Source organism: Schistocerca cancellata, chromosome 9 (assembly GCF_023864275.1).
Source record: "Schistocerca cancellata isolate TAMUIC-IGC-003103 chromosome 9, iqSchCanc2.1, whole genome shotgun sequence".
NCBI lineage: Eukaryota > Metazoa > Arthropoda > Insecta > Orthoptera > Acrididae > Schistocerca > Schistocerca cancellata.
Genome location: NC_064634.1, coordinates 267249340 through 268402772, shown reverse-complemented (window position 1 = coordinate 268402772; position 1153433 = coordinate 267249340). Strand labels below are relative to the sequence as shown.

Here is a 1153433-nt window from a genome sequence, read left to right as displayed (position 1 = left end):
TGTAAAACGGGGGGGGGGGGGGGGGGCTGCATAATGTTGTCGGTAGAGAAGCAGTAACAGCAGAATTGATCGTTCAGCTGAAATCATTGAATTCGATGGGATCAGCCTAGAAATTCCATCAGGGACGTTATTACCGTTCTAAAACTAACCACGTCAGATGTTGGAGATGTCATTCTCATGGATAAACAGGAAGGGACAAGCAAGTTAAATTAAGAACAGTGAGGCTTCGTGTATGAAGTCTTCACGGGTTCAGAATTAAATTTACACTCTGCAGAGGAGTGTGCGCTGATGTGAAACTTCCTGGCAGATTCAAACTGTGTGCCGGACCGAGACTCGAACTCGGGACCTTTGCCTTTCGCAGGCAAGTGCTCTTCCAACGGAGCTACCCAAGAACGACTCACGACCCGTTCTCACAGCTTTAATTTCACCAGTGCCTCGTCTCCTACCTTTCAAAAATTCGCAGAAGCTCTCCTGCATACCTAGCAGGTATAAGACAGGTTATTTGCGGACACATGACTTAGCCACAGCCTGGGGGATGTTTTCAGAATGAAATTTTCACTCTGCAGTGGAGTGTGCGCTGGTATGAAACTTCCTGGCAGATTAAAACTGTGTGCCAGACCGAGACTCGTACACGGGACATCTGCCTTTCGCGGGCAAGTACTATACCAACTGAGCTACCGAAACACGACTCACGACTCGTCCTCACAGCCTTAATTCCGCCAGTACCTTGTCTCCTACCTTCCTAACTTCGCAGAAGCCCTCCTGCATACCTAGTAGAACTATCACTCCTGGAAGAAATGATACTGCGGATACATGGCTTAGCCACAGCCTGGGGGATGTTTCCAGAATGAAATTTCCACTCTGCAGCGGAGTGTGCGCTGATATGAAACTTCCTGGCGAGTGAAAATTTCATTCTGGAAACATCCCCCAGGCTGTGGCTAAGGCATGTCTCCGCAATGTCCTTTCTTCCATGAGTGCTAGTTCTGCTATGTATGCAGAATAGCTTCTGCAAAGTTTGGAAGGTAGGAGACGAGGTACAGGCGAAATTAAAGCTGTGAGGACGGGTCGTGAGTCGTGCTTGGGTAGCTCAGTCGGTAGATCACTTGCCGGCGAAAGGCAAAAGCCCCGAGTTCGAGTCTCGATCCGGCACATAGTTTTAATCTGGCAGGAAGTTTCATATCAGCGCACACTCTGCTGCAGAGTGAAAATTTCATTCTGGAAACATCCCCCAGGCTGTGGCTAAGCCATGTCTATGCAGTATCCTTTCTTCCAGGAGTGATAGTTCTGCTAGGTATGCAGGAGAGCTTCTGTAAAATTTGGAAGGTACTGGTGAAATGAAAGTTGGGTCGTGAGTCGTGCTTGGGTAGCTCAGTTGCTAGAGCACTTGCCCGCGAAAGGCAAAGGTCCTATGTTCGAGTCTCGGCCCGGGACACAGTTTTAATCTGCCAGGAAGTTTCTTCACGGGCTCTCAACCGAGTAACGTCGTCGTCTCTTAGCGACGTATCGTTGAAATGCGTCTCCATCATCTTCGCCTGATGACGATGGTTACGCATTCCATCGAAACGTAGCTACGAGACGACGACGCTACTCGTTTGACAACCCTTGAAGACTTCATATACGAAATTCGCCGACAAAGCCTGCACTCACAAATGAGACTTCATATATTGATTGACGGTGACGGGCTCTACTAAGCGACAGATGAGATGGTCTAAAGAGATAACCCACTGGAGTGGGGATGTGTGAAAACGAGGGATTTTGAGTCGTGAATCAAGATGAACACAATGGAATGGCGAATGTCTGGATAACGCTACCTGCTATCATGCGTTATGCCAACCGTGAGGTATGGACGAGCTTTGGTTACAGTTAACGGGCGTTCCTCATGGGCAGGGCATGGCTTCTTTATTGTATTTAAGAACGAATTTCACAGCGTTGTTCATTGCGTAAAATAGAGGAAGAATTCAGATTCGATGATTGTACCACTATGAGAATGCATCCTATCATAAAACAGAATCTGTGAGGCAACGGTTAGTACACAATAGACTTCCTGAGATGGACTGGCCTGCCCAGGATCCATAACGCAACCCTATGGAACACTCTTGGGATGAGGCCTACGTTACTCAAGACTACCAGTTCTAGTTTCGGCTGTTAACGAAGAATGTGATGCCTGTCCTCCACTAACGTGCAATCACCTCACTGAACGTCTCCCTAACAGAGCTGAAGCAGCAATAAAGGCAAAGGGTGAACCGACCCCATATTAATATTCAGGGATTAGATGTCCGGATACTTTTGATCAGAAAGTGTATATCGTATTTAAGGACAATGAGAATAAGGAGAGAGATTTGGGGCCTGTACATAGGTAAATAAGGATTTTGCTCTTCTTCTAATATGGGAAAGGTGTAGGCGCGTAGTTCTCTAATATTAGTGTAAACTAAAGTTGTTTGTGGAGTATGTATGTTGACGCAAATGTCCCAGTATGAAACAAATGTGTAATGACTGTAGCCAACGGATGGATTTGTAGTATCATGCGTCGCCCGAAAAGAAATGCTGAGATGCTAGCCTCAGCGATACTTTCAAGACGCTAGCAACGTGCACACAAATCGTGTACTACAGTACCTCTGCCACAGTAAAGCACGTGAAGTTGCGGCGTTTCCCTTTTTAGCTATACGGGTACTGAAGTCGTGGCATGGAACGGTGAGAAGAATAAATCTCCGCTTCCCCTGCCGCGACTCGTTTCTGGCGGACCCCAGACTTTTTTTTCCTACTTTCGCTTCGTGCTCGCCGTACATCCCTCCCACTCACACTTCTGTGTTTCTGCCGCAAATCACCGTCTGCGGCGAGAGTTCACGGCCGGTGCTGACGCTCTCCCCAGCGCTACCTGAAGGAGCTGTTCGTTTATTTAGAAGCGTCTGCTCGCCAGCAATGCATCCGCCTTCTTTAAACACAGGGAATTAGGAAATACGAGATACGCCCGCGCCCACCCCTTTCTCCGGAGAAACGCGCGCCTTTCGCCTCCGCTTTTTACAGCCGGCTCTGCTCCAGCTCCAGCGCCTCTCTGGAGCCTATCGATTTCCAACGGGCACTGCTTGCAGCCGCCTTTCTGCAGTACGTTAAGTAACGGCCCTTACTGGCAGACAGTTTAGTTTTTCTCCTACTCGACCTGTCTCCCCACCACTGCACCCCGTGTTTAAATTGAAATTCTAAGTGGAACGCAGAGTGCATTGCCGAGAGCGTTGAAATGTAGCCTTACATCTGCTGCGTAGCGTCTATTCGCATTATTCACACGGTATAATCCATTATGTCAACTGCTTTGACATATTCCAGTGCGGATTCCTCCGCTGTTTTTATCTTTTCGGGTCAGCCTAGCATTTACACTTAAACATCCAATATTTTGACATGAACCGTAACTTCTTTCTCTACAATGGCAATCCATTCGCATCTGCGTAGCAATTACACCCAGCGTCATTAATTACGAATGTGTTTATTCCAGTCAGTTCTTCATAAACCATTGACGTGGCTGCAGTTAGGTTCCTTGCTTACTTCAGAGATAGAGATAGCCATACCGCAAGTTCGGCTGCATCGCAGGGATGTCTGTGGAGAAACCAGACCAACATACAGATAATGCAGACGTCAAGCAGCCTTTGCAGAAATTACAGGAAAATCGGTATGGATGGATTAGTAGGGGCTTGTAACATTGGCCATAGTGTTTTTGCACTGCTAGCACTGCAAAGGTATTTAAACAAACCATTATGTTTTCCAAGTTGTTATGAAGTTCGCCTGAAGGCCGTATACTAAACATAAAACTGAGCTCTATGGGACTTAACTTCTGAGGTCATCATTCCCCTAGAACTTAGAACTACTTAAACCTAACTAACCTAAGGACATCACACACATACATGCCAGAGGCAGGATTCGAATCTGCGACCGTAGCGGCCGCGTGGTTCCAGACAGTAGCGTCTACAACCGCTCGGCCATTCCGGCCGGCCAAACATAAAACAGACAATATTAATACATGCCGAAGCCCTGGCAGTGTACCTGCGACCAAATATAATGACTATCACAAACAACAAACAGAGGTGCTCACAAGGGAACCTTCTCATCGCACCCTCCTCAGATTTAGTTATAAGTTGGCACAGTGGGTAGGCCTTGACAAACTGAACACAGATCAGTCGAGAAAACAGGAAGAAGTTGTATGGAACTATGAAAAAAACAAGTAAAATATACATACAAACTGAGTAGTCCATGAGCAAGAAGGGAGCATCAAGGACAGTATGATCTAAGGAGCGTCGTGGTCCCGTGGTTAGCATGAGCAGCTGCGGAACGAGAGGTTCTTGTTTCAAGCCTTCCCTCGAGTGAAAAGTTTACTTTCTTTATTTTCGCCAAGTTATGATCTGTCCGTTCGTTCATTGACGTCTCTGTTCACTGTAATAAGTTTAGTGTCTGTGTTTAGCGAACTCACCGCAAAACTGTGCGATTGTTATAGAAGTCGTGAACTATATTTGCTGGATTCATATTGCCCACGAAATACATCTCACGTATTTAATGCACTCTCGTCCAAAGTAGCGAACAGTCAATTGCCAGCCAGGGAGCCTCGTTAGCAGGAATACTCTATGTTCCGTGCGCTGTAATGGACTGACGTCGTGATGTCTCAAATGGCTCTGAGCACTATGCAACTTAACTTCTGAGGTCATCATTCCCCTAGAACTTAGAACTACTTAAACCTAACTAACCTAAGGACATCACATGCATCCATGCCGAGGCAGGATTCGAACCTGCTACCGTAGTGGTCGCGCGGTTCCAGACTGAAGCTCCTAGAACTGCACAGCCATACGGGCCGGATGACGTCGTGTGTTTCGATGTTTGGTTAGGTGTAGCGTCCCCATACTTCGGCGCAGATACCTCGCATCGGACGGACGGGCAGACAGACAGATAATAATTGTCTGAAAATAAAAACTGAAATTTTCTACTTGAGGGAATACTTGAACCAAGGACCTTTCTTTCCGCAGCTACTCACGCTAACCACGGGGACACGGCGCTCCTAAGCACTTACTATCCTTGATGTTGCATCGACTACTCACTTTGTTTATTTTGCTTATTTTTTTCATTGTTCCACACAACATCTTCTTGTGTTCTCGATTGATCTGTGTTCAGTTTTTCAAGCCCTATCCACTGTGCCAAGTTATAACTAAATCTGAGGGGGGTGCGCTGGGGAGGTTCCCTAGTCGTAAGTGTTCCCAGGGTCGGCCTGAGGAGTAAATTATAACCGCAGTTTAGGTGAGACAGACAGCCAAGCGTAACACTAAGCATACGGGTTGCAGAACGACCTACGGATGGATGGCGAACCATCGAAACACCTAATCCATTCCCTTCCACCCGACGAACAGCACGACATCCCAAAGTGCCAGCGAAGACGAGGATCACAGCAGGATTATGTCTTAATAATTACTGAATAAACACAGTCAAGGCACAACGAACACTGAAAGAGAAAAGGGAAACAACACCAAGCTGTCGAGCTACACGCCGTGCAGGACAGCATCAACATCGCTAGGAAAACACACTGCCGCAAAACTACGCTAACGACCAGGGCAGGTTACCCTGAACGTTAATGACCACAAGGCAGAAGATACAGGGTGTTTCAAAAATAACCGGTATATTTGAAACGGCAATAAAAACTAAACGAGCAGCGATAGAAATACCCCGTTTGTTGCACTATGCTTGGGACAACAGTACATTTTCAGGCGGACAAACTTTCGAAATTACAGTAGTTACAATTTTCAACAACAGATGGCGCTGCAAGCGCTGTGAAAGATATAGAAGACAACGCAGTCTGTGGGTGCGCCATTCTGTACGTCGTCTTTCTGCTGTAAGCGTGTGCTGTTCACAACGTGCAAGTGTGCTGTGGACAACATGGTTTATTCCTTAGAACAGAGGATTTTTCTGGTGTTGGAATTCCACCGCCTAGAACACAGTGTTGTTGCAACAAGACGAAGGTTTCAACGGAGGTTTAATGTAATCAAAGGACCGAAAAGCGATACAATAAAGGATCTGTTTGAAAAATTTCAACGGACTGGGAACGTGACGGATGAACGTGCTGGAAAGGTAGGGCGACCGCGTACGGCAACCACAGAGGGCAACGCGCAGCTAGTGCAGCAGGTGATCCAACAGCGGCCTCGGGTTTCCGTTCGCTGTGTTGCAGCTGCGGTCCAAATGACGCCAACGTCCACGTATCGTCTCATGCGCCAGAGTTTACACCTCTATCCATACAAAATTCAAACGCGGAAACCCCTCAGCGCCACTACCATTGCTGCACGAGAGACATTCGCTAACGATATAGTGCACAGGATTGATGATGGCGATATGCATGTGGGCAGCATTTGGTTTACTGATGAAGCTTATTTTTACCTGGACGGCTTCGTCAATAAACAGAACTGGCGCATATGGGGAACCGAAAAGCCCCATGTTGCAGTCCCATCGTCCCTGCATCCTCAAAAAGTACTGGTCTGGGCCGCCATTTCTTCCAAAGGAATCATTGGCCCATTTTTCAGATCCGAAACGATTACTGCATCTCGCTATCTGGACATTCTTCGTGAATTTGTGGCGGTACAAACTGCCTTAGACGACACTGCGAACACCTCGTGGTTTATGCAAGATGGTGCCCGGCCACATCGCACGGCCGACGTCTTTAATTTCCTCAATGAATATTTCGATGATCGTGTGATTGCTTTGGGCTATCCGAAACATACAGGAGGCAGCGTGGATTGGCCTCCCTATTCGCCAGACATGAACCCCTGTGACTTCTTTCTGTGGGGACACGTGAAAGACCAGGTGTACCGCCAGAATCCAGAAACAATTGAACAGCTGAAGCAGTACACCTCATCTGCATGTGAAGCCATTCCGCCAGACACGTTGTCAAAGCTTTCGGGTAATTTCATTCAGAGACTACGCCATATTATTGCTACGCATGGTGGATATGTGGAAAATATCGTACTATAGAGTTTCCCAGACCGCAGCGCCAACTGTTGTTGACAATTGTAACTACTGTAATTTCGAAAGTTTGTCTGTCTGAAAATGTACTGTTGTCCCAAGCATATTGCAACAATCGGTGTATTTCTATCGCTGCTCGTTTAGTTTGTATTGCCGTTTCAAATATACCGGTCATTTTTGAAACACCCTGTACTTGTGGTGCACTTCACTAATAAATTATAATCATTTCAAAGATTAAACAACATACAGGGAGACGGCTGCAAAATTTTTCCGTCTCCAACACACCATCACGTTTCTGCTTGCGGGGTCAAATGGTTCAAATGGCTTTGAGCACTATGGGACTTAACTTCTGAGGCCATCAGTCCCCTAGAACTTAGAGCTACTTAAACCTAACTAACCTAAGGACATCACACACATCCATGCCCGAGGGTGGATTCGAACCTGCGACGGTAGCGGTCGCGCAGCTCCAGACTGAAGCGCCTAGAACCGCTCGGCCACACCAGCCGGCCTTGCGGGGTCAGCCCAGGATGCAACAACCAGCCGTCAATGAAGAGATGTAACAGGGGTTGAGCTTTCATGACACGTACACTGACTACTCAGCTCCATAATGGAGGTGCGGTGGGCGAACTTGGCAGTTCTCGCAGCTAGTACCACAGAACTGCGACAGCGCCTGCACGCCGCCAGTGGCCGCGGCGTGATCGCACGCCGCAGACACTTCCTCGCTGCTCCGCCGCAACCGACCAACGGCCCACACACGGAAACGGTCAAAAGATCAAATACACTTTTGCCGATGAGGCGGACGACCAACCAACGGTCGTTCCGCTCCAGTCTTCTTTAGTCGGACAGTCCATATGTGTCGCCAGCGGTCGGCAAGTACTGGCTGTCCACACCTCACTGGCGCTCCGTGCCCGACGCTCCTTCGTCCCCGACCGCTGCGCTGTCCACGACTGCTGCTCCGTGCCCGACTGACTTCCAGACACACGACGACCAGGAAATGCTATCGGTCGCTCCATAGATAGTACGGCAGAGCACTTATCGATAAGCGCTGCTGCTGCCACTCGTGGGCAGGTAAGGCAGGAAGTTATTGACGCCAGTAAATGGTATATGAAAATGAGGCGATAGAAGGATAAGAGAAGATGACAAACAATAATCGGAATGAACACGAGCCGCGCATGGCTCAATGTGCATATCTGTTGCATCGTGACCACTGACCTCACCAGGCAATAATCAGTCACAGAAGTCAAACAGCGGCACTATTAGTGGAGAGTATATACTCGTAGAGCGTGTCATGGCAGCGCGGAATAGCTGTGTAGTCGTCGTCGTAACGCGCATATGGAGCAATTTTTTCGAAGTCATCATTATTGGTGTGGTGTCACCGCCAGACACCACACTTGCTAGGTGGTAGCTTTTAAATCGGCCGCGGTCCGCTAGTATACGACGGACCCGCGTGTCGCCACTATCAGTGATTGCAGACACAGCGCCGCCACACGGCAGGTCTAGAGACAGATCCTAGCACTCCCAAGTTGTACAGCCGACTTTGCAAGGAACGGTTCACTGACAACTACGCTCTCATTTGCCGAGACGATAGTTAGCATAGCCTTCAGCTACATTTGCTATGACCTAGCAAGGCGCCGTATTCAATTGATATTGAGATTCTATTAATGTATCATCAAGAGCGATGTTCTACAAATGTGGATTAAAGTTAAGTATTCCAGAAGCTACGTACTTTTCTTTATAACATTCATGACGTATTCTGTTTCAGACCTCACGCCAGCCTGCGTGAGTTTAAGCGCGTGCCTTTCGGCTTCCTCTCATTGTGTCTAGGCTGTCTTGTCTAGACACAACAATTGGCTTTCGGTCTAAGGATAAAAGCATTTTCGAAACGGATAAGTTCGTAAAATGTTCGCGTGCCACTGCGGTTAAAGCATTCCGTGCTCGGTAAAATGGTGCTGTACAAAACTGCCACTGAGCAACTACATTGCACCACGGTCCATAGACGGCGGAGGTGAATGACGCCTGCGGAGATATTCGTGGGTGAAAAGACGTGCAACAGTGGAGAAACCGCCACCCCAATGAACCGAGGGGCTACCAACAACGCCTCTTCAATGACCGTTCATCAAACGTTGCTGGTTACAGGCCTCTGCAGCAGGCGTCTGGTTCGTGCATGCGTGCTGACTGCTGTTCGCCTGCGACGAACGCGACGTTCTTTGAGTGGCAACAGGTGGCCTCTTCAGCTGAATCACGTCTCATGTTAGTTCGGACAGATGGCGTGAAACACTTGCAAGCTAATATCCTGCAACAATCGTCGGAAAGGTTCAGGCTGCATGAGGACGAGCTATCGTCTGTGGAAAGTTTTCATGGCATTGGCTGGGTAATTCCGTGACGCTGGAAGGCCCTGCGGATCAATCCAAGTATACGTCTTAGTGGTCAATGTACACCCCTACATGCAGTTTGTCTCTCCTTGGCGCGATGCCATCTACCAACAGGACAATGCAACAAGTCACACAACCCTTAGCGTATGTGGGTGGTTCAGAGAGCACAAGGATGAATGTACCATACTCCCCTGGCCACCAATATCTCCATATTTAAGCCCAGTCCAAAATCTGCAGGACCAACTCTGCCTGGCTGTGCGCGCCATGGATCCTCATCAACTGGGAAAGCTGGCGCAGCTGGCCACAGCAGGGCTCCACATCCGTGTGGGTACCTTCCAGAACATCACTATTTCAGCACGTCTTGCACTGGTCTGCACTGCATTAGGTGGTTAGTCAGGTTTCATACAGGTGGTCACATTAATGTGATTGGGTAGTGTACAGTGGTGATGGCATCCTTCTACGTGTAATATTGCGATGGTAAAAAGCACTACTGGCAATTAAAATTGCTACACCAAGAAGAAATGCAGATGATAAATTGGTAATTATTGGACAAATATATTATTCTAGGACTGACATATATTTAATTTTCACTTAATTTGGGTGCATAGATCCTGAGATATCAGTACCCAGAACAACCAACTCTGATCAGAATAACGGCCTTGTTACGCCTGGGCATTGAATCAAACAGAGCTTTGATGGCGTGTACCAGTACAGCTACCCATGCAGCTTCAACACGATACCACAGTTCATCAAGAGTAGTGACTGGTGTATTGTGGCGAGCCAGTTGCTCGGCCACCATTGACCAGACGTTTTCAACTGGTGAGAGATCTGGAGAATGTGCTGGCCAGGGCAGCAGTCGAACTTTTCTGTATCCAGAAAGGCTCGTACAGGACCTGCAACATGCGGTCGTGCATTATCCTGCTGAAATGTAGGGTTTCACAGGGATCGAATGAAGGGTAGAGCCACGAGTCGTAACACATCTGTAATGCAATGTCCACTGTTCAATGTGCCGTCAATGCGAACAAGAGGTGACCGAGTCGTGTAACCAATGTCACCCCATACCATCACGCCGTGTGAAACGCCAGTATGGCGATGACGAATACACGCTTCCAATGTGCGTTAACCACGACGTCGCCCAACACGGATGCGACCATCGTGATGCTGTAAACAGAACCTGGATTCATCCGAAAAAATGACGTTTTGCCATTCGTGCACCCAGGTTCGTCGTTGAGTACACCATCACAGGCGCTCCTGTATGTGATGCAGCGTCAAGGGTCACCGCAGCCATGGTCTCCGAGCTGATAGTCCATACTGCTGCAAACGTCGTCCAACTGTTAGTGGTTTTCGTCTTGCAAACGTCCCCATCTGTTGACTCAGGGATGGAGATGTGGTTGCACGATCCGTTGCAGCCATGTGAATAAGATGCCTGTCATCTCAACTGCTAGTGATACGAGGCCGTTGGGATCCAACACGGCGTTCCATATTACCCTCCTGAACCCACCGATTCCATATTATGCTAACAGTCATTGGATCTCGACCAACGCGAGCAGCAGTGTCGCTATACGATATACCGCAATCGCGTAGGCTACAATCCGACGTTTAACAAATTCGTAAACGTGATGGTACGCATTTCTCTCCCTTACAACAGGTATCACAATAACGTTTCACCAGGCAACGCCGGTCAACTGCTGTTTGTGTATGAGAAATCGGTTGGAAACTTCCCTCATGTCAGCACGTTGTACGTGTCGCCACCGACGCCAACCTTGTGTGAATGCTCTGAGAAGCTAATCATTTGCATATACAGCATCTTCTTCCTGTCGGTTGAATTTCGCGTCTGTAGCACGTCATCTTCGTGGTGTAGCAATTTTAACGGCCAGTAGTGTAGTTCTCCATTCGACCTTCTGTCGGGGACTGCTCTGAAGGACTTGTCCGTCCTGTATTAAGATCACTTACGTGTATAGGTTGTATATTTAGGTCTGTAGTGATTATCATCTATCATCCTAGACCGCCAGATGTGACACTGATGAACGTATTCTTGCAGATTCAGTCTCAAGTAAGGAAGTAATGTTTTATCTATGGAGCAGAAGAAACTGCAATAATTTAAAATTTGGCGTTAAAAAGTGATAATAAACTTAAGCGAACAGCATGGCAGGAAATGACTTCACAGGGTGATTCTGTGATCATATTACAAACTTTCACACATGATGGAGGATGTAAACGAGCAATTTGAGCAAAGGGACCCTGGTCGGGAATCGACAGTGCCGACAGTTATAAGTGAAAATCCTTGTGCTACCTCGAATGTGGAAAACATGTACCGGTAATTTTGTTCCTAAGACTGCAGGGTAGAAGATCCCGATGAACACATAGGTGTAGAGGCTGGGATAATAACTCAGCTAACCGTAGGTAGAATGTGTACTGGGTAGTAGCATGAGCAGGCCTGTTTATAGTGCAGCAGGCTGCAGTCCTTGGTTACAAGTTGAAGCACTAACGTCGATCAGCCACAACCAAATGCAGTTGTGACCTTTGACGGAACTTATAGACTTGATTTTCCTTTATCGGTAAGCAAGTGGACGCAGCAGAGAAGCGAAAATGTTATACAGGACCAAACATCTGCGTGCACTTGCCTTGCTTACAGAAAGTTTTCAAGCGTGTTCCAACGGTTAAGCATAAAAGGGAAACTGGTACCCCAGTAGAACGACGGAGGATGCAGTGTTTGCTCGACTGGATGAGGCGCCTGCAATCAGCACTGAATCAGTTGCACGAGAAATGAATGCCACATGGCTATAATTACGGGAAATACAACTGTAATCAAGCCGGCGGCACAAAGTGCATGGTTTGACTCCTACTGACTTCGGACATCGGGTCGTGTTTATCCAATGGTTCTCTCAGCGCCTTGCAGTACTGCTCAAGTACTTTTCATTCATGAAGCCTGTTTCACCAGACACGGGATGCTAAATACTCACAACAGTTATGTTCAGGACGATGAGAGTCCCCACGCTACTGCTGTGAGCGGCCATCAATCCAGATCATCTGTCAGCGTGTGAGGATGGATAATTAGTGATTACGCACTAGCTCAGTTTCTTCTCCGTCCTCTCTTAAATGCACCAGTGTATGCATTGTTAACCAGGAACATAGTATACTTGTTCATGGAACGTCAAAGCAAGTGATTCCTACGTGATGGAACCTCACCTTACTTTTGACTGACTGATCGTGAACACCTGTATCAGAAATTTCCAGAGCACAGGATCGGCAAAGGTGATCCTGTTTCGTGGCCAGCACCGTCAGTTTATCTCACCAAACTTCATTTTATCTTTTGGCGCTATGTCAAAAATCTTGTGTAAGATACACCAGTAGAGGCTGAAACGGATCTCCTAGCAAGAATTCTTACTGCCTGAGACTCAGTAAAAACGACGCCGGAGAATTAGGAACCAATATGCCAAAACTTCACGCAATGATGCCATTCCTGAGTTGACGATGGGGACCGTCATTCTGAACAACTGCTGTAATGGTAGCATCTAGCGAAGCTTGCCCAGGTAAGTAGAATTCATTGGTATTTTCGGTGTCTGAAATAAAGTTAGTGCGCCGCTATTAATCCTTCTTCCTGGATACTCTGAAGCCCTATGCAATGCATCTAGATGAAGTACAAGCATTTATGAACGTCTAAATATATTCTACGACTGTTTCCTTATTCTCTATTTCCTCCCTCCGACAAGGCATCTTAAACTTTTCCTTCTTCATTTTATTTTTGCTTCACATTATATTACGTATTACGAGGCATACACCACGAACAGACTGTTAGTTGCTATACACCATTTTTGTAAACAACAACAATCAGTTCCAGTCATTCCACCAGGAAGGAAGTACACAGCTCGTGTTGTATTTAGTTCAACTGTGCCTATACGGCCAATACCGCGGTTCGATCGCGTCCGCATTGTTACTTTCTGCCAGGAAGGACTGTCAACAAGGGAAGTGTCCAGGTGTCTCGCAGTGAACCAAGTCGATATTGTTCGGATATGGAGGAGATACAGAGAGACAGAAACCATCGATGACATGCCTCGCTCAGGCCGACGACTACTACTGTAGTGGATGACAACTACCTACGGATTATCGCTCGGAGGAACCCTGACATCAACGCCATCGTGTTGAATGATGCTTTTCGTGCAGCCACAGGACTCGTGTTACGACTCAAACTGTGCGCAATAGTCTGCACGACTTGGAGCATCAGTTCCGACGTCAACGGCAAGGTCCATCTTTGCAACCACGAAACCATGCAGTGCGGTACAGATGGGCCCAACAACATACCACGTGGACCGTTAAGGACTGGCATCAAATTCTCTTCAGCGATGAGTGTCGCATATGCCTTCAACCAGACAATCGTCGGAAACGTGGTTTGGAGGCAACCCGGTCAGGCTGAACGTCTTAGACACACTGTCCAACGCGTGCTGCAAGGTGAGGTTCCCTGATGTTTTGGAGTGGAATCGTACGGGGCCGACGTACGCCGCTGGTGGTCATGGAGGCGCCTTAACGGTTGCACGATACGTCGATGCCATATTCCGACCGATAGTGCAAGCATATCAGCAGCATATTGGCGCGGCATTCTTCATGGACTACAATTCGCGCCCACATCGTGCACATTTTCACTTCCTTCAGTATAACGACATCGCTCGACTATAGCTGCCAGCATGTTCTCCAGACATGAACTATATCGAACATGCCTGGGACAGATTGAAAAGGGTTGGTTATGGACGACGTGTCCCACCAACCATCTGAGGGATCTACGCCGAATCGCCCTTGAGGAGTGGGACAATCAGGACCAACAGTGTCTTGATGAACTTGTGGATAGTATACCACGACGAATACAGGCACGCATCAATACAATGAGGACGTGCTACTGGATATTAGGAGTAACGGTGTGTTCAGTGATCTGGACCACCACCTCTGAAGGTCTCCCTGTGTGGTGGAAGAACCTGCAATGTGTGGTTTTCATGAGCAAAAAAAGGGCGGAAATGATTTTTTCGTTGTTCTCTATTCCAATTTTCTGTACAGGTTTCGTGCCTCTCGGAACCGAGGTAATGTAAGACTTTTTTGATATATATAGAGCTGCAACAAAAAGCTTTCACATTTATGATATATATTTGTAAACAACAACAATCAGTTCCAGTCATTCCACCAGGAAGGAAGTACACAGCTCTTGTTGTATTTAGTTCAACTGTGCCTATACAGCCAATACCGTATATACAAATATATATATATATATATATATATATATATATTGACAGTATTCTGGACACTCGCGCAATGTTATCTGCTATTTTGATCATAAATGTGAAAGCTTTTTGTTGCAGCTCTGTACGCTAGTCTAATCTGTGTAATGCTCATCATCTCTTAGTGAATACTGCCATCTAATTCACTTGAACTTGCTTTGTTCAGTGGTACATCGGTCGCCGACTACTTATTTCTTAACTTAACTCTCCTCTCAGTTATCAAATTAACTACACCTTTATGTCTGAGATCTTTTAAATCCTTCACAAGTCATTTTACTTTGCTATTTGCTAAAAGTAATAAAAAGAAGGTGAGAAATTTTATCACTGCACCGCGTCAGCAGTCGTGAATAATTTAATTATTATAAAAAATCCGCCTCAATTGCAAGTAGAAAACGGAGTTTGACCTAGGTTTTTGCGCGGATAACCACGCCTTCTTCGGAACACACTAAAACTACAAACTGCTTCTTTAAGCAGGTTCTTGGTCGGACGAGTCTCGTTTCAAATTGTATCGAGCTGACGGACGTGTACGGGTATGGAGACAAGCTCGTGAATCGATGGACCCTGCATGTCAGCAGGAGACTGTACAAAAGAGTGGAGGCTCTTTAACGCTCTCGGGCGTGTGCAGTTGGAGTGATATGGGAAACCTGATAGATACGGCTCTGACAGCTGACACATACATAAGCATCCTGTCTGATCACCTTCATCCATTCAAGTCCATTGTTCCTTCCGACGGACCTGGGCAATTCCAGCAGGACAGTGCGACACCCTACACGTCCAAAATTGCTACAGTGTGGCTCCAGGAATACTTTTCAGAGTTTAAACACTCCTGCTGGTCACCAAACATACCAGACATGAACATTATTGAGCATATCTGGGATGCCTTGCAACGTTATGTTCAGAAGAGATATCCACCCTCTCGTACTCTTACGGATTTATGGACAGCCCTGCAGTATTCATGGTGTCAGTTCCCTCCAGCACTACTTCAGACATTAGTCGAGTTGATGCCACGTAGTGTTGTGGCACTTATGCCTGCTCGCGGGGACCCTACACATTATTAAACAAGTGTACCAGTTTATTTGCGTCTTCAGTGTAATTAGTGTATGCTACTTTTGGTGAAAAACAACTAACTACGTATTTACACATCTGAAATGATGCCACAGTATCTAAAAATGTAAGGAGCTTTGACATTTCATCCTCATGTTAGGTCATAGAACTTACTGTCATCACCTAATGATTTCACATGGTTTTCACTACTAATATGGGGGAAGGGGAGCAAATATAGTCTCTCTCAAGAAAACATAAGTGATATTTTAACAGCCTAATGTTTCCTCTAAACTACTCATAGCAAAGATGTCGATGACGGCTGTAATACTACCAAATCGTAACTATTGCCGTGAAGATCACACAGTGTAGTCTTTAATGGCCAATATTGTCTTCACTTAAAACTTCCGGCCTGATAGGACGTGGTCGATGTATGAAGCTCTAACCTGACGTTTCGTGTCAGACTGCAGGAGACATCCTCCGAGGTAAAGCGCCGTACTGCAAAGAGAACTCGTGGAAGCGCTGATTCTATAGGCAGTACAGAGGGTGCCACTGTCCATCAAGTGGCGTCGGCTATGAGACTGTCTCTGATAATGGCAACATTCTCGACTGAAAGTAATCGATCGCCACCCTCCCGGTGCAACGCTGACATCCAAATTTTATCTAGTTTAACATCTTCCTCTTGCCTGTTAAAATTATTACTCTGTTTATCTATATCGAAAGTTTCTCTATACATGCGAGCTTAATAATGCAAGGTTTTAGATATGACGCTCGTCTCGCTGAATTTCATTTCATGATTACCTTCCTGATAAACATGTTCTGCTACGGCCGATTTATCCGTGTGACCGCAGGCGGCAATTCCTCTAATGTTCGACAAGACGGATGTTAACACTTCTCTTCGTGGTACCGATATATGAACCTGTCCATAACAACAAGGAATTTTATTTACCACCCGTGTAGCTAATGGATGTCGTACATCTTTTGCCGATCTTAAATATTCTTTTATTTTCCAGGTTGGTCTGAAAATAGTTTCAACCCCACTTCCCAATGCGGTCTGTGACCTTACTAATGAACGGAAGAAAAACCTTGCCGTTGGGCTGCTGTTGTTCGTCGTTGCTCCTGATTCTCTGCCTAGAGCGAAGTGCTCGATCTCCCTCCTTGCTAGAACAGCCATTCTTCACGTAAGTCGACCGTAGATCTTCAGTGTCATCTTTTAAATAAACAGGTTATCTAATTTTGTACGTCCTCTCTACCAACGTTTCTTTTTACATCTCTTTCCTGTCTAGGGTGGTGGTTTGAATCTTTATGCATATAACGATCTGTATGTGTGGCATTTCTATTCACCTTACCCCCAACGTTCCGTCCCGTCGTTTAATCACAGACACATCGAGAAAATTCAGTTGTCCACTACTCTCCGTCTCCATATTAAATTGGATTTTCGGATTAATGCTGTTCACCGACAGTTTTATGTGTACTGCTGTGAAAAATTGTATTTCTCACAGTAAGCTATGAATTAACACCATCATCTAACAATAGCACGTGATGTAAAAACACCGCACACCACATGGCCAAACACAGTTTGAGGAAGGAAGTATAAAGGTGTCCTTTTTTTTCAGTGTGGCACTTGAACTGCAGTACACGTTACGAACATAAGATTTAGTAACAAACAACATCACGTATGGTGGTGATAAACATGAAACATCCTGAAAGACGATTATAAATTCTGTACCTCTAAACTAAAGTTATTTATCAGAAGACTCGCAAATTGCACGCATGTTTAAACACAGATTCGGAAAATTCGAACTTGCGGTAAAATAAATTTGTGTTTTATGCCAGCCGCACTGTGGGAACACAAAGGACCATCCGGTAGATATTTCCACACAAAAAATGTTTACAGTATCTATTAAAATACATGAATTTGAATATTGACACTACTGATTCGGAAGTACAGTGGATCTTCAAATTAAATATTTCCACATCTAAATTGCCTGTGTTATCTACTATAATACGCCCAGCTTGCTTACTGATATTACTGAAATAAATTAGAAGTTGGTAGGCGAGATAAATTGCTTCTTCAAATCATGCATAAAATTTATGTACTGAAACAAAAATGTTTGAAAAACACACTTGATCACTGTTACCGATTTAACTTACGGATTAAAGTGCGCCTGTCGACGGAAATGAGGAAAGCAAACAGTGTTACTCCCACGCCAAAAGCTCACCTTTCAAAATCAATCAGACATTACAGACACCATGCTAGGGGAGCAGTTCAAAACTATTGTCGTCTCCAGCTGTTGAACAGTGGAAAACTAAGGGGAAAACTGCATTCCTTTCTCTCCCTCAGTAACATATTGAAATGTTATTGTCTGGAAATTTACAGACACTGAAGTGTATCAACGTATCACTGGCAAGCGGGAATGCCTGTTCCCGCCATCTGTGGCTGAGGTGAGTAATTTTCACATGTAAGCGAGTCCCAGGTTACTAATGACAGAATGTGCATACAATACTTTCGAAACCTCACAGTAGATGAAGACGTCTGCGAAGCTGTTTAGAAACAGACACTGTTAGATAGCAGTGTGCATAATAAGTCATAAAAGGAAATGATAAATCATTCCAATGACATGCTTATAATGTTTAGTTGTATTAATTTGATGTGATGTGTTTCGCAACTCTTTAATGGAAATTAATTTCGGACAGTTCCTTTATTTGTCCAACAACCTGTACGGTTTATCTGAAACATGAGAGAGATTATACTGAGCAGAAGTTAGTTTATGAAATGTACTATGGGCCTGCATATACACAGCTGACGACGCAGCTGAGCATAATTTGGATAAATCAAGACTCTGAAGGAGAGTTTTCACGCGTTGCTATAACTTCCATTTTGTGTATAGGCGCTGTGATGAAGTATTACTGCTTAAAGAGAGTGTGCTTATTATTAATGTTCACAGGCAGTGGGGAGACCTATTACACACTAGGGGCCGTGTGATGAAGTGTAACTATGAGAAGAATGTGTCGCGTGCAAGAAAACTGTAATGCATATCTTAATATGGACTGAAGTTGTAAATGTGTCTACTAATTCTGTGGGCATAGCAATGTGAAATGTGATCAGAATAATTCGACAAGAGGTCACAAAAAGTTTTTAGACCACACATCAAGATATCTCTTCTAAAATTCCGTGGCGCTGAAGTGCTTAGCCACTTTTCAAACGAACCGTTGTTCGCCACATTTTCACGTAAGTAAAATATTCGCTGCTAATGCTAAGGAGAAAATTGAAAACTGATGGTCAAAACTTCTTAAACTGTTAGATTTGATAGCTGTCCCCTCTCAAAACTTAATTAGAGAGGTAATAAATGCTGTTCGTGAGTAGTATGTTTCAATTATTGTAATGACCGTCCATTATTTTAGCTCTGTTTGAGGTTTTCCTTGTGACAAAAAGGTAAAAAGGGAGCTATTTTTCTGACGTGCAATGAAAGAATATCATCAGAGAACTCAAAGTACTATTCTATATATACTTAACCGTTTCATCTATAAAAAAATGTGAACTACAAGTAAGTGAATATTATTTTATATCAAGAATGTACAGTGATTACAACGTAGATTCTCAAACTTTGATTATCCCAGTATTATTCCTCTAGAGTAGTAAACAAAATGAATGTAGTGATTAAATGCCAGTGTGATCATATCTGGATTATATACTGCTCATTACATTTACACAATTAACAGTCGCTTTTAATGTTATCATACCAGTTGCATTTTGCGGTTTTGTGGATATGTTGTTTTAGGGCAAATTTCAGATGTAACTAAAGCTGAAGTTAGTGCGTGTCTCAGTAGCACTTGTGACACTCATTTTATGAATGTTATAGTGATACATCTTATTGATGTGTTGTTAGTGTGATTGTATGTGTAACAGAACAGAAAGTGAACCAACATTTATTTAACTGCTCTACGTGGCCCCAAGTATTCGCTTTTAATGTCAGTGATTAATAAATGTTTCAGTGTTTTGGCCAGAATTATTGTATTACTCAGTGTGTGTAATTATACTGGTGGCCACAGTGTGTTTATCTTTGCTTTCAGTGTGTAATATGGCTATTTTTTGACAATATTCCTGGATGTTTTAATATTTGTAAAAGTAAATTATATATTTGAAGAACTGCGGTCAGAGGAACAGTTGTTGGGAGACAGTTTCTGTGTTTGCAGCACTGTCGAGTCGTAGAATCTTTGACAGGCAGTACTGGAAAGCTGCGATGTGCAGCCGACGGGGGTTCGTTGAGTGTACAGTGTAATGCATGGACGAAACTTTGGAACTATGTGAGTTGCAGATATGTTAAGAGGAGGAAAGATAACTCAGAATAATGGTTTGATAGCATACGGACATAAAAAAAAGGTTTTGAAATGAAGAACGAGGTACTACTTGACGAGGTATAAAGTTTGTTTTTATTTTTGTAGACTTGTAATGTTGGTTCACTTCACCCTCGTCACAGTCAAGTTTTTGATAATTATTCTATTGACCGATATTCTGAGTTAATTTACTGTACCATGGAAGTTATTAGATTAAATAAATTAGGGTGGTCCATTGATCGTGATCGGGCCAAACATCTCACGAAATAAGCGTCAAACTAAAAAACTACAAAGAACGAAACTTATCTAGCTTAAAGGGGGAAACCAGATGACGCTATGGTTGGCCCGCTAGATGGCGCTGCCATAGGTCAAACGGATATCAACTGAGTTTTTTAAAATAGGAACCCCGATTTTTTATTACATATTTGTGTAGTACGTAAAGAGTTATGAATTTTTAAGTTGGAGCACTTCTTTCGCTTTGTGATAGATGGCGCTGTAATAGTCACAAACATATGGCTCACAATTGTAGACAAACATTTGGTAACAGGTAGGTTTTTTAAATTAAAATGCAGAACGTAGGTACGTTTGAACGTTTTATTTCGGTTGTTCTAATGTGACACATGTACCTTTGTGAACTTACCATTTCTGAGAACGCATTAATGAAATAAATGCTCAAAATGATGTCTGTCAACCTCAAAGCATTTGGCAATACGTGTAACGACATTCCTTTCAACAGCGAGTAGTTTGCATTCCGTAATGTTCGCACATGCATTGACAATGCGCTGACGCGTGTTGTCAGGCGTTGTCGGTGGATAACGGTAGCAAATCGTGGAATTGGCAATTTTAGGTTAGAGGCTCTCGGGAAGACACAAGAAGGGCTTCAGTCACCTAGGGTGCAGGCTGAACACAGGAAGAACGTAGATACAGGAACCATTGGTGTAACAGTTGTAAATTGTCGTAGCTTGATGGGAAAGTACCAGAGCTCAAAGCGCTAATAGAAAGCACTGATGCTCAAATCGTTATAGGCACTGAAAGCCGGCTAAAGCCGGACATGAGCTCAGTCGAAATTTTTGCGAAGAACCTAACGGTATTCCGAAAGGATAGGCTGAACACGGTTGGCGGAGACGTATTTGTTGCTGTCAGAAGTAGTTTAACTTGTCGCGAAATTGAAGTAGATACTTCCTGTGAGTTAGTATGGGCAGAGGTCATTCCTGGCAACAGAAATAAAATAATAATTGGATTTTACCGACCTCCAAATTCAGATGGTACAGTTGCTGGATGGTTCAAAGAAAACTTGAGTTTGATTTCAAACACGGACGCCAGTCATACGATAATAGTTGGTGTGCTAAATGCATTCTCTGAAAATTATCTCGAGCACTTAGTTCATGAGCCCACGCGAATAGTAAACGGTTGTGAAACCACACTTCATCTCTTAGCAACAAATAATCCTGAGTTAATAACGAGCATCCAAACCGTTTCAGGGATTAGTGAACACGGGGCTGTCGTAGCAAGATTGAATATTGTAATTCCTAAATCCTCGAAAAATAGGCGAAAAATATACCTATTCAAAAAAGCAGATAAAAATTCACTTGACGGCTTCCTGAGAGACAATCTCCACTGACTGCAAATTAATAATATAAGTGTAGACCAGATATGGCTTAAATTCAGAGAAATAACATCGGCCGCAATTGAGAGATTTATACCAAATAAATTGACAAACGTCTGAGCTGATCCTCATGGTACACAAAACGGGTTAGAACACTGTTGCAGAAGCAACGAAACAAACATGCCAAATTTAAACAGACGCAAAATCACCAGGGTTGGCGATCTTTTACATAAGCTCGAAATTAAGCGCGGACTTCAATGCGACATGCGAATAACAGTTTCCACAACGAAACGTTGTCTCAAAACCTGGCAGAAAAATCCAAAGCGATTCTAGTCGAATGTGAAGTATGTTAGCGGCAAGAAGCAATCAATGCCTTCTCTGCGCAATAGCAATGGAGATACAATCAACGACAGTGCCGCCAAAGCAGAGTTACTAAACACAGCCTTCCGAAATGCCTTCACAAAAGAAGACGAAGTAAATATTCCAGAATTCGAATCGAGAACAGCTGACAACATGAGTAATGTAGAAGTAAATATCCTAGGAGTAGTGAAGCAACTTAAATCACTTGATAATAGCAAGTCTTCTGGTCCAGACTGTATACCAATTAGGTTCCTTTCGGAGTATGCTGATGCATTAGCTGCATACTTAACAATCATATACAATTGTTCGCTCGACGAAAGATCCGTACCCAAAGACTGGAAAGTTGCACATGTCACACCAATATTCTAGAAAGATAGTAGGAGTAATCTAGTAAATTACAGGCCCATATCGTCAACGTCGATAGGCAGCAGGATTTTAGAACATACATTGTGTTCGAACGTAATGAATTACCTCGAAGAAAACGGTCTATTGACACACAGTCAACAGGGGTTTAGAAAACGTCGTTCTTGTGAAACACAACTAGCTCTTTATTCACATGAAGTGCTGAGTGTTATTGACGAGAGATTTCAGATCGATTCCATGTATCTGGATTTCCGGAAGGCTTTTGAGGCTGTACTATACAAGTGACTCGTAGTTAAATTGCGTGTTTATGGAATATTGTCGCAGTTATGTGACTGGATCAGTGATTTTTTGTCAGAGAGATCACAGTTCGTTGTAATTGACGGAAAGTCATCGAGTAAAACAGTAGTGATATCTGGCGTTCCCCAAGGTAGTGTTATAGGCCCTTTGCTGTTCCTTATCTACATAAACGATTTGGGAGACAATCTTATCGGCCGTCTTCGGTTGTATGCAGATGACGCTGTCGTTTATCAACTAATAAAGTCATTAGAAGATCAGAACAAACTGCAGAACGATTTAGAAGAAATATCGGAATGATGCGAAAAGTGGAAGATGACCTTAAATAACGAAAAGTCTGAAGTCATCCACATGAGTGCTAAAAGGAACGCGTTGAACTTCGGTTACACGATAAATCAGTTTAATCTAAAAGCCGTAAATTCAACTAAAAACCAAGGTATTAGAATTACGAACAATTTAAATTGGAAGGAACACACAGAAAATATTGTGGGGAGGGCTAACTAAAGACTGGGGTTTCATTGGCAGGACACTTAGAAAATGCAACAGACCTCCTAAGGAGACTGCCTACACTACGCTTGTCCGTCCACTTTTAGAATACTGTTGCGCGGTGTGGGATCCTTACCAGATAGGACTGAATGAGCACATCGAAAAAGTTCTAAGAAAGTCAGCACGTTTTGTATTATCGCGAAATATGGAAGAGAGTGTCACAGCAATGATACAGTGTTTGGCATGGACATCATTAAAAGAAAGGCGTTTTTCGTTGCGACGGAACCTTCTCATGAAATTCCAATCACCAACTTTCTCCTCTGAATGCGAAAATATTTATTATTGACACAGACTTACATAGGGAGGAACGATCACGAAGATAAAATAAGGGAAATCAGAGCTCGTACGGAAAGATGTAGGTGTTCAATCTTCTCGCGCTATACGAGATTGGAATAATAGAGAATTGTGAAGGTGGTTCGATGAATCCTCTGCCAGGCACTTAAATGTGACTTGCAGAGTATCCATGTAGATGTAGATGTAGAAATATCCTTCAACTTTCCCCACAGAAAGAAATCCGGGGACGTCAGATCCAGTGAACGTGTGGGCCATGGTATGGTGCCTCGACGACTAATCCACCTGTCATGAAATATGCTATTCGATTCCGCTTCAACCGCACGCGAGCTATGTGCCGGACATCCATCATGTTGGAAGTACATTGCCATTTTGTCATGCAGTGAAACATCGGTAGAACATTACGTAGGAAATCAGCATACATTGTACTATTTAGATTGCCATCGATAAAATGGGGGCCAATTATCCTTTCTCTCACAATGCCGCACCAGACATTAACCCGCCAAGGTCGCTGATGTTCCACTTATCGCAGCCACCGTGGATTTTCCGTTGCCCAATAGTGCATATTATGCCGGTTTACGTTACCGCTGTTAGTAAATGACGCTTCGTCGTTAAATAGAACGCGTGCAAAAAATCTGTCATCCTCCCGTAATTTCTCTTGTGCCCAGTGGCAGAACTGTACACGACGCTCAAAGTCGTCGCCATGCAATTCCTGGTGCATAAAAATATTGTACGGGTGCAATCGATGTTGATGTAGCATTCTCAACACCGATGTTCTTGAGATTCCCGATTCTCGTGCAATTTGTCTGTTACTGAAGTGCGAATTAGCCGCGACAGCAGCTAAATCACCTACTTGGGCATCATAATTTGTTGCAGGTCGTGGGTGACGTTTCACATGTGGCTGAACACTTTCTGTTTCCTTATATAACGTAACTAACCGCCGAACGGTTCGAACACTAGGATGATGTCCAGGATACGGAGCAGCATACATAGCACACGCCCGTTGGGCATTTTGATCACAATACCCATACACCAACACGATATCGACCGTTTCCGTAATTAGCAAACGGTCCATTGTAACACGGGTTATGTATCACGAAGCAAATACCGTTCGCACTGGCGGAATGTTACGCGATCCCACGTACGTATAAGTTTGTGACTATTACAGCGTCATCTTTCACAAAGCGAAGAAAGTGGTCCAACTAGACATTCGTATTTCTTTACGTACTAACGAATGTGTATTAAAAAGTGGGGTTTGCCATTTAAAAAAACGCAGCTTATATCCGTTTGACCTATGGCAGCGCCATCTAGCGGGCCAACCATAGCGCCATCTGGTATCCCTCTTCAAGCTAGACGAGTTTCGTTCTTTGTAGTTTTTTAGTTTGACGCTTATTTCGTGAGATATTTGGCCTGGTCACTATCAATGGACCATCCTGTATATATAAAGCTCCTTCCTAAGTAAAATTTCAGAACGTAAAGTTTGAGTCATGTGATTCATTGGCATTCTGCCCGAAAATTATGAAACTTTTTTCCTGGGCCAAGTGCAAATAGTTTTTAGCAGTATTTTTTAGCTGTTGTGGAGTGTTGCTGTGTTGCTGTTTCTGTCACAAACGCATTTTGCAGGTGACATTCATAGCACGTGATTATTGCATTTCCTTTGCGCCCTTTAAGTCCAGTCACTGTCTGTAATTTACCAGCGCCATATTTCAGAGCAGAAATTTTCACGTGTTTCAGGTTACATTGTCTGCTTCGATACATACATTCGCCGACCTCAGACGTTATTTGTGAAACATAAATACATATATATTGTACAAACATAAAAATGAAAAATTGTTATTGTTGTGGCGTAGCAAGACAGCCACACCACTCGGAGGTAGCCGAAAGGCGCGCTAACTAATGCAGACGGGCGTGAAGTCTGAAACAGGATAACTATTGAATGGTAGCAAGAAAAGTACGTAGTTGCTTTATACTTAACTTTTATTCTCTGATGAATACAGCGTTCTTCTTGAGACATTTATACTATAACTCTCAAAGTAGGTAAGGCTAATGGCGCCTTGCTAGGTCGTAGTCATGTGCTTAGCTGAAGGCTATTCTAACTGTCTCTCGGCAAATGAGAGGAAGGCCTCGTACGTCTAGTCGCTAGCAATGTCGTCCGTACAACTGGGGCGAGTGCTAGTCCGTCTTTCTAGACCTGCCATGTGGTGGCGCTAGGTCTGCAAGTACTGATGGCGGCGACACGCGGGTCCGACATGTACTAATGGACCGCGGCCGATTTAAGCTACCACCTAGCAAGTGTGGTGTCTGGCGGTGACACCACATTCCTCCCCCGCAAATCGGCGAACGGTCGTGTTATAAGGCTTCCGCCCGCCGTGGGGAGGGCCCCATGTTGACGTAGGCGATGAGGTGGGGAGCCGAACAACAGGCGAGGCTGTGCCACCCGCACCCGGCCATTCGGTCCGAGGGGAGCTAGGAAACGCCTGGAAACCTACTCCAGGGTGCACGTCAACATGCGGCGTATGCGCCCGTAATGAAACAGGAGGGCCCGAAGGGTCGACCTCCATTGCGTCGGGGTATCCGACGCGCGATGACGCCATGTGGTCCGGAGCGGGCAAGAGGTCCAGGGCGGACGACAGCTGGTCACGGGAAGCCATCGGCGGCGCGTGACCCAGGGAGGCGGATGGCGGCTGCAGCGAAGCGGCCTCGGCGGGCGGCGCCGGCGGCGGCTGCAGCGGCGGCTGCGGCGGCGCGACGCCATGGGGCAGAATGGACGGCATCGTCGGTAACACCTGGGGATGAGGCGAGCCAGTAGATGGGTCCCCAGGGCGCTGACCGGACGGCTCCGTCGCTGAAAGCAGACGGGGAGCGGCAGAACCCAGGCGACGACAGAGGCGCAGCTGATTGAGATGCCGACGCACCTCACCAGAGGCCCCCATAACCAAATACATCGCGCGGCCGAGGCAGCGAAGAATGCGCCCTGCGAGCCAACGCCGTGAACCGCGATAGTTGCGATATAATACAACGTCGCCAGGAGCAAAAGCAGGAGTCTGCCGCTGCACAGGAACCTGATGCGGCGGATGCAGCAAAGACATCAAGGTTCGATGAGGACGACCGTGAAGCAACTCAGCCGGCGAGCGACCATCGCGGGGCTGAGAGCGATACGAAGACAAAAAGAGCAACAACGCGTCCTCCCGAGAATGCGACTCTCTCAACTTCAACATCTGTGACTTAAAAGTCCGGACCAAACGTTCAGCGGCACCGTTTGACTGAGGCGAAAACGGCGCGGATGTCAGATGTTGAATACCATTGGCCTTGCAGAATGACTGAAATTCTGCGGACATGAATTGTGGACCATTGTCAGAAACAATAGTCTGTGGAAGACCTTCAATACAAAAGATAGCGGACAACGCTTGGATGGTGGCAGATGACGTCGTGGAAGACATCCGGACAACAAAAGGAAAATTACTGAAGGAATCGACAACAACCAACCATCGAGCATTCCAGAATGGACCAGCAAAATCTATGTGTAAGCGTTGCCAAGGGGAAGTGGCTTTCGGCCATGCAAAGAATTTCCGCGGCGGTGCGGATTGTTGTTCGGCACACGCCATGCAAGAAGAGCACATATGCGTAATCGCAGCATCGATTCCGTACCAAGTACAGTGCTGACGAGCAAGTTGTTTCGTACGCACTATACCCCAATGTCCTTGGTGGAGAAGCTTCAAGACAGAGGACTGTAACGAACGTGGGACCACGACCCTAGACTGATCATTATCAGAACGCAACAACAAAACACCACGTCGTACAAAAAGTCTCTCCTTGTGAGCAAAAAATCGGCGAACCATCGGATCCTCGATCCGTGACTTCGACAAGGGCCATTGCGTAGTAACAAAACGCAAAACGGTAGCAAGGACAGGGTCTGCAGCTGTGGCTGTAGCTACACGACGAAAATCAATCGGAAACGATTCGACCACGTCATCAGTGTCCGCATCAATGAACATGCAAGCAAGTTCGGAAGAATCGAATGCTTTATCCTCGGCAACAGGCAAACGGGACAACGCATCTGCGTTTCCGTGCTTAGCAGTGGACCGGTACAAGATATCGTAGCGGTACTGCGAGAGGAAAAGAGACCAGCGAATGAATTTCTGCGCTGTACGTGGAGGTACAGGCTTGTTCGGATGAAAAAGCGATGTCAAAGGTTTGTGGTCTGTAATGATGGTAAAGTGACGACCATACAAGAAATCGTGAAACTTCGTAACACCAAACACGAGAGCCAAAGCTTCTTTCTCTATCTGGGAATAATTTCTTTGCGCTGACGAGAGCAATTTGGACGCAAAGGCAATAGGGCGATCATGCGAACCATCTTTGTGCGCAAGCACAGCTCCGATCCCGAAATCCGATGCATCTACCATCAACAAAAGGGGTTTCTGGGGATCGAATGGCGTAAGGCAAGTATTTGAAAGCAACGCCGATTTCAATTGGCGAAAGGCGCGTTCGCATTCCGTCGACCAGACGAACGGAACACCTTTACGGCGTAAGCGATGAAGCGGAGCTGAAATGGAAGAGGCATTGCGCAGAAAGCGATGATAATAATTAATTTTTCCCAACACACTCTGTAGCTGCTTCAAAGTTTGTGGTGCAGGCAAGTCCTGTATGGCACTGAGGTGCTCTGGACTCGGATGGATGCCTTGGGCATTTATGACATGTCCCAGATACGGCAAGTCACGAGCAAAAAACACACATTTGTCCTTCCGCAAGCGAAGACCATTCTGTCGCAAGACCTGAAATAATGTACGGAGATTTTGTAAATGTTCTGCTTCTGTCTTTCCTGATATCACTATATCGTCCAGATAGTTAGCTGCAGTAGGGACCGACGCACAAATAGTTTGTAAATATTGCTGAAACAATGCAGGGGCGGATGCACACCCGAATGGCAGTCTTGAATCTGTATAGTCCAAGATGCGTGTTAACCACCAATATGCGCTGGGATTCTTCGTCCACCGGTATTTGCAAGTACGCATCTGCTAGGTCCAACTTTGAAAAATATTTTCCCGGGCACAGTTTGTCAAAAAGATCTTCCGGGCGGGGCAAAGGAAAAGTAGCAGTCACTAGTTGTGGATTCACTGTTGCTTTGAAGTCCACGCAAAGTCTCAATTTTCCGGAAGGTTTTTGCAAAATGACTAAGGGTGAGGCCCAAAGAGAAGCCTGCACACGTTCAATGACACCTTGGGATTCTAAATCGTGTAAAGTTCTTGCGACCTCATCACGCAATGCGTGGGGAACATTGCGCGCTCTGAAAAATTTCGGTTGCGCGTTGACTTTTAGTTCCAAATGTGCTTCATAGTTCTTAGCGCAACCAAGGCCCGGTGCAAAAATGTCTGCAAATTCCTCACATAGACTAGAAACACTGGCTGAAGGCACAGTCTGGTTCACTGAGAGAACCTGATTCACAATAGACAAGTTAAACAATTGAAATAAATCTAAACCAAACAAGTTCACTGCAGCAGAAGAACGAAGAACGTAAAAAGACACAAGTTTTGTTTGTCCCTTGTATGTTGCAAGAAGGCTGCACTGTCCTAACACAGGGATATGCTGTCCTGAATAACTAGTGAGCTGAACTTTTGCGGCACGCAACGGCGGTGCGCCCAGTTGTTTGTACGTGGCGTGATTGAGCCATGAAACTGCAGCTCCGGTATCGAGCTGGAATGGTATCACTTGTCCGGCAAAGTCCAAATCTACAAAAAGTTTATTGTCCTGCTGACGACAAGAGCGACTGTTTTGTGCAACGTGAACAGACACTGGTACAGAATCACTTGCGACGTGACGGGATTGCCGTCGACGTCGACGCACACTTTTTGTGGGACGAACACAGTCACTGTTAGAAAGAGTAACACTGGGCGGAGTGGCATTAACTACGTGAATGTCCATGGGCGAAGGTTCCCGAGCCTGAGTGTCCTTGGTTCGATTCCGGCGCGAAGCAAAGGGCCTGGAACGGTTGTGATTGTCTGATCTGAGCTTTTTCTGGCAAACACTTTGAACATGTCCTTTCTTGTGACAGTAAAAGCAAATAGCTTGGCGTGACGGGCAATTTTCACGCGAATGTCTAGTAGCACACCGCGGGCATGATTTCACTGCATTTGCGGGCTGGCGAGGCACACCTGGTTTAGAGCGCGGCGTCAGCTGCGTCGAAGTGCGCGAGGGCCGGTTACCGGGCCGCGCAGCGCGTCCAGCGGGCCGGTTAATGTTACACACTGCTGGCGAAGCTTCAAAAGATTCCTGAGCACAGTCAAGTGTGTCTTGCCTATCCAATATGTCTATCACTTGTTGAAGGGAGGGATTAACTAGTTTCAAAATCTGTTCCCTTATGCGAACATCAGAAACGTTCTGTGCTATTGCATCACGCACCATTGTATCTGAATAAGGAAGGCCACAGTCACACTGAAATTCACAATCCCTAGTAAGGCCTTGCAAAGTGGCAACCCACTCCCTATTAGTCTGACCGGCCGTACGTTTTGTACGAAAGAACGTATACCTTTTTGCAACCACATTAACTGTTTCTTTGAAATAGGCATCTAAAGCCGACACAATTTCTTCGTAGGACAGTGTAGCTACGTCGCGTCGGGGAAACAATTTCACTATCACACGGTACGTTTGCACGCCGACACAAGACAATAAGTGAGGCTGCCGCTCGTTACCTTGAATTCTGTAGGCTGCCAGATGAAAATCCAGCTGTCGGGAATATTCCGCCCAAGATTCTTGAGTGGAATCGAACTGGCGAAACGGCGGTGCAACTGCATGTTGTGGCTGCGGTAGCTGTGAGTAAGCGGCGGCGGCCGCATCGTTTTGCAGCGCACGTTGACCCTGGACGAGCTGTCCCAGGGCATCCAATAACGCCTGCGTCTGCTGATTCTGCAAGCGATAAAATTCGGACAGTACATCTGGAGATTGTGGCGAAGCCATGACACAAGCAAATCAAATCAGAGCAAAACAAGTAGGAAGAACACGTTGACTCGTCGCCAAACTGTTGTGGCGTAGCAAGACAGCCACACCACTCGGAGGTAGCCGAAAGGCGCGCTAACTAATGCAGACGGGCGTGAAGTCTGAAACAGGATAACTATTGAATGGTAGCAAGAAAAGTACGTAGTTGCTTTATACTTAACTTTTATTCTCTGATGAATACAGCGTTCTTCTTGAGACATTTATACTATAACTCTCAAAGTAGGTAAGGCTAATGGCGCCTTGCTAGGTCGTAGTCATGTGCTTAGCTGAAGGCTATTCTAACTGTCTCTCGGCAAATGAGAGGAAGGCCTCGTACGTCTAGTCGCTAGCAATGTCGTCCGTACAACTGGGGCGAGTGCTAGTCCGTCTTTCTAGACCTGCCATGTGGTGGCGCTAGGTCTGCAAGTACTGATGGCGGCGACACGCGGGTCCGACATGTACTAATGGACCGCGGCCGATTTAAGCTACCACCTAGCAAGTGTGGTGTCTGGCGGTGACACCACAGTTATTTCCTTTTATACGTATTTTACAACCAATTATACAACAATGAAATAATGATAATACAGATAAACGTTTATTTTTTTATATATTCTAACGATTTTGTAAATGTATTGCCAGGAGACGTCACTGTGCCCCCTTGCAGCATATCCCTAACATTGTCAAATGTTTGTCAATATGTTGTCTTTGGCATCAACACAGTCACAGTATATCACTTTGTGTTTTGAACATCAAGCTCATTTTGTTCACTATGTTCACACGGTACTTTGTTCACGCTGTCCAATAATTTCGTGAGGAATGTATGACCCTCCTCCGCTTTGCTAGCTGATCGTATACTTAGACATAGGGTCATTACAGTTTTGGCTCCCCCATCTGGGCTATGTGCGTTCAGAAAACCTGAGAAAACTGCGCCGGAGCCATGGTCATCTAGCTAGCTTCGCAGTTTAACATAGTTTACTCAGTTCACGAATGAAGTGCGACAGTTGCCGAGTGTTCACAACTGAATCACAAAACACAAGAATTATTCGTCAAAAAATGTTGCCACTCGGTCCTTTTCGACATTATACGTTTATGAAATTCCACACCCGTAGTAATGCTGAAGTTTATGTTTTGGTGAAAGTACAGTATTGTACGTTAAATAATTCCAAGCAGTGTTATGACTTCGCCACTTTATTGTTCATTATAGACGTCCTACTGGGGCAATTTACGCATGACAATTTATATTGCTAATATGAAGAAAACATCTAACATATAGTGTCTAATAGGTTCATGGTTTGAGTTCATTACTGGGACAAATTAAAGTGAAGGCTTTCACGACCGGGTGACATGGCTGTTGATATACTTTCCGGGATGTGAGGTCGTGGTCCAAGAACTTTTCTGCTCCTTACGTTTCGTCCAGAACTGCGCTGGACTACCTCAGAGGCACTGCTCCGCTGAGTCTATCCACGGCTATACAGAGAGGCTATCGAAATTTATAAACATCACGATAATTTTAATAGGAAAGAGGAGGCTATGAAACTTAGCGATATACGGACAGTGGCTCTACAAAATTGCTAACAATTTTTATCTTGGACAAGGTGGTAATCGATAGTCAAGCTTATCTTTGCTATGGATTATCAGTGGCTCTACAAAATTGCTAATAATTTTTATCTTTGACAAGGTGGTAATCGATAGTCAACCTTATCTTTGCTATGGATTATCACTGCTCATCACGTGTCACCTGAACCACGCCCCCCTTTCTCACAATATATAAGTTGCTCTCAGACACCCGACCAGTCAGTCGGCAGGACTCAGTGGAGCAGCCCTCTGAGGAAGTCCAGCGCAGTTCTGGACGAAACGTAAGGAGCAGAAAAGTTCTTGGACCACGACCTCACATCCCGCAAAGTATATCAACAGCCACAAATTAAAGTGTTCGTCACTTGATGTAAGTTCGAACTACAAAAATCATTCTGATGTTTAGTTAACCAATATTTGAATTCATGTTCAACGAAATGTTCACGATGACGTTGGACGGTGCTTGCGGTGGAGTGAGGTCAGTGTTGTGTCCTGGAGCGTCGGCTGGAACACGATGTCTCAGTGACCATCGGGATCGGCGCCGCGTTCTCGCAGAAGCAGCGACGGTGCGGCGGTAGGCGACGCCTGCGCAGTCGCGAGCTGAGCTGGCCTGTTCCGCTGTCGTGGCGTACGGCAGATGTTTCGCCCGCGATCAGCTGACTGGAGGCGGAGCTGCACTCCTTTGTTGCTCCTCCGCACGGATCTCCATCAAAATACATGTAACAAACATTCCACCACGGTATACTATCTTTAAGGATACACATTATAAGCTGTGGGTATAGAACGCAATTGGATTAATCAGCGTTTTTTGTCCAGTAAGCCGTCGTTTCGCGGGTTTGCACAGAATGTTTTGGTGTGATCACGGTTTTCATGGCCTGGCAGTCGAATTGCACTGTGACACTGCTATTAAGAGTTTATCACTCTCAAGTTGCACTACACACTTCTACTTCGTTTTAACGGGCAATGTGCTGTCAGAGCGTCTCCCAAATCATTTCAGTTCACACACACTAATTGTTTCCATCGAGCATATTTATTGTTATCGTCTCTTAACGGATTACAACCCATTTCCTTACACACGGTAAGTTTGTTATTCTTTGAGCACTGCGTTATCACAGTTTATAACTCAGCATTCGATTCACTTCAACGTATATATTAGTGCAGTTCCAACAGTCACTCTCTGTCCCTTCTACACACAACATTCCGTCTGTCTGCTAGGTTGCGTGTGTATACACAGTCTATCTGGAAGGCAAGTTGCCCCTTCTTTACACAATTATTTTCGCTCATGGTGAGCCAGCTACATTTACAGTGTCCATTGCACTTTTCCCAACATTATTAAATGCATAAATTACTTTTTTTTGCAATTACAGGAAGGTGTGTTAGTTTGTACATTAGTTTTTTCTGTGTAGCTTGCCAAGTTATCACTCCTCTAGTAAACAGATCTTATCATGTGCATATCAGCTGGATTTGGGCATATTTGTTCAATAAATACTCCATTTTTTGGTGAGAAAATTTGCATGAATAATATTTCCTACGGGACTACAGTGTATTTTCCGCATAGAATGAGTCAACTCGCATAATGCACAGTCATTGTTCTAAGACGTCTATGAAATATACTGGCTTCAATTGAAGCACTGGTACGTACAAAGTGTATGTCACATAATGTGGGTTCAGTTTCGACTGAACGTATTCAAGTGTCACCCTCATATCACTATTGGTGGTAATACTGTATATCTAATCATCCTAAGAACCAAAGTTACTTTCATCTAAATAAATTTCCTCTCAAGGCATTACATAAACTTAATACAAGTAAATCTATTAAATTACTACATGCCAATTAATCATCAACTATTTATACACACAGTAATGAAAAATGACTCAATAAATTGTTTTATACTTTTTAAGCAAGAAACTGTTCCCTGCTTGATGAGCATGAAATATTTTTTACTGACACTAACCTGTTTGTAGGCAAGTCTTTATCTAGCCCATTATTATACTTTCTTGTGAGACTTGCTCACATCATAAATGTTCTTTACTGTCTTGATATTCAGAGCTGAATATACACAAATTCATACTTAAAACTAAACACACTTGTATTCTCAGACACAAATATAAAATTTTCTTTCAGCTGCTATTTACAAATTACTGTACAAATACTTTCGCGTCTTTACGTGGGTGTAGTCCTTTGATTTGTCCAGTTTGTGGATGTACGAACAGATAACTACGTTCATGTGGTACCTTGACTACTATAAAGGGCCCTGAATATTAATTGCCACTTACTATTGTGTTTCACTGTGGCTGACGATTTGAGGTGGTTATGAACTAGTACCAAGTGTCCAGAATGAGATTTTCACTCTGCAGCGGAGTGTGCGCTGATATGAAACTTCCTGGCAGACTAAAACTGTGTGCCCCACCGAGACTCGAACTCGGGACCTTTGCCTTTCGCGAGCCAGGAAGTTTCATATCAGCGCACACTCCACTGCAGAGTGAAAATCTCATTCTGGAAACATCCCCCAGGCTGTGGCTAAGCCATGTCTCCGCAGTATCCTTTCTTTCAGGAGTGCTAGTTCTGCACGGTCACAGGAGAGCTTCTGTAAAGTTTGGGAAGTAGGAGACGAGATACTGGCAGAAGTAAAGCTGTGAGGACCGGTCGTGAGTCGTGCTTCGGTAGCTCAGATGGTAGAGCACTTGCCCGCGAAAGGCAAAGGTCACGAGTTCAAGTCTCGGTCGGGCACACAGTTTTAATCTGCCAGGAAGTTTTAGTACCAAGTCACCTATATTATATTTCTGGGTGTCCCTCAAACCCCGATCATGTTTTTGCTTCCTCTTTGCAGCACAGATGTTTAGGTGGTCCCATACCTTTTTTACTTTCTCCTCCTTTGTCTCCACTTTGGCGGGTAGTTTCGGAAGAGTTGCAAGCCATTCAATGCACGTCTTATTATCTCCCTTTATTATTTCTATATGTGGGTATCCTGTGCTGGAGTGGGGTGTTAGATTCTGTATTTCTACGAGTTACGGGATCAACTCAACCCATTTTGAGTGTCGATTTGAAATTTCGATCCTGAAGAACTTATTTAATTCTGTAAAGGTTCTTTCCACTAAAATGGCTTCGGGGTGCAATCTGGCTACAAGCATATGTTGTATATTTTGTTCTCATAAGTAGTTCTTCCAGGTATGGCCAGTAAAGTTGGTCGCATTATCGGTAATTATGGCCTCGGGTTTACCTGCCTAAGATATGTATTCTTGATTAATCCTCCTGCCTATGCTCTTAGCTGCGGTTGATTTCATTGGAAAAATTTCCAGATGCTTAGAAAAAATATCAAATACTGCTAGTATGTACTTCATCCCTCCTCTAGCCATGGGATACGGACCTGCTATATCCAAGGACGCTAATTGAAGTGGTCGTTGCGGGACTAAGATGGAGTTCAAATTTTCTCAATCTGTTATTATGTTTTGCTTTCTGGCAATTAACACAAGTCCTCACTGTTGCCTGTGCTTGATGTTTAATTTTTTGGAAAGTAGCAGTATCTCGCTATGAGCTCTGTACACTTTCCAATTCCTGCATGGCCCCATGCCAAGTGCGTGTGCCATATTACTGTTCGGACTGAGTGACTGGGTATACATTGTTGAGTGGTAAATTCGAGGGCGAATTTCTCCGAAGAGTGGAGGAATATTGAGTGGTGCTTAAGCTAGGTAAATCAATTAGTGAAGTCAATTTGAAGTGAAGTAGAAATTAAACACTGGCAAACAGCGGGTAGAGCAGCAGAGGCAACGACCGTGAAGTCAACACGTTCAGGAGAAGCCATCGCCCTCCCCACATAAGCGGAAGCTGTAGATTCAGCCGTCAGGGTATCCCGACTGGCTCACGTGTTTCTCAATTGTCACATGTGATCCTTAGGCCCGCACCTACATTCCAGGAGCCAATGACCGACGTTAAGAAGATTCTTTGACAAGCTTTTCAACGTGACAGAAGAGGCAATGAGCGTGAAGTCTTTCACCTCCAGTGAACTGAAGTGAATAAATACGCGAGAAGCAGTGGGCCCGACGGCAGTTCACAGTTCAGTTTCGGTGCTGAAGACCGTCATTCAGGATGAGACTACATCGTACACAGAAGCACCAAGTCCGCCGCTGTAATCGAATAGCAAGCAGCAGCCTCGCCGCCAGAAGACAGAAGTTAGAAGGTATTTGAAGACTGATTTTTACGTACCCGGGTGACTCGTGAGGATGGGAAGGAGACAACCTCACATCAGCAGTCACCTGTGAGCTGGGATGAAGATCTGACAGCCGAAGATAGGCAGCCGAACTGGCCGCGCGGTTCTGGCGCTGCAGTCTGGAACCGCGAGACCGCTATGGTCGCAGGTTCGAATCCTGCCTCGGGCATGGATGTGTGTGATGTCCTTAGGTTAGTTAGGTTCAACTAGTTCTAAGTTCTAGGGGACTAATGACCTCAGCAGTTGAGTCCCATATTGCTCAGAGCCATTTGAACCATTTGGACAGCCGAAGACTGACAAGCTGGAGTCCGTTGTTCGAGTCCGGGACACTGGCCTTCCCCCGCCGCGCCGCTCCGCTGGCCGACGCACAACACACGCGGCCGCTTAGAGAAGAGAAACACTGGGACGCCACATCCAAGGTATCACCATCCGATTCACGACTTCGTTCTCAATAATTAAACGGGCCACAGCACGAGGCGCGTCTCCAGGCAACTGGGCGAAACGGCGACACGAGATACTCACCCCCAGGCGTAATCAGACGCCGCCGTTCACGCAAGCAGAAGGCTTCGCAAACGACACGGCTGCCACTCTCCGAGCCAGAACAATCCAGTAAGGAAACCATTGTACAGAACTTTCAATAAAAGTTATCTTATGTAAAAATGCTGTTTCATTCTACCTCATACCCGAGCCAAGGAAGAACCCACCCTGCCCACATGTTGTCAACAGAGAAAAAGTAATTTATTTAGTGTTTACCACCCTGACATAATGCTTTAGAATCAAATGCCATTTGCAGTAATGCTCATCCTGACAATTAACTAGCATCAAAAGAGGTTACCCAGTTACAAAACACTGCCCAGTAGTCATCTATTACATTGCGTTTATGATACAAAATGTTATTCACAATTTTGTAACTTTGTTGACCTTTATTACTGATGCGGTTTCGATATTGTTAATAATTTCTCCCCACACAGGATCAGATCTTTGTAATTCTTGCATTTTCTTGCACATACATAGGAAATCCTTCCTATGCATGTGGTCCTGCACTAGAAGCACTTAGTATTCGGCTGATTATTCTAACATGTCAGCTAACTTTGGCAAGCCTACCCGCTGTCTTCGCAAAGCATCTGCTACTATATTGTCTCGTCCTTTTATATATATTATTTTTATCTGATATTCCTGTAAGGTTAGCATCCATCTCTTTAATCTCGGATGCAATAACTTGCAGGACATTAAAAAAAAATAATGCCGAGCGATCACTGTAAACCTTGATATCGCTTCCGTATAGAAAATAGTTATACTTTTTTACAACCTAGACTACCGCAAGGCCGGCCGCGGTGGCCGTGCGGTTCTAGGCGCTGCAGTCCGGAACCGCGAGACTGCTACGGTCGCAGGTTCGAATCCTGCCTCGGGCATGGATGTGTATGATGTCCATAGGTTAGTTAGGTTTAAGTAGTTCTAACTTCTAGGGGACTGATGACCTAAGATGTTAAGTCCCATAGTGCTCAGATCCATTTGAACCATTTGAACTACCGCAAGTGCTTCCAGTTCTGTCGCTGAGTAAGTTCTCTCGCCGCTAGTTCTGCTAGCAAAGCCTACAATTTTATTGCAGCCGGATCGCTGCCTTCCTCCCATTGAAACAGACACTCGCCCAAGCCGTAAGAACAAGAGTCCGTTGCAAGACAAAAGTTTTTTGACATGTCCGGGTGTTGCAAAATGTTTGCATTCACCAGGGCTGTTTTGATAGCTTCAAATGCTTGCTGGCACTTATCAGTCCGGACCCACTGAACATTTTTTCGCTGTAAATTTAATAGTGATTAATCATTTAGTAACTATTCAGGGACAAACCTCCTGAAAAAATATGTAAATCCAATAAATGCCTTTAATTGCTTCTTAGATCTAGGTCTCGGGAATTCTCGAATTGCTTTTAATTTTTTGTTGTCTGGGCTGATGCCGTGCGGCGTGACAATATGGGCAAGGAATTTAATTATGTTGCCCCATGTTTCGATTTCTCGTGGTTTTCTGTCACACTTGCCTGTTTAAATATTTCTAAAACTCTACGCATTATTTAAATATGCTCATCCCAGGTAGCAGTTGCGATTACCAAGTCATCAACGTATAATGTAACTCGTTCTAATAGGTCTGGTCCTAGTACCGTGTCTAGCGCGGTAATTAACACTCCAGCACTTACATTCAATCCGAAGGGGGGTACTTTGAACTGTAACTTCGCACTCTGAATATAAATACTGTGTATTTTATCGGTTCTGGCGTAAGTGGGATCTGCCAGTACGAACTTCGCAAATCAATCGAGGTTAAATACTGCACACCGTGAAATTTCTGTATTTGCTTATCTAAATTTTCCGGACGTGTTCTTACGGGTACAATAATCTTGTTGATGTCCCCTGCGTCTAAGACCAGACGAATTTTTCCATTGGCTTTCGCCACCGCTACAAGAGGGCTGCTATACGGAGAGAGAGAGGGTTCGATGATATCCCCACATTCTTCAGATCTCTTTTGCCACTACCTCTCTTCTCGACCATGGGATGGGGTAAGACGCTCGACAATTAGTTTTTTGGTGCGTTACCTAGATATGATAGTTATAACCCCTAATTACCCCTGGTCGTTCAGAAAATACCATCGTATATTCTGACAGCAGCTGCGGTAGCTGTTGTTTTTGTATATTATTTAAACTTTCAGGTTCTTGGACTTTATTCTGGAATGCATCTACATATACTTCAAAATCATTACTTTTTTTATTGTGATAGTAAAGATCTGTCGTTGTTGAATTATTTTCTAAGTGCAGTACACCCGGGTTCCTGCCCTTGATATTTATTCTGTTACAACATTGCACAACTACATCTTTCGATCGCATCAATGACAATTCAACCCTTCAGCCTTTATTACGTATGCTTAGTTTTCCTGCGGAGAGGTCGGTCACTGTGTCCGTCTCACGGAGAAAATCTACCGTCAGAATGCAGGCCACTCCTCACCTCTTAACAACGAGGAACGAACTCACTATGGCTACGCCCTCTTCACAAATTTCTACCAGCACCTGGCGCTTAATTAACTGGCTCTGTGCGCTTACGGCTCCAGACACCTTGTAGTTACTCACTGGGAAAGTCGGCATATTTCGTCCCTTCCCAAGTGCTTTATACAGTTCTGCACTCATCACACCGACCGAGGCACCTGTGTCACTGATTATGTTTACAGCAATATCGTGGATATCTGCTTCTAGGATTGCTTGTATGTTTTCATTATTATTCTTTCCACACTCGTGCGGTTGTATTAGAAGGTCGTGCTCCATACTAATTCCGTCATTACAACGCAGCACTTGGATTCCAGGTATACTATCATTTGTGAGGCTCTCACTATAACCCACGGCCAGCGACGGAGAGCATATCGTGGCCACTTCTAGTTTGCTGAATTATTTTCGTGCGAGGTGCCTGGACGGGTTTTGTCCGTGACCTCTATAGTATGAACATTTAGATTTGCAGGCCACCACGCCTGCGCGATAGGCGCGTTTTGCTGCGGTGGTCTGTTGTTATCGTACCTCTCTTTATTTTGTTGGTCTTGGTTCGGTCGGAGTTTATGATTCAAGTTACGATTGTTTTCATTGTAATTGTCGTGCCATTGACCTCGCGCATTATTCCAGCGGTTTTTTTATTATTTGACGGGTGACCATAACCATTTTGATTTCGGTTGTTACTATCACTCTGCTGATACTCATGCCTTTTTCCAACGCCCCCACCATATCCACGGTTGTGGTTCGGTGCATTACCATTTCTACCGTTTGTGCATCCTGAGCCACTATTTCTTGCGTGTTCGCACGGTGACTTCACGTCTTCCTGTATTAGGTCAATCGAATCTAGTACTGACAGGAAATCTTCCATTTCGTTTTCTGGAACATGAATTAGCTTTTCCTTAATGTGGGTAGGTAAATGAGATTTAAGTAGCCTAATAATGTCTCTCGACGATATAGGCTCGTCCCAATAGCGCGTCTTGTTGATGTATTTTTCAAAATATCGTCTGAAGTTTCCAAGACTAGTTCAATAAGGTACTGGATTATAGACCTCTTTCCTAAGCCGCCCTTGGATACAAGGTGATCAATATTTGGCTAAAAATGCCTTCTCAAACTGCTCATATGTTATGCAGCTGTCCGCTACTTTAGTAGCCCATAATGCTGCGTCACCCTGAATGTAGGACAAGGCACACTGTATTTTCAGCGCTTCATTCCATGCGCTTGGCAACCCGCCAGGATAGCCGAGCGCGCTAACAAGCTGCTTCCTGGACTCGGGTAGGCACGCCGGCCCCAGATGGGATCCGCCCAGCGGCTTAATGACGAGGGCTGGTGTGCCAGCCAGCCTGGATGTAGTTTTTAGGCGGTTTTCCACATCCCTCTAGGTGAATACTGGGCTGGTCCCCACGTTCCGTCTCAGTTACACGACTCGCAGACATCGGAACACGTTCGCACTATTCCATGAATTCCACTAGACGCAGACAGCTGGGGTACACTAATTCCGTCCCAGGGGGTACGGGGTGGCCGCAGGATGGCATCTAGCCTCCCCTTGGTAATAACCTTGCCAAATCAGTTCCTAGCAATGCCGACCCTGCGTCAGTGCGAGACATGGCACCAGTTAAAGAGAGAAAGATATTTCTGAAACTTTTAATAAATACCACCGGATGTATTGACTTTCGTTCGATAGTGAAAGTCCATGCGCTTGGAAAGATGTTTCTGAAACTTTTAATAAATACTATCTTATGTACTGACTTTCGTTCGGTAGTGAAAGTCTGGAATTGTCTGTTCTTAATTAGACTTTCCTCGACTAATATACACTCCTGGAAATGGAAAAAAGAACACATTGACACCGGTGTGTCAGACCCACCATACTTGCTCCGGACACTGCGAGAGGGCTGTACAAGCAATGATCACACGCACGGCACAGCGGACACACCAGGAACCGCGGTGTTGGCCGTCGAATGGCGCTAGCTGCGCAGCATTTGTGCACCGCCACCGTCAGTGTCAGCCAGTTTGCCGTGGCATACGGAGCCCCATCACAGTCTTTAACACTGGTAGCATGCCGCGACAGCGTGGACGTGAACCGTATGTGCAGTTGACGAACTTTGAGCGAGGGCGTATAGTGGGCATGCGGGAGGCCGGGTGGACGTACCGCCGAATTGCTCAACACGTGGGGCGTGAGGTCTCCACAGTACATCGATGTTGTCGCCAGCGGTCGGCGGAAGGTGCACGTGCCCGTCGACCTGGGACCGGACCGCAGCGACGCACGGATGCACGCCAAGACCGTAGGATCCTACGCAGCGCCGTAGGGGACCGCACCGCCACTTCCCAGCAAATTAGGGACACTGTTGCTCCTGGGGTATCGGCGAGGACCATTCGCAACCGTCTCCATGAAGCTGGGCTACGGTCCCGCACACCGTTAGGCCGTCTTCCGCTCACGCCCCAACATCGTGCAGCCCGCCTCCAGTGGTGTCGCGACAGGCGTGAATGGAGGGACGAATGGAGACGTGTCGTCTTCAGCGATGAGAGTCGCTTCTGCCTTGGTGCCACTGATGGTCGTATGCGTGTTTGGCGCCGTGCAGGTGAGCGCCACAATCAGGACTGCATACGACCGACGCACACAGGGCCAACACCCGGCATCATGGTGTGGGGAGCGATCTCCTACACTGGCCGTACACCACTGGTGATCGTCGAGGGGACACTGAATAGTGCACGGTACATCCAAACCGTCATCGAACCCATCGTTCTACCATTCCTAGACCGGCAAGGGAACTTGCTGTTCCAACAGGACAATGCACGTCCGCATGTATCCCGTGCCACCCAACGTGCTCTAGAAGGTGTAAGTCAACTACCCTGGCCAGCAAGATCTCCGGATCTGTCCCCCATTGAGCACGTTTGGGACTGGATGAAGCGTCGTCTCACGCGGTCTGCACGTCCAGCACGAACGCTGGTCCAACTGAGGCGCCAGGTGGAAATGGCATGGCAAGCCGTTCCACAGGACTACATCCAGCATCTCTACGATCGTCTCCATGGGAGAATAGCAGCCTGCATTGCTGCGAAAGGTGGATATACACTGTACTAGTGCCGACATTGTGCATGCTCTGTTGCCTGTGTCTATGTGCCTGTGGTTCTGTCAGTGTGATCATGTGATGTATCTGACCCCAGGAATGTGTCAATAAAGATTCCCCTTCCTGGGGCAATGAATTCACGGTGTTCTTATTTCAATTTCCAGGAGTGTATTTCAACTGTACGTTTTCGCGCCTGGTGCGTAGGCTGCCTGCTTTGAGCTGTAGCTGCAGCTTTTCGCATTATCGCATGGAGACTCATTATTGTGTCGTGCATACTTCTGTGCGTTAACAAAAACATTGGTTACTGGCAACACACTTTCATTTTCGGCACGTTTGCTACTATTGGCTAAACCTTTTTCCAAGTCTGATATCCGCTTAGCTATATTCATGTGCCAATGCGAAATATTGTCACTTAATCTTTGTTTGAACATCACTCTGTACCTGGCTGTTTATTACAGTGCTAAAAGATTCAGAGTCCTTATCGTCAAAAGCTGCTTTTACCTTTGAATCAATCCTTTTGTCAATTTCATTGTCTTTCGATTCTACCAGGAATTCAACTCAGCCTCAATTTTAGTAGCTTGTTCGTTCAGTTTGTGTTCGACAAGCGGTGTAGAATCTAGTACTAAGTTTTCGATTCGATTAGCTAAAATGCCCATTTCATCTACAGTGGTAGTATTTGCTAACTGTAGATTATTAACTTGCGCACTCAGGCCCTGTACAGCTTTAGGTATTGACTCATAGGTTTGTTTCATATTTGCTATCTCCTTTTTCACGGATTCTAAGGACTGTTCTACTTGTTGGTCACGCTCAGCTTGCTGGCGGTCCCGCTCAGCTTGCTGTGCAAGGAAACTTTCGATTTTTTCATCCTTTTCCGACTGCTGGTGGTCCCGCTCAGCTTGTTGGCAGAAAAAGGCTTCCAATTGCTTGTCCTATTCCGCTTGCAGATGCGCTAACTTCACCTGACAATTTAGCATGCGCTCTAACATAGACTGAATCGAATATCCACCAAGCACATTACCTATATCTGGTTCGTGCTCTGCTGGTGGTTGTGCTACTTCTTTTTCTACGTCTGCTTGACCACTGGTGGACGGTGGTTATATATATATCCACAAACTATTCTGTAAGAAAAAGACATAAAATTGTTAAGACATTCTTTTTTTTTTCTTTCGTGGCCACTGCTCATTCAGGCCCCGCGTTTCTGGAAGCCAAGTTGTCGCGTAATCCCCACCGCACACCCGTTTTACTTTGTATGCAGATTATATGGCATTAAATTTTAATTAATTTTATATTATTTATTGTTGCGAGCACGACAGATAAAAAACGATTCTCACTATTAGTTTCTGCAGTGGAAAATATTTTAACTTGATGCACTTTGACCTATTACGTGGGCAGACGCACAACACTGAAAGACTTCCTGCTGTGGACGTACGATCTTTAATTTCCAAACTATTTTTATATAACACTGATCTGGCTAGTTAGATATGGAACATGGAATCATTACTATAACTAACTATGGAATAAAAAAATTCGGTACTTTCATGTTTTGAGTGGACAGAAAATTACTCTTATTACCTGTACGGAAGTTAAAGTATGTTATGTTCAAAAATGGCTCTGAGCACTATGGGACTCAACTGCTGTGGTCATAAGTCCCCGAGAACTTAGAACTACTTAAACCTAACTAACCTAAGGACAGCACACAACACTCAGCCATCACGAGGCAGAGAAAATCCCTGACCCCGCCGGGAATCGAAGCCGGGAACCCGGGCGTGGGAAGCGAGAACGCTACCGCACGACCACGAGATGCGGGCTATGTTATGTTCACTAAACGTAAAAGCTGCAGTGGATGTTTTTTTTAAATATGTGAACACTATTAACTGCCACGTCTGTCATGAGAGCATGAAACAAAAAAAAAATTAAATTTGATTATTATGTTATTAGCCAGAATAGGTTTTGCACAACAGTCTTTGATCACACACAAGTAAAATTTTATCACTCATGAATTATTTACGTAACTGATAACATAATAGCAGCTGCCCATGTCCACCTGAAAATGACATAACAAAATCCACAATTTCCCTCTGAAGTCTACAGGAAGCTGAAAGAGATAATTTTAATGTACCGTTACCTGCCCACTATATTGCAGGAAAACTGTATTCGCTCAATTTAATTTGAATTTGCCACGGCAGCGGCTCCCGCGATCGCTGCATGGCTCTGCATCATGAAAAATTCCTAATATGCTGAAAACTGCTAAGAATGTGGAATGAAATCTTGGGCAAGCTAGCAATAAATTATTACAGGTAATAATTTTAACAGTCTACATTCAAGAAATCAACATAAATTGAATGTACACACTTTTTACAAATATCATCCTGCAATGGCGTCTTTCTCCATCAAACGACAAACGAAGGCTATCTAAGCATTCAAGTGAGCGTCACAGGCTCTTACAACATTAACGGCTACAAGAAGACAGGGAGAGTAATGTTTTAACGTCCACTGCTTATAGGCAATTTAATATGCACCATTTTAATTATTTCTAATTACGATATTTGTGAAATATAAATACATAAATATTGCACTATGTTATTTCCTTTTATACATTCATACAGCGATGAAATAATAATAATACAGATATATGTTTATTTTTATTATTTTTATGTATATTCTAACGATTTAGTAAATATCTTGCCAGGAGACGTTCCAAGTTAAAAATGTAAATAATGTACGCCAGTTTCCCGGCAGACATGCTACTATTCGCTATAGCATTTTGATCAGAATGTTTATATGTACGCAGATATTGAACAGTAAATTTTAAGCTGGATAGAATGAAGTTATCTAGGAAAAAATTTTAGTGCAAAAGAGTTTTGACGTTAGTGAGAGGGTTAGTGATAGTGTAATAAATATGTCAGAGAAATAGCAAAGTCTACCTTAACGGGTTTTGAACAGCTTTATACTATGGAAAAATTATAAAACACAAATAATCTTTACGTAGCGAAGTCATTAATTTGAGCCACATGAATCAGGAAAAAATTGGATGGGAAATGTGATGAAAATTCATAGAGTGGAGAGGAACTGAAAAAGATGTTATCATAAATGTAGAGAAATAAAAAACATAGAAAGTAAGTCCTAATCGGGATTTATTATCGTTCTGCCGGAGGTAACGGGTTTCGATAAAAATAACCATCATTAGATCATATTTCGAGATCACATATGCTGCCGGAGCTCGGGGCTGCTGTTTTGTACAATACCTGTCTCCAGCTACTCAGTTTTCTGTCTTTTTTATTTTTATATCATGTTCAATCGTTGACGTTCCAACATGTTGTCCAAAAAATAAGAACACAGGGAACAAAATAAAAAATAACATATACTGGAAACACAAGAGACAGCGAATAAAAATAAAAGTGGTCAACGATTAAGTGACGAAAACAAAAGCAAAAAAGTGATAGATGGAACTTGTGAATTAAAAGAAGTACAAGGGTCACTCCAAAAGAAATGCACACTACTTTTGTAAAAATACAGTTTTCATTATGCATGTCTGAAAGTTGTACAGAGTGTAGATACATCCTTCTCGCTTGTTTTCAAACTTAGTTCAACCTGTTCCCGTGAGTGGCGCCGTCACAGCATTGTCTTCAAGATGGCTACTACACTTGACGTTCGTCAGAAGCAACGTGCTGTCATAGAATTCCTGTGCTGTAAAAACGAGACAGTGGCAAACATCCACAAGAGATTGTAAAAGGTGTATGGAGATGCTGCTGTCGATCGCAGTACAGTTAATTCGTGGGCAAGCAGGTTACGTGATGAAAGCCGGCTCCAACAGGTTGGTCCAGAATTTTACCGTGCGAGTATACAGGCGCTGTTTCTAAGATGGCGTAAGGCAGTTGAGAGGTATGAAAATTATCTGGAGAAATGAAAATATTGTTCCTAAAGGGTGTATCTACACACTGTAAAACTTTCAAACATGTAGAATAAAAGAAGGATTAAAACAAAATAGTGTGCATTTCTTTTGGAGTGACCCTCGTACACCTGCTCAAAGGAATCGAAAGCCAAGTGTGAAAATATATATTATCGATTATCGGCCTTCCTTAAAGAATGCAGAAACCTAAAAGGCAGCTAAGTATTGTTGGCGCTCAAATGGGAGGCGTTAGGCATGTTACTGCCACAATTCCAGACAATCGGCATGGAACCCACTCCAGCACACAGTAACGGGCGCAGCTTTTGATGAACAAATTTTGAGAAGGCCTCTTGGAGTGCGTTGATTTGCAGTGGCGCGGCGGCGCCGGACTGGTATTGGGCCATTTTTCGCGAACGACGGCGCGCGGGCCGCCCGCTATCTGTTTGGATGCGCGGCAGATAGGGGGACGCGCGCCGCGACGCGTCACGTCGCATCACGCCGCGGGCAGAGCACACAAGTGCGGATTAATGCCGCCATCAATTAGGGCGGCGTCGGGCCGCGATAACAGCATCGCGCATCACGCATCGCACGCGCGTGATTCCGCGCACGGCACGCACGCAGCACTCGTACGCCTGCGGTGCGCCCACTGCCGCTGTTTGCGGAGGCGCACACACGTACACACAGAGAAACACACGTGCGACACTTCACAAATCACTGTTCGGCAGTTACGGCTGCCAGCAGACGCCACACTCCATTTCATTACTCAACTACTGGCCAAGCATTACAGCCTACTGCGAGAGACTTTCAGTAATTAATGCAACACGTATTCTTATCTCGACCCATTTCAGTGGAAAAATATGCTGAATTAGTTGTGGGCCATCGTGGAATATCCCCGTTTCAGCTTCCGTAATTTCATGAAGTATCGACAGATGGCGACTTCATAAATGGTTTTTAAAACTGCGTTTGTAACGAAGATGCATTCCAGGCAGAGAGTTGTCATTTAGCGGAAAGCCAGAGCATCGCAGATATTCATAGACAGTTGTAGAATGTCTCACGAGAATTTTCAGTGAACAATAGCACGCTGAGTCGTTGTCCTAGGCGTCTGTCGTCACCGAAATAAGTTCACGCAAACTTGAACGATCTCCAGCATGCCGGCTGTAGGAATACTGCATCTAATTTCGAATAACACATACACTGTAATATCTTATTTACCCGCTGACATCGGACAAGTGGCTCTCAAGTAAGATATCACACCCGGAGAGGAATATACACTACAGGCCATTAAAATTGCTACACCAAGAAGAATTGCAGATGATAAACGAGCGTTCATTGGACAAAAATATTATATTAGAACTGACATGTGATTACATTTTCACGCAGTTTGGGTTCATAGATCCTGAGAAATCAGTACCCGGAACAACCACCTCTGGCCGTCATAACGGCCTTGACACGGCTGGGCATTGAGTAAAACAGAGCTTGGATGGCGTGTACATGTACAGCTGCCCATGCAGCTTCAACACGATACCACAATTCATCAAGAGTAGTGACTGGCGTATTGTGACGAGCACGTTGCTCGGCTACCATTGACCAGACGTCTTCAATAAGTGAGAGATCTGGAGAATGTGCTGATCAGGGCAGCAGTCGAACATTTTCTGTATCCATAAATGCCCGTACAGAACCTTCAATATGCGATCGTGCATTATCCTGCTGACATTTAGGGTTTCGCAGGGATAGAATGAAGGGTAGAGCCACGGGTCGTAACACATCTGAAATGTAATGTCCACTATTCAAAGTGCTGTCAATGCGAACAAGAGGTGGTCCAGACTTGTAACCAATGGCACCCCATACCATCTCGACGGGTGATACGACAGTATGTCGATGACGAATACACGCTTCCAATGTGCGTTCACCGCGATGTCGCCAAACACGAATGTGACCATCGTGATGCTGTAAACAGAACCTGGATTCATCCGAAAAAATGACATTTAGTCATTGGTGCACCCAGGTACGTCATTGAGTACACCATCGCAGCCGCTCCTGTCTGTGATGCAGCGTCAAGGGTAACCGCAGCCATGGTCTCCGAGCTGATAGTCCATGTTGCTGCAAACGTCGTCGAACTGTTCGTGCAGATGGTTGTTGTCTTGCAAACGTCCCCATCTGTTGACTCAGGGATCGAGACGTGGCTGCACGATCCGTTACAGCCATGCGGATAATATGCCTGTCATCTCGGCTGCTTGTGATACAAGGCCGTTGGGATCCAGCACAGCGTTCTGTATTAGCCTCCTGAACCAACCGATCCCATATTCTGCTAACAGTCATTGGATCTCGACCAACGCGAGCGGCAATGTCACGATACGATAAACCGCAATCGCGATAGGCTACAATCTGATCTTTATCAAAGTCGGAAACGTTATGGTACGCATTTCTCCTCCTTACACGAGGCATCACAACAACGTTTTACCAGACAACGCCGGTCAACTGTGTTTGTGTATGAGAAATCGGTTGGAATCTTTCCTCATGTCAGCACGTTGTACGTGTCGCCACCGGCGCCAGCCTTGTGTGAATACTCTGAAAAGCTAATCATTTGCGTATCACAGACCTTCTTCCTGTCGGTTAAATTTCACGTCTGTAGCACGTCATATTCGTGGTGTAGCAATTTAATGGCCAGTAGTGTACATAGTGGATGCACGAGCACATGTTGTAGATACATCGTTGAAGACATATGGAAGTTTTATCTGGCCGCGAGTCGTGCTTGTATAGCCTAATAGTAAGGCGACCACCGGGAAATGTTGGTTCGAGTCCCGGTCAGGCATAAATCTCCATTGCCTTCATTTTATTATACAGCTGACGGGTATCCACATTCTCAACTGCGAAGTTATTTCATGTCTCTAATTCGAGCTGATCGATCGATCACAATCAGACACCTTGCTGCTCAGCTTGGCGTCAGTGTTAGTACTGCCGCCACATTCGTAGTTTGTGTACTTTGTTTAATCAAAGGTGTGTGCGTGCTGGGTTCGGCGCCACCTAACAGAAGACCATAAAGAGCAACCAACGACCATCTTTGCGGAATCGCTTGCGCGTTGCGAGGCTCATCGTGACAATTTTCCGTCCAACATCGTTACAGGAGATGAAACATTCGCTCATCAAATCAAACCGGAAACAAAACGTCAGAGCAAGAAATGGCGCCATACAACCTCTCCTCCGATGAAGAAGTTCAAGGCCGCAACCTCAGCCAGTAAAGTTATAGCAACGGTCATCTGGGACCCTGGGCAACGGCCTTGCCGCAGTGGATACACCTGTTTCCGTCAGATCACCGAAGTTAAGCGCTGTCGGGCGTGGCCGGCACTTGGATGGGTGACCATCCGGGCCGCCATGTTGCCATTTCTCGGGGTGCACTCAGCCTCGTGATGCCAATTCAGGAGCTACTCCTCCGAATACAAGCGGCTCCGGTCAAAGAATACCATCATAACGACCGGGAGAGCAGTGTGCTGACCACCCACCCCTACTATCTGCATCCTCGTTTGAGGATGACACGGCGGTCGGATGGTTCCGATGGGCCACTTGAGGCCTCAAGACGGAGTGCTTGCTAGTGCTTATCTGGGGCCCTGATGGGGTTATTCTGTTTGACGTCATCCGTCATGGTGCTACGATCAATTCTGAAGTCTAGTGCTACCTTCAGGAAGTTAAGGAAACAACTCTAGCGTATTCATCGTCACAAAAATGCCAACGAACTACTCCTTCTATATGACAAAACAAAGTCACAAAAGTCTGCGCACCCGAGAGAACCTCACAATACTTCGTTGGACTCTACCCCTCATGTAACCTGTAGTTGGTAACTAACTCCTGCCGACTTCCATCCGTTTCACGCGATGAGGAAAGGAGCCCACGAGAAGCACTATGTGGATAATGATGACGGTGTTGATGCTGCAAGGCGTTGGTTCCGACGTCGACCAATAGAGTGGTTCCAAGGGGGCGTACAGGCGCACCCAGTAAAGTAGCGTAAGTCCGTCGCATTGAATGGAGAATACGTTAAAATAATTGAGTTCAGTAGCCAAAAGATGGCGAATAATGTAGCGTATTAGAATACTGGGTACAACTAAACTCGTTGCAGAAAAAAGTATTGCGTTTCTAACTCAACGCCCCTCGTATATGTGCTCACCCACTTATCTGCTTACACCATTTGTTTTTAGCCAGGTAAACAAACATGTGACAACTTTCCGTGGTACAAACAGCACTGAAATAGCCAAACCAAGCAGGAGCGTAAAAAAAAATACTTAAGTTTTGATCATATACAGTGAAATTTTCATTTCATTGTCAGTTATGTTAAATGACGCATTAAGAAGAGATTAATTTCATGAGGTCAGTATTTGATGACGTCGAGTTTATAATAGAAGAACCTGAAAAAAAGATTCAAACTGCAGTACGTACGTGAAAGGTGCCCCTCCCCTCCCTCCTCCCCCCACCCCCTTCGATAGCGGAAGTTCCTTAGAGGAAAAATCCTTCAGCTAAACGACATTGAAAATTCCGGCCGAAAATTTGGAAATTTGTGGTAAGTTCCTATGGGGCTAAACTGCTGAGGTCATCGCTCCCTAGGCTTGCACACTACTTAATCTAACTTAAACTAACTTACTCTAAGGAAAACACACGCACCCATGCCCGAGGGAGGTCTCGAACCTCCGACGGGGGCAGCCGCGCAAATCGTGGCAAGGCGATTCGGACATCGCGACTACCTCTCGCGGCTGTTCCGGCTGATTTAAAAGTTTCGAGGGCTAACTTTCTTGTGTCAATAATGCACACTCCAACGGAGATGGGATTATCTTTTACGCTTAGAAACTGCATGAATGTCGTTCGTAAAAAAAAAGAAAAAGAAAAAAAAAACAACTTCGTAATCCAAAAAGAAACTGTCAGCTATAATTATTCACAGCGCCATAACAAAAATGAAAATGTCTTAGGCCAGAGCGTTTTACTCGTCTGCCTTCATTATACAGAGGACTCTCGCACGTGATAGTATGGGAAAGAAATGATAATAATAACAAGTTTGTCACACAGGAGTAACCCCTGACATTTTTCATCTCATTTTCTGAGGAATGGGAGTAACTACAGGTAAAACAAAAGTGGTAGCATTTCAAGGATTGAAATATGGATTTCAAGAGCCAGAATTGTGATAGATGGAGATATAATTTAACAGGTACAATAATTTAAATCTCCAGTGTGCAATAACATATTTCCCAAGCACAGTGATGCAGATCTACGACCGGTAAGGTTCACCAATTTTTGAAACAACATGTAATGGAATTTGAAACCTAACGTACGGAAATAAACATTAATTAAACTTCTCATATTTGATGGCCAGGGAGTATGATAAACTCGTATCGGTGCCCTTCGAGCCACGCGTATACCATGCTAGCTGTGTGGCATCGTCCAATTGTCCCGCTGGTAGACGCCATCATGCTGAGGAAAAAGCAAACAGCATTTAGGGGTTGACACGGTTCCCAAGAATAAATGTTTACTTGAGGTGCCTTCCAGAATGTCGAGTAGCCGAGGGAATGCACCTCGCTCCGGCCTGGACTCCTATGGTGATAATAGTTGGGTGTTTGCCTTCAGACGTTTCACTCAGTGGACGTCCAGTTGCAGTTCAAATGGTCCAAATGGCTCTGAGCACTCTGGGACTTAACAGCTGAGGTCATCAGTCCCCTAGAATTGAAAACTACTTAAACCAAACTAACCTAAGGACATCACACACATCCATGCCCGAGGCAGGATTCGAACCTGCGACCGTAGCGGTCGCGCGATTGCAGACTGTAGAGCCTAGAACCGCTCAGCCACTCCGGCCGGCCCCAGTTGCAGTATTGGCATGCAAATTCCAGCATTCATCGCCAATGGACAACAGTCAGCCTGGGTTCATGAACCATGCACCTACTGTGGAGGACCACACGTAGCATCTTTCACTGAACGGTCGTTGAAAGACCCTGTTGGTTGCCTCTTGGTTCATCTGGACTGTGAGATGAGCCGGCCGGAGTGTCCGTGCGATTCTAGGCGCTACAGTCTGGAGCCGAGCGACCGCTACGGACGCAGGTTCGAATCCTGCCTCGGACATGGATGTGTGTGATGTTCTTTGGTTAGTTAGCTTTAATTAGTTCTAAGTTCTGGGCGACTGATGACGTCAGAAGTTAAGTCGCATAGTGCTCAGAGCCATTTGAACCATTTGACTGTCAGATGTTCAACATTTACACGACTATTCGCCCGCTCAAATTTCTGCAACCTTCATTGATACCTGTGATCTATGGCCCATGGTGTCCAGGTTTTGGATAGTGCTATTTTCCCATGCATGGTCTGCTTTAAGCACGTCGGCTCGTGAACATTTACAAGGTTCTCTGTTTCTGAAACGCTTCTTCACTTGGTCCGAAATCCAGTAATCATACCATTTTCGAAGTCAGATTAATCGATGGTCAATACAACGACTGTCTGCGTTCCGGTCTCCAGGATACCCTTTATTTACCTTCCATTGTTAGTGCCGACAGTTGTCGTCAGCGAATGGTTACTGCATAAAGACATTGAATATAGGCGGTGATTATATTAATGTGACTGGACCTTGTAGGAAACTGAAGCTACAATAATTTATAACGCAACAGGATACAGACATGTGAGTGCAGGCTTTCTCGGCGAATTTCATACATGGAGTCTTCAAGGGTTGTCAGCCGAGTAGCGTCGTCGTCTCGTAGCAACGTTTCAATGGAATGCGTCTCCATCATCTTCAGGCTAAGATAAAGCAGACACATTCCATCGAAACGTAGCCACGAGACGACGACGCTAGCGGCTGAAACCCGTGAAAACATCATATAGGGTACAGACTCGTTGTGCGTTCTGAAAGAATTGGAGCAAACAATTCTGAGGCAGGACTAAAAGACTCAATGAGGAGGCGTAGGAGGATTGAACCTGTGATTTGATGGCATACGAGCTGAGAAATATACACTCCTGGAAATGGAAAAAAGAACACATTGACACCGGTCTGTCAGACCCACCATACTTGCTCCGGACACTGCGAGAGGGCTGTACAAGCAATGATCACACGCACGGCACAGCGGACACACCAGGAACCGCGGTGTTGGCCGTCGAATGGCGCTAGCTGCGCAGCATTTGTGCACCGCCGCCGTCAGTGTCAGCCAGTTTGCCGTGGCATACGGAGCTCCATCGCAGTCTTTAACATTGGTAGCATGCCGCGACAGCGTGGACGTGAACCGTATGTACAGTTGACGGACTTTGAGCGAGGGCATATAGTGGGCATGCGGGAGGCCGGGTGGACGTACCACCGAATTGCTCAACACGTGGGGCGTGAGGTCTCCACAGTACATCGATGTTGTCGCCAGTGGTCGGCGGAAGGTGCACGTGCCCGTCGACCTGGGACCGGACCGCAGCGACGCACGGATGCACGCCAAGACCGTAGGATCCTACGCAGTGCCGTAGGGGACCGCACCGCCACTTCCCAGCAAATTAGGGACACTGTTGCTCCTGGGGTATCGGCGAGGACCATTCGCAACGGTCTCCATGATGCTGGGCTACGGTCCCGCACACCGTTAGGCCGTCTTCTGCTCACGCCCCAACATCGTGCAGCCCGCCTCCAGTGGTGTCGCGACAGGCGTGAATGGAGGGACGAATGGAGACGTGTCATCTTCAGCGATGAGAGTCGCTTCTGCCTTGGTGCCAATGATGGTCGTATGCGTGTTTGGCGCCGTGCAGGTGAGCGCCACAATCAGGACTGCATATGACCGAGGCACACAGGGCCAACACCCGGCATCATGGTGTGGGGAGCGATCTCCTACACTGGCCGTACACCAATGGTGATCGTCGAGGGGACACTGAATAGTGCACGGTACATCCAAATCGTCATCGAACCCATCGTTCTACCATTCCTAGACCGGCAAGGGAACTTGCTGTTCCAACAGGACAATGCACGTCCGTATGTATCCCGTGCCACCCAACGTGCTCTAGAAGGTGTAAGTCAACTACCCTGGCCAGCAAGATCTCCGGATCTGTCCCCCATTGAGCATGTTTGGGACTGGATGAAGCGTCGTCTCACGCGGTCTGCACGTCCAGCACGAACGCTGGTCCAACTGAGGCGCCAGGTGGAAATGGCATGGCAAGCCGTTCCACAGGACTACATCCAGCATCTCTACGATCGTCTCCATGGGAGAATAGCAGCCTGCATTGCTGCGAAAGGTGAATAAACACTGTACTAGTGCCGACATTGTGCATGCTCTATTGCCTGTGTCTATGTGCCTGTGGTTCTGTCAGTGTGATCATGTGATGTATCTGACCCCAGGAATGTGTCAATAAAGTTTCCCCTTCCTGGGACAATGAATTCACGGTGTTCTTATTTCAATTTGCAGGAGTGTAGTATACTGAGCTGCCATCAGGGGCAACACCATCGGCTCTAGCCTGGCTGGACGATGCGTAAATATGCGTAAGGGTGACATATCTGTGCACATTATTCCATGATGCTTGAACTGCAGTCAGCGTGTAGATTCGAAATTCTGGTGGCCGTGTTGTCCCGGGAAGGAACAGAACATTCTCTGTATCGAAGTAGGACAGGGCATCTCGGACAACGTGCTTGTTGAACGGTGACGTCAGGGCATCGAAAATGACTCAACACGAGAGAAATTTAACGGTTACTGTCAAAGTTAGGGTCTGTGAGAACCAGAGGTGATAGCATTGTATACCCAGTGGCACCCCAGACCATCACCCTGCCTTTACATCTGTATGACTATCCCGCAGTTCACAGTTAATTGCATGGGAGAGAGTTCATCGATGCACCGTTAGACTATTTCTCTACCTTTACAATCTTGAATAGGAAACGGAGAGATGAACTCGTAAATTTCTCGGTGCGGATGACTCTGCTTTTATTAAGACGATCGTTTCATCTTATGTAAATGGACGCCGACAAAATATTATCGCATTTGGAGGTGAAAACAGATGATTTAAATGTCCTAAAAAATTCTCGATAGAATGAAAAACGCCTTTGTTTTGATGATTCCCACACCAACTCTCGTCTTACATCCTTGACACTCTTTTCCCTATTTCATGATAAAAGAAAACGAACTGCCCTTTGGATTTTTCCGATGCCCTATTCAATCCAATGTGATGGGGATCCCATGACGCGCAGGAATACTGCAGGAGACGAAGGGCAAGCGTAGTGAAGGCAGTCCCTTCAGTAGACCACCTCATTCTTCTACGTTTTGCGTCAATAAATCTCACTACGTGATTCGCTTTCCCCACAACATTATCTACGTGTACGTTCCAATTTCAGTCACTCATAACGGTAATACCTAAGTTTTTACTTGGACCGACAGCCTTTAGGTTTTCCAGCTTTATAGTGCGGCTGAAATTTAGGGGATTACTTTCAGTACTTATGTGAATGACTTCACACTTTTCGTTACGCAGTAAAAGTCGCTGGCGTCAACAGCCTTCTGGAAATCTAGAAATTTCCATTCCGTTTGGTAACCTGTGGCAATAACACTCATTACTTCCTGTGAGTAGACAGCTAGTAGCATTCCACGCTATTTGTCAATAAGTTCTTTTCCTCGAGATATTTGAAATGTTCCAAAATCCTCCTGCAAACGTCCGTCAGTGTTATGGGTCTGAAATTCAGCGGCTTATTCGTACTACCCTAGGTACGGGAGCTGTTTTACTGTGACGATTGCAGACTGGTAACGTTCGTTCTCTTCAGAGAACCCATCCATTGTAATCAGGCAGAACTGGGACCTGTGTGAAAAAAAAAAAGTGAGATGGGGTTGGACGTTTTAGCTGTTAGTGACATTCGGGTAATGGGTGAGAAAGATGAGGAAGTGGGAGAATACAAGGTCTACCTGTCAGGAGTCAAAGCGGGAATAGCACAATGGCGTGTATGGCTTTACATCAGGAAAGAAATGGAACACAGCGTAGTTGCAATAAGGTATGTAAACGAACGACTGATGTGGATAGATTTGACAGTGTCTAGCAAGAAAATTAGGATTGTGTCAGTATATTCGCATTGTAAAGGGACAGATCAAGATAAGATGGGTAGTTTTTATGACACACTCAGTGATGTAGTTGTTAGAGTAAAGGACAAGGACAGTGTTCTGCTTATGGGTGATTTTAATGCCGGGATGGGAAATCTATCAGAAGCGTATGAAAAGGTTATGGGTAAATTTGGAGAAGATATGGAGGCCAACAGGAACGGGAAACAACTCTTGGATTTCTTTGCCAGTATGGGCTTAGTAATCACAAACTCCTTTTTTTTAACATAAGAACATTCACCGGTACACTTGGGAAGGCAGGGGAACCAGATCTGTCATTGACTATATAATAAAAGGAATTCAGGAAGTCTGTGAGGGACACACGTGTATTCAGGGGATTCTTTGATGACACTGATCACTATTTAATCTGCAGTGAGATTGGTACTGTGAGGCCGAAAGTGCAGGAGGTCAGGTCCACATGTAGGAGGATGAGTGGAGAAACTTCAGAATAAGGAAATCAGGCACAAGTACATAACAGTGATCTCAGAAAGGTACCAGTTAGTTGAATGTAGTCAATTACAGTCACTGGAAAAGGAATGGACAAGGTACAGGGACACAGTATTAGAAGTGGCTAAAGAATGTCTTGCAACAGTAGTGTGTAAAGGTAGGATGAAGCAAACAGCTCGGTGGAATGACACAGTCAAGGCACCCTGTAAAAGGAAAAAGAAGGCGTATCAAAAATGGCTACATACTAGAACTCAGGTAGACAGAGTAAGTTGTGTTGAAGAAAGAAACAAAACCAAACAGATAATTGCAGCATCTAAGAAGAAATCTTGGGAAGAAATTGGAAACAGGTGGGAGACTTTGGGTCAAACTGCTGGAAAACCATTCTGGAGTGTAATTAGCAGTCTTCGAAAGGTAGGTAAGAAGGAAATGACAAGTATTTTGTACAGGTCAGGAAAACTGCTGGTGAATCCTGTGGATGCCTTGGGCAGATGGAGGGAATATTTTGAAGAGTTGCTCAATGAAGGTGAAAATACGATCAGTAATGTTTCAGATTTCGATTTACAATTGGATAGGAATGATGATGGAAATAGGATCACATTTGAGGAAGTGGAGAAAATGGTCAATAGACTTCAGTGCAATAAGGCGGCTGGGGTGGATGAAATTAAGTCGGAACTCATCAAATACAGTGGAATGTCAGGCCTTAAATGGCTACACAGGATAATTGAAACGGCGTGGGAGTCAGGACAGGTTCCACCAGGCTGGACGAAAGCAGTAATTACATCAATCTTTAAACATGGAAACAGAAAAGATTGTAACAACTACAGAGGTATCACTTTAATCAGCGTTGTGGGTGAAATCTTCTCAGGTATTGTTGAAAGGAAAGTGCTAATATTAGTTGAAGACAAAGTGAATGAAAATCAGTGCGGGTTTAGGCCTCTTAGAGGTTGTCAGGACCAGATCTTTAGCTTACGGCAAATAATGGAGAAGTTTTACGAGTGGAACAGGGAATTGTATCTATGCTTTATAGATCTAGAAAAGGCATATGACCGGGTTCCTAGAAGGAGGTTATTGTCTCTTCTACGAGATTATGGAATAGGAGGCAAGCTTTTGCAAGCAATTAAAGGTCTTTACATAGATAGTCAGGCAGCAGTTAGAGTTGACGGTAAATTGAGTTCATGGTTCAGAGTGGTTTCAGGGGTAAGACGAGGCTGCAACCTGTCTCCACTGTTGTTCATATTATATATGGAATTTATGTTGAAAACAGTAGACTGGCTGGGTGAGATTAAGATATGTGAACACAAAATAAGCAGTTTCGCATATGCGGATGACTTAGCTGTGAAGGGGCAGATTCGATTCAAAGTTTACAAAGTAAAATTTCAGAGCTAGATCAGAAATGCAAGGACTATGGTATGAAGATTAGCATCTCCAAAGCGAAAGTAATGTCAGTGGGAAACAGATATAAACGGATTGAGTGCCAAATAGCAGGAACAAAGCTAGAACAGGTGGACGGTTTCAAGTTCTTAGGATGCATATTCTCACAGGATGGCAACATAGTGAAGGAACTGGAAGCGAGGTGTAGCTAATGCAGTGAGCGCTCAGCTACGATCTACTCTCTTCTGCAAGAAGGAAGTCAGTACCAAGACTAAATTTTGTTGCATGGGAGCGAAAGCTGGGTGGATTCAGGTTACCTTATCACTAAGGTTGAGGTTACGGATATGAAAGTAGGTAGGATGGCTCTGAGCACTGTGGGACTTAACATCTATGGTCATCAGTCCCCTAGAACTTAGAACTACTTAAAACTAACTAACCTAAGGACATCACACAACACCCAGTCATCACGAGGCAGAGAAAATCCCTGACCCCGCCGGGAATCGAACCCGGGAAGCGAGAGCGCTACCGCACGACCACGAGCTGCGGACAAGTAGGTAGGATGATTGCAGGTACTAGTAGATGGGAACAATGGCAGGAGGGTGTCCACAATGAGGAAATCAAAGAAAAACTGCGAATGAACTTCATAGATGTAGCAGTCAAGGCGAACAGGCTTAGATGGTGGGGTCATCTTACACGCATAGGAGAAGCAAGGTTACCCAAGAGACTCATGGGTTCAGCAGTATAGGGTAGGAGGAGTCGGCGTAGACCAAGGAGAAGGTATCTGGATTCGGTTAAGAATGATTTTGAAGTAATAGGCTTAACATCAGAAGAGGCGCCAATGTTAGCACTGAATAGGGGATAATGGAGGAATTTTATAAGGGGGACTATGCTCCAGACTGAACGTTGAAAGGCATAATCTGTCTTTAATGATGATGATGATGATGATGACGATGAAAAAAAAGGTGCCACTCCTGTTTCCAGTTTTGTCGTTAGTGTGAGGGGGGGAGGGGGGAGGGGGGGGGCCTCTGCCTGTTGCGTCAGTTGCAATTGGGCATGACGACAAGTGAAAATTAAAATTTCCCACTTATCGTGAGCAGTGACCTCAGACGCTTTGTGTTCATCCCAAATTCCCATGCGTCACACATTCCATACGTAGTGCCCTCTGTCCTCTTTGCACACAGTCTCAGCCGATTCCCGCAAGTGGTCGTACAAAGAGACATACTGCGGGAATGAGACTGTCGATATTATTGCCGTCAAGGCGCATATAATTATGTGTGTAGTGCCTGTCCTGTCGGACAGATGTAGTTACACTGTACATGCGGAAACCTGTATTGCTGCAAACAAATCTATTTCCTGAATGAGAACATTCTGGAAACATCCCCCAGGCTGTGGCTAAGCCATGTCTCCGCAGTATCCTTTCTTTCAGGAGTGCTAGTCCTGCAAGGTTCGCAGGAGAGCTTCTGTGAAGTTTGGAAGGTAGGAGACGAGGTACTGGCAGAAGTAAAGCTTTGAGGACGGGGCGTGAGTCGTGCTTGGGGGGCTCAGTTGGTAGAGAACTTGCCCGCGAAAGGCAAAGGTCCCGAGTTCGAGTCTCGGTCAGGCACACAGTTTTAATCTGCCAGGAAGTTTCAAATCTATTTCCTGTTCGTGGCGTGGCACTACGATTCTGCACAACCGACCGAACGATATGCTTGTCCTCTAGTGCGTTAATAATAGCTCGGTGCGTTTCAGCTTCTGCATAGCATTCTTTGTGACCTTTCGATCCACTGATTCCATATTCGCATGACATTCATGGAATTCCTACCGAACGGCAGCATGCAATTTCGGGGAACAATCAACTGGTCACAATAGGCCGTAATGCAGCTGCTGTGGAATTTCGACTCGTATTGGCATACGTTCCTCCATACACGAAGCATAACACGATCGTCTCACAAACATTAGACATTAGAATTCAATCTCTGAATTACAAAAATTTTGGAGATTGGATTAATAAAAGAAATTTAAAATAAGTTAAGATGATAGCTCTAAGGCTTCAGGTATTCTACATAGTCTGCCCCCCCTCCCCCACCACCGCCCCACATTTCTCCATCCCTCCAGCGCACAGCACGGTCTTAAATTATTAGAAAGTCGGTTACGTCGCCAAAGCGTTACTCTGAATTTGTGCACTTCGTCGTTTCGTGTTAGGTTCATGTTGACAGCACCAAATACCGTCATCCGTGATGATTTTTTTTCATAAAAGAATGCTCCACTTTTTGCATTTCAATAAAACAGCCGCAGGCGTCCACGCGCCATTGCTTTCTTTCGTCATTCATGTTTAGAAAGTTCGTGCGTATACAGTGGCTGTATCTGACCATTACTGTGTTCTTCATACATGCATGACACTGTCCTGGGGACTTCAGCTGTGGTAAATACTACGAAAGGGATTCGCATTTTACCAATTCAGATTCTAGTTTGTAACAAACGAAAATTTGTGTCAGACCAGGACTCGAACCCAAATAACTCGCTTATCGCTAGCGGTAGCCTTAATAACTTCGGCTGTCGGAACACCAGTGCAGGACCGACAGATACTTTAAGGTCGAGTCCCAATCCAGCAGGAATTTTTATGTGTCACTAGCGGCTAACGACAATCCATATTCACAAAATACAGACATTCTACAAACACAGACATTGTAACTATCAGTGGTGTATCCATGCCTCGACTGGCTAAAGTGATGATAAAATATTTCTGTCTCTTTGCGCGGGAGTCACGGAATTTGTGAGCATAAGGCTTTTGGCCTCTGTGGACGTTTCAGGTCTGTCGTTGAGGTGTGCTCGGATAGCCAGAATGGATCAGGCGACCGCTCACGATAAGTCGGAATTTCGTGTTCGAGTCCCACAAATTTTCATGTGTCGCTAACAGTTGAAGTCAATCCGGATGCGCAAAATACGAATCCATTTCGTTATGTTTTCGTTCGTAAATCAAGGAGTGTAGGGGTTAACTTCGCTCACACTTTTCTCTTCTTTAGAATATTGTGGACAATGTCTTGAACATTTGATTTGGAGATGTTGCTTCATTGTGGTTTGTGACACAATTGCGGTGACAGATTGCGTCCCCATGGCCACAACTTAACACTGCCTGCTCAAAAGGGACGGATCGAATGCGCATCTTCTAGTTCAAGCTGCCGCAGCTGTCACCGCGCTGATATCACCTACACGCCAGAAATAAAATCAGTTTCCGAACTTTCTGGACGGACGGTGTATAAGACGTTAGTACACAAACTTCTAGATAAGGGTTGAGATAGATTACATGAAAGGGTGGGTCGACAATTCTTGCATCATTTGTCCTCTGAATAATCACATATATTTACATGGCAGATCATGGCAAAAAATAAAAGACAATAATCACCGAATAAAACTTTGAACAGAAGAGGTTAGTAAGTGAAAACAAGCCTTTTAAAATTTTAACCACAAATTGACGTGACTAAACATTCAATTGCTGCTGTTTCAAGGAATCATTTCCAGCAACAAATAAAGAAAAGTAAATCGGAATAAAGCCTCTCTTAAACAATAAGTAAATAAAGACAACGCTTGCACAATTTCCTTAAATAGTGACAGTTCAGAGCTAGTAGTTAGAATAAACACCCATGCATTTCAGATATGACAAATTTTCTAATATCCATAGGACGAATACAATAACAAATTAAGCCTAAGCGAGGAACAGCGAGTTGTAATTAAAAATAGAAATCTAAGGAGATGGCAGTGAGATCGGAAATTACAATAATACTTTCCTCAGCGCACGACTAAATACGCAAATATTTGAACAGATAAAGGAGCTACCTCAAAATTTAATTATAATCGCTCATATGTTCTCTATCAAAATCTTTTATTTGCTAACTATGCCTATCAGTAGTTAGTGCCTTCAGTAGTTTGAACCTTTTATTTAGCTGGCAGTATTGGCGCTTGCTGTATTGCAGTAATTCGAGTAACGAAGATTTTTATGAGGTAAGTGATTCATGAAAGGTATAGGTTATTGTTAGTAAGGGCCATTCTTTTGTAGGTATTATTGAAAGACATATTGCATTGCCCTAAAAATATTGTGTGTCAGTTTAGTGTTGATCAGAATAGATAAAGAGCGAGATGTCTGAGTACGTTCAGTTCTGCTCAGCTGTTTGAAAATCAAATAATGTAAGAGGTTTATTAGCACAGTAATTCATTGATTTTTCTAAGGGGATGTTTCATATGATCCTGGCAGGGTCGCCATATGAAACGTCCCCTTAGAAAAGTCAATGAATTACTGTGCTAATAAACCTCTTTTATTTGATTTTCAAACAGCTGGGCAGATCTGAACGTACTCAGACATTTCGCTCTTTACCTATTCTGATCAACACTAAACTGACACAGAATATTCTTAGGGCAATGCAATCTGACTTTCAATACTCCCTATAAAATAATGGCCCTGATTAACATTAACCTACATCTTTCACAAATCACTTACGTCACAAAAATCCTAGTTACTCGAACTACTGCAGTACAGTGAGTGCCACTACTGCCAGCTAAATAAAAAATTCGAACAACTGAAGGCACTAACTACTGATAGGCATTGTTAGCAAATGAAAAATTTTGATAGAGAACAAACAATGTACTTACCTTAATAGTGTTCAAAAGTCATAATATATATAGCAGTTCATGGCACACAGTCTTACAAATTTACTGTCTCTGATGGACACACGTCCAGATCATCTGCTCTCAAAACTCTGCCATCTCTCTCCCCACATCCACCACTGCTGGTGGCTCACCTCCTACTGCCAAACACTACAATAGCAAATATTTCTACAATGGCACCCAGCCACAGCCTTCACACAGCACAGCCAGTGATTTTCATACAAAGCGCTACGTGGCGTTACCAATATAAAAACCTAAACAGCCTACTTACAAGGCCTACAGAATGCAGTAAACAAATGAGGAAACGAACGAAAACGCATTATTGTGTTACTATCAAACAGCTTACAATGTATCGAATGATTTATATGTGGTGCGAAAATAAACATCAGGCTACGCTTCAGATCATCCTGTTAGCACAAAGTTTATTCTGCACTGACATCCGCTGGTTTCTCCGGTGCAAAATAACAGAGAAATGTGTCTCCATTTGTTAACTCTTAGTGCCACAGGCCCACAGACAATGGGACAGTGTTATGGGAAAGACAGTAGAGATAAAGCTGGAGAGTAACATCTTCGATGTTGACACTGGGTACCAACTCATCAAAGCCTGGAATCCTGCACTGGAGTTGCTAAGGACGCAACGGCTGCAACAGCAGAAATAAAAGGAAAATATCTGAGAAAGTGGCACTGAATCCCAGACAGAGAGTCAGGTGCCTCGTACAGGGAATGGGACGCCACATCGGTGTTAGGCGCACCGAACCGAAAACGGAACATCAGATCGTTGCCGGAAGTACCAGAGCTTGAATGGAATGTCTCAGGCCTAATAAGAATGGAATGTCTCAGGGCTAATACATTGGACACGTAATGGAGACGGAATGCTTATAAATGTCTGTTCCACTCGACTATCAGCCTCCAGTAGCACCTGATGAAGACAACGATCACATTGTCGAAATGTTGTTCATATAAGACACTGATGACCCAACATCTAAAGATGGAAAGTCTGAAGAATGTTAACTGTCGTGTCTGTTTCTGATGCGGACAGAAATGACAGTTGATTTTTAACAATGGAAGTCAGCACATATAATGAGTTATAACGTGACAAGACCTTCGGTAGAAATTCAGTTATAAATCTGACGCTTGCACGTGCGTGTGATTGCTTTCAGAGTTTCCACGTTCATCGTTAAGCAATAAAATATATTACTACATGATGGATTTCAATTACCCCATCGTTTCCCTTCCGATCATCAATCCAGTATGTAGCGTCGCCTTTGCAAACACATTCCACCATCTACACACTTACGCATTTTCAATCAACACCCTGTCTCAGAAATGGAAATCGGCTAATATATTTATTCATGAAACCAACTATGATTCTACCTCACCTATTTCAGTGCAGACAAGGACTCCTTCTCTCTCTTCCCTCTTAATTTCTCCCAATCCCCTAGCCTCCTCATAAAACGGCCCTGTCCACACAACAAACTCATCCTTCCTTTCTGTCTTTCCAGTGTACATCCAACCACCTAACTTTCCTTTCCAGATGACACTGAAAGGCTTATGCATTTGAAAACACATGCATTCCACTCTACGGAACAGCCAACGTTTAAGCTCCCCACAACATTTTTACCGAGTGCTGGTCCCTCAGGTTTTTAGAGAAAGTGTGGTGCTCCATTATAATGAACGTTACGTCCTTTTTAAGACTTTAGATGCCAATTTTACCTTTTTATATTTACCTGTTAAACTGTGTATTTCTTTTTTTTTTATTTTAAACGAAAAAAACATGGCAATAACGAAAAGGAACTACTTGTAAGGCAGAAACTGACCTACTGCGCAAGATAAAATAAATATGTATAAGCAGCTAGGGTATAAAATCACTTTCCATTTAGTAAGTTGTTAATGCTGGTTGGAGTGAATATAATGGGGAAGAGAGGGAAAGGGAGATTATAATCATGACATGAACGACGAAAATCTTCGAATGCTGTGATTTAGGCCCACCTTTAACTCGATGATGCGTGATCGTGGAAAGATGTTTAAGTATCTTTGTGCGTCAGAATGAACTTTGTAATAACACGACGCTATAAATCGGCATCGGACTGCGTTATCATGCAACTGAATGAAGATGGGTAATTTTCCTGGAACGTGCTGTGAGCATTTAAGGCAGCTAAAATGGCGACCGATTCCTTATATCCTCGTATTAAACGACGAACAACGAATTTTTATTGAAAAATATTAAAAATTATCAGACGAGGACGAGGGGTAAATTAAATAATACAAATCAATAAAGTAAATATTCATACTAGTGTAATTCATAAGACATCACTTTTTATTCCATCCGTTCACTATACAGCTGAGACAGAAGAGACTGCAACACACTACTGAGACACTAACATTTGTCCAAAAAACAAATTCGCCGCGAAAAAAAGTCGTAGAACATATATCTGAGATCGGAAAGGTGTAATAACAATGATAAATTGTGGAAAAACAGGAAGAAACTTCAGAAAATACAACAAATTACCAGTATCTCAATACATAGCATTTATTTCAATATGTAGTAATATTTTCTAAAATATCACTAGCAAAGTCGCTTTATACATGTATCTTGTTTGCACTGTATTTCTGCTCTTCGTTTTGGACTGTTACCACGAAAATTATTTTAATCACAAAACAGTAAATTCCTAGAAACAACGTTTTAGAACGCTTACAAAGTTTTACAAGCAAGATCTTAGGTCTCACCAGTTCCTGGAATGCTTTAAGCACTGTACGAAGTTCGTGTGAAAGTTGAGCAGTTATTAAAGATTTCATATTTAAACTCGGTAGAGAGAAATAAGTAAACTTGCAAATTTGTTTGCTTCCCTTCGGCACCTCGGGCTATTTGCATCCGCATCTGCTGACCCAGTTATCGCTAAGGCGTAATCAACTAACGGCGCACACTTTAATTAACTTTACGCTCCTGATCCAAGTTACCTCCTATTGTTTCCAAGTTCCCGAATACTATAATTGAAGTGTAATCTATGCTCTCGCTAGGCAACAGTAAAATATGTAAAATTGTGGAGCTCCATGCATTGTGAGTGAAAAGGAAAAACACTAAAGAACGAAAGTAAGAAAATTTTTCCCAGAGCTTATACTCTGTGCGGAAGCTCGACTACATTCCAGTACCTAGTTAATATTCAAATTTGTATAAAAAAGGAAATTTTCTCTAAGACGTTAATATCACAATACCTACGATTCTGATACCTAGAGAATAGGTCGGAAGCACAATGACGCAGTAATTCAAATATCAATCTCCAGTCATCGAACGAGGTTATGAAATGCTGAAAATTCTGCATTCTCGTTCGCAGACTGAATGTCCGTCTCATACAAGGTCTCAACTGTACCATGTTTGCCGCCGCCATTCAGATACCCTCATATTATTTCATCAGAGTTTATGTAATACATGCTGTGATGTATGGACCCTGACGAATTTTCCCCTGTCATATGGCAGGGTAACTATGTCGCTTCTAAAATCAGTACCTCGTGACGTGATATTAAAAGATATAATACACATTGTGACGAATTTCCACACTTTAGTAATCACGTGTCAAATGTCATTGGATAGCGACATGCATATATAATCACAGATGGTGGTAGAATTACGTACGGAAGACGTAAAAGTGTAGAGCACAGGCGAAGCCGTCATTTCTACTCAGATGATTCATTTGGAAAGGTTGTCGACGTGATTATCACCACACGAAGCGAATTAACAGACTTTACGCGGGATGGTAGATGGACCTAGACGCATGAGACATTCCATTTCGGAAATCGTTAGAGAATTCCGTATTTCGAGATCTACAGTATCAAGAGTGTCCCGAGAATACCAAAATACAGGCATTACCTCTCTCCACAGACAACGCAGTGGCCGACGACCTTCACTTAACGACCGATAGCAGCGGCGTTTACGTAGAGTTGTTAGTACTAACAGACAAGCAACACTGCGACAAATAACCGCAGAGATCAATGTGAGACGTACGACGGAAGAGTGCGTTTGAACAATGTGATGAAATCTGGTGTTAATGAGCTATGGCAGCAGACGACAGATGCGAGTGCCTTTGCTGACAACACGACATCGTTAGTAGCGTACCTTTTGGGCTCGTGACCATGTCGGTTGGACCACAGACTACAAGAAAACCTGGAAGTTTCAGTTGGTAAGAGCTGATGGTAGGGTTCGAGTGTGGCGCAGATCCCACGAAACCATGGACCCAAGTTGTCAACAAGGCACTGGGCTAGCTGGTGTTGACTCCATCCTCTAGTCCAAATCAACCAATTACTGACTAGATATGGTTATGTTCGGCCACCTGGAGACCATGTTCCGCTATTCAGTGACTTCACGTTCCCAAAAAAAGATGTGGCATGTCATCGGGCAACAACAGTTCGTGACGGGCCTGAAGAACATTCTGGACAATTCGAGCCAATGATTTAACCACCCAGATCACCTATTATGAATCCCATCGAATATTTATCAGGTATAACGAGAGGTCAGTTCGTGGACGAGACCTTGCACCGGCAACAGATTCGCAATTATGGACGGCTGTTGAGGCAGCAGACTGAGTATTTCTGCAGGTAACTTCCAATGACTTGCGAGTCCATGCCAGTGTGCTAAAAAAACTTATCTCCTAACGAACGGTACCACCGGCCGCCGTGTCATCCTCAGACCACAGCCGTCACTGGATGCAGATATGGAGCGGCTTGTCATCACCACACCGCTCTCTCGACCGTATGTTAATTTCCAACACCGGAGCCGCAATTTGTCAAACAGGTATCTCCTCAGTTTGCCTCACAAGGGCTGACTGCACCCGGCACTACGCCGGGCAAAAAGAGGTGCCATACGACATTAGGAGGAATCCCATGACTTTCTTCACATCAGTGCATACTGCATTTCAGGATATGTTTCTTCCTTGCTCCCTACTATTATCACTGATCAGTGGTGTTTACCCGTGGAATCATGGTTTCTCGTCTACGACCGGTTAGACACCCACCTCATCCACACATTGGCAACATAACCATGTTTTGTGGAGAGCGACGATGCATTCACGGAAGATATTTGACTAATCGATTTGTAAAAACATTGTGACAACGTAATTTGCGAAGTGACATCAAATCTCATATTTCAACCCTGTCACCTCTGTGTGGCCAAACATGCACATAGACGATTAGTATACGACATGATGATTCACTGAAGTTTTAAACGAATCGAAACTCCAGTCCTGAACGCCAAAGTGTGGTACTTATTACCACGCCTCTTCAGTTGCAATACAACAACAGAAGATCGTACAACGAAGGCCTTCACTGCCACACGTCTTACGTGCTGATGAGTCTTCCGTGCTGTATGACCTCGGTTCAGGTAAGAAAATATGTCAAGCACTCCTACTTCCAAAGGTTAAAATCCCTCCACAGGTGGCATGCGGGAAGTATCAAATTCCGTGTATGTGTGGTGAGGTATACAGTGGAACATTAGAACAGATGTTTGAATGCACGGCTGAAGCAACGTAAGAGTCTATGACGAGTGGGGAAGCCACATAAGTCAATTGTATCATAGCATGCTTTTCAGTCAGTAAAGTGTGAAGTTCTCCGAGAGCAAAATTTTATCTACAACGCCAAACTATTAATATATAAAGAGACCAATGAAAAACACTAACGTGATGATAACCTTAACAGAGAAGGAGGAACCATGAAAAGTAGTGATGTATGGACAATATCTCTACATAATCGACCTACAAGCTTTAATCGTCGATTGCCGCCAATCGACAGTTATTTTGGCCTCTGAAAAGGATTGTTCCCGCCAATCACGGTAATTTTCAAGAAGCATCTTTTCCAAAGTATTTATGTCGTTCACCGACGTCCAACACGTAAATCAACATCAATCGTCGGATTCACTCGAACCTCTGAAGATGACTTGCGCGGTTCTGGATGAAACGTTATTAACGGAAGAGTTTCGTGACCACGACCATACAACGCGGAAGACTCAGCAGCAGCTAGAAGAAATGATGATTAGAGGCTGACTGGGACAAGTTATTTCGCGTAATAAAAGAGATGTGAGTACCATAACCGAGAAACACTTTAGATTAAAGTAACATATTTCAGGGTCTCTTACGACTTCGAACACCTTCGCCTCGCATTTGGTTGCTATGACGTGCTAAAAGCTAGTTCAGACTAAAGACTTTTTCAGTTATTATTGTTGAATACTTTCGACTGAAGACATACTGAAGCAACTGCAGTGCTCTTCGCTCTGGTTCTATGTAGTTCTCCTCGTTAGCCTGTTCTGTACAAGTCTCTTCATCTCTGCAGTGCACATTAATTTTAACGTGCTCACTGTTGTCTAGTCTTGGTATTCATCTATGATATTTACCCTCCACACTTCCTTCGATTACCGACTCGATGATTCCTTGATGACTCAGGATATGTCCTATGAACCGATCCATTCTTTTAGTCAAGTTGGGCCACAAATTTCGTTCTACCTTATCATATTTTCTTATTCTCTTGAAAGAGATTTCAAAAGATTCTATTTTCTTCCTGGCAGGACTGTCTATCTTGCTTGTTTCACTGCAGTCCTGATGAATATCTCTAGCAAAGTCTTCCTGATGTTTAAATATATATTAGAGGTTAACAACCCCCTCTTTTTGAGGACTGCTTTTCTTGCTAATGTTCGCCTTCGTAGCTGAGTGGTCAGCGTAAAAGGGTGTCACTCAGAGGACTGGGATAGATTCCCGACAGTACTAAGCGGTTTTCCATGTTTAAAGGACTGGTACTGGGTACATTAAACCAGGTGATGCAAATTGAGGAGCTACTTGACCAAATAGTAGCGACTACACGGTCTGAAAAGAATGCATAACGGCTAGGAGTGTGATGTGCTAACAACATGCCCTTCCGTACAGCATCTGATCTGCATGACCCCACCAGACAGAGGATGACAAGGTGGGCAGTTTACATTAATTCTGCCATCGTCATTTATTTTGGTGTGGAAGTAAAGCACAGATTTTCTCTATTTAGTTTATCATTTGGTCCTCTAATTCCCTCAAAATTATCTGAGTCCATTCGACTTCACTCCATTATCGTTGTTTTATTTTCACTGGTATTCCACTTGTAACCTCGATTCTAGACATTATACTTTCCGCTCAACTGCCCTTCAGATCTTTTGATATATCTGACAGAATTTCAGAGTTATTGGTAAAAGTCAGACTTGTAATTCCTTCTCTCTGGACATAAATTTTCTTCCAAATTGCTCCTTGGTGTACTTTACTGCTTGCTCAGTACACATATTTCATGAGATCGGGGATAACCTACATTCCTGTCTCACCCACTTCACTGAGTCACTTTGGTAATGAAGTATGATTTACAGTTTAAGTAATAAACAAGTACGATAGATTTAACTGTCACTGTATGATAGACATTTGATGCATCTGTTAAAATTAGTCTATAGAGTGGTTCCTATTTGCTCTCATTGCTATAAATATAAACAATGTTTTGTTTTTAAAGCACTGATTCACAATTTTATCACAAACATTCCCTAGTTCACAATTTCAAGTGATGTGAAAATAGTACCACAATTATATATTTGAATACAAAAATTCGGCAAAGTACAATTATCTGTTTAACAGTACTGCCTCAATCCTAACGTACTTTATTTCACATTGTTAAGAAACTTAAATGTCTTTGAAGCTTATAGCAACGCGCAAGTAATGCATCATATGCTTGTTACAGAAAGTCGGCCAGGGTGGCGGAGGGTTTCTAGGCGCTACAGTCTGGAACCGCGCGACCGCTATGGTCGCAGGTTCGAATCCTGCCTCGGGCGTGGATGTGTGTGATGTCCTTAGGTTAGTTAGGTTTAAGTAGTTCTAAGTTCTAGGGGACTGATGACCTCAGATGTTAAGTCCCATAGTGCTCAGAGCCATTTGAACCATTTTTTTTTTGTTACAGAAAATCTATTCACATAAACACCTTTCAAAAGTAAAACAGGAATGGATATTATAAATAAAACCTTTAACTTATCGATGCCATGCTAATTTCCGTAGCAAAATATACCTACGTAAAGTTTGATAATTAAAATTCCCCCAGTGAAAATTATACCCTTTTGTTCTGTACATTTACCACAGGGTTAATGATTAAGCGACAAACTAAGTCAGTGATACAGTTTACTATCGATTCCAGCATTCTTTTATTTTTATTTTAAGCTAATAACCTGATTTCATTTATCATTTTAATCATTGCCTCATGTAATCAGTTTGCAGTATTACTCGATTAAACAGAATCTATAAACCTTTGAATCTCAAGTAAATACGTTTTAGTAAAAACATGTAGTTCTTTTCCAATTTACATAGTTGTAACAAAATTATAAGCTTGTACGTTAACTTAATTGTAATTACAACTACCTAGCGTACATACAGTGTCTTTGATTCTTGAAAACCATCCCAGGTTATTATTTCTCGTCGAAGGACAGTTTATTTTCAATCATAAACCGGGAACCAAATTTTATTTTCGGTACCTTGGCTATATTTTGTCTCTCTTATTTCAAATTTCAGTACAGCCAATTCATTGTAAGTGTACTAATGCCAACGAAAGTATATGTCCTTACCGATGGACATTAATCATCAACAAACGTAAACCTATGAGCCACCGCCACCCCTTATAATTAAACAATCAGATCAATATTAAATCCTTTCGGAACACACGTCCCTCAAAAAAATCCCAAGTAGAAATGATGACTCGATACTATGGAAATGAGCGTTTGGCGTCATTGGCCGGGAGTCCCCTTGCGGAGCAGGTCCGGATGCCTTGGTACAGGTCTTATTACATTCGACGCCACATTGAGCGACCTGAGCGCCGGATGGGGATGAAATGATGATGAAGACAACATAACACCCAGTCCCTGAATGGAGAAAATCTCCGACCTAGCCGGGAATCGGACCCGGGCCCGTAGGACGGCAATCCGTCACGCTGACCACTCAGCTATCGGGGCAGACACTCGATACTATGAATCATAAGTAATAAATTTTTATAATGGTGCCTTTGGAAGTTTTCTGTCTTTAACCATATCAGGGAGGCTCTTCAAAACTTACAGGCAAATAATCACTGAAGGAATAATCTAAACCTCCGCTGTCTGGTGCTAGGGTCTGTAATCTTAACAAAAATCTTTTGAGTTATTACTTCGCTCAAGGCCCAGAATCTACCAATACGCAACCAACAAACAGCCACAACTCGGAGTGTGCCACACAACGACAAAATAGGCACAACTGCAGTTCCCTCTCAGCGTGTTTCCGTAAACACTAACTTTACACCAAGGAAATTTGCGTACCCCGATCACATTTCACAATCACTGTCAATATCTCTCGTTGCTCACAGCCTCTTGATATACTTCAGAACCAATAAATAATTATAATAAAATAATAATAATAATTATTATTATTATTATTATTACTATTATTATAAAATTATAATTATAATTATAATAATCTCACTTGATTGCGTGATGACAGGTTATATAATAGCTCACTGCAGCAACTCCCAAATATGCATATACTGCATCTACACATTATGAAATCTACAACACTGTTAAAATCTACAGAAAACTTATACAAACCTTGTTTCTTTACATTTTCTTGCATATTAACTTACTTCTGAGTGCAACTTTCAGCAAGTAAAGGCTACATTTTCAAAAACTCTCGGGTTTCAACTTGACAGAGCATATCCCTCCACAACTATGGCAATCTTTCAGCTCCTACAGCTACAGTATTGTCCCTCTACGAGTTCGAAATAACCCTTCGCTTCCTTTATTTGATCCCTGCTTCCTTCAGTGTATAAAAAGATACTGTACTTCAGTGAACATTGTAAAATGATTTCTCCAAACCCACAAATGATGTAAATTTTCTAGGATTTTAACCTTTCTTCATCCTGTAAAGAAAGTCACAAGGTCGGTGTTAACTCGCGTCTGTCTGCGTTTCTGTGGATCCCAAATTTCTGTTCTCAGAGGTTGGCTTCTGTAAGTTTTTCCAATCCTCTGGAAATAATTCTTGTCTCGAGGAAGAAGGCGAAAATTAAATCAGTCAGAAGATCGATTAACAAACCTTGTACGCAACACATCTCAACTTTTGCTCTTACTCTAGAAAACTGTACAGTAGTTTTGTATAAAATTATTTAATCATAAAATGATTTATTCGTTTTACGGCAATTATCGATCTGGTATTTTCATTTCATGTGGAGCAAATGCTGACGAGTAATCTACGTATTGCGACACCTTCAAGCTAAACAGCTCAATCGGGCTAATAAGGACAAATGACGCACTGAAATTCGAAAATCTTCAGCTGTCACAACTGCGCAATACTGGTACTTTAGTAAAACTCACCGGCCGCTGTGGCCGAGCCGTTGTAGGCGCTTCATTCCGGAACCGCGCTGCTGCTACGGTCGCAGGTTCGAATCCGGACTCGGGAATGGATGCGTATTTTGTCCTCAGGTTAGTTAGGACTAGCCGGCCGCAGTGGACGTGCGGTTCTAGGCTCTTCAGTCCGGAACCGCATGACTGCTACGGTTGCAGGTTCGAATCCTGGCTCAGGCATGGATGTGTGTGATGCCCTTAGGTTAGTTAGGTTTAAGTAGTCATCAGGAGACTGATGACTTCAGATGTTAGGTCCCATAGTGCTCAGAGCCGTTTGAAGCATTTTCTAGTTAGGTTTATGTAGTTCTAAGTCTAGGGGATTGATGACCTGAGATGTTAAGTCCCATAGTGTTTAGACCAATATGAACCATTTTAGTAATTCTCGATCCTTCCGTCGTCTCTCTCTACAGCACACAAGATATGGGATTTGAACATAAATAATAAAGACTGCACGAATGGAAGCTATACTTTGAGCTGTACTGTGAGTCACGAGGAAAGGTACGTACTTTGAGAGGTGACAGTATTAGTGATTCTGAACAAATAAGCATCACATGAGCATACACACTGTTCTTAACATCTCCCGGGTAAGGTAAAGGAAACAACTGAAACAGGATAGCTGTTGACAATGAGGATCTAATGTTTTGTTGAACTGTGTACATTTCCTCACAAAAGACGTCCAAAAAGTCTCACGGCAACTCAAATGCATTTTGCAGCTCTTGTAGACAGCTATTGAGTTGTTTATCTGTGCTCACTCGTATATTCCTTTGCTTGAACATACGCATAAAAAAAAGAGCGATAAGTTGCTCCTCAGTAGCCACTCTGCGCCTGTGGATTCACTCCTAAGCCAATCATAAACAGTAATCTAAAGGAGTATGAATGGGTGTCCTAGGTGGCCAAGAAATGATAAAGCGGCACGACCGATACGGCGCCCGCGATACGTTTCTGGGAGGTACTGTGTCACTGACGTGCGGAATGTGCATGAGCTCCGTCGTGCGCTACTATGTCAAGAAAGTTCTCTACTTCGCTGAAGATCTTGTTGGACGAGACGTTCAGGCATAACATGAACGATGGTGGGCGTACTACGCTCACCCAATCTGTCATAGACCCTGCTAAGTACTCCGCTAATAGGAAATCGTCTTTCGTATTCGCGAACAGTATCACTGGAATTCCCATTGCAAAACCTGTACACGAAGATCAAGTCACCATACTCCACATGTGTGCAGACCTGTGATACTTTCGCTACACTGTATATGTAACAACTCTGTAGTACCAGTACAGTGGTGCAACCACGGTAGTACTGTGACGTGAATTAAACAACGTGTAGCCTTGCAGGACTCGTCGCCTCACTGTGCGAACGTGAAATGCTCTCTGAAATTGTCAGTAAAGACTGCACTATGTAACTTAATGCTGCTTTGGTCGTATTCGCACGTGGGTGGTGCTGAAGAACAGCACGCTAATGTCGCTCGTGATTTTCAAAGAGCTGTCTGTTGAATTCGGTTAAGAAAAGGGCATATCTTCTTTTGAAGGTTTTGTGCAGAATCATGAAAAATGGTTCTAATGGATCTAAGCACTTAAGTCCTATGACTTAACATCTGAGATAATCAGCCCCATAGACTTAGACATACTTGAACCTAGATTACTGGCCATTAAAATTGCTACACCACGAAGATGACGTGCTACAGACGCGAAATTTAACCGACAGGAAGAAGAGGCTGTGATATGCAAACGATTAGCTTTTCAGAGCATTCACACAAAGTTGGCGTCGGTGGCGACACCTACAACGTGCTGACAAGAAGAAAATTTCCAACCGATTTCTCATACACAAACAGCAGTTGACCGGCGTTGCCTGGTGAAACGTTGTGATGCCTCGTGTGAGGAGGAGAAATGCGTACCATCACGGTTCAGACTTTGATAGAGGCCGGATTGCAGCCTATCGCGATAGCGGTTTATCGTATCGCGACATTGGTACTCGCGTTGGTCGATATCCAGTGACTGTTAGCAAAATATGGACTCGATGGGTTTCAGGAGGATAATACGGAACGCCGTTCTCGATCCCAACGGCCTCGTACCACTAGCAGTCGAGATGACAAGCATCTTATCCGCATGGCTGCAACGAATCGTCCACCCACGTCTCGATTCCTGAGTCAACAGATGGGGACGTTTGCACGAACAGTTCGACGACGTTTGCGGCAACATGGACTATCAGCTCGGAGACCATGTCTGCGGTTACCCTTAACGCTGCATCAAGGACAGGAGCGCCTGCGATGATGTACTCAACGACGAACGTGGGTGCACGAATGGCAAAACCTCATTTTTTCGGATGAATCCAGATTCTGTTTACAGCATCATGCTGGCGCATCAGTGTTTGGCGACATCGCGGTTAACGCATATTGGAAGTGAGTATTCGTCATCGGCATACTGGTGTATCTCCCGGCGTGGTGGTATGGGGTGCCATTGGTTACACGTCTCGGTCACCTCTTGTTCACATTGACGGCACTTTGAACAGTGGACGTTACATTTCAGATGTGTTACGACCCGTCGCTCTACCCTTCATTCGATCCCTGTGAAACCCTACATTTCAGCAGGATAATGCACGACCGCATGTTGAAGGTCCTCTACGGGCCTTTCTGGATACAGAAAATGTTCGACTGCTGCTCTGGCCAGCACATTCTCCAGATCTCTCACCAACTGAAAACGTCTGGTCAATGGTGGTCGAGCAACTGGCTCGTCACAGTACGCCAGTCACTACTGTTGATGAACTGTGGTATCGTGTTGAAGCTGCATGGGCAGCTGTACCTGTACACGCCATCCAAGCTCTGTTTGACTCAATGCCCAGGCGTATCAAGCCGTTATTACGTCCAGAGGAGGTTGTTCTGGGTACTGATTTCTCAGGATCTATGCACCGAAACTGCGTGAAAATGTAGTCACATGTCAGTTCTAGGATAATATATTTGTCCACTGAATACCCGTTTATCATCTGCATTTCTTCTTGGTGTAGCAATTTTAATGGCCAGTAGTGTAACTAATCTAAGGACATCACACACATCCATGCCCGAGGCAGGATTTGAACCTGCAACCTTAGCAGCAGCGCGGCTTCTGGTTGAAGCGCCTAGAACCGCTTGGCCACAGCGGCCGAAAGAATCATTAACACCGTCACCGTCCAATGTATCTATCTTTCCTCCTGACTCACCATGTATAAAGTTACGTAATTCATATATTGCTTAGTAAAAGATACAGGCATCCAGTTGTAGCACTTATGGAAATCCCCTAGCAGTACCGAACCGCATTGCTCGAGGAGCCTAAAAGCCTAGTTTACACGACGACACTAGGTTGTAGGCAACTGCGCTGCCGGCCACTGAGCATGAGCGCCGCGCCTTTGTGCAACTCGTTGGTGAAACTAAACACTTTCAGCGTGTTACAACTTTGGCGACACTAGTTACATGAATTTTTGAGGTTATGTGTGTTCGTAGAGTGTAGACAAACTTAAATATGAAGTGGGGAACGGAGAATAATGTTCTCTTTTTGGATATCAGAGCTTTGCATAGGTGTTTGTGGGATTTCAGTGATGCTGATTACAAAAATAACTAAAATACTACTGCCGCTGAGACCGTCATAACATAGATGGTTTGACAATATGTCAGCTGCAGGGCAAAATTTATTGAGTTTGGAGCACATATACAACTGAATTTAGAAATATAAAAGCAAGTGTAATTCCAGCTGTGGCCATGCTCTCGTCTACAAGACTGAAATCCCATCGTTCGATTAGTCCAACTCTTTGTTAAGCAATTTGCTGACAGGAGGGAACGCTATAAAAATTCAGGAAGGTACGTTCTTTATTATATATACATTTATTTAAAACGTCTCTGAAATGGTACCCATTCACATATGTTAGAATTTTGAAATATTTCCACTGTTCAGATCTGTTTTCAAGAGAGTACTTTGCAAACCATTCTCTTCTTACTGAGTCCTGCTTCGCAAATTATTGCTGCTAATGTTATTAATTATTACTGTTAATGTTAATAATTGCTGGTGTTAATGTAAAAGCGTCATCACCACCAAAATTCGCATCTTATAGCCGAGTCTTCTCGACTGTAATGAGCGCAATATATATAATTTCAGCTCTGGCGACAGTGCTTCATGCATTACAGTACCTTTATTCCTTACGGCATAATTAACTCTATTTAGAAGAAACGTGAACGGTTGTGGTGACATTATAAGATAATTAAAAGACCTTGGATGTTCCGTTATAAAGGACTTCAGTAAGGATACTGAGCAACCGGACTGACGTCTTTTCTTCATCCAGTCACGAATCGGAATACGTTTCTTATTTATTTTTCTTATGCAGCGATTCAACGCAACAAGCTATAACTCCACCACAACTCGTGCGACCTGCAGCTGCCAAAACTTTCAGACACGACTCAGGGACCCACAAAACGACGAAACTGAAGCGTATACTGGTGTCGCCGTGTCTACAGTCATATATGAAACCACTTGCGTGCAACTCATTCCACGCAACGAGTGGCGCAACCCAATATCGTCGTGCAAACATGGCTTAAGAAAAATGGCATAGCCCACTGAAGCCGGCCGGAGTGGCCGAGCGGTTATAGGCGCTACAGTCTGGAACCGCGCGACCGCTACGGTCGCAGGTTCGAATCCTGCTTCGGGCATGGATGTGTGTGATGTCCTTATGTTAGTTAGGTTTAAGTAGTTCTAAGTTCTAGGGGACTGATGACCTCAGCTGTTAAGTCCCATAGTGCTCAGTGCCATTTGAACCAACACTGCTTTCGGGTGTTTTCTAGCACAGTAACACCGAGTCAGCTAATGGTCGCAAAGCCTTGTGTACTTTCTCCTAAGCTTCAAGCGAAAACTAAAACCTGTAATTCACACCCATACAGGCAGTTCCTATTATGTTGCAAATTCAACAAAACATTTCTGACTGTGGACATTAATTTTGGTGGCAGGGTATACCCCGATTTTTTCAGCCTGGCGTGAAGCTGCAAGTCCACAGTCTTACTTGTAACAGTGATTTCCTGTCTACAAACACCCAAGTACTACGTTCCCGTTTCGGTGTTTTCCGCAATATTCTGAATCGCCGGTGGTTTGTTCTGTTTATTGCCTTCCTTTACAGGCTGTGTCCCACTGGAATCTGTGCCCTACGCCTACGTAGTCGGCAACGGCGCGCGGACACGGTGGCGCCCGGAACTGCGTCAGAGCAGCCGCGCCAGAGGTGCACTTCCGGCGGCGACGCGGCCGGCCGGGGACTCCCCGAGGCGCTACTTGCCGTGCTGGTTTCCGCTTCCGCCGCGCTGGCGCTGTTGTCGCTGCGCGGCCGGTGTCCGCTGTTTGGCCGCTCCGCCGAGCTGCAGCACGCCTAATTAGCGCGCGAGGCTCGCGGCTGGCCGTGTGCAATTAGTCTGCGACAGCGCGAGCGGACACCGGCCGGTGAAGCGAGGGGGGCGGCCACTGGGCGGCACTGTGCGCAGGCCGCAGTAATCCGTCCCACTCCTTGCACAGATCAGGCCAGAGATAAATCCTGGATAATGACTTCAGCTGATACTCCCCCATTGCGTACTGGATTGAACCAGTATCTTCCCTGCACTTAGCTAAGCTCACCAGACAAAAAGTTAGTCATCCCCAGTGCACATGCACAAATGGATCGTTAAGCTTTTACAGATGGTGCAGCGATCGAGTCAGCCGTTCAACCGGTAGTGAACTGCCGCTAAATGACTATCAGGCGATAGCGATTAGCGAGGCACTTATGTTTCGAGAGCACATTGTATACAGGGTGTTACAAACAGGTACGGCCAAACTTTCAAGAAACATTCCTCACACACAAAGAAAGAAAATATGTTATGTGGACATGTGTCGGAAACGCTTACTTTCCATGTTAGAACTCATTTTATTACTTCTCTTCAAATCACATTAATCATGGAATGGAAACACACAGCAACAGAACATACCAGCGTGACTTCAAACACTTTGTTACAGGAAATGTTGGAAATGTCCTCCGTAAGCGAGGATACATGCATCCACCTCCGTCGCGTGGATTCCCTGATGCGCTGATGCAGCCCTGGAGAAAGGCGTATTGTATCATAGCCGTAAAGGGTACCCGTGGTCTAGGGGTAGCGTCTTTGATTCATAATCAAAACGTCTTTGGTGTCGGGTTCGATCCCCGTCACTACCTAAACTTTGATAAATAATCAGCATTGGCGGCCGAAGACTTCCGGCATAAGAAGTCCACCTCATTCTGCCAACGGCCTTGTCAAAGAGGACGGAGGAGCGGATAGAGGTTCAGGGCACTCTCTTGTCCTAGGGGTGGGAAATTGCCTCTGAAGGCGGAAGAATCAGCAATGATCAATGACATGAGGATGCAGAAGGCAATGGAAACCACTGCATTAAAGACACGTAATTGTGTATCCACAGGACATGTGGCCTGTAATTGAAGAAGTGTCATGATGATCTCTCCATTGGCAAAAGATTCCGGAATAGTCTCCCATTCGGATCTCCGGGAGGGGACTGCCAAGGGGGAGGTTACCATGAGAAAAAGATTGAATAATCTACGAAAGGATAACGTTCTACGCGTCGGGGCGTGGAGTGTCAGAAGCTTGAACATGGTAGGGAAACTAGAAAATCTGAAAAGGGAAATGCAAAGGCTCAATCTAGATATAGTAGGGGTCAGTGAAGTGAAGTGGAAGGAAGACAAGGATTTCTGGTCAGATGAGTATCGGGTAATATCAACAGCAGCAGAAAATGGTATAACAGGTGTAGGATTCGTTATGAACAGGAAGGCAGGGCAGAGGGTGTGTTACTGTGAACAGTGCAGTGTCCGGATTGTTCTAATGAGAATCGACAGCAAACCGACAACGATAGTTCAGGTATACATGCCGACGTCGCAAGCTGAAGACGAACAGATAGAGAAAGTGTATGAGGATATTGAAAGGGTAATGCAGTATGTAAAGGGGGATGAAAATCTAATATTCATGGGCGACTGGAATGCAGTTGTTGGGGAAGGAGTAGAAGAAAAGGTTACAGGAGAATATGGGCTTGGGATAAGGAATGAAAGAGGAGAAACACTAATTGAGTTCTGTAACAAGTTTCAGCTAGTAATAGCGAATACCGTGTTCAAGAATCACAAGAGGAGGAGGTATAATTGGAAAAGGCCGGGAGATACGGGAAGATTTCAATTAGATTACATCACGGTCAGACAGAGATTCCGAAATCAGATACTGGATTGTAAGGCGTACCCAGGAGCAGATATAGACTCAGATCACAATATGGTAGTGATGAAGAGTAGGCTGAAGTTCAAGACATTAGTCAGGAAGAATCAATACGCAAAGAAGTGCGATACGGAAGTACTAAGGAATGACGAGATACGTTTGAAGTTCTCTAACGCTATAGATGCAGCAATAAGGAATGGCGCAGTAGGCAGTACAGTTGAAGAGGAATTGACATCTCTAAAAAGGGCCATCACAGAAGTTGGGAAGGAAAACATAGGTACAAAGAAGGTAGCTGCGAAGAAACCATGGGTAACAGAAGAAATACTTCAGTTGATTGATGAAAGGAGGAAGTACAAACATGTTCCGGGAAAATCAGGAATACAGAAATACAAGTCGCTGAGGAATGAAATAAATAGGAACTGCAGGGAAGATAAGACGAAATGGCTGCAGGAGAAATGTGAAGACATCGAAAATGATACGATTGTCGGAAGGACAGACTCAGCATACAGGAAACTCAAAACATCTTTGGTGACATTAAAAAAGCAACGGTGGTAACATTAAGAGTGCAACGGGAATTCCACTGTTAAATGCAGAGGAAGCAGCAGATAGGTGGAAAGAATACATTGAAAGCCTCTATGAGGGCGAAGATTTGTCTGATGTGATAGAAGAAGAAACAGGAGTCGACTTAGAAGAGATAGGGGATCCAGTATTAGAATCGGAATTTAAAAGAGCTTTGGAGGACTTACGGTCAAATAAGTCAGAAGGGATAGATAACATTCCATCAGAATTTCTAAAATCATTGGGGGAAGTGGCAACAAAACGACTATTCACGTTGGTGTGTAGAATATATGAGACTGGCGATATACCATCTGACTTTCGGAAAAGCACCATCCACACAATTCCGAAGATGGCAAGAGCTGACAAATGCGAGAATTATCGCACAATCAGCTTAACAGCTCATGCATCGAAGCTGCTAACAAGAATAATATACAGAAGAATGGAAAAGAAAATTGAGAATGCGCTAGGTGACGATCAGTTTGGCTTTAGGAAAAGTAAAGGGACGAGAGAGGCAATTCTTACGTTACGGCTAATAATGGAAGCAAGGCTAAAGAAAAATCAAGATATATTCTTAGGATTTGTCGACCTGGAAAAAGCGTTCGACAATATAAAATGGAGCAAGTTGTTCGAGATTCTGAAAAAAGTAGGGGTAAGCTATAGGGAGAGACGGGTCATATACAATATGTACAACAACCAAGAGGGAATAATAAGTGTGGACGATCAAGAACGAAGTGCTCGTATTAAGAAGGGTGTAAGACAAGGCTGTAGCCTTTCGCCACTACTCTTCAATCTGTACATCGAGGAAGCAATGATGGAAATAAAAGAAAGGTTCAGGAGTGGAATTACAATACAAGGTGAAAGGATATCAATGATACGATTCGCTGACGACATTGCTATCCTGAGTGAAAGTGAAGAAGAATTAAATGATCTGCTGAACGGAATGAACTGTCTAATGAGTACACAATATGGTTTGAGAGTAAATCGGAGAAAGACGAAGGTAATGAGAAGTAGTAGAAATGAGAACAGCGAGAGACTTAACATCAGGATTGATGGTCACGAAGTCAATGAAGTTAAGGAATTCTGCTACCTAGGCAGTAAAATAACCAATGATGGACGGAGCAAGGAGGACATCAAAAGCAGACTCGCTATGGCAAAAAAGGCATTTCTGGCCAAGAGAAGTCTACTAATATCAAATACCGGCCTTAATTTGAGGAAGAAATTTCTGATGATGTACGTCTGGAGTACAGCATTGTATGGTAGTGAAACATGGACTGTGGGAAAACCGGAACAGAAGAGAATCGAAGCATTTGAGATGTGGTACTACAGACGAATGTTGGAAATTAGGTGGACTGATCAGGTAAGGAATGAGGAGGTTCTACGCAGAATCGGAGAGGAAAGGAATATGTGGAAAACACTGATAAGGAGAAGGGACAGGATGATAGGACATCTGCTAAGACACGGGGTAATGACTTCCATGGTACTAGAGGGAGCTGTAGATGGCAAAAACTGTAGAGGAAGACAGAGATTGGAATACGTCATGCAAATAATTGAGGACGTAGGTTGCAAGTGCTACTCTGAGATGAAGAGGTTAGCACAGGAAAGGAATTCGTGGCGGGCCGCATCAAACCAGTCAGTAGACTGATGACAAAAAAAAAAAAAAAAATCACAGCCGTCCACAAAACGAGCACGAAGAGTCTCTACATTTAGTACCGGGGTTGCCTAGACAAGAGCTTTAAAATGCCCCCATAAAGGAAAGTCAAGAGGGTTGAGGTCAGGAGAGCGTGGAGGCCATGGAATTGGGCCTCCTCTACCAATCCATCGGTCACCGAATCTGTTGTTGAGAAGCGTATGAACACTTCGACTGAAATGTGCAGGAGCTCCATCGTGCATGAACCACATGTTGTGTCGTACTTGTTAAGGCACAGGTTCTAGCAGCACAGGTAGAGTAACCCGTACGAAATCATGATAACGTGCTCCTTTGAGTGTAGGTGGAAGAACATGGGGCCCAATCAAGACATCACCAACAATGCCTGCCCAAACGATCACAGAAAATCTGTGTTGATGACGTGATTGCACAATTGCGTGCGGATTCTCGTCAGCCCACACATGTTGATTGTGAAAATTTACAATCTGATCACGTTGGAATGAAGCCTCATCCGTAAAGAGAACATTTGCACTGAAATGAGGATTAACGCATTGTTGGATGAACCATTCGCAGAAGTGTACCCGTGGAGGCCAATCAACTGCTGATAGTGCCTGCACACGCTGTACATGGTACGGAAGCTACTTGTTCTCCCGTACCACTCTCCATACAGTGACGTGGTCAACATTATCTTGTACTTCAGCGACTTCTGTGACGCTGACATTAGGGTTATCGTCAACTGCACGAAGAATTGCCTCGTCCATTACAGGTGTGCTCGTCGTTCTAGGTCTTCCCCAGTCGCGAGTCATCGGCTGGAATGTTCCGTGCTCCCTAAGACGCCGATCAATTGCTTCGAACGTCTTCCTGTCGGGACACCTTCGTTCAGGAAATCTGTCTCGATACAAACGTACCGCGCCACGGCTATTGCCCCGTGCTAATCCAAACATCAAATGGTTATCTGCCAACTCCGCATTTGTAAACATTGCACTGACTGCAAAACCACGTTCGTGATGAACACTAACCTGTTGATGCTACGTACTGATGTGCTTGATGCTAGTAGTGTAGAGCAATGAGTCGCATGTCAACACAAGCACCGAAGTCAACATTACCTTCATTCAATTGGGCCAACTGGCGGCGAATAGAGGAAGTACAGTACATACTGACGAAACTAAAATGAGCTCTAACATGGAAATTAAGCGTTTCCGGACACATGTCCACATAACATCTTTTCTTTATTTGTGTGTCGCGAATGATTCCTGAAAGTTTGGCCGTACCTTTTTGTAACACCCTGTATAAACACTGGTAAATACAACGACGTGACAGATTGGCAAAAAGGGGAAATCTTGTTCGGTTGCGTCCATGGCCATAAGGCTGCAGGTCACAGTGGCTACGATATCGGTCGATTCCGCCGACGACCGGCATATGCCGTAAACAGCCGATCTTTTCAAATCAGTACGCCATTACATGCGCGCTCGCACTCTAACCGATCCCATCTCCAGAACGTACAACTTCGGACGACAATCTGTGAAATCCAAATTAGTTTTTCTTCGGTTAACTCGACCGACGTTCTACCACACGAAATATGGAGCGTGAGAAACTGATAAGTTAGTCGAAGAAGCATTCTGAGGATGAAAGTATCATAATCGGTATGTAGTTCGGAATCTACGGACTGAAATCGCAGGTTTATTCGAAACCTCAAATAGGTAATTCTTATTGGAACATTTAGGTGTTGATTACAACCTCAAAAATTAATCTGTTCAAGTGCAAAGTGTGGCTTATCTCCAATGCTCATAGCTTTCCGTACTGGATCTCTTCTGTGATAGGTTGCCGATGGTTTTAATACAAATTATTATTACTTTTTGCTGGCATTTTATGCCAATAAGGTAGTGATTCAATTAATATGAAGTGGTTTGCAAATGTGGTGTACCGTATGTTTCTCCATTTATGAGTGTTTTATAGTTTTCAGAGTACGTTATGCTACACTTTATGCTTTTCTTTCACTCGTGTGCTTAATGACAGTCACTGAAGGCCAACTGACGTACGTCAGCACAAGTTTATACAACAAACCAGCTTCACAAGATACTAAAATGTAAACTTTCACGGCCGGAAATATCATGTCCATTATAATTATCCGGGCTGTTATGCCGTGGTCGGTTGATGAATTCTGTGGTGATTCCCAACGTTTCGTCTTCGACTGCGGGAGACATCTTCAAGGGGGTCCGTAGCTTGATGGAAGGTCCAACACACACACTGGCTCGCTACTGACTGCCGCTAAATTGGAAGAGCACAAGGGAAATTGTAGAAGAGGAGAAACGGAACGATCAGCTGTTGCGGAGCATGCTTTCCAGCCAGGGAACCACAATATTCGTTTCGAGGAGACGCAAGTACTAGCGGCCACGAGCGGATACTACGAAAGGCTCTACAGGGAGGCAATCGAAATCGCTAAACACACAAATAATTTCAACCGAAAGGAGGAGGGCGTCAAATTAAACGGTATATGGATGCCGGTGTTAAAGAAGATATGTACCACTCGTCCACTACTGGGTGATGGCAACGGCGATCGACGGCGACGGACAGCGGCCAGTTGCACTGACGTTTTCAAAACACGTGACGTCACGCCGCGGCGCGGGGGCGCGCGGACACGGAATTTAGCGGCAGTCAGTAGCGAGCCAGTGTGTGTGTTGGACCTTCCATCAAGCTACGGACCCCCTTGAAGATGTCTCCTGCAGTCGGAGACGAAACGTTGGGAATCACCACAGAATTCATCAACCGACCACGGCATAACAGCGCGGATAATTATAATGGACAGCTTCACAAGGTCAACACGAATTATTTCGTGTGTGTAACAGCATTTCTTCCGTCATAGAATACCTTCGTAAAACTTGTCTGGTTATTCCGACAACTGAGGACACAGTGTATAGTACTCGCCATGTTCCTTACGTGACAGGAAAACTCATCCACATGCAATTGGCGTCTATTTCAATAGCAGGAGCCGCTATGGAGCACTTGTATCCAGCCACACAGGGGTCGTGGTGTCTACCCTACCCTATGTGGTTAAAATCTAACCTACTTCATAGAATATATCCTAACTTAACGAAGGAGATCGGAGGCACTTTGACCACACTGTTGGGTGATGGCTCAAATGACTCTGAGCACTATCGGACTGAACATCTGAGGTCATCTATCCCCTAGAATTTAGAACTACTTAAACCTAACTAACCTAAGGACATCACACACATCCATGCCCGAGGCAGGATTAGAACCTGCGACCGTAGCAGTCGCGCGGTTCCGGACTGAAGCGCCTAGAACCGCTTGGCCACCCGACCTGTTGGGTGATGTTTCGGGCGATGTGGACTCGGTAACCTCATGAGAGAGTATTGCTCACATGGGCACATGAAGACGACAACAGCAAAGTTCATCGGGCTGGAAAACTACGTGACTGGTTTTCTGAATAAATGCCTCTGAGCACTATGGGACTTAACTTCTGAGGTCATCAGTCCCCTTGAACTTAGAACTACTTAAACCTAACTAATCTAAGGACATCACACACATCCATGCCGGAGTCAGGATTCGAACCTGCAACGGTAGCGGTCGCGCGGTTCCAGACTGTAGCGCCTAAAACCGCTTGGCCGCTCCGGCCGGCTTTTCTGAATATTCCCCCACCCTATTACATCTTGACGGGTCTGCAAAATCCTGAATCACATACAGGGAAATGTTGGAACAGCGGGAACAACGCTGACTTCAGCATCCCTGTAATTCGGTGGAACTGTGCGATCTAATCCTCAGCGAGTGGCTTAACCTGAATGTGCGTATCTGCCGACGGCTGAAATCTCCCCCTATGGTCGGCTCCTTCAGGGACTGCCTGGTTGCTCTCCGCTCTGCTGTTAATTGCAGTGCCGCGTGCCACTGGCCCATGAGTGAAACAACACATCACTTTTTGTGAGCCACAGCTTCTTCTCGTAAATTCTCAAGGGCCGCTCGCACCTTCCATACAGTCTAAGTGCGGGGCCAACTCTAGCAATCTTTGTAAATCACTGTGCTCTAACGCTACATTCTAGCATAGTGGTTGCGTATGTGAACAGGTTCAAAGCAACCATAATACACAGCACAGCTGTACATGTAAAGCACTTTTTTTCTTTCTGCAATAAAACAATCAAGTCTGACACATCGCATTGTCATTAAGAGAAGCACGTTTGCTCCAGCTACATATTACTAATACAGTTCATTCTTAACAGTCTCCTTTGTTACAAATAAGTTTTCCTTTTTCAACCCAGCAAATCTGTAACGGCTACGGGACTGTAGTACCGGCTTCGAGTCCTCTCTACTACTCCTTACGGAATTCCTTTTTCGAATGCTTGCTGCTGGGTCTGGGGAAATATATAAAGTGGCTTAAAATATTGTCCAAGATTTTTACATAATATTGTGAGCCTTCCCTTATTTCAGGTCTTTTTCCAGAAACTACGCTGAATCTATTAAATAATAAAGTTAGCTGTCTAGCTCCTACCTATCCTATGTTAGAGTTCCCATTTATTCTGCTGTTAATTTTTTCCTGTGCTAGCTCATTGTATCTTTCTCATTGTTGGGACATACACGACTTCGGTTAGAACTTATTAATTCTTTCTCTTCTACTTCCTCTTCACAATCTCCCAACAGGTTTACGCAGGACAGACAATGTATTCTATCTACTGTCTTTTTGTCATAAATTTTACTTTTTTTCTTTTCTCCACAGTAAAACCTCAATTTTTCCAAATTCTGTCCCTGCACTGTGCTCTGCTAAGCAATTAGAGCCAATTATGGCTTTTGGAAACCAAGCACGACTACAGCGTCCATTCGATGTGGTTCCCCTTCTGCTTGAACCTGCAACATTATCTGGTAGTAAATTATTTTCCCGCATTCACCTACATTTCCTTTTATTTTGCATCCGCTAACCGGCGACTCGGTAAATCATCTCCCGATTTCAGGAGTTCTTTATACACATTGTCTTCTGTCACAGGCTGCTGCCTTCCTGACTCAACTAATGATTTATCCACACACCCTTCTAATAGACCTTCTTATTTGTTATGAAATTTCTCTGTTTTTGCTGTTTTACTCTTCCTCCAATGTTTCTCAAGGTTCCTCCAAATACGTTTCAGATCGAATCAATTCTGAAATCATTAAACGTTCCCCGCTTTCTTGTTCTCTGCCGCTTTCGTCCCGCTTCTCAGACTCCAACTTCCATATCTATACTTGCTCTCGCTGCACTTTTCTTCTTCTCATCCACCTGTGCTGAATACAGTTTCTTTGAGTTTCTGGGGGCCTTTCTACGTCCTTCTGCTGCACGAGCATTCTTCCTTGTGCCACAGCAGCTACATTCTTGTCCACTTGGTAATAAAGCATTTTGCATTCAACCAGAGTTCACACTTCGAGTTTATCAATATTTTTATTGCTTGTTCTTTTTTCAATTTTTTCACATCGGCACAAGCAGTATTCTTATGTTGTATGCACATCTCAGGTCCAAAATTAAGACTCAACTTTGGCTTAACTTTCCTAAGTCGTAGTCCTTTGTTTGCTCAACATATAAACTTTGCATCCACATCCTCTGTCCATTGTTAGGATACGATTCATTTTTATTCAGTATTCTCGGATATGTTGTATCCGCAACTTATTGGTTGCTCATGCCCTTCGTCACAACTGTTACTGGCGTCTTGAGTTTCGTAACGTGTTTGTTGCAAACATCCACAGGCTCGGTGACCAAGAGTTGATAGTTAATTGGCTGATCGAGATGTACTACTACCTATCCTAAATCTTTCTTAAATTTGCCATTTATGTTATTACTCGGGAGTGTTGCTTTCTTCTTGATTTATTCCTTGCAGTATCTCTTCGGCACCCATTAATTAGTTTCCACTACAATATCTCATCCTTCTGTTCTGGGAGTCACCATATTTCCCGCCGTTGTTGCTTTGAGGTGCGGCTAAGTTTCCCATGATCTCCTGTGCTGTGCTATTCAGTAATTCTTTCCTCATTCTCTCAATTTTATTTTTTCTATTATGTTTCTTAGCTAGCGGCCTTTTCGCAGTGGTAACACCGGCTCCCGCCAGACCGCCGAAGTTAAGCGCTGTCGGGCATGGCTAGAACTCGGATGCGTGGCCGTACGGCAGGCTGAGCGCTATTGGCAAGCGCGTTGCACTCAGCCGTTGTGAGGCCAATTGAGGAGCGGATTGATTGGGAAGTAGCGACACCGGTTACGAAAACCGAAAATGTGGTGACCACATGCCACTCCATAACCGCAAACAGGGACGCCTATGGCCGAGGATGACATAGCGGCCGTTCCGTACCATAGGGTCTTCAGAGCCTCAAGATACCGCGATTTCTATCAGTACTTAAAATTTCTGAAATATAATTTTTCCATCACATACAGTTTTAATCGCCTGCTGGTCTGTGTTTCACTGTTCACTATATCTGTAACAATAATTTTTTACTGGCTTGCAGCAACTTCTGACACTTACGATCTATATTTTCTGCTGTCTCTGGCAGGTGCTCTGCTGGGTGCTTTTCGTTATGATGTAGCATCTGCTTGATCCTTTGCCCCATTCTGTGGCCCAGTTTCTTCTTCTTTCTTGTAGCAGTTGTTCCTTTGTGTCCAACAGTTTGAAAACTGTTCTCGCACTCCTTCCACTGCTCGTAGTATCGCCTCCAAGGACTAAAAAATTCGATATTTCAACGGTAGAAAAATGTGTTCTCAAGTCTCATTTGTCTCTCCATGCCTCTATTCTAAGATTTAAACAGTTTGGTGTTGTGATGCGTCACGGAATATATTCTGGGGTCTTACTTTTATGTCCACGCCAGCATCCAAAGATCTGAACAGTTCGGTCCTGTATCGGTCGCCAAATATAAGCCGCCTCTATTATTTTGTTGCTTTTTTCGGTGATTATATTTGATTAATACTTGCTGCAATCTGGTTGGCTCGAAAATTAGGCATCGACAACTAGTAAGCAGCCTGAGACAAAGGTCAAACTTAGTCCCGAGGTACATACGCCAATGTTTAAAGTTATGACAGTGTGCCTAAGATAAACGTAATATCTATTCTTCCACACTCTTCGATAACTATGTCCCTTCCAAAATATTTTTATTAATACTGAAGAGGTTAGGGTACACACACACTTTTGTATTACCGTCAATTTTCTTCACCTTTAAATTCATATAACGTGGCTCTACTTGTTCTGATTGCATTCGTTCCACAATCTCAATCACTCGTTTAACACGTGGCTGAACAGATTTACCATTACTATTTGATCACATTTTCATTGTGTAACACTTCCTTCGGAATGAAATATAAATAAAAGGCTCAAAATTCTCACTTGGCTCGTACACCTTTATGTTCTACTCCCGCTTAACTCTGATTCGACTATCAGTATAATCTTCCCACAATTCATTCCACTCTTATGCACGATCGTGAGAATCACAGACACTCGCGATGTGTCCCGTAGGCACGCTCCGACTCAACGACTCTCTCTTCGCGACAAAAGGTCTCCGGACGCCAATCTCGCTCTTCCAGAACGCTGGAGCGTTAGCGATGCCATTGCGCTGGAGCAAAGAGCTTAAGCGTAGATTCTGTCCTTTAAGAACAGGACCAGTATGTGTACCCTTATAATATACAGCATCTGTGACATTAACCTTTGTGGGGTAACGTACTGATATAAATGGCTCCCCTTTACTTTAAGCCACACCAACAATTACACCTAAAACGCTTGTTCGAAAACCTTTCAGTGTATGTTTTCCACATCATGTTTACATTTATTTATGACACATGATCACTGTTTCTTTACTTACGACGTCTCACAGGGGCTGTCTTAAAAATATTCGCTGTAAAATGTTGCAGTTTTTTTAGTAAAGAAACGACGTGGATGATACATAAATAAATACCGACATGCGAAGACCGAATTCCAGACATCTTCGAACTGGTTGCAATGTTTTAATTCGTCCAAAACGAACAAGAAGTATTTATGAATGTTAATAGGAGAAAGGATAGAAAAGCAAAATACGGCAGTAACATAGTCAGTTCTATTCAACAAGCAATTAGCGGTAACTGCAGTTTGGCTACAGACGGCTCTTTCAAGTGTTCTTAATTTATTGTGTTAACATCCATACTCTTAGCAAGCATTTTTCAAATAATCGTATTCGTCCGAAAACACTTATGAAGATTGATCGCATAGGAATTAGTTATTTCTATAACAATTAATAAATGAATTGGGTGTCTCGTTTTGTCTCCCCCAATTTCTCCCATTTCTCAAATTGAAGCCAATCGTGAGCTGCCTCTTGTTTGTAGACCACCAGCTACTTATACATGTACTAACGCATGTGAAGCGTTAGTGGATGTAATACATAAAAAGGAACCCTACAGTAGCAGTGTCATACAGTTTCTATGGATCGCAGGATGCAAAGCTGCTGTTACAAGTGCAGACTGGTAACCTGTTTATCTCAATCATGTCTATGCACAAATGATACACTATGTATTGTCAGACATTAACACATGTATTTATTTGATGAAACTGGAAAACTGAGGAGCTCTATTAACTAGTAAAATAGTCGTCACACAGCCACTCGAACCTTCTCAACAAACTATAAAAATGATGAATGTTCAGGCCATCGTTACACTGACCCCAGTGTTCATGCCCCCTCTGGCCAGCTGCTCCACCCCTGCCAGGCAGAGCTGGGTAGTGGCTCAGTAGCTCCTAATCATCTAGGATATGTGACGGATTTTGCAAAGCAGTTAATTGCAGTTCTTACTTCATCATTCAGAAAAAATTTCAACAGCTGAACCTAGCATTATTACTTTTGAAGCGGAAAAAGTACTTGATGTACAACGGATATGGTTTGACCATTATCAGCACCTTGTGTACTTTCTTACCGTAAAACTAGGATGCATAATGTCGTTTGTTAGCGCAACTGGAGAGTTCACTTCTCAACAGCACACAGGCTAATCACGTGTCAACGCTGAAGCCTGCCGAAACTAAAGGCAATTTTGCGATCTACAGTTTGGGGAGCACACTTTGCTCTATAGCTAAGCCAAAAAATAAGAACGACAGTGCATATACAACTGAATAAATGTCATAGTTTCCCTTAGAACTTTTACTAAAACACCTACAACTCTTTATATGATGATATATAAACTGTCTATGTATGTACCAATCTGTGAATAGTAATGAGCACAATCAGCGTGTATATATATATATATATATATATATATATATATATATATATATATATATATGGTACTTACATTATATATATATATATATATATATATATATATATATATATATATATATATATATATATATATATATATATATATATATACGCTGATTGTGCTCATTACTATTCACAGATTGGTAATTTTATGTAATTACCGTTTCTATTAAACATTAAAAGTGAAGAATGTGGGGGAAGAAGCACGTCAGTAAATTTTACAAGAGAGCACTTTCAAATAATGAAATATAATAAAGAATGTATTCATGAATTTTATAGTAAATATAAAATCGTAGTGTAAAATAGTGTAGTATGATCCTGATCAGGTGTAAAATAGATAATACCAAATAATGTGTAGAAAAAGGTTTTTACTCTTTTTGTAGTTTCCATTATTTACAGGGCTTGAAAACAAGTGTTTTTCTTGTTTACTGAAAACTGCTTACGCTTTTTTTTTTTTAAAAAAAGCATTGTGACAAGTGATTGAAATATTATAATTCCCAGCGTAAATCTGCAGTGTTATCTCGTGGTATTGATAGGATATCTGAAAGGAATAAATCTGTAAAGCCTAAGAAAGGTGCAGCAGTAGTTGTAAAACATGACTTATGATTCTTATCTTGGTACGCACACTAAGGTTATAGAAAACCTCCACCTTGGAGCGTCTAGTCCGTTTATTCTCAATAACTAATTTATTGTTTCATTGTCATTAGGGAAGTTACCCAGGATCCATTGTATGACTTACAATGTATGTCATGATAATAAATACATTGATACTGAGTACATATTTTAAGGCTGGGACAAGTGTTGAGTAAAAGAGCTGCCTTTTAACTAAATGATAGGCCAAATGGATATAAAAGAAAATCTTTTTCAGTGGGGTGTAGTGTGACATTTATGGACCCTCATTTTGCTCTGGTAGGTACTGGGCTTGCCTCCTATTTCACCCATACATATAGACATGGTGTGGGTTCCTGTAGTCATGTCCTAGTTCATGAACCACGGGCAACGTATGAGTGGCCAAGTAAGTGGTCCCGACAGTCGGGATACCAGTTACTTTGGAATAAGGCTGGGCATCTCGGACATATTCTGAGTCGTGGTCACCTTTGTGCTCATACGGCAAAGACGACCAAATCCACCGGTTAGTCCCTCAGCCGTTAGGGGTAAAACCCAATGGGACTCGGGGCAAGTAAGGCTAGCAACCTGCTTCCCTGGTACTTTAAATATGATGCTGGCAACAATCAGAGCAAAATGCCTCGGACCTTTGGAGGTGACGGAGTCCCACCTCTACCTGACAAACCAGGGACTCCTAAGATACGACTTGGCAAACAAATGGTAATGGGATGGGGAGCTATTAATATCAATGGGGGCTACTCTGGGAAGAAGGTAGAGCTGGCAGAGGCTGCAAGTATGAAGGGTCTGGGCGTTTTAGCTGTTAGTGACATTCGGGTAAGGGGTGAGAAAGAAGAGGAAGTGGGAGAATACAAGGTCTATCTGTCAGGAGTCAAAGCAGGAATAGCGCAATGGGGTGTAGGGCTTTACATCAGGAAAGGAATGCAACCCAGCGTAGTTGGAATAAGGTATGTAAACGAACGACTGATGTGGATAGATTTGACAGTGTCTAGCAAGAAAATTAGAATTGTGTCAGTATATTCGCATTGTGAAGGGGCAGATCAAGATAAGATGGATAGTTTTTATGAGGCACTCAGTGATGTAGTTGTTAGAGTAAAGGACAAGGACAGTGTTCTGCTCATGGGTGATTTTAACGCCAGGATTGGAAATCGAACAGAAGGGTATGAAAAGGTTATGGGTAAATTTGGAGAGGATATGGAGGCCAACAGGAACGGGAAACAACTCTTGGATTTCTGTGCCAGTATGGGCTTAGTAATCACAAACTCCTTTTTTAAACATAAGAACATTCACCAGTATACTTGGGAAGGCAGGGGAACCAGATCTGTCATTGACTATATAATAACAGATTAGGAATTCAGGAAGGCTGTGAGGGACACACGTGTATTCAGGTGATTCTTTGATGACACTGATCATTATTTAATCTGCAGTGAAATTGGGATTGTGAGGCCGAAAGTGCAGGAGGTCAGGTCCATATGTAGGAGGATAAGAGTGGAGAAACTTCAGGATAAGGAAATCAGGCACAAGTACATAACAGCGATCTCAGAAAGGTACCAGTTAGTTGAATGTAGTCAATTACAGTCATTGGAAAAGGAATGGACAAGGTACAGGGACACAGTACTAGAAGTGGCTAAAGAATGTCTTGGAACAGTAGTGTGTAAAAGTAGGATGAAGCAAACAGCTTGGTGGAATGATACAGTCAAGGCAGCCTGTAAAAGGAAAAAGAAGGCGTATCAGAAATGGCTACGTACCAGAAACCAGGTAGACAGAGAAAGTTATGTTGAAGAAAGAAACAAAGCCAAACAGATAATAGCAGCATCCAAGAAGAAATCTTGGGAAGACTTTGGAAACAGGTTGGAGACTATGGGTCAAGCTGCTGGAAAACCATTCTGGAGTGTAATTACAGTCTTCGAAAGGGAGGTAAGAAGGAAATGACAAGTATTTTGGACAGGTCAAGAAAACTGCTGGTGAATCCTGTGGATGCCTTGGGCAGATGGAAGGAAAATTTTGAAGAGTTGCTCAATGTAGCTGAAAATGCGATCAGTAATGTTTCAGGTTTCGAGGTAGAATGGGATAGGAATGATGATGGAAATAGGATCACTTTTGAGGAAGTGGAAAAAATGGTCAATAGATTGCAGTGCAATAAAGCGGCTGGGGTGGATGAAATTAAGTCGGAACCCATCAAATACGGTGGAATGTCAGGTCTTAAATGGCTACACAGGATAATTGAAATGGCCTGGGCGTCGCGACAGGTTCCATCAGACTGGACAAAAGCAGTAATCACACCAATCTTTAAACATGGAAACAGAAGATATTGTAACAACTACAGAGGTATCTCTTTAATCAGCGTTGTGGGTAGAATCTTCTCAGGTATTGTTGAAAGGAAAGTGCGAGTATTAGTTGAGGACCAATTGGATGAAAATCAGTGTGGGTTTAGGCCTCTTAGAGGTTGTCAGGACCAGATCTTTAGCTTACGGCAAATAATGGAGAAGTGTTATGAGTGGAACAGGGAATTGTATCTATGCTTTATAGATCTAGAAAAGGCATATGACCGGGTTCCTAGGAGGAAGTTATTGTCTGTTCTACAAGATTGTGGAATAGGAGGCAAACTTTTGCAAGCAATTAAAGGTCTTTACATGGATAGTCAGGCAGCAGTTAGAGTTGACGGTAAATTGAGTTCATGGTTCAGAGTAGTTTCAGGGGTAAGACAAGGCTGCAACCTGTTTCCACTATTGTTCATATTATTTATGGATCATATGTTGAAAACAATAGACTGGCTGGGTGAGATTAAGATATGTGAACACAAAATAAGCAGTCTTGCATATGCAGATGACTTAGTTGTGATGGCATATTCGATTGAAAGTTTGCAAAGTAATATTTCAGAGCTAGATCAGAAATGTAAGGACTATGGTATGAAGATTAGCACCTCCAAAACGAAAGTAATGTCAGTGGGAAAGAAATATAAACGGATTGAGTGCCAAATAGGAGGAACAAAGTTAGAACAGGTGGACGGTTTCAAGTACTTAGGATGCATATTCCGGGTTCGATTCCCGGCGGAGTCAGGGATTTTCTCTGCCTCGTGATGGCTGGGTGTTGTGTGATGTCCTTAGGTTAGTTAGGTTTAAGTAGTTCTAAGTTCTAGGGGACTTATGACCACAGCAGTTGAGTCCCATAGTGCTCAGAGCCGTTTGAACCATTTTTGATGCATATTCTCACAGGATGGCAACATAGTGAAAGAACTGGAAGCGAGGTGTAGCAAAGCTAATGTAGTGAGCGCTCAGCTACGATCTACTCTCTTCTGCAAGAAGGAAATCAGTACCAAGACTAAGTTATCTGTGCACCGTTCAATCTTTCGACCAACTATGTTGTATGGGTGCGAAAGCTGGGTGGATTCAGGTTACCTTATCAACAAGGTTGAGGTTACGGATATGAAAGTAGCTAGGATGATTGCAGGTACTAGTAGATGGGAACAATGGCAGGAGGGTGTCCACCATGAGGAAATCAAAGAAAACCTGGGAATGAACTCTATAGATGTAGCAGTCAGGGCGAACAGGCTTAGATTTTGGGGTCATGTTACACGCATGGGAGAAGCAAGGTTACCCAATAGACTCATGGATTCAGCAGTAGAGGGTAGGAGGAGTCGGGGCAGACCGAGGAGAAGGTACCTGGATTCGGTTAAGAATGATTTTGAAGTAATAGGTTTAACATCAGAAGAGGCACCAATGTTAGCACTGAATAGGGGATCATGGAGGAATTTTATAAGGGGGGCTATGCTCCAGACTGAACGCTGAAAGGCATAATCAGTCTTGATGATGATGATGATGATATAGACTGAGGTGACAAAAGTCACATTATATCTCCTAATACCGTGTCGGATCTCCTTTTATCCAGTACAGTGCAGCAACTCGACGTGGCGTGGACTCAACAAGTCGTTGAAAGTCCCCTGCAGAACTGATATGCCGTGCTGCCGCCACAGCATCTATTATTGCGACTGTGTTGGTGGTGCAGGATGTTGTGCAAGACCTGATGTCAAGATTATATCCCATAAATATTCGGTGGGATTCATGTGGGACGATATGGGTGGCCAAATAATTTGCTCCAATTGTCCAGAATGTTTTTCAGCCCAGTTGAGCGAACAATTGTGCCCTGGTGACGTGGCGATTTGTGATACATATAAATTCCGTCATTTTTTGGGACCCTGAAGTCCGTGAATAGATGCAAATTGTCTCAAAGTATCCAAAAATAACCATTTAGAGTAAAAAATCTGTTCAGTTGAACCACAGGACCCAATCCATTGCATGTAAACAAAACTCACACCATTATGGAGCCACCACCAGCTTGCACAGTGCCTTGTTGACAACGTGGGTGTGGCTTCTTGGGGTCTGAGCCACACTCAAACTGTACCATCAGCTCTTACCGACTGAATTCGGGACGCATCTGCTCAGGCCATGATTTTCCAGTCGCCTAGGGCGCAGACAACATGGTCACGAGCCCAGGAGAGGCACTGAAGGCGATGTCGTCGTGTTGGCAAAGGCAATCGCGTCGGTCGTCTGCCACCATAGCCCATTAACGCCAGATGTCGTTGTACTGTCCTAACGGATACGTCCGTCATACATCCCATATTTATTGCTACGGTTATTTCACGCAGTGTAGCTTGTCTGTTAGCATTGATAACTCTACGCAAACAACACTACTTATGTCCCTTAAGTAAATGTCATCGGCCCCTGCGTTTTCTGTAGTGAGAGGTAATTGCTGAAATCTGGTATTCTTGACACACTCTTGACACTGTGGACCTCGGAATATTGAGTTCCCTAACGATATCCGCAGTTACATGTACCATGCATCTGGTTTCAACTTCCCTTCGGCGTTAAAAATCTATTAATTCCCGTCGTGTGGCCATAACTGCGTCGGAAAAATTTTCACACGCATCATCTAAGTACAAATGACAGTTCCTACAACGTACTGCCTTTGTATGCCTTATGTAAACGGTACTACTGTCACATGTATGTGCATACATAAGCTACCAAACATTATTACAACTATTGTCTTTCATCCCTAAAACAATTGTGCACTGTAATACATAGACTTAAGTAACAAGAGTGTACATCATATGGCTTTGGCAGAAAAGTTGACTTACCACATCCTTTTTATGCTCCATAAGTTTTGTATTAAAAGAATTACATCATTCCATGAAAGTCTTTACGAGTATCTTAACGTATTTTTGAATATAATTTTCACCAACCATAAGGTATATCGTATTGATTCTGAAGTCTGTTCTCATGAACGTCAGTATATTGAATTCCGTATCTCGGTTGTTTACCTGTTTACCTTCGTCGTCGTTCTCGTGTGCTGAATACCTGATGTTTTTCCAACTGCTTTAACAAGTGGTAATCACTGGGCACAGTTTTTGTTTTCTTCAAGTTTTGCATTTACTTCCCGTATCAAGTCCTCTGTCTTGATAGATGGTTGCCCAGTAAGCTCTTCGTCATCTAAGACGGCTACTTTAAAAAGTACAAGCCTGTTTATTATCACAAGCTTTATTAATCTACCTATGATTTTAGAACTCTTTGAAGAATTTTGCACACAAATAACAAACCATTTCACGTCTTTTGCAATCGGAAGAAGTTTCAGATCACGTTGTTTGAATAAATTCAAACATACGTAAACACCAAAGTATGATTTTTCTGCGGCGCCTGTAACTAACCAATAGATGCTGGTGTAAGCGTAGGCTTCCGCGGCCGTAAAATTCTTCTGGGTTTGAGGCCGCATTGTCATCAGTAAAATTCCGACGTTTCGGCGACTGTTGTATGGCGCCTTCCTCAGGCTGTATTGCTAACTGCTGAATGAGCACTAGTTTGGATACATATATACTATGGAGGAGTGCTGTCATCGGATGTGAGGATAAGGAGGAAGGGTATTAGTAGTTCATTTTATTGGTCTGTGGATTACGTGTTGTCATTGGCGGAAATGGGCGTCTTCAATTGTAGTTTTCTTTACTGCTTGCCATTTGTGGAAATCGGTGAATAAGAGTTTGAGCGGCGACTACAGCGTAGCGTTGTTTACTGACTGCCTAATATCGACTAGGCGGGCGTCAGCGCTCTGTGTACCATCCACCGCTGCGGCCCACCGCGCGCCTGTTGCTTTGCGAGAGCTGTCCTTCCGCAAAGCTGTCACAGCTGGCAGCCAAGACGCTGGAAATCGGAACCTGTCTCCTCTATTCGTGTAGTCGGGCTGCTTGGCTATTTCTGTAGCCTCTCTAATCTTCTTTCTCAAACTAAACGGCTGTTTCGCCAGTATGCAGGCCTCTCGAAATTCGATCTTCATCCTGCACTGTTCATGATATACTGCCACAGCTGATTTGTTGTATTGTTTAAGGCGGATATATCTCCCGTGTTCAGTTAACCGTGTGCTTATTGGACGCCCAGTCTCGCCTACATACACCAGTCCACATTCGCACACGATTTCGTAAACTCAGGCAGAATGAAACTTGTCAACTGCATCTTTTGTCGAGCCCAGAATGTCTTTTATTTTGTTGCTGCTACGAAAAATCCGTTTAATGCCTGCCGACGGAGAATTTTGCCCAGACGTTCAGCAAGCGCTTGTACATACAGTGGCAGGACGGTGTTCTGTGCTTCGTTCTGCATTTCCCTGTTGACCTCCTCCTTCGGCACCATATTTCTGTGTATTACCCTCATGTCATAGCCATTAGCTCCAAAACGAGACCTGAGGTTCTGTAGTTCAACTTGCAGGTTGTGTTCATCACTGACCCTGTAGGCTCTCTTAGTTAAAGTCTGCCGGGCCGAATTCTTTTGCGTAGAATGGTGGTGGTAGGATACAAGCAGGTACCTGTCCGTTTTGGTGGGCTTCCCATAAACTCTGTGATCAAGTTTCCCCTCTGGCTAACGGTAAACTTCCATGTCGAGAAAAGGCAATACCCCGTTCTTTCATATCTCCATGGTAAAGTGAATTTTCCTGTGCTCCTGGTTGGGATCTTCGTGAAAGTTCTGAAGCAATTCTTCCCCTTGTGGCCAGATAACAATGTTGTCATCAACACATCGTAGCCAGCAGTCTGGGTGTAATCGTGCGACTGGAGTGCTGTTCCTTCGCACGCTTGCATAAAAATGTCTGCTACTGCCGGCGAAAGAGGGGAACCCATAGCTACACCGTCCGTCTACTCATAAAAATCCTCTTTCCACATAAAATAGTCAAACAGTGGCACACTAGCTCGCAGATATCAGGTTCCATGCGTTCCTCTAAAATGTTGACGGTGTCCGTCACGGGTACATTCGTGAACAAAGACTTCACATCAAAAATGACCATCAGATCCGTATTCGATACACCCTTTTTATTTCAAAAGTGCTATAAAATGGGAGGAGTCCTCGACGTATGAATCTGTGTGGCTCACTAAACGTCTAAGCTCCGGAGCCAATTCTTTCGCTAATTTGTAGGTCGTCGAGTTAATACTACTCACTATCGGCCGTAAAGGAAAGGCTTCTTTGTGGATTTGGTACACCATATATTCTTGGAGCTTGTGGCACTAGTGGAATGAGTCTTCAGGTCATGTCAAAATTGATCCTGGTCTGCATCAGAAGCGCTTGTGTCGATTTCATTATCTTGGCCGTCGTATCTCCCTTAAGGTTATAGTAAATGGGGTCATTCAAAAGATTCTCCATTCGCTTGTCGTAATCTACTGTGTCCAACACTACGATGGCATTCCCCTTGTCTGCGTGTATTACCACTATCTGAGAGTTGTTCTTCAGCTCCTTGAGGGCATGACGTCCCTTCTTACTGATGTTTTGTTTCGGAGGTTTTGCGTGAGCCAAGACTCGTACTGTTCCTTGTCGGATCTCCTCTGCTTCTGGTTGTGGTAGATGACGAACCGAGACCTCCACAGATCCTATAACGTCTTATTTCGGTACTAGTTTTGGTGCGATTGCATAGTTCATCCCTTTGGCCAAAATTTTTGTGGCTGCATCGCTCAAGGTGTGGCTGGTGAGGTTCACCACTGTTCGTGGCGTGTTTAGAATCGGTCCTTCACTTGACCTTGTGGCTTTTTGGACGATTAACCTGTCGACCTTCTGCTAGTCATCCTCACCCAGTTTCCCGCTCAGAAAGAGGTGCAGTTCACACAGTTCTATGTTGAACGCGTCGAGACTACCACGAATGTGGCGGATCCATTCCCGCAACAAAGCTTTGCTAGCCTGTACACAGATATTCTTGGCCTCGTACCGTTTTATGTGGGACGTCAGCCGCAAAAATGTTGGTACTACATTGGCATCCCTACATCTCTTCAGAAACGCAAGGTCATTCAACAGTTTACCGCTTTTCAGTCTGAGTGATTCGAGTTTGCGTAGATGCCCATACAGGTTGGTTAAATGTAAACCCTCACATTCAATGGCAGCACTCCTCCATAGTATACAAAGTGACCAAACTAATGCTTATTCAGCAGTTAGCAATACACCCTGATTAGTGCGCACTGCAACAGATGACAATGCGTCCTCAAACCCAGAAGAATTTCATTGCCAATAGATACTCATATTCATCGCTCATGTTCAGATCAGCTTCTGTCACACTACACAGGCAGCATTTAGAAACCTCATAGACTAAAACACATGCCTCGTGTAACTTTGAGAGGCTGTTGCTATCAATGTGGGAAAAAAGCCCACGATGTAATTTCAGTCATTTCCCTTTGTAACAAAGTAAGAGTGTTTTATGAGTTGATTAGTCAGCTGCGAATAACCTGCATCGATACCTCGAAACATCATATCGATTGTTGGCAATAAAATCTTCTAAATCCATCTGTCTCTGAAAACACGTAATTTCAGTAACCAGTAACTTCAATTACACATTCAGCAACTTTCTATATCACTTCATATTATATTTTAAGTGATCGTTTTTTTTTTCTCCTGCAAAATTTAACAAAATGGCGTTACGAGGTTTTCGATGCCTATCGTCGGTATATCATTAACAGCTGAGTTGAATATCAATTTTACACTTGTGTGGTATTTTAGCTAGTGGAAAGTATTAGTACCAGGGTGAAAAAATAAATAATCGCAAATATGTAACAAAAAGTGAAAAATAGATACAAAGTGTTGTGATAACATTATTCCGCATATTCATTGACTGTTAGCATCGTGCAGATGCTTGACAGTACCAACACTAGCAAATTTACTCTTCGGGACTGATCATTATTTGATATTACATTTTTTCGCTGCGGATTGGTGAAATCTTATTCAGTCGCAGAAATGGAGGATGTCAGGAAGGTTTGAAACACTTATGTCGGTCTTACCACGGAAACCTCATTTCAGTCATTACACGAACGAGGAAATGCCAAACACTGAAAAAGTCTAATACAGACAAACAGTGGAAAGGCATCTTGATCATATGTACACAGCTGCGATTTGAATACCTGTATCACTCTACAGCGGCGATCTTCTTCCTCAAACTAATCGGCTGATCGCCAGTGCCCGGTCCTATCGAAATTCGATCTTCATCCTGCACTGTTCGTGATGTTCTGCCACCGCTGATGTGTTGTATTGTTTGAAGCGGCTATATCTCCCGTGTTCAGTTAACATTGTGCTTGTTGTACGCCCTGTCTCACCTACATACACCAGTCCACATTCGCACACGATTTCATAAACTCCGGCAGCATGAAACTTATCAATTGCATCTTTTGTCGAGCACAAAATGTCTTTGATTATCTTGCTGCTACGAAAAATCCGTTTAATGCCGGCTGACGGAGAATTTTACCTAGACGTTCATTAACCCCTTGCACATATAGTAGCACGACCGTGTTCTATGCTTTATTCGGCATTTCCCTCTTGTCCTTCTCCTTCGGCACGGTGTTTTTGTGTATCATCCTCATGTCGTAGCCATTAGCTCCAAAAAGGGACCTGATGTTGTGTAGTTCAGCTTGCAGGTTGTGTTCATCACTGACCCTGTAGGCTCTCTTAGTTAAAGTCTGCCGGGCCGAATTCTTTAGTGTAGGATGGTGGTGGGAGGATACATGCAGGTACCTGTTCGTGCTTGTGGGCTTCCTATAAACTCTTTGTCCAAGCTTCCCCTCTGACTTACGATAAAATTCCACGTCGTTGTTTTATGTCTCCATGGTAAAGTGAATTTTGCTGTGCTGCTGGTTGAGATGTTCGTGAAAGTCCTGAAGCTCTTCTTCTCCGTGTGGCCAGGTAATAAAGGTAGCATCAACACATCGTAGCCAGCATTCTGCCCGTAACTGTGCGACATGAGTGATGTTTCTTCGAACGCTTGCATAAAAATGTCTGCTGCTGCCGGCATAATAGAAGAATCCATAGTTATATCCATAGCTATACCGCCCGACTACACATAAAATCCGCTTTCCACCTGAAATAGGTGGTAGTCAAACAGTGGCACACTAGCTCGCAGATTTCGGGTTCCATGCGTTCCTCTAAAATGTTGAAGGTGTCTGTCACGGATACATTCGTGAACAAAGACTTCACATCAAAACTGATCATCAGATCCGTATCCGATACACCCTTTTTTTTTCAAAAGTGCTATAAAATGGGCGGAGTCCTCGACGTATGAATCTGTGTGGCTCACTAAACTTCTACGCTCCGGAGCCAATTCTTTCGCTAATTTGTAGGTCGTTGAGTTAATACTACACACTGTCGGCCGTAAAGGAAAGGCTTCTTTGTGGATTTGGTACACCATATATTCTTGTAGCCTGTGGCACAAGTGGAATGAGTCTTCAGGTCATGTCAAAATTCATCCTGGTGCATCAGTAGCGCTTGCGTCGATTTCATTATCTAGGCCGTCGTATCTCCCTTAAGTTTATGGTAAATGGGCTCATTCAAAAGATCCTCCATCCGCTTGTCGTAATCAACTCTGCCCAACACTACGATGGCATTTCCCTTGTCCGCGTGTATTACCACTATCTGGGAGTTGTTCTTCAGCTTCTTGAGGGCATGACTTTCCTCCTTACTGATGTTTTGTTTCGGAGGTTTTGCGTGAGCCAAGACTCGTACTGTTTCTTGTCGGATCTCCTCTGCTTCTGGTTGTGGTAGATGACGAACCGAGGTCTCCACTGATTCTATAACGTCTTATTTCGGTACTAGTTTTGGTGCGATTCCATAGTTCATCCCTTTGGCCGCAATTTTTGTGGCAGCATTGCTCAAGATGTGGCTGGTGAGGTTCACCACTGTTCGTCTTGTGTCCAGAATCGGTCCTTCACCTGACCTTGTGGCTTGTTGGACGGTTAACCTGTCGACCTTCTGCCAGTCATCCTCACTCAGTTTCGCACTCAGAAAGAGGTGCAGTTCACACAGTTCTATGTTGGACGCGTCGAGACTACCACGAATGTGGCGCATAATTTCCCGCAACAAAGCTTTGCTAGCCTGTAGACAGATATTCCTGGCCTCGTACCGTTTTATGTGGGACGTTAGCCGCAAAAATGTTGGTACTACATTGGCATCCCTACATCTCTTCAGAAACGCAAGGTCATTCATCAATTTACCGCTTTTCAGTCTCAATGATTCGATTTGCCTGATGTTTGCGTAGATATCCTTCCCATACAGATTTGTTAAATGTAAACCCTCACATCCAATGTGAGCACTCCTCCGTAGAATATAATGTATCCAAACTAGAGCTCATTCAGCAGTTAGCAATACACCCTGAGGAAGGCGCCTTGCAACAAATGACAATGCGTCCTCAAACACAGAAGAATTTCATTGACAATAGATACTCATTTTTACCGCTGATGTTCAGATCAGCTTCTGTCACACTACAGAGGCCACATTTAGAAACTCCATATACTTAAAATATGTACATGCCTCGTATAACTTTGAGAGACTGTTGCTGTCAATGTGGGATATAAGCCTACGATGTAATTTCAGTCATTTCCCTTTGTAACAAAGAGTGTTTTAGGAGTCGATTAGTCAGCTGCGTATAACCTGAATCGATACCTCGAAACAGCTTATCTACTCTTGGCAATAAAAGCTTCTAAATCCATCTGTCTCTGAAAACACGTAATGTCAGTAACCAGTAACTCCAGTTACACATTCAGCAACTTTCTATATCACTTCATGTTATATTTTAAGTGATCGTTTTTTTTTCTTCTGCAAAATTTAACAAAATGGCGTTACGAGGTTTTCGATGCCTATCGTCGGTATATCATTAACAGCTGAGTTGAATATCAATTTTACATTTATGTGGTATTTTAGCTACTGGAAAGTGTTATTACCAGGGTGAAAAAATAAATAATTGCAAACATGGAACGAAAAGTGAAAAATAGCTACCAAGTGTTGTGATAACATTTTGCCGCGTATTCATTGACTGTTAGCATGGTGAAGATGCTTGAGCTCTACCAACATTAGCAAATTTACTCTTCGGGACTAAACATTATGTGACATTACATTTTTTCGCAGCGGATGGGTGAAATCCTATTCAGTCGTAGAAATGGAAGACGTCAGAGAGGTTTGAAACACTTATTTCGGTCTTGTCACGGAAACCTCATTTCAGTCATTACACGAAAGCCGAAATGGTAAACATTGACCATGTTGAATATGAAACTTCCTGGCAGATTAAAACTGTGTGCCCGACCGAGACTCGAACTCGGGACCTTTGCCTTTCGCGGGCAAGTGCTCTACCAACTGAGCTACCGAAGCACGACTCACGCCCGGTACTCACAGCTTTACTTCTGCCAGTACCTCGTCTCCTACCTTCCAAACTTTACAGAAGCTCTCCTGCGAAACTTGCAGAACTAGCACTCCTGAAAGAAAGGATATTGCGGAGACATGGCTTAGCCACAGCCTGGGGGATGTTTCCAGAATGAGATTTTCACTCTGCAGCGGAGTGTGCGCTGATATGAAACTTCCTGGCAGATTAAAACTGTGTGCCCGACCGAGACTCGAACTCGGGACCTTTGCCTTTCGCGGGCAAGTGCTCTACCAACTGAGGTAGGAGACGAGGTACTGGCAGAAGTAAAGCTGTGAGTACCGGGCGTGAGTCGTGCTTCGGTAGCTCAGTTGGTAGAGCACTTGCCCGCGAAAGGCAAAGGTCCCGAGTTCGAGTCTCGGTCGGGCACACAGTTTTAATCTGCCAGGAAGTTTCATATCAGCGCACACTCCGCTGCAGAGTGAAAATCTCATTCTGGATGTTGAATATGATCATGAAACTGAATAACGTCGAAAGTAGCTAAGTAATGGAAAGGCATCATGATCAGATGTATGCAGCTGCGTTTGGAATACCTGTGTGATTCTACATCGATCACGCGAAAGTCCTCGCAGGCCATCAAGGTGTAGTTTATCGTAAGTCGCTGGAGCAGAAGACGGACATTCAGCGACTGGGAAGAAATGTAGGTCATACCTGTTTTCAAGATGATTCGCCGGACAGTTGAACGTAATTATAGATCTATAACCCCGAAGTGACCTAAGGATAGTGTCTTTGGCTAAAATCAAACGCAGGGCTTCACAGTCTAAGGGGTTCCGCGATGAGTGAGAACTGCATCCCCTCATCATAATGGTTACAGGGAAGTGAGGGAGAAGCTGTGTGTAAGCATGAGACATCGATTTCGCGGACTAATTAATTTTACAAAGCTTTCAAGTCACTGCAGATAGTGTTTCACTGGTATAAATTAGTTCCCGTGCATTAAAGACGTGCTGTGTGGTCAAGATTACGAACTGGTAATGAGTTTCTCGCAAACATTCGTAGAATTACGTGGTAATGAATACAGATAATACGCCTGGAGCCATATGAACTGGATACAGAGACAAAAAAAGCAGGTGAAAACCTCTTTAGCGTTGTCGCATTGTTGAACAGAAACTGAAAATTTTTCGAAGATTACACAGAATTGGTAGATGGCGTTTGTTGTCTACGTTAATATCAGATTTCCTTAAAGGAGATAATTTTCAAAAAAACCAATTCTGTTTCCTTTGTCCAGCATATTCTCCGAAAAAAGTTTCATTTTGAATACTTACATACCGTAGGTTAAATGCCGTGACAGCCCATGCTCAGCCGGAAGCGTTAAAAGTTCTTCAGTTGGTTGGTTGTAGCGGCAAGCAGTACAAGAACACTTTTCCTTGGACACAAACGCTACCCGATTCCATAAACATGTCTGTCTCATGTAAAATATGAAAAATTGATTTAACAATTGGACACTAGTGAAACAGCACACGTCACTGTAATTCAATGTCTGTCGCTATCTTAAAAAAGTTCGTAAATTGGTGGTGTTGAAGTCCATGTTCCCATATATGATCAATCGTAGGAACAACAATGACTGAATTTTCGATGTAGCATGTTTTTCACATAAATTACCTTGGTGAATAAAGCAGTGAACGCCCCTGATTTCATTGGGTACTGCAGGCTTTCTTCATTCCATCAGTCTCCGTATAATTATTTATTTCCCAGTATGGTTGCCCGCATCTCTTGGTCGTGCGGTAGCGTTCTCGCTTCCCACGCCCGGGTTCCCGGGTTCGATTCCCGGCGGTGTCAGGGATTTTCTCTGCCTCGTGATGGCTGGGTGTTGTGTGCTGTCCTTAGGTTAGTTAGGTTTAAGTAGTTCTAAGTTCTATGGGACTGATGACCATAGATGTTAAGTCCCATAGTGCTCAGAGCCATTTGAACCATTTGAACCCAGTATGGTTGGAACTGACAAATTCCATCACAAACCAATTGATTTTACGCTGTCTTCCACGTTGCTCAGAATGTGACATACATTTGTCTTGTTGTTCACCGCTGCCAGTCCAAGAGGTCTTCTACGACGCCAGTTGTCTGTTCATGTCTCTGACGAAAACTGCTGTCATATCTGTGCCCAAGATACCAACAGTTTCATAGAGCGCCAAAGCTACTGCGACAAATTCCTTACGAAGATAGTTCAGTAGTCTGTCATGTCTTGTTTGATAACGGCACAATCCGGGAAAGACACAAGGTCTTTGCTAAAAGTCTCTTAGCTTATTGGAACGGTTGACTCATGTGATCTTTCTTTGCCTTCTTACTCCCCTTCAGAATGTTCTTTTTCCTTTTTAACTGTCAAAACCTCTTGCATTCGCTCAAGTATTTTTTAAATTTATTTCCCATATTCTTTAACGTGGAAAGACGTGGAATGGCTTTTTAAATCGCATTTCCTAAAAGTATTCAACATCTCATCACTAAACATTTTGTGAATTCCGTAAAAGTAAAGAACTACTCCTGCTGTCGATTGGAATGCGGAGACATTATCAGCGTTACATTCCGACGAACCTTCATTATTGCTACCAAATGGCACCACTGTCAGAAATGACCCTCCACAATTTCACATATTCCCTTTTTTCTGTGATGTCGCGGCTGTACCTTGCTTGCATATTTCACTAGCCCTTCAGTACTGCTGATTCAAACTCAGCAATTTATTAGGCAATGGTCGGAAACTTCATAGGCAACGGCTTCGATCACAGCGAATACTTAAATTCTGAATGGAGTTCGTAAACAACGGAGATCGAAGACTTCCAGTGTACGAAGTCACCGTCGTTCTGCCAACGGGCTTGTGAAACAGGGCGGCGGAGAGTACAGGGTTTGAGGGGACCCTCTTGGACGCCTCTAACGGCGGAAAAATCAGCAACGATGAACGCCATGAGGGTGCAGAAGGCAATGGAAACCAGTGAACTAAATACGTATAATGTTTATGCAGAGGATTCGTGAATTTTAACTGAAAAAATTTGATAGTGATATTTACATTGACCAACGTTTACCCCCTCATTTGGGCCTAGTGGAGGGGGCCGTCGAAGGCGAGGGGACCACTTGGTAAATTTTATTTAACATACGAAGCCGAGGAAGGAATGTCGTAAGTATAATGTGGTAGGAACATTAAAAAAAATGAAAAGGGAAATAAAAATGCTAATTCTAGGTGTACTGGAAGTCGGTGAGGTGCAACGGAAAGCAGTTAGAGATTCCTAATCAGCCGATATGCAGTAATATCAACAGCAGCAGAATATGGAATAATGGAAATATGATTCATTATTAATCGGGAAATAGGCCAGAGAATGGGTAAATGGCAAAAATTCAGTGACACGTTTCTTCTTCTCAGAGTCGGCAGCAAAATAACCATAATGACAATATTTCTGGTATACATGCCGTTGTCACAAGCAGAAAATTAAGCAAGAGAGGAAATACAGGAGATTATTCACAGTTAACTTAAAAATGAAAAGGAGTGGTAATCTGGTAATCATGGGGGATTGGAACGGGATAGTAGGAGGTGAACTGTATGACATATTTAAGGCAGAATACCGAATACGTTATAGGAACGAAATAAGGTAAATACTAAGTGAATTTCAATTAGTACTAGAGAACTGACTGCTCAACAATCACATGACTACATCGAGATTTCACAGAGATTCAGAAATCATGAATTTTAAGGTGAACCTAGAAACAGAATACAGAGCTAACGCAGAGAACTGACTAGGAGGAAAAAAACTAAATGAAATTCATATTGAATTTCGTTTAGCATATGCGAATAGATTATTCAAAAATCAAAAGAATACATCACGTTTTGACAGAGATTTTAAGGAGTACCCAGGAGCAGATGTAGACTCAGATCACAGATTAGTACTGGTGAAGAGAATATTGAAGTTTAAGAGAATCGTTCAGAAGAATTCAGGTGGAAGGAAACGGGATACTTAAATACTGGTGCTGATGAGGTGTCTTTGAAGTTGTCTAAGGCTGTAGGTATTACTACTATGAATATAAAATTGGTAGTTCATTTGAAGAAGAATATACATACCTAAAAAGAGCAACCATACACTTTAGACAGAAAAATTTAGGTAGAATGAAAATAACTGCCAACAAATTTTAGATACCCGAAGAAATATTTCACCTGATCCACGAAATACGTACAAAAATATTTGTTTGAAGCTGAAATCTGCCTCAGATTAACTTCATTGTTATTTACTAGATTTGTAATTTATAAAACAAATGCTAAGTCCACAAAACACTGTGAGGGACTTATTACAAACACTGTACAATTCCAAAACTACAATGTTCCAGTAATAAAAAATATGAAAAAATTAAACTTTCCACAATTTGAACTAAATCATGAACACCGTTCAAATGATGTTCATAACATGTTAAATAGGAACCCCCTTTTCACTTACGTTCGTTTTTAATTGTACAGTCTACAGCTAATCGTTAAGTAGCATTTTTTAACTTGTCTGTCATTTGTAGAGAATGAAGAATTAAAGCTCATATACTTTCCACTAGTCTAATTTATTCCGTTTCCAAAATGCTGCCTGGGAGTACGTAACAATGAACACAATTTTACGTTCTTCATAACAAACTGAAAACAGAGGTTTAGGTATTCGTACTTTTCTCATTTTAGCTGTTATTCATACTCGCGATCATCAATGCTATTATGAGCATCAGCATCAACATCCATCTCTGCCTCTCTATTACAATTTTTATCTGGGGTGGCATAAAGTGGGTCGTTGTAGAAGCCATCTTTATTCTGGCAGGAACTGAGTCAAATTACAAAGATCTCTGCCCTTAACTGGTTGAATACTTGTATTCTTGTCGTACTGTGCTACTGATGTAGATCCAAAGTAGTATATTCTGATGTAGGACTTCTCTTATGCCAATCAAAAGGCCAAAGTAATAGTTTCGCAATGAGGCACAAAACCGGTCTTCCACATCATTGAGAGTCATCCATACCTGCTGCAGTTTGAGTGGAGACTTAATAAGTTGTCAAACAGAATGGCTCCGTATCATGTCTAATGTCTACGACATAATCATGTTTCATTATTTTCAGATAGAATGGATGAGATAATGTACCAGCTTCAACAGTTTTCCTGACACAAATTTCGGGAATATCTGTAATCTTTTACTGACACTTCCTATGTCCTAACTTCATTATTTCGTAAGTAGCTGGGTCCTAGCACAAGAATAAAATTAGTGTTTCTCTTGTTCACCTTGCAGACGTGCAATTCACTGTTCAGGAATTGACCCATAACTTAGTCTGCTCAGGATTTCCATCTGTAAGAAAAGAAAATTTGTCTCTTCGATTTTGTAATGGAATGTTGTTAATGTAGTTAAGAATCATGGATGTGAGTTCATTAGGTCCTTTCCTTCCTTCATGTTCAAGTTAACAGTAAACTGAAGCTGAGTCATCAGCCAGACTATGAATCCTGAACACATTGTGCCATAACTGCACTGCATAGGAAATGACATTTCACTACAAGTACAGTAGGTGCAAATTTTGCGTATAATCAAATGAAATATAATTAATGATCCCTCATTGATCCCTTGTTTTTTTAAGTATAGTTTCATTTCATGATTACATAAGCATCTTCCCATCTGAAATGCAATGCCTTTTCGCTACTAATTGACTTTGATCAAAATCTCTGTCTCCAGCTTCTATTTTACTGTTAGAATCACATACAGTACATGTATCAAACCTGGAAATTCCAAATATTTGTTAAAAGTTTTACCTATTGTCCAACACATTTGATAAGGTACTTCTGTAAAAATTCCATATGCATAACACTTATGGTCAAAAGACATGTAATTTCGATTTGGGTTATCAGGCAGAGAATAGTGTGATTGCCTTGATTTAAAGGACTTTATGTAACATTCAGTCAACTGAACAATGGCCTCTGCTATGTTCTTTGGTCTGTTTGTTTGGAAACGTCTTATCTTTTGGATACTCCCCTACGTAAGAATACTGTTCAGGTTTCTTTACAGTTTCTGCCTGGTTATTCTACGAAAGCTGAAGAATGCTACTTTAGAAATGTGATTATCCCTACTTTCATTTCTCTATTTGTATATAAGAGCAGCTTCGTGTGTGATCACTGGACTCTTCCACTGAAATGTAGTGAATAGTAGGCAGTACGAGAAGGTGAAACTAGGAAACCTGTTAATTCTGGTCTCGTCCGGCTGTTTGTAAAAATATTAAGGGACTATTCTGCTTCTTGCAGTAGAACAAGATTTAAAGATTTCCAAATGGATATTTCTTAATACCAGTATAGCTTCTGTCGAAACAAATTCCGCCATGAGACAGATCTCATGATGGAGAAGAGGATGGTAGTATTAGCACAAAAAGACGTTTATGGACTTGCCCAGTTTTTGTAATAAGCTTCTCAATTGGAAGCAGGTTATCCAAGGTAGTAATGTCAATACTGTGCTCTAACAACCACCAACAACAGGTAAGTTACACAAAAAATATACTGTGTACAAAACTGTTGCAGTTGAAAGACAGAGTATTTGGACGCTGATCTTACACACTGGCAATTCTGATGTTAGTAGTAGTAATATTGCAGTGGTTTCCGTTCAATGTAAATGTTGATTGAAACCAGTACCAGTAGATAAATGGTAACAAATTATCAATTTAATACAATGCCGAAAGCTGTCGACAGACCCACACGTACGTCCTCGCAGTTCACTACATCTACATCTACATCTATACTCCGCGAGCCACCTTACGGTGTGTGGCGGAGGGTACTTATTGTACCTCTATCTGATCCCCCCTTCCCTGTTCCATTCACGAATTGTGCGTGGGAAGAACGACTGCTTGTAAGTCTCCGTATTTGCTCTAATTTCTCGGATCTTTTCGTTGTGATCATTACGCGAGATATATGTGGGCGGTAGTAATATGTTGCCCATCTCTTCCCGGAATGTGCTCTCTCGTAATTTCGATAATTAACCTCTCCGTATTGCGTAACGCCTTTCTTGAAGTGTCCGCCACTGGAGCTTGTTCAGCATCTCCGTAACGCTCTCGCGCTGACTAAATGTCCCCATGACGAATCGCGCTGCTTTTCGCTGGATCATGTCTATCTCTTCTATTAATCCAACCTGGTAAGGGTCCCATACTGATGAGCAATACTCAAGAATCGGACGAACAAGCGTTTTGTAAGCTACTTCTTTCGTCGATGAGTCACATTTTCTTAGAATTCTTCCTATGAATCTCAACCTGGCGCCTGCTTTTCCCACTATTTGTTTTATGTGATCATTCCACTTCAGATCGCTCCGGATAGTAACTCCTAAGTATTTTACGGTCGTTACCGCTTCCAATGATTTACCACCTATGGCATAATCGTACTGGAATGGATTTCTGCCCCTATGTATGCGCATTATATTACATTTATCTACGTTTAGGGAAAGCTGCCAGCTGTCGCACCATGCATTAATCCTCTGCAGGTCTTCCTGGAGTACGTACGAGTCTTCTGATGTTGCTACTTTCTTGTAGACAACCGTGTCATCTGCAAATAGCCTCAAGGAGCTACCGATGTTGTCAACTAAGTCATTTATGTATATTGTAAACAATAAAGGTCCTATCACGCTTCCTTGCGGTACTCCCGAAATTACCTCTACATCTGCAGATTTTGAACCGTTAAGAATGACATGTTGTGTTCTTTCTTCTAGGAAATCCTGAATCCAATCACAAACCTGGTCCGATATTCCGTAAGCTCGTATTTTTTTCACTAAACGCAAGTGCGGAACCGTATAAAATGCCTTCCTGAAGTCCAGGAATACGGCATCAATCTGCTCGCCAGTGTCTACGGCACTGTGAATTTCTTGGGCAAATAGGGCGAGCTGAGTTTCATATGATCTCTGTTTGCGGAATCCATGTTGGTTATGATGAAGGAGATTTGTATTATCTAAGAACGTCATAATACGAGAACACAAAACATGTTCCATTATTCTACAACAGATTGACGTAAGCGAAATAGGCCTATAGTTATTCGCATCTGATTTATGACCCTTCTTGAAAATGGGAACGACCTGCGCTTTCTTCCAGTCGCTAGGTACTTTACGTTCTTCCAGCGATCTACGATAAATTGCTGATAGAAAGGGGGCAAGTTCTTTAGCATAATCACTGTAGAATCTTAAGGGTATCTCGTCTGGTCCGGATGCTTTTCCGCTACTAAGTGATAGCAGTTGTTTTTCAATTCCGATATCGTTTATTTCAATATTTTCCATTTTGGCGTCCGTGCGACGGCTGAAGTCAGGGACCGTGTTACGATTTTCCGCAGTGAAACAGTTTCGGAACACTGAATTCAGTATTTCTGCCTTTCTTCGGTCGTCCTCTGTTTCGGTGCCATCGTGGTCAACGAGTGACTGAATAGGGGATTTAGATCCGCTTACCGATTTTACATATGACCAAAACTTTTTAGGGTTCTTGTTTAGATTGTTTGCCAATGTTTTATGTTCGAATTCGTTGAATGCTTCTCTCATTGCTCTCTTTACTATCTTTTTCGCTTCGTTCAGCTTTTCCTTATCAGCTATGATTCGACTACTCTTAAACCTATGATGAAGCTTTCTTTGTTTCCATAGTACCTTTCGTACATGATTGTTATACCACGGTGGATCTTTCCCCTCGCTTTGGACCTTAGTCGGTATGAACTTATCTAAGGCGTACTGGACGATGTTTCTGAATTTTTTCCATTTTTCTTCCACATCCTCTTCCTCAGAAATGAACGTTTGATGGTGGTCACTCAGATATTCTGCGATTTGTGCCCTATCACTCTTGTTAAGCAAATATATTTTCCTTCCTTTCTTGGCATTTCTTATTACACTTGTAGTCATTGATGCAACCACTGACTTATGATCACTGATACCCTCTTCTACATTCACGGAGTCGAAAAGTTCCGGTCTATTTGTTGCTATGAGGTCTAAAACGTTAGCTTCACGAGTTGGTTCTCTAACTATCTACTCGAAGTAATTCTCGGACAAGGCAGTCAGGATAATGTCACAAGAGTCTCTGTCCCTGGCTCCAGTTCTGATTGTGTGACTATCCCATTCTATACCTGGTAGATTGAAGTCTCCGCCTATTACAATAGTATGATCACGAAACTTCTTCACGACGTTCTGCAGGTTCTCTCTGAGGCGCTCAACTACTACGGTTGCTGATGCAGGTGGTCTATAGAAGCATCCGACTATCATATCTGACCCACCTTTGATACTTAGCTTAACCCAGATTATTTCACATTCGCATTCGCTAATAACTTCACTGGATATTATTGAATTCTTTACTGCTATAAATACTCCTCCACCATTGGCGTTTATCCTATCCTTGCGGTATATATTCCATTCTGTGTCTAGGATTTCGTTACTGTTCACTTCCGGTTTTAACCAACTTTCCGTTCCTAATACTATATGCGCACTATTTCCTTCAATAAGAGATACTAATTCAGGAACCTTGCTCTGGATACTCCTGCAGTTTACCAATATTACGTTAACTTTTCCTGTTTTTGGTCTCTGAGGACGGACGTTCTTTATCAACGATGATAATGTCCTCTCTGGTAAGCCGTCAGGTATTTTATCGTTTCGCCCAAGGGGGGGTCCCTCTAACCTAAAAAACCCCCGTGTGCACGCCACACGTACTCTGCTACCCTAGTAGCTGCTTCCGGTGTGTAGTGCACGCCTGACCTGTCTAGGGGGGGCCCTACAGTTCTCCACCCAATAGCGGAGGTCGATGAATTTGCAACCATTATAGTCGCAGAGTCGTCTGAGCCTCTGGTTTAGACCCTCCACACGGCTCCAAACCAGAGGACCGCGATCGACTCTGGGCACTATGCTGCAGATATTAAGCTCAGCTTGCACTCCGCGTGCGATGCTCGTTGTCTTCACCAAATCAGCCAGCCGCCGGAAGGAACCAAGGATGGCCTCAGAACCCAAGCGGCAGGCGTCATTCGTTCCGACATGTGCTACTATCTGCAGCCGGTCACACCCAGTGCGTTCAATAGCTGCCGGAAGGGCCTCCTCCACATTACGGACGAGACCCCCCGGCAAGCACACCGAGTGCACACTGGCATTCTTCCCCGACCTACCCGCTATTTTCCTGAGGGGCTCCATAACCCGCCTAACGTTGGAGCTCCCTATAACTCATAGGCCCGCCCTCTGTGACTGTCGGGACCTTGCCGGAGAATCGGCCACAAGCCCAACAGGCGAGGCATCCTGTGGTGGCTCGGAAACGATGTCATCACCACTAGGAAGCACCCCGTACCTGTTGGAAAGGGGTAAGGCAGCTGCCACGCGGCCAGATCCCACCTTCGCCTTTCGGCCAGGCACGCGCGAGCCCACCACTGTCCGCCATTCACCCTGGAGTGATGGCTGACCGGTAAGATGCTCACTGCCGGAAGACGCAGCGACATCAGGGGTTCCATGTGATTCCAAGGCCACCGAAGTAGGCATAGGTCTCACCACAGTTGCCCCAACGCCACTACGAGCCGACGCCTGCGCCTCGAGCTCGATGAGCCTAACAGACAAAGCCTCCACCTGCCCCCGAAGAGTGGCCAATTCTCCTTGCGTCCGCTCACAACAACCACAGTCCCTACACATGACTATGTTTACCCTACCCTATACGGTGACAAATTCCCAAGATAATCTTCTGATGAGCTACTCTGATAATCAAGAAACACTCACTGAAATACGAGACGCGAAAACTACGCTAGGTTTTCCCAGAAAAACTATTTAAAAGCTAAGCGCAGCAAATAAGTACAAAAACGCTTTATACAAACAGTACTCGCTGCTGCTGGTGCTCTCGCTCTGGCTGTCACAAGACAACTGCTGATTCAAGTGACTAGTGGCTAACGGCCGCGAAACAAACAAAAGACGATTTTAGGGCGCTTTCTGTTCTAAACGATCAAGAAAACACTAAGAAATCTAACACGAAAACTACGTAAAGTTTTATCAAGAACTGTTAGTTACTATGCAGAGCAGATAAACACAAATAGAATCCCTTCCTACATCTACATCTACATCTACATTTATACTCCGCAAGCCACCCAACGGTGTGTGGCGGAGGGCACTTTACGTGCCACTGTCATTATCTCCCTTTCCTGTTCCAGTCGCGTATGGTTCGCGGGAAGAACGACTGTCTGAAAGCCTCTGTGCGCGCTCTAATCTCTCTAATTTTACATTCGTGATCTCCTCGGGAGGTATAAGTAGGGGGAAGCAATATATTCGATACCTCATCCAGAAACGCAGCCTCTCGAAACCTGGCGAGCAAGCTACACCGCGATGCAGAGTGCCTCTCTTGCAGGGTCTGCCACTTGAGTTTGTTAAACATCTCCGTAACGCTATCACGGTTACCAAATAACCCTGTGACGAAACGCGCCGCTCTTCTTAGGATCTTCTCTATCTCCTCCGTCAACCCGATCTGGTACGGATCCCACACTGATGAGCAATACTCAAGTATAGGTCGAACGAGTGTTTTGTAAGCCACCTCCTTTGTTGATGGACTACATTTTCTAAGGACTCTCCCAATGAATCTCAACCTGGTACCCGCCTTACCAACAATTAATTTTATATGATCATTCCACTTCAAATCGTTCCGCACGCATACTCCCAGATATTTTACAGAAGTAACTGCTACCAGTGTTTGTTCCGCTATCATATAATCATACAATAAAGGATCCTTCTTTCTATGTATTCGCAATACATTACATTTGTCTATGTTAAGGGTCAGTTGCCACTCCTTGCACCAAGTGCCTATCCGCTGCAGATCTTCCTGCATTTCGCTACAATTTTCTAATGCTGCAACTTCTCTGTATACTACAGCATCATCCGCGAAAAGCCGCATGGAACTTCCGACACTATCTACTAGGTCATTTATATATATTGTGAAAAGCAATGGTGCCATAACACTCCCCTGTGGCACGCCAGAGGTTACTTTAACGTCTGTAGATGTCTCTCCATTGAGAACAACATGCTGTGTTCTGTTTGCTAAAAACTCTTCAATCCAGCCACACAGCTGGTCTGATATTCCGTAGGCTCTTACTTTGTTTATCAGGCGACAGTGCGGAACTGTATCGAACGCCTTCCGGAAGTCAAGGAAAATGGCATCTACCTGGGAGCCTGTATCTAATATTTTCTGGGTCTCATGAACAAATAAAGCGAGTTGGGTTTCACACGATCGCTGTTTCCGGAATCCATGTTGATTCCTACATAGTAGATTCTGAGTTTCCAAAAACGACATGATACTCGAGCAAAAGACATGTTCTAAAATTCTACAACAGATCGACGTCAGAGAGATAGGTCTATAGTTTTGCGCATCTGCTCGACGACCCTTCTTGAAGACTGGGACTACCTGTGCTCTTTTCCAATCATTTGGAACCTTCTGTTCCTCTAGAGACTTGCGGTACACGGCTGTTAGAAGGGGGGCAAGTTCTTTCGCGTACTCTGTGTAGAATCGAATTGGTATCCCGTCAGGTCCAGTGGACTTTCCTCTGTTGAGTGATTCCAGTTACTTTTCTATTCCTTGGACACTTATTTCAATGTCAGCCATTTTTTCGTTGGTGCGAGGATTTAGAGAAGGAACTGCAGTGCGGTCTTCCTCTGTGAAACAGCTTTGGAAAAAGGTGTTTAGTATTTCAGTTTTACGCTTGTCATCCTCTGTTTCAATGTCATCATCATCCCGGAGTGTCTGGACATGATGTTTCGAGCCACTTACTGATTTAACGTAAGACCAGAACTTCCTAGGATCTTCTGTCAAGTCGGTACCTAGTATTTTACTTTCGAATTCACTGAACGCTTCACGCATAGCCCTCCTTACGCTAACTTTGACATCGTTTAGCTTCTGTTTGTCTGAGAGGTTTTGGCTGCGTTTAAACTTGGAGTGAAGCTCTCTTTGCTTTCGCAGTAGTTTCCTAACTTTGTTGTTGTACCACGGTGGGTTTTTCCCGTCCCTCACAGTTTTGCTCGGCACGTACCTGTCTAAAACGCATTTTACGATTGCCTTGAACTTTTTCCATAAACACTCAACATTGTCAGTGTCGGAACAGAAATTTTCGTTTTGATCTGTTAGGTAGTCTGAAATCTGCCTTCTATTACTCTTGCTAAACAGATAAACCTTCCTCCCTTTTTTTATATTCCTATTAACTTCCATATTCAGGGATGCTGCAACGGCCTTATGATCACTGATTCCCTGTTCTGCACTTACAGAGTCGAAAAGTTCGGGTCTGTTTGTTATCAGTAGGTCCAAGATGTTATCTCCACGAGTCGGTTCTCTGTTTAATTGCTCGAGGTAATTTTCGGATGTGCACTCAGTATAATGTCACTCGATGCTCTGTCCCTACCACCCGTCCTAAACATCTGAGTGTCCCAGTCTATATCTGGTAAATTGAAATCTCCACCTAAGACCATAACATGCTGAGAAAATTTATGTGAAATGTATTCCAAATTTTCTCTCAGTTGTTCTGCCACTAATGCTGCTGAGTCGGTGGGTCGGTAAAAGGAGCCAAACCTAGCTCGGTTGTTGAGTGTAACCTCCACCCATAATAATTCACAGGAACTATCCACTTCTACTTCACTACAGGATAAACTACTACTAACAGCGACGAACACTCCACCACCAGTTGCATGCAATCTATCCTTTCTAAACACCGTCTGTGCCTTTGTAAAAATTTCGGCAGAATTTATCTCTGGCTTCAGCCAGCTTTCTGTACCTATAACGATTTCAGCTTCGGTGCTTTCTATCAGCGCTTGAAGTTCCAGTACTTTACCAACGCAGCTTCGACAGTTTACAATTACAATACCGATTGCTGCTTGGTCCCCGCATGTCCTGACTTTGCCCCGCACCCGTTGAGGCTGTTGCCCTTTCTGCACTTGCCCGAGGCCTTCTAACCTAAAAAAACCGCCCAGCCCACGCCACACAACCCCTGCTACCCGTGTAGCCGCTTGTTGCGTGTAGTGGACTCCTGACCTATCCAGCGGAACCCGAAACCCTACCACCCTATGGCGCAAGTCGAGGAATCTGCAGCCCACATGGTCGCAGAACCGTCTCAACCTCTGATTCAGACCCTCCACTCGGCTCTGTACCAAAGGTCCGCAGTCAGTCCTGTCGACGATGCTGCAGATGGTGAGCTCTGCTTTCATCCCGCTAGCGAGACTGGCAGTCTTCACCAAATCAGATAGCCGCCGGAAGCCAGAGAGGATTTCCTCCGATCCATAGCGACACACATCATTGGTGCCGACATGAGCGACCACCTGCAGATGGGTGCACCCTGTACCCTTCATGGCATCCGGAAGGACCCTTTCCACATCTGGAATGACTCCCCCCGGTATGCACACGGAGTGCACTTTGGTTTTCTTCCCCTCCCTTGCTGCCATATCCCTAAGAGGCCCCATTACGCGCTTGACGTTGGAGCTCCCAACTACCAGTAAGCCCACCCTCTGCGACTGCCCGGATCTTGCAGACTGAGGGGCAACCTCTGGAACAGGACAAGCAGCCATGTCAGGCTGAAGATCAGTATCAGCCTGAGACAGAGCCCGAAACCGGTTCGTCAGACAAACTGGAGAGGCCTTCCGTTCAGCCCTCCGGAATGTCTTTCGCCCCCTGCCATACCTTGAGACGACCTCCCACTCTACCACAGGTGAGGGAGCAGCCTCAATGCGGGCAGTATCCCGGGCAACCACAGTCGTAGTCCGATCGGGGAATGCGTGGGACGAGCTGGCCGTCCCCGACAAACCCCCATCCGGACCCCCACAGTGATGCCCATTGGCAACAGCCTCAAGCTGTGTGACCGAAGCCAACACTGCCTGAAGCTGGGAGCGAAGGGATGCCAACTCAGCCTGCATCCGAACACAGCAGTTGCAGTCCCTATCCATGCTAAAAACTTGTGCAAAGAACGTCTGAACTAATCTACAGAGAGCGCAAACAAAACGACACAAAATTGAAGCGGTTATTAAAATACAAGATTGCCTAGTAAATGCAGTAATGCTGCCACTTGTGCACTGCTGACACACTGCTCGGCGGCGGAAGGAGACTACGCGATTTAACACTATTCGAGTACTAAAACGTGATGCAACAACTCTCAAATACTATAATACGCCCGAAATTTATGAATTAAACAATGCAAGTACCAAAAACACGCAAAGAAATTAAGAATTAAACTATGTAACAAATGAGTGAGCTAGGAGTATACGACTTGCTGCTGCAGCTGCTTATCCAACGGCGGCAGGGAGCACACTGACTGTGACCAACCGACACTGGCCGTTCAAAACAAAAACAGATGACAGACGACTACGCGAATTTACACTATTCAGGTACTAAAACGCGATGCTACAACTCTCAAATACTATAATACGCCCGAAATTTATGAATTAAACAATGCAAGTACCAAAAACACGCAAAGAAATTAAGAATTAAACTATGTAACAAATGAGTGAGCTAGGAGTATACGACTTGCTGCTGCAGCTGCTTATCCAACGGCGGCAGGGAGCACACTGACTGTGACCAACCGACACTGGCCGTTCAAAACAAAAACAGATGACAGACAACTACGCGAATTTACACTATTCAGGTACTAAAACGCGATGCTACAACTCTCAAATACTATAATACGCCCGAAATTTATGAATTAAACAATGCAAGTACCAAAAAAACGCAAAGAAATTAAGAATTAAACTATGTAACAAATGAGTGAGCTAGGAGTATACGACTTGCTGCTGCAGCTGCTTATCCAACGGCGGCAGGGAGCACACTTCCTTAGTGGAAGGTCGTAAACAAAATGCAAAATAAACGCTTTATACAAACAGTACTCGCTGCTGCTGGTGCTCTCGCTCTGGCTGTCACAAGACAAGACAAGACAAGACAAGACAATAATTGCCACACCTGTGAAACTGTCTCACTTGATACCAATCTGAGCTTGTCTTCGATTTGTGTGTGCATGTAGGTGCTAGTGGGACAGGTTCACTCTAGCGCACTTTCTTACCCAGGTCGTGGTTGGGAAGAAGTTTTATATCTCACATCATCTCAGCGGTTGTTGTTGTTGTGGATTTCAGTCCACTGACTGCTTTGACGTAGCTCTCCACTGTAGTCCATCTCGCGCTAGCTTCTTCATCTCTGTGTAAGTATCGCACCCTACATCAATTTGAACATCTTTACTGTATTCAGGCTTTGGACTTCTTCTGCAATTTCTATTCCCCGAATTTCCCTGCACTACCAAACTGACAATTCCTTGCCGCCTCAAGAAGTGTCGTATCAACCGATCCCTTCCTTTAGTTAAGTTGTGCTACAAATTTCATCTTTCCCCAATTTGTTATTCGACATTACCATCCATTTCAAAAGGTTCTATCGTTCCTTGTCTCAATTGGTTATCGTCCACATTACATTTCCTCACAAGGGTCGCTTCAGACAATTACATTCAGGAAAGACTGACTTCATACCACTTAGATTCATGTTCAATGTTAAGAAGTGCGGCTCTTCAGAATTTTTTTTTTGCTATTGTTGATCTACAATTTATAGCGCTTTCACTTCGGCCATTAACAGTTATTTTCCTTTCCTAAATAGCAAAACTCACTATAGCCTTTAATGTCTCTTTAAGTTCCTCATTATCACCTACATTCTGTTACATTTGTTTTTTGTTGATTTTCAGCTTATAATCCCTTTTACAACGTTAGATATCAGTTTCAGCATCTCTGCGTAGTTCTCTTTTGTCTCTGAAAAAACTGAAATGTCGTCGACAAAACCCGAAGTATTTATATTTTCTCCCGGAAGAGAAACTGCCTTTTCAGATTTCTCTTTGATATCGTTCACTGTCCTTAAAAGGTGGAAGAATCAGCGATGATCAACGGTAATGGGGATACAGGAGGCAATGGAAACCACTGCGTTAAGGTCCCGTAATGTGTATCCACTGGATGTGTGGCTAGGAATTTTAAGAAAGTGTCATTACGATCTGTCCACTGGCAAAACATATCGGTTTGTTGCCCCATTCGGATCCCCAAGCTGAGTTTGCGAAATGGGAGTGACCGTGAAAAAGAATGGAATAGCCGACGATGGCATAAAATTCTGTGAGTCAGAGCATGCAATGTCAGATATTTGAACATAGAAGGAAAGGTAGAAAATCTGAAACTGGAAATGACAGCTAACCCTAGATTTATTTCAGTGAAGTGAAATGGAAAGATGGTAATGGTTTCTGGCCCGACAGGTGTAGGGTAACATCAACAGCAGCAGAAAATTGTATAACGAGAGTAGAATTCATTATGAATAGGAAGCAAGGCACAGGATAAGCTATTGTGAACAGTTCAGTGACCGGGTTGTTATCATCAGATCCGGTTGCTAATCAACTCCGACAACGATAGTTCAGGTATGCATGGCATAGTCGCAAGCAGCAGATGAAGAGATAGAGAAAGTGTATGAAGCGTTAATTGGGCAATTCGCAGTGTTATGGGAGATGAAAATCCATCAGCGATGGGGCATTGGAACGCTGTTGTAGGGGAAGGAGTAGAAGAAAGGGTTACGGGAAAATATGGGTTTCGCTGCAGGAATCAGAAAGGAGAAAGACTAATTGTGTTCTGAAATAAATTTCAGGTGGTAACAAAAAATATTCTGTTGAAGGATCACAAGACTAGCAGTTATATTTGGAAAAGACCCAGACACACGGTATGGTTGCTGCTGGACAACATAATGGTTAGACAGAGATTACGAAATCAGAGTTTGGATTGTAAGGCATTCGGAGGGGCAGCTATAGACTCAGATCACTATTTAGTAATAGTAAAGAAGTGACTGAAGTTTAAGAGAATCATCCAATCATTGTGGAAGAAATGGGACACTGAAGTCCTAGTAATGTCGAGACGAATTCGAAGTTAGCTAAAGATGTGGAATGTCAGAATTCGCAGTTCAGCTGAAGAGGAGTGTGTATCTCCAAAACGGGCACATGAAGAGATAGAGAAAGTGTTAACCGGGTAACTCACTGCGTAAAGGGAGATGAAAATCTAGCAGTCATGGGGGACTGAAAAGCTGCTGTAGGGAAAGACGTAGAATGTTGGACAAATAAACTTAGGAATAAGGAAGGTATCTACGAAGAAAACTTGAATAACAGATGAAATACTTCAGCTAATCAACAAAAATGAAGTACATAAAATGTTCAGCGAACGACAGGTTCACAGTACTATAAATCCCTTGGGAATGAAGTATATAGGAACTGCAGGGCTGTCAAGGCGAAATGGCTACAGTGAAAGATGTGTAAAAAGAGAAACTGAAAAGATTGTTTGGGGAACTGATTTAGAATATCAAAACAACATTCGGTGAATTAAAAACAAGGATACTAACATTAGGAGTGCAATGGAAATTCGTTAAACGCAAAGAGCGAGTGAGTAGATGAAAAGGGTGCACTCACTGATGACGTGGAAGAAGAAGAGATAGGGGTATATATGGACGAAACACGGAAATCAGTATTAGACGCAGAATTTAAAAGATCTGTGGATGACCTGATATCAAAGAAGAGAAAACGGAGAGGCTTTCCGTTTCCTTAATATTCTGCCTATGAATCTTAGTACAGCATTTGATTTTCCTTGTATTTGTTTTATGAGGTCATTCTAGTTAAGGACGCTCCGGATGGTTACTCATAGGCGTTGTAAGGCAGATACTATTTCCCGCAGTTTCTCATTAATGGTTGATTTGTACAGTAGAGCATTTCTTCTGCAATGTATGCAATGTATTTATTGGTCAACTGGAAGTCCCTACACTATGCGTTAACACTCCACAGGTGCTTTCGCAAATCGCTATAGTTTTTTGGCACTGCTATCTCCTTGTATACAACCACATGGTCTGCGAATAGCCTTATGGTGCTTCTGGAATTTTCTACCAGTTTGTTTGTGTATGTTGTAAACAGTAACGGTCCCATCACACTTTCTTTAATATTCTCTGAAATCACTTTTACATCTGCCGATTTTGCTCCCAGGGAATGTTGAGTTCTCTCTGCAAGGAAGTCATAAATCCAGTCGACAATCTGGTCTGATATAGTGTAAGCTAGTATTGTTCTCAGTAGGTGACACTGTGGGATGTTGGGAAATGGCTTCCTGAATTCTAGGAACATGGTGTCAACCTGAGCGCCGTTGCCTACAGCGCTGTGGATCTCATGGAAGAACAGGATGAGCTAAATTTGGCACGGTCTATATTTCCGGAACCCATGTTGATTTTCGTAGAGCAGATTTTCCTTCTCCATAATTGTCATAATTCTTAAGCGCAAAACAGATTAATGAAAACGATGCAGGGCTATATCTTAGGGGCAGCGGTTATTCTTCAAAACGAGAATCATCTATGCTTTTCTCTAGTCACTAGGTTCCCTTCGCTGCTCCAGTGACCTCCGATAAGCTGTTACGAGTAGGGGAGTATATTCCTCCCCATAGTGTCTAGGGACTTCTACAGCTATCTATCATCTAGTACTGATGCTTTTAAATTTCTAAGCGATTGCAGTTGTTTTTCTATTCCGTAATCAATTATCTCATTTTGATGTTCGTACGATGATAGAAAAGACTGAACGTGTTATGGTCATCAGCGGTGAAACAACTTTGCAGTATCGAATTCAGTACTTCGGTCTTCTCTCTGTCATATCGTGTTTCCGTCACAGTACGGTCCCTGAGGGAGTGAATATACTATTTTTAAGCATTTACTATTCTTACGTAAGACCAAAACCTCTTTTAGACTAATCGGTGGACCAAAATTTACTTTCGGTGTCGTCGAACGCTTTTGTCATTGCTCTCCTTACGTTTATTTTTCGTTTCGTTGAGGTTTGGTTCGTGAACAAGGCTTTGAGTTCTTTTGAAAATTTCATAAAGCTCTCTCTGCCTACGTAGTAGTTTTGTAAGAAATATATATCCAGCCGCCGGAGACCTTGCAGATCATGCGCTGCTTCCACAAACTGCATCCATTCCTTTCAGTTTCGTGCTGTGTACCTCCACAACACAGCCACGATGCGTCGTGGCACGGAAGAATTGAGGCATTCCCATATCGCTGGAGGGAGCTGGCATGACATGTGCATGCACAAGTCAGTTAATTGCGATAAATTCTAGAGAGAGGGCGATGAGTTCCGACACCCCGTTCAGTAACACAATAACATACAACATGTGATCGATCGCGTTCAGATCTGGCGAGTTGGGGAACCAGAACGTCAACTGTAACTCACCACTGTATTCCTAGAACACTCCATCACACTCCTGGCCTTGCGACATGGAGCATTATCTAGTTGAAACATGCCACCGCCGTCAGGAAACATGGTGGTCATGAAGTGGTGTACGTGGTCTGCAATCGGAGCACGATACTCCTTGGCCGTCATGGTGCCTTGCACTAGCTCCATTTGACCCTTGGATGCCGACGTGAATATTCCCCAGAGTATCATAGAGCCACCGCCAGGTTGTCTCCGTCCCGCAGTACAGGTGAAAAGCAGACGACAGATTCGCGCCCTCCCACTGACACAATGAAGAGGGTATCAGGATTCATCAGACCATCCGAAGGCTCTGCCACGGCACCAAAGCAAAGTGCCGATGGTCACGTGCCAATTTCAGACGTAGTTGCACATGTCATGGTGTTAACATTGGCACATGCTTGGGTCGTCGACTGCGGAGGCCCATCATTAGCAGTATTCGGTGCACTGTAAGTTACTCATACACGTACTCCAGCCAGTATTAACGTCTTATGTTACTTCCTCTACAGTTCGCCGCCTGACCTGTTTTACCAGTCTGTCCAACCTACGTCGCCCGTCATCTGTAATGAGAGGTGGCCGGCAAACTCCACGATGTGTCGACATGGTTTCACCTTGGATTCGCCACATGTTGAAGTCATTCACAACAGTACTCCCAGAACACTCGACGTGCAGTCCGAAATGGTCGTCCAAGTCTCCAGGCCATTAAATTCTGCCCTCTGAGAAAGACAGATCGCGCGCTTTCCCCATTCTACAGCCGGCCGCTGTGACTGAGCGGTTCTAGGCGCTTCAGTCCTGCTGCTACGGTTACAGGTTCGAATCCTGCCTCGGGCATGGTTGTGTGTGGTGTCCTTAGGTTAGTTAGGTTTAATTAGTTCTAAGTCTAGCAGACTGAAGACCTCAGATGTTAAGTGCCTTAGTGCTTAGAGCCATTTGAACCATTTGAACCCCATTATAGACACGGAGAGAATTCCCACTGATACTACATGCACAGAGCGTGTGTCTGAATAGCAGCCATTCGTCTCCAGGTGATGCTGCTATCGCCTAGACGGGTTTATATCGATATCAGGTCGGTGATCATGATTTTATGGCTGATGAGAGCGTAGGCATTTCCTGTGGATGCCGTCGTATCCACACTGAAAATCGACGAACCGACTATAAATATTTTTATCATATTCCAAGTTTGTTTTCATACAAACGTCTTAGAAAATGTGATCTATTCTAGATCGGCTTAAACCACACTGAGTCGAGGTGAAACATGCGCTGCATCGTTGTACAGAGGCGAGAAAGAGTGTGAGTCTTACCCTAGTTCACTACTGCCAGCACCTTGTTATCGTAACAGGCCTTTGCTCAGCAACCAAATTCTCGTGTTGTCTGTAGTTCAGCGATGCCTAGACGGTCAAAATCGCGGTTCGATAGCGTCAGCATCGTTACTTTGTGCCAGGAGGGGCTGTCAACAAAGGAAGTGTCCAGGCGTCTCGGAATGAACCAAAGCGATGTTGTTCGGACATGGAGGAAATACAGAGAGTCAGGAACTGCCGATGACATGCCTCGCTTCTACAGGGCTTCTACTGCAGTGGATGACCGCTACCTACGGATTATGGCTCGGAGAAACCCCGACAGCAGCGCCACCATGTTGAATAAAGCTTTTAGTGCAACCACAGGACGTCGTCTTATGACTCAATCTGTGAGGAATAGGCTGCATGATGTGCAACTTCACTCCCGACGTCACCTCACCTGGACTCCTTATCTCCTGACCGTCAAACAGAAAGCTCATATCCGCTTTCGCCTCTTGAAACTCCTGTCCGGCCAGACATGGGGATTGCGTCTTTCCATCATCCTCCACACCTACAACGTGCCGAATGGACTACTCGGGACTGGCGCTACGTTCTTGTCACCAATGGGTGTCTCATATGCCTTCTACTAGACAATTGTCGGAGATATGTCTAAAGGAAACACTGTCAGGCTGAACTCCTTAGACACACTGTCCAGCGAGTGCAGCAAGTTGGAGGTTCCATGCTGATTTGGGATGATATGATGTGGGGCCAACGTACGCCGCTGGTGTTCATGGAAGGCGCCGTAATGGCTGTGCGATACGTGAGTGCCATCCTCTGATCGATAGTGCAAACATATCGGCAGCATATTGGCGAGGCACTCGTCTTCATGGACGACAATTCGTGCGCCCATCGTTCACATCTTGTGAATGACTTCCTTCAGGATAACGACATCACTCGACTAGAGTGGCCACCATGTTCTCCAGACACGAACCCTATCGAACATGCCTGGAATAGATTGGAAGGGGCTGTTTATGACTACGTGACCCACCAAACACCCTGAGGGATCTACGCCTAATCGCCGTTGAGGAGTGGGTCAATCTGGACCAACAGTGCTTTGATGAACTTGTGGACAGTATACCACGACGAATACAGGCATGTATTAATGCAAGAGGACGTGCTACTGGGTATTAGAGTTACTGGTGTGTACAGCAGTCTGAATCACCACCTCTGAACGTCTCACTGTATGGTGGTAGAAGATGCAATGTGTGGTTTTCATCAGCAATAAAAAGGGCGGAATGATATTCATGTTGTTCTCTGTTTCAGTTTTCTCTACAGGTTCCGGATCTCTCTAAACCGAGGTGATGCAAAACTTTTTTTGATGTGTGTATTAGACTCAGAAAGCTTAAAAGTCATATGTAGCCATACTTTCAATAAAAAACAGTAAATGTATAACGTCTAAAAGCTACCTCCATTAGTTCTCAAGTTATTGACTAAAAACCATAAATGGAATTATCAATACTTATTCTTGGTAGATTTAGTATCATTTGTATTTGTAATGGAAAGTTCTAATTACAGCACTTCATTACATTTAAGTAATAATACAGTTGTACCAAGTATCAACGCTGTATTGTAAATAGCTGCGGTTACTAGGAACTGTCTGTTCCATTCTAAAGAGTCTATCCGTCAAAGTTTAAATTCTGTCGAGCTAAAATCTTTTCAGTAAGTAGAGTAAATATAATACTGCTTATAAAATAATCGAGAAGATGGTAAATTGTTGAACGACAGAGTTATTAATTAAAATGTGTCCCATAAAGAAGCCATTTGCATACTAACATCTGTGATTATAGCGGTTGATAGCAGGTGTTCCATTTGGCAATCCGCTGCGCCCCAATATAAATATGGCGTGTCAAGCAGTGGCCCGACACACTTCGCACCGATGTATCGAACTGTCCACGTCAGTCAAACAGCCGCGGGCGTTGGGCCTCGGATGACGTCAGAGCTGGGCAGATCTGAATGTATTTTTGGTGAAAGTAGGAAGTGAAATCGTGAGGACTGCACACCATAGTGGATTGGTTAGATTTCATGGAGGCAACTGTTTGTCTGTTGTCCGCAGTGCTGACAAAACCGCAAGTACAGATATTATTTTTCACTAATCGTGATTAAAAATCAAGGTAACAGACCACTTTACTTGGAACTTTCCGCAGAATTCCCAGTGAACTGTTAATAGTGCCGCTTCCGATAGGATAGAGATATAATACTTACACTTGTATGTTGTGCGTGTGAAATTTTACTTAATGTACCAATCAGTTAAAACTCAAAACCTTTATTTGTTAGTCATAGTTCGTGATCCTGCTGAGTAAATAGCATGTAGCAACATATCCATTTAGTGAGCACAAAGAGTAACACAGATTTACAGACTGGAAATTATGGTCACTATGTTCTGGTTGGTTGTTTATTGGGAGGGTGATCAAGCGGCAATATCATCAGTCCCATCGGGTCAGGGAAGGATGGGAAAGGAAGTTGGCCGTGCACTTTCAAAGGAACCATCACAGCATTTGCATGAAGTGATTCAGGAAAATCACAGAAACCCTAAATCAGCATGGGCGGCCCGCGGGTTTGAACCTCCGTCCTTCCGAACGCGAGTCCAGTGTGCTAACCACTGCACCACCTCGCTCGACCAGTATATTCTCCATCGTTTTCTGGCCGGCGGCAAAAATAGTTTTCAGGCTCATGCAGATGGCGAAGGTAGGTGGAATGCACGCAAAGGCAATTTATGAGTCTAACAGTCTTTTCATGAAGAGATAACGAGAAACATAGACCATTTACTTATTACCCACCGCCCCAAAGGATCCCTCCCATCGCCTAAGACCGTTCTCAGAACAATCTTGTCATCGGTGTACTGAACGATGCTTTTCAGTTTTTTTCAATCTTTGCTCTACGTCTTCGTCCTCAGCTCCGAATATTTGATGTTGAGTACTCAGACAATCAGCAATTTGTGTCCTTCACTCTCGCTGAGCAAAAATATTTTCCCTCCTTTCTTAATGATCCTTGTAATACTCTTAGTCATAGATGCTATCACTGCCTATTCCATTGAGTGTTGGAGAGTGAAATGACTAAGTGTTCCCTGTCTGTCTCCGGTGTTTAACATAAATGGCTGATCAGTGCGCACAGAGCGAGCGCGGTAATTAGCCGGACGCGCCGCCTGGATTCCGGCGTCCAGCTCTAAGTGGTGCCGCCGCCGCCGCCGCCCCCGCGGGGCATGGCGCGCGCCACCCGCCTGCCGTTAATAGTTTATACGTCATTACGGGGGCGGGCGCGCGCCGAGCCCCGCGGGGGCGGAGCCGGGCCGCGGACTTCAGCCGGTCGCCCGCGCCGCAATATCCGACGCCTGCCCGCGCCCCATTTCCTTTCGCTTATTAATGTCGCAGATACCGGAAATGGCTCTTTGTGTACAGTCATTGGAAACAATCTCTCCGAGAAGCGGTGTTACGGGCATTGCGTGTGCAAGAAGCTGTATCTGACAATGAATTAGTATTGAGGTCATTCTCGTGGTAGGATGTAATTAGTATATCAGTGACAACAGGCCGCTCATTTTAGTGACTTAAGAAGCAGCGTACAGGCCTTTACTACACTACTGGCCATTAAAATTGCTACACCAAGAAGAAGTGCAAATGATAAACGGGTATTCATTGAACAAATATATTATACTAGAACTGAAATGTGATTACACTTTCACGCAATTTGGATACATAGATCCTGAGAAATCTGTACCCAGAACAACCACCTCTGGCTGTACTAACGGCCTTGATACGCCTGGGCATTGGGTCAAACAGAGTTTGGATGGCGTGTACAGGTGCAGCTGCCCATGCAGCTTCAACACGATACCACAGTTCATCAAGAGTAGTGACTGGCGTACTGTGACGAGCCAGTTGCTCGGCCACCATTGACCAGACGTTTTCAATTGGTGAGAGATCTGGAGAATGTGTTGGCCAGGGCAGCAGTCGAACATTTTCTATATCCAGAAAGGCCCGTACAGGACCTGCAACATGCGGTCGTGAATTATCCTGCTGACATGTAGGGTATCGCATCGATCGAATGAAGGGTAGAGCCACAAGTCGTTACACATTTGAAATGTAACGTCCACATTTCAGAATGCCGTCAATGCGAACAAGAGGTAACTGAGACGTGTAACCAATGGCACGCCATACCATCACGCCGAGTGATACGCCAGTATGGCGATGACGAATACACGCTTCCAATGTGCGTTAACCGCGATGTCGCCAAACACGGATGCTACCATCATGATGCTGTAAACAGAACCTGGAATCATCCGAAAAAACGACTTTTGCCATTCGTGCACCCAGGTTCGTCGTTGAGTACATCATCGCAGGCGCTCCGGTCTGTGATGTAGCGTCAAGGGTATCCGCAGCCATGGTCTCCGAGCTGATAGTCCATGCTGCTGCAAACGTTGTCGAACTGTTCGTGCAGATGGTTGTTATCTTGCAAACGTCCTCATCTGTTGACTCAGGGATCGAGACGTGGCTGCCCGATCCGTTACAGCCATGCGGATAAGATGCCTGTCATCTCGACCGCAATCGCGATAGGCTACAATCCGACCTTTATCAAAGTCGGAAACGTAATAGTACGCATTTCGCCTCCACACGAGGCTTCACAACAACGTTTCACGTTGTTACGGCGGTCAACTGCTGTTTGTGTGTGAGAAATCGGTTGGAAACTTTCTTCATGTCAGCACTTTGTACGTGTCGCTACCGGTGCCAACCTTATGTGAATGCTCTGAAAAGCTAATCATTTGCACATCACAGCATCTTCTTCCTGTCGGTTTTATTTCGCGTCTGTAGCACGTCACTTTCGTGGTGTAGCAGTTTTAATGTCCAGTAGTGTACATGTTATGGGACATCAGGTTGGCTTAACATGGGATGTCTAAGAAAGAAGTGGGCTGCGTTAACCGTTTTTGACCCGAGATTTTCTGGAGTTAGGAACATTTTTCTTAATGCTTAATCCTTTTGAGTTTTTAATGATTTTAGATTCATGACTTATAAAAATGTATGTACCCCTCTTCGATAAACACTTTGAAAATTTTTCTTCTTTTTACGGACTAAACAACTATGGGCTAGAAGAAATCCTTGGGTAACAGAAGAGATATTGAATTTAATTGATGAAAGGAGAAAATGTAAAAATGCAGTAAATGAAGCGGGGTTAAAGGAATACAAACGTCTCAAAAATGAGATCATCAGGAAGCGCAAGATGGTTGAGCAGGGATGGCAAGAGGACAAATGTAAGGATGTAGAGACATATAACACTAAGGGTAAGATAGATACAGCCTTCGGGAATATTAAAGAGACCTTCGGAGAAAGGAGAACTACCTGTATGAATATCAAGAGCTCACATGAGAAACTGGTTCTAAGCAAACAAGGGAAAGCAGAAAGGTGGAAGGAGTATACAGAGGGTCTATAGAAGGGCGATGTACTTAAGAGGAATATTATGGAAATGGAAGAGGACGTAGATGAAGATGAAATGGGAGATATGACACTGAGTGAAAAATTTGACAGAGCACTGAAAGATTTAAGTCGAAACAAGGCCCCGAGATTAGACAACATTCCATTACAACTACTGATAGCCTTGGGAGAGCCAACCGTAAGAAAAATTTACCATCTGGTGAGCAAGATGTGTGAGACCGGCGAAATACTCTCAGACTTTAAGAAGAGTTCAATAATTCCAGTCCCAAAGGAAACAGGTGTTGAGAGTTGTGAAAATTACCGGACTATCAGTGTAATAAGTCACGACTGCAAAATACTGATACGAATGCTTTACAGACGAATGGAAAAACTGGCGAATCCTCGGGGAGGATCAGTTTGATCCGTAGAAATGTAGGAACACGCGAAGCAATACTGACCTGGGACGTATCGTATAAGGTAGGTTACGGAAAGGGAAACCTACTTTTCTAACATTTGCAGACTTAAAGAAACATTTGACAATGTTGACTGGAATACTCTCTTTCAAATTCTGAAGGTGGCAGGGGAGAAATATAGGGAGGCTATTTACAATTTGTACAGATACCAGATGGCAGCTACAAGTATCGAGGGGCATGAAAGGGAAGCAGTGCTGGGGAAGGGAGTGAGACAGGGTTGTAGCCTATCCCGGATGTTATTCAATCTGTATATCAAGCAAGCAGTGAAGGAAACAAAACAAAAGTTTAGAGTAGGAATTACTATCCATGGGGAAGAAATAAAAACTTTGAGGTTTGTCGATGACATTGTAATTCTGTCAGCGACAGCAAAGGACTTAGAAAAGTAGTTGAACGGACTGGACAGTGTCTAGAAAGGATGATGGGAAAACAGTGGCGGAAGATTCAACCTTCTGAACTAACGTATTTCATGCTGAAATGTGCGGTGTACAGTATAAAATTTAGGGACGTATCGAGATGAGATGACACAAGAAGATATATCCACTGTATTTTTCGCAACAAGAAACAAGAGTGACTGGTGTAGCCAAGAGTGGTACTGTTCAGAGCATTATTTCATGTGTACAGGGTGAGTCCCGAATAACAGCCATTGCTGAACGAAGGCGTGGATGTGGTCGATCACGGCCAACCATAGCAGCAGATGACCGCTACAATGTTCAACAGGAGAAAAGGGACCTACGTGAAAGAGTGGCAGCAACTGCAACTGCATTTAACAGGACTGTAAGGCACGCAATATCACGCTCCACAGCCGCGCGGGGTAGTCGTGCGGTCAGGGACGCCTTGCCACGTTTCGCGTGGCTGCACCCGTCCCACGTTAGAGTCCTCCCTGGGGCATGGGTGTGTGCGTTGTCGTTAGTGTAAATTAGTTTAAGTTGTGTGTAAGCCTAGGGAACGATGACCTTATCAGTTTGGTCCCATAGGAACTTACCAAAAATTTCCATAAAAAAATCACGCTCTACAGAGGCACGGTGCTTGTGTGGGGGTGGTCTATGCCCCTTGTGTCCCGTTGTTATCTGCAATCCGGTGGCGCCGTTTACGATACTGCTAACAACGGAAGCTCTCCAAAGCAGATTTAGTGGTAAAATGGCCCAGTCGATAGACCGTCGAAAACTGAATACACATCAATCACGAAAACAGGAACATGGTGTACTGAGCTGTGAAAAGAGAAGTAAGATCTAAACAGTGAACAGCGTAAGCTCACCATGTGCCACGTCGAGATAGTTGCGAGCATTACAACCTTGTGGTTGCGTGGTCACGGTGTTGGACTGCAACGCGGGAGATGAGATCTCATATCTGCCTCGTGTTCCATATTTTTTCCCCAAAATATTATGTACCCTCGATCCGGTCACTGACGTGTCTGTTTTCTTTCTGTAGTTTTGTCAACTGTCATTGGTTATAGAATATAAATCATGTGATAAGAATACATTTACCGTCGCAGGTAAATATGATGAACAGTGAGTGCGGGTGTGAACAATGTTTCAACAAAGGAATTCAAGAATCGAAAGTTTCCAAACAGAACACAAGAATCGTTAAGTGTGGTACCTGTATAGAACAAGTAGATGACACGTACTTCTGCAGGTCCTTACACCTCGCTTTTGCAAACGGACTATACGCCATGACAAGGACACACCAATTACCTGACGGAGATTTAATAATTTTTTAAGAAAATTTATGGCGTAAGGGAGATTTGAACACGGATGTCCATTTTCTACTACGACAACATGGCTGTACAAAAATTTTCAATATTGAACGTCTTGAGCTTTGACCTTTCAATTTTTCTGTTTCGCCTTTTCTCCACAGTTCAGTACCACTTCTTCCTGTTTTCATGCTTGATCTGCGATCAGCATTTGATGGGTTATTCACTGCGCTATCTTCCTACTGTAGCTGGTGAAGGAGTGATGGGGAGTTACCCTCGAAAGAGCCCAGGAACTGGACCAACGTGGAGTCGCTTGCTCTTCCCATATGAGAGCAAAGCTAGTCTGAATAGTTATTATGGACGTGTCACGATATGCCGAGGCGTGGCAGGACCTGAAAATTCTACATCATCTATATCTCCATCATAATCCGCAAGCCACCTAATGGTGTGTGGCGGAGGGTACTTTTCGTTCCACGAACTGAGCCCTCCACTCTCGAATGGCGCATGGGAAGAATGATTTTCTATATGCCTCTGTACTGGTTCTAATTTCTCAAATTTTCTGCTCTTGGTCATTACGCGAGAAGTATGTGGGGGGATATAAAACAATGAAGAGCCAAAAAGACTGGTACACCTGCCTAATATCGTTTAGGCCCCCACGATTACGCGGAAGTGGCGCAGCACAGCATGGCACGGAGTCGACTAATGTTTGAAGTGGTGCTGGAGGGCACTGACACCAAGAATCCTGCAGGGCTGTCCATAAATCCAGAAGAGTATCACGGGTGGATATCTCTTGTGAACAGCCCGTTGCAAGGCATCCCAGACATGCTTAATAATGTTCACGTCTGCGGAGTTTGGGAGTTTGTGGGGAGATTGGGAGTTTGGTGGCCAGCGGAAGCATATAAAGTTAAAAGAGTGTTCCTGGAGCCACTCTGTCGCAATTCTGAACGTGTGGGTTGTCACATTGTCCTGCCAGAGTTGCGCAAGTCCGTCGGAATGCACAATGGACATGAATGGAAGGAGGTGATCAGACATGACGCTTAGTACGTGTCACGTGTCAGAGTCGTATCTAGACGTATCAGCGGTCCTATATCACTCCAAGTGCACACGCCCACACTATTACAGAAACTCCACCAGCTTGAACAATACCCTATTGACATGCAAGTTCCGTGGACTCACGAGCTCATCTCCTTACCCGTACACGTCCATACGCTCGATACAATTTGAAAAGAGACTCGAGAAGACCAGGTAACGTGATTCCAGACATCAACAGTCCAATGTCAATGTTGAGGGTCCCAGGCAAGGCGTAAAGAATGGCGTCGTGCAGTCATCAAGGATACACGAGTGGGCCGTCGGCTCGAAAGCCCGTATGGATGATGTTTAATGGTTCACAAGCTGACAGTTGATGATGGCCCAGCATTGAAATCTGCAGCAATTTCCGGAAGGGTTGCATTTCTGTCACGTTGAACGATTCTCTTCAGTCGTCGTTGGCCCCGTTCTTGCAGGATCTTTTTACGGCCGCAGCGATGTCGGAGAATTCATGTTTTACCGGATTCGTGATATTCGTGGTACACTCGTGAAACGGTCTTACTGGAAAACACGTTTTCTTGTAATAGCTTCTGTTCATTACTCACTCTTACTTTGTGCGAGCATATTTATTGTTTTTTGCTATATCGTGTGCAACTACTTCATCATATTTGTAATTAATGTTTTATATGTCCATATCAGTGCAAGCTTGTGTAAGCTTTGGCATCTGTCCCTCTATTGCTCAGATATGTAGCAAATTGAGCGCAGCTCGCTTTTAGTTTGTTAGTAACGCACATGAGCTACCCAGTTAAGTATTTTCAGTTCTTTTATACGTTCAGTGACACGGCGTTGTTCATTGTAAGTGCTATTATTCTGTAGCCATGATTGCTTCGTACGATCACAATTACGATTCATGATGTGTTTCGTAGAGTGTTCGGAAGTTTCCATTACAATCTTCTACGACGTTAAGAGCGGAGGGAGTAAATAATATTTTGAATTGAAATCCATGTCCGGACATGAATGGTTTCCATGGTTCCAAAGTTTGAAAGCATGTTGGTAATGCGACCACTTTTACAAGTAATTGATTGCACGTGGCCCAGCACATCATTTGTATTACAATTCCACTAATTGTATAAAACATTCTCGGAACTCTTAGAGCGTCAGCTCAGGGTAAAACCTCGAGCTTTCGGCGATTTCCACCATTGTCTCCGTCAGGAGCTACTGACTCTAATAATTCATGCAAATTTATTAAGAGATACAGGGAAATAATGGTTATCGCGTAACACCTTGCTTTAATGAACTTTTTGCTTAAAAGATATGAGGTAGGAAGAACTTACAGGTGCACATAGTATTCTTAAATATTAAGCAATGTAAGCTATACACCAGTATATGGGGGAAACATACAGTCGGCATCGAATCTATATTGTCGGTGGAAAACAAAGTTTGCTTTCAGTCACGATACATCGAATGTCTAAAACTGCAGTGATAATTATCGTCATTGTAACTGAAGGTCGAGATCACAGGAAAGAAAGAATTCCCGACTCATACGTCTTTCTCAAAATACATTAAGAAGACACGTAAATGGCTATAGGCCAAATATGTCAGACGATGTTGAGGGAATTACATCCGAAAATAAGAAACTAAAAGTAGTTGATGAGTTTTCCTATTTGGGTGTTTATAATGACTGAATTAGAGAGAATATTAAATGATTGAAAGGAGACTGGCAGTAGAAAGAAAAGCCTTTCTGAAGAAGAGGAGGTTGTTAACAGGTTATACGGTTAGGAAGTGTTTCCTGTTGGTATCTGTCCGAAACATAGCGTTATATGGAAGTGAAAAGTGGACTATAAACAGAAGATAATATAGGCATTTGAAATGTGGTGCTATAGAAAAATGCTTAAGACTAGATAGGTGTATCGAATAACTAATACGGAGTTACTGAATCGAACCGGTGGAGCTTAAATTTGTGGTAAAATTTGACTGATAGAAGGGATCGGTGGATAGTGAAGATCCTATGACATAAAAGAATTGTCAGTTTGGTAATGGAAGTAATTGCAAGGGGTAAAAAAACATATCGGGAGGGGAGGCAGCTAGGCTTTAATACCTTACGTTGAAATGCACTAGTCTTGCACAGATGAAGAGGCTAGCAAAAGATGGACTAGCACAGAGAGCTGCTTCAGAGCAGTATGCAGGCTAAGACCAGAACAAGAATAACAACAACAGGGAAAATACAGAAGAGACGCTGAACATAGAAACCGTGAATGTGAAAGTATTTCAAATTGGATTCAGGAAAATCAAATCCACAGGATATATTGAGAATTAGGGTATAAGGACGATTAACACTGCACACGAAAATCAAAGATTTGGCGTAATGATAGATGTGGACGGAGATTTTAATAACCATTGGTGGCCTGCTCATTTTTACACTGGGACATATAAGACGCACAAGAATTCTCTACTTAAGTCTCTGCGACAAAATCCAAACGTAGGTAGGGAAAATCTATGAATTCGAAGAAATCGCTGGAAAATTAACTAACAAGAGGATGTCGGATGCCTCAAAGCTCAGGAAGCTATGCCTAGCAAGACTATTACAGAAAATTATTGGACATTTCCATCCTAAAGAACACGTCATGTACTCTGAGAACTCTTGAAGCAATAACTAGGAGTTTGAAGGCAGAGCTGGGAGAAAATAGTCTAGGTTTATTGACGCTGCTGATTACTTGATGATTAAGTAAGAAAACAGAAAATATTCTCAAATGGTATATATGTTGTCCATCGGGATCAGTCATGGATAAAAAATGAGATTAGGAGGATAACTAACAGTTCGATTAAGAGATTTGTGTGGAGGCTGAGGCTTTGAAGTCGTAGCTTTTTAGCATCCAGCTTTACACGTCGTGAAAAACTGCCAAATTATTGACCACTGAGTGAATTTTGTCTTTTACTTTCAAAGTGAGCATCCACGATGCCGTAATTATTTCTTCCGTTCTAACTCCCAGTTCATTCGCAGTCACTAACAACGAAAGTACCTAGTTTTTAGGCTCTTATTTCAGTTTCTCTTTATACAGTGGAAGCATATTATGTGCCATGTTACATAATGGAATTGAAAATCTAATGAGGGATCCAATTACAACGTGTGCAATCAGGTAATTCCTGGGCATTCATTTGTCGTGATTCGCACATCACATGTAGAAGCATAGCTTCCGACCTGGATAATGTATTTTATAAAAGTACATCATTTACTCATTGCGTTAAAAACACGGTGTCCCAAGAGAAACCACCAAAAACGCTTAGTGTGTTGTGCGATAAGGAATCTACATTCTGAAACGCAAGTCGTGCGCACTGGAGGGCGTCGAAGTTCGAGATACGTGTGCGTTCCACATTAATTCAAGAAACAAAACATGAGAAGCACCGCTGTCTACATTAAAACTGGATTCTAACTACGTACCTCCTACGTCAATGCAGAGCCTACATAGGTGGTGCTGAACCACACACAAATGGGCCAATACTTGTGACTGTCCTTGAAATATTTCAATCGTGCCGTGGACTCGAGCAATTGGGTCCTCTGCCGACGTTACAGGAGTGACATACATCATACTTTTCGTACTACCCCACTGAAAATAGTCAAGAGGAGTCAGATCAAGCGACAGTGCTGGCCATGAATTGGTCCACGCCTACCAACCTATCGGCTGGGATATGCGACGCTGGGATGATTCCGCACATCGACATCAAAATGTGCTGAAGCTCCGTCGTGTTGCAGCCCCATGACCTACATTTAGGGGTACTACATCCAATTGGGTGGCCAAAACATTTCTAAAATTGTGACGTATATCGGTGTTGTTCGTTTGTTTGGTAGTATATATGGCCCATCTGTTATCTCTGTCCACATGTTAATACCGACCCCACGCTGGAGATTTTGAATCACCTGTGCACGCGCATTTTCGTCCTCCCAAAGATACAGGTTGTGCAAGATTAATATGCCGTCTCTAATAAACGTTCATTCACCCGTACATAGCAGCAAGCTCGGAAACGGTGGATGCAGAATGTATCTTACAGCTCCTCTCCTTCTGCCACCGGTTTTGCAGCGTGAAAGCATCACGTCGGTTATTTCCGAAGCTATGTGCTGGTACACGTCGCACTGCTGTCAATAACGTTACTGCACTGGCAGACCACCCAAGATCCGCCGTAGGCTGTACCCAAGGGCTGTGTTGAGGAATGTACGGCATGCGCAGGAATGTTGTTGGGCTCATGTCATTCATCCGCACTACGCAGACGGCTAAAGGGTTGCATACCTCCTGTATACAGACACCAAAACGAATCGGCACAAACCTTCACAACCTTTCGTTTTCCGACGCTCTCCAGCGTTCTACCCGTGCGTTTCTCGAAATGGGTTCCTTCTTGGAAAACGATCAATTGACTTCCCGGACAATATATTAAGTGTTGTTGGTGTTTTTTGAGACAGCATGCACTTTAAATAACCAGCGACAGAAAATGGAACTGTTATTAGCTGACAGAGGCAAATTGATAAAGGTCGATAATCACACTTGTACGAAGAGCCCTTAATCTTTCTTCTAAGATAAGTCGTAGGGTCAGTATTGCCTCACGTGTTCCAACACCTACGTTTCTAGCATTTGTAGACTTGGAGAAAGCTTTTGACAATGTTGATCGGAATACTCTCTTTCAAATTCTGAAGGTGGCATGGGTAAAATACAGGGAGAGAAAGGCTACTTACAATTTGTACAGAAAGCAGATGGCAGTTATAAAAGACGAGGGGTATGAAAGGGAAGCAGTGGTTGGGAAGGGAGTGATACAGGGTTGTAGCCTATCCCCGATGTTATTCAGTCTGTATATTGAGCAAGCAATAAAGGAAACAAAAGAAAAGTTCGGAGTAGGTATTAAAATCCATGGACAAGAAATAAAAATTTTGAGGTTCGCCGATGATATTGTAATTCTGTCAGAGACAGCAAAGGACTTGGAAGAGCAGTTGAACAGAATGGACAGTGTCTTGAAAGGAGGATATAAGATGAACATCAACAAAAGCAAAACGGGGATAATGGAATGTAGGTGAATTAAGTCGGGTGATGCTGAGGGAATTAGGTTAGGATATGAGACACTTAAAGTAGTAAAGGAGTATTGCCATTTGGGGAGCAAAATAACTGATGATGGTCGAAGTGGAGAGGATATAAAATGTAGACTGGCAGTGGCAAGGAAAGCGTTTCTGAAGAAGAAAAATTTGTCAACATCTAGTATAGATTTGAATGTCAGGAAGTCGTTTCTGAAAGTATTTGTATGGAGTGTAGCCATGAATGGAAGTGAAACGTGGACAATAAATAGTTTAGACAAGAAGAGAATAGAAGCTTTCGAAATGTGGTGCTACAGAAGAATGCTGAAGATTAGATGGGTAGATGACATAACTAATGAGGAGGTATTGAATTGAATTGGGGAGAAGAGGAGCTTGTGGCACAACTTGACTAGAAGAAGGGATCGGTTGGTAGGACATGTTCTGAGACATTGAGGGATCACCAATTTAGTATTGGAGGGCAGCGCGGAGGGTAAAAATCGTAGAGGGAGACCAAGAGATGAATGCAGTAAGCAGATTCAGAAGGATGTAGGCTGCAGTAGGTACTGGGAAATGAAGAAGCTTGCACAGGAAAGAGTAGCATGGAGAGCTGCATCAAACCAGTCTCAGGACTGAAGACCACAACAACAAAGAAGAGCCCTTAATATACAAATGACACAAATGTAGTTTTATTACAATTAAAAGGCACTAACAATTAGTAATACTACCTAATGTTCAGGATGTCTAACACTTCTGACAGTAAACTTCGTCCTTTGACGAAATTAAGTTGGATATGTGAGTCACTTCTGACGTTTCGATGGGCCACGTTCCACGGTTTCACCAGATATGCCTGGAGTAGTAGAATCAGGCTAAGTACATCGAGTGGGTCACAGATGGACATGTTATTCGTACAGTGACTCATCTTCTTAAAGGTCGTTGATTTCGACATCAGTTCCCTCAATAATTTCCATAAGCTCTGCTTCTTCTTCTCTTTCTGCATATTAAAATTGCGGCACGTTTCTACACTTGATTCCACTACAGTTATTTCAAATCAATAAACTTTCAAACCTGCGTTTCTGTGGAGCACGTTCCTTTCACATGAACGCTAAGCTACGCGAAGAACATGGCTCGTTACACTATGTATCGAACCCAGGTCACTGTGAATCCAGCCCAATTTCTCAAGAGATTTCCACTTTCCCATCCATCTGTGAACTTGGACTGTTAGCTCCTTAACGAATGGTGTCGCGCAGCATCTTTTGTGAGTGGCTACCTAGCAAGATTCAGTTTGCTTTTAGTGACAGATTTGGAGAATCACTTATTCTGCCAACCGTCAAGCATCTAGGAGTTCCTGGTGCCTTCTGTATACAATGTTATAACGAACTGTTCTCCAGGTGCTATTATTTCCTCCCGGATAGTGTCTGCTTTCAAGAACGTGCCAAGTGCTGAGATGATGTGTCCTTTCTTCATTGATCGAAAAAAGTGGGTGTTATATCGCGCCCACTAATGGATTGAGTGAACCCAGTATGTTCACTATCTAACTTGTAGGAGCGAGTAAAAAAAAAAAAAAGTCCCACTCTACACACCGAGGAATAGATGCAGCGTTGTCCGCCTAATAACAATGTTGTGTCTTATAACAGATCATTAACGTTATTCAACTGTAATAAATGTATAGGACAAAAAAAGAAATTGTCCTGACTGTGTTAATAAGTACCGAATGTCATGTCAGCGACGCCATGCATGCTGGTCACGCCGCGAAGTGAGATGTTCAGTTCCGGTGTATAATATAACATATAATATTTTTCTGCTATACAAATAGAGACCGCAATAAAAGTTCTCAAAGTATTTTGACATTTTCACAAAGTTAGAAACATTGTCATTATTCGACGAACCGTACCGTTCTCGGTATTGCGTGCAGAAAAGAGTTGTAGTAATCAAATTTGTATACAATTTTGTGCTCTTTTAAGAAGAAAATACATGCCAAAGCGTTATGAACACAAGAAATCGAGATTTTAGGGAAAAAGTTCCGAAATTTTCAAAGTAGTTTTACTACTGATAATGTAACCAACATAAATTTTGTTGGCTAAACTTGATTTCACTAACTTTCCAAGCATATGAACGATTTATAAATATAATATCTTCCTCCCTTTCTTTTGCAAGGTGTAAGTTTTATCCACGGGCCAGAGTGGCGAGCGGTTCTAGGTGCTACAGTTTGGAACCGCGCGACCACTACGGTCGCAGGTTCGAATCCTGCCTCGGGCATGGATGCGTGTGATGTCCTTAGGTTAGTTAGATGTCGTAACATTAATTTATCAAGATATTGCGTCGAACATGGGAAAATAAATACGTGTTTTTGAGTCTGATTCAGCGTGTTCACAAAAAACTTCCAGTAAACTATGTAGTTATCGTTAAGATGCAAGGCTGTGGTTTATTACGACAATACTGCAATACTTACTTGGGCATGTGTGCGAGTAAGGTTAACGACTTCGGGGCCGCAAACCCCACAGTGATGGTCGAACATAAAACAGATCGTTAATTTTTCAGTTTTAACGTTCGTCAAGCACATCGTAAGATTTCAGCATTCTGGAAAAACGCTACCCTGTTCCTAAAATTTGCCTTTCCAGTGTTCTCAGATGCATGTAGAAACAGCCCCTACAGCAATATTGCTTATTGTACACAGCGAAAAATAAGTGACACTATACTTCAAAAAAATGGTTCAAATGGCTCTGAGCACTATGGGACTAAACTTCTGAGGTCATCAGTCCCCTTGAACTTAGAACTACTTCAACCTAACTAACCTAAGGATAACCACACACATCCATGCCCGAGGCAGGATTCGAACCTGCGACCGTAGCGGTCGCTCGGCTACTCCGGCCAGCAACTATACTTCATCCGAAAGCATAACACACGTTTTTCAAGCGTGCTTTCCGAGTATGGAAATGTGATGCCAGAGCTTTTCTTTGTGCCCTTCACGGGAAACAATGCGCGTGGAGGCCACACGAGGCAACGTGAAAAGTACTCTGACTAGCGAATAATGACGGCGTATGAAGATAAAATGGGCACATATTTTTTCAGAGTATTACCCACTTAGCTGAGAGGTTCTTCTGTGGACATAGTCCACTAGTCATTCTGACGTCGCATTTAAAGCTGCATTGAGGTCATCACCGAAAAATGAATGTTTATAGCAGTAAATTTCTTTATCTGCCGTATTATTTTTTTTTATCTTTTACAACCGAGTTGTCATTTTCGACTTTTTTCATTCATTATGTTCACAGAACTTACGCATTAGCCACGAGTTACTTTTTCCACCTCTGTATGGTAATCTATACAAACAATCCACTGTTGTGTTCTTTAAATCACCGACCATAACCTTTTCCTACCGTGGTATTCCACAAACGATATTACAAAACTTTTGGTTCAATAATTCCTCGTATGAAACATATAATGTCCTTTCTTCTTCCATACAGTATTTGGTATACTAACGATAGAGTTCCGCATTCTGCAGTCCTTAGATGTTTTCATCTGCGATTTCAATTCTGAGGCGTCCTTCTTGTGGATCACATTCAAGAAATGTTGCCTACATCTGGAATCGATCTCCCATTTTTGTTGATACTAAAGGAGAAGAATGTATAAACGCACATCAACGAGGTTTTCTTTGGAGATGTCAAGGAAACGGTGATGCCACAGTTCTACAAATTACTCACCTTAACGAGACGCAAAGGGTGCGAAAACTGTAAATGGCTATATAAGCAAACGTTTTCCAAAATTTTTTTCTTTGCTACGCAAGACGTATCAACGTAAGTAAAGCATCGTTTCAATGGCTATGTAAGCAAAAATTTTCCGAAATTAATTTACTTTACTAAGCAAGACATATCAACTAATAAAGGCATCTTTTCAATAATGCATACTGGATCCCTATAGAATTCTTTGGTGTCTTGTTCAGTGCAAAATAGTGAAGCCCACTGGGGAGACCTTCTAACCGATCAAATATGGATAAAGAAAACTACCCCAAAATAATTCGTATTCCAGTTCTTAAACATCTAAAATGGTCGAAGGGCATCTTGGCAGCCAGCACTTTGTGGTTTTTGCTGACAGACTAGCAATTAAGAGGATGAACTGGCCGACGTAGGCAGTTGTTTTTAGATGTACTCACTCTCTCCCTACTGTGACACGATCAGCTGGAATGCAATACCCACAGGAGTGTGTTTGGAATGTGCTCGGGACGAACTGCTCGCAATGCTGGGACCGCAGCAATTCAGTACTGATTCTCTGGTAACTTACATGCCGCTATCGAGGACGTTCTGATCAACATCCAAGTTATTATCTTTAAGGTATTAACTGTTTTGGCAACAAAGCGTGCCTAGAAATACTTTCATGAAGACTACACATGCACCACAATGGCCCGTCGTTATTGAATATTTAGGAACTACAAATGTATTTACTGGATCAACAAATCATGTGACAACAGCAGTAGATTGTAGTCCTGTGACAATGTCTGACAGCAGAACAATGAATTCCGATTCGTCGCTCAGTCACAACGGCTTCAATCATTTCGCTATTTATTAGACACAAAGAGTACAGACCAGTATATTACGAAAATTTAGCAGCTTTCAAGCTATGCAAATCAGTAGAGCAAAGGGATTCTTTGCCACTAACATATTGTGCTATATGGACCATTCCCAGTACTGGATTTATGAACATTACGGGTCACGGGAAGGTGCAGTTTGATTTTTGTTAACACCACATCTTCTCTGGGAGACTGAAGTTCCATCTTCGCCACAAAAAGCTTCATGTAGTCTCTGGACAATTGAAGTTTCATCTTCACCATAAACCCCATGTATCATGAGCAGCATGAGTAGCAGGTTTGAGGTGTAAGCTAGTCTGCTTCATTACAACGATGATACAATGTCTTTTCCGTTGCATGCTCCTTTCTCATAGGCAATTTCAAATGAGTGTTGAGGAGTCAAATTGATGCACATTGTTGTACTGTGAGAACCATTAGACGCACAGTCACACCTACAATTGAGGCGTTCTCTGCATAAACGAGTTAACGTCCATTAAGTCGTTTTTCCGTTTCTAACAGTAACTGCAACTTTACGAACCAGATTTTGTGCTCAAAAAATTATTATTACTCTCTGACAGACACAACGCCCTCTATAAACATTTGACGGCCTTGCTGCACCAAGTCGTCGTGGAACTAACTTTTTCCAATGCCACACACGAAGTAGATAGTGACTGTAAACAGAATACGTTAAGTGATTGTAATAGTATATCCAGTAAGAAGTAGGATTATGAGAACCACCTAATTGGAAGGGAACGTAAAATTTAGAAAGGGAAATGGAAGAAAGAGATCGCGAAGAACAAGAGAAATTCAGGACAGCGCTTGTTTCACTGAAAGCCGGTAAGAAAGACTGTTCTAACAAATTTGCACTTAGTAAGAAATGTTGATGAAAAGAATGCTATTTGAATAGATCCATGAACGACTTTGGGCTTTAGATGACCAGAACACATTAGATAAATTTATGTCAAGTTTAACTGAAAAGAAACGAAGATGTACATTGGCAGAGCGGAAGACGGGCACGGTGATGGCGAAGACGTCTCGTCCTGGGATTACGAATGCAAAGAAGAAAGTTATCTCCCCAATTTTCAAATTCCTTCGAGACGATGAAGCAGAAATGCTGAAGAATATTGTCGACGGTTATACATCTGCGAAAAACAATGACGGCTCATGATGGGAAACAGTCACATGATCGGTAGTAACCAAGCATAGAGTGTTTCAGATCATTGTTGAGGACCTATGAGTGTCAGTAATCTAATAAATGTATTTGTTTCAGTTTGTAGATGATTATGTTAAGACTCGTTTTTAAAGAGGATTATTATTTGTTCTTTGTGGGTACATATTATGCCTTCAGGAAGACGTCTACGGTGTACTGTTGCTTTGTAATCTAATTATGTTTGTCGAATAAAAATATATTCTGTTTATCCGCGCTCTGAGTACGCTACTTTTGGATTTAACGCCAAATTGGTAAATATTTTCATGTTGGTGTTATACAATGATTTGTGGAAAAACAACTTAAGTGTGGTGCTGTATTATACGTTCAAATAACTATGTAAGTCGTACATAGGAAACTATCTGGTCATTTATTCTGAAACAATAATTCGAGGTTTCTATTTGGCTGAAATTTCGTCCACGTGCAAAGTATTGAAAAGAAAGAAAATACGAACTCAAGTATTTGGTGCTCTGTGTCTCGCTTTCCATATATTCCAGTTAAGTTCCAGAGAACGCCTCAATTAGATCCTGATATCGAATATTTGGCAGCTCACCTTCTTCTAAAGACTGTTCCCTGCAACTTTTGTCAGCAACTTTCTAAAAATGAATGTCCCTCTTCACAAAGATTTACTCTCGTTGCCTAGGCACAGCCTCAAATCCTGGTGACCAGAATACGAAAATTGAGTGCAAATGCTCTTTGCTGGATTCAGCCACGTTCACAGAACGGAAACATGGGTGGCAATCCACGGAACCTGGATCTGCGAAGTTAATGGAACCCCAAATGGTAAAGTTCCATGTTGGTGTGAGTGCAGCGCAATAGATTTAGGTATGGAGAAGGTATGTGCTAATACAACATTTACAGATGGGGCTTTTACTCAGGCAGTACGTGTGCTCATGGTGATGTTCTTACAATGAGCGAAATTGATAATGTATGCCCAAACAGACGTACCACCTGACGAAGCCAACGGGAACCGTCAACAGACCAATAGTGCATGTTCCGGCAGTTTACCTGGCAACGATTCACAAATGTGGCTTCATCAGTAAACAAGATACACACTACATCTGGTGTACCCTGTCTCAATGCTCTTTTACAGAAGTTAACACCATTCTCATAATCGTTTCCACGCAGCTCTTGATGGAGAGAGATTTGATAAGGGGGGGGGGGGGGGGGGGGGCGGGGGCTTAGGCGATGGCAAATGCTTTCGACACTTGCGTGTCTCATACCACTATCTCGTGCGATTACGCTAAAGCTAACGTGCGGATCAACTGCAACAACGGCAGGAATATTAATTTTCCCTTCTTCTGTAGTCACTTGTTTCCTTCTGTTACCTTGTCCAACCTCTTTCACCTAACTGGTTGAAGAGGTTGACAAATAATTGCCGAGAAGGTTGACGTCTATTGCGATATACATACACCACGAGCATGTCGGTTTTTCTTTTGATCCAGTAAATCCCGTCGTCCACTCACAGCCTACTGTTTAGACTGCCACACACTGACTAGCAAGTCGCAGTGCATTCACGGAGCACACAAGCTCACTGTAAGCGAACGTAACAATGTCGCACCTAGCGGCTTCGCAGGTTGAATGGCGCTAACAAGTGTCGGTAAGGAAACTTTTCAAAACACGATATCTGGTAAACGAATCGCACTAGACGTTCTAATTTATCCTACTTTTAGCAAGTCAATGTCTAGGTTTTATTCCATTTAAAATGTGAATGTTTGCTCAAAAGTGCACTTTCTAATTATTGTTACAATCTGTTTAGTGGCCAACAATACGAGCCCCTGACTACCAATCCATTCTGTGAAAGCCACACTTTGATTAATAGCACTTTCCACTTCCGCAATGTCTGCGTTGCATGTTTCATGTGATTGAAACTATGTAAACAGAAGTCTCCTTCTTGCTTCTTTTTGTATGTTCAGCCTAGTTCAGGAACTACTATAGTTATTTTGAAACGGTTTTTCTTAATAGTAGACTGATTCACGAAGTAGCTCTGTGTACATATTTTGTAAATATTTAACAGTTGGTTGATTAAACTGCTAAGAGTTAGTAAACCACCTCCGTGAAAACGACGCCATTACCACCTACTTGTGGATGGTAGAACTCCTTGGATTAAGAGCGCTGCGCCTACGGCACTGAGTGTGCAGCCTTAATGTATTATTTATTTTGATTGGTACATGAATGTTCGCTGGCGAGAAAAAAAATTTGGCCTTTGAAAGCATGTTTACATAAGTCCAAAATTCATAAATTGAACGAAAAATTACAATAGAAAATGCGAAATTACGCAAAAAATTTAAACTTAAAATTATAACATTCTCGAAATGTTAAAATTCCCAGGCATACATCTTGGCGGTATCTATAAAATGACAGGCAAAAACTGTACAGTTTTCGGTTCCCGTGGTGGAAGGACTGTCTACATACATGTTTTAGTTTGTACTGGACCCTCAGATCACGAATCCTACTTGCACTAGGCCATTAAATACAGGAAAACAAAATAATTGTGTGACAAAATATATAATAGAAAAGTGGTCCTGGGCTGGGTAATCGCCTGGTACTTTAATATATAGTTTTGTGCAGGATTTAGAACGTAATTTTCTTATAAATTTCCACAGGTTAAAGGGGAAATCAGTTTTTATGAACATTATTTTGGAGGTTTTTATTACTAATTGAACGTGCCAATAGTGAGGTTAACACATTTGCCCGAACGACAGACAGTGTGCACCCAAAAATAACTTCAATTGTAGAGGTATAAGAAGGGAACTTCATCAACTCTCTACATCGTACCATTAAGGAAGTTGAGTAGAAACATCATTTCTCCATCTTTTAGAAAATCGACATGTACTCTTCATACCATCAAAGCTAATTCCTGCCATCCATCAAAATTTAAAAAAGTCTTTTTCACATCACAGTCCCACGTACTCTTTCGTTTAGGCCAACAGCGATACATATAAATGTCACTATCTCAAAGAAAATTGCTGCAACTAATGGTCTATCTACACATAATGACATGCACATGTGCAACAGGCTGAAGAAACATAAGTAGTAGGCAAACGCATACTCACCCTGAAAATAGACGTAAGAAGGGAGACTGAAAACCATTTTAATGGAATTATTCGATATGGTTTCAGGTAACAGATGAATGTTTTAGAAAACCTGATGTTGTATATGGTTTCTAGGTGAACATTGCATTTGTGATGGTGCAGCTTTGGTCATACTGTTATGGAACGATCAATATCGGTTGGAATGATTGCCAGTCAGCACGCTCCACATACGCTCATAGGCGTTAAGAAAATGTATCATAAGTAGATAACTAATAGGACAGTGGTGGCCCTGACAAACACGAAATATGGATGTTCTGCCTCACAAATGATAACAAATAATATGTTTATCTAAGTATGAAATGAAACAATCATCCACATTAATCCCTATTTATTGCAGAGTTTCTTGCTAAGATGTAAATGAATAATAAATAATTAGGGGTTGCATTAGAAGTTAACAATTTCTATGAACACGAAGAATGACAACTGTTGACATGGATCAGGAGTAATCTAAGTCTTGAATTTACCCGCGAAGATAGTGCAGTTTAGGTGAATGGGATAAACCGTAATCTGAGAATGAATCACAGACATGCAAATGTGTGATGGATACACGGTGATTACCTCAAATGGCAAAAGAATGAAAAACTGAGACATTTAAATAACATCACTGATGCAGTAATAAATGATCCTCCAGTCACTCCAGAAAGGCGTAACGGACTGTATTCGATCGTAAGAGCGCGCCTACTATAGTACTATGAACACATATCTGAAGAATCTACGAAATTTTGCCGAGGCTCAATCTAAATATATAATGGGGGTCAGTGAAGTGAAATGGAATAAAGACGATGATTACTAGTCAGATGAGTACAGGGTAACAGGAGCATAAAATGGTATAACGGGGATAGGATTCATTATGAACAGGAAAGTAGGACAGTGACTGTTTTCCTGGGAACAGTTCAGTGGTAGGGTTGTTCTCCTCTGATTAGACCGAGAACTAAATCTGACTATGGCATTCCAGAGGTACATGCCGACGGAGCAATCAGATGAGGCAGAAAATGTATATGAGGGTATTGAAAAGGTAATGCACCAGGTGAAAGGAAACGAAAATCTAGTAATCATGGGTGAGCGGAACGCCGTTTTAGGGGAAAGAATAGAGGAAAGGGTTACGAGATAATAGGGTTTCGCAGTAAAAAAGAGAGAGGAGAAACTGCGTTCAGAAATAAATTTGAGATGGTAATTGCGAATATCTGTTAAAGAATTTCAAGATGAACAACAGGCACACTTGGAAAAGACCCGGACGCACGGGAAGATTCTGCTCGATTACATCATAGACAGTCGTAGATTCCTAAATCAGATATTGGATTGCAACGCTTACCCAAGAGCAGATATAGAATCAGATCACAAATCGGTAACGATGCAGACTAGAAATAAGTTCAAGTGATTCATATCGAAGAATCGTGTGGAAGGATGTGTGATACTTAAGTATTGAGGGCGGATAAGCCGCTTCTGCAATTCGCTGAGGATATGGATACTGCGAGTAAGCAGCTGGGTTGGAGCACATACGTACACAAAGATCAATTACAGATGTTGGACAGACAAATATGGGTACAAGAAGGTAATGGCGAATAAACCACGGATAACAGAAGAAATACATCTATTCCCCGACTAAAGGAGGAACTACAAAATTGCTCAGGAAAATGCAAAGATACAGCAATACAAAACACTTAGGAATGGTATAGATAGGAAGGGCAGGGAAGTCAAGTGTAAACGGCTAGATGAAAAATGTGAAGGAATCGGAAAAATAATGATTCTGTGATGGATTCTCTCAGAATACAGAGAAGTCAAAACCATTTTCTGTAAAATTAAGAGCAAGGTTAGTAATAATAAGAGTTCAATGCGAATTCAAGTGTTAAACGCAGAGCAGTGAGCGTAACAGTGGGAAAAGAGCATCGAGGAGTTGTCTGACGATGTGTAGAAGATAAAATCGGAGTCGGTATGGAAGAAACAGAGGATCCAGTATTAGAGTCAGAATTTAAAAGAGCTGTGTGAGGCTAGAGGCGATGTAAGGCAGAAGTGATAGGTAACATTCCATCGAAATCATTGGGGGAAATGGCTACCAAATAGCTAATGAATTTGATGTGTAAAATAAATATGGTACCCCCATTTGAATTTCGTAAAAATACTGTCCAAACATCTCCGTAGATGCCAAGGTCGATACGTGTAGGAACTATCGTAGAATGCATGCTGCTGATCTGAATAATATTCAGAAGAATGGGAAAGAAAACTGAAGTTGTCTTGGATGACGATCAGTTTTGCTTTAGGAAAGGCGGATAACAGAAGCAAGACTGAAGAAAAATCAAGACACGTTCGTAGGATTTAACGATGTAGAAAAATCGTTCATCACTGAAAATATGAGAAAATTGATAAAATTTCTGAGAAAACAAATACGAGTAAGGTATAGGGAAAGATGGGTAATATTTAGTAAGAGCAAGAACAAGAAAGAAAAACAAGATTGGATTATAAAGAACGAAGTGACCGGATGAAGAAGTGTAAGACAGGGATGCAGTCTTCCACTCCTAATGTTCAATATGTACAAGGTGGAAGCTATGAAGAAAATAAAATGAAGTTTCAAGTGTGGGATTAGAAACCAGGTTTGAAGGATAACAACAATAAGATTCGCTGATGATATTAATATCCTCAATGAAAGTGATGAGGATTTGGAAGATCTGTTGAACGGATTGCAAAGTCTAAGGGGTGGAGAATATGGATCGAGAGCGAACCGGAAAAAGACAAAAGGAAGGAGAAGCAGCAAAAACGGGTGTACCGAGAAACGCAACATCAGCACTGGTGATATAGGCTAAGTTAAGAAATTCTGCTTCCTTGGAAGCAAAATAACCCACCATGACTGAAGCAAAGGGGAAATAAAATGCAGACTACCACAGACATGGAGGGTATCAAACACAGATTTTAATTTGAGGAAGATATTTATGATGATGTATGTTTGGAACATTCACTTGTATGTATGTGATGATTGATGTGTGGAAAACCTGAAATGTTGGAAACATATGAATTGAAGAGCGTGAGATGGTGTTAAAGAAGTAAGCAGAAAATTGGGTTGATTGATAAGCCGAGAAAATTGGTGGTTTCTCCAAAGACTCGGTAACAAACAGAATGTTTTGTAAGACGCAGCCAGAGAAAGGGACAGATGGATGGGACGTATGGGAAATCATCAGTGAATTAAATCCTTCGTATTAGCAGGCACTGTGTATAGAAATAAAATGTAGGAGAAGAGAGAGACTGCCACATATCCAACAAGTAACGGGAAATATTGGTTGTGTGTCGTACTCTGAGAAGAAGTGTTGGCACTGGAAAGGAAGTTACGGCCGGCTGCATTAAATCAGCCAGAAATCTGTGGGCCTATGAAGCTGTTGTTGATTACTGATGAGAAATGAGAGAGTTAACGAGATAGTGACTTCTAGCTGACACCTCTCAAACTAGCGTTCCGCTATAATAACACCTCTGTTTTAAGGACACATCACCATCGACACTTTCCATCACTTGCTGCGACGCTGCGCATATTACAGCGGCTGCTCAGATAATTTACGTCACTTTTAGTTTACTCGCTTTGAGCCACAAGGGGGGATCTGTGATAACAGATTAGAGAAGATAAATTTCTTCCTCAGCATCGTTAATAGCAACCTTTATTCTCTAGAACCGGTTTCGGTAGTCAATGTTGCCATTTTCAGCTGTCGACGGACAAGTTAGTGCATACTTCTTAATATAGCAGTAGAAATATTATTTATCATGAATTAGTATATATGTAACAGACTAGAGGACTGACGCATCGGCATGTCGAAATTTAAAAAGAAAACTTTATGTACAGTTATTAACCACATACATCTGTCTAATGTCACTCACGACAGTGCACAGCGAGAGTGGATGTGCTGTAGTGAATAATTGTGTATAAGTTGTTTTAATTTTGACATACCGCTGAATCTGTCTGTCATGTGAGTACTTTTACTGTTATTTGCACAAATATGCAATAGCTTGTCATCCAGATATGAAGATGGTAACATTGTTTACCGAAATCAGTTTTCCAGAATTAACGTTACTATCTTCGCAAAGGACTTGTCTTCTGTAATCTACTTTACGTCTACTCCCATCTCTGGCCGTATATTAGAGGAAGAAAAACGCTTCAAACACCAGTACTACAATAGAAGAAGTCGAACTGAGTTTCACGCAACGGCCTTAGAAGTCAGTATTTAAAGACATAATTGACAGTATATACCTAATACCGTAACTGTTGGAGATATAAGTTGAGTGCGTGAAGTAATTAAGATACTGGGTTGGTATTAGCAGAAGTGAGATTTAAATTCCATTTCAACAGGGCTGATACAAATATGTCGTACTGCAGTGTCATACAGAGTTAGCGAGTGGAGTTGCTGTACCTGAAAGTGTGAGTGGTAAGCTAATCTAACAATAATTAGGAGCATCAACGAGATTTTCTTCTGTCGGCTCTGAAGGGTCGACAACGAATGTAACAAAAATTCATTGTTTAAGTAACCACCGATGGTCTTCTCGAAGACGTTTCCCAAACGAAATCGGAAGTAAATGTTTATTGTAATCCCTGTTTGCAACGTATAATGATAAGAAATGGATCAACAGAGCCTTATGTGCTAATGTAGTAACTTGAAGTAACTGTGTCGTTGACAGAAAACTGTAACTATCATTAAGGGTGACATGTGGGAAAGATATAGACCAATATTCACATTACAGACTTAAAGAAATCCTGATTACATTTGCAAAATTACTCGTCCGATTAATGCCCACTGAAATAACTTTTGTTATGCTGTCATCACGATTGTGGTCCTTTTGAATGAGACCAGTGATGCTTGCTGGCCTGATATTCATTTATAGATAGCATTTAAAAATAGAATACTTTTTTCGTGAGGCTTGCTCATACCGAGCTGGGGTGTATCAATCATATCCGTGTCCAAATGGCAATTCATATATGATGTATCGGCCTGGTAACTATGCGTTTTATCTTTTACCAGACTTAGTAGATTTTGCAATGTCATCTCTAGTCAGGTGACGTGGGAAACATATGCAGATAACGGTTACCACTGTTGCGAGGATGCCTGAATACTTTTCCCAGTATTACTTGGCTCTGAGCACTATGGGACTCAACTGCTGTGGTCATAAGTCCCCTAGAACTTAGAACTACTTAAACCTAACTAACCTAAGGACAACACACAACACCCAGCCATCACGAGGCAGAGAAAATCCCTGACCCCGCCGGGAATCGAACCCGGGAACCAGTATTACTTACAGTGCTTTCAGTAGCAAAGGGAAGGGCAAATTGGCCTATATGATAGCAAAGTCTTTGAAAGGGTGGCTCTGAAACTAATGGGACTACCTATTTTCTAGGCTACGATTAGTGTCCAATGATTCAACATTGAATGAAGTTAAGCTTAATGAGAAGCTCAGACAGGCCGGCACTAATTGTCATAAGATTCTCATAAAAGCACAGTGAAAAATAATGTTAGTATATTGTATCAAAATATCAGGGATTTAAAAAAACAAAGTAAATGAGCTTCTTGTTTGCTTAGAACATTTAGAAACTGAGGGTAGAGTACATGTACTATGCCTGTCTGACATCAAGTACTCACACACATGGTAAAGATAAATGTAGGTGGATGTAAATTTTGAGCATGTGTAAGTATAAACACTATCGAGAGAGGAGCAGTTGCCATATATGTTAAAATCTATCATTGTGTGAAAAATTTAGAAACTAAAAATTTTTGTGTAGAGCGACACACAGAAGTATGTTTGATTGAGCTTAAACTAGATAATGGTTCTTTTATAATTGTATATGTATAATTTAGAACCTAAAATTTTTTTGCAGAGCAACATGTAGAAGCATGTGTGTGTGAGCTTAACTAAATAATGGTTCTCATAGCAATGTATGGGTCAGGTCACCATTGGAACATTTTCGGATATTTTTGAAAAACTTGGAATCATTGTTGTGCTACCTGTCACACAGAGGGAAGCAAATTATTGTTCTTGGAGATTTCAATGTAGATTTTCTGAAAGAATTTGATAGAAAGCTTGACCTTTAAGTATAACTTGGGTCTTTCAATCTTACAACCGTTACTGATTTTCCCACTCAGGTAGTACAGGAAAGCAGCTCAATTATATATAAGGTTTTTACAGACGAAGAAAAATTTAATCAAATACAAACTTTTCATGTTAAGAATAATCTGTTTGATTGTGGTGTAAAGCTAGTTACAGTATATGCGCTCTGCACAGTAGCGCAAAAAGTCCTCCATAATAGTGAATTCAATTAACGATTTAATAATTGCAGATTTAAGGGAAAGTTTGCAACAGCTTTATTGGGATGTGGCTTACAGAGAACTGGATGCTAATTTAATATTTGATCTATATCATGATACCTTTGTGAGCATATTTCTGAACAGTTTCCCTAAGAAAACAGTGAAACATGATTTTAACAAACCACTTGAAAAGCTGTGGATTACTAAATGGATAAAAATATTTTGTAAATAGAAAAGAGAAATGTTTCTAATATCTAGAACGAGTAGTGATCCAGTAACAGTTAAACATTATATTAATAAAAATTATTAAAAAGTTTTATGTATGTGCATTATGTCTAAGTTAGCACCTCTGGACAGTAAAATGAAGAGAATTTGGAACATTGTTTAAAGTGAAACAGGGTAACAGGGATCACACGTAGACTGTATTTCTATCAAACTCAAGGAAAAATTTGTTAACAAAAAGTCAAAAATAGAAAACATTTTCTATAATCATTATAAGTGTTGTAGGGAAAATAGAACCCTGCTATTCATTAGAAAATGGAAGGCTGTATGTGGAAGATTCTATATCTATTCAATTTGGTTGAACTGAAATTCAACCCATCTTTCCAATGGAAATTAGGTAAATAATAAATTCACTCAAAAGTTAAAGCTCGCATGCAGTTAATGACATTTCTATCAGAGTACTAAAAGCTTGTTCCGAACAGATAAGTGGGGATCTCAGTGGCATATGTAATATCTCAGTGCAACATGGCCTTTTTCTGTTGTTGTTGTGGTCTTCAGTCCTGAGACTGGTTTGATGCAGCTCTCCATGCTACCCTACCCTGTGCAAGCTTCTTCATCTCCCAGTACTTACTGCAATCTACATCCTTCTGAATCTGCCTAGTGTATTCATCTCTAGGTCTCCCTCTACGATTTTTACCCTCCACGCTGCCCTCCAATGCTAAATTTGTGATCCCTTGATGCCTCAGAATATGTCCTACTAACCGGTCCCTTCTTTTTGCGAAGTTGTACCACAAACACCTCTTCTCCCCAATTCTATTCAATACTTTGGGGATCTACCCATCTAATCTTCAGCATTCTTCTGTAGCACCACATTTCGAAAGCATCTGTTCTATTCTTGTCCAAACTATTTATCGTCCATGTTTCACTTCCATACATGGCTACACTCCATACAAATACTTTCAGAAACGACTTCCTAACACTTAAATCTATACTCGATGTTAATAAATTTCTCTTCTTCAGAAACGCTTTCCTTGCCATTGCCAATCTACATTTTATATCTTCTCTACTTCGACCATCATAGGTTATTTTGTTCCCCAAATAGCAAAACTCCTTTACTACTTAAAGTGTCTCATTTCCTAATCCCACAGCATCACCCGACTTAATTCGACTATGTTGCATTATCTTCATTGTGCTTTTGTTCGTCTTATATCCTCCTCCCATGACACTGTCTATTCCGTTCAACTGCTCTTCCAAGTTCTTTGCTGTCTCTGACAGAATTACAATGTCATCAGTGAACCTCAAAATTTTTATTTCTTCTCCATGGATTTTAATACCTACTCCGAATTTGTCTTTTGTTTCCTTTACTGCTTGCTCAGTATAAAGATTGAATAACATCTGGGATAGACTACAACCCTGTCTCACTCCCTTCACAACCACTATTTCCTTTTCATGCCCCTCGACTCTCATAACTGCCAACTGGTTTCTGTACAAATTGTAAATAGCCTTTCGCTCCCTGTATTTTACCCCTACCACCTTTAGAATTTGAAAGAGAGTATTCCAGTCGACATTGTCAAAAGCTTTCCCTAAGTCTATAAATGCTAGAATCGATGGTTTGCCATTCCTTAATCTTTCCTCTAAGACAAGTCGTAATGTCAGTACTGCCTCACGTGTTACAACATTTCTACGGAATCCAAACTGATCTTCCCGAAGTCGGCTTCTACCAGTTTTTCCATTCGTCTGTAAAGAATTCGCGTTAGTATTTTGCAGCTGTGACTTATTAAACTGACAGTTCGGTAATTTTCACATCTGTCAACACCTGCTTTCTTTAGGATTGAAATTACTATATTCTTCTTGACGTCTGAGGCTATTTCGCCTGTCCTATACATCTTGCTCACCAGATGGTAGAGTTTTGTCAGTACTGGCTCTCCCAAGGCCGTCAGTAGTTCTAATACAATGTTATCTACACCCGGGGCCTTGGTTCGACTCAGGTCTTTCACTGATCTGTCAAACTCTTCACGCAGTATCGTATCTCCCATTTCATCTTCATCTACATCCTCCTTCATTTCCATAATACTGTCCTCAAGTACATCGCCCTCGTATAGACCCTCTATATACTCCTTCCACCTTTCTGCTTTTCCTTCTTTGCTTAGAACTGGGTTTCCATCTGAGCTCCTGATATTCATACAAGTGGTTCTCTTTTCTCCAAAGATCTCTTTAATTTTCCTGTAGGCAGTATCTATCTTACCCATAGTGAGGTAAGCCTCTACATACTTAGATTTGTCCTCTAGACATCCCTGTTTACCCATTTTGCACTTTCTCTCGATCTCATTTTTGAGACGTTTGTATTCCTTTTGGCCTGCTTCATTTACTGCATTTCTTTATTTTCTTCTTTCATCAATTCAGTATTTCTTCTGTTACCCAAGGATTTCTACTAGCGCTCGTCTTTTTACCTACTTGATCCTCTGCTGCCTTCACTACTTCATCCCTCAGAGCTACCCATTCTTCTTCTACTGTAATTCTTTCCCCCATTCCTGTCAATTGTTCCCTTATGCTCTCCCTGAAACTGTGTACAACCTCTGGTTTAGTCAGTTTATCCAGGTCCCATCTCCTTAAATTCTCACCTTTTTGCAGTTTCTTCAGTTCTAATCTACAGTTCATAACCAATAGATTGTGGTCAGAGTCCACATCTGCCCCTGGAAATGTCTTACAATTTAAAACCTGGTTCCTAAATCTCTGTCTTACCATTATATAATCTATCTGATACCTTCTAGTATATCCAGGATTATTCCATGTATACAACCTTCTTTAATGAATCTTGAAGCAAGTGTTAGCTACGATTAAGTTATGCTGTGTGCAAATATCTACCAGTCGGCTTCCTCTTTCATTTCTTAACCCCAATCCATGTTCACCTACTATGTTTCCGTATCTCCATATTCCTACTCTCGAATTCCAGTCACCCATGGCTATTAAATTTTCGTATCCCTTCACTACCTGAATAATTTCTTTTATCTCATCATACATTTCATCAATTTCTTCATCATCTGCAGAGCTAGTTGGCATATAAACTTGTACTACTGTAGTAGACGTGAGCTTCGTGTCTATCTTGGTCACAATAATGCGTTCACTATGCTGTTTGTAGTAGCTCACCTGCACTCCTATTTTTTTATTCATTATTAAAGCTACTCCTGCATTACCCCAATTTATTTTGTATTTATAACGCTGTATTCACCTGACCAAAAGTCTTGTTCCTCCTGTCACCGAACTTCACTAATTCCCACTATATCTAACTTTAACCTATCCATTTCCCTTTGTAAAGTTTCAAACCTACCTGCCCGATTAAGGGATCTGACATTCCACGCTCCGTTACTTAGAACGTCAGTTTACTTTCTCCTGATAATGATGTCCTCTTGAGTACTCCCCACCCGGAGATCCGAATGGGGGACTATTTCACCTCCGGAATATTTTACCCAAGAGGACGCCATCATCATTTAACCATACAGTAAAGCTGCATTCCCTCGGGAAAAATTACGGCTGTAGTTTCCCCTTGCGTTCAGCCGTTTGCAGTACCAGCACAGCAAGGCCGTTTTGGTTAGTGTTACAATGCCAGATCAGTCAATCATCTAGACTGTTGCCCCTGCAACTACTGAAAACGCTGCTGCCCCTCTTCAGGAGCCACATGTTTGTCTGGCCTCTCAACAGATACCCCTCCATTGTGGTTGCACCTATGGTACGGCCATCCGTATTGCTGAGGCACGCAAGCCTCCCCACCAATGGCATGGTCCATGGTTCATGAGGGGGGGGGGGGTAGGTAGAATGAAATATGCTACTGTTAAACCATTACATAAAAGAGTGGATAGGTCTGATGCTAACAACTACCACCCAATCTCGCTTCTGACAGCCTTATCCAAAATTCTTGAAAAAGTAATGTAGTCAACAGTAGCCTCACATATTTGTAAAAGTGAAGTACTAACAAAATATCTGTTTCATAACACTGACTAATCATTAAATGCTCTGAGTAACCAAACCTCTCCCACTGGGATGTTTTGTGAGCTCTCGAAGGCTTTTGACTGTGTGAAACATGAAATTCTTCTACATAAGCTTAAGTATTGAGGCATGAGTTTAATATTGCACAAATGGTTTAATATGTATATAACGGCAAGAAAGAAAAAGGAAGAAATTAACCTTACAGACACTCTGTAAAACTAATCAGAGTCCTCTAATTGGGGAGCTCTCAAGAATGCTGTCTCCCAGGATTCTGTCTTGGGTCCCTTATTGTTCTTAATTGATATTAATGACTTACTACTCTATATTCATGAAGAAGCTATGCTACTTCTTTTTGCTGATGATACTAGTCTATTAACCACACGCCAAAAAATGAGAATTAACTGAGGAAATTGTGAATAACGTTTTTCCGAAAATTATTTAGTGGTTCTCTGCAAGTGGATAATCACTAAATTCTGAAAAAGCACAGTATATACAGTTCTGTTCTATAAATGCCATGACACCAGTTCTAAATATAGGCTTTGAACAGAAGTCTGTTGCTGAGGCAGAATATTCAATATTGAATTGAAGATACACATTGATGATATACTGAAATGGTCAGGTTCAGCCACTTATGCTATTAGGGTTATTGCAAATTTTGGTGATAAACATATCAGTAAATTAGTCTACTATGCCTATTTTTATTCACTGCTTTCATATGATGTTATATTTTGGGGTAATACACCACAAAGAGAAAAGGTATTCATTGCTCAAAAGCATGTAATCAGAGTATTAGCTGGAGCCCACCCAAGATCACCTTTGTGGCATTTACTTTAGAAACTCGGGATATTGACAGTACCTTCGCATTACATATAATCACTTATGACATTTGTTATTAATAGCCCAACAGAATTCAAAAATAACAGCAAAGTGCAGAGGTAAAACACTAGAAGAAAGTATGATCTTCACTTTTCTGGGTTAGGTCTGACTTTGTCACATAAAACGGTGAATTATGCTGCACAAAACTCTTTGGTATTTATTAAATAGCATTAAAAGTCCGGCAGTAAGCCAACCAGCATTTAAAAACAAAGTAAAAGAATTTCTGAAGACATCTCCTTCTACTCAACAGATGAACTTTTAGATAGGAAGTAGTGACTGTTAAAAAAATTATGTGGTTGGTTTGAAAAGTTCTCGGAACAGAATAGAAAAATTTAGTTACATCACTGAAACTTTTTTTATTTTTCAATGTAGTCTCCTTGTAGATGAATGCACATGGTCCAACGATGTTTCCAGTGCCTTGATCCCATCTCGAAAATAAGTTCCCTCCAGGCCTGCAAAATAGTTGTCAACTCTGGCTATCTATTTTTCGTTTGAAGTGAATCTTCGTCCACCAAGAAAAATTTTCAGCTTTGGGAAGAGATGGAAGTCTCACAGAGCCATATCAGGTGAATAAGGCGGGTTTGGCTACAATTCATTCCTTAGTTTGTCATGCGCCGGCAAATTTGTGCGGGCGTCCAGTGTCTTGACGGAAGATGACTTTCGTCCTTGCTATACCTCGCATTGTTTCGTGTTGTTTTGTTGCAATTTGTCCAGGAGATTAGCATAGTATTTTCCATTAACTGTTTGCCAAATGGGGAGATAATGTACAAACAGAATCCGCTTTGCATCACAAAATACTGATTCCATGATCTTTCCCACCGAAGGAATTGTCTTTGATTTCTTTGCTGGCGAATAATCAGCATGTTTCGTCTGCTTTGACGGTTGTTTTTGTCTCTGGGTTATAGTAGCGCACCGAAGTTTCATCTGTGGTCACAAAGCGACGCTAGAAATTTTGTTCGTTTCTCCTAAAACGGGCCTAACATTGTTCCGATATTTCCATTTTAATGCGTTTTTGATCCAGCGCCAAAAGTCGTAGCTTCCATCTTGTAGATAATTTTTTTCATTTCTAGTGCTTCAGTTAAAAGGTGATATACCCTTTCAGATAATATCTGGCAAGTGCGAGCAATTTCACGCACTTCCAATCAGCGATCCTCCGTGACCATTTTATACTCTTCTGCAATGACTTCTGCAGTAGTGACACATATTGGCCGACCACTGCGCGGATCATCATCTAAGCTCTCCCGATCAGTTTTAAATTCATTTGTCTACCTGGCAACAGATGAATATGAAGGAGCAGAGTCCCTTAGTGTATCCTGGAAATCGGCATGAATATCCTTTGCTGTCATACCTTTCTTTACGGAGTACTTAATCACTGATCGAATCTCGATTTTTTTCCATCTTCTCATATTACTACGCAGGAACAACAACAGAGCCACGTCACCGCTACAGCTCTCTTCGAAGAGCACTGACGTGGCACGTGTTTACAGGCAACAGCCAAATGAATGTCACGAGAGCAACGCGTTGCCCTAGCGCTGATCTCTCGTGATGAATCTGAGAACTTTTCAAGCCACCCTCGTAACATCATGTAAGGGAAACATTGCCCAGAGGGTATGTCTTACTGATTTGGCTACTGAAGGAGGAAGAATAAGCCATAATTGTTCTCATTTGTGCGTCAGAGGATGCTTACGTAAAATGTGTGTTGCCCAAATGGTGCAGTAGTGGAAACTGTTATATGAAAGGTGGGGGGGGGGGGAGGGGTGTATAGGGGCTTTAAGCCACTGGCGAAGTTGACGAGCAGCTGATTGAAATCGCAACGAAATAGTTCACGAGTGAACTGGCAGATGTCATTGCCCAATCAGTACAATACTGCGGCAAGTGTCGACGTTACCATCATCAGGTGCGCTGACGAAATGATTGCCGATGCAGGGCTTATATTTCTCCCGCCCCTCCACCCAACCCCTGACTTGGCGTTCTGCACGCAGTTCACTTCGGCTGGCCTCAGCGACAGAGCGGTTCTAGGCGCTACAGTCTAGAACCGCGTGACCACTACAGTCGCAGGTTCGAATCCTGCCTCGGGCATGGATGTGTGTGATGTCCTTAGGTTTCAGTAGTTCTACGTTCTAGTGGACTGGTGGCCTCAGAAGTTATGTCCCATAGTCCTCAGAGCAATTTGAACCATTTTGAACCTTCCTCACCTCCTTCGGCCGCCGAGTCGCTCAGTCCGAGGTTCGTGACAAGGACACGTGCTTGCGGCGACTCGGCTGTTGCTCTGCCTGGCCCCATAACCAGTTGGTTGTGCAATATCTGCTTCTTCTTCGTAATCAGACTCAAAGTTATTTCCCAGGGCTTACCATGAATGTAGCTACCGTCATGACTGATCAGCGGTTCCCTTACAAGAACCTCTGTCGCCTTTTCTTAATGTTGAACGTCTGTGTCAGAACTGTTACGTGTATGTAATCCATTCCGATTGCCAGTATTCTGCGACTGCTGTCATGCTAGGCTCACGCAGTCTGATGAGCCGTTAGTGTTCTCGGCAACAATATTCGACAGTACGAACCATTTACGCATATAGGTCATGTCACGACAAACAGTGGATATTGCCGAAATTCACTGCTGAGAATACCAACGGCGCAGCAGATTGCAGCAGCGTAACAAGTCAGCGTTCAAGAAACATTGCCTCATGGAATTACACGGAATGGTTTACGACCATATTAAGTTTCTAGCACAGACTTCTAACTGCTTGGACTATGTCATTAAACAATTTGTCAATATTCGAGTATGGGAAAAACTGATAAATCGTGATAGTGGATAAATCGTTAATACGGTCAGCCAATTCGCATGGAGTTCACTTAAGAAGAGAAAGGAACGAATTGACTTTGGATCAAGTAGAGCAATAGCCGATATGCCACCAGCACGCGTCCCTGGGCGCAAACTTCGGACGCAGGGATTTGGTTGTGCGGTGGGGAGGAGAAGGGGATGCTACACATATACGCATACGCGAGCCTGGGCACGGACCTCATATGGACTTCGGGCTCCCAGATCAAAGGGAGAGAGTGGAGGACATATAAGCCCTGCATAAGCAAACATGCATTCCTTTCATCAGTGCACCAGATGATGACGTCGTCGATTGCCGAAATATTGTGTCTGTTAGATAATTACAGGTGGCCATTTTATCCATAAACTGTTTCGTCATGAATTGCGCTGAGAGAGGTTTATGAATCACTACTGAAGTGAATTTTGAGCAAAGATAAAGATGTAAATTTTATTTGAACAATTTAGTGGATGTCTGAATAATCATTGTCGTAAGCGGATCAGGATGTAGCTTTATAATAACATGCAGAAAAATATACAGGTTTTAAAGGGTTGAAGTGCAGATATTTTTATAAATGGCACCATAAAAAGTACAACATTAATGTGTCGGTTGTTTTTCTACGTGTCGTACAGTCTTCCCACAAACACGGCACAAACTTTATTGCCAGATTTTTTCCACATGACATTCCTGTGCCACAAAGTGAACGACACCTGTGAGTAGAAGCTAAACCTTTAGCGTCCGTGCGACTACATTTCAACATCTGGTCTGCGGCACAGTGGGGACAGGGGTTCAATAGCTTGCTCTCCCACATGTACTTGGAAGTACTTTCAAAATTAAAAACATAGGACTGACCAGAGCTATAATTACACAAGACTAATGGCTTGCTCTGCCACATGTACTCGGAATTACTTTCAAAACTAAAAATATAAGACTTACCAGAGCTATAAGTACTAGTCTGCGAAATACGTACACACTAGTGCAATCTTGTTCAGCACACCACCCCCAGTCACCACTGTCTGCACTTATACCCATTACATCTTGTATAGCACAAGGCACAGTGTGCTAGCTTGTGAAACAAGGCGATGAGCAGAGTCTGGTTGAATCACTTTGGCAGATTATAGACCATTATGTTCGTATACGGATCACCTTGAATTTCATTTTGTAAATACTTACAGCTCCTTTCTGGATTTTAAGCACTGGTGTACTATTCCTGTTACGTTATATTTTCTGGTATCCTGAGTGGGTATTAGGGGTACTTTCTACGCTATCCTCTTCACAGGAGGCTTTTTAGGTATCTTAGCTGCTCTTAGAATGCCATCCGCACCAGTGACCATTATTTCTGTGTGACCATCTCGAAAAATCTATGGTTTGTAACACAGACACTCCTGGGACGTTTACAGCAGGTGAAGAAGTCTCAGCAGTTGTCCATTTCACTCACCTTACAAAGAGACTGTAATAATTAGAATCATGTTTCCAGTCAAGGATACCCACTAACTTAGCAGTTCGGTGTTCAGTGATAGTAGTCATTCGTCTATAAGTCAGTTAATTACGAAGCAGGCGAAATTAATCGGTTAATTTATGCATTAAAAGCAAATTTCTTTGCCCATATCAAACCCTTGATGGGGCCCCTGAGTGAAAGTCCGTTGAACGGAAGAGTGGGCCGAAATACTTTTGTGTTCATCGATCAGCTTGTTCACGAAATTCGTAATACGGCGAAAATGTTATTGTCTCTTACTTTCAGATTTACGTTTCACCCACACATATGCATAGGGGTACGAGTCGCACTGGCGTCCGAAGAATTGGCGCCCCTAACTGTATCGTTGGCATAGGGGTTGCTTCTTCAAATAGTGTCTAAAACGTCCTCGGTCACTACTTCGAACTCCGCCGCCGCTTAAAAATTGAATATAACGTATCAGAAATGGCGGCCGGGGACTTCCGGCATTAGAAGGCACCCTCATTCTGCCAACAGACGTGTCAAAATGGGGGGAGGAGTAGTTAGAGGTTCAGAGGCCTCTCTCTCCGTTCGGTTTGGAAAATTGCAATAAAGCTGGAGGAATCAGCAATTATCAACGGATTGAGGACGCAGAAGAAACGAAAACCGCAGCATTAAAGGCACGTAATGTGTATCAACAGAAAATGTGATCTGTAACTCAGAGAGTGTCATGATAATCTCTCCATTGGCATAACATTCCGGACTAGTCCTCCATTTGGATCTTCGGGAAGGGTCTGGCAAGGAGAGCAAAGGTTAGTAGAGATTCGTGCGTCTGTCAAAAGACCTATGCGCGAAACGTACAACTACCATTCGTCATATTTAAGCAAACGATCTAGCACCCAGAAAATTATGGTCGTATGTAAAATCGCTAAGGGGCTCTAAGGCTTCCACCGAGCCACCGGTTGACAAGTCTGGTGTGGCAAGTGAAGGTAGCAATACGAAAGCAAAAGTTCTAAATTTCGCGTTTAAGGAATCGTTCTCGCAGGAGAATCGTACAAACACACCGCCGTTTGACTATCGAACAGACTTACTTATGGACGACATACTCGTAGCAATAAGCATCCCTGGCGTAGAGAAACAGCTGAAAGAACTGAAAACTAAAAAGTCACCAGTCCGGATGGGTTCCCAGTTTTGTTTTTCAAAGAGTATTCTACAGCGTTGGCTCGTTACCTAGCTTGAGTTTATCGCCAAGCTCTTGTCCAGCGCTAAGTCCCAAGCGATTTCAAAAAAGTGCAGGTGACTCCTGTATATCAGAAGCAAAAAAGAGCGGACCCACAAAATTAAGGAAAATTATGCCTAACATAGGTTTGCTGCAGATGTCTTGAACATATTCTCAGTTCGAATATCGCAAATTTTCTTGAGACTGACAAACTTATGTCCACGAATGAGCATGGTTTTAGAAAGCAGCGCTCGTGTGAAACTCAGTTTTGTCATTCCTCACCTGATATACTGCGAATTCTATACTTCCGGAGAGCGTTTGACACGGCGTCCCATTGCAGGAAGTTAAGGGAGTTACAAGCACATGAAATAGATTCACACATGTGTGTGTGGCTCGAAATCTTATAAGGTAATACGACCAAGTTGTGCTTGACGGAGAGTGTTCATCAAAAAAGTTTATCTTCAGGAGTGCCCCAGAGAATAGTGGCAGAACCGCTGTTATTATCTATATACATAAATGAATTGGCAGACAGGGTGGGCGACAATCTGTGGTTGTTTGCTGATGATCTGTGGTGTACAGTGAGATGCCGAAGTTAAGATGACCTAGACCAGATTTGTAGTTGGTGTGGTGAATGTCAGCTAGCTCTAAATATAGCAAAATGTAAGGTAATGCGGATGAGAAATGAAAAAAAACGTAATATTCGGGTACGGTATTAGTAGTGTCCTACTAGAAACAGAAATGTCGTTTAAATATCTGAACGTAACATGGTGAAGCTATATGAGGTGAAACGAGCTTGTGACGATTGTGGTACGGAAGGCGAATGGTCGACATTGTTTTAGTCTTATAGTTCTAGGAAAATGTGTTTCGCCGGTAAGGGAGACAGCATGTAGGACGCTAATAGGACCAATACCTGAGTACTGCTAGAACGTTTGGGATCCATACGAGGTCGGATTAAAGGAAGACATTGAAGCTTTTCGGAGCCGGGCTGCTAGATTTATTACTGATAGGTTCGAACAACACCCAAGTGTTATGGGATTGCTTCAGGAACTCAAAGAGGAATCACTGGACGTAAGGCGACGTTCTTTTCGAGGAAGTATTGAGAAAATTTAGAGAACCGGCAATTGGAGCTGACTGCAGAACGATTCTACTTCCGCTAACGCGCATTTCGCATAAGGACCACGAAGATAAGATACGTAAGTTAGGCTTCATATTGACCCATATAGACAGTCATTTCTCCGTTGTTCTATTTGCGAGTGGAACAAGAAAGGAAATGACTATAGGTGGTACAGGTAACCTCCGCAGCGCGCAGTGTGGTGGATTACAGAGTATCTGCGTAGATGAAGATGTGGATGTAGAGGTGACCATGAGAAAAAGATTGAATATGAAACGAAACGATAACGTTCCATGTGTTGAGGAGTGGAATATCACAGTTCTGAACGTGGTAGGGAATCAAGAAATACTGGCAAGAAAATGAAGTTGTACAATCTAAATACAGTGAGGGGCACTGATGTGAATTGGCAAGAAGACAGGGCTATATGATCAAATGAGTATAGGTTAATATCAACAACAGACGAACATGGTATAACGGGAGTAGGACATCGGAAGGTAGGTTGAAGGATAAACAGTTTAACCATAGGGCTTGTCCATTTGGAATCGAGAGTAAACCAACCAGGTATACATTCCGACGTCGCAAACCGAAGATGAAGAGAAGTACTTGAAGATACTTAACGAATAATTCAGTACGTAATGGGAGACGAAAATCTAATAGTCATGGCGGTCTGGAATGCAGTTGTACGGGAAGACGAAAGGGGTACTGGGGAATATGGCTTGGCACTAGAAGAAGGACTAACTGAGCTCTGCAAAAATTTATGCTAGTGATAAAGCATACTCCGTTAAAGAGTTGCAAGATGAGGTTGAATACTTGGAGAAGGCCAGGAAATACGGGAAGTTTTAAGTTGCTTGATCAGGCAACGATTACGAAATCAGATCCTGGATTGTAACGCGTACCCAGGAACCGATACAGACTCAGTTCACGATTTAGAGATTAAGAATAGTAGACTGAATTCAGAGAGACTACTCAGGAAGAACCTACGCGCAGGAAGTGGGATACGGTAGTATTAAGAAATGAAAAGATGCGCCTGAAGATCTCTTATATACTTCAATTAGAAATAAATGAGTAGGCAGTTCAGTTGAAGACTAGTCGACATCTCTAAAAAGACAATTATAAAAGTTGGAATGAAAAACTGCGGAGAAAATACGGGCAACAGAAGAAATACTTCATTGGATCGACGAAGGGATCTGGAATGTTCAGGAAAATTAATGAAAACAGAGATACAAGTAACTTAGAAATGAAATGAGTGGGAAGTGGAAGGAAAAAACGGCAAAATGGTTGCATGAAAAATGTGAGGAAATCGGAAAAATGATTCTTTTAAGGACTGACTCAGCATGTAGAAAAATCAGAAGAACTTTCCGTGAATTTAATATTAAGAATGCAATGGAAATTAGACTGTTAAATGCGGAGGAGGGAGCGCATATGTGGAAGGAGTATATTCAAGGCCTCTGTGAGATGTAAGACTTGTTTGATGACGTGATAGGAGAAGAAACAGGAGTCCATAAAGAAGAGATACCTGATTCAGTATTAAAATCATAAGAATTAAGGCAGAGGGAATAGAAAATATTCCATCACAATTCTTAAAGTCGTGGCAACGAAACGACTATTCACCTTGGTATGTAGAATGTGAGTCTGTCGCTGTAGTATCGGATTTCCTGGAAATCATCATTCATACAGTTCGAAGATTGCAAGAGCTCAAAAGTGCGAGAATTATCGTACAATGAGATTAACAGTTTATGCATCCAAGTTACTGTCAAGAATAATATACCGTAGAATCGAAAACTAAATTCAGCAGCTGTTAGATGACGACCACTATTTCTCCAGGGAAATTAACCACAGAAGCAGTTGTGACGTTCCAGTTGATAATGGAAGCAAGACTAAATAAAACTCAAAGCACTTTCGTAGGATTGATCGAACTGCGTAAAGCGTTCGAAAATGTAAAATGGAGCTAGATTTTCGAAATTCTGAGAAAATTTGGGGTAAGGTTTAGAGAAGGCAGGTAACAAATATTATGCACCAGAGTCAAGAGGGAAAAACAAGAGTGGACGACCAAGAACGAAGGGCTCGGATTAATAAGACAGGGATGTAGTTATTCGCCCCTGCTGTTAAATCATATACGTCTAACAAGTAATGACGGAAATAAAAGAAAGCTTCAACAGTGGAATAGAAATTCAGGACGAAAGAATATGAATAATAAGATTCATTGATGACGTTGCTGTCTTCAGTGAAAGTGAAGAATAGTGACAGGATCTGCTAAATGGTATGAACAGTCCTATGAGGACAGAATAACGATTGGCAGTAAACCAAGAAAGAAGCAAGTAATGGGAAGTAGCAGAAATGATGGCAAGAAACTTAAAATCTGATCTGGTGAGCACGAAGTATACGAAGTTAACTAGGCCTGCTTCCTAGGCAGAAAAATGATATATGACGGACGAAGCAAGCAGGATATAAAAATCACGCTAGCATTGGCAAAAAGAGCAGAAATATGCAAGTAAGAAATTTATTACAATATACTGAGCCGAGTCGGCTCCCTTTCCTTCTACAAACTGCCACCTCTACCGCATGAGTTCGCAGCCGCTGTATAGAGTGCGCCCTTCGTCTAGGTGGCGTGATAGTGGTTCGTGATCTGGGAAGCGAGGCGTTGCCCCGTGGAGGATTGAGCTGGGACCAGTGGTGCTGAGGCGGGGACGTCCTCCTCTGTCGGCGTCAAAGGGTGAAGGGTCACTTGGTTCGAAATTGTAGTGAGGCATACCGACATTGAGCACTGGGAAGTTTGCGGGTGTGTAAAGGCTTTTTGGGGTTTGACTCTTTGTTAGTGTAGAGCTCACTCGTGTCGTCCTGATTTGATTAATTTGCCTTATGGTAATCTAGTTGAGCGTGGTAGCTCATTCGTTTCAGCAGAATTTAGCCACCAGTTGCTGCTCGTCTGCCTGGAGTGAATTTTGGCTCCGAGAAACCCACAGGTTGTGTGAAGGCGTAGATCGAGGTTCCTTAGTCGAAGCTCGGTATTACTTCTGGTATTATTTTTATGTTCTAACATATTGTTTCGTGACACCAACAGAGCGTGTGTACTACAACACGTTTACACAGCTTTAGACATCTTGCAGATTGGTGTAACTGTGGTGTTGTTTAGCGTACAGTGGTGGCCCGAAATCAGATTCGCCTATAGTCTGCTCCGACGGTACGGACTGTGTGGTATGCGGCCTTATCTCTCGGGCCGTAGTGACTTTGCAGCTGTGCCCCACCATCTCCGACGAGGAGGTTGCCATCCACTATATTTGGAATGGATGTGCATTAACTGTTTCACGTAACTGCTGTTTTCCTCATTCTAAACGCTCAAGCGACCAGGGGAGGTTGCCCCTCGATAACTGACGTGTAACTGGAATCTAGTAACTGTTTTATGTAACTGCTGTTTTTCTCATTCTATGGGTCTAAGTGGCTAGTTATTCAATGCCAGTTTGCCCACCTTGTTTTAAGAGTATAACTTGCTCAGATACTTCTTTTTTGTTTAGTGTGTGAAGCTGTGTTGTGATCTACAGTAAAGAGACTGGTTTGATGCAATTCTCCATGCTACGCTATCCTGTGCAAGCTTCTTCATCTCCGAGTAACTACTGCAACCTACATCCTTCTGAAGCTGCTTGGTGTACTAATCTCTTTGTCTTCCTCTACGATTCTTACCTTCCAAGCTTCCCCCAATATTAAATTGGTTACCCCTTGATACCTAAGAACATGTCCTACAAATCGATGCCTTCTTTTGGTCAGATTGTGCCACAAATTCTTCTTCTCCCCAATTCTATTCAGTATCACGTGATCTACCCATGTTATCTTCAACATTCTTCTGTAGGACCGCATTTCGGAAGCTTGTACTCTCTTCTTGTCTAAACTATGTATCGTCCATGTTTCACTTTCATACATGGCTACACTCCATACAAATACTTTCAGAAAAGAGTTCCAGGCATAACAATATACGGTGTCAACAAATTTCTCTTTTTCAGTAACGCTTCCTTTTCCACAGCCAGTATACACTTTATATCCTCTCTACTTCGTCCATCATCAGTTATTGTGCTCCCAAAACAGGAAAACTCATCTACTACTTTAAAGAAAATTGAAACGCCCTATCCCAACAATGTAAAATTTAATGACTTGGCTTTCCTGTATCTCAGGAAACACTGCAGCCATTGACATGACAATTTTTACAAGACATTAAACTGTATGTTCTGAGTCTAGTGAACTACAATAATTGCATTTCAGCCACTGCTTTTGGAAATACAATATTTTAATTACATGGTTAAAATTTTGTGTACTTTTCATACATTACCTGCATAATTTTAATTATACATAACATTATGTTCTTGTTTTAGTTCAGTAGACTCAGGATATCTAAGTTATTATTAAATGAAAATTTGAATACTCTACTCGAAGTGGTTTCTGAGATTTAGGAAAAATGTAACAGAAAATGTAAATGTTCAAGAATGGCTTCTAAAGTTTGAAAAGACTGTAACTTACTTAATATATGCTTAATTTTTTAATTTTTAGTCACTCAGAAGCACCCTGCACCATACTGTATATCAACCGTTTCATCTTTTCTTCTTTTCTTTTTTCTGGACTCCTTAGTGGCCAACTGTGCTGCATACTCTGCTTTATCATTACGAAACTTGTCCATCCGTTCAAGTTCTCTGATGCAGTTTCCTCTAATTCCCATGTGTTGTAGCAGTTTCACCTCAACAATGTTGCCATCTTTAAAAGGAATAACAGCATCACTGACCCCCCCCCCCCTCTTTGGTGTCTTCATTCAAAAAAAAATTTTTTTTGGTAAGCTAGCGAGTCCGAATACGATAATTGAACGACTCATTGTGAATTTGAGTCTGACTTTGCAGATACTTCAGTAATTCAGGATTTGCCAGGTCTCTGTAAATAGGTTTTATGATATCCATGACTGCTGCTGTATGAACTGTTAGAGTACTGAGCATTGTGGTAATTGTAACATGAATCAGGAGGGCAGAAGTGGTGTACTGATTCTTTATCAGTTGATAGTCTGTGGAAGAAGATAGCCCATACTGCCTGATTTATTTTCAACAAATTCTCCGTATTATTTCTAATAGCCATCCCATAACACTGCTGTAGTTCATCACTTTGTCCACCAGCAAGCCTCTTACGGTTTTACCATCAGAAAGTTTCTTGTCTCTCAAACTTTGTTTCACTTCCTCAACCTGGTGCCCATACTCTTCTCCATATGACCAACACTTTCAACCTTTATAACACAGCAACCCACAGCCTTCTATATAAAAAAATACATATTTTATTAGGTCTTAAAGTAATGAATGCAAGAATTTTAACATTTGCAACTGGTGTAGATTATGTAAAAAATAAAATAAAATACTTCTCAGTATTTATAAGTGATATTTACATCACTTTATTCGGAAATTTGCAAATTTTATAATGAGATACAATTCCGAATTTATGAAAAAAAAAACCCGTTCTAACTCTCCTTAAGTGTCTCATTTCCTAATCTAATTCCCTCAGCATCACATAATTTTGTTCGACTACATTCCATTATCATAGTTTGGCTTTTGTTGATGTTCATCTTATATTCTTTCAAGAAATTGTCCATGCTATTCAACTGTTCTTCCAAGTCCTTTGCTGTCTCTGACACCATTACAATGTCATCGGCAAACCTCAAAGATTTTATTTCTTCTCCACGGATTTTAATTACTAATCCAAATTTTTGTTTTCCTTCCTTTACTGCTTGCTCAATATACAGATAGAATAACATCAGGGATAGGATACAAAGGTGTCTCCCTCCCTTCTCAACCACTGCTTCCCTTTCATGACCCTCGACACTTGTAACTGCCATCTGGTTTCTGTACAAATTGTAAATTGCTTTTGGCTCCTTTTATTTGACACTGCGAATTTCAGAATTTTGAAGAGCTGCTCCTGTTGTGAACTGCTTATTCTGTTGGTTTATTAGTTTACTTAATGTGGCAGTCCCTTGCCCCGGTTTCATTTAAAGTGGGGACTGTAGCGGCCTTGGCATTGGGCACCTCGTGCTGGGTTAGGCAACAGTTGCCAGTATTTTTTAGGCACGGTGCCTAGACGCAAACAGACTGCTTTTCTTATTCCTTTTGTCATATCACTAACCCGTTATCTTTTGTTTACTGTGTTTGGTGTTACCAGTCATATCTTGTACGGGGAAAAGCATACAAGAGCATTGCGTGGCTTAAACCTTCTGCTTTAGGGATTTATCTTTACCGAACACTCTGGCTGCACAATGTAAATTGCGACCGGTCTGGCGCGGGTATGCTGAACCCTTTATATACGAGGGTCATCCACAGAGTAAGATGCGTTTCTATTTCCACTGCAGTTCCGAGCATGCGCCGCAGTTACTCTGACTCAAGGAGAATACACGTACGCTATTTCTAGTTCGCTGCGGCCGATGTGTGCTTTGTAGTGTTTCTTTATAATGTCAGCCGTAATTGAAAATGCCACCGCGTGTGAAATCAGAACTGTGATTCGTTTTCTAATTGAAAAGTAAGTTAAACCAAAGGAAATTCGTCGGTAAACCTACGAGGCGTACTGACAAAATGCTATGAGTGATTCAGTGGTTAGAAGATGGGCCAGACTGTTCAATGAAGGACGTGATCAAGTGCACGATGAAGAACGAAGTGGACGCCCATCTGTGGTTACTGATGAACTGGTTCACATAATTCAAGAGAAGATTAAGCACAACCGTAAGATTACACTTAGTGCCCTTGCTATAGAAGTTCCGCAAATCTCATGATCATTAATTCATGAAATTGTTACTGAAAAACTGAAATTTAGAAAACTTTGCACACGCTGGGTACTCTAAATTCTTACTGAACAACACAAAAATCAACGGATGGGCAGTGCACTTCAGTTTTTGACACGCTACAATGAAGAAGGCTATGGTTTTCTTTCTCGGATAGTCACGGGGGATGAAACTTGGGCATCGTACGACACCCCTGAAACAAAACGGCAATCAATGAAATGGAGACACACTTCATCCCCAACGAAGGTTAAGCCTAAGCAAATCTTGATACTTCGAAAAGTAATGTGCACCGGTTTTTGGGAGAGAAAAGGCATTTTGCTGATTGATTTCTTACCACGAGGCCAAACAATAAATGCACATGGTTACTGCGAGACAATTAAGAAATGGCGCCGGGCAATACAGAAAAAGCGCCGGGGCTTACTGTCAAAAGGTGTTGTTTTTTTTCACAATAATGCCTGACCTCACACGGTGGTTGTGGCCAAACATCTCTTACGGGAATTTCACTGGGACGCGTTTGATTATCCTCCGAACAGCCCGGACCTCGCGCCTAGCCACTTTTAGCTCTTCTTACATCTAAAATCTGTCCTTGGAGGTCAACACTTCAAGCCATATGACCATTTCATTTCAACACTTCAACGTTGATGACGAGCTGAAAGATCACGTTACCACATGGTTGAATACACAGGCGACAACCTTCCATGAGGAAGACATACGAAAACTTGTGCCACACTATGCCAAGTGCCCACAAAATTTCGGAATCTATGTAGAAAAGTAGTGAAACAGTTGCAGATCTTTGTATTTTTTCTATATCTGTACACGTTTGTTTTATATAACCAAACTGTTCTTACTTTTTGGACATACCTCGTATATAAAAGAGGAAAAGAAAAGTCCATAGAACGAAACATTAAATTTGATTTTCCACTCATTGAATTCGGCGCCGAAATTTGTTTCTCGCTGGAGATAAATAGACAGCGCATAGTCCTGACAGTGTTGCTGAGATCCAAATTACTGTTACCTACGGTTTTTTTTTAATAGTGGAATAGAGGGTGATTTAACTGGTCATAAAATTTAGTGTTTATCTTTTTTTTACCTGCTGTTTAATGTATTTGTTTGCTGATCTCGGAAATTGCTTCCCCTAGTATATATGTCCGCAGCTCGTTGTTTAGTGGGTAGCGTTGCTGCCTCTGGGTCACGGGGTACCGGGTTCGATTGACGGCCGAGTTGGGGTGTTTCCCTAGCCGGAGACCGGGTGTGTGTGTTGTCATAATTTCGTCGTCATCATCATCCGTGACAGTGGTTACACTGGACTGTGTACAAAACTTGGGCTGTGTAAAAATTTGAGCTTTGTATGGGCACTGAAGGCCCTGCAGTCGAGCGCTCCACAAACCAAACATCATCATCATCATCATCTTTGCACATATAGCACTTTTTGATATGGTAATAATGTTTTTCTAAAGGTGAATGATGTAAAAACACTAGCCCAGTCCTTTCACGTGCTTGAGTTTGGTTAAGCCACACTCCGAAAGGTCGGCTTTCATATACGTTTGGAGATAGCATTGTGCCGTAGTGAAACATGGATTGCGGGAAAACCAGAGAAGAATAGAATCGAAGCATTTGCGATGTGTTGCTATAGAAGAATGTTGAAAATAAGGCTGGTACGATAAGAAACGAAGAAGTTTTCCAGAGAATACGCAAGGAAAGGAATACGTGGACAAGAGGAAGGAAAATTTGTGGTAAGCTTCTATGAGATCGAACTGCTGAGATCATCTGCCCCTCGATTTACGCACTAATTAATCTATCTTACACTAACTTACGGTAAGGACAACGCACACACCCATGCCCAAGGGAGGACTCGAACCTCCGACGGGGGAAGTCGTGCGGCTCAAGAAGAAGGGATAGAATGTTAAGATATCTGTTAAGACATCATGGAATAACTTCATGATACTAGAGGGAGCTACACTGGGTAAAAGCTGTAGAGGAATACATACAGAAAAAGACTCAGAGCGTTTTCACCTGCATGTGGTGACAGAGGAGAGGAATTCATGGCGGACTGGATGAAATCATTCAGAAAACTCTTTCCGAACGGGCTCGTCGACATAATCGGTACCGACCGACTGCCGTGTCATCCTTTACCAATATGCATTACTGGATGCAGATATGAAGGGGCATTTGGTCAACACACCGCTATCCCGGCCATTGTCAGTTGCAGTAACCAGAGTTGCTACTTCTCAATCAAGTAGCCTCTCAATTAGTCTGACAAGGACTGAGTGCATGCCTGTTGCCAGCCTTAAGCGCTCGGCGTACCCAGATGCAAGTGCGGTAAGGCTGTTGGGGTGAAAAAAAAGTAACTCATCCAGGAGCCCATGTTACCCTAACAACCAATAGGAAGTCGCGAGAACCGTTTTAACCGTCACCCCCTGAGTAAAGTAACTGACGCCTTTACAAGATGTTCAACAGGATTACCAAAAGACCGGCCCCCAAGCCGAAAGAAGTGGAAATCGCTTTAATGCAACCTCCACAGTAAAGTAATTGGCACCTCTACAAATTGATCAACCTGTGAACCAGATGACCAAGCTACCCTACTTCCAGAATGTAGCGGGAACCATTTTAACCGCCAGCCACAGAGTAAAGTAAATGGCACTTCTGCAGGCTCAAACTGTGCTACTCAAAGAACCACCCTAGGCGGGAGTCGTTTTAACTAGTACTCTCAGAATAAAGTTGGCTACAAAAATCAGTTTGTGTCCAGGTCAAAAGTTTCTGCTGGGTTTACAAAAGCACAGAGAGACGTTAGATAATCTTGAGGTTCCGTATTACTGCAGTCTTGATCGGCTTCGCTTCGTTATTAGTAGTAGTGCGAAAGTTACCGCAATTTTATCGTACATGCGTTGGGTTCCATTACTTTGGAAGCAGCCATGTGTAGACTCGGTTATAGTTAAGATTTTTCGTGAAAAAATGCTCATGTCAACTTCGGTCACAGTTATTATACAAATATGTTATTTGCACTGTGAAAAACCAGTAGCATGACTTCATCGACGCTAATGCGGTAATATTTGTCAAGGTGCCCCTACACTAAAAAATATCCTTCGCGAGTATCACTTTGCAGATTTCATTTAGTCTTTCCAATTATCATTCTCGCTAGGGACTCGACGATTTATCACTGTTTCGCATTTTATTTATAAGTGTATTTCCAAGCACTTTTCTTGTCCTGTAGCAAGACAGCAGCTCGCCATACAGCACAAATTATGGGTTAGTACAGTTCCATTCTATGTAAGACGAATACGTTTGAACCGTAATTTATTTTCAAAGAAAATTCTTAACAATTAATTCTATTTACTAGCGTTTCATCAAGGACATTAACACATTTAATCACACTATGTAAGCATGGCAGTAGTTGCCAGGGAGTAACTGATGAAATCATAACCAAGTTCCTTTCAACAACTGGGAATTTTATTCACTTTAATAGTGCCTAAAAGCATTTTTTAAAAGAAACAGATTTAAAATTATAATCAGAATGCGCCCTCTAAATATCAAAGTTACAATGTATTCAGAGGCAGAAAGAAACAAGTTTTGACTGTATGAGCTTTCGGGCAGAGAATCTTGCCGCTCCCTTTTGACACGGCCGTAGTTACGACCGCTCACAACAGCCTTTGAAAGACTACACTGGTGCTAATCTGCAACGCACCAGATAACTTTAAACTAAGAGTTTTAACAATTTACACAAGCACATAAACTATACATCCCCCATAGGAGGGATGGAAATGTTACAAAACACTAAGAATTAAAATATTCACCTTGCCACCGAAGTTGCAACTTGATTTTAACTTCTAAGAAAGGTCTTACGGTGAAAGGGTGGCACCTTTATATACTAAAATTATCATTTAAATAAAATCCCAAGAAATGCAATCTTATATAAAATTCATTAAGGTTGGCCAAAGAATAGTTAAGATGCTCTACAGTGCACAGATACCGCCTCTCAAGATCATAGGTAATAATATCAAAGTTTCCAAAGATGAAAACATATTTCAGGTATTAGGCCGTTACATTCCAAGCAATAAATTCGTTAACACACCAAATCCGACAAACATGACAGAGGCAGCTATTAACGTACGACAGATTGATAGGGAGATTACCGAACAACCCGAACCTCAGGTGGCTCTAACCCACCCCAATCCACAAGGGAAAAACGGACCACCCAATTTATAAAGAACCACCTTCCCGCGGGTGGACAAATGAAGAAGAATGGTGGGACGACCCCAAAATCAAACGGCTGTTTACCTCACCAAGAAAACAAGTACAATTTAACAAGAGTAAATCAAACAACATTTCACCAAGCACTTAACTTCTAATAAACTGCGATCTCTCGAGAACACCTGGCGCAGCACCCTCAAATCGCTCTCCCGAACCATCCACTGCCAGTCGCTTCCACGGCCACAGGAACGCGCGCCGATCTCCCATCTCACGGCGTCGCAGCTCGCACCGGCCAGACAGATGTCGTGGGTTGACTCCTGTTGCTCTCGTGTCGACCGCGAAGTCACTACCCCTCGCTATACGCTGCGGCCCACTTGACTCACGTGGCGACCTCACATGCGCCGACGCTCAAGACGGACAAGTCATCTTTTGTCTCAGTGCGCGACTGGCCAACCGATTGATCCAACCACCATTGACCATTGCCTTAGCAAACTCGAGCAGACTGGCGGCCTAACGCGCAGACTCAGATGCAGGAACTAAGCCCCGACCGGGCGATCACTCGTTGAGTTCTCTTACTGGCGGAGTGGAAAGACTCTAATTTTTCAGGCTTTAAAGGTTGATTCAAACGACAGATATACTAGCATTCCGAACGACGGACAGACACAAACTGCCTAAAAAATGCGGACGAGAGACAGACTAGCAAGCTGGGAACGAGAGATTGACCCAGACTGATCGACTGGCGAGCTCATAGCGCCCCTTGAATGCACGTGAACAAGCAACCTTTCCCCTTCCCCACGAGAGGGCGACACCAAAGCTGTGATTGCCACACCGGCGCCACCGCCAGAAACGGAGGGCGACGGCTTCACACTACGCGTTGCGGCGCGCTCTCCAAAACAGCAATTTTTATCACGGTTCAACCTTCTTATTCATCATACCTTTTCGCCAACATAATCGATTTATTTTGAGCTCGTAGTCGGTTACTGATCTACAGATTTTCCCCTGTCCCGGTCAATAAAATAATTAATCCAGGAAGTAGAGATACCTGCTGCAGAAGAAGAAGATCGATGTGCCTTGTGCCAAATTCTCTGACAAATTATCTGTTGCAGGGTAGGTGGTAGCCGTAAATACGACCACAGAGTCTAGACACGTTACACTGGCCGAGGTTTACAGCGTTGAATGGCAGTGAGTGGAACGCTGGAATCTCCTGACAAGCTACCGTACCAGCATGAGCGTCTCATTCACGGTTGTCTGCAGAGACGTGGTGGCACGCAGCAGGTGCAGGGCACGGCCGGCACAAAGCGGGCGCGGCGATGCCTGCGGCTGCAGGCCGCTCCTTTGACTGCGTGACCGGCAGAGGACTCGCCTCGCGTCTCCTGGCGTCGCTGCCGGCAGACGTGCGTCGCCGAGCGTGAAAGCGGCAGCCGGCGGCCGGGGGCGCTCGGCTCGGCTGCCCGCCGCACAATGGCCACTGTGTGATGCGCAGGGCTGCATCGCGGCCGTCGCCAGGCGCTGCACCGCGCTGTCTGCTCTCACATGCGGGACGCTGCACTCCGACACACAGTGTCGCTTTACATTATAGCTGCAGGCAGCGTGCAGCTAGAACCCTAGACACGCTTTATACGTAGGTCGGAACACGATGCCTATATCACACCTGTAATCTTCTAACGCAGTCGATAGCCACACGGTGTGGTCGATGAATTTTCTGCGGTAGTCATCTCCACTGAACACGGAAATAATGCGTTGGCGAACAGACACATGATACGAGAACAGTGGCGACTGAATACGGTATAAATATTCTACTCTTCTTTCGGATCTGGACTTTCGGCCATCGCGGGCGGTGTTAGAAGTTCGCATAACAACTCATTGTCACGTTTCTACATAAATTATTGCATACTATCACTTTCAACATGAAACGAAGAACTGCATGTACTTAACCAACGTGAGCATCCGTCACTGCAACCGTGTTCTGAAAGAAAAAGCTTCATGGTTCATTTCAGCAATAAAAATATTTTTCCACATAATCTAAATAGTTCTTAAGTACTACTTACAGAAACGTGACCAAAATGGAACATTTCTGCTTGTAACTCTTACACGTTACTTCACTCAAATCAAACTGGCAGGAAATTAAGAACAGAAAAAAAGTAGGCGTTCAAAACTTTCGTTAACAGAGTTCCATTTAAGAGATTTACTTGGATAATTTTAGATACTGTTAAAATTTCGTTTGGTAGGGAGGGGGCACTTTTATTGGTCAGACACAGAATGGGCCTCATTTTCAGAGAACAACTCTCTCAAAAGTCACTGGTATGACGGCTCGCAGCGTTAAGAGGTTAACGGTAGAGCCATCACCGCTTTATGAGTTTCAAACCATCACATACTATCGCCTAACGACATACATCAAGAGAATAGTTCATGAGTACAATAAGAGAATACTCCATGAGTGGGTCAAAGTTTCATGCCTCCAATCAGAAGACGCCATATCCAGGTTGTGTATTCTTACTTATTTTGCTGCAGCACTGATATTTCATTTAAATTTCCCTTAGTGTCACCCATTTACACGTTGCAAAACATCTTCTTTGTTGCATCTGACATTTTCCAGTGGTATTACATGTGTTGAACAAAACGTGACTAGTTTGTTTGGTGAATCTGATAGAAACTAGGCTGAAACTGATATATTCGGTTTCACTTCTGCCAACAAAACTCAGTAAGATTCACCACTGTTAAATATATCAAACAACTAAATACTCTTCAGAAGTACAATGGAATTAATTTTAGCTTGGTTCCCCTGAAATTTCGTCCTTCGTTGTAATGGATCTGCATTAATGAATTGTGTAGTAAACCATGACGATCACAATGAATGAAACTTTGAAAGGAATGCAAAGATTGTGAAAATTTATAACGCTGTACACCTAAATTTGTTTTTTGTTTTAAAGTATATACACTGATTCCATCGAGATTCGAAGAGATTTCGGAATTGCAGCCTGTCGTCGTAAACTTCACTCCACCATATTTCAACCGGACACTTACCAGTCATCTTCAGGTGAGCCATCGAAGACTGACTATGCCATTCTCCGTCCGCTAGGCCTTATATAGCGAGCTGATAGTATTGCCGCTCATACATCAGTCACGGTGACCTTCGCTGGTGCTACTGCAAGGCTCAGCCGTCTTGGACATTGCCATTCGCCACAGTCATCGGAGATGACGGGATTCCACGCATTATCCAGCTGGTAGCCGCTGTCATGGTTCATTAGATTTTAAGCGATGCGTATTTCAACGGATTCTTTTATAATAAAATCCCGAATAGATGTTGCTTTGGCTAGAGTGGAGTGAAATTCACGACGACCAGCTGAAATCCCGAAATCTCTTTCAACATTAAATTCTCTTGGAAAGTTTTAAATTTCGAATGAAACCTCTTTGCAAGGAGGAGATGGCCTCGCATGTAAGTCATTTGGACAAGCTACATAACAAGAAAAACACTCCAGAGACAATCAAGCGGTTAAGACCAAAAGGCAGCGTACCATCGGAACTGTACTGTCTTCTTAAAGTGCGCAAAGCTCTTCCTTTATGGCCTGTAATGAGTAATACTGACGGCGCCACATATGATTTAGCCGAACATCTTGCTTTACTACTAAGACCATTGAATGACGAATGTCCACACCATATACGAAACTCTTCCGATTTTATCAACAGACTGGGGGCTCTCTAGCTAGGTAGGTCGGACCTTTTAGTGAATATTTGATGTCGTACCTCTCTTAATAAGGTTACCTCTTGCTGATGCCTTGAAACTAATTGGTAAACAGTTTCAGTCAGACATCATTGCATTGTTTCGGCACGCTCTTTCGTCAACGTATTTTCTGTTTAACCAAGAATGTTTTGAGCAGACTGACGGCGTCGCCATGTACAGACCCTTGTCTCACCTGTGGCAAACTTTCTTTATGGAGGACTTTGAGGAAAGAGCACTTGAATCAGCGGTTCTTAAACCAACTTTATTTTGAAGAAACGTTGATAGTACTTTCGTAGTGTGGCTCCCACGGAGAAGATGAGTTACTGGAGTTTTTACATCATCTTAACTCCATTCGTGAGAACAGCCAATATAATAAAGAATTAGAGAAAGATGGTGGTCTCCATCCCTGGATGCTTTGGTTAGACGTTAGAGTGACGTCCCTCTGGGACACTCTGTTTGCCGTAACCTCCCTCAGCTCATTTGTACTAGCAGTCTTCAAGTTGCAATCAAGTGCTTCAAATGGCTCTGAGCACTATGGGACTTAACTTCTAAGATCATCAGTCCCCTAGAACTTAGAACTACTTAAACCTAACTAACCTAAGGACATCACACACATCCATGCCCGAGGCAGGATTAGAACCTGCGACCGTAGCGGCCGCGCGGTTCCAGACTCCAGCGCCTAGAACCGCTCGGCCACTCCGGCCGGCCAAATTGCAATCACTCATCCCAAACCATGAGTATGCTTCAAACCCTTGTACACAGGGCCCATAGAGTGTCGGATGCAGATATTTTACCCAAAGAGCAAGCATATTTAAGGACAGTGTCCAGAGACGACGGATACTCAACCTGGCAAATTAACAGGGCATTCTCAGCTAAAACCAAGACCTGGAAGTGGATAAAGAGGAGAATGCACCATCAAAGTCCCTAGATCTTCTTCCCTTCTTTGGCCATATTTCCTTTAAAATAGCAAGACTCTTTACTAGTTATCAGATGAAAGTGATTTTATGCCCTCCATCGAACATTTTGCACCTGCTGCGATCAGTGAAGGATTATCTGATATTGGAGAAGGCAACTTCCTCTGTGGTAAGGCCTACATAGGACAAACAACACGCACAGTGGCAGAACACTGCACAGAAATAAACGTTCCACTCACCTTCTGCAACCCAGCAAGTCTGCAGTTGCGGAGTCGCGCGAAGTGGCCGCGCCGTTACAGGTGCCTTGTCACTGACTGCGCGGCCCCCTCCCACTGGAGGCTCGAGTCCTCCCTCGGATATGGTTGTGCGTATTGATCTTCGCATAAGTTAGTTTAAGTTAGTTTAAGTAGTGTGTAAGTCTAGTGACCGATGACCTAAGCAGTTTGGTCCCTTAGAAATTCACACACAATTTTCAGTAGCGGAACATTGTATCTCCAACGGACATTCAATGGAGTATGACAAAACATTCAATCTGGCCACAGCAACATCTTTTTGGCACTACATTACAGACGAACCCCTTAAAATACGCATCACGGTAAACCTGATGAACCGTGACAGCGGCTACCAGCTGGATAATGGGTGGAACTCACCGATGACTGCGGCGAGCGGCAACGCGGAAGATAGCTGATACTTGCAGTTCCACCAGCGATGTCCCTGCCCTCACGGCGACTGTAACGCACACGATGCAATACTATCAGCGAACTGTATCAGGCGGAGCGGATAACGTCTTCGTCTGTCTTCGATGACTTGCCTGAAAATGACTGGCAGGTGTCCGGTTGATATATCGTGAAGTTAACAACGACCGGCCGCTATCACGAAATCTCATCGGAAATTTAATGCGCCGGGAAAATTTTAAATTGCCATCGAGGTTGTCAATCATTGCAAAACATCTGTTGGTTGTTTCTACCAATCTGTTCCATGCTACAACTTATTATCAAAAATACGTGAAACACGAGTAAAAATAATATTTAAGCAAATGAAAATAATTCAGTACGCAAATAGAAAAGACAAGACCATAATATATGTAAAGGTAATAAATAAATTTTGGAATTCAGTGAAAAGTTAGAGACTTACTGGCACCTGCACAGCAGGAGCAACATGATGAATGTTTTAATACCACAGAAGAAACTGAAAACTTGTATACTATTGTTGCAGTAGTTTACGTAGACTGAAGTAAGTGTAAATATGACCTGGAGACATTTTGTACTTTGATGGTCAGAACTTTTTTCATGCTTACTTATGATGTTTGATTGAAATAATTATCTTGTTTAAAATGTAGACTTACAATAGGAAAAAGGACATTGAATATTAGATGGGAAGGTCGAATGACTTACGAAAGGGTATTGAATCGATATGAGGAGAAAATATTGTGCCACAATTCGACTAAAAGAAATCATGAATTGATAGGCTGAATCCTTACGCATCAAGCACTTGACAGTTCGGCAATAGAGTGAAATGCTACAGATAAAAATTGTGAATTAGAGAGCGAGATCAAGGTTTGACTATAATAACTGCATGTCAGTTTTAAAAGCTGTAAATAAACGAATATGATTGCACAGGATAGACTAGTGTGAAGATTTGCAGCAAGCCACTCTTTGCACTCAACATAAAAATAACATCAAAAGGTGTGTCGACACTTACATGTGATAGCATCCCCCAACATGAAAACAATGTTAATGACATAAACGTCGATCTACACAACATGAAAACGAAAATTATCCGGTATCACTAAATTAGAGTGAACTAAAATCGAACACCTGTGTGCCAGAGAATATTAGGAATTAGGTAGGCATAAAAAAAAATCTGTCCAATTAAGATGCTTTGAAATAAAACGAAAAACATGTGGTGTAAATGAAATTTTTATTACTTTTGCAAAAGGCAGTATTCACGTTTCTTTCTCACAGTATTCTTAGCACAATATGGTTGTTAATATTTCTAAACTTAATCCAGCAACTTCAAAATAACCATCATCATGTAGGAATACTGGTTTCTTACAATCATTACACTTCCATTTCTAAATTAATGTGAAAATAAATTTTCTAATGTTTATGAATGTTGCCTCAATATGACTATAAGAATGATGTTTTGTCTGGTAATGAAGATAATGAGGATTCACTCATTCCACACCAGTACTTCTAACTACTAGAAACCAGTAAGAACTTTGGTAACTACAGAGAGCGTGTCTATACGACTAAGAAGAGCATTTGAGGAGGAGAAGACAGAAAATCGAATACGTTAACTGCTGTTCTCGCTTCGAACTGAGCCTCTTATTGAACACTTCTAGAAAACGCTGGTAAACTGATGAACTCAACGGTCCAATGGTACGTTCTACGAAATGGAAATTTCCTAATGAAAATATTCTCACTTATAAGTTTTACAACTTATGAAAGACTATTTCATGTACCGTTTACCATCAACACATTTAGTAAACTAGCGTACTGACCTACTCAAGAATAAATTTTCTTGACTGACTTTAAAAATGTGTGCCTACACAGGACATGAAATCGAATCAAAGACGAAGGATGCAGTGCTCTTACCAGTACCTCATGCCCTATCTACGTTCTTTAATGTTAGATAATTTAGCACCTACTCCTAAAAGGACCACATAGTTCTGTTCGCAGTGCAAGGAAGCAATAAGGGAAAAGTAATGTGAGGAATATGGGATTTTCTAGAGACAAAATTTTCCAACACAAATATTTGTGGACCTGTTGAAGCAACGACAGGTTGTTTATAAAATCTTAACTACAGTGCACGTGAATCAAAGCAGTAAAAATCATCTGAAATATAAGCACACGTAGAACATACGATCAGATACGTACCATATTTTTTCAGGTTTTGTGTAATGAAGAAGGAGCGCTAGTTTTATTTTCGTTGTTGTGAAGAATGAAACAAGAAATAATATTAAATTTGACTGCTATTGTCCAGAAGTCCCCTGTAATACATCCATGCTAGAAACACAAGAATAGGAACCATAGATATGAGCAGTATTCCATTTTCACGTCGATTATCTCTTCTTGCACTGGAAGCTCGTTTGATACCGTTGCTTTCCAAAAGAAACTAAAACGAGAAACAAGAAACTTGTTAAAAAGTACTGTAATCAATTCACTCATGTCGCCAGGACGAAGAACCCAAGTCAGTCAAGAAATTCAGACTGGCAATAACGGTCGTACTCTGTAAGTAGGTTAAAGTTCTCGCAATACCTCAGGCGACACACTTTCCCAGTCTTTTGGATGTCAACAGAGGAAACAAACTGGTAGTGTCACGTGCCTGCCAAAAATTTCGGTAGGAGGCCCTTGTAACGTGACTCCAAGAGCCGCAATCGACCAGAAAGTTGGTCCGTTATTCTCAGTCGCGTGTAGCCGACTCATTACTCATCCAGCGAGCCAAGGAAGCATATAATGCCCCTGGCGGCCGGTTAGCTCCCCATAATTTACTTATAGTACTTGCCCCGTATTTCATGTGCTTGGCGGAAGGTCTGCAAAATCTCCAATCTGACGTTTCACTGGAAAGCCAATGACAAAAGTTCGAAATAAAATTTATTTTTAAACTATTAACACATTCTTTTGGAAGAATTACACACTAGATCTGGGAGAAAATCTGATCAAGCACTTGGGGTTATACTAAACCACACATTGAAAGACAGGAAGTAATTTATACTTACAGAAATATTAAAATTATTAATAGGCAATATCCAAAGATAATTAACAGCCCTGTATCAGAAACAGTTGATATTAATGTAGGAATGAGAATCTGTAAATATGGATTCATGTTAATCAAACATATAATAACCAACTAACCAAGTTCAGTAAAAAGCGCGAATATAAAAGAGACCATTGTCATATTTGCGTTACAGGTCTCTGCCATTGCTTCATGGTTAATCGAACGATACTATTAGAGGAGGCTTATCTCAATACATTTATTGTTGTGATCTTTGGTTTTCGGTATGAAGACGTGTTTGGATCAGTTTCCGTATTTCAGGTGTCAAAGAGAAAAAAAGTCACTTTCTTAATCCTAGAGAAAAATAGAAAGGAAACAGAACAATGCAACTGAGAGATTCATCTTCCCTTCTTGTCGAAATCTTTGAATACGATCTACAAGCTCCTGATGTGCAACGAAGGCAAAATCTTATCAGTATTTAACAAACAGCTACAATATCAAGCAAAGCATATAACATAGAATAAATTCACTACTGTGACCTTGTTCCATGTTTCTTTCACTGAGATAATTATAGACTCTCCTAATATTTTAATTACACTGAATGCTTCAAGGAAACATTTCCATTATTACATTTTATTTCTATCAATGATCACAAAACGTCGGTCATTACATTGTCGGTTTCATAACATAATTGTCACATCTTACTATCAAGTCATGTCCATTCGTCATATTCGAATGGGACATAATTTCTTAAGGACATTTTCAGTTCTAATTTCATGTCCTAATGGCTAATTTCCACCGTTCGGGATTAGCCGAGCGGTCTCAGGCGCTGCAGTCATGGACTGTGCGGCTGGTCCCGGCGGCGGTTCGAGGCCTCCCTCGGGCATGGGTGTGTGTGTTCGTCCTTAGGATAATTTAGGTTAAATAGTGTGTAAGCTTCGGGGCTGATGTCCTTAGCAGTCCCATAAGATCTCACACACATTTGAAAATTTTTTCGCTAATGTCCTTCATTATGTAAAACAGATCTGAAAATGGTCATTGCTGACCGAAACCGGAAGTCTAAGGACCACTGTGATGTGATCTTTGACGGAAATAAGAAGATTTTATTACACGCTTCCTCGATCACTGTTTTAATATGATACTATGTCGCTGCTTGTGAATGTTCCATTTCCTCTTCGGCAGCGTTGACTTTAACCACAAGTAGTTGTACCACTCATGCGCCAACTATGTGCAGAGAACCACACAGTCTTCCTGCAATAGCAAAATACTACAATATTTTTAAGGGATCTGAAGAGAGTGCGGAATGAGAATTTCTGAACGCTATAATGGTTACCTCTAGTCACGTCAGGAAACTATTAAAAGGATTTTTAGACGAGGTGAAAAGTACCCAGGTGTTGATATGTTGTTGTTGTTGTGGTCTTCAGTCCTGAGACTGGTTTGATGCAGCTCTCCATGCTACTCTATCCTGTGCAAGCTGCTTCATCTCCCAGTACCTACTGCAACCTAAATCCTTCTGAATCTGCTTAGTGTATTCATCTCTTGGTCTCCCCCTACGATTTTTACCCTCCACGCTGCCCTCCAATACTAAATTGGTGATCCCTCGATGCCTCAGAAGATGTCCTACCAACCGATCCCTTCTTCTGGTCAAGTTGTGCCACAAACTTCTCCCCAATCCTATTCAATACTTCCTCATTAGCTATGTGGTCTACCCATATAATCTTCAGCATTCTTCTGTAGCACCACATTTCAAAAGCTTCTATTCTCTTCTTGTCCAAACTATTTACCGTCCATGTTTCACTTCCATTCATGGCCACACTCCATACAAATACTTTCAGAAATGACTTCCTGACACTCAAATCTAAATTCGATGTTAACAAATTTCCCTTTTTCAGAAACGTTTTCCTTGCCATTGCCAGTCTACATTTTATATCCTCTCTACTTCGACCATCATCAGTTATTTTGTTCCCTAAATAGCAAAACTCCTTTACTACTTTAAGTGTCTCATTTCCTAATCTAATACCCTCAACATCACCCGACTTAATTCGACTACATTCCATTATTCTCGTTTTGCTTTTGTTGATGTGCATCTTATATGCTCCCTTCAAGACACCATCCATTCCGTTCAACTGATCTTCCAAGTCCTTTGCTGTCTCTGACAGAATTAGAACGTCATCGGCGAACCTCAAAGTTTTTATTTCTTCTCCATGGATTTTAATACCTACTCCGAAATTTTCTTTTGTTTCCTTTACTGCTTGCTCAATATACAGATTGAATAACATCGGGGAGAGGCTACAATCCGGTCTTACTCCCTTCCCAACCACTGCTTCCCTTTCATGTCCCTCGACTCTTATAACTGCCATCTGCTTTCTGTAAAAATTGTAAATAGCCTTTCGCTCCCTGTACTTTACCCCAGCCAACTTTAGAATTTGAAAGAGAGTATTCCAGTCAACATTGTCAAAAGCTTTTTCTAAGTCTACAAAGGCTAGAAACGTAGGTTTGCCTTTCCTTAATCTTTCTTCTAAGATAAGTCGTATAGTCAGTATTGCCTCACGTGTTCCAGTATTTCTACGGAATCCAAACTGATCTTCCCCGAGGTCGGCTTCTACTAGTTTTTCCATTCGTCTGTAAAGAATTCGTGTTAGTATTCTGCAGCTGTGGCTTATTAAACTGATTGTTCGGTAATTTTCACATCTGTCAACACTTGCTTTCTTTGTGATTGGAATTATTATATTCTTCTTGAAGTCTGAGGGTATTTCGCCTGTTTTATACATCTTGCTCACCAGATGGTAGAGTTTTGTCAGGACTGGCTCTCCCAAGGCCGTCAGTAGTTCCAATGGAATGTTGTCTACTCCGGGGGCCTTGTTTCGACTCAGGTCTTTCAGTGATCTGTCAAACTCTTCACGCAGTATCGTATCTCCCATTTCATCCTCTTCTACATCCTCTTCCATTTCCATATTATTGTCTGCAAGTAAATCGCCCTTGTATAGACCCTCTATATACTCCTTCCACCTTTCTGCCTTCCCGTCTTTGCTTAGAACTGGGTTTCCATCTGAGCTCTTGATGTTCATGCAAATGGTTCTCTTATCTCCAAAGGTCTCTTTAATTTTCCTGTAGGCAGTATCTATCTTACCCCTAGTGAGATAAGCCTCTACATCCTTACATTTGTCCTCTAGCCATCCCTGCTTAGCCATTTTGCACTTCCTGTCGATCTCATTTTTGAGACGTTTGTATTCCTTTTTGCCTGCTTCATTTACTACATTTTTATATTTTCTCCTTTCATCAATTAAATTCAATATTTCTTCTGTTACCCAAGGATTTCTACTAGCCCTCGTCCTTTTACCTACTTGAACCTCTGCTGCCTTCACTATTTCATCCCTCAAAGCTACCCCTTCTTCTTCTACTGTATTTCTTTCCCCCATTCCTGTCAATTGTTCCCTTATACTCTCCCTGAATCTCTGTACAACCTCTGGTACTTTCAGTTTATCCAGGTCCCATCTCCTCAAATTCCCACCTTTTTGCAGTTTCTTCAGTTTTAATCTACAGGTCATAACCAATAGATTGTGGTCAGAGCCCACATCTGCCCCCGGAAATGTCTTACAATTTAAAACCTGGTTCCTAAATCTCTGTCTTACCACTATATAATCTATCTGATACCTTTTAGTATCTTCAGGGTTCTTCCATGTATACAACCTTCTTTCATGATTCATAAACCAAGTGTTAGCTATGATTAAGTTGTGCTCAGTGCAAAATTCTACCAGGCGGCTTCCTCTTTCATTTCTTAGCCCCAATCCATATTCACCTACTACGTTTCCTTCTCTCGCTTTTCCAACTACCGAATTCCAGTCACCCATGAATATTAAATTTTCGTCTCCGTTCACGATCTGAATAATTTATTTTATCTCATCATACATTTCATCAATTTCTTCGTCATCTGCAGAGCTAGTTGGCATATAAACTTGTACTACTGTAGTAGGTGTGGGCTTCGTATCTATCTTGGCCACAATAATGCGTTCACTATGCTGTTTGTAGTAGCTTACCCGCATTCCTATTTTCCTATTCATTATTAAACCTACTCCTGCATTACCCCTATTTGACTTTGTGTTTGTAACCCTGTAGTCACCTGACCAGTAGTCTTGTTCCTCCTGCCACCGAACTTCACTAATTCCCACTATATCTAACTTTAACCTATTCATTTCCCTTTTTAAATTTTCTAACCTACCTGCCCGATTAAGGGATCTGACATTCCACGCTCCGATCCGTAGGACGCCAGTTTTCTTTCTCCTGATAACGACATTCTCTTGAGTAGTCCCCGCCCGGAGATCCGAATGGGGGACTATTTTACCTCCGGAATATTTTACCCAAGAGGACGCCATCATCATTTAATCATGCAGTAAAGCTGCATGCCCTCAGGAAAAATTACAGCCGTAGTTTCGCCTTGCTTTCAGCCGTTCGTAGTACCAGCACAGCAAGGCCGTTTTGGTTATTGTTGCAAAGCCAGATCAGTCATTCATCCAGGCTGTTGCCCTTGCAACTACTGAAAAGGCAATGTGCTCTCTAGCCAAAACAGGGAGCCATATCCAGAAACACTCAAAAATAAGTGAAAAGCGCTGTATTTGAATATTCTGCAGGAGTGATGTTTCTAGATAATTGGTTTTCTGCTTACAAGGCCATTACCAAATTTTAACTATCGCCATCAAGGAAATTACAATATTTGTAAACAACATTGAAAAAGATGTTAATAATCTAGACTAAAGCACAAAGACAAATTAAATGTCATCTTCGAAAGTGCAGTGGTGATGCATTTAAGAAGGTAAAAAGTTGAACAACGAATAAATGTAAATAGAGAAACCTAGAAAAACTTTAACATTATACTCGGAAAAGAGTTCCTATATAATTTAAATTAAATTAAAAAACAATTAAAATAAAATTAGTACCTGCCAAGACTACTAAAGTGTAGCTTATAAGGTATTACGCAAAGGAAGTTATCAGAAACGTAGTAAAAGATAGATGTGACAACTTCAACAACAAATGGAGTTCATAGGAGAATCAGATTTGACATGTGTCTGTGCATTTAGAATAAATCAGGGCTGTGGCCCCGATTCGTGTTGATTTCCAAGGCTTCTAACAGTCTGCCATTTGGTTTGCTAAAGACATTGAGGTGGAAGCTGCAGACTGCACTCAACACGTGCTCACCAAATCTGGAGTCTTAATATTGCAACTTCCAGCAGCTTTCACGTTCAGTCAGCCTATTTGCCATGTCTCTGCCAGACAGAACAATATGAAACTTATTGCACTCAGGACTAATAATACTGTGTAACACACTTTTGCCTAGTAACTGAGCCTTATCTCTGCTATTGAAAAAAACATTGGGCTGTGGTGTTTTACACATGGTAGGAATTTCTGTAGTTGCAGGATTCAATGTTTTTGCTGCGTTGTATACCTGTCTCAGCTATGGCAACTTACACCACTTCCTGCAGACAGCATAAGTAGCAACAGAGGGAGAACAGAAGAACTGTGTAAATTCCAATTTCTTTCTCTATGGAATAAGAAACCAATTAGGACAGAAATGTTGCCATTAGTTGACATAATAAATTTTATTGTTTTTAGCTCTGCTGGGAACGGACCGTGGTTTTGGAGTAACATCTCTGAGTAATAATAATCAAAATTTCATGAGTGAAATGAAAACAAGGCAAGAATTTCTGGTCAGACGAGCACTGGGTACTTTTATATTGAGTCATCAGGCTTCTCAGTGGTTTAATGGGTCCCGACACGGACTCTGTCATGTGCCAACCTCTTCATCTCAGGGTAGCACTTGCAGCGTACGTCCTCAGTTACATAGCGGATGTATTCCAATCTATGTCTTCCTCTACCGCTCCCTCTGGTTCCACAAAAGTTATCGCTTGGTGTCTTAACAGATGCCTGACCATCATGTTCCTTGTTCTTCTGTTTTCCAAGTATATCCTTCATCGCCGATTCCACGGAGAACTTCCTCAATCCTTGTCTTTTCAGTTCACCTAATTTCCCACATTCTTCGGCAGTACCACAACGCGAACACTTAGTTTCTCTTCAGTTCCTATTTATCCATAGTCCATATTTCACTAGGATACAATTATGTGCTACGACCGTATATTCTCAGAAATGTCATCCTCTTAATACTTCCAAAATTTGATACTTGTAGATTTCTGTTTACTAGGGATTGCTCTCTTTCTCCATGCTAGTCTGCTTTTTATGCCCTCCTTGCTCCTTCCGTCAAGCATTATTTTGATGCCTAGGTTGCAGAATTCCTTCAACTACTTCACGATCCCCGCGTCTGATGTTTAGTTTCTTGCTCTTCTCTTTTCTGCTGCCTCTCAGGAACCTTGAATTTCTTCGATATACTCTCAGCCCACATTCTGTACTCATTTGACTCTTCAATACATTCAGCAGATCTTGTATTTATTCTACTTCACTTTCACTGAGAATAGCAATGTCATCAGAGAATCTTATCATTGATATCCTTTTTACTTGTATATTAATTCTACATATGAACCTTTCTTTTATATCCACCATTACTCTTAGATGCATAGATTGAACAGCAGAGTTGAGAAGCTACATCGCTGCCTTATGCCCTTTTCAATCCGAGCACTTCATTCTTCGTCTTTCAGTCTCACTGTTCCACATTGTATTTTGTCCATATTGTGTACTACCCGTCATTCCTTATAGTGTAGCTCTATTTTAACATAATTTCGAACATCTTGCACAATTTATACATTATTCTTATCAGTAACTTGGACGCAAAAGCTATTAAGCTGATAGTGCGCTAATTTTCATTCTTGACAGATCTTGCAGTCTTCGGAACTGTGTAGATGGTGTTTTTCCAAAAGTCAGATGGTATATCGCCAAACGTATATATTCTACATACCTACGTCAATAACCGTTTCGTTGCCACTTCCTCCAATGATTTCAGAAATTCTGATGGAATGTGATCTATCCCTATTGCCTTATTTGTTCTTAATTCTCCCATAGTTGTTTTAAATTCTGATTCTAATACTGGTCACCCTATATCTTCTGTATCGGTTCCTGTTCTTTCCTCTATCAAGTCATCAGACGAGTCTTCCCCATCACAGAGGCCTTCAATGTACCATATCTCCAACCAGCTCTCGCCTCTGTATTTAACAGTGGAATTCCGAGTGCACTCTAAACGTTACCACCCTTGTCCATAATTTCACCGAAGGTTGTCTTTAGTTTTCTGTATGCAGCGTCAGTCCCCCAGACAATCATTTCTTTTTCGATTTATTCACCTTTTTCGTGGAACCGTTCAGCCTTAGCTTCCCTGTAGTTCCTACGTATTTCAGTCATAAGTTACATGTATTTTTGGGTTCTTGAATGACACTTAACATTTGCATACTTTTTTCTTTCATCCATCAACTGAAGTATTTCATCTGTTACACATTGGTTTCATCACATTTACCTTATTTGTCTCTTTGTTTTCCTTTCCAACTTCACAGTTGCTCATTACTCTCCACCAGAACTGCCTATTGAGCTATTCCTAATCACAGTATCTGCAGCCCAGCTTTAAGCTTAAATCTTATTTCTTTACTAGTTCCTACAATATTGCTCTAGTCACCCTGGAATATTAGATTTCCTTCTCCCTTTTCATACAGAATCACCCGTTCAGTCTCTTAACTTGTAACTGATACTCTGAAACGAAAAAATTGGAAAAGATTGGCACACGAGAAGAATTCTTGGCGGGGAAACTGCGTGTTTGTGTGTTAATGGGTGTTGTAAGCAAGAAGGTGTTACTGTGTTTGCAGTTATAATATTTCCATAAATTTTGAAACAACGTGATGGTGTAACAGGGCTTAATATCAATGGGAACAGAAATTTTTTTTAACTGACAACCAAAGCTAAAAAACTTCATGTTGTGCGGAAAACACCGCAGAAGGTGTATAGTTACTTTCTTTCAGTTTCGTAATGTTAGTTGCACCATGAGGTGTAGCCTCAAATAGAAAGAAACCTCTGAATATTACCAGGAAGTGACAGTCTTTGATAAAAAAGAACCTAGGATCATTGACGAGAGTGACAGAAAATGTGGCAGTGACCAGTACTTATAATTACAAGGTAATAGTCTAACTGTGAACATCGGTGCAGGGACTACTGCCTTGTGTATTTGGCACAAATTTTCAATTTGCTCCATTGATAAAATGGAAGAAGCACAGATGCCACATATACACTCCTGGAAATTGAAATAAGAACACCGTGAATTCATTGTCCCAGGAAGGGGAAACTTTATTGACACATTCCTGGGGTCAGATACATCACATGATCACACTGACAGAACCACAGGCACATAGACACAGGCAACAGAGCATGCACAATGTCGGCACTAGTACAGTGTATATCCACCTTTCGCAGCAATGCAGGCTGCTATTCTCCCATGGAGACGATCGTAGAGATGCTGGATGTAGTCCTGTGGAACGGCTTGCCATGCCATTTCCACCTGGCGCCTCAGTTGGACCAGCGTTCGTGCTGGACGTGCAGACCGCGTGAGACGATGCTTCATCCAGTCCCAAACATGCTCAATGGGGGACAGATCCGGAGATCTTGCTGGCCAGGGTAGTTGACTTACACCTTCTAGAGCACGTTGGGTGGCACGGGATACATGCGGACGTGCATTGTCCTGTTGGAACAGCAAGTTACCTTGCCAGTCTAGGAATGGTAGAACGATGGGTTCGATGACGGTTTGGATGTACCGTGCACTATTCAGTGTCCCCTCGACGATCACCAGTGGTGTACGGCCAGTGTAGGAGATCGCTCCCCACACCATGATGCCGGGTGTTGGCCCTGTGTGCCTCGGTCGTATGCAGTCCTGATTGTGGCGCTCACCTGCACGGCGCCAAACACGCATACGACCATCATTGGCACCAAGGCAGAAGCGACTCTCATCGCTGAAGACGACACGTCTCCATTCGTCCCTCCATTCACGCCTGTCGCGACACCACTGGAGGCGGGCTGCACGATGTTGGGGTGTGAGCGGAAGACGGCCTAACGGTGTGCGGGACCGTAGCCCAGCTTCATGGAGACGGTTGCGAATGGTCCTCGCCGATACCCCAGGAGCAACAGTGTCCCTAATTTGCTGGGAAGTGGCGGTGCGGTCCCCTACGTCACTGCGTAGGATCCTACGCTCTTGGCGTGCATCCGTGCGTCGCTGCGGTCCGGTCCCAGGTCGACGGGCACGTGCACCTTCCGCCGACCACTGGCGACAACATCGGTGTACTGTGGAGACCTCACGCCCCACGTGTTGAGCAATTCGGCGGTACGTCCACCCGGCCTCCCGCATGCCTACTATACGCCCTCGCTCAAAGTCCGTCAACTGCACATACGGTTCACGTCCACGCTGTCGCGGCATGCTACCAGTGTTAAAGACTGCGATGGAGCTTCGTATGCCACGGCAAACTGGCTGACACTGACGGCGGCGGTGCACAAATGCTGCGCAGCTAGCGCCATTCGACGGCCAACACCGCGGTTCCTGGTGTGTTCGCTGTGCCGTGCGTGTGATCATTGCTTGTACAGCCCTCTCGCAGTGTCCGGAGCAAGTATGGTGGGTCTGACACACCGGTGTCAATGTGTTCTTTTTTCCATTTCCAGGAGTGTACAATTAAGGCGACGACGACCAGTGGTCCCATCAGCGTACATATACACCAAGCTCCAAACCTTACGGGAATCGGAATGCCGCTAGTAATGAGGCTAACGAGCAGGTACACTAAATCAGTAGTGTAAGGCCCAAGTTGAGAATTTGGGTCTGACTGGAAGCGTGCAACGGTTGTCGGTGCGGTTGTTGTGAACACTGTGTCAGGATGGCGTAGTCGTCAGGGCAGGTGCCTGGTAACAGGCGACTGGAGTTTGAATCGAGATTCGGCACAAATTTTGATGTAAATGAATGCCCACTAGCAGCTCCTTTGTGTCATTAATGTCTTGTAGTAAGTGATCTGAAGATGGCAATTTAGTTTGCTGAAACTAGTTATCTAAGTATTGATATTACAATCAAGGCTAATAAAGCTTTCCCTCAAGAAGACTTCACCACTAATAATTCTAATTTGCCACTGAGCTGGCTGCAGTGTACGTGGTCGACGTACTGTGGTAACGTTCGCGTTCAAATCTGTCGCTTTTTATAGTAGTGAATAAGAACTTAGATCAATTCAATTCTAATACAACCAAATGAGCTGAAGGCAAATGTCATTTGAAGCAGCTAATAGAGATCTAACTTTGTATCGCACGTCAAATGGTTCAAATGCCTCTGAGCACTGTAAGACTTAACATCTGAGGTCATCAGTCCCCTAGAACTTAGAACTACTTAAACCTAACTAACCTAAGGAAATCACACACATCCATGTCCAAGGCAGGATTCTAACCTGCGACCGTAGTGGTACCAGACTGAAGCACCTAGAACCGCTCGGCCACACCGGCCGGCTCTCACATCATGTTCTTTTTCTACCACATTCTTCAGGAAGTGGGAATTGTAAGTGACCCCAATGGGATAGGAATATCTTATGCGTCATTCAACGCTAAATGTTTTGTTAACTAATACTGGACTGTAGACATTCACAGGTATTTTCCAAGGGGGAAGGAGAGGAGACAGTAACCTAAAAATGTAATTTTTTATGTAAATTACTTCATCAGTTAGGAGACGTGTCATGCCACAAGAACTACATTTTGCTGGTGACACAAACAAATGTCTTGTATCCCACTAAGCTGATGGTTATCTCCTCAATATTTATATTTGTTATAGATATCTTACATTGACACTTAAAATGTAAGCATGATTACTTTCACTGTAAACCATTTTGTATTAATAAAATGATTATGGATGTGATATATTTATGAAGATCACGATCTAAAATTAAGCTCTTTTACGATAATGTTTGTCATGTATCCGACAAAATTATCCGTACTATAAGAAATAAAGCAGAAAAATATTTAGAAAAGATGCCTTCATTTAGGTACCAGTAAAGCTTATCATTACGGAATGCGAAAAGTCTGAAGTAGGAAATCAGAAGTGAGAATACTTTTGGCTATAATAGAAAATAACCAGACATAAGGAACGTTGGACTGATCTGGCCCAAAAAGAATTAAGCAGCGAACAAATTTTATTGTATAGCTGAGTGCACTCAGTACCGTACGTGGCAGTCTGTGAAACCAAACAGTGTTACAGGAAAAGTTATTGTTGATTACGTTATCGGAATTGTGACATGGGATTTGATTCCACAACAGTTCGTAACCAATTTGACAGCGATACTTTGATGAAGGCAATAACGACCGTCGCAACGGGAAACAATGGCGGCTTTTTTCCTCCCTCATTTGACTCGCGAAACTGGAGTGTGCTCATTGTTACGGAAAGAAAAGCGACTTATGAACGATAATAACCACCGTTCCATAGTAGAATGTGTGGTGTTACATTTTCTAAAGAGAAGATGGTAATTCAGTGGCATTATATAACTGTATAACTGCAATCAGCCATATAGTGTTACATTTAGTTAAATGAGTGGTTTTACGGAATCATGGAAAATCTAGAACTGTATGAGAAATCTGTACACTTTGTCTAGAGTCTTTGTGTAGTCAAAAATTCGTCCTCGGTTCCTAAAAATTGGAAATTTGTAGTAAGTTCCTTTTGGACCAAAATTTTGAGGTCATCGGTCCGTAGGCTTGCTCACTACTTACTCTGACATAAACTAACTTACGCTAAGGACAACACACACACCCATGCCCAGGGCTTGGTCCCGGATTCGTAAGCCGCCACTACTTAAATTATGAATAAAAATCATCAGCAATGCCGGCCGAAGACTTCCGTTGTAAGAACTTACATTCATCCTGCCAACGGACTTGTCAGAGATTAAAGGAACGGAAAGAAGTTTAGGGCGCCTTCTGCCCTTGGGGTAGGAATATCAACCAAATGTGAAAGAATCGGCAATGACCAACACCATGAGTTCACATGAGGCACTGGAAATTAACGCAACACACATGATGTGTGTACACTGTAATGTGGCCTGTGAATAAAAAAGTGTTATGATGACCTCTACATAGGCAAATAGTCCGGTCTGGTCCTCCTTTCGGATCTTCGGTAAGGGACTGCCAATGGGGAATTGACGATGGGAAGAAGGTTGAATAACCAGCGAAAGCATAACGTTCTACGAGTCGGGGAGTTGATGACAGAAGTTCTACGTGGTGGGGAAGCTAGGAAATCTGAAAATAAAAATTCTGGGGCTCAATCTAGACATAGTTGGGATCAGTGAAGTGAAACAGAAGAGAAGACAATGAGTACCTGTCCTATGAGTAAAGTACAACAGCAGCATAAAATGTTATAACGGAAGTAGGATTCATTATGAATAAGAAAATAGGGCGAAGATTGTGTTCAAATGGCTCTGGGCACTATGGGACTTAACATCTGAGGTCATCGGTCTCCTAGACTTAGAACTACTTAAACCTAAGTAACCAAAGCACAATGATTATATCTTGGAACTCTTCCCTTTGGTCCGCGTTTGCATAGAAAACAGTCATATCAGAAATTTAGTCCGCCTTGATGCAAAACACCTTGTTATTCGTTCATTTCTTTATTATCCCAAACTAGATTCGGCTTCAAATATCACCATCACCAGTGGGTTTCTTTAATCTAAAACAAACAGAAAATAGCATGGTTTTACAAACACAATAAAACATTATTACCTTTTTACAATTCGTATTTTGAAACAAAGTTTCCTATTGATACTTTCATACAACCATATTTATGGTATGTTACAGCATGTTTTAAGCAATTATTGGCGATGTTTGCGACATGTTTTCTGTGCTCTTTTTTTCTGTTGCCGTCTTTTAACTTAGCGAACATCATGTCGTTTGCAATCATGTGAGTGGCTGTTAGTAAACAAAAACTAAACGGTGAACTTCGTATGTCAGCAATATATACTTGGGGTTGTGGTAGTGTTGTGGAAACCGATTATTTGGTGTGTACCGAGCTGTTAATTAGCTATTCATGTACTCACTTTCGTTGTATGGTATATGGCTGCTTTTTTACACAGAAAAACAAAACTTTTGCACTTTGTTTCTCATCCAGAATATTAAGCCATCTTCCTGTTCGTATGTGTCGCGAGAGCCGTATCGCATGTGGCGAGAAAGGCTATGAAAAACTGTAGCGCGAATTACGGCGACTTCTGTTCATTATTTATGTCTCTGTGTGTGATGGGGAAGTGGTTCTTTTGCGTGTGTGTGCTTTCCATTCTGTGTCCCTGGCTGGTTCTCTCAGAGCGGTAAAGAGTGTATTGTTGCGAAGAGTTGTGTTTTCATTTATTACATTTTTCCCTCCAGCTATAGCCTTTGATATGTAGTAATTTTCTTCTATTGTAAGCAAGAGATTCCAATAACATTCAGAACAAACAATACAGTTCAGAAAAGACTAAGACCAGTCAGAAAAAACTCAGACTAATTGAGCAACGCTGGAATATATCAACTCACTTGCAACTCTTGTCAAGCCCACTACATAGGAGAAACAAGCAGAAATTTCGGAACAAGGTACACAGAGCACATGAGAGGTCTAAAAATTGACAGCACACGTTCAGCTTTTGCAGAACATCTACTGAACAAAAACCAGAACCCTACTAATATAGAAAACGATCCATGCATTCGGAGAAACAGCAACAGTCTATACCGACAACTAACAATAGGAGAAAATTACTATATACAAAAGGCTATAGTCGAAGGCAAAAATGTAATAAATGAAAACACAGCACTTTGCACTAACACTCTCTTTACGGCTCTGAGAGAACTGACCAAGGACACAAAACAGAAAACAAACACACGCAAAAGAACCACTTCCCCATCACACACATAGACATAAATAATGAACAGATGTCGTCGTAATTCGCGCTACAGTTTTTCATAGCCTTTCTCGCCACATGCGATGCGCCTCCTGCGACACACGCGAACAGCAAGATGGAGTAATATTATCGATCAGAAAAAAGTGCAAAAGTTTTGTTTTTCTGTGTATAAAAGCAGCCATATACCATCCAACGAACGTGAGTACACGAATAGCTTAGTAACAGCTCAGTACACACCAAATAACTGGTTTCCACAACACTACCACAACCCAAGTATATATTGCTGACATACGAAGTTCACCTTTTAGTATTTGTTTACTAACAGCCACTCACATGGTTGCAGACGACATGATGTTCGCTAAGTAAAAAGACGGCAACAGAAAAAAAATAGTACAGAAAACATGTCGCGAACAGGGCCAATAATTGCTTAAAACATGCTGTAACATACAATAAATAAGGTAGTATGAATTTATCAATAAAAAACTTTATTTCAAAAGACGAATTGTAAAAATGTAATAATGCTTTACTGTGTTTGTGAAACCATGCTTTTTCTGCATGTTTTAGATTTAAAAAAACCACTGGTGATGGTAATATTTGTCGCCGAAACTAGTTTGGGATATTAAAGAAATAAACGAATAACAAGGTGTTTTGCAGCAAGACGGACTCAATTTCTGATATTACTGTTTAACCTAAGTACATTACACACATCCATGCCCGAGGCGGATTCGAACCTGCGACCGTAGTAGCAGCGCTGTTCCGGACGGAAGCGCCTAGAACCGCTTAGCCACAGAGGCCGGCTAAGATTGTGTTGCTGAGAGCCACACTAGAAGAGCCGTGACTTGTGATCCATATGAATTACTTGCATGGACATTGTATACAGCAAAGGACATTAATTATTTGTACGTTGCCAAATGCTTGCGAACCACCTTATACATACTCAAGCTAAGTATTGTAAATTCAATTACTGTAATGAATCGAGTAGTATAATTTGCTTGTATGTTGTCTAGCTATCCGAGAAAACAGCTTCCTAGGCACCCTATAAGAGACGAGTGACTAGGATCCCACACAAGCAAGAGTGTGGAAGAATCAATACATGTTCATAGCAGTTGTCTAACTGTAAATAAATGTTCAAACCTATAAAATGGTGTAAAATGTTCGAAAAATCTGAGACAAATAGACGGCAATTTATTGAAGACGTAGGTCGCAAGTGCTACTCAAAGATGAAGTGGGTGCTACAAGAGGAGAACTCGTGCCATTCCACATAACACCAGTCAGAAGACTGATAACTGGAAAAAAAGTCGCCTTCTCTCCCGTCGGCCTTGTAGTGCTAAACCCACAGTTCAGTTGCTGATAACCATTTATAGAATGTGAGACAATTCCATAATGATTAAAAAGCATGTTCCCAGAAACACCAGGAGTGGACAATCGCCCTATCTTGTGCATCCCTTCTCCCCAAGCATGACTGTGTATTGTAAACACGTTAACAGAGCAGTCGCAGGGGAGCTGTTTGAATGTTGCGGCCGGCAGCCGTTGAAAACTTGATCCCATAGTGACGAAGGCCAATGTCTTTTCCCGATAAGTATCGAGCAGAACCAGGGAGTGAAGTGACCCTGCCACGAGCACAGACAATAGTATATCTCGTATATATTAAATCATGTATTCATTTGCTTTGATTATAAGGAATTGTCTTTCACATACCTCAATTTCAGAACAGCATTTTGAAAAAAAAAACTGATTTCTCAATGTAAGTTTTGTAATAAGTTTTAGAAAATGTATACTTGTGATATATATGACAGTAAGAGGGGGAAGGTGAGGATTAACGTTAGAAGATGTACGTTCTGGCACTCTATCATGAATATGTGGGTGTATGTGGAATAGCGGCGGGCTGTGTATCAGTGTTTGCTTGTGTGTGTGTGTGTGTGTGTGTGTGTGTGTGTGTGTGTTTTGCGCACGAAAAGGATTGCTATGGGCACGAGCTAAAGGGGGCTTTTGTTCCAGGAACGGAATATTTCAAACTTTTTATTTCTCGAATTCGGAATTCCATTCGGCAGTGTTTACAACTAGTGACGCAGTATCTATTTAAGATTAAAAACGGAACGTCATCATGTTGGAGGATCTCACAGGGGATGGTAAATAAATTCTCGTTACAGGTTACAATCACAGTCGTGAAATGTGTTTCTTCCGATCCTGAAGATGTGTGGTACTAACACCTCACCTGTTAAATGTAAAGGCTCATGGTAATGAGATATAGGATTCCTCATTAAGGCATAATTTCTTCTGGTATGTCTCTCGCTGTGGCATCTGACGATCTCTACTAATATCTAATATAGGTTTCTCACGTTTCATAGAAGAGAATCTTTTGAAACCACCCAGAAAGGTGGTCTTAGGCGTAATGACCTGAGAGTTGTATATTTTGTTGTTACTAGCCAGTAGCCAGTTTCATTAGCACAGACATTAGCGAACGTGAAAATAAATAAATAAGCAGTAAATGAACGAAGAAAATTAAAACGTCGCAATATAAAAATAATCTCTTGGGTTAATAAAAGTAACTTCAATGTATGGATTAAAGTTTCGGCTATTTGTTTATCAAATAAATATACAATTATAAACGTATGGTAGCCCCATAACAGCACATACTTTAACATAATAATGACTCAAGATCGTAAATGATAAATCTGTAGTGGAAGAAAAACATTCAGAGACAGTAGCAGGTCTGGCAAAAGTGCTTTTTTTCTCGTAATATGATCACGAAAACCTGCAGCCAAATCCTGATGCTAGACAGCGTAAAAACTTAGTTAATAATCAATGCAAAATGTAACTTTTCAACACATTTATCACTACTCAAATTGTTCGATTTCAATCTACTAATGAATTTACACAGTTCAGCAAAATAAGCATTTTTCACAGTTGCCACCAAACATACCAAAAGTAATAAAGTTGGCGTGATTACAAATCATTATTTTACTGAAACCCAGCTTGATATTTTAAGCATAACAGAAGTCAGACCTGAAATTATTTGAATTTATCACGCACAGACACCGAAATACAACAAGGGAATATTATCGAACTGATCTCATATTTTGAGTGGACCAAAAGAGCTCACATACGACATAGTTTCCCCAGCATTCTATCCCGGGCGATGATTTCGGCCATAGTTCTGACAGTACGAAGTTATCACCTTGTGAATGTCGTGCTTTTATATTTCGTGCCCCACTGCAGCCCCTTGTTGCCCAAAAGCGAAGCTGTGTAGAGCGCTGTGAGTAAGAGGTTCGTGAAATATTATTCTGAAATTGGTAATATGCTTTGTTCACTGTTTCAAGGGCGCGCTTCCTAAACTGTAGCTTGTGCCACATGCCCAGGAACATTTCTATGTTACGATTCACAACAGCAGCGTAAATATGAGAAAGGAATGAGTGTGTGCTTTAAGAAGTAACGGAGTGCTGTATGATATTTAACACCACTGTTGTTGGGTATTTGCTTTGGATTTCAAAGCTGACAATGTTAAAGCGAATTCATTTGCAGGAGAGCACTATTCTTCAACGTGATAGGTGTGTTAAAACTGTAAATCGAAAATCATTACTATCATTTCATAATAATTCTTCAGTGCCTCACTTTGCTTTAGAGACGTGTATACACCTGTAGAATATCAACACGAGAATAATGTTAAATAATAGCAAATGTATTCGTCCTTGAAGTTGACGTATTATGCACTCACATCACTTACCTACTTTTTACATAGGATAAAGTGTCCTCGAATAAAATTCCGTAATATGTTGGGCAGATGTGTCCATCTACCCTCTCTTCTTCACTCATCTTCACCATCCTGCGAATATGAGGACGCTGATTATTATCAGCTCTGCAGTAGTTGGAACTCGAGCACTAGACGGCTGCAGTGGGACGGAGTGAGTGACAGAACACCGGTTCCCGCGAAGTTTAAAACTTGTACATTCAGAAGTTTACAATTGCATCCAACCAGAATTATCACCAAAATTTTCGCACAGGGTCCATTGCTGGGCCCGATATCTTGAAACTGTACATTTTTCTCCTTCGGATATGAGACATATACATACACATTTCCTTTCCCAATCCAGTCACAAAATGAAAGAGAGAAATACGACTGTCTGTAAGCCTCCACACAAGCGCTAATTTCTCTCATCTCATCTTTGTGGTTCTTGTGCGGAATGCGAACTGTACGTTTGCGGCAATAGAATCGTTCCGCAGTCGGCCTCAAATGTCTGTTCTCTAAATTTCCTTAATAGTGCCTCGCGAAAAGAACGTCGTCTTCTGCCCAGGGAACCCCATTTCAGTTACTGAAGCATATCCGTAATACTTGCATACTGATCAAATTTATTGGTAACAAATCTAGCAGCACACCTGTGAACTACTTCCATGTCTTACTTTAATCACACCTAGTGGGCATTCCAAATGCTGGAGCAGTAATCGAGAATTGGTCCCACTAGTGTTCTATACGACGGTCCTACAGCACTTCCCAGGGGCACTCCTGACGACACATACGTATTTGGTTCTAGTACTTTTTCTTGGAGCCACTCACATATCTGCGAACCCAATACTCATGCTCGGACCTTTGTCAGCTGTCGCAGTGGAACGCTGTAACACGGAATCTGCCTGTTGCCCATGATCCATGATCCGCAGGATGTCATGTAAGAGAAGGTTAAGCTTTGTTTTGCATGAGCGATGCTTTCTAAATTTGCGTTGATTGGTGATGTTTCCTTGTAAGTTCCATATAACACACTGAAGCTCAAACGGCAATCCGGCTGCACATTACCTGTAAAAGCTTTTACCAACCGGACTGTTCACCGACAAGACCCAAACCCTGTTCTGATTCCTTATTTAAAATCTGTCACGTGAGACGACAATGTTGCTCAATATCTGGCCGCAATTAATTACATTGGTTGAACAAAATTCAATATTTGTACATCTAATAATACGCATTAAATATTCATGGTCAGTTAGCTAGTCATCAGCCTTCTGGCTGGTTTCATGCGATCCGCCTTCTGTGCCAAATTAGTCATCTCAGAGTGCAATTTACACCCTTCGTCCTCAAATGTCCTCAGTTATTTACTGGATGTATTGCAATTTCTGTCTTCCTCTACAGTCATTACCCTCTAAAGGTTCCTCTAGTAGCACAGAATTTATTCCGTGATGTCTTGCACGATGCCGTCATTTCATGTTGTCAGTGTTTTCCACATATTCCTTTCCCGCCGAATCTCCCGAGAACCTCCTCATTTGTTACCTCCTTAGTCCACCTAATTTTCAATATTTTTCTGTCTCACCACATCTCAAATGTTACTATACATTTCTGTTTCTGTTTTCCCACAATCCATGTCTCACTACCACACAATGCTTCCGGAAATTAAGGTCTATGATTGGTACTACCAGACTTCTCTTGGCCACGAATGCCAAAAATGGTTCAAATGGCTCTGAGCACTATGGGACTTAACATCTGTGGTCATCAGTTCCCTAGAACTTAGAACTACTTAAACCTAACTAACCTAAGGACATCACACACATCCTTGCCCGAGGCAGGATTCGAACCTGCGACCATAGCAGTCGCGCGGTTCCGGACTGAGCCCCTAGAACCGCGGGTCCACCGCGGCCGGCCACGAATGCCCTTTTTGCCATTGGTGGTCAGCTTCTTATGTCCTCCTTGCTGCCTAGATAGCAGAGTTCCTTATATTCAACAAATGGTGATCTCCAGTACTGATGTTAAGTTTCTCGCTGTTCTCATTTATGCTCTGTCTCATTACTTTCATCTTACTTCAATTCCACTCAACTTTCACTTAGGATAACAATGTCATCAGCGAATCTTATCATTGATATCATTTCAACTTGAATTTTAATTCTCCTCTTGAACCTCACTTTTATTTCCGTCCTTGCTTCTTCGATGTACAGATTGAACAGTTAGGATGAAGGGCTATATCCCCATCTTACATTGTTGTTACTGCGACTACGCCGTTCTTGGTCTTCCAGTGCTATTGTTTTCTTTTGGCTCTGATGACCGCGTTGTCTACGGGAGGATACAACTGATTATTCTCCTCCTCCTCCCCCTCCTCCTAAACAACGTGAACAGTCGTTTTGTTGTCGCTTCCCCAAATGACTTCTGGAATTACGATTAAATTTTATCTATCCCTTCTGCCTTATCTGACAGCAGGTCTTCCGAAGCTTGTTTATATTCCGATTCCAATAATGAATCCCCTATCTCTTTCCTATCGACTCCTGTTTCTTCTCCTATCACGTCATCAGAGAACTCTTCCCCGTTACAGACATCTTCAGTGTGCTCTTTCCACCTATCCGCTCTTTCCTCTGCATTTAACAGTTACTATCCTTGCTTTTAATTTACTGGTGGTTGTTTTGTACTTTCTACGCACTGAGTCAGTCCTCCCGACAATAATTTATTTTTCGATTCCTTCAGTTCTTTTTATGCACTCATTTCGCCTTTGCTTCGCTGCTTTTCCTACTTGTTTGATTCCTAAGTGACGTAAACTTCCATATTCATGAATTTCCCCGTACATAATTCTACTTCCTTCTTTCATCGATCAACTGAAGCATTTATTCTGTTACCCATGGTTTCTTCGTAGTTGCGGTCTTTTTTTTACCTGCGCATTTCTCTCCAGCTGCTGTGATTGCACTTTTTAGAGAATTCCACTCCACTTCAGCTGAAATGCTTACCAAGCTATACCTTATTGCTGCATCTATAGCCCTTAGAACATGTGTTAAGGCATTCCTGGTCGTCTAATTTAGTCAACAATTAGACCAATATCGTGTGACCTCATGTATCCAAATGATAGTGGTCTCTCCATTTCTCTCTCCCTCTCGCTCTCTCTATCACTGACCCCTTTTGTTATATACGCTAGTGCATGGTCTCACGTCCGTCGCCCGTCGTAATTTAATATATTATTATTATTTTTTTTTATTGTAGCCGACGTACGTGGTGGGCCTTAATAAAAGTGATATTTCATTTTATTTTGATTTACGATTAAATACTTTTGTGAAGTTCTCCTTTTTAACAATATTAATCTAAAATAATTTTTTACGTTAATGAACGTTAGACTCACTGAATCTTAATACAGGAGCATATAAAATTAACAATGGAATAAACTTTTCATATTAATTTCCTCGGCTAGTCAGTTCACTGTAAAGCAAAAAATCTTTAGTTCTTAATTACAATTACGGCCCACACACGCGCGAGAGTATTTTTTCTTACCTCCGTTAACCATTGTATTGTAGTCGGAGTCCTGGCTCTGGCTCTCGGCTGTGGCACTGAAAATAAGAACCTTAAAGCTACGTATTTTCTGCAACGTCGGGCGGCTGTGGAGAAGAATGAATATTATGTTAATAGCGGGCGAGTTTTTCGCTTCCGCTAATCTTTTATAAGTTAATATCGCCACGTAATGGCGTCGTTGGCTGCATCGGCCGCTGCGATTGTTGAACTGTAAATTACTTGAATGCAGGTTAATTCAAGAAAGGCGGACATGAAATGGGGATCACCTCTTACAAATTAAAAGAGCTCAATAATATTAAATCAATATATTATCTGGTTAACTCATACAAATATGCTTACATTTGTTAGCACTCGCAAGATGTCCGTCTACACGCTACCAAGACAAGAGAAGAAGTGAAGACGACTAAAAAATTAACAAGGGAGCGTATCTTGTCGTCTCTTTAGATCATTTTGTTATATTTCTTTGCCCTCAAAACTTACACAGAGAAATTATTATACTATATAGAGAAAAATGTATGTTCGCCTGAGCGGCTAGTGTCCACTTATTATTCAAATTTTAAATGTCTCTTTTTTATAAATACCGTTTTCTAAGTCTTTTCTTAATATAGCAATGGGGACGCTATAATGGACAGTAGACTTTAATACATGGGTATATTACCTATTTTAGGTATTGCATGTGAGATTGCACGTACTGTGCCTGTAAAAACATTGAAGCACCCAGAAGACACGCACCATTCACCGATACGTATTAGAGCTACCTGTTTCCTATAAATAGCTGAACGGCAACCAGAGTGCTTTACTGTTGTTCATGTTAAGAGTTGTTACCCGGCCTGATAGCGTATATAAGGGCGTGAACAGTGTACTGAATGATCACTGTGAATGACAAGGGCATGCCGCATACTCTTGCGAGACAACACCTGACAGAGTTCGAAAAGATCGAGTTTGTTGTGGATGCCAGCTGATCAAATAGCGTGATACTCAGGTTTATGGAACATTCCGTTGTGACACCTCCCAATGTTGGACCGCATGGGAATTTGAAGACAGAAATACTCGTCTTCAAGATTCCAGTCGAGGATCACAGTATTGCGCACTAAGAACAAGGTAACACCTTCAGACCCGAGCTAACCATCTAAGAACAAGTAATGGACTATCTTAAACATTCTGTGTCATCCCATAGAACCGGTCGGAGACTAGCAGCAGCCAGAAAAACAATTATCTTCGCATGGGTAGGCTGCTTTAACACCACAGATGTCGTGACCGGGAATTATGGACTGCTGATGAATGGGGTCATATTCTGCGCAACGCTTATGCGCTGTAATGGGTAACAATTGTCAACACATAAACATAAGAAAAACGAAAGCAATGAGAAACGAATAAGGTGACGTTAAAGAATTCTCCTATCTCGGAAGCAAGATAACCTATGACATAGGAAGCAGGGAGTACATAAAACCCAAACTGCCACACAAAAGGGCGTTTCTGGCCGAGAGAAATCAACATGGGTGGGCATAGCGGTGACTTCATAAGACTCCCGTCCTTCAGTTTTCTAAAGAGGCACGGGTTTTGTTCCTTGCATCGTTGTGTGGGAAGCTATCACGTTTATCTTCAGGTAATGAACTGGGGAACTAGGACGGCTCAGTGTTCACGGACATCCTGCGTCACGTTATGCCTTTTTCAGCAGGAAAATGCTGGTCAACACGTGGAAAGAGTGTCTATGAACTATCTGAGTGATACAGAAGTACTCACTAGCCATAAAGATCACCCGATCTGTCACCGATATTGCATGTGTGCGACCATCTCGGACATCAATTCCATGCCAGTGCTACTACGCAGGATATCGAGCACCAGTTACCACACTTGTGAGCCAGATTTCTTCTGATGATACAACGTCGTTATGAACCTTTCCAACCGAATCCGAGCACAGGGAAAGCAACGTCATAGTAATAAGTGGCCTCATACAGCCAATTTCTTTGCCATTGTGACTCGATTTGGTAATGACTAAAATAACCTCGTATACCCTCCCAACCGGCGAAGGTTCATATAGTTTCCTCCTCCCCTTCTGCAAGTTTCCTTGTTTCGTCAGGCAGTGCTTATACTTGTTACTGAGAGGTGCTACAAGTGAGAGAATCCATGTTTAATCGAAGGTATCATCACGTCTTGTATATTGAAATCTGGATTCGCACGACAGAGTGGATCAGGTTACGGTTGTGCAGGGGGGCGTAATCATTTACTATTAGTTGCACAAAACACACAAACCTTTATTTTCCTAAGATCCATTTAATTACACATTGCCTTAAAAGGATCAATTTAAAACAATATGGCTGAATGCCTAGTAAAGAAAACTTGCGATATCTCCTGGGCTGAAGGCCCAAAACCACACCAAAAACAAGAACAGCTGAAAGCCTGAACACAAGTTATAAATATTGCTTTAAAGAATACTCGAGGCTGAAGGCCTTACTTAAAAAAAATTTCATGTAAATACTCGGCTGAATGCCACACACAAGGCACTGAAAAACTTAGGGCTTAGGGCTTGGAAACAAGAATTTCAGATAGAACAAAATTTAAAAAAAATAATTTTAAGGAAATACATTCTCAAAATTTTAATTTAAGACGGCTGAAGGCCTTATCTTAAAAAATATTTTGCGTAAAAGCTCGGCTGAAGGTCGCACTCTTGACACTGAACAACTCAGGACTTACGGCTTGGATAACAAGTATTCTACATACACATAATATTCAAAATTTTAGTTATTAAACAAATCAGTCATCAAACTTTAATTTAAGTCAGATGAAGCCCTTATCTTAAAATTAAAACAAACTAAATTAATAGACGGCTGAAGGCCTCCCACAATACGTCAGACTAAAATGAAAATCACAATCGAAAACCAGCAGAACAGTGGCGCTCAGAAGTGTTCCAAGGGTCGGCCTGAGGAGGTAGCTCCAACATAAGGTGAGGTGAGACAGGCAGCCAAGAGTAAGGTTAAATAGTCTGATGGCAACCCGACCCAAAGATAGCTGAAGGACCAACCAACAACCTAATCAATTCCCATTTGCCCGACCAACGGTACGACAGTGGAAAATACCAGCCGAGGACGAAGATACCAGCTGCACTAAATCTTCAAAATTGGCGTCTAAAAACAGCCAAGGCACAATAACCACTCTTAAGAGAAAATATAAACAAACAACTAACAGGCTGTCAAAGTATACGCAGTGCCGGACAGCATCAACACGGCGAGGAAAAACACACTGGTGGAAAACTACGCTAACGACCAGGGCAGGTAACTGTGTCGTCAACGGGCTGAAGGTAGAAAATACCGCTGGTGCACTTCACTGATAGGTAACAACCAATTTCATAGTTAAAGACCACACAGGAAGACGGCTGCAAAATGTCGCTGATTCCAACACACCATACGTTGCTGCTAGCTGGAACGGCATAGGAAGCAACAGCCGACAATGAACGAAGAGATGTCACAGCAGTTGAGGTTTCATAAGAGGGTAACTGATCACTCAACTGCAGTGTCCAGGTTCGGTGGGCGACGAACTTTGTAGCTCTCGCAGCTAGCGCCTCACAATCCCACCGTGCGTGCACGCCACCTGCGGTCCCTGCATCACCACGCGCCGCAGAGACTTTCTTGATGCTCTGTCCCAACCGACCGACTGCCAAACACACAAATGTAGCGGTAACACCAAGGATGGTACAGCAGTATTAATATTGAAATGCGCTGCTGCTGCCAGTGACCGAGGCAAGTCAGTAACTCCTTATGGTAGTATTTGAGGGAGAAATAAGACGCCACTTCATTGCGACAAAATGCCAAAGAAGAAACGGCATCAACGCGAGCCAGCCACGGCTCGTATATAATACAGACATTGACCATTTTCGTCTCTTAATATGCAATGGCAGTGATTAAAGAAACATTGTGAGATCCAAACGGACAAGCCACAACAGTTTTGTACAAAGGATCATCTCGAGTTAGTTAGGAGGAAATAAAGGAAACAGACTGTGATTTCAATCATACTCCTTAATAAGGGTACTAAGATGACAACTGTTGGTGTAGCAAACACTGACACTGGTTTGGTCTGTCTAGTACTTGTTAAGTAATCCACTCTCGGTGTACGATAGCTGGATATGCGTTCAGCATTCTGTTTGCTTTTAAAGAAATAAAACTTTTGCATACTGCACATGTGGATATAATCTGCTCTAGACGGAGTACAGTATCGTGGTTGGTCCACTACCAAACGGCCCGAGGGGATAAAAAATTAGCAGTGCTGTGGTTAAGTCACGAATCTCCCCTTATTCTGCAGTAGCTCTGATTTATAGATGGAGATGAGAAGCTGTTGCACTATTGTAAATGATTCAATGGATAGTCTATTGGAATCTCAGCGACAGTGTGAGACTCGTGTTACAGAGGTAAGGTCCATTTGAAGAAAATTCATGAGAAACTATGCTGTCAACGATGAGACTGACACCACTGTAGCCGGCCGCGGTGGCGGTGCGGTTCTAGGCGCTCAGTCCGGGACCGCGCGACTGCTACGGTCGCAGGTTCGAATCCTGCCTCGGGCATGAATGTGTGTGATGTTCTTAGGTTAGTTAGGTTTAAGTAGTTCTAAGTTCTAGGGGACTGATGACCATAGATGTTAAGCCCCATAGTGCTCAGAGCCATTTGAACCATTTGAATCTTAATAAGGTTTCTGTGGCGCAGCAACCCTTCATGAAATGGTCCCATGAGGTTATAACAGGCTGCTTATGCCAACTGTCAACATTGTAAACTCCATTATGACCTCGGGACACGAATACAGAGGAGACTTACTTTTCCTTGCCGACTAAACAGTTTTGAAAGTCGTTATGCTATTTATTTTCGTTGCGTTAACCAATATCGCCATAGTGCCAGGAAACAATAGCTTCTCGACGCTACCTAAAACAATAACAAATTTAAAATTTCGCAAAAGCTACATGAAAATTGTTTTCAATTATTACGTACATGTTGTCATTATAATGCGGTAATAACAAAATTCAACATTAATACTAGTAGCATATCTGCAACAATGAGTAGCTTCTAGTTACCGTCTGCTCATTCTAGCCTAGCCAACGACCTTGCCACAGCGGTAACACCCGTACCCATCAGATCAACATAGTTAAGCGCTGTCGGGCTAGGCAAACACTTGGATGGGTGACCATCCGGCCTGCCGAGCGCTGTTGGCAAAAGGGGTACACTCAGCCCTTGTGAGGAAAACCGAGGAGCTACTTCAATGAGAAGTAGTGGCTCCGGTTGCGGAAACTAACGTATGAATGCGAGAGCAGTGTGCTGACCACATGGGACCGGCCCTGTGGCCGAGCGGTTCTAGGCGCTTCAGTCTGGAACCACGCGACCGCTACGGTCGCAGGTTGGAATCCTGCCTCGGGCATGGATGTGTGTGATGCCCTTAGGTTAGTTAGGTTTAAGTAGTTCTAAGTTCTAAGGGACTGATGACCTCAGATGTTAAGTCCCATAGTGCTCAGAGCCATTTGAACCATTTTTTGACCACATGAACTTCGAACTCCTGCTGCTGATAAGCTAAGTACACCATTTGTTAATTACATATTTTTACGAGCTTCAAACAGGAGTTACTGCAGTAATGGATAGGAACTGTGATTGCTATGTACCGATGCGAGCTGAGGTGGGGACCCTTCGTTCACAGCTCCAGGCTGCGTTGGCTTCCGTCACACACCTTGAGGCTGCTGCCAAGGGGCATCACTCTGGCGGGTCGGACGCGGGGATGCGAGGGACGTCGATCGCGTCTCACGTGTCCCCCGATTGGTCCACTGCTTTTGCTGCTCCAGATACTGCCTGCACTGAGGTTGACCCCTCACCTGTGGTCGAGTGGGAGATCATTCCAAAGTCTGGCAGGCAGCGAAAAACTTTCCGAATGGCCGATCGTAGGGCCTCCCCAGTTCGTTTGACAAACTGGCGATAGTGGCGACACGCGGGTCCGATGTATACTAACGGACCGCGGCCGATTTAAAGGCTACCACCTAGCAAGCGTGGTGTCTGGCAGTGACACCACAGTGCTCGTAACGTCTTTTTCAGAAACAGTCTTCACTCCTTCCGATCTGATCATATAAACGTAGAAAAGTTGTGGAGTGGTTTCAAAGAGATAGTATCGACAGTAATGGAGAGACATATACGACATAAATTAATAAGGGATGGTACTGATCCCTCATGGGACACAAAACGGGTCAGATCGCTGTTGCAGAAGCAGCGAGAAAAGCATGCCAAATTTAAAAGAACGCAGAATACCCAAGATTGGCCAAATTTTGCAGAAGTTCGAAATGTAACTCATATTACAATGCGAGATGCTTTTAATAATTTCACTACGAAAATCTGTCTCGGAATCTGTCAGAAAACCCAAAGCAATACTAGTCGTACATAAAGCACACCAGTGGCATGACGCAATCAATACCTTCACTGCGGGATAAGAACGGTGAAGTCACAGATGACAGTGCCGCTAAGACAGAGTTATTAAACGCGGTTTTCCGAAACTCCTTCACCAAAGAAGACGAAGTAAATATTGCTGAATTCGAATCAAGAACTACTGCCAAGATGAGAAGCATAGAAGTAGATGTCCTCGGTGTGGCTGCTTAAATCACTTAATAAAGGCAAAGCCTCCGTTCCTTATTGTATATATCAGGTTCCTTTCAGAGTATGCTGATTCAATAGCTCAATATTTATCAATTACATACGACCGCTCGCTCACAGTATGATCTGCACCTAAAGACTGGAAAATTGCTCAAGTCACATCAATACCCAAAAAGGGAGGTATGAGTAATCCGCTGAATGGCGGGCCCACATCACTAACGTCGATTTGCAGTAGGGTTTTGGAACATATACTGTATTCGAACATTATGAAGTACCTTGAAGAAAACGATTTATTGACACATAGTCAGCACGGATTCAGAAAATATCGTTCTTGTGAAACACAACTAGCTCTTTATACTCATGAAGTAATGAGTGCTATCGACGGGGAAGTCAAATTGATTCCATAGTTTTAGATTTCCAGATGCCCTTCGACACCATTCCTCACAAGCGTCTTCTAACTAAACTGCTTGCCTAAGGAATATCGCCTCAGTTGTGCGAGTGGATCCGTGATTTCCAGTCAGAATGGTCACAGTTCGTAATAATAGACGGAAAGTCCTCAGGTAAAACCGAAGTAATATCCGGCGTTCCTCAAGAAAGTGTTACAGTCCCTCTATTGTTCCTGCTCTTTATTAACGACATAGGAGACAATCTGAGTAGCCATATTAGACTGCTTGCAGATGATGCTGTCATTTACCGTCTCGATAAGTCATCAGATTACCAACACGTATTGCAAAATTATTTAGATAAGATATCACTGTGTTGTGCGAATAGTGGCAATTGACCCTGAATAAAGAAAAGTGTGAAGTTATTCTCATGAACACTAAAAGAAATCCGCTAAATTTCGATTACGTGATAAGCCATACAAATCTGAAGGCTGTAAATTCAACTGAATACTTAGGGATTACAATTACGAATAACCAAAATTGGAACGATCACATAGATAATGTAGAGGGTAGCGCGAACCAAATACTGCGCTTCATTGGCAGAACACTTAGAAAATGCAACAGGTCTACACTAATAAGTCTTCTTACACCACGCTTGACCGCCCTATTCTGGAGTATTGCTGTGCGGTGTGGGATCCACATGAGATGGGACTGACGGTTAACATCGAAAAAATTCAAAGAAGGACAGCTCGTTTTGTATTATCACGAAATACGGGAGATAGTGCCACAGACATGATACGTGAATTGGAGTGACAATCATTAAAACAAAGGCGGTTTTCGTTGCGACGGCATCTTCTCATGAAATTTCAATCACCAGTTTTCTCCTCTGATTGCGAAAACATTCCGTTGGCACCCACCAAAATAGCTAGAAATAATCATCACGATAAAATAAGAGAAATCAGGGCTCGAACAGAAAAATTTAAGTGTCCGTTTTTCCCTCGTGCCGTTCGAGAGTGGAGCGGTAGAGAGACAGCTTGAAGGTGGCTCATTGAACCCTCTGCCAGGCACTTTATTTTAAATAACAGAGTAATCACGTAGATGTATATGTTCCGGCCGCAACTGATAATTTCAACCAAACAGTGGTAATTTTTGTTATTTGAACTAGTTCCTATCTCCGTTTCTTCTAGTCGTTCCAATTCATTGGTGACTCGCCCCTTTTATGTGACTTAAGTGATTTGAATCAACATGTACACTTTTTTCTTCTCGACTGTTTCCTTACAGTCAGCGTTCTGTTTCCCTAGATATGGCTAGAACTTTACAGAAACAGGACAACACGTTTTGTATACTGCTTCTGAATCGAACGAGGTGGCCTTAACCGTAAGTTGTGTAAGTTCTCGTCGTACTACTCCCGTTGCAGTTTGCAACGAACCACAGAGCAAAAAGCGTAGGATGTTTATCTCGGTGAGTCAGTGAGCGCTTCTGAGACCGGGAGGGGACAGCGTACATCTGGACAGAGCTTACTTCAGCCGTTGCAGGATTTCTTTCTGTGACCCGAATAGGACTCCCTCCGCCTGACCCACTTGTACGAGTGGACACCGCCCTAGGCTTCAGACTTGCTCCCTCGCTTAGTAGCTTGCGATGATTATATTGGACTGTCTAGTTTCACCAATTCTTATTTTGTTTGGCTTGTTTGAAGAACGTCGAACATTGCAGTTGACAAGATGCTCGCTTTATTTATTTTTCTTCAAGCCTGAAACACGACACACGAAGCAACAGCAAGGGAAAGCAGTGCCTTGCAGGATTCCGAGAAACTTCTCCCCCGTTGGGTTAATTTGCAGATTGGCATTTTACGTGCTACAAAATTGTTTTTGTTTCTTTCAGTGTTTAATATGGTGTCATTCACAAGGAACCAGACCTGCTCATGTTTAAAATTGAAATGCCATCATGTAAAATTTGTGACAGGGACGCGAACCCAGCATCTGATCGGATTGTTAACGAAGTAAGTAAAATCAGAAGTTAAATATCAAATGTTTTCAGCAATAGCGAGATGTTGGAACCTTAAATGACGATAGAATGGTTTTTGCCTGGCAGGGATTTGAACCCAGCATCTAGCGCCGTCGTTTTATAGCCAGGAACAGGCGATAAATAGTTATTGTTGATTCACCAGCAGCTAGATGTGCGCGTGTTTAGCTAGACATGAGGCGACGAAAAGTTCTGTGCTGAATGGAATTCAAACCCCGCACACGTGGTCATGAAGACACTTTAACTATCAAATTCTTTTCCAATAATAGCTAGGAGTGGCATGTTTATACTTTCAATGATGTGATGGAAAATAATCTACTGGCTAGAAGCTGAATTCACACCATATCGTCGTTGGTGATCACAATGAACACAACGTCAAACCCAAATCCGTTTTCGTCAGTAGGATGGAGAGGAATGTTTGAACTCGAAAAGATGTAAGGAAGCGTGTAATCTTGTAATGTTGTGATAAGAAGCTCATCATGTGACTGTGAGTTGAAACGAACACGTTACATTTGACAACGCACGAAGAGACGTTGAAAATGAAACTATTTTTCACTAGTAGTTCGGAGTGCACATGCTAGGGCTTGAAATGAAATAATGAATATTTTGTATTGATCAGGATTCGAAACCAGATAGGTGCCTATCGAGGAGGCCTTGAAGAGTTTGCAATCTTGGGGAACACAGTGAAATAGAATTTGAATCCCAGTCCAGCACCACAATTTTCAACGTCTCAGTTTCAAACAAAAAGTAAGAGCCCTGTGTACTTACATGGTCATTGGTTCATTAAATGAAATACGTTTTCTAGTTTACGACAGCTTGCTTGTGACAGAGTCTCTGCTTTCCGATATTTCTCCATCTGTCACAGCTCAAACGAATGCCACTCTGCCCCAGTCGGCAGCGAAGGGATGTTATCTTTACTGCGGATATTGAACTACGAAGCTTACTGGCGTTCTGCACTTGGAGTTACTAGGGGTGAAGGAGAGTTACTTGTGTGTGTTAAAAATCTACGCCTGACGTGAGATGTGAACCTACACGTTTTACACATTAATACAAGATTAATCCACTAGACCACAGAACCCGCTTCCAAGCACATAATTATGACTTGCAGAGTATTCATTTAGATGTAGATGCATATGTCAAGGGACGGGTAACAGGAAGGAGGGCGGGATATGGGAATAGATAGAAGGGCAGAAGTGCAAAATATAAGCGTGAAATGCTTGCAAATTATTGATTACTTAGATGTGTGTCACAGTTCGTTTTATCTTAGGACCGAGAGGTAAGAAAGGAATGTTTTCGGAACGAAGAATGGGTTATAGGGAAGGAGAGATCAAAGAATACGGTTTCATAGGTGTTGAGAGGAATGATAGAGAGTAAAGACAGCAGCAATTAAAAAAGAAAATGTAGCGTCGATGGAGACCGCTAGATTTGTTTATAAAGTTTCAATGGAATGGAATAGAAGGGCACTTGCGGCGATAGTGTCAGAAAGAGAGAGTGTGAGAGAGAATTGAGGAGATATTAACAACGAGTAAACATAATATGAAATCGTTTGCGTATTGTGTGGATGACGGAGGGTGTATTCATCGATGGAGGGGAAGAGAGAGATGTATTTGAAATACCAAAAACTACTGTGACACAGATCATCTACACTGATTAATTTGTAAGTATCTAGACAGGGTACAAACGACATCAAAAAGAATATTTAACAAACTGTATATTCAAAGAAACACACTTGTATTAAAAAGGCAACTCAAAGGAAAACTAACCCATATTGTATCTTTTCTGTTGCCACGCGATCTTCCACTAGCTCCCAATGAGGAAAAATGACGGAAAAGAAGACATAACAAAACATTTTAAGGACTCTAATATTTTATCCAGAATCCTTCATTATTTTGTACATCATGCGTCTTGGCATAGAATGTATAAGCCGCCGGACGTAACAGCCTGAAGGAGCAACTTCCTCCCAGGCTTCAAGGACGCAGTCCAAAAGTGCGTCCGCAGTGGTTGGTTGGTTTCGTGGCCAGTTCTCTGTTAATGTTCTGGCGACCTCAGCCCATATGTTTTCCATGGGCTTCTTATCAGCCGGCCGTGGCGGCCAGTCCTTGACGTTGACGCCAATCGTGGAGAGCCGCTACTGAACAAACGCATACTTGTGAATGGGAGAATGGTCTTCTTGCAATGTGACGTCCCTTTCTGCATACAGCATTCGCACTGACGGAGGCATCACATTTTCCAATATGTTGGCATACTGCACGCTGTCCAGAGTTCCTTCTATCCTGTGAAAAATTCCCGCCCCTCTCGCAGAAATCCAACCCCAGCAGGTAGCAGATAGCCGGCCTCTTCTTCTCGTCGTAGTTACATATTCGCATCGATGGCGCGAGTCCCTTGCGGCCTGTAAACGATTCGTGAACCGTCGTTACTGGTGGAAAACACCTTATCATCAGTGAAAATGACGTTGTCCCACGGCGCCCTCAGATGGACCTCCGCAAATGCTAGCCGGTATAAAACTTTGGCATCGCTGAACTCTTGTTTCACGGCGGATCGTAGTGCATGCAGTCCAGCGTCCCTCAGCCTTCGGAGAATCGTCAGTGGAGCCGTGGAAGTTGGTCTCCCGCCGCAACTGCTTCGCGTTCAAAAAGGGATTTTCTCTGCTCCTAGACACGAGGTCCCAGTCTTCCTGCTTTGAGCTCACTCTCTTCCTGCCTGAGCTAGGTGCCCTGTTGGTGGTACCTCTTTCAAGGCAGATCCTCCGCCGTCTCGTTGCAGTGGTATGTGGGACGCCATACCGTCTGCCAGCTTCTCTGATGGAACATCCTCCTTCTTCAATGAGATCGATGACTATATTTCGAATAGACATCTGTCAGTGAGCAATTACGGCAGCCAGCCTGATGTATATTTCTGCTTGCCGCTCTTATACTGATTCCAGGAGAGAAGGTAAACATATTTTCGTCAAACGGAGCGGCAGAGGCAGAGGTATGCGACGCAGCCGTGATGGCTCGTTCCGGGCTGTTGGCCCACCAACGCCACCGCCAGCTCCCTCACTTCCGTCTCGCCTCGGCCAGCCTGGCTGGCCCGTAGCTCGCGAGCCGCGGCTAGTACAGACCCGGGCCGCAAGGCCCAAGTCTGTAGTATAAACTAACGCAGCTACAGCTATTATACTATACCATGTGCAGGGACACCTACAGTTGACGATTCACTCAAATATTTGACGAAAAATACGTCCAAAAATACATTCATTTTAAACATAGCTACCACAAAATATTTCACCTAGCCAGCAATAGCATGACGCAGAAACTATTATTTTTTGTAAGCGCTCTGCATTACATGTCCCCTTAATAAAACGTGTATTCAATCACGACAACTAAGCGGAATGTAAAGGTAAACAGGTTGCCGGCAGCTTCTCCTAATAATAGTATATACGTAGTATGTAATACACATCTTTTGCAATTATAACATGTACTCAGTGTCTCTGAAATAATCCGTGCTGCAAGATACAAATTACTTTCTGCTCAGGCACTTCATTTACATCTCAATGATATACGACTACTAGAGAACATTGTTCTTTACGGCAGCCAATCCACTTGTTAATTAACACCATGATATCACAAATATTAGGCAACACGTTACTAGGGATGAGAAAGGCCCTAAGATTTGCAACTAAACATGCTACTCCTAGCTACTACTGAATAAGAATTTCATTATTAACTTGATTTCATAACCACGAAGCGTTCGACTCTCAGTCAAAAAATGGCTCTGAGCACTATGGGACTTAACTTCTGAGGTCATCAGTCCCCGAAAAATTAGAACTACTTAAACCTAACTAACCTAAGGACATCACACACATCCATGCCCGAGGCAAAATTCGAAGCTGCGACAGTAGCGGTCGCGCGGTTCCAGACTAAAGCGCCTAGAACCGCTCGGCCACTCCGGCCGGCACTCTCAGTCAGGATAGTCGTTCTCGTCGCCTTATTTCTTCTTAAACGTGTGCTCATCTAGCTAATAGTGGACCAACATTGGACATTTCTCGTCTGTTCCTGGTTAGACAACGACGGCAGTAGGTGCCGGTTTCAAATCTCGGTCAGGCATTTTAGGTTCCAGTCGCACTACTGGTGACAAACTGTGATATCTACATTTTGATTTTAAGTACATATTCACCAATCCGATTAGGTGCTGGGTTCGCTTCCTTGTCGCGAGCATTACATGATGGCACTTCAATTTTAAACATGTGCGTCCTTCGTTCCTTGACAATGCAACATTACACAACGTCTTTCTAGTTTAATTACCGAGAAGGTAATTGTCATGTTAGGGTTTCTGGTTTCGTACAAACATTATCGGCAATTACGTTCAAATTGAGAATAGATAACTGATACTGGTTCAAACGTCAATATTTGACGTCTCTTTCCGCCTAGTGATCGAGTCTCGATAAGGCACAAAGCTTTGCTTGGTTAACAATGACTTTACGTTCTGGGTTTGCATCCGCATCCAGATGGTCATGCCATTTAAAGTGCAATTTTGTGTACAAGTAACTTTTGATGAGTAATGTGAACAATGATATTACTTGCAATTCACTGTTAATGTTGGGATTCCGTGGAGTGCTTGCCGCCGTTAATCACGTTTTCTTTAAACTGCTTAGTATTACATAAAGTTAAAGCGAAACCACTCCCTGTTAAACGTTGAACGACGTTCAGCATGTTGGGTAAACCTTTTAGACAACAAAGAACTTGTTTCAAATTGTCATACAACTTTATAAAACCATATACTGTCTCAAATATTGAATTTTGCCTAAGGATAACTGTACGATTTATGTGACAAAATTAGTTGTCCCATAACGTTTCAAGTGTCACTTATTGTAATTAAGTTTACTTTACAAACGTTAAGGACTGTCTGATCTCGTCTGTACTATCGTGATGTTACTTTACATCTGGGCAGACCGTCATAAAGACCGAAGTTCTCGAGTTGTCTCTAGCGGTACCCATTGTGTATCTTACAACGACTGTACTGTGGAGAGTTGCGACGATGTGCAACAAGATATGCTATGTTGGTTTCATACATTCAGGTGCAGCCTACACGTTGGAATTCAGGCGCGACCCACTTTTTTTGCTGTCGAGTGTACAATATGATCTATGACTTATGCAATGCAATTCATAATCTAATGACACAATATCAAACCAATTTTTTGCTGAAGTCTTCGATTTTTTAATATATTTTCATGTAAACTGGAGCTTCCATTCGCTTCTGAAGCCAGGATAGCAGACCCATGCTTGTGTACCAGTAGGTCAGTCTTCGAATCATCAAGCTATTATGTCATATGCAAAGTCGTATGACCAAAATGCACTGCACGGACGCTCATGTGAAATGAGATATTTTATTTAGCAAGTAAGTTACTAAATAGTTACTAGTAACTGAAGAGAGGAAGATGTAATTCGTATCTCATTATTCGTTTGATATTGAAATATTTTTGAATTGATTTATTTGCAAATGAAACTTGCTTTATTTCAGATTTATGAACTATCATGAAGACGACGGTTTATATCTACATCCACATGATAGTTCTGTAATTCACGCGTTACTGCCTGACAGAAGGATTTTGGAATTACATCCTCTCCACTCTCGAACAGCACGCGAGAAAAATGAATACCTCTTTCTTTCCGCTGGATTGCTGAATTCTCTTATTTTATTACGATGGTCACCCTGTGCAGTCAGATGTCAAACAGATATTTTCGCTGTCGTGAGAGAAAACTGGTAACCGATATTTCATGAAAAGGTATCGCCTCAGATCCGTGACACTCTCTCTATTTCACAATAACACAAAACGAGCTGCCTTTGTTTTTAACTTCCTCAATGCCCACCGTCTGTCCCATCTGGTAAGGATCCCATACCGAGCGGCATTAGTCCAGATGATGAGGGCCCAGCGTACTGCAGGCAGTTTCTCCACAAGACACTTTCCATCTTCTAAGTGTTTTTGGCAGTAAGACACAGTTTTCCTCTCCTACAACATTTTATACCTGAATGTTCCCATTAAATTAATTCGTAATTATATTCCCTAGGAATTTAATAGGCTTTACAACTCCTTAAATTAGTGTGAATCATTTAGTAGCAAAAATTTTACTCCTTTTAGTACTCATGTGAACAGCGTCACAAAAAAAAATGAAATGATCGTATGGCATTGTTGGCCGGGAGACCCCATGCGGGGAAGTTCGGCCGCCGTATTGCAAGTCCTTTTTAGTTGACGCCACTTCGGCGACTTGCGAGTCAATGATGATGATGAAATTATGAATAACACACAACACCCAGTCATCACGAGGCTGAGAAAATCCCTGGCCCCGCCGGGAATCGAACCCGGGACCCCGTGTGCGGGAAGAGAGAACGCTACCGCAAGACCACGAGCTGCGGACAGCATCACACTTTTCTTATTTTACGAAATAATTGCCATTTTCAGTACAAATATCTCTTCTAAATAAATTTTCAGGTAAATTTGATCTCCTGATAACGACACACTTAAAAAAGTGTTGCATCACTTCCGAGAGCTTTTTTTTATTGCTCATGAAAACCACACATTGCATGTCGTGCCACCATAGAGCGAGACCTTCAGAGGCAGTGGTCCCGATTGCTGTACACACCGGTACCTCTAATACCCAGTATCACGTCCTCTTGCATTGAAGCATGTTGTATTCGTCGTGGCATACCGTCCGCAAGTTCAAGGCACTGTTGGTCCAGATTGTCCCACTCCTCAACGGCGATTCGGCGTAGATCCCTGAGAGTAGTTGGAGGGTCACGTCGTCATAAAAATCCCTTTTCAATCTATCCCACGCATTTTCGACAGGTTCATGTATGGAGAACATGCTAGCCTTTCTAGTCGTGCGATATTGTTATCCTGAAGGAAGTTGTGATCGGTTTTCAATTAAGAAAGGCATGGCAACCATTACTTAACTCCATCAAGGAGTCACGCCACAAGTGGACACAAGACACTTCTACGACGGCCGCAGAGGACACTCCACGGGATTCTGCATCTTCCAACACCCGGCGCGACGCCGGGCTGGGGGCAGACCTGGGTCGTCGCCCGCAAACGGATTGTCGACGTCCGCAACCGGAAGTTCGGTGGACGCAATCGGACCGTCGGCGCCGGGAATCGAAGCCCGACTGACGGACATGAATAACACTAACAATGAGAAGACAGACCATTCCATGAGAACCATCTGATGATGGCGGATTGGTTATTCGCCGAAATATCGTGTGACTTCAACGATCGCATCCGGCTGGACACCCGAGAGCTCCGGAAACAACTGAAGGAAGTTATTCACAAGAAGTGCACGATGAGGGCGCGAATCGTCGTCCACGAAGACGAATGCTTCGTCAATATGCTGCCGATATGCTTACACTATCGGTCGGAGGATGGCATTCACGTATCGTACAGCTGTTACGGCGCCTTGCATGACCACCAGCGGCGTACGTCGGCCCCACATAGTGCACCCCAAACCGGCAGGGAACCTCCACCTTGCTGCACTCGTTGAACAATGTGTCTATAGTGTTCATCCTCACCGGGTTGCCTCCAAACATGTCTCCGACAATTGTCTGGTTGAAGGCATATGCGACACCCATCGGTGAAGAGAACGTGATGCCAACCCTGAGCCGTCCATTCGGCATATTGTTGGGCCATCTGTACCGCGTTGCATGGTATCGTGGTTGCAAAGATGGAGCTCGCCATGGATATCGGGAGTGAAGTTGTGCATCATGCAGGCTATTGCTCACAGTTTGAGTCATAACACGACGTCCTGTCACAGCACTAAAAGCATTATTCAACATGGTGGCTTTGCTGTCAAGTTTCCTCCGAGCCATAATCCGTAGATAGCGGTCATCCACTGCAGTAGTAGCCCTTGGGCTATCTCCTCCATGTCCGAACAACATTGCTTTGGTTCACTCCGAGACGCCCGGACACTTCCCTTGTTGAGAACTCTTCCTGGCACAAAGTAACAATGCAAGACGCAATCGAACCGCCGTATTGACCGTCTAGGCATGGTTCAACTACAGACAATACGAGCCGTGTACCTCCTGCCTGGTGTAATGACTGGAACTGATCGGCTTTCGGACCCCTCGGTCTAATAGGCGCTGCTCATGCATGGTTGTTTACATCTTTGGGTGGGTTTAGTGACGTCTCTGAACAGTCAAAGGGACTGTATCTGTGATAAAATATCCACAGTCAACTTCTGTCTTCTGGAGTTCTGGGAACCTGGGTGATGCGGTGGTGGTGGTGGTGGTTAGTGTTTAACGTCCCGTCGACAACGAGGTCATTAGAGACGGAGCGCAAACTCGGGTTAGGGAAGGATTGGGAAGGAAATCGGCCGTGCCCTTTCAAAGGAACCATCCCGGCATTTGCCTGAAACGATTTAGGGAAACCACGGAAAACCTAAATCAGGATGGCCGGAGACGGGATTGAACCGTCGTCCTCCCGAATGCTAACCACTGCGCCACCTCGCTCGGTCTGGGTGATGCAAAACTTTTTTTGATGTGTGCATGATAACCACCAAACGACAGCATAGTCCGCAAGTAATCCAAGACGGCTGCTCAGATTGTCACCTAAATCGTTTATATTAACACATCCTTGGGGAGTCCCCGGATATCACTTCTATTTTACACGATGATTTTCTGTCAGTAACTTAGTACAGTGACCTTTATGACAAGAAATCTGGAATTTAGTCACCCAACTGAGACGATACGCAATTGATCGCAATTTGATTAGAAGGCATTTATGAGGAACGTTGTTTACACCGAATTGGATGTGCTCCCAGTTCCCATTCACGATCAAATCAATAATTTACAGAAATGCAGGGTACATTCCACCCACACCTAAAACGGAAGCATAGTATTACGAAATACAACCTTAAATGATTGTCGCTGCTCAGTCTTCAGCTCGAACAGCTGTATCACTAGTAACAGATCTATGTCCTTAAAGAACTTCGTTTAAAAGGAATTATCAGTCTTGAACTACGTTAAAAACAAACTTTAAAAAAATCGGATGTCATGTACTCGCACGTGCTCACTAAAATTCCTGGTCAGTTTCACACAGTACTAATTATTAACCATGAAAGGGAAGGGTGCCAAAATATACAATAACTACTATCCAACAGCGCAATAAACAATTTACTGAAATCTCCGATCGGCTGACAAACAGCAAATAACACACCTTAGAATAAATCTTATACCCACTGGAAAGCAACGACTTAAATGCAATTACATGAACACACTGACGGAAAAGAACACAACAACAAATGTAATTAATGAAGAGTAATGAAATTTCTGGATTATATTTGTCCACGTAACATGTTTATGTGGTTAATATTGAAAGATCACAGATCAATGTAAGCACGCACTGCAAATGTGAAATGCGGGTACATTAATAACCAGTATAACCGCCCGAACGTAGAATGCAGACATAAAAACAAGCATGCTTTGTTTTATACAGGTGCAGGATGTCTCGCTGTGGGAGGGAGTTCGATGCCAGTTGCCCTTCATCGGTCAGTACATGAACGATTAACGCTATTTATGGATGTCGCTGGAGTAGTCACCCGATGAATGGACATAGACCTGGAGATCGAATGTACGGAGACAACACATCGATCTTCCATTGAGGATGTTGAGTTTCAACAGTGGTGTGTGGCCGAGAGTTATCTTGTTGGAAAGTATTCCTTGGAATGCTCTTCATGAATGGCAATATCGGACTGATGTTCAGATCTCGAGTCAGGGGTTAGTAGGATATTCACGAGAGCGCTCGTGCTGCCATACGAAATCGTTCCCCAGACCAATACTCCACATGTGGGTCCAGTGTGTCTAGCAATCAGGCGGGTTGGTTTGCAGGCCCTCAATTGCCCTCCTAACCAACACACGGCCATCACTGGCATCACGGAAAACCAGCTTTCATCGGAAAACACAACAATGCTCGACCTAGCCTTCCAGTGAGATCTCTCTAACACAACCGATGTCGCAAATGCTGATGGTTTAGGGCCGGTTGAATGCACGCTACGGGGCCTCTGGCTCGGAGCTGTCCAAGTAACTGAACTGTAACATTTCGTTGTGTCACTGTGGTGCCATCTGCTGCTCAGTTGCAGCCCTTTACGCAGTAGGATGCGATAGGGCCACACGCGGAACATGGTGGTCTCCAGTCTGTAGTGCCGTGTGGCCGTCCGGAGCTCGGTCTTCTTGCGAACGTACATTCTCGTGACCACCGCTGGCAGCAGACATGTACAGGAGCTACTTTCCTGCCGAGTCTTTCAGCAGTATCGCAAAAGGAACTGCCAACTTCTGGTAGCTCTATTACAAGATGTCTTTCAAACTCAGTCAGATTTTGATAATGGTGTCTTTGTCGCGTTGAAGGCAGTCTTGACTAACATCAGTTCACCAAGTCCAATCTCAACTAACGCTCACGACCGTTACTGCGTGTATTTAAAGCAAACCTGATTTGCATTCTCATGCGAGAGCTACTAGCGTAGACCGGCGCTAAATCTGAACAGATTTCATTTTTTCAGACGTAGAAACGCGCCTACCACCTTCATTTCGCACAACTCCTTGGTGTTGTGATTTCTTTTTTCCGTCATTGTAGTATGAGGCTGGCTCACGGCGGATTAAGCTAATTAATACTAGCTCCAGATAGCTGATTGACACCAGAATTACCATCTTCACAAAAAGATCCGCAGTCGATTAACAACATAGTGTCCCAATAAGTCCGCCCCGGTAGCTGAGTGGTCAGCGTGACAGACTGTCAATCCTAAAGGCCCGGGTTCGATTCCCGGCAGGGTCGGAAATTTTCTCCGCTCAGGGACTGGGTGTTGTGTTGTCCTAATCATCATCATTTCATCCCCATCGACGCGCAGGTCGCCGAAGTGGCGTCAAATCGAAAGACCTGCACCAGGCGAACGGTCTACCCGACGGGAGGCCCTAGCCACACGACATTTCCATTTTACATACAAGACCTCTCTCGTCATAGAATTCCTTTGCGCAAAGTGAAGCCAAGCCGTATCGACCCAAAACAGTCTTTGATGACAAGTCCAGGCATGGGTAAAACTAGACAGCCACTCGCCACGTGACAGACAACTCGCGTTTCATCGCTGTCACTCCAGGCGATGCGTACCGTTTGGCTGCTGATGCAGTAAGAGATTCGCATCTGCGACAGCCGGCCCTACACCACCCGCAGTCTTCGCTGCGAGTGAAGGCGTTATTCGCTTAGCGATCTATAACCACGCTTAGACCAGTCGAGATAGTTTTGGATCCAACGGGAGTTATGACGGCTTGGTACCGTCAAAGAGTCATTTGTGTGGGTGAGAACACATTAGGTGCAGAGATACCTCTCGCGAGGAGAAGATGTCGATTAGGGCTAATCTGGTAATTATAGTATCTGCGTCAGTTGGCTAGCGTCGACCACAAAGGTGCGCTGTCGTTTCACAATCCACGTCACACGACGGCCATCATCGTAGACGACTCAGAAGCTGATAGCACAAGTGAAGTGGCGGTCCATTAGCGGTCGGAACTGCAACGGATGCCGTCCAACCCCGAGCGGCACCAGGCCCACGTCCCATGTGCTGCAGCGGCAGTAGGTAGCGAGACTCGACCGCATATACAGGGTGTTACAAAAAGTTACGGCCAAACTTTCAGGAAACATTCCTCACACACAAAGGAAGAAAATATGCCATGTGGACATGTGTCCGGAAACGCTTAATTTCCATGTTAGAGCTCATTTTATTACTTCTCTTCAAATCACATTAATCATGGACTGGAAACTCACAGTAACAGAACGTACCAGACTTCAAACACTTTGTTGCAGGAAATGTTGAAAAGGTCCTCCGTAAGCGAGGATACATGCATCCACCTCCGTCGCATGGAATTCCTGATGCGCTGATGCAGCCCTGGAGAACGGCGTATTGTATCACAGCCGTCCACAATACGAGAACGAAGAGTCTCTACATTTGGTACCGGGGTTGCGTAGATAAGAGATTTCAAATGCCCCCATAAATGAAAGTCAAAAGGGTTGAAGTCAGGAGAGCGTGGAGGCCATGGAATTGGTCCGCCTCTACCAATCCATCGGTCACTGAATCTGTTGTTCAGAAGCGTATGAACACTTCGACTAAAATGTGCAGGAGCTCCATCGTGCATGAACCACATGTTGTGTCGTACTTATAAAGGCACATGTTCTAGCAGCACAGGTAGAGTATCATGATAACGTGCTCCACTGAGCGTAGGTGGAAGAACATGGGGCCCAATCAAGACATCACCAACAATGCCTGCCCAAACGTTCACAGAAAATCTGTGTTGATGACGTGATTGCACAATTGCGTGCGGATTCTCGTCAGCCCACACATGTTGATTGTAAAAATTTACAATTTGATCACGTTGCAATGAAGCCTCATCCGTAAAAACAACAGTTGCACTGAAATGAGGATTGACACATTGTTGGATGAACCATTCGCAGAAGTGTACCCGTGGAGGCCAATCAGCTGCTGATAGTGCCTGCACACGCTGTACATGGTACGGAAACAACTGGTTCTCCCGTAGCACTCTCCATACAGTGACGTGGTCAACCTTGTACAGCAGCAACTTATCTGACGCTGGCATTAGCGTTATCGTCAACTGCACGAAGAATTGCCTCGTCCATTGCAGGTGTGCTCGTCGTTCTAGGTCTTCCGCAGTCGCGAGTCATCGGCTGGAATGTTCCGTGCTCCCTAAGACGCCGATCAATTGTTTCGAACGTCGTCCTGTCGGAACACCTTCGTTCTGGAAATCTGTCTCGATGCAAACGTACCGAGCCACGGCTATTGCCACGTGCTAATCCATACATGAAATGGGCATCTGCCCACTCCGCATTTGTAAACATTGCACTGACTGCAAAACCACCTTCGTGATGAACACTAACCTGTTGATGCTACGTACTGATGTGCTTGATGCTAGTACTGTAGAGCAATGAGTCGTATGTCAACACAAGCACCGAAGTCAACATTACCTTCCTTCAATTGGGCCAAGTGGCGGTGAATCGAGGAAGTACAGTACATACTGACGAAACTAAAATGAGCTCTAACATGGAAATTAAGCGTTTCCGGACACATGTCCACATAACGTATTTTCTTTATTTGTGTGTGAGGAATGTTTCCTGAAAGTCTGGCCGTACCTTTTTGTAACACCCTGTAGAGACGCCGTCTGCCGCGGCTGGGCCAGTTACTATCCAGTTACTCGTCGCGGCCCAACCAGTCTAGTCTAACGCGACACCAGCGTAGCCACTTAGCAGTACAATAACGTACATCGCTGTTTAGTGTTTACCTTGCCTCTGAGGCATCGATTCACGGCTGGGGCAATTACCTTCGTGCAACTTTAGCTTCAGTCAGGCGCAACAGAACTACTATGCAGGGACTTACAATTGCGCATATCAAAAAATGGTTCAAATGGCTCTGAATACTATGGGACTTAACATCTGAGGTCATCAGTCCCCTAGAACTTAAAACTACTTAAACCTAACTAACCTATGGATAACATTTACATCCATGCCCGAGGCAGGATTCGAACCTGCGACCGTAGTGGTCTCGCGGTTCCAGACTGAAGCGCTGAAGCGCCTAGAACCGCTCGGCTACACTTCCCAGCATTGTGTATATCAAAGCCATCAGTAGGTAAAGAACTTTGTTCTGCACCACATGCATTTTCATTGCGCAAAACGTTCGAATGTGTGTGAATTCCTAAGGGACGAAACTTCTAAGGTCATCGATCGCTAAACATACACACTACTGAAACTAAATTAAACTAACTTATGCTAAGAACAACACACACACCCATTCACGAGGGACGACTGGAAACTCCGGCGCAGGGCATTCCGTGACATTACACCTCAAAGCGCGCGTCCATTCCGCATGGCTTCAGTGTACAATTTGAGTATTCAAAATAAACTATTTTATGGTGGTGTTTGTTATTCATTCCTTAAATGTGTGCTCTTATAGGACAACTATCCAAGGAGTTCCACCGAATAATATCCAAATAGCATACTCTGTACACAATTTATTAAATTGTCAATACTAAACTCTTTTAAATAACAACAAATTCAAGTAACCTACAGAACCTAACAAATGGTTAAAAGAGTGAGCTTTAAAAACAATAACGGCGGCTTGCCACCATAAAATCAAAGAACCTTTGACAATAGTGCTTATAGAGTTTGACAAAATCAAATAATAAGTTAACTTGGAATTAAAATTTGAAATGATTTTTATAAAAAAAACTAAAGGCGCTTGGCACCAAGAAACGAAAGAAGCGCAACACACAACCAATAAATATAATAACAAAATAATAATTTGATACAACCAAAGGGCGAGGGCAACTTCCAACGCAATCACAGACGAGCGAGCTCTCAACACTTCGAAGCCTTCCCACTAGAAGCTGTCCCCGAAATAAACCGATGAGAGCTTCCCGACATGCCTGCCACAACTGCCCATCACCTACGCACCTTGGTTATGTTCTGTAACACACGGCAGATAATATCAACACAAGATAAAATTCAAAAATACAATATAACATACCGACAGCACATGATAACCACGGCGTCGTTATCTCGGGCATTCTTAATAAGTGCCGGAAGCCAACACACACAAATCTCAATAAACAATTCTCTCTTCTTAAAACGAAACAATAAAAGACGAACGCTCATTAATAGTCAAACCACAGTCTTAGAAGTGCCTTAACGACACAAAACGCGACTAATCCACCAAGTTAATAATAACACAGTGAGAAAAATGCAGAACATACCACTAAATTGTGTTACACAACCAAATTGACGAGTTTGTGTTGTTCAGGTCCCTGAAGACCACATATATCAAGCAGCAGTAGTTCACTATGTATATACTGTTCAAAACCGCCCTTCTTAGGCAGAGTTTACCTAACACATCGAATGCCAAATATACCATACATGAACGCACCTCCGGGCAGGACTCCAGTTGAGCAAATATGTTAGTACCAATAAATACGTAACGAGCCACACACACACACACACAGCAAAAAGTTCAACAACGCCGTCCCACATGAGAATGAAGTTCAGTATCCGCTGCTGCAGCTTCCAGGGGAAAATCTGACGGGCCAATCGCGCCCACACCCTAACCTGGCAGACGACTCAACAATTCAGCAACTAGTTGTCTCTGGGCCAGAGTATCACAGGACCCCAGCGGACCTCCACATCAGACGGGCAGGAAGAACAAGTACGACGTTTCCAATTAATCACCACCGCATGGCCAGCACAGCGTCGAGTCGCCTCCGCCCAAGACCACAATGCTAATATTGCTAGGCACAACAACCTTAGCGCTAGTCACCCTCTCGCTTTCCGCCGGCCACTGTAAACACATGCCAGCGACGTCATAGCAAATCGCCAACGGGGCGCCACCCGCACCAGGACAGCGAACTATAATCGATTACAGTGCGCGCTCTGAACAATATCACAGGATAGCTGTGCGCGCAATATCAATTCCATGATTGACTTATGCTTCAGCTCCCGTACACCTTCCTGAACAGAAATGTAATTTGTACGCTTGTCTGCCACCGAGACACATATCGTTCGGCGCCGACGCCAAGCGCCATAACAAAGGGTTCTTGTATGAGACGCCATGTTGACAAAGATTCTTATTGAGAGAACGCGCACAAAGAGGAGCTATAAGAGACTTTCAAACAGAGACTTTCATACAGAGACGTACGAGATGTGTGAGAGAAGCAATGAGACTGGGAGTACTATGAGCGATTTGGCAATGCCGCGTTGTCCTATTTGCACAGAGTGGTGTGCCCATCCCAAGCCCGTGTTTCTGCTTGTTGTGTGTGTTACTAAGATGTTACAGCGGAATGTAAAGCAAAGTTAGGGAATCAAGTTTTGTGTTAAACTTGGGGAATCCGCAAGTATAACCGTGGAAAAATTGAAAAAGGGCTGCGGGGAACGTCCATTATCAAGAGCACAAGTTTTTCGCTGGTACAAATCATTTTTGGACGGCAAAGATTTTGACCGGATATTTCCACATGCGAAAGGTTTGTGCTAAAATGGTACCGAAAAACCTCACAATTGAACAGGACAGTGGAAGAAAAGTTTTGCATTGATCTTCATGAAAGGATTGGCAGTGACCATAAATGGCTTACCCGTGTGATCACAGATGATGAACCTTGGATTTTTGAGTACGATCCTGAGACAAAGCGGCGAAGTGAAGAATGGCACACTGAGACACCTGCTGTAACGAAAAAAGTTCGAACGAGCAAGTCAAAGATGAAAGCATTGCTGACGTATCGTACAGAAGAAACTGTCAACCAAGGGTTTTACAAAGATGTGCTCGAAAGGCTCAGGACAAGGGTGAATCTAGGGAGACTGGACATTGCACTCAAGTGGGTCTTGCCTCATGACAACGCCCCGTGTCACACTGCCACTTGCGTCACGAAATTTTTAACGTCAAAAGGCATTCCTGTCGTTCCACGGGCCCCCTGTTCACATGATCGGTGTCCTTGTTCTTTCTCTTTTCCTCGAAATTGAAAAATGTCTAAAAATTGCATCATTTTGGGACTGGAGAACATTCAAAAGAATATGATTGACATGTCAAGGGCTCTACCACTTGAGGACTTTCAGCGCTGGTACCAGGAACAGGACTTACAACACCGCCGTTGTATAGCTGCCGAAGGGAACTAATTTTAAGGAGACAAAATTTTTATTTGAAAAAAAAAATAGAAGTAGAAACTCTGGTAGACAAAAGGACAGTCTTATTACTTTTTTCACACATGTCGTACATCCCCTACGAGGCGTAAATGACTCTCATATTTTATGTGCCCAGAAGATGAATATCAGTTTTAAAGAAATAACAGCAGGCATCCGTGTAACGAAGTGGAGACGTCACAGCCAGAATATCTCATACACATAACATCCCGCAACATCAGAGTATGAGGGGGTTAGGACGACGAAAAATGTGTAGACTCAGGAAAAATACGATTGCCATGCACGTACATGTTGTACTGAGCATGCACCTACGACTACGTTGCTTGTGTTGAACGTGTAGGTAGAGGAAAGCCTTACGCAGCTAGAAATAGCTACCGTACATCACAGCTGGGGATGATGAACATAATTTTGTCCACACTGCTGACTCAATGCCGGAGCAGAGCTGCAGGTGTCTCCAAATCAGCATTTTCTGGCTGGATGCTGCTGGCTTATCGCAATTTTGCTTCATGCCATTGCTTCAGCATGAGGTGTCCAAATGTCACGAATGTTTGAGAGAGCAATAAATGGGATGAAGACCTCTCGATCCATACTATTCTACAACATGGCAGTAGTTGGCAGACGCAGCCATATTGAATGGAATCTTAATTATTGAGCAGTGATTAACAACTCAAATTCGATGCTGCAGACGGTTAAGGAATTTAATATGTGACAGTGACTCCTATTTCCTAAACGAAATATGAAGAACAGCCAATATGACGGTGAACCTGTGATACTGCCTCTCCTTCAATTATCGCTACCTGTTGTATTCCAGCGGGGAAATTTCGTGCTTCGTCTGATGAGGACCGAGCAAGCCCTTAATTAGCAATATTTCTGTAGCCCAATCTTCACCCTACATGTCGCCAACCGAACGTGTCTGCGATACGTTTCGTCGTCATTTTCTCGCAGCACCCTTAAAACAACAGTCCTGAGGAGGTGTAAAATGGCATCCAAACGGCTTAGTGGTAGATTCCCCAGTAACATACACGGGGTGTTTCACAGTTCATGTTACAAAATTCTAGAGATTGTTGAGGGGACTTCGTAGATCGAGTTTTACTTAGGAACCCATGTCCGGAAACGTCATCCAACGACGCTACAGAGCGACAAAGTTATGGGTTCCAGGGCCTGTAAATGTAGATATATACAGGGTGATTAAGTGATTATATTACAGGCTTTCAAAGATGATGGTGAAGGATAAATGTATAAGTTTAAGGTAAGAGGCCCTCGTTAGGAAAGGACCGAGTCGAAAGTAAAAACAAAATATCATTCTGATACCACTGTTAGTGGAATACCGTACCGGTACTAAGAATGTAGGGTGTGCAACTTTGACATGTGGTAGTATGGACTAAGACAGGAGAGAGTGTCGCCGCGCGGGATTAGCCGAGCGCTGCAGTCGTGGACTGTGCGGCTGGTCCCGGCGGAGGTTCGAGCCCTCCTTCGGGCATGGGTGTGTGTGTTAGTCCTTAGGATAATTTAGGTTAAGTAGTGTGTAAGCTTAGGGACTGATGACAGCAGTTACGTCCCATAAGATTTCACACACATTTGAACATTTTTGAGGAGAGAATGTCTGCTAAACACGGGCTCTAAGACGCATACCACAGCTCTCGTTCATCTTCGCTAGTGCTACACACATCTTCTCTACTGAACAAGCGCAATTATCTCCTCAGGTATCCATTTTAGAGCCTCTTTTTACTGAACGTTTTTTCTTGTTTCGGTCTGTACTACCACCTCTGAAAGTTGCCTACTCTACAATCTTACAAGGGAAACTCCCCATCGCAGCCCTCTCGAACTTAGTGGTAAAATGGGCCAGTGGACAGCCCGTCGTAAACTGAACACAGACAAGTATGAAAACAGGAAGAATATGTACTAAACTGTGGAGAAAAAGCTAAACAGAAAAGTGAACGGTTTCAACCTAAGAATGTGCAACATCGAGCAACCTTCGAGAGCTACGGCATCATGGTTGTGTGGTCACGGTGTTGGATTGCAACGTTGGACATCCGTGTTCAACTGGCCCTCGTGCTCGAACGTCTTTTTTTTTCACAAAGTTATGAACGTTCTGGCCTGTCATTGACTGGTCTGTTCTCCTTCTGCAGTCTTGGAAATCGTCATACTCTAGATTGGTTACAGAGTATTAGTCATATTATAAGTGTATACTGTAAAGTGTCAGGCAAATCCAACACTTTCCATGAAAACCTTGACATAGCTCCGAATAATAGTGAAATTAAATTAACCAAAGTAATACGAGTAACGAGTGAGCAAATGGAATACCACAGACTAACATAAGAATGCCTAAATGCATGTCATACCTTCCCACCACGAGACAGATGCAGTTCCAAGGGGAGAAACGAGAACAGAAGCCGAGAGCAGAACCGTGTTAAGCTGAAGGCCCTACGATAAGGGACGGACACCCACGTCGCCAGCTAACCGCTAGGACCACCCCCCAGCCCGTGTTAAAAGCTAGAGCCCTCCAGAAGAACAGTGTAGATCTTACGATAACACTAAAAGGACCACACCAGCTGGAAGTTTCAGCGTGAGACTTCTTCGCGTCTCTGTTACATTGCAAACTGTAAAAACATAGCCCCACCACGAAAAGTATAACGTTTCTCATTGGATAGACAGAATTTTTGTAGGCGGAGCTTAAGGTTAACATTGAGACCCTGATTGGTCAGATGAAAACACAGCCACATAGTTTTTTAAACCAACTTCTGTAAATTGTAGTAAGGAGAAGTTAGGAGAGAGTTGCTTCCGAGACGGCGAGGTGAGCGGAGCTGTGCTGTCTGCCGCCCCCTCACGAACACCGACAAGGTAATGAACGCACGCGATGCCGCATAACAGCGCATAAAGCTTCACTCAGAACTGTAGAAGTCTCATCTGTTACACCCCCATTTTGCGTAATACTAGTGTCGATCGTCAATTAAAGCTCATGGTGTTCACATTTGCCACTTGAAGTAAAAATCTGAAACGCGATGACTTTTCTGTTATATAATTATTGGGAAGCCACAGCAGCCACTGTAATATACGACAAGTTAGATGAGTAATTAAAGATAATTGAGGGTCACTGTAGATCATTTTGATAGGTTTCTCTTTTGTGAGCCGGCCGCGGTGGTCTAGCGGTTCTGGCGCTGCAGTCCGAAACCGCGGGACTGCTATGGTCGCAGGTTCGAATCCTGCCTCGGGCATGGGTGTGTGTGATGTCCTTAGGTTAGTTAGGTTTAAGTAGTTCTAAGTTCTAGGGGACTTATGACCTAAGATGTTGAGTCCCATAGTGCTCAGAGCCATTTGAACCATTTTTTTCTCTTTTGTGAAACTTAATTTAAGCCTAGATTATAGATATGATATGGCATAGGTCATCCTTCGATCCATTGTAGAACTTGGAAACCCATTCAGGGAATATTCGTTCACATTTTTGTTGAATTGTGATTTCATCGAAAATGGCTTCTAGCGTCTACGTTTTGATGTGTCAGGTGTGCGTTGCGCTTCTATGACCGTAATGGGTATTGTGGTTGTGTTCATATGGGTCAGAATGGAAGGTAAGATGGGAAAAGCTAGGCACCGTCAGTCAGCCTGCACCATTAATCCTGTATTAAAACATTTCCTTTTATCAATAGTGCAATTTATAAACAATGTTTTATGAGTAGAATAAAATTTCCAATGGTAAACTTAACTGCTTTTTCGACGTTATTTTACCAGCTAACTATAAATAGGAAAGCCTTGAACCCCTTCCACTAAATTTAGTTAGTATTAAGATTCTTTTACAGGGAGTGCAGTGGAGGTGACGCTGAAATCATTAAGTACTTGGTTATATCATCGCTAGTCTCACTGAACTCTTCTGAACTCTACATGTCATGTGTGGTCTGGCGTCTCCTTACCAGCAACAGGTCCCAGGTTCAAACTAGTCAATTCCCTAAAAAACACGCTCAGAGCGTCGTTGCGTGAAAGTGGTAGGGAGACACGATATAGAACAAACAGACACCACGCAGAATGTTAGAATACTACCGCCGCAAGTAAATGCAATGAATAGTGACAGCAGGCGAGATGCCGCATAGACCTCTCATACAAATGAAACCAACAAATAAACTGGTGTTAACTATGTTACAACGAAGACATTCAAGAGTAAAAACACTCAAAACGGAATTTAAGAGTTGTAGTATGCGGTACTTGTGTAGAAATAATATGATGTACGTATGTCTAGAGATCCCTTCCTTTGGACGGACAGTTTATAATTTTTTGGAAAAAATTTACTGGGAAGGAAAGATATATGTACTTGGATCTCCGCCATCGCAGTCCATTAGCGCGACCACACAACCACGACGCTGTGATTCTTCAAGTTTGCTCCATGTTGCACTTCTTGAACTTGGACCATTCACTATTTCAATTTTTTTTTCGCAGTTCAGTACACCTTCTTCTTGTTTTCACGCTCGATGTTTGTTCAGTTTTTGACGGCATAACCACTGAGCCATCTTACTACTTAATCTAAAGGTGTGCGTTGAGGAGTTTCCCCTGTTAGGAACAACGGTACCTGTCCATGTATTCCACCGCCAGAAGTATGAGGACGGTTCTCGCTTATAACTTTCGACTCGTTCATTTCTGGTACAGGGACCCTTACTTCAAATTGAAGCATTTCTATCCATCACGGAATAACCCTGTGTGAACAGACATCTACAGGCGCCGGCGACCATAGGTTTGACTCTCTGTTGCGTCGCTGGATGACGTTTCCGCTCATAGGTTCCTACGTAAAACTTGATCTACTAAGCTACCTCCACAACCAATAGAAGTGTCTAATATGAATTGTGAAACATCCAGTATAAACTATATTTTGTTTCTTGCTCCGACATTTAAAATCTATTCGTAGCTTCGTAACATGCTCAGTTTTCAAAATCAACTTTCTCTTACCAAGCATTCAGAATTTTCGCGTTGTAGTGTAACAAAATGTATGGTAGAATTGTCATTTTCAGAACATATATCCTCCTCAGCGCTGCAAATCTCACTGAAGTATATATGGTATATATATTTTCTCTTTTCAGAAAAGAACAAGTTTTCTTTCCTCCATTTCATTTCTAGAATACGAAGTAATCAATAGAAATAATGCTTTCACAAACAGATGGTATAAAAGAAAGTCTACTGGCAAAAAAAATTTTTTCTCTGCATTTATGAAAACCTACTTACTGAAAAAAAGGCGAAAAATCCGCAACACGAAAATCTGAAATCAGCTACTAGCCACTAAGCAGTAAGCAAATAAGAAGCAGACAACACTGCGGTAGCCCCTTCTGCGCATGCGCGCATTGTCGCTGCCTAGTGCGCATGCGCGGATTGACGGCAGTTTAGAACTGCTCTCTGTTCTGGATCGCTTATAATATGTCTGCTAATTTTCGTAGTTTCACCCATTCTACCACTAGATGGCTGTCGCAGTAGACCATTACCGTTCGCGGCGGATCGTCGTGTAATACCGTCTTTAGAACAGAACCTAAAGAGCTAGCGATCGTAACCTCACTGCCGCTGAAATACAGTCGTACTGACCTACTTGCTGTCTCTTCTAATGGGGTCACTTTATTGATTCCAGCTGTCTTTACAAAATACGCTGGATGTGTCTGCTTAACCTGTCGTATAACAAAAAAGGCGACTGTTTAAACGAAGCACGCCACCACGTTTCCGGGCTGCACGGAGACTATGTCACTGCTAGCGATTTTAAGATAACTGCAGTGTATAAAAGTGCAATGATATGGTGCATGAACGACGAACTATTTATTCCATACCCTATATAACCAATTATACAAATCTCTGTAATGTGACACTTCATAAAAGTTTGTACGTGAAGAAATAGCAGTTTCTCCTATAAAACGTTAATATATTACACAACACTCTAATGAGTAGAACTAGAATATTTACAAATCTGAAAACAGTAAAAACAAAATGAGTCAAAACGAGAACAAACGAAAACAACAGGACGTTGTTATAGTTCTTACTGAAGCTGAATGAAAACCATGTCCTGATTTTCACAATACTGGGTATACATTGTTTTGGAACTGAGAACAATTAATGTCAAAATATTTATCAGAATCAGGATATATAGTCCGACTTCCTGCACAGAAATATATGTTTCTGACGTAATACAGAACATGAACGACGTAAAAATCTTAGATATTTCGTTGAGCTCGTAGAGCAACTGGTAGAATCGCTAATACTCTGAATTATTGATTATTGATTATTCAGCGACATTCATATAAGAGCTTACGTTGAATGAAATGACAATGAATGCAGTTTCATAGGTTTTAAGCCATTCAAACATATTACCCCTGCCCTCTGACAATTATTATGGCTAAGCATAGATCATTATATTCTTCTAATATGTGCTTTGTCACTGGATTCCTTCCCACTTCGGCTCTAACACCTCCATGTGAACAGCACAGCAGACATACTCCTTCACTGCAAAGTAAACCAGCCCCTCCTACAGTATATAATAGGGCCAAATTCTCAAAATCGAATTACATTTACCTCTCCAAAATCTCAGAGAGTGGATATTATTATCCAGCTTCACAAGACAGTCATGATCACTTTCTATCGCAATACTTACCTCACCACACCTGCAGCTGACTGCAATCAAACATCTCCTGTCGCCTACCTGCTCTCGTCTGCAGAGCACGTCATTGAAACAGTTTACTTCCTCTCTCTTAGCAGTTCCTTTGATCCTTTCAATTCCCTTCTCTGCCCTTAAGTCTGATGTTTTAGCTGATGCTAACTACAGTTTCGAAATACTCATAGAGGTTCAGAAATTTAGTAAACAATATAGTCGAACAAGGTTTTTCCGTTGTTGCTGGCGGTCTCTATCAGGGTGATGTATTTTTTCACCAGCTTAATGATTGCGTCCTGCAACAATGTCCAAACCACGGATGGACTTACCCGAAAAACTCATGAATCTAGTCAGGCTGATGCAATAACTATAGGAAATGCAGGAAAAATGAGCAGAAATCGAAAAAGAAACGGACCTCAGAAGAAGTGATCCAGCACATAGAAAGGCAATACAACGTTCGGTGAAATTAAAAGTATGGACATCGATATTAAGGTTGCAAGTCGGCCTCTGTCGCCGAGCGGTTCTAGGCGCTTCAGTCCGGAACCGCGCTGCTGCTACGGTCGCAGGTTCGAATCCTGTCTAGTGCATGGTTGTGAGTGATGTCATTAGGATAGTTAGGTTTAAGTAGTTCTAAGTCTAGGGGACTGATGACCTCAGATGTTAGAGCCCATAGCGCTCAGAGCCATTTTTTTTAAGGTTGCAAGATTAATTCCACAGTTAAAACAAAAGATAGATCGGCGGGTTGAAAGGGTAGCATGAGGCTTCTGAGAGGAGAGGAACAGTGTAACGGCGTGATCGGAGGTGCAAATACACTCCTGGAAATTGAAATAAGAACACCGTGAATTCATTGTCCCAGGAAGGGGAAACTTTATTGACACATTCCTGAGGTCAGATACATCACATGATCACACTGACAGAACCACAGGCACATAGACACAGGCAACAGAGCATGCACAATGTCGGCACTAGTACAGTGTATATCCACCTTTCGCAGCAATGCAGGCTGCTATTCTCCCATGGAGACGATCGTAGAGATGCTGGATGTAGTCCTGTGGAACGGCTTGCCATGCCATTTCCACCTGGCGCCTCAGTTGGACCACCGTTCGTGCTGGACGTGCAGACCGCGTGAGACGACGCTTCATCCAATCCCAAACATGCTCAATGGGGGACAGATCCGGAGATCTTGCTGGCCAGGGTAGTTGACTTACACCTTCTAGAGCACGTTGGGTGGCACGGGATACATGCGGACGTGCATTGTCCTGTTGGAACAGCAAGTTCCCTTGCCGGTCTAGGAATGGTAGAACGATGGGTTCGATGACGGTTTGGATGTACCGTGCACTATTCAGTGTCCCCTCGACGATCACCAGTGGTGTACGGCTAGTGTAGGAGATCGCTCCCCACACCATGATGCCGGGTGTTGGCCCTGTGTGCCTCGGTCGTATGCAGTCCTGATTGTGGCGCTCACCTGCACGGCGCCAAACACGCATACGACCATCATTGGCACCAAGGCAGAAGCGACTCTCATCGCTGAAGACGACACGACTCCATTCGTCCCTCCATTCACGCCTGTCGCGACACCACTGGAGGCGGGCTGCACGATGTTGGGGCGTGAGCGGAAGACGGCCTAACGGTGTGCGGGACCGTAGCCCAGCTTCATGGAGACGGTTGCGAATGGTCCTCGCCGATACCCCAGGAGCAACAGTGTCCCTAATTTGCTGGGAAGTGGCGGTGCGGTCCCCTACGGCACTGCGTAGGATCCTATGGTCTTGGCGTGCATCCGTGCGTCGCTGCGGTCCGGTCCCAGGTCGACGGGCACGTGCACCTTCCGCCGACCACTGGCGACAACATCGATGTACTGTGGAGACCTCACGCCCCACGTGTTGAGCAATTCGGCGGTACGTCCACCCGGCCTCCCGCATGCCCACTATACGCCATCGCTCAAAGTCCGTCAACGGCACATACGGTTCACGTCCACGCTGTCGCGGCATGCTACCAGTGTTAAAGACTGCGATGGAGCTCCGTATGCCACGGCAAACTGGCTGACACTGACGGCGGCGGTGCACAAATGCTGCGCAGCTAGCGCCATTCGACGGCCAACACCGCGGTTCCTGGTGTGTCCGCTGTGCCGTGCGTGTGATCATTGCTTGTACAGCCCTCTCGCAGTGTCCGGAGCAAGTATGGTGGGTCTGACACACCGGTGTCAATGTGTTCTTTTTTCCATTTCCAGGAGTGTATGATAGTCGATACCACAAAACTATTAAAATGGATTTCTAGAAGTTATGAATCTGAAGACAAACCGCCAGACGTCCAGAAGAAATGTCATCAAAACACAATCCCAAAGATTTTCTAGGAGAGATAGGTGTGAATATCTCACAGTGATCTTAACGTGTCATGCATGTAAATTGCTGATAGTAGAAGGGACAAGATAACAAGATTTGGTAGATGACTATCAGTTTGGCTTTAGGAAAGGTGAAAACTGCCAAAAGGCAGATCTGATTTTGTGCTTTAAAATGGAAGCAGGCTTTAAAAAATCGAGAAACGTCATTCATCTATCAACCGAGTAAACTACTCCGCAATGAAAAATGGGGCTAGATGTTCGAAATTCTGGGAAGAACAGGGGTAAGCTGGATACCTTTACTGCTTGATCAGTGTACATTTTGAATAACGGCATAGGTTACAATCCTGTCACACTTCCTTGTGAGCTACTATGTTCTTTACCGAGTGAGGTGGGGCAGTGGTTAGCACACTAGACTGGCATCCGGGAGGACGATGGTTCAAATTCGCGTCCGGTCATCCTGATTTAAGTGTTCCGTCATTTCCCCAAATCGCTTCAGGCAAATGCCAGGATGGTTCCCTTGAAAGGGCACGGCAGGTTTCCTTCTCAATTCTTTCCTCATGCCATGGGACCGACGACCTCGCTGTTTGGTCCCCTGCCCCAAATCAACCAACGAACTGCGTTCCTTTCGTAGTCTTCGACTCCTACAGCTGCAGTCTGGTTTCTGTTGTGTTGTAGATAACCTTTTGCTTCCTTCGTATTATCAAATGCTTGCCCCAGATCTAAAAATGGCACGAAAAGCTTAGGCTTTGTTCATAAACAATCAGCAAAGCATATAATCAGCATTTCGTAAAAGATTCAAGAAACAAACATGAGTTCAGGATCAAGACCTTTTATATGCTCTGTCTCGCTCTGCTACTCTCACAGATTCATGGGAGAGCAGCAACAGAGTCGGGTCGAAGAGAGGAAGAAGTCGAGGCAAGCTGTAACTATCCTCCGATCCGCTTGGAGGTCTTTAATAGCGTATTTGTTGGCACACAGCTCTTGAGTTCTTCCGGATTCGAATCTAGAATTTTAAAAAAAGTTTTAAGTTACCATATTTAATCAGCGCAGCATATACTCCTATAAAAGTATTATCCCTAAAATTTCAAACATTAATTACGTCCCAGTCACTGCTGTGGCTTGGCTTCCTCAGCCGAATAGAAAACCCGTCAAACAATTTACTCTGCTGTCATTTGGCGCAGAGAGTAGTGTGAACATATAAACTCCTTATTTACGACAGCGTTGCTAAGTTTATCGAAGCTATCTTTCACTCACCAGACTCGTCACAAGTGCGTCACGTGGTGGTTGTCACAGGTGCCACTCGCGGTACCTGTCTGGGAAGCTGTCGTTTAAAAATGCAACTTTTCGTAAATTAATGTAACACATTTGAGGACGTGCAGAAAAGCAATGTACCTGAATATTCAATTCTGTTCTCGGTATCGCTTGAGGTTCACATGTCAGAGTTTGCCGTAGGAGGAGCCAAGCGGAAGATTATATTTTCTTGCTGTGCTCGTTTTCAAGAAAGGAGATGTGCCGCTTTTCAAAAAAGAAGATGGTACCTTAGGCCACATGGTTTATCGACAACTCACGTACGCAGACCGTTACCTACACCGACATCTGAACTGCCATCCCCCACCCCCACCTAGCCGACAACAACAAAACCGAGGTATCATGTAAACGATGGCTGATAGAGCAGGGAACATTGCGAACCAGAGCTGCTTGACGCAGAATGCAGACACCTTACCAGGGCATTGCTCAATAACAGTTATTCGTCCACTGATACAAACGAGCGTTAAGACCGCAATGCTGAAATCATAGCGATGCACATGCATCCATTAAATCCTAAATTTTCCCAGTTTTCATTAAGAACGTTACCGACCACATAGGAAGAATCTTGAAAACACGGAACACTGCGGTAATCTACAAACCCACCCGGAAGATACAGGATTACCAATAGTGGTTCAAATGACTCTGAGCACTATGAGACTTAACTTCTGAGGTCATCAGTCCCCTAGAACTTAGAACTGGTTAAACCTAAATAACCTAAGGACATCACACACATCCATGCCCGAGGCAGGTTTCGAATCTGTGACAGTAGCGGTCGCGCGGTTCCAGACTGCAGCGCCTAGAACCGCTCGGCCACTCCGGACGGCTACCTATAGTGGCCAAGGATGCTCGCCACCTTCCGCAAGAAGTAGGTATTTATAGGATTCCAAGTAGCTGTTTGGAGGCATACGTGGTTACTATCAAAATAACGGTCAAGAACCTGCAGAAGAGGGGACATATGACATACCAGCTGCTGCGAAACAAGCTTTGCTGCCTGGAGACCGCCACATATATTTCGATATGACCCACGTATTGGCAGCCAAAAGCAGATACCATGGAAGGCTATACAGAAAGGTAATAGAGATTATAAAACACCTCAGGAATTTCAATAGGAAGTAGGACGGCGTGATATCGAATGGCGTGTGGATTCAGGAGCTGAAGAAGGTGTGTAGCGTAGTGTGACAGCAATAAAGGACGACTGTGGTCGACAGCGGTGAATTTCTCCCGGGTACTCAACACATGTGGCGACACGTAGTTGTTACATTACAGTCCGTGAAAATGCACATTTCGTAGCGGCGGAATCAACAAACGGGTGTCTTTTTTGGAAAAAATGTGTTCGTCGCCATTGTGACTGTGTACAGTGTTGTTAAGGTTTCTTTTATTACACGGCTATAAGAGTTTTCACATACAAAGATCTGAGGCATTACTTATCTGCACTCCCTCGTGCATAGCTAAGTCCCAAGGTGTCTATGAGCTACGCTCGTGAAGCCCCATCAAATGGAATCCTCAAGCCATTTCCACATATTATTAATTAGCCGTTAGGTGCATTGTACTGTCCAGTTAACAGAAAATCTTTTATGACTATTAGATTAAACTAGGAAAATTACAATAGCCCATTATACATCAAATAAATGAGCTAATTTTTACGATTTTGATTTCAGTGATACCAGCAAACAGAACGCAATTAATTGGTACTTGGTTCTTCTACGGGACTTAAGTTCCTGTGAGTACTATAGATCTACGTTTACTTCTGCATCTAAATGTACGTGGTTACTCTGCTATTCACAATAAAGTGCCTGGGAGAGGGTTCATTGAAGCACCTTCATGCTGTCTCTCTACCGTTCCATTCCCGGACAGCACGCGGGAAAAACGAGCCTGTGCGAGCCCTGATATCTCTTATTTTATCTTTATGATCATTTCTCCATATGTATGTGGATTCCTACAGAATGTTTTCGCAATCGGAGGAGAAAACTGGTGATTGAAATTTCATGAGAAGATCCCGTTGCAGCGAAAAACGCCTTTGCTTTAATGATTGCCACTCCAATTCACGTATCATGTCTGTGACACTATCTCCCCTATTTCGCGATAATACAAAACGAGCTGCCTTTCTTTGTACTTTTTCGATGTCATCCGTCAGTCCCACCTGATGCGGATCCCACGCTGCACAGCAATACTCCAGAATAGGGCGGACAAGCATGATATAAGCAGTCTGTTTGGTAGACCTGTTGCAGCTTCTAAGTGTTCTGCCAATGAATCGCAGTCTTTGCTCTACCCACAATATTATCTATGTGATCGTTACAATTTAGGTTATTTGTAATTGTAATCCCTAAGTATTTTGTTGAATTTACAGCCCTCAGATTTGTGTGAGTTATCGCGTAATCGAAATTTACTGGTTTCTTTTAGTACTCATGTGAATAACTTCAAACTTTTCTTTATTCAGGGTCAATTGCCACTTTTCGCACCATACTGATATCTTATCTAAATCATTTTGCAAGTCGTTTTGATCATCTGATGACTTTACAAGACGGTAAATGACAGCATCATCTGCAAACAATCTAAGGCGTCAGGAACAATAAAGGGCCTATGACACTTCCTTGGAGAACGCCGCATATTACTTCTGTTTCACTCAATGACTTTCTATCTATTACTACGAACTGACAGGAAATCACGAATCCAGTCGCACAACTGAGGCGATACTCCATAGGCACGCAGTTTGGTTAGAAGACGCCATCCCCCCAAGACTCTTTGGCAGACAAATTCCTGCCTCCTGGTCTCGCCGCCCTTGATTACAAAGTACCCCTTTCTCTATTGAGTAACCGTCTAATAAATGCCCATTTTGCAACTCCCGTCGGACGACGGCTAACTCGGGATCGCTTTCTTGCTCTTCTTTAAGGTTACCAAACAAGGCTGGGATCTTGGTTAGTACCACCCCCACCACTTGAGGTTCCGTCACCTCCTTCAAATCCGCAGATAACGATGCCTGAGATACTTCTTAGTGGAAATCTACTCCGCGTTGCTGAAACATGCGGCTAAGGGCATCAGCAACCAGATTTTGCGGCCCTCGAATGTGCACCACAGCAAACTGGAGGACCGAAATCTTAATAGCCCAGAGTGCTATTCTACCTGTTTTTCGCGGGCGTGCCAAAACCCAACTAAATGCTTGATTATCAGTTTCAAGCTGAAATCGCCGATGCTAAAGATTTTTCAATAGCAAACAACACGGCTAATGCTTCTACTCAGAGTAATTGCATTCAGGACCGGAAAGTGCCCTTGAAGCAAATGCTATTGGTCTGCGTTCCCCTTCCTGTTGTCGTAACAAAACGGCAGCACTGCCGGCATTTAATGCATCCGTCTTCAGAATAAATGGCAAAGTGAAGTCGGAAATTCCTAATACTGGTGCATTGCTAATAGATCTTTTAATCGCTTCAAAGGCAGCCTGCTGGCTATCAGCCCAGTGAAATTTATTCCCTTTCTATCTCAACTGATTAAGAGGAGCGGCCAACCCAGCAAAATTTTGCACAAATTTACGAAAGGAATTGCACATTCCAATACATCGGGCAACTTCCTTCTTATTGAGGGGTACTGGGAACTCGTGAATAGCACTAGTTCTTCATTGATCAGCCCTCACGCCCTCTTCCGACACAATGAGGAAACAGCAGATTCATTACATTCTGTTGAAAGCACATTTCAGGACTGCAGGAGCTATCCATCTGTAGACATAGGCAGTGATCTTAACCTGGTCCCGATGAAAAGTGTAGCGCTACTTTGAGCGAGCATATGAAAAGTTCAGTTAATGAAAGGACTAGGCCACCATTCTCAAACATGATTGACTTTATTACAATGTAACTCTCTGAGCAAGTTTCATTCCTTGGTACTTATAATACAGACACTGCACTTGGAGACTTGATCTTAAGCAAAGGTAGAAAAACATCAGCTCATTTAGCATTAAACTTTTAGGCAAGCTATTAAAATAATAAAAGACTGAAATATGTTATACCAAGCAGTAAAATTTAAACAACCACTACCAAAGCAATCAGAATACAATAAGCTTGGTACTTCAACCAGAAAAATAACTAGGCCAGAATATGAAAAAAAAACAGAGCATAAAATTTTAAGACAAAGTTTCTCAGAGGAACATTACTCTAATTGAATACAGAAATCTCTAAAACAAATTCAAGTTGCCAAGTAAATGACTTTAGAGTTAACTTCTGCAATAGTTCAACACAGGATCATTAAACAACATTAAACAAATCCGTGGTTTTAAAATTAATCCACCACTCATTTAACTACAAATGCCTCAAGAGATAAAGGTTATAATTGGAGGCGTATACTTAAAGCAGGATTACACAGCTTTCCTTTCATTACACATGAACCGCCGCTCTTGATACGAGCCCTTTTACTCTCCAGTCTCCTTAGGCAGGTCGTTGTACACACGGGATTGAACACAAAGTAACAAGACAAGCTTCTAAAACACACAAACAGATGGTGTTAATTCAACAAGCCTTAAAAACACGTTCATACGTGCTTCAGGGAATACAGGTCAGACAATAATGACAATTTAAACTATGGCCGGGAAGACTTGAAGCAACCAGTTGGTCCAGTAAATAAAATAACAAAATAAAAAATATTATCATAATACGGGCATTTGACCACTAAGGAAATCGATCAGGACTGGCAGTTGGCAATACCCATTGCAGAGATTGAGGTAGCTGACGAGAAATTGGAATGAGGCAACTAGAGGCAACCATACATCAAATCACGTCGTTACCATAGTTCATTGGATGAAAAAAAAACTATCCATGTTTCCAACGCCGTCGTGAGCAGAAACAAGGCGGTCCGCTCAGAGTCCCGTCAACCAATGAACGTGAGAATCACCAACTTCAGTACCAGCAGTCTCAGTTCTACGCGTTGTCAGCTTATACTGCCGCACAGCGTGCTCCAAACACAGTGCATGCGCGACTCACGCCTCCTAGCGGCTCCGCGTTCACTCTCTCTTCACGTGCCTCGCCTTAGGCAAACTTTACGCCAGACGGGATCAATAACCTCTAGGTTGATTTGCACACATCAATAAGTTCACTCAGATTCAAATGACTGACGAAGAAGAGAGTAAAACTTAAATGGGAACTAGAAAAACTGAAAACCGAGGGACTCACAAAGCGTTATGCTCACGAAACAGACAACTTAGCTTACAATTTTCAACATGGTGGAGTAAATGAAGACTGGGATCAAATTAAATCTGGTATATAGGGTAAACGACCCTATTATTGGCACCCCACCAGTAATTGGCACCCTGCTAAGAAACACTTTGTAATAAGGAAATTTTTAAATTGGTAGTGCTGTTTTAGAAACAGATCTCTGTTTTCGCTTGTTGCGCTGCATTTGTTTCAACGCTTTCTGAGAAGTGGTTTGGCGGGAAGCTGACCTGAAGTCTTGTGAAGTTCCCTGTGCAAGAAAGGATTTTCTAAGAGGTAAGTTAAGAAATACTGCCGTATATTAAGTGCATCCCCAGTGGGCATCAAACACATACCCAGATGATTCAGATGATGATCATTTTGTAGGCCACTATTGTTACGAGGTACATGATAGTGACAATACTGATGCCTTTGATGATGAAAGTGATTTCTCCGAATCGGTGGAATAAATTCTTACTGCTTGCATCACACAATGGCCTATGCATAGAAGTTCTTCAGGAATAGTACTCACACAAAGGAAAGGACTGAGAACAAACTCAGTTTGGTGTTTCTGTAATTCATAGTTGTATCTGTATAGAGTGTTATGTAATTTTACTGAATTAATAAACTGATTCTCAGTTTTCCTTTATTTTCTTAATTTTCATCTTCTATAGCATTACCAAGTATTAGGAACAGCCTGTGATAGCTAGTTGTGAGTAATAATATTATTAATAATAACTAAAGTCATTATAAATTGCGGGTGCCAATGACTGGTAATGTGCATGCCAACTACTGGAAAATTCTGCCAATAACTGGTAAAATTTTAAATATTTTTAAGCAACTTATTTCACATGGAAAATAAAGTATAAAACTTTCGTAATTGTAGTATAATGTTACTTTAATATTCTAGTATGTTTTGTGTTATAATTATACTTCAAGCAAGGAAAGTATTGAGGATACATAATTTACCCTACTAACATGTTCTTAAAGTGCCAATAATTGGGTGGTTTACCCTACAAAGCAGCAGAAAATGTAGTTGGAGAAACTAAACCCAAACACAAGAGCAAATAGATTACAGCAGATGTTACTGATATTTTTTAAAAAAAAGGTGATTATACAAAAGTGCATCTGATGTACAAGGAATAGCTGAATACAGAAAACTGAGGAATTTAGTCAACAGAGAATATAGGAAAACAAAAGAAAATTTTCTTGAGGAAATGTGCATCAGAAGTGGAAGAAAATATGCAAAACTGAAGTACTAATTTAGCGTACAGAACAGCAAATAAATTTTTAACAAACGTAAAACAACACTCTCAGGTGCAATAGAAAATGAAGAGGGGAAAATGATGTATCGTGAAGACATCACGAAGAGATAGAATGAATAAATTGGGGAGTTGTATGCTGGAACACCTCTTTCGGAGAAAGTATTGGGTTCAAAATGGTTCAAATGGCTCTGAGCACTATGGGACTTAACTTCTAAGGTCATCAGTCCCCTAGAACGTAGAACTAATTAAACCTAACTAACCTAAGGACATCACACACATCCATGCCCGAGGCAAGATTCGAACCTGCGACCGTAGCGGTCGCGCGGTTCCAGACTGTAGCGCCTAGAACCGCTCGGCCATTCTGGCCGGCGGAAGTATTGGGAAGAGAAGAGCAAGTAGTCAAAGATGGCAAGAGAGATGACATTCTGCAAGGAGAATTTGACAAATATCTACAAGAACTATGGGACAACAAAGCAACAGGTATTGATGACATCCCTTTAGAACTAATAAAGTATGCTGATGACAGCACGAAAATGATGCTGCTTAAACATTTTAGGTCCATCTATAACACAGGAGAGATACCGACAAACTTCTAGAACTCCATCATTGTTCCTATACCAAAGAAGGCAGCAGCTAAAAAATGTGAACAGTACCTAACATTAAGCCCAATATCACATACACCAAATTATTCTCATAAAACTAATTCTGAAGAGAATTGAAGAGAAGGTATAGGATATGCTGAGTGAAGATCAGTTGTGTTTCACAAGGGGATTCGGAACAAGAGAAGCGATTCTAGCACTGAGACCCGTTATCGAATAGCAATTATAGAAAATAAACCACCTTTTATTGCCTTTGTAGACCTAGAAAAGGCATTTGATAATGTTAACTGGCAAGAGACTTTCAGAGTGCTGAAGAAAAGTGGAATGAAGTACAAAGACATCCAGCCGGCCAGAGTGGCCGAGCGGTTCTAGGCGCTATAGTCTGGAACCAAGCGACCGCTACGGTCGCAGATTCGAATCCTACCTCGGGCTTGGATGTGTGTGATGTCCTTAGGTTAGTTAGGTTTGAGTAGTTCTAAGTTCTAGGGGACTGGTGACCTCAGAAATTAAGTCCCATAGTGCTCAGAGCCATTTGAACAAAGACATCCACCTAATACGCATTTTCCATAAGAAAGGGTGGCAGTGGTTAGAAACTGTCACAAGGAACAAGAAACAAAAAGGTAAATTACTGAGGTGGAAATCAAAATTAATGGACAGAAGATAGACATGCTACGTTATGCACATGGTATTTAGGGGAAGTCCTCAGAACAATCGAAAGGATTCTATGCAATCAATATGGAATGACAATAAACATGAAGAAGACTGAAGTGATAGTATGCAGTACTTAAGCGGGATATGAACCTCTGTGAATGAGAATTGGAAGAGATGAGCTGGAAGTGATCGAGGAATTTACCTACCTGAGAAGGAAAATCACGAAGGATGGTAGAGGTTGGAAAGAAATTGTGAGCAGAATGCAACAGACCAAAACTGCATTTTACGTGAGGAGGAACTTACTCAGCAGCTAGAACATATCTGAAAATAAGGAAACGTATCCTGAAAGTTTTCGTTTGTAGTGTGGCCCTATACGGATGTGAATCTTGGTCAATGGGAAGAGAAGTGAGAAGACGGCTAGAGGCTCTGGAAATGTGGTGCTATAGGAGGATGATGGAGATCAGCTGGAGAGACAAAGTACCAAATGAAGAGGTGCATAGAGGAGAATAGGAAACCAGATATCTGTGGAGGCACGTCCAAACAAGAAACGTCAAACTTGTAGGGCACATCCTAAGACACAGCAGCATCATGAGAACCGTAGCAGGTGGAGCTATTGAGGGAAGGAATCAGCGGGGGTGAACAAAGATATGATACATGCAACAGATCATGAATGACGTTGGCTGTAACACTTACTAGGAAATTAAGAGAAAGGCAGACAGAAGAGAGGAATGGGGCTCTGCTGAAAACCAACTTCAGGGTTGAACACTAAAAGAAGCATAAATTAGGAGGTGTCCACCATGAACAAATGTTGGTGGGCGTGTTTCTACATCTGAAAGATGATGTCTATTCAAATTTCGCGCCAATCGCATCAGATTGGAGCTAGTGAGGATGCAAATCAGGTTTGCTTTAAGTACACGCTGTAATGGTTGTGAGCTTAAATTACTATTGAGACTGGATGTGATGAGCTGATGTTAGTCAAGAATGTCTTCAAGGCGAGTTTCAACGATGTCGTGCAAAGGACCACGAGAAACTGGATGTTCTTTGTGCAATACTGCAAAAAGACTTAGCAGGAATGTAGCCCCTGTACATGACTGGAGGGAGCGATGGTCGTGAGAATGAACGGTCGCAAGAAGACCGGCCTCCAGATGGCTACGTGGCGCTACCAAAGTGAAGAGCATCGTGATCCATGAATGGCTCTGTCGCGTCTTACCGCATTTGCAGCAGAAATCTGAACAGCAGTTGGCACCACAGCAACACAACACACTTTTACAAATTGGTTAATTCAGCTACAGCTCCGAGCCAAAAGTTCTGCAGCGTGCATTCCACTGATCCCAAAGCACCACCGTTTGCGACTTCAGTAACATCAAGCGAGACCTCATAAGAGGACAGGACGGAAGTATGCTGTGATTTTTGATGAAAGCTGATTCTGCCTCTGTACTGTCTGCCACCGGGTTCCCCTAACTGGCAGGCAGCACCGCATAACAGCCGCGCTATGAGGGAAACAGACCAACAGCCAAACAGGCGATGACATCAGGTAAACACGCCGAAGATTCCAGTCGATCAATAGGAACCTTTCCTCGCAGAGGTCGCCGCGACATATCCGGCCACGGATTCCTACGCCGGGTTTCTATTGGCTCCAGCTCACTAAATTGGCCCGGCCAGTAAGGCAGACCAGTCTTCGTCCACGGCTAATGGCAACCGCTATAGCAAAGTCTTCGAGAAGATATCACTGAAGCTGCTGTACTGCACCGCCGATCGAAATACCAGCCGACCGAGAGGAACCACAAATCCGGCTAGATCGACGAACGTCTACATCTATTGTACTGCCAGCTATTGTATTGTAGAAGAAGTTACGTTCAATAAACTGTTGGAGAATACAACAGCCTCGGTACCAGTGACGGCCGTGTGTTGCTTGGAAGGAGGCCAATTGTGGGCCTGCAACCAAACTGTCTGCATCCTAGACACAATGGACCTACACCTGGCGTTAAGGTTTGGGGTTTAATTTCGTAAGACAGCAGGAGCCTTTTAGTGGTTATCCCACACATCTTAACTGAAAATCTATAGGTTAGTCTCGAGATTCGATCTCTTGCACTGCCATTCCTGTTTTCCAACAAAATAGCGCTCGCCTACATACCATTGTGGTAAATCGACACGCTCAACAGAGTGTCGACACATTGACTTGGCATGCTCGACCACCCAATGTGTCTCCAGCACATCCGCACACCATCGGACGACATTTGTAGCGTCATCTACAATAGGCATTATGAGTCCTTGTCTGGGAACTGACACAGACTGACATCTGGACCCTACACAAACCGCGCACGTTTGCATGCTAGCATTCAACATTCTGGCAGTTAAACAGGTTATTAAAGTACCAGCACTTCACATTAGCCATGTTTTATCTTGCGCTTACATTAACCTGTGATCCTGCAATGTTAATGATACATTACGTTACCTAGGAAAATGTATGCCCGAGGCTTCATTAGTCTACATTAATTATTTTTTGGTCTGCGAACTTTTCTTCTGCAGGGTATGTTGCTCTTCCCCGGACGTTCTCTCGAAATTTCAGTAGTAAGCCTCTCCATGACGCACAATACCTTTCTTGTAGGGTCTGCCACTGGAGTTTGTTGAGCTTCTCTGAAACACTTACTAAACGATCCCGTGAAGAAGCGCGCCGCTCTTCCTAGGATCTTCTCCGTCTCTTCTATTAATCCTACCTGAAGCGTCCAAGAGTGATGTACAGCATTCAACAATAAAGTGTTTTGTAACCCACTTCTTTAGTTGATGCGTTGTAGCTCTATTGAATTCGTCTTACGAGTCACTTTCTCTCAGTCTGACGACTTTTTTTCTGCTATTCGTTTTATGTAGCCGTTTGGCGTAAGGTTTCTATGGATGGTTACTCCTGTACAGCTACTGTTGCCAGCAATGTGTCATCGGTAGTGTAGTTCTACAGTAGTGGATACCTTCTCTTAGGTAAGTATAGTATTTTATATTTCATTACGTTCGGGGTCAGCTGCCAGGTCCTATGCCATTTGTGAATCCTCTGCAGGTCATTTTCCAAATTACAACTTCCACCTGCCGTTGTTACCCTTCTTTAGACAGGCGTATCACCTGCAAAATCTCTTAAACAGCATTCGCCGCTTTCTACATTTATATACATTGGAATGAGTAAGGGTCTTACCATACTCCCTTGAGATACTTATGAAGTTATCTTTACATCTGTCGATTTTATTCCGTTAACAGTGAAGTCTTGATTCGTGTCGCAAGTCTGGTCCGAAACTCGGTAAGCTCGTATTTTCTCAGTTATCGGCAACGCGGGATAGTGACAAATTCCTTCCCGAAGTGTAGGAACACTGGCATCACCCTGGACTGAGCACCAGTGTCTGCCGCACTGTCTGTTGAATGAACAAAGCGACCTGCTTGCCGCAACCTATGTTGATTTTCATACAGCAGCTTTTTGTTCTCCAAAAACGTTATAATATGTGAACATAAATCCTGTTCCATAATTCTACATCAGATACAAGTCGGCGATATAGACCTATAGAACGTGTTGTTACCGCGACAGTTCCGGTCGCGGGGTTGCTGACAACGGAACCTCCCCATCGCATCCCCCTCAGATTTAGTTATAAGTTGGCACAGTGGATAGGCCTTGAAAAACTGAACACAGATTAATCGAGAAAACAGGAGGAAGTTGTGTCGAACTATGAAAAAAATAAGCAAAATATACAAACTGAGTAGTCCATGCGCAAGATAAGCAACTTCAAGGAGAGTGTGAAAAAAATGGCTCTGAGCACTATGGGACTTAACTTCTAAGGTCATCAGTCCCCTAGAACTTAGAACTACTTAAACCTAACTAACCTAAGAACATCACACACATCCATCCCCGAGGCAGGAATCGAACCTGCGACCGTAGCGGTCACGCGGTTCCAGATTATAGCGCCTTTAACCGCTTGGCCACACCGGCCGGCGGAGAGTGTGAGTTCAGGAGCTCCGTGGTCACGTCGTTAGCGTGAGCACCTGCGGAACGAAACTTCCTTGGTTCAAGTCTTCCCTCGAGTGAAAAAATTACTTCTTTTTTTCGCAAAGATTTGATCTGTCCGTTCGTTCATTGACGTCTCTGTTCACTGTAATAAGTTTAGTGTCTGTGTTTTGCGACCGCACCGCAAAACCGTGCGATTAGTAGACGAAAGGACGTGCCTCCCCAATGGGAACCGATAACATTTGATCGCAAGATCATAGGTCAACCGATTCCTCCACAGGAAAACACTTCTGATATATTCTATACGACACTGGTGACGGCATGTGCGTCACATAATTGTCTGAAAATAAAATAATTAAAATATTCACTCGAGGGAAGACTTGAACCAAGGACCTTTTGCTCCGCAGCTGCTCACGCTAACCACGATACCACGGCGCTCCTGAGCTCAGGTTGTCCTTGATGTTGCAGATCTTGCACATGGACTACTCAGTTTGTATATTTTGCTTATTTTTTTCATAGTTCCACACAACATCTTCCTGTTTTCTCGATTGATCTGTGTTCAGATTTTCAAAGTCTATCCAATGTGCCAACTTATAACTAAATCTGAGGGGGGTGTGATGGGGACGTTCCCTTGTGAGAAACAAACCGCGGCGGGACCAAACGGGAGCGGCCCACGGACAAACAAAAGGAACAGGAAAAGACGGACAAGAACAACGACGGACGACCGAGCAAGACCTTACGAACAACAACACGCAAGAAGCAATGGCGTCACAAGCGAAAACCTCACGAATCCACAACGTAGACGAAAACAAAGCAAAGTAAACACGCTGTCTGTAGGCGAAATGTCGATATACTCACGCGAATACCATGTTGCCTCTTTGAGCGAGAGGTGGGCACTTAAACACATGATAGTGTCTACGTCGCTATTGGCCGCTGGGACCACGTGCTCCACCGTGGCGCCCTCACACTTTACTCGGGCCAGGAGGTCGCGCAGCCACAGCTTACTGCACGACGGCTGCAGAGCCGTCTGGTGGTAATCGAAGTATATGCCGTCTGGCGCGGATTGGAAACCCGCGGCGCTCCGTACCAGAAAATGTACATCCTACTCGAGAAAGACAATGGTCCGCGCTATGTTTCAGTCGTTAGTTAACGTTCACTGCTCCAGCGGCTTTCGATACACTGCTGCTAGATGGGGAGGAAGTTTTCTAGAAGGTTTTGTTTGTCAGATACGTTTTGAGTCTGTTTATGAGTCTGTAATGGCGCACTCTTTCTTTACGAAGCAGTATTCTAACACTGCTGTTAAACCACTGTGGCTGTTTTACCTTCCTTAAGATTTTGTGCGGAACATACTTATTTATGGCTTATTGAACGCTGCTTTCGAATTTATTCAATTTGTGCTCCACACCTTCGTCCGCAGCACTCATTACTTGATATTGACTACTCCGATGCTCTGCAATTGCTATCCTATCACTGTTGCTAAGCGAAAATATTTTCCTACTTTTTTTAAACACTCCTTGCAACACCTGTAGTCACAGATGCTAACACAGCCATATGTTCACCGATACCCTCCTCGACTATCAATTATTCAAAATGTTTGGGTGTGATGTTGCTATGAGGTCTAAGATGTTAACTGCACGAGTGGGTTCTCTATCTGCTCGAAGTAGCTTTCGGACAGGACGTTCACAATAACACCATACGAGTACCTGTCTCTGACATCATATTCGATACTTCTCCCATTCTGCCCTTGGCAAGTTGAAGTCACCCTCTAGTAGAGCAGCGCGGTCAGTAAACATATTTAGGAAATTCTGCAAGTGCTCTCTGAAGCCCTCAACACTACAGCTCCTAACACAGGTGGTCTAAAGAGAATCCGATTACCAGTTGTAGCCTAACTTTGACGATTAGCTTCACACAGATTAATTCACATTTGAAATCTGTGATAACGTCAATGGATATTATCTAATTCAGTACTACACCCTGCTGAGATGTTAGTTGCCTTCATCAAATCAGTCATCCGCCGATAGAAACCGATAATGACCTGCGAATCCACGTGGCGGGCGTCGTTCGTGTTGGCATGAGCCACTATTTGCAGCCAGTGGCACCCACTGCGCTCAGAAGGCTCCGGCAGTGTTTCCTCAACGTCTCGGACGAGACCCTCTGTGCCTGCTACTTCGCTGAGGAGCTACAGCTCTCCTAACGCTGGAGCTCTCAAGGAGTAGCATTCCCACCCTTTACGCCTGTTCGGAATGGGCAGGAAAATCGGCCACAGATCCAAAGAACTTTATGCTGACTCAGACCTCACCTAGTCAGCAGATTTTTAGGTTGACCGCAGCTAACATCACACATTACCATCCGTTTGTGTAAATGCTTGCCTTACAGAATTTCCTTCGCTGATCTGAAATATTATTTGGGCCTTTATCCGAGAAGATATTTTAATTTCACCTCCTTTAGCCGTTTGTGTAAATTCTTGTGACTTATTCTCTACCAACTTGGTGCATTGATCAGATATGACACTGTAGATTTAAATGAGCTGGTGAAAATTTTTAATAGTCATTCTTCCCTGTGATAAAAATTTTCATATGTAGAGATAATGATTTAAATATGTTCTAGAATCAAATATTTTGTTACTGAGTGTCAAAAGTAATTGAATTTGAGTGTTGCTTATCACTTGACCCCTGAAAGCAACAGTTCATAAAAATGGGAATAGCTGTTTTGTCTTTCTAGAATAGACCCAAAATTTTCACTTTTATTAATTCATGAATTGTAGGTTCGGGCCAGCAGCATTTCTAATGATTTTGGTTATGAGCTGCACCTGATATTAGCTGCCTTACAGGGCCAGGGTCATATTTATTTAGAATATCTATGTGACAGCCTGGGCTTCTGTTTGCCAGTGTGTAACTCTTATAAACTAAACTAAATTTTTCATTTATTTTCTAAATTATACTTCACTTCACATTGATTTCACTAATTTATTTACCTATCTTAAGTACCTCCATATCCGCCTTCCTTCCCCGACATGATGGCTCCTGTATGACCTCAACCTCTTCTCCCATCACCTCCTTTTCCCCCGACATCTCCGCATCCTTTACACTGTCTGCGGGCTTGATCCACCCCAACCTCTGGTTTCCTCCTTCCTCTCCACCCCCCTATTGCCAGGCCTCTGTCTCTGTATCCCTCCCTCTCTGCACCTCCACACTGCCCATCTCCTTCATCATGTTAATTTCCATCACCGCCCCCTCCAAGATGTTGAACTTCGCTGTGACATATACCCTTCCTTCCAACTGTGACCTGGCCTTGTTCCCTCCTCCCCAAGGACCCCCTTTTCCTCTCCCCTCCTTCTCCCAGAGCAGATTCTATTCTTTCCCCCACCCATGAGTCCCTGCACTCCATCCTCGCCTCTTTCCCTCCCACATCCTTTCCTCCCCGGCCATCTTCGACGCTCCCGTCTGCCCCTGTGTCTTCCCCTCCCTCCCTTCTTCCCTTCTCCCTCATGTCCTTGCGCCTGGCAGATCCTCCATTTTGCTCATCATCGTCAGTGTGCTATGCCAGTGTTCTGTTTGGTGCTGTTCTCCAATACACCGAGAGCTGTGATTTTAATTGTTTGCTGGAATAGTACATAGTGTTACTGTCAGTGAGCCGGCCGGTGTGGCCGTGCGGTTCTAAGCGCTTCAGTTTGGAACCGCGTGACCGCTACGGTCGCAGGTTCGAATCCTGCCTCGGGCATGGATGTGTGTGATGTCCTTAGGTTAGTTAGGTTTAAGTAGTTCTAAGTTCTAGGGGACTGATGACCTCAGAAGTTAAGTCCCATAGTGCTCAGAGCCATTTGAGCCACTGTCAGTGATTGTTATGTGCTACATTATCTTCCGATACTTTTATGTTCAGGTCATACTTCGCCTTGTGTTCTTTTAATTGTGTTTTCTTTGTGGGCGCTACTCTCCTACTGTTTTTCTCTCCACTTTACAGTCGCCCCTTTTTGTCCATTGTCTTCCATAATGTTTTCCCCTTTCTTGTATCTATGTACACCATATTTTATCACTTATTTTATTTTTGTATGTCTTCTATTGTTTGTTCTGTCTTTCTTCTGAAGAACAGCGCATATGCTGCTGCCAGCCCTCCCCGATGGGGAACTGAAATACAGTAAAGCAAAAAAAATCTTGTCATCAGTCTTGTGACTCACTCTGAGGATGGTCGGACGATACGCGGCCGAAATATCAGTGGAAGATATTCTTTTTGTGCGGTTGCATGCCCGAAATTTAATGGACGAAATAAAACACTGTTTAGTCCTAACAATCTTCTAACAGATCTCTCAAAAGCAGTAAAAATAGGAAAGAAAAGCTTTCAACAATTTCGTTCAAAACGTTTTCTAACCAGTTGCAGAAATCAATTCAGTGCTTTTGTTGGACTCCTGGCCCGAATGTTACGATACCTCTGTTTTTGAAAAGGACGATGGGAAGGCTGTCGATATAACAGAGATTCCACCTGGAACAAACAATAGGACATGTCCGAAAGAACAGAGAGCACGCATTCATATACAATATCCGACAGCTCTGTCTTATTTGACATTTTAATCATTCGAGCATTATCATCTCCCATCGACATATTTTACGAATTGCTCTAAGTATGCTCGGCATGCAGCTCAAAGAGGAAAGCAGTGTAGTTGTGTCAAAATAAAACCAGTAATTACTGTGACGTGCCTGAAAGCGCTAACATTTTGTTTTTCACCAGATGTAACTGGTGTTAGGAGCGTGTTAATTTACGCCATTAAGATGTCACTTCCCTTTATTTTGACGACTATGGAGGCAAAACAAGGAACTAAATTATTCTTAATAATATGTACTTTATTCAAAAATTATCGTAAGAGTTTTGCCACAGGAACTGTTATAAAATGATGAACGTGTAAGAAATATTTCATTTCAATAAATTAATGTCACGGTTGATAATAGTCGTCTGTAATGTAACATCAAATACTGCTTGGATTTATTTTCCACTGCTGGTCAGAGTTGTTAGGGTAACATACGCAACAATTTTGCTGCCGACACGAAATATCCCTTATTCTAAACAATTATGGTACGTGACATTTTTTTTTTGCTGTTTATGCGATTCATATTCGCTTGTGTCACTTCGAATATTAGCACTACGTGGCAGTACGCTCTGCTGTCACAGCTGATCGCGTGCTACGTAGGAATGTCTGTATGAATCGCATTCATAAACAGTTCTTCGGGCAAGAGAAATGAGTAAGTTCAACAATTTTTTTAAAAAAATATTCGCAGTGAGCCTTGGCTAAAATTTTGACAGTGCATTTCTGTCGTTGTATTCTCGCAACAGAAGAAATTTCAAAGTGACTATCGACACGTTGGAGTCGAACATTCTCTCTTTAGGTCTTGAAAGCACTTCCGTAAACAAATGCAGCCATAATAACTTCACACTTCCTGAAATTTTTCAGTCTACGCGGTGAACGCAGTCGCTGACCGGCAGTACACCACTATTTACCGCCGCCACAACGTGTGGTTCTCTGGCAGCGGACGGTGCGGTGATAAGCGAGAGACTGCTCCGTTACTTGTCGCCGGCCGCGCCCTGCGCTGTGGGAGAGGAATACGGAATACGAAACGCGACGATGGCGCCGCGGACCGGCGGCTGCTGCGGTGCAGCACCAATTTAATTACGCTGCCGCCGAGCCGAGATTATTCCTTTCCGCCCCTCCCGCCGCTCTCGTTACCTCTCCCTCTCCGTCGCTCTCCCCCCCCCCCTTTTTTTCACGAGAAAGAAAGTCGCACCGCTTTCAGTTCGCCGCTGCGCACGGACGTAGGACGTTGAGTCCACGCTGACGTTTTTCGGTACCTCGTTACGGTCCTCGGGCCAGACAATGACGGCAGCTGGAGCAGGCTGTGCTCTCTGCTCATTGTTGGAATTTTTGCGCTAATGAAAGTTAGAGGATAACCAGTAATTTATTTCCATAATACAAAGAAAAAAGCGTTACTTCATTAGGAAACCGCTATGAACGTTGGGAAACGGAATTTAAGAAATACATAACAGGAGTAGGATTGCTAAACTGGTACGTGCTGACTGTTACTGCACAAGCACGGATGAACCAAATCTGCCCCGTAGTATGTGACATTTCGTTTTCCGGATGACGCTGACGACTAATGGTACAGAAGGCGCTGGTGATTCGTTCTGACCAGAGCGCTCAGAGGTGCCAAATGATGGCCGAAATTTTAAATTCCACGTTTAACAAATCTTTTACGCTGGGGAATCGTACAAACGTACCGTCGTTGACTGTAATAGGCATCCCTGGAATAGCGAAACCACTGAGGTAGTTGAAAAGAAGTAAGTCGCCAGGTCCGAATGGAGCCCCAATTCGGGTTTACAAAGAGTGCGTCATCGGCTCGGTATTTAGTTTTCACGTACAGCCAATCTCTTGACCAGCGCAAAGTACCAAGCGACTGAAAAAGAAAGCGCAAGTGACTCCTGTGTATACAGGATGTATAAAGGTGTTTTACACCCTGTTTTCAATTTACTTCCACCTCACTACAAATATTTTAGATTACTAATGTCACTGAGTGGCTGCTTTGCCCCACCGTGACCGGCGCTAGGATGAGTATCGATATATCCCCCTCGTAGTATCATTGCTCGACTGCTATTACTTCCCGGTCGTTGTCTGTCATAAGGCAGTTCGGTTCGCCAGTTCGAATGGCGAGTTCGGGTCTGCTTTTCAGTTGGAACGCGTCTGGAACCGCAGTCCGGACGTGCCAGTCGGGAGTTCCAATGCGGCACTAGTGCAGTCGGGTTGGAGCAGCAGTGAGGTCTGCGTCGACATGGCTCGCCCGACCATTGCCGCCACGTATCACTTGAGCTGGACCACGGGCTTGGTGGATCGTCGGTCGGTCGTCCAACCGGACGATGCGTTTTGGCTCGCCGATCGTACATGAGTCGGCTGTGTGTGTGTGTGCATCGCCTCCCGACTTGTCTTCATGCGTGTTTAGTTACTGTTGCATATTGTTCAGGACTTCGTGCACGTGATTGTCAGGTTGTGTGTGTAGTTGGTGTTATTTCCACTGGTGACGATTTGAGATGTTGTCGGCATTCGGAGAGGAGTCGGTCGGTTGTTGCAGACGAGGGCAGTTACCTCCGTTCGGTGCAGTCGCCTGGGTCCGCTGCTCGTCCCTGCGCGTGTCGGAGCGTGTGTGGAGCTGTCCGATCGCTACGAGCTTCGTGATTCACCGACCCAGCACGTCAAAGTTGAGTAGTGGTTTCAACTACCCAAGCCACGTCCATTCATGTTGTGGTGGTGCGTTTCCGTGGTTTGCTGTTGGGGAGGTTTTCCTGTGAGCAACACCGAGCGTCTCTACTGCTGACATTGAGGCGCCATGCCGTGCAGTTAACTATTTTGGTTGACTACAATTCGAGTGCACCAGTGGAATTTTCTGCCTTGTGGCCGTTCGTGTTCCGGTTACCTGCCCTGGCCACTAACGTACTTTCAAGCAGCGTCCTTCCCCCTCCTGTTGTCGCTGTCCAACACTGTGTGTAATTTTGACAGGTAATACGTACTCCATTGTGAACTATCACTTTGTAATCATTCCTGTCTGAGTTCCCATGTACTGATTGATTGGAAGCAAGTCGTTGTGTCGGTCGGTCCTGTTTGGATTCCGACGGATCAAGTGTGGTTGGGCTCACCGCCTGTCTCGCCTGAGTGAACGAGGGCATACCGACCTCCCTGGACGCGTCAGAGTCTTTAGTGTCTTTATCACCGGTGTCTAATTATCTGTGTTCAGCTACTCAAAATTTAAGGCTTATGGTTATTTTTCCTTTTTTTCTTAAAAATTTTGCAAAATTAATTGTGGACATTCAGTCTTGCAACCTTATCCTTAAAATTACCTTTCAAGCTTAAACACTGCGGCCTTCTTCCTTTAAAAGATTATGGTAACATACTTTAAAATTTTGAAACTTAATTGCGGATTTTCAGACATTTGTGTTGCACCTTGGATATGTTTGTTCTATCTGCTTTGCTTTGGGGCTTTCCACCTAGCTCTGATGTTCTTTTTTTAAATTATTTTATTGCTATTTTAATCTTGTTGATTTGTTAAGATTTCTTGTTTGGAGGCCTTCAGCCATGAAAGAATTGCATTGGTAAAAAGTTCGGCTATGTGCCGCTTTGATTGTAAATGTGTTTTTAAATTACAATAAATTACAATTAGAAGGTGAAACTGACCCCAGCCTTATTTGGCCTTTTGCACAGTGCTAATTCCTGTTCTGCCCAGTGGGTTTACCGGGTGGTATCAACGGGTTCCGCAACACCAAACATTCGGACATCTGAATCGCCCGATGCTTGAAACAGGCTGTTTATTTTAAAATATAATAGTAGGCTCAAGTCAACTGTCATCCATGCATGTATGCATGATACGGATTGGAACTGGTCAGTGAGAACTCCTTAAATGGGAGGCCATATTCTGCGGCATGTTGGAGACACTTCATTGACAAGCACATGAGCTATTGCACACATTTTTGGCGTCAGACATACCCTAGTGTGGAACGTGTTGATTGAACCAGCTGTATCACCCTTTACATCTTCAGCGCGTGGCAGCACTAGCACCTGAAAATTTTTGCAATGTGTGCAGTTCGCACAATGGTTTACAGAACAGACCGACCTGCGCTCCATATGGCCGAAGTTCTAAACGCCGACGAGGCTTTATTTCTTCCTGAAGGCTGTTCCAATAGTTCACATAACCTCCCCCCCCCCCTCCATGAACCATGGACCTTGCCGTTGGTTGGGGGGCTTGCGTGCCTCAGCGATAGAGATAGCCGTGCCGTAGGTGCAACCACAAAGGAGGGGTATCTGTTGAGAGGCCAGACAAACGTGTCGCCCCCGAAGAGGGGCAGAAAACCTTTTCAGTAGTTGCATGGGCAACAGTATGGATGATTGCCTGCTATGGCCTTGTAACATTAACGGCCTTGTTGTGCTGGTACTGTGAACGGCTGAAACAAAGGGGAAACTACAGTTTTACTCTATGGTTAAACGATGATGGCGTCCTCTTGGGTAAAATATTCCTGAGGTAAAATAGTCCCCCATTCGGACCTCCGGGCAGGGACTACTCAAGAGGACGTCGTTATCAGGTTAAAGAAATCTGGCGTTCTACGGATCGGAGCGTGGAATGCCAGATCCCTTAATCGGGCAGGTAGTTCAGATAACTTAAAAAGGGAAATGGATAGGTTGAACCTGCATGGGCAGCTGTACCTGTACACGCCATCCAAGCTGTGTTTGACTCAGTGCCCAGGCGTACCAAGGCCGTTATTACTGCCAGAGGTGGTTCTTGGTAGTGATTCCTCCGGATCTATGCACCCATATTGAAAAAGGGAAATGGATAGGTTAAAGTTAGATATAGTGGGAATTAGTGAAGTTCGGTGGCAGGAGGAACAAGACTTTTGGTCAGGTGAATACAGGGTTATAAATACAAACTCAAATAGGGGTAATATAGGAGTGGGTTTAATAAAGAAAAAAAAATAATACAAACATCATAGTGAACGCATTACTGTGGCCAAGATAGACACGAAGCCGATGCCTACTACAGTAGAACAAGTCTTTATCCAAAATAGCTCTGCAGATGACGAAGAAATTGATGACATGTGTGATGAGATAAAATAAATTATTCAGATCGTGAACGGAGACGAAAATTTAAAAGTCATGGGTGACTGGAATTCGCTAGTAGGAAAAGGGAGAGAAGGAAACGTAGTAGGTAAATATGGATTGGGGGTAAGAAATGAAAGAGGAAGCCGCCTGGTATAATTTTCCGCAGAGCATAACTTGATCATAGCTAACACTTGGTTCATGAATCATGAAAGAAGGCTGGATACATGGAAGGAGCCTGGAGATACTAGAAGGTATAAAATGGTTATATAACGGTTAAGACTGAGATTTAGAAACCAGGTTTTAAATTGTAAGACATTTCCAGGGTCAGATGTGGACTCTGACCACAATCTATTGGTTATGAACTGTAGATTAAAACTGAAGAAACTGCAAAAAGGTGAGAATTTAAGGAGATGTGACTTGGATAAACTGACTAAACCAGAGGTTGTGCAGACCTTCAGGGAGAGCATCAGGGGACAACAGGCAGGAACGGGGGAAAGAAAAACAGTAGAAGAAGAATGGATAGCTTTGAGGAATTAAACAGTGAAGGCAGCAGAGGATCAAGTAGGTAAAAGAACGAGGGCTTGTAGAAATCCTTCGGTAAAAGAAATATTGAATTTAATTTATGAAAGGAGAAAATATAAAAATGCAGTAAATGAAGCAGGCAAAAAGGAATACAAACGTCTCAAAAGTGCGATCGACCGGAAGTGCAAAATGGCTTAGCAGGGATGGCTAGAGGACAAATGTAAGGATGTAGAGGCTTATCTCACTAGGGGTAAGATAGATACTGCCAACAGGAAAATTAAAGAGACCCTTGGAGAAATGAGAACCACCTGTATGAATATAAAGAGCTCAGATGGAAACTTCTAACTAAAGAAGGGAAAGCAGAAAAGTGGAAGGAGTATAAGTAGAGGGAGGCCAACAGATGAATACACTAAGCCGATTCAGAAGGATGTAGGTTGCAGTAAGTACTGGGAGATGAAGAAGCTAGCACAGGATAGAGTAGCATGGAGAGCTGCATCAAACCAGTCTCAGGACTGAAGACACAACAACAACAGTTCACAAATTTGGGCTCATTCGATCCACGAGGTATTAGTTCTCGTGGTCATCAACAGCGATTCGGTGCCAATGTGTGGGCCGGCATTCTCAGTAATAGGTTGGTTGGACCATATGGGCATTTTTCCATTACGTGTTAGTGGACCCAAATATCACATCTTAGTGAAATATGCGTTGGCAAAACTGCTGCAGGATATACCTTTTAATGCTAGAAAAAGGATGTACTTCCAGCATGATGGACTGCCAGCCCATTTCAGCCTTGCTGTGGGGAATCATCTGAGATCTACCTTCAGGAGTTGATGGATTGGTCGAGGTGGCCCTGTCAGCCAGGTCACCTGTCCTCACGTGTCCAGATTTCTTCCTCTAGGATCAAGTGAAGCAGATGGTGTATGAAACCGTTTTAGAACAGAAGAAGACCTTATCTATGGAATTGCCATCACTGGTGGTCTGGTGGTACCACTGCAGGCATGCCAGAAATCATTCTACGGACAACAGTCTATAGTCCGACGATAAACTGCATGCACACAGGCCAATGGCCACGCGTTTCAGCAGTTCCTGTAAAAGCCGCTGACGTACCATGTAAGTAGCCGGTTCGTGTGTTTGTATGTTGGCAGCGCTATAGACTGTATTAACATCGCTGAGAGCGCTCTGTTCCCTCGGCAAGAGATTCTGTGGTTGGACGGACTAGCTGTTATTGAGTGGATGGGGAAGTGTACGGACATGTTTTTCTTAGTGGAGACTCTTTGTTGGTAGGACATGCATTGTAAAGTGAGATGCAAGGAAATGTAAAATGAGGATGGATGTTGTTGGTAACATTTGGGATGTGGAATTATTGACAACTATATCATTTTTGGAACTGGTTGTTACATGCATAAGGTAAAATTTTCTCAATACATTGTTTACCCCTCAATAAAATCTTTCTTTTGCTAACCATATGACTCCTAGTAGTTAGAGTCCATAGTAGACAGAATTTTTTTTCTTTATCTGGCTGTAGTTGCTGCTTGCTGTAATTGTTGTAGTTCGTGTTATGAAGATTTTCTGTGAGGTAAGTGACGTATAACAAAAATTTGGTTCGTGCTTGAAATGAGTTAGGCCATTAACAGAGTTGTAGGTAGTTTCATATTTCTTTCATGTCATATTTTTGGACTTTTATTATTGTTAGGACTCCTTGCAATAAATGTCCATTCTTTTGTGTTAATTATTGGAAGTCATGTCACTGTATAGCCGTCAGATTGCGTTGGGCTTGTATATTTTGGATAATAAAAGAATAGGTTACTTTTTAGTTGCATTTGTCAGGGAATATTCTTTAGGTTAGTGTTTAAATGATAAAAATAAGTGAAGACGTTGTTTCAACCATAACTAAATATGTATGTTTGCAATGTCTCTACCTCCTGTGTTAATCTGAACGAATAGTTTCGGAACACAATGTATACATGACTGTGACGAAATATGGTACAGGACTACACAGTTAAAAGAATCAATCGGAGTAGCTCCAGTTTTTTTTCCTCCTGCATTAAGCAGCTGGTGTAGTAATCATGACCTTGCCGCACTTTTGCAAACATTTTTCTAGTGCCCACAAAAGTATTAGCGCCCTGCATCAACAGATGGCAGCACTCGTTTACGTTTAAAAAATGGCAGACACTGACGCATATATAAGACAGTCCTTTTTGGTTGAATTACTTACTACTGAAATTGAATGGCATTCATGAAGTAGTGAGATGTTATGGTGGACGTTACCCCTGTTAGACGATGGGTTTGTTGCTGTAGAGAAGCTAAAGCGCAAGTGAACAATTTGCTGACTCAGCGTACAGTGGCCAGCCAGTGACTGCACAATGACGTTACCTAAAGAAGTTGACAGTAAGTCTTCAGAAGATTCGTTCATAATACGTTAAAGCACATGTCGCTGTTTCGCATGACAATGCAGGACCACACACCAGTCACTTCACCACCGGCGAAACTGCAGAAGTTTATTCGGAAGTCTTCTCATAACCACCATACCATCATGACCTTCCACTGTGAGAGTTCCATCTGGCTCACTCAGAGAGGGTTATAGTTTTATAAAGCGGTACTACCCTCCCAGGCGGCTCACAGTTGACACATTTCCGACAGAGGCCGACAGCAGTCGTGCACGGACCCGGTGGATCCAATGATGGGCACCCACTGGGCCAGTCCTTCAGAATCTCCACCTACGACCGACCCCTGCCACAACAATATAGGACAGCCAACAAGCATGTGTTGACAGATGTGAAAATTACCGAACTATCTGTTTAATAAGTCACAGCTACAAAATACTAACGCGAATTCTTTACAGACGAATGGAAAAACTGATAGAAGCGGACCTCGGGAAAGATCAGTTTGGATTCCGTACAAATGTTGGAACACGTGAGGCAATACTAACGCTACGACTTATCTTAGAAGAAAGATTAGGGAAAGGCAAACCTACGTTTCTAGCATTTGTAGACTTAGAGAAAGCTTTTGACAATGTTGATTGGAATACTCTCTTTCAAATTCTGAAGGTTGCAGGGGTAATATACTGGGAGCGAAACGCTATTTACAATTTGTACAGAAAGCAGATGGCAGTTATAAGAGTCGACAGACATGAAAGGGAAGCAGTGGTTGGGAAGGGAGTGAGACAGGGTTGTAGCCTATCCCCAATGTTATTCAATCTGTATATTGAGCATGCAGTAAAGGAAACAAAAGAAAAGTTCGGAGTAGGTATTAAAATCCATGGAGAAGAAATAAAAATTAGATTAGGAAATGAGACACTTAAAGTAGTAAAGGAGTTTTGTGGAGCAAAATAACTGATGATGGTCGAAGTAGAGAGGATATAAAATGTAGACTGGCATTGGCAAGGAAAGCGTTCCTGAAGAAGAAAAATTTGTTAACAACGAGTATAGCTCTAAATGTAAGGAAGTCGCTTCTGAAAGTATTTGTATGGAGTGTAGCCATGTACGGAAGTAAAACGTGGACGATAAATAGTTTGGACAAGAAGAGAATAGAAGCTTTGGAAATGTGGTGCTACAGAAGAATGCTGAAGATTAGATGGGTAGATCACATAACTAATGAGGAGGTATTGAATAGAATTGGAGAGAAGAGAAGCTTGTGGCACAACTTGACTAGAAGAAGGGATCGGTTGGTAGGACATGTTCTGAGACATCGAGGGATCACCAATTTAGTATTGGAGGGCAACGTGGAGGGTAAAAATCGAAGACGGAGACCAAGAGATGATTACACTAAGCAGATTCAGAAGGATGTAGGCTGCAATAGGTACTGGGAGATGAAGAAGCTTGCAGAGGATAGAGTAGCATGGAGAGCTGCATGAAACCAGTCTCAAGACTGAAGACCACAACAACAACAACAACGGTAGCTAAACGGCCCAGTCCAAGTCGAGTCTTCAGTCCTGGTCACCTTCCGGCAGTTCCCTTGTGCATTAGTAGCACGAGCCTCAGACTGCACAATGCTCCTTTGTTTCTACCAATAACTGCTCCACTTTACTGCTGTTGGTTTTTTGTAACATTTGTTCGTAACACTTGGAGGAAGCTACAGTTAAGTAAAACTTTTGTGTGCTGTATTTACGTATTCGCTGATTATATCTACTCCTGTCAAGCTTACCTACGATGAAAATTGCTTCACCACTGTGTAGCCCACCTCTCCTACCAACTGTATTACACAACAAAGCTCAAGGGGGAGGGGAGGGAAGCATCACTTTTAAGATGCAGAGACCATGAATAATTTTGTGAGCCAGTGGCTGAGGAAACACGACCATGATTTTAGATGCACATTGAAAGTTAGACGTCAATACTTCTTTCCAAAGTTGACCAATGATTTTGAAAAGGTGTGCATTTACAAACTCTGAGTCTGAGGTATTGTGATCGCAAGTAGTTGAGAGGAACAGTTGCTGAGAGGAGTCGGATGTGGTGATAAGCAGCCTGCGGTGAAGAGAAGCCGCGCGAAATGAGAGGTCGCAGCCTGCTGTGACCGTGTTAGTAGCGTCGGAGAAGACTGGTATTGATCAGAGATTTTTTTTTAATTTACCTTTTTTGCTGCATTTAGTTGCTGGTTGCTTGCGCACTGGAGGAATTTTGTCTTATTTGGGTAAGCATACTTTGAGAGTGGTTTTTGTATCTTTGTTGTGGCCAGAAAAGTGTTTATTGAATACAGACATTATGGAATAATTAAAAGTCTGTGTAAAGTTTTGTCAGTATTTAAATAATATATGTTGCAAATATATTAGATTATCGTCTATATTGATTGCTTTCATTTATTTACCGTTTAAGACTAGCTGACCAAACCACTGCTCCACTGCTTATCAATCAATTTATATAAATTTAAATATGACAGTAGTCTTTGCAATTATTATGTTCATGCATTACACACTGCATGGATCGCAGTATTGCTTTTTAAATATTTTAGCAAGTTGTTGATCACGTAGTTGCAGCGGCAGGCCGAGGTAAGTTGTCTGTTGCGTACAGAAGTTGTTAGGGGACGTTTGAGAATATTTTAAAACTCACAGTCAGTTAGTTGAGAATTGATTTGTTTATAATTCGTAGGAAGAGTAATTCATTGTTGTCAATCAGTACACTAACAGGTCGGTTAATATGCATACGAACACGTTTCAACATCTGCACGTGTTGTATTGTGAAGGTGGAGAGAAACTGTATGCAGAGATAGTAATCGTACTGAAAAGAGTAATTGTATTGAAAAGTGAGATATTAACCGTCAAAGCTGTAGCTGTCATCCTTTGAATGTGATAGCTACGTTTCTCGTAAAACAAAAAAGTATCTGCTATCACAATGAAAAGGCTTCTCATTGGTGTATGTATAAGGCTGGCTTGCAGAAAAAATATGAGAATTCAAATTACATGGCCAGACGTCAATGTAGCTTCGTAAACACATGCGCCATCAGCGAGTATTTAAATCTTAAATGCGACTAATTAAGTGAGTGGAGGAGCTGGATCCAGATGAGCATGACATATTTATTTCAGAATGCATTTTAGTTTTTTTTTTACTTCAAAGACTCCCATGGTAAACACAACAATACTCACAACAAAACCTCTCATCGAATCAATGGGTATCACTGTATAAGGCCGCATATAATTTTAACGTGTGGAATAGATACACCTCAGAAGCTTCTCAGCGAGTACAAGAAAAATCTGTACACTGATTATGGAAGAGGAACCCTAACAAACAAAATGCGTGAAATTCGATCAATAATCCCCCATTATCATTGCACTGGAAATACTGCCGTGACATGATTCGCACTAAATCTTTGTAAAACAAGTATTTGCTTTGACAAAACAACCAACAACTTCTATTAGCACAACTAATGAAAATTATGCAGTATGGCTCGTGAACTATCAGCTAACTAAACTCTGATTAAATGCACCGAACCAGCAGCACAAGATCCATCACGCTGATAAACTCTACAGACAATCAACTTGCCTTAGGCCAGCAACATCAGTTGTTTTGTGAATCGCGAAAGTAGCTTTTCTGAATCATAATCAGAGCCACGGAGCACTTCGACACATCCAGCGAGGTATATCTGGGTTCACAGTCTCGAGCAGGAAAGCATCACATAGGATCACTTGATGTTAGCCGCAGCCATTGACGTTGCCGGGCAAGGAAACAAGCACTTCGAGGCCGTGGAGATGGTGTTCTCCGGCCGGTTGGCCCCGTCGATGAGCGATACAGGTTGAAAGCTGGAGGCGGGACAAGTTTTCCGCTGTCACCCAACAGCTTTGATTAGGAGGCGTCACAGTTGCACTGTCCGAAGCGCCACTCAGCTTCGCGAGCGGCGGAGACGCACACCGGAGTTCAAAAACGTCGCATCAGTGAAGACTTTTGAGTTGACGCAGTTGGATATCTGCTTCTCTGTGACATGTAAAATTGTTACCAAACTGATTTAGTGTTTTTGTCCTTAGTGTATTTACTACACCTGCTAGCGTGTATAAGGGGCATGAACTGCGGCAGATGTTGAGTAATCCTCATATAGGACACAGATACGCCGGATACTCGTATGATACGGCGTTATCAATACCTGACAAAGTTTGAAATGGGCCTCGTTGTAGGTCTATTTGGACATTTGGTCGACTCGTCCAATATCCACCTTTATGAGGAAAACGGATTTGATAGTGGCTCTATGTTGGATTGCACGGGAACATGTTGGCCGCCAAACTAGTCGTCAAGGTCCCATTGACCACGTTTGACCATAATAAAGGATCTCAGTATTTTGTCTCAATCACACTGCAACATCCTCACAACTTTACCCAGCAGCCGGTCGGGGTGACCGAGCGGTTCTAGGCGCTATAGTCTGGAACCGCACGACCGAGACGGTCACAGGTTCGAATCCTGCCTCGGGCATATGACCTCAGAAGTTAAGTCCCATAGTGCTCAGAGTCATTTGAACCATTAACCCACCATCTGATAATTAGCAATAGATTCCCTGAAAATTTCTAAGTCATTTCCAACCATTGGTCGGAGACAACAGCAGCCAGAAGAGAGGGTTACCGTCCCATGTGTAGTCTCCCGTTAACACAACATAAACGGTGCCATCTGGAGTTATGCCTTACCCGGTATGCATGGCTGGCTGAAATGGCTCTGTGCACTATGGGACTTAACTACTGAGGTCATCAGTCCCCTAGAACTTAGAACTACTTAAACCTAACTTACCTAAGGACATCACGCACATCAATGCCCTAGGCAGGATTCGAAACTGCGACCGTAGCTGTCGCACGGTTCCAGTCTGTAGCGCCTAGGAACGCTCGGCCACTCAGGCCGGCCCGGTATGAATGGACTGATGATAAATGGAGCCACACGGTGTTCAGCGACGAGTTGCGGATTTGCGCTACCTTGGATGATCGGCGTCGGCTAGAATGTTGCAACCTGGGAATCGTTCTCACTCATCCAGTGCTTTGGAGAGGCACAGCAGTGTCAGTTCTGGCTTCATGGTGTGGGGAGCCATCGGAAGTCACTATGATCACGACCGCTATTGACTGAGGAAACCCTGACAGCTCAACTGCACGTTACTGACACCCTGAGTCCTCAAGTGTTACCTCTCCAACGACGTAATATTGATACCATTTTTTCAATAAATAATCTTCGTCCACACATGGCACGTGTATGTATGAACTGTCTGCGTGACACTCAGGCTCTCCCGTGGCCAGGAAGAACCCCGGGTCTCTTCCCAGTAGAACCCAGTAGAACAGGTTTGTGACCAACTCTGACGTCAACGTCGTCCCAGTGTTGGTATCCAGAATACGGATAACCAGTAACAACAGTTGTGAGCCAGCATGCCTTGGCAGAGGATACAACAGCTTTATAATACCGTTCGCAAACGAATCATTCGATCATTCCTGGCCAAAATGGATGCAAAGTCATACCCGTGTTATATCGATTACTGGGCTCATACAAACCAGTTCCTTTCTTACATCTGACTCAGTTTTGTAATCACTGAAATGCTCTCTCAACCAGTGAAGTTTCATTTCTTTTCCTTCCACTCTTCCGGTTATTTAACTCTTTTGTCGGACACTGCACTTAAATGTGACAGGTATAAAAATTACAGTTTTGCAATCATAGGGATGTAAGATTAATACTGATCAGAACTACCTCTCCCGACACCTAATGTCCCTACGAGACTATAAAATATGGCCATGTAGTAGGAGCATCCAGTCCCACATGGCAACCACTTGTCAAGATTCATCAAATACGCCGTGCGAAATAACTGATGAGAAGAAAGCGTTAGCGGGAAAGCTTTTAGCAGCAATATAGTTTATTGAGTAGTACATGTTTCAGTATATAGCGTCAGTTTCAGATCTAAGGAACTTTGGTTTGAACTAATCAGGGTATAAACACAGCGTGGAGTACTAAGCAAGTGAATTTCCAAAGTCACAAAAAAAAAACACCAATAGCAAAGTTATTTCATTCACGCGCGACTTAGACGGGGCTTAGTGTTTCCACTCTATTGGATGCTTTAAAGTTTCTACCTCAGTATCATTTTGAATGGAAACTCGTGTCTAGACACAATCCTCCTTAGTACGTCAAGAAGAAATAAAATCACGTATTCTACAACCCACCACTGCTTAGTGTAGGTAAACGTCCCACTTGTAAAAAACCTGTTAATATGGAACCAATACCCATTCTTACATACCGCTATTGTAGCAGTTCAACAAGTACAACCAATTTGTTGTTTGCCTTATTGTGGCTAGTTTTGTTTCCATCGAGTCACCTTCAAATCTGGATATGTCGGCTACAATAGCAACCTACAATTGCATCATAAAATATGAGTGATACGTCACATTGTTCTATGATGCACATTATACATCTGCAAGGGAAACCAGCGGATTACTCTTGTAGCCAATGTATCCCGATATTTTGACTGTTCTATGGAACTGAAAGTCGCCACAACTTTAAAAATACGCGCATTCTGGACAGTAATAAAGGATTTGGTACAATGAATAGCTGCATATTAGCCCGAGGAGGATAATGGTTCAGGTTTTGTAAACAAGGAGTGAAATATAAATTGAAATTCGTCTGTGGTGTTGCAAGATCCAACACCCACACTACTGAAACTTTGGCAAGTATATAAGCCAAGCCGTTTCTCTTAAAATCAGTTGGTTGGTTGGTTGGTTGGTTGGTCGGTTTATTTGGGGTCGGGAGCGAAGACCTAGGGATGGTTGGGGAAGCAAGTCGGCCGTGTTCTTTCAAAGCAACCCACTCGACATTTAACCGAAGCGATTCAGGGAAACACGGGAAACCTAAATCTGGATGGCAGTACGCGGGTTTGATCCGCAGTTCTCCCGAATGCGAGCCAGTGTGCTAATCACTGCCCCACCTCGCCCTGTTTGAAACCAGTCCGGGGGCGAATATGGAAAACAAACGAAGGATAATGAACAAGAGCGCAAGTGTCGAAGCGACACCTTAACGGTACTTCGACGTCTAGGTGGTAAACAAGCGCTGAATTTCGATACTTTTCCTTTGTGTCGCTGTTGTTGTTGTTGTTGTTGTGATCTTCAGTCCATAAACTAGTTTGATGCAGCTCTCCATGCAAATCTATCCTGTGCAAGCTACTTCATCTCCGAGTAACTACTGCAACCTACGTCATTTTGAATCTGCGTAGTATATTCATCTGTAGGCCTCCCTCTACGAAGTACCTACCTTAACGGTACTTCGACGTCTAGGTGGTAAACAAGCGCTGAATTTCGATACTTTTCCTTTGTGTCGCTGTTGTTGTTGTTTTTGTTGTGATCTTCAGTCCATAAACTAGTTTGATGCAGCTCTCCATGCAAATCTATCCTGTGCAAGCTACTTCATCTCCGAGTAACTACTGCAACCTACGTCATTTTGAATCTGCGTAGTATATTCATCTGTAGGCCTCCCTCTACGAAGTTTACCCTCCACGCTTCCCTCCAGTACTAAATTGGTGATCTCATGGTGCCTCGGAATGTCTCCAACCAACCGATCCCTTTATCTAGTCAAGGTGTGCCTTAAATTTCACTTTTCCCCAATTCTTTTCAGTACCTCGTCATTAGTTATGTGATCCACCCATCTAATCTTCAGCATTCTCCTTTAGCACCACATTTCGAAAAGTTCTATTCTATTTTTGCCTAAGCAATTTATCGTCAATGTTCACTGTATACTCCATACAAATACCTTCAGAAAAGACTTCCTGATATTTAAATCTATGCTACATATTAATAAATTTCTCTTCTTCAGCCAGTCTATATTTTATACCCTCTCTACTGCGACCATCATCAGTTATATTTCTTCTCAAAGAGCTAAACTCAAGCACTACTTTAAGTGTCTCATTTCCTAATCTAATTCCATCAGCATCCCCTGATTTAAATCGACTACGTTCCCTTATTCTCGTCTTGCTACCGTTGGTGTTAAACTTACATCCTCATTTCAAGACACTGTCCATTCCGTTCAAATGCTCTTCCAGGTCCTTTGCTGTCTAACAGAATTACGATGTCGTGGGCAAACCTCAGATTTTTTATTTTTTCTCCATTTATTTTAATTCCTACTCCAAATTTTCCTTTTGTTTCCTTTACTGCTTGCTCAATACATAGATAGAATAACAACGGGGATAGGCTACAACCCTGACTCTCTCTCTTCTCAACCACTGCTTCGTTTTCAAAACCCTCGACTCTTACAACTGCCATCTGGTTCCTGTACAAATTGTAAGTATCCTTTCGGTCATTGTTTTTTATCCCTGCCACCATCAGAATTTGAAAGAAATTGTTCCAGACAACATCGTCAAAAGCTTTCTATAAGTCTACAAATGCGAGAAAGTAGTTTTGTCTTTCCTAAATCTATCTTCTAAGATAAGTCGTAGGCTCTGTACTGCGTCGCGTGATCCAAAATTATTACGAAACCCAAACAAATCTTCCCCGAGGTCGGCTTGTACCAGTTTTTCCATTCGTCTCTGAAGAATTTGTGTTAGTGTTTTGCAGCCGTGAGTTATTGAACTGATAGTTTGGTCATTTCCACACCTGTCAGAACCTGCTTCCTTTTGGATTGGAATTACCATATTCTTCCTGAATTCTGAGGGTATTACGCCTGTCTCATACATCTTACTTACCAGATGGTAGAGTTTTGTCATGGCTGGTTCTCTCAAGGCTATCAGTTGTTCTAATGGAATGTTGTTACACCAAGTACCTTGTTGTGCCTTAGGTCTTTCAGTATTCTACCAAATTCTTCACGCAGTATCATATCTCCCATTTCATCTTCATCTACGTCCTCTTCCATTTCCATAGTGTTGCCCTCAAGTACAGCGTCCTCGTATAGACTCTCGATATAGTCCTTCCACCTATCAGCTTTCCCTTTTTTGCTTAGGACTGGGTTTCCATCTGAGTTCATAATATTCATACAAGTGGTTCTCATTTCTCCAAAGGTCTCTTTAATTTCCCTATTGGCAGCATCTATCTTTTCCCTAGTGAGATAAGCCTCCACATCCTTACATTTGTCCTCCAGCCATTCCTGCTTAGCCCGCATCTCGTGGTCGTGCGGTAGCGTTCTCGCTTCCCACGTCCTGGTTCCCGGGTTCGATTCCCGGCGGGGTCAGGGATTTTCTCTGCCTCGTGATGGCTGGGTGTTGTGTGCTGTCCTTAGGTTAGTTAGGTTTAAGTAGTTCTAAGTTCTAGGGGACTTATGACCACAGCAGGTGAGTCCCATAGTGCTCAGAGCCATTTGAACCATTCCTGCTTAGCCATATTGCACTTCCTGTCAATCTGATTTTTGAGGCGTTTGTATTCCTTTTTGCCTGCTTCATTTACTGCTTTTTTGTATTTTCTCCTTTCATCAATTAAATTCAATATTTCTTCTGTTACCCAAGGATTTCTACTAGCCCTCGTCTTTTTACCTACTTAATGCTCTGCTGCCTTCACTACTTCATCCCTCAAAGCTACTCATTCTTCTTCTACTGTATTTCTTTCCCCCATTCCTATCAATTGTTCCCTTATGCTCTCCCTGAAACTCTGAACAACCTCTGGTTTAGTCAATTTATCCAGGTCCTATCTCCTTAAATTCCCACCATTTTCAAGTTTCTTCAGTTTTAATCTACAGTTCATAACCAATACATTGTGATCAGAGTCCACATCTACCTCTTTATATGTCTTATAATTTAAAACCTGGTTCCTAAATCTCTGTCTTACCATTATATAATCTTTCTGATACCTTCTAGTATATCCAGGCTTCTTCCATATATACAACCTTCTTTCATGTTTCTTAAACCTAGTGTTAGCTATGATTAAGTTATCTCGGCGGAAAATTCTACCAGGCGGCTTCCTCTTTCATTTCTTATCAAATGCTTCAAATTGCTCTGAGCACTATGGGACTTAACTACTGAGGTCATCAGTCCCTTAGAACTTAGAACTACTTAAACCTAACTAACCTAAGGACATCAGACACATCCATGCCCGAGGCAGGATTCGAACCTGCGACCGTAGCGGTCGCGCGTTTCCAGACTGTAGCGCCTAGAATCGCTCGGCCACCCCGGCCGGCTATTTCTTATCCCTAATCCATATTCACCCAGTACGTTTCCTTCTCTTCCTTTTTCTTCTATCGAATTACAGTCACCGATGACTCTTAAATTTTCGTCTCCCTTCACTATCTGAATAATTTCTTTTATCTCATCATTCATTTCATCAATTTCTCTGTCATCTGGAGACCTAGTTGCATATTAACTTGTACTACTGCAGTAGGCGTGGGCTTCGTGTCTGTCTGGGCTACAATAATGTGTTCACTATGCTGTTTGTAGTAGTTTACCTGCACTCTTGTTTTTTTATTCATTAGTAAACCTACTCCCGCATTACCACTATTTGATTTAGCATTTATGACCCTGCATTCACCTGACCAAAAGTCTTGTTCCTCCTGCCTTCGAACTTCACTAATCCCCACTGTATCTAACTTTAAGCTATGCATTTCCCTTTTTAAATTTTCTAAACTACATGCCTGATTAAGGGATCTGACATTCCACGCTCCGATCCGTAGAACGCTGTTTTCTTTCTCCTGATAATGAAGTCTTCCTCAGAAGTCCTAGAGATCCGAAGGGGGAACCATTTTACCTCCGGAATATTTTACCCATTATTTTACCCTTTACGTTGGTAGTAGATGCAAAACGCTTCGTCGAACTGGACTACGTAGAAAATAAAATCCCATTCAAAGTTACATCAACTTTTCCTATCTCCATTCCATAAATCAAGGTGCTAGAGATATCGGGAATACGTGTCCTCTACATTTTCAGCTTCACGTCTGTAAAAGTGACGTAACCGAAAACCCACATATGTAATTTTCCCGTGGTGATTTCATATAGCAGCACAGCAGCGATACAAAGCTATTAGAATAGTAACTTCTGACATTCCTCCGGCCTGAAAGAAATCTCTAATATTATATTCCGACGTCCTGGTGCAGGAGAAGAACGTCTAAGTATGATAAGGCTAGAAAGATATTTTCAGGGCTGACAGCTACCATTAAGTTGCGATACCATTAGAGTGACTGCAGGGCAGCTTGGGGTACGGGCGGAAGGTAGGAGATCTGTACACCAGGCTACGACTCATGTGCCTTGGAACTGTACCGGTAGAAGGTGTTTAAGATGCCGACGTAAAATGTTGAAATCGGTGAATTTAATTGTCTGGTCTATGCAAGTGTGCTGCAAATGTGCCTTATAAATATAGTGGCAGCCATTATCTGGACTTTTGCTTCGCTTTAGCTGTGTTATTACATATGAGCAACCGAATGATCTTAATCTTGATCTGCCAATACATGACGGTCTTCAAGTACTGTCGTGGTCACTGTCAAACGCGACGCCCCTTTGTACCGAGACAGGAAGCTTTATAGGATTTCATTCTACGTAAATGATTTTAGAAGGTTGAAACAAATAGTAATCTTCGTGTACGACTTGAAAGTTATTTTGAAAGGAACCATTTGGTTTAAAATAATATATCGTTTACATGTTGATGCATATAACAGTGGGATAATTTTTGTAATTACTTTGAGAACAAAATTTTTGTTTATTACGTATCACCCGGCATGTCAACCACAGCTGTAGTAATCCATTGGAACAGCTGCCAGAAACAGACTTAGTTACAGCTACGTCTGCGACCAGAAAGTCAAATCTTCAGATGAAAACCTGATGAAAAGTAATTTGTGATTAGATCTTCGTGGAGGTATAAGGGAAATAATAGTTGTTCCTTACCTTCATGCTTAAATCTGTGACAGAGCAATAAGTGGAAGTGCTGGAGGTGAAGAAGTAGGCGTAATACAACAGTTCTAAGCATAATTTTATTGTAACAAACCATCCAGTAAAATCCACTGATACTGTTAAACCTAACAATTGATTTAAAACGATGTGTAAAAAAGTTTACAATGAAACGTACAATTTAACTTAATGTGGTACCTTGGCCAAGAAAAACTTTACTAACAGAAGTGAATATATAGCACACGTGCTCATCCAATCAAAATTAGTGCAGTTCATCATTCGTCTATCTATGGTGAATGCAAACAGTTACAAATTCCCTCTTCGTCCTGCTGCTCCTCGCACTCCGGCTCAAACATTCGGCTTAAGCAGTCAGCCACGACATTCTACGAGCCCCTAATTTAACCCTGAACTTGAACACCGAAAATCGTGTCACCCACCTCGCTGTTCTGCCTGTTCACCTCGGTCTTGCAAGCACCCAACTATGCGCTTGATTGTCCGTTTCCAACAGAAATGATGGGTGTTCCAGATATAATACAAATTTTTCGAGTGCAAACAGGAGTACTAAGGCCTCAAGCTTGTATACGGAATACTTTTCTTCTAAAGGATAAAGACAACGTGAACTGTAAGCGAATGGGCGTCTTTCCGAATCTTCTTACAACAGAACTGCGGCAACTCCCGACATGGAGAACTATAAACTCCTTGTTGAAATTGGCCGTCACTAACACGGGGGGGGGGGGGGGCAACGCTTTCTTTAAAGCCTCGAATGATGCCTGCTGCGAAGGTCCCAATCAAATTTTCTACTCTTCTTCCGGAGCTCGTTCAAGAGGGCAGCTAACTGGGCAAAATTAGGCATGACTTTTTGGATGAAATTTATCATTCCTATAAAACGAGCCACAACCTTCACATTTTTTGGAGTTGCGAACGAATAAATGGCCTCAGTACGACTTTGGTCAATTCGCACTCCGTTCTGGGCACAATATGCCCCAGAAAGGATCTTTCCGTTTGCGCGAATTTAACTTTAGACGGTTTGACAGTGCTGAGCCGTGTACGGCTCGCATTGATGCCGTTCATATCTCGGCATCTTGTAATAGCGATAGTGACGTCTCGTTTTCTTAGTGTGTTCACTGGCGCCACTATGTTTGCTCGCCTTGTCTGTCCGTGAGAGGCAGTATCAGCGCTTATCGATAGCTCGTACTATGGTACCATCTTTGGAGCGGCCTCTAGCATTTCCAGATCACTGTGTGTCGAGCAAGTTGAGTTGGGACGGAGCAGCAGTGAGGTCCAGACAGCCAGTACTCGCCCGACCGCTGGCCACACACATCCACTGACCGACGGAAGGCTGTGGTCGCGAGAGTGCACGACCACATCAAGGACCTGATTCAGCGAGTTCTAGTTGAATGGACCATAATGGTCGAGTAGTGCAACTTTCACATGTGTTTGTGTGTGTGTGTGTGTGTATGTGTGTGTGTGTGTGTCCACCCGCCGAAGTGACCTCACGGCAATAAGTCGTCAGTCGACGATTCAAACCGGGATCTTCCCCGTGCCTAACTTGAATGGAGGCTACCGTTGGTAGGTCGTTCGGTCGGTCATCGCAGAGGACGACGTGCATTTTGTCTTCCGACCGCTTCTGGCTTCTCTGTGTTTGTGGCGACTTATAATTCGTCCGTGTTGTTTCACAGTGACTGGTTGTTGTATTGTGAGTTGTTGATGGAATTGTTTTCCCGGTTCTGTGTGTATCTTGTGGTTTTGAATGAGCAGTTATTTTAATGCTGTCTGCATACTGGATTGAGTGGGGGTAGCGAACGCAAATCAGGCCGATTGAGGGCGCAGCAGCGAACAGGTCCGTGCAGCGAGCGGACAGGCCGGGGTCGCTGGCGGCGTGCTGCCACTGCCGGATCGAGGAGGGGTAGCTGCGAGAGCGACGGCTTCGTTGCACACCGAACCCTAGACGTTTGAGTGAAGAGTTAACTGTTAATGCAACCTCGACTATTCTGAGATCTCGTCTTTGGTCGACGGGTTGTTGCTCCCAAGGCCGCTGAGCCTGGCGGCAACGAGTTAAGTGTTTCAAGGCGGTGAAATATTGCAGCCGCCATTCTCTATTTGTTATTCATCATGAAATTTAGTATTATTCCTATTATTGAAGTTCAACCAGTGGTATTTTCTGCCTTGTGGCCGCTAACGCCCCAGTTACCTGCCCTGGAGGTTAGCTTACTTTCCCGGCAGTGTACCTTTCCAAGTCGTGTTGATGCTGTCTGGCACGGCATATAGTTCGACAGCCTTTTGTATTGTACTGTGCATATTTTTTCGGAGGTCTACCTTGGTTCTAGTGTTTCCTTCGGCCTTGGGTGTTTTCTGAAGATGTAGTGCTGTCTGTCTCTTCACGCTTGCCTAAAAAAATTCCATCGTTGTACCAGCGATTGGACGTTAGGTTGATTGGTTAGTCGGTCGGTCGGGGTCAAACTGCCTCTAGTTTGAGTTGCCATCCTATTACGTGAGTACAGCTCTTGGCTGCCTGTCTCACCTTGTGTTTGAGTTACCATCCCAGGTCGACCCTTGGTACACTTGCTGAGAACCGCTTGTCCTGGTTCCTTAGATTATGATGTTTGTTTTAAGGATATATGTCATTTTCTAATTATTATTGGTGTGGCCTTCAGTAGAGGCCGTCAACTGTCAGCGTATTCCCGCTCGTTCTCGTAAGCAAGACTGAGCAGCGAGAATGCTGCCTGCGAGATTATCGTGTTCCGAGAGCGCGGTCTCGATAACGAGGCGACCCGAGACCCTCGGCTGGCCACCTGCAGAGCCGCCGGTCGCATGGGGCCGTTCCGATCGCGGATCGTACTGTGTGCGGCTATCAGAGTTACAAGTATACTAGTAAGGAACGTGCACGTGTGACATGCCACAGTAGTGCTGGTGTGTATGAATGCATATTGGATGATTTAAGACACATTTCGGTCGAACGAATCAAAACTGAGACATTCGAACAAATCCAGTCCACGTAATTATAAAAGTAAAGCTGCCAAAGTTTCCTGTAAAAGTGAATGGAATGAGTCTAACATCATGTACACACTGTTCCACCCGGTTTCTACATCATGATGTAAGTTTTTATCTAATCTCTCGACTAAGCCAGATCGCTTCATAAAGCCTACTAGTTTACGTACAGTCAGGATGGAGTCATACACTGCAGGAATCTCATCCATTAAGAAACCTTCATTGAATGTGTGCCTCAGTGCTGTATTAATATAGTGCATCACACATGGGAGTCGTTTGTGTGCTTCTAGTGCTTTCTTGATGTTAGCTCCCTGATCTGTATGGAAAGTAACCTGTCTTAGTTCCGAGGACGTTATCTGCAACTCTGCCATTTGTTCTTATATTTCCGTAATGATCTGTTCACCAGTCTTGGCAACATCAGGAAACCTCGTAGTTAAGAGTACACTGTTTTTTAGTTTCCATTTGTCCGTCGACTCATCAGTATAGATGGATGTGACAGTCAGGTAATGGCTCTTACGATAACTGTCTGTCCACAGATCGCACGTCATTGAACACTAGTTTTTACCAATTGCGTCTTTCATTACTGGAATAAGTTCACTCCTGACTTGATCAGCCAATTCCTTAATATGTCGTGCTACAGTCCTTGGGGAAGGTAGCACGTCTTGGGCGGTGATTTGTCCATATTTTGCTCCTGTATTTATCAGTTCTTGAGCTAAGCTTATGAATCCTTCACCACTTACCATATTAATGGTCGGAGGACTGATGCACACATTAAAACACATTTGTCCCTAATAGATATTTTGTCAGCGCTGGCAGCTGCAACGCTAGACAAGTGTCGATTATCGTTACATTTATGTCTGTTCAATCCAGTTGTGCTTCCTTTGTAAGCAAGCAATGCTCCTCAATTTCCGTTTTTGCAAGAACGTAACCAACTGAAACAGTCGTAATATATACCATCATGCATGTTTCACGAAGACAATTTTTCTTTTCGTTTACGGACACAACAAACGTATCAATTCATTAAAAAATGCTAGACAAACGAAGCGATTCGGTTAATCAAATACTATCACGCATCGAATTCGGAAGCTCTACTCTGTAATTATTTAGTAATAGTTGAAGAGCTTACCTTAAATTTTTCCCAACTGGAACTGCCACTCCTTACTGCCACCTTATTTATCAGTATATACGTCCCATCAGCAAGTTTCTTCAACACAACAGCTTTTGTGACGGTAGTCATTGCATTGGTCCCGGTTCCGGAACCACTCATGTTGAGTTTAGTCCCGTGACAGTTTACTGCCCAGCGCTACGTTACGATAATGAGAGTCTCTCGGCCAGCTCGCGCTCTCGCAGTCTCGCGCCGGCACCTGTCCTATCCGACAATCCTAATCTCAGCTCAGTTTCGTAGCGTGACGTCAGTCATCCCCACCTGGCGCGCCTGTGCCAGCGATAATGAGCCGCGTACTCAGCGAGAAGCGAGCGAGAGTGAGCGGCGTTTTGACGTGCCCTAGCCTTCAGACGAGCAATAATTTCACTTCTTTCATGATAAGGCTTTCAGCCGTGTTCTAGTAAGTTTTTTAAGCAAACTTGTTTTAAAAGCAAAGTATTTATTTTAAAAACGCTGTTTGAATTGTTTTCCTGACTTCCAATTCAACTCTTCAGCCGCTTGTAATCTGACGTTGTGTGTGGCCTTCAGCCGAGCAATAATTTCACTTCCTTTATAATAAGGCCTTCAGCCGTGTTAGAGGTTGTTTTAAAACGAAGTATTTATCTTAATGTGTGCTATTTGGAATTGTTCTTCTGACTTCTAATTCAGGCCTTCAAACGTTTGTTGTTTGAGGTTATTGTTGTTCAAATGGCTCTGAGCACTATGGGACTCAACATCTTAGGTCATAAGTCCCCTAGAACTTAGAACTATTTAAACCTAACTAACCTAAGGACATCACACACACCCATGCCCGAGGCAGGATCATAAAATTGTGGATTTTTTTTTTCCTGTGGTAAGGCGTTCAGCCGTCATACAGTCAATTGTGTTTTTTAGAGATTGTTTTAAAATTTGAATTTCATTAAATACAGTTTACGTATTTGCTGTGTAACCGAGAGTAATTGATTACGGCCCCGTCCACAATCGTTAGCTTATACTTCCCCATCTTGAGAAACCAGCTCTTAAGCACATCTGGCTTTTCGCAACCTTTGTAGTACCTCGCAAACATGCACAACACACTCTTCAAAACTCAAATTAAAAGTCACCAAATCATCTAAATAATGATACACACACTCAAACTTAAGATCCAGAAAAACTATCGAAGATAACGAACAACACAGCTCTGCACCTGTCGATAACCCAAACGGAACTATATTGTACTCACAAAGTGACCAATCTGTCGCAAAATCTGTCACCGGTTTAGATTCTTCCGCCAGAGGCACCTGATAATACGCCTGGTTCACGTCGAATTTAGTAAAACCTTTTCCTTGTGGAAACAGGAAACACAAGAATGCAAATCGGGGGAGGTATGGACTGTAGCACAATTTTTTTATCAAGCGCACCCTGTGGTAAACGCATTATTGTGATTAAAATAGATACGAAGCCCACACCTACCACAGTAGTACAAGTTTATATGCCAACTAGCTCTGCAGATGACGAAGAAATTGAAGAAATGTATGATGAAATAAAAGAAATTATTCAGATAGTGAAGGGAGACGAAAATTTAATAGTCATGGGTGACTGGAATTCGAGTGTAGGAAAAGGGAGAGAAGGAAACGTAGTAGGTGAATATGGATTGGGGCTAAGAAATGAAAGAGGAAGCCGCCTCGTAGAATTTTGCACAGAGCACAACTTAATCATAGCTGACACTTGGTTTAAGAATCATGAAAGAAGGTTGTATACATGGAAGAACCCTGGAGATACTAAAAGATATTAGATAGATAATGTAATGGTAAGACAGAGATTTAGGAACCAGGTTTTAAACTGTAAGACATTTCCAGGGGCAGATGTGGACTCTGACCACAATCTGTTGGTTATGACCTGTAGATTAAAACTGAAGAAACTGCAAAAAGGTGGGAATTGAAGGAGATGGGACCTGGATAAACTGAAAGAACGAGAGGTTGTAGAGAGTTTCAGGAAGAGCTTAAGGGAACAATTGACAGGAATGGGGGAATGAAATACAGTAGAAGAAGACTGGGTAGCTTTGACGGATGAAGTAGTGAAGGCAGCATAGGATCAAGTAGGTAAAAAGACGAGGGCTAGTAGATATCCTTGGATAAAAGAAGAAATATTTTATTTAATTGATGAAAGGAGAAAATATAAAAATGCAGTAAATGAAGCAGGCAAAAAGGAATACAAACGTCTCAAAAATGAGATCGACACGAAGTACAAAATGGCTAAGCAGGGATGGCTAGAGCACAAATGTAAGGATGTAGAGGCTTATCTCACTAGGGGTAAGATAGATACTGCCTACAGCAAAATTAAAAAGGCCTTTGGAGATAAGAAAACCACTTGTCTGAACATCAAGAGCTCAGATGGAAACCCAGATCTAAGCAAAGAAGGGAAAGCAGAAAGGTGGAAGGAGTATATGGAGGGTCTATACAAGGGTGATGTACTAGAGGACAATTTTATGGAAATGGAGGAGGATGTAGATGAAGATGAAATGGGAGATACGATACTGCGTGAAGAGTTTGACAGAGCACTGAAAGACCCGAGTCGAAACAAGGCCCCCGGAATAGACAACATTCCGTTGGAACTACTGACGGCCTTGGGAGAGCCAGTCCTGACTAAACTCTACCATATGGTGAGCAAGATATATGAAACAGGCGAAATACCCTCATCCTTCAAGAAGAATATAATAATTCCAATCCCAAAGAAAGCAGGTGTTGACAGATGTGAAAATTACCGAACAATCATTTTAATAAGCCACAGCTGCAAAATACTAACACGAATTCTTTACAGACGAATGGAAAAACTAGTAGAAGCCGACCTCGGGGACGATCATTTTGGATTCCGTAGAAATACTGGAACACGTGAGGCAATACTGACCTTACGACTTACCTTAGAAGAAAGATTATAGAAAGGCAAATGTACGTTTCTAGCATTTGTAGACTTAGAGAAAGCTTTTGACAATGTTGACTGGAATACTCTCTTTCAAATTCCAAAGGTGGCAGGGGTAAAATACAGAGAGCGAAAGGCTATTTACAATTTGTTCAGAAACCAGATGGCAGTCATAAGAGTCGAGGGACATGAAAGGGAAGCAGTGGTTGGGAAGGGAGTAAGACAGGGTTGTAGCCTCTCCCCGATGTTATTCAATCTATATATTGAGCAAGCAGAAAAGGAAACAAAAGAAAAATTCGGAGTAGGTATTAAAATCCATGGAGAAGAAATAAAAACTTTGAGGTTCGCCGATGACATTGTAATTCTGTCAGAGACAGCAAAGGACTTGGAAGAGCAGTTGAATGGAATGGACAGTGTCTTGAAAGGAGGATATAAGATGAACATCAACAAAAGCAAAACGAGGATAATGGAATGTAGTCGAATTAAGTCGGGTGATGCTGAGGGAATTAGATTAGGAAATGAGACACTTAGAGTAGTAAAGGAATTTTGCTATTTGGGGAGCAAAGTAACTGATGATGGTCGAAGTAGAGAGGATATAAAACGTAGACTGGCAATGGCAAGGAAAGCGTTTCTGAAGAAGAGATATTTGTTAACATCGAGTATAGATTTAAGTGTCAGGAAGTCGTTTCTGAAAGTATTTGTATGGAGTGTAGCCATGTATGGAAGTGAAACATGGACGATCAATAGTTTGGACAAGAAGAAAACAGAAGCTTTCGAAATGCGGTGCTACAGAAGAATTCTGAAGATTAGATGGGTAGATCACATAACTAATGAGGAAGTACTGAGTAGGATTGGGGAGGAGAGAAGTTTGTGGCACAACTTGACCAGAAGAAGGGATCGGTTGGTAGGACATGTTCTGAGGCATCATGGGATCACCAATTTAGTATTGGAGGGCAGCGTGGAGGGTAAAAATCGTAGAGGGAGACCAAGAGATGAATACACTAAGCAGATTCAGAAGGAAGTAGGTTGCATTAGGTACTGGGAGATGAAGCAGCTTGCACAGGACAGAGTAGCATGGAGAGCTGCATCAAACCAGTCTCAGGACTGAAGACCACAACAACAACAACAACAACAACAACAATCACTCCGTCGTGCGACATCTCCCGAATAGTTTCCCTTCAGGCTTTCATATAAGGCGGGGATAATCTTTATGGTGGGCACCTTAGGCGAACTTTATCAGTTAATTCGATCTTATACTCGGCTTCTTTAATCTCACCAAACGGATCGGTTGGCAGAACGCTGAACTCGGGACACAACTCGACTACCTGCTGTCGCTCTGGAGGCAAATGCTCCAGGTCATACACGGAAACGGTTTCGAGTGTGTTCATTACGTGTCTGGAACCGTTAATCCGCCGATGTACACTCTTTGACATAAAACTTGACCGGCGGCCGGCCGCTTCAGAGGCTAAATCCGCGCCGATCGCGACATGGGACAAAGAAACTGGCCAACTCGCTAATTCTCTAAGTCCGGTTATCTGCACAATCTGGCAACACTGTAGACTGCGGCACTTCCTGGAGGAAAACTTGTCCCAAGATAGAGAGACTCTAGGCTGATTACGCCTGTGGTCTAGCGGTAGCGTGCGTTGTTTCTGTTCATAATGTCAGTGGATCGAGAGCAGCTGGCATAAAATATTTTTATAGCCTCTTCTGTCTGAATGCTGAAGACGTGAATGTAATGGTAGCGCAGATTCAATCTATTTCGCTTTGTGACACACCGATATCAAAATTTTATCTAGTAACGATTTTGCGGCAGATTTCCTGCAGACTGTCCTCCTCTGGACGCCGTATGCGGCAAAGCTCCGGGATCCATTTGCTGGCTACTGGCAGCGGCCGTGGCGACAGCAGCGGCGCTGCACTCCCCCGTTCTTTATCGAAAGCGCCTGCTACCGCTCATCGCTTTTGATGATTTGAAACGCTTTATTATTAAATGTTGCTCCACAGAAAATTTCTACAATTTCCATTCACGCTCAAAAGCATAGGAGACAGACGCCCTGATTAGTAGGCGGGTAATCGGCAAGAGCTGAGTATGGCCCGAAATTAATTTTATAGACTGGGACGAAATTAAACCACCTCACTACATTCGATGAATTTATAAATGCTTCATACCTCGTTTCTTTTCCTTTCAAACTTAATTATTTGTGCAACTTTTGGTCAATGATTGGATGTTTTCGTCAAGCCAGAGTGAGCGTCTGTGGTGTAAAATGTATTACAGTTCTTGTTTCATTCCTTATGGTAAGTCTATGCGATAAACTGTGTGAATACCTTGCAATGCATGCTCTGTAGCAGTGCAGGCACACTGCACATTTGGAGTTCCATGTATGGGTTCATGAAGTATTTATTGTTGATCGGAAGTGATAGTTAATGTCATCAGATTTAAACCAGAAAAATTTGTCGTTTTGAAGGTTTCAGAGAACGGAAAGGAATTGCTAACGCCGGTGTTAGAAAACGTCTACAGTTAAACGCTATTGCAAAAATTTAGAAGATGTGAACTATATTAATGAACATGTGCACTTAATAAACAACCTTCTGACATGTTAGACCTATATGACGAACAAAGCTCAAATTTATATCGTTGACAGTCGGTTTGAGTCTTTTCAGGACCTATTTTACAGTGAAGCACCTTGGAATTTGCAAAGCAGAAATCCATGATATTAACTTAATTTACTAAGTCGAAATCGGACGAAGATTGATGTTTAAAGGCATTCTTCAGATTTCGCATAAGAAATGTTTACTAGCAGTTTGCAACTCCATTAATTAAAATGGAAAATAAAATGTTTTAGTCAGCGGCTTCTACCGTGATTCGAACTTATAGTACAAGCACTGCAACGCACAAGGGAACCTCTGAGCTAACGACACACTGGCGGCCAGAGGCGGACTATAGTCACTGCGATGTTGCCTGAGCCTCAAAACGCAACCTTAAACACAGAAACAGAGGAGGTGGAGATTACTGTTTTAACGTCCCGTCGACAACGATGTCATTAGAGACGGATCACAAGCTCGGATTAGGGAAGGATGGGGAAGGAAATCGGCCGTGCCCTTCCTAAGGAACCATCCCGGCATTTGCCTGAAGCGATTTAGGGAAATCATTGAAAACCTAAATCAGGATGGCCGGGCGCGGGATTGCACCATCGTCCTCCCGAATGCACACACAAACAGGTGTTACTTATGTGAAGAACGCCGTTCTTGGAGTCCAGAAATTAAATATACTTTCTAATTGTGTCATCTTGCAGTGGATTATATCGTACGAGTCTTCGATGTGGAAAACGAATGTTAAGTGAATTTAGCGAGGTAACGCCGACCTACACCCGGAAGTAAATGCACTATCAGAGTATTGACAAATACTTGCTACGACGCTGCCATTTCTCGGCTCTCTGACGAGGCAGCTCTTCAGCGAAATGCTTGCCGTGATTCTCCGATACGGTTCTTCAGAGTGGAGACGCGCGCGCACGTTTGGTTTTTATGCGGCGTTCTCCCCTGGTGGTTTCTGACGTCGCCTTGTGGGCTATGTATACATATGAGACATTCAATTATCATTAATCCAGAATGATACAAGTTTCAGCTTCCGGCGTGGAAGAAGGCTGTTGACGCCGACATTATATCATTTCAACGTAGGGAAAGCGAAACGGATCATTCAATGTTTCTCATTCAACATAAAGCATGTGAGATAAATTTCCGTAACGTTCATAATCATCTAAAAATACAAACGAAGTAAAAATACACCGGAATCTTATTCGAATTGAATATAATGTAAGATACCAAACGCTTTGCACCTCGATGTCGAATTTGTCCACTTGCAATCGTTTGCAGCATGCACATAGATTGTCATGATTACCACGAGAATGAAGAAATATGTTGGTAAGGATGGAAGCAAGAAGAGACGCAGTCAACAAATATTCTATTCCTCATGGCATTCATTTCATTTGACACGTAAGAAGAGGTAAAGCGGGAATTTACTTTCGTTAACACGAAAGATATGCCGCACATATTGATAACGAGGAAGTCTGCGTCTTCATACGTTTCCTCCTTGAAATCTGTATGCTCTATTATATACTAAGTAGCCCGATCATTGTTTCAGTAATGTTACCCTCTTGTTTGACCCCGTAACGATGAACAGATTCCAAATGCATGTCTCTGCGTGAAAGTAGCTGTTCGAACCCTTCCTGGGTTGTTTTTTGTGTTTTATTGCTTGGAATTCCTGAAGCAGACCACTGTGCCTTCCCCCCTTGTGGGTTAGGTCTCAAAACTAAACCGCTTTGTGTCCAATGGCATAATTTATTCATACAGCATCAGCATAAGACTCTTGCGAGTGAGAGAATGACAATAACAATCGTAACAAGAACAAGCAAATAATGAATGATGTTTATTCCAACGCAGAACGAGAATGGCTTTAAATATAAAAATCTATATCTATATCCATATCTATTGATCTTTGAGTTGGCACAATGAAAATATATTCTTAGCATTTAGTTACTGAATTTAGTTCTGGATGTTTGCAGAGAAAAGGAAAAGTCGGTACTTCTCGCTAGTGTAATATAATGTGAACCAGCAACTACCCTTTCCTTAGAACACGACTCAAGCAGGTCCTCAAGTAGGCACTGCTGCACTCTGTTCCCTGACATTGCTCTGATGACGGTTAATGCAGATAGTTCCGATTATGAAATACAAAACGTATTGCAGGTTAGTTCCTAGGATAGTAACATTAAATTTGCGTTGTAGACGGCACATGAACGTGACGACTATCCATATTACTCATCAATATAAAAAGACAATATTTTGGGAATTTAACAGGATTACTCAAAATGAATTCTGAAATTGGGTGACTGACCGCACAGGTGCTAAACGTCGTCAAGAGTATACGATGTCCTAATCGCATTAGGAATATGAAGATCGTCTTCGACAGCTCGCAACTTTCACATTGCTAACCCCACCCTACTCCAGACAGCTCTCGGTGGAGTTGCACTACGTTGCCGATGTTATGGAAGGCCTTCAAACCGACAACAGACCACATATTGAAAAATACAAGCGAATTCTCTTGCAGCGTAAGCTCATTGTAACTAATCTAAAAATTATTGGAGAGGAACATTGTCCTATTCAAAAAAGTAAAATGTTACACACTGTTGACGTCAAACGGACATTATCTATGTCCTGTCTTGTGTCCTACTCATCTATAATATCAAGTGTACTATGAAAATGATTATATATAATGGATTATAAGGTAATGCATTGATACCAGATGGTGGGGGCCGGCCGATGTGGCCGTGCGGTTCTAGGCGCTTCAGTCTGGAACCGCGTGACCGCTACGGTCGCAGGTTCGAATCCTGTCTCGGGCATGGATGTGTGTGATGTCCTTAGGTTAGTTAGGTTTAAGTAGTTCTAAGTTCTAGGGGACTGATGACCTTAGAAGTTAAGTCCCATGGTGCTCAGAGCCATTTGAACTATTTAACACAAAATGACATTAAAAATTTAAGTTATTCACGAGCAGCTAGTTGAGAATATGTATGAACATTAAATGACACGACGAACCGTCATGTTCTGCATATGGATTCAAACCCAGCTCATGCAGACTAAGCAAAGATTTCGTGACTGACGGAAACTAACAGTCATTCCTGATTAGGCATACAGAGAGTGATATACCTCGATTTTAGACAGTATCAGTTAGCAAATATCAACTTTAAATTGCATAACGCAAACATTTTTAACAGACGCGAATTCCTACCCAGCATCTATTGTCCCTGTTAACGAACTACGAGAGATGTTAAATATTGCTTCTTCACAAGTAACTTACTTGAAATGCCGTGAGGTAAAGCTGTGTGTTGGAAACGGATTCGAACCCGGAACCTAATCGGATTGCTATCGAAGCACAGTCAAATGTGACATATCGGAATTTCGCGGCAGTAACTAGATGTTATAACTGAAATGACGAGACGAAAAATTAATTTTTTCCTTCCCAGGACTCCAACCCGGCACCTATCGCTGTTATATTCTAGAGAAAACTAACGTTAAATATGGGTTTGTTGCACCAGCAGTGACATGTGAGCATGTTTGAACTGAAATAATATGACGAAGAGTCCAGCGCTCACTGGGAATAGAGCCCCACACATATCGTTGTTGACTACACACAAAGAGACGTCAGCTACCGAATTTTTCTCCACCAGCTGCTCAGAATAGCATCTTGAACTTACAGTCATCTCGCAAATAGTTCTGTGTCTCACTGGGAGTTAAAAACGTCAGATATCGTTAGTGTGACAGCGAATGAAAATACATTAAAAATCAAAATTATTATCCACCAGCAGACAGGTGTTCTCATGCTAGAGCTTGATAATACATAATTAAATCTTTAGTGCCGGGCCAGGATTCGATCCCATTCACGCATAATATGTGAAGGTGTTGAGGAATCTGCAGTTTTGAACAAACAACAAATTGTAGCCGAGCTGTATTGCCACGAAGGGATCAAATTCCGCGTTAAGGGCGGTCTGAGTTGCATTCCCAGTTCAGAACCAATTTTATCGACATACAGAAGCTCAAATAAAAGATGGAATAAGTGTCCTGTGACCATACATAGCGTTTGTGTCGTCACTTGAAATAAATAACTAGTATAAGAAAGGTTACTGGTGGTAGAGTTTCTACATGTCGCCACTCCAGACTTTATTGTGGTTCAACCTACCGTCTACTTGGTAAAGAAGGAATATCATCTTTAATGTGAATTTTCTGACCACGCAGCCATTATATCTCCTTCACTTGGTGTAGCCAGGAGAGAATGGAATCTGTCTCTCCCTATCTAAAATCATTGACAGAAGTGGGAATCGAACCCAGACCATAGGTATAACAACCTACCATCCGTCCAACAGACCACGAAATCCTCTTCTCTGCGAGTCATTTTTCTATCATAACGCAGTTGCGCCACACTGGATGAGAATTCTGACACACAGGCTCCCTGTAGTAATTTGCAGCATGTTCAGTAAATTCATTTACTTGGTTGACCGAATCACCATGAACTAGCTGCCTCGGCTACCCAGTGCATACATTCGACTATTTTGTAATCACAGAAATAAAATCACGTTACTGCCACCTACACACAACTGCCAACATTGTAGGAAGCAGAAGTTTAAATAAGAAGTGTTCCTTTTCACTTGAGCTATTCTATTGCGCTATCTGTTACTAGAAAACGTCGTTCAGTCCAAAAGAAAAGCTGTAACTGTTTGTCTCTCAGAAGTCAAGACATGGCCATATGCATAATCTCACAGTGCTGTGGAATCCAAAAGTTCTGAAGGAATAGTTGCCGAGCTCTGGAGCTGTTGTAGTTCCGTGTCAGCTTGTAGCATAGATAAGATGTCGCGAGTTCGAATACATTCAGGGCTACATTTTTTGAAACGCAATTCTGCTCTCTGCTGAAGTTATCAATCTAATGGAACTTTGAACAAATTCCCTTCACTTCTCAACCCAAAGTAGTCGCATGTGGAAAAAGGACTAACTACTGTGACATTTTGTCCTATTCAGGTTTAATAGACAGCAGGCAGCAGATGCATCTCGAAGATGTGCAGGGAGAGCGCATCGTGCCATAATATGTCTGAAAAGTATTTTCTACATTAGCCGTCGTGTGGTAGTGATATTTTATTCTTCTTCAAACTTTGATTGACAGCTTTAACTCAGAACAAATTTTCTACATGCATGTAATCAATAAACTGCATGTGCATTGTCAGACTGTCATAGGTAACATCAGAGAATTCGCATATATCGTTGATGATTAATTTCTCTCTCATGTTTACTATTGTTTTAACAACACTAAAGGAAACCTTACGAAAATTGTGCACTGTATTATAAGAAATGAAATAAAACTAACGATGATAACCTTACGACGAAAGTATCTGTATACAAGCATGCCTCTATCGACACGAATTAGTAAAATACTACTCACTTAGATTTTGATAGGGTCTGTGTTTAATTGGTATGCTGTGTCATACTCAAGAGGTATGCAAATGTGGCATTTCATAAATATAGTTACGTATTCCTAGAAACCCAAAATTCGCTTGTCAGCAGCGGAAAGAGGCGATACCTGTTGTGCAGCATTGTAAGTTTTTCAACATTGCACTATGAGCTGAAAGCATTTTCTTGCGATTTCCGTATTGATGTTTGATCTGACTGCTTGTAGCTCTTTCACAGAAGGGATAAAAACGTTTCAGTCAGTGAGACTGGAACTGCGAACCGTAACAGACGCTGTTTCACATGTCAGCACGTTACCACAGAGCTGGCGAGGGGGTATGGGTCTCAGTTTCCTATTACGACGGCAATAGTAACTAGAACTCGTAAACCGCTATTAAAAGGTCGAGATTAGTTGCGATTTCCACCTGCAACGACTTTCTTGGGCTGAAAACCGTAAATTTTCAATCTTTTGTTACCCTTCAAGCTATAATAACTCAGATTATTCAATGGAAATGACAGGTAAAATCAAGTGATCTTTGAGGCTTAATTCCGTGCACACCAGGAAGTAACTCGTCGATCACAGAGTTGCCAAACATACGTTGCCTTGTTGCCAAATCTCAGTTACAGTACCAGCAGGAAGAAGACGAACCGATGTGATCCTACAGCGGTCTGGGAAGTGACCATAGCTGGTGTCTCCAAGTCGCGGCTGCTACGGCCTGGAATACGTAATGCGTCTGATTCGCTTTCTGTAACTAGGTTTAGGGACTGGAGCGTAGTTACTAATAATACTCAGAACTGACTGCAAACTGAGCATCATAAATCAGTAACTCTCATTGTTGTTTTTATATTTCTTTCGTAAGTGCACTCAAAACTAAGAAAGTCATTCACAGGCGTTTTCCTGCCTCGCCAATAGTCGAGCAGAACATACAAATAAAAATAAAAAAGAATGTGTGTGTGTGTGTGTGTGTGTGTGTGTGTGTGTGAGAGAGAGAGAGAGAGAGAGAGAGAGACAGAGAGAGAGAAATAAAAAGCAATGAGAGAGTGTGTAAAAAATTGTTGTAAAGAAATTGAATCATGGTATTTAAAGAAATCTTTCATTAAAATGACACGTTCCACATCATTACGAAATGTCGTATTCATGATCTATGGAACAAGAGTTAATCTAATGTAATGTAATCTAATCTAATCACATCATATTGATTATTAGCCATGAAGAGTCATGAACTACCGAAAGTTTTGCCAATACCAGTAACCAAATCTAAACTTGAAAATAAAAGACGACAATTTTTGTAATAAACCGTGACTCCTATCAAGACCCTTTCATCCCTGTTATCAAACCACGAAAGATGTCTGATATACCTCCATTCTGAAGTAACAAAGTGTGCGTGCATTTAAAGATGAAGTGCATGATGTGAAGTTCTGTGACGGAGATACGAACCCAACACGTAATCCGATTGTTAACTAAGAAAAATCAAATGTTACGTATCGGTTTTTCTTACGAGCCGCTAGGTGTCTGAATCTAAAATAAGGATACAAACTTTTGTGCCTAAGCGACAATCGAACTGCACACCTACCGCGCATCCACGAATATAGCTTAAGTATCAGTTGCTTACTCATGAACAGTAAGATGTGTGCGTGTTTGACCAGAAATAACGACACCTGTTGCGATTGTTGGCAACACATGAACAGACATTGAAATTGCGCGTTAATTTTCACTAGCAGGTGGGTGTGCACTTGATAAAGCTAGAAATGAAATTATGAATATTTTTGTACTGGATCAGGTTTCAGACCCACATACTTACCTTTGGAAGAGAGCTAGAGAAGATTGCAGTCTTGGGAACAGGAACGAAATGACTGAACTATACTGTTCCGAGAGATTCAGATCCTCGAAAGAGGAGATACGAATTCGAATCACAGTCCAGCACCAAATTTTTAAACGTCTCTAGTTCAATCAAGTACAAGTAAAATAAGAGCCCTGTCCCTTTAAATGGCTATCGGTTCATCAAATAAAATAAAATTTTCTAATGTAAGTAAGTTTACTGGCGACTGTATTTCTGTTTACCATGACTTCCGCTTTGCAATTTCCCAACGAAAACTGGCTCTGCTCAGTTGGTTATGAAGGAACGTGATGTTTAATGCGGATTCTGGATTATAACGTCTTTCTCTTGAGGTTACCAGAGGTAAAATAAATCTGTTTGTGCCTCTTAAAAGTAAATGCCTGAACCCACGCATTGCACCTGTGATAGCTCGTTCCACCAGACCATTGTGGCCACATTACCCAGCCCCAGGAGTGTGCTGTAACGGATGATGTGCTTAGCTTACAAAATTAGTCACGGTGGAAAAAATGCGAGTCTATTAAATGGTCAAGTAGAAGCAAGCTTCTGACGCAGAGATTATGCTATTCTCATGTCAGCAGGATGTAAAGACTCTTCTAGGCATCATAGGCTGGATGTGAAGCCATTTTGATTTTTCACAAATCCAGCAAATTTCTTAGTTCGAGAAAATCCACTGTGAAGTGTGAAGTTGCCGGATAATTCGATTATTACTGTTATTATTAATATCATTTTATTCGTACCGCTGATGGAACACGACCGTAGTCTTGAGGTAAAACGCGAGACCAGCTAATATGACGTCTGGCGACCGAAAGCACATATCGACAGAATTTTTATCGCCCCTTTCCTCTCGGTGCTGAAGCTATGAGTGTAATTCAAGCGAATCTACAATATCATATTAGCTGGTCTCGCGTTTAACCTCAAGACTACGGTCTAGAGTAATGTACTAAGACTGGTGTCAAGACTTCCTCTGGGAAGTGCCGCAGTCTACATGTTGCTAGATCGAGCATATTGCCAGACATAGAATTCTGAGAGGAGCATGACTGTATTGTCCACCTTACGTGAACGACTCGGCGGTCAATTTTTTGGTCTGAGACTGTATCTACAACACATATTGCTCGCTTAAGACCCAGAAGAATTTAAAAAAAAAGTAGTTTATGAGAGCAACGTTAACCATAGCGTTCGAAGTATTCATAGTATTGTATACGTGTGTGTAAACGCCTTCCAGTGACCACTCAAGAAAGACAAGGATACACAGTCTAGCTTCAATATTATAAATACGCCTCAGTTTGTGGATGAACTCAGACTTAAGTTGATAATAATTTTGAAAATATAGCAGCACTGTACCCATTGGTGTTAAACTCGTTTTCAACCAATGATTCCCACAGCTACAGGGATACTACTTGTGATACCTCTTAGACAAAATACTTAAGCAGTGTTATCAGACGAAAAGATCAACCTGACCCAAACTGTGGGAAGTTTGTTTTACAACCTTCGTACCTGGATATTCAGCTTTTTCCTATTTGAGATATCTGTGAACGTTGCTGCTTAAGACGATTTAAGCAGAAAATAAATTCCCTCAGCTTCGACAATGTTTAAAGAAATCGTCTTATCGGCACTAAATCGTGATTTGTGATTTGTTTACCGGCTGTACTCTTCCGTATTTTGCCGGTTGGAAGGCGAAAGCTTATTGACAAATTTCACACAGAAATTACTGTTACAGTGTACCTATGGAGCCAAATGAGTCAATTGCGTATTTTCCGGTGAGAAAGAGCACTGGCAAACAGTCTTCCCTACATTAGGTTATTTAAACTGGTGTCACTCTGAGCTAGAATTTATGGTCAGCGACTAAGTGTAAGGTCAGCGTTTCGGATGCGAGTTTTGCGACTGTGAAATACTTTTATACATTATAGAAGCGAATATTAGATGTGCACTAATATTGCGAAAATTTTGTACTTGGACAGCTTAGAATGAAAATACTTCTGTTTATTGCAAAGGGAAACAATAGATTTTCTAAAACACTGTCTGTCATACACTACTTGAAACAGGTCATGTCGAACAAATCATGTGGAAGAACTAACAGCAACGTATATCGGAAGGCAGTAAGATCTCTTGCCTTTTGGTTTGTCAGTACTCGATAGCCACTTCTAGGCGAAAGTAAATGAAGAAAGGCAGTGCGTTTTTGTTACCAAGTAACGTCTTCGTCAATTACTTTAGTTTTAATGTAATCTACGAGTAATTGCTGGTGTTTGATATTAACATGAAAAGGATTCCGTAGACAGGGAAAGAACCTGTTCTTGGGAAACTACTTCTATAGTGACCAAAAGATACTAAATGATGTTCAAGCACTTGTGTTACAGCAGCAGTATGAATAAAATGATATTAATAATAACAGTAATAATCGAATTATCCGGCAACTTCACACTTCACAGTGGATTTTCTCGAACTAAGAAATTTGCTGAATTTGTGAAAAATCAAAATGGCTTCACATCCAGCCTATGATGCCTAGAAGAGTCTTTACATCCTGCTGACATGAGAATAGCATAATCTCTGCGTCAGAAGCTTGCTTCTACTTGACCATTTAATAGACTCGCATTTTTTCCACCGTGACTAATTTTGTAAGCTAAGCACATCATCCGTTACAGCACACTCCTGGGGCTGGGTAATGTGGCCACAATGGTCTGGTGGAACGAGCTATCACAGATGCAATGCGTGGGTTCAGGCATTTACTTTTAAGAGGCACAAACAGATTTATTTTACCTCTGGTAACCTCAAGAGAAAGACGTTATAATCCAGAATCCGCATTAAACATCACGTTCCTTCATAACCAACTGAGCAGAGCCAGTTTTCGTTGGGAAATGACATAGCGGAAGTCATGGTAAACAGAAATAAAGTCGCCAGTAAACTTACTTACATTAGAAAATTTTATTTTATTTGATGCACCGATAGCCATTTAAAGGGACAGGGCTCTTATTTTACTTGTACTTGATTGAACTAGAGACGTTTAAAAATTTGGTGCTGGACTGTGATTCGAATTCGTATCTCCTCTTTCGAGGATCTGAATCTCTCGGAACAGTATAGTTCAGTCATTTCGTTCCTGTTCCCAAGACTGCAATCTTCTCTAGCTCTCTTCCAAAGGTAAGTATGTGGGTCTGAAACCTGATCCAGTACAAAAATATTCATAATTTCATTTCTAGCTTTATCAAGTGCACACCCACCTGCTAGTGAAAATTAACGCGCAATTTCAATGTCTGTTCATGTGTTGCCAACAATCGCAACAGGTGTCGTTATTTCTGGTCAAACACGCACACATCTTACTGTTCATGAGTAAGCAACTGATACTTAAGCTATATTCGTGGATGCGCGGTAGGTGTGCAGTTCGATTGTCGCTTAGGCACAAAAGTTTGTATCCTTATTTTAGATTCAGACACCTAGCGGCTCGTAAGAAAAACCGATACGTAACATTTGATTTTTCTTAGTTAACAATCGGATTACGTGTTGGGTTCGTATCTATTGGCGAGGCACTTACGAAAGAAATATAAAAACAACAATGAGAGTTACTGATTTATGATGCTCAGTTTGCAGTCAGTTCTGAGTATTATTAGTAACTACGCTCCAGTCCCTAAACCTAGTTACAGAAAGCGAATCAGACGCATTACGTATTCCAGGCCGTAGCAGCCGCGACTTGGAGACACCAGCTATGGTCACTTCCCAGACCGCTGTAGGATCACATCGGTTCGTCTTCTTCCTGCTGGTACTGTAACTAAGATTTGGCAACAAGGCAACGTATGTTTGGCAACTCTGTGATCGACGAGTTACTTCCTGGTGTGCACGGAATTAAGCCTCAAAGATCACTTGATTTTACCTGTCATTTCCATTGAATAATCTGAGTTATTATAGCTTGAAGGGTAACAAAAGATTGAAAATTTACGGTTTTCAGCCCAAGAAAGTCGTTGCAGGTGGAAATCGCAACTAATCTCGACCTTTTAATAGCGGTTTACGAGTTCTAGTTACTATTGCCGTCGTAATAGGAAACTGAGACCCATACCCCCTCGCCAGCTCTGTGGTAACGTGCTGACATGTGAAACAGCGTCTGTTACGGTTCGCAGTTCCAGTCTCACTGACTGAAACGTTTTTATCCCTTCTGTGAAAGAGCTACAAGCAGTCAGATCAAACATCAATACGGAAATCGCAAGAAAATGCTTTCAGCTCATAGTGCAATGTTGAAAAACTTACAATGCTGCACAACAGGTATCGCCTCTTTCCGCTGCTGACAAGCGAATTTTGGGTTTCTAGGAATACGTAACTATATTTATGAAATGCCACATTTGCATACCTCTTGAGTATGACACAGCATACCAATTAAACACAGACCCTATCAAAATCTAAGTGAGTAGTATTTTACTAATTCGTGTCGATAGAGGCATGCTTGTGTACAGATACTTTCGTCGTAAGGTTATCATCGTTAGTTTTATTTCATTTCTTATAATACAGTGCACAATTTTCGTAAGGTTTCCTTTAGTGTTGTTAAAACAATAGTAAACATGAGAGAGAAATTAATCATCAACGATATATGCGAATTCTCTGATGTTACCTATGACAGTCTGACAATGCACATGCAGTTTATTGATTACATGCATGTAGAAAATTTGTTCTGAGTTAAAGCTGTCAATCAAAGTTTGAAGAAGAATAAAATATCACTACCACACGACGGCTAATGTAGAAAATACTTTTCTGACATATTATGGCACGATGCGCTCTCCCTGCACATCTTCGAGATGCATCTGCTGCCTGCTGTCTATTAAACCTGAATAGGACAAAAGTCACAGTAGTTAGTCCTTTTTCCACATGCGACTACTTTGGGTTGAGAAGTGAAGGGAATTTGTTCAAAGTTCCATTAGATTGATAACTTCAGCAGAGAGCAGAATTGCGTTTTAAAAAATGTAGCACTGAATGTATTCGAACTCGCGACATCTTATCTATGCTACAAGCTGACACGGAACTACAACAGCTCCAGAGCTCGGCAACTATTCCTCCAGAACTTTTGGATTCCACAGCACTGTGAGATTATGCATATGGCCATGCCTTGATTTCTGAGAGACAAACAGTTACAGCTTTTCTTTTGGACTGAACGACGTTTTCTAGTAACAGATAGCGCAATAGAATAGCTCAAGTGAAAAGGAACACTTCTTATTTAAACTTCTGCTTCCTACAATGTTGGCAGTTGTGTGTAGGTGGCAGTAACGTGATTTTATTTCTGTGATTACAAAATAGTCGAATGTATGCACTGGGTAGCCGAGGCAGCTAGTTCATGGTGATTCGGTCAACCAAGTAAATGAATTTACTGAACATGCTGCAAATTACTACAGGGAGCCTGTGTGTCAGAATTCTCATCCAGTGTGGCGCAACTGCGTTATGATAGAAAAATGACTCGCAGAGAAGAGGATTTCGTGGTCTGTTGGACGGATGGTAGGTTGTTATACCTATGGTCTGGGTTCGATTCCCACTTCTGTCAATGATTTTAGATAGGGAGAGACAGATTCCATTCTCTCCTGGCTACACCAAGTGAAGGAGATATAATGGCTGCGTGGTCAGAAAATTCACATTAAAGATGATATTCCTTCTTTACCAAGTAGACGGTAGGTTGAACCACAATAAAGTCTGGAGTGGCGACATGTAGAAACTCTACCACCAGTAACCTTTCTTATACTAGTTATTTATTTCAAGTGACGACACAAACGCTATGTATGGTCACAGGACACTTATTCCATCTTTTATTTGAGCTTCTGTATGTCGATAAAATTGGTTCTGAACTGGGAATGCAACTCAGACCGCCCTTAACGCGGAATTTGATCCCTTCGTGGCAATACAGCTCGGCTACAATTTGTTGTTTGTTCAAAACTGCAGATTCCTCAACACCTTCACATATTATGCGTGAATGGGATCGAATCCTGGCCCGGCACTAAAGATTTAATTATGTATTATCAAGCTCTAGCATGAGAACACCTGTCTGCTGGTGGATAATAATTTTGATTTTTAATGTATTTTCATTCGCTGTCACACTAACGATATCTGACGTTTTTAACTCCCAGTGAGACACAGAACTATTTGCGAGATGACTGTAAGTTCAAGATGCTATTCTGAGCAGCTGGTGGAGAAAAATTCGGTAGCTGACGTCTCTTTGTGTGTAGTCAACAACGATATGTGTGGGGCTCTATTCCCAGTGAGCGCTGGACTCTTCGTCATATTATTTCAGTTCAAACATGCTCACATGTCACTGCTGGTGCAACAAACCCATATTTAACGTTAGTTTTCTCTAGAATATAACAGCGATAGGTGCCGGGTTGGAGTCCTGGGAAGGAAAAAATTAATTTTTCGTCTCGTCATTTCAGTTATAACATCTAGTTACTGCCGCGAAATTCCGATATGTCACATTTGACTGTGCTTCGATAGCAATCCGATTAGGTTCCGGGTTCGAATCCGTGTCCAACACACAGCTTTACCTCACGGCATTTCAAGTAAGTTACTTGTGAAGAAGCAATATTTAACATCTCTCGTAGTTCGTTAACAGGGACAATAGATGCTGGGTAGGAATTCGCGTCTGTTAAAAATGTTTGCGTTATGCAATTTAAAGTTGATATTTGCTAACTGATACTGTCTAAAATCGAGGTATATCACTCTCTGTATGCCTAATCAGGAATGACTGTTAGTTTCCGTCAGTCACGAAATCTTTGCTTAGTCTGCATGAGCTGGGTTTGAATCCATATGCAGAACATGACGGTTCGTCGTGTCATTTAATGTTCATACATATTCTCAACTAGCTGCTCGTGAATAACTTAAATTTTTAATGTCATTTTGTGGTAAATAGATCAAATGGCTCTGAGCACCATGGGACTTAACTTCTAAGGTCATCAGTCCCCTAGAACTTAGAACTACTTAAACCTAACTAACCTAAGGACATCACACACATCCATGCCCGAGGCAGGATTCGAACCTGCGACCGTAGCGGTCACGTGGTTCCAGACTGAAGCGCCTAGAACCGCACGGCCACATCGGCCGGCCCCCACCATCTGGTATCAATGCATTACCTTATAATCCATTATATATAATCATTTTCATAGTACACTTGATATTATAGATGAGTAGGACACAAGACAGGACATAGATAATGTCCGTTTGACGTCAACAGTGTGTAACATTTTACTTTTTTGAATAGGACAATGTTCCTCTCCAATAATTTTTAGATTAGTTACAATAAGCTTACGCTGCAAGAGAATTCGCTTGTATTTTTCAATATGTGGTCTGTTGTCGGTTTGAAGGCCTTCCATAACATCGGCAACGTAGTGCAACTCCACCGAGAGCTGTCTGGAGTAGGGTGGGGTTAGCTATGTGAAAGTTGCGAGCTGTCGAAGACGATCTTCATATTCCTAATGCGATTAGGACATCGTATACTCTTGACGACGTTTAGCACCTGTGCGGTCAGTCACCCATTTCAGAATTCATTTTGAGTAATCCTGCTAAATTCCCAAAATACTGTCTTTTTATATTGATGAGTAATATGGATAGTCGTCACGTTCATGTGCCGCCTACAACGCAAATTTAATGTTACTATCCTAGGAACTAACCTGCAATACGTTTTGTATTTCATAATCGGAACTATCAGCATTAACCGTCATCAGAGCAATGTCAGGGAACAGAGTGCAGCAGTGCCTACTTGAGGACCTGCTTGAGTCGTGTTCTAAGGAAAGGGTAGTTGCTGGTTCACATTATATTACACTAGCGAGAAGTACCGACTTTTCCTTTTCTCTGCAAACATCCAGAACTAAATTCAGTAACTAAATGCTAAGAATATATTTTCATTGTGCCAACTCAAAGATCAATAGATATGGATATAGATATAGATTTTTATATTTAAAGCCATTCTCTTTCTGCGTTGTAATAAACATCATTCATTATTTGCTTGTTCTTGTTACGATTGTTATTGTCATTCTCTCACTCGCAAGAGTCTTATGCTGATGCTGTATGAATAAATTATGCCATTGGACACAAAGCGGTTTAGTTTTGAGACCTAACCCACGAGGGGGGAAGGCACAGTGGTCTGCTTCAGGAATTCCAAGCAATAAAACACAAAAAACAACCCAGGAAGGGTTCGAACAGCTACTTTCACGCAGAGACATGCATTTGGAATCTGTTCATCGTTACGGGGTCAAACAAGAGGGTAACATTACTGAAACAATGATCGGGCTACTTAGTATATAATAGAGCATACAGATTTCAAGGAGGAAACGTATGAAGACGCAGACTTCCTCGTTATCAATATGTGCGGCATATCTTTCGTGTTAACGAAAGTAAATTCCCGCTTTACCTCTTCTTACGTGTCAAATGAAATGAATGCCATGAGGAATAGAATATTTGTTGACTGCGTCTCTTCTTGCTTCCATCCTTACCAACATATTTCTTCATTCTCGTGGTAATCATGACAATCTATGTGCATGCTGCAAACGATTGCAAGTGGACAAATTCGACATCGAGGTGCAAAGCGTTTGGTATCTTACATTATATTCAATTCGAATAAGATTCCGGTGTATTTTTACTTCGTTTGTATTTTTAGATGATTATGAACGTTACGGAAATTTATCTCACATGCTTTATGTTGAATGAGAAACATTGAATGATCCGTTTCGCTTTCCCTACGTTGAAATGATATAATGTCGGCGTCAACAGCCTTCTTCCACGCCGGAAGCTGAAACTTGTATCATTCTGGATTAATGATAATTGAATGTCTCATATGTATACATAGCCCACAAGGCGACGTCAGAAACCACCAGGGGAGAACGCCGCATAAAAACCAAACGTGCGCGCGCGTCTCCACTCTGAAGAACCGTATCGGAGAATCACGGCAAGCATTTCGCTGAAGAGCTGCCTCGTCAGAGAGCCGAGAAATGGCAGCGTCGTAGCAAGTATTTGTCAACACTCTGATAGTGCATTTACTTCCGGGTGTAGGTCGGCGTTACCTCGCTAAATTCACTTAACATTCGTCTTCCACATCGAAGACTCGTACGATATAATCCACTGCAAGATGACACAATTAGAAAGTATATTTAATTTCTGGACTCCAAGAACGGCGTTCTTCACATAAGTAACACCTGTTTGTGTGTGCATTCGGGAGGACGATGGTGCAATCCCGCGCCCGGCCATCCTGATTTAGGTTTTCAATGATTTCCCTAAATCGCTTCAGGCAAATGCCGGGATGGTTCCTTAGGAAGGGCACGGCCGATTTCCTTCCCCATCCTTCCCTAATCCGAGCTTGTGATCCGTCTCTAATGACATCGTTGTCGACGGGACGTTAAAACAGTAATCTCCACCTCCTCTGTTTCTGTGTTTAAGGTTGCGTTTTGAGGCTCAGGCAACATCGCAGTGACTATAGTCCGCCTCTGGCCGCCAGTGTGTCGTTAGCTCAGAGGTTCCCTTGTGCGTTGCAGTGCTTGTACTATAAGTTCGAATCACGGTAGAAGCCGCTGACTAAAACATTTTATTTTCCATTTTAATTAATGGAGTTGCAAACTGCTAGTAAACATTTCTTATGCGAAATCTGAAGAATGCCTTTAAACATCAATCTTCGTCCGATTTCGACTTAGTAAGTTAAGTTAATATCATGGATTTCTGCTTTGCAAATTCCAAGGTGCTTCACTGTAAAATAGGTCCTGAAAAGACTCAAACCGACTGTCAACGATATAAATTTGAGCTTTGTTCGTCATATAGATCTAACATGTCAGAAGGTTGTTTATGAAGTGCACATGTTCATTAATATAGTTCACATCTTCTAAATTTTTGCAATAGCGTTTAACTGTAGACGTTTTCTAACACCGGCGTTAGCAATTCCTTTCCGTTCTCTGAAACCTTCAAAACGACAAATTTTTCTGGTTTAAATCTGATGACATTAACTATCACTTCCGATCAACAATAAATACTTCATGAACCCATACATGGAACTCCAAATGTGCAGAGTGCCTACACTGCTACAGAGCATGCATTGCAAGGTATTCACACAGTTTATCGCATAGACTTACCATAAGGAATGAAACAAGAACTGTAATACATTTTACACCACAGACGCTCACTCTGGCTTGACGAAAACATCCAATCATTGACCAAAAGTTGCACAAATAATTAAGTTTGAAAGGAAAAGAAACGAGGTATGAAGCATTTATAAATTCATCGAATGTAGTGAGGTGGTTTAATTTCGTCCCAGTCTATAAAATTAATTTCGGGCCATACTCAGCTCTTGCCGATTACCCGCCTACTAATCAGGGCGTCTGTCTCCTATGCTTTTGAGCGTGAATGGAAATTGTAGAAATTTTCTGTGGAGCAACATTTAATAATAAAGCGTTTCAAATCATCAAAAGCGATGAGCGGTAGCAGGCGCTTTCGATAAAGAACGGGGGAGTGCAGCGCCGCTGCTGTCGCCACGGCCGCTGCCAGTAGCCAGCAAATGGATCCCGGAGCTTTGCCGCATACGGCGTCCAGAGGAGGACAGTCTGCAGGAAATCTGCCGCAAAATCGTTACTAGATAAAATTTTGATATCGGTGTGTCACAAAGCGAAATAGATTGAATCTGCGCTACCATTACATTCACGTCTTCAGCATTCAGACAGAAGAGGCTATAAAAATATTTTATGCCAGCTGCTCTCGATCCACTGACATTATGAACAGAAACAACGCACGCTACCGCTAGACCACAGGCGTAATCAGCCTAGAGTCTCTCTATCTTGGGACAAGTTTTCCTCCAGGAAGTGCCGCAGTCTACAGTGTTGCCAGATTGTGCAGATAACCGGACTTAGAGAATTAGCGAGTTGGCCAGTTTCTTTGTCCCATGTCGCGATCGGCGCGGACTTAGCCTCTGAAGCTGCCGGCCGCCGGTCAAGTTTTATGTCAAAGAGTGTACATGATGTTTACAGAACTTTAAATGCTTTTTTCTGGAAAACTCGAAATAAAACTTCTTCCGTCCTCACTGGGGCACCAAGCCTACCTTCCCGGCATCCAGTATATCCACTTGGACAGGATATTTCCCCGTAAACTCAGCGACTTGGTTCTTTACCTTAATTGTTCCCAAAATTTGCCTCTGCTCTGAGTTGGCTAGTAGGCAATAGCCAATTTTTTCTGTTAAGTTCAGCAACGTGCAGGGTCCGCGGTGTGCGGGTACCCATCTTTCATCCACTAAAGATGCGGAACTACCGGTGTCCAGCAGAGCACACACAGGTCCCTCATTCAGTGCTGCACAAACAAAAGGAACTCTATGGCTGGCAACCGCTTCTATTCTGCTACAGATCCCCCTACCACGCGATACCCGCTTACAATACCACCATTAACTCTTGTCCTTCCCCTTTTCGGGGCAATTCTCAGCAATGTACCCCTTGTTTTGTACTTTTAAACACCTTGCTGTAGGTCAGTTCCTATGCTCTTACACTCAAAGCACTTTTTTCCCATTGAACCCACCTGTCGTATGAGGCTACAATTATCCAGCTCTTGCTGTAGAGAACTTTTTCCCTTACCCTGTTGTTGGTCGTCGTAGACAGGAACTTGTACCCTACTGATCTATTCATCTAATTTCCTAAAGCTCTGTGGGCGTTCACGAAACAAAGCCCTGCAACGATCGCTAGGACGCATCCGCTGGAGAATATTCTCGATTACCTCCGCTTCACTATAATTAAGACATAAGCTACTGGCATTATCCTTTACCCTATTAACGTACTTCTCAAACAGGTCGTTATCGTGCTGGACTTCAAGATATCCTCTACCAGTAGCTTCATGTTGCACACGGAGGAAAAATAATTATGGTAGATTAATTCCCGAATTGCACTAAACGACAACCCACGACACCTAGCGTCTACTAACAGTTGTTCCAGACGACCACTCATTATTGGACTTAATAACCGTTTTTATTTTGGAGTCATTCATTTTTACCCATGTTTATCTCAGGTGGTGTAAAGAAATGCACTGCGGGGCTTCATTCCATTTTGTGGTGTAAAATACCCCAATATTTGTTTTAGGAAAATACTAAATTATTCTGTCGTTAAGAATCAGACAGAGCTGAAACTTGGATAGGTTATAGCTGACAACAGGAACTATGTTTTCAATTTGTAATCGTGGGGGAATCTACCGCTCATGGAACACAGTTTTAGAAAAACTAAAAATTGGTGCATTTTACCACCACATACTCTACACCTTAAAACTGGACACTTCAAGAATATTTATCGTGTACAAGTCACGTGGAGTGAAGCTGCATTAGAAGGAAAGTTCCAGTACAGCACTCGTGGCTGCCGCATCGCGGTCCCAAAGTGGGGCGGAGGCAGTCTCAGATAAGTTTTTACAGTCTGACGATAATTTATGGATTTGTAGTTTTAGCTTGACGATGTCCACTGGACAAACGGTAGCAACTGTTATTCTGAAGAAGGCTGAGTTATCCCAACTGAAACCTAGGTAAATTTGAGGTAAACGGTGCAACTGAGGCTGTTGATTATTAAAATTAATATTAATATTTATACAGTGTCTGACAAGGCCGCGAAATGTTGAAGATATTTAGAAGGAAAGCTTGTAAGGTCGAAATATACATCAAAATCTGTGAATCCAATTATTGTATAATGTAAGAAATTGTACAGTGAAAATATCATGTAGTATAATTTCCGCAGTAGGGATCTTGCATTGCACTATTGACCTTGAAGGTCAATTGATCTTACAGGATGTCACTCATTGCCGGAGATTAATGAATTACTTTGTCTCTTAGCCTTCCATGCCAATAACTTCAGGTTAAGTGCATCACTACATTGCAAATCCAATGAATGCAATTATTGCTGATAAGTTTGTAAAAGTATGGAATGAGTCTCTGTTTTGGACGTTCCTTTAGGTTAAGTGCATCACTACATAGCAAATCCAGTGAATGCGATTACTCCTGATATGGTTGTAAAAGTATGGAATGAATCTCGGTTTTGGACGTTCCTTGTGGGCCCGTTTGACGGCACTTTGAATATTTGTGAATAATAAAATGGGTAAAGATTGAGATGGTATTGCGTACGCTTCACCTGCAGTTGCTCAGTCCACTCCACTCAATTTTACACACGCCCTCTGTAATTTTATTCGTGTCGGGTGCGTATTTGTAGGTCAATTTCGTGCTGATGGTATCATCGCCACATGTCCGATGCCTTTGAATGCCGCGCGCAACGTTCCCGCGCCGGTACTACAGTGTGGCGCACTCAGCGTCACTCAGGTGTCGCCCTCTGCCGACTGCCACGAGGGGCGGCCGGAGCCAGCTACGTGGAGAACGGTAGCAACCAGGGAGCGAGACAGAAGAGCGGAGCCCCGGACTGCGTCAACCCGCTATACGACATGTCCGGGCAGAAGATGCCTTTCGTCGGTATCGGTCAAGTCAATTCAAGAAGTTCCCCTGTAACCTGTAACGGCCGGCCGGAGTGGCCGAGTGGTTCTAGGGGCCACAGTCTGGAACCCCGCGACCGCTACGGTCGCAGGTTCGAATCCTGCCTCGGGCTTGGATGTGTGTGATGTCCTTAGGTTAGTTAGGTTTAAGTAGTTCTAAGTTCTAGGGGATTGATGATCTCAGCAGTTAAGTCCCATAGTGCCCAGAGCCATTTGAACCAGTTTAACCTGTAGCGTTGATAAGGAATGCAAAGCGCTATGTACATTATCAATTGAATATTATGATAGCGTACTGGCCTCCAGTAGTAACATTTCTAAAGGGTTGGGCAGCTTAACGAAAATATCGATCGCAACTTGTCCTAAGGTAGACTGAGATAATTCCCCACTCATGGCGTCTCTTCCACGTACTAACATCTTCTCCGTACGTCCTAATAATGAATTTAACTGTTCAGACAATTCTTTACACAGGGTGTTGGACGGGTTGACTGTACACAGATCCTGTGCCCTACCAATATAATGTACAATCCGAGCTCTCACTCAATCTGTTACCGTGACGACTCTTTGAATTCGAAGACGGAAACTATTGAATAACTCGCCTTGCACACACTTGATGCTTGATACGTCGTCACCTCGCTTTCCTCCAGCTGCGCCGGTACAACCGGACGGTCAACAAGTTCCCGCAGCCGCCGCATTAACTCGGCCACAGTGCCCGATGTATCGGCACCCCCTACAATTACTTCCGTACAATAGTTGCTCCTTCCCCAACCCCGACATTCCAGTCACCTCTCTGGCTGCCATGCTGAAACAATACAACACTGAAGTACTATAGGCTTTACAAAATATAACAAGGTCCAACGTTAGTGAACTGTCATTAAAAGAAATAATATACGCTGTATCACACCCACGTTCTCAAACCACAACCACGCTCTGCTACCATAGTGTAATAGACCATAAAGTGGAAGGGCTGGGGGCGAGGAAGTACACGTAATACAACAGTTATGACCATAATTTTATGGTAACTATCCATCGAGTGAAATCCACTGACACTCTTTAACCCAAACTTTTTAAAACAACACGAAATAATGGATTTGAAACGATGTGTCAAAAAAAGTTTACAATGAAACGTTTAATTTAATGTAATGTGACACCGTAGGCAAGAAAAACTTTACAACCACAAGTGAACACATGCGCTCATCCTATCAAAATTACTGCATTGCCTCATTCTCATTATCTTTGCTCAATGAGAATAGTTACAAAAGAAAACAACTATCAGAACTTAATTAGTTCCTGGAAGGGATACGAAAATATATGAATGCAGTACATATGAGTACCATGACAAGTTTTCGCACTCCCCCTCCCGTAGAGTCTTATAACTCAAAAAGTTTAATGATCCGGTACCATCCACGGTGTCACCGATACCGACCAAAGGCATCTTCTATCCGGAACACATCGTGTAGCGGGTTGACGCAGTCCGGAGCTCAGCTCTTCAGTCTCGCTCCCTGGTTGCTACCGTACTCCACGTGGCACCTCGTGGCAGCCGGCAGAGGGCGACACCTGATTGGCGCTGGGTGCGCCACACTGTAGTACCGGCGCGGAAAGGCTGCGCGCGGCATTCAAAGGCATCGGACATATGGCGATGATACCATCGGCACGAAATTGATCTAAAAATACGGACCCGTCATAAACACAATGACAGAGGGCGTGTGTAAAATTGAGTGGAGTGGAGTGAGCAACTGCAGGTGAAGCGTCCAGGATACCATCTCAGTACTCACCCATTTTATTATTCACAATTATTCAATGTGCACTCCAACGGACCCTCAAGGAACGTCCATACGTTTACAAGCATATCAGGAGTTATTACATTCACTGGATTTACTATGTAGTGATGCACTTAACCTTAAGTTGTTGGAGTGGCAGGGAAAGAGACAAAGTAATTCATTAATCTCCAGAAATGAATGACATCCCTTAAGATCAATTGACATTGCAGGTCAATAGTGCAATGCAAGATCCCTAGTGCATAAATTATACTACATGATATTTCCACCGTAAAATTTATTACATTACAGAATAAATAAATTCACAGAATTTGATGCATATTTCGGCCTTCCAAGCTTTCGTTGTAATGCAGCTTCACGCCATGTGGCGTGTATACGGTAAATCTCTTTGAAAAGTCCAGTATCAAGGTGTAGGGTATGTGGTGGTAAAACGCACCAACTTTCACATTTTCTAATACTGTGGATTCCACCACGATTCCAAATTGGAAACATAGTTCCGGTTGTTACCTATAACCTAGCCAATTTCCAGCTCTGTCTGATACTTAACGACAGAGGTATTTAGGATTTTACTAAAGCAAATATTGCGGTATTTTACGCCACAAAATGTGGTCAAGCCGCGCAGTACAGTTCTGTACACCACTTGAGATAAACATGAGTAAAAATGGATGACTGCAAAATAAAAACACTTGAAAAAGCATTTGTAACATTGTATGTCCATCCTAGTTGATGGTTTGGAGGATTTCGGCCATTCACTTGTGTAATAAAATGGAAAACCTGTAGCTGTCTTTAGATATTTTTATAGCTACCACATTCTGTGGTTCAGTTCAGCATCTGTTCAGGCTCAGGGGCTCACTCTAATCGAATACACGAACCTATGAGTGGCCAAATTGTATGAACTGGTTCATATAGACTGTAACGATGATGTTGCGTCTCGAACTATCAACTAGTTGGTAGTTGACGGTTGGAGACACAACATCGTGGTTACAGTCTATGGAAACTTGTTCAAAGACCTATGTACGACTGGAGTTGGTCTCTTCAGTGTTTCGTTTCTATAACACGCTCTTTCTTTTCTTCTCACGTAATTCTTTCTCAGCAGTAAGCTTTTGTTTCCCATGTATTTTACTTTTACTCGTTCTACTGTATATTGGGTGTCGGCGTTAGAAGCATAGATATCAATGCATTCCCAGAAGGTTACCGCCCTACATCTCTGTTTCTGACAGAGAGACAATTCCACAGATTGTGTGTTTAATGTCATATATCTTGTCACATTGTTACAGCTGTGGGGATTTACCCCAAAACACTTGGGGGGGTTTGCTCCAGTTCATCAATTTCCAACAATTGTGCCATCGTTGACTTGTGGACCGACTGGAAAAATTATTCCCACGTGAAAGGGAACCTTTAATGCGGTAGTGTAAACGAGTAGTTTGTTGATTCATCTTTCCAAAGCTTACATTTTAAAAAGTTTAAGTAAAACAGCAGAAAAGTAGTACGTAAAAGAAAACTACATACGTACATTTTGTCTCCTCTGTAGCCACCTGCTTAAGAAACTTTCGTGGAGCAGTAAGTTACAATGAAACAAATCTGCCACCTGGTGGTGATCTCCTGAATCAGTGGTAGTAAATTCGGAAACTCGGTGAAGATTTTTGCCCCACACTGGACCTTACCACCATTCAGCCTGCTCCTATTTCATCAAACAGTTAGGAAGTACATATTTTGCGTTGAGGGAAAACTAAACGCAGGGAAGGCAGCTATTTCAAAGATCAGTTAATACTAGCACCAACAGAGAGGTCTACGGAAGTTGGCAAATGCAGTAGAAGAGCAGTGAACCCCCTGCACAGGCACTGGCAACGTTTGTTTATGGAAATACGTACGCCCAGCGTTTAGAGTGACCTTAGCTGCAAGTCGAGGGTCCAAACTCTGCCCTGTGCTGTCTCCTCGACCAGAACAGGGACATGGAAGCTCGTGCGGCGCGGATCGGAGCGGCGCGGCACTCTGCAGCGGCTCGCGCCGCCACCGCCAGGGCGCAGCAGCGTCGCCGGCGGCGCCTGGGAGCGGCACCGGGTCGCCAGTAGGTGCCGGCCGTCGAAGCCACGCTGACGCAGCCGCCAGAGCTCCGCGTCGCGACGCCCGTCTGGGAGGATCTGCCGACCTCTGCTGGCCCAGGCAGCGCGCTGATAAGTCTGCGTCGCGGGTGGCCGCCGCGTCAGGGGCCACAGCCCGCCGGGAGTCGGCGGTCCGCCTCCAGCTCTACCAATTACTTCCGGAAATCGGATCTGTCACTAGTGTCACTGCGGCAGCGACACGCACTCTAAGTGATCTGAGTGTGGCGAGACTGTGTAAAATGTTAGTCTGAAGCCAAGTGACGACATACACTTGTGTCCCACGTGTCACATCTCTGGATTTCTGCTACAATGTGTTCTGGTCATTTTTTGACGCAAATGTGTGTGATACGGTTATGAAATGTAAAGGACGTAACGTTGTTTCTCTCAGCATTTCAAATATACGTATCTGTTGAGAGCATAGCTGTCAGCTTGATTGGAACAGTATTTCTAGTCGCGTAGGGTGAAGCACGCCCAGCATCGGGTAAACACGAAGGGTAGAACATCGCTATCGTTTTGACGTTTCGTCATCGACCTCTCTTCAAATACTGGTGAATTAATTTTCACTTGACACAATTGTCAATAAACCAACGGAGGAAAACGTAAATCTGTCCTCTCTGGCACCTGTACATTGATATGATGCTGATACAGTGTTTCCTTCAGTTAGAGTATCTGCTGGTAAATTTCTTAAGCGATCACATGTAGTTCAAGTGCTTGCCGGGACATCAGAGAACCTAGATAATAGTGTACCAAATAAGGAAGCAGTCTTGGAATTAAGTTTAAAGCGTAATCAGGCAGACTTTTGAGACACACATTTCTCAAATTTTTTGTGAAGTAATCGACCTGAAAACTCTCGATCTATTTTAACGACGAGCGACTGACTCGTCACCAGGACAGCCTCCGACAGTCGAGCACTCGCCGATATCAGCAAGGAATTCTCTTCGTGCTGGTAAACAGAGACCCATAGCGGAAGATTGAAGGAGGTTACTGTGCCACCGATTTGTTGTGTGTGACGGATTGCGCTGTGAGGATGTAGTGGGATATCGACATCGGCGACGATATCCTTGCTGCCGGCTGCAGCCCGAGGCCGAGGAGATGCTGCTCAGAACGTTGGGAGCGCGCCTGCCGTGGTCCGTGTGCTGGGCCCTCGTCTGCCTACACATCTACAAAGGTCAGTTTCCTTTCTCACTACAGCTTCACTATAGAAGGAGCCCAAAAATCAAAGGGTAAATCTTATCTAGATTCCATCCGCGTCAATTGCCAGAGCGTCCGCAAAATTCTTTGAAAGACATTAACGTTTCATCCCACCTGCTGAAGCCGAAAGCACCACAAAGAGTGCCACGCCTTCTGTCTGGAGTTGTAGTTGCTCCGAACATGTCACAAAAGAATTTTCTTTCTTATGAATTCCAATTTAGTACTTCATTTGTCATTTTTTTACTATTGACAGCTACAGTTTTCGTTACTATGTCTTTCACTTTTAAGACCGAAATATATATTAAAACTGTAATATCCTTAAGATTTCCATAAATACCTACGTAACTTAAAAAATTCCTTGCCGGTTAATAATTATGATGTAATGAAGAAAAAATCATATCAAAGTTATGACAGAAATAAAATTATGAGCTGCGTAAGATTACACATTTACTAATGCTATTCTGCATCTCTTTATCCTGTTCACGTGAAAATTTCTGGAAATAACAACGCAAGAGAATGCAGATTATTTAAAAAACGAACTAAAATTGATGGACATCACTTTGCTGATCACTCTGGCTATTGTCGTAGAAGAGTTGTCTCGCCGAGTTTGTTTATTGATATTATTTTTAATTATGCTGGAGAAATTTATGGAAACTGTTATCACATGCTCCAGGCTGTGAGTGAATATTCTCGTGTATATAGGCCTGGGGCAGTCTCACTTTGCTTTTTCTAGAGCACGCTAGATGTTGTTGATTCGAGGGAACTGTAAAGCGTTGTCTAAACCTGATACAGAAATATTATAATCCGTGATATATATTATTGCTGGAAAGTAGTCACTGATGATTCGGTACTCAAAGGAAATATTACCAGTGTAGCATCCTAAAAAATATTTTGTTCACAGTGCTTCAGTATGTGCACAGGGTGACTAAGAATGAATGCAAGAAAAGCGTAAATGAGGTTATCCTTTTCCAAGAACGGTGATCAGCGTAGAACGCAAGCACGGAAGTATGACACCAAGTGTAACATGTTGCGCATTTGTGCAAACTGTGAGTTGCAGGCTAGAAATTAACTGTCAGAACAATGATCACAGTTTATTGAAATAATCAACAAACTGCTGCACAAAAGAAATTTCTTCCTTTACAGGTTTCAGGCACCTAATGTCCCTCTTCAGAAGTTATAATTATCGCATTATTTGTGAGCGTCAGAAGTAATATATATGCATCATAGTACTTATTGGTGTCTCTCGCAAAGAATGCCATAACTATAACTTTTAAAAAATGGCACTAGGAACATGAAACCAGTAAATAAAGAAGATTTCTTTTTTTCAACTGGTTGCTGATTATTTCAGCAAACAGAAATTCAGTTGCTGATGATGGATAAAACTATAAATATCATTGTTTTATCAAAAGCGGTCACTCATATTTAGCCGAAATTTTCTCTTCGACAGTATTAATTTTCCTTGTAAATCGTAATTCTGATGATGACCATACGCAACACATTCTTCACGACGCTTCTATATATCAGAATGGTTTTATTAATGCTATTTTGCCAAAAACTGACATTGTGAACCCGTTGCTGTGTACAAAATATAGGTTGACTCTTACATACAAGATTACAGCAACCAGCAACTTTTTACATTGCTACTTATTTAAACAGTGCCGGTTCCGGTTTCGGACCGAAAGGTTCATCTTCAGCCGGCTATTTAACGTTTTACATCAGATAGTCGTCTGAAGATGAACCTGTCGGTTCGAAACCGGTAACGGCGCTGTTTAAATAAATAAATAGCACTGTAAAATGTGACTGGTTGCTGTAATCTTCAATGTAAGAGTCAACCTATATATTATTAATACTCGGCTGGGGAAAGCCTTTGCACATATCCCTTGCGTGTATACTTCTTACTAAGTTCCAGATCTGAGCAACAACTTTGTGTCCCTTATGCATCACCATTCATCCATTTTAATTGCATTATAATCAAAGAAATGGTGTAACTATTTCAATGCGACACATCTCAGTATGGACAAGAAAAAATACCTCTGCTCTCAACAAACGTCAGAGGATTAAAACTCCACATATGTCTCATAATTACCACAGGTATTATAAGAAATGCAAGATTGCTTAGATGTTTACCACTGCAAAGTATTTTTCACTTTCTTTGGTTACCTGTTTCATTGTAGATCTCACTTGCCTGCAATATCATGTAGAATTTTCCCAATTTTATTTATTCACTCCCAATCGGGCTCACCGTCACAAACACGTTGTGGAATCAAGGAACTAAAACTAACGCACCTGAAGACGAGTAATGAGGTATTCTGTCGGAGCGCTGCTTCATGTCAACCATTTTTTGCGACAGCCAAATGGTTCATATTTCGCTGGCTTAATATTATGGTTGAGAGTACTTAATTTTCCCACATAATAGCAGCATAAAATGAAAAATCATATTTGTCGAGATGTTGTTTCACTAATGCTGAATAGATTCACAAGGCTGTGTATCTTTCACTATAATTAATATTTCTTTTTCCGTGTCTAGCTATACTGTTTTACATTTAAGGTTTATCAAGATTACTTGCACTGCCACAGTGTTGATCACATGAGGAAATGTTGATACTTTCTTAAAAGCAGACTTCTGCACAAATGAACTTTATCTTTCATGTATGTCCTACCACAGTAGTTCTCAAGTACCAACGAGGACCCTAAATCGAAACTCACGTGTTTGATTTGTGTCAAGAAAGAGTCCGTCTTAAACACAATACTCTTTTGTAAAGTTATGTCAGAGCTTTGATTGTGTCTTTCCCGTTTCTATTTCTGTTTTCAGAACACAGTACAACCGCGAAAGGTGCACACACACATCACGAAGGTACTAGTTACTAAGAGATCACTGGGTGAGATGGGAACACCATAACCCTCCAGCTGGTACTAGGGGCATCTTATGGTCACCACATAATAGAAATTTTATTAGTCCAGTACTTAATTGCTTATTTTCTACTATTCCTCGTGTCAGGCTCTGGATTTCAATTTATCGATTGAACTGTCCTTGTAGTTTTCTTCAGCAATGCAAAAACTGGACATTTGAAATCGAGGTGTTCTCCATGAATGGCGAATCTATGTCTCGAAGAAAAAGTTAGTAACAAGTTGTTTCAAAGAAATTAAAAATATACACGCTTTTGAGAGTAAGGCAATTTGAAAGTTCCTCAATTATGTACCGACGTCAGTAGTTAGGGTTGTCGTATCTTTCAAGTTTCCAGCAATGGTTGCCATTGATTCGAGACAACAAAAATGTCACTTTAGACTGCTTGTATATATATATATATATATATATATATATATATATATATATATATATATATATATATATATATTCAGGAATACAAAAGGCTTCTCCACCATCGTACAAAAAATTGATTGTTTCCGAAAATTTCTGACAAATTTCGCATTTAATAACATCTGCGTTACGAAGGAAAATGTTTCTTGAATGGAGAGTTGGTGACCAATGTAGGGCTTTTAAGTAAATTCTAAATGAGGAATTTAATGTCGGGCATTTTCTTTTATTTCAAAGGCGCCTTAAACTACGTTTGAGGACCATGTTTCGGAATAAGTTTTCGTAGGTGTAAACTACGTTCAGGCTTATATATGTAACCCAAAACTGACACAAATAGATAATATCCCTAGCCGCACACATTTAGAGGATACATTTTGGTTGTGACACATGTCCTGTACCCGGAAAGAGCGTCACAGTAAAATAACTGAGGGAGTACAGATGTGTGGATGCAAATAGTGAAAACTCTTTTGTTTTGCTGTGAATCATCAGAGGATATTGTTTAGATGTAAGGTAGCGCGAAAATCGTACGATACTTGCATTATTGCAACAAACATCTGTTGGGTTACACATATAACATTAAAAACAAAAAATTCAATTTTTATTCTACTATCCAGCAGATATCTCTTTTGTGCTGTACTGTAATGATAAAAGATCGGTTTTACAGATGCAGTATTCGTCAGCCTGCATTTTTATTTAGATTTCAAATAAAGGTTAAAACCCATACAAAAGATATAGTTAAGTATCGATCAAACAAATTTTAATTCATTGATGGAAGAGATGATGTTCAATTTTGTTACAATATTAAAAATACTTCAATAAACGGAAGTTATAAACTTATGTAAAAAAATATATTTTTATTTAGTTCTCAGAAAAACGATCACGTAGTATGAAAAATAAATTCTGGCGTTTGTCATGTATTTAACAGCGTTAACAGAATTAAAGAAAGACATATGTAAAAAATATTATTGAGGTACAGATTTAAAGGGCAAACAGTAATCGAAACACCTAAAACCAAATGCACTGATGTCGGAGTCGTCAAAAGAAGTTCAGGAAGTCTGCTGAATTGAAATATGGCTGTTGGCGCAAGTGATGATCATAGTCATCAGTTTTGTATCTTTTCGTGCACAGTACTCATCGCAGAATTTTAAAAATTCTAACTTACGTACAGAAATGAAAGTGAGAAGAAAAACTCTTTCAAATTCGTAGTGAACACAACAGAAGCAAAACTATTAACTGGAAAGTACACTAACAAACACAGACGTGGGAGGCACATCTAAACCCATCGAAACAGATATTGGTAAAATACCAAATCAAAATTTTGGAATGTGACACAGAGGTTTAATCATACAAAAGTGAGTGGTTTACTGAAAGGGTTGGACAAAAAAGAAAGTCTATCTCCTGGAAATAAGGCATTACAATAAAACGCTTACGATAAAATGATTAATATACACGTTAATGTGATTAATGAATCCTAAAATGAATATATTACCAATTCAAACAATACAAACAAAAACTTAGAAAATAATTGACACGAATTACCTTAAATATCAAGTAGAAACTCCAGTGTTCGTAAGAAATGAGGTGGAATTGTGCAGCGCGTCTTCACAGGACGTGGGAGATTAAATAACAAAATTTTCAATCAAATGTATAGTGAAACTAGTCGTAAACGTCAAGGAAGTAATAGCTGAGTCACGGATGTTCCAAAACTGGCGTCACAGAGCTTCTTCATCAGATTAGTGTTAAAAATATGTTGAACGATATTTTATTAGGGAAGTCACGATCGTATTTTAAGGATAAATTTTTTTCTATGTTCCCCAGCTGTCCTAAGAATCTGCTTGACAGTACCAGCTAATTCTGTCTTCATTCAACTCGTCAGTGTTTGTGGCCAATTGAACTGAACATCTGCTTTGTAGAACTTCAGCGTTACTCATGTCGCTACTAGCGCTATGTAATCAGAAAAACTGTTATCTATATTTTACTTTAATTTCAATAAACAACCGGCGTGTTAGTAAATTATGATGCAAGACAGTTTTGAAAAAGAAAAAAAGGAAAAAAGATCAGTGGTGGTTTAAATAGCTAACCTCTCCCACCGTCACGAACATACGACACATTTTCGGTTAAAATACTCCCATTTAATAGGTTTTAATGTACAAGCGGAGAGACGAAGTGTTGCAGAAGTGACACAGCGCAGAACGAAGTTAAGATAAATAGAACGAGAAGAGCCAAGCTGTTTTCAAACGGAAGGCTTACGGTCAGAATGCCCCAGTTATATCGCTTACGTTAATTGGGATTTCCTTCCTGGCTTAAAATTCTCAACAGCTCTAAGCGTGTCGACGCGAGTCACTATTTTACTGAAATACATATCGACAGGTTTGCCTTTTTTTCGCCTCTCTTTTTTATTCGCCCTGGTCCTGTGCTGCACTTTCAGTAATTGAGACAGCCGCATATTCGTCCGCCCTTTTTAGAAAAGCAGTTTGGGCGCATCCGTTCTCAGGGCAGCTTTTTTGTCCCCATTTATTTTTCGCTTTTTCCCCGGCAACACAGCCCGGTCTAGAGCTGTAGGTCTCCTCTATGTTTCCATTTTCTGCGTAAAATTTCTTGTGGATTTACGTCACAGCTCTTTTGTAGCGCGCTGACAGTTTCCTTTTACGCAACGCACTGCAAACAGTCTGCTGCTACGTGGCTAACAGGCGACGAAGGACCAACTGCATTCCTTTGTTCTTGCCAAGTGAGCCAGCCGCGTGCCCACACGGCACAGAGTGCTCAGTGGTACTACCAGTTGCAACCGTTTTCCGCCAGAATTTGTTTGCTTGTGCTAGATTTCAGCAGGCTGTTAAGCAAACGGGTCGTACGGTACTCGCGTGGCAGTTTAAAATAAGATCCTAATTATACGATATCCTATGAGGGTATTTTCATGTTCCGTCTATTTCGCAACAGTTTTGTATACGACGTTTTATCGTAACACCTTCTGCATCGTACATACTGTTGATCAGCACTTTCAAAATAATATAATTCCATGAATGCGTGGTTTCAGTTGCTTCGAACATGTGTGACGGAAGAGACACCAGACGTTCATATGACTGTCTCCCGTCGATGAATAATAATTCCACAACCTTCAGTGCGGATTTCATTTGCGTTCGACCTCCAGCGGGAAGCCGGCCGGAGTGGCCGTGTGGTTCTAGGCGCTACAGTCTGGAACCGAGCGACCGCTAAGGTCGCAGGTTCGAATCCTGCCTCGGGCATGGATGTGTGTGATCTCCGCAGGTTAGTTAGGTTTAATTAGTTCTAAGTTCTAGGCGACTGATGACCTCAGAAGTTAAGTCGCATAGTGCTCAGAGGCATTTGAACCATTTTTTTTCCAGCGGGAATCTAAAATTAGCGGTTATGAAGAACATGGACATGGACTGCGAATAGGCACCGCTAAGTGGGAATGAGGCGGTCGGATGGCATGCCGAGATAGCCCGTGCATTTGTGATCAACACTCCGTCTGCATGGTCATCGATTAAAACAACTGCCTAATAAGCAAGAGATCTCGGATTCGAGTCCCGTTCCGGCACATATTTTCACTCATAGCCGCTGATTCCGATGAAACTGATATAATTAGTTCTTTCCTACTCGTTTCCGTTTTCGCCCCTCCACCTTCGATTTACATAATAAGGTAATTCCGTATGTTCTCGACAAACTACTGGACGAATTTACTGGTTTGGTTTTGTCAACAGCTTCCTTTCTCGTAACAGCTGAGCTGCTCATAATTACCCAATTGGCTACGGAGATACGGACGCCGCGGAAGAAATGTATCACATAATCGTCTAAACGAGGTTTGACAAAAATTAACGATGACTGCTCGAATTACTATTTCTGTTAGCGTATAATGCGATGCTGTTTTTCAGCCTACAATTTCATCGATACGCTTTGGCAGGTTTCAAATTATTATTGCTCAGTTTCGCGGCAAGCGACATACAGAAATGTCCGAGTGTGGTCTCACGTCGATTCCACTTTCTTGAAGATCACAACTAACTGAGCAATTTTTTTTCTGGCCTGTTACCGACGTCAGCGCATTAGCTACGGTGGTATCTTAAACTGACATCTGCAGACAACAGAAGTACAGTCGACTAGTTAACTGTGAGCAGACAGTGTTAAGTAGTGGAAGTAAGGTAGTAATGATGCAACGTTATTGTATCACAATGAAGCAACATCTCAAAAATATTCCCAAGAAGGGAAAAGTGTGAGCAAAATTTTGTGCTACACTCCTTGCCTCCCAAACGGATATGACTTGGCTTGGAAGCCTGCTTCAATTTAATGGAAGTGTGAAAAGCTGAAAAATTCTTTCAGTATAAGAACATCACCGGTGGCGAGACACTCAAAAAATTAAAACTATCACCTTAGCTTACGTCTAGTTTTTATGAATCTCGTCTCTAACCGTTTTGGACTCACGTGGATTATTTAAGAGGTACACAAATTTGCAGCCTCTATGTCATTATGTTTTCTCACACGTCGCTTACAGCATTTTCCGATGAAGCATTAGTATCGTTCTGTAGTGACTAACTCGTCCACTGATATTTGACGCTACATGTTGATGTTTCTCACGGGCCCAGTGGACAGCAGGAAAACAGTCGAGCTCTTCTAAAACGATACAAAAAACCGTTCCACTGTAATAAATGCACCACCTTTTAGTGTCACACCTCTTTTATCTCAACATAACGTTCTACTGGCTGAAATGCCTACATCTGATTATTAAGTTATATGTTCTATTCCCTTCTCACATAATTAGGTCTACGAGTTTGCTAATAATATAGAGCTTTCATAGAATATATAATTATGAACAACTAATTACTAACATCAGTTTTAAATTAAATCTCAAATCTAAACACCTTCAGCCGTCTGAATTTCCAGTTAATTTAATTTTTGTATCTGGAAATTCAGACGACTAAAGATGTTTTGATCTCACATTTTATACGGAACAGCTGAGGACTACCCAACCATCTTGTGTAAAGATGAACTTATAGAGACGTAATATCCTTTCTGTTTCGATCTAAATTTAAATCTTTACGGTGGTTACATATAAAGAGCTCTCTATATCCGCCTATCACACTCATGTTAGGGAGCCACCACTGCAAAAAACCTCAATTCTTTGTGTTTAGTTTTCTAGAATCTTCGCCCGTTAACTGTGTGCACTGTGCGACAGTATAATTTTCGTAACCTCATGAGACTGAAAAATGGTTTGGGGTCAGCACCCTCACCTGGGAATGTTTCCAAATACGGTAAGTTAACCCCAGCTAAAAATTGTTTTTTTTTCAACTCTTTCCAAACGAGTTTAATCTTCTCTTCTAAGTGAACCAGTCGTTCTACTGTCACGATCTTCTAGGCCGAGTAATTTGTGGCTACGGAAGAAGTAATACGACCGTCCGGGGGGTACGTAATGCATTCAGTTCTACATTTTACAACGCTGAAGCCTTAGAACTGCTTGCATGGTTTGAATGACATAACAATAACAATTTTCTGCTGGCACTTTAATTTATCGTTCCGCGAGTAGCGTTCAATTTTTTCGCTCAGATAGCAGAGTTCGCTAACGCCTACTCAAGCAGTTCTAGTCTCAGTGCTGGAAAAAAACGGCAGTAACATTTAGTTGGCATGAGAAAAAAAACGATGGGATAACTTTTCTGATCACCATACTAAGTGTTGTTCAACAGCTTTGTGAAACTTATTTCTGTCTATTACTCTCTTAATACAAAAAGTAATGTGTAATTCAATGTCGACAGATGCTTTCTGGTATCGATCCCTATGATATTTCAGCTAAAAGAAATAATTTTAATTTGAAATTTAATTTCGTTTCCTAACTAACAATATGAATAATGTAACAGTTTTTCTTTAAGGAGTTTCCTCGTACCATTTCGAGTCGTTTTCGGGAACACGTCTTCGAATGATCTCTTTCAAACAGCCTTACCTCCTAGCTTCGGCTGACTCGCTTTCGTAAGAATGCCCCATGATTTTCTACGGATTTCATACGTACATTTTTCCGGATACGACGTACAGGAGTCACTGTAGAAGCTGAGGTTAGAATAAACGGACCATGTTCACAAGACGTTTCAAATGCCAAGTACGAAATATTATAGGGATACACCAGAAAAATTGCAGCGTGATGACGAATACTAAAATCAAGTTCGATTGAAAGAGGACCAAAATTTCCTTTGCTTCACTAATCATGTAATATGAATATCACTGTAATTGCTGAAACACGTTCACAGCTGATATATTTATTTGTCCCTACCATTCAGACGTTGTGTTTCAGCTGTAACAATCACAACATCGAGCGGACTACAGAGTCTGCCCTTACTTCGTCCATTATTACGTGCATTTCACGCATAAATTTCCCAGAATATGGAATACGGAGGATCTGTTGGCTAACTAACGTTGAATCTGATATAACGTAATGTCGGAAATTGTAAACCACACTAATCTTGTGGAAATAAATAAGAAATAAACGTCTTACACCTCTACTTTTATCGATAGTGTGTGGTATGTTGTTTCTCGCTCCGAAGGATATGAGCAACCTTTATCCGTTGATCATGGGACCATGAACCAATTCGTGATGCAATTATGATTTCACAGCGATTTGCTGATTTTATTACTAACATAGGCTACAACCTGTAGAGGAAGACAGAGATTGGAAAACATCCAATAAATAATTGAGGACGTAGTTTGCAAGTGCTACTCGAATGAGATGAAAAGGTTGTGGCACGCCGCATCAAATCAGTCAACAAAGAAAACGAAAGGATATTCATATTACATGATTAGTGAAGCAAAGGAAATTTTGGTCCTCTTTCAATCGAACTTGATTTTAGTATTCGTCATCACGCTGCAATTTTTCTGGTGTATCCCTATAATATTTCGTACTTGGCCTTTGAAACGTCTTGTGAACATGGTCCGTTTATTCTAACATGATAACACCACGGTAGGATGTAAGATCCATCATTTACAGTCCTGTTTCCGGGTCACATTCTTTCCGTGTGTGTAGTTAAAGTTCACTGACAGTAGTTTTTCTATTACCAATTTTCAGCTCTTCTACAAGATGAGTATGTAATTCGCTTAGAATCGCTTTCTACTTATTTACTTTTACTAACTGATATCACAATTCCATGAGAACTCAACCAAGGTTTACTAGGCGTTTGTATTTGATCGAAGTAGACTGACTTTTTAAATTCTGGTGAGAAATGACTCTGCAAGATCCACATACTTTTTAGCTAAGTAATATATTTTTCTGCTTAATTTCAATCCTAGGTCCACCATCGGATGGCAGCGAGTGTTTCACATTTTATCGTATATTAGTTTTTTGTCAGTATTACTTTTTCATGAAGTACAACCATATATCGTTGAAACACCATCCAGCGTTATGGTTATGTCTGTCAAAATGCGTACTTTTGGGGACGTCTGTAGTAGGATGACAATTTATATGACAAGCCACACAGTCTGATATCAACACCACAGATTTATTGCTGTACTAATTTCAACGATTGTAGGAATGTATCAGTAAGCCATTTGATATAAAATTAACGATTCTACATAAGTGTGAACTTTAAACTCGCATTCGTAACTATCTGTTAGTACTCGCCGTATTTTTGACAGTGTCCCTCTGATACGCGATACGATTAAAGAAAATCGATCTTGCCTGTGAATATCTTTACAATTTATCCTGTAACGTTCAATTTTATGTTTGTTTGCTAACGTTAATATTTCCCATAGTCTCCTGCGTCATTTCGATTAACCATAATGATAGCGCTATAAGATTCTTAACATACTTTACGACGGATTCGAGTTTTCCGTCTTTATTGTCTTGTTATCTGTTTAATTGATTTTATAAACAATCGGTTACAATTAATTTCAAATATATATTTTAGTGCCACCCGATTTTCCAAATTGCTAGTACAATTTCTATGTTTATGACACAGGTGAGTAGTATACAAAAAATGAATTTGGTTGTGTGAAACAGTGAAGATAGTGATGTCGAAGAAATGAGTGCGTTCGTAGGCCATTCGCACACGTAAGGGTTGACTCTCATCAGCGTAGCGCTAGCCATCCACATCTCCTTGCAAGAAAAGCGGTGGTCATTTTATACCATCTGTCAATATTCGAGGTAGAACTTGTATCAACTTATTGAATTACATCAAGAAGTTTGAAAATACTTTATTCGTAGGGTGGTCCCAGATAGCAGTGAAGGCAGTAGGTTTGTAGATATTTTGTGTACGTGATAGTTTTTTCGTAGTTGGTATGTGTCTACATGTCTATATTTTATTGCAGCCCGGAAGTAACGACGAGAGGATCTGCCCTATCTGCTAAACCAGGGCTAAATGAGAGGAAAACAGTAGGTTAGTTCTTGAAAGACTAAGCAACTAGACGGCTGGAGTGGCCGAGCGGTTCTAGGCGCTTCCGTCCGGAACCGTGTGACCGCTACGATCGCAGGTTCGAATCCTGCCTCGGGAATGGATGTCTGTGATGTCCTTAGGTTAGTTAGGTTTAAGTAGTTCTTAGTTCTAGGGGACTGATGACCTTAGAAGTTAAGTCCCATAGTGCTCAGAGCCACTAAGCAACTGGGGCGTAGAAAACTAATTAACTGTAGCAGTACACGAAACAGTCTATATGTTACTAAAGGGAATATTATCAAGAATTAGAAATCCCACAATCAGAATAAATGACCAACCTATGAAAAGAAAAGAGGTATATAGGTACCTTGGAATTAACATCGACGAAAAGCAAAACTTTCATGCACATATAGAAATCGTCTGCCAGAGAGGCACTTAAATATTAAATAAAATAGCAATAATTGGCCAAAGCAGTTTTCAGCTGCTATTAAGTGCAATAAGAACGTTGCACGACACTATCTCACTAGCTTTTGTGGGCTAGGGGTGGAGCGTTTGGGCTCATAGAGCCAGAACGGTAAGGACAGCAAAATGGTTCAATTGGCTCTGAGCACTATGGGACTTAACTTCTGAGGTCATCAGTCACCTAGAACTTAGAACAACTTAAACCTAACCAACCTAAGGACATCACACACATCCATGCCCGAGGCAGGATTCGAACTTGCGACCGTAGCGGTCACGCGGTTCCAGATTGTAGCGCCTAGAACCGCACGGCCACCCGGGCCGGCAAGACGAGCAAGTCTTGCGCCTGACAGGTGCACATAGAGCAACTCCGACTGTGGCGCTGCTGGTGGTGTTAAGCTTGCTACCACCAGGGCTATTAGTAATAAAGAGAGGTGCACAATATTTGCTCAAAATGTGCGAATGTGGTAAGGTAAAGGAGATGGCACAAGAGCAGTATCGAATAAGGAAATGAAAGCATGCATTTATAAAGAATGACAAGAAACAGTCCTTAGTAACATAAAAGGAAGAAGGGAGCTATACACATGTTGGAACATGGTCCGTATCTCAGCTGCATACTAAAAATACGACAACGCACCACAGGTGAATGTCGAGAAATCGATATCCCAGATCACATATTTTGTGTCTAGGAATTCTGCCTACTTGATTCGCAGGACAAACAATAAAACAACTCGTATTAATGAGTTTTATTGTATCAAATACAATATTTAACTCTGGCAATTACATAGATGTGTCGCAGGCAAAAGGCGACATACAAAATAATCAGTCTTTGCAGTGACTGCTGATCTCTAACTGACAGAATTCTGTCCTGAACTGCTATCGAAATCACTAGCGTTGACGCCGCTATCCAAGTGGCCCAAACCAGTCGGGCGCGGCGCCAATGTGCTCGTCACCTAGTGGTCACTGTTGTCGCGTAGCCGTCCTGGAAAGGAGGTCGGCCAGCTTGCGATTGGCTGAATTCTTCTCACAGCCTTCTCTTCTTTGTCTTTCCCGACTGACGTGCCGGTGCCTAACTTTACGCCGTAACAACATTGTGTGGGAGTTTGCCTTTAGACAAGATGTTACATACGAGGACAGGAAAGCATTTGGATATACGACAGTGTAATACTATGAGGTATGAGGAACTGTGACATAAGCTGAACTCGCTTGCAGCTACCATCTTATGAAGTGCAAGCCTTCATGGCTGAGAGACAACCAAGAGTAGGCCTCACTTCACGATAACGAGACAAGCCACGGCGAAACAATCGCCTACGACAACCTCCAGAAGCATTGAGGAGACGAGCCTAGGTGAGAATCAGGAAGGATTTATTGGGACTCTGACAGTCTACTCCAAATCTCTACACCTTGGGTAGCACAGCAGTACAGCTCCTGGGAAATCTGAGTTGTACCTCAGCACACCAGGAGCTAGCCATCCAGACAAATGAGAGTTCCAGCTTGATTCCAATACCAAGTACAGTAGTGCAGTGTAGTGTAGTGCTGTTAAGTGTAGCGTTGTAATAGCCTAGTCCAGAATTGTAAATTACAAAATTTTTGGCCTGCCAATGCTGCAAAGTGTGAGAGACAAATAGCGTGTGCTTCCTAGATTCCGAACGAACAGATATCTGTGCATCAGACGGCCAAATGGTAGTATTCAGACATTTTAGTTATTATTATTGTTTTTATTGTAGTTATTCTGTGTAGATTTTCCCCCTAGCATAATCCTTATTCAGTAGTAACACATTTGAAATTATGTTAAATTATTATGTGCTTTATTCATGCCAGCTTATATGCAACATTCGATCTGTTCCCGTATACAGATAACAGATAACTAAAAGAAAATAGCAGTTAATAAATATACAATAAATTCAGGACGCGGATTTTCATCATACAGTGTATGACTTCCCTCTTCCCTTCCTATTATATTTGAGAATGGCAGACAGGAGCAAAGATATTTCCCACCTCCTTGTAACACATTACCTTCACGCTCATTAAGTGGTAAACATATGGGAAGAAATAATTGTAGCACATGTTCTGTTGACAGTAAGTTGTCACGTGTTGCACATCGTCTTTCCTCGAGAGCAGGCGCCTGATGAGTGTTTTAGCGACACTTTGGCGTAAACTAAGGAATAATGACAAATCACACAACTTTTCGTTGAAATTTCTGTTTTGCTTCCAGTAATGCGATTTACAAGTGTCTATGTGTCAAGAATATCTGAACGTAGACTTTATTAACGAACTGATTAATATATTAATTGAACTTCGTAGCATTAGTTGTTTCACTCAATTTTGGTTGTCTGATGCAGCTAACGTTTATGAATATTTTTCAAAAACAGTCTCGATTGCAAAGTAGTATTTATCAATAACAATTAAGCGTTCCGCCTTTGTAAGGCCTCATCAGACTAGAAATGAAGCAAGTTAGCTTAATCTGTTATTTTATAGTCTTTCCGCCATCCAACCCTTTACCGTGCTACCAGCGTGGCACATCCAATCCCATGCCTATAATTAGTTCTGTTCTTGTGCTGGACCGACCACCCTAGACGATCGTAATCTGCTCTACATCCACAGTTGTATGCGTGCTCTGGCCTGTGTACACCACGCTGAGCCTGCGTTAATACACGTGAGGTATGTAAATGGTGTACTGTTTTATTTATTTTAGATTTCCGGTTTTCCACCACCTAACACTAACCCTTTTTAGTTTTACATTACGTTTTGGTCGCTTACATATCTGATAGACATTTCCCGACCAGATTTTATAGCCAGACGTTCCTTATTCTTATTTAATGCCATTCAGCGGCAGTTGGTGAACGAAACTGAACCTGCTAAATTTTTGCGTGAGATTATAGGTTTATTACTGTCCCTCGTGCCCAGAGTGTACAGCTTAGAACCATGTCTTATTCTATTTATCGTTTTCTCATATTAATTATTCTGCTGTCACAAGATAAACGATGATGCCTTGCAAGAGCGAGACGCATAATTCATATTAATAAAACAAAATTTTGCAACCGGGACTGCTATACTGAAAATATCGTTGAGAAGTAGTGGCACCGGTTAGGAAAACTGACAACGGCATGGAGAGCGGTGTGCTGACCACATTCCCCTCCTATCCGCATCCGGTGACACCTAAGGTCTGAGGACGACGCGGCGGCCGATCGGTACCATTGGGCCTTCATGGCCAGTTCCGACGGTGTTGCTGTTAGCATTCCTCTAACCAATCCCTGCCTGGCTTCTAGTTTTCCCACAACAGACCTATGTGCTCAGCCGTTGCGAATAGATAGATTAAATATTTCTTTGTTGCTTTGGTGTACAGCACTCATTGCTGTATTTTACAATCTATTGAAATATAATTATCCATGTTCAGGATCTTCTAATGGATTTAAAACTTGGAACACTTTTACAATAATTTTATTAATCCATTCTGCATTCCGTAAAAGGCATCACAGGGCTACAATGTTGTTCACTATTTAGTTATCATATTAAACTATGGTCACTGGTCTGTCACGAGTAACATAGGTACCCTCGACACTGTTACATGTATAACATCCAGTTTAATTCTTGAACGGACTAGTACTGTAACGGTAGAAGTCGTTAGCAAACGGACGATTTCAGCCTTCCAGTGCGTTATCTCCGGCCATTTTCAGCAAGAAATAACAGAATAAATACCGCATTTATCATTTTAGTAGCTATTATATATGGCAGCGTCATATTGTGCTGTCAGGTTGGTCCGTTGTGTTTTTCACAATTAGTGACAATGAAATTACAAGACAATCAGAGTCACTGTTGAGGACTAATCCGAAAAGGTGGCATGGCAGACACGCAATATCGCCAGTACTGGTCGTGGGAGGAGGATTTTATTCTCGCACTGCGGTAGACATTTCGGTCGTATTCATTGAATGTACCCTCTTTTTTCATGGTTTGGACATTTGAATTAAGAAAAATGGTTCTAATGGCTCTGAGAACTATGGGACTTAACATCTGTGGTCATCAGTCCCCTAGAACTTAGAACTACTTAAACCTAACTAACCTAAGGACATCACACAACACCTAGTCATCACGAGTCAGAGAAAATCCCTGACCCCGCCGGGAATCGAACCCGTGAACCCGGGCGCGGGAAGCGAGAACGCTACATCACGACCACGAGCTGCGGACTGGAATTAAGAACTTCGCAAATACTTGTCTCCTCTATGTTGGGCCACAGCTGAAACTGATATAGTAAGAAAAACGAGTTAGCGGAGAACAGACATCTTCTAATATAAAACGAAAAAAAAAAGATTCTGCGTGCAGATACTCATTGACGAACCATAGCTTAAGCAAAATTTATTAATAATAATGATACAGAAGTTGTGTCGTTGGCAAATTTTCGTGTTTCTAGCCGGATAACACTTGTGAAATAACTCGATGTTTCTATGAGCATCATATTCACAACCTTGGAACGAAGTGAGTATATGGCAAGCACAAAATCAATGACGTAGTGATCAGCTATTCAGATACGGGATGGCTTTTTATAGACAGAATACGCCTCGCAAGTTTACGTTCACAAATGCTGTTTTGTGATCTTTAGGGTTAGTTTATACAAATGTCTTTCAAGTGCACATAATCTACCTGCTTCCTTTGTAAATACGGAGAGTGTTAAAGCACTGGGAAGATTTTAGCAAGTGCTTCTCTCAAAACGAATTAACGAATATCAAGTATGAAACAATAAAAAAGCACGTGATGAGTTCATTAACTGGAGATGTAATACGCTGTAACCCTGAAAGTAGGCGTTAGTAGTACAACCTATTTACTTATCTTCAAACAGTTGCCATGTTCTTTGTCACATTTTCAGGATATGACGAAATAAAATAAAACTTCACATCCACGATACACTTTGAGTGGGGATTTACATTAGAGTGCTGTAATAGGAAGTAAATAAGTATACGGCTTGTAGAAACACAATATGCGCGTTTTTGTTTAGTTCAATATCACCCGTTTCGTTATAACAACACTGAAATACACGTATCTAATTTTAGGACCAGTACAAATTTCCGGAAACCTAACAGGTTGGTTGCTTTTCCTTTCCTAGTCTTCATTTTATTAACATTAAGAACTTAATGAACATCCACAGTCTGTACATCATCTTTAAACGGATAGCCATAATTTAACTTTCCTGTTGATCAAAAACCAAAATAATAAAGGAAACAATCGACGAACGGAGGATTGTCACTTGATGTAGATAACCAACTGAAATATTAACATTTTTAACAATCGTTTTATGAATAGCGTCACGTATGATGAAATAAGTTCTCATATTAAGATGGAAATCATACAAATTCAAAACCACACGTCACACAAAATGTCACTCATTAGTTACTGTATCAGCAATCCTATTCCTGTTGCATGTATTCGGTTGTATGCTCTAAGTTGCATGCTGGTGACAATCGTGTAAACGTTGTTTATCCAAGGTCTTCCATACCAGACCAGAGAGTTTCAATTACTGAAAGTGATTGCATTCACGTAAAAACAGGTGGCGCAACACACAATACGTGTTGTGCGGAGTATTTGCTGTGCGAGTTGTCTGTAATAAACGGTTTTATGTTATCACGCAGAGTAAACTAGCTGTGTGTGCACAACTATGCACAAGTAAACAATGGTATAAAATTAGTTTACAAGACGTCCATGAATCTATATGTTTTTCACAAGGAAATGCGAATTCCAGATTCACACAGTTATTTTTGACTGATTCGTTGATTTATTGTTTAAAGCAAGCGATTGCCTTTGGTATCATTAGTAAGTGCCACTGAATTTCAGTTGTTTGTCATATTATAGTCGCCTCGCAATAACAGAGAGCTTATCTGCGTAGCTCTTACAAACACATAACATGTAACTGCCTATTATTGCCTATTCACAATACCTGATAGCTAAATTCTTCATAAATCCGGACAGTAAAATATTTTTTTACGTCCAAGACACATAAACCCCTCAACGTTGACTGAAAAATGAACTCCATCAAGTTACGAAGATTAGTAAGAAAATTATCATATTCCTTGACATCGATCTGTTTGCTCTTACAAAAGGAAAAGGTACAGAAGCAGCAGTTTTGGTTTATTGTTTAATAACACAAGAACAACTGAAGAAAACATGAGCGTAAGTATCAATCATTTCTTGATTTACTGAAAATCGTAGACTATTTAGGAGGAATAAGATGATCATAACAATGAAACAAATGGGAATACATCAATCGAGGCGGTACACTTATGTCCGGGAAGATGGTAGTTATAACCCCTGTCACGGCCATACAGATTTAGGTCTTCAGTGACTTGTTTCATCTGTGAAGGTGAATGGCAGAATGTTTTCTTTCCCCGTCCTTCCAGTCAGTGCTTGTGTTCCGTCTGTAATGATATCAGAATCGATGGGACATTGACCCCTAGACGTCCCTCTGTTTACGAGCAGAGTGGTGTGCAGATAGAGAGATGAGCTATACTGTCTATAAACACACATTTAGGAAAATCAGAAATGCAAGCTCAGAATCGTACTTGTTTGTGCTGTGTATATGTTGGGTTGTATTATATCACCATTTTCGATTAACTTTTATATCGACGAAGTAATGAAGGATATGGATGAATACTTCAGGAAGGGAAGAGAAAAAAGTGCAAGAGTAGTAGCTGCGCTAAGGTTCAAAGAAAGGCTTAGAAATCTGGAAAACTTCTTTCCAGGATATGTATTTTAGGTATTAGCAAAAGATCAGAGGAAAGGAAACAGCGCAGCTTAATATCACAACTGGAGATGACAAAGCAGCGGGAGAGCGGAAATAATTTTCCTATCTGGGCCGTAAGATTACACAGAGTGAATTAAGTAAGATTTCAGTAAGAAATTGGTATAGATGATAAAAGTATTGTACAATATAAGAGCACTACTGGTGCCAGATATCGGGATGCTAGTACCTCGACCGTATATCTGGATCAAATGCATTATGACCACAAAACACGAGGAATAGTAAACCTAGCAGGTACCTGCAATGTGGTAATATCGACAGAAAAATTTTAAACTTATCTGGGAAGCGGTACTAAAAAGAACAAAAAAAATGGTACAAATGGCTCTAAGTACTATGGGACTTAACATCTGAGATCATCAGTCCCTAGACTTAGAACTACTTAAACCTAAGCAATCTAAGGACATCACACACATCCATGCCGTAAGCACGATTCGAACCTGCCGTCGTAGCAGCAGCGTGGTTCCGGACTGATGCGCCTAGAACCTCTCGGACACAGCGGCCGGCACTACTAAAAAGAACAGGCTATGGTAAATTGTGAGAAACCCTTACAAGAAGAAGGAATAAATTAGTTTGGCATCCGGCCCGGCACGTAGGAAATAATTAATTAGGTGCTCTATGCAGCAGTCACGGGAGAACATTGTTGAGATTGTAATGGAACTGGTGATTGGGTCATTTTCGCTATGTATTATCGATATACTCAAATAAATGAATTACTCGATAAACTGATTTTTCTTCAAAAATAAAACAAATGTTTTTATTATGATCAAATAAATCGTGAAGTATTATTTTACTTACGTTGAAAGATTAAAAAAAAACGTGTAATGGATAATTATTCCGTAAAACTTGTGATAAGTAGATTTTTCCAAATTTTTATTATTTTTGAGATAATTATTACTGTTGTTATTTTATACGATAATCTGAAAAAGTTTGTATGGAAAGGTATGACTTCCTTAGAGTTATTAATCGATATTTTGTATATCTTTATACTGTGAGAATCAGATCTTGGATAAACTTTGTCTAATGTTTGTTGCGTGTTAATGGAGTTGTGTTGAAGAAGTAGTGTACTGAGTAACAAGTCCTGTTTTGTTGTATGTATGAAGGTGGGAGTCTGAGATTCCCTGCCTGCAACAATGAATAATGAAGACGATAGAAAAAGAGAGAAAAATACATCTGCGTCCTATTATTTAACTTAAAACATAAAATTGGAAAAAAATCTGGATCTCTCCTTGTAGTGTAATAAGTTACCCAAGTGGACACTGTGGAGCGAAGACAAAGAAACTTCGAGAAGAGCGCATAGAATAAGACAGCTGACTGACTTTTTTCATATAGTATTGTGTTTGCCACATGATAATCTTTCATGAATTTATAATGAAACGTAGACCTATCGCTGCTTACAGGCGTTGATATTTATCAACGTCTGTAAGCAACGAAAGGGCTAGATTCCATTATAACTTCATTCTTCGAGAGCTGCAAGATCACCAATGATATCTGTACAGATACCAGCTTCATGTGATAATCGTTCGTCCCACTGTGTTTTGTCATACGCAGTATAGATCAATGGACGTCACTGAATATCTGATGAACTTCAGTAGCGACTTTAATAACTAGCAAACAGAATGTATGAGATGAGATAATCCACAGAGCAGTAGAAGGTAGTTATAAATCGCAATAATTAATATGGTTCTCACACGAGTGTGAGTTACGTCACTGTGACCTGACGAACGCTATTTACCAATTGAGTGTGTAGTGGGAGCAGCGAAATTCGATCGGGGAATAGTATTTCCAGATTTTTTTAACTTCGAAGATTAGTTTTATTCAATGCCAGAGTGCACACAGGCCACAAGGCAGGAATCACAACCTCCAATTCTGAAGCAAATCGAAGAAACATTCTGGAGCTACCTGTTGTACTCCATAAGAAGTGGAAATTCAGTCTCGTACAATTTTTTGATGACCTCCTATTCTCCATTGACTGTACTGTTTATCACAATGTCAACTATTGTAGTGCGGAACTTAATTCATTTACAAGTGATTGCAGGTGCTGAAACACAGCATTGGTCAACAACATCAATAAAATGAATAAAAATGACGCGAACCTCTATGGCAGGTGTGTGTATTTCTCACATAAGCCATCGGTTTGCGTAGAATTGGATAAAAACTCATGTAAACTTCATGAGTAAAAAACTGATGAAAGCAGTTTATTATATCCATTATATACCGACGGTGTATGTGACAAAGGCAGACACGATTTATGGAGGGTAACATTATTTTGATTCCTATGTTTCAGCACCTGTTATCACCTGAAAGTGACCCAACGTCCAAATCACAATAGCGGTTATTGTAATACGAGTAAATAGTACATTGAATGGCGAGTATGAAATCATTTACAAAAAGTCATACAAGTAACGGTAATTAGTCACTACGCTTCACGAGAAAGGGGAAAAACGTAGGTCTACCATTCATCCAGGAGTCAGTAGAAATTCCTCCCGCAGATGAATCTCTTACTTGTAGCAAAGGTAGTTTATACGTCATGACCAATACTCGCACTAACAGAAAATCGGTTGTGAAGAATTTTTGACTATAGCACCACAGTAATAACGTTTTATGTATTTGAACATTTTTAATTGATCATATGCTGATCAGATATAGTTTCAAAGTGGCAGATACAGTAGTAGTTCATTATTTGGTCATATAAATAACACCAAATTAACGTGTAAATATGGAAAAGTTATTTATTTTAGGAAATCGTATCTGTTAGTCGCAATCAACAATCGGTAAAATTTTGCTACAAAGCTTACCTAAATGCCATTACAATTTCTGTGCTATTAACTGCGCTTATGTACAGAAGAATTCAGCAACCAATGTGTTTACATCAGCGCATTTCACAAACGGTGGTAGCAGAGGTTCCATCATTTAAATGAGCGCCAAGGTCTATGTTCAATATTAATATGCAAACGTAAATATTGCCTTCGATGTCATAAAGCGTTAGATTGGTTTGTCACTATTGCTATGGTGCAATGTTGTACTGATAGCGACCACTGGTGCAGTTCGGTTACATATACATTCTGAATCACACAACAATATAACAAAAAAAGCTGTGACCAATCTAGAATTTAGTAAGTCGTTCTGAAACATTATTGTTGGTTGGCCTGCACCACAATAGGTACAATGCTTATCGAGCAGCTGTTAAGTGGTTCACCCTCACTTTACTGCTGAGAAGCAGGAAATTGTTATCGCGAAGTGTCTCTGTATGCCGAGGCATACTAGCAGTACTGTTCCGGTACTCCATCTAATAGAATATGTAATAGCGATAGTGCAGTGACAAGCATTGGTACAATCGTCATGTCATGTGCAGGTGGGCATAGCTCGCACGATGACGTCATTCTGTGAAAGCGAGAGTGCCGGATGCCGCCTGTTGTGACGTGCGGCGCTGGCTTTGTGACGTTACGGACGATCTATTCTGGTATGAATTCGTCATGACTTCTAGTTCGCAATTTGTGTTTGATCCCACAAGCGGCTTCGGCTGATACACAGCGACAGACTATTGCTCCACTCCCATTTCGTTGGCAATATGAATAAGCTGTACTGCTAACAGGAATGCTGTCTCTATGTTAAGTGGTATCGAAGAGAACGGCGTAACTGCATTGCTATCTACTATAGTGTTTCACAGCAAGAAGGATAACTTGCAACTAACTGAAGAATTTCACTCGGTTTATGCTGCTTCAATGGATTCCTAACTTATCGTCAATTTTATTTTATTTATTTATTTTAATACAGCGAACACGAATCTGTGCGCTAATATATGATCGGCTCGCCTCATTAAATGAGATACATGAAAAAACAGGCAAAGATAAAAAGCAAAAACTGGAAAACCGGCAAATGCGATAAGTATGTGACTTATTATGTTCTCTAAAGTCAGATAATTTCTCTAGTTTACTATCAATTGGGGTTGCAATGATAAAAATATTCATATTCTCGCTTCTACATGGCTGTAACGTGACATCAAATTTATCAGTATTAAGGTAATGCACGAAATCCTAGGAAATTTTGTTTCAACGTTTAATCAGTAATTTGTTTCTCGTCGGACTGCACACTCGTTCTTCATAACTATTGTCGCAACTCGCTTGTCTCACCAAGTATTATTTTATATTGGTTTCCCGACTCTGAGACGATTAGTCGCTATTGAAACCTAAATTATAGAGGTTTTTGTCACAATTTTTTTAAACATGTCGTAATTGTAACCATATTCTTCAGTTTGTCGTTTTTACAGAATTAAGTTTGTAGCATGTCCTCGTGTCGTATAGTACAATGGTCGACAAGTTTGTCCACCATCTGCTGTAGCTGTAGCTATTCTTCAAGGTACATGGCACAACACCCGATCCCATCAAAGCTAAATGTATTCGGTCCCACTCCATCATTCAGTTATTTCTCGAAATCCTCGTCAGTAACACCAACCTGACTCTGGAATAAACTCAGGCATTATATTAGAGAACTGAATAATATATCCAGCTGCAGAAGACAGGTAATTACATATCTGCTGAAGCATCTATAGTGACAACGGTTCTCCCTGCACGCACTCGTTACCCATTTACATCGTTCTTTCCATCCAGCCTGATCTACCTTAACCAGTGTTCTTAACTTCTACAGTCCCTTTAAATTTCCTTCCCCCAGAAATAACTATATCAGGTAATATCATAATACATCTATTTCGTACACTCATAAATTCTTTTGTCACCTCCCAATAAAATCATTGTTATTATTGTCATTATTGCTATTATTATTCTATTATTGTTATAATATTGGTATTAGTGGCAGCAGAAGCACCTGTAGTAGAACTACTGCCCATATCAACTTTACTAGTTCACAGTCAGTACTGTCTATTGACATTGTCTTTATAGATATTCAAATCACTTTAATATTATTTGTCACACAACAGTTAAGGTTTGTGGGGTAATTTTTTTTTTGAGTCATCTGACTGGTTTGATGCTGCCCTCCACGAATTCCTCTGCTGTGCCAACCTATTCATATCGGAATTGCACTTGCTACCTACAACCTAAATTGTCAGGTAGATGTATAGCAATCTCCGCCTTCCTCTACAGTTTTTGCGCTCCACAGCTCCCTCTGGTAACATGGAAGTCATTCCTTGATGTCTTATAATACATCGTATGAACCTGTCCCTTCTGCTTGTCACTGATTTCCGCATATTCCTTTCCCCTCCGGTTCTGCGCACAGCCTTCTCATTCCTTGCATTATCAGTCCACATAATATCAACATTCGCCTGTAGCACAACATCTCCAATGTTTCGATTCTCATCTGTCCCGATTTCGGTTCATTACCATACAACGGTGTGCTCCAGACGTACATTATAAGAAATTTATTCCTCAAATTAAGGCTTATATTTGATACTAGTAGATTTCTGTTGCCCTGGAACGCCCTTTTTGTCAGTGCTAGCTTGTTTTTGATGACCTCCATGCCCGTCAGTCGTTGGCTAATTTGCTGCCTAGGTAGCAGAATTCCGTAAATTCATCCACTTTGTGACCATCAATCCTTATGTTAAAATTCTCGGTGTTCTCTTTTCTGCTATTTCTCATTACTTTCGAATTTCTGAGATTACTTGAATCGGTAGTCTACACTCATTAGATTGTTCATTCTATCAAGCAGATCATGTAATCGTTTCACTCAGGATAGCAATGTCATCTGCAAATCGTATCATTGATATCTTTTCAACTTGAATTTTAATTCCACCCCTGAGCTTTCTTCTATTTCCATTAATGCTATTTCGATGCACAGATTGAAGAGTAGGGGCGAAAGACTTACACCTTTTATAAACCGAGCGCTTCATTCTTGTTGGTCCGCTCTTATTATTACATCTTGGCTCTTGTACGTATTGCAAATCACCTGTCTCTCCATATAGCTTACCTCTATTTTTCTCAGGATTTCAAACATCTTGCACCATTTTACGTAGTCGAACGCAGATGGACAAATCTTATGAACATGTATTGATTTTTCTTTACTCTTGCCTCCATTATAAAGCGCTACTCTGAATTGCCCTTCCGATGAAGCTGCGTTTTCTACAACGAAACTGATTGTCATTTAGGACATCCCAAATTTCCTTTTCCCTTCTTTTGCATATTATTCTTGTCAGCAGCTTAGATTCATGAGGTGTTATGTTGATTGTACGATAATTCTCGCTCTTGTCAGCTCTTGAAGTCTTCGGAACTGTGTATATGATAATTACCTTATCAAGTTTTCAACATTCGTCTGTTCGTATGTAGCACCATATCACAAATGCTTCGATTCTCTTTTGTTCCGGTTTTCCCACAGTGCATATTTCACTACAACACAATGTTGTACTCCAGACGCACATTCTTAGAAATTTCTTCCTCTAATTAAGGCCGATAGATGATATTAGCAGACTTCTCTTGGTCACGAATGCCATTTTTGCCATAGCTAATCTGCTTTTGATGTCCTCCTTGCTCCGTCCTTCATTGGTTATTTTACTGCCTAAGTATCAGAATTCCTTAACGTCATCTACTTCGTGACCATCAATCCTCATGTTAAGTTTCTCGCTGTCCTCATTTCTACTACTCATTACCTTCGTCTTTCTTCGATTTACTCTCAACCCATACTGTGTACTCATCAGACTGTTCATTCCTTTCAGCAGATAATGTAATCCTTCTTCACTTACACTTTCACCTTACACTTTCAACTTGAATTTTAATTCCAGTTCTTAAGCTTTCTTTTATTTCTATCATTGCTTCCTCGATGTACAGATTGAACAGTAGGGGCGAAAGACTACATCATTGTCTTACACCCTTTTTAACTCGAGCACTTCGTTTTTGATCGTCCACTCTTATTATTCCCTCTTGGCTGTTGTTCATTTCGAACATCTTGCACCATTTTGCATTGTCGAACAAATCCTATGAACGTGTCTTGATTTTTCTTTAGTCTTGCTTCCATTATCAACCGCAACGTCACAATTGCCTCTCTAGTGCCTTTACGTATCCTAAAGCCAAACTGATCGCCATCTAGCGCATCCTCAATTTTCTTTTCTATTCTTCTGTACATTATTCTTGTAAGCAACTTGGATGCTTGAGCTATTAAGCTGACTGTGCGATAATTCTCGCACTTGTCAGCTTGTGCCGTCTTCGGGTATGTGTGGATGATGCTTTTCGGAAAGTCAGATGGTATGTCGCCAGACTCATACATTCTACACACCAACTTGAATCGTAGTTTTCTTGCCACTTCCCCCAATTATTTTAGAAATTCTGATGAAATGTTATCAATCGCTTCTGCCTTACTTGATCTTAAGTCCTCCAAAGCTCTTTTAAATTTTGATTCTAATACTGATCCCCTATTTCTTCTAAACCGACTCCTGTTTCTTCTTCTATCACGTCAGACACATCGTTCCCCACATAGATTCTTTCAATGTATTCTTTCAAACTATCCGCTTTGTCCTCTGCGTTTAACAGTGGAATTGCCGTTGCACTGTTATCACCCTTGCTTTTTATGTCACCAAAGCTTGTTTTGACTACCCTGTATGCCAAGTCTGTTCTTCCGAGAGTCATTTCTTTTTCGAAGTCTTCACAGCCATTTCATCTTACCTTCCCTGCACTTCCTATTTATTTCATTCCTCAGCGTCTTGTATATCTGTATTTCCGAGTTTCCCGAAACGTTTTTGTATTTTCTCCATTTATCAATCAATGATTTCGAAATCTCTGAACATGATGTAATCTAACTGAAATCTTCCCGTATCAGCCAGCCTTTTCCATGTATGCCTCCTCCTCTTGTGATTCTTAAACAGAGTATTCGCTATTACTAGCTGAAACTTGTTACAGAAATCAATTAGTCTTTCTTCTCTCTCATTCCTTGTCCCAAGCCCATATACTCCTCTAATCTTTTCTTGTACTCCTTCCCCTAGAACTGCATTCCACTCCCCCATGACTATTAGATTTTGATCCCCCTTTACCTTTCAATACACTCATACACTTTTTCTATCTCTTGATTTTCAGCTTGTGACGTCGGCGTGTATACCTGAACTATCGTTGTCGGGAACGGTTTCCTGTCGATTCTGATAAGAACAAACCCGTCGTTGAACTGTTCACAGTAACATACTCTCTGCTCTACCATTCAATTCATAACGAATCCTACTTGCGTTATTCCAATTCCTGCTGCTGTTGGTATTACGCTGTAGTCATCTGACCAGAAACCCTTGTCTTCTTTCTACTTAAGTTCACTGAATGCTACTATACCTAGATTGAGCCTTTGTATTTCTCTTTTCAGATTCTGTAGTTTTCCTACGACGTTCATGCTTCTGACATTCCACGATCCGACTCGTAGAACGTTATCCTTCCGTTGATTATGCAAAATTTTCTCATGGTAACCTCCCCTTTTGCAGTCCCCTCCAGTAGATCCGAATGGGGGGCTAATCCGAAATCTTTTGCCACTGCAGAGATCATCTACTTCTTCAATTGGAGGCCACATGTCCTGTGGAAAGACGTTACGTGTTGTAATGCAGTGGTTCCTAATGCCTTCTGCATCCTTATGCCATTGATAATTGCTGATTCTTCCGCCTTGAGGGGCAGGTTCCCACCCCCTATGACAAGAGAGTGGCTTGAATCCCTGGCTGCTACTTCGCCCTCTTTGACAAGGCCGTTGGCAGGCTGAGGGGTGACTTCTTATTGCGGAAGTCTTCGGCCGCAAATATTGATTATCAATGAAAATGTAAACGGTGTAGGCTTTCGTACCCAGGACCGAAGACGTTTTCATTACGTATCAAAGACGCTACCCCTAGACCACGGTTCAGGTAGCTATCCCCCAATAACTGCTGCAGCATACATCCTTCTGAATATGCTTACTATAGCCATCCCCCCCTTCCCACTATCTTTGGGAACTAAATTGGTTATCCCTTGACGTCTCAGAATATATCCTATCAACCGAATATTTATTTTACTCAGGTTGTGCCACAAATTTCTTTTCTCCCCACTTCTCTTCATTACAAACTTATTATATCCGCCCCCGGTAGCTGAGTGGTCAGCGCGACAGAATGTCAATCCTAAGGGCCCGGGTTATATTCCCGGCTGGGTCGGAGATTTTCTCCGCTCAGGAACTGGGTGTTGTGGTGTCTTAATCGTCATCATTTTATCCCCATCAACGCGCAAGTCGCCGAAGTAGCGTCAAATCGAAAGACGTGCACCCGGCGAAATGTCTACCCGACTGGAGGCTCTAGTCACACGACATTTACACTTACATACTTATTATGTGGTCAACCCTTCTGATCTTCAGCATTCTTCTGTGGCACCACATTTCAGAAGCTTCTATTCTCTTCTTGTCTAAACTGTTTATCATCTTTGTTTCACTTCCTTACTCGGCCACATTCCATACAAATACTTTCAGAAAGGATTTCCTAACACTTAAATCTATTTTAAGCATTAATAAATTTCTCTCCTTCAGAAACGCTTTTCTTGAAATTGCCAGTCTACGTTTTATACCCTTTCTACTTCTGTCATCATCAGTTATTGTACTGCCCAAATAGCAAAACTCATCTACTACTTTTAGTATCTTGTTTCCTAATCTAATTCCCTCAGCATCACCTAATGTATTTCAACTGCATTCCACTGTCCTTGTTTTGATTTTGTTATGAACTAATAAAGATAATATTGGCGCAGTTCTTGCACAACTGCTGCCACTAAATGTGAAAACAGTTATAATAATAATAATAATAATACTAATAATAATAATGATAATGACACCAATAATAGTATGCAATTGTACTTTTTCCGATGGCTGGGAACTATGAGCCAGTCCAGCAAATTATGAATTGCTTATAATTGATGAAAGGACTGTTCTCAACGATATCACACACGCTGAAACACGTATTTCATGTAGCGTAGTGTAGAAAACGAATTAATTCTCCGTTCCCCGGCTGTTATCACTAACCAAATCAGACATCTCAAAGACTCAGCTTAAAACCACAACTTTCTGTATGTACTCGATGGGCGTGTAATGTACATCTTACAACATACGGTTTCAAGGCTGGCTGCAGAGTTGCATAGAAGTCAGACTGGAGCAAACGCGGTCGTAGTATGCGTAGAGACTTCAGAAAGTAAGCTACACATGTCGTTCCACGTTATGACCATTGAGGAAAAAGAGTGGCACATACTCGGAAGAGTTTACATTTTCCGGATATTCTGTTGACATAATTATAGTGCGAGTGAAACGGCGCGGCAACTGGAAATGCAAAGTTGAAGTAGGCGAGACGTATGATTTTTCTTCTTCTCCTTCTTCTGCGTCTTCCTCTGTCATGCAATAAGCGTTGCTCGGCCTGTTACAACTACATACAGTCCTTTCATTTTTATGTCCGTCTTAAAACTCATTTTTATGTTTCGCAATGTACTGTCAAAAATATATCGTGGTAATCCTAACTTCCCCATTCGCAGCAGACGGGGCATCCACTTTTCTCTCCTTCAAACTTTTCATTTATACGAGTATCAAATATCTTAAATTATTTCAAAATATCTATAGATGTCTTTTATAATCTAACAATTTGTATCCTGATGAAATTGATCCCTTTGGCCTGCAACATAATTTTATCTTTCCATTACCCAGGACCAATGTTGATACAGACATAACTTTATTTAATTTAAGACACGTTTCTTTTCTTACTTTACCTGTAAAGAACTTCTGCTGCTACCGTTTAGATAACCGAACCTTTCAATATAGTATTTTTCATCTGGGTGTCATCTGTTCATTACAATCGTCAATAAAAGTTGCCCTATTATTTTGTTTTCTACAACTGTTTTTGTCCTTACTGAATTCTTCACACAGAAAGCCATGGCTTTCATTTTACGAATATTGAAATATTGTATATCTAACATATTTTGTGTAGTTCGCAGGCAGCTCTCTATCTTCATTGTTCGAGATTAAAAATCTATCACCTGCAATTTACATCGTCGTTATATAATCTTGTTGGTTAAAATCACATGTTGAATTCTGTAGCTGCATTCCTCATTGCCATAAAATATGAACAGAATGTGTATATTTTTATTGTAGTCTTAATGTTTCCATATAATTTTACTGCAGTACAAATGTATTGTTTGCGCATCTTCCTCCAGTTCTGAATCCATTTCGTTCCTCTGATAGATTTTCTCCATTATTGGCTTCAGTCTTTCGGTTACTATTCTAGTAGACTTCTTATACGTCGAGTTCAGTGACGATACCCTGTGATTTCCGGTATTATCCGCCGCCCTTCTTGAATATGACTTTCTCAAGCGACATCTTCCATTCTTTTGCAATTTCTAGGAAAGTTGTTTTAAATCGTACTGAAGAGCATTTTGCCAGCTGGATATTTGCATCGTCACTTCCCGCTGCCTTTTGATTCATATTGCACACGGATTCACCATGAAATTCAGGCCGTATGAGGGCCAAATGTAGTATTTTGCCAGCTGTCTGTTTACTCCGTCACTTCCTATAGCCTTTTGATCCTTGTCGGAAAACGTCCATATTGCATACGTATTCACCATGAAATTCAGGCCCTATACCGACCAAGTATAATTTTAAATTCAGTCGTAGTGAAATAGTGCCAACAACATGACCAAAGCAACACAGATGTTGGCGCTGTTGAGCGGTAAGTCCATATCTTGCACCATGTGATTTTTATCTTTTCGGCAAACCGAAACAACATCATATTCACTCGGAGTGATATTATAGAATTTAAGAGGAAATGTGTGCACCATTTGTCAATTAAAATACTTAAAAGCAACAATTTTTCTTTTTATGTGTGATTTATATTCAATATACTTCAAAATTTGATAACTGAAAAGTAATTCTATTTTCCTGTCTCATCTGATAGACTCATCTTTTAACAGTTCCTATGCTTCGTTCCCTGAAAACTGATGCATCATGTGAATTGACCGCTTTGATGTAACCCTGTGGCTCTCCACAACAAATTCTTCTCAGCATTGCGACAATACAAGGGGCAATTCTGCTATTTATTGAACTAGTAGATGCAGAAAAGCTGTATTTACTTTGCAAGACAGGAACAACTGTGCTACCTATGTCCATTCTACATCTTTCGTCATGTTCAACAACCAGCAGAATCATGTCCCAGTGATTGTACGCTTGACCCTTGTGCACCGAGAATAGAGCTATATTATAGCTATCTGTACAAGAAAAAAAGATAGATAGGCCCATTCTGCATCTAGTAATTCAATTGTATGATATACGAGACGTGGACGGCTTTTAAATTGGGTAGTTTGCGTTACCGTAGGACATAAAACGGTTACCTACTGACGATGCTCGCTAGAATTACAAAAACAGGAGACAAACCTGTGACATTTAAAGTGGAAAAAACCGTCGGGTTTACAGCAAGTAGAATGCCCTTAGCATTTCTCTGATACATTTGGCTATTGTAGTCTTTCTTAGCCGTTCTGAATCACAAAAAAATCAGTTTGCCGTAAGTTGCTTGTTGGTATGTGGATTATACGAAGTATTCAACGGCTTCTTAATTATTTGTATACTGTTTATATTTTAGAAATATTATTCTTCATGCATGTACCAGTGAAGAAGTGTCAGGAATTCTTTATTCATTGAACTTGTTTTCAGTGGGTCTCATTTTTTTTCTGATTCGTTACTCGACAGAGCCTTACGTAACACTGTGTGTGTGTGTGTGTGTGTGTGTGTGTGTGTGTGTCGACCATACAGCGAACCCCTGTTTTGTTTAATTTATATTTCGGCGTATTGATAATTTTGATAGTTTTAAGTACTTTGCTTATAAACAATTCGTCAGGCGCCTTAACTAATTAGCCTTTAGTACACATTCTGCAATCTTGGAATTGAAATGTATCAACGACAAAGGCATTTGTTTGCAACTCTCATGGAATTTTTTAGTGGACGTCTTTCAAACTGACGCCCATTTCTTATGCTACTACGTCAGCACACAGTTCCTCCTCTTCGTCGAAGCCTTCATTGTCTTCCTTCTCCCTACCCGTTCTCTCCTCTGCGTTTGATACTGGAGTGACTTTTGAACAATTAATGTTGATGGCATTTTATTTAATTTTACCGAGAGTCATTTTGACTTTTCTATATGCTGACTATGTCCTGACAACATGCAGTTCCCCTTCGATTTAGTTTTGCCTTTCGTGAGCAAGTATTCTACCAACTGAGCTACCCAAACAGTTTTGCATTTTCTTCTTTCCTCGATCAGCTGAAATATTTCTTCTGTTATCCGAGTTTCAACACAGTTACATTCTTCGCACTCATAACTGTGTGGCCATTTTATCTGATTTTAGTAATTTGTACATACTTCTGCAGCTGAACTGCCTGCTGTACAATCCATTGTCTCAGTATCTATAGCCTTAGAGAACTTGAGACGCACATCCTTCTCAGTACTTCAATACCCCACTTCTCCACACATTCCATCTTCCTGACGATTTTCGTAAATTTCAGCCCACACTTCGCTATTACTAAAACGTGATTTCACTCTATATGTGCTCCAGGTACGCCTCTCAATATATTATCTGATTTAGGAATCTTTCTCAGGCTATGATTCAAGACAGTTCGAATGTTGCCTCGTCTCCCACTTGTTGCAGGTGCACCGTGTCCTTCTGTTCCTTCGCCAACAGTTACTAGATATTAATCTCCATTTACACCTCGAGTTATGAATCCAATGCACTTAAACAGTCTCTTCCTTAACTTTCTGGTACTGTCGTTTTTGATATTGGTTTCTGGCCGATTCTGACAAGAGTCACACTGTCGTGAACTGTTCACAGGCACTTACTCTTTGTCCTTCCTGCTAGTTCATAATGAAACCTAAGCTTTATATCATTTTACGTTGCTTTAGATACTACCCTATATTCGTCCGAACAGAAATCCTTAGATTCCCCCCTTTTCACTTCAGTGACTCATATTGTACCTCCCACCCACTTCTTAGATTTTCTGGCTTCCCTACAACATTCAGATATCTAGCATTAACGCACCTATCAGTAGAATACAACCCTTCAGTACTTAGTCAACCGTTCTCTCATGGTCAAATCCTCTTATCAGACCACTCCCGGATATCCGACTGGGGACTAATCCGAATTCTTCTGCCATTGAAGAGATCATCATAAAACTTTGTCAATTACAGGCCCCATTCCCCGGTTTTACGTAGATACTTCTTCAGTTGTTTCCTGCATCCTGATGCGGTTAGTCGTTGCTAAATCTTCCGCGTTCAGGGACATTCTAACCCCAAAACGGCAAGAGGGGTACACTGACATCCATCCTCGTCCAACTCCTCTTTGACAAAGGTATTAACCAGCTGAAGTTCACTTTTAATTGGAAGCCATCATTGCTGATGAATTTTGCTCAATATTGACCCCACGACATTTTTGTTGAGAGCCACGGACGCTACAGCAACACCGCAGAGACATTCCGAAAACTAATTTAATCCTTTTCTGTTGCCTTTCTGACAAAGCTGTTATCCAGTTGAAGATCACTATTAATCGGAAGACTTCAGCCAACGTTGCTGATTATCTGATGATTTCTATTCAAACCAGATCCTATGATGTTTCTACTGGTACCCGTAGATGCTTCCCCAGCACCTTGGTGTACTAAAGGAAATGAATTTCATCCGCGAATAAGGCATCTTGCAGAACAGTTGGTCCAATAATTCTTGAATACTGCTTGTCAACACTGGGCTTCTATCATTTTGAATTAATTGTGGAGGTTGAGTAGATTACTTCAAATGCTATTATGTTTAAGTCTGTCATACTAAAAGGTTTCTAATCGACTTTACTGCCACTGTTGTAAGTGACTGATATCAGGACATGTAACAGAATGCTATAAATCAAAGGGGACCAAATAACACGGAAACCGATGCATGCGGTGGAACGCTAGTTCAGTCATACGACACATATTTCACCCTCTTTTGTTTCACTAGGGGCTGAGCGTTGCAGCTGCAATTTTTACAGGTGTTTCATATAGAGTCGTACATTGTTCACTTGCGTTTCATATGTACTGCTACCGCGGGTGCTTTTGGGAGAGAGAGCTTTAACTAACGTCCAAAAAATATAAATTCCATTTCGTTTCAGAGCATCGTGTGCCTATGGAAGCTGAAATTACTTTCAAACTCGCAGTTGTTATATGACCTCAGCGGCGTGTTTGGAGCGACAACTGAAATATTTTCTTTATTGTGTCAATCGGTAATGTTGCGACACGGGCCGTGCTCCGGGTCGGCCTTCCGTAATAGCCTGTCGATGCTGTTGTGGGCTGACTGATGGATGGTGCAGCCATTAGCGAGGTTCATAACAAGCAAGAGAGAGAGGGGGAACATAGGAAGAGAGAGAGAGAGAGAGAGAGAGAGAGATGGAGGGATGGAGGCAGAGAGAATAGAGAGAGAGACAATGTGTGTGTGTGAAGAGAGAGGAGGCGGATAAGGAGTGGGTAGGGATGTAAAGAGAAGACAGAGGAAGGGAGGCGGCTGGAGCCTCTGAGAATGCAGTGGCTGCGAGAGGAGGCGGAACAAGCCCGTGACTCTCCCTCACTTCTTCTACTAGCACGTCACATTCCTCTCCCGTCATCTAAACGCACTCAGAAGTCCGTTCCTAATACCGGCATTCATCAACGTCATGCAGTTCGCCGACAAACGCTGGTATCAATCTTCTTGCGATATTGGTCCTGCGGCTCGTTACGAAGAAAAAGAGAATTTTGTAACAGAAAACGCACGAAATCTTCGGTGATTACACGACGCTTCTAAATATGTTCGCAAGTGCGAAAAACAATGGCAGTAGCTATAGTTGCCATCATCTGTCGTTAATAAATTTAAAGTAACACTGAAGAGTATGTGTGCGTCAAAACTTGTACGATTCCTCAAGCATTCATTAAAAACATGGAGGCCAGGAAATTACTGTTCCCTTGTTTCTAACGATCCAATAATATCTGTATACATGGAAAGAAGACTGGGAAGAATCATTTTGGAACGGAGGCTACCATCAAAGACGTCCAAGGTAGAGCTTTTCATTCTGCTAAATACTAGAAGGTTATGTAACGCATATATGAATTTTTGTATGTGGTATTGCGATCAACAAATAACGTTGTGCAAGAAATGTCAAGGGGAATGAACTTTGTAAGGATCCAACCACATCTGTATATATGGAAAGGAGACTGGGATGAACCATTTTGGAAAGGAGACTACCATCAAAGACGTCGAAGGTCCAGCTTTTCATTCAACTAAATACCAAAAGGGGACGTAAAGTATATATGAATTTTTGTCTGTGGTATTGCGATCAACAAATAGCATTGTGCAAGAAATGTCAAGGGGAATTGAAGACGAATTTCCTTTTAGCATCGCCACTGTCGAAGAATCAGGAAATGCAACATTAACATTATTTTTTTTTTAAAGATACAAGCAAATGCAACCGAATGTCGAACCCCCATTAAGGACTTACTAGACATAGAATTACCGTATGAAACTTCAGGTACAATCTGACAATAATATCACTGTATGTTTCAGATATGATTACATAGTTTACTTGTATTTCTCAGTACCTTCAACCCTAAATCTAAAGCAACTACTTTTATCGTCTGTTTCTGAGAGATGTTATTACTATCTGCAGTCAGCTAACATGCTTTCTGTATATATTGACACAATTTAGATATCATCTTTATTCGTACCATACATCTAATTGAGTACTGGCTACATGGCACATACATAAATGTAAGTACATCAATAAGTAAATAACATAGAAATAAATTCCTGAGTTATCATCCAGTCACAGAATACGTATACGTACAAACAAAGCTAAATAATACAACGGTATCCCATTATCGTTGCAGGATTGCATGGCTCTGATACAAAGACGTTTCTAGAGGCATACTTTCCCATTATTAGTAAGAATGCAGAGACCACCACGCAAGAAGAATGGTCGACACAAAGAATTAGCAATCGTGGGGAGTGATGTTTACATCCATTTTGGTCCAAAGCACTACAGCTTCATTCCATATTCCGCGCTGTCAAAAATAAATAAATAAATAAAATGTACTCGAATAATTCTTATTCATTATACGAAAATGTTGTGAAGTAGCATCCTTAAATGATTTATTACAGATGCAATGATGTACAGTAAAGTACTGCTTCAGAATGGTTTTATTAATGTTTACGACGCACACATTTTCAAGCTCTGATGTAGTATAAACGTGAAAATCGTGTGTTTAATGTGTCCAAAATATAAAAAAATATCCTTAACCGAGTAGAAATGTGGTAGGACCCAAATACAAAACACATAGTTCGAGGTACGTAGAATTAATGTGTATCTAACTATAACAAGCTGTATGAACTAGTACGATCCCTTACGATACTAATTAAGGTGACTTGGTGGATGGAAGATTAGGCTTTAACATAAAGTATTCTGAATGAAAGGTGTCAGAAAAATGCAGTAAAACCATGAATAAGTATACTAAAACAACTTAATGCATGAAGAATCTTGGAGAGGGTGTTTATCCAACATAAGGATGAAATGAATGACGATTATGGCGACGACTTGGTGAGGATGTTGAAGTGTATTGAACCGAGTGATCAATTTTAAATCCAAATCAGTGGCTCTTTTAACTATTGTGAAATTATTTATTCTGTTAAAAATTCATTTTACTTTAAGACGTAATACACCTTCGAACATCGTTCTCCATTTGTAAGTCCAGTGTGGTCTATCAACAGACGATAAGCTCCGTGATGTTTGAGATGATGCACTGGAAAACGGCTAATAGAGCGGCAGTCTACAGTGACGATAGTTTGGACGATGGTTTCCGGGGAACTACACTACATATTAGGACATCTACTCGCTGGATTTGTCAAAGTATGCAAACTGCGATAACGGTTAGGTGCACAAAGCAATCCGCCACTGATGTGACTATCAAACTTTCAAAGCACCAGCGTGGCAGTTAGTGCCGAACGCTGAGCTACACGCGGTGACATGTGCTAAATCCACGCATCATTAAAGGTAATGGAACTGTCGTTACTGATAAAGCGAGGTATTCAAAGGTCCGTGCACCATGGATATTGACTTTACCAGAGAGGTAAATGAAACACTAGCCATTAACTTAACGAATCGATAACGAAACAGAGAAATTAGTAGCAAATTTAATGAGAAGGGGTGACACGTTGTACAGGAATAGAAGAGATAGTCAAGCATTTCCATCGCACAATTTCTGCTAAGTAGATAATGCTTATTCTTGTAACACAAGAGGATGAGTAAATGGACAGTGACATACATACAAAACATTGGCAACCTCGAGAATATGAATAAATGTCTTCATCAAGTTCACCTTTTGACACTTAGTACACCTTTGTGCGATAGTGTAAAAATAACCACGATTGCACACCTGATTAGTAACAGGGAGACCCTAGCTCGAATCCCGGTCCGCCACAAATTTTCAACTTTCCCCATTGATTTCAATCAATGCCTACTTGCAGTCAATGTCTGTAATTCTTTGGAGTCTTAATTCATGATGGCTACTGTACGAAATATGGACACTTCTGAAAGGATAGACATCACATATATGTGCATGAAATAATAACAAGGCACGCGATCACGACATGACGGTTGCATTATTGAACCAGGTCTCAATTTCCCGTGCGACCTATCCATCTCCGAGGAAGGAATTGTTTTAAAAATCCTAGAACAGTTGGTTGAGGTATTCCTAGTTCCATACTAATTGCACTGGTTATCTCACATGGACTACGAAAAAGACTGTCTTGTACTCGTGTGATATTGCCCACTGACGCACGCGGTCATCTCGCACTTTTCCCTTTACAGAGACAGCTAGTTTGTTGAACTGGTTAAACCAACGGCTCATGCTTTTCCTAGTTGGTGGTTCAGCGCCGAATCCCAGACGAAACAATCACTGCACTGTAACTGCTGATGCGCTTCTTGCAACCTCAAGAACGCCGAACCATGCTGCAGCATTGTAGAATGGATAACGGGTAAAACAGATACCGGTAATTTAGTTCTGAATAACCGGAAGTTTTCGGTATGTGTTCGGTCTCTGCTATAAGAGGTCTTTTTTATTTTCTACTAATAACCGAGTAAAGAACCGAAATACAAAATAGTCATAGCAACAGTGCTAAATTTTTCTTTTCAAATAAACAATTTTTGATAGATAAAGAGGAGTAATACTCATTCATAAAATTAGCTTGATTTCAAATATTGCGTTGTTATAGAAAATGGGAAAAGCGATCAGTCTTATTTTAATAACAATCGAGATAAACGACCAACAAACACAGGCAAGAATTGATACAGCGTTGCTGAGACAATAGCGTCGCCGTCGCGGCAGCAGCAGGGCTTGCACCATCCTGTTGTCGTCGCCGGACATCAGTTGCACTGCAAAATGGCGTCAACCATAGCCTGGAAACATTTTTACGAAGTAATATGGCAATGAAGTACAATACATTTCCTTTAAAAGATCTTTGTGCCATTTCTATGAAATAATGAAAGGGGAAGTAAACAATTACGGTAACAGTAATAAATTGAAAACCTAACAACAATTCAAACATGGAATGGAAGTACGAGTAGAAAGTACCTAATTTGCTGCCATTGTCTATATAATATGCCCTGGCCTGCTTCTAACCTTTGAAAACGGACAAATTAACATGAAAAGCATTCTTCAACCTCAGTTTCCACCCATTAGCACCGGCTATTCGTAATGGCCAAATAGTGATATGTTCCTCAATTACAACATAACATTTGAGCAGAATTTCAAAAGATTTGTATCAATACGAGAATAGTGGTGAAGTTTTGTGGTACTGAACCACTTAGCAGTTTTCGAGAAAAGCAGCGTACATTGGATGGACTAAGTTTCCTTTTTTAATTGCCTATTTTATTTAATATTTTGAATCTACGTGTGTTGAAACTAAGTGAGTCAAAAGTTTTCGTACAGTCTTCACTTTCTACTTTTATTACAGAATGTAATAAGAACAAAAATCCGGAAATCGGTCATTTCAGAAAACTGTTATTTTGGGCGACTTCAATAATCAGGTGAAAATGGCGTGAATAAGAAAAATAAATCCGAAAAGTCCTTTGTTTCAGCGATAACCACCATCCCTACATCGTAGCCATCTTATTCACTACTGCCCTAGCGCCACGTTACGCAGTTACCTCCGCCCTAGTGGCCGTTTACGGTATAACTTTCTCTTTTCTTCGGTATGTAGATCGTTCATGTCCCATTTGCAAGTCGTGAAACGCAAATGAAATGAAATGAATAACCGTGTACAAGGAATACGAGTTGTGTAATATTCTATAAAGAAGACGTGTGAACCAAGCACTGTCAAGGAGCAAGACAGACCACTATGGGAAGCAGTACGAAATGGCGGAAATACTGTACATTTTTGGGCAGTTATGAGGAAAGGAAGATTAAGTTTAAATGTCCCATGGACGTCGACGTCTTTAGAGGCAAAAACGCATATCCTGTTAAAGATGAAGAGGAAATCCGACCGTGTCCATTTTAAAAGAAGTCAAGTCAGCATTGAAAACTTAAGAAATTTATTTACTTATTTTTTACTGCTTAGGGTCTAGACAACGGTCACCTGGAAACTAATGGAGGTCATATTTCCACATAGTTCAGAAAGTTGTGTATAATTGTAACGAAACATTCGCTTTAAGACTTGGAAAATGGTTTAAACATTTAAAATAAGTGACGAAATTAAACGTAAAATAGAAAAGAAAAGACACCAAATACTCTTAAATCACACTATTACATTTGTTACACATCTACACTACCATCGCCGCAGATGGCTTACAGACAGTTTGGCATCTGGGGCTTAAGAATGTTATATTCTTCAGGAAGCCCCTTTTGCGGACGTCTGTATCTACGACTTACGGTAACATTACTTAAGACATGCGAGAGGGTCCCCGGCTGGTGAGGACAACGTGCTAAATCTCCAGAACCGCAGTTTCAGGAAACACAGTCCCCAAACAATCCCGACCCTACCGTTAGTCACCGCTGAGGAGGGTCCACCGGTGAGCTAGCTTCATCGTCTCCAAGTCTTTGTATGTCCATTCTTTTGACCGGACGTCTACTACCTTGTCCGCAGCTCGTGGTCTCGCGGTAGCGTTCTCGCTTCCCGAGCACGGGGTCCCGGGTTCGATTCCCGGCGGGGTCAGGGATTTTCTCTGCCTCGTGATGACTGGGTGTTGTGTGACGTCCTTAGGTTAGTTAGGTTTAAGTAGTTCTAAGTTCTAGGGGACTGATGACCATCGATGTTAAGTCCCATAGTGCTCAGAGCCAGTCTACTACCGTAAGGAAATGAAACGCCTACAGCCGTCCTTGTGATCTTATTTATTAGGTAGCTATCAGCGTTGAGCTTCTGTGCGCCATCTTCAGACCTTAGTTGATGCTGAAGGGGTTATCACGATCCATATCTACGATGCATCAGTGGTCAACTTAACTCGTTTACTCAGACTGTCTGTAACTGTGATGTCGACCGTCCAAGCATCAACTAGAGAGACGACGTCACAGTTACAGGTAGTCTGCATAAACTAATTATGTTGGCTAATGCTGCATCGTGTACAGGGATCGTGATAACCCCTTCAGCATCAACTAAGGCGTAAAGACGGTGCCTTAAAGCGTCGAAACTGATAGCTTAAAAACAAATAAGATCATATGGACGGCTGTAGGCGTTTTATGATCGTCGGTAGGCCCAGTAGTGTCAGCCAGTGTGAGTGAAAGGATCCACCACACAATTTCCTGCAGCCTAGTCCTGCTGGAAGCCTGCGTAAGTCTTGTCCAAGTTTCCATTAAATCTGTAGGTGCTGCCATAGCTGTCATGTTGTGGCCACTTCTGGTCGTCTTCTGCGTAGGAATTAATTCTGGCGAAGATGGAGCCTCGGAGATGTTCACTACACTCTCAGTATTCACTTCAGCACTATCACGAACAACCGAGTTTTCCCTTCCAGAACTTTTACTTTCTGTTTGGAGCTTACGGGCGCTCAACGGTGAGGTCACCAGTGTCTTTACTTTGTAAATATTTTTGTGTTCCCTCCCGAAACACTTATACTTCTTTTATCAGGTGCTTTTGTATTGGTCTCACAACGTTAGTGCTCCAGTGCTTAGTATTTGAGTCCATAGATCTTCAAAGACAGGGCACTCTACTGAACTATCATCCCGTGTAGCAGTGTCACCACAAGCACATACGTTTGTCGGACGTTCCTTAATCCCGTACAAATATTCAGGATGTGGTCCATGCATACATAATTTTAGGACTTTCCTTAATATTATTTGGATAGTCAGGATGTGGTCCATGGCCTCCCTGTCAGTGCATCATGCATTTACATGGATTTACATGGCATATAAGCATCTTGTCCTTGATCATTGGCACTACACTTTCTTCGATCAGTGCTGATATTGCCCCACTCTCATTGCTTCTCATGCATTTTCCAAAGCTTCAGCTATAATTTGGTTGTTATTTCTTGACCAGCTAGTTCACTCACCTTGGAAAGGTTCCCTTTACGAAGTGAATGAAATAATTATTCTGCTAAATTTGGAATGAAATATTTTGTTAAAAACTCTCTTTTATGTTTCTTTTTTCTCAGAGCGTTATCGCCAGAAATATCGTACGTATTCCAATGTGAAGACATCCTTCTTACTCTCGATGGATGGAAAAAAAATCTTTCTTTAATGTTACGCGATAAGCAAATTAAACACAATGCTAATTACTTCCTTTTTGGTGAGGGTTGATGCTCCTGTGTAGCTGCCTATGTGCAACGGCAGCGCATACATTTATAGCAAATGTAAAGCATAGTACCAAATTTCATTGCCGTATTTTCAAAATTGAGGATTTAGTGCATCTTTTAAATACTGTGTGTTTTTCATAAACGTCCCACATAGACGTTGGTGGGGGTCCGAGATGACGCTTGTTCATGGCGAAACCGGCAATGAATAAGTAGATAAATGGTTCTAATGCAGTCTAGTGTAATTAGTTCAGTCAAACATATATCGTCTGCTGACAATACCCTGAAGAAAACATTTGTAATGTCCTCAGGCAATGGCGCTATTTGGTTGCGGTATGGGGGTGTCGTGGTGTCAGCGCAACACTCTTCAGGCCGTTGCCGCTGTCGCAGACCTTGGCGCCGCTGCTTCTCATTCAAGCAGCTCCGCACGAGGCTGACAATGAGTGCATCCCGTTCAAGGCCCCCCACACGAGAACTCCGCTTGGCAGTCAGCGTCAAGGCCAACTCATTTACGGAGGCCGATGGCTACATTACGTCACGCAGTAAATGCTTATTATTACGGATTGCCCGTACGCGGGCTCAGGTTAATTTGAGAGTCCTTTGAGTCGTGTCAGTTGTCTGTTTTTGTCTTTATTTTAGAAGAAAGTCATAATCACCGTCTTCGCTGTAGTAGTTACACTATTGGCCATTAAAATTGCTACACCACGAAGATGGCGTGCTACAGACGCGAAAATTAACCAACGCGAAGAGGATGCTGTGATACGCAAATGATCAGCTTTTCAGAGCATTCCCACAAGGTTGGCGCCGGTGGCGACACCTACAACGTGCTGAAATGAGGAAATTTTCGAACCAATTTCTCATACACAAACAGCAGTTGACCGGCGTTGCCTGGTGAAACATTGTTGTGATGCCTCGTGTAAAAATGGGAAATACGTACCACCACGTTTCAAACTTTGATAAAGGTCGCATTGTAGCTTATCGCGATTGCGGATTATCGTATCGCATTGCTACTCGCTTTGGTCGAGATCCGGTGACTGTTAGCAGAATATGGAATCGGTGGGTTCAGGAGGGTAATACGGAACGCCGTGCTGGATCCCAACGGCCAATTATCACTAGCAGTCGAGATGACAGGAATCTTATCCGCATGCCTGTAACGGGTCGTGCAGCCACGTCTCGATCACTGTCAACAGATGGGGACGTTTGAAACACAACAACCATCTGCATGAACAGTTCGACGACGTTTTCAGCAGCATGAACTATCAGCTCGGAGACCATGGCTGCGGTTACCCATGACGCTGCATCACAGACAGGAGCGCCTGCGATGGTGTACTCAACGACGAACCTGGGTGCACGAGTGGCAAAACGTAATTTTTCTGATGAATCCAAGTTCTGTTTACAGCATCATGATGGTCGCAACCGTGTTTGGCGACATCGTGGTGAAAGCACATTGGAAGCGCGTATTCGTCATAGCCAAACTGGCGTATCACCCGGCGTGATGGTATGGGGTGCCACTGGTTGCACGTCTCGGTCACCTCTTGTTCAAATTGACGGCACTTTGAACAGTGGAAGTTACATTTCTGATGTGTTACGACCCGTGGCTCTACCCTTCATTCGATGCCTGTGAAACTCTACATTTCACCAGGATAATGCACGACCGCATTTTGCAGGTCCTGTACGGGCCTTTGTGGATACAGAAAATGTTGTACTGCTGCCCTGGCCAGCACATGCTCCAGATCTCTCACCAATTGAAAACGTCTGGTCAATGGTGGCCCAGCAACTGGCTCGTCACAATACGCCAGTCACTACTCTTGATGAAGTGTGGTATCGAGTTGAAACTGCATGGGCAGCTGTACCTGTACACGCCATCCATGCTTTGTTTGACTCAATGCCCAGGAGTATCAAGGCCGTTACTACGAACAGAGGTGGTTGTTCTGGGTAGTGATTTCTCTGGATCTATGCACCCAAATTGCGTGAAAATGTAATCACATGTTACTTCTAGTATAATATATTTCTCCAATGAATACCCGTTTATCATCTGCTTTTCGTCTTGGTGTAGCAATTTTAATTGCCAGTAGTGTAATGAGACGCAACACATCTATACCTAGAATCCAACAAATGGTTAGGTTCTGAAACACTGTTATAGTTATCGCCCTTTCATGCTAACCATACTTAATTTTTTTCTGACTACAGATCGTTAGTTAGGCAGTTAGTTAGTTCCTTGTTAAATTGATCAATCTCACGGTAACTGTTATGATGTGAAAGAGTCAAGTGCTTAAGCAATGTACACATGAATCGAGGATTTTTTTTTAACTTCGAAATTTTTATAACCTCCCTATTCCCTTAAATGTTACAAAACGTATGTACTGTACCTACAGATTTATTTATTCCTATTCAAGAACTCATCTATAGTACAGAATGAGGTGTCAAGGAGATATGATTTCAAGTTATTTTTGAAACTATTACTGTCAGACATTTTATTTCATTTGGTAATTTATCGAAAACTATTCAGCAGCATATTTTACCCATTTAAGTCGAGGATAGTGTAAGTCTTCAGAATGAGATTCCCATTCTGCAGCTGAGTGTGTGCTGATATGAAACTTCTTGGCAGATTAAACCTGTGTGCCGGCCGAGACTCGAACTCGGGACCGAATTCGAGTCTCGGTCCGGCACACAGTTTTAATCTTCCAGGAAGTTTCAGTGTAAGTCTTTCTTTCTTCTGGTATAGCAATCATGAACGTCACTTTTGTTCTTAAAATGGTCCATGTTGTTGAGAACAAATTTCACTACTGAGTATCTGTACTATGAGGCTGTTGTAAGAATTTCTAACCTTTTAAACAGATGTGTACAAGATGTGCGACTATGAGCCCGACACATTATTTTAACCGCTTTCTTTTGAGCAGCGAATACTTTTTGCCTAAGTGTTGAGTTACAACAAAATATTATTCTGTATGACATCAGAGAGTGAAAGTACGCAAAGTATGTTAGCTTACCGATCTCTCTAACCTCAAAATTTACAATTATTCATATTGCATAAGTTGCTGAACCAAGTGGCTTTAGCAGACAGATGATATGAATTTTCCAATTAAGATTCTCATCTATATGTGGACCCAAAAATTTTGTGTGCTCTACCCTTGCTACTGGCTTATGTCGATGTGTTATATTTAATGGAGTAACTGTACTCCTTGTAGTAGAAAATTGGATGTTCTATGTTTCTTCAAAGCTCAGAGCAACCCATTCACAGAAAAACAATCAATAAGTTTACTGAAGACATTATTTGTATCAATATCTGTTGGAGTTTCCTGTATTGGATTAATTATGATGCTTGTATCACCAGCAAACAGTGTAAGATTGTTTTCTTGTTTCGATAAGAGGAGAGGTCATTCACATACATCAGGAACATAAGGAGATACTTTATTGAATCCTGTGGACCCCCTAATGTAATTTCACCCAAGTTAGATGAAGTGGGAAATTTCCTTAAATCACTTTAATCACATAAAGAAACTTTTTGCTTCCTGTTCTGTAGATATGGCTTAAAACACTCATATACTTTACCATTTATACCATAGAATTGTAATTTCTGTAACATAATGTCACAGTTAACACAATAAAATCTTTTTAATAAGGCACAGAAAATTCCTATTGGTGATATTTTACAATTTAAAGACTCTATTATGTGGGCAGTGAAATTGTATATTGCTGTCTCAGTGGAACAGCACTTGTGAAATCTAGATTGTGATTTACTAAGTATCCCATTACTGTTGAGATGGCTAAACATTATTGAGTACATAACTTCTTCGACGATTTTTGAAGAGGCTTCAAGCAAGGATACTGACGTAATTATTGACATCTGTGGTGTCCTCTTTTTTGATGAGAGGCTTGACAGTTGCATATTTTAGCCTGTCTGGGAAAATACCTTGAGTTAGTGAAGCATTACATATGTGACTCAGAACATCTGCTGTAACTGATCCACTTCACTTTAATATCTTGTTAGAGATGTCATCTCATTTCTCAAAACTGACTCTCCCTTGTACTGCTTGGCTTTTTCTTTTGAACTATGCTGACCTATTTTTTCTCTTACACATACGGAATGGTTGATAAATACATAAGTTACTTGTGTAATGTTGTCTATAATGGTCCCATGGTCCCATTTTCTGTAATACTAATACAACCAGCCCAGTGTTTTCCTGTCTCCCTTCTAACAACGTTCCTTACTGATTAGATTTATTGCCAGATTGTTAATTTTATCTCTAACTGATTTTCTGACAACTTTTCGCAGTATGTTACTTTAGCTTTTATGGTGTATAGTTACTTCTGGGTCTTAATTAACGCCGGCCGCGGTGGCCGTGCGGTTCAGGCGCTGCAGTCCGGAACCGCGGGACTGCTACGGTCGCAGGTTCGAATCCTGCCTCGGGCATGGGTGTGTGTGATGTCCTTAGGTTAGTTAGGTTTAAGTAGTTCTAAGTTCTAGGGGACTTATGACCTAAGATGTTGAGTCCCATAGTGCTCAGAGCCATTTGAACCATTTGAATCTTAACTAACACTTGCCCCAACAGAAAAATGCCATGTTACCTGCTGCGGCGCCAGCAATAGCCTGGGCTGGTCTACTTTCTGAATACACTTAAATACTTGAAGTAATCAAAGGTTTCCTTAAAAACTGTTTGGTGTTACATTTAGTAACTTTTTTTGGGAATGTCGTTCAAAGAAGGATAAAAGTTTATCAAGAAATATGTTGCATTTATGATTAGCATTTGGCTCACCAATATATCTCCCCAATTAATATTTGTTAAACTTTCTCTGAAGTTGGAGGTGGGGGTGGATGAAATTAAGTCGGAACTCATCAAATACAGTGGAATGTCAGGTCTTAAATGGCTACACTGGATAATTGAAATGGCCTGGGAGTCGGGACAGGTTCCATCAGACTGGACAAAAGCAGTAATCACACCAATCTTTAAACATGGAAAAAGAAAAGATTGTAACAACTACAGAGGTATCTCTTTAATCAGCGTTGTGGGTAAAATCTTCTCAAGTATTGTTGAAAGGAAAGTGCGAGTATTAGTTGAGGACCAATTGGATGAAAATCAGTGTGGGTTTAGGCCTCTTAGAAGTTGTCTGGACCAGATCTTTAGCTTACGGCAAATAATGGAGAAGTGTTATGAGTGGAACAGGGAATTGTATCTATGCTTTATAGATCTAGAAAAGGCATATGACCGGGTTCCTAGGAGGAAGTTATTATCTGTTCTACAAGATTATGGAATAGGAGGCAAACTTTTGCAAGCAATTAAAGGTCTTTACATGGATAGTCAGGCAGCAGTTAGAGTTGACGGTAAATTGAGTTCATGGTTCAGAGTAGTTTCAGGGGTAAGACAAGGCTGCAACCTGTCTCCACTGTTGTTCATATTATTTATGGATCATATGTTGAAAACAATAGACTGGCTGGGTGAGATTAAGATATGTGAACACAAAATAAGCAGTCTTGCATATGCGGATGACTTAGTTGTGATGGCAGATTCGATTGAAAGTTTGCAAAGTAATATTTCAGAGCTAGATCAGAAATGTAAGGACTATAGTATGAAGATTAGCATCTCCAAAACGAAAGTAATGTCAGTGGGAAAGAAATATAAACGGATTGAGTGCCAAATAGGAGGAACAAAGTTAGAACAGGTGGACGGTTTCAAGTACTTAGGATGCATATTCTCACAGGATGCCAACATAGTGAAAGAACTGGAAGCGAGGTGTAGCAAAGCTAATGCAGTGAGCGCTCAGCTACGATCTACTCTCTTTTGCAAGAAGGAAGTCAGTACCAAGACTAAGTTATCTGTGCACCGTTCAATCTTTCGACCAACTTTGTTGTATGGGAGCGAAAGCTGGGTGGATTCAGGTTACCTTATCAACAAGGTTGAGGTTACAGATATGAAAGTAGCTAGGATGATTGCAGGTACTAGTAGATGGGAACAATGGCAGGAGGGTGTCCACAATGAGGAAAACTGGGAATGAACTCTATAGATGTAGGAGTCAGGGCGAACAGGCTTAGATGGTGGGGTCATGTTACACGCATGGGAGAAGCAAGGTTACCCAAGAGACTCATGGATTCAGCAGTAGAGGGTAGGAGGAGTCGGGGCAGACCGAGGAGAAGGTACCTGGATTCGGTTAAGAATGATTTTGAAGTAATAGGTTTAACATCAGAGGAGGCACCAATGTTAGCACTGAATAGGGGATCATGGAGGAACTGTATAAGGGGGGCTATGCTCCAGACTGAACGCTGAAAGGCATAATCAGTCTTAAATGATGATGATGATGATGATGATTCTCTGAAGTGCACTATAGATACCAGGTTGAGCAACTTTGCACTTTTACTTCATGGTTTCTGAACTGTGCCCGCTGCTGGGTTTTGGAAGTTATCCAGTTGTGCATCAAGGTCTGGTAATCCATTTACCGCAGGTAAAGCATGTGTTAGGTTTAGCGGCTCATAAGTTGTCTTTCGGTTCTAGTCTTTCCAGAGCAATGTTTCTTCCTATCTGAGGTAACCTTGAGAGTGTCGTAAAACTTGTGAGACTTGAAATGCAGCCTTTACTAATCGTGGTCAGATCGGAATATAAATCATTTAGGAGGCATTAATTACAATTTGTAACACGGCCGGGAGTACAAATGGGGGTGGGGGACCCTTTATACTGTTTGTCGTTTCGACCGTGCGCCCTGTCCACACCACGTACCTGATAATCTCGCGGCGGTCGAACTCTTCTGCTGTACACTGCTGCTGGCTTGCCTGAAATTATCGATCGAAATATGCAATCGAGTAAGGGTAGCCACTCAACGTTAAGCACAACACCGTTCTACGTCTGGTATGAACATCTAAACTCCTGGAAATAGAAATAAGAACACCGTGAATTCATTGTCCCAGGAAGGGGAAACTTTATTGACACATTCCTGGGGTCAGATACATCACATGATCACACTGACAGAACCACTGGCACATAGGCACAGGCAACAGAGCATGCACAATGTCGGCACTAGTACAGTGTATATCCACCTTTCGCAGCAATGCAGGCTGCTATTCTCCCATGGAGACGATCGTAGAGATGCTGTATGTAGTCCTGTGGAACGGCTTGCCATGCCATTTCCACCTGGCGCTTCAGTTGGACCAGCGTTCGTGCTGGACGTGCAGACCGCGTGAGACGACGCTTCATCCAGTCCCAAACATGCTCAATGGGGGACAGATCCGGAGATCTTGCTGGCTAGGGTAGTTGACTTACACCTTCTAGTGCACGTTGGGTGGCACGGGATACATGCGGACGTGCATTGTCCTGTTGGAACAGCAAGTTCCCTTGCCAGTCTAGGAATGGTAGAACGATGGGTTCGATGACGGTTTGGATGTACCGTGCACTATTCAGTGTCCCCTCGACGATCACCAGTGGTGTACGGCCAGTGTAGGAGATCGCTCCCCGCACCATGATGCCGGGTGTTGGCCCTGTGTGCCTCGGTCGTATGCAGTCCTGATTGTGGCGCTCACCTGCACGGCGCCAAACACGCATACGACCATCATTGGCACCAAGGCAGAAGCGACTCTCATCGCTGAAGACGACACGTCTCCATTCGTCCCTCCATTCACGCCTGTCGCGACACCACTGGAGGCGGGCTGCACGGTGTTGGGGCGTGAGCGGAAGACGGCCTAACGGTGTGCGGGACCGTAGCCCAGCTTCATGGAGACGGTTGCGAATGGTCCTCGCCGATACCCCAGGAGCAACAGTGTCCCTAATTTGCTGGGAAGTGGCGGTGCGGTCCCCTACGGCACTGCGTAGGATCCTACGGTCTTGGCGTGCATCCGTGCGTCGCTGCGGTCCGGTCCCAGGTCGACGGGCACGTGCACCTTCCGCCGACCACTGGCGACAACATCGATGTACTGTGGAGACCTCACGCCCCACGTGTTGAGCAATTCGGCGGTACGTCCACCCGGCCTCCCGCATGCCCACTATACGCCCTCGCTCAAAGTCCGTCAACTGCACATACGGTTCACGTCCACGCTGTCGCGGCATGCTACCAGTGTTAAAGACTGCGATGGAGCTCCGTATGCCACGGCAAACTGGCTGACACTGACGGCGGCGGTGCACAAATGCTGCGCAGCTAGCGCCATTCGACGGCCAACACCGCGGTTCCTGGTGTGTCCGCTGTGCCGTGCGTGTGATCATTGCTTGTACAGCCCTCTCGCAGTGTCCGGAGCAAGTATGGTGGGTCTGACACACCGGTGTCAAAGTGTTCTTTTTTCCATTTCCAGGAGTGTATATTCTGAGACGATATGGAATTCACAGGTTGCACTGTTTACATTCTAAATCGTAAATGTTAATCCCAATTAACAATATTGACGATTAAAAGTCCAAAAAATCATTCAGACGAGCGTACGCGTAACCGACACGACGTGGGTGATTGTTGATGATGTGGAAGCCGAATGATCGAAAGAAAGTTCTTACGCTCGTCAGACATACAGATATCTGGTAATAGTCCTCCTTGTCCCTAGTAATGATATAACACTATTCGTAAAGTTGGTTCTGACTTTTACGAACGTGAGCGTAACCGTCGCGGCGCGACTGATTACTGAAAAATGCGGAACGCGATGACCGAACGCACGTACTCACGCTCGCTACCAGACACTAGCACTTGGCTGCACTCTTTTATGGTAACTAATTTTTTCTGATTCACATTGGTTCATTCCGGGAGACCGAACACGGCGCGGATGATCGATGCTGTGCGACACGCAACGAGAGGATACATAAATGCGTTATTGACGGCACTGCTAATTTTTAAATTACTTCTTGACGCACTTTCCTCTGAATCACTTCCATATTTCATCATTATACTGTAACAGCACTTGTAGCAACACTTCAACCTGAATACTAACAAAGGCTCTCACATGCAGAGCAACACACACTACATAACCTAACAGTACCGTGTCCCACGCTCGACTCTCTACAGACGCGGCTGCCCACAAAGATCGTCCACAACTAAACCAGCGATATCACAGTACACTTACAAATTGACCAGAGCATAAAACTAATACAGCCTAAATGCACAACCCAGTGAAAAATATTTTCGTTTTAATGATTGCTACCTGAACCAGCATGTCATATCCGTGACATTTTTCCCCCGATTCCCTGATAATACAAAATTAGCTGCCCTCCTTTGAACTTTTTGGAAGACCTCCATCAATCCTATATGGTGAGGAGTAAATATAGCACAACAATATTCCGTAAGAGGGGGGACAAGCTTAGTGCATGCAACCTCTTTACTAAATTTGTTTTCTCTTATAAGTGTTCTGACATTAAAAAAGGCAGTGCCTTTTTCACGTTCCCAAATAATTATCTATATGAGGGGTCCACTATAACTGGTTCATAACTCTTATGTCTATTTTCCTAGTTGAATCAACTATCTTTAAATTTGTTAAAGGAAATCACATGCGCCATTGACTACAGATATTATATATTTCGTAACTGTAATTTAGTCTTCAAGGCCATCATCAATAGGTAATTTTGCTTAAGAGCGTAATGTAATCTTAGCCTCCCACACATCACAATTAAATGTTTCTTAGTCTCATCAGTATTTTCAAAAGCTTCGAGAGGTGTAAGATATACAAAGGAAACACGTCTTACTTCTTATCTTCATTTTCTCTTGTTGTTGGCTACAATTCTTGCATCTAGGGGTACGTTCCTGAGGCTGAAGATTTGACTTACTGAGACCCAGAAGACTAAATATCTGATGAAGTACTGTCTGCTGCTATGATTTTCTTCTAATTTACTTACTGGGACCCAGAAGACTAAATATCTGCTGAAGTACTGTCTGTTGCTATGATTTTCTTCTATTTTACTTACTGGGACCCAGAAGACTAAATATCTGATGAAGTACTGTCTGTTGCTATGATTTTCTTCTACACTCCTGGAAATTGAAATAAGAACACCGTGAATTCATTGTCCCAGGAAGGGGAAACTTTATTGACACATTCCTGGGGTCAGATACATCACATGATCACACTGACAGAACCACAGGCACATAGGCATAGGCAACAGAGCATGCACAATGTCGGCACTAGTACAGTGTATATCCACGTTTCGCAGCAATGCAGGCTGCTATTCTCCCATGGAGACGATCGTAGAGGTGCTGGATGTAGTCCTGTGGAACGGCTTGCCATGCCATTTCCACCTGGCGCCTCAGTTGGACCAGCGTTCGTGCTGGACGTGCAGACCGCGTGAGACGACGCTTCATCCAGTCCCAAACATGCTCAATGGGGGACAGATCCGGAGATCTTGCTGGCCAGGGTAGTTGACTTACACCTTCTAGAGCACGTTGGGTGGCACGGGATACATGCGGACGTGCATTGTCCTGTTGGAACAGCAAGTTCCCTTGCCGGTCTAGGAATGGTAGAACGATGGGTTCGATGACGGTTTGGATGTACCGTGCACTATTCAGTGTCCCCTCGACGATCACCAGTGGTGTACGGCCAGTGTAGGAGATCGCTCCCCGCACCATGATGCCGGGTGTTGGCCCTGTGTGCCTCGGTCGTACGCAGTCCTGATTGTGGCGCCCACCTGCACGGCGCCAAACACGCATACGTCCATCATTGGCACCAATGCAGAAGCGACTCTAATCGCTGAAGATGACACGTCTCCATTCGTCCCTCCATTCACGCCTGTCGCGACACCACTGGAGGCGGGCTGCACGATGTTGCGGCGTGAGCGGAAGACGGCCTAACGGTGTGCGGGACCGTAGCCCAGCTTCATGGAGACGGTTGCGAATGGTCCTCGCCGATACCCCAGGAGCAACAGTGACCCTAATTTGCTGGGAAGTGGCGGTGCGGTCCCCTACGGCACTGCGTAGGATCCTACGGTCTTGGCGTGCATCCGTGCGTCGCTGCGGTCCGGTCCCAGGTCGACGGGCACGTGCACCTTCCGCCGACCACTGGCGACAACATCGATGTACTGTGGAGACCTCACGCCCCACGTGTTGAGCAATTCGGCGGTACGTCCACCCGGCCTCCCGCATGCCCACTATACGCCCTCGCTCAAAGTCCGTCAACTGCTCATACGGTTCACGTCCACGCTTTCGCGGCATGCTACCAGTGTTAAAGACTGCGATGGAGCTCCGTATGCCACGGCAAACTGGCTGACACTGACGGCGGCGGTGCACAAATGCTGCGCAGCTAGCGCCATTCGACGGCCAACACCGCGGTTCCTGGTGTGTCCGCTGTGCCGTGCGTGTGATCATTGCTTGTACAGCCCTCTCGCAGTGTCCGGAGTAAGTATGGTGGGTCTGACACACCGGTGTCAATGTGTTCTTTTTTCCATTTCCTGGAGTGTATTTTATCCCACTGCTCTATGTCACACTGACTTCACAATTTCCATTTTCATAAAGCCATCAATTACTTTGTTGTAGACAAAATTTAAAAAAAAGAACGTGCTTTTCCATTAGAGGCATGTTCACCACTACTGCTAACATTCTGCGGTACTCAGAATATTCCAAAGAGTTTGCAAACCAAAAGAATTTACATACTTTCTTGACAAAAGAAGAATCCCTACCAAGCTGCACCATTATTTTATAAATGATTTCAGAAACAAATTTAATAGTTGTCGTTAGATTGAGAAATTAATAATATAAATTTTAAATATGCCAGAAATTTCGTAATTTCAATTGTTTCTAAAAGAAGAGTAATTTTAACCGCACGTCCAAAGTACTAACAATTTAATTTGTCTTCACTCATTTTAGCGTGAAATACAATACATCGTAAACAAAATCATATTACATTATTTCAATGAAACTGCCGAGAATGCTCACTTATAACTGATTCGCGACTAATCCTAGTATCGGCTACTTCTATAAAAATGGTAATGCTCGAAAAAGTGTCCCGTTACAGTAGCAAACGTTAAAATCCATCGACACGTGTACATGTTATCCTCAAAACTGATGGTTTGCTCTTTAAAAATTGGTACGATACATCTTGTAACCGAAACTGGAATAATATTTTAGTACTCATGTAGAGGACTTCATACTTTTTACTGTTTAGATTTAACTGCGACTTTTCACACCATTCGTAAGTGTTAATCATTTAGCAGTTCGTTTATATTTTGTGGTGACTTTACTGGATGGTATAGGACAACATTATTTGAGAGGGAAATACCTGTTGAGACATGGGCCATTTTACTTGTGACAGGCAGTGTGAAGTACTCGATGGTGAAGGCAGGATTCACACAAGATGACATAGACAGTTCCTCCATTACACATGTGGGGGCAAATGTATATCTTCGAACAGTCATGGAGGTGAGGCATCAGGATCGCTTCAATATCGAAGTAAGCGCAGTGTTAACTGGCAGCCTATTCCCAAACTTTACATATTTCATAATCTTATATGCACATCCCGTCGGTCAGTGTAGTCAATCCTTCAATGCTGCATCATAATCGCAGGTAATATTCAATGTGGAAGTATTGCTGCTTCTCTTCTTTTCCTTTTATGATGGTGACAGACCTGTAATTTTCTGCAGCATCCAAAGCTTTCTAACTGGCCCAAGCAACATGGAAGTTTACCTAAAAAGAGCAAGGAGTGGCTATAAGCGTGCTTAGAGCTGGGAGCTGTCCATCATATCAGGTAAGACGTACAGCATTGGCTTCAGCCCATTACTACATGCTGGAAGCCCCAGGATTGGCCTGTTTGTCATGAAACGTCCACTGCACAGTGCCAAAAGAAATGCTTTTTACGACGTGTGTAGCCAGGAATGGGAGATGTTCGGGATGCACCATTACTCTGTAGTCTTGACACAACAGAATCATGGTTTAAAATTCTTGCGATGGGCTCTGCGATTGGCTCACAGTAATCATTTCTGTAGAACACGCACTTTCCCCATGTGCTTACTTGCACACCTTTCGAAAGGTAAGAGTTAGAAACTAGTCATGGAGAGATCTGCCTTCCTATCCATGTCAGGCCATCATTGTTAAACATGACAGAATCTGCGAGACTAGGGGTTTGTTGACCTTATTTACAAAATTATTGTTGGACGGAACTCACAGAGTCTTTTATAATTGGCCGACGAGATTACTACACTGACAGAAACAGCGAGTTTCAGTTACGACAGATGACAGTTGTGGACAGACCATTAGAGAGAAGACACTAGCTTCTGGGGGTGAATGAGTAACCACTTGCTGCCACACGACCAATGACGTATAGACGTCGTATAGACGTATGTTGACACTTGCGTGCTGACTACAGAGAGCAACTGGACTCAGAATGTCCAGCCATTACTGCTGACATGTTTCATTTTCAAGATGTAAAGCAGTGTTAGGAATGAGCTGGCGATGCAGTCACAGATTTGAGGGGATGCAAGGTTAGTTAACTTTCACCAGAGATTAAATTCACAGTTTTAATGTTCACAGGCACCTAGTTGACTCCATGACGCACTTTGGCGAGTCTGCTATTGTTCGCAATATTTCTTTAAACGACTGACCATTCTTGCAGCCATTGGCCACATCCATGATTTAGTTTCACGATTATTGCTTTCACCCACCACTACCATTGTTAGATTTCGCATTTAGAATCACCGTTTTTTAAATGGCCATACATTTACTCAGTACGTAGTTCACATGTCACTCTTTCATTGTAATAAACCAAACTGTTACAGCGACTACTTGTTTCTGTTCTAGATAGATGAGCCACTTCGTTAATATATTTTTGTGTGATGTGGTACCCGTATTTTAATGTACCACCAGTAGGAACTTTCCGTCAATCATGAAAGTGGCTAGAATGGACTGTGTACAGGTAGGGAAGGTGTACGGGCGCTGACGACCGCGCAGTTGAGCACCCCACAAAACAAACATGATCGTCAAGATATCACTTACTTTTCATTATATGGCTTCTCGTCTATTAGTACTTTGACAGCTGAGACTACACTCCACAGTGACACTACTTGATTAGAGGTCGCTTGTGAGAAACGGTATCATTAGCCATCTGGAAATCTAGAAATACGCAATCAACTTCACATTCCTTCTCGGCAGGACATCGCTAATAGTAACCATACAGTAGACGATACAGAAACGATGAGGGAACGCGGCAGGATTCAGTAGCGTGGCCGCTCTGGTTGGAGGAGAGAAATCAGAGCCACCTGGCCGCTGACCAGACAGCTAGCTGCGTGCCGGGCGCTGTTGCTGTCAGGGCGACGATATGTTTATTGGTGTTGTTAAGGCAGCGGTGTGGCCCGCTGCCGCGGTAGTGTATTAGCGGCACACTAATTGAGTGCCCCCACCACCACTGACGTCGACGCCCCGCGACCCGCCGCCGTTAGGCCCTGCCGCCCCCGGCGCGCATAGCCACCGTAAATCATGCCTCGCACCGGCTGCACAGTTCGTGATCCGGCGTTCATGGCGACGGCCAAGCCTGGCCGCGCGCGCTCCCCTGTCTAGGCGTCCACAACAGCCGCTCTGACTGCCTACCGGCCACCCCTCTCCGCTTCCTTCCTCTCGCCCTCACGTTCCTTCTCTTCTGCCATCTCTCCATTTGCCTACAATACTCTCGGCGACCAACAATCGGACAGGAAGGTCTGCGAATTAACGCGCGAATCTCTACTTAATGTGCACATTCCCATAGATAAAGCACATACACTCCGGGAAATTGAAATAAGAACACCGTGAATTCATTGACCCAGGAAGGGGAAACTTTATTGACACATTCCTGGGGTCAGATACATCACATGATCACGCTGACAGAACCACAGGCACATAGACACAGGCAACAGAGCATGCACAATGTCGGCACTAGTACAGTGTATATCCACCTTTCGCAGCAATGCGGGCTGCTATTCTCCCATGGAGACGATCGTAGAGATGCTGGATGTAGTCCTGAGGAACGGCTTGCCATGCCATTTCCACCTGGCGCCTCAGTTGGACCAGCGTTCGTGCTGGACGTGCAGACCGCGTGAGACGACGCTTCATCCAGTCCCAAACATGCTCAATGGGGGACGGATCCGGAGATCTTGCTGGCCAGGGTAGTTGACTTACACCATCTAGAGCACGTTGGGTGGCACGGGATACTTGCGGACGTGCATTGTCCTGTTGGAACAGCAAGTTCCCTTGCCGGTCTAGGAATGGTAGAACGATGGGTTCGATGACGGTTTGGATGTACCGTGCACTATTCAGTGTCCCCTCGACGATCACCAGTGGTGTACGGCCAGTGTAGGAGATCGCTCCCCACACCATGATGCCGGGTGTTGGCCCTGTGTGCCTCGGTCGTATGCAGTCCTGATTGTGGCGCTCACCTGCACGGCGCCAAACACGCATACGACCATCATTGGCACCAAGGCAGAAGCGACTCTCATCGCTGAAGACGACACGTCTCCATTCGTCCCTCCATTCACGCCTGTCGCGACACCACTGGAGGCGGGCTGCACGATGTTGGGGCGTGAGCGGAAGACGGCCTAACGGTGTGCGGGACCGTAGCCCAGCTTCATGGAGACGGTTGCGAATGGTCCTCGCCGATACCCCAGGAGCAACAGTGTCCCTAATTTGCTGGGAAGTGGCGGTGCGGTCCCCTACGGCACTGCGTAGGATCCTACGGTCTTGGCGTGCAACCGTGCGTCGCTGCGGTCCGGTCCCAGGTCGACGGGCACGTGTACCTTCCGCCGACCACTGGCGACAACATCGATGTACTGTGGAGACCTCACGCCCCACGCGTTGAGCAATTCGGCGGTACGTCCACCCGGCCTCCCGCATGCCCACTATACGCCCTCGCTCAAAGTCCGTCAACTGCACATACGGTTCACGTCCACGCTGTCGCGGCATGCTACCAGTGTTAAAGACTGCGATGGAGCTCCGTATGCCACGGCAAACTGGCTGACACTGACGGCGGCGGTGCACAAATGCTGCGCAGCTAGCGCCATTCGACGGCCAACACCGCGGTTCCTGGTGTGTCCGCTGTGCCGTGCGTGTGATCATTGCTTGTACAGCCCTCTCGCAGTGTCCGGAGCAAGTATGGTGGGTCTGACACACCGGTGTCAATGTGTTATTTTTTCCATTTCCAGGAGTGTATACACTATGTGATCAAAAGTATCCGGACACGCCTAAGAACATGCGTTTTTGGTATTAGGTATATTGTGCTGCCACCTACAGCCAGGTACTTCATATCAACAACGTCAGTAGTCATTAACATCGTGAGAGCAGAATGGAGCGCTCAGCGAAACTCTCGGACTTCGAATGCCGTCATGTGAGAAGTCTCACTCGCGTCACACATCTGTAGGCTATGTCCACTATTACCGATGTTATAGTGAAGAGGAAACGTAAAGGGACACGTACTGCACAACAGCGTAAAGGCCGACATCGTTAGTTGACCGAGCCGTGCGGAGTGGCCGTGTGGTCTAAGGGCGAAATGTCACGGACTGCGCGGCCGGAGGTTCGAGTCCTCCCTCGGGCATGGGTGTGTGTGTGTTGTTAGCAAAAAGTTAGTTTAAGTAGTGTGTAAGTCTAGGGACCGACGACCTCAGCAGATTGGTCCCTTTGGAATGCACGTACATTTTAACATTTCTGTTGGCTGGCAGAGACCGCCGACAGTTGAAGAGGGTCGTAATGTGTAACAGGCAGACATCTATACAGACCATTATACAGGAATTCCAAACTGCATCAGGATCCACTGCAAGTATTATGACACTTAGCCGAGAGGCGGGAAAATTTGGATTTCATGGTGAAGCGGCTGGTCATAAGCCACACATCACGCCAATGAATGCCAAACGACGCCTCGCTTGATGTAAGGAGCGTAAACATTGGACGATTGAACAGTGGAGAAACGCTGTGTGGAATGACGAATCACGGTAAACAACGTGGCGATCCGATGGGAGGATGTGGGCATGGCAATGCCCGGTCGAAGTCACCTGCCAGTGTGCGTCGTACCAACACTAAAATTTCGGAGGCTGTGGTGTTATAGTGTAGTCGTGTTTTTCATGGAAGGTGCTTCTACCCCTTTTCGTTTTGCGTGGCACTATCACAGTGGAGGCCTACATTGAAGTTTTAAACACCTACTTGCTTCCCACTGTTGAAGAGATGACGATTGCATCTTTCAAACCGATCGAGCACCTGTTCATAAATGCACTGTCTGTGGAGGAATGGTTACACGACAATAACATCCCGTAATGGACTGGCCTGCACAGTGTCCTGTCCTGAATCCTGTAGAACATCTTTGGGATGTTTTGGAACTTGACTTCGTGCCAGGCCCCACCGACTGACATCGATAACTCTCCTCAGTATAGCACTCCGTGAAGAATGGGCTGCCATTCTCCAAGAAACCTTCCAGCACCTGATTGAACGTACTCCTCCGAGAGTGGAAGCTGTCAGTAAGGCTAAGAGTGGGCTAACACTATATTGAATTCCAGCATTACGGATGGAGAGCGCCACGAACTTGTCAGTCATTTTCAGCCCGGTTTCCGGATACTTTTGATCACATAGTGTACCTTCTACTCAATTCTACATCTATCTACATCTACATCCATACTCCGCAAGCCACCTGACGGTGTGTAGCGGAGGGTACCTTGAGTACCTCTATCGGTTCTCGATGGTTTTATACACTGTCTGTTTAGAACGGCGACGAATTCTCCCGTAAGGCCGTTCTAAACAGACAGTGCATAAAACCATCGAGAACATCGAGTTCCCCACAACAGCTGGAGACAAGAAGAACCGCATACCGGTTAATAATGTTGCTGCTACCGCACTTGTCGACGGACCTTGTGTTTTCTGTGGTTGCAGACTTAATTTTAGTATTGATATTAATGATACATTTTCACATGGTAATGGTTGGCTTACTGTAGCCATTGTACGTGGAGGTACAGGAGTACCTACTGTTCCAGGACTTGAAAGTTTTTTTGATAGAGACATTATTGCCTATCGTACCTACCATATGGCAGAACTTGCAAATAAAGACTTTGGTAAATCAGCTTACATGTCTACATCAGCATTGTCTTTGTATACTCGTAATAAGAGAAAAATATCTGTTAATGAGTCTGTGTTCATTTGGGTTAAAGGTAAAGGAGTATGTGAATATGTAAAGTTTGTTGGAGACTGTACTTTGTATTTTCATAAATAAATTTATTTTCATTCAAACTGATCTGTAGCGTAGCTGAGAACCGGACAAGGATACATCTAGAACCGGGGGCTCAAGGATGCAACAGTTTTGTTATGTAATCACACTTATCGCTTGACCTTGTTGCCCTCGCGCAGCTGTGGACGGCTGACGCAATCGTGGCGGCGCGCCAGCAGACCGAAGACAATGCTGATGTAGACATATAAGCTGATTTACCAGTCTTTATTTGCAAGTTCTGCCATATGGTAGGTACGATAGGCAATAATGTCTCTATCAACAAAACTTTCAAGTCCTGGAACAGTAGGTACTCCTGTACCTCCACGTACAATGGCTACAGACTTAATTTTAGTATTGATATTAATGATACATTTTCACATGGTAATGGTTGGCTTACTGTGGCCATTGTACGTGGAGGTACAGGAGTACCTACTGTTCCAGGACTTGAAAGTTTTTTTGATAGAGACATTATTGCCTATCGTACCTACCATACGACAGAACTTGCAAATAAAGAGTTTGGTAAATCAGCTTCATTCAGTACATTAATGTGACCACCGCCCGTGTTCGACGTCAACGTGCGGTAACTATTTATAGACAGCTCGTGGCAGCTCTAGCAGTGCAGAGCGCATAAAGCGCGTCGGTGGGACGCGGAAAACAGTGCAGTCGTTGTTGTAATGCGGAAACTGAGCGACGTATCTGACGCCTGGCCGAGACGGCTAAATTAGTTAACCCTTCGTGTTCCGCTGTGGTTAAATACACCCCGTGCATTGCGAATTGGCGCTATTCATAACCGCTAACGACACAAATGTGATGCACGATGGGCTGTAGATGATAGGGGTGAACGACCGCTGCTGTTATGTGTACGGGAGAATACAAGTGCAACTGCTGAGCAACCGAGTGGCCAGTTGAACGAAGGTGCTACCAGCTGTGTTTCAGCAACGACCCTTCAGAGGACGCTGCTGCATATCGGCCTCCTCAGCAGGCGTCTCGTTCATTCACCTGTACTGAGTGCTGTTGTTGGCGACGAAGGCTGGAATGTGTACGCCAGTATCGCAACTGGGCGTCCACTGAGCGGCGACAGGTTATCTTTCCAGGTGAATCACGTTTTACGCTCCATCGCCGTGAAATGACTGAGAGCAATCATCCAACAACAATAGTCAGACGTGTGACGGCGGTCGAGGGTGTCACATTGTCTCATTGTCTGGGAATACTTTCGTGGCATTCCCTGGGTGATCTCGTCGTTGTGCAAAGCATAATACACTCCTGGAAATTGAAATAATAATCAGTTCATTGTCCCAGGAAGGGGAAACTTTATTGACACATTCCTGGGGTCAGATACATCACATGATCACACTGACAGAACCACAGGCACATAGACACAGGCAACAGAGCATGCACAATGTCGGTACTAGTACAGTGTATATCCACCTTTCGCAGCAATGCAGGCTGCTATTCTCCCATGGAGACGATCGTAGAGATGCTGGATGTAGTCCTGTGGAACGGCTTGCCATGCCATTTCCACCTGGCGCCTCAGTTGGACCAGCGTTCGTGCTGGACGTGCAGACCGCGTGAGACGACGCTTCATCCAGTCCCAAACATGCTCAATGGGGGACGGATCCGGAGATCTTGCTGGCCAGGGTAGTTGACTTACACCATCTAGAGCACGTTGGGTGGCACGGGATACTTGCGGACGTGCATTGTCCTGTTGGAACAGCAAGTTCCCTTGCCGGTCTAGGAATGGTAGAACGATGGGTTCGATGACGGTTTGGATGTACCGTGCACTATTCAGTGTCCCCTCGACGATCACCAGTGGTGTACGGCCAGTGTAGGAGATCGCTCCCCACACCATGATGCCGGGTGTTGGCCCTGTGTGCCTCGGTCGTATGCAGTCCTGATTGTGGCGCTCACCTGCACGGCGCCAAACACGCATACGACCATCATTGGCACCAAGGCAGAAGCGACTCTCATCGCTGAAGACGACACGTCTCCATTCGTCCCTCCATTCACGCCTGTCGCGACACCACTGGAGGCGGGCTGCACGATGTTGGGGCGTGAGCGGAAGACGGCCTAACGGTGTGCGGGACCGTAGCCCAGCTTCATGGAGACGGTTGCGAATGGTCCTCGCCGATACCCCAGGAGCAACAGTGTCCCTAATTTGCTGGGAAGTGGCGGTGCGGTCCCCTACGGCACTGCGTAGGATCCTACGGTCTTGGCGTGCAACCGTGCGTCGCTGCGGTCCGGTCCCAGTTCGACGGGCACGTGTACCTTCCGCCGACCACTGGCGACAACATCGATGTACTGTGGAGACCTCACGCCCCACGTGTTGAGCAATTCGGCGGTACGTCCACCCGGCCTCCCGCATGCCCACTATACGCCCTCGCTCAAAGTCCGTCAACTGCACATACGGTTCACGTCCACGCTGTCGCGGCATGCTACCAGTGTTAAAGACTGCGATGGAGCTCCGTATGCCACGGCAAACTGGCTGACACTGACGGCGGCGGTGCACAAATGCTGCGCAGCTAGCGCCATTCGACGGCCAACACCGCGGTTCCTGGTGTGTCCGCTGTGCCGTGCGTGTGATCATTGCTTGTACAGCCCTCTCGCAGTGTCCGGAGCAAGTATGGTGGGTCTGACACACCGGTGTCAATGTGTTATTTTTTCCATTTCCAGGAGTGTATACACTATGTGATCAAAAGTATCCGGACACGCCTAAGAACATGCGTTTTTGGTATTAGGTATATTGTGCTGCCACCTACAGCCAGGTACTTCATATCAACAACGTCAGTAGTCATTAACATCGTGAGAGCAGAATGGAGCGCTCAGCGAAACTCTCGGACTTCGAATGCCGTCATGTGAGAAGTCTCACTCGCGTCACACATCTGTAGGCTATGTCCACTATTACCGATGTTATAGTGAAGAGGAAACGTAAAGGGACACGTACTGCACAACAGCGTAAAGGCCGACATCGTTAGTTGACCGAGCCGTGCGGAGTGGCCGTGTGGTCTAAGGGCGAAATGTCACGGACTGCGCGGCCGGAGGTTCGAGTCCTCCCTCGGGCATGGGTGTGTGTGTGTTGTTAGCAAAAAGTTAGTTTAAGTAGTGTGTAAGTCTAGGGACCGACGACCTCAGCAGATTGGTCCCTTTGGAATGCACGTACATTTTAACATTTCTGTTGGCTGGCAGAGACCGCCGACAGTTGAAGAGGGTCGTAATGTGTAACAGGCAGACATCTATACAGACCATTATACAGGAATTCCAAACTGCATCAGGATCCACTGCAAGTATTATGACACTTAGCCGAGAGGCGGGAAAATTTGGATTTCATGGTGAAGCGGCTGGTCATAAGCCACACATCACGCCAATGAATGCCAAACGACGCCTCGCTTGATGTAAGGAGCGTAAACATTGGACGATTGAACAGTGGAGAAACGCTGTGTGGAATGACGAATCACGGTAAACAACGTGGCGATCCGATGGGAGGATGTGGGCATGGCAATGCCCGGTCGAAGTCACCTGCCAGTGTGCGTCGTACCAACACTAAAATTTCGGAGGCTGTGGTGTTATAGTGTAGTCGTGTTTTTCATGGAAGGTGCTTCTACCCCTTTTCGTTTTGCGTGGCACTATCACAGTGGAGGCCTACATTGAAGTTTTAAACACCTACTTGCTTCCCACTGTTGAAGAGATGACGATTGCATCTTTCAAACCGATCGAGCACCTGTTCATAAATGCACTGTCTGTGGAGGAATGGTTACACGACAATAACATCCCGTAATGGACTGGCCTGCACAGTGTCCTGTCCTGAATCCTGTAGAACATCTTTGGGATGTTTTGGAACTTGACTTCGTGCCAGGCCCCACCGACTGACATCGATAACTCTCCTCAGTATAGCACTCCGTGAAGAATGGGCTGCCATTCTCCAAGAAACCTTCCAGCACCTGATTGAACGTACTCCTCCGAGAGTGGAAGCTGTCAGTAAGGCTAAGAGTGGGCTAACACTATATTGAATTCCAGCATTACGGATGGAGAGCGCCACGAACTTGTCAGTCATTTTCAGCCCGGTTTCCGGATACTTTTGATCACATAGTGTACCTTCTACTCAATTCTACATCTATCTACATCTACATCCATACTCCGCAAGCCACCTGACGGTGTGTAGCGGAGGGTACCTTGAGTACCTTTATCGGTTCTCGATGGTTATATACACTGTCTGTTTAGAACGGCGACGAATTCTCCCGTAAGGCCGTTCTAAACAGACAGTGCATAAAACCATCGAGAACATCGAGTTCCCCACAACAGCTGGAGACAAGAAGAACCGCATACCGGTTAATAATGTTGCTGCTACCGCACTTGTCGACGGACCTTGTGTTTTCTGTGGTTGCAGACTTAATTTTAGTATTGATATTAATGATACATTTTCACATGGTAATGGTTGGCTTACTGTAGCCATTGTACGTGGAGGTACAGGAGTACCTACTGTTCCAGGACTTGAAAGTTTTTTTGATAGAGACATTATTGCCTATCGTACCTACCATATGGCAGAACTTGCAAATAAAGACTTTGGTAAATCAGCTTACATGTCTACATCAGCATTGTCTTTGTATACTCGTAATAAGAGAAAAATATCTGTTAATGAGTCTGTGTTCATTTGGGTTAAAGGTAAAGGAGTATGTGAATATGTAAAGTTTGTTGGAGACTGTACTTTGTATTTTCATAAATAAATTTATTTTCATTCAAACTGATCTGTAGCGTAGCTGAGAACCGGACAAGGATACATCTAGAACCGGGGGCTCAAGGATGCAACAGTTTTGTTATGTAATCACACTTATCGCTTGACCTTGTTGCCCTCGCGCAGCTGTGGACGGCTGACGCAATCGTGGCGGCGCGCCAGCGGACCGGAGACAATGCTGATGTAGACATATAAGCTGATTTACCAAAGTCTTTATTTGCAAGTTCTGCCATATGGTAGGTACGATAGGCAATAATGTCTCTATCAACAAAACTTTCAAGTCCTGGAACAGTAGGTACTCCTGTACCTCCACGTACAATGGCTACAGACTTAATTTTAGTATTGATATTAATGATACATTTTCACATGGTAATGGTTGGCTTACTGTGGCCATTGTACGTGGAGGTACAGGAGTACCTACTGTTCCAGGACTTGAAAGTTTTTTTGATAGAGACATTATTGCCTATCGTACCTACCATACGACAGAACTTGCAAATAAAGAGTTTGGTAAATCAGCTTCATTCAGTACATTAATGTGACCACCGCCCGTGTTCGACGTCAACGTGCGGTAACTATTTATAGACGGCTCGTGGCAGCTCTAGCAGTGCAGAGCGCATAAAGCGCGTCGGTGGGACGCGGAAAACAGTGCAGTCGTTGTTGTAATGCGGAAACTGAGCGACGTATCTGACGCCTGGCCGAGACGGCTAAATTAGTTAACCCTTCGTGTTCCGCTGTGGTTAAATACACCCCGTGCATTGCGAATTGGCGCTATTCATAACCGCTAACGACACAAATGTGATGCACGATGGGCTGTAGATGATAGGGGTGAACGACCGCTGCTGTTATGTGTACGGGAGAATACAAGTGCAACTGCTGAGCAACCGAGTGGCCAGTTGAACGAAGGTGCTACCAGCTGTGTTTCAGCAACGACCCTTCAGAGGACGCTGCTGCATATCGGCCTCCTCAGCAGGCGTCTCGTTCATTCACCTGTACTGAGTGCTGTTGTTGGCGACGAAGGCTGGAATGTGTACGCCAGTATCGCAACTGGGCGTCCACTGAGCGGCGACAGGTTATCTTTCCAGGTGAATCACGTTTTACGCTCCATCGCCGTGAAATGACTGAGAGCAATCATCCAACAACAATAGTCAGACGTGTGACGGCGGTCGAGGGTGTCACATTGTCTCATTGTCTGGGAATACTTTCGTGGCATTCCCTGGGTGATCTCGTCGTTGTGCAAAGCATAATACACTCCTGGAAATTGAAATAATAATCAGTTCATTGTCCCAGGAAGGGGAAACTTTATTGACACATTCCTGGGGTCAGATACATCACATGATCACACTGACAGAACCACAGGCACATAGACACAGGCAACAGAGCATGCACAATGTCGGTACTAGTACAGTGTATATCCACCTTTCGCAGCAATGCAGGCTGCTATTCTCCCATGGAGACGATCGTAGAGATGCTGGATGTAGTCCTGTGGAACGGCTTGCCATGCCATTTCCACCTGGCGCCTCAGTTGGACCAGCGTTCGTGCTGGACGTGCAGACCGCGTGAGACGACGCTTCATCCAGTCCCAAACATGCTCAATGGGGGACAGATCCGGAGATCTTGCTGGCCAGGGTAGTTGACTTACACCTTCTAGAGCACGTTGGGTGGCACGGGATACATGCGGACGTACATTGTCCTGTTGGAACAGCAAGTTCCCTTGCCGGTCTAGGAATGGTAGAACGATGGGTTCGATGACGGTTTGGATGTACCGTGCACTATTCAGTGTCCCCTCGACGATCACCAGTGGTGTACGGCCAGTGTAGGAGATCGCTCCCCACACCATGATGCCGGGTGTTGGCCCTGTGTGGCACGGTCGTATGCAGTCCTGATTGTGGCGCTCACCTGCATGGCGCCAAACACGCATACGACCATCATTGGCACCAAGGCAGAAGCGACTCTCATCGCTGAAGACGACACGTCTCCATTCGTCCCTCCATTCACGCCTGTCGCGACACCACTGGAGGCGGGCTGCACGATGTTGGGGCGTGAGCGGAAGACGGCCTAACGGTGTGCGGGACCGTAGCCCAGCTTCATGGAGACGGTTGCGAATGGTCTTCGCCGATACCCCAGGAGCAACAGTGTCCCTAATTTGCTGGGAAGTGGCGGTGCGGTCCCCTACGGCACTGCGTAGGATCCTACGGTCTTGGCGTGCATCCGTGCGTCGCTGCGGTCCGGTCCCAGGTCGACGGGCACGTGTACCTTCCGCCGACCACTGGCGACAACATCGATGTACTGTGGAGACCTCATGCCCCACGTGTTGGGCAATTCGGCGGTACGTCCACCCGGCCTCCCGCATGCCCACTATACGTCCTCGCTCAAAGTCCGTCAACTGCACATACGGTTCACGTCCACGCTGTCGCGGCATGCTACCAGTGTTAAAGACTGCGATGGAGCTCCGTATGCCACGGCAAACTGGCTGACACTGACGGCGGCGGTGCACAAATGCTGCGCAGCTAGCGCCATTCGACGGCCAACAGCGCGGTTCCTGGTTTGTCCGTTGTGCCGTGCGTGTGATCATTGCTTGTACAGCCCTCTCGCAGTGTCCGGAGCAAGTATGGTGGGTCTGACACACCGGTGTCAATGTGTTCTTTTTTCCATTTCCAGGAGAGTAGATCAACACGAGTACGCATGTATTCTTGAGGTCCAAGTTCACCTCCACATGCAGTTTGTTTCTCCTCAGTACGATGACACTTACCAGAAGGAACCTGCAACATGCCACACAGCTCGCACTGTATGTGCGTGGTTCGAAGAGCACAAGTATTGAAGCATTCCTCATGTCTAGCAGCATGAGTGTCGAAGACGTCGCGCCAGGTGCCATTTGTGGCCACCGCTGAAACCCACTCATGGCGATGTGCGGTCCTCGTAATTAATGACGCGAGTTACTGCTCCCCCGACTTCTTCTTCACTGCTGCTTCATTAAGTCAGTCCAAATATGGGGCTACAGCCTCATTTTGACCAGCGAGACAAGACTAAAATTCTCGCTACTCCTCTACCACTCAGTAATGCCTCGTAGCGCTACCTACCTATTTACGGAAAGACTCTGAAAGCCAACCACTGGAGAGAAAAAATATACATCTCTAACAGTTTACATAGCTTCTCCCACGGGCTTCTAGCAACTTCCATTGACAATACCTACAATGACAAACACAGGAATACAGTTCATAGTGATTTGTCAAGGACACAGAACAGTATTACACTTTCAGTTTCCGTGTAAATAACGATTATACTATCTAGAAGATTTGTTGTGTGTGTGTGTGTGTGTGTGTGTGTGTGTATGTGTGTGTGTGTGTGTGTGTGTGTACGTGTATGTGGTTTGGAGCTTACACATTCTAAAAGAACGGAATGTGGAGAAAATCACTTAAATTGTTGTTACACAGTAAAGATTAAAGTGAGTCTGAATGGGGTGCTTTAATCGGCGTACGATCTTTGGGACACAGCGCGTCCAAGGTAGTGATGAAGTGGGATATTTCCCGTACGACCATTTCACAAATGCACCGTGAAAATGAGGAATCAAATCCCCGACATTGCTAGGGATGGGAAAAGATCCTGCGGAAACGTGACCAACGGCGACTGAAGAGAATCGTCCAACGTGACAGAAGTGCGACCCCCTCCGCAAACTGCGGCAGATTCAATGAAACATCATCAATATGGGCCTTCAGAACCGAAGACTTACACGTGGACCCTTGATGACTGCACGACATAAGGCTTTATGGCTCGCTTGCACCCGTCAACAACGACGTTGGACTGTTGATGACTAGAAACAGGTTGCCTGGTCCTACGAGTCTTGTATCAAATTGTATCGAGTGGATGGAAGTGTACGGCTATGGAGACGGCCTCACGAATTCATGGATCCTACATGTCAGCAAGGGACAGTTCAAGCTGGTGGAGGCCCCGTAATGGCGTGGGGCGTGATCAGCTGGCGTGATATGGGACCCCTGATATGTCTAGGTACGACTCTGTAAGGTGACACGGACGTTAGCGTTCTGTCTGATCACCTGCATACATTCAAATCCGTTCTGCATTCCGACGACTTGGGCAATTCCAGCAGGACAGTGCGACACCCCATACGTCTAGAATTGCTGACTCTTACCTCACTCCCGTTCACTGACAGATCACTCATCTCACAAGCCTTAAGACAACGGACAAACGGTTAAAATTGCTATACATGGGTTTAAAACAGAAGTAAAACCACAGTAGGGCCAGAGTAAAGGCACAGGGAAATGTGACTGGTTAGCCGGCCGCTCTGTTAACTCATCAACACCTCCTCCCTAATATCTGCGAAAACAAGTTGGACATTTCACAGAACCACAAAACTCTAACCACATTCGTTTCATTGTCACTTGAAATAGAGGGAAAAGTCTACAAGAAAATCTGCCTCCACCCTCCGGACCGAGAATCAAACATAATCTACTAAAATGTGGCTCGCAGTGATCTGCACGGCACGATACATTAGCTCCACCTGGTGAGTACATGCCTGGTCACACATCGCAACACTCGCCCGGAAAATCGTTATTACGTTTTGCTGAATACTACGACAGCAGACGGTTTTTTTTTGGTCATCAGTCTACTGACTGGTTTGATGCGGCCCGCCACGATTTCCTTTCCTGTGCTAACCTCTTCATCTCAGAGTAGCACTTGCAACCTACGTCCTCAATTATTTGCTTAACATATTCCAATCTCTGTCTTTCTCTGCAGTTTTTGCCCTCTACAGCTCCCTCTAGTACCATGGAAGTAATTCCCTCATGTCTTATTAGATGTCCTATCATCCTGTCCCTTCTCCTTACCAGTGTTTTCCACATATTCCTTTCCTCTCCGATTCTGCGTAGAATCTCCTCATTCCTTACCTTACCAGTCCACCTAATTTTTAACATTCGTCTATAGCACCACATCTCAAATGCTTCGATTCTCTTCTGTTCCGGTTTTTTCCACAGTCCATGTTTAACTACCATACACTGTTGTACTCCAGACGTACATCCTCAGAAATTTCTTCCTCAAATTAAGGCCGGTATTTGATATTAGTAGACTTCTCTTGGCCAGAAATCCCTTTTTTGCCATAGCGAGTCTGCTTTTGATGTCCTCCTTGCTCCGTCCGTCATTGGTTATTTTACTGCCTAGGTAGCAGAATTCCTTAACTGCAATGACTTTGTGACCATCAATCCTGCTGTTAAGTTTCTCCCTGTTCTCATTTCTACTACTTCTCATTACCTTTGTCTTTCTCCGATTTACTCTCAAACCATACTGTGTACTCATTAGACTGTTCATTCCATTCAGCAGATTATTTAATTCTTCTTCACTTTCACTCAGGATAGCAATGTCATCAGCGAATCGTATCATTGATATCCTTTCACCTTGTATTTTAATTCCACTCCTGAATCTTTCTTTTATTTCCATCATTGCTTCCTCGATGTACAGATTGAAGAGTAGGGGCGAAAGGCTACAGCCTTGTCTTACACCCTTCTTAATATGAGCACTTCGTTCTTGATCGTCCACTCTTATTATTCCCTCTTGGTTGTTGTACATATTGTATATGACCCGTCTCTCCCTATAGCTTACCCCTACTTTTTTCAGAATCTCGAATAGCTTGCACCATTTTATATTGTCGGACGCTTTTTCCAGGTCGACAAATCCTACGAAAGTGTCTTGATTTTTCTTTAGCCTTGCTTCCATTATTAGCCGTAACGTCAGAATTGCCTCTCTCGTCCCTTTACTTTTCCTAAAGCCAAACTGATCGTCACCTAGCGCATTCTCAATTTTCTTTTCCATTCTTCTGTATATTATTCTTGTAAGCAGCTTTGATGCATGTGCTGTTATGCTGATTGTGCGATAATTCTCGCACTTGTCAGCTCTTGCCGTCTTCGGAATTGTGTGGATGATGCTTTTCCGAAAGTCAGATGGTATATAGCCAGACTCATATATTCTACACACCAACGTGAATAGTCGTTTTGTTGCCACTTCCCCCAATGCTTTTAGAAATTCTGATGGAATGTTATTTATCCCTTCTGCCTCATTTGACCGTAAGTCCTTCAAAGCTCTTTTAAATTCCGATTCTAATACTGGATCCCCTATCTCTTCTAAATCGACTCCTGTTTCTTCTTCTATCACATCAGACAAATCTTCACCCTCATATAGGCTCTCAATGTATTCTTTCCACCTATCTGCTCTCTCCTCTGTATTTAACAGTGGAATTCCCGTTGCACTGTTAATGTTAGCACCGTTGCTTTTAATGTCACCAAAGGTTGTTTTGAATTTCCTGTATGCTGAGTCTGTCCTTCCGACAATCATATCTTTTCCGATTTCTTCACATTTTTCCTGCAGCCATTTCGTCTTAGCTTCCCTGCACTTCCTATTTATTTCATTCCTCAGCGACTTGTATTTCTGTATTCCTGATTTTCCCGGAACATGTTTGTACTACCTCTTTTCATCAATCAACTGTAGTAGTTCTTCTGTTACCCATGGTTTCTTCGCAGATACCTTCTTTGTACCTATGTTTTCCTACCCAACTTCTGTGATGGCCCTTTTTAGAAATGTACATTCCTCTTCAACTGTACTGCCTACTGCCCTATTCCTTATTGCTGTAGCCGGCCGCGGTGGTCTCGCGGTTAAGGCGCTCAGTCCGGAACCGCGCTACTGCTACGGTCGCAGGTTCGAATCCTGCCTCAGGCATGGATGTGTGTGATGTCCTTAGGTTAGTTAGGTTTAAGTAGTTCTAAGTTCTAGGGGACCGATGACCACAGATGTTAAGTCCCATAGTGCTCAGAGCCATTTGAACCATTTTGAACCTTATTGCTGTATCTATAGCGTTAGAGAACTTTAAACGTATCTCGTCATTCCTTAATACTTCCGTATCCCACTTCTTTGCGTATTGATTCTTCCTGACTAATGTCTTGAACTTCAGCCTACTCTTCATCACTACTATATTGTGATCTGAGTCTATAACTCCTCCTGGGTACGCCTTACAATCCAGTATCTGATTTCGGAATATCTGTCTGACCATGATGTAATCTAATTGAAATCTTCCCGTATCTCCCGGCCTTTTCCAAGTATACCTCCTCCTCTTGTGATTCTTGAACAGGGTATCGCTATTACTAGCTGAAACTTGTTACTGAACTCAATTAGTCTTTCTCCTCTTTCATTCCTAGTCCCAAGCCCATATTCTGCTGTAGCCTTTTCTTCTACTCCTTCCCCTATAACTGCATTCCAGTCGCCAATGACTATTAGATTTTCGTCCCCCTTTACATACTGCATTACCCATTCAATATCCTCATACACTTTCTCTATCTGTTCATCTTCAGCTTGCGACGTCGGCATGTATACGTGAACTATCGTTGTCGGTGTTGGTCTGCTGTCGATTCTGATTAGAACAACCCGGTCACTGAACTGTTCACAGTAACACACCCTCTGCCCTACCTTCCTATTCATAACGAATCCTACACCTGTTATACAATTTTCTGCTGCTGTTGACATTACCCGATACTCATCTGACCAGATATCCTTGTCTTCCTTCCACTTCACTTCACTGACCCCTACTATATCTAAACTGAGCCTTTGCATTTCCCTTTTCAGATTTTCTAGTTTCCCTACCACGTTCAAGCTTCTGACATTCCACGCCCCAACTCGTAGAACGTTATCCTTTCGTTGATTATTCAATCTTTTTCTCATGGTAACCTCCCGGAGATCCGGATGAGGGACTATTCCGGAAGCTTTTGCCAATGGAGAGATCATCATGACACTTCTTCAATTACAGGCCACATGTCCTGTGGATACACGTTACGTGCAGACGGTTATGCACTCTCAAATCCTTTCAAAACTGGCAAAACAGCTTTGCTGACGTGCAGAGATTACCATGAGCTTAAAAACAGGTATTATTTTAAAAATTAAAACTTTAAACCAAACTGAAATTAGCGGCTCAGACCTAAAATTTTATATAGCAGAACAAACTGATAGCTGCACTATTCTCAGACAAATTACGAGTAGGCATGGTTATGTATTAAATGAGGCAGAATATGCTTTAAATTAAAGGGAGACAAATAAAACTTCACACAGGTTGGCACTGCTACGATACACGATTTCGAAACGAACAATAACTTTCTTCAAAAGCAGTAACGTTGCATTAGTAGCAGAACAAGGTACCATACAATTACATGGAAGGAAGTTCTAACATTTCATTACAATTCAATTCTAACACTAACGACGTTAATGGAAAGTACCACTTTCAGTACTGTACCTCACGGAGAAGACAAGAAACCATTTACTTGTTAACCGTTTTAAAAATGCAGCCCTGTAGCCTCTACAAACTGGTCCCACGAGACAGTTGTCTTTCCACTGTGAGTGCTCGACAGCCGTGAAGAGCGGATTTAATAGACGCCCCATTTATCTGAAATGTAGCTGTCAATGTTCTTTTACTTTGGACCGTGAATGGGAACACATACTGCGGCCACGCCGGCGGGCCCCATCTAAAGGTCAGTGTAGCGATGGGTAGAGAGCACACGGTACTCCAGTACAGGCCCCGCGCCACAAAAGGCCTGTTAGGACTTCATCAACTAAAAACGAAGCATTCAAGACTGGTTAAAGCGTCAGCCATGGTACGAGGCAGAGGGCACCGACGAACAGTCCCCGGGCGGGTATGCATTCCAACTTTATCGATGGCATGATTCGCCCACCTCCTAGCGGGCAGTGATACAACGCAATCACGAAGTGCAAGGAGGTCATCTGGAATGACTGCGAACCGGCTCAACAAAATTACTTCACTTTGTCTGCTCTTAAAACAGTATTTCCCCGTGCACCACTTGTTAGCTGTCAGCTGTTAGAGGCAAACAACGTTGCTCGCGGGCAAGTACCCGCAGCGATTGCTCCCTAACTATTCTTGCAACCCAGCAGTCGTGACCTGACCATCACTTACATATTGATAGGTGATGCGTAATAAAGATATTACAGTAGTGAAAACAGTGTTTAGGTTCCAATTATGGTGTACGTATGCTGGTATTTTTATGAGATTTGTTTCAATGCAGTTATAAAATCATTACACGTTTCAAAAATTAAATTAAAAATTGTTTGGTATTTTTTTATATTAACAGAAAGGTAACTTTTCTGTTTATTTCCACAGACTGACGACAGTTGTTACCCTAAACTGGTTATTATGTACTTGTAGTTATACTGTGGTCAAGATAATTAAACTTTATAATTCACTGTAGCATAATAAAACTGCGCACCGCGAAGGAAACAATCAACTGGGAAAGAAATTGGTAGTTTTGAATTACGTTTTGCTGACAAACAACTCGCTACAGTTTCAGAAACGTTGGATGATTTATTCAATAGAAATAGCTTTATAGAATGAGAGATTTAAATAAGTATTATAGTAGTTGTATTACCCGTTTATTACCTTATAAAAATATAAGAAAAGTTTTTTATTTTAAATTCAGTGCATTAGTATTTGTAAAATGATTCTTTCGTATAGTGTTCATTAAAAAACGACGATCATTCCACTTGGGATCTGTGGATTGGTACATTAGGTTATTTGTTTGAGTTGTAAATACCGGGTGATCAAAAAGTCAGTATAAACTTGAAAACTGAATAAATCACGGAATAATGTAGATATAGAGGTACAAATTGACACACATGCTTGGAATGACATGGCGTTCTATTAGAAGCAAAAAAAAAAAAAAACGTTCAAAAAATGTCCGACAGATGGCGCTTAATCTGATCAGAATAGCTATAATTAGCATAACAAAGTAAGACAAAACAAAGATGATGTTCTTTACAGGAAATGCTCGGTATGTCCACCATCAGTCCTCACCAATAACTGTAGTCGAGGAATAATGTTGTGAACAGCACTGTGAAGCATGTCCGGAGTTATAGTGAGGCATTGGCGTCGGATGTTGTCTTTCAGCATCCCTAGAGATGTCGGTCGATCACGATACACTTCAGGTAACCCCAACGCCAATAATCGCACGGACTGAGGTCTGGGGACCTGGGAGGCATAGCATGACGAAAGTGGCGGCTGAGCACAGGATCATCACCAAACGACGCACGCAAGAGATCTTTCACGCGTCTAGCAATATGGGGTGTTTTTTTCGGTTCTAATAAAACCCCATTTCATTCCAAGCATGTGTGTCAATTTTTACCTCTCTATCTACATTATTCCGTGGTTTATTAAGTTTTCAAATTTATACTGACTTTTTGATCACCCAGTATTTGTCTTGTACTGTTGTTTTTCTGAGATGTTCTACATCGTGTAGGACCTCCTCACTATGGATCAATTGGAATAAAAGTACATCTAATCTAATCTAACCGTCCGCAGCTCGTGGTCTCGCGGTAGCATTTCGCTTCCCAAGCATGAGGTCCCGGGTTCGATTCCTGACACGGTATGGGATTTTCACTTGTCCCGGGATGAATGGATGTTGTTGTGTCATCTTCATCACCACCATTCATCCCCATCACGGTTGGAGGAAGGCAACGGCAAACCACCTCCATTAGCGGCGGTGCGGGTCTCTCGCATCGCTGCCCTGCGCTCTGTCAAGAAGCATGGGACTTTTCAATACCAAGTTGATCAACCTCTCACTCTTATCCCAGCAGTCATTCGGCTTTCCATTGATTGGAGGTTGGATGTTCTCCTGAGAGATATCTTGCCAAATTCTGTTCAACTGACGCGTTAGATTGTCAAAATCCCGAGCCCGTTGAAGGACCCTTCAAAAGTTCTCAGTTGGGAGATTTGTGGCAACCTTACTGACCAACATAAGGGTTGGAAAGCATGAAGAAAAGAAGTGGAGACTCTCACCATGTATTATCTTGCTGAAATGTAAACTCAGGTTGGCTAAACACGACGGGCAAGAAAACGGGGCCTAGAATATCGTCAACCAACCGCTGAGCTGTGAGGTTACCGCGGATGACAACCGAAGCGTTGCTGCACCCCAGACCATCAATCCCGGTTGGTAACCCATCGCTGTCTGGGGCATCTCCATAAACGTCTTTGTTGGTAATTGGGGCTCGATTCGGGGCGTGGTTCAACACTAAAAGCAGTTCTAATCCAGTCATTAATATTCCAGGCCGAAAACGGGTCTGGAGACGCATCGGGCAGTGGTGAGATATTAATCTCACTGTCTTCCTCCAAAGGGACCGACAACCAGGAATGAGGGAGTGCCATGTCCTTTCATAGCAGTAATGTTGTCATCATTGGCACCTTCACAACACAGCGGTACCTCGACGATATTCTACAACCCGTTTTGTCGTCCTTCATGGCAAACCACCCTGAATTCCAGAAACAAGACCCCCCTCCCGCCCGCACACGACGATAGATTCGACTGCTTTTCTTTGTGCTTACAAAATCCTACCTTGGTGAGCGAGGTCCTCTTATCTAGGAAGTTCTGGTCTTACGTTAAATCAGTAAGTGGCTCGAAACAGCATATCCCATATCCAGACACTCCGGGATGATGATGGCATTGAAACAGAGGATGGCACGCGTAAAGCTGAAATACTAAACACCTTTTTCCAAAGCTGTTTCACAGAGGAAGACCGCACTGCAGTTCCTTCTCTAAATCCTCGCACAAACGAAAAAATGGCTGACATCGAAATAAGTGTCCAAGGAATAGAAAAGCAACTGGAATCACACAACAGAGGAACGTCCACTGGACCTGACGGGATACCAGTTCTATTCTACACAGAGTACATGAAAGAACTTGCCCCCCTTCTGACAGCCGTGTACCGAAAGTCTCTAGAGGATGGAAGGTTCCAAATGAATGGAAAAGAGCACAGGTAGTCCCTGTCTTCAAGAAGGATTGTCGAGCAGATGCACAAAACTATAGACCTATATCTCTGACGTCGATCTGTTGTAGAATTTTAGAACATGTTTTTTGCTCCCGTATCATGTCGTTTCTGGAAACCCAGAATCAACTCTGTAGGACTCAACATGGATTCCGGAAACAACGATCGTGTGAGGCCCAACTCGCTTTATCTGTTCATGAGACCCAAAAGATATTAGATACAGGCTCTCAGGTAGATGCTATTTTCCTCGACTTCCGGAAGGCGTCCGATACAGTTCCGCACTGTCGCCTGATAAACCAAGTAAGAGCCTACGGTATACCAGACCAGCTGTGTGGCTGGATTGAAGAGTTTTTAGCAAACAGAACACGGCATGTTGTTATCAATGGAGAGACGTCTACAGACGTTAAAGTAACCTCTGGCGTGCCACAGGTGAGTGTTATGGGACCATTGCTTTTCACAATATATATAAATGACCTAGTAGATAGTATTCAGAAGTTCCATGCGGCTTTTCGCGGATGATGCTGTAGTATACAGAGAAGTTGCAGCATTAGAAAAATGTAGCGAAATGCAGGAAGATCTGCAGCGGATAGGTACTTGGTGCAGGGAGTGGCAACTGACCCTAAACATAGACAAATGTAATGTATTACGAATACATAGAAGGAAGGATCCTTTATTGTATGATTATACGATAGCGGAACAAACACAGGTATCAGTTACTTATGTAAAATGTCTGGGAGTATGCGTGCGAGACGATTTGAAGCGGAATGATCATATAAAATTAATTGTTGGTAAGGCGGGGGCCAGTTTTAGATTCATTGGGAGAGTCCTTGGAAAATGTAGTCCATCAACAAAGGAGGTGGCTTACAAAACACTCGTTCGACCTATACTTGAGTATTGTTCATCAGTGTGGGATCCGTACCAGGTCGGGTTGACAGAGAGGATAAAGAAGATCCTAAGAAGTGCGGCGCGTTTCCTCACAGGGTTATTTGGTAAGCGTGATAGCGTTACGGAGATGTTTAGCAAACTCAGGTGGCAGACTTTGCAAGAGAGGCGCTCTGCATCGCCGTTAGCTTGCACGCCAGGTTTCGAGAGGGTGCGTTTCTGGATGAGGTATCGAATATATTGCTTCCCCCTACTTATACGTCCCGAGGAGATCATAAATGTAAAATTAGAGATATTCGAGCGCGCACGGAGGCTTTTCAGAGGTTGATCTTCTCATGAACCATAACACGACTGGAACAGAAAAGGCAAGTAATGACAGAGGCACGTAAAGTGCCCTCCGCCACATACCGTTGGGTGGCTTGCGGAGTATAAATGTAGATGTAGATGTAGATCTTCCCTCAATTGAGAGTGGAGTATAATGGGCAGGGCCCTCCAACCAGCCCTGGTTTTCATGACCTTACGAGTCATTTGGATAGAATTTGGAGCTGTATCCCTCAGCCGGATATTCAACAACTCTGTCAATCAATTCCAAACCAAATAGCAAAATTTTGGAAATTTATGGTAAGTTCCTATGAGACCAAACTGCTGAGGTCAGCGGTCCCTAGTCTTACACACTACTTAATCTAACTGAAACTAAATTACGCTAAGGACAAACACACACACCCATGCCCGAGGGAGGACTCGAACCTCGGACGGGGGAAGCCGCGCGAATCCTGGCTGGGTGCCCTGACCAAATAGCAACCTGCATTAGGGCCAGAGGTGGACCAACCAAAGCGTTGTTGAGCTCCTCAGTCTTCTCTTGAATAAATCATCAATTTTTCCTGAAACTATAATAATTTCTTTGCCTGCACATGTACATCACATCTATCAATATACGTCCCATTCCAATATTTCCTGCCTGAGAGGCGCTTTTACTTTTTCTTAAATTGTAAGCAATACAGATTGTCGTGTCTCCCTTACCTGACAAAGTCACGTGTAATCACGTGTAGCAATTTCATTTTTTACTTGAAATAGTACACGAAATATAGGGACAAAATCGCTAAAAATAACTTTTCCTTTTATTACGTAAGCGTAAAAGATTAGTCGGTCATACGGCCTTTTTTTTATCAAACTGGGATTCTCCACTCTCAAAACCACGTTAATAACGCTCTTTCAGAGCAAAAGAAACGATTTCGAGCTGTATAGAGTTGTCCGGGCGGAGTGGCCAAGCGGTTCGAGGCGCTACAGTCTGGAACCGCGCGACCGCTACGGTCGCAGGTTGGAATCCTGCCTCGGTCATGGATGTGTGTGATGTACTTATGTTAGTTAGGTTTAAGTAGTTCTAAGTTCTAGGGGACTGACGACCTCAGATGTTAAGTCCCACAGTGCTCAGAGTCATTTGTCTATAGAGTGGGATAACTGTACACCTCACTGAGTAGAGTGGAGTTGTGATAAAGTATCGTATGATGCGAAAAACACGTTATAATATGTGGGTAATGGGACGAACTGTCATTGTGAGTCTGAAAGTAACAACAAGATAATAGGACGTAACGATCCGGAAGGCGGAATTTGGGAATTTTGTACATCTAGCTTTGTTGTCGCAGCTGTTGTTATATTTCACAGCTTTGCGAGTAAGGCACATATACACTCCTGGAAATGGAAAAAAGAACACATTGACACCGGTGTGTCAGACCCACCATACTTGCTCCGGACACTGCGAGAAGGCTGTACAAGCAATGATCACACGCACGGCACAGCGGACACACCAGGAACCGCGGTGTTGGCCGTCGAATGGCGCTAGCTGCGCAGCATTTGTGCACCGCCGCCGTCAGTGTCAGCCAGTTTGCCGTGGCATACGGAGCTCCATCGCAGTCTTTAACACTGGTAGCATGCCGCGACAGCGTGGACGTGAACCGTATGTGCAGTTGACGGACTTTGAGCGAGGGCGTATAGTGGGCATGCGGAAGGCCGGGTGGACGTACCGCCGAATTGCTCAACACGTGGGGCGTGAGGTCTCCACAGTACATCGATGTTGTCGCCAGTGGTCGGCGGAAGGTGCACGCGCCCGTCGACCTGGGACCGGACCGCAGCGACGCACGGATGCACGCCAAGACCGTAGGATCCTACGCAGTGCCGTAGGGGACCGCACCGTCACTTCCCAGCAAATTAGGGACACTGTTGCTCCTGGGGTATCGGCGAGGACCATTCGCAACCGTCTCCATGAAGCTGGGCTACGGTCCCGCACACCGTTAGGCCGTCTTCCGCTCACGCCCCAACATCGTGCAGCCCGCCTACAGTGGTGTCGCGACAGGCGTGAATGGAGGGACGAATGGAGACGTGTCGTCTTCAGCGATGAGAGTCGCTTCAGCCTTGGTGCCAATGATGGTCGTATGCGTGTTTGGCGCCGTGCAGGTGAGCGCCACAATCAGGACTGCATACGACCGAGGCACACAGGGCCAACACCCGGCATCATGGTGTGGGGAGCGATCTACTACACTGGCCGTACACCACTGGTGATCGTCGAGGGGACACTGAATAGTGCACGGTACATCCAAACCGTCATCGAACCCATCGTTCTACCATTCCTAGACCGGCAAGGGAACTTGCTGTTCCAACAGGACAATGCACGTCCGCATGTATCCCGTGCCACCCAACGTGCTCTAGAAGGTGTAAGTCAACTACCCTGGCCAGCAAGATCTCCGGATCTGTCCCCCATTGAGCATGTTTGGGAGGATGAAGCGTCGTCTCCAGCACGAACGCTGGTCCAACTGAGGCGCCAGGTGGAAATGGCATGGCAAGCCGTTCCACAGGACTACATCCAGCATCTCTACGATCGTCTCCATGGGAGAATAGGAGCCTGCATTGCTGCGAAAGGTGGATATACACTGTACTAGTGCCGACATTGTGCATGCTCTGTTGCCTGTGTCTATGTGCCTGTGGTTCTGTCAGTGTGATCATGTGATGTATCTGACCCCAGGAATGTGTCAATAAAGTTTCCCCTTCCTGGGACAATGAATTCACGGTGTTCTTATTTCAATTTCCAGGAGTGTACATTAAGCGATTCATCAGATACTGTAGAACACCCAGGAGATAATGAAGTTTTTTGTGAGACGAACAGACTCACCAGAGATAATGATGATCTTACGACGTACTTAGAAGATAATTAATCGGCAACAGTCGGCTTGGTTCGTTTAGATATTTGCTTTGTTAAAATACAAAGAGTCGAGATACCGGAGGCTTTCCGGAGGACATTCGGAGGCGAGATCTTCATTTTAAGTACTTCGTCACAGCGACGCGGAACCCTCGGCTTGGCTTGTTGCGACGTAGCGACGAAATAAGCTCCACTTTGCGAGCAGAGAGCGGCAGATTGGACGCTAATGAGCAAGCTTACCATGCGCTGTTAAGCCCTAACGCCTGCACGGAGCACAGGCGGCTACCCGCAGAGCCGTTCGGCGTGCATCACAACCCAGGCCACGCAAACCTGGCAACTTTTGGTAGTCGTGGAAGTAACCAGCTGTATGATATTCTGGCAAATCAGTCAAGTTACGTCAAAATATAAATGAACTGATTCGAAAAGTATCACATCGGTTTCCGTTAATACGAAGTGGAGTTCTTTAACTTGTTAGTGCCAATTCTTACCAAATGAAACAAGACGTCGCTTCCAAAAACCGAATTGGTTCTTGACATCTCCTCCTACACCCACGAATATTGGTCTATTTTACGGGGGTTCGGGTTCTGCCATTTCTATTCGTTCACAGAATAGTTTATTTAATGCACTCCATGTTGTTTCGAGGTCAGTAATATGACGGGTAGTGACGTCTGAGATGATGTCCTTCTCCCTTTCTTTACCTGCCACCATTTTACTCGGTTTTCCTCCTTTCGAGTCGTTATTTGTTGGCGACTTCCGTCTGTAAGTGTATGGCGTTGAAGAGCCTTTGGATGTATAACTAGTTACTGATCACGTTTTCGCACAAGAAAGAAGTCGCTTAGGCTGACGTTGCTGCCTCTGTGGTCCGTTCAATGACGCGTCGCCTGTTTCTTGAAAAACGTCTTTCTGATAACTAGACCGTGAGCTTCCGCCATTTTGCCTCGGCATACATAGCCATCTGCTTTTGCCCCAAGATTATCATTAACACCACCAGCGCTGATTATAGTACATTCTTGTGGCACTACAAGCACCTCCAAGAAATCGCCTTTTAACTTTATGGGCTACCACTCTGCGGGCCATGTTGTGATAAAATGTTGATCTTCTGTTCTTCATCGACTACAGCTATCTCCAACAGTTTACCACTAAATCGTCGTACTTCAGCAACAAAACTGCGGAACTACTCAAGAACAATGGTTTCAACTGTGTTGAAGATTTTTTTGTTTTTTTGTTGTTTTTTTTGTTTTTTGCTGCCATTGTGTATAATCGCATAACCATCATCATTGTCATGTGAATTTGGGTCAATCCGTTTTCTCTCTTGCACCGTGAACATGCCAGTTATGTGTCGCATTAGAGCAGCAGATAGTTTACGTGCTCTTCTTGCCACTGAACCAAGAGCTAGCTTGTTTACCACCACCGTTCCATTTATACCTGTAAGCCTTACGTACCTGTCGAGTCGATCGAACATAGTCGACACGCATCGCCTACAGGGACGCCCTAGCTTGGTTCCGATTCCTTAATGTCGTCATTGAGCCATTATAAGGCGATATGGGTTTTCGAAAATGGTTCAAATGGCTCTGAGCACTATGGTTCAAATGGCTCTGAGCACTATGCGACTTAACGTCTGAGGTCATCAGTCGCCTAGAACTTAGAACTAATTAAACCTAACTAACCTAATGACTTCACACACATCCATGCCCGAGGCAGGATTCGAACCTGCGACCGTAGCGGTCGCTCGGCTCCAGACTGTAGGAGCACTATGGGACTTAACATCTGTGGTCATCAGTCCCATAGAACTTAGGACTACTTGAACCTAACTAACCTAAGGACATCACACACAGCCATGCCCGACGCAGGATTCGAACCTGCGACCGTAGCAGTCGCGCGGTTCCGGACTGAGCGCCTAGAACCGCTAGACCACCGCGGTCGGCGATATGGGTTTTAATCAGCCATTCTGTCACAAGGTTCTTTCTCCGGTTCAGAGTTTCAAGCTGCGGGCCTAGTCCTTGAGGATCCAACATCCTACTACAGGGCGGCTGTTGCTGCTCAGGAGGTGTTTCATTCCTTTCTGGGCATCCATATGTAGGAAGCACCCCCTATTTGCCACTTGAGGAGGCGCCCTCCAGGGATTACAGGTTCCACCTGAAAATCTGTAGATCCTATACTAATGATGTAAATGCGATTATAACTCTGTCTAAACCGCTCACTGATTTTGACAAAATCCGATACGGAGATAGCTTGAACGCTGAGGAAGAATATGGGCTGCTTCAGAAAGTGTATAGTACAAGATATCCACTTATCTGAAGAATTTGACGCGAAATATGGTACTACTCGTTGTAAAACCTATTTACTCTTTGACATTTGAACTTAAGCATATATCTGAAAATGCATTTATTGTTTGATGTGTTCTACATGATACGATTCAACGCAATGAATACAATGCCTCGCAATCCTTTACTTGAAACTTCCTGCAACGTTGCGTTTGGCTTCTGTAAAGTTTGGAAAGTAGGAGATGACATACTGGCAGAAGTGAAGCTATGAGTCGTGGTTGGGTAGCTCAGATGGTAGAGCACTTGCCCGCGAAAGGCAAAGGTCCCGAGTTCGAGTCTCGGTCCGACATACAGTTTTAATCTGCCAGGAAGTTTCATATCAGCGCACACTCTGCTGCAGAGTGAAACTCTCATTCTGGAACCCTTTACTTGTTCAGTCCGTACTTCTTTACTAATACAATCACAAGATAGTCACATTTTAGCCACTGAACGTCATGCGCTTTGTGTAACAACTTTGTTGCGTTCGGATTAGTACGCACAGATCGTGGTCATCAATTTAGCGTTGCTTATACACTCCTGGAAATTGAAATAAGAACACCGTGAATTCATTGTCCCAGGAAGGGGAAACTTTATTGACACATTCCTGGGGTCAGATACATCACATGATCACACTGACAGAACCACAGGCACATAGACACAGGCAACAGAGCATGCACAATGTCGGCACTAGTACAGTGTATATCCACCTTTCGCAGCAATGCAGGCTGCTATTCTCCCATGGAGACGATCGTAGAGATGCTGGATGTAGTCCTGTGGAACGGCTTGCCATGCCATTTCCACCTGGCGCCTCAGTTGGACCAGCGTTCGTGCTGGACGTGCAGACCGCGTGAGACGACGCTTCATCCAGTCCCAAACATGCTCAATGGGGGACAGATCCGGAGATCTTGCTGGCCAGGGTAGTTGACTTACACCTTCTAGAGCACGTTGGGTGGCACGGGATACATGCGGACGTGCATTGTCCTGTTGGAACAGCAAGTTCCCTTGCCAGTCTAGGAATGGTAGAACGATGGGTTCGATGACGGTTTGGATATACCGTGCACTATTCAGTGTCCCCTCGACGATCACCAGTGGTGTACGGCCAGTGTAGGAGATCGCTCCCCACACCATGATGGCGGGTGTTGGCCCTGTGTGCCTCGGTCGTATGCAGTCCTGATTGTGGCGCTCACCTGCACGGCGCCAAACACGCATACGACCATCATTGGCACCAAGGCAGAAGCGACTCTCATCGCTGAAGACGACACGTCTCCCTTCGTCCCTCCATTCACGCCTGTCGCGACACCACTGGAGGCGGGCTGCACGATGTTGGGGCGTGAGCGGAAGACGGCCTAACGGTGTGCGGGACCGTAGCCCAGCTTCATGCAGACGGTTGCGAATGGTCCTCGCCGATACCCCAGGAGCAACAGTGTCCCTAATTTGCTGGGAAGTGGCGGTGCGGTCCCCTACGGCACTGCGTAGGATCCTACGGTCTTGGCGTGCATCCGTGCGTCGCTGCGGTCCGGTCCCAGGTCGACGGGCACGTGCACTTTCCGCCGACCACTGGCGACAACATCGATGTACTGTGGAGACCTCACGCCCCACGTGTTGAGCAATTCGGCGGTACGTCCACCCGGCCTCCCGCATGCCCACTATACGCCCTCGCTCAAAGTCCGTCAACTGCACATACGGTTCACGTCCACGCTGTCGCGGCATGATACCAGTGTTAAAGACTGCGATGGAGCTCCGTATGCCACGGCAAACTGGCTGACACTGACGGCGGCGGTGCACAAATGCTGCGCAGCTAGCGCCATTCGACGGCCAACACCGCGGTTCCTGGTGTGTCCGCTGTGCCGTGCGTGTGATCATTGCTTGTACAGCCCTCTCGCAGTGTCCGGAGCAAGTATGGTGGGTCTGACACACCGGTGTCAATGTGTTCTTTTTTCCATTTCCAGGTGTGTAGTTTAACATAGGTTTCCGGGTTCACTTTACTCTCAGTATGTCTTTTTTCCTGTTCGCTTCTGGATGTATGCGTTGTCATCACCATTTTATCAGTATCACCTTGCAAATCACCGAAGTGGCGTCAAATAAAAATTCTTGCACCACGCTCCCGAATATCGCAGACGGGGTTCCCCGACCAATGGAGCCGAACACGTTTAATTTTACTGATACGCGAGCGCATCCGTGGGAAACAGCTCCAACGGAAGGCTTATACAATCCTCAACGTGTCTAATCGAAGACAATCCGTTAACCGATGGCATTTGTTACGGAGATAGCTTGAACGCTGAGGAAGACCACAGCCTACATTATAAAGTTTTATCTTTTAGAGCATTATCAACATATGTAAATATGGTATACGTGAGTGCTATGCAGGCGACGCCGGTGCTGTTGTCGGCGACGCTGTGTCTATAAATTATTCAGTGACAGCGCAAAATCCAATATTATTGTGCCTGTGGCTTATGATATTGAGTTCCTAAATCACGTAGTACAGCTGGAGAATTTTGCTGCTGATATAACAGTAAAATCGGACTGTAACCCTGAGAACTATATTCAACATTATTACTGCAAATCTCACAAACGTAAGTCTGATTTAGCGAATAGTTCTAAGAGAGCTCAACCTCCGAAAGTTAATCGAATGCAGCAAACCTCAGAGCATTCTCATGTCCGCCGGAACTTGAATGCAAAAAACGTCGTGAAGCCTTAAGAGCTACAGAGACATTAGAACAGTCACAAGCCCGCTGCAATTTAGACGCTGAGCCTCACTCGTCTCTTAAAGCTTCCAAGACGCTTGAAGAGTCACAACGAAGTCACTTAAAGGCTGTACGAAATGACTACGATAATCATAAATTAGGTCATCATAGGACGATGAATTAAAAATGTAGACACCATAATGCACTAAAATGGGAGATATAGTATGTGTTGCTCTGCTGGCACACACATCCAGTACTAGCTGAGCCAGAAAACCCCCTAAAAACTCTACTTAGACACGAATGTAGTGAATCGAGGTATTTTTAAATACAATTACAACATATAATGCATGCTTCCAAATGCGACTTACAGCAAAATGGTAGAAACACATTCATTATGTACCTACATACCGGCTCGTTATACATTATTATACACACGTCTCTACACCACTATACACATAGATACCCCGTAAAATTACTATCTTACTATCACAAATCACAATAAAACTACTGCCAAGCGAGCAAAGTGGGCAACAGCTAGTCCATACACATTACTATATAAAAAAGTATGTATCTATGTTCTACACCTCCTCCTAAACCACTGGGCCGATTACAACCAAACTTCGTATTCATATCACATACGGTCTGCAAAGAAGCGCTGTGGGCGTCAAAGCCAACTACGTTTTGAAAGGTTTTGGGTAGGAGTGAAAAAGAAGTGTAGCACACTGTGCGAAAATACCCAGAGTTTACTCATGCAGTATTTGAGAAAGATACTTTGTGACTTGGAAAAAATCTTACACAAGCAGTTCTGAAACTTTTTTCCCTGACAACCCCTCAAAATTGTGAAAGGAAAAATGTTTATCGCTTACAACATTTTCACTATTCATGCAGAAAAATTGCCACATCAGGCTTTACGTCTTAATCCACAACTTCTTTACTGGTAGCTGTATTCTTCAACAGTTTGTGGACGTCGTCACACGTACCACAAACGTACCTGCATAATGACATCATTGTACAGCACGTGCATCAGGACACATGGCTTCATAAACACTGAGATAGGGAGGAACTGCAGCACCACGTACGACGTATAATTTATTACCTCCCAAACCATTTGGCGTACAGTATCCACATATGAAGCTAACTGTACCTACAAAATTATACCACTGTACAAGACATACTTCAGGAGATATGTAGTCATAAACTTTGAGTTGCTTGAAAACGAAACTGCTGGCTGAAATTCGCTAGATACATAGGTGAAATACGTGTATGAATATGAGTCAAGTATGTGAAATATATATTACATGTGTGTATATCAGGAAAACAGCGGATTCTGATCATTTATTGACTCATTTTACTCACCGGCATGGTATGTCACTAGCTTCGTAGGTCTAATCTCAGTTGAATCAAAAATTACTTCATCAACCAAATTTAAATTTACAAATAAAAAAAAATCAAAAGTTGACACAATACTTCTATCTAAAATTGTTCTTCCCATTGTAAAAAAAATAATAATGTCGTGATTACTGCGTGGTTCTGAATAATTACGTCCTTCAGTTCGCCAACCGATACCTCACATAATTATCTGCGAGCAGAAAATTGTCGGGCAATACCGTATAGGAACCAGCCGTGGGGCGAAGAAGATATCAAGTCACGTGAAATCTAGCTCCTCCTCTACATATAAAACAACTTTCGTTGTTCATTAGCATTGTAACTCTCAGCTTTTTAAAGCAGTCCTTAGTAGATACATCAGTATCCTTTTTATTTCGTTATTCACTGATATATGTACATGTAAACTGGAAACCAGAAATTATTACACTATCATGCGGACACTTTCTGTGATTCAGAATTGACTACCAAATGTCACGAGAGACGGACCCGTCAGTATATAAGCAGGCAGAGAGAGCTGTGCTGTCACTAGAGCAGCAGTAGCAGCAGAGTCGGTCGGCCAGTAGTGTACAGTGTTTTCTAACGTCGATTAGTCATTGCATGTCACCTGAATGACAAATATATCTGGCAGATTTCAGTCTTCTAAAGCTGCCCAAATCGACTGTTGGTGATGTCATTCTGAAGTGCAAACGCAAAGGAACAACCACAGCTAAAGAAAGACCACACTGACTTCTTGTTCTAACAGACAGGAATCATCAAACTTTGCGGAGGGCAGTTGCAAAAATCCACATGAAGTTTGAGGAAAGAATTACCCATGAGCTCCGAAGAGCTACCAGCAGCACCGTACAGCTAACACAATGATTCTTGATAGACAACTAATAAGAATAGGGCAGAACGATTAAGCATTTTCACATAAGCCTTACGTTTCTGCAGTCAGTGATCGCTGACGCTTTAGCTGCTGTAAAGAGCGACCCCCTTGGACAGTGGCAATCCGATGGACTGCTTTCGGTACGGCAAATGCATGGTGAACATTGTGAAGTGCCAACAGTGACTTATGGAGGAGGTTGTGTCACGGTGTGAGGGTGCTTTATCACGTTAGGGGGTAATCCTGTTAATGCGATTAAAAAGCTAAATGTGAAGGACATGAACATACTTACAGCACTACGTACTCAGTTTGGCAGTGGAAATATTGGGAGACGATGATTCTATGAGTATGACAATGCATCCCATTGCCTCTGTGAAACAATGGTTTTTGGACAATAACACTCCGTAGATCGACAGACCCGCCCAGAACACCGACCTGGACACTGTGGAAAAGCGATTTTTTGGAACGTAGAGTTCGCTGCAGACCAGAGCGAGTAACATCATTACGACGTCGCCCTATACCGCAACGTTTGACATTACCAAATTCTCTTTTTTTCGCCCTTAAGGGGGGTAGGACCTCAAACGGGCCGACTTGGAGCAGGAGAGGACCACAGGACATTTTAATTTCCACTATCTATACTTTTACAAATAAATTCATAAAACTTTATCGGCATGACCAAGTGTAAATTTTTTACACTTGAAATTTCATCATTTTTTCACTTACTACTGGCTGCATTTGCTGATGTAGGTACACTCTTCTATGTAAGTAAGAGAGATTCTTCGATGAATTTTGCACAGCATGCTAACAATACTTACAGGTGTATGAAATTCTAGAATTTTCCGGATCTATTAAAAACTGTGGTAAAAATTGGGATAAGTAACTATAAAATTTGAGTTTTTTCTAAACGCGAAGTTTAAAATGTAACACCTTATTCATATTTTCATAAATTCTAGAGTTTCAGACACCCGTAAGTATGAAACTTCCTGGCTGATTAAAACTGTGTGCCCGACCGAGACTCGAAATCTGGACCATTGCCTTTCGCGGGCAAGTGCTCTACCATCTGAGCTACCGAAGCACGACTCACGCCCGGTCCTCACAGCTTTACTTCTGCCAGCATCTCGTCTCCTACCTTCCAAACTTTACAGAAGCTCTCCTGAGTAAAGTTTGGAACGTAGGAGACGAGATACTGGCAGAAGTAGAGCTGTGAGGACCGGGCGTGAGTCGTGCTTCGGTAGCTCAGATGGTAGAGCACTTGCCCGCGAAAGGCAAAGGTCCCGAAGTCGAGTCTCGGTCGGGCACACAGTTTTAATCTGCCAGGAAGTTTCATATCAGCGCACACTCCGCTGCAGAGTGAAAATCTCATTCTGGAAACCTGCAAGTATGTTTCGTATGCTGCGACAAATTCATCGAAGAATCTCTCTTACTTATGAAGAAAATTGTACCTACAGCAACAAATGCAGCCAATAGTAAGTGAAAAAATGATGAAATTTCACATGCAAAATATTTATTTAGTTGTGTTTCTGAACTTCCACTGCTATGAGAGTCAATCCCAAATCCTTCCTGCTCATACCGACAAAGTTTTATGAATTTATTTATAAATGTGTGGACAGTGGAAATTAAAATGTTCTGTGGTGCCCCTCCTGCTCCAAGTCGGCCCGTTTCACTTCCTACCCCCCTTAAGGAAGAACGCCATGTTATTTCTCTACAGACATCCAGACACCTCATTTAAAGTGTCCCAGAGTACAAGTGATCATAAAGGTAAAAGTTGAACACTCTCCATACCAATGTCCAAGTGTCCTGACACTTCTGATCAGATTGTGTTTACAGTAGAAAGATTAAACAAAGTGGCGTTAGAAGTGGTTCAAGTCATCTAGAAAGTCGACACTGTTGAAAGGCGTTTTCTTTTGTTTCGTAATGAATGTGGATCACAGTAAGTAGAAAAGAGGAGATATAAGTTACAATTTTTTTGTTATCATCTAAGGTACACATTGTAAAGTTGTGACGTCATAATTGAAGAAAAAAATTTCTGTTATGTATCCTTTCAAATTTATACGCCAGCACTCGATACAACAACGAAATGGTGATTCTGAGAGTCATATTAAATAAATAAATAATAATATAAATTACGGATGTAAAACGTTAAAACTTCGCCATGTCTGTTAAAATTCTACTTACCGTCCTCATAACAGAGCGGTTACAAAATGGGACCGGTAGGGTACGTACTACACATATCAGATCGCAGTACGCTTAAACTGAAATAAGAGTTTCTTTTTAACTTCTAGTTTCACTGGGTTTCAGAATTAAGCATTTCCCTACACTTTATTTATGTCGTTTTCTTACTGTTGTGACTGAAAACAGTGAAGTCTACTCTCTACAGCAATCCAAAATTATAGACAAATAACTCTTATTTTTTCATGATACTAAAGGATATTAATAGTTAAAATTTTATTTATTTGCTTGAAACAACGAACATCCATTCGATAGTTTCACTTCATTATGATACATCACTCACCTGACTGAAAGCTCATTTTCTCTGTAAACGGTGAGTTGCAAATCCACACATCAAAAATATTTTTGCATTACCCGGTTCCCAGAAGCTTGAGGATAGACGTTGACTGTGGATATTGCGTTATATACAAAGTCCCTTTGTCTGTTCACAGACGTCACTAAACCCGCCCAAAGATGTAAACAACCATGCATGAGCAGCGTCTATTAGACGGAGGGGGTCCGACAGCCTATCATTCCCAGTCATTCCACCAGGAACGAGGTACACACGGCTCGTGTTGTCTGTAGTTCAACCACGCCTAGACGGTCAATATCGCCGTTCGATCGCGGCCGGATTATTACTTTGTGTCAGGAAGGACTCTCAACAAGGGAAGTGTCCAGGCATCTCGGAGTGAACCAAAGTGATGTTGTTCGGACATGGAGGTGATACAGAGAGACAGGAACTGTCCATAAGATGCCTCGCTCAGGCCGCCGAAGGGCTTCTACTGCAGAGGATGATTGCTACCTACGGCTAATAGCTCGGAGGAACCCCGACGTCAACGCCACCATGTTGATTAATGCTTTTCGTGCAACCACTGCGAGCAATAGGCTTCATGATAACGACATCGCTCGACTAGAGTGGCCAGAATGTTCTCGAGATATGAACGCTATCGAACATGCCTGGGATAGATTGAAAAGGGGTGTTTATGGACGACGTGACCCACCAACCACTCTGAGGGATCTACGGCGAATCGCCGTTGAAAAGTGAACCAACAGTGCCTTGATGAACTAGTGGATAGTACGCCACGACGAATACAGACATGCATAAATGCAAGAGGACGTCCTACTGGGTATTAGAGATACCTGTGTACAGCAATCTGGACAACCGCCTCTGAAGGTCTGTCTGTATGGTGGTACAACATGCAATGTGTGGTTTTCATGAGAAAATAAAAGGGCAGAAATGATCTTTATATTGATCTTTATTCTAATTTTCTGTACAGGTTTCGGAACTTCTGGAACCGAAGTGATGAAAAACATTTTTTGATGTGTGTATTGTACGCTTGAGGGCAGGTACACTCCATCTCTGGAAGTTGTTGGTAGGCGTTTAAGACGCGTCCGCTAAAAGAAACTTCCCAAAGGTGATCCTATTAAGAATAATTACTGGCAAATAAAACCAAATAATCAATTATTTCGATAGTTTATGTATAGATTGTCGCTTCTTATAGAAATGTGTGATACATGGCAGCGTATAGATCACAAAATTTACAGAGCAGTAGATACGTCAAGTAAGTATCCATACCAGTTTCAATAACTTCTACAAGTGGAGCAGGCGTGAGATTTCTCTGATTTAAGGCAATCAGGTGCATCTTTCTCTTATCTAGTTTTCAGTCTTTCTATGGTCTGTAACTGCACACACTATTCCTTCAATCTATTCAGTAGTGTAAGAATGAGTGTCCACAGTAGTTAAGTTACACACAACATCAGAATGCTATAGTGAAAAGATTTGTTCGTAAAACGTCGGTCAAAAAATCTGTACGTCCTCCAGTAAAGTCACTGAACTACCAACATCATTTCTGTAGCTCTTATATTCCCATACCGGCACAGAAATAATGGAGCAATTGCTTATGGCAGTGAATTGAAAACAAAGTCATTTCCTTACTTCAAGCTCCCCAAGCATTTGTACGAACAGCCTCAGTATATGTTAAAACGTTGAGGACATAATTACAGTTTCATAAAAATGCTCTGAAATGCAAAGATAGGAAAACCTAGGTCTCATCGACGAACGGGAAAGAAAAAAGATCTCCGATCATTGTTTTCACAGCATTCACTGTCTGAGTTGCAACATCGAACCAGAGCGTTTTTCCATTTCGGGTGACACAAAAAGCAAACGACAAAACTGAAGCCCAAACAAAGAATGCTATTTTCCGCGCTCTGTGTCTATTCTCTACGACAATGCCACCTGGAGAGGAGTCCGCATTCTACAACAATAGCCATCGACAGTCAATACGGTGCGGCGTACGCAGCCTCCTTTGTCACCCTGCACAATTTTTGGGATGATGCGCTACAGAGAGAAGCCTTCTGTCGCCTCTTATCTGTAAAGCACAAGAAATAATTACTCCTGGACAGGCTTCCTATTGCACCAATTTGACCACGATACATAACTGGCTCCCAAATAGGCGCTGTATAGCTTAAATAAATCCAACGTTCCATATCTCATATTAAAGCATTTCCTGTAAGGTGCATCCATGTATTTATGAACAGACAACATTTTAGAAGGCTATATACACGAAAATGGCTCAGATATTCCGTTCATAGTTGTTAGTATTTCAAATGTGGCATGTGGGAAGGGAAAAATTTGGGCTTTGCGTGATCGGCGATGTGGAAACAATACTAGCTGGCATGGATGACAAAACTTTTTCCAGGTTGTTGTTATGCTTAGTTTTTTGCACTCAGTCCTGACTGCTTCTAGACGGGCCGCCACGACAAAGCTCTTTACATTTTGCACGGAGCATAGAGAAATATGCTCAGTAAATTAAGTTTCGCGGATGATGCACTATTTTTAATTCCTCGTACCTTACGTTATTCTCCATTTTCTCTCATTTCATTATGTCCGGAAAGCGAGGAAATCTGTGACTGGACACCCTTTTTTCAGTATGGGGATAAATATTTAACAAAAGTTTGTTGTCGAAAGCAAATATAAAGTATGTGTCATCTGAAAGGTTAACTAACTCCTTGTTTTATTCGGAAGCGGGCAAAGAGCTTCGTTGGTTAACCCATTTATTTTTTTAATTTATTACGCCCCATTAGCAAAGATGCACCCCGTTCGGGTTCTCAACTGCTGGTGATTTCCCCCTATAAAATATTTTCTTTACGGCTGCATCGTTTAGAAGAATATCAGGTAGGAGTCATTCCACCCCGAAACCTATACTTTTATGAATCGAACAGAACAATAATGAATAGTGCTGTAACAAAGTGTATAGCACTAAGACAGCGCATCTCTTTGGGAGCAAATTATAAGTTTTCCCAATGCTTTAACTGCCAAAAATTGCAATAGATGGTACATGACCTCACTTCAGTTAAGCTTGACTTTTTCTCATTCTCGTTCTGAAACTATGCCTTTGTCTTTCTTTTTCTGTCAAATTCTGCGCACCGACTTGTCTATCTTTAGAATCGATATTTCCTAAATGCTTTCGTTCAGGCGTTCAACAATGAAAACAATTAATTTAGTAAATATTGTTTTTTAATTATCGTTTAAATATTACATTTATGTCTTCGTTTTATATCAAAGCAATCGATAAGAACTTCCTCTTATAATTTCACTGGCTCAGACAGCGACGTTTGCCGAACTTAGTGGTATTCGGTTTCATTTATTCATTTCATTCGAGAACATTAGAGGTCATTCAGAATGTTCACATTTCCTACCCGACAGCAATCATAACGTTTCAGAACTATAAATGTAATTAATTAGTTATTTACGAACGTCTGTGAAATTTCTATCACATTTGAGACAGTTATTTAGATTTTCAAGACATTCAGAAATAATTGAAAATATTTCTGAAATTTCTAGAGCGTTTCGGAACAAAATTACATCCAATTAATACATTAGGCAACGAAGAATACGGTACTATCATTTAAAGTCCGCGGAAATGACAGAGATAGCTATTACACCAACCGCATCTCAACCCAAGTAGTCCACAACACCTGCACAGTCTTCAGCCAAACTCTCTTACGAACAATGAAGCACGAACGTCAGCACTACGCGACTTCCCATGTGTGGTGGTGGATGGTTGCTGAGATCCGGTGCACGTAGACATAAGGATTTATTTTTATTTTCTAATAGATTTTTGTTGTTCCGTTAGCTGAGATACTCCTATTTGTGTGATGTGGACTGATTCCTCTGCTCTGAATTTTGTGTCTGTGTCTATGGATCATACTCTGGTATCTCCTGTTCATTAATTTTCTATTTCAGTTTGTCAGGTTGGATAGCGTGATAGCCACTCAGAGATATTAAATATTTTCAACATTTCGCTGCCCTGTCAGCAACTGTATAAATATTAATTTTAATTTTAAAAACCAACAGCTTCAGTTGCAAAGTTTACCTAGATTTACCTAGGTTTCAGTCGGTATAACCCAACCTTCTTCAGAATATAAGTAACTACCGTTTGTCCATAGTGGACATCGTGATGTTAAAACTACAAATCCACAAATTATCGCCAGACTATAAAAACGTATCTGAAACTGCCTCGGCCCCACTTCGCAACCGCGATGCGGCAGCCGCGAGTGCTGAACTGGAATCCAGTGGCGAGAGTGGCGCTATGTACTGTCGAAGTATAAGCGACAAATAATTTACAAAAATGATCGAGCGCAAGAACAGACAATTGGTGGTAAAAATAGGCATGGCTTATCGACAAAAGGCTTAATATGAACTATCACCAAAAGTACAATTCTTAACTTTTTCCGAGTGACACATAGTATCACCAAATGCCAATGCGACTATATTAACCAACAGGCAGAATAATAATAATAATAATATTTATCGCAATAATTATGTAATTATTACAGATGAACATTATGTACTCTGCAGCGCTGCCTGGTAATGCAAATAGTTATGGACTCGCATGTATGCAAAACATACAAAAATGTCGAAGTATAGAAAACTGGTGTCTCATTGTAATAAAAAGTTTTTACATGTAATTTTAGTCCCGACATATTGACACGTTACAATAAAATTATGTATAAAAACAGTATGCAAAAATTTTTACTATTATGAGGTTCATGTGTTCAGAAGAAGATGAGAGCACAAGATACATCAACAACTGTACTACTAATTAATTACAGAAACTGGAAGGGAGAATAATCGAATAACGTATTGGACAGAAATTCAAGACAGGATTCGCAAATAAAATACAAAAGAGAACTGACAAAAAAAGACCACCTAAAGCTAAAATTAACTCGTCTAGTCAAGTAAATATAGCACGAAACAGACAAACTAAACAACACAGAGGTAGGCCTACACTATGCCGCAATGTAGAAACGACAAACAGGTCCAGAAAAACCGAACACTTCGCCAAACCACTATACATATAAAAACATCAATCATTTACACACAATTTAAAAATAATGTAAGTGCGTATCCTCTGGGTCTAGTTTACATAAATCTTCAACAAATGGAACGTAATACAGCCAAACACACTCGAATCTTGCTGTGACCCCATCGTTAGGAAACCACTGAACTGCTACTACCACTTCACGGTCAATCCCAACAAGAATGCAAGCAGTTGCACAAGCAATATTTTTGTCAAGCCCCACCGGCACGACACGCTTCTCGTCCATCGCCGCTCAAACGCACACACACACGCACACACACCACGGGCAGTATCCACTTGCGGGTCGTCAGCACGCCTTCCCAAGGGGCCAAGGTGGCAGTTACTGTCTGCCCGCCTACAACAGGAACCGATACCCACGAAATCTTAAGTTCTTTTACATCTACATCACGTCTAGTAACCGCCAGAGGGTTTCGATGCTGCACACGCAAACTTGCGTCTTTGTATGTTGCTTCCTTGTTCTCTTTCCTCCGTAGCTCTCTACAGATTGAAGCGTCTGCTTCAGCTTGAAAAAACGGGCCGTCCCGTTCTCCATACTCACGGGGTTCCTATTACACGTTGTCTCCTGCCAAGAGAGAGTCGTCTTCCCGGGGATGTTCGCACGCAGCGTGGCCTCCTGTTGCCTATCCAGCTGCCAGACCGTCAAACATCGCAGACCGGCTCATGCTCCGTGCATATGGGACCACTTTCTTATGTTGCAACTTGCTGCCACGAATCGTCTGTCCAAGCGTTTGCTACAAGATCGTCGGGCAGTTCCACCACCCAACCATTTCGCCTTCTTGTTGTTCTTCTTGCGGTTTATCTACCGCTGGCACCGTTTCTCTGTAACCCCCTCCCCGTCTCCAACCTGGTCGCCATTTCTTCTTCTTGACTTTCCTCAATGTTCATAGTGCTTGCTTCCACACTTCTTCCACATAATCTTGCCGGCCAGAGTGGCCGAGCGGTTCTAGGCGCTACAGTCTGGAACAGCGCGACCGCTACGGTCGCAGGTTCGAATCCTGTCTCGGGCATGGATGTGTGTGATGTCCTTAGGTTAGTTAGGTTTAAGTAGTTCTAAGTTCTATGGGACCGATGACCGCAGCAGTTAAGTCCCATAGTGCTCAGAGCCCTTTGAACCATTTGAACATAATCTTGTCAGTTTAGTCCAGCGAACCATTTCCTTCCGGTGGGATTATATCTGCCGTTCACTGAAGACACAAAGAAACTGGTACACCAGCCTAATATCGTGTAGGGCCCCCGCGAGCACGCCGCAACACGACGTGTCATGGACTCGTCTGAAATAGTGCTGGAGGGAAGTAACACCATGAATCCTGCAGGGTGAAGATATCTTCTTAACAGCACTTAGCAAGGTATCCCAGTTATGGTCAACAATTTTCATGTCTAGGGAATTTGGTGGCCAGCGGAAACGTTTAAACTCAGAAGACAGAAGACAGAAGTCCAATGTCAGTGTTGACGGGCCCAGGCGAGGCGTAAAGCTTTGTGTCGTGCAGTCATCAAGGATAAACGAGTGATTCTTTGGCTCCGAAAGCCCATATCGACTTTATTTCGTTGAATGCTCCGCACGCTGACACTTGTTGATGGTCCGCCATTGAAATATGCAGCAATGTACGGAAGGGCTGCTCATCGGTCACTCTGAACGATTCTCTTAGGTCTTCGTTGGTCCCGTTCTTGCAGGATCTTTTTTCGGCCGCAGCGATGACGGAGATTTGATGTTTTACCGGATTCCTGATATTCACGGTACACTCGTAAGATGGTCGTACGGATAAACCCCCACTTCATAGCTACCTCGGAGATGCTGTGTCCCATCCCTCGAGCGCCGACTATAACACCACCTTCACACTCATTGAAATCTTGACAACCTGCCACTGTATCCGCAGCAATCGATGTTACAGCTGCGTGAAGCACTTGTCTTCTATAGGCGTTTCCGACCGCAACATCGTATTCTACCTGTATCCTGTCTGGTGCCCTATCTGGTGCCCCGTCTTACCACACCAGGTCTCCTGTTTTTGTTGGACGTCGTTATTTTTATCATTTGTCGGATTATGTCATTCTTCATCTTCTCCGTCCCAGAAAAGATCGAGCTTCGGCTTAAGTGATCCATCTCAGTCGTAAGCAATTTATTCATATATCTTCCGTTAATGTCCAGGATTTTGCTCTGTGCGAAACTACAACGTGTACTACAATATTATCCATTCGCTTATTCGTTGTTGTTGTTACCTTTTTGTTCCACAGAACAGAGTTCATCACTTGTGCCTTGTTTATAAAATAATATCCCTAGGTATATTGCCTTTTCCCCACCAGCCACCCCGGAATGTAAACAACAACGGGAGGCGTGTTATCCATGAGCCTATACAGCTTTTCAAGTCTTGGGGCCATTGCTGCCCACGGTCTCCGATGCTAACGTCAAGTTAGATTTTATCTGACACCGCTACATTCGGAACGCTGTGGACAATAGGTTTTTGATATACCGGTAGTTTGTTATCAATTTTTTAAATTCTGTACACCAACTTAAACACTCGTTTGGTAGCTAATTCTTCAAATGATATTAAATATTCGGAAGTAATGTTATCTGTCCCTACCTCCTTGCTTGATCGCAAGTCTTCCAAAGCACTTCGCATTTCTGCTGCAACCATTTCGTTTTAGCTACCATATACTTCCTGTTGACGTCATTCCTAAGTATATTTTATATCTGTAATCGTTTCTTTTCCTGGGCATTGTTCTTCTCTCGGTCTCGATCAATTTCGCCCGAAGATGCTTTCCTCGTACATATATTTCTCTTGTTCAACTTCTGTGATTCTCCGTTTTACAGTAGTTCATACCTTCACGTGAATTGCCTGCTGTAGTAATACGTGTTCTTTCGTAACTCGGTCTTTTATGTTACGACGTTGATCTCCTGTTGGTTCTGATGAGAATAATCGTGTCACTGATATGTTCAATCCAATTTGTACCTTTCCATTCATGACGAATCCAAGTACTATTTATCTGTTGCTGTTGGTATTAATGCATTCATCAGACTAGAAATCCTCATCTTCTTTCTATTTACTGTAACTGCCTCACACTACGTCTAGATTGTACCTTTTTCTCTCCCTTCTCATATTTTCTAGATTCCCAGCCACATTCAGCCGTAACATTTCACGCTCTGTTTCGTAGAACGTCGGACATAAATGAAAGACATACACCAATCTTCCAAATTTCCGCAGGGACGGCACTATACAGATATCCTTTATTTCCATAAATAGCAGTGATTTCTTTACAAACATTTTTAAGCTTTCGTCTAGCCCACATTATTCGTTTGGTAAACAAAAACCTCTTTTTTGTTGCTGCAGTGTATTTTATTTATTCCACAGGCGTGTCACCTTTTACTTTAAAACGTCTGTGAATCAAATAAAATACACTGCAGGAAGAAAAAGGAGGTTAATTTGTCCTAAACAGTATTTCTGTGCTTCCTGCTGTTGATGGCCACGCAAGCAAACTTGTTAGCACCTATTATGTTTCTCTAAGCACACTATACCACTCACTATCGCAGTATAAGGTGTGACAGACATCTCGAAAATGTTTTATTCCTATCGACATTACCAAAAGCATTTTCCTAATCTACAGGTGCAATGTATGTTTCCTTATTTTTCCTAACTTCGCGCTCTGTTATTAAAATTTTTCCATCGTTCTCTTACTTCTCTAAAACCATATTCCTTACTCACTTTACATTTTTTTCTGTACAATACTGTCGTGAGTATTTTAGATTGCAGGTGCTAATAGACAGATTGTCCTGTTTTCTATACATATTATTTTCAAAATTTGACGGAAACTCCACCGTTGGACGACTGTTATTCTGGAGTTTTTAAACATCTTCCTCGGCTTTTTCGAAATAATGTCCGTAAGAATTCTAGTTGTGTTTAATCATTATGTAGACATCTGTATTTACTCTTTTTTATTTCAGAGGTAAATGTTAAGTGTTCCTCACCAGCATCATGCATTACGTCGCTATCTTCAATAATTGGCCTAATTTCTTAGAGGTAACTATACAGCAGCCCCAAGTAATTTTTCCCTCATCATAACTTACTTTCTTCACCTGTAATAATCGTTCCTTGGTTTCTGCTACCTAAACTACACTAGACAATGTGCAGTACCTAAGAATATGCCAGTGATTTACCCTTTAAGTAGGAATTTTTTGATCGTGCTACTCTGCCTCATTGGGTAGCTTCCCCTAGCATTGGCCGGTTATAATCGCACCACATGGTTTCCTCACGCATTAAAACATTTACTTGCTGATTTTAATTTATGAACCACTACTAAACTGCATTAGGATCTAATAAAATGTATTAGAGAAGAGAATGAAATTTTATTTTTCCATTATTAGAATTCGTTTTCTGCGAAAATATGTTGTAACATTCTACACTAATGAGCCTTGTCTTGTGCGTACTCCACACCTCTTTCTTAGCTGATTCATCGCTGCGCCTCACAAAATGCTGTACGTCGTTCCATATTCGCTCTCCTTCAGTTTTTCATTTCTCATGAAATCAGGGAACGCTTGCGCTACGTTCTACAGATACTGACGTCGTTATTATTCCTTGGTTTGGCAAGATAATCTGGCCTACTGTACCAATTGTCGAGATAAATACAGTAATCCTTCTCCTTTCCGAAGAATTCTGAGCAAACTCCATAATAATTTGAGATGTTATTTTCTGTTCACGAGAATGAATGCCATGATTTGTGTCCTTACTAGTAAAACAAAGCAAAAAAATGATGGTAATACAGCCACCTAAGGCAATTCTAGTCAAGTTACATAACTAATTCAGGAATATCCATCTCAGACACCAAAGGCCATCCAGCACATCACATTCAATAATAACTGCAAATTGAATAATACAATTCCACTTTACATTAATTTTAAGCTCAGAAACAACTCATTGGTGGCACAAATATCGAAATTATTTGCAGAAAAGACTTCACCCCTACATGGATACTCAGAGAAAAGCACTTAAGTTCCTGACAGAGCTTTCATCGAAATATTTTCATAATAATTCTCTTTTATTCCACTCTCGAACAGCGCAGGGAAAAAACGAAACCCTATATTTTTCGGTGCGAGTTCTGATTTCTTTCGTTTTATTATGATGATCGTTTCTCCGTATGTAGGTCGGAGTACAAAAATATTTTCGCTTTCGGAGGAGAGTGTTGGTGATTGAAATTTCTTGAAAAATTCCGTCGAACGAAGAAGTGCTTTCTTTTATTGGGGTCCATCACAAATACTGTACCATGTCTGTGATACTCTCTCTCCTATTTCAGCGTTATCTTGCTCAGATTGTCTCCTAAATCGTTTATATAGATAAGGGACAGAAAAGGGCCTCTAACACTACCTTGGGGAACCCCGAAATCACTCCTGTTTTACTTGATGACTTTTCGTCAGTTACTACGAACTGTGACCTCTCTGACACTAAATCAAGAATCAAGTCACATAACTGAGACGAAATTCAATAAGCACTCAATTTCACTGCAAATCGCTCGTGCAATACAGTGCCAAAAATCCCTTTGGAAAAGTACGGAATGGATTTCAAATCCCTTGTCAATAGCATTCAACACTTCGTATGAGTAAAGAGCTAGTTGTGTTTCACAAGAACGATGTTTTATAAATCAGTGTTGACCGTGTGTTAACAGATCGTTCTCATTGAGATAATTCATACTGTTGGAACACAACATATGTTCCAAAGTCCTGCTGCATATCGATGTTAATGATATGGGCCCGTAATTTAGTGGATTACTCCTGCTACCTCTCTTGAATATTGGTGTGACCTGTCCAACTTTCTAGTCTTTGGGTGCGGATCTTTAGTCGAGGGAGTGTTTGTGTATGATTGTTAATTATTGGGCTAACGAATCAGATTACTCTGAAAGGAACCTAACTGGTATACGGGATGAACCATAGGGCTTGCTTTTATTCAGTGATTTAAGTTGATTCACTACCCCGAGAATAACTACTTGTAAGCTACACATGTTGGCAGCTGATCTTGATTAGAATTCTGGAATATTTACTTCGTCTTCTTTGGTGAACGAATTTCGAAAGACTGTGTTAAGTAACTCAGCATTCGCATCGCTGTCATCGACAGTATTTCAGTTGATATCGGGCAGAGAAGGCCTGACTCTATTCTTGACTTACGACGAGAATCTCTTTCGATTTCCCGCCAGGTTTCGAGATAAAGTTTCGTTGTGAGAACTGTTATAACCATCTCGCATTGATGTCTACGCTAAATGTTGAGCTTCTGTAAACGAACGCTAGGCTTGGAGATTTTGCGTTCATTTAATTTTTGCCATGCTTTTTTCGTTGTATCTGCAACAATGTTTTGACCCGTTATGTGTACCAGGGGCCATGAGATCCATCGTTTGTTAATTTATTTGGCATAAATCATTCACTTGCTGTCCATAATATATCTTTGAATTCAAGCCACATCTGGTCTACACTTATTGTTAATGTGGAAGGAGTGCAGATTGTCTGTCTGGATGGCGTCAAGTGAATTTTTATATGCTTTTTTGAATAGGTGTAGTTTTCGTTTATTTTTGGAGGATTTGGTAGTTACAATATTCAATCTCGATAGGACAACCTTGTGTTCACTAATCCCTGGATCAGTATGGATGCTCGTTGTTAGCTCAGGATCATTTGTTGCAAAGAGGTCAATCTCGTTTCCACAACTGCTTACTATTCGCATCGGCTAATAAACTAACTGCTCGAAATAATTTTCAGAGGATGTGTTGACAGGCTGATGTTCTATGCGTACCTCCGGTTTTAAGCAGGTATTTTTGCCAACATATCGACTGTAAATGAAAGTCATCCCCAACTATAATCGTATGAGTCGCGTAAGCGATCGAAATTAAACTCAAGTTTTCTTTGAACCTTTCATCAATTGTAGCTTCTGATTTGGGAAATCGATGAAAGAATCCAATTATTATATTATTCTAGTTTCCAAGAATGAATTTTGCCCATGCTAACTCAAAGTAACTATCTGCTTCAATTTCGCAACAAGATAAACTACTTGTAATAGCAACAAATACGCCGCTGCCAACTGAGTTTAGCCTATATTTTCGGAAAACCGTTAGGTTCTTCTCAAAAACTTCGGCTGAACTTATCTCCGGCTTTAGCTTTCTGTTATTGCCTGGAGCTCTGGTACTTTCCCAACACAGCTAAAACAATTTACAACTGTTATACCGATGGTTCCTGTATCTACGCTCTTCCTATGTTCGACGTGCACCTTTGAGATTGAAGCCTTTTTTTGCATTTTCCTGAGACCCCCAACCTATAAAACCGCCCAGTCCACGCCACACAGCCCTGCTACCCGTGCAGCCGGATCCTGCGTGTAATGGACTTCTCACCTGTTCAGCAGAACCCAAAACCCCACAACCTTGCGGCACAAGTCGAGAAATCTGCAGCGTACACGGTTGCAGAACTGTCTGAGCCTCTGATTCAGACCCTCCCTCGGCTCTGTACCAAATGTTCTCAACCTGCCCTGTCGACTATGCTGCAAGTGGGGAGCTCTACTTTCATTTCACAAAAGAGGCTGGAGCCTTTACCTCTTCTGATAGCTGCTCGAAACCAGAGAGAATCTCTTCCGATCCAAAGCGATACACATCATTGGTACTGGCATGACCCATCACCTGCAGTTGGTTGCACCCTGTGGTCTTCATGAGATCCGGAATGACTCCACCCGGTATGCACATGGTGTGCACATTGGCTTTGGTGAAATGCGAAATGAAATCATTTTATAGTAACAAACGCATGCTTCAAAGAATCTTCTAAGATGTACATCTGTACTTAGTTACATCTATTAACAGCGCAACGGTGATAATCAACTCAATACAGAAGAACATTTGAAAGTACACAGAACAAACACATAAGAAAAATTAAAACAATCACTAACGAAAATATCCAGAAACAAAACGCAACAAGAGAGGAAGAAACACAGCTATTACAAAGAAACGGCTGAAACATAACATCATTACAAAGATAGACTACCTCTAAATATAAAATCTGACTGTAGAAACAGAAAGCATACTGGCAGAGGAAGAGAAACAAGAAAAAAACACTGTAAAGTTTCCGCTAATGATAAAACTAGTGAAGAAAGAAATAAAGAACATAACTAAGATGTCGAAGAAAGAACAAAGCAGGAAACTTTAGGCAACAACACCACTAAGAAATGAAAATAGAAAATGTACTCTAGTAAAATCATAGTCACAAGAGCAAGTAAAGGAAACTGTACGGTACTGATCAATAAGGAACAATATACACAGAAAATAACCAAAGATTTCATCCTCTCTAACAATATCACAGCACTGAAATGTGATCTAACAGTAAGTTTTCAGACATAAATAAAAATTACCCTCAAAAGCATGAAACATATACAGACAGGTAAGTAAGTACAAGCAATCACACACAAGAACCCAAATCACCAACACTCGGAGGCCAACCCAAAGTCCGCAAACCACTTATTCCAGTAAGAGCTATTATTAATTTCATATATGCGTCACCATACAATACGGCAAAACAGAAATCATAATGCAACAGTATGAAATGAGTAACAGCAGAACAGTGATCAAAACAAATGAATTCATAGCACAAAAGACACAGTTCAGTGTCAGCATCAATCATTTCTTTCGACATGGTGAATATTTACTCTCAGATACCTACCACAGACACAGTGAAACTTGTTCTAGAAATCCTACTGATGTGCAAGAAACTACCTACAGGTATCAGAGAAATAATAAAAATCCTTAAAGTAATCACATACTTTTTTTTACAATTTGAAAAGAAATTTACTTACAGGAAGTGTATGAGATAACCGCTGTCTACATAAGTAATGAATCTGGAAAGACGGCGTGAGTCGCCTTACGGCTGTGCGTGCAACAGCATTGGATGAGAACAGAGGTGCCACGCTACAAGAGGAGATTTAGGCATTTTCGCCTTTCAGTGGGGTCCCCTATATCATGAACATTGACAAACATATTCATGAACCACATGGAAAAGATAATATTTGATACAGTAATTACAAATAAAGGATCCAAAACTGTTTACTGGTGCAGATTTGTGGGTGATATAATTTGTGTGGTAGATGAACCAACAGAGAAAATAGATAAACTTCATACAGTCATGAGCAGTTCGCATAACACCTTTCAGTTCATCACGGAAAATGAAACACAAAAGCAAACACATTTCTTGAATATAACAATAAATGGGCACAGTAGTGAGCATAAATCTGACTTCTTCAGAAAGCCAACAGCCTCATACACAATTATACATGGCATTTCCAACCAAATATAAGATTCAAAATTTAGCAGTCCTATGAAATACGTTAGACAGACTAAATAATATCGCATTCAGCAAAGATAACTATGAAAAGAATTACAAATATTAAGATTCACTACCACAAACGGTGGTTGCAGTACCAATACAGTAAAATACTCAAACACAAAATCAAAACACAACTAAAAATAAACAAAAAACGAAAATATTCAGAGAGCACAAACACCACAGAATGTACCAAAAACACTAAGTAGTATTACTCGTGACATGACTAAAGATAAGAAATGATGTACTAAAACATATGAATACAAATCAACACGCAGAATAGCAAAAGTACTAAAGAAGTAGGATTAAACATTGCTTACAGAAAAAGAAACACACTACAGTCACATTTACAAACAGGAACAGGCAATCAGATGAATGCCAACTAGTAGGTATATACCAGGTATAATGTCAAGAATATGAACCAGTGTATCTGGAAATGAGAGGTAAGAATTTCAAAACTTGGTACAAAGTATCTATAAGGAGACATTCTACCTTTGCTGAGCGCGTGATGAAACGTGCACGTGAACCATCTAGTATGTTACAGGATGTGAAAATTATTAGAGTGAACAATTACAACAAAAAATTCCTGACATTACAGGAAAACTTCCAGATATAAGAAGCCCTTCGATTGAAAATGAAAGAAATTAATGACCAGCTCAACATATACAATAACTCACTGACCATGTTAGCCACTAATAAAACATTAACAAACAGAAATGTAAAACATAACCAGACTATTTAATTAATTAGTCCCGCCACCTCCTTTTCTCTCTCTCCCTCTTTTCTTTCTCTCTCTCTCTCTGTCCCTCTCTTACACACACCTACACACACACACACACACACACACACACACACACACACACACACACACACGCACACGCACACACACCCACACAAACTAAAACAAATGAACAATCAAATGATACACACACAATACAAACAAAACACGAGAGGTAAATACACACATTGACAGTCGGTAACACTATACAATGTAAACGCACACACGTTCAACACCAGAGAAAGGTGTAAGTGAAGTTTTGTAGTAAATGTGGACGAGTAAACGCCGAAAACTGGTCATCTCTAGTATGGAGACTTCGTAAACATACCTCCAGGATGAGACACGTTAACTAACAGCATAGTAAATCGTAAGTACCACCAAACTATAAATTAGCCTCACGAAAATTTTGCTGCAAAAGTTGTTTCGAACCAGAAAAACAAGAGTGGCATGAGAAAACGAAACATATAAATATACTTGTAACAATTACATAATGCATTGTATATAACAGACCACCGAAAAGCCTTCGAAAGTAAAAGAAGCAAAAAGCGTGTTTTCATTTAGTTGCAAGAGGGAACATAGCTTCATGTACAGTGACAAACATTATAGCTAGCTTATTAGATGAGTCGCATTTAGTGTTCGAGATGAGCGTCCAGTTCATGGCCCTAGTGGTTAAGCTACAGCCAAATGTTCATCGAGATTTATCGTAAAGTCCAATCAATTTTTATACTGCCATATTCTCTTTACAGAATGTATGCACTGAAGCTTGTAACATCCAATAAACGCAGTAAATTTTCTGATGAAATTTTATTAGTCTGCTTCTTGTCATTTGGCAGCTTTGCAACTGAGAATCATTCATACTCACCCTCCCATATTCTTATTGTAATCCTTGAGAACAGTCGGCTTTTTCATTATGCTGTTCTTTGAGTTAACGTCTGGAAATGCAGCATCATAATAATTATTGACTACAACGAGATCTCTCTTATTGTCTGGTTTCATCATCGTCTGCTTGTTTCTGCATGCCCTTACGTAATTACAATGTTTCAGTTTTTTTTATTTTTCATTAACTCAGAGAGCTCCTGCGTTCTGTCGAAAACGCCGGAGTTGTTTCTCGTTGGTTTGTCAGCCAAATCTGTACTGATTTATGAATTGTCGAGGTAAATAGAATAACCTCTTTGAAAGAAATTTGAGCACTCTTCAAAACAAATGGAGAAGATATTTTCTGTTCACGATAATGACAGCCTTAATTTGTGTCCTTATCAGTAAACTTATCAGTAAAACAATGAAAACGTTGTAAATGGCCGATAAGATAGCGACAGAGGGGAAATATCACTGACCCATCATCCACATTAGCTAAAAAGCCACAAAATGCTGAAGATGGATATATCCGACGAACTTACTAGTAAAATCGTCGTCGGGATTCACTAGTTGAAGATCTTTCCTAATGTGGAACGATGACAAAGTGCATATCGGACACCAAACGCTGTGTTACAATAAAAAAAATTAAGTTTACCGTATAATATGTGCACAGTTCTGAAATTTAACTAGAAGGCAAACGATGCTATTTACAGAATAACTGGTCAGTTATGTAATACCCTATAGCGATGTTATAACATAGCAACACGATGGTACGATAACAAGAAAGCGTTCGCACATCCATTCATACTAACTAAATTACGAGTCATGCACAAAAAACACTCTGATTAATAAATATCTATACTGTTTAGCTAGCAAAAGTCTGCTACATTACTGTAACGACCGTTAGAAATATTTTCAGAAAGATTTCGTGAAGTGAAATAAAATAATTTTAGTGCTAAACGCAATTACTTAAATGAAATTTGTCTTTCCATTTCAAAATAATGGCTATTATTGTTTTATTGTGTCAGGTTGTACAGATAATCATTAACTGAAAAAGTAGTCACGAGAAAATGGCTTTTCAATAAATTAAAGTAAGAAAAGGGAAACGAGTCACTGAGATGCTGCTCTTTGCAACAAGTTATTCACCTTAACTGACCGGATGCATTGCTGGAGTGAATGTTGCGGAAGGCAGGAACCGTTCTCAATGTCAGCATCCCCGCGGCAAGTATATGCTAAATAGCCCGTATTGCTACATCTCTTCTTCCGACTCCTCAGTATACCGCCACCATACATACACTGATCCGGAAGTTATCGTTCCAGTATCACAATCGATCACACCTAGCTGTATTCTAAACACTTTGCCTCGCCCACTGTAACCCACTGACTGCCGCTGCTAGACTCTTTTTCAATAAATAACCTCTTTGGCCTACACACAGATATTCTCCTTGAGCAATTAAAAAAAGCGTATGCTCAGATACAGTGGTGCGCAGAACGTGAGGACGGAAGTATCCTTCGCATCATGTGTCACTGCCAAAAAACATAGCTCAGTGAAACTTAGAACATACATAGAAAGAACTGGGGGAACATACAGAAAGTAACTGAAAGAAATACGTAGCGAGACGAATGGGAATGAGACTTCGTTAAGACGGCCGCTGTGGCTGAGCTGTTCTAGGCGCTTCAGTACGGAACCACGCTTCTGCTACGGTCGCAGGTTCGAATCCTGCCCCGCGCATGGATGTGTGTGATGTCCTTAGGTTAGTTAGGTTTAAGTAGTTCTAGGACTAGGGGACTTATGACCTCAGATGTTAATTCCTATAGTGCTTAGAGCCAACTGAACCATTTTTGAGAATTCGTTCAGAGACAATATGACTTCACATTAAAGTTACAGGGTTCCATGATGGTGTCATCGACATTAGAAAAGCACGGGAGTCGTTCTTGATAGGGAATGTCCTCACTACGGACTGCCGTGCCCCCATGCCACTCACAAGCTTTTTCAGGAGTCTTGTGGTAAGGAGTTCCATCCTCTACAAGGGTTTGATGTTCGTTGGTTCATCTATACGTGCTGCAGTACTTCTTCCCCAGGATTCCAACACGTGCTCAGTGGGATATAAGTCGGGGCACAGGCGGGCCAGTTCATTCGCCGAATATCATCTCAATAGCTCCTCTGCCCGCGGACTTCGATGGAGTCATTCCTTGTCATGTCCGCCTCTATAGCTGAGTAGTCTGAGTGACGGATTGCCTTCCTACGGCCCCGGGTTCGATTCCCGGCTGGGTTGAGTATTTTCTCCGCTCAGGGACTGTGTGTTGTGCTGTCTTCATCATCATTTCATCCCCATCCGGCGCGCAGGTCACCCAATGTGGCGTCGAATGTAATAAGACCTGCACCAAGGTGACCGTACCTACGCTGCAAGGTGCCTCCCGTCAATGACGCCAAACGCTCATTTCATTTACTCCTGGTCATCCATTAAACTAAAGTGAGAACCTACAGCACGCCTGAAAAAACGGACGTCTAGAAAGTGTACAGTGGCACAATAACATTGACCTTGGCGGTACCACGTTCAGTGGTATAGAGGTCTGTACTACCATGCAGAATTATGCTTCCACACGGCATGGTACCTGGACCGCCAAAACGATCATGTTCGGTAATGTTCCTGGCTATTATGTGTTCTCACCTCTTACTATATACGTCCAGCGTTGTCGAACACGATCGTTTTGGTGATCCAGATTATACCGTGCGGGGAGGTTAAATTTTGACTGGGCTTTCTGATTTAAAATTCCTTGAAGACGATTCACTCACTGATCGACGTTAGTGTGACACTGTATTCCTTCTCCGTGTCTTTTCAGAGACGCACTAGCTCCTATCTTCATTGTTTTGGATGATAATGCCTGACTGCATCGAACAGCGAAGAACGAAAGAATATTCGGTGAATGGACTATCATCGAGCACCTGTTGGATACACTGAGCAGACGTATTTCAGCATGTTCACATGCGTCCGCAGCTCGTGGTCTAGTGGCTACCGTTGCTGCCTCTGGATCATGGGATCCTGGTTTCGATTCCCGACCGTGTTGGGGGTTTTCTGTGCACAGGGTCTGGGTGTTGTCCTCATCACATCATCACCATCATTATCATTCGTGACAGTGGTTAGATTGGAGTGTGTAAAACAATTCGACTGTGTACAAACTGGGACTTTGTACAGGTGCTGATGACCACGCAGTTGAGCGCCCCACAAACCAAACATCATTGTCATTACGTCCACATGCACCAACTACTGTCAATCGCGCCGTTAGGAGAATGGAACTTCCTACCACAATAACTCTTTACCAACAGTGTTACCAACATGCGAACTCGCAAAGAGCTTGCACTGCAATCCGTGGTGATCACACACCTTGTTTAGAACGATTACCCTCCTTTTGTTATGTCCAGGAGTATATCACGGATCGCGGTGGCTTAAGTATGATTATTGCCTTTGAATGAAAACGTGATTTCTATTCCTCTTATTACGTACTTCTTTCAATTAACTTTTGTATTATACTGATCAAATGGTTCAAATGACTCTAAGCACTATGGGACTTAACATCTGAGGTCATCACTCCCCTAGATTTAGAACTACTTAAGCCTAGATAACCTAAGGACATCACACACATCCTTGCCTGAGGCAGGATTCGAACCTGCGATCGTGGCAGCAGCGCAGTTCCAGACTGAAGCAGCTAGAACCGCTCGGTCGCAGCGGACGGCTATACTGAACAACCAGAACATTATAACCACGGACCTGCTATCTATATAAACCCGTCCAGGTGACAGCAACGTCACCTTGGGAGGAATGACTGCTAGTCAGACACACGCGCGATGCATAAAGTATCGATGAACGTGCTGTCCGTGTGTAGAATGGGAAAGGCGTGCGATCTGTCTGAATGTGGCTCAGGGCGAACTGTGATGACTCGGAGGCTCAGCACGAGCATTTAGGAAGCTGCTGGACTTGTCGGGTGTTCGAGGTGTGCTGTGGCGAGTGTCTTCGACACGTAGCGAAACCAAGGTGAAAGCACCTCCTGATTTCGGAGGGTTGGACGGCCACTCCTCATTACAGATGCCGGACGTCGTAGGCTGCGCAGACTGGTAAAACGGGACTGGCTGTGAACTCTGCCGGACCTAATATTAGATTTTAATGATGGACAGAATAGACCATCGGCACTGAACGTTAGGGCAGTATCAGAGCGTTGCATAGTCTAATGATTCCTGATACCGTCTTCATCATGCCGATGGGGGTGCGGAATCCGTCGACTTCCAGGGAACAGCTCCTTGACACATGTAGTCCGAGACGAAGACAAGCTGGCGGCGGCTCCCTTCATTACGCTCTGGAAAACATTCACGTGCGTATCCACGGGTCCAGTGGAGCTCGTGCAAGGCGCCATGGCGGCTAAGGAGTATCGTACTCTATAGACCACATACAACCCCCTCATGACGATCATGTTTGCCAATGGCAGTGGCATTTTTCAACAAGATAATGCGCCATGTCACAAAGCCAGGACTGTAATGGAGTGGTCCAAGGAAAACACTGGCGAATTACAATTGATGTATGGGTCCCCCAACTAACCAGATCTGAACGCGGTCGAACACATCTGGGATGTGATTGAATGTGGCGTCAGAGGTCACATCCCCTCCACTGGAACAGGTGAGGAATCAGGTGACTTGTGTGTGCAGATGTGATGCCAACTCACTCCAGCGTTGTACCAAGGCCTCTTTGATTCCATGCCACACCTCATCGCCGCTGCTATTCGTGCCAAAGGTGAACGAACATACTGGCTGTTAGGTAGGTGGTCATATTGTTCTGGCTGATCAGTGCATACTGTAGTAGTTCTCTTTATGTACGGTCCGAGTTTCATCGGAATTATGTTGTTCGGCAGTGACACACCTTGTGAAACTTACATTCGTTCTTAAGTTTATCACATACGTATATTACATTTCATACGTTGTATGTCGTCGGAGACTGAACAGATGTACCATAAATATAACAAACAGAAAATTACAGGTTTGCACAGGTACAATATAAATTACTTTGCCAACTACTTCCCTGCAGCAGTAACTGATGGTATTACTTCTTGCGAGTACAGAAACATTGGACTCAATCATTAAACCAAATTTAATAATTGTTAGAATAATGCAGCCCTGTCAGCAATTGTGATACACTAATATTTTGAAGAATCAGCTTCAGTTGCGCAAATTTTCTGGTCTTTACCAGGTTTCGGCTAAATTAATCTAGCCTTCTTCAGAAGCATAAAATTGCATAACATGCCAGAGAAAGGCACAGTCAACATTAAAATTGAAGTAGTTTTAATTTGACATGGTACCACGGTACTATAGGTTTTAATTTTAATGTTAATTTTAATTTTAATGTTGACTGTGCCTTACTATGGCATGTTATAGTAAGTTTATGCTACTGAAGAAGACTAGATTAATTTAGCCGAAACCTGGTAAAGACCAGAAAATTTGCGCAACTGAGGCTGATTATTCAAAATATTTTACCAAATCTGAAAATAAAATTAAGAAAATGTGTTTCAAAATTGTATGTTAATGTCTTGAATTAACTGTTTCTTTACAGTTTGACAATAAGCAGCAATAAGCAGCACAGGGACTGATTTTTTTATCGAACCGACTTAGAAGGTCAAACAAATTAAACTCTATATACGTAGAGTGGCACATTAGTGCCTTTCTGGAATGATTTTTAATCTGCGTTTGCCGTAAGATACTTTTCAATGAAGAGTGGAAAAAAACCAAGAACATGCTAAAACAAAAAGCATTTAGTAGCCCTCTGGCAGGGTGAGCCTCTATTCCAGGCAGAACGCGTTCAGCCGGTGCCCGCAACACCCTATTGGCCGACAGAACAAGCGCCAGGTCCCAAGGTGTGGGGATAAAACTGGCTCTGCAAAAACCTCTGGCGGTGTTTGTGCGGCAGCCACGCGCCGTTCATTACGGTCCGGGGCAATCCGCGTGCGCGATCCCCAGGCGGTGTTCCCGTATTAGCCGACACCGGCCGCATCTGGACACGTGCTCTACACCGCTGGCACCACATGGCCCGGACAAACACTGCGGATTCGCGAGCATTTATTTCCGAGAGCCCGGCGCGACGTATCTGTCCAGCGTCGGGCCCCGCTTTTGTTCGGCGGACAGAGATTCCGCTAGGCCCCCATTCCATGCTCTATCCCATCCCATCCTCCTCCTCCTCCAGTATATATGTACGGAAGGTATGTATGTCGCGTGTGAGGGTCTGTGTATGTGTGTGTGTGTGTGTGTGTGTGTGAGTGTGTGTGTGTGTGTGTGTGTGTGAGTGTATCGATTTCAATTGGCGCAGGTTGCGAGCGGGCTGTCGCATCCGAATGTGCCCCAAATGGCCAGCGGCGGAAAGCGAATATATTCTTTCGGCGCTCGGGGTGTGTCCCCCGGGACAGGGGAGGGGTTTGGTGGCGAGATAGGAGTTTGTAGGGGGGTGGGGGGGTGGGTAGAGGAGAAGCGTTTGTGGCGCTGAGCGGATAGCGCGGGGGAAAGGCGAGGTGCGGGTGGGTACAGGGCGCGGGACACGTCTCCATTGCTTTTCTTTCTGTTTTGCAGCGACCGGCTTGCAGACACACACAGACAGCACTGATAACTACACATTCGAAGCAGCACGCTGTTAGCACGAACCTAAGGCGACATCGTCCAGTTCTGAGTATCTCATGAGAATGCAGCTGACTAAACTCGTTAAAAGTAGACGATGATTGGCCGCCGGTCCATCTCACTGCATTAACTGTACCCCGTAATAATAATAACAATAATAATAATAAAATAGTTTTAAAATATTATTAATGAGAGCAGAAATTCGTTCATTCATTGCATTCATTTCGTATATGGTGGTCCACAGATGGCCTGTGGACCACGTTACTTTAGCTGTCTTGCTTTACGTGTTCCGACGTTTGCCTAGTGCTTCCTCATTCGTTCACGGTGTTGCTCTTTCCTCTCCTGGGCCCAAGCCTTTTCTGTTTTTACTTCTGGCTCTTCTTGGAAACCCTGCCACGCCATGAGTTTCTCCTTGAGTGGGACACGCTCCCAGATGTCATCATGGGTGATCCCCACTTCTTCAAGATCCTTCTCCACCTCTGTGAACGAGACCCATTTTGTATTCTTCTCCTGCAAGTAGATGATCATACGACTGATGAGTCTTCCAGGGCTTATTCGGGTCATATGTCCATAGAACATGATCCTTCTTTTCCGGATAGTATCGGTTATCTTCTGCATGTGCGAATACAGTTCATGATTATGACGTCTTCTATATTCCCAAATCTCTTGGATGGGACCTAAGATATTTCTCAAAATCTTTCTTTCCTTGGCCTCCAGTTTTTCGATTAGGCGTTTTCTGTTCATTACTTGGCATTAAGAAGCATACAAGACCTCCGGATGGATAACACTGCTGTAACGCCTTGACTTCGCATTGAACGATACTGATATTTTGTTGTAGATGTTTTTGGTTAAATGGAATGCCATCTCCGTTTTGTTCATGCGTGATATGTTCTTTCCCTGACAAGGCGGCTGTTATCTATTCTCTGGAGTATTTAAACTTTTCAACTCGCTTAATTTTGCCTTGACCCACTACAAGCTCCCTTGGTGGTGCATTTATGTTCGTAATGAACTCGGTTTTCTCAAACGAAATTTTGAGGCCAGTCTTCTGTGCTTGTACGTTTAAGCTCATTTATCTCTCTCCGTGGAATCGGAAAATATTGCAAGAACATCTGCAAATGTGAGACAATCGAATTAAAGATTTTGTTTCTTTTAACCCAGCCTGACAACATTTTTAATTCCTTGGTTTTCCAGTTTTTTGCGCCATTCACGAATCACCTTCTCGAGGGCACAGTTAAAGAGCAGATGTGAGAACCCATCTCCTTGCCTCACTCCAGTCTTTATTTCAAAAGCTTCTGATGTTTCTCCTCTAAATTTCACTTCTGAGGTTGTGTTGTTTAGTGTTTACTGGATTATCGCTTTGGTCTTCTTGTCTAGGCCAAGTTCTTCTTGGATTCTGATCAGGGTTTTACGATCAATCGAGTCGTATGCTTATTTGAAATCCACAAAGATCACAACTAAATTTTTATTCCTGAGCTTCAGGCACGAAAGGATGGATTTGAGTTTCAATATCTGTTCGACTCATGATCACCCTTCCTGATACCTTCTTGATACTCCCAGCTGTGGGTCTAACAGTTCTTCTGTCCTAGTTTGCAGACCTTTCGACAGATTCTTATAGGTTGTTGATACGAGGGAGGTACCACGATAGTTATTTTTATCTGTTCTGTCGCCTTTCTTATGACGAGGATGAATCAGAGCAGAATTCCAGTCACGTGGGAGTCTTTTAGTTTCCCAAATCAGGTTGATAATAGCTGTTAGTTTATATACTGCCTCATACCATGCAGACTTCCAAAGCTCAGCAATTATAGAAGCTTCCCCTGATGCTTTGTTGTTTTTAATCGATTGAATAATTAGCTTGATTTCCTCTTTCGTGGGTGGTGATGAATTTGGGTGTACTTCTACATAATCGGTAAAGGGAAACGTGGAGTTTGGAGGTTTACAGTACAGAACAGCTCTAAAGTGATTCGCTAATATCTGGCAGTTGTCTTTATCATTGTGAGCTAGCTTCCGTTTGGAGCTTACAAGTGTAAGCTTCAAGAATTTTTTGGTTCTTGTGCTTCCTGGGACCAAATGAGAGCAGAAATATTATTATTATTATGTATTGAACGGCGGATTTAGAAGCGAAGAAGAGGCTTCGTACGCGCCGTAGCCCTCAGTGGTTCACAACCCCACAACGGGCTACAGCAGTCCATTCATCCCACCGCCGCCCCACACGCAACCCAGGGTCATTGTGCGGTTCGGCCCCCAGTGGACGAAACCCCCCTGCCCCCCCGCCCCCCGCCCCCTCCGCCCCCCGCCCACTCCGCCCCCCCCGCCCCCCACCGAGTGGACACCCCCCTTCTCTATCCCCCCCCCCCCAAACGGAAACGTCTAATTCGAGACGAGTGTAACCCCAAATGTTTGCGTGGTAGAGTAAGTTTGGTGTACACGTATGTGGATGCAGTGTTTGCGCAGCAATCGCCGAAATGGTGTAACTGAGAAGGAATAAGGGCAACCAGCCCGCACTCGTCGAGGCCGATGGAAAACCGCCTTAAAAACCATCCACAGGCTGGCCGGCACACAGGACCTTCCCACTCCGGAAGCAGTACGTTAGACTGCATGGCTAGCCGGGCTATTATTATTATTATTATTATTATTATTACTATGAGGAAGAAGAAACGTTCTGACTAAAAGATGGAACGATGGTTGTAGGTGGAATCTGTGGTCAGTCATTAATAGGGTGGCGCTAGACTGTGTATTAGTAATTACGATTTGCGTCGCCAATGCTGGCGCGAATAAAATTGCGTACAGCAAATTGTAATCGGAATTCGTGAATTATGAAAACATAATTAAGGCAGGTTCTATGACTGACCATGTAAATTAGCATATAGTCTGCTACAATGGCGACCGAGCAATTGCAGCACCTTATTAAGACTTCCACGTTGTGTTGCCTGATAAATTCTGATACTGAGAAATAAGGTTTAGGACAAGGTGAAATGCTAACATTCTTTTAAAAAGAAACAATTCCAAGTTAAATTTTCTTAATACATGCCAACATGAATAAATACCGCACTTCCTCTATGCCCGAGACTTAGACAGAAGAAGAAATAGTGAATGAGGGAGACAAGATCCCTCGCCAAAGATGGTAGAATCATTTGTTTCACAGACTCTTTTTAAATAAGTTGCGTCGTTCCATCTGTGGAGTGGTCGATTTTCAGATTAATTTAGAAATCACAATCACAAACCTAATATATTTTCTCTCCCTGTTTGTTCGCTATTTCTGTTACCCATGGAGGGGCAGGCAGGGAGGGGTAAGGGTGGTATCGTGGGCCCCTGGTACCATTCAAGGTCCCCTCGATATCTAATAAATAACACCGCGCATATCTAATAAATAACGCCGTGCTTTCTTGTGGCGAATTTGTCAATTACAGTTACTAGTTCGTAGTTAATCTCACTGACCGCCGTGGCGTAGTAGCTAGTTTTATTAGTTAACAGGCTACCATGTTTTCATTAGCTACGAAAACTTTTTGAGGTAGTAGTTTGTGCCAGTTTTATTTCAGGTATACCTTCCTAAATAGTCATTATGATTTTTCCTTGCATTTCACACTTATCGAGGGTTAATTTTCAATATTAATATTTTTTTTTTATACTTGAAATTAGACGATGATAAATTTTTGTTTACAAAGATGATGGTGTAGGTATTAATAGTGTCTATGTTGCTAGGAATAAGAGCCTCCATTATAAAAGGGTATAGACTCTTATCGCTACAGAAATTCTTTTCAGTTCTGCGTTGCAGAACCAAAAATATAAATACTTGATATTAACAGGTCATGATAACAGGTTTCAAAACAATTGCGGGCAATGAAGGAGCCTAAAAATGAGGCAGAAAAATATGGAGACGGTCTTCAATGAGATTTTTAGAGTGTACAATCTCATGACCACATTTGACTTCTAAGAAATTGTCTTTCTTGAAATTATTTCTTTACTTTTTATCCAGTGGGATCATATAGCAAACACAGTTACTTTCACAGATGGTGTAAGGTTACGTATAACCAATTACTTTTTTATTTCATGAATAATACGTCAAAATTTGTGTGATTAATAAGTGAAAGTTGTGTCATCGTGTATGCTCAGAAAATTTGAAATAGATGGAATAGGAATTATGGCAGTAAGGACAAAGGAAATAATGTGAGGGAAACTTCATACTTCGGTTAAAACACCTCTGCAACCAAAGGTTGCATACGTTTAACAAAGAATTAATTAAATGATTCAAAAAATATATATGTAAAACTATTTCACGGATTTTAAAAAATTTTAGATGATTTTATAAAATATGTTCATAATAAATACCCAACAGGATGTTACCGAACTGCAGAAACCAACGAACAGTTACTAAGATGACAGGATACAGCAGGAATAAAACGGAAGAACTGAGTGAAGTTGAGCGTTCTTCACTAAGGCTCAAGGGAGGGAGACGTATGTCTCGAGACTGTTTTCATTGTTTGGTGGTCAAATTTAGTTGAAGATATGGCGAGACAGAAATGATAAAGTGTGGCGGGGCATAGGAGATGGAATATGGATGTACTGGCGCAGTAGAGTACACAGATTCCTGATTACCGATAAAGAAACACAGCTTGGAGAAAAAGAAAAAAAAAACGAAGGAGACGAGGAGTACTGTACAATGTAACAGTGAAACTGACTTGTTTTATGGAAGTTTGTTGGTTTTATTCAGGAGTTCAATACACCATGTTATTCACCACTCTTGCGGCTAAAAACCCTATATTTCAAGATAACCTCCGTTCAGTGCCGCAGCCTTACTCCATCTTACTCGGAGGGCCTGAGTGCCCGCCTGGTACCACTCTACTATTGGACGTGTGAGCTAATGTTTTGTTGCATCAGTAACCTCCTCATCAACCACGTACTACTCCCCGCGGAGTGCATCCTTCATTGGGCCAAACAGATGGCAGTCAAAGGTGCGAGACGCGGGCTGTAGGGTGGATGAGGAAGAACAAACCAATGACGTTTCGTGATCACCTCTCGGCTACGCAGACTTGTGTTAGTCATTGCGTTGTCTGCATTTCTGTGACGACGAACACGCGGAAGTCGTTTCTTCAGCTTTCTGAGGTTATCACAGCGCACTTCAGAGCTGATCGTTCCACCACGAGTATGGACATCAACCAGTATAACCTCTTCAGTCCCAGAAGACCGCCTCCATTTGAGCGGCTCAGAGCGTAGTTTTGAACTTTGTATTCGGAGGAAGTGTGGTGAAGCGCCACTCAATGGATTGTCGTTTTGTTTCCGGTTCGATGTGATGAACCCATGGTTCTGTGCCTGTGATGGTACACGACAAAAAATCGTCACCATCAGCTTCGTAACGCGCAAGCAATTCCGCACAGATTGTCCTTCGTTGCTCTTTATGGTCTTCTGTTACGCGGCAAAGTAGCGGGAACACACTTTTGAGTACCCCAACTGGCAAACTGCCAACAGAGACGTCCAGTTGAGCAGCGAGGTGTTTGTGATACATCGATCACCTCGAGTGAGAGATTACACATTTTTGAACACTGCTGGACTCACAGCTGTGTGCGTTTGGCCTGCACGCGGAAAATCGGACAAGATGGGCGTCCTTGTTGCGATGAAGACAGACGCCTCGTCCAACGGCTCACACTGCTTCATTGACAGGTCTCCGTAGAGATTCTGGAAGCACCTATGGGTATCTGCGATGCTTTCACTTTCCGACCAAAGAAACCCAATTTCAGCTTTCTGCTTGGAATGCACTGCCGTTACAGTCGCCATTTTCAGGGCAACGTACAGCGCCGCCACACATCGAAGCTTCTTGAAACTATAGGATCTGAAGTGAGGATATTCCACAATGTCCCACTACAAATTCCACGTTTCTTTAACCTAAATTTACAGAGGAAAACAAGCATTGCATTACGTAAATGAATCTTCACCGGGTTGAGAGGATGTGTGATGTTTTTTCAGTGATTAAAAAACGAGTCAAATTTAAGGAGGACCTGTTAGTTCGCGCAGACTTATTAGTAGGACGCTGCATCCCCTCTACCCCAGTTGTGTGTCATATAGCAGCTGTTTCCCGGCAACCTGCCCCAAAACTCACCATCACACATCATTGTGACACCTGCCATGTTTCGATGAACATCGTCGTGTTGAAAAACGATGCAGGTTATCCATGACGAACCATTGTGCCTTCAGATTTCCCTGAACCGCTACCGGTCGTAACCTGAAGGCATACCCGACGGCTCCCTACTCCTTGACCCCAGGACTAACAAAGAACAGTGGAATAATGGCTCCTCTGCATAGGTCGCCGCCGTATTCTCTGGCATTGATGGTTCTAGATAGTGCAGAAGAGCGATTCATCACTGAACACAGTGCGATGCCATTTATGTACTATGCTTCCCAACCATTACAGCACTCCAAACGCAACCGTTTGAGTTGTGGTGTTGACGGTGGCCTACTTATGTGACGTTGCATAGAGTCATTTAATTGTTCTCGGTTGGCACGCGAAGGCGTACAGGGGTTACAATGATGTGCTTACTGCGCAATGCGGGGATCCTCTCTTGTGGTGGTCAGACGTGCTCGATCGGAACCTTGAGAAATAGTGTACCTCATCTCAGTATCCCATGCAGCATAACATGACGACCTCTCACGTCCGAATCCCCTACGTATCCAGATATTGCATGATTCGACCACACGGCCAAATGGAGACCCACATTGACGCCATTTAGAAACATTATCGGGTTCTGATAACGCTGTCTCACAGAGAGTACGTTTCGCCTTCCAGTTCTCCACAGTGATCACACGATATCAACGCAGTTTTTGCCTCTTGTATACCCTACCAGTCTTGGTAACAACACCAAATACGAATATCACTAATTCACTCTGGTGCCCCTTTTATCTGTAACAGAGAATTCCATCTTTAATCATTTATAAAGGCATCGATGGTGTGTAAGCATACGAAATGACTGATCACGTCTTCTGTGTGCTTCACGTTTTTTGTCAGGCATTAGGGTGGTTAGGAGTAGGATTGGAAAGAAGAGCTAGGAAATCGTTGGGCCCTGACCAACTGAACGGTACCTACTTGCTGCTGAGGTTTGTGACTGATGGAGAGGTTGATCTTGAAACACTTTCTCATCTGCATTTATGAGGAACGTGAATTTGCAGACGAAACGACATTGGTGTTCTGAAAATCCTCGTCAACTGTGTTTTGCGTAATGAGAAAATATAAAAGTGAATTTCAGTTACAGCAAAACCATCATTTTTCACCAAATCATGAATTCTTATACGCAGGCTGTCTGAGCAAAAGACTCCATTCGTTTTTCAGAGAACTAGGAAGGAACAGAAATGTCTAAGTTTGTTTCACCCAGCACTATGTGAAAGAGCACACCTCCGAGCACACCTCCCAATGCGTCTACGACAGCGTAAAGAAGCATCTTTAATAATAAAACAGCTGATCTGGTTCCTCGTTGCAAATGTATACCCACGTCATTTTTATCTTATGGGTATGTCAAAAGATAAGATGTTGCCAAACAACTTACTTATTGTTATTTCATCACCTCATCCCAGAGAGAGGACGCTGGTCTGGCTGTCGACTAATACTCTGTTTTTCAACAAAAATATGTTAAAAGATACAAAGGTCGAATAAAAAATTTAAAATGGTCAACTCTAAACAGATGTTCGAAAATACGTTAAAAGACTCCTTTCCCAAGAACACCTTCAATGACACTTGAATACATTAAGTTGCGAGAAAGGTAAGACAAACAATGCACTATATTGCACTTCACTGCCCCTTGTTGGGAGGTATCTGCATTTATGAGGAGTCGTGGGGAGAGGAAATATGGATAGGTACTTCTGAGTACTAAATGTTCATGAAGCCACTTTGTTCAGATGGGTTGGATCCTGAGGATAAGTATCTCGTATTAGAACGGTTGTTAGGGAAACATGGAGTTTAGGATACAGATGGGATCCAGGCCAAGGTCAAGAGGAGAAAAGTGAGAGATGGGGAAGGAGGGGAGACCTGAAATGGATAGGAAGGAGCGGATCACATCTGATAGGAGGGGTAGATGTCACGACAGACAACGTTGTCAATCATTGACCCTCTGTGAAAACTGCACTGGCACGAGATATGGAGAGTTTGTAAATGCAGAGTGGGCGGAATTTATTGATATATGGACGGTAGGAAACCATGGTTTGAATATTTTGGGAGGGAGAGGGAGAGACAAAAAGGCTGGACTCGAGTTTCCGGGATATAAAGGAAATGTGAAGGCGTTCAACGTGGGCGACAATGTAGTAAAAGATTGCTGTACGCAGGGTCTCTCTAGGAAAATTGCGGAGGAGTGGGGAATCACGAGGATACATAAAATTCTACTGCCGTTTAACAGAGCTGTGTATTCCGACAAAAGTTCACTCGCACAAGATTTATCTACGCGTGATTGCAGATGGGGATATTCAGCCGCCAAATAATTGTTAAAATTCGTGGTGAGACCATCACCTGTTCTTTACTTTGCACAATATGCTACTGGTTTCGGTCGAATGACCATTGTCAACATAAGCTGGCATAAACGGCAAGAAAGTTGTACCGTAATCTGAACAAAAGTAATTTGCTATTTTGAGCCCACCATAATAAGTAAATTTTTCTACAGTGATGGCTGTGCACTATAGTTTTCGCCAAGAAGCAAAGCCCACATCGACGGCTAGTAACATTGCGTTAGTAGTTGTCGACGTAGACTTTGCTTCTTGACGAAAACGATTGTACACAGTTATTATTGTAAAAATTTTTGCATACTATTGTGAGCTCAAAAGAGCAAATTACTTTTGTTCAAATTATGGTATAACTTTCCTGCCGTTTATGCCAGCTTATCTTGATAGTAGTCATTTGACCGAAACTGGTAACGAATTGCGCAAAATTCACCACGAATTTTAATAATCGCTTGAATTAGTTTGAAAAATCATTAGGACTTGTTTTATCTAACTCAGCACTACTACTCTTTGTTTCTAATTACGTGAAGTTAATTGCTTGGCTGAAAAACCTAGAACAAACGCAGGAATTTGTCACGCGGTTTTCTATAATATAGCAAGTGGCACACGAAACAGAATATCGAAAATAAAACATGGCCTTTCCACTTAAATTATTAATCCGAGAAAGTTCACTTTTACAGACTTTCACAAGATACACCCGATATCCCATTCGATCCAAAAGACAATCATGACAATTGTCATTAACGCCGTCCGAGTCCTACGATGACATCGATACGGGCAGCATTACGGCACATTTTGTAGCGGAGCTTAATACATTCCACGTGACTGACGCTGATCGAACCTCTTCGAAAGTGCAGACCCGTATGTCTTTATACAGGGTGACTCACAAACTATTAGCACCAAGTATAAATCAAAAGCCGGCCGGGGTGGCCGAGCGGTTCAACCGCTAATGTCGCAGGTTCGAATCCTGCCTCGGGCATGGATATGCGTGATGTCCTTAGGTTATATAGGTTTAAGTAGTTCTAAGTTCTAGGGGACTGATGACCGTAGAAGTTAAGTCCCATAGTGCTCAGAGCCATTTCAACCATTTCTTATAAATCAAAAATAAAACGTTTATTCCACATATACACAGCCAGTCAAAATTATTCTGTCGGTCATTGAATTTATCGAGATAATGGTGGCAGACATGAAGAAACTATGGCATCATATATTGGTATACGTTACCGTAATTTAATTACGATCGTCCAAATTCCTCATCGCGGATACTTCTATGTGGTATTAGGCTGTTTCTCTTGTAAATGGCTGCTATCGTACTCTGAGGTAACAAAATTTATGTCGTATCTGACCTCATTTTGCTCAGTATAGTGCAGTAACTCGTCATGAACTAAACGGATCGTCCCATGCAGAAATATTGAGCCAAACTGCCACAATAGCCATCCAGAATTGCGAAAACCTTCCCATGCGCAGGATATCGTGCACAAACTGACCTGTCTACTACGTCCAATAAACATTAGATGGGATTCACGTCGGATGACCTGGGTGGCCAAATCGTTCGCTCGAATTATCCAGAATATTCTTCAAACTAATCGCGAACAATTGTGGCCCAGTGATATAGCGCACTTTCATCCACAACAAATCCATCGATGAATGGGTGCAAATAGTCTCCTAGTAGCCGAACATAGGATTTATAGTCCATGATAAGACCTGTTGGATTAGAGCATCCAGTTCATTCCATGTAAACACAGCACACATCATCAAAAAACTACCAAAAACTTTCATAGTGCCCTTTTGACAGCCAGGGAATATTGATTTGTGAGATCTGCGCCCCAGACGAACCCTACCATGAGCTCTTGCCGACTGAAATTGGAACTCATTCCCAGTTCGTCTAGGGTCCAATCGACGTGGTTACGAGCCCAGGAGAGGCGATGCAAACAATTTCATGCTGTCAGAAAAGTCATTCGCGTCGGTCATCTGCTGCCATAACCCACTTCACTGCGCTATCCTAACGGATACAGTACTCGTACGTCTCACATTGATTTCTGTGGTTATTTCACGCAGTGTTTGTCTGTTAGCACTGACGCAGACGCCGCTGCTATCGGTCCTGAAGTGAAGGCCGTCGTCACAATCTTGACACTGTAACTCTCGAAAAATTGGATATGCTAACTATTTCCGAACTGGAATGTCACATGCTTCTAGCTCCAACTACCACTCAGCGTGAAAAGTCTGTTAATTCTTGTGACGCGGCTGTAATCCCGTCGAAAATCTTTTTCACATGAATCACCTGAGTAAAAATAACAACTCCGCCAATGCAGCACCTTCGTTTACTTTGTGTACCCGATAGTATCACCAGCTGTACATGTGAATATCACTATCCCATGGCTTTTGTCGTCTCCGTGGATGCTGTAGAAGCATGCTCATGCGCTTGGTAACATGAGGTCGAAATGGGGAAACTGTGTATAAACAAACCTGAACGTAACATATGGATCTTAACAGATGAGAGTGAAGATGCCAATGATTGTGGAAATTAAGACGACAAACTAATACGGTATACCATTTCCCTCGTAATGCATTAGTAATCTGCTCATTCATTTAAATGTGGGAATTTTTTTAGACTGCCATTCAGTGCACCCAATTGGAAATAGTGGCTACGTCGGTTCGTTATTTACTTACAGTCATCTAGCAGCGATTATTCCTGTAGACAACAGCACTGTAAGCGATTACTTTGAGTGAATTGTTGAGTGTGTCTGATTAATTATGTAGGCTGAGAACATTATCGGTCCTATTACACTTCCTTGATGGACATGTACACTGTGAATGAGAGTATTTTCACTGTTAAACAATATAGTACTACCTTAAACTTAAGGAAATTTTCGAGGTCGTAATACACGTGTTTACTGGCAAGTTCCACTCGTTTGATATTGCGCCAGTTGTATTTCTTATCAGTGACGACCCTAAAGCCGTCAGATTGTCTAAGAGAAACGTCCTGCAGAGACATTATAATGAACGATTCTGTAATACGTTTTAGAAAAGTACTAAACATGGAACTTACGAAACGTACGAGCTATAATTCCTTACAGAGACACTGTCCTGATGAATTGCGTACAGTGGAGAAAATAAATTCTCTTTTTGACGTGAAGGTAGGATTTGAGACACACGAAAATGGTTGAATAAGAACTTGCCGTTTCTCATAAAAAGATGACTCATGCGAAAGTAGTCCAATTTCTTATGTTTTGTCGAATAGTATGCTAGATTGGTAACTACGTATTACATCAATTACTAAAATCGATATTAGGCAAGGAAATCACCATTTTAAATAACTCTGTACTGTCAATCAAATAATTGCTTCTTGAATTAATGTATTTGGATGTCGCATGCACGTCGGTTACTATATTAACAATCTTTTAGCAGCTCAGTTGTGTCTGTCTGATACATATGCTACGAAGAGGAAAACAGCTTTTGATCAACGAACCTAATTCTTGTTTTAATGAGTTCGGTATTTGAGGGCCACCAACGAAGTATGAATCAGATGATGTTCACAAAAGCGCTCAGAGTAATTGCTCTCAGCACTGAACGATGCCACTTCTCTCTTGGCTTATGGGGAGATATAAAACGCAAATACTGTTGATATGAAATGATGCTACACTACAAGCAATTTGCTTGATAGTCGAAGTATGAAAGAGCACTCCACAGGATATTAAATACGGGTTGGAGCCTTCCGTTCTCAGACTGTTTACCAATGACTATCGAAACACATAGCTACGTACGGCACACACTTCCACTCCAACAAAATGATCCTCATCTCGCTTACATTCTCAGTTGGAGATCACGTCGTTTTCAGAGCTAATTTGATTTACGTGAGAGATATGAGTCCATTATTATTTCGTTTATAATGTAGCAGGCATGTGGCTGCACGAGAAATATTTCCACCACAACTCAATGTGCACACCGATACACACACACACACACACACACACACACACACACACACACACACACACACACAAACACTTGCACACGCACACACTTGTGTGCAATTCGACAAATATTTATTGTCAATTTCCGTATATGTGATGTATAAGAGAGCGCAATACTATTACTGAAAATATTACTGACTATGGTTCACAAGTGTTAATAAATTTTCTAGGAGCCTAACAGTTAACCATTATTGACATATTCGCATTGTCATTTAGCTCGGGATCTTTGACCGGCTGCCATCTGTCACTACGTCAAGAAGTGCTCACAATAGTCACAGTAATTTTCCTAACGCCAGTGTGCTTCAAAAAGTATGGCACAAATGTAATGTGTTATACCATGCCAAAGAATTAAGGTATTCACACCTTTCTTGGCTTATGTGACACGCCTATTGTCCCATTCAATCAGTTTCAACATGTACTCCTTTGGTGGCATTATGTGTAAGGAAACACCTGTCGGAATGTCTAGTGTGGCGAGCAAGATATTAATTTTTCTCCGTCGTTCGACGATGATGAAACCGATCAGGTCGACAGTGCCTAATACACATCGTGGAGAAAGGAACAAAGAAATTTCATAATAATCTAATGTGAAATTAAATGTTAAAAAATTGTTACAAAACTCGGCCGGATTATGTAAAACTAGGTCATTATCGAATGTTTCCCCAAATATTCCAGATCTTACGATATTTCGAAAGCGCATGAGCTGAGAATTTTATACAATATAATCAGATTACAGATTTACGTAGAGAAAAATAGGGATCGTTGTAGGCCCTCTGAGAAATATAAATTATTTCGTAGTCAGAATCGTTGCTGGGTGAGCACTGCTGCAGACGCTGGAAGCAACTTCGTAGCTAGTGTTTCACCGTCACCCTCACTGCGATTATACAAGATGAGTCACTAACTTTTGCCACCTAGTATAACTACGAAAGTATAATAGGAGCTGAAACGTTTGTGGGACAAAAGTTGCATAGGACAACGGGAGTCATAATATGATGTTGGTTTCTTTTTGCTAGGTGGGGTCGCGTCTTAGATATGAAGGTCGACTTTGTTTTTTTAATTGGTATGGTATGGTTTGATACTTACTTTTCGATAGTGGCTATCGAGACGTATCCAATTATGTGTTGTAGTAAGGTCTTTGAAGGTCAAGGAAGATCACAAAGGTGGCATGAATGTTTATTTACAGAAGATGTTGGTGGTGATGGCCCTTGGTATCAATGCAGTGCTGCAACCTTCTTATCATGGACTGAATGGTATTCCTTATCACTTCGGCACTCATCGAAGCACATTCTCTGACAATTGTCTCTTCTCTGTCGTGGGGTACCCGTGGTCTAGGGGTAGCGTCTTTCATTCATAATCAAAACGTCTTCGGTCCCGAGTTCGATCCGCCACTGCCTAAATGTTGATAAATAATCAGCATTGGCGGCTGAAGACTTCCGGCATAAGAAGTCAGCCTCATTCTGCCAACGGCCTTGTCAAAGAGGGTGGAGGAGCGGATAGAGGTTCAGGGCACTCTCTGGTCCTAGGGGAGGGAAATTGCCACTAAAGGAAGAATCAGCAATGATCAACGACATGAGGATGCAGAAGGCAATGGAAACCACTGCATGAAAGACACGTAACGTGTATCCACAGGACATGTGGCCTGTAATTGAAGAAGTGTCATGATGATCTCTCCATTGGCAAAAGATTCCGGAATAGTCCCCCATTCGGATCGCCGGAAGGGGACTGCCAAGGGAGAGGTTACCATGAGAAAAAGATCGAATAATCAACGAGAGGATAACGTTCAACGAGTCGGGGCGAGGAATGTCAGAAGCTTGAACGTGGTAGGGAAACTAGAAAATCTGAAAATGGAAATGCAAAGGCTCAATCTAGATATAGTAGGGCTCAGTGAAGTGAAGTGGAAGGAAGACAAGGATTTCTGGTCAGATGAGTATCGGGTAATATCAACAGCAGCAGAAAATTGTATAACAGGTGTAGGATTCGTTATGAATAGGAAGGTAGGGCAGAGGGTGTGTTACTGTGAACAGTTCAGTGACCGCGTTGTTCTAATCAGAATCGAAAGCAGACCAACACCGACAACGATAGTTCAGGTATACATGCCGACGTCGCAAGCTGAAGATGAACAGATAGAGAAAGTGTATGAGGATATTGAATGGGTAATGCAGTATGTAAAGGGGGACGAAAATCTAATAGACATTGGCCACTGGAATGCAGTTATAGGGGAAGGAGTAGAAGAAAAGGTTACAGGAGAATATGGGCTTGGGACAAGGAATGAAAGAGGAGAAAGACTAATTGAGTTCAGTAACAAGTTTCAGCTAGTAATAGCGAATGCCCTGTTCAAGAATCACAAGAGGAGGAAGAATACTTGGAAAAGGCCGGGAGATACGGGAAGATTTCAATTAGATTACATCATGGTCGGACAGAGATTCCGAAATCAGATATTGGATTGTAAGGCGTACCCAGGAGCAGATATAGACTCAGATCACAATATAGTAGTGATGAAGAGTAGGCTGAAGTTCAAGACATTAGTCAGGAAGAATCAATACGCAAAGAAGTGGGATACGGAAGTACTAAGGAATGACGAGATACGTTTGAAGTTCTCTAACGCTATAGATACAGCAATAAGGAATAGCGCAGTAGGCAGTACAGTTGAAGAGGAATGGACATCTCTAAAAAGGGCAATTACAAAAGTTGGGAAGGAAAACATAGGTACAAAGAAGATAGCTGCGAAGAAACCATGGGTAACAGAAGAAATACTTCAGTTGATTGACGAAAGGAGGAAGCACAAACATGTTCCGCGAAAATCAGGAATACAGAAATATAAGTCACTGAGGAATGAAATAAATAGGAAGTGCAGGGAAGCTAAGACGAAATGGCTGCAGGAAAAATGTGAGGACATCGAAAAAGATATGATTGTCGGAAGGACAGACTCAGCATACAGAAAAGTCAAAACAACCTTTGGTGACATTAAAAGCAACGGTGGTAACATTAAGAGTGCAATGGGAATTCCACTGTTAAATGCAGAGGAGAGAGCAGATAGGTGGAAAGAATACATTGAAAGCCTCTTTGAGGGTGAAGATTTGTCTGATGTGATAGAAGAAGAAACAGGAGTCGATTTAGAAGAGATAGGGGATCCAGTATTAGAATCGGAATTTAAAAAAGCTTTGGAGGACTTACGGTCAAATAAGGCAGAAGGGACAGATAACATTCCATCAGAATTTCTAAAATCATTGCGGGAAGTGGCAACAAAACGACTATTCACGTTGGTGTGTAGAATATATGAGTCTGGCGATATACCATCTGACTTTCGGAAAAGCCTCATCCACACAATTCCGAAGACGGCAACAGTTGACAAGTGCGAGAATTATCGCACAATCAGCTTAACAGCTCATGCATCGAGGCTGCTTACAAGAATAATATACAGAAAAATGGAAAAGAAAATTGAGAATGCGCTAGGTGACGATCAGTTTGGCTTTAGGAAAAGTGAAGGGACGAGAGAGGAAATTCTGACGTTACGGCTAATAATGGAATCAAGACACTTTCATAGGGTTTGTCGACCTGGAAAAAGCGTTCGACAATATAAAATGGTGCAAGCTGTTCGAGATTCTGAAAAAAGTAGGGGTAAGCTATAGGGAGAGACGGGTCATATACAATATGTACAACAACCAAGAGGGAATAATAAGAGTGGACGATCAAGAACGAAGTGCTCGTATTAAGAAGGGTGTAAGACAAGGCTGTAGCCTTTCGCCCCTACTCTTCAATCTGTACATCGAGGAAGCAATGATGGAAATAAAAGAAAGGTTCAGGAGTGGAATTAAAATACAAAGTGAAAGGATATCAATGATACGATTCGCTGATGACATTGCTATCCTGAGTGAAAGTGAAGAAGAATTAAATGATCTGCTGAATGGAATGAACAGTCTAATGAGTACACAGTATGGTAAAAAACCGGATCAGAAGAGAATCGAAGCATTTGAGATGTGGTGCTATAGACGAATGTTGAAAATTAGGTGGACTGGTAAGGTAAGGAATGAGGAGGTTCTACGCAGAATCGGAGAGGAAAGGAATATGTGGAAAACACTGATAAGGAGAAGGGACTGGATGATAGGACATCTGCTAAGACATGAGGGAATGACTTCCATGGTACTAGAGGGTGCTGTAGAGGGCAAAAACTGTAGAGGAAGACAGAGATTGGATTACATCAAGCAAATTATTGAGGACGTAGGTTGCAAGTGCTACTCTGAGATGAAGAGGTTAGCACAGGAAAGGAATTCGTGGCGGGCCGCATCAAACCAGTCAGTAGACTGAAGACAAAAAAAAAAAAAAAAAAAAAAAAAAAAAAAAAAAAAAAGTCGTGCAAATAGCAAATATATGTAAACACCATTCCGTGATTTCGCATTCCAATACTAATAGGTACTGTAAGTCTAGTATCATCGAATCAAGCAAATGTTAATGACCTATTCCTTCGAAGAACAAGTCGATATGCTTCACATTTACGTTTTCATTTCTAATTTACATTGAAGACAGTTACCACTTGAGCCACCCTACTGACAAATACTGAGAATTATGAAATAAATAAGTCTTCACTAAGATGATATAATGAGATCAGATGGCCGAGCGGTTCTAGTCGCTACAGTCTGGAACCGCGTGACCGCTACGATCGCAGGGTCGAATCCAGCCTCGGGCATGGATGTGTATTATGTCCATAGGTTAGTTAGGTTTAAGTAGTTCTAAGTTCTAGGGGACTGATGACCTCAGCCGTTAAGTCCCACAGTGCTCAGAGCAATGAGATCAGATATGATGAGCAAGAAAAATAGTGCACAACAAGGAGCTCGGAACAATACTGAAACATGTAGCGACTTTGATTTCCGCCATATGAGCAAACCTAGCTTATAAAACTATACGCAGCAAAGTATCTCGAGTTACCTAGTAGCTCAAAAAAATTGTTAGAGCTGGATCGAAGGTAGTTTCCGCCGGAAAAAAAATGGTTCAAATGGCTCTAAGCACTATGGGACTCAACATATGACGTCATCAGTCGCGTAGACTTAGAACTACTTAAACCTAACAAACCTAAGGACATCACACACATCCATGCCCTAGGTAGCATTCGAACCTTCGAACGTAGCAGCAGCGCAGTTCCGGACTGAAGCCCCTAGAACCGCTCGGCCATCGCGTCTGGCTCCGTCGGCAAAACATGGAAAAATACGGATACTAAACAAATTACTCAAAATGCGTTATACAGTCGTTGGGTGCGCAAATTCGAGCAGCCTGCCACAGGCATTGCGAAACGTCTTCACCGTATGGTTTCTTAAAATTGAAAAAAAAAAGACCTATACGGAAGGTAGACATGGGACTTTTATAAGGACTGAACACAAGCCACATGCTATGTAGTCTCGTCTGCTATTATCTACTCTATGAGACCAACTGACGTTGCGATTAATTGCACCTGGCAGGCTCTTGTTCTATTCTCGAATTGTGCAGGGGATCGGGTGTCTACAAATCGCTCTATGCTTTCTAATTTCTCAGATTTCGTCGTCCTGGTGATTTACAGAGACATGCAAAAGATGAAGAGATAGAGAAAGTATATGAGGATATTGAATGGATAATTCAGACCGTAAAGAAGATGAAAATCTTGAGGGGGAGGGTTGGATTAGAATGCAGTTTTATAGGAGGGATTTGAAGAAAGGTTTACGGGAGAATATGGACTTGCTTGTAGGAACGGGAGAGGAGAAAGATTAATTGAGAGCTGCAATGAATATCAGTTAGTAATAGCGAATATCTGTTCAAGAATCAGAAGAGGAAGAAGTATACTTGGCAGGGAGTTAAGGGAAGATTTCACTTAGATTACATCATGGTTCGGCAGAGAATCCGAAATCAGATAGTGGATTGTAAGGCGTATCCGGGAGCATATATAAACTCAGATCGAAATTTACTAGTGATGAGGAATTGGTTGAAGTTTATGAAACTAGCCACGAAGAATCAATGCCCAAAGATGTGGGATGCGGAAGTACTAAGGACTGAAGAAATGGTTCAGATGGCTCTGAGCATTATGGGACTAAACATCTGAGGTCATCAGTCCCCTAACTAACCTAAGGACATCACACCCATCCATGCCCGAGGCAGGATTCGAACCTGCGTCCATAGCGGTCGCGCGGTTCCAGACTGAAGCGCCGAGAACCGCTGAGCCTCACCGGCCGGCAAGGACTGAAGAGAGACACTTGAAATTTTCTGAGGCTATAGATACTGTGATGATGAATAGTTCAGTAGACAATTGAGTTGAAGAGTAAACACTTCTGAAAAGGGCAATGAAGAAAATTAGAACCAAAACCGAAGGAAAAAAGAAGGCAACTGCGGAGAAACCAAGGATAAGAGATGAATTACTTCAGCTAGTCAGCGAAGTTCAGGAAAACGGAAAAATTAGTCACAAAGGAACGAAATACGAGTGTTGCCCAGAAAGTAATAAACCGCATATTTTTTCACAGTCGAAAACAATGCTACGAATGTGAAACGTTACAATGATGATGATGATGTTGTTTTGTGGAGCGCTCAACGTTGTGGTTGTCAGCGCCCAGAACTTCCAAGTCTCTCCATTTCCTATCTCAGCACGTCCCCTAATGATGATGAATGATGTGGACAACACAAACAACCAGTCCCCGGGCGGAAAAAAATCCCTGACGCGGCATGGAATATCGAAACGTGTGTATTATCTGAAGTCTCCTGAGAGAACGCGCCAAGTTTCCGTCGCCTCGGACAGATGGCGTAGCCGCAGGACAGTTTTAAAATGACGCCTATAGATGACGTACGTTACAAGCATGGCTGTCACACCTGACATCCCTGACCTAGCCCACTCGGACTTCCACTTGTTTCGGCCTCTAAAGGATGCCATTCGTGGAAGACAGTTTGAGGAGGATAAGGAGGTGATTCACACAGTGAAGCATTAGCTCCGCCTCCAGGACAAGAATTGGTACCGGCAGGGATATCCACCCTTGTTTCGCACTGCAGGAATGCTATAGAATGGGATGGAAATTATGTGGAAAATACGGCGTGTAGATAAAACTGTTGTGTTGGCAGAAGAGCCAACACCGTGTTACTAGTGGAGGCCGAAATGCACGCGTTTTAGCTCACGCAGGCTGGCGTGAGGAGGGAAGAACTATACTGACGTGAGGTCTGGAACATGACAAGGAATTAGAATTCAGAAAGCGGACGTAATTAGTTTGATACTTAACTTTAATCCATTAATGGTGAACGTCGCTCTTGATGGTACATGATTCCCAATATTATCTGTACAGATTATAGTAACTGAATATGGCGCCTTGCTAGGTCGTAGCAAATGACGTAGCTGAAGGCTATGCTAAACTGTCGTCTCTGCTAATGAGAGCGTATGTAGGCAGTGAACCATCGCTAGCAAAGTCGGCTGTACAACTGGGCGAATGCTGGGGAGTCTCTCTAGACTAGACCTGCCGTGTGGCGGCGCTCGGTCTGCAATTACTGATAGTGGCGACACGCGGCTAACGGACCGCGGCCGATTTAAATGCTACCACCTAGCAAGCCTGGTGTCTGGCGGTGACACCACAAAAACGCTATTCTTCCGTGTGTGTAGTTCTCATTATGTTCAGTAACATATTATTGAAAAAAAAATATGTTGCATTATTTTCTGGGCAGCCCTCGTAAATAAGAAGTGCAGGAAGGCTAATGGGAACTGGCTGCACGAAAAATATGAAGAAATCGAAACTGAAACGATTGTTGAAAGGACAGGCTCAGCATATAGACAGGTGAAAATAGCCTCTGATGGAATTAAAAGCAAGGGCGCGTACATTAATGTAGAAGAGAGCGCGGATTGGTGGAAAGAGTTCATTGAAGGCCTCTACGAAGGGGAGGACTTTTCTGGCGACGTGATAAAAGAAGCTGGGGTCGACAGGAAACAGATAGGGTATCCAGTATTAGAAAAAGAACTTAAAAGGGCTTTGGAAGAATTGCGATCGAATAAGCAAGAAGCGATAGTTAACACTCGTTCGATTGTCTAAAATCATGGATAAAGTGGCGTCTTGAAGAGCATTTCAACGATGCATGAAGAACTGTTCTTGCAACAATGGCAACCACAGAACGTATTTTCTCAAAAACAGGTCAAAAAAATAATTCCCCGAGTACTTTGTTGTGAGTCACCTTTGACCACTGCTTCTACAGGGTGAAAAGTATTTAAACCGACAAACTCTGGGAGTTGTAGGGGACATCAAATATTTTTCCCTAATGTCATTTTTTCGTATGAGGATTATTTAAAACGGTGGAGCCCGTATTACGCTTTTCAGTTGTTAGAGGCCGTGTTACGATCTTCAGTTGTTAGAGGGCGTATTACGCTCTTCATTTGTACTGTCCACCAATGTAGTAGTGCATTGTCTCTGTTTACTAATGGAGCGATACACCTGGTGTGATTGCACTGATATGATTGGTGCGCACTACGTAGCGCACCACAACGGACGAGCTGCACAGCGGGTTTACCAACAACAATATCCTAATCGCCGTATCCCGCATAATACGACCTTTGCTGCTGTGTACCAACGTCTGCGTCATTCCGGGTCATTCAGCAGATTATCTGGACAGGGACGCCATCGTATGGTAAGAACGCTGCAATTTGAGGAAGCTGTCTTGCATCATGTGGAGGGGGATCCTTCATTCAGCACTCGTGCAATTGCATGTAACATGGGGATGAATCAGACGAATGTAAGAACAGTCCTTCGAGAGCATTTGTTACGTCCATTTCACTTACAGCGTATCTACAACCTAGAACCAGTTGATTATCCACCCAGAGCACAGTTTTCGCAGTGGTACCTGAAACAGTGAGAAATGTATCCTACATTTCCATCCTCTGTGTTGTTTACCGATGAAGCAACGTTCGGGCGTGGTGGAGTCTTCAACATGCACAATTCGCATGTTTGGAGTGAGGATAACCCACACGCCACAGTTACTAGCGCTCATGAAGTGCGGTTCTTCGTTAATGTGTGGGTCGGTGTTGTTGGGGACTGTTTAATTGGGCCGTATCTGCTACCTAGGCCATTAAATGGCAGGCACTATTACAATTTTCTCGCCAGAGCATTGCCAGAATTGCTGGAAGACGTCCCGTTCCCTACAAGACAACACATGTTGTTCCAACATGACCGGGCGCCGGCACATTTCAGTCGGCTTGTGCGCCGATTCCTGGACTGACGGTTCCCAGAAACGTGGGTTGGCACAGGTGGTCCTGTACCATGATCTGCTCGATCCCAAGATATGTCCCCTCTGGAATTTTTGTGTGGGGAGAGACGAACAACCTTATTTACGCAACCCCTGTTGCGTCAGAAGAGGATCTGGTTGCCTGGATAGTAGCAGCAGCAGGAACAATTCAGGATACTCCTGGGGTTTGTGCCCGTGTCAGACAGAACATGATCCGACAGTGCAACCTTTATTTACGTGTCAGTGAAGGGATTTTTGAAAATCTACTGTAATTGAAATTGGGTTGTGTTATGTGTTGTCACTTGGTCATCAAAAATGGAAAAGTGTTGGTTGGTTTAATTAATTTGCCGCCAGAGATATCTTCCTCCACCGGTTTAAATACTCCTCATAGGAAAAAATGACATTAGGGAAAAATATTTGTTTTGATGTCACCTACAACCTCCCAGAGTTTGTCAGTTTAAATACTTTTCACCCTGTATATGCTGAAAATTAAGAAAATTCCACTGAATAACATTCAGGCTGTCTGGTGTACGAAATTACTGTGTGCACATTTTAAAATAATATAATGTAAGAACTAGCTTGAAATGTTAAATAGTTAATTTCTTATATTTTACATTTTTTTCAGTTTGTGATATAGTTAGAAGCATGAGTGGAAACCTAATTAAAATTGCCGGCTACAAAAAGTATATAAAATCGCATCAATCAATGTATTTATCGATTGAGCCTTGGCGCCATTGAGTCAGTAGACTGTTCCGTCTGGCACCACTCGCTCACTCAGGTGTAGTATCGACAGTTCCTCTTGTGGCCCCAGTGCCTATATCTATGAGGAAGAGTTGGTATCTGTGGGTTGTGCCCTTAGATGGTCTTTGCTTGCCGATATATATACGGGGTTCGCTCGCCCGAGAGATTCTCCCCGCCTATCCTCTCCCTATCTCCTTTCTCCCCCCCCCCCCCGAGTCCTTTTGTACTCCCCTCCTCTGCCTTCCCCAATCCCTGGCACGTCTGCTCAGCACCCCCACCCCTCTTATGGATCCTCCTCTTCCATAGGGTCCTTTCCCCCCCTCCCCCTTCACTTTTCCTCACCTCCCTAACCTTTTTCCCGTCATCTGACCAGTTTCCCCCCACCTGCTCTCGGGTGTGGTATGTCATATTTGTGCCAACTTTTAGCGCAGTGTTTAAATGAGTGTTCAGTGTTGTGCGTCCTTCCACAGTGTTGCGAACATAAATCATGCTGTCGCTGGATGTGCGTTTTATATCTCTTGCGAACAGAACCCAGACTGTCGCCGTGATTTTTTAATTGTCTGTCTATTATTTTTCTGCTTCCTGTGTATTTTCTTAGCATCATCCACCCTGTGTTTTATGTTTTAAGCTCCAGAATTTTCTGCCGTTTTACCTTTAAGTCACCGATTTTATCGCCAACTATTGTTATTTTATTATTGTCTTCATCTTTTTAAAACAAATTCTGTAGGCTGAAGAGCGGCGTAATAAGCTGCTGCCAGCCCGCCTCCTTTAGGGGGAATCGAAACTCAATAAAGGAAAAAAAAGCCCGAGAGAGGGAGGCAGGAGTTTGGGGACTGGCGGTAACGTCGCGACAAGAGGTGGACACGAGGTCCGAGCAGCCGAAGCCACGAGCTGCCCAAGGAGGGCCTGCGCAGAGCGAAGATACCGGACTACTTCACTGGGGTATGTGTCGACTACAAGCAGCTGGGCGACATCCCGTCGATTGGTTGGCAACATTCGTGTGGGACAACCGCTCGTGGCCTGGCTGCCCTCTTCTACCTGGCTTCCACCGGCACCACTCAGTAACGCCTGCGACGCACCCTGAATCCATGGAACTACTTCTGATAAAAGAACATTCTGTTATCCTCGTGGTGATCCGTGTCATGGTCTATCTGCTCTCCTTATTATTTTCTGGTTTGTACCCAAACCCCAGAGTTATAGTCGGTCGGCTCTTTGGTCGTAAATATAGGCCATAGTATTCTTCTAAGACACTAGTTGTAGCTTAAAAATTTGTCCCGCTGTTATATTTCCTCTCCTTTCAAGTTTTTACCCGATCATTAATGTTCTAATGAATCAGTTCAAGGTCGTAAATACAGCCGGAACAATTGTACTAAGGCAAAGGTTTCCGTTAAACAAAGAGGCACCTTGTGGTTAGATTTAGATGTTAACTGATTCAATTCTTTGATTGTAATTCATTTCTCAGTGATTAGTTATAATCTGAACAACCTGCTGTACTGATCTTTTCGTTGCTGTGTTTGAAATACCGAGTCATTATTGGTGTATTTTATTTAGCTGGAGCTTGTGGTTCCACCGAGTGAGTTATTTTGTAATAAGTGTTCACTAGTAATGTTTTAAGACATTGCTTCAGAGCACTCTTAACAACTGACAAGCAGTTTAACTTTGAAAATATGAACCGACAACTGTCGCCAGGGGTTTTTTCACTGTAAAATTGTCAGAAAAAACGGGTTGGGATCCAGTCGCACCTTGGGTGCCGGTTGAAATTAAGAGGCTGTTTGTCTTAAATTAAGCCTTATCATTGTCATATTGTTTTCCTAATCTGTTTAATCTTTAAGAACAGGTGCACATCTTAACCTCGAACCTTTCGACATAAAGCTTTCAAATTAAAAGTTACGTCATCTGGTTTGGCTAATTGAATCACTTTTGTCATCAATGGTGCAGATGTAATTTTCATGTGTTGCAGAAGGGCATTTAACAAGACAGACTGTGTCCAGCGCGGCAGTAAACACCGCTGTTTCACCCGATAACGGGCGGGCTGCAGGTCCGGCCGTCTTTTAATCATTGTCACATTGTTCGCTGTTTCGATTTCTTTTGCAAAAGCTTATTCCTCTTGAGGTTTAAGATCAAAAGAGTTTTCCAAATTTGTTCATTTTCTTAAAAAAATTTTATCATTATATATTGTTAAACAAACAGGTTATATGAGAAGAAAGTTATGTCGGTGGGTCCTCCCTTCCACAATTTCCTGAATTCCAGTAAGTACCACGTTTCAGATGCCTCACATGTTTCTGCAATAAAATGATTTCTAACAACATAAAAGCCGAGTGGAGAATATCAGAATATATGGTCTTTTGGTGTAACATTTTAATGATTAATATTGATAATTTTCTGCTGGAAATCGTGTAATGATAGAACGCTGATATCACTAGTCTTAAATGCTGTTTATTACTCTATTTGCTGTAAACAATCAGTTTTATTTTCATTAATATACTCGCAATAGTTTTTGTGACAAGGGTGAATGCTGTTATTATTGTTCTACGTCGGTAGGCTTCAGATAACAGCGAACAACTGAGTAAGGGTATCTGGTATGACTATTTACAGATGCATTTTGAGACAATCGATTTCAGAGCTCATTTGTGTTCGGCTATCAACTGACATCTAGGGATTCATTCTTCTCATGTCTTCTGATGTAAACGAGGATAAGTTCAGTTCACAAAAACAGTCCCTCCATCGTAAAGTATATAAGTTGGTAAACATATTTACATTTGGTTTTCTGTAAGTGAATATTTTGTTGTGAATTCATTTTCTCGTTAAATCCTATTTAAAGGATTATACACTGTGAAATGCTTCTTGTAATGAAGAAGGAACTTTGTAAGTGGTATTGCTTCACAAACCATCTTATTATTGTTAGCCGCCGAGTATAAATTGTTTCCACCGACAGTGCTGGTGTGGGATGATTAATGAAAATATGCAACATGACCAAATCGGTTTTTGCACACACTTGGATGGAAAAAGCGTAGTATTTACTCGTTTCTGGATAGTGTTTATAGTAAGAGGGATCATACTGACATTTGTGAATACTTCTTTCATATCTTCACGGAGATTGCACAGTTCCATGGTAGAGAGAGTTCTGGCTGATCGTTTAATCGACTACTGAGAAGAGGTAACAGAACAACACGCAGAAGATTCAGAATTTTGAGGAGACTGTGATGCAGACAACGTAGCGGTTACTCCTGCGGTTTCAAACACTCTTAGAGGATGGTAGTCTCGGTAACACGGCGTCAAATGGACCTATGGATGAAATTAGTACAGAAGCATAGCCGGCCGTAGTGGCCGAGCGGTTCTAGGAGCTTCAGTCCGGAACCACGCTGCTGCTACGGTCATAGGTTCGAATCCTCCCTCGGGCATGGATGTGTGTGATGTCCTTAGGCTAGTTAGGCTTATGTAGTTCTACGTCTTGAGGACTGATGACCTCAGAAGATAAGTCCCATAGTGCTCAGAGCCATTTGAACCATTTGAAGTACAGAATCATCACGTAGGGAAGACTGTTACTTGAAGAAGAACTTCATGAAAGACGCGAAAACGACTCTAATTCTGAAACTGCTGCAAGTATAAATGGTTTAATTGTTGGTTTCCCTTTGGGAAATGTCTTTCTTCTAAGGGTATATCTTTAGCAAAAGAAATCGACTTCGCTAATTTCCTGATTCATTGGTATGTATATCTGCCAATCCATAATGCATGGTGGAAATAAATACACAATAAATTCAGCAGTTTTATTGATCACTATTCACAAAGAGTATATGCGGATATAAATTTCAGTTATACGAGATAAAGAATTTTGTCACGTAAAAGTTTATTGGAAACATACACAAGGAGAATGTTTGCCAGCACTTGATGACTAAACATTTCCATATTCAACGTACAACTGACACAGGTGAAAAAACAAATCTGAGGCAGAAGCGACCGAGTATTGAATTCATGCTTGAGGACGAAAACGAAGTAGCATTGCAGCAAGTACATGAGTGAAAGGAACGAGTACGTTTCGAGACCGTTCATCCAGCGCATCCCGTAGCCAAATGTCGGCGAGTTATTAAACGAAATACAAATACTCTCTTACGGAGATTAAGGGTCTCTTATACTAAAAAACTCAGAAAGCAGTCCTGAAATTCCCGAAATTTTATACTTGTTTGGTACATTCAGTATACTGAAGTGTTGCTCTTCTTTTCAGATTTTTCAGTAATACCACCCATTCCACAAGGATCGATGGAGGGGCCATATAAAAGTATACCGTAGATCACTGAAATCTGTTCATAGCAAAGTAGTCAGTATTAAACTGTAAAGACCCTCTGGGAGGCTCACTTCAGAAATCACTCTGTTTTCTGAGCTATTCTCGTATCCATCTACGGAATTATGTAGTGAAACGAAAGCTGGCATGTGTTCGTATTGTGTAACGCCTTATGTGCCAGTCCTAGTTTTGGAAGTAAATGCAGCAAAATTCTCAAGAACAAAGTAAATTTCGTCAGTACATTGTTTTTATCGATATTATATAAATAGGCTGAGTTACTTAGTCATGAGAATGACAAAAATGATGATAATTTGTCCTGTCATGTTTCGCATTTTTATTTTGCTGAATGCGAACTGCAGTTGACCCGTGAGCTCTGGAATCCGTGCTATCACGGGATTAAATCCGAAATTGTTGCGCAATGTCACGCTCCTGTGATTCATTATGTCACACGGGATTAAAATTATAATAATTATTTGTGACCACAACGTGGGTACTCGGTTATCGGAGTGTGTCCAGCCGTATTTTAACCAGATTTCACTCAATCATTCACGGTGCTTTCTCCCTGCAGGTGTTGTTACACACTGCCAATAATATCAAACGAAGGACTCCTAATTCCGGTATTTGAAATACTTTCAGTATTATCTCCATTAATGAAAATTATTTTCCTCTATTTTTGGTCGCACTGCTGTCATTAATATGTGCTCGGAAAGCCACAATTGGCTACTCACCACTGTCAAGTGATGAATAAATTCCAGTATTCAGCGTCTGCACGTTACAGAGTTATGGAATGCCCCTCTTGCTCCGAGCGGCTCTTAATTAGACGGTGTAGAAGAATTCAGTGACTTTTCTAAATGTGTCGTGTACAACTGGTTTGGGGAGCCACAAGTTCAGCAGAGATCAGTGGAATTGTTTACCATGCGTTAATGAGAACCATTCCTTTTTCAAGCTCAACAAGGTTTCCCTTCTGTTCTCCAATGCTCTAAACGTTCACAAAAATGCTTTAAATGGGATGCTCATAGAAAATACATTTACGAAAAAAGCTCCGACACCAAATTTATTTAATATAGAGTATAAAATTTCGGGAATAAATGTGTCTAGGTAACATTTATAAGTGATTAGCATTGCAAGATCACAGGTTAATGTAAACACGAAATAAGCCTTTGCAGATACGAAATGCTACTACAGTAACAACCGGTGTAACCGCCAGAATGTTGAATACAGTCATGCATTCTGTTGCACAGGTGCCGGATGTCAGTTTGCGGGGTGGAGTTCCATGGTTGTTGTACTTGGTCGGTCAATATAGGGACGGTAATGCAGGTTGTGTATGACGCTAGATTTGTCGTCCGTTGGTATCGCAGTGCGCTCGATTGGAGACATATCTGCTGATCGAGCACGTCAAGGCCACATGTCAACATTTTGTAGTGCATGTTGGGTTACAATAGCGGTATGTGGACGAGCGTTATCCTGTTGGAAAACACCCCTGAAATTCTGCCATGATTTGCAGCCCATCAGGTCCATTCACCAGATTGGCGTATAAATTTGCAGTCAGGTTGTGCGCTATAGCCACGAGTGTTGTTCTGATGTCATACGAAATCGCACTGCAGGTAATAACGATGGGAGGAGGCCCAGTGTGTCTAGCACGAAGGTAGGCTGCTTGCATACACTCAACTGGCCTTCTTCTCACCAGCACACTGCCATCACTGGTACCGAGACAGAACCACCTTTCATCAGAAAATACAACAGACCTCATCCTGCCCTCTAGTTACCTCCCGCTTATCATCACTGAAGTGAGAGAGGGCGGTAGACTGGCGGCTGGCTCAGAGCTGTCCTTGAAGTGATCCACTTGTAACCGTTAGCTGTGCTGCCAACTGCCACTGAAATTGCTGCTGGAGATGCAGAACGACGGTGCAGAGCCATATACCGGACACGATGGTGACTGCTCTCAGTAAGGTCACGTGGCCATCCGGGACCTTGCGATCGTACAGTCTCGCAGTGGTGGTAAGTTCCTATGGGACCAAGCTTCTGAAGTCATCGGTCCCTAGGCTTATACACTGCTTAATCTAACCGAAACTAACTTACGCTAAGGACAACATTCACACCCACGTCCGATGGAGCGATGGAGGACTCGAACCTCCGACGATGGGTGGAGAGGGGGGGGGGGGGGGAAGGCGACTCAAACTACGCGGCTATCCCGCACGGCTGTATTCTCGTAACTACAGCTGCTAGCAGTAATGTAGAGTGGGTACGTTCCTGCCCCGAGTCTTTCTGCAATGTCTTAAATGGATCATCCAGCTTCTCGTGGCCCTATTACATGAATAAATCGAACTCAGTGAAGCGCCGATAATGGTGTCTTTGTCGTCTTAAAAGCTTTCTTCGCTAACATCACCTCACCGTATCTAATCTCAAAGGTATCTAACGCTCTCAATCGTTACAGCGTGTATTTACATCGAATCTGATGTGTATCTTTACAGTCCGACTCTGAAGCGCAGCGGTAGCGTTGCTATCTACCACGCAATGGGGCCCGGGTTCGATTTCCGGCAGCGGACTGTGTGTTGTGTGCCCTTCGGAATCATTATCATTGACACGTAAGCCGTCGAAGTGGCTTCAACTAAAAGCACTTGCAATACGGCTTCCGAATCCCGAGGGGGATATCCCGGCCAATAAACGGCATACGATCATTTCATTTTCATTTGTATCATTATAGTGGCGCTACTATCGCCATTCTTAAACGACTGACGCGAAACTGCAACAGGCTTGATCTTTCAGATGTAAAAACACTCCTACTGATTTTCGTTTATATCCGTTAGTAGACTATAAATCTGTTTGCACACATTGAAATAGTAGAACCAAGAAAATCTAATTTTGAGCAGTTAAGATGTTAGACAAAATAATTTTATCTCCCTTTTCTGTGTCTTCTGTTGAGACAACTAAGGTGATGTTTCTACTAATATAAAGTGTTTTAGATTTGACGGATTAACTTCATTATTCACTATTCATATTTTTTTATCAACCCACGAGAAACAACCTCCTATTAAATGACCTCGTAAGATTCCAGTAGACAACTTGATAGAGAAATTTTTGCTGGGGATCTCAGGTGAGGGCGTTATGTGGATTTTCTTCGCTCCAGAATCGGGTATCGCTACCACTGACAACGGCTTCACTGTTGAAAGATGCCTCATTCGATACAATAAAAACGGTAGCAGCCCCGCGCTGGTCTACCTCCCGACAGAATTTAGCTCTGTAATAGAATTCGTTTCGTCACACTTGTGTTAGAGGCGTACTTACTGCTCCAACACTACTGCCGTGCAGTAGGCTTGGAAGCGTGACTCCCAGGAAAGTCAACGGGTGTTTGTAATTTGTTTCTATCATCAAAGGTAATCTCCCTACTAGGAGAGACTGTGATGTACAATGCCTGAAAAGAAAGTGAAGCACCGAAAATATATGGTCGCTTGGCAATGTAATTTCGTACACGTACACTTAATTGCAAGAATTACAATTCTTCGTGCGGAACGGGCACCAACGTGGGTTAAAGTTATGACTACGAAGTCTTTCGCGACGGAGTCCTTGCATAAAAAGTTCTCGGTTTACTTTCCGCGTCAAATTTGGATAAAATCCCAAGCTTTCGATGACTACCTCCGTCATCTTCGTCAGGGGTAAAACTGACCCCTGACGAAGATGACGGAGGTAGTCATCGAAAGCTTGGAGTTTTATCCAAATTTGACGCGGCAAGTAAACCGAGAACTTTTTATGCGTGGGTTAAAGTTGTTCGTGAATTTTTTTGTTACCTAGTAAGATATACAAGGGACGTGAACTGCGTCCATTATTCGGTGGTCACTGAAGAAAAGGGAGATGCCGTAAGCTCGTGTGAGACTACGTCGTCAGTACCTAAAAAGAATTGAAAGTGGTCTCATTGTGCGTCCCCATTTGGCTCTGTGGTCGAATCGCGCAATATTCAGATCAGTGGGACATTCAGATGCGACAGTGGCACTATGATTTTTTGCATGGGAACGTGAGGGCAGCCGTTCTCGCCAGCAGCGTTCCGGTCAGCCACGTCTGACCATCGCAAAGGAGGATCACAGTATTGTGCACCTAGCACAACCTAACCCCTCATATCTGTGCCTACCACCCGGCAACATCTTGTAGTCTGCCTGCAGCACTCTGTGTCACCCGCACCACTGGCCGAAGAGGAGCAGCCAAACTAGGGTGACCCCATGCACAGGCTGTCTCAACACCACAACATAAACGACTGGCTTTGGAGTGGCGGCTTGACCAGAGAGCACGGACTGCCGATTAATGGTGTCACGTGTGTTCAGAGATGAACCGCGTTTCTGCACTCAGATAGCTATCGTCGACGAGTGTGGCGGCGACATGGAGGGATGTTTTTGAGTAATTGACATGGAGGGAGGTCAAAGTTTCCGGTGTTTTGCAGAAATAGAAGTGGGTCACTCATGGTGCGGGGAGGGAGGAGGAGATTAATGTTTAACGTCACGTCGACAACGAAGTTATTAGAGACGGAGCACAAGCTCGGATTAGGAAAGGATGGTGCGGGAAGCCATTGGATATTTCAGGACTCGGCGTTGAAAGAAACCATCCCGTGTTTTGCCTGGAGCGATTGAGGGAAATCACAGTAAAACTGAATCACGATGGACGGACGCGGATTTGAACCGTCGTCCTTCCGAATGCGAGTCCAGCGTGGTAACCACTGCGTCACCTCGCTCTGTACGGTGCTGGGAGCCATTGAAATTTTCAGGTCTTGGCTGATGGCTATTGAGTGAACCCTGACGGCATATCGGTAGTGACGATCCTATGTCCTGTCGCAGCTTAGTGTCGTTTTTCATCAAGATCATCCTCGTCCACATATGGGACGTGTCTCTGCGATCTGCCTGCGTTATGTTGAAGTATTCTTGTGGCCAAAAAGCTCCATAGATTTATCCCAAATATAAGTTGTATGGGATCATATAGGACGTAATTCCATCCCATCGATACTTAGAACATCGAAGACAGTTACAATAGTTAAAGACCAGTCAGCCTCAAGAGAGGACACAACAACTTTATGACACTCTTACTAGCCGGATCAGTGTGTTCATCCCTTCGACCTTATACTCATGTTCTTCGTAAATACGAATCGATTTTGCAATAGCTGAATAAACATACATACCGTCTCAGCCGATTAAGTATCATTTACTTTCCTCTGCTACTTTTGGGTGTTTCGTTTTTCTATCAAACAGTGTAATTCTGGTCAATGGTCTACGTTGGATTAGATTCAAAATGGTTCAAATGGCTCTGAGCACTATGGGACTTAACATCTGAGGTCATCAGTCCGCTAGAACTTTGAACTACTTAAACCTAACTAACCTAAGGACATCACACACATCCATGCCCGAGGCAGAATTCGAACCTGCGACCGTAGCGGTCACGCTGTTCCAGACTGAAGCGCCTAGAACCGCTCGGCCACACCGGCCGGCTGTTGGATTAGAAGCTATCTCTCTATATCTAACCGACTGCACCAGACAGAATGTCTTTTGTTAATCATTTCCTTAATTTTCATGTAACAGACGCTCTATCTGATGTAACCACACACTTAAGGCTTCAGCATTAATTTGCTTCTTATTATATATCTGTTTTCATATCGATATTCACTTCATCAATTTTCACCGTGTGATTCATGTTTTCGTATTTCGATTTTCGGTTTGGAAATTGTCCCCAACATTACTAATATTTACTGTAAGTGAACAAATAAATGAGGATTTTCAGATAATAAATTCGTAGTGTAATGACTGGCAGTTTTCTCTCAATATTAGTAAGTGTAACCTACTGCGTATAACAAGGCGAAAATGCTCATTAATAAACGAGTACAAAATAAATGCCCAATCTTTGGAAGCGGTAACATCCGTCAAGTATCTGTGTGAGACTATTCGAAATGACCTCAAATGAAATGATCAGATTACACAAGTAACGGGCAACGCGAACTCTAGATTGTGGTTTATTGGTAGCATCCAGAAGCGATGCAGTCCTTCGGCAAAGGAAATTGCGTACAACACGTTAGTTCTTCCAGTCTTAGGGTACTGTTCGTCTGTATGGGACCCTTGCCAGTTGGGTCTGATTCAAGAGGTTGAGAAGGTCCAAAGAAGAACGTCAAGATACGTGACTAGTACATTTAGCCATCACGACAGCCTTAGAAATCTCATGCAAAGTTAGAAGTGGGACACAATTGCATATAGGCGACGAGCTAAACGGAAAGGCCTGCTCCCTAAATTCCGAAATCCGATCTTCGGCGAGGATGTAGAGAATGTATGATTACCACCAACTTGGTGGCGCAGTGATCACCATTCAAAGATAAGGGAAATCAGAGCTCGTACTGAGGCATTCAGACAGTCGTTTTTCCCTCGCGCGATCCGCGAGTGGAACAGCGGTTGGGGCCAGCGGTGTATATATGTAGATGTAGATGTGGAAGTGAAAATCACGTTTTATTTGCAGTGTTATAATAGGTTTTGTGTTGGACGTAAGAGCAGGCACTGCACCTTCGTTATAGGAAAACCTCTTTCACCAAGCTAGTAAATGTGATGCGTACAGATTTATTACTACTAGCAACGTAGACCTGTTGGTATTCAGAATGCGTTTGGCGGGAAATATTAACTATTAAGCATTGCAGTGAACAAAAAAGTAGATGATCCCTCATTTAAATAAGGTTAACGTCGGAACTAAGGAGTGAGTGTTCCTTACAGACAAGGTTATCGTCAGGAGTGCCCCAGGGAAGTGTGATAGGACCGCTGTTGTTCTTTATATACATAAATAATTTGGCGGACGGGGTGGGCAGCAACCTGCGGTTGTTCGTTGATGATGCTGTGGTGCACTGTAAGGTATTGAAGTTGAGTGACTGTAGGAAAATACTAGACGACTTAGACAAAATTTCCAGCTGGTGTGAGGAATGGCAGCAACCTCTAAATATGGGAAAGTGTAAGTTAATGCGGATGAGTAGGAAAACAAACCTGTACTGCTCGGATACCGCGTTAGGAGTGGTGCAAATGGCTCTGAGCACTATGGGACTCAACAGCTTAGGTCATAAGTTCCCTAGAACTTAGAACTACTTAAACCTAACTAACCTAAGGACATCACACACACCCATGCCCGAGGCAGGATTCGAACCTGCGACCGTAGCAGCCCCGCGGCTCCGGACTGCAGCGCCAGAACCGCACGGCCACCGCGACCGGCTGCGTGTTAGGAGTGTCCCGCTTGACACAGCCAAGTCGATTAAGCATCTGGGTGTAACGTTACAAAATGATATGAAAGGGAATGAACATGTGAGGAGAGTGGTAGGGGAAAGCGAATGGTCGACTTCTATTTATTGGGAGAATTTTAGAGAAGTATGGTCCATCTATAAGCGAGACCGGATTTAGGACGCTGCTTCGACCTATTCTTTAATACTGTTCAAGTGTTTGGATCTGTACGAAGTCAGATTGAAGGAGGACATCGAGACAATTCAGACCGCAGGCTGCTAGATTAGTTACCAGTAGGTTCGAAAAACACGTAAATGCTGTGGGGATGCTTCGCGAACACAAATGGGAATCCCTAGGGAGAGGGCGACGTTCTTTCCGAGGAACATTACTGAGAAAATTTAAGAGAACCGGCATTTGAAGCACGTCAGGACCAAAGATACAAGAAATTAGGTCTCGTACGGAACCACGTAGACAGTCGTATTTCTGTCGCTCTGTTTGCGAGTGGAAGAGGAAAGAAAATGAGTAGTAGGGGTATAGGGTACCCAACCTCCGCCACGCACCGTATGGGTGCGTTCGGAGCATCTGTGTGCTTGGAGATGCAGATGTAGACTTGGCTTCAAATGACGAAGCTGTAAACAGGTTCGACCTCTAGTAGTCGTCAATTGATTACAACTGCCTCTACTGCTTCAAGACCACTATCTTTAATCAAATGAGTTTGTAAGTAGGCTGTTTATGTTTTCTTTATGTAAGTAGGCTGTTTATGTTTTCTTATCGGCAACGTTACGTACATAAAGAAAACATATACAGCCTACTTACAAGTTGGCGGCATCAATAGAGCAAAATTATTCCGTCTGTATCCTCAGTGTCTTCAAAATATCATTACTTAAATTCTGGCATTGGTATTACCGCGAATTAACAAAGTAAGAACTGGTAGTGTCAAAGTAAGAACTGGTAGTGTGAACACACTTGCTTATGTGACAACTACGTTAAGGCCTGTCACTGAAACAGCTTCTATTGGCTCAAATGTAATTTTATTTTGAATCTATATTGAAGGAGAACTGTTGAAAGGTAAACTGAAAATTGACCTGAACCTGTGTAACATACTTAATTAATGTTTGTCTGTAGAAGTTTCTATGTGCTGATGCCCAGCAGCAATCAAAAAATCAGTTGACAGTCGACAGGTTGATATCAGGGCCGGCCGAAGTGGCCGTGCGGTTAAAGGCACTGCAGTCTGGAACCGCAAGACCGCTACGGTCGCATGTTCGAGTCCTGCCTCTGGCATGGATGTTTGTGATGTCCTTAGGTTAGTTAGGTTTAACTAGTTCTAAGTTCTAGGGGACTAATGACCTCAGCATTTGAGTCCCATAGTGCTCAGAGCCATTTGAACCATTTTGATATCAGGGACGTGCGTTCTGCAACTTCGTACCCGAGACCACCGTTGCATGATGTCTGGTGCCGACCATACAATACACCGTCTCTGGAGTGAGTATAATATACTGCGCATGCTCTCGACAACAAATCGGGCTAATCACGTAATTTTGGCACGACACTGCTTGTCTACAGTTTGTGGTATCAGCGAAAGTTCAATATTTCAAGTATTCGCCTTGTCTTACATACGTTCCTGCTCATTTGAGATTTAGTAACAACTATGGTGCACTATTGTCTTTCTATGGATTGAAAGAGAAGTGTGCGAAAGGCAACCAGTCACTTTCCAAAGGTACGTACAACTAATGTGTAACTGCAAATTTCGCATTGATTTGAGGAAATTTATACGTTGAAATATATCGACACACGATGTTATAGAGCCTTATATTGTAATTTATGTTATTTTATGGTCAAGTGTTTACGATACACTGGTCAGATAAATTTCCAAGTGTGTTTGATTAAATTGCTAATCAGTGTTCCCATACTGATGCTACGTTCCTATGAAGATAAAATTTATACATGCCAGTCTGTTAATTTCCTACAGACCCTCAAACCCTAATGTGTATCTAAGTATTTTTCCTGAGACAGTTTCTCATACAGTATCATTCTAATTTAGTTTATCAGAGCAGATTCGACAATATGAATCAGTGCAAAATAAAACACAAAAGATTACTGTAACTTCTTATTTCGTTACCGAAAAAACGTAAACTGTGGTCTAAGCTATTATACCATGGCGAAAAAGCGCCAGATCATTGCTCTATACATTTTTAAGGCAACTACAATTCCTGTTATCAAATTGATACGGTTTCTGTTAAGCGATTATACGATGTTTCACGGTACATCTGAAGGTGATCTGTCTGTAGCAGCGGGGTAATATCACTCAAACTACGTTACGTGCTATACGGGCCAAAATGGTCCGTTCCACAATCACGCTATACGTATTCCTAATGTATGTTTGCATTTTAAGCTGTTTTAAATAATTAATTTATTGTGATATTCGAAGAGGTTAAATGTGTTTTTGAGTTCTCGGATAATTTTGACTTTCGAGAAAGTTGGATCAGACAACCTGCATTAAATTTTGCTTGAAAAATGGAATAAAGTGCAGCACAACATTCGTAATGTTGACTGGGAATTTTGGCAAATATACGTACTAAGAATGAGATAAGTGTTTACGAGTGGTATAAACGTTCCAAAGAGGATCGAGAAGATACTGAAGACGACGACCGCCTTGGACGGCCTAGCACATCAGTTATTGACAACGATCAGAAAGAAGTAAAGAAAACGGCTCTCAAAAATCGCCGAGTCACTATCTGAGAGGTTCCTGATGATGTCGGCATATCCTTTAGTTTATGCCAAGAATATTTTCGAATGTTTCGGGTATGAATCGCGCAGGCACAGCGTAGGAATTGCTGAATGAAGTAGACAACGATCCAGAACACCAGAAGAAGATTGTAACAGGTGACGAAAGATGTATACACTAGTATGACATCGAAACCAGGAGCCAGTCGACACAATGAAAACTGCTCGATGAACCAAGTAAAAACTCGACACGTTGAATCAAACGTGAAGGTCGATTACAGTGAGATAGTGAATCATAAGTTCAAGCCTTATTGTCGTACGGTTCATTAAGGAATAATACGTGGAAGCTATGCGGTATTTAGGTGAAGCAATACGAAGAAAACGACCAGAGTCGTGGCCGAACGACTCCCGGAAATTGCGTCACGACAGTGCTCTCGCTCGATGCGTGTTCGTGACTTTTTGCCAAAAAACCAAATCGTTATGTTGTCTCAGCCACCATATCAGCGGGAAACGGCCCTATGTCACATTTTTATTCGCAAACTGAAGATACCAGGAAAGGAGTTGTTTTGTCGCCACTGATTGATAAGAACCGAATCACTGGAGGAGGTGAACACCGAAACGGAAAATGAGTTTACGAAGTGAAACTTCCTGGCAGATGAAAACTGTGTGCCGGACCACAGGAAAGCTTCTGTAAAGTTTGGACTGTAGGAGACGAGGTACTGGCAGAAGTAAAGCTGTGAGGACGGGACGTGAGTCGTGCTTGGGTAGCTCAGATGGTAGAGCACTTACCTGCGAAAGGCAAAGGTCCCGAGTTGGAGTCTCGCTCCGGCACACAGTTTTAATCTGCCAGGAAGTTTCATTTCAGCGCACACTCCGATGCAGAGTGAAAATCTCATTCTGAGTTCATGAACTGTTTCCAACATTGGAAAAAGGCTCTGGTGCGAGCGTATTGTATTTGATGATGTTTACTTTGAAGGAGACAAAGCTGATGTTGATGAAAAGACAGATTCTTTAAGAAATACAAAAATTCCCAATACTTTTTGATCAGCTTATACATTTTTGTTTACTTTATATATACACTACTGGCGATTAAAATTGCTACACCACGAAGATGACGTGCTAAAGATGCGAAATTTAACCGACAGGAAGAAGATGCTGCGATATGCAAATGATTAGATTTTAAGAGCATTCACTCAAGGTTGGCGCCGGCGGAGACACCTACAACGTGCTGACACGAGGGAAGTTTCCAACCGATTTCTCAAACACAAACAGCAGTTGACAAGCGTTGCCTGGTAAAACGTTGTTGTGATGCCTCGTGTAAGGAGGAGAAATGCGTACCATCACGTTTCCGACTTTGATAAAGGTCAGATTGTAGCCTATCGCGATTGCGATTTATCGTATCGCGACATTGCTGCTCGCGTTGGTCGAGATCCAATGACTTTTACCAGAATATGGAATCGATGGGTTCAGGAGGGTATACGGAACGCTGGATCCCAACGGCCTCGTATCACTAGCAGTCGAGATGACAGGCATCTTATCCGCATGGCTGTAACGGATCGTGCAGCCACGTCTCGATCCAGGTTCTGTTTACAGCATCACGATGGTCGCATCCGTGTTTGGCGACATCACGGTGAACGCACATTGGAAGCGTGTACTCGTCATCGCCATACTGGCGTATCACCCGGCGTGATGGTATGGGGTGCCATTGGTTACACATCTCGGTCACCTCTTTTCGCTTTGACGGCACTTTGAACAGTGGACGTTACATTTCAGATGTGTTACGACCCGTGGCTCTACCCTTCATTCGATCCCTGCGAAACCCTACATTTCAGTAGGATAATGCACGACCGCATGTTGCAGGTCCTGTACAGGCCTTTCTGGATACAGAAAATGTTCGACTGCAGCCCTGGCCAGCACATTCTCCAGATCTCTCACCAATAGAAAACATCTTGTCAATGATGACCGAGCCACTGGCTCGCCACAATACGCCAGTCACTACTCTTGATGAACTGTGGTATCGTGTAGAAGCTGCATGGGCAGCTGTACCTGTACACGCCATCCAAGCTCTGACTCAATGCCCAGGCGTACCAAGGCCGTTATTACGGCCAGAGGTGGTTGTTTTGGGTACTGATTTTTCAGGATCTATGCACCCAAATTGCATGAAAATGTAATCACATATCAGTTCTAGTATAATATATTTGTCCAATGAATACCCGTTTATCATCTGCATTTCTTCTTGGTGTAGCAATTTTAATGGCCAGTAGTGTATATAATCATCGGTGCTCCAGCAGGTACAGAAAAACGCACGCGTATTTGATCGCAACGGTGTGTCAAAATTTCAAAGGAATCGGAGAAGAACGTTCGGAAATTTTCGATTTTGAACAAACAAACATTTATGTTTTCATTTATATAGTGTTTATGTTACTGGATGAACCGTGCAAAGCGAACAGGTCTTTGCCCGATTCAGCGTCCTGTACCGCGCCAGACTGTCGCTTGGAGCACAGCGCAGCTACCATGTCTGCTGCGCCGCGGCTTTTTCGTCCGCCACAACGCCCACCACCCCCCGGGCTGTCAGATCGCCCTGTGATCGATGTTAATCTCTGTCCGCACAACAGCCACTCTCTGAGGCCCGGAGGGACAGCGCATGCTCGGCTGTCCTCCGCCGCTCAAGACGGCCTCCCCGGGTTATTGCACATTTATGGACCGTCGCTGCCACTGCTGCCTCTGAACCGCCGTCCAAAAAATGAGTCTGGCGCTGCTCAATTTGGGCCAACATGGTGTTCTCGTGTGTGTGTGTGTGTGTGTGTGTGTGTGTGAGGTGAACCATCGTAGCTCCAGGCTGCCGCCGCATTAAGGGATTGGGGAGGGGGTAGTTCGGGGCGGGGGGGGGGGGGGAGGATACGAGATGCGCAAGTGGTATGTATGAGGCAGGTCGTAGCCGGGTGATTACGCCTTCTAGCCGGCGTCTCGCCCTCCGGAGGAGAGTAATTTTCTCCGCAATTTAGTTAGGTATCGCCTCCGCTGCGGTCGCAAACGCTTTCTTGTGGCTTACTTCGGGAAACAGGTGTTCGTCCCGGCCAGCTTATTAAAACGGAGCAACAGCTCTGGAGGATTTAGTCACTGCATGTTGGCTTCCACCTGTTTTCATCATCATGAATGAGTTCTGCTGCGGTTGTCGGACATTATTTTCCTACTGAGGAAATGAGATTATTGCCGTCATATGATGAGGTGGTGTATTTGTTCTCATAAAATTTAATAAGTCACCATCTATTGATTTTAGTTTCATCGTCGTGTACATAGACGTAGGGCACCTGTAATCCTTGTCTGCATTGTATCCCAAGTGATGATCAAAACTAACAAATAGTTCAAATGGCTCTGAGCACTATGGGACTTAACATCTGAGGTCATCAGTTCCCTAGAACTTAGAACTACTTAAACCTAACTAACCTAATGACATCGCACACATACATGCCCGAGCCAGGATTCGAACCTGCGACCGTAGCGGTCGCGCGGTTCCAGACTGAAGCGCCTAGAACCGCTCGGCCATGTCAGCCGGCTTCAATACTGACATATTAATAATTTCAAGACTGTCGGAAACCATACGCATCATTTGAGAAAACGTTGGAAGGAAATACTTTACACTACAAGTAGATCACAGCATGAGGTCGGCTGTTATACTGATTAGGAGATGTGAGTGATGTTGGCCTACGCTATTGTAATATTTTCTGGGGCGACATTCTGAGCAAAGGTTCTGTAGTTGGTTTACGTAATAACGTAAGCTTACGACCACCCAAAGAGATATTTACAACTTTCCTTTTGTGTACAGCAGTGGCTATATTGATAATTTCCTATTTACGGAATCAGAGTAAAGTGCGCATCACAAACGCCGTGTCAAATATGGAACTTCAACATCTGTGGTTGTTGAACACAGCTTGACAAGTAAGCATTTAGTTATACTCTATTATAGAAGGAGAAAAAAGCAAGATTGTATTTCTTGTCACTACGTAAGGAGGACAAGCTGGGATTCCGGAAGGATGAGGACAGGAAATGCCTTTATCGATTTTCAGACGACCCATAACGGCCTTCTGCGATTTAGTCAGCTCATAAAAAATGGAAATATGAGGGATGAGGAAACCATACAAAGCCTAATTATGAAGACGAAATGGGAAGGAAAAGTGTCCCTATTAAGAGGCATTATTCCAGCATTCTCCTAGAGCTATTTAGGGACATCAAGCGTTAAATCTAAATATGGTGACCTCGCAAAACTGAAATATGAGGAACAAAAATAGCCGGTTTCCTTTCTGAGAGGAACTACATACGCATTCACCTCGAGCTATTTAGCGAATCTGTGCAAAGATGGAACTGCGATCCCAGCTATATGGCTTATAAATGAGTACAAACTATCCTAAATCCTGCCCTGATCGTACCTAAAGTGTCGAATTCCTCACCGACTACAACAGTGAGTCGAACTTATCTTCAGAATCGTAGTGGGTATAATAGTGACGGGGGAAGATAGCACAACTCTTCACCTACATCTCCTCTCGACAAACAACAGCTTAGTGCGTAAACCACAAAACGTCCCACTGTATCAGTTATTAGGGTTCTTTCCCGTTACAATCATGTATGGAGCGCGGAAAGAAATTATCATTTAAATACCTCCCTACGTGCTGAAATTACTCTAACCTTGTCCTTACTAAACCCACAGAAACCATATGTAGTGAGTTGTGGTTTATTCCTAGAGTCATCATTAAAGCCCGTTCTTAAAATTCTGTAAGTAGGCTTTCTCGCAATAGTTTATGTCTTACCTCTAAGGGTTTACCAGTTTAGCTTCTTCAGAATCTCTGTGACACGGATGAAACAAACAAATGGTTCAAATGGCTCTGAGCACTAAACATCTGAGGTCATCAGTCCCCTAGAACTTAGAACTACTTAAACCTAACTAACCTAAGAACACACACACATACATGCCCGAGGCAGGATTAGAACGTGCGACCGTAGCAGTCGCGCGGTTCCGGACTTAAGCGCCTAGAGCCGCTCGGCCACAGCGGCCGGCGATGAAACAAACCTGTGACTTACAAACGACTGCTACATAAAGTCGCGCAGCAGGCAGGTGACATTCCTGAAAATTGTGGATTGCTCGCTAACCAAACGTCGTGCTTAAAACATAGAATGACTGTATTCCTCGTAATATGACGCGCTTTTGACTTGCCTATCTTTTAATATCTGTTAACAAAATCAGAAAGATACAAGTGGAGATTACAAAACAGAGGCAGATCAGTGAAACAAAAGTATCTCTGAGTTGCACACACAAAGTACTTCAGGCAAAGAAATACCAAGGAGTGACATGCGGCAAGTGGACATAAAAGTTACGAGATGTGTAAGTAACACTCATAAGCAGACTTGTGAAAAATTCTTAAAATGAAAGAGGAGTGAATGTAAACCTCTGAGTGTCATGTTAAGGTCTTTTTTCACTATCCTACTTATGACTGCTACGTAGCAACGATTTTTAAGCATACCTCGTGTAATATTTATAACTACTTGTAGGATCTTACTCCCAGGTAAGTTTATGCCTGACCCATGTTGAAGGTAGAACTGAGAGTTGCTCTTGTTTATCACCTTCTTAATTCTGTTTTGTAACTTCCCTCTATCTTTACAGATTTTAACAGATATCTCAAGATCACTAACTCCGAAACGCATCATATTATGAGCAATAAAGTCATTCTATTTTTTATGCGTGGCTTTGTGTTTTGCCAGCAATCCAGCCTTTATGCAGCACTATTGTTCAAACTTGTGATTATTCGTGTTCTCCTTCTCTGTATATTTTCTATACTCCTGTTCGTCTGAATATATGAATAAGCCGACCACAGACATATACTAGTGACCGGATACCAGGAAATTATTACCGGAGCAGTACACAACATTCTAGTCACAAACGTAAGCAATCAGAGAACACGAAATGAATAAATAAGTTCTTAATTGAGAGGAAGAGAGAGGCATGTTATCTAATGATGGCACATAGTAGAAGAAAGCTGCCGAGTGGTGGCGTTTTCGGTCTGAATGTGATCTTAGTTACGTATTGTCATCGTAATTTCGGACGATCTGAGAGTCATAACCAGCGAGCAACGAGATCTTTGACTGTTTCTCTGACTAATCTGGAACCCCTTGTCGATACTTTTTGGGCCTATTCAGCGCAGTTAAGCCTACTCAACGAGGCCACGGATCAGCAGGACCATGTAGGCGAGAGACTGCCTGTAGCACGTCTTGACGGCCAAATTACTTCAGTAACCTTGGGGCAGAGTTCTTGCTATCAAGGCGTATTTATTGTCACGGGTTTCAAAGAAAACGACCGACTCTAATCTTCATAGCCAGTCTAACAGTCGTGTTCATCGTTTTTGCCAAGCTATTTGATTTAGGTAGCCAAACGCTGACTACCTCTAACGACCAGTACCGTATTTTGAGACACCACTCTGGCGTATTTATGCACGAAGGAATGGTAAATTAGCGCAAAGGGTTCCACTGCAAAAGACAACGCCATATCGGTAAAATCTGCTCTACTGTAGTTGCTATCACGATAGTAAAAAACTAAGGGTGATACCAATACACCGCGGAATAAGTAGACTACTGACTGCTTGGTATCTCTCGTTCTCCTCGTAACACCCATAAAATACAAATAAAATTATAATTAGAATTAATTGAAGGGCCTATTTCAACAATAGTACAAGTCCATTTTTGTTCATTTTCAGATAAGAGTCTTGAAGTTAACTGTGCGCTGAAAAATCTGCAGTTGAGGTACCAGAAATATTCAAACGGCCTCTTGCCAGAGAGAACTTTGCTTTCTGTTTGTTTGGATCATTAATTTCAGAAGCATTATAGGCAGAAAAGTGGAGGTAATGGACTTGTACCATTATTGAAGTAAGCCCTTCAATTAACCATCCATTATTTATAGCCTCAGACACTTATATGAATGCATGGTGTCTGTTCTTTCCGACATGTCCGAAAGAACGGACACGACACGTGTTACATGAACTGATGGTGGTGGGGAGGGAAAGGGAAGGATTATGCTTGGTGTCTGCTCTTTCAGACAGGTTCGAAATAACAGACACAACGCATTCACATGATTTCCCACGATGGGTAATGGATCCACCACTTTCAGTGCTGGTGCACGATTACGTCCGACCTCCTGTGGGACTCTTCAGCTAGCGAGGATGGAGCATATGGACAGGACTAAGGATAGGCAGCGCTACGTGGGAATGTGTGTCGACCGAAAGGCGTGCCGAGATAGTTCGCGCGGTTGCGATAAACACTGTGTCCAGTTGGCGCTGTGGTCAACGCAGCTCAGTAGTGCGGACGAGACCAGTGGTTCAAATCCCTGCCCAGCAAACATCGTCACCCGTCGCCGCTGATGGCGCACACAGTCCTGATGCACCGTATATTAATAATCCCTTTCCTTTCCTATTCCCCTTCCCCACCACCTTCAGTTTACAAAACCTCAAAGGTTTGTTAATCTTTAATTACGGTGACGAAATAAATTCGGGTGAACAGCCTGGTATGAGTGTGCATAGGCCACAATATTTGGGCAATCGACCACGTTGCCATCATCAGGTGCGCTGACGTACTGACCGGCGGTGGGCAGGCGCCAAGTATATATAGGACAATCCCCCTCCCGCTCCTCCCTCAGGCGCTTCCTATGAGTCGGTGCGGTCCCCGCCCCGCACCCGGTCCAGGTACTGAGTCCGTTCTCCCGGCCTCTGGGCGCTGCGTCCTAGGTCTTGTCGTTCAGGAGGGTCTGCCGGCACCGCTCTCGTTATTCTTCCCTCCTCCCCCGAAGTTGGTACACTCTGGGAAACATCCGTTTTCTTCTTAATCTGGGTGATCGCGGGTTCCCACGCCTTGCTAAGGATGTAACCGCTGTCACGATTTAGTTGTGGCTCCCTTACTCTGATCTCTATGGCTTCTTTGATGATACAGTCCCAGTATTTGGAAATCTGTGTCAGGACTCTGGTTTGGTCATAATCCATGCTGTGGAGTTCCAATAGGCAATGCTCAGCGATTGTCGACTTACTGGGCTGTTGCAGTCTAGTGTGCCGTTGATGTTCTCGGCATCGGTCTTCAATTAGAAATTGAAGAATCGCATCTAATTACGGTAATTATGATGTGACGATAACACGCACTAAGCCAAAATGAATGGCGCACCACGAAACAGCTACAAAAATTGGTGACAAATTGATTATCTTACAGGCATCGACGGAAAATACAAAGTATTTAACTTTGACGGCTGATGTGTGAATGTGTGATGCTGCAGCGCAATTTCACTGCGCAGCTGGTAAGTGTGGGGATATGTCACTACCAGGGCATAAAGTCTTTGTGAATGTAATTCCTTGTACTCGGCTGGACAGCAACTATGACACAGACGGATGCGTGAACAATTCACTCATGAGGCAAAGTATAATGACCACGCCCGCCCCCTCCCCCCGAGAGATTGAACACCTCCTGGTGGCGTTGCGGGCACGGGCGGAAGAGAGACGAAAGGGCAGTCATCATAACGAAGATACGAGGCGTTATAATGAACTCACATTGATGTCTTGGCCAGAGAATGTGCCTGATCTGTACCCACCAGAAGACATATCGTACGCTAGTTGCTTGCTCGCAAACCACAATCCCGTAATTTGCGGGAATTGCTTGGTCTGACCGTAGACATCTGGTGCCACGTACTTCTGAAATCCTGAATCGGACTTCTAGGATCCACGCCAAGCAGAATCTCTGCTGTACTGTGTTCAAAAAGTGGAAAAACGCCCTATTAAACAGGTGCTCATAATGCTTCGTCTAATCGGTGTATACACGTATGGCAGCATATGAGAGAGAACGTATAGCAAGTTGGGCTCAAACAAGCCGGATGTGGTAATTGGCATATAGCTCGACATTTCATTTGGAGGGATGCAACTATTCGACGATGTTGGCATTGAACCATGGCCGTACATAGCGTGAAGAAGAAAGCAGTCGATCCACGGAGGCTCGAGCAATCCTCAGAGAGGCACTCACATCCCAGGATTCACAATCATCATCGATCCTACGTGCAACTAGTGCTTCAGTGACCACAAGGACCGTTAATAGGCGGCTTATGGAAAAAGGGTTGTAATCATAGTGCCCTTAGGGTGGACTGCCACTGTCGTCTGTACACCAGGAAGCCCCTTTGCAGCGATGTTGGACACATTGGGTCTAGAATCTCTTCTGTCTTCTGTCTTCTGTGATGAGTCCAGCTTCGAACCGAGCCACGACGACGAGCGAAGACGTGTCTGGAGACGTCTGGATAGCGGTTGATTACCAACTTGACCGTTTGCCACCAGACAGCCCACCATCCAGGAGTGATAGTCCTGAGCGCGATTTTTTTCACAGCACGGACCCTTTGTTTGTCATCCGTGGTACCATTACAGCACAGCGGAATGTAGACTATATTCATGCCTCTTTTTGTTGACCTTCATGGCAAGACATCGTCGGCATGCATTTCAGCCAGATAAGACGTAATTATGCAAACTGAAGCGACGAATAAAATTTGTACCAAGGCCGGCATCTGAACCTAGTCACCTGCTCACTAGGGAGATGCGCTAATCATTATGTACGCTGGCATATTGGGGTGAGAGGACTGCTGTAGCCTGTTGTGGGGTTGTCAACCACTGAGGGCTACGGTGGGGACGAAGGTTCTCCGTCGTTTCTAGCTCCCCAGTTCCATAAAGAGCTATACAGTACAAGAGCAAGATAATGGCAATGAAGACGAGTAGGACACCTACACCTTGTAACATCAAACTGGAAACAGAGAGGTTTGAACGGGTGAAAAATTTCAGTTATCACCGTATCACTATGTTAAGTGATGGAAGTGTCAAACACAGAAGCAAAAGGATCCAGCTTCTTCCACCGATTACGAAATCTAATCTGGGATAAAGGATTCAGTTTAAGAGCTAAACAGAACTTTTAGTCATGATGTATAGTCTAGAAATCTGTGTCAGATATCAAAAAAAGAGATATAGGGATGCGAAATGAAGTTCCTTAGCTCAGTTCAAGAAAAAACCAGGAGACACAGAGTTAGGAACGAATAAGTAAGGAGGGACCTGCTAGTGACCGCGACCATGGTGGAAAGGATGATCGCTACAGGACAGAACTGGTTAGGTCATCTGAAGTGAATTCGTCAAACTCTAACTGAACGCCAGTATTTGTAGACACGGCTACAGGAGAAAGACGATTGAGCGGACTAGGAACAGATGGACAGACCAGGTTAATAAAAATGTCAAGAGGAGAGGAGTAACGTGGGATGCAGTGTAGAGGGGAAAGTTATACCAGGACAGAGATAAATGGAGGTACATCATTCGCCAAGCTCCTACTCGGCGCGCTGGAAGGAAATCTTAATGATGATGATGATGAAGAACCGTGGTTTCAGAAATCAAAAGATTAATTAATAAATTAAAATTTGTTTCAGTTGCTTGAAGATTTTGGTTATGTTTTTAAATAATAATGGCGAAAAATGAATGGCAGCATATTGTTGGAAACGGTTGAAGATACACAGTGAATTTAGGTTGTTACAAATGGAAACAGTAAACTGAAACAACAAGCTGCTTGACACAAAATATGATGGTTCATGGACCAAATAACATCTAAGAATGACGAAAAGACGCCTGACAGAACACACACAATAAGATTATAGCGGCTAACTCATTTTAGGACCAGTTAAACTATCACTGGTAACGTAAACGTTTTAAGGATCAATGCTGTTGAATTCTTGTGTACGAAATGCAACATTAATGAGTATAAGCTGTGGCAATCAAAAAATAAAGGAAAGAAGATTTAAAAAAAACAGAAATAGATTACCTTAATAAATTTTTTGCAGCTTCAACTTTTGGTTCAGGTACAAATGTTTTTATAGCTGTTAATTTTTTATACTGTGACGTATCCATCTTTCTGGTAACAACAGACTGCTATGAATTATTATTCTTTTATTTTGTTTTTATATGCAAAAACCCCAGACAATAACAATTCTCAGTTCACTGTCACGGAAATTATCATTCATAATGCATTACACATTTCATGATACACTACAGTTTGTAAGAAACTTTCGTAAGTCAATGAAACTGTATTCGCAGGAGGAAAAAAACTGCGCGCCAATGTCTTCAATACTGCATTGGTTCCTTGCCAAAGCCTCTTTGTGCTTTTCTATGAAATATGACTTTGCTGACGGGGAGAACAAATCTTTGACTGTTGGAGCGCGTTAAGTTGTAGCTTTCTAGAAAACCCGTAGCGTATGCACAACGGAAAAGCTCTTTTAAGAACCAACTGTCTCGCCGGAAGCACCCAGTGCTGGAAGAAGCTACCTGCCCTGTATATGCTTTCAGATATTATTCCACCTGGAGTGTCAGAGAGGATGGAGAACGCACTCTGCGTTCACAGACTGTAGGTGTTCCAAGAAAACATTCGCTTAAAAACATGATTGTGCTTTCAGAGCCTTAAAGAGCTTCTTACAGCCACTACTCTTTGTGGTTTTCGAGAGCATTAAAACCACTTTCCGTTCATAATCCGAGGGTCGAAAGGACTGCAAAAGCAGCAGTGTTTCCAGAGTAAGTGAGAGTAGACACAAGGTACACGGATAAATGTCTGTATTTCCGGAATGCGTAAATGAAATACGTCTCAATACATTTTCAAAAATTATATTAATATCTCAGGGCATATATCTTACAATCTGAAAAGATTAAACATCCTTTTATGCAGATTATAAGCTGATTCTTCTGAGAAATTTTAACACTAAGTTGAGGTGTATAATCCTATACGTGAGTACAGGACCTTGATATAAAGACTAATTTTACAAGTTATCGATTTTGTCGACTTAGTAGGTACAGTGTAATTTGGCAAGTACTTATGAGTTGTATTAATTCGAAATGTATTGGGTTGATGCATAAATTCGTAGCTTTTTCCGGTAAGTTTAATAAACAACAGATACATAGAACAAAAACTTCAATCATCAATAATACATTGTATTACACTAATCACGACAGTCTGCCAACGCATAGGTAACTTTTCGATTCAGCAACTGTAGAAATTATGTGGATTTGAAGCGAAGGACTCGTTGAATCACGTTCGGACCACATTTTCATCCGGAAGGGAAGTGCTGTGAAGGTTGATTGACAGAGAGCAGGAGAGGTGAAAATCTGAGAGTGCAAGATCAGTTGAACAAGGTTGGTGTGGAATGACGTCACAACCCATATCTTGTATAGTATCTTTTGTCAGTGTAGCTCAATGAGGACGGGAATTTCCACGGAGTAGCATCACTTCACGCAGTCTTCCTGGTCGGGTGTCCTTGGCCTGTGACTGCAAAACGTTTCAGTTGTTGACATTAATGTCAGCATGATGATTACACTTCGAGGCAGCATTTTGTAGTACACCACACAGTCTCTGTCCAACAGATCATGACATTACCTTTCCAGGATACGCACCAGTCAGCACAGAATAAGAATAGTCGGTACCAATTGATGACGAGCAAGCAGAGATACTCGTGTGGGCACCCGCTGATTTTTGTGCTTTTGGCTAAGAGCATTCGGAACTCACACGTCCGATTTTTGAACCTTTCCCATTGCATACAGTTGTTGCACGATTTTGGAATGATCATGGTTCATCACATTTGCCAGTTCTCGCGTACTGTAACGTGACTATATGTGAATTAATGTATCTAAACGATTTTCATCAAATTCTGAAGGTCATCCTGAAAGAGGAAAGTCACTAATGTTGTAGCGCTCCTCCTTGAAACGAGTAAATCATTTTCTTGCCGTCTCTATTCACAAGGTAACCTCCCCATCGCACCCCCCTCAGATTTAGTTATAAGTTGGCACAGTGGATAGGCTTTGAAAAACTGAACACGATCAATAGAGAAAACAGGAAGAAGTTGTGTGGAACTATGAAAAAAATAAGCAAAATATACAAACTGAGTAGCCCATGGACAAGACATGCAACATCAAGGATCGGCTGAGCTCAGGAGCGCCGTGGTCCCGTGGTTAGTGTGAACAGCTGCGGAACGAGAGGACCTTAGTTCAAGTCCTCGCTCGAGAGAAAAGTTTACTCTCTTTATTTTCGCAAAGTTCTGTCCGTTCCTTCATTGACGTCTCTGTTCACTGTAATAAGTTTAGTGTCTGTGTTTTTCGACTGCACCGCAAAACCGTGCGGTTAGTAGACGAAAGACGATGTTTGTTTAGGTGTAGCGTCCCCATACTACGGCGCAGTTACCTCGCATTGGACGGACTGACAGATAATAATTGTCTGAAAATAAAAAATCAAACTTTTCACTCGAGGGAAGACTTGAACCAAGGACCTCTCGTTCCACAGCTGCTCACGCTAACCACGAGACCACGGCGCTCCTGTGCTCACAATTTCCTTGATGTTGCATATCTTACGCATGGACTACTCAGTTTTTATATTTTGCTTATTTTTTCATAGTTCCACACAACTTCTTCCTGTTTTCTCGATTGGTCTGTGTTCAGTTTTTCAAGGCCTATCCACTGTGCCAACTTATAACTAAATCTGAGGGGGGTGCAATGGGGAGGTTCCCTTGTCGGTGGCATTATCCCCAAACACGGCGCAAATATTTCTAACTGTTCCCGCTGCCGGCACCACTCTATTAAACTCAAAAGGAAGAATATGTCTCAAATGTTCCAATTTCTCCACTTGGCACTCTATTTTATAGCGTCCACAGCTTCACTCTCCCTCCAAATGACAAAATTACAATACGTAAAATAATATAGCAACAGTGAACTGCAAATAAAAATTAACAATAGATAAATAAACCCACTGCAACAGGAATACCAGCATTCAAATCAAAAAACGCTACGAACTTGTGCACCGTGGTTGTTGTTGTGGTCTTCAGTCCTGAGACTGGTTTGATGCAGCTCTCCATGCTACTCTATCCTGTACAAGCTGCTTCATCTCCCAGTACGTACTGCAGCCTTCATCTTTCTGAATCTGCTTAGTGTATTCATCTCTTGGTCTCCCTCTACGCTGCCCTCCAATGTTAAATTTGTGATCCCTTGGTGCCTCAGAAAATGTCCTACCAACCGGTCCCTTCTTCTTGTCAAGTTGTGCCACAAACTCCTCTTCTCCCCATTTCTATTCAATACCTACTCATTAGGTATGTGATCTGTCCATCTAATCTTCAGCATTCTTCTGTAGCACCAAATTTCGAAATCTTATATTCCCTTCTTGTCTAAGCTATTTATAGTCCATGTTTCACTTCCATACATGGCTACAGTCCATACAGTCCATACTTACTTTCAGTAACGACTTCCTAACACTTAGATCTATACTCGATGTTAACAAATTTCTCTTCATCAGCAACGCATTCCTTGCCATTGCCAGTCTACATTTTATATCCTCTCCACTTCGACCATCATCAGTTATTTTGCTCCCCAAATAGCAAAACTCTTTTACTACTATAAGTGTCTCATTTCCTGATCTAATTCCCTCACCATCACCCGACTTAATTCGACTTCATTCCATTAACCTCGTTTTGCTTTTGTTGATGTTCATCATATATCCTCCTCTCAAGACACTGTCCATTCCGTTCAACTGCTCTTCCAAGTCCTTTGCTGTCTCTGACAGAATGACAATGTCACCAGTGAACCTTAAAGTTTTAAATTCTTCTCCATGGGTTTTAATACCTACCCCGAATTTTTTTGTTTCCTTTACTGCTTGCTCAATATACATATTGAATAACATCGGGGAGAGGCTACAACCCTGTCTCACTCCCTTCCCAGCCACTGCTTCCCTTTCATGTCCCTCGACTCTTATAACTGCCATCTGGTTTCTGTACAAATTGTACGAGTAAATAGCCTTTCGCTCCCTGTATTTTGCGCCTCCCACCTTTAGACTTTGAAAGACGGTATTCCAGTCAACATTGTCAAAAGCTTTCTCTAGGTTTACAAATGCTAGAAACGTACGATTGCCTTTTCTTAATCTAGCTTCTAAGATAAGCCATAGGGTCAGTATTGCCTTACGTGTTCCAATATTTGTACGGAATCCGAACTGATCTTCCCCGAGGTCGGCTTCTACCAGTTGTTCCATTCGTCTGACGTATGCACCAATCCAATAGAATTCCCAATCATAAAAGTTAACGAAAGGAAATTCACCATTTCTAACTTAATTGACGTGTTTTACCTGTCAATAAATTACTAAGTAGAAAAATTATTCCTTCCAAACATGCCTTACTATCTGAGATTCACTGGAAATATGACTAAACCTTTCCCTGCCTTTTTTGTAGAAACTAATTTAGGTCTAGAGTTTGAAAATACAGTTTCAGTTGTAAATTTCTTTTATTATGACAACCAGTTTCGGGCTCTCATAAGTCTACCCTCAGGTGTCGCAACTGTGGTGTGGCCTCCGACCGCCGCGGTGGAAGTGTACTAGAAGCTCTGTGCTACCTATAGGTACCAGGCGTACTGTGCTACCTATAGGTAGCGCGCCTCGAACACGTTCATGACGGCGGGGTCCACAGCACAGTTTGGACACTTGAGTATGGGCTTATAAGACCCGGAATCGGTCGTGATAATAATAGAAATTTATAACTGAAACGATATTTTCAACATCTAGTACAATGCTCAGTGGCGGATGTCTTCCAACAGGATTGTTTGAATTAATTTTGGGTTTATTTCTTGATTCTAGCAATCCTTCTTCACTGTACGTACTCACACGCTATATTTTAGCCATTTCACACAAACATTTTAGCCAACAATGGGTCAGGATAATAAGTGGAATTAGTGTATAGAGTCTTTTACATATAAAGAAAATGGCACGCTACGAGTTATTGGTAAGAAGCTGGTAATCCGCAGTGTATTTGAAAATGTTATAGCATACAATATCCTTTTACCAACCACATGTTAATATGTCTCAAATGTATGAACACATTCGCTGGCCGGACTAACAGGGGACTAGAAGACGTACGTACCAGAAAGAACACAGCGAATGATCACAAGACTTTTTTCATAGATTGTAGTGTATAATAAATACGTTTCCAATTCTTAACAGGTAGATATCTCTATACACCGTATGATAAGGTGCTCAGAAAAGTTCCACTGCAGGACAGAATCTACAAATTTTCTTCAAATCCCTGCGTATCTATTTGTGTATATGTCTAACAGATCAAGTAATGCATATAATAGTTCGCAAATGGCACTACAAACTGTTCATCTTACCATGCTCTGTCAGTGAATGGAGCAGGATGAAACCTTGATCAAACATACAGTGTGAAGTGCGTTCTATCATAAGCATTACACAGCTTTGCAGAGCATAGATTTAAGAGTTGATAGCTACCTATCAGCAATGGTGATGTTTAAGGCATACAACTTTCTTAAATTATAGAATTTCTTCACAATTATTTAATTTTCTATGCAGTATGATCCATTGTATAGACGGAAAAAATTTCTAGAAATGTATGACGACATTCAGAAACATATGTGACACTGATATAAAATGCTGTGTAGCAGTCCATTTTCACAAGGCTATCCTTTCCCATTTCCAGATAGCTCTGTTTTGCAGGAGACATATAAAATATTTTGAATTTTCCGGCTGAATAATGAACTAACTTTTGTGTTTATTTCACTCGAGATACAGTTGCACTAAAGCTCTCCTCTTATATAGATATTGTTTTGTTAGTATCGGAACATATTGTTCGGTGAAATACACATCAGACCAAATTTTGGAGTTTACAAACATCAGGACACTGTTAAATGTATAGAGTGTCACATACAACACCGCGAAGTTTGGAGAATTGACGTCATTAACCAATTTCACATTCACGTTTATACACAAAAGCTCTAATTTTGGCTTATTTTACGGTTAGCTTAAGCCGCATGAGAACGATTCGTACAGAACTTAATAGCCGCGTATTACTGGATTTTCGCATCCGTTTCCTTACACACTTTCACGCAGTTTGGCAACGACGTTCCAAAAGTATTTTGGCGAAGTCTTCTTCACAGAGACAGTTCAGAATACAATTGTGAAGTAAAGCTGGAAGTGGAAGGTATTTAGGAACACTAATTTATTGTCGAGTGGCGTGTCCCATTAAGCTCAACGGTGTAATTTTACTGCTGCTCCGCTTACCGTCAAATTAAACCGTCGATGGCTTTGATTAAAGGCATTATTCAAACCGTGTCCCCCTGCAATTTGCACGGCCTTAATTGGCCGAGTTGCAGCGAAAGGTACACTCTCGGAAAATCAGGACAAAAAGTCTCCCATTCCCAATTGAAGGGCTTTCGAAGAAGAACGATCCGTGGTACTAAAATCGGTTTTCCAGCAGTAATGTTTTGTTTGTTTCATCAAAAGTGTATACGCCAATGTAAAACAATATTAATAACTACACACCTGGTTCTCCGTGGCTCAAAGTGGAACTCCTAACAGTTTTAAGTAAAAATACTTTTTCGTACATAACAGCCATTGATACTTTTCAGCGAACTGAATAGTCACACGATGCTCGTAACTGACATGTTTTAGGTGAACTTATAGAACAATAAATACAGACGATAACTCGTTATTTTCTAAGAAAGAGTGTAAAGTTTTCTCTGAACAGAGATTTGTTACTTCGAAATTTTCCTAGATAACTACGAACTGTAAAAACACTGAATTGCTATCAGAAAGCATGGCTTCTATGTTGTGGAGGTTCGAATTAAAGAATAGTAGAATAGTACATTGTATGAAAAAGTACGTTGTGTCTCCCCAGAATTTCTGGTTCTCTTGAAGGTAAAATATTTTGCAAGATATGAATGCTATATGAGGAGTTTAGCTAGCAAAAAAAAAAAAAAAAAGTACAACTTGTAGCAACTACGTGAATTGGAGTGACTGTTAACTCAGAGAACGAAGAGAAAGCGGTTCTTAGATGAGTTAAAATCTGATGCTGCCAATGTTTTGATACAAATGTACACTTATATGTGAAACGTATATAGCTAATCATTTTTAGAAGCGAACTCATATTTCATCGCCAGACATACAAAACGTATTACTCGACGTCCTTCCCAAAAACACTCCTGTTACAGATCCGTAAAACTTGAAAGAAGTACATATAATGAAAAATGGAAATTCTAACGTATTATCAAAGAGCATAAACGATATACCGATTGCAAAGATGTACATGTGAAAGAACGCTGCGAGGCAGCTATCGCCGAGGCAGAATAGGTGTAACAAAGAACTTATGTTAGGTCGGGCAGTGGTAGGCAAGTTGTGGCTCAGGGATACCGCAAGTAGCGCGTCAGAGGTTGGCAATGCCTGTTGCGATGCTCCGGAGTGGGCAGCCTCTTAGTATTAAATATCCTGTGCAATAACGTCAGTGTTGTGTATTAATGATTTAAGGAAAAAATGATTAATTAAGGAAATGGTACAAATATTATTTTGAAATTTTTATGAAGAATTTTTCTACATCTTGTTACACCGTATTTATGTATTCATGCGCTTTTGCTGTAGAACGAATTTGAATGAGGCCAGCTTTGTACGTAACCCAAAGTTTTTATTGTATTTCTTTGTAAAGATCATTTGTTTGCTTAAATGTAAATTTGATGATACGGCTTCACAATTGCAAGTCAGATTCACAATATAGTAAGATTGTCAAGAAAGATATTACAGTCATTCACCTCAGTTATGTTCCGCCTCCCAATACCAAGACGTTTTTAGTTAAAATAATATCCTGTATTTTATTTAAACAAATTTCTTGCATCTTGGCTTTTTCATCGGTAGTTAGTTTAGCAGTGCTGATAGCAGAACAACGCGTTATCCAAGCGACACCAATACGAGGTATGAAAATTATTTTACACAGTTTATGGATTTTCGCACAGGGACGACTTTCGTACCTTTTCAGATTTACAGGGTCTTAGTAAGATCGAGTAGATCTAAATGTCCTTACCTCTAATTTGTCATTATCGAGCACAGCTTTAAATTCGTTTGGGTTTATTCTTTCTTACTAGTGAACATATTGTTTATAACAGGGTCAGGTAAGTATACAGATACACGTAATCAGATACGCAGTCAGCACACCACTTGATATAGCAGTTCTTTGTTAAACATTACAGCATACTTTAGACATAAACGTTACAAACTGAATAGCTTCATTCAAAATTACAATAAGGATAACGTAATATTTCTTCATCTGAGGATAAAATGATAATTAGAACTTGGTAATTATTCACTGATACACTTGTGACTACCTCGTCCAGGTGGAGCAGACCTTCTGTTCCCTTGTCTCAAGATATCTGACGAAAAACGAAGATTACAGTTCAACACGCTGGCTACTGTATGTAAATCACCTGAGGTTATGTACCTAGGACGAGGGTTTTTCAGGTGTTTATAGTTGTTAGAGACATGGTCTGCGAAGTTAATTCCTTCAGTATCATTCTTCCTAGGCAATGCCTATCTTTAATAACAAATCAAGACTCCTTTCAGCATTTCAGACGAATGACATTCATTAAAAAAAAACAAAAAAACAGTGCAAAAGTAGCATAAATGCTGAATTTTACAGATTCAAAGTATATTAAACAACATATTTGTGTGAGTAATGGAAAAAAGTGTTTCAGGCACACAGACTGTTCAGTCGGACAACCCTTACAGCTTGTAATGACTTGCTTTGATTGATGACTTGCTTTCATTTCTTTACAACTTCAGCTTGACTAGATTTTTGAGAGTATCTTCGGTAACATGGCGTGCGCCTGTTTCTTTTGCTGCCGGTTTCTCGCAAGATATGATTCCGTGGACATTACAGTATATTCGTGGTGTTCCTGGCGATCCTGATACATATTTCGGGTTCCCAACATTTCGTTCATCAACGAAAAAGCAACTTTCTCTCGAAATTCGGTTAAGTGCAAATTATTGTCAATTACTTGCATGTAGATAGCATGAGCATTGACAACTGCGGTATTTGTGAGGAGCTGGAATGCAATCTAGCGTTACCGCTTCATCCGTTTTCGTAAGTTACTCTGTTTCTTGAGGTGGTTGATATTACTTCCGGAACTTCTGTAGTGGTCGGAAACAAGACATCTGCCTTGTCGTTCCATTTTCCTACAGTAAAATTTGTGTTACTCTGCACATCTAACGTTTCACTTTTCTTGACCATTCCTTTCAATCCAGCCGTTGGATTGCACCTTTGGTTATTCCTCAATGTACCAACGAGGCCGTTCAACATGTGGGTTAAGGCGACGCTTGTAACTGTCGACGTACAGAGTGCGTTCAACATTCAACAGTGAACCCTTCAGTCCTATCACTATATAGGAAGACACTTCATGATTTCCATAGGCAATCTACTTTTCAGTATGTACTTTCACATGTCAGGTACAGCCTCCATGAACACACACAGCTTGCAAAGCCTGAGACCATATTTACGACGTTTCCCCGGAATATACTGGTGAAATCTCAGCCTCCCTCCAACGACACCGTACTTTAATCAATGCACTCTTTCTCCGCATGCTAATACATTTCGTGGAATTTATAATTTACTAGACCAATCAATGATCAAACTTTGTGCAGTTTTGTTTTGTTTGTGCCAGAATGGTCCCAAAAATATTTCGTACTCAAAAGACTCTCTTACCTGTTGCGGGACAGAGCCTCACTAGTTTCCTTTCTGTACAGTGCGTCCTTTGACCAACGGTTTCGGAGTGTAGCGGAACGGGCCAAACCAAAGAAAACGAATCTAAAGAAACGTAACATTTCTTTATGGTTTGTGCCCATTATCGTCTCCTGTGTCCTGTACATTTTTGTTGACAGTACTACCAATAAATCTTTGCTCGGGTTATCAATTGGTCCGGCAGTCATTTCCAAAACAGTGTCATCAAAAAAACCATTGCTAAAAATCCAGTTCATCACAGTTTCCAATTTAGTCTTCACATCATCAGCAATTGCCTTATATCAGGTCGTGGTGAAATCGTCCATATGTCGAGCTACATAATGCCAGCTAACTTCGGACACGTCTGTGGGACGTACATTTTCTAGCTCCCCAACGGCTGGTCTTCTTATTTTCTTCGATCCGCCAGCATCGGAATCGTCAGAATCACGATCAAAACTCCCAGGAGTGCACTCAAGATGATCACCGTCCGATAATTCAATAAACGAAGTGGACCCGCTCTCAATGACTTCGGTTTCCTCAACCAACCAACCCGCAAAAGTCTGGGTCGGACATTGTCAAAAAAACTCAAGAAGACAAGCTCAAAACTTCACGGAAATATAACTGCGAAGACACATTGAAAGTTATCTCTATACTTCTAAGTCCTCGCAAACAATCTGAAAACTGGGGTTTAAATTCTGATTATTGATTCAGATCTAGAGCTGGCGTCACTACCCTACTTTTGAAAATGAATGTATTTATGCAAATTACATTTTAGAAGTGCGATTCTAATTTATCTGAAACGCATCTGACGGTCTGTAAATCAGAGTGCATAAAAGAATGAATGACAAGAATATTCAGAGTGACTGTTAAGTAATTTAAATCTGCCCTATTACAAAAATAGCTTGTGTTGAATTCACAAGAAATATCACTAATTAAAATCTGTCTCTAATATTCTGCCAAAAATGTTCATTATATGGTTCAAATGGCTCTGAGAACTACGGGACTTAACATCTGAGGTCATCAGTCCTCTAGAACTTAGAACTACTTAAACCTAACTGACGTAAGGACATCACACCCATCTATGCCCGAGGCAGGATTCGAACCTGCGACCGTAGCGGTCGCGCGGTTCCAGACTGAAGCGCCTAGAACCGCTCGACCACTCCGACCGACTTAGGTTCTATAGGAAACTCTTACCTTGCAGCGGATAACTTGACCTTGCTGTGGCTGCACTGCAGTTGAAGATTTGAAATCAAAGCGTGCGTGACAGTTTGGCTTCTTATATTTTATGTTGATGTCGATATTGATGTTTTAGCAAATTAGTTTTTTTGGTTCTCTTTTCATAATCATTATCGTTCACGCAAAAGAGGAAGGCGTGACAATGCAATTTTTACCGATTATGTTTCGTTGAACAGTGGGGTTATGTTTTATTACATAGCTACAGATGACAAAAGGAGGTACATAGAAACTTTTTTACTGACATAAAAGTCACCTTCAAGTAGTACTAACAATCAGCATTGACATGGTCGATAATGTCTGCGTCTACGAAATATTTCTGTTATAAAAATTTGTCTCTTTGAATTCATAATACAATATAGTTTAACTTATCTAATTGGGGGATGGGTAATTAAAATATTGAACACATGACTGATTCCCCCCTGACTGCCAACACATAGGAATTTTTGGAGAGAATGAAAATCTTTCACAGCACTCATTGCTGAACTCGCTCAAGTCAAACTAAACTACCAGTAGCCTGCCCGGCTAGCCGCGCGGTCTAACGCGCTGCTTCCCGAGCAGGAATCCGCCTGATGGTTTAGTGTCGAGATCCAGTGTGCCTGCCATACTTGGATGGTTTTTAGGCGGTTTTCCATCTGCCTTGTCGAAGGCGGTCTGGTTGCCCTTATTCAGACTCAGTTACACATGTCGGCGATGGCTGCACAAACACTGTCTCCACCTACGCGTACACCGTAATTAGTTTACCACGCAAACATTTGGGGTACAGTCGTATGAGACGTTCCCGGGATCACTGGGTGCCGAACCGCACAATAGCCATGGGTTGGGTGTGGAGCGGTGGTATGGTGGTTGGACTGCTGTGGCCTGTTCTGGATTGGCGTGCCACTGAGGGCTACGGCGGGACGAAGCCTCTCCGTCGTTTCTAGGTCCCTGGATCAATACACAATATGTTGATCGCTCTCGAGAAGCGGAAAATCTGTGTAAGAGTTCTGATACAGCACAGATTTTCGTTTTGAAACATTCTGCAGTTGATGCTGAAATATAATAGCAGTTTTCGAGTTAATTCCTGTTACAGAGTAGCGAGTCAGCTTTGTAACTGTAACTGATTGCCTCAATATTAAAATATTATTTGAAGTATACGAAACACTCTTTCCTCCGTATGCACTGACCTAAGCACTTTCATTTTATTGCCGTCCGTGTTCACAATTAAAACCACGTCATGTAGAAAACGTAGATATAGTAAATATAAAGATATTATGGTGCCATTATAGATCAGAAACGAAGTTAAGTTTTTTTGTAGTCTTGTTTAAATAAAGTTATAAATGCACTTTTGAAGCTAAGTGTTAAGTAGGACGATATTATTGCATAACCATTATGTCCTATTTAAAACACTGATTGTAAAAATATTTATTTAAAAGACTTATTTCCAGTCCATTCTACATTTTAATATGAGCATGTCACAATGTCGTCATTTAAACATTGCTTTCAAGCTCATCTATTATTTCAGTATGAAGAGAACGACACAAATAACTAACTGTTGTTTATGATGCGAGTATGGTACATATACACACAATTGTCTGAGGATTTCGATGCAAAAATTTTACAACAAATAAACGAAAAGGAAAATCAACTCATTTCTCCGGAAACTTTCTGCTGAGTATGTCACTTCCTACATATCTCGATAACATTTTAAATAAGAGCCCGGAAATTGCAACCAGCAGGTGAAAAGATTTCAACCCAAAAAAAAAGACCTTCTGTCTACAGATTATGTACTGAATACGTCACTTTCCACATATATCGATAACATATTAAATAAGAGCCAGGAAGCTGGACCAGCAGTTGAAACGCTAATTGATCCACAAAAGTGATGGTAACGAACTGATTCCAAGGATTGCCCGATTACATGATAATACTGCTTGCCCGAAAAAAATCTCAGCGCTGTACTTATTTACAGATTGGGAAAACAGTGTAGGACAGTGGAAAAACCGAAATTTTCCTGCTTCTCGTTAGAATATAAGAGCAGTGATAGTGATATAGTTCTGAAAGGTTTTCACGATAAAAATCAGTAAATACTGGAAACCCTTTCTGTTAGAGAACAGCTGCCTTCCCGACCAGTAGTCAGCAACTAAAACATTAAGTGTTTCGTACACTCGTGTTTGTTTGAATGCTGACAAGCAAATCGGCGTTCCAAAACAGGTACCAAACTGAATGGTTTATTATCAAAAAATAGTTATTTTTACTAGCCCTGGAGAAATTTTACGTCAAAAATTATAATTATAAAAACAGACGTATGGAAATATGTATCGCTCTATCTCTGACAATATTATTGTTACACATACTTTTAACAAAAAAATAACTAAGCCGTCTAATGAAACCTTATTGCTGTTATCATAATGTGATACGTTGCCGTGCAACTTGTATTATGAATACCTTTGTCTCGACATGGCAGTTTTCAAATATTTTCTGGAACTCCCCTGTAATCGGACTCTCAAAAGCTGTTCTCTTGCTGCCATAATAATATATCAGACTCAGAGTTTGTGTACGCACGCAACAGCTGGCTCAATAGAAAACTTTCCAAAGAAAGATTTGAACATTCAACTCTCTGTTCTACTGGAGTTTTAGCGACCATTGGCCTTAGTGTTAAGGCTGTCTCTAAGACAACAACTGTTACGAACCTATTTAGAATTTTAATTCATTGTCTACGATGATTTCCGTCCACCGCAAACTTGAGCGCTTGAATATGGGCAATGATGGAACTTGCTGTCGATAAAAAAATTCATTTTTAGAAATACGACTACATACAGAGCACCGTAAATCACACAATTATTCATTCGCACCAGCGTTAATATTAAATTGTTCTTTCTCTTTTCTCTCTAATAGTTTTACCGAGGACCCTTTGAACGAGATATTTTCTCTACACCATTTCCCATGCTGTGGAGTCATGAAGTCGATATGCCCATTAGATATAAATGACCGACTCCTAATCCCTTTCTTTACACGGCAAAGTCTACATGAGTAATGTTTTCCGTTGTGCCACGCTTGAGCAACGGCGTATTATTTTTATTATTTTCATATAGTTTTCAAATTTTACTATCCATTCAGAGTCAGAAAAAGAAAATTATATTGCAGTCGCTCCAAAAGATCGACATGAATTTCTGTATTTCCTTGAAAGGTCTCTAGCGTAATAGTCGCTGTCTGAAGATATGTTCGTTTCCAATAATAACCTGAAATATATTTGATGACACCAACCCCATCACTAGCCGAATGAAATAGAAAGATCCACCAAACTGAATGGTTTATTATCAAAAAATAGTTATTTTTACTAGCCCTGGAGAAATTTTACGTCAAAAATTATAATTATAAAAACAGACGTATGGAAATATGTATCGCAACAAATGGAAGAAAATCAGAGACAAACACAGCAAAAGCTTCAAAAGTTAGACAAAATGGAACAAAATCAGAGACAAACACAGCAATAGCTTCAAAAGTTAGACACCATGATTGAACAAACACGTGAAGATTTAACTACTGAGTTACATAACATTGAATCGAAGTATTAAAAAGTCTGTAATGACGTAAAAACACAAATTTGTGAGCATTTTCAACCTATTTTTTCGCGGCATGAAAATGCATTACAGTACCACGAAGCAGCCATAAAAGAACTGCAAACTATTGTTCATGAAAATCATGAGACCTTGCAAGCTAAAATTTACTCAGTTGCATCTACCGATTCGGTTACGCAACTTGCAAAAACTCAGGAAAACTTAAAGGACACAGTAGATACTCTGAAAATTACTTGAGAAAGACACATGGAGGAAATTAGTTCATTATCAGAGAAAGTAGTAGAACTTTCAGATAAGCTAAATAATTTAACTACGTAGGTAGATGATAATCTGAATGACATAGAAGAGTATGAACAAATTAAGAAATTCAAACAAAATCAGAATCAAATTAATACGCAACACAAAAGAGAAATCCGGGACGTACAAGATCAGTTGGCACAAGTAATACAAAAACTACATATTTCAGAGGACACTCGCGCTCCAACACGGGAAGAGGGACTTAGAAATACGGAAAACCCGCAAAATAATAACAAAGGGCATTTCGGAAATTATGAAAGAAATTGGCAAGGTGCACCAAATTTTGAGATGGAACCGCTGACACGACGTAACAATGACCGATATGCGACTCGCCGACACGATGATTTTTGACTATAAGCTGTTCATTACTACACGTAAATTAAAAACATTTAAGAATTCTGGCAACGACATTCATCCAAAAGCGTGGCTCCATCAATTCTCTCATTGTTTTCCTCCCAACTGGTCATTAGAGCAGAGATTAGAATTTATGTGTGGCTACTTAGAGAATGAACCAGCTGTAAGAATGCGATCGGTCATTCACTATTGCCACAGTGAAAGAGAATTTTATCATGCGTTCCTCTCAGCATATTAGTCTCCAACTACACAAGACCGAGTAAAACATAGCATCATAATGAAGAAAGATTTCGAACAATCTGAAGTCTTGTGAAATATTTTGAAGACATGTTGCACAAGAATTGGTACCTGTCAAACCCATACAGCCCCTCAGAACTCATCCGCATTTCCTTAATCAAATTACCTGAAAATTTACGACATATTATTTTGGCAGAACGTTGCAAAGACAACATTGAAGCTTTTCACGGACTCTTACAAGAATTGGAAATTGACGCTGACAATTGCGGAACGTGAAAACAGGAGCACAACAATTACAAGTCACATCCGTCGCAATTCTGCGATGACAGAAATAGTAACTGGACACAACAAGGCTATTCTTACAATACAAATGGTGACCAAAACAGACACCACCCATATGACAACCACTGGCAGAATAATAGTTACAGAGAAAGATCGCACTTCCGAAGTAATGAATATGACAGAAACAATCATAGAAACAGACAATATGGCAACCACAACCATTATTATCACGGGAGACAGAATAACTTCAGATGCAACAGTCCACCGTGCAGTGATAATTCAGGGAGAAATTCTCCACCACTTAACCGACAAGAAAGAAACTACAGGAACTACCGACATGACGACAGACGATATAATCGTAACGACAGACCTGAATTGCATCAGAACTGGCGGGATTAAAACACAGCAGGGCACCCTCGGCAAGGTGAATTTGTAGAAGTTAGGTCTCCTAATCCCAATAACGATGCGCGCCAACAAAAGAGACAGACAATGACTCTCACCGCCGGCAGCCACGTGCGCCGGCTGGCTCAGCGAAAAATAACATATATGCTTCCCTTGAGAAAAATTTTAGCATTCCTTACCGACGTATACAACATGATAATTACTTTGAAGTTGAACCTCTGTGCACTAGAAAGGGTAAAGGACTGCACCGTATTTCATATGTAAAACCGTTTATTGAGAGATAATCTGCTTTTTAACTTTGTCTTTGCCATATAACTTTTCACTTTACATTACTAGTATGTTTTGTCAGACTTAGAATCTGTTAACATGCAACAATGTTTGAAGTTAAATATCCAGTCAAGAACCAAGAGAACTTATTTAAACAGAAATTACAAATGCATTGTTATAGTGAACAGACGTCACAGTGATATTTTGTGTGTACATTCTTGCTTGTTAGTTGCATGGTTACTTAACGACTATAAGGCTTACATACTTAGAACATATACTGCTAATGAGATTTTAATGCAACATTTTGGTTTACTCGAAAAGATACTCTTTATTAGAAGTACATTCGGTGAGATTAAAGATGACTTAGCATTTGGTTTCTATGATAGCTACACAATTATATCACGATGCTACTAATATGTGACACAATTTACATTGTTGCTTTTGCGGTGTATCTGTTTTATATCTGCACAGTTTTTCTGTATTACTCTGGAAAGTAAAACATGTTTTAGTAGTAACTTTTGTGGTACAGCTACAAGGTGACAGCCTTTTCCATAGCACAACAATATGTTACAGTACAGTACTTTCTCCATCACGGCAATAAGCATAACAACTACGATATCTATACGCAAAGCATTTCACTTTTGTTTATGATGAGGTGAGTACATTGACTTCAGCAGAACTTTGCTTACAGAGGACGATAACTACGACACTTCCACAGAATTATCTTACAGCGAGACGCACATTTAGCGCTACAGGACACGCATTTGAGTGATTAATTTTGTACTTAAAACATTTATTTTTAAAGAATTGTTAATTTAAAGAATTGTTAATTATAAGAAAGTTTTCCGTGATACATTTCATTTCATTGCTGTAATCTGTAACACCTGAGGGTATAATTACATTAATCCTCAGGGGGTACACGCCTACATTGTGTACTATGTGATTGGCAAGCACAAGGAGCCTTAGCTAATATGGTATTTGCTTATACAACTTTACACATCGGTATCATATTCCTCTAAAACAGAATTACATAGCTATCTGATTATTTGACAGAGAAACAAACATATTTTTACTACGTCAGTGACACATGTTTACGCAACTACACAGTTGGATAACTTCACACTTATGAAATTGTATTTTGTCTTTACTTTGTGAAATGTTCATATTTTTTCGGAACCATTGTGATACTATGAGAGCTTTGAATGATATATTTGGTATGGGATCATGATTTTTAAAGTAAGTTTGAGGTAGATGACACTTTTGACATGAACATAGAATTTTAGTTAGGTTTTGAAATAATTGGAGGAAGCTAGGACGATTTTGAGATTTGGCTGAGTTTTTATTATGTTACTAATATGGTAACAATGTGTATTATGCTGTTGAGGTATGTTTATGATCAATATGCTGATGCTATATGAGGAATTTGATTATGCTATGTATTTATTATGATGAAATATTGAAGTGTCGCCGCAAGATTGACGTGTCGACGAATATGTATATGTGTAATAAGGTAAGAAGCAATGAACAGTGGTTAGGGACTCTGATGTGTGTAAAAGGATGTTGGAAACCGCGAATCGTACTGTAAGAATTGTGAAATTTGTGTATATGCGTGAATGTGTCACTATGCTTACGAAAATTTTTTCGACACTGTTATATTTACAGTATTTTGTTTCTACAGATTTGTAACGCAAATATTTCGACCAGCCAAATTTTATTTGTATCAAACTGTCACTGTATCGGAAACTGATGTCGTAAATATTTTGGTAAGGAGGCTAACTGACCCAGGTGGCGCCCAGGTGCGCAAGTCGCCTCGAGAAAAAGCCAATAGGTGAAAAATAAGGAGAGGCCATTAACCTCGGTATTGACATTCCTTTCTAGAAAGCATCGCAAATATGACACGCTTATTACTTGGAAAGATACTTACATTTTCACACCTGATTATGACAAGCGTCTTTCTATAAGAATTGAGAGAATTTCTACTAACTTGTGAAATGCCTCATGACTACTGAATGATATTTTTATGCTTTACTTTGTACATAGTTGCTTATTTTATTTGATATCTGTTTTCCGGGTGTGTTGCATCATTGGTTTTATAAAGTAAAATTAAATGCATTTGCTAATGTGAACACTTTCTGTCAACAGATCTGTTACATAATAATTTTGTGATCCACATTCTTAAAAAAAAAAAGGAGTTCCTGGAAAGGAAAGAACAATAAGAAGGGACTAGTAACAGTAATTGCATACATTATTTTCTTTTCAAGTACTTGGTAATTTTTATGTTAGAATAAGTTGTGCTGCACCACTTTAATGGCATAGACATTAAAATGTGAATAGACATTTTCCTTACCTGCATTGTTGCCTTTAGTGTACTATTTTTTCTGCTTGTGGGTTTGTTATGTTTAGATATAAGTTATTACATTTACTGCTGCTTGCTTTGCCAATTTCCATTTTTTTGGTCATTGCTGTTTGTATTAATTGTTTTGTGCTGCTTAATTGCCTCGTCCCTTAGTTTAGCATCTGAGCTCAGTAGATTTAAGTTAGCTTAAGATGGGGTGGGCTCTATAAGAGAATGAGTTATGATGAATTGGAAGAATTGCATTGAGAAGCTTTAAGAAAATTGTTTGGCCAAAAAAGTAGTGTACAGTGGAGAAAAACTAGTTTTGAAAGAGGATGTGAACAGAATACAGAAAGCATGCTTGGATAGGATTTTTTTTGGTGGAAACAAATGTTGAAATAAGAGGAAAAATCTACAGAATGAAGTTATGGGTTGGACTGCAGTACCAAATGTCACACTGAAAACAAACCCTGTCGTGTATTTTTGTGTTATTACACTGTGTGAATTTGTGTTTTTCCTGTCTTTAAGTGTTTAGCTGATAAGATTTATGTTGTAGAATTTTTTAAATACCATGTTATTTACTTTGTAAAGACGTTTAGACATTATTAATTCTGTTTTGTTTCAATGCTCATGTGTGAAATTAATGTTTTGAAACCTATTCTCATTATTTTATATATTCACTTATGTTATAATTCCTGTAACACTGATGTTTATGTTTATTTCTATTCTTTTGTAAAACCTGTGTTACAACAAATGTTATCTGTACTGTTATGTTCTTTAATGACGTATTTTGTACATTTGTAATTGTATTCTTATGATGTAAATTCATAATTGTATAGACACCAGTTCTTCAAATTAAGTATCATGTCACTGCACACGTTTCTGTTGGTCATAGTACATGCATAATGTGTGACAAATTGGGACTGTTAGTGTTTCCACATGTGTTAATAATTCAGCAAGGGACTGATTAACAGCATTGCTGGTTCTAAGGACAATTCCAAAAACTTTGTGAGTGCACAAGTGGTGGTTTATGGACTTGCGATATTCTCCAAAAGACTCTTCGATGGTGATTGTGCACTTGCACTGTCGCAATAGATGGCTGCTGGCCGTCTCTACAAGGACTGTAATGGGTCTGCATCTTTGATGGCACACCAATACCATTATTTCTACAAGGACTGCACTGGGTCTGCACCTCCAGTGGCCCACCAATACCGTAATCTCTACCAGGACTACAGTGGGTCTACTTTGTGATGACCTACCTACCAATATTCTTCAAAACTTCGACTGACTCTGTGTTGGGTTTCTCTGTTGTGGCCCATTAACTGTCTGCATGTCGAGAGTCAGCAGTGCCTTTCCATTGGAAGGACAACACTACTTCTTCAAGACTGCATGGAAATCCAGTACTTCCGTGTGCATTTTATTTTACTGCTGAGACTTTGAGAAAAACACTGCTATTTTACTGTGAGGAGCGATCAGGACTGTCTTTATGGACAGTGAGAAAATTTTAGCTTTTGACCAACACTGTATAAATAAGTGTGTGCATTTGATTTCTCTGTTATTGTAATTGTGAAAAAAATTCAACAAATACGTATTCACCAGTGCCCAAAACAATTTCCTAACTTTTTGTGGGGACCATGGGGGTTTTGTAAGTAGGGTGTTTAGGTTTTCTTATTGGTGACGCCACGTAGTGCTCTGTATGAAAATCACTGGCTGTGCTGTGTGCAGTCTGTGGCTAGTTTGCATTGTTGTCTGCCATTGTAGTGTTGGGCAGCTGGATGTTAACAGCGTGTAGCGTTGCGCAGTTAGAGGTGAGCCGCCAGCAGTGGTGTATGTGGGGAAGTGAGATGGCGGATTTTTGAGAATGGATAATCTGGAGGTGTGTCCATCAGAAATAGTACATTTGTAAGAATGGATGTCATGAACTGCTACATTTATTATGACTATTGAGGTAAATACATCGTTTGTTCTCTATTAAAATCTTTCATTTGCTAACTATGCGTATCAGTAGTTAGTGCCTTCTGTAGTTTCAATCATTTATTTAGCTGGCAGTAGTGGCGCTCGCTGTATTGCAGTAGTTCGAGTAACGAAGATCTTTGTGAGGGAAGTGATTTGTGAAAGGTATAAGTTAATGTTAGTCAGGGCCATTCTTTTGTAGGGATTACTGAAAGTCAGATTTCGTTGCGCTAAAAAAATATTGTGTGTCAGTTTAAGCACAGTCATATATAATTTTTCGAAGAGGACGTTTGAACAATTTCCCTAGGTCGTCACGTTGCCTTCATTTCGGCGCGTTAGGAGATGGTGCACTGACAATACTACAGTAATCCGAGATTCCTTCTGTTTCTCACGCTTCTATGGTCCTACCAACCACGGCACGAGTCTTTTGCAAATAAGAACGTTCAGAGGGCATGGAAAGAACGTTAGTCTCTTTCGTGTACCCTATGAAAACCTCAGATCATACGTTAAGCTTATTTTCCACCTAAATCATTATTATTGCCAGGGCTCTGCGGCATTGGAATAGCACCCCAGCGTTGGACGTAATGGGGCAGTCCTGAACCAAAGGTGATCGTGTAGATCTTATAATTAGATTTTCCCTGAGACATTTAAGTCTCATCTTTATCTACGATAATGCTGGAAGCTACATAAATGAATTACGATTTGTACTAGGCCGGGATTGAAACCCAAGTCTCCTTGCTTACTTGTCAGAAATGCTGACCATTGCACCACATTGCAGCACGAACTCCCATACTCGAATGCTCTCCCCTACACAAACTTCGGTTCATATTTTCACTTTCGTAGTTCGTGCAGCAATACTGACCACAGTGCTACGGTGGTGTAATGGCCTGTAATTAAAAAGACTGAGTTAATGGATCATCGATGAACTTGAACAGGTGTCATGGAACGTCCACTCAGAACAATTGCAGCGAACAATATGAAACAAAATGAGATTAAAATAGAAAATGGTCAGCAATTCTGCCTAGTACTCAAGGAGACTCAGGTTCCAGACCCGTCCGTGCCACAAATTTTAATTCATTTCTGCAGCATCCAGCATTGTCGTAGATGAAGATGAGACTTAAATGTCTCAGCGATAATTTAATTATAAGATCTCATAAGAACTCTTCCAGCGCAGTAGCCACCTGGAGATAGCAACAAGCAAACGATTTACAGAATACCTTTTGTGAAGGAACTAATTATAAATACAGGTACACATGTTTCGGAGAGTGAATGACACAATTTTGCCAGTAACGCAGTGATTGCCATTGTCCCTGCATCCACAAGTAGTTGACATTTGCCAGTTATTTCCAATTTTTCGGTTAATTTCCTACTGAAAGGCAACAAAGCGGAAACAAGGTCGTTGGCACCTTGAGACTGACTGCTCATAGCTTAAGTCTAGTGCACTTAGAACTACAATGAGCGCACTTTCTCACAGCTCGGCTTCTCAGACATGAATGACCAATACCTAAAGACTTTTCAACTAACAGTGCTTTTTTTCCTTCTCGTTTCACATAGTCAACACCTTCGTTTTTTAACAGTAGTATCTCAGAGTGGTAATCATTAAAGAATGGTATGTCGGAGTACTGAGGAGAGTTTCATTAATGAAAAACCTGTACGATTACACGAAATATTTGAGGATAGATGCCGAGTACGGAGAGAAAAAAGCATGTGTTGAATTCAAATGAAATGTGAATAATATTGCAGTGCTGAGGAATAGAAAGGTTACTATTCAAACTGCAGTCTAAGAGTATAAGCCTCATTCCTACATTCTTTATACAAGGTGTTCAGAAAGTTGTTGAATAGTTAAGAATATATGGGAGAAATTACGTCCAATGGCGACTACTCAAACCTCAGTCCGCTTAATTTCTGCAGATCTGATTGTGATACAATTCATTCTTGGGCAGTTACTTCGCTCTTTAAGTCACAAAGCTTGCGTGCGCGATTGCTACAGCAGTGGTTGCCAACCTTTCTTAGACCATTACGCCTGAGTGCCGCCGGCCGCTGTGGCCGAGCGTTTCTAGGCACTTCAGTGCGGAACCGCGCTTCTGCTATGGCCGCAGGTTTGAATCCCGCCTCGGGCATGAATGTGTGATGTCCTTAGGTTAGTGAGGTTTAAGTAGTTCTAAGTCTAGTGGACTGATGACCTCAGAAGTTAAGTCCCATAGTGCTTAGAGCCATTTCAACCATTTGAATCCTGAGTGCAGTCACACCCCTGCCATCTGTTTCCCCGCTCCCCATGTTATCGTCAACTTTATTAAACTGTAGAATGAAAGACTTGTCTTGGAACACTTTTCTTTTTAAAATGATGAAAGATGCATGATATTTTGGGTATGTGGTAGAATTTCAGCTGACATATATAGAATACAAAGACACAAATACAGACATTAGACCATTCTTGCATAGACCGCCAAATAACCCACAAGTCGAAACAACAATAAAAACTATCAACACAATCATACACAACAAAATAAATGAAAACACAACTATGGAAGAGTTACAACTACTTGTTTATATAGGAGCACTCACTACACTAAACGTACACACTAGACAGAGATCAGAACAAACCAACACACAGAAGAAACCCACAAAACCAGCATGGCAACACAGGCTACAGATCAGAATAGAAAAACTGAGAAAAGACATCGGACAGCTAACACAATTTATAAGAAATGAAATATCAGACAAAAAACGAAAAAGGTTAGGTAAAATCTCACAACAAGAAGCGATAGAGCAATTAGATGAAAAAAAGCAAAAATTACAAGCATTGGCCAAACGACTTAGAAGATACAAAAAAAGTGAAAATAGAAGGAAACAAAACCAAATATTCAACACAAACCAAAAGAGACTTTACCAAACAATGGATAACATACACATTAAAATAGACAATCCACCAAACATAACAGACATGGAACACTTCTGGAGCAACAATGGTCAAACCCGGTACAACATAACAGGCATGCACGGTGGATACAAGCAGCAACAGACACATACAAGATGATACCACAAATGCCTGAAGTGATAATTTTGCAACATGAAGTCACCCAAGCAATTAATTTTACACACAATTGGAAAGCCCCTGGAAATGATAAAATAGCAAATTACTGGCTAAAGAAGTTCACCTCAACACATTCACATCTAACTAAATTATTTAACAGTTACGTTGCAGACCCATACACATTCCCTGATACACTTGCACATGGAATAACCTATCTGAAACCTAAAGATCAAGCAGACACAGCAAACCCAGCTAAATATCGCCCCATAACATGCCTACCAACAATATACAAAATATTAACTTCAGTCATCACACAGAAATTAATGATACATACAACACAGAACAAAATTATAAATGAAGAACAAAAAGGCTGCTGCAAAGGAGCACGAGGATGTAAAGAGCAACTGATAATAGATACAGAGGTGACATATCAAGCTAAAACTAAACAAAGGTCGCTACACTACGCATACATTGATTACCAAAAAGCCTTTGATAGTGTACCCCACTCATGGTTACTACAGATATTGGAAATATGCAAAGTAGATCCTAAATTGATACAGTTTCTAAACATAGTAATGAAAAACTGGAAAACCACACTTAATATCCAAACAAATTCAGATAACATCACATCACAGCCAATACAGATTAAGTGTGGAATATACCAAGGAGACTCATTAAGTCCTTTCTGGTTCTGTCTTGCTCTGAACCCACTATCCAACATGCTAAATAATACAAATTGTGGATACAATATTACTGGAACATACCCACACAAAATCACACATTTGCTATACATGGATGATCTAAAACTACTGGCAGCAACAAATCAACAACTCAACCAATTACTAAAGATAACAGAAGTATTCAGCAATGATATAAATATGGCTTTTGGAACAGACAAATGTAAGAAAAATAGCATAGTCAAGGGAAAACACACTAAACAAGAAGATTACATATTGGATAACCACAGCGACTGCATAGAAGCGATGGAAAAAACAGATGCCTATAAATATCTAGGATACAGACAAGAAATAGGAATAGATAATACAAATATTAAAGAAGAACTAAAAGAAAAATATAGACTAAGACTAACAAAAATACTGAAAACAGAATTGACAGCAAGAAACAAGACAAAAGCTATAAATACTTATGCTATACCAGTATTGACCTACTCATTTGGAGTAGTGAAATGGAGTGACACAGGCCTAGAAGCACTCAATACACTTACACGATCACAATGCCGCAAATATAGAATACATCACATACATTCAGCAACAGAAAGATTCACATTAAGCAGAAAGGAAGGTGGAAGGGGATTTATAGATATAAAAAACCTACATTATGGACAGGTAGACAATTTAAGAAAATTCTTTCTAGAACGAGCAGAAACTAGCAAAATACACAAAGCAATCACTCATATAAATACATCAGGTACACCATTGCAATTTCATAACCACTTCTACAACCCTTTAGATCACATAACATCAACAAATACAAAGAAAGTAAATTGGAAAAAGAAAACACTACATGGCAAGCACCTGTATCATCTAACACAGCCACACATAGATCAAGACACATCCAACACATGGCTAAGAAAAGGCAATATATACAGTGAGATGGAAGGATTCATGATTGCAATATAGGATCAAACAATAAACACCAGATATTACAGCAAGCATATTATTAAAGATCCCAATACCACAACAGATAAATGCAGACTTTGCAAACAACAAATAGAAACAGTAGATCACATCTCAAGCGGATGTACAATACTAGCAAGTACAGAATACCCCAGAAGACATGACAATGTAGCAAAAATAATACATCAACAACTTGCCATAAAACATAAACTAATAAAACAACACGTTCCCACATACAAGTACACACCACAAAATGTACTGGAGAATGATGAATACAAATTATACTGGAACAGAACGATTATAACAGATAAAACAACACCACATAACAAACGTGACATCATACTCACCAATAAAAAGAAGAAATTAACACAACTAATTGAAATATCCATACCCAACACAACAAATATACAGAAGAAAACAGGAGAAAAAATTGAAAAATACATCCAACTGGCTGAGGAAGTCAAGGACATGTGGCATCAGGATAAAGTCGACATTATACCAATTATACTATCAACTACAGGAGTCATACCTCACAATATCCACCAGTACATCAATGCAATGCAGCTACATCCAAACATATATATACAACTACAAAAATCTGTAATTATTGATACATGTTCAATGACCCGAAAGTTCATAAATGCAATATAACATATACTGTACAGTTAAAAGGAAGTCATGCTTGATCAAGGTCCGCGTCACTGTCCATTTTTGACCAGACAGAACGTCTGAGAATAGAAAGAAATAATAATAATAATAAAACTGTATAGCGCACTATACTAGCACTTATGTAGTTACTAGCGTGTCGTGCTGTCAATTAATTTACCTATCTTCTTCGAAGCAAGTAATGAAGCAATTTCCACGCTACTGCTGGTACTATCTACAGCTTGGGGAAGACATTTTCTTGAGATATTTTGCATCTGTTACACATATGTCTCCATTTTACTATCAGAGATGTACGGGACAAAATACAGCATATGCGTGCAATGGGTTGACTATGTAGGACCTGTAGCCTCCACCCCACTAATACTACTAATTAAGAAATAGTAATTATTGATAAGTTACATAATCAATATTAGAGTCTTACAAAATTGTGATAATGGTAATGCCCTTTTGAAAATAATTTACTTCCGTGACTCAAACTAAATCGGATCGTTTAATTTTTAGTCCCCAGAAAATTTCATTACCTCCAGGTTTTGAACCGCTGCTCAGCGAGTTTTGCTGCGCCCCAAAGGAAAATATAATGAAGTAACTTTAGGTAATCGAGGGAGCCACAGGCTTTTTGAGGTGACACGTTCCCAAAAAACCCTGCAGAAGATGCATAGCGCTTTTAGATGTGTGCGAAGTAGAGCCACTTGTTGGTCCCTTGAGTAGCTGATATCGTCTTTCTCTACCTGGCCAAAGATATTGTGGATAATTCAGCAATAACGTACACTATTGAAGGATTCTTCAAAAAATAAAGGTACACTAATGCGTCGTCTGGATATTGCTACGCACACCTCAATTTTCAGATCACGCAGTGGCTTTTCAAGCACAGCAGAAGGATACGCCGTTCACCATAATCGTGTGTTTTGTGTGCTAACATAACCAGAAAGGTGGAACCGTGTTTCATCAAAAATATCAATGTATTCCTTTCAATGAAATATGTGAAAAATTTGCGGAAACCGATTCGCCTTATCATCATCCGAATCTCTCAACTCTTGGGCTGCTATCAGTTCATACGGGAACAATTGCAATGTTTGTCTAGCCTATTCATGCACGGTTGCAAGCATGATATATTTTTCTGGTGCCAACACGTGCAACGAATTTGCTGCGCTCAGCCAGATAAAGTTAGAAAAAATTAAGAATTTATATGCGTTTAGTTTAGGTGACCTTTTGTTCGTTTGTCCTCTAACACTAAGCCCCTTTCTCGAAATTTCTCAGTAAAGCGAATAACTGCATTACGATGATGTATGGCTGTCTCCGACAATTTTTCCTGCACTAAATCCGGGCATTTATCGCCTTGTCGAAACCCTAGTTCAACAAGAAAAATACGTTTCTAAGTTCAAACCAGTATAACTGAAAAGCAAACTGAACATCCCAACATCGCATTCAGTAGCTTTCGTCAACTGCACCAGACAGTTAAATAGTGGAACGAATTAAAAAGCAATCGTGTATCTATGACGGTACAGTTCTGCCAACTTGTGTCCTGAAAACTTCGTTTCGAACTCTCATCGTAATCTACATTCGTAATCCCTAGGCCAGTATACAGCGACATTCGGAACGCGCTGAAACACCGACGAGAATCCTATGCACATTTCAATCTGAATCGTATCTCTTAAAATTCTGAACCACGAGAGGAAGGATATAAGATTCGGGTTTAACTATCCGTCGTCGTGGAAATCGTTAAGAGACAGTACAAGCTCGGATTGGCTCAAAAATGGCTCTGAGCACTATGGGACTTAACATCTATGGTCATCAGTCCCCTAGAACTTAGAACTACTTAAACCTAGCTAACCTAAGGACAGCACACAACACCCAGCCATCACGAGGCAGAGAAAATCCCTGACCCCGCCGGGAATCAAACCCGGGAGCCCGGGCGTGGGAAGCGAGAACGCTACCGCACAACCACGAGATGCGCGCAAGCTCGGATTGTTTCAAATTTGGCGAAAGTTATAGGCCGTGTCCATTAAAATTAACCAAGCGAGCAGTTACACGGTTGCGATTTAGGGAAATCAAAAAATATGAGCCATGCGCTCATTTGTTACTGACGCCATTGAAATTACTCTACAGCATTAATACCTATCACTCGCTGTTACAGTATTTCTATGCTTGTCGCATATGGTATTTAAAATTTCTTCCTCATGTCGTAATTCTGGGACCTCGTCCATATACGGAGTGGTCAACAAGACAGACCCTCATGCGGGGGGCACCGTTGCGATTCCCGGTACTGCTAGGGATTTTTCCTTAGTGGGAGTACTGGACCGACCTGCACTCAGGCTCGTGCGCCTATTGAGGAGCCGCATGATTGAGACAGATGATCGAAGGTCTGATTGTCGATAACGGCCGGGAGAGTGGCTTGCTCATTCCATGCCCCTCCATACCGCATGCAATGACGGATGACTGAAAATGACACGGCGTTCAATCGGCTATCGCTTGGTCTTCAGGACCTGGTGGCTGTGTGTCCTTTTCTTCCTTATCCTATTTTTGGTACATAGAGAAACCATTCCTACAGATGAAGAATAGCGTGTCGCCGCGAGCCGACGGGAAAGCATTGCCGGAATCTGGGTTAACATACCGTGCTGCATTGGGTTGTTTACGCCGGCCATGTACCACACACAGCAGGAAACTGTTGTGGTGCAGAGCCACAGCCAACTGGCATACTGAGTGACATTGTGTGATGTTCAGAGAGGAGGTTGGCTTAAGCCTATAGACAGAAACGTGTCCGCCGAAGACATGATGGAAAGCATTTCTTTAGTTCCGTATATAGCCAACTTCTGGTGGAACCATTCTGTGGGGAGCAATTGCATATGACAACAGAACTGGCTCGGTAATCGTTGAAGGGAATCTGAATGTTCGATAGGTTGCAAGACTAGCGAACCCTGTTGTCAAATCCTCCACGACCAGGGTGTCAAAATGCTCTTTCTATCTGTATAATCCAAAGCCCTATACCACACTTAACGCCACAAATATCTTAATGAACTTACGAATCCTTGACAGGCCTACTCAGTCCCCTGATTTGCCGTACATAAAGTACGTGTGGGCCGCGATGGAAAGACATATACGTTCATACCAGCTGCCAGTGGACGGTCTTCCTGAACTTTATGATTGCGACCTGTGTTTCAGGCATGACAGTAAATCCTCAAGACGATAAGAGGGAGTTTGTTTCCATGCCACAGCGAATACAAGAGTCTACTTGTTCTCGTGAAAGTCACACTTCATACTGCTGCTGAAAATGTACTTATGTTCCGAATTAATGAAAGATTAATAATGCACTACCAATTACAGCAGGTGGACAAAACTATGGAAACACAAAAATACATACACATTACCAAGACTAACACGGTGTAGAAAAACCACTGTCATTCAAAACGGATTCATCTTGACTCAAAATGGGTATATATATACACAACTTCTGCATGGTTTTCTAGGGAATCGTGTGCCATTATGGCTCCAAAATAGCTCAATCTTAGGTAAGTATGATGGAGGTGCAAGCCGATCACGCACCTTTTGTCCAAAGCAGGCCACAAAGACTATATAATATTAAGTTCTGGAGACATTGGTGACCAGGCAAAAGGCGAGAATTCATACTCGAGCCCACAAAACAGTTCTGTGTGAATATGAGCCAGTCACCTTGGGCATAAACATTGTGCGATTGGATTCATCTGTTCAGCCAAAAGCTGTCACGTAATGTCCTCGGCAGTAAGGCGACCTTGCAAACTAACCATGGAATTCCACGATATTGCTGCCCAAACCATCACCGAATCTCTGCCATTTATTACTCTTGAGACGTAAACTCTGCCAGAAGTTGGAAACAGTGTGAAACAAGACTCGTCCGACAAAATGACCTTTTTCTGTTGCTTCACTGTCCAGGTTATATTGCTTAGGCACCACGTTTTGCTGTCACGTGTATATACATATCACTGCATGTGTGGTTTTGGAATTCCAGTTCGCCCTGCGATTCCCAACTCATGGAGACCCCTTCGTATCAATCTCTTGTTGACAGTGTTCATGAGTGGAACATTCAGTTCTGTAGTGATTTTTGGGGGTTTCGTTGCCTTTATTTTCGTCGCAGTCATCGTCAACGACCGTCTATCACGATCACTCAGCACACAATATCGTCCGCACTGCGGGTTAGTGGGCGATGTTTACGCCTTTACTCAGGATGCTGCATAAATTTTCGATACTTTCAGTCCTGAACCACCAAATACGTCGGCTACCTTGGTTATGGGGGCACCCACTATACGAACACCAACGATCTGCCCACGTTCGAATTCACTTAGCTCATACGTAATGCACTCACAAGTACACAGAATACTGTTCTGACAATGACTGACAATTGCAACGTGACGAGGCCATTGCACAGTCGGTCAAACACAACAGCGACGTGTACGCTTGGCTAGCATCAACCATTAATTTCTCACGGTGTTTCCATATTTATGTGCAGTTCCTGTATGTGATGAACATCTGCAAAAAGTTTAATAAAGATGAGACTGGTTCTTCAGTGTTTAACGCTTCCCACTTCCAACAGTATAAACTGACGATATTTAATTCTAATGAAATCCTTTTCAGTGACCTGTTTTCCGCATATTTATGGCTAGGTTTAAACGATAGATAAGATCGGTATTTTGTCCCTTCGCAATATACACTCCTGGAAATTGAAATAAGAACACCGTGAATTCATTGTCCCAGGAAGGGGAAACTTTATTGACACATTCCTGGGGTCAGATATATCACATGATCACACTGACAGAACCACAGGCACATAGACACAGGCAACAGAGCATGCACAATGTCGGCACTAGTACAGTGTATATCCACCTTTCGCAGCAATGCAGGCTGCTATTCTCCCATGGAGACGATCGTAGAGATGCTGGATGTAGTCCTGTGGAACGGCTTGCCATGCCATTTCCACCTGGCGCCTCAGTTGGACCAGCGTTCGTGCTGGACGTGCAGACCGCGTGAGACGACGCTTCATCCAGTCCCAAACATGCTCAATGGGGGACAGATCCGGAGATCTTGCTGGCCAGGGTAGTTGACTTACACCTTCTAGAGCACGTTGGGTGGCACGGGATACATGCGGACGTGCATTGTCCTGTTGGAACAGCAAGTTCCCTTGCCGGTCTAGGAATGGTAGAACGATGGGTTCGATGACGGTTTGGATGTACCGTGCACTATTCAGTGTCCCCTCGACGATCACCAGTGGTGTACGGCCAGTGTAGGAGATCGCTCCCCACACCATGATGCCGGGTGTTGGCCCTGTGTGCCTCGGTCGTATGCAGTCCTGATTGTGGCGCTCACCTGCACGGCGCCAAACACGCATACGACCATCATTGGCACCAAGGCAGAAGCGACTCTCATCGCTGAAGACGACACGTCTCCATTCGTCCCTCCATTCACGCCTGTCGCGACACCATTGGAGGCGGCCTGCACGATGTTGGGGCGTGAGTGGAAGACGGCCAACGGTGTGCGGGACCGTAGCCCAGCTTCATGGAGACGGTTGCGAATGGTCCTCGCCGATACCCCAGGAGCAACAGTGTCCCTAATTTGCTGGGAAGTGGCGGTGCGGTCCCCTACGGCACTGCGTAGGATCCTACGGTCTTGGCGTGCATCCGTGCGTCGCTGCGGTCCGGTCCCAGGTCGACAGGCACGTGCACCTTCCGCCGGCCACTGGCGACAACATCGATGTACTGTGGAGACCTCATGCCCCACGTGTTGAGCAATTCGGCGGTACGTCCACCCGGCCTCCCGCATGCCCACTATACGCCCTCGCTCAAAGTCCGTCAACTGCACATACGGTTCACGTCCAAGCTGTCGCGGCATGCTACCAGTGTTAAAGACTGCGATGGAGCTCCGTATGCCACGGCAAACTGGCTGACACTGACGGCGGCGGTGCACAAATGCTGCGCAGCTAGCGCCATTCGACGGCCAACACCGCGGTTCCTGGTGTGTCCGCTGTGCCGTGCGTGTGGAGGAGGAGGTGGAAATTGGTGTTTAACGTCCCGTCGACAACGAGGTCATTAGAGACGGAGCGCAAGCTCGGGTGAGGGAAGGATGGTGAAGGAAATCGGCCGTGCCCTTTCAAAGGAACCATCCCGGCATTTGCCTGAAGCGATTTAGGGAAATCACGGAAAACCGAAATCAGGATGGTCGGAGACGGGATTGAACCGTCGTCCTCCCGAATGCGACCGTGCGTGTGATCATTGCTTGTACAGCCCTCTCGCAGTGTCCGGAGCAAGTATGGTGGGTCTGACACACCGGTGTCAATGTGTTCTTTTTTCCATTTCCAGGAGTGTAATTTGCCGTAAACAGCCAAACGAATGTTACAAGTCTTTGTTTGATATAATGAGGTGGTCAAACCACCGTACCTTGTGAAATAATATAACCGAAATATAAGGGCGATAGCGGCCTGACCACGCAACCACGATCTGCTTTCTGTGTCCACAGTAAGGCAGTCTGTCAGAGGTTTTAATTTGTTATTTCATGACGCAGGTGCCTGCAATACAACCTGACCTATAAACTCTATTTGTGACATATAGGCCATGGCCGCTTACTGCGATTAACATTGAACGTGCCATACACTATACTGGAATGCGTATACAGTGGATTGGATTCAGATGGGTGACAAAGACTCTTGGCAAACAGCGACAGGGCGCAGCCCCCCAGTTCTGAGCCGGGGGCAATCAAATCAGTCCGAATCCCCGGCTTTAAGCGATAATTTCCGCCCCAGCCATTCGTCCTGATTTGGGCCTCGTTAGCCATAAATTCGGCGATGCAGACCTACGGCGGACGCTGCATAGGCCGTGGGACGTGACGCTGTAAGCTAGAGCGAGATAGTGTTGGCGAGACGAGGCGGGGAGATGAGTTGGAGGAGGGGTGATAGTGAAGGACTGGAAGGGTGGAAGGGCAATATCGAAAGAGGGGGTGAGGACTGTGGAGGGGGTGTTGCAGGCGGACCACCCCTGGTGCGACCGACATGCGTACAGTCCGATTTGTTTGACCGGACGCGCACTGGCGTTCAAAAAGTACTCCAATTAATGGCTGCGGCTTCTGTCACGGCGTTTTAATTAAATTGTAATTGTTACTCTGCCGCACCCGACTAAGTACGTGACCACTGCGAATACTTGTAGAAGAACCACAAGGGTTATCTGCACGTGACGCACCTCCGACAGCTTCGCGCACCTTTTGCCTTTCTATCCGAGAGCAGGTGGCATGTAAACTGGAGTCTCGTTATATCACTGCGAAGTCGCCTCCACCCGTTGGAACACCTCCAAATTTAGTCTCTGTCCGAAAGGTGAGTCGCAGTGGAAAAGTAAGAGAACTGATGAAATTGTAGAAGTTTCTACTTGTGAAACTATTCCTGATAACACAATCACCCAGTTGAACGCTGTGGATCTAAGAAAAGACAGTAATTAAACATTATGTAGCATTTACAGTAGTCCACTGACCTTGAGAGACGGACACAAGTGGTTGTAGTCATCTGTTTCATATGCAATTTGATCCTATATCATGTGGAACCATTGTACGGCAGTCTGTGCGTTTTGGGAAGTTCATGAGAGTTTAAAAAGTGAACGTATGGACCTTTGTGTCATGCGATTAGGTTTTAATCTCGTATTGCCACTACGTACCGAGTGGACTGAGCCCTTTCACTGCCTAATAGTTTGTTGATGATATTTAGTGCTCATAGTGACAATAATCCAGGTTATTTAAGCAGTTACAAACGTGTAACTGTAGAACTTATTCACTTAAAGCAGATTAATGATCGCCTTATAGATTTATCTATGTGATGTCTCTTCACTCCAAAAATTAGGTAATACTAATCAAGTGCAACACAGTACCTAATCCGCTCACGACTGAAACAATTCCAGTATTCCTAGACCGCCACCTAATTAAACATTAAAGGCAATCAGAGTCCGAAGACATAATGACACACGTTAGTATGGCCGTTACTAAACACCGTAACCTCCCACTTTCTTGTTCTTTTTCCATATCAGCGAAGCTTGGACAGTGCTGCACGCACGCTTGTATAGAAGTTGTTACTCACCATTAGTCAATCCACCTGAAAGTTAATTACGTTTGAAGTGTTGCGAAAGCTTGGTTTTGAAATTTGTTAATTCTAACAGAATCTGTATCAATTTACACATTTTGATTGTATAAGTTGGAAAGTTAATCCATTCTCAGACAAAGTATATTACTCTGTGAAACAAAGTTCTAGTTCATGTAACTGTATTCTAACCTTACACATTTAATTTATCTGTCAAGTGATATCTAGGTAAAGCGTAGGTACAGATTTACGAAACAGGGTTTTGTATGTCTGCCACAAGACTTCAATTAGTAAAGAAATCTACTTACACCTACTTCAGTGAATCTTTATAAAGCTAACAATGTGTATTAAAAGATTTCATATGTTACAATAGCAAAAGTAAATGCCCTTTAGCATTGTTATCTAAAACGTATCTTGGAGGTAGCACACACAGAACATCTCTTTTCATATTAACTCTAAGAATGTAAGCATTGTATCTCTTTGATGAGTTTTTTAAGAAGTCTGAACTCGCAGATTTACTGTAGTCATAAAACTGTGTACATCTGAATATAGTATTTTTAACTAGTTTGTCACAGAGATTATATTAATGTACCGTGTATCTGAGTAGTAGCAACTGTACTGGAATACATACTTCCTCATTTCAGTAATTTAAAAGCACACTTAGTGTCATAGTGTAAAATATGAGGTTTTGACATTTTTAGTCTGTTACAAACAAGTATTAAGTAGTAGTTTCTTTAGAAGTATAAAATGAACATAAACAGTCACAACCACAAGTAATTTTATTGGGCGGAGGGAATGCTTCCAGTCTTTCTTAGACCATTTTCAGACCTCATACTATGATGGCAGTGCCTCCGTCTACCAACTTGGTATGAGATCTGAAGATGGTCTAAAACAGACCGAAACCAGTAACCTAAGAAAAAAGAAAAACAAAGAACTTTCTTGAGGTTGTGACTATTTATGATCACTTTAAAGTAATAAAACAAACCGCTGTTCTCCAAGAAAAATGTTCTCAAAACTTACGTCTTTAAAAGTGTATACTAACTAGCCTGCTCTGAAGTGCCGCTCATGATCAGTTGTACAATTAGACGAATTGTCCAAAATAATTTATATACCGTCTATTTCCTACTATGAAGGAAATGACAGGGTAGTCATTAGATTTAAAGTACTTCTAGTTTATACTTTGTAAATAGAACACATAGCACAGGAGAATAATCTGCATACTGTGACAAAATAAATACAATGCTTAGATATTGCTTTGTATGGGCAAACACCATCAACCTTGCGCTCATTGAATGACTGCTATTTAATGTATTTCCAAATTGCAGAAATCACGTACTAACTGCACATTCTTCTTCTTCTGTACATGAAGCAACGAGCAATTCATTTATAACTGGTTTATGTCGTATAGCGTCGACGTGAAACTGGTTATTATCTTTGAGAGAAATGCCTGGCGATCTTTCATATGTTACAATATTTTCTTCTCATATCTCTAAAGAGCAACATCCTCACACAGCACTAGTGACATTGTCCAGTCTATCAGTCCGAACTACTTTTAGGAAAAAATTAAAAACAAAAGAATTCTTTATTATTTATACACAGGCGTATGACTTTCTGTTACATGCTGGCTTACTTATCGGCAGAAATAACTAATGAAGAGCATTGTTTGTACCAGTATTTGTTGCGTACTACTCTGCTAACTGCGTACGACTTGCTCTATATCTACCTAGCCACTAATACACTGCCTTTTCGTGGGGATGGTAATTTTCCACGCGCTTCCACGTCACCGGTACATCCTATCTAAATATATATAACTTTTAATCGGTTGTGGGTGAGATTTTACAAAGTAGTTTATGCTATCGATCTCTGTTACAAATTTTATAGAATCATTGTGTTACAGATAACATAAAAAAGCTAAAATGACCATAAATGTATATTAAATAGATTTAGTAAAAAACTTAAAAAAGTTCAGCGATCATAGATATGACAGAACAAATGTTACAGTATGTTGTGTGGGTGTGCATTTAGTCTGAATTACATTATAACAGAGAGACGACCGTGAAATCTTTCCTGTCAGAGGCAATGTTCTTACCTGCTAAACTATAAAGGCGTAATGTTCACTATCGTCACAGATTCATATTTGTGAGTGCAATTTAAATCTAGCAGAGTTCCCAATATGAGCGCAGACTTTTGAAGTCCTACAAAGAAAGCTCAGTTGTTAGCAACCCTGATGGCAAAAAGCAAGGATTTTTGTTCGGTTCCCTATCAGTCACTCAATGTTAATCTCCCTGTTAGGACGTAGAAACGTTTCTTATAAGTACTTTGGTATTAGTACACACACACACACACACACACACACACTGTCTTTCGTGCTGCTTCTAGAATTTGAAGGCATCGATATGTACATGGAAACCCATTCTGGAGATGTACAAGTTCGTGCTAAACGAACATCTGCGTGTTATAATGTACTCTAACCTTCGTCGTCTCTCAAGTGCTTATTAATTTACCGTCGCAAAATATATTTTTATGGCCTTCTAACAACGTCCTAACAATGTAAAAGTTTTGCTGCTGTTGTAAATGTAAAACTGTACCACGCCCATCTTTAAACGAGGAAATTTCGAGTTTGTATAGCGTTATGTTTGAATACGGTAGGTTTTGTGGATACCAAGGCAGTAGATTCTATATGTGCTGCAATGTAGTCTCTTTGCTAAACAAGATTGTTCTTGTACCACAAAAAACGTTCATCTTCAGATATGGACCCCCTTTCAAAATATTATCTCCAAATTGCTCTCTTCATACACAAGGAGTTCGGATGTGAAATTCTGTGATACCACGTATGTAGCTATAATACTTGGGCCTTCTTTTCTATTTGCACATAACAATTACAGTTAAATGTCGAAAAGTAGAAATTTCTAGAAGTACGTTCGCCATCACCTATGACTATAAACTTCAGTAAGCGGGAGAATGTTTCGACAGTATTAAAGTGTATAAAGAAGGATCTTAAACATAATGAAGTCCTTTATATTTTAGAAAGAGTAGTTCTCATTTAACCTGGTAAACGTAGTTTTTCTCACTAAACTGTCTTAGATATACAACTCATATCTGAAGCATGTTGTAATTATAGCTGTTGATCTACATTAAGAAAACAATGAAATTCTTCTGCAAAAACCTGCAAGGTAAGAATAGGACTAGTGCAGTTAAGTATATAAAAGACAAATTACAAAACTTCAAAATACATAGTGTACGAAATACTCCATCTTATACATAAAGACGATAAGTGGAAAACACGAATCTAATATTTCATGTTTCTTAGGAATTACATCAGTGGGATGTGCAAAGAAGAAAACGTACTCGGTGGAAAACTAGTGTAAGTGTATTGAGGAAGGAATTCTCGTAATTGAATTACACATAATTTCGGATAAATAGAAGCGTACATATTCAACTGAAATGAAACAATAGCTTTAAACTGAACAAAGTGTATCAAGCAGTTTAAACTGCAAAAATGTATTTTAAAATGAGTATGTTGTATATGATCTTATGTAACAATTTGTAACTACTCTTTTTCTAGATACATGGTTAAGGCGAAAGGAAAATTAAATAAATAAAAATGTGTCGCTGTCCATTGTTTACGATGTCGTATGAAGACAGTGCCATGAAAAGTGGAAACCATTATATAAGTGGAAGGATGTCCCACCAGCGACTAGTTCTACAATTCAGTTTCTTCGATTTCTCACGAATGTCAAATGATGAACTATCTTTCGTAGTTTGCTTTTGTTCACTTTTGTCGCATGTTCTCCCTCCTTAAGTCGAAAGCTGACTTCTCTGTTCATTCAGCATGTTTATTTTGTTGTAGTTAATTTAATTTGGACCTATCCACCTCTCTCCTAAAAATTTTAAAATCCCTATTACGTATCAACAGCCGACGAAAGGGTCTTACAGTTAAAGCATGAGAAGGAGTCCAGTTCAAAGAAACCGAATTTATTCAGCTTCAGCTTCTTAGACATTCCACGTTTTAAACATAGTTGTTTCCTTTACTTCTGCATCCTAATTTTGTTGACCACTGGTGACCATCACGACATGATGGGTTATCCCACTGCCATGAGATGCCCACAATTCGACTCTCTTCTTTAAGAATGTTGATCTGAAAACTATCGTGCTCGGTTGTTTTCATTATTACGTCTTACTCTGTACAGTCTCTATTGGACTGACACATTTAAGTTTTTCTCTAAATTGTCAAAAGCACCCTTTACACTCCTTCTACTGCCAATATTTATTCAGCCTTTCTCTGAACCTCCTACAGCCTACATGATAATCACAGGGAAAATATTATTCCCCAGACACAGAGTTTGAAGAAATTTTTCCTCATTTAACTGTCCATAATTTACGGTAGTCTGTCTGTGAAGTCTCCTATACAAGATAAAACCTTTGACTTTTGTGCTGTAAATTTTGTATCTTTGTATCTAGTTTCCAGTCGGAGTTTTCGTTGTAACTTTGAAACTTGTCTCTCTGTAAAATAAATAAATAAATCAATAAAAATAAAAACGAAAATAAAGAAGTTTCGCTCCTCTTAAGACTTTATCTTTCATTCAATATTTGTCAAAGTCTTCCTCAGTTTCAGGCATCAGAAACAGGAACCGTCTTTGCTCCTCGATATGTTTATTTATCCATCTGCACATCATATCTTCAGCTTTCCAGACATATATTCTCTATACACATATCACCATCACATGCCCTCCAAGCTTTAAACTTAAGACTGGTTGTTATCTGAATGTATTAACAACTAGATGAATGTGGTAATACTTCACCGTAATAACGTAACAAGGATCCTAGGACGCAAAAAGATTTGTCGTGAAACCTGTGTGTGTGGGAGTGATGTCATGGTTCACTGAGACATCTGAATAGCAATTAAATATTGAATTTCCGTTTGATTAATCTGGTCCCGATCTAAACCTGCAGTCTGTACCACAAACTCCACTACAGTTTCAAGTAACCTCTCCGCTCACGTCAATCTCATCTCGCTTCCGAAATAGCCGCACCTCTCGGAAATCGTCCAATTTCCATCGGTACCGCAGGCCTTTTCCCTTTGATGTTCTCTTCTATACACACTTTGTGTGGAGCGTTGTAATTGTTCGATTATGAGCACGGTCCTACGAATATTAAAGTGCACTGTCTCTCTTCTTTTCAAAGTATTGAACACAGCCGTGCTGGTCTTACTCGTACATTACATGGAATAAGAAACGTAATTGTCACAACCCAGTCTCTACTATTGGGCGAAATATCCGAGTAAAAGGAGGAAATTCCTAGGAGTGATGGGGTAAGAGTATTTTTAAAGTAAAGCTCTTTAAGTGCAGTGAGTAGCAAGTTAATAGCAAAAATTCTGAGTGCGGTGAGTAACAAGTTGATAGCAAAACTTTTAAGCGCTGTGAACATAAGTGTTTAACGCACATTTGATGGAATACTGACCGAAGACATTCGAGTCCAGCAGTGTGCATACGAGAGACAGCGGACACGTAAACAAAATAGACATAAAGGATACACTGACCTATGCGATCATGAAATTTTATATATCTCGAAATAAAATATATATAAACAGATAGTTATCTGTGTTACATATTTGTAGGCCACTGACATTACATCACACATTTTGGTGAAGCAAAATACAAGTTATCGACATTTAAATGCAACGCAGATTACTCAAGATACCATAGATATGAGAATGGGAAACGTGAGTCGCAAGTGAACGAGAACGTACACCAATATAATGAAAATGACAACGTGTATTTCAGAAACTGCAAGGGAAACGCGAACAGTCACGAATGATATTTTAAGCTACTTTATCGGAAACGATTGGCTCGTTCCCACGCAGTGTGTGAGAATTGTGTCTTAAGACTTTTTGACTGTAATTGACTTTCGCGCAGGGTGGTGCACAACGAAAAGAGAAGGGAATGGGTGTAACCATCTGCCGGTACATAACCTGTACCTCTCGTTTATCATCAAGGGAGCCCTCATTGTACGAACCGCCACTGCTTTCACTCCATGAGACACTGCGAAGAGGCTGAAAGTGGTATATGTTTCGCCCCACTTTCATAATTAATAATTTCTCGACATGCCTGTCACGATTTTGTTGCTCTCCGTGTCATACGTTGAACACATGCCGATGCTTGGAGGAAGAATGCAATGGGACACTTTTGCTCTATTTCCCTTGAGGTCAGCAGCTTCTTCGTTTACCTTTATCAGGTCCTGATTGACTGCCTGTGTAAGTGGAAGATGGGACGTGTATTTTAGAATTCTCCGGTATAGGTGAGACAAGCTTCTTTCCTTCAGAACGTAGCCCTACCACCCTCCCAATTCACGCTACTACATCACAGTTTGCGCTCCATAGATGACCAATAAAACAGCATGCCGTGAAACCTGAGCTTTCACTCAAATGGCAAAGTGAGTTATTTCCCTCAATGGAAGCGCAGAAGCTGATTTTAGACGCACTCTTCCAGCAGGCTGCAACGTTTCAGTCCACATGTTACCCTGGAACATGATTTTATTGTAAGTCGAGTAGCTTTTTTCGTGAGTTAGGATATTATTAGATATCAATGTATCAGCACTTTCGTGCTCAGTTAATGACGAGTTAAGTCTTTTTCAAGAGTAGTCCAATTTGGATCTCAGCAAATTCGTGTGGAATTTAAGATTTTGCGCTCGTACTTTGTTCTTCAACAGTATCCATCCATGTGATCCCATCACACTACCTATAGATTAGCTACAAGTTACTTGTGTTGGTTATCCAGTGACAAAGTCTTTGCGGAGTGTTAATTGAGGAAAATAGTGATCTATAACGAAATTCTACCATTGTAGAGAACTTGGTGCCTTTCACGAGTACAGCTGTGACTTCTTTCATTATTTGCTCCTCCCAACACCTTGTATGAGCTTTCCAATTGTAATTCAAATGCGGCCTATTAATGTTGTCCTCTAATCAATACTTTCGGTGGAATGATGTCCGTTCGTTGTGTTGTACTAGACATCGCTTTGCGCCAAGCCCTTTCAGCAAACACAACTCGATTCTATGAACATAATGAATATGACAATGAACACTACAAAATTCGTGTAACTTATTTCACTGGAGTTAACAAACTCTGATTCTGTAGTTTGGTCCTGTTTCCTTTATCCATTCGTAGCCTCCCATCTAACTGCACTGTACTAGTTATCCTGTGTGGAATGAATCCCTGTATGTATGATAACACAGATCAAAAAATTTTAACTTTAAGTCTATCATTTGCATCAAAATATGAATTTCTGACTAAATTTATTGCGCCGATCACGAATTTGAATCCAGTTTCTCTACAACACATAAGGTTTTAGAACCACCACCACCACCATCGTTATCGCCACATCATCAGCATCAGCATCATCATCATCAAACTCTGTATACAGTGAAATAAGAAAGCTATTACAGTAAGATGGAGGTAAAGTTGAACAATAAAACGCTAAAAAGAGTAATGTGAGAGACAGAGGAATTAAAAGGAGGTAGAGGTACTGGGCCTGCTTCCAGTTATGATTGCACTTGAACAAACATTTGATGTCCTTCCTTTTGTGCGTCACTTATCCTTCACATGTCATACACCAGCAGTAGTCAGACATCGTTCTTATTCCCCAATGACCTTGATAATGACGTTCCACAGGTTTAAGTTCCTGATGTAATCGTTCACCATGTTCCTCTGGTGTGGAAACCATATTGTCCTGAAAACTGTGTAGGTGTGACACTAGAAAACGTAGTCTTTGACAAACATTCCATCTAAACTGTACATATGACTCTGGCATATATCCCACTATTTCCTTGTAATCAGGCTGCTTATTCTGGTCAGGGAAATGCTGGTCTACTCTCCCTTTCACACACGTATAGCAAAGCATTTAGGTGTACCCTGTTTGCTAGCAGAGAGGAATGCCAGTCGCTCAGTCACCACATACAAGCCACTGGTGTTATTCATACTTCACATTTGAGCGTACTTCATTGTACTGTAAGTTTCTTTTAACTGTGCTGAATACGCATTTGGAATTATAGTAGTTCATTTTCAATGCGTAATGATTCTGCTTTCAAATATCACTTTGAACAATTTATATATAATTGCCATTGCATACTGCCCAAACATTTCAAGTCAAAATTAAATTTTCACTCTGCAGCGGAGTGTGCGCTGATATGAAACCTCCTGGCAGATTAAAACTCTCTGGTAGAGCACTTACCCGCGAAAGACAAAGGTCTCGAGTTCGAATTTCGGTCCGGCACATAGTTTTAATCAGCCAGGAAGTTTCATTTCAAGTCATACTTTCAGCACTCATTCGACGATATCTTTGCAGAACATCATTAAACCGTCTTCTACAAGAAATTGCCTAAGGCCAAAAATCACGATTTCAGTGAATATGAAGTACCACGTCGAAGTAAATTATTTTCACTGAGACATGGTCCCAGAAACTTTGCTGCGTCTTTTAAGAGTCCCAAGACTTACACCACATTGAAGTTCATGAAATTCATCGTCCTGTTTGAGTAAGATATTTTTGGTTACTATCGGTACCCCATACTTGGAGTAGTCGGAATAGTCGGATTCACTACTTTCATGACACCTCCAATCCAGAGAATTCATATGTACCTATTGATGGTGGTGAAGAGGGGACTGGCAGCCCTGGACCATGAGAGACCTGGCTAACCGCCAAAGGTAAGTTCAGATGCAAGCTTTTGTTCATGTTTCTTTTGCTGTATTCCGCTACATTCCCCATACACAAGTAACAGCCATAGGCACGATTCTTCTTCTTTAACATGTATGACACACAATGTGTGGAGCAAACGACTTCTTCTGATCTCCGAGCTTCGTGCCGAAATAAGCAAAAATTCTCTTATTTCTCAACGTCTTAAGCTTATCACATAAGTTCCGCATTTGTAAGATAATGTATCCGGGCTATTCACACACTGCCTTCCTGATGTTGTGTCATACATGCACCTTCGACTAAATAGCACCAGTCACAAAAATGCTCTTAAGCACCAGCAGTTCTCACATTCACTCAACTGCCCGTTTCTGCGGCTGTAGCGAAACGTTACCTGTGAAGTTCATTCTACACCCTGTTTCACCATCCTACAAACTAGCAATGATGCCATATTTTATATAAATTACGGTACATCACGTAGAGTTTGCCGCCAATAGTAAATAGCCCGCAATAGTTAGCGAGGAGGGGTAGCTGTGCATAGAAAACCCAAGTCAATCTGTGTAATACTTTCCTTGATTAGTTGTAATCGGAAAAATGTAATTCTTAGTGGACTTATTGGACTTCGAATTTTCCTCCTGCCCCCCCTCCCCCACCCCCCATTCCATCATCCCCTGTGTGATATCTGGTACGAAAATCCATTGCTGCCCTTTCTTCCTAAATTTACAATGTCTTATTCCATCTTTATACTGAGAGGTGTTCTAGTTGACCTATTTAATCAATTTAATAAATTCCTTTTTTGTGTGTGTGAGGGATCGTAGTAAATTAAGATTTATCCTTGACGTTAAAATAGTTCCGTATGCTAAACTGGAATTATGTCTTGTGAATAATTGGTTTTATGGGAGCTTATCTTCAGTTTGGTTCACTCCCTACAAGGCAACTTCATTGTTAAATCATCCGAGAGAGGCACAAAATTCCAATATATGTAATGAATCGTCACCCTATGGTTGTAAGGGATCAAAGACTTCTCAGCTGCGTACCTTTGTTATGAATATTAAGTAAACTAGTTCTTAATCTTTTATTGTACAACGGTTCACAATGCCCATTGCAAACACGATGAGTAGTGTTTCCGTTCATTTAAGAATATTCAGAAATTAGGTATCTTATTACGAATGTAGAGATTATCTCAGCAACCGAACAAAAAAAGCTGCTATGCATCATTTAGTAGCAAGGGCTTACGAAGGAAACGAAGCCTACCTCTATTAAGGTCTCGAATTTAATCCAGGACATTAGTATAAAGTCTGGCGATTAGGAACTTCATGCTACCACATCCACTCTCTCTGCAGGCCCGAGAATACCAGCGAAAATTTCTGCCATCACCAACATCAGAAACGGCTGTTACCAGGAGAAGTGTTGTGCCATTGCACGGGCGTGCGCTGCAGACGCGAAGGAGGGTAGAGTCCTCTGCAGCATGGCACCAAACGCTTCCACATATTAGGATGGATTGCCAACGACGCTTCCTGTTCCTGATTTTCCGCTGGTTCTAGTTCCACATTCGTCAATAAGTCTCTTAGTCTAATAATCTTGACGTTGCTGACTGGAGGTCAATTCTGGTTTTAGTTCAGCAACTGAGCCAAGTTTACGAACCGTTCTGTAACATTAACTCTGATCAACTGACCAACTTGCAATCTCAGATAGCGCGAAACATGCTTGGTAACACACCAAAATGAGCCAGGGGCTCGATTTTCACAATTCAAGCGCAGATGTTATTTGAATATCGTAGATACAAAATGTTTATTGCTGAATTTTTCATGCTGGGAAGCTGGAGGAAAATAAGCACAAGAAACATCTCACACTTCTTTAAGAAAGTTCTTCACAGACGGAAACATTAAAGGAATCACATACCCGTAAAAAGCAATAAAATAATCAACATAAGTCTCGGAGACTAAAGCCGTCGTCACACGGACCGTGCATCAGAGCGTTGAGCGTGCCGAGTTTCTGACGTCATAGCGTGGAATAGCACGTTTGGGAGTCTTTCCGAAAGTGCAGAACAATATCGAGCATGTCAGATATTCTGAGCGTGCGGTTTCTCATTGACCAATGAGATGGCACAATGCCACATACGTTGAGAATCACTGGAAAACCCGTTGTTAACTGTGTGATTCGTTCCAATAAAATAATGAGACACGTCATATTTGTGGCAAAAGAATTATTGCAACTTGCGTATTATGATACACTCCTGGAAATTGAAATAAGAACACCGTGAATTCATTGTCCCAGGAAGGGGAAACTTTATTGACACATTCCTGGGGTCAGATACATCACATGATCACACTGACAGAACCACAGGCACATAGACACAGGCAACAGAGCATACACAATGTCGGCACTAGTACAGTGTATATCCACCTTTCGCAGCAATTCAGGCTGCTATTCTCCAATGGAGACGATCGTAGAGATGCTGGATGTAGTCCTGTGGAACGGCTTGCCATGCCATTTCCACCTGGCGCCTCAGTTGGACCAGCGTTCGTGCTGGACGTGCAGACCGCGTGAGACGACGCTTCATCCAGTCCCAAACATGCTCAATGGGGGACAGATCCGGAGATCTTGCTGGCCAGGGTAGTTGACTTACACCTTCTAGAGCACGTTGGGTGGCACGGGATACATGTGGACGTGCATTGTCCTGTTGGAACAGCAAGTTCCCTTGCCGGTCTAGGAATGGTAGAACGATGGGTTCGATGACGGTTTGGATGTACCGTGCACTATTCAGTGTCCCCTCGACGATCACCAGTGGTGTACGGCCAGTGTAGGAGATCGCTCCCCACACCACGATGCCGGGTGTTGGCCCTGTGTGCCTCGGTCGTATGCAGTCCTGATTGTGGCGCTCACCTGCACGGCGCCAAACACGCATACGACCATCATTGGCACCAAGGCAGAAGTGACTCTCATCGCTGAAGACGACACGTCTCCATTCGTCCCTCCATTCACGCCTGTCGCGACACCACTGGAGGCGGGCTGCACGATGTTGGGGCGTGAGCGGAAGACGGCCTAACGGTGTGCGGGACCGTAGCCCAGCTTCATGGAGACGGTTGCGAATGGTCCTCGCCGATACCCCAGGAGCAACAGTGTCCCTAATTTGCTGGGAAGTGGCGGTGCGGTCCCCTACGGCACTGCGTAGGATCCTACGGTCTTGGCGTGCATCCGTGCGTCGCTGCGGTCCGGTCCCAGGTCGACGGGCACTTGCACCTTCCGCCGACCACTGGCGACAACATCGATGTACTGTGGAGACCTCACGCCCCACGTGTTGAGCAATTCGGCGGTACGTCCACCCGGCCTCCCACATGCCCACTATACGCCCTCGCTCAAAGTCCGTCAACTGCACATACGGTTCACGTCCACGCTGTCGCGGCATGCTACCAGTGTTAAAGACTGCGGTGGAGCTCCGTATGCCACGGCAAACTGGCTGACACTGACGGCGGCGGTGCACAAATGTTGCGCAGCTAGCGCCATTCGACGGCCAACACCGCGGTTCCTGGTGTGTCCGCTGTGCCGTGCGTGTGATCATTGCTTGTACAGCCCTCTCGCAGTGTCCGGAGCAAGTATGGTGGGTCTGACACACCGGTGTCAATGTGTTCTTTTTTCCATTTCCAGGAGTGTAGTATGCTATTTGAAGGCAGTGACACATTGAAGATCCACCCAAAACGTATTGTTCTTGGTAGAATTTGTTATAGTTAAATTTCAATCAGTAAAAAATCTACGATTAAAGTTTTCAGCAAGTAGTAACATGCTATGATTTATGATCAGCAGTGTGTTGTGGGTTTAGCGTTGTGAGTGGCGTCACTTATCGGTATAAAAGTAACCTATGGCGGTGGTTCCCATCACGGAACTTTCAAGAATTGTTTCCTAACTTTGGCGTTTTTATTAGTTTAATATAAGTATATATTATAATATTTGATGTTATGTAAATATAAGTTCACCTTTTTCGAGGAGTGTGTTTGTTCGATTGGCTTAATCTACAGGACAGCTTGCGCTACTTGTATGAAGATATTTTGCTCCTTTTCCTTTTACGCTTAGGAATTTACATGTTGCAAAGATTCTGCCACTGGATAGGAACAGTGATCAAGTAAGACTGGGGATTTACTAAAATGTGGGAATGATGAAATAATGTTTATCTTATGTGGAGAAGTATTGCTAATTTTTAATGTACTGTTTGTAATGGAAATTTTATAAGCCTGTGTCCTTACTGATTGGACATAGCTCGTACTATCCTTTTTGTGGGCGAAGGAGGAAATGTGCGTTTTAATTGAGCTAACGTGGGAATTTAACGCGCTCCCGTTTAGTAAACAGTGTAATTTACGGACTAGAAACATCCCGCAACTGCCCCGGAGTGCGTTGTGATCGCGTATACCACATTGGGGCCCACGTACCGTATGCACAAGTCACATCATTTCTGAGCGTTCAGCAGCACGTTGAACTCAGCACGCTCAACGTTCACGTTCGACAGCACGGTCCGTGTGCCGGCGGCTTAAGGCTGTTGAACACATTGATGCTCATCACAGCTAGGAAAACAGTACGTTCCTGATATAGAAGGTACATGTTTCAAATCGCACTACTAACAAAATTAGTTTCGTAGATAATATCATCGAGGACATATCGTTCAACTGCTGGCAGGTGAAGGTAACATAGTTGGCGCCTGAATTTGACATTGAAGAAAAACTATGGACAATGGCTTCGAGTCTGGTTTTCAGAAATGTGCCGAGCGTGATGAGAACATAGGAATTTAAAATCATTATCCGTGAATTTTGGCGCCTATTTATGTGAACGAAAGCTTCTATAGTTCACAAGGTTTAAAACCATTGCTACTAACGCTGTCGAAGTAGAGACTGGCAGATGTATACATTTGACTTGTGTGCTTTGATCTTTTATGAAACCGAAGGTTGGTTTGACCTCTGCAGCGATTTACTGGACGCACTCCTTTTAGAGATGGTGTACCCACGCTCCCTCAGACCTTTCACGAACTTATGCGTCCTGACGTGGAGTCAAGAATCACGATCTTACTCTGCATTTGGCACTTTAAAAATCATTTCCAGAAGCTAAACAAGTAGTATATAAGAAACAAAAGCTGAGCCGAAATGGAATTGAAGTCTAACTCCATCAGTGTAAACGCACCTATCCACTGTATCACCCAGATGCAACTTCTGTTACGAATTTACCAATATATATATATATTTACCAATATATATATATATTGGTAAATTCGTAACAGAAGTTGCATCTGGGTGATATAGTGGATAGGTGCGTTTACACTGTTGGAGTTAGACTTCAATTCCATATTATATATATATATATATATTCATTCGTATATTCATGGTCATATATATATATATATGACCATGAAGAAGGGAACAGTGCCGGGTGATGATGAGCTCAGCATTGTCATCCTCAAACTGGCAGGAGAGGTAACAATAAATCACTTGGCAAAAGAATTTACTTCCTGCCTGCACTATGCTTCAATCCCATTATCGTGGAACAAGGCTAAGATTATATTGATACACAAGATAGGAAGTATTCACAATATTAAAAACTACCGTCCTATCAGCTTGCTCTCAATTTTGTACAAAATTTTCACAAAGATCTTGTTAAACAGTATTAGTTCCACCCTAGACTCAGCCCAACCTATAGAACAAGCAGGATACAGAAGCAATTTTAGCACTATTGACCACATTCTGACCATTAGTGAAGTGATAAGCAGAGCGAATGAATACCAACTGCCTCTCTGCATTGCCTTTGTTGACTTTGAAAAGGCATTTGACTCCGTTAGCCATGCAGCTGTCCTCCAAGCTTTGAGTGAGCAAGGAGTGGGAGCAGCATACATTGAAGTGCTCAGGAAAATCTACGAGAATTCTTCAGCTTATGTTAACATCGGCAAATCTACTAAAGAATTCCGCATCATGAGGGGTGTCAAGCAAGGCGATCCCATCTCCCCAAAACTGTTCTCTGCTGTATTGGAAATGGCTATGTCAAAGCTGAGCTGGGAAGGTAAGGGAATTAGAGTTAATGGAAGAAGGCTTACCAACTTGAGATTTGCTGATGATATTGCCTTACTGGCCAAAGACTTCGCAGAGCTCCTAAACTTATTTACAGATCTTGCATCGGAATGTCAGCTGGTTGGCTTGAACATGAACCTTTCCAAAACAAAAGTAATGTCCAACAAATGGGTCCCAGCTGGAGTTGTGAAAGTCAAGGACAGTCTACTAGAAGAGGTCAGTGAATACGTCTACCTTGGCCAGATTATAAATATGAAGGGAGACATAAGGCCAGATATCTATCGACGCATCAAGATTGGCTGGCAAGCATTTGGGAAGAATTCAAAAGTATTCAGATCAAAAATGGCAGTAAAGTTGAAGAAAGCAGTATTTGATCAATGCATTCTTTCTGTGATGACGTATGGCTGCGAGACATGGACACTGAACTCATTTACAAAAGGGAAACTTAGGACAGCACAGAGAGCCATGGACAGATCAATGCTGGGCTACACAAGAAAGGACAGGAAAAGGGCAGATGACATCTGGTCTGTGACGAAGGTTAACGGCATCTTAGAGACAGTAGGTTCCTTGAAATGGCAGTGGGCTGGCCACGTCGCAAGAAGAAAAGACAACAGATGGACGAAGCTAATACTGGAGTGGAGTCCGAGAGAGCACCAGAGGCCTAGAGGAAGACCACCACACAGATGGGACAAAGACATCAAGAAGATCGCTGGTAACACCTGGCAGAGAACTGCCCAAGACCGTCCCATTTGGAGAAGACTGTTGAAAGTCTTCCTGAATCCACGACTCGAAGAGGCCACATCATTTAATGATTGAAGTGGCTGATGATGATGATAAGATATGACGTCGCTCATTGGTTTATATGTACTTCCAGTTTTGCTCATTAACGTGCGTGTGGTTGTCAAAGAAACTTGAAATCAAGTTCAGAAGTGAAATATGCAATACGAGCTTTGTAGTTATTGCTGTTCATTCCAGAAGACCATTTCTGCAAGGTATGTTCAGTCAGTACTAACTGCTGTCGAACTGATCACTGTAAATAACTGGACTCTGCCTTTCTGGCTTCGTCGCTAAGTGTTCTCATATTAATTACGAACTGTCCCTAAAAATTCTTACGAAAGCAATTGATCTCTGCACTCATGACTTATATCGCCGATATCGTCCCCACGCAACATGATGGGAAAAAACTATTTCGAAATTCAGCAGGGTATATTAAATACAACTTCTCTATTTGTTACTTCTTTTCATCTTGTTCTAACTGAAAATGAAATTGTTACTTTGCAGTGCGTTTTGATAGTTGGACCGCGAAGGTGGCGCTACATCACAGCAAAATAATCGCACATTAACCTGTACATACCTCAGATTTCCAAGTTCAGCTAGATCTGGTTTATCTTAAGGCCAACGCCTTAATATAATCGACTCTTTAACTACTGGAGCCATGAACGAAAGCAAGTGGAGTCACTTGCTCTCTAATGGAAACTGGTGTACAGAATTTTTATTCGGTGTACAAATCTCACAAGTATCCAGACATTGGTACCTGTTATTGTAGTACTATACAGATTTAAATTACTCTAGCGTAAACGGAAACAGAATGAGTGTAGTAATCACTAAGTAACTTAAGTTTGTTTTGTCTGTGAAGTTGTTGAGCTGCTCACAGTAAATTATTTCGGCTACGATTTCGGTGCCGTTATGCCCTGCAGACGGATGGAAATCTTTCCAGAGCAGTGTCAAAGAAGAGTTCGAAAACTTGTCTCTGTCAATTCCTAGTACACGCTCTAGCAGACAGACTGGTCTGATATCCGCAGTTGTTACGAGTCCCGTGGATATCACTATCAGCACACTACAGTCATGGTTGTTGTATACAAGGCCGACTTTACAAGAAACTCTCACAAAGAGAACGCCTACCTTGTTGTATTACCTAACAACTGTAGTAGTATAATTTCAGCGGTGACAACTGAAGGCTGAATAATTAAGAAACGAAACTGAGAACAGTAATTCCATGAGAAAATTAAAATTAAAATATGCTGGAAAGGATACACAGCAGAAATATAACCCAATGATTCTTTAAGAATATTAAATGGGAGATCAAGGAACAGTGTCTCAAAAGTTGAACCTATTACCGAGGAACAAAAACAAAACCTGTGACATACATTTTTGAAATACGAAGAAGTACTTTATAATAATCCTGGTAAGGTAGTCAAAATTACTGACAATAAACTATTTAGGATGAAACCTTATATTGTGTCATTAGCCTGACAAAAGGCTACTGAGAAGGAGCTGTAGATCATTTCAGATTAGAGAATTGAAGAAAAAGTGTAGAATTCCATTGCTGACATTATATCTAAGAAAGGTGGAAGTGTTAGGATAGTACTAGAAGCCAAGAGACTTGAGCAGAGTACTGAAATGGAAGCTGACTGACCTGAAAATATGCCGGATATTTTGTGAATGTTTGCAGGACTGAGTTTATAACTAGTCTTTATTTGACTTACGAGTATTGGCAAGTTCCTATAGCATAAGAAAGAAGGAGATACATATCATTTTTACACAATGGAAACAGATGATTATGGCTTGTTAGTAGTCGCTGAGACAAGGGAAGAACATTTTTAAATGGTCTGTAAATTATTTCAAATCTTAATATAGGAAGAACAGCTTCGAAATTATCCAAAACTGATCGTGTTAAGAAGGCAGTAAAATTTATAGGAAAACAGTTTATGAAGGTCTAATAAAATCTGATTCTGAGAAAATAAGAGTAATTAAAGAGTCCCAAAACTAAACAACCAAAATGTTATTTCATCAATATGTAATTGACACCTTCTGTCCTGCCACTGACAGTAGTTTTTATGAGAACACATCAGAGTTTTTCCATCTGATTACAGTGGGTAATGGGAAGAACAATGAATAATTTCATTTTGCAGTTGAGTTCTGTCCACATGAAAGAAATTACGACATTTTAGAGAAGTGTTTGTTTGAGTATTGTATGGAGCCTTTAAAAAAATCCAGTTTTCCTGCTTGGTCACAAAAATGCTATATTTACAGACTTTAAGTCCTTAACTACCTTGATGAATTGCAAATTGTATCATGGATGATTAATAAGATAGCCTATAACAAAACGTATATGCTGGTAAGCTATCAGTCACTTAAAGTTTTGGAATCTTGGAGCGGTACATATTTGACAGCTAAGGGACAAAGGCAGGCGGTCGGGCTTGCATCAGTAGCTACCAGAAATTAGTGGTTTTTCCCAGTCACGGAAGAGGTAAGGTGAGTGCTGGCTTGAGTATCAGCATATGGAGCAAGTTGCTAGCCCTAAAGATGGTGGCTATCACGTTATGGCAGACTGGGGCTATTGACAAATACTTTAAAATTAAACGATAATTCACAGTTTTGAAAACCAATTGTATTAGCCTAATTACGACATCTAGGTGCATGTATTGAGACATTAGTATTATGCGGATTACAAGAACTACTGAAGTCAGGTCATAACAGTAAATGAATAGTTTGACAAGAATCATTAAAAATTAATAACATTAGAACAGTTCGTCTGATCTGGACATATTAGTAAATGACGGGTGAGGACGCAACTATGATAATTAAAAGTCACATGTTCTTGTATATTATATTTATGAAGTTATTATTTAACTACGTAAATGTGGCACCCCATGAAACATGGACCTTGTCGATGGTGGGAGGGTTTTCGTGTCTCAGCGATAGTAAAAGAAGAAAAAACAACTGGGCACGTATCACATCATAACGGTTACCGTGAGGTTGATCAATGGAACATGTAGCTAAATAACTAAAAAAAAAACTTCATTAATTTTACAGCCGAGACTCGGTGCCGTTTCCTGAGACCACATTCAATTTTACATGGCAGAGTCATTGGAGGAAAGCTTAAAGAGGATGACTGTATTAGAAAGGGGTCCTTCTGTGTTAGTCTGTGAACAAAAAAAAATTGCTGATAACAATCAGGAGTATCTCTTTTTCCGAAGTTCCCATTTTAAAAACTTTACCCTTCGTGTCAACCTAACAACACATGCGTTTGAATAAGAACCTCTACTGTGGAGATTTTCTTTCTTTTCCTACTTTTGAACCAATTTGTTGGGTACTTCCTGGGGTTAATAATACGAATATATATTTTCAGCCGTTCTGTGTGTCAATGACATATCTAACATTTATGTATCATAGTAATCAATATTAGTATGTTATTACTGACTGGTGTCTATAAATAGTGTGGTGAATCAACAGAGTGACTTGCGATCCAGCAAGAGCCATCTCTCATGCCGAAATTTCACAGAAACGATTATGTAGCATCTCACGTATGTTAACGCTTCGATTTCCACTCCGATCGCAGAGCACAAGGGTCAAATGACATGTTAGCACCTATAAGAGCAGGTACAATGGATGGAAATACTAAATAATCACCGGCCGGAGTGGCCAAGCGGTTCTAGGCACTACAGTCCGGAACCGCGCGACCTCTACGGACGCAGGTTCGATTCCTGCCTCGGTCATGGATGTGTGTGATGTCCTTAGGTTAGTTACGTTTAAGTAGTTCTAAGTTTTATGGGACTGATGACCTCAGAAGTTAAGTCGCATAGTGCTCTGAGCCATTTGAACCATTTACTAAACAATCCTGACACAAAGTCAACAGCAGATGAGCAAATAGAACCTAAATTTAAAACTGTATTAACTCTGAACAATTTAGGGTATAATGGCGTCAAATACCAGTCGGTCATTATTACCCGAAATCGGATATGGGTATAACGTTTTAAGCAAAGGAGGAGGGTTAATACGTTTTCTACCATCTTTATTTGACGGAACGTTTTTCAACGTTTCTGAATTCTATTAAAGGGTCCAGATTTTCTCGTGTCTTGCTGCCATTATCAAGATTAATGTGAGAAAAGTTCCCACGGTACCTTAATAGTTCCTACACATAAAATGTTAACCAACTAACGTGACTTAGCTGTAGTAATGCAGATGCATTTAAGTGATACGTAAATTTGGTGGTTCTCGTATTTTGTCAACTTTCTCCAAACTGTGTACCTGAGTACCGTAACGAGCCCTTCAGCAACTGTGTAATACCTTGCTTCAGCTTTCCAACTTGTTGGAGCAATTGCGTGGCCTATGCTCCAGGCTGCTACTTCGTGTTTACTGTGTGGCAGCTGGAACGTGATCGCGTGCCCTTCTGCAGTTACGCGACTTCCACGTGTGCTCGAGGGCTGCCCTACTGAGGCACCTGTAGTTCCATTTGTCTCTCCCTAATGTTTTGGCTCCCTTCTGGCGTACGAAAGAACTTTGTGTATGTTGGCCTTCCCAGCAAGTTGTATGAACTATGCAGACCAGAGCATATAAACTACCAGTCTGAGTGATGGGCAGACGTTCATTGCAAGCAGAGCAAAGTACCTAGTCGCTACTTATGAGTAGCTACAAAAAACTGCTCACAATATCTGTACTATTTTTTCTGTATTCTGAGGAGCATTATTGTTTTTTACATCATTAGCAACAACGCTGTGCTCCTCCATAGCTAAATGGTCAGCATGTCTGACTGCTACGTAAAGGAACCGACATCGGCTCCAAGTGCTGCCAAGGTCTCCAATGGGTTGCACTTAGCCTCGTGATGCCCCCTAATGAGCCACTTGAGTGGGAAGTAGTGACCCTAAAATCTGATAGTCGACAACGGCCCAGAGAATCGTGTGTTGTGTCCTTGACGCTTCAAAACACATCCTAATGACGCCATTGACATAGGGTGACCGGCAGCCAACCGGTACTCAGTAACCAAATAAGACAAGTAGACGGATTTTTTATAGCATGAAAGTTACTATTTTTGCTACATTAATCAACTAGTGGCAATACCACAATTACATATGCTTCCAGTAAGAGGGTGATTCAATAAATAATTCGCAAACGCCATGATGCTGCATATCGTTTTAAATTTAGCACCTATATGTTTTTAGAAGGTGCAGCACATGTAGCCAATACACAGGAATCCGCGGCCAATGATGAACGATCTGCGGTCAGACCAAGATAGCAGTTTTGCAATCAGTGTGTACCAGACTAGAGAAACTTTGATTTTTGTAAGCCGAGGAACTCTTGAAACTTCTTAATATATATTTTTACTTCAAGTGAAATAACCGAGAAGGTGAAACTTCAATATTATTACTTAAATTGCTTAATGCAACTGATCCTTCTAAATCTGCTGAGTGCAACTGAATGTACTGTCAGTTTGCTTGTCTTTATCGTTTCAACACTGACCTACAGAATTTTCCCTGATAAATACAGGTCAAACTTATTCTCTTCATTTATGACCCACAATTCTCTTAATTTATGACACAAAATGTGCAAGGATAGCGCAATCTTACTATTAATTAGCACAAAAGAATGACCCTGAATTTGAAGAAATCCTGACATTAACCCGTACATTTCATAAACCACTTACCTCACAGAAAATCTTCATGACACGAACTACATCAAATATAGCAGGTATACAGCCAGCCAAATAAAAGGTTCTAACTACTGTAGGCTGTAACTACTAATATGCATGTGGTTAGCAAAGGGAAGATTTTGCTGCAGAGCAGACAATGGATTTAGCAGATTTTACCTTAATCATGTGACAATCAGTTCAAAAAATTATATATTCATCAATAGTTCCATTACCCACATTTTACAATCCATATCTAAATGACGGATACACGTCAAGACCGGCCGTTTGCACTAACACAGCTTCTAACCTTCATCACAGCTAACTAATAACTTCTAACCTCCATCACTGCTGACTATTAACTTGCAACTACGAGTCCGACCAGCCACAGAGTCTGTTACAGAGGGCGCACAGCGCTGTCAGTGATAATGCAGTCTTAGTGCTGCATAGGGCTGCCAACATACAAACACATAAACAGGCTACTTACCTAGGCTACTTACGCTCTCCACGGAGCACGTCAATGGCGAAATTCGTCACATACGTGCTTGCAACTATATTTCATGGAAATCTGTCTTCAATTGGATACTGCAATACAGCAAAGGACAAGGAAAAAGAGTGTTTCAGTTTACAAGGCGAGAATGTTGGAAATAAAAACAGATTTCAGGTTCATACACGTGGCTCTGATGTCTCTCTCAGTATTCGAATTATTTACTGAACCACCCTCTTACTCAAAATTTATTTGATTAATGTGTACTTCTGGGAATTACCGAGTTAAATCCTATATTATTCACCAAAAGCTGTTTTCTTATATCACCGAAGCTATTCAGGACGAAAGTGTATTTCGCTCTATTGTAGTTTAGTTTTCAGAACAGTACATTTTTATTACTCAACGAAACGTATATCCTGTGGATTTTTTAGAAAAAGATGTCAGCCGAGTGCCCTGATTTGTATCGATATTAGATTGCTATGTAACTTGAAGTGTTGTTAATGGTTGGTTTGACCGACAGATTAAGCTTGCATTCTGATCTAATCCAATAGAACAAGATGGCACTCAGAGAGTGCAGATCTGTATGCACATCTATATACATACCCCGAAAGCCACCGTATGGTGCATGGTGGAGGGTACACCGTACCACTACCAGTCGTCCAGTCGTTTCCTTTCCTGTTCCTCTCGGAGATAGAGCGAAGGAAAACGACTCTCTGTACGCCTCCAAATGACCCCTAATTTCTCGTATCTTGTCTGCGTGCTCCTTACGCGAAATTTATGTTGCCGGCAATAGGATCGTTCTGCAGTCACCTTCAAATACCAATTCACTAAACTTAGAACTATTTAAACCTAATTGACCTAAGGACATCACACATATCCATGTCGAGGCAGGATTCGAACATGCCACCGTACGGTCACACGGTTCCAGACAGAAGCGCCTAGAACCGCTCGGCCGCAGAGGCCGGCTGCTGTGAAGCAGATGACAGTCACTTTGGTTTTCTTTTCCAGAAGAATGGGAATACTGATTTCGTATTGCAGAAGCTTTTGACTGTCCTATCTCTCTCTGAAAGAATGTACGTGAGCATAAATAACAGCTCACTTATCTCGTAAGTTTATATAACAGGCGATTGTGTAACGTATTGAATCAAAAGCTGCACACGTTATATCCGAAAGTCAAATTACTGCACTGGAGACAATGTAGCTCATAAAGGAGGCTGAACACGAATGAGATACCCTACCGACTCAGTCATTACGGTACATCAGTAACTGAAACCGACTTGAGTAAACGTCATTCCTGAATCCGGCTCCTCTGCAACCGGCTGTGCAACGAGAGCTGCTGCCAATTAAACTATTGCATCCCTGATTTTTCCAGTTGGCGTCGCGTCGTTGCGTACATATGCAGCGACCATAGCCTCAGTTCTGTGTGAAAACACTAGTTTTTTCGGTGAATTCGCCAGTTACGAGTCTGCTATCCTTGTGAGCTGAAGAGAGAAGTTGGCTCAACAAATAACTCTAGGCAGGGATACTGAAAACAGTCAGCAGACGCAAGTACTGGAACGCTGTAACCTGTGCTATGAAAGTGTGACAGAAACAGAAGACTATAGAGGCTCAAATGGTCCCTGTTCTATGACGCGGTGACGTTTAGGGATGAATTACATACACGGATGACCGTTGCAGTTATGGATATTGTGATGTCGTTGTCAGAAGGACGTCTGCAATGAGAATCACTCGGCACACTCTTTAGTGGAGGGTCAAAAAGCATAATTTCAGAGAGTGAACGAAACTCGAGAGATAAAGGGGGCAATATTTTATCACAGAGACTGTCAAAATTGTTTGATTTAGAACTTCGCCAATCTTGAATACATTTACACATCTATCTACGAAATTTCTCCGTCGCCCTACGGTGGTTAAACTAATAAGCCCAAAGTTGGAAAAACACTATATATTCGATTAGCGAATGTCTAATGGCCTTCACCGAAGGTGAAAAGCTCCTCTACCTCCAGAGTTTTGTTTCCCTGTAAAAAGTCGTGACGGCGGAACAAGATCTCTGTCAGCTGCAGAGGACTCGGAGCAGCAGCTTCGCGCCCCTGCCTCAGCCAATCACATAATGCGATTTCGTAGATGTCCCTACAGCAGCGCCTCAGTACTGTCGCAACTCTATACAGCCTCTTGTTTCACAGCCAGCCGTTAGCACTTCGCAGGTAACACTGCTGCTAGCTGTCGGGTATTTCTTATTCCGTTCCTATTACAGCAAAAATTTTTACTTGGTCTTTATAGAAATCTATGGCGGATTTTGTCTTGTCAGCAGTCTTCTGACTGCTTTGATGTGGCCCGCCACGAATTCCTCTGATTCCTCTCCCGTGCCAACCTCTTCATCTCAGCGTGGCACTTGCAATTTAGGTCTTCAATTGTTTGCTGGATGTATTGCAGTCTCTGTCTTAACACATGCCCCATCATCCTATTGCTTCTTCCTGTCAGTGCTTTCTGTATAAATGTTTCCTCGCCGCTTCGGTGCAGAATCTCCTCATTTCTTACCTTATCAGTCACTTAATTTTCAATATACGTCTGTAGCTGCATATCTCAAATGCTTCCACTCTCTTCCTTTCCGGTTTTCCCACAGTCCATGTGTCGCAACTGCACACCGCTGTGCTTCTAGCATACATTCTCACAAATTCCTTCCTCAATTTAAAGTCTATGTTTGATACTAGTAGCCTTCTCTAGGCCAGGAATTCCCTTTTTGCCATTGATCATCTGCTTCTTATGTCCTCCTTGCCCCATCCGGCATACGTTATTTTTCTGCCTAAGTAGTAGTATTCCTCAGCTTCATCTACTGCGTGGCCATCAGTCTCACTGTTCTTATTTCTGATACTTCTCATTACTTTTATCGTTCTTCATTTTACTCTCAATCCATTTTCTGTACCCATTAGGCTGCTCATTGCATTCAGCAGATCATGTAATTCTTCTTTACTTTCACTCAAGATAGCAATGTCATCAGTGAATCATATCATAGTCACCCGTTCATATTGAACTTTAGCCGGCCATTGTGGCCGAGCGGTTCTAGGCCTGTGGGCCTTAGTGTACGGAATGCCTGCGATAACGGTTCATATAATCCTAAAAAACATCGTGTGGTCCAAGCGTTGCTCGTTTGATGACTAATCAAAACGTTCACGGTCACGGATCGAACCCTTCCACTGCTTCAGTTATGAATACAAATAATCGGCAATGGGAAGTCCTCCAGCATAAGAAGTCACCCTCATTCTGCCAACGACCTATTAAAAGAGGACGGAGGAGTGGACAGATGTTCAGGGTACTATCTGGCTCTTGGGGTGGGAAACTGACCCTAAGAGGCGGAAGAGTCAGCAATGGTTAACGATGCGAGCATGCAGAAGTCAATGGATACCTTCACATTAAAGACGCATAACGTTATCCACAGCAAACGTGGCCTGTAATTGCTAGATTTCCTGGTGATCTCTACATTGCCAAAAGATTCCAAACTAGTTCCCCATTTGGATCTCCGGGAGTGGGCCCTGAAGAGCGAGGTGACTTGGTGGTAGGGTTGAAAGAAGGGGCAGCCTAACTGAGTTCTGGAATGAATTTTAGATTGCAATAGCGAATACTCTGTTCAAGATTCGCAGGAGGAGGCGGTGTACTTGGAAAAGGCTGGGAGATACAGAAATATTTCAGTTAGGCTACATTAAGTTCACACAGAGATTCCGAAATCAGGCATTAGATTTTAAGGCATACCCAGGGGTAGAAACAGACCCAGATAACAATTTGGTAACTATGAATAGTAGGCTGAAATTTAAGAGTCTTGTTAGAAAGAACGAATGCGCAGTGAAGTCAGATACGAATTACCAGGGATTGAAGACATAGCTCAGCAGGCAGTTCAATTTAAGAGGTATGTACATCTCAAAAAAATCGCAATCACAGAAGTTGGAGGGAAAACTTGGGTACAAGGAAGGTAATGGAGAAGACACCACAGGTAACAGAAGAAATACTTCGGCTGATCAGCGAAGGAAAGAAGTACAAAAATGTTCAGAAATATCCAGGAATACAAAAATACAACTCACTTCGGAATCATATAAACAGGAAGAGCAGGGAAGCTATGGTGAAATAGCTGCCTGGAGAACGTGAAGAAATCGAGAAAGAAATGTATGTCATAAGGACTGACTCATAGAGAAGGCCAAACACACTTCGTAAAAATTAAAAGCAAACGCGGTAGCATTAATAGTGCAACGGTAATTCCGCTGTTCAAAGCAGAGGAGAGAGCGGATAGGTACAAAGAATATTTTGAGCATCTCTGTGAGGGAGAGGACTTATCTGATGACGTGACAGAGGAAGAAACAGGAATTGATAGGGAAGAGACAGGGGATCCAAGATTAGAATCAGAATTTAGAGAAGCTTTATAAGACGTAAAATCAAAAAAGGAACAAGGGATAGGTAACATTCGATCGGAATTTTTAAAATCATTGGCGCGAAAAGGCACTAAAAGTTATTCACGCTGGTGTGTAGAATGTATGGGACTGGGGATATACCACCAGACTTTAGAAGAAACACTGTCAACACAACTCCGAAGATTGCAATAGCAGAAATATGCGAGAATTATAGCACTAGCAGCTTAACGGATGCATTCAAGGTTGCTGACGAGACTAGTATTAAGAAGAATGGGAAAGAAGTTTGAGGATCTGTTAAATGACAATCTGTTTAACTTTAGGAAAGGTAAAGGCACCAGAGAGGCAATCCTGACGTTGCGGTAGATAATGTAAGCGTGACTGAAGAAAAAGCAGGACACTTTCATAGGATTTGTCGACCTGGAAAAACTGTTCGACAATGTTAAACGGTACAAGATGTTCGAAAAGTAGGGATCAGCTACAGGGAAAGAGGGGTAATATTCAATATGTGCAAGAACTAAGAGAGGACAATAAGAGCGGAAGGCCAGAGGGTGTAAGACTGCGATGTAGGTTTTCGCCCCTGCCGTTGAATCTGTAGGTCGAAGAAACAATGACGGAAATAAAAGAAAGTTTCAAGAGTGGGATCAAAACTAAAATGATGTAAATGTTATTCGTTGATGACACTGCTATCCTCAATGAAAGTGAAAAAGAATTATTGGATCTGTTGAATGGAATGAACCGCCTAATGAGCACAGAATGTGGATCGAGAGTACATTAAAAAAAAGTAATGACAAGTAGCAGAAATCAGAACAGCAATAAACGTGATATCGTACTGGTGATGAAGAAGTAGCTGAAGTTAAGTAGTCAGAAAAATAACCCACGATGGACTCGGTGTACGGAGGACATAAAGGGCAGCTAGCACTGACAGAAAGGGCATTAGTGGCCTAAAGAGTCTACCTTTATCAAACATAGGCCTTAATTCGAGGAAGAAATTTCTCAGAACATACGTTTGGAGGAGATCATTGTATACCAGTGAGACATAGACAGTGGGAAAACCGGAACAGATGAGCAGAAACATTTCAGATATTTTGCTACAGAAGAATGTTGAAAATTGCTTGGACTGATAACGTCACGAATGAGGCGGTTCTGCTCCGAAGCGGCGAGGAAAGAATGATATGGAAAACACCGACAAGAAGAAGGAACATTTTGATAGGACAGATGGTAACACATTAGGAAATACGTTACGTAGTAATAGAGGGAGATGGTGAGGGTAAAAATTGTAGGGGAAGACAGAGATTAGATTATCTTCTGCAAATAATTGGGGGCGGTGGTTGAACTGGTACTCTGAGGTAAAAACGAAGTAAAAGGTGAGGAATTCGTGGCGTACAGCATCAAATCAGTCAGAAGACTGGTGACACTGTTCAGTAGCAATGGTATTAACGCATTTCGTCGCTATTGTCGCAGCGAAAGTATGTTTGAGCCTACACTTTATCATAACCTCGAGGTCTTATTCATTATAGACACAACCAAAACTAAGAAACTTAGAGACAGGAAGTCCTCCCGTAATATTATCTGAAACTAGAGGTTGTCATCTTTAGAACTGATAGGTTTAGGACATGAACTATGAAGGACAGTATCACACAATCAAATGTTTGAATGAAGCAAAATTAAGATGCAGACAAGAAAGAAAATAATAATCACGACGGTACCGCTTTTCACATTCTAATGGTCAATTCATAGCTTCCATTTCGTTTCAGAAGCTGGTTTTATGTCTAATGTTAATTTGAGTATGAAATCGCCATAGAGTTTCCATTAAAATAAAACTATAGATAGCAGCGACTAGTTACGTTTTCGCTGTGTCGGTTTTGATGCGGTCAAAGCTCTACAGTACTAGGACCCGCCGACAAACAGAACTCAGTATCAAGCCCATATACGTGCTATGCCTTTAACAGGTTGAGCGCGTTCGAATAATTTTCGTGGCACGGTTGTGCTGTGGGTTTAGAGAGTTTTAGATGAACATTAACATTGTTGCTTCTGAATGAACTAAATGTAGATGTGAAAGTTATGCTTAACGATTTCCATCCTTTTGAGTCTACACTTCGATTAATGTTTTCAAGGCCAGTTTGCTTACTAAGTTCATGGCCTAGTTTTTCCACTGATTTATGGTTGGCTCTCATATTGCAAGACTGCACTTTATAAGGTCCTCACAGGTAAACTATTAAAGCTTCAATACAGGACTAATGTAAATTATACATTAGTTTTCAGAGCTCTACTTTCTCCGAAGGATTACATGTACAAAGATGATTGATGGATGACTAGAGTCGTAAACCCACCAAGTTTGCATTTGTCTCTCTGCAGACGTCTAGTAGCACGCCTCTGGTCACACGACACTCGTCCAAGCGGTAGTCAAGTTCGTGCAGCATCCTGTCAATGGTCATAATGGCAGCATTGGCGTTTTCTGTGATCTGTTCCTGTGCTCTTGGCAGTGGTGACACGTAATCACGGTCCTTAACTGACCGCCATACGAAAAAGTCACAGGGAATTAAATCAGGTGCCCGAAGGTGCCAAGAAAACGGACTCACACAATCTTCACCACTACGCTTAATTCAGCGATGCGGAAATTCGTCTTTTACCTAACGACGAACAGCGATACTCCAATGAGAGGAAGCCACATCTTGCCGGAAGATGAAGTACGGGATCAGCGGACCATTGTGGATGATGCTACTGCTGCTGATGATGATATTTGGTTTGTGGGGCACTCAACTGCGCGGTTATCAGCGCCAGTACAAATTCCCAACCTTTGCTCAGTCCAAACTCGCCACTTTGCAGAAATGATGATGAGAACAACACGAACATCCAGTCATCTCGAAGCAGGTGGAAATCCTTGACCCCGCCGGGAATCGAACACGGAACCCCGTGTTCGGGAAGCGAGAACGCGACCGCAGACCGGTCCTTTTTGGAAACAACCATACCTGCGACATAAAAAATGTATGAGTTACCCGTCACAGTCGACTCATAGATGTCGCACAGAAAACATTAATCTTCGGTAAATCTCTTTCATGTGCCACAATTTTATGATGATTTTTTTAGTCTCCCACACTGTGGCGGTTAACCTTTCCAGATAAATGGAAGGCTGCTTCACCACTGAATATCAACTTGGAGGCGAAATGATCACCCTCGAGTGTTTCCAGCTCTGTGGTGCAAAATTGAAGGCGCTGGCCTTAATCTTTCGGTTCTAATTGTTGTACAGCAGCAGACGGCACGTGTTGAAACGTATCCGCAGTTGCAAAATCTTTCACACAGCTTGCTGCTTATTACAGGTTCTCGGCTTGCTTGGAACGTTGATTTGTTTTGGACTTCGTGCGAAATTGTCCCTCACCCTCCCCACGACACACTGGCTCAATCGGTGTTTTTCTGTTTAGAGAGACGATCAGTGTCCCTATTTGTCGATATTAACACACAATCTTCTGTTAAATTATGGTTCTTTTACATAATTCTTTCCCATTGCGCGCTACACTGCTATAACAGTTAAACGTCTCGGATATTCCAACACTGGAAAACTCTTTGCTTGCTTTGACGCCATTTGGTCAAGGCTCTGCACTCACAACGCCAGCTCCTGAGCACAGTGCAAAACTAATCGAGTTTACGGCTCTATTCATGGATGAGTCATATTTATACATGCAATATTTCGAATAAAATGGAAATTTGAAAGTGAATGAATCACTTATACTTTTACAGTATACTTTTTGTATTACACAGGGCAAATCATCCTTCGCTCAAGAGCACTTCCTTCAACAATCATCAATTGTCTGCTACAGAATGTGTTGTCTGCACTGCACATGATACGCAACATCCCGTAGCCAACCGGTTGTCTAGTGTCGTACTGTTTCTTACAATTCAGTGTACACTACCAGTCATTATTGCTTATAAGTGATCACAAGTGTTATTCACAGATGGAGCCAGCTACACTCAATTTTTTAACAGGCGGGTATTTTGAAATGTGGCATACTGACAGCCTATGCTATGACATCAATATGCGACTAGATCTCATCGAGAACTGAAATCAGTTTAGCTGGCCGGTAACCACAAGCTAGACTAATCTGTTAAAAAGAGTGTGGCAATTGCGTAACGGCTGGATGCAGTACCTCACTCTGTTAGCAAGCAACCGCCTTCAGATTTAGTTTGAAGGAGAGAAGAACACTTCACAGATTTTGGCGATCATTGAGTCGAGCATGACGTGCTCCGTAGCTAAAAACTTCACACGCCTTTATTAGGGTTCCGCCCCTCAATCTGCAAAAATGGAACCTTTATAGGATCGCTATTACCCAGGTCTGCTTGTCTGTCCGACTGTTAAGAACCCTTCTTGTGAGGAGCGTGTAGACGTATCAAGTTCAAATTTATGTTACATTTTATGGTTCCTCGGCGATGTAATAATTGTAAGTTTCTAAGTCAACGCAATTAAAAGATACGGCTATTTATGTCAAATATTTTGATACTAGAAAATTCGCTATAGGAATCTACAGCGTACTTCCGGTTGTTACTTCCCATTGACCTAGAACGTTGAAATTTGGCAAGAAGCATTGTTTCCCAGAACAAGTAAAGGGAAAATCCAAAATTGTTAATATGCAACCATATCATGAGAAAAATTATTTCTTTTTTCATTTGTTATATGACCTTTAATTGGAAATTTCAACATTCTTGAAAGTCACGAAACCCCTGGCACCCATATATTGCCAGTATAATGACGATAACAGGCAAAAATAGTCAACATGACCGATTCGTCTACTTACATAATTACGTCTGTACAGAACCCTGAATGTTAGAGTCCTAATCGCAGGTGGCCAATTTTTTGTTTGTCCTGGGGTTGCTGAACTAATCCCATATATCTCCTGAGTTATATGGCCGTGAAATGATCTGCTCTCTCCAAAATTCGAATAAGACTCTAGAGGAAGATCATACGAAAGCCGATAAGCTGAATGTAGGAAACAAGTGTTTAACATGGTGAAAGAAGTAAGAAGTTCTATTTAGTTACCCAGTAACGATGGAACCAATATAGCTTAGAGTTTAATACAACGCTAACATCTTGTTCAGTTGTGACAATATGACGGTTTAGTTGGAGAAAACGTTGTTGTAAATAACCATTCATTGCCAAGCAAGAGGTGTACCATGGGTGTAGAAATTATGGTACTCTGTTATTCATGGACCCATTACATGTTTCGGTTGATCTCATGATTTTTTCCCACATGCCATTTGGGCCGAGTCGGTGGATTTTACACTTAAGAGCCGAAACATTATGACCACTGCCCATCGCGACGTTAGATGCCGCCTTGTTGCCGGCACGTGACATGGTTACAAAATTATATAAGCGGAGGAAACACGGAAGAGGGATCACCCTAGCGAAATTATAAGCTGCAAATGAGGAAATCCATTGAGATAAGCGACATTGAAGAAGGGCAAATTATTATTACCCAGAGCCTGTGAACGAGTACCTCGAAAACGACGAAGCTGGCCCGATGTTCAAGTGCTACTGTTGTGAGCATCTACGGAAAGAGGTAGGAGGACAACGAAACCACCATTTGGCGATAAATGGATTGACAGCCTCGACTCTTCACAAAAAGTGGTGTTCAGAGACTTGTCTGCTCTGTAAAGTAAGATGGATGGTGATGTGTGGCATGTCTGCCAAATGAGCACAGTGCTGGTGCACGCACAAGTGTTTCTGTGCACACCGTTCATCGTACACTGTTGAACATGGAACTCCGCAGCAGACCACCCTTACGTGTTCACATGCAGACCCAACGACATCGTCAATTATGAATGCAATGGGCACGGGACTATCGCGTTTAGAGCGTCGATCAATGGAAACGTGTCGACTCTTCAGGTGAACCATACTAGGTTGATGCTCGTCTCCGCAAACGCCGTCATCGAGGTGAAAGGCAACTCGAAACGTGCAGCGCACCACCAACAGAGGCTCCTGCGTGTTCAGGGGATCTACGGTAGTAATCGAAGACACGCTTACGGCTGCGAACCACCTGCGTCCTTTCATGCATGAAGACTTCCCCGACGGCTGTATCATCTTTCAGTAGGATAATTGTCCTTGTCTGGGAGCCAGAACCGTGTTAGTGTGGTTCGAGGAGCATTATAGTGAACTCGCGTTGATATCTCAACGACGAAATTCGCCCGATGTAAATCCTATGAAATCCTTTTGGGTCGGTATCGGGGGCCACGACAGCGTGCGCAGATGAGCGGCCAGTTATTTAAGCGAATTACATGACCTGTGCGTAAACGTCTAACGCCAAATACCTCAACAAACCTACCAACGAAGTGTCGGATCCCTGAAACGCAGAATCAGTGATGTATTTCCCTCCAAAGACGGACAAACACTTTATAAAATAGGTGGTCATAATGTTTTGGCTCATCATGGAATATTTAGGTTCACCAGCTAGGGTACCCAGCCTCGCTCAGGGAGTTCAAATGAGAGTGTGTGGTAAAAATTCATTGAATTTTAACTATTTACAGTAGTTGTTAAAGTATAAGAGGTAAAGAAAATATTGAAAACATAACTATTTACAGCCAGAGAGCCATAGACACGGGTTCACAGAGAGATGCCGTGTTTCTTGACTTCCGCAAGGCGTTCGATAGTTCCTCACAGTCGTTTAATGAACAAAGTAAGAGCATATGGACTATCAGACCAATTGTGTGATTGGATTGAGGAGTTCTTAGATAACAGGACGCAGCATGTCATTCTCAATGGAGAGAAGTCTTCCGAAGTAAGAGTGATTTCAGGTGTGCCACAGGGGAGTGTCATAGGACCGTTGCTATTCGCAATATACATAAATGACCTTGTGGATGACATCGGAAGTTCACTGAGGCTTTTTGCAGATGATGCTGTGGTGTATCGAGAGGTTGTAACAATGGAAAATTGTACTGAAATGCAGGAGGATCTGCAGCGAATTGACGCATGGTGCAGGGAATGACAATTGAATCTCAATGTAGACAAGTGTAATGCGCTGCGAATACACAGAAAGATAGATCCTTTATCATTTAGCTACAAAATAGCAGGTCAGCAACTGGAAGCAGTTAATACCATAAATTATCTGGGAGTACGCATTAGGAGTGATTTAAAATGGAATGATCATATAATGTTGATCGTCGGTAAAGCAGTTGCCAGACTGAGATTCATTGGAAGAATCCTAAGGAAATGCAATCCGAAAACAATGGAAGTAGGTTACAGTACGCTTGTTCGCCCACTGCTTGAATACTGCTCAGCAATGTGGGATCCGTACCAGATAGGGTTGATAGAATATATAGAGAAGATCCAACGGAGAGCAGCACGCCTCGTTACAGGATCATTTAGTAATCGCGAAAGCGTTACGGAGATGATAGATAAACTCCAGTGGAAGACTCTGCAGGAGAGACGCTCAGTAGCTCGGTACGGGCTTTTGTCAAAGTTTCGAGAACATACCTTCACCGAAGAGTCAAGCAGTATATTGCTCCCTCCTACGTATATCTCGCGAAGAGACCATGAGGATAAAATCAGAGAGATTAGAGCCCACACAGAGGCATACCGACAATCCTTCATTCCACGAACAATACGAGACTGGAAGAGAAGGGAGAACCCATACAGGTACTCAAGGTACCCTCCGCAACACACCGTCAGGTGGCTTGCGGAGTATGGATGTAGATGTACATGTAGACTTGTTTATAAACAACATATTTCATTTTCTTATGCGGCGTGTATATGTATACTCTACTCTAGGGGTAACTACATACTGTTGACCGCAAGAGAAGTAAAAGTGAGCTTGATGCCACAGTATTTTAAAGTCTGCCCTTGAGCTTTGTTAATTGTAAATCAGTAGCCTAATTTGATTCGAAATTGCAGTCTCTTAAATTGGAATGGCAGTTCATTAGAGACCAACGTTAGTCGGTGGATAAATATTGTGTTTCCTTTATACTTTCCAGTCATAAGCTCGGCTTCGATGATGTTGTCCGACAGCTGTTTGACAATCGTTCTTGTTTCATTACATAGCTTTGGTGAGTTAGGATTTCTGAGCAGTATGACGGGAGACCCAATCTTAAGTCGAAGGCAGTGTAATAGCATTCCTGGTACATGCGTTAGAGTTTAGAGAATCTCTAGGGAAGTTCACACTTTCTTCAATTATCACCATTGTGTAGATCGGTTTGTACGAGTGTATTGTCTCTTCAACAGGAATTTTGAATATTTCAGTTGATATCGTTGGCAATATTATTTTTAGTTGCTAAAACTGCCCTTTCAAATAGACAGCACGGATTCCTATAGTTGTGAACAATGTTTGGATAGATTTGGTCGATGAGTTCGTTTTCAGCAGTAGCTATGTTGTGTTTAATGAGGACATGTGTCTTCCCCTATTTGTGAAAGTTGTAAGCAAAAGGTTATGTTGTTTCGTCTTTCGATTGTTCAACTCTCATAATTTTTCATTAATCGCAGTATTCTATGGGTGGCCAAAGATGTGACCTTTTTAAGCATTTATTGATCTCGTCTGCTGGAGCCGACTTGGGGATAAGTGGAAGAGTTTATCCAAAATCCCCTGAGAGCGTGAGTAGAGCTCCTCGCATCACATCAGAGTTTTCTCCCAAGTCTTATAATAATCTTTCCACGGCTTCCAGTGATTTTTATGTGTCATTGTGCGTTCGTCGCAGAAATTATTAGGTTGCTTTAGTTCAGCCCGTCTTAATGCTCTTGAGATTTTACATATCGGGTATTGTTCTCCGGCTCTATTGAACGATTGTTGTTGGGCAGAATGGTCAGTTCGTCCTCCTTCCGTAAGCGTGACTGCAATGCCAGATGATGCCAGTGAAATTTGATAATTAGCATGTATTTACTTGTAGATTTATTAGAAACGTTTTCCTGGTGCCACCTGGTGCGTCTAAGCAAATAATTCCGCCAGTGTTGTTGTCGATCCGGTCCATGATAACGTTGTAAATTTTCTTTTGGTTGTCATTGAGGAGTAGTTTGTTGTGATCTGTGTACTGAAGTTTTTCGTTGACATTGCAGCTTTTTTCCTTTGTAATTTCGAAGCTTAGCACACTGATAGCATATTTTCGTGGTGCTTGCACGCCAAGTTGTACTTAGGTCTGGTTATTTGTTGCTAAACATTTATAGGCGAGTTAGTGTTTCACTGAAGATACAGTCGTTGAATTCGATGTTCAGTTCAGTATGAGGTTGTCGAATTTGGTACAGTATGTCATCACTCATACCCTCTTTGAAGAAGTCCTACAGCTCTTTTAGATTCGATGGGTAACATGTTGCTACAATTACGGCGAATAAGTCTCTCATTCATTCATTTTTGGCTGTAAGTGCGGCTTCTTGTAGTGTTAATTCCCAGTAGTTGTTGTTTTGAAGTAGACCTAAGCATTGGCATACTTCTCTGTACGTCTGGAATAGGTAACAGTGAACAGTTTTGAAATCTATGAAACTTGTTGATCCCCGTATTTCCTGAAGCAACATTAAAATTGTCAACACCAACGATGGCGACTTCGCCTATCTGAGGTGCATTAAATCGACGTCCGTGTTCTCCAGATTGTCTTTTGTCAGCTCGAATTATAGCTTTATAGTCGTCAGAAATCATTCGGTCTAGTGCTGGTATGAATATGTGAATCGGTTGATTGCATTTGTGTAAGATCCTCTGTACCTATCGGAATACTTCTCGTCTCAATCCACTGCTATTTGTGCATCTTTTGTCAATTTCTGTATCTTAATTTTTGATGAAATATACTTGCCGAAATATACGGACTTCCTTGGGCAGTAGTAGTAATGATTCTATGTTGTGATAGATTTGTCCTTGGATCGAAAAACCCATAATCGTTTTCATTTCAGTTAGTGTCGATCGACGTGGTATCGAAAGAAGTCATCTCGCAGCAGGCGTTGTTCGCTTTTATATTTTGAAGAAATTCTTTTGATCCTGGAACTCCCCAGGTCATCTAATGTAAAAATTCCTACGGAGGTGCTTCGAGTAATGGTGATCGAATTTTTCCATTCATGCAACAGGATCCTGGTGTTTCTCTACTGAACATTTCACGTTTCAGAACTGGCAGATGTTACCCATTTGTGCACTTACGGCGTATTTCTGCTCGGTATATTGAGTTTTCTGCTCGTTGTGGATTGCTTCATTCGTTAAATTGTTATGTTTACTTGTCCTCATCCGGGCTTCTCCTAGGGTGACATTTTTAGCTGATTTGAGTTAGCCGTCTATTATTACAAGATTGTGTCGCAATTCTTGATTCTTCAATCCGTTCATTTCGCTCTTCTTCGGTGTCTCTACTTCTGACGGTGCTCGTTATCGTTCGTTGGGAACTTAAACGTTCTTTCATCTTCGTCCGTTTCGTTTCTTTTTTTTTCGCTGTTCTTTTTGTTTTCATCGTTTTGTTTCAGAAGTGGCAAGACCTCCTCCTCTTTCATGTTTGGGCATTGTCTAAAATATAAATCAAGTCAACTTTTTATACACGAAGTATACTTTAAACGCTTTTCACACTTTATTTTCGGTTTACATTCAGTCACTCACTTTGACTTACTCATACTTCGCTATTTCTTTTGATGCACTCACTGCACTACATTTTCGGTTCCTCCCTTCGCCACGGATAAGAAACTGATGTTGGAACCCACGACAGGTCTTGCTTTATGTACCCCTATCAATGGGCAGCCTCATTAGTGACGAATTCCAAAACATAGTGAAAAGGTTTCAATGGCCTACAAAGTTCTAGAACATTCCATGACATTGGAGAGTGTTCTGGAAAGTTCCAGAATGGTATGGGATATTCCGGGAGGTTCCCAAACATTCAGGAATCTTAGTGAATGTTCCACACTATTTCCGAACGATTCCAGAACATCCTGCATAATTGTGGAACATTCAGGAACAATCTGCAATGATGTGGAATGCTCCGAATACTCTCGAATATTCTGGAATGTTCTCGAAACCTCTCGAATGTTCTGGAATGTTCTAGAAATTTCTGGAGGGGGAAACTTCCGTCCCTTATATCTTAGATTTATGTTTGAGATAAAAACGGACACATTCATGGATGGGGGATAGAGGGCTACCGCATCATGTAACTCCCACGAGTGTACCGGGACAAGCTTCTGAGTTGTTGCAGCACGCAAATTGTAGAGTTACTTGTATAATATATATTGATATTGATTATAGGAATTAATTTGCTTATACACATGTATGAACACTGTATTGTATATAGAGAGTTTTCGTGAGTATTACCTAGGTTGAATCATAGTCACTGTCGATTAATTCGACTTGCATGGTGTGGTATATGCGCTAGGGATAAGGTTCATGTACGAGTATTCAGGGATCGTAATTGTACAAAGAGATAACAGTTTATTGCAGACTTTCAGAAAGTGTATTGTGTCTAGTTAACAGATTGTTGCTAAGAATTAAAGTGGCACTAGGCATGATGAGTGCTTTCATAATTTAGCCTATGTCTAAGATGTGTATAAACAGGTCAGCTCGGAATGGCGTTACTTTAGAATGGAACACATTAGCTTGGATGCAGGGATTATTGAACAATAAGACAAGTAACCATTATTTGCACATTTGGTTTGGCCAAACAAGCAGGGTTAAAATTTTGCATACATTGTTACTTGAACAAAGAATTCCACTGGATAGTTAATATTCTGCGAGCAGGATCAAAGGGCCTTGGCCCTTAGAACAATTAAGAATTTAAAATGTCGGTAAACAACTGGTTTTTATAAAAGAACTCTACACACCTCTTCCAGGCTGCAATAAGAAAATTCTTTGAAGAATTAAGTCAAATCTCAATTACCCAAGTTGAACACCCAGTTGCATTCACTCACTCAAAATTTTGAAACCCGAAAACGCCACTCCGTAAGGAAATGAGAACTGTAACCTACGGCTCGCTGCCACAATTTTCCACCTAGCTGAAGAATACGTTCTCCGTCAACTGCTTGCGCAGTCCGCCAATGTGACCACGTCTCGTGCCAAATTACCTTAACGCATACACTTGCTGCTGACTTCTACAACAGAAACACATTCAGCAAAGCAAACCAGTTATAGAAGAATTCATATTATTGTCCAGCACAGGCATGCAAATGGCTGTAATTGCCATATTGTCTGACATCCCATTAATAAAGAGAGTGAAGGAGTGTTTATTGTTGGAACACAGAAAAATATTTCTCGTAAAATGTTTTTAATATCGGAGCTGGCCGTGGGTCGCAGCTGAAACAGTATTCAAAGCAACAGCAGAAATTCTTAATCCCGTGTGGTCTTACGAGCTTAAGAACTCGCATGCCAGATTACAGAGGGAACACTGGTGGAAGCCCCGAAGTTGCACAGCGGAAATCAGTAGCCTACGTCAAAAGAATAGGCACTGTGTTAGCGTACACGTCTTCAGCGATCTCGTGTTTTCCATACATTTAGTGTTACTTGAACAAAGAACTGTTTTAGTGTTTCAGGATTCAGTCATAATTCATTGTCTGAGACAAACTGAAAATGTTTTCAGGCGCTTGCGAAATTCTGACAGCTGTCTGCACTATACGAGTAATACGAGTCTTGTCCAGAAAGTAGGTTCCGATCGGTCGCGATATGGAAAACACTGGGAAAATCCAGTAAAGCTTTGGACAGATGTGCTGGGCAGTGTCTCTAGTATGCCCGTCACTCGTGTCACGTCACTCTTTTCAGTTTTGAGTGAACAGTAAGCACTAGAAGATGTGTAGGGAATAGCGTCTCCTGCTAAGCATGAAGGCCTGGTTAGAGACTTCGCCTGTGTCATACAGCCCACATAACACAACTGTCTTGCAAAGAAGTCGCTCCTGCAGTGTTTCCTATGAAAAGTGTTTGATCACCCACAATACAGTCCGTAATTGGCTCTCCCTGAGTCTCATCTCTGCTCACAAGAACCGCTGGCTATGAAGGCAAAATTTTTCCACAGACACGAGCTTCAGACCGGTGCAGACAACTGGCCGAAAGCGCAGGCGGCTGCTTTCTATGACAAGGATATTGGAAAGTTGATATAACACTACGACAAAACTCGAAGTTGGAGTGGCGACTATGTAGAGAAGTAGGTAGAAGCTGTACCCGAATGCTGCAAATAAAACGTTTCTTGTTTTCGCTGTGGTTTCCATTTCACTACCGATCGGAACTTAGTTTTTGGACAACCCACGCATCCAATAAGGCTCAGAGATCATTTTGAGGTCTGATAAGGATCGAGACATTTTTAAGAAGGAAGATGGTTGAGACTATATTGGTTCAAATGGCTCTGAGCACTATGGGACTTAACAGCAGAGGTCATCAGTCCCCTAGAACTTAGAACTACTTAAACCTAACTAACCTGAGGACACTACACACTTGCATGCCCGAGGCAGGATTCGAACCTGCTACCGCAGCGGTCGCGCGGTTCCAGACTGAGGCGCCTAGAACCGCTTGGCCACTGCGGCCAGCGATAAATATGTGGCGGACTCGTTTCTATGTGTAGACTGTGGAATATCGGACACGGACGAGCATCGTCTCGCATGTGGCGCGGCAGAAGACGGGTGGCACTTCGTGCGACAAATTTTGTCATATTTTATACGGCTGACTCCGGGGCACATCACATCTCGGGTTCTAGTATTTCCGGATGAACGGTATTTCCCGCGCCCAAAACCAGAGCAGTCACCTGGGTCCGTGGGCATGCGGTACAATACTTATCTCACGAGGACCTAAACATGTTCTGGACTTTTGGAACTACCTACAAGAACGTCTACATTAAGTGCATTAACAATGCTCTACCTAGTAAAGGACACATTTGAAAGTATATCTAATTTCGATGAAAATGGTTGTGGCTAGTTTATTTCAAAGAAACATGGTAGAATGGACTCTGTGTACAATAATTATACTGTTCATCGATATCTTATCACTCAAGAGTAAGTGAAACTGAGATTATTTTAGGAAAATAGATTCCAATTCTTGTGAAATAGTATCTATTTCATACGGGGCTTGTAACATCCCCTCCTAATTGTATTACGTAGCACAGTGAAGTGGACTTACTGCTATGGAGAACTGCGTCAGGCCATAAGTGCAGCCTCATCAGCTACAGCATGAAATCCACAGGCTGTCAGAGAATTTAATGAAAATGGTGTCAGAGAAAATTAAGGTCATGGAGCAGTTGCAGAGGAGACTGGTGTTATGAGTGAAACGACACTGTAACCAAGAACACTCGAGAGCCAAGAGATAAGTGCTATTACGCAGCGTATGGAGACGCTGTCAAAGTCGGCCCCCGTCGCTGGTACATGATTACAGTTGACGGTTCCGGGGCTTGTTTTGCCGCCGTTTTATTTCGGGCCGCGCGTCCCTGAGGCCGGGGCTTCCCCGACAGCGAGCTTCATTTTCCGCTCGGCTGGCGGCGCGCCGGGCGGCCGGCCGGCCGCCGCTTGTTACTCTCTGGACGGGGGTTGCCCTGCCCTGCCCCGCGGGACGGGTGCGCTGCCTCGCCGACTCGCCGCGCTTAAATGGCTGCTTTTAGGGGCGCTTCCTTCCTCCGGCCGCCGTCGCACAACAGCTTTCCGCTGGAATGTCGCTCCCCTTCTGTCTGAATATTCGGGCATGCTGTTGCGCTGCGCAGCGCAGTTTCCAGCGAGCGATATACACAACACCCGACCGTGTAATTTGGTTAAACTCGCCGAAAACATACCACAAATCGAGAATAGTTTAGCCGCTCAGCAGATTTAATATGTCGTCCTTAAAACGTTCCTATACACGAAAGTTTTCAAATTCTATTTGCGTAAGTTAACGTTTACTAAAGGAGACGTTAATTTAGTCTGCAAGAGTTTTCGCTCAGTGTCTGTATATTAAATTTCTTCTAAAAATACAGCAACTGCCCACTTGTAATTCTGGACTTGCGTTCGGGAGGACGACGGTTTAATCCCGCCTCCGGCCATCCTGATTTTGGTTTTCCGTGATTTCCCTACATCGCTTCAGGCAAATGCCGGTACGGTTCCTTTGAAAGGGCCGACTTCTTTCCCCGTCCTTCCCTAATCCGATGAGACTGATGACCTACCTCGCTGTCTGGTCTCCTTCCCCAAAAACAATCCAACAACCACTTGTAATTATTTTATTTAAGCCAATCTCCGTTGATCAGTATAGCGTTCGTGCTGAATATTTATTGGTTCTTGCACCTGTATATACAGATTTGCATTTCTTTAGATATCACGATTCTTCTACTATATTTTTACGGCTAATCTCGTTTTTTGTGCAGTCATTCGTTTCATGTGTTTCGTAGCTCTCTCCTGCGCTAATATGAACGTAAATGAAGCTTAACTCTTAGAACCCTAGTTGTTTCAGCCACAAACTACAATTTTTATTCACTTTGTTTTGAAGTACCAGTGTCATTGCCATTATCACCTTTGCTAACGGCTCTGGTACTTTAAAACAGAATGAATAAAACGAGTTTTGAGGCAGAAACCACTGAGACTGAAAGGATTAGAAGAAAATTTGGTTACGATATTATTTCAAGAAACTGAGTGACACTTTTTTTCTTTTTTTTTTTTTGCTTTTAGGTTTTTATAAGCATCAGGTAGGCAGTTGAAATTTAGGTGGAAAAAATATATATCATCTCTATCAGACTTATAATGCACTGATATCACAGTGCCCACATGTTTCAAAACGTTTTCTCGTACGCTTAGGAACACCACACACATGCAGCTGAAATAAAAAAAAAAAACACACGTAATGGAGAAATTATTCATGCGGCTCATCTGCATTACTAGAAGAACTTCGGCTGTTATGGAATAGTCGTGCTGTATGGAATACCGTGGTTTCTCATTTGTTGAGTGGCGTTCCCAAGCGGAAGACGCATGATGTACTTTAAAATGTTTCGGAGATGCCATCTAGCGAGTATAGTTCGCCTCCAGACAGCCTGAACTAGTGAGCTACGGCGAAAAAAAGAAAGGTTAGAAATCTGTTGTCGTAGTTCGACAAAATTTTTCGAGTAAGTTCTCAAAAACATGATATAATTTTTGGAAATGAACTCTAACAATTAAAACTACGCAAATTGTTAAGTAGTTGTACATCGTTAAGCTTTGGTTGATTTTCGGCTACGGATACAGTTGTTTCTGTTGATATTCTATGTCGGACAAAATAGAATACTTAAAAAAATTAAAATTCCAGGACGGAATAACAATATTATGAAGAACACAGACTGCTATTGACCGCATAGAGAAGCTGAGTCGCAGACAGGCACGACGAAAACACTGCCATACATTTAAGTTTTCGGCCAAAAAGCCTTCTTCCGGTATAGAGAACACATATCGCCCGGAGACAATGGTCACGTGTGTGTGAGTTGTGATTGTGCGAATGTGTGTGTGTTTTCTCTATTTTAGAAGAAGTCTTTTCGTTGTGCCTGTCTGCGACTCAGTATCGTCTCTGTATGCTAACTAGCAATCTACCTTTTTATTCCATGAAACCCACGTTGAATGAGTAGCTGCTGAGAACGAAGATTAGATTAGTGACTTGTATAAATAGTGAAAAGTAAAACGAATCACCTACACTACTTTGTTTAGGTCTTTCTTTTGATTTCAGTAAACGTGACACATTTATTATCGAATGAAATTATTTTTTCCGTAACTGTTAAGTTACTCTTGCAAGACTTTAATTTAAGAGGAACTTACAATGGTATATTGCGCACATATAATACAATGTTTCCAAAATTTACATAACTGTGTGTATTTTTACAACCATTTTGCATACTCCTACGACTACTATGTTCATAAAAAAAACACTTTTCGAAGGTAAGATTCTTTTAATTTTATTAAGAGAACTAAAAAATACTTGTTAACAGTTAGTTGAAGTTTGTAATGAAGTGTGTTCGACATCTGAGAATGACCTCAATTTGGAGATGCTACTACAAAAGTAAATGGTATTCCACAATACAATGACCTAATCTATCAGCTGCCTATCGCGAAACAATCCATCGCTAGAATAAATAGTTTTCGACACATGGTTGACAGATTATTCCACATCATTTGACCTGCTTTTGCCTGTTCAGATGCTGAAGGAAACGAAGAGTAAGTTAAAATGTCAACATCGATTCAACAGTAGGTGAAATGTAAAGTAAGTCGAATGTAATCAACACATTCATGTGAAAAGTAGTTAGCTCACGCCGCACACCTAAAGCATCCAGAAAATGTTATTAATTGATATACAAATAGCATCTGGGCTACACATATCGCTTTAGCACATGCGGAGTAAAACGGCTTGTCAAGTGATGTAATAAAGTGAAATTAAAATGAAAACATCGACAGGTTGTTTTTTTTCGAGAAGCATCGCCAACTATAAATGTACTTTTCCTTGCATATATCGTTTTGTTTAGCTGAGTAAATTACAATTTGAAAGAAAATATCTGCATGGTTAAAGAAATACTCTAAATGAAAATATAAATTAGTCGCCAGCTGCACTAAAAGTTTTAGTTTCTTTTTTTGCACTGAGTCCACTGCTTTCCCTCGTAGTCTTGCGTTCATTTTAAGCAAAGTTAGACACCACTTGTATTTTTAGGTCTGTCGTCAATTCCACTTTAAATAACACTCTAGCCTCTCTCGTCCATTGCCTGATTAAACAAGGTCGTATTTCATTTCAGACTGTTCTGCTATTTTAAGGTTGCGAATTTACAGAAGACAGCCGTATGGATGCTATTTCTTTTTACCATTTTTCTCTGTTTCTCTCGCAGGCCTCTTTGACAGAAATACTCACTCTGTTACTTGTACGTCAATATCAGATACTAACAACAGAAAATTAGTGTTCTGCGCATGGCTAATGAACATCTTAACTGGGTAACTATACATTTCATTCAAAATAAAAGTAGCTTATACGTACAATTTACAGAAGTAGTTACAGATAAAAAATTATATTAATTCCATTCCAATTGGTGTCGTGGCCATACACAATAATAACGAAACTCTTCTGTCCATAGAGTAGGCACAGTCGGTCGTAGGAATTGATGGAAACTCTCACACGACTGAGCTACATAAAATAAGAAGGAAACACATTACGGTTGCGTCAGGTTTTTCGGTCACTCTACTGTGGACAGAAGCACTCTCCGCCTGCCGTTTCCGCACGTACCACGCAGCGCATAAGGCAAAGAGGTCACAATCCTGCCAGTGGTGGCTTCTGTGTCAATATTGGCCGTCCTCTTTAGAGCCCGTGTCGTGTCCTATCTGGAACCCGTGCAGTGTATGGGAAAGAATCATTGGTGTTTACCTTTTAATATCACTAAATTCTCTTCTGAGTAAAGTAACTGCATTGCTCTAACGTGTCTTCAGAACTCTTGCCGCCGCTCTGATTAAAATAGTGTCATCCTTTGCTAATTAATTTATGACCTAATGCTTCACTGTAGTGGAAAGGTGCACCAAAAAGTAATAACGTCGTCCTCTAAGAAATTGTGGTGAGTGTGAAAACAGTTTGATAGCGCGTTTGTTTCCTGTTCTGTTTGTTATTTCTTTTCCTCCGCACATAGCTGTTGCCTTTGAAATATCTCAAAAGAATCTCCTTTGCCTTATATCCAGTCACAAAACTTATTTTTGTATACGTTTCCCGTACTCCCAGTAGCACTCATGTAGTGACAACGTGCACTCTAGCCAAGTCTGAGTTGGTCAGCCCAGATACAGCATGTAGGTGTAAATATCCTTCACTCTTCCTTTCAGTCTGTGCGATTATATTCCTGCAGTAGGAATTACTGACCAAAACTAGAGGAATAGTTTATCTAACAAATTTGTCTAAAAACGCCGAGTTGAGAGGGCGTGGGGATGCATCTTGGTGCTTGGTTCCTTTTGAGATACGAACATGGGCCAAAAAGTTTTCAGTTTAGCCCGGATCAGCGACCATTTGTATAGACTTTCAAACATCTGTCTTACTATAACTATTTTTCAATATATTAAGCATTGGTTGAAGGGCGAGCGGGAACTGGCGCCCAGGCAAATTGTGCGAACAGATTAAACCCTTTTTCAAAAGATTTTAATTTGGGTGATGTTAATACTGAGCTAATGGCACCACCTGTAAGTACATCGTTCGGATTTTACCTGCAAATTTATCAGTTATCCTTAACAGTTATCCTTAAGTTCTGTAACTCCGGACTGGAGCGATATTCTCCCAACAGGCTTTTTAAGGGAGCCATTTCTGTATTTGAAACTTGTATAAATCGACACAAAATGTGCCGGAAGTTAGATAAATGGATAAAGTCAAAAGGAGGTTTTTTTATCCATTACTCCTCATCCGTGGTCGACATACGGAGGTTTAAGATCGAGCTAAATGTTGTACGTAAAGTTCGCTCTTACGTGAAATGAATTCGCGGAAACTGTTTAAAGGGAATTAAATAATAAATAATGCATTCTTGCTATAAAACTGGAAACGCACTTTGAAAACTCTAACTTCATTCGGATTCGACTTGCCAAAACACGTTTTTTGGGAGATCGTTTTTACGCGCGCTTCTTCTACGTTTAGAATTTGTGTGAATAGGTTTACATTTTGTAGTAAGGTCGACAAATACAAGTAACTAATAGTCGTCCTGTTGTTTTTTGGAAGATTTATCCTTTCCCACGATATAACTAACATGTTTCGAAAGATAATCAAAAAGATCTGTACCGGACCAGTTGTTGTTCGTGTCAACAAATGTCTACATTGGTTGCCAAGCTATGGCACTCTAATGTCAAAATTATTACAATAAAATTTGAGAACCAGAATTAAAAATTCTCCCAAGGTAGCTAAAAGAAAGGCGAATATACCCTGGGCAGAGCTATTGATGTAAAAGAGGGGAGTCAACTTTGCAATATATCCGGCAGCTTCAAAAGCATCTAAATCGAAACATTTTGACATATTCGCGTCTTTTTACGAGGTAGGCCTTCTTCGCCAGCGCAGTAAGCTCTCTTACAACCTCCCCCTCTCCTCCCCTCCCCCTTACATGTATGGTGAGGTTCGTAAGAGCAAATAGAGAGTGCATCTATATCCAAGAGATATCCAAGAGACGGGGTGCACCTATAATAGGAGGGGATACACTGTGAGTAAGCATGCTTCCTAAACTGTCAGGTAGTGTCGTATTGTACGACGTGAGAAACGCACTGTTGGATGGCATGATTGCATGTGTCACGTTATACGACACGAAAACCTGTCCCATCTTACTTTAATTGACACGATGTATAATATATGTCTCTAAAAGCTGCCAGGTAAGTCGAAAAGTTAGTTAACATCCCTAACTCCGCTCAGGACATATTTTCCCTTTCATATCCTATAACAGGAGTAGTTTTCATCCCGGTTATCAAATGGTTCAAATGGCTCTGAGCACTATGGGACTCAACATCTTAGGTCATAAGTCCCCTAGAACTTAGAACTACTTAAACCTAACTAACCTAAGGACATCACACACACCCATGCCCGAGGCAGGATTCGAACCTGCGACCGTAGCAGTCCCGCGGTTCCGGACCGCAGCGCCAGAACCGCTAGACCACCGCGGCCGGCATCCCGGTTATCATATTTCTGGAATCCAATACCTGTTGAGATACAGGGTACTCTACCTTTCCCTCCGAGTCTGTCTTTCACGTAACGGCAGACTCTAAGGCACTGCCGTATATGGTCTCCACGCTTACTGACATACCCTTCACCCCTTGCTCACACTGAATCGCATCATCTTTAATATACACCTGGGTCCATTCGGATCGTGTCACGTGCATTGACCAAGCGCTCCTGTAATTTCAATACATTGTCCGTGGGCGGTCTAAGGAGCTGCTGTGTTGGACTGTGCGGTTAGTCCCGGCGGAGGTTCGAGTGCTTCCTCGGGCATTGGTGTGTGTGTTTGTTCTTAGGCTAATTTAGGTTAAGTAGTGTGTTAGCTTAGGGACTGATGACCTTAGCAGTTAAGTCCCATAAGATTTCACACACAATGGAACATTTTTTTGTCCTTGGGCTGGCCACACACAGGTCCGATATAAACGTGGAGGCCATGTTATCATATCTCGATCAGTCCATTGTCTAAAAACGTTGCAGTGTGGAACAGTCGCACGATCCGCAGAAAATGGAGTGACGCACCGTTGTCCACAAACGACAGCCGTCGTCTATGTGCAAGGGTAAAATTATCCAAAAGCGCTAGTAATTCATCGCGCAGAAATCTGTGACGCACAGTATCTGTTAATCTGTTTTGTAAAGCGTATGGTCCAGAGTTTGTCAACGACAATTCCCTCCCATCCAGTGATACTGAAGAGATAGTGATGCCTCACCTCCATGACTGCTCCAGGATTTACGCCTGCCCACACCCGTGACTTGTCGAAACAAGCTACTCCAGTTGTTGTGAATTCTGCCTCATGCCTGTACTACACATTACTAGTCACAAGAAAAATGGCCTATATCTCAACAGGCAGTGGTTTCCGTTTATGTAATTTTAGGAACCGTACTGCTAGTTTTGACCAACACTACCTTTTGTAAGAATATGTGACCCTCTTTAAACGCTATGTACACACACCAAAGAAAGTCTTGCATCACCTCGGTTCAGAGAGTTCCGGAACCTGTAGAGAAATCTATAATAGCGATCAACATTAACATCATTTCTGCTCTTTTTATTACTCATGAAAACCACACATTGCATGTGTACCACCATACAGCGAGACCTCGACAGGTGGTGGTCCAGACTGCTGCATACACCGATACCTCTAATACCCAGTAGTACGACCACTTGCATTGATTCATGCCTGTATTCGTCGTGGCATGCTACCCACAAGTTCATCAAGAAACTGTTGGTCCAGATTGTCCCACTCCTCAACGGGGATTCAGCGTAGATCCCTCAGAGTGGTTGGAGGGTGACGTCGTCCATCAACAGCCCTTTTCAATCTATCCCAGGCATTTTCGATAGGGTTCATGTCTGTAGAACATCCTGGCCACTGTACTCGAGCGATGTCATTATCCTGAAGAAAGTCATGCACAAAATAGGTCCAATGGGGGCGCGAATTGTCGTCCATAAAAACGAATGCCTCGTCAATATGCTGCCGACATGGTGCTCTGTCTTTCGGACGATGGCATTCACGTGTCGTAGGAAGTGTCGAGGCGTCTCGGAGTGAACCAAAGCGATGTTGTTAGGACAAGGAAGACAGAGAGATAGGAACTGTCGATGACGTGCATGGCTCAGGCCGCCCAAGGGCTAGTACTGCAGTGGATGACCGCCACCTACAGTTTATGGCTCGGAGGAACACTGGAAGCAGCGCCACCAGGTTGAATTATGAATAGTGGACTCCATGTGGTTCCCAAGTCGTGCAGCGAGGTCGGCCGGTGTGGCCGAGCGGTTCTAGGCGTTACGTTCTGGAACCGTGCGACCGCTACGGTCGCAGGTTCGAATCCTGCCTCGGGCATGGATGTGTGTGATGTCTTTAGGATAGTTAGGTTTAAGTAATTCTATGTTCTACGGGACTGATGACCTCAGAAGGTAAGCTCCTTAGTGCTGAGAGCCATTTGAACCATTTTTCCGTGCAGCGACCGTAAACCATAAAATTATCAAATATGCAGCAACCAGTCGTAAAAGTAAATAAATAAAACATGATTTTTCGACTGGTTGCTGCTTATTTGGTAATTGTCTGTTGAATAACGCTTTTCGTGCAGACACAGGACATTGTGTTAAGACTCAAACTGTGCCCAATGGGCTTCACGATTCGCAACTTCCACGGTGAGGTCCATCTTTGGTACCAGGACACCATGCAGCGCGGTACAGATGGGCCCAACAACATGCCTAATTGACCACTCAGGATTGGCATCACGTTCTCTTCCCAATGAGTGTCGCATATGCCTTCAACCAGACAATCGTCGGAGACGTGTTTGGAAGCAACCCGGTCAGGATGAACGCCTTAGACACACTGTCCAGCGAGTGCAGCAAGGTGGAGGTTCCCTGGGGCCTTCGGGTGGCTTTATGTGGGGCCGACGTAGGCCGCTGGTTGTTGTGGAAGGCGCCATCACGGCTGCACGATACGTGAATGCCACCCTCCCACCGATAGTGCAACCAAATCGGCAGAAATTTTGCAAGACATTCGTCTTCAAGGACGACAATTCGAGCCCCCTTCGTGCACATCTTGTGGATGACTTCCTTCAGGATAACGACAGCGCTTGACTGGAGAGGCCAGCATGTTCTCCAGACATGAACCCTGTCGAACATGCTTAGGATAGATTGTAAACGGCGGTTTATGGACGACGTCACCCCCCAACCACTCTGACTGATCTAAGCCAATCGCCTTTAAGGAGAGAGACAGTCTGGACCAACAATGCCTTGAAGAACTTGTGGATAGAATGCCACGACGAATACAGGCTTGCAATAATGCAAGAGTTCGTGCTAATGATTATTAGAGGTACTGGTGTCTACAGCAATGTGGACCACCACCTCTGAAGACCTCGCTGAATGGTGGTACAACATGCAATGCGTAGTTTTCGTGAGCAATAAAAATGGCGTAAATTATATTTATGTTGATCCCTATTCCAATTTTCTGTGCAGGTGATACAAAACTTTTTTTGATGTTTGTGTAAAAACTCGAACGTATATAATGTATTTTATATAATACAGATCTATCAGTTGGAGGTTTCTCATTATGTGTAAAGAGCAACTTGATGGTATTACAGATTGTAAATTGCACTATGGTGTCATATTTTTTTAAGAAAATTAGCTTTATCATAGAAAATTTCACCTACTAATGCGATTCTAGTGTATTGCTTAACAGTGTGGCGACTTTTATTGAGTGTACACGAATTTATATTCTTGTTGGTTTTTATTGTTATAAATTTTTTGTAAGAGGTTTGCTTGATATCCATTTTTGATTACTATATACTTTTAAGTTATTGCGTTCTGTGAAAGAACGGCAGTTTGTGCTGAAAGGGGTGAAAAAGTGTGGCATGAATAATATTATTTGTGGTAGTGGGTTTCTTGCAAATATCAAAAATTATTTTAGCATCTAAGAAACATAGTTTCGGGTTCAGAAAACTCAGTTCATTAAATGGATTTAGTATTTCATATCAAAATTTAGTTTTAGGATGGAAGCACGGCAGTGACTTACTAAGTGACTTGACATCCTTCACAACCCTTTTTAACACAGTGATGGCTCATCTCATCAACATATCGTCAATAGAAAGAAATGCTAGTGTCTACAGTGGCGTGAATATAGCTGACCGCTTGTTGATACAGCTGACCACTGAACCTGAAATAGTTGTACTGCAGATTCTCAAAAATCTTATAGGTTTTTGAATTATGCTTCTACGAAGAAGATGTTGACATCCACTAAAGCAATACTGAATAGGAATCTATGATATACTTCTTGTACTTCAAAGTCTAAATATTTATAATATCCCTAATTTTGTAGGCTTCAGAAGATGACAAAGTAGCTTCTCGAGACCAGTGAAGTGTAATAAAAACATATTTTCAAATGGCGACTGAATTTTATTGTGAAAAGGAAACGCAATGGGTGTCTTGGAGGGGATGGTAGGGTAAAATGGCGATGGTAAAATTTCTGATTTGTTTTACCCTTATGTTTTTGAATCGACTGCCTACATTAATAATTTGAGGCACCCTTTATAGTTTCATTTTCAACCAATTATTTGTAAGTTTTCTAATCTACCGTTTATGGCGATTTTTTCAACTTTTTTAAAAAAATGATGTCAAATTCATCTCATCCAAGTCTGAGGGTAAGATGACACAAGTATGTGTGTAACATGGCGAAGGAAAACAAAAATGAATGAACATTAAAATCATTTTATTTTAAGCACAGCAGTCGCATACACATGCTTCACTCATTCCTTCTGCAGCAGTGAGCCCAATACAAGCAACAGAGGCCCACTTGTAACAGCGAGAACTAGCATACTAAGTCTCTGATTTTTCATAGTCATTATACATTCTACCAAGTTCTTCACCGACGAAATCAGTATCATCGTCAGCTTCATTGTAATTGACTGATATTGAGTAATCTGAGGAATCTTCCAAAAAGCTTTATTTATCACATTTATTTTTTCTTTTTCTCTTACTCACCTTTTTGAAAATCCGGTTTTTCATCTCTTTCCTTTTGGTTTTCTTCTTTCTTCGTTTCTTGGACTTTCTTCTCAGTTTCTTTGTTTTGTACAGCGCTTTTGACAGGCTTGCTTGTGATGTGGAACGAGGGCAATTTTCTCCTGTGCTCTTCTCGAGTAGAATTAGGTAAAGGAGGCAGGGCGAAGTAGGTCCAGGCTTTGCACTTTAATCAGTGTTAACGTCCGGAGCACAAGAAGATCCAGCTAGGCCTATTGTGGCGTCATCTGCGTTATCTGCAGTGGCGTCAAATGGTCCAGCTACTTCTTTTTTATCCAGACTAAGCATTGAAGCATTATGTGGCCTCTGTGTTGTCATCGATGATAAAGTCAGAATGACTGAATATTTCGGATTTCAGTGGAACTAATACAGTGGCTTCAGACCCGTTTACGGCCTTAATTATCGTAGCAACCTTGCTGTGTGCTACATTAAATCACCCAGAAACGTCTTTAATGGTCATCATTTGTCCTGGATGTCACAATAAGTAATAATTACTAGCCCCGCTGCAGTCAGTTTTAAATGGGCCATAGAAAGCCGCATGCGATATCTGGGTTGTGGAGGAAAACCCAGTAAACTAATATGATTTTTTCGACATAAATTGACAGAATTCAAGGTACCGTGTGATGTAAGGTTATCTATCAATAACAGAACTGGGTTTTCCTTGCTTTGTCTTACATTGTTTATGAAATGTTCTAACCACAGGATAAGGGTTTCAGCTTTCATCCAACCAGATTTACTACACACACCTACAGAACCGGGCGTTGAAATGTTCACAAAGTGCTGCTGCATTCTCACCCTGGGGAATATGAAGAAATGTGGGACATAATGACCACTAGCACCGAAGATAGTGTCGGAAGTTCCATGCGGCTTTTCGCGGATGATGCTGTAATATACAGAGAAGTTGCAGCATTAGAAAATTGTAGCGAAATGCAGGAAGATCTGCAGCGGATACGCACTTGGTGCAGGGAGTGGCAACTGATCCTTAACATAGACAAATGTAATGTATTGCGAATACATAGAAAGAAGGATCCTTTATTGTACGATTATATGATAGCGGAACAAACACTGGTAGCAGTTACATCTGTAAAATATCTGGGAGTATGCGTGCGGAACGATTTGAAGTGGAATGATCATATAAAATTAATTGTTGGTAAGGCGGGTACCAGGTTGAGATTCATTGGGAGAGTCCTTAGAAAATGTAGTCCATCAACAAAGGAGGTGGCTTACAAAACACTCGTTCGACCTATACTTGAGTATTGCTCATCAGTGTGGGATCCGTACCAGATCGGGTTGACGGAGGAGATAGAGAAGATCCAAAGAAGAGCGGCGCGTTGCGTACAGGGTTATTTGCTAACCGTGATAGCGTTACGGAGATGTTTAACAAACTTAAGTGGCAGACTCTGCAAGAGAGGCGCTGTGCATCGCGGTGTAGCTTGCTCGCCAGGTTTCGAGAGGGTGCGTTTCTGGATGAGGTATCGAATATATTGCTTCCCCCTACTTATACCTCCCGAGGAGATCACGAATGTAAAATTAGAGAGATTAGAGCGTGCACGGAGGCTTTCAGACAGTCGTTTTTCCCGCGAACCATACGCGACTGGAACAGGAAAGGGAGGTAATGACAGTGGCACGTAAAGTGCCCTCCGCCACACACCGTTGGGTGGCTTGCGGAGTATAAATGTACATGTAGATGTAGAAGCTGCATGCTACTCTGACGTTCATATCCCTTTCAGAAGAACAAAATTTGATAACCCTACGATTTCCTTTTGGGCTTAAGACAATCAAATTTTTAGTGGAAACAGTAGAGCAGTCAGTCTCATCTACGTTATAAATTTAATGAGGCCCACACTTTTTCTCAGCTACAATCTGTGAGTACAGATTAATAAACGCTTCAGCGCTAGTTTTGTTACAAACTGCCATTCTGGCTGCAGATGTAGCTTCCGATTTTCTGAGGGAAAAGTTGAATTTGTTCTTAAAGCTCTCGATGAAGTCTTTACCCACTTTCTTCTATTCCTTGTTGAAGCGGTGTGGAATCTGCGGTGTTTCAGCTTAGTCAATGGTGAGTTTTGCAAACTGTTCTCTTATTAAGCAGAAAGCTCTTATGTCCGAGTCCTGGACATATTCCTTGAGGTTTTGCGTCTGATCGTCAGAGAATGTACATAAAAACCGCCCTGCGCTGGTCGGCATAATCTGATAAATAAATAGAATTTAATTGTTTCGAACGTAATACATTAGTTATAGGCCATTATATTTAGCTCCTCTGGTGCCTCCCACTTTAAACTGAGGTGCTACATTTAAAAACACTTCATTGTTTCGTGTTTTCTTCGGCGTACACATATACGTTATATCCTAAAATCATCCAGATCCAATATAATTATATGCATCTTGATAGGTCTATAATGTGAAATGCTGCATAATTAACGCAAATCACTGAAATGAGTTGCACCAAAATCGAAAAGGCAGCCTTTATGCAGAGTCAGAAGGCTTCACTGTACACAGCAGGCTAAGGAAAAGTCTTTCGATCACTCGATGAACATTTGTTCTAAACGTAGATGTCTGTTGCATGTTGACATAAGGAGGTTCTGCCCGTTGTTAAATAGCAAAGAAACTGCCAGTAGGAGTACTCTTAAATGCCTCGGTGCCCAGCCTAATTTCATTAAGGTATGTAGTCCCGACGTCTCATTTCACTTCCTATGTGTGAAAACCGAAGGGTCAACTACTCAGATGCATTAAATCTAATATGCTTTTTAATAAATTGTTTTGGCAGTCCCAATAAATGACGCCGTCTTCGGTGAAACGGAATAGTAACATTGCTCTGCAATACCTGGAGTTACCTGTCTCAGCACGCTCTCCGTGAACTGATACTGATGATATTCAGCTGCTTTAAGTATGATGCTCTCAGGGCTGCACATTGTCCCATGGAACAGAGAAAACGAGAAATAGCGTTAAGTACTGAAGTAATGTATTGGCTTGATGGTCTTCAGTATGCACAACATTCTGTGCAAAGGTAGCTGCGTACAATTTCTGCAAAGCTTTTCTGCCTTGCTGTGAGAATTTTTTGCTCATCTCTCATTACAGGTTGCGTTTATCATCACTCTGGGTGTGTATGTGTTCGTCTGTGTGTGTTTGTTTGTTTGCAGCATTTTACATTTCAGTAACTGTTAGCTGCATTTCTTATCAAGGCTATAATTTGCAAAATGAAATATTAATGTGAAGTTAAACTCTTGTGTAATCAAGTGTTTACCAAGCGCCCTTTTTTAGTGGCATGTAGAAACTAAGTTCAAGAAATTTTACTTTACCCCATGTTGATTCAGGTCAATTATCATCGTGTATGTCATATTTAGTCATACTCATAAACACGCCACTCTAAGGTGCTAAAAGACTCTTATAAGGTCATAAAAGGAATTATTAAACAATTATCATTTTGTTTTAGACCTATTCCTCTTCCTGTTTCCAACAACGCTTTCCTTCTTGAACGAAATCAGTTAGGATATCCGGTCATAGTGATACCACCCACAGGAGCCTACGAACTAAAATCCCTTCCTTTTGTTTAATACATTTTTATTGTTCACTGTGTTTTATTTACACTTTACAATTATGATACTGTAAGACGATAATTTACTGCCGTTTATATTGCTACAAACATGACTGTCCAAGTAGAAAAATGTAATGGACTTTGCATGAAGCAAGTGTCGAAGTAACACAGTAAACGTATAGGCTACATTTTTCTCATTAGCATTTCCAGATAAAATTCACAAGTACTTCATGTTTCCCCAAATACTTCCACAGTTCATTCAAAAGTCTGTGGCTCCTCTAAATCTACAGAGAGAATCATCCGAACGAACGTACTTAAAATGTTGTGTATTTTTGGCATCCAGCAATGAGTTCTTCGCCTGTTACGTATAATGACATTCCACCGTACTTTCACGTAGGAGAATGCTTTATCAAGAAAGCCATAGCTGAGGCAAGCTAATTATAAGCGCGACCTAAAACTCACCTCATTTCTCGAGCACCAATCTTGTTAACATAGCGCCGTGTCAGAATAATTCAGCATTACCGCGCCGAGGAAAAAGGGCTATGGGGCTTTTGCCGTACACGGCACAATTTTTTTTCCGCCTAAAATGTACATCTAGCGGAACATGCATAAATCTGCATAACTTGAATATAGATAAGCGGAAACAGCGACCCCTGCGATCCGGAGCTATATTGATTACAGAAACTGGCGCGTTTTTTCAATACGCGGACAGCGCAATATGCATTTATATGCATAGAAAGTAGACGGCGCGCACGCGAAGGAGTGGATAGAGAGAGCATACTATGCTTACTGCCGACCTCTAACCTAACCTGCTGAATTTATATCACAGAGCTAGAACGAGGGCACATTTTACAAACTGCGTGAAGGTAAAGAGTATTGTGTGCTATTATGAAATTAATGCGAAGATTATTCACGAAATAAAGCTTCTTATATTGCTCTGCGGAAGGATTTAGTGTGTCTGAGAGTACTTCATTTGCTATGTATAGCCTCACTTTATGGAGAAAATACTACATTTAAAGAAGTTCTTCAGCACTAGAGGATGAACATCATGAAATGAAGCTGAGGTATGTTTAAAGTACGACCTTGTGTTTATCATCCTTGTGCTGGACGTACGATTATGGAAGCTTCTCTCTTTAAAGAGCAGAAAAATTCACTGTTAACTGGTCCTAAACTGAAAAATCAAGATCAAACATTGACGGTAATTCCAACTACCGTGAAACTGACTCGAGGTAAAACGTGAGTTTCGGATCGTAACAGGCCCTATGTGTAATGAATGAAGTTCATCGATATGCTACCTGTATTGTATTTCATATAAGAAATTATTCAGTACAACATATCAGTTAACTGGATTGCTGCATAGTTAAGTAGTCAATACCACAGAATCTGACATCATACCAGGATTCGCAACCTAGACCACACAAACACCTAACTACAGTTCTGTGTTCCACGGATAACTGTATGATACTACGACACCGGATTTTTCGGCTTATAGACCAAGAAATAATTTGTACTTAAATCAGCTTAATAAAAAGAGAATTCTTACATTTTTAGCAGAGGTAACTAAGTTCTTTTCAAATGTTGAAGTTCATAATTATATATTCTTAATAACAATCATGTAGTTATTTTTGCTCACTTTTCGAATTGTATTTTCTTTCTGGCAGACTTTTGTGTAATTAGATAAGTGATGAAATATTACACTATCAGCATTAATCACACATTTCTGAGCTAAAGTCATTTCTAGTGAAGCGTAATAAAGGTAATCTGTTCTTCAATGATATGATTGTTTCTTTCAAACTTCAGAGGAGGACTGTGACAAATTTCACGAATGCCTGTGTGAAGTATTATGCTGTAGTAAAAAGAAGTAACTTCATAGACACCTATGTCCAACATGAGCGTGCGTTAGTACACATACTACACTGTAAGACATAAAAACGACGTACTGCGAAGGAATTATCCGAAAATGTGATGTACATTTACAGATAAACGAATGATTACAATTTGATAAAAATAGCGCCCTCCTGAGGGATATCCTGTCAAATTCCGTTCAACTGTAGTGTTAGACTGTCAGAACCCCGAGGTAGTTGGCGGTCACTGCCCATAATTCTCCACACGTTCTTGATTGGGGAGAGTTTCAGCGATCTTTCTTGGCCAAGGTACGGTTTGGCAAGCACGAGGACAAGCAGAAGAAACTCTCGCCAGCTGAGGCCGGGCATTATCATGGTGAAATGTAACCCCAGGATGGCGACGAATCGCTTGGCTGTGGGGGTGCGGCGGATGGCGGAAAGGTGCCCCCGCTGAGAACAGAAATGGGACACCAGGCCGTCACCCCTGGTTGTGGGGCACTATGGCGGAAGAGAGTCAGGAAGGGGGGGGGGGGGGTCTCTGAACACACAGCTTCGGCTTTGAATGTCATAGACTGGAGTGAATTCTCTTCAGTCATGAGTCCCGCTTCGAACTGAGCCCCGATGAACAAGCGAATTTTTCTGAAATTGAAATTATTGTTTTGTCTGTAAATGTGCATCTCATTTACCGATTTCCATCCCATTCGGGTAATTTCTTCGTGGTGCATCTTTTCTCTTAGAGGATATTTTGATGACAAGTTTTCTTTTTCTTTCTTGCACCTAAAATAGCACAGAAATCTCATCGGAGATTGCTACGTGGAAATAAGCAAAATAAGTTAACAATTTGACGTATTTCTCTCCCATACGTTTGTTGACCAAAAGTGAAAGCCTGGCTGAATTGATTCATTTAAGAAGCTGTAAAGTTTATTCTTATTTAATTCTTCATACTAAAACACTCAATTCTGAAAATGTACCAAACTTATTTGATTTTTAACGTATTTTCAATTTAGGAATAGTATTCATTCGAATGTGTGATTCGGACAACGGCGAAAAGTTTGTGAACAACAATCATCAGCAACAAGGCATAGAAATGGTGACTTCACAAACTGTCAGAACCTACTGCCTGCAAAGATGGTTAATTTGAAGCACGGTAAAGATACTTTGTTTGTATGTTCAATATTACATGCTTTATCACATCAACAGAATTTGTACTTTAGTAGCATCACTAGGCTACTCTCAAAAGAATTGCAAATTCATTCCAGTGATTCAGTTTCATTTGTTATCTGACATGCCCTTCAGGTCACAGCGCGTCGTCTTATAGGTCAAATCCTCCTGAACCTTCATTAAATTCTAAGTTTCACATAACTGTGAACGGTTCACTCTGTCAACTTTTCCTAGATTTTCTAGCTATGGAACTAGCTCCATGTAGATATGTGGTCTATTGAAACGGATGACAAAATTTACCACTATCTCTGTTACAGCCAACATTATCAATCTCGTTTCATAACAACACTTAATGAACCTGGAAAAATTGTCAGAAACGAGTAACGCCAAGCGCAATATCTATGATGCGCTAGCTTTTAGTTGTTTCCATTCTATGTACGAGGACATTGAAAGATAGCCACATTGGCAGCCAAGTGGAAAAGTATAGAGTAAGGAATATCACTTTTTAGATTGTACTTTGCAATAACGGCTTCAAACTCCCGATTACCAACTTTTGTTACTGTGTTAGTTTAAGAAAGTATCGTCACCGTCATCAAATGAACCCCAAGACATTGTTCGTGGCAGTTTCTTCGTTGAAACATGACGTAATTCCCGTGTTAACCCATAAAATTAATTGAAATATTCTCGCTTGACATTAAATGTTTCTCGGTAAATGGCCAATCACTAAACACTTGTCGGCCGGAGTGGCCGAGGGGTTCTAGGCGCTTCAGTCTGGAACCGCGCGATCGCTACGGTCGCAGGTTCGAATCCTGCATCGGGCATGGATGTGTGTGATGTCCTTAGGTAAGTTAGGTTTAAGTAGTTCTAAGTTCTACTGATGACCTCCGCTGGTAAGTCTCATAGTGCTCAGAGCCATTTGAACCATTTTGAAATAAACACTTGTTAGGGGAAACATCGGTCATTCAGTTCTGAAAAGAGCACGATATATTGTCATTAGTTACACAAAGCATAGGGAAATAAATTTTACAATCCTGAAAACTAAATGTGCGTACTGGTCATTACTTGAATTGTTGTAGCGCAGATATTCTGAAACATACCGTCTACGGGTGATTCCCGAGTTCGGTGATAAAATGTCATAAAATTGCCTTATCTTACCTTCGGTGTATCAACGGTAAATAGATTTACTTTCTGGAGTAATTCCGTCTTTGACTCCACAGAAACAATTAGACACTATTGGAAAACAATTCTAATATTCATAAATAGAGCACCTCTCACTCTGTCACAGAAATGGTCAAAATATACCCCCACTACAATATTTGGTTATTCCCTTGTGAATAAAAGGTGCTAGTAGGAAGCAAAATCGGTTTCAAAACAAACTGAAATCATTTCTGTTGGAAAACAACTATACTGACGATGGCCTCCATACTACAGTCATTTACTGGACATCAAAATCTTACAGATCAAAACTGAGGAGATACGAGGTTATCCTTAACTGTGTTTCTTTAGGTAAAGATTCAGCGACTGAAAAGGAATATTTCACGCCACACGAGTTCTTTAAGGAACAGTTCGTTTGAACCACATGTTGGTAAACTACATATGTTTCAAAAATAAAAATTGTATGTTACACTGAATTTGCCTTATGTTGATACAAAACGGTGTGTGACACATAGGTTACACGGTGACATTCATCACTGTTAAAACTACTTGAGTTGTTGTCGACAATTGAACATTGTGGGAGACAGGTGTAAGTTCTTATAATTTATGATTTTTATTTTTTTTATAGTCTTTGTTAATAGATTCGTTTCTCTATGTACGCTAGGCTACATTTTTCTGCAAATTTGACGCATAGCAACATTTGACTCTTCGGAATATAGATCTGGTCGAGTACATTACTATGACAACCTTGCCCATCCCCTCCTCCTACGTACGCTTGACTATATTCTTCTAGAAATTTGATGTCATAGCAACATTTGGCTCAGCAGAAAAATAGTTGTGGTGGGGTCAACTGCTACGACAACCTGTCCCACCTCCACGTTAGCTGTCACGGATGTTGGGGCTGCCCGGCAGTGGTTATTTGAATGGGAAAATTATTTATTAAAAATGTTGAATTCGGCACATAAAATCAGTGATATTGATAAAGCAAAAATACAATTGGAGACCACTGCAGACATTAAATTAGTAATGTAGCTAAATAATTAATAAGGTTTTCTGTATTAGACCAATCACTTTCCAGCTCACTTTCAAAATCTTCACTTGTATAAATGTTATTTGGCTTTTGGTGCATAATTTGTGTGCTCTATCCTTACTTTCAATGTACCGTATACTCTTTTACTTATCTTTACCATCAGCAAATATTCTATCCGTCGTCTCTGCTGAAGTGTAGCATGTTGCGTACTTTTGACAAAATTCGAGGAATTTGAAATTATGTCTTACGAAAAGTGCAGTGAAGTTATTGAAAAAGATTGTGCATTTGTTCTGTATGAGCTCATGTTTAGCTGGTCGTCTCTAGTCTCCGTAATGAAGGTGATGGAAGTATTTCTAAAAATCCAGCGAACTCGTCATCTCTGGTACACCTATTATCCTGCCAAGATTTAGAAAACTTAAACATAATTGCCATGGAGAGACCATAAGCCGAATTTTGATTAATTTTGCCGCCAAACCGTAGTAAACATCGGCTGCTTAAGAAACATACAACTTTACCTCCTTCTCGGTTTCAGAAGCAACAGCATTGGAAGGCCCTAGTATCTTTTCGTCGTCCGTTTCATCTCTGGCTGTTGTCTTACTCTATCTTGCGAAGGTTCGACTACTGATCTGGCAGTCAGCACGTGTATTATGAAGTGATAACCCCTGCTATTTTACCACCTTCAGTGCTGCAATCATACCGTCTGGAGAAACTGTTTGTCCTGTTTTACGATTTTTCAACAGAAAACGATTAAAAAGCAGGTAATAAAACCTGCGAGGCTAAGTTGTCATATGTGACAACCAACTCCGAAATTTTTTTGACATCCAACACTAAACAGACACTCAGACGAACCAGAATTGGAAACACAAACTTTGAATGTAGTCTCAACGTTTATACGGAATAACATTGTGCTGCTGTTAAATGGTAGCAGACAATAGATGCGATAGAGACTTCATTGTACACATAGCAAGTAATGAGAGTTAATTACATCAATAATAAGTTGTAAACATATAAAAAATACCAAAAAGATCCGTAAAACTATCTAAAAGGACCATAAACTGCGTGCACCGTAACCAGAGTATGTGATCGCTCTGCGGTTTAAGTTTACTCCAGTAGGAATTTTTAGTGACTGAAAACTGCGGCGAGTGACAACAAAACCGTGCGACAACCTGCCCAGATCTCGCCCACTCGTTACAGAAACTTACAGATACACATGTACTGCCTGTTTCAGGAAGACGAATACTTGAATAGCCCAACGAGTATACGGAGGAAAGGTTCCCAAAAAGCGTCAACCGAAGAGGAAAAAGCTTATCGCCGTTATTAAAGCCATACGACAAACTACCTCATTAAATCTACAGAGAGGCCAATGTTCTTCACAAAGAATTTTTGGCACATTAGAGTTGAAAACAAGGCACTGTATTGTGTACGAGTAGATTCATAAGAAGGTGACCGTCAACTTACTCGTGAAATATACACTTAGATAAATACAGCGTGGAGAGTAATGACGTTGGGATCTAGAAGTGAATTATTCAGCGCTGTACTGCAATGCCTAACTCCTAATACTATCCGCCGTTCGCAACTTCGGCCTCTTTCAAACGTGATGGCGTTCCCAACGGTTGTGGTAGCAATGTCTAGGTTGATGGAAATCTGTGAAACACCCATGTCAGAAATCGTCAGTAATCATTCTTTATCAGACATATGAATACTTGATCAGAAATCTTATTTGATACTTTACAAATAATTTACCATCTTTGACGACATTATACTCGGGTTATGAGCCGAGTTGTAGCGTCGTGTTGTTGCAGAGTTTCAATGAGTTTTCCACTCGTCATCTTCAGGCGAAGTCGTCTTCACCAGAAAATGCCAAGTAGGAAACTTGCTGAATTATTCCGATAACATGACGTTACGAGTCGGCTGATAATCAGAGATGATTTCGTTAGTGAAATAGTTTCAATCTCAGTTTGTTATGTAATTAACAATACAACCGGTTTCGGCTTTCCGTCGTCATCAGATATGTTAAAAAATGGAAAAACACCAGTGTAACGTTAATAGGTTTAACTGACCAAAGAGCTCAGAAATAAATCTAACAATACTTAATAAAGATAACTTTGCTAACAGCCGTGATATAATATTACAGTGCTGAGATACGAAGAACAGCGCCGAATGTTCTGTACGCGCACGTACACGATCAAGTGCTAGCCATGACATTGGTGCGCCCTATGCTAATGCAAACGAGAGTTATAGACGATAGAGCGTGCTCTTGATGTTGTAATTGAAACGTCTCCTTTGGAAAATTATGAATGACAGTGGTGGGAAACCTCGTACGTTATAGGATTTTCAAACAGTTGAGCAAAACTGAACGTACTCAGACATTTCTCCCTTTACTTATTCTGATCATCACTAAACTGACACGCAATATTTTTTACCGCAACACAACCTGACTTTCAATAATCCCTACAACTGAATGGCCCTGACTAACAATAACGTATACCTTTCATGAATCACTTACCTCACAAAAATCTTCGTTACTCGAACTACCGCAATACAGCGAGCGCCTCATAAAAGATTCTAACTACTGAAGGCACTAACAACTGGTAGGTATAGTTAGCAAATGAAAGATTTTGATAGAGGACAAACAATGTATTTACCTTAATAATGTTCAAAAGTCATCATATATATCTATCAATTCATGACAAGCATCTTTACAGATTTCCTTTTTCTGACGGACACACATCCAGATCGTCCGCTTATAGTAACCTCTCAAAACTGTTGCATCTCTCTCTCCACATCCACCACTGCTGGCGGCTCACCTGCAATTGCACAACGCTACGCGCTGTTCACATAAAACTGCCCAACACTGTCCAGGCGAATATTCCAACAATGAGTCCAACCAGCCACAGATTACACACAACAGAGTCAGTTATTTTTCATACAGAACGCTACGTGGCGTCACCAACATAAAAACCTAAACAACCTATTTACAGTATATAGGTTCCCAGCTTGACAGTTTCAGTAGTTAAGATATTGACGATCGTTAATTAAAAGGGTTTCACTTGCCTAAAGGGTGTGTCTAACAGTAAAACGTAAGATATAAATAATATTGAGCAACAACCTCATTACTTAGAACGACAGTAAACCGTGTAAAATTGGTATAGTAAGACGCATAGAATAACTTACAGAACGACAAAGTAAATGTTGCCGAAAAAGTGATAAATGAAACCGTAACTACGGTGGTGAGCAAAAAGTAACTATGAAAGTAACTTCCGCATGATGTGTTACTTCTATGTAACATATCTCGATGAAACATGAAACATACGTGGAGAGAACTACAATACGGTACAGAAGGTTACAGAGAAATACGCAATGAGACGAAATAGAATGACATTTTAATACAAAAACAACAATTTCACTGATGTCACCGCATTTAATGATGATCCTCTGGACATTACAAGAGACGGAAAATGGTTTTTAATAGGGATTACGACCAGCGCGGACGGCACTGCATACTCTGCAGCGTGCTCCCACTCTGGCCACAAAACTGGTTATGAGCTCTTCCAGTAGATCGCTTGATTCCTCCACCAGTGCGGCTGACAACATCTAGATGGCCACGGGTGGGTGTGGTCGTGCTGCAATGTCTCCCCAATGCATCTCATACGTTGCTACCTGTTGAACAGTATTCCTGGTTTCATTACGTGTTTTCGCCTCTCGGCTTGTGAGCGTACGTAATGTGCGCAACAAAATTGTCGAAAACGGTCGTTCTGGCGGTCTGGGTGTTATGGTGTGGTGAGGCGCAATGTTGCATGAGCGTTCTGACCGCTAAATGTGAGAACACCGTATACTCGCTAGTCGTCTTTTCAGCCGTGCATTCGGACCTCAGTTCATTTTTATGGATGGCAGTGCGCGGCTACATCGAACTACGCAATTGGAGGAGCCTTTGGAGCGACCACTGGACTGGCCTGCTCGTTCTTCCGACTTCAATCACATCGAGAACAAGTGGGTTGCGTTAGGGAGACGTATAGCGAGCGTCACGTCCACGTGCACCAAAGATCATGCAGCAGTTGCCATCGGCGCTGGTTGACGAATGGGCACCGTACCACAGGATCACGTTACCAACATTGGGGCTAGCATCGGAGCACCCTATATTATCGTCCGTTGTGATCATACACACTACTAAGAAACATGTCTCGCCTTTCGTAATGTCCAGGCGACCATCATCAATTAGGGTGACTTTACTGTGACTATTGTCTTTGAATGAACGTATCATTTCTGGTCCTTCTATGTATGGACCAAGTTTTGAGCTATATTACTTGACGGCGACACATCATGCCAAAGCTGCATTCATCATTAAGTTTTGCGCACCAGTGTATGTAATTTAAAGTCTCGATTGCCTACATTCAGAATACATTCCATCCAGCGTCACACAGCGATCTCTCTGTAAAGTGTTTTGTTTTCCTGTGAGTGTGATAGCGAGAGAAGGTCCAGTCTCTAAGACGCAGGAGGTTGGTGTTCTTTGCCACATGTCGAGTTGCAGCTATTACATCTCCTTATCCTCGATAGGACATAACTTTCAGCACGTCGGTGCTTCATGTGCCTGGGCAATGGAACGATTCCTCCATAGGCTGGAATGTAAGGGAAAGTTTCTTCTCAAAATTCCCAAATCTAAGCCCCCTGGTACTCTATACTATGGAGTTACAGGAAGCCGTTACTGAAGAGTAACGGGGTGGTATGGTCTTTGCAGCCTGCGTCACTGTACAAGAGAAGACAGGGATATTCGAGAGAACGCAGCAAATTGTTGTGCGTTGGCTTAATGCATGCATAGAGTCTGACGGTCCACAAACTGAACAGCCGCTATGAACAGAAGTAGGTCTTAAGGAGATGAAAGTTTATATTTCATGGGTACAATAAATAATTATTGCTGACCATTGCTTCCTTACCTTAGACTACCCCGTTTAAGACCAGCTACAGTTTGCGAAACTTTCACCATAATGGTATGGGACAGTTATTTCAGCTACACTACAACAAAGGACGCCTACAATCGTTCCACCACCGACGATTCCCACCCACAAGAGTAGAGACGTACGTCTAAAGAAAACGGAAGAAAAGTTATTTCTTCATATCAGTCGTCTGAGTTTTTTTCCATATAAGGTACATAACGGCAATCTTTGTCCTGAAACAAGTGCTCTATTCTAGGTTGCCTATGTTTCTTAACAGCCGTATCAACTTCCGTTCCCACCAAGTAAAGAATTTATATTGTGATTAGTTTCCAGGATACGAAGAAAAAAATGATAACTTTTATTCTGGCCAACTTCATTTCTCTTCATGGACGAAATGTTGTGATCTGATAAAATGTGGCAAAACAGTTTACACTTTTTCATGTGGAACAAAGTGCGAAATAATAGTAGGTTAATGTCCTTAAAACTATGTTACAGAACAGATCTGCTGAACTGACCTGCAGTCATCTACTTGCACTTTGCTTGAATACCAATAAGAACTTTTAAAAATATTCTGTTGCGTTTCACACCCCAACTAGGATTCTAAAATTAGCAATGAAAATTTTTCAGTAGTGATAGTTTAATTATAGACTTTTATGACTACACTTACCTTGTGTCTGCTGATTTTTTGGTACGGCTTTCATATGATCTCTAACAGAATGGAGCAGTAGTGGAACGTGTCGGCAGATGTTCTTAATAATTGTAAATTTAGTTTCTTTCTAATTCGTATCTTTGTAACTGTTTTTCTTTTGTCACAGTTGGCAGTGAAGAAGATGTTTCGAGCACAAGACTAATACCTGAGAGCACAGTGGCTACTTCAACGGGTAAGTCTTCCTTTTCCTCCTTTCTCCTGGTGTTATCCAGTATCTTCACGGGCACAGCCTGTTAATCCGAATTTTAGTGACAGATGGTGACCAGTTAATACTCATTACTTTCGGTCGCCGTACCTTTCGCCCTGTGATTTATAACTTGTGTACACCATCTGCCTGCGTTTAATGTTATTCCACGTAAAAGATTGAAAATGTTTTCGAAATGTTTGCCAGCTGTGTAAATGGGGCGTGACATGGGGTTGAGGCAGGTATTCCGCTATTAGGATGTGGGAAACTGCATAAAAACTACGTAGAGTTGGACCAGCATACTGACTCTCGTCAGTCCACCAGTGGGACACGATCCCGGCGCACGTGCTTCCCCGAATACTGAAAGCGGCATACTAACACACAGCTATTTGGGAGGGTTCACCTTTGTGAGTAGGTACATGCGGTATTCTCATACTCAGTGGCAAGTATTTTAAAATTCAAGTGAACTTTCAGAACCATAAGATAACATAAAACTAATCGCTGAATACAACCAAAACACAACTAAACCATTTTGTAATTTATATTTAATAGGAAAAAAGTCTCTTCCCATAGGTGTAAACGAAGTTGTGAATGTATATTTTGAATGTCAAAGTGTTATACATCTGAAAAACGAATTCTCTTCCTGAGACATGAGCATTCTCCTCTCAAAAGTGGTAAAAATAGGATTAGGAGCCATAAACAAATATCTGGAAGGAAACAGAGAGTGAAGTTGAAAAACTTAACTAGCACCTCTACATTCATGTCAGATTGCTGAGTGTCCTCTGACTTTTTAAGAACACAGTGAGTTAAATGTCCTAAATCTGAATTTTAATCAAAATACGGCTACCAATGAATATCGTACTCAAAGACTCCAATCGAAGGCGCTAAGGGAAGGAGTTTCCCGTTGATTTCGTTTCACGAAGCCAATAGAGAGAGAGCAAAATAAGGTGTCAAATTAAACTAGCAAAGTTGGAAAGGACTGACATCGAAACCTACCTTAATAACAGAAGCTCATTTCTATTCAGTTCCTCGGCATTAAAATTTTGAGTGTAGTACGCGTCACACCAGACGGCGTAACACAGAGATTCAGTAAAAGTGTGATATTAATTTTAGCAATGAGGATTCCAGAGTGCTAATGGTGAGTCTAACATTAATGCAGTTCCCACAGATTCATACAATCTGCTGCAGCATAATGCTACTTTAATAAGAATGTCGGAGATGACGAATCCGTCAATGATATGCACCCTCTACTATGAACTTTCTCATTACGCATGATTTATCTGACAGCTGAGAATTGAAACAGAAAACAAGAGGATAGGGCCACATGGAAATTTGGGTTTTATACCTGATAGAGAAATTACGAATAGAAGTGAATTATTGGGCAAGGATGCGAGAGGAAAGTGAATGAGGCCTTTTGGACGGGCCATAAGAGCAATAACGAGGAGTGGTGTCGAAAAACCACGAAAACGAAAAATGTTGATAGACGATCGGAGATTTTATGTACACTCCTTCAGACAGAAGTGGTTCTTTCGCCTCATCGCTTTGCCTCAAGGTAACCCAAGTTCTTTATTATAATTACAACTTGGTTATTAATAACACACTGATCATCTTCACATTTTTGTTCGAGTACCGAGAGCCTCTAGTGAAGGAATGAAAAGGATTGTTTTACTTATTTTCTAGGTAACCCGGTAATGCTTCGCAATTGCTAAATATGTGTCGTAATTGTATATAAGTCCTAGTCTCCTTCTCCTTCTCCGTTCTGTCCATCGCCTTCCCCTCTCACTTTTCCCATCTATTTGTGCATCTTCTCCTACTCTCCCCCGCTGTCAGGGTTCGTACGGAATATTTATTTATTGAATTAGTTATATTCACGGTTGATGTGACTCGAATTTTAAGATTTATCTTCTAACTTTTATTTTTTGAATATTTAATTTCACAGTGCGTCTCCTCTTCACTCCAGTCCACATCGCCTCCTCACCTCCGTATATGTCCATCCCCTCCATCTTCCCTTCCCCCCTTTCTCTGTCCATTTTATTCATCTCCCATCTGTGTCCATCTCATACCGCAAATGCAACCACAACTATATAACAAAATAATTTAGAATCAACGGGTAAATCGGTTGAGTTAATTAATATAAGGGGTACAGGAGAGATATCTTCAGTTGCTGAATCTGTGAGAACATTAGCTTCAGATATTTCTCATGGATTTATTCTGTATCTGTGATCGGTACGTCTGCTGATTAATATTCCGGAGTGCTGTTCTAATCATAAGTTGTGTGGCGAAATAAATAAAAAAAATAAATTCATTGTTTTTTTTTGTTTTTTTTTTTGAAAAGAGGAAAAAATTACGGACATGGAACTGTAACTTTAGAATTTTTGAAGGGCTTTTTTACGGACTGTACTGACCGGCTTGAATGCGGACAATTTAGCACTGCGTGAAATATGCCTGTAATATAATTTACCATTCCGATTAATTACATTTTTGAATTCTACGTCATTGTTGATTTATTCAGAGTTATCACCTTAGACGTAAAATTCGTCTTTCTGCCACAGTATAAATTCATTAGTCACCGTCGGTGTCCTTCTCTTTGTCGACCGTGTGTATCTTCCTGAGTCGGCATCAGTTCACTCCACGAAGACGGTGGAAACCAAGGAAATACAATACTACGTCACTTTAAATAATTCTCGTAAAACTTAGATACTTCTCACTATTTTTTATTCACAACACAATAAGACTTGCTCTGCTCGTCTCACAAACCATAATTACTAACAATATGGCTGCCTCTCCGCACACTCCAAAAATCAAGACCATCCTCCACAAGGCAACAATCGAAAGTGTCTCTTAGCTCCTTCTTGGAGTATGAAACAAAAGAGAATCCAATGTGAACGTTACAAAGATTATAATCTACATGCCTTTCAATTTAATCTTTGGCGCAGCCTTTATGTCTCTGCGTCGGAATGTGTCATTACAGCTGCCCCCCTACTGTATACTGTCACTAGAAAATTTTATTTGGTTGACAGGATACAGTAGTCGACCTTGCAATTGATAGGTTTGGGGGTCTTTTATTTACAAACTTCTTTTTTATTGTCTCATTTTCATGGCACTGTGAGATCTTTCGTATTACTGAGTGTGTGTCAGTTTTTTGGTATACTTATGCTAATATTTACAAACCTTAATCCTAATATACAAAGTTATCAGTTTAATACTGAGAAAACGACATCATGTAGTAAAGTTTGTACAATAAAATATACAATCAATACAACGTTACTTACAAATGTTTCCTTCCTCATCAGAGGTGAATATTAAGTCCTTGTATTGTTTTCTGTATTTATTCTGGGGCGACGAGCTTTGTACGCTAGCCCCAGTGTTGAACATGGGCGGGTGATACTCGCGCCTGATTGTTTGGTCGCCCGTTAGCGGGCGACGTTGGTTGAATGCGCGCGCCAGTGCACTGAATATACACCGACTTGCGGGTACCGTCAAGACTTCCGAACCTCAGTATGCGTGTGCTTTTTGTAGTTCCTTCCAGTACTTAGACTGGATACGTCGAGGTACATTGAAATATGTGCCCCGAAGAACACACCACACTATGTTCGAGGCGGAGGACGATCCCGTCGATGCAGCTCCAGGTAAGAAGCGTACCATGTCAAACTTGTTTGGCATTGTCCTTTCCTATTGTGACGCCATGGGTAGTTTGACGATAAAAGCTTTAATTTTCGATGTCACTTGTTTAGGCTCGCTGACACTTGCAACGTAGCGCTACTTTGCACAATTTTAATTTCTACACACACCACCTTAACCGGGAGTATTGCGATCGAAACTTCCTTTTTCATTACACTTTTTTCTTCGCATTAACCCCTTTTACCTATTGTACCGAGATTCATTTCCCTCAATACTTCTGGTCAATGTACATAAGTATTCACAAATTTGTAAGTCACGGGACTTGGCATGAAATACAAAATACATCACATAAAATGGAATAACATATAACACATACAATATATTGGTTACATTAATTACAGGAAAAAACTATCGACGAAAATTGAACACTTTTTTGACCACTCGTAGTGGCTTCTTCGTCTTGGATTTTACTGACACACACACCTTTTTCCATTAATCTGTTAGAAGGAACAATTCCTTTGCTTTCCATTTTGAACTCGAGTGTAAGTTATGACATACCTCAGCATGCAGAGAACACACCTGTAGCCGCTCCACTGCAGCTTGGGAAGGGAATTTTCTACCTTCTACTTAGGGTAATGGCAACGACTACGTGTATGCTACGGTTTTTACGTATAAAATCTGAAAATGCACAAAATAATAATTTATGTGTAGCATAACCCTAATATGTACAGTGTTTTGTGCTTAAGCACGTTTTGGTGTGCCTGTAAATCATTATCTCTAATAAAATTTCCTACTTTAACATAGACATATAAACATAAAATCTTAAAGTTCAGGGTGTAGCTACTATTAATATGTACAGTGTTTCATAATAGCGGCACGCCCTTGTGTGCGTGTATCATCTTCAATTAAAGTGCGCTTATAGGCGTCTTGTGTTATCATGGGAGAGAAAAATACAGACATTTTAATGCATCGGTTGTCATGAAAATCTATGTACACGAATAATCCGACTGTCATAGCTTCAGTGCAGCATAAAATTCTGTATGACGTTTTTGTTCATAATTCATTTTATAGACGATTCCTTTGCTTACAGGTCGTCGATCACACTACTTACCTGTTTCTCGTATAGCGGCGATATCATTTTCATTCTTTGTGACTGTAAATCGTGATATGTATTAAAGATATAATTTTAACATGATTTATCCTTTCATGTTTAAAGTGGGTAAAGTAATTGATACCTTCCTTCTGCATACATGAGAGAAGCATCGCTAATGTTGCACTTTGTATCAGGTTTTTCGTATTTTCTCGTAAACTCGTAGAGTCTTACGGTTTTAATTAAGTTGTTTCTTGACGTTAGGTATACCTGTTTATACGAGGTTGTCTTAGAGTTTAATTTTCCTTATACACATCTACGTTGTTTAAGTTCCATACATGTACAGAGCTTCTTTTGCCTTTCACACATTCATACATACGTTTATACACACAAAAAATATCTACCACTTAATATACACATTGCTAGTGGGACCCTTTTTCGGTACCCTGCACCATTCCCTCAATATTCCAAAATAATTCAGGGTGTGCTGAGCATCGTCCCTTATACTAATAATACTTACAACTAAAAATTTCTTCTTACATACATAACTGCCTTACTGTCCGTTAATGCGCAATCATTCCATATTTTCCTCCTTTACACTTTAGCTTTCGCTTTCGTATATGTAACCTCGTGTATAGCTTATATATCTTACAAAGTTGTTTGCTGAGTGCTTTAGGTGGTTCCTAACGTTAATGTGTTTCTCTCTCTATATAAAGCCTAGGTGTTTGTTTTGAGGGTGATTCAGTTCATTACTCACGCTGCATAGATTTGTTTATTATTTTCCTATTTTAAAGATTGTGTCATTCTCTTAGTCACAAAAATTTACGCGTTTATCTTGTTCATTCTGAAAATCGCTCGTTACTGTGTAATGTAAATGTATGCGTTATCTCTTTTCTTTCCTCTTTGCTGCTTTTTCCCTATATGTAATTGTGTGTTGTTCTCGTGTACATAGCCTTTCTTCCGGTTATATATCTGCATTATTAAATTTTTCTATTGAGCTATTTTCTTTGTCCTTCCGTACAAGCTAAGATTTTACTCAGTATAATATAATATTACAATACCGTCCATGACCAGTATGTACTTGTATGTCCACTTTTATTACGTTGTACCAGCTTATAATTAAATTTTCTAAGCTACTATTTACAAGGCTTGTGTATCCTTTTTTTTCCTTGTTTTTGAATTAGTTTCGTCTCTGTGTCTCATAGTAAGCATGGTCTCAAAACTTTTAAACGTTCCGCGCATGCGCGCTTACGTACCACGACTGGACTGTAGGCGCGGGGAAAACTCTGCATTGTTGCTGAACATTATTCGTGATAGCCGCCTTCGTATAATATGAGTCACGTGTCGTCTGGACTCGACCGCGCATGCGCCTTCGCGCTTTGTAAACACAGCTGATCGGACAGGGAAGGGGGAAGATTTCTCCCCGGCTCGCTGCCTACAGCGCGGCCGATGACCTCGTCTTAACATGCAGCTATCGCGTGCTCATCAGCTGAGCGTTGGATTGCAACTTTGACGCGTGGCTTGTTGCTCGTCTCAAGCGAATAAACTCTGACCTTCGCGTTAATTTGTCTTTGTTCCTCTCTCTTAAATAACTGAGTTAGACTACAAAAGTACCGTGTGGTTTATTTTATAGTGTTAAGACTCACAGTAACACATGTTTCCTTAGGTGTTGTTAAGTATGCGTTTTGTAGCTGGCATATGCCCCCAGTTGATTACTAGTTTCGATGTTTAATTGAAACTTCAGTTATGTGTTCTAGTTTAATGACAGCAATTTTACTATGTGTTCCAGGGTTGTATAATTTCAATTTTGCTAAAATAACATAAAACCTTTAATGAAAAAATTCCTTGATATCCTTGTGGGGGTATAACCCTTTCACCTTGCCCGTTCATGTGTTACCTAACGGATAACATCCTGGGTGAGGTTTGTCTATTATAATGAAAGGGTCATCATACAACAACTGCCACTTTTTGTTTAATGCCTTAATTTTAGAGGATTTTGGGTGGGTACGTAATAGTAGTCCAATGTTAAATTCTGCAACCTTTCTTATCTTTTTGTTGAACTACTTTCTCCTTATTTCTGATTGTTCTTCCATCTGTAGTAATGCTTGACGTACCTTTTCGTCTAGTGTTATTTCCTTTGTGGCTAATTTAGGTAAAGGTTTTGCCCATTCGTCAAGTTCTGTGCCTTGAAACATTAACTCTGTAGCTGTAAAGCCTGTTGAAGTATGAATTAAATTATTTACAATATGTTGAAATGGAGCTATGTATTCTACCCATTTTGTCTGTTTCTTTGGTATATAAGTTCTTATAAAGCGATTAAATTCTTTAAAATTTCTCTCAATCGGGCTCGATTCTGGGTGAAATTTGGATACCAATATATGTGTTATGTTTTGAGATTCGAGAAATGTTTTCCATTTATTACTAGTGAAGTTTGTTGCATTATCAGTTAATATAATTTTCGGTTTTCCCACTAGTGGTATGTAGTCTTATATCATGCGTTTGATTATTGCTCCCAACAGTACTGCTTTTATAGCATACATTTTTAAGTACTTTGTGAAGACATCATAAGATGCGATCACATATCTAATTCCTCCCATAGCTCGTGGATATGGTCCTGCTGCGTCCACGGAAACTAGTTCTCTTGGTTTAGTTGGAATGATAGGGTGTAATACGTCCAAACAAGATCTATTAAGATGTTTAACCTTCTGACATATTATACAATCCTGCGTCTGAGGTTCGGGAAGTAACAATACGTTGATATTTTCGCTGTACATTTTGATACCCCATAGTGTCGCCATACTCTATGTGTGTGTCTTATCAAATTTTCTATGTATTCTTCCGGGATGCATACACACCACGTGTTGGATTGTTGATTGTGCCTGCAGAAAAGAACATCGTTTGACAGTGTGTAATATTGTTTCAGTGTACTATGGTCATCTGCCTGCAGTTTTTGCATAACTTGTCTCCAACTGTTGTCTTCCTTTTGTAGTTTGCTCATGTCTTTACACATTTTTCTGTTATATAGTTGAAATGTGCCATCATGCATCAGAAAAACTCTAAAATCGGAAGTCTGTTCGATCAATTCATTGAACTCGCTCAAGCCTTGTGGCAAACGCGATAATGGGTCGGCAATTACATTTTGTTCACCCTTGATATAAACTATCTCGAAATCAAATTCCTAGTGGAATAAACACCAACGTGCAATCCGTTTGTGCAGCAATTTACATGTGAGTAAAAACGATAATGCTTGATGGTCACAAAACACTCGTGTATGGCTTTCCCAGATATAGTATTGGAACTTGCGGAAAGCCCACACTACAGCTAATGCTTCAGGTTCAGTTGCCGAATAGGTTCTTTCACATTCCGTTAACGTTCTACTGGCAAAACTAATTATGTTTACTTTCTGTTCTCCATTATCATTTATTAATTGGAACAAACAAGAGCCTAATCCCTGACATGAGGCGTCCGTGCTTAAACAAAAGTTGTAGTTCATGTTAGGATGCTTCAAAATAGGTGCGTTTATGAGTGCCTGTTTGATTTTTACGAAATCTTCCTCACATTTTTCTGTCCACAACCATGTGTGGTTTTTGCTTAAAAGGTTGAGTAGGGAATCACTATTCAGTAACTGTTTTGGCACGAATTTTCGAAAAATGACGTGACCCCCAGAAAAGCTTTCGATTGTTTACGTGTTTGTGGTGAGGGGAAATATTTTATGGCATCAAGCTTTTTTGGATCTGGTAAAATTCCGCCTGGTGAAATAATGTGGCCTAAAAATTTTATTCGATCCCTTCCGAATCCGGACTTCTTAAAATTTGCTGTGACGTCATATTCTCGTAATTTTGGGAACACTTTGTGTACCAATTCTACATGCTCTTGCCAGGTCTCCGTGGCTATGAAGAGATCGTCTACATACTACGTCACTTTGCTAATCAGTTCAGGACCCAATACTCTGTCTAAAGCCTCTATAAACACCCCAGCACTCACGTTGAGTCCAAACGGCAGTACTTGGAATTGATAGCTTGCGCCAGCATGAATGAACGCAGTGTATTTTCTGCTATCACTATGTAGGGCTATTTGCCAATACGAAGCCTTCATGTCAACGGATGTTAAATACTTCACTCCATGAAATTTAAGCAATTGCCCATCTAAGTTCTCCAGCCTAGTGCGTATTGGTACGATGATCTTATTAATTTACCGCGTATCAAGTACTAATCGGACTGACCCGTCAGGTTTGCTGACAGCTAGGATGGGACTGCAGTACGGTGAATGCGAAGGTTCTATCACCTTCCACAGAACCATTCTATCTATTTCTTTGCGAACCGCTTCCTTCTTTGCCCATGGTATCGCATATGATTTATGGCAGTACGTTTTATGTGGGTAGACTTCCATTTTGTATTCATAATTTTTCATTATTGTTGGCTGTTTTCTAAAAATTTCTCGGTATTCATAAATAAGATCTGCTAAGTCATTTTGTTGAGTTTTTGAAAGACAAGTGGATTTTCCTACCTTCTCGTGGGCAGCCTGTTCGTTAATTATTTCCGTGTCTAATTGCTCGGGGTAAGGAATATCTATCAATAACACTTGTGGGTAAACCAATTTTATTTCAGCTTGTTTCTGTAATTGGCCATTACGCTCTATTGTTGACTTTACAAGATTGCCCTTCACACTACGACTGCCCACTCGGAAATAGCAAAGTCCACTGCCTATGTCGATGTTTACTTTATGCTGCCGGAAAACTTCCATACCTAAAATACAATTGACGATTAACTGTCCAACGATTAAGAATGTACAGTTTATCGTGACATTGCTAATGGTAACAGGTATTTGCGTCTGCCACTTAATCCTTTTTTACTTGTTACTTACAGCTGTCAAGATGTTACAATTTTCCGTTGGCAACACTGGTACTTTTGATGCTTTCGAAACTTCATTAAATAAACTGTTAGAAATAATATTCGTAGATGCGCCTGTATCTAAAATTACGTTGGTAATTATAGTTCCTATCTTTGCTGTTATTACAGCCTGCACGAGGTCACTTACCTTGTCCGGTGCCTTCATCTCTTCTTCACATGGATCATCTTCTACGGTAGCATCCTGATCATATCTTAAAAAGAATTGTTTAAGATGTAATGTGTGCTTGTTGTTGCCCCCTGTTGTCAAATCGGTCGGCCGGTGGAGGCTCATTGCGACCGATTGTTGTTTACCGGGGGAGACAACGGCGTTGCTTCAATACTGTCCGTTACCTCTACGAAGTGTACTGAGTGGTTATTCTGTCGCCAATTAGTTTCAGGACCGCTGCGTGCAACATTTTCTTGCGGCCGGCCGTCGCTATTCCTCCTTGGTCTGTCATTTCTATTACTGTAACTACTGTAATTTTCATTTGTGTGCCGCCTTTCATCACGCGGGCCTGACCAATCGTTCACGTGATTTCTATCATTTCCATACAAGCGTAGACTGTAATCTGTATTATATCTTCGGTCTTCACGTCTCTGTGGCGCCGAATTCCTCCGATTTCCGTAATTCCAGTTTCCATTATTTGGCCTTGTCGCATACGGATGCCAACTGTGTGGGTTTTGTCCACTGCCATTAAAATGATATCCGTTACCGTTGTTTTGATTGGTTCCGGAATGTTCATTCCGATTACTTGTGCTCGGCTCTTCTTCGTATATTAGATCAATTGAGTCAAGCACGGAAAGGAAGTATTCAAGGTCGTTCTCCGGTATGGTTACCAATTTTTCGCGTAAGTTCGCGGGTAGTCTGTTTTTCAAATTTTTAGAACATCTACGTGCGGTATTGGATTGTTCCAATAGTCCGGCGTCCACATACGCCGGACTGGGCGCGTGATGTTCTGCGTTATTGACATCGTAATCTGGCACGGGTGAATGAGTGCCTCGCTGCCTGTTGCTTGACGTGGGCAAGTCATTTGAAACATTCAGTCTACCAGCAATTTCCTTGCGTATTCTGTCCTCGGCTACTTTGATTTCATTACCCAATTTTTCAAAAAGTTTTGTTTCCCGGTCAGTTATTGATTCATTTACATTACCGTTTTCTGAAGTTTCATTTATTTTGATAATGTCCGCGTTGATACGTCGAGTCTCCTGTTTCAGAAAACCGACTTCTTCGTTAACTTTATTAACGTCAGGTATTTCTTCACATACGAACTGTACTCTAGTTAAATTTAATTGAATAGCCTGTACGCTTTCATGTATTTCTTTTTGTACTGTTTGTGTTTGATTGTGTGTTTCTACGATTTCTGACAGTTCCTGTTCGTGTTTGTTTGTAAGATCTGACAATTTCTTTTCTAAATCATTTGCCAATACATTGTATACACTATTGACTGTTCTGATGACTTTGTCTTCGATCTTTTGATCGATTTCATTGGTGAATTTATTTAAGCGTTGATCGAAATGTTTGTGCATATTTTCAAATTGTGTGTTTACACTTGAAAACTGCTGTTGGAATCCAATTTCCATGTTTGACAATTTTGTGTTTGTCATGTTGTGGCTGATTTCTAGATTCGCCGGTTTTGTGTTCGTTGTATTGTGGCTGATTTCTAGATTCGCCAGTTTTGTGTACGTTGTGTTGTGGCTGATTTCTAGATTCGCCAGTTTTGTGTTCATTGTGCTGTGGCTGATTTCTAGATTCGACAGTTTTGTGTTCGTTGTGTTGTGACTGATCTTTAAATCAGATAATTGCTCGCTCACGTTTGACATCAGACTATATAATGCCTCAAGCTTAACTGACGAAGCTTGTGTGTTTCTATTTATCCCATTATTTGTAACCATTGTTTCTCTACCACGATTTGATTGAATCGGGCTAGGTTCACTGATTTCACGCTAAATGTTTTCATCTGATCTGGTAATCGATTCTTCATCGACTGTGTACAAGGTTTCATTTGCAAGTGGTTCGTTATTGTTAATCCCTGTCGAGTGCAATTGAATTGTATTTACTTCTACATTATGTTGTGCTGAAAAACTAATTGCGTCATCATTTACGTCACTATTGTCAGAATCGGTGACGCGTCCATGAACATTTGTCAAATTAAAATTCTCCGATTCCATTGTGGAGATATTATTTTTGTCTGTACTTTACTGTTAATCTAAATCTTTAAATTCTCTCGCAGTTGAATTAATAAAAATATCTCGCGATTGTTATTTGTTGCGCGTCGGAAATTTACAAGATGGCGCACTACGTCTTCTAATTCTGCGATTTTTGAACATAAAAAAGTAATTATCAAAGTGTAATTGTGTGTTGCCACCAACACTACCAGGATTTTAATATGGAAAGGAAAAGGTTCCGCTTTAAGTGGAGCTAAGCCAAGGTGCAGCCGCTGCAAGCATTTGCGCTTTCCTACCTTAATTCCGGCTGAGCTGCGTCACTCACGATTACGTTAGTTTTGTAAATCCTTGTCCTTGTTCCTTCTGGTTATTGTGCCATCCGTTTATACAGTTAATATTGTTTCACCTTATTCGTCCTTTTCCATGTGCGTCATGTAACAGAGAAACAGTAATGAGTACAAGTACATTTGTAGTACAACAATCAAGTACTTACTCTTTGTTCCACCAGCACTGTCCTGTCACGGTCGCCAGTGTGGCGAAATAAATAAATAAAAATAAAATTCATTGGTTTTTTTTGTTTTTGAAAAGAGGAAAAAATTACGGACATGGAACTGTAACTTTAGAATTTTTGAAGGGCTTTTTTACGGACTGTATTGACCAGCTTGAATGCGGACAAATTCAGTGCTGCATGAAATATGCCTGTAATATAATTTACCATTCCGATTAATTACATTTTTGAATTCTACGTCATTGTTGATTTATTCAGAGTTCTCACCTTAGACGTAAAATTCGTCTTTTTGCCACAGTATTAATTCATTAGTCGCCATCGGTGTCCTTCTCTTTGTTGACCGTGTGTATCTTCCTGAGTCGGCATTGGTTCACTCCACGAAGACGGTGAAACAAAGGAAATACAATACTACGTCACTTTAAATAATTCTCGTAAAACTTAGATACTTCTCACTATTTTTTATTCACAGCGGGCACTGATAACCTCGCTGTTGTGCGCCCTAAAACACCAATCATCATTTTATTCACAACACAATAAGACATGCTCTGCTCGACTCACAAACCATAATTACTAACTGTATGGCTGCCTCTCCGCACACTCCAAAAATCACGTCCATCCTCCACAAGGCAACAATCGAAAGTGTCTCTTAGCTCCTTCTTGAAGTATGAAACAAAAGAGAATCCAATGTGAACATTACAAAGATTATAATCTACATGCCTCTCAATTTAATCTTTGGCGCAGCCTTTAAGATATTGTATGTCTCTGCGTCGGAATGTGTCATTACAGTTGATAACCCATAAATATAACCTTTATCTCACCTCTTAAAACGGACTACTAAAGAAAAACAAAAGAGCACCCTGTTTTCATATAGTTTTTGCTTAAAGCTGTTTATAAGAGGAAAGAATATATATAGAAGAAACAATTTGTCCAATGGTTTAAATGCCCTGATATCTAAGTTGAAACTGATTACCAGGAACGAAACTGAATCAATCGTTCTTTTCAGCACATGTTCTTGCAAGCAGTCAGTTTTCACACAAATCCAGTACTTAGTTGTTTAAAAAAATGAAACTGGCGAGCACTCACAAACGCAGCAACACTACGTTTCATGGACTCGATTAATGTCTTAAGTATTCCTGGAGGGAATTGACACAATAAAACCTGCAAGGAATTCCATGAATCCGCAAGCGTACGAGAGGGTGCGTATCTCTTGTGCACAACACATTGCAATGCATCCCAGATACGTTCAATAATGCTCTTGTCTGGGGAGTTTAGTGGCCAGCGGAAATGTTAAAACTCAGGAGACTGTTCCTGGAGTCACTCTACAGATATTATTGACGTCTGGGGTGCCGCATTGTCCTGCTGGAATTGCCCAAGTCCGTCGGAATGCACAATGGACATGAATGGATGCAGGTGATCAGACAGGTTGCTTGCGTGCGTGTCTCCTGTCAGAGTCGTATCTAGGCGTATCAGGGGTCCCATATCAGTCCAATTGCACACGCACCACACCATTACAGAGCCTTCACCAGCTTCAACAGTCCCCTGCTGACATGCAGAGTGCATGGGTTCATAATGTTGTCTCCGTACCTGTACATGTCCATCCGCTCGATACGATTTGAAACGAGACTCATCCGACCAACAGTCCTCAACAGTCCAATATCGGTGTTGACGGGCCCAGGCTAGGCGTAAAGCTTTGTGTTGTGCAGTCATCAAGACTACAAGAGTGGGCCTTCGGCTCCGAAAGCCTATATCAACGATGTTTCTTTCAATGGTTCGCATGCTGACACTTCTTGATGGCCCATGCGACGGGGTGGTAAATAAAGAAGTGCGGTTGACGCGCTCTCACACGAATGTGCATGTACAAATGTTGGTTAAAAATGTTATTGCAAATTTTGGCTCTGACGTAAGTCTCAGGGATGATCTGTAGTACTGAAAATGGTGGTAGGCGACACTTATCATTAATGTTTCCTGTTTTGTTATTATTTAAATATTCACACATTTTACACTGTCTCTTACAACACTCGACATAGCTTTCTTAATTGTTCGGTAACGTCTCTATTCACTTCCGTTATAGAGTATGGCGTGTTAGCTCGTAACAAAGATACATGTCCGGTTCTGGAGAACACCCGAAACACAGATATGTGTCCGACCCTCCCTCATCTTCCAGGCGCACCAAAGCGACCGAATGTGTCCGAAGCACTTCGATTACTATATCGTTACTCTTACATTTCTCAAAACTAGTGAAATTTAAGAAACAAAATACGACACACTCGTAGGGGATCCATGGGAGATTGTCACAATAAAAACTGAGTTTAATATAATGAAAAGAATAAAAATAATTAATAAGGGAAGTTAGGCGTTTTGACGCCTGGCACCCGAACGTGCCGACCAGTCAGAAGCAAGGTCAATACCCTCTGTCGCTTGTACCTTACTCCACTTTTGTACCATATGCTCGTACTTCACGTGAATTAAGCTGCTTCAAGACGAGCTTCTAGCAAAATAAAATACTGGCGCCAACAACCAGTAATATCGCACGGCGGTGAACAATATCATCAACATTATGCCTTCCTAATCCATTTATTCACAGCGCCTGATTTTCGCCTGGTGGCAAAAACTGGAACTGATTTCTTTCAGGGGTAAATCATATCCTCATTAATGCATCACAACATTTATCAAGGCTTGGTGTCGTACGATAATTGTAGCACTCACTGGACCGCTGTGAGTACCTGCACTTTAATTATAACCACCCGGCATCATTGTATGAATTTTGAATATTATGATCGCTATTCCACATAGGCTACTTGATTGTGTCAAATGAAGCGTGTTCTCCTACCACCTCTCCAGAACAAACCACGCTGATGAATAGTGAAAGAAAACTTCATGGGCGGTAAGTGAAAAAGCTGCTGATTAAAGGTGTATGTGAACAGTGACAAACAATGAAGCGAAATTCCGAGGGAAATAAAATATTTAAGCGACCACTTACCGAGAAATGGACTTGAAATGCTAGGACGTACTTTTTCCGTCCGGTCACGCACATTTAACGCATTAACACACGTTCACGTTTTCTGCGGCCCCCTTCGTTCCTCTTCCTCTTTCATCACCGCAGAGCAAACAAGTGCTCGCATTTCAGGCAGCCGGGGTGCACAGTACTTAATTAAGCGGCTCTGTGGCGGCGATCCGTGCGTTTGCTGAATTAGCCAGCAAAGCTGAAATTGTCATGTCGCGGCTCTGTCAATAAGTTCGGTAAATTAGCAACTGTGTGCATTACAAATGGGCGCGCCTCGGTGAGTATGTATCCGTTGTGTGTGTGTTTGTGTGTGTGTGTGTGTGTGTGTGTGTGTGTGTGACTGAGTGCAAGCGGGAGCTTCAAGCAGGATCATGCAGCGATCGCGCTCACGGTCAACAGTTCCCCTGCGTGCACTGTGGCAGTGTCTGCACTGTCGGCTGTGGCCAGCGTGTAACCTTCCAGTAAATTCGACGGACTGGATTCGATAGTCGAGACAGTGAACGTGATATTTGGAGTCATCAGGCGTCTGATTAGATGCAGTCCGCCACGATTTCCTCTTTTGTGTTAACTTCGTTTCAGAGTAGCATTTGCTCCTCTCTTATTTGTCCGAAGTGTTCCATTTTCTATCACCCCTACAGCTCTGTCTAATACCAGGAAAGTTATTTCCTGTTGCCATAATATGCGTCCTGTCATACCGCCCCTTCTCCTTGCCAGAGTTGACCGCGTGTTCGTCTCTTCGCCGATTCTGCGGATAATCTCTTTATTTCTTATCAATCAACCTAATTTTCGGCATCTGTCTATAGCACCACATCTGATTCCCTACGATTCTCTTCTTTTCCAGTTTTCCTAGAGTCCGTCTACGTCGTTCACCGAACGTGCTTCCTCAGATATTTTCTTCCTCAGATTAAGGGCTAATGTTTGATACCAATAGGCTTCTTTTGACTGGGAATGCCCTCTTTGCCTTTTCCACTGCTTTTTATCTTTTTCTTGTTTCGAACATCATAGGTTGTTCTACTTTCAGATAGCGCAATTCACCTGCTTGGTCTAATTTCTGGTTATCAATTTTGCTATCAAATTGACTGTTAATCCCTCTTCTGCTTTTGCTCATTACCTCCTACGTTCTATTCTTAACTCATGGCGCGCGTTCATTAGACTATTCATTCGACTGAACAGGTCTTTTAATTCATCTTCACTTTCAAATGGTTCAAATGGCTCTGAGCACTATGGGACTTAACATCTATGGTCATCAGTCCCCTAGAACTTAGAACTACTTAAACCTAACTAACCTAAGGATATCACACAACACCCAGTCATCACGAGGCAGAGAAAATCCCTGACCCCACCGGGAATCGAACCCGGGAACCCGGGCGCGGGACATCTTCACTTTCACTGCGGATAGCAATGTCATCAGTGAATCTTATCATTGCCATCCTTTCACCTTGAATTTTAACCCACTCCGCAATCTTTCTATTATATCCGTCATTGCTGCTTTAATGTATAAATCGAACAGTTGAAGGAAAGGCTACAACACTGTCTTACACTGTTTTTGTTCTAAGTAGTTCGTTCTTGGTCTTCCATTCCTAAGGGGTAGTGGTGGTGTGGGGACATTTATGAAATAGACCGAAAATTCAATTTTCAGTTTATTTCTTACTTACTGGTAGAACTAATGGCCAAAATGTTCCCAATGTTTCAATAACGAAATCGAATCCGAAGTTCCTGACAAATAATTAATTGCATGACGTGACCTTCCTGTCAGGTCAGAGTTTTGAAGCAGCACTTCAATATCAACGGGATTAGAGCAATAACTAGCCCTACATTCACAAAAAGAGGCTTCCAAATTATTTCCTCGATGCTGTCAAGGCTACGTTCAGGTTTATGGCTGGTCCAGAACTTCTAAAAATGTGTGTTCATGGCAAATACAAAAGTCTCTAAACTCACTTATATGGATGCCCTAAAACCATATTTTCATCTGATGTGATTGGCAGAATATGCAGCTTATGATGCATTTATTGCATCTAATGACGAGAATGTAGGGAAAATGAAGGTATGAGAAGGAATGGGGCATAAGATGGGAAATTTCACTCAAGAAATCGCGAGGAAAATTGATTTACAGCGCCTCTCTGCAGTTGAAAAGTCAGTTGAAGACCTGGCGAAGGAAATGAGGCAGAACACAAGAAACCAGAAGAATATCTTTAAAAAGAAGCAGGACCCTGAGTACAAATATGGGGCCTTCTGAAGAGGTGAAACAAGAAAAAAGGTTAGGTTGAACATTAAAATGCATTTCGTAGAAGTTGTGTTTTGTAAAGTCTACATTTTTCTCACAATCTGTGAAGGATACGATTATGATATTTGGTACAATTATTTGTTGTCTCAAAAGCAAATTTTGAAATTCTTAATGTAATCTGAGATGTGATGCGCAGTGCTTGGAATTTTACTTTATACTTACAGAATTATAATTAAAAAATGTTAAAATTCTTATATACGATATGTTCAAAACCCTCACAAAAGAAGCTTGCTACATTCAAAGAGAGTAAACAGAGAAAACTGTGTTGAGTAGTTTCTGAGAAAAATATATGTATATTATCGTTCGAAAATAAATTTCTTAAATTCCTTAGGAAAGTTAAATGTATATAATCCAAAAAAACATAATCTAGTGTAAAACATGATATAAAATTTCATTGACGTGTCTTCAAACCTGTGGATTTCGTGCGTCTTTTAACGAGTGTGTTTTTCATGAATATCACCCCTTAATGTTTCTTTCTTGTTCTATACATATTGTGCATAATCTATCTTTATAAATTACTCCTATTTTTTCTTAGAATTTTGAACAGTGCATATAGTCCTTTGAAAGTAATGTGGCGCAAAACATTCTACCCAATCTCTGAAAACAAAAACTGATTGCAACTGACGTAAGAATTAGCTTACGGCTGCTCTTCAGAAAGGTAACAACTAGTCGTTGGCGTAAACACTTCCCAAATCTCGCAGTTTACGAACTTCTTTGTCTCCGTTTATTCAAAATACTGTTATTTTTTATTTAGGTAGCTTTCATGAATATAGCAGTTTACTAACTCGTTTTCTCTCCATTTATTAAAAAACGTGTTACTAGTGTTATAACTCAGGTTAACTGCCGACATGTATGCATTAATAATGCGTGTACGAGATTGACTCCATCGACGTGTGATATATTTGGCTCATAAAGTAGATTTACTGCGCAGACAGTGACTTATAACACCTTCGATTCGTAAGGTTGTAATTTCAGTGTGAGCACAACACTGTTACCAAATTCTACTGCTAAATGTCCTAACGATTTTTTTTCTTGTATGTTTAGTTACATTTTTCAATTAGAACATTAATGGGTAAAGATACATGCGACGGTCATCTGTGTATGTGCATTCGTAGTGGGTACTATAAAGCATATTTATCGTCTAGGCTCTGGCTCTGAGAACTATGGGACTCAACTGCTGAGGTCATTAGTCCCCTAGAACTTAGAACTACTTAAACCTAACTAACCTAAGGACATCACAAACATCCATGCCCGAGGCAGGATTCGAATCTGCGACCGTAGCGGTCTTGCGGCTCCAGACTGCAGCGCCTTTAACCGCACGGCCACTTCGGCCGGCTATCGTCTAGTGCGAGGATGTTTTGTTGAATAAGACGTCGGTCATAGGTGACTGCGATGCCATCAACCGTTTAACTTGCTGGTTCACGGGAGCTAAGTTGCCAAGTAAACCCTACACGGCACTTTTGTCGTAAAACGGGCAGCTCGCGCAGACTAAACTCACGATCATCAAAAAGTTTATGAGGCCAGCCAGGATTTATACTACACAATTAGGGTCCGTTATTGCGAAGCAAGGAGCCATTGGAAAGAATAAGAGGGAGACGTGGAGAGAGAGAGAGAGAGAGAGAGAGAGAGAGAGAGAACAGACACCAAAGGGAAACGGAGAGAGTGCCGCTTGGAATTTAACACACTGGGAATAATTTGTCTAATGCGCCTACTATCGAGCTGGCAGTTAGGGGCAAAATGAACGGCCAGCTTGGGCTACTAACGAAATTTACTGCGCCGGCCGGCGATTTTGGGAGCTAAAGAGGTCCTTTGCGTGCGGGCTGTGCCGGCCAATATTTTAAGCGTGGGATGTATTAAGGCCGCGGGGACGCGGGATAAGGAAGGATATTTCTCCAGAAAGCGATAAAAGTTGCCTGCAGGCTACGCCGGAACAGGACCGCGATGAGGGACGGCTGGAGACAACTTTTTCCCCTCGCCTTCTCCCCGGTACAAGATCAACACCGCCGCGAGAATGGAGTTTTGCGACAGCACCGCTGGACCAGAGGGCGAGAGCTGGGGAGGCACTGCATTCGTTCCCAGGGTGTTGGAGACTTCACAACGTCACGGGTTCATCTTCTTGTTTGAACTCTGTGCCATAATGTACTGACAGTGTTCATCCAGCTATGTTATACAGAAACGGAAAACTGAGCGGAAAACATGTACGTATGCAGAAATTTGTCCAAGAGGGTGCAAGTTTCTATAATTTTATGTGACTGTTTCAGTGGGTCTGAAGGCAGTAGTGCTGCAAAAAAAAAGATTACAGGCATTACACAAGTATTAATCACGGAACCACCTCTTTAATTATTTTTATTAAACACTGACCTACAGAATTTTCCCTGACAAATATAACTCAAACTTAACCTATTCATTTATTACACAATATACAAGCCCATTGCAATCTGACTGCTATACATGGACAACATTAACACAAAAGAACGGCCCTGAATTGAAAGAAATCCTAACAATAGTACAAAAATATGAAATTAAAGAAATATGAAACTACCTCCAACTCTGTTAATTGCCTAAACTCATTTCAATCACGAATCCCAACAGTGCAAACCCCAATTCTTTTTCATAAGTAACTTACAGAAATCTTCAACGCGTACTACAGCAATTACGGCAAGTAGCAACTACAGCTAGCTAAATAAAAAGATTCTCACTACTATAGCCTCTTACTACTAGGAGGCATATGGTTAGCGAAAGAAAGATTTTGTTACAGAGAACACAATGTATTTAGAAAATTTTACCTTTTTCATGTGACTTCCAGTTCCAAAAATTATATAGTTGTCAGTAAGTTCACTGCCCAACCATTATCAATCTAACATCCATCATCGTACATTTCCTTGCGTATTTTCTTATAAACACAGAATTTCCTCTCATTTTACAATGTATGTCCTGCCAACACAGAGTCCCCAAAGAGTCTCCACTAAGACACACACACAAGTCCAAACACTTCCCTATCCAATCGCTAACTGCTAGTCCGTCCAATCACAGAATCTCTTGCCGTAGGCGCAGAGTGCTGTCAGCGATATTAACGCAGTCTATAGCGGCGCAAAAACACAAACAGGCTAGTTACAAACATTTTCACTAGTTCCTCATACATGTTCTGCGTTTCCAATTAAAATTATTGGACATAAGGTCCACCTATTATGCGAAAAACTATGTTTTCAAGTGAACTAAACATGTTTCAGCACTCATATGCCTTTCCTTTATTCAAATCTGTGAATTGTGAACATATTTTAAGTGATAACTAATCAACGAAAACCAGGCGAAAACAGCAGTTTTTGTTTGGTTTTGTTATAACCATAGTTTACATTATATGCTTATGCTGGAAAATTTATAAATATCACATACTGGCAGTATTTGACTAATTTTCATAGATTAATTATTGCTTAAAATATGTCCACATTAAACAGATTAGAATCAAGAAAATCCATTGATGATGGCATAGAAATGCTCATACAAGTTTGGGTCACATCAAAAAACAGTGGTTTGCATAACAGGCAGATCTTATATTCAGTAATTAGATTCACGTTGAACCTATTTAAACGAAAACGGTTGACACACAACGTAGCGGCACTTCTTTTTTTGAAGTAGATTCCGTTTATAGCAAAAAGTAAACAATGATTCAAATGAATGTTTCGCCCATAAAGGACAACATTAAGAAGGCTGCGACTGTTGATAAATAATGTTAAAACAGTTCTCCAAGTCAGTCATTTCTTTTGCAGCTGCGCATTTCGATGGTTCCCACCACCATCTTCAGTTGGAGCATGGTTTATTTACATAGCTGGTGTTGGTGGACATTATAAATGACTTTTCAAAGCAGCAGAAAAAAGGCAATGCATATTGTGTTCAGCCTTTCGTTCATGATTAAAATTGTTTATTAGAAAAGGCATTTTTAAGGTTAAACGCCATGAAATTGTGACAGCAATTTGTGTTTACAAGTGCGGTAGGGTCGTAAAAAGTTTGTATACTGCTAACTGTTGCATGTCCTCTCCCTTGTAAATTACGTTTACACTGTCACTTTAAAGATGTTGTACAATTTACAGGTATACTTGCTTACATTTGATACACAGATAAAAGATTAAATTGTTATTGCCTAAATGTGTTTTACTTTTATTCTAAAAATATGAATCGGCTACATCAGAATATTGACACCTGCACTATTCATTTATAGTATTAGGAGATTATATACACATAAATGTGTTTTTCTTTTATCTTAAAAATTTTAATAGGTGGCAGAAGAATATGTACATGGCCACAATTAAATTATTTCATTACTTTCCTATATGTAAAAATCTTGCATTTTACCTGTATATTGTACGTTGTATTTAATGGGAAATAAGTGAGAGAGGCTACATTGAGTGCTGTGCCATAAAATTGTAAATTATGAGGGTGCTTTAAGTAGTTTGTCAAAGCTTTTGCCGGCCGGGGTGGCCGAGTGGTTCTAGGCGCTACAGTCTGGAACCGCGCGACTGCTACGGTCGCAGGTTTGAATCCTGCCTCGGGCATGGACGTGTGTGATGTTCTTAGGTTAGTTAGGTTTAAGTAGTTCTAAGTGCTCAGAGCCACTTGAACCATTTGAATCATCAAAGCTTTTGAAAAAGTTGTTTCTGTTTCACTGTGATCGTTGAGTAGATGTTCTAGTTTCCTTCTAGGGACACAGATTTCTATTTCTCAAATGGTTAAAATGGCTCTAAACGCTATGGGACTTAACATCTGAGGTCACCAGTCCCCTAGACTTAGAACTACTTAAACCTAACTAACCGAAGGACATCACACACTTCCATGCCCGAGGCAGGATTCGAACCTGCGACCCTAGCAGCCGCGGAGCTCCTGACTGAAGCGCCTAGAACCACTCGACCACAGCGGCCGGCTTCTATTTGTCCATGCAGGACGTCCGATGTCCTGTGATCTGTCTGCGTAGCATCTTAAACTTGCAGAATAAAATTTTCAATCTTCATTGGAGTGTGAGCTGATACGAAACTTCCTGGCCGATTGAAACTGTGTGCCGCGCCGAAACTCGAACTCGGGACGTTTACCTTTCGAGGGCTAGTGCTCTACCAACTGAGATACCCAAGGATGGCTCACGACCCGTCCTCACAGCTTTACTTCCACTAGTATCTATTCTTCTACCTTCCAAACTTCACAGAAGGAGACGGGTCGTGAGTCGTGCTTGGATAGCTCATAAGGGAAGGCCACAACGTTTGGAATGCGGATTTACTTCCAACTTCGTACAATCGTAGTACTCCATGAAGACAACAAAATGTGTAAGCAGTAGCGCGTACTTTTGAAGTGTTATCGCAAGATAATTTCGGTCGTCAGATATATACCTGTGCGTGGCCAGTTTTATCACGAAGCGGTGCCGGCACGGCAGCCCAGCGCCAGCACGGTACTTCAGCGTGTTCGGTCAGAGGGCTGTTCGCCCTCTGTAATAAAAAAAAACTGATTAAAAGGAATCAACGATCAACTTGAACGGATGTCTTGTGACCGCCCAGACCAAACGCAACGAACAATACCGAAAAAAAGGCGTGTTCGGTCTGAGCGTTAGCTACACTTTCTAATAAAAAAAAAACTGATCGAACGGATCAACGAACACACTGAACAGGTGTTATCGGACGTCCGCCCTGAACGAATCCAACGAAGAACATAGAACAAAATTTTTTTTTTTAATGGTTGGCGTTCAAGCCGCTGAATCGAGTTCCGTTGGTCAACTTTTTTTTTTTTATTTTCAACACAGCCATTTCCTTTACTATTTCTATTACAACTGATATAATATAATATTCCTAACTATCGACTAGTAAACGACCAAATGCATAAAGTGATACTAAAAATGTATGCTCCGTGATTTTAGAAATCCCTTATACCTGGAAGGAGCCCGAAACGACTTGTTACCCCCAAGTTTTGACCGGCACAGACGGCTTTCGACAGACGTACAATTAATCGTCGCTTTCGACATTATGAGTACAAGCTGCAGGATGGCATTTTTCGTAAAAAACCATGGAAAACATAAAGTAAAACCGCACCAGCTGCATTGAATATTGAATAAATACTATGTTTTCCAGTATGAAAAGTCTTTTGAGGTTTTCTGTGGAAAAACAAACCCCGTTAACATTTTCAAAAATCCTCTCTCCCAGACGATAATTTGGAAGAAACCATGCATAATGCAGTATTTCCTTAAAAATCGGCGCTGATAATTGGTTACGCAGTATCGAGTGTATTTTAATAGCGCCGAGAATCAATTTCTCTTTAGATTAAATACGATGAATTTTGAAGACAGGCATACATTTTCAGTATCACTTTATGCGTTAGGTCGTTTACTAGTCGACAGTTATGAATATTATATTACTTGTGATAGTAAAAATTAGTAGACTGCCAATAACATTGTAAATTTAACAAAAGTTCTCCCTATTACATGTATTCCCCATTATATCAATTGTAATAGAAACAGCAAAGAAAATGACTGTGTTGAAAATAAAGAAAAAAAAATCTGACGGACGGGACTCGATCCAGTGATTACGGGGCTTGAACGCCAACCACTCCGCTGCCGCCGCTTCATGGTCAAAATGGCGACGCATAAGTATATATCTGACGACCGGAATTATCTTGCGATTTTCTCAGTAACGCTTAAGAAGTACGCGCTACCGCTTACACATTTTGTTGTCCTCATGGAATACTACGAGGGTACGCAGTTGGAAGTAAATCCGCTTTCTAAACGTCGTGGCCTCCTCTTGTCAGTTGGATTGCCCTCTGCAATAAGAAACTGAGTTAATGGATCAATGGTGAACTCGAACGAGCGTCCTAGGACGTCCGCCCCGAACAAACAGAAAGAATAATAACGAACCAAATGGGATAAAAAAATATGGTAGAGCACTTGCCCTCGAAGGGCATAGGTTCCGAGTTGGACTCTCGGTCCGGCACACAGTTTTAATATGCCACGGAGTTTCATCTTAAACTTGCTTTCTACATAGTCAAATGGATGTCTTGTATCATTTATATGGAAGGGAATTGTTGATTTGTGTGGTGTGTTATATCGCTTGGCGTGGATGTGTTCTTTGAACATGGTGTGGAAATTACGGCCCGTTTGACATACGTACTGAGCTGAGCATTTAATACATATGATTTTATATATGCTAGAGAATGATAGTTTGACAGTTTCTTAGGTTATGAGATACTATGTGTCAAATTTTATTGTTTGTTTGGAATGCGGTTCTCATTTTGTGTGTCTTAATGATATTCGCAATTTTTTGGGAGAGATTACCGAAGACGTGGAAACATGTTGTTAGTGTATTTCCCTTTTTATTGAAGGTTATTTTGTTCGTAAAATTTTTTGACTAAATCGTCTGTTAGTATGGATTTTTACCCATTATCAGTAGCTATCAATTTTTGATTTTTATTTCATTCTAGAGGTTGTCATTACTTAGTGGTATTTTTAGTGCTGCATGAATCATTAATCAATACGCTGCTAATTTATGCATGTTCGGATGGGGAGAGAATTCATGAATGTCTATATATACATTTTTCAGCTATGGTCAATTTTTGCTAAACCTATGTACAAAATTATAAAATTAGTTAAATTTGCACAAAAAATGGGGTATTGTAGTTTTTGGGGGGTCATCATGAGTTTTAAGTGACCTCTCCCTTTTCAGTCTTCTCCAACTGTCCTTCTTTCCTCCATGAAGAAGGAACATTTAGTATAAGAATTTTGATAGTTTGGATTAATATTTCTCATTTTAAGTGTTAAATGTTCGCAGCACTAGGAATTAGTTCTCCCGAAAGTATCTGGTGGCCACCCAGTCTAAAAAAATTGGCTCTGAGTACTATGGGACTCAACTGCTGAGGTCATTAGTCCCCTAGAACTTAGAACTAGTTAAACCTAACTAACCTAAGGACATCACAAACATCCATGCCCGAGGCAGGATTCGAACCTGCGATCGTAGCGGTCCTGCGGTTCCAGACTGCAGCGCCTTTAACCGCACGGCCACTGGGGCCGGCGACAGCCAGTCTATCCTGTTGTAATTTTAAGAGGTTGTAGTGGTATAATGGCTTTATCATATCTCAAAACAGACAAAATATATGGTACAGTAAACAGCTGATAGATCTAAAGAAACAAGTTTTGTTACTGTACAATATGGACAGTAGTATGAAGTCTGACAGTGCCAAATCAGCCTATGTGGAATGCAGGAATGAATACAAAAAAGCCATGATGCAAGCCAAAAAAACCTACAATGCCCACAGCATACATAATTCCACTAATAAATGCAAAACCGCTTGGAAAGTAATAACAGTGCTGCAGATACTAAAAAAGACAAAATTAATATCCCACCACAAATACTAAATGAGTTTTTCATTACTTCAGTGAAAGAAATAGGAGACGCAATTAAAATTGCGAATATGTATTAATATATATATATATATATATATATATAATTTGGAATATATATTTGTTATCTTGCTTGCGGAAGGTTAAACCAAGGAGGTTAATAACATTATTTATTTCCTACTCCCAGATGGATTAAATATTCTTGTACACTATGTTAAATGTTTGGAGGAAATCAGTTTTGTTTTCACCATGAATTATTACAAATATATCATGCTCAATAGAAGAGATATGTTTCACAGTATCTAAGATGAACAAGTGCTCATAGCTCTTAATATATAAGTGTTAACGCCTATGTTTACTAAGAATGTTTTTCTTGTTTCCGTCGATACAGCACCCTGTGCAAGTTGCTTACCCTGCAATCTTAGCAACAGCAGTAGCGGTACCTCTAGTCCACTGTTCTAGGTACCTGTACGATTTTCGCTTATAAATGTCGACTCGGTGGCTTCCTAACCAGGCTTCCTTACCTCAAAATGATAAAGTTAGCCTTCTGCATCATCCCTGAAAGTCTATAACGTCACCACGGTGTCACGCTCTATTTGGATATCAAGCACAGATGACCGCGTCCATCATAGTTCACAATAATCGTTCTGTCATGTAAAACTGAATTTACCCTGACTAGGCCTTGACAGGTCTTCTTTGCCCACAGACAAAAGGTAAAAAGTTGTGCAGCAGAGGAAAGGGGTATCTTCGTGTTTGCAACCAAGTACAATGTTTATCGGCAATTGTCGCCGGGTCAACTAGCCTGGATGTCAAATGTTAATGCTAAAAGTTTCATCCAACAACAGAACTTCTGTTACTATAGTACCGCTAAAATAATCGACTTTAGCGTCTTCGGCGGCACAGCTGTTACCTGATGAACTTTTGTTGGTCGTTAATTATGCGAACGGCTCTTACTGCGAAGGATATCGTACCGTTACAGCTTGCTGGATTGCTTTAAGTGTTGACATTTAAATGGTGTCTGTCTGAACCACCCCATATAACTTTTGGTCCCGCAACTAGATAAAGAAATTACGAAGGAAATGTTGGTAATATACTGGAAGGGCGTTGATCTGCGCAGTACGAGGTGCGTTCAACAAGTAATGCAACACAGTTTTTTTTCCAATAAATTGGTTCTCTTCGGGATTACAATGCATCATATTATCCTTCACACCTTTGGCAACAAAAATCAGTTTTTCGTCATGGCCTCCGTTCAATGCGACTGACTTACACCACCTTACTGTGAGACGCTGCATGCCCGCATGGCGCCACACTACTGTTAGAAGTCTGGGCCATCGTCTTGTTGCATCAGTAATCTCCCGATCATCCACGTAATGCTTCCTACGAAGTGTGTCCTTCATTGGACCAAACAAATATAAGCCCTATTGTATGACATTTTGGCTGCAAAGTGGATGAAGAACAACAGGCCAATGAAGTTTTGTGAACTCCTCTGGGTGCGTAGGCTTGTGTGAGATATTGCGTGGTCATGGAGAAAGATAAGTCCAAATCCAAATGGCTCAAATGACTCAGATGGCTCTATGCACTATGGGACTTAACATCTGGGGTCATCAGTCCCCTAGACTTAGAAACACGTAAAGTTAACTAACCTAAGGACATCACACACATCCATTCCCGAGGTAGGATTCGAACCAGCGACCGTAGCAGCCGCGTGGTTCCGGAATGAAGCGCCTAGAACCGCTTCGCCACAGCTGCTGGCAAGAGAAGTTCGTTTCCATTTTTCTGGCTACGAACACCCTGCAGTTTCTTCAATTTCCTGGGGGTAGCACAATACAGTTCAGTGATTTTTGCACCACGAGTGATGACATCAAGTAGAATATCCACTTGAGAGTCCCAGAAGACCATTGCATGACTTTACCGGCCGAGTGTGTGCCACCAAACCATGTATTGCCGTTTGTCTCCGGTTCAAGGTAATGAATCATTGTTTCATCTTCTGTGTCTATGTTCAACAGAAATTGCCACGATCAGTCTCTAAACGCACAAGCGATTCTTCGCTGATGGCCTTTCCTTAATCATTATGGCCTTCTGCTAGGTGGCGAGGAACGCACCGGGCACAAACCTTTAAGGACCCTACCTGGTGAACGTGTCTGTCAGCACTACCAACAGGGAGGTCAAGCTGAGCAGCGAGGTATTTGATTGCGACTCGCCCGTCATCTCGAATGAGAGTGTCCGCACGCGTGAATATTGCAAGAGTCACAACTGTGTGCGGCTTGCTGGCAAGCGGCAGATCGTTGCACGCCCTTGTTGCGGTGATGACAGACGACTCACCCAACGACTGAACGTGCTATAGTTCACAGTTAGGTCTGCGTAGAATTCTGCAAGCGCCTGTGGATATCTGAAATGCTCTGGTTTTCCACCAAATGAAAAACAGCTCTTTGCTTCGAACGCATCTCCATTACAGACGCCTTTCAGAAGGCTACGTATAGCGCTACCACCTAGAGGAACTTCATTAAACTAGAGGAGCCGAAGCGGGAACATTCCGAGATGGCCCAAAAGGAAGTCCACACTCTTTTACCATAAACTGGCCGAGACAAGAAAATGTGTTGCATTACGTATGGAATGCTCCTCGTATCATTCATTGTAACCATGTTTGTTAAGAAGATATGGACAGCAGTATGTTTTTCTAAACAGCGCCCTATTTTTTATACGGTAATCCACTTCCAATCCTCAAGTCGTGTTCAAAAACTAACACGGCGTATAATTCACGTGAACATAAGTTTATTACAAACGTGACACAACGCTGACTTGGAATCTCCTGTACTAAAACACAGTGCTGGTACATGGAGTAACGTAATTCGTCAATATCTTGGTGTTGACGCTAACCAAAAGGAAGCATCAGGAACTTGCACACTGGTCATTCAGTCCTATTTATCGTGATCACCCTAATGTAACAACTCAACGCTCCCTTACTTATTGCTGGCTGTCGTGGCCGAGCGGTTCTAGGCGCTTCAGTCTGGAACCGTGTGACCACTACGGCCGCAGGTTCTAATTCGGCCTCGTGCATGGATGTGTGTGATGTTCTTAGGTTATTTAGGTTTAGGTAGTTCTAAGTTCTAGGGTACTGATGACCTCAGATGTTAAGTCCCATAGCGCTCAGATCCATTTGAACCTTACTTATTTGTTCGATTTATCTGTCACCAATATTTTGGTCGCCGGTTACGTCAGTCGCCTATGAAGTTTACTCCTTCACCATGTTGAGGAGTAAGTCGGTCGTATCACTTCATTGGAAACAGAACCCAATAGCGTTTTCTGTTTCCTCCCTTCTCTGAAGGGGCTGAATGAAGTAGCTGTCAACATTCATTTGTAAGCATGAGGAATGTGGTAAACTAGGAAACATATTTAACTAGGAAACTATCTACCTTTGATCTTTCAAGCAACAAGTGAAGCTGGTGACATGCATGGTCCGGTGCAATGTTGTAAGACCTAAACCAGTAGTTATGTTAGATGTCACTAGAAATTAAGGGTACGCACAGCCAAGAGACTTGGGGTCCGTCTTAGGTGAATTTGTTCTTCACTGAAATTTGTTGTATTGTTCCATATCAGTAAAGCTATTCCTCTCCTTCAATATCCAGTCATAATAAATTCATCTACCTTTGTAAATTTATACCATCAATTTTTATACCGTTTTAGACATTAATGATCCTAAGATATATCTACATGTAAATATAAATATTCACCTATTTTATGAACGTCAGAGGTGATACACCTCATCGATCGTCTTTAAATCAAGTAGAAATATTCTTGGGTTACACACGTTTGAAAAACTTGTGTTGAACAAGTGAACAGATAACAGAAACGAAACTTGCATATTGAAGGACAAATATGGGTGGTATCCCGCTTTATTATTTAAACAATTCAGCTCTTGCTAGAATAAACGTCATTTTAAGTGAACACTTTAGCCCATGAGTCCAGGATTCTTCCTTTACATTATTCATAACTCGTTGCTGATACACCACCCTATGGAAACAGTTTAACGCAATGAGCACTCTTTCGTGTGTTACTTACAGACGCTGTTGATCGATTGGCAGCCGACTGTATCTCCCACAGCCTGGTACACAGCATCCCCAGTATAGTGGAGAGATGGGAAGGGAAGCAGCCGCCACTGCAACTTCCGGAACTGACATTACTTTATTTTCAGGTTCTGTAAACGGATTCATATCACTAATCCTCTCTTGTACCACCATCTCCAGAGTAGCACACAATATCCTCAATTACTCGGTGGATATACTCCAATCTCTGTCTTTCCGACAGTTTTCATCCTCTGCCGCTCTCTCTATTACGAAAGATGTCCTACGATGCTTTTCCTTCTTGCTGTCAGTGTTTTCCTCGCACTTCTCACATAGCCATTTATCCAGGGAATCTCTTCGTGACTTATAGCTCGATCTAATTTTCAAATTCCTTCTTTAACATCACATCTTAAATTCTTCGATTCCCTTCTGTTCCGATTTTGTCATCCCATGATTCACTACCATACAACGCCGATTTCCGAACGTACATTCTCAGAAATTTCTTCCTCACGCTGAGACTTATGTTTGACACTAGTAGACTTTTTTGTTCATCAGTGCCCTCTTTCCCTGTGCTAGTCTGCTTTTTATGTTCTCGTTGCTTCGTTACATCTTGTGTTATTTTGATTGCCGGGTAGCAGCTTGCTCTATATTGTCGTCACCATTCTTGATGTTAAATTCATAGCTAATTTTATTTCTGCTTTTCCTCGTTATATTTATCTTTCCTTGGTTTATTCCGAATCGAGTGTGAGTTCTGATTTGATTTTTCATTCCGTTCAACAGATCCTGCAATTCTTCCTCACTTTCACATGATGTCGCAATATCACCAGCGAATCTTATAATCTGAATTTTAATCCGATACTTTAACCTTTCTTCCATGTCTTTCATATCTACTTCGAAGTATAGGCTGAACAGGAGCTCTGAGAGACTGCTTCCCTCTCTCGCACACTCTTTAATTCGATCTTCCATTCTCATTTGTTTCTCTTGGTTCTTCTACGTACCCTCCTCTTTCTATGGGTCACTCTAATTTTTCTGACACTTAATCTTATTTAGCACCACTTTACACTGTCGAGCGTTGCTTCTAGGCAGAAATAAACTGTGAATAACTGATTTTGCTTCCACTGCCAAAATCAGCGTCGGGACTGCCTCTATGCTGGCTTTACCTACAAGTTCCTCAGTTGTCTTTTCGATTTTTCTATATATTGCTATTGGCAACTATTAAGATGCATGAGCTGTTAAGCCGACGGTGTGATACTTCTCTCACGGAACTCTATCAAAGAGTATCTTAGATAAACCACCAGCTTCCTTACAGCAACTACGGAGAAACACTGAGATGTCGGAACGTTTCCAACGGAGGAAAGACAAAACACTCATGAGTTTACGTTGTTAAAGGGAGGTCAAATGTATGCCCCTTTCTAGTACAGTTACGAAGTTCGTGCCTCAAATTAACGGTGATGTCGCAAAGTAAGCACTTCCAAGTAACATGAAGCTGCAAAATGATACGATATAAGAGGTACTGTTCGAAATGCAATCCCGAAATGCAGCACCATATAATTTAGCACGTAACACATATGTGTATCTTTATCTTCACTTTCAGAAATATATTACAGTAGAGTGCATGGTTTCATGACGAATTGAATAAATAAAATTATCTCGTGCTTCCAGCCACCTCAGGTGGTTAAAATCCCACGAGGTTTCGACCGAGCTCTCCCCAATCATAGTCAAGTGGTAAGACTGACTGCTGTGTCTTCGTGGCCGCGTTGTTGTATGGCCGCACTCCTGGCTGTGACGTCACGGTTGCTCTCTTCCTCGCCATATATGGTAATGATTTCATCCCGCGTCCGTCGCGCCCGTTGTAACATCTCGATAGCCGATTCCCAGGCCGTGCTGAGCTGCAAACCGCCGTCCTTGTTGATGGTGTTTTCAGAGGTTTTTATTTCAATTGCTTCTTTTATGACACTATCCAAAAATTTCTTTGTCTTCATAACGACAGATGTTTCGTCGAATAGAATTCGGTGTCCATTTTCTAAGGTGTGTTCTGCCACGGCTGATTTTTCGGATAGCGTAGGCGTAAGCACCTCTCGTGTTACGTCCGCTGCTGCTCCACAGTGCGTACTGTTTGGCCGACGTAATAGCAGCCACACTGACATGGTATCTTGTACACTCCAGGCGTTCTAAGCCCTAGATCGTCCTTCACAGGCCTCATGAGCTGTCGAATTTATGCTGCGGGCCTGAACACCGATGAAATGTAATATCTCATCAGGAGCCGGCTGATCTTTCCCGACATTGTACCACAGAAAGGCAAAAAAACAAGGGTGAGTCACCTAACGTTACCGCTGGATATATTTCGTAAACCACATCAAATACTGACGAACCGATTCCACAGACCGAACGTGAGGAGAGGGGCTAGTGTAATTGTTTAACACAAACCATACAAAAATGCACGGAAGTATGTTTTTTAACACAAACCTACGTTTTTTTAAATGGAACCACGTTAGTTTTCCTAGCATATCTGAACATATAAACAAATACGTTATCAGTGCCGTTTGTTGCTTTGTAAAATGTTAATTACATCCGGAGATATTGTAACCTAAAGTCGACGCTTGAGTACCACTCCACTCACTCTAGCGCTTATAGCAGAGCTCTGTAAATTGTTTAGCCCTGATTGCTCAGATAGTAAGGGATGCCACCCCATAACAGCCGTCCGACATCCCCAAAATATACATAACAGGAATTGAATCTGCAGCACATAGTACTATTAGCAACAAACTGTGAGAGAGGGTGGGGGTTGGGGGATATTATATTCGTTAGTTTTCACGAAGCGAGCTCTCGCTGGACATGGATACTGCGGTGTTAGCGTACGTCTGGTTATGGTTAATCATTAATACGCTTTCATCTGGAGATAGATTCGGTCAAAAGTTAAACGAAGGGTAGAGGTTTGAAGGCCAGAGGAAAAGAAGTGCCAAGGCAATAGCCAAGTGGAAAAAAAACCTCTCGACGGTGGAGTCGGGTAGTAAGAGCAGTAGCGGTTTTCTTGCTGCATGCGACTGGTCATGCAAGGATAGGATCTGCTAGTAGTGGGGATGATGTAGGCAGATGCCTTTGACGTTGTGCGGTGGTGTTGTTCGGTGGCTGCTGCTGGGTGGCCGTTGTGGCTTCTCGGTCAGAGCTGTAACAGTTGGGTTCATCATTGTTTAATGTCCAATAGGTCACATATCGAATTCATAGTGTATGATACTGTTCGCAGTTTATTTGTGCGTTAGTGAACGAGCATCTCGGCTTTCCTGCCGTAGCCTGATGGTCGGCTTTGATAGCAGCTGGCATATCCAGTCAGTGTTGCTGATTTGCAGTGGCTTGCCGATGTTGTCCCTTGTGAGTGTATGTTAGTTCGCCATAGATGCCCTAGTGTCTTTGGCCGCTTATCCTTCCACTAATGGTTGGAACATAGTTTCCTAGCGTAAGGATGAAAGGTTTGTTCGAATGACTCGAATTCCTGTACAGGCGTGTGGCGAGTTTTTTGAACACTTCCTTGAGTTTCAAGGCGGTGTTCACTGTAAAGATTCACGATGTGGGTGTAGCGTTGCTAATGATGCACTTTGTTCTGTATGATCTGCAAGCGGTGCAGGCGTTTATAACCTGCGTATCCCCATCCCCAGACGGGAGCTGTATACGTCATCAAGGGTCAAATCAGTGTCATGCATATGGAACTCGACACCCTCCTACTCAGTGTACTTCCCCTGTTGAGCATTGGGTAGAGTTGTTTGAACCTCACGTGCCCTCTGTTGGCAACGATTTCTATGTGTTCCCCCATGTAAGTTTCCGGTCCAGCAGACACCGAGAAATCTGGCTTTCTCTCGGATACGTATTGGGCGTGCATGTAGTGTTATATGCTTAAAGTGTTGATGTTTCTGCAGTAGTTTCGGTTTGCGTGGGAACAGAACTGCTTCGCACTTTTTGACGTTTACCTTAACACGCCGTCGTTCCAACGAAGACTCGGTAGTTCTGAGTGCCAACACAAACGTAGGCGGACTCCAAGTGCCTCTGGAAACGAATGACGTAAACTACTAATAACTGCCTCTGTATTAATCTACAAACTCAAAACAACGTATCGATACTCTCCAGTGTATACAAGGTTTTGTGGCACGCGCATCTAATGTTTCGCAATTAATGAAAAAGGGCATGTATTCGGGAAAAAAAGTGTTTAACGAAAGACTGCAAGTAATTATATCCTGATCTTTGCGTCACCAGTTTGGTTAAATACATACAACAACGTTCGAAATGTAGAAATAAGTTACTGATTCATTGTAGATAGCAATAATTTTGAGTAATTAAATGGTTCAATAAATTCAAAATGCAGAATAATTACGGTCACCACCTGAAAAACGAGCGAAAGATGAATTTTGTTAATGGCTGGCACGACTCTGAAATCACATAATCACTGGGATTGAATAATAATGCAACAACCCAACAAAATGCACTCGCTTGAGTGTAGATTTTGGATACGTGTTGTAAGTAGACTGTTTCGATTTTTATGTTGGTAACGCCACATAGTGCTCTGTATGGAAATCACTGGCTGTGCTGTGTGAAGTCTGTGGCTAGTTTGCATTGTTGTCTGCCATTGTAGTGTTGGGCAGCTGGATGTTAACTGTGCGTAGCGTTGCGCAGTTGGAGGTGAGCCGCCAGCAGTGGTGGATGTGTGGAGAGAAATGGCGGAGTTTTGAAATTTGTAAGACTGGATGTCATGAACTGCTATGTATATTACGATTTTTCAACACTGTTAAGGTAAATACATTGTTTGTTCTGTATCAAAATCTTTCATTTGCTAACTATGCCTATTAGTAGTTAGTGCCTTCAGTAGTTTGAATCTTTTATTTAGCTGGCAGTAGTGGCGCTCGCTGTATTGCAGTAGTTCGAGTAACGAAGATTTTTGGTGAGGTAAGTGATTTGTGAAAGGTGTAGGTTAATGTTAGTCAGGGCCATTCTACCCTGTTAAGCCAGTTTTACTACTGATTTATTTTTCTTGTTGCTGCACATTGGCTCATATTAGTTGTAATGTTGCATTTGCTGCTTCCTTTGCCAATTTGCATTTTTATCACTGTTGTTTGTGTTAATTGTTTTGCGCTGTTGCATAGCCTCGTCCCTTAGTTTATGCATCTGAGCTCAGTAGATTTAAGTTGGGTTAAGATGGGGCAGGCTATATAAGAGAACGAGTTGTAATGAATGGGAAGAAATGCATTGAGAAGCTATAAGAAAATGGTTTGGCCAAAAAAGTATTTCGAAAGTGGATATGAACAAAAAAGTAGGGTTTTGAGACCACAGGTTTAGGTAGGATTTTCTTGGAAATAAATAATGAGGTAGGCAATATGTGAAATAAATACATAAAGCATGCTTTGATAGGATTTTTTTGGTGGAAGCAAAGGTTCAAATAAGACGAAAGATCTATGGAATGAAGTTTTGGGTTGGACTGCAGTACCAAATGTTACACTGAAAACGAACCCTGTCTTTCCTTTTGTATTATTCCGCTATGTGTTCATGTACCCTTGTGTATTTGTGTTTTTCCTGTCTTAATGTGTTTAGCTAATAAGAGTTATGTTGTCGAATTTTTCTAATATTATGTTATTTACTTTGTAAAGATGTTTAGACATTATTCATTCTGTTTTGTTTTAATTCTCATGTGTGAAGTTGATGTTTCAAAAGTTATTCTGATCTTTATGTATGTACTTAGGTCATAATTCTTGTAACACTGATGTGCATGTTTATTTCTATTATTTTGTAAAGCCTGTATTACTACAAATGTTATCTGTATTATTATGTTTTCATGATGTTTTCTGTATCTCTGTAATTGTATTCTCATGTTATAAAATTGAAATGGACAACAGTTAATCAAATTATTAACTTGTAAGCTCCATTTCACTGCACACGCTTCTGTTGGTCATAGTATATGGACAATATGTGAGAAGTAGGGACTGTTAGTGATTGCACGTGTGTTAATAATTCATCAAGGGACTGGATAACAGCATTGCTGGTTCTAAGGACAATTCCAAAAACTTTGTGAGTGCACAAGTAGTGGTTATGGACCTGCTATATTATCCGCAAGACTCTTCAATGGTGATTGTGCACCTGCACAGTCACAACAGATGGCTGCTGGCCATCTCTACAAGGACTACAGTGGGTCTACACCTTTGATGACTCACCAATACCATACTCTCTACCAGAACTATAGTGGGTTTGCTCTGTGAAGACCTACCTACCAATATTCTTCAAAACTTCGACCGACTCTGCTGTGGGTTTGCTCTGTTGTGGCCCATTACCTGTCTGCATGTCGAGAGTCAGCACTGTCTTTCCGTTACAAGGATAACACTACTTCATCAAGACTGCAAGGAAATCCACTACTTCCATGTGCATTGTCTTTTACTGCTCAGACTTTGAGAAAAGAAATGGCAGTTTTACTGTGATGAATGATCAGGACTGTCTTTATGGACTGTGAGAAAATTTTAGCTTTTGACCAATATTGTATTAATAAGTGTGTGCATTTGATATCTTTCTTACTGTAACTATGAAAAATTTTATCAAATCATTATTGGCCACTGCCCAAAACAATTTGTAAATTTTTTTGTAGGGAGCATGGGGGCAATGTAAGTAGACTGTTTCGGTTTTTATATTGGTAATGCCACATAGTGCTCTGTATGGAAATCACTGGCTGTGCTGTGTGAAGTCTGTGGCTAGTTTGCATTGTTGTTTGCCATTGTAGTGTTGGGCAGCTGGATGTTAACAGCGCGTAGCGTTGCGCAGTTGGAGGTGAGCCGCCAGCAGTGGTGGATGTGGGGAGAGAAATGGCGGAGTTTTGAAATTTATAAGACTGGATGTCATGAACTGCTATGTATATTATGATTTATCAACACTGTTAAGGTGAATACATTGTTTGTTCTGTATCAAAATCTTTCATTTGCTAACTATGCCTATCAGTAGTTAGTGCCTTCAGTAGTTAGAATCTTTTATTTAGCGGGCAGTAGTGGCGCTCGCTGTATTGCAGTAGTTCGAGTAACGAAGATTTTTGGTGAGGTAAGTGATTTGTGAAAGGTATAGGTTAATGTTAGTGAGGGCCATTCTTTTGTAGGGATTTTTGAAAGTCAGATTGCGTTGCGCTAAAAATATTGTGTGTCAGTTTAAGCACAGTCATGTATAAATTTTTCTAAGGGGACGTTACAGTGTAATATGAGAAATATGATCTTATTTTGAAATACACTGATATTATTTATAGTTACGAACATGATAATATTTAATGACCAGCAAAACCCTTAATACAAAATGTACTGAATTTCGTAACTCACGGTAATACCTCTGCCTGTTTCTTAATGACGACTACTCGAATTAAAGTCATAAATGTTTTCATTTGTAGTACTAAACATTTGGTGTTGCTAATCTTACGAAGATAAAAGCACCTGTACTTATTTGTGAAACACAACACGAAACTAGTAAATTACTTTGGCTGCAATGGCGTAAATTATATTGCTGCTTGAAAACTCTTTGGTTTCACTGATTTTCTGCAGTAGTAGTGCAACACTGTATGAAAAACTGTAATTACTGCAGTCTCTGATTCCTGTTTGAATTGAAGTTAACCATGTAATTAATAGGACTCACTTTCATTTAGTTTTTCTTTGACTTGAGGCTTTCTGGGAAGTTTTGGCGAAGGGGTGGGACCCTGCTGGTGGTTAATGATTTGGATCAGTTAGCTTTACTCCTTAAGTTTATCATTTGACTAAACAACACTATTATGTTACAAAACTTAGCTGTCAACAAGCTTTGCACACAACTACAATATAACTGCCTTCACCTTACTTTGCGACGAGTTACTTGTGCTGCGACATAATAATTTTAATGGTATCCAGTTCTGGCAACAGGCTGTTCTTGGTTAGCAATCAGATGTAATATCTTTGGGCCACACAGTAAACTTATTTAATTCCCAAATCTTCTTATAACCACGTATTTCTTCCATACACGTGCGCCCTCAGTTATATACACTCCTGGAAATGGAAAAAAGAACACATTGACACCGGTGTGTCAGACCCACCATACTTGCTTCGGACACTGCGAGAGGGCTGTGCAAGCAATGATCACACGCACGGCACAGCGGACACACCAGGAACCGCGGTGTTGGCCGTCGAATGGCGCTAGCTGTGCAGCATTTGTGCACCGCCGCCGTCAGTGTCAGCCAGTTTGCCGTGGCATACGGAGCTCCATCGCAGTCTTTAACTCTGGTAGCATGCCGCGACAGCGTGGACGTGAACCGTATGTGCAGTTGACGGACTTTGAGCGAGGGCGTATAGTGGGCATGCGGGAGGCCGGGTGGACGTACCGCCGAATTGCTCAACACGTGGGGCGTGAGGTCTCCACAGTACATCGATGTTGTCGCCAGTGGTCGGCGGAAGGTGCACGTGCCCGTCGACCTGGGACCGGACCGCCCAGCGACGAACGGATGCACGCCAAGACCGTAGGATCCTACGCAGAGCCGTAGGGGACCGCACCGCCACTTCCCAGCAAATTAGGGACACTGTTGTTCCTGGGGTATCGGCGAGGACCATTCGCAACCGTCTCCATGAAGCTGGGCTACGGTCCCGCACACCGTTAGGCCGTCTTCCGCTCACGCCCCAACATCGTGCAGCCCGCCTCCAGTGGTGTCGCGACAGGCGTGAATGGAGGGACGAATGGAGACGTGTCGTCTTCAGCGATGAGAGTCGCTTCTGCCTTGGTGCCAATGATGGTCGTATGCGTGTTTGGCGCCGTGCAGGTGAGCGCCACAATCAGGACTGCATACGACCGAGGCACACAGGGCCAACACCCGGCGTCATGGTGTGGGGAGCGATCTCCTACACTGGCCGTACACCACTGGTGATCGTCGAGGGGACACTGAATAGTGCACGGTACATCCAAACCGTCATCGAACCCATCGTTCTACCATTCCTAGACCGGAAAGGGAACTTGCTGTTCCAACAGGACAATGCACGTCCGCATGTATCCCGTGCCACCCAACGTGCTCTAGAAGGTGTAAGTCAACTACCCTGGCCAGCAAGATCTCCGGATCTGTCCCCCATTGAGCATGTTTGGGACTGGATGAAGCGTCGTCTCACGCGGTCTGCACGTCCAGCACGAACGCTGGTCCAACTGAGGCGCCAGGTGGAAATGGCATGGCAAGCCGTTCCACAGGACTACATCCAGCATCTCTACGATCGTCTCCATGGGAGAATAGCAGCCTGCATTGCTGCGAAAGGTGGATATACACTGTACTAGTGCCGACATTGTGCATGCTCTGTTGCCTATGTCTATGTGCCTGTGGTTCTGTCAGTGTGATCATGTGATGTATCTGACCCCAGGAATGTGTCAATAAAGTTTCCCCTTCCTGGGACAATGAATTCACGGTGTTCTTATTTCAATTTCCAGGAGTGTATTTGCCTTGACTCGTAGTACAAAACCAACTCCAGAACAATTTCCACCAGACATTAGTACGCCAACACTTCATCTCTGTATCCCACCTCAGATGATACGCATCTGCCTCTTTTGCATCCACTATCACTATTGCACGTGCTCGTACCAACGATGTTATTCTTACGTTAAGAGGTATTCTTTGGGATCCGTACGTATGAATTACACTGAAATTGCCGGCGTGTTTACTACAAAGCTTTAACATAATTTTTTTTAATTGTTCTTTTACCATAACATTAAAGTTCCATAAACGATAATTACTTCCAAAATTCGTAAGTAAATGTAATTACGAAAAATGTTTTCAAAATCATGGAATCAAATTATTATAAAATACGTGAGGCACTGTGTTGTAGTGTTACAAGGAACATCTTAGAGATAATTAATAACAGACGTCACTTATCTCTCATCGAGAAACTGTACGAGGTGAAACACAAGGCCGTCAAATAATGTTTTGCAGTGTTTTATTGAATTTGAATACGTCGTAAGCGCTAATGTACTCACGAAGATATCGTCATGGAACTCTCTAAGGCAATCCAGTGAAACATGTATGCAATTAGTTGACTGTAGTTCAGAAACGTGAATGGCTCCATGAACATTTTTGTGTACCATATATGTATATATGACAACTGTAGTTCAAGGTATGAAACAACTGAGACAATATTAAACCAGCAGAGAGAATATGGGACCAGTGCAAGGGTTTAGAATTACCAAATAGTTATTAATTCACTAATAATTCTCTGGTATCATAGAGACTAAAAATGATACGGAGAGTAGATGGAATGGTTTTTCGGTCCTGTACCTTTCTTTTGAGAAGAAACAACAGAATACTAGTTCTGGTTTTATATCAGGTTAATTGTTTGTGGATGATGTGCCACATGTGTCATCAACCAGTCCCTTCCTATTTTGAGTACTTCCTGATTTATTTCTCTTTCATTCTTTTTGAGTTTGCTTAATTACTTCTAGAACCTAAAAATTAACACGTGGATGCATAGTACGAAATGTGTCCTGTAGTCTTCTTAATATGAACAAGTCTATTTTTATTTGTCCGTTGGTTTTTGTAGCTATAGTGAATTACTCCGTTGTCACTGTAATTATCTCCATTACTGTGTGCTTTCTGAATGTGTTACTGCTTATTTTAAGGATGAGTCGTTACTGTAGATCTGTAAATCTTGAGATGACATCCTGATTTTCATTCCATTTCTAAGCGCAAACTCACAATAATCTGTGTTGTACCGTTACCTATTCTTCAATGAGACTGCTCTGCGACCAGTAACTCTTCAGTTGGTCTTCCTCTGTGTGTTGTTCTAGCCAGCAGTTTACAGGCGCGAAACGCATGAGAGCTTTCATATTCATCCTAAGTTATTTCCAAATACTGAGAAACTTCCAGAGGCAAGGAAGAATGCTCGGAGCTTGAAGTATGTCAAAATGCAGAGTTCACTTTTGATTAAAAAATACTGCAGTGCCCTGTAATCCCTGCATCCAAGTGGTGACACCCCACACCATAATGTAGCCCATTCGGTACCCACGAATGCGCCCCATTCTGACGCCGCCATCATAATCCAAACTCGCCCCTAATAGAGCCCTTGTGCACCGAAGCGTAATGTGTTAATTTTACATGCTATTACTGCCTCGCCGGGGGGAGCAGTTTGGAAGAAAATACGGAGTATTTGTCATCGCGATAGCTGTCGGCGGAGCGTCATTTAATGGCTCGTAAAGTTTGGATGGTCTGTCACCCATCCCTGCTGCGCGCGGTCCAGGGAACAGTGAAATTCGCTGACTGGCTCAGTAATCTATCCTCCATTCTTCCTCCATTTACTTTGTACCATTCTCTTCTTTAGTCGGGAGCTACTCGTGCGCTCAAAATAATATTAAGTAATAACTTCCTTCGTACGAATAAAAATCTGCTGTGCATACCGCGACCGTTTCCACAAGAGCCAGTACATGCAAGTAATGGTTCTAGATTACAGCTTTTCCAGTTTACTGTCACAGATGCGAATGCTGCAAAAGAAACATGTAGCATAAGATAACAATAAAACTTATCAATGTCCTTAGTGGAAATAGTAGTAGTACTAACACACCTGTAGTAACATCAAGCTATGATGCAGTATTTCTCATACAAATATAAATTTAGGACCCACTAATGTTTTTTGGTAGTGGATTACGGATGTATCATGTAGTTTTCTGAATAGACAATTTTTGAAAGTGCGACCCCAGAGATCAGACGATATTTTTTTACTTATTTGCGTTTGTATCAACGGATTTTCCATTTATGTTCCATAGTGAGATAGTTTTCGGCATATACACAACGAACACTACATACATGTCGTCTGGTTCTTCTTTCAATGTGCTCTAATGATCAGACTGTACTGGATGATCAGAAACAGTCTGTAGGGTAGGTTGTGCTGATACGTAACCGTCAACAAAAAAGTTCGATATGTTGTTCCGTTCCCAAGTTAATCACCATTAAAGTTAGCTGATAAGGCCATTGCGAGGGAAAAAGCAAGCGACCCACCAAATAAAATTTGGGCATTGACATGGGAAATTCAGTAAGTCAAAACAAATCATTTTCAGGTATTTTTTTTATCAAAAAGGTAGTATAACATGTCGATAGTGGCATGGAAGCAGCAGAATGTCAAGTTCGGAGCGGCTTCATTCTTACAAACTACGCAAGATGGTTCTTGCAGTAACATCAAGTGAACTGACAGGAATATGGGAGCAGGTCATCATGCCACCGAGGTACCAGTTTTTACTCGGTGATCAACCGTTCTTTACTGTGTTATTGATCGAATATTAATGTTACTCGGAGTTGTTAGTATTACAAATGCCTCGGAAGCCCTTTCCATAGAAACTGCTATGTCATAGTTCCAGCTGTTAATCAACATAGTGCAGAAGAAAAAGAAGGGTACCTAATGTCGACGACCCCGCTTTGAGCAAAGACAAATATCTGTCACTGACTCCGATTCAGATTGTGTGGTGTGACAACTGCATCAGCAAAAATAGTCCAACTATCGGGTGGTTTTAAAGGCTTTAATCTACGCAGTGGCACACAGCATGGTTGAAATATCGGTTTGGTATTTCTGATGTCGGCGAATTCGTACATGCCTTTTGCGACTGAGGTTTCGGCACAATAGTCAAGAGAAAAGTTTCATAACCAGTCACTCCTGATGAAATACTTGGTAGGATTAGAAAAGGAAAGAATATAAAAATGGTTCAAATGGCTCTGAGCACTATGGGACTTAACTTCTGAGGTTATCAGTCCCCTAGACCTTACAACTACTTAAACTTAACTAACCTAAGAACATCACACACACCCATGCCCGAAGCAGGATTCGAACCTGTGACCGTAGCGGTCACGCGTTTCCAGACTGTAGCGCCTAGAACCGCTCGGCCACTCCGCCCGGCGAAAGAATATACAACCACTCAATGTAGTAAAGATGACACAAGGAGACTGCCGTGATTTCATCTCGGTATGTGGTAGGTTGTTGCACACAATATCAGTGAATATCAGTACTACTTGTTGGATTAGAATTGTGATGGATAAGCTGCACATCATGCAATGAAATAGAACCGTGGAGGGACCAAAACGTTTTCGGAAAGGACAAATCTGACAAAAACATATCTACAGTGCGTTCTTTATCACCACTTGGACGAAAACCCATCCCTACTGTTGCTAGTAAAACATCTGGCGGTGTAGGACCATATTGACATAAAATATCATGCATTTTATATCAATCTTTGTACACCATAATTGCATTTCTTATATAAATCTGACAACTTGCTGTAAATATATTTGTAAAGCTAATTTGGAATTTGTGTAATCATTTTTTTAAATACAACTTTGTATTTCGTAGTGTCAACATGGTTTTCTGCTTCTCCTGTCAGATTTTCTTTTCAAAATTTATTCTCATCCCGAAGTCAACTAATCATTTAGTGTCAGTTGTCATTATAGCGTAGACGAAAGCGCACGAGACTGCACAGCCTCTGGCTTAGTTTCGAGTCTTACTATCGTCCACTGTCCATTATTTGCACCTCTCTCTTATTGGTTTTAGGAAACAAAACGAAGATTATGTTTGGCGACACTGTCTCTGGTGGTGAATTTGCTCCCGCAATTATGTGATTGGTTAACTTCAATGCTAATTAACATGGAAATCTCACTTTTTCAGTTATATGCCTCATGTCCTGTGGTAGCACGTTATGTGTGTTTATCTAGTGGTTTCTATTGCCTTCTGCATCCTCATTCCGTTGATCGTTGCTGATTCTTCAGCCTTTAGGTGCAGTTTCTCATACCAAGGAAATGAAAGTTCGCTGAACCTCTGTTCGCTCCTCAGCTCGCTTCGACAATGCCGTTGGAAGAATGAGGGTGACTTATTATGCCGGTAGTCTTCGGACGCTAATGCTGATTATTAATCAAAATGTAAGGATCGGCAGGATTCGAACCTGGGACCGATAACGTTTTGATTACGTATAGAAGACACTATCCCTAGACCAAGTGTGCTATGAATTTCGTTTAGGCCGAAGGGAGAGACAAAGTGAACATAAGGTCCATTAGCAGACGATTCATAGAAAGGTGGGTGAGCACACGGAACCCCTTGCGCTGACTACCATCAACCTGTGTCCACCAACTAGCCCGCTATCCCTAGACCAAGTGTGCTATGAATTTCGTTTAGGCCGAAGGGAGAGACAAAGTGAACATAAGGTCCATTAGCAGACGATTCATAGAAAGGTGGGTGAGCACACGGAACCCCTTGCGCTGACTACCATCAACCTCTGTCCACCAACTAGCCCGCTATCCCTATACCAAGTGTGCTATGAATTTCGTTTAGGCCGAAGGGAGAGACAAAGTGAACATAAGGTCCATTAGCAGACGATTCATAGAAAGGTGGGTGAGCACACGGAACCCCTTGCGCTGACTACCATCAACCTCTGTCCACCAACTAGCCCGTTTGCAGTGGGATCTGACCCATTCGGCCTGTCTGGTTCAGAACTGTCTTCGGTGGTGAGTCCCCCTTCGCACTGATCCCCTATAACCAGCAAAGGCGTATCTGGAGGCGCCCCAGACAGATGTGAGATACCACCTCGACTGTCGCCCACCATACGGTCTGAGAACGAGGAGTGGCGGGCTCGCGTGCCACTTCGTATCATATCAGAACGCCTTTGGTTGTCATCCGGGAAACTTTACTGCACAGGAGTAGGTCGGCCATACCCAACGCCTCATTTTGTTGCCCTTAATGGCAAGCCATCCTGGGCTTACATTTCAGCAAAATAGTGCCCACCCACACACGAGAATAATTTCTACTACTTGTCTTCAAGCTTCGCAGTCACTACTTTGACTAGAAAACCTTTCTGTAGCTGAGAACGTTTGGAGCATTACGGGAAGGGTTCTCCAAAAAGCTGGAGATGTTGATGACCTAACGCCCCTATTGGACGATATCCATCAAGAAGACACCCGGGAATGAATCATTATGCACAGCTGTATAGGTGCTTGCGAGTCAGAGGTGGACCAAAGCGCTGCTGACATGCTCAATTTGATCAAATAATCCAAATTTTTTTCTGAAATTGTGATCATTTGTTTGCCTGTATGTATAAATCATACCTACTAGATTCCATCCCCTTATGATAATTTGTCCGTGTTGCATCTTTTTCTTTTTTTTTTGTATTAATAGGGTGTATATGTTCATGAATACGGATTTCGTCGACAGCGCGCTATATTGATAGTATCTACGAACGCCCTTGAGTCCAGATCTCCTCGTTTCTCCTTTGCTAAACGTCCCAGTGGAGCTACTTATTCGCAAGCAGCGTGCCCTTGACCTGGACGTTACGGGATCACCGCTCGTCGCATCGCCTCGGGCTCTCTGCCCGCTGTCGCCAGCCGGCGGTCGTCATCAAAGGCGCCGGGCGCTCGGCGAGGCAGCCGTGGCACGCGAGGCGCGCAGTCCCACACACACGCACGCACACACACACGCACACACACTCACACGTCTGCGGTGCGACCCGGCGCGCATATTGCGGTGGCAAACGAGGAGCACCGCACCACTTCACAGGCGCTCGCTCTGGCCATTCCAACAGCGCGATGGACGCTAGGACGAGTGCAGCGGCGTCCGCCTTTGCGGCCAGCTGCCACAAGGGTGCCCTACGTCGTGGCGCATCTACTACCGTGTATATGCTAACCTTTTAAGGGATAAGGTCTGCTTCCTTTGCTGTCAGCGTGGCTGACTTAGGTTACATTCAGCGTGGCTGACTTAGGTTACCGACGCTGCTAGGGATTTTTTCTTTGGTGAAAGGACTGGAACGACGCCCACAAATCGACATCATGCCAATTGAGGAGCTTCTTGACCGAGCAGTAGCGCAGCACCCGGTCTGCTAATACGATAGATGGCTGGAGAATTATGCGCTGACTCCACGTTTCCCCATACTGAAACTCGATGATGAAAATGGCTTAGGATGGCACGATGGTCATTCGGGCTCTATTGGGCCATCTGTGGCCAGAACGGCAGTGCTATCCTCTTTTTATGCAATAAGGTGCTCACGTATTCAGTCGATTCGGTCTGCATTTACACTGCGCAACACAATTAAAGGATAACTTTTTCGAAACCTCGTAACTGTCTCCCGTTGCTACGCAGAAGTTTGAAATTTGGAACAAAGGTACAAACTTTCTGTGTAATGATACAATAGCGTTACGCCCTGCGACCCTCGCGATCTACGATGCTTGAACATCAATGTGTCAAATCATTCCGAAAAAGGCCAGACCTCAAAAGTTCATGTGACGTGAAAGGTGGAGTGATGAAGTCACACTGGCGCCAAAATTCTCCACAGTGCTGTTCAGCACCACCGATGGGATCGTCAAATATCCCCCTCCCCACGAACCGCCTATTAACCAAATATAACTCCTTCCTTTGATTTTTCTTCGATGGACGTCAGAACCACTACTCGCAGCTTTAAAGTGGTTTTCTCCTAGGCGAGCGAGGAAAACGCTTCGGACCTGCTCAGAATCCACACAAAAATGTTCCAGAGCATTGCTTAAGTGGCGTCAATGTAATCCCCCATTCCTTGAGGCGTTGTTTCTCACACTTAGGGCTGGCGGGTTCAACTGATGGTGTTGTCGAACTGGTGGTACTTAGTGGGATACTGTGTTGTTCTCTTCCCGCATATGTCAGTGTTGCACTCCGCAATGATCGTGCCACAACAGGGCGCGAAACAGCAGGGCTGAGATATACGAGGGTGAGTCAAATGAAAACCTTAAATATTTTTTAAATATTTTTTAAAATATTATTTATTGTGCAGAAATGGTACAAAGCTGTATCACTTTTCAACATAATCTCCCCCACGCTCAATGCAAGACCTCCAGCGCTAACAAAATGCATAAATTCCTTTAGAAAAAAATTCTTTTGGTAGTCCTCGCAACCACTCGTACACCGCATGGCTACCTCGTCATCAGAACGGAACTTATTTCCTCCCAATGCGTCTTTCAGTGGTCCAAACATATGGAAATCACTTGGGGCAAGGTCTGGTGAGTATGGTGGATGAGGAAGACACTCAAAACGCAGGTCTGTGATTGTTGCAACTGCTGTACGGGCAGTGTGGGGCCTTGCATTGTCATGTTGCAAAAGGACACCTGCTGACAGCAATCCACGTCGCTTTGATTTGATTGCAGGCCGCAAATGATTTTTAGGAGATCTGTGTATGTTGCACTGGTGACAGTGGTCCCTCTTGGCATGTAATGCTCCAAAAGACTCCATTTTTGTCCCAAAAGATAGTCAGCAAAACGTATCCTGCTGATGGTTCTGTTCGAAACTTCTTTGGTTTTGATGATAAGGAATGTCGCCATTCCTTTCTCGCTCGCTTTGTTTCCGGTTGGTGGAAGTAAACCCTGGTTTCGTGTGTGTGTGAAATCTTACGGGACTTAATTGCTAAGGTCATCAGTCCCTAAGCTTACACATTACTTAACCTAAATTATCCCAAGGACAAACACACACACCCATGCCCGAGGGAGGACTCGAACCCCCTCCGGGATCAGCCACACAGTCCATGACTGCAGCGCCGGAGACCGCTCGGCCAAACCCGCGCGGCCCAGGTTTCGTCCCCAGTAACGATTCTTGCAACGAAGCCATCACCTTCTCGTTCAAAGCGTCAAAGAAGTTCTTCACAAGCATCAACACGTCGTTCTCTCATTTCAGGAGTCAGCTGCCGTGGCATCCATCTTGCAGACACTTTGTGAAACTGGAGCACATCATGCACAATGTGGTGTGTTGACCCATGACTAATCTGTAAACCTGCTGCAGTGTCATTCAGTGTCACTCGGCCGTTTTCCTTCACTATGGCTTCAACTGATGCAGTGTTCTGTGGAGTCACATCTCGTTGTGCCTGACCTGGACGAGGAGTATCTTCCACTGAAGTCATACCATTTGCGAACTTCCTACTCTATTCGTAGACTTGCTGCTGTGACAAACATGCATCACCGTACTGAAACTTCATTCGTCTATGAATTTCAATAGGTTTCACACCTTCACTACGCGAAAACCGAATAACAGAACGCTGTGATTCCCTGCTGCAAGTTGCAAGTGGGGCGGCCATCTTTATATTGATACCGCGACGGTATGTGTGCATCTGCACTATGCTGCCACCTACAGGCCATTCTGCACGCTGTTTGTAGCACTCTTACCAACTTGAAGGATAACAGTGCCATATCTCGATTTGTTATTACATATTTAAGGTTCTCATTTGACTCACCCTCGTATAAACCCCGTTCCCTACTTCGCATTGAGTTCAAATTTTATAGAATGGTTTTAAACGGTCCTTAGTGGCTCCATCCTGCCCACGAGAGCTAAACTGGGGTCGCACTGCACCCCAAAGTGGTGTGGCGATCATGAATGACAAAACAATGTCCTTAGAGAGTGAAACGTCTGGCAGTTTTAACAGTGTCTCAGGTTCTCAAGAACATCATGCTGTTGCTCATCGCCTTACGAACAGTTATTTTCGCCCTCGAAATATATGAGAATCAACGGCCAAAAGGCGTTCTTTATGCCACCCTCACAAGGCTTTTGGTGTAGATTCTAAGCGGTTGTTGGTCTGAAACACTTACTCAGCCACCCATAAGAAAATCGTGTGATTTAAACACTGGCCGTCACGGTTCTGACCTCCACTGCGGAGGCGTGGTATAATTTGGTGCCAGTGTGACATCATTAACCCACCTTATACGTCACATGAAGTTCTGAGCTCCGGCTTGCGTCGACACCACCGTGTTTGTAGTGCCGTATAGTCCGACGGTGACGCAGCAGAATGCTACGCGTTTGCACCACTACAAAGGAATGTAAAGTCAAACACGTTTTAAAACTGAAACTTCCTGGCAGATTAAAACTGTGTGCCCGACCGAGACTCCGCTGCAGAGTCAAAATCTCATTCTACGTTTTCAAACAGTTACTTTATTGGGCTACTAGTTTCGGCGACAAAAAACCCCTGACCGACGTATAGGAAGATTACAACCTCGGTTCTGATCAAAATACGGGCCAGCATTCAAAGACTGGTATTTGTGTACTTCTGCTTGATACAGCGATCAGTTGAAACACCATCTGTCGGCTCCTGTCTCGCAACCATCTCTGGAAAGATGGACATACAGAGTCTACAAGGGAAGGTTGTATGCAACTATGAGCCAAATTTAAAACCAACGTTGCAGTGGGAGACATTTACGAGGTTTCGAAAAACTTATCCTCATGCTGTGCAATTTTGTATGTGTCTGTGTGGTAAGTGCGTATCTGCTAATATCATTAACGCACGCCTGGCGGGGTAACCGCGTGGTCTTGGAGTCTTGCCACTGTTCTCGCGGCTCCCCCTGTCGGAGGTTCGAGTCTTCCGTCGGGCATGGGTGTGTGTGTTGCCCTTAGTGTAAATTAGTTTTAGTTAGATTAAGTAGTGTGTAAGTCTAGGGACCGATGACCGCAGCAGTTTGGTTCCTTAGGAACTTACCACAAATTTCCCAATTTTTTGCCATTAACGCACTTTCCGTTAGGACGTAGAGTCTTTATTCTCTTCGAATACCGGTACATGGAGACATCTGTAGTGGTCCACCAGATTGTTACGCCTGTAATATATTGGCCATATGAACCGCACAGCCCAGGTAATGTACAATAGTTACCTGGTGTCACGACGGCACGCATGTGCACTGAATAGAGCCAGAGGCGATGGACGCTCTCCTCCAGCCTCTGTTCAATTTCTGGACAGGCACAGGAGGGAAAGCATGCATTTTAACATGCAAACGCCGCCGGCCGGCGTGGCCGAGCGGTTCTAGGCACTACAGTCAGGAACCGCGCGACCGCTCCAATCGCAGGTTCGAATCCTGCTTCGGGCGTGGATGTGCGTGATGTCCTTAGGTTAGTTAAGTTTAAGTAGATCTAAGTTCTAGGGGACTGATGACCTCAGATGTTAAGTTCCATAGTACTGAGATCCATTGGAACCATTTTTGTAAAACCCATTTCTGAAGGCAGATATGACATAAGGATATGGTCAAGGGTTATGTTACGTTATCGATAAATGGATAATAATCCAGGTAACTTGCTTGACGTCCGTGTGTGGTCTTTCTACCGTTAGCATTATAACCGGTACGAAGAACGTGACCTGGCCAACCGAATGCACAGACATGGCCAGACTAAGCTCACTACAGTAGTCTGGGAGAGAGCTTGTCCAAGTGCGGATTCAAGATACGAGATTACAGATTGTAGAGGAAGACCCGAGAAAAGGAACTTAATACTCAGTTAATGAATGTTACTGTTTTAAATGTGCGAACAGATATCGGACCGGTTATGGTCCCATATTATCAGGAAACAGTGAAAGTAGACATCTGTAGATGTAACGGCGCTTTTCTAGACAGAGATGACAAATGGACGCGTCCGCGGAACATGGGACATCGACGCTTAATGATCGACATGCATTTTTCTTTTCTTCTACTAATAACATTCTTGTTGGTCATATACAGTCTTTCTGCCGAGACATTCACGCGCGGTACCCGACAGTTATGGATGTCGGAAAGACTCAGCACAACCAGGAGCACCTCCGAAGAGGTCCATCGCAGCTTTGGACGAAACGTCAGGGATAGAAGAGTTCCATAGACCACGGCCATACAACCCGGAAGAATTCTGGGCAGCTGAAGCATCCGGGCGTGACAGCCTTCATTGTGTTGTTATGGAAGATAATTCAAAATATTTCGATTGTCCAGATCAAGAAAATGAAGTGACCCGTCGGAACTGTGGCCACGACCCGGCGAGAGACACCTGACATACCGCAGGAAATACTGGTTTGCGAGACTCGATAATAGAGAGTTGGAGACGTCAGAGGTATCGATGTAGGCTTTAGTGGGGCTTCTCTTCTAAGCCTCGCTGCCACTAACGCTGACCGTGGCCGAAACACATACGTCGCCTGTGGCATCCAAGCCGCTGCCTGCAGTCGCTGTCAGCAGACACCAGCGTACATTCAGCCTAGCCAGCAGCAGCCCGAGCACTATCCGGTAAATGTCCTGAAGTACAGCACTCCTGTGGAAGCCCGGTTGCCAGTTGCATTTCTCTCTTAGCAACTGCAGTTTAAAACTCTTTGCGAAGACTCTGAGATCCGGTTTTTATTATAGAGCTGCTATTAATTTACAGGTGTTCGTCTCTGTTGCTGAGTTGTAGTTACACCCTGCCTGTTGAGCTGGCAGGCTGTTCCTGCTTCCACCTGTCTAGCAGCATCGTGTATGTGGTTCTCATTTTACTAGTCTTGTCTGTGTATCGGCCGGGGTCGCATTGTTGTTGCCTAGCGGAGTTTGTTGCTAGTTTGTTCCCTGATGGCGGCGCTCCCTGCACGCGCCTTGATGTCTAACGAGTCTTCCAAGAATATTCTTCGTATGGGTAATGTTCTTTTTAGTTTTGACAAGAGTACGCGTCATGTTCAACCGGGCTCTTTAAATTATCTCAGTTCTCTTGTTGATACCATTCGAGTTAAATCTGATCGTAGCTTATTTTGATTCTGACTTCTACGAATCTTTTGTGAAGTTTTAAGATCCCTTGCAATCAGACTGGCTTCTGTCTAAAGTTTGTGTTCTGGCGATGTTTACAGGTCGCGATGGTTCCGTCAGTCCAGTCTTCCTTGCAAATGAGGCGATTGAGTATATTCCGATAAGAGTTTACAATCTTCCACCTGAAGTGGACGATTCATTTCTTAAGGCGACGTCGCTTCGTCGCTTCCCTTATGGAGTCGTTCGACATATTCAGGGGGAGAAGTGATGTTCCAACATCGCTTTCAATATTATAGTGGTATCCGATCCATAGAAATGGATGTTCAAGAGAATGTTCCTTCACACCATGCTTGTGATTACTGTATTCGTGTTACGTATGCAGCACAAGAAGGAATCTGTTTCCTTTATAATGAACGTGGCCATCTCAGATCCAATTTTCCGCTTCGTGTTACTGCTTTAAAGTCGTCCTACGAAAACCTCGTTCGTTGAAATCAGTGTAATTAGTGTGGTCGCAATCTGCTTCTGCGGCCTTAGTGAATGTTGGGGAGACACTGTCAGCCATTCCGTGCGACTTTCCGCTGTTACCGGCACATTCAGATGCGGCCACTGATGTCTAGGCGCCGGCACCGATAGCGTAATTGGATCGCCAGAGGACTCTGGATGGTGAAGACGTTGACGTTACCCCTCCAAAATACCACCCCTCCGAAAAGATGGTGGAGCAGTATGGTACTTCTTGTGGTGATGTTTTGAACACTGACGTTAATTGCGGTTCTTGATTCTCCAGGAATGTCAAGGCTGCTTCTTTTGCTGTTGAAATGAATGTTGCATCTTCGTACACCTGTAGGAGCGTCTACCCCGGTGAGTACAAGCGACTTAACGTAGAGTGTGCTGTTCTGTCTTTGCAGTATTCTAGAGAAATGCAATACCTTCGTCAATCTGATACGATGGTGCCACAGGTTACTGCCGATTGTCTTCCGGGTGGTCGGAATAGTTCCCCGTAGTGTTACTCACATTCCGTAGAGTTGAATGGAGGCACAATCACACCCTCCCCCCCCCCCCCCCTCAACCTACCGGAAGATGTGCCTCCTAACACAGGAAGCTGTGTTGACACGGAGTTATGTGGAACAACCTTTCCAACCCGAGTGTCCAGAGCTGCTTCCACTCCTCTCACCCCTCCCACCTCCACCGCCCAAAGGAAGAACGTTTGGACTGTACTCTGTACCTTCCGGTGGAGAGGATTCAAATGCTGTACCTTCGTCCCTGTCGTCCTCAGGTGTTGTGGAGAACAAGACGTGATGCATAAATTCTTTCTCGTTCTTCTTCCATGCCTTACATTTGTTAACCTGTGTCAACTAACACGGGAGTATACGTTTCTTAAACAAAATAGCATAACCTCTCCACTATGGCTTTCTGCGTTACGGCAGTCTATTTACGATTCCCAATCTGATGTTGTGTCTTTGCAAGAAGTGTTATTTCTTCTGGTGGTCTCACTGGGTATTCTATGTTTTTTACTGTTGCGCCGGGAAGTTCTACTGGCATGGTGGTGCCTTACAGGAAGGGTATTCCGTTGACGGACGTTGAAACGACGACGGTCGGGGTATAGCTCGTCCTTTTTATAACCTCGTCTTAATTTTTCTTTATGCTCCATCGAGATCTGGTTGCACTGATGACCGCTCGTACTTTTTTAAGGAATATGCTGTTTACTTAGTTCATCGTACTCCACGAAGACTTTTGATGAGAAGACATTTCAGCTTCATCCTACGCCCAGTTATGACTACTGTCGTTAAATTAATGATGTGGTGGCATCGTTGAGTCTACAGGATGCTAGGATCTGCAGGTATCCCTCATTAGTGCATATTACGTATTTTACAGCTACTTATAAAAGTCGACTGGACCGTTTTTATTTGTCTGCTTTCCTATTTATTCAACTTTTATCAATTGATGTTATTCCCGCCAGCTTCATTGACCAGTGTCCTGTTTCAATAACTCTTAAACGCGTCCTGCAGCGGGTACTTCATTTGCGTCCTATTTGGATGCTAAATAATTCACACCTTGTGGACCCTTATCTGGATGATACCATCGCTGCCGTGTGGGGGAGGGCAAGCAATGGTGGACTGTCGTTGTCAGACCGCGGCTTCACACAGTACTCGTGTGTTTCAGGCTGATAAAGCGGCTGAAATGAGGAGGATTCGAGAATTTTATTATGTTGTCCTTCGTGATCTTTATGACAATGCTCGAAACGTCGCTTTAAGATACAGGGTGATCAAAAAGTCAGTAAGTCAGTATAAATTTGAAAACGTAATAAACCACGGAATAATGTAGACAGAGAGGGAAAAATTGACACACATGCTTGGAATGTCATGGGGTTTTATTAGAACAAAAAAAAGATAAAAAAACAAAAAAAACAAAGTTCACAAAATGTCCGACAGATGGCGCTGGACAGCAAAACTGCTACCGTGACGGGTGAGAGGTACGCCTGTATGTTACACAATCGCATCATCCCCAGCCTGGCTGATAAACACCTGCTGGAACGTACGATGTTTATTCAGGATGACGCTCCACCCCTAATTGCTAGACGCGTGAAAGATCTCTTGCGCGCGTCGTTTGGTGATGATCGTGTGCACACCCGCCACTTTCGTCATGCTTGGCCTTCCAGGTCCCCAGATTACTGGCTTTAGGGTTACCTGAAGTCGCAAGTGTATCGTGATCGACCGACATATCTTGTGATGCTGAAAGACAACATCCGACGCCAATGGCTCACCATAACTCCGGACATGCTTTACAGTGCTGTTCACAACATTATTCCTCGACTACAGCTATTGTTGACGAATGATGGTGGACATATTGAGCATTTCCTGTATAGAACATCATCTTTTGTTTGTATTACTTTGTTATTCTAATTATTGCTATTCTGATAAGATGAAGCACCATATGTCGGACATTATTTGAACGTTTGTATTTTTCGGTTCGAATAAAATCCAATGTCATTCCAAGCATGTGTGTCAATTTGTACCTCTCTATCTACTTTAATCCGTGATTTATTCAGTTTTCAAATTTATACTGACTTTTTGATCACCCGGTATATGCAAGTTCACGGTGTGAAGGCGGAACTCCTGAAACTCAAAAGACTACTTTTAGATAGACTTAGTTTGCATTCCCAGCCACGTTCGATTCTCCTAGATGACCTGGCTTCGAACGTGATCTCAAAAGACGTGCCTCAATATCATTCGTTCTATAGATGGACGTGGGTCTTCATCGAAAGCTGAATTAATGCGTGAACTTTGCCTGGTAATTTACCGATTTTTACAGTGTAAAGGTATCAGACGGCTTTTCCGTCTACTAATTTTACTTACCTCTTTAATAGTGTTGATACGCCAGCTCTCCATGAGTAGCTTTTGCCAGTTTTTCACCGCGTTGAGGTATCTGACACTGTAAGTCGCCCTCCTCCCGCAAATAGCTAGGTATGGATGTTCTTCCCCAAGAATCATGTGTTTGGTTTTGGCCTGTGATAGGAGCTACCCTAGACGCGTGGTCTAGGGTAGCGTCTTTGATTACAATCCCGCCACCGCTTGAATTTTGATTACGAATCAGCATTGGTGGCCGAAGTCTTCCCGTATACGAAGTCACCCTCGTTAAGCCAAAGGCCTTGTCAGAAAGGGCGGAAGAGCGGGTAGCTTTTCTTGTCCTAGAGGTGGGAAACTGTCCTAAAGGCGGAAGGATCAGCAGTGAACAGCGGAATGAGGAAGCAGAAGGCAACGGAAACCACTGCATTAAAGACACGTAACGTTTGTCCATAGGACAAGTGGAATGTGACTGAAAAGTGTCATTATGATATCTCCATTGGCAAAAGGTTACGGAGTAGTCCCCCATTCGGATCTCCGAGAGTTGACTGCCAAAGGGAAAGTGACCATGAGAAAAAGATTGAATAACGAAAGGATAACGTTTTACTAATCGGGGAATGGAGCGTCAGAAGCTTGAACGTAGTAGGGAAACTTGAAAATCTGAAAAGGAAATGCAACGGCTGAGTCTAGATGTAGTAGCGCTCAGTGAAGTGTAATGGAATGATGACAAGGATTAATGGTTAGGTGACTACGAGATAATATCAACAGATGCAGAACGAGAGTAAGATTCGTTATGAATAGGAAGGCAGGGCAGACAGTGTGTTACTGTGAACAGTTCCCTGATGGGGTTGTTTTAATTAAAATCGACAGCAAATCAACACCGACAACGATAGTTCAGATATATATGCCAACGTCGCAAGCCGAAGCTAAACAGATAAGAGAAAGTAAATGAGGATATTGAAAGGGTAATATAGTACGTAAAGGGAGACAAAAATCTAGTAGTCATGTGAGATTGGAATGCAGTTGTACTGGAAGGAGTAGAAGAAATGGTTACAGGAGAATATGTGTTTGGGACAAGGAATGAGAGAGAATAAAGGTTAATTGAGTTCTGTAACTAGTTTCAGTCAGTAATATCGAATACTCTGTTGAAGAATCACAAGAGGAGGAGGTATATTTGGAAAACGCCGGGTGATACGGGAAGATTTCAGTTAGATTACATCATGGTCAGAAAGAGATTCAGTAATCGGATACTGCGTTGTAAGGCGTACCCAGGAGCAAATATTAATTCAGATCACAATATAGTGACGATGAATAGTAGGCTGAAGTTTAAGACATTAGTCAGGAAGAATCAATACGCAAAGAATTGGGATGCAGAACTACTAAAGAAAGATGAGATATACTTGAAGTGGCCTAAAGCTATAGACACAGCAATAAGGAATAGATCAGTAGGTAGTACAGTTAAAGAGGAATGGACATGTCTAAAAAGGGCCATCACGGAAGTTGGAAAGAAAAACGTAGTTACGAAGAAGGTAACTGCGAAGATACCATGGGTAACAGAAGAAATACTTCAGTTTATTGATGAAAGAAGAAAGTACAAAAACGTTCAGGGACATACAGGAATACAGAAATACAAGTCGATGAGGAATGAAATAATAGGAAGTCTAGGGAAGCCAAGTTGAAATGGTTGCAGGAAAATATGAAGAAACCGAAAAAGAAATGATTTTTGGAAGAGCTGACTCAGCATACAGCAAAGTCAAAACAACCTCCGATGAAATTAAAAGCAAATTGGAAACGTTAATAGTACAGTAGGAATTCCACTGTTAAATGCAGGGGAGAGAGCGGATAGATGAAAGAGTACATTGAAGGACTCTGTGAGGGGCAAAATTTGTCTGATGTGATAGAGAAAGGAACAGGAGTCGATTTAGATGAGCTGGGGGACCCAGTATTACAGTCAGAATTTAAAAGAGCTTTGGAGGACTTAAGACCAAATAAGGCATAAGTGATAGATAAAATTACATCAGAGTTTCTAAAGTCGTTGGGGGAAGTTGCAACAGAATGACTATTCGCGCTGGTGTGTAGAATGCATGAGCCTGACGACATACCATCTGAATTCCGGAAAAATATCATCCACGCAATTCCGACTTCAAGATCTGCAAGTGCGAGCATTATCGCACAATCAGCTTAACAGCTCACGCTTCCAAGTTGCTGACAAGAATAATATACAGAGTAATGAAAAAGAAAATTGAGGATGTGCTAGATAACGATGAGTTTGGGTTTAGAAAATATAAAGGCACGACAGATGCAATTCTGACGTTGCGATTGATAATGGAAGCAAGACTAATGAAAAGACACGTTCGCAGGATTTGTCGACACGGAAAAAGCGTTCGACAATTTAAAATGGTGCAAGATGTTTGAAATTCTCAGAAAAATATAGGTAGGCTATAGGGAGAGTCGGGTAATGTACAATATGTACAAGGGTCAAGAGGGGATATTAAAAGTGGACGACCAAGAACGAAGTACTCGGATTAAAAAGGGTGTAAGACAAGGATGTAAACTTTCACCCCTATTGTTCAATCTGTACATCGAAAAAGCAATGGTGGAAATAAAAGAAAGTTTCAGAATTGGGAGTAAAATTAAAGATGAAAGGATATTAATGATATCATTCGCTGATGATACAGCTATCCTGAGTGAAAGTGAAGAAGAATTCCATGACCTGCTGAACGGAATGAACAATCTAATGAGTACAGAATAAGGACGGATAATAAATCGAAGAAAGACGAACGTAATGAGATGCAGCAGAAATGACAACAGCGAGAAACCTACCATTAGCACTGATGGTCACGAAGTAGATGAAGTTAAGGAATTGTGCTACCTAGGCAGTAAAAAACCAGTGACGGACGGAGCAAGGAGGACATCAAACGCAGACCAGAAATGGCAAAAAGGGTATTCCTGGCCAGGAAAATACTACTAGTATCAAATAAAGTCCTTAATTTAAGGGAGAAATTTCTAAGAACGTACGTCTGGAGCACAGCATTGTATGGGAGTGAAACATGGACTTTGGGAAAACCGGAACAGAATAGAATCGAAGCATTTGAGATATGGTGCTACAGATGAATGATGAAAACTTGGTGGACTGGTAAGGTAAGGAATGAGAAGTTTATGCGCAGAATCGGAGAGGAAAGGAATATGTGGAAAACACTAATAAGGAGAAGGGACAAGATAGTACGACATCTGTTAGAGGGAATAACTTCCATGGTACTAGAGGGAGCTGTAAAGGGCAAAAACTGTAGAGGAAAATTGGAGTAAATCCTCCAAAAGAATTGAGGACGTGGGTTGCAAGTGCTACTCTGAGATGAAGATGTTGGCCCAGGAAAAGAATTCGTGGCGGGCCGCATGAAACCAGTTGGAAGACTGATTTTTTAAAAAAAAAAAGTAAGTACGATGACAGTTGTGGTGAATGAAGTGGTGCAAGGGACATCTCGCTCTCCTTTAAGTCCGAAAAATAGTTGTAATTCCCAAAAAGACGAGACGTCTGTCCGTAGATGAGGTCCAGTCAATAACGCTAGTCAGTTTCGATTATAAAATCGTAGTGCGGGCGATATATACCCGTTTGTTGGTTTCAATTGATGACATTGTCACCTGTATCGACGTTGTCTCCCGGGTAACACTCTATTGACACCGGTTGCTAAATGTGATGTTTTCATCTCGACTGCTTCGACTATTCCTGCGTCGGCAGATTTACTTTTATTGATCTTAATCACGTGATTAGCTGAGTTACCCATGATTTTCTGTTGCGAGTGTTGACAGCTGCTGGTTTTAATAACGCTGCACGACAGGTATTCAATGTATTCAGGCGTCTAGTGGCGTAAATGGTCATGAAACTTCTCCCATAGAATTAGTGGTACTTTTGGAACCATTACGAGGTCCACAGTTCCTCAGTTGGGTGGCTGGTGGTTATTGGGAGATAGGTTCATCGTTCGCTAGTACGCCAATGACGTTATCATATTTCATCGTACTTCTGACAACGTACCGTTGCTCAAGAATGCATTTTGTCATCTTACGGACGCACAGATTAACGAACGTACGCGGTCGAGATTCGATGGGCTCTGCCGGTCGCCCGCCTTCGATTGCTGGGTGTTATTATTGTCGTTGTCCCATGAAGATGGTTGCGTTAAATTGAAAGTCCGTTACGTACAGTATTCAAGGGTCGATACTTCAACACGAGCGTCGCTTCTTGTACTGAATGGGTCTTGTTCTGTCTGTTTAAAGTTGTTGTGGTGGTGTGTACGTGTAATTATAAAACGTTTGAAAATGTAGTCACAGGAATAAAAGTAACCATCCACGCTACTGAAAGGTTGGAATGAGATGGGTGAGCAAGGGACACTCTAGCGTTTGCCACTGACGGTACATGTAATAAGACGCGAAGGACTCATCTGTTGGATAAAATAGGGCCCTACATGAAACGATGCCGTCAATCTTCAGCACACCGTCACTTTTGCAACACAGAGTGGTACAGGTTGATGAGCGTGCGCATTTTCCGTTGTCAGTTTTCTACAATTCTGCGTATTGAGACATTTCCTTAGAAATTGGGTTTGTCTGTCCACAAAATTTTCCACGGCCGCTGATCGTCCACATCTATGTGAGCAAAATATTCCAGAGTAGTCTTACTGCAAAGTCAGCAGGACTCCTAAACAGTGGCGATTTTGTATGGATTTTTTTTTCTCATCAGTTTTCATACTGACATGATGCGGTCCGTGCCGCCTGGAGTGGCCGTGCGGTTCTAGGCGCTACAGTCTGGAACCGAGCGACCGCTACGGTCGCAGGTTCGAATCCCGCCTCGGGCATGGATGTGTGTGATGTCCTTAGGTTAGTTAGGTTTAATTAGTTCTAAGTTCTAGGCGACTGATGACCTCAGAAGATAAGTCGCATAGAGCTCAGAGCCATTTGAACCAGCCATGATGCGGTCCGCCACTAATTCCTCCCCTCATCCTCTGTGACACTTTTCTTTCAGAGTAGCACTGGAAACCTACGTCTTCAGTTATATGCTGGATGTATCCGTATCTCTATACGTTATTCCAGTGCGTGTGTTGTTCTGAATAAGATGCAAAGTTCGTTTCGGCGTGCATGCATGTCCAAAGGAACTTTGCATTGTGATCAGAAAAACACAAGCACTGCAATGTCGTATTTATCTACCGATACCGGGCAAGCGTCTTTCAAGTACAACGTCTGCTCTGTACGGGAATATACATAAAGGATCTACGAATACAGGTCGTAGACGCGTGGTTGACGATATATGGAAGTTTGGGTCTGGCCATGAGTGGTTTACGGACAGTCTGCTTTCGCGAGTACGTCTTGTTTCCGTCCCGTCCGCAGAGTCGCGAGCGCGCATAGATTGTTTACTTCCTTGCCCCAGCTAGGACTCGGTCCGTTGACATTGAGTCGCTACGGCTCATTCGTACAGAAAAGCTACTATCAAGATCAGCCTTCAGCCCGAGCACGCAAGACCACGGCCCTTTGAAATCAACGATTCAACCGCGACTAAGTTCAAATACCACCGCACCACATGGCTGATTACGAGTTACGTCACGCTATTGTGAGCAGATGTGCGAACACTCTCAAGTTCAAACACTCCGATGGTCACATCGGGGTGGTTACCGTTGACCATGCAGGACTGGGATTACGCACACTAAGAGTCTTCGAACGCCCGGTAATGGGACGGTAATTAGGCACCTGGCTGAAAAATGGAACTCTTTCGAGACCTACCAGTTCCTTAACAGCTTCCGACAAGTCAACATTGAATTAAAGAAACACTTGCCATCCCACATAGTCATAGGTGGATGCGGAGCAATCGTAATGTACGATGGACACCCTCGTACTTGTTCTGGTTGAGGCCAGAAGGGTCATGTACCCTCGGTGTGTATTCAACGTCGGGTTACACAAATTCTATTAGATGACCAGGCACCACCTATGCTCACGGCCCTCCCCCTCAGTTACGCAGGGGTGTCACGATCGACCGTCATGGCAGACGAAAGACCACTCAGGAAGCGTTATAACGCACACCCGCACCAGTCCTGGATTCACCAACACCATTATGGAGTCCACAGAGATTGCAGAAAACCGCCCATCGACTCTACAAGATTCGGAGGAAGAATGGAACTCGACGCTAGGATTGTACCGACCTCTGCTTTTGTGCCTGAGGCGGATGCAATGCGGGAACTACACACTCTTTCGGACACAGAAACCCACGTCCGCAAACTAAGGTCACCGAGGAAACATAAGTGACGTCGTACACCCTCCGAAGATTGCCTCCAGTTGACGACCGGACGATCGATCAAACGAGAAAAATGGATGACACAGGATCGACCTCACCTGTCACTTTCTCTGATTTATAAACACCAGTTTCCGCTCTCTCGGGCAAGCTGATCAACATGCACAGTGCCTGCCACTGGTACACAACTAGAAACAGCTGCGGAATCACCCTTGCTCACTCAGCTCACTAGTGTTCCACCGCAGCCACTGTAAACTTACGGAACTGGGGCGGGCAACATCGAAGACGATTCTACGCCCACTGTGGCGGATGAGGAGAGATGTCTCTTCCACCACACCTCGGCCCCTCACGAGTAGCAACAGATGACGGTGCGGATGCGGCCTGCACATCACAGGCCCCAACTTTTACGGCATGCTGAGGGCAGCCCCCCCCCCCCCCCCCAATTGCAGAAGACGATCTACAGACCTATTGCTTAGCGACCGTCAACATTAACACCATTCGGACACGTACAAAGTTGTCGCTGCTCCAAGATGTGCTCAATGCAGCAGACGTTGACATTGCCTTTCTCCAAGAAGTCTTCGTCTCCTATTTCCCGGGTATGTATGGTTATAAGGCTGATGTGTACCACGCCTCGCCAACTAACAGTGGAGTCGCGGTTCTCCTCAGGGAGGGCCTCCTCGAGGCGGACGAAGTACGATACCTCCCCGACGCTAGAGGAATGGCCGCAAAGATCCTAGGCGTCTAGTTTACAACTTGTACGCCCCTTCAGGAACGACTTCCCGTCGCGACCTCTCGCTCTTCTTCGCAGGAGTAGAGTCACTTTTTCAGGTTGGCACAATGACTTGGTATTAGGCTGCGATTTCAATAGCACCCAAGCACCTAAAGATCAGCGGACACGACATTCACCGTGGCGCGAACTTGAGACACTCATCAACGATCTCCATCTGGTAGATACATGGGAACATGCCCGCGGAAATCGATCGGGATACACTCGTCTAGTTGCATCGATAGGATTTACGTCTCCCGTTCTCTCGCAGGAACAGTGAGCGACGCGGAGGTGTGGCCAGAAGCCTTTACTGATCACGAGGCCTACATATGTGCCGTCACCCTTGGTCGCCAAATGGTGTGGTGCAGCAGACATACTTGGAAATTAAACCTTGCTCATCTCGCTTCTCCGGATTCTCGACGCGCCATCAAGGAAACGTGGAGTTCGTGCGTCCACCGCCTCCCGACCTATCCTACATCGCTCAGTTGGTGGTTAAACTATGCCAAGCCGGCCCCACGGAGAACCTTTATTACGTATGCTCGAGAGACCGCTGCTTGGAGGCCGCAGACCCTCGATTTTTATTTTACCGTCTTTCGCGAATGTGCCTCCTTGCCACACACACCGTAACGACAGAAGACAGTACAGCGTGCGAAGGAGCAGATCGTCCCCCACATGCGCCGACACCTCGAACCGAGCGGGCACACAAGACAGACTCGCAAAAGAACGATCCATAATGTACAAAACTATTCGAGAAAGTAAACTGTGAAGACAGGCGCTGATACAGGCCATCATCACTGCGGATGGCCGTCACCATACCACACAACGTTATATTGGTGCAGAATTCTTTGATCATTATGCTCGACTTTACTCTGTTCAATGTTACGACCCGACGACGGTAACCGGAGTCTCACGATCAGTTTTTGGCATTGTCCCGCAGGATTTACAAACTGAATTATTGAACGACATTACGAAAGACGAAGTTATCGATGCCATCGGTAAAGGTGCAATGACGGGCTCCCTGTGGAGTTTCATAGAACTTTGCAGTATTTACTGGCTCCCAAGCAGACAGACACCTGTCTGGAGCTTATATCCCCCGCCGTGCCGCTCCCCGCGGCCTACGTAGAAGAAATAAGTATACCGGTTCACAACCTAAAGGTGGGGCTCGAGTACATGATTACCGATCGCCCACACTTCAATTGCGACATGAAAATATTCTCCAGACTATAAGCAAACCGTATACGACCGACCCTGTCTCACGTCAACTCACCAGGTCAGGTCTCCCTAGGGGGTATGAATAACATCCACACAGCACTGTGTCGATGCCGTGACGTACTAGCTGAAGTGAGGGCACGTCGGTTTCCGGGAGCGCTGGTATAACTAGATTTTAGCCAAGCTTTTAATCGAATGGATCACGTGTACCTAACGTCAGTTCTCCATCGCATGGAGTACCGATAGCAATTCACAGCCGTCGTGATGCACCTCCTCCGAGGGGAGACTTCCAAGGGGCGTCTCACGCACTTCCTCCCGTTTTTTCAGATCGGTGCGTCAAGGCTGCCCCCTGTCGACGTTACTCTACGCTTAGACACTGGAACGCTATTCTGTGGCCTCTGCCAACGCCTCACTGGACTCACGTGTCGTCCCATTTCGCTGTACAGCGTAAGCAGACGATCTATTTCTCGTACTATGCAATCATGACGATGTAACCAGCGCACTAGAATGGATTACCACATACTGTGTGGCTTCCGGCAGCTGTCTCAACGTCACCAAATCGATCGTCATGGACATAGGAAACGAGTTGACCCCAGCATGTGTCGACCTCCCTACAGCTTAGTGTCCCTATCAAATGTCTCTTAATTGATTTTTTTCTTTCTTTTACCGCCTGAAGAAGGTCCTTACTCATTGGTATGAAGATGGCCACAGTAGTGGTAGAAACCGGTCACAGTAATAAATAATTTGTGATCGAACCTGTTTTTGATAGTAAATATTTTAACACAATTATCACTGTTCACTCCCACAATGTATTAAAAAGTAATCTCTTAATAGTTTCACGCTGACATACAGCGCACTGCGGCCCTTAACTATCGCCACTTATTACAAAAAATTCGGGTCCACATCTCCAACCTTCGTCTGAGAAACCACGATATTATTCAAAGGGCGCACTTCCTCAATGTTTACCTCTCATCGCGTCTTCCACACATAGCGCCTTTCCTTCTAATACCGTTACTTATGGCTCAACATCTATAAGCGGAATTCGGAGCCTACGTCAATACAGCCATGTTCTCCAAAGTCAGTTATGAGTCGCTGACCTTTCCCCCAAAAAGGGGAAGTCTTGTCCTAGTCCATGTCCATGTCAGAGCGGTGGCCCTGTTTGTCAGCTTGCACATCAAGCTGTGGCGCCACCACTCGGAAAGTCTGACAGGTTTGCTGCTGGAGTCCTTAGCTCCGTCCTCCCTTATGCCCTCACTGACGACGCAATACATACCCCCGCCCTTCTAATACTTCGGGTACTTTTACATTGAACGCAGTTATGTCCGTATCGCAGAACCACCGACGAAACAGGCGTCGGCGCGGGATTTATATCCCGTCCTACAGCAGAGGCGCCCACCAAACATCGTGGAGGCCAGAAACACTCAGGTTAGTTGGAAGGTGTTGTGGCGGACGATACACGCGGGTACATTGGATATAGACGTCCGATCCACATGGTACATCACATATCATCCGACTATGCCTCCGCAAGATAAATATGTGGCGGACTCGTTTCTATGTGTAGACTGAGGAATACCGGCTACTGACGAGCATCGTCTCACATGTGGCGCGGGAGAAGACAGGTGGCAATTGATGCGACATATTTTGTCGTATTTTCTACGGCTGACTCCGGGTTGACATCACGTCTCGGGTTCTACTATTTCCGGATGAACCGTATTTCCCGCGCCCAAAACCAGAGGAGTCACTTGGGTTCGTGGGCATGCGGTACAATTTTTATCTCACGACGACCTAAAGATGTACTGGACTTTTGGAACTACCTAGAAGAACGTCACTGCAAGATTGTATGGAATCCAAAATATGGACAATATTTTGTAATTACTTATGGAGTGGCCTACGCGACCCTCCACGCAGTTGGATCATCAACAGGTAGGAGGTGATACCCATTGACTGAGTGACAATAACATGTCCAATTACCCGTGGAACAACACACGACACGCCTGAAAACGTACCTGGATGATGAAGCGTCAGGAGAGTAGCGACACACTTTTCTGTATCGTGTACGAAGCAAATTTTTCGTTTCTCCGTATATTTTACCTCGGTGTAGGAAAGTACCGAGGTATTTGTTTTGTTTACTCAAAGCACGATGCGATGCTAGGTACATTTATTTTCGGTGTGGTATAATGTAAATACAAATTACATATTTAAAAATAAATAAATGAAGTTAAAAATAATAAAAATTCCCACAACTGACTTCCCCTCACCACCACTTGACGGGCGAGGGGGACACTGTAGCCACGCCTCGGTCTACGACCCCTGCCCCCTCTGCCCTCACCAACCTCCTTTCCATCCCTCCCCTCCACGAAAAAAACTAGAAGAAAAGGGATAGCCAACTGGTAAGACGACTGCTAGCGATAAGCGGGAAATCCGCGTTCGGGTCCCGTTCCAGAACAAATTTTCATTGGCGTCATTTCATCGTACAGGTAATGGCTGTCCTTATTCGTAATTACGAATTCATTTGATGTATTCCTCTAGCGTTTTTACCCTCTAAGCATCCTTTAATAGCACTCAAGTTATTTCGTGACGTCTTAAGAGATGATCTATCATCCTGTTCCTTCTTCTTGTCAGGTTTTTCCATATACTCTTCTCCCCGCCAATTGTGTGGAGAACAACGAAATTCCTCATCTTACCAGTCCACCTAATTCAAAACATTCTTGTGTCGCACCACATCTCAAATGCTTCTATTTTTTCCAGTTCCGGTTTTCCCACAGCCCATGTCTCACTACAACACAACGTTCGGCTCCAAAAGCACAGGCTTACAAATTTTCGTCCTCAGATTACCTCCTAGTTTTCTTACCAGTAGACTCCTTTCGCCCAGGATTACCATTTTCACTGTGTTAGCCTGCATTTTATGTTATCCTTGCTTCGTCCTTCGTGGGTTATTTTGCTTTATCTGTTTCGTGACCACCGATTCTGATGTTTAGTTTCTCGCTGTTCTCCGTTCTCCTGTTTCTCATATTTCTCAAATTCAGTACTCTTTAGACTTTTTATTCTCTTCCAGACATCCTACAATTCTCCTTCACTATTCCTGAGGATAGCATGCCATCATCGAATCTTATCTTACACATCCTTTCATTTTGCTGTTATATGCTTTCATCTTGCATTTCACTCTTGGAGCTCTCTCTCATTTCCGTCATTGCTTTTTCGACAAATAGACTGAACATCAACGGCGAGGGGCTACACCCTGTCTTACACCATTTTTAATTCGAGCACTTTGTTCTTGGTATTCAATTCTCTTAGTAATTGTACATGTATATTACCCGTCTTTCCCCATGGAGTATGACCATCAGCCTCAGAACTTAGAACATCTTGCACCATTTTACATTGTTGGACGCTTTTCCATGTCGACAAAGCATATGAGAACGTACTGATCTTTCTTCAGTTTTGATTTCATTATCTACCGTCCTATGAACGTGCCTTTATTTTTATTTAGTCTTGCTTCCATTATCAACCGTAGCGTCAGAACAGCCTCTCTGGCGCCTCTATCTTTCCTAAAGCCAAACTGATCGGCATCTAACTTTTGTTTTATCATTCTTCAGTATATTATTCTTTCCGGGAACTTGCGTGCATGAGCTGTCGAGCTAATTGTGCGATAGTTCTCGCACTTACTGGCTCTTGCAATCTTCGGAACTGTGTGGATGACGTATTTCAGAAAGTCTTACGGGATAACGCCAGTCTCATATATTCTACATACCAACGTGAATAATCGTTTCGTTGTCATTTCCCCCAGTCATTTCAGAAATTCCGATGCAACATTATCTGTCCATTCTGCGTTATTTGATATTATGTCTTCCAAAGCTCATTTAAGTTCTGCTTCTAACACTGGATCTCCTGTGTCTTCACTTTCTGTCTCTGTTTCATTTTCGATCACGTCATCAGACAAGTCCTCACCCTTACAGAGACCTTCAGCGTACTCCTTCTATCTACTCGCTTTGTCGTCTGCGTTTAACAGTGGTACTCGCATTGCATTCCTAATGTAGTTTTTAATTTAAACTAAGGCTGTGTCGAATTGTCTATACGATGATTGAGGCCTCCCATCAATTATTTCTTCATCGATTTCATCACATTTTTCATCCTGCTATTTCGCCTTAGAAGCACTGCACTTATTGTAAGTATTTATTTGCTTTCCTGAATTTCCCGGAGCATTTATGTATTTCCTTCTTTCATCGATCAGCTGAAGTGTTTCTTCTTTTACCCACAGTTTCTTCGCATTTACCTTTCTCGAACTCATGTTCCCTCTAGCTCCTGTGATTAGTGTTCAACTGGACTGCCAACTGAGCTTTCCCTTACAACAGTGTCTGTAGCAAGAAAAAACTTCAAGCATATCTTTTCATTCCTTAGTATTTCCGCATCCACTTTTTTGAATATTGATTCCACTTTTCTAGTCTTTTAAACTTCAGTCTGCTCTTAATGATTGCTAAATTGTGAGCTGAGTATGTATCTGCTCCTGGTTACGCATTAAAATCCGATATTTGTTTCCGGAAATTCTGCCTGACCATGATGTAATCTAACAGAAATCTTCTTCTATCTGCCGGCCTTCTCCAAGTAAACTTCCTCCTCCTTTTATTCTTGAGCAATGTATTCGCTATCACCCTCTCAAATTTATTGCAGAACTCAAATAGCCTTTCGCCTGTCTCTCATACCTCCCTCAACTGCTTTGGTCATAAGTCCCCTAGAACTTAGAACTACTTAAACCTAACTAATCTAACGACATCACACACATCCATGCCCGAGGCAGGATTCGAACCTGCGACCGTAACGGTCGTGCGGTTCCAGACTGTAGCGCCCTTAACCTCTCGGCCACTACGGCCGGCAATCTTTTCTTCTATTCATTCCCCTACAACTGCATTCCAATAACACTAGACTATTAGAATTTCAGCCCCCTTGATGTACTGAATTAACCATTCAATATCCTCATATAGTTTCTCTAACTACTCATCATCTTCTTGCGACTTCGGCATATACACCTGAACTATTTTTGTCGGTGTTGATTTGCTGTCGATTCTGGTGAGAACAAAGCTGTCGTTGTACTGTTCACATTATCACAGTACCTTCGTATTCGTAAAGAATACTCTTCCCGTTACACTATTATCTGCTGCTGCTGATATTAACCTGTATTCATATGACAAGAAGTCATTGTCTTATTTCTATTTCACTTCATTAACTCCCACTATATCTAGTTTCAGTATTAGCATTTTCTAGCTTCCCTGCCGCGTTCAGACCTCTAACATTCCACAACCCGACTCGTGGAACTCTTCTTCTCATGGTCACACCTCTCTTGGCAGTCCCGTCCCGGAAATCCAAATTCGGGACGAATCCAAAATATTTTGCCAATGGAGAGATCGTCCTGTCCCTTCTTCATTTTCAGGCGACATGACCTCTGGAGACACGTTATGTGTCTTTAATGCAGTAGTTTCCTTTGACTTCTGCATGCTCATGCCGTTGATCATCGCTGATTCTTCCGCTTTTCAGGGGCAGTTTCCCACCCCATGGACTAGAGAGTGCCCTGAACTTCTGTCCGTTCCTCCACCCTCTTCGACAAGGTCGTTGGAAGAATGAGGGTGACTTCCTATGCCAGATGTCTTCGGTCTCAGTCGCTGATGACTTTTATTCATAATTTAGGCAGTGGCAGGGTTTGAGAACGTTTTTATTACTAATCAAGACGCAACCCTTGTACCTCGGATATGGATGGCAGTCCAGGGTGTTTCATAGGATTTTATGCACCGTGCTCGCACGCATGCCCAGCGTTCGGGTAATTCCTCGTGCAATGCATGTTTTCCCACTTAAGACAACAATCAACAGCTTTTCTCCCACTGCTACAATACACATCAAATAAAATTGTCTTTAGAATTTTGTAATAATGTATTTTTCGAACTCTGGTGTGTCCAGAAATTCTCAAGGCTACTGACGCACAGTCACCGCTCTGGAGAAAGAGCCTTATCAGCAGCGAGCGGTCCTGCATGGAGACAGTCTTGATGGCAGTCTTGGACGTAAACTGAGGGAGAGCAGAGTACCGCGCTTCTACTGACGTGCATTTCTGACGCTTAAAGGGCACAGTTATTGACCACATTTACGTTAAATTCCTTTTTTTCACCACGTTTGCCCCTACGTCAATAATATCATGTTCAAATTTGAAGTCATTCTGACCAGTGATTCTTCTTCTACAGTGTTTTCAAAGTGGAACTTTAATTAAGGACAGCCGGCCGCTGTGGCCGAGCGGTTCTAGGCGCTTCAGTCCGGAACCGCTCTGTTGCTGCGGTCGCAGGTTCGAATCTTACCTTGGGCATGGATGTGTGTGATGTCCTTAGGTTAGTTAGGTCTAAGTACTTATAATCTAGGGGACTGATGACCTCAGATGTTAAGTCCCTTAGTGCTTAGAGCCATTTGGACCATTTTTTAAATTACGGACAACCTATGCACTCTAACATAAGAACAACGACTCACCACGAAGGAATAGTCCTAATGAGACGAAGTGTGATGTACATGTATAGACAAACAAACGGAATCAGTTCCAGGTAACTGGGTAGTTTATTCAGGAGAAGAAGCTTCACAAATTGAGCGTCAATAATGCGCTGGTTCACCGCTGACCTTTATGCAGTTATTCGGCTTCGCGTTGAAGCATAAAGTTGTTGGATATCCTCTTGACGGATAGAGAGAAACTTCTGTCCAACTGATGCCACAGATGGTCAAAATCTCGAGACGGGTGGAGGACGCTGCGCATAATACTCCAAACGCTCTCAGCTGTGGAGAGATCCTGCGACCTTTCTAGCCAAGACAGAGCTTGACAAGCATGAAAATCGGCAGTACTGAAAACCAATATTTTTATTTATAAAAAATTAATGAAGGTTGTTAGTGTTAACTATTAAAAATTGTAATAATTATTATTAACCAGCTGAAATACGTACGGAAATGTGTAAAGGTCAGTCTCAGACAATATTATCATCATTTATACTGTTCTCTAAAAATGCAGGGCAATCTACACTGAAGCGCCAAAGAAACTGGTATACGCATGCGTATTGAAATACAGAAATATGTAAACCCGCCAGAATACTGCAACGCCTGTATAAGGCAACAAGGGTCTGGCGCAGTTGTCAGATCGGTTGCTGCTGCGACAATGGCAGGTTATCAAGATTTAAGTGGGTTTCGACGTGGTGTTTCAGTCGTCGCACTAGAAATGGGACACAGCATCTGCGAGGCAATGATGAAGTGGGAATTTCCCGTACGACCATATCACGAGTGTAGTCTGAATATCAGGAATCCGATAAAATATCAAATCTCAGACATCGCTGCGGCCGGAAAAAGTTCCTGCAAGAACGGGGCTAACGGCGACTGAAGAGAATCGTTCAGCGTGACAGAAGGTCAACCTTTCGGCAAATTGTTGCGGATTTCAATGCCCGCAGCGCGTTGTGTGAAGCAGTCTCCCTCCATTTCTGGCGGTGGCGCCGCTGTGGCAATCGCAGCTTTGGTGTCTCCCTCTGATGGAAAAGGGGAAAGGTTGCCTTTTCACGTGCATTTAAGGAGCGCTGTCAGCTCGGCAGTTTGTCAGTCGGAGTGAGGCTAGGTCAGTCTCGCGTCACCAGTTGCTGGTCTGTCTCTCGTCAGAGTGCGAGTATGTCTGCCGTTTGGATCAAACTTTAAGCCAGAAAGTGAGAATCGTGCCACTCCGCCAGTAACAGAACTCAGCTAGTGTTCGCCCGGTCGGGGCTGAGTTCCTGCATCAGAGTCTGCGCGTTAGGCCGCCAGTCTGCTCGAATTGCTCGGGCAACGGTCATTGGCGGTTGGATCGGTCGGTTGGTCGGTCGCGCTCAGAGACACGAGATGACTTGTCCGCCTTGAGAGTCGGTGCATCTGAGGTCCCCACGTGAGTCCAGTGGACCGCGCCGTATAGAAAGGGGTAGTGGCTTCGCGGTCGACACGAGAGCAACAGGAGTCAAACCACGACATCGGGCTGGCCGGTGCGAGCTACGATGCCGTGAGACGGGAGATCGGCGCGCCATCCTGTGTCCGTTAAAGCGGCTGGCAGCGGACGGTTCGGGAGAGCGTTGGGGGTGCTGCACCAGGTCTTCGCCAGAAATCACAGTTTATTAGAAGTTAAGTGATTTTAGATATGTTGTTTCATTTACTTGTTAAATTCTACTTGTGTTCTTTGTGAGGTCACCAGCCGCATTGTTTTGGGGTCGTCCCACCATTCTTCTCCGTTTTCCCACCCGCGGGAAGGTGGTTAATTGTGAATTGGGTGGTCCGTTTTTCCCTTGTGGAGTTGGGGAGGGTTAAAGCAATCTGCGGTTCGGGTTGTTCAGTAATCCCCCTGTCAATCTGCCATAAGTTAATAGCTGCCTCTGTCATGTTTGTCGGATTCAGTGTTAACCAATTTATAGATTTAAGGTGTAAGGCCGAATTCCTGAAATATGGTTTTATCTTTCCTATCATCTGGCGAGGCGGTATATGTGTAATGTAGAGCATGTTGTACATTTTATATAAGTCTAAATTTCATGGGTTTTATCTAAATAGTTATTTTTATAAAGTTGCCACCCTTCAACCGTAAGAGTCCATTTAAAAACAAACTGCACTTTCTGTGGCAAATAATTTCTTAGTGTGAGTGTTTCTACCATTTACATCCCTCTTACGGGGTGCATAGTTAATGTGTTTGTGTGAGTTGTTAAAATTTTTAGTTTAAAGTAATCTGGTGAGTTGCAGATTTGCACCTGTATAATCTTTCAGCGGTTGTTGTGAGCGGTCGTGACTACGGCCGTGTTGAAAGGGAGCGGCAAGCTTCTCAGCCCGAAGGCTCATAACTGTCAATATTGTTCTTTCTGCCTCTAAATAAAATTGTGACTTGATATTTCGAGGGTGCTTTTCTGCTTACAAATTTTAAATCTGTTTTTGAAAAGGCTTTTATGAATAAAATTCCCATTTGTTAAAGGTAATTTCATCTTCATCAGTTACTCCCGGGCAACTACTTCCACGCTCACCTAGTGTGATTAAATGTATTAAAGTTCTTGATGAATCGCTAGTAAATAAAGTAAATTTTTTAAGAAAAGATTTTGAAAGTAAATTCACGGTTCAGCTTGGCCATCAACGAGTGTCAGCGTGTGAACCGTTCTACGAAACATCATCGATAAGGGCTTTCGGTGCCAAGGCCCACTAGTGTGCCCTTGATGACTGCAGGACACTACATCTCGCCTGGCCACGTCATTACGTACTTTGGACTGTTAATGACTGGACAACTGTTGCCTGGTCGGTCGAGTCCCATTTCATATTGTGTCGAACGGGTGAATGTGTAGGGGTATAGAGATATCCTCATGAATCCATGGACCCTGCATGTCAGCAGCATACTGTTAAAGCTGGTGCAGGTTCTGTAATTGTGTGTGGCATGTGCAGTTGGAACAATATGAGACCCTTGATATGTCTAGATACGCCTCTGACAGGTGAGGCGTACATAAGCATGCTGTCTGATCACCTCCATCCATTCAGTGTGCATTCCGACCGACTTGGGTAACTCCAGCAGGACAATGCGACACTCGGCACGTCCAGAATTGCTACAGAGTGGCTCCATGTACACACTTTTCAGTTTAGACACTTCCGCTGGCAATCAGACTCCTCAATCACGAATATTATTGAGCGTATGTGGGATGCCTTGCAACGTGCTGTTCAGAGGAGATCTCCACCCTCTCGCACTCTTACGGATTTACGGTCGGCCCTTCGGATTCAAGGTGTCAGTTCCCTGCAGAACTACTTCAGACATTACTCGAGTCGATGCCACGTCGTGTTGCGGAACTTTTGCGTGTTCGCGGGGGCCCTACACGACATGAGGCAAGTGTACAAGATTCTTTGGCTCTACAGTGTAGATAAACTGTAAAATCGTTATCATAAAATCTGGTATATAGCCGTAAAAATTTTGTAATGAAAATTTACATGCCGACATGTCACTAATCAAGGGTCTTCTCGAAAATCTTCGTGTCGGACAAGTCAGTACTCTGATAGAAAACAAAAACAGAAATTCCAGAATGAGATTTTCACTCTGCAACGGAGTGTGCGCTGATATGAAACTTCCTGGCAGATTAAAACTGTGTGCCCGACCGAGACTCGAACTCGGAAACTTTGCCTTTCGCGGGCAAGTGCTCTACCAACTGAGCTACCGAAGCACGACTCACGCCCGGTCTCACAGCTTTACTTCTGGCAGTATCTCGTCTCCTAACTTCCTAACTTTACAGAAGCTCTTCTGCAAACCTTGCAGAACTAGCAGTCCTGAAAGGATATTGCGGAGACATGGCTTAGCCACAGCCTGGGGGATGTTTCCAGAATGATATTTTCACTCTGCAGCGGAGTGTGCGCTGATATGAAAAGGCAAAGGTCCCGAGTTCGAGTCTCGGTCGGGCATACAGTTTTAATCTGCCAGGAAGTTTCAAAAACAGAAATTAATTACTCTTCCCACAAATAATGAGATATCAGTTCTCTACTACCTAACTGAGAATTTCAAAACTATTCTGTAACGTCTTCTAATAATTGTACTGCAATGCTCCTTTACGCAACATACAACTTATCTCGCCTTGCGGCTGCAACTACGTGACCAGCAAGATGTTAAAATAACTCGAAAGAAAAAAAAAGAGAATATTAGGTGTTTAACGTCCCGTCGACAACGAGGTCATTAGAGACGGAGCGCAAGCTCAGGTGAGGGAAGGATGGGGAAGGAAATCGGCCGTGCCCTTTTCAAAGGAACCATCCCGGCATTTGCCTGAAGCGATTTAGGGAAATCACGGAAAACCTAAATCAGGATGGCCGGAGACGGGATTGAACCTTCGTCCTCCCGAATGCGAGTCCAGTGTGCTAACCTCAAAAGAAATACTGCAGTCCATGCGGAGTGCAATGCAAGGTTACAACTACTAATACTACCACCCCTACGTGTGTGTGTGTGTGTGTGTGTGTGTGTGTGTGTGTGTGTGTGTGTGTGTGTGTGTGTGTGTGTTATACAGACATTGAATGATTGGCCGGGCTTTCGCCAAAAATTCTCAAACGCTGTGAAAAAAGTGAAAGGACCTAATAATAACTTTTCAATTACTGTATTCTGAAAAAGAATCTTCATACGTTGACAAACTTTACTCAGATCTTTCTTTTCTTTGAACAGTTTGAAAACTTCTACTATTGCACAACGCCTATGCTCAATAATCAAGTATCTGGCCACGACAAAGATAGAAATATTACTCTCAATGTAAGCATACAGAAATCTGACAAAATCCCTCCAGTGCGCAAGAAAGCAGCAACTACGTACAGCAAAAAGGCAGATTACCAGAAATCCTCCATTAATGCCAAAATCACCCCCTGCTCTACTAGCACAGTCACGAAAGGCTGCGACCTTTCGTGACGCGCGGCTTCTCTTCACGCCAGACTGCGTCCGACTACTCTCTAGAAATGTTTGCTCGCTACCACTCGCGATAATAATATTTCAGACTCAGAGAGTGTGTATATGCAAGCCGCAGCATAATCAGTGGCCAAGTTTCAAAAGAACTATTAACGTCCAACCAACTTTCAGTACGAACTCTCGCCATGTGCCAGCGGGGATTATCTGGCTGATATGTAATCCTAGGTTGGTTTGCCATAAAAGAGTCACAAAACGGGACATAGAATATATTCTGCGTACCGCTGTGTTACAATGGTGCCGCTTCTTCTATGAAATGTAATGACACCCCAGTCCCAGATGTGGACCGTATGGGGAGGGGGGGGGGGGTGGCATCAGATTGGTATTCCACCACTGTCAGGGGCGTCGTTAGACACATCTTGGGCCTGGAACCTCATCGACTGGTGTAGAATTGTCTTCAGTGATAAGTCCCGCTTGAAACTGACCACTGATTACCAAGGGATACTCGTCTGCATAAGCCCCAGAGAGCGATTGGATACCAGCCTGACTGTAGCCCGCAACACAGCCTTACAATCTGGAGTGATGCCGCGGGGTGCGGTATCTTTCCACAGCTTGACCCCTTTGTACACAACTTCCGCGCCCACACAGCACAAAGGTACCACTACGATATCCTACATCCTATTTTGATGCACTGCATACCTCATGGAAAGCAATCCTGGAGTTACATTTCAGCAGGGTAATGCACAGGGCGAGATCTTTTACTACTTGCCTTCGTGTTTGCCAAACCCTTCCTTGGCTAGCAAGGTCATGGAATCTCTCCCCAACTGAGGACGATTGGAGCATTATGATAATGGCACTTTCATCAGCTTTGGATTCTGACGATCGAAGTCCTTAAAATGACAGAATTTGGCACTATATCCCTCAGGAGGACATTGAACAGCTCTGTTCATGAATGCCAAGCCGAATAATTGCTTGCATAGAAGCCAGAGGTGGACCAATGCGTTATTAACTTGCTGAATTTGTGAAACTCTGTCTCTTGAACAAATCATCCATTTCTTCTGAAACCGTAATTATTTGTTTGTCTGTACGTGTACACGATATCCACCGATTTCCTATGACTGGGTGTTTGTGTTGTCCTCATCATTTCATCATCATCCAGGAAAGTGGCGAAATTGGACTGAGCAAAGATTGGATAATTGTACGGGCGCTGATAACCACGCAGTTGAGCGCCCCACAAACCAAACATCATCATCATCATCATCATCATCCACCGATTTCCGCCTTATTAGGATTTTTCTTTCGTGGTACGTTTTCTCTTTTTATTATATAGTTTATTCCTCTCTGTTTCAAGATAATATTTTCTGTTTTATATAAGCTATTTCTAGGTCAGTTGTGGAAGGTGGGGTAAAGTAGCCACCCTAAGTGAAATTAAATTTTCATGAATTCAAGGCAACAGAAGCTTGTGGCTTGTACATGTCGAACTAGTCGACGTACTGTAAGCCGATGCTGGTAACAAGTATCTTTTGTAGGTTATATAAACGCTTACCTGAATGCTTACATAATGGTCATATTTTCGTGTCTAATTTGTTAAAGTGGTCAGTCCTTCGCCACCAAACTCAAATAACCTGTTTACTTAAAAAAATGGTTAAGCTTACAGATTTACTTCGCCACTGGTTATAATTAGGAGAACACTAATAAAAATCTGAAAAGAAGGCGTTGCAGTACATTCTTGACACAAAAAGGTCATATAATGAGAAATATTATTTTTTCCCAATGCTGTGTACAGAGAAATCGATGACAATCCATGGATTAGTATGTCAGTCTAATTCATTCACAACTTCTCCTCCCAGAAACAATATTAAGTCATGTACTAAATTTGCACATGAAGTTGTCGTCGTCCTCATCACATCCAGTGCACTGTTCGAGAACCCAGCGTTTACAGCTCCGACACCTTATCCATCCTTCATTTTATTTAGATCTAGAAAACGCTTCATTACAGTAGAAGAAGACTGTGATACTGTTCTCAACAGTGGAATTTTCTTCTTCCACTTCCTGAAGAAGTTTCTTTTAAGCGGAAACTCTCTTAACGTCTGGTCCCACTTTCAACTTCTTACCTTTATTTTTTGTTGACTTACAGTGTAAGGTATTGTCTGTTTGTTTTTCTTCGAACTTTCTTTTTTTTGTCATTCACTAAAAGTTCTTCATCTTTCTTTTTTTCAGCTTCAGGTGACACATTTACTTGAAGTGATTATAGCAGTTTGCTTTTTTTACTCCAAGTTTGTCTTAGATTCACGCTTCGTTTCTTAGGAAAAGGTTTTACATCTTTGGGCTTGTGAATACTCAGAGAGTCGTTCTTCAGTGGTCGGACGCTGAGGCAACCATCTCTTGACGAATGCTAATAGCCCATAATCTGAATGTACCCTGCACTTGAAGATACCTCGTAAATTGGTTACGGAAATGAACCAGTAAGGCTATCTGAAGAAGACACACCAGTTTGAAAAGCAGAGGGACCAGCACTTGACGAAAACTCGGCAGTTTCGCAATGAGAAGAACCATATTTGAACGAGGTATAATATTAGCGTACCTATACAAAGCAATATCACTAACCCCAGCTGCAGTATAGCCTGCTTCGTTAAAAACGTGAAAGTCAAGAGGAAAAATTCCACACTTTCTAAAGCCTTTGATTGCTGTCATTGCAACGTCTAAAGGAAGAGACGCTTCACCCAAGAATGGAGTTATGTGCAACTGCGTAATAGTTCTTCCAGGATTAATGGGAATAAATATTTCACAACCTTGTATGTAGCTTTTAAAAGAAGACATGAATGCCACATCCAAAAGTAGGATCTTGCAACTATAGTATGGGGGTAAGCACAGCAAATTCACTAAAGATACCGTTTATACTACGCCAGGCCGACCTCTGCTAGAGTATTGCTATGCTGTATGGAATTCTTATCAGGATTAACGAAGGGCATCGAGAAAGTTCAAACAAGGACAGCTCTTTTTGTGTAATCGCAAAATAGGGGAGAGTCTGTTACGGATCTGATAAGCGAGTTGTGATAGAAATCTTTTTAAAGAAGAAGTTCTTCGTTGTGGCTGGATCTGTTCGAGAAATTTTTGAGATATCTTCTCCGATTGAGAAAATGTTTTTACTCCCACGTACACAGCGAGAAATGGTCCCCGTAATAACTTAAGAGAAATCAGAGCTTCCACGGGAAGTCTGGCGTGTTCGTACCGTCCGCGCACTGTTCGACAGTCCGATGGTGAAGAAATAGTGTGATAATTATAGGAATAATCCTCTGCTAGGCCCTTAAGTGTGATTTGTAAATCACGTAGATGTAAATGTTGATGCTTATCCCAATTTACATTTTCATTGGTTATTATCATGCACTCCTCAATGAAAATGTTTATTTCTTGATTGTGTTTCGTCTTTTTTTTTTGTCTTTTTTAGTTTCAATTTTAAACCAAATGCTTCGGCAGTGTGATAACGCAAATTCGTTTCAGATATACTTTGCATACACTAATGTTATATTCTTCCAAAACAGGTTTTGTTTCCGTTTTTTCTTTGTCATTGTCCACGAACCGTAGTGTTCCGTCATTTGTATCAGTAACTATATCGCTATAGTTAACAGTGTTTGAGATGTAATTTTTATTTAAAGTGTAGACAAAACTGGCCAATAATGGATCCGTATTGGAGAAAAGAAGTGCAGAACACATGCTTCGGAGATAACTTTCCTTTTTGCCGTTTTAGTATTTTGTCTAAGTTAGCTTCTGTTTTGCATGAATGATGGGATGAAGTCACCTGCCTTCCATCTTATACCATGCAGACGTAGCATCTGCGCTAATGTTTTATGGTCCACACCATCAAAAGCCTCTGTTAAATCCGTAAATACCCCTAGAAATTAAATTTTAGGGTGTAAATTAATAAAATTCTCAAAGAAATCTTTGACTCAATGTGATCTTTCTGGAAGACAAACTGAATTTCATTGATAATGCTATTGTCTTTTCTTATGAAAGCCCTAATACGCTGAAGAGCCACAGAAACTGGTACACCTGGCTAATATCGTGTAGGGCATCCGTGAGCAAGCAGGAGTGCCGCAACACTTCGTGGCATGGATTCGACTGATGTCTCAAGAAGGGTGGAAGGGAAATGACTCCATGAATCCTGCAGGGCTGTCGGAAAATCTGTAAGAGTACGACGGAGGTGGAGATCTCCTCTGAACAGCACGTTGCAAGGCGTCACAGATGTGCTGCGTAATGTTCATGTCTGTGTCACCTGTCAGAGTCGTATCTATTCGTATCAGGGGTCCTGTATCATTCCAACTACACAATCTTCCACCGGCGTGATCACTCCCCTGCTGACATGCAGAGTCCATGGATTCGTCAGGTTGTCACCATACCCGCACACGTCCATCAGCTCGATACAATTGGAACCGGGACTCGTCCGACCATGAAACGTGTTTCCAGTCATCAATAATCCAATGTCGGTGCTGACGGGCCCAGGAAAGGTGTACACGAGTGGGCCTTGGGCTCCGAAAGCCCATATCTATGATGTTTCGGTTAATGGTTCACACGCTGACCCTCGTTGATAGCCCAGCACTGAAATCTGCAGTAATTTGTGAAAGGATTTTATTTCTGTCACGTTGAGCGATTCTCTTCAATCGTCGTTGGCCCCCTTTTTTTTTTTCGACCGTAGCGATGTGTCAGATTTGATATTTTATCAGATTCCAGATATACACGGTACATTCGTGAAATGGTCGTACGGGAAATTTCCTTTCAGATGCTGTGTCCTATTTCTCGTGCGCCGACTGTAACACCACGTTGAAACTCAGTTAAATCTTGATAACCTGCCATTGTGGCAGCAGCAAACGATCAGACAACTGCGCCAGACCCCTGTTCGCTTATATAGGCGTTGCCGACCGCAGCGCCGTATTCTGGCTGCTTACATATCTACGTATTTGAATATACATGTTTATAACAGTTTCTTTGGCGCTTCAGAGTATTTTCGATACGACTGATAGACGTCCGATAGAAGAGCTGGTCAATCATTTCAAATCATTAAAAGACACTTTTCTCACGTGTCATCCAGGAAACACAGGATCAAGTCATTCAGGTTGATGAGGTATTTCTTGATTTTCACATAGTATATGACTCTGTACCACATCTACGCTTATTATCGGAAGTACTGTAGTATGGGGTATAAAATAAAATTTGTAACTGGTCTGTACGGAGTACATACGTGGTATAGATATAACTTCAGGCGTGTGTTGAGACCCTAATCGTTCACGTTGTGTACTAATAACCTTGGAGGCAATATTAACTATAACCTCAGAATTGTCGTAGATAATGCAGTTGTCTGTAATGATGTACTGTCCGAAAAAATGCACAAATATTCAGTTGGATCTTCAAATTATTTGAAGAAATGCAAAATTTGGTAACTTGCTTGCAATGTTCGAAAAATAAAAATTGCGCACTTCAGAAAATCAACAATTTATGCCTATAATATCAACAAGAATCGGTGAATTACATAAATACCTGGGTGGAACCATCTATAAGGATATAAACCAGTTGTAGATAAAGCAGGTGGCGGACTTCGATCTGTGGGGGGAATCCTAGGTAAATTCTATCCGTTTACAACGATTCTAGAATATTGCTCAAGTTTATGAGATCCATAGAAAATAGGCCTAAAACAGGAAACTGAATGTTTAAATAGGAAGTCATTGTTTGACTCACATGAGAGTGTCACAGCACTCCTGAAGAAACCGAGTTGGCAGACCCTAGAAGACAGACACATATCATCCCCAGAAAGTATACGTCAGATTTCGTTAATTATCCTTAAATGATGAATCCAGGAATACACTACAATTATCTACATTCATTTATACATGTCGTTATTTTTAACATCGTTTTGACTATTGCTGTCATTGCATAAAAACTTAGAATTTGAGAAGGCTCATAAAATGGTTCGAATGGTTCTGAGCACTATGGGACTTAACATCTGAGGTCATCAGTCCCCTAGAACTTAGAACTACTTAAACATAACTAACCTAAGGACATCACACACACCCATGCCCGAGGCAGGATTCGAACCTGCGACCGTAGCAGTCGCGCGGTTCCGGACTGAGCGCCTTAACCGCGAGACCACCGCGGCCGGCGAAGGCTCATAGTCAGTATTAATAGGTGCATCAGCCACTATTGACTGTTGATGTCCTGAGTATGCATAGAGTTCATTTATGACGATCTGATGATAACAGTAGCTGAAATGAAGTTAAAAGTAAAGGCATATGTAAAGTGATGTAGTGCGTTTTATTCACGATATATTCACTTCTAATGCAGACTCATGCAGAAAATTTATTTCATTTACCATTATATATGTATATATTGCAGAATATGGCCTCAAGAACATTAGAACTAGGGGATTAATAACTTCCTAGCTCCAATACGTTTGGAGATACGCACAAAAACGTGTTTTCTTTTGTCCCTGGCGTGAAGGCTCCCATGTACAATAGGAATGTTGTGTGGGAGTAGTATCAGCCTCCAAAATCAATCTGCTTGCAGGGCAGCCTACATCTCATGCAAGAAATGGTTTTTTTAGGACCTAACATTTAGGCTGCCCTGCATGACAGTTATGTTGTTTTTGAGCAGTTTAGGCCTGCTTTATTTACTTACTTTGTTTAACGGCCTGTACATCAGGGGCAAATAAATGATTATCAAGCTCCTGATGTGCCCGCCCCACATGACAAATGAGTTGTGGAAATAGTATTGACCTGCTTTAATGACCTGTATTGCAGGGGTTACAAGTTCCAGTTTGTATGGCTGGGGACAGGTTCATATGAACAAAGCCAGGATGGGCAGAGAGAGGGGAGGAGGGGGAAAGCAGTAGACAAGTGAGAAGGAGTAGGGGGGCAGTAGGCAGGTGGAAAAGCAAGAGGAGGAGGCAGGGATGTAAAGAGTAAAGAGAGAGGAGGTGGACGATACGGTCAGATGGAGGAGGTGGAGGAAATCGACAAAGGGATTGGCGGGGGGGGGGGGGGCGAGGAGATGAAGAAACAGAGAGAATAGGGAGGAGGAGATAGAGGTGCGAAGATGAGTTGTATGAGGACAAAGTGAGTGATTGGAGGGGATGAAGGAACAGGGAGAATGGGGAGGAGGTGGGTAGATGAGGTGCATAAGGAGAACATTACAGGCCAGCACTCTATAAATTCCCGATGGAACTGACACTTTTTCCTTTTTCAGCGATGAGTAGATGGCAGAACTACTCAAGATGGTCACCATGCCACTGTAGGAGTGGAGGGGCTCCACATCTGATATATACGATTGATAGCATACTTCCATGTGAGTGAGTGAGTCATTAATAAATAATGTATCTAGAATTAAATTTTCACTCTACAGCGGAGTGTGCGCTGATATGAATAAATAATGTAGTAAGAATCCGGCTACTTATCAGTCCCGAAACAGTAAGGAAAACATTATTAACTAGACTGTGAACAGAGGTGTTTAAACAAGGATTCTGCCTGCACTCGATACGTGAAGGGAATGGAGAGAAGTCCAATTAACTGGTACAATTGGGAACATCTTCTGCCCTGAACTTCACCCTGATTTGCATAGTACGTATGTATATTTATATGAAAGTGAAGAAAATGCCACAGTGACTTTACTCTCCATGTAGTGCGAATTTTCGTGTGCCACTTAGCAGACGCAAGCTGATCAGTGCAGCCTCATTTTCTGCTTGGTTGAACCGCATCTCTGAGAGGCGCCTCGCACGACTTGATCCGTTTGAAACCGGAGATGGCTTTAGACACCCGTACCGGAAAGCACTTCCGTTCACCACAGATGCACGCTGCGAGCTCCAGTGTGGCACACGTGTCACTCTGAGCTCGGCGACGCGGACGGCTCGTCAGAGAGGAGGGCAATGGCGGTGTGCGAGGTTTGCTCATATAGCACAGAAGGCGCTCGGTGTCGGTTGTAATAAAAGGCGCTGGCTGCCGACGGACCTCGCAGCAACGCCGACGTGATTTACCTGCTTTGGCTGCTGGCTGGTCGATACCACTGCGACCTGCTGGTTCACTTCGAGTGAAAGACGCCTCTGATGTTGTGTGAGCAGGGACGAAACACACATAGCTTGCTGAGACGTTTCTCTGACGTGCACCTGGGACAGCAATATTGCTTCATCCGATATTCGACATAACTATACACATATCTCCATGTTTAGTTGGTGACTAAATTAAAAGCATTTAGCATGATACGAAGATCTCGGCTGTAAACGATCGTAAGAGAAAGTCAAAGAGAGACAGTCAGTTTATATGATCTGCTTTACAGTGGTGTGACAAATATAACGGCGTACCTCCTAATATCGTGTTGGCCCTGCTTTTGCCAGGTGTAGAGCAGAGTCCTGATGTGGCATGGACTCAACAAATATTTGGAAGTTCTTGCAGAAATACAGGGACGTGCTGCTTCTACAACTTTTCACAGTTGCGCAAGTGTTGCCAATGCAGGATTTTGTGCACATCGCATGAATGGGTTCGAACTGTTGAAAGTTTACCGTCGTACCTCCCTGCCTAGGGACGCCAGATGGAAGTTGATGACGAGAAGCCCCGAATCAAAATTGCGCAACGGATAACTGGGGAGGGCAGCTTGAGAGCGCTACCTAGAGAGTGTGCCCTTTCTGTACAATACTAGGCAAGGGGCTGGAGGGCTCACACGCTGATGTGTGGGTCCCTGCATTCTATATGTTTTATTTTCAGTGAATTTCTTTAACTTGACTTCTTTGTGATTTTTAAGGTATGTTAAAGATTGATGACAATTGATTTCGTTTATATTTTAAATATTATCACTCGACTTTACAGCGATAGCAGCAATTGTTTCAGTTTACAGATATTACAATTTTACAACTTATAGCCCGGGTGTATTATATACTAATCTGCACGCACATTTCTACGGGTTAGACGGAATTGCGTTGGGCAAATGTATACCACCAAAGTCTCCCAATATTTTACATAGGACATTCACTATATGAGGAGGATAGCGGGCAAACTGGGGACCAGATACTTTAACACAGGGGGTCAAATTTCCGGATTCAAACGAGCACATTCATTGCCTTACACAATCCGAAGCTGGAAACAAAAGAATTAGTACAAATATTCAAATACCTCTCTTCCATGCGTGAACATAGGCAGACGCACTGAGGGCACGTCTGCTCACTTACTCGTCTTCTGTAACACCCCCCGAGAATATGGCGGGCACCCGGAGGTCTTCGTGGGTCCCGGTGGTCGAACCACTAGGCCGTGACCAACCTCTCCACCCCAAATCTTGTGACACTGGAAAGTCTTTGACTTTTACCTGCCTGTGCTGTCTCTCTGATCCCCTAGCCAGGACTAAGGTTGGCACTACTATACTACAGAACTACTTCCCAACAAAGATTTCGCCACGCTTTGCTGAAAGGTGTGAGGTGGATTAGGAAAGTTCATGTGCAGATTCACATCCACGTACAAGAAATGCATAATACACGACATATATAAATACGTATTATGAAGCCTGACACATTTCTTTCCACCCGTCCACATGGGTTCCGTTGCACCCGCGGCCGGCCGCGTCGTGTAATAAAATTGGCTGTGAAGCCGCCTCTGTTTCTATTTCCCGGTGCGAGCGAGCAGCGAAACCTGCTTCTTATAGAGCGGAAACTACTGTACCGTTTCACTGTCCGGAAATTTCTTCAGACCAGTCGCGAACAATTGTGGCTTGATGACATGACGCATTGTTATCCATGAAGGTTCCATCAGTGTTTCGAAACATGAAGCCCATGAATGGCAGAAAATGGTCTCTAAGTAGCCGAATACAACCCTTTCCAACCAATGATCGGGTCAGTTGGACCAAAGAACACAGTCCATTCCATGTTAACACAGCCCACACTTTTGTGTAGTCACCACTGACTTGCACAGTGCCTTGTTGACAACTCGGATCCACACTTGAACCCTACCATAAGCTGTTACCGACTCAACTGGGGCTTTCTCTGACCAGGCCACTGTTTTCCAGTCGTCTTGGGTTCAACCGATATGGTCTATAGCCATGGAGAGGTGCTGCAGGCGATTTCTCGTGGTGTTGCCAAAGGCACTCCAGACGGTTTTCTGGTGCCGTAGGCCTTTAACGACAAAGTTCGCCACAGTATCCTAACGGTTACGTTCATCGCACGTTCGACATTACTTTCTGCGGTATTTCACGTAGTGCTGCTTGTGGGTTAGCACTGACAACTCTATGCAAACGCCGCAGCTGTCCGTCGTTAAGTGAAGGCCGTCGGCCACTCTGCTTTTCGTAGTGAGAGGTAATGCCTGAAATTTGGTATTTTTGGCATAGTCTTGACACTGTGGATCTCGTAACGCTGAATTACCTAACGATTTCTGAAATGGAGTGTCCTACGCGTCTGTCTCCATCTACCATTAATCGATCAAAGTCTGTTAATTCCAGGCGAAAACTTTTTCAGGTGAATGTTCTGAGAACAAACGACGGCTCCGCGAATGCTCCGCTGTATTATACACTACTGGCCAAAAAATTGCTACACCACGAAGATGACGTGTACACACGCGAAATTTAACCGACAGGAAGAAGATGCTGTGATATGCAAATGATTAGCTTTTCAGAGCATTCACACAAGGTTGGCGCCGGTGGTGACACCTACAACGTGATGACATGAGGAAAGTTTCCAACCGATTTCTCATTCACAAACAGCAGTTCACCGGCGTTGCCTCGTGAAACGTTGTTGTGATGCCTCGTGTAAGGAGGAGAAATGCATACCATCACGTTTCCGACTTTGATAAAGGTCGAATTGTAGCCTATCGCGATTGCAGTTTATCGTATGGCGACATTACTGCTCGCTTTGGTCGAGATCCAATGACTGTTAGCAGAATATGGCATCGGTGGGTTCATGAAGGTAATACGGAACGCCGTGCTGGATCCCAACGGCCTCGTATCACTAGCAGTCGAGATGACAGGCATCTTATCCCTTATCCGCATGGCTGTAACGGATCGTGAAGCCACGTCTCGATACCTGAGTCAACAGATGGGGACGTTTGCAAGACAACAACCATCTGCACGAACATTTCGACGGCGTTTGCAGCAACTCGGAGATCACGGCTGCGGTTACACTTGAAGCTGCATCACAGACAGGAGCGCCTGCGATGGTGTACTCAACGACGAACCTGGATGCACGAATGGCAAAACGTCATTTATTCGGATGAATCCAGGTTCTGTTTACAGCATCATGATGGTCTCATCCATGTTTGGCGACATCGCGGTGAACGCACATTGGAAGCGTGTATTTGTCATCCCCATACTGGTGATGGTACACATACCATTGTACCCGGCGTGATGGTATGGGGTGCCATTGGTTACACGTCTCGCTCACCCCTTGTCCGCATTGACGGCACTTTGAACAGTGGACCTTACATTTCAGATGTATTACGAACCGTGGCTGTACCCTTCATTCGATTCCTGCGAAACCCTACATATCAGCAGGATGATGCACGAGCGCATGTTGCAGGTTCTGTACGGGAGTTTGTGGATACAGAAAACGTTCGACTGCTGTCCTGGCCAGGACATTCTCCAGATCTCTCACCAACTGAAAACGCCTGGTCAGTGGTGGCCGAGCAACTGGCTCGTCACAATACGCCAATCACTACACTTGATGAACTGTGGTATTGTGTTGAAGCTGCATGGGCAGCTGTACCTGTACACGCCACCAAAGCTCTGTTTGACTCAATGCCCAGGCGTATCAAGACTGTTATTACGGCCAGAGGTGCTTGTTCTGGGTACTGATTCCTCAGGATCTACGCACCCAAATTACGTGAAAGTATAATCAGATGTCAGTTCTAGTATAATATATTTGTCCAATTAATACCCGTTTGTCATCTGCATTTCTTCTTGGTGTATCAATTTTAATGGCCAGTAGTGTACTTTGTATACGCGATACTGACGCCACCTGTATATATGCACATCGCCTACCCTTGATATTTGTCATCTTTGTGTATCCATATTAGTTGATACGAATACCTCCACGATGAACCGAGAAATATCAGCTCTGCCTCTAGATTCAAAATGTCAGTAATGGCAACTTTGTCGTGAGATGTGCGTGTAAACAATGGCAAATACCGAAAACCTGGAACTGGCAACAGTAACATGTGCATTCGTGCCAGGAAAATGCTTTAAGGGGCTGGGTATAAATCCGAGGATGATCGTCATCACTACGATTCAGATAAAGATCCTGGATATAATCCTGAACGCAAATGCGCTTTAAGCGTTCTTGTTTGTCAAGCAGATGTCGATAATTCTTAAACCAGTAATACGTGCTGTGTCCCTTACCATTGTTTATGCGAATTTAAGTGACAGTGCCATGGAAGAAATGTTAAGAGCGATCCTTAGCATCTTTACCTCCTGCACTAAGCCGAGTATGGAATTAATTTTTATATTATGCAGAATCACAAATTGATTTCTGAGTTTGTTATGTCTTATTATTTCGAATCGGTAACGCGAATGTTTTTATGTTAAAGTGGAACGATACGGACCTACTGAATTAGTGCCCTTGGGGGTTATCAAGCAAGGATTTTTTAGCTTGTCTACCAAGCAAACGGTGGTACGTCAGTGGTAAATCGTGTTCATGTATTGAGTTTAGAAGTAATCAATGGTAAGTACAAACTGACGTATTTATCAGAATAAAAATATGGACAGAATTTACGATTTTAAAAATACACCTTTATTCTAATAATATCTGAAACAAATAATTCATCTGAAATAAAGTTGCAGTGGATGTGCTTGAACATTTGTGAGGTTTCTCAAAACAACCAACTTGTCACATACACTCCTGGAAATGGAAAAAAGAACACATTGACACCGGTGTGTCAGACCCACCATACTTGCTCCGGGCACTGCGAGAGGGCTGTACAAGCAATGATCACACGCACGGCACAGCGGACAGACCAGGAACCGCGGTGTTGGCCGTCGAATGGCGCTAGCTGCGCAGCATTTGTGCACCGCCGCCGTCAGTGTCAGCCAGTTTGCCGTGGCATACGGAGCTCCATCGCAGTCTTTAACACTGGTAGCATGCCGCGACAGCGTGGACGTGAACCGTATGTGCATTTGACGGACTTTGAGCGAGGGCGTATAGTGGGCATGCGGGAGGCCGGGTGGACGTACCGCCGAATTGCTCAACACGTGGAGCGTGAGGTCTCCACAGTACATCGATGTTGTCGCCAGTGGTCGGCGGAAGGTGCACGTGCCCGTCGACCTGGGACCGGACCGCAGCGACGCACGGATGCACGCCAAGACCGTAGGATCCTACGCAGTGCCGTAGGGGACTGCACCGCCTCTTCCCATCAAATTAGGGACACTGTTGCTCCTGGGGTATCGGCGAGGACCATTCGCAACCGTCTCCATGAAGCTGGGCTACGGTCCCGCACACCGTTAGGCCGTCTTCCGCTCACGCCCCAACATCGTGCAGCCCGCCTCCAGTGGTGTTGCGACAGGCGTGAATGGAGGGACGAATGGAGACGTGTCGTCTTCAGCGATGAGAGTCGCTTCTGCCTTGGTGCCAATGATGGTCGTATGCGTGTTTGGCGCCGTGCAGGTGAGCGCCACAGGACTGCATACGACCGAGGCACACAGGGCCAACACCCGGCATCATGGTGTGGGGAGCGATCTCCTACACTGGCCGTACACCACTGGTGATCGTCGAGGGGACACTGAATAGTGCACGGTACATCCAAACCGTCATCGAACCCATCGTTCTACCATTCCTAGACCGGCAAGGGAACTTGCTGTTCCAACAGGACAATGCACGTCCGCATGTATCCCGTGCCACCCAACGTGCTCTAGAAGGTGTAAGTCAACTACCCTGGCCAGCAAGATCTCCGGATCTGTCCCCCATTGAGCATGTTTGGGACTGGATGAAGCGTCGTCTCACGCGGTCTGCACGTCCAGCACGAACGCTGGTCCAACTGAGGCGCCAGGTGGAAATGGCATGGCAAGCCGTTGCACAGGACTACATCCAGCATCTCTACGATCGTCTCCATGGGAGAATAGCAGCCTGCATTGCTGCGAAAGGTGGATATACACTGTACTAGTGCCGACATTGTGCATGCTCTGTAGCCTGTGTCTATGTGCCTGTGGTTCTGTCAGTGTGATCATGTGATGTATCTGACCCCAGGAATGTGTCAATAAAGTTTCCCCTTCCTGGGACAATGAATTCACGGTGTTCTTATTTCAGTTTCCAGGAGTGTATATTACTTACATCTGAGATCTTCGCATAATCGAAAAGTACCTCCAAGATTTCAGGAGATGGCTCCACGAAAACCGCTAGCCATAGACTGAAATTTTAAGCTCATCAGCAGCCAGAGGCTCTAATCAAGTATCGATTCGTAATATGCCCCATGACGTAACTTACTAGTGCTAGCCGTGTCAGAACAAGTAGACGAATCATCCACTAAATTTGTTTGCTCCTGTGGCCAGGCATCCTGAAGTGTAGGTATCCTAAGATGGCTGCAGTTGCGCCTTCCCAGGAGTGTCAGCGACTAAAATGCACTCCACGCACTTACTGACGTAAGCCGTGTCACTATCGGTCCCCGTACTAAGCACCTGTCACGCCACTTAAAGAGTAGGAGAATTGGTCTATCTTCTGACATGTGGCAATTTTCTATATGTCGTACAGTACAGTGCAGTAATCGCGCGTGCTTAAGACGAAAGACAGCTAGTACAACAGCGTCCGCAATGCATACGAGGGGCGTTCGATAAATAACGCAAAACTTTTTTTTAAAAGCGGATTGGTTTTATTCAGTATTCCAATACACCATATTATTCCCTCTCTTTTGGTTACAAAAACTTGTTTTTCGCACGATCTTCGTCCAATGCTACTGCCTTACGCCACCTTACTAGGAGAACCTGTATGCCAGACCGGTCGACGTCGGAGCCAACGTATAGCTGCTTAGTGACCTCCCCTCCCCCCCCTCCCCACACCAACCCCCGACCAGCCACATACTGCTTTCCACGGAGTGCACCCTTCATTTGGCTAAACAGATGGAAGTCGGAAGGTGCGAGATCCTGGCAGTAGTGTGGATGAGGGAGAACAATTCAACGACCTGCTCTCGGGGTGCGCATACTCGTTTGAGGCCTCGCGTTGTCATACTTCGTTTGCATTTTTGTGACGACGAACACGCTGAAGTCCTGCAGTTTCCTGAGGGTTAGCACAATGCACTTCCGAGTTGATCATTGCACCATGAAGAATGACACCGGAACGCGTCAGTGTGCACCATCAAGAATGTCACCGGAACACTTCAGTGTTCCTGAAAACAGTCACCAAACATTACCGGTTGAGAGTGCAGCCTTAACCGTTTCATTCATGGGAGAGGCGGTGTGGTGCGACTCCATGGACTGCCGTTTTGTTTTCGATTCCAAGTGTTGAACAAATGTTTCACCTCTTGTGACGATGTTCAACAAAAATAAATTGTCAGGATCAGCACTGTAACGTGCAAGCAATTCCCCATGGTACTTTGTTGCTCTCCTTGGTCTTCTGTTTGTTAGACGGCGAGGAATCTTGCTGGCACACACGTTTGAGTATCCCAACTGGTGGACGAGTGTAACGTCACTACCAACAGAGACGCCCAGCTGACCAGCGAGGTGTTTGATTTTGATTCCGTCGGTCAGCTTGAATTAGAGTGTCGGCACGTTCCAGCATTGCCAGACACATAGCTGTGTGCGGCCGGCGACGCGCGGGAGATCGGACAGGTTTGCGGGAGCTCGTTGCGTTGATGACTTCGCCCAACGGTTCGCCGTGTTTTGTTCACCGCCAGGTCCCTGTAGACATTCTGCAAGTGCCTATTAATATATGCGGTGGTCTGACTTTCCTTTAAAAGAAACTCTATGATAGCTTTCTGCTCGCAACGCGCTCGGGCTACGGACACCATTTGGAAGGCCATGTATAGAGCAGTCACCTATCGGAAATGCGTGGAGCTATAGGGCCTGAAGCGGGAATATTCACCGATGTCCCGCAGCGAATTCCGCAATATTTCCATCTAAACTGGCGGAGGAAAATAGCGTATTGTATTACGTATTAAACGCCCCTCCTATAACTGTATGCGTCTAAGAATAAATCATAGTGATGGCTGACTCGGCAAATCCACTGCGCGTTACAACTACGTGGCTAATTATTAGAGCTGATGTCATGTGTTAGAATCACGGATTTAGGAGACAGAAGACTATGACAGTGAAAGCGTTAAATATTAGGTTTCCATGAATTCGAGAGGTGGAAACTGTCGTCTAGTTTGAGCGGGTTGTCTGTTAATTGTGTTTCCACAGTTCCCTTGACCATATTGAGAGAGATCTACACCGAAAACCTCAGGCCAACAAAAAAGGAGGGGATGAGTAAAGAGATGTAAAGTTAAAAGATTTTAAACATTGCTGAAACAGCAACTGTTGAAATTCTTCACGGTACATGATGACAGCCAAAACAGTTGCAGGATAAAGATATATTAAAATTCTTGACCAAGGATTCGGTATATATAAATACACCTTCACCAGAAGTAAAATATCGTGACCAAGAAGACATTTTCATTAGCAAAAACTTAGCGTCGGTAATGAGAAAAAAAGCACTATAGCTTAGCCATACCTGTTTATAGGATTTTAAATGAGATGTCCATGTATTTCGTAACAACCTTTGAAAACTGAAATATGTACCTGCCCAGGCTTCAAAGGCTGTTTCGAAATACATGGTAACCGCGAAATCTTGGGCGCCTTGGCACGGGCCGTACGGCTCCCCCCGTCGCGGGTTCGAGTCCTCCCTAGAGCATGGGTGTGTGTATTGTCCATAGCGTACGTTAGTTTAAGTTAGATTAAGTAGTGTGTAGGCTTAGGGACCGATAACTTCAGCAGTTTGGTCCCATTAGACCTTACCAAAAAATTTCCTAAACATACGATGACACAATCTAAAATAACCATAGAATTTCTCGTCTAATATGACGAAAACATTGATGGAGGGACATCTTAGTGCATACTATAAATTAAGGGTACAGTAGGGTTTCGTAAACTAGCTGAAATATCATACTTGAGCTTCGTGCTGGAAAAAACTGCAAAATTTTCTATCTAGGAAGCGAGATTATACAAGGCGACCTAAAACTGGGAAAATCAGATTATTTTGCTTTAGAGGGAGAAGGTCCCGGCTGGTCCCGGCGGAAGTTCGAGTCCTCCCTCGGGCATGGGTGTGTGTGTTTGTCCTTAGGATAATTTAGGTTAAGTAGTGTGTAAGCTTAGGGACTGGTGACCTTAGCAGTTAAGTCCCATAAGATTTCACACACCTTTGAACGTTTGAGAAGGTGTGCTCGTGGAAAGAAATCTGCAGATAACAGATATGGACACATAATCTCTAAGGCACTGGCTTGGGTCTTGGAATAATGTGGAACATCAGCGGGAAATTTAAATATGTGATGCCCCAGACCAATTTTAAAATTTGGTTATGAACGTGATATATGAAGATTTTATTGAATATACCGGCGTAGAAGACTTCTATAGACAACTCCTGTAACATGAAGGAACAGCTAAATTTTCATGGCATAGAGTAAGAAGGAACAGAACAGTACCGGCGAATCCGTCCGAATGTGAGACGTCCGATCTCATTTCCTGACTCAGAGCCCCAACCTGTCGCTCTTTCTTTCCTGTTCTCTATATTTTTGAATTGAGATAGTAGGAAAACAACGATAAAATGCCCGAACATTTTGAATAAGTTGCTGCTGAAGGGTATTCGGACTCAGGTGCACAAATGGAGCATAATTTAAGTCTTAAACAGAATTTAAATACAGCTCTCCGTCCTTGTATGTGGAGCCACCTGCTAATCTGATCTCAATCGATTCCTTTCGTCGATTTTCCCCAAAAGCAGTCACATGACGTTTTTTAGAGAATCAGTATGTTAGGAGAAGCTTTAATTACAAAATTCATTGACAGATGAAGTATAGATGATAAAGTGGATTTACGTAATTACCTTTACCATACCAGACAAGTTTTAGGAAGATCAGGCCAAATTAAAGCTGGTATGAAAGAACGAAATAGGAAATGTGTGATTAGCCATCGTTTCGAATGCGTATTACACAGGTGAAGACTTCCACAGTTGTGGATACTAATATGTTGTAACATGATAGCAATAAGCTGAGGGTGGACACCTTGAAAAATGTACGTTTGTAGAGACGTAACTAACTGTAGCCTGCAACACCTGTTATAATGTGAATGGCATGCGAACGTGTATTTTATCTCGTCGATTATGCGCTTCGCCCTGTACTTAACTTTTAGGACTGCAAGAATGTAAACTTTCAATAACCTCAAACCAAAGCAAAACTGCAGGAATTATGTAACACAAAAACTGAATCTGATGCAACGTTATTCATTTGAAATTGGCCCAGGTAAAAAGCAAAACTTGATCAGTTTCAAATAATGGTCTCTCTGCTTAATGAATACTATCCCTCAAATAACAAAATTTTCTTTCCTTTGTCTGCGCAATGGTAACGATCTTCGCACTCCTCTCTATTAGTACTTTAAATTGTATAATAAACATACAATTATTATGCCGGCTGTTGCTTAGCATACATTTGAACGAGGTCTAATATGGCTGAGACTAACTTCTTAAGCAAAGTAGTTAATCAAAAACGACATGGATCTGGGAACAGGTATTGACTGCAGAAAATAGAGAGAAATGACTATCGTAATATTGTATAGGAGGCTAGATATTTTGTCGTAAATTGTTCTAAAACTACGTAAACATCGGAATTATTCCTTATGTAACTATAGGATAAGTCAGGAGGAAAGATACTTGCATTGAGGGGTGATAGTATTCGTGATTCCGAACCAGAAATCTTGAAACGAAGATATGCCCTTTTGTTAACAGTTCTCGACATACAGCTATTTTAAAATCATTGCCGTCAGTTGCATGTACTTAACCAACACTCAAATACGATTGTAACAAAAGCGACATCAGGCTACGTAGTTTTGTCTTTAATGACTATTGCAGTGTGCACCTCACTTGCGCATGATAAGGAGTCGAGTTCTACAACCACACACTTTGGTTATCTCACGTGTCAGTACCACAATGGTTGCACCAGCGTACTGCAGTGTCGTGACGTGTATGGTCAAAACCGTACGGGACAGTATAATGAAAATGCCACAGTTGTTCACATACGCGGACTTTGGTGACATGATTTTTGCATACAGGTTTTGCAATGGGAATTCCTTAGCCGCTGTTCACGAATACGAACGAATATTTCCTAAGCGCAGAGTTCCGGATAGCAGCGTATTTAGCAGGATGTTTGACAGTTTACGTGAGTGTAGTACGCTTCCCAGCGTACATGCTGTATCTCAATGTCCCACCCAACAAGATCTCAGTGGAGCTGAGAACATTCTTGAAACGGCAGAACGCAGCCCAACCACCAGCTCAGAAAGAATTGAACACAGGTGTCTATTTGACGAACACGAGCGGTGCGCAAGTTACATGAACACGGTCTGTATCCGTATCATCGGCAGAGTGTGCAAATTCTGCGTGTAGATAATGCCAAACGAAAGTAATTCTGTGAACGCTGTTTTCCACCTATTCTATTCCCTTATGAGTTAAAATTAGCGTGCAATGGCATCGATAACACTTAAAATTCGTGGTGAACCTTCAGCTGACTTATTTTGCACAATTCGCTTCAATACTAGTTACGGTCAAATTACCACTATCAAGCATAAGCTGACAATGGTCATATGACCGAAACTAGTGGGGAAGCGAATTGTGTGAAACAAAGGACACCTGAAGGTTCGCCATGAATTTTCACAAATATTTGGAGGATGAATATATCCACCTGCAAATATGCATCAATAACAAGCGCTAATCTAGGTGTGAGCAGATAAAATTCTGAACGCTACTGTGGAAACAAAATTTCAGTGTCATTTCTCAGTGAACGTGTGGTGTGGTATTATTGATGAACATCCCATTTGCCCAGTAGTTGTAGATAATCGTCTTAACGGAGTACGGTATATTGATATCATTCAAAATGTGTTACCAGAATACTTGGAAGGTATTCTTTAGGCTACAAGGTGTCGAGTGTACTTCCAGCAAGACGTGACTCCTGCAAATTCTGTACAGCCAGTAACATTGCACTGAGCGTTGGATCGGTCGTCATAGAGCTATTTCTTGGCCACCGATACCACTTAGTCTTACTGCAATATCTTATCGCGTATGGGTTTGGCTTAAGTCTTAAGTCTCCAAGTGCAGAATGAACCAATAGGGGGAACTTTTATCGCAGTTAACATGCGTGTCATCAAGTAAAGGACCAGAATGAGATTTTCACTCTGCAACGGAGTGTGCGCTGATATGAAAGGCAAAGGTCCCGAATTTGAGTCTCGGTCCGGCACACAGTTTTAATCTGCCAGGAAGTTTCAAGTAAAGGACCGTTCGAATGTGTTCAGACCAGTACTACAGCAGCTGTCTGCAAGTTCTGCAAAATGCATTGCAATCGACGACAGTATTCGTGAACATCATTTGGGACGAAATGTACACAATTAAACATCATATTAGATCACAATGTTTCATCGGAAACTGATATCAATAGGACATTTGTTCTTATTACGTTTTTCGTTTAAAATTACTGATACAATCACCCCTCAAAGCATGTACCTCTTCTCCTGACTAAACCTTTATAATCAACGAGTACTCCGAACTCATAACACGAAATAACACGTTGTGTAGACAAAGATAGTTACAATAACCTAAGCGGGAAACCGAGATGACAGTCATCATAGTAGAATCATCTGTGTGTCATATCGATTTCTTTTTCCAACGCTACTATTACTCCTGCTACAAAACAACCGTTAACTTCATGTAACTCACATTTTGTGTTGAAATTCATCAAGCATGAAACACTTTTGCTTAAGTCATCAGTCTTCTCACTGATTTGATGTGGCCTGCCAGGAATTACTGCCCTGTGGCAACCTCCTCATCTCAGAGTAGCACTTACAAACTACGTCCTTAATTATTTGATGGATATATTCGAATATCTATTTTCCTCTACAGTTCTGACCCTCTGCAGCACCCAGCATTATGGAAATTATTCGATTATGTCATAACAGATGGCTTATCATCCAGTCCTTTCTTGTTAATGTTTTCCATATATTCCTTTCCTCTCCGATGCTCCGGAGAACCTCCTCATTCCTTACAATATTAGTCCACCCACTTTTCAAACTTCTTTTCTAACACCTTGTCTCAAATGCTTTGATTCTCTTCTTTTCTGGTTTTTCCACAGTCCATGTTTCAGTAATATACAGTGCTGTGCTCCAAACGTACATTATCCGAAATTTCTTCCTCAAATTAAAACCTATGTTTGATACTAATAGGCTTCTCTTAGCTAGGAATGCATTCTATGTCAGTGCTAGTATGCTTTTGATGTCGTTCTTGCTCCGACCGTCATGGATTATTTTACTGCCTAGGTAGCAGAGTTCCTTAATTCCATCCACTTCGTGAGCACCAGTCCTGATGCTAAGTTTATCGCTGTCCTCATTTCTATTACTTCTCATTACTTTCGTCTTTCTGCAATTTATTGTCAGTCCATATTCTGCACTCATTAGCCTGTTCATTCCACTCAGCAGATCCTGTAAGACGCAGTCCTTATGAGCAGACAAGAAAGCAGCCTAATATCAGGAAGGTAAAAATTAGAAGACCTCATTAGTATAGTCTCACAGTAATTTATAAAATGACAGTAGACAGTATCAAATGAAACTAAAGATTCAAATATTGAGAGATATGCAAAATTAAAATGACCTTCATTGTGTAGCATTGTCTGGTGCCATTCCATTCACCTCCAATAACAGAGCAGAACCAATTAAATATGCAGGGAAACTTTAAGGAATAGCGACTAGGACTGGGTTCGCCGGCCGTTGTGGCCGAGCGGTTCTAGGAGCTTCAGTCTGGAACCGCGCTGCTGCTACGGTCGCCGGTTCGAATCCTGCCTCGGGCATGGATGTGTGTGATGTCTTTAGGTTAGTTAGGTTTAAGTAGTTCTAAGTCTAGGGGACTGGTGACCTCAGATTTTAAGTCCCATAGTGCTCAGAGCCATTTGAACCATTTTTTTTAGGACTGGGTTCCCAATTCCATATGACATGACTAACTATACCGAAGGCACCATATCAAGAATGAATAATCAGCTTTTAATCAAAAGCAGCCCAAGCACACGTATTCATGGACCTATGAGAAATTATTGAAGCAGAGTAGCAAAATCCAGAAGCTAACAGAGATAGAACTCGGCTGTAAAAAAAAAAAAAAAAAAAAAGCAACAAAATATCCCTAAAATCAGAGACATAATTTTCGCCATTACAAAGCCGTTCTAAAAACGGAGTCACCTGAAATCATGATAATCGGTGACAGTTTCGCAATAAAGTCACTGAAAGGCAGCAAAGGAAAATTCACAGAAGAAAATAAAATACGCAAATGGAATCTGGACGGAAAATACCCCATTTGATCGAAAATATCCGGGCATATCATCGGGCATTAATGCCGAGTGTGTCCACCCTCGGACTTGATGTGACGGCTGGAACATTGCTGGGGACACTTTCAAGAAATTAACCGAATGTCTGTTGAGGAATGGCAGCTTATTCTTCCACAAGAGCTAAACCAGAGAATTTCATGATATTACACACAATGGTCTGGAGTGGACTGACGTTGTAACTACTGCCAAAGGTGTTCCATTGGGTCCAAATGGGAACTATGGGCAGACCATTTCGTGTCAGGAATATTATTGTTCACTAACCACCATTGCCTTACAGATAGTCCTTTATGACAGGGTGTACTGCCAAGCTGGTACAATCTTTGTCTCCAAACTGATCCTCTGCTGCACGCAGAAAAGAGTAATTGTAAAATGTGCTCGCAACCTTACATATTTAGAGTCTCCTAATGCATAATCTAGCAATTACACAGGAAACCTACCCCTACCATGTTATCAGTAGACAAGACGACCGGTAATTTTCTCCAGTCGTTCGTCAAACACAAACCGTTCCATTGGTGCCAAAGTGTATTGCATGATTCAGCGCCCCTCATCACTCGTTTACAGTCACTCAATGTCTAGTGGTGTCGCTCTTTAGATTATATCAATCGTCACTTAGAAGTCGCTAAAGAAATGTATGGCTGTTCAACCATTGTACTCCGTCAGCTATAACTCCCTAACAGAGTCGTTGCACTAGTTAGAAATTTGGAACTTGCTACCGATACTTCTCGCTGGTTTCTTGTGGGTTTTTTTTCTGCCAACATCGGGAGTGCTCGACCGTCACATTCGTCAATACATGGATTATTACCGCCTCTCTACTTACAACACAGTACTCTCCGCCTGCTTTTGTACTGGCGGCTCCGCCACTCTTGAGATCTTTTTGCCCCTTAAGCATTACGCAGGGCTGTCAGAACAATTTTGCTCAGATAGTGTAAATCACAGGAGCTGTAACAAGTTACAGAACCAATCACAGATAGTATAAGGAAACTGCCGTAACAGTTTCGGAGCGATCTGTATACAATGGACAACAACAAGTCCATAAACAAAATTCTAGACTTAGCGTTATCGATAAGATAACCTCAACTAACTAACAGAAGTTAATAAAGAACTGAAACAAATTAACATAGTTGAGAAACGTAGTCCTGGAACGGAAATTTACTGAGAAGCCTATCCGGTAAAATTCTGGCAGGACAGAAATAGTTAAGTTATTTTTGTAATAAGATAGTTTTATCAAAAACCTGAATGACTTGATGACTTTCTCTCGACAATAATCATACCGATTCAGAAGAAATACAATGTCAAGAAATTTTGGAACCATAAATTTGGGTTTTCATGGAGCTAATGTTCTACTAGGGGGGATGATTAGAACACTTCACAGAAGACTGGTAGAGTGTACCAAAGAGGAGCAGCGTGGATTTAGAAGAGGGAGAGATACAGCAGGTGCAACTGGACTGTTGAGAATTCAGGTGAACGATACACTGAAAGAGGAAGGATAATGTAGACTATTTTCATTCACTTGAAGGAAGCCTGTAACAGAGAAGAGCGGATTAAATTAATGGTCAGTCTGGGGAATGGAGTCGACTGGAGGGATAGAAGGCTGATGAAGAATCTATACCTATTGCGGCGGTGCGGTTACTTTCACCCATTACCAGCACCTACCGGTGTACTTGTTGCAGCAGGACGCTGGTAGGAAAGCCGCGCAGAAACCTATCGTACTGCAACTCGCACAAGGATGCGTAAAACGTAACTGTTCTAAGAATCGGGAGAAAGGTCTTAATTTTAAATTAAAGATGAAGATACCGCCAAAGCTTCAGTATATTCTGAACCTTGAAAATGTACACGTTCACTGCCAAGCCCGTGCTAATCTTAGCACAGTCACTCACACACGCTTTCATTCACATTAGCAAATTTATAGTAACGTGTTTCCCGAAACCTGAACAGCTACTAAGCACGGATTGTTCTTAAATGGAAATGCTCGCCATACTATTAAGTTTGTCTAATGCACTCAAGTTTTTAGTTAGCAATCTGCTCGCTCAAGGAGCCAAGCGGAATTACTGTCTTTTCTCAAACACAAAATTACTTTCAGAATCCGTACTTTCTGGAAAACTCACGAGAATAAATATGCCTTCACTTTAAAACTCTTTTGAAACATATAGCACAACTAAAACCGTCAAATTGTAACTTCCTTCGGAGCTCATACCACACACGACCGTACCATTGAACGGCTGGGCTCCGACTACTTTAGACTGCTGTAAGCATTCCATACCTCGAAGAGAGAAGACGCACGAAGAGTACTCCGTTCCCATTCGTCAGTTTTCCTAAACGCCATTAGAAAACCATTATTCTCCAGTGTCAGTACGCGCTTTTCATGACTAACCAATCAACAAATAATACACTTTCGAACTGTACTTTTTCCCGAAATATGTATTTACCATTGTCATATTTTGTTTACATTTTCCAATATTAACTAATTTCATTTGCACTCGAATTAGCTTTCCTGTTACCATAAACTTAGTTAACATACTATGATACAAAATTACGCGTCATCTACTTTCACATCGTCGTGAAACTTTTCCTCACTATTTCGTACAGCGATCATCAGTAGAACAATGATCTACATATTTACTTTAGACCACATTCACGCATCATTAACACTACTGAAAGCATGTAGAAAACTGTACATACATACATAAATAAACAAAAAAAGCCTCCAAGAAATAAACATAACTAATATATCCGCCGTCCGCTGATAGGATCACCTCAGAGTGTGAGTCATAGCGGTTTTATTTGAACTAAAGTCTTTCTTCAAAATTTACAAAACAACATTCGTGAGGTAGGACTAATCCTTCAAGCCTACCAGTAACTAAATCAGAGATTCTTCCAAACATAAACTGTCTGTAGTAACCATACAACTTCACCAAACCAAGCCCCGGGCTCCTCGTGAAGAGCGGCATGGAGTCCACGTTGCCGTCACTTGAGTCCGAGGATGAGTAGAGGCCCTGCGAGGATGGCTCCGGTACGCTGGCGGCGGTGGACGATGACGCGGCGGCTACGATGACACCAGTGGGCTCGCTCGGCGTGAGCCGCCTCTCCAGGATCCTGCGCCTGCGTAAATACTGCTTGGCGCATGGATATGGCCGGCTCTATTTGCAGTCACGTGTCGAGCGGAAGGAAAGAGGTCCGCGGCTGTAGCGACCTCTTGCGGCCCCGTGGACGTCTCCTGGTGGTCTCGGGGAAGCGTCTGTGTTTCCGGGACGACCAGCCAGGCTGACCCCTACTCGGTCCGGGGCCCGCTGTACCGGTCTGCTTCACGGGAAGCGATATTTACAGGCGCTTAGTCTGGACACAGTAATAACAATTCAGAAAAACATTCTCTTGACCTGTTTGTTGAATGTCTCTGAGAACTACTGGACTCTGGTGGCCAAAATTCTTAACTACATAATAGTTCTTGCTGTTTAGTCCCGTCCGCTACTGTCCTCTAGCAGATGAAAATTAGAACTACTTACTCGAATGAACCCACTTCAGACCATCTGTAACCGTGTAGGCATAAGTCATTCTCCCGATACACAGGCTCTAGACAGGAACGATATAAGGCGTCACGCCTGACTACTACGATAAACACCACTACAGATTGACAATGAGATGACAGAGGAAAGCACAACCGGAAGGCGAGTGAGACAACACTGCTGTCTCGCCCCACTGGTGTTAGACATAAATTTGGGTCATGTTATTCAGAAATGTTTGAAAGGAAGAAGAGGAGTGCGAGTTGGTGGTATGAGGACAGAGCGTATTCGATTTGCGGATGATATGATGTTGTTAGCAGAGAGCGTAAGGAGAATGATTGGAATTTTTAAAAAATTAAGTAAGACTTGTGAGGAATGAGAATTAACAAGAAAAATACAAAATGTATGGTGATAAAACTGACGAAAGTAAGAATACCTGTAAAGTTAGAATACAAAGATGTAGAACAAGACAGTACTCTGACATACCTGGGATGCATAATTACGGAAGACGGAGTTGAAAAGTCATACCTCAATTGCCAAGGAGGCATTCAATAAGAAGAGAAGGCTTCTACGTGGATGCAAGGGCAGGGACCTGAGGAAGAAACTGGTGAAGTGATTAATATGTAGAGTGGCATTCTGCGGAGCTAGACATTTTAAAAAGAGTGGGCGAAGAGAGAGATATTTTAAAGGAAATGAGGAAGAGTAAAGACCATTAGCTTGGACATTGGATGAGAAGAATTTGTTTAGTGATGGATGCTGTGGAAGGAACGGCGAATGGAAGACGGTGAGGAGGACCTAGATAATACCAGATGGTGGATACAATAAGTTAACAATTACGAGGTAACGAACAGGGTAGCGTATGACAAGATTTCACGGGGAGCTACATGTGAACACCTGCCCTCGGACAGAACACTGGTGATGATGATAGAGATAAGAAGAGATAACACTTTGAGTGAACGAGGAGATGTTGGGAAGGCAATAAGGAAAACCTGCTAAGGGATTTCAAACGCGCTCCTTAGTGAGCCAAAATGAAAAGCAAAGTAACAGCATCATCAGTGCAGCTTCACCGATACCACCAGCTCCTGTCACAACACGGCTCCTGCTACTGTGGCCTCTTCTTGGCAGAGAATACCACGAAGCCTTTTCACTTTTCTCTGCTCCGATGCAGCCGCCTCTGCGGCACTCTTGAAGAGAGTAGCAGCTATTTCACTCCGTCAGAGCTCGCAATTTATAACTGAGATAAGAGGGCAAACAAACTCCCGCCATTATCCGTCCAGCGGAGCGGCCCCGAATGCCCTTTATGAGACATATTATCTGAACGCACTGCGCGAGGAGTCGTCGCGGCCGCCGTGTATTTCATCTCGCCACACCGCACCCGTTAACTAGGGAGCCGAAAGAAACTTAGGATGACACCAAATATAAACAAAACATGACTTTTTCTCTCGCGAGAACATTTCGTTATTTATTGATATAAAGTAGGTGAGCCAGGAAAATATTATAATGTTGATCCATTAACATAAGTATGGTGTATAAACTGTAGTGACGACAGTTTCTTTATCATAAACATGCTTCAGTTATCTCTGTTGATGGTAGGACAGCCTCTTCCAAGAGGGTTGTGAAACTAAATTACATTCTGTAGTCAACTGCCATAAGTTACATTTAATAACCTCAGCCACCGCGCAAAAGCTGAGCAGGTACTTGGTAGCAGTTCCCAATTTCTAACGTCCCAAACGAAACGTCGAAATCTACACTTGGAGTACATATTCCAGTACCTTGGTCCACTTCATAAACTGATGACGGGAATGTAGTGATCGCTGTATGACGACGATATGCTAGTGGAACGTAGTTGGGTAATATCGGACATGGAATGATTATCATAGTTACAATATTTTTTGAAGGTTTTATTTGGAAATTCGCCACATTAAACAACACCATGATACAACACGGTAGTTCTAAGACGCAATGTCTTAAAAATATACGTGCCTTGATAATTTTATATTTATATTTACCGTTTTGGCCGGTAAAATGTTTGGAAATTTGTATGAAACATGAAATTATAACGCGTAAAAACATCTTTTTTTGTTAAAAATACTTTTATTTTGACCATAAATGATTAGTAACGCTATACTAAGTACTCCCCCCCCACCATGAACCATGGACCTTGCCGTAGGTGGGGAGGCTAGCGTGCCTCAGCGATACAGATGGCCGTACCGTAGGTACAACCACAACGGAGGGGTATCTGTTGAGAGGCCAGACAAACGTGTGGTTCCTGAAGAGGGGCAGCAGCCTTTTCAGTAGTTGCAAGGGCAACAGTCTGGATGATTGACTGATCTGGCCTTGTAACAATAACCAAAACGGCATTGCTGTGCTGGTACTGCGAACGGCTGAAAGCAAGGGGAAACTACGGCCGTAATTTTTCCCGAGGGCATGCAGCTTTACTGTATGATTAAACGATGATGGCGTCCTCTTGGGTAAAATATTCCGGAGGTAAAATAGTCCCCCATTCGGATCTACGGGCGGGGACTACTCAAGAGGATGTCGTTATCAGGAGAAAGAAAACTGGCGTCCTACGGATCGGAGCGTGGAATGTCAGATCCCTTAACCGGGCAGGTAGGTTAGAAAATTTAAAAAGGGAAATGGATAGGTTAAAGTTAGATATAGTGGGAATTAGTGAAGTTCGGTGGCAGGAGGAACAAGACTTCTGGTCAGGTAACTACAGGGTTATAAACACAAAGTCAAATAGGGGCAATGCAGGAGTAGGTTTAATAATGAATGGGAAAATAGGAAAGCGGGTAAGCTACTACAAACAGCATAGTGAACGCATTATTATGGCCAAGATAGACACGAAGCCCACGCCTACTACAGTAGTACAAGTTTATATGCCAATTAGCTCTGCAGATGACGAAGAAATTGAAGAAATGTATGATGATATAAAAGAAATTATTCAGATAGTGAAGGGAGTCGAAAATTTAATAGTCATGGGTGACTGGAATTCGAGTGTAGGAAAAGGGAGAGAAGGAAACGTAGTAGGTGAATATGGATTGGGGCTAAGAAATGAAAGAGGAAGCCGCCTGGTAGAATTTTGCACAGAGCACAACTTAATTATAGCTAACACTTGGTTTAAGAATCATGATAGAAGGTTGTATACATGGAAGAACCCTGGAGATACTGAAAGGTATCAGATAGATTATATAATGGTAAGACAGAGATTTAGGAACCAGGTTTTAAATTGTAAGACATTTCCAGGGGCAAATGTGGACTCTGACCACAATCTATTGGTTATGACCTGTAGATTAAAACTGAAGAAACTGCAAAAAGGTGGGAATTTAACGAGATGGGACCTGGATAAACTGAAAGAACCAGAGGTTGCACAGAGTTTTAGGGAGAGCATAAGGGAACAATTGACAGGAATGGGGGAAGGTAGAAGAAGAATGGGTAGCTTTGAGGGATGAAGTAGTGAAGGCAGCAGAGGATCAAGTAGGTAAAAAGACCAGGGCTCATAGAAAACCTTGGGTAACAGAAGAAATATTGAATTTAATTGATGAAAGGAGAAAATATAAAAATGCAGTTAATGAAGCTGGCAAAAAGGAATACAAACGTCTCAAAAATGAGATCGACAGGAAGTGCAAAATGGCTAACAGGGATGGCTAGAGGACAAATGTAAGGATGTCGAGGCTTATCTCACTAGGGGTAAGATAGATGCTGTTGGTGAATGTGAAACCAAACGGAAGGAAAAAATCAAATACATACATTACACAGCACTTGGAGACTATTCTCGTAGTAGGCCACCAAATATTCCACATACACACCTGGAAATGGAAAAAAGAACGCATTGACACCGGTGTGTCAGACCCACCATACTTGCTCCGGACACTGCGAGAGGGCTGTACAAGCAATGATCACACGCAGGGCCCAGCGGACACACCAGGAACCGCGGTGTTGGCCGTCGAATGGCGCTAGCTGCGCAGCATTTGTGCACCACCGCCGTCAGTGTCAGCCAGTTTGCCGTGGCATACGGAGCTCCATCGCAGTCTTTAACACTGGTAGCATGCCGCGACAGCGTGGACGTGAACCGTATGTGCAGTTGACGGACTTTGAGCGAGGGCGTATAGTGGGCATGTGGGAAGCCGGGTGGACGTACCGCCGAATTGCTCAACACGTGGGGCGTGAGGTCTCCACAGTACATCGATGTTGTCGCCAGTGGTCGGCGGAAGGTGCACGTACCCGTCGATCTGGGACCGGACCGCAGCGACGCACGGATGCACGCCAAGACCGAAGGATCCTACGCAGTGCCGTAGGGGACCGCACCCGCCTCCAGTGGTGTCGCGACAGGCGTGAATGGAGGGACGAATGGAGACGTGTCGTCTTCAGCGATGAGAGTCGCTTCTGCCTTGGTGCCAATGGTGGTCGTATGCGTGTTTGGCGCCCTGCAGGTGAGCGCCACAATCAGGACTGCATACGACCTAGGCACACAGGGCCAACACCCGGCATCATGGTGTGGGGACCGATCTCCTACACTGGCCGTACACCACTGGTGATCGTCGAGGGGACACTGAATAGTGCACGGTACATCCAAACCGTCATCGAACCCATCGTTCTACCATTCCTAGACCGGTAAGGGAACTTGCTGTTCCAACAGGACAATGCACGTCCGCATGTATCCCGTGCCACCCAACGTGCTCTAGAAGGTATAAGTCAACCACCCTGGCCAGCAAGATCTCCGGATCTGTCCCCCATTGAGCCTGTTTGGGACTGGATGAAGCGTCGTCTCACGCGGTCTGCACGTCCAGCACGAACGCTGGTCCAACTGAGGCGTTAGGTGGAAATGGCATGGCAAGCCGTTCCACAGGACTACATCCAGCATCTCTACGATCGTCTCCATGGGAGAATAGCAGCCTGCATTGCTGCGAAAGGAGGATATACACTGTACTAGTGCCGACATTGTGCATGCTCTGTTGCCTGTGTCTATGTGCCTGTGGTTCTGTCAGTGTGATCATGTGATGTATCTGACCCCAGGAATGTGTCAATAAGTTTCCCCTTCCTGGGACAATGAATTCACGGTGTTCTTATTTCAATTTCCACGAGTGTATTTCATTTCGCAGTATTCGGCAGTGAGGCATATAACACTTGACGCTTATATGATATTTGCGGATAGGATCGTATTTTTTAATAGCATTTGCTTTTCTCGTAGCACGTTAGACAATGCGGGCATCTTTTCCGCCGAGGACATTGTCGTTGGTTTGGGTCTCACAGGAGCATGCTGCAAGATTAACGGTCCAGCAGAACCATCAACGGGTAACACAGAGATTCACCACACTCACTGCAGTTATAGTTTACGACTGGCAGATAGAGTGTATCTAGCGGTATTACCATCGAACGAGCAAATTGTAAGAATGATAATTGTTTTTAATTCTTTTCCTATATATTTAACGTAATGTTCTGTTTCAATTTTGCCAAACAGTCGGCAGTCTAACGTAAGGAAAAGAGCATGACACATCTTCAACTAATGAATCTAATGAAGCAAACTGCAATAAATTCATGAAAAAATACTTACAGAGTCGAATATAACTGCCGCTTACACGGCTGGAAGAAGTGTTCTTCCACATGTAAAACGGAAGTCACGCTACTCAAATTAAGGTAGAAGTCACTACTATGCCAGTTGGAAAAGTTACTGTTGTTCATTTTACTATCACACTGACTTTATACATACTTCTGTAGATATTTTCAGGAAATTGGTGTATATACGGGAAAAAGTTTGCAGACAAAACAATGTCAACATCGGACATTATTAACCGAGAGCTGTGCTAAATATATATTACATGCAATTATGAAGTACGTTAACAAATTAACACAAGAACATTAGCAAGGATATTTTCATACACTTACCACGAACGTACCAACAATCACTCACTTGTTTCGTCCGTGATTTCCAACGCTTTCTGCCGCACTTGTACCAACAACCCCCACCACTAACATCAAACCTACATACTCTCCTCACGCTGTTCCAGCGAAAGTTCAAGCTTCATTTACCTGACCACGGAAACTGCATCCCTCCAGCTTCATCAGAACACCCAGTTTCCTCATCTCGTCAGGGCTCCTGTTCCCATAACTTTCCTCCATATAGTCAGTCCCACTACTTCCCTCACAATTTGTTTCCATATCACTATCCCAATATAATCTCTCCACCTACAATTAAATTTCTGCAACGTAGAGAAGTATACTGTTTGGGCTTTAATGTAGCTCATTATTTGCGAAGGAAAATTACTTACATGTTTTACACATTTTTGAACACATTCACTGTATGGCATACCCCAATAATAGCAGTAAAATTATCGTCCACTTTATCTTTTTTTAAATCAACGACGTACATTTCTATTAATATATAAATGCCAGCCAACCCTCTTTCACATCTACATACCATTATAAAAGTTGGTATTATTAGTTGTTAGAAATGTTAATCATTAATTGCAACAGCACGTTTTATTGCCGGATACTGACTGACAGGTGACAAACATATAAATACGTGAGCTCTAAACTAAATAGCTCTTCGATATTGTAATGAATCATTAACACAAAAAGCTAACAAAATAGTAAAAGAGGAGCCTGGTGAGCTAAATGAGGCCGTGTGCACATTCTGAGGATAGCACTGACGTTTGTATCTGATTAGATTGTAGAAAACAGTGCACAGGTCGCACAATAATTTATTAAATCTGATTACCTGTTTCGTCATTGCAACCATCATCAGATATAAAACTTTAGCGCCGAGACGTAGGTGCTTCGTGAGTACATCAGTTTGGTGTAATTGCAACGGTGAAAACGCGAAAACGAGCTTCGACTTTAAAAAAATGGCTGCTTCAACAAGAAATCTTATTTGCCGGATGGCGTCTGACATGGGTTTGCCGGCTCAGGTAAGATGCTTTTCTGAGAAAAATCCAAATTATTAGGTCATGTAAGTGTTACGTTTCAGATAGGCTACGATTTAGATAGGTAAGAGTATGAGCGCTCCACAATACTATAGTGATCGCAAATTATAATGAGATTATTCCCACGACTACTGAAAATTCTGTCCTATGCTTCTTCCAGAACTGACCTACCCAGCTTTGTATGAATATCCCCACATTATGTTACACCAGGACAGTGTGCTAGGGAATGTACATAAATACAACGAGTGACAAAAAAAAGAAAAAAAAGCGCTTAGACGAAATGATTGGATTTCACTCTAGCTTCGTAAAGGTACCCACCATTGGCAGATACGTAATGATAGGAGTTTCAGTTATCTGTGGCAGGTAGAACGGTCACCAGGGCGGGCTTTCTAGTGTTTTTTACGAGGCCTGACTGGGCGCGAATAGCGTTAGATGTTGAATAATCATTGTGAAGAACCGAAGCTGTGGTGAATTCCGTAAGGTTTTCAGTCTTATTTCGTATTCAATGAATGTGATGTCAGCACTGTTTTTAGATAACGTTGTCGCTGTGTTGCTTGCTTGCGTGTAATCTATGATGTATTTTAAAAAGGGAAAGCCTTAGTGCAGCTTTTCGTTGTTGGTTCAGGTTACTTAGTTACACTGTTAAGCGCGCTTAAACAATGTCAGATGCTCATATGGCTTGCACTCAGACTTTTGGGTGCCCCACTCCTTTACCCGTTCAGTAACTAATCTCATGGCAGAGTAAGGTGTTTATGTTGCACTCGGTGGAATACAGTGGCTAAGATTGAGACATGGTCTGTCTAGCATGGTTGCATGTCCTTACATTGCACTATCCAAGGGTTTCTGTCATCTTCAGCTGGTTTGTTTTTACATTCATCACTCTCGAACAGCACCGAGCTTTCGTTGTCAGAGGTAAGAACGAAAATTTATTAGGACCAATAACAGCAAATCATAAAGTCTTTCAGACTTAAGGCCGGCCGGAGTAGTCGAGCGGTTCTAGGCGCTACAGTCTGGAACCGCGCATCCGCTGCGGTCGCAAGTTCGAATCCTGCCTCGGGCATGGATGTGTGTGATGTCCTTAGGTTAGTTAGGTTTAAGTAGTTCTAAGTTCTAGGGGACTGATGACCACAGCAGTTAAGTCCCATAGTGCTCAGAGCCATTTTTTTCAGACTTAAGCATTGCATTTCAAAATTATTACCAGATTGAATGTAGGTAAAGTTTAATTCAGATTTCATTTCTTATGCAGAGATACTTTTTCTCACCGTGCAGCGTTACATTGGCGTTTGTGTCATGTAATGGCCAGAACTTTATTTACTCAGTTTGCGTACCTAAATTCACAAAGCGAGCATTTTGGTCATTTATTCTTTCAAAATTTAGTTTGTAATTTTAATTAGATTTATTATTCTGTCAGCCTTGAGTGTTAGAACCTCATACCACTTATTCTGACGTCAAGAATTATAGCACTGTTCACTGCAATGCCCAATGCAGGCTTTCATAGGACAACTTATTTAGTTTATAGTTCATGTTTTGTAATTGATTTGGTAAAAGTGGTTTAAAATACAGTTATACAGTTTCAGACTGAGTTGATGTTTCTTTTTCACTTGCATCGATCAAGATTATAGTACAAATTCACAGGAAAATAAGAAGAATAGGAATTCGGTTCAGTTAATAGTTACAACAAACTTTTATTTTAAACAACTCGTATGAGTCAGAATTATCAGCACATGAAAGAGTTTGCAAGGGACCTCACTGTGAGCCCGCATTAAGCCGGCTCGTATCCTTATTTATCCAGGCTTGTGGGACACTGCATTGGAGCATGATTATGGGGAGACTCGCTAAATTGTGCACGAAGAACATCGTAATCTCTTCTCATTTGCGTCTACCGCCCGAGAACAAGGAATGGACTGTCTGCAACCCTCAGTGTCGTTCCACGCCAACGGAGTAACAGCAACTGAACTGGGCAATTACGGGCCAGGCATACGATGCTGTAAACGCCACAACAAAAAGGGCTGCGTTTGGAGTGGTGTTATGATCGAGAAACATCGAATGTTGTCACTTTATGTTCAAAAGTGAGTCGCAGCTCTACACTACCCTAGATAACTATTGTCGACTACGGTGACAGAAACCTAGGAGGAGGTTTCACGCTTTCAACATTTGTGAGAGGCTCAGCTGTGTTTCGCGCAGCTATGCGGCATTGCTTCAGGTGACGACCGTGACCGACATCCCGCGTCCTCATGTGTTACTTTTCATGCGACACTATTTTGGAGTCAGTTTTGTGGAGAATATACCTCGTCCACACGTGTCTCTATGGTCTGTGTGATATTGACATACTCATGTGACAGGCAAGCTCTCGAGATCTTCTCCAAAAACATACGTCCCTGTGCCAGTATCCAATATATCAAGAACCAGTTACAATAGACGGGAGACAGCGTACCTCAGGATAAGACACGACAGCTTTACGACACGCTTCCTAAACAAACTATTGGACGCATCCAGGCCAAAGCGGGTGCAACGTCATACTGATACGTAGACTCAAACTTCCAAATGCTTGGTAAATATGACTCGATTTTGTAATCAATGAAATAACATCACATACCCTCTTAACTGGTGAAGCTTCATTTCGTTTCGTACTTCTATCCATCTGCGTGCCTTTTGTCAGCATGTGTAATTCATGCAAATGTCTTAGCTCCATTCAAATAGACAATGGCTGTAACAGAAATCCTTATTGCTGATGGTGTCAGTTAATTATTGTTTTAAAAGCTTTTAATAGATATGAAACGTCCCCTTGTAAAATTATGCATGACTGTGTTTAATCTGACACACAATATTTTTAGCGCAACGCAATCTGACTTTCAAAAATCCCTACAAAAGAATGGCCCTGACTAACATTAACCTATACCTTTCACCAATCACTTACCTCACCAAAAATCTTCGTTACTCGAACTACTGCAATACAGCGAGCGCCACTACTGCCAGCTAAATAAAAGATTCAAACTACTGAAGGCACTAACTACTAATAGGCATAGTTAGCAAATGAAAGATTTTGATAGAGAACAAACAATGTATTTACCTTAATAGTGTTCAAAAGTCATAATATATATAGCAGTTCATGACATCCAGTCTTACAAATTTCAAAACTCCGCCATTTCTCTCCTCACATCCACCACTGCTGGCGGCTCACCTCCAACTGAGCAACGCTACGCGCTGTTCACATCCAGCTACCCAACGCTACAATGGCAGACAACAAAGCAAACCAGCCACAGACTGCACACAGCACAGCCAGTGATTTTCATACAAAGCGCTACGTGCCGTTACCAATATAAAAACCTAAACAGCCTACTTACAGATATAATACGGATATTATGGCTATGTTATACACATATTTTTTGTATTTATTTACACGATCAACATTCGCGTTACAGAGTGTTGCACAACATTGTCATGTCATTACCATCCCTGTATCTGTTAGTGAAGTATCAAATGCTTTCGCCCATATCGGTTCTTATGTGCATGGATGTGACTAGTGTTCCCCAACTTACTAACACTTTCGGTGTGCTAAGGCTGTTTAGTGTCCACATATTTCGACGAATACTAGCAGAAATTTCATATGAGTTTTTGTAGACTGCGTTAACGAAATTGGTTACTTTATTGAGTTGTTGATGGATGAGTGTTTTAGCCATTTAGTGACGAACTTTTCCCACTATTTCAAGCAAACAATTCGTTGTAGTTGAACAGCTTGTTCTCATTGTTAAGGGCTTCATTCCGAAGATTAGCCCCTTGTAGCTTTCCACGCTAGTGTACGTTTGTAAGCCTCTTCATCACTTTGTAATTACTGCGGCCTACATCCATTAGATTCCACCGGCTGTAATCAAGCCTTGGTCTCCCTCTACAATCTAAACCTTCCCCTCCCCACCCTCCAACTCCCTTCCATTACCAAACAGTTTCCTAATGTCACAGGAAATGTTTTAGCAGCTGATCCCTTCCTTTAGTCTAGTTCTGCCATAAATACCTTGTGTCCCCCTTTCGGTTCAATATCGGTTCTATATCTCCTTATTTGGTTTTCGATCTTCCCACTACTCTTCAGAATTCTCCTACAGCACCACATTTCAAAAGCTATTACCTTCTTGTCTGAAGTACTTTCACGGAACATTACTCTGCAGACAGATACATTCTAAAAATATTTCTAGTAAATACCTAGGGCTGGACTACTCGGCTGACATAGCGGTAATTAAGTGTAGACACAAATCTTCTTCTTCAAACAGTGTGTTAGTGAGAATCATATCAAAATATCAAAATTCCTTTAGTAGATAAAAAAACTCGGCAGCAGCTTTACTCTGTAATATGTCTGGGTTTTGCAAATTTCTCTTTTCAAGAAATGCATTTGTTGCTGTTGCCAATCTATTTTTTTATATCTTCTCTACTTCGTCGATTATCAGTTAAATTATTGCCCAAATAACTAAATTCATCTACTACTTTCAATGTTTCGTTGCCTAATGTACGAGTAATTCCCTCGGTATCACCTAATGTAATTCAACTACACTTCATTACCATTAGTTTGCTTTTGTTTATGTTCACATTCAAGACAGTGTCCATTCCGTTGAATAACTGATCCAAGTGTTTTGCCGACAGAATTCCAATGGAATTGGTCAATCTTAAACTTCATTTTTATGGCGTGTGCTTTTATTCCCTTTCCAAAATTCCCCTTGGTTTCTTTCACAGCTTATTCATTTGAAGACCGAATAGCATCGGCCATAGGCTAAAGCCAGTCTCACTGCCTGCTCAGTCACTGCTTCCTTTCATGTCCTTTGACTGTCTAACATCATATTGTGCTTAATATGATTATTAAAATTGGTTAACTATAAAGCGAGATTCTTTAATTACTCGGACTTGAAAATCTTGTATCACAACGTGCACTTATCTGTTTTGAAGGTTGATAATGAATGTTTTGATTGGGAGAACAGAGTAATTCTGATAGAGGAATACGCGGCAATCAGTGTTTAGTACCGGTCTAGTCACATTAATATTACCACAGCCTATGTTTGACGTCAACTCACAGGCGGCTCTTGGCAGCACTGGCATGGAGGGTATATAAAGCGTGTCGGAAGGGGAGGGGGACGTTGACAACTGTACAACCGCTGTCATAATGCAGAAACGGAGCGATTTATCCGACATCCAAAAGACAATTATTATTCGTTTTAGGGACAAGGGTGGAAGCATTTCAGAACAGGCTAAACTGGTGAATTCTTCGTGTGCCACCATAGTTAAAGTCTACCGTTCATGGCTATATGGTGCAATCCAAAACCGACTCCGAGGCAGCTGTGGTGCAGTAAGGGCCACATATGGCAAGTGTGAACGATGAACTCTGAGCTGTGTACTGGCAAATAGACGGGCAGTTTTGAACAACTATCCTCTCTTCAACGACAGTTCAGCAAACGTTGCTGTCTATGGGCACCTGCAGAAGGCGCCTGGTTCATGCACCTATGCTGACTGCTGTCCATCGGCCACGAAGGCTGGAATTTCATCGAAAATACCACAACTCGACGTTCACTAAGTGCCGACAAGTAGCCTTTTCAAATGATTCACCTTTTATGCTCCATCGGCGTGAACCGTCTGAAAGAAAACGCCCAGCAACAATCGGCGGAAGAGTCCAAGCCGGAGGAGGGAGCCTTGTCGCCTGGGGATGTTTTAGTGGCTTTCCCTGTTTGTTTTCGACATTCTGAAAGGCACAACGGATCAACACAAGTATGCATCTATCCTTAGAAGCCACGTCCACCCCTACATGCAGTTTGTTCTTTGGCACGATGGTACCTACCAGCAGGACAAGGCAACGTGTCACATGCAGTGTGCATGCCATCAGACTCCCCGGATTTAAACCCAATCGAGAATCCGTGGGACCGTATCCATCAGGTTCTTCGCGCCTTGGGTCCTCAAGCGATAAATCTAAAGCAGCTTGCCGTGGCGCTAGAGTCAACATGGCTCCAAATCCTTATTGTTACTTTCCAGAACCACACTGACTCGCCTTCTCCCCGTCTCGCAAAGTCTTATAATAAATCTACTAAAGTGTATCACCTAGATTCCTACATACAGGGTGTTAGAAACATCTGATTTCAGGTGGCTAATGTGGTGATAGTAGTAATGGTAAATTTCTTGTGTGTTTTAAATGAAAATTTTTACAGTATTTGTGGGAACTTGAGTTTTCATTTACCTATCAAAAATGTACAATTTTCTCTTCAACAGACGCTCGTTAAACATCCAGACGATAGTCAAGCTCGTACGATATTTTTGGGAGCATCACTGGATAGAATGCGTTCGCTCCTATAATCAGATAAACAAAGGAGTCAGCCTCATATAAAATTGTATTTTACTGCAGAGCTAGCTAGATTCCAGCTAAAACAGAGCCATCATCAGTGCTAAAAAGAATGAGAAAATTTAGCAACCAGATATTTTGACTCGATACAACAGGAAGCATTTCACGAGTTGTACAGGGGATAACTCCACGTAGGAACTCTTCTAGAAGTACTGGAACATCCTTCACATGGGTCTAGTTACATCATAATAATAATTCAGTCAAGTGTTTCGCCAGCCGAGGTGCCCGAGCGGTTCTAGGCGCTACAGTCTGGAACCGCGAGACCGCTACGGTCTCATGTTCGAATCCTGCCTCGAGGATGAATGTGTGTGATGTCCTTAGGTTAGTTAGGTTTAAGTAGTTCTCAGTTTTAGGGAACTGATGACCTCAAAAGTTAAGTACCAAAGTGCTCGTAGCCATTTGAACCACTTCCAGGTGTTTCGGTACACATGGCATCGATGCTAATGACTAACCGAATTCAGAGCTGGAGAACTGCGATATTTATGGAGATGTGCGGCAGACTTTGTTCGTTATGACAGAGTGCAGCCTGCTTTTTATTAGTGGTCAGCGTTGCACTTTCAGCTGTGTTTGCTTAACAATTTGCTACAGGCTATAAACTGCACTGTCAAGTCTGTGATATGTGATACTGCGCCCGGGATACAGCTTGTTGCTCCATATAACAAGAGCTAACGTAGATATCCCTGTTTCTCTCCCTCAGTGGACGTTCTGCTGCATATGTAACGTCTAACTGGCGACCAGTGCCAATGTAAAAACGCGTGCTCATGTCCGTGACGACTTACAGTGTTGATTATTTGTTTCTGCTGCTTAGCTTAGTCAATAACCCTGCGTGCTGTTCCCTGTGTTTCTTGGCTAATGCTTGCCCCACGTTGTATAGAATTGAAAAAAAAAATAGTTTCTTCCCCCCTTTCTATTCTGATATTCTGAAGTGCAGCAATGCGAAGCAATCCACTGCTCTTCTATTACACTACTGGTGGCAGGTCACTCGAAACAGGAACTATTTAAAATACTTCGGAGTACCATTAATAAGTGACCAGAAGCAATATAATCATACAGTAAAGAAAAGCAGTAGACGATCTGCGTTTCGTTGAAAGTATCCTCAGGAAATATAATTAATTCCAGAAACAAATGGCTTGCAAAACACTTGCTTGACCGAATATTTAGTATTTATCTTCAGTCTGAGACTCGTATCAGGTTGGACTAATAAAATAGGTGGACAATATCCGATATACAGCAATGCATTTCTTCACATGGTCTTTCAGTCGGCGTTCAAACTCCAGTAGTAGCTGCGGCAAGAAAGGCATTGTGAAGCATGGCGAGGTTTACCGCTGGCGTTTCGAGAGAGTACTTTCCTGGAAGACTCGGGCAACATATTACGTCTTCTGTATATCTCTTACAACAAGAAAACGAGAGAAATTACAGATTACACGGACGTTTATCGACAAGCATCCTTCGCACGCGCCATCGCGAGTGGATCAAGGAACGGCCGGGGAGGAGGTCGGGGGTGGGGAGGGCTAATACTAATGATGGTGATACCAGATATGCCTAACGCCTTCTGATAGGCGGACATTGCGTGGACGACGGAATATCGCCATTAGAAGAACGTGAAGTCCCAGAATACGTAAGGACAAGCCGATCGTAATTTTAAACTGTGGTGAAAAAGCAGGAGAGCATACATCCCGCTTCCCAGCTAGTCATCTTTGAGACAGTTGTTTGAGGTATTATGATGTGCATATTGTACAAGCAAAGATGTATGTCCCGAGGCACGTCTGCTATAGTCTGTAAAGGGCGAACCCTAAAGAAAGCTACTGCTCAATTTTCCGAATTCTCTCAGTGGCCTACGTCACCTCTTTAACTCAGAAATTTATTGAACCATCCCACCCTACCCAGTTGAGTCATAATGGCTTTATGACCACTGCACAGTAACTATCGAGTCTCTTATCTCAACTGACGTCAGCACTACTGCCCACATCTTGCGCTAATACGTCATCGAGCGAGAAGTGCGCCTCGTGAACTAAGTTTCGAGTAATATCCTTGAGCTACGATCTCGGTGAACTGCTATCTCCGTGAGTCGTTAGTCTCGCCGAATGAACATCACGGTGCACCGTTTTACTGCAGGGATCGTTATTTTCGTAAGATGAATGTAATTACTGATACACTTGAGCCGCCTCAGTCACTTGTGCGGACTGGGTCTACTATTCCCTATCCTGTTGTCATACCTATGCAGTAAATCTTAAAAATGTCTATAACTACATGACCAGCCACAGGTAATTTGACGGAATTAATGTATCACTTCTATGACACCCTTCGTTCGCCAGTTCAGTATAAATGAAATCTATGAGTACATTGACTAGGACCAATGGGTACACCTATGACTTTTCAACATTGTTGCACCTGATGACAAAGTAATCAGCTGTCAGCGGAACTGTTTTTCAACACCATGCCCTTCAATTGCTGCAGATGCCCAGAAAATAAAATACCTTATGACTCTTGTGCTAGCTGTGCCTTTTATGTGCTGAATAGTGGTCCAGAACAGGCAACTCGTAATGAATTAATCAGTCTCTGTAGTGTCTCATATGGCAGGTACAGACTAGTGCTATTGACAGAATTCCACATAACTTCTAATCATACTGCGTGCATTTGAAGTACCGTCTCAGTTGTGTGAATGGATTCGTGATTTGCTGTCAGAAGTTCACACGAAGTAATAATCGACGGAAACTCATCGAGTGAAACAGAGGTGATATTTGTCGTTCCACGAGGAAATGTTATAGGCCTTCCGCGGTTCCCATTCTATACAAGGAAACAGTCGAAGCAGGCCTCTTAACTAGTTTGCAGATGATTCTGTCATTTACCACCAACTAAAGGTATCACAAGATGGAAACCAATTGCAAAACAACTTAGACATGGTGGATAACAACTTAGACACGGTCGGTATCTGTACCGTGCGAAAAATGACAACTGACTCTAAATAAGGAAAACCGTGAGGTCATCCACACGAGTACTAAAAGGAATAAATCACACAAATGTAGAGGCTGTCAATCCAGTTAAGCGCCTCAGAATTACAAGCACAAACAACTTAAACTGCGACGCTCACAAAGATAATGCTGTGGGGTAAGCAAACCAAAGATGGCGTTTTGTTGGTAGAACAGTTAGAAGATGCATCAGGTCTACAAAAGAAACTACCTACACTTTGCCCGTTTGTCGGCTGCTAGGGTACTGCTATGCGATATGGGATCTTTAGCATATTGGATTCACGAAGGACATCAAAGAAGTTCAAAACAGGGCAGCTAGTTTTGTTTTATTGCGCAATAGGGTAGAGAGTGTCACGGATATGATATTCGAGTTGGAGTGGAAGTCATTAAAACCAAGGCGTTCTTCATCGCGGCGAGATCTGTTCAAGAGATTTCAACCGCCAGCTATCACCTCGACTGCGAAAATATTTTGCTAACGCCCTCCCACATAGGGAGAAAATATCTATCTACCTATATCGGGATCCCACTCCAGCTACTGCCGGGTCTGGGTGCTGACGAGTCCTCTCCATTTGGCTCGGTCCTCGCACCACTTTTCTTTCTCCACTTGCTGCCAGGTTACACCTCTCCTTTCCACAGATATTCTCACTCCCATTTTCCACCATGCTCTTGGGAGCCCTCTAGGTCTTTTCCCATCCATCTTTAGTTCTTCCATACTTTTGGGGAGTCTCTGCCCATGCATCCTCTTAACATGCCAATATCACCTTAATCGCTAGTTTTCAATTTCTTCTCTGATACTTTCTTGTTTAAGGTCCTTTCTAATATCTAGATTCCTTTCTCTGTCTATTCTTGTTTTTCCCTTAACCGCTCTGAGAAATTTCATTCCCCTGCTTGCAGTCTGATCCAGTCCCTTTCTGTCATTGTCCATGTTTCTCCACCAAAGGTGACAATACGGAAGTAATAATTCTAATACATAAGGAGTTTTGCTTTCTCTGAAACTTCCTTATTCCATATCAGGTGTTTTATTGTTTGGTAGAAATTGCCTCCCTTCTGTAACCTCCTGTTAATTTCGTTAGTTATTCTTCCATCCCTAGATATTTCACTCCATAAATAAGTGAAACTTTCTACCACTTTGAGGGGTTATCCATTCAAGGTAATATTTACGTTGATCCCTTTCTCTCTTCCAAATAGCATTACTTCACTGTTATCTTTATTTATTTTTAATCCATACCTTTTCATTATTTCCTTCCACACGTGCAGTTGTAACTGTACATCTACCTCTTTAGCACCCAATATCACCACATCATCTGCAAAAATGATCTTTCTTTTTCTTTTACTGCATCTTCAACTGCCCTGTTCATTCCCTCCATCACAACATTAAAAAGTGCAGGAGATATACTTCCTTGTTTGAGTCCGTGTCTTATTTCGAAGTATTCGGAGTTCGCCAATGGTGTTCTAATTCTACAATTTTGTCCTCTGTAGATTGTCTTTATTACATTAATGTATCCATCTTCTATACGTATCTTCTTAATTTTTTCCCAGGGTCAATCCCTGTTAACTGAGTCATATGCCTTTTCTATGTCTATAAGAACCATTCACCATTTTGTTATACTACCAACTTTTTTCCATCAGTTGACGGATAGAAAATATTTGGTGGATTGTGCTTTTACCTTTCCTAAACCCTTTCGATTCTTCACTCAGCTCCTTATGTGTCTTTTCACTTATTCGATTTACTAAAATTCTTTCAAAAACCTTGGCTGTACGACTCATAAGGGTTATTCCTCGGTAGTTTTTACAAAGTCTTTTATTGCCTTTTTTGAAGATGGGAACAATGTCTCCTGTTCTCCAATCGTCAGGTACTGTACTATGATGGTAAGCTATACAGCCACTGCATTCCCACTGGACCTGCTGCTCTCATCATACCCACTTATACTTCATCAGATCCTGGGACTTTCCCCCATTCATCTTCTTCTCAGCTATTTCCATTTCTTCCAGTGTAATTTGTCCTAATTTTGCTTCCCAACTTCTCTCAATTTCTCCATTATTTGTTGTTTCCTGGTGTTCGTTACCATCGTAATAAAATAAGAAAAATTTGAGATTCCACAGAAAAATTTAAATATTGTTTCCCCTCCGCACGCTGTTCAAGAGTGGAACAGTAGATAAATTGTGTGAAAGTTGTTCGATGAAATGCACTGCCAATCACATTAGCGTGACTTGTGGAGTACTCATTTAGATGTAGATATATATGATTATCCCAATTTACATATTCATCGATTATCAGCATACACTCATCAGCGCATTTCCATTCCGTTGGTTACTTAGTCTGAAATTGAAACAAAGTGTCTTAGCAGTGGGTTTATGCAAATTTATATCAAAATACCTTTGATTAGCAAATACTTATTTACTGCCAAATTTTTTTGTCATTGCTCATTAATAGTAGAGTTCTGTCTTCTGTGTAGATAACTATGTTATTGTAACAGCGTTTGGGTTATGCTCTATATATAAAGTGAAGAGAAATGGGCCAAGAACGGAACCGCGGTGGAGAAGAGAAGCGTAGAATTCTTGCTTCAGCGCTTATTCTCTTTGCTGCTGTTCTTGCAATTTCTTTGTACAATAATGTGGCCAAAGTCATGGGATTGCGATATGCACATATACCGATGACGGTAGTGCCGCGTACACAAGCTATGACAGAGCAGTGAGTTGGCGGAGCTGTCATTTGTACTCGGATTCGTGTGAAAAGATTTCCTTACGTGGGTACGGCCGACGGACGGGAATTAACAGAGTTTGAACGCCGAATGGTGTTGGAGCTAGACGCATAGAACATCCCATTTCGGAAATCGTTAGGGAAATTAATATTCCGAGATCCACAATGACAAGAGTGTGTTAAAAATTCCAAATTTCGGGTATTACCTCTCACCACGAACAACGCACTGGCCGAAGGCCTTCACGCATCAGAGAGAGCAACGGCGTTGGAGTAGAGTTGTCAGTGGTAACAGGCAAGCAACACTCCGTGCAATAACCGCAGAAATCAAAAGGTGCGGCCGGCCGTTGTGGCCGAGCGGTTCTAGCCGCTTCAGTCTGGAACCGCGCGTCCGCTACGGTCGAAGGTTCGAATCCTGCCTCGGGCATGGATGTGTGTGATGTCCTTAGGTTAGTTGGGTTTAAGTAGTTCTAAGTCCTAGGGGACTGATGACCTGAGATGTTAAGTCCCATAGTGCTCAGAGCCAATCAAAATGTGCGACGTACGACGAACGTATCCGTTAGGACTATGCGGTGAAATTTGGCGTTAATGGGCCATGGCAGCAGATTGTCGACGCGACTGCTTCTGCTGACAAAGCAACATCGCCTGCAGTGCCTCAGCTGTCCTAGTGACCATATGGGTTGGACCCTAGAAGTATGACAAACCGTGGCCTGGTCAAATGAGTCCAGATTTCTGTTGATAAGAGCTGACGGTAGGGTTTGAGTATGGGCACAAAATATGTACAAGTCACTGAGCAAGATTGTGGTGGCCCCATAATGGTGTTGGCGCTGTTTACATGGAATGGACTTGGTTTCTCTGATCCAACTGAACCAATCATTGACTGGAAATGGTTTAGGTTACTATAAGACAATTTGCAGACATTCATGAATTTCATGTGTTTTAATGTTATTTATGTCAGCGCGCCACAGTTCTTCGCGATTGGTTTCAAGAACATTCGAGTGAATGATATGGTCACCCAGATTGACCGACATGAATCCCATCGCACACCTGTGGGACATAATCGTCAGTTCGTGCACAAAATCCTGCACTGGAAATAATTTCACAGTTATGGACGGCTATAAACACATGGTTCAGTATATCTGCAGGGGACTTCCAACGGCTTGTTGAGAGCATGCCACGTCTAGTTACTGCACTATGCCGGGCAAAAGGAGGTCCGACTCGATATTATGAGGTATCCCTTGACTTTTGTCACCTCCAGGTATTGACTCCCGTTTTTTCAGATAGGATCCTGCCTCTTGCCTTCCCTCTTATACCATACACATTTAATATTCGTGCTAATGTCCTATGGTCTGCACTGTCAAAATGCTGTTTTAGAACCATAAATACCCCTATATATTTATATTTAGAGAACACGTTTACATTCTCAAAGAGAGCTGTGGTTGCGTCTATATCACACTGATCTTCCTGGAAGTCAAATTGAATTTAATTGATAAAGCCGTTTTACTTCAAATATCCAACGAGACTCTGTGCTCAGGGAAGTTCAAATATATATTGGCAGTAAAAGATTTGTGGAGCAGCTGCCTACTTATATTAATTAATACCTTAGAACACACGCTTTTTACATGTCAGCCAGAAAGCTAAAGATCGAGGCAGTCAGGTAGATGCGGTATACCTTGATTTCGAAACGTTTTTGACTCCTTACCACACCTACCCTTATATTTAAAGTACGGTCGTACGGCGTATCAAACGAAATTTGTGACTTGAAGGAGAATTTATAGATTCGGAGTATGTATCTGACGCAGAAATCACTTCAGGCATGCCCCAAGAAGATATGTCGGAACCACTACTGTTCACATTCTGTATTGATGACCTTGGAGACAATATTAATTGTAACCTTATACTTTTCACTTCTAATGCAATTACTTATGATGAAGTGGTGTCTGAAAAGAGATTCCATCATTGTTCATTCGGATCTTAATAATATTTCGAAGTCATGCAAAGTTTGGTAACTTGATTTAATTGTTCAAACGTGTAAAACTGAGCACTTCACAAAAGCAGAAAACTTAGTGTCTTATGGCTGGAATATGATTTTACATTGTATTTTAATAATAATTTCCTGTCAGGTAGGTCACAGTACGTAGTAATTGACGGGGAAGTCGTCATGTAAAGTGGAAGTTACATTTGGCGTTGCGCTAGGTGGTGCTATAAGCCTTATGCTGTAACTAATCCTCGAGTATATAATCGAAGTTGAAGATAATATGAGCAGCCCTTTTAGATTGCTTGCAGAGGATTTATCGTCTACTAAAGTCATCAGAAGATCAAAACTAATTGCAAAACGACTCAGACACGGCATCTGTATTGTGAGAAAAATGGCAATTGACACAAAATAACGACACTGTGTGAGATCATCCACATGGGTTCTAAAAGATACCAGGTAACATTCGGTTGCGTGATGAATCACATAAATCTAAAGGCCGTAAATTTAACTAAGTATCTAGGAACTGCAAGTACGAACAACTTCATTTGGAATGCTCACACAGATAATGCTGTTTGGAAGCCAAACTTGGTAAAACATGTAGAAGATGAGATAGGTCTACTGAAGAGACCACATATACCACGCTCGTCCGTCCTCTACTAGAGTATTGCTGCTACGGTTAACGGAGGTCGTCGAAAAATTCCAAAGAAAGGAAAATCGTTTTCTGTTATCACGAAGCTGGCGACAGTGTGTCACGATATACTGGGTGATCAAAAAGCCAGTATAGATTGGAAAACTAAATAAATCACGGAATAATGTAGATAGAGAGGTACAAATTGACACACATGCTTGGAATGACATGGGGTTTTATTAGAACTAAAAAAATACAAAAGTTAAAAATTGAATTGGCAACTACATCGTCCTTTTGAGACTCGATAGTAAAGGAGGCAATTGAAATTCGCTTGACGACGAACTTAATGAATAGAGATAGTGGTTTCAATCTTGATAAATCCTGGAATCCGGAACTTGCTGTAATAAACTCACAAAGACGTCGTCACAGTGCAGCTCACAATGATATACCGATATGCCAACAAAGATCAACTGCGGAGTAATAGATACAACTCGCGCATTATGCACGTCTCTGCCGCCGACCAACGTCTCTGGCACATTTGCATCTGTGGCCGCATGCGCAGTCACGTGGTACAACAGTATAAAGGGACGAGGCGGGCACTGGAGCGGCTTCTCCCCTTACTCTGCTTTATGTTCCCCTATTTTTCGCCTTATGATGTAACATTTTATTCTTATTTTAGTTGTCATGTCACTCGGCTGAAGAGCGGTGGATTGTGCCGCTGACAGCCCTCGCATGACCTCGCATAACCAAGTAAGATAAGGCAAAGATGATGTTCCTTACAGGAAATGCTCAATATGTCCACCATCATTCCTCAACAATAGCTGTAGTCAAGGAATAATGTTGTAAACAGCACTGTAAAGCACGTCCGGAGTTATGGTGAGGCATTGGCGTCGGATGTTGTCTTTCAGCATCCCTAGAGATGTCGGTCGATCACGATACACTTGCGACTTCAGGTAACCCCTTGGCCAATAATCGCACGGACTGAGGGTCTGGGGAGCTGGGAGGTCAAGCATGACGAAAGTGGTGGCTGAGCACACGATCATCAACAAACGACGCGCGCAAGAGATCTTTCACGCGTCTAGCAATATGGGGTGGAGCGCCATCCTGCACGAACAACGTTTTTTTTTTTTTTTGTTCTAATAAAAGCCCCATGTCATTCCAAGCATGTGTGTCAATATTTACCTCTCTGTCTACATTGTTCCGTGGTTTTTTAAGTTTTCAAATTGATACTGGCTTTTTGATCACCCGGTATTAAGCAACTGGGTTGCCAATCATTAAGAGAAAGTCATTCTTCGTTTCGGAAAAATCTTTCCACGAAATTTCAATCGACAATTTTCTCGTCTGAATACTGAAACGTTTTACTGTGACGAAGCTGTTCAGGGAGGAATGATCATCGTAATAAAATAATAGGAATCAATGTAGTAGGGAAAGATTTAACTGTTCCATCTTCCCGCCCACTGTTCAATAGTGGAACAGTGGAACGGCAGAGAAACAATGTGTAATCGGTTTGATGAAACATCTGTCAGGCACTTAAGCGTGAATCTCAGAGTAATTAATTAGAAGTAGACAGTGCTCTCATCTTGTCGCATCTCCTGAAACCACTTGGTTCGCAGTGTTACCATCTTAAACTGATGATTACTAACTGTGAACCAATGTCGCTGATTTATTCCCTTATTTGGTGTGGAATTCGATATCTGCTCCTTGGCAGTGTACGGTGTCACCTTGATCGTCCAATGCGACGTATAAGAAAAGATACAGGGAATAATTTATATGATAAATTATTAGTGCTAGTGTCGACTATGTTTTGTTAGTGTTTACCAGCAGAGAGTTACGGTAGTTGTGACTTACTTTTTGTCGACCTTTGTGACAATAACGAATGGGATCGATGTGTCATTCCATACATGAGGACATCTAGTGAAAATGAAGTAATACAAATCTAAAAACATTTAATTTATGAGAGCCCTAATCTCATTTAATGTTGTTTAATTTTCCCCACTTCGAATGTGCGCCAGCCTGCGTATGTGGTCAGATACGCGCTCACTCGTTGCATTCTCGTCTGGCTGCTACACCCGCAACGCGCGAACAAAGGCCACGGAGAGCCGGTGGTCCAATATCTTCTCATTCGTCAGTAATTATCCTGGCCTTTGCAGCTCGGCGCTACGCGCTGGGGAATCCCAGCAGCACGACGCGGCCCACACACAGCGGCGTGTTCCCTGCGTTAACAGATGGGACCGGAGTTTAATTAGGAACCGCACTTCTGAAAAGAGGCGTCGCTCTCTGCGGACCGAACCCGTTCGCACTCTGCAGACTGCTCCGCAGCCAGAAACGAAGCCCGAGCAGAAGCCGAAAATTTACAACTGGCCAGATAAGCGAATCTGCAAATAAGATCTTCTCGGACGCGGGCAGAGCAGAGCCGTTCTGAGGACTTCCTGAGGGCGTCGCGGTCTTTCTTCCCCTCGCCGTTCTATACGCTGCGTCCACGTTCGTGCCTGCAAAATCCCAGCAGTTGCAGAATCCCGTCATCTCTCTCTCTCTCTCTCTCTCTTTCTGTGCGTGTGCGTGTATTGTGTGAGTTCCTCCGTGCGAACGTGTGTGAGTGTGTGTGTGTGTGTGTGTGTGTGTGTGTGTGTAAAATAGAATAGAGCGGGGAGACTACCTTTGTCGCAAAAATGTGAAACCGGCGGCGAAAAAGGAATGAAGTAGAAAGCTGCGAAGCTGAAACATGAAAAAAATAATAATAATACGCCTCTCTGGGTTCTGCGTACGTTTACCAGGACAATGGGAGCAGATTCCAATCTTGCCGGCCTCCGGGAGGAGTTTTAATTCCTGTTACCTTGTTAGAAACGCAGGTAGCGCCTTCCACAGAAAGGTCCAGAGATTCTGTGGTCTTTATAACTCGGAATGTGTTAAAGGCACTCCCGTTCATATCGAGAAGCATGAAAAAAATGTGGACTATCTTTCCATTTCCTCAGTCTACGTTAGGGGCCTTGTTTTCACTTTCTAGGGTATAATATAAAAATGCGAATCTAAACTTTGATTGACGTTAAGACTCCGTGAATGGTTGAAAAGTACTTTTAACAGAACAATAAAAGTTAAAAAAAACAGAGACAATATTATTAAACGTCACAGTTTTCCAGTTACCGAAAGCGGTAGTAATGAACATTTAGACAATGTACGTTACATTGTCAAAGCTAAATTTCAGAAAGCACCATCTCTTTTCATCGACTTTCGTGTCGTAATAGTGTTTTTGCAGGAGAATCACTCTACATTTTAGTGAAATACAAGTCACTGACAATATGTTACAATACAACTATGTTAATACTCTACTAACAAATTAATTATCATAGCGCCTGATTCAGTATGCCTTTCGTAATTTTCTCTTCACCATTTCACTTCTTTTAGATTTTTTTTTCTCTCTCTCTTTCAACACGCAACTATGTCGTATTCCCTCATTGATAACTAAATTGATGGCTATTTTACTTGGCTGTAGTAGTTAGATAAAATTTATAAAATTTCTGTTGTCCTCAGTCACCTGACTGGTTTAATTCGGCTTGCCAAGACCTCATCTCCTCTGTCAACCTGTTCATCTTTTGTTAAAGCAGCACACGCACCCAACGTCCTGAATTACTTCTTGGATGGATTCCATCCTTCTTTTTCCCCCTGCAGTTTTCCCCTCTACAGCTCCCTCTAGTACCTTGGAAGCTACTCCCTGATGCCTGGCCATGGATCTTACAGTCTTTTCTCTTATTGCTGTCGATGTTTTCCACATTTTTCTATTTTCGCCTATTCTTGTCTTATCAGTCCACCAAATGCTTAGAAAACTCTTGTAGTACCACATCGCAAACGCTTCAATTCTATTCTTCTCCGGAAGACCCATTGTCGATAATTCACTTCCATACAATTCTGTGCTTTAGTCGCACTTTGTCACAAATTTCTTTCTCAAATCCAGGCCAATGTTTGATGCTTTTGGTCAGCAAAGCCCTCTTCGCGAGTGTTAGACTGCTTTATACAGGGTGGTTATAATTAAAGCGCAGCTAGTCACGGAGGTCCCATATTAGCTGTAATTATCGTTTGGCAGCGAAAGTTGGTAGATGTGTTAATGCGTTAACGCGGAACCGATTCAAGCTGGAAAAAAAATAATTTCAGTTTTGGCCACCAGACGGAAATGTAGTGCTGTAAATGCAATAAGGACGTATAGAAATGTTACCATATGTAATGGATTAGAAACGCAATGCTGCAGAAAAAGTCAAACAAGCGAGAAAGGCACAATGTAGATTTGATTTTAAATCGCCGTTTACATACTTTGTCCAATATGAACCAGTTACAATACATTGAAAATTCTAGTGTCATTGGATGAACTGACAACCTAACGACTATTCAACCTGGTATTCAGAATCTATGAGTCTGTGACACACCACCAGTCTTTCGGCAAAATACGAATATCATCCGTACAACCCTGAAGAAAGCAAGTTTGTTTCAGTGGCAGGATCATCATATAATTACCTTAATACCTTATGCAACCATGCTGCTGACTAAAGCAATGTACAGAAGAATAAATACATTACTTAATTTGACATCAGTAGGCACCAGAAACGCGACTATGACGTTGCATTTGATAATAGAAGGAAGACTGAAGAAAAATCAGCGTTAGACAATGTAAACGGGTGCAAGATATTCAAAATTCTGAAAGAAAAATGAGTAAGGTGTAAAGTAAAACGTGTAAGATACAATATGCACAAGAATCAAGAAGGATCAAAAAGATTGGAAGGCCTAGAACGAAGTGCTCGGATTGAAAATCGCGTAAGAATGTGATGCAATAATTCACTCCTGCTGTGTAACCTAAAAACGGTAGACGCAATGAATGAAATGAAAGGTAAGTTAAAGACTGGGGTTAATGTTCAGTGTGAAAGGGTACAAATTTTCTCCGATGAAATTGCTGTTATGAGTGAAAGTGAAAAATAATTACATGACTTGCTCAACTAAATGAGCAGTCGAATGTGTACCAAGTGTGGTTTGAGAATGAACAGGGAAAGACAAAAATAATCAGAAGAAGCAGAAATTAGAACAGCGAGAAACTCTACATCAAAATTGGTGATTGAGTAATAGACAAAGTTAGAAGTTCTGCTATCTTGGAAGCAAAACATCCATAACAGACGGAGCAAGCAAGTCATCAAAAGCAGACTAGCACCTTAAAAAAGGGCATTTGTGGCTAAGAGAAGCCTACTGCTATCAAACATAGGCCTTAATTTGAGGAAGAAATGTCTGAGAATGTATTTTCGAACGAAGTATCGTATGGTAGTGCATTATTCCAGTGGGAAATGCGGAACGGAAAGGAATAGAAGTGTTTGAGATATGATGCTACAGAAGAATGTTGAAGACTATGGGGCCTGATGACGCAAAGAATGAGGAAGTTCTCCACAAGAACTGGGAAGAAAGGAATGTACGGAAAACACTCACAGGAAGAAGGTATAGGATGATCCGACATGTGTTAGGATATCGGGGAATGAAACTTCCTGACAAATTAAAACTGTGTGCTGGACCGAGACTCGAACTCGGTACTGGTAGAAGTAAAGCTGTGAGGACGGCGCGTGGGTCGTGTTTAGGTAGCTCAGATGGTAGAGCACTTGCCCACGAAAGGCAATACGTCCGAGTTCGGGTCTTGGTACGGCACACAGTTTTAATCTGCCAGGAAGTTTCATATCAGGGCACACTCCGCTGCAGAATGAAAATCTCATTCTGGAAACATAAGGGAATAACCTTCGTGGTACTAGAGAGAGTTGTTGAGGATAAAAACTGTAGAGGAGGCCCAGGATTGGTATACAATAGTAAAATACTGAATGATTTGGAGTGGAAGTGTCACTTCTCCACACGTTAATGTGATCACCACTTATGTTAGATGTCAACGAGCAACTATCACTCACACACGTCTCGTGACGACACTAGTAGTGGACGATATCTACAGCGTGTCGGGAGGACGTGGAAAAACATTGCAGTCATTGTCGTAATGAGAAAACGGAGCGATTTGTCTGACTTATGATCATTGGCTTTGAGACCGTTAGTGAAAATATTTTCGAAACCGCTAGGATTGAAAACTGTTCGCGTGCCGCTGTGCTTAAAATCAGTCGTCCATGCCAAAATGGCGCTATCCAAATCCGATGCGGACACAGCTGTGGTGAACCACTGGCTATAGATGACAGGGGTGGACCTCGTATAAACGTGCATCTGACCAACAGATGTATCCAGGGGTATGAACAGTGTCTCCTCAACGACCATCCAGCTAACGTTGCTGGGCCCGCCGGGGTTGCCGAGCGGTTCTAGGCGCTACAGTCTGGAACCGCGCGACTGCTACGGTCGCAGGTTCGAATCCTGCCTCGGGCATGGATGTGTGTGACGTCCTTAGGTTAAGTAGGATTAAGTAGTTCTAAGTTCTAGGCGACTGATGACCTCAGAAGTTAAGTCCCATAGTGCTCTGAGACATTTGAACCATTTGAAAGTTGCTAGGTAAGGACCTGAGCGGCATGCGCTTAGTTGTACCCACGTTGAGTGTTGTTCATTTGCTACCAAGGCTGAAATTTGCTCATGGACGTACACTGAGTAGCTACAGGTGGCCTTTGAGATGAATCACATTTTATGCTCCATCGGGCAGATGGCCACTGGCGCAGACAGCGTGAAACGTCTGAAAACAAACAAGGACAATTTTTTTCGTGGTGTTCCCTGGGTGATGTCGCCATTCTGGAAGGCACAATGAATCAACAGGTCTGGATTTCTTCTAGAGGACCTTTTCCACCCCTAAATGCACTTCGAGTTTCCTCGCCACGGTGGCATCTACCAGCAGGACAATGCAACGTGCCACACAGCTCGCAGTGTACGTGCGTGATGCGAATGGCAGCTTGTTCTAAGGGGACGTTTCAAGTTTTCCGTAATCCCCTGGCCACCAAAAAACAAAAACCATATTAAAGCCCAGTCGAGAATCTGTGGGACCACCTGGACTCGGCTGTTCCCACCAGTGGATCCTCAACGGAAAAGCATAGAGCAGTTGGGAACTATAGATGAGTCGGCATGGCTTCGCATCCTTGTTGGTAACTTCCAGAACTTAAATTACTCTTCTCCTGCTCGTCTTGCAGCAGTTCTCGTGGCAAAAGATGGCCCTCCATGGTTCTGACAATTGGTCACATTATAGTGACCAGACTGTGTATTATGGAGGGCCTTTGCTATAAAATTACTGGGCGCTTCATTCATTAGCCGTAATTTTCTTATAATAAAAACTGTAATTTAACATTTGGAAGATGAAGCACACGTACTTAAGTGGATTGGTTGAGGTGACGTTCTTAGTTTGTCTATGGACTGTTTAACACACATTTTTTGGAGGGCGTTAGTCAGGAATGGTATATGATCATCCGCTGTAAAGTTCTTATTTGTGTTTGATTTCATCGGAAACAATGTCTGACAGGAGAGACACTGGTACAATAGCCGTGCAGTTTATCTCTTTTTCCCCCACATATGAAATGATCGCTGATTTGATAATATATTTCCCACACACAATCCCTTTTATCTTATCAGAGATGATTAACAACGAGTTCCACTGGTCGTATTTAGGTCTTAGAAGTCTTGACCATCTCACTGGTGCGAAAGCGGTGATAACAAATGCGATTGAAAACAGTACATAAAATATGACGTGAAGTGCCACAACCAATTATAAACATGCCAGAAAAATATAACGTACAAAATAGTATTAACAATTAAGAAATGATTTGTACTCTATACTAAATTAATTACGTAAAGTCAAGCTCGTAGAATAAAATCTGTTTAGAACTAGTCCAAAAGATTTGTATATGTCTGAAAGGGTTCTGTTAGGATAACATGAGGACAATAAAGATGTAGCGCTAAGTGCAGACAGAGAGTAACAGTAATTCTTTCTCTTACTTATTCATTATATTAATCATTGTATCCTGTAGAGCCAAACAACAATGAGTATCCTTAGAAACGTTGAATTTTCTGTTGAATTCATAGATTTACACTATATCGCTTTATGACAACTGGAAGCTTGTCGGATGCTTTCGCATCAGTGTACATATCTCCACGATGAACCGTCGACAAAGAGGTGATGTCTAAAAGCAATGGTCCCGGCGGAGGTTCGAGTCCTCCCTCGAGCATGGGTGTGTGTCTTTGTCCTTAGGATAATTTAGGTTTAGTAGTGTGTAAGCTTAGGGACTGATGACCTTAGCAGTTAAGTCCCATAAGGTTGGACACACATTTTTTTTGTAAAAGCAAATAATTTCCGTTTCTTGTATTCTGTTCAAATCACAGAGCTGCAGAATATGAATTTCACCGTCTGTGAGGATATCCATTACAAAGTTAACTTACAGCGAAGTGAGCCAAGGGATTCCGTGATCAGATATGCAAGATAAGCGATTTTCTAATTTACAGTATATTCTCCGTACAAAGGTTGGTAACGCAATGTTCGGAAGTTCACGAAATGAGTTCCCACTATTATGATCTTTAAAGGTTTGAAGAGTTCTGGAAGTATGCTGGTGAAGCACGACCATTTGAAATCTTGATGCTGCATATGACTGCTGTACGTTCCTTTATTGAAGGAGACTATGACTCCGACGAAGGCATATGTAAATTGTAATTTGTGACTACAGTGAACGACGTTAGTTACGGCAAACGAAAAACGAAGCAAGTAAGTGTTATTAGTTATCGTACGTTGGATACGGAACTGTACACTCTGTGATTATTTCACTATGTGGTGTGACATACATGGAATTCATGAGCTGAGCAGTATCGGAGTTGGTTGCCGTTAAACAACACTGAATCTTATCTTTCTAGAATCTTGCTTCATACGATTGTCGGACTACCTAAATCTATTGCTTCCGGCTACATGAAGAAATTGTAGGTGAATGACAGCAGAGAACTGTGTGTGCTGCGAACTGAACAACCGAGCTAGGTTAATAATTGGCTCCTTTTACCGACCTCCCGACTCAGCTGCATTAGTGGCAGAACAACTGAGAGAAAATTTGGAATACATTTCACATAAATTTTCTCAGCATGTTATAGTCTTCGGTGGAGATTTCAATTTACCAGATATAGACTGGGACACTCAGATGTTTAGGACGGATGGTAGGGACAGAGCATCGATTGACATTATACTGAGTGCACTATCCGAAGATTACCTCGAGCAATTAAACAGAGAACCGACTCGTGGAGATAACATCTTGGACCTACTGATAACAAACAGACTCTGTATGTGCAGAACAGGGAATCAGTGATCATAAGGCCGTTGCAGCATCCCTGAATATGAAAGTTAATAGGAATACAAAAAAAGGGAGGAAGGTTTATCTGTTTAGCAAGAGTAATAGAAGGCAGATTTCAGACTACCTAACAGATCAAAACGAAAATTTCTGTTCCGACACTGACAATGTAGAGTGTTTATGGAAAAAGTTCAAGGCAATCGTAAAATGCGTTTTAGACAGGTACGTGCCGAGTAAAACTGTGAGGGACGGGAAAAACCCACCGTGGTACAACAACAAAGTCAGGAAACAACTGCGAAAGCAAAGAGAGCTTCACTCCAAGTTTAAACGCAGCCAAAACCTCTCAGACAAACAGAAGCGAAACGATGTCAAAGTTAGCGTAAGGAGGGCTATGCGTGAAGCTTTCAATTCGTTGAATTCGAAAGTAAAATTCTATGTACCGACTTGACAGAAAATCCTAGGAAGTTCTGGTCTCAAAATAGCATATCCAGACACTTTGGGATGATAATGGCATTGAAACAGTGGATGACACGCGTATAGCTAAAATATTAAACACCTTTTTCCAAAGCTGTTTCACAGTGGAAGACCGCACTGCAGCTCCTTCTCTAAATCCTAGCACGAATGAAAAAATGGCTGACATCGAAATAAGTGTCCAAGAAATAGAAAAGCAACTGAAATCACTCAACAGACGAAAGTCCACTGGACCTGATGGGATACCAATTCAATTCTACACAGAGTACACGAAAGACCTTGCCCCCCTTCTAACAGCTGTGTACCACTAGTTTCTAGAGGAACGGAAGGTTCCAAATGATTGGAAAAGAGCACAGATAGCTCCAGTTTTCAAGAAGGGTCGTCGAGCAGATGTACAAAACTATAGGGCTATATCTCTGACGTTAATCTGTTGTAGAATTTTAGAACATGTTTTTTGCTCGTGTATCAAGTCATTTCTGGAAGCCCAGAATCTACTCTGTAGGAATCAACGTGGATTCCAGAAACAGCGATTGTGTGAGACCCAACTCGCTTTATTTGTTCATGAGCCCCAGAAAATATTAGATACAGGCTCTCAGGTAGATGCCATTTTCCTTGACTTCCGGAAGGGGTTCGATACAGTTCTGCACTGTCACCTGATAAACAAAGTAAGAGCCTACGGAATATCAGAACAGTTGTGTGGCTGGATTGAAGAGTTTTTAGCAAACAGAACACAGCATGTTGTTATCAATGGAGAGACGTCTAGAGACGTTAAAGTAACCTCTGGCGTGCCACAGGGGAGTGTTATGGGACCATTGCTTTTCACAATATATATAAATGACCTAGTAGATAGTGTCGGAAGTTCCATGCGGCTTTTCGCGGATGATGCTGTAGTATACAGAGAAGTTGCAGCGTTAGAAAATTGTAGCGAAATGCAGGAAGATCTGCCGCAGATAGGCACTTGATGCAGGGAGTGGCAACTGTCCCTTAACATAGACAAATGTAATGTATTGCGAATACATAGAAAGAAGGATCCTTTATTGTATGATTATATGATAGCGGAACAAACACTGGTAGCAGTTACTTCTGTAAAATATCTGGGAGTATGCGTGCGGATCGATTTGAAGTGGAATGATCATATAAAATTAATTGTTGGTAAGGCAGGTACCAGGTTGAGATTCATTGAGTGAGTCCTTAGAAAATGTAGTCCATCATCAAAGGAGGTGGCTTACAAAACACTCGTTCGACCTATACTTGAGTATTGCGCATCAGTGTGGGATCCGTACCAGATCGGGTTGACGGAGGAGATAGAGAAGATCCAAAGAAGAACGGCGCGTTTCGTCACAGGGTTATTTGGTAACCGTGATAGCGTTACGGAGATGTTTAACAAACTCAAGAGGCAGACTCTGCAAGAGAGGCGCTCTGCATCGCGGTGTAGCTTGCTTGACAGGTTTCGAGAGGGTGCGTTTCTGGATGAGGTATCGAATATATTGCTTCCCCCTACTTATACCTCCCAAGGAGATCACGAATGTAAAATTAGAGAGATTAGAGCGCGCACGGAGGCTTTCAGACAGTCGTTCTTCCCGCGAACCATACGCGACTGGAACAGGAAAGGGAGGTAATGACAGTGGCACGTAAAGTGCCCTCCGCCACACACCGTTGGGTGGCTTGCGGAGTATAAATGTAGATGTAGATGTAGAAATGTTTGACTGACATGTAAAGCCGTATTACGTTAACGGAACAAACTGCCTCAGTCCTGAAATTGAATCTAAAGTGAGAAGTTACGTGGGATCTAAATCTATTTTGTAACGTAAAGTGACTGTTTCAAACTAACTTGTTATGAGCCACAGTCAGTAACGAGCCTTCATTCTATTAGTGTTCTTGTTAATGAACTTGGATAATACCCTCATAAATACAGCAATTCTGTTTGTTTGGCAGCTTGTCATAGGCACGAGCCTTATGCATCAGATACATCAGACAGTTTGATGTGAACATTAATTCGTTAATACATGAGCCACCCACTGATAAATTGTGAAATTGACACTGATTGACGCATATGAACCTGTGTATGAGATTATTCATACTTATAGCCATGTGATATATATGTAATATTTGAACGTGTTGGGGTGTTCCTATTTGTTTTTCATGTTTTCTTATAACGCTATTTTGCGCAATATGTGGTTCTCATGAACTGCTCTGCCATTGCCTACACTGAGGTACGACATAATCAATTTTTCATAGTTTAAACGCGTTCCACACTAATGTTTATTGAGCAGTTAATGTGATTTAGAACTGTTCGGCTCTTCATAGTCGATCACGGTGTATGCTATACCCTAGCTGACTAATATTCCTAACTGGGAGTTCTACCCATCGTAGGACAAGTCGTACGTTAATCGACTTCAGTTCAATTGTGGAATGGCCATCGGCCGCGTTACACCGTCCATCGGATGCTGTACTGCTACAGGGAAAAGACTCTGCTTATGCGGTAGGTATATCGTTCATATCCCTACGTCAGTGACACCCTAACACTAAATTGCATAACAGCAATCAAAATCTTCGTTATTTCTGTTCATTTAATAGTTTAACTCTTGTCAATCTCGTGGACAGGCACTTACACTGTCTCGAAAGGCACAAAGTATTAATATAACTGATTCACCTCGGTGGGCAACTAAACCACCGCCTTCAGTGCGGATTCATTGTTACGTTCGATCTATCCCGGTGCAGCGGACATCAACAAACCTTTCCCTTTCTTTTCCATTCTCCACCCGTCACCATCAATTTACTAAAATTGTTAAATGTCCCGTAGTAAAATTTAGGTGAATAAAACCTTTAAAATGTTGCGGAAAAGAAACTGTTGGCAACTTCTAGAATTTTTCTTACAAAACAAGTCTCAGTTTTGAAACTGGCCGTGGGCCAGCACGATTCTCGCACCGAGGGTTCCGTAAATCTTAATTATGCATACAAAGAGTTCATCCATCCAGGGAAACTAGAATTTCGACCGTGTTTGCCGGTTCTCGAAATTGGTACTGGCAGGATATCGGTCCCAGTGATTCCAAGATTTTCGGGACTGTATATGTGACATAAAATCATACAGGAGACAAGCAACCATTTTTATTATAACAATTAGTATTCAGTTCCGGCTGACCGTGTCTCAGTGGTAAAGTCGAAGCAAGGAATGACATTATAGCTCATTTAAAGCGTTTCTGAATTTATCCATCAGATATCCAAGAGCGGTGGCTCCTTAGGTTGTATGTAAAACAAACATTCTTCGACTATTCTGATATGAGCAATAAAGTCATTCCTTTCCTGGTGTCTGAATTAAAGCAGTCCAACGCATTCTACCTGAATGCGGAACTACTGATTGTTTTAAGTTTGACGTCAGATAACAAACGAGGAAAAAATGTTGTGTGATATAATTACAAATTAACAGTTTTCGCATTTTTCCTGTACTTGCACCAAGAAATTTTGCTTCATGCCAAATTTTCTGATTCTAGTTACCGATAAGTATCCTATAGGTTTGATGAGTGAGTTTTCGAGTATCAAAATATGTGATATACACAACCTTTCATTAATTTTAATACACCCAATAAATGACATCTAGTTCTCTGTAGATAACGTCTAATACGGCGGATACGATTGAGGAAGCAAAGGAATAGGGTAACATTTTATGATTTTTGTTTGTGGTCATCGAGATACAAACAATGTTGTGTACATAAACGTTATGTACCCAACTCATACGTTTGTTTACCTATTTGGCTACGGACGCCGCATCTGGTACATCTGTATTGTTCCATTTAGTGGTGTGATGTCCGCAGCGAACGGCAAGCATCGCTACGATACGTGCCATGTGGTACCTGCACGTTAGCTCTTTCGTAGCACTGAAGTGTGCACATCGCTAGTATGGCTCCACGAGTGGATATATCCATAAAAACGTGCAGCAATTGTAGCAGCCAAGCAGGCTTACCTATTTACCAAATTGCGAAAGAGTGTAGTGTGTCTATACATCCTTCACCGCCAGAAGACAAGAGGTACCAATAAGGACTTTCCACGACCAGGACGTAAACAACTAAAAGTGATGATAACTATGTCAGAATTACCAGTAAGAGAAATAGATTCAAAACAGCGCCCCAAATTCGTGTAGAACTGATAGAAATGAGCGCGACAAAAATATATCTTTTACAACAGCAAAATCAGCAAAAAGGAGGCTAACTGAAGCCGGCTTGAAAGGATGTGCCTCAAAAAGAAAACCCCTCCTAAGGCCCACAAATAAACAGAAGAGACTCGAATGGGCTAGAAAACATAGTAATTGGAGATCGGAAAAATGGACGAAGGTGTTATTCACCGATGAATTGATGTTCAAGACTTTTGGAACCAGAAGAAGAATATTTGTTCGCCGATTTGTAGGGAAGTAGGTAGCCCAGCAGTGTCTTCTACCTACAGTGAAGCACGGTGGACGTTCTATTTTGGACTTGGGATGTTTTGCTGGAGATAGAGTTAGCGACATTGTGAAAATTGAAGGATGTACGGATCAGAAGTAGTACCACCGCATACTTCAGTATCATGCAATACGCAGTGGATTACGCTTAATAGGGAAAGACATCACCTTACAATAGAATAATGACCCAAAACATTGGTAGACATACTGTAGAAACTACATTGCATCAAAGGGAAAACAATGAGTACTGGAGGATATGCTATGGCCGTCCCAAAGCCCCGATTGTAATCACATTGAAATGTTCTGGGACGAAGTGGACAGACGTATCAGTGAATTTAATATATCCAGCAAGGAATATCTCTGAAATATTGTCAAGGATGTTTGGAATGATACAGATTCACGGTACCTACCAAAACTGATTGACCACATGCCTCGAGTTTGTGAGGCAGTCATTAAATCCGGAGGAGGATACTTTGATGAAGGTAAAATATAATGAGTGTAATTATATTATACATGTGGAAGTTAATATAATTATATCTTGTGAGAAATAACGTTTGATTTGTGTTGTAAATCTGAAATACCAGGGTGTATTGAAATTAATGAGCGGTAGTGTAAATGGTCGTACCTTTTGATTGCATTGATTTAAGAGCTTCAATGTTTTACACTGCCTAGGAACAATATACCTCCGTGTGTCACATATATTTCAACTTGATACGTCTATCCATTCCAAATAAGAAGAATTTAACAATCGGAGAGACAGCAGACGGAGAACTAGGTAATCCTATAAGGATTCATGTTTTTACTGACTGAGGTATTTAACCCTACGACTAACATATGGGATGACTGGAATTTCTGTTTGGAATGTATTAGCTCCATGAGAAGAACAATAAAACACAAACTGGAGCCTCTTGGAAACATGAGAAGTCAACAGTGGTGTGTCCAAGGATAGCGTAATGATTCTATATAAAGTGTTGTGCCGACGAATGTGTATGCATGTCGCTGGGATGGCTTCATAGATAGAGATGCTGATCGGTTTCTCATCAATGTAGCAGATGAAAACTCCAATGTGAACTGTGTTCCTCGAATTCTTTTATAGGAGGAGTTGAGAGATTAACTCATGACTGTTTGTAAAAGAATTGCTCCCCACGGCTTCAGTACCAAGATTAAATATTTAGAATACTTTGTTACATCATAAAAATAAGATATTCTATGGTAATTTTTGTTTTGTTTCATTCTTTACTTGCTTCAGCGAAACAAATATGTCACAAAAAGGAGCCTAAGAGAGAGAATTTATTTGCTTGTTTTTGTCAAAAAATGTTCAAATGTGTGTGAATTCCTAAGGAACCGAGCTGCTGAGGTCTTCGGTCCCTACACATACACACGACTAACTTATGCTAAGAACAAAACACACCCATGTCCGAGGGAGGACTCTGCGGTGGGAGGGGCCGTGCAGTCCATGACATGGCGCCTCAAACCACGTGGCCACACCGCGCGGCTTTGTTTTTGTCAGGTGATAACGTACATACAACTACATTGTCATTAAATCATAGCCTAATGTTTCTGAATTCCTGTTTCATTGCGGTAGACATCTGCACCCGACGCTGTTTTCGAATTTACTAATTCCTTCTCACAGCTATGGTTTATAAGTCACGGCCATTCTGCCCTTCCATTTCCTTGCGCTGATGTCTTTACCGTACGTTAGAATCGTAGTAGAGTGATCTGCATATTGAGAGGGGAAATTTGCAGCATATCAAAAGCTCATTTATTAAAGTGAAGCTAATATCCCCAGTGGCATCTTGCAGTATGCACGTTTTACAACACAGTCTATTCACATAAATGGTATCAGGGCACAAAATCATCTGATCCATATCAGTCTCAGATCTTTTGTGTTAATGGTGTAACGCTAGATGAAAACTTTTCAAAGCAAAAGTGTGCGAAAGAAATTGCACCCGTTCCAGAAGCCGTGTACCGTGGATCGCTAGAGTAAGTAAGCGTTTAAACTGTTCAGAGTAACGCACATTTCCTTTTCGTTTTCAAGAAGGATTGCCACTGAAACGTACGCAGTGTTATGCCTACACTGAGATAACAGAAAGTGTGGGATATCTATATGCACAAATACAGATGGCGGTAGTATCGCCTTCACAGGCGATAAAACGGCGGCGCATTGATCGAGCTGTAATTCGCACCCAGGTGATTCATGTGAAAACGTTACCGACGTGACTATGGTCGCACGATGGGAATTAACAGATATGGACTTGGAGAGGTAGTTGAAGCTAAACGCATGGGACATTCCGTTTGGGAAATAGTGAGTTCAGTAGTCTGAAACCCACAGTTTCTAGAATGTGGCGAGAACACCAAATTTCAGGCGCTACGTCTCGCCACGGACAACGCAGTGGTCGTCAGCCTTCATTTAACGACCATGAGCAGCGGCGTTTTCGTAGAGTTGTCAGTGCTAGCATACAAACAGAGCTACTTGAAATACCGCAGAAATAAATGTGGGACGTACGACGATCGTATCCGTTAGGACAGAGCGACGAAATTTGGGCTACGGCAGCAAACGACCGTCGAAATTGCCTACTAATAGCTCATCACCTACAGCACCTCTCGTGGGCTCGTGACGATATCGGTTGGACCCTAGAGGACTGGAAAACTATGGCCTGGTCAGATGAGTCTCGATTTCAGTTGGATGGAGCTGATGGTAGGTTGCTGGTGGGGCGAAGACCCCACGAAACCACGGACCCAAGTTGTCAGTAAGGCACTGTGCAAGCTGGTGGTGGCTTCCTAACGGTGTGAGCTGTGTTAACATGGAATGGACTGGGTCCTCTGGATCAGCTGAACAGATTACTGATTGGAAATGGTTACGTTCGGCTACTTGGAGACCATTTGCTGCAATACATGGACTTCATCTTCCCAAGCATATTACGGTTTCTGTTTGCAAGCTGTTCCTCTCATTCAGGCAGCACCTGACGTCTTTCCATTAATATGTACCCTACTGGTTCGTTCATCCGTCACCATCTTGACGCAAAGTTCAGGAAGAGGAAACGATGTCAATGTGTATCACATGCATAGCCACCAACAGTCCTAGACAGAAATTCTGTCTTTTCGTTCTGCTGTTTCCGTCATGCTGGCGACTGAGCGCTAAAATGTTTTATTTGAGAGTAGTAGCCATTTTACCTCCAGTAACCTTAATCGATCTTCATAATGACAACTGGATAAAAATTGCCCAGTGATGTAAAATAAAATATAATTATAATAAAACTGTCTCAGTCAAACCACACCTTTTTTCAATGGACTTTTTGCTGTGTGCTTCAGCGAGATGTTTTATTTAGAACAGGAAGAAGTCCTAGTTAATGAGTTATACGTGCAGGAGAAATCATTCGTGGTACGCCACAGACTTTACACCGAATACACAACACCAAGCTGCGAAGAGGATACTTCATTCTACTACCGTGGTGGTCGTCATATATTGTTTTCAGTCACAACAAGATCTGAAAATACGAGTTAATTTTTTCACTGTCTGTGTTCTGTAAACAGGCATATTTTGGGATATGTTCCTGAGTAAACCTTTTTCTAATTAATTACATCTGGCAGGCTGTGAAAATAAGAGTGCAACACGCAACACGGCGCAGTTTGTCAAGCCTCCGGGTCTGGTAAGGTTGTCGAGATTCTCTGAAGGCACCCAGCCCCGAAAATTCTCTGTTCACACTTTGTCATAACTGGAGAAAATTATTCCAATCCAATTCGCAGCGGTGCTTCCACCGACCCGGACTGGTCGTTAACTCGGAAACAAGTTTACCAACCGCGCGCAGGTAGCGTCGTAACACGATTCCGAAGCTGCGGAGACGGTCTCTTCAGGCAGGCAGGCAGCCAGCCGGGGCGCGCGTGTGTTAATAAAATACGACGAGCAATACGATATTAAAGGCAGTTCTGCCAACTTCGGCGCACGCAACTTTATGCCCACCGCTGTAAAACTTAGACGAGCACTTTGATGAAGTTACGAATGCGGAAGTTCATTACTCATTATTAGTTCCTTCGAAGACGACATCCACCCCTCTGGTTCACACACACACACACACACATATACACACACACACAAATATGTGTTCTATCGATGTGAGCGAGATTTAATAAAGTCGGGTGGATGCAGCAATAATATGAGGAAGCCAGCAATCACTGGCAGCAACAGCTTCTGACGAGAACATCCAAACATAGTTATGAGTCTCCTGGAACTTGAGACCTCTTGGGACGATGTGTGCCGTTACTGTATTTGATTCCTCTGCGTTCCGATGTATGATCCGAAAACGCTCAACGTGACATGTGCAAATTTTTACGTTGTCGATACTACAGCAGCAAGTGCAGTGGAGAGCTTCGAACCTAGAGGATAGTGTACCTAGGAACACGTGATGTTTTTTGATCTGTACTTCAGTCTAGAGATTGATTTCAGAATCATATGAAGAAATGAGGACTAAAAACCATTGTAAGCTGTTTCCGCCACCTTCTGGAATTTTTATTTTGCTAGACTTCAGTTTTACATGTAAATATTTCGAGTTTTACACATTTAAGCGTTATATACTACAAATATTTGGAATACATTGTTAATTCATCATTTACAAATTTTTAGTGCAGGTAAGACTCTACATATTTTTAAAACTAGTTATAAACGCGTGGGCGGTAAAAAACATATTTGGTTAGTCGTGCACCATCATGTATTATGATACAGAAGAATTTCTTTTACCATGGAAAATGAGATGTTTGAAAATTAATAGAGTTTCTTTAATATATTAACATTTTTACATGTACTGAAAATGGAGATTTGTGTTGGTTGGCAGTAGCTTCAGTTTCAAAATATTTTTAACAAGTAAGTTTTTTTTGATAATACTTTGGCTTCATTTGATTTCACCTACTGATTATTGTTGTACAGTGGAGTAATACTCTATATTACCACATAAAGACACGTCATAGGCTGAAGTTGTTACCAAAAACATCGAAAAATTCTTCACCGATTTACATCAAATTTTTACAGAACACTCTTATAAAATACGGACGGCCATAGAATGTCTATTTTAAATATGTGCACTGTATGGATATATGTAAAATATAATAGGCAAACGTTGTTGGCAAAAATGTTGAATAGTTCTTGGTCGACTGACTTCAACTTTTTGCACAATACTATCACAAATATTTAGATTAACATAGGGTACATATTTTTTAAACAATGTACAGGTTCTTTGCTAAACCGACTGCGAAAAAAAAAAAAAATTCTGAGCTGCGCTGTGCCGTTACAGTCTTCGATCTAGCTTAGTTTTAACTATGATATCGGGGGGTTTCAACCTTTACACGATATGTTTATCCTCATAAATTCTTGTATATAACCATTTTGTTCGTTTCATTCATTGCAAATGATTTTAACAGAAAGCCGAAAGTTATATTTATGGCTTATTCACTTGTGACCAGGAGGCTACGACCATTCCAACTCTATCCGTTCACAGATTAAAACCATGGAAAGTACTGTCGTTGAAGCTACTCCTCACAGATGCAGCAGCTGTATAGCTGTCAGTCATACCCCATACACAAATGATCCCAGCCGATTTACCCATACGTTTAAGTGAGTCCAATTCCCGGTTAAGTCAGGAGAGGATGGGGGGGAGGGCAGGGTGTTGGGCTGGGGCGAAGAGGAGGTGCATAGAAAGGGGTAACAAATGAACATAGAGAGGGGAAGGAAGGAATGGACAGAGAGAGAGGAGGAGGAGGTGGAGATGACAGAGATAAGGGGGAGGAGAAGGATGACAGAGAGTAGGTGGAGCCGATGGACAATAAGAAGAGGGAGACGGAGGTTAAGACGTACATCCAATTTCCGTACATTTTTTGCACTTGAGAAGCGTTGCCAGGTTTACTAGTGTATCGTATAGACGACTAAATACATTACTGACAAGATTTTTGTCGATTGCAACGCTCTTAAATTTCAAAAGAAGTACGTTCCAAGGTATACGACCATTTTCTACCTGGGAACATGTATTCGAATTGGGAAAAATCTTTCATGTCACGGACAATTTTTTTTGTAATTTCAATAAAAGACTGCAGTTCATAAGATGCGAACGCCATCGTCCGAAACTAGAATAAGAAATTACATAACCTAGAGGCGAAATACCAAACTGTGTACCAAGGTGCAACACTCTCGCCTACTGGTTGTACCGAAGATCTGAGACTAAGTAGCAGTGTAAATATTCATTACTTGATATTATTACGAAAATAATAGACTGCTACTCACCATATAGAACAGATGTTGTGTCGCAGACAGTAACAACAAATTGACTACTAAAGACGTGTGCTTTCGGCCAAAAGAGCTTCTTCTAACGTAGAAAACACACACATTAACGCAAACACAACTCACTCCCACACACACACACATGAGCACATCTACGTTAGAAGAAGCCTTTTTGGTTCAAAAATCGAGTGTTTAGCACACTTTTTGTTGTGATTGTCTGCGACTTAACATCTTGTCTATATGGTGTGTAGCAAACCGATTCTTTTCATAATGTTGTCGTTATTCCATCCTGTATTTTCCGTTATTCATTATAAGAAGTAGACATACATATTTCTGCAAACCCGTTAAGCTGATAAGTCAACTGGTAGTGTTGAAACGTGTTAGGCAGCCAGTGTTATGTTGTTCTACAAAGAGAAACAATTCTTTAACACTGACAGTCTTAAGTAAGGGCTCTATTTTACAGGCTCAGCTTCTAGAAAACAATTTCGATCGTATAATTGTGAAATAGACATCACATATCTGGAAAAAGATTAGCTCTGATTCTCTCTGAGACCACATAATAACAGTAGTTCAAGTTTAATTTAATTTTATCCATATTTCTCAGCTCCAAACGTGACTTTATTCAATAAAGTGGAGGTATGAATTAAAAAACGCCTTCAGTCACAATATTTCAGTTTCATTATTTACACAATCCGGATGCGCGTACGTAGAGGAAACAGGATGCTGATCGCTGTAGCAGCATGATTTTCTAGATGGTTTCCTTGAACACCCCTCAGCTTGTTGCGAGGTCTGGCAAGCAGCTAAAGCGTTAACTTAGCCTTACAAGAGAAAAGTCCAATCCGAAATTTAGAAACCTGCCTTTATAAATGAAGAACATACCGAAAGAAACCCCATGCTAAAATTTTAGCTGCTAAGACACACAAGTATCACAAAATGTTGAAAATTGCCAAATTAGTAGCTCGATAGATGGCTATAAAAAGGTACACCCCTACTGTAGCTGTAGCAGACAGTACGCGCGCTACACTGCAGACATCTAGCTTCGATGGAAGGCACATCGGTGTACAGGTAACACGGCTCAACGCGGTCGTAATTTGTTAAGCGAATTTTAGTTTCCGTTGACTGCTTCTCGGACACAACTTTTGCCGTTCGCTCGAATTTGCAGCTCATTAAATATGCGTAATATCGTGCAGTTGACTTTATGGTATCACTAAGTGTTAACAGTGGTGATAAAAATCAGTTTTTTTGGCCTTCTCTTCATATATGCTTGTTAAAGCATCTGCGTTTCACAGTAATGTGGAATTCAATTAATGTTTTCAACCTTGCAGATAAGAAATATGAAGAACTTGGTACGCAATCCAAGTCACCTTCTTCTCCTGGAAGACCTACATAAGTCTTATTTATTAATTACTTTGAGATTCATTCGAATTATTTCATCATTATCGAAAATTTATGTCAACATTGTGGAGGAAGAATTAGAAGAGAGGGGAAATAACTACGAGGATTCCTCGAATTGTAGTTCGAACTGTGACTGCTGTGCTAATTTAAGTCCAGAACAGTACCTTCCAAAGCCAAAGACGACGTGTACAGTATTAGCTTCCATTCACGAAGAAACGGCTGTAAATTTTTTGCTTAAAGGGAGGAAGGAGAAAACTCTTCAATTTAGACAGTGTTCAAAGCCAGCCTCGCTTCATAAAATGTGAAGGTGACTTGTATAAATGGAAGAAAGGTATAGACAAAGTACGAAATATGCGCCAAAATGAAACTCGCAAAAGTGTGAACGGAAAACCATTCGAAATATTTAGAACTGCTTCTTAGAGGCAATGCACCGTTACTGAGGGATATCTACGAGACTTGGCCCATTTAACTGTAAATGGTTTTCATGCTTATTTGACGTGGAAAATGGACTCAGGAAATTACTTCTAGTACACGTGCGCAGAACATGGCATTCGTAGGAAATACAATACTGAAATTTGTAGCTGATATAAAGAGGAACCTTCTTATTATCTTCTAAAAAGCTGTTTATGAAGCGAGTCAATCAGATTTCGTGCAATATGTACGTGGAAAGAAATTTGTAGCACAAACCTGTAGTACAAGTGACCTTTACACCTGTCTACTGAAACGTCAGAGTAAATTAGGACCAACAATTTAAGAAAGATCTGTTTTGTTCCAAAAAACTTTTAATCGGCGTAGCAAAATATGGAAAACATGCGAGAGAATAATTTTCATTACTACATCCGAAATGTCTTCTTATCAGCTGAAAAATAAATTCATTGTTTTTGTTGGACTCTTGGTCTTGACATATTGGCGTCTCTCTTTTTATTAGACCGACAAAAGGGCTGGTGACATAATACGTGTCATAGTCCGGAACTAAAAGCGTGATCCAGCCTCTAGACAAATAAATTTTTCAGCCATGTAAAGCAGTTTTCAGAACTGGTCTGACAGTGTAATTTACTATAGCTGTTAATTATCTGAGGGACAGTATTGTTAAACTTCACTCTGTTAGCATTATCACCTTTTACGAATTTAAGTATGCCTGGTACGCAGCACATTGTGCAGAACAGCGGACACGACCATTATTTCTTCCTCTCAGTTTTGTCTAGCCAGTAACTACCATTAAGTGCCTGAATGTATTTACTTTTCTGTAAGAGGGGTACCTGGTGAATGGAAAATGTTAGTTTTCATCATCCAGTGGCTCTGAGCACTATGGGACTTAACGTCTATGGTCATCAGTCCTCTAGAACTTAGAACTACTTAAACGTAACTAACCTAAGGACATCACACAACACCCAGTCATCACGAGGCAGAGAAAATCCCTGACCCCGCCTCATCCAGTAGCCACTTCATATTTTTGTGATGACTGGAAAAGAACCAAGATACTGGAATTCTCATGAAGTAACTTATGTGAGCAAATTGAAATCCTGATTAATGGAAGTCGTCTGTAACTTAATATCAAGCATTGCCTTGATTTTCTTACCTTGCTACTTACTTGTGCAACAATTACATTTCCAACAATTTGTCGATTTGAACAGTAAGTTTGGAAAAAATAATGATCTGAGACTTTTAAGTGCTCAATATTCGTGTGGGAGAACTTTAGACTTCGTGCTATACGGCACTACGTTCTCTTGTCACAGCTGCGATTGCTTATTCGCCGATTCTGCGCTAGGCAGGGAGGACTATACAGTCCGCTGTTGCAAGGGTTTATTTGAGCGGCAAAAATGAGTAACTTTAACATTTAAAAAAATACTTCCAGTGCGCCCTCAACCGACAAAATTTAGTCAGTGCATTTCTTTTCGTGTGTTCTTCCCGTATGAAAAATTTCAGGGTAGGTTTCGACATGTCAGACTGGACCATCCATTAGCTAGATCTGGTTGGTTGAACCTTTGACCAGCTCTACTCTGAAAAACAGTAATTTCATACATACATTGCCGTTATTCACGTAGTCCAGACACTTTAGTAGTGTCTGTCACATAAAAAATAATTTCTGTCTTTTCGAATCACATCACATTGCCCCTGAAGAACAGATCCACTTTTAGGTCTAATTGAGTTCGGTGCTTTTAATATTTAAGTCATGCTTCTAAAACCATGTCATTGTTTCCCTCCATTGTTTCAATAACCTCGGTCCTGCAGCTGATTGGATTGGACACAGTGGTATCAGCGACTTTCGGACTGAAAATCCTCTTGTTGACTTCTGGTGGTGGCGCAACGTCTACGTACACGTTTTCGTTTTTGTGGATTCCTGAGCTATATTTGGGATGTCTTTGTCAGTTATCAAGACGCACTGCAGCTTCTTGAAACTTCCTTTGGTGAAAGGTCCAACACGAACGTCACTGCAGTGGATGCAACAGCTCTTTGGCTGCTCTCAGAAGAATTTCCTTCAACCTTTGTACGTCTCACACGCAATAGCTGCACCATTGAAACAATGGCCATATCGAAACTCAGTTCCTTGTGAGAGCTGTAGATGAATGTGTTTCCTTACAGTTGCTAGCGTTTGCGGCCTGGAGACTGGAAGAGACTGTATTTGCTTTGAGCACCTCAGGGTGAACGCAACGTATATAATGAGTGAAATGCTCTCGGTCAGCCTCGTCCGTCGTTGAGTATGTCACGATTGCGTAAAATACAGTAAATTTTAATTTTGCTGCAAAATCTCTCCCTAGATCATTTTAGCCATATTTTCCAGTGGTTTGTTTGGTTCCGATGTCGCCAAATAAGTGTCATGGTAATCCAGCCAGATCCTCAGTTCTAGTGTATCGTTCTTGCTGTCACGGGGTAACCAATTTTTCTTTCATGTCCCGTCAGTGCGTCTCCTGTTCGATCCAGGAATTTGAGAGAATTGATAATTACTAGCAAAGCGGTGGTTCTGCTGAGTAGCCATCGAATGTCTTGCGATTTGGACGGTCACTGGTGTGCTATTTTCACGTTGCTAGACATTAGCGAAGGATTGTCGGTGAAAAAGACTCTTCTCGTGTGTGTTTAACTTTTCTGTAGCTTTTCTTTCCTTTACAGGAAGTTTCTTTCTCGGGTGTGCTGGGCGATATGTGGATACATCTAACGCGGTCATAGCAGAGAACACTGCCGCCCTTTACTTTGCAGTGTATCAACGGTAGCAACGGATAAGACACAGACCATTTCGATCTACAAGATCTTCCTTTCATTCACGAAAATGTAGGACGGGTCAGAATGTAGTTAGTAGCTTCAATGATGCGACACTGTGATTTAATCAACCAAAATATTAATCACATATTTGCTGAAGTACAGCGTAATTTTTGTCGCTAGCACCGTAGGTCACATACATCTGTAAGTAATTTAGTGGTGCTGGCGGGGGACGACGTACAGAAGGGGTGAAACAGTATCTGGTCCACCAGACATCGAAGAGGAGGTGAGTGCCTCAGTGCCGCAATCCCTGGACTTAAAATCTCCCGCCGGCTGATACGCCGTTATAAATGTGTGTCTCTCAAATAAAAGTATAATCGCCACACAATATATACTTTCCTAGGGAAAGTCAGTACGAAGTGGACACTTACCGGTACACAACTCCTGATTTAGTAATAACGGGCAATATTTATGCCTACGAAACTTTCCACGGTCCTTGAAGCATGCCTACATATGTTCACATCATGGCACCAGTTTCAACAACAATCGATGCTGCTAATTATATATGGCGCAATAATTTTTTATACGTTCATCGTAAAGATGAAACGGGTTTGTTTAATTCTAACATAAGTCTAAGTAGCAATCTAAGTAAACACGTCTGCAGTTATAGTTGATATTTTTTTTTCCTATTATGTGTCCCATGTAAAATAACTCGAAGAAATTTGGACTATACATAGAATGAAATGCTGTAGTGAAGCACAAATGTGAAAGAAATAAGATGTGAGATGAGCAGAAATGACACTTTATTGAAAGGCGACAATTACACTGAAGCCTCTGTGATTTATTGTGGTCCTCTGGGCGCTATAAAAGGTGAGACCTGATTCCAAATGGGATGTGTGTTTGGGGATGGAACGGGTCCCACTCGTTTTCGATGAGGTTTATGTCGGGGCAACGGGCAGCTCAGACCATTCGCCGAATACTTGTGCTGTTCGGTGCGGTCTCGCATTGCCATTCCATGCAGATGAAGTTAGGGCCGAATGTACCCACTAGTAGACGCACATGGGGCAGAAGTACAGCGTCAGAATTACGTTGACCGCTGAATGTACAGTGTTCAAAAATCTGGAGGTCAGTACGCCCATGCAGCAACATTGTGCATCCACACCGTAATATCTGGACCACCAAACCGATCATTGTTACACAATGCAATACATTCCTTCCGACAGAGAGAAGTGGCCACACGTAATGCACTCAGGAAAATTTTCGAACACGGGGATTAACAACCATTTTAGGGGAGGCGGTGGTAATGCATCATGATGAAGAACAGATAATTGTAACTGTCGTTGGTTTCTGCCCAATAACAGTTACTGTGCCGAACTTGATACTTTTAGATTTTGAATCCCAAAAAGTGAAAATTTATACTACAAGTAGTTTCAAGATGATACACCTGACTTATTTTCTTTTTTACGTGTACCTCTCTTGAGAATTATTTGTCTCAACTATCTGCATTAATATTGTAGTCGTCATCAGTAGGTGATAGCTTTATTTAGTATTTGAAAGTTTCCCAATTAAAATGATTTCAATTTACAGGCATTCAGCGACATTAATAATCCATTTTTGCTTTGAAAATTATGAGAGTAAGTCTCGAGTGCTGTGAGTAGAGTACAAAAAGGTTTGTTTACTTACTATGTATGACCTGTATGCATTCGCTATACTCCAAGTAAAACGCGCTGGCTTGTGATGATAATGTTGTCTGCAACGTGGGAATCTGCAACGTGGGAACGGCATTTGTTACTGCAAATAACGTTCAAGGAACGATGTATAGAGACATCGAACTCTATATCTTGGCGTTTTGAGAATTATTTCAGTAATGATTTCCTTCATCAAACACCATTTTCGGAGGGCAGATGGTAGTGCATAGTATTCTACATTACAAAAATACAACTGACGTTATTGACTGCCTATGACAGTCTTTGTTTAGTTGCGATTTTAGGACTAGTTAAAGTTATGTAAAGTAATGTAACGTGAGGAGGAAATTTCTCAGAGTTTACGTCTTGAGCATAGCACTGTATGGTAGTGAAACATGGACTATCGGAAAATCGGAACAAAAGAGAATCTAAGCATTCGAGGTTTGGTGCTACAGACGGATGTTGAAAATTAGGTGGAGTCGTAAGGAATGAGGAGGTTGCGCGCAAAATCGGAGAGGAAAAGAACATGTGGAGAACACTGATACGAGATGGGACAGAACGATAGGACTTCTGTTACGACATCAGGGAATGACTGCCATGGTACTACAGGGAAGTGTAGAGGGCAAAAACTGTAGAATAAGGCGGTGATTGCAATACAACCAGCAAATAATTGAGACTGTAGGTAGCAATGATACTGTGTAATCAACAGCTTGGCACGGGAGAGGAGTTCGTGGCTGGCCATATCAAACCCGTTAGAAGATTGATGACCCAAAATAAATAAATAAATTGAGTTATATTCCGCTGGGACAGATAATGTTTGTTCTTGTCTACATGATAAACGTAACTAAAGCAGTAGTTGAAAAATAATGGCTGCAGATGTTAACAACATTGTGGCTGCCTGTCAAACATTATTATCGCAGACCTACAGCACATATGTCAACATCCTCATTCCACTCCACATCAGGCATTTCAATCGCAAATCAACAACACATATCACAAAGTTCTCATTCCACTCTACACCTATTATAAATAATAATGGTGAAGAAATAATGCCTAATTCTCGTAGAAGATCCCAAATGAGACTGAAAGTGACTCAGACAAGAGGCTATCAAGGCAACACAAAATACACAAGACAATACCTCCATGAAACTAGTTTTACGATCCAAGCATGCTCCCATGTACAACACTATGAAGTTCACACAGTAGTACTTAGCTGAACATTACAAATAAGAGAACAACGGAAATATATAAAACTCCTTAGCATTAATCAAAAAACTACAAGTTACACACGTCCCACAAACTATAAAACTCATTTCCTTTGATGTCCAGGACACGTATACTTCAGTCCAACTTAGTGGTACAATTAGTATTATTAAAGAGCAACTTACAGAAGCCCCAGAAATCCTCACAGATGCAAAACGAAAAACTTAACCACATTAAACTTAACAATTCATGCTATTTACAGACCAGAGCCTCAAAATTGAAGTTCACTCCCATATATACAGAGAAATGTATTGGTGTACACACTGAAAATTTTCTGAAAATTTTATTCAGAAGTAATAGAAACAAAACTACAAAGTCTTATACTACCACATTAATGTATATGACATCATATACTTCATACATAAACCAAAAGAACTTATAAATAATTTACAGATGCATATAAATAAAACATACCGCAGTATTATATCACTGTGGCAATCGAAACAGATTAAGTACATGACATTCAATTTGAAACCAAACAAAACCCACAACATCAACATTTTCAGAAAAAGAACTACAGAAATAATAATACACAGGAAATCAAACCACCCACAGTCTCAAGAAACAGCATCTACCAAACACATAGTATACACACAGGCAGGCTACCTTCAATTAAAAATAACAATCATAAAGACATATATCTTATCAGCATGTAAGTAGGTTCTTTAGGTTTTTATGTTGGTAACGTCACGTAGCGCTCTGTATGAAAATCACTGACTGTGCTGTGTGCAGTCAGTGCCTGGTTTGCATTGTTGGAATTTGCTATTGTAGTGTTGGGAAGTTGAATGTGAACAGCGCGTAGTGTTTCGCAGTTGGAGGTGAGCCGCCAGCAGTGGTGGATGTGGGGAGAGAGATGGCGGAGTTTTGAGAGCGGATGATCTGGACGTGTGTCCATCAGAGACAGTAAATTTGAAGGCTGGATGTCATGAACTGATATATATATATATATATATATATATATATATATATATATATATATATATATATATATATATATATATATGACTACAGTAGTTAGAATCTTTTTTATTTAGCTGGCAGTATTGGCGCTCGCTGTATTGCAGTAGTTCGAGTAACGAAGATTTTTGTGAGGTAAGTCATTCATGAAAGGTATAGGTTATTGTTAGTCAGGGCCATTGTTTTGTAGGGATTATTAAAAGTCAGATTGCATTGCACTAAAAATATTGTGTGTCAGTTTAGTGTTGATCAGAATAAATAAAGAGAGTAATGTCTGAGTACGTTCAGTTTTGCTCAGCTGTTAGAAAAGCAAATAATTTAAGAGGTTTATCAGCACAGTCATTCATAAATTACTCTAAGGGGACATTTCAAGCAGTTTAGCACAGAGGAATGGATACAACAACAAGACATCTTAGCACCAGTCCCGTGGTGTCACACACATCTCATCGATCTCCCTTCCCTACTTCCTCCACCCGCCCCCCCACATTCCCTTCACAAAAACAGCCTTCCTTGCTGCAGGTGCCGCGCGGGACTAGCCGAGCGGTCTCAGGCGCTCCAGTCGTGGGCTGTGCGGCTGGCCCCGGCGGAGGTTCGAGTCCCTCCCTCGGGCATGGGTGTGTGTGTTTGTCCTTAGAATAATTTAGGTTAAGTAGTGTGTAAGCTTAGGGACTGATGACCTCAGCAGTTAAAGTCCCATAAGATTTCCCACACATTTGAACTTTTTTTTTCTTGCTCCCTTTGTGAGTGTTGTGTATTAAACTGGGGACCTAGGAACGACAGAGGGGCTTCGTCCCCCGATAGCCCTCATTGGTTCACAACCCCACTACAGTCCATAGCAGTCTAGGCACCCTACTGCAGTGCCACACCGAACCTCGTGTTATTGTGCTGTTCGGCCCCAATCAACCCTCCTGGGAACGTATCATACTAGGCGAGTGTAACCCCAAATGTTTACGTCACAGAGTAATTATGGTGTACGCGTAAGTGGAGACAGTGGTTGCTCAGCAATCGCCGACATAGTGTAACTGAGGCGAAATAACGGAAACCAGCCCGCATACGTCGAGGTAGATGGAAAACCGCCTTAAAAACCATCCACAGACTGCCCGGTACTCCGGACCTCGACACGGGCACCTCGACACGTGGACCGACAGGCCTTTCCACTTGGGAAGCAGTGCGTTAGACCGCTCGGCTAGCCGGGCGGTCTTCCTTGCTTCTTACTTGTGCAACAGTTACATCTGCGACAGTTTAGCTGTCGATATGAACTCCAAGTTTAGAACAAAAATAATGATTTTTGATATTTTCGTATGGTTCAAATGCTCAAAATTCCCGTGTGTGAACTCTGGACTTCGCACTACACTGTGCTATATATTCTTGTCACAGCAGCGTTTGCTTATTCGCCCATTCCGCGCTAAGCAGGGAGTGCTATACACGCGGTTCTTTCTGCGAAAAAAATGATAACTTAAATATTTAAAAAAAATACTTGCAGTGCGCCAGTAACAGATAAAATTTAGGCAGTGTATTTCTTTCAGTGTATTCTCCCCGTGTGAAAAACTTAAGGGTAGGTTTCACCATTTCGCATTCATCAGTTCATTTGTTCTATCTGATTGGTTGAACATTTGACCAATGTTACCCAGAAAAATAACACTCATTTCACACGCTCCTTGCCGTTGTTCACGTAGTCCATACACTTTAGTAGCGAGTGACACATAAAAAATAATTTCCGACTTTTCGAACGGCTTCGTACTGCAACCGCCCTCCCCCCCTTCCCCCGCTTCCCCCTCCCTCATCCCACCGGGGAATGTCTATACCAGGCAAGTGTAACCCTAAATGTCTGCGTGCTAGAATAATGATGGTGTACTTGTACGTGGAGACAGTGTTTGCGCAGCAATTGCTGACATAGTGTAACAGGCGGATACCGGGAACCAGCCGGCATTCGCCGAGGCAGATGGAAAACCGCCTTCAAAACCACCGGACCTTGACACTAAACAGCCGGGCGGATTCGTGCTGGGGACCAGCACGCCTTCCCGCTCGTTAAATCCCTTTACTTGCAAATAGTTAAAATGCGAAATAAAGCTACCAATTGTTTGCAACGTTACCAGATTTAGAATTTTATGACAAAGCACATACTTCTCATAAGAGCTATGTCGTAAACATATAAAGTAAACAATAACATAAGTAAACAAGAACATATTCTCGAACCCGCTCGTTGTATAATGTTTAAAATTTGTAGTCCCAAAACTTCAATCCAATCAAAAACAAACAACAAGTCATACAATCCATTTTAGAATTTGATATATTATCATCTCCATTAAAATGATTCGTTGAACGTTATCTGCAATAATAGATGATTCAACTCTACACAAGTGAAGCATCTATCGCCAAAACTCAAGGCGTTTTACTTGGAATATGGAAGCTTAATAACGTAAAACTGTACTACGCTCACAAATACTTTTAAATATACCGAAACAAAACGTATGTTACTGATTTAGGTATGCTTATGATTGTACCTTCAATTTGTTTCTTCGTATTATGTCAAAATACGAAATAAAGCCAACTTGATCATTACGCTGGCATAAGTTTATGACGCCCACAACGGGAACACACATTCGTTTGGGCAGACAAGCTCACAATACCTTCTTTAAACACACAATGTATAGCAAATTAAGATTATATTACACACTCTAAGTCCTTTCAATAATAAATTTCATCGTTTTAGTTGTCCAGGTGCATAAAGGAACAGGCTTTTGCAATCATTCCAATATGTCCGACACCATGAAGAGATTATGCAATGACCAACGTCTCTGGCCGAGCATGATGTTATTCCCCAGCTACCTTTTCAGTAGGAAATTCTCTGATGGACTTATTTCCAAAAAAGTGGGCATGGTTAAGAAGATATTGCTCTGATATGCCAGGAATATCTTTCTTTTCTGGTCATCAGTCTACTGATTGGTTTGATGCGGCCCGCCACGAATTCCTTTCCTGTGCTAACCTCTTCATCTCAGAGTAGCACTTGCAACCTACATCCTCACTTATTTGCTTGACGTATTCCAATCTCTGTCTTCCTCTACAGTTTTTGCCCTCTACAGCTCCCTCTAGAACCATGGAAGTCATTCCCTCATGTCATCTTCTACCTTCTCCTTATCAGTGTTTTCCACATATTCCTTTCCTCTCCGATTCTGCGTAGAACCTCCACATTCTTTACCTTATCAGTCCACCTAATTTTCAACATTCGTCAATAGCACCACATCTCAAATACTTCGATTCTCTTCTGTTCCGGTTTTCCCACAGTCCATGTTTCACTACCATACAATGCTGTACTCCAGAGGTACATCCTCAGAAATTTCTTCCTCAAATTAAGGCCGTAATTTGATACCAGTAGACTTCTCTTGGCCAGAAATGCCTTTTTTGCCATAGCGAGTCTGCTTTTGATGTCCTCCTTGCTCCGTCAGTCATTGGTTATTTTACAGCCGAGGTAGCAGAATTCCTTAACTTCATTGACTTCGTGGCCATCAATCCTGATGTTAAGTTTCTCGCCGTTCTCGTTTCTATTGCTTCTCATTACCTTCGTCCTTCTCCGATTTACTCTCAAACCATACTGTGTACTCATTAGACTGTTCATTCCGTTCAGCAGATCATTTAATTCTTCTTCACTTGCACTCAGGATAGCAATTTCATCAGCGAATCCTATCATTGATATCCTTTCACCTTGTATTTTAATTCCACTCCTGAACCTTTCTTTTATATCCATCATTGATTCCTCGATGTACAGATTGAAGAGTAGGGGCGAAAGGCTACAGCCTTGTCTTACACCCTTCTTAATACGAGCACTTCGTTCTTGATCGTCCACTCTTATTATTCCCTCTTGGTTGTTGTACATATTGTATATGACCCGTCTCTCCCTATAGCTTACCCCTACTTTTTTCAGAATCTCGAACGTCTTGCACCGTTTTATATTGTCGAACGCTTTTTCCAAATCTACAAATCCTATGAAAGTGTCTTGATTTTTCTTTAGCCTTGCTTACATTATTAGCCGTAACGTCAGAATTGCCTCTCTCGTCCCTTTACTTTTCCTAAACGCAAACTGATCGTCACCTAGCGCATTCTGAATTTTCTTTTGCATTCTTCTGTATATTATTCTTGTAAGCAGCTTCGATGCATGAGCTGTTAAGCTGATTGTGCGATAATTCCAGGATTATACTCAGCTGTATTTGGGATAAATGTGTGTAAGCCAGGTAGCTTAGAGAGCGTCTAACTGGCCAGAGAAAGAGACGAGGGGAATGCGGAGTTATAGGGGATGTGGGCAGTGGCTTGGCAAGGGTGTGGCTGAGGAAAGATGTAGAGCACGATGGCACTTTGCATTTGCCCTAGCATATAGGTAACCCAACAATCAAACTGCAAATTTGATCCAAAGAGTATTTCTTTCATCACATGGTACAAATAGCAAATTACTCTCCTACTACTAAGCAAAGGCAACACGTTTTCACGGTGCAGAATCAGAGACGCTCTCAATCCTGAGAACTTGAAATACTGACCACGTCGACTGTCTGGTCACTTACAGACTGAAAGATTCGTATTGTCATGACTTCCGTGTGAAAACCTAAATGGTAGTAGCTTTTTTCAGTTAATTCCCAACTACACCATTATCTTGATAAGGAACACTACCTTTGCTGTCCCTTATAAAAACATCTACAAAAAGCTAAACCTTTCAATTATAAGGCACATTTAATAGTACAACATTGATACATGTCAAGAAAAGCAATGGCCCCAGAACAGAACCCCATGGCACATCTACTCTTTCCTGCCTGTTGGCACTGGAGGAAAACCTTCTGCGTTATAATTTCCAGATGCGAAATGAACCATTTCCAAGCTCTTCCATGATGCCATTACGGTCCAGGGAGGTCCAGCTGTATTTAAACTGTTTCACAAGTGTTCAGAGAGACAATCTATTAACGTCCCGAATTTACGTCCTGTACAGTTTTCGTTAATATGGAAGCAGACGTAGGAAACAACTGAACGATCAAATGTCAGCTCGAGTAAAGGACTACAGCGCTAAACTGCAGTTCTTGTCCGGTGGGACTGTGTATTTCTGCCGGTGGCGATAAGGATCTAAATGCGGCCGAGCAGGGCGTGCGTTGCGTCGTGCTGTTGCTATCGCTCGCTGGGATCGCCGACCATGCCGGCATTCGTATGTAATAAACAACGTTGCTGGCAGCATTATGGTCTCTGCAGGTGCAATTCAGCGGCCGGCCTCTGAGCGTTACATGATTCCGTCTCCGTTTCGAGCATAAAAATGAAATTACAGGAGAGCTTCCTCGCTTCCGGAGGTTCTAACTGCGCACGTCGTTAACGTCGTTGCCTCGCTGGTGTTCGCTGCTTGGAATGGATGTGGTTTTTTGCAGAATTCCTAAGGTGGACAACGCCTACAGTCAGAGAAACGGTTTCCGTGCTGCCGCTTGTTTCTTGCGGTAGCTGGTATACGTAGTTGTTATCTAGGATACTTTACTAGCGTTATTGTAATGTAAAAGTGCGATACTGAAGCTGAAATTAGTTTTGGCACGTTACTGTTCTGTCCAGAATAAGAGATAAACAAACAGCAAATCTTATTAAACGTCTCTCCGGAAGTTTACTGTGCTCCACGATGCAACAAAATCACGCCGAGGCAGAGTAGTGATACCAGGATATTATTGTTTCCTCCAAAAAGGTCATGGAAATTGTTGGTACTCAGTTACTGAACATTTACTGTTCAACAGTAAAGCTATAGGAAAGCATTTTTAGCGCAGAGATACCGAAACGAACGAAGGTAATACCTGTGCAACGCTAGATAACGATACAGATATGTCTAATAAATATATCGATACAATACTAGTTCTTTCGTTTACAAAACATATTTTCTTTCTGTGTGGTTTTGGATCCGTATTGACGTTTGGAAAACCATATTAGAGCTTTTGTTTTCCATTTTATATTATTGCCTCCATATTTTGTAAGTGCCTTTCTTGCCAGTTATCTGAAGAAATTAATTATACCAGGTACCAAAGGCTCAATTTATTCCCAGAAAACACCAATAATTAAAAAAATCTCTTACAAAGAAGTACATGCAAAAATGGCCTAAAATATTTATTACAAAATATGTTCAAGATTTTTATATTTTTTTTACATAAAGGTTATATAGGTTGTACTGTAACGATACTACAGCTGAACGACATTGCTGCACGGTGATGTCGTTGTATTGCTTCTGTATCTCTGAAGCTGGTACGTAGAGGAGTCGTAAAAACAACTTAGTCTACTTCATCTTGTTAATGGTGGAATGACGAGGAGAGGCTAGATTGTAGCTTATCTCTATTGCACCCACGTGAAATGCATTCATAAAATTATGTCGTTGTACAAGAAGTGTCATCGGTCAAGATTTGTTTTGTCAGATGTATAAAATATATAAAAGTGGAACTTTAAAAAGTGTTTAATTCTAGAACATTTCAAGTTTACCTATTAGCAATTTTTCGTAACTAAACAGTACTACATTATAGATGTAATCGTTTGATGAATGGATTATGCCAAAACATCGGGTCCACGAAGAGTTAGATTTTTTTCTGAACCGTGAGAAACCCTGGATTCTCTCACCGAGCACACACCTCTTTCTGTTACAGGACAACGGGCTGTAACACATAGTTTGACGTCAAGAGAAATAACATGACTATCACTCTTTAACTGATGACTTTATCAATAAACAACTTTGGACGTCGTAGATTCGCAATGCATATCCTGCAAAGTGTAAAAATCACATCTATATTCATTTCTTCACGCAGAAGTGCAGTTAAATCCAATTGAGACCGTTGATCGCTTTTATCTTTAAGAGGGCTGTGGGATCGGATTGTTTAGAATGGGCAGTGTAAATAGATAGCAATATCAGTATTTCTTGAACGATTCACAGTCTTAAAAGGAGGGATTTGGAAATCTGTAAAAAATAAACTTATACAAAAACGATAACTGAGAAAAATTCTCGGTGGTGTACAATGTATTTTCTTCAGGAACTGATAACACTTGTTTTCCGATGTATTTGTGTCCCAGTAGATACACTACATCCGTCGTATGCTTATCGACAAAGTGCCTCATATTCATGTGTGAATGCCAAATCTCCGTATTAACAACTTCGAAACGGCCGCTTAAATGACACATAATTTAAAGCTCAAGTTCAGTCCCTGAGTCTTCGTTTAACGCAAGGGGAGTATGTCTTAGGCAATCGGTCAGTGCTTTCTCATCAGTTTACGAAAGGCATTCGTTTCAAATGTTCAAACGTGTGTAAGTTCCTAATGGACCAAACTGCTAAGATCATCGGTCCCCAGACTTACACAGTACTTAAACTAAGTTATGCTAAGAACTACACACATTCTCGTGCCCGAGAGAGGACTCGAACCTCCGGTGGGAGGGGCCGCGCAATCCGTGACATTGCACCTCTAATCTCGTGGCTACTCCGAGCGGCTGCATTCCGTTCAATTACGAGGGAGTGTTATAGGAACGCTACATATGTCCTGCAAGTTCGTGTGATAGAAAAGAACTCCATGAGCTATAGGGAATTATTCTAATAAAAGACAACTAGGGACATACTCTTTTCTTCTGGCCGACGGTTGTACACTGTATCCGGTGAAAATACACAGTATGTACCTTTAAAGTAGCATAATTTGCCCATTCGGTATTGGGATGACATTACGACCTCTTAGTCACGATTAAAATATCATGAAGGAAAGTCTCTTCACCGATAACGATAAAGGATAGCCTATCCGCCAATTTGTCTGACAACCGTCCAAAAACAGATATGAAAAAGGATGTTCTGATACAAGCGTTACAGATAAAAAACTAGTTTGTACAGCTCACGTAATGGCGTGTGTGAGGCAGAAAACAAAGTGGAGTGACATACAATTTTAACTAACTTAAGGAAGTCACCACACAAAGAGGCGAAGAAAAGTAAAACTCATATATATCAACCATAAGATTGTAATGAAATCTACACACATTTTGGACCTCGAATAAATTTTACTTACAGAAAACATAACGGCAACGCACGAATACCAGCAAAAGCCGTAAAACTCCAGGCCTCGTCCGGTTTCGGGCGCCGATAAGGCATTACGAACGCTGTGAATTGTTAATGCGCTGCTGTTCCAGCGTTTGTTTATGGCGTCATATTTTTGCGGAAGCGGAATTTCATCGATAGCCGTCATAAAAATCAAGTGCTGTACGATCATCAGCTGAAATGGGAAACTGGGTTAAAGCCTGAGCTGCCCATTGTTCTGTTGGCCGCTGCAGTCTGCTTCCCCGCAATGTAAATATGCATATGTCTTACAAGATAATACCATACGATAGAAAGGATCACGTATGACTGGATATTCACGGTGTAACAAATGGCTTGGTTTCCTACCACATACTTCAAGCAGGTACGTGAATTAGTGTGTTCTGTTTTCTGAATATCAATAAGTAATGAACAAGTTTGTAATAATTAAGTGGAATTTTCTGTGACGGCGCAGGTCATGTAACGGTGTCTATTTGTGAATGTTTGGAGCATAATTTACCCTTAAACTTTCAGTGTCATGGTTACAACAATAATCCACATGGTTTAGCGTTCCGGTTTTACATGTTTATTAATGTCACTTCCTTTCATTTTATTTAAATACTGAGAGGAGGTAGCGGGGTACACTTGTATCTGGCATCTGAATATTGTAACGATAATAACTTAAATTAAAATGAAACTATTACATTATAAGCGATTCATGTCTCTAATGAGCTCTATAAAGCGGATCGCTGACTGTCCACGACCGCAGAGCCAAAGATGTTTTGGAAAGACAAATTTAGCTTCGAAATCACTTTCACTATTGAATTGGTCAGTGTTAGTAATTCACCCAATTTAGTACCGCCTCCCTGTCCACTTCATATGTTTTTCAAAAACATTGAATTTTTCTTAAATGTTTTCATTTATCAGCCAAAAGAATTTCATGTACATTGCAAAGTAATACGGCCAGTATTGCATACCACTGAGCCTGTAGCTAGTACATTTTATTGTTCTTCGTGAGAGACCAGAATATACCGCGATCCACCGTTGCTGTCTTAGAGGTAAGATAATGTTATTTATTTGTTGTGTGCAAAGTTACCAGTTCCGAACAGGGCCAGAGGATTCAGAGCCTAATGGGGTAAATGATGTATTTTGCAGTGAAAGCATTTCTTTCGGTATTGGGAGTTGCATTGCCCAATCAGTTCGTATAAAGTTTTAGCTGACAATAACACAGAATAATTATTCCGCTTCCAGTAACAACATGCTACACGATAACTCCAGTTTTGTATGCTTTCCCAGTTGCGGCATTAATTCAATGTATTACAAAGAAGATTTCTTAAAGAACGTTACATTACTTATGAAATAAAACTTGCTCCGATATTTAATCAGAATCAACAACATATCAATCTGATGTATCCATTGATAAGTTCGTATAATTAAAATAGAAAATATATTAGCGGTGACACGTGAGCTGTAAGTGTCCTCTAACAGATAAATTTTGAATCATGAAATAAGAAAATCTTGTGTAAAAGGAATCCAAATTACTATAACACCACAAATGGGTTGTTAAGTGTAGCACTTCTGCTTAACGAATTGTTACTGTTGTGTCTTAAATACATCTCTCCGGTATGTGTGACTGTGCTGAGCGTGTGTAATGTTTGGTGTCTTGTTTGTTTCGGGTAATGATGAGGGAAGAAACATTGTGCCAGCACACAGCCTACTCATCTAGAAAAGCACGGCAACGGAATTTAATATCACCCATGGGACAGGCGGGAATTTTAAAAATGAACTCAGAACATTACACGAAGTCTGGTTACCAGAAGAGTAGGCCACACCTTGACGACCAGTGAACCGAAATGAATGTCAGTGTCTCTTCCACCACCCGTATTCAAGTCAGATGCGTCGGAGTCCATCACCAGTAAGTGAGTATGTGTTAATGGAAGCGAGTACCTGCGTACATGGTTGTCAGTAGCAGAATCGCGTATTAGTGTCTACTCTGAACTGCGTATTAATGTCAATAATAGAAAAAACACACGACAGTCAATACACATTAAATTATCATAAGAATTGTAATAAAAAAGCAAGAATTATTAGGTGTTCCTAAAAACCACACAGCTGTATGAAGATGCTTTGTCCGCAGCTACCGGTATTACATCAGAACACAAGTATCTCAAGTTCACAGTGGCTATATTTTCATAATATAAAGGGACTATCACAGAGTCCAAGTATGCGGTAAGTTAACCAACACAGAATTCAAACCACGCTGATGGACTATCATAATCGAGCACACCCAAAAGATGTTTGCCAAAAGTGTACAAAGTATTACTGTTGAATGAGCTAGACACTGAAAGGCGTCATCCAAAAATTGATAAATAGAACGAAAAACCAGTCCAAGTTGCAAATATCTTATTTTTCATTCGACGACTAATTTCGGGCCGAGACTCAAATTACTCCAGCATGCTGGAAGTTCGCAAAGGTTAATAGTACAGTATAAAACCGAAACGTCGAGAATGACAGAAATATGTATATGATACGGTTTGTTTTCATATTACTGCCACTCTCGATGTTTCGGATTCATAACACAATATTAACTTTTTGACGATATCTTTTGTGCATAGCTGTCTTGGATGACGCCAGAGGCAGTTTGTTACTAAACGTATATTTTCAGTAATGATAGAAAGTGAACTCGCGAGGACTGTACACCTTCCTGGATTTTGCCGGAGTAACTGTTAGTGTGCCCTGTCAGCAAGGCTGGCTGTATTGGTGAGGGAGAGGTCAGTGTGCATCGCCACTGTTGTCTGTACTGAGGCAGAGAGATAAGCCAGCAAGATGTTATAAAGAAAACAATCGGAGACCATACGTGGCTCTGACAGACTTCACAGGTGGCACAGGAATTGCGAGGGTTGTTAGTCCTCACACACTGTTTGGGGGAAAGGATGATCCAGACACACTGCGTTTTGGAAGAAGTGAGTTGTGTCATGAGGCAGTGACAGAATTTCTTGTAGCAGATGATGGCTGGGGGCAATGAAATGACATTGCGAACTACCGTTGTCTACGTCGGCTTGAGTTGGCTGATCACCATGGTGAGCTTAGTGGTGTCCTGGGTGATTCTGCATCCAATGAAAATAGTATTAACATAATGAATATTATGGATGTGAAGCTTTATCAAATGTATCTATCAATTTGAACTCAAAATCTTCATTTATAATCATAGTCCTCATCCCGCTGAGTAAATAGAGAACAGTAACATTTGCAGATTGGGAACTATGGTCAGTATGTTCTCTTTCGCTTTCTGTATGACTACAGAAATAGTTTCAAGGCTCTCGTAAAAGACGGCGAACAGCAATTCCAATATTTCCTCGTATTACTTATGACTGATTATTATATTAATTAAATATTACTAACCCGCTGCCCCAGAGCGTCGTATTGTAAAAAAATAAAATACTATTACTGGGAAATCCAACATTTCGGCCACAGTTAAAGTGGAGTTCTTCTGGTTCAGAAGAAGGCCATTGCAAGTTTGGCCGGAACGTCGGTTCCATTAGTGATACTTAATTTCATTATGACTCGGTAACATACCCAGAGAACTTTCATATTACTAAAACCGTGTTCGTTAAATAGTTATCATCATATCATAACTAAATAAACAATCACCGTCTGCTTCATAACTTTTTGTTTACCGACAACCGTTATCAGTCTGGGTTGCATATGATCTGCTCTGACACCACCAAATGCAGTTTGGCAACGTTGTCAAACTGCACATTGTGGCGCCAAACCTGAAGATGATCTGCAGTACAAACTGAAACTGGTCTTCGGTAAACAAAAAGATATTGTGATCCAGCCGGTTCCGAAGACATGGCATCAGTTATGAAATACCATAACTAGACACAACTCTATCGTTTGTCATTTAGTACACAATAAAAAATCGTAATGAAGAAACTATAATAAAGGAACTCACAAATCAATTTACTTACCTATCAGCAACGTTCATTTTTAGCACTGGAGTCAAGGCATAAATTTCGTACAAGATACACGGTTTTTTACTATGTTGCCTATCCCTATTTCTCTTTTTTAAGCAGTTCAAAATACTCGTATAAATGATGGCAAGTTGTGTATTGTCATTCTTTCACCCTAGAAGACAAACAAATGCCATTCATTTCAACCTGATTCCATTAATAAGTGAGGAATAAATGTCTACAATGAACTACAGCGTTGAAAAATCAATGTCACAAAAAATAACGGCGTTCTTGCAACAAAGGAAACTCGACACAGCAATTAGAAGAGGTCCGTCTGCGAAACAACATTAAGCCGTGAAAGAAAGGAGCAACACAATTTACTGGACCTGGGCCCAGGGCGTTTCCCGGAGCCGCGTGTGAGCTGATCTACGACTCAGATGAAAGAAACGTTGCTGAAAGCCTGTGAAAGTTCCATCCGAAGCGGGAGATGAAGTTCCAGTCAAGTTTAGCACAACTTTCTCCCAGGATTCAAAGCTGAAACGGGCATTAAAGCCTTTCATAAATTTCTTTGATGTTTATAACTCAGTTAGAAAAGTGAACGAATTAAGTAAATACCACCTTATTTACGAGGCCTATGTACGTATACGGAAGACTGTAGGAGTTCCGTAAAAGTTCGAGAAAAAAGAAAAAAACCTTCAACTGATTATAAAACGTATTAATTACATTAAAAAATCTCCGAGCTGTTTTCTTAAGGGATGTTATGTCGCTGCGAATCAAATTAGGGAAGCCCATTAATCTTTCCAGATTTTCAGAAATAAATTCTTTCCCAGTTAGACTCTCCTACAAGAACTGATATCTTCTGTTTTCTATGCCAAATCTCGATGTTGTGTATAATTAATAATAGCATACAAATATCTAGAGGATGAACTGAAGAAGTAACACAAGGAGAAAGTACGACGTCTTAAAAACGAAGCAGCAAGCATTTAACGTATTTTACAGTCATTTGTACTATGAACGCAATAAACACAGTTTTCTTCAAGATCTCTTTATGACAGCTGCGTGAAGAAGGGAACGGCACAAAAATCCAAATGGCTCTGAGCATTATGGGACTTAATATCTGAGGTCATTAGTCCCTTATAACTTAGAACTACTTAAACCTAACTAACCTAAGGGCATCACATACAACCATGCCAGAGGCAGGATTCGAACCTGCGACGGTAGCAGTCGCTTGGTTCCAGACTGAAGGGCACAGAACCGCTCGGCCACACCGGCCGGCGAGAACGGCACAAACCGATATTTTACAAAGGCTGTGTTTTACCTTTAATGAGAGCAGAACCGGTTCTGAATTACTGCAGTATTTCGAGGGCAATCTCAGCAACATATTGAAAGCAGAATACCAACGAATACAAAAATCAGCGGATAGAGATAACATTCCCTTGATTTCTTGTGGGAAACACGAATTCGCTATTATGTAGTATCAACACCAAGATTTTTATGTATTAGGCACGTATTTTTCTGTATCTCATGTCGAGCAAATTCTACATTTATCTGTGGTACAACTATAGCGACACTGTTGTCGTAAATCGACAAATTACGACATTACGAATGACAAAACATTACATTTTAAACAAAAATCAGGTACTGCATTAATTTTTCAGTTGAGAAAATGAATGGCCTTCAGTACTGTTTTTTTAAAAAATTTCCGCTTTGACAACCCCTTTTCATAATTTAGCGAGGGGCTAAATTGGTATTTGGCGATTCCACGTTGAAAGTTCGTACATGAGTAGCAGACATTGTTGTGTCACCTGACTGTCGCTGCTGCAGACGTGAACTTAATGTCGTGAAACTGAAGTTCCAGAATCTGCACGTTATGAGATACATTGACTTTGACGTACTTACGGAGTATACTCCTCTATGCAATGTCCTACTGCATGGTACCCTCGAAGCATTATTAGTTCAGTGACTCTTACGACATACTTCAAGGCTTGTTCACGTCAAAGCACAGTCCTCAAAATGTTGAAGCCTGGTAACGTGGAAACCCAGTGTTTCACCAGTGAGCCACCAGTTGGCACCCATTGCACACGCGAAAACTGTCTTAGTTCATCCACCAATAAAAGCGCACAGTACGGTTCACTCTAAGTTAATCACTGTTCTTCTGCAGCTCACATCGATATTAGTTTGAAAACCAACACACCAGCCACTCGGCCCTATCAGATTTCCTTATCTCTCACGCCGTACCACCCGATTGTTCAGTCTTATTCGGCGAAAACAGGCTCTCGTATGGCAGGGATACATACCGGTACATTGCAACATTTAAGTCCTGTAATATTCTAACCTACTGAAATTTATTGCTAAGCGTAGTGAGCAAACCAAAACAATAAAATATTAATATTGGCTCCGGAAGCTACATATTTAAAAAGTGAGCAGACTGCACTGTTTTACGTGTTTGGTACTTTATCAGTATACATTATCATCTGGCATTAATACTGCCGACGCGAGAAGTCATTAAATTTAATTAAGAGAACAGACGCGCACTCTGTATAATTAGAATACAGATTTGAGGAAGAAATAAGACCAGGTAAAGATAGTAAACGTAAATAGGAAACTGATAGGAAACTGAGGTAAAACCTTTCTGGGTCAATGGGCCGCGTCGTATTTCAAGAACCCAGAAGATTTTACCATCTCTGACAACGGCCACGAAGGCTTCAAACTTGCAGTAAAGAAATTGTGGGTGCAAAACAACGCATCAAAAGCCTATACAAGTTGAACGTCTGTGAATATGTGTGAGAAAACCATAATTATAGGTTACAGTGACTAAAATAGTAACTCTTTGCAAGGTATCGTAGCTAAAAACACAGTTGTTACCCTGGGATACCTCAATCTTGTAAAACGAGAACTGTCTTTGTAACTCAACAAATTATTGTACAGCATCGTTTCTAAACTATTTAATATGATGTACAGAAAATGCCAAGCAGTATCATATCACATTCATAATGCAAATTGAAAGCTGGGTGAAACGAAATACGGAGCGAAGCTTGTGGGTTAGATGGTAACCTTTATTATTAGTTTTAAAAACAAAAGAACATTTACTTCCTGTCACAATACGGGAATAGTGTTCCAAGGAGGGGGCCACAAAAATTCAGAAAATGTGGGAATATAGTTCTTAGGAAAAATTTTTGAAGTAAACAAAATTTCAAATGTTTCCAAGCAATGATTTTTCTCCACTGGAACACGCTATCCTTGGGAAAATAACGACACTGCAACTAGTTTGAATAAATGGCCTTTATATGTTGTCGATTACCTGTCTACTGCTAACATCGGTAAACATAAAGGGCTTTTTATAGTTTCTGTGGAGGAAAAAGAACACAAGTTTGTATATAGAAAATAAAGGGAAACCGACAGATATCTCACACTGCAGGCAGTGTATGCTGCAGTGAAATTTTCTGACAGTACAATGTTCTGTGGAGAACTAGGAATATAGCATTTAACTTGGAACTTTTTTCGAGCTGTGTTCCAACTGAGAGACCCATTCTCACCTCAGAGTGTGATGATATCCTGACCTCCAGACGATTTCTGTGGAATGACAGTATACAGAAGTCGAAACTCTATGCCACGTTAGTCGTAAGTGCAAACTGGCCATTCCTTGCCGTTTTGTAATCAGTAGAGATTCTATACTGCAGGAAAACGGAACTGAAGGCTTTGTCAGCATTTTTAGACTGATGTAAGCTATAATTAGTTCCATACTATCACCTCATTATTTGACGATAATTACAGTGACAGTGGTACCAGTTATAAATCACCAGTTACTACAATGTGGTCTCAGACACGCGGAATAATGGTGACTACCTCCTTAGGTTGTTATACAGCCAAAGGAGATGCAACCGCGTTTTGCCAACCCATGCAAGTTACTAGTGATGTTTCATTTTAATGTGCAAGATGCCATTTAGTTAAAATGCGCTATACTAATATACATATCAACCAGTGTAATTTAAAAATCTGTTAATATCTTACTTTAAAAAAATCCTTGCTCTATTCCTTGTGTTGTATAGCGTATTCTGTATGGTGATTTATCGTTTAAACTTATTGCAATTTAACAAATCCGTTTATAACAACGGTAGTTTACAGAAATTTGTACATACTGGATTCCTGTGGATTCTCTTCCTTGAGAAATTTGATAGAAGATGTGAGTGTATGTGGTTTGTTCTATGTTTGTACGTGAATTATTTCTCACTTTGTTTCACTTTTTTCGTTGGCTTTAATCAATAAAAATGCTCCTTAATTTCTTCATAAGTGTAACGTTCGAAAAGTTATAAAATTATTAATACACCTATCTTTCTGAGGAACAGCCGTAAATGTTAGCTGTGCATTATTTTATTCCACAGTCGTACTACTACGGTATCTAACCAGCATCACAACGTTCTATTGCAATACTTATTTAAATAATTTGGACATTTAATTCCGTACAGAAGTTACAATGTTTGTTTTTAATCTACCTATTTATACTGTGTCGTCCACTACTCTGTCAAACATCAGTTGAGTTTCATTGAAGTCTTGGATAGCGAAATTATTAAGAATGGAATCTGAGTGTTGCTTTCTTACCTAAACTGTTAGACCGATTAATGGCGAAAGTCAAATTTCTGGAATGAAGTTGTAGTCGACTGCGAAAAATAATGTTTGACCCACATAACATCAAACTGTAAATTAGCTTCGAGTGTAATCACTGCAGTAGACGATCGTCGTCATCGTAACATTGAAACTAATGTTTTGTGACGTCCTTCAGTAAAATTATTCTCACTGTGGAACTGATGCATGATACTAGTACTTGCATTTTCACTTTTGCTAATGTGGTTGAATGACGAAGGTTGTCAGAACTTGCTTCTCAGTTATTACAACAGCTAGATGTTTCGGGAAGTGCGCTTTTATACCGATATTTCAAGCAAAGCAATTCTCATTAACGTTAATTTGAATTAACATGTAGCAAATTTAACAGCCTTCATCAGTAGGAAAGGTTATACTCTGCAGTTAGAGAGCTTTCGACGAACCTTAACATTGGATAAAATGTGTGTCAGGTCAAACGTACGAACTATACGGGTTGGTTGGCTAAATACAGAGAATTATTTTTAAGGAACACATTCCATACTGTCGGACACTTGTGGGGTTTGCACACGACTGAGACACTCTTTTCATGGTACGTAGAAAAGTACAAAGAACTACATCAGTACATCAATACAATGTATTAATAAAAGCTGAAAGTCTTGGAAGAAAATTAGCAATCACTTGTTATGAAGCAAATTTTATTGTCCTTTTACATTTACCTATTTTTGAAGTGTTCTGTTTCGTTTCCAAGTGAACAGTCCACAGACCTGTTGATAAAAATAAAATTACTAATCAAAATATAATCTCCGGTACATTACATTGCAATTACACCCCTCTGAAATCAAATGTACAAGAGCGGTGCTGACCATACCGGCTACAAAAATAATCCACACAACTTATCAACAAAATTTACTTGCTACGCAACTGGATAATAAAGTGGTTTCGTATCATCCACGTTTCTCGTATAGCCCGCAAGACAAATGCCACCTCGTGCCGTCTGGTACATCTATATCACACGAATGAAAAATACGTTTTAAACCAAATTAACTATTGTCTGAGAATATTGTTGTTGTAAATACATGTAACCTATAAAGCATTTGTTTTGTGATGGGTAAAAAATATATAAATCAGAATTTAACTCCGATACTCATATCGCTTTATGTTAACAGTTCTGGCGCCGGCGCACCAACATGGGCTGTACACGGGCCCGTTCTTCGACACGAGCATGCCTACCAACATAACGGCGCAACTAGGCACACATGCCTATCTGCCGTGCCGTATCAAGCAGCTCGGAAACAAATCGGTAAGTAAATGGCAACGATATTTGCTCTTGTAATTTTCGAAGCGTATGTCAGTACTTATCTCAGAGTGACTGCATTATCTTGAAGAAAAAATTCACATTTTCCTCCTGTTCCTGCACGTTATGATCCTGGCGTACCAACGTAACTTCCGAAGCTGCTCACGACGCGATTTTTGTCTACCTGGATACAAATCAGACACGCGTCGTCGAAAAGTGTAGGCCATTCAGATATCCCCAAGGCATTTCCTTCAGAATGCACCTACTTTAACACGGTTTTATGCTAATCCACACATGTTTACGTAAAACATACCTGTTACTGTACAGTCTAATAAGTAAGCTAAAATAACTGGATTAATACGATGTAAATTTACATCATCCTTCTATAATTCTTGATTTCAGAGTGTTCCTTGATTAGTTTTATACGTGATTCCTGAATATTTTTTGCGAGGTCATTGACTCTACAAATACAGTAAGACATTTTGTTTACACACCTTAGGGCACGGTTGCTGTTGAAGGCCATCGTTGTTAAAGAACAAGTCAACCAGCCCCAGAAGAAGCAAGCATATTACGAAGGTTTTCCGGAAACTAAGGGTACAAGGCATGTAGCTTTAGCTTAGAATGTCCGTGGGGAAGTTGGGACCAATTCGGTGTAGCGGGAAGCCAGCGGGAGGAAAGAACATTCCCAGCAATCAGTAGCTCTCCGGTTCGTGTAGTGGTGATTATTAGAAATAAACGTTTTCATTCTGGATCCCGCCAAGTGCGAAGGGCATGAATGCAAAAGCATTTGATCGCGAAATTGTTTCAGTTTATGGAGAGGACGTAATGACAAGGCAGCATGTGACAAAATGGGTACGGAAATTCACGATGAAGACATAAGCGGAAGGTCGTCTCTTGTGGCTGATGATGTCTTACAGAAAACTGAAGAACATCTCCCCTATGATCGCCGTTCGACAATTGACGACATGCATGCAGTTTGTCCAAACATTTCACGAACTGTTGTTCATGAAATCGTAACTGATCCAGTAAATTTTCGCAAGTTGTGTGCGCGATGGGTGCCCAAGATGCTGAAGAGCCAGTTTCTTTCGCGAATTTCTTGACCGTTTTGAGAGTGCAGGTCAGGCTTCTCTTAACTCCATAGTGACAGGAGATGAAACTTGGACTTATCGCCATGCTCCAGAGAGCAAACAACAATCAGTGTAATGATGCCATACTCATTCTCCTTCAACCAAAATTTCAGAACTCAGCAAACAGCGAGGAAAATCATGGTGTCAGTGTTTTGGGACAGAACGGGGGTTCTGCCCGTTGAGTTTTTGGAACGATGTGAAACAATAAGTGCTGTAAGATATTGTGAGACCATGAGGAAACTTCGCAGAGCTATACAAAACAAACGTCGCGGGATATTGACAACGGGAGTCTGTCTCCTTCATGACAACTCGCGTCCGCATACCACTCATGTAAAACAAGAGTTTTTGGCTTCGTTTGGTTGATATGTTTGAAGCCACCCATATCACAGCCACCATTTCGCACTTAGTGACTGTAATCTGTTCACTAAATTGTAGTAACAGCTTCGTGGGAAACACTTTTCCAACGACGACGACGAGACGGAAATTGAAGTGAACATCTGGCTGAAAAAGACGGCAGGATATGTCTATGAAACAGGAATCAAAAAACTCGTCCCATTGATGACAAAATGTATTTAGTTAAAAGGTGATTATATGGAAAAACAATGCAAGACCTATATATACCATAACGCATCTAAATTTTATTAAAATTAATTCCGTTTTTCTACTTCAAAAAGTTGTTGCAACCTTGGCTTCCGCATTAAATTCGTACATACATTACTATCCACAGGGGTAAATTAATATTTCTATATTTCCGCTTTGACGATCATGTTTGCTATATTGTCGTGTAGGTAAAAGAGAGCCAAAGACGCAGACTATTGTTGCTAACTAATACTTTGATGCACGTGGTTTGGACTCACATATAAGTTCGTTATTGCTGTCAACCACAGTATCATCAACAATGTCAAGTTACTCTGTCGTCTCTGAGAAATACCAGACTCGGTAGCATGGCCATTTGACAGATACACTCGAACCGAATTATTCTATGTACTAATATTGCAAGGCAGAGGATGCTTACTAAGAATGTTAAGCAGTAGAGGGCGTTTCCTATCGATGTTAGATGACAGAGAGGGCTTCGTAACAATGTTGTGTGGCAGAGAGTGTAGCTTACCGATATTACGTGGTAGATGGTGCTCCTCAGCAAAGTCGGATGGCTGAAAGTGTCCGTGCCAATTTTGCGTACCTGAGACTGTCTTGTAGAAGCACTGCGTTTCAGGTGCAGATGGCAATACATCGTTGCGAGGCGGAGTTCGCTCCGTGGTGACTGCGTGCCTGACATACAAATGATGGGTAGCAAAGGGTACTTCTTCCTGGTGTTTCGTGGTAGAGGGTGCTTTGTACTAATGTTTCGTGGCAGAGGGTGCATCCTGCCGATATTGCGAGGGGGGGGGGCTGGGTTGTTTGGGGGGAGGAGACCTGAGAGCGAGGTAATCGGTCTCATCGGATTGGGGCAGGAAGACGGCCGTGCCCCGCCAAAGGAACCGTCCTGGGATTTGCCTGGAGCGATTTAGGGAAATAACGGAAAACCTAAATCAGGATGACCGGGCACGGGATTGAACCGTAGTCCTCCAGAATGCGAGGCCAGTGTGCTAGCCACTGCGCCACCTCATTCGGTTGCGATACTGCGAGGCAGATGGAGCTTAGTAGGGATGAACGTCGGAAGGGGCAGGGAAAGGTCACACAGGTCTTGTAGCTCGCGATGCACCTGACGCTGGAGTCGGGCGGCCAGCAGTGAAAGGTGACAGGTTAAAAGGCAGGATGAAACCACTTAATCCGACCGGGATTAGCTGCCGTGACCTTCCGGGCTCCAGACATGCGCTCCATCGTTATAACACTAGGATTCTCCTTGGAGTTGTAGCAGTCCATTATTTTACTGCTTTTCTCGCCACATGCCGCCCCCTCTATAGCTAACCAGCTCATAATTCCTATCATTGCCGTAGGACGTCTCTCCAAACGCCAATTACACTGAACAACAAATCCGAAGTGAAAGTGTGTAAATTGCATGATTTTGAGGTATTTATGTTTATTTCAGTATAAAATGGAAAATCATCTCATAAACATCTAGCTCTAATTTAAAAAAAAAATGTAATCTACATTTTTGTATAAATAACTCACTAACTAAACATGCATTCATGTTCCAAGATACAGCATAACAAATTTTAAGTGAATAATTACTTGAATTAGGTAATGTGTTATACATTGAAAAATTTCAGTGCCATTCTGGAAGCACAAAAGTAAAATCTAAAGAAAAATGAAGGTAATATGACACGAATGAAAATACGTTGTAGGTCTACTTTTTACCAAAAGTATGTAAAGCACAAAAGATAATACATAAATTAACTGATCACGAATGAATATAAAGGATTACAAATGTTAAATGTTCCGTGTGTACAGTATATATAGTTACATATTTTGTTCAGAGATAGATCCAGAAGATAACAGTTTTTCGCTTGGATTGACGTTTATACACATACTCGGGAACCTCCCTTATGACAGTCCAGCAGTACTTTGCTAAAATAGTAGGGCTCCACTTTTCGGCATACCTCTTCTCAAATGTGCCAGTACCTTGATGGAATCCCTCCCCATGTTTATCACTTATTGCACCAGAATCTGTATGGAAGAAGTCAAGATGACTATGTAAGAAATGCATTTTCAATGACATGTTGCAACCAAGTTTTTCATAAGATGACAAAATGCTATCTATAATCTCCTTGTAATTAATGGTATTTTTTATAAGAACTGTAAATGCATGCTCCTCATCACCTTGTATGATTCCATCAAAAGTATGGTCTCCAAAACTCTCTGGAAACCGTGGGCCTAGATAGATGTCCTCCTTTACTTTGGTATCATTTAAGTAAGGGAATTTTTGTCTTACGTACTTAAACGCGTCACCATCTTCGTTCATTCCCTTAACTAAGTTTTTCATGAGTCCAAACTTGATGTGCAAGGGCGGGAGCAGAATCATTTCACGGTCTACTAGATGTTCACTCTTAATGTTCTTCATACCTTGTTGAAGAGATTTTCTGGTGGGCCATTGATATTTCCTGTAATGAGATACACGAGCTCAGCTGTCCCATTCACAGAGAAAGCAGCAATATTTAGTACACCCTAACTTCATACCTAATAGCAGTATTACCACTTTCAAGTCACCATAAAGCTACCATTGAGATTCATTATACTTGATGGCTTCTAGTAAAATTTTAGTGTTTTTTTATGACTCTATCATATCCACACTATACCAAACTGGAATGGAAGGAAGCTCATTACCAATGTACAAAAGCACTGCTTTTAAGTTAAACTTTGACGAATCAGTACAGGGTCTCCATTCATTAGGGCTGTAATTAATTCTGAGGGCCTTCATTAGACTATTTATGTCCACACATACCAAAGACTATCTTGCATGTAAGAAAAAGGAGTGAATTGTTGCTCCCTTCTGCGATAGAATGCAACATTTACATTGCTTTCCACAAAACTGCGCTGCTGCAATCTTGATGCTAACATCTCAGCCTTAGCTTTAGAGAGCTCCAAATCTCTAATGAGATCACTTAACTCATATTGGGATAAATTTTGTGGATCGTCAGTTGATTATGTACTTGAAAGAAACCCTGTATCTTGTGATGTACATGGTTCAGGACATTCATAATCCCCATCAGAAGTAATCTCGTACTCTGTCGGTGGTTCAGGTACTGGCAATCCATCCCTATGTAGAACTGGACGTATGACAGATGGAATGTTGGGACAGATCACTGTCCGCTTCTTCTTCTTCGATATTCCCTCCTTGATAGGAAAAAATATACAAAAGTAGCAGTCACTGATATGGTTAGTTGGCTCACGCCATATCATAGGCACTGCAAAGGGCATTGAACGTCTTTTCCCATGCATCCTATTCCTGAGGTTGCTCGCAGAAGTGTTACAGATCACATGCGGAGCCCAGGGTTTATCCTGATCACCTATTTATCACCCAAAATAACAACTGTAAACTTTTTTAACCAGTGGAGTTATTTGCTGCTTTTGTGAAGCAAATGTCACTTCTCCACACACATAGCAAAATGTGTTAACACGAACTCGTGGAATTTTTGTTCACTTCAATGGCAGTCAACTTGAGCAACTGGTAGTTAATCTGGTAACAAATGTGCAAAAATTATTACATGCATTAATAAAGTCACTGAAGTTATAGAGGTGAGAGACAAAAGATCACTAAAATTGGTTTCAAAGTAACTTTTGAATACATTATGGGAGTGGCAGTGATCAATGTGTTACAAATATTTACTATTAAAAACAGTCTTCATCACAATTTATTTATTACGGTGACCGGTTTCGACCACTACTGTGGTCATCTTCAGAACAATGAGTAGGAACGTCCTTCTGCTGGAGAATCTCCAATCTTACAAGTGGTTCTGGAACTCCAGGTTGCCCTGGAGCTCGGTGTTTATGAAGCTACCTTTGTGTTCTTTTGGTGTTGACTACGACCGCGAGTGTGACATTCATTGCTGGTGCGACTTTATCGGCTGTCATCCTCTTGTTTTTTCGTCGGAGTCCTTCAACGACCGTCTGACACGATCACTCAACACACTCTTTCGCCCGCGTTGAGACTTATCTGATGATGATTATCCAATTTCCATGTACGCAGCACAAATAATCGATATTGTGCCTCTTTGATCACCAACAATTTGCCCACATTCGAATTCACTTAATTCCGACATAACGCACTCACAACGGCACAGACCATGACAGGCTCCTGCAGTGTATTGAGAATATGGCACAGGTGTCAAAAAATGTTCAAATGTGTGTGAAATCTTATGGGACTTACAAGCTAAGGTGCACGAAACAAAAGAAAAATTCGGAGTAGGTATTAAAATCCATGGAGAAGTAATAAAAACTTTGAGGTTCGGCGATGACATTGTAATACTGTCAGAGACAGCAAAGGACTTCAAAGAGCAGTTGAACGAAATGGACAGTGTCTTGAAACGAGGATATAAGATGAACATCAACAAAAACAAAATGAAGATAATAGAATGTAGTCGAATTAAGTCGGGTGATGCTGAGGGAATTAGATTAGGAAATGAGACACTTAAAGTAGTAAAGAAGTTTTGCAATTTTGGGAGCAAATTAAATGATTATGGTCGAAGTAGAGAGGATATAAAATGTAGACTGGCAATGGCAAGGAAAGCGTTTCTGAAGAAGAGAAAATTGTTAACATCGAGTATAGATGTGTCAGAAAGTCGTTTCTGAAAGTGTTTGTATGGAGTGTAGACATGTATGGAAGTGAAACATGAACGATAAATAGTTTGGAGAAGAAGAGAATAGAAGCTTTCGAAATGTGGTGCTACAGCAGAATGCTGAAGATTAGATGGGTAGATCACATAACTAATGAGGAGGTATTGAATAGAATTGGGGAGAAGAGGAGTTTGTGGCACAACTTGACAAGAAGAAGGGACCGGTTGGTAGGACATGTTCTGAGGCATCAAGGGATCACAAATTTAGCATTGGAGGGCAGCGTGGAGAGTAAAAATCGTAGAGGGAGACCAAGAGATGAATACACTAACAAGATTCAGAAGGTTGTAGGTTACAGTAAGTACTGGGAGATGAAGAAGCTTGCACAGGAAAGAGTTGCATGGAGAGCTGCATCAAACCAGTCTCAGGACTGAAGACCACAACAACAAGCAACTTTAATATGTACATACATAAATGTGTTCGTAATTTTTTTTCCTGCAGCTTAAGATCTTAGTGTAAAGATGTCACATAGTTTACTACATGTTGTTTCCTGCACTGTCATAGCTGCACCACTAACTGCCTTACGCCTGACAGTGTAACCTAACCGTTTTCCGCCGTGATGTGCACACTTCCAACACCCGACCTCCTCCCAGCCGAAAATGAGCAGTAGTGCCTTGCTCTTTCGACATTCATTTGGAGATTCCACACAGTCTACATACATATGACTTTTGATTGCTGTAATTATTAGTCTGAAAATGGCATAAAATACTAACGCAAAGTTGTTCAGTACACCGTAAACTGTCACCATTAATCAGCATTTACACCAATTATAACCTGCGCAGTACCAGCATTAAATTAGAAATGGTTCCCATTCTGGGGAGGTTTCCCTTGGTTGAAATGCAAATGCTGCAAATGGAAATCCTCTCCCAATTATTCCCAGTTGGGACTCCCTCTGTCCCACTACCAGTTCGCCTGATTCTATCTTGGTTTACTACTTGCAAGACCAGTTCTAGCTAGGGAACTGAGTAACTCGTTTGACACAGAAATGATGATGGATAAGAGAAAACAAGAACAGCTTCTTGCTATACATCGTCTTGTCGGAAGACACAGTTGACGATGTGAAAGAACGTTTCCAAGTAGGAAGCCAGCTAGCGCTACTCGTCCATTGGAGTTCTACATCATCGCTGGACTGCTACAACCGAAGGAAGCTTTTATTAAAATTTCAGATTTACTGGAATAAAAATTTGACGTCAAATTAAGGAGAAATTTCTCAAACATAAAGCAGTCGTGTAGTACTGAAACGTGGAGCGTAGTAATAAAAAACGAAAATTTGGGTGAAAATTGTATTATCAACGGTGATGGATATATTTATTCAAATGCACAGAAGTCATATATCAGTTGTAACTCACGGTGCACATTTTATGGTCGAAAATGATCACTGTTTTGAAGAATAAATATTCTGAATGAATCAACATGAATTGTGAAATCAGCATGTATGTTAGTTCGCGAGATCCATAAGCACACTAATTATACTTAAAGAACATCAGATCAGACAGACGAATGGACAGGCGAGTCGGTAAGAAGCAGAACACATAATGTCCGAAGTAAAGGAAAGCTATCGTCCGAAGCAGAGCTACGAACAGCATGGGTCTGAAAACTATAATAAGACTGTTATCGTTCAAAAAATAAACAGCTGAACACTTTGGCTGTTCGCAGTTTTGTGAAACATGATAGTAGAGTTTGATGATAATGCTGAATGCAGAAACAATTGGAGATAACAAGCGTTTAGTGACCGATTCCAAGCAGAAATAAATATATTAAAATGCCCTGGAGTAGACTGGCTAGTGACGAAACAACTGGATATCGGTTATTAGACTCACAGCCAGAAAATATCCTGGAAATTCTTTTCGGAGTGGTTAAAGATGAAGAGACCATTTACATTTATTTGTGAGACGGCATCAGATCGAGATTTATGGGAAAATTCGTCTTCAAAGCAGAGCGGTTTGAAAAGTCTTTCTGAACCAAATTTCACCGGTCTAAGTCCCTTGCCAAGTAGAATATTAAGTAAGATCTGACGGACACCTGTACGGTTCAAGCACATATTTAATGCTCTCACGCTGACGAAAAAACGTAATGCTCTAATAGGCCTGTAAGAAGGGCCACTAGACATATGCTATTCCTTGTGATAAAGCCTAAAAATTTCAAATATCCGCTCTCCAGTACAAATTAGAAAACAATTTAGTTCCTCCAGCACACACGTCACCACATTAAAATGAGGAACATTCGGACTTGTAGACATGGATACCGATAGTCATTCCCGCCATACCCCCCTCCTCCCGCCGACTGTGTGCTAAAGCAACAGAAAGTGAGGGAAATGATTTACGTACATCGTGTGCTCTTTAACACACACAGTTTGGTAGCTTGCGTTGCGTAAACTTGTGGCTTACCCTTGTGGAGGATCCAGTTTTAACTGTTTTAATGAGTTGATATTATCTTCAAGCAACGGTAGGTTCGGCGCGAAAGTACTACGAACAGCTAAGTGAAAATTAACACAACGAGCAATCGTAATGTTAAGATAAATATTTGTTATTACGTTGACAACTACATTTTTTGCAGTTTTTTTTTCATTTTCGTTCTCACTGTGCATGAGAGACATTATTTATCTGTATGTGATCGACGTGTTACAGATGTCCCATAATTATTAAGAGACCAAGGATATTGAAAATTTCTAGTGAAAATATTATATTGTATGGCGATAAACAGTTTTAATAGATTCGCTAAAATTCACTCACAGTGAACACGTGAATCCTGCTCATGTACTGTTGTCCAATGCATTGTTGACGCCTCAGTAATCCTTGGCATAACGTCCGAGCTATAAACGGTTTGCTATCAGGCTGAGGGAGGATTTTTGTCATTTGGTTTTTAGTGCACGTAGTGGAAAATCACTTACAGTTTCGTCAGTATTCTAATCACAAAATCGAGCAATCTGTTTTATTACATGAAGATTCTGCGTTGCAGACTCTCTACACAGTGTGGTATTGTGTTGTACCCAGGGAATAGTGTACCTAGGAAGACATGATGTTTCCTGGTCGTTATTTCAATCTAGTGAGCGATTTTGCAACCACACGATGGTATATGCACTAGAAACCGCCGTAAGTTTCTGGCATTTTCTACCATTTTTGCTTTTATGGAATATGAGGTTGTGTTTTGTGCAGAATTTGTAATTATTTTTAGTGCTGTACGGTATATTAAAGCTATTTGGAAGATATTGTTAATTCCTCAGTTATAAAATTTTATAACGGGTAAATATTTCTGAAATTAGTTATGTAATGCGTGGGCAGTAAAAAGCCATTATTCGTCGGTCGTGCACAATCTTGTACCTTGAAATGGAAGAAGGTCTTCTACTATGGGACATGCGCTGTTTGCAAATGAACCGCGTTTATTTAATGCCGCAACAGTTTTACCTGCCTTAAAAATGAAAACTTGTGTTAGTTTCCAAAAGCCTCTGTTCCAAAATACATTTAATTTCTAACTGTATTTTGATAATGCTTCTGTTCAACTTGATTTTAATTACTACGTACCAGTTTGTAATAGAATATTAAACGCATTATTGACAATATTTTCTCGATTGTATCTCTTTTAAAATGTAACAGAATATTTGTTTGTAGGTACAAGGCTATGTTGTACATTCACATTTGGATAAACCTTACTTTCCTGAGTAAATTTTGTAATTTCATAAAAATACCGCAGGACAAAAATAAATGTTATCACTTAAGAATGGGATAAGAAATTGTATTTAACTTTCATTACAGGGCTGGATAGAGGCGAAAGTCTGAAAATTGCCCCGAAGTACAATATTCTCTTCCACTCAAAGCTGTAACAACAATTATAGTTTACTGCTAATCTTTTACAAACTATTAGCGAACACTTATTCATTGGTACATAGTAAATGTTTAGAACAACCTTCAAATTTTTGTGCTGTCGTTGTAACTCGTGGTTAAAAGACAGCTGTAGAATAACACTGAACATACCACTTTTTTTAAACGACTCAACAAACTATCGATAAAGTCACGACAAACCGCACAGCGATTGATTATATGGCTTTGTATCACAGGATCATCCAAGAACTTTTACGTACGGAATGAAATGTACGTGATTTTGAGGTGGAGTTTTGTAAAATCTGATTTTTCCATGATTCAACATAATAAATCCTATGTCGTTTTATCTGGCTTAAAATTTATTCAGGCATCTGAAGGACAAAATCAATACACCATTGCATATTTCCTCGCACATAAACATTTATCGACGAGTTTTCATCTTCTTCTTCTTCTACAGTCTTTAATAAAGACTCCTTGTGGGGTATCCCAGACAATTTGGTCTTGACGTACAAGCATCTATATAGTTTAACGTTACACATATTTAGGTGAACGATTTGGTCAGAAGGGAGGTACAGTTGTTTTGTGCGTCTGAATGCTAACCGACAAGCCTAAATGTTCGTTCTGGAAGAAGGTAAACCTGTATGTGGTAATGTGTGTGATTCCGACATATAGGTTACTGATTTTTGGTGGAGAACGGCGGCTACGATACTTAACTTTATCCGATTGCATTACGAAATTGAGAATGAACAGATTATTTATAAATCTTGTTGAATTCTGAACGAATTTTAGGCTGGCCGGTGTGGCTGTACGGTTCTAGGCGCTTCAGTCTGGAACCGCGTGACCACTACGGTCGCAGATTCGAATCCTGCCTCGGGCATGGATGTGTGTGAAGTCCTTAGGTTAGTTAGGTTTAAGTAGTTCTAACTTCTAGGGGACTGATGACCACAGATGTTAAGTCCCATAGTGCTCAGAGCCATTTGAACCATTTGAACTATTTTGAGCTGGTGAATACTTCGTGTATTGTGATTACGAAACGAACTTAATTTTTCGCTGGTCTTGTGTAACTATTTAGCATTGGGATTCTGCTACCATTCCCGTAAGACTCACAATGTAACGTTACTGCATTTGATAAATTTATTTTCTTTCTATATTTTAATTGGATGTCGTAGAACCACTTTTCCTTTTAGCTGAGACATATTTTCATGAATAAACATTATTCACCCTAATTCTCTGTCGTCTACATCAATTACAGACGTTAGAATGCAACCTTTTTTATTTATTATTCACTGACTTTTAGTTAATACACCTTTTTATTTCATTAATTCGCAATTATAGCCAATACGTAGATAATGTGACCGCCGGATCACAGCTACAAGCTGTTATTAGCAGCGAGTTAGGTGTGGGGCGTGCAAGGAGGCTAGTGCGGCTCGACTCTACTACATTATCGACGACGACGGCGATGTTGGTTTGTGGGGCGGTCAACATCGTAGCCATCAGCGCCCGTACATGTTCCAATCTTTCTATTTCCAGTCTCGCCACTTCCCGAATATTGATGAGATGATGAAGACAACACAGCCACCCAGTCCCCGGGAGGAGAAATTCCCCAATCAGGCCGGGATTTGAACCCGGATCGCGTGATCCGGAGGCAGTAAGGCTAGCCACTAGACCACGAGCTGCGGACGACATTAACGAGCTATTCTTTTCAAACAGAGCCGTTCATAAACCAATTACCTGAGGTGCGGGCAACGTCAGGTAATGTCGCAAATGGTTTGCTGGTATGGGATGCTGTTTAGTGAAGCTACTACTCGGGAAGCGACAACTCAGCAGGAAACCCTTCGGTAAAGCAGCAGTAGTTCCTATACCCTTTGTAGGTCCCCCTTCCCGATTTCCGTCAGAGCGTCGTCCTGGTCTTTTCTCGTCTCTTGACATCCAACAGAGAACTTTGTTGGATCATCTATGATCCTCTCGCGAGGCTTCATGTCCCAGTCATCTTCAACTCTTATTTGTGGCTGTGAACTATGAAGAATGGGTGGAACCTAGTCGCCGGAAAAACACACCCTCCCCCATGCCACAGGCAACCTGCCCGCGAAGCATCGTACAGATAGCCTTCTGTAACTTGGTCAGCAGATACCGGTATTATAGTCTTTTGACGGTTCCCTTCTTATGAGCAAAATCTGTCTGCCCCATACCATGGCTTCTTTCCCGCTAGGGATTGGATCTCCGTCTTTTCTGTTGTGGTGAAACAACGTGTTTACACTAATGGCTTTGCTGCTTAGCCTTGGGACCATAGCTATGAGTGCACTCAGCAGTATTCCATGGTGATGAGGTGGCTAAATTTCTCCAGCTGCTACCGTTCGGCGAGTTTTTCAATAGGTGTGAGCAGTCGTGGAATCCAGCGGGCGGCGAAATTTTTCATGTTGCTTCACCATAGCCACTTAACCACTGTCTCATGCTGTTGATGTTGTCTCCCGACCGAAAATTGGTTTGATGAAGCTCTCCATGCCACTTCATTCTATGCAATCATATCCATAACTGAATAAATGGTGCAACCTACGTTCTTCAGAATCTGCTTACTGTATTTGCATCTTGGTCTCCCTCTACGATTTTTACCTCCCACAGTTCATTCCTGTACTAAACTGATAACGTCTCAGAAAGTGTCGAATCAACAGATACCTCCTTCTAGTTAGGTTGTGCCACGAATTTATTTTCTCTCCAGTTCTATATAGTACCTCCACATTAATTACGTGGCCTACACGCATTCTTTTGTAGATTGGCGGCCCAACTCTTCCGACTTAAAAAGTCACCCTCAAGTCAACGGCCTTGTCAAAGAAGACGGAGGAGCGGACAGACGCTCAGAGCAATCTGTCCCTGGGGTGGAAAACTGCACCTAAAGGCGGAAGAATCAGGAATTATCAACGACATGAGGATGCAGAAGGCAATTAAAGACACGCAACGTGTATTCACAGGACATTGGCCTGTAATTGAAGAAATGTCATGATTATCTCTCCAGTGGTAAAAGATTCCGCAATACTACCCCATTCAGATCCCGGGAGGGGACTGCCAGGGGAGAGGTGATCATTAGAAGAAGATTGAATAACCAACGAAAGGACAACGTTCTACTAATCGGAGCGTGAAATGTCAGATGTTTGAAGGCAGCAGGGGAGCTATAAAATATGAAAAGGGAAATGCAGAGGCTCTTTCTAGATACAGCAGGGGTCAGTGGAGAGAAATGTAAGGAAGAGAAGGATTTCTGGTCAGATGAGTATCGGTTAATATCAAAAGCAGCAGAAAATAGAATAATGGGTGTAGGGTTCGTTATGAATGGGAAGGCAGTGCAGGAATACGTTACTGTGAACAGTTCATTGATAGGGTTGTTCTTATCAGAACCGACAGCACACCAGCAACGACAACGATAGTTCAGGTGTACATGCTGACGTCGTAAACTGAGGATGAAGAGGAAGAGAAAGTATATCAGGATGTTGAAAGAATAATACAGTACGTACAGGGAGACAAAAATGTAATGGTCATGAGGAACTGGAGTGCAGTTTTAGGGGAAGGAGTAGAGGAAAAGGGTACAGTACAATACGGGCTTTGGACAAGGAGTGAGAGAGGAGAAAGACTAACTGAAATCTGTAATAGATTTCAGCTAGTAGTAGCGAATACTCGGTTCGAGAACCACAAGAGTAGGAGGTATACTGGAAAAGGGCCGGGTGATACGGGGAACTTTCAGTTAAATTACATCATGACCGGAGAGAGAATGTATGAGTCAGGCGATATACCATCCGACACCATGAGAAAGGGTGTAAGACAGGAATGTAGTCTTTCACCCTACTGTTCAATCTGTACATCGAGGAAGCAATTATGGAAATAAAAGAAAGATTCAGGAGTGGAATTAAAATTCAAGGTGAAAGAATATGAATAATACGATTCGCTGATGACATTGCTACCCTGAGAGAGAGTGGAAACGTATTACGAGTACATGAGTGCTGAATGGAATGAACAGCGTAATGAGTACAGAATAAGGATTGAGAGTAAATCGAAGAGAGATGAAAGTATTGAGAACTAGCAAAAATGAGAACAGGGAGAAACTTAACATAAGGACTGATAGTCACGATGTAGATGAAGCTTAGGAATTCTACCACCTGGGCAGCAAAATAACCAATGACGGACCGAGCGAGGAGGGCATCAGAAAAGACTAGCACTGGCAAAAAGGGCATTCCAGGCCAAAAGAAGTCTACTAGCATCAAACATAGCTCTTAATTAGGAAAGAAATTTCTGAGAATTTACGTTCGGACCACAGAAATGTATGGTAGTGAAACAGGGAGCGTGGAAAAAAGGAACAGAAGAGAGCCGAAGCACTTGAGATGTTGTGCTATAGACGACTGTCGAAAAGTAGGTGGAATGATAAGGTAAGGAGTGAGGAGATTCTGCGCAGAATCGCAGAGGAAAGGAGTCTGTGGAAAACATTGACAACGAGAAGGGAGAGGATGATAGCACAACTGTTAAGACATCAGGGAATGACTTCCATGGCACTAGAGAGAGCTGTAGAGGGCAAAAACTGCAGAGAATGACAGAGATTGGGATACATCAGACAAATAATTGAGGACGTAGGTTGCAAGGGTTACTCTGAGGTGAAGAGGTTGGCTCAGGAGAAGAATTAGTGGCAGGCCTCATCAAACCAATCAGAAGACTGATGAATAAAAAAAAATTCTCTCAGGCAGACCTAATTCGATTACGTTCCATTTTCCTCGTTTTGTTTCTACACCCTCCTGTCAAAACCATGTTCTTTCCGTTCAGCTGCTCTTTGCTGTCCCTGATAGAATTACAATGTCACTGGCAAACCTCGAAGTTCTTATTTCTTCTCCTTAGAGTAACATATAATTTTGTTTTGTTTCCTTTACTGTTTGCTCAATGTACAGATTGAATAACATTGGCGGTGGGCTACTACCCTGTCTCAGTCGCCGGCCGGTGTGGTCGAGCGGTTCTAGGCGCTTCAGTCGGGAACCGCGCGACCGCTACTGTCGCAGGTTCGAATCCTGCCTCAGGCATGGATGTGTGTGATGTCCTTAGGTTAGTTAGTTTTAAGTAGTTCTAAGTTCTAGGGGACTGATGACCTCCGATGTTAAGTCCCATAGTGCTCAGAGCCTTTATAACCATTTTTCTGTCTCAGTACCTTGTCAACCATTGCTTCCCTTTCATGCCACTCTCTTATAACTGCCATCCCGTGTCTATACAAGATGTATATAGCCTCCTTGTATTTCAAAGAGAGTGATGACTGGGTGTTGTGTGATGTCCTTAGGTTAGTTAGGTTTAAGTAGTTCTAAGTTCTAGGGGACTGACGACCACAGATGTAGAGTCCCATAGTGCTCAGAGCCATTTGAACCATTTTATTTCAAAGAGAGTACTCCATTCAAGGTTGTTAAAAACTTTCTCTATGTCCACAAACGCAGAAAGAGTGAGTTCACCTTTTCTTAACATATCTTCTAAGAGAATTCGTAGTCACTATTGCCTAGCGAGTTTTACATTGTTCCTGAAATCAAACTTATCTTCCCCGATTTAGACTCTATCTGTTTTTCCATTCTTCTGTGAAAATCAAGATTTCGAACTCCTCAAGTTCTCTAAGAAAATGGCATATCTAGGTGATAATTTCATTGTGAGAGAAAATTTAATTACGTCATTTCAAGTCCTGCCATACTCCCAGCCAACTATTGATCCTAAACAATTCTATTTTTAATATCTGCTCGTGTGTAGATATAAATGGTGATAGATGATCGTTTCGGTTTTTCCTCAGATATGGAGAACTTCAGCACGTCATGTCAACTTCGAACACAAGCATACCCATCTACTGACGTACTGGCGAGAAAGAATTCTGTAGGTAGCGTCTCTTCGTGTACATCTAACAAAGGTGATATGTGCAGGGATTGATTTCTGCTAAAGCAATTTATTTCTGGTGAAGAAACTACACAACCATCTATGCTTAACTAACATTGCGATTAGTTAAGATAAATCTCCGTCCTGCACCCACCAAGCTAACAACTGATTAAAAAAAAACTATCTTACGGCCTCCTCGTATGAATTAAATAAGAATAAATTATCGTTTCTATTTCTGGTCGTCGGAGACAGAAATTTTACTTACCTCATTGAAACTTCGAAATCTCGCAGACTTAGCTACTAGGGTGCTAAGGAAAAATAATTCGATAGGTAACGTCTGTTCGTGTACAGCCAACAAGGACGAAATGTGCAGCGTTTGAATCGGGCTCAGCATAAAATTTCCCATCTTGTCGCTACAGGTTCAAAAGGTTCCCTTCTGGTGAAAAATTGTATGTCCGGTATCCAGCTGTGCTTCATTACCATTGCAATTAGTGGCTGGGTTCGAATCTCTATCCTGCACAAGAAATTATCTTGTGTCATTAGAAGGTCAAAAATGTGCACACATTTGTAACTTGAGAATAAAACTATATTTAATCTCCTCGGGTGCTTAATGAAGGAGGGCACTAGATTGTGAATAGCAATCTTGCAACTCCAAAATATTAATTGCCATGTAGTTTAAAGTTCGAACTTTCTAACTTTTGGATATCAGCGATAGTGTAAGGGGGAGGGGGGGGGGCGGCAAAGGTGTGCACGGGGAAAAGATCCCAATCTGGTAAATTTTCCAAGTTGTCAGTGTAGTGTTGCAGCCTTGTGCATTCAGTTCAGAGGTTTTTGGCTGAAGAGTCATGTGTGTTATCGGTTTGCCCTTTTAAGCTTTCGAGAAAGGAGAGTTAGTTTTTTGCAACTTACGACCTAAGTATTTACCATGTAATTGGGGCTAGTCGTCTGCTATAAAAAATCCCCAGGAATTAATAACACCTCATACATAAGCACATAATCTAAGTCACGCTGTAAGCTTAGTTGTCAGTTTAACAAGTTGTCATACATGGCAACTGATACCAGAAATCTGAAATCAGCGCCACAGTGCGAAGATCCTACGAAGAAGCTGGGGCAAATGTCCGCATGCTTACCATTACCCCAAAACTTATGTATTTCTTTCTTTGGTTTTAATACTGTACGTGTGGGTTTATTTAATATGTTTAACTGACCTTTGTTTATAGTTCACTATTTCACGTCAACCGATTCGGTATTCATAAGACTACTTCAAGTTACAGGAAGGACGAGAGAGAACGTTCCACATGCCGTTGTCTTCTAAAACTTTATCGGAGGTTAAGAAGCTAGTAGAAAGTGAATCTTCCATTCGAAATGCAGCTAATTGTATGTAATGTATCCACATTACGTAAATGACATAAAGCAGAGTATAGAGCTGAATCAGTGGGGCGATTGAAGACAGTATTTTCTGAGACAGAGAAAACTGAATTGGTCCCTTCTTTAAACACTTCCGACGTTGAGCATATCAGTTTGCCGAAAGTAATGCGTGAAACACCAGTTGAATACAGGAATTAAGTTTAATGCAAGTGGAGAACATCAATATCGGGAGCATAATGTGGTTCAGTAAAGCACAAATGGATCTTTTTTTTCAACAACTAGGAAACTTTGCAATCTAAATATACTTCACCGACCCCCTTCCCCACTCGAGTCTATAATGATGACGAAACAGGAATACGGATTGTAACCTGAAAAATGCAAAAAAGTCTGGTAAGAAAAATAATAATAATACAATGGGTTTCCTTATGTTAATAGCTTTTGTATATGAATAAATGATCTGTTAGTGCCATGTTTTGATGTTTAATACGATTAATATGGTGGAGACAATGATGATGCTGATGATGATGCCGATTGTGCTAGTTGTGACATAGCAAAATTAGATACAAGTTAATAACATCAAATAACATCAGTAACTCACAAATAGTGTAATTCTCCTTCAGTCTGTTATAATAGTTTCCTTTTGTGTGGAATTTTGCCAGAATACAGTAGGCTTGGAGCAATGATCAATTTTCTTCATTTGTAACATTTTATTAAATATAACGCTAATTTTATTAAGTAGCTTCTCGCAAAACTGGTCGCCACGATAAACGAATGTTGATAGATGGCGTACCAACCGGAAACCGTGTTAACAGTTAACTTCAAACTATTCTTTAGAAGCTAACACACGATACGGCAGGAACTGAAATTTATCGAACACAGTGTCTAGGGAATGTTTCTCTGATGGACTAAAGATACACAGTTGGTGAATTCCTTTGTCACGTCTATGGAAATCACTGGGATTTGTAGTTGCTTTTAGTTGGCAGTATGGAATTATAGCTCATGCTACAGAAATGAAGATACCATATTTGGTGGTTTCATAAGAGAGAATTTGAGAGCAGGCCAGAATTCCGATGCCGACAGACGTTAAATAATTGAAATTTCCCATCCATGCAGGTTACGTGAGAACCGGGGCACAATGGTGCGCTTATTTTGCATCATTCCAGCGTCACGTGCACCATCCCACATTTAAATGTTTTGGCAAACACGTATGCTCCACACTGCTTCTCAACCGGACGTATTGCAGCTCTGGGAAAAGAGTAATTATTAACTCTTACCATCGGATGAGTCCCCTCGTCACTGGAATGCTACATTATATACAGGGTAATTAGAAACAGTCTGCAAATCATGTAAGTATGTTTCAGGGGAGCCAAATAAATACACTGTCGTTTGTGAAAAGTGCAACAGCGAGAAGGAATTACCTGAATAGCGTCACACTTGGTGGAAGTGGCGGTGGGTGTGGAAGCAATACGTGATACGTTTTGCAGCGAGATGGGGTACATTAGGCTGGGCAGAGCCCTCTCGTGTCGGTGAAGAGCGGACACACAAGGTGGAAACAATACAATGAGTGCCAGTATGCCTCGTCGGCGTCAAAGGGAGCCGTATCGGCCTGTGAGCGAGTTCGAACGGGGCAGAATGATCTGTCTCCGTCAAACGGAGTTGTCGTACCATGACATTTCGGCTCGCAATCTCCTCCGACTGCAATGGGCACGTGAACACCGTTACTGGGGTTCTGAGAGGCAACATGCAATCTTTTCGGATCAGTCCCGCTTCAATGTGTCCCAAAGCGATGACCGCTTACGCGTCCGGCGGTCCCGTGGTGAGCGCAACCTGGAGGGTGGCACTGTGGAGTGGCAGAGCGGACAAACATCAGGTGTGATGGTTTGGGGTGCCATTGGTTACAACAACCGATCTCGCCTCGTACGTACTGAGGGTACCTAACGGAGCTTGTGGAGCCTGAGGTACTTCCACTGCTCCAGGCATCTCCACAGGCCACATTTCAACAGGACAATGTCCGGCCACATATTGCGAGGAACTTACAGGCCTTCTACGAAGAGCGACGGGTACCATTGCTTCCCTGCCCTACACGTTCGCCAGACATGTCGCCCATCGAACATGTCTGGGATATGGTTGGTCGACACCTGGTTCGTCACGGTCCTCCAGTAACTGGTGTCACAGATTTGTGAGCTCGGATACAAACTGCGTGGAGGGAAATCCCTCAGGAACGTATTCAGAACCTCATTGATTCAATGCCACGGCGCATAGCAGCTCTAGTTGCAGCCTTTGGTGGCCACACGACATACTGAATAGTTAGGCTCAGAGGACATGTATAGATTGTAATAGGTAATCATTTGTTACTTGTCATGTACCTAACATGTGGTATTAAACAAATTGAATTCGTGTGTATCCTTCTTGGTGCAGCGATTTCCACAGACGCTAGTGTAATAATAACAGTATTGCACAGACTGGTGGCGCAGTGTATCGGTTTCTATATTCATAAAGTGCACACACACGCTCTCTCTCTCTCTCTCTCTCTCTCTCTCTCTCTCTCACACACACACACACACATACACACACACACACACACACACACACACACACACACACACACGTACTCACACGGTTAGGGACACGGTGGAAGTACCAGCACATATTGGTATCGACTACTGAAGTCTTTACAGTCATAGTTTGTTATTCTATAATTTCCAGACGATACTTCGATTCACGCTACTGGTGATTCTGGTAGTCATTTATTACATTTTCTGTATTTGCGTAAAATTTTGGTCACGTGCTTGAGTTCAAATATTTTCAGCAACTGAACACGCTCTCAACAACTGGCCTAGCAGCGTGCCTATGGGTGACAGGTTGAGTGAGCGAAAAATTGTAATGCTTCGAGAACCTTGGCAGCATTTCATTGGAAGTTATTTCACTTGGAATCTCTTTGTTTTCGTGGTTCGATTTCCTTGTTCTTTATTGTTATTTGAGTTCAGGTGAAAGAATTACTGAACCAGCAGAGGGAATGGTACATAGTAAAAGTGAAATTTGAAAGTATTTTATTCAACTGGACAATAAATGAACTTAAGAAAGCAGCACACCACAACACCAAGATCAAATTATATGCTTAATAAGGTAGTAAGAGAGTATACAGTGCGTTACGTACTTATTACTATAAATACACGAAGACATGGATAGAAGAAGGGTGTTAATAAAAAAATATTGTTTTGATATAATCAGGTTTCAAAAATTACGATATATATAACCTTTCCTAGGATATCTGCAATACAATCTGCCATGACATATTTTATGCTGCTTTCTAAATAACAGACCACAGACGGAGAAATGATATTAAAGAATGTCTTAGGACATCATACCTTAGCAATGTAGCCTGCCACGGCATATTTTTCTATAGTAATTTCAAAATATTAGATAACCAGGTGTGTGTGTTTGTGTGTGTGTGTGTGTGTGTGTGTGTGTGTGTGCAAAGCCCCTAAAATCTGAATTTTTAAAAATTGTAACCTGTAATGGGAAAAAAATACACACTCGGCTAAACCTTGGATAGTTTTTATTAAACTTGTGACAATCCACTTTCAAAGTTCCTCTCGTCTGTGCGCCGAGCTTCCGTCGTGTCGCGTGATGTCACACGCACGGCTGTAGCCAAAATCCATGCACTCTTCACGATCAGCAGCACTCGAGTCTAATTACGCGCATACTGTTCAGCGGATTTAATTGGAAACGATTATTGACGGAGCGGACCCGGCTCAATTATCTGGGCTGTTACACTGTCACATCAGTCTAAATGAGGGTCGACCGGCTCACTTTGACCTGCGAGACAAGGTTAGGCATCACACAAACTCCGAAGTAAATAATTAAAATCACTGTAGCCTCCTGATTATTTATAGGAATTGTTCCGCGATATGGCCGCTGGATTGGAATTTCAATATCACCAACAGTGCATACACTGCCTCCAAATGGCTGCTAGCAACGCTCAATGAAAGGAAAAAAAAAATCACTTTTGAATTTGCACAGAAATAAATGCAATTTATTGGCATGAATTACCCGTAGAAAAGAACGTCTCTTTTAACCAATAGCACCTCCAGGTAGCTAGTGGCAACATTCTGCTCTGAGGTCTCTTTTTTTACTGAAGAAGTCCACGCTCCCTACTACTGGATACTAGGCGAGGAAAAAACAGACCTAAGCAACACTGCACATGTGCGCCCTGGAACGCACTTCGGATTCTCTCTGTCGTCCATACTGCTCTGAGTAACGTGATTGAACATAGTGACAGTAACAAGAGAATGAAAATAATCGACTCAGACGGTAATTCGAAAAGAACTGACTCATTCGTTATTAGCTGTACGTATCCCTTGAATTAATCGTACACAGACTGAGGGGCCAGCGTTGCCCAGGTATGTATTTCTTCCAAACTTCTCCCTCTGTCCATCTCGTCCCCCACCCCCATCACTCTCTATCCATCTCCTCCTACCCTTCTCCCTGGCCATTTGCTCTTCCTCCTCTCTCTGCCCACCTGCTCCTCACCTTCTCTCTTTCCATCACTTCCTTCACGCTTCTAACTTCTCCTCATCTTCCCAAGTTCATCTCATTTCCCCCCTCTCTCTCTATCCCTCCTAAGTGAAGCTTCTCCATCCCTCTCTTTCTGTCCATCTCCTCCTCTCCTACTTTCTCGTCATCTCCTCCTCCACCCTCCCTCCATACGTAACATCGCATGCCCCTTTCTTTGCCGATTTCTTCTTCTCACTCTCCCTGTCAACCTCCTCCACATCCTTCCACCTCTCTGTCCACCTCCTCCTTCCCACCTTCTCTCAGCACTTATCACTCCCTCCACAATAGCAGGCTGGTAGTTCTAACACCCACAATATTTCTTTCGTTATAGTAAGCAATATATGTATCAAGTTCGGTTGAAATTTGTACAGTGGTTTAGGAGGAGGCAAGTGAAACATGATGATAGATGTATATATGTGTACATGATATGTGTAACATACACATATGTGTACATCCATTTTTATAATATACATGGTGAGTCACCTAACATTACCGCTGGATATATTTCGTAAACCACATAAAATACTGACGAATCGATTCCACAGACCGAACGTGAGGAGAGGGGCTAGTGTAACTGGTTAATACAAACCATAAAAAAAATGCACGAAAGTATGTTTTTTAACACAAACCTACGTTTTTTTTAAATGGAACCCCGTTAGTTTTGTTAGCACATCTGAACATATAAACAAATACATAATCAGTGCCGTTTGTTGCATTGTAAAATGTTAATTCCATCCGGAGATATTGTAACATAAAGTTGACGCTTGAGTACCACTCCTCCGCTGTTCGATCGTGTGTATCGGAGAGCATCGAATTACGTAGGTTAGATTAGATTAGATTAGATTAATACTAGTTCCATGGATCATGAATACGATATTTCGTAATGATGTGGAACGAGGGATCCAAAGGGAACGGTGGTGGACCTTAGGTACAGAAGAGACTGGAACAGCACATTATGTCCACATGCTAACACCTTTTTATTGGTCTTTTTCACGACGCACATGTACCATGAGGGGTGAGATACACACGTGGTTTCCGTTTTCAATTACGGAGTGGAATAGAGTGAGTCCCGACATGTCAGGCCAATAGATGTTCAACGTGGTGGCCATCATTTGCTGCACACAATTGTAATCTCTGGCGTAATGAATGTCGTACACGCCGCAGTACATCTGGTGTAATGTCGCCGCAGGCTGCCAACGTACGTTGTTTCATATCCTCTGGGGTTGTAGGCACATCGCGGTAAACATTCTCCTTTAACGTACCCCACAGAAAGAAGTCCAGAGGTGTAAGATCAGGAGAACGGGCTGGCCAATGTATGCGTCCTCCACGTCCTATGAAACGCCCGTCGAACATCCTGTCAGGGGTCAGCCTAGTGTTAATTGCGAAATGCGCAGGTGCACCATCATGCTGATACCACATACTTCTGTACCTAAGGTCCATCACCGTTCCCTTTGGATCCCTACGTGCTCTCCGATACAGCGGAGGAGTGGTACTCAAGCGTCAAATTTAGGCTACAATATCTCCGGATGTAATTAACGTTTTACAATGCAACAAACGGCACTGATTACGTATTTGGTGATATGTTCAGATGTGCTAACAAAACTAACGTGGTTCCATTTCAAAAACGTAGGTTCGTGTTAAAAAACATATTTCCGTGCATTTTAGTATGGTTTGTGTTAAACAATTACACTAGCCCCTCTCCTCACGTTCGGTCTGTGGAATCGGTTCGTCAGTATTTGATGTGGTTTACGAAATATATCCAGCGGTAACGTTAGGTGACTCACCCTGTATATGGAGTCTTTTCAGTGGAACCCATCTATGGCAAAAACAGAATGGAAACAGTAAACTCAGTCGTTAATGGTTATACGTATCAGTTGTGTCACTATTCATTCAGTCCTTTTGTATGAAACCAGTCTGTGGAAGTACCCAGATGACAACATACGATACGATCCTAGGTAGCTTTACATATTACGTGAATTAAACCAGTCTGTGGGAGTAACCAGGTGAAGACATTCAGTTCGGTCCTTTGTAGTTTTGCGTATTAAGTGAGTTATTAATTCTTTCTTCTCAAGTGAAACCTAGGCTTTCTTCAGGGTGTGATTTTATGCGGTTTCGCCTCTAGGTGAATCTGGGGCTGGTTAACATCCAAAGGATATTAACAAATAATGATAAATATTATTCGTGAAAAAATCCTTCTGAAAAGTGGCAAGTTATCCTTAAAAAAGGTAGAGAATGTCATCGAACAATAAGAAAATTGTATCCTATATGTTTGTTGTTTCTGCCACCTATGCATTTACCGAATGAGAGATATCCGTGACGTGTGTAAAACAGCTGGAGGAGACAAAAATTCATCCAATAAATTTAAATTTAAGAATAAATTTCAGTTTAAGAATAAGAGTTTCTTATTTAGTTAAATGTAAATTTATAACAACGTACCTGTTGTTATTATTTTAAAACCTACGAAATATTGATACTGAGTGCTATAAGTACGATAAACTCTTTTTTAAGTAAATAGATACACCTTTTTGAAAGTATTTCATTCATCGACACAGACACAATGTGTCCCAGTTCTGTTACGACTGTGGTTATGAAAAATATATGTCATGAATTATTTTCGCAAAATCACTGTCGTTATTAAAAATAGTCACTCCGTGAATCAAAACACAGCTTAAATCGTTTTTAAAATGTTTTGGAATAGTCACTGTATTCATTTTTTGGCGTTGCAGTTAGTACTGCATTACAACTATCCTGAATGTTATTAACTGCGTCATAATGGTGTTCTTTCGTTGCCAACTTCAATTTGGGGCACAACCGGAAGTTAATTGGGGCCATTTCGGGAATATAGGGGGTGAGCCAAGCTGGTTATCGATTTGCTGCCGAAAACTTCATGCACAACATTCACTCTGTGGGCTGGAGTCTCGTCATGAAGAGCAACGAGGAATCTGCATCTCGGTATTCGGGTGGAATTCGACGAATTCTCTCCCACAATCGCTGGAGGACGCAAAAAAAAACTGCCCCGGTGCCGTTTTCAGACAAGTGTCAGAGGAGTACTGTTACATTTGCAGCCAGAATGCCTGCAGAAGCAATGCTAGCTAGCGGTTTGCCATTTTACACAGCTTTTTTTTGAAACTTCGAGAAGCGGAATGTTGCAACTCGCAGCGAGATATCATTGCAGTTTCGAATTTCACACAAGCAGTCTTAAGTGGGACACAGTATGTACTTTTCGCTTGCCCCTTCGTGAAATAAGATACACGTTACCTTATGGCTCAAGTATACCCAAAAATTCTGAACAAGTATGTAACGGAAAGCACTTCTACGTGCAGATTGTGTGAAAACATTCATGTAACATACATAACCGTTAGACACTTGTTAATTGCTTGTCTCACATTAAGTTGAAACGCTCAATTCCCAAGAGTGAGTGAGAAACATTTATATGGTTGGCAAGACTGTGGAGACATTCGATCCTTCCATTCGACTGAAAAAACTGACCGAACGAGAAAACAACCCTCTGATCGATCAGTAATTAAAACCATTCGGTTGTCCCATTACTAACTCATCACAAAGGCTAACGACCTCACGACTTCAGTGGTATACAGTGGAACATCATCTTCGCTTCAGAGGGCACATGACCTCTGCACACCACGAAGGCTGGAGTCTGACTGCTCGACGGCATGAGTCCAAACCTCTCCATGTGTTTACATTATATTCACGTCTTCGGTCAATCCCAACCAGCAACAAAACGTAAGCATTTTAGTTGGCCAATTCTTGCTACCACTCAGCAAGCTTCTGCAGGTTTTTGATTACTGGCAGGACTTTAAGAAGTTTTTTTGGAATGCGTGTGTCAATACACCGGCCGCTGGGGTTAATTTGCTCACCATTATGATCAGAACAGTCAGGCAGTCACCCAATTAGAAGGGTTATGGTAAACGCTGACCATCTTCTTCACGCCAGATAAAATCCCCTTATCACCTTGCAGCCTACCACTTTTACAATAGAAGACAGGGGTCCCACAGATGCTTGGCCAGGAAGTAATACGTTATACATTCTCTCTCCTCAGTATAGAGAGAATTTTTTGCACGTAAGAACCAAATCAAACAAGATTTTTTTCAATCGGTAAAAATTTATCTCAGACCAAAGTCCAAATTTGAACCATCAGTCTCCACCGAGACCGGAGACACGTAATAGAGGTTGACGGTAAATATTTATCTTAGATCAAGGTCCAAATTTGAACCAACAGTTTCGACCTACTGCAGAGTTCTCTTTTTGCACGTAAAATTCGAACGTTTCACGTTCAAATTGTGCCATTAGTTGAGCATCACATACAAATACTTGCCCCCCTTCTTGCAGCGGTGTACCGTAGGTCTCTAGAAGAGCGTAGCGTTCCGAAGGATTGGAAAAGGGCACAGGTCATCCCTGTTTTCAAGAAGGGACGTCGAACAGATGTGCAGAACTATAGACCTATATCTCTAACGTCGATCAGTTGTAGAATTTTGGAACACGTATTATGTTCGAGTATAATGACTTTTCTGGAGGCTATAAATCTACTCTGTAGGAATGAGCATGTGTTTCGAAAAAGACGATCGTGTGAAACCCAGATCGCGCTATTCGTCCACGAGCCTCAGAGGGCCATAGACACGGGTTCCCAGGTAGATGCCGTGTTTCTTGACTTCCGCAAGGCGTTCGATACAGTTCCCCACAGTCGTTTAATGAACAAAGTAAGAGCATATGGACTATCAGACCAATTGTGTGATTCGATTGAAGAGTTCCTAGATAACAGAACGCAGCATGTCTTTCTCAATGGAGAGAAATCTTCCGAAGTAAGAGCGATTACAGGTGTGCCGCAGGGGAGTGTCGTAGGACCGTTGCTATTCACAGTATACATAAATGACCTTGTGGATGACATCGAAAGTTCACTGAGGCTTTCTACGGATGATGCTGTGGTACATCGAGAGGTTGTAACAATGGAAAATTGTACTGAAATGCAGGAGGATCTGCAGCGAGTTGACGCATGGTGCAGGGAATGGCAATTGAATCTCAATGTAGACAAGTGTAACGTGCTGCGAATACATAGAAAGAAAGATCCCTTATCATCTAGCTACAATACAGCAGGTCAGCAACTGGAAGCAGTTAATTCCATAAATTATCTGCGACTAGGCATTAGGAGTGATTTAAAATGGAATGATCATATAAAGTAGATCGTTGGTAAAGCAGATGCCAGACTGAGATTCATTGGAAGAATCCTAAGGAAATGCAATCCGAAAACAAAGGAAGTAGGACACAGTACGCTTGTTCGCCCACTGCTCGAATACTGCTCAGTAGTTGATAGAAGATAGGGTTGATAGAAGATATAGAGAAGATCCAACGGAGAGCAGCGCGCTTCGTTACAGGATCATTTAGTAATCGCGAAAGCGTTACGGAGATAATAAATAAACTGCAGTGGAAGACTATGCAGAAGAGACGCTCAATAGCTCGGTACGGGCTTTGTTGAAGTTTCGAAAACATACCGTCACCGAGGAGCCAAGCAATATATTGCTTCCTCCTATGTATATCTCGCGAGGAGACCATGAGGATAAAATCAGAGAGACTGGAGCCCACACAGAGGCATACCGACAATCCTTCTTCCCACGAACAATACGAAACTGGAATAGAAGGGAAAACCGATAAAGCTACTCAACGTACACTCCGCCACACACCATCAGGTGGCTTGCGGAGTATGGATGTAGATGTAGATTTAGATGTAATTTGTGCCATTACTTGAGCATTAATTTCAGCCCAATAATCTTTTGCAAAAGGAACTAATAGTTATGCACAATTTGTCTTTCGGCAGCTCCGGTTCGTCGTTCAAACTATGCTTAACATACTATAAAACAGCTACAGTAAGACAGATGTTCGAATGGCTATATAAATAGCCGCTGATCGGGATTAAATCAAAAACTTTTTACCCTATGTTCCTAGCTCAAATAAGAAGCGGGCGGCAAGAGTCTCCATACCATAATTCAGCACCCTGTGATTTGATACACTTTTGTTACAGCTCTTCCACGTTGTAAAGATAAACCAACGTCCAACATACAAACAACCAGATAAACTTGAGCTGCTTCAAGTGCTATGGTAAAAATCAATTTGTACACCTACAAACTGCTGGATCAGCACGGGGAAATGATAGCACGGATATCTCCCAGGAAATGTGTGATAAGAACACCAAATTCTCTATTCTCTGCCCAGACTCACTTTGGAGGGGCGGTAGTTAGTTTGTAGCCAATTTGGCGAATGTAAATCTGCCTCACAACATGAAAATAGACAGAATGTTGCAAAAGTTTTCCTGACATGGTGTATAAATAGGCGAAAACTCTTAACTAGATTAGTAGTTAGTTTGAATGTTGTTTTACTATTGTTTGACGAAGAATACACAGTTGACAGAAAGGGAGGGAAACACACCCTTGGCGAAACAGAAAATAGCTTTGAGAAGGTGCTAAATTCATTTCAACGGAAAGACAGAACTATTGTCGATATCCACGCTGAATTCATACTTGCTACATCTCAAGTGGGTACATCAGGACTAAAGCATTCTTGAGGCCCAATGGCAGACGTTAAATCCTGGAAACCGCAGCTTCAAAAAGCGCCGAGCAGACCCATGTAACCACCCAAGAGTTGCCACCCATCTTGAAAGAAGCCTCCTTACTGCTACTCCACAGAACATACAGTATGTCCCACAATCCGGAACTTCCCGTGAGAGCTTTTTAGACACCCCCGACAGTCAGTCAGGACTGCCCACTTTGCAAATGAAATAAAATGTAGCTGAACAGGATCGGCAGGCGATCTGTACCAGTCATTTTACAAGCCAACACCATAAGGTACTTTTACGGGTGCTATACTTTTCTTACAGCACCACTCACGAGTAATGGACTGATATTTTCTATCCACTCACGAGCCACCGGAGACTGAAAGTCCTTAACACCATAGTCCACTATGGGGAAAATTTAACACACACTCAAGGACTGCGTCCGGTGGCAGCAGGATGTAGCATGTGCATAGTGAAGTTTGTTGTGTTAGTGTTCATTTTTTCCGGGTCATCTGCGATCAGATGACGCTCGTGATCCCCTGTCTTGGATCGGCAAGCAGTAAATTTGCTGATTTCGGATTTTAAGAGTGTTTGCAACATTCGTTCTAGGGTACAACCACCGTGTATTCCTGATCAACAGATCAGCCATTTGAACAGAAGGATTGCTGCAGATGGTGGGGGCACTGTATCGGTGGTGTGTCGCTGCTTTCAGCGGAATATTCACACAGCTGTGGAAAACATTGTGAACGTCCACCTAGCACAGACACGTGACATGATAAGCGCTTTGTGTGAGCAGCGGTAGCTGCCTTAACGTCCTTAGGAACGAAATCCGGGGACGTGTTGAACCTGCTGTGTCGTCAGGGACCACTGGGAACGGTTTTCTTGGAGAAGAACTAATACCACTTGTGGACTAAAACCACTTGTGCCATTGGCCAGGTGGCCATTGGCACCACGACATCGGCAAGCGTAGGTATTTTGGTGTCGTGGAAGAGTTGACTGGCGAGGGGAATAGCGCTCTGTTGTTTTCGCTGCTGAGAACAATTTCTGTCTGTATGAGAGTATGCATGGTGAACTACCTATTCTAGAGTGCATTCGCTATCTTGAAAGTGTGGAGTCTATCAGTTACCACTCACAGTCACATTTGGTGTTTTTAGAGGGTACAGTAACTACCGGTCTAGTCATATTACAGGTTGTTATCCCCGCACTATCGTCGAGTCTTCGTCAGGAAGGTGACGTGTTTTTTCAGCAGGACACTGCAACGCAACGTGCTCTTCGGGGGTGCACCACTGCACCGCCTAGCTAGATAAGCAGATCTTTCGCCTATTGAACGCTTATGGTACTTGATGAAACGGAAATTGACACGTTCTTCAGGGTATGCAAGAACCACTGCCGAATTGTAACAAAGGTTGTAAAATACAGTGGGGTAATAAAAGTCATGAGATACCGATATTCACATGTACAGAAGACGGTACTATCGCCTAAACAAGATATAAAATGGCAGTGCATTGACAAAGCTGTCATTTGTACTCGGGTGACTCATGTGAAAAGGTTCCCGACGTAGTTACTGCAGCACGACACGAATTAACAGTCGCGGCATTTTAGTTTGAGCTAGATGCATGGGAAATTCCATTTTGGAAGCCGTCAGGGAAGTCAGTATTCATGGGTAGACAGTGGCAGGGGTGTGCCAAGAATACCAAATTTCAGCCGTTACCTCTAACTACGGACAACGCAGTAGCCGACGGGCTTCACTTAACGACCGAGAGCAGCGGCGTTTGTGTAGTGTTTGTAGTGCTAACGAGCAAGCAACACTGCGTGTAATAACAGCAGAAATCAATGTGGTCCGTATAAGGAACGCAGCGGACAGGATACTGCGGCGAAATGTGGCGTTAATGGGCGACGGCAGCAGAGGACATCAGCGGGTGCCTTTGGTAAAAGCACGGCATCCTCTGCAGCTCCTCTCCTCGGATCGTGACCATATCAGTACGATCCTAAAGCACTGGAGAACTGTGGCCTGGTCAGAGCTGACTGAAGGATTCCACTCTGGCGCAGACCTCACAGAGCTATGTACCCGATGGGTCAACAAAGTACTGTGCAAGATGGTGGTGGCTGAATAATGGTGTGTAATGTGTTTGCATCAATTGCATTGGGTGCTCTGGTTCAACTGAACCTATTACTGATTGGAAATGATGTGTTCGGCTACTTGAAGACCATTTACTGCGATTCATGATCTTCCAAGCATGTCGCAGTTTCTGCGCGAGGCTGGGCCAAAGGAACTCCGATATGACATTACGAGATATGTCATGGCTTTTGTTGTGACTTGGCAAGACAGCCAAGCCACTATGATTGGTAGCCGAAAGGCACGCGATAAGCTCACGCAGGCTGGCGTGAGGTCTGGAACATTAAAGAAGTTGAGTCTAGTAAAAAAGTACGGATCTTCTGGAATACTTAACTTTAATCCATAATTGGCGAACATCGATCAGACGGTACGTGCATCACAAGATAAATAGCAAATGATAATGGCGCCTTGCTAGGTCGTAGCAAATGACGTAGCTGAAGGCTATGCTAACTATCGTCTCGGCAAATGAGAGCGTAATTTGTCAGTGAACCATCGCTAGCAAAGTCGGCTGTACCACTGGGGCGAGTGCTAGGAAGTCTCTCTAGACCTGCCGTGTGGCGGCGCTCGGTCTGCAATCACTGACAGTGGCGACACGCGGGTCCGCCGTATACTAACGGACCGCGGCCGATTTAAAGGCTACCACCTAGCAAGTGTGGTGTCTGGCGGTGACACCACAGCTTTCGTCAGATCAGTGTACGGAACTTGAAAGTAGAACATACTCGTTCTCCAGGACCAGTATGAACCATTGGCCAATTGACACAAGAAGTCTAAGAACTTGGGACAGTGTATCGCCGAATGCCATTCGGCACCTTTACGATCGTTTACATACGAGAATACATGCCTGTGTTGCCACCAGTGGACGGATACATAGCGTATTTGTGCGTCTGTGACAGGCGATACGTGTGTTTCATTTGGCCTGAATTTGTTATCCTACAATGATGAACTATGTGTAAACTCATTTGTCAATGGAATGATCTTGTCCATGAGAGTGTTGCATTTTTTCAGGCAATGTACGCCATTTACATGAGCAGTCGTTCTTCCTGCGAACCATACGCGTCTGGAACAGGAAAGGGAGGTAATTACAGTGGCACGGAAAGTGCCCTCCGGCACACACCGTTGGGTGCTTTGTAGAGTATAAATATAGACGTAGATATAGACATCTGGCCAGCAGGGTACATACCTGTTGGTGCATCATATGGCTCGGTAGCTAGCTGACCACCGTCAGAGTAGCAGCGCCCGGCTCGCCATGTGAGAGCTAGCCACCCCGCTGCTGCAAGCACGCGTAATGTACGCGTATGTCGCGCAGATATCCCGCCGCGCCGTGCGTCCTGCAGAACACAGCAGCGTTGACGTGTGGAATCCCGTGAGGGGGTCCCGCGCTGCGCCGCTCGCCGGCTGATGGGGCGGGCAATCGCGTTAGGCGCGCGCTCGGGAAACTTGTTAGCGCCCCAGTTACCGGGGGGACCCGCCTCAATTACCGGACACGGTGCACGACACCGGTCACGTGACAATTAGCGACGTGGCGCGCGCACGCCCCGCGTACACACGGAGGGCCGTGGCCGCCCACCAGCAGCCGACAAGTGCTGTTAGCACTGACTGCGCGTGCGAGCGCTGCTGGTTAACCTGATCTCGCAGCCAGCCGTGACTGACGGCCAACAATCAGTGGTCAAAATTTCCTAACAAGCTTTCCCATCAAGAAAAACACATCATAAAACTACATCGCGCCAAAGATTGAGTCGGTAAACAAGATAGAGTGCTATGAATTTTAGGATGGACTTATTGATGAAAACTTGAAGGATCATATTACTGAGCTCCTCAAACATTTCAGTCCCACTACTTCTTATCGTAGTACAATTACTAGTCTTGGAAACAAATGAATCGACTTGCTAATATATTTGGTATACTTTCGCTGAATAATGTCGTACGGAGCACCTCACCGAGAAAGAAATTAATGATGGCACAAAATCAAGCAATAACTATAATAGATGGAGTTCATCCGCAGACATCTCCTCAAGGAGACAGCATTTTAACTGCATCTTCATTATACATGGTGATTGTTATTAACACTCTAAAACACCCGATGGCACGTAGATGACACTGAATCAAGTAGTTTAATATAAGACCCATGGGGCCGCAAATGCCGAGAAATAGCGCACAAGTGGACGACAAAAGCTGAAAGTATGACGTCACCAGACGACGTAAGTCGCTGCACGTGCAGCGATTGGGCTTGTTGCTCCTACGCTCGCCGGTAGGGAGCAATGCTACACACCGCTCCGTTAGGCTCTTCTGCTTTTGAACTCCTTTTGTAAATGTGTTCCGTTGCAAGCGTAGAAGTTATAAATTATTGTCCTTGCTATAATCAAGCAAAATCTGTTCTTATTTAGTGTTTATTTTCTTCTGTTCCTTGTTTTTATGTTTGCAAACATTATTTTTTTTTAAAATCACGTATATCTTTTATTGGTAACGCAGTTCGGAAACTTGTCTTATCAACGTGTGGCGCAATATGGTACGTTTTTGTTGTGCTGTACTTTCCAATTAACCAGCGGAGAGCGCGGGACCGGTAAATAAAATAATAAATACATGCATTATCTCAATGTAAACACATAACTATCAATCGAAGTGAAAAAAAGCACTTCCTGCCAGACACAAACTCGAACCATGAGCCCCACGCGCTAAATTCGAGCACGTAGTTCCGGAGACACGCAGACGTGAATACTTGATCTGTGTTGGAATTTTTAGGTGCGCCAACGTACGTAATGTGGTGACTTCACGTTTTCAATATTTGTCAACATATTTTAGTGTATATCCCGTCACTTGCAGTCTGTTGTGTTGTACATTATATCACTTGGCGTCACAAACGTCACATCGCGAGATTTTAAACGTTACTAAGAGTCATTGTTACAAAGCATTAAAGCATCCAGTGGGTGAGATAAGTGGTCAGTGGAATCAACGTAAAGTATTTTTCCTTCCTGGAAGATAAAAAGTGAAATAAACACTTAAATCTTGCGAAAATTACGCGGTGCATAATAGAAATTTTCCTCAGGGAAAACTCGTCAGAACTATGATGGCACGATGTGGTTAATACTATAATGCCCATAAAAAAGCAATCAGATTTATTGTTGTACTGAATCACATTTATTATGCCTTCAGACTGTAGAATGATATGATCTTTTGATGTATCAGGTCCTGGCAGCTACTGTGAAAGGTTGCTGACCGTGAAAATACTATATAGACTTCCACGTAGAATCTCGTAATGAGTACTAGATCGAATTTCGTATAAATATATCTGCAGGCTCGACTTGATCTTCTTTCAACCAATGTGTGCATAATTCATAACACGTTTATCTGCAAATAAGAGCTCTTCAGATGAAATTAATGTTTCTACAAAAAAATGGAGACACTATTAACTGCCACTGTGACAATTACTAGTCATAAATTAGATATTTTGCAGAGGTTACAACACGTACCTCCTACACGTTTGAAGACAAGATTAGACGTAAGTTACAAAGAAGTACTCCCTTCTGTATCTTTAGTCTTTCAAAAATCTGAGTGTGACTAGAGAGTTTCTTTGTCATTTTTTACATTCATTTTTTGTGACTTGTAAATAATACTCGTCATCTAATTTACTGTGTTACATACACCATCTGCGACATGGGATTTCTTACAAATTGATGACTTCTTCGTAAAAATAATAAAAAGAAAACGAAAGTAGTACACCTTTAAAAGATATCTTTCAGCTGTTATCATAAAGCGTTTGACATGTAGCCAAGCATTTTCTGAATCTATTCAAAACTATTTCATCTGCACTACATCTCCTATTCTATAGAAGAATTTATTTAAAAACTGGTTACCTGTAAATGAACTGATGTCGGAACTAATTACCTTTAAAAACTTATCGTGTATATATATCCCCTAAACTGGCACTATTTACAACATTTCAATAAATATCGTTCAAATTATCTGTGGAACATGTAAGTAACAAACTAACTGTTTGTTTGCAACTAGTGCCTTGCACGGGATTTGGGCAGTTTGGTAGAAATATCCAGCTAATAAAGAAAGCAACTTTTACGCGAAAAAGGCCTTAAATCAATGGTGATTGGTGCCTTGAAATAGGGAATGGTTTTCGATGCAGTTCCCTGTCACCGTTCACCCACAGTGTACTCCAACTCTAGGATATTAAGACGCAAACTTAAGATGGCAATTATTATTTTCCCAACAGACATAAAAATGTCTATAACAGTCACTAGATTCGGTGATTGTGGGGGAAGGACGATCAAGATATTGAGATATGAGAAACCGGCGTTATCATCTATTAAGACCCTGGAAATAATGCCTTTGCCTTAGGGAGAACAGAAACAGATAAAATTATTTCATAAGCTTTTGTTCTACTCCTTGTCCATCCACCATTTTTTTTCTTTTGCACTGCTAAAATGATTTAGATCCGTGGAAAAGCTAAGTTTTGAGTCTAATCTAAACTCTAGAGTCCCATATAAATGACTTGGTAGGTTATTTCGTGCAACAACTGTTCGAAGTAGCCATACGTCTGTGGAAATCTTTATAGTTAACGCCGCGTCTTTTTAATTTCAAAATGACGTAAGTGCTTGATAATACTGAGCCCTCTGTGCTAGAAGAGTAATACGATTTTCCTAGCTCCTCCACTGTTTTATATCCACTCATACATAACAATTAAACACTACTGATCACATCAAATGATTTTCATAGTCGTTTTTGGAGTTTTTTTTCTACCTCCGTGCGACACTTACTCCTCTTCTTCGTACTCATATTGTTTACAAATATTTCCACGGTGATAACTCTGAAAATGTTGTTTTCATTCAGTCATTGACCACAGAAGGCACTACAGTAGAATTTGACTTTTAATTGGCGGGTGACATTATTAATGTGGTATCTTCATATTATCCTCATTTAAATACACGCTGTAGCCACAAACTCGTGGCGAAATTTTTATTCCTCATGTCTCAAGAATACTTTCACGAGAAAATAAGTACACTAAAACCAATAGCCACAAATAATGAACTGGAATCTATCATCACTGACAAAATTCTCAATAAAAATTTGAAGAGCGAAGACAGATCCCTACTATACCTAGTGAACAAGGAAAGAGGCCGAAAAGGAAATGGTGCAGTTTATCTTTTATGGGTAAAATTTCAAACAGGATAGACAAAATGTTAAAGGCAAAGGGTGTCTCTGTGTTTTTCTATATCCCACAAACAATAGGTAGACGTTTAGTCAGTCCAAAGTATAAGCAACCAGCCATCATGGAAAGGAAGGTTTACAACATCATTTGCCTAAGTGTCAGTTCTGCTATAGCGTACTGGGAAGACTGTGCTAGATTTAGAGAACAATAAAGAAGCTGGAGATAAGCCAGATTCATCCTCTGCCGTATTTCGCTTGAACGAAAACCACAAATACGTAACAGATTTAGAATTCCTACAAACAGAGAGAAAGGGTGTAAAGATCACTCTTAAATATTAGGAACTTAAAAATAGATGTGCGTATCTACACATCAGCTATTGAGTAAGCAAACATAATTTAATTATTCACACATTTTAGACTGTGGGACAAATTCCTAGTCATGCATACATAGCTCTACTTGGACGTACGTTTATTTATAACTATTGTGAATGCTATGCTAATTATCTTTTGTAAAATACTTAATTATCTAACCGTTCATAACTGTCGGCTGGGATACCTTTTATGGTTTCAGTCAAGAATCGATAGGTCGAAAGTTGATATGTTTACGTTTGGTTGGTTTCCGTTTTCGAGACCACTTGCGTAGTAGAAAAGGGATTTATAACGCGAATAATACAGTCTTTGAAACAAGGCTAAGGAAGTGTTTCGTTTATTTATATAACATCCAACATCCAACATTACACCAGGAAACCACAGTTGAATCATTCAGACAATAGATTCTAATACACGTTTTTGTCCGTGGCTTGTTAGCTCCGCTTCATAACATCACAAAAGTTCCCAGTCAAACGGGTTACACATTTATCAGCCATAATATCATGACCAACAACCTACTACGCATGCGATAGCAGCGTCAGCTGGCGTGGAACGACTCCTGGTCCAGACACACGCGTGGTGTTCGTACCATCAGTGACCCTGCTGTCCTTGTTTGAAATTGGGAAGTCGCGTGATTTATTTGAGTTTGACCGAGGGCAGGCTGTGTTGGCCCGAATGCTCTGCAAGAGCATTAGGAAACTGCACGATTCACTGAGAGATCGAGGAGTGCTGTGGTGAGAGTCTTTAACGTTTTGCGAAACCAAGGTGAAACCACGTCCAGACGTCTTGGGGTTGGGCCGCCGCCCCTCATTACAGACGTCAGACGTAGTGCACAGGATGCACAGAACGCTGCTAGCGATGGGCCACCGCCGCCAACGACCCAAGCACGTGCCAATGTTAACATCACGACACCGGCAACTACGACTGAAATGGGAACGTAACCATCGGCGCTGGACGTTGACGCAGTGGCAGAGCGCTGCATATTCTGATGATTCCAGATACCCTCTGCATCCTGTCTTCCCGGCGAACAGCTTCTTGACACCTGTACGGCAGGACAGAGGCAAGCAGGCGGCGACTCAATTATGCCCTGGGGAACAATCGCACGGGCGTCCATGGGTCCAGTGGAGCTCGTTCAAGGCACTGTGACGGCCAAGGAGTATCGTACACTGGTTGCAGACCACGTACCGTTTCACGTCGATCACGTTTTCCGACGAGAGTGACATTTTTCAACAGGATAATGTATCATGTCAAAAGGTCAGATCTGCACCAGATCGAACACATGTGGGATGTGACTGAACGAAGAGTCAGAGCTCATCGACCCCCTTCCGGAAATTTACAGGAATTAGGTGACGTGGTGCCAACTCCCTCCAAGGACCTACTACGCCTTCATTGCCTCCACGCGACGACGCATCACGGCTGTTATCCGGCTATTAGGTGAGTGGTCATACTGTTCTGGCTGGTCAGTGTATGCAACTAAGGCAATAAAGATAGCACTAAACTGTAAATTATTGTCTCCATTTCGACAGTATAGTGCTTGTAACATCATTTACTTAGCACTAGTTCTTGAAGTAAAAAAAAAAAAAAAAAAACCTAATAAGACCGCCTTTCTAACAGGAGCCACTGTCTCTTCTCCTGCAGGTAGATTCTTTGAATCCAAAACCAATTCTCACAACAAGGAAAGATCTAAGAAAGGTCACGAGTCAAAATCTTGTAGCGGGACTTCGAATTTCGCCGCGCTGCACTCGTTCCCTCAGACATGAATTGTGCCGTCGCAGCGGTATGAGCGCTCGACGGCAGAGAAAATACTAAAATTGTAACTCTTTTTTGTTTTTCTATCCGTTTCTTGTATTGTCTCTTGATAGCCGGAGCTTAAGGCAGACGTGATCAGATGAAGACGTTAAAAAAACTTATTAGCTAGTCTTGATCTGATTTTAATGTGTAGACATTGTGGAAGTTGTTAAGAAATTCGGAGGATGGAAGTAGCAAAGTAAATTAAATTGCATACAGTATCAAGATGATTTTAATTGGTATAAATTAGTGATTCCTGGACAATTGCAAGATTTCGGAGCAGACTTTCCACGCAGAAATGAAGGAGATTTTTGAAGACCTGGACGCCGCCCGAAAGAAGACAAGTTAACCTGGTAAAGGATGATCTCTCATCTACGCCACTTCCCCTGTCAGTTACATTCTGTTATTCTCTCTTTCTTTTCGACAATTTTTGTGGTGGAAATTGGTTTAACTTTTTCCCAAAAACGCCACAAGGACCACAGCAACTATAGCTTTTCTGTAATACGAAGTCCGATCTGCATTTCTTTCTTTCTTTTTTCTTTTTTCACAGTCATTAACGATTTATAAAAAAAACCATTTTCATTACGATTTCTTCCCACATTTTCAACCTTTTTTTCTTTTTCTTTTCTTCTCTCTTTCCTTTTTTTATTAACCACTACGATCTCCTCCCATATGATAGATATACTTAACGTGCTGCCGCTGAGGTAGAGAAAAAAAATGCAAACAGTCTATTGCCCTCGTTGACGTAGCACACTTACTTCTAAACAACGTCTAGAGAACCAAACGGCTAATTTTTACATCTACTTTCATACTTTGCCGACCACTACGAATTGAAAATTGCGTGCTCCACATGCTACGATTTCTCCCCCTCCATTCTAGTGTGAAGTGCCACAATAATGGCTACTGAAATGGCCGTGTACGCGGTAGTTATTGTACTCTTGCCTTCATTTCCACAGCTGGAGCAATGTGCAGCTGGATTTAACGCATTCCCAGAATTACTACTTAACAATCGCGGGATGGTTGGCGTCCTTCTTCAAATATCTTATCATTTAAGGTTCATCAGCATTTCCATGAAACTCTTGTGAATAAAATAAACGTTGACCATTCATACTTACCTTTTTTATAGAAGCTCAATATTGGGGTTTTGGTATGGGTCCCACATATTTGAGGAAGTTATAGGAATGTTCGCAGGAGTGTTTTGTAAGCAATCTCCTTTGTGGACTCTTACGTTTGTCGTGTACTCTGCAAAAGATGAGAAATTTGTTACTTGCTTCACCTACGATGGAATCTGTTTCTTCATTACATATCTTTTGCCCACTAATTGTATTGTATAAATTGCGCAATACAAATTGTAACTTGTTAATAATGTAACATTTTTACTAAATACTCATAACTGAATTAAGAAGCTTGCTCTAACTGACCTCTGCATTTCTGATAATACTGCCATAATTAATTGTTGTGCTAGTAACAGCTTCTCTAGTATTTGCTAACTTGTATATCTGCTCTCTGTGACATGTGTAAATCACCATTTAAACACACTAAAGTTCAGATTGTAGAACCAGCTGGCTTCAGATTCAATGTCATAATGCTCCGCTATCTCCGGAAAGTGTTTGGCTTTTAATGACTTCATCGTGGGCTTCAGTAATCTGTTGCCATATCGCAGGGCGTGGGCGCAGAACGGCTCACATTCCCGTTAAAAAATATAGTCTTAATTCAGTGAGTATTGAGTTACGTTCTGTTGAATTTACCCAATAGTTACGATCCATTATTCTTCACGTTGTCGTGAGCCTGCTTTGTAACCCTATGGTAAATGATAGTTTAGATGGAAAATTAATTATTTTGAAATAATGCACGTCCAATTTTGTGAAAGATATTTTCGTATCTTGTTAGGAAAATCTTTATTTCCGACAGCCTTGAGAATATTCCCTTATAAAGTTTTTCAAAGCAGTACATTGCAAAATGCCTCAGTCTTTCAGAAACGTCTTTGTGTCATGTAAAAGTTTTAGCCAATCTTGTGTTTGTAATTTGGTAATGCCATTTTATTTCAGCATTTCTGGCGTTCTTTAAACAATCTTATTTTTTAGTCTTCTGTGTCACGTATCGTTTTCAACTGTCAGTGACAGTTATTTAAACCCAAGTAAAAATTAGAAAGTATTATCATGTTACTCTATAATGAAGCTGAAGTAGTTTGAAATCTCTAGTTCTTTATGACGCTAATTAACTCTGCGGATTTTCGCGAAGGGTATGATTCTCCTTCAGACTCCGCATTTATGAAAAAACTGTACTTAGCTGTCTTTATTTGTCTACACGCCTTAAAGTAATTAGGCAGTCTCATACCGGCTCTTGTTTGAAAGAGCCACAACTTTTCCGTAATTCACGTTTAAAATCTAATTTGTTTTCTCTTTCCCTATGGTTCGGAAGTAAAAGGTGGAACTCCTAATTCCATTTAAGCATTTTTACTTCAGGGTCAGTGAGTGAGCTGTATTGTGATAAGTCAAGAATTGGAATTAATGGTTATAGAAAAGTTCTAGGTTGCAGCTTTTCTCTGAAATGAGTTGTAATACTTGATCCTTTGTTTTCCGTGCTTGTATGGCTTACAGTATTACTACTGTTAGTATTCAACACTGCAATAATAGGAGTATAGGCACAAAAATTTCAGGTATACCTACATACGTGCAGTACACGGAAGTCATTACCGCAAACAATTATGTTTATTTCATTATGTACGCTTCTAATGCATATATGTCTTGGCAGATCTCATTCTAGGATGGATGAAATTTTTTTGGTTTTGATGACACAGAGATCAAAATATTTCCAGTTCGATAATTTTAGTTGTCCTGTGATTCCCTGTAGTCATAACAAACATTTCTGTCTTTCTGTAGCGCACTACTACAGATTCTTCAACACCAAGGACAGTTTATTAGAAATATACCTCATCCTTGTATTACACATTCCAATATGCCAATCTATGCCCGCGTGCACGCTCACAAACATACATACGAACACACACACATACACACACACACAACACTCTTTTTGTTGTATGTATTTTTTCTGTATCGTCAGGAGTCGCCAGTGTAGTTGAGGCTGACAGATGAATCGTGGTTATAAAATTACCAGGATGATAAAAAAAGGCAATCACTGGAACTGCGTGTGAACGGTGAATGAGTAGGATGCAGTTCGTAAATAAGTTTTCAAACCGGTCATCACTCCCAAAACTAACCCTAGTTTACAACAAAAATAAATATCATACTTTATCGATCATACTTTTCAATGTGGTTTTCAACCACGTTTTTTCCTTGTTCTTATTTTCTTATCTAATATGAGATATAGCTATCGTTTGTCAGAACCATTTGAATGACATTATGGACATAATTTCCTGTGACACTATAGTTGGTGTATTTAGTTTTTCGTTTCATTACAGCATTTAATCCCTGGCTCTGTCAAAGTGAAATAATTTATGTACTTAAACTAAGGCAGTAGTTGTATTTATTAACATCCGAGGTTTGAATTCCAAATACAAGTGATTCGTATCATATGAGCTACAGCCAGTACATGGCCATTGATTATGCTACATACTACACAGTCCAATATAAGGCAAACTGACATACAACTGCTATGAACATTAAATGACACGATATTCACAGATGCTAGCTACTTTCTAGGAATCTACAGTGCAGAATCACGTAGCGTAGGTAATAAGATTTAAATCAATACTTCTTCCTTTGGTCTGAAGGACTAGGAAAAAGATCATGTAAGTGTTAGCGTCTTATTCGTACTCACGAAACATGGACAGTTGTCTGAAAAACAGTACAAACACTGTGCACGCAAAAGTTAGATGATTCGTTAATGGTGGTTTGAACCGACTGGATTCTTGTAATTAATTTGAGAATTTTTCTAATTCATGTATTTCTAATTCTGTGTCATTAAGAAATTATGGTTACCCTTTTATTCATATATCTCGTATCCTTCCCCCTACATTCGAGAGCAGTCGTTTGCTGTCTAAAAAGTTTTATTGAAGCAGCCAGAGAAATTTTTGTCGGATATGATTATATGATGTCTACTGATAGACAACAACAGCACATAATTATTCAATACTGCAGAAAAGGGTAGCATTCTGAAACACATTTGGCTAAATCTTGAGACATCACCAAAATAATGGATGACGATATATTCCTTGCATCTAATGTAACGAGAAATTTTCTCTTTTTCATTAGTCCTTCGTTCTTCGAGAATGATATGTGAATTACTCTACTTGAGTAACCGTTCTTCTGGACTGCTGTATAAGCTGTGGTTGTTTTTTGCAGTATAGCAGAGTTTCCTCTAATCTACGGCGGGTAGTAATAAATATTTAACTATCACAGTTTTTCATTGACCGATGTCGACAGGTAAAACTGTCAATTTCAGATCGTCATAAACGTTCCTAGTCTTATGTCAGGTTCCATTGTGCGTTCATTTCTCCTGCAATGTTAACATTTACTTGGAGAGTATTTTGCACCTTCCACACAGATTTGTCGAAAATAAAACTACAAACATATTTGTCAGAATTAAAAATATACACAAGTGCATTTTAGCATGTGTATTGCATTATGGCGCGTTATCAGTATTCATTACATTATATTTTACCTGCCACTAAAACTGCGCATGTCCTTGTGCGAAACCTATGGACGTGTAACATTTTAGCAAAATATTTCTAGTATATTAACACGTAATCTTTCCAGGCACATCACTGACTTAATTTCTTTCATCTTTCGTTAACTTCGTTATTCAAAAGAGGAGTTCTGTATTTGTACTCTGGCACTCTCACTCAAAGTAGCAGAATGTGTGGCTGTCCGTTCCGCATAATTGCTAGAGCAAGTAGTACAATAATCATCAAGAGCCTTTATCCTCGTAGTTAGCTGTGCAATGCTCGCATGAATACGTATGTAACTGATTGAGAACTTACTTAACACTTCATTTTGCCAGATATTTAATATAATATCGAATTCAAGTTATTTACTGAACTGTCATCTATTTATTTGAGTTTTTACTTATTTCTATATAACATTTTATAGTGGAACCACGGAACATTCTCTACATCAGCTATCCTCAAAGTTATAGACACTATGAGTAACGGAAGGAGGCCCCGGCCTTCATTGACAGATTTGTGTTTCATATTGTTTTTGTTGTGGTCTTCAGTCCTGAGACTGGTTTGATGCAGCTCTCCATGCTACTCTATCCTGTGCAAGCTTCTTCATCTCCCAGTACCTACTGCAACCTACATCCTTCTGAAACTGCTTAGTGTATTCATCTCTTGGTCTCCCTCTACGATTTTTACCCTCCACGCTGCCCTCCAGAACATGTCCTACCAACCGATCCCTTCTTCTAGTCAAGTTCTGCCACAAACTTCTCTTCTGCACAACCCTATTCAATACTTCCTCATTAGTTATAAGATCTACCCATCTAATCTTCAGCATTCTTCTGTAGCACCACATTTCGAAAGCTTCTATTCTCTTCTTGTCCAGACTATTTATCGTCCATGTTTCAGTTCCGTAAATGGCTACACTCCATACAAATACTTTCAGAAACGACTTCCTGACACTTAAACCTATACTCGATGTTAACAAATTTCAGTTCTTCAGAAATGTTTCATATTATGTAAGGAAAAGACTTCCGGTAAACATTTATTGCTAGCGTCAGACTGTCATTTCCGTGCATCAAATTTGAAAGCTCCTCCGTCGTTAATTAGCTGTCATATTTCACAACTGCTGAAAAAAGTCGCAAATTATATTTCGTCCTGCAGCCCGTGTTACCCATCAGCTACCAAACATATTTCAATCACTAATGGTAATAACAAAACGTTTTAACAATGGAATTAATCAATACAAAGCATCAATCTCAAGTGGAGCTAGACATGGATCTGCGAGTTGCTGTTTCAAAGGTCCAACCAAGCCTCGATCTGGTTTCTTCATAAATTCAAGCACAAACATCACACTAAATGTGGAAGTTGGATTTTGTGCCTTTTACTCTTGTCTATTTTGTTTTTGGATGATCAGTTTGAATACAGTTGTTTTTAAATTTGCATTTAAGTGTTGACTATGGTTCTGTCGTCACTTTTACATAATTATCCCTCAATTATTAAAACATTCAAAATGAGTTAAAAGCGATATCTGTAGATGGAAACAATCAAACTTTAACCAACGAACTTGTGAGCAAATTTTTAAAAAATATGTTGGGAAATTCACATATTTGCTCAGTTACAATAACTGCTCAAAGAGGTGATGTTTTTTAGAAACTTGTTGCAATTGTCGTCTCGCTGAGATCCGTTGTTCTGCCAGTGGTCCACGTGTTTCCAACACTGTATTTTGAGGCCGTAACTTGACGTTCTCAGCACATGCGCCCTGGGGCTGGCTGCCTGGATCCTAAATTTATGCCTCGGCGATGCCTTGAGCTGTAATTATTAGCTTTCACTATATATGTATAATGTTAATGTATAATAATTCCAAAAAATGTAGCTTTGATGTGCTAGAAGCACACCATCTATTTACTGCTAATGGTGTGACTAACATTTGTAACAATCAGACAGAAGTAAATACTGGGTGATCAAAACGTCAGTATAAATTTGAAAACTGAATAAATGACGGAATAATGTAGACAGAGAGGTACAAATTGACACACATGCTTGGAATCACATTGGGTTTTATTAGAACCAAAAAAAATACAAAATTTCAAAAAATGTGCGGCAGATGGCGCTTCATCTGATCAGAATAGCAATAATTAGCATAACAAAGTAAGACAAAGCAAAGATGACGTGCTCAATATCTCCACCATCATTCCTCAATATAAGCTGTAGTCGAGGAATAATGTTGTGAACAGCACTGTAAAGCATGTCCGGAGTTATGGTGAGGCACTGGCGTCGGATGTTGTCTTTCAGAGATGTCGGTCGATCACGATACACTTACGACTTCATGTAACCCCAAAGCCAATAATCCCACGGACAGAGGTCTGGAGACCTGGGAGGGCAAGCATGACGACAGTGTGCCCGCATCTCGTGGTCGTGCGGTTGCGTTCTCGCTTCCCACGCCCGGGTTCCCGGGTTCGATTCCCGGCGGGGTCAGGGATTTTCTCTGCCTCGTGATGGCTGGGTGTTGTGTGCTGTCCTCAGGTTAGTTAGGTTTAAGTAGTTCTAAGTTCTAGGGGACTGATGACCATAGCTGTTAAGTCCCATAGTGCTCAGAACCAACCATGACGACAGTGGCGGCTGAGCACATGATCATCACCAAACGACGCGCGCAAGAGATCTTTCACGCGTCTATCAATACTTTTTTTTGTCCTAATGAAACCCCGTGTCATTCCAAGTATGTGTGTCAATTTTTACCTCTCTATCTACATTATTCCGTGGTTTCTTATGTTTTCAAATTTATACTAACTTTTTGATCACCCGGTAGATTCGTAGGCCATATTTGTAGCAAGTATGAGATGTGGTGATGAAGGAAAGAATAGGGAGGGGAGGGGAAAAACGTAAAATAATTTATGGCTTATTTTAAGTGACGATTTAGCTGCTTAAGACCTCAACTGTTTTGCGCACTAAAGCCACAATAAACAACAATTTGATACTACTTTCTTTCTTTTTGACAACCCACAATGGAAAATGAAGAACGTGTAGGAATGCTGAAAATCAGATTACGTAATGGACAAACAAATAGTTTGACATTAACAGTGGAGATAGTTAGAAAAATCCCGGGCGCAGGATGTTACAACACACGCTGAGTATTGCAGGCACAGCGTCGTGCCGAGAAGCAAATCTGGTAGAAGGACGCAGGGTCCTCTCGCTGAGGAGCCAGGCGGGCCGAGAAACGGAAAACACGAGACGCCGTCAGCCGCAGAATGGAGAAAAGCGAGAGCCATCCCGAAGCAGGCTGAGGGAGGCGGGCGAAGCGGAGGTGGAGGTGGCGTGGCGCGCCGAGGGGTCGTCTGCAAAGCCGCAGGACGCGCGCCGGGGTCTAATTAAAGTCGAATGAGGCGGACCGCATTCTTCTCGCGGCGTCGTGGGGGCTTTACGGCGCCGGCAAACTGTAATTGCGTCGCCAGCGACGACGACGACGCCGGCGAGGGCGCGGTGCCGTCAGTGGGGAGGCGGCGGCGCCCCAGAGCGCGCTCCCATTGGCCGACGCACTAGCGGTCAGCACCTGTCGACAGGGCCGTCTGTCTCCCGGCGCCGTGCGGCAGGTTGTCTGTCTCCAGGCGCCGTCTCCAGATACCAAGCGGAGTGGGTACATCTTCAGGCCCGCTATAGAGCCTAGAGAGAGACAGACAGGCCAATGCTTGGGCTAACACTCGTCTCACAGCACTTCTTGCAACTGTGATATCATTTTGACGTCACACGCAATATCGGAGGCCCACCACAATACCGACAATCGATTCGGGATGTGTCATATTTATTCTTGTATATTTACCTCCTTTGAATTATATCTTGTAGTATACAATTTCAAGGGAATGGCGCATTGAAAATGTATCACAAACAAGTCAACCTTTTCTTTCAAAATCAGTTAATAACTCATCGACAAAAATGCCTTCAAGAGGCACAACAATAAACGAGACCGAAGACAAGTGTCACATAAGTATAGTGTAGCGTAATGGATACGATTGCTGTTTCGTGTGTTAGCATGTTATACCACGCTAATATATTTCTAGTTATCGTAGTGTACTTCACACTTTTTGGACTTTTCTTGTTGATGTAATACCAGTAATTCTTCAATATTCGATGAATTTAACATTTCCGTCTGATAAGAAAACGAAAGATGAAGTAAGTGTTTGACTCTTTTATTTCCGAATGTTTGACGATATCCGATTTTGTGGATAGGCAGGAACCTTAGAAAGAACAGTTTTAAATGCAGCGAATGAAACAATGAGCAATAACGTTCGGATTCGTGTGTAACAATCATGTCATGAGACCCATTGCAAAGCAGTGACTCTTCCGGTTGGTATATTTCTATGGCTAGGGACACGTGTGAGCTCTTAACCATGCGGGGGAGACGCACATCGAACGCCTCGACTGCAGATTTCTTTATGTTAGAGCAGATATCTTGAAGTTTTAAACATGGCTGCTTAGTCATCGACCGTTTACAAATTAAAATTAAAATATTTACAGCCCTCGGTCGCAAAAATTAAGTCTTTTGACCTGGTTTAGGCACTTCTATGAGTGCCTTCATCAGAAATAAAATATAAAAACTGGGATGTAACATTAGTAAAAAATTATAGGATTTTCTTTTTTAAAAGGACTGACTTATTTCCACGTGTTCTACTTTAAAAATTTTGTGAGTAAAGCTATATCGCTTGATATTTATTTTGTACGTGACATTAAGCTCTGTTTCATTCTGGTACAGTTAGTCAGTACTCACACATTTATAAAAAAAATCGCATAATTTTTGTACGGTACCAAAGTTATAAGCCACTTTGAATATTTTATTTCTGATGAAGGCACTCATAGACGTGTCCAAACCAGGTCAAAGGACCTAGTTTTTACGACCGAGGGCTGTAATTGCTTTCATTTTAAAGCTGAAAATAAAACCTTCCCGAAAATGACGAGAACTGGGCTCGTAAGTTGACATACTGTTTGGAGAATAATTGTATGATGCAATCACAAATGAACTGGTACTACGTTTACATATGCCTAATATTACTGTATGATACTTAAGCCTTTTTACCTGCATCAACACTTTCCACTACTACCATCTATTGCAAAACGGCGGAAGCAAATCTGTAGACCCAATACCAACGAAGGCATTTTTGGAACAAAAGAAAAAAAAAACTTCTGTGAACTTCGGTGAAATTATTTGGAGAAGAGTACATTCTAAAATAATATTAACGATATCTTGGCTGTGTTTGCTATGGAAGATTTCTTCTGCCGATGTTGTCATAGCAATGATCCGTGTTTGGCTTCAAGGTTAAAATTCACATCTTTTCTTGGCTGTTTATTCCACTCGAAACTAACTTCTCCACATTCAGCAGTGACATAAGGTTCCGTGTCAATATTACATTGAGACGAAATCCATTTACGTCTGCAACATCAAGGGTCAGAACAGACTGCTTACAAAATTGGTGAAAGTCCATCCTTCTTGTAGACTTGGAACTGCGGTTGAAAATATAAGGAATGGAAATGGAATATCACAAGCGAATTCTCAAAGCATTTATTATTCAGACGACCAGTTTCTGCTCTGTTTGCGTGATCTTCAGGTGCTACTATTAACCAAATAAGTGCTTCTAGCCATATATCATAGCACCATGAAATAACTAGCTGCTGTAGACAACAATTTGCCAAGAATGCAAATTCCAAGAGTGTAGTACATGTAAATTCCTGATGAACAGCTGTCAGCGGTACCTAGTTGTTGTATGTGTCCTATAGTACACGATAGACAGTATGTACTTACTTGGTTAATAGTAGGCCAGGAAGATGCAAATGAAACGTTGGAACTAGTCATCTCAGCAATGAAAATTTTTAAAATACAGCTATTTCCTTTGTTTGCAAAATTCGTCCTAACAAGACTCATAACCACAACTTTCCAGTCATTTCACGCGCTCTCAGAACTGAAGACGAAAGACATACATGTAACATAGACAAGTCTTGAAGAAATTAAAACGATTTAGAAGCATAGACTGTGTAAGACCATGGTCTCCTGACCTTCATTGCTTACATATTTCGCCCTCTCAATCGAATTCCGCACATCAAGACGCTTCATTCGAACCCAAACTCGATAAGACGAAGTCAATGTTGTATGAATTCATGTAAACGATATGAAAATAACTAGTAAACCGCAAATCCGTACCGAGATTGAAATACTCGAGGCTGGCTTACACACACACATTCCAAACACGACGGTCACAGGAGCTTTTATTTCGAGAGAGCCAGACAGCACGCTAGGAGGCCGGTCCCTTCAGAGGACAGCGTTTGCCCGAGTGAAAGGAAGAACGATCCTGTTTTCAGCTTCAAAGCAAATTCCGCTACATTGTTTGGGAGCGCCAAGCCTACACATTCTTTACAAACATAGCATGCAGTTTCAGAGGTTTTCACAGGGAGACAGCAAATGCAGATGCTACAGATTTCCGGATTGGTCGCCTTAAACGAAACGTCAATATCCCGTTTTAGAAGAATAATGCTGATTGGCAGACGATATTCCTGACGCGTTGAGCTGAAGGAGTAATGGAAGAGACCGAAAGATATACCCCTTCACGTCTGGCATGGAGAGGGGCCGTTCCATTGTCGCTCTTGGAGCGAGAACACGTAATGAGAGGAACAAGTCTCTCCTCAGTACTTCACTGGGAGAGCACCTCTCTCGAGAGCGAATTGGAGTGCGACTCTATATTGAGTCCTTGAGATTAAGCGTTGTTCACTGTGTTGGCCGCCACACTTATTGTGCGGTGTGAATGGCCAGAGTTATAGTTAAACGCCTGAAAGCGAATTGTTTAGTGGCATCACGGTGGACTGTTTATCTGACCGGTGTACCACGCCAATAGTTAGAGTAGGGGCGAATAGGAGTCCTTGACTTCATCAAGGCGTAAGGAGAGTTTGATTGGCGAAGGTCAATGCATATAGAATGAGAGTTATCTTATTTGTCAGCAGCGAGCGGCGCAGACAGCAGTCATCGCAGCTGACAGTATTGTACGCTACAGCTTTTGCGAGTCCCATATTTTCTTCACAACAGTACACTTCACTGCATTTCACACGCTACAGCCTCGACTGTACCTAGCAACATTATAACCGATAACTATTCAAGTTGAGTAGGTGCGCCTCTCAGCCGTTCTGCCAAGTCAATAACAATCTTAAACTTTGTATAGAAATTTCATTAGCGAATCTTCCTTACGAGGTAAATTCACATTCCGAAAAGAACCCGGAAACAACTTTTACAGGTCATAACTAAAAGTGCCATTGTGATTTCTCAGAATTTTTGCAAAATAAATAATAATTTTCGTTAGTTTCATCTTTTTCTTACACTGACTAGCACTACTCCAGTACCCAATTATCCCACTACTTACGTAAGAAATTTTGTGAATTTTTGTGTCCGCCAGAATATATTTATTGCTGAAAGTTTTTCAGGCATTTCTCTTTAGGACGTTAGGAGCGTCTGTCTGACTTCTGTAGTAGTGTGGGGATGGAAATTGCATCTTGCAGGAGCCACAGGGTAAAGGGTCCAGCTCAGATTAATCCGTTGCGCAGAATGACAGAATAGCACCCACACGCTCACAACTGTGACTCGAATTCTATGTTAATGTGAAATAAATTCAATTTTGTTTGTTTCTGTATTCAATCAACCAAGTATGAACCAGGATGATTGACTTTTCAAAGTTTCCATAATCTTGTATTCAAAACAATCAAAATATTCTCGTTAACTTGAAAAACGATAAAGTAATCTCAGTAACCGGAAAATCTCAATAACAGGAAAACATTTTCATAAAACAAGCTTCCCTTAAAAAAAAAAACAAAAAAAAACAGCACAGTTCCAATAAGTCTAGTATCGGACGCATAAATACAGAGTGACCGGTGGAGATTCATTTAATTTAGAAAAGAGAGAAACAGCACAGGCCTGGAACTTCCTGGCAAATTAAATCTGTGTGCAGGACCGAGACTCGAACCCCTGCCTTTCACGTGATAGTGCTCTACTGGCTAAGTTATTCAAGCACGACCCACTACCCGTTCTCACAGCTTTACTTCCGGTAGTACTTCGTCTCCTGCGTTCCTAACTTCATAGACCTCTCCTGCGAAATTTGCAAGACTAGACCTCCTGGAAGAAAGCCACTGCCTGACGGACGTTTCCAGACCAAGGGCTGCTGCAAGCTCCTGCAGGAGCTGAATGCAGGAGGTCGCAGCTGCACCTGATACTCCAAGATGTAACACACCGTTAGTCGTCAATGAAAATTAACCTAATAACTGTTCATCACACTGCCTCCGTGAATCCAAAGTATCCTCGCGCTTTCGTGGTGAGGCTGTTTAGGGATTCCTCATCCTCTTGACCAGCCCTTGTCTCTTGCGCTGATTTCTTGATACATCCTCTCTCTTGAATGTGTACCAGCGCGGTTTTCACCTAGGCGGATGTACAAAATGCTTAAAAATCACATCCGATCCTCTTGTTAATCCGCCAGACAGATTCAAACTTGAACCGGCGCTCCTCCACGAATATCAAAAGCGGGTTGCTGAAGCACGGTTGCACTCGTGCGGTTACATTCTTGTGTCTAAGTTCCGTTATACGCTGAGGGGGAAAACGTAATGGGATAGCGATGTGCAAATATAGAGATGGCGGTAGTATTGCGCACACTAGGTGTAAAGGTGCAGTAAATTGGTAAGCTGCCATTTGTACGCAGGTAATTCACGAGACAAGATGTCAGACGTGATTATGGCGGCGAGACGGAAACTGGGAGACTTTGAACGCGGAATTGTAGTTGGAACTAGATGCATGGGGTATTCCATTTCAGAAACCGTTAGGGAATTCGGTATTCCGAGATACACAGCATCAAGAGTGTGCCGAGGACATTAAATTCTAAGCATTACCTCTCACCACAGACAATGCAGTGGCCGACGGCCTTCGATAAAAGACCGATAGCAGCAGCGTTTGCATAGAAAGGTCAATGCCAACAGCAAGCAACACTGTAAGAAGTAACCGCACAAATGTATGTGGTGCGAAGTACGAACGTATCCGTTAGGACAGTGCGGCGAAATTTGGCGTTAATGGGCCATTGCAACAGACGGTCGACGCGAGTGCCTTTGCTAACAGCACGACATCGCCTGCTGTGTCTGTTCTGGGACCCTGACGGTATTGGTCGGACCACAGACGAGTGGGAAACCGTGGCCTGGTCAGATGAGTGCTGACTTCTGTTGGTAAGAGCCGATGGTAGTGTTCAAGTGTGGCGCAGACCCCACGAAGTTGTCAACATGGCACTGTGCAAGAGGGTGGTGGCTCCACAATGTGGTTTGTGTTTAGACGGGATGGACTGGGTCCTCCGGTCCTACCAAACGATCTTTAACTGGAAAGCCGTTCATAGACTTCACGTTTCCAAAAAACTATGGAATTTTATGAATGATAATAGGCCATCTCAGCGGACCACAATTGTTTGCGATTGGTTTGAAGAACATTCTGGACATTTCGAGCGGGCTATTTCGCCACCAACATCGACCGACATGAATCCCATCGAACGTTAATGGGACATAGTCGGGAAGACAGTTCGTGCCGAAAATCCTGCATCGGCAACACTTTCGCAGCTATGGACTGCTATAGAGTAAGCATGGTTCATTGTATCTGCTAGGGACTTCCTACGACTTGGTGAGTCCATGCCATGCCGAGCTGTAGCACTATACAGGACAAAAGGAGATCCTACACAACCATAGGAGATATCCCATAACCTTTATCATCTTAGTATGTTGTTGTTGTGGTGTTCAGTCCTGAAACTTGTTTGATGCAGCTCTCCGTGCTACTCTATCCTATGCAATTTTCTTCATCTCCCTGTACCTACTGCAACCTACATCCTTCTGAATCTGTTTAGTGTATTCATCTCTTGGTCTCCCTCTACGATTTTTACCCTCCACGCTGCCCTCCAGTACTAAATTGGGGATCCCTTGATGCCTCAGAACATGTCCTACCAACCGATACCTTCTTCTTGTCAAGTTGAGCCACAAACTCCTCTTCTACCCAAATCTATTCAATATCTCCCAATTAGTTCAAAATGGTTCAAATGGCTCTGAGCACTATGGGACTTAACATCTGTGGTCATCAGTCCCCTAGAACTTAGAACTACTTAAACCTAACTAACCTAAGGACATCACACACATCCATGCCCGAGGCAGAATTCGAACCTGCGACCGTAGCAGTCGCGCGGTTCCGGACTGCGCGCCTAGAACCGCTAGACCACCGCGGCCTGCTCCTCATTAGTTATGTGATATACCCATCTAATCTTCAGCATTCTTCTGTAGCACAACATTTCGAAAGCTTCTATTCTCTTCTTGTCCAAACTATTTATCGTCCATGTTTCACATCCATACATGGCTACACTACATACAAATACTTTCAGAAACGACTTTCTGACACTTAAATCTATACTCGATGTTAACAAATTTCTCTTCTTCAGTAACGCTTTCCTTGCTACTGCCAGTCTACATATTATATCCTCTCTCCTTCGATCTTCATCAGTTATTTTACTCCCCAAATAACAAAACTCCTTTATTACTTTAAGCGTATCATTTCCCAATGTAATTCTCTCAGCGTCACCCGATTTAAATCGACTACATTCCATTATCCTCGTTTTGCATTTGTTGATGTCCATCTTATATCTTCCTTTCAAGACACTGTCTACATCTACATCTACATCTACATCCATACTCCGCAAGCCACCTGACGGTGTGTGGCGGAGGGTACCTTGAGTACCTCTATCGGTTCTCCCTTCTATTCCAGTCACGTATTGTTCGTGGAAAGAAGGATTGTCGGTATGCCTCTGTATGGGCTCTAATCTCTCTGATTTTATCCTCATGGTCTCCTCGCGAGATATACGTAGGAGGAAGCAATATACTGCTTGACTCTTCGGTGAAGGTATGTTCTCGACACTTTGACAAAGCCCGTACCGAGCTACTGAGCGTCTCTCCTGCAGAGTCTTCCACTGGAGTTTATCTATCATCTCCGTAACGCATTCGCGATTGCTAAATGATCCTCTAACGAAGCGCGCTGCTCTCCGTTGGATCTTCTCTATATCTTCTATCAACCCTATCTGGTACGGATCCCACACTGCTGAGCAGTATTCAAGCAGTGGGCGAACAAGCGTACTGTAACCTACTTCCTTTGTTTTCGGATTGCATTTCCTTAGGATTCTTCCAATGAATCTCAGTCTGGCATCTGCTTTACCGACGATGAACATTATACGATCATTCCATTTTAAATCACTCCTAATGCGTACTCCCAGATAATTTATGGTATTAACCGCTTCCAGTTGCTGACCTGCTATTTTGTAGCTAAATGATACAGGATGTATCTTTCTGTGTATTCGCAGCACATTACACTTGTCTATATTGAGATTCAATTGCCATTCCCTGCACCATGCGACAATTCGCTGCAGATCCTCCTGCATTTCATTACAATTTTCCATTGTTGCAACCTCTCGATACACCACAGCATCATCTGCAAAAAGCCTCAGTGAACTTCCGATGTCATCCACCAGGTCATTTATGTATATTGTGAATAGCAACGGTCCTATGACACTCCCCTGCGGCACACCTGAAATCACTCTTACTTCGGAAGACTTCTCTCCATTGAGAATGACATGCTGCGTCCTGTTATCTAGGAACTCCTCAATCCAGTCACACAATTGGTCTGATAGTCCATATGCTCTTACTTTGTTCATTAAACGACTGTGGGGAACTGTATCGAACGCCTTGCGGAAGTCAAGAAACATTCTTCAACCATTCGGTTCAACTGCTCTTCCAGATCCATTGCTGTCTCTGACAGAATTACAATGTCATCGGCGAACCTCAAAGTTTTTATTTCTTCTCTATGGCTGTAAATACCTACTCCGAATTTTTCTTTTGTTTAGTTTACTGCTTGCTCAATATAGAGATTGAATAACATCGGGGACAGGCTACAACCGTGTCTCACTCCCTTCCTAACCACTGCTTCCCTTTCACGTCCCTCGACTCTTATAACTGCCATCTGGTTTCTGTACAAATTGTAAATATCCTTTCTCTCCCTGTATTTTAACCCTGCCACCTTCAGAATTTGAAAGAGAGTATTCCAGTCAACATTGTCAAAATCTTTCTCTAAGTTTACAAATGCTAGGAATGTAGGTTTACCTTCCTTTAATCTTTCTTCTAAGATAAGTCGTAAGGTCAGTACTGCCTCGCGTGTTCCAATATTTCTACGGAATCCAAACTGAGCTTCCACGAGGTCAGCTTCTATCAGTTTTTCCATTCGTCTGCAAAGAATTCGCATTAGTATGTACCAGCTGTGACTTGTTAAGTATATGTACTTTAATAAACATATTTCAATAGGTTGAATTCCTTTGAGCGAATCTTATCGAATGATCCACATTATTGTACTGTATCGCTTTCAGTTTTATGATACAAAAAAAAAGAAAAATATTTGAGCGCCATATTCAATTGTATTGAAATAGTATCATGGCATGCTTTTAATCTTATTATCGTTCTTGGGCCTTTGTCCCGTATCTGATCAGGGTCAGCATTTTATTAACGGATTTGACATGTTTATTTGAGTATTTTCTGGAGTAATTTATAGGATGGCAGAATGCCTTTCCGATGGCTATCCCCTTGACGCCCAGGAGGGAATACGTGTACCCCACTGTCTGCGTATAATGTTATTCATGCGAAATTGCGCGAGTGTATGATACGTTTGCGAATCATATAGGCCAGACGGGGATTGGATGCGAGACCAGTATTCACCTAGTGTGATGTGGAAAACCACATAAAACCACATCCAGGCTGACCAGCACGGCGACGCGCCCTTAATCCGCCGGGTGTATTCGATTCGGGCCGACGTATCGTTCCGTCCCTGAAGCCGCAGTTTAACGTGCGCACCTTTCCAGTCTGGTATAATGGCATACTGTTAATGTTAATGATAAATTATTTTCACTTAGAATGGTAGATAAACACTGAGAGAATGACGCTGATCTATCAAACGTAATAAATAAAGTTTCGCTCAGTGATAAATCGCATCGACTGTATCGTTAGCGTATCAGTGGAGCCATCTGTTTAATTTGACAGAATTTATGTCATTTTGTACAGATGGCGTGGATGTCTTGGCAGACAAATTTAGAACAAATTGAGCGACTACATACCAAATATTCCGTCGTTGGTCATAGCGTTTCTCCAGCGTCGGTTTCAACAGGAGTAGGGACCGCCGAAGAGTCGACAAGAAATTCAAAAGTTTGTCTCCGCCAATAATGGAAAGGTATCAGTTGTCTACAATCTCCATACGAAAAGAGAGAGAGAGTCATCTGTTGAATAAATGAATTTAGATACATTAAAATGTGGAGGATAAAAGAGGGCTCGGAGTGAATTCAGTATTGGAGAGCCTTAGTAACACGGATGGAGAAAATGATGTTTACATTGGTGCCCTGCCCCTCTCAAAGAGAAGCGCCTGAGGCTTACGTAAAACGAGGCTCTGTGGCACCAGTAGCGGATTCCGTTAGAACATTTATTTGTCTTTACGACTTCACTTTCAATATGCATTTCAGATTTCTTCAAAGCTCAACTTAATGGTATATTTGAAGACAAACAAGATTAAAACGCATTTTGCCTTCCAATAAGCTATTTGCAATTTACGTCATCATCTTTATGCAGCCAAATAAACATATCACATCAATGAAGATTACCGATTCAAACCCTTTAACACTACAAATGCTCACTGCATACTGAACAGTTTTGACGAAACACTGCAGAAGCTAATAATGACATAAATTTTGTGCAGGTGGCGATCCACCTCTCCTAAAATTTTTAGAAAGTGATATTTAAGACCACCGAGGACTGCTGATAAAATAAATCTTCATTCAGTACCAGTTCCTATCTATCGATCATACACAGGTAAGCTGTACACCAATGGAGACAACAGGAAGCATATCTTTGACAATATAGGTATCGACTCAACGAACTTCGATGAATATTCTCACGAAATTTTCATAATGCTATACAAAATAGTCACACAAACTTATGTATATAAACTCGAATGGTGTCATTCTAATTTGGAATTAAAGAATAAAATGAAGAAATATCGTGTGCAACCGGAACTAAGGTAAGACCTTAAGATTTCCCGGCGAATTGCATGTTCAGATAACTTAAGGGTTTGCTGCCGGGTAACGTCGTCAACCACCGCCGATATTTCGACAGGAGCACACCCTGTCGAAATATCGGCGGTGGTCGACGACGTCACCCGGCCGCAAACCCGTAAGTTATTTGGAAACTATAGTACGTGATGCAGGATAAAGGAACATCACAATTTTCTTAAGTATAAGCGAAATAGTTGAAAATTACACATTTGTACATTGTTATCTACCGTCAACAGTTGGCTGTATTAATATGGTTACAAGATCTCAGTACGCTGTCCATTTCACGCTTCCACGCCGTTAAGTTGAGTTCACTCTATGTATACAATGAACGGCTGACTTCTGTTTACATGTCGATGCGAAGTTCATACATTGTTCTATGCAGATAACATTCTATTATTGACACTGTCGCACAGATTTTCTCACTGATACATGATGCATTACCACACGCGAGATATAAACGGATGTGAGAATCATATGCAGAGTGTTTAAGAAGAAATGTAAATACTTCAGGAGGTGGTAGTATACAATAGTTCGAATAAAATATTCCGTGTAACACGCGTCCAGTTTTTACTGGTAACACAGATACGGCAGTCATATTTCAACACGTACAAATATTCACAGAAAATGTTCACCACATGCAAAAGATTGAGTTCTAAGGTAATTTTCCTAAAATGCTGCTCTGACTTCAGTAAGCTTTCAGATTCTCTTGACTACACAACATGGAGCTTTCCTTAGATCGTCGTCGCATTTTTCTGTGTGGTCAGCACTACTGCTAACGAAGAACATATAACTGTTTCATGTGAGAACTTCACCTTTCATCCAGGTCACAGGCAAATATATGAAGGGGTAATGTTTGGGTGTCTATCCATCTCCGGGGGGACGCTGTGTTTAGCAGATGTTTCACCATACAAACTGATTATGCAGGGACCCCGCCGTTCTGGAAGAACCTACCTGTCCTTATAGCAAAAGGAACTTCTTCCCATAATGCTAGATGTTCGTTTTCGCTGAAGTCTATGTAACGGGCCCATGTAAGATAACCTTTAAACCATACTGTAGAACGAGCCAGCAATTCACAATCACAGTAACAAAGGTAAAATGCAGTTATATGGGTTCAAGCACAGCTAAACAGTTTGAATTTTTTTTAAATGAGAATAGAGAAATATATATATGGAAACTATAGTACCAACACCTGACGTGAAAACTAATCTCTGTAACCAGTTGGATCTCAGTAAGCAGAAAAACATTTGACACATACTATAGAAATTTGTTTATTCCAATTAGTCTATACTATCGCCTTCTAAAATATTTATTATTACACGTAAACCACCCTACGTAAAAATGCAGCCCTTCAATCATATACAAAGTTTTACAATGTATATGATGATATTGTAATAATACAATACACATAATAATTGATATCAGTAAAGTGCAAATAAGTACAGTTTTTTACGTATGAATTTTGGTCTGTATGTAACAAGTTATACATTTCATATTAAGTTGGCACATAAATTCGTAGAGTTTTGGTTCTGCATGTTGGTATTCCGATTGGTATGGGTTTATCTATCGAGGCTCCGAACATGGTTCGACGAGATCTTCTCCTCAAAACGATTTGAAAAGTTACCCCAGCGTTACAGACTGTTGTAAATTTTTAAGGAAGGATATATTATTAATGACTGAAGTCTCTGTTATGTGTTAACTGTAGTATTCATTAAACTTACTGATAAATGCTGCGAACCCAGTACATGCGGTATTTATAATATGGCGTGACATTTAAGGGAATAAACAAATATTTGTTTTAATATTAGTGAATCTTAGGTAATTATATTCTATACATTTTTTTATCGCACGAAGACAGGAGAAAATTCTAGACAACATTTACAATGAATATATACATTTCAACGCAGACACACAAGTTCGTAAATAACATCATAGCTGTAAGTCTAGGACCGAAATCCAGTCAGAAGCTTCTGCAGACAAATTATGAAGGGAGCCATGGTTGCTCATGTCCCCAGGAATTACATCCTTACTACCGCTGTGCGGGTAGTGCTACGCGATCAACAACTGTCAAAATGAGACCGAACTGTCTTAAACGACCTCTCTGCCAGAAATTACCGAGAAAAGATAGCAGCAGATGTCCTTCCCAGCACCCTAACGCCGGCAAGACTACTTTATACGTGGTACATCAATAGTCTGAGAGAGATTTGAGTTAGTCAGCTTCAAAGAGAAGTATCAATAAAGCGTGTTCTTTGTTTTCACCCGAAAATTACTTATCCTGTAAGCTAATATTTTCATGGTGCATGAAGATTTGTGGCAGACATTCATAATAATCAGTGAACTTTTATTTCATATACGAATAGTCTTTAAAAAGGAAGTTATACATTGTTAGGAAGCCAAGAAAGTGTTATTCAGTGTCAAAGTGACAAAGATACGTGAAACTATTCTTCTATACTGTCACCGATTCTACACTACTGGCCATTAAAATTGCTACACCACGAAGATGACGCGCTACAGACGCGATATTTAACCGACAGGAAGAAGATGCTGTCGTATGCAAATGATTAGCTTTTAAGAGAATCTACACGAGGTTGGAGCCGATGGCGACAGCTACAACGTGCTGACATAAGGATAGTTTCCAGCCGATTTCTCATACACAAACAGCAATTGACCGGCATTGCCTGGTGAAACGTTGTTGTGATGCTTCGCGTAAGGAGGAGAAATGCGTACCATCACGTTTCCGACTTTGATAAAGGTCGGATTGTAGCCTATTGCGATTGCGGTTTATCGTATGGCGACGTTGCTGCTCGCGTTGGTCGAGATCCAATGTAAGAAGAATAAAGAATCGCTGGGTTCAGGAGGTTAATACGGAAAGCCGTGCTGGATCCCAACGGCCTCGTATCACTAATAGTCTTATCCGCATGGCTGTAACGGATCGTGCAGCCACGTCTCCATTCCTGAGTCAGCAGATGGGGACTTTGCAAGACAACAACCATCTGCAAGAACAGTTCGACGACGTTTGCAGCAGCATGAACTATCTGCTCGGAGACCATGTCTGCGGTTACCCTTGACGCTGCATCACAGACAGGAGCGCCTGCGATGGTGTACTCAACGACGAACCTGGGTCCACGAATGGCAAAACGTAATTTTTTCGGATCAATCCTGGTGCTGTTTACAGCATCATGATGGTCGCATTCGTGTTTGGCGACATCGCAGTGAATGCACATTGGGAGCGTGTATTCGTCACCGCCATACTGGCGTATCACCGGGCGTGATGGTATAGGGTGCCATTGGTTACACGTCTCGGTGACCTCTTGTTCGCACTGGCGGCACTTTGAACATTTGACGTTACATTTCAGATGTTTTATGACCCGTGGCTCTACCGTTCATTCGATCCCTGCGAAACCCCACATTGCAGCAGCATAATGCACGACCGCATGCTGCAGGTCCTGTGCCTTTTTGGATATGGATAATGTTCGACTGCTGCCCTGGTCAGCACAATCTCCAGATCTCACACCAATTGAAAACGTCTGGTTAATGGTGGCCGAGCAACTGGCTCGTCACAATACGCCAGTCGCTACTCTTGATGAACCTTGGTATCGTGTTCAAGCTGCATGGGCAGCTGTACTTGTACACGCCATCCAAGCTCTGTTCGACTCAAGGCCCAGGCGTATGAAGGCAGTCATTGTGGCCAGAGGTAGTTGTTCTGGGTACTGATTTCTCAGCATCTATGCACCCAAATTGCGTGAAAATGTAATCACATGTCAGTTCAAGTATATTTGTCCAATGAATAGCCTTTCATCATCTGCATTTCTTCTTGGTGTAGCATTTTTGATGGCCAGCAGTGTATGTAACCAACATCGGAACTTTCCAGCAATCGTTCAATCGTCGACGATCGAAATCTAATCTGTGGTCAGGGAGCCAATCGTGAACAGATGTCTGATTGTCTGCATCGTTGGGAAACATTTCCGACCACATATATTCTTCAAGTTTGCCGTTTGTCTTTGTGCTGTCTTCCGTGGCGAAGTCTATGATCTTTCTCCCCTACCTCCATCACCTACGTCCGAGCGCTTTTTGTCGGGTTATAGATATCATTTTTCGATATCATTTCACTACGGTCGGACGCCACACTGCATTTTTTCCACAAATTGCCAGAAGTTCACGTTAATCAGAGTGCAGTTTAGACATTCTTCCCACAAGAGTCTGACGACGATGCCCCCTGAAGATCTGCGCTCTGCACCTGTTTCAGTGCGGACCACACATCTTCAGAACGCACCGTTATGAACTTGACGGCGAGTCACACAGACACGGGTGCAGTATCGGCACATAAGAAACATCTCAATTTCGCACTTTCGCTCCGGGGCATAATAAGTGGCTTCGAATATGCAGTCCTAAATCTCCAAAGTAAAACATCAGACGAAATATTTCGTGAACTGGCCATTGTCTCACGAAAATGAAGCTACCAGCTCACAATGTGACAAGCGCTGAGCGCAATGGCCTGCGCTCACTACTCGAAGATAAAAGCATTGTGGTCCTTCCTGCTGACAAGGGCAATGCAGCCGTAATTATGGAATAGGCGGACTATGGTACAACGATTTACTCTCAATTGGGCGAAAATACTTACTGGAAGCTCCGAAGCAACCCGATATCGACAATAATAAGAACGACATCTGAACGTCGCAAGCGCTCTTCGGTGAAAGACAGTGTGGTCAAGAACTTCTGCCTCAGCCACGTAGACCACCTACCAGTTTCGTTTTACCAAAGATCCACAAGCACGGGACGCCATTCCACCTCGTTGTATCCACCATTGGTTAGCGAACATACGAGCTGGCTAATTGTTTGGCCTATCTCCCTGCAACACATGTAGGACCCAGTGAACATCTTATTAAAAACTCAGGGGTTTTTATCAACTGAATGATCCGTGTTAGAGTTAGCGAGGGTGACACTGTGGTAAAGTTTATTGTTGTGGCCCTGTTTACGAATGTCTCTATCTAATACTCTTTGGGCCAAATATGCCAATTCTTCATACGTGACGTGATCGTGATCTTTATGCACTCTCTCCTTACTATCTGTACAACGGCCAGTATTACTATTAGACAGAGGGCGTTGCGATGGGAAGTCTTTTAGCTCCTGGTATTGTAAAACCCTTCATAGAGGATTTCGAGAATAATGCCTTAGACACGCCGCTACCTAAGCCTAGTTGGTGACACTTTCGTCATTTGGCCTAGCGGACTTAAGAAGCTAAACGGGTTCTTTGAATATGTCAGCAGTAATAGCAATTACACGTAGTTCACCATGGAGGTAAAGAAACACAATGCATTGACCTTCCTTGACGTTTCATTCGCCGCAAATGAAAGGCATACCTTGGCCACAGCGTCAGCAGAAAATCTATTCACTCTTATCTATACTTGCGGGACATCAGCCATTGTCACCCGGCACAGAAGCGCACTATCTACTAACATTGGTACATCGTGCAAGAATAGCATCAGACTCTGATGACCTGCCCCATTAGTTGAGCCATCTAAGAAACAGAAACAACGGTTAGAGCTATCGTCAAATAAAAGAAGCGATTTCAAACAAGCATCGCAGTAGGACCACCAACGAAGGGCTGAAGAAAAGACTTGCTTTCTAGTCGTTCTGCGACTCCACCGTTTGTTGAAAAGACACAAGATCCAATCGATATTCAGGCCGTCGGCAACAATCGGGCAATTACTGAGGTCAGTTAAAGATGCAGCGGGTCTCAGAACACCTGGCATCTACAAGATACTTTCCGAGTGTGGCCGCTCGTACCTTGGACAAACACCACGCACTGTAGCACAAGCAGGGAGGTGTATGAGAGACTTCATCGCCTACGCTGTCCCAAGAAATCTGGTTTAGCTGAGAGTGCTTTATAAAACGGTGACCGCATCGAATTCGACGGGACCTCTGTTGCGGCTCGCACAAAGGGCTTCTGCCACTGTGCAATTACAGAAGCCATTGACATAAAAATCACCGATAAGATCCTTAATGGAGACTGTGGGCTGCAGCTCAGCGTGGTGTGGGATCCAGCGATCTGGCGGTTGAAGTTGATACGTTGAACGCTGAACCAACGTACGCCCGCGAACGTCAGTTACGTCACAGTCAGCAGCTAACATATAAGTGGTGAACCGGCAGCCCATTGGAAGCCATAACACTTACAATAGCCAAGAAGTGCTTGGCTGAAATCTTGTGTAACCTTAGACACTTGAAGCCGCTGTTAACCAGGGACTTTTTACTCTATGACATCATGCATTCTTACGAGTAATTTAAATTCGAACGAAGCCGTTAGTGCGTCCATCGGTGCACATCTGTCGTCATTGACTATAAAACAATGCAAGTGGCTTTTTCCTGTACTTAATTTTACACACGAAACATAAAACATGTGACAATTGAAAGTCATCAGTTAATTTAGATTTACAATAACAGCTACATACCTGAGTGTCCCTAGTATCTCATTTGTTTTCGTAGGAGAGAAATCTCATATCTGAGTGTAATAATAAAACTTTTAGTTTTGCAAACACAGCAATGTATAATGTCTACGATGTTGCATACACATTTCGAAGTGCTTGTTACAGTTGTCGGCCAGATATATTGCAGTAGGATGAGACAGACACCCAATCCTGTAGAGACTCTCACAAATATCGCAAAATATTTTAATTTTAAATTTTAATTGTGACGATTTTGCCACTTATTTCAGCAACAGTAGGTCATTTCCCCTAAGCCTTTTCAGGCTTCTGTTTTTTTTTATAATGTCATTTTTCTTCTTTCATCTAACGACATTGGTTTTCTAGGAGGAAATGCCCCCTCCTCGTCCCCTAACGCATAACAGCCATGAAACATGACCCTTATAGAGGACCGTTGGCTTGCATGTCATAGTAAGACAGCCGCAAATGGAACGAACAGACCAGAATAATCTGTGGTTCCTGGAGATGGGTAGTAATCTTTCCAGAAATTGCAAGGAAGCGTCTGGTTGACTGACAAATATGTCTTTGTAACACCAGTCAACATGGATTTGCTGTGCTCGTACTACGAACGGCTGAAAACAAGGAGAAACTACAACTGTTATGTTCCCTATTCCCCGAGCACATGCAAGTCATCTGTAACGTTCATTGATGACGGCATCTTCTTGGGCCTCGTATACTCAATGTAAAATAGTACTCACATATCCGGGCAGAGACTACTCAAGATGCGACGCCTTCAGGAAAAACATAACTGGAAATCTATGAGTTGAAACTTCCTGGCAGATTAAAACTGTGTGCCGGGCCGAGACTCGAACTCGGGACCTTTGCTTTTCGCGGGCGAAAGGCAAAGGTCCCGAGTTCTAGTCTCGGTCCGGCACACAGTTTTAGTCTGCCAGGAAGTTTCATATCAGTGCACACTGCTCTGCAGAGTGAAAATCTCATTCTGGAATCTATGAGGTGTCCAGTGGAATGTTAAGTCCCTTACTCGGGTAGGTAGGTTAAGGTATTTAAAAGGTGAAAGGAATAGGTTGAAATTAGATAAAGCAGGAATTATATAAGCAGGAATTAAGCTGCAGCAAGAGCACGACTTGTGGTCAGTTCAGTACAGTGTTGCCAAGACCGAACCAAAAAGAAATAATGCAACAGTAGGCCTAATAAATAACAGCTAACGTGAATGCGGGTAAGCCACTATGAACAGCGTAGTGAATGCAGAATGAGATTTTCACTCTGCAGCGGAGTGTGCGCTGATATGAAACTTCCTGTCAGATTAAAACTGTGTGCCCGACCGAGACTCGAACTCGGGACCTTTGCCTTTCGCGGGCAAGTGCTCTACCATCTGAGCTACCAAAGCACGACTCACGCCCGGTACTCATAGCTCTACTTCTGCCAGTATCTCGTCTCCTACCTTCCAAACTTTACAGAAGCTCTCCTGCGAACCTTGCAGAACTAGCACTCCTGAAAGAAAGGATATAGTGGGGACATGGCTTAGCCACAGCCTGGGGGATGTTTCCAGAATGAGATTTTCACTCTGCAGCGGAGTGTGTGCTGATATGAAATTTCCTGGCAGATTAAAACTGTGTGCCCGACTGAGACTCGTACTCGGGACCTTTGCCTTTCGCGGGCAAGTTCTCTACCATCTGAACTACCGCAGCACGACTCACGCCCGGTACTCACAGCTTTACTTCTGCCAGTATCTCGTCTCCTACCTTCCAAACTTTACAGAAGCTCTCCTGCGAACCTTGCAGAACTAGCACTCCTGAAATTAAAGGATATAGCGGAGACATGGCTTAGCCACAGCCTGGGGGATGTTTCCAGAATGAGATTTTCACTCTGCAGCGGAGTGTGCGCTGATATGAAACTTCCTGGCAGATTAAAACTGTGTGCCCGACCGAGACTCGAACTCGGGACCTTTGCCTTTCGCGGGCAGGTGCTCTACCATTTGAGCTACCGAAGCACGACTCACGCCCGGTACTCACAGCTCTACTTCTGCCAGTATCTCGTCTCCTACCTTCCAAACTTTACAGAAGCTCTCCTGCGAACCTGCCAGAACTAGCACTCCCGAAAGAAAGGGTATAGCAGAATGAGATTTTCACTCTGCAGCGGAGTGTGCGCTGATATGAAACTTCCTGGCAGATTAAAACTGTGTGCCCGACCGAGACTCGAACTCGGGACCTTTGCCTTTCGCGGGCAGGTGCTCTACCATTTGAGCTACCGAAGCACGACTCACGCCCGGTACTCACAGCTCTACTTCTGCCAGTATCTCGTCTCCTACCTTCCAAACTTTACAGAAGCTCTCCTGCGAACCTTGCAGAACTAGCACTCCTGAAAGAAAGGATATAGCGGAGACATGGCTTAGCCACAGCCTGGGGGATGTTTCCAGAACGAGATTTTCACTCTGCAGCGGAGTGTGCGCTGATATGAAACTTCCTGGCAGATTAAAACTGTGTGCCCGACCCAGACTCGAACTCGGGACCTTTTCCTTTCGTGGGCAAGTGCTCTACAATCTGAGCTACCGAAGCACGACTCACGCCCGGTACTCACAGCTTTACTTCTGCCAGTATCTCGTCTCCTACCTTCCAAACTTTACAGAAGCTCTCCTGCGAACCTTGCAGAACTAGCACTCCTGAAAGAAAGGATATAGCGGAGACATGGCTTAGCCACAGCCTGGGGGATGTTTCCAGAACGAGATTTTCACTCTGCAGCGGAGTGTGCGCTGATATGAAACTTCCTGGCAGATTAAAACTGTGTGCCCGGCCGAGACTCGAATTCGGGACCTTTGCCTTTCGCGGGCAGGTGCTCTACCATCTGAGCTACCGAAGCACGACTCACGTCCGGTACTCACAGCTTTACTTCTGCCAGTATCTCGTCTCCTACTATCCAAACTTTGCAGAAGCTCTCCTGCGAACCTTGCAGAACTAGCACTCCTGAAAGAAAGGATATAGCAGAGACATGGCTTAGCCACAGCCTGGGGGATGTTTCCAGAACGAGATTTTCACTCTGCAGCGGAGTGTGCGCTGATATGAAACTTCCTAGCAGATTAAAACTGTGTGCCCGACCGAGACTCGAACTCGTGACCTTTGCCTTTCGCGGGCAAGTGCTCTACCATCTGAGCTACCGAAGCACGACTCACGCCCGGTACTCACAGCTTTACTACTGCCAGTATCTTGTCTCCTACCTTCCAAACTTTACAGAAGCTCTCCTGCGAACCTTGCAGAACTAGCACTCCTGAAAGAAAGGATATAGCGGAGACATGGCTTAGCCACAGCCTGGGGGATGTTTCCAGAATGAGATTTTCACTCTGCAGCGGAGTGTGCGCTGATATGAAACTTCCTGGCAGATCAAAACTGTGTGCCCGACCGAGACTCGAAATGTCGTGCCAGTTGCTTGTGTAAGATTTTTTCCAAGTCACAAAGTATCTTTCTCAAATACTGCATGAGTAAACTCTGAGTATTTTCGCACACTGTGCTACACTTCGTTTTCACTCGTACCCAAAACCTATCAAAACGTAGTAGGCTTTGACGCCCACAGCGTTTCTTTGCAGACCGTGTGTGATATGAATACGAAGTTTGGTTGTAATCGGCCCAGTGGTTTAGGAGGAGTTGTAGAACATAGATACATACTTTTTTTATATAGTAATGTGTATGGACTAGCTGTTGCCCACTTTGCTCGCTTGGCAGTAGTTTTATTGTGATTTGTGATAGTAAGATAGTAATTTTACGGGGTATCTATGTGTATAGTGGTGTAGAGACGTGTGTATAATAATGTATACCGAGCCGGTATGTAGGTACATTATGAATGTGTTTCTACCATTTTGCTGTAAGTCGACTATGGAAGCATGCATCATATGTTGTAATTTTAAGTCTATGTGATTGCCGTAAGCTTATTGACAACAGTGCATCCTAATTTAAGTTATACAATATAGCACTGAAGATGGTCACTCAGTGACAGAAAATCGATTTTGCGATAGTAAAAAATATACGACCAATGCTGTCTCTTTTTTCAAGTATATTTAATGCTGTTCAAGTAATACAGTTGAAATTAGATATCTGTCACTTAATGGATAGTCAATGCTCACATTATTTTCTGCATAACCAGGAATTAAATCTTTATACCTGATACCCAGGCGATAAAATCTCCTTACCTCAAAAATATCACTGTGCAGAATTTGACCGACAGAACCTTAAAAATGCACTAATTCATCATATTCTGTACATGATGACCACTCACAAACTTTATGAAAGGGCATCATATGCCGCTGTATTAACGATGCAACCGTTTTTTCTGTCACCCCATACTTTAAGTAACGCATTATCGAACTGTTTGAGGAAAGCAGCGGAACTAATAGAACGTCACGTTGAAAACTGTTGGAATTGACATACCAGTAAGGAATTATCGTAATTAATGTCAGAAGAAACTATTCCAGTTCGATTTATTTCTTGTAAGAAACAAAACTCTAGCAAAATCTTTATCTTCAGTTTGAATATCATATTGGTTTAGTTCCTGTTTATTAAAACTAACTTTATTATTGACAGAGTTTTCAATTTCACGCTATAGATGCTGCAGTGTTTTCTTAAGAGAATGTGGCGATACTGTTGTGTAATTGATGAACACTGTCTGACCTCTGATTCCCAATTAACAGATACTTCTGGCCTCTCCCTCTAATTAACAGCTGTCTAGACCGTGGCTAGCATTGGACCGCATTTCTTCTAGCAGGGAAATTCTACAGACCCGGAGTCCGACAGTTCTGATAAAAACTAGCATATAATGTTCAATAAATAAATAGAAGGAAAAGAGACGTAGCCTGTTACGACTTCCAGCCCACAGTTGATCAACTTATCCTGAAAGTCTTGCTGCAGTACAAGACAAAAGAAATAAAAAATTGCAATATTAACGAGCATTTTAATTAGTTGTCTGGCCCCAGCACGGAGAGGAAGTACACTGAGAGATTCATCAAAATATTTAATTGCCATTGTAATTGAATAGACTTAAGCGCAGGCCCTAATAGTACTAATGGACGTGTTAAACACACTCGCTGACGATATATCCAAAGCGACCTACAGTAAGTAAGTCCGAGGAAGACAACGAGCCTTTATGCAAAGACAGGAAGGAATCCACAGGGTGGAAAACAGCACTGATTCAGACATGGAATCAGGTGATCATACTGACCCCGATTATAATGAAGAAATGCCCTACATGAACAACACAATAACTTTAAAAAATCTCAACAACACTCTATCCAAGCATAAAAAGAACATACTGACCATATTATAAGGACTATTATTAGAGCTTAAGGTTTAGTTATTATGGAATCTAGAATTTATTTTAGATTTAGGTGAAGAGCTGTGATTGGCGGTCGGTGCCTTGATGGACAATTCCAAGACACTCACCATGATACACACAAGGTGAAGGGACATCCTTCCACCATCATCTTTCCTATATTCTGGTTTTTTTCTTTCTAAAAATGTGGTTGTGCCTATATTTCGATTTTGCAAAACTTTTTAATTTCATAAATGTTTTTTATTTTTTATTTATCCATCATAAATGCAAGAACCCGTTTCCCAAAGAAAAAATTTTCCAATTTATAATATGTCTTCATAAATTCCTATACTCTGTTTAGAAATCGTTCATTTTAAAAGTTTCGTTTCATACTTTTAAGTCTATAAGTATTTAAAGCAACAATATTTCCCATCTTTATTAAAAATAAGAGCTAACAAATAACTTTCACATTCTGTACTTGTTCAATTTCGTATTGTGGAAATACGACCTTCTTAGTAACTAGGTGGCAGATGATTTGCAAATGGTAAATAAATAAAATAAGTGTAACTTCGTTAAGGCCACCGCTAGTACGTAGTGTAGCTGTTTATATACGGCGTAGTGACGTGACGTGGCGTGGCGTGGCGTGACGTGGGAGCGGAGTCTTACAACATGCAGCTATCTTCCATTTTTCTCGTAAGTTACGTTTGTGCAGAATTAAAAGGGTCCTACCACCGGGACCCCTGTCAGTGCAAGGCAGAGCATTCCGGATACTAATTCTGTCATGTAGGGTCTACCTGAGGCTTGAGTTCGTCGAAACGTTTCTGCAGTGTCAGTCGAATACCTAAGCGTCTATCCAGAAAATTTACGTGAGCAGATACAGAAATAATTCGGCTATTAACTAGCATGCAAACTGGTTCTCTGTCTCTACCATGTGTCCAGGAAAGACAGGCAAATGGTAGCTTCTCTGGCACCACATCCATTTCATACTACTGCAACCTCGTTGCAGGTAGTTTAAGTCACAGTTCTGGTCCATATGCTTGGCATAAAACTCAAAGTCATCCCGCATACTGTAAAAGGTGAAAAGGTAAGTAGAGCAATATCACCTACTACCTCACTCAGCACTGTCTGCGCGCCAAGTGCGTGCGCCGTCCATAGCGCACAAGTTCCACACGTCAGTGTAAGCCTTTACAGAGTTAACAGCGCGGTATTTTATATTCACGTACATGTCACGATAAATTCAAATATTGGAACCACGCATAGTATTTATCTACAAGATTTCAGGGAAACGCTAGAAATCCTAATTTTTGGTGAGTTTCTGCGACTTCAACCTGCTTCTTCTATACCATGCTAATCTTGTCTATAAAACTATAAAGTACAATAAAAATAACAAAATGGTTCAAATGGCTCTGAGCACTATGGGACTTAACATCTGAGGTCATCAGTCCCCTAGAACTTAGAACGAATTAAACCAAACTAGCCTAAGGACATCACACACATCCATGCCCGAGGAAGGATTCGAACCTGCGGCCGTACCAGTTGCGTGGTTCCAGACTGAAGCGCCTAGAACCGCTTTGCCACAACGGCCGTCAATAAAAATAACAATATAATATCATATGTACTACCCGTTTTTCCCTGTAGGTAATCCCAGGTTTCTTCAGGATTTCGAACATCTTGCACTTGTTATACTTATTTTCCAAGTCAACTGATCCCATGAACGTGCCTTCATTTATCTTTAATCTTGGTTCCATTATCAACCGCGATGTCAGAATTGCCTCCCTGGTGCCTTTACCTTTCCTAAGGCCAAACTGACCGTCATCTAACACACCTCCAATTTTCCTTTCCGTCCTTCTGAGTATTATTCTTGAAAGATTCTTGGAAGCATGAGTTTTAATGCTGATTGTGCAATTCTTTTCTAACTTGTCGGCCACTGCAATCTTCAGAATTCTGTGGACGATGTTTTTCTGAAAGTCGGATGGGATGTCACCACACTCACACATTCTAAACTCCAACGCGAATTGTCGTTTTGTCCCCACTTCCCCGAATCGTTTTAGAAATTCTGACAGAGTGTTAGCTATTTCTTCTGCCTCATTTGACTATAAGTCTTCCCAAGCTATTTTCAAGTCTGCTTTCTCTTCCTCTTCGACTTCCGTTTCTTTTTCCATTGCGTCATCAGACCAGATCTCCCCTCATACAAACCATCAACGTACTCTTTCTACCTAAACGCCCTTTCCTGTGCATTTAATTGTAGGATTCCCACTGCGCTCTTAATCTTAACACAATTGCTTTTCATTTCACCGAAACCTGTTTTGACTTTCCTATAATCACAGACAGTCCTGCCGACTATCATATCTTTTTCGATTTCTTCACATTTTTCAATCAGATATTTCACCTTATGTTCTCTGCATTTCCCATTTATTTGATTCCCAGTGCCTGTATTTCTGTATTTCTGAATTTCCCTGAACATATTTGTACTTCCTTCTTTCATCTATCAACTGAAGTATTTCATCTTTTACCCATAGTTTCTTCGCGGTTACCTTCTTTGTACCTACGTTTTTCATTCCAGATTCTGTGAGACCCCCTTTTAAAGATGTCCACTGCTCTTTAACTGAACCAGCTATTAACCTACTCCTTATCGCACTACCTATAGCCTTGGAGAAATTCAAGCGTGCCTCTTCATTCCTCAGTACATCCGTATCCCACATCTCCCCGCATTGAATCGTCCTAATTAGTCTCTTAAACTTCATGCTACGCTACATCACTGCTAAATCGTGATCTTAGTCTATATCTGCTCCTGGGTACGCCTTACAATCAAGTATCTGTTGTCAGAATCACTGCCTGACCACGATGTAATTCACTTGAAATCTTCCCATATCACCTGTTTCTCTTGTGATTCTTGAACAGTGTGTTCACCATTACTAACTGAAATTCGTTGCAGAACTGGAGAAGTGTTCCACTTCTCTCATACCTCGAACCAATCCCATATTGTGCCGTGACCCTTTCTTCTACTCCTTCCCCTATATCGTCAATCCAGTCTCACATGATTATTACATTTTCATCTCTCTTTAGGTACTGACTTACCCGTTTAATGGTTCAAATGGCTCTGAGCACTATGGGACTCAATTTCTGAGGTCATCAGTCCCCTAGAACTTAGAAGTACTTTAACCTTACTAACATAAAGACATCACACACATCCATGACCGAGGCAGGATTCGAACCTGCAGCCGTAGCGGTCACGCGGTTCCAGACTGAAGCGCCTAGAACCGCTCGGCCACACAGGCCAGCTTAGCCGTTTAATATCCTCGTGCACATGCTCTCTGTCTTCATCTTCCGTTTGCGACGTCGACATGTGTACCTGAATTGTTGTTGAGGGTGTTGATTTGCTGTCGAATCTGATGAGAACTACCCTGTCATTGAATCGTTTACAGTAACTCACATTCTGCCCTGCCTTCCTATTCATAATGAATAATGAATGAATATTTGCTATTACCCTACATTCGTCCCGCCAGAAATTCTTCTCTTCTGTCTACTTTACGTCTGTGACCCACATGGTATCTAGACTGAGACTTAGCATTTTCCTTTTCCGATTTTCTAGCTGCCCTACCAAATTTAAACGTCAGACATTCCACTTCCCGAGTCTTAGAACGTTATCCTTTCGTTGGTTTTTCAATCTTTTTTTCATTGTCTCCTCCCCATTGGCAGCCCCTCTCAGACATCCGAATGGGGGATTGTTCGAAAATCTTTTGCCAATGAAGAGATCATCATGACGCTTTTCCAATTACAGGCCACATTTCTTGTGGATATAGATTATGTGTTTTTAATAGTGTTGTTTCCATTATCTTCTGCATCCTCATTCCGCTGAACATTGCTGAGTCTTCCGCCTTTAGGGGCCGTTTTCCACGCCCAGGGCAAGTGAGTGCCCTGAACCTGGGTCCGCTCCTCTGCTTTCTTTGACAATGCCGTTGGCTAAATGAGGGTGACTTTTTGTCGGAAGTCTTCGGCCGTCATTACTGGTGATTTTTATTTAAAATTTAAGCGGTGGCTGGGTTCGATCCCAACACCGAGGTCACCCCCTTTTTACGGAATTACCGTTCCGCAACGCTACCCGTTTTTTAGTTTTTACTTTTTATTCTTCTTTATTTTGTTCGTAATTATTCTCGTCGTTTGGTCCGGGCTGGCGTCACAGGACAACCTTTTCATCTTCGTCGTTTAACACGTCATTCAGTTTCTTTTTTTTACTTAACGGTGCAACCAGCGCTCTCCTCGAACGCACAAAGCTATTGTGCCTGTAAGCCCCTAGACGACGGGTGCTCTCTAAGCACCTGTTAACTGCAGGCAGTTGGTGTGTTCTTAAAGTTTCTAATTTCGAGACGGACACTCCATCGAATTACATGGAAGCATACGCTGTGTCCTGCGTGAACAATATTTTCAACGTCTGTTAGCTGTAAGGAATGACGAGATACGTTTGAAGTTCTCTAACGCTATAGATACAGCAATAAGAAATAGGGCAGTGGGCAGTACAGTTGAAGAGGAATGGCCATCTCTAAAAAGGGCCATCACAGAAGTTGGGAAGGAAAACATAGGTACAAAGAAGGTAGCTGCGAAGAAACCATGGGTGACAGAAGAAATACTTCAGTCGATTGATGAAAGGAGGAAGTACAAACATGTTCCGGGAAAATCAGGAATACAGAAATACAAGTCGCTGAGGAATGAAATAAATAGGAAGTGCAAGGAAGCTAAGATGAAATGGCTGCAGGAAAAATCTGAGGGCATCGAAAAAGATATGATTGTCGGAAGGACAGACTCAGCATACAGGAAAGTCAAAACAACCTTTGGTGACATTAAAAGCAACGGTGGTTACATTAAAAGTGCAACGGGAATTCCACTGTTAAATGCAGAGGAGACAGCAGATAGGTGGAAAGAATACATTGAAAGCCACTATGAGGGTGAAGATTTGTCTGATGTGATAGAAGAAGAAACAGGAGTCGATGAGAAGAGATAGGGGATCCAGTATTAGAATCGGAATTTAAAAGAGCTTTGGAGGACTTACGGTCAAATAAAGCAGAAGGGATAGATAACATTCCATCAGAATTTCTAAAATCATTGGGGGAAGTGGCAAAAAAACGACTATTCACGTTGGTGTGTAGAATATATGAGTATGGCGATATACCATCTGACTTTCGGAAAAGCACCATCCACACAATTCCGAAGACGGCAAGAGCTGACAAGTGCGAGAATTATCGCACAATCAGCTTAACAGCTCATGCATCGAAGCTGCCTACAAGAATAATCTACAGAAGAATGTAAAAGAAAATTGAGAATGCGCTAGGTGATGATCAGTTTGGCTTTAGGAAAAGGGAAAAGAGAAAATTGAGAATGCGCTAGGTGATGATCAGTTTGGCTTTAGGAAAAGGAACGAGAGAGGCAATTCTGACCTTACGGCTAATAATGGAAGCAAGGCTAAAGAAAAATCAAGACACTTTCATAGGATTTGTCGACCTGGAAAAAGCGTTCGACAATATAAAATGGTGCAAGCTGTTCGAGACTCTGAATCAAGTAGGGGTAAGCTATAGGGAGAGACGGGTCATATGCAATATGTACAACAACCAAGAGGGAATAATAAGAGAGCACGATCAAGAACGAAGTGCTCGTATTAAGAAGGGTGTAAGACAAGGCTGTAGCCTTTCGCCCCTACTCTTCAATCTGTACAACGATGATGGAAATAAAAGAAAGGTTCAGGAGTGGAATTAAAATACAAGGTGAAAGGATGACATTGCTATCCTGAGTGAAAGTGAAGAAGAGTTAAATGATCTGCTGAACGGAATGAACAGTCTAATGATTACACAGTATGGTTTGAGAGTAAATAGGAGAAAGACGAAGGTAATGAGAAGTAGTAGAAATGAGAACAGCGATAAACTTAACATCAGGATTGATGGTCACGAAGTCAATGAAGTTAAGGAATTCTGCTACCTAGGCAGTAAAATAACCAATGACGGACGGAGCAAGGAGGACATCAAAAGCAGACTCGCTATGGCAAAAAAGGCATTTCTGGCCAAGAGAATCTACTAATATCAAATACCGGCCTTAATTTGAGGAAGAAATTTCTGAGGATGTACGTCTGGAGTACAGCATTGTATGGTAGTGAAACATGGACTGTGGGAAAACCGGAACAGAAGAGAATCGAAGCATTTGAGATGTGGTGCTATAGACGAATGTTGAAAATTAGGTGGACTGATAAGGTAAGGAATGAGGAGGTTGTACGCAGAATCGGAGGGGAAAGGAATATGTGGAAAACACTGATAAGGAGAAGGGACAGGATGATAGGACATTTGCTAAGACACGAGGGAATGACTTCCATGGTACTAGAGGGAGCTGTAGAGGGCAAAAACTGTAGAGGAAGACAGAGATTGGAATACGTCAAGCAAATAACTGAGGACGTAGGTTGCAAGTGCTACTCTGAGATGAAGAGGTTAGCACAGGAAAAAAATTCGTGGCGGGCCGCATCAAACCAGTCAGTAGACTGATGACAAAAAAGAAAATTGCTGTAAACATTAATAGATAGGCGCCAAAGAGCTGTATTATGACTTGACGGTATTACCAGGATAGTTCCAATAGCGCTGCCATCATCTCTTCAGTGCAATAATCGATGTGAGTTTGCAGCCCGTTTCTGAAACCAATCTGACATAATATGTAGGTATTCCAACTATCTGTCATCATATGCGACTCTGAACTGCAGAGAAGTTAGAACAGTTGTATAATTGATAAATGTTGGGTAACAATAATGAGCGACAGCTGCAGTATGCAGAGAATAAATAAACATTATACACATCGATATCGTTGTAATAAACAGCACGTGATAAAAATGTCTGCCCATGGGTAAATAGTAGGAGTCAATTACACATCCCAGATTCTAGTTAGGTTGTGCAAACCAGTCGCTGGATAAAGAAAGGTCATATATCAGCTTCTTCAAATACTTAGAAGTTCCTGAGTAATACCTGCACTGAATGAATCAAGCTATTAATATCACGTTGGGAAGCAACACAATCCGGCCGCTGTGACCAAGCGGTTCTAGGCGCTTTAGTCCGGAACCGCGCTGCTGCTACGGTCGCAGGTTCGAATCCTGCCTCGGGAATGGATGTCTGTGATGTCCTTACGTTAGTTAGGTTCAAGAAGTTCTAAATTTAGCGGACTCATGACCTCAGATGTTAAGTCCCATAGTGCTTAGAGCCATTAGAACATTTGAAGCAACACATTTCAACCCATCTCCTGTAGAATACGACTCCACTACGGTTATAACTTTTTATCTGGACGTTTTGCCAATAAACTGTTATACAAACGAAGTACGTCATTGATTAATTTTTTCATATCACATTGTTACTAAATTGATGTTTCTGTTATTCTTGTTCGTGATAGGGAATTATTTTCTGTCAGTTTTTATTGGCCGGTAGCTGCCGCTTTTGCAAACATTTGCAGTGAGAATTCCTATTTAAGGCATGCTATTATGCGCGACACAACTTACATAATAGTCATTTGCTTGTAGCAATGCATTTATTTCATTGTGACGTAACGTTGATATTATCACCATAAACCAAGGTTTTATCAGTATATATGAAGCATATTAATTGATAAACTGTATGGCTAATACTGAGTCCTGCAAAAACCCCTGTTTCGTGAAACATTCGTTATTTCCTTAGAAACAGAAGCAAAATACCTTTCTTGTCACTTTAATTTGTCGAAGCATTGTATCAAGATTAGAAGGGCAACGATATCAAACGACACATCTCTAGTCTACTACAGATCGGACCACATCAGCAGTTGGAAATATTGGTTAAAAACAGTCTTGGTTGCAATACCAAGACTGTTTTTAACCAATACTGTTAGGTACTGGTTTGCTGTTATGCCACATATGGACGGGATGTGTGTAATTCTTTCAAAAACCTCCTCCATTACAACAGAGGAACAGAGGAGAGTATTACCATGTGTGTGCACAGGTCTCTCTGTCTCTGTGCAAACAGTCTCACGAGTGTAGCATTTTCTGTTACTTTGTGGAATAAAGTAATTATTTTATGAGGAACGCTGTGCTGCCATGCATGTGCTACCTGTTGATTGGTACCCATCAACTGAAACATGCAACAAGAAAATAATTATTTGCATAAAATCATTTTAATGTAACACTTTACTGAAAAGTACGATATAATTCATCCTTGCACCATACAGATACGTAACCCCATGAAGATAGTCCTGATAATTTGTGCTTGTGAATTTTTAATACCTATCAGAAAAATTGTAAAATTTAAAACAAAACAAAAAAAATGTGGGTCGCCGTGTAACACTACCGCCCTGTCGGACGTGCGTTAGCTCAATAAAGCCTGTACTGTAATAAGTTCACGGGCTTCACCTTGTAAACAAGGATTTAGTACATAAGTTGACCGCGTGTACCTAATGGAAGCAATTCGGACTTATATTCAGTCAGTAACTACAGTTATGCGTCAAGCAAATGTAAAGTACAATTATGCGTTCGCATGGACAAGAAATACACACAGTAGATACTACCAATGATTAATAATACGGTCGCCAGCCTAATTAGGCATTGAGTGACTTTTTCCCTGTACAAGTGGTAGCATGTACAAGCATAATGACACGTAGTAATGTTGCGTTTTATGGCAAAATTTAGAACCAGAAAGAATCTACTGAACTAAGGTTTTCTTCTTTTGTACTAATTTGTACGAGCTAAAATTACACAACACCACACAGCAATGATTACTACGAGCTGCACTTAGTATATTGATCAGACTGAAATCGGGCATAGATTACCCTAGAATCAGCAATTTTGAAAACACACATACAATGTCACTATTAAAATTGGAAAAAAACACTAATACACTTAAGTTCAATATAGAAATTAATTTTGCGATTCAACTCTGATCAGTACATTTCAAAATGTGCAATCATAGGCAAGAGAAAGGGGGGGGGGGGGGCCCTGAAACTGTTATGGTCGTTATACTGCAACTAGTAAGTCCTGAAGGTAAATTAACACTCAAAGTTATCAATCTGTGAAGAACTAATCTTTTCCTTTTATTCCTGAATCGACTAGTTATCATTCTTTCAGTCTCAAACTAATTAAATAACATTGCTAGCTCAGTTCAAATTTTATCTTTCACTTTAATAACACTATTGTTCTTTACTGACATTTACGTTAACAAACATGAATTTAAACGTCTTTATCGCATAGATTAGTCTGCAGATAATTTATTACTAACTGTAAACTTTCAATTCGGGATGCTCGGGTTGCACAATATGTGGTAAGGACCCTGTCTAGGTCAATGATAAGGATAAGTGATGGCTAAGGCAATTCTGGTAAAAGTCACGTTATTATTGAACAGTCAAAACAGTTTCGACACTGGTCCACACAGATACACTTCTAAAGATGAAATAAATGTTTAACCTGTGCACGTCGGTACGGCGGATGGCGGGCAGCGAGATAGCGGGCAGCACAGCACACATACAAGCACGGCTAAGGCTCTCCCAGTATCGGCACTTTCATTCTTCTTAGCGTCGTAATCTTTCCAATTTTGTGCCTGAGAATATAGCCATGCCAAGTAGTCGTCGGAATCGGCCCATCCGAGGCTCAATGGAATCCACTTTTCCTAGATAGCCTCCTCGGTACAGTACATGTTCCTCTGACCGATGCTCAACTCCGACTGTTTTACTGAGCCCGTTGTGCCGAACCGCGCCAGTGTGCGTTTTCCCGCGCTCGCCTGCATCCACCTTTTCCCGCGCCCCTACAGGTAGGGTATTCACCACAGGTTTTCTACTACACATATTCTAATGCATTACCTACGTATGGACCAAGTGTTTAAATTACAATTTTCACATCATACAATAGTTTTAACATTAAATACATTTCCCTTTGGTTCTCAAATTGCTTGAAATCTAACATAAGTAATGACATTCATTTCAAAAGTTGTGTACAGTTTCTTTAACATGACACGAAAAGGAAAAAAAATCCCAAATAATATTTACATTATTTTACATAAATTCAGAAAGAAACATTTATCTAAATGCATAAAGAAAAAAATTATTATAGGTACATTATTGTTACACATGCCCCTGTTTCCAGAAAATTTTCTTAAGTCTAAATTTTATTGGAACACTAAATTTAACAATAATACACTGGTTCTGAATCTTTACGTAAATGTTCAAGAAGATTTACACTACATATTTCCTTCCACTCATTGTATATAGGTTCACACTATTTTAACATATCAAGACCAATTTCTTGTTATTTACTTAAGTGCCTTTTGCACAGTCCAACTCCCCATTTTAACATTACTAAAATAGCAATTTAATCATTTTTTCCCAAATTTCTTAAAGAAATAATTTAAAATTTCTGGAATGCAAACATTTAACTACAAAAACAAATGCATATTTCGTATACACTATAAGATAATTTATCTCTGCTTGCTTTGAATAGCAGTCCATTTCTTAACTTATTAAACAAAACACACACACAAATTTTTCAGAAAATTATCTACACATATTTGCTGCCTATTATGTGGATTTGGGCAGTGCATTTCACTTCATATTGTCACATCCTCTGGATTACATTTACTATTTTCCATCGACTATTTATCTGCCCTCATTGGTATTTGGCAGTCCTTCATATTCTGGTTCATACACTGCCCATTTTCATTTTTGACAGTTCCATCTGTTATCTGTCTGAAAGCATTTATCCTTTCCTTTCAGTCCTTTCCTCCATACATTTTTATAGTTACAGTACAATTGGTAATCTGAAACTCACATAACTACATTAGTACATTTTCAATGGAATACAGACATTTACAAAGATTAGTTACATTTGAAATAACTTGGTTTCAGCATAAGATACAGCACAATTACTCGTTTCTGGGAACATACAGTTTCAGATCCACTATATTTCTTACACCTAAAGGTCTTTTGGATTTTGGGTAGATTAGGTAGTAAGCATTCTCGTGTGGAATGTTCTGTATTATATATGGTCCATTGTAAATATATTTAAATTTTGAAATTTCATGGTTTAGTTCACTAGACTTTTCGTGGGTTTTTAAAAGAACATAATCTCCAATTTTGAATTTTGAAACCTTTAGATTTTTTATCGTGTCTTCTAGATCTAGATTCGGCTTTTTGCTTTGCCCTTTTTATTACCGATTCTTTCTTTTGATTCAATCCCAAACTTGTACAAGGTGGAAACTCTAATTTTTCTTCAATTAAACTTTTACTACTTCTGTCTAACAAAATTTCTTCCGGTGGGAACCCTGTAGTTTTATGATGTAATGTGTTCATGACATTCTCAAAATCCGATATGCATCTGCCCCAGGCTCTAATTCAACAAAACAATAATTCAATTTCCGATAACACTGAGGTACAGTAATAATAAAGTCATACATAATATTAATAATATCTACAAATACAGCATCCTGCCCCTGCTCGTCTCTTTATTATTAGGGCAGTCTTTTATGGTTCATAAAACAGTCACTCAAGTCTGGTGGCTTCTTAGGCCTCTGGAGTTCAAAGTCTTTGCTTACTTGAACTCTTCGCAAAATAAACACAGAGTCGTCAGGTGGCTCTTTCTTTCTTTGTGCTGTTTCAACGTCTGGATTTTGTTTTGATACTTCGTCATCGTTAGGTACAATATCGTACTTAACTGCATCCCCTTTGATTTCACTGATTTTTTCATACCCTCTTTCAGTAAAAGTATATTCACTTTCTTTTACACCGAAAAATACATCTTCACTAGAGTCATCACTACTCTCTTCCTCAACACCAGATTCATTTAAGTACGCTACTTTTGCACAACAGGGAAAGTTAGTATATTCAATTTTGTCTGTATTTACGTATGTTTCATCATCTGAACTATCGTCGGAATCCGACCATTCCGGATCGCTATCAGGTTCTAACATAAAGGCTTTTCTGAGACAGGCACTAAGTTCCTCCTCGGTATTGTCGTCAGGCTTAGACTTCAATTCAATCTCCTCTTTTGGCAAAATGGCCTCATCATTAGCTTTATTTACATCTACTGTGACTTCATATTCGGTGTAATCCTCATGGACTTTAATTACTTTCATGTAATCATCTGTCCCTTCTCCATGGTGCCTCTCGGTAGCAGCTTGTACTATTGGCGGATTGTTAGCAGAAGTTATTTCTTTGTCAATGCTGAGGATTTCATCCTCCAAATCCTTCCTAACATTAACCTTACCCTTATCGGCAGCACGCATACTTTGCACGGCGCTATTTATTTTTCCTTCAAATTTGAGCCACGTCACTTTATTGACGCCCCTATCATTTCCCTTTCTATTAACTAATTTCTTCGCCTCATACTCCTTCTTAAAATCCTCCCACTCACATTGCTTTAGGCCCTTGTACAGATCGTCGATCTGCACACGCCAATCAATTACTTCTGCTAATTCATTGTCGCCCTTTACCTCATTGCAAGCACTGTTAACCGCACCTCTCTGTGTATTCACAGTCTCATCTATTGTTTCCTTTGCCACGGAATTATCACTCGTAAAATTTTCATTATCTCTTACGGCTACGTTCGCACCTACTGCTGCCGTATTGCTAGTGGCTTCTCTCTGAACAGATGTTCCGCTAGGCTGGGCCGTTGCCCTCTGATGCTCCACTCGCCCGTTAACCTGGAGTATGCTGTGCGGCATAGATGACTCATGCTGGCTCGCACCTGACGCTTGTCTCGCCACAACACGTTGCGTCGTTTCACGCCTGTCTCTAACCCGTCTCATTACTTTGCGGTCGGTCCGGTACCTTTTCTTAAATCGGGGCTGGTATGTATTGTCCGCTTCCGTTTGGCCCGCAACGTTCGCGGAAATTAGTTTCCCGCGTCGTTATTATTTTGCGCTGCATACCCTCTACCGCGACCTGGATAATTTCCTCTGCCTCTTCCTCTGCCTCTTCCGCTCTGTATTACATTGACGCGAAATCCATCGCCGTCATTTCTTTCGTCATTGTGTCGGGTATTACGGTTGCCAAAATTTTGATAATTGGCACGACTTTCGCGCCAATGGTCTTCGTCTTCGACCCTTTCTAGAAATGCTTGGAAGCTACGATGGTTGCTTCCTACATACCTCTTAGAATCTTCTGGAAGCTTTTTATATAGCTCCCAGATAATTTCTGAATCCGATCTTCTACCTCTTAAATGCGTCAATTTTCGGTACCAATACTCGCAGAAATCTTTCAAAGAATTCCTGCCCCTGTTATCATGCTGTTTGGCCATGATAAATTCGCGCCATAAATGGTCCTGTTTTTGTTCAGACCAATATTCTTCCGTAAATCTTTGCCTGAATTCTTCGAACGTCATTCGTTCGGTATCTAAATTTCTTCCCCAGCGCTTAGCGTCACCTGCTAAGGCGCTAATTACTACATTTATCTTTTCCTGATCAGACAAGTGCTCAGGAAATATTCTCTCGCAATTTTTGATAAAGTCTAACGGATGCCACCCGTTATGTTTCTTGGCTGGATCGAAGCGTTCCTCGCCTTCTAACAGCTTCGTAATTGGTGCGCCATTACAGACCACACCAGGCCTATCTTTAATTTTGCTCTCTAGATCGAAAATTTTGCCTTGAATTTTCGTAGTATTTTGTTCACAATTTTGAACACATCCGGTTACTTTATTATCTAATTCTTTTTCAGTGTCTACAACTACCTTTTTCAACTGAGATATTCCGTGTTGACATTCGTTTAGGATCTCAGTTTTAAGACCGAAAACTTTTTCGTCTACCTTAGTTACAACCAAAGGTTCTACTTTCTCTTGGATGTTGAGAATTTCAACATCGAATCTACTGTTAATGTTACCAATTTCCTCCTGCATAGTATCCATATTTTTGTTAATGGTGTCAATTTCAAATTTCATATTATTTACCACAGAACTTAAATTTCCCACTTTTTGTTCTACCTGCTCTATTTGTTTACTAATTCTAATTCCTTGATCTTTGACCTGTGCTTTAATTTGATCAACGTGTGTTTAAAGCTGCTCGTTTTGTGTTTTGATCTGATGGCCCTGTGTTTTAAGTTGCTCGTCAACGTGTGTTTTAAGCTGCTCAACCTGATTACCGACTTGTTTTTGAAGCTGATTACTCTGTGTTTTAAGCTGCGCATCAACGTGCGTTTTAAGCTGCTCATTCTGTGTTTTGAGTTGCTCTGCAACGTGTGTTTTGAGTTGATGGCTCTGTGTTTTAAGTTGCTCAGTCTGTCCTGCAATTTGATTGGTTAATTGTTCAAATAAGTCGTTCATGCTTAAAATTTTTACACCGTTTTGTTCTGCAAAATCGGTGTGTTCCGATTCTACTTCAGAAATTTCTTTCGGTTCTTTCTTTATCTGTGGTGAATCAAACGTGTCAGTGGATTCGTTCACATACCCACTATCATCTACAAAGTCACCCTCTACTTCCTGTTTTGTCCCTTGCTGTGTTCGAGGCAATCTCGACATTTCAATCTGTTCATTGACGTGTTCATGGTATTGTATGTACGCCAATTGTCTTCCGCTAACGCCATCTGTTATCTGGCCGCGTAAACTCCTGCTACTACTAGCCGCATTCTCCATTTCGCTTGGCACATCTATCCTGTCCCCGTTCCTGTCCATATTGAATGCCATTTACACTACACTATTGTACTTGACTCACACTGCAGTTTAATTTGCTAAACTTTATTGCTATTCGTGCCACTGAACATCCACTGTTCGGTCTTTACGTTAGTTTATAACCGACAACAACTGGATGTCCTGTCACGGTCGCCACTTGTAACACTACCGCCCTGTCGGACGTGCGTTAGCTCAATAAAGCCTGTACTGTAATAAGTTCACGGGCTTCACCTTGTAAACAAGGATTTAGTACATAAGTTGACCGCGTGTACCTAATGGAAGCAATTCGGACTTATATTCAGTCAGTAACTACAGTTAGGCGTCAAGCAAATGTAAAGTACAATTATGCGTTCGCATGGACAAGAAGTACACACAGTAGATACTACCAATGATTAATAATACGGTCGCCAGCCTAATTAGGCATTGAGTGACTTTTTCCCTGTACAAGTGGTAGCATGTACAAGCATAATGACACGTAGTAATGTTGCGTTTTATGGCAAAATTTAGAACCAGAAAGAATCTACTGAACTAAGGTTTTCTTCTTTTGTACTAATTTGTACGAGCTAAAATTACACAACACCACACAGCAATGATTACTACGAGCTGCACTTAGTATATTGATCAGACTGAAATCGGGCATAGATTACCCTAGAATCAGCAATTTTGAAAACACACATACAATGTCACTATTAAAATTGGAAAAAAACACTAATACACTTAAGTTCAATATAGAAATTAATTTTGCGATTCAACTCTGATCAGTACATTTCAAAATGTGCAATCATAGGCAAGAGAAAGGGGGGGGGGCCCTGAAACTGTTATGGTCGTTATACTGCAACTAGTAAGTCCTGAAGGTAAATTAACACTCAAAGTTATCAATCTGTGAAGAACTAATCTTTTCCTTTTATTCCTGAATCGACTAGTTATCATTCTTTCAGTCTCAAACTAATTAAATAACATTGCTAGCTCAGTTCAAATTTTATCTTTCACTTTAATAACACTATTGTTCTTTACTGACATTTACGTTAACAAACATGAATTTAAACGTCTTTATCGCATAGATTAGTCTGCAGATAATTTATTACTAACTGTAAACTTTCAATTCGGGATGCTCGGGTTGCACAATATGTGGTAAGGACCCTGTCTAGGTCAATGATAAGGATAAGTGATGGCTAAGGCAATTCTGGTAAAAGTCACGTTATTATTGAACAGTCAAAACAGTTTCGACACTGGTCCACACAGATACACTTCTAAAGATGAAATAAATGTTTAACCTGTGCACGTCGGTACGGCGGATGGCGGGCAGCGAGATAGCGGGCAGCACAGCACACATACAAGCACGGCTAAGGCTCTCCCAGTATCGGCACTTTCATTCTTCTTAGCGTCGTAATCTTTCCAATTTTGTGCCTGAGAATATAGCCATGCCAAGTAGTCGTCGGAATCGGCCCATCCGAGGCTCAATGGAATCCACTTTTCCTAGATAGCCTCCTCGGTACAGTACATGTTCCTCTGACCGATGCTCAACTCCGACTGTTTTACTGAGCCCGTTGTGCCGAACCGCGCCAGTGTGCGTTTTCCCGCGCTCGCCTGCATCCACCTTTTCCCGCGCCCCTACAGGTAGGGTATTCACCACAGGTTTTCTACTACACATATTCTAATGCATTACCTACGTATGGACCAAGTGTTTAAATTACAATTTTCACATCATACAATAGTTTTAACATTAAATACATTTCCCTTTGGTTCTCAAATTGCTTGAAATCTAACATAAGTAATGACATTCATTTCAAAAGTTGTGTACAGTTTCTTTAACATGACACGAAAAGGAAAAAAAAATCCAAAATAATATTTACATTATTTTACATAAATTCAGAAAGAAACATTTATCTAAATTCATAAAGAAAAAAATTATTATAGGTTCATTATTGTTACAGCCGGCATTTGATAATATGGGGACGACTAATTCACCTTAGCCACTAACGGTTTTATTGCAAGCAAATTGTGTGAAACGTTGTGAGATTTTTATCCATGATAGACACTTTCTACATCTCTTATTATCTGCTTCAGGCGCCCCACTTTGTTCCTTCCAGAACTTACAAGTATTTTCATAACTATTAAAAATTCACCACCACAATTTTTGAGGACTGTCTGTATGGTGTTAAGAATCTGCACTGTACTAGGAGAAATTCTCTTATGTTTATCGGTCCGTTTTACAAATTTGCCATATAAATCATTACTTTTCTGATATTTTGTATGGTGTGAGTGAAATTTTTCAATCGATTTCAAACGCTTTGATGAGATTACAACAGAAACATTTGGTAAAAATCAGGTTTCTTTCATTTTTCTTCACCTGTATCAACCAGTATAACGCTTCCTACTATGTATATCTTGCATAAAGACCGTGAAGCCAAACATTGGAAATTTCGGGCTCACGTGGAGGCTTGCCAGGAACCATTCTAAACTCAAAACATCCCAACCGGAACAGGAGAAGCGGAACTAGCAGACATACAAAGTACCCTCCACCTCACATCCGACAAGAAATCGAGTTAATATTGCGCTGCCATCCAGTTCTGGGCTATGTTGAAAGTTGCAAGCCTCTAGTCCATCGAGGAGATAGTTTGGAAATAGTTAATAAATCAGCACCGAACAGGCAAAATGAAATAAAAACAAGATACCCTCTGCCACACGCCAGACAAGAAAGGTAGTTAATATTGGATTGTCATCTACTTCTGAACTATGTTGAAAGTTCCAGGCCTCTAGCTCACTGGAGAGTAGTTTAAAATCAATAGCAAAATTTTCACAAACATACAAGGGAGCGAATGAATAAAAACGTATTAAAATACAGCTTCATGCTCACCATGCATCCCACATTCACACACTATTTTCTTTTCAACAATTATTTGCACGGACTACATTTGAGACCCTATATTCAAAGTAAATCCTGGCTATGTGACCTATGAATAAGACATTAATCGTCAGAATCATATGCGACGAAAGACGCTGACACTTATTGCCACCTACTAATGCTCTCCGCAGTTACAGTCTGGTATTGAGAAATAACAGTCCTCGTATATATGCGTAGTGGTTTCAAAATTTATCAAACTAATTCTTGTTAAATAATATCTTAGCCATTAAGTTATGAATAACTATTACACCACTGTCTTTGCTTTTTCCTGTTCTATTTTAGAGCGCATCTACGATTGTTTTACCTCTGATTCTAGTTGAATAGCAATCCCGGAATAAATACCCTCTGTATTTTAGCCCCATGGCGTGACTAAGCTTCACATTATGAATGCACATTACTTTTCACTTCCTCAGCTTGGTGTCCCACTTGGCACAGAAACTCACTCCGCTGGCAAAATCCCATACCCAGCGAAACGAGACACGTAGCCATAGCGTTCGTAATAACAGTGAGAATTCCTTATCGTTAGCACTGCAAAGTAATATAAGGACCTTTCTATCTAGTTGCAAAGGTACGGTGGAAACGCCAGGTGAAGATTTACCCTGCGGGGTCCAGTACGTCAAAACCCCGAGTAAAGCTTGTTTTACACGCTGTAGACTTTGTCTCGCAGAATCGGAGAAGCGAGCATTAACTTCTGTAATTTAAAACGAGTAAGAAATACACAACAGAAATTTATGGCTGTAGACACATTTCATTTGTTAATGTGGCAGATGCCACAGCAAGTAATAAGAACGAAACCGTATATTACGTTAAACACTCCAACTTCATTAAAATTTGTGTATGATGCCAACAGAGCGCGAATAATGCAGATACATAACAATTAAATAAATTTCAGAAACAAAGCAAAATGAGATTTATGAAGTCGTTCGTAGGTAAGACGTTTGGAGATGATGGTTACTGCTGGAGGAAAAATAACTTGGAAATTATTTAATTGACATTTAGCGAAGTAAACAGTTACGCAAAAGTGGAACAATGCTAGAATTATTTTCTTCCACAAGAAATGAGATGATGACAAGGATTGGGATTTCCAAGGAGCTCATCAATGTGGTTAACTTTTTAATGATTTGAAGATTCGTTCAGCTGACTTTTCTTTATTTGATTTACGCCTGATCAAGTGCTGAGATGCTCTCACACGTGGGTACAGTGAAATTATTTGTGTTTGTATAAAGGATGGTGTACAAGTGAAGGTACAACAGCAGGAGGAAGTCACTGCTTAGACAACAAGTGTGGAAGATGCGATCCCATCTCTTGTCTGATCAGCACCAATTGAAGTTACTGTAAAAGAAGAAAACGTCAGTCCATCCACTACGCATGATAAGGACAAGTAACGTATAGTGAGATTAGAAGTATGTAGGTGCTGAAGCGGAGGTGAGTGAAAATATCCCGGGGGCAGGAGCTGCGTCGAGAGGCGTTCTCCACTCACGTCCATCCCATAGGTCGACTACTGAAAAGAGTGGTCTTTAATCAACCAGTGATAACTATTCTCCTAGGTGAAGGTTAAAGTACTAGCTGGTTATATTAGATTATATGGGGCCTGTGGAAAAGACTGATCAAGACAATAGACTAAAGAGTCTACCACGTGTGTCTGGAAGCGTCTTAAGATGTGGAGGACTTTCAGAGTCACTCCACAAGTGTCTTGGTAAGGGTAGCGTTCTCTTAATATCTGGCTTCTGGCTGTGAGGTACGTACGGCCAACGCGGATGTAACAGAAGATTGTAGTGTCTCTTTCAGAGCTGTGAAATGATACCATCCACTTCTCATTGAGGTATTTGTCGTTCAGAGTTTGTTGCATCTGATGTTGATCCTGCATTTTCCAGTTGTATGGATCAGTAACCGTCATTGCAACTGTAATGAAAGTCCTATTAAGACCACACGCGTTTCGCTTTATTCTAAAGCATCTTCAGTGGTCACAGTACAATATGTGTTTTTCGTACAGTTTTGTTTGCAAGGATCATGAATATTTCGCATGCTTCGTTTACTACGATAAACAGTTTTAATTCTTATAGCTCCTCACTGTCATTTTTTGTTTCGTTCTTTGGTAATTGACACGTTGCACTTCTGCTGCACCAAATATTCTTCGCAGTGTTTGTAACATCAAGCGTCTTACATGAGCCGTAACAGGGCGTCTGGGATTTGTATTGGTAGTGAGTCAGAAACGGAAATTCCTTAGTTAATGTATCAGCAAGTTCACTGTAAAGGATGCTAGATTCGTTCGGTACTCGAATGAATACCACGTAGAATGCTGTGTTGCAGAGATCGTATAAAAGTTCGGTTCGTGAATGGCAAAAATAAATGGATGAGTCTGAGAATTATTCCAAATCGGCTTTTAATTCCGAGAGAACCAGTGCATAAGACAATATTTCTGGCAGCATGGGTTTTCCCTAGTGAAACATCTGAATATTATCTGTTGTGAAGTCATCATACAACTGCCTCATGAATAAAAATATCACACATTTGACAACTTGTGGCGTAACATTCTTAGTATCGATTCGAGTATTATTGTTAATTTCGCTGTATAGGTACTTCATACTGTGGGAAGGAAGGGTTGGATATACATTCTTTTCTCCACAGATACACAAGACACACTCCAGACGTTAGAATATTAGCTTTTCAGCTTCCTTCTTTGATGTGCAACATACTCTCTGAAACAAACGCGACCAGAATAGAGAAAAACAATTACTTTTATCAGCCAAGTCAATAAGTTTCATTCTGGAATGGATATCCCACAATGGACTGTTTTGAAGTCCTGAATGAAACCGTAGAAAAGAGTAATAGGAATGAGTTATCACTCTCCCTGGAAGTCTTAAATTTTGAGAAAATGTTTGACTCACTTCACGAGATCTGTTGGTTTAACATATTTTAGAGAACATAAAACTAGACACATTAGTGTTACACGTTTTATTAGGCTTATTAAAGTTAGTAGGAAATTCAGAACTGAATTGTTCCTTATCTATATAAACGATTTGGGAGACAATCTGAACAGCTGTCTTAGGTTGTTTGCAGATGACGTCGTTTATTGACTGATAAAGTCATCAGAAGATCGAAACAAATTGCAAAACGATTTAGAAAAGATATCTGATTGGTCCGAAAATTGTCACTTGACCCTAACGAAAAGTGTGAGGTCATCTAAATGAGTGCTAAAAGGAATTCGTTAAATTTCGGTTACGCGATCAATCAGTCTAATCTAAAAGCCGTAAAATCAACTAAATACCTAGGTATTACGAACAAGTTCAATTGGAAGGAACACACAGAAAATGTTGTGAGGAAGGCTAACCAAAGACTTCGTTTTATTGGCAGAACACTTAGAAAATGTAACAGATCTACCAAGGAGACTGCTTGTCCGTTCTCTTTTAGAATACTGCTGCGCGGTGCGGGATCCTTACAAGATACGACTGGCGGTGTACACCGAATAAGTTAAAAGAAGGGCATCAAGTTTTGTATTATCGCGAAATATGGGAGAGAGTGTCACAGAAATGATACAGGATTTGGGCTGAACACCATTAAAAGAAAGGTGTTTTAAGTTGCGACGGAATCTTCTCAGGAAATTCCAATAAACAACTTTCTCCTCAGAATGCGAAAATATTTTGTTGACACCGACCTACATAGGGAGAAATGATCACCACGGTAAAATAAGGGAAATCAGAGCTCGTACGGAAAGATACAGGTGTTCGTTCTTTCCGCGCGCTGTATAAGATTTGAATAATAGAGAATTGTGAAGGTGGTTCGATGAACCCTCTGCCAGGCATTTAAATGCGATTTGCAGACTATCCATGTAGATGTAGCAAGAGGAATCGAGCAATGAGAATCCACATTACCAGAACCATCATCAAGAGTCTTACAACAAGGTTTCACATAGTTAAATTGGGAAAATGGACCATTTCTGGGCTATGTTAGTTTTTCTTCTACCGCAGATCAATAACGAAAGGAGGAACTTAAAGCAGGACGTACGAATTATATATGAAGATTAATTAGAACAAAACTAATATAGCGTAAAAAGAATATATTGTAAGGAAATTAATATAAACCAAAGAATCACTTTATGAATTTTAAATGAAGACAATGATTAGATGGACGGAAAAATAAACTATTTCGAGACAAAAATAGTCTTGAGTGGTTTGGGGAAGTAAAAAGTTGTTTATAATCTAAGTTACGGATGTGTGCCTAGAGGAAAGTTTAGATACATCGCATGGTGACAACAGTTTTGACTCAATGGAGGGAGACACGAGCCTTGAATGCGAGAATCATTCTAAACTGATTTTGCTCAGCTAGCATTAGCCACATACATTGAAGACCCAAAGAAACTGGTACATCTGACTAATATCGTGTAGGGCCCCCGCAAGCACGCTGAAGTGCCGCAACATGGCGTGATAAGGACTCGCCTAATGTCTGGGGTAGTGCTGGAGGGAACTGACACCATGAATCCTGTAGGGCTGTCCATAGTTCCGTAAACTACGACTCGGTGGAGATCTCTTCTGAACAGAATGTTGCAAGGCATCAAAGAAATGCTCAATAAAGTTCATGTTCGGTGTCCAGCAGATGTGTTTAAACTTAGAAGTGTGTTGCTGGAGCCACTCTGTAGCAATTCTGGACGTGTGGGTGCCGCATTGTCCTGGTGGAATTGCCTAAGTCCATCAGAATGCACAATGGACACGTACAGATGTAGGTCAACAGACAGGATGCTTACGTATGTATCACCTGTCAGAGTCGTATCTAGACGTATCAGGGGTCCATATCACTCAATCTTCGCACATACCACACCATTACAGATTCTCCAAAAACTTGAACAGTTCCCTGTTGACATGCAGGGTCCATGGATTCGTGAGGCTGTGTCCATACCCGAACACGTTCATCCACAGACATAATTTGAAATGAGACTCATCCGACAAGGCAAGATGTTTCCAGTCATCAACAGTCCAACGTCGGTGTTGAGAGGCCCAGACGTGGCGTAAAACTCGGTGTCTTGCAGTCAGCAAGAGTACACAAGTGGGCCTTCGGTTCAGAAATCCCATATCGATGTTTCGTGACACTTGTTGATGGCCCAGCATTGAAATATGAAGCAGTTTGCGGAAGGATTTCGCTTCTGTCACGTTGTGCGATCGTCTTCGGCCGAGCGGTTCTAGGCGCTACAGTCTGGAACCTCGCGACCGCTACGGTCACAGGTTCGAATCCTGTCTCGCGCATGGATGTGTGTGATGTCCTTAGGTTAGTTAGGTTTAAGAAGTTCTAAGTTCTAGGGGACTGATGACCTTAGAGGTTAAGTTCCATAGTGCTCAGAGCCATTTGAACCATTTGAACGATCCTCTTCAGTTGTCGTTGCTCCGTTCTTGCAGCATCTTTTCCCGGCCACAGCGATGTCGGAGATTTGATGTTTTACCGGATTCTTGTGCGGTACACTTGTGAAATGGTCGTACGGGAAATCACCACTTCATCGCTTTCTCGGAGATCCTGCGCCCCATCGTTCGTGCGCCGACTATAACACCACGTTAAAACTGACTTAAATCTTGATAACCTCCCATTGTAGCAACAGTAACCGATCTAACAACTACGCTTGTTTTGTAAAGGCGTTGCCATCTTGCATATCTCTGTATTTGAACACGCTTGCCTTTAACCAGTTTCTTTGGCGCTTCAGTGTATATGCTGAGAACCAGTAGGACAGAAAGTAAAAGAATCATTTGAACTGGGGAAAAACCGTAATTTTTACTTTACTGTAAATGAGATCTATCTTGCGAAATATGGGAGAGACTGTAACGGACATGAGACAAGATTTGGGTTGGACATCATTTAAACACAGGCGTTTCTCACTGGGGCGGAATCTCACGAAATTTAAATCACCTTCTTTGTTCTTCGAAAGCAGAAAATATGTAGTGGACACCGAACTACATAGTGAGGAAAGATGTAAAACCCTTCTCCACTGTTCAAAGTATAGTTTCGAATATTTTGTCGTGTATGCATTGTACTTTAAGCCACACGAAGCCACAGATGTTCCTGACAAGCAAGAAACCAATTTTGTAGTGGGTAGTTTACTTTTTTCTTTAGCTGATGCATCTGCTTACTTCTTTTTTCTTTCGAGAAAGTCAGTTCATCAGACACAAAACAACATTCTGAACACGAGATAAGTTACTTTCAGGACAGATCTCACTTTGCATTCTTATGAGGAAACCTTACACAGTCATCATTTACAGGTATTGTACTTATTAAGCAGATTAAATTACAGTGAAGAGTGTAGGTATTATTAAAGAAATATTATCTACCCAGTTGAGGAGTACTGTAGTTTATGGTTATTTCAAGAAAAAATTTTCATTTCCTGTTATGCAACTGTCATAACGTACTTCAGTATTGAGTTAGAGTTAAAGAGCTTTCACTAAGCATATTATTAGCTTCTTCAGGGATTTAGTTAAATTTCTTTCAATTATGTCAAATTATCATTTCACTTACATTAATTGTTTCACGAACTGTTCACATAACGGCCACCAGCAGTCACTATTGCTCAGCAGTTGCATACGATATCAACTGAAGATGGTAACGAGGAGAAAATTTCTAATAAAAAAAACTAGTCAATATTTTTATTTATAGACACATCTTTATATAAAGCTAACATCTTCATTACTCTGGATGTATCCAGTCAACTAACGCCTTGTCGTTAAGACCTTTTCCACTTCCCAGTTTCAGTACCGAAATGTTAGTTAATCTTTCTGCCCATCTTCGGCATTCATCTATAGCGCCACATTTCAGTAATATCTGTTCTCTTCACGTATGTGAAAAAAGGTAAATTCGAGCCAAAAACCTTCAGAAAAGACTTCCTGATATTTTAATTTAGATTCGATGTTAAAATAATTGGTCAGTTTTTGCCTAATTGTCCCTTTGAAGCCCTCGACGACATATTGTTTTTAAGATAAGTATCTTCTTAACATTCCGTATTTACTTTATACTTTCAATCGGAAATTCATAGCCAACAAAGTAATAAGTAAATCTTGTTTCAATATATCTGTATGGCCATTATGTAAACTTTATGAAATCTTTCAGTGTTTCGAGGCCTCTTCCAAGATAAAAATTTCTTTCATGATTTTCTGAAGCTCCTACCAGTAGCTTAAAATTATTAATAACTTCAGGAAATATAATTCACTTAGCTCTATACTCATAGCCTTCCTTTATTGTTCATCTTACTCTGTACAGTAGCTGATGAAACACAAATACTTCCAATACGACTATATGTCGACATCTGAAATGAAAATATTGATGTTCGAATGGTACTATACAAAAGTATCTTCTTAACATTCTGTAATTACTTTTTAATTTAATCGGAAATTCATAACCAACAAAGTATGGGAAGAGTCCTTTTTTAGCCCTGTAAATGATTTCAATAAGTAAATCTTGTTTCAATATATCTGTATGGCCATTATGTAAACTTTATGAAATCTTTCAGTGTTTCGAGGTCTCTTCCAAGATAAAAATTTCTTTCATGATTTTCTGAAGCACCTACCAGTAGCTTAAAATTATTAATAACTTCAGGAAATATAATTCACTTAGCTCTGTACTCATAGCCTTTCTTTATTGTTCATCTTACTCTGTTCAGTAGCTGATGAAACACAAATACTTCCAATACGACTATAAGTCGACATCTGAAATGAAAATATTGATGTTCGAATGGTACTATACAAGTTTCTGTATATTATCTTTTCTGGCCTCCGGTCATTGAAAATGAATTTTAATACGTCACGTAAGATATCTGCTCACTCGTAGTCGGGAATAATTGACTTAACACCATGCAACTAATCAAAAACCATTCCATCTTCATCAGTGATAATGTGACATTACGTAGTCTTGTTTTTGGTAAACGGCATCTGTTCTGCGTTTTGTAACAACACATTTCGCACATAAAAGGAGACTTTACTTTGGTCGTTTTTTTTTCACAAATTGCAGGGAAATGGAAGGAAAAGAAAGTAATGCCCGATACAGCCATGAGTACAGAAATGAAAGTAGAAGAATCTCTAATCAGTAACAGAAACGTAATACTAAGGTGCGAAATTAGACGGAAAACAACATTTTACTTTGTAGTGTGACAGTGACGTAAGTAACAAAACAATGAACTAAAGCATATGGCCTTAGATGCCTCGATCGACTTAGTCCTACTTTGCACAATCGACTTTATTTATTATCAACTGTCATATAACTTATAATTTACTTTGCGTTTTCTTTTAGTTGATGGTTTGCTTCTTTAAAATGTGACTGGCTTTGCAGAGGCAACGTGTTTCAAATAATCTGTTCCCAATAGACATTGTTAATTCACTAGCGAAACATTGACGTTCTGTTTCGGCAAGTGACTTCAGTTGTTAGTTGATGAGGTTACCAGCCTTATCGCCATTAATACGCTACCCATGGCCCAGGGTACAGTATCGACGGACGTTTGGAGCGAACTGTAATTACAGGAACAGAGCTCACGCGTGCCGGTATAGAATTTATCGGTCCGAGAGATCTGCATAGGGGGGTCATTGTCCGCCTGAGACAATGGTCCCTACTAACGTCCCAGCTACGTGTCGGGAGCAGACAACGCCCGCATATGACGAGGGAAAGCAGAGGGGTTCCTCACAAGCCTGACAGTGACGTCTACTAAGTACTAAGCAGTATCAGGATGTCGATAAACGTGTCATCTCTTTGTACCAAGTAAACGGAACACCGTACAGTGGCTGATAATGGGAAACGATACGTTGACGTTGTTGTCCAGACGAGATTAACGCTTCATTGTGACTTATGGAAACCTTCGTCTTAATACATTTTCCCATTACAGCCCATATACTGCTTTGCATTTGATTTATTTGTGTAGATCGAATTTAAATGAAAATAATTAACTTTGGTTGTGCTGCCGGCTATAATTAGACATTTGCGTTTAAGACATAACTGCTTCTTTCAGCTTGTGTTGAATGACACTGTCATAATTATGAGGTTATGTTGTGTGAGTCTGTCCAAACAGAGCTGCGCGCTGCCACTGCTTTCGAAAATAGTCACGGGTGTTCATGCAAAATAACTAAAACAAACACAATTTGTTCTCTTAAGTCAACTTATGGACTGCAAATGTTATCCACTGATAAGGTGATTTGACCTCTCGATAATCTTAAGAGATAGCAAGCTCACACAAAGCCCAAAGAAAAGGAGGAAACTTACTCGGTAGTAACACAACTGAACACTAAATACGTACATGAACTACTAATCACATACTAAAGAACCAAACGTATATTGAATCGCACTTTGTAGCCCATATTTGTTCAAGAACATGCGTTTTTGTTGTCTGTTACCTGCATGGGCTATAACTTGTGAACATTTAGCAACTGTGGTGGATACACTGATTAACAATTACGTAGTGACAGCCTCAGCATACCTCGGAGAAATGGCATCATGCTGAAATCCTTTTACAAATCAAGAAATTCTAGAGCGGATGATATGAACACAAGTTCAAGAATGTTGCCAAATCTTGAAACACGTGCGAATAGTTGTAGCGGAAGTTAGTAATTCGAGGAAAGGTGTAAAGTAATGTATTCGAAAGTCGAAATAGAATCAGGAGTTCAGTTTAATTTACGGGGAGAATATGCATACAGTTTCGCCATAGTGGCGGTGAATGAACATATACCCCTTCTGCGTGTTTCAGAATCACGGAACATTCACAAATCACCTGCAAACATCGTCGTGAGAGGAAAAATCTACTTATAAGTAAGTGGGATATACGGATGCCTAGCACCGAGATTAATTCGGTTCACCACGTGTTCTGTTATAACTGAAAATGTAAATAAAGACCCAGTATTGTGCATCGAAAAGAGAACGCGTAAATGACACGATTTTACCTAACTTGTATATTATAACAAATTGCAATCATATGAAAACAAATGCCGTGCTCATAGGTTGCTGCGGGATCACTATTGCATCAAATACGTATAGTCAATGCGTCTATTTTACCACAAGAGAAAAATTCTGAAAAACTGCATGCTACGCGCTACCAGAAAAGACTACCTTCTGCTTCAATGCATGTAGGAGCTCAAACGACTTAAACAGAGTACATCACCTACTGGCCGATTCCGATCAAAGCGTTTGCTCTTGCTGTAGAATATACACTAGTACTTCCTTCTTTCTAGGAAAGGTGTATGCCTCTTGTGGTCAGAGGAAGCTCTTGACCGATTATCTGTGATCAATAAGTGATTTACGCAGAAAGTGGTCCAATTCTGCGAAGCACAGGAGGAGCTAGTCCGGGAATGCCCGACTTCCACAATTAACCCGCCCCATAAGATGCCTGTAATACAAACTCTGTGTAGAACGCATCACGAGCTATTGTTACTGGATAATTGCAAAGAAAAATATCGTTCATACTTCAAAGAATATATGAGCAAAAATATTGATTAATATTGAATGATCGTTCTGGAATCACTTGCCCCCACAGAGTCTCGTAATACCCGTCCATAAGCGAAGTGACGAGAACCTAGAGAATACTCTGATAGAGAACAAAGCTATATTCAGTAAAAATCTTGGCCGAGACACTTGTAAGAGATAACGAAGTACAGGACAGGAATCCTATATTCCAAAGAAGACTGTAAAAAATAACAAGCGAATGTTCAGTGATTCGGTATATTCGGAAACTTCCGTAGCGTGAATCAGGAAACACTGGCAACAATGGCGAATCCAGTAATATGCAGCACGACATACACAGTACATTCCTAAAACAGGAACAGTAGATACTGTCTCGGCACTGTTGAACGTACTGGACAATCTACTACGTAACGAGCAAGATTCCTGTATTTCATATGTAGATACTGAAACTGCGATAGTGATTGTTTGCAGATTCAGGTATGAAATATATTTGTAGGAGACACTAACTTTGATAACGAAAAGTCTTGTATTATACGATCAGAAAAAAATTTCAGTAGTACTAGACAGATCCTTAGAGAGACTAATTGTCGCGGAAGTCAAAGAACGAACATATAAAACAATTAGTTAAATGCATTTAGCGTAAATCTAACTCTGACATGAGGGCATTGGCACAAGTGAGGGAATCGTGAAGGACCACATCAAATCAAACAGAGGGCTTATAAAACAGAAAAAATAAAATAAAAATTGAAAAATACATCTATAATAAGTTTAAAGGAGTCCATAAGAGAATTTATTATCTGTGGACGGTATAGTGAGAAATGGAAATCTGGATGCGAGATTCCCAAACTGATCACTATTGTCTGTTTCGTCCAGTCTGCATGCGATGCAGAGACTTGATGTATTACGAAAAACCAAGAAAGAACTGGAGACGATGTCATGTTCCGATTTGCCGTCGACATGCTTGCCAACGAAGTGGAACTCTATATGATATTTGAGTAATGGAAATAAGTGACGCATTACATTACATTAAATTATACTGAGTAAAGTGTAAATTCTTCATTGGCAAATATAAGGACATAAATCTCCAAAAATCATTAAAAAGGTATGTCATCTGAAGATACAAATAATTTGTCTACTCACAAAACATTGTACGAAATGGTGTGTATACAAATTTATTATGAGACCTGTAAGCCAAGTTATGTAAACACTAAGAGAGAGAAACTTTGAGTTTTGAGCTGAACAGGATTTATGAGCAGAATGTGAATAGAAAGAATCATAAAAGAAGAAATATGAGTGAAATCCAGGATGCTACAGCACAAATGCTTCGAAGCACCTGTACATTATGTATCCTTTCATATGAAAGAATACACAAATAGCTTTACAGGTAAACAGCATTTACTGCATTGCGTGTTCCGGAATTTTCCTGAAAAAGATTGAGGTCATCAGTTAGTTGCGTTTCAAACTGGCATAAGAATTACACTGGCATAAGAATTACATCTCTCTTATTATATGAATCCGTGCTTTATGAATCATGACACATAGGTCAATGTAAGTTATGTACGGCGAAACAACACTTTCACTGTCACAGTTGTAAAACATTTTTCGCTGAACGTAAAATGGGGGCATCGTGGTTCCTGATGTTCGTTTACGGGTATAAGTTAAAACTATTAATTCTTATTTAATGCTTTACAAAGGTGCATTGCTTTCTTAATGTACATACCTGAGCTGGATTTTTATTCCATGCCAAAGAATAGGATCATACAAAGCTGGTTTTCACCACCGATATTTGCTTCCTTTGTGATATCAAGTACATGGGATTAAAGCCGCGGTTTGTGTCAAATCTTTCAGCCAAATGCTTCGTAATCTCTCAACGGTCGTTATAGTCATTAGGTCACTGTGAAAGATGGCCAAGTCTCCTGGAATTGTCTTCTGCTGTTGATTTATCTGTTGGATGTATCTGGTATTAAGGCCAAATGGCGACCTTCAGTCATTCTCTGTTTCTGTTGACCTTAAACCAAGTTCAAGTATCAAATAGTATTAACTCATGTAGGAGTAGACGATATATTAGGCAGAAAAACAGGCCTTATATCACGACTAAAGTCCTATGAAATCGGGTGCTACGAAGGAATTAAGATATTAAGTATCAGAGACAAAAGAAGAATTTGAAACTTCTTGACGTATTAAAACAGTGTGTTCAACTGGGACTAGAATACGGACAATTACCTTTCGCGAGCAGCGCTCCTTCCTGATGAGTTATCCGTGTGCGACTCTCGAATCACCTTTACAGTTTTATTTCTGACACTACCTTCTACTACTTTCCAAGCTTCACAGAGGTCTTCCCACTTACGTATTGTGAATAACACTTTTAGAAGTGTACTATATTCAATCTGGAAGCAATCGCAATCTGTTAATTTAATTATACAGTTATGAAGTTCCTTCTCCGCTAGCCGAGCACAGAATATGGCCACACTAAGTGTTTGAATTGGAAACCAGTTGATGATTCCTCAACGCTTACTTGGGACTCAAAACAGAATGAAAGTGCAAATAACACAAACCTTTACGGACAACATGTGTCACCCTAGAAGGTGTATACAAGTCACAAATATACTGACGATACAGGATCGTCAAGTGAGTTTACTGAGATCTGAAACATAGAGACGTAAATGAGTATGTCAGGTCGTATTGGGTACTGGATCAGGAATGTGTACAACGCACGTTTTTGTCTACTTATTGTGGTTAATAGCAAACAATTGCCTATCACATAGACATCGGTGACGCTGCTTTATAGAATAGTAGAAAGTATCCACGGCACATAAGACAGAGCATTACTCGTAACAAGAAAGTACGTGCACGTATGAAATGCGTGGTACAGCTGTGTTGTATACCCGGGAAGCCGAACAAATGGGCGGAGATTAGTTTCGTAATAGGAGTAATTTTCAGTAAAGGAATGTTAAATCTGGCATCCTCACTCTTATACCCGTACAATCACTAGCAATTGTACCACGATCAACTGATTTAGGCTCACTCTTTCTGGGTGTCTACAAATGTGCATCTGTCATTTTAATATTTAGCCGCTGTCGTAGTAAACACCACAGTAATGCTCAGTATTGGTCATCGCATTAAAGTAATATTAGACATAAAACCACGAAATTCATCGCACAGGGCATTGCTATACCCGGATTTAGTTGACACAACAGTAAACAGCTGTATAGAGAAGTACCAACGAACAGTCACCACTGCACAACTGACCACACCATCGGTATGTGCATGGAGCCTCACTGTTATGCAGCTTTTGTAGATGGGTTAAGAAATTTCGTACGAGTATTCCAACTCACACACACTAAAATGTCGGAATGTCAAGCAGTACGTCATTGCGTGAAATGAGGTCAAAACTTAAAAAAAAAAATCCTCTCACTGACATTTAAAACTTTCACGATGCTGGCAAGATTGTGAGCTCTCATATAACAATACAGACTTAATTGCAGAGCGTCTAGGCGCTTACCTTCAACACTCCTGTTGTTCCATTTCATCAAATATTCGGCTAATATGTTATAAATATTTCATGAAATGTAATTATTTTGGTTCGTTGACCATATTGTACAGCTACATTTCAGAATCTGTGTGTATTTCCATTTCCTCGAGTGCATCCACAACTCTTCCTTCATTCTTTTATGTTTTATTTTTAACGCTTTGGTTGCCTCTGAAACAGGATGGGCGGTCTCTTTCAAATACTTTTCTTCTATGGAATTAGCTCTGAGTCAGTCTAGTGAACTCTTTAAATCTCATGTCGAAATTAAGTCCCATCTGACCTGTATAAAATTTCTGAAAAACGTCGTAGTTAATTTTTTAGATCTCAGATCTTGACAAGGTGTCCACTTTGTTGTCTGTATGGTGTGTCTACATTGCGGTGTAAGGTCTGAGCTGAAGCTCATTAGGTTAAAGTTTTTTAACCACGATAATCTTTTCGAAATATTACCAATACACGGCAGCGAGGTGTATTTAGTTTACCTCACTACGTCGTCTTCTCTAGCTAGGATAATTTTCCTGTCTCTGTCTCTGTGCTGCTCTTTAATTCATCTGTGAATGCTTTATATTTTATTTGTGTATTGTTTTGATGCACCTGTGGCAAAATAACTAGTTGGTTGCTTACCTCGAGGGTTGCTAATGGATATGTGTCACTCACCGCTACGTGGAAACGTCCTGTTGAAAATAATTCATTTCTGAATCATCAATAAGCCGCTATAAGGACATCACAATTGGCTAATGGTTCCGGTTGTAATACCATTCTTAAATCGAAGTAAATACCAAAAATTAAAGAAATTTTAAACGGATAATTCGGTTTCACTATATGTAATATACATAACAACAGATATCGTATAGTTTTACACAGTGCTAGTTGTGCGTCTTTTACAATAATTACGATGACAGAGTTGCTTTTCTCCTGTATTTTGTATCAGAATCCAGAACACGTGAGCGTCAACAGAGCGGGGGTCTACTTGCTTACTCGTAAAAACGTCAGGCGCTTCCCGTTTTCTTCTTGCTGTTACATAACGTTCCACAACCTATACCAACAGAAGACGAAGGAAGACACTATTTTATGGTACAGCAGAGACGAGTGACTGGACTCCTATGTATCAGCAGACTTCGAACGTATAAGGGCCTACAAAAGGTCACCCTCTTGAGAAATTACAAGCGAATGTTTCGTCGAGTCCTCAGTGACACCCTTTCCGCTATGTCTAGGTTTCTGCGTTCCGTAGTTGGTTGGAGATGGGCGTAACAATTGTGTATGAATCGTGGACATCATAAACCTCACTCGAACTCGAAAATAATACAAAAAATAACCCTCTAGATTATCATTTGAACACCATACATTCAGCCATATATGGTGCTAACAGCAAAACTTCAATCAATGATCACTGCAACACTTTCCTCTTAACTGCCCGTTTTTCCTCTATTTATGACTCTTAATTACATTGATCACGTGTCATAAAGATGTTTTAAGTACACGGCATTATGGAGGGACTAGCAATGCGGTTCACTGATCGTACTACAAGTCAACAGCCCAGCTTCTGTCACATCCACAGGGAACGGCTTCCAGCCATTACTTGGACCCCTGGGGTGCACGCTCACGAAGCAACAGGAGAGGGAAAAGGTAGACGTAGTCTCTGGAAAACGCAATTCCAATTTAAATTGCATTCAGTCCAAATACAAGCACAAAGCGTTCCAAAGCAAACTACTCTGTCAATAATTCGCATCGAGTTGTTTGCCCATCCCTTTTTCTGTTTGGAGTGAACAGAGAACCATTTCCATTTTACTCTAGCTCTGGAATTCGTCCGAGCGAATTGTCTAAACAAATAAAGGACTGGGGAGTCGTTAAAACCGCTCAACGAATTCTAACAACGCTGTGCAAATAGATTCCAATTATTTACTTCATTTCGGGTTCGTAGAAAGTAACGCTTCGGATATTAATTTCACTAAATGATTTATTTGTATTTCTTTATTTACCTAATTTATAATTTACTTCAACCTTGATTTTTTCTCGTTTCTTTTCGAACGAAAATTTCCTCAGTATCTTACATGATGTGGATGGAAATGCAGTATACATATGTAAGGGGATGGGTAGAGTTGGAGCATCAGAAAAGTTTCATGTAACCTAGATTTCGTCAATTTCATGAATGAGAGCTTTCGCATTAACAAGCATGAAACAGAAAACCAATCCTAGTATATTAACATTTTCTAACTGAGCAAAGTTTCCTATACGAAACTACGATAAGATTACAGAGAAAATACAAATAGCTGCGAAAGGAATGAAAAAAGTAAACAGATCAATGTTTTATTGGAGGTATGGTCAAGATGACTGATCGACGGCCTTTCACTGTCCAGCATCGAAAGAAGAAAAGTCACTACGAAAGTTTCTCGTACCTAGTCCTATATTGAAGGAACTAATTCAATGATAATATCACTAATTTTAGGAACCTTATTGGTTTTAATTAAAAGGAATCACTAAGCAATATGTTTATGATCTTTCCTTTGTGGGGGACTGCAGTCACGTAGAATATTTTAACAGAAGTTTCGGCCATTTGACTGTTAACGACTCATTTATTTTACATAATGCACATTTACAAATGTATCGAAAAACCGTATTTCTGTTCTTATTTCCTATAACACGACAACTGGTCTATGAGTCCAGAAACATGTTTTTTGACAGTGACATATCACAGACGAGTCATATTTTAATATTTCAACATGCACTTTGGAATTGTCTTTCAAAAAAAAAAAAAAGTCTAGGAGAAGGCTGCTATTGATTTCCATTTTTGGGAGCTTAAATTTGTTTGCGAATATATACTAAGATGGTATCTGTTTTTCGGACATGTCCGAAAGAACAGATACCATCTTAGCACAATATAGTTAAGGCTCACCAGCCACTTGGCCATCTTCTTCTTCTGTGTGAATGCACAAACAGTGCCCGAACTCTTACGGGAATCGGCAACGCGCCGTTTGTAATGGGTATAATGGGCGGGGGCACTACGAATGTAGTGCGGGACAATACGTTGAGAATGTGAGTTTCGCGGGAGGCGTGCCAGAGATAAATCCCTGCAGTCGCGCTATTCTCTGTGACCTCGGTGGCTCAGATGGATAGAGCGTCTGCCATGTAAGCAGGAGATCCCGGGTTCGAGTGCCGGTCGGAGCACACATTTTCATCTGTCCCCGTTGACGTATGTCAAAGCTTGTAAGCAGCTAAGGGTGTTCATATCATTGTAATTGTTTGCGAAGTTGACATGACAGAGATCTTGTTTACGGATTTGTCACTTTACGCGTTATCTTGTAGCGTAATGAGTATTCACTCGTTAAAAGTCACTATGGAAACCCTGCGTAGACGTTGGTCGGAGCTGTTGCTGAGAAATCTGGTTCCATGACATTCATGCGTCAGCTGGTGTACCGCGGTGAGGGGACGTATCGAGTTGCAACACCAAGAAGGAGTTGTGTGACATAAACTAAAGTTGGCAGCCCTGTTTCTAGATTTTAAATATAATATCTCTTGAAATGAAACTTCCTGGCCGATTATAACTGTGTGCCCGACCGAGACTCGAACTCGGGACCTTTGCCTTTCGCGGGCAAGTGCTCTACCATCTGAGCTACCGAAGCACGACTCACGCCCGGTCCTCACAGCTTTACTTCTGCCAGTATCTCGTCTCCTACCTTCCAAACTTTACAGAAGCTCTCCTGCGAACCTTGCAGAACTAGCACTCCTGAAAGAAAGGATACTGCGGAGACATGGCTTAGCCACAGCCTGGGGGATGTTTCCAGAATGAGATTTTCACTCTGCAGCGGAGTGTGCGCTGATATGAAACTTCCTGGCAGATTAAAACTGTGTGCCCGACCGAGACTCGAAATGTCGTGCCAGTTGCTTAAGAGTGGTGCTGGTAGTAGCACCACTGTGAGGACGCAACTCAAGTTTGCTCTAAATACACGCTGTAACGATCGTGAACGTTAATTACCTTTGAGATTTGAAGTGGTGATTCGATGTTAGTCAAGTACGCCTTTAAGGTGACAAAGACGCCATTAAAATTAAAACAAATGAGCCCTCGGTCTGAATTTTTTAGTATTATTAACCAGGTTTCAACACTTCTAAGAGTGCTTTCATCAGAATTCAAATTTTAAGTGGCCTATAACATAATTACAGATTTATGGGAAAAGCCATTTTTATAGAAAAGTGTAAGTACTGACTAACAATACAAGACAGAGGCAGTATTTACATGTCAATTGTAAAATAAATAACAGGCTAAAAGGGCTCTAGTCAGTTTTTTTAAAGAGAATGCTTCAAGGAGAGCCACTATATGACAACATTTGAGTTGGATTACACCAAGGCCACTAAGGGATTCCAACATCAGATACTGGATTGTAAGGTGTACCTAGGAGCACTTATAGACTCAGGTCGCATTTTAGTAAAGAGGACGAGCAGGCTGAAGTTTAAGATACCAGTCAGGAAGAATCAGTGCACAAAAGTAAAGGTGTGACGATGGGTCGTCAGTTATGCTTGGTTAGCTCTGTCTGTGAAGCTCTTTCCACGAAATGCAGACTTGGCTTCGAGTCCAGGTCTGGCACACAGTTCTAATGTGTCAGAAAGTTTCATATGAGCCCATCATTTTGCATAGTCTCTGTAGAACGTCAGAGGTACCTCCAGAGTGAAAAGTCCATTTCGCGTGATATTTCAACTAAGGAGATTTTCATTCCCCAGCAACTCCAAGAAACGTGGTCATAAGTCACGCTCCATAATCTACAACATTCTGACGTCAGCAGTGCGTGCCTAAGGTTATGTCCGTTTGTCAGGTAAGTCCTGCGATTATTTCTAGTCGCTAGGTACCCTTTGTGGCCACGTGACTTACGAGAAAGTGTTTTTGATTAGTCTCTGCAGAACATCAGAGTTACCTCTTCCTGTCCAGTTGACGTTCCACTGTTGAGCAGTTTTAGTTGATATTCTATACCGCAAACGCTTATCTCACTATCTGTCAGTCCGGTATTCGTGCAGTGAGTGAAAAGAGGATCTTCAGTGGTGGCACAATTTCGGGAAACCAAACTCAGTGTCTCGGCCAGCCAAAGACTGAACTAGCATAAAAATTTATCCACCTTACCTGTAGCGTACACTTCTCTGTCGGACGCTCTGGAAGTGATGAGACCTTTGGAAGGGGGAGGGGGGACGGGAAGAGTGCAACCTTAAGCCACGCGAGCAACCTTTGCTAGATCCGGAAGGCGCTATGGAAGCAACTGAGCGAGGTGACAAGCGGGCGTGCGCACGCAAAGGACGCCTGGGGCCAACCGGAGTCGGTCCGCAGTCGATGGATCGATAGTCGTCCCGCTCGGCGCGGCTTGGCTTGCCTCGGCGCGGCGCACCGTGGTGTGGCGTGAGCCGGTCAGCAGACGCCTTTCGCGTCTGCAGCTACCGTGCGGCGGCGGCGGCTACTGCTGCCTCTGATATCGCCGACGCGGGCGCCCGCAGGTCACGGACAGAGCCGGCGGCGACTGGTAGCAGTGTCGGCTGTTCACGCCCTAGCCTCTGGGTAGAGCGTGGCGCTGGCTGCCTACCAAAATAGGCGCTGCTGACTTCGCGGGTTACTGCTATGCTGTTTGGGAAAGAGTAATGACCAAATACTTCAAAAAAAGTGTGGAGAAAAATGCTACGTCTCGATCGCAAATTTTCTTTATTCAATACCGGTTTCGGCTCACTGATGAGTCATCTTCATATCTATATAAATTGTCGTTCAGTGTGTGACTCCCATTACTCATCATCGTATCCTTAAAGCTAAGACGCACTAAAATGAAAAATCGTAGTTGGTTATAGGAACTGACAACGTTAATCACTTACGCTGTCAGTTTACTAACCAACTACGATTTTTCGTTTTAGGACGACTCAGCTCTAAGAGCACGACGGTAAGTAATGGTAATCACACACTGAACAACGTTTTAGATTGATCTGAAGATAGCTCGCCACTGAGCCGAATTCAGCAATTAATGAAGAAATTTATTGATCTCGACGTAGATTTTTTTCTCTATACTTATTTAAAAATTATGGATCGCGTATCTCATACAGACAAAAAAAATAATACAAAAACTTTAGTTCATAACTTTAACAACTTTAAGACAAAGACAGTAAAACTGATTTCCACATGCGGCAAGATAACTAACAAACTTTATTTTCATCGTTCACCCGTACTGGCAGGTTAGTACTTAATTTCTCCCCACTCACGCTCCAGAATCTCCACGATGACACCCATTTTAGAATGAAAATCTTTCAGTGTTGTAGGTTTGCAATCTTGGTTCGCTACTCCTGATTCTCTGCAGCATCCGTAGTTTGAAGTCTAGTGGTGTGAGGTCAGGCGATTGTGGAGAATCCCACATTGGACCATCTCGTCCCATCCGAAACGAAACTTTTCATGCAGAAATTGACGGGCCATTGAGACAGCGCCTCATCCTGCTGGGAATCACTTCTGGCTGCATGTATTCCAATTTCGGCACAGTACACTCAACATAACAAGTCCAGGTAAACGTCACTGTTGCAGGAAGACTTGCTCAGAAAAGATGAACCAATCATGCATATGTTGGTAGGTACGAAACACAAATTAATCCTGGGATTATCTGAATCAATTTCATATGCAACATGATGAAAAGCTGACCCCGATATACTAACATTATGCCTCTTCAGTTGGGCGGATTTTTGAAACGATGACCCTGAAATAAGTCGTTTGAAAAACGTCAATCTTAGCTATTATTTTATTTACTTGTTTGCAGTCATACTTCTGACTGGTTTGAAGAGGTTCGCCATGAAACAGTCTTCCTCATAGTGTAGCTTCTACACCCTACGTCGTCAATTATTTGCTGGATCTATTCCAATCTCAGGCTTCAGGCCTATTTATTACGTTAACCATGGATGCCTTAACACATGCCCTACCATCGTCTCCCTTCTTGTTAGTGTTTCCCATACGTTCGCTCCTTCCCGATTCGGTGGAGAACATCCTCATTCCCTACCTTACCAGTCCATCAAATTTTTAACATTCTTCTGTAGCATCATACCTCAAATGCTTTTATTCTCAACTGTTCCGGTTTTCTCTAAGTCCATGTTCACTACCATCCAATGCTGTCCTCCAAAGACAAAGTCTCAGAAATTTCTTCCTAAAATTATGGCCTGTAATTGATACTAGTAGACTCCTCTCACCCAGGAGTGAACTTTATGCTCTTGCTAGTCTGCTTCCTTTGTCCCCCTTTCTCCGTCCATCACGACTCATTTTAGTGCATAGGTATCAGAATTACACTACTGGCCATTAAAATTGCTACACCACGAAGATGACGTGCTACAGGCTCGAAATTTGGCGCCCGTGGCGACACAATGTGCTGACATGAGGAAAATTTCCAACCGATTTCTCATACACAAACTGCAGTTGATCGGCGTTTCCTGGTGAAACGTTGTTGTGATGCCACGTGTAAGGAGGAGAAATGCATACCATCACGTTTCCGACTTTAATAATGGTCAGATTGTAGCCTATCGCGATTGCGGTTTATCGTATCGCGACATTGCTGCTCACATTCATCGAGATCCAACGGGTCGTGCAGCCACGTCTCGATCCCTGAGTTAACAGATGGGGACTTTTGCCAGACAACAACCATCTGCACGAACAGTTCGCCGTTGTTTGCAGCAGCATGGACTATCAGCTCGGAGACCATGGCTGCTGTTACCCTTGACGCTGCATCACAGACAGGAGCGCCTGCGATGGTTTACTCAACGACGAACCTGGGTGCACGAATGGCAAAACGTTATTTTTTCGGATGAATCCTGGTTCTGTTTACAGCATCATGATGGTCGCATCGGTGTTTGGCGACGACGTGGTGAACGCACATTAGAAGCGTGTATTCGTCATCGCCATACTGGCGTATCACCCGGCGTGATGATATGGGGTGCCATTGGTTACACGTCTCGGTCACCTCTTGCTCGCATTGACGGCACTTTGAACAGAGAACGTTATATTTCAGAAGTTTTACGACCCGTGGCTCTACCCTTCATTCAATCCCTGCGAAACCCTACATTTCAACAGGATAACGCAAGACCGCATGTTGCAGGTCCTGTACGGGCCTTTCTGAATACAGAAAATGTTCGACTGCTGCCCTGGCCAGCACATTCTCCAGATCTCTCACCAATTGAAAACATCTGGTCAATGGTGACCGAGCAACTGGCTCGTCACAATACGCCAGTCACTACTCTGGATGAAGTGTGGTATCGTTTTGAAGCTACATGGGCAGCTGTACCTGTAGACGCCATCCAAGCTCTGTTTGACTCAATGCAAAGGCGTATCAAGGCCGTTGTGACGGCCAGGATCTATGCACCCAAATTTCGCGAAAATGTAATCTCATGTCAGTTCTAGTATTATATATTTGTCCAATAGGTACCCCTTTATCATCTGCATTTCTTCTTGGTGTAGCAATTTTAATGGCTAGTAGTGTACTTAACTTCGTTTACTTCGTGATCCCTGATTCCTATGTTAACTTTTTCACCGTTCTCGTTTCTGATACTTCTATTTAATTTTCTCTTTGTTTGATTTACTCCCTATCCATAATCCATACTCGTTAGACTGTTCATGCCATTCAACAGATCCAATAATTCGTCTTCGTTTTCACTATGGATATCATTGCCGTCAGTGAATCGTACCATTTAGATACTTTCACCCTGAATTTTAATCTTTCAACGTTTTACTGTGTCGAATGCTTTTCCAGGTGGACAAATCCTTGTCTTAATTTTTCTTTAGTCTTCCTCCCATTATCAAGCGTAATGTCAGAGCTGCCATTCTGTGCATTTACCTTCCCTAAAGCCAAAGTGTTCGACATGATCTAACAGATTATCAGTTATCTTTCCCATTCCTCTGTATATCAATCTTGTGAACAGCTAGGATGGATGAGTTGTGAAGCTGATAGTGCCATAGTTTTCGCAGCTACCTGCCCTTCTTATTTTTGGAATTTTTTAGACGATATTTTAATGAAAGATTGATGGTATGTCGCCCATCCAATAGATTCTCGAACTTCGATAGTCATTTGGTTGCCATGTTCCCCCATGATTTTATAAATTGCAATGGACTGATATCTATTCCTCCTACTTTATTTGATCGTAAGCTTTCCTGAGTTCTTACTAATTGTCATTCTAAAACTGAATCTCCTATGTCTAACGTGTCGACTCCAGTTTCACTTCCCATCAAGTTTTTAAATAAATCCTTTCCCGCACACAGGTTCCATTGTTCTCTTTCCAACTATCTATACTTCCCTCTGCGTTTAACAGCGGAATTCCGATTACCCTCTTAATATTACTGCCGTTGGTTTTAATTTTAACGAAGCCTGTTTTGGATTTTCTGAGTCGGTCTTTTAGATGATCATTTCTTCTTCGACTTCTTCGCATTTTCCTGCGGCCTTTTCGCCTTGGCTGCTCTGCGCAGCCCATTTATTTGACTACTAAGTGATTAATATTTTTGTATTCCAGTATTTCCCCGATAATTTTTTACTTCCCCCTTCATTTGATCAATTTATGTTTCTTTCCAAGGCTCGAAAAACGGCTCTGAGCTGAGGCCATCAGTCCCCTAGAACTTAGAATTACTTAAACCTAACTATCCTAAGGACATCACACACATCCATGCCCGAGGCAGGATTGGAACCTGTGACCGTAGCGGTCGCGCGGTTCCAGACTGAAGCGCCTAGAACCGCGCGGCCACACCGGCCCGCTCTTTCCAAGTTTTCTTACTTGTTAGCCTCCGTGTAAGTATGTCGTATTGTCCACCATACGTATTTTTCCTTTTCAGAAATGTCCTCTTCAGCTGAACTACATACTGTGATATTCCTGATCACAGTATCCACATCCCTAGTGAACTTCGAAGGCGTTTCATCATTCCACAGCAATTCAGTATATCACAATGTTAAATCTTCCATGTGATTCTCTTTAACTGGAATCTACTCCTCACTATTAGTAAATTGTTATCCCCAGAATGAGGTTTTCACTCTGCAGCGGAGTGTGCGCTGATACGAAACTTCCTGACAGATTAAAACTGTGCCGGCAGGTGTGGCCGATCGTTTCTCTAACTTCACCTCATTTTCCCCTCTCAAAGTTCATCTCCTTTTCCCCTTCTAAGTTCCTCCCTCTATCGCCCATAAGTCAAGCTTCTCCATCCCTCTCTTTCTGTCCATTTCCGCCTCATCATCTCTCTGCAAATCCCCTCATCCTCGGTCTTACTTAGAGCTTCAGTCTGGAACCTCGCGACCGCTACGGTATCAGGTTCGAATCTAGTATCGAGCATGGACGTGTATGACGTCCTTAGGTTAGTTAGGTTTAAGTAGTTCTAGGGAACTGATGACCTCAGATGCTAGGTCCCACAGTGCCCAGAGCCATTTGAACCATTTTTGATTAAAACTTTGTGCCAGACCGAGACTCGAACTCGGAACCTTTGCTAGTAGTAGCAAATACACAGTTCAAGAACTGAGCTACTGCTTGGGTAGCTCAGTTGGTAGAGCACTTGCCCGCAAAAGGCAAAGGTCCCGAGTTCGAGTCTCGGTCTGGCACACAATTTTAATCTGTCAGGTAGTTTCAAATTGTTATCTACTTCTGGGTACGGCTAACAATCCTATATCTGATTTCGGATTCTTTTTCTACCCATAATGTAGTAGAGCTAGAATGTTCCTGTGTTTCCAGACGTTTTCTAAGTGTACCTCCTCCTTTCGTGATTCTTGAACAGAGTATTCGCCCTCGTGGTTCTTGAACTGAGTATTTGCTACTAGTAGCAGAAATTTATTGCAGAACTCAATCTTTCTCCTATCTCACTCCTCCTGCGCAGCCGATATTCTCCCGCAACTGTTCCTTCTGTTCCTTCCCTTATTTGTTTTCCATCTACCTTTACACATTGACTAACCCGTTGAGTTTTCTCAAGTACGCTCGTTATCTGTTCATCTTCAGCTTCCGACGTCGGAAAGCAAACTAGCGTTGTCGGCGTTGGTTTGCCGTCGGATCTGATGAGGACAGCCGTATCGCTTAACTGTAGCACACTCTCTGTCCTGCTTTCCTATCCAAAACAAATCATAATTCCGTTATACCATTTTCTGCTTCTGTCGATAATACACTTCACTCCTCTGACTAGAAATCCTTATCTTCTTTCTATCTCCCTTCACTAAGCAGCACTGTATCTAGATTGAGCCTTTGCATTTATCTTTTCAGACATTCTAGCTTTCCTACTACGTTCAAGTTCTTGGCTATCGCGGCTCCTACTCTTAAAATGTTATACTTTCGCTGATTATTCCACCTTTTTCCCGTGATTACCTCCCTCTCGGCATTCCCTTCCCGGAAATCCGAATGAGGGCTAATCCAGAGTCTTTTGCCGATGCACAGATCATCATGCCACGTTTTCAGTTATAGGTGACATGTCCTGTGGATACATATTATATGTTATTAATGCTTTGTTTCCATCGCCTTCTCCGTTATCATGCCACTGATAATTCCTAATTCGTCCTCCTTTTTGTGGCTGTTCGCAAACGAAGGGCAAGGTTGTGCAGTGAATCTCCGTCCGCTGCTCCGTCCTCTTTGACAAGGCCGTTGGCAGAGTGAGAGGGTGACGTTGACTTCTTATGCCGGAAGTCCACAGCCACCGTTAATTTCCTATGGCTAGCGTATACACTGCATACTTTTCGAACCGAAGTTCGTGCGCCGGTATTAGCGCCCAAGCAGCTGCACCACGTAGGCATGAACACGTAACACCTCACGCAAGCGTTCGTGCATTGTTAATCGTGGAATTTTCCAACTCTCTGGCCACCGTAGTCTCTGAGTTTTTGATCCCTTTGAAACGTATGCAATAACTTGCTCATGTTTGCGTGTGAAACAGGTATGCGACCCGCTCTCTATCCACGGAGAACAGTACCAGTTTCCTTAAATGACACGTGAAATCCAAATGATTGCTCACGTCGCTGGTTCACTTCCTCACTGTGTTCGAATGTTTCGTTCAATTTGGATACCGGAATTCGTCTATCTCTGAGGGTTCCGTACAAACTTAATAATGTATGTAGTCAGTTCATCGATCACCAGAATCAAGAATCACGACATTGCCCGTTGTCGACATTGATGCTGTTAAGATATAGGTCCCGGGAATTACAACAGTTTCGAGAATGTTTTAATTTTAAGTTGGATATCGGATGACAAACGACAAAAGAAATATGTTTTTTTAGTGTGATGTAACTACAAATTAACAATTTTCTGATTTTTTCTTTTACTTGTATCATAAACCTTTGCTTCATATTAAATTTCATGTTTCTAGGTCAACGGGAAATATCCTTTGCTTCATCTCTTTACACGATGCTCTGATAACCATTTGAATGGACGGCTGAAGAAAATCGGTAAAGAACTTTTTGAGATTTTTGGCAACATTGACTTGTCTTTGTATAGTACTATAGGTATGAATTTGTGTACAGAGTTTAAAAGGGTATAAGGGAAGATATATTTTATTTATGATACCTTCAGATGTACTCACTTCGGTACGTTGGCTGCACTTTCTCTGCATCGAATAGTCTTCCAAGAAACACGACAATGTAATTTGTTCTTCTGCGGTTGTAACTGCACCAGTAATTGGACTACGTCTGCCGGTATTGACGAACCCTTTGGTGCCCCCCTGACCTACTGCCCAGGGAAAATGAGCAGTAATGGTTTACTCCTGTCACATGTACTTGGAGGTACTGACCAACATCAAAATATACAGTTCCTAAAAGCTGCAATTATTAGTCTTCAAATGTCATTAACACTGATGTAATGTTGTTCAGTACATAATCCTCAGTCACCATTGGAAATATCTGTGCTTGTTCCAGTTACATCCTGTACAATATAAAGGTGGAAGCGTTGTTAATAAGCCTCTCTTTGTGTTCTGAAGAATCTACTTTCAACTTTCTCAGGATTAACTATCATTCAAATGGACATACTTTACAGATGTTTTATACATGGGACACGCTATTAACGACAGCATCGGAAAACGTCTCTAGCCATTTAAGGATTAATTACCGTTCGAATAGACATATTCAACATACATGTTATACATATAACACGCTAACACTGTTCTTGACTCTGTTATACTCACAGATCGGACAGCAGAAGGGGTTCCTCATAGCCTATATGGCAATGACAGAATGAGAAAGAAGTGAGGGCTGGAGAGAGTAGGAGATGGAGGAGATGGATAAAGAGAGGGGTAGAGGAGGCGATTGACAAAGAAAGGGGGGAGAAAGAGGATGTATATCCAAACCCAATCCATATTTTTCAGTAGCGAAGCACTGTATTTTTATACCAGTACTTGTGTAATTCTATATGCATGTATATTTAATGGTTATTGATTCGTGGCATATGATGACAGTGAGTTGCCATAGTTTGCCAGTCTCCATTACACTTGACTGGATAGGACAATACTGACGAAGCAAGTTACCAAGAAGATTTAAACAGTATGCTCAGCAGGGACTGGGAGGGAAAACCTTTAATTCACGGACACCGCTGTTAACTGTTGAGCCGTCCTCTGAGTTGCACTCTCGCGAGCACTTTTCCCCTGCGTGGGTTGTGGTACTAGCCCTGCTGTCCTAATAATTACAGAGTAACATTGCCCGAGATAGGTGCAATTCAATGTTCGATTCCCAGTTTAGTAAAGAATAATAATCTGCCACGAAGTTTTAGAACCAGTCACAGTCCGCTGCATTGTGCAACATTCCCTTCTTGGAAATAAAGTCATATAGCTGATCCCTGAACATCGATTTTTTTTTTCAAATTTTCAGACTCCTGATGAAGTTCAGGTAAGTTTGGGTCTGATTCTGCGGTGCACTTAATACATAATCCAATAGGAATCTGATATGGCTGTGATCATTTCCAACAATCTAGTGCTGAATTTGTGTGATGATTAACAGTAAATCTCAGAGTATATATCCTATATTGAAAGTACTATTTAATAATTTTTGATCTAACATTGTTGTTGTGGATTTCTACTTCAGAGTATTAGAACAAGAATTTCCAATCATTTTTAGAGGTCACTGCCAGATGTCGTAGTGTGGACACAGTTATGGATGTCACCTATAGCGGTTCTTGTAGATATGTGGTTTGTACAGTTTCCTTCCAATATTGTCGTTCTTTATCTTGTACCGATAATGGTTGTGTTCTCAGGATATTTTTGTTACAGTTAATCTGTTAAGTATCAACGTATTCTGGCGTATTTGTCCAGATCAACTTAAAACTTCGACACTCAGTTCTCAACATGTGTTGAAATCGAGATGATTTCAATTTTTTTGCCGAATTGTCAGTCTGTGACAGCTTACTTGCGTAGAGACCAAAACTCTTGTGCAGTTTTTAAGTTATTTCTATTATTAACCGCTATGACTGTGGTCGTATATTTTCGCAGCGCCTGAAATTCAAATTGTCAGTGATAAACCAAACACAAACAATAGGGACGTAATATTATCTCTAATTCACTCTTTAAATCACGAAAATATACGGACCTTCCTCGTCTGGATATCCCATTCAGAATAAACACACCGGAAACAAAGCGTAATATAAAAATGGCATATGTTTTCATAAACATGGAATGTAAGAAGCGGGAGAGAAGGAAAGGGAAAGGTTGTATAAGATATTGTGACAGCTGGCCACACAGGGCACAGTGGTAATGGAATGGCGAAAGTTGAAAATTTGTGGTGGTTCGGAACTCGAACACGGGTCTACCACTTCGCATGAGCGGTTGCCTTGTATGGCTCCGATGTCTCAGATTTCAAACTTTTCCTAAGCTCAGATGCAGCGTCCGTCGCCCAATTAACTCTTCATTCGCAGATCCTGATTCCTATAAGAGTTCCGATGACATTTGTGCGTTCACTATGAAACGAAGGTCGATGAGCCGTGGTCATCTTTTTCAGACATACGGACATGTCAAACACAGTAGACACCTGTGACTTATAAACATATGTTTTGTCTAAAGTCGGTAGTCTTACATTAGATTAGATTAATGTTTGTTCCATGGATCATGAATACGACACTTCGTAATTATGTGGAACATATCAGTTTTAGGTAAGGTTTCCTTACATGCCGTAATTCAAGCTTTTCTGATTGTGCAACTGCTAATTTATATCCCAAAATCCATATTTTCAGTAGAAGGAATTGTCATTCACATATTGTGTTTAGTGTGTTTTTAAATGTTGGTTGGCTAACTGTCAGACTTTTGATGCTGTTTGGTAAGTGACCAAAGATTTTTATGGCAGAATAATTCACCCTTGCCGTGTTAAATTTAACAAAATGTAGTGAAGATCAGCCTTTCTCATAGTGTTAGGTATGCACATCGCTATTGCTATTGCTTTGGGACGGATTATTAATAACAAAATTGCATAAGTGAACACACCATCTTCAGGCCATCCCATTTCACGCAGTCGTCACGCACGATTCCCAAGTAGATGTTTTGGCTCTGAGCACTATGGGACTTAACTTCTGAGGTCATCAGTCTCCTACAACTTAGAACTACTTAAACCTAACTAACCTAACGACATCGCACACATCCATGCCCGAGGCAGGATTCGAAACAGCGACCGTAGCGGTCACGCGGTTCCAGACTGTAGTGCCTAGAACAGCTCGGCCACTCTGGCCGTCAAGTAGATGTATCAAATAATCACATTTAATAGCTTTCCGTTTAGTTTGTTAATGGCGAGATAATACGTCCTTAACACGAATTCAGTGTAACATTTTCTTGATTTATCTTATAACAAATATCTACGCCGATATAACCTATTAGACACAGAAAGGCAGCCAATACACTGAAATAGAAATTTTGTTTAGATGGTCACACTATACTTCAAGCAAATATCATTTTATCTAAAATTATGTGTCAAAGTTAATTGAGTTGTTTGTGGAAACTATAAATCATGTGAAATAGAGAATGTATCGCTACATTCTTTCTACATACATATAGCAGGAATCCACAAAAAAATTACAGTTTGGATCACGTTAGCTTATTTTTCTCATTAGCGCTTTGTTGGAACATAAGAGTGCCAATAGAGCTTTACTTGTTAGGGCTTCCTTGGATGAAAAAAGGAAAAGGAGGACATTATGTCACTGATGACGAAATCGTTACACAAGGAGAAAACATCGGAATGGAAAAGGCACGGAAAATAAAACCAGCAGTGTCATTTTCAAAGGAATCATCCCAGAATTCTCGTTAAGTAATTTAAACAATGCAAAACAGCGTATATTTCAATTGAAAAGCCGCAGTATCTGAATGAACGTCCATTGCTCAAACTATTCAGAACACCCTTCAGACAGTCATTCTTGCATTCCCCCAGTCTACATACATGATTTTAACTCATATGTACAAAGTTTATCCCCTTATTATATGGTTCGCTCGTAGTCACTAGACTGTCACAGCTCCTACCGACCTAACACTTTGAGAATCCCTTGTGTTGAGTGATTCCCTCCTCCCCCTCTGAATCTCCACCCCTCCCCATCGCCCTTTCACTCCTTCTCTTTCCCCTTCCCACACCAAGGCTGCGCCGAAGAAGTTGGGGAAGCGAGCAATACGCGCGGCCGCTCGCCTCAGATTGATCTCGCATTCGGTCGCTGCCCGCCTCGGATATTGCGCTGGGATTCGGGGTGAGTCCGGCGGCGGCGCGGGATACATACGTACGTAACGCTGCTTCGGCCAGGCCTGGGGATTGGAGCGGCGGCCGAATTTACAAGCGGATCGCGGGCTTACGCCGCACCAGACGCAGGCACCGGCACAGCCCAAGGTGCGGCGAGGAATACGAATCCGCTAGGGCGACCCTTCTCAGCGAATATACACTGTGCTACAGGACCGCTGCCGCTGTTTTCTGTTATCGGCTGCGGATGATTTATTAGGACACCGTACACTACGCCAGAAATAAAAAATTAAATCCGGCTAAAGTCGAGTAGGACTTGTTCAGAGACGCTTGTGTACACACTGAATTATGTACACAGATAGTTCCTCCATCCCGGGAATCGGTACTCTCGGCGATTTTTGTCTGTTATTTATACCGATAAAGGCAAGATAGACATCTACCCGTTCCTGAAAAAAAAAAAAAATTGCTTCTTGCCAAATACCATGTTTCTAGGACAACGGGATATATCTCGTTGAGTATGTTTGCGAGTTTAAAATGTGCGGCATACATAGTCGTAGAATTCTGGTTCATTCCCCAAGCTGTGCATAAGCCATGCCTCTACAATATCCTTTCTTCCAGGATTGCTAGCTCTGCAAGGTTCGCAGGAGGGCTTCTGCGAAGTTTGTAAGGTACGAGATGAGGTACTGGCGGAAGTCGAGCTATGACGCGTCGTGAATTGTACTTAGGAAGCACCTCTTACTGGCCGCCCGCTTCGTTAAGGTGACCCCAGCGGACAAGATGGGCCGTTTTAGTTCACATTATCGTCATAATTTTTTGTATATGGCTTCCTTGTTTTTGTTGCTTATTTTATATATATATATATATATATATATATATATATATATATATATATATATATATATATATATACCTTTTTCATGAGTGGCTCATCTACATATTTCCACTGCTTGCTTAGCATACTGGTTATCCCAGAACTCGTCCACGGTCATTAGGCATATGAGTAAGTCATGTGCATTAGCCTGACAGGATGTAAAAAAAAAGGTTCTGAGCACTATGCGACTTAACTGCTGAGGTCTATCAGTCGCCTAGAACTTTGAACTAATTAAACCTAACTAACCTAAGGACATCACACACATCCATGCCCGAGGCGGGATTCGAACCTGCGACCGTAGCGGTCACGCGGTTCCAGACTGAAGCGCCTTTAACCGCACGGCCACACCGGCCGGCTGACAGGATGTAACATTTACGCTGTTCTGCGCGGTTTTTGAAAGATAACAGCGAAATGCTACCGACAACATTCTTTGTCAAGTTTGAAATGTCGTGAAGGATGTTTAAAACTGATTCAGGACTGATTATCGCTTCTTAACTGACGCTCGGTTTTAATACGCATCAGAACCTCTAATTCTTTTGCGATTCCCGGTTCCTCCCAGTGAAATGGTCTGCCACTTGGTTCTTTATCACTCACTCCTGTTTAACCACAGTGGAAGCGTCCGCGCCACTTAGCAGTGCTGTGAGTCATATGTTGGAGCACTGATGACGTACACTTTCACCAACTAAGCAAGTATTATTTCAGCATTGTTATCTTCAAAATGATGAAAATGATTTACTGTTCCATCCATTTTATCGGTGGGCAGCACCATTTAGTTTTAGCTCTCAAGCGGGACTCTGTGGTACGGAATGAGCACGAGAACGGCAGATGTGCACATGCTAATAAACAGAGAAACAGTCACATAACATCATTTTCCTTTGTAATCATTGGAATTGTAAAACTCCTCGTACATCAAGTTTTGATCACTGTAACGACATATAACTGAATTATTCCGCCGTAAGCGAATACATTTCTACTTAATCCCAGTGCAATTCAACAGAGTTGCTGTTCATTACTTCATACCAACTCCTATCGGTAGCATTCTGATTGTGTGTATCGGTGGTTATATTTTTATACATGCATGAAGGTTCAAAGCTCAGTCCTTTGTACGTGAGAAAACATGTTTTGTGCGCAGTCTATGATTTCACCATATTTCCGGTCTTGGTTTGAAGAAGCCATTGGGTATGAAATGCCCTCATCTGGGTTCTTCTTTCTTTCTGAAACGTCTGCTATGTTACACAATGCATGATGATAATATTTTTACGAAAACCTCGTGTCTATAAGAATGGTGCATTGAAACATTACGTGAACCCATACACTAAGTTAACAACATAAAGCAGAATCGATATCCATGTAGCCAGTATGTCGTCATGTGTCTAACTCTAGCTACTCATTTCGGTATCTCTGATGTAAGAAGACCAAAACTGTTGTTTTTTTAATGCCACAATCTGTTAGTCCGTATTTTGTTTCTCTGTATCAAGAACTAAAGGCCAGTGAGAGCAATTAGTAGAGTGAACTATCAGTAACGTGGACTACTTTTCTGTTGGTTCCTCTCGAGAAAATTCATAAACTTGCCGTCTGAACCAACAAGGACGCAAGAAAAACAGTCCGTTCCAGACGGGAACGGCGGAAGTATCGCTGCTAGGAAACTACCAGCAGCCATTTATCTTCACAACTACTTTCTCTCAATTCATCATACACTGTCGTTTTTATTCACAGTGAAAACAACTTTTCTGTGGTAACTGCGTACAATATTTTATCCTGTCATCTCCTCCGAACTTCTGCGTGTTGTTCTGTATACGTGGAATCGGTCTAGTGTGTGGTGGCCCTTCAGCATCTTTTCCTGCGGAAAATCAGCGTTCCGCTTTTTCTCCTTTAACGTTGACCTGACTTTCTGTCGGCTATCATTAATTATTATGATCTACGTGGAACAAGCTTTGATGACGGGACATTGCTGTCGTGTCTTTCAATAACGCCCGTACCATCTGGTCCGCCGCTCGTGGTCTCGCGGTAGCGTTCTCGCTTCCCGAGCACGGGGTCCCGGGTTCGATTCCCGGCGGGGTCAGGGATTTTCACCTGCCTCGAGATGACTGGGTGTTTGTGTTGTCCTCATCATTTCATCATCATCCAGGAAAGTGTCGCAATTGGACTGAGCAAAGATTGGGTAATTGTACGGGCGCTGATAACCACGCTGTTGAGCGCCCCACAAACCAAACATCATCATCATCATCATCATCGTACCATCTGGTAGTGCCCTCACAAAAGTTACTTCGGCGTTCACGGAGAACTGAAGAATATATTTTTGTGATTTCATGCGATATATTCCTCTCGAAGTAAGTACAGTAGAAAACTGTACGAGTCTTAGACATGCATATAAAAAGGAGATCTAGTATCTGTTCCTGCCCTCTTTCACTTCGTTTACAGGCGCCTTAATGACCTGAAATCAAACGCAATGTATTACTTTTGTAACTTACTTCACTCCTTATGTATCCAACCTTATTGAAAGTTGTAACTGTAGTTCCATCACGATACTTCGCAACTGACAGGTTTTGGCCTTAGAGGGCATGTTAAAGTGATGCTTGCCCACGTACTAAATAAAACGTCAGAAGGTTTTCTGTATGGGGTACTGTAATTTCCATCTGTGTACTCGTATATTGACTAACAAGACATTTTCAGTCGACATAAATGTTTACTGAATATGGCACCGCGCCATAACGTTTCGGCCATGGTTAAAGTGGTCTTCTTCTGGGCCTACATAATGAATCGGTACACAGTCAGAAAACTTTTGTTTCAATTGACAGGGGTTGTCTGCGCAGTTATATCGGTCATTTTTAATTTTTGAGGAACTAATGAAAAAGACGGCAAAGACAAACCTCAGAACACATAATTTGTTATCAAACTCGCAGTATGCCTTTCCAGAAGGAATATCCATAGAACAGAAAATTCATTCTTTTGTATATGGGACACCTAGCACAGCTAAACAATTGTACGAGGACAGTACGTATGTTCTTTAATTTAACCAAAAAATTGTGTGGATCAAGCAATACTTTTGCCTAAGTTGAAATATTATGAGTTTAGAGAAACAAAGAGCTCATCAGTGGTTTCGTTCCTGTCCGAAATGTGGGAGGCACAATGCTATTTTCTAGTGTCAACAATTAGGGAACTATGGTCACGTGAAGGGAGTCGGAAACGCGGTGAGAGGTGATGTTTGTACAGGATTCTACTCTGATCAGCCACTAAACCAGAGGGACGATTCAAAACTATTTCTCTTTCCAAATGAAACAGATGTCATTGGGAATGGCGTGAAATGTAATACAAATTATACAGCTTCTAACCTACCGAAGACTCTGGATAATATCTGGATTTGAAATTCATAATTAACTAACTAAATATTCTGACGCTGATGCTTTGAAGTTAGGAAAGTCAGAGCAATTTTATCGCACGCGAAAATTTAATCTAAATCACTGTCAGAGCTGTTCTATGAAAGGAAATTAAAAGTGTACTCAGTAGAAATAGTTAAGTCCTTATGCATCAAAACCGAGGCAAAATGTCTTTCTCAACCTTTGATAAATCAATGAATTCGTGTATGCTTTCTGTTTGGATGCAAGTCGACCACAGATCGTGTGAGAGTTTCAAACCACGGGTCGAAATCTCGTAGATCTGGAATAAAATTTTATACACCGCGAAAATTCTCCTCTGCTCCACCCTCCTGCCGCTGGTGAACTCTCTGGCCTTCTGGAACTGAAACTATCTCTTCAAAGTAGCACGACAGAAACGTCGGAGACCGCCTTTGTGCAATACGATTTGCTCTCCAGATTAATGATCGCTGGCATCCGTTTGAGAATACATGAATTTGGACAAGAAAAAGAAAAAAATCACAGTTCCAGCTAAAGAGAATTTCTAAGTCGACTTAATTGGAACACTTGCGGACTCGTACCGGCGATAACTTTCCTTGGAGTCCCCGGGTTTATTGGTGCAAGCATCCACTTCTTAAATATAGGATAAGTCGAACTAGATTTACTAAATGTCTCACCTTTGAATAGTATTTCTGTTTACTTGTACAAGTAATAGTGTTTCGTAGCATTCGTAGCAATTCTCTGCGTGAAATGACACCGTAGCGTTTACTTACACTTTTAGGCGTGAAGCAAACAATCTATCGCGCCCGATTAACAACAAAAGTTCTCAGAAAGAGCCTAGAATAAAACATGTCTTTCCCCTCCATCTCTAAAATGACCAAACAGTTCAATTTAAAGATCGCTCTTCTTCTTTATACACAGGGTTAAGGATACACACAAGACGATGAAAGAATCTACGATATAACTCACAGTTGATTACAGAGAAATTGCAGTAAATAGTATATTTCTAACGTGTTACGGTAAATGTTAACAACAGTCCGTGTTATTCAATGTACAGGTTAACGCTCAACAACAACAAAACAAAGAATGCAGTACCAGACACGAAACTCGTGCAAACGCTACCTTTTACTGTCCCAAGGTGGTCAAACGGTCATGAAGTCGACCAACTGAAATTTATACGACAAGGCATAGCTTATAGCTAAAGGCTCTGTGATGAAGCAATACGAAATTTATTATTTATAATTCTCAGAAGTGGAGGCAACGAATTTGAGATCACAGATATACTTTCAAACTTTTCGCCTTTCATAGGCCATTATAATAACGTAATGTGCAAGTAGTAAAGTACAATACTCTGGCAAATTTCGAGAAAATCGCAAGAGAAAGTTTACGCGTATGCTATGTGGCTTATGTAACTATGCGTACGAGGCGGCCGTTGGAGTTAATGGTGGTCAAGTGATTAGCGTTCCCGCTTCGGATGAAGAACTTATACGAAGCAAAGGTTCGACTCCCGTCCACACTTCATTAATAATGTATGCTTTTTTCATCACTGGTCATATTATTTAGTTTGCATCACATTTGAGAGATAGTGCACTACTGGCCACTAAAATTGCTACACCAAGAAGAAATGCAGATGATAAACGGGTATTCATTGGACAAATATATTATACTAGATCTGACAAGTGATTACATTTTCACCCAATTTGAGTGCATAGATCCTGAGAAATCAGTACCCAGAACAACCACCTGCGGCCGTAATAACGGCCTTGATACGCCTGGGCATTGAGTCAAACAGATCTTGAAAGGCATGTATAGGTACAGCTGCCCATGCAGCTTCAATACGATACCGCAGTTTATCAAGAGTAGTGACTGGAGTATTGTGATGAGCCAGTCGGTCGGCCACTACTGACCAGACGTTTTAAATTGGTGAGCGATCTGGAGAATGTGCTGGTCAGGGCAGCAGTCGAACATTTCTGTATCCAGGAAGGCCCGTACAGGACCTGCAACATGCGGTCCTGCATTATCCTGCTGAAATATAGGGTTCCGCAGGGATCGAGTGAAGGGAAGGACCACGGGTCGTAACACATCTGAAACGTAACGTACACTTTTCAATGTGCCGTCAATGCGAACAAGAGGTGACCGAGACGTGTAACCAATGGCACGCCATACCACCACGCCGGGTGATACGCCAGTATGGCGATGACGAATACACGCTTCCAATGTGCGTAACCGCGATGTCGCCAAACACGGATGCGACCATCATGATGCTGTAAACAGAACCTGGATTCATCCGAAAAAATGACGTTTTGCCATTCGTGCACCCAGGTTCGTCGTTGAGTACACAATCGCAGGCGCTCCTGTCTGTGATGTATCGCCAAGGGTAACCGCAGCCATGGTCTCCGAGCTGATAGTCCATGCTGCTGCAAACGTCGTTGAACTGTTCTTGCAGATGGTTATTGTCTTGCAAACGTCCCCATCTGTTGGATCAGGGATCGAGATGTGGCAGTATGATCCGTTACAGCCATGCGGATAAGAGGCCTGTCATCTCGACTGCTAGTGATACGAGGCCGTTGGGATGCAGCACGGCGTTCCGTATTACCCTCCTGAACCCACCGATTCCATATTCTGCTAACAGTCATTGGAGCTCGACGAATGCGAGCAGCAACGTCGCGATACGATGAACCGCAATCGCGATAGGCTACAATCCGACTTTTATTAAAGTCGGAAACATGATGGAACGCATCTCTCCTCCTTACACGAGGCATCACAACGTTTCACAAGGCAACGCCGAACAACTGCAGTTTGTGTATGATAAATCGTTTGGAAACCTTCCTCATGTCAGCACGTTGTAGGTGTCGCCACCGGCGCCAACTTTATGTGTATGTTCTGAAAAGCTAATCATTTGCATATCACAGCATCTTCTTCCTGTCGGTTAAATTTCGCGTCTGCAGCACGTCATCTTCTTGGTATAGCAATTTTAATGGCCAGTAGTGTATAATGATAAAAAGAACACGTGTGTTTGCATGAAGATTCAATTTATGTTTTCCATGACTGTATGACAAGCAAAATCCTCCGAAATGTGATGTCGAGAGCGCATCCGACGAGTAATTGTTCATTACTTTCGTGGGCTGGCTGATTGTGACGTGCTATATTACTGATTGTGAATAACGTCATTCGCATCATTATTTATCGAGGTTTGACTTGATCTTTACAAGCCGTTCCTTCGTCCCTGAAAGTTTAATTGCAAATAGTAAATAGTCAGCATATGAAATTCACTACTACTTCATGAAAATTCACGTGTTTTTTTTTCTTTGTATTACCTCTCAATTACCAAGTGAATTAAATAATTTGTATAATGTTGTAATAATCTATATTAATAAACACAGACTTGACGACATCCACAACAGCCTGACTGTACTTCACACAGAACCCAACAGTAAAAAACTTAATCTACTAGAACAGTTAGAAATAAGGCTACACGAAGAAAAATATTCCGAAAACTTGTTGGATGAACAAACAGAGTGTAACAGCCACAATTTTCTACACCTTTAAAAGTTTATTTTTTCCTGAGAAATCAAATCTATAATAGTACAAACAGCTTACAACCTACAACATGGTACCAAATAATTATTTTAATAATACATGTGTACTAGTAATACTATATCATATTATCTTCTGTGAAACAAGAAAACAGATGTAGAACATCTGTATGAACTAGAATCTTTGGCATGTTTTCGTTCCGCTACTACAATGTGCGAAAAAGTGTGTGACTATGTATGTACTACAAAATTAAAGACGTGTATTGTGTATACCAACTGCACAACAGAAGCAGACATCATATAATGTTAAACTATAAGTCAGTTTCATATTATTAACGCTGTTAATCTTATATCTACAATATACAATGTTGTAACACAAAAATGTAATATCAACAGGCAAACAACTAAAAAAACAACCTGATGTAAATCACTAAAAAGCACCTGAAGATGAGCCTCCAGGGCTCGAAATGCATAGTGCAGTAAGTAAACACAACTTGTAACTGAAGGCGGTTTGTTCTTTATTTTACGAAAGTGAAACAGTCGCGGATGAAACACTGGTAAACAATTGCTAAAATTAAGTTAAATAATTTGACCGACGAAAAAAAAAAAGAGAGAAAAGTAACTGAAAGTGGGATTCGAAGCGTAGCCTCGTTCACAACTCATTTGCAAAGCGCGAACGCTAACAGCTTTACTTAGTTTCTCGTTATTTTTCGTTGTACTTGTTTTTAGCGGACATTACATCACATCTGTTGGAGTTCAGTGGTGATCCATTCACTCAGTTTTATTTTTATTTTTATTTTACAGAGAGCAGCCATCTCTCTGACCTAGCACCGCGCCGTCCAACAGCTTGACTACAATGATTTCTTGCAAGCGTTACCTTCGCATAAATACATCAGTGACATAATACATGCGTAAAACTTCTCTTGAGATATTCTTGGAATTCCAGAGTAGTCCACCGTACTATTTGCACATTATGTAGTTTTACTGGCCCACTAAAGGTGTACAAAGTTTGAAATAAGTCCGTGATCCCAAGGTCATGACCTCCTCTTACCAGAATTAAAATCACCGGGACATATACCGAATATTCCCGACTTGGATTTAAATAACGGACAACGTTAGTGGAGCTGTTGATAACAAGTGACGTTTTTCGAAGAAGTAGTAGCTAGTTCTAAGGCTTCGCCAGTTATCTTCTTGTAGGAGATTTGCTGCGTCGCTTCCACAAAGTACACCTCTTTTGTACCTCATGAGGGCTCAGATATGTGTAATGGTGTCCTAGCAATATCCACATGTTTTCACATTCTGCTGCTTACAACGAAGAGGAAATAAAAGACTGGCTGAAACTTTGCTGTCGAATCCCTGCTACCGTACCGTGTATGTCTACTGTGTTTTGGGTGTATCATTAATCGACGTCTACTGCAGATATTTTGACGGTGTTTTCGGTTCTGGCATTGTCAGTTCTGTCCTCTGTATGGAAGGCATGCAGTAGCTTATGAGAGTTTCATGAATGAGCAGAGAAAATAAGGGCATTACCTTTAGTTTCTTGCTTGCTAGTGGAGTAAGCAGGATAAAGTGCGTTATTAACTACTTCCTTTTAGGGAATGCATTGTGCGAGAGTTCTTGTGAGTTTTAGTTCCTTATAAACAGCTGTAACATACCGTGAGGCAGAAAACAGCACGGAGTCACTCCAGAGTGCTAATTACTAGGCACAAAATTAGAACTTAAGCTTAGGGTAAAAGTGAAGGGGCTTGGTTTGTTCTGTTCCTATCTAAATGTCGATCTAGAGCAAAAGCAATGGAAATCCAAGCAACAATACATACATAATGTCAACTAAACAATGTACTACGCTGCTAAGTGGTTGTGAAGTGATAACGCATTTTTATGTTTCATATGGCTTGTTGTAATTGTAGAGATAGCACCTGGACTGAAAGTGTTACCCCAGACTTAAGGAATTCACATGCGAAGGTGGGAAAACATAATTCCGGTGGAAAACGCTGAAATGGTTTTATCCAATTTTGGTTATCGTGTTTAACAACATTTTAGCTACACAAAAAATCACACGAAAATGAAGCCTTTTGGAGGGATAATGTACTGTATCGCTTAAACATAATATTTTCGTGAAACACCAATGTAAATACTACAAGTACGATATTTTAGCTTCGCGAACACTTATATCAAGACGACGATTCTCGGTTTGTTTTTTTTCAATCACGGTACAGGACCCGTTACGTACGGAAATATCGCGCTTTCGTCGTGCGAACCCACAAACGTCGCAGATTGTAGTAACACGAAATACATTAAACATGTAATGTTCAGAAGTGAAAACAAGGAAAACGTTAAGCTTGCAGCGAATTAAACATATGTCGGGTTAAAAATCTTCGCAAAACATATAATTTTTAGTACGGTGTGTAGTTATACGATGTCGTGAAATAAAATGTCGGTAGTTAAATAGGCAGCCTCCAGATCTTACGTTGGAGTTAGCTTTTGAGGTTATATTGTAGTTGATTACGAAAAGGAAAGAAGATGTGATCTGTAAACTTTTTGTAAGCCTCGGTACCATATTCCCAGTAGGTAAATGTCGCAACATTCCACAATGTACTGGCTGTTTCCGTAGGAGAGTGCCAAAATATAACAGATCATAGAGAATTTGAGGTAGGGAACCTGGGATTGGAGAAACCAGCTTAAGGAGCTATGGAAGTAAACTTCTCTACCACTTTGTCTAGCATTACTGTTTTCCAGCTTATCTACAAATAACATATGTACAAGTTAAGGAGTACGATGCTGTTTATTTCCATGTACATTCTTTATCTCTTGCAAGGAAACAAGTAGGGTGGGCCCGACTATTAGGAAGTAACGATGCAGCAGGCAGTCTGAATGGCCACCTGTACTTGAGATTCGCGCAAAGAGTTCTACCTTAGTGGTTGGAGAACGTACCCTTCGCTGTTTGTGAGCGGATGTGGGTAGAACATGACGGTGCATCGTTTCATTTCAGTGTGGGTGCCCGCAGCCATCTGAATTCTGTGTTTCCTTATCACTGGAATAGAAGGGGTAGTATTCTATGGCCTGCGAGGTAACGTGACCTGAATCCCCTTCATTATTTCCTATGAGGATATCTAAAGTCACTATGTATGAGACCACAGTGGATACGGTGATAGAATTAGTTGCCAGTATTGTAGTGCCTGTGATGTGATTCCAAACACATCTTTGATATTTGTCACGGTGCGTCAGAATCTTGTTCGCCGAAATCTTGTTTGCATTGCGATTGATGGCCGTCCGTTTCAGAGCATTTTGTAAGATACAGTACATACGGTACGTTCATTGTGTCAGTGATGGTATTTGCAGTAAACTGTAATTAATGCAGATAAAAAAAGAAACAGTAATGTGTTTTTATTCCTATTATCTACTTAAGCTGGCTTCTCTAACCCCAGGTCCCCTACCTCAAATTCTCCAGTGGAGTATCCTCTACTGTGTATCCTGTTAAATTTTTGCACCTCTTACGCAGACACTCTGTAGAAACCATTATCCGCCTGTGTCCGCTACTGAGAGTAGATGAATAGCTCTTTTCGAAGTAATTTGCCCAAGATCTTCAGCATAATCTGTTCTCTGCCGTATTCACTTGAAAAATTACGTAGCCGTTCTCTCAACTGGTAGTGAAGGCTTGTTTATTTTCTTTCAGTTAATAGTCTTGTACGGTATCATATTTTTAAGCAACTGGGCAAGACCATTCTTAGTCTAGAAAAGAACGGTCACGGACTTGGTGTAGACCGTTATACGGATGCCTTGGAATTGTAGCTTTAACATCCTTGTACCTACATTCCATGATAGGATTTGTTGTTGACAATGCTGACCGATTCAGAAGAAACTCTAATGGTACGTACGTGAAAAACACTTCGTTAAGAGTTGTACAGAAACGTGTGTACAGTTAAGTAGCCGCCGCCCTACTCACCGGCAACAGTCAACCGAGAAAGTGAAGGACCGCGATTCAGTGTTGAACACAGTGCACCGTCTTTCATCACCAACCCATTCTTAACGGTCGTGGCAACACAGCAGTATCAGCCGTTCTTGTTCTGGGGGACAGTAATTCCTTATTCCGAATGCTGGAAGTCTCCGAACAAAGGTGTGGGATGCAGAGGATGTGGAATTACTTGTTCTCCGACGGCAGGTGCAGATGTGAAGGGGTTACGACGCGCCTGGTGCACAATACGACGACCCTCCATTGTTGTGACTAGACATAGTGCATCGGAACCCTGGCCCTCACTTCACCACACAGTCCAGCATCGGGCGACTGTCGCAACCAAACGCCCCACAAATCTGGATGTTGCACAATACGACCTTCCGGCCAAATGGGCATCACTCTTTCAGACCCTGATATGTTCTGATGACTCTTTCTCACACGAGTACGGTGCGGTTCCGTGTCCTTCAAGGTGATTACTCAACGTCTGACACTGTTTACACTCCTTATATACGATACCAATTCTGATAAAAACATTACACACGAACTATACTAACCAACAATGGCGGCCCTCTACCTCACATAAAAAAATACAACCACAATGATTTACATTCACTTTAATGGTGTAAGTGTACGTTCTTAGACTGAAATCGGAACATATCTTCAGGATGCTTCATTTGTCATGCAACGCATAAATAAGTAAGAAGAATCATTTTAAAAGATTACAGACAATTCAGTTTTCCTATGCTTCATATCTAAAATGACGCTTCTGTCCTCTTATATCTCGCAACATCTGCTCCGTGAAGAGGACACAGTATACTTTTACAGCAATATCGATCAAAAGATAAAAATTCGACCTCAGTTTACTCCTTTGTCTTTCACGTTCCCTCAGTTACGTTAGCAACTGTCGACAGAATTACTTGAATGAATATTTTTTGTATTTTTCTCACTATGTATAGCCTTACCTACAAACATACGGATGTCAAATGACAATAGAATTTAAAAGAAGAGGAACGAGAGTTTTATCGGTCTTTTCTTCCATTCACACGACAGTATAATGGAGAAAACAAAACTATACCGAAAGGACTTTGAGGGGTTGGAGAGAAACTAATTATACCTAGCAAGCCACATCAAGAAACATAATCTAACGACGATACAGAGGGCCTAAGTTCAAAGAGCCAGAACCAGTAATTATGCCACGCTTTCAGCAACTAACGCAAATTTGTGCGCTGACAAACTACAGTCAGAATGTCTCTGAATGGGTCTCACAGCAACGTGAACGTCACGTGTCATCGAAAGCCGGCCGGTGTGGCCGTGCGGTTAAAGGCGCTTCAGTCTGGAACCGCGTGACCGCTGCGGTCGCAGGTTCGAATCCTGCCTCGGGCATGGATGCGTGTGATGTCCTTAGGTTAGTTAGGTTTAACTAGTTCTAAGTTCTAGGCGACTGATGACCTCAGAAGTTGAGTCGCATAGTGCTCAGAGCCATTTGTCATCGAAAGTGTCCACACTTGTCACAGCACACACTCTTCGCATTAATATTAGGCACTTCTTTTCCGACTCGATTCATGTGACAATTGAAAACAAGCCATCTATTAGCCCCTAAACCATATTAGCACTTGTGGAAGAGGTGAGAGGGAAGCATTAACAATCTGTAACGATACCAGCAGCGCACAGAACGGTGTACGTTACTTCCAGTTACGATGGCCAAGGAGCTTTGGGCCAGCCATTACAGGTGCTCTAAAGTGGTTTCACTGTAGACTTGTATATTGCTACGTTAACACACCGACTTTCCTTTCCCAACTGTCTCCCATGAAATCAGTGTTTTTCTCCCTCCCTACATTTGCTCTCACGTTTTCAAGAGCATTATGACTTGTAGGCATTCAAGGTATGTGATGGGCTCAAGAATGTAAGAGAATTTTGGTAATTTGGTATCTGAATAGTTTATCGTAATTTTCACCTGTGCGCATATTTTACGTTCTCTATAACATAATTTTCTCCTAATTATTTTCGTCTCCAAACATTATGAAAAAATTTGAAACACGCGTTATGAGTTGTGGTAGATAATCTGTATTAATCTCGCTTTTTGCATTTCTTTGTTAGGAAATCCATAGCAGTATCAGGTGTGTATGTTTACTTGAACCAACAATGTCGTAGTGCAAAATAACGAATTTAAAACGCACGCTTCATCCGTTTTTCCGAAAATACGTTTCCACATCCTGACACATTTCCATATTTATGACTTTCTTTATTTGACTGTGAAAAATTTATTCTTCGGCGTGAGTTGTAAGTGAGGAAATTGTCAGCTATTTGTCACTTTTTCAATTTTATGTAAACATATACGTAAATACAACACGGTTTGCGTATGGAGTTATTATTCACATTTTTCCCTTAGCCAGTCCAGTTATTAGCCATACGGAAACGAATTACTTAGGATGAAACTGAGTCCAAAGTACAATTTAATTTATTCTGACTCTGGTCGCCTATTTTTATTCGAAACTGTCGACGGATCGAAAATGTGAAAGTGAGAGTGATTTACGTGAAAAAAAATGCCAATTTTGTGAAATAAACGACCCGAAAGGTTCGACGTATTCTGGCATGGCTTGAACTTGGTTATTCTGCAGCAATTAAAGTCACCCGAGAGCAAGATGATGCTGTTTTTTTTGTTGTAGAATATTATTCATCGTTGCGACGACATACAGAATAGCTGTCGTTGCACCAAGAACTGACTTCGTTTACGTCCTGAACACCTCCAGGTCACTGCAGTTTCAGAGAGAGCTAAACTGCTGATTAAAAAAAAGAAAATAAAATGAATGGTTTGATGCGGCTCACCACGGCTTCCTCCCTGAGGCAAAGACTTAGTTTCAGCGAAGCACATACTCCCAAAATCCTGGTGTTTGTATTCCAATCTCTGTCTTCCATACCGCTTTACCCTTTACAACACCAGCTGGCACCGTGGAAATTATTCTCTAATGATTTAACAGATGACCTACCATCCTGTGCCTGTTTCTTGAAAGTGTTTTCGCATTTTATCTCCTCGCAGATTCTGCAAGAAATCTCCTCATTTATTATCTTATCAGGCCACCGATCTTTCAACATCCTTCTGTAGCACTACATCCAAAACGCTCGGATTCTTCTTTATTTCCGTTATTCTCACAGTCCATGATTCACTTCTATGAAATGCTGTGCTCCAGAGGTATATTATCAGAAATATCTTCCTCGGATTCAGATGTATTTTTGTTACTAGTACATTTCTTTTGGCCAGGAATGCGCTGTTTGTTTTTGCTAGTCTGATTTTTATACTCTGCTTGCACAGTCCTTCATACGTATTTTTGCGTCCAAAGCAGAAATATTTCTTAAATTCATCTATATCGTGGTTCCAATATTGGTGGCAAGCTTCTTATTAATCTCATTGCTTCCACTCCCAATTTCTTTACCCTTGGGTTACTTTCAATCCATGCTCTGTAGACATTGGATGAGTTCATTTTAACAGATCCTGTAATTCCTTTGTTTTTTTCTTTCCACACTAAGAATAGGAACGTGATCAGTCAGTCTTGTCATTGACATTCTTTCACACTGACTTTTAATACCACTCCTGAATTGAACTTACATTTCAGTCACTGGTTGTTCAATGTAATGATTGAACATTAAGGGAAAATCCCATTAAAATTCATCTGACCCTTTTCCCTGAAGGAGGACGCAGTAACTCCATCGAAACGTCTGTTTACTTTAGTATTTTAAGTATTTTGTAAAATGTGACAATACACCGAGAAAGAGTGTAATGTGACTGGCACTGCCGCTGATACTTATGTATTTATGTTAGTATGGGAGAAAGACTGCATCTATGCATTAGACTCTCTTCAATGACAGGATTACGTTCTTGGTTTCTGATTTTTAGTGTTTCACCTACTTGTTTACACATACTGCATGTTACCAGTCTCTCTGTATAGCTTACATCCACTTTTCTTTGAATTTTAAACATCTTGCACCATTTTACATTCTCGAACGCCTTTTCTTGATTCAACTACCTATTATAGTGTCTTGAAGTTAATTGCATCCATTATCAAAATCAACGTTCCACCTGCTTTTCTAACGCCTTCACGTTTCTTAGAGCGAAATTCTTCCTCATCCTAAAGAACATACACTCCTGGAAATGGAAAAAAGACCACATTGACACCGGTGTGTCAGACCCACCATACTTGCTCCGGACACTGCGAGAGGGCTGTACAAGCAATGATCACACGCACGGCACAGCGGACACACCAGGAACCGCGGTGTTGGCCGTCGAATGGCGCTAGCTGCGCAGCATTTGTGCACCGCCGCCGTCAGTGTCAGCCAGTTTGCCGTGGCATACGGAGCTCCATCGCAGTCTTTAACACTGGTAGCATGCCGCGACAGCGTGGACGTGAACCGTATGTGCAGTTGACGGACTTTGAGCGAGGGCGTATAGTAGGCATGCGGGAGGCCGGGTGGACGTACCGCCGAATTGCTCAACACGTGGGGCGTGAGGTCTCCACAGTACATCGATGTTGTCGCCAGTGGTCGGCGGAAGGTGCACGTGCCCGTCGATCTGAGACCGGACCGCAGCGACGCACGGATGCACGCCAAGACCGTAGGATCCTACGCAGTGCCGTAGGGGACCGCACCGCCCTTCCCAGCAAATTAGGGACACTGTTGCTCCTGGGGTATCGGCGAGGACCATTCGCAACCGTCTCCATGAAGCTGGGCTACGGTCCCGCACACCGTTAGGCCGTCTTCCGCTCACGCTCCAACATCGTGCAGCCCGCCTCCAGTGGTGTCGCGACAGGCGTGAATGGAGGGACGAATGGAGACGTGTCGTCTTCAGCGATGAGAGTCGCTTCTGCCTTGGTGCCAATGATGGTCGTATGCGTGTTTGGCGCCGTGCAAGTGAGCGCCACAATCAGGAGTCCATACGACCGAGGCACACAGGGCCAACACCCGGCATCATGGTGTGGGGAGCGATCTCCTACACTGGCCGTACACCACTGGGGATCTTCGAGGGGACACTGAATAGTGCATGGTACATCCAAACCGTCATCGAACCCATCGTTCTACCATTCCTAGACCGGCAAGGGAACTTGCTGTTCCAACAGGACAATGCACGTCCGCATGTATCCCGTGCCACCCAACGTGCTCTAGAAGGTGTAAGTCAACTACCCTGGCCAGCAAGATCTCCGGATCTGTCCCCCATTGAGCATGTTTGGGACTGGATGAAGCGTCGTCTCACGCGGTCTGCACGTCCTGCACGAACGCTGGTCCAACTGAGACGCCAGGTGGAAATGGCATGGCAAGCCGTTCCACAGGACTACATCCAGCATTGGGAGAATAGCAGCCTGCATTGCTACGAAAGGTGGATATACACTGTACTAGTGCCGACATTGTGCATGCTCTGTTGCCTGTGTCTATGTGCCTGTGGTTCTGTCAGTGTGATCATGTGATGTATCTGACCCCAGGAATGTGTCAATAAAGTTTCCCCTTCCTGGGACAATGAATTCACGGTGTTCTTATTTCAATTTCCAGGAGTGTATTTCATTCATTTGTGTATTATAACAGCTTGAATGCATGAGTTAAACTGACTGTGACATAATTATCGCACTTATCGGCCCTGGTTGACAGAACTCGGCATTCTGTTTTTTGATACAGTCATACTCATATATAACGGTGTGGTGTAATGGTGTGCATCTAACCTATGCTAAATGACTTAACAGTAAGCTTGGATGCTCATAAAAACGTGGCCCTATTAATCATATATACCACATTTACATTTGTATACAATGTAACACGTTATCATCACATAAAGCACAAATCGTATTCACAACTCTGTCTGTACATGGAATGATGCAATGAAATAACACAAAAAACAAATTACAATAAACTCAGAAAAAATGTGTGCTGGGATACTTCCCACCAATTACAGCATATTACGTGTACCACCATCCAAATATACCATATGACTGTATCGTAACAGAGAACATTACATTTGTATTACGATACTTAGATAAGAAATATTTACACTTGAATGTACGATCTCTGACGAGACCAAAAAGAAAAAAAAATGTCATCTGTGAATGTGACTCCCCACCAGCTGCCTCAGTTATCAATCATACAGTGAACAAAAATAATGATTTGGTAATATTTATTTTAAAGATGTTAACGCCAGTAACAGTATACCCATATGAGATTTATACTGTTTATTACGATTTACGGAGACTCGCGGTCGTTTAATGTTGACGTATTCTTACAAGTAAAAGACCGAAGATACGACGCTATATACATATGGTAAGATTATTAGGTTTTGGCCCAAGCTAAAGCACTGTGTAAGTGTTGTGATATTTTTTTACTTTTGTTAAAAAATATAGCTGCGTGACGCACGACGTGTTAGTACCAGTCTTTCTATTCACTGTCTTCTTTATCATTTGGCTTCAGCAATCACTTGATGGTTGCCATAAAGACGAAATTGAAATAAAATAAATAACAATTTTCGCAGTCAACAGGGCTTGTGATTCATTTTTTAAAAAATTATGTGACTGTGAACTGCTACCAAGAGAAGGTAATTACTTCCTATCATAAATCTTGTGAAATAACAACAGGAAAATCAGAGCAATTAGAACTAATACGGAGGCTTATCCACAGTTCCGTGAATGAAGCGAAAAAGGAGGAAATTGTAGTGTTTCCAGAAGTACGAACTGAGACAGCAAAATGGCTCACCGTATATGAGTGTTGATGCATCCCTGCACAGAAAATTCAGACGTTGCTGACGTACTTGAGAGGGCACACAGTGTGGAATTCATTACTTCTTACAGTCGGTGGAATGGTATCGCAGGTATAGAGCTTATTTGGGCATAACTGAGACATGTGCTGTACCGAGGATGTTAGCCTATAAATACACTCCTGGAAATTGAAATAAGAACACCGTGAATTCATTGTCCCAGGAAGGGGAAACTTTATTGACACATTCCTGGGGTCAGATACATCACATGATCACACTGACAGAACCACAGGCACATAGACACAGGCAACAGAGCATGCACAATGTCGGCACTAGTATAGTGTATATCCACCTTTCGCAGCAATGCAGGCTGCTATTCTCCCATGGAGACGATCGTAGAGATGCTGGATGTAGTCCTGTGGAACGGCTTGCCATGCCATTTCCACCTGGCGCCTCAGTTGGACCAGCGTTCGTGCTGGACGTGCAGACCGCGTGAGACGACGCTTCATCCAGTCCCAAACACGCTCAATGGGGGACAGATCCGGAGATCTTGCTGGCCAGGGTATTTGACTTACACCTTCTAGAGCACTTTGGGTGGCACGGGATACATGCGGACGTGCATTGTCCTGTTGGAACAGCAAGTTCCCTTGCCGGTCTAGGAATGGTAGCACGATGGGTTCGATGACGGTTTTGATGTACCGTGCACTATTCAGTGTCCCCTCGACGATCACCAGTGGTGTACGGCCAGTGTAGGAGATCGCTCCCCACACCATGATGCCGGGTGTTGGCCCTGTGTGCCTCGGTCGTATGCAGTCCTAATTGTGGCGCTCACCTGCACGGCGCCAAACACGCATACGACCATCATTGGCACCAAGGCAGAAGCGACTCTCATCGCTGAAGACGACACGTCTCCATTCGTCCCTCCATTCACGCCTGTCGCGACACCACTGGAGGCGGGCTGCACGATGTTGGGGCGTGAGCGGAAGACGGCCTAACGGTGTGCGGGACCGTAGCCCAGCTTCATGGAGACGGTTGCGAATGGTCCTCGCCGATACCCCAGGAGCAACAGTGTCCCTAATTTGCTGGAAAGTGGCGGTGCGGTCCCCTACGGCACTGCGTAGGATCCTACGGTCTTGGCGTGCATCCGTGCGTCGCTGCTGTCCGGTCCCAGGTCGACGGGCACGTGCACCTTCCGCCGACCACTGGCGACAACATCGATGTACTGTGGAGACCTCACGCCCCACGTGTTGAGCAATTCGGCGGTACGTCCACCCGGCCTCCCGCATGCCCACTATACGCCCTCGCTCAAAGTCCGTCAACTGCACATACGGTTCACGTCCACGCTGTCACGGCATGCTACCAGTGTTAAAGACTGCGATGGAGCTCCGTATGCCACGGCAAACTGGCTGACACTGACGGCGGCGGTGCACAAATGCAGCGGAGCTAGCGCCATTCGACGGCCAACACCGCGGTTCCTGGTGTGTCCGCTGTGCCGTGCGTGTGATCATTGCTTGTACAGCCCTCTCGCAGTGTCCGGAGCAAGTATGGTGGGTCTGACACACCGGTGTCAATGTGTTCTTTTTTCCATTTCCAGGAGTGTATATCATACCTAAAAATTATGCTAAAGGAACAACAGGGCAACTTAAGTACGGTATCCTAAAGCAGTATATCTCATCGATTACTGCCTGTTGCGTCCACTTGAGAAGCAATGTAATCAAGAAGCAGTACACACTCAATTCCCTCTGCCAAGATTTACCAGTGTACTGAAATATGACACAGATCAGGTAAGTTAGAGGAAGAAATTTGAAATCCTGCTGAATTTTGTCTTAAATTGTGTTTTACTTCCTATATATTACACGAAGAAATTTCAGTCGTTTTATGTGGATGGTGTAAAAAAACGTTACGTTAGAAGCATTTGGTTTACAGACGTTTATTATTCATATGTGTCTCTATCATCTTTTAAAAAAATACAAGTATGTGAAACAGCAAATCAGAAAAATAAGACTTGAACTTAAAACTGTAAATAATAATTTAAAACACGAAACGAACGTAAGCAGAATAAATAATTGGAATAATAATATTAGAGAAAGCAAGTTGCTACTCATCATACAACGGAGAAGCTGAGTTGTGATAGGCAGAACAACAAGATTCACACAATTATAGCTTTCGGCCATTAAGGCCTTTGTCAGCAGTAGACACACACACATACACACACGCACACACACACTCACGCAAACGCAATTTGTACAAATGTCTTCACGCTACGATAACTGAAACCATTCTACTTTCTTGAATACTGTTACTTCATCAGCTGCTAAAATACGTGCTAAATTAATGCATAATTTTTGCAAATAGCGCCTTGTGTAACGTTTAACCCCGTGCTTCAACAGGAACTCGGTTTCGGCATTTTAAAATTTTATCACCACGTCGCCGTTCCGCTATAAATCAAATTTTTGTCCATACATACCGAAACGCTACTGTGCTCTGTTGTCATATATCATACACGACCATCAGATGCCAAAATGTTACAAATGTAGTATAGACAGCTGTGTGACTCTAGAAATGTGGAAAAAACATTTAAAGGAGAAAGGAGTATTTGTAATAAAACCTACAAATGTCCTGCACAACGTAGAGAAATGTAGTTGCTTAAAACAATTGTTTTTTACATTCCATAAATGCAAATGAGGCAGTATCTACATCTACATCTACATCTACATTTATACTCCGCAAGCCATCCAACGGTGTGTCACGGAGGGCACTTTAAGTGCCACTGTTATTACCTCCCTTTCCAGTTCCATTCGCGTATGGTTCGCGGGAAGAACGACTGCCGGAAAGCCTCCGTGCGCGCTCGAATCTCTCTAATTTTACATTCGTGATCTCCTCTGGAAGTATAAGCAGGGGGAAGTAATATATTCGAAACCTCGAAACCTGGACAGCAACGATGCAGAGACCCTCTCTTGCAGAGTCTGCCACTTGAGTTTGCTAAACATCTCCGTAACGCTATGACGCTTACCAAATAACCCTGTGACGAAACGGGCCGCTCTTCTTTGGACCTTCTCTATCTCCTTTGTGAACCCGGCCTGGTACGAATCCCACACTGATGAGCATGTAGATACAGATACCAACAGGGATACCACATTGAAAGTGACGTGTTCATGAGTCGTATTGTCATACAAAATATTGTTTTCTAAAGACATTCCGTTCTTCGACGATACCGTAGAACAAATTTCATTGATAGTTAATAGGACCAACGTCCGAATATAATGACGTACGGCTGATGAACAATGTCGAGGTAGCACCAAGGTAATAAACTGTGAGAGTTGGTATGTAACCCGACTGTGCTTTGAAGAATGAACCACACACCATGACCGTGATTTCCTGATAGGAAATGGCCCTCCACAGCTCGGGTATTCGCCGTTTCCATCAAGGTGGGGTCTCACATCCAATTGGAGCTGCTCAGAGTCGCTCCTGATGGACCAATTTCACACCTTGTGACAATCAAGTTTATTCTGCTGATCTGAGTCACGTTGAAGACATCAGGTTTCGAACTTGCTACGCCTTCAGCAACACCATCCCAGATGCACTCAAGTACATCAATGACTTCAGACATCCAATGAGTTCACTTGATGTTTCCGCAGAAAATGCTGAAGGCCCAGTTATAAAACGGTATTGAAACTATCCAAATGCTCTGTAACATCATGTAGTTATTCTTTAATGGTGTATACTTTACGACAGATTTATGAAAAATTCGCCTTATTCGTCGTTGGCCGATTCGTGATTGTGTTCCCCTCGAATTCCGTAGAGGATATTTCCTGATATGCTTCGTAAGGTTTGTGTTCCTTTGGGATCATAAATGGGAAGATCAGATTGGTTCATTAGTAGGTAAGCAAACAGCAGACTTTAGTGCATATTTTGAATGCACGGAAAATGCAATCAGTCTACAGAGAGTTGTTCTATGGACTACTACTCGGAATCACCCTACAATATTGTTACAATATTGCAGGTTTGCTTGATTCAGGTAGAGTGCAACGGAAATGTTGATAAATCTGAAATTGCAGATACCTTAAGACACACACTAACTATCCCTAAACGGATAGTTTGAAGAACCGTTATTGAGGAATCTAAGTATGTACTACAGCTCACTGTATGTCTGTCCCGGCCGGCCGCGGTGGTCTAGCGGTTCTAGGCGCTCAGTCCGGAACCGCGCGACTGCTACGGTCGCAGGTTCGAATCCTGCCTCGGGCATGGATGTGTGTGGTGTCCTTAGGTTAGTTAGGTTTAAGTAGTTCTAAGTTCTAGGGGACTTATGACCTAAGATGTTGAGTCCCATAGTGCTCAGAGCCATGTGAACCATGTGTGTATGTCTGTCCCGTTGCGACTGCGAAGACGAGGTTAGAGTAGTTACAAAGAGCACTGATCTTCCATAGCTCCATAAGTGAGTGATATTCGAGTAAACCCTAACACGCAGTATAAAATGGGAAAATTTGAGGAGTTCGGCACTTAATAGGGAAGAATGGAATACTCTTCTACAGAAGGCCATGGCTCTCATAGCTTTGCTGCACCAATGGTGATGAGTGTTTCCATTAAGCAGGTGTGACTTTCGCGTGGTGGTGAGGCGTTGAAAGCAATCTAATTTCTCTGGATGCGAAATGCACTTCTCGATACACCCTACTGCTAACTCCTGTCCACACTATTAGAAGTGTCTGCCCCGGGCAGTTCTCGCGGTGCCGTTCCGGCTGAGCGGCTCGGAATCTGCAGGGCGACCGCAGCATCCGCCGCGCCAGAGATATTTCCATACAGCGACGGCGGCGGGCTCTGCTCCGGCCCGATGGGTCGATACAAATCCCCCTCGGGAGCCCGCGGCGCGGCGATACCGGCGGAGCAATATAAGAGGCGCGCCGCACACCACCAGCCGCGCCCCGACCTGCCCGCGCCGTATCCGCCGTGCGGCCGTCCCGTCGCAGCTCCGTCCAGCCGTCCGTTAAATTCTGTTACATCCGGAGCCGGCGGCAATCACCCTCTGTGTAGAGAGCCTCGCGCGCCAGACGTCAGCGGCGGCAGTGTTTCCCTACACCACCATCAACAGATTTAGATGGGAGCTCTGCACAACACTTTGCGATCACTCGCCCAACATTGTTACTGACGCTTGATCACTTATCGCAACATGAACACGCTTCTGGCTTGATCTACATTAATACTGAATCTAGGTTGGTTTTCGTGGTCGGAGTCCATTTCAATAAAATCCAGTAAAACTGATCTACAACTGCGGCAACAAATGAAGACTTTTGGGCAAGATTCACACAGCAGCAGTAACGAACTTCAATGCGATTGTCGGTTGGCCTATACTGACGTGCGACTACTTCCCCCGCCCCCCCCCCCCCAGTTTTTTTCTTTTTGACTAGTTTGATGCGGTCAGCCACGAATTCCATTCTTGTGCTATCGTTTTCACATTCAAGAACGTCCTGCACTCTGCAGAGTGTAACCACATCTCTCTTCTGCCTCCAATACCATGAAAGCGATTCCACTACGTCTTAACACAAATCCTATGATCCTGTCCTTTCTTCTTGTCAAAGTTTTTCCACATGACCTTTCTTCGCCGGTTCTGGAGAGAATTTTCTCATTCTTTACCTATCTTCTTCTTCTTCTGCTGCTGCTGCTGACTAGGGTGTACCTTGTCTGACTGCCTCATTTCGTGGATGTACTGGATCAACTGCTGTCCCTTCTCTGGGGAAACCATCTGCGTACTCGTTTCTCTTGTAGTCATCCATGTTTACAAATTAGAGCTGGTGTTGTGATGTCCTTCCATTCCACATAATCCTTCCGATTTTGTTTCCTCGTCTTGATCCGTTTATTCATATCTTTTATTCCACACTTCTGAACCATCAATACGTTTGTAATTTTCTCTCCTAGGATCTGTCATACAACTCGCATTTCCACTACACCTAACTTTTGTGTTATATTTTTCATTTCTGCTCCAGTTTCTGCTGCATATATCATCACAGAACGCACCATTGTTTTATATATTTTTTTTATTTTCTCCTCAGCTGTCATACTTTTTTTCTCCATAGAGTATTTTGCTGGCATCCTGCGTTTGTCACTTAGTTTTTCATTTAAATGGTTAAGTATTTAAAGCTGTTGACAGTAGTCCCTAGAATTTTAAAAAGCATGCCTTGTTTCTTTGACACAACATCTAATTCAGATTTCAATTTCACAGGTATTTTTGGTATTTCCACACATTTGGTTTTTTTTTTAGGTGAGACTTATCAAGCCAGCTAGCTTTCAACATCCTTCAATAGGTCCATTCTCAGATCCTTCAATTCTCTTCATTTCTGGTTTCCCCACACTCCATCATTCATTACCATACAATATTGTTCTCCAAACCTACAAACTCAGAATGTTCTTCACTAAATTAAGGCGGATATTTGATCCTTGTCGACTTTTCTTGGGCAGGAAATCCCTCTTTGTCTGTGTCATTGTGCTTTCCATGTCCTCCTTGCCCGCAGCTCGTGGTCGTGCGGTAGCGTTCTCGCTTTCCGCGCCCGGGTGCCCGGGTTCGATTCCCGACAGGGTCAGGGATTTTCTCTGCCTCGTGATGGCTGGGTGTTGTGTGACGTCCTTAGTTAGGTTTAAGTAGTTCTAAGTTCTAGGGGACTGATGACCATAGATGTTAAGTCCCATAGTGCTCAGAGCCATTTCAACCATTTGTCCTCCTTGTTTCGTCTCTCTTGTTATATTTTGTTTCCAAGATAGAAGGACTCCTTAACTTTCCTACTTCGTGGAGCGCCAATCCCGTGTTAAGTTTCTAGCTATCTCGTCTCTGCTACCTCTCATTACCTTCCTGTATCTCCGGTTTTCTCTCAGTCCATATTCACTGCCTTAAATTGTTCACTCTACTCAACACTTCCTGTAATTCTTGCACACTTTCACGCCTACGCAGCCACCTGTTCGAAGCGTCCGGACACCGCTATGTAACGCGCAATTGTCCAAAAGGTGTCACCAGAGGTGGTGTCGCTTTAAGATGCGAGCTAACATCCCAAAGATGTTGAGCCTCACATGCGGTTCCTCTTCGTCGAAATGTCTTGGCTCAACCTCTTCGTCGAAGTGTTCTGGCTCAAACTCATCTAGGAGTTGAACCGCACGTTTCGCATTACACGCCCTAAATTAGACACTTGTGACCCTTTGGTTAAATTGTCTGGCTAAGGCAAGTTTGCAAATACAAAGTTAGCACAACATATAGTAACAGTAATGATAATATCGGGAACTAAATTAACCACCCATAAATTATGTAGGCCACATAGCTGCAATTTGGTTATAATAACGTTTATTCAGAAAGCAAACTAATAGCGGAAGTGGTCGTATTTTGAGTTACTGTTACTGTCGAGCGCATACCCATTTGACACAGTTTGATTAATCACAATTTCACAACTAAATACAAGTTATCAACGTGAAAGATTAGAGTTCACGCCAAGAGCGTGGCTGCCCTTCACTCAGAGACTAACTCCCGTGGTACCACACAACGCGAAATTTTGTAAGTCGTTTCATTTTCCAGCTGCTTAAAGACCAACTGTCCGCTTTCGCGTCTCAATCCGAACTGTACCCTTTGGCGTCTCCAACCGAACTGACCGCTTTCGCATTTGCACCAGCACTCCCTCTACACGTCCCCGGCCCCGTTTCCAGCGCGGCGAATATCCTCGCTCAAATGACTAGTGCAGTTCCCTTTCCTGAAGCCGTGCATCTGATTGGCTACAGCTTATTCCCCATTATTTTACATTTTAACATATTTAAATAATCAAAGCTTGACCATTTTGAAGTTCTAAATAAAGTAAGAATAATACCCATTCATAAATTCTTTTACGTAAACCAATACAATTTCCTTCTTAACGTTGAATGTCATGGACAGTAGCCTTACACCAATGTGCTTTCTGCTAAGTAAATAAAGAACAAGTGTAACAATTATGTACTAAACTTTACAACAAATATTCTATTACCTAATGATTCAATAAGATGTCATGCTGTCATCGTTCAATGTGTGTTGTGTGGAGGAAATGATAATCTGATGCTTAGCTGAAAATACTGATAATTTAAATTTACTATATCTTTTAAACAAATATAGTTACAGAGGCGATATTTACAACGTTTGTCATTTTAATGTTGCGCTTCTATATGAAATATCGATCATTTAAGATCGACTAAAGCGTTCAGATTTTAGCATTCAGGTCTTTGTTACAAAACTTGTTAATTTCATTTTAACAGTAAATCTTAAACTATTATAGATATGATCAATATTCAAGTTTTATTGGGATCACCATGAAAAGTTTTGAAGTATGGCAGATTAAAATTACTATGGCTTCATTCCCTGTATTACCACAGAATTAAATAGTTTTCATAAATGTTTCTCTTTATGGCCGACCTTAGGTCCGTCATATTTAACACTGCTACGTCTCCTTGGCCACAAAAGGGTTCTACTGGGTTTCCCTATGACGTAGTTCTTGTTGTCTCACTCGCGCACTGCAGCACTTAGGCCTCAATAGACAATAGATGCCTGTGAGTTTCCCCATCTCGTAGTGAATCTTCGCCTTTTGTGGCACGCGGTCCTGGGAGACAGGGCTGGCTTCACAATTCCTGTAGGCTGACTCTTTCGGCCACATATTTAAATGAGAGCTAAATTCTATTTAACTCACAAAATGGAGGTGTGGAGTATTATTTTGTAAGTGGAGAAGCAGTAACAACATAAGAGGTAGGTCTGGAGAATTCAGTGATTTCGGAGGCGGTGTAGTCACTGGATATCTCGCGATTAACAAACCATCAAAGAAATTTAAACCCCTCAAAATCCACCAAAGTCAAAATTTGATGTGATGTGATTCTGATGCAGAAACTCAAAGGAAGAAATATAGTTGAACGAAGGCCAGATAGACGTCGTGTCCTGACGGACAGGGCCATACAACTTTGCAGAGGGTGGTTGTAGAAAATCGAAAAATACTGCGGCAGGAATTACTCGTAAGTTCCAAAGAACACCACCAGTTCGGCTAGCACTATGAAAGTATAGGGAGTTAAAAGAAATGGAGTAAGTGGCCTCGCAGCACCTCATAGCTCATCTATTTCAGTAGTCAGTGCTAAGGGATGCTTGAAGTGGTGTAAAGAGGGACGGCATTGAATAGTGGATGATTGGGTACGTGTGATTTGGAGTGATGCTGATGGCAATCCGATGGAAGCGTATAAGTTTCGTGAAAGACTGAATAAAATTACTTACCATCATGTGTGGGGCCAACATTGGAATGCTGGGGAGGTGGTATGAGGGTGATTTCCGTGATTATGATGTGGCTCCTTTATTGTGCTTAAGGGAAAGGTAAATGTGGACGAATGTGAACAAATTTTGCAGCATTTCGTACCAAATAGACTAGAACTTTTCAAAGGACATTATTCTTAGTATAAAGCAGCGTTTGTGTGGCGATGTTACGTGGACAACAACGTTCGCGAAATGGTCTTGTCTGTCCAGAGCCCCACCCTGAACCCATTGGAACACCTATCGGGTGCTTTGGAAGACAGCTTCACTTGGAGTATGCAGGGATGCCTTCAGCATATTTCGGCCGCCACAATTGTATGTGTGTTTCGCAATCCAGATATGACCCCTGCCTCTCCTAGAAGGTTGTGTGTAAGTAGAGGAAGCAAGGTACTGCGTACAGTAAAGCCGCCAGCAGCCGCCAGAGGTCTCTGTGATGCCAGACCCGCCACTAATTCGCGTACAATTCGCAGCACAGAGCGCTGCAGTTACGGGCATTAATTTACGTGGTCACATGCTCAAGTAGTACGTCGCACTGTACCCTTCCGCGGGCGGCTACTTAGGTCGGTGTTTCACCCCTCAATGGCCAGTTACGTCCAGAGCTCGGAGCAACCAGCAGCCGCCACAAGCGTTCGCTACGAGTATCCGCTACGGACTCCATCTGCCGCTGCCGTACCTCCGGCCAGCCAAGCCGCCCACGTCGTGAGCCACGTCTGACGCCCCACTTCCGGCAGCCGCTCGGAGGGCGCCGCTTCGCAGTATTCTGTTTGACTGCCCACGAGCTCGTCACCTTGTAGGACTGTGTGGATACTGCACCTAGCTGCTCACCAGTTGACTGTCTACGGACTCCCACCTCGTAGGACCGTGTCGTTACCAGTTGACTGTCCATGGGGCTCCCTGTATCGTAGGTCCATGACATCCTCTTAGATATCCCCGCCTCGTAGGACGGTGTCGCTGTTAATATTCCCTGTTCCTCAAAACACTGGTGTTCTCAGGTTGCGTGGACACTATTCTCAGAAGTTGTATTTAATTTGGATCTTCTAATAAACAGTGTGTATCTCTCTTCAGTAAGATGATACTGCACTTCGTTTCAGACCATGGCGTCCAACATGCAGACTTCCGCCGGTATCGGCGCTTCACGAAAGATGGGCTGCCATTCTTCCATAGATATTCAGACACCTCATACAAAGTATACTGATCTAAGTTCAGTCTATCATAAAATCGAATGTTGGACATACCCCATATTAATTTTCACTAATAGGTGCCGAGATATTTTTGATCCATAGTAAACACAATTGCAAACTGTCATGCAGTGCTTGACAAATATTACCTTCTTCTACTGGTAGTCATTCCCTCTCCTTTTCTACTCGGAAATGGATCAAGAAAAGCGGATAACTACATGGATGCGAATATTCTCTGAGTTTCCTCAGTATCATGACCGTTATGGTTGATATTGGTGGCAGTTGGTTTGTCCTCAGTTCTTTGAAAATATCAGTTCTCACTTCTGGTCCCCGAAAGAAACCTGCTCTTCCCTCCAGTGGTTCTCATTTGAGTTCACGGAGCATTTCCGTAACACTCGTGTATTGCTAGAATGCACCGGTAACAAATCTAGCAGCACACTTCTAATTTCTTTGATCTCTTCCTTTAATCATAGTGGAGATCCAAACAACTTTATCAGTACTCAGGAACGTGTCGCTGGAATGTTCTGTACGCCATTTTCTTTATAGAACAGCTACATTTTCGTACAGCTCTCGTTTTTAATCAGAGTTGACCCTTCGCAATCCCTACTACTGACCTCAAGTGCTCGTTCCGTTTCCGTTTAACTGCATTGCTGTAGCGTATGTGCAACATGTCGCGACTCCTCCGATGCGGGTGTACATTCACCAGCATGTAGGAAATCGACTGGTGTGACATTCTTGCCTTCCCGACGTGCGTGCGGTAAATTTGTGAATTATGGTGTCATTATTATCAAATGCTTCCAAATAATACCAGGACGCTGTTATTATTTTGTGGGAGAATGAAGAATTTGTATGGGGCAGCACATCTGTCTAAAACCAGCCACGGGCAGTGCTGCGCCGAGTAGTATACTGGACGCGGTTCGTCGCAAGACGCTGGTCGATCTGGGAGGCCAGTGTAAATCCATTACGAACAAATGGGAGACACTCGACCACTCGCCCTATAGTCCTGATATCTCTTCGTGCTATTAACACACATCGCTTTCATGGGTCGACGATCCCTCTGGGTTTAGGATGTGCAGCAGGCCATTACCGACGTCTTCATGGTGTTTTACGAAGAGGATTCCCTCAGTATGGTGCGTCGGTGGCATGTTTACCCAAGTGCCCACGGCGATTTTGCCTAATTCACAAATAGATTCTGTACAGCACGCTTTCGATCCGCTACTCTTTGAACAACCCTCGTATCTAATCGATCTGCCTGTGTCAAGTAGCGTACCACCAACACAGTATTCGAACATTACTGAATTAATTCCCTTCCAACACACTTGGACGAATCTGCAAGTTTGATGAGACGGGATGACCATCTAACATACCTATTACAGAGTACGGCCTATTCAGTACATACTTCTTGGTTAGCATACTAAGCAGGCGATGGTGGATCTTAATAAAAGATCTCGAGATAGGAGGAGTGGGCGACTGGTCCTCTGCTGAAGGAGAGAGGAGCAGCCAAATGTTGTCAGAGTTCTTCATAGTTAAATATAAACAGACGTGGGTGCAGTAAAGTAGGCGAGTCGTGGCGGCATTGAACCCCGGCACAGACCCAGCAGTGTGGACGCATAGCTGTAAGATTCCTGTCGGAGAGGCAGACAACAGAGAGAGGCTGTGTCACTAGCGCATTCTGGTCGTCGGCTGTTATTCCGTCAGATTGGTGTGATAGCGTCCGGGTGTCGGATGGCCGGAGTGACACAGGCCGGTGGGGTACCCAACGGGAAACGGCAGTGTTGCGCGGGGTGGTGACCCAGGACTGATGGCTTAAGAGCGGCGGCTGGTGACGGCAGCCGCAAGGCGCACAGAGCTGGACGGACTTCAGTTTGTAGCTCGGAGCATGTGGCTCCAGCGGTCTGCGTGGAATCTGAGGAGAAAAGCTGACCTGACACCTAGGTTGTCAGGCAGTGGTCCTTGGTTGGCAGCATGGCTGCAGCGAAGATACCTGTATAAAATCAATGTCGGCAATCGCACTACAGTGACCGACGTCTGTGCATAGCCCTGTCGTGTAGATGACCTGTTCTGCTGGCCGGGTGATAGATATACACTGACAGAAAAAGATAGAAACGCCAAAAATAATTAATACATGCACTACTGGCCATTATAATTGCTACACCAAGAAGAAATGCAGATGATAAACGGGTATTCATTGGACAAATGTATTATACTAGAACTGACATGTGATTACATTTTCACGCAATTTCGGTGCATAGATCCTGAGAAGTCAGTACCCAGAACAACCACCTCTGGTCGTAATAACGGCCTTGATACTCCTGGGCATTGAGTCAAACAGAGCTTGGATGGCGTGTACATGTACAGCTGCCCATGCAGCTTCAACACGATAGCACAGTTCATCAAGAGTAGTTACTGACGTATTGTGACGAGCCAGTTGCTCGGCCAACATTGACCAGACGGTTTCAGTTGGTGAGAGATGTGGAGAATGTGCTGGCCAGGACAGCAGTCGAACATTTTCTGTATCCAGAAAGGCCTGTACAGGACCTGCAAGATGCGGTCGTGCATTATCCTTCTGAAATGTAGGGTTTTGCAGGGACCGAATGAAGGGTAGAGCCACGGGTAGTAACACATCTGAAATGTAACGTCCACTGTTCAAAGTGCCGTCAATGCGAACAAGAGGTGACCGAGATGTGTAACCAGTGGCACCCTATACAATCATGCCGGGTGATACGCCAGTATGGCGATGACGAAAACACGTTTCCAATGTGCGTTCACCGCGATGTCGCCAAACGCGGATGCGACCATCATGATGCTGATGCTGTAAACAGAACCTTGATTCATCCGAAAATATGACGTTTTGCCATTCGTGCACCCAGGTTCTTCGATGAGTACACCATCTCAGGCGCTCCTGTAATGCAGCGTCAAGGGTAACCGCAGCCATGGTCCCCGAGCTGATAGTCCATCTGCTCCAAACGTCGTCGAACTGATCGTGCAGATGGTTGTTGTCTTGCAAACGTCCCCATCTGTTGACTTAGCGATCGAGACGTGGCTGCACGATCCGTTACAGCCATGCGGATAACATGCCTATCATCTCGACTGCTTGTGATACGAGGCCGTTGGGATCCAGCACGGCGTTTCGTATTACCCTCCTGAACCCACCGATTCCATATTCTGCTAACAGTCATTGGATCTCGACCAACGCGAGCAGAAATGTCGCGATGCGATAAACCGCAATCGCGATAGGATACAATCCGACCTTTAGCAAAGTCAGAAACGTGATGGTACGCATTTCTCCTCCTTACACGAGGCATCACAACAACGTTTCACCAGGCAACGCTGGTCAACAGCTGTTAGTGTATGTGAAATCGGTTGGAAACTTTCCTCATGTCAGCACGTAGTAGGTCTCGCCACCGGCACCAACCTTGTGTGAATGCTCTGAAAAGCTAGTCATTTGCATATCACAGCATCATCTTTCTGTCAGCTAAATTTCGCGTCTATAGCACGTCATTTTCGAGGTGTAGCAATTTTATTGGCCAGTAGTGTTGTAATGAAACTATGGGGATACATTTGCCTAGGTAACATATTTAAATGTTTAACATTGCAAGATCACATGTTAATGTACACACGAGATAAGGTAATGCAAATGTGAAGTGATGGTTCATTAATAATCGGCACAATCATCAGAATGCTGAAGGGAAGCATGCAAACGTGCATGTACCGTGTAGTACAGATGCTAGATGTCAGTTTGTGGGATGGAGTTCCATGCCTGCGCACTGGATCTGTAGGTATACAGACCGTTAAAGCTAGATGCGGATGACACTCGAGTTGTCGTGCTCGAGATTGTAGGCATATCTTATAACCACGAACGACCTGCGAGCGGTGCACGGCGCTGGCTGGAAACGAGAAGCCGCCAGGCGGGGGAACCGCTGGAGCTATCGCTGACAACAGACAGACAGGACAAACGAGTAGTGGACGACAGACACTACGACCGACCAGGACACAACACGAGGCATGGAAGCAAAGACAGGAGTGATAAACACGGCGAGCCAGCAACAACGCAGGAAAACTCCAAACAACGACAGTAGGTATCTCAACACACGGAACTGGAACGCAGAAGGGTCGAGATGCACACGTGAACTATGGCGAGTACCAGACTACCGGGGTAGCGCCGCGCCGCCACATAAGTACCTAACCGCGGAAACGCGATTGGCCACGGACATCACGTGGTCAAGAGTGTGGCGCACTCGCACGGCGAGGCCCGCGGTGCAGGCGCGCGAAGCACAGAAACCCCACAGTGAGTATCCAGGTCCATCCGCTCTGCCACTCATCCAACTTCCACGCCTTCCGACACCAGAGATCTAGTGATAGAGCGCTCCAAGGCAACATGTCGACACTCTGTAGAACGTGTTGCGTTACAAAATCATGGGCTAGCGTCGTCCTGTTGAATTACATCCCCTTAAATGCTGTTCACGAATGGCAGAACAATAGGTCGAATCACGAGAATGACGTACAGATTTGCCGTCAGAGTGCGTGGGATAAAATCGAGAGTGCTCCTGCAGACATACGCCATTGCACCCCCGCACCATAACTCTTAAGTGTAGCCTCACTGTGTCAAGCACGCAAGCAGGTTGGTTTCAGGCCGTCAACTGACCCCCTTCTAAAGAACACCGTGCCGTCACTGACACCGAGGCAGAATCAGCTGTCATTACAAAAAACAACAATTTCCACCTTGCCCTCCAATGAACTCTCTGTTGTTGTAACTAATGTCGCAAATGACGGTGGTTAAGGGTCACTGCACGCTGCACAGAGTCGGACTCGAAGCTGTCATTGAAATAACAAATTTGTAAAAGTTCGTTGTGTCACTATGGTGCCAACTGCTGCTTAAATTGCTGCTGCAGATGCTCTACACTACGCTAGAGCCATACGCCGGAAACGACAGCCTGCCCCCTCAATAGTACCTCGTGACAATCCGATGTCCGGTCTTATTACAATAGTACATTCCCGCGACCTTCGCTGCCAGCAACCAAGTACAGTGCCTACATTCCTGACAAGTCTTTCTGCAGTATCGTACAGGGAACATCTAGCTTCTCATAGCCCCCTTACATGACGTAGTTCAAACTCAGTGAGGTGTCGACAATGGCATTTTTGTCGTCTTAAAGGCACGAACTCACCACGTCCGATCTCGAAGGTAGCTAACGGTGACATTACAGTATGTATTTATTGCAAAATGATTTGCATTCCGATACTGTCGCTAGTAACGCGTCTCTAAAGCGACTGGCTCGAAACTTGAATAGACGTGATCATTCAGATGTAGAAACAAGCCTACGAACTTTACTTTATATTAAATTTATTTGTAATTCCACATAAACACATGAAATGACAACGAAAATTTATGCCGAACAAGGAATCGAACCCGGATTTCCCACTTATTGCTAGCAATTACCTTGAAATTTTTTACTTTTTTTTATTTTTTATTTTATTTTATTCACCTACATAAGAAAATTCAAGAACATTACAGAAATAAGAAATACAAAACAAAACTATTAAGAAGTGGCGCATTTCAACTTTGTTTTTCTACGTTTTTTCTTTCTTTTACATGTATTAGATTATGACAAAGCAAATAAAAGTCTCTGGTGTTCTAAAATAAATGACGGCCACTGCATAAAAGAAATACTTCATTAAAATGTAAATAAGTATACTTTTTCGATATCAGGTTTTTCTTCAGATCATGTATCATACTAATTTATTTGTTTATTTTTTTATACTTGTTGAGATCACATAGGACGCCCTCCAGGCGAAAAATAATTATGTGTAATTACCATCAATAACAAACAAAATGAAAACGGAATTATAGAAATTAAAGAAAACGCCCGCCTGGCAGAACAGACAAAATGGCATCCACGTTCCGCCAACTTGTGGGTAGACGGACACTGAATCCGAAGGCAGTAGGCATGTTCCAGACACGTCTTCACGAAGAATATTCAATTTTTCCAGTACATTGGACCGAGTCCTGGTATTACACAATCTCACTGAAATCACCTTCTCATACACCAGGTCACACGAACGCTCGTGTCGAGGAGGATATGGTGCTCAGAACGCCAAACCACGGGCCATGCGATCGTAGAATTGCGGCTGTCTACAACATTCCGAGTACGATTTATGATCATTAGGCGGTAAACATCACGTGCCTTGGTGTTCCTGGTACTAGGCAAGTCGGCATGGGTATAACTGTATTCGATGAAAAAGGTCCTGACATGTGTGAGAGAGGAACAAATATGGGCTACTGCAACGGGTGCCACTCGAGAGGGAAGGGTCAGTTCGTCAGTCAGTCTTCCCAATAATCCGGGTCCACAATTGAACCATCGTACTTACATAAAGGGCAGCTGCTGTCGCTTGGACGTTGACAAGGCCGAGGCCGTCATCTCGAGGAGGAAGTGCCAGCGTGTCGTAGCGGATTTTGGAGATAAGACCCGCGCTTACAAAATAGACGAACGCCGCCTGAAGTCTGTGTGCCATTGCCTTGCGCATCGGTAAAATCTGTGCTAAATGGGGTAGTCGCGAGACTGGATCAGTGTTAACAAAATCCATCTTTCTAACATGTCCAGTGCTGTCAGAAGGTTGCCACGAACGTTCGTGCGGATAGCCTGAAGCAGTCGTTTATAGTTAAATGAGACCGAGCTCTGTGTATCACACGTGAAGGTGATCCCCAAACATTTGAGCTTGTCCATTAATAGCAATGGAGCCACACTCTCTGCTGGAAGACCTCTACCGACGGACATAGCACTGGATTTCGTCGTGTTCAAACGGCTTCCTCCAGTAGTCCCGCACTGGTTGATCCATGCCAGTGCTCTCGCACTTCATTCTCCGATAAAACCAAGAATACCACGTCATCTGCATAGGAGCGGCACATGAAAGCATTCCCCCTCATTATTATCCCTGTGAGCCGGCTCCTCAAACGTTGTAACAGTAGCCCACGGGCGATGAGGAAAAGCAGCATCGATAGCGGACATCCTTGACTGACCGACCGTTTGACATTAATAGGGCCCGCCACACGGCCATTGACCAGCACTCGCAACGTGGAATCTCGGAGGAGCCGCAATATGATGTGTATAAATTTGTGGCGAAAGGCCATCCGTCGGAGTACGTTTTCTAGAGAGACATGACTCACTCTATCAAAGGCGTGGTCGAAGTCCACTGTCACTAAGGTACCGCGGCTGAGGCAGGTCGTGGTCAGGGCGATGACGTCATGGTAATCGCTGAGTGCCGTCTGATTGTTGCTGTCAGCACCAAGACGCGTTTGACCCAGAGAGATGTTTTGAGAGATGACACGCCGAAGGCGAGCGGCAAGAATCCGGGCAAAAAACTTGAAGTCACAATTTAACATAGCCAACGGCCGATAATGTCCAACTCCCCGACCTTCGGATGGCTTCGGGACCGGGGTAAGCAAGCTTTCTACAAATTCGGGTGAGAGGGGAAGGTCAGGGTTCATCAGTTCTTCATATATCGCAGTCCAGCGGTGAGTCCATGAAGCCCTGGAATGTGCAGTAAAACTCCAACGGGAAGCCGTCTGCACCTGTTGCTTTGTTCGCCGCACCCTTATGAATGGCTATGAGCACTATGGGACTTAACATCTGAGGTCATCAGTCCCCTAGAACTTAGAACTACTTAAACCTAACTAACCTAAGGACATCACACACATCCATGCCTGAGGCAGGATTCGAATCTGTCACCGTAGCGGTCCCGCGGTTCCAGACTGTAGCGCCTAGAACCGCTCGGTCACTCCGGCCGGCGCACCCTTGTGAAGAGCATCAGCGGCGTCATCAGGCGTAATAGTCACTGCGAGAATCCTCGCAGCAGCCTCGTCCAGGGTACCTGTCAAGGAACGGAGGACATGAGTCGTTAACGCCATGTCCTGGTCCTCTGCTGCATAGAACTGGTTGTACTGATCCACAAAGGCTTTTACGATGTCCTTCTGGGACGTCAGTCAACGAACATCCGGCATGTCGATGGCGTTGACCAGCTTTCTCCGACACCGCTGATTCTCTCGGATAATATGATGCATGGACGTAGGCTCTCCTAGCACACAATCGTGAGATCTAGCGCGTATTGTTGTGCCTTCAAGGCGATGACGCATAAGAGAGATTATCTTCGCCTTAATCCGTTGAATTTCAACCGGTCGTTGAACAGATGAGGCATGGTTTGAGAGTTCCCGGAGAATTGTGAAAAAGTATTCCATGGTATGACGTTGCCACATCATTTTCTCGCGACCGTAATTCATCATAGAACGACGTAAAGCAGGCTTGGTGCAGTCGATCCACCATCGGAGTATTGAAGGATACACAGGAAGACGTATCACAAAGTTGTTCGACGTCGTTTCTACGTCATGGTTGCATTCCGGATCCTTAAGATGGGCGACATTCAGCTTCCACAGACTTCGACCGTGCAACAACTTCTGCCTCTGGAGCGAAACAGTGCAAATGTAGGCGATATGGTCGCAGAAGGTGGTAGGCCGTAACTCAGCGGCAAGCGTGGCAGTTACGATTCCTTGGGAAACGTAGACACGCTGAATGGGTGGTGACGTATGTATATCCACGTCGATCACCATGCACGCGGTCCCAAGTATCGGTGAGGTTCAGTTCATGCACGAGCAGCTTGAGTGACTAGCACGTGGTGAAATGGGGATGTTGGTCCTTCTGGGATAACACACAACTGAAGTCACCCGGAGGAATAATATGGTCGTAGCGGCCTACAAACAAACGGGCAACCTGTTCTGAATAGAATCGACACCCTTCCCGTCGCTTTTATGTGCCCGAGGGACCGTAAACATTTTTGACTCGGACACAATGGAAAGTCACATCAAGACCCCTAGCCGATGGTAGGTAAATCACCTCGTCTACATCAATGTCTTCCTTTAAAGGAATAACAGTCCCACTGCCACCGTCAGCACACGGTGTAAGATGGGAAACATAGCCATAGATATTAGGAAACGTCGGCAGGCGAACTTCCTGCAAAAGTGCAACATCGAGGTCAAACTCCCTCAACATTTCACGGAGCAATTGTAGTTTGACAGGGGTGCCAATGGTGTTGACATTGTTGGAGCCAGTCCCGTAAGCTTGTAGTGGACTTGGGACTACTGGGATGCTCATGGAGGCACGAAGAACAGCAGCGAACAGGAACGTTGTCCCAGTAGGCCGCACATCCCCGTCCAGTAACCCTGTCGATTAGCAGTCGTGGGCTGGAGCAGTAGCATTCGCTGCTGCCTCAACGTTGGTTGTTTCGTCGTCTACATCGTCAGACCGCGCAAAGATGCGTGGGAAGTGTGCATCCAGTGGAGAACCTGTTGAGTCCAAAGGCGGCGTCACTTCGGCGGTGGAAGAGTGGCTCAGCTGCTGTTCAACGTCCATGGGTACAGCGCCCGGTGCACACAATGATGGTTGTACCTCCGTCGTGGTGCACACTGGTGCTTTCACCACGGAATCGTCCATAGGAGGAAAATCTTGATAGTTGTGATCCTCATCGTCTTGAGACTGCGCCATGCCGGTGTCAGATGGGGCGAGCCGTCGTTTCAGACGTCTCTTCGGCGACCGTTGCTTGCGCACGTGGTCTTCAGTGTCCGAAGACGCATGGGGATCCGGATGTTCAGTCACAAAAGCATCGGTAGGCACAACCATGGAGTCATGGGCCCTCCCCAGTCCTAGAGATTGCTCACCACCGCATATGTCGGGAGGAGGAGGCAAGAGCGTCGGTCGGTCCATAACAGCCTGAGGCATTACCGGAGACGACGATGTGGCAATAGTAGGAGTCGGTGGTGATCGCGATCGGGGGGTGTTATGGAGAACTTCGGCAAAGTCAGCGGTAGCGTCGTCGAAGTGGTCCTGGCCGGCAGGTCCCCAGGCGGTAACTGTGTGATTCTGCGTTGCAGACAGCTGGAACGGAGGTGTCCTTCTTTGCACATCCCGAGCATGTCTTCGGCTGCCCATCATAAATAATAATTGCACAGCAGCCACCAATATATAAGTAGGACGGTACATGTTTGGTTAGCTCTATGTGGATCTGTCATACTCCATTGAGAACCGGGTATGTAGTGAACTAAACTCACTTTTCAGCTGTATGACTAATCACCTTTCTACATGGATGGACTGTAGACACCGCTACCTCTGAAGTCAACTCGAATGCGAGTTCAAATACGTGTATCGTCCGCAGCCCAAGTCCCGCATGTTCCACAGTTACGTCACGTCAATCAGAGTGACAGAACTTAAGACCACTTCGAGTAGCACTTAGAATTTTGTCACATATGTCTTCGTTAACTAATTTCACGTATACCACAGTGCTCACTATAGACAGGTGGATGCCATAAAGGTCGTTGCAGTCAATGTTGACTTCATCTCTGATAAACTGTTCGATTTCCAGTGATTTTGGTCTGGCATATTCAGGTGCAAAGTTAATCTTCTGTGTCGATTTTCTGTGGACATAATGCATTCTCTGCCTAAGAAAATATAGCGCGCTAAGACGGCAAAGTCACGTAAACAACTCCGCGAGCGAGCTGCGCGGCGAGGCCGTAAACAAGACGTCCTAGTCTCTAGCGCGCCGTAAGGTGACTGAGCTATTTGGCTATCCGTGCACAACTCACGGCCAGATCTAAGCCCCAAATGTCGTCGACCATGCGTCGTCCAAAGGAACTTTGCATCGTAATTAGAATAACAACGGCACTGTAATATCGTAACTTTCGTTTATGTCACACAACTGGTTTTTGGTGTTGCGTTCTTTTTCCGGAGACGGAAGATAAGTACTGCTGCATACTTCACTGCCGTCGAAACTTCCTCAAGGCTGGTCGTTGCACGGAGAACTGGGTTCCTATTGAATACTTAGTGGGTATAGTGTAATGCTGTGTCGGCTGGCTGCGATTCACGCCCTGGATACGGCACTGGACTCCCGTCTTACAGTAAACGGGGGCCGCAATGGCCATGTGGTTCTAGGCGCTTCAGTCTGGAACCGCACGACCGCTACGGTCGCAGGTTCGAATCCGGCCTCGGGCATGGATATGTGTGATGTCCTTAGGTTAGTTAGGTTTAATTAGTTCTAAGTTCTAGGGGACTGATGACCTCAGATGTTAAGTCCCATAGTGCTTAGAGCCATTTGAGCCATTTTTACAGTAAACACGATTGTCAGTTGGACACCCACTAACCACTAACAAGCGGACCATACGAATTTCCGCTTCCCCAGTTTCACTCATACTGACAAGGTGTGTAAAGCGTGACTAGGACTTCAACGTGTGCTAACAGGAAGACGCAGCTCTGAGTCGTATTCGAGAAAATCGTGTTTGAAAGTTCTAGGTGTTCGTATATACTCGCACTATGTGTAGTCACTGACATTCAGGGCGTGAGCAACCAAGCGTGTAAGCAGTTAATTTCAAAAGCGCGAGGTCTGTGGATCGAATATCGCTTGCCACATCATATTTGTTTTTCAGTCCCACGTAAGCATTTCAAGATGGATATGGCCCGCTGGTGCAGTCATGCGACGTATATTTTCAAAGGCAGGTGATTAACTTGTGAAAAGAGTACAAAATTGCGTGTACGTCATCCAGCAGAACAGAAGTATAAGTCTAGAGAAGATTGCATAAAAATTCTAACACTCGTACACCACCAGTTATGTGTACTAATATTTGGTGACACGCTCGTAATCCATGAAACTGCGTGATGGTGACCTAAGTTTGTTTTGCAATACAGACATTGTAATAAGCACGCGCGTACAAAAATTCAGCATTCATTTCAAGTCCTCTAGGGTTCGCAGTAATTACTGTTTTCATTGTTTCTGAGACCTGTCATTCTGATTCGTTCAAAGAGTTTGTCACAGGTGTAGGTACACTAATATAAATAAAATGAGTATTCTGATTTAACTAAAAGTTTTCGTCACAGTGCTTGTCAGAAAGATAGGTATAATGACATTAATAAAATTAATATAGTATCTGACTGATAGATCTTGGGTATCGCTTGCTTATTTCCAATCTGCTTCAGAAATATCTTTTCTCCTTTCTTCACCATGAAGAGTATGGAAATAATGAATGTTTCATTACTTACGTATCAATAAGAAGTAGAGTCATAATAAATCTGCTATTGGGATTACATGGAACGAAAGAAGTACCATTAGCAAGATTCGATGCAAAGATTTCCCGCTCACGGAACTAAGCACATTCTCTGCGTTGGGGACTCCATGGAACCAGAGAGCGCACGAAGTATTTAAGTATGCGTACCATTTTCAAAGACTGTGTCGAGATAGTAATGTTGCTATCCTACGTGAACGGCAAAGAATAAACCCTCACCTGATCTTTATTACTAACAGATGGCCGGTGGGCCAACTAGGCTAGTGGAACTGCCACAATGTTCGACATAAACACCACACTGGAGCCGACAGGAAGCAGAAACCTTAGACGCGAGCAGCTACTGTGCAAGCAACACAATGTCACAATGAGAGTATCCACCAGATTTTCTGATGACAAGTAATAAAAATAATATCAGATATTCCCAACAAGGAAGCACCTGATATCGCTCAGACTGGTTCTGCGAACGAATCGAATTGTACTATGCCGAGACGCCAAGCCAACATTCCAAAAATAAATGAAAAGCAGTAACCATAAACCACAGTAGTCACGCCGATACAGAGTGCCTGTGATAGCAGCCGAGACGTCGGTAGTTTTATCACATACTATCCGGTAAGACACACCCAAATGTTTTATTGAAATAAAATCCTTACTGGAAACTGATTAGATTGTATGCTGTTCCTCGTGGAGAAAGTACTCGATTTATAAAAGTTGATAAGCTAGGTTTTCCGTTTTCATTACATTGTTCTGGTATAACTTCCTTCGTGCATTTATCTGCCAGGTACAACGCCTGGCAAGCTACACATCACATTCTCTGTTTTATTAACCTCAATATTCTTCTTAAAATTTTCTGCGCTATGTTTTCCAAGTTCTCTATTTCTCCTGTCTTAGTGTCAGATCAAGGTATTCAGCTGCATAGAAACATTTTGGTTATATAGTTATAATATAGCCATCTAGCCTTACTTGAGAGGAGATAATTATCTTATTGCAAATGTCTTTAGTTAACTGAAAGGCCATTTTCATCTCCATTATCGCCAGTTTATTGGCCCAGCCGCCATGTTCATTCCTCTCTATTACATCACCAAGATAATTAACGTTTTTGTCTTTTGTTTTTACAGCCTAATAGCTCCAGGTCCTTTACTCCACTCTTTCTCAGCTCTTCTTCCCCTACTCGAGTTACCTTTGCCAGAACTCCGTTGGCCGAAACAGCCGAGAGGCCATGCCCCTGTCTAATACCTGTTAACATCTAGAAAGCTTTCGATATCTCTTCTAAAAATTAGTGTTCACCGAATTATTTTTCGTCTTTTACCATCTATACAAAAGTCTTCCAGCATTTAAAGCAGAGTTGATCTGTCAACAGAGTCACGAGCCTTTATGAAGACCACAGTCACAACTAAGTAGGGCGCACATCCTTATAATCTGTCTTTAAGTATGAAACTATATTGAAACAAAAATTTGCAACACGTTTCTGGTGCATAAGCAACTTCCGTGAAAAATCATGTATTAAAAGATTATTGGCTACAAAGATTGGATTAGAGCAGAACAGTGGAAAATAGGTGACTGAAATCTATTTCAGATGCTATAACTAGTACCGCATAATATATGGTTAACAGAATGAGTTCAAATGATTGGTTATGCTCATTAGTACACCCTTCACATAGGAAAGGAACAAAGTTGATGTCAACAGCTACGGAGAAATATCACTGTAACCACATACATACAAGACTCTTTCCAAAGCGATTCATAATAAGCTATAGAATCAGGTAGACGAAGACATCTCATAGTATGAAGGCGGCTTTTGGATGTGAAGCTTATATCAGAAACAGTACAGCTTTCTCCCAAAACTGCTGGATCGTGTGCTGGCTATTGATGAAGCACGGAGGCGGAACTGAATTTCATTATGCGACGGTATTGGAAGTACTGTTTCTGTTACCAGCGCAAATGCAGACTGTAAAGTTGATCATGTGTTTAACCTCCCGCCTGAAGTAGAAAACTGCAATCTGAAATAAGTACTAAGCAACAGTGGTGAAGATGAAAACATGAAAAAGGGACACTAGCCCAGTCAACAAAAGTTGAATGTTTTCAGTAGGGTCTGGAATGTAGAAATGGAGATAAAAGACAGTTTTCCATCACATATGACGGTTGGATGATATAAGGTGCGTGTTTAATACTCAGGTCAAGTTTTTTCTTGCTTTATTTTAGTTTTGCAAAATTATTTGCAGCAATGGAAGAGATTAGTCTTAGCTGACCTAGTATCAGAAAATCAACTGCCGGGCGAAGTTCGTTCAAGGCCATTTAAAATCGAACGAAAATCTGACATATTACGTAATGAAGATCTTCCACCGTTACAAGCAAACCCGACATGGAACAATTTATACATAAAGATGTAGTTTCAGTGACAGCTACTAAGAAAAGACGAATGTACGAAAGGAACAGTTCTCACGACGGAATGGTCTTCTGAAAGGACACTCAAGAACCTCCGTCTGATGCAGTATTACAAAATGAAGTTTTCAGTGGCTCTCTGTCACATCAATTCAGTCAGTTTCCTGAACCACAACGTGAAGTCACGGCCTCGCCTTCCGCACTTCTTCTGCTTCACCTTCGTTGCTCGCCGCCAGGTACCCCAGCGAATGGAGCCAGGCCTCGCGAGTAAGACAGACAAACAACTCACGAGACCTAGCGGCAGTACACAAAGCATTTTCCTGTCATTGTACCACCAACCTTTCCAGCAGTGCAGCCGGTGCACACAAACACGGAGAAAGTGACGGTCATAACGTAGATAGAGATCAGTTGGAAATTGCATGCACGTGAAATCAAAGATGAGGTACAGGAACAAGGGCCATTCAAGGATTTTCTGCTCTCGAGGCCTGGGTGTTGGGCTGTCCTTACGTTCGTATGCCTATAATTGACACTATGCTATTGAGATGTCTGTATGGGCACGGCCCGAAAGCCAGTAACTTAAAATAAAAAGAAAAGCATGGAACAGATTATCAGTATGGTCCTCCAGCCGGCTTTACCTGTAAAGTGAGGTAGCATCAGCACACGCAGTACAAAAGTAGAACCTAATGTAAATATCACCCAAGAACAGCGTCGTTAAAACACCCAATTCTAAAACTGATGAAAGTCACGATTCTGACAGCATGAAAGATACATAATTACAATGGTCCGAGAACTCAAAGTAATCCGACTGGATGCGAAACAAGCTAACTGACTTATGTCGCCAGCATGTACAGTTTTTACCCTCAACAGTAGTAGAATCACGTCTGATTTGAACGTAGCTGCACTGCAGCAATTCGTATTTCAGCCTGATGCCGACTTACGACAAGTGACATATACAAACATAACTGTACCTGGGCTTCATAAACCAAACTTAAATATGCCTGGGTTTCAAATAATACAGCGTCGCACTCGAAGCAACCACAGGCACGGACATCCTTGTACGTGAAAGTATCCCAGTCAGCGATATTGAGAATCTTGAATCCGGGAGAGGAAGCGAGTGCAAAATTTACGTTTTCACCCTTCTAGATGTTTACGTTGCTTCAGACCGCAGCGAAAAGGCGGACGCGCCAGCAGCGGTAGCAGCAGGAGCATTTGCTTGGTACCCAGTAATTTAGTTTACTTTCTGGTGTTTTCACGTGCTTCTGCAAAGAAGTGAACTGTACCTGTGTATTATACCGTGTAGACTGGAGGTTGGGAAATTACTGTAAGTTTTTTTTTTTTTTTTTTTTTTTTTTTTTGCGTGCATATCCTTGTATAAGGCAACTTCCTACCGTAACTTTCCCGCCGTCGGACCGGCATGTCATGTCACTAAGTTTAAATCTCGTACTGGTATATAGCATTCTAGTTAGCATCCTTATTTCGTGCAATAGCTTTCGGGTAAGCAGAGTATCTAGTACAAGGTGACTGTAAATACATCCGCCTTTTTTTTCCTTTATTGTTATTTTCAAAGCCGTACAAACAGGCAGGCTGCCAGCAGCACGTTACGCCACTCTTCAGCCACAGAGTAGATAAATAAACCACAGAAAGAATACACAAAGGTGACATAACGGTGGGTAATAAAACGGTAGACACAGAAAGACAAACACGAAGCCGTTCACACTCGACGATAATCCACACTACAAACTGTTGTCACGATGCACTAACACTGAAGATGGCGATGGCACAGGTGAACGATGGAGTGTGACGGTGAACACTGAACACGACGGCACACACGAGACACTGACGGCGATGATCTCCGGCGCGCGAATGTCCACTGAGCGTGCGCGAGTCTGGGGACCTGCCAAGAGAGGAAGAAGGGTGAGTTGGGGGAAAGGGGAGAACAAAGATGCCAATGGCTGAGGAGATGGGGGGAGGAGGAGAGGGACAGGGGAGGGGAAGCCCGGGGTAGGAGTGGGGAGAAATGGAGGAGGGAGGAAAGAGGGAGAGAAGGGTGGGAGGGTACCCAAAGGAGCAAAAACAGGAAGAGGGAGGGAGGATCAAAGTTGGTAGGAGGGGTAGACGGAGGGGAGGAGGGCATCACCAGGGAGAGGGAGCTGGTGAAAGCCACCTTGGGAGAGGGTAAGGAGGGTGGAGAGATGGAGACAGGGTGGGACGTGGGAATACAGGCGCGGCAGCAGGCGGGGGCGGGAGAGGATGGGCGAGACAAGCGGGTGAGGAGGACCGAGTTTGCGGGAGGTGTACAGGATCGGTATCCTTTCAAGGAAAAGGAGGAGGTGGGGGAACGGAATGAGATCGAACATGATCCGCGTGGGGGAGGGGAGATGGATGCAATAGGGGAGGCGGAGAGCATGGTGTTCAAGGATTTGAAGGGATTTATAAAAGGAAGGGGGGGGCGGAGATCCAGGCCGGAGGGGCATAACAAAGGATAGAGCGGATGAGGGATTTATAGGTGTGGCGTATGGTGGAGGGGTCCAGACCCCACGTACGGCCGGAAAGGAGCTTGAGGAGTCGGAGTCGGGAGCGTGCCTTGGTTTGGCGGAGATGGGGGGTCCAGGAGAGTCGACGATCGAGGGTGACGCCAAGGTACTTAAGGGTGGGGATGAGGGCGACAGGACGGCCATAGATGGTGAGATAGAAATCAAGGAGGCGGAAGGAAGGGGTGGTTTTGCCTACAATGATCGCCTGGGTTTAGGAGGGACTGACCTTGAGCAACCACTGGTTGCACCAAGCGGTGATGGGATTGGAGAAGGTGTTGGGAGCGCTGCAGGGTGGGGGCAAGGGCAAGGAAGACGGTGTCATCGGCAAACTGGAGAAAGTGGACGGGGGGTGACGGCGGCGATACATCCGCTGAATTAGAGAAATTTATTTCTGTTAAAGTGTTAGCTGCCTTAGGGCATAGTCAGAAATCTGCGGAGCAGCTTTTAGTGTTTCGTCATTCTCCTCGTCATGCGCCATCTATCATAAAGCGAAGAAAGTGGTCCAACTGAAACATTCATATTTCTTTACTTACTACACGAATATGTAATAAAAAAACGGGGTTCCTATTTTAAAAAACGCAGTTGATATGCGTTTGGTCTATGGCAGCACCATCTAGTGAGCCATCCAAAGCGCCATCTGGTTTCCCCCTTCAAGTACACGAGTTTTTTCTTTCTAGTTTTTTCGTATCATGCTTATTTCGTGAGATATTTGGCCCGGTCACCATCAATGGACCACCCTGCATATATATATATATATATATATATATATATATATATATATATATATACCCTAAGATATGGCTAATAACTGTGCTTGTTGAGAGCGGACACAAGGAGAAATGGCTGCTGTCCGTAAACAGCTGGAAGAAGCGTTGGCAACCGTCGACATGGTTCTGGTTAGTGTTCAAAGTTACAGCGGCATCGCGGCACTGGGGACGACACCTGCGACACCTTTGGTGTCTTGGAATCCCCTGGTGACCCAGCTGTCACTGCATCTTCTCATTCGCAACACGTTAATGGTTCGTCCTCACTCGAGAGTGGGTGGCAGACAGTGGTGGGTTCGCCTGTCGCCGGACGGAAAGCGATGAAGGTCCCGCAGCTGGCTCTCTATGCCTTAGCAACGTGTACGCGGTGCTACCGAATGTTGAGGATAACTCTGAGCCTGCTTTGGATGCCATTGTTAAGTGGATGACGGAGCCCCTCACGAAAATAGCAGGCAAAGCGGGAAAGAATGTCAGCGGTCACTTGATATGTTTGCCGGGGGTCCCGTTCGTGTTGTGGAGGAGGCCCTGCCGGCAGCTGTCGAGAGCACTGGGTGCAACCGGACCCATATAGTGGGCACATGCTGGCACGACTGACGCCTGCCACTTCGGTTATGTGAGCATCCTCAATTTCTATCGGCGGCTAGCTGATTTGGTGAACGCAACTAGCATCGCACGCGGGGTGCTGGCTAAACTGTCTATTCGTAGCGTTGTTCCCAGGGTTGAACGGGGTCCTCTAGTTTGGAGCAGAGTGGAAGATCTAAACCAGAGGCTCAGATAATTTTAGTAAAGGAAAAGTCCCAAAATTACTAAAAAAATGGCTCTGAGCACTATGGGACTTCTGAGGTCATCAGTCCCCTAGAACTTAGAATTACTAACTAACCTAAGGACATCACACACATCCATGCCCGAGGCAGGATTCGAGCCTGCCACCGTAGCGGTCCCTCAATTCCAGACTGAAGCGCCCAGAACCACTCGGCCTCTCCGGCCGGCCAGAATTTGTATCGCTTGCTGAAAGTTATCAAGCAACAGATAGTGTTAGCAACAGAAAGTTGGTTGAAACTGAGTGTTAATAACAACGAAATCCTAAGTTCGGATTGGAGTATGTATCGTAAGGATAGATTAATTGCCAGTGGTGGCGGCGAGTTTACCGGAGTAAGGAATTCGATAAAATCTACCGAGGTTAATACGGATTCCGATTGTGAATTAATCCAAGTGAAGTATAAAAGATCGGTCAAAAATGGTAACCGGATGCTTTTATAGGCCGCCTGGGTCAGGTGCTATAGTGATAGACAGAACATGCAGAATGCCGTTAGTAATTTTCCTAACCCTGCAGTTACAATAGGGGATGACTACAAATTTATAGATTGGGAGTCTCATGTTATCAAAACTGGTGCCGGAGACAGTTTTTGTGAGACGTTTTTCTTGATGTCTTGTCCGAAATTTACTTTGAGCAGATAGTTACGGTAACGTCTTAGAACTTCTGGCAACAAACAGACCTGAACTTATCGAATCAGTTAACGTTGAGGAAGCTATAAGTGATCATAAGGCTGTGATAGCCTTTATGACAACAGGTCTGACAAAGAATGTTATGAAAGGGAGGAAGACTTTTTTTTCTTTGCAAGAGTGACAGGATACAAATGTGAGAGTATTTGAACAGTCAGTATCAAACATTCGGTGATGAAGACGAAGATGTGGAAAACAAATGGAAAAAATTCAAAGGAATCGTCAATATGCCCTTGGTGAATATAAGGTATTTAGGGACGGGAAAGACCCATCAAGGTATAATAGACATGTTAGAGAATTTGCTACGAAAACAAAGAGAACTTCATCTCAGATTCAAGAGAAATAGCAAACTAGATGACAAACAAAAACTGAACTATGCGAAAACGAACCTAAGGAGAACAATGAGAGAAGTGTTCATTGTCTTTGAGAGTAAAAATTTGTCAACCGATCCGAGTTTTGATCGTATGTAAAATCAGTAAGTATTCATTCACTCAGTGGCCATTCTGACACAGAAACGGAAGATGACAGAAAGAAGACAGAACAGTTAATTCGGTTTTCCTAAATTGTTTCACAGCAGAAGATCATAACATGGACCCTCCTTTCTATCGTCGCACGAAGTTCATAATGGCATATATTGAGATAACCGACCGCGGAATAGAAAAACAACTACAATCGCTTGTTACTGGAAAGACGTCAGGACCACAAGAGATACATGAAAAGATTATGCGAAAGAACCTGCTCCTCTTCTAGAGCAATTTGTTGTAGATCGCTTCAGCAACAAAAGGTACTTAGTGACTGGAAGAAGGAGTAGGTCATTCCGTTTTCTAAGAACGGCCGTAGAACAGATGGACACAATTATACGATGGTTATTCGGAAAGTTTTGCGCGGTGTGTTGGGCAGTGTCTCTAGTATGCCCGTCGATCGTATTACGACGTTCTTTTTAGTTCTGAGCACACAGGAGCACATAAAGATACTTATAACAATAAAGGCTCCCGCCAAGTGCAAGGGCCTGGTAAGATATTTCGCCTGAAGCTATGCAGCCAACATTACATACCTGTAGTGCGGTTTCTTCTTCAAGACAATTCGCAGCCGCATTCTGCAGGGGAAATGAAGATGCTCCTGCATCGTTTTCAATTGAAATGTTTGATTACCCACAATACAGCCCGTAATTGTCTTCCTCTGAGTTTCACCTCTGCTCACATGAACCGCTGGCTATGAAGACAACATTTTGGCACAGACATGAGCTGCAGGTCAGCGTAGAGAACTGGCGGAAAGCACGGGCGGCTGCCTTCTATAACGAGGGCATTGGAAATTTGGTACAACGCTGTAACAAACGTCTAAATCGCATCAGCGACTATAGAAATATGTAGCTGGAAGCTGTAGCTAACTGTGGCAAATAAAACAGTTTTATTTTCACTGTGGTTTCCATTTCGCGACCTATCGTTCCTTACTTTCCGAATAGCCATCGTATATATCGTTGATGCCAATCTGTTGTCGAATTATGCAACATGTTTTATTCTTAAGGATTAAGACGATATTGGAGAAGGAAAATCTCCTCTATGAAAATCAACATGAATTCCACGAACAGAGATCCTGCGAAACTCAGCTTGCTCTGTTGTTCCGTAGAGTATAGCACTCAGATTCATGCAGCGTTCCTTGACTTCAGAAAGCCGTTGCACACCATCTCGCACTGCCTTTTAGTGAAAAAAGTACGAACGCGAGTATCGGAGGAGATTTGAGACTGGATTCAAGACTTCCTTGCAGACAAAACTCAACACGTCGCTCGTAACGGAACTAAATCGGTAGATGTAAGGGTAACTTCTACTGCACCAAAAGAAAATATAAGAGGACCAACACTGATTACAATGGCAGAGGGGTAGTGTCCTTAATTACTGATCAAAATGTCCTCAGCCCCGGGTTAGAAACACGCCACCGCTTAAACTTCTATCAATAATCAGCATTCGCACCCGAAGACTTCAGGTATAAATCACCCTCCATCTGTCAATGGCCTTACCAAAGAGGGAGGAGGAGCGGACAGAGGTTCAGGGCAATCTCTTGTCCTTGAGATGAGAAACTGCCTCTAAAGGCGGAAGAATCAACAACGATCAACGGCATGAGGATGCAGAAGGCAGTGGAAACCACTGCAATAAAGAGACGTACGGTCCATCCACAGGACATGTGGCCTGTAATGCAAAAAGTATCACGATGAACAATTCATTGACAAAAGATTCCGGAACAGTATCCCATTAGGATCTCAGGGAGCGGACCTCGAAAGAGGAGGTGACCATGAGAAAAGATTAAATAACCAACGAAAGGATAACGTCCTACGAATCGGGGTGTGTAAAATCAGAAGCTTGAACGTGGTGGGGAATCAGAAAATCTGGGAAGGGAAATGCAAAGGGTCATTCTAGATATAGTAGGGGTCTGTGAAATGGAAAAAGACAAGGGTTTCTGGTAGGATGAGTATAGCGAACACAAACAGCTGCAGAAAATGGTTTAACAGGAGTAGGATTCGTAGGATTCTTTACGAATAGGAAGGTAGGGCAGAGAGTTTTACTGTGAACTTTTCATACCAGAATAGACAGCAAGTGAACTACGACAATTACAGTTCAGGTAGACATGCCTACGTCGCAGGCTGAAGATGAAGAAATGGTTCAAATGGCTCTGAGCACTAGGGGACCTAACTTCTGACGTCATCAGTCCCCTAGAACTTAGAACTACTTAAACCTAACTAACCTAAGGACATCACACACATCCACGCCCGAGGCAGGATTCGAACCGGCGACCTGAGCGGTAGCGCTGTTCCGGACTGTAGCTCCTAGAACCGCTCGGCCACCCCGGCCGGCGAAGGTGAAGAGACGGGTAATATACAGCATGTACAAGAGTCAAGAGCGAATGGTAAGAGTGGACGACCAAGAAAGAATGTTTGGATTAAAAAGGGTGTAAGACAGGGATGTAGTCTTTCGCGCGTACTGTTCAATCGGTATATCAAAGAAGCAATAGTGGAAATGTAATTAAGGTTCAGGAGTGGGTTTAAAATTTAAGGTGAAAGGATATCAATAATACGATTCGCTTATGACATTGCTATCCTGAGTGAAAGTGAAGTAGAATTACTTGACCTCCTGGAGTGCAAGTAAATCGAGGAAAGACGAAAGTAATGAGAAGTAGCAGAAAAGATAACAGCGAGAAATTTAACATCAGGATTGATGGCTCCGAAGTAGATGAAGTTAAGGAATTTTTCTACATAGGCAGTAAAATAAACAATGACAGACGGAGCAAGGAAAACATCAAAAGCTAACTAGCACTGGCAAAAAGAGCATTTCTGGCCAAGAGAAGTCTACTAGTATCAAACGTAGGCTTTAATTCGGGGAAAAGATATCTGAGGATGTCCGTTTGGGGTACCTCATATGTATGGTAGTGAAACATGGACTGTGGGAAAACCAGAACAGAAGAGAGTCGAAGCATTTGAGATGTGGTGCTACAGACGGATGTTGAAAATTAGGTGGACTGATAAGGTAACGAATGAGGAGGTTTTGCGCTGAATCGGAGAGGAAATGAATATGTGGAAAACACCGATAAGGAGAAGGGACAGGATGATAGAACATATGTTAAGAGATGAGGGAATGACTTCCGTGGTACTAGAAGGAGCAGTAGGGGGCAAGAACGTCAGAGGAAGGCAGAAATTGGAATTCATCCAGAAAATATTTGAGGACATACGTTTCAATTGCTACTCTGAGATAAAGACGTTTGTGCAGGTGAGGAATTCGTAATGGGCCGCATCTAACCAGTCAGAAGAGCGTGTTTGGAGGGCTAAGTTAGTGATACAAAAAGTACCCTCCGTCATACACCACTAGGTGGCTTGCGGATATGATGTAGGTATAGATGAAATAATTAACCTTCTCCGACGAAACCCGGTTAATTTATTACTCATCAAAGCGATATTGTGAAAGAAATACAACGCCATTACCAGAACTTCTATTTCGTGAATCACGTCGATAACGATGTAATAGCTAAAGCCGTACAATCGCTAAACAGAGAACTCACTGAAGACGACAATAGAGAATTTGTAGCAGGTTTTAGCGTGGACGAAGTCTGCAACGTCATTGTTAAATCACCAACTCACAAAGTTCCAGTACCTGATGAAACTCCCAGAGTCTTATCACAATATCTGAGATATCGCACGAACTACTTTAATTGATGTTTTAAATGACGTAATTAGTGGCAGGATTGTGCCTAACGAGAAGAAAGAGAGTAAAACTGTTCCCCTACCAAACAGGAGTGGACTGAAAAACTTCGAAAATCTGCGGCTTATTACACTACTGAATTTTGGATACAGAACTAGAGCCAGAGGTGTTAACAGCAGGATGATCGCATTGTCTAAAAAGCAGACAAGTTTTCGTCCGCGGAACAGCTGTTTCTGAAATTAGAGGCATTATTTTTAATAGCTGTTGTGGTCAGTATCAAATGCGCCCTTATTTCATCAATTTACATTAGTCATTTTGCCCTGTCGGCCATCATTATATATTGATAATAAGGGAAAGAGTGGACCTGGAAGAAAATGTATTAAATGTCATTCGGAATATGCTCACCGGCATATCCGTTAGGTACTGGTTATCCATTTCTTTTGATATTCAACAGGGTGTTCCACTGGGCAGATAGTTCTTTATGTTTCGTTTCGTGCTGTCCCTGGAACCGTTGCTACAGCTTTTTAACGAAACGTTATCAAGTATACCGAAGTCTGATGAAACACTAGTCGTAAAAGCATATACTTTTGACGTCGGTGTCGTAATACGAAATGAGGACGAGATAGCGTTCATGAAACGAGATACTGATGGATATAGCACAGCGTTGATAGCACAACTCAATAGCCGAAAATATATAATCCTAAACGTTAGGAGCTGCGACAACCTAGATACACCGAGGGCACGAGTTGTGGGCGTTCACAAAACACTAGGAGTCAGATAGGTGACCTCTAAGGATGGAAGTAAAACATTTGAGATCTGTCACAAACAGGATGCAAGGGGCAGCTGTGGAAAACAACTAGAGCGCTGTGAATATGAATCAAGTACACTTACGTATTTTCCAAAGACTACCATCTCGCGAAACTCTTTCCATATCCAAAAGCGGAAGGCAACATTAATGGGTGTCGTGGATTAGAATATGTTCACATCAATAGAAATGCAACGGCGTTTTCCCTGATGAAAATAATAATACTGCTTAACGGGATAACAGGCAATATCACAACAAAATTTAGTCAAACCATGGGCCCTCATGTAATCCCCTATCGGTACATGTAAAATAACTATAAATAAGAACCTGTTGGAGAATTCTCCCTCGAAGGCGGTTACTTGTCTTCTAAAGAGGAACGACGAGAAAAGAAGAGATCTTCAACGTGAGTGGAAACAGGAGGAAAACCCAAAAATACAGAATGCAAGCAACCACTCACCGACTGGGAGACATGCGGGCAAACATAGCTATATGTGCACCTTACACTATATCGACTTACGCTAAAATTTCAACAGATGTAGAGCTTTACAGAACAGTACTTAGTGACAAGGATAAAAACCCCTCATATGGATAAGTTGACGCCCTTCTTCACTCCTTTCTTCTTCTAACAGTGGCGACTCTGTCTTTGACATTTGGATTGCATATATTCAAGGTCAAGGTAGTCCAGTCTTATTTCCCGCTGCCCTTGAATGAAGGCCTCTCAAACTTCAAACATCAGATTTGGTCCAGAGTCTCCATTTTCCATCTACTGCGATTGTCGTTTACGCAACTGGAGGAGGGTTTGCCCTGCTGACAAAGAGCTCCGAAACCAACCACACGACAGACTTTTTATTTCAATCCGCAGCTAAACTATATCCTACCACAAAATAATCCACTTTAATGTTGTTACCGGGGCATTACGAAATTACATAACTAAAGTCAGAGTGGATGTTAACTTTACCAACTTCATTACTTACATGCTCATGGTCTACTGGAAAACCAAAAGGGTTGGTGTATGAGTTTGACAAACTTACAATAGGGTAATCCATTGCAGGACTAAAGCAAGACGCGGAAGAGGGCAGTTTACACGACAAGAAGAAATTTATGTCCGGAAAAAAATTAATTGTAATGCTCAAGAACGTTTTTGTTGTTGTATTTTTCTCATTTAAACTATTTTCATTATGATTTTTCACATATATGATTATTATTTGTTAACAATCTGTACTATTTAAAATTTAAAGAACAAGTGTTTATAGACGCTATCTCTAGATCCTGGGATCTCGGATAAGATTCCCCGCCAGATAAGAGACTTCTTCGTTCAGGGAGTGGGTGTCTTGTGTTGTCTTCATGATTATATCTCATCTGGATCGACGCGCAAGTAGCCGAAGAGGCGTCAAGTAGAATAACTTCCAACAGTCGGAGTAAGCAAACAAACGGTCTTTCCCGTCCACTAATGCCATACGATCATTTCATATTTCGTAACTAACACTGGTACTTGCCACGTGGCTAACGGAACTTTTCAGTCTCTCAGTGTAGGCATTCAGATAGCTTGTGAAAAGACTGGCTAATGAGGCATTTTTTCTTATTTCTTAAACAACGAACGTATTTTAGTTTATGTTAATTCATCTTGGGTGCTTATGTCGCTTATGATTTGTTCTTTAACGACGACGCTAACACTAACAACTGTAGGATTGTAAAATTGCATAAAATCTATTGTGACTTCAGCGAGAATGTGTGGCAGATCTGCATTTAGCTATAGTTGCTCTAACAATATTCATAGGAGAGTATCAGTAAATGAGATTGACATCAACATATTTTATATTTCTGTTGAAAACTCTAAGGAAAAAAATTAAAGTAAAACCCAAGCTAAACGTGATGTCTGTATGCGTATGTTCACGCATCTATACAACCTGTTTGGAACGCCATTCGTGTCCAAAAACGAGCTATTGAGTGTTACAAGTTGTATTACTGACGGTTTTAGCTTTTATTCAATTAACTCACTTCTGGCACGTCAACTTGATCTGAAGTCAGAAACATTGTGAAGCAAGACTCATCCGACCAAATAGTTTTCTTTCATTGCTCCATAGTCGAGGTTTTAAGACAGCGGCACCGAGTTTTCCTGTTACTGGCATTGCCATCACTGCAGAAAGGCTTTGGAGTTCCAGTCCGTCCTGTAATTCTCTTCCTTCGTTTTGTTTTGGTGCTGACAGATTTCGCGAATGCGACATTCTGCTCGGCAGTGACTTCTACAGCTGGCGTCCTCAATTTTTTCTGCACAATCCTCGTCAAAGACCTATTGTCTCGATTACATATACTTTCGTCGGTGATGTAACTTAGCGGGTGATACTTCTCCCTTTCCTGTACGAGATATAAATCTTCAATGTGGTGTCTCTTGAAACACCGAACACTTCGGTTTTCTTGGTTACGGAAGTACGTACCATAAGAGCACCAAAATTTTACCACGTTCGAATTCACTTAGCTCCGACATAATGCTGTGACAACAACAAGAACACTTTCCTCACCAAGGCTGACACTTGGAACATATTGAGGACATTTACAGGTCCAGTTAGCGAAAATACAACAGCAGAACCTACACACTGCTAGCATCTGCATATATATTAAAGTATGCCTTTCTCGCGATGTTTCTCTATACATCGCATATGTAAAGATTAGGCCACACACTGGAACATACCGTCAACATGAAATCGTAGAAAACACTTTAAGAGAAATGGACTAACTGCTAACTACATTATCTCCAGTAATTCCCGACTCAGTCCCTCCAATAACAGTGAGAAAAGCATATAACTTCAATATTAGCTTACCGCATCGAATTCGAATAAAATACCAAGCTATCTATTTCTGCCCCCATCGTAGTCGTCAGGAGATAAGTTTGACAGCCGTCAAACTGCTGAGGTTCTCATGTTTACGCCCAGAGGACGGCATCTCATCGGCTAGATTACATCATTACGACGTGACGCAGGTGGTGTTTGCTGATGTAGTGTTCTCAGCATTAATAGATTACTTTTGTGCTCGTTGTCCAGTGTCACTTGCAGTGCCAGCAAATATCAGGGGCTGGAGTATGGGAAGTCTTCCTCCGCGATTTTTCTTTGCCAAGCGCACGCTTCCATGTACTGCTAAGTGCAAAACCGTGACTCAGTTGAAATTATTATCATATAGTGATTATCATATAGTGTAATTTCCAATTGTTCCCTATTGTTCGAAGAGTGAGCCATAATCTTGTCTGTTGTTATATTATTCATTAGGCCCTAGTCGGCCACCTCTGATATTTCAAAATATCTGTACTTAAGGCCAAGCTGATGTTCAACACGGAGTTCTGCGATAGCCTGTAATGAGTGCCCCACGAAACTGCTCAACCCTCTCCCCCCCCCCTCGCCCCCCCCCCTCAACCTCCCACACAAACTTGCAAGTAATGTTATAAACCCGTGGCACACTTAGGGAGAGAATATCTTTAACAGGGTGCTACATTTAATTTTCCTGAGTGGCCTGAAGAGCGGCATGAATCCCTGCCTATTTAAAACGTTATCTTACTCGCTTTGTGCCGCAGAACGGAAGCCGCGCTACGTATTGGTACTCTTGGACTGTTTGAATCGCACTGCATTTTGGTTGCCTAGATTGAGATGACCCAATGTCAAAGATTGAATACCCGTTCGGTCTGAATACCGTCGTCAGATGATTAAACTCGGAACCGAGGTGACTCTTGTATGAAATAACCCAGATCCCGTGTACCAGGGTTCCCAGCAGAGCTAGCTTCTTCTATGGAGCTAGAGGCCTGTAGGTGTACCTAGAATGACCGTCAATTTGCGTTCAGCTCCATCAACAAATCTTAGAAAGGCAACTTTCAGTCCTTTTCCATTTCGACGGTAAATCTTATGCTAGGATGTATACTGCACGCACGGTCGATGAACCGCTGCAGCACTTCACTACCTTGCTGCCAGATTTAAGACTTTGTAGCCATCGGTGTGTAAGACTTATCAAAGTTTCAGTACTTTCCTTATAAACTTCGAGTCCCTCTTGAAACAAGTCCATTGGAGAACTGTCTGGCCTTGAGAAGTCTGCCTCACAGGAATCATTCCTTCCACACGTCAATTATCTACGATGCGTTGCCTTGGGCACTTAACACTGCATTGCGAAGACACTGCTCCTCTGTTCCCTCCAGGCGGTCCGCAGAACAGCCTACTTCTTGTGTTAGCTACTTACACGCTGCCTTACACAGTGCACTTGCCCTCCAGGCGCCGACGGACCGTAGCAGCACTCCCCCATACTCCAGTATACCGACACACTGTTTGCTTTATGCTCTTCTGATAGATTAATTCGTAAATGTTCGTAAACCAAACTTCCACTGGTGTTTCACCTTCTTCGTACCCAGCTTTCAAGTGAACTCTCCAGTATGGGCGTAGTCCAGATACTTCATATATTACTTTCCAAAAGGAAAGCAACACTTATCAGCCAATAATTCACACCTGTATGGTGTTCATAAATAGTCGCAGAGATCACGGAGCCGTTATGATTCCATAACTACGCCAGTTATAGCACAGGCTGTTTCACGCACGTATGGAATGTTCCCTAGACTCTTGTTACATACTACGTAGTCAAGACTACCTTCCGGCTCTACCGAGTCTCTGCATTCAGTTTCAATGGCGGCCATTTGCCAGGAAAATGTTACTGTCAGAGAAGCCACCCTCACTGATCTTTAACCGAAGAACATCGGTTTACAAACTGCGTCATTTTGAATAAAACACACAACCTTTCGACAGCTATCTCCAACATCGTCGTCTGGAGTAACGCCTCGGTAACTGCAGGTTGTTCGCTATATGGACATGACTGCAGCATCTGGATCCAATCAAAGAGTGCCGAAGTGACGCGAACGTGGAAGGCGAATTCCGTAACCCTGCCCGTCGCGGTACCAGTGAAATCACGTGCCGCGAGTGGGCACTGCCACGTTTGAAACTGCCGGTCCTGCCTCCTACAAGCGTTAAGCATGCGCGTCTGCATTCGCTCTATATCCAGAACTCACCGCCATTGCCTATTAAGTATGAATCTAGGACTCTGTTAAAATTTTTGCTGTTTAGTCTGATATCGACACTCTTTGATATATCAGAATCAGTACGATGGTGCGTAAGCCAAGGCTCGTCTTTTCAAATAGAATTTTTATGTCCTTTTCCCAGTCAATGCCGAGTTTTGTTTAATACGCCAGTTGTGCTCAGTACAAACCTCCACACACAAGTAGGAGCTTCTGGCGCATTCGCAGGGTACACAGTACACTAGAAGATCTATGTCATGTTTAACAGGGTGTAACATATCTCATATTTTGGAGGGGACTGGCACATTGGTCTCAGTCCATGTCCTTGCAGCTCACGTCTTGACTTGTTTGTTGCTCGCGCCTTGTAAACCGAGAAAAGTTTACTTAGGGAATGTGTTTTAACGTACCTCAAGTCCCCTTTAAATGAACCACCACAGCTCCAACTGTTTTCTAAGCGTGCGGAAACTGTAAGTAAACTGCGTCGCGCGATGGTGCAAGAAAACGAACTTGCTATATACAGGTCGCTTATGAGTCAACTGAGCTCGGGTTTGGATTTCAGTACGAGGTGAATTCAAGTTCTAAGGCCTCCGATTTTTTTTCTCATTAACTACTCACCCGAAATCGATGAAACTGGTGTTACTTCTCAACGTAATCGCCCTGCAGACGTACACATTTTTCACAACGCTGACGCCATGATTCCATGGCAGCGGCGAAGGCTTCTTTAGGAGCCTGTTTTGACCACTGGAAAATCGCTGAGGCAATAGCAGCACGGCTGGTGAATGTGCGGCCACGGAGAGTGTCTTTCATTGTTGGAAAAAGTCAAAAGTCACTAGGAGCCAGGTCAGGTGAGTAGGGAGCATGAGGAATCACTTCAAAGTTGTTATCACGAAGAAAGTGTTGCGTAACGTTAGCTCGATGTGCGGGTGCGTTGTCTTGGTGAAACAGCAAATGCACAGCCCTTCCCGGACGTTTTTGTTGCAGTGCAGGAAGGAATTTATTCTTCAAAACAATTTCGTAGGATGCACCTGGTACCGTCGTGCCCTTTGGAACGCAATGGGTAAGGATTTGCCCTCGCTGTCCCAGAACATGGACGCCATCATTTTTTCAGCACTGGCGGTTACCCGAATTTTTTTGGTGGCGGTGAATCTGTGTGCTTCCATTGAGCTGACTGGCGCTTTGTTTCTGGATTGAAAACTGGCATCCACGTCTCATCCATTGTCACAACCGACGAAAAGAAAGTCCCATTCATGCTGTCGTTGTGTGTCAACATTGCTTGGCAACATGCCACACGGGCAGTCATGTGGTCGTCCGTTAGCATTCGTGGCACCCACCATGATGACACTTTTCGCATTTTCAGGTCGTCATGCAGGATTGTGTGCACAGAACCCACAGAAATGCCAACTCTGGAGGCGATCTGTTCAACAGTCATTCGGCGATCCCCAAAAACAATTCTCTCCACTTTCTCGGTCATGTCGTCAGACCGGCTTGTGCGAGCCCGAAGTTGTTTCGGTTTTTTGTCACACGATGTTCTGCCTTCATTAAACTGTTGCATCCACGAACGCACTTTCGACACATCCATAACTCCATCACCACATGTCTCCTTCAACTGTCGACGAATTTCAATTGGTTTCACACCACGCAAATTCAGAAAACGAATGATTGCACGCTGTTCAAGTAAGGAAAGCGTCGCCATTTTAAGTATTTAAAACAGTTCTCATTCTCGCCGCTGGCAGTAAAATTCCATCTGCCGTACGGTGCTGCCATCTCTGGGACGTATTGACAATGAACGCAGCCTCATTTTAAAACAATGCGCGTGTTTCTATCTCTTTCCAGTCCGGAGAAAAAAAATCGGAGGCCTTAGAATTTGAACGCACCTCGTATAACAGGATGAGATGAAGAGCGGAAGAAGCAGATTCAGTTGGTCGTCTGTGTACTCACATTGTTGAGGAGATCAAAAAATGGTTCAAATAGCTCTAAGCACTATGGGACTTGACATCTGAGATGAGCAGTCCCCTAGACTTAGAACTACTTAGATATAACTAACCTAAGGACATCACACACATCCATGCCCGAGGCAGAATTCGAACCTGCGACCGTAGCAGCAGCGCGGTTCCGGACTGAAGCGCCTAGAACCGCTCGCCCACAGCGGCGGGCTGTTGAGGAGAGGATTTTAAGCCATCACCCGGCGGTTCACAATCACGGATTCCTGCATTTCTGTAAACCATAATATGCAGATGCCGGGAGTTATCCTAGTGCAAAACGCTTACAGTTCCTTCCATTATTTTTCTGAAATAGAGCTGATGATCGGTCGCCATATACCTTTTTGTTTTCTCTTCGTCGGCCAGCCAAAATTAGTCACATGAAACTTTCGTTTCTGTGAACATGTCTGGATGATGTTTGCTTAAAGAAACTCATCAGATTTAGTCTGCGTAAATTTTATCACGTACTGAAAATATTTGTGATGGGAAACAACGACATTTCCTGTTGTCGTAGAGTTTCTAAACGTAATTTACAATTCCTTTTAACGTAGTTCTTGGCAATAACAGCGGTCGTAAAATGCTATTAACAATTACATATAATAAAAACAGTCTAGACCGCATGCAACAATTTTATTATAGAAAAATTTGAAATGTTTCTATCAGTGTTTAACCGCCTTCAGTCCGCTACTCCATGCTGGCTGCTGGACACGGTGGCACACAGCATGAAACGCTCTCGGAAGCTTCATGTCATCCAGGTGATTTTTTAAAATTAAATTAATGCACGCGGTCTAGAACGTTTATAATTATATACAAAATTCTAAAAGTAGATTCAATCATACGTCAGTACGACTACTCATGTCTTCCTACAGACCTTTCTGATTTATTGTTCGTTAGGGTTATTAAACAGAGATGATTAGGTAGGCAGTGACCACATTGTCCGTGTGTCCTTACGAATAATTTGTGATCCAACGCCCTGACTTAAATTGTAAACTCTCACGAATTGTGATTCCGAGGGATGCGGTTTGACTATTGCGCAGAAAACTGGGTGTCGGAGGAGGGACGATGTATGTCAATAAAGGAAACAAGCTCTTAGGTCATAATGGAACAGCAGCTTTACAACTACAAAATCTGGAGAAATCGGAAGATCAAATACACAACGAAGTCTGTAGAGTATATGTTTTCAATATCAGCCACTGTTTGCTGTTGACGTATGTGCACAGAAACGAGAAAGAAAGTCGTAACGTTAGAGAAACTATTGCGAACTTTTTATAAGCTGTGGCTGATGGTTATAGCTTTAGACGAAATGTTTTGATTTGGTATGACGTACACTAAAGCAAAGCACGTGTGTCCACAATTTTTGTCATGATTTTACAGTCGTAAAAATAAAACAAAGGGATCATAACTAACAACAGCCCGTCTTCCGTAACGGCGATCGCCATTCCCTTCTATTCAGCACCTGTCAGTCACTTTGCTGTTACGTGTCATTTAATTATGTGTACATGCTCAGTTTTCTGCTCCATATGCTCACAGTGTATCGACGTCCTACAGAGTGATCTTCGCCATATATTTTAGGCAGTGATGCTTAATTTCTCCCACTGTCAGAAATAACAAGCAATCAGTCAAAAATATTAACTGCTGGATATGGCTTAGAATGTGTTACTTCTTCTGCACTATTCTACCTTCGACTGCTGTTTTCACATTTGAACAGTATGTGATTGTGTTACTGAAATTTTTACTGACTGGATCACTCTGAGGTTGTGTCTACGTCCTTGAACGACTTATTATTTGAGTTACACTGTGACTGTAATGATTGGAGTTACAATGATTAAACACATTTTAGTCATTTAATATTTAGACGATACCAACAACCTTCTGCTTTAATTCTAAACGTCTGTTCACGTCGTTCATTCGAGCCCTAATACGAGGTGTGGGTATAAAATAACGGGAGAGATGTTTTCACTAAGTTCGCAATTGCCAGATATGACTCTGTGAGAATATTAAAAGAAAACGACCCTAGCTGTGGAAGAACAAGTCGCGGATTACTCAGCAAGACAACGCACCGGCTCGTACAGCGTTGTCTGTTACAACGTTTGTAGCGAAGTACAGCAACCCATTGTTAGACAGCCCACTGTATTCGCCACACCTAGCGCCATGCGACAGTTATCTATTCCCCAAGCTCAAATCTGCATTAAAAGAAATAAGTATTCTGTCAGCGGTGAAAGAAGAACTTCACGCGTCATCTATGAGCTCTCAGAGAAGCACTTCCTCCATTGTTTCCATCATCGGAAAATTTTTATGCAGCGTTACAGGGACAGAGGAGGGGATTATGTTGAGGGTGACTATAAGTCTTTGAATGTGTTCCCTTGAAAAAAAAAGTTTGACAGCAGTAGTTGCATTATTTTATAGTCACATCTCGTACTACAGACCAGTCGTGTCATGTTAATCCGTTAGTTTTCACAGTTCTCTCATTGCACATATTCTTCGAAATCCCTTAAACGGAAGAAACTTTACAGTATGACATAATGTAACGAGAGATACCGCAGCCGTAAATTTTTTTAAATATTTAAAATAACAGTCTAGCAAGGAGAAGACCCCAGCGCTGAGATCGACTTAACAATGTTACACTCTATACAGTTATGTAGGTTAAGATTCCAGATACCACACATTGGAGCGATTCACCCTGGTGGCCCCTCGTTTACAACTAACTTGACGAAAAAAGATTTCGGAATTATGCGCTACAGTCAATAGCGTTAAAAAATTTACGTTACAGAGCTTGGTTGCGTGGCTTAATGGAGAGGATAATAGCTTCACACGCAGTGCTTTGAATCTCATGAAGTGTAGCAATTTTTTTATTGTTGAATCTTTATCGAAATGACTTTCATCATAATTTTTATTCAGCTAATTGATTTAGTTGTATTTTTTTTATTTCCACTCCTCTGTCACATAATTTTATTCGCAATATCAATATTGTCATTGCTCTCATTTTTCTTCCTATCTTTCTTTTCCAACTTGAAATCTTTGCTCTTGTGTTTTTACTTAATTTTATGTATTAATTTCGATTTAGTTCCTTTTGTTGAGTCATTCTGACTTTTCGTCCACATTAATACGTTTATTATGTCTGTTTCTCATTTTCCTTGAATTTCGTTTTGCATGTAAGCCCTCCTTTCATTTAAATCTTGATATGGATTATTCTGCCAATAGTGCAATAAGGATTACGTTATGTTCCAAATGTTTGTATGACGATCATCGTGCAAACAAAAAAAAAATGGTATCTGGTAACGAAAATTACACTTTTCACACCATTACCCATCAATATAAAGAGGTTACTACGCCTTTTGTTTTTTTAACTGATAGAGCTGAAATTTCAAATAATTGAATACTGCAATACGTAAATTAAATGAAATTCCAGTTCACAGAAACTACGAATGGAAGAACAGTGATATAAAGGAAAATGTAACAAATGAACAAGTTCATACAGTGACTAAAATGATGTCACAAACGAATAACAACAAAAAATATCATTTAAACCAATTAACTGAATGAAAAACATCCAAAGTTACGTTTAAAAATTTAAAAGTGAAAAACTAACTGCACCTGCCGACGTTTTTCTTTCTCATTGTGTTCGTTATTGTTCGTGGCACAGCCATTCAAGTTCACCATTGATAAATTCACTAGTCTTCTTTTATTACAGAGGGCAGCTAAAGCTCTGACTGAACACGCTGAGCTGCCGTGCCGGGTATGTTAGAACCCAGAACCTCCTGTGTGTAAAGCTATTATTCTATCCGCTACCGGTTTACGGAGTACGACTTCTCATACGTTATTGAGCATCACGGAAAGTTCCCAAATTTTTTTGTCAGTTACTCGCAAAATGGGGCCCACCAAACTGAATGGCTGCAGGGTGCGATATCTGAGATCCTAACCTACATCATGGTATATTAAGTTTCAAAAAGTCGACCTCATCCCTGGGGATCTCTCCTTGTAAGATGCACACAGTGAAACTCGATTTCTTTTTCGACCAGGTTTAATATGCATCTCCATATCTGATTAATCACAAATTTAGAAAACTTAAAGTTCCTTGCAACATATACGCGTCCTCCTGCTTGTGGAATCCAAACTTCAGATTAGCGTTAAACATTATGAATGACTACATTTTACTCGCGGTTTTCCAGTAACACGTCTCCACATCCGTAATGTCACTTGACACGTCTATACCGTTCTCTGTTTAAAAAATGAAGCGATCTCTTTCAGTGCTCTACGGCGAGTGACGTAGTGCCCCAACAGAGGACGGAATTCCCGCTGTAGTGGGCCGAGTATGTGCACTGTGTCGCTATTTCAAATATTGCGTACTGCACGATAACGGCGGCGTGATGATACGGCGAGCAATTAAACAAATTTATGCGCTGTGCGCGATTTAGTGCACGCTGACAGGTGGTGCAATAGCGGAACGAAATTAATGCTGCAGGTCAGACTAATTGTTAGCGCTGCGTCATACGGCTCCGGCAAACCGTGAACAACCGCAAAACATTACAGTCCATTTAGATTAGTCTGCTTTTATCTGTATAATTGATTACGCGGTCTGCGAAGGCAACCACACTGGTTATCCTACTTTAATGTGATGCGCCAGACACTGTAGGAAATTCTGGAACGTTTCCCACCAGTGTCCTCTCGAAGTTCTATGATCTGTTCATGTTACAGTGCATGTCTCCCCAATTTCTTTAATCTACGGAGAATCTATACGTGTTAATAATAGGACATAAGTCTTCCGAAATAAATTCAGTAAACAGGTCATCAATCATTAGAGATAAAATATATATTCAAACATGAGGGAGACGAGGGACAATGAGATTTGTACCATGACATTATAGCACAAAACATGGGAAAAGAGGGTGTTTTTAATGAGGTGCTGGACATTGGAGAAAAACTGATGACTGGCGGACTACAAGCTATGACTGAGAATGTATTTGAGAGTGAAGTTATTCGTACACTTTTGAAAACGGTTTTGATTTACTCTCTACATAAATAAGGTGACACAGCGGATCCAAACCATTACTGAGGCGTTTCTTTTCTGTTAGTGGCTTACAGAGCATTCTCTGTATCGATCCCTTCAGATTACTGCAACAGACGGAATGGAAGATTAGTGAATACCAGGCAGGATTTTCGACAAGCCAGTCTCAACAGAACAGATCTGGAGACCGCTAGAACAGAACAGATGTTGCCAGGCAGCGAGCACTCCACTGCCTCGCGAATCAGATGTCGTGTTGCAAATTTAAAATGTAGTGCTAAATTTAAAATATATACAAATACATTTTGTACTCACCTGAGTGACGTAAGGAAATGTTGGAACTACCCGCCATAGTTTTCACCCATTTCTGACATCTAATCAAGAAATTATTCATCACACGATTTAATTCTGTTTCATAAATTATATTAAGTGACTCGCGCAAATCATCTTGTAGTGTCTGTAACATGCACCCATTTGTTGGGTACACTTTATCCTTCAGTGCTCCGCGACATCTCACGGGGTTAAATCGTGGCCCGATTTTGTTGCCATTGACTTTGCAATGGAACACATCATAAATTCCGTGCAAAGGAACATTGGCTGAATTATCCTGCCCCCAATATTGTTTAAAAAGCGCGAAACTTTGTCCTCTTTCACTCAAGTAATTAAAAAACTGTTGCAAAATATTTTGCACTGTTCTTTCATTGTTGAGTATCTCATTAAAAATTATTCTGTCACTGGTAACTGTGCACCACTCCCCTATTTTCAGATCATGAACGGGTATCTCATGAACCAGAGAAGGAACTATCAGCGCTCCATTGTCGACAGCTTTGGAAATTAACGTTCCCGGTAAATGGAACCTGTTTCAAAACGCACTCTCAAAAACATACCACCTAAGATAGATCACAAGATTTAAGTTCTAGCACTGCTGTTACTTTATACGGCCTTAGCCCAAGTAACATAGCAACTGTTACTACAGAGGTGCAAGGAATTTGTGTTTACTGTTAACCACTTTTACGAGACTTTCATGAGGATTTTTCAGGCAGTATGCAGTGTCATCGAGGTGAGCTTCTGTGAGCATTGTAAGCAGTAGTTTACGCTTCTTGTCATGAACACTTCCTGTTTCACGAAATTTATTCACTATTTGGCGCCGGCCGAAGTGTCCGTGCGGTTCTAGCGCTGCAGTCTGGAACCGCGAGACCGCTACGGTCGCAGGTTCGAATCCTGCCTCGGGCATGGATGTGTGTTATGTCCTTAGGTTAGTTAGGTTTAACTAGTTCTAAGTTCTAGGGGACTAATGACCTCAGAAGCTGAGTCCCATAGTGCTCAGAGCCATTTGAACCATTTGAGCCACTATTTCGCGAATTGTTCAAAGACTCGGAATTCGAACACAAGAAAACTTCCGTTGAGACAACCTCCTGACAATATGAACGGACTCTGTACGCACAAATTAATGGCAAATAAATACTAGGTTTAGAATTAGTAATTCTATCCTGTTGCTATTGCGATCTCAGTCTTCAGTGTTACACTCGTGTTGTTTGTTTCACTGTTCGAATGGCACTGGCCGAGAATGCGCGCAGTGCGGCATTAACAGGGAGAAGCTGGCCCGCTTGACCGCTCTGCGCAACGCCGGTGGCCAACTAACAAGCCGCGCGTGCCGTCCAAGTGGTTCAAATGGCTCTGAGCACTATGGGACTTAACATCTGTGGTCATCAGTTCCCTAGAACTTAGAACTACTTAAACCTAACTAACCTAAGCACACCACAGACATCCATGCCCGAGGGAGGATTCGAACCTGCGACAGCAGCGGTCGTGCGGTTCAAGATTGAAGCGCCTAGAACAGCTCGGCCACACCGGCCGGCCGCGTGACGTCATCACATAAATATAATACCCTGTATAGCACAGGCAGTCATTTCGTACTGGGGTCACGTATGTATATGTAAATACAAAAATAAAAAATGCCAAGTGTGTGGGCTACGTTGGCATTAAGCACCACCAAATACATTTCATTATTAATTTAGTTTTTTACCACAGTTGCATTCATATTCGATGATGGAGACTAATTTCGAAGATGAGTGGAATCGTTCGAAACTAGCCACTTTTAAGGAATATGCACGAAACTATGACAGGAAAGTATATACATAAAAAACTATTACTCGATTGATCAAAGGAACCTATTTAACAGGCTATTTGCAGAGGCTTGGATAACAAAGCAACTAACGCATTCCGAGAGAACCTCACAAACACTAAACTCCTCTAAACTGAAATATCCGAAAAGTTTGAAATAAAGATGAATATAAGAAAGAATGATGATTTATCTAGACTACATTTAGATCCGGTACTGGATAATATCATCAAAATATGGTAGGAAGAAATACCGCAAATAAACATGCGAACAAAAAGTAAAGCAATCTGTGATGTCACCGCCAGTCACCACACTTGCTAGGTGGTAGCCTTTAAATCGGCCGCGGTCCTCCGTTAGTATACGTCGGACCCGCATGTCGCCACTGTCAGTGATTGCCGCCACACGGCAGGTGTAGAGAGACTTCCTAGCACTCGCCCCGGTTGTACAACCGACTTTGCTAGCGATGGTTCACTGACAAAATACGCTCTCAGTTGCCGAGACGATAGTTAGCATAGCCTTCAGCTACGTCATTTGCTACGACCTAGCAAGGCGCCATTACCAGTTACTATTGAGATTGTGAATAATGTTCACCATTTATGGATTAAAGTTAAGTATTCCCCCAGCTACGTCCTTTTTTCTAAAGTCTAATTTCCTTGTCCTGTTCCAGACCTCACTCCCGCCTGCGTGAGCTAAAACGCGTGCCTTTCGGCTTCCTCTAATAACACGGGGTTGGCTCTCATGCCAATCCACAACACAATCAACAGCGAATTTCTTGCCATTGGTGATCACCTAGCAACAATGACCAGGATTACTAACGATGCCAGGCACGCCGCAGAGAACCGGCATGAGATCGTTGCCATAACTGGCTCCCAAGTCTCTACTGACAGCTCCTAATATGTATATCTGTAGTCCTTTCTGACGAGATGTGGCAACAGCACTCAGATTCAGATTTCACGTACCTGGATGAAATGATCGATAACTTACCCAGTGCAATTATTCAATAAAGCCGATGCAGAAAATTTTGGGTAAAGTCGTCTCAGTCATCTGAAATACTTATTACAATAAGTCCCTCCTACGGCTAACTAAGTCAAAATCATACAGTCGCTCTCCTACGTTAGTTAGATGGTTAGTTTCACGTTCCATGGATCATTTTATACAATAAATCGTAGCGGTGTGGAACTTGTAATTTTACTTTCGCATCGTGAATTAGTTCTACTTTCGCATCGTGAATTAGTTCAATATGTCTACATCCTTATCATTTAAAAGATTTAGTTTCAAAATAAACAGATGCTAGGAGTTTGTAATTCCTACCCACCATCTCTTGCACATTACGATAATATAAATTCTTCTACAGAATCGGAGTTGTTACGGCGAAACGTTTTGAGTTTGATTGCAAATTATACTTTGCTGTCCGTCAAATATTTCCTATTACTGGCTGAGAAATCAGATAATGTAGATGCATAATTGTGCACCACTTTTTTGTGCTAAGGACAACCCTCATAAGGCGTAATGAATGTAATTTTTCCTTCTGCTACTGCAATTATGTACATCATTGTTCATTTTGAACTGTAGTGGATTGTTTACAACAAACTTCAAGAGGGAATAAGTATACCGCGAAGCTTGAGGCAAAATGTTCACGTGCGTGAGCAGATGTCTACAGAATGCTCTAGGGTGAGCACCACATACTAGTCTAACAGCATGTTTTTGAGCAATGAAGACTTTCTTCAATAAAGAAGAGTTAACCCAGAAATTATGCCTTCTGACATTATCGAACGAAAATACGCAAAATATGTCAACTGTCTGATTTGTCTCTCTCCAAGATTTCCAATGATTCCTAGTACAAATGTGGCTGAACTTAGTTATTTTAGGAGTTCACATAAGCGTTTTCTTCAGTTTAAAATCTCATAAATACGAGACGTTTCCACCCTATTTGTTATTTCCTTACCATATGTTAAACTAACCTATGGTGTAGTATCCCTAGATATACAGAGCTGAGTATGTTGTGCCTTTCTGAAATGGGGGGTGAGACCATTTGCAGACAACCAGAAATTGATAGTTTTAATTGCACTGTTTACCATTTCTTCGGTTTCTGTATATGTGTTTGGAATGTTTACAAAACTAGTATCATCTGAAAAAAGTACTAATTTTGCTTGCTGTATATTATACGGGAGATCAGAGAATTCTGTTTAGTCGAGACATCGTAAACCATGTCATTGTGAAAATGGAATAAAGACATTTCGGAAATAATTGGACCCAGGATCGAAAACGGTGTGTTGATGCAAAAATAATTCCATGGTATGATATTGTTCGGAGACGACGCCTGAGAGTTAACGGATGTATAGCACAAAGCGACGGCCCACATTTAACCAAGACAATAATCCACATCGTAAACCGGACTCGAAGAAGCCTACACCAAAGGATCTAAAGGCAGTTGCTGTTGACCAAGTACAAGGACTGTATACATACAGAAGATCGAGTCCCATAAGTTCACATCTAAAAAATTAATCTTAAAAGCCTATTAATCTTAAAAGCCTATGGACACTGGAGCATCGACGGACCCATACTGATAGAATGAAGAAGCTCTGAAAAGGCAAGGAGGACAAGAAGGCAAAAGCTAACTAATGGTTACACGTTCTTTAAAGGACCAAGTGAAATAATAATAAACTCGAATCACGAATGAAAATGCGAAGCAGTCATTGCCTAAAATTTGAATCAAAGCATTGAGTTAATTCAAGATAAACATATAACTTTAGAAATTCACAACAAGTTTTCTATATATACGGAATTTTAGAGTTGGAATTTTACATCTTCGTTTGCTTCATTGACGATAAGAAACTTACTGGGGCTAGTTCATAGACGTTCACAATCTCGTTCGTCGAACTAGGGTTAATCAGACTACTATACTTTTGCTGGTGACTGACAGTTCGGAAACATAAGCATATGTTTAACTTTCTTGTTTTTCATTTTCATCGTGAATGTGATGACTTGATGTATAATATACGTATTCTCAACCAGAATGTCTCATTCATGTTGTCAGACGAGGAATGTTTCCTCGACGTAGTGACAGAATTACCATAGTTTTAGAGTCTCCTGGTCCGGGGCGCGATATTTCAAAATACACTACTGACATGTTCGGTGTGGCTGCAAATAACGAGCAGAGTATCACTACGTCGTCGCAATGCTAAGCTATCTTGCGAACTGTGACGGCATCGAAATAGTTTTAAATAAGTTGATAACATTCTAATAAAAAATCGAAACATTTCCTCAAAAGTCCATAAGATTTACTATGATCGTGTGAAACTAAAATTTCAGGAAGAATTTCTTAGTGAGGAAGCTACACAAAAACGCTCAACAAATTCCAGTGGGACAATGCTAGACCCTAAATTCGGAGAATGTACGTTTCAGTACCCACGTAAGAAACATCTTATCACTTAAAAAAACGGGCCTCCCGTCGGGTAGACCGTTCGCCGGGTGAAAGTCTTTCGATTTGACGCCACTTCGACGACTTGCGCGTCGATGGGGATGAAATGATTAGATTCCTTACATCCCATGCAATCAACATAATGATAGACAGATTTATTGTATAAATAGATACACCACCCATTCTTTCTTCTAGCGTACCACTTGCACACCGGAAAAGTGTGTGGGATGGAAGGGGGAGATGGGGAGATCACCATATTGTGAGGGAATTCTAATTTTTTCCTCTCGCGTACCACTTGCGTATCGAAGAAAAATTTGGGAATGGGAGGGTGAGAAGAGGAGTATTCATGATGAGATGGAATTTTCATTGGCTATTTTCCCTCTTTGATTTCTTTCGTTAATGATATAAATGCTATATAACAAATCTAACTCTGTGTGTAAAATGTTGTAGAGTTTTATTTTTTATTGTATGAGTGCTTTGTTCAGAGGATTTAATAGATATGTAGACCCAGAGGTACAGGAAAATGAAGATAGTCGAAAAAGTGTGCCCTGGAAGACTAGTAGTGTTGTTTCTTGGGTTCACTGGCTGAAAAATAGGAAGGATCACCGAAAGTAATAGTAGAGGACGCTACGAATTAATTATCGATTTGAGACGTGTTGCAAACTGAGCACAGACAGACGGAGGTCGAACTGTAACGTTTATAAGGAACTGCTACAGACAGTGCGTATGTGCACGATGTTTATTCAAAAGGAGAGCTCAATCTTTTAGGAGCGATCTTTTATAACTAGTGCTGTTAAAGGAATTATATACAAACAGTGACAATGTGAGAGTGAAGTACGTTTTCTTCCTTACCGTTGACAACCAGTAAACTATACTGACATCCTGTGCCATGCATTTTGCCAGATATCAGCGTCGTTCTTGCACGATATTTCGACAACGTGACTCGTCATCTTCATCAAGTACTACCTGAGACTGCTCGTCGAGTGGGACGACTCCAGTATTAAACTGTAGTTTGAATATTATCTTCTTATGAATTATATGATGAGAATATTTTGATCTTAAATCCGTTCGTCTTCTGCTACATTTAACTGTGTGAACTTTCTGATGAAAACACCCGTAGTCGGTGTCGAAACCAAGCTAAAGTAAAATCTTGTTGCAACCGGTTGTCTGTGTTATACAAATCACGTTGCTTGTTAGCTGGTTAGTAATTTGCATGTTCAATGGCCGTTCAGTCTCTCTCTCTCTCTCTCACACACACACACAGAATACTACTATGCGTTTCAGAAATTCCTCAAAAAATGGTTCAAATGGCTCTGAGCACTATGGGACTTAACATCTGTGGTCATCAGTTCCCTAGAACTTAGAACTACTTAAACCTAACTAACCTAAGGACATAACACACAACCACGCCCGAGGCAGGATTCGAACCAGCGACCGTAGTAGTCGCGCAGTTCCGGACTGAGCGCCTGAACCGCTAAACCACCGCGGCCGGCAGAAATTCCTCAGCGGAGTAGAAGGAAGCTCCCTAGCACATATACTTTCTGTTTGTGTTTGAAGTTGACTGTACTACCCATTTTTTCTTTATATCAGTCAGTAGGTGATTTACAGCCGAATACCCCACTTCCACTTCTCTCTGCGCCACAGAACGGCTTAATCATAATGTAAATGATTTCTCCTGCTAGTATTACATGTACAGGTGCTACTCTAGTTTTCAAACTGTTATTGATTGTTGGCAACAAACTTAATAAGTAAACATGAAGATAGTAACTGTTCCTGAAGTAACAGATGCCATTCATGACCGTGCAGTTTCTCTAGAATAAATATCTGTTAGGAAATTTACGTATATAGATTGTGGACAGTTGGGAATGTGGGTCTCACGGGAATCGTGCACGGGATAAGTCCCCGCAGTCGCGCTGTTAATCTGTGTCCTCGTTGGCTCAGACGGATAGAGTGTCTGCCCTGTGAGCAGCAGATCCAGGGTTCGAGTCCCGGTCGGGGCACACATTTTCTGCTGTCCCCATCGAGGTATATCAACAACACCTGTCAGCAGCTGAGGGTTTCTATTAATCATCATTTAATAAGTAGAGTCAGAAAATGAACCGCTTGAGTTGTAAATTGTTCTATTAGTGTAGTTAAGATTTGTTGTTCTAAAGATAGAGCATATTTACTGACCGACTATAAAAATGTGGGCGATGCGGTCGGATTAGTCAGAATGTAAATACGGGTGTGGCATCAGATAGCCACAAAATAACCTAAGGGAAGCGGGAGCTCAAAGGAAGAAAAAGGCAAAGAAATACAAAAAGAAGCATCACCGAACAACGTAAGACAACTTACAGAGCGGGCGCATGGCTGCCGTAAGCTGTATACAGTGGGCTGCGGGCAGGTGCTGCCAAGGATACGGAGTCACGAGGTGGTAGAAGGCAGCCGCGCGCGGAAGCTGGTAGTCCACATACTACAATGAAAAGCGAAGTCATGTCACGTGATTTATCTTGGGGCCATCAGCTGGCACCTCAGTATTCACAGTGTATGGCGGTCACGCGCCGCACTGTAAGTTATCTTACGTTGTTTGGTGATGTACTCTTAGTATTTCACTAGCTTTTTCTTTCTTCTCCCCTCATATTGCTTAGATTATTTTGTGGATATCTGGTGCCAACTTCTTGTTGTCATTCTGACTAGGCCCTCTGTATGACCCTCATACAGTTGGACAGTGAATACCCACTATTATTGCAGAAAAAATTTTTAAGGCTTACACAATCTCTTGCTATACCTTCTTCATTTTCTTGTTTCGCAGGCTTGATCACCTGAAAATGGGCTTGTAATTGTTCGAAATCGCTCCTGATTTTGTACCAATAAAACTGTTTACAACAGCAGCGGTTGACCATCTGCCTCTGCTATGAAGTTCAGTAGTGGATGTTCTCCCAACTAATTCTTCTGAAACTTAATTAGGGAGTAAATGTACACTGATATTCAACTTCTGAAAGAGCTGTCAGAAAGATCTGCTAGGCTGGACACCGCACATCATCCTTATTGCAAGATTCTGTACTTCTGCTGTTAAGTGCGTGAGGTTCAGAAAGAAAATGAAGATACAGTTAACTGGTAGGTTAGTTACAGGTTCCATAGATCATCTGAACGATTCTTTTATCGAAATTATTGGGAAGGAGTCTGTTTTCAGGATGTGTATACGTGGTTTATGTTAACCTTAATGGACCCATTATCATTTTATTCTTCAGTCTGGAACCGCGTGCCCGCTACGGTCGCAGGTTCGAATCCTGCCTCGGGCATGGGTGTGTGTGAAGTCCTTAGGTTAGTTAGGTTTAAGTAGTTCTAAGTTCTAGGGGACTGATGACCATAAATGTTAAGTCCCATAGTGCTTAGAGCCATTTGAATCATCATTTTATTCCTGTTCATTTGACTACACTCGAAAATATGTACTATGACGGCGCAGTTAAAATGCCTAGCTGCTTGAAAAGGTACCTACGTGACGATGGGTGAACACCACATATGTATTATTCTTACTGCACGCTTTTGTGTAATCTATACTTTTTTTCTAAGAGATGAGTTACCCTTGAATTCCATACATTATTGAGTGGAACTATGCAAATATGTCTGGAGGTTGTTACGTTTGTCTCCAAGATTAATAATTATAGGAAGAACAAAAGTAGGTGAACTTAATTGTTTGAAAGCTCAGTAATATCTTTTTTCCAGTTGAAGTTCTCATCAATATGTACGACCAAAAAATATGCAGCAATTCACCCTAGTTACTGACTCCTGCTTATGTACTACTCCATTTGTTGGTATCACTCTGTTTATTGCGCAGAACTCAGTGAAGTGGTTCTTTTTTCTGAAAATTTAGGGGAGTCCTTTTTCAGAGAACTACTCAATAATTCTTTGGAAAATATTGTATACCTACTCTTAACAACTGTGAAAAAGTACCAGTTCCGCTTGTTGAATGTTAAGTGGGAGGTCATTCACATACATAAAGAATAGGAGTGGACCCGAAACTGAACCCTGTGGAAGCCCTTTGTGATTCTACTCCAGTCATTAAAACTGTACGTCTTTCCAGCACTGCCTGAATTTTTGAACAAACCATTTTGCATTCTGTTTGTCAATTATGATTGAAATCAGCTGTGTGAAAAGCCATTAGTTCCATAAAACTTGAGTTTTTCTAAGAGAGTATCGTGATATACACAGCGAAGGCCTTGAAAATTTCACAAAAAATACCAACTGGTGACATATTATTATTTAGGACATGTACTATTTGATCATTGAATGTATAATCAGCATTCTCAGTGAAGGGCGCTTCCTGGATTCCAAACTGTGATACACTATGTAAATCGGACAATATAGCCTACCGTACACCCTACAAAGCAGCTCGCTGAGAATGCATGTAGATGTGCAGTAATGCTTTTCCCTGGCTGACGCACGGTGTTTCGGCGGCAGGTCTCGTGGATCCGGCGCCGAGACGCGCACATCCTGACGGTGGACCGGTACACGTTCATCGCGGACGAGCGCTTCCAGGCGTTCCTGGTGGAGGCGACGAGCACGTGGACGCTGCAGGTCAAGTACGTGCAGGCGCGCGACGCCGGCGAGTACGAGTGCCAGGTCAGCGCCGCGCCCAAGATGAGTCACTTCGTCACACTGCACGTCGTCGGTGAGTGCTCCTACACCCAGTACCAGCTGTCTCGCACGCCTTCTATCCTTCAAAGATCATCTCTCATTGTGTCTACGCTTGTGATTGTTTGAACTGCCGGTTTGTAATGAGCGTCTTGGATCAGTGGCTGTATGTTTAATATATTTCACTGACTTTGTAACTTTCTAATTATTTCAGCTCTATAACAGGGCCACCAACAATAGCTGCTATAGGGAAAGTAAGGTTCGATCGGACACGGAATGGAAATCACAGTGAAAATCCGATCAAGCTTTACACAGACGAGTTGGGCAGTGTCAGTAGTATGCACGTCGGTCGCGTCACGTCGCGGACAGTGAGCACGTAAAAATACCTAGAAAATAGTGTCGCCCGCCAAGAATGAGAGCCTGGTGCGGGAGTTCACCTTACGTCATACAGCCTGCTTAACATTAGTGTCATGGGTTTCCTTCTACTTGACCATTCTCGGCCGCACTCTGTAGGGCCAACGAAGAAGCTCTTGCAGCGTTCTCCATAGGAAGGGTTTGATCACACACAATAAAGCCCGTAATTGGCTCCCCCTTTGTTTCGTCTCTCCTCACATGAACCGCTGTCTACACTATGGCGCAGACAACGACCTGTAGACCAGCGTAGAGAAGTGGCGGGAAGCACAGGCGCCTGCTTTCTATGACGAGGGTATTGTGAAGCTGTACGACAGATGTCTAAGTGGGAGCGGCGTCAACCTAGGGAGGTATCCTTTCTGCGTGGCCCTCGTAATATCTCCATTCTCGAAACCCACAATATCATATCCGGTTTGTTCAAACTGTTAACACCTGTAGAAGCGGCGTAGAGACCCACGTTCGGAGTAAGTCCTGACGAATTCACCCGAACCGTCATAAATTTCTCCTTCATTATAGACACGCATGCGACATCATAGACTAACACATATGTTCCCAAAAACCGAGGATAAAAGCGGGGCTCTTCCGGAGCTCATACATCGGGTGCTGTTGGTGATAGAAAGATAGGGTCGTCTGATTTGGATAGCTCTTGCAGTAGACCATTTGTATATCCAACAAAAGGATCGTTTTAGTGTCACATCCCACAGCACAGAGCCAAAGTATGAATCTTACACACCTCCTCCAGCTAAGGTGAAAGGTGCAAATCGGTCGGTTATTTTTAAATTGCTGTGGTCTACGGTTACCGTTAATGTCGCTTATGGAGGCACCATGATTTCTTGGGAAGCTCCTTACGAAACTTAAAAAGATGGGTTTATTTACGATATTTTCGTACAAAATCCGAGTTTCTGATTGAAAGACAGCTATGAAGAGAAAATAATGGAAATTTATACGATATATTCCTAAGATTCAGATCACGAACAATGTGGACAATTTTATTGACACCTTTATCCGTTTCTGAGACATCGAGGTTCAAAGTTACCCTACTTGTATAAGCAAAATACGCACGTAAAATGCAGTGTGAGGTGAAAACGTATTTTACAAAGTTACGTAGCACGAGAAATGTGCTGTAAAGTGTCTTCTTCGTTATATCACCATAATGGTTCTGGGAACCCCATGCTCTGCTACTGAAGTATATGTAAAACTTTTGAGCAGGTAAAATCCGTTCAAAGGTCTCAATTTAATACTGCGTTGTTTTAGTTTAACACAATTCTAACTATGAGAATTTTACTGACCATAAGGTTCTTTTCATAGGGTTGACATGCCCTGCTCTGGCAGGGTAAATAAGTCAATCAGTGGAAAAATGCAAAATGTTCCCGTTTATTTGAAGGACTCTGACCGAGAAGTGGGGAACCTGCTACTTCTTTCTATTTTCCTCAGCACATCCAAAAATGTAGACAAATCTTTTGACTTGCGATCATACTCGCTCTTTTTTGCGCTGGGGGAAAAGAAGACAATGACAGTGGCAAAGAGACGCACAAATAATAAATACTGTGTTATAGGAAAAGCGAAGAAGACAATGGCAGTGTGAGAGAAAGAGAGGAACACAGTGGCAGTGGAGCATAGTTGACAGTGACAGGACGGTATTAGGAGAACTCTGAAGGAAACAGTGGAATAGGAATAAAGACAAGGAGAAAGTGGAAGTTGGTGAGAGCCAATAATAATGAGAGCAGAGTCTATGACATTGACAAAGAGAGTGGCAGTGAGAAGGGGCACCAACAGTGGGAGGGAATGAATGAGATAGTAGTAGTATGAGACAGCAAGGTGGGCAGCGACAGTGAGAGGAGACAGTATTAGTAGGAAGGCGGAACGAAGGAGACCGTCGTTGGCAGACAGGAGACAGTGACAAAAAGACAATGGCTATAAGTTGGGATGAGAGTTGATGGTTAAGAGCGACTAACAGCGATCGAATAGTGAGTTTGAGCGGGATTGTGGGAGTGAGACATGAGTTTCACGTTTAAAAGAGAAACAATACTTTCACTTGCTGAGAAAACGAGCACATATATCTTTCCGTGGCAGTTCCGATTTCCCTTACTTTATCACTATGATTGTTTCTCCGTATGTAGATTGGCGTCAACAAAACATTTTTGCATTCGGAAGAGAAAATTGGTGATTGAAATTATGTGACAAGATTCTGCCGCAACGAATAACAGCTTTGTTTTACTGATGTCAACCTGAAATCCTGTATCATATCAGTCACACTCTGTCCACTATTTCGCGATATACAAAATACACTGCTCTTCTTTGAACTTTCTCGGTGTACTCCGTTCATCCTATGTGGTAAGTATGCCAGACCGGGCACCAGTACTCCAAAAGAGGACGGACAAGCGTAGAGTAGGCTGTCTGTTTAGTAGATGTGTTACATTTTCTAAGTGTTCAGCAAATAAAACACAATCATTGGTTTTGCCTTCCCTACTACATTTTCTGCGTGTCCTTTACAGTTTCAGTTGTTCGTAATTGTAATTCCTTGGTACTTACTCGTAGTTGAATATTCGGCCTTTAGATTTCATTGATTTACCGTGTAGATGATGATTACCGGATCCCTTTTAGCACTCAGGTGGATCACCTCACGCTTTTCATTATGTAGAGCTAATTGCCAATTTTCACACCATACATGTATATTTTCTAAACCGTTTTGTATTTTGTTTTGATATTCTGATGACTTTAGTAGACGGTAAACGACAGCATCATCTGCATACAACCTACTACAGCTGATTAGATTGTCTCCTAAATCATTTATATAGATTAGGAACAGCAGAGGGGCCCTAAGACTACTTTTGGGAACGCCAGAAATCACTTGTGTTTTACTGGAAGACTTCCCGTTAGTTACTACAAACGTATGCATGTACCACTGGATGCTTTTTGTCGTTCATGCTGCAGGGCCTGAGGATGATTCTACTGATGAATCGGAACTTGTAGCTTAAATTGACAGCTTAAAAATCAGCGCTGTAGCTGTGTTATTTTTACAATTAATAGACCAGCCGTGCTCTCACACTCCATAATTGAAAAATGGAATTACGTTAACTGGACAACTGCTGACTGGATGCGTACAGTGTGGTCCGACGAGTCGCGATTTTGCTTTCTTCCGAGTTATGGTCGGCGTTCAGCTTATCGACGACCCACTGAGGAGCTTCATCTGCAGTGCATGAAGATTATATTTCAGGCTGGAGATGGATTTATGGGTGTTTCTCGTACCGTGACTCGTCCTCATACATTCAAGTCGGAGCATGAACCAGCATAACGAGTTAAAGACTGTCTCTTTCCTCTACATCTTTACGGTTTATATGCAGTGGACTCTCCCATCTTCCGAGATCATAGCATCCGTTTTGCCAGAAGTACATGCGTATGTTCCTAGACTGACCAACACTTCAAATGGTTCAAATGGCCCTGAGCTCTATGGGACTTAACTTTTGAGGTCATCAGTCCCCTAGAACTTAGAACTACTTAAACCTAACTAACCTAAGGACAGCACACAAATCCATGCCCGAGGCAGGATTCGAACCTGCGACCGTAGCAGTCGCGCGGTTCCAGACTGTAGCGCCAAGAACCGCTCGGCCACCGCGGTCGGCTCACCAACACTCAGACACCTTTCAGCACCTCGACTGGCGCACCAAACCACCATATTTTATCCCGCAGAAAGTACCATGATGTATTTCTAACAGCGGGTGAAACGTATCAGTCAGCATCCGCTCAGTTTGGTAGCTCGATATCACGTAATCATCAATGAGTGGCCTTAGCTGGATATGGAATACCTAAGACTTGAGGTCATTCCTCCTCACCGAACTGACGCCTTTATCATGACTACAGAATGAGTTAGCTTGATGTCTCCCATATTTAATGGTGTCCTACCGAGGTGATGATTCATTTCTTCTGAAGAATAATGAGACGAACGGCTCAGTCATCTTCGTTAAATGCAGTTCGAAGAGATCCCAAAAGGGAAATTTATTTACAACTGCCTAATCGTTCTGATACCGCTACATTAAGTATGAAGATGTTTATTACCTATTGGTGACACATGAAAATTTGAACCGGACTGGAACTGGAACCCAGACATCCCGGTTATAGGGAGCTGTCGCCTTACTCACTTCGGCCATATGAGCACCCTTTCAGGACCGATCCATCGCTCACAACTTTACTTGGATTTCCACCACAGGGTTTGAACTGGACAAAAGTATTCAATGTAAGTATTGCGGTCGTCGAGTCTTGCCATTCTTCTTTTTAACAATGTTTGAAGACGAACTTGCAGCTGTATTAAATTTATGAAATTTATTCGCAACGAGGCACAATCCTGGAAGCGTGCTCGGGTAAACGAAGTCGTTATGGTTGCCACATACGTCAATGTGGCACGAATTTTCATATGTAACCAAGAGTAGTATTTTCAAACCTGATGCAGCTAACTTAAGCAAGATTTGGCAATTGCGAATAAATTTAATAAATTTAGTACAGCTACGAGATCGTCAGCAATGTCTGTTTCTTCACACATTGTTAAAAGTTATATCCTGTAAGTGATTGTCATGTTTGCAGACAGGAAACATATTTAATAATTAAGCAATGTGATATTCACAAATATAAAGTGCACAGCCCAGAGATATTATACGTACGACTACTAACGACAATTAGGTATCAAAAATGTCCACGAGCAAATCCAACATAAGAATGTAGTGCAGCTATAATAGTCATAGGTGTCGTTATAAATTGTGAAGAATGAGCTTGATTGCAAACTTCACATACGATACGCGTTCTACAAAGAAGCGTCGGGAGAGTCAGTGAACCTGATAAAATGTGCTACATATATGGTTGTGTCCGGTAATTAAGTTCCTTACATGTACCTTAGCCCTGAATTTCGCGAACTTACACTATGTGATCAAAAGTATCAAGACACCTGGCGGAAAACTACAAGTTCGTGGAGCTCTCCAGCGGTAGTGCTGGAATTCAGTATGGTGTTAGCCCACCCTTAACCGTGATAGCAGCTTCCATTCACGCAGGCATATCTTCAACCAGGTGCTGGAAGATTTCTTGGGGAATGGCAGTCCTCTCTTCACGGATTGCTGCACTGAGGAGAGGTATCGAGATCGGTCGGTGAGGCCTGGCACGAAGTCGTCGTTCCAAAACATCCCAAAGGTGCTCTGTAGGTTTCAGGTCAGGACACTATGCAGGCCAGTCCATTACAGGGATGTTATTGTCGTGCAACCCCTCCGCCACACGTGAATTATAAACTGGTGCTCAATTGTGTTCGAAGATGCAAGCGCCATTTCCGAATTGCTCTTCAACAGTGGGAAGTAAGATGTTTAAAATATCAATGTAGGCCTGTGCTGTGATAGTGCCACGCAAAACAACAAGGAGTGCAAGCCCCCTCCATGAAAAACAGAACCACACCAAAATACACCGCCTCCGTATTTGACTGTTGGCACTACACACACTGGCAGATGACGTTCACTGGGCATTCACCAAACGCATACCCTGCCATCGGATCGCCACATTGTGTACCGTGATTCGTTACACCACACAACGTTCTTCCAATGTTCAATGTTTACGCTCCTTACACCAAGTAAGGCGTCGTTTGATATTTACCGAGGCGTTGTGTGGCTTATGAACAGACGCTCGACCATGAAATCCAAGTATTCTCATCTCCCGCCTAACTGTCATAGTACTTGCAGTGGATCCTGATGCAGTTTGGTATTCCTGTGTGATGGTCTGGATAGATTGGTTGGTTGGTTTGGGGGTAGAGACCAAACAGCGAGGTTATCAGTCTTATCGGATTAGGGAAGGACGGGGAAGGAAGTCGGGCTTGCCCTTTCAGAGGAACCATCCCGGCATTTGCCTGGAGCGACATAGGGAAATCACGGAAAACCTAAATCAGGATGGCCGGACGCGGGATTGAACCGTCGTCCTCCTGAATGCGAGTCCAGTGTGTTAACCACTGCGCCACCTCGCTCGGTGACTGGATAGATGTCTGCCTATTAGACATTACGACCCCTCTCAACTATCGGCGGTCTCTGTCAGTAAAAAGACGAAACCTGCTTGCACACTTTTGTGCTGTACGTGTCCCTCCACGTTTCCACTTCACTATCACATTCGAAACACTGGACCTAGGAATGTTTCGGGGTGTGGAAATCTCGCGTACAGACTTATGACACAAGTGACACCCAATCACCTGGCCAAGTTCGAAGTCTGTTAGTGCCGCGGAGCACCCCTTCTCCTCTCTCACTATGTCTAATGACTACTGAGGTCGCTGATATGGATTACCTGGCAGTAGATATCAGCACACTGCTCCTAATATGAAAAACGTATGTTTTCGGGTGTGTCCGGATACTTTTGATCACATAGTGTAGCTGTCAAAGTGGAGGTAGCACTTTTGGATATTGACAGACCACTGTGTGACAGAAAATGGTAGTAAAAATGTTATTCAGCATGGAGCTTATGTAAATGAGAATGAATTTTTTTTAATATTTACGCGCGGTGGGTTACGGCCAGTATAACATTTTTATCTTACGCTCATGCTATATGTGAGATGAAGGCTATAATTTCGAATTTTGGGATACACATACAATATTAAATCTACTGTCGTAATTTGCAGCTACAATTAACATCCATACACGCTTCAGTTAGGACTGTCCAGAGACACTGTAATTGCTATCCATTCTGTTTTACACAGTACTAAATCATAGATTTTTTTCCACGGATTCGTTTAGTAAGCGCAATAGCGATACGGAAAGGTTCAACAAACTCAAGTGTCACACACTTCGTCAGAGCTTTACTCATAAAATTCTAGAAGTGTACGTTCGGTTAAGAGTTGGGCATATAATACTTCCTACCACATATCTGTCGAGTCCGCCTCCGTAACTCAGTAATAAGCATGTCTGGTTGCTATGCGGAGTACCTGCGTTCGATTTCCAGCAGTGCCAATGATTTTTCCCTCATGGAAAGACTGGAACGAGGAGCACTCGTCTTCGTCATGACAACTGAGTAGGTACTTGTGCGAGAGGTAGCGGTTCCAAGGTCAAGAAGACCGTGACTTCACACCTCTCCATACCGCATCCAATGGTGCCGCTGGTAGAGGATGACACGGCGGTCGGCGCGTCCCTATTGGTCATCGAGACCGAACGCAGTGCTTTGCCGCACATTTCTGGCGAAATGACCGCTACGAAGTAATTAGCAAAGTTTCATCCCAGTCCGAAGATGTATCAACAATCGTTAGTCTCACCCACCGTTCGGTAATGGAAAGGGAGAGGTGGAAAATGTGGCGCCAGCACAAGTACCCTTCACCACATTCCGTAGGGCGGCATATAGTGAACACAACAGAGCTAGGTGAATGGTTGGCAATAGAAGATTTGTAGACGATAATTGAGTAATCGTCAGTAAGACCACAAAAATTTGCGAAAAACATCACCTTCAAACAATGTGTTGGTTCAAATTGTTTAAAAAATGGGTCAAATGGCTCTGAGCACTATGTGACTTAAATTCTGAGGTCATCAGTCCCATAGAACTTAGAACTACTTAAATGTAACTAACGTAACGACATCACACACATCCATGCCCGAGGCAGGATTCGAATCTGCGACCGTAGCGGGCGCGCGGTTCCAGACTGTAGCGCCTAGAACCGCTCGGCCACTCCAGCCGGCTGTTGGTTGAAATGGGTCTGAGCACTATGGCACTTAACTTCTGAGGTCATCAGTCCCCTAGAACTTAGAACTACTCAAACCTAACTAAACCGTAAAACCAGCGCTGATTTTGCAGAATTTAAGAAAGTAGCCGAGTCCTGTGTTATGAAAATTATAAAGTAGGAAACATAGCGACTCGGAGTCTTGTACCAGCACTCATATCCAATATTCACGCACATTTACGTAGATTCATATGTTTAACGCTATTCTTAACTGCTACAGCAGTTTACTTCCAGTAACTATTTTGCAATAAACATGTCGACTGACTTCTGTATCTGAACAATTGTAACAAGTCAAATAAAGTTAATGAATATTTTTGTTATTAAATACTACACATGCCAACGGCGAGAATCACTTCTTTTTCTTTAATACTTATAAGTTTTAAAGGCCAGTGCCTCGATGTTAGTTTCCTAACGGAGCACGACGCAGTTAAAAAAAAAAAAAAAAAAAAAAAACCCTTATACGCAACATCTGAGTAACTGGAATATTTGCGTATTCGGTAGTAGGAGAAGGCCTGTAGGCATAAAGCAGTTCGAAACTCGCTAGAATCGTCCTCATTTTGCTTACTTTTATTTGAATTCCATATTTATGATCGAATAAAAACGTTACTCAGCAGATATTGAATCACATTTTTAATGAAGATAACGTATTTTTATTTTTCATTGCTATTTAGCATTAAAATGGGAGTATTCACATTATATTAAAACTTGATACAAAAATGCGGAGCATTAAATAGCACATAAAATCTTTTTTATTTTCATTTCTGGAGATTAAACAGTATTATTGTACAAAAAAAAACTATTGGTTCATGTAACAAAAAGGCCATTCGCATATGTGTATCACGTTTTAATTTATTTTTATGCTGCCAGAAATTAAAGATGAAAAGGCATTATACTTATTAAAAGTGTCTAATTCAATATTTATAATTAACATTTTCACTTGTTAATAAATATGAAATTTTAATAAAAGCCAAATAAAGTTGCTACTAGCGAGATTCGAGCAAGCAACCTCACGATTAGCAAAGCCTTTAAAATTAGGTACTCCTTTTTAATAAAATACAATTATTACCCACATACCAGCACTTGTAAATCTAATCTTCAAAGACGATCCTTCCAGTTTTCTTATTTTTACAGAGAGTGGCGGTGGGGATGGGAAGGGGGGAAGGAGTCTGGATTGGGGTGAGGGTGGTAGATGGTATAGCGTCGCAATGCATAAACAAACTCATGTCCAGACACTGACATGTGAATCCCATCGTATGAAGAAATTCGAAGAGGATCAATCGGTTAGGTCTCCTTGCAAGTGGATTTTCTAAAAACGACAGTTAAATGTTACCAGTAAAACACAAAAGTTACGGAATGGAAGCTCTAGGCCAATACTTGCACATGAACGGCATTATGCTCATCACTTTAACTTCCGAATTTATGAGAGTTATTGGGTATTTTAAGGACCCTAAATACTACAGACGGTTCGCAGGAATTCGTCTCCAAATCGCGCGATCGCAGACTGCTCGTTTGTTGACAAATCACATTCTGCAGCGATAACTCGCTCGAATGTCTGAGCAATCTGTTGAATCGCTTGCTACGAATTAGCTGTGTCTGACACCATGACTGCATGACTGCATCTCTTTTGTCTGTTACTAATCATGACAGTGCAGTTTTCTTTAGCTTCTCTGTGTCCACATGGAATAAGAAGTTACGTTAGAAATTATAGTTATCGGAGGGAAACGAATTCTCTTAAAAGTGAAATTGAAGACGAAGCCGTCACTAATATTGTGAAAGAATACAACTCTAACAACTCTTATATTTTGCAGCGGACAGCATTTTGAAACGTGTGCTGTAGAAGTAGAAATTCATGGGAAGTTACAGCACATCGAGTTTCAGCTTGTGATTCTGAGTTGTTTATGAGCAACTAGACGCACTGTTAAAAAGCGTAGTTTCATAACAGACGCAAACAGTTTAACTTAAATATTTAGCGCATGCCTATTGAAAGGCAAATATAATTCCTCTGACACTTCACACATAGCTAATGCTACTCATACAGTTTGAAAAAGTTATGGAAACGAACAGTGCTGCTAATCACAACATTCCTGTAGAGAAATCGAAATTGTGAAGCCATTCTTCATATGCTAATAGTTAAATCACAAGATTAAAACATGAAAAAGAACGGAAAACTTTAATATGTATGTGCAAAATGCAGACAGGAAAGGTGTACACGATACACGTAGGGTCACTGAAAAATTTGATAGGTTTTGTAACATAGATCGCAGTTCTCAACAAAATCATTAAAAAACAAGTTTAATGAATTTTGATTGCGTTTATAATTACCATTGTTACTTTTAGCATTTATTTTTGACAGATGTTAGCCGGTTTACAGAGATCAACTGCGGCTACAGCTAAACACAAAATTTCGTTTACCATTGGAGAACTTCGAACGGTGACGTTCCAAATAGCGACTGAAATTGCTTGTTAAATAGGTCGGGTGTGGTAGGGTAGAAACCAGCGACCGATTTCAGGCGATACCACTGGCGATACGATACTGTCAGCGATCTGTCACTCCTATATGGGGCCTTTGAAGTTTAATATTTTATTGGCATTTGTACCGCTGTTGATGTGATCCAGATATACGATGGTGAAGTCAAATAATATACATACGGTTCGTAGTTCGGTAGTTAATGAAATTCACTAAAGTAAGCGCTAATGTTACGTTATGCTTCGACGAACGTCAGATCTTTACTTCTGAGGTTTATTAAAATCTTCTAAAGATATACATTCAAAGATAAACGATCTACACGGATACTGCTGTTTTACAGCTAAGCCTCAGCTACTGCATTGGTAATTAGTAAACTGCGCAGAAATGAGCACTAATCACACAGTGTAGGCAACAGACACATACACTAGAGGCATACAGGTTGTCCCAGGAGGAATTCTCGATATTATGAGACATGGTAGGAACGATCACTCGAAGTACAGTAAACATGAGCTCTCAAATTTGTAACTTAAGAGTTATGAGCACTTCTTCGGTACTGTGAATCAAATCTGTTCTACTACAGGCTCTTTTCTTCGCATAATTTGGGAGAAGGAATTGTGCACCAAAAGAATAAAAACTTGTCTAGTAAATATGGGCTGTAAAGTGCATAACATAAGAGCTGTGACCACTTGTTCAGCAGAAGAGTTCTGTGTTTGTTTTTATTTTTTATTTTTTTGTTTGGAATTTCGTGGTATAGTCTTATGGGACCAAACTGCTGAGGTTATAAGTCCCTAAGCTTACACACTACTTAATCTAACTTAAACTGATTTACACTGAGGACGACACACTCACCCATGCCGGAGGGAAGACTCAAACCACCAATGGGGGGAGCCACCCGGACCGGATAAGAGGCCTAGACCGCGTGGGTAAGAGTTCCGTTTCGCATCAGTGAAGATGAACAGTTACCCACAGCTCTTAAGGTTGGCCCTTCAGTGCCCGTCCTTACTGGAATTTGTTTCTTGTTTGGCCATTCTACAATCTCTCGAAACATAGAAAGCAAGCAGCTGTCGATATAAGAGATTTTTTTCATAGTATGGAAGATGATGTGCTGATAATTCTTACGGTATGCGTTTTAGAACAAAAGATTACTAGACGTTTTTGCTTCGAATAGTCGTTGCTGTCATACCTCTGCATGTCAGCCATTCCTCTTGCGACCTCTAAATTTTCTAGGACAGTAATAATTCCTGTCAGGTGAAGGGTAAATTTATCATTTATTGTATAGTATCAGTATCAGATACATGTTAATTGCTGTAGCACACTTAGAAACCATTCGCCGCAAAAACTATATAATTCAAAAGTAAACGAAGCGTACTTGTTATTCTTATCCACAATGTAATCAGCATTCAGTGAGCACATGAGGATGAACAGATCCTTAAATATTTATTTTATTTTTTCAGGCCCACAATTCGAGGAATTACCTTTCAGCTGTTGTAATCACCCGAGATACCGTTGTCGGCGTTTTGGATTCGATGCGGAATACACACTGAGCGATATAAAAAAATGGCTTCCGAAACCGGAGATCGGAGTCAACACCGGCCTTTGCGTAAATCAGAACCGACAGGTGCGAGAGCTTCGCTTTCAGAGGACGCGGTGGAACATAGACTATAAATTTAATCCGTAAAGCCGTTGACCGGGACGATTTTCATAAGGGATGATAATATTTCATGTGAAATTTGAGACACACAAACATTTTGTTATTGAATATCATATATCAGAAGGACCACTGCGCAGTGTAAATAACGGATTCAAAACACGCAGTGAATTCTGAGGACGCGATTGATGTTATTCCTGTGTCAGTGTTTGGAATGAAATCATCTCACGCGCGCTACGTAGGAAACAACGGTCACATCTCCTGTCGATTTCACTACCCTGTTACATGTAAACCATTTTATATAGCGCAGCATAGCCCACTGAAATTAAGAGAGACGTAATGACGTGGTGTCACAGGACCTGTAAGAATTTCTCGGATAAAAGAAAATCGAATTAAGACCAAAATCGTTATTTTAATTTCGTTGACACAGGTGTTGCGAAATATACTGAACTTCATGGCAATAATTTTGGATGGTATTTTCAGACCAAAATAATGAAACAGGCAACTGTTTCATTATTTTGGTCTGAAAATCTTCCTCCTGATAAATACCAAAGATGACAAATTTAGTCTCACCGATGTGTTTAGAGTCTTTTATACCCCCTTCAGTGCGTCTTCTGACCTCCTCCGTTAGTTTTTCTAATTATTACAGTCACATGAATGAAGTTCTTCAGCAGATATTTAGTGACTTTCATTGCTGTATATGCATGTGACATAGCACAAACGACAGGGCGTATGATTATAAACTTAGAGAGAATACTGTACGAAAAATAATATTACTTAGCTTGCATCTTCTATGTAGTCTTCTAGAAGTTTCTTTCATTTGGCGGAGCAGTGACCATATCTTTAAGTTCCAACTATTCAAAAAGGCACCCAGTTGTTTGTTATTTTATGCATTAAGTTTTAAAATAACATACTATGCACCTTTTTTCATGCTCATTTTCAGTTGCTTTAGGCAGACAGTCTCAACATATCACACTCAAAATTATAATTAAACATCACTGGCAATACAGGGCATCACTTCTTCGACACAACTTCATTAACATGCGCATGAAGATGACTAAAGATGCGAACCTAGCACTACAAATATGTTAAAGGTATCAATTTATATCTTCAGAGAAAGTTATATATAATTAATATTGTACTTTACAAATGCTTTCAAATTATCATCGAAAAATTGTAGACATTACAACATCATTTGAGTCCAATAATTATAACATGAAACTTCTTATAAGAATTTGGACAAATCTGTTCATCACAAATAACATTACACGTTTTCTTGTATTTTTTACGCAAGAAATAATACCCTACAATTTATTTAGCTATTAAAAACAATGCTGGAGAATGACTATCTGTCAAGTAATCCATTTATTTGAGTGTATCGAGAATTACGATATACAACGAAAATGGACCATTAACCAGATCCATTACAAGATCTACTTCTTAACTCTACTGATGACGATCTAGTTTCCATAGTGTCACATTCTAGGTAGCCGCCAGCATTTAAAGGCCTTTCATTGCTTTTTTTATTGTGGTCTCAAAATCTATTGCCCTTGTGTGTCATATAGATGAGAATACTTCTTTGAATGACATTTATGTGCTGCGTGAGACTTACGTTATCAAGTCAACACCCAGAAACAATCTGCTCAGTTCGGTGTTCAACGGCTACAGCGAAACATCATAGTGACGTGACTGAACACATTATTTAACACAATTCGTATCTAGGTATGGGTGTGTCCTGAGTACTTACAGACCGAAATTTACTCTATTTGCTGGAACATTTGTCTATTCCTAAGGGTCACATAACAAGTTTCCAATTTAAAAAAGAATGTGTGACGATTAGAGTAGCGACGAGAATTTTTCTTTGATTTTACTTTTCCGTTTACCAACACAACCGACGAACAATCCTCGTTTTTTTTTCCTCTCTCTCTCTGCATAAATTCTCCTGTAGCCGTTTCTTTTTTTTCCTTATTTGTCTATTCTGTTGCTTTCAATCCGAAGTGCCTTACATTGCTACTTTACTTTCTTTTCCTGAATTTCTTGACATTCTTCTTTCGTCGTTTAAATGCAATTTTTATCTTTCATAACAAGCTTTCTCTGCATATACGGTCAGTGAACCTCTTTTTGTCGCTTAAATTTGCGTGATTACTGTTTCTTCTCAACTTACAGTGGTTTACATTATCGTAGTATCGACAGACTCGGTAAAATTTGAGAAAAGTCATCATTTGGCAGTACTTCAGTGTCATTTCGCTCAGTGTTAAATAGCCGTGACTAAATAGTAGACTAACTTATACAAGATGAAGCAGCCTATGTGTAAGAAGAAATGAATTCATATCATACAAGAATTATGGAGGATATGTAGTGCAATACCGCAGAGACAGACTAATTAAAAGTATCAGCACATTTCCGCAGAAAAACGTGAGATTGCCTACTCAGCTTGACATATCATTTTCAATTACTGGGAACCCTAAGAAAAGGAGAACGGAAATAAGTATAACAAATGCTACAGAACGTTTACGAATAGCGTAGCTGTGTGAAGACGTAAGGCAATAGAGTTCGAATTCACAGACGTCGTGTATCTAGAGAAGTTTTGAAATTATTTTTGGGGTTATCTTCGATAAATGATACCAAAATTTGTCTTTTACTGCTATTTTTAAACTGTTATCCACATATGGGCATTGAAATAGGCTACGTCAGATTTGCAGACACGCAGTTTTCAAGAGACTGAGAGTTTGACATTAACCACAATCTGGCACTGAAATAAATTCAGTGGTGCCTAGTAAATTTAATCTTTGTGCCGGACAAGGAGGCGTATCCAGAATTCTTGTTTTAAGCGAGCGGTTGTCTTAATAGCTTCGGCTATCCGAGCTCACTTCACATCCAATCCAATTTCCCATGTTATCACACACAGCATACGCAGTATCCCCCGTCCATTACTCTGATCGTTGGCAGCCTCACACTGATTCGTGCAAAAGGTCTAACGAAGAATGCATGTGCGATTAATGATCTTTATTTGTTGTCAAAGGCCTGCCGCGGTGGCCGAGCGGTTGTAGGGTCTTCAGTCTGGAACCGCGCGACTGCTACGGTCGGAGGTTCGAATCCTGTCTCGGGCATGGATGTGTGTGATGTCCTTAGCTTAGTTAGGTTTCAGTAGCTCTATGTTCGAAGGGACTGATGACCTCAGACGTGAAGTCCCATAGTGCTCAGAGCCATTTGAACCATTTTGTCATCAAAGTGCATATATTCATATGTTTGGTGTCTGGTCTTTCATTGTATTACGATGCAGTCCACAATTCCGAGTTGTAGTGACGCACATGTTCTATTACTGATTACATGATTGACTAATATTCGTAATATTTACAAAGCTGATGAGTAGAGATACATAATTGTAAAAAGACCTGACGATTCAGAATCCGTCACTCAGATGCAATTATGGTAAACTTATTTCCAGAACCATCCAGTGATGAAATCAAACAATAACGCAAGAAGTGGGGAAATATTTTCATCTTCAAACCGTACTTTGTCTATCTCTTGGAAGAATTAATACTCGGCTGAAAAATAAAGTTAGCCTGAGTCATTACATTACAATGGGCTCATGGTAAAACTAATTTGATATGGTAATTATGTTGAAGAGATGATTGATGAAGCTAGTTCTGCGAAATGGCAGTTGCGCTTGTTGGCGAATAATGATATATCGGAAGTCACTGAATGAAAAATGGATTCTCTCTCACTGAGTTTTTCGCACAGCGCTGTGACACTCAGAAAATCACTATTGAGTTAAAATTCCCGTTGGAGTTTTTCGCATTATACATATTAACGCCACATGGATTAAGAGCAATAGTTACACGCGCAATAAGGAAGACATAATTTCAGCGATGTTAACGTGCAAGTTAGTTGCCATTTTCTGTGTTATTTCATTTACCTGTGTATTTATACTATCACGTGACATATGTACAGGTTGTGTGTAAGAGGAAGGATCAAATTTTCTGTACAAATTCACCCCATAGGAGAAAGTATGTTACAGGGATGTCATGGCTCCAGCCACACTGCATTTCAGTATTACAACTAATGTTCTAGATTTCTTAATACTGTATTTACTGTGGGAAACAGAAAAAAGAACATTTACTCTTGTATTATCTACTACAGACAAACACAAAACGTACAGAAATCGTTCCTATATGAAATATATTGGAAATCTCATTGGTTAGCACTGATCCGAAAGGTAGTTATAAAGCTTTTACTATCGCCTAGAAAAATAAAAATTACGTAATTAATTTTGTGTATGTTTGCAGTCTGTAGTCGTGACTACACATGAATAACACCTTGCCACAGAACCGCAGAACGCCACTGGAGAAGATGAAACAAACTGACGCAGCTTTTTACCAAAGTGAAGAATGGTAACACCAATTCCTTTGACTCCACTTGCCCCGGTCTACGGCACTGTGGTGCGGTGATATTCATGTTTAGCTGGACTTCAGCTTTACACTTCCAAACACTGAAAAATTTGTCTGCCTAACTTTATACAGTGAAGAGACAATAGCCACGGGATAGCGATTTGCACATATGAAGATGGCGGTAATATCGTGGGTACAAGCTATAAAAGAGTAGTGCAAAGGCGGAGCTGTAATTTGTACTCAATTCATTCATTTGAAAAGGTCTCCGATTTGATCGTGGCCACACGGCGGGAATTATAGGACTTTGAATGCGGAATTGTAGTTCGAGCCAGGCTCAAAGGGGATTCCATTTCGAAAATTGTTGAAAAATTTAGTATTCTGAGATAGACAATATCAACAGTGTGTCCAGAATACCGGTTTTTATTCATCAGCTCTCAGCGCGGACATCGCAGTGGCCGACGGGTAACAATGAATGACCGAGAGCGGCGGCTTTTAGTTAGAGGTGTCAGTGCTAACAGACATTCAACACTGCATGAAATAACCTCTGCAATCAATGCAGGACGAATTGGAAAGCAGCTGCAACTGCATAGTAGTGGAAAGGTGTCAGGACCAGATGAGACATCTTATAAGATTGTGCAAAGATTATGCGAAAGAACTTACTCCCCTTCTAGCAGTAATTTATCGTAGATGGCTTGAGCAACGAAAGGTATCTAACGACTGGAAAAAAGCACAGGTCATTCCCGTTTTTAAGAAAGGGCGTAGGACAGATCCATATAATTATACATCAGTATCGTTGACGTGAATCTGTTGTAGAATTGTGAAAGATGTTTTATGCTCATGAATTATGACGTTTTTAGAAAATGAATGTCTCTTCTATAAAAATCAGCATGGATATAACGCAACTCACTCTGTTCCTCCATGAGATCCACAGCGCAGTGGACAACGGCGCTCGGGAAAATGTCGTGTTCCTTGATTTCAGTAAGGCATTTGAAAAAAACAATAGGAGTTTACGAAGTATAGGAGCAGACTTGCGACTGGATTCAAGACTTTTTTGCAGATGGAACAAGCCTCTCTTAACGGAACAAACTCAGCAGATGTAAAGGTAATATCCGGAGTACCCAAGCGAAGTGTGATAGGACCGTTGCTGTTTACAATATAGACAAATAATCTAGTAGAAAGCGTCGGATGCTCTTTAAGGATATTCGCAGATGATGCAGTCGTCTATACCAAAGTAGCAAGATAGTAAGAATTTTCAGAACGACATACAGATAATTGATGAATGGTGCAACTATCGCAGTTGACCCTGAAAGTAAATAAATGTAACATATTGCGCATACAAGGGAAAAGAAATCCACTACTGTACAGCTACACCAATGATAACAAACAGATGGAGACAGCGTCTGCCGTAAAATATCTAGGCGTAACCATACCGTGCGACCTTAAATGGAATCACCACATAAAACAGATAGTGGAACATTCACATACCAGACTCAGATTCGTCGAAATAATATTAAGAAAATCTAACTCATCCACGAAAGATGTTGTTTATAAGGCCCTTGTTCGCACGATTCTTGAGTGTTGTTCATCTGTCTGGGATCCCTATCAGGTAGGACTGATAGAGGAGATGGAGAATATCCGACATAGAGCGGCGCATTTCGTCACGAGATCGTTTAGCTGGCGAGAGAGCGTTTCGGTGATGCTAAACAAACTCCACTGGTAGACGTTACAAGCGAGACATTGTGCATAAAGGCGTGATTAACTAATGAAATTTCTGGACAGCTCTTCTCAGGAGGAATCGGAAAAGCATATTACTTCTCCGCACACACATCTCGCGTGTTGATCACGAGGAGAAGATTTGAGAAATTAGAGGCGATTGACAGGCTTACCGACAATCATTCTTCCCACTTACTGTCAGTGAGTGGAACAGGGTTGGAGGGCTTACATAGTAGTACCGAAAGTACCCTCTGCCACGTACCATTAAATGGCTTGTCTAATATAATGTAGATGTAGATGCAGACTGACGTGTCCGTTAGGACATCGCGGTAAAATTTTACGTTAACGTGCCATGGAAGGCGACGACCGATGCGAGTGACTTTGCTAACAGCAAGACAGCGCCTGCTGCGCCTCTCATGGGCTCGTGACCTTGTCGGTTCGATCCTATTCGACTGGAAAACCATGGTCTGGTCAAATGAGTCCCGATTTCAGCTGATGATAGGGATCTAGTGTGACACAGGCCCCACGAAAGTATGTGCCCAAGATTTCAACAAGGCACTGTGCATGCTGGTGGTGGCCCCATAATGATGTGGGTTGTGTTAGCATGGAATCGACAGTGTCTTCTGGTCCAACTGAACCGGTTATTCCCTGGAAATGGTTATGGTCGTCTGCTTGGAGACCATTTATAGCCATTATGAACTCATGTTCACAAACAACAACGGAATTTTTAGGATCACACAGCGTCATGTCACCGAGCCACAGTTGGTCGCGATTGGTCTGAAGAACTTTCTGGACAATTCGAGCAAATGATTTAGCCACTCAGATCGCCACTGATGGAACCCATCGATCATTCGTGGGACCTAATCAAGAGATAAGTTAGTGCACAAAATCTTGCACCGTCAACACGTTTGCATTTACGGATGTCTATTGAGGCAGCATAGCTCAACAGTTGCGGATGAAACTTCAGACGAGTTGTTGAATCGATGCCACCTCGACTTGCTGCATTACGCCGGGCGAAAACATGTCCGACTTGGCATTAGGAAGTATCCCATGACTTTAGACACTTCTTTGTATTTTCAAGTAGACGATTAAGATTTTATAAAAACCCTTGTACCAGTATGAACTGAACCTGGAACAAGATGACGTATGCCAGAAGTATTGCTCGTGGTTTCGCAACATTCCGGTGTAGGGTTTCGTACATAAGAGCTTTCAACTACCTTCACAGGCAAAAGGGAAGTGTACTTCGCTTCGAAGAATGTTGGATTCCGCGAATTAGTCGACTTCTCCCAATAATTCTATCACAGAATCTTTTATTTTGAAACCGACGATCATCGGCCATGATTTTAAGAGGAGCTCCGTAACTATATTTCGTCGAGATAATGACAGCACATCTTCTAGCACATTAGGTAGTGTTTTCCTTAAAATTTTGTCTATTGAGACCGAGTGAAAGAGCTTAGGAATAGCTGTAACATGGAAATGAAACATTCACGGAATGATGTTCGTATAACGTATTTCCTTCTTTTAAGTGTCAGGTATGAGACGTTAATGAGTGGCCGTGTCTTTTCTAACATTTATATGAACAATGGGGCTACGTAACAAAGTATTAGATATTTAAGAAATATATTGATGCTTCAGTCATAGCTTGCCAGGATCAAAATTTTCTCTGTAAAATACAAGTGGAAGTGATACCTAAACATCTAGTGCTATGTGTTAAGTTAAAAAACTCGTAGTCAAACGTTAAATTATAGTTTACAAATAACTTAAGCTCCAATTGTTCTTTAATATTCCAACTACTAATTCAAACGACATCTTGGAGTGATATCCAGTCCAGCCAGTGAGGTGGTGTGGAAGGCAATTTCTAATTAATATTATCATTCGTATGACAAATAGTATGAGGAGGAACAATACAAAACAAGTAACACTAGCACATAAACGAAATATGTTTTATAAAACAAGCGATATCCAGTTGATACAATTTCCTGCTGTATCGTGTCTTCAAGAATGTGGAGTTTCCTGCTATCAATAGCATTAAACAAGAAGGATATTGGAAATTATGTTTTTCAGATTTAAAATTGGCTGCAATAGACTATACTAGAAATAACTGAGTAAGAAGAGGTAGATTAATTACAAATAAAATTTTTGTACTGAGACACTATGACTGGACTGCATTCCACCTGCAAAGGAGTCCCATGTGTTTAGCACTGTGTCAGTTCGCAAGGAAACAGTGAGGTAGGTTGCAGTGAGGTATTCTAGTTGATACATGAGTTCGATGATCAAGCCGTAATTAGGTTGTATATCAAGAGAAATCTCTTGAAATTTTGCTATGGCTGAGAACTGGAAAGCGTTTAGTTGAAGCCTGAGCGCCTAAGACTGCCAGATTTCACCAATTAATTTGTGAAATACATTAAACAAATTCCTTCTGCCTTTACAACCACCTCTTCGTAATAAGCGCTTCACTGTTTCGTCCACCCCAGGAATTGAACTTCTAATTCCTTAGCCTGTGCTCGTTCATCTCGACATTGGAATTTATTTGGCATTAGTATCTGAATCAGAAGCCTTCTAGGGTCTTTACCTATCATGACTCTCAGGATCCGCGATGTTCATGAGTGTAGAGTCTGTCTTAGTTTACAAACAAAACTAAATGTGGACGGTAAGCCACCATCAATGACAGCAGTTACAAAATGAGAAGCTAATTTGGCCACAAAGTCTCGAAGGACATTTAGCCATTAATTTCGGCAATACAACTAGGGATGTATAGAATAATCTTTTATGTGACACACGTTTATATTAAATCATCTACTTAATTAAAAATGAAATAAATTATTGTCGCAAGCAAATATACGTCATTTCTTTAGCAGTGGGTGCATCGCAGAATTAATGGTTTAGTTGTAAGCAGGGAGTGCACTTTATGCATTACTGCTCACGGAAATCGTCCGAGTACTGTTTCTAGCAAAACGTGAAAGAGGAATTCATTATGACCGCATCTACACTGTGAGCAGGCAAGAGGAGGTCGCTTCCTGATGAACTTCATATCTCAATATTGCCAACGGGCAGTACTGAACACATTTTGGCGTAAACCTTCCCCAAAAACCATAAGTTCAAAAAAAGTCATAAAATCAGGGATGGCGTGTATGTTGCATTTACAACAGATGTAGATGATATTAAGCACACGGACGACGTTTGGGATGCACACCTTACATCTAAATCTGTACTCCGCTAGTCATCTTGTGATGTATGGTGGAGGTTTCACGACCGCCACTTCCTCCTTTTCCTGACCCATCCCGTAAGTGTACGAGCGATCTGTAGTGTCTCTGTTTAGCCAACGTGGCCTTTTTGTGTAACGTAAATAGCAGAAAATAGTGACCAGGTTGCGTCGATATTAGTAGGTGGTACCCAAGTTTCGTGCTCCGTGACCAGCGTCTCCACTCGTCATCACTGAGTATGGTCCGAATATCTTCCCCATCGGGTCGAAACCGGTCACGATTTTAAAGTAAATGTGTTCTTATGCGATTTAAGACAGTTATGTGTAATACTTTAATATTGGTTGAGTGTTGTGGAAACGTCCTCTCTCAGAATTTCACAGCTAAACCATATAGTGAATTTTCTTTTTGCATCTCCCACCGGTATTGAGTCAGCATCTCTTCGACTCTCCCGTGATAATTTACGAACTTGTGACCAAACGCGTTGCTTTTCACTGGATTTTCTCTCTTACCTCTATCATATTTGCCTTCTACGAGTCCCATTTTGACGAAAAATATTCATATATTGATCGAACGAGGTTTTTGTGAGATTGGTCCTTCGTGATAATTTTTACAATGAATGTCAGTCGTGCATCTGTCTTTCCTATGGTGTCAAGGGGTCGTTCCGCATTACATCGCCCATGTGCTAGGTATATGACATTTAATGCGTGTGACTGAACCCAGTGACTGTTGAAAAATCGTGTAGTCATACAATTTATGCCTTTTTAAGTGCAATATATTACATTTCTTTATTTTCAGCGTCAGCTGCCAACCAAATACTACTAGTTCTAACAAAAAATGATTTGATACTAATGCCAGCTCTTAGCCTCTGTCTTCCTTGTATTTACAGTTAGGTTCACTCAATTTTATTGCTATCGGACGAGTGCAGAGGAGTTCGTCACATCAGTTATGCAAGCGGTTATTGTTTGAACTGTGTGCGTAATCCAACTTCGAGGCCGGGAAATTAAAATCAACCATTTCGCTGCTGTGGGCGTGTACGCACGTCCTGATAAGCTGTTCCCTAGGTGTTTTTTATGTGTACACGCGCCTCGTTTGGATTTTTCAGCAGTGCTTTGGATATCTGAATGCGTCCTGACCCGCTGACCTTTTACTGTTATGGGCGATTTACTTTCCTATCTCTGTCAATAAAGAAGTTTCGAGTATTTATCGTGCAACATATGTGTCTTATGCGCGCTATCATTTACAGAAAACATCGCTTCGATATTTTCAATCCTTTGTGGTGTAAGACGATTGATATGACATTATATACGCGATGCGCAAAGACGGAATGGGCGCATCGCACTGAACCGCTCCTCGGATATAAAACCCAATAACACTAACGAAATGAGATGGCCTTCTACTACCAATTTTAAAAAAATAGTTACCTTATCTACATTTCATTCATTGTAGTGTATGAGCTACAGTCAAACACACGTAAAGTTTATGAAATGTATTTTCACCTCTCCAAAATCTTTAAAACTCCGTGCATTGTTTTACTTAATTTGATGCAGCGCAGCAAGTAAGATGGATTACGAAATGAAATACAGTTCTGTACCGATTGCAGATATCAGACGGTAAGACGTGCAAAAATCAAATTACCTCATTCAATAGTTTACGGACAATCGGATGCTAAGTATTTCAAGTCGTCGGAAACGCCGGCTCTAAGCAGACTCACAGGTTCGAATCCTGCCTCGGGCATGGATGTGTGTGACGTCCTTAGGTTAGTTAGGTTTAAGTAGTTCTAAGTTCTAGGGGACTGATGACCACAGATGTTAAGTCCCATAGTGCTCAGAGCCATTTGAACCATTCTACGCAGACCCGCCAGAATTTGGAGAGCAGTACAGCCATAACAAAACAGTCTCAGCACAAAATTCAAAGTACTATTCTGAAGCAGCGAAAGGGGTAATGAATTTCTTAAAATGTTAACAGACTCTCAAGCAAATACAGATTATTAATTCACTGACAGACTGATATTCCATTATCAGACCATAAGGACAGTCAACTCGTTTAGCCACAGATGTCAGTTTTCATCAAGTACCTCACTTTTCCCTCAAAAATTACTTTTTAAAATATTTAATTGCCAACATAAAGGGGTTCCCTGGATCTCAACATAAACAAACCACCTTCGTTGCTTGCAGCTCACTGACTCACCTTCACGATGCAAAAGCGCCGTTTCCTCAGGTTTGCACTACTACTGGTTCCTATATTTAACTTCTGACCTTCTAGAGCACCAACGTTATTGAAAGAAATTAACTGCTGATATCATTACTTTCAGTAGCCTATCGTTAATTAATCCTCTTATCTTTCAATATTTGTACCCCGTAAATATTGTACTCACAGCTCACTTTTATGCGGCTGCCTCACTGAGAAAGTGGCAACATTCGCCATACTCTCCCTCCATCCAAACACTCACACGCGCGCACACACCACAGTTTTGACAACAAAGCGGTCGCCCCTAGCGGGCAGGCTGCCCCGCAAAACAGAGCGCCACGTCGGGCTGTAGCTTTGAGTTTCGACAGGCGCTCGAACTCGCCCGGGGGACGGCGGCCGACAGCTGCCGTTTGTGCATTACACTCGTCAGCGGCCGCTACAGGCCTGTTACAGGCTGCTGCGGCAGCGCCAAACAAACGCCGCACGCAGTCACCTGTGACGGCGGAGACCGCAGTGAAACTGCAGGGGTATTAACGGCATCCCGCTCCGCCCGCGACGCTTGGCATTTGTCGGACGCGATGGCTGGCTCGTTGTACACGAATCATCTGCAGAACGGAGTACACAGAGAAGACTTCGCCTTTATTCCGGAATTTATAGCACTATATTCCAAAAATATCTGTGAAAACGGGTTAAATATCTGATTCATCTGGACTTATATGGTGGTAATAACGGGTACGCAGGACAGGAGCAAGAACCAAGGCTAGCAAAAAATTGTGCGTCACCTTGTACTCCACAGATCCGCGGTAAAATAGTATGAGAGACCACATTACACTGCCAAAATGATGCTGTTAAGACATATTATGGTTTACAACTACACTGTTTCCCATTAAAGCTATACCAGCATGGACGCCAAATTAAAAAAAAAAAAAAAAACTCACTTATTGTGTGTACACAGCGTTGCACGATGATAAACTGATTTCCCTTCTACAGGATTTGGAGGTATACAGGAGGTGAAACTTGGTACTCTCAGCTGCCAACTTTGCCAGCAACAATGGTTAGCTATCTAGTAGAACTGAGCTTGGGCGGAGGAGGGGGCGAGGGCGGGAAGAACAGATATGGGTCCGTCATTCCCGTTGCATCAATTTGCCTCCCTCTTTATGCGACCTACCTCTAATGCCTCCCCTGTGCCTACACAGCATCTACAAGTTAAATTTAGACTCTACACTGCCTTCTTCTACAGTTTTTATCTCCTACGCCGTCTTGTCAATGTTTTCCAAGGATTCCTCTGCTCATCTCTGCGAATCTCATTTCTTACATTTTCCTTCCACTAAATTCTTAATACCATTCTACAATAGAACATCTCAAACGCTTCGACTTCCTCTTTTTCAAGTTTACAGACCGCACATGATTCACGTCCATACAGTGCTGTCCTGCAACCGTAGCTTTCCAAAATTTCTCTCATAAACTGCTATAAATTATGTCTGGGAAATATACATTAAGTGTGAGTTAGTAAAAGACATACTTTTACCAAGTGATGATTTCGTGTATAAGCCTTTGATATATATCATTTCACAATATTCAGAGTGCTAACCTTGAAGTTTTATACATCAGGACGACCCTGTTAGAGGGATAAGAGGCGCTGGGATACAGTGAATATGTAAAATTGATCTACTTGGCTTCTCAGTATTTCAGAAACCACTGTAGCAATGGACATGACACTCTTACAGTAGTTACACATTATGTTGTTACGGACTCAACAAAAATTATTGAATTTGTGAGATACGAGCCTTAACGATATGGCTAAAATTTGCATATTTTTTGTACTTTCTGCAAAATAATTTAGCTATACTTAACATCATGTTTTTATTTTAGTTGCATAGACTCAGGATATTTATATTGCAACTGGATATCTGTATGCTCTGTTCTATGTATTTCTGAGATTTACCGGAAAGTCCATATGAAAATGTAAATTTTCAGAAACAGCTAATAAAGTTTCAAATAACTAAAACCTTTTTTATGCTTGTTTTACTTTTACTTTGACAAAAGCACCCAGCACAATCCTGTGTATTATCCTCTTGATCATTTTCCAAGGATCTCATTCTTTTCTCCCTTCAGGGTTCCGTACTGTTCATTTCTGCTTTTCACTGTGATTTATCGGTGTGAGCCTCATCAGCCAGCTGAAAGTCTCTGGTGCTGTTTACTCTAGTACCAATTCCCACCGACTGTTGTACTTTCACCCTACCAATTTTACCAGTGTTATCGGGTATAACAGCATAATTGACTCCCACCTCGCTCTCCTCCACCCCTCCCCATAACGAGAATAAATTTTGGGATGCGAGTCCATATGAGATTGTTCAGAGATATTTGGACTCTGCGTTTGCTCAAGTAGATACTTCACCAAGGCTGGATGAGCCAGGTCTCTGTAAATGGCCTTTATGACTTCCACGAGTACTGCTAGAATAGAATGTCTATGGTTGTGTGAGGGCATTGACATATTTGCACTATGGAACTGGTCTGAGAGGAAAACGTATATGTATTAGTTTGTCATCCGTTGACAGTTCATGGAAGAGGACAGCTCGGTCTGACTGCCCTCAGTGTTATTTGCCATGGCTATCCGACAGCCTTGCTGTAATCCATCAATAATTTTAATTTATTGTTTACGCATCAGGCAGCTTGTTTCTCAAACTTAGTTTCAGCCTCCTCAGCCCGATTCCCATCTCCTTCTCATTCCAGTCTCGTGATAATCTTATCACAAGGCCAAGCTGCTACTACGCTGCATGCTTTCAAGTCAACATCATCTAAAAAGTTTGTGTAACAAACACCCGTTTTATTCATAAACCAAGTCAAAATATCAGTAGCTACAGAGGACTCCATTGAACCACTTGCTTTTTCATATTTCCTATCAGCGATAATGTCTCCTTGTTTCCCTGAATTATATTTATAACGAGATTTTGTTGGAATCTGAAAGTCGATTATCATTTTGACATCCACATTGGTCACCGTAGCAATAGAATTCTCAGAACTTCTACACGCAAGATGGGTTTACATTATGTAAGGCTACAATATTGTTTTCGACAGTGCTACCAATAGAAATGACATAAGTTCGCCTTTGTAATAATGTGATCCACTTGCCTTCTGTATAAAAATTTACTGATTCCATTTGTTCTTCAAGCTGCACGTGTAAGATTTTCAGTATTTTAAACAGCAGCAGAGACAAATAAAATGATTCGCACGAAAGATAATAATTTTTTTGTTTAGGGTTTTGTAAAGGGAAATGTAACTTTATAATGGGATAAAAATACGAATACATCAAGAAATTGATGCCCCCAGGAAGCATGGCGACAGATGAGAGCACATCATTTATCTTTCAATGTTCCTCTCGTACCTCCTATGTTCACTTGGGACCATCAACTTCATTCTTCCATTACTGCTACCAACGATCGTATAACTATCGGCATTCATTGATTTGCGACTCCATGGAGTGCTGTGTGCACCACAACCATGTATGTTAAATTAAAAGGAAGGTCAGCGTTGGCCGTAATAGTCTGGATCAGCGCGATCGCTACGGTCGCAGGTTCGAATCCTGCCTCGGGCATGGATGTGTGTGATGTACTTAGGTTACTTAGGTTTAACTAGTTCTACGTTCTAGGGAAGTGATGAGCTCAGATGTTAAGTCCCATAGTGCTCAGAGCCATTTGAACCACTTTTGTTGGCCATAATATTGATGGTTCATTCACATAGTGATCATCTTCAACGCTGAGGTGTACAAATTAAACTCATAGACACTGATATTAAGTTATCAGTAACCAAAACTGAGAAGCGATCACAATAGAGTTACTGTCATCGCTTCCCAATTTTGGTTACTGGTAACTTAATACCAGTGTTTATGAGTTTAATTTGTACCCCAAAGCACTGAAGATGATCACTATGTGATTGAAAATCGAAAATCGATTTTTCTGTCAATAAACCATAAATATGACGGCCAACGCTGACCTTCCTTTTCATTTATAGGGTTTCATTCTCGTACCTTAAGCTCATCTGTACATTCATCTCTCTTGTTGTGTCTAATGAGTGCAGTTGAATTTTACATTTTCTGGGACAACTAAAAGAACTCGGGTATCATAATCAACTTTCACTAGTGTTGTATACTGTTTTAACACTTAAAGCTTGCCTAACAGCCCTTGGTATGTCTTCAACTACGGGACACTCCCAGAGGTGAACACTCCCACAGGCGTCGATCTGATACGCCGATTTCGGCACGGTTACAGATTGTCGATACCTTGTTTTTATTATATTCCGATATGTAGCGTATGGCCCGTGTCTGGAAAGGTAATGGACCAGTCCTGTAAGTGGCACTGAATGTGTTCTCTGAAGCCTTTCGTTGCACCATCAACAGGGGGATTTATCTTTGGATGCTGTGGAGTATTCAGTGGGAATTCTGAACATCATGCTCAGGATTCGGAAACCGTAGCCCTCAGCTTGAGTGATGCTTGAGGCTGAGGCAGAAATTTATTTATTTAGCGTATGATACTATACGGATGGTTCACACTGGTTATATGAACAATGATAAAATATACTATAAAACACATCGGTGAAGATACCGAACTAGTAGCATTAAGTCAAGTCTGCATTGTTGCCAAATTTATTCAAGATGGCGACTGTCCATCCACCTTCTCTCCCTGGTATGTAGATATAGCAACGTTGCGTTATTGACGTCACCACCTCCACTCCTAATCCCCTTCCCACACTTCCCCTCCCCTACGCCACGTGTGAATTGGAGGGAAAAAGACTGAGCCTGTACTGAGCAGCTGGAGAAGTACATGAGGTACTGTCTTCATTTGTTAACTTTATTTATTTTTGAGTGTGCTACCCTGCTGCTGAATTGTCGTACCGTTTCCTCCACACTCTGCCGTCACCCATTCCCACTTCCTGCTGCCCACCATCTACACGTTTTCTGTTCGCGCTTGTGGATGTCCGCCTCAGAGTTTGGTGACGAACTGCTCCAGTTCGCAATACCACCACAACAGGATGCTCGAAACTGTCCGACAGCTGCCCACAACTGCTCCCACGTTTCGACGCCCCCTTCCTCCCCCTCCCCCCTTGCGAAGTGTTGGTAGAATGGCTGGAGTCGAAAGTATTGTCTTTACTTTTGTTGGGAACCATATTCAGTCGACGAGATGTTGGAGCTGAACAGGGAGGAGTTCCATAAATGTATTACCTTTAAGCATAGAGCCAAGGATTGCGTCCATAGCCTCCTGCCATGGAATGGTGGACGGTGATAATAGATGAGCATAGAGGAATACTTTTCTCCAAATAATTCTGATATAGCAAGATGGACAGAGGTCGCATTTCGCAAATCATACAGTATACTGCCTCTTCTGGAGCTGTTCAAGCTTCTGAAAAGGTCAGTCAATCGACAGTGCAGGATTTCGTCCTATTCCACTACCCTGGACTAAATGAGCTAACTGAGAAGGCTTGAAACAAGTTTTTCTCCCCTGTCCACTAGCATGTATGAATGTGTTAACATTGCTGTGTGCTCTGGTCCACTATACCACTCGAAATTGGCGGCGGGACTGCTCTGCAGCTGCTGCTGGAAGAACTGCCTCCAATCAATTCTACAAATGAGTAGCAATTGAGGAATTTGTACGCTGATACATGGTAAGAATTGACAGGACAGCAAACTATCAGTGTAGAGTAGGAAGTGTAGCCTCCTACCGATCTACAGATGTGTAGCTGCTGAGGAACTTGTACGCAGGTACATGGTAGGAAGGGATTGGGTAGCAAACTATCACTGAAGTGTACAAAGCCCAATACTGGTATAACTGATGAAAACTACTGTACTGTTCTAATTGCATATTGAGACTGTCGTGGAAAAAGCCACCACGTGTCAACAACAAGTCAAATGCAACACACACAGTGGGAAAACTATTATAATAACACAGCTACAGCAAAAACTGACCCCAAAAGATCTCACCAGGAGAGAGTGGTGGCAGCTGTTAACCTGTCTCACCTCCTTACTACCTCACCACCTCCCTACCTCTCCTCGTCCTGTAGGTAGAGATACCAGTTTGCCAAGCCTAATACACAAGGAAATCCAGCTGCTGGCATTGATATACTGTTTCTAGTTTGCAGAATCTGTCACAAATATACAAAAGACTCGAGAACGGGACGCTTGTTGCAAGTCGTTAAACGCATGTCTCGGAAAGACTGTCCCGCCCCCCCCCCTCCCAGGAACAATAGCGAAATACTTGACTGTTCGTCATGGATGAAGAATTGAACAGTCAGCAGCAGAGTGCTTTCAAGCGTTGTGGATGCACCAACACTGTCTGAAATTGGTCCTCGTCTAAGCAGAAAAATCAATCGCATCCATGAAAAACACTCAAATAATACATCCTGAGTAAATGAGATACGTATGGATCTTTATATTAGTCGTCCCACATTTCGCCGACTCATACCCACTTTGTCACAGACAGGTGGAGAGCAGTGTAAACACTCGCTAGCCTCCTCCACTGCGTGTGGTTACAAACCATCATCACTCTCATTTATTTTAATTCGTGAGGCAATCTGTTCGAAGGCTGTCCAGTAGAAGTTTCAGACAGTCAGTTGTATCAACTGTGTTTGTTTGTGTGTGTGTGTGTGTGTGAAAGAGAGAGAGAGAGAGAGTTTGTGTTTGTCTGTGTGTGTGTGTCTTCTCATACACTGTGGAGGGATGAGGTTCCTGCTGCGCAGACAGTGGAGGAATTCTGCACAGGTCAGTTGCTACTCATGGTGTAACACACAGCGTGTCTGCCTAGAGCATTGTCATTCTTAGCAGCTCAGCCACTGTAATGTCAGCTCATTTATTTAAAAAATTAAGTGACTGAATTGATATTTTGAACCGGCTGCGCTACAGCAGATATACAGCAGATGTAGTAGACAGCCAACCAGTTTGCAATAAATGATGATCATCAAAAAGCCTTTACCATGGTTTCGACGAAATTAAAACCTTCCTCAGAAGGACAAACAAACTTCACAATTAGCAATCTTCTGTGACAGATAGGAGTAAATCCGTCGAAGCCATGGTAAAAGTTATTTGAAAACCATCATTTTCTGCATCTATTATATACGCTTACTGAATAACCACCAGCACACAGTATTACCATAGTATTTTCTCTAGGTGTGATTCTTATGTTTGCTACAAGTAATTTATACTGACAACCCCCATTACACATCACGTAAAGAGTGTAGTCTTACGCTTTTAAAACGAATACTGTGACAGTGCATATAGTAGATGTAATACCAAATCAATGAAACCTTCAGCTAAATAAGCGTAAGCCCAGTCTCCAGTTGTGATTCTTATGCTTGCTACAACGAAATATCGTACCGACTGACCTCACCTCACATTGTGTAACGGGTGTACCCTAACAAATCTGTAATGGAACTGTGACTGTAAAAGTGCAAATAGCGGATATAGTATTAAAATCATTGAAATCTCCAACTAAATAAGTGTAAACTCATAGTTGTAGTATGAACTTATGCTTGCTACGATGATTATTGAGCCGAGACCATTGTACTTTGCGTTAGATAAACTACAAAATAAGCATTGAACACAATCAGCTACGAATTTCCACACAGTACGGAAAGTAGAATGCTTCACCAATAACATAATGCTGGTAGGACCAAACAACAATATGATAATGAATATTAAACGAACATTTCGGGTTGGATAGACGCTATTTTCTTGTGAGTGGTACTAGTGTGTCTTAGGAGGAGAGAGACATAATCGTCTTACAAGCGAACAGCTATTGGTGCAGAAGGTAGTAGTTTCATCATCTTTAAGTTAGGCATGATAGTGAGTGGGATAGATAACTTTCAGGGTGAAGATATGTCAGGTGTTGGAAATATATTTCCGGAATTGGGGTACTAACAACGTTGCATTCCACGACTAATATATCGGAAACCACACAGCTTTAACATCATAGCATGTTTAAGTGAAGAACCATTTTTTCAGTTGTTGTGTAACGTTAGTACCCTGTTTCATGTTTCTGTTGAAACACGGGTGGGAAGCACTCATAATACACCAGGGTCCAGTTGCAGACCGGGAACAGTATATCTTTGTCATCCCAACACCGCCCAAGCAGCGCCCCGAAGTGGAGCTCTTTGTGTACTATCAACGACACGATAGAGCAGGCCTGGAAAACAAGTGTCCATAGAGATAGGGGGAGGGGAGGGAGGGAGGAGTGGAGGTAAGACTGGTTATAAGCGCCTAGTCTCTGTCCACACATTGGGTTGGCGATACATCCACAGTTCTGTTTTTTTCCGAAAGTTGTGGAATTTATTACAGTGTTTCGTCTCTCTGTTGAATCAAGGGCGACATGCACTTGTGGCGTAACGTAGTCGTTACTTTTTTTTTTCTTTAATAATTGCTCGCTTATAGAAGGATTATATCTCAGTCCTTGCACCACTCACAAGAAGTACATATCTTTCCATCACGAAATGTTCGCTCAATATTGATTATCATGTTGCTTTTTGGTCCTTCCACTCACCATAGTGTATGAAACGTGCTAGCTGACTTTGTGTTGAAGGACTGCTGAAATGTCTTACGTGTTTATTTTGTACTACATTCATTGCAATATTGAATGTTCTCAGTTCAATAATCATTGAAGGAAGCACAAATTCGTACTACGAGTGTGAGTTTGCACTTATTTAGCTGCAGATTTCATTAATTTTGTACTATATCCACAATTTTCACTTCACAGTATTTGTCTCAAAAGCGTAAGGTTACACCCTTTACGCAATGTGAGGTGACGTCTGTCGGTACAATATTTCGTTGTAGGAAGCATAACAATCACACCTGCAGAGTGAGTTTATAATTGTTTAGCCGGGAACTTCAGTGATTTAGTGCTGTATCCATTATTTGTGATGTCACAGTTCTCTTTTTAAAAGCAGACGTCTACACCTTTACGCGATGCGACGTGTGGTCTGTCTATACAATATTCATTTTAGCAAGCATAAGAATCGCACATCGAGAATATTCGATGGTAGTGATTCCTGCAACAAATGAGTGTTTATCTTTATTCAGCTACTTTTTCGAAATATACGTGCTGGCATTACAATTGTTGAGCTACTAAGAATGACAACTCTTTAGACATACAAGCAGATGGATCTCCTTGTGTAGCATTAGCGACTGACTAGAAGAGGCATGGAATACCGGCATCACTAACTATGGGAGTAGGAGAGAGCGGGAGGACGGGAGATAGGAGATGAGTTAAGACCGGTTGTACGCTGGTTTGTCTGTATCCGCATATCGAAGTAAAAACACATGCAGCTGCCGCCACTGTCTCCTGGTGAGATCTTTTGGTGTCAGTTTTTGTGGTAGTTGTGTTACTACAAGATTGTTCTCAGTTCCCAGTGCACCTGTTGCATTATGACCGATGATTCGTGAGTGGTGTCTTTCTTTTCTTCGTGACATTATCGACGCGTCATTAGAGCAGTGAGGCGTTTTCCATAAGTTATCGGAGCATCAACCTCCTCTGCAGCTATTTCAACTGCAGACCGGCAGGAGGCTACTCTTCCTACAGTTCGGTGATAGTTTGCTGTCCTGACCCCTCTTATGATGTATCCGTGTGATGTTCCTCAGCGTCTATACACTTTTAGATCAGTAGGGGGCTTTTCTTCCAGCAGTAGCTTTAGGGTACGTCCCGGCCAATCTCGAGTGGTATGATGGACACAGCCAGCTGAACATTGAAAGTGGTGAAAAGTGGGGGCTAATCTGTTTCAAGCGTCCTGAGTTTAGCCTCACACACTAAGACGAGTGCATCTGGTTCATTCTGTCTGGCGTAGTGGAAGAGGACGACGTTGTCTTCTGCAGCACTGTCTATTGATCGACCACTAAAAAATAAATAAATAAATAGAATAAAAACAACACCAACAGCCCTGTCGAGATCTGAAATCCATCCTCAACCCATCATACTGCATCACTCTTATCTGCAGAACAGTGTTCCCACTACACTTATACACTATCAGCTCTTCACGCAGCAGGCCGTGGATGCAGTCCTCAGCTGTTTACTTACATGTGATACACTTATTAACCTCTTAACCTCCTCCGTGTCCAACACCAACTTCTCATCAATCGAACATATTTCCTGCCAAAACTGTATACAGTACCTTTCACTCCAGTCTTTTTCTCGCCAGTTCATAAATATGGGTTTGGGGCATCAGAAATTGGGGCTGTGGGGGGGAGGGGGAGTATGGAGTGGGGACAGCTGTTGGATTGTTCTCAGCACCCTCTGGTGGTGATTATGTGGACTAGAGTAGTCGGTCTTCAAACTTCGAGGCGAAGGTAATGAAACTGGGAAAAAATGTAGGTGGTGGGGGGTGGAAGATGGGAGCGGGACTGTGGAGTGGGGAGGCAGCCATAGGACAACGCAGCAGCAGGATAAAACCCTCAGAAATAAATAATGTAACTAAATAAAAATAGTACCTTACATCCTGCCTGTCCAGCATTCCTGCCAATTCACAAGTGTGGGACTGGAGTGGCAATAAGTGTGGCGGGAAATGTGGGGGTGGTAACGTCAATACCGCAACAATATCACTTCTACACCCTAGGGAGAGGATTTGGAGGACAGTCGCCGTCTTGAATAAATTTGGCAACAATGCATACTGTTGTCACTTTGCCTTTATTCCTTTACTTACAGAGTCAAAATGATAAGAAATTTAAAATACAGTAAAACAACAAACAAAATATAACATTACACAATATAAACTGCATAAGCTGTATCCTTACATTCTGACGTCCAGATTGGTGACTTGTTCGAGAGAGGACCGTGCCACGTTGAAGAAATCAGCCAGGCTACCCTGGTGGGATATCAGTTCAAAAATGGTTCAAATGGCTCTGAGCACTATGGGACTCAACAGCTTAGGTGATAAGTCCCCTAGAACTTAGAACTACTTAAACCTAACTAAGCTAAGGACATCACACACACCCATGCCCGAGGCAGGATTCGAACCTGCGACCGTAGCAGTCCCGCGGTTCCGGACTGCAGCGCCAGAACCGTTAGACCACCGCGGCCGGCGGGATATCAGTTCACAGTCCTGAGCGATGTGTTGAGGAGCTTGATTTGGGACCCTGCAGTCACAACTAGGGATAGATAGCTTGCTGCACTGGTGAAGACTTCGTGGACATATTCCTTGCCCTGTTCGGAGTCTGTTTTCCGTATCTGTCGTGGAAGTTCGAAGCCCTTACATTTTTCAACTGGATAGATATTGTTACGCTTCTCAGGGGAGGCACTAATATTCCAGTTCATGTACCATTTAGTACCTCCGTTAACAGCTGCCGGTTGTTGTGTCATTTTCAGCGGTTGGTTTCTAGAGCAAAGTCGAGTTCTTTATAAAATTGGAGTATCTTCGTGGACAGAGAGTGGAAGATTGTTCTTTACTTTCGTAAATTCCGGCACTAAAGCTTCCTGTCCCCGCAAGGTAGGAGTGGCTGTGTTAGGGCATAGTTTTTATAAATCCAGCTATAATCTGCTTGCTGTATACCTTTTTTACAAGCTAGATAGTTAACCACAATCGTGTTCAGTGCTCTGTTGCCGAGTTCACGAAGGTGAGTGAGTATAGAGGTTCGTAGTGCAACTGCTGAAGCCCCCAGGTAGTGCTCAGAGCCTATGAATAAGACTGTTGTGTGAACTTGTTTTATGAGATACATTGCCAAGATGTCTTCTGAAGGACAGGTTCCTATATAGAGTAACTCTCAAACACTTTGGGTGATGCGCATAAACTAACATGCGGATTACTAATTATACTACCCGACTTTGGTAGCGAGTAATTAAGTGCCATCAGTAACAAAGTTAAATAAAAAATCAAAAGCTTATGCAATTAAGTGTTTGATGCAAGAAAGGAGGAGACTGATAAGATGATTAAAACATAACTGCGTTTATTTCAGTACCTTTTACAGAAAACAAAACAGAATTACGAACGTCAAGGCAGAATTAGCTGGGCAGTTTATTGTAGGGAATGAGAAGGTAATTAATCACCTCACTATTTTTCATAGTCATTTGTCGCGTAGTGATGACGTGCTGTGTACAGACTTTCTTTCGGTCGATCTGCATGATCACCAACTAGTCGAATTTCTCCACTTCTCTACGTTGTCATTGGGGGACAAAATTTACAGTGCCGCCCAATGCGCCGTTTCATGACCACGCCTCCCAGTACAGGATTAAAATTTTCTATGCTGCGTGAGCTGGTGTGTGACTTGGAAATTGGCACCTTTCTCATGCTGTGGCTAAGCCATGTCTCCGCAATATCCTTTCTTTCAGGAGTGCTAGTTCTGCAAGGTTCGCAGGAGAGCTTCTGTAAAGTTTGGAAGGTAGGAGACGAGGTACTGGCAGAAGTAAAGCTGTGAGTACCGGGCGTGAGTCGTGCTTCGGTAGCTCAGTTGGTAGAGCACTTGCCCGCGAATGGCAAAGGTCCCGAGTTCGAGTCTCGGTCGGGCACACAGTTTTAATCTGCCAGGAAGTTTCATATCAGCGCACACTCCGCTGCAGAGTGAAAATCTCATTCTGGAAACATCCCCCAGGCTGTGGCTAAGCCATGTCTCCGCAATATCCTTTCTTTCAGGAGTGCTAGTTCTGCAAGGTTCGCAGGAGAGCTTCTGTAAAGTTTGGAAGGTAGGAGACGAGGTACTGGCAGAAGTAAAGCTGTGAGTACCGGGCGTGAGTCGTGCTTCGGTAGCTCAGTTGGTAGAGCACTTGCCCGCGAAAGGCAAAGGTCCCGAGTTCGAGTCTCGGTCGGGCACACAGTTTTAATCTGCCAGGAAGTTTCACCTTTCTCATGATTTCACGGTGAAAGCTGTTCCCGGCGTCACTCGTAAATTGTTCCGACGTTTTTGCGCATTCCTAAGTCGCCGCAAAAGCAGCCACGCAACCCTCTTACGTCCATGAAACATTTTTTTAAGAAGACTGACTTCTTCCGCAGTTATTCAACTTCACATGCATTCCTGTGCCAAATCTTGGTTCTGTTGTGTCCATGCTTTTTCTTCGTCCCTGCAGGGGTCAGTCAGTTATCTGCACGTTTCCTACTGTCGCTTGGCTCTTCGCAAGATGTCCATTCTTAAGCGAGAAATGGAATCTGCCCGGCTACACCTGCACGTTTGCAGAATGCGTCTCTGGCGCTCGCGCTGTGGGGTCTGACTCTCGCCTCGTCCTGGGGTGCTAAAGTTGTCTATCGGCGAAAGTGGCAACCAGCGGAGGTATCACCGTCCCCTCCCTTAAACTGAAACATCGGCACCGGTCGATCTTCTCCTGATGTTTTTATCGTCAACACAGAATCACATTGTAGGCTTATGGTACAGTCTAATTACATTCTGGGGCAAAAGAAACCTCTTTTATCCCATATTACTCAGCCACACATTTTACAACTTCACATTACACTCGCTTTATAACTTTACAAATTCTATGTGGATGCTGAATGCCCAGTCTTCATCTAGCTACACACCCAAAAAGTCTGTTGTCTGCGTGCCTTTAAATTATAGCTTCATCTACCGGGTGATCAAAAAGTCAGTATAAATTTGAAAACTGAATAAATCACGGAATATTGTAGGTAGAGAGGTACAAATTGACACAAATGCTTGGAATGACATGGGGTTTTATTAGATCCAAAAAAATACAAAAGTTCAAAAAATGTCCGACAGATGCCGCTTCGTCTGATCAGAATAGCAATAATTAGGCAAGGCAAAGATGATGTTCTGTACAGGAAATGCTCAATATGTCCACCATCATTCCTCAACAATAGCTGTAGTCGAGGAATAATGTTGTGAACAGCACTGTAAAGCAAGTCCGGAGTTATGGTGAGACATTGGCGTCGGATGTTGTCTTTCAGCATCCCTAGAGATGTCGGTCAATCACGATACACTTGCGACTTCCGGTAACCCCAAAGCCAATAATCGCACGGACTGAGGTCTGGGGACATGGGAGGCCAAGCATGCCGAAAGATGCGCCTGAGCAGACGATCATCACTAAACGACGCACGCAAGAGATATTTCACGCGTCATTTTGTGAACTTTTTTTTTGTTCTAATAAAACCCCATGTCATTCCAAACATGTGTGTCAATCTTTACCTCCCTATCCACATTATTCCGTGGCTTATTAAGTTTTCAAATTTATACTGACTTTTTGATCACCCGGTATTTTAACGCAGAGGTGAAATAAGAGTCTGTTGAATTTTGAAAATTCAGTATATCGCTGAATAGTGTAGGCAGAGAGGGTGTTGATATGGAAGCAGTAATTGGCATAACAATTAAGTTTTAGCAAAGACAACTCTCTATATAACAAATGATCAACATAATGACCGTCATTCATCAGCAGTACCTGCAGTCGAGGGAAGAAGCTGTGAACAATACTGTACAGCATATCAGTAGATGTAGTGAGTCTGACGTTGTATTTTAGCATTCTACTGTCAGACGATCGCCGAGGACTTGCGACTTCAATTAACCCCACAAAGAATCGGAGGCCAAGAATGACGAATGTGGAGGCTCAGCAAACGATCCTAACCAAACGACGTGCGCAGGAGATCATTCATACGCGTATCTGTACGGGGTGGAGCGCCATCCTGCATAAAATTCCTACCTTCCAGCAGGCTAGAAATAGTGCGATTCAGTAACGTGTTGGCGTACGTTTTGCTCGTCTCTTGCACTCGTCACGCTGACACCTTGAAGAGCAGCATCTCACATGTCCTCAAAGAAGAAGAATCCCATCACGATTTGAGTGGTAAATTCGCATCACATTGTGATGTTCTCATCATCCAGTGTGGTTCACATGACAGTCCAAGGATTTTTGGTATCACAAATTTTACATTTCGGGTGTTGACAGACCCTCGGATCTTATACTATGTGATCAAAAGTATCCGGACACCTGACTGATTTGCTCACAAGTTCGTGAAGCCCTCCATCTGCACTGCTGGAATTCAAATTGGTGTTAGCCTTGATGACAGCTTCCAATCTCGTAGGCATATGATCAATCAGCTGCTAGAAGATTTCTTGGGGAATGGCATGTGTTCTTCATGGAGTGCTGTACTGAGAAGAGGTATCGATGTCGGTCGGTGAGGCCTGGCACGAATTCGCCAATCCAAAACATCCCAAAGGTCTTCTGTAGGATTCAGGTGAAGACTCTATGCAGGCCAGTCCATTACTGGGATGTTATTGTCGTGCAACCCCTTGGCCACAGGCCGTGAATTATAAACAGGTGCTCGATCGTGTTGGAAGTTACAATAGCCATCCCCGAATTGCTTTTCAACAGTTGGAAGCAAGAAGATGCTTGAAACATGTGTGTAGACCTGTGCTGCGATAGTGCCACGCAGAACAACAGGGAGTGCAAGCCCCTCCCTAAAAAACACGTCCACACCATAACACCACTACCTCCGAATTTTACTGTTGGCACTACACACGCTGACTGATGACGTTCACCGGGCATTCGCCATATAGCCACCCTGCCATATGATCGTCACATTATGTACCGTGATTCGTCACTCCACACAGCGTTTTCCCACTATTCAATCGTCCGATGTTTAAGCTTCTTACACCAAGTGAGGCGTCGTTTGGCATTTACCGGCGCGATGTGTGGCTTATGGGCAGCCGCTAGACAATGAAATCCAAGTTATCTCACCTCCTGCCTCACTGTCATAGTACTTGCAGCGGATCCTGATGCAGTTTGGAATACCTGTGTGATGGTCTGGATAGAGGTCTGCCTATTACACGGTCCGACCCTCTTCAATTGTCGGCGGTCTCTATCTGTCAACAGAAGAGGTCGGCCTGTAGCCTTTTGTACTGTACGAGTCCCTTCACGTTTCCACTTCATTATCACATAGAAAACACTGGCCCTAGGGATGTTTAGGAGTGTGAAAATCTCACGTACAGACGTATGACACGAGGACATCGCAATCACCTGAGCACGTTCGAAGTCCGTAAGTTCTGCGGAGCGCCCCATTCTGCTCTCTCACGATGCCTAATGACTACTGAGATCGCTGATATGGAGTACGTGGCAGTAGGTGGCAGCACAATGCATCTCATATGAAAAACGTGGTTTTTGGGGGTTTCCGGATACTTTTGATCACGTAGAGTACCTTGCGTTAGAGACGTGTTGCTGTCTCGCGCCATCAAAAAAATAGCTCTGAGCGCTATGGGACTTAACATCTGTGGTCATCAGTCCCCTAGAACTTAGAACTACTTAAACCTAACTAAACTAAGGACATCACACACATCTATGCCCGAGGCAGGATTCGAACCTACGACCGTAGCGGTCACGCGGTTCGAGACTGAAGCGCCTAGAACCGCACGGATACACCGGCTGGCTCGCGTCATCAGTTGGCCAGTTTTTGCACTAGTTTTTGCTTTCAATAAACGCTCGCGTCATTTCGAGCATGTGTGTCAATGTTTTCCTCTCAACCTGCTTCCGCAGTGGTTAGCACACTGGACTCGCATTCGGGACGACCAAGGTTCAAACACGGGTTCGCCCATCCAAATTTGAGTTTTACAGTATTTGCCTAACTCGTACCAGTCAAATTCCGGGATGTTCCTTTGAAAAAGGGCACGGTCGATGTCCTTCCTCGTCCTTGACACAATCCGAGCTTATGGTTGTCTCTAATGACCTCGATGTCGACGCGAGGTTGAACTCAATCTTCCTCTCTACTACCTGCATCATTCCGTGAATTAGTGCATTTCCAAATGTTAACAGACTTTTGGGTCACCCTGTACATTACTTGTCATACCGAAGAGCATCTATATTGTCACAGAAATGCTCCTTTAAAAGCAAAGAAGATGAATAGCACTTAGCGACCCGGGTTTTCGAGAGACTGCGGAGATCGCTTTCGCGGCGCAGGACTTGAGAAAACAAGAGCGGCCCCGGGGGCGACGAGTGACGGCGGGGAGACGGAGCACCGGCCCCAACAGGTGTTCCGGGGTGGGCCGCGGCAGTACACACGTCAGCGGCCGCTCTGGCCGGGATGACAGATGGCCTGCGAGGCCGGCGGCCGGCCCGCCGTCTCCAGGGAGCCGCAGAGTGCAGACCGGCGGGAGGGAGAGGGAGAGGCAGAGCGGCAGCAGAGCGCTTCTTTGCGGGGTGTATTTGTGAGGCCCCGTGGGAAGCCACAACTTGTGCTCTGCTCTGGAGAGGAGATCACCGGCGGTAGACGGGACCGGACCGCGAATGGCGCTGCCCACTTGCACAAAAGGGGGCGCGGCCTTTCACACGCCACTGAGTAGGGAACGATACCGAAGAATTCTTGCATGGATATATTATTCACTGCACACGCCAAAGACGTCGTGCAACTACAGTAACAGATAATATATACACGTTAAAATTTATTGCCATTTTTAGTCGGTTCTTAATTTAAATAATGCGAGGGTCGGTTTCACCATCATTTTTATCAGCAGATTAATGACGTGACTCGATTATCGTTGAAGAATTGCACTTGTCTATCAGCTGTACAAATTTATTACTATTTTCTACCAGTTTCGGCCCTAGTGACCATTTTCACAGGAAGTAAAAGCAGGGATATACAATTAAATTACCATTTCAGAAAATGAAACCCATCAGAGTGAATGTTTAAAAAACCACGTAGAAAAGACCAGGATGACGGAAACAACATAAAATACTTCACTATGATTAAAGAGAGCAGTCATTAATATAGTAAAACGAGCAGGAAAATTTACAAAAATTTGGTTCAAATGACTCTTAGCACTGTGCGACTTAACTGCTGAGGTCATCAGTCCCCTAGAACTTAGAACTACTTAAACCTACCTAACCTAAGGTCATCACACACATCCTTGCCTGAGGCAGGATTCGAACCTGCGACCGTAGCGGTCGCGCGGTTCCAGACTGTAGCGCCTAGAACCGCTCGGCTACTCCGGCCGGCGAAAATTTACAGATCCTTTTCTTCCTGCGAAGATGGTCAGTACGACCAGACCAGTACAGATACATAGTTGTATACTTATAGCAAACCTGTGGTGTACCTGTGCCCTAGGGTAGTCTACGTAGGTATTGCGCGGTCTGCACAGCTGTTTGCTTTCTTCGATTTACTGTCGATCTCTACTCTGTACTCATTTAACTGTTCATCCCGTACCATTCATCCTGCAGTTCCTCTCCACTTTCACTCTGGATTGCACTATCATCAGCGACTCTTATCATTAAAATCCTTTCACTACGAATTTTAATCCCATTCTTGAACATTTTCTTAATTTCTGTCATTACATCTTCGACGAATAGATTGAACAGTAGGGGAGAAAGACTACGTCCATTGATTGGTAACCCTGGTGAGACTATTTAAATGAGTTAGAATATAGGCAATGATTAATGCACTAACAACATTTATTTTGGACAAGGATCCTGGGTGGCAGAGACAGTGTAACTACTGGAGTGAGTCAAGTATACTGGACCTAAAAATGTGGATAACGCAATGTGAATTGATCTGATGCTCAACAGGCTTTGATTGATCATATCTACTGAAGTATCTCTACAAAGGTACAGTTGAGAGCAAGTGGCACTTGAGATATGCGCGCCCTGACAATGCCGGAGCGGCTGTACGTTACCCTGTTTGCTTTGTGCGGCGGTGTAACTTGCAGATGGCGAGATGTAAGCGGCAGAGGTGAGACGTGGAGACGGCATGTGTGAATCTATCGCGGCCATGAAAGAAATGCAAAAATCTCACGGTCTAGCGATCAGGCAGACGGATCGCAATTTACTCTCTACCAGAGCCCTGAAATCACGGTAGATTTCAGTGTGTGACCGTTCACTGGTCGTACCAAGGACCACTTAGACTCACTTATACGACAAAGCGCACAAAGATACCAAACGTCAAGACTGGTAAAAAAAAAAACGAATAACTGTGTCCTCGGCGAATGAGTAGTCCAAAACATTTGAAGTCACTCAGTTCGTACAGCAAGAACTTCAGCACAGGCTCCCCAGTCCAAACTACTCGCAAATGAAGTCAGTCTCAGGACAGGTCCCAAGTACCAACCACACAAGCCAGAGCTTGGACTAGAAGGGCTTAACAGACCAAAGACCCGCACCGGAGTGCCTCGCACCTCTCCAGAAAAAAAATCCGTTTTCCCGGAAAGTGCACAAACGACACTGCCTTCACCCATCTTGAGCCAATCACAGGGCTCTAGAGGCACTAAGTGTCCCCTCCCACACGACAGCACAAACTCATTTTGTGCCAGGGCAAGAATTAAGAAAATCTGTATCTCTGAAAAAAAGAAACCACCAATTACCGGCTTTTTTTAAGTTTTCGTAGACGAGGAACATGATTTTTTACAAAGTCGAGTCTCTTCCCACGGCAACAACTGAACAGATACAGTCTCAAAGATCTTTATCTAAATCGCTTGTACCTTGGCGCTTGTTAGCTATGAGGTGTAATATAGATTCTATATACAAACGTTCTCGGATGCCGGAGTTTTCTTGTACAACCGAGGCAGCCAATGGAAGTAGTTCACTGGCCTATTTGCACTACCGGCAAATACGAAAACGGGTGAATTTTGATCACGTGTGGCTCTGCACACAATGCCTGGTTGATGACCCCACTGTGTACAAATGTTCTTTCAGACCGTCGCCCAAGCCCAGGCTTCCACTGGCGCCACGGCAAGTAGTGTGGCATTGTTTTGCTGGAGTCCTGTCTCGATGAGGGGCTGTCCTGTCTGACCTGTACAGCTGTTGGACTGTCCAGCAAGATTTACAAAGGGATGGGCTATCCGCCAATTGCTTTCAACTCCCAAAAAGCCTTCTACGAGCTAAGAATCATAAAACTACCTCTAGCTCTTAGCGCCCTACCAGGATCTATCAATGTCTGCTCAGGCCTTCAACTTTCTATAGTCTCGCGCAAGGTGCGTCACGTTGTAATGAAATCCTTTCCATATGCTGAAAATAGGTGAGAGAGTAACGTGTCCTCTTTTGCCCTGTCTTACACCTTATTTAATCCACGCTATTCGTACTTTGTCTTCCAGTCTTATTGCACCCTTCTGGCTCTTGTAAATGTTGTATATTAACCTATTTTCCTATAGCTTACCGTTATGGTCCCCAGAATGTAGAATACCTTGCACCATTCTACTTTGTCGAACACTTATTTAAAGTGGACAGTTCCTATGATTTTTCATCAGTCTCACATCCATTACCAACCAGAACTTCAGACTGCCCCTCGGGTGTCTTTAACTTGATAAGACTAAAAAACAGCCGACCAGTTGCAACTGGTCGGCTGTTTTTTAGTCTTATTACGTGGGACCGTTGCTGTTGCGCAGCTATGTTTAAAATTCTTTAACTTGGCTTAAGTCAAATCGATCGTTGCCTAACACAATCTCTATTTTATTTTCAATTCTTCTGTGTATTCTTCGTGTGAACAATATGGATGCATCAGATCTTAAAATGCTACTGCGATGATTGGTCATCTATCTCTTTTATGTAGACTCGTGTTTTTTCTTCTATAGTTATCGGACAGGTCTTCTGCCCCCTCATAGATGTCTTTAATATACTCTTTCTGCCTATATCCTATATACTGACTCCTCTGCATTTAACAGCGAAACTCCCATTGTATTCGCAATGTTACCACCCTTGTTTTAACTATTTTGACTTTTCTAAATGCTGAGTCAGTCCTTATGACAATCATTTCATTTTCGATTTCTTCACATTTCTCATGCAGCCATTGCACCTTAGCTTCCTTGCACTTCCTGTTAATTTATTTCTTAAATGACTTATGTTTCTGTATTCTTGAATTACATGGAACCTTTTTGTACTTCCTATATTCTTCTAACAAGCGAACAATTTCTTGTGTTAACCACCGCTTTAAACACCTATAACGAGTATCCAGAGTACATGTGGCCAGTAACTGGAAAAGTGTCATGGTGATCAGAAGAGTGGCAGGGAAGCTAGCAAATCTGAAAAGCGAAATGCAAAGCCTCAATCTAGATGTAGCAGGCATCACTAAAGTTAAATGTATAAAACACAAGGATCTCTGCTCAGACGAGCCTAGGGTAATATCATCGCAGCAAAAGCAGTACAAAACGCTATAACGGGAGTAGAATTTGTTATGATGTTATGAATAGGAACGTAGGGCAGAGAGAGGGTAGCCGTGACCAGTTCATTGATAGGGTTGTATTCGTCAGAATCAACAGCAAACCAACACTGGCAACAGTAGTTCAGTTGTACATGCTGGTGTCGCAAGCAGTGGAGGCTGAGACAGATAAAATATATGACGATGTCGAACGGTAATTCAACATGTAAGGGGAGGTTAAAGTGTAACAGTCATGGGAGACTGGAAAGCAGTTGCTGGGTAGGGGGTAGAGGGAAGTGTTACCGGACAATATGAGCTTGGTACCAGGAACGACAGCGGTTCAAATAGTTCAAATGGCTCTGAGCACTATGGGACTTAACACCTGAGGTCATCAGTCCCCTAGAACTACTTAAACCTAACCAACCTAAGGACATCACACACATCCATGCCCGAGGCAGGATTTGAACCTGCGACCGTAGTGGTCGCGCGGTTCCAGACTGAAGCGCCTAGAACCGCTCGGCCACACCGGCCGGCGGAACGACAGAGGATAAAGGCTAATAGAGTCCGCAATAAATATCAGTTACTGATGGGGAACATTCTGTTCGAGAATCAGAAGAGGAGGACGTACGCTTTGAAAAGCCAGTGAGATACAATAAGATATCAGTAGGATTACATCATGGCCAGACAGAGATTCCGAAATCAAATATTGGATTATTGGAATATGAAGTGTACCCAGAAGTAGCAATAGACTCAGATCAAAATTTAATAATGATGATGAAGGCTGAAGGCTAAGAGACTGGTGAGAAATAATCAGCACACAAGTAAGATAGATACGGTAGCAGTATGGAATGAAGAGACATGCTCGAAGTTGTCTCACGCTATACATAACGGGGTAATCTATAGCTCAGTACTCAGTTCAGTTGAAGAGGATTGGACAACTCCGGAAATGGTAATCACAGATGTTGGAAAGAAAACTGTAGGTACAAGGCAGGTAACTGCAGAAACATTGTAGGTAACAGAAATATTTCAGCTGATCGACGAAAGAATGTAGTACAAAAATGTTCAGTGAAATACAGAAATACAGAAACACAAGTCATTACAAACGAAATAAATAGGAAGTGCACGAAAGCTAAGGCAAAACGGCTGCACAAAAAAATGTGAAGAAATCGAAAAGGAAATGATTGTCGGAATGACAGACTTGACGTACGGAAATATCAAAATAACCTTCGGTAACTTTAAAAGCAAGGGCAGTAAGCATTAAGAGTGCAGCTGGAATACACCTGTTAAATGCAGAGGAGAGAGCAGATAGTTTGAAAGAGTACACTGGGTAAGACTTGACTGATGACGTAGTAGAAAAAGAAACATGTGTCGACAGTAAATAGATACGGGATACAGCATTAGAATCAGGATTTAATTGAGTTTTGGAAGGCTTAGATCGGATAAGGCGTAATGGGTAGATAGCTTTTCAACAGAATTTCTAAATCATTGGGAGAAGTGACAACAAAACAACCATTCACGTTAATGTGTAGAATGTATGAGTCTGGCGATACTCCTTCTGACTTTCGGAAAAACGCCAACCACCACTTTCAAAGCTAGCAAGAACCAACAAGAGCGAGAGTTATTTTACCATCAGCTTAACAATTCATGTATCCAAGTTGTCCACAAGAACCATATGCAGAAAAATGGAAAGGAAAATGAAGAATCTCTTAGACGACGATCAGTTTTGCTTTAGGTAAGGTAAAGCCACCAGAGAGGCAGTCCTGGTGTTGTGGTTGATAACGGAAGTAAGACTAAAGAAAAATCGAGAGACGTTCATGGGATTTGTCGACCTGGAAAAAGTGTTAGACAATGTAAAGCGATTCAAGATATTCGAAATTTTGAGAAAAAGACAGGGGTAACTGTAGCAAAAGATGGGTGATATATAATATGTGGAGGTACCAAAATGGAACAATGAAAGTGGAACGCTCGAATTGAAAAGGGTGTAAGGGAAGGATGTAGTTTATCGACTCTATAGTTCACACTACACATCGAACAAGAAATGACAGAAATGAAAGTAAGGTTTAAGAGTTGGATTAAAATTCTGGGTGAAAGGGTATCAATGATAAGATTCGATAATGACACTGCTGTCCTCAGTGAAAGTGGAGAAGAATTACAGGATGTTTTCTATAGCATGATCAGTGCAATGAGTTCAGAGTATGGATCGAGAGTAGATCGAAGAAAGACGAAAGTAATGAGAAGTAACAAAAATGAGAACAGCAATAAACTTTAAGTCAAACTTGGGGATCCCTATGTAAACGAAGTTAAGGAATTCTGCAACCTAAATAGCATAATAACCAATGAGCAAGGAGGACACAGAACGCCGGAAAGTTATTCCTGGACAAGAGAAGTCTACTAGTATCAAACATTGCTCAAAATTTGAGTCAGAAGTTCTGAGAAATTATGCTAGTGAGACACCGGAAATAAGAAGAAAATCGTAAAGAAGGCGGAGATTGTCCGTCGTATCGGCGAGGAAAGAAACATACGGGAAACTAGAAAAATGGACAGGATGGTAGAATATCTGTTAAGACATGGTGCTAGAGGGTTTTGTGGAGGGTAAAGCAATAGAGGAAGACAGAGATTGGAATACATCCAAAACCGTAGAGGAAGACAGAGTTGGAATATATCCAGCGCTACGCTGAAATGCGAGGAATCTGTAGCGAGCCACATCAAACCAGTCTTCTGACTAGGAAAAAAAAACCTATCTGCAAAACTGTCGTGACTGCATGTTTGTGTGTTTTAACACGCATGTCGGAAACTGCTAGACGAGTGTAACGGGTTTTCGCGGGTAACTTGTGCAGAGGTTGGGGCAGCTTATCGGCTATAGTTAATCAAAATCGGATGACGGGCAGAAAATAAGGTTCTACTAAAGCCGTCTCGTTTGCTGTTGGGCTGTCGGAACATGCTAATCTCCTTAACTACAAGATGTATTTTCTTCGCAGGTAGCTTAAGCATTACTTGTGGCTCCATACACCTACATCTACATTTGTATCATTACTCTGCAATTAACAATTAAGTTACCGGCAGAGTGTTCATCGAACCATCTTCAATTAATTTCCCTACCGTTGCACTCTAACTGCACGTGACAAAAATGAACAGGTAAATCTTTACGTCCGAGCTGTGATTTCTCTTATTTTCTTATGATGACCTTTTCACTATATGTAGGTGGGCGCCAACAACCAGATAGGCTATATTTTATCAAAATCGGATCCCGAAAGAAATATCGTTATTTGCAGGTTTATGTAAAGCCTGCTCTGTTTGAGCAGGCTAATTCCGAAACTACTAGACAATTTTCATGGGGTTTTACACAGGGAACTTGAGCATTGTTTGGTGCAACGTATAGACTTTATTTAATCAAAACTAGATCACGGGAAAAACATCGAAAGTTAAAGATTTATCTGAAACTGCGAAATCTGTCTATATTTTTGAGCATGCTGGTCTCTTTCTTGGGGTTTTCCAAGGTAACTAGGGCTTGGCCAAGTGCCTCATATAGCCTTTATTTCATCAAAATCAGATCACAGAAAAGATGATGTCGTAACTGAAACTTTTATTCATGCTACAGTAAATCTGTTTCGTTTTGACGAGGTATGCCGCTGAACCGTTTTCGATGAAATTTGACATGGAGATACATTGAAAGCTGACGAAGGACATAGGCTTGCTTTACAAGATATTTACTGAGTTGAAGAATATTCGGCGAGATGTTTACTCTTTCACTTTTGATCGGATCATATTTGTGAACGCGTTTTTATTATCTGCTAAGTGCTACGTGCTCCGTAGCTCATGGTCTCGCGGTAGCGTTCTCGCTTCCCGAGCACGGGGTCGCGGGTTCGATTCCCGGCGGGGTCAGGGATTTTTCCTGCCTCGAGATGACTGGGTGTTGTTGTGTCGTATTTATCATCATCATTCATCCCCATTACGGTGGGAGGAAGGCAATGGCAAACCACCTCCACTACGACCCTACCTAGTAAGGCGGCGCGGGTCTCCCGCGTCACTCCCCTACGCTCTGTAAAGAAGTATGAGACTCATCATCATCATCAAGTGCTACGTGATACGATTCAAAGCTATGAATACGCCATATTTCCTTAATGTATACTGTACATGTCGCATATCGTGTAGTTACTTCAATATCAAGATGTATTGATGAGCTCTCCATCCGGTACCCCTCTGTACGCCTTGCAGCAAACCTGCACATGTCGTGTTTTGGTACAGCGCTTTCGAAGAGGCTCGAGTGGGTCGCAAATCACGAGTTACGTTTAACCGAACAGGCAGGCTGATGAGGACAGCTAATGTGACTGAAAATACACTAGCTTCATCTCACAACTTCTTTTTTTTTAAAAAAAAAAAAAGCTACAGATACTGTAACAGAGCCTTGGGTAGCACCTAGTAAACAATGAATTTGAAACGCAAACATGAAATTTTTTATACTGTTGTTGGTGTTGCTGTGATCTTCAGCCCAAAGACTGTAACTGGATATCTGACGGTACACTGCGGCGATCTCCTAGCAGTGTCGTATAGTGATTTTTGCAGATTCGCTGTCCCGCACAATGCTTTAGCAATACTGGTGTAACCGAGAAAATACTCTCCTGTGCCAGTTCCTTCGTCTCGGAATTCCGCCTTATCTGCAGCACATACTTTATTTCGGTCTCCGTTTCTTCTTGAAAATTTTCTGCTCTATGGCTCTATCTGGTACCCTCGGATGTTATCTTCTGATGTGTTAATACGTAGCTTGTCATCCTGTCAGCGTTTTGCATATATTCATTTCCTCAATGTTTCTCCTGTGAATTTCCACAGTTCACATCATGTTAGTACACTTAATTTCCAAACCCTTCTCTACGTTTAAAATGATTCGATTACCTTCGCTTCCATTTGCTGCTTCAGTGGAGTACTATGTTCAAGACACTTTTTCTCAGAAATAAGCTTTTCCTAATTAAGGACTATGTTTGATACCAGCAGGCTTCCATGAGCGAGAAATGCCCTCTTTGCCTTAGCTATTCCGCTCGGATTTTCCTCCTCGCTTCGTTTGTCATAGACAATATTGCTTCCAAGCAAAAGGAATTCTATACTCGATCCATTAGATAGTTACCAGCATCGAGTACGCTGTGAATAAAATACGGGGAGATGGTTATTCTGTAACATCTGAAGGTATAACTGTGACGGAAATGTTCTAAGATGAAGCTCAGACGCATCTGAGGGAAATGTCTTATGTTCCTTGCTCTTCACGTAGTTTATTAATTACCTGTTAGATAATATAAATAATTTCAGACTTTTTTGAATTAATGTTACATAAAATCAAGCATTATCAGAAAAAGGTGCCAAAATATTTACTAAGGTACTTATAATGTTTCAGAGTGGTGCAAAGATTGGTAATTTGTTTGAAATGTTCGGACATGTAAAGTTCTGTTCTTGACAGAATATAGAAAAGTTACATTCATTGCCTAGTAAGTTGCAACCTGATTTGATCTACTCATGCAAAAATACGGTGCCCAACAACAATTTTTGGGAATATGTAATTAAACGACCAGACCTGCTCAGTGGTAGCCAGGGCCGTTGGCATCCTTCTTTTCATGGGTATGGATACTGGAGAAGCAGTCTGTCTACAAAAGAAGCTGCTTATAAAACACTCGTGTGTTTTAGTCTAGAACACTGATAAACAGTGTGGGACGCATGCCAGATAACACTAACAAGGGACACTCAACGTAGACAGAGAAGGGAAACACACATGGTCACAAATTTGTTAAACTCGCGAAGGAGTGCCACAGAAATACGGAAAACCTGAACTGGTAGTTCATCTGTCACTTCCTGGAACAGGTCCTACCGTCAGCTTTGGATGAAGATGTGTTGTGCGTGATGTATTTGAAGGCACGAATGAGACTGCGGTCTATTGTTAATAATTTATCTTTGACGTAGTGAGTGGGAGAACATCTCCTAAGAAGCTTTTCGAACGGAGAAGTGGTCGGCTTCGAAGTGTAAATACTTGAGGATCCAATTTAAGAATAATTTATTTACCAATAGTTCATCCTTATTCGAAAAGGTGTCTTACGCAGGCTTTTTACTTTTGCGAATCAATGAGTACACTACACCACTTTATATCTTAGTCTTTCAGAGCAACTCACAGTTCCTGAGCTCCACCAACTGCTTTCAGAGAAGAATGCTCTGTTTGCAACTCGTTCCTGCTGGATATATTCAAGTCTCTCTTTTCCTCTACTGTTTTTACCCTCTCCACCTCCGTCTAGTCCCATGGAATTATTCCTTGCTGTCCTAACAGATGTCTTATCACCCTATTCTGTCCTTTCGTCAGTATTTTCCATTATATTCTTTTCCTCGCCGATTCTTCGGCGCGATTCTCAGGATAAACTCCTCGTTCCTGACCAGACCATCTAATTTCGATCGTTCTTCAGTAGCACCACATCTTCAACGATTGTATTCTCTCATTTTCCGGTTTCCCCACAGCCTAAGTTTCACTACCATAAAATGCGGTTCTCCCGCAAATAAAGCCATATGTTCGACACTAGTAGATTTCTATTCGCCAGGAATGACCTCTCTGCAAGTGCTACTGTGCGTTTTATATCCTCTTTGCTCTGTCCGCTTTTTTTTTCTTGAGTCATCAGTCTTCTAACTAGTGTGATGCGGTCCGCCACGAGTTCCCCTCCTGTGCGAAACTCCTCATTACAGAGTAGCACTCGCAGCCTACGTTTTCAGTTATTTGCTGGATGTATTCCTCTCTCTGTCTTCTTAAGCAGTGTTTGCCCTCTGCACCTCGTTCTAATGCCATGGAAGTCATTCGCTGATGTCTTAACAGACGTCCTATCATCCTATCCCCTCTTCTTGTCAGTGTTTTCCACACATCCCTTCCTCTCAAATTCTGCGAAAAACCTCCTCGTCCTTACCTTATCAGTCAGCATAATTTTCAACATAAGTCTGTAACACCACATCTCAAATGCTTCGATTCTCTTCTGTTCCTGTTTTACCATAGTCCATGTTCCAATGCTGTGCTCCAAACGTACTTTCTCAACAATTTGTCAAATCAAGGCCTATATTTGATACTAGTAAACTTCTCTTGGCCAGTAATGCCCTTTTCGCCATTACTAGTATATTCTTGATGTCCTCCTTGCTCCATCCGTCCCTTGTTATTTTGCTGCCTAGATAGCAGATTTCCTTAACTTCATTTGCTTCGTGAACATCAATCCTGATTTTAAGTTTCCCGCTGTTCTCATTTCTGCTACTTGTCATCACTTACGTCTTTCTTCGATTTAATCTCAATCCATATTCTGCACTCATTATACTGTTCATTCTCTTCAGGAGGTCCTTTAACTCTTCTTCACTCTCAGTCAGGATAGTAATGTCATCAGCGAATCGCATCACTGATAGCCTTTCGCCTTGAATTTTAATTCCACTCCTGAACTTTTCTTTTATTTCCATCGTTGCTCTCTTGGCTGTTGCTTTCTTGGCTGTTGTACATGTTGTATATATTATCCGTCTCTCCCTATAGCTTAGTCATATTCTTGTCAGTATTTCGAACATCTTTCACTATTTCACACTGTCGGACGCTTTTTCCAGGCGACAAATCCTATGAAAATTGCCATTATCTACCGTAACGTGAGAATCGCTTCTCTGGGGCCTTTACCTTACCTAAAGCCTAACTGAATGTCGTGTAACACACAGCTTTTTCGATTTCTGCATTTTTCACGTAGCCATTTCGTCTTAGCTTCCCTGTACTTGCCGGGCAGAGTGGCCGAGCGGTTCTAGGCGCTACAGTCTGGACCCGCGCGACCACTACGGTCGCAGGTTTGAATCCTGCCTCGGGCATGGATGTGTGTGATGTCGTTAGGTTAGTTAGGTTTAAGTAATTCTAAGTTCTAGAGGACTGATGATCTCAGAACTTAGGTCCCATAGTGCTCACAGCCATTTGAACCATTTTGAACCATCCCTGCACTTCTAAATTATTTGATTCCTCAGTGACTTGTATTTCTGTACTCTTAATTTCCTGAGCATTTTTGTGCTTCCTTCTTTCGTCCATCAACTGAAGTATTTCTTCTGTTAGCCATGGTTTCTTGCACCTTCTTTTACCTTATTTGTACCTATGGTTTTCTGTGCTTGCCGTTTTTAGAGATGGCAATTTCTCTTCAACGCTACTGCCTACTGAGATATTCCTTATTGCTGTTTCTATAGCTCTCGAGAAGTTCAAGTGTATCTCGTCATTCCTTAGTACCTTTCTATCGCACTTCGTTGTGTATTGATTCTTCCTGACTAGTCTCTTAAACTTCAGCCTGCTCTTCATCACTATTACGTTGTGATCGGAGTTCTGTTTGATCATGGCGTAATCTAACTGAAATCTGCCTTTTGTAAGTATACCTCCTCCTCTTGCGGTTCTTGAAAAGAGTATTTGCTATTACTAGCGTTCTCCTCTCATTTCTTGTCTCAAGCCCACATTATGCTGCAACAATTTCTTCTGTTCCGTCCCCTGCAACTGCATTCCAGTCCCCCATGAATAATATATTTTCATCTCCCTTTATGAAGTGTATTACCCTTTCAATATCTTCATGTCTTCATATACATTCTCTATCTCTTCATCTTCAGCTTGATGTCGGCATGTATACCTGAGCTATCGTTGTCTGTGTTGGTCTGCAGTCGATTCTGATATGAAAAACCCTGTCACTGAACTGTTCACAGTAACACACTGTCTGCCCTATCTTCCTATTCATAACCAATCCTACTCCCGCTGAACCATTTTCTGCTTCTTTTCATTTCTCGTAACTGACCCCTACTATATCTAGATTGAGCCTTTGCATTTCATTTTTCATATTTTGTAACTTCCCTACCACGTTCAAGCTCCAGACATCGACTCGTAGGACGTTGTTATCCTTTCGTTGGTTCTTCGATCTATTCCTCATGGTAACCAGCCTCTTGGCAGTCCCGTCACGGAAATCCGAATGCTGCCTATGTAGAAGAATTTCCCACCTTCATCTGCTTCGTGATACTGGTCCTGATGTTAAGTTTCTCGCTGTTCTCATGCTACTACTCATTACTTTCGCCTGTATTCGATTTACTCTCAATCCATACTCTGTGCTCACTAGACTTTTCATTCCATTCAAGAGATCCTGCAATTATTCTTCACTTTCATTGAGGACGGCCACGTCATCAGCGAATCTTATCACTCATATCTTTTCTCCTTGTATTTTGATTCCACTCTTGAACTATTTTTGAATCTCCGTCATTGCTTCTTACATTAATAAAATTCAATAGCCATGAATTTTTCAGTAATCTATGAAAGCCGTCTTATAAACTTTCGAGAACCGTTATTAAAAGAAGAACCTAGGTACTATCCCTTATGGGACTGAAAAGAAAGATTAGACTACATAGCGCAATCAAATTTATTCGAGTATTCTTCCGGCGCTCCGTAGGCGAACAGAACATGAATAAATCCTAACTTGTGGTGCAAGGTGAAGCACTTTCTCTCATATGCTCAGTGGTTGATATAGTATGTATATAGATGTATATTTAGACGTAAAACTGTTACATAAAACAATAGGACGCATGCTCTCTCACTCTGAGAATCCGGTGTGATTTGAAACTCAGCATACTTCAATCATAGTCTGTTTTGTTTTCTACGTTAAACCTTCTTTCTACCTTTTTAACATTAAGAGCACAATCCTTGTTACATTGTCATTTTACAACCCCTCACACATAACCTCAACATCACTAAACAATGTTTTGAACAAACGCAAATTTTAAAACAGGGAAAATAATTAAGTCGGAGCAGAAGAGAACGTGACTTCGACATGAGCAAGAGTCATTATGGAAAGAACGAGTAAGCAAAATTCGGATGCTAGTGAATTGCTGTTAACAGGCACGAGAAACGTATACCATCTAAATACAGATTCTTCCGAATAACATGTGTTGATTGCAGCCGTTCATCTTAATGTAACGACTTAATAGGTTTTACAGATATATCAAACTTATTATCTCTTATATTCGGAACAAAATAACGAATAACGCTATATTGTTTATAATAACATTCTGCTCGCGCAAATACTTTTTATGTCGATAACTTGACTTTAAACCACTTACTCATAAACTACTTCCCTTCCATTACGACCAAACTTATGAAATGAACATCAAAATTTTCGCTTCTGGACTGTAATGTTCATTTGAGTGGTGACTTTGTTTTACGTCCAAGTTATTTTGTGTTGAGTTACTGTCATTATACTGTGGTACTAAAAACTTTTAGTACTTTTAATGCAAACCGTTGTTAAAATGCAGTGTCCAAGGAAAGACGTAAATTGCACTGACGGAATTAATGTAGAGCTGCTTAAAAACGCCCTCTCATCATTACCATTAACATTTTGAGAAATTTTTAGCAGCTTACAGATGGATTTCCCATGTTATAGGTAAACGTATATCATCCACTACGATAAACTAATACTGTAACCGTAACACGGAAATGTCAGTTGCATTCATCATTCGCCTGTCATGCGGCTGCATTCTAATAGCCGGGAGAGTGACGTACAATAATTAGGTGATAATCCGCAAAGTAATTACTTTCGCTTCCAATGTTTCGTGTAGATTATCTGTGACGAACAGTACCTCTTAATGAATTCCAATGAAGTCCATTCAGTGATACAACGTGTAGGTTCGTCAGTAATAAGGATAAATAGTGAAAGTCAGGTGGTATATCCACATCCGTTTTGAGTGAAGCACTCTTCGTAGGTACTGAACCTAATATAGCTATATGATTTATGTGCTCGTAATGATTTACCCGAGTAGGAAAAAGTTTAGCTGTATTATTTATTCCCGAGAAGAAATACATAAACCTGTAAAGGACGAAAATGTTTAGTTTAGTTTACCAGTCCAAAATAACTATGGCGTTGCTCAAAAATTTAGGTTGGATAAAGTTAGTGAAAACAGAAGAAGCTGTTGATTTAGATGTAGATTTATGTGTAAGTTTGCTTCCTGAATAATGTAACACTTAATCTCTCACTCTGCAAATCCGGTGTGATTGGAAACTCAACATATTTCAATCGAAGTCCGCTTCCACAAGGTGCATCATTGTAAAGGGCAGTTATGAGAAATGCCAAGACAATAAATACTCAACAGAAACTTAAACAAAAACAGGTGAAAGCTCGATGGGGAAACTAAAGTAAAAGACAGGTTGAGGAGCAGCGTTGTCGTACACCGCATGGATCACACGCACAAAGATGGATTCTATTCAGTTCGCTCACATTCGCAAATTGCTTCGAAAGTCAGCACTTCCTTTTGGAGTTCCTACACGACAAGTTTACGGAAACACGTTTCCTGAGACATAACCAAATTTTCGACGTTTTTTTCGTCGTTTGTGAGAGATATACTGACACTGCAGTGTTCTTCTTTGGCAGGCAGTTGTTGAAGGTGACATGAAATCAACATGTGAGTGCGGAATCCATGCTATTTACACGTTTATTTACCTTTTTTTTTACATATGCAAACCGCCAGTACTTCATTTGTGTCGAAGTAGAATCATATGACATAAATCTCAATTTTGTTATTACTGTTGATTTCACATAAAAACTAGTGCAAGTGCTGATAAATACTGTTTATTTTCAAACCCTGCGGCACGCGAAACGTATTTTGCTTTATAGCATAAGCTGTAATCAACATCTGTGCTTCTAGAACCTTAGAAATAGTATGCATGTTCAGAGAATCGTTCATATAAAACCTCTGTATACATCATCCTGAATTAACGAACGTTTGTGGGAATTCTAGGATATTGTGGTGTTGGATTGCAAAACGCCGTGTCCGTTTGTAATTCTTAATCTGACTCAGAAAATTAATTAAGGAACAGACTCGCCTTCAAGAACCACAGTGAATTACTGTGCATAAAAGGATTAATTAATGAAAAGAAACGTTAACTCCCTACCTATGGATCGTACAGTGTAAATTTACATAATACTGAAAATTTTATTAATTAAAACTTTCAACAGAAACAGATGCAAGTGAACACGTTAATTTATCCAAATAAAACAATAACATGAAGCACAATTAACTGTCTTAGAATAAGCTAATATTACAATACTGCCCTATAAGGTTTCCACGAAGTAAATCTACTGGTTCCCAGAGGTACTTGAAAAGTTTGAGAACGTGATCCATAGAAACTGACGTTCCGGAATGACATGCGAGTTTCTAACCAAGCGAATACAGTGAATGTTTGATTCTTCGTTAGATTGAGAAATGCATGTCTCCACCAAGGCACTGGTGGATGCAGGCAGATAACTGCAAGCTGTGACAAAGATTCCACCGAATAGTGTGCTGCTAATTATACTCAGCGTAAATTATCATCATAAGACACGTAGAGTATTGCCGTCGCCAATCACTCACCGAAGTACAGGGTGAAGGGCGTGCTTGCATGGATGGGAATACTGTCCTCCAGTCAGATGTTGATGTGGAGACTGCAACGCACAGAGATCCGTTCTGCGCCGAGACTTAGGTTGAACTCCTTGAATATACTAGCTGAACTGTACAACCTACTCTTACCTTCCTGGCAATCAACACATGACCACCAATCGTTGTTGAAGAACTCTCAGGCCAGTACGCACGTGTATACAAATGTAATTATTACTGCGCTTTATCGTTCTTGTTGTATTGGGTTATCCAATGTGTTCAAGAATTTATCTTCAATTCCTCTGTTTCATTTTATTTACCATCTGTGGTGCCTCCCCACTCTGCTGTATACTATTAATAATAAAAATTCCTGTAATTAATAATGAAAGATCCTGGTACACGGCTACATTCAAATTCAGTGGGTAATTGATAATGGCGTCTTCGCCGCCTTAAACGCATTCTTGACTATCATCAACTCACCACGTCTACTCTCGAGTAAACTAAGGCTCACGACCGTTGCAGAGCGTATTTAAAGCCAACCTGATTCGCATCCTTATAGTGGCACTACCAGCGACTCTCTTATGTGACTGGCGCTAAATCTTAGTAGACGTCATGTTTCAGATGTAGAAAGAGACCCAACATCTTTCGTTTACATCGCACAATTCCTTCATGGTACTGCGATTTCTTTCCCGTCAGTTTGTAAGTCATGATAAACGTACAGATATAGTATACCTCTTTGTAACTTTTGAGTCACCTTTTTTTCTACGCTAGTACGTAGGATTTTTGCGATATATTTTAATTCATATTTTTGGTGCACGTTTTTATAACTATCTTTTTGTCGAGAAAATTGACTTATTTCAGAGTGCCGCCATTTTGTTAAAAACGTCTTTTTTTTAATTACAAATACGTTAGAAAATATCATCACCTTCGGAACTGTTTTTGAAATTGCGTTCTAGGTTGACTATTGTAGCGTTAGGAGCTCTCACAAACGGCACTCAGACTCAGTGAATGCCTTTCGTCGATGTCGTGTAGTGACCTCTGGATGCAGGATTTTTGCTTAAAGAAATACCTAAAGCAATATTAAGGGTGTACAAGAAAAATCTAAAATCCGTTTTGAAATTTGTCTTTTTTTATTGAAAAAAAAACTTTATTATCGGTTCAAAATGAGCGTCACGCTTGTGTACCCATATCAGAAACGAGGTCATCATAAATCGCGGTGGCTTCAGTGTAATTTCTGTCTTTAAATAAAATTGTTATTTCCGTTTGTGTCATGGTGTATTTGTGTCCGTTACTCGGTGTACTCTAGCTATGTCACTTGTCAGCGACACATCACGCAAAACGTAATTTAACCCTTAAGTTTTGCACATCGATGTATGTGAGGAGAGAAGTTCCATATGGTATTAAGTGTACGGATCAAAATTTTGCAAGAAGCGAAATGAATGTTTCGCTTCCTAAAGAAATGAAGTATATCAAAATTCTCGATGGCAGGACCTAGGTACTTAGATTATGTTCCAGTATTATTCATGACTGAAATTATTTCCCACTGCATGAAGGCGCCTCTTTAATTTTTAAATTGCACTTGATACATTTTGAGCCAATCCACTGAACAAAATACGGCGGATATGGTTTGAAAAAGTCATTTCAAGAATTAAGTGGTTTTATCGTTGAACACGTCGTATCACATAAGAAGATTTTGCAAACCCTCGTCACCAGTCTTGTAAAAACCTCGTCCCGACTGACAATGGTCAGGTAATACTAAAGGAGAACAATGGTTCTACAACACTTCAACAAATTAATAAGAAAGTTACGCAAATGAGTTAAAAGGTCTACTTATATTTTTGAGTTGTTGAATGATTAAGTCTGCTGCACTGCATGTAATATAACAGAAGAAGCCCTCAATGGCTAAGTTCAAATTATCGTAGGTAAACTTCACTACCCCATCGCTTCTAGGCGCTTCAGTTTGGAACCGCGCGACCGCTACGGTCGCAGCTTCGAATCCTACCTCGCCCATGGATGTGTGTGATGTCCGTACGTTAGTTAGGTTTAAGTAGTTCTAAGTTCTAGGGGACTGATGACTTCAGATGTTAACTTCCATAGTGCTCCGAGTCATTTTTATTTTAACTTCACAGTACGTAGCAAACGCAATTCATAATAACTGTCTGGCACATCTTCCGAGTAGGCTTCTGACTATTGTAGTCCGGTCACTGGTGGATTGTACTCGGCCAGCAATTGGCTGAGGCGAAGTCGATATCTACAGCCCCTGCGAAGCCCGTGGCGCTAGTGGAACTCGTGCAAGTGGCGAGTCTCTATGGCACTGGCGCCAGCTCGCATTTTTTCACCTCTGGTGCTTTGCTCTGACTGTGTCTGTTCGGACGACATGGTAAAAATAAAGTTACTAACATGTTATTGTCGGTAGATCGGTGTGTTGCAGTCCTGCTCTTAGTCCTTCTTCCCGGTGTAAGGGAAGTACCACGTGCCAGACTCTTATTGCTCTACAATAATAAGTTACATGGCTATTTATTGCAGAATGATAATGACGATTCCAGAACAGAATAACAATTTTATGATTTAGTAGCAGTACTGTAAACAACACTGTAAACTACTTCAATGAACACAACAATGCAGTATCGATTACATTTTACTGCACAAAGCTTTCCAGTTGGACATGGTTTTAGAGAGGTAACTTACACCATATAACTGAGTCTGCGTCCTTGTTCCATTTCTTAGGTAGTCTATAAACTTTATTTTTTGCTTCCGCCAGAAACAACTGTGGGATGCTTCCACACTTTAATCTGTTTTCTATTGATTACAAGGTGGCTCAAAATTACTGATATGTGGATCTTGCTTGAAGTGCCTTAAGTGAAATAGGTCTTTTTACATCACAATTACAGATGATACAGTGCAAAAAAATAAAAACATGAATTTATGCCATCTTTCTCTCACGAACAACATATCAATGCAATGGCATTACGTATTTCATTTAAAATGATCATTCGTATACTTTATCAGGGGTTATTACTTACTGAGCTTCCTTTTCACGCTACCTTTTAGTTTTCGTAGCTCAAATTCTCATTCAGCTTCCCCATCACTCCTCCGCGGGTAAATAGCCATCCACAGTAGCCGAAAGTACACAGTCATGTGATCAATACTACACCGTGAGCTGCAAGATGAAAGTAATGGAAACAGCCAGCAAAAGAATGGGCTAATTATGCAGGCTGGGCAATATGTATTGAGCATAATACCTTCTGAAACGTTGGCTGCGGTGAACATAATACTATATGATCAGATTCATATTACTCAGTAACAAACTACTATGAGTAGGAGTACGAAAAGATATGATCGAATTCAACAGCGTTACAGTACGTACTACAATTTAAGTAAAAACGCATCAAACAGTATTTTGACTTCGGCTGCTTTTAATACGTTTTGAAACGATGCTTCTGTGCTGTTTAAGGGATCACAAAAATCGCCGCAGAAACGTTGACGTTTTTACTAAAATGTATAGGAAAAACAGGAAGCAAACGCACTACCAACCAAGGGAAACATGGCATGTCCACAAATGACACACAATATCCCACTAACAGAGAATTCCTCTTTAAATTTCCAGCTAGTCGACCACTTAGTTAAACACGTCCCTGCTTTACTCTCCACTTCTCCTAATGTTAAAACATATGCTCAGTTTCATTGAGTTTGCTATTTTGAAATACGTTTTAAGTCATACAATGGAGCGTGGTTTAACTTTCCTAATAAACAAAAAAAAAAGGCTTGTGGCTAGGGCCTCCCGTCGTTTAGACCGGTTGCCTGGTGCAAGTCTTTTCGGCAACTTGCGTGTCGAACTTCCCTAATGACAACAGAACAAAAAATAAGGTATTCGGAAGAAACAGAAGAGAAGCTCCAAGGTGGAGGTTTTCTGTGTCCTCAGAGGGCATACCTATATAGGAATCGTAGGTAAGATTTTACAACTAGCACTACATTTATATTAGACTTTGCAGAAATTGGTAATTTCTTGCAGATTTCTTGTTAGTACCACGAATAAACACCGTAGATTTACTGGAACGGACAATATTTCACTCCCTTGTCACTTATATTAACTATCATAAAGAAAATATTTGTACCGATTGGTTTACGATAGTCAAGAAGAGTAAATCTTCTCATATGTTGTAAACGCTGAAAACAACAAAATGAATAAAATGTCTTTCTGTACATATAATTTGTTACTATCTCTTTTACACCTCAGCAGGGTCATATGGTATTAGTTTCCATTGCGAGATTTTATTTGCTATAAAACTAACGGCATATATATATATATATATATATATATATATATATATTATTCACGTTTGGGCCCTACTGGAACACGCGAAGTACAATCACGGGGCATTCAGTTATTTTCTTTTAGACTTTCTCTCTGCCGAAATTGTTTTCATTCTCTCGGAATGAGCTCTTTTCCTTTCATCAGACCATGTGGTTCCAGTTTTCTTTGGTTTTTCAGCTTGACCAACTACCCAGTCATGAATTTTTTGCCTAAATAATTTTCTGTCTTGAATTTCATCTTGTTTTATATCTGCCTTTTTCATGTCCTCTTTTATAGCAGCAATCCATTTTATTGTCTCAGATTTAGCTTTACTTCGATTTTCGTAGAATTCCACTACTTGTTTAGTTAGTCTGGTAGCATCCATTCTTTTAATATGCCCATAAAATTTTAATCTGCGTTTTTTCATATCCGAATATATGCTGGTGTATTGTTGAATTTGACTATTTGCTCTTAGCCTGTATGTTCCTTCTTCAGTATATTTTGGACCTAGAATTTTTCTGATTACTTTTCTTTCTCTTTTTTGGATTTCTTGAATGTCCTTTTTTCTGTTTAAAATTAGCGTTTCAGCCCCATAAAGGCACTCTGGTTTTATGACCGTGTTGTAATGTCTCAATTTAGAGTACCTCGAGAGACATTTTTTGTTGTAGATGTCTTTTGTAAGTCTAAAAGCTGTCTCCATCTTTTGACAACGAATTTCATTTCCAATTTTTTCTAGACCAGTCTCTGAGATTGTTTCACCTAAATATTTGAATTGCGAAACTCTTTTGATTTTTCCATACTTAGTTTCCAAAAGTTTGGGTGCCAGTTTGTTGCTAGTCATATACTGTGTTTTTTCAAATGAGATTTGGAGACCTACTCTTTCTGCTGCTTCTTTAAGAATTTCTATTTGTTTCTGAGTAATTTGGATGTCCTGCGTTAGAATAACCAAGTCGTCTGCAAAGGCCAAACAGTCTATTCGAATATTTGTCCGTCCTAATTTCACTGGTTGGTCAATTTTGAACTCCAATTTTCGTTCGCGCCACTCTTGTATTACTTTTTCTAGAACGCAGTTAAATAGCAACGGAGAGAGTCCATCACCTTGCCTCACGCCTGTTTTTATTTCAAAGGGTTCTGAAATTTCTCCTCTGAACTTTACTTTTGATTTTGTACCAGTTAGCGAGTCTCTGATAATTGCCGTGGTTTTAGGATCCAGGCCTTGTTCTTTCACAATTTGGAAAAGAGATTCACGATCTACTGAGTCATAAGCCTTTCTAAAATCTACAAAGGTACAAACTAGTTTTTTATTGTAAATTTTTTGATGTCTGAGAATTAGTTTGAGGACTAAAATCTGTTCTGGGCAAGATCTATTTGGCCTGAAACCTGCTTGATATTCGCCAATTTTCCATTCAAGTTGTTGTTGTGCTCGGTTCAGAAGACATTGAGAGAGGATTTTGTATGTGACTGGAAGAAGAGAAATTCCTCTGTAATTATTAACATCAGTTTTGTCTCCCTTCTTATGAAGTGGGTGAATCAAGGCGGTTTTCCATTCATCAGGAATTTTTTCAGTTTGCCAAATGTTTTGCATGATTGAAGTAATTTCTTTAACGGTTTTTGGACCAGCTGCCTTTAAAAGTTCTGCAACAATTCCATCTTCACCAGATGCTTTGTTGTTTTTCAACCTATGAATTTCTTTAATGGTTTCCTCTTCATTTGGTGCAAGTGAAACTGGATTGCATTGTTGGGGAATTTTTGGTGGAAATCTTTCTGTGGGCTCGGGGCAATTTAGAAGATTCTTAAAATATTTAGAAAGTTCTTTGCAATTTTCTTGGTTGTTAAGAGCCAACTGTCCATTTTCCTTCTTGAAGCAAAGATTCTGGGGTTGGTACCCCTTTATTTTGGTTTTAAAAGTTTTATAAAAATTTCTGGTATTGTATTTCTGAAAATCTTCTTCAATTTCTAAGAGTTGACTATTCTCATATTGTCTTTTTGTTTGTCTAATTAGTTTTGAAGTGTCTTTTCTAGTTGTCAGGAATGTATCATATGTGTCTTCTGTCTTGTTGCTATTCCATGCTTTAAATGTCTCTTGTCTGGCTTTGATTGCATGATCACAGTTTTCATTCCACCAAGCATGTTTCTTGTGTTTTCGTAAAGGAATTTGATCTTGAGCTGTTTTGATAATCTTGTGTTTGAGTTGTTCCCAATTTTGTGCACTTGTTTTGTCAAATTCGTCTGCTAATAATGATGGTTGGATTTTACTGGTGTCATATTTGGGGATTAATGGTGTCCTTTTGTTGAAATTTTGGGGTTTTAGCTTTAGTTTCACACGGGTTAAGTAATGGTCTGAATCAATATTGGCGCCTTTACGAACTTGAACATTTAAAATTTCTTTGTGACATGAATACGAGATTGCAATATGGTCAATTTGGAATTCACCTATGTCCTTGTTAGGTGATCGCCATGTCTTTTGTTTTGAAGGTTTTTTCTTAAAATGACTTGACATAATTTTGAGATTGAAATTTCTGCAAAATTCTACCAGCCTCTTTCCATTTTGATTGGTCCATTTATGTGCAGGGAATTCACCGACCGTTTTTCTAAATTTTCTCTCTTTCCCTAACTGTGCATTAAAATCACCCATTAAAATCTTTACATAATTTTGAGGAATTTTGGAGACTGTATTCTCTAACACTTCCCATGACTTATTTACTTTTTCTGGATTTGTTTTATTCTCCTGGTTGATAGGCATGTGTGCATTAATTAAACAGTACATTTTATTTGCACATTTCATGGAAATTGTCATTAGTCTGTTGTTTACTGGATTTACTTCGATATATATATATATATATATATATATATATATATATAGCCAGGTAATGTATTCTAATATAATGAGTCGACTATCCAGTAGCAAAATTCAAAGGGAAACTATGACAGTTAATAAAAACGCATATGCACTCTCCTTTTAATAGCTTTTGGCTAATAGTAGAGATTAGTGCGCCACCCAGACTATAAATTAAACCATTCTTTGTAGTTGTGAGGGACTTTAGCGTTGAGACATCAATTCAATTGTCTTTGAGCTTTTGAGATGTAAACTCTCCACTTCCACCAATAACCCACTGCGTTATGTAGCCTGTTCTTACGAACGTATACAAGGTCCTGGTAATGATCAGACCGTATCTACTTTGTTAGAAACCATTTTTTATAACATTCCTACCTACTACGTTAGGAAATATCACTCGCTTCAATTTTTGAAATTTTCTTGTAGGTTGAAATTTGTGGCATTACGAGCTCCCAACAACCGCCCTCGCAGTAAGCGAAGGCATTTCGTCGATGTCGTGTAATGTCCTCTGGATGGAAGTTTTCTACGTAGAAAATATAAAGGTCTAAAGTGAATTTTTAATTTGTTTTTTATTTTAAAAATCGTGAGTCACCCTGGTATTCCGCCTTAGAAACCATGTGCCACCTTTGTAATGTCAACAGAGTGATCATATTTCGCTATGACCCCAGGGTAATTTTTATCTCTGAGCGAGATTTTCGTTTCTGTTTGTCTCATGGCGTATTTCTTTCCGTTAACCTCTATCCTTTACTCTGAGGTGAGAAAAATCATGGCATACCTCCTAATACCTTGTCGAAACTCCTTTCGGCCGGCGTACTGCAGCAACTCGCCGTGCCATGGACTCAATAACTCGTTGGAGGTCCCCTGCAGAAATACTACGCCATGCTGCCTGTATAGCTGTCAGTAATTGCGGAAGTGTTGCCGGTGCAGGGTTTTGTGCACGAACTGACCTCTAGATTATGTCCGACAAAATGTTAGATAGGATTGATGTCGGGCGATCTGGGTGACCAAATCGTTCTCTGTATTGTGCAGAATGTTCATCAAACGAATGGCCTTGTGACACGCCACCGTTGTTTACTAACCCGAAGTCGTTGAACGGTTGCAAATGGCCTCCAAGTAGCCAGTCAATGATCGATTCAGTTGGATTAGAGGAACCAGTACACTGTGTGTAAACACAGCTCACATCATTATGGAGATACCAGTAGCTTGCACAGTGCCCTGATGTCAACATAGGTCCATGGCTTCACGTCGTGTGCGCCATACCCGAAGCCTGACAACAGCTTTTGGCAACTGATTTCGTGACTCATCTGATCAGGCCACGGTTTTCCAGTCGTCTACGGCCCCACCAGTATTGTAATGAGCACAAGAGATGCGTTGCAGGTGATGTGCTGTTGGCAAAGGCACTCGCACCGTTCGTCTGCTGCTGTAGCCCATTAACGCCAAATTTCGGCGGCCTGTCCTAAGGGGTACGTTCGTCGTACGCCCCGCAATGATTTTTGCGGTTATTGCACCCACTGTAGCTTGTCTCTAGTGAGAACTGTACGGAAAAACGCCGCTGCTCTCGGTCGTTAAGTGAAGGCCGTCGGCCACTGCGTTTTCAGTGGTGAGAGATCTACATCTACATCTACGTGATTACTCTGTTATTCACAATAAAGTCCCTGTCAGAGGGTTCAATGAACCACGTTCATCCTGTCTCTCTACCGTTCCACTCTCGAACGGCACGCGGGAAGAACCAGCACTTACATTTTTCCGTGCGAGCCCTGATTTCTCTTATTTTATCGTGATGATCATTTCTCCCTATGTAGGTGGGTGCCAACAGAATGTTAACGCAATCGGAAGAGAAAACTGGTGATTGAAATTTCATGAGAAGATCCCGTGGCAACGAAACACGCCTTTGTTTTAATGATTGCCACTCCAATTCACGTATCATGTCTGTGACACTGTCTCCCCTATTTCGCGATAATACGAAACTAGCTGCGGATCCCACACCGCACAGCAGGTCTCCAGAATAGGGCGCACAAACGTACTGCAAGCAGTCTCTTTGATAGACCTGATGCACCTTCTAAGTGTTCTGCAGTCTTTGGTAATTCTTCAGATTTGGTACTCTCGGCACTGTGGTTCTGTGGATCTGGGAATAGCGTGTTTCCGAAATGAAATGTCCCTTGCGTCTAGCCCCAATCACCATTCTGTGTTCATAGTCTTTTAATTCCCGTCCTGTTGCCATAAACACGTCGGAAACCTTTTCATATGAAATACTTAGAACAAATGACAACTCCGGATATATAGTGCCCTTTTATACCTTGTGAAGGCGATACTACCGCCATCTGTATATGTGTGCATCGCTGCCCCATGACTTCAGTCACCTCAGTGGAGTGTATCAGGTCTTCCTATGGACGCTCCAAGTTTCATCGTGCTATGTTACCTGTCGGTGATACCTACATCTACATCTACATGCATACTCCGCAATCCACCATACGTTGCGTGGCGGAGGGTACCTCGTACCACAACTAGCATCTTCTCTCGCTGTTCCACTACCAAACAGAACGAGGGAAAAATGAGCGCCTATATGCCTCTGTACGAGCCCTAATCTCTCTTATCTTTGTGGTCTTTCCGCGAAATGTAAGTCGGCGGCACTAAAATTGTACTGCAGTCAACCTCAAATGCTGGTTCTCTAAATTTCTTCAGTAGCGATTCACGAAAAGAACGCCTCCTTTCCTCCAGAGACTCCCACCCGAGTTCCTGAAGCATTTCCGTAACATTCGCGTGATAATCAAACCTACCAGTAACAAATGTAGCAGCCCGCCTCTGAATTGCTTCTATGTCCTCCCTCAATCCGACCTGACAGGGATCCCAAACGCTCGAGCAGTACTTAAGATTAGGTCATATTAGTGTTTTATAAGCGGGTCTTCTTTACAGCTGAACCACATCTTCCCAAAATTCTATCAATGAACCGAAGACGACTATCCGCCTTCCCCACAACTGCCATTACATGCTTGTCCCACTTCATATCGCTCTGCAATGTTACGCCCAAATATTTAATCGACGTGATTGTGTCAAGCGCTACACTACTAATGGAGTATTCAAACATTACGGGATTCTTTTTCCTATCCTTCTGCATTAATTTACATTTATCTATATTTAGAGTTAGCTGCCATTCTTTACATCAATCACAAATCCTGTCCAAGTCGTCTTGTATCCTGCTACAGGCACTCAACGACGACACCTTCCGGTACACTACAGCATCATCAGCAAACAGCCACAGATTGCTATCCACCTTATCCAAAAGATCATTTATGTAGATAGAAAACAACAGCGGACCGACCACACTTCCCTGCGGCACTCCAGATGATACCATCACCTCCGATGAACACCCACCATCGAGGGCAACGCACTGGGTTCTGTTACTTAAGAAGTCTTCGAGCCACTCACATGTTTGGGAACCAATGCCACATGCTCGTACCTTAGTTAGGAGTCTGCAGTGGGGCACCGAGTCAAACGCTTTCCGGAAGTCAAGGAATACGGCAACCGTCTGATACCCTTCGCAAGATATCATCTGAAAAAAGGGCGAGTTGCGTTTCGCAGGAGCGATGCTTTCCAAAGCCGTGCTGATGCATGGACAGCAACTTCTCTGTCTCATTCATTATATTCGAACTGAGAATATGTTCGAGAATCCTGCAACTAATCGAAGGAAATTCGCGGAGTTTCCGTAAGTTACTTTTGTCGTCATGTTTCGCCCACCAGTGTATATCTGACCGGAGTGTGGTCTTGACGGACGCAATGCGGTGTGTGTGTCGCAGTGCCGCGCGTGCAGATCCTGGGCGGCCCCGAGCTGTACGTGAAGGCGGGCAGCACGGTGGCGCTGCGCTGCGAGATCTCGCGCGCCCTCGAGGAGCCGGCCTACATCCTGTGGTTCCACGAGTCGCGGCGCGTGCTCGCCTACCAGGACATGCACGTGGAGCGCGTCGCGCCCGACGCCACCGTCGGCTCGCTGCTCATCCGCCGCGCCACGCGCCGCCTGCACTCGGGCAACTACTCGTGCCGGCCCAGCAACCTCGACCCTGCCTTCGTCTTCCTGCACGTCCTCGATGGTGAGTTCACCACTCTCGATACGTACGGAAAACTGTGATCTAGCAGTCTGTTCACGAAATAACTGCAACACCGTGATATCACGTGGTATCTGCAACGCGGCCTCCCACTTGACCTCGTTGCGGATGGAGGGCAGGGCAAACAGGGGTTGAACACCACTGATGACACAAAGAAATTTTAAGTGCACTTTATTACACTAAACAAGTTCGTTGACAATGTAAAAATTGACTTAAATTTTCTCATTATGAGAATACTGAAGGGCGGACTACTTAATTGTTAAACACAGTGCGAGGTGCCGGGGCAAGCAGTGTATTTAACACTAAATTCTTCTAGAATCTACATATGTAAATAATGCTCTAAGCCCCCCCTATTCTAACTCCAACTTTTGGTGTTGCACAAGCATTAAAAAAAATACGCGAACTGACTCTAATCAACCCTGCCAGTGAAGTAGAAGAGAGTTTGGCACCTGCAATAATTTAATTTGATAAATAAGTTAAATAAACGAAGGTTTCATTAACATAGTGAGGAATGATAGGGTTGCTCTACCGATTAACAGAATGAAAGTTCTGTCCACAATAACAATATGATTTATTAAGACTTAGCACAAAATAATAAACAAAAACACATGAAACATTTACAATACATGAAATTGGCTCAAATTGGATACTCAAACAAACGCTGTGAATGTGAAGTTGTCCCTAAACTAGATTGTGAGGATTATGACGAAGTGGTATGTGCAGCCAATTCCTTGCAACTCAAATCTTAGAGAAAACACGTAGCCAACCCAACATTAATTGCTGCTACCCAAGACAGAACAAAGTTAGAAAAAGACGAACAGGCGCGCTCTGCTGAGCTCTGATTATCACCTAGGAAAATCCCTGTCGGCCGGTGCTGCGGACATACCTTACCAAACTGTCTTCTTAACTGCCAGAACACGATCTGGCATACCGGAGGCGATCGCTGGTTGCTTCGACGTCCTCGACCGAAAGGCGAGAGCCGACTACCCACAAGAGCACCCGTACAAAACCGAACACAGAACATTCCCGCCCCCACGACAGTGGCCGTGGTTAACCGTTCCAATCAGCAACTCGAAAACCGGCGGAAAATTCCACTCCATTGCCGGAACACTACCATTCCACCAATGGAGATTCTTGGCGCCAATTTCTGCGCCGATTTTGCTACGTCACGGAGCTATGCCCTGAGCAAGCCAATCACAGTTACGATTTTGCAGAAAGCGCGGGACTTTGACCGCCACAACTGCCTGGGTACACAAGTCATTCCCACGCCTCGCTGGTAGCCCGCCAGAAAGTGTTTTCGCTAATTTTCTGCGAAGTAACGGAACCTCTAGCCCAGCCGCTACTTCAGGCCCTTGCGGGCGTGCCTCTTGACAATGTCGGCGTCTGGAAAGCATTCACTCGACTCTCTCACACCCGTCGGCTTACCCTTTCAAAGTCAGCAGAGCCCGCCTGTCACCGGACCACCCGGGTGACGAGAGACGCTGCGTGGGAAGTCCGCGTGTGAAGGAATAGCAACTTCCCACCGCATGCAATTAGAGAGGAGAATCGTAAGATAGAAATATGAGAGGGGCCTCATGCCACCTCTCAACTGTTCTAAAGCCAAGATCGCACAAGATATTTTTTATCCAAGACAAATGGTTTCAACAGTCTGAGGTGTCATCTTCAGGTCTTAAACATTTTTTTTGTAGTAAAATATGTACATTTAAGTTGATCTCATGCACAAGAGGTCACGTGGAAATAACTCAACACATTATACACTGAAGAGACAAAGAAACTGGTACACCTGTCTAATATCGTGTAGGGCTCCCGCGAGCACGCAGAAGTGCCGCAACGCCCGCCGGGGTAGCCGAGCGGTTCTAGGCGCTACAGCCTGGAACCATGCGACCGTACGGTAGCAGGTCCGAATCCTGCAGATCACTTCAGGCAAATTCCGGGATGGTTCCTTTGAAAGGACACAGCCGATTTCCTTCCCCATCCTTCCCTAATTCGAGCTAGTGCTCCGTCTCTAATGACCTCGCTGTCGACGGGACGTTAAACACTAACTTCCTCCTCCTCCAATCCTGCCTAGGGCATGGATGTCTGTGAAGTCCTTAGGTTAGTTAGGTTTAAGTCGTTCTATGTTCTAGGGCACTGATGACCTTAGAAGTTAAGTTCCACAGACCGTAGAGCCATTTAAACCATTTGAAGTGCCGCAATACGACGTAACATGGACTCGAATAATATCTGAAGCAGTGCTGCAAGGAATTGACACCATGAATACTGCAGAGCTGTCCATCAATCCGTATGAGCGTCAGGGGATGGAGATCTCTTCTCAGTACCATATTACGAGGTGTCCCAAGTATACTCAATAACGTTCATGACTGAGGAGTTCGTCGGCCAGCGGAAGTGTTTAAACTCACAGGAGAAACTTAGAAAGGAGCCTCTCTGTAGCAGTTCTGGACGTGTGGGGTGTCGAATTGTCTTGCTGGAGTTGCCCAAATCCATCAGAATGCACAATGGACGTGAGTGCATGCAGGTGATCAGACAGGGTGATTACGTACGTGTCAGCTATTAGAGTCGTATCTAGACGTATTGGGGATCCCATGTCACTCCCACTGCACATGCCCCACACCATTAAAGAGCCTCCACCAGCTTGAACAATCCCATGCTGACATGCAGGGTCTTTGGATTCATGAGATTGTCCCCATACCCGTACGTACACGTCCATCCACTCCATACAATTTGAAACAAGACTCGTCCGACCAGGGAACACGATTCCAGTCATAAACAGTCCAATGTCGGTGTTGACGGCCCCAGGGAAGGGTACACGAGTGGGCCTTCGGCTCCGAAATCCCTTATCGATGATGTTTCGCTGAATGGTTCGCACGCTGACACTTGTTGATGGTGCTGCACTGAAGTCGGCAGCTGTTTGCGGAAGGGTTGCATTTCTCTCCCGTTGAACAGTTCTCTTCGGTCGTTGTTGGTCCCTTTCTTGCTGGAACTTTCTCCGGCCTCAGTGATGTCGGAGAATTGACGTTTTACGGTTTCCTGGTATTCACGGTACACTCTTGAAATAGCCGTGCGCGAAAATCCCCACTTCGTCGCTATCTCGGAGATGCTGTGTCCCATCACTCGTGCGGCGGCTATAGAATCACTTCCAGACTCACTTAAATCTTGATAACCTGCCATTATAGCAGCAGTAATCCATCTAACTACTATGGTAGATACTTCTCTTATATAGGCGTTTCCGACCGCAGCACCGTATTCTGCGTGTTTACATATATATGTAGTTGAATACACAAGGTTAGACCAGTTTCTTTGATGCTTCAGTGTAAATGTTTGTTATCCGAGAAACATTTATAATGTGCTGAGTTTTATCTGTGAGAAACATTTATAAAGTGCTGAGTATTATCCACTTGACATGTTGTGCATAACGCCAGAATAAAATGAATATGTTTTACTAGAAAAAAATGTTTAAGGCCTGATGATGACGCCTAAGAGTATTGAAACCGGTTGTCTCGAACATAAAATATTTTGTGTGATCTTGGCTTTTGAATGGTTTTCAGTAAAAATTAACAGTGCAATAAGAAAAGGCTAGCTGCGGTTGAAAAGAATAAGTTTAAACTGGGTTAATCGGGATGCGTCACATGCTAGAACGGCCAAGGACCTCAGACACCATTTCGTTCTAAAACACAGACGTAAAACAACCTTGAAAGGCATACAGTAGCAGCAGATAGAATTAATACTTTACACATTGTAATTGATCGTAAGACCATTTCCTTTTTTTTCTTTAAAAAAAACTGATTCATGCTTGATTGATATCAACCTCAAAAAATTTTTGGACACCGTACAAACGTTTAAACGGCGAGCAGACTACACATCATAACCAATCACCAGTTAGCTAAGAAGGCGGATTAAATGTGCCCAAGGTTTAATAACAACTGTATCAAGAACTTCGGGAACGGACATACGCTCAAATTAGGGTTACCACGCTCGCTGCAAACTGCTCAACCATTTTTAAAACCATAGAATTCATTGTTAAGAGTGATTTCAAACTGTAGCAATTTTAATGAACACAGGTGTTCCAGCTCTTGAAACACAGGTCTCGGCCTGAATTTAGAACAAACTCTTAGACAGAAATTCAACAGAAGACGCACCGGCCCCCAAGCAGCCATTAGAATAAATTCAACTCAAGTAGTTTCAATCAGGACAGGTGCGCTCACATTTGAGACAGAGGGCTGAGCCTTACTTACATAGAATCAAAACTCTAGGGATAAAGCTCAAGCATCCATTTCAAAAAATGCTTGGAAATAAATAAGAATCTAGTTCTTCAACAAGATGAACGGAACCCATAAAGCTTCCATGGCACGGCAGTAAACAAGAAACGGAATGCGCCCAACAGCTTCCTCGTATTAAGAATATTTGAAGGCTATATCATCTTAGGTTACAGAGCCAAGAAACGATGAGTGCTCCCGTTAAAAACCAAAAAGGAAACAGAAATTATTCATTCTGTTTCACAAGTTACTCAGATTAACTAGACCATATAGACGAAACACAGTCCAGGACTGTATCACAGAATTCTTTTCTGAACCACAAAATTTAAAAAGGAAAATATTTTAAAACAAATAATACGCTACTGGCCATTAAAACTGCCACACCATTGACCAGACGTTTTCAATTGGTGAGAGATCTGGACAATGTGCCGGAGAGGGCAGCAGTCGAACATTTTCTGTATGCAGAAATGCCCGTACAGGACCTGCAACATGCGGTCGTGCATTATCCTGGTGAAATTTAGGATTTCAGAGGGATCGAATGAAGGGCAGAGCCACGGGTCGTAACACATCTGAAATGTAACGTCCACTGTTGAAAGTGCCGTCAATGCGAACCAGAGGTAACCGAGACTTATAACCAACGGCACTCCATACCATCACGCCGGGTGATACGCCAGTATGGCGATGACGAATACACGCTTCCAATGTGCGCTCACCGCGATGTCGCCAAATACGGATGAGACCATCATGATGCTGATGCTGTAAACAGAACCTGGATTCATCCGAAAAAATTACGTTTTGCCATTCGTGCACCCAGCTTCGTCGATGAGAACACCATCGCAGGCGCTCCTGTAATGCAGCGTCAAGGGTAACCGCAGCCATGGTCTCCGAGCTCATAGTCCATCTGCTCCATACGTTGTCGAACTGTTCGTGCAGATAGTTGTTGTCTTGCAAACGTCCCCATCTGTTGACTCAGGGATTGAGGCGTGCCTGCACGATCCGTTACAGCCATGCGGATAACATGCCTGTCACCTCGACTGCTAGTGATACGAGGCCGTTGGGATCCAGCGCGGCGTTCCGTATTACCTCCCTGAACCCACCGATTCCATATTCTGCTAACAGTCATTGGATCTCGACCAAAGCGAGCAGCAATGTCGCGATACGATACACCGCAATCGCGATAGGCTACAATCCGACCTTTATCAAAGTCGGAAACGTGATAGTACGCATTTCTCATCCTTACACGAGGCATCACAACAACATTTCACCAGGCTACGCCGGTCAGCTGCTGTTTGTGTATGAGAAATCGGTTAGAAACTTTCCTCATGTCAGCACGTTGTAGGTGTCGCCACCGGCGCCAACCTTGTGTGAATGCTCTGAAAAGCTAATAATTTGCATATCACAGCATCTTCTTCCCGTCGGTTAAGTTTCGCGTCTGTAGCACGTCATATTCGTGGTGTAGCAATTTTAATGGACAGTAGTGTAAATATAGCTACAAACAAGTAGTTGTAGTAGCGACTGTAGCTTATCTAATGACAAAATTCTACCTACAAAAATTAATAGGTTTATACATCTAACTCTGTACACCTAGGAAGTCCAATTATATGCCAAATTCTTAGACAGCTGTCAGCTGTAGCACGAAAGTTGGTAGCGTTAAATGAAACTTAAATAACGGCTATTGGTATTGTATTATTGGTGGATCAGGTTGAGGAAAATACAAATGGAATGCAGGTGTAGCAGTAGAAAAATTAAGAACTCGGTAGCCACGCTACGTCTTCAGTTTCAATGGATATACTTCCGATGCACCACTTATTTTATAGGCAAGCTGTGCCACGGGTGCCTAGTTCGCCTGCACTGCACAGCCCCTTTACGTATCCGGCTTCCACTGTAATGCGGCTCACGCCGCGCTGTCTGCTGGAATCGCGGCTCCCGGTAGGTAGTGGGGCGGAGGGGGGCGCATTCGCGTTGCGGCGGTTTGCGCCGGTGGCCTCTTTGAGCTACCATTAGCGACCGCCACGGGCTTTGATCCGCCGCCACCTGTCCTCGCCCCACCCCACCGCCACGTCGTCCCACAGTTCTGCGTGACCGGCGCGCGGGACGTGACCGCCCGCCGACGTGACCGGCCCGCGACCGCGGGACCTGCCCGCTGCGCTAATGGCGTCTGCGGCGGCACGAGCCGCCCACACGTGGCCGGCATTGTCGGCCGCCCGGATCCCCCCAGTACACACACACGCGAGTGCAGCTGAGCTGCTGTCCCACAGTCGTCAGCCGGAAACGTGCATCTCTCCACGCTTGTCTGCAATGTGGAACGATGTCCAGCTCTAAATAACTGCTACAAACAACAACAATCCCCTATCCTCAGCCACCCATCCTTCCTTTTATAACCAAAATGGCTGTTCCTTGATGCCGCAGGATGGGCCATCAACTTGCAGCGCTGATGATTTGCGGAAATGCGAAATAAATAACTAAATTAGGTGTCCTGTTAACAAATGAAAGAATTCCTACCTGAAAAATCTTTTGTTCGCTGACTGTGGTGACATCTAACCCCTTTTCCTACTACAGGTCTAACCCAATTTTTTACTACAGACATTTCTGTTGCAAAGTAGGCTACACTGCATGAAAAGAAAAATTAGTACACCTGGGAAGGCGACGTCGATTTTAATCCGATACCGTATATGCTACCTGGGGGATAGGAGATGTACTGATAATAGGTTCAATCTCGTACGCCAGCAGATAGCATAGTGGAACAGCCACAAGAGCGCTACCTGTTTTTAACTTTTAAAAAGGCCTCCTCACAGCCTGAAGGATCAGTGTGGTGCAGACGTGTGAAGCAAGGAGAAACCATGCCATGGATTCGCAATCGTCCTTCCTAAGGCCAACTGAGCGAGTTGGAAAGGAGCCAAATTGTGGCCTTTCGAGTGGCGGCGCAGTACACTACTGGCCATAAAAATTGCTACACCACGAATATGACGTGCTACAGACTCTAAATTTTACCGACAGGAAGAAAATACTGTGATATGCAAATGATTAACTTTTCAGAGCATTCGCATAAGGTTGGCGCCGGTGGCGAAACCTACAACGTGCTGACATGAGGAAGGTTTCCATCCGATTTCCCATGCACAAACAGCAGTTGACTGGCGTTGCCTGGTGAAACATTGTTGTGATGCCTCGTGTAAGGAGGAGAAATGCGTACCATAACATTTCCGAATTAGAAAAAGGTCGGATTGTAGCCTATCGCGATTGCGTTTTATCGTATCGCGACATTGCTGCTCGCGCTGGTCGAGATCCAATGACTGTTAGCACAATATCGAATCTGTTGGTTCAGGAGGGTAATACGGAACGCCGAACTGGATCCCAACGGCATCGTATCACTAACGGTCGAGGTGACACGCATCTTATCCGAATTGCTGTAACGGATCATACCGCCACGTCTCGATCCCTGAGTCAATAGAAGCGGACGTTTGCCAGGCAACAACTATCTGCACAAACAGTTCCACGACGTTTACAGCAGCATGAACTATCAGCTCCGAGAAAATGGCTGCGGTTACCCTTGACGCTGCATCAAAGACAGGAGCGCCTGCGATGGTGTACTCATCGACGAACCTGGGTGCACGGATGGCAAAAACGTAATTGTTTCGGATGAATCCAGGTTCTGTTTACAGCATCAGCATCATTATGGTCGCATCCGCGTTTGGCAACATCGCGGTGAACGCACATTGGAAGCGTGTATTCGTCATCGCCATACTGGCGTATCACCCGGCGTGATGGTATGGAGTGCCATTGGTTACAAGGTTCGGTTCGCATTGACGGCACTTTGAACAGTGGACGTTACATTTCAGATGTGTTACGACCCGTGGCTCTACCCTTCATTCGATCCCTCTGAAACCCTAAATTTCACCAGGATAATGCACGACCGCTTGTTGCAGGTCCTACGGGCATTTCTGCATACAGAAAATGTTCGACTGCTGCCCTCTCCTGCACATTCTCCAGATCTCTCACCAATTGAAAACGTCTTGTCAATGGTGGCCGAGCAATTGGCTCGTCACCGTATGCCAGTCACTACTCTTGATGAAATGTGGTATCGTGTTGAAACTGCATGGGCACCTGTACCTGTACCTGTTTGACTCAATGCCCAGGCGTATCAAGGCCGTAATTACGGCCAGAGGTGGTTGCTCTGCGTACTGATTTCTCAGGATCTATGCACCCAAATTGCGTGATAATGTAATCACATGTCAGTTCTAATACAATGTATTTGTCCGATGAATACCCGTTTATCATCTGCATTTCTTATTGGTGTAGCAATTTTAATGCCCAGTAGTGTAGTTTCGAAGAATTGCTGCACAACTTGGACGTTCTCCGTCAGTTGTGTGACGATGCTGATACAAATGCTCACGTTAACATTCTTACACTTGTAGACGACGTTGTGGCCGTCCACGCTGCAAGAATCGTCGTATTGTAATGGCAACAGTGGCAGAGCGTACAGCTACCACAACACAGATAAGAAGGCTTGTAAGCCCAGATGTGACAACACGAACGTGGCGAACAGGTTATTAGCAGTAGAACTATGGGCGTGCATGCTTCTAAAGCATCTTCCACTCACACCACTGCATCGACATGAACAACTCAACTGGTGGCGTCAGAGGATCACTTGGAAGATGGTATGGGCCGCCGTGGTCTTCAGCGATGAAAGCAGATACTGCCAGCACGCAACTTATGGTGGTATGCGCATATACTGTAAACCTGGTGAACGCTGTCTCCTGGAGTGCATTTGTCAAGGACACACTGACACCATCTAAACACGTATGGTCCGGTGTACAATAAGCTACAAATCTCGTTCACCTTAGTTGTTTCTGGAGGGGACACGAACCAGTGTTCGGTACGTGGAGAATGATGTGAGACTTGGGGTCAAATGAGAATAGCCTCAAATAAGTAATAGGCAAGAAGCTAAAGGGATCAGTCTATACTAAGATAAAAGAAACAAACCTTACACCACGAAGGAGTTACGCAAGTAGGTCTCGAATTGATATTCATATAGGTATCGAGGGAAATGCAAATCTGTAAAGCCTGGCGACCGAAGGAGGAATGTGTGACGCTGCAGCCAAATCTCACTAGGCGTCTGGCAAGGACAGTAAACGGGGACATATCGACACCGGGGCATAAAATCTTTGCCAATGTCATTCTAAGAACTCAGCTGGTCAGAAACTATGCCTCGCAGGCAGACACGTGAGCAGTATATGCAGATATCAGCATTTGAGTGAAGACTTTTAGTTGGGCTCAGAGAAGCCAGATGAAGTAATCGGCTCAACATTTGAATAGGAACAGCGCCAATACTCGACGATATTGGGAGGAATGGGTGAATTATGGCCGAACACGGCGTCCAGAAGGAGCGGCCGATGTAGAGAGACGACAAAAGTGAGGACCGGACAATCGTCAGGGAGGTACTCAGAGCCCAACATTTATCATTATCATCGATCCTACGTGCGACTGGTCCGTCAGGGACCTCAAGGACCATTAACAGGCGGCTGACAGGGAGAGGGCTAAACTCAAGACGCCCTTTTCGACGTCAACCATTGGCTTCTGTGCACCAACAAGAATGTTTGCAGTGATTGTAGTTCGACCTCGAATCTCATTGTATGGAGTAGAACTGTCTTTAGCGATGAGTCGCGGTTCGAGATGAGACCCGATGAGCAGCGAAGACGTTTCCGGAGACGTGCCAGATAGCAATGGGATACCAGCCTGACTGACACTGGCCATATGGCTCGAAATTCAGGAGTGATGGTCTGGGGTACCATTTGCTAACGTAGCAGTCCCCCTTTGGTTAGCATCCTCGTCATCCTTCCAGAACAGCGGTAAGTCGAAGATACTCTCCCCCCCCCCCCCCCCCGCCCCACATTTTGTTGTTCCTTACAGCAAGCCATTGTGGGTTTACGTTTAAGGAAGATAATGCTCGCCCTCACATGCTGAGAGTTTCTACTGCTTGTCTTCATTCTTGCCAAACACATGAACGTCACATGAACTGTCCGCCACCGTTAGCTGAATGGTCAGCGCGACAGAATGACAATCCTAAGGGCCAGGGTTCGATTCCCGGCTGGGTCGGGATTTTCTAAGCTCAGCCACTGTGTGTTCAGTTGTCCTAATCATCATCATTTCATCCCCATCGAGGCGCAAGTCGCCGAAGTGGCGTCAAATCGAAAGACTTGCAACCGGCGAACGGTCTACCTGACGGGAGGCCCTAGTTACACGACATTTTTGTATCACATGAACTGATTTCTGTCCCATTCGGATAATTCCTCCGTGCTGAGGTTTTTCTTTTTTGTCTTATACTGATAATCAAAACAGATTAAATCGGAGCTAGCCTTTTCACTCTGTTGTTGTTGTTGTGGTCTTCAGTCCTGAGACTGGTTCGAAGCAGCTATCCATTCTACTCTATCCTGTGCAAGATGCTTCATCTCCCAGTACCTACTGCACCCTACATTCTTCTGAATCTGCTTAGTGTATTCATCTCTTGGTCTCCCTCTACGATTTTTACCCCCCACGCTGCCCTCCTATACTAAATTGGTGATCCCTTGATGCCTCAGAACATATCCTACCAACCGATCCCTTCTTCTAGACAAGTTGTACCACAAGCTCCCCTACTCCCCAATTCTGTTCAATACGTCCTCATTAGTTATGTGATCTACCCAACTAATCTTCAGCATTCTTCTGTAGCACCACATTTCGAAAGCTTCTATTCTCTTCTTATCTAAACTACACTCCTGGAAATGGAAAAAAGAACACATTGACACCGGTGTGTCAGACCCACCATACTTGCTCCGGACACTGCGAGAGGGCTGTACAAGCAATGATCACACGCACGGCACAGCGGACACACCAGGAACCGCGGTGTTGGCCGTCGAATGGCGCTAGCTGCGCAGCATTTGTGCACCGCCGCCGTCAGTGTCAGCCAGTTTGCCGTGGCATACGGAGCTCCATCGCAGTCTTTAACACTGGTAGCATGCCACGACAGCGTGGACGTGAACCGTATGTGCAGTTGACGGACTTTGAGCGAGGGCGTATAGTGGGCATGCGGGAGGCCGGGTGGACGTACCGCCGAATTGCTCAACACGTGGGGCGTGAGGTCTCCACAGTACATCGATGTTGTCGCCAGTGGTCGGCGGAAGGTGCACGTGCCCGTCGACCTGGGACCGGACCGCAGCGACGCACGGATGCACGCCAAGACCGTAGGATCCTACGCAGTGCTGTAGGGGACCGCACCGCCACTTCCCAGCAAATTAGGGACACTGTTGCTCCTGGGGTATCGGCGAGGACCAATCGCAACCGCCTCCATGAAGCTGGGCTACGGTCCCGCACACCGTTAGGCCGTCTTCCGCTCACGCCCCAACATCGTGCAGCCCGCCTCCAGTGGTGTCGCGACAGGCGTGAATGGAGGGACGAATGGAGACGTGTCGTCTTCAGCGATGAGAGTCGCTTCTGCCTTGGTGCCAATGATGGTCGTATGCGTGTTTGGCGCCGTGCAGGTGAGCGCCACAATCAGGACTGCATACGACCGAGGCACACAGGGCCAACACCCGGCATCATGGTGTGGGGAGCGATCTCCTACACTGGCCGTACACCACTGGTGATCGTCGAGGGGACACTGAATAGTGCACGGTACATCCAAACCGTCATCGAACCCATCGTTCTACCATTCCTAGACCGGCAAGGGAACTTGCTGTTCCAACAGGACAATGCACGTCCGCATGTATCCCGTGCCACCCAACGTGCTCTAGAAGGTGTAAGTCAACTACCCTGGCCAGCAAGATCTCCGGATCTGTCCCCCATTGAGCATGTTTGGGACTGGATGAAGCGTCGTCTCACGCGGTCTGCACGTCCAGCACGAACGCTGGTCCAACTGAGGCGCCAGGTGCAAATGGCATGGCAAGCCGTTCCACAGGACTACATCCAGCATCTCTACGATCGTCTCCATGGGAGAATAGCAGCCTGCATTGCTGCAAAAGGTGGATATACACTGTACTAGTGCCGACATTGTGCATGCTCTGTTGCCTGTGTCTATGTGCCTGTGGTTCTGTCAGTGTGATCATGTGATGTATCTGACCCCAGGAATGTGTCAATAAAGTTTCCCCTTTCTGGGACAATGAATTCACGGTGTTCTTATTTCAATTTCCAGGAGTGTATTTGTCGCCCATGTTTCACTTCCATACATGATTACGCTTCATACAAATACTTTCAGAAACGACTTCCTGCCACTTAAATCATACTCCATGTTAACAAATTTATCTTCTTCAGAAACGCTTTCTTTGCCGTTGCAAATCTACATTTTATATCCTCTCTACTTCGACCATCATCACTTACTTCGCTCTCCAAAAAGCAAAACTCGTTTACTACTTTAAGTGTCTAATTTCCTAATCTAATTCCCTTAGCATCACCCGACTTAATTCGATACCATTCCACCATCCTTGTTTTGCTTTTGTTGATGTTCCTCTTATATCTTCCTTTCAAGACACTGTCCATTCTGTTCAACTGTTCTTCCAAGTCCTTTGCTGTCTCTGACAGAAATACAATGTCAACGGCGAAACTCAAAGTTTTTATTTCTTCTCCATAGATTTTAATGCCTACTCCGAACTTTTTTTTTTTGTTTCCTTTACTGCTTGCTCAGTATACAGATTGAATAGCATCGGGGAGAGGCTACAACCCTGTCTCACTCCCTTCCCAACCACTGCTTCCCTTTCATGTCCCGCGACTCTTATAACTGCCATCTGGTTTCTGTACAAATTGTAAATAGCCTTTCGCTCCCTGTATTTTACCCCTGCCACCTTCGGAATTTAAAAGAGCGTATTCCAGTCTATGGAAACAAAATCAAATCAAAATTATGGGCTACTCGCTGGTATGCTGTCATTCTACACGAAAAGTTAATAACGTAATAAATACTGTACAATAAAAACATGAGATCATCCATAGAGCAGTATTCTTTCAAATGAGATCAGCAACAGGACGTAAATATCAAGAGAGAATGTGGTTTTCGATGAGAAATATTGAATGTGAAATTGAACAAGGTCATCATTACAATTCTTGGCACATGAGCATCACACTTTGCCACACTTGCGTAATAAAAGTGAGCGAAGTAGTCACGAGCATAGTATCACAAGACCACGTAATCACCACTGGTCTGAAGTGATAACATAAGACGGTTTCCGTGGTAATGGAAGGTAACTCAAGTTAAATAACAATTCCGCAAATTTTGCAAAAACAGACATAATGTCTTATGGGATAACAGCTATCAGTGATTTTATGATGTTACTTAAAATCCGTCTTGTTGCAATTTTTTTTTTTTTATTATTCATATGACCGGTTTCGGTTCATTCAGAACCATCTTCTGATCTGTAAAAATAATTATACTAATTTACTATTTCACGGAAGCAAAAATAATTATACTAATTTACTATTTCACGGAAGCAAATCTTTTTCATCCTATCTAATCAACATCGAATGTACCAGAACGTACCTGCTATTTCAGTTACAGGAGTAACCCGTCCTAATTCAACAACTTTCACATGTTACGTCACATCAAATTGGTTGGCAGAGTGCACGTCATTTATATTAATTATAACACTATTACCGACAGGTGGCATCTGGTACATTTGTTACATTCCATTTGCACACACTGTATTCAGTAGATCTTTTTTATATTAAAAATGTTTAATTAAAATATGTAGATGTCAAAATTAAAATCTGTACTTGTCAGGATTAAAAAAACAGTAAAATTATAATTTTTATACGATCTAAAAAGCATAGGGCAATTTATATATCTATGGTGCTGGTGTGAACTAGGTTGCCCCTACGGTCTGCTTCCGCCCGCATCTCGTGGTCGTGCGGTAGCGTTCTCGCTTCCCACGCCCGGGTACCCGGGTTCGATTCCCGGCGGGGTCATGGATTTTCTCTGCCTCGTGATGGCTGGGTGTTGTGTGCTGTCCTTAGTTTAGTTAGGTTTAAGTAGTTCTAAGTTCTAGGGGACTGATGACCATAGATGTTAAGTCCCATAGTGCTCAGAGCCATTTTTTGGTCTGCTTCCGTGGTTCCCGCCATTTTGGTGTTGTGCCGCGGTCCGCTCAGTCGTCTGATGTCCATCGCCGCGGGCAAGAGGGCCGCACAGGAGGGCCCCGTCAACGACGCCAGGCGCTGCGCGCGTCTTCCGGCTTCTCCACCGCGCACCATCTCTCATCCCTCGGCCTGGATCTCCACACGCAACAGTTGTCATCTTAGTAGGTCGTCATAAATGCTAAAATAGGCGTTATGATTGAATTCGCTTTGCTCGTTGAGGATTAAATCCGGATCTTTATTTTTGTGGGCGTATATTTCGATCTCTTCCAAAATGTTAAGAACCCGTCCCTTATGAGCTCTATGCAGGATGTCTAAATTGTTTTCAATATTCGTGACTGAGTGCTTTGTCGCAGCCATATGCGCCCCAAAAGCTGTTTTGTTTTGAGAGTAGGTGTGCTCCCTGAATCTGGTTTCAAAGTTCCTACCAGTCTGCCCTATATATTGTTTACGGCAGTCATTACATTTGATCTTATATACACCTGAATCCTGAAATTTATTCCTACTATTACATATTCTATGCGGGAGCTTCAATTTTAAAGTGTTATTTGTTCGGAACCCTATTTTAACGTCGGATTTACGAAAGCATCTTTCAATTTTGTCTGCAATTCTTCCATTGTAAGTGAGAGCTAGATATTTTTTCTCGTTGTTCCTCTTAACTGCTACTTGACTTCCTTCTGTTTGTTCCATTTGCCTCTTCTTTATCTTCCTATAAATATTCATCACCTGCTTACACGTATATCCGTTCGCTACGGCCACTTGTTTTAAAATACTTAACTCCTTTTCTACTTCTTGTTGGCTTAGTGGCAATCTTAGTAGCCTGTATACCATCGAAGTAAAATATGCTCATTTGTATTGCGGTGGGTGACAAGAGCGCTCATTGATAACTAGATCTGTACACGTAGGTTTTCTGAATATGCTAAATACATGCTTCCCTTCTTTCTTTATTAGTGTTAAATCTAAGTTATCTATACGGTTGTTTTCTTCAAATCAGATAGATAGGATGAAAAGGATTTGCTTCCGTGAAATAGTAAATTAGTATAATTATTTTTACAGATCTGAAGATGGTTCTGAATGAACCGAAACCGGTCATATGAATAATAATTTAAAAAAAATTGCAGTCAACACGGATTTTAAGTAACATTATAAAATCACTGATTGCTGTTATTCCATAAGACATTATGTCTGTTTTTGCAAAGTTTGTGCCACGTCAGGCTTCGGGATACATTACAAAGTTCTTACGTATTAGGACAAAGATAATGAAAGAAACCTTGAAAATAAAATTTAACAAAACATGCTTAGACGCAGGGATTACTCCCAATTACGCAAAAGTAAAAACCAGGAATATGTCAAACATAGCACAAATAGTAAACCGTAAAAGTGCAGTATTATGGATTAAAACTCAAATTCGAGAAGCATATAAAATGGAAGACAAGTTAAATAGAGAAGCTTTTAATCTTCACTTGATTTTAGGTGACATTTTATCTCCATTCAGTTCACATACGTAAGCAGAGAGATTGAAAACAGAATTGACAGGGAGCGAGAATTAACTCTAAACAGACATAAGAAGAAGCTTTTTAACCTAGGTGTAGATTTTAAAATTGATAACGAAACGGCGTATAAAAAGTGGCATACTTTTTGTGAGAGGGTCGTGATCTTAACTGAGATAGAATTAACAAAGGATGAGCAGAACCTTTTAAATAAAGGGCTGCAATATAACCTAAATCCCGCAATTAACTCAAATACAATAAAAAAGGCTGTCGCAGAAGTGAAAATTGCATGTGATTTCGCAAATATGAATAGATACGAACAGACAAACACGGCAATTAAAGTAAAGAAGTCGATTATAGATGAAATGCACTCTGCTCACAAGAACAGAAACGTACTACTAACTCTTAAGGGCTTGAATAAGAAGTTATAATCACGTAAGGCTATCGTCACAAAGACAGATAAGGGCGGCACTATGGTTTTAATACATGATACAGACTATATAGAGAAAATTGAAAAGTTCTTTATGGAAAACGGAATAGTAGAAGTCAAGAAAGATCCAACCAAGATATTTCAAACAGAAATAAGGAAACAAATACAGATAACAGTGTGTTTCTATTCACAGAGGAGGAAATGTTGAAACGGAAAGTAATGAATCCGCGAATCCCCGAATTACGGTCACAAATAAAGCTCTATAAAGTTGAAAAATCGATTCGCCCAACCGTTAATAACACCAGCAACCCAAGTTATAAATTAAATAAAGAGCTAAATAACAGGTTGAAGGCGGCATATAAATATCGCCGGACTTTCAACATTAGCAACAGCTACGAATTTGCCGAGCAAATTAAAGACGTACTTATACCTCAGAATGCGTCACTAGCTTCATTGGATATCACATATCTGTACACAAACATTCCCGTAAAAGAAACGATTGAGATCATTAAGAACAATCTCCTCACTCATGGTAAATTGGCACTGGGGAAAGGGATTGAACTAGTGGAAATGTTGGAACAAGTCTTGTCGTTCAATTACTTTACTTTCAATGGTAAAATTTATCAACAGAAAGACGGTCTGACAATGGGGAACAGTTACCTGGGACGCTGGCTGACATTTTTGTAAATCACTTAGAAAACAAATTCTTTGATGAAAATCCTAATATCGCTGAGAAAATTGTATATTACAGGAGATACGTTGACGACTCCATTTTATTATACAAAGGAGATAAAAATGATATCGAAAACTTGGCACAAAAAATGAGCTCTCAACACCCGTAAATTAGATTAACCTTGGAATTTGAAGAAAACAAACGTATAGATTACTTAGATTTAACACTAATAAATAAATATAGCAAGCATGAATTTAGCATATTCAGAAAACCTACGTGTACAGATCTAGTTATCAATGAGCGCTCTTGTCACCCAACGCGATACAAATGAGCATATTTTACTTCGATGGTATACAGGCTACTAAGATTGCCACTAAGCCAACAGGAAGTAGAAAAGGAGTTAAGTATTTTAAAACAAGTGGCCGTAGCGGACGGATATACGTGTAAGCAGGTGATGAATATTTATAGGAAGCTAAAGAAGAGGCAAATGGAACAAACAGAAGGAAGTCAAGTAGCAGTTAAGAGGAACAACAAGAAAAAATATCTAGCTCTCACTTACAATGGAAGAATTGCAGACAAAATTGAAAGATGCTTTCGTAAATCCGACGTTAAAATAGGGTTCCGAACAAATAACACTTTAAAATTGAAGCTCCCGCATAGAATATGTAATAGTAGGAATAAATTTCAGGATTCAGGTGTATATAAGATCAAATGTAATGACTGCCGTAAACAATATATAGGGCAGACTGGTAGGAACTTTGAAACCAGATTCAGGGAGCACACCTACTCTCAAAACAAAACAGCTTTTGGGGCGCATATGGCTGCGACAAAGCACTCAGTCACGAATATTGAAAACAATTTAGACATCCTGCATAGAGCTCATAAGGGACGGTTTCTTAACATTTTGGAAGAGATCGAAATATACACCCACAAAAATAAAGATTCGGATTTAATCCTCAACGAGCAAAGCGAATTCAATTATAACGCATGACAACTGTTGCGTGCGGAGATCCAGGCCGAGGGATGAGAGATGGTGCGCGGTGGAGAAGCCGGAAGACGCGTGCAGCGCCTGGCGTCGTTGACGGGGCCCTCCTGTGCGGCCCTCTTGCCCGCGGCGATGGACATCAGACGACTGAGCGGACCGCGGCACAACACCAAAATGGCGGGAACCACGGAAGCAGACCGTAGAGGAAAACAAGTTCACACCAGCACCATAGATATATAAATCGCCCTATGCTTTTTAGATCGTATAAAAATGATAATCTTACTGTTTTTTTAATCCTGACAAGTGCAGATTTTAACTTTCACATCTACATATTTTAATTAAATATTTTTAATATAAAAAAGATCTACTGAATACAGTGTGTGCAAAGGGAATGTAACAAATGTACCAGACGCCACCTGTCGGTAATAGTGTTATAATTAATATAAATGACGTGCACTCTGCCAACCAATTTTATGTGACGTAGCATGTGAAAGTTGCTGAATTTGGACGGGTTACTCCTGTAACTGAAATATCAGGTACGTTCTGGTACATTTTATGTTGATTAGATAGGATGAAAAAGATTTGCTTCCGTGAAATAGTAAATTAGTATAATTATTTTTACAGATCTGAAGATGGTTCTGAACGAACCGAAACCGGTCATATGAATAATAAAAGAAAATTGCAATCAAGAGGGATTTTAAGTAACATTATAATTCTGCAAATGACCAGACTAATACGTGTATGAAAGTGTTGGCTTGTAAGATCTGCAGTAGAACAGAGGCCGGACAGCGGGTCTCTGTGGTTTTAAGGAATCGGACACTGTACAGCAGTGTGCCTACTCCGAGAGCATGTAGTTGATATAGTTCTCTTTACCGGCCATTGTAGTGACGACGGTTCTGGGGCTCTGGTCCAGCCGGACGATGATTTCTCCTGGCATGTAGATACGACCATTACATTGGGGAAAGTAGTTCAATGCGCGACATTGCGTATCTGCATTAGAAATTTGAACGTGACGGCTCCCAACCTACTGATTTATCGTCGTCTTGTGACTTTCTGAACTTAACTAATCAGAAGATTAAATATATTCTGGATGTAATGGGTATAAATGCAGATATTTCAACTAGTGACTGAGGACTGTGTACTCAGTATTACATCCGTATTTACATCATTTTCTGACCAATAGCTATAGCCATTACAAGTCGTGTGTTTTAGGAATGGTTAGCAAGACCAAATACATGTGGCAAGGGCAAGCAATTAGGGCTGGTTTTCCCCTGGGCAGCAGGCCAGTGGTTGAATTGTGGATGCATGAACGCCAAAACGATAAGTCTATACTGACAGGCGAGCCCTACTTAGTGATTCAGTAAGACCATGCAGGAAACATCACGTTGTATACTTTGTGACATGTTTGTGGAGAGACTGTTCGTCTTAGGAAAAAAAAAAAAAAAAACCAGCCGGAACACTGATGTGTATCCATACTGAGGAATCACATATAAAAATAACTGCATTGACACCCGCTACACCATGTATATATGAACCCAAGTCTGTTGCATCAATTGAATTTCTTTACTGTGATAGGATAATTTCGGAGCAGGCCGCGGTGGTCTAGTGGTTCTAGGCGCGCAGTCCGGAACCGCGGGACTGCTACGGTCGCAGGTTCGAATCCTGCCTCGGGCATGGATGTGTGTGATGTCCTTAGGTTAGTTAGGTTTAATTAGTTCTAAGTTCTAGGCGACTGATGACCTCAGCAGTTTAGTCGCATAGTGCTCAGAGCCATTTTTGATAATTTCGGCTAAAATTGCCATGGCCAAGGTATCTAAGAATAATACATATAATTTTACCATTATTAACTTAAATTTATTGTATATAGATTTTATGGCTATAAGGTGTTGACTTCGATATCACATCAGTGGGTACTGTGTCTTTTTAAATTTCTGCCTATGACTTTGTGATATGCATTTCTACTTTAGAGAACTTGTAACAGCTTGTTGCTCTTTTTTAAACTTGGGCAACTCCACTGATGCTAAAAATGACCAAAAAGCTGTCGCAATTTCGCCAAACGGCAAACATGGATCTCAAAATCATAGACAGTAATTTAATAAGCGACAGTACCACCGACATGAAATAGATGTCAAGAATGACTAGGCATAAGTATCAACGTATACACACACCATATAGCCATTATATGTAAATACAAAAAAATTTAACCTAATAAGGATAAAATTCTGTGTATTATTCATAGATAGCGTGACAGTGGCAATAGCAGCCGAAATAGGCCGATCGCAATAAAGAAATTCAGTTGAAGAAACGGATATGGGTACAAGACTTATATCACATTGTGGGCCAAGGAGAACGTGAAGTATGATCGGTAAACATTGGATACGATCCGTTCTTATCATCCGATGGTCCTTTGCCTAGGAAACACACTTATGGTTTCAGATATCTGAGGCAAACTGTTAATAATGAATTAATTTGCTGATTGAGTTTATTGACTCGTCAATTAATTACACAGTAGGCCCGTGATCATTATAATTGGAATCGTAATTAAGTTTATAGTATTAATCCTTGAGCGGAAACATGATTATTACGTAATTAAACAACTTCTGTATATGGGGCTGAATTGCTCAGCTACTGACGCATCTCTAGAAGTGTTGCACATCTCTGAAAAGTCTCAGGGTTACAAACTGATTCCTACTCTCAGTCAGGCTGTGCTACAAGGTGCTTTTCTCCCCTGTTGCAATACGCAACTCCACAGTACTCGCCATATCTATAACTTACTGTTGTTTCTACTACTTTATTTTACCTCCTCACTAATTTCCTTTCGCTGTGTATCTGTACTTCGATACCGGAGATATATTCATAACGCACATATTAAGTTTCATGCAAGTGAACAACGACACCTGTTGAGCTTACAGTATATTCAAAAGCTTATGTCCAGCCTTATGATACTCCCTGCGATAAGGATTATGACATTTTTTGTAGACGGCCGATTATTTTTGAAGACTTGCACTGTTTACTTTAAGCACTCTTCAGTCTCCTCTCCAAGGAGCAGAGCGAGTTGTTTGAGATTCGACCTATTATAGAGGCGCAGTTCTTTTGAGCCAAACATCCAAAAAGCGATGGAAGTGAGATAAATGAAATTCCAATTGGAGATACTTTGGAGGGGACTTTTATAACATAACGAGCTTCGCAGAATTATTTTAGACCTTGTCGTCGTGAGCTTCAAGAGCTGATGGACTGCTGTGCACGGTTGGGCTAGGAGTTGTGTGTTTCGGCCTCGGCGAGACGGGCACAAGGATTAGCGTGAACGACAGATAGAAGCCATCATGGATTAACAACTGAAACATTAAGCTGAAAATGTTAAACGGGGAGTCCCTAATTAAAAACCTAATTTCAAAACGCTGTAGAACACAGAATCGCGTCAAATTTGAACAATATTGACGCGATGGAAAGGTTTATGGGGGAACCAAAAAAAACTAAGTTTCACCAATAGATGCCACTATAGGCCTCAGAATACGCACACCAACCAACGCACGGCACAAAGCTGTTGTTTAGCTTGCCTCCAGCATGATTATCTTCTTTAAGGATTCCAGGCTGTTGGCAGAGCTCTTTTACAAGAACGGTGACTGTGCGCCAGTAGCCCAACAGAAGTTGCAGACTAGAGTGCTGCAACGCTCCATGTTTGACCGGTCACGGCTCGCCTGTTGACGTGGGGACCGAGCCGCTCGTGTCCGGCCCCATACGACTCGGCTCGGTCACGTACTCGCCCCATGTCTGATGTCCGGATTCCGGACACGCGGATAACCGAGCATGACCGGTCACCGCTGACTTCTCACCTCGCCTCGCCACGGCTCGCTGCTCTGTACTGTACAAATACAACGCCTCCTTTTCTCTCTCTCTCTCTCTCTCTCTCTCTCTCTCTCTCTCTCTTTCTTTTAATACAAAAGTAACGTTTCCAAGAAAGGGTACGTTACACAGCTAAATTCATAGAGCACTTTCTTTTATAATATTTACTCCCGTCTTCCTAACGTCCGGGAATTTTGTTGTAAATAAAACATTGATCAGAAGAGACCAATCTGTGTTAATGTAATGAGATGTAAGCGTCATATAGTGCACCTGATTATCCGAATCAGTCCACATATCAACTATCGCAGCACATGTTTTATTAATAACTTCCGCAATAACAGAAGGCATTATACTGTTTCGTATTGAATCAGCTTGTTCTTTGACATGTCTGCTTATAGTAGAGGGATGTGGCATGACATATGCCACGTTAACTTTTCCATAATGCGCACCTAGATGTATTAACTCTTGGCCTAGTTCTCTGAAACCTTCACCGCAAACAGCATTAAAAGGTCTCATATCTTTAGCACACATTGCGACACACTTTGCTGTAATACTATTTTTTATTACTGCCGGTATTCCTGAAGGAGCTGTATCTTTGTGAGGTTTCTTGCAACTGTGTTTCTTTAAAAGAGTGGTTCCCGATTGGAAACACAATAATGTGGAGCAGTTTATGCACGATACGTATCCAGTAGACGCACTGTTTTCGTCTACAACCACCAAAAATATGCTCCGTACTTGGCTTTTTAGACCTTCCCGTCTCTTCAATGTGTAAACATTGATTTCAATCTTTCGTCTTACTGCACTGGTTTCCTCGCACTGCATGATTGCAGAGAGAGAGAGACACATCACAAATGAGAATCTCGTACTGGCTGCAGGCTCACACGGATAATAACACGTGTAATGTGTTTGAAGTTGCGTGCTACGTATTCGGTCACGGCTTCTATGCTCGGTCACAAGAACTAATGCGGGCAGCCTATCCAGTTAGGGTGTGCTCGCCCCATCTCGTATTTTGTGCTCGCTTACTCGGTCTTGCAGGACTCTATTGCAGACACTCATGGGTATGAAAAAAGGCATTACTTCGATGTCTCCTAAAGGTCTGGAGAAAATGATTACAAAATCCGAAAAGATAGCTTCTTCTGAACTGCTATGAGGAAGTGAGAGGAAAGCAGTTGATCAGACGTTTGTCGAAAATATGCCCAAAGCACCGCAGGAGAGGTCGAGAGTGACGTGCAAACAAGGAGTGCCCGAATGTTGAACATAACTGCGAGCACGGTGCATAAAATCCTGTATTGCTATCCATACTAAATCATTTACGTTGTGGAGCTGCTTTCTGCTAACTGGTCAGGAAGCAAACTTTCATTCCGGAATTTTTTGCTCCCATGGAAGTGGACAATGAATGACCGTGCAATAATCTATGGACAGACAAAGCACATTTCCATCTCCAAGGACTTGTCAATATGCAAATTTACAGAATATTCCAGAATGAGATTTTCACTCCGCAGCTGAGAGTGCGCTGATATGAAACTTCCTGGCAGATCAAAACTGTGAGCTCAGCAAATAAAAGTACATACTTACCACACATGTCATAACACCTGTTGTATTTGGCGATTCCGTCGTATATTTTAAGCCGTTGCGTGCCGTCCTGATCAGCGGCGGAATACACTCCCTTCTCTGTTCCATCTTCTCCTCTTTTCTTTCTCCATCCATGTGCCCACCATCTCTCTCTTATCTGTATCCATTTCCTCCTGTTTCTTTTCTCCTCTATCCATCTGCCTTTCTCTCTTTCTCTCCTCTATACATCTCCTCTTCCCCTTCTGATTCCCTCTCCAGCTTCTCTTCGTTCATCTCCTCCTATCACTTCTAAGCATCTCTCTCTCCTCCCTCTTCCCGTTCACCTTCTCCTCCACCTCTCCCTGTCCTTCTTTCCCTCTCGCTTCTACTCCCTCCTCTCTTCCATCTCATCTTCTTTCCTTTCTCTGTCCATACATCTGTCTCTTGCCTTTGTCCATCTCCTCCTCTCCCTTTTCTCTATCCATCCTTTCTCCTCATCCCTTTGTACATGTCCTCCTCTCCTTCTCGCTACCCTCTTCTTCCCACGCTCTGTCTCTCCATCTGGTCCTCATCACTTTCTCCACCTCCTTCTCATCCCTCTATCTACCTATACCTCTCTGTCTCCTTCTCTCCCATCGTAACCTATCTCCTCCATCCTACTTTTTGTCTATCCATCATCTCCTACCCTCTTCTCTCCCCACGTTATCATCCCTATCCCAACACAACGCTTGTGGTTTTACCCCATGGTATTTCTGTCCTGATCTTGTCTAACATGTGCAGCAAATTTGCCTGAAATCGTTCCAGGCATTTAGGATCAGATATGTACCCACAGCTTTTAAAATATTTCAGACTTATTTCTACAGGTATTTCACCTGTATCTCAAGCGATCTCCTCTTTGTAGTTTCATTTTCATGCAGCCCAATATTTATGACGTCGCATCTCCTAAAATATATGTAGTACCGTGATGTAATTGTGCAGGTACATCCAGTTCTTGTCTACCAAATAGAGTTAGTAACAACGAAGTAACAAATAAAAGCCCGCCTGTATAGCCGTGTGGTCTAACGCACTGCTTTCCGGGCGGAAAGGCGTGCCGGTCCCTGGCACCAACCCGCCTGGCGGATTAGTGTCAGGGTCCGGTGTGTCGAATGCCAGACATTTGCCACGCCGAACATTTGCCACGGCCGTTCCATTTGCCACACTTGCCCCTTCGCCAGGTAGCTTGAGTAGCGATCCCTCAGGTAAGGGACGCCCTTCCCTGTAGTACCTCTGTCCGCTTTCAAACCGCCGTCACCACATCTTACTCGATACGACCAGTACGTAAGGGACCTTCTTCTTCGACATCTTGGCCAAATACAGAGCTTCTTTTCCGAAATCGAAATATTTATAACTTTTGGGAAACGAAAGCAATACCAACGATTATGTCAGTATGTAATTAGTTCTGCCAATTATAAATATAGATTCCTCTGTCTGTACGGTAGCTTCCTTTCACGCTTACTGACTGCGATAGAAACAGTCCATCTATATGGGAGCAACAAGAAAGAAACGATGTAACGAGAATGCGAATGTACGCTAATCATTTCTTTTTGACCACTGAATTTGTACTTACTTTAATTACTACAACTGCATACGCAAAAGACAATAGGGAAAGAAGAAATGGGTATGTGAATGTTTGAAAAGAAGAACGACATACTCCATATTAATTTACTCTCTAAAAACATTAGTTAATAAAGTGTAGTGGGGCAATGTTCAAAGCATAACTGAAAACACGTTCACTAAATAGAGATAAGAACATCTATGATTGACATGTCATCTAAAGTCGACTTACAATTTTAAAATGTTAGAAAAAAGGAAATGAAGTAATGCAGAATGCTACGCTTGTAACGTACGTTGTTGTTCTACATTGTTTAGCTCTGGTATTTACAGGGTCACAGAGAAAGCATCTTCGGTTCTGGAGTGAAAAGCCCTAAATCTAATTATCTGCACTACAACAGAAACAAGAAGGACAACTTAGGGAAAAATAATGTAAGCTCACAATAGACTTTGAAGCAGATAGTTCCTGTAACTTAGTATGGGCAGAAGTTATATTTGACAGCCAGAATAAATTAATAACTGGCTCCTTTTACCAACCCCCTGTCTCAGATGAAACAGTTGCTGAACAGTTCAAAGAAAACTTGAGTCTCATCACAAATAGGTACCCTACTCATACAATTATAGTTGGCAGTTACTTCAATCTACCTTCCGTCTGTTGACAAAAATACATTTTCATATACCCTATTGTATATAGAAAACAACTTCCGTAATTGTTCTAAACGCTTTTTTTAAATTATTTTTAACAATTAGTTGACGAGGCCATTCAAATTGTAAATGGTTACGAAAACACACATGACCTCTTAGCCACAAATAATCCTGAGCATCACGACGGAAACAGGGATTAGTGAACACGCAGTAGTAGCGAGGCTCACTTCCGTAACACAGAAATTCACCAAAACTAAGCGCGAAATATATCTATTTATAAAAGCAGATAAAAATTCGGGTGACGTCTTTCTAAGACATAGTCTCCAATACTTGGAAACTATGTAAATGAAGACCATATGTGGCTTAAGTTCAAAGAAATAGTATCAACAGCACTCGAGGTATTCGGTACACAAAACACGACAGATAGCTGTTGCAGGAGCACCGCAAAAGGCACGTATAATTTAGACGAACGCAAAATCTCCAAGATTGGTGAAGTTTTACTGAGGCTCGAAATTTGGTGCGGATTTCAATACGAGATGCATTTAATAGTTTCCACAACGAAAATCGCTATAGAAATGTGGCGGAAAATCCAAAGAGCTACTGGTCCCATGTTAAGTAAACCAGCAGAAAGGCTCAGTAAGTGTCCGTCATGGACACTATGCTAGTTCGGTAGCAGCATTCCTCAACTTCATCTACTTTGTGATCACCAATCCTGAGGTTAAGTTTCGCTCTGATCTCATTTCTGCAACTTCTCAGTACTTCTGTCTTTCTTCAATTTACTCTCAAGCCTTGTTCTGTAGTCACTAGACTCCTCATTGCATTTATCAGATCATGTAATACTTCTTCAATTTCACTGAGGATAATATCGTCATCAGCGAATCTTATCATGGATATCCTTTGGCATTGAACTTTAATTCCACTCTTTAACAGTGCTTGTATTTCTGTCATTGCGTCTTCGATATATATATACTAAGAGCAGGAATGAAAGTCTACATCACTCTCTTACTGATTTTTAATCCGAGAAATTCATACTTGGTTTTCCAATGTTATTGTTCCTTCTTCTCTCTTGTCCGTATAGTATGTTACTCGTCTTTTCTCAGAATTTCGAACATATTCCGCCATTTTACAGTTTTGAACGCTTTTTACAAGTCGACATATCCAATGAGCGAGTGTTGGTTTTTCTTTAGTCTTGCATACATTATCAATAACAACGTGAAAACTGCCTCTCTAGTGCCTTTACCTCTCCTAAAGGCAAACTGATCATATAACAGATACCCAATTTTCTTTTCCATTCGTCTGTATATTATTCTTGTCAGCAGCTTCGATTCATGAGCTGCTAAGCTTACTGTACTATGATTCACGTACCTGTCGCCCCTTGCAATTGTCGGAATTGTGTAAGATAATATTCTTCCTAAATTCAGTTGGTATGTCGCTAGACTCGTACATTCTACACATCATTGTCAGTAGTCGCTCTGTGGCCACTTCCCCAATGATTTTAGAAATTCCGAAGGAATATTATCTGTTGCTTCCGATTTATTTGATTTTAAGTCTTCCAGAGCTCTTTTAAATTCTGATCGTAATACTGGATCTCGTATCTTTATTATATCGATTTCTGTTTCCTCTTCTACCACGTCTACAGACAAATGTTCCTCCTCATTGAGGTTTCCAGCGTACCCTTTGCACCTATCCGCTCTCTCCTCTACATTTAACAGTGGAATTCCCATTGCACTCTTTATGTTACCAGCCTTGCTTTTCATTTCACCGAAGGTTCTTTTGGCTTTGTATACGTTGTTTAATTCCATCCGACAATCATTTCCTTCTCAATTGCTTCACATTTTTTTGTGTAGCCATTCCGCCTCCCATTCCCTGCACTTTCTGTTTATTTCATTTCTAAGTGAACTGTATTTCTATGTTCCTGAATTTCCCTGAACATCTTTCTACTTCCTTCTTTCATCAATCAACTGAAGTATTTCTTCTGTTACCCGTGGTTTCCTTGCAGTTGCCTTCCTTGATCCTGCGTTTTTCTTTCCAATTTCTATGATTCCGCTTTTCATTGATGTCCATTCCTCTACAACTGAATAGCCTACTGAACTATTCGTTATCGCAGTACCTATTGCCTCCAAGAACTTCAGGCGTATCTCTTATTCCATAGTACTTCCGTATCCACTTCTTTACGCACTGATTCTTTCTGACTGCCTTCTTGAACTTCAGCCTATGATCCAGTGTCTGACTTAGAAATCTCTGCCTGACCATGATGTAATATAACTTAAATCTACCAGTGTCTCCTGGCTTTTTTGAAGTACACTACCTCCTCTTCTTATTCTTGAACGGCATTCGCTAATACTAGCTAAAATTTACTACAGAACTCAATTAGTCTCTCGCCTCTCTCATTCCTACTACCAAGCCAATATTCTCCCGTAACCCTTTTTTCTACTCCTTCCCCTACAAACGCATTCCAATCCGCAATGACTATTAGATTTTCATCTCCCTTTACGTCCTGAATTACCCGTTCAATATCCTCATATAATTTCGCTATCTCTTCATTTTCGGCTTGCAACGTCGACATTTGTGGCTAACCATGTTGTCAGTGTTGGTTTGCTGACGATGCTGATGAGAATAACCTCATTCCTCAACGGGTCAGAGTAACTCACTCTCTGCCCTAGCTTCCTATTCACAACCAAACTTTCTCGTTTATAACATTTTCTTTTCCTTGTCTTTCTTCCATTTAACTTCACTTACGCTGCTATTTCTAGATTGAGCTTTTGAACTTCCGTGAAATTTTATAGCAAACCTTTCACGTTCACACTTTCACACCTCGACTCGTGTAAGACTACCTTTCGTCAGTTATTACATTATTATCTCATAGCCATGGCATTTTTCTTCCAGCGTTTCAAATGGGGGACTGATTCGGAATCAATTGCCAATGGAAAAATTGTCAAGACACTTTTGCAGTTATGGACCACATATCCAGAGGCTACACATCAAGTGTCTTTAATGCAATTGTTTCCATTTGCTTCTGCATGCTCATGTCGTGGATCATTGCTAATTCTTCCTCCTTTATGGATAGTTTCTTACCCCAAGGGTAAGAGAGTGTCGTGAATCTCTGTCCGCTCCTCCACCCTCTTTGGAGCGTGACTTTTATGCTGGAAGGCTTAGGCCGACGTTACTGATAATTTTTATTGAAAATTTAAGTGGTGACCTCGTTCAAACCCGAGTTGGAGGATGTTTTGATTGCAAATCAAAAACGCTGTTCCTACGCCACAGGTGGCTATGCCAGCACATAGACTGGGACAAAAACGTACGGGCATAGAATTAGACGGTTTAGCATTTGCTGATGACATGGCACTGATCGCCCAAGACATTACCGATACACAGAAACAGCTAGAATTATTACAAGAGCAGACAGCAATAATAAGATTAGAAAATTCATTTGAAAAGAAATTATGACTGACATCAAAGATGCACCTTCTGATCTCAAAATTGGTAATAACTACATCTCTCGAGTAAAAGAATTTAAGTATTTAGGTAAATGATTTGCAGAAAACTGTAATGAAAAGAAATCTTTCAAATCAAGAGTCCAGAAAATAGAGACGACGTTTCAGTTAGCAAAAAACGTGTGCAACAAAAAGAGTCTCTCGTGGAACTGCAAAATACGACATTAAACAACAGTAATTAAACCCGAAGCCCTCTATACATCTGAGACACTAAATCTTCAACACAGAACACTAAAAGGGGATTTGGAAGTGAAAGAACGTAAAATAATAAGAAAAACCCTAGGAAAGAGCTAAAGACGGTGTGCATTATTCAGAAACCAATGCAGAAATATAGAAAAATATCTCTAAAATACCAGACACAATGCGCATGGGGCAGTTAGAAAGCATGGGTTAACGCACAAAATCCACACATTTTTAAAGAACAAAACTACAAGACCAAACTGGTACGAACAGACGAAAAAGGACCGGAGAGAATTAGGGTATCCAGATCTACATGACAGAAATGGAATCAGAAAAATCACAGACACACGGGATTTTGAGGAAGAAGACAAAAAACTTAACCGACATACGTGGTCTAAGCAACGAAAGCTAGCTCATTCGTTGCGTATGAAGGAATACTGGGCGAAAAGGAAGGCCAACAAATGTTGATTGCGCGTGGTCCTAAGTGATCCATCCGCGAAATATATATATATATATATATATATATATATATATATATATTATATTTGATTTTTCTCTTTCTTTTTCTATATCTTTTGTTACCGATCTACCTCAGGCATATAAAGCTTGGAACTGATTACTGCGATGTAATTTTTTACATTTCCCTCGTATCAGGTATTGACTATTTATTGTACCCATTCCATGTAATTTTACAAGTTTTTCGAAATTTAATGACTTTCTCTCTGCTTGTTTTACGATTAAATTAAATTCAGATAGTTGAATGATTTCTACTAGATATTGAATTCTGATTGTCAATTTTTAGGCAACTGTTCTTTCGTTGTGGGTGCATGGGGTTATGATCAACGTGACCAAACCCCCATCTTGTACCTCCGCAGAATGTCGCCCGCAGCAAAACAGCGTGTCGTATGCACCCACACACCTTCCATTCTCTCTCCCAGAACTGTTAATTACTAAGCAAACTTCCGCCTTGTCTTCTGCGCAGGTGAGCACCCGGCGGCGATGCAGCGCGACAAGAACTCCGCCGGCGGCGTGCAGTCCCCGCAGGTCCTCCGGCATGCCGTGGGGCGGGCTCTGCTGCTGGGGGCGTTGGCGACCGCCCTCGCCAATCCTGCTCTGCCGTGAGGCGGCTGCGGCGCCTGGGGGCGGCGGATTGACCCACCGAAGGACGCCAACACCTGCTCGGCATCGTGACGGCAGTACGAAGACGTACTGCTTTGCCCGCACCTCGCGCACGGAACCGAGACTGGAATAGGCCGGTGTTTCGACCAAAGGTGCTCTCACTTTCGTCCTATCGTCAACACTCTTCCTACTCTCAGCGGATATTTTCCGACAGCAGAATGCTGGCGCGTCTGTAGGTCAGCTGCCGTAAGCGTGAAACTGTCCGGTACCTGCGGAGCTTGCTGTTTTTGTTCCTTACATCGTTCGGTGACGATAAGTCGAATGCAACGAAAATTGCACCTGAAGATGGCGGGCAGTTGTCTCGCTGAAATATTGTGCGGTTTCTACAATATGATCCGGCGTAAATCCCGGGAACCTATCAAGCAGATGCAGCGCCGGGAAAGCCTCAAACAGCGCTACGAAAATTTTTAGATACCGGTATCGTAACACAATACCGCCTCCGGGACTAGAGGAGCCAACGTGCAGTATTTAAAAATAATCTGCGGAGGTATTCTATAAGCCGACGTCGTATTTTGTTATGGCTTCCGATGCCATACGATGTTCAAGCTTACGTAACGTTTCGGCATTGCAGTTGCAACTGTAACTTATCGTAGTTACCTTTGCTGATGTCTCGAACGTGTAGCTTAATACTTATTCATACCGGAGTGGTATCAATTTTTTTGCAAAGCTGGAGGCACTCCGTGCTGTGACTACGAGATGCCACCATTGAGCAGTGTCAAAGACGTGATTTGATTATGGACGAAATCGGTCAATAAGCTATATTCTGAACTGCAGGACTGTTTAATGGATCACTACTGACGAGCTTAAGCATACGAAATTCACGACAAGAGAGGTGAAACTGCATTTCTCATAAACAAAGTTTCTCCATTATTTAGAATGTTTACCGACTTCTCTTTATTAAAGGAGTAACCTCAAACATCGAACATCCCATTTCCTATATGCAGTTTTTCTTCACTCATGACATTTCACTGAAAATGTACATATTTCCATTAGAGAATCAGAACAAAGAATCCCCATATCTTACTGAGTGAGTAAAACAAGAGAACTAATCATTTACTACGTACATCCAAAAAGTATTCTCTCAGTATCATGAACCACACGGAAATATTAAGAATCCACTGATTAGTTTTACGGTACTTTATTTCTTCCCGTGAGGATCGCATTTCAAAAGTTAAATCGATTTTACATCTACTCGTAAATTTTGCTCACTTTTTACTTCCCTCTCTTCTACCGTTCTCTTCTTCCTTTGGTCTTTCAACTTCTCAGTTTCGTCTCTACACACTATAATTTCAGATTTTCCTAACCATTAATGCGAATTCTGTTTTCAGCTATATTTTTATTTCAATGTTTCTACATTTATGAGTGAAAATCTCTTCTGTTGCTTACAACTTACGCGCTACTTGTACCCTATGCAGCAGTTTTTTCCGTGACATCTCGTTTACTTCCGTTCGTGACGCACATGTGCCCTCTGGCCAAGTCAGCATCTTTCAATTCTGAATTTTTGTGTGTGTTGAAAATGGTTAATAATCATAAAAATCATTGCTGTTTCGAATTTCGTTTCTCGTAATCTTCCTTTGACGACTTCGTTAGGTTTATTTTCTAGTAATTGAGAGATTTTATATTCCTTAAATTACTTCACTAAATCACTGTAGATGACATATTACGATGATTACCAACGTTGGAGAACTTGGACTGGGACCTCTGTTGTGAATTCCAAAGAAACAACTTGAAATAGGTTTCAGGGGATAATTACACCAGAAATGCTGGCTACAACGGACGTTGTTAATTCCTTTAACTGTGTTTGTCGTAAGGCAAGGAACATTCGCATAAATGAATTGCTGGTATCTCTCCAGAACAGGAACAAAATCAGTCAAGTTTCCCGCAGAAGTTTCATACTATTACTTTCGGGATAGCTATAAAATCGAGAACGAGGACAGAACGCTCATATCTCTGGAAAAAAAATAGCCATTAAATCTACGTTTTACTCCAAACTTTCCCACTATAGCATCGTAATTACATCTCTGTTAAGTTTAATTACAACGATCTTCCAAGTTTCATAAATGGGATCCGAACCTCGTAGACGCATCGTTGGCTGTGGCGCTTTCAGACTGAAGTGATTAGGCAGGGACAGTGAGAAGTTTGCGCGCCATCTCTATAGTTCCATCTTCTTCATTGCCGCCGTAGCCGTTGTGTTCGGTGAGGACGCAGAACTAAAGACAATTCAGTTCATGGACGCAATTAACATTTACCCGCTAATGCTTAAACTAAATCTGTGAGTGTAAGTGAAAAACGATTCTGGTCTACTTTTGGATCTAAAGAGGTGAAGCATACATACTATTTACAAACATTTATCTGTACGTAAGACTGTCGACAAACATTTATCTCTATGTAAGACTGTTGAAAATAGACACTGTGGACGGTTGTCGATTTTATGATATAGTCATATGTATATCAAGTGAAATGCGAAAAGAACTCTTCCATCCTCATGTTAATACAACTGAAAATGTAAGTGATACAGCAGATGACTCTGAAGATATCATTATTTACATGTCTCTTATTTTTGATTTCAACGTTCTGTACGTTTCCTTTGGCAAATAAACTACCTAAAACACTACTATGATATGCGAATCTTTGGTATTATTTACCCACGTATAACGCCAGTTGTAGATGTAGGAGACCACTGGAGAAGTTAAAGGAGTATTAAAGAAACTATTAGACACAAAGGAATGGAAGACGTTAGCTGCCAGTGGACATGGTCTTAAATCAATGGGGAAACTTGAAAATTTTCCTGTGTGGGCATTCGAATCCAAGTCTCCTGCTTACTAGGCAGATGCGCTGACCACTTCACCTCTGGAAACACGGATCAGCGCACTGCATGGAAAATGCTAGCACGAAACACGTGAGGCACAAGTTCTCAACTTATTGAAACAATACTGATGTAAATGCGATTGCAGTCTTTCTCGGCGTATTCCACTGGTGAATTCTTCTCGGGTTATCAGCCGAGTGGTAGCGTCGTCTTGTCGCAACGTTTCAGTGAGTTTCGTACCCATCATCTTCTGACGAAATCTTGACTCGGCTGATAACCTGAGAAGATTTCATCAGTACTGATGTAGTGCCGCTCGCCCAATATCCTCATTAATCGCGACATTTCCCCGATCCCCGTAAGAGTTCGAACCGTACATTTGCACTAGCCGTCCTCGCCTTAATTATACTGGGTGGTCCATTGATCGTGATAGGGCCTAATATTTCAGAGAATAAGCATCAAACGAAAAAACTGCAAAGAACGAAACTTGTCTAGCTTGAAAGGGTAAATCAGACGGCGCTATTGTTGACCCGCTAGATGGCGCTGCCATAGGTCAAATGGATATCAACCGTGTTTTTTTTTTTTAATAGGAACCTATGTTTATCACATATTCGTGTAGTACATAAAGAAATATGAATGTTTTAGTTGGACCACTTTTTCGCTTTGTGATAGATGGCGCTGAAATAGTCACAAACAAATGGCTCACAATGTTAGACGAACAGTTGGTAACAGGTAGGTTTTTTTAAAATTAAAATACAGAACGTGGGTACGTTTGAACATTTTATTTCGGTTGTTCCAATGTGATACATGTACCTTTGTGAACTTATCATTTCTGAGAACGTATGCTGTTACAGAGTGATTAACTGTAAATACAACATTAATGCAATAAATGCTCAAAATGATATCCATCATACGTGTATCGACATTCCTCTCAACAGCGAGTAGTTCGCCTTCCGTAATGTTCACACATGCATCGACAATGTGCTGACGCATGTTGTCAGGCGTTATCGATGGATCACGATAGCACATATCCTTCAAATTTCCCCACAGAAAGAAATCCTGGGACGTCAGATACGGTGAACGTGCGGGCCATCGTATGGTTCTAATGGTTCAAATGGTTCTGAGCACTAAGGTACATAACTGCTGTGGTCATCAGTCCCCTAGTACTTAGAACCACTTAAACCTAACTAACCTAAGGACATCACACACATCCATGCCCGAGGCAGGATTCGAACCTGCGACGGTAGCGGTCACGCGGCTCCAGACTGTAGCGCCTACAACCGAACGGCCACTCCGGATGGCCATCGTATGGTGCTTCGAAGACCAATCCACCTGTGATGAAATATGCTATTAAATACCGCTTCAACGGCACGCGAGCTATGTGCCGGGCATCCATCATGTTGGAACTACATCGCCATTCTGTCATGCAGCGAAACATCTTGTAGCAACACCGGTAGAGCATTGCGTAGGAAATCAGCATACATTGCACCACTTAGATTTTCATCAATAAAATGGGGGCCAATTATCCTTCCTTCCTTAATGCCGCACCATACATTAACCCGCCAAGGTCGCTGATGTTCCACTTGTTGCAGCCATCGTGGATTTTCCGTTGCCCAATAGTGCATATTATGCCGGTTTACGTTACCGCCGTTGGTGAATGACGCTTCGTCGCCAAATAGAAAGCATGCAAAAAAATTTGTCATCGCCCCTTATTTTCTCTTGTGCCCAGTGGTAGAGCTGTACACGACGTTCAAAGTCGTCGCCATGCAATTCCTGGTGCATAGAAATATGGTACGAGTGCAATCGAAGTTGATTAGCCGCGACAGCAGCTAAAACATCTACTTGGGCATCATCATTTGTTGCAGGTCGTGTTTGACGTTTCACATGTGGCTGAACACTTCCTGTTTCTTTAAATAACGTAACCATCCTGCGGACGGTCCGGACACTTGGATGATGTCCAGGATGCCGAGCAGCAAACAGAGCACACGCCCTTTGGGCATTTTGATCACAACAGCCATACATCAACACGATATCAACCTTTTCCGCAACTGGTAAACGGTCCATTTTAACACGGGTAATGTATCACAAAGCAAATACCGTCCGAACTGGCGAAATGTTGCATGATACCACGAACTTATACGTTTGTGACTATTACAGCGCCATCTACCACAAAGTGAAACAAGTGTTCCAACTAAAACATTCATATTTCTTTACGTACTACACGAATATGTAATAAAAAATGGAGGTTCCTATTTAAAAACACGCAGTTGATATTCCTTTGACATATGGCAGCGCCATCTAGCGGGTCAACCATAGCGCCATCTGGTTTCTCCCTTAAAGCTAGACGAGTTTCGTTCTTTGTAGTTTTTTGTTTGATTCTTAATTCGTGAGATATTTGGCCCAGCCACTATCAATGGACCACCCTGTATATAATGGACAAGGATCACTACATCAACAGTGTGTAGATAAGTTGAGAACTTGGGGTAAAGCGAGATGGACAAGGATAGTAAGTGTAGTTGCAATGACCACTGTGTGCGCGTCAAAACCCACCCCAAAACTATAAATAAATTTAAAACCCCCTTTCCATAAATCTTATGAACCACACAAACAGTAAATGGTTTACTGAGGAAAACTCCCAAAGAAGCAGGACACCTTTTACAGTATAACAACAAGAAACACTCACAATATCTCTTTCTGAGTAAGATACTAAAAACGCAATACAATGAAAGGCATCTTTCAGGTATTACAAAATTTCAGTGACAAGTCATGGCACATCAGAGGTGCGCGGAAACTACAACTCAGATCGAGCCTGAATGAAAGCTGAAAGGAACAGTGAAGAAGGAAAGCCGGACGCCTCGGCGTCATCGGGAACAAATAAAGAAATAGTCAACTTCAATTCGCCGAAGAACTGGAGTCTACTGATAAACAGAGCGACCGAGCTATCGGTTACAACTCAAACTGGCCGCCGCCAAGGCGTCGTCTCCCAGTTAAACTACCAGCTGCAATGGACGACGCGCACCGCTGATTATACCACTGAAACAGCAACATAAAACCACACAACAACTGGGTAGTACCCAGAGTAACACAATCGAGAAAACAATAGGAAAATTTCAAAACAGGAATACAATTACTCTTTGCAAACAAATTAAATCTCTTGTAATCACTGCCTACAACAGCAGTTCACACTCGTTTTGCACAGGAACCACGATACATAAAAAATTCACCACGAGAACACTGCAGAATGTGTAGAAACCAGAACACATACACTGCCTCATTATCCTAAATAATAATTGCATGCAAGAAGAAAAACAGTGTCATGGTTCAAAATGGTTCAAATGGCTCTGAGCACTACGGGACTTTACTGCTGAGGTCATCAGTCCCCTAGAACTTAGAACGACTTAAACCTAACTAACCTAAGGACGACACACACATCCATGCCCCAGGCAGGATTCGAACCTGTGACCGTAGCGGTCGCGCGGTTCCAGACTGTAGCGCCTATAATCGCTCGGCCACACCGGCCGGTAAAATCAGTGTCATAAATCTCTTAATTTTACAAAAGAGTGCCACTTGAGGTGGATTGCACTCAATAGCAAAACGCAGAAAGAACTGCCAGAAAATCGAACCTGTGGTTATTTCGGAGCGCACAGACACGCACTGAGATATACACTCCTTGGAAGTATCTCAGTTGCGTTCAAAACAGGCAACCTTATTCACACAGGTAGACACTGTTCAGTAGGTTGTGCACCATTGGTCAACACTAAACAAATAACATGGGCGTCGGAACACTGGGAGAGTCGTTAACTGCAAAAGGCACGAAAATCCACACACATATATACACCAGGACTATAAGAGCCTGAGTAATTCCCACTGTTTGATTCTGTAGCGTATCCGGTTGCACGCTGATACATTCCAAAGCCACTTTCACATGTTCACATCGCTTGGCAGCACAGACGAGACCATCGCCCTCTCACTAAACACAGTACACACTCGCCGACCGCACGCACACCTCCATCCGCAGCCCCACTGCCCACGTGACAGGAAGAGGCTGAGCATGCGCAAAGGGCGACCGCCGACAATCACACTACACACTGGTGTGCCAACCAATAGACCAAAACCAGCCCTCCACCCACAGCGTCGTGCGCTATGATAGCCGAAAGGTGGCCAAAGAGGAAAACCGCGGCCACACAGAGTCGGTCGCAGAGATCTTTCATGAAAACAGAGAAGCGACTGGTGCCAACGGCGCCATGTATCAATGCTAGTGAATAAAACACATAAATTGAATAAAGTAAATCTCAGTGATTCCCAAACTTACGAAAATTACTGTTTCTACTGAAATGACAACAAACGTATTACCTGTAAGGAAAAGAAGACATCACATTGAAGTCAAAAATAAACAGCGACACTAGTTACGTTCTATGCATTCTTAGTATCAAATCTTTCACCCTACAAACAAACACTCCTTGCTCTGTCAGACTGAAATGACCTTGTAACCAACAGTTGTACCAACTGCGCATTTATAGCAACTAAGTAAATACGCGGTCAGATCCCAGATACCGAAGGACAGTTGTGGCATACTATTTGGCCGTGGGCTGTTAATATAGAGGCAATATTTCTTCGATATTGAATGGCACCATGAGGCTGTCTCCGTTGACAGATATAAACAAAACCGTCTTCTGAGTAAGTCACTGATTTATTTCGGTCTCAAGGCGTTTCGATGTTTCACACCATAATTTTCAGGACGAGAATTGTTTAGTTACACAGCTGATGTTAATAAAGGGTTCAGACGCCTTTCCACTGAAGCAGATCAAATGCGAGGTAGGTTAGGTTGGGTGTTTGGAAGCGACATAAAGTCGAAACAAGGGTGGATACTGATACTTGTTGCCTGTGCTCTCTTCAAAGGCAAGTGACGGTGACAGTTGACAGTATAAACGTAATGTACAATGGAGAGCACGTGCCAGAAGTAGCAATATGCAGCGTATTCTCGACTATGTCCCTTTAAGAAGAGAAGCAACATAAACCACCTCGCAATAGGTCTGCTGCTGCGGCTCGGCGACTATGCTCTTCATTAACAGCAGCTGCGTGATTAAACAATTCTCCACTTGAACGTGATGGAGTGAACCACCGAGATGCATCGTGGCAAAAATAAATGACTGACGTAGAAAAATGTTTCATACATACTGACGGAAAAGGAACCCCACCACCAAGACATAATTAACGAAGAGCAATGACGTTTCGGTAATACATTTTCCTGCGTAACACATTTAAGAAGTTGCAAATCACAGATTCATGTAAGAGAAATAAAAGCCACTACAAATATGAAATGATGTCACGTTAATGACCGGTGTGACTGCCAGAACTTTTAATGCTAGGACGCAAACAAATGCATTTTGTTGTACAAGTGCCGGTTGTCGTTTGTGAGACAGAGTTATCTGCCTGTTACACTTGGTTGGTCAATACAGCGACGGTTAATACTGGTTACGAATGACGCTGGAGTTGTCACTCAATGATGTCCCACTGGAGAGAGATCTGATGTCGAGACTCTGTAGACTTTGTTGGGTTACAATAGCGGTATGTGGGCCATGGGCTCTCTTGTTGGCAGACACCCGTGGAATACTGTTCATGAAAGGCAGCACACGAGGTCGAATCACCAGACTGACGTACAAATTTGCAGTTAGGCTGTGTAGATAGCCACGAGAATGCTCCTGTTGTCGTACGAATTCGCATCCTAGACCATAGCTCCAGATGTAAGTCCATGTGTCTAGGCCGCAGGCAGGATGGTTGCAAGCGCTGACCTGGCCAAATCAACTCACAACCATCACTGGCACCGAGGAAGAACCAGGTTTCATTAGAAAACGTAAGAGACCTCCATTGCAATGTCCAATGAGCTCTCGCTTGGGACCACTGAAGCCGCAAATGGCGACGGTTTTGGGACAGTGGAAGGTACGCTACAGCGCCTTTGGGTCAGAGCTCTGCTTGAAGTAACAGGCTGGCAACAGTTCGTTGTGTCACTATGGTGGCAACTGCGTCTCGAATTACAGCTGCAGGGGCAGTGCGATGCGCCAGAGCCATACGCCGAACACGAAGTCTTCCATCTCGGCAGGGCCATGAGGCCGTCCACTTCGTCGTCTCTTTGCGACAGTGCTTCTCGAGACCATCGCCGCCAGGAATCATTTACAGCTACACTGCTGTCAAGTTTCTCAAGTATTGCGAAAGGAACACCCAGCATCTCGTGGCCCTATTAGACGACTTCGTACAAACTCAGTGAGCTTTTGATGACGTCTTCGTCGTCTTAAAAGCATTCTTGACTATAATGTACTCACAATGCCAAATTTCAAAGGTAACGCTCAAAGCTGCTACGGCGTGTATTTAAACAAACCTGCTTTGTGTCCTCTCCGTGGCGCTACTAGCACCACTCTCATGCTACTGGTGTGATGTTTTGGTAGACGTCATCTTTGAGATGCAGAAACACCCCCACCAACTTCTGTTTACCTCACACAACTCCCTTTTGGTGACGGGAATTTTTTTTCCGCCAGTGTATTTTTATTTATTGAATTAAGTGACTGCGATTTTGTCATCTGATAACGTAGTTTTGCAGTGGAAGTGGGCTGTATAGAGGAAGTGCCGGGGGCTGTTGGTGAGCAGACATATTTGCCCAGGTAACACTACTAAAACTAGAAAAAAAATTGGACTATAAATGGAATTCACTTACACCCTTTCGCTACGGTGGACTTCTGTAAAAGTCGGGAGCGAATGTGCCGCTCAGCCGGTAGACTGCTGCAGTAGTCGAATGCGGCCCATGCCGCCCAGACGGTGGACTGCTGTAGCAGTTCCGCCTCGCGTCATATTTCTCCGCTTCTCTACGCTCCACTAGTGTGGAAGTTTGTCCTATGAACCATCTAGCAGTTTGCTTCAGTTGCACTGTTCATTTCCCGCATTGCTTCTAATCTGAAGTGACGTGTTGTGAACCTCAGTTAGTTTCTTCTAGAAGTGGTATGGCAGATAAGCGATACTTTGAAGGTGAAAGCGAATCATCGAATCTGACGATGAACATGAAACACCGGTTGTAGCTGCTTCTACATCAGGTACACGTGCTACTCCAGTTGTTCCATTGACAGCCCCGGACTTGGATTTGGTCACAGAAGACGAATCTACTGATAGTGAGATTGATGAAGAGGCACCAGAACCGCCGAACAATAAAAAAATGACTTGGGAAAATGACAACTTGAATGCAAAGAAACACGCGTTTGACGCAGCTATTTCTGGATTGAAAGGTATGTTAGACATTCACAGCACGCTCAGTTTCTTTCAGTTGTTCCTTAGTACAGATATCACAAACATTTTGTATGAGGAAACTAACAGATACTTTTCTCAAATGGTGGTTGCTGGTCGCGTTCAAAAATATGGTTCAAATGGCTCTGAGCGCTATGGGACTTAACATCTGTGGTCATCAGTCCCCTAGAACTTAGAACTACTTAAACCTAACTAACCTAAGGACATCACACACATCCATGCCCGAGGTAGGATTCGAACCTGCGACCGTAGCGGTCACGCCGTTCCAGACTGAAGCACCTATAACCGCACGGCCACACCGGCCGGCGCTGGTCGCGTTCCCGAGAGGATCCAACGAGTAGGGCGTATCGCGAGTGTAAATGATATTTACATGTTTATTGTCCCTATGTTTACCATGACAAGAGTAAGGAAATTGATCCTGTCTGAATACTAGCGTGAGAATCCAGTTATTCGTGCAATATACGTTTTCAATAATAGGGCACCCACCCACCAGAGCTGAATCCAAACCACGGGTCGTACAGAATATACGAAAAAATGTTGAAATGGCTCTAAGCACGATGGGACTTAACATCTGAGGTCATCGGTCCCCTAGACTTGTAACTACTTAAACCTAAGTAACCTAAGGACATCACACACATCCATGCCCAACGCAGGATTCGAACCTGTGACCGTAGCAGCAGCGCGGTTCCGGACTGAAGCGCCTAAACCACTCGGCCACAACGGCGGCCAAACGAAAAAATTATGAAGATCCAAGAAGATTGTTTTCATTCAAGATGAAATCAAATACATTTGTGATTTGTATAAATCTCTTCCCGAACAAATATGAAGTCCAATTATTCCGATAGCACTACAAGTGTGAAAGCAGTGCAGAGTAGCGCAGCGGGGAACGCGAAAAATGCCCCGCATAGCGGGAACGACCTGGCGGAACTAGAGGTCGTCCATAGTGCACCACGTCTCGCGGTAGCGTTCTCGCTTCCCGAGCACGGGGTCCCGGGTTCGATTCCCGGCGGGGTCAGGGATTTTCACCTGCCTCGAGATGACTGGGTGTTTGTGTTGTCCTCATCATTTCATCATCATCCAGGAAAGTGGCGAAATTGGACTGAGCAAAGATTGGGTAATTGTACGGGCGCTGATAACCACGCAGTTGAGCGCCCCACAAAGCAAACATCATCATCATCATCACATAGTGCACCACGCAATAATCACGGCGCCGGCGTGAAAGGGTTAAGAAACGAAAACAACAAAACAAAAATAAAATATGCTCAAAGGCTAAAATTCTGACAGTGAAATTACATACAGAAAAACTGAAATGGAAGCAATGTGTTCTGTAACTAACTTTTTCAGAATTCTGATCCACTACACACTACACAAGGTGAACTAAAAAAAGACAACAATTCCACATTAAGCACTGCTGGATGGCACCTACAACGATTCAAGTGTCAGGTAAACAGGATTGTTCCACTGCAAGAATCCTGAACACAAGGGGGGCAGCACAGGAGACAGACATTGCCTGTGCACTTCAACCGCGGAGGCTTCTGGAACAAAAATGACTGGAACACTTACGTCGGCAATCGTCTACGCAGTTAGTGACACTTTCTCTCTGTTTTCCATCAAACTCAATGGCTACCGTCCCCCGGTAACCTACCTTCTATCAGACGTCTTCCTTGTGCTGCTAAAGAAGGACCCCACACGTTCTGCAGTTTCCGGACACCGACAGAGCCACCTGCGTACTCCTTTCATGTTTCCAGCCCACTCTCGCATGGAGTGAGGAAATTGCCCGCTGATTTGGTGCCTCCTATAAAGCCGGGTGGGACCTCCACTGGGCTGCACACGCGTAGAAACTACACCCACATAAACAGTCAAGATAATTACACGTGATATTAACACTTGTTAATTAATCCACGTTGAATTTTACCAACTTTACGGTAGATGGAACACGAAATATTATGCCAAAATAGTAACATAACAGTATAAGTAGAACAAGAAAACACAGTAACCTATCAAAATATCTCTGAACGCAACACTGTTAAAATAAAATGTTCTGAGTTTAATACACAAGGCTCTAGAGCAAAGGCCGGCCGGGGTGGCCGAGCGGTTCTAGGTGCTATAGTCTGGAACCGCGTGACCGCTACGGTCGCAGGTTCGAATTCTGCCTCGGGCATGGATGTCTGTGATGTCCTTAGGTAAGTTAGGTTTACGTAATTCTAGGGGACTGATGACCTTAGAAGTTAAGTCCCATGGTGATCAGAGCCATTTGAAGCATTCTTTTCTAGAGCAATGGTCGCCAGACTTTCTCGCTCAGGTGCCAAGGCTGACACTCCGGGGCGGCATCTGGACCTCTTGTGTGCCGATCCTATTACTGACTGGTAACCTACATTAACTGGTATGTTATGAGCCGCCGACAGACTAGCTAGAGTGAAGGCGCGATGAGTTGGCCGCTGTTCCACATGTACTGATCATTAAAAGTTGACACCTTTCAGAACATATTCTTTGCACTGTCCTCTGTCTCACACTGCTGCAAACCTTGGCGACCGCAATGCTGTGATAGTTTAAGTAGATGACGAATATGTTGTGTTGTTTGTCTGAGAGGATGACATATTAATAACATTAGTTGTATTTACATTAAAATGCTTTGTGTATAAAGAGACATGACCGCAAATTTTTACGAAATGTTTTGAATGTTATTTTTCTTCTGCTCAGTGTGTTGTAATACAACAGCCCTAATTTAATTTCGTATTCTTAGCGGCAAATATGTACTGCATTTTAAGATGATCGTTTCCGTAAAGTATACTCACGAATCCATGTGGCTATCGTGTCAAAATTTAGTCCTAGCAGGTGACCGGTAGAAGTCGCGTTTGCTCGTGAGTTGTTCGTACTGGAACACAAACAATAAAACATTTCCCCTCTCACATCTTCCAGTGCACAGGCCCGCTCTAATTACCTCTCCTGCCCTTGTTGTAAGTGGCCAACTTAGCTCACGGCCGAATCTTAAAATATTGCCCTCCCTGTATTTTTGTTTCTTACTGAGCAGGAATACTACGCTCTTGAGAATTATCTTAAAGTTAGTTGACGTTTTTGAATTCGGCTGATAATTACTGCAAGTGCTTTAATTACAAACAATATACCTTTATTTGCCTTCAAAGTAGTCGTCATTAACTAGAACTAGCCACAGTTACAGTACGCATGGTTTCCTCCTAGAGGGTGGTACGGTTCCTCACACGCCATGTCCTAGCGCCCTCTCCTGCCGCGTAATCTGTGATGTTATGTCCGGATCACCTCTCTTGCTGACTGACCGTGTAGTGGATGTAACACAGTGCTCTACACGATGGTTCTATATTGGTATCGAGAGCTTGCCGACATGGTGTTTACTTACGGAAAGGTAAATGGCAACGTGCGGTGGGCAGCAAAGTTGTCATCAGAAGACCTATTGAAACGTTCCCTTAGAAAAATTATACACGACTGTGCTGATAAACCTCTTACACTATTTGCTTTTCAAACAGCTGAGCAAAACTGAACGTACTCAAACATTCACTAAAGTGACACACAATATTCTTAGCGCAACGCAATATGACTATCAAAGATCCCTGCAAAAGAATGGCCCTGACTAACTTTAATCAATACTTTTCACAAATCACTTACCTCACAAAAATCTTCATTACTCGAACTACTGCAATACAGCGAGCGCCACTACTGCCAGCTAAATAAAAGATTCAAACTACAGAAGGCACTAACTACTGATAGGGATAGTTAGCAAATGAAAGATATTAATAGAGAACAAACAATGTATTTACCTTAATAGTCATAATATGACAAATTACAAAACTCCGCCATCTCTCTCCTCACATCCACCGCTGCTGGCGGCTCACCTCCAACTGCGCAACGCTACGCGCTGTTAACATCCAGCTGCCCCTCTACAATGGCAGACAACAATGCAAACTAGCCACAGACTGCACACAGCACAGCCAGAGATTTTCATACAGAGCGCTACGTGGCATTACCAATATAAAAATCTAAACAGCCTACTTACACTATCTCCGCCGACAGCATCCAAGGCTTGCTACACTGTTTCGCTTTTCATCTCAGACAGGGTATTTTCAGTAAGCAGGAAATGATGAAGAACGTACCAGAAATGTTCGGACACCAGATATCAAGGAAATTATGATTAACACTGTGGAAGCGACCATCGTCTCAGTGCCAGGCAACACAGAGTAAGCCAGACGACCGTGTTGAACATTCTCCATGACAATTGTTACTACCCTTATCAATTACAACCTCTGGATGGCTTACTAGCGACTGTCTTTCCACATCGGGAGCAGTTTTGTCATTGGCACCCACGACTCCGGGATTTGTGTCATCCATCCTATTCACAGGTAAGGCCACCATTACGCGGAGCTAAATCTTCAACTTTCATAACAGTTATCTGTCGGATGGCGACAGCAAATCATCAGCATCGGTAAAGCCGAAATGTCTGGGCCAGGATAAATGTCGACCGTATTTTGACACCAGTCCTCCTTCCACATCGCCCAACAGCCACGAACTATCGGCCATCTTGTGAGTGACTTTGCCTCCCCGGCTGGAAGAAGTGTCATTGATGATTCGAAAGGTTATGGTTCAAATGGCTCTAAGCACTATGGGACTTATCATCTGAGATCGTCAGTCCCCTACACTTAGAACTACTTAAACGTAACTAACCTAAGGACATCACACACATCCGCGACCGAGGGAGGATTCGAACCTGCGACCGTTGCGGTTCCAGACTGAAACGCCTAGAACGGCTCGGCCACAACGGCCGGCTCGAAAGGTTATGTGGCTACTGTATTATGCTGCTCCAGCCCACTTCACCGTTAACGTCCGTCCACATCTCAATCGTGTCATTCCTGGTCGATGGTTCAGACGAAGGGGGTCCAGTTGCAAGGCCTGCTCATTCATGGGATCTCAACCCGTGCGGTTTCTGGTTATGGGGCCATCTCAAAAGTATCGTGTATGGAGAGCCCATTCCAGATGTGGAGACACTGGAGCACCGAATTCGTGCTGCCCCTGACATAGATCATATGCAGCCTGGCCGATGTGAACATGTGAGACAGAACCTACTACGTCCACGTACACGCAAGTGTTGAGCTACAGGGAAACGATTTTCAACACATACTGTAACTGTGCCTGCATGGTAAAGCACGTATAGATCGCAGTCTCCGTAACAATGTATGATTGGATAAATGGTCTCTAGCATGGAAACGATGCATTTCCGATCATAAGTTCATTAGACATTTTTTGTTCCGTATCCTCTCATCGATCAATCCCTACAGTTTTTACACGTTGAAAAAAATCACCCTATATCATCTTGAGGGTGTGCCGCATCCACAAAAAAAATTTTTTTTTTAAATAAAATAAAATAAATATTTCTCAGTTGTCTTTGTCAAAAACAGAGATTAAAACACTGAGGTGGAAATTAAAATTTCTGACTTATAATACATATCTGTTTGTTTCAGAAGTCTTTGTGCAAAGGTAACCAAGCAACACACTCCGTCATTCCTTGCCTTCTCTGTCGAAGTCAAAGGCACTCCCAGAACAACAGTCGCACTGTACAGTAAATGGAATCCAGTCTTTTTGGCTTGCTTTCATCTTTCCTTACAAGTGACACGCTGAAATACGCCCAATCTATTCGTCAACAATAGTTTTAAAATATCTGCTTGCCAATATTCAGCAATAATAAAGAAAAATCCTAGATACAAGGTGTCCGACTGCTACAGACTGCCTCAGTAGCTATTTTTTTAAACATAACAGCAGTGTGGTTAAAGATTTCACTGAAATTATTTTCACGTAATCTGGATTATTATCGTTTTCTTTGTTGAGACAATGGCTCTGAACGTCGCGGGAGCATATATTGTAGACTGAAAATGGTTCAAATGGCTCTGAGCACTATGGGACTCAACATCTGTGGTCATCAGTCCCCTAGAACTTAGAACTACTTAAACCTAACTAACCTAAGGACATCACACACATCCATGCCCGAGGCAGGATTCGAACCTGCAACCGCAGCAGTCGCGCGGGTCCGGACTGAGCGCCTAGAACCGCGAGACCACCGCGGCCGGCTATTGCAGACTGAAGTGGTGTCACTGCATTAATAGCGAGTACAAAGAAGAGGGTCTTCTAACGAGATAGGTGCACAAAATCTCTTCGCCGGGCAAAAAGTTTCGCAGTTTTCAAATGTTGCGCGCTTACTGGGCAAGTGTGCAAAGCTGAAACACGATGTTGAGTACTGCATCTACACATATTTTCGAATTCGAATAGTTTCCTAGTTGCTAAGGATAAATTCTTCATACATTTGTCGTCATTATTACAGGGGGATATTATTAACATTGACAATACTAAAATGCATGATTAGCCAAATAACAAGGAAACCGGGGATACGTCTTCTGCCAGTTCCTGCAGTACATCAGCAAGAAGTGTCTAGAAACCGCCAGGCAGGCTACACCATGAAGGATGAAGGAGGACTTATCCAGTAAATTCCCAGGCGAAAAAAGCTTTAAAAAAGGACGTAGCCTCATTAACTATTAACAACAGAGAAATCAATCGTAACTGTAGCGTTCCAGATTATTGCAAAAAGTTGTACTTGTTTTTAACTATTCCTGTTGTTGTTTATTCGGTTTAACGCTTATTTTTGAACTGCGTATGTATACAGAATACTCTGCGGAATTCTGTAACCCGAGACAGAACAAGTGAACTCAGCCTCCACAGTATCCAAAGGAATCTATCGATGCCAGTGAAATAATCAAAACCTACGATCACAGAAAGTACGCCGCATGGTTGAGTTTCACTAGAGGTGAAGGTGAGTACAATGATGTTTTATAAGTACAAACAACAGACAGAACTAGAGGCCTGTGCTTATTGATATTTCCTGTCAAGCACAATAATGTTCTTAATTTTTAATAACCCTTATAGGTTTTAATACTTTGAGTATAGTAAACGAATGATCTTGTTTATAGTTCATGGGATTTTGCAACACACTCCATTAAATTTCTATTTCTACCTGCTGTAATGAAAATTACGTTAGTTAATGATAGGTTGTACATTTTACGTTACGGGGTCAGGACTTTTATTTTTTTAGGTGGGCCCATATCGCATACGTTACTCCTCTGGGTCTGTGGATTCGTCCTAGTATATTTGAACCCGAGTTCGATCTCATTTCTGTTGCTTTTAAGTCAACTATATTACCGACTGGCAGTCTGAACGTATGCTTATAGTGCCGGCATATTTTAATTTATCACAGCACAGGTCTTTACGAAAACGGGCAGTGTTCATAAAGGATTATCAATGAAAGCTAATCTTTAGAAAAAGAAATCTAGACTCCCCAGAAAACATATGCTACATTCCGCCATTGTTATGCACCCACAGAAATTTTGGTAAGTCGGCGCCCATGCCTAATGGTGATTACTTTGTAAAATACGGCTGATAACTTCGGGACGCCCGAGGGTCACAGTTTGACGACCACTGCTTTAGAGCAACATCGCCGTAGTTGAATGCTGTGATATCCTGGTAACTTAATTTGGAGAACCCAGCTGCACTCCTTTGCACTACAAGGCAGCTCTAAAATCAACCATTACAATCATCTTAAACTACCGTAGCCGAAAACATATCGCAGACAACAACACTAGACTCCGTGTTGCATTCCTTAGTTCCATGAAACCAAGCTCCATCTTCTGCCACAGGCGAGGATTTCCAGTATTGGCCGAAAGCCCAACAGGCTAACTTGCTGTTATGCTTCTCTACTTCCTGCTCTCTTTGGAAATCCTGTGTGGCCACAGGCTTAAAATGAAAATTTGTAGAAGTGCTTTAGTGAGATGAAATGATCCTATGGCATTGCTGGCCGGGAGGCCCCATGCGGGGAAGTTCGGCCGCCGTATTGCAAGTCCTTTTCAGTTGACTTGCGAGTCAATGATAATGAACAACACACAACACCCAGTCATCACGAGGCAGAGAAAATCCCTGACCCCGCCGGAAATCTAACCCGGGACCCCGTGCGCGGGAAGCGAGAACGCTACCGCAAGAACACGAGCTGCGGACAGTGCTTTATTAATGCAAGCTCACTATACAGGGTGAAGCGAATTCGCGCACTCGGCCTCCGCAGCGCGACTTCCCACATGCCAGCGATAACACACGTCTGTCACAAAATTTCGTCCGGCGAGTACATCCGGCAGAAAAAGGACGTTGAAGAGAGTCCTTCTGGTAACACTGTAACCACATGTGTGGTAGCTGCCTCTGTCAGCTGTTGTCGTTGTGCTGTATAGTTGGTGCAGTGGGTAGAGTTTTTGGTTATCGTGCAGAAGGTCGATGGTTCGATCCTGGATTGAGGCATATGTTTCTTATTTATTATGTTCAGCGTTATAAATGTTGTAAATTTAGGATACATTTGACCTAAGAAACGGTGTACATTACAGTTTGAAATGTCAGAATGAAATTAGCAAATAAGATAAATGTGCCCTAACCCAGGATCGTACCCTCGACTTCATGCATGCTAACCTAAAACACAATTCACTGCACTAACTGTACAGCACATCTAGTATGTGCTGACAGAGGTAACTACCATACATACGGTTACAGTGTTACCAGATTGCCACTCTTCAATGTCCTTTTTCTGCCAGATGTACTCGCTGGACGAAATTTTGTGAGAGACATTTTTATATCGCTGGCATGTGAGGAGTCGCGCTGCGAAGCCCGAGTGCCCGAATTCGCTTCACCCTGTATAGTGTGACATGATTTTCTCAGTGGATCGGGAAGATCTTACACAGCCTCCTCCACCGATAAGATAATAACCATTTTCCCCATTCAAACGATGGTTTCGGTAACTTCCTGACCAGTCCAGATCTGATTAATAAGACCGTATTCGTGCGAGGACGCTCAGAGGGGGGAGCGAGTGCTTCATTTACTACTTGCAATCAACCTAGGCTTCCCTTACAGGCTGAATGCTGCCCTCAAAGTGATGTGCATGAAATGCGATAATCACTGATAAGGTCCATGACAACCCGGAGTAAATCTAAAGCAGTAGGACACACAAGGTCCGTTGTAAACATGCAACTCGCCCAATGCGAATCTCAGCAGCGATCAAGTCCTTAGCATAATTGTCAGAGTGTTCACGACAGCGACATCAATGAATTTCATGTAAACCTTATATGGGAACATCCGATCTGAATGGACGCAGCTGACTACAGGCACACGGATAAGGACGAAAATGATTGCTAATTCCTGCAGGAAACGGACAGTTAATGCACATCTACAATTTAGATTTGGTAAGTCACTCATTATTCGTATTATTATTTGTAGAAAAGAAATCACAAGAAAAAACGGAAAATTCATATATTTCATAAACAAATAAGTATTTCATCTACATACACACTTCGTAAGCCACCGTACGTTACGCGGCGGAGGGTACTATGTATCACTGCTAGTTGCTCCTCTTCCTGTTCCACTCGCAGAGCGAGGGATAGAACGACAGTCTGCATGCCCCCGTATGAGCCCTAATTTTTCGTATATTCGTTGTCCTTGCTCTAAATGTATGTTTATGGGAATATAATTGCTCTGCAGCCAGCTTCAGATGGCGGTTCTCTAAATTTTCTCAGTAGTGTTTCTCTAAAAGAACGTCACTTGCCCTCCAGGGGTTCTCATTTGAGTTCTCGAAGCATCTCCGTAACCTACCCGCAACAAATACAACAAATCGTCTCTGAATTGCTTCGAAGTCTTCCTTTATACCGACCTGGTGCGAATCCCAGAGACTCGAGCAGTGCTCTAGAATAGGTAGCACCATCGTCCTTTCAGCGGTTTCCTTAACAGATGAACCAGTTTTCAAAAATTCTCTAATATACCGAAGTAGACCATTGACTTTCCGTGTCACAATCCTCGCATGCTCGTTCCATTTCACACTGCTTTGCAACCTTACGCCCAGACATGTAAACGCCGTGACTGTGTCAACCAGGACACTATTAATATTGTATAGAAAACTCTCGTGATCTGGGAGGATTCTAAGGAAGCACTACACGTATTCCAGTCGTGTCTCAGGTAGGATTCGTGTTTCTGTCTCTACACTTCCAGCTCATCGGTTCGCGCTCTACTTTTGCAGTGACTAAATTGCTCGTGATGTTATTCAGACTCTCACAGTGCATATGACAGTCGAAGAATTTGATATGGACTTTGTCTGAGGTGAATTACACCAAATCGCTAGGGCAGCGGTCCGGCTGCATGTTTAAAGACCTCCCGATTGTGCCAAATCATCAAGATCCTTCTTTGCGAACACTATAAAAATATCAAGAAACAGAAAATTAGAAGACTAAAATACGTCAGCGAAAAAAAAAAACAGCAATCGATAAGAGATATGCAACTAACCTTTTAGCAAGAGTAACACATGCCACTATGAGTCACATATGATACACGGATGCGATCAGACAAATAAGTGTTCTGTGACTACTACATTCCCATCCATCTCATCCTTTCCACATTTTGCTTCCTCGACAGCATCATTGCGATGACTTTCTTTATGTGTTGATATTCTCAGAATGGTATCCATGAAAACTGCAACGTGATGACGTGTTTCTATGCAAGATAATTTGTCGCAGGCTGCAATTAAAATGTAGAACGTATCACTAATTTTGGAGTAAAGTATTTGCTTTATACGTTGCTGCTAATTATCATGGAGCCAGTGGCAGTTCACTAGGACGGGCGGCTGTAAATGTGATCCAGAACTCACAATCCCTGGTTCTACACCACTAACAAAAGCTAGAAAATTGATGGCAACCAAACATGACTCGTATAAGACAGAATTACCCCAGGCGGACTAATCATCCGTCCATATGTGGCAACCAAGCATTCGTATTCTGGGAAACTTGTACTTACACGAGAGAGCAAGTCGGAGTGTTGAGTTGAACTTCCACGAAAAGCACACATTTCTATTGGTACTTCCAAATTTCAGACACTCATTCAAGCAGGAAAACTACACAATCTCACAACAAAAGTCAAGAAGTAGAAAATCTCAATTCTCGCCCTATAAGAAACACACTTCACAGATTCAAAAACGATAGGCTGCAATAATTACAGAATCTTCAAAAGTGGAACAAAGAAGAAAATTGGCAAAGTAGCCGCACTATTTAGCATGGCCACCTTTGTAGAAAAAAATCTAACACAAGTGACGCCCATCAACAACCGACTTATGGCACAAATAAAAACTACATATTTATTGACGTACATGCTCCAACGAATGGAGACAATAAAAAAGAGCCCGAAAAAAAAAGCAAGTTTCTGGGAAGAATATTAAACGGAGATTGACAAACTTCCAAAAGTGACGTGAAAATTCTACTCGGTGAATTTAATTCACTAATTGTCATGGCATACGAGAGGACAGTAGGAGACTGTCCTCATCACAAGATCACCAATGAGAGTGGTGCAAGACTCGACGAGACTTGGCAAATATAATCTAAAAAATATGTAAGCTGTACGTCAAGAGAAGCCCAAAACACATGGCGATCCTCAGGCACTACTGAGAGAATTTCAGACTGATTATGTGACAACATCGTACGACTACAAAAAGAAATTCACGATGCGAAAGTACACATTGATGCAAAAATCGATTCAGATCATTACTTGACTAAAATCACGATTAAATTCACAGCCGAAAGTAAATGTCACAGTAAATTACCGCCGATGCCAAAATTTGAGAGAAATTTCAAGTCTAAATCAACAAAACAGCGAAAGACCTGATCCCTCTTCACAAGAAACCAAAACACCATTCGTGTAATCAAGAATGTGAAAAAGCGCTAGAAGAAAAGAAGAAGGTATTTCAAAATTACGATTGCCACAAATCAGAAGAAAACCAGAAGGAGTTGCACGAAGTTCAACAACAAACAACCAAGATCTTAAGACAAAATAAAAGAAAATATGTCAAAGCATAACTGGAGTCAACTGAAGACAACTTTAAATAATTACAACACACACAATTTCTTCAAGATGGTTCAAATGGCTCTAAGCACTATGGGACTCAACTGCTGTGGTCATAAGTCCGCTAGAACTTAGAACTACTTAAACCTAACTAACCTAAGGACATCACACACATCCATGCCCGAGGCAGGATTCGAACAGGCGACCGTAGCGGTCGTGCGGTTCCAGACTGTAGCGTGTTTATCCGCTCGGCCACTCCGGCCGGCTAGTTCTTCTTCAAGATCTTCGCTAACCAAATCAAAGGGTACTCACCACAGAACCCGTGCTTTCGAAAACGAAATGGTAAATTAGCCTTGACAAATAAAGAAAACTGCCAAGAACTAGCCAGATATTTTTCATAGCTTTTAAATTTTCCGGAACACAAAAAGAGAGTCACGAAAATACATATAGAAATCACAACAGAAAATTAATCACAACCATCACAAGAAAAGGTTAATTCACATATCAAGAAACCTAAAAAACTAAAAAAGGCCATGCATAAGGAGGGGGAGGGGTGGAACTGTAACTTAACTTTTGAAAAAATTATACCCAAACTCACTCAAAGAGATTATGCAAATACTGCGAAACATTTGGCAAACTGAAAAAAAAAATTCCCCATGACTGGAAGATTATTCTAATCCATACACAACACATAAAGGCAACAAATAAGATGTAAACAACTACTGAGGGATCTCCCTCTTACCGGTCACGTACAAAATCCTATCTGCTTGTCTCTTGAATACAGCACAAAAACAAGTAGAACTCTAATTATGAGAATATCGAGCAGGATTCATACTTAACAGGCCCTGCACAGAACAGATATTTAACCTGAAAAGCACACAGAAAATGTGAGCCCTCAGACAAAATCCTCTATTATACAAATCTGTAGATTTCTAAAAGTCGTACGGCTCGTTAGACAGGACCTTACGACTCCAGATTTTAGAAGAGAGGGGACTGGATCACAGAACACGAAAAGTCGTCAATAAGCACTATCTGGCACGAACTCTAAAATAAAATTAATGGGGGAAATCAACTCTTTGACACTCAAACATGTGTGATACAAGGAGATAGCCTCTCTTCTATTCTGTTCAACGTCGTCAGATAGCGGGTTATGTGAGAATGGGAAAAAGAACTTAAGAAAAATTTGCTTTTGGAAGCCAATCCTACTGGCCCTTCTCAAAAACAACATCTACAAACCATAGTTCGCATTTGCAGGTGACCCGCTGATGGTTGCAGAGGACGAATAGACGGCCGTCAATCAGTGCGAGACATTTAAAGAATGTGCAGAAAAAGCAGGGCTACAAATCTCATTCGAAGAAAAAAAACTGAATTGTTATGTTGAAAACAAGACACGGTAAAATCAGCAGGGTCACGTACCTTAAATACTCGGAGGATGCAGGGAACCGACAGGCTTTGAAAAAATCTGACAGTAAAATTGCCTCTAAAAAGTAAAAAAAAAACATTACGATTAATCTGAAAATGTGTCAAGACAGACAAAAATTCTGCACTACAACACAGTCATAAAATCAACAGTCCTCTACGCAAACTAAATAGTGACGCTTAACAGAAAACTGGAAGAAATGAAAAAAGAAGAGACGAAGATCATTAGGAATATTATAGAAGCAAGAGGTACCAAGACGGTTACAGTCTACAAACAATCGAAACAACTGAAAAGTTTTCAAACATCTAAACTGACAGCAAGCAAAGGCGAATAAAATTCTTTGATCATCTCAACGGGCTACCAGAAATGCGATGGACAAAAGTGATAATACACTATGTAATGTCACTTAAGAACTTAACACCTTGGCTGAACGAAATTCGAGAAGACATCGACAACGCAAGCGTGAGACAGGCCGGCATTGTACAAAGTGACGTCTTCAGACGAAAAGCAGAAAAATGGGAAAATACGTCGGAGCAACCAAAGCAAAAACATTGTAGACCAAAGTGGTCGCAGGAACGTGAACAAGCCTTCAAGAATGAAAGCCTACTGAAACAACAACAAGAATTTAAAGAGAATCAGACATTTTTTTGGGAAGAATCGCTAATAATAATAAAATTAGTAACGGTAATGATAAGAATCTCCTATTACTGAGATATGGCGCTGGCCTTCACTAGACTTATTGATAAACACTGACCAAATCTTCAATCCTTATATCCGAACTAAGACCTGGAAAGACTGAAGATGAAAGCTATCTTTACTTATCACATCGTTAAACCGTGGTAGTTCTAATATTAATGTTTGTGTTATCTTGGGTACTAGTCACTTCTCACGTAATTTTATATCACAAATCAAATACACAGTTTTCCCTTAAATTACTGCCGGCCGTGTTGGTCAAGCGGTTAAAGGCGCTACAGTCTGGAACCGCGCGACCGCTACGGTCGCAGGTTCGAATCCTGCCTCGGGCATGGATGTGTGTGATGTCCTTAGGTTAGTTAGGTTTAAGTAGTTCTAAGTTCTAGGGGACTGATGACCAAAGAAGTTAAGTCCCATAGTGCTCAGAGCCATTTGAACCATTTGAACCTTAAATTACTGTTTAGATATTGACACTACCGTAGTAATAAAACGTGGCACATCAACATACACACTTACCTTTCTCACTCTCTGTTTCTCTTTCTCAGTGGGAAAAAGTAGGCAGTAACGATTATAATACATCATAAAATACGGTTTATTAAATAGTGTCCATATGAATTGTTTCATTGTCAGGCAGACACATTAGAAATTCAATATGTAGCTGAAGAAGCAACACAGTTTTTAAGAGTTTTATACTTTTTATGAAATTCTACCATCTGTTACCGTCTTTTAATTGCATGGTGTCTGAAAAGATTTAATGTCATCGAATAATCAGTTAATTTACTTAATTGAGATAGGTGTTACCAAATCTTTAACCTGAGACACAATATTTATATTAATGTTGCAGGTGGTGAGGTGGTGAAGTTGAAATTAATTTGCCAGGCTGAAAACAAAATCCCTTGCTACATAATCTACCATAATTTCCTACTTGTCCATTAACATCTCGTGTTCCTGCTTGCATCAAATTCCCTTTTATCATCTTAGAAAAACTGTTCTCAGTTTTAAGCTCGAGGAATCTTGGTACGATTCGTTATGTCCTGCGATGCAATTGCTTTTTTGTCGTTGTCCTCTCCAGAGATACAGTAAGACTGCAGAGATAAATCTTTATGCTGATGCTGCGTATGCGTTTCGAATCAGTTCTCTGATGCTACGATAATCTCTGCGTCTCTTGTTGGACCATGAAAAATGGCGGCCTACCAAAATGGCGAATTTCTACTTGCTATATTGTGATTAGTAACATATAAGGTATAGGTTTTACCTTCCACGATGTAAGGACTTTGATTTCATTCTTCGGACCACGCCCCAAATCTCTGTACCATCAGAAATGATCGAGATGAGATTTTTGAGAGCGAAATGCAAGGTAACCTCTATACAGAGTAAACATCAATAAAGCCTAAAAACTGCGGGCCGGATTCCTGACCGGAAGTGGAACAAAAAAAGTCGTACGAACATGGAAGCACTATGAGACTTAACATCTGAGGTCATCGGTCCCCTAGACTTAGAAGTACTTAAACCTAACAAACCTACGGACATCACACACATCCATGCCCGAGGCAGGATTCGAATCTCCGACCGTAACAGCTGCGCCCAGAACCGCTCGGTCACAGCGGCCGGCGCTACGACAACTAATCGTCCCGGCCCACAGTACAGAGCTCCACCGCGTCCACATCACAACAGGTGTTCAAAGTGGCCTCAATGGGACCGTAGGTATAGTAGGGTGGTCATGCAGGATACGCGTCATCGTACTTTGATTTACACCATGTTTTGAGCCACTTGCCTGGAAGTTGTACTAGGATTCGTCTCAATATCCTGTCGAGCCAGGTCCTCCAAACCTGGTACACGCAGAGTCCGCCGCCTCCCCCCCACGTGCGTCTGTCTAAAAGCATCCTTGATCACATACACGTCCAAAAAGTGCTTGAAATGTTGTGTGATGTCTGTCAGGGTACTTGTTTCGGTATTGCCGTGCTGTCTGTTTCAATCTGCTTGACCGCACACAAACACTATCTCGGCTTGTTCCCGATGTGAATACCGGACCATTCTCCCGTTCACAGTACACTTTGTCAATCACACAGCCTGAAAAATACAACAAACACACGGCACAGTATTTGTGGGACTGTCATTCATCAGCGCCATCTACCGTGGCAACCGGACACATGTGTAAAGGACTGTTTTTTTTCTCCAGTTCCTGTCCGTAATCTATCTCTGCAACTTGCCCGTTCTATTAATTTTCACCCTGTACATCAGTACACAAGGTCTACCCTCCGCTTCGTGTTTTAGTACCCGTAAGTGCACGTTTCTAGGGCCATTCGTCAGAAACAGAACTTGTGAACAGGACCTATACTTTCGTTTGTATCATAGTCTGCTGCTCTGGCAATCGTCATCAGTAATTGTTTGTGTTTTCTGTTGTCCTTTACCACAGAAGTAACGTCTCAGCTCACAGCCGCACACCGTTCAAAGCAGCTACATCACAGTCCAGTTTTTTCACTTGGTCTTCCTATCAAATTCGGTTTTCTTTGCCTATCGAAATTACCCGTGTTTGCCTCCTTTAATAACAGAAGAGTCAGTCACAATCGAGTTAAACACAGAGAACTATTCCCATCTCTCCTTTCCGACGTATTTCAAAACAGTTCCTAGTTTGTATTGAGCCTTGATTGTAAATTCTCACACAATCGGATTAATGTTTCCAAAATCAGCGCGCACGATTTTACGCCCTCGCTCAGACGCCAGCACAGATCCCCACAATCTCCTGTTTTATCTTCCGCTTTAGTAAAACCCTACAGATAACAGAGAACTCTTTGCGTTAGACATTACACACAGTCATTTGAGAAATTTTCAGGAATACAGAGAATACACAGACAAAAATATTTACAGTTCGTTGCCAATTTCATTATCACCATAGTAAATATTCAACTCAATAAAATAAGAAAGCGAAAGAATAGGACACAGTGGTAATTAAACACAAATATTCCTGAAAATACGCTGCTGTACACCACTAGTAAGCTGTATATCCACATTACCTTACGGAAAGGAATAAACAACCACCTTGGTGTGATACAGACTTTTCAGAAACCACAAAATTGGTCCCTTTTTCATTGATGGGTCTCTAAAGGAGCGTCTAAAATTACGTACAGTTCTGAAAATATATACTCCCGCAATTATTGAACGACATAAGACTATCGGCGAGGTACGAGCATGACGGATTTTTCGAACTTTCCACACAGATTGTTACAGACCTATTTAGTCGTAGTCTGATTGGTCATTAATACAACAAAAAATGGTCTGCAGACTCTCAAGAAATGCCATTTTAATGTAAAACAAGAAATCTACAGGGAAGTTTTCGATGTGACAAAGGAAGACATGGTAGAGATCCCTTACCCATTCCTAATTAATTAATTAATATTAGCGATGTATGGATTATTTCTGATGTGACACATTACTGCCTTGGTCACGCTAACACCGCAAACTGTCCCTAGCGAATCATAGTGTGTGGAGGACAATGTTGACCAACTAGAAGTGGCTCCACAAACGCTATCAATTTATTGTGAATAATGTGATGGCAAGTGAGAAGAGCTCAACGCTACCTTCCCGAAATCCTTGAAATAATGGGATGCCTTCTTCTTTCCATCTGAAAAGTCGAGGACAAACAGTATTTCGAGCGAGTCTGGTGGTAATACTTGAACTAAATTTCACAAATTTGAACCTTCACGTACCCAGCACCATCTAAAGAAGAACGAATAACAGTTTGAAGTCGCACATTCGCAAATTTGTACATAAACGTTCTCCAAGGCACTTTTAACTCAAATAATTACTTTTACGCGAAACCGTACTCGGTTCACTGTTTGTGTATGGTATCTCTCCGAAAAGTAATCCGCAACTGTGTAGCGAGATAGCTTCAGTAACTCGCGCCTGCATACGCAGGGCACGATTCTGACTGATCGGTTTCATTGGTCAATGATAGGTAACATTAAATAAAACTCTAATTAAATTTGAGCTTGAATTTGGATTTACTGGAATATAATTTAGAAAGCTGACAGTGTGACTAATGTCGACAGTTTAGCGGGAGTCATAAAAAAAACATTTAAACACTTAATATTCATAAATACATTTATGTGTTTGTCGCCACTACTCGCAGTGTGATTCACCGTAATCTCTATACGCTTCAGTGCGGAAGGTTCCTGCTCGCGTTTCTTTTCTCATGTTCCGTGAACATCTGTTGTATTGTCGGATGATGACAGCCACCAATCCTAACTGCTAGCTGGTGCGTATAAGCGTAAAAGGCTTTGTAGACATTATGATAAAATCAAATAGTATGTGGGTGGACGTGGGGAATAACGTCACAGCGTAAATTGCTGTGGAATACGGGCCAGTGCTGGAATGTCTCCAGACGAGATTCAGCTTGCAGCTCTGTGTGCCGAAAATCGCTTTGAGGCATGTATCAGTGCTCAAGGTAAATATTTTGAGCATCTGATACGTATGTGTAGATATGGCAGTCAGAAAAATCATCTTATGGATCGCACCTGAGTTACTTGTTTGCTAACATTTGGTATACCAGGATAAAAGTTGGTAGGATTTCATCTTTAGAGGCCGCTACAGTGATTTGCTTGTTATTATTTGATCAAAGTGCTGTCAATAAAATGAAACATCCAATAATGTTCTTTACTACCATGTCAGAAAATGAATGGGAATATCATGTAGAATATTTGTTTGTCTACTTCTGGTGAACAAATCGAACAGGAAAGCTATGAATATCAAAGTTGGCAACTTATAAGTTGATGTTTCGTTCACTCTATGACAGACATCGGATGTGTTCCTGAATTTCTTTACTGGAAACTTTATTTGTGAGCTCAGATCCAAACTGTGTTGTCTTAATTTAAGTACGTGGTAAGCAACTTTAAAATCCTATTTCACTAACGAAAAGTTCAGTTTTAAGGTCTACCTCAATTTGACTTGTGTTTCGGCTCATTGAAATCTTCAGTTGCGCCTTCAGAATTTGTGTGGTGAATAGAAACAGTAATCGTCAGTGTTTCCGAAGAAGAAGAACGAGAATTTGTTGGGAATCAACCACCTCCTACTGTTCTCAGCCCAGGAGATTATTCTGTGATTAAAGTGTATGGAAAAATTAAGCAGTCATTATGCACGTGAAATTTGTTATCTAGGAGCATAAAAATTGTCGTCATTAAAAAAATTATGATTAAACTCATTTTTTAACAGATGAGGAGTCATTTTTTAGTCAAGGAGATGTTCCTCGAATGACCTTCGTTACTTCTGATGGTACAGGGATGTCATTTTTCATCATGATGTCTGTGGCTCAATGTATTAATAAGTAAACGAAGTTCAGTTACAATAAAGTAATTAGAAATATAGCAATTTTATTCGGAAAATAGAATAAAAACCACAATCCATGCAATATTTTTAGTTTTTTGTACTGAATTCATCTACTTTCTTGCCAGATAAATTTAGTTTCTTAGTCTGCTATAACGAAACGCATTTTCAAATGTCTCAATCGAACCCAAAGAAAAATTAGGCCTAATAAAAGAAAATAGTAAGGTAACCGCTGGTGTTTCTATTCACCTCTTTCTGTGATGTGAATAGAAACATAAAGTTTTTATTTTTTTATGTCATAAAATGAGGTGGGTCACATATCAAAATATTAGTTTAAAGTTCGGAACAAGACCGGCAATCCCAGACAGCGCAGTCGCATAGCTACCAGAGCGCCATCTGTGTCTACTCTTCAATAGGGAAGGCTCACTGTGGAGAGAAGTGTGAAGCAAACAATATCCATACCACGGCGAAGCATTCGTGCTTCCTACAGCCAACTGAGCAAGTTTTAAAGGATCAAGTTGTAGCCTTCCGAGTAGATGGGTGGTCCTTTCGGAGAATTGCCACACAACTTGCACGTGCTGCGTCAATTGTGCAACGATGCTGGTATCAATGTTCACATTCGTAGACAAGATACCGGAGGCCTCCCAGGATAGTCTTTTGTAAGGGCAGCAGTGGCAGATCGTACAGCTACCACAGCACAGATAACAGGGCTTGTGACTCCAGGCATGTCAACACGAACTGTTGTAAACCAGTTATTAGCAGCGGGACTAAGGGCACGCACACCTCTAGGCCGTCTTCCACTCACTATAGAGGATTGACGTGTGCGGCTCGGCTAGTACCATGGTCTTCAGCGATGGAAGTTGATTCTGCTTGCAAGCAAGTAGTGGTCGTCTGTGCGTACGGTGAGCGCTGTCTCGTAGAGTGAATTCGTCCAAGGCACGTTAACCTCACCCTAGGTCTTGTGGTCCGGCGATGCGATCAGCTACAACTCTCGTTTACCTTTGGTGTTTCTGGAGGGGAGGCCAAAAAGCGCTCAGCACGTGCAGAATGTTATTAGACCGTTCTGTCACTGTTCTTGCAACAGGAAGGTGATATGTTCTTCCAACAGGATGATACCCGCCCACACACTGCCCGTGAAACTCAACGTGGCATGTAAGAAGTTCAGCAACTTCCCTGGCTGGCACGATATCCGGACTGGTCTCCGATCGAGTATGTGTGGGATATGAAAGGACGTGAAGAAGCTCGTACGACTCGTCAACCAATAAGTCTTGCAGAACTACGTGAGCAGGTCGAGCAGACGTGGAATGACGTATCACAGGACAGTATTAACTATCCGTACAATGAACTGGATGCGGATGAGTACTTGCACTGCCCCCCGTGCAGTCATTACCACGTACAAATATGTGTGTTTCGGCATAGGTCAATACCTGGAACCTCAGAGCCGCCTGTGCTATTCTCTGTAAATGTAATCATTTCATGTGCTCCATATACACTGTTGCGACCATACGTCTTGAGTGGATTGGAAACGTCTAAAGGCGTGTTCTAATTTTTTCCAACAGCGTATAATGCAAATAGAATGTAGTAATTCTTTAAGAAATGTAATAACGGAGAAGGTCTCCGATATCATCTTGATCATGCTGATATTCTAATAATCAAATCTACAAGCTGATAAACAATAAATGATTCTGTGACGCTGATTTTAATACAGTTATTTCGCATCATATTTTGCAGCGATACTGCCTGCATTTATTTCTATGGAATTGTACCAGTCAAGCTGTTCCCGACACTAGGAGTTAGCGTACATTCTGGAGAGCTGTCACGATTGTTACTAGGAACCAAGGTAAGACGCAAAGTAGCGTGGTGAATATCCGGATCTGTAAGCAGTGTATATTTGCTATTGACCTGTGAGCAAACTGTATCTTCGTATATGAATAGCGTTGTTCAGACTACTTGTAATTTTGTACCGACTGGATGCTTGAAAAGTCCGGTGCATTATTAACAAGTCTGTCGTCCAGGTAACATAATGTGTTAATAAATATCATCATTCCTTTATACGCAGTCGGTTTGGAGCATCACTTAAATTACTAACCGGTACGCCAGACCAAACTACGTACTCTAACTGCCGTATGTTTTGAGCCTTTTGTTCTGTGAGGCCAGAACGGCGGAGTTCCTGACATTCCTAAAGTGCTAGAAAGGAGTTGACCCAAAATAAAACATTTTCATACCTGACTTAAACAAGTACTTTGATTAGTGTTCGTTAACCAATACATTTTTTCTAGTAATCACAATAATTATTTAACACGATAATTAATGATTACCTATTTCTTTCAACAACAAAGCCTCTTACAAATTTATTGTTGCTAGTGCTAAGAATTTTTGTAAACTGAAGATTTTCATTTACTAATTGTATGTGGAACCTTCTAGCTACGTTTAGTGTATCTGGTCGATATCACTCTCGGATATGTTCTCATGCCGCTTTCACGCAAATCATTGGAATCTGCTACACACACCTAGCACAGGTGATTTTTGTTCTAGGCGCACATTTTCCGCACACAGCTTTGTGGCACATTACAGAGTTTTCGCTGGACTTGTTACCTTAGAAGTGGCTGATTTAGCACTTCTTCCCCTTTCTAGGTGATTTTAGTCTCGTATCTTCTTCCTTTGCCTCATGTTCTTGCTGTTTCGATCCCTTGAGTTCACTTACCAGCTGAAGTATGTTCTTCCCTTCCATTTTCTTCTTCGTTACTATGTTGCAGATGATCCACCCATTTACTAAAGCTATGTCCAAGACGTCGTAGAAGGCATGCATTGAGCGTCTCCTTCCTGCATCCTTTGTAGTATATTTACAGGTCATTTGATCAACAATGCCTACTCCACACATTGTTTCATTGTAGAAAGTTAAGGTTTCAGATTTGTTCTTTCCTTTTTTCCTTATTGTTACTTAATCATGCAGTGTTCTCATAAGATGACATTTTTAATCTTATTTCTTTGGAATACAGTCATGGTGCAGTCTGTGTTACCACTATGGTGCAGATTTGTGGTTGTGTGTATTTCAGCACTTCGGGGATTTCACGATGGATCGTGTTCATTGTACCAACTAATGAAGTTTTCTTTTCTTTGAGTTTCTCAGCAAGTTGAAGAAACTTAAAGAAGTGGGCTGTCGTCACGTTTCTTCCTTGATTTACAAATGGGTCCATGAGACACAGAAGGACATACTCTCCAAGTGGCTGCTTCTCTCTCGGCGTGTCCTCTTTACGGAGGTTTGGGGAAGCATTACTTATGCACTTTGTCGTTACATCGACGGACAACTAGAATTTGAGACCGTATTTGGCTAGTTTGTTGGACATGAATTGAGTGAACCTGCGCCTTATTTTGCTTGGTAATAGCTGCACGTCAGTGGCTGTATTTTCTCAGGTTGGTTATAATGAATACAGTTGTCAATGAACTTTCACCAGATTTCAGATACATGATCCAATTTGTTCACTGCCAGCCGGTAAGCTATGGCTGATTGGCGTAATGTCTTTGATAAAAGTAGGCCTCCAAGAATGCAATCAGAGATTATCCACAGACATACCTTTTGTACAAATGAAACCTCGCGTATACATGATGGCTATGAGTTTCTACAGTTCTTCAAGTGACACAGTCCAGTCATTGTTTTTTGATACTTCTCGAGCAGTTGTTTCTGTGTATTTCTTCATGAGACGCAGCATTCCTTCGTCAAAAATACGTCGGAAGGCACTGGTGACAGAGTCGCCTGCTCGTTGGCAAGCGTAAGCAGTCGGACCTCCTCTTGCCCCTCATAACGTTCACAGCCGACCTTCTACTAGAATATGAAAAATCGGCGCTCTCCCATACGGTTCCATCCCTAGCAACCATCATTGTAAACGCTTCCCACTGTGTCTTGTGTGATGAAAGAGTTTATGATTGTCGTATATCAGCATATCAATCGTATTCCATTAATCTCTCTTCGTTCACAATATCTTTACTTCTCTGAGGTACATAATCCTCATCTTCATCAGTAAAGTCAATTTTAGATTTAACTTTGGAGTTCTCTAAGAAATCAGAAAGTTCACGCTGGCGATACGTGTTCGAAAACGTCTTTCACGGACAAAGACTATTACCTGAATGACACGAAATATGCTGCAGTAGATTGGAATTTACATGTGCCACGTTAAGTCAATGAGCGACAGCCGCTCTGCATGGCTACTGTCGCCTCATTGTTGGATACATTACATTCAGAAGAGTAATTACTGTGGCTTCGAATTGACCCCTTTTGCTGTTCTAGGTATATCGAATGAAATGTCGAAAAAATACAAATATTTTGCAAATCCTACTATATTATTGTAAAGAGGAGAAAAGTTATGAAAATTGATACGATTTCCTTAACGAAGTGAATAAAATGGATATGACAATGAATGAAAAACGTACGACAGAGATCATTTTGACCTATTCCACCGTTCTAGCGTTAGAAGAAATACGGGTAATATGACTGTCGAAAGTCGGGGTGGTAGCAAATCAAACGCTTCCTATATTAATTCAACAAGGTTACGGTAAGAATAAATCTCGAAATGAAATATTTGTCTACATACCCGCAAATGTAATAACAAAGCAGCCCTGGCATTTTACCAAGAAAATCCTCAGTACGTGTCGTCGCATCTAATGCGTTATGCACCCGCCTAGATGCATTAATTACTCTTTTGGGTTCTTCCTACCGCGGTACTTGTGCTGTAACGTAAAGAAAGCGTGGAATCAGCCATACTTAAAAACAATCAGCCTAAGTTTGTAGGCAAAAAACGCTGTATCCATGCAATATGCAGTCAACAATATTCCCAGAAGACTGTTGTTCACCAATTAAGTGCCTTGCCTTACTTCGACGATATACCATAAGACTGCAGCATTAATGAATTTTTACCATGCAAATATTTATCAGTACCAACCAAGTTACTCAGTATAAGCACAATTACGTTTGTTTCTCTGTTGAGCACCACATTTATATGTGGATTAGTCACGGATGTTAACTGAGTAACAAATCCATCACGGAAATGTCGACCCTCATAAAGTTGCCAAAGTCGACTGTTGTTGATGTGATTGTGAAATGCGTACATGATGGAACAACCGCAGCAGAATCAAGACAAGGTAGATATTTTCTACTGAATGACAGGAACTGTGGAGCATTGTGGACAATGCATGTACATAATCGAGATAAGTCAGTGGAAGGAATAACGGATGAATTCTAAAGTGCTACCACTAGTCCCACTAGGTAATTAAAATAATTAGAGTACAAATGTCGAGCAGCTATCCATAAGTCATACGTTTCTGTATTAAGTGTTAAACATTGTGTGAGTGGTGTAAAGAGCGACGCAACGACAGTGTGTGACTGGAAACAAGTGACATGGAGTGACGAATCATGCTATACCCTGTGGAAACCGGAAGGGAGATTTTGGCTTGACAAATGCGTGGAGAATATTTCCTGACATCATACATAGAGTCATAGATGAAGAACAGAGAAGTTAGTGTTATGCTATGGGAGTGCTTCTCGCGCTTATGGTATGGTACCCTTACTGTGGTTAACAAAACGCTCAGTGTTAATATGCATCTGGATACTTTTAATCAGATAACTTACGTTGTACTGTTCCGAGTTGGGAAACTTTGATAAACAACTGTACTAATGAGAGAACGCAGAAAATTCCCGGGTATTTCATGAAGTTATCTATTTTGATAATTCAGATTATGACTTATATATATGTTACATCATTAAGAAAACGCTCAGCTTGGAACGATACGAGCACATTTTACAACGTTGTGTACTACGTACAATACAGGAACAGGTCGACGCTGATTGCTTGTACCAGCAGGACAATGCGCTCCGTCATTAAGCGGGATCTGTGAGGAAATGGTCTGAAGACAATAAGATCTCTGAAATCGACATGGCCCGCCCAGAGTCCCGACGTGAGCCCAAGAATACCTCTGGGATGAGTTGGAATGTCGATTTCCTTCAGACCCAAGCGTCCAACATCACTGCCTTCTTTTGTTTCAGCTTTTGAAACCCTCGACAGGCATTCAGATACCTCCTCCAAAATCTCTCCAGCAGAGTTCTAGTAGTCGTAATGGCGAAGGGTGGAAACAGCGTATATTGACGTATGTTAATAGGTGTCTGAATACTTTTTGTCAGATAATGTACGTTATACTCTTTCGAGTTCGAAAAAATTCAGAAGCTACTGTATGAATGGGGATGCACATACCATTCCAAGGGATTTCATGAAGTTATCTGTTTTGATAATTCAGATTCTGACTGATACAAATGTCATGTTCTGAGGAAATAGGCTATTGAGATGGAAACTGTACACCTTACAGTATGCAAAAAGCGGCTAAAGTTGTCTTTCACGGAAACATAACAAATTATATACTTAAAACTAATTTTCCTTTTTTCGCCAGTACTCTTTCTGACTAGCTGTAACCTACGCTCACTGCGTAAATTCAAGAGTTTGTCTCAGCTAAGTCAGAAAACAAATGGACATACCATTACTCACTTTACATAATTACTTGCTTGCTCATTTTCTGTGCGAAAATTGGTGAAGGAATTCTGCTTCTCAGTATGTTAAAAATGAACTGGACGTTAATGTTGCAGAAGATTTGTTTGGGTGAGGTTGAATAAAAATATCACTTTAGACAGTGACCTACCGCAGCGGCAAGTGTTTATTATAAAAGCCATCAAACGAAAGAGGAAATCAGAATCACTGTATAGTTTAAGGTAAAAATGTAAGGTTGTAGCTACATTCCTCTGTACGGAGGCTGTTTGCTTCATAGGGATGAATTGAATCTTACTATGACGTATTACTATCAACAAACTCTACCAGGAACTTGAAACGGTAGTTCAGGTGAGACCTCAGGATTTCTGCGTTAGGGAAAGTGTTTTGATGTGGCTTGGATTCGACATGACAGTTCTTTTAAATCACTTACTAGTTCACTTTTTTTGAAGGACATGATGTTCGCCGTTGACTGTAGAAATGATTTATTTCGTTACTGCAATTTCAGCCTTTGTGCTATTAGCAAGTGGCACTGCAAAACATTTCCTTAGGCAAATGTCAGACTTCCATTACTCGACGTCATCAAACTTCAGCAATACGTTTCCAATCATTCTTGCATTTTATATAGTCTGAATGAGTTTTCCAATTTCTCAGGTCATTCAACCACCGTACCGAAGTGAAAGTATGTGATAAAAATTATTTCTTGTATAATTATGTCGCAATTGCTTGGTGGTAATATAATCTTAACATGCTGTGTCTTTTCGTTAATGTTTCTGATACAAATTAAATCAATCGTAACACGCTCTTTTCACCCTCTGAACTTATTCCAAGTTTCGCTAACAATATCTGGGATTCTCTGATCGAATATGTGAACTAGAACTCTCTACAGCATCGGTCCCTCAATATAATAGTGATAAATTATTCAAACTGTTCCATGATTGTTGAGCAGCTAAAACTACAGAGTAACAGCTGCAGAGTGCAGCGTATTCCACGTTCTGTCCTGAAACTGACTCATTTTTCTACACAGATGTTACTAGGCTGTTGCTTTCATAAACTTGTGAGAGGACGTTACGATGGATGGAGCCTATGAAACAATTTTATCCTAATCATTCTAATCTAAACATATATTTCCATGATAGGAGCGCTTACGTCTTGGATTATTGCTCTCTTAAGAGTTTTGGTATGAAGACGTTGTAGGGAACAGTTGTCCGCCACTTTTTTTTTAGAGAGTTGCGCTAGCTCTTTCAGCTACACGAAATTATTATCATTATCTGGACATTGTGGTAACGATGCATGTTGTTGGGTATTCCATCATTCGGGTCACTCTCCCATAATTTTGCTATAATTTGGTGTTAACAATAAGTGACGGAATATTTTCTTATCATTTTCATCCACTTATTTGACGAGAGCAATGGCTCATTACCCATTTCTAGTTTCATTTCGTGAGGGTCAATCCTAATCCTTTGTTCTTCTGTTCTGGTACTCAGTCAAGAGGCAACTATGTGACACTCGCAAGTTAATTAATGAAGCTAATATGAAGATGCTAACTATTCTGAATGAGATCTCAAGGTCATATTGGATAACTCGCTGTATAGAGATCTCAATCGTAAGATATTATTGAGGGAGAAGTCTATAATATTAACGTTCAAACAATCTTCTCCGCATGTGCTACGTTGAAAATTACGAGAATATCTAGAAAGAGGAAGTGAGTTCTGAAATTAACTAATACTATTGCAAATCCGAATAACTTTTCTGTTCATATTTTCAGACCTAATCGGAAAACGCTGACGACTTTTAACAACAGCAGTGTGATTAGGTCTTACGATACACTTCTCAACCCAGTAAAAAATCGCTACTTAAGAAGTCAATAGTATTAACGAATTAATGTAAATACGTAGCTTGTTGGTGTCTGCTCTATAACAGATTTACGGATTATACGGCTTCTCCACCTAATGGTCGTTACTTAGTAATGTTGTAGCATCAAATACAAATTTGGATAAGACATGAAATTAGAGTAGAATATAAAAGAGGTAATCGTTGATTGTGCCACAGCTACTACTACGTCCTTAGTATTTTTCTTTTATGGTTATAACCCTGAACCGAGCTGTGACGTTCTAAGGATATTCTACAGTATGGTTATGAGCACCTCAATGAAAATGACGTTGATATGGCACTGAAATATGATTAAGGTCTCGCTTTAATAGACAATTACAGATAACTATCCTGCGATGTGAGAGAATGAAATTATTAGCGTGGTATATAAGACCCCTTATTGACAGTGCCGTAAGATTTTATATATCAGAGTTACCCTGCTGTGCACCAGGATTTCGTTTATTGAATGCATTCACTAAAAGCTCTATCAGTACACAACAACAATGAAAGCGCAGCAGTAAAAATTAATAGATACTGTAACTAGCGTCACAAAAGCAGCAGAATGCATTTCATTTCGTCAAGAACTTGTTAACTTACAATCGCTACCGAAACTGCTCTATTGCCGAGTGAATATTATCAGTAGGTAGGTCTCTAGCGTCACTAGATCACATGCCGGTATTATTCCCCCAGTTCAACACTGCAATTAGTTCGTTCTACAAAGATGCTGCAACTTGTTTTTGTCCTTTTCAACTCTCCGCAAAAAAAAAAAAAAAATAAATAAATAAATAAAAAAATAAAAAAAAACATCGATGCACAGATATTAATGGATATTGTAAATGAGGCTACAACTTCTTTCGTGAATTGCATTTCTTCAAGATTTTTCTACTGTATCTCAGCCTGGCATCTGTTTTTCTGATAATTAATTCTATGTCATCATCTGCTTTAGGCAGCGCCAATATATTTTATGGTTGTTGTTGTTTATAACGAGTTTTCATCAAAAGCGTTATCGGTACGTTAATGGATGTCACCGCTTGTTTACGCTATTTTTTTTTTACATTTATTTACTTTCTGGGTCAACCTCCATCCTCTGCACCAACCATCGTTGCTCTAGAGAACTTCCTACATTTCGCTAAAATCTCTTCCCATTGCTTCTTTCCTGCCTACAAAAGTCTCATGGTGCGATACTTCCTACTAGCTCATTTTCATACACTCCTGGAAATGGAAAAAAGAACAGATTGACACTGGTGTGTCAGACCCACCATACTTGCTCCGGACACTGCGAGAGGGCTGTACAAGCAATGATCACACGCACGGCACAGCGGACACACCAGGAACCGCGGTGTTGGCCGTCGAATGGCGCTAGCTGCGCAGCATTTGTGCACCGCCGTCGTCAGTGTCAGCCAGTTTGCCGTGGCATACGGAGCTCCATCGCAGTCTTTAACACTGGTAGCATGCCGCGACAGCGTGGACGTGAACCGTATGTGCAGTTGACGGACTTTGAGCGAGGGCGTATAGTGGGCATGCGGGAGGCCGGGTGGACGTACCGCCGAATTGCTCAACACGTGGGGCGTGAGGTCTCCACAGTACATCGATGTTGTCGCCAGTGGTCGGCGGAAGGTGCACGTGCCCATCGACCTGGGACCGGACCGCAGCGACGCACGGATGCACGCCAAGACCGTAGGATCCTACGCAGTGCCGTAGGGGACCGCACCGCCACTTCCCAGCAAATTAGGGACACTGTTGCTCCTGGGGTATCGGCGAGGACCATTCGCAACCGTCTCCATGAAGCTGGGCTACGGTCCCGCACACCGTTAGGCCGTCTTCCCCTCACGCCCCAACATCGTGCAGCCCGCCTCCAGTGGTGTCGCGACAGGCGTGAATGGAGGGACGAATGGAGACGTGTCGTCTTCAGCGATGACAGTCGCTTCTGCCTTGGTGCCAATGATGGTCGTATGCGTGTTTGCCGCCGTGCAGGTGAGCGCCACAATCAGGACTGCATACGACCGAGGCACACAGGGCCAACACCCGGCATCATGGTGTGGGGAGCGATCTCCTACACTGGCCGTACACCACTGGTGATCGTCGAGGGGACACTGAATAGTGCACGGTACATCCAAACCGTCATCGAACCCATCGTTCTACCATTCCTAGACCGGCAAGGGAACTTGCTGTTCCAACAGGACAATGCACGTCCGCATGTATCCCGTGCCACCCAACGTGCTCTAGAAGGTGTAAGTCAACTACCCTGGCCAGCAAGATCTCCGGATCTGTCCCCCATTGAGCATGTTTGGGACTGGATGAAGCGTCGTCTCACGCGGTCTGCACGTCCAGCACGAACGCTGGTCCAACTGAGGCGCCAGGTGGAAATGGCATGGCAAGCCGTTCCACAGGACCACATCCAGCATCTCTACGATCGTCTCCATGGGAGAATAGCAGCCTGCATTGCTACGAAAGGTGGATATACACTGTACTAGTGCCGACATTGTGCATGCTCTGTTGCCTGTGTCTATGCGCCTGTGGTTCTGTCAGTGTGATAATGTGATGTATCTGACCCCAGGAATGTGTCAATAAAGTTTCCCCTTCCTGGTACAATGAATTCACGGTGTTCTTATTTCAATTTCCAGGAGTGTATATTGTGAGCATTAAGGACCCTATAATACATCCTTTTGGTGCTCCGTATACTTCCTTTCATCTGTCGATTTCATACCGTTAAGAGTGCTGGTCGACAACTAGTCGTGTTTGAAGTAATAGCATGTCAACAGAAGGGCCACGTGACGGATGGGTCTTCTTGACGTCAAGACGCCTGGCCCAGACCGTACAAGTACTGGCAGCCTAGCCAGTGAAGTGCATCTTACCAGAAGGCGCCATGGAGCGGGCTACCTCCGAGTGGCCGAGGAAACGTCGTCACTCTACCGCCTTCCGTTAGTTAGATCATCAGCGTCCACCACGCTATGGGATCACCAGCTCTACGGTTTAGCATCAGCTCCGACGGGCAGGGACGCCAAATGAGAAGCTACCAGCCGCCGAGCCATTTGCTGAGTATGTGAACAGGCGCTGTCAGCGAAGTGTCAGGGGCCGGGCTAAGCTCTCTGGATGCCGTGCTTGTTTCACTGGACGAAGGCATACCTTACTCGCCGCATACTCATGTCTCTCTGCATCGCATGCAAGTGGTGCTGCTCTGTTAGCAGAAAGTTAATTACACACACAGTTATCGGCTTACGATCTACGAGAGTCCCTAATTTACAGTACTAAATGCCGCTCGAGTACGTCCTTAGCTCATATGGGATACTTTACGGTACCACAGAAGCAGTGTGGTCTGAAACCCTTTGGCATGACAAATTAAGTGGCAATCGAAAAACCAGTGTAGAATTACAAAAGCACATACTCATGTGACTCTATGCAGGGTAGGACGTCTGTCGTGTGTTCAAACCATTCTGATATATGCTCCATAGGTAATGAAACTGATCAGTGAACGTCTGTGAGAAATTTCTGACCCCGGACAACAGTGTATTGGAAACAATAAACCGAAAGAAATGACGCATGCAACTGTTGTGTTAAGGTAAAGTGACCCCTCAGTTGTTCAACCGGGTCGAAGTGGGAAAAATGTGGACGAAGAAATTAGGGGAACTATCACCGGAGAATAAGGGAACGGAATGGAAGTTGCTGAAGCTGACAGTTAACATGACTCAGTCAACGAGGATGATATCGGCGTTAATGAAAACTTACAGGACGAGGAACATCAGAATGCGCCAGCAAGCATTAATAAAAAAAAGAAGAACTGTTGAAAAAGGCAAAACATATATTTAGAAAAGTCCGAGATCACATACGACAACGAGTATATGACCGAAAAGGCACCATGCTGAAAAACTAGTGGTAAATTGGAGCAGTAACTAAATTTCTTCTACGCAGCAACTGTCTTCAGAATCCTCATTGCGAAAGTGCAAACCGACATCAGTACATTTTCAAAACTGAGACGACAGTAGTACATCTTCTAAAAAGAGAAGACAAGCAACAATGAAGCGAGAAGAGATATCCGCAATCCTGTCTCAAATATCGAAAGACATCAAGTAGAAAAGAAGGGCAATGAAATCATACTACATTCGATGTAGCCTATCAAAGAAGGCCACGAGAAATAAAATGGCTGAGGCTAAAATCATTGTATTCCGGGCAGATGACTCACCGGGTACACCGGAGGACGCATAACTTCGACTTCCTTATACGGAGTAACGATGATCTGATGCACAATGGTATAGACTCTGTAGAAACCACTGTAACATAGTCTGCACTTAAATAATACGCAAAGATCTACGGGACGAACTAAGGAAAAAGATTTGGAAAACACTAAAAAATCCTAAAATGGCAACAAAATGTAAAGGATACATATACGTAGTCTTGTAGAATAGAGAACAAATGGAAAGATTAACAACAGTGCTACAATTGCGAAGTAACTTTACTCCACAAATTTTTAGTTGTTAGGATCTCATCTTTAGTATATACACGACGCTCACCTAACCGAAAAAGAATTTTATGTTAGCAACGTAAAAACACAAAAAGTGATAACTGAGTTTTATACTTGCGATAAAAGACTTAGCTTTCATTTTCAGTTTCTATTCTTCAAATATTTTGCTCACTTGCAATCAGTTCCAAACAAAAATTTAAGAGATGAAACTGATCCCTTAACAGGACGGTAATTTCAATTATTCCTTCCTTCTGCAAATTTTCCGCTGTGAATGGTGTTACTATCTTAATGGGAAAGAAAATTATTTTAATTTAAGAGCTACAAAGAAGAGAGCTGTAAGTCGAAAAAGAATAAAGATTATAATTTATCAGGATTTTTACATTTGTATAGCAATTTATAACGTCAATGATCGCTTGCATCATCTTTTACCGTGTGACCATAGGTGCAATCATTGAAATGTCCAAACTCTTTATCATGTTCAAAGTGACTGACTATGTTTGTTTGTCTATACGAGACTTTTTGAGGAAGAAGAACGTCTGAATATGGAAACAACTTGTTGAAACCGGTAAAACGGTGACCTAATGGTAAAGTGATAAACTGTTCAATCCCAGCCAGAGTAGGACATTTATGTATATAAAACTGATTGAAAACAATCTTAATGCCAATGAAATGTTTATTTGTAGTGATCAAAACTGTTTTAACACATTTTTAAAGTATTTTAGTTACGCTACTGACTTTGGTCACAAGAAATGTACTTAGAAATGACTTTTATCGGTTAATTTTCATTTATTTCACCTCTGTTCGACTATCAGAGGATGCCAATGGCATATCGCCTAAGGCATTCAAACCAGACATTGGCTTGGTGACGGCTTTACCTTTCCAGGGGGGAGCGACACTGATGCTGGATGAACTTTGCTACTGCAAACCTCGTGAGTCAATTCAACGTATCTCGGGAGGTCACTGATGTTGAGCGGAGAGTTGGTTGGACTCATTAGTCGTAACACTGCATAAGAGTGTTTCCACAAAAGCCGCAGCGCAGACTCGCTATAAAACACGAGTCATACGAAGTATGACACGAGTCATACTGAAACGCAGGGACAAAATCTAAATCCTGTCGGCCACAGTTGTCTGATTGTCGGTACAGCATTAACTACCGCGAGGAAACGTCCATCAGTTGCCGTTCTTAAAACTTATTTTATACTGATTGATACTTGGAAGTACAACTTTTGTAGATTATATGCGTGATTAGTATAACTTAGTTTGGGAATGTGGTAGAGTAAAAATCCATTATTACTTCTGTTAACGTGGGGATAGTAACTAGGTGCTAAGGACGAGTTTCACAAAACAGATTGTTCACCATATTATCTAAGTGTTAGTCTAAGAGATGAAGGTCCCTACAACACTTCAGCACACCACTAGTGATGGAGGTAGCTGGAGCAGTCGTACGATACTAGATTCTGGGGTGGGAGGAACGAGTTTCTAATCCCCGTCTGGCCATACGGATCAATATTCTTTCCATGTCTTCCCTACAGCTCTTACCGCAAATGCCGTTGTGATTTAATGAAGAGGACACTGCCGATTTCTGTCTCCATTCTTGTCCACAGAATTATAGTTTCCCACTTCTGATGACTTACTAGTTGTTGGGAAATGAGACACTTATCTTCCTTGCATTATACTACTGCGGCAGCAAGAGAGTCACAAATAACACGTTTAATCTTCAATTGATGCAATGCTTTCGGTATCTACATTTTGTTAATACGAGAGAATTTAACTCACGAATGAAGATAAAAAAATCAAATGACAGAGGTCTAAAAATGAGACTGACGGGAGTTGGGAAATGGGTGAGTAGGAAAAGATAGAACACAAATGCAAAGCTGTAGAAGTAACATGAATAAGGGACATAAGCTGCATATCGGAATATTAAAAAGAATTACAGAGAGACGGAGAGAGAAAACAGGAGCCCAGTGACTACCAGCAGTTCAGAAGGCAACCCAGTGCTGTGAAACTAGGGGCAGCAGAAGTGACGGAGGAATACGTAGAAGGGCTCTACAAGGGATATAAATTGGAAGGCTAAATTATAGGAAGGGAATAGGGGAAGATGAGACATATGTTACTACGAGGAAAATCAGACAGAGTACAAAGACGTAAGTCCAAATAAGATATCAGGAACAGAGGACTTATTTTAAGAATTGAGGTTTTTCGAAGAACCAGTCGTGACAAAACTATTCAGACACCAATTAAAGATTATGAGACAGACTAAGTAACTTCAGACGTGACGAGGAATGCAACAATTCCCATTACAAACAAGGCAGTTGCTGACACGTGTGATCAATATCGAATCTTCACTTTCACAATGACACGAATTACCTAGGAAACAATAGAAAGCTGGCAGAAAACCACCTCGGGGAAGATCAGTGGGGATTTCTGGAGAAATGTAGGAATGCGTGAGAGTATAATCGCTCTACTTCTAATGTTACAAGATAGGTTGAAGGTCAACAAACCTACATTTATAGCACTTGCCGATTTCGATATGACTTTGACAGAGTTGAGTGGACAACAATTTTTGTAATTTTGATAATAGGTAAGTTTAGGAAGAGCATTCTCGATCAATCATCAAAACGTACTGGGACCTGCTTTTGAATCCAGTTACCGAGTAAGTTAAGAATAAATATCATCAGCACTTCCGGCATAAGAAGTCACCCTAGTCCTGCGCAGAAACATATAAATCTACGGTTAAATTTCTTGCCTTCGGGTGGTAAACTGCCCGTAAATGGCGGAAGAATCAGCTATAATCTGTAATTGTGAAAGTGTAATGATGGTCTCTGTTTTAGCAAAAGATTCCAGATTACTCCCCCATTCGTCCATTCGGATCTCTGCGGGGGGGACTGACCAAGATGAGGTGACCATGAAAAGAAGATTGAGAAGCCAACGACAGGACAACGTTCTACGAGTCGTGGCATAGAGTAACAGAAGTTTGAACGTGGTAGGTAAGCTGGAAAATCTACGAAAAGGAAATTGCTAAGGCTGAATCTAGACACAGTGGAGGTAAGTGAAGTGAAACGGAAAGTGGATAAGGATTTGAGGACGGGCGAATACAGGGTAATATAAGTAGCTAAGAGAAAATTGTATAATGGAAGTAGGATTCGTTATGAATAGGAAAGTACGGCAGAGAGTGAGCTATTGTAAACAATTTAGTGAAAGCAATGTTCTCTTTATATTCAACAGCAAAGCAAGGCCGACAACGATAGTTCAGATATACATGCCAACGTCGCAAGTATAAGCAGAAGAAGTGGTGAAATATGTCAGGACACTGAGTGGGTAATTCACTACATAGGATGAAAGTAGAAACGTAACTGTAGGGGAAAGACGAGAAGAAAGGAATGCTCGGGAATATGGGCTCGGCAATATGAAAGAGAGAGGAGATAGATTAACTGAATTGTTGAATAAATTTCAGATGGTGATAATGAATATCCTGTTCAGAAACACAAGAGGGGGAGATATACTTGGAGAAGACCCAGAGAAGAAATTTAGAGGTGGGATGCTAGATTTGTCACCTGTAGGTTCGAACAACACGTAAGTGTTATGAAGATGCTTCGTAGACTCATATTGGAATCCCTGGATGGAAGGCGCCGTTGTTTTGGAGAAACCGGTATTTGAAGCTGGCTGCCGAACGATTCTACCGCCGCCAACATACATTGCGCGTAAGGATCACGAAGATATGATGAGAGAAATTATGACTGATATGGAGGCACACGGAAAGTCGTTTTCCCCTCGCTCCATTTGTGAGTGGAACAGGAAAGGAAATGTCAAGTAGTGGTACAGGATGTCCTCCACCACTCACCGCACAGTGGCTTGGGGAGTATATGTGTGGATCTAGATGTTGACATAGGAAGATTCCAGCTCTGTTACAGCATGACCAGACAAAGAGTCTGAAATTAGATGTTGGACTGTACCCGTGTGCCGATATACACTCAGATAACAATCTAGTAATAATGTAAAACATGTTGAAGCTTAAAAGAATCGTCCGAAACAAACAGCGTGGAACGATGTGGAATAGTTAAGTTCTGAGGAATGATGAGCCACGTTTGAAGTTTCCTAAGGATAAGGAATACTACAGCAACCATTTCTGTTGAAGGGAAGGAAACCTCTCTGAAAAGGGCAATCACAGATGATGGCTCTGAGTACTATGGCACGTCATCAGTCCCCTAGAACTCAGAACTACTTAAACCTAACTAACCTAAGGACATCACACACATCCACGCCCGAGGCAGGATTCGAACCTGCGCCCGTAGCGGTCGTGCGGTTCCAGACTGTAGCGCCTAGAACCGCTCGGCCACTTCGGCCGGCCACAGATAATGAACAGACGAACAAGGTACAAGGAATGTAACTGTGAAGAAGCCCCAGGTAAAGGAAGATATACTTCGGTTGATCAACAGAAGAAGGAAGTACACAAATGTTCAAGGATAGACAGGAATATAGCCATATAAATCCTTTAGTGATGAAATAATTAGGAAGTGCAGGATAGCCAAGACGAAATGACTGCTGTAAGGGTGTGCAGAAATTGAAAAAGAAATGATAATTTGGAGGACTGACTCGACATACAGAAAATTCAAAACAACCCTCGGTGGTAAAATTAAGAGCAACAACGTACCCCTTGTGTTTCCAAGACCGGTATCAGTCTCTGTATGTACTACAGCAACTGTACAAGGGGAGGTCGTCTTTGGAGATATGCAAGTCCATCACACATCTCGGTTATTGATCTGAATACCACGAACCTACTTCTTTCAGATGGTATCTCTTTCGCTGCAGTGGAAGCACGGGTCGTGGACTCGCCGGATTTGGACGCGGGAGTATAGCTGCAATGGTGCACTGTGAACGGATTCTTCGATTAATGTATCTTTGTGTCGTTAAAGAGTGTAAAATGTTTTAAAAGTGATGTCACGCGCTTAACTAAGCATCTGGTAATGTCCTCACATCCACCATACGCTGCACTTTACACTTCATCAGACTATTATACACAAAACATTGTTCAAATGTCTATGAATACCTAAGGGACCAAACTGCTGAGGTCATCGGTCCCTATACTCACACACTACTGAAACTAACTTACACCAAGAACAAAACACACACCCATGCCCGAGGGAGGACTGGAACGTCCGGTGGGAGGGGCCGCGAAGTCCGTGACATGGCGCCTCAAACAGTGCGGCCGCTAAGCGCGGCTCTTATAACCAGTATGTAATTGTAGGCAGATTATCCAGAAGACATTTGTATTGCGCAACTACGTGACCTCACAATGACAGACTGCGGATATGCAATATGAGCAACAAACTTGATAACATTTATCAAAAAACACTTCTGAAATATTGACTACTTAGGCCAGTGATAAAAGTCGACTGCTAATGAAGTAAATTCAATAACAAAAGTAATGAGTAGGAGCTACAACCAGCACACGTCCGTTGCCGATGGGATCTTTTCCGTCACTATCCTTCCAGCTCTCTGCAGCCAGGGTAGCGACCTGCTGCCCAGCCATTCGTCCATTCAGAGCCGCAGAAATGTTGTCTGACCATATGTGTTGCTGCCAATCTCTGCCAATGGCGTTCTCTTACGTGGCTCACGTCAAGTAATCTCACCAAGGTGTCACACTGTAAGTTGCAAAATATCAGAGCTATCTTCCCTCCCTCTCTCTCTCTCTCTCTCTCTCTCTCTCTCTCTCTCTCTCTCACACACACACACACACACACACACACACACACACACAGAATCCGCAGCCGCTGACAACATACTACAGAACATTATGAGCTCGTAAGTACCTATCATTTGACATAAATGTTACAGAGAGAAAGATGGAGGCCTCTGTGAGGGGGATGACTTCTTTGGTGATGTGATGCAAGAAGAAATTTGAATTGATTTAGAAGACACAGGTAGTGCAGCACTATAGTCAGAAATTAACAGGGCTGTGGGAGGCTTAGAACCAAATCAAGCAGAAAAGATAGAAAAAATTCCAATGTAATTTCAAAAACTGTTGTGCGAACTGGCAACCAGACACTGTTCCAGTTGGTATATAGAATCTATGAGACTGGCGACGTATCATCAGATTTTCGGAAAATAATATCCACACAATTCCGAAGATAGCAGGAGTTGCACTATGTGGTTGCAGGGACCTCGGCTGTTCAGTATGCAATGAAAATTATAACATCTGCAGCTATTTATATTGCATTTAAGTTATCTACGCAACCTGTTTCGGTGTTCCATTGCATCATCTTCAGGCTTCAGTGTAGAAACAAGAATTACGAGTTAGACAAGCTAACAAACATATTAGTAAAAGGACAGTATAAAAATGAGAAAGCAGTTGTATCACTGATTTCTCTCTTTCTCTCTGTATTGTGATCAAAAGGACCCGGATACCACCATAAAACTACGTTTTTTATATTAAGTGCATTGTGATGCCACCTACTGCAAGGTACGCTATATCAGTGACGTAACTAGTCCTTAGACATCGTGAGAGAGCAGAATTGGTTGCTCCGCGGCACTCACGGTCTTCGAACACGGTCAGGTGATTGGGTGTAACTTGTGCCATACGTCTGTAAGCTAGATTTCCACCCTCCTATACATCCCTAGGTCCACTGTTTCCGATCTGATAATGAAGTGGAAACGTAAAGGAACACGTACAGCACAAAAGCGTTCAGGCCGAGCTCGTCTGTTGACTGACAGAGAGCGCCAGACCCTCACACAGGAATCCCAAATTGCTTCAGGATCCACTGCAAGTACTATGACAGTTAGGCATCAGGTGAGAAATCTTGGACTTACGGTCGAGCGGCTGCTCATAAGCCACACATCACGCCGGTAAATCCCAAACGACGCCTCGCTTGGTGTAAGGAGCGTAAACATTTTACGATTGAACAGTGGAAAAACGTTGTGTGGAGTGACGAATGACGGTGCAAAATGTGGCGATCCGATGGTACTGTGTGGGTATGGCGAATACCCGGTAAATATCATCTACTAGCGTATGTGGTGCCAACAGTAAAATTCGGAAGCGGTGGTGTAATGATGTGGTCGTGTTTTTCATGGAGTGGGCTTGCACCCCTTGTTGTTTTACATGGCACTATCACAGCACAAGCTTACATTGATGTTTTAAGCACCTTCTGGCTTCCCACTGTTGAAAAACAATTCGGGGATGGTGACTGCATCTTTCAACACGATCGAGCACCTGTTCATAATGCGCGGTCTGTGGCTGAGTGGTTACAAAACAGTAACATCTCTGTAATGGACTGGCCTTCACATAGTCCTGATCTGAAGCCTACAGAACACCTTTGGGATGTTTTGGAATGCCGATTTCGTCACAGGCCTCACCGACCGACATCGATACCTCTCCTCAGCCAGCACTCCGAGAAGAATGGGCTGCCATTCCCCAAGAAACCTTTCAGCACCTGATTGAAAGTATGCCTGCGAGAGTGGAAGCTGTCATTAAGGATAAGGGTGGGCCAACACCATACTGAATTCCAGAATTAACGTTGGAGGGCGCCATGAACTTGTAAGTCATTTTCAGCCAGGTGTCTGATACTCTTGGTGTGTGTGTGTGTGTGTGTGTGTGTGTGTGTGTGTGTGTTACAGGACAGTAAAAACTATTCTTACTAGTGGAGGTCAGAAACATATTGGAGGTGCGAGAGCTATCGTATAATCTGCTTTACAGCTTATGCATCCACGCTACTGACAACGGTAATATACAAACGAATGGAAAAGAAAACTGAAGTTCTGCAACACGGCGATCAGTTTAGCTTTGGAAAAAAATAGCACCAGAATGTCATTTCTGACGTTGCGGTTAATAACTGAAGCAGGATTAGAGAAAAATCAAGATATTGTCTAGAAAAAGCGTTCGACAATGCAAAATGGTGCAATATGGTCGAAATTGTGAGAAACCTAGGAGTAAGATGTAGTGTAATATTCATCTTCGACAAGAGTCCTGGGGGGGGGGGGGGGGGCAAGAATGCCGAGTTGGGATTAAGAAGGGTATAATGCAGGAATACACCCATTCGTCGCTACTGTTCAATATATACATCGAAGAAACAACGATGGAATTAAAAGATACGTTCAAGAGTGGGATTTAAATTCTGATGAATGGTTATCAATTATATGTTTCACTGATGACACTGCTACCTTGAACTTGAAATTCAGCAATAATAAACAAAAATGTTCAGGTTTACCGATGACATTGTGTGTCTGTCAAAGATGCCAGTGGACGTAGAAGAGCAGTTTAACGGAATGGATAGTATATTAAAAAGGTAAGAATCAACACCAAACAAAGTAAAAACATGGATCATGTAATGTCGACGAATTAAGCCAGGTGATGCTGAGATCAAGAAATGAGACGATAAAAGTAGTGGACTAGGTCTGCTATTTGGGCAGCAAAATAACTGATGAAGATTGAACAGAAAAGAGTGTATAGAATACTGACGGGTAACAGCACGATAAGCTATCTGAAGAAGAGGTAGAAATGAGACGATAAAAGTAGTAGACTAGGTCTGCTATTTGGGCAGCAAAATAACTGATGAAGATTGAACAGAAAAGAGTGTATAGAATACTGACGGGTAACAGCACGATAAGCTATCTGAACAAGAGGTATTCGTTAAGATATAATACAAATGTGTCAGGTCCGTTCTTGAGTGTTGCTTGTTGCCTTGTACGGAAATAGAACGTGGACGATTGGAATTTCAGACAAGAAGAGAATATAACTTTTCGATATGTGACTGTTCAGAAGAATGCTAAAGTTTATTTGGATCGAGTAACTAATGAGCACTGCATCCAAGTTGAGGAGTGGGGATGAGAGATATACGTGCCACAGTTCGACTAGAGAAAGGAATGGTTGGCAGGACGTATCCTGAGGCATCAACAGGTAGTCAGTTCGATAACTGACGGATGTGTTGGAGGGGAGGAAGTGTGAGATCTGTAGGCGAGACCTAAGTATGAATACAGCAAGCAGTTTCAAATGGGTGTAGGTTCTAGTAGTTACGCAGAGATGAAGAGGCTTGAGCAGGGTAGACTAGAGTGAAGAGCTGCATTAAATGAGACTTCGATGTGTAGACCACCACAACAAGAACAGGGTAGAATAATGATTTAATATGATGCTAAAACGCAGAAAAAGTGGTTCCACATTGAGAACAATAGCACTGTCTAATGAAATGAGAACAAGTGACATTGTTCACAGCGACCGGCCAGACCACTGTTCGAAGCGAGTAAACCAGCATCACTGGCATCCGCTGCCACATGCCCAACAAGAATACAACCAAACATCAACAAGTAACTGAAAACGTGAACAATAAGAGTGATATCAGATATCCCTACCAGAAACAAAAAATTAATTGTTCCCTGTAAATAACAGTTCTACAGCGACATACATTTAATTGTAAGTACACTGCTAAAAACAATTAGGGGAACACGCTTATCAGCATCCGGTATGTTAAATCTGCTTTGATACAGGGGGTACATGTGATCCTCGTATTTAGCCTGAGATCTTTGCTTTCAGTGTACGCCACAGCTGAAGTCATTCGCCAAATGTCAGCTGTACTATGCACTACAGTATCAGATATCACCTCAGAAGGAAGTGAGTACCGGTGATCCGGCGTTCTCCAGTGACGTTCAGAGCCGGCAGTTGTCATTCGTGGACGTTGTATTCAACCAGACACAAGCCATGCAATCGCATTCATGCAGCGCAAGTTGCAAGGGCAGTCCCTATCAACCAGAAAGAGTGGACTTCGCGTGTTGTTACTGCGAATACCGATGTTTCTTCATATGTAATAAGTAGGTTGTGGAAACGCTACAGGTAGGTATTTCAGTACACAAGGAGAGTTCCATGATGTCGCCGATGCATTAAAATCCCACATGAAGACCAATTTCTGACCTGTCAGTTTTAGCCGCGTCATACGGCTACCGCCAGAGCAATAAGAGCTGCGCAGGGTAGCCACGCGGTCTAAGGCGCCCTCCCCTATTCGCGTGGTTCCCCCCGTTTAACAGTTGCATACCAATGGGGGGGGGAGGGGGGGGGTCAGTAACTGACCCCAATGAAGTTTTTAGGCTAAAACTCCTGTCTTGTACAGTAGTTTATTTAATAAATACATGACATTTATCGTAATTATAATTGCTACAATCGGCAATAATAACAGCTTTTGGTTTACACTCACTGTTTAGTTATAGCGATTGTTATAACTGAAGGTGTAGCAGGTCAACGATCAGCACTCGCAGTCAAACGGTAAACAGTGTGGTGAGTGGAAGGTAATATCTTTGTGGCATTTGACAGAATGTACAAGAAGATGAAATTGACAGATGACGAAATTAGAAATGTGCTTGAGAGTTCAGACAATGAATTTAGTGGTGAACTATCCAAAAGCTCAAGCAGTGAAACTGAAGATGTAGTAATTGATATTCCAGGTCAAGTAGTTTCTGACAGCAGCGAGTGTGATGAGTGTGAACAGGGTAAGTACTGATTTTTATTACTTTTTGCAGATATTTTCGTGTATATTAGGATGTGTGTTTCGGTAGAGCGCTTAGTTTGCTAGTGTTCGGTTCTGTTTTCATAGATATTCAACCAACAAGTTGACGACCCAGGCCGAAAGCACAAATTGATCAACTTGAAAAAGACATGGTGACCCCGTCAAGTATGACATGGAAGAGAAGTCCTTACGTAAATCAGAGGAGGAGGTCTGTTGCTAACGTAATGAGAACCCCGAAAGGAACTAAACCAGGGATAAAACCTGATACACCAGGTAAAACTTTTCTCATGTACTTCGATGATAACATCCTGGATAACATTTTGATGTGTACCAATCAAAAGCTTGGAAATCGTAGGGAATCATCTGAAGATATTTTCATGAAAAATTTGAAAGCATTTGAAAGGGAAGAAATTGTGTCAGCTATTGGAATTCTATTGAACTGTGGAGTCCATAGACAGAACAAGAACAGTTTACGTGATATATTTAGTAAAGAAAACTTTCTCATGTACCGAGCTTCATTTTCGGACCATAGACCGAGGCTCTTATTGAAGTGCTTGCGTTTTGATGATGCTGTAACTCGAGTAGCTAGAAAACAGACCGACAAATTTTCCCTTAGCAGGGATATATGGAACATGGTAGTTGGTAAATTTCCTGAGTTTTATAATCCTAGTGAGTCAGTCACACTAGATGAAGAACTTGGGACCACCCATGGGCGATGCCCATTCAGGCAATATATTTCAACAAAACCAGGAAAATATGGAATAGAGGTGAACCTGTTATGTGATTCAGATACGAAATACTGCTTCGCTGTGGATCCCTACGCTGGAAAGCACGCTAATGGGAAGAATCTTAACAGTGGCCCTGAAATAGTTAGAAGATTGATTGAAATGTCTAACTTGAAATAATCTGATAGAAATGTTACCATGGACAGAAAGTTCACTACCGTTCCACTCACGTCTGATCTTTTGAAAGAGAAAATAACTACAGTTGGTACTATTCGAAGTGACAAACGCGATATTCCTACAGAACTCCGTCCTGTTTCTCTAAAAAAAAGCTACACCAGGAACAATCCAATTAGCCTTTAGTGATGATGCCACTTAAGTCAGTTACGTGCCTAAGAAGGGAAAGGTTGTTACAGTATTGTCAACCCAACATCATGATATGAATGTGACGGAAGAGAAGCCAGACATTCTACAATTGTACATTGTCAGGAGTGGATACATTCGATAAGTGTGTAAGAACGTGCAGCAGCCGTCGAGCAACGCGTCGATGGCCTATGGCGGTGTTTTTCAACTTGATTGACATTGCAGCATAGAATTCGTATGTTGTATTTCAAGATACACACAAGGAATGGACAAAGAATTACCCGACAAAGAGTTCTGGAAGAAAGAAGTACCTGAAAGATCTTGCTCTTGAACTTTGTGACATCAACAAGAAAAGACGTGCTCAAAATGCTGTAGGCCTACACTCAAAATACACTACAGCGTTATCAACTTTTGGGTATGAGTGTAATCAAAATCAAGGTGCTGTGAGCGGAGGAAACGTTACGGAGCCGTGACGGAAAGTAACACGTGCAGCTGTGCATAATCTGCCAAAGAAATGACGCTGTTATGCGCCAGAAGCAAAGACCGTATGTACATGAAGGCTTGCACTTCTTGCAGGAATTATATCTGCCCTGCACACACGAAGAAAGAAGAGGTAGTTCGTATTGTAAAGTGTTCTGAATGTGCATCTCAGTAATCCTTGTAATTGTGAAATTAATACAAATAAATGTAAAAAACTATTTATTTTTTACTAAAAATGTCCCAGAAACCCTTTCCCAGTAATAATAATCAACAATTTAATCTTCTCCTGCCAAAATTATGGAAATACATAAGTAATGTGATTTATCCTAGATAGGGAATGTGTCATGGTTGTGGGGCCAGTCGCTGACTCCTCCCAGCGGCGTTGGCCAGTGCAACATACAGCATTGGTAGGCAACTGTTAAGGTTTGAGTCCTCCCTCTGGCATGGGTGTGCGTGTTGTCCTTAGCGTAAGTTAGTTTAAATTAGATTAAGTGTGTAAGCCTTGGAGCCGATGGCCTCAGCCGTTTGGTCCCATTGGAACCTACCACAAATTTTAGAAGTTTTCCGATGCAGGAGCTTCTCAGAAGGGCCGCTGTGTTTGATCGGACTGTAAGGAACAGGTTAGAAGAAAGGAATTTAACACCAAGACTTCCTATTCCAGTACTCACTTCGACACGACATCTCGCAGATCGCCTTAAGTTCTACCTGTCCAGTCACCTGGCAAATTCGTCACTGACGATACATGTTATTCACTGAGGAGTCCAGGTTTTATCTGACGCAAAGTGAGGGCCGTTTTAGAGTACGGAGATGCCGTGGTGAGCGGTTCCTGTGGGATATTGGCCAGAAAATCAACTGATTACGCTTAGTTTCTGTGATAGTGTAGGGAGGCATCAGTGTTGACAGCCGTACACATCTTGTCGTTGTCAATGGTTGCCATACCTTCAGCCAGTACATCTAACAGATGTTGGTGAACCGTATGAAAGCTGCTGCATATGGTGGCGGCTCTATATTCCTTCTCGTGAACGATGTTGCTAAGGGCCTTATGGCAGGCGTCACCAGTGCTGTCCTGCGAAGCCTAGACACTGAAATAACAGGATGGCCGGCGGTGAGTCTCGACCTAAACATAATTGACACCCGTGTTCGTCGCCTTCCTGTTCTATCTCAGATTCTCTGAGAACACTCGAGGTCTCTCATCCAAGAATGGGACAGGATACCAGAGGCTGATCATAGATTTATACTGAAATTGTCATGTACGTGTCAGGCGGCGATAAACGCTTATTGAGCCACTCAAAGCACTGTTTCCACTGTGCTGTCTACAACAGCCGGACATTTACGTTGTTGTTAATTAAATGAACAAGCAAGTAACCATATATTGCAGGGTATTTAATTTGTCAAAGATAAAGGTTTAATATGGTGACATACCTAGTCTGCTTTTATTCTCCGTCGAATATGTCCCCTAATTCTTTGTGAGAGTATGTCTTTGATCGTTAATTGTTTCGGAGCCGCAGCCCCGATCCCAAGCGTTGAGTCTTGTTGAAATCAGCCAAGCTGTAGGCACTACATCAGCATCTATACGTATACTCCGCAAGCCACCGAATTTCGTTTGGTGCAGTGAACCTTGTACCACTACCAGCCATTTTATTCCGTCTTCCACTTGCAAACAGAGCAAGGGAAAGACCGTCTATATGCCTCCGTGCGACTCCTAACTTCTCTTAACCTTATCTCCGTGGTCCTTACGAGAAATGTATGTCAGCTTCAAACAACGGATAGTTTCCACTCTGTATTCTTACTGAAACGCCGACAGCATCACACGTACGTATATCGCTTGCAGTACCTAATCAATGCCAGTACCTACCTAAGTAATTATCTTAGACAGTGTTGGAGATCCCAAAATATATACATGTACGTTATGCTATGTGACAATATCCAGATTTCTAAATTAAAAAATAAGGTTTTCTCCTTCGATAAGAAGAAACATTTTCCATTTTAGTTAGTTATTATAGATGAAGTTATGCCATTTTTTAATAAGCTTCTACCAGTGAACTTCGTTCTGCTGTTTCCAGAATGAATATGCTGCGCTATACTGATCACATGGTCAATAATTACAGATGACACTGCTTCTCCGAATCTCGATGGAAAACTAGTGGTGACTTAGGACACTTAATAATACTAATACTGACATTTTTACGATATACTTTAAATCTGAGTCGTGGAATGCGGCAGTTGTGTAAGACTTAGTGTTAGCTCGCTCCGAAATAACGAACCACGGATCTTTAATGCGAAAGACCTACAGAAAAAGGAGATTACTGTTATCTCATTCAGCTGAAACATGGATCACATTAACTGTTTTGCTAAACCTCTCTGCTTCATTTTCTCGTTTCAGTTAGCTATAGCTACAACAGGCAAGACCAAGACATGTTATGAAGTTTCGCTTTGGTCTCCCTTATCCCTCTTAGGTAAATTCACGTTCCTTTCATATTCTATGGAACGTTAGTGGATTCTGTTAAATAAGTGACAACCATTGCCTGATTTCTCAAAGTAGAAGATGCTGGAAATAAGGGAAAGTGAATTGTAATTGTGCTGTGGATAGAGATGTGGATCTGCGAGCACGTAATATCGGCTATGTGTCAAAACCAGCTGAATTTGCACAAGTGCGTGATGAAATACAGGAACATCCATTTTGAAAAAGTACAACAGCGTAATAGGTTTAACCCTCATTATACTGGGCAATGAAGGTTAATTGTTGCGCAGTTTCAAGCACGGGGGTGAGTCATACAATTCGTACAATGTACCACTGAATCGGGTTATGCTAGGCTAGCCCATAGCCAAATTTTAAGTCCACGAAACGAAATACCTTGAAAGTCTTCACATTCATTTGACCTTTCTGATTTTGTAATTTTATGTGACAATTAATTTTTATGTACACATGATGCTATTTTGGGCAACAGTAGGTTTCAGTAAACTGAAAATATGCTCCTTGGTCAGCAATATGGTTTTGTTCAGATATATAAACGTGTAACGAGTGGTTTTTTTTTTGTGTAAGCGAGTTCAGACCCTGAGTCAAACACTGATAAATGGATGAAGATAGGGAAAAAGTTTCGCCGAACATCCAGATTGGTAGTCAAATAAAACTATGTAGGCGTGAGGTGGGTATACTTGAACTATAAACACAATGAATCAAACCTGTCTACATCAAAGCATTTTGCTGTCTTCACAGTACTGCAAAAATAAAAGTAAACCTGAATACTAATGCATGCGTAGGTAGAGTGTATAACTAATGAAGAGGCGCGCAATCGAAGAATAATATATGTCATAATCTGATTTGAGGCTCAGATAGATTCACCGACTCTTCCGGACACATCAGGGCATACTTGACTCGGTAATGGAGGGACCTAAGTTCGGCATTAATCGTTCTTGATTACAAACACGGGAGAGCTTAAGACAGTGCACTCAGTAACAGGACGATAACAATGCAATGCTGTATCCCAAGGGTCTTGGAGCAGAATAATTAGGTACGGCATCGACAACCAACAACTTGCTTCCTGAGACTACTTTTTTTCTCTCCGAAATTGCACGACACTAAATGAATCACATAATTTATTACGCATATTCAGAAACAACACCCTACTGTATCTCCACTATTCGAGAATCTTAGAATACTGCGGTTTGTCTATCATTATGAGCCTCTTAGCCGATTTCTCCTATCGCTCCATATCGTTTCCCACAGTATTTTTAATTTCCTCCGGTTACCTGACCACGGAAAATTTCCCGAGATCTACCTTCCCAATCAGCAACAATCCACACTACTCATTCACCCAAAATGTAGGTGGAGGCCGTCGTTTCCTACTTATCAGCAATTCAATACGCTTTCACGCATCCGGTACCTATATTACGTATTTCTCATATAAAAACCGTATCTATAATATTATCTCCTAGATTACAATCATACCATGATGAGCCGCCCCCAGCGCCCATCTCATCTCCATAGAACAGGAATAGCTCACATCATCAGCATCTAGTCTTTCAAGACTATTTCATCCCATTAAAATTTGTATTAAGTTCCTTATTTCTAACCAAAAGCAACATAGTCGCTGACAGCCCATCGCTGGCAACCCTTTCCTTATAGAGGGAGAATGTAAATGACGAAAGAAAGATATATAGTTTCAAGTCAGTGTAAATGAATAGTCTGTAGCAGTGTGGAGAGATAAGGTTAACGCATACAATCGCCATCGGCAAAGACAAAAGTGAGAAGAATCTAGAAGAGATGATTCAAAGTGCATTAGAGAAACCAGCTAACAAATGAAAGGATTCACAAAATGGAAAGCATATAAAGAATAACAAAAACAAAAAATACAACACGTGCATCGCCAAAAAAACGCAAAGGTAACGTATTACACAACGGTAGGGATAGCAAAATGCCTCTACATAAATGAATAGGTAGCAATAAATTCTAAATCAGAAATAGGAAAAGTAAGGAAAATTTTGGGTCAAATAAGCAGCGCTGAAGCCTTAAAATGTATCACACCAAAGAAAAAGTAACAAATATATTTTGAGGATTTATGCAAGGTAAATGACAATAGAGATTCTAAGAAGTTTTAAACGATTTAGGAATATACGACATAGACGCAGAAGAATCTCCAGAAGAAAATTTTTTCAGAGGGAAAATGTTAAATGGAAAAAATGAACTTCGAGACAGAGATTGTAAGATGTGGAAAATGATCTGGAGAAAGAATAAACAGAAATTGAGAGTAGATGAAAGGATGTCTGAAGAATGTAAAATATTATATGAGAATGTACTGAAATAGTGATGAGATCAACAGCTGATGAAAACGAGAGTCTGACCCAAGGCTCTCTCTGGTTTCTGAATCCGTTCAATCAATTCACAATGGACTTTCACGATTCGGTCAGTCCAATCGCAAGGCTTCTGTAATGCGATGATGTTTCTATACTGAGAATGAAACACTAGCAAACAGCCAAAGGTCCAAGACAAAATTTTTATTTTGTTATATTGTGAAACTCAGTTTACGAGTGCCAAGTATACAATAACATTAAACAAATGAAATTGCATTTTAAAAAATTATTGTTTGAAGGTAGATAATATTTCTTTAACTTTAAAGATTGGATTTGCACTAGATGAATTATTCTATTCGGCTTTGTAACAAACTTTTGGGACTGTGTAGTCGTGATTATACTATGCAAAGGGTGGCCTGGTTTCCAGGTAGCGAGTAAGGAAGGTAGTGGACGTGTAGAGTCTGATGCCCATAAGAGAAAGCTCCAACAGAGTCTTTCCTTCGCATCGAAAACAAAATATCTAGTTACTCTTCGTAGCACAAGTTCGTAATGTGAACATTGCTCAGACAAATATCAATCCCCAAAGTGAATTCTCATCACTTCACTCAGTATCTAAGATAGTTTAGCCTGGATCTACGTGCTAATGATTGGCATAGCATACACAGCGTTTTCTGTCAACTTCATGGCTTATTTCACAACTTTTGTTACTTCGAGTTTCTGTTACCAACCGTACCCTCTGACCAATAACACTGAACGAGGCGTGTGGTTCAAATGGCTCTGAGCACTATGGGACTTAACAGCTATGGCCATCAGTCCCCTAGAACTTAGAACTACTTAAACCTAACTAACATAAGGACATCACACAACACCCAGTCATCACGAGGCAGAGAAAATCCCTGACCCCGCCGGGAATCGAACCCGGGAACCCGGGCGTGGAAAGCGGGAACGCTACCGCACGACCACGAGCTGCGGACAACGAGGCGTGTGTTTCTACAACGTTTCCATCTAACAGAGTCTCTATCTTTTCGGAAATCAGATCATTCTCTCACACTTGGCCTGTCGTACAGTTCGCTCTTCATTATGTAAGAAACACCGATTTTCTGTCTACCTGCATGATCTTCGAGCTGTCCTGTTAATTAGGGACAAGTAGTTGTTAACACTGGTACCAGCACATGATAACGCACTGAGAAGGTCACGATTGTATTGACTAACCTTTCCAAGGGCCCAGTTTTGACTACTGGCCATAATCATAGTCAACTTATTTGTTCTTCAAATCCAAAGCATTTTACAAGGTGTACAAGTGCACGTTTGATATACTTAAATATCCCTCCAATGTAGCATTCTGACACGCGCCGAAGTCTTTCTTTTCAAAGGAAAATATGAGAGCCATTACGGAACATACTTCTGGTGCATTCACACTTGTAAGCGTGGCTCTCCGAAGAAACACGTCCCTAAAGTCGTGATTTGTAAACGTAAGAATTCCCCCACTGACACTGCAGTTTACTGACACTGCTGTTTACATGTATCGTGCTTCGCCCTGAAGAGGCAGTGCCATTTACAGAGTGACAAACTACAGAGGGACGCCGCATCCTGGGATGCTTAGCGGAATGGCAGCGCGGTTAGAGGCGCCATGTCACTGACTGCGCGGCCCCTCCCGCCGGAGGTTCGAGTCCTCCCTTGGGCATGGGTGTGTGTGTTGTTCTTAGAAGAAGTTAATTTATGTTAGTTTAAGTAATGTGTAAGTCTAGGGACCGATGTCCTAAGCAGTTTATTCCCTTAGAAATTCACACACACACAGTTTCGCTTAGTGGACATGCTGTTAACTTGCAGGTTAGCAACTCACGAATGCAAAGGTCTGATCCCTGGGCGCAATCATTGACTTCTTAAGAAACCCTGCATGTAAGAGTGGCGGTACGGCTCCAGATAACTTGAGACCCACCCTGTCGAATGGCGGCGTACATCATGCCAGTCTTTGATGATGAGAAATAAGGCTATCTGCGAAAGAGAATCGAATGATTGTTTTGAATCAAGAGCGAAACGATAGGTGCGTTGCAAAGAAGACAGGGAAGGTGGAAATCCCCAGCGTCGATTGATCGTTAGCAGGCATTATAATTTGAGTTCACCGGTAACACTGAGCTAGAAAATACAGTGCCCCGAAGGAAAACAGTGAGGGAGATAAAATCTTCCGAGCCGGAGAATTCTTAGGATCATTCTGAATTTGAGTCGGAATCTGGAGTTGATTCTCATTCTCATGCTGTTTTAGGTTTCTCAAACATTGATTCGTATCTGACATTGAAACCGCCGTTTATAGCCTCATTCCGACTTTGCGTTCAGGGGGCATGTCGCTCTGTTTTCAAGTAGGCATAACAGACTCTACATCTGATTCCTATGTTCTATTGGAGATGACTGTAGGAATGTAGACATCCTGATGTCTGTTGTCATATTGTGACGTCCCACGTTTCCACTGCGTTTCAGTCCGATGTTTGGCACCATGAGTATCTTTGATCTTATTATATATATAAAGTGGAATGGAAAACCCATGAGGTAAAGATCGGATATGAAGTCTCTTTCATTGGGACTGAACACTAGTTCTTCCTAGCAATCTTGCCATCTTCAGACAATAAAACCTTCTTGATTAGTGATGGTGCCATACGACTCCAAGTATCATTAAAATCTTTCTTAAAATGACAACATACTTACACAACACAATTAAAAACAGCTATTCAGAGTTGGTGGCCAGTGTAACTGAACGATTGTCATAAAACAAAGACTTCAAGCTTTTACAACTTAGTAATAGACATAATCAGTATTAACATTGATTCGTAACACAGATCATCAAATATATATGTTGTTGTGATGTGGCACATGTGAATATACCATACGTTTGATACTGCCACCACAGTTTAATTACTACAGGCGTAACATGCTGTGTGAGCATCCAGAGGCACCGAACACTCGTAACGACTCAGCGAATGAAGCAACCATAAGCGCTCACATAGGAGTTTCGATTAGCCATACAGGTCACCAGACTTTAAGAGCTAGCAGAGTGCAGATTCAGCAGCTCTGAGCGACGTCCATAAATCAACAGCTGCCCAGGAATGATGAGACACCGGCAGATAGCTGTCAATCAACAGCCATACCACCGTCATCAGCCTGCCTCCACATCAACACGTCGCACGTCACGCCGAGAGCATGCCAGCTTCCTACATCTTCATGTACTGCCGATTCCATCAAACTATCAACATCATTAATCACCCCTCCCTACCTACCTAGTTACCGAACTGTGTCGACGCTCAGTCAAATGTCCTACGAACTTTGTATTGATAAAATGAATAAACGTAATTGTTGTCACTCACTATTCCTGTTCCAATCGATTTTCTTTTGCATAGTCAATATCTATATTTGGGGCACATGGTACGGCTATTTTATTTCATTTGAAGCAGTTACTACAAAATGTGTGACGTGAAGTTTTGTATCCTGGCTATAATAATATTTGGTACACATTTTTAAATTAATTATTTTCCTGATAACGTTTAATATAAAGGATATTGCCTTCCACAGTAATCTTCAGTAGATAATTGGTCTGTAACTACCTGTACAGTTTAAACTCTAAATTTCCAGAGTTTATTGAAACACACACAAGTGCAACAAAGTGGTACTGTGAAGCACTTCCCGATAACTATAAATATAAATTCATGAGATTTTTTTTGTTGCTAAGTGTAATAAAATTTTGATGAAGGGAAACCCACTTCAAAGTCAGTAAGAAAGGGTCAGCCACAATTATTGCCACTTTTCCTGATACTGATAAAAATAATGAAAATTTTTAATTTCATAGAGATCATATTTATTGATATTACCGCCTAAAATAGAAATAAAATATAGGCCGAAATTACATAGTATAAAATTAGTCAGACATTGTGCAAAACGGAGGCTCCACTATCAAAGGATAAAGAACTAACTGACAGAACGCTTATGGCACTCGATCTCTGTGTTACCAAGCAAGTCGCTTCCAACTTACAGAAGGTGACAGGAGTAACGGAACAGCTATATTTACATGTATAGGTGGAGTTATTACAGCGTACACAAGGTACAAAATGGCAGCGCATTGACGGTGCTGTCGTTTGTAGGCAGCTGATTCATGTTCCGACGCGATTATGGCCGCACATCGGGAATAGGACAGCTTCTAAATTCATTAGGGAATTCAGTATTTCAAGATCCACAGTATCAAGAGTGTGCCAACAGTAAAAAGTTTCTGGGATTACCTCTCACCAATGATAATGCAGTGCTTGAAGGTCTTCACTTAACGGCATAGATAAACGACGATTGCTTAGTGTTGTCAATAGTCACAGACAAGCAATACTCACAAGAACAGAAATCAATGTCGGACGTACGATGAACGTATTGGTTAGGACAGTGGGGCGAAATTTGGCGTTAACGGTCTATGGCAACAGACGACCGACGTGAGTTCCGTTACTAACAGCCCGACATCTTCTGCAGCCCTTTCTCCTGGGCTCGTGACATATCGGTTGGATCCCAGACGAATGGAAGACCATGACCTGGCAGATGAGTCCAGATTTCAGTAAGAGCTGAAGGTATGGTTCGAGTCTGGCGCGAATACTACGAAACTATGCACCCAAATTGTCAATAATGCGCTGTGGAACTTGTTGGTGGCTCCGTAATGGTGTGGGCTGTGTGTACATGGAATGGACTGAGTTCTGTGGATGTTCGCATACTTTGAGGCAATTTGCAACCATTCACGGGTGTCATGTTCCCAAACAAGGATGGAATTTTTATGGATGACAATGCGTCATGTCACCGGGCCACAATCGCTCGCGACTGGATTGAAGAACGTTGTGGACAATTCGAGCCAGTAATTCGGCCAACCAGGTCAACCGAACTGAATCTCATCGAACATTTATCGTACATAATCGATGGGTCAATTCACGCATAAGATTCTGGACCAGGAAAACTTTCACAGTTATGGACAGCTACAGAGGCAGCATGCCTTTATATTTCTGCACAGGGTTTCCAACGCTTTGTTGAGTCCATATCACGTCAAGTTGCTGCGCCACATCAGGGAAAAGGGAGTCCGACACGGTATTAAGAGGTATCCCATGACATTTGTCACCTGTTTGTAAATTAAATGATCCAGAAATCATTCAATTCATTTAATTAAAACAGAAAATCTGAAAGGATGTTCATGTCAGGCAGTAAAACACATATTTCACATATATTGTCCATTTACTACTGCTAAAAGTGTTAGAGGTAACGCACTTTGATCTTTATCGTGCCGCTGCCAATAGAGGAAGAAGCAAACATATTCAGGTTGATTTTATCACAGATGACTCGATTATACATTATTAGAACAAAGATTAATACTAGTTTACAGAAATTAGCATTCGAAAGGTCTTTTCCTTTGTATAAGAACAGTTTCAACTGTTCATTTATCGTAAATGTTATAGGTATTCAAATACTTTAATCAGTCTCGAGTGTCCATCTTCTCAGTTTCAAGACAAGATACGACAAGATGGGTTACAACGTGAAATCTCTCTCTCTTTCTCTCTCTCTCTCTCTCTCTCTCTCTCTCTCTCTCTCTGTGTGTGTGTGTGTGTGTGTGTGTGTGTGTGTGTGTGCGTGTGAATATGAATCTAATATCCCTTTAGAGCTATTTATCGCCTAGATTGCAAAAAGTGTTACATAAATAACCAGATTCAGACAGTTATCGTTAGCTACGCTACAAAACTTGCGTTCTTCGCAGTAAAGTGTTCTAAAAGAGTAATACACATTCAACTATAGAAGATCGATTACTAATTTCATCGACGACGACAGATAACGGGGCAAGTGGGAAATCATAAAAAGATCAACTGCTATATCTGGCAACTGATTACAGGGTACGAAATTCTGCCGTCTAAAGATTAGACCACATCAGAAATGACGAAATCAGCATAATTATAAACATGAAAGAGAATATAATGGAAGCTATAGAAAGGAAGAAGTCACTGCGGTCTGATAATTTAGCATGAAATAATATTTGATGAAAAAAGGTGTGAAGGCGTATACCAATGGGGAAAAGAAGCGTAGAACGCTCAGAATCTCCAAAAGAGAGGTTGGAACACCATAAACTTTTAAGGTTGAGAAATGACAAACGGAATTAATTGTAAAGAATTTGGCTAACACATACCTTTCTAATTTTATTTTGTTGTTTGAGCTACTGAGAGAAGTAGTACTGTTAAAAAGCAAACTCCAACGCCGAAAACAGAAAAGGCTTTTAGAAGACATGAAGATGACCAGTGAGGAGAAAGTCTGCTGTGGAAGTTGTGCAGGTGGTGAAAGTCAACATAGAGCTAGAATACAAAGCTTCCTTTTTTTTTGGAGGGGGGGGGGGTGACTTTCTACATGTCTTGAATATCATATTACTCTAAGAGGTAGCCAACCATTCACGACAGTGCGGAGTTTCTCAGCAATGACCTTCAACTTTTTCTTTTCTCTTATTCTTTTTATCCATGGCTTCCGCTTCACAGTAGCTCAAAGAGGAGGCTAATTGCATAACAGCAGCAGATTATTAAGCTGTCCGTGTTACTGGTTTACTGCCGTGCGTTTCTGCTTTCGCCCCGAAAGTTATCATGCGCACTTGCGTGCCAAAACAGTGCCGTTCTCCTCGTCTAAACTCTAAATTACCGTTCCTTCGCTCTGTTGTGCGTTTGTCGTGCTTTATAGTTGTTCGTGCACCTTAACTGATAAAATAATTTCTGAGGTTTTGGCCCTTTTGGCCACACCCACCAAGCAGAACACTATTGACGGAGTTTATTTTCTGCTCCCCGCGTTCTTCCCGCATGTGCACACGTATCGCACGCGATGTACCCACATTTCATTTTCATTACTTCCGTATTCCTGCAAATACACGCCGTTTTTGTTTATCTTCGTCGTGAACCCTTTATAGTTTGCGGGATACGGAGTGAATATTCATTAATAACTCGGAATTTGAATTATTTGACTGTAAGGTCTTAACGTTCAAGGCTTAAGATTTCATATTCACTGAACCTCTCAGATTGTCGCAACTGAGTTTTGTCCTTATCTGGAGAGGTATTTTTTGTATCAGATGCGTCATTAAATCACACTCCTATTCATTGCCATGGTTCTACCTCGGATTGAAATGTAGCACACTCAGTAGTTCAAAAGGAAGATATACCTGTGAGAAAATCACGGAAAGAAATGTTACATTAAAATTTTTGCGCACTGACACAGACAGCGTCAGAGCCAACACGACTGCTGGCAGTTCGTATGCCTCGCGAAAGGACAGTAAAGAGACTGCAGCACACATGGAGGCTTGCGAACTGTCGCTCTTTCTGTCAACCATTCAATACTGTAACAGGAAAATACTAATGCGGCAGTGGTACAGAGAGTACCCTGCGCCAAGGATCATAAAGTGGGTTGCGGATTATAGAGGTGGGTACGGTTAGCACTTGTCAGAAGTAAGTATAGTCAACAGATTGGTGCGACTATGAGTTTCTAGTGGCGTTGTGAGCAACGTGTTACCTTGACTGATCAATTCATACTAGTTTTAGGAATAGACACCCTTTCTTTCGCTATTATTATTTTCAACTTAGCCCTTTTTAGAGATTAGTAATATACACTTTTCCTATCGTTCTGGACATTTCGTAAATCTCCAAGAAGCAGGAACCGTACGCTGTCTTGTAAGTGACGTGTACTTAAGTGATGTTTATGGAATGAATGGAGCCCTGAGCTATATCTTGATGGCTAAAAGAGCCACGCGCAAATGGAAATGCTAACTGACATTAAAATCAAGGTAAAAGATTGAGTCGCCACCTCTTCTAGCCACACAACAAACAAGAGGTTAGACTGATTTGGAAAGTTAACTAATTTAGTCATAAGGAAAACTCCTAAAAGGACATTCACTGTAATGTCATTCATAACAAATGGGATCCAATTACTAATACGAGGCGTGTTTTTTAAGTAAGTACCGTTTTGAAATTAAAAAACGACGTGCTAAGATATCTAAATAATTTTATTTTTACATGAAAGCCTGTACATTAATCTACTTTTCTACATAATTTCCGTCAATATTGTGGCACTTGTCATAACGTTGTACCAGTTTTTGAATACCCTCCTCATAGAAGTCTGCCACCTAACTTGTTAATCACTGCATCACCACTGTTAACCACTGCATCACCACTGTTTTGGCCGGCTGGAGTGGCCGAGCCGTTCTAGGCGCTACAGTCTGGAACCGCGCGACCGCTGCGGTCGCAGGTTCGAATCCTGCCTCGAGCATGGATGTGTGTGATGTTCTTAGGTTAGTTAGGTTTAAGTAGTTCTACGTTCTAGGGGACTGATGACCACAGCAGTTAAGACCCATAGTGCTCAGAGCCATTTGAACCATTTTGAACCACTGTTTTGACTTCGTCATCGTCCTGACAGCCCACGTGTTTCTTCAAGTACAGAAACAGATGGTTGTCACTGGGCGCTAGATCGGGGCTGAACGGAGGATGATCTAGGGTTTTCCATCGAAAAGATATGATGAGATCTTTGGTCTGATTCGTGACATGCGCACGGGCATTGTCTTGCAGCAAAACGATGCCCTTTCTCAACTTCCATGGACAGTTGCTTTGATGCTGGTGTGACGTGGGCCACCCATGTTTCATCGCTCGTAACTAGTTGGCTTAAGAAATCATCACCGTCGTTGTGGTACCGCTCAAGGAAAGTTAAAGCACTGTCTAAACGTTTCGTTTTGTGCACATCCGTCTACATTTTCGGTACCCAACGTGCACAAAATTTTCGGTAATTCAAGTACTTGGTCACAATGCCATACAAAACACTACGAGAAACAGTAGGAAAGTCAACCCGCAAGGTGGAAATCGTGAAGCGTCTTTTTTCTCTCACCTTGTTGTCCACTTCCTGCATCAAACTTTCATTAACGATCGAAGGACGCCCACTCCGTGGTTCATCATGCACATTTGTGCGGCCATCTTTAAATGCTCTCACCCACTTTCTTACCGTTCCATCACTCATAATGTTTTCTCCGTAAACTGCACAGATCTTACGATGAATATCGATCGCTGTTAGGCCTTTAGCACTAAGAAATCTTATAACAGCCCGTACTTCACAGTCGGCGGCACTCACGATTGTCGGAGGCATCTTAAACACTCAGTACACAACGTAAACAAGGAAGAATCAGACTGTAATGGCGTCAATGCGTAGATTAAGGTACAGGCTTTCATGTAAAAATAAAATTATTGAGATATCTTAGCACGTCTTTTTTTAATTTCAAAACGGTACTTACTTAAAAAAAAAACCACCTCGTATGATCCAGGGATTGTTCACATAAATCAAATATTAAAATAAGCTAAAAAGCGTGTGAGCACTGAGAATAAGAGCAGCTTTTAAATAAAAAGGGAACTCTAATTATTGGACCTGTGCGCATGGGAACGCTATGGATGGGCAATAAGGAAGCTACAAGATGAATGGAGTACGTAAACGACTCGTAACATCGGTACACTGGATAAGACTTGAAACAAAACTATTTATTTCTGAAGACATTGATAGAAGACATCTATATAACTGCTGTTGCCTGGTAACTACGTACGGTTGCTTGTGGATCGCTTTACAATTCACAACAGAATTTCTTAATTTAAAATCGTGTTCGTAGTTAGAGGGGGACGGGAAAGGTTGAACACTCACATTCAGGCCAACATTCACTCAACGAGCAGCAAGGACGGCCCAAACACCAACATGCAACGCAGCTACGACGTTTGTTCCACTGTGTTGAGAAATGATTAAATGAAACAGTAAATCTGAATATCACGGTAGCATTTAATGTTGAACCTCGGTTTGGAGAAACAGCCTCAAAGAGGGCCACACATACACGCTTACGCGCTTAATATGAAATCCCAAACCACAAATATAACTGAATAATCCGAACAGGATATATTTAATATTCCGAAATCAGAGCAATATGTAAACTCTAGGACAGAGGCAGGGGACCACACGAAAGTTAGGCTCACAGTTAACTCGTGTGGCCACGTGGTTCGCAGAGACAAAATTTCTACCTACCGTGGCCAAATGTTAGCAACATTAAACAACGCAGCCGCGAACAATTAACATTTTAAAGAGAACACATTTGAATACACAAAGGGTAATGGCAGAGGGCAAACAAACTCTTATATTAACCAACGTGGATGGTTTCCAACGGACATAAAGTAATGAACAAAGAAAATTCAAAAAGAGGCAAAAATTATGAAGACTCGGAAAAGATTATAATGTATACACTCGCAGTCGCAGGCACACAAACATTCACACTGAATCGAGGGCACACTTCCTATGTGAGATCGCTTCAACATATACAACACCTTTCTGCTACGTTCTTGTTATGGACCAAAGTCTGTATTAGGAATCAAACTGAAGGTCTGCAAAAGACTTGGCTTCCTTGTTGCGACCCAGCAAAACTTCATAAAACAAAACGCGAGGCCAAAAGCTGCAAAAGGTGCACGTTTAGTAAGACTGAATTATAAGAAGCTCCTCTCTCACTACGAGACAAAGCGCCAAGCGGTTAAATCAACTCACCATTCTTCGAAGAGATCTCGGCTACAGACCCTCGGAGAGCTAGAAGCAGACTTACCATCTCACACTAAAATTTCTCCCACACAATCCCATGGCCAGGAAAACACAGAGATGAGGCTTCCACCACCAACCGAAAACCAGTAACTTACACACAAACTACAAGTGTTGGCCATTCTGGAAGCCTACCGTCGATTCTCTGCAGCAGAATAAACCGCCGTACAGCAAAATGAAACACACCCACATTCACTCTCTCACACATTCCAGAGAGTTTTGGAATAGGAGATCAAGGGATAAACATTTTATTGGATCGTAGTGTTGAGTTGGGTTACATATAAAAAAATGGAAAACTTATAATGGAGTTATTGCCGCTTTTGCAGAATTGAACAGAACCAACATAACAGCCTTATGATGCTTGCAAATCGTACGAAGAAATAGGCTACGGCCAGACTGAATTATTGCTTAGTTTTCTCTGGTACGAAATTTAGCAACGAAAACACCCGAATAAAACAAAACGCGAGGCCAAAAGCTGCAAAAGGTGCACGTTTAGTAAGACTGAATTATAAGAAGCTCCTCTCTCACTACGAGACAAAGCGCCAAGCGGTTAAATCAGCTCACCATTCTTCGAAGAGATCTCGCAAAGCACGCAAAGTGCACTGGAAAGCAAATAAAGTGATAATGAGAGGGGACTATAGGACCTTTCACTCTGATAGACGACTCCGTCTCGAAGACGATTTTATTTGATCGTTTTTAATTGCTGTATGCCATTCCTTCATCTTTGGGGAGATTACACAGAGAGTCAGGTCGCATGAATGCGAGAACTGACAGTAATTCACACTGCATTTGATACTATTTTATTTTGACAACTAAAGATAAATGTACTGATGTTTTAGCGCAATGAAACAGCATATTCTCCTGTGCCAAATGGACCGTTATATTCTTAAATTTCTTTTCGAAAAGATCAGACACCACAGTGCAATATAGTGCAGTGACCTTTATTTCATTTTCCTGAGAAGCCAATAACTATAACGACCTTCGAATCCAAGGTTTTTTGAGGTATGGAAGCCTTTTCTCTTTCCTCATGCAATCTCATCGGACAAAACCCCTCTAGACGACCTACACTTTGTTTCCGGGTGTAGTGATGAACCTAATTCTCATCGAAGGAGACAAAAGGACGCAAACATTCATTCCAGTTTCACTTACGTTGCTCCAAACTAGCACTGAAGTAGAAAGCTACACCCGCTAGTCGTGCATCTCTGCAACCATGGCACCCGTGATGTTGACAACTTGGTCATTGCTATCTTCTTCGTTTCAGGGTTCATGCAATATGCCCGTGCCTACTTCACATTTTGAAGAACACTTGTTTCCTCACCTGCCTATATAGGTTTCGCTTTGTCAGTGGCAGGGGTGGAGTGCATGTACGTGTTTACACTCACTGGAGTTTCGCCTCTATACGTATGTTTAAGATGTAACTTTCATATCCCCACGTATTCTCCCTGTTCGTCGTTTAAATTAAATTTAACTTCTGTCTTCTAAGAAACGTTCTTGAGCAATCTTTCGTAGATCTCACAGAACTTATTTCAGAACACTATATCCTGATTTCGTTTTTCTTTTCTTCAATTCAAGGTTCACTGTCGTAGAGCCATACTGGCACAGGCGTTGTTTCGTGAAACTTGAATATTATCTCTTGTTCATGAAAGTATTATATAGAGTTTCATGTATCTATTGATGCACACAAAGTTCATGCCCACCAAGTATGACAAATTTGTATCCCAACCACCTCTGCCGATGATGAAGTGACTGATGAAGTGTATGATGAGATAAAAGAAATTAATCAGTAGTTAGGACAGACGAAAATTTAATTGTGGTGGGGGACTGAAATTCGATAGTAGGAAAAGGAAGAGAAGGAAAATTAGTAGGTGAATAGGAACTGGGGGAAAGTAACGAAAGAGAAAGCTGAAAGGTAGAATTATGCACAGAGCATAATTTAATTATTGCTAACACTTGGATTAGGAATCGTGAAATATGGCTGTAAGGCTGTATACGTCGAGGATACCTAGGGATACCAAAAGGTTTCCGATTGGTTAATAGTAAGATCGAGATTTCTGAACCAGATTTTAGATTGCAAGACTTTTCCAATTTATTGGTTATGAACTGTAGATTAAAACTAAAGGAATGACAGAAAGGTAAGAAATTAAGGGGATGGGGCCAGAATAAGTTAAATAACCAGAGGTCGTATGGAGTTTCAGAGGGACCGTTACGGAACGATTGACGAGAACAGGGAAAAGGAATACAGCTGAAAAGGAAAGAGTAGTTTTGAGAGATGAAACACTGAAGACAGCTGAGGATAAAATAGATAAAAACGCAAGGCCTAATTTAATTCCTTGGCTGACACAGTATATATTGAAATTTACTGCTGAAAGGAGAAAATATTAAAAAATCAGCAAACGAAGCAGGCGAAAGGAAATACAAACGTTTAAAAACTGAGATTGACAGGAACTGGAAAAAGACTAAGCAGAAATAGTTCGAGGACAAATGTAAGAAGTTAGACGCATATTTCACTAGAGGAAAGACAGATACTGCCCCGGAAAGTTAAAGAGGTCTCTGGAGAAAAGAGAAGCAGTGGTGTGAGTTTAGATGAAAAACTAGTCCTAAGCAAAGAAGGTAAAGGTGAGAGGTGGAAGGAGTATACGTGGTGTGATAGGAAAGTTTTAAGAATGGGCTTGTAATTGTACAATGGCGATACTTACATGCTACTCTCATGCATCTCCTTCAAAATACTCCCCTTCTGACTGAACACACCGACTCCAATGTTATTTCCACTTTTTTAAACATTCCTGGAAATTTTATTCCTGAAATATGTTAAGCACGCTGCCCATATTTGCCTGGATGTCTTCAATCGAGTCTAAATCACTTCCCTTTCAATGAAAATTTCATTTTAGGCAAAAGTCCGCAGGGCCAAATTTAGGGGAATATGGTGGTTGTGGAAGCACAGGGATTTTGAATTTGGTCAAAAATTAAACGATGGAGAAGGCACGATGATCCGGAGCATTGTCATGATGTAGCAACCAACTCAGATCTTCAGTTAAAATTGACTGAACTGCACAGAGACTTAAATTAAGCTAGTCAGCTATCTCCCTAATTGTAAGTCTACGATCAGAGCTCACTAAGCAGCGAAGTTTCAATACATTTTCATTCGTTTTTGAGGTGGAAGGACGGCCGGACTTCATCTTCAAATGAATGGTGGTCATTTTTAAATCTGTTGAACCAGACCAAAACATTTGACTGACGCATACAGTTATCTACAGAAGCTGTTTTCAGTACTTCATAAGTCTCAGAAGCTGATTTCCCGTTTTAAAACAAAATTTCACACAAACTCGTTGCTCCATTTTTATTCACACAGACAGAATCTGGCAACAAACCCTGACAGAACCGTACTAAGCCAGCTGCAATAATGAACTGAATAAAGGAAACTCAGTTTCTTGCCCGCGTTCAAGGACAAGGCAATGACTCACTCCCCACCCTCCATGTACCTGCCCACCAAACCAGTAAGCAGTAGCGGATCGATTCTTAAGACTTCCCAATAACACCTCGTATACAGAGTCTATACAAGGGAGATGAACTTGCAGTATTATAGAAATGAAAGAGGACATAAATGAGATCGGAGACAAGATACTGGGAGAAGAATTTAACAGAACACTGAAAGACTGAAGTCGAAAGAAGGCCCCAGGAGCAGACGAAATTCTGTCAGGCCTACTGATAACCTTCGGTAAGCAGCCATGACAGAACTCTTCCACTTGGTGTGCAAGATATATGAGATAGGCGAAATACCCTCAGACGTCAAGAAATATACAGTCTTCCAGTTCTGAATAAAGCTAGTACTGACAGGAATGAATATTACTGTTGTTACACTCTTCCTGGGTTTGCAGCCTGATCTTCTAGTCAAGTTGATGCAGTATTTGGACCGTCCACCTGGGCATCATCTTCTGATGATACCCTGCTTTTGCGGACTCTCGTCAGCCTGATGCTACATTGGGGACAATGGTAAGTCATGGTTTGCAAAATACGAACACGAATTCTTTACTGAAGAACGGAAAGGCTGGTAGAACCTGACCACGGGGAAGATCAGTTTGGATTTCTAACCAACGTGGCCACACGTGGAGCAATACTGACACTAAGACTTATCTAGGAACAAAGGTTAAGAAAAGGCAAATATATATATCTAGTATTTGTTGACTTTGAGATAGCTTTTGATAATTTACACTAGACTATTTTCTGTGAAATTCTGGAGATGTCAGGGATAAAATACAGGAACGGAACTCTATTTACAACTTGTACAGAAACCAGAAGGCAGTTATAAGAGTCGAGAGGCACGAAAGGGAAGCAGTGATTGAAGTAGGAGTGAGACAGGATTGTAGTCTATCCCTGATGTTATTCAATCCGTACACTGAGAAAACTATAAAAGAACCTAAAAAAAATTTGGAGTAGGGATTAAAGTTCAGATAGAAGAAATAAAAACTTTGAGCGTTGCTGATGACATTGAAATTATGTAAGAAACAGCAAAGGACTTGGAAGATCAGTTGAGCACAATGGAGAGTGTCTTGAGAGATTGATATAAGATGAACATCAACAGAAGCAGAACAAAGATCATGGAATGTAGTTAAATGAAATCGGTTGAAGCTGAGGGAATGAGATAGTTAAAAGAGACACTGAAAGTAGTAGACGAGCTTTGTTATTTGGTAAGTAAAATAGCGGACGAGAGTCGAAGCAGAGATGATATAATATGTAGGCTCTTAATGGTAAAGAAAGCGTTTTTGAAGAAGAGAAGTCAGTTAACATCGACTATACATGGTCTGCAAAAAATTTCAGACCACTCATAATTTCGTGTCAATGGTATGTTGGAGCTAAAGGCGGTTGGGATATCTGCTCAAGCAAGTTCTTATTGTGTAACGGCCGAGAGCTTCATTGTTGCATATCTGTTAGTTACCGTTAAATGATGTATTGAGTAGAACGTTGTGTCGCAGAGTTTGCAAATTTCGAGATGGCAGAGTTACGAGGAGCAAAGGGTCTGCGTTACATTTTGCGTAACACTAAGGAAACCTTTACAGGGACACGCCAAATGGTGCAAGAAGCCTATGGCGTTGAGTGCTTAAGCTGTACTATGTGGTACAATTGCTTCACACGGTTTAAAAATGGCCGGATGGGATGTTAAAGATGACCTTCGTTCAGGACGCCCTTCCGGTCTACGACGACGCCTATCTTACGAACGTCTTAGGAACGTCAACGAAAAAGTGCATGCCAGTCGAAGACTGACTATCGGGACGTGTTGTGACGACTGCGAGAAAGTGTCAGAAGGAAATAGCCTGAAACGTGGCGAGATAATTCTTGGCTCTTGCATCACGATAACGCATCCCCACATTCATCTTTGTTAGTACGTGACTATTGCATAAAAAACGAAATCACTGTGCTGCCTCATCCTTAACACTCTTCAGACCTGGTCCCTTTGGACTTTTTTTATTTACAAAGTGGAAAACTCCTTTGAAAGACCGAAGATTTGCGCAGACGAGATAAAGGAAAATTCGCAGACGACGCTTAGCACAATCCAACAAATGGTCTACCAAGGCTGCTTCCAAAAGTGGAAACGGCATTTAGATAAGTGTATCAATTGTGGAAGAGAGTGTTTCGAAGAAAACCATACATAATAAATAAAAGGTAAGCGGAGCAAAATTTTGTGGACAAAATTCTGGAATTTTTTGGAGAAACCTCGTACACTGATAAGCCAAAACAATATGACGACTGCCCACCGTGATGTCGGATGCCGCCTGATGGCAGAAATTATAAACCAAGAGAGAAGCAAGTTCAATGTTATATTCAGAAGGAATATTTTAAACCACCTTTAATTATAGAACATTTGAGAAGTCAGGATCATACTGACAGGATTAATGTATTAAAGCAAATTTATGAAGAAGGATACAAAATGAGTTTTAATAGTTATGATGAAATTGATACAGAAATACAGGAGGAAATAGAAAATTCAGATTGCCTCTTTTTATGACTATAACATATTTATAATTTACCAAAAATAATACAAAATTGTATTAAAGCCTATTCATTATTTTTAATAGTTTCTGAATCAGTGATTAGAGATTTAGAGCATAGAAAGTACAATAAATATCCACTAATAAAATTTAAATAATTATACAACAAATGGATAAGAATTTTATTCTTGCATTAGAAGATATAGAAAAATAATTTAAACTTGTTAAAATTTATTAAATAATATCATCTATTCCACATGCCTTCCTATTCTTCATCTCCTTCAGCGCCTTTTCTACTTCTGCTTCCAAGATGGTAAATCCCTTTCCATCTTCCAGCACATATTACTTTTCTTCAACCTTAATTTCGCTTTGCATTTCATCCCCCTTTTACAGACATTCAATATATTCTTGCCATCTCTTCAAAACCTCCTGTGGTTCTTCTGCTAGAGTACCATCCACTCTTTCTATTTCCATGTTATTCCTCTTTCTTTCACGTTCAAAAACTATCTCACTAGTCAGTCTATACATCATTTCATACTTTCCCTCTGTCTCCATTTTCTCTATTTCGTCGCATTTCTGTTTCATCCATTTTTCTCTTGCTTCTTCAGTTTATGTTCTTAATTCATTATTCAGTTTCGTGTATCTCTTTTTACCTTCTTCAGTTTCTACACTTTTCCACTTTGTGCGCTCTTCCATCTTTTTCGACATGTTTTCTGTTATCCATTCTTTCCTGGTGCTTTGGGATACTCTAATTCCTAGTACTTCTTTGGCAGAGTCCATCAGTCCTTCCCTCATTTTTATCCACTTGTCATTCCTAAACCTTTTTTGTATCAGGATGTAGTCCAGCTGATATCTTTCCCTATTCAAATTTGATATCCATGTGTAACGTCTCCTTTTGTGGTGTTCAAATAATGTGTTACCCACTGCTAATGAATTTTCTTTACAGAAACTAATTAGTCGTTCCCTCTCTCATTTCTTATTCCTAATCCAAATTTTCCTACTGTATCTTCATCTCTTCCTTCACCCACCACTGTATTCCAGACCCCCATGATGATAATGCCTGCATTTCTATTTTCTTTCTCGATGAGTTCTTGTATTTTCTCATATTATTCTTCCAGTTCCTCATCTCTGTGCTGGCTGGTTGGCATATATACCTGTATTACCACCAGATCTTTTCAACTACCCTTCAGTCGTATCATCATCAGTCTTCCATCAATATATTGTACATTCATTACCATAGATGATTTGCCAGCAGAACTGTTGAAAAGTCTGGGAAACAAGGCAAGAAAAGAAATAGTCTACCTCTATAACGAGATGTATGACAAAGGGGAATGGCCTGAGGACTTCGCTGCAACAGTTATGATACCATTAGAGAAAAAGAGAAATACTAAAAAATGTGAAGAGCACTGGACCATCAGTCTAATTTCTCATGCAGCTTAAGTCTTGCTGAGAGTGTTGATCAGAAGGTTATATGGCAAGCTAGATAGAGCGATTGCAGAGGAGCAATTAAGATTTAGAAGAGGAAAAGGAACGAGAGATACTATTGGCCTGCTAAGAACTTTAGGGGAAATATATATGGAAAAGGATAGAAATCTTTGCTGTTTTTATAGATTTAGAAAAGGTTTTTGACAGAGTTCAGTGGAACAAACTGATGGATATCTTGAAGAGGAAAGGAGTAGATTGGAAAGAGAGACGACTGATACAGAAAATATATTTACACCAGAAATTAAGGATAAGTATTGGAAATGAAATGTCAGAAGGAAGCAACATTGAACGAGGTGTTAGACAAGGTTGTTGCCTTTCCCCACTGTTGTTTTACGTATACCTTGAAGAGATTATTGCGAAAAGTTTAGATGGGAAAAGAGGAATACGTATTGGTGGAAAGAGAATAGTAAGTATAAGATTTGCTGATGACATGGTATTAGTGGCAGAAAGTGAGTGGACAGTGAATAACATGCTCAAAGATCTGAATGAAGCTTGTGTGGAATATGGGATACAACTGAACACAGCAAAAACAAAGATTATGGTCATCAGTACAAGACGCAGACTGTCCAATATTAAAATAGGACAATCTACCATTAACCAAGTAAGTCAATAGAAACATGGACACTGAGACGAGAGGATGAAAAAAGGTTAGAAGCATTAGAGATGTGGATGTGGAGGAATGTGAAAACCTGCCTTTAGGCAGAACACTGATGATGATGATGATGATGATGATTAAATAATAATTAATTTTCAAAGCAGAAGAAATTAAAAAATCGGGAACAACGTGGACAGAAGAAAGGAAGAGACTTCGTGGGAACAAAATGAGCGAATACTGGAAAAATATGAAACAACAACAAAGGAAGAAGAGGAACTGAAGTTGTTAACGTGATCCTAGTTGGTCAATACGATTGTAAAAACAAAAATGTAATTTTCAATATTCATAAGACACTGTATCATAATTTTCTAGAACTACTCTTCGCTCATACTGAAATGAGAATTCTTTCTTATCCTGTTTGTTGACTGGGTTTTTAGTATTGACGTATCTTGTTGTTTGATTGTATTCTAATTGTATTTTTTCTTTCACTTCACTCTCATTTAATCTTATCATGTATTCACTATTCAGCTTTTGAATATTATTATAGTTTAAAGTGAAGCCCTTTACCTTCATCACTGTGCTTTTATCATTTTTCCCATAATAATAACTTTTAGGTTCAGTCAAAGCCCAAATTGTTATCAATTTATTATTTCCTAACTTATTTGTCCCTTCACGAAACATCCAAACTTTTTCTAAATTAACTGCATCATCAATATATGCTACAGAATCGGTATCAAAATATAAAGTATTTTTTCCTAATTTATCTAGCCTGTCATGCAATATAAGAATAGCATTGTTATGTAGTGAGTGCTGCTATAAAAATATTTGCAGCTGTATTATTTTCCATAAAATAATCCTGGAAATAGAACTTCATCTGAACGATACTGTAATTAATAAAATTGGTATCTTTGTTATCTAATAGATCATCCAATAGTATCTGCTAAAATCGCAGTAATTGTGTTTAAATCATATTCTGTCTTTGTCTAAATTTCACCCATAATGAATTAAGCCTTATCTTAGCAACAGCTCGTTTTCCAGGATTTTCCATTTTTCAACTCGTATTAGGATCTAAGTGAATATCTAAGTTCTCTTCAACTGTATATGATCATTATCAGTTTCAGAATCATGTGGACTGCTTTCTAATTTTATTTTCATAATATCTTTCACATATCTAAAACTTTACATCTCATTTCTACAGCCAACTTCTCATTTCTACAGCCAACTTCACTTCATAAGTTACTGAAGTTCCAATGAAACATCTTTCTTCATCATTGTGATGACATTTACTTATTTTAACATCAGCTTGGTTCCTGTGTAGGCAGTACATGGTTTTATTTTTTTTCAACACAGTATGTCGAAATGAATATAATACCAGTTTTTTCCGATATCGCCCAACTGCAAAATTCATCATTTGTCTTAAATTTATAAAAGGTATCTCCTTTAAAATTGGAAACTATTATGTGGTTCGGTATATGTATAACAGTTTCTTGTTGAGCTTCGTAAACAAGCTACATGTACTTCTCAGTATAGATACAATTCACTCTCTTACAGAATCCATCTTCATAATACTCAAACTGCTTACAATAAACTATTTTACAGCATGTCAAGCATTGGTAAACATAAAAATCCATAAATTTTCCATTAATATAAGAACCATCTTTATTACAATTGGTACAACCTTGGACTACGAAATTTTTACCGATTTTTGTTCACAAATTGCATCTTATTGCTATCTGTATTGCATGTAACACTTACATTCTTACTGCTTGATTACAGTTTCTGCAAAGTTCAAGGCTATATCTATGTTCTTTAGATCTCAAACAAATCTGTTTACATTCTTCACATTTATTAGCTGTACCAAAAACTTCTTGCTGATTTTTAAGCATTCTTCATTATAGCATAGTCTATTGCAGTTTTAAGAGTATATCTTTAATTCCACAGTTTCATGTCCTGAACTGCTGCATAGTACATAGATTTTTCTCTCTTTTGCTATTATGTTAGTATTTGTTATTTTATGGCTTCTTTCATTTATTACAGAAATATATTGATTCTAAGAAAGACTTTTTGCTGTTAATTACATCAAAATGTTTGTGATCTTTAGGCAGATATATCTTTATTTCTTCCTCAGGACCACCAAAGATGACTGAATTGAAATTCACAGCACATACAACATTTAATTGAACATCCAGAAATTCTTCAACATATTTAATATAATCTAGAGTATACCCTTCTTCATAGTATTCACCTAACTGACTACATAATATATAATTTGTATTTATTTCCTTCTGCAAATCTCTTAATCTCATCTGTATTTATATCTCTACCAAAAATATTATTTGTATGGTATGTTAATGTTACTATTCTTGTTCTAGAACAGCACAGATTATCATTATTATTAATTGTTGTGATACACCTTTTAGTCCTTTTAACATCAGCTAAATTTATAATTTTTTTACCTTTACTGTCTCTAAAAATCGCTATCATTTTACATTAAATCAGATACCTTCTATAGCAATACCCTCATCACATGTTAATACATCTCTGATTTTACTGCACAAAACTTGAACAGCCTGTCAAGTATTATCTGATGCTTCACATCCTGTATAAACTGGATAAAATATTTTTGGATATTTCATTAAACTTAACTACTTTTCTAAAATTAGTTCTCTTTTTTGGTACTTTAATCATGGATTCGAGTGCATTTACTGTATAATCCGTTTTCCTACTAATGCTATCGACTTAAGCAATATTAGCAGCGTTAAAGATAATTTTGCCGTCAACAGAACAAGCTTGAAATTTTTCATTACATCTCGATATTATATCTTTAATCTCAAATAAATGCTTTATGGTTGACTCAGTCTCTTTTTCTTGCTCAAATTGTTTACTACAGAATAGTTAAATTTTATCGAGTCTCACTTTCTTTCTGCTCCATGCGGTCGAGTTTTTTCAATAACATCGTCACCAAATTTGTAAAAATAATTTATATTAGGTACATATTCTCGTCTTGATCCAGTGTTTTCGAATAATTGTGGATAAAACTGATGTTCCTGTAACCCAATAGCATTAATTGACTCTGATTTCTTTAATTTACTGTATCCTCTAAGACCAAGATGATTATCTCTAAAATTGATTTCCCTTACTTTCGAATTTTCGAGTGTCCTTCTGGAGGACGTAATTTCACGAAATATAAGAGGCATTCAAAAAGAAACGAGCCAGAGGCGTAATTACAGAAACCAGTACCTGTATGTTAGAAGTATTGACCCTTTAGTATTATGGGAGCTGATGATACGGATTTTCCATCTTGTGACAGAAAATCTAATAAACAATTGATAACTATGTGGCAAAGCCATTCGAGATCAACAACTTGGTAGTGAAGGATCTTGTGTGTAACATTGAAACAGTATCAAATAATGTAGTTCATGAAATAGGTTCGTGGCTTGTGGAAAATAATTTTATGTTAAATCACAGTAATACTCAGTTATTACAGTTTCTAACTCACAAGAACCGATATTTTGATCAGGCAGAATGGGCATATAATAAGCGAGATGGAACATTTCAAGTTCCTAGGCGTTCGGATAGGTAGTAAGCTGTTGTGGAAAGCCAATGTTCACGTTCTTGTTCAGAAACTAAACGCTGCTTTATTTACCATTAGAACAGTATCAGAAATAAGTGAGCGTTAAACACGAAGAGTAGTCAACTTCGCATATCTTCATACGCTTATGTCGTATGGTATTATTTTTTGGGGTAATTATTCTGATTGAAGAAGGATATTTTTGGCTCAAAAATGGGCTGTTCGAGCTATATGTGGCGTAAGTTCAAGAACCTCTTGTCGAACCCTATTCAATAGTCTGGAAATTCTGACATTGCCCTCACAGTATACATTTTCTTAAATGTCGTTTGTTGTTAGCAATATTAGCTTATGCCCAAGAGTTAGCAGCTTTCACTCAGTTAATACTAGGCAGAAATCAAATCTGCATGTGGAATGCACTTGCTTGATTCTTGTGCAGAAAGGAGTGCAATATTCTGCTGCATCCATTTTCAATAAGCTACCACTAGAACTCAAAAGTCTTAGCAGTAGCCCAAACACTTTTAAGTCCAAACTGAAGAGTTTCCTCATGGCTCACTCCTATTCTGTCGAGGAGCTACTGGAAGAGCTGAAAAATTAAGCAAATTCCAGTGTGACATTGTTGACCTTCTTTGCGACTTGTCGCCTGAATATGTTTCTTATATTTCATTTTATCTGTTTCTACTATCGCGTTATAATTTCAAGTATTGACTCGTTCCATGACCATGGAGTCTTCTCCTTAATTTGGTCCCATGGAACAATAAATAAATAAATAAATAAATGTAATAAAAACTATAAAGAAAGGAAGCAATATTCTGTCTCACCTGGAACCGTAATCAGGATGAACAGTAGAACTTCATAAGGGCTGAATTGGCCATTAATCAAAAAGTCATGCTTGAAAGACAGAACGATTTCGTTGCTAGTAATATGACGCTTTTCGGAGTTAGCCACCTTCATATATCTGTAAAAAACAGAAAAGACACATAGCAGTTAGAAAACAAAATAATAATACCGGAACACAAGAGCAACTCTCAGTTGTATACACAAGGTATTTCAGGTAAAAGCATACGCAGGAGCAACACACTAGATACTTGGATCAAGGTTTCAGGATGTGTATGTAATAGTCATAAGCACACTGATGAAAGAATCTTAATATGATGGAGCCATACTTCGCCGTAGGTGACAGCACAGTCCAATAAATTAAACCGTATACATCCCATAGTCAAATACACATTATAAAATCAGGAAAGTAAGAATGATGGGGAAATATTTTTAGTTTAAAACAAGAACAGCAAAGAAGAAAGGCATATGGCTGCTGTAAGGTGGTAAAGTAGTAGCAAACGTGCAGCTGTGCATCGTCAAGACTGATAGTACATTTTATTAATGAGGGATAATAGACATGAGTACGTAATAAAACTTCAACAACCAAGTAATTGCAAAATTTAAAATGTTAAGAAGAAACTAATAAACGACCAAGTACTAGGCCTTCAGGTGGCAGAAAGTAGCAATATTGCTGCATTGCATCGTCGCAGTTGACAACTGATATAATAAAAACCCAAAATCAAAGTAATATAAAGTCACGATGCAAATACGAAAACGAATTAACAGCACCATATTGGTTGACCCCAACATGCAATAAAGAAATGAAAGGAGCACAAGAGCTACAATGTATGTCTTTACAAAACTTGTAAACGCGTATAGAAATTTTAATCTAAATAAATACACCATTACATGAAGATGCAAACCTTTCCAAGAAACATAAAGATACTGTTTTTTACTGTTAATATAAAAAGTTAAGACATATACAAGCGAGAATAATTACAATATAAATGCAGACTGGATTTCGTGTTTAGATACAAACTAATGGTAGAACAATAACAAGAGTTTGCAAAGTGCTCACCAGAGGGAGGGGTGGTGAGTTGTGCTTTGCGTGGAGGGTGGTGGAGAAGAAGAGGAATCTAATGACTCAAGGAGATGTCACAGTAAACGTAACAAATCACATCATGTAAAACAGAGTATTGGAAAGAGACAAGATGGAAGGAGCACAAGAGCTACGGTGAGTGTCTCTACAAAAAGTGTAAACACATAGAGACAAATTAAAGAAAATAAATATACAATTACATAAATATTACGTTATACAAAGACTTTCGAAGAAAGATAAAGTTACACTGTTAGTACTGCCGCTGTAAAACGTTAGGATGTATAAAACTAAGAGTAAGATACAACGCGAAACTGGATTTCATGTTAATGTACAAACTATTAGTAGAACAGTAACAACAGTGAGGTAAATGACCATTGCATGACGACAGGTTGAGGGAAGGGAAGGGGGCGGCCAATAATGAATATTAGAAGGTGTTACAGTACAAATGCCAAGTCACATTATGTAGAACAAGATCCCGTGGAAACGAAAAGCCATGCGTCTGTAAGAAATCTTGAAAAATACCAGAAACACACTTCCCATTAGAGTGAATTTTCTCATTGCTCAGGATGTCCAGAGGTTGATTTGAAACACTGTATGTTAACAGAATGAAGTTTCACTCATTAGCTGAGTGGATGCTAATTAAAACTCCGTAGAAGATCAAAGCCACATGCTACACTAGGACTCAGGTGTGGGACTTTTGCTTTTCCAGACACGTGATCCATCGATTGAACTATCCAAGCACGGCCGAATAATGTGGCGTACAATGGGCTCGGATCCGGCAGGAAAGTGGTTCAAATCCATGTCCGATCATACAGATTTAGGTTTTCTGTGACATCCCTAACACACTCCAGACAAATGCCAGGATGGTTTCACTGAAAAAGCGCGGCCGATTTCCTTCCACATTCTTGAAACAATCCCAGCTTATATTCATTATCTAATGAGCTCGTTCTCGATGGGAGGTAAAACCCAAATATATCTTCTCTCTTCTTAGATTATATTTGATTTAATTAGATTCATTTTTTGTTCCAAAGACGCAAAAATGAGATTATTTTCCTTCCATCCAAGATCTACTTCCGCTAGAACCTGATCTCCTACCTTCCTAACTTCACAAAAGATCTCCAGCAGAATTGCAGGATTTTCTCTCCTGTAATAAATGGATACTGCAGCGACGTTGCTTAGTCACAGCCTGCGGAACTGTATCCAGAATGGATTTCTAATCTGCAGCAGAGTGTGAGTAGCAAACATAGAATTCCCATGAGTGTGGGTGTTTCTGGGTTGAAAGGAAATGCACCAAAGTAGGAAATCACTAAAAACGTTTATTAAAACCCGACAATTAGCACATCCCACGAACATTTGAACATTTTATTTGCTCCCTCAGGTGCTTTTCAGTCAAAAATTAACAAGCTTCCTTAGCACAATTAATACACTGGAGCCAGCCAAACCCAAATGATCTTAAGTCATGCTTCAGCAACTACCATATACTCTGTTACACATATCTAGACCTTTACGCAAATGGAATATACATAAAGCTCCAATAATAGGTCTGCTACGTTTGTGTCTTTCTTCAGCAAACTTTGTGCCTGTTTTTAACGTACTACGTTAATTTAAATTGTCATTGAGTTGCTGCTTTGCCTGACTGTGACCGGCGCTGGCAGCGCGTATCGGTGTATTACCTCTCGTAGTATCTTTGCTCGGCTGATATTACCTCCCGGTCGTTGTCTGTCTTTAGTCAGTTCCGGTCGTGAGTTCAGGTCTGCCAGTGAGTTGGAACGCGTCTGGAGCGCAGTTCGGAGCTGCCAGTCGAGAGTTGCAATGCAGCACTAGTGCAGTCGAGTTGGAGCATTGAGGTCTGCGTCGACATGGTTCGCCCGACCATTGCCGCCACGCATCACTTGAGCCAGGCCACGGTATTTGGTAGATTGTTGGTCGGTCGGTTGGTCCGAGGGCATCTCCGTGCGGCTTAGTCGACTGGGCCGCTGGCGGTCTCTGCGCAGTGTCGGAGTCAGTCTGGAGCTGTCCGATCGGTACGAGCATCGTCGCTCGCCGACCCAGGCCGTGAAGATAAAGAGTTTTTGACCATTATGTTGTTGGTTCCGGCGTTGCTGTTTTGGAGGTTTTCCTGTGAGCACCAATGAGTGAAGTGTTCGAGATAGCCGCCGTCAGGTGGAATTGGTTAAATTAATTTATCCGTAGTTAAGTGCAAAAGCGGAATTTTTTGCCTTGTGGCCGTTAGTGTCTGGTTGCCCGCACTGGGCACTGACATAAATTCAGCCAGTGTTCTTTTGGGTGAAGTTAACTGTATTACCGTGTTTCAAATTCAAGTGTACCATCGGAATTTTCTACCTAGTAGTCGTTAGTGTTCCGGTTACCTGCACTGGCCAGTAACATAATTTCAGGCAGCGTCCTTTCCTCACCTGTTGTCGCTGTCCAACATGGTGCGTAATTTTGACAGCTAATACATACTCCATTGTGGATTATCACATATGTAACCTTTTCTGTTTGAGTTCTCATGTACTGATTGATGGGAAGCAAGTCGTTGCGTCGATCGGTTCGTGGCTGTCCCCTGGTTGAGTTACGACGGATCAAGTGTACTTGGGCTCACCACCTGTCTCGCCTAAGTGTGAACGAGGGCAGACCGACTTCCCTGGAGGCTTCTGAGTGCCGTTGTCTTTATTGTCTTTCCTGCCAGTGTTGATTATCTGTTTTCTGCTACTTAAAATTTAAGCTTTATATTTTTTTCTTTTTTTCCCAATTGTGGGCTCTCCGTCTTGGAACCTTATTTTTAAGACTATCTTTCAAGCTTAAACATTGCGGCCTTAAAAATTTTGAGACTTAATAACGGCCTTCAGCCATTGGTATTGCACCTTGCATATGTAGTTCTATCTGCTTTGCCTTGAGGCTTTCCACTTAGTCGTGATATGTTTCTTATTTAATTTATTTGCTTTTTAATTGCATTTTTAGCTTGTAGATTTTTAAGATTTCTAGTTTTTAAAAATTGTGGCTTTCTGCCTTTAAAGGTCTATGGTAATATATTCTAAAATTCTGAAACTTAATTGTGGCCTTCAGCCATTTGTATTGCGCCTTGCATACGTTTGTTCTGTCCGCTTTGCTTTGAGGCTTTCCATCTTGCTGAGATAGATGTTTCTTTAAGTGTTTTATTGCTATTTTAATTGGATTGTTATCTTGTTGATTTTTTAAACATTTCTTGTTTGGAGGCCTCCACCTGTGAAAGAGCTGCATTTGGTAAAAGTTCGGCTATGTGCCGCTTTGGTTGTAAATGTGTTGTTAAATTACAATAAATTACAAGTAGAAAGTGGAACTGACCCTTCCCACAATCCTAATTACCTGTTCTGCCCAGCGGGTTTAGCAGACGTTTTTAGCAGACGTTTCAAATGCAGTTAGTTATACGTTCCACAGAAACTTTACATTCATTCAGATTCCCTAAAAACTTAAATAGTTAACACTATAGCAGAAACAGTTAGAACAGAAATCATTTCTTTCACATTAAAAAAAAAAAAAAAATAACAAACCTTGGATCTTGTCGTCCAGCTAACACACTTAATCCTTCCCCTTACTGACAACAAGTTACAAGAATTCAGATAACGGGCACGGCTAGTGACACCAGACTAATGCAGATCGCACTTAGCATAGTCAAGAAAGCAACGGAATGTCACCCATAAACGAAGAACAAGTAACGAGACATATGTCGACTGATATGAAAATTCTGAAAGGGCCATAAGCCATGCATAGTTTTTAACAGGCAACATCCTATGAATGTTTGCCAACAAAAGCTGCCGATCAGCGTTCTGTGTGCTCAAAATTTAGCCGGCCGGTGTGGCCGAGCGGTTCTAGGCGCTTCTGTCTGGAACCGCGCGACTGCAACGGTCGCAGGTTCGAATCCTGCCTCGGGCATGGATGTGTGTGATGTCCTTAGGTTGGTTAGGTTTAAGTAGATCTAAGCTCTATGGGACTGATGACCTCAGATGTTGAGTCCCATAGTACTCAGGCCATTTTTCCTCAGAACTGAACAAAGAAAACTACAATTTCTTAAACTAAATTAAACCAGTTATAAGAAGATGACAAAAAGTAAACATCCATGAATACCATGCACCAAAACTAACCCCTTGCCTCAAGTTTAATCGCGCAAGATAGTAATATATGATATACAGTTAGCCTTGCGTTTATTTTACTACATGTAAATGCAGAAATCCCACGAACTCTGCAATTTCTATCCGACACTTCGTTAGAACACACAGTCTCTCCTTTACTCCTGCCAATAGTTTGCTAAAACTGACCAACAGCACGGTGGAGATTCCGCTGCAGCACCACTGCTGTGTACCCCGATGAACACACCCTCTCACTTCAAGAAACCATCTCGTGTTCCCGCCAAGTTCCGCCACTGGCCACCGAACGGCCTCGTTCAGGCGCAGATGCTGTGCTGTCGCCGACTGCCTCACGAAACGGCTACTTCACACGCTCCGCTTCTCCAAAAGCCCTTTTCCACAACATCCTCTTTTACAGGAGTGCTAGTCTCGCAACATTGCGGGAGAACATGAATAAATTTTCGATGATCGAAGATGAGCTAGCTAGTGTTACTAGGTATGGTCGTACATGGCTGTCAGTAGAGTACTAGGCCCAAAAGACAACGATCCCAGATATGAGTCCCAGTCTGACACACAGCAAGTTTCATATCAGTGCACACTCCTGCGCAGAGTAGAAATTCAGTTTGGAAACGGTCTCCACGTTGTGTCTAAGCCATGTCTCCACAAAGTTGTAGAAGAACTGTGAAGTTAGAAGCGTAGGAGATGAGGTACTGGTAAAACTGTGAGGGTAGGACGTGATTTTCACGGTCCAGCACATATATTTAAATAATTATGCCAACTACACAGAAAGAAAATGATTAAAGTTGTTAAGATACAACTAGAGGACAATATAGATCTTGTACCTTCTTTCCTGTGGTTCCTTTTTCCTCCATTCTGCTTTATTTTCGTGATACACTGAAAGAATTATTTTAGAATGAGTATTTGTAAGTGTATTTCTTTGTACAAATACATTTCTGATCATGTCATGCTACGGTCAAAAATGTGATTGCTATTTTGATTTTGTTCTGATGCTGTATGTTTTCTCGTTTATTAACATTTGGTTTAAAATTCTTTTTCCACAAAAACAATAATATGATTCTGTATAAAATAATATAATTCTGTATAAAACTGTAAATCGATGTACTTGAGATTTTTGGAAGTGCGGTGTGAAGCGAGATAGATTGAGTGGTGTAGAGACTTATTGCGAGGTGATGAAGCAGGCATCCGCAAGTGGTTCTTATAGAATGACAGATGAGGAGATAAAATAAAATTGTTATGCTGACGATGCAGGTTTAACATATTTTTAATGTAGTAGCCAAAAACCTCAACATCCGCTCACGGGATCAAGTGGAACCAATTAGATGCAAACTGGAAGAAGACGAAAAAATTATTCTACAGCCAATGTCATTTAAATATCTTGGTACTGAATTGTAAAACAGTGAAAATGGGAAGAAGGGCCGGCCAGAGTGGCCGAGCGGTTCTAGGCGCTACAGACTGGAACCGCGCGACCGCTACGGTCGCAGATTCGAATCCGGTCATGGGTGTGCGTGCTGTCCTTAGGTTTGTTAGGTTTAAGTAGTTCTAAGTTCTATGGGACTGATGACATCAGCAGTTAAGTCCCATGGTGCTCTGAGCCATTTTTTGGGGAAGAAGGAGGTTAGAGAATAAAGTAGCAAAAGCAAACATAGAATGAGGGTGTTTAAGTGACACAATTTGGAAGAAAAAACATGTAAAGGCAAAACACTAATTAGAGGAGGGGCATGGTGAGAGAACATGCATCAAGCATAAGAAAATGTATTAACTGGTAGAAGAGAGAAATGTAGGAGAGAAATATCACAAAAAAATAGTGGAATATACCCAAAAAATACAATGAGGTGAACAGGTTGCGGCAGGGGAGGAAATCGTGGGGGACTGCAACAAACTAGACAGAATACTGATGACCTAAAAAGTGGCGATTGGTGACCGATCAGATAGCTTTAACCACTATAGGGGTGGTAGACGGGGGGATAGGAGTAGGAAAAGGTGACCCATAAAAGTTGTGCAAATAAGTAAATGAGTCATCAGCTACTTACAATATGAATAAATATGTATGTTAGAGTAGAAGCTAAGCCATTCTCTTAACTTGTTCAATTTTGTATCCATTGTGTCACTCAGTGGGCGTATTTTGGAAATGAGTATTAGTTAAATCCGTCCCTCACAGTTACTGTAAGAAATTGCGCCACTTTAAGACGTTTAGTGAGCCAGAATTGGTAGTGGTACACGGGGGAAAATTGGGCGAGCGCGCTGATGATCTCGGGGCGGGGAAGTGGCCCAGAAGCCCCAGAAAGCGGGCACTTGACTGCCGACTCTTAAGTCCCTCAGGACCCCGAAGTTTCCCTCACTCCGTAATCTCCGGAGCGGCCCTCGGCATCGCGTAAAACGAGGAACGCGCAGGAGGCAAAAATACTCCCTGGGCACATAAGCCCGGCTTCATCTCGCTGCCGTCAGGCGCGGCGCAACCCTTGTCAAGGCTCTGAATTATTAGCTTCTCAGCTAATAACATTCGCATCGTATACAGGTTTACGGTTTTGTCTCGCCGTTTCTTCTAAATATCTTACGCTTCACGTTTTCTTCATCGTAAAATTTTGCCTGTAGGCAGAACGGTAAGACGGAGGCAGTATTATATGCTGCATATTCATAGTAATCGACAGCTGAGATTTGAGTCTCTTCGTATGGAGGAAAATGCGTACCATCTCGTAAGGGGGTTATAAGGTTGGGCTGATAGATCAGGGGTGCACTGCACACAGGAACAGCACAGTACTTGTGGCGTGCACACGCGGGTGTTTTAGATTAGGTTCCTCCTCATGGGAAACAAACCGCTGGCCCGAAAAATTACCAATTCATGACACTGATGTGGGCGTGCCAACTGTAAAAATTGTTAGTTCGCCTAAACAGGTCATTCCAAAAAATTTAAGTATGCTTAATCTCATGTTAGTAAATTGTCGAACTGTCTGTAGCAAGATCCCCGAGTTAATCTCCGAAATAAGCAGTAGGCATGCCAAGGTACCGAAAGCTGGTTGAAACCAGACGTGAAATGCAGTGAAATTTTGAACTTTGATTGGACAATGTTTAGGAAGGATAGGACTGATGCTATGGGAGGTGGGGTGTTCATTGCTGTTAAAAGCTGTTTAAACGCAGTTGAGATCGATACTGCGTCGGACTGTGAAATAGTCTGAATAAAGCTGTCAATCAGACAAGGATTGGCCATTGTATTAGGATGTTTTTGTAGACCACCAGCATCCGCAACAACTGTCGCAGAACGTTTCAGGGAAAGTCTTGATTACATACGAAGTAAATATCCAAATTATCCATTAGTTATAGGTGGAGACTTTAATCTATCATCCCTTGCCTGGGAAAATGACACGTTTATCACAGAGAGCAGAAGCGAAGATACGTGTCAAGTTATTCTAGGAACGCTCTCAACATACAACCGTGAGCGGTTGGTTAGAAAACCAACTCGAGATGGGAACATATTAGGTATCCTGGCGACAAACAGACCTGATCTTTTTGAGGAAGTGAATGTAGAAGAAGGTATTAGTGACCATAAAGTCGATGTGGCTTCTATGTCAGTGGAAGTAGAAAAAAAATTAAAGAAAACAGCTTAGAGTTTTCTTGTTTGGGAAAGCAAATAAAAGTGTCATTAATGAATATCTTCATAGTCAGCTCCAAGCATTCCAAGCATTCACCACGGGACACAAAGATATTGAGCTTCTTTCGTCGGAATTTAAAGGTATTGTCCACCACGTGCTAGAGAAGTATGTGCCTAGCAAAAGTATATGGGAGGGAAAGGATCCACCTTGGTACAACAAACATATTAGGAAGTTGCTTAGAAAGCAGAGAATTTTGCACAGTCGTTTTAAACGTAGTCACTGCCCCGCTGACAAACGTAAATTATGCGAAATGAAAGCCGCTGTTAGAAGGACATTGAGACACTCTTTTAAGGAATTTTAAAGCAATATTTTATCTGCAGATTCTAAAAATAACTCCCAAAACTTTTGGTGGTACGTAAAATCTATGAACGCTATAAATAATTCAATACCTTCTCTTGTTGACAGTACGGGTAATGTAACTGATGATGATAAACAGAAGGCCGAAATTCTAAACCTAGCTTCCCAAAACTCGTTTCCGATAGAGGACTGCAACACCATTCCCCCTTTCAATTATCGAACAAACGAAAAGATGGCTGACATAGTGTTTAGTGTATCTGGGATTGTAAAACAGTTAAGATCTTTAGACGCCAGAAAGGCATCTGGCCCAGATTGTATCCCCGTAATATTTTATGGTGACTCTGCTACAGATATAGCACCATTCTTATCCGTCATCTATCAGGAATCATTGCAGCGGCGGAACGTTCCACGCGACTGGAAGAAGGCCCAGGTCATAGCAATCTATAAAAAGGGTAGAAAATCGGATGCACATAATAACCGGCCAATTTCACTGACATCGATTTGTTGTAGAATCATAGAACATATTCTGTGTTCAGACGTAATGACCCTTCTAGACTCTGAGAAGCTCATCTGCAGAAGCCAGCACGGTTTTAGGAAACAGTGGCCATGCGAAACACAGGTGGCCCTTTTTGTGCATGATATACAACAGGCTCTAGATACCGGCTCCCAGGTTGATGCCATATTTCTCGACTTTCGAAAGGCGTTCGACTCAGTTCCGCACTGTCGCTTGTTACAAAAAGTCCGCACTTACGGTCAATCCAGTGAAATATGCGGTTGGATAGAAAGTTTTCTAACAGACAGGGCGCAGTATGTCGTCCTGAACGGGGTAAGTTCAACAAAAGCAAGAGTAACCTCAGGTGTGCCCCAGGGCAGCGTATTAGGTCCTCTGCTTTTTACGATTTACAAAAACGATCTGGTTGATGGTATTGATAGCTGCCTTAGACTGTTTGCCGATGATGCTGTAGTCTACAGGAATGTAGTATCACACGTAAGTTGTGAACAAATCAATGAGGATTTGCAAAAAATAAATGCGTGGTGTAATGACTGGCAGTTATCTCTAAATATTAGTAAGTGTAACCTATTGCGTATAACAAGGCGTAAATCCCCATTACTGTATGAGTACAAAATAAATGATCAGTCTTTTGAAGCGGCAACACCAGTCAAGTATGTGTGTGACTATTCGAAATTATCTCAAATGGAAGTATCAGATTACACAAGTAACGGGTAAGGTAAACTCTAAATTGCGGTTTATTGGTAGAATCCTGAAGCTATGCAGTCCTTCAACAAAGGAAACAGCTTACAATACGTTAGGTCGTCTAGTCTTAGAGTATTGTTCGTCTCTATTGGACCCTTACCAGTTGGGTCTGATTCAAGAAAGTGAGAAGGTCCAAAGGAGGGCGGCAAGATTCGTGACTGGTACATTTAGCCATCGCGAGAGCGTTACAAATCTCATAGAAAGTTTGAAGTGCGACACACTTGCAGATAGACGACGCGCTAAACAGAAGGGGCTGCTCACTAAATTCCGAAATCCAATCTTCACCGAGGATGTAGAACATATATTACTATTACCAACTTTCAGATCGCGTAATGATCATCACTCAAAGATAAGGGAAATAAGAGCTCGTACTGAGGCGTTCAGACAGTCGTCTTTCCCTCGTGCGATCCGCGAGTGGAATGGAGGGGGGCAATATGACTTTGGCGCGAATTGTGCCCTCCGCCACACACCGCTTGGTGGCTAGCGGAGTATATATGTAGATGTGGATGTAGAAAGCCATTCCCTATTTACCAATAACAGTACGTCTATTACTTTGACCCGAAGTGGGTTCATCGAACCATCTTTAAGCTAGTTCTCTTTCGTTCCACTCTCGAACACTTACATCTTTCAGCCTGAGCTGCGATTTCTCTTATTATGATGATTATTTCTATGTATCCGGACAACAAAATAGTATTTTCACGTTCTGAGGAGAATGCTGGTAGGGCGCTGCAGTCATGGACTGTGCGGCTGGTCACGGCTGAGGTTCGAGTCCTCACTGGGGTATGGGTGTGTGTGTGTTTGTCCTTACGATAATTTAGGTTAAGTAGCGTGTAAGGTTAGGGATTTATGACCTTAGCAGTTAAGTCCCATAAGATTTCAAACACATCTGCACATTTTTGAGAAAGCTGATGTTTGAAATCTCTTGAGAAGACCCTGCCGCAGAGAAAAACACCTTTGTCCTAATGACTACCACGCCAATTCGTGAGTCATATCCGCGGCAGGAAACGAGCTGCCCTTCTTTGAACTTTTCCGATGTCATCCGTTAATCCTGTCTGATGTGATCCCACACCGCGCAGCACTACTCCAGAAGAGGGTGGACGTGACTAGTGTAAGAAGTCTCTTTAGTAGACCTGTTGCATTTTCTCAGTGATCTGTCAATAAATCGTAGCCTTTGGTTTGCTTTCTCCACAATGTTATGTGACAGTTCGAATTTAAGTTATTCGTAACTGTAAGGCCTAAGTATTTAGTTGAGTTTACAGCCTTTGGATATGTATGATCTATAATGTAACTGAAATTTAGAGGGTTCTTTTTAGTGCCGATGTGGTTGACTTCACACGTTTCACGATTTAGAGTCAACTGCCATTTTTTGCACCATACAGACATCTTCCCTAAATAATTTTGCGATTTGTTTTTATCATAACGGTAAATGATAGCATTATCTGCAAACAACCTAGGAGGAACGTCTCCTAAATCGTTTACGTAGATCAGTAACAAAGGAGAGCATATAACACTTACTTGGCGCACAGTAGATATTAAGACGGTTTTACTGGATGACTTCCCGTCAGTTATCTGTTACCTTTCTAACACAAAACTACGAATCCAGTCACAGAGTCGATACTGCATAGGCATGTAATTTAATTAGAAGTAGCTTCTGACGAACGGGATCGAAAGCCTTCTAGAAAACTAAAAGTATTGAAGCAATTTGACGTCTTCTGTGTATAGCATTCATTACTTCGTCAAAATAAAGAGCTAGCTGTCTTTCACAAGAACGATGTTTTCTGACTCCGTTTTGGCTAATTGTCAATAAATCGTTTTCTTCGAGGTTATTCGTAATGTACAAGCGCAGTATATACTGCAAAATCCTACTGAAAGTGACGTTGGAGACATGGGTCTGTAATTCAGCAGATTATTCCTATTTTCTTTCAGCGGATTATTCATATTTCCTTTCTTGGTATGAATTGTTCAACTTCCTATTCTTTGGGCCCGGATCTCTCTACAAGTGTTGTTTAACACACGTGCTACCTCAAAAAAGATTACGGATACCAACGTGAAGCATCTCAAATGTTCTGAAATTTGTCCATTACAAACCCTACTGACACAGGTTTATAACTTACGTCCGACGATGTTAGATCTGCACACAGATCGCGTAATAACAGCAATCCCAAAGGAATTTCGAAAGGCGATTGTAGATCAGAGTGAAGAAATGAAATTTCTGAGGTTTGCCGATGACATAGAAATTTTGTCAGAGACAGCAAAAGATTTGCAAGATGAGCCGAAAGTTGTGGTTCAAGAATTGAAACGAAATTATAAAACGAATATAAACAAAAATAACGCAAAGATAGTGCAGTGCAGTTGAATTAACGCAAGTAGTGCTGATGCAATTACGTTTCGCGATACAATTCAGGTTTCACTTTTTAGAAAGGCATACTTCTTTCACACTGGGACACTTAAGTTTGAAATTTGACTCAGAAATGCTTACGACCTCTGGAATGGTACCTTCGACGTCTGCTTCGGGCACTGCGACGCTTCAGACAGGAAGTGTCGACACATACAAAAAACAAGCGAGGTGCAAGGTGTGTTAATGAAATCTCAATGGCACTGAATTTCACCACAATGTTTCCCGAATTGCACGGTAGACATGTGACACGATGTGAATGTCGTCGCATATCATCTTACCCACATTTCACCGTTTGTTTTTTGATGTTTTTACACTGGACGTCAGAATCGTGAGGACACGCGTTTAAATCACGCAGTTTTCTCATGGTTGGCCGAGGAAAGTATTTTAGACACATCTACGCTTACACGTGACACAAAAAGTCCACTGGGAAGGCGGCAATGGAACCAACCCTTTTTTGGAACGTTGGTACTCACACATTTCGGGGTCGAAAACAATTGCAGTCCGATGAGCAACAGGAAGACGTTCTTGACAACCTTTGGCATAGCTGACACACCTCGGAGAATTCAACGCATCTTCATGGATATCGTGAACCCGTGGTCTAGGGGTAGCGTCTTTGACTGGCAATAAACGTCCTGCGTACCGGGATAGAACCCAGCCACGGCTTAAATTGTGAATAACATTCATCATCAAGATGGCCAAAGTCATCTGGCACAAGAATTCACACACGCTGTGGCATCGTCTTTGTCAAAGACAGCAGAGGAGCGGATGGAGATCCAGGGCACTCTCTTGCAAGGAAACTGCCCCAAAGTGAAAGAATCAGCAATGGTTAACGACGTGAGAATAGTGAAGGCAATAGAAACCACTGCATTAAAGACACATAATATATATACAAAAGATATGTGCCCTGTAACTGCAAAAATGTCATGAGGATCTGTCGATCGGAAGGGGACTGTCATAAGGGATATGATCATGAGAAAAAGATGGAATAACCAATAACAGAATATCAGTCTATGGTCGGGACATATAATTTCAGAAGTTCGAGTGTCAGAGAAAGTGGATGTCTCCAAATAGGCCATATGCAACCATTGGACAGTCAGACAGAGGTATAAAGAAGGGGACGCCAAAGAAACTTTGGGTAATGAAATACTTCGGCTCATCGAAGAGACGAGGAAGTACAAAAATGTTCACGGAAAGACAGAAGTAAAGCGATATAAATAACGTAGGAATAAAATAAATGGGATGTGATGGGCAGCCAAGATGTTCACGGTGGGGGTGCGAATTGCCGTCCATGAAGACGAATGCCTCGCCAATATGCTGCCGATATCGTTGCACTATCGGTCGGAGGATGGCATACACGTATCGTACTGCCACTACGGCTCCATCCATGACCGCCAGCGGCGTACGTCGTCCCCACATAATGCCACCCCAAAACAGAGGGGAACCTCTACCTTGCTGCACTCGCTGGACAGTGTGTCTAACGCATTCAACCTGACCGAGTTGCCCTCAAACACGTCTCCGACGATTGTCTGGTTGAATGCATATGCGACACTCATCGGCGTGATGCCAATCCAGAGTTGTACATTAGCATGTTTTTGGGCCCATCTGTACCGCACTTTATGGTGTCGTGGTTGCAAAGAGGGATCTCGCCATGGACGTCGGAAGTGATTTTGCCCATCATGCAGCTTATTTCGCCCAGTCTTAGTCGTAACACGACGACCTGTGGCTGCACGAAAAGCATTATTCAACATGGTGGCTTTGCTGTTAGGTACCCTCCCAGCCATAATCCGTAGGTATAGGTCATTCACTGCAGTAGTAGCCCTTGGGTGGCCTGAGCGAGGCGTATCATCGACTTCCCTTGTTGAGAGCCCTTCCTGGAACAAAGTAACAATGCGGGCGCGATCGAACCACGGTATTGACCGTCAATTCATTGTTCAATTACAGGCAACACGAGCCATGTACCACCTTTCTGGTGGAATGACTGGAACTGATCGGCTGTCGGACTCCCTGCGTCTTATTGGCGCTTCTCATGCATGGTTGCTTACATCTTTGGGCAGCTTTAGTGAAATCTCTGAACATTCAAAGGGACTGTGTCTGTGATACAATATCCACAGTCAAAGTCTATCTTCGGGAGTTCTGGGCACCAGGATAATGCAAGACTCTTTTGATGTTTGTAGCTTCAGTGCAATGACAGTATTTTGTGTAGTTTTAGTCAGCGAATGGGTGCATTGCTAAGTTTCGGAATATTCAAATTCCGTGCCAATATTCTGATAATTTGCAGAGAAGCCATAAATAAAAATTTCCTGTTAAAATCAATTGTTAATAACAAAACAAAACAGCTCATTGTTGCGTATACAAATCTGTTAGCATTGTCCATAAGCTGAAAGAAAATAGGTGGGAATAACAATTTTAGCGAAGGTTTCAATTATCTACTGTTGTGCGAAAAAGAGAAAGAAGTTGAATATTTTCATAGCAAAGCACAGCAATTTCCTTCTCGCAGTCGGTTTCAACAGAAAATTTGTACATTTTTGCTTTAAAGAGTATGTTGCCTACGTTACAATGAATGCTGCCTATAGTATCGAGTAAAAAGGTGAAGCAAATCGGTCATATACTTTTCAAGCCTTTTGCTAATAACGCTAAGCACGTTTGGTCATCCCACAGTTGTACAGATCGCCGCTACGCCAGGCAAGTAGATACATAAAGCTACAGGGCGAAGCCAGCAAGAGTCGGTATCAGTTATACTTTAATGTGTTATGGAGGCTTATCTGAAGGCATTAGTGTTTAACTGATAGTTCGATAATAAACGGTTAACACAAGTAAGGATCGAAAGCTTTCGAAGTGTGATGCAACAGAAGAGTGTTGAATGTTAAGTAGGTACAATGACTAACTGAAGATGAGGTACTGAATTTGATTGGGGGAAAAAGGGAACAAATGTTTGATACAACCTCACTAAAAGGAAGTATCGGTTTACAAAGCACATTTTGAGTCACCGAGAAGTCAATTTTGGAATAGAAGGTAGGGTGAAAAAATGCAGAGGTAGACCAAGACTCGACTACAATAATCGGGTTCAAAGGGATGTTGTCTGCAGTAGTTATTCAAAGAGGTTTGTACAGGATATACAAGCGTGGAGAGCTGCACCAAATCAGACTTCAGACTGAAGACCACAGCAATAAAAACAGAACACAGAAGCCTTCATCATCAGATTGATGGGCAGGTGACGAAAATTTTCTTCCGTAACTGAACTTTCGCTGACTGGGGTTCCTTCGCTACCAATATACATTTTGTGTGTGAGGACGAATTTTTTTTCTCTCTCGGCGGGGTATATGCTATGTTGAATATTTCTGGTAAGGTTAAACTGTGTATATGATGGCGAGACATAGCCAGCATTCTCCCTCTTCTGCTTCCTCATGCCCTTTGTCCATGAATCCCACACTCATTCTAACGAGGATTCTATTTCCACAAAATAGCGAGAGGGCCCTTTGAAAAGTGACATCGCTGAAATGGCTTATGAGATGTGCCGTGGTGGCTCGCTAGGGAACTGTTTCCTACGGCCGGTCTCGGGTATGGGGGTCAAATGGTATTTACACGCCGCTAAATTTTTCCGTAGAACCTTCTCAGCGTTCATTAAATAATCTTGAAACCTGCTCACTTTCATCTGGAGAGTACAGTAAATCACCACGAAATGAGTAAATTGACCCACAATGCAACAACTGAGGCAGCACTTAATATTGAAACCGCCTTATTTCTGCAGCTCATCCACGAAAATCTGTCCTTCTACCAACCAGTCAACTCGCTCCATAGCATTATGCACGATCTAAAAGACGACGACGACTTGTTGTTTACGTAGATTTTTGCCGCTTAAGGCCCTACAGTTTTTGCATCCAAAAATTTGTTTCTGAACTGCCAACTCAAATGGAAGCCGATGACTGGATAAACTAGACTGTGACTTTATACTACGTGAGTTTACTATTATTAACGTAATATCCAGGAAACATGTTGTTACTCGGATCTTAGGATCCCACATTAAATCTATAAATCATTTTTTTTTTTTTTTCAGGATTAAGCTGAAAATATCTTTTCGTGTCCAGTGACTACAACAAGTGCAAAAAAATTTATTTTTATGATACATATTAAAGCAGCTCTAAATCATCCTGAACAAATCACAGCCCTCAGGTTGGTTGCGAGAGAGAGAGTTCTGAACCAGAGACTCAGTGGATTCTGTGACGATCTACAATGCGAATTGCCCGACTTCCTGTGTCACGTAGAGACTGTACTAGTCCTCTCAATAGACCAGGCGTGCACTACACATGAAAGCGGAAACCCCTATAACAGAGTACGATGATGTGCGCGTGTTCTGTTTTCAGAAAATAGTTAGAAGAGAGCAGACTTAGGGTCAGTGCTCAAATGCCACATTACTCGCACTTGAGATCGAGAGTCCTTCCTGATCGGAAACAGATTATATTAATGTGTTAGCAGTAAACTTAAGGAGCTAATAGCTTTAATACCGCTTGTAAAATGTAATAATCCCTATAAGATATCAAGTACGGAAAATAGGCTGACTCCCGAAGTGAGGAGATTGAAATAGGTGTCACAAGCAGAGGTTAGATACTAGTTGTTGTGACATATTATAAAACAATCAGAGTGTGAAATAATCTGCATAATGTTAAGGATTATAAAATATAGTTAGCTAGTTACTTCGTTACCTGTTCGCTAGATCATACTAACTTTTTTTATCGAAATGATGTAGAACGAGTCACTTCGCAGGATGTGTATACATAACTAGTGTTAACGTTAGTGAAATGTTATTGTTTTTAGTTCTAATCATGCAATTAAACTTAAATTTCTTTTCTCCTTTGTGCGCTCCTGGCTACTAGTTTTGAAGTAGACATTCGTCAGTGGCGTAGATGGAGCCTTCCAGGAGAAATGGTTTTAAATTAGATTTAAAAATTGCTTCACTACGGTCAGTCAGTTTCACGTTGTCTAAAAAATTATCAAGAATTTTTATTGTTACTTATTGACCTCCTTTCTGAGCTCCCGACAACCTTAACAGTGGATTTTGTAGGTATGGACATTACTGTTTTTTTTTTTCAAATTGTGATGGATTTTCTTCAATCAGTACTTTCTTTCCAAGTGTTAAATTAGCCCAGAAATTTATACTGTAAAACATTACTATGTGTAAATATGAAAAATATGTCAGGAGACTGATAGGTTCGTTTCCAAGATTAGCGATCATACGAAGAGCAAAAGTAGTTGAATTATTTGAAAAGCTCAGTAATAAGCCCCTTCCAGTTCAAGTTTTCATCAAAACAAACACAAATTTGGAGTGTTCTCTCCTATTTACTGCCTTCTGCTCATGTGCTACATAAATTGCTGGTGTGACTCTACTTTTTGGAAGGAAATGAATGTAGTGTGCTTTGTTAAAATTTAAGTTGAGTACCTGTTCAGAAAAAATAATTCATTGGTAAATATACTCTTCTGTCACTTCCTCTCTAGTGGGGCTTATTATAACACAAGTATCGTGTATAAAAAAAGTATCGTGTATAAAAAAATTTTACATTTTGAACATTAAGTGGTACGTTATCACATACATAAGGAATAGGAGTGAACTGAGAATTGAACCCTGTGGGACTGCCTTAGTGATTCTTTTTTTCTCAATCACTAACATTTTCTTCGTTTTTGACATAGTTTGAATTATTCTGTGCAACCTTTTGTTAAATATGATTCAAAATAGTTATGTGTGAAGCCATCAATTCCATAAAACTTGAGTTTTTCTATGAGCGTAACATGCTCTACACAAATAGATGCGTTGGAAAGATTACAAAAATACCAACTGGCAATATATTATTTCATGCTTGTACTATTTTATGAGTGAATATATAAATCGCTTTCTCAGTCGAGCAACTCTTCTGGGATCGAAACTGTGGTACGCCAAGTAAATTTTTTCTGCTGAAGTATGTGCCTACTCTTGAGTAAATCAATTTTCGATTTTTTTGGAAAAATACATCACTAATAAAAGTGGACGAAAACTGTTTGAGTCTGTCTTGTTACCTTTCTTATAAAGTGATTTAACAACTGCATATTTTAATCTTCTGGAAAAGTTCCGCTTGCCAATGATGCAATGCATATATCCCTAAGGATATTACTTATTGAGTTGGAAAATTTTTTAGTTTTGTTTGAAATTCCATCAACCACACATGCGCTTTTTTTTTAAAAAAAAATCATTGCATTAATTTCAGTGAAGGATGCTGGTGCTACTTCTAGCTACTTAAAGTTCTGTGGAATTAAATTTTTTGTATATTCTCTAGCTCCTTCAACGGAACCATTTAATCCTACTGGTGCTGCTACGTTTAGAAATTGGTTGTTAAGAGTAACATCTGAATCAATCAGTCACAACATAGTCATTTAGTTCAACCATTACGGAAACGTGTACACTGACTAGCTATTCGTTTCCCCGTTGACAATGTCCGACTTAGTTCCAATCCTAGGTGAGTCAATCATTATTTTATTGGCCACCACCTGCCATGGAAGGAGTCGTGACAGAGCGCTTCAGAGGAAGATAATATTCTAAATTATTTTCAAGATCATGCTATTCTGTCAGCAGATCTGTGAGGAACGGAAAGGACCAACCGTGGTTCAATGCACTACTTAGAAAGTTGCTGCGGAAGCAAAGAGTTTCCTCTCCGATTCAAAGGAAGTCGAAGTACAGTTTACAAACAAATGCTGAACGAAGATAAAATCAACCTAAAATGATAAATACGAGTAGCACCTAATAAATTTGAAAGTACAATTTAGCCAAACGTTTGGACTGAAAGTGATTAGAAGTTTTGGTGTTGCGGAAAGTCCGTAAGCGGATCTATATCATCTATTCATTGAGCATGCGGGCACTGAGGCATAAGTTTACAGATAGAAAACCACCATGATAAATTCAGTCTTTCGAAACTGTTTCCCCGCGAAAGGTCGTAATACGTTATCTCCTATCAATCGTCGCTCGATTTCGGCAGATACTGAGATATGCGATCGCTGAAGAGAATGTCAGCGAAGACTGCACACCAGTGGAAACATAGTTGGACTGTATGAGACATCTCTGAAGCTCTACACAGATTGTCCAAAATAACTTGCTTCCCTTCTAGCAGTAATTTGTCGTACGTCATTGGAAGAACGATGGGGACATAGTTATTGGAAAACAAATATATGCTACATTGACATATTTCGTCTGTTCGTCTATGAGACCCGGAGGGCCTTGGAGAAAAGCGCCGAGGTCTATGACATGTTCCTTGACTTCAAGACCACATTCTATTCTATTCAGCTCTACACTACGTTCACTGAACATACTACGAGCATCTCGATATCGGGACCAAATATATATATATATATATATATATATATATATATATATATATATATAGATAGATAGATAGATAGATAGATAGATAGATAGATATACACTCCTGAAAATTGAAATAAGAACACCGTGAATTCATTGTCCCAGGAAGGGGGAACTTTATTGACACATTCCTGGGGTCAGATACATCACATGATCACACTGACAGAACCACAGGCACATAGACACAGGCAACAGAGCATGCACAATGTCGGCACTAGTACAGTGTATATCCACCTTTCGCAGCAATGCAGGCTGCTATTCTCCCATGGAGACGATCGTAGAGATGCTGGATGTAGTCCTGTGGAACGGCTTGCCATGCCATTTCCACCTGGCGCCTCAGTTGGACCAGCGTTCGTGCTGGACGTGCAGACCGCGTGAGACGACGCTTCATCCAGTCCCAAACATGCTCAATGGGGGACAGATCCGGAGATCTTGCTGGCCAGGGTAGTTGACTTACACCTTCTAGAGCACGTTGGGTGGCACGGGATACATGCGGACGTGCATTGTCCTGTTGGAACAGCAAGTTCCCTTGCCGGTCTAGGAATGGTAGAACGATGGGTTCGATGACGGTTTGGATGTACCGTGCACTATTCAGTGTCCCCTCGACGATCACCAGTGGTGTACGGCCAGTGTAGGAGATCGCTCCCCACACCATGATGCCGGGTGTTGGCCCTGTGAGCCTCGGTCGTATGCAGTCCTGATTGTGGCGCTCACCTGCACAGCGCCAAACACGCATACGACCATCATTGGCACCAAGGCAGAAGCGACTCTCATCGCTGAAGACGACACGTCTCCATTCGTCCCTCCATTCACGCCTGTCGCGACACCACTGGAGGCGGGCTGCACGATGTTGGGGCGTGAGCGGAAGACGGCCTAACGGTGTGCGGGACCGTAGCCCAGCTTCATGGAGACGGTTGCGAATGGTCCTCGCCGATACCCCAGGAGCAACAGTGTCCCTAATTTGCTGGGAAGTGGCGGTGCGGTCCCCTACGGCACTGCGTAGGATCCTACGGTCTTGGCGTGCATCCGTGCGTCGCTGCGGTCCGGTCCCAGGTCGACGGGCACGTGCACCTTCCGCCGACCACTGGCGACAACATCGATGTACTGTGGAGACTAGAGTCCTGCATGACCGAGTAAGCGAGCACAAAATACGAGGTGGGGCGAGCACACCCTAACTGGATCGGCTACCCGCACTAATTCTTGTGACCGAGCATGGAAGCCGTGACCGAATACGTAGCACATAACTTCAAACACATTACACGTGCTATTATCCGTGTGACACTGCAGCCAGTACGGGCTTCTTATTTGTGGCGTGTCTCTCTCTGTAATCATGCAGCCCGCATCTCGTGGTCGTGCGGTAGCGTTCTCGCTTCCCACGCACGGGTTCCCGGGTTCGATTCCCGGCGGGGTCAGGGATTTTCTCTGCCTCGTGATGGCTGGGTGTTGTGTGCTGTCCTTAGGTTAGTTAGGTTTAAGTAGTTCTAAGTTCTAGGGGACTGATGACCATAGATGTTAAGTCCCATAGTGCTCAGAGCCATTTGAACCATTTGTAATCATGCAGCGCGAGGAAGCCAGTGTAGTAAGACGTAAGATTGAAACCAATGTTTACACACTCAGAAACGGGAAGGTCTAAAAAGCCAAGTATGGAGTACATTTCTGTTAGTTGTAGACGAAAACATTGCGTCTACTGGGTACGTATCGTGCATAAACTACTCCACTTTATTGTTTTTCCAGTCGGGAACCACTCATTTAAAGAAACACAGTAGCAAGAAACCTCACAAAGATCGTTTCTTTGGCCGTCCTTCCGTTATCTTAATATGCTTGAAATAAGTGAAAAGCAGGAAATTCTTAACTATGTGCGACAAATGTGTGCTACGTACGCAGGTACAACATTCAATCATTAACATAATCGTTTTTGCATAGTTAGTGGAAAGTGTATTATAGAGAAACGGGAATGTTGTGACTCGTATAATATTTCATTAACGTAAAACATCTCGTTTTTATGGGAACGGGGGTCGGGTTGTTTGGGGGGAGAGACCAAACAGCGAGGTCATTGGTCTCTTACGGGAATGTTTAGATGATTTCCATATCAGTTCTGTATTACTTGTCTCTTTTGTTTATTATCATAGATCCTTCAAGCACTGTGTCATCACCACCCAGAAAGAGAGCTCGTTTCAAGGAATGGAGGAACAACAGATCATCCGCAGCAGATGAAGTAGATCTGTACATTTTAATGCACCCCGGAGATGATGATCATGATGACATCTTAAAGTGGTGGAGCAGACATGAAACAGATCTGCCAGGTTTGGCTGCAGTAGCAAGACGTATTTTATGTATCCCAGCAACAACCGCACCTAGTGAAAGGTACTTTAGTAAAGCCGGCATGTTACTAACAAATTGCCGCAGCCAATTAAATCCGGAACGCGTTAGTGATTTCCTGCTGATCAACAATAACTATAATTTTGTTTATGTTGCAAACAATTGAAACGTATGACAAGTTACGTCTGTAAATATTTAATGTTCTTTGTATGCTTTCTTTATGAAGATGGTTGTCTTCTAGATTACAGGGAAAGCACGTATTTAATGTTTCCTATAAATGAAAGGAAAAATATCTCTTGTTTGGAAATGAGACTCGGTCTTCTATCCGCGATTGTATTGAAATATCATTTTACTTTCCAGGTGCTTTATCAATTTAGCTGTGTCACGTACCCGTTCTTGGAAATGTTACTTTTGTATTAAAAGAGAGCGAGAGAGAGAGAGAGAGAGAGCGAGAGAGAGAGAGAGAGAGAGAGAGAGAGAGAGGCGTTGGATTTGTACAGTAAAGTACAGTGCAGCGAGCCGGGGCGAGGCGAGGTGAGGCGTCAGCGGTGACCGGTCATGCTCGGTTATCCGCGTGTCCGGAATCCGGACATCAGACATGGGGCGAGTACGAGACCGAGCCGAGTCGTATGGGACCGGACACGAGCTGCTCGGTCCCCCCGTCAACAGGCGAGCCGTGACCGGTCAAACACTGAGCGTTGCAGCACTCTAGTGGAGACCTCACGCCCCACGTGTTGAGCAATTCGACGGTACGTCCACCCGGCCTCCCGCATGCCCACTATACGCCCTCGCTCAAAGTCCGTCAACTGCACATACGGTTCACGTCCACGCTGTCGCGGCATGCTACCAGTGTTAAAGACTGCGATGGAGCTCCGTATGCCACGGCAAACTGGCTGACACTGACGGCGGCGGTGCACAAATGCTGCGCAGCTAGCGCCATTCGACGGCCAACACCGCGGTTCCTGGTGTGTCCGCTGTGCCGTGCGTGTGATCATTGCTTGTACAGCCCTCTCGCAGTGTCCGGAGCAAGTATGGTGGGTCTGACACACCGGTGTCAATGTGTTCTTTTTTCCATTTCCAGGATTGTAGATAAGCTAGGACTTGGGAGGCGGCCGTAGTAATACACTGTAAATGATGTTAATATTTGTAAACATGGCCGTAAATATATCAGACCACCCAACACTCTGTTATAACGAAATTTATGTACGCGTGGTATTAATATTCCAATTTTCAATTCAGGTACTGAAAAAAAAAACAGCTACGACAAATAGACGGTACGCATGGAGCGGAAACGAGCAGTTATGATGCATATCTGAATTACGTAATAATTTACAGCAGTAAAGTAATAACTACAATAATCATTCACACCATCATTAATTCACATTAAAATATTATTCATGGACAAATAAATATAACTATTTAAACAGATAACGCAGTGCCGTTTCTAAACAGAATAATTTACTGCAGTGGAGGAAAGAGCATCAGCGCCTATATAATTTGTAATGAAGGGCTGTAGAAATAGTTAATAGAAAGGAATCATTTGTCTACACTTCTTTAATTCTTAGGTTTCTGGATGTGAATGCAAAATTTTGTGAGAAACTCCACTTTACAAATAAGTATCACTTATCTGGAGTGTTGTAGTGATACCGAGGTTCAGTGACAGGTAAATAATTTCCTTCCTCCTCCTCGTTCATTTTACTGCCATGTTACGATAATTATCACATAGCGGCACGCCTCTTCTTGCAATAACTCCACGTTATAACATTACTTCGTATGTATATGATCGATCATCACGGAATGCTCGCAATTCAACATAGAGCACAAGCCAATATCATGACGAATCGACTGACACAGACTACTGTTACCATAGTTGTTACGATAAGGAAAATCTCTGCCTCACTAGTGCAGCTCTCGTACAAGGACGATAAATGTCTTATACACTGTGTTTCTTTGTAACATACATTCCACTTTTCGGCAGAATTTAATTTTTGAATGACTTTATTACACAAATATTATTATACGCCAATTCTAAAGTGGTCAGACAGAAATGACAGTATTTACACAAACACTTCCTTAAGCTACTAACAGATAGCGTTACTGGTTAGCGTGTCGGAATACTGGTGCATACTTGTAAATATCCCACATCGCATTATGAACTGAAATTAATAAACTCAGAAATGAAAACTGTGCTGGGCTTCTACACGTTACATATGTGAGTGACTTTGAAGTTTACGCTAATGTCCTGACATAACGGTGTCGCTACAGACTCAGAATTTCTTCAGGATTACTTATAGTAAATTCAGACATTTACTGAAATAACAAATCAATCACCATCCAGTTACAGATTTTTCGCCTTTCTCATCAGTCGCTTCAGACGAATTTATCCCGGCCCAATGGCATAGGTTTCGCATTATTTCCGTATAACAGCTGACGCGAAGGATTTGCTAGGGCCTTCAATAAATTCGATGCCGATATCATTACACTTCCTCATCCATATGTGCTATTCCTCAAACTTCTAATGGCTTCGTTGTCCACGACGTACATTCTTTGGCAGTATTCTCCATAAAATGATGTTATATTACTCTTGTAATTGCTATCAGTGAGTTTCAGATACAAAAAAGGCGTGTCAGTCTCAAATGATGCGTTCCATGGGAAAAGAAAATTGTTGTGAGAAATACTAGGAAATAAAGTATTTCCAGAATTCTGAATTTCAGATGTTCAATTTCTGTACGTAAATAAGAAGGTACAATTTCGTTCTTTGAAACGTGAATCAGTCTCAGATAACAAAAACAAGAAGCGAGATGAGGCCTTTTTTGTTGTTTGCTTTGACGCGGTCATAAATACTTGGTTCAAAATAATGAACGATACCTTTGCTAACAATCTACATTTTACATGTTTGCTATTTTCTCCAGACGATATTATAATAGATATTTCTGTTCTGGTCTTCAGAGGAAAGAATACAGATCTCCACGTTGCTCTATCTTGTACAAGCCTCTCCATCTCGGTGTAGCCACAGCAACTTGCATCCATCTGAATCTGCTCGCTATATTCATCCCCTTCTCTCCCTCTACAGTTTTTACCCACACAATTCCTTGAATCACCAAAATGACTATTAGTTAGTTTATTAGGACATACCTTTTCAATCAAAATTTTTTTCGTTAAGTTGTGCCATAAATGTGATAATTCCGCAATATGATTCAATATCACCTCATTAGTTATTTTCTCTACACATATAACCTTCAGCTTACTTCAATGACACATATTTCAAAAGTTTCTGTTCTCTTGTTGTGTGAATGCTTATCCTATGCGTTTCGCTCACGTATAATGCTAAATTCTCCACAAATATCTTCATATTAGACTTGACTTCCTAACTACTAATTTATATTAGATGGCAAATAATTTTTTTTAAGAAAGTCTCTATTTTGTATCCTCTATACTTCGTCCAACATCAGTTATATTCTTACTCAAATAACAAAACTCTACTACTGTTATTAGTTCCCAATCTAACTCCATCAAAATCGTGTGCTTTAATTCGATTACAATCCAACATTTCACATTTGTTGATACTGATTTCATTATCTTTCTTCAAGACACTATCCATTCCAGTCAACTGCTCATCGAAGTTCTTTGCTGTCTTTGGTAGAATTACGTTACAATCGGCAAACTTTAATCCCAGCTTTACCCTTCTCTATGGTAACTTCATAGCTTGCCTTATGTATGGATGAAATTACCCTGTCCCACTCTCTTCTCACCCTATGCTTTCCTTTCAAATCCTTCAATCCTCATAACTACAGTCTGGTTTCCACAAACGTTTTACGTAACTTTTCACTCCCTGTGTTTCATGTCTTCTCTTCAGAATGTCAAAGAGTATCTTCGCGTCAACATCGTCTACAACTTGCTCTTTTTTTTCTTTTTCCCTCACTTGTTTGTTGAGGCCCGCCACGAATTTCTTTCCTGCACCAAACTTTTCACCTCAGCGTATGTTTCAACGTACTTCCTCAGTTATTTGCTGCATGTATTCCAGTCTCTGTCTTCTTATATACTTTTTACCCTCTACAGCCGCGCGGGACTAGCCGAGCGGTCTAGGGCGCTGCAGTCATGGACTGTGCGGCTAGTCCCGGCGGAGGTTCGAGTCCACCCTCGCCCATGGGTGTGTGTGTTTGTCCTTAGGGTAATTTAGGTTAAGTACTGTGTAAGCTTAGAGACTGATGACCTTAGTAGTTAACTCCCATAAGATTGCACACCCAGTGAACATTTTACCGTCTACAGCACCGTCTACTACCACGGAAGTTTTTCCACGATGTCTTAACAGATGTCCTCTCATACTGTCTCTTATTCAGTGTTTTCCATATGTTCCTTTCCTTGCCAATTCTGCGGAGAAACTCCTTATCACTCCACCCAATTTTCAACATCCTACTGTGGCATCACATCTCAGTCTCTTCGATTGTCTTCTATTCCCGTTTTCCCAAAGTCCATGTCGGACTACCACAAAATGCTGTACTCCAGACGTACATTCCCAGAAACTCCTTCCTCAAATTAAAGCCAATGTTTGATACCAACAAACTTTTCTTGGTCAGGAATGCCTTTTCGGCCAGTGCTAGTCTGCTTTTTATGTCCTCCTTGCTCCGTCCGTCATGGGTTATCTTGTTGCCTAGGTAGCAGATTTTCTTATCCTCATCTATTTCGTGACCATTGTTAAGTTCCTTTTTGTTCTCATTTATGCTACTTCTCAATACTTTCGTCTTCCCTCGATTTGCTCTCAGTCCATATTCTGTGCTCATTAAACTCTTCATTGTATTGAAAACATAGTGTAAATCCTCATTTTCCCTAAGGACAGCAGTGTCATTAGTGAATGTTATCCCTGATATCTTTCCATAATTAATTTTAAACCAAATCTTGAACCTATAAATATAACGTAGGTTTTCCTTTCTTTAAGCTACGTAGATTCAGTATTGCGTCGTGTGTTTCTGCATTCACCGAAACTCTAACGCATCTTATCGAGGCCGACGTATACATCTTCTGCATTTTCATGGAAATAATCAGTATTTTTAAGCATTACTAACTCACCTGTCAGCAAGAGGGTTCTTTGTAACTGAACTTCTTACATTGAACTTGAAATCTGAGGTAATTTTCTTTATCTCATATATCTTGCATACAAGGTGGAAATGTACAGTTGTCACTGGCTCACCGAAGGATCTCAATAATTCTGAGAAAATGTCTTCTCATGAATGGGCCATGTTTCAAATTAGGCCTTCTCTTTTCTTCTTACTGCATCATATCTCACATTTCATCTTCATCTTCATTCCTGTTTTCCTAGTATAGCAGTTGTCAATATTCCTTCAAGGTTTCGGTTTCTCTTATTTGGTTTTTAGTTAGATGTCATTTCAGCTCTTGATGTTCATGAAGCAGCTTCTCTTCTTTCCAGTTTTCTTCAATTTCTGCTGTTGAAGGCATCTGTCTTCCCTCTAGATTTGTGTACTTCTACAGTCTCGGATTTGGCCTTCAGAGATCCCTGCTTAGCCTTTTTGCACTCTCTGTCGATCTCAGTTTCCGGAGTCTGTATACTGTATCTTCTGGTTCAGTTGCTGCACTTTTAATGCTAAAAAGATATATAGATAGTAGTGCATACAATACTAGAGTGTAGGAATCTCAAAGATGGGAACAAACAAAATCATAAATTTGTTATAAATGGGCAAATAATCTAACAAATAGCTGAATTACAATATCTGGAATATCATCTTTAGTGTACAGAATCAGACAACGTTGGAGTTTCAAAGATTAAGCAATTTCCACGGCACAGTGACGAACATGAGAACGTGAAATTGGAAAGAAACCTCTAACCAGACAAATTGTTGTCATCAGCACCTTCACTTCCAGCATTATGACTATTATTTTTCCATCTGTTACGGTACCCATCGCATCCTGTATCGTCCTTGAGGTCTTATTCCAATTGGCTGAAATCTTGCTGTCTTGAAAGATGGTCTTCCTTCGGTTATTTTTTCGAGACGTTCATTCCAGTGTCTCCCATTTCCTTGTATTTCAACAAGGATGTTAAGTATATTCCGTTCTTCCCTAGTTTCCGGTTTTATAAATCATTCGGCTCTTGTACAACCCTTTAATGCTTTTAGAATCCTCATCCCAGTTGCCTGTATGCGACTTTCTTAGTGTTTACTTGTAACCCACGACCCAGTTCCCTAAAAATAAGCATTGGAACTGCAATTGTCTTGTCACATTCCCCTTTTGTTTCCTCGATACCTGTTTATTTTTCCTCGTGGACTGCAAAATTTTCATAGTTGCTTCTTCATGTCGTACGTATTTGACATCACGGCCAAAAGAGTTAAAATCTTCTACCTGTTCTGTTGGTCTCTTGTCAATCACATTTTGTCCGTATAGGATATGTTAATTTGAAAGACATTGATTTTGACTTCTTTTCTTAAACAGTCAAATGACATTCTTAACAAACCTTACCTAATAAATGTATTCCACTTTGTAGGTTATCTTCATTATCCCCCAGCAGTTTAGAGTCGTCTGCACAAAAAAGACCGTCCAAACCGACATTGTTGTTAATCTTGATTCCCCTATTGTAAATCTTCTTTCATTTTCGAATTTCATAATCTAAATAAATATTAAAAATAGTGGGTGAAATGCTGCCCACTTGTCTTTCTCCTTTGTTTGTGACTATAGGCTGTGCTAGAGTGCCGTTTATGTCTGAAATTACAATCGTGTGTATGTGCTGACTTTGTGTATTTGCTGACTTTATGAAACGTTCATTAGGTGTTTCAGAGGTCATCTTTTCCTCATAATTCTCCACAATTTCTGTGTATCAACATTATCGAAAACCTCAGCAAAATCAATGAAGGCTAAATGGGTTTCTCTATTACACTCTCTCAGTTTTACCATTTTTATTTCTTTTTATTATAAGTACTGCATTTGTTGCCGATCTGCCCCTCCTAAATCTCATTTGTCCTACACCTAGTAAAATCTCTGCTGTAACCTTAATAACCTCTGATGACTATACTTGCATAAACCTTGTGTGTGGTTTCAGGTAAGTTGATCTCTCTATAGTTCTCGCAGTTCCTGCTGTTTCCTTTTCTAAATAAGGGTTTTACTTTTGCCTGGAACAATGCTTCTGGAATAACTCTTTCTCCAGCACATATTAAATAACCATAGTAATATCCTTTCTAGTAGGGTACTTCCGTATTTTACAGTTCAGCGTTTATACCATCTGCACCAGTAGCTTCGTCTTAACTCATACATTTTGAATCGTTTACACATCATATTTCAGTTTCATAGTTTATTCTCTGTGGAGTGCTTATGATGTTCTATTTTGCTTGTTGGATGTTATTTATTTGAGCAACTACATTTTCTATTCGATTTAGCATTTTCATTGTTTTATAAACCATAATTTACCTTCGGTGACTATCATCTCCTTTCACGCTTGAAAACGAACCGAAGATGCGAGTTGAGATGGTAACCCTTCGCTCACAGCTCCAGGGGGTGTTAGCTTCAGTCACAGAGCTTGAGGCTGCTGCCGAGGGGCATCACTGGGGGAGGTCGGACGCGGGGATGCGAGGGATGTCGAGCGCGTGCCCACGTGTCCTCTGATCGGTCCACTGCTGTGGCCGCCCCGGGTACTGCCTGCACTGTGATTGACCCCTCACCCGTGGTCGAATGGGAGATCATTCCAAAGCCTGGCAGGCGGAGAAAGGCTTTCCGAGGGTCCGATCATATGGCCTCCATGGTTCGTTTGACGAACAGGTTTCGGGCGTTGTCTGTGGCTTACGAGGTCAGGTCTCCAAACTGGATACAGTCGTCCACCCTGTTTCAGAGGAATCTTCTCGGCTCTCAAGGTATGGGCATTCGCAGAGGGTGTGTTTGCTGGTAAATGGGAGATCCAGCGGTAGTCGTGTAATGGGGCCTCTTAGGAACATGGCTGCCAAGGAGGAGAAGGAAGACAGTGTGCACTCCGTGTACATTCCCGGGGGAGTCATTTCGGATGTGGAAAGGATGCTTGCGGATGCCATGAAGAGTGCAGGATGCAGAACACTCCAGGTGGTGGCCCATGTCGGTACCAACGACGTGTGCAGCTTTGAATCGGAGCAGATTCTGTCTGGTTTCGGGAATGGTAAATACTGCCAGTCTAGCTTTCAATATTAAGGCGGAGCTCACCATCTGCAGCATCGTCGATAGAACTGACTGTGGTCCTTTGGTGCAGAGCCGAGTGGAGGGTCTCAGAGGCTCAGGCGGTTCTGTGACCGTGTAGGCAGCAGGTTCCTTTACAAGCACCATCTGGTGGTTGGTTTCCGGGTTCTGCTTAATAGGTCAGGAGTCCGCTACACAGAGGAAGCGGCTCCACGGGCAGCAGGAGCTATGTGGAAGGGACTGGACGGTTTTTAAGGTTAGACGGTCTAAGGGAACCACAGAAATGGCGTCCGTCTAAAACGGGGCAGGGAAAACACAGTAAGGTACATGTAGAAACGATCGATATTGTAGTTGTAAATTTTCTAGCTATGTTGGGAAAGAACCAGAGCTCCAAGCCCTAACAGAAATCACTGAAGCACAAATAGTTATAGGTACGGAAAGCTGGCTAAAGCCGGAATTAAGTTCAGCCTAATTCTTTTTAAATGACCTTACTGTGCTCAGAAAGGATTGATTAAATACAGTTGACGGTGGAGTATTTATTACCGCCAGAAGTATTTTACCCTGTAGTAGAACTGAAGTAGGTAGTTTCTGCGAAATAGTATCGGTAGAGGTTATACTTCACAATCGGACCAAACTGTTAATTGGATCGTTTTACCGACCCCCGACTGAACAGTTCAAAGAAAACTTGACTCTCATTTCATATAGGATCATACAATTATAGTCGGTGGTGACTTCAACCTGCCCTCGATATGCTGGAAAAATTACACGTTTAAAGACGGCAGCACGCATAAAACGTCATCCGAAGTTGTACTGAGTACTTTCCCAGAAAATTATTTTGAACAATTAGTTCACAAGCCCAATCGAAGCAGCCGGCCGGAGTGGCCGAAAGGTTCTAGGCGCTTAAGTCTGGAACCATGCGACCGCTACGGTCGCAGGTTCGAATCCTGCCTCGAGCATGGATGTGTGTGATGTCCTTAGGTTAGTTAGGTTTAAGTAGTTCTAAGTTCTAGGGGACTGATGATCTCAGATGTTAAGTCCCATGGTGCTCAGAGCCATTTGAACCATTTTTGAACCCAATCGAAGCGTAAATGGTTGCGGAAGCATACTTGACATCTTAGCAACAAATAATCCTGGTAAATAGGTAGTATCATGACGGATACAGGGATTGGCGACCACAAGGCAGTTGCTGCTAGGCTGAATACCGTAACACCCTCAGCCATCAAAAATAAACACAAAGTACATTTAAAAAAATCTGATAAAAATCCTCTTAACGCCTTTTTAGGACACATTCTCCACTCCTTCTGTTCTGATCATGTAAGCGTAGAAAAAGTGTGGAATGATTTCAAATCCAAAGATTGGAAAAGCTTTGCCGAAGTTCGATAGATAGGGCGCTCTTCAATGCGAGATGTTTATAATAATTTCCACTACGAAATTCTGTCTGGAGATCTGGCAGAAAACCCAAAGAGATTCTGGTCTTACATAAAGCACACCAGATGCAAGACGCAATTTATACCTTCACTCCGCGATAACACCTGTGAAGTCACTGATGACAGTGCCACTAAAGCAGAGTTATTAAACACTGTTTTCCGAAACAACAGAGAAGAGTTGTGCGACTGGATTCGTGATTTCGTGTCAGAAAGGCCACAGTTCGTAGTAATAGACGGAAAGTCATCAAGTAAAACAAAAGAAATATCCGGCGTTCCCCAAGGAAGTGTTATAGTCTCTCTATTGTTCTTGATCTACATTAACGACATAGGAGACTATCTGAGTATCCCTCTTAGATTGTTTCCAGATGATGCCGTCATTTACCGTCTTGTAAAGTCATCAGATGACCAAAACGAATTACGAGATGAGTTAGGTAAGATATCTGTATGGTGCGAAAAGTGGCATTTGACCGTGAATAAAGAAAAGTGTGGAGTTATTCACATGAGTACTAAAAGAAAATCGCTAATTTATGATTACATGGTAAGTCACACAAACCAAAAGGCTATAAATTCAAGTAAGTCCTTAGGGATTACAATAGCAAATCCGAACGCTCACATAGGTAACGTCATGTGTCGAGCAAACCAAAGACTGCCATTCATTGACAGAACACTAAAAGCATGCAACAGGTCTACTAAAGAGATTGTTTAAACCACGCTTACCCACCCTATTCTGTAGTATTGCTATGTAGTGTGGGATCGGCCTCAGGTGGGACTGACGGACGACATCGAAAAAGTTCAAAGAAAAGCAGATCGTTTCGTAGTATCGCGAAATAGGAGAGATAGTGTCACAGACATGATACGTGAATAAAGGCGTTTGTCGTTGCGGCGGGATCTTCTCATGAGATTTCAATAACTAGTTTTTTCCTCCGATTGCGAAAACATTCTGTTGCCACCCACCTACACAGGGAGAAATGATCATCACGATAAAATAAGAGAAATCAGGGCTCACACAGATAAACTGATGTTTTCGTTTTTTCCGCGTGCCGTTCGAGAGAGGAACGGTAGAGGGACAGCTTGAAGGTAGTTCATTGAACCCTCTCCTAGGCATGTTATTGTGAATAGCAGAGTAATCACGTAGATGTAGACGTAGATTAAGGTTTTTGACGAACTCGTTTCACTGCCCGACTTTTTGTAATTCGCTTTTGTTAGTGAATTTGACGATTCTGCTAAGGTGTTTCTTTGAGATAACTTCAGTTAGATCTAGTACCCAAATATTTAACCATTTCTTGGTTCTCATCTTTTCCTTCTTTCCTATCCATTTTCTACCTCTTTCGCTACTTATTTCTTCTCTAGTTCTTGATTAAGTTTCTTCTGGTACAGATGTCGTATACTTTGTTCATTTAGTAGATACACTTTGCAGATTTCATCCATAGTTGTTGTGCGGACGCGAATGCTGGACAAGGAAAGCAACACGAAAAGTCTGGGAAGAAGCCTTTCCGCTATATATCGGGGTATTTGCTTCGAGGTCATAAAAATTGAATGTGTGTTCAGTTATGGGTGTTTAAATAAATACGGAGGCAATACTGACCCTACGACTTATCTTAGAAGAAAGATTAAGGAAAGGCAAACGTACGTTTCTAGCATTTGTAGACTTAGAGAAAGCTTTTGACAATGTTCATTGGAATACTCTCTTTCAAATTCTGAAGGTGGCAGGGGTAAAATACAGAGAGCGAAAGGCTATTTACAATTTGTACAGAAAGCAGATGGCAGTTATAAGAGTCGAGGGGTATGAAAGGGAAGCAGTGGTTGGGAAGGGAGTGAGACAGCGTTGCAGCCTATCCCCGATTGAGCAAGGAATAAAGGAAACAAAAGAAAAGTTCGGAGTAGGTATTAAAATCCGTGAAGAAGAAATAAAATCTTTGAGGCCCGCCGATGACATTGTAATTCTGCCAGAGACAGCACAGGACATGGAAGAGCAGTTGAACGGAATGGACAGTGTCTTGAAAAGAGGGTATAAGATGAACATCAACAAAAGCAAAACGAGGATAATGGAATGTGGTCGAATTAAGTCGGGTGATGCTGAGGAAATTAAATTAGGAAATGAGACACTTACAGTAGTATAGGAGTTTTGCTATTTGGGGAGCAAAATAACTGATGATGGTCGAAGCTGAGAGGATATAAAATGTAGACTGGGAATCGCAAGGAAAGCGTTTATGAAGAAGAGAAATTTGTTAATATCGAGTATAGATTTATATGTCAGGAAGCCGTTTCTGAAAGTATTTGTATGGAGTGTAGCCATGTATGGAAGTGAAACGTGGACGATATATAGCTTAGACAAGAAGAGAATAAAGGCTTTCGAAATGGGGTGCTACAGAGGAATGCTGAAGATTAGATGGGTGGATCACGTAACTAATGAGGAGGTATTGAATAGAATTGGGGAGCAGAGGAGCTTGTGGCACAGCGTGACTAGAAGAAGGGAACGGTTGGTAGGACATGTTCTGAGACATCGAGGGATCACCAATTTAGTATTGGAGGGCAGCGTGGAGGGTAAAAATCGTAGAGGGAGACCAAGAGATGAATATAAGCAGATTCAGAAGGATGTAGGCTGTAGTAGGTACTGGGAGATGAAGAAGCTTGCACAGGATAGAGTAGCATGGAGAGCTGCATCAAACCAGTCTCAGGACTGAAGACCACAACAACAACAACAACGGAATAAACTGCAGGTCAATGTACGGACGCCAACAGGATCACCAAGTTAAAAAAGTGGATCAAATGGCTCTGAGCACTAAGGGACTTAACTTCTAAGGTCATCAGTCCCCTACAACTTAGAACTACTTAAACCTAACTAACCTAAGGACATCACACACATCCATGCCCGAGGCAGGATTCGAACCTGCGACCGTAGCGGTCGCGCGGTTCCAGACTGTAGCGCCTTTAACCGCGTGGCCACACCGGCCGGCGATCACCAAGTTAGCCTTGCACTGAAATGCCAGATGGAAATTTGCCGCGCTTTGAAAAGATGTCGTTAGCATTCCGAGGGTCATGTCAATGACCGTTAACCGCAAATGCGGGGAGTACATTGTAATTCTGCGCCGGTTGGCGTCTGTCTCCACCTATTCGCCGCGCCCGTAGCTGATGGCGAAACAGCGTGGCGGCTGGCAAAACACGGTTATCCGCCGCAGCGGATTACGTCCTGTGCAAATAGGCCGCGCGACACCTTCCACGCTCCGGCCATTCAATTCTGCCCCGCCCACCCTACCCGCTGCTCGCCTGACCTCCGCTACTCAGCACGCGAGCTCTTCGGAATTCATTTACTCTGGCTACGGCCGGGTTTTGCCAACTACCCCGGCGGCCCAACGCCGGCTTAAATTTAGATTAGCGGCGCTAATATTTCCCGTCTGGCGAGCGCGCTTAACTCGGACCGGCCCTGCGGCGGCTACCTAGCTTTAATGCTCTGCGGTTTTTGTTAAAAGGCCCCGTTATTGCGTATTCTCATTACTCACGGCAGCTAATATGGGGCGTGAGTGTCTGTAATGTTATTAAGCCGGGAGGCCTTTCGCACAATCAAACGAGGCGGACCTCGTCGCTCGGCTCTGCCGTGTGGCGTTCCGGACGGACGGTTCGCGTTGCGGTATTAATCAAGTGCGCGTGGCGACCCCGAGAAGCTGTCCCTACTTGCTGCTGGTGGCGATTCAAATGGAGTTAGTCGTAGATCCTGCTGTGCTGTAATTGGTCCAGCGAAGAGCGCCACAAAGGCTGACAGAAATTAGTGCCTACGACTCGCATTTAATGCTGTAATATACTGCAAACAACTACGTAAGCTTGCTGCTGGCACCAATCTCTCTCCCTCTCTACTTATCTCTCCGTTCGTTTGATTGTAGAAACATCGTTCGATAATGTAAGTACCTAAGTCGGACTCTTAGAATGGCACGAAACAGCCTGGTCCTTTTTTTCTGTTTACTTTTGTAACATCTTAAGTCACCCTACTTATGCCTCTTCGTAAACAAATATAAAATTTCTTGTTTCAAGTAGCATGTAATGAATGGAGGCTAGTGTGTTTCTTCAAGTGCACACTGGAACTGAAAAGATGGTGGGGGGACTACAAACTATATTATTGGTGGAAAAATCGTCAACGGATAGATGGGGCCAAGAAGGAAACAGGAGAACAGTCCATTCGGAAGTTGTTGAACAAATTAAAGAAACATTGCTTCCCCACAAGCATCACTCACTGAAATATCTTCATTAGCTTTAGATACGAGTCGTGTTTTTTAAGTAAGTACCGTTTTGAAATTATAAAAAAAAGACGTACTAAGATGTCACAATAATTTTATTTTTCCATGAAAACCTGTATCTTAATCTACTTTTTAAATAATTTCCGTCAATACAGAGGCACTTGTTATAACGTTGTACCAGTTTTTTAATACCCTCCTCATAGAAGACTGTAGCCTGACTTGTTCACCACTACATTACCACTGTTTTGACTTCGCCATCGTCTTGAAGAAGTAATGAGACAATCAGTGAAGCAGTTTACTGTAAGACATTGCACAATCTGCGCCGTTAAATTCAGAACAAAAGACGTGGCAAGTTGAACAAGGGTGTCGTTTTGCTGCAAGACAATGCCCGGCCGCATGTGGCATATCAGACCAAACATCTCATCACATCTTTTCGATGGGAAACTCTAGATTATCGTCCGTACAGCCACGATCTTGCTCCCAGTGACTACCAGCTGTTCCTGCACTTGAAGAAACACCTGGGCGGTCAGCGTCTTCAAGACCATAACGAAGTCAAAACAGTGGTGATGCAGTGGTTAACAAATCAGGCGACACACTTCTGTGAGGAGGTACTTACTTAAAAGCACGCCTCATATCACAAAGTTGTGCCGTCTTTTCCGGCAAAAGTTTCCGGATCCACAAGTGAAACAAAAAAATGGTTCAAATGGTTCTGAGCACTATGGGACTTAACATCTGTGGTCATCAGTCCCCTAGAACTTAGAACTACTTAAACCTAACTAACCTAAGGACATCACACACATCCATGC

The 1153433-nt window shown here is 42.2% G+C and overlaps 1 protein-coding gene across 1 annotated transcript; it reads left to right on the top strand.

Moving 5' to 3' along the window:
* Positions 1 to 313490: 313490 nt before the first annotated feature.
* Positions 313491 to 1034359, top strand: LOC126100436 (protein sidekick-2-like). Its single transcript, XM_049911040.1, has 6 exons — positions 313491 to 314677; positions 574487 to 574552; positions 743260 to 743393; positions 935146 to 935356; positions 1003380 to 1003670; positions 1033894 to 1034359. The coding sequence occupies exons 1-6, from the start codon at positions 314602 to 314604 to the stop codon at positions 1034031 to 1034033; spliced, it is 918 nt and encodes a 305-aa protein (XP_049766997.1). The 5' UTR covers positions 313491 to 314601; the 3' UTR covers positions 1034034 to 1034359.
* The last annotated feature ends 119074 nt before the right edge of the window (positions 1034360 to 1153433 follow it).

What these genes read in the sequence shown, in the direction of transcription:
- LOC126100436 (XM_049911040.1), top strand. Translation starts at nt 314,602, where the DNA reads ATGCTGCTCAGAACGTTGGGAGCGCGCCTGCCGTGGTCCGTGTGCTGG. An exon ending in CTGCCTACACATCTACAAAG is followed by an intron (nt 314,678 to 574,486) that starts GTCAGTTTCCTT and finishes CTTTTGTCACAG; the next exon opens with TTGGCAGTGAAGAAGATGTT. An exon ending in CACAGTGGCTACTTCAACGG is followed by an intron (nt 574,553 to 743,259) that starts GTAAGTCTTCCT and finishes TTATGTTAACAG; the next exon opens with TTCTGGCGCCGGCGCACCAA.